This window comes from Cavia porcellus, unplaced genomic scaffold, assembly GCF_034190915.1.
Source record: "Cavia porcellus strain 051 isolate PalLab524CR breed Dunkin Hartley unplaced genomic scaffold, mCavPor4.1 scaffold_2, whole genome shotgun sequence".
Lineage (NCBI taxonomy): Eukaryota > Metazoa > Chordata > Mammalia > Rodentia > Caviidae > Cavia > Cavia porcellus.
The window spans coordinates 78,552,543-79,705,975 of record NW_026947485.1 but is presented as its reverse complement, the minus strand read 5'-3'; the positions used below and the strand labels follow the sequence as shown (position 1 = coordinate 79,705,975).

Below are 1,153,433 nucleotides of genomic sequence, written 5' to 3'. Positions count from 1 at the left end.
TAAAATTTTTGACACATAGATCTTTGACATTCTTGGTTAAGTTGATTCCTAAGTTTCTGATTGCTTTAGATGGTCTTGTGAAAGGTGATATTTCCATGATTTTTCTCAGTGAGTTTTTTGTTTGTGTACAGGAATGCTATTGATTTTTGAAGGTTGAATTTGTATCCAGCTACATTGCTGAATTTGTTTATTCCTGTTACGGTTTAAGAACTGGTGGTCAACTTAACGCCAGTTGTATTACATCAGCATGACACTGAGCAAAGATGCTCCACCTGAGGAAAGTTGCCAGCATAAATACGTGGAGAAGGAAAGCAGGTTGTTGAGGCATTAAGGCGTTATTGCATTGTTGTGTTGATGCATTGTAGGTTCTCCTATGATTTGCTGTTTGAGCTGTTGTTTCTCCTGGAGAAGCCTTGGTCCTCACATCGAGCGTTGCTTCCTGGCTCTGGAGGGAAAGACATGTGCTGCTTGGTCTCCAGGATGAACTTGTCATGCTGGCTTCCTGGCATGTACCCGACTGTGCTCGTCATCGGAGGAACTCGGGGCCTCCATGTCACTGAACATGGCTGTGGTGTCTTTCAGGACAGCCCTGGTCTTTGTTGTGAGTGTGATTTCTTAGCTCTAACATTGAACCCTCATCCACCAGCACAGCTCCTTCAGCCCACTGGCATGGACTTTCTAGTTTCCACCACTGACCTTTGGGCCTTCCCGGTACGGATCCGTAAAAGAGACTGGCATGTGGACTCTGGACCTCCAGTTGGACTCGTGAGAGGTGTTGTCATGAGCTCTGGGTTTTTATCTGGACTCATGTGGGACCCTGCTGGGGGATTTAAGCTCTTGACTAAATACTCTTATGTCTTTGGTGTTGCGGATAGATTTCTTGCATTTTCTTGTGTTAACTCCCAGTGACCATTATAAAAATAATATTATAAACTCCATGTCATGATTCTAATTGTTCTCTGCACAACCCCTAACTACAATATTACCTCTAGTAGCTTTCTAATGGAGTTTTTGGGGTCTTCTATGTAGAGTATCATGTTATCGGCAAATAATGATAATTTAACTTTTCCTATTTTTATTTCTTTTATTTCTCTCTCTTGTCTGATCATTCTCACTAATATTTCTAGAACTATATTGAATAGGAGTGGTGATAGTGGACATCCTTGTCTTATTCCTGATTTTAGAATGAAGGTTTTCAGTTTTTGTCCTTTTAGTATAATGTTGGCTGTTGTATTGTCATAAATGGCCTTTACGAGATTGAGGTACACACTATCTATTCCGAGTTTCTGTAGGGTTTTTTTATCGTGAACAGGTGCTGGGCTTTAGCAAAGCTTTTCTGTGTCTATGAGATGATCACATGGTTTTTATTTTTGGCTCTGTTGATGTGGTGTATTACATTTATTGATTTGTGTATGTTGAGACATCCTGAATTCCTGGAATGAATCCCGCTTGGTCATGATGTATTATCTCCTTGATGATTTGCTGCATTTTATTTGCCAATATTTTATTGAGAATCTTTTCATCAATGTTTATTAATGAGGTTGGTCTGTAGTTCTCCTTTTTGGTTGGGTCTTTCTCTGGTTTTGGCCTCCAAGAATGATTTAGGAAGGACTGCTTTTCTTTTTCCATTTCATTGAAGAGTTTGAAGAATGTTGGTATTAAATCTTCTCTAAATTTCTTGTACAATTCAGCCATGAATTCATCAGGACATGGGCTTTTCTTTGCTGGTAAGTTTTTAGTCACATTTTGAATTTCAGTACCTGATATTGGGTTATTTAAAATTGTTATATCTTCTTGATTGAGCTTTGGTTGTTCACATGTTTCTAGAAATCTGTCCATTTCCTCTGTCCATTTTCCACCCTATGTGATTAGAGATTTTCAAAGTAGATGTTCATGATCTTTTGAATTTCCATGGGATCTGTCTTATTTGCCTCTTTTCAGCCCTTATTGCATGGATTTGAGTTTTTTTCTCTCTTTTTTCTTGATAAGGTTAGCTAGAGGTTCAACAATTTTGTTTATCCTCTCAAATAACCAGCTCTTTGATCGATTAATTCTTTGGTTTTTTTTTTTTTTTGTTTTGTTTTAATTGCTTTAGTTTCTGCTCTAATCTTTACAATTTCCTCTCTTCTATGAGCTTTGTATTTGACTTGCTCTTCCTTTTCTAGAAGCTTGAGATGTAACATTAGGTTATTTATTTGTGCTCATTCTGTTTTCTTGATGTGATTATTTATTGCTATATATTTTCCTCTTGGGACTGCTTTCATTGCATCCCATAGGTTATAGTATTTTCTGTCTGCATTTTCATTGCATTGTAGGTATTGTTTATTTCTGCTTTAATTTCATCTGTTACCCAGTGGTTGTTCAGAAAGTTGTTATTTAATTTCCATGTATTTATGCAGGTTTTGCAGTTTTTTGCCATTGATTTCCAATTTTAGTGCACTATGATCAGATATTATGCCTGGGATAATTTCACTCCCTTTGCATTTACTTAAGAATGTTTTATGGGATAATATATGGCCTATTTTGGAGAATGTCACATGTGCAGCTGAGAAGAATGCATATGATGTGGTTGGCTGGAACACTATGTAAACATTCACTAAGTCCATTCGTTCACACGTGTGACTCAGTTCTGTTATTTCTTTGTTGACTTTTTATCTAGTTGATCTATCTCTTTGTGACAGTGGGTGTTAAGGTCTCCTATTACAAGTGTGCTCTTGTGTACTTGGTTTTTCATGTCCATTAGTGTTTGTCTTACATAGTTGGCTACATATATTTGTCTTACATAGCTCCTGTATTTGGTGCATATATATTTATAATTGTTAGATCTTCCTCATAGTTTTCCACTTATGAGTACATAGTGGCCTTCTATATCTCTTTTAATCATTTTTAGTTTAAAGTTGTCTCCAAACAGAATAGCTACCCCTGCTTTTTTCTGGGTTCCTGTTGGATGGAATACTGTTTTCCACCATTTGACTTTTAGTCTATGAGTTTCTTTTGGGTCAAATGTGTTTATTGTATACAACATGTAGTGGGGTTCTGTTTCTTGATTCATTCTGTCAACTTACTTCTTTTGACAAGTGAATTGAGCCATGTACATTTATGAATATCACTGATATGTGATATTGACTTTGGCTTGACTTTGCCATATTATGTTCCTATTTTTGGTTTCCTGATTTCCTCTTTCATTTAATTTCTTGCCCGGCCTGGTGGTTTCTTTCTGTTGTTGTTCTGGAGATTGTGGTCTTTTTTATCTCTTTCTAGTATGACTTTCATTACTCTTTCTAGGGTTGCTTTCGTAGATACAATTTTTTTCTGTTGTTCTTTGTCATGGAAGTATCTGTTTCTCCATTAAATTTGAAAGATAGTTTTCCTGGGTACATCAGTCTGGGTTGAAAGTTGTTTTCTTTTAGGGCTTAAAATACTTCACTCCAAGCTCATCTTAACCTGAAGGTTGGTGCTGAGAAGTCTGCCATGATTCTAACAGGTTTTCCTTGATAGGTCAGTTATGTCTTTTCTCTAACAGCTTTTAGTATTCAGTTTTTATGCTGTATGTCTGATATCTTAATTATTATATGAATGGGTATAGATTTATATTGGTTATGACTGTTTGGTATTCTATATGCTTCACTTATTTGTATGTCAGATTTTTTTCCCCATGTTTGGGAAATTTTCTGCTATTACTTCTGTGAACAGGTTAGTTATGTCCTTTGCATTGTCTCCTGCATCCTCACTGATGCCTATTAATCTTACATTGTTTCTCTTGGCATCATCTTGAAGCTGCTGGATTGTCATTTCATGATGCTTTGTTGTTTTTATAAGTTCTATCTTTTCATGGTTGCTATCTGCAATCCTATCCCCAAGGTCTGAAATTCTATCTTCAGCTTAATTTAAACAGTTTTGCCAGCTTTCAATAGAATTTTTTGTTTCTTGGATATCTCTTTGAATTTGTTTCATAGATTCTGCTTCTTTTCTACATTGTCATTCAAAGTTCCAATCAACTGCCCATGCTCCTGTATTTTTTTTTTTTTATCTATTTCTTCCCTGGCTATGTTGAGCAAATCCTTTACTAAGTTGTTATTTCTGTCTTTACATAAGACATTACTTCTAATTTGATTTCCTCTATAGCCTCATGGATTTGATTCTTTACTTCATTTGCTATCTTTTCAGAGATTTGTATGTGTATGACTTTTAAAGTCCTCTATTTCGCTGTCTCCTGTTCTTGCACCTGATGGACTAGATATCTGAGATTGCATTTTGGTTTTCATTTTGTCATTTTCACCTTCTGGGCCAATATCTGGTTATTTAATCCCAACAGTCACAACTGTTGACAGTGTATGTCCCAGAATCCTACTGTGCAGTTGAGGTCTGCCTGATTGTGATTGTGTCTGCCACATAGTGACTAGAACCTACTGGGTTACTCTGACTGGGTGAGGGGCCACCAAATCTCCCATCAAACCTACACTGCCAGTCCACTGCAGTTCAATGTTCTGGGAGGGAGAGTGGGAGCTAAATGTTCACAGCAGTGCTTGGTCTAAGAGATGGGGAGGGTAGCTGAGGGCAGCAGGTCAAGCCAGGGTGGATGCGGTGGTTCTATGGGTCAGCACATGGGAGGAACGTGCAGGGGCACAGGCACAGCTCAGCGGCCTGAGCCAGGAAGGAGCATAGTGGTCATCCTCTGTGCACTGATGTGGACAAGTCTGGCTCAGCTGCCTGAGCCGGGGTGGAGCTTGGTGTTCTTCTTCCATGTGGCAGGGTGGCAGGCAGTGCCATGGGCACTGAGGTGCTCAGGCACATCCAGTGGTATGAGCCAGGGTGAAGCTTGGTGGCTTCCTTAGCGTGGCACCTCCCTCCTTGCTGTGGTGGCAGTGTTGGAGCCAAACTTTTGCCACCAAGCAGTACACTGGGCTTGGGGAAAACTGGGCCCATGAAGAAAATCCAGTCAGGTACTGGCTCAGGAGAGGCTAGGCTTCTTTGGAATAGCCTCTGGGGACTTCCCCATTCACAAGCCTGCACACATCCATGCATCTTCTGGTCAGCTTTAGACGTCCTCCCTTTGACCTAGAACAGACAGCAAAATGACAAGAAGAGTAATTGATCAATGTTGGTAGATATAGCTTCTATTGTCACCTGATTACTTGTAGCAGGTTCAAACCTGGAGACCTTGAGGGCTTTGCTGAGAGGTCTTCAGCAAAAGGCTTCTCAGCTCCACTTCGTAAACCAATTCTAAGTATCTTTGGGTGAATTATTTTTTGGAATCTTCTGTGTAGAAGATCATGTCATTTACAATATGATAATGTGAGTTATTTCTTACACATATCTGTTTTATTTGTTCTTCTTGCATAATTGCTTTTGTCATTATTTTGAGTAACATGCTGGGAGAGGTGATAGATAACCTTTCCTTTTTTCTGATATTAGAGGGCAAGTTTTTAGAGTTTTTGCCATTTAATATGATGTTGGAAGTAGGTTTGTTATAAATGTCTTTTATCAGATTGAGATAAGGTCCTTCTGTATCTTTTGTTTTTAGTGTTTTATCATGAAAGGATGTGGAATCTTGTCAAAGGCTTTTTTTTAATAGGTTTTGAGATGACCATGTGATTTTTGTTATTGTCTCCTTATTTGATATAATATATCTATTTATTTGTGTGCGTTGGACCATCTTTCCATTCCTGTGATGAAACTTACTTAGTCATGATTCTTTTTTCCTATGATTCCTTGCATTTTGTTTGCCATTACCTATTTGACAGGAATTTTTGAGCCTATACTCACTAAACAAAATGGCCTGTTGTTTTCCTTTTTGTCTGTTTTTGGAATCAAATTAATAGTAGTTTCCAGAGATGTCTTTGGGAGCACCCTTCCATTTCAACTTCATTAAAAAGATTAAAGAATATTGGTATTAGGACTTTCTTGACATTTTAATAGAATTCAGTAATGACATGATTCAGGCATGGGCTTTTTCATAGTTGGTAGGTTTTTATTAATGCTTTGATTTTTGTTGACTGCTATTGGATTATTCATGAACCTCTTGAATGCAACAGACAGTTGGGTTCTGGATTATCCTCCAGTCTGCCAATCTGCGCCTTTAAATTAGAGAGTTAAGGTCATTAACATAAAGAGATAGTATTGAGATCTGTCAGTTATTTACTGTCAGTGTGTTTTTTCTCTGGTGGGGCTTCTTTGTTTTTCTTTTCCTATCATTTTTTGTACTTATCTGTTGACTTTGCTTGGTGATTTCATTTTATCTGGGTCCTTAATTTTACTTTTTCTTTGTTTCTGTCTAGGATACTCTTGAGTATTTTCGAGGGTACACTGCAACATTTATTTATCTTTTGAGTTCTTTTTTTCTTTTTTTGAAATGTCCTTGTTCCTTCATATATTTTGAAGGAAAGTTTTGGAAAGACATTTTGTTTGTCTCTGATTGCTTTTAAAATTCTGGGGTTTTTGTTGTTGGACAGTTTGAAATTTAATGGATGTTATTTCAGCAAGCTTTGTATTCACATAGCTTTTGGTATCCTCAAAGCCTCACTTATTTGTATGTTGAATTCTTCTTTTGAATGTTTGGGAAAATTCTTGTATTGTATATCAACTAATGTTGCTGTATAGCTTTTATCTAACTCTAATTAGCCATAGGGTGGTCTTAGTGTATTTAGTAGTAGCTGAATGGTCTTTTCTTCTTCTCTTAATTTTTTCTGACTTCTGTGAATACTTCACCATAAGTTACTATTTTGTCCCTAAATTTACTCCATGTTAGCATGGATAATTTCTGCAATTTATGAATTCTATACAATTTGGCATTTCAGTTATTTCTCCTGTTACATCTTAGTGGATTCTTGCATGTTTTGAACCATTTTGGTCAACCTTTTCAATTTCTTGCTTATTTTCTCCAAATTCCTACTAAGCGTTTTGAATAATTCCGGGCACTTTTGGTGTGTGTGGGGAGGGCTCATTTCCTCTTTGAACATGCCAAGTTTTTCTTTCTTTCTTTTTTAAACTTCTTGAATCTCTTCATAGAGTTTTCTTACTTCATATTCGTTTTCCTCTCATTTTTCCCCCCTTACCTGTTTTAGGGGAGTTGGGCAGCCATGAGGGTTTTGTTACCTTGTTTCCTATGATCCTTTGTGTTTGTTTTTCTGATTTATATTTATATATTTTTTTATCCTCCCTTGCCATTATATCGCCCTTTTTTTTTGTACTCTGGGTTAAAGTGCAGTAAGATGGGCAGAGCTTGTTGTTCCTATGATGATTTTTAGTAAGATACTGTATCTGTGATCTATTTTCAGTTTTGTATATTGAGAGAAAGTATGTACTCCTTCAATTATTTAATTAAGTGACTCATTCCTTTACCGTGATACCTCAGTTCATGGACTTAATTCTTGCCATGATTCTGGTTGCAAATCAACTTGGATAAGAATTGAATCAAATTTCTCCATAAGGTCAACACTGAACCTAACCATTGAATTTGATTCACTTCTCCAATTCGGTTGGTGACCAGACTCTTGAAAGAATCAAGTTCACAAAGCAAGGCACCACTGTATTCTGCAGGAACAAATACAGCATCATGAGACCCAATCATACATCGCTTATATATGATGGACCTGCATAGATATTCACCCTTGTCATTCCTCTAAAAAAACTATGTTCATTTGTTGTCAGGAGTTTTTCTGCAGTGAGATAAGGAAGCTGAGGGAAAAGACCGCAGGTGGGTGGGAGAAGAAGAGTATAAGACAGTAAGTGGGGAGATGGGTGGAGGTATTAGAGGTAGGTGAGAATATTTGTTGTGGGGCAGATTCTTTGTAGTTTTAGTTGAGTTGCATGGTTAGTGTTGAGACTGTTGTGAAGCTATTTGGTGGAACAAGGGTAAGCTATACAAGGAGGAAGGTATACTTTGTAACTATGGAAAACTGTGGGGCTGCAGGAACCTGTTGATAGATTTGTGTGCTGTAATGCAGAAAAACTGTATGGGAGGACGGGAGCTATGGGTGGTAGCCAGGGAAACAATTTAATACAGGGCACATAATTTATAGGACTATTTTATGACAGTCACTCAAAGAATCAAATACAAAAATGTGCAGGAAATCTGTCCACACACTGAAGACCCAAAGAATTCTGCCAAGGGCCTGGATCCAATGGCAATGTCCTTCACCAGTCCAGCTGAAGATCTAGAGCCCATGACAATGTCTCATGAAAATCTGATTCACAGATCTGCACTGTGAAGGCCCGAAGTTCAGTGGTAGAAGCCAGAAAGTCTGTGCCAGTAGGATGAAGGAGTTATGCCAGCAGGCTGAGGGGTTCTGCACTGGAGCCAGGATGTGACACTCCAGGAAAGGACCAGAGCTCCCCAACGTGAACCCCAGCCATCCTCTGACAATGAGACCCTGAGCCTCTCTTATGATTACAGCCAAATTCACATCAGGAAAGCAGAGCCAGTGACACCACCTCTTCCCTCCAGTTCTCCTCTTATGCTATACCAATCCTCAGGTGAGCCTTTCACACCCACACCACACTGAATCAGTCCAGCTGGGTGTCACGTGCTGCCCACCAGCTGTCAATTCACCACACTAGGTAAGATAGGAAAAAGCCAAGGGAATAGGATGGGGAGGTTCGAGGGTTCATACTGGAGGTGACAGAAGTGGCTGTACAAGAGCAGAATATGGCAAATTAAAAACTTGGTAGGTGGAGTTTACATATGGGACAAAACAAGAAATAAGGTGGAGGCTTGAGTTGAAGAAAGTAAATAGGCAGATGAGAAGAGGGAGAGAACCTAGACACCAACTAAATCACAGCAAAGAGAAGAAATAAAACAAAAGCCAGACAAACACAAGAAACATGAAATACACAATCAAACAATAATAATCAAAGAAAGAAAGAAATCCAACTAAACAAACAAAAACCTAGGAGATATTCAGTGGGACGTAGTTTAAATACTCCGAGACAGCATACATATGCTTCTCTCATGACCTCCTTGCCAGAATTCCTGGGTTTTGACAGTACTGCCTTTGGGATTTCTACTGCAAAACGGAAGCTGCCGTATCTCACAACTTCCTTCCTTCAGGCTGCAAGGATGTAGGTGAAGTCTGACACTGACCCAGGACTTAGGTTAGAAACTCTGCCTCCCTCCGTGGGCATAATGGTGGAATGGACAGGCAGGCATTGGAAAGTAAAGGTCCCTGAGTTGTTGGTGCCCTATAACTACTCTCCAGCTGGCATCTTCAGGAGGCAGCAATTGCTTTCATGCACTGGCTGGGACATCTGCAGGAGGTGGCTGTGCCTGAAATGAGCTGCCCAGTTCCGTAGTCTGCAGACTCCTCAGTGATGCACTTCCCATGACTCAGTCAGCATTTAGATGGTCAGAGCTGGCACCAGCTGGTCTGGGTGCTCCTGTTGTGACTCTGCAGGTGTGCAGGGCAAACTTTCTGTCCAGGTGATTGCTGGTGCTGGTGCACATGGCTCTCAGTCTGTCTGAACAGGTGGGTGTATGAATTGTGTGGGCTGTGCGAGAATGTCCATCCCCGCATATTGCCTCTGGCCCAAGTCTGGTGGGGTAGAGGCTCTGCTGCCCGCGGTACTCACTGGGTTGGAGGACATAGGGATGCTGTTTCCCTCGGTGTCAGGTGGGGGTAGACATTTTTTCTGGGAATTTGGCCTCTGCAGCACTAGCTTGGTTCCTCAGACTGCCTGATGGCAGGGGTGACCTGCCCTACCCACACTGCTGTCCTTTGTAAGTTGCCCATTTTCCACTTAATCCTGATCATTTTCTAGTTCACTGTGAGAGGACTTCCCACCTTCTGGACATCTTTGCCAGAGGAACCTTTCCAAGCTTCTCTGACCCCAGTCAGCCAAGTTTAATATAGTGAGCAGTTTTTTCTTTGACATCATTTGTACTATTTTCCAATTTTTCACTAATGCTAATTAATCTTAGGTTAGTTCTCTTTGCATCATCAGGGAGTCATTGGCTCCATTTTTCATGTTCCTTTTTAAAAAGCCACCTCCTTAGTTTATCACTGACAGCAATCCTGCCCCACCTCTTCGGCTGTACTCACACTGGTCACAGCTGAGGCACATACTTTCAATAGAATCTTTAGTCACCTGAATTTCTTTTTCGATCCTTTTCAAGGAATTTTTTTGGTGTTGTTTATGCATGGTTGCATGGCTTTGTTTAGCTCTTCTTTTTATTGTTAGAGTCTTTTTTAGATTCACTAATAATTTTAATTGGCCCAATAACTTGTAAGTGTATTTTCTTTGATCTTTCCAATTGCCTTATTCATTGAACTGTTCTGTTATGTCTCCTGATATAACATTTCAAACAGTTCACATGTGAGGATTGGTTTCTTCCCCTTTGCAGCCCCATGGACCAGCTTTGGGGAACCCAGAGGTTTTGGACACATTTGGTAGGCTTTGTCTTCTTATGTTTCTGTTTTTGTTTCTTTTGTGCTGATGCTGAGGGCTTATTCCAGTGAAAAGTTCCATTTCTAGGATGGAGACCACTTTAGTTAATGCATACTTTTCAGTCATGTCCTCTGGGCATAGCTAACCATTGGCTTTGCCTCTGTCTTAGGATCTAACCATTTCTGTTAGCTGGAGATGGAAGGTCGAAGCAAGTTTGGCCCCATTTCCAAATCTCCTAGAATGATCCTCTAGTAATATAGATATCAATAGCTCATAAAATTAATTAATAGCAACAGCTATGATACCTACAATAATACAATTAGCATCAATTATAACATTAAAAGCAAACTAAATATCAATAAACCCTAAGCCTAGTATAGAATTGCCCTTGTCCATGGAGAAAAAAATCTGTAATTATAACATGACTAGTAAGACAAACTAATTATTGACCCATTATTGAGCCACAGTAAATATTATTAAGTGGAACAACTTCACTTCTACTCACAATAGCACAACACTCAACAGAGGTAGTGTGAAGCTAACTACCTAAATATTCATAAAGCTTAGTAGTTATTACTAAGACATTACAGGTATGGGGAATGAGAGAATGAAAGAGTAAAATTTGAAAAACTAATTGCTGTGGTGTGAGAAAGAGGAGAGAAAAGACAAAGGATCCTATTAAAGACTGAAAAGAAATTAGTGGTGAGAATGAATGGTCACTGGAAAGAATGAAGAAGAAAAAAGATAAGCAATGCAAATATGAGAATAAACAGAAAACAGAGAAGGAAGAGAAAAAAGTTTAGACTGTTACAAGAAAAGAAACTAAAACAAGGGAAAAACAGGAGAAAAACCCCAAGCCTCCCCCCCAACACAAACCAATGAAGGAAAGGTAAAAACAATGCAAAATAGGACAATCAGAAAAACAGTTAATAAAAGACAAACTTCCTATATTATCCAATGAATTAATGATACGTAGGTAAGATTTTAATAGGTAGGATGGAAGGAAGACAGTCCTTTGTTTCTCTGTTTCTTGGAGGCACAAGAGAACAAACCACACTTACAATACCAATATGATTGTCATAAGCCAAATGTTGTTTCATTCTTACATGATAGTGCTTAGAATTTAGGGGTTTTGTTCTCAAGCTGAAAGAAAGCTATCTAAACTTTCAGAACATGAAATAACATTAGCAGAACATTTGGGAAGATTCATTTGGCAATGGTATTTGCTGCATGGGTGGGCCTTAGAAACAGGGAGATTGTAAAGTTGAATTTTGGAGTAGACCAAGTTTGGGGCATACACATCTTAAAATAGCATTGCAAGTGTAAATTTTTCTTTAAACCACCATACACTGATTTCAAGCAAATTGCTTTATCATGAGTTATAATTTATCTATATTCAACACATAATATGTACTTCTCAGGCACTACAAGTTATGCTTCTGATTTCACACAGATAAATATATTTCTATCTAGAGTGGTAATTATTTTTTAAGTATTTATAAACCTTTATTCCTCAGTGTGCAAAATTGTGATTCAAATTATACCAAGGTAAATGTATTATTATTACTCCCATTCTTCAAACTCAAAATAGATCCAGTGCTGCTCTTCAACACTCAGACTTGGAGACGATGGGTGATTCACTTAGAAACTATGAAGCATTAGTATGCCTGTGCTTACGGTAGAATATCAAGTAACTTTAAAGGTCACCTTTCAGAGACAGCATATTAGTTCCACCATATGGAAGCAACAAATAAGTAGACAAATGTTAGCTTGGATTTCTAAAAATTCTAAATTGTTCTTATCTTTTAGTTTAATTAAGGTCAGAATAAGACTAAAAATGCTTTGGGGGGGCATTGTATAGTCCAATTGAAAAAAGGGCAGGTAAGAACACAAAGGTTCACAGAAATGGATTATCAGATACTAATACATGCCTTCAAACAATAAAAATAACCTGCTCTGTAGTATTTTTCAGTGATTTATTTTTCCAGTGTGAAGCTTTTGGTAATTGGTGTTGGCTTCTTTGGATATAAAGGTTCTTTAACTCTAACATCTCAGTAGTTTCCTTTGATACCTACTTGTGCAGAGGAGTTGACACAGGGGATTTAAGACTGGTCATTGGCTAGCACCTGAGAAGCTGACCTTGAGTGTTTTCAGTGAAGAGCTAAGACATAAGGGTGCATTACTGTGCCAGACTTGCACAAAGAATGTAGTTTATGCTAAATACTGGCTTTATTTTGGGGGAGTCCAGAATTTTAGTATCTTGAGACTGTGCCTTTGGGACCAGCCCCTCTTAAATTCTTACATGCTGAATCTCTAATGCACATTCCTGGGCAGAATCATTACATGTGTTCCTGCCTTTTCACTGGTGGGGTCACCATGTGCTCTATGTCACCCTTTGTGGGTGAGTGGGAGCATAAAATATCTGTAAGTGACTTCAGTGACTCTGCCTGTCTCTTTTTGCCTAGGCTGCAGGCATGATCTCAGTGTTACACTGTGGTGATCAATCTAAGCTGTGAACCCAACACCTGAAGGAGGTGACTCTCAAGTCCTTTCTAGCCCATCTCCAAGAGTGAGAGTAACTGGTGTAGGGAACCCCAACTCAGACCCCTTCTTCTCCTAGATCTAATCATTCTGGGAAAACAGTGTGCTGTCATCTGTTCAAATGTGAAATAATACCTTTGGCATTCAGCTGAAGAGCAGACATTTTTTTTCTAGCAAGATGATAAATATTACTTTTTTTTATTTTTTTAAAGCTAGCTTAGCCAGTATTACAAAATTTATTCTTCTACCTATTTGGATTGTAAAATGCTGTCATTATTCACCTGCAAATGTTTAATTGCCTCGGTAATCTCCCTTGACAATCCGTAGCCTGTGTCTTGAGTTCATTAGAGGCTGTGAAGTTCCCTATCATTTGTTTTGAATGTGCTGCTGTTTGATTCCCCCAATTGAATGAGTGCCCTCTTGCTGTTCTCTTATGGGAAAGGGTAAATAAAAATGCCAGCTGGCCTCCCCCCAGCCATCCATCATGCTTTGCTACCTGGGTCATAATTCTTGCTTATTTTCAGTACCACTGAATTGCACTGAGTTTCTTGTGCAGAAGAAACCCTACATTTCTCTTCTTCACCAGTAGCAGGATTAGTGATGCTTTCCTAGGTGACTATTTGGGCAGCTTCAGAGCAAGACTTTTAGGGAATGTATAGGATACAGGCTGGAATTCAGCAAAGAAGCCTATTAGCAAGGTACGCTGTTGAAGTTAAAGTGACTCTACCTTCCCCACTTCATTCCCCCACTTCTCATCAAATTACAAACAATTAACTTACAGAGGTGACTAAAGCCTGAGGATTAATGAGCATCTCTCTGCAGTTATAAGAAACAACAGCAGCAGCAACAACCTGCAATCATTCATCTCAGATTCCTATTGCTGCTGCCCGGTATTCCCATACCATTAACAGAACACAGAGGGCTGCTCTGTACACACACCAGTGTACATCAGAATCATCTGCTTTTAAAGCCTTGTGGGCCACACTCCCATGAGAGTTTGCTTTTGGGGGAGGAAAACTTTGCAAGCGATCCAGAATTTTATGTTTTTTATCGAGTTTTCCTGATAATGCTTTTATACAAAGAGATGCGATGGAAATGTAAAAACGTCTTAACTGTAATTTGGGAAAATGTCAGAGAACATTGTGTTGTTTTTCTCTCACTGGTTATCCTTAAGAGATGAAAAGGAGAGGCAATGCGCAAGCTGACCAGCTACTGCTTTTACACCCTGGAGCTTCTACAATCTGTGTGCAACAAGAACCCTAAGAAGGAAAAAAAAGAACTGACCTCTTTGGGAAGCACCTTTTCTTCTCTGTTTTATAAATTTGCATAAATTTTCATAATCTTACATTCCCTAAGTAAAGCTGTTGTTTTTCTCTTTCCTCTTCCTCCTCCTCTTCTTTTTCTCCTCTTTCTCCTTCTCCTCCTTCCCCTCTTTCTCTTCCTCCTTCTCCTTTTCCTCCTCCCTTTCTCCTCTCCTTCTCCTCTCCTCCTTCTCTTTCTACTTCTTTCTACTTCTTCGTCTTCTCCTTTTCCTCTTCCTTCTCCTCTTTTTCCTCCCGCTCCTCTTCCTCCTCTTTCTTCTTCTTCCTCCTCTTTCTTCTTCTTCTTCTTCTTCTTCTTCTTCTTCTTCTTCTTCTTCTTCTTCTTCTTCTTCTTCTTCTTCTTCTTCTTCTTCCTCTGAGAACTTGAGACAGACACAGCTTATGATGGTTCAAGGGAAGGACTTTTCAAATGACTAAACCTAAGAAATAAGGAGCAGAGAGACACTGAATCTATTTGTCTGTATATTTCATTACTTTTATGATTAAGAAGAACATGCGGTGCACAAAACAGTTTGGTAATTATAATGATTAAAAACAGATCAGATTTAATTCATCCTGGGCCACAAATGATTTGATGAGCATATTTTATAAATACCTCTGCTAAATTGACTTGAGACAGCAACCTTTCAGGAGCCGATGCTGGCACTTTACATGCAAGGGAATGTACTTTTTCCCTTTTCCAATTGGCCCCCTAATGCATAAAGACAGCTGCTGGGGACACACCTCATTTCATTGCAATTATTGCAGATAAGTTTATGGATGTCTCGGAAGTGAGAAGCTATCAGTTAGCATCTCGTTTGCTTTCACTATCTTCTGGACACTTTTGGCAATCTTAAATTGCTTTTCTCCTCGTGTCCTAGGTGTGCCCCATCTCTTCTCAGTGTCGTCCCTTCTGTCCCCAACGCCTATCCTCCTGACGTTGCGTGCCTGTGATACATGCTTTGACCATGCAGCCTGGCATCAGAACCAGGTTCATTGCAAATTTATTTCTTCCCAGGCTTCTCTTGGTAATGATAGTGATGAGGAGCTTGCTGACTCTTCAGGCATAACTCCACCGTTGAGCAAATCTTTTGTTTTTCTGCATGTTGAACAGAAACATGCTGTATTTAAGCCTTTCTCTGGTTCTGCTCTATAAATAACAGAGGTTAGGCAGATAATTAATTATATAAGCAAGCTTAGGCACAATATCATAAATGGGAGTTACAGTAGGGAGTGCAGGGTCTTTAGTGAATGGGAATGAAATATGCATCTCCTCCACTTCTACCTCCCTCTCCTTGTTTTCCAGTACTGGACTGGTACTGGTACTGGTACTAGTACTAGGGATCCAACCTAGGGAACACTGAGCTAGTCTGAGCCCTTTTATGTGATGGTGATGGTAATGGTGGTGGACGTGATAGTGGTGGTGGTGGTGGTAGTGGAAATAGGATCTCAATAAATTGCTGAGTGGCTCAGGCCAGACTCAGACTTGATGATCCGCCTGCCTAAGTTTCCCATAATGATGGATTGGGATTTACAGGCATGCATTACACAGCTTCTTTCTTCTTTTGATTTACTCTTTACAAAAGTCTGAGTTTATTTAAGCTTTTGTTACTCAAATCCTCTCTGAGGTCTCTACCTCTTTTCAGGGTTGACACTTTCTTCTGGCATAGATAGATAGATAGATAGATAGATAGATAGATAGATAGATATAGAGAGACCTTGTTGAGGGAAGCACAAGATGTGGCACTGGTTTCCTTAGCTGATTCTTTATTTCTTTCCCATATAGAATCCAATTCTGTGGTCAAGTTTTTGGTCTCCAATTCCTATTTAAGCTGCATCCTATCTTGGCCACTAGTTGTATTCATTCCTCCTTTTGGTGAATTTTTTTGAAACCTACTCTTCATTCCCCTGTCACCTACTATAAAATGCTTGTTGACACAGCTGCTATCTCCCAGGGTTCTCATTGTCCTCAGAGTACCCACACACTCTGCTTTGTTGGTCCTAATTATATCTGGGGCAGCTCCATTCTCTGTCTCCTCCACCAGTGACATGTCCAGTGTGTGGCTGTCACTCGCATGATTATGGCTCCTATCTGAGTAGCTCTGCAGGTCCACAGTATTTGGTAATACTTGCACTTTTTTCTGGCCAGGAGATCCTTAATGATCAACTTTTGTAGTTTCCTGCTTAATTCTTTCTACATTAAACCTCACCCAAGCCCACCATTACACGTGGGGTCAAGAATCCTAACAGTTACCTGTAAAAAATTCCCATCCAAGCAGAAGGGAAATGGATCAGAACACAGTTGCTCTTTTTCCGTTGTTTCAGGGAAGACAGATCTTTGTATTCCTCCCACGAGACAAACTGCAACAAGGATTGAAAAGCATGCAAAGGCTTTTTTGCCTAGAAATTATTTAGCTATTTTTTCTCTAATTTTATATAAGAATAAGGATTAAGACCTGTAACAGACATGGCTTTTCACTATTTCTTATGCGTATTCCTTCTCCTTCCTGCTGCATACAGCTGTCTTACACACTGGAGTTTCCCTGGGGGTTAGAGAAGGTGGAGCCTTTCCACCCTGGAAGGTGAGACATAAGCAAACGTGACTTGAGAGCCCAGCCCTGCTAAGGTCTCTGGTGTGGTTCTCTGTGCTCTGGTTTCGCTATAGCCTCAGACTGAATTCACAGGGTCAGATGAAGAAGATGGTGGCAGGACTATACCCTCAGGGGCTCTCATGTCCCTACATGTTGTAGTCAGGGCTCACAAGGGAACAGATTTAAGAGAAAACACATACTTTATAGAATTATTTTATAACATTCACCCAAAAAGTCAAATGCAGGAGAGTGTAGGAGATCTTTCTACACACTAGAGACCCAGATTATCCAGCAGAGGGCCTGGAACCCATGCCACTGTCTGAATGAGTCCAGCTGAAGCCCTAGACCCCTTGACAATGTCCTCTTCAAGTCTAGCTGGAGGCTGAAAGCCCGTGGCAATGTCTCATGCAAGTCTGTGTCAAGGATCTGCATGGGGAAGGCCCAGAAGCCAGTGGTAGAAGCTAGAAAGTTTGCACCAGTGGGATGAAGGATCTGTGCCAGCAGGCTGAAGGATCTGCAGTGGAGCCAGGAAGTGATGCTCAAGGCAAGGACCAACATTCTCCATGAAAAGTACCACAATCATCCTCAGCAACAGCGTGGTTCCGCGTTCCTCTGATGATAACAGTTGAATTCATATCAAGAAAACCAGCTTCTCCAGGGGGATCAACAGTGCCAGCAGCTTTCCCTTTAGTTCTTATTCTATGCTGTTGGGAACAATCTCAGGTGGGTCTTCCACACCCAGAGCCATGCTGATTCAGTTCAGCTGGGTGTTACAAATCGACCATTAGTTAATACAGCACATTACATAAGTATGGACCACAACTCTAATTCAGCTAAATAACCCTCTTCCATATAACTTCTGTCTGCATAACCCCATCAAAGCATAATTAACAATTTTAAGGTACTAAATCCATAGTACATATATCTTTAGCATGCATGCCATTACTCTCCCTGTTCTGTTTGTTCCTAGTGATCCCATCTTGCTTTATCAAATTCTTTTCATCCTTGAATTTCGAGACAGGAGGATTTCCTAGCTCTATTAGCCCTGCTTTCAGTGTGGGTGCTCATGGGCTCTGTTGCTCCCTAGTCATCATGGTCTCCCTTTTCTTTGATTTTTAACAATGCCCTACATACAAATTTAGCCCCTGATTCTTTAACTTCGGGTTTTCCACCAGCACATTCTGATTCTGCCCTTTTCCTGTGTTACTTACACATCTGTGGTTGTGCTCGATCTCCATGTGATTTTTTCTTTATGATTAATTCTCTGACTTTTATTACTGAGCTATCTCTGCTTCTTTGACATTGTCCTTGTCAATCCCACACAGACTTGTGTTCCCTTTTATGGTGATAGAATGATAACTTCCACTTAGCTGCATCTTAACACTTCCACTGCTATTTTCACAAGTTTATATAGTCACGAAACCCTTGAATTCTCCAAGGGCAGATTGCATATCTTAATCATTTTTTTCTCCCTTAGTTTTCAGAATAACATTTGCCATATAACAGACATCCCATGAAGAGATGAAAATTTTCAACATGAAGGTACAGTTTTTAAAACTTTGTTTAGCATATACCAAAATTTGTAAGGACTTATTTGCCTGGGCTAGATAAAGGCAAGCTGTAGATTAGCCATTCTGTCTTTGGTCCTCTGCCAAAGAAGCCAATGAGGAGATTTTTGGTGACTCAGATGTGAGGTGGCTTCATTGGTGTTGATGACAGACACAGAGAGGCTTTGATTCCAGTCTATAGGGTAGGCTCAGGGGAGACTATTGGACTCCACAAAGCATCCTAGTAATGAGCAATGTATCAGTCACCTTTCTGTTGCTTGGACAAAGTATCTCACATGCACAGTTTTAAAAAAACATTTATTTAGTTCCACAACTTTAGAAGTTTAGTCTAGGATTGGCCCACTTTACAGCAGGCAGGCATTGTGGAGGAATGCAGCTCATCTCACAGCATCCAGGAAGCAGAGAAGTAAGGGAGAGCCAGAGGAGAAGGAAGAAGATGAGGACAGGACACATCCTTCAAAGGCATGCGCCCAGACCTACAAAACCCCGGGCCCAGACCTACAAAACCCCACCTCCTAACAGTCCATTCAGCTCATTGGTGGATTGGTCCACCAATGATGGTAGAAAGCTCCTACTCTAAGCTACTGCTTGGAGGATCCAGCCCTCTGCATAAGAGTCCTTAGGAGACTTCACATTCAAATCATAGCAGTTAATAAGGAGAGAGACGCAGGGGTCCACTGAAACTAATGGCACCTTCTGATGGTGGACTCATGAATGTACGCTAATTTCCTATTTCACTTATTTCACATGGGAATCATTTACTTATGGGAAGCAGATACATGAACCACAAAATACTCATCCAAAATAGTTCTTCATACTACACAAAAAATTATATTTGTTCCTTTCTTCCACAGTTGAGAATAAGTCTGGAAAAACCTCAGTGTAGGGACCTGAGGAAAGACAGAGAATCAGAAATCTGCCACCAAATGCAGGAAGATTAAGATGGAAATTTTTTATTTCACTCCCTCCATGCTCAACTCCATTGGTTTTAAGATGATCACATTCCTGCTGAGGCTTTCTTCATAAAGAGAAGGAACACAACAAGAATGGATTGTTAAGGGAATGTACATTAAATGTGAAGGGAAACCAGTGTTAAAAAGACAGTGAGAGGACCCAGGTGACACGCGGTAGGTTAAACTGTGATAGAAAAGTTGCCATGCGATATGAAATGGAAACAGCCATAATAACCAGACAATTCCAGGTATATTTAATACCCAAAAGAGGAACAAATGAAGTGTCACCTCTTCCAAAAAGGGATTTCTTTCTTTTTTTTATTAGTATATGTTTGCCACACATAATGATCATGGGGAAGGCATCCCTGTACAAATACATTTTACTTTTCCCCCTCATTTTCTTCCCATCCCTTCAACCCTCATTCCCCTCCTCATTTACAAATCTGTTTCCATGTTTCCTATCCATGTTCTTTTTTAATCCCTTTTCTCTTCCATGCCTTCCCTCTCCCGTCCCTTTTACTCTTCTCATTTGAATAAATTCTTCCCACTTCCCAGTATCTATTCTCCATTTTGCTCCTTATTTAACCTTCATGTGTGAAAAATGCACTACTTAAACTTGTGTGTCTGATTTATTTCACTTAAAATTATGGTCTTGAGATGCATCCATTTACCAAAATGTCTCAGGTGTATCCTTCTTAATGGCAGAATAGTACTCTATTATACACAAAAGCACATATTCTTTATCTATTAATCTGCTGATGGGCATATGGACTGTTTCCAATATTTAGCTATTACAAATTGTGCTACTGTAAACATATATCACTGCAGTGTGATGCATTTTAGGAAGATACCTAGAAGGGCAATAGTTGAATTGAGTGGAATTTCTAGCTTTGGTTTTTGGAGGCATCTCCATAGAGATTGCCATATTGGCTATACCAATTTACACTCCAACCAATGACAAAGAAGGGTTCCTTTTCCCCCACAGCCTCACTGGCTTTTGTTATTGGGTGATTTCTTAATGATGGCCATTCTTCCTGTAGTGAAATGGAATGTCAGTGTTCTTTAAATTTTCATTTCTCTAATTACCAGTGATAGTGAACCTTTTTATAGATATTTATTTGCTGTTTGTATTTCTTCATCTAAGAAGTGTCTGTCTACTTCAGATACTCATTTTCTGACTGAGTCTTTACATTTGGGAGGCGGTGTGATCCTTTCTGAGTTCTTTGTATATCAGGAAGACATTCTTGGTTTTTCCTACTTAGAAGCAAACCTTCCCACTTCTGAGCTCAGCTACATTTAGATTCCATTTCTCCAATGATACATATTTGGTATATTTACTATATTCCTTTATAAACTCTTTACATTTAGGAATGATACTTAATTTTGCATCTTGATATGTTCAATAGTATCAAGAATGTTCTCTGGCACATTCTAGTGTTCAATAGGCATTTATTCAATTCGCCTTAATCACTAGTTCTTTCTTGTAAATTAGAAACAAATCTGTAAGGAAACTATCCTCATTTCTTCTTATATATACACATATTCTGGCAAGAAAATGTAAGAACATCATAAGTACCTCTTTGCATTGTATCTGCCAGAGTTAAAGAAGCATTATTGAATACTTAATGAAAATAAAAAATTTAGAGATACACTTGGTGTTCACACAACTAATATTCTGCTAGCAAGTAATTCAAACCACTGCCAATGAGGAAGAGAATGACATTGGTCAGGGGTCTCTAAAGGTGCTCCAGGGACATTCAGAGAGAAAGCACTGATTCTTAGAAGATCAGATTCCGTGGTCCACGCTGGAAGTCCCTGTAGACACAGCTGCTGTGATTTCCATCCCTATGTTCCTCAGTAAATTCAAATGAATGTTGAGTGGAAACAAAGAGCTGGTTGTTATCACTAAACATGGGTGATAATGACTTGGAATCAATACCTGCTGAATCTTTCTCCTTCTTCTCCCTAAAGACATAGATGCTACTCAATCAAAGGCAGGATTGTTACAAAAGGATTGATTTTCCATTCTGCAACACACCTGGCTTAACTTGCAGTGAACTGTATAAGCTACCTTGAACTTTTTTTTTTTTTTCTGAAGGAAGAAGGTTGTAAATAAATAAGGGAACTTTATTTTCCTGCCTTCTTAAGAATGGAGTTCTGGGCTCTCTTCTTTCTGGAGAAATAGATGCAGTTTGCTACACTTCTAGCCTCACATTGTAAATAATATTTTTGACATTGGGCATGTTAGTGAAATATACTTAAAAATAAATCAGATGGGGCTCCAGGCAAAGGTAAATTTGGAAGTGGGTACCTGCTTTGGTTTTGCATTCTGTTGCCATAGGGCAACGCAGCCCAAACTGTATTCCTCTTTCGACCATAAAAAAATAGAAATGTGTGTTTGCAAATTACTGTGTAGATTTTTTCCTATTGCTACCTCATGCATAGCTTTCCTGGGGATGTCAGTATAGTAGGTTAGCAAAATAAAGACAGATGGCAGGCAAATAATTCTAAAGTTCTTTTTTTTTATTACTGTTGCAATGCAAGAATTACAGACACTCAACTGCACTCACCCTTAATGAGGAATTTTGCCATTAATTTTCTGTTCTGCTTAGATCCAGTTACAACTCCTTGCTCTGACAAGGGCAGGGAAGTAAGCATTTTGATCCTCACTGGAAGTTTGCAGACTTAAGTGAATTTAAGCAATGCAATAGAAGTGCAGGGGACACGGAGCGGTGGCTGATGAGGAGTTGATTATGAAAAGCATTTCTCAGGTCCTTATAGCCCTTTGCTACACCAATGTGTGATGCACTGAAGAGGTGGAATCTTCCCCTACTCCTTGAATGTGGGCTCTGTAACTTGCTTGAGCCAGTAGAAAGCAGCATAGCCCATAGGGAGTCCATTATGAGCCCGGAGCTCAATAAGCTCCATGGACTACACCGAGGTCTTCAGGAACCCTACCTGTGACCAAGGCAGTTCTACACCGAGGGAGTGAGAGATGACACAGAGCCCACCCCCATGGTCCCAGCTCAGGCCATTGCAGAACAGCCTACAAGGACATCTCAGAAACATAAGAGATCCCAGTACAGCAGCAGGCTAGAAGCTTATCCTCAGCTCATTGCTCAAACTGTTCTATGATTGCTATGCAACTGTACATAGATTATTAGATTTGTAACAACAACACGAGTATTATTGTTCATCCTATAATGTTTCAGAATCTATGCCAAATATTTCAGAAACAACATTTTACTTAAGAAAAATGAAGTTGGGAGGGGTCAGGGCCTCCGAGAGCCTCAGGCTGAGGAGGAACACAGCCGAGAGGCAGGTTTTGTGTAGCATTGGGCCCATAAGCACAAACTACGCAATACCTTTTTTCCACAGAAAAGCTGCTCTTAGCAGGTAATCTGAGTTTACAAACTGATCATAATGGACCAAGAAAGATTCCCTTCTAATCAAGAAAGCTTTGTAAATCAGGTATGCCTTAAGTGCCCATTAAGCTTCATAAATCAGACACATCCTCGCGAATGCATTAAGCAAAATGTTAGCTTCATCTTTTAAACATCAGGGGGCCTGGGGGCTTAGTCTGTTCTCAGTGACAATCCCTTTGTCTTCATCTGTCTCTTTGAGGAACAAAGCGACCCTTTACATTAAAGCCAGTATTTTGTAAATTGGCAGGGTGTATGTGGTGTAGCCATTAATGCAAGAACTGGAATTTTATATAAACCAGGTCAGGAGCATTGCTTTGAATAAGAACTTAGAAACCAGTTGCATGGTATTTTAACTAATAATACATTTCCAATTTTTCCTCTTTCCACACGTGTAAGAGAGGTCACCCCAAGCAAACTCTGAAAGTTCACATTTTGAATATGAAAGTAAAGGACTGAGTATCGTTTGTTTGTTTTTGTTGTTGTTGTTTTAAGACTTGCCTGACTGTCACAATACTGAGCTGTGCTTTTCTTTGCTCCATTCACCACATGACCGTCTTCATCATTAAAAATTTGGGGGAAGAAATTTCCCTCTGCAAATTTGTATTTTAAAAATTGCATTGCACATGATTAGAATACCAAACTCAAGCTTTACAAATAATTTAAAGAATGTGCACCTACACACACACACATATATATATATATATATATATATATATATATATGCACGCATATGTAACACAACATATCACTGAGCTGATTTGTATTCCAAGATACTTATCACATGCATAATAAATATCACACTTGAAAACTTTAGTCTTGCCACTTCCAAATAACTTATAATTTAAATTGCTATGAAGCATCACAATTTCCAGTAGCTTAAAAAGGCTTGTGGTAGCTGATTTCAAGTGACCTTAGCCAAAATCAAATGTGCTTACAAAATTGTCCTGCCAGGCTTTTATGCAGATCTCAGAGTGCTGTCTCCTCAGAAAAAAGGAAGAACTTCCTAAAAGCAGCAGGGTCTGAGCAGATAGTAAGACCATTACACAGTCAATTGTAATAGAACCAAAAGAAAAGGAGAAGGCATCCTGCATGGTTTGCAGAACTGAAAAGTCAAATGTAAAGGTTTTGGGATTTCTCGGTTTCTTATTTTTTATCTTAGATGGTCTCCCCATGAGTTCACAGAAAAAAAAAAAAATTCCTCAATATTCAAAGCACCGCAAAGTTAAACAGGCAATTTTTGCCTTCCAAAAAGATCTGTCCAGAAGTATCCTTCTTATGCATTATTTATTGTTAAGCTCAACTTTTCAACTGACTAAGAAAACTTTCTTAAAATGGAAACTCGCATGAAAAGCCACTGACAGACTTCTGCTCATTTTGTGGATTTAATGACACTCCTGATTTATAAAACCAGGAATCTTTCAAAATGCAGCTGCTAGTTGCAAACCACTGGTCACTCACGATGTCGGATGAGGAGCATTTCTTAAGTCCTACTATGTTCTTTCACACTCACCTGATTATTAACTACATTAATTCCCAATTGAAGTAGTTGCTGCTATCCCCTTTCACACAGGAGAAATATGAAAGGAATAAACTAGCTTGGGATTGGATGGGAGGAGGGAGCTTCCAGCATATGGATTCAGGCCACTGTCCCTCTGGGTCTCAATTCCTGCTCCTTCTCCTGCATCATGTTGAAATCTCTCCATCTATCCAGCATATCCTTAACTGAATCACTCAGCAGTTCCAGTGATTTCAAATCAACTGAGTCACCATTAATTTACTTAATAATGGCAGGTGCAAAAGTAGTGATGATAACAATCTAAATTGTGTCAAAAGAAACTGTTTCAAGTGGAAGGGTAACAGTTTTTGCAAAGGAAAATCTCTACAGTGAGGTTGTTAAGCTCAAGAAGGACCATCACTCTATGACTAGTTATAAACTGTATCATGGGTGTGTGCATATGACAGTATACATAATCCATACGGAGTTCAGTACTACTCAAGATGCCAGGTATCCAGTGGGGTGCTCAGAGCAGGACTGGGGGCAGTGGGGAATATCTGTGTCTGCGCTCCTGATATCCTTCTCTCTTGAGAATTTGAGAAGTAATGAGAAAGAAAGTATCCGATACTTGTTTCTCACAGTTCTACCTGGGGGAAAAAAACATGTTTTATCTCCTGTAGCTCTCATTCTTCAATCCTTTTGTCTTTGTCACTTTATAACCCTGGTTGTCGTACTGTCTGGATATCTGTTCATATGAAAACATGCAATCCCTCTTTGCAGGAAGTCTTCCCACTGCTCCCAAAGCCTCTGATGTTTGCCTATCACTTCAGGAGGCAGATAAGTGAATAAATATGTAAATAGCACTGTATACAAATTAGGCCTAGGAACCAGTGAACCACAAGTAAGACAAGCACCACAATGGAGTTCCACAGTGAATTTATTAATTCACATCATGAAGATTATTACTTTGTTGAAGGTATCTTTAATGAGGTGAGATAAACAAAGCTTTTAAACATATATGCCATTGTAACTCGGGATCATTGATTTTTCATGATTTCCCTAGGGAGTATATTTGCATATAACATTTTTTTCATCAAGGTGAGATGTCTGTATTACATAAACTGATAGAAGCAGAAAGGTTTTTCCCCTATTAGTGATGAGGTATTTATAAAATTATGCATTTTTTTATTTGTGACATTTATCATAAACTGTCCAAAGAAAACAAAATGCACACATAAGTGTGGATTCTTTGCTTTTAAGTAAGTGTGGACTCTTAATAACTGTAAACTTCCAGGTGTTGAAACAAGAAAGATGTTTTAATTCTAATGCATAACACACAAGAATCTATCTGGGTGTGCTTACATATGTGTGCACATCTGCATACGTAATACCTGTGAAACGCGTGTTCAAAAGCTTGCATTTTAGTTTGTACAAGTCAATGTTCTTATCAGGCAATTGAGTCCTACACAAGTTTACAAGAGCAAGTGCCTTGGGGACATCGGTCTTTATTCTTGCAAAATAATTGGATATACAGTACTTTTGTACAGTAGTTTCCTTGTAGCATGTCTGTTTCAAAATGCTACAACTTGCTTATGAGCGTAGTTCTTCAGATTTTGTGAATGTTATCATGAAATCTATATGAGGACAAGTAGAAGGGTAGATAACTGTAAGACACAGATTCACAGTGAAATCTGATTGCCACGATCTTTGGGTTATTTAGTTTGAGCACAATGGTGCAGGTAGACAGAAAGAGAATCCCTTAGTGCTTGGGTCGGACTTTCTACCCCTGGTCTTGATTAATGGAGAAGCTTCCGTATGGCTGGGACCACAGCTAGCTTATTCCCTATGGAATCTTCAGCGCTCTGGATAGGGTACTTTTAGGAAGTGGCTGTTGTTTTCAAAAGCTGGTCTTATTGGTATCAAGACATGGTGAGGCCAATAAACCTGGAGACAGCCGCTGCTGAAAGCAGAGTCTATTCACAGCTTCCCCAAAGAGGGGCACTAGTCAGAAAGCAGGGTGAAGAGTAAGTGTCTGGAAATGCTGTGGGTACGTGTGTGTGTGTGTGTGTGTGTGTGTGTGTGTGTGTGAAGGAACGCATGAGGCAAAGTTAGCAGGCTTCAGATTGACTCTTCTAGATAATTTTAGTGGGCTCTGGGAAGTAAGCACGGTTGTCCTGAACCCTGAGGTTCCTATCCTGCTCTGATTAAGACAGGGTAATAATGCTGGCATAGTGTGTGAGAGTTCAGTGAATAAGATGTTGGTCAATACAGGCAAAAAAAAAAAAAAAAAAAAAAAAAAGATTCACACAGCCATGTGAAGCATCATAGTAGCTGGATGGATGCACCAGTTCTGATTGCTGCAGCTTAGAGAGTGATCTCTGTCCACATTTTCTTTGACTACTCTGAAATGAACAAATACTTTTAAAGAGAGCTGAATCTCAGACTTTGCCATTCCAAATCTTCCTTGAATCATTCAAGTTAAAGATTGTGTTTGGTCCTAAAGCCTAAGTTTGTTTCCACTGGAAAGTTGGAGTCTTCCCCACTCTGCTATCGCACAGGTGCTGTGAGACTTTGCAAGGCAGGTGGCTCCTGGTTTTCTCTCACTCTCAGGTCTACATGTATTAAAGAACTTAGGCCCTTAAGTAAATGCTGATCCTACCAGGGTCAAAACTTGTCAACATCACATTGCAGGCTGACAGAGGACTAATATGAAGTAAATATCTTCAGAAATAAATAAAGGAGAGCGGTACTTATTTTAACTGTTGCAGGCTTTTAATAACTGCATGATTCACTGAAACAACCAAACTTTAGTCAACATAAATAAATTTGCAAGGACAGTTTAATAACATTTGTAATTAAAATTATTCTCTGGCATTGGAAGGACAGCTTTCAATTACATGTAGATCACTGGATTCATTTAATTCCTATGACTTGTAAATTTGAGAGACTGTGCTTCTAAAAATAAAGTCATGAAATCCTTCCTGAATATACACAGCTCTATTAACAACTTCCTTAATTAAAATTATCAACAGTAAATACATTTGATTACGGTTGCACTATATCATGCCTTATTTAATGTTCCATCTATTTTATATACTATCATAGTGAAATTTCCAATGATTGCCTTCATCTTCATATATTCAGGCTTAATAGCATTTTATTAGAGTTTAGCTTTCTTTTTTAATGAGAAAACTCATGCATTACAATTTACTCACAAGCAGTTATGTTGAATGGAGTAATATAGACAACATGGACAATTTTTCAAGAAACAAAACAAGTTGGTCAATCCACTTGCCCTTAGCCAAGGCAAGAAAGAGCAAAATAACTTGCGATGCCTGGTTAAGCAGACCCAGAGTCTGAGAGGAGGATGCAGAGAAATTAACAACTGAATTGAAAGTGCATTTTTTGAGAGTCTTAGCTGGATGGGTATTGCTAAGACTTGCCAGAAAGATGAGAGAAGACCTACAGTGGGCAGCTTTGAGAGGGGCAGGAAAAATAGTGGTTAATCCCACTGGAAACTGTGCTGCTACCCTGCAACATTGTCAAATAAGCTAAACAACATCCATCTGAAGCAAGACAGCTAATTTTTACTTGAGTAATTGGGTGTTTTATTATTATTTTATCTGGGGCTGGGGATTTAGCTCAGCTGCATAAGCACCTGCCTTGCAAGCAGGCGGTCGTGAGTTCAATCCCTGGTACCAATAAAAAGAAAAAAAAAAGTGTATTATTTTATCTCCCATGTGTATTCCATTAGCCCGATTGGAGCACATGATCACGGTCCATTGGCAAAAGTAGTCCCTGTGGCAAAATGGCAAAAGAGACCTGCACTTCAACAGAGTGGAATCCATTAAAATCGTTTTCTAATTAAAACAGAACACTAAGAATTATCTGAGTTTCTTTCATGTAAATAATTTAATATAATTGTAGGAGGCCATCTTGGGATTAATCAGGTGGTTTCTGGGGTCCCAGGGCATGTATGGGGGCAAGATCACTAGAAGTCTACTTACCAGTAGTTGAAGAAGCTTCCTGGAAGGAATTCATCCCAGGACAAGTGTCTTCAGTTACTATCTGGGGTCAAGAACAGCACACCATTCTGGTTTCAGCAGAATACTTATCTCTACATTGTCCTGTTGACAAGCCACTAGGGAAAGTTCCGTAGGATCAACAAAAAAGAAAGAAAAGAAAACACTCGAAGACTATCCAATACAATGACCAAGGATCATTGGACTCAGCCTGGGTTAACAGGATTGGCACTGAAATCTCAACAGCATTATTAGGTGGATCTACATTCGTCCTGTGCATTTTACACAGTGGCATTAAAAAGAAAAAGCGTGCTAGGAAAACCCACTGAGTGCAGTAGGATAGAAGCCATTGGCAAGACTGTTCAAGGACTGCCAGTTTCTGATTGTATATAATTATGATTATGATGTATGTGCATATTTGTGTGTAATTTCGGAGGTATATGCACACCAGGGAGAACTCAAATAAAGCTGTGTATGTATGCAGGACTGCTATAATAGAAAATAAAAAAAGGGGCCTTTCTTTGCCATAACAAGAAAGAAAGATAATGATAGATTTATCTGGTAGCTAGAAAACTGGGACCTACAATAGCGTAAATGCTTATGTTTAATCAAATCTCAAATGATAAAAATGTCACATTGAGACCCTAAACCTTGGTAATTTAGAATAATCTATTTTGAATTGGAGACAATATTTTCCTTTCAAGGAAAAAGATGTCAAAATAAATAGACTTTATTTGAGGAAAACATTATTGTTCTTATGATCTCACTTTCAGAAAAACCTCTCTGAATTTCCTATCTCTGTAGATGACTGTTTCCATACACTCACTCCCTAATAGAGGCTTCATTTTAGTTTCATAATATTGTGTTGGGTATGACTTAATTCAGGGGTTCCCATGACTCATCAGGGGTTTTCTAGACTTTGATGCTAAAGAAAATTAAGATACATTATATCTACCAATTGCAAACAAATATGGCATCTGTTATAAATCTGTGATTTGTTAAAAGAAAAACTTCTTATGGGCTAAAACAAATACAACATGATAATCTGTAAAATACAGATGTGTTAGCTAGGTTTGTTTAGAATGCTATGAAGTGTGTCTTGATTTTAGAAATACAGTACTTCAGCATTACAATTATTAAGAGCAGATAATCAAAGTATAAATATACTACATTTTTATCTTGTATGATTGCTTTTAGTTTGAAACTACAGAAATAGCAATATTTTTAGAGCTTATGTTTACAGGACATATTATTTGAAGTGAGGGATGGTAAGTAGTAAATTCACATAAACCCCTTTCAAGTGGCATCAACATAATTGAGACAAGCTAGTTAGATAGAACAATGATAGAGATATCTAAAGTGAATATTACAGTGTTTACTGATAATTTTAAATGTTTTAATGCTTTGGGAATTAAGAGTTGGCATTAGTTAAGGTTTTCCAGAATCAGAATATAGATAGGGTAGGGATAGAGATAGATGAGATAAAGATAAAAAGCCAACTGAACACCTGTTTATTTCACTCTAATGCCAAGGGTGAGAAACAGAAAAACCAGTGGTGCCAGTTCCAGTCGGAATCAAAGTCCTAGGCAAGAGAAGACAAATGCCTCAGCTCAACCATCAGCTGGAGAGAGCAAATTCCTTCCTGCTTAGTCTTTTGTAGCAGACTGGAAGAGACTGACTCACTTTCCAAGCAGGGGACTTTGCTTAGCCTATTGATTCAGATGGTAACCCCATCCAGGATACCTGCACACAGGCACCTATAACAATGTTTAACCAAATAGGCAAGAACCCTAGGATCCAATCAAGATGACACATAGCATCAGAATTCAGGCCTGAGAGTGCATGCAGGTGATCCTAGCACTCAGGACTCTGAGGGAGGAGGATTACCACGTAAAGCCCAGATTGGGCAATTACGTCACTTCGTGAAATCCTGTCTCTAGAAATAAAATCATTTGGAGATCTGGCACAATGTGAAGGCCCTGGTATTTTTATAGACAGCTAAATAGGTAGAAATATTATAGGAAGTAAGACAGACCCTCGAGGAAGCCAGTTACAAAAGATAAGAGTGCATTACAACTGCAAGTAGAAGCACAGAAGCACATTGGTGGAAAGCAAGCTTCAAAACAAAGATGAAGTGACTACACCCATCTTGATGAGGGATAAACAATAATGAGTGACATTCTAAATAGGCATGATCACCTGGGTAGGGACGCCAAGGCCTCCTCAACTCATCCCAGCCAGGAAGGGTCTTTGTTCTTCCATTGCACTTGCTACATGATCTGCTCCCCTCCTGGATCAGTGTTACTGAAAGGACTGTACTTGCGTTCTTATTGGTTGATCATAGTTTTGTCCCACCTTGTATCTGCCTGTGATTTTGCTTCATAAAGCATCCACTATAAGTGAAGCCCACAGCAATCCACTTTCCACATCCCCTTCTATCTCTGTTAACCAGAAACTATCTTTTCTTCAATAGATATTTCTTATTCTGTTGCTTCATAGAGTTCATTCTTTGATTTTAGGGAACAAGGACTTGACATATTGGACATTTATCAAATTGGGAGTTGTAGGGGGCTGGGGATTTAGCTCAGAGGTATAAGCACCTGCCCTGCAAGCAGGCAGTCGTGAGTTTGATCCCGGGTACCAGAAAAAAAGAAAAAAAAATTGGGACTTATAATATTTCCATTATATCAGTTGGAGGTCCTATGTCATTCCCTTGTCAATATCAGAAAATAAGTGAGCAAGTGCATAAATAGATGAATTATCACAGTGTTGGCTATAGTCACTGAGAAATCATCCAAGGGAGGCCTGGGAGGTGCTAGCCACTGCATAAGGTTTCTTCAACTCACTCTTCTATCTCCAGCAGCACATCCTGGGAGCCGCATTGTGATAATGTCTGCAGCTGTTCACAAATCTGCAGCTGGCGGCTCAGAGTTAGCACCGGCTGCCCTGGTCCACTGTATGTTCCTCCACAAGACCTCCACCACTTTGGATTCCACACACATGTTCCCAGGCCACCATCCTCCTTAGTGTTGAACTACAACTATGAGAGTTCCCACTGCAATTTCAGGTTGGAGAATTCTCCAGAGAACTCCTTGACTCAGAAACCTCCAGTGATTCTAGTTGAAGTCCTAATCCTCAATGTGACTATCTGGATATAGCATTATTAAAGAGGTAACTAAAATTAATGAGGCTATAAAAATGGATTCCAAGTGTCTTGGTTACTTTTCTCTCATTGTTGAACAAAATACCTGACACCCAAAATCAGGGAAGGAAAAGTTTATCTTACAGTTTTTGGAGGTTTCTGTCCTTAATCAGCTGGTTCCAAGGCAGGGTGGCATGGCCTGGGGCAGCACTTCAAGGAAGCAGCCAGAGAAAAAGAAGAGAAAACATACCTCTTCTCCTCCCTTATACTGTGCACAGCGCCCCCAATCTTCCAGGGCAGGTGTAGCACTCACAAAAGTTCCTTGCTCTTCTTTGCACAGAATAAGGAAATTTACAAAGTAAGAACACTGGTTCTCTGCTGAGTTAAACTTCTAAACCGCTCAGGTTGACATAATGTATTAACCACTACACCAAGGCACTAAGAACTGTGCCCTTATAGAAAAAGAGAAACTATCACCATCACCACCGCCCCATCTGTGTGCACAGAGAAAAGATCATGTATGTGAAGTCACAGTGAGAATGTAGCTGTTCACAAGTCATGAAGAGCACCCTCGCTATAAACCAACCCCAACCAGTTCCTGATCTCAGACTTCTAGCCTCCATACCACTGAGAAAATAAATTTCTATTGTTCAAGCCACCCTGGGTTATCCTGCTTGGACCATCTACACTGAATTAACACAACACTTACTAATATTACAAACTCAATAATGCATTATTGCTAGATTGTCATTATTCCCTTAGCCTCACACAATTTACCTCTGCTCTGTTCTTTTGTGCAATTACGATTGTTTTTCTTTGAGCACTTTGAATACCTTATCCTCCTGCCTTTTGGCTCTGTGGTCTCTGCTGAAAGTAAGATTTTAACGATTTTGGAGTTCCCTTGTGAATGAGTCTCCTATCTCTTGTTGCTTTCTAGACTTTTTCCTTCTCTGTGACTGTCTGTGTTTTTACTATGTGTCTGTTTGTGAATACCCTATTTGTCCTATTTAGAGCTCATCGAGACTCCTGGCAATACAGGTTGTTTTCAGTAAATTTGGAGAGTTTTCTGTCAACCAAGAATTCTATATCTAACAAACTTATCATTTTTAAATGAGCAGCATAAAGACTTTCTTAGATAAACATAAACTGAGAAGATTGGCTGGTAGCTGACAACAATGATTGATTTTACATGTCAACTTGTTCCCATAGTAGATCAAGTGATCCTTGATACAGTATATAGTATAGCCAGTGCTGGTTCTGACAGCACATAGTTTGCAAAATTATGCTTAGTGGTCTTGAGAGGACTTTGAGGGTTGAATCTCTGCACATGGTTGGAACGAAGTCAGTTCTTTTAGAAAGAAATTTCGAGCTGCTTGCCCAGTGTTGGGCGCGGACGCTCAACATACCATACCCCACCCGGCACTAAGGACCATGTAGCTTCCGCAATGCACTACGTCCCTCTCCAAATTAGCCACCCAGTGCGCACCTCGTGCTCACTCCGTATTCGCCCCGTGCTGACTCTGTGGCAACCCCTGATTGACCACAGCTGGGTATATTAGCCAGAGCCCACGTCTCATTCCAACCCTGCCTCCTCGTGAGCAGCTCGTGGCAGCCTATGATTGGTCACGGCCGAATATATAAGCCAGAGCCCGCAACAATAAAGTGGCAGTTACCTGTTACCAACAAGAGCATCCTCCGTCTCTTTGGGGGCTGCGCCGGTCAACTGGTGGCCTGTACGGGGAACGAGACCCTCTCTCCAACAGAACAGAGACGATAACAGGTAAAACCATCAAGCGCCAATAGCGAGGGCTACGTGGCGGGCGGGGGCTGACAGGTTAAACTGCTCAACATTGGTAGTGGGGGCTACACAACAGGCAGCAGGGGCTGCCGGGCCGGATAGCGGGGGCTATCGGGCAACCTTGGGCAGACACGTCGCAAGGGTCGAGGAACTTGTAAAGAGAGTTCCCGGTGCTGTAAAGAGGCAGGCTACGGGGGCGCCGTAAAGGGGCGTGGGGATTAAGTTGTCCCCAAAAAAGGAAAAAAAAAAGAAACAAAAGAAACAAAAAGAAACTCTTCAAAACTTCCTCGACCAGGTTGATAAGGTAGCACCTTGGTTTGGTCCCAAGCCAACTTGGCTCAAGTTTCCAAACCCCTAGCAAGGTGCTGGGCTTTAAGGCTTATTTTCAGCTTAAATGATTCTAACATCTGTTTTGCTTTTTAAAATAGTTCGGTTGTGGAGCAGCTGCTATCAATAAAAATCTCTTAAATAGCCAAAGACAACCTGGTAGCCGTTTGTAGCTCTAGGGAGAAAGGGACACCTTGGTGGTGTGTGTTCTAACCCCAATCTGTGGGTAAACATGTTTTCTCAGGTGTAAAGAATTTCACGTTAGTGGAACCAAGTCTATTCCTTAGATCACCCTGGTTCCCGCCAACAGGACCCCGAGCTCTAGCTACGATGGCTCAGGGAGCAATCCCACTCTGAAGTTTTCTTCACAAGAAACACATGGGTTATATTAAGAGCAAGCTTGGGGATCGACTGGGGGCAATTTCTGACTTCACCTTCCCTCAGAATCCTAAAATCTCCTGTTACAGAGAAACATCTGTCCAGGCAGAAAGTGCCTGAAGCCAGCTGCTTGTCCTTCCCTGCTTAAGACTAAAGACTATTTAAATACCACAGGAAAATCTGATTTCTTCTGAATTAACACTTTAATCTTAGAAAGCTGCTGTGGGACTTGACAATAGCATGGAACCTGCAGTTTGTCCTTGCAACTGAGTTGGAAATGAGGATTCATTGCCTCAGTCACTGCAGCTGTTGCTAGAGTCACCTGTGAGAGCTCTTGTGATGAGGTGGATGCTTGGAAGCTTTTTGTGGTTAGGATAGTGAATAAACTTCATCTGGTTGGATGGATGGAGGCCTAATTAGAGACAGATGAAAATTATTGTATGGTTTCTTTGGGTTTGTTGGGAGGGACAACCATATTTGTCTTAGAAAAGGGAATGAAGCATTCTTGTGGCAGGCTTATCCCCAGTCCGTGTTTTTCATAGCAATGTTTCAGGGGTGAGGAGCAACGATTCCTTCACATCCTCCACCTACAAGTCTCAAAAGGTTTTCAATATCACAAAAACCCCAGTATGCCTGCAAGCTCCCTACCTTTTTCTGTTGTTTGAAGCCACCACAAATATGATTTTTCTAAATCGCTCCACCGCAACCTGTTATGTGTCACAGTGTTGGGATAACAGTACACTTTCAGCTGTCTTTATGCAGGTACCCCAGTTCATACGGATTCCAGTTATGCTGGACCCAGACGAGTTTCCTGTGATCCAGCTCATGCGCAATATACTGCCGTTAACTCGGGCCAACTCTCCAATTGGATCCATAAAGCTTTCTCTTTCATAAAGGAATGGGCAGGAATAGGGGCTCTGGCTACCATGGCTACACTTGCCGCATTCGGCAGTTTACTTCTGCTCTGTTGGATTCGCAGACAAAGGAATAGGGACAAAGTAATTATCAACAAGCATTTCTGGCCGTGGAATCCGGTCAAAGCCCGGCAGCATGGCTCGCCATGCTGTGACACAGGTGTGGAGCAAAGCATCGCAGGGGGCGCTGTCCTTGGCCAGGAGGTGCCCCGGTCCCCATGTCGGCGAGCATGCGGGTTGGGCTCATAAAACAGATTTCCTGCCCCCTCCAAAAGAGCACCAATGGGTAGTGAGGTACCGTCATGACTACGCAGCATGACACCTCACGAGGGCCGCCGACCCCTGGAGACCCTGCGTCAGTTATAAAGAAAGGGGGAGATGTTGGGCGCGGGCGCTCAACATACCATACCCCACCTGGGACTAAGGACCATGACAGCTTCTGCAATGCGCAACATCCCTCTCCAAATTAGCCACCCCGTGCGCACCTCGTGCTCACTCCGTATTCGCCCCGTGCTGACTCTGTGGCAACCCCTGATTGACCACAGCTGGGTATATTAGCCAGAGCCCACGTCTCATTCCAACCCTGCCTCCTCGTGAGCAGCTCGTGGCAGTCTGTGATTGGTCACGGCCGAATATATAAGCCAGAGCCCACAACAATAAAGCGGCAGTTACCTGTTACCAACAAGAGCGTCCTCTGTCTCATTGGGGGCTGCGCCGGTCAGCCCAGTGTCTTGCTTCTCATCAAAGAAGAATGCTAGAGCTGTGTTTGGGGACAATAGTAAACTTCTCTCCAAGGAACACCACTGCTCCAAGAACTCAGATTTCACTGGTGGCAGCAGCAGGCTGCGGTACACTTGGTTTGTCTCTCTGGTGTGGAGCAGCTACCTCACTGGCCAGGACAGAACAGTTGTGTCTTGTTTTTTTTTTAGCATTTTGAGCCCAGGGTAAGTGTTCCACTCCCCCCGATGGGGTGATGAGGGGTCCTACCTCTCAGCTCAACTTCCCTCTGGGAAGTATAAGGCAGGATTAGAAAGCCTGAGATCCTGGTCTTCTTAGGAAGAGAGCTCTGCAACTGGAACCCAGGAAAAGAAGGAGCCCTGAGTTACCCCCTGCAGAAGCCTAGAGTGAGTCCTCCACCTTACTGAACTGGGAGAAGCAGAAGAGACAGTGTTGGCTGTAACAGCACAGACTCCTACCTTTGTTCATGAATCTTTGTAGACTTTCTTAAAAAGTTGTTTCTTCTTCTGACTTTTGCCTTAGGAGCACAGGCAGAAGCTTTACCTTGTACATCCACACTTGTCACCAGCTTGGTCTTCTGTGGCTTTTAAATCTTTTCAATAAAATAAAGCATGCAACAGTATCAGAACATTATCTTGAAATGTATAATTCAGTAAATTGCGATGTGGCATTTTTGTTAGACTCTGGCAGCTGGATTTGGGTTGCTGTGTTAGCTCATTCTCATTCTTGAGGTTTAACACTTGCCACATTCTTTTGGCTGTGGAGTTGGACCCATTTAAGAATAATCACTATCACCACGCTCAGACTGAGGGAAACCACTTGTGACTTTGCTTCTACACAAATCATGTCGTTTGGCCTTTCCGCTGGCTTTCTCTCCTTATCTCTATGGAAGAAACCAGACTGGAGGGAAAGGGTACGTGTCTTTAGATGAATCTAACAGAGCAAGGAAGAGGCAGGAATGTGCATGATATAACTATGGAATATAAACATAGAATTTTAACTGGATGACTTTGTAAGGGGTACCTGGGGACAACTGAAGAGTCTGAGAACCTCACATGATGGCCTTTAAAGGGCTAGGAAACCATTCTGAAAGAATTGCAAGTGCTGTTACAAGATAGTTATCATAAAGTTTTCCCTGAAGACCATGTGACTACTAAAATAAAGCCTGAGACCATGAATATAACCTCAGACATTCTATCCTGTGACCTCAGAAGTTAGCAGAGTGCAGTGAGAGACCATAAGTTAGGAGAATCATTCTCCGTACACTTCCATACATGGGCCAGACATCTCTCTTATATATCATCCTAGAGAAAATATTCTTCTCATTCACAGCAGTGCACACAGATCCACAAGGCAGAAAGTGTGGCTCTGCCTGCCACTAGGAGCTTCAGCTTCTAACTTCTTCCATAGGACAGAGTACATTTTCCTTGGATAAGTGCAAGGAAAATGAGGACATGATGGTTGGGTGGATGGATAAAATATGTTTTTCTTTTAATTACCAATAATCCATCTTTGATTCATGTTCAATTTGGCATGTTTGGGGTGTTTTTCCTATGTCAAGCTCAGAAGGTGGAATCTGCATCCTTAATCTAAGAGTTGTAAAAATACCTTATACATCTTCCGTGCAGATGGTATATATAATTATCCAGGTGTTAGACAAGCTCACCATATGACACACCTCACTGGACTCAGATTAAGATTTAAGTTATCAAATCAACTCACTTCAGTAATTAGGGCCTTCTAAAATTATATTAAGGACTCATCTTTATATATTCATTTTCATGTTAAATAAAATACAGATAACTTCCCCAATGCAAAACTCCTGAACACTGTTTTCCCAGTTTATCAAAGGGTAAAGTCAACCTATATACAAATCAATCCAGAGAGTGGGTAAAGAGGAGGAAAGGAGAATATCAAGGCAAAAACATGTATTAAAAGTGCAGAGCACAGTAATGATTAGAAGCTTCACAAACTCAAAATTCACAGATGGTAACAACTAAATTTTCCAGGAATCCTCCAAAGAGTAGGTCAAGGCAGAAAGGATTAGTGGAAGGTGAATGGACAGTAATGCAGACAGATCAATTGCCCTCAGTGTGCTTCAGACACCCCAAAGTATCAAAGCAGCTTGATCTGATTGGCTATGTGAAGGATGGACTTGTCAGAAATTCAATTCACAAAACTGCAGAAACAAAACAAATTTACACTTCTCAAGGGCAAGCTCTGTTTGTTTGAAACAGGAAGTAGACACCCTATAGAGTTCAAACAATATACCAGGCATGTATCCTAATATTACTTGCATAAGATTGCCTCCTTCAATACCATGTGCCCAAAGCCCTTGGTGGTCATTTGATCCAGTTATAGGTGGTTTTCACCTTACTTCACATTGAAAATCTTGTTTTGTGTTTTAAAGATCATGGAGCTAAGTTAAATAAGGATTACTGAATATTGCAATGATGCCCATCACAGTTAAGTTAATTCTCACAAACACAGGCTCAGAGGTCCAGGACTGGCACAAGACCAAAACGCACACAGATACAGTGGGTTCCATCTGGAGAGCACAACTCTGGGCCACAGTGATGAATGAGGTGCACTATGATGGGCTAAAGAGACACTGAGGCTATGGCACAAAATAAGAGAGTCTTAGCTGGGAGTGGTGGACTGCAGAGGAAGAGAGCTCTGTGAAAGGAGATCCCACAGAAAAAGACTCTCATAAATCCCAAGAAGTAGGCAAATGACAATAAAGATGGCAGTCTTTATGGTCCTAATAAGCATTTCTTTCCTTCTTCCACTTACTTGCTCAAAATACTTTTGGATGCCCATGATATAAAAAACACTAAGGGTAGAGTGAGTTAAATACACTTCACATGGCTCTTGCCCTCATAGGTCTTACTGTCTCCCCACAGATCAGGCATTTATTGATACATACACCAGTAACTGTGTTGTCCAAAATTATGTATAATTCCAATAATTAGAATTATAATTCTTTTGGGTGATAATAAATGTTGGAGTAATATGGTGAGTATGATGAAGACTCACTTCCCTAAGAAAGGCATGTGAATTGAAATTTCTAGAATCTGCAAGACAACGAAGTTCTCTTAACAGAGAAGCACAGGTCTCAGGGAGGGAGACATGATTATTCAGTACAGGAACGAGAAGGCAGCAGGACAAATACCACCAAAAACAAAATGGAACTTGACAATGAGGCAATAGAGGAAGTAGAGACTAGCTCATAATGAGATCTTGTGAGTTGTAGTAAAGATTTTGGTCTTTATTTCAAATTCAGTAGAAAGATGTGGAATGTTTTAAATAAAATGGTGCCATAACTGTGTGCATAGAAAAAGACTGTAGGTCATTGTCATGACTTGTATCCATACATCTCCTCAAAGTGCCATGTACTCATGGGTGGGATTTTTTTGGAGGTGGCTGGATCTAGGGTGTGTGAATGTGGATTAAGGGTGTGGTGCATAAATTAGTCTTCTGCCTGGTTTAGCATAGCTCTGGATGTGGGTGATAGAAAGGCCCATGAGGGTGGCACCACCCAAAAGGCTTGCAGCATGGGTGTGATAAAGGGAGAGGGAGACTCATTACCACCACCACTGCTGCTGTTACTTCCCCACCCTGTCACGAACCTTTTCTTCTCTGTAGCACCCATGTGCCCTGCTGCCCTGCTGCCCTGCCCTGGAGCCAGCCAACTGTGCACTGCAACCTCTACACACGGTAAGCTAAGTAAATTTTTCCTTTATCTTGTGGGTGTCTGGTATTTGTCTCTGCAATAAGAAAAAGTAACTAAGACAGTCATAAATGTGGTTGAAGGAGAAATGAGACAATATGAAAAGGTCACATAGAGGATATTTTTGTTTGTTTTCTGAGTTGGCAGAAATTTTGGCAGCCTGGCTAAGGGTGCTGCAGGACCAGATGACAATGGGAGGTGGGTGTGCTGGGGGAAGTAGGATCAGCAAGAACAGGTGTGAACTGAATGAGGTGCATGCGCAGCGGCTCCTCTCCACCTCTTAACCCAGGGCTGCCTGGGTGACAGTACAAATAAACACTGGGTGAAAGGTGGGATTAGTAGAAGAGTCACTTTAACACTTTAACTTTGGGCTCCTTTGAGACAATGCAGGAAAGCTGTAAAGGAAGCGGTTGGATATTAAATCTGCAGTCAGAGTAGAAGGCTAGGCTAGTTATGTACACTTGGGGCTTCTTGAGGGTAGGTGATAGCTGATGGTGGAAGCAATGTTGGAAACAAGCTGTGTAGGGAGAGAGTGCAGAGTAAGGGATAAACCCTCAGAACCCTGCCTTGATGAACATCAACACAAGTTAGGGAGAAGAAACCAAAAACACGCTGGAAATAGTGGGCAGAGGGGTAGAAGTCAGCGGCATATGTGATATTACAGAAGACAAGAAAAGGGAGCATTTCAAGAAAGAAGGAGTGTTTAGCAGTACTGAATGACAGCAAAAAAATTAATAGAGAAATTGAAAAATGCTCATTTAATAGTGACATGGAAGTCATCAGTAACCATCGAGAGCCTCTCTGATGGAATTTTTGAAGTTGATATTGTTATTTTTTCTCCAGATTAATAAATCTTTTTCTCACACAATCAGTAAACCTACTGCCTTACTAACTGGTCAATTAACTAAGAATTTTAGTAACTTTTAAAAGGAGAAAATAAGAGGGAGTGGAAGGGAAGTTGGGCAGATGAACTATAGTGAGACTTTACAGTGTCTGTTAAAAGTGCACATAACCTACATTCACACGCCAAAGTGTTGGTACAGCAGGCCTTGAGTGGGAAAGGGGCCACTCTGTGACAGGTAGAGCCTGGGGACCCTGGCTCCCCGGATCTGTACCCATGCAGAGTCCCCTCCTGTTGGCCCTGGTCCTGTCCATCTGATTGGTTGAAGTAATAGGACTCAGTGTGAAGCCAGTGGAAGGCTGCCAGGGCCTCTCTGCTGGGACTTGCTATCTGGCAACAGTCCTTCTCAGAAGATGACAAGGTGATGAGGCCCTAGATGGCTGTGTAGCAAGGTCCCTCAGGAAAAGGAACCCTGTAGCTCAAAGCCCCAGTTCAGCTTGCAACTAGCAGCAAGTACCCACTGGGGCATGCGGTCATTGGGGCGTGCAGACAGCCCAGCAACTCCGGCAGTTCCGCTTGAATTTCAGACACAGCTGCCTGGTCAGCTCACAGATTCATGAAAAAATAATGATGTGTCTCTGTTTTAGGGCATCCCATTTGGGACTAGTGTGTCATGTGACAATAACAATAACAACAATAGCCACTGACAGAAGCCCCAGCTTAATAAGCTCTCTGTCTGGTTCTGAGCGAGCTTCTCTGGAACAACACATTAACCTGTTTTTATTGCCACCGTCTTTTACCCTCATCTTGCCCTCTGTCTTGCAACATATTCTTCCCTCTCCCTTTCTGGAGGAATCAGACAAGAGAGGACAGAGCAGGAACCCGAACTCCTGCCTCAGTAATTGGTTTAAATTTGCATCTCTACACTCTGTCCTGGAGACTTGTGTGGGATCTGATGTCTGAGAATCAAAGCTCCCTCTTGCCTGTTGTCTGATTGTATTTTCCATTAAGTAATACCTAACATACACATGCCGATAGATTTATTTTACTCACATATGACAACTTTTCATCTTCACTGGCTTCACAGTCTTTTGTGCTTATAAAAAAGTAAGAATTCTTAGAGATCCTTAATCCCATTATATCAATTTCACCAGGTTAGGAAACACTCAGTAGGCTCCTGGCTCCTATGTGTGTCTGAATGTGCCAGGGAGGTAGAGTTGGGTTAGGGTTGGGGCTAGGGGTCGGGGTTGGGGTCAGGGTTAGGGTTAGGGTCAGGGGTAGGGACAGGGTCAGGGTCAGGGTCAGGGTCAGGGTCAGGGTTAAACCCTGACCCCTTCCTCTCTGGCTCTGTTCCCTGCTCTGCTTCCCAGTAACTATGAGCCACTCAGCTTTGCTTGACTGTGCCCTTCCATCTTGAGATTCCTTCCTTGGGGCCAGCAGACCACAGACCAAATCCTTCCAAATTTGAGCTGAATTAAATCTTTCCTCCTTTAAAATCGTGAGTGTACAGAAACAGAAAAGCTGATTAAAACAGATATTTAGATTTGAGGTATCAATAGGATTTGTGGAGGGATTAACGTTTCTCTTCTTTGAAACCACCCTCATGGCTGTAGTATAAGATGAGGCGGAGGCGGGGAGGCACCCTGGATGAGTTATTCCCTCTCCTCTATACCATCTCCTGGAGGTTTCAAGCACTATGGGTTTTACATAATAGAAAACTCCTGGCTTTCGTGACACTGAGGGAAAGTCACACATTCCCATTATGTTTCTGAGCTCTTCTTTTCTGCTTGAGCAAGTAACAGCATTACGCAGCCATACAAACTCTGAATGGGACATTTTGATACTCTGTCCCTCAAGACAGATCTGAAATGAACTGTCACAAGCTGTCGTGGTACCAAGCACTCAGACAGTGGAGTCCCCAGGGACACCACTGGGAGGGACACAGAGCCATTTTTCTCTCCCTCTTCTCTGAGCCCTCAGTGACCCACCACTGTGCTCACTGCTGTTTGTTTGGCTGGCACACACCAGTGACTGCAGGGAGAGCTCCTGCCCATAGCCTAAGGGAGCCAGGGAGGCCCGCTGGAAGTGCGCTGTGTGGTTGGGTTTGCAGCACACACTATGGCCACACAGCACAGTCAGGAGCTGGTTGGGAATTTCCTTTCCCCATAGTGTTTGGGTTTCTAGAATGACTGAAGGACATCTGCCAAACCTGCTGCCAGCTTGCCCCTCATCATTTAAATAACACTCTTGTGCTATAGGACTTCTTCCCAGGCAAGAAAGGGACCAGGATGATGTGAGTCTTAGAGAGAGAAAGGGGCACAGTGGGGTCACCCTGCAGTTGGGATTACTTTTGATACAGTTTATTTTTCTTTTTCGTCTTTTTTTCTTTTTTATCAGTACCAGGGATCGAACTCACGACTGCCTGCTTGCAAGGCAAGTGCTTATGCCACTGAGCTAAATCCCCAGCCCCTATAGTTTATTTGTCTGTGAAAAACTTTCTAGAATTTGCCTTGAGAATTTTTGTCCTATTTTCCTTTAGTTTCAAGGAGACCAAGAGGTGCTTGGATAACAGAATCATGAGGAAATGCAGATCTTCAGTCTTCATATCCAAAACTTGCAGCTCAAAGGGCCTGGAATGGGGGTTGAGGATTATGCACTTAGTGAGCTGGTTCAAAGCAGTTCTGTTGCAAGGAGGAGCAGAAGCGTCTGTCTGACTTACTCCATGTCTCATTTTGGGAAATGAAAAAGTTTTCTGCAGGGGTACATGATCCTCAACCTTGGCTCCTGGGCAGAGTTTCAGTCAGGGATATCACTCATTCGTATTCTCTCTAGTCCTTGTTAGATGCCAAGGGTACAGAAATGAGCATGACATGGTGTCTGTAAAATAAGCTGGTCACTTGGTAGGAAGGACACAAATGAAATAATGGAAATTTACATAAGATAAATGATAACTCCACAAGCAGAGCGATGATGACTGCCTGAAAGTCTCATAAATGCCTTCTGAGAGGTGGTGACCTTGATCCACGCTCTGTGGAATGAAAGGGATACAGGGTGCCACAGGGACAACATCTCAATTTCATTTTGTTTTTCTCTTTATAAACAAGGGCACATCTATACTCATGGCTCTCTGCCTTGTGAGGAGATAAGAATCAGACTGAACTCAGAAGCAGCTGCATAGTCTTGGAACCCCATCTACTCAGGAGGCTGAGGCAGGAGGATTGCAAGTTTAAAGCCAGCCTGGACAACATGGAGTCTCAAAATTAACAGTGGGATGGAAACCGTGTAGTGCAGTAGTAGAGTTCTTGCCTAGCATCTGTGAGACCCTAGGTTCCATCTCTAGTACTGAAAGAAAAGAAAGAAAATCAATACAAAGCTAAAGCAGACAAATTCATTATGGTGGATGCTAAGACACAGCCCTGATCTGCCCTGGGTTGTTGCCAGAGGGTCCTCTACAGGGTCTCTGTGGACCAGAAAGGCTGATAACAACCTCTCTTTCTCCTCCAAGCCTGGTGCCCATAACTGGCTTGGTTCCCTCACCAGAAAGAGGACGCCTAGACAGGGACATGTAACCTTCACTGCCTCAGAGACTCACTCAGCCCCAGCTCCACACTGAGATTGTGTCACAGAACATCTTTCTCTAGACGTCTTTCCACAGTGTCACTCCCCAGAGCCTGCTTTGTACCCCTGCACATGGATCTCAGGCGTGCAGCCTCCAGGAAGCTCAGAGCAGGAGACGCCCTGGAACAAGGGCAGGTGTAGAAAGTCTTGTAGGCAATTCTGAAGCAGACCTCTTAGGTCATGTGCAGCAGAAACACCTCAAGCAAGGTTTTAAATGGAGCTTCCCAGACCCCTTCCTAAACCCTCCGAATTACGGTCAGGAAATGAGGGATGGGAGTCTGCACTGTGATAAGATCCCTCACTCTTTCTGCCGCTCCCTGCTTTCTGAGACCGCTCAGGCTAACCTCCAACGTTCATGGACCATTTGTTCTTCAGTAGCAAAGCAGAGCAAGGATGCTGAACCTTCTCACTGTCCACAAATGTTCTGCTCGCTGCACCCTGTGAGAGTCCAGGCTGCACCCCCAGTGCTGCTAGCATCTTGCCTCGTCAAGGGACCTCCACTCACTGGCTTCTGGCCACAAAGAAGAGGAGGACACACCCTCAGGGACAAGTGTTGCATCTGAACATTTTTGTTTTCTCTCCCTGGTGCAGCTGGGCCTCTGACTTTGATCACACATTTCCTCCCCTGGCAAGCAGTCAGTGCCAGGGACAGGGACCTCACTGGCGAATCCTAACCCTTGACAATGGAAGCTCCAGACCTAATGGAGCAGGATGCCTAGGAGCTCTTTCAGTCCCTTTCTCTCTCTTTTCCTCTAATGTGCTTGGCTAATATGCTTTATGGTTATTCCCAGTGATGTATTCTCTGTAACCTCACCTTGGCAGGCATCCCTTCATCTAAATAGGCTTCAGAGCTGTTTTCCCCTCACTCACACCTCTGCTCACCTTGTCCTGTCTTTAAAAATACTGCAAGAAAGAAAAAAAAAATAAAACTAGACAAAAATGCTATAGTATGTCTATGTTCCTTTCTCTTTCTCTTTCTAGTATTGTATAGAGTGTAGTACATGTATGCAAGATAGATAACTATGCTACCAATGTATGTTATTTCATCAAAAAGAACATTCTGCGCTGTTTTTGTTTGATCATTTTTTATCTAGATCTTGTAACTTGAACAACTACTTCTAAATAACAAGATATTTTAACTAGTGCTAATTTCTTACTTTTTTTTGAAATTCTGTATCTTTTCTATCCTTTTTTGTTTTGCTTTTTAAAATAAAAAAAAGAAACTAAAATAAAAAGATAGGGGAAGCATTGCACGGTGGTGGTTAGACAAGCCCCCAGAACTGAATTCCATGAGTTTAACTACTGCTTATGTGAGGATCATCCTGAGCAATTCCATAATCTCCTTCATCTTTGTTTCTTGACTTGGAATTTCACAATAAAATATCCCCTCTCCATGAGCTGCCTCAAGGATGAATGAATTCATACATATAAAGGACAATGAGAAATGCTGGTTAGGGAGTGGGTGTTTAATAAATTCAGTTACTACCATCAATGTGGGCAAATGGGATAAGTTACTTGCTTACATCTCAACTTTTGGTCTTTTAAAATTAAGTCAAAATAAAACTCATTGGATTAGTGAAAAATGGGCAGAAAACAATTAACCAGAGATGTTCATACATGGAAAGATAGAGGGTGAATGACCTCAAAATTAACAGGTCTCGGATCATAGAGCTCAGCTCTCTCTCCTCTGGAAGCATTTTTTAACCTAAGTCCTTATAGATCAATGTAGATTTGAAACCTAATTTACAGATTTTCTAAGTTGTGGGAAAGTTATTTAACTCCTCAGAGTTTGAGTTTTACCTTTAGGTTCAAATTACTCTTCTGTTCCCCCCTGGATAGCTGTAAAAGCAAATGCCATGATGTCAGCGTGGGCCACAAAGTAGTCACTAATTTAACATTAGATGCACATGGTCTATTTGAGGAAGGGGGAGTCGAGGACAGTGGTGGCAGGAGAGATCATCACCTGGAAGTGCCAGAAAGGGAAGGCTTCCTGCTAGGCCCCTGGGAGCCAAGCAGCTTCAAATCCACCACAGTCTACTTAACTCCTCTGTTCGGACACTGCCAGCAGTGGCTCCCTCGGGAGTAAACGCTGGTGGTGACAACCCACAAGTCAGTGCCAGTCTCTCTCCCGCCCAGCAGCCAGACCCTGCACAGCAGACTTTTCCCCATTGACGGTGCCTGGAGGGAATCAGAGCAGATCTTGTGTTTAAAGGTGAGTTTGCAACTGTTCACCCCGCTTTGGATTCCATGCCCCATTTGGGCATCACTGAAAAAAGAGACCACCCCCAAGTGTCCCTCTGTAGGATCACTAAGTACAGCTGGGTAGGTGCTAGAAGGTTGTGTGTGCCCTAGACATTTGACCTGTCTGGGCACATAGAGCCACAGATGTCAGCACATGGTCCTTCCTTCTTAGTTCTCTTTCACCTTCATCTTCAGAGATAGGGGGCAAAGGAAAAGAATCAACACATGTAAAACTAGGGGCAATACGTATTTACTGCTTTGTGTCATGACCTTTATGCTCTATCTTTAACTTTAATAACAGTGATCACTTAATATACAGTCTGGGCCCAATTTTCCAAAGGGGATGCTATAATCAAATTCCAGAGATACACAGCTATTTGTCTTATGTGGGAAGTATCTGGCTGATATTCAAAGATGTTATGTCCGGACATGAGGCCCACATCTGTTCCATCACAGCAAGTTGCTCTTCCTGGCAGTCATTCAGGCTGAGGGTAATGATCAGAAAAGACAGGAATAGAGCGCTTCTCCCCTTCAACCAGCTCCAGGGCCTCTCTGCCCATTTTAAATCTAGGGTTACTACTTCAGCCTCAGACTGCCTGAGACTCAGATGGAACATCAGCTGTGGTGTGAGGACCATGTTTGGGAGGGTCTTGCCGTGCTTCCTGAATTATTAGTGACTTGGAGAGATGCAGAGATTTATCTTACTTAGACTCTTGAGGAAAGAGACCTAAGCACTTCATTTCCTGGTTTTACATGGATATTTTCATCTTTGCTATCCAGCAGAGAACATTCAAACATTATACAAAAATTTATTAGGAGGCTGCAGCTGCCCCAGGGACAGAACCACCAGTGTCTTGCTTCTGAGAGCCACGCCATGTTGGAACTTAGGATGCTGGGAAACCAAGCAAGCAGCTCACTTCCCTGGTAAGTGGCTGTGGTATGGCAGGCTGCAGCTGTCCCAGGGGCAGAACCATAAGCGTCTCCTGAGATCCACACCATGTTGGAGCTTAGGATGCCAGGAAACCAAGCAACCAGGCTGCCTCCGTGCTAAGCAATAGTGAGCCTACCAGTGCACAGGCTGAGAGTCAAACATCCCACTTCCCCTTTCCCCCTTTAGCAAATGGGAACCAGAGATCTGAACATCTCTTGGGAGGTTGACCATATGCAATATAGCAAATAAGGGGGATTTCCTTCTACCATCTTTTTGAAGGCAAATATTTTTTACTACTGTTTTACTTTATTCTGATTAATGGTACCACTCCATTCAATATTCTGTTTTGGTAAGTTCTATAATGTTCTGTACTTCATTTTATTTTGCTATACATGATTGAAAGAACAACTATTGTGAAAATAATGAGATATGCTGATACCTATTGCTGTTATCCTGGTAACCTGCTGTGAAGTTCTGTACCAATTTTACTACACTCTCTCAACTGGCTTTGTTCTGTGTTGTTCTGTTGTATTTTACTACCTTCAAAATAATAAATAAAAAAACCAAAACAAAATTTATTATGTATCTATTGCATGCTGGTGGTCCTCCCAACACTGGAAACAGATCATTGACTAGCACAGGTAATGATTTCTGCCTTCATTGAGCTCACTTTGTTAAAGGATTATGAATCTCAAGCAACAAGGAGTCTTACAAAAGCTGTTAACAAGTACTCCTGAATGAGTTCTAGTTCTCAGTATTTCTGGGAGAGAACTGATGTTGTGTTTCCAAATTTCTGAGTGTCTGTAGCATAGTAAGTCGTGGTCTTCAAGAGGTTCCAAATGGAGCTTCTAGGTGAAAAAACGTAGTTTTGGCTGTTACAATAAGTTCAGCAGAAGAGGACAAGCATAAGTTGTGCTCAGAAGAGACTTTTTGGTAGTAATGTTGTACTTGTTGTGTCTGATGACTGGTGATACATTTAAAAGTCTTTCCTCTTACCCCTGCTGCTAGTACTATTACCTGCTACTGAATAGTAGCTCACTGAATATTTGTTAAATCAAAGAGAAAATAAGATACTCAAACATATTTGATTGATGGATTCGTTCTGTCTGTTAGTGGTATTTTATGGCATTTATGGATTCCTGAAATCTCTCGATAATTCCTGGAATTTCCAGTTCTTTCTTTGACCACATCAAGAATTTCTATTTCTACATCGTTAGAACTAACAATTTCTTGAATAATATCACAGACCATCAACATGAATTCAGCTCTACTATTTTCAAGTGAACACTGTGACAGGCTGTGACATGGAAGGCAGGATTCCCTCATTAGAGCTCATTTTAAGTTGGTTTTAAATGATGCTTCGTCATGCATCAAAATAACTTAAGTGGTATGAGGAATGTGTTTATCACACGGCGCAGAATATGTTTTCTTTCGCTCCCCTAAATATAGCCCTTCTCAGAATTGCTAAAAGGTAGAAATGCTCCCCCACCACTCCCCCCAGAGCTTGTGAGTGCAATCAGAATTTTAATGACGTTTTGCCTTCAGACTCTGCCCTTATCTGTTACTTGGTACCCCTCTGAGCAGGGAAGATGAGGAGCACCACCAACCTGCACATTTCCCTTCTACACTTGCCTTTGACTTGGTGATTATCTGCAATGTGTAAACAACTGCTGAGAAGGGGACACCATATATGGAGTTGCTGTGTGTGTGGACCTTAGTGCCAGGGCGCTTTGCTTTTGAGCCTGGCTCTGATGTTGGACAGCCAGGTGACTTTCACAAGACGCATGCTCTTTCTGTGACCCATTTAAAAGAATAACATCTTCATGGAGGTATAATTCATATACTATGCAATTTACTTATTTGAAGCACACAATTCAATAATTTTTAGTGTGTTGAGACAATTACAGGCATAATCAATTTAAAACAACTTCATCACATCCCCCCAAAATCTATACTCATTAGAAGCCCCTCCTCCTTCCCTCTCCCAGGCCTGCACAACTATCCATCTGATTTCTAGCTCTACAATTTTTCCTTTTCCAGACTTTTCATATAAATAAAGCCATGTAGTAACATATAGTCCTTTGTGACGGGCTTCTTTTATTTAGTATAATGTTTTAAGACCTATATATGTCATAGCATCAGGCAACACTCCACTCTACGTCATAATATATAATATTCCATTATATAATACTTTTTGCTCATTAATAAATTAAGCAACATTTAGGTTGTTTTAGTTTCTTGTCTCATTGCTGGAACAAAATATCCAGTACCCACAAGTCAAAGGAGAACAGATTTATTTTGACGGAAAGTGTAGAGGTTTGAGCCATAGTCAGGCAGTGCCAGGGCAGGGCAGCATGGTAGCGGAGGGTGGCAGAGGAGAAACAGTCCATGACAGAGCAAGACGAACTAGCAGCTGCAAACAGCAAGCCTCTCTTCCTTTTGTCATATCCAGGCTATAAACATTTAGGGCAATGCCACCCACACCAAGCTGTGGCTTCTATTAGCCACACAGAGCTCTCTGCTACCCATTTAGTCACCACCACCCTTAATCCCAGGATCTCACACCTTGTCCCAGCATCACACACCCATTATCCACCACTTCCCAAAAGACCCCTCCATAAACAAAGAAGGCTCTCTCTCTCTCTCTCTCTCTCTCTCTCTCTCTCTCTCTCTCTCTCTCTCTCTCTTCACCCACACACACATACACAGAGTTTCTTCTACTATTCATATCTTACATTAGCAAGGAGAGGAGCAGCTGCCATAGTGAATGGAAAGAGAATCAGAAGCCAAATCATGTCTCCCCTGAGCCAGTTGGTACGCATGCTGGGAGACAAGAAGAGCAACCGTCCCCCTCCTTAAGCACTGGGCTGATGTGGAGGAAGTCAGACTGAGAGGATAGCAACTGAAGTAAAAGAAATAACTTAATGATTGTATTGTTTGATTACAAGCATTAAGTTAATTTTAACTTCAACAAAGCCACTGTATTAATTTTTAGGTCTGCCATTAAAATTTCCACAAAATCCCGGCATATAGCTTGGTGGCACAGTATTTGCCTGGCAAGCATGAGGTCCTGAGTTTGATTTCTAGTACCAAAAAAAAAAAAGTAAAATAAAATATCCACAAAAATTTGGCTTAAAACAATAGAAATGGATTTTCACAACCCCCAAGAATTTGAGGTTTGAAAATAGATGGTCTCGGGCCATGCATCCTCTGAAGACACCAGGCAGAACTTTTCTTGGCCTCTTCCCAGATTCCGGAGTTTGCTGATGACCTATGCACTTTCATGGCTTGTGTTGCAGGTGTCCATTTCTGCCTTGCTTGTCAAATGTCCATCTTCCTCCTCTGTGTCTCTGTTTCACCCAGTCTTTCCAGAAGGCTATCAGCCATGGTATTTTGGGCCCCCCTGCTCCAGTATAGCCTCATCTTAACTTACTAATGTCTGCACTTATGTCTACAAAGGCCCCACTGCAAACAAAGTCACATTCTAATTACCAAAGATTAAGATTTCCACATAATGTTTTTCTATAGAATACAAGTCAATGCAATATATGTGTGCATGCAAGTTAATGAATCAGTATTATTAAATTATCATCATCATTATCATCATTGGCTAAGGTCTCAGTTTACTCAATTTTTATTCATTTTTACCTAATGTTTTCTTTCCTGTTCCAGGATCAGGTCTCCTTCAGTACCTCTGACTCTAATGGTTTTCCTGGAATGTTCCTTCTTTCCTATGACTTGGACAGCCTTGAAGAGTACTAATCAGGCATTTTTCAGGATTTCCCTTCTCCCAGAACTTGCTGATGTGTTTTTCTTTGTTAAAATGGAAGGAAGATCTGAGAGTATAGTGGGGAACCACACAATGTCACCTTCACTGCCTCGTACCAACGGCACCTGCTGTCACCATGCAATGACCTCTGACTGTGTTGAAGATGACCACTTGAAGACCTACCACTTACCCAGTCTTTCCTCTCTACAGTCGCTGCTGCTTTCTTTTCCTGTCCCACAGTTTTATAAGGACAGAAAGTTTTTCTCACCTTTCTTATAACTCACCCTTGCATCCATAGAATAAGCCTCATATTATGACCTAATTGTTGAGAGCAAAAGAAGTGCAGATTTGTGAGTTACTTAGGTTCTAAGAATGATTACTTACAGAGAGTCAGCACTTAATAAACATTAACAATTTAGCCGAGTGTGAGTGTGGTGGCTCATGCCTGTAATCCCAGCACTCAGGAGGCTGAAGCAGGAGGTTCGTTGCAAGTTCAAGACCAGCCTAGGCTACAAAGTGAGCTCAAGGCCAGCCTGAACTGCACAAGGAGACTCTGTCTTAAAAAGACAAAAAAAAAAAAATTAAACATTAACAATTTTAGCATCATTATTTTCATAACATTGAAAACCTCTGCCTTCTACTGTAATAGTTTTGCCTATATCTGCCCACTGATAATATATAATTTTCTTGCTATACATATATTTATATATACACACACATATATATGCATATGAATAAAGATAAATAGATAGATGGACACATAGACTTTTTACCTAGATATTAATACAATTACCTTATAAATCTCTTTCCTATGTTTGTGTAGAAAAAAATCATATAGCTGACTTTGGATAGGTAACCATGGAAATTGAAGTAATACTAAGGACCACAGCTTCAAAATACTTTAAAATGTTCATGAGTCTGCATTATAATTTACCTCCTTGGTGGCCTGAATAATTTTCATCTTCAATTTCCAAGTTCATTTTATTAGGCATTTTTTTGCTTAAACAATCAGTCATAGGCACGCTGGGATCGTGTGGATGACTAAGAAATTGTCCTCCGCCCCTGCTCTCATTAACCTTACAATCTGATTGTGGAGACAGAAATAAATAACTCTAACAGGAGCTAACACTGAAGTATAACTAAAGCTTTTTGATCATATGCAAAAGGGAACAATTAATTCTGACTATAATTACCATGGACAACTTCACAGATTTGTAGCACTTCATCTGACCTTCAAATAAGAAGTAAAAATTCAATATGCAGAGAATACGAAACAAATTTCACCCCACAGAAATCATATAGGCAAAGACATAGATATAAATAGCAACAATGCCAAATAACAGATGGTATTCATTGAGAAGTTATTTATAAAAGTTTTTAAATTGTAGACCCTGTATGTTTAAATTATTTAATTACTCTTTTTAATCTGAGAAATTACCATTCAAATAAGCCCCCTGTATGAGCAACAGGATGGAGCAAATCTTGCCAGGTGATGGGTGATGGGACTTAATGCAGGAGAAGGAGGGGAGGAAATATGATGAGACTAAAAGTTAAATAGGAATCCCACTGTCAAAGATCTTAAAGACCAGCTGATGAGATTTGGGTCATGGTTGTGAGGGCAAAAGGGACCACGAAATGACAGCCATCGATGCTGTATAATCAAACTAGACTGTGTTGAGAGGGAGAGAAATTCGTGGTTTCCCAGAAAAGAAAGGTGTTAGGTTTAGTCTGTATAAATTGGGAGGAACATTATATATTTCAACGACCTTGCTGAAACGAAGATGAGGAGAAAGCAACTGAAAACTATTTATATTCCTACAACTTTAAAAAATGTAATAAACTCAGAAAACTCAATTTAAGCCAGTGGGAAAGTGGTCCAGAGGAACAAGCAATTCCAGACTTTCTATGCTCATATAGCCCAATTAACTCCACCTTAGGAGAAAGACTAGAGGAGTTTGGAAGGTGACGGTGCATGAAAAGTAAGAAATGTATTTTAGATATGGTTAACAATAAAAACAAATATGTTAAACACAGAAACCCAACAGATCACTTGCCTTGGTTGTGGTCAGTTTGAATGAATTGTACTTGTGTGGACCTCGGCTGTCTCACTGTCCTAACACCTTTTAAACAGACTGTGAGCAGGGAAGAATTTGTGAAGGAAGCCGACTGGCGATCTCAGTTGTAAAAGAGCTCATTTTGACCTCAATGTGTAGAATAGATTGGAGAAGAGGATGAATGACAAGAGAAAAATCCAGAGTGTTTCAGTCAATAATAAGAGATAAGGGGCTAAGTAAAGCAAAGCAATTTCAAATCTTTTCATTACACTTGCAGGTAGTCCTGGGAGGAGTAATAACTTTGGCAGTTTTCTCATTACATAGTGTAGCTATGGAGACATAAATGTGAGGGTTAGAAAGCACCCTTTATATTAAACTTCCCAGCAAATCCTTCTCCCTGACAGAGCGGGAGAGGGGCCCAGAGGGAAAGCATAGAAGATTCCAGTCTCCAGCAGAGTTGACAGAAGAATCGACACCCACAGTGAAGTCTAAGGAGTGAAGTCTAAGGAGCTATCCCAACCCCTAGTCCCCAAAACCAGATTAAACAGTTACAAAGGATTTCAACCAGTGAATGGGTCAGGAGCAGGACCAAGCTCTTGAGCAATAAAATTCCGAGCAATAAAAAAATGAAAAAGAAGCGGGAGATGGAAGATGAACTTGGCCATGTTTCCATTTTTATCAAGAGACAGCTTTTGAACCACCACCAATGGCAAGTCCAGCACATGAAAAAGAATACATGTACATAGCATCATTTTTAAAAAACAAAAACACACTTGTCTGGACACCCTTCCCTCTCCTAATCCCAAACATGGGCTGACACTGATTTACCTTCTCCAGAGGCCACTGATTCACAACCAGACGCTGAAGAGGAGAGCAGTCTGCAGAGTGAGTATGTTCTGTACTCTGCAGACCACTCCTTCACGTCATTATCAAAGCAGAAGCCTGTGCCGGACCAGCGTGACATCTGCTATGTGAGTAGTAAGTGTTACTCAGTGATAAATAAAATGTCTGCACCCACCATGAGAACTCTTTTCTGTGAACTAGACTGTCATGTGACCTGATTCCTTGTCCACAAAATGCAAACGTTGACCTAAACCTGCTTTACTAGGCATTTAGGAAGGTTTATGGCAGCTGTGCTTTTCAAATGGAAAGCTCAGTGTAAATAGCAACGCACTGTAAGCTAGTGTCCTCCAAGTTCTGTCAGTCCTATGTGAAAATATCTTTAATTTACACTTAATGAATTTAAGCTTTGTAAGAATTCTAGCATAGAGACCAAAAGAAAAATCTGATAAATGTTTGTCTTTTTTCTTTTTTTTCCCTACTAGAGCTGCATTTTCTAACTTGCTAATTTCTGTTATTATTGCCATTCCTATAGTTTTACTTTCAATATTTTTGCTCCTTTTCTAACTTCATTTAATTGAGTGCTTGGCTTATTAAATTAAACATATCTTCTGTTTCAAAATACATAGTAAAGTCTGTCAGCCAGCAGATTTATTTCTAAACATTGTTTTAGTTTGATCTCATGGTATTTTGTTAGAGGGTCATTTTTGTTACTGTTATTCAGTTATTATTTGTTTTGTTATTCAGCTCTGAATTCTCTAATTTATATTATTGCTTAATCAAGATGAATTATTAATAAAATTTCTTAAATTTCAATTTTATAGGTTTTACAGTTTTATTATGGGTTTTAATCAGTTATAAGTAGTTACTTTTTACATAATCATTTTCATGACTAAGAAATACAAAAATGAGTCCAGGCAGTCAGTATAACCCCCAAAAGACCCCTCCTGGGGAAAGACGAGAACAGTCAGTTGTCTCTGGCAAATCTGAGATCCACGAGAGGAGGAAGGTCCGGCTCCAGCCATGGGTCTCTGGATCTTCCATTTTTCTCCTTGACTTCATCTTCCTGTAGTTGCTTCCTATTTATTTGCCACGATTATATTGGACACAATTTGGAAAGTGCAGGTCTCACTTTTGGTGACTTGCTTCTTTTTCATGAAAATGTGGTGTCCTAGCAATTGTTTTGGACTTTGGATCAATCAAAAAAAAATCTTTTTTTTTTTTTTTTTTTTTTTTTTTTTTTTGTGGGGAGGGGATGGTATCTGGACTCAAAGCTTTTTTTGAAATAAAATCTTTACAACACTTACTTGACTTCTGATCTGTTTCCTTTCAGTCAATTTTCTCTGCTGACAACTATGGTTTTTCTTAAGTTTTCAGGTCAACTCTCTTTCTGTGAGCTCCTCCCCTTGTTTCTGTCAAGGCTGGCTACTCACCCTGATGCTGGTGACTCTCAGATCACTCCTTAATCTGATATCTGCTGCCAGACTGAGTCTCAACAAACGTTTTTCGTGCAGAGACCCTTCAGTATGACTTCATAGGGCTGTGGTCCAGAGGCGGTAGACAGACTCCACACATCTCCCGTGTCTGCACGCCTATATATATATATTTTTTTTTTTATTTTGCCTACACATCAGCCATTTATATCATGAATCTTCTGCTTTGCAGTATTTTGTTAAAGGAAAAACAACCATTTTCAACCCACACATTAACAATCTTTCTTTTATTTCAGACTCTTATTCTGAAGTTTCTGATTGAGTAAACACATGATCTGATTCCAGGAACCAAAGCTTCAGTTTTATCAGATGTTTCCCACTATATAACATGACCTTAACTTCAAAGCCTTCAGGGACCAGTTTCCTCTCTGCTTCTTAAATCACTGTTTGATTAGCGTCCTACTTAAAGATCTTGATTTATGTAGTTGACAGCATCTGTAAAAGTAGGTACTAAGTGAGCAACCTCCCCATCTCTGAAGCTACACACAACAGAGGTTTATTTCTCACTTACTCCACAGCCCAATACAGGTAATTTACAGGTAATTACACTTTGTTCTGTCCTTCAAGAACCGAGGGATCTCTAATGCTGAGACTGTCATTTTCAAGATGGGGCTTCATATCCATCCTGAAAAGCTTCAGAGACCAAATACGTGTGGGATAGAGTATGTTGAGAAGGTAAATCTACTCATGACTGTCTTGGATCAGAAGTAATTCGCTGCTCCAGTGCATATCTCATAGGCAAGTCTGCCCGGATTACTCCAGTTAGACGGGAGGGCTGGGAATGGCGATCAAGCCATGTACATAGATACATAGGAAGAAGACCAAGAAAGGAGAGAGAGAGAGAGAGACAGACAGACAGACAGACAGACAGACAGAGACACAGAGAAACAGAGACAGAAAGAGGAGAAAGGAGAAAGGAGAAAGGGAGCGAGAAAATAAGGCAGGGACTCTAACTTCTGCCATAAATTTTATGCTAGAGTTTCAGTTGTTTTTAGGAGAAAAGTTGGGCACGGTATGGAGTCTAGCTCACAGCCAAATATAAAACGTACATATTTAATTACTCTCTAAATAATCTGAAATTAGAGTTTTGACTCATGATCAAAATTATAGTTTCCTAAGTTTTTTTTTTTTCTTTAATTTTCCAGGTAATAGATTTTTTCTTCCATTTTATTAAAAATTGCTATTTTTATGTGAGGAAAGAAAGTAGCCTGTTAAATTTATGTTATTTGGAACTTAATGAGGCCTACGTTTAGCCTAATATATAGTCATTAAAAATCAATGTTACATGAACAATTGAAAATAAAGTAAATGAGAAAATGGAAGGCTCAAAATTTTGCAGTTGCTTCCCATTTCACTTAAAGAAAATTCAGCCTCTCATAAAACTCCAAATGCCCCAGTCCCATCTACCTGTCTACATTTATCTCATCCACTTCCTTTTCACTATCTTGGAAGCTGCAGGCGCCTTGGCCTCCTTTTCATTTTTGCCTCGGGTTCCTGCCTCTGCCCTCCTGCTGTCTCCACACCTGGCCCAGACCTGTCACTCAGCTCTAATGCAAATGTCAGCCTGTGAGGGCACCTGCCGGTCCAGGTGATATGCCGCCTGTGATATGCTAGCAAGCCACCTACCACCTTCATTTTCTCCACAGCATCCATCACCCTTTAAAATTAAATAGTTAATGTACTGTAACATTATCTATCTGCTCATCTCATTTAAAATATAATTTTATGAAAGGACTTATTGTCCTTATTGTTTTATTCTAATGCCTATCAGGATACTGAGAATATAATAAACATAATTATATGTAATAAATGTATGTTGAACGTGTAACTAATCTCACTTTTGTATCCATTCCTAACTCTGAGAAGCACAAGTCACTGTGATCCTATGGAGTATCACATGGAATCACTCAATTTGCCTCTCTCTCTCTCTCTCTCTCTCTCTCTCTCTCTCTCTCTTTCCATTCCTCTCTTATCTTTCTCCTCCAACCCCATATTTGGGCTATATTTGCTAAGATACATTCAAAAATGTTTTTCAGTATGAAACTTCTGATTGAGATTTGTATCATGATTTTTTTACTTTGATCAAAGAATGGCAAGAAATGTCTCAGTTGTACTGAATCACTTACCTTACTTTTTTACAACTAACAGTTTTCTCTGTTCCTATCCATCAAAGAGTGTTTTAATAACAAAGAATATGCTGTGTAGTATTTGAATCACAAAGCTCTGTGTGAACAAACTTTTCCAGTGATTCATACGTTCGTATTTCCATAGGCTTCCTAAGCTTGTAGCAAAGCAGCTTTAATCTCTTTAAGAAAGCTCTGAAGTCAGGGGCACCATCACCACACCACCACCATGGTGACACGAGCCTACATTTGTCCATAGTACTGGGTCAAAACAATGTGATTCTTCTTAAACTTCACTTTTAAATTCAAGATTCTAGGTTTTGATTATATCCCAGCTTACTGCAACCAACTAATGTGTTTCTGTAAAGTTAAATTAGATGAATTTCAGGTTGCCTTACTTTGGATAGTTTATGTGAGCAAAAATGGCCCCCTTCACATGTATGCCAGTCCTGAAGGTGACAGATGTTGTCAGGGCTTTTCAAGCAAAGAAAATGAAACTAGATCCAAATCACGAGCATGTCCTATAAACATGTCTCTTCAGTCAGGGCTGGGTAGAGAAATATGCTGCAACGGAGGACCCTTGGGAGACCAGGCTTATTTCAAGTCAGTCCATGTGAACAGGGCCAGAACAGTCTGCAAACTGACATTCATTTAGAATGAAAAGTGCCACAACCTGTTATGCACATCCTGTCCCTGTCCTTGCCGACCCTGACTCTCTTTCCAAGGTAAGTTTTCTTGAATTTTGCGCACAGTTCAGGGAACAAGCCTTCAAGGTTTACTCATGAGAAGCAGCTGAGTGATGGTGTTGGCTGCGGTTGGTACTCTAGGAATTCGCACAGAAACCTTAGAGAAAGGTCTTCTTACAGATGAGCACTGTTCCACAGGACGGTGATTTCTTCTGGTGTTTCTAACACAGAAACGAATTAAAGAAGGAAGCATCACAGCAGATAGATTATTAAGCATGGTTTTAATAACAGTAGTTAATAGTCACATAATCAATCTGACAGAAATGACATATACTACCTTTAATACTAAATGAGGCCTCACTAGGGTCAAACCCAGTGCTAGGCATTTTAAAGTCCTTAACTTTCTAATAAACTCCATTACCTCCACCTTAAACAAGCAAAGCTGCAGTTTGGGAAAGCTTAAGAATTTTCTCAAAGTTACATTGTTACTATTTTGAGGCTCAAGATTCAGAAACCAGAAAGCTCAGTTCCAGGATTACACTTTATTGACTACATGGATAGATGGGTTGATGGATGGATGGATGGATGGATGGACAGATGACTGGCCATTGGATGGATGGACAAAATGCATGTGACAGTTTTCAGATAGTGTCAGGCAAAAGTGAGAAAATTCAAGTGAATTTGAGAACTTGATTCTATGTCAATTTTAATGTTATTTTGAAAAAAAACATTAATTGTCTTACATTTGCCATCATATCTCCTATGATGTGTTTATGATCCATGGAAAGTACTGGACAGCCTGAGCTCTGACGAGAGTAGAGGACTTTGCACGCATGTAGTCACATGTCCTAAGCAAGAAGAGCTGGCAGTTGGTGCTGCTCATTCCTCAGCACCAGCTCAGCACCTGACTGGTGTTTTACACTATGTCCTCACCTCTTATTAGAAGCAAGGGGACAGACAACCATTCAGTTCCCAGAATAAAACACCCCAGAGATTCCTCCCATGAAATCATACATCACATTATGCTAAGCTTTGTTAAAATATCACATGATTGCAAGTTTTTTCAGTAATTGCTACAAATATTCACCAGACAGGGACGTGTTTATTCATTTGCTTAATTTCTAATAATGTTTTCTACCATGGTAATATTGTATTAGTCTCTTTTACATTTCATTTGGCAGTTGACCAATTGAATTTATGCTCCTTAGCAAACAGTACAGGACTTGAATGTTTAGCATCTCATTTGTGCTATTTGTTCTTAGATTTAGAACCCATATGGCCTGTTGGCTACAGTGTTTTCTAATGAGAATTTTTTAAGATACCTTGGAGGCTTCCTGCGATGCAAGCTTCTTTTATCCCATTCACATGAGACGTATTTTTAAATACTGCAGTTTTGCCACTGAATGCATATTGACTCCAGACATGTGGGCTTTTCTCTATAAAATCTAAGTTGCTGAAAGTCACTCTCTCCCCTAAGAACCCGTCTCTATCCTTTTTTTCTAATATGCCTTATTTCTCAGTCAAGGTGGTGAATATTTGCAGCAGCATTCGTTACTCCTAGAAAGCCATGTATTGCATATCTTATATTCTTTGCATGAACCTTAAGAATGTCTCCATAATTCTGTTGAGAAAACTGATTAAGAAATGTCAGGAAACCTGCCAGTCTCTGCTCACCTATAAACCCTGGACTCTATGTTCAAACACACATTCACTTATCTTCTGACTCAAAAACCCCTTGTTCTGTTTCTGTACCCTCCCCATGGACACCTTGCAATTGTAGTATCCTGCTTTACCCCATTTGGGAACAATTGCTGGAAACTTGTGTCTCTTATGGGTTCAAGCATGTTCTTATTTCAGTCCATTGAACTTTGCAGAATAATTCTCAACCGTCTCTCCATGAATGCCTGCAAGTATTAGCATAAAATTGAGTAGAATAATTTTTTTTTATCCCAAAAATTAAAATTTTTCTGATTGCTTTGTCTGTGATTCTTCAGGTAGCCTAATTTGTAATTGAAAGCTATTCTTTGATCCCAGCCTGTTTTGTGTAAAATCTAGCTAGGGGGGAATAGAGCAGTGTTGGCATCTTCTTAGATACTCTCTTCTTGTTAGTGTTACCCAATGTGGAAGCTTTCTGCTTGTTTGTCTTGTTTTGTATGGCAGCCACCTGATACACTGGACTCGTGTCACTCTCACTGGAGGCTAAGTCCTACCAGTCATTCTCACACAGGTTGCTGATGAGGAACTTCCTGCTGTAGTTAGCAGGGAAAATGCTCTGAGTTGAACAACTTGAAGGCATCCCTTTAGACACTCACTGCTTCCAGCCACTGCAGGAGGCCAGCCCCAAATGATTCTGTCTGTGTGCAATCGTGACCTGCAGCTTTCCATGTTCCTGCTCCCGCAGCTGGCCTCCCACACCAGGCTGCATTCCCTCAAGACTTTACAAATCAAGAATGTGGGGAGAATTAAAGTTTTCAGAGTAAATTTGAACCAACAGGATGAAAATAATAATGGATAAATCCCTACCCTAGATAAGCTGCTTGAAATATAATCTGTGTACCTTCTTAAAAGATGGGTCCAAACCAGATATGGTAGCATACACTGTTATCTCAGCACTCAGAGGCCAAGGCAAGAAGAGTGCTATAAATCCAAGGCTACCTTGGGCTATTTAGTGAGTTCTAGGACAGACTGAACAACAGAGTGAGACCCTGTTTCAAAAAAAAAGGATGGTTCTATACCAATCCAAATTCTTTTGCAAGTGAAACCTAACAAGTGCCAGTCTTACCCACAGAGTGGACAAAAATGTTGGCCAGCTGTTCCTCAGACAAAGGACTAATATCTAGAATCTATGAAGAACTCAAAAAAAAATCTGACCCCACAAATTTAAAGACTCAACCCAAAAATAGGCAGCTGAAATGTATAGATATTTCTCAGATGAAGTATAAGCAGCTCATAACTATATGAAAAAAGCTGAACATCACTGGCATGAAAAAATGTTCACCATCATTAGTGATTAAGAGACACAAACTAAAACAATATTGAGATGCCATTTCTTTTTTTTTTTTTTTTTTTTTTTTTTTTTTTTTTTTTTGTCTTTTTCATTTTTATCAGTACCGGGGATTCTAACTCACGACTGCCTGCTTGCAAGGCAGGTGCTTATGCCACTGAGCTAAATCCCCAGCCCCTGAGATGCCACTTCTATCTGGAAAGAATAGCTATTATCAAGAAGTCAACCAATGACAAATTTTAGTGGGGATGTGGGGAGAAAAGAACACTTCTTCAGAGTTGATGGCAGTGTAGACTGATGCAACCACTGTGGAAATCAGTGTGGAGATTCCTCAGAAAACTAAAATTAGAGTTCCCATCTGACCCAGCTATTCCCCTTCTTGGTATAGTCCTCAAAGAATTAAAAACATCATACCACAGTAATATATGCACACCCCTGTTTATAGCAGCACAGTTTACAATATCTAAATCTTGGAAACTGCCCAAATACCCATCAAACTATGAATGCATAAAGATATGGTTTTTATGCACAACAGAGTATTACTCAGCCATAAAGAAGATGCATGAGACATTTCTAGATGAATGAATACTCATTGAAAACATATTCTTAAGTGAAATAAATCAAACACGTTTAAGTGTTCCACTGTTTCTTGAGTGTAAGAAATCAAAGGATAAATAAAGACTGAAATATAGAATAGACATTGGGAAATAGAAAGAAAATATTCAAATGGGAAGGGGAATAGGGGAGATGAGAAGGAAAGAAAGAAAAATGGAGAACAGAAGGAAAAAATTGGCTACAGACTTTTGTAAATAAGGAGGGGAGGAGAGATTGAAAGGAGAAAAAGAGACGTGAATAAATATGTATCATGTATAGGTCCAAATTCCCTATGATGAATTTGATCATTATGTATATCTTAAGTATAATGATAAAATTAATTAAAGGTAAATTAAAAGGCTTCCAGTAAAGAGAGTGGATAGATAGCAGCAGGTTACAAAGGCTCCCTGAGGCAGTCAACTTAGAATTTAACATAATACAGCATGAAGAGTCCCGAACAGAGGGAGATGAACCTTCTAGACCCAAGGTGAGAAGAACCAATCAAACATACAATCCCGGTGCTATGATTGAAACAGCTAAAGGCTCGGGGCTCCTGCTGCAGTGCCCAAACTCATGCGGTGGTGACTTACCAAGCTGCAGGAAATCCTGTTGCTTTGACTCACTGGAAACGCACTTGCACTGAGGACGGGAGTCAGCAAACTGAACTGGCAGGAAACCGGCATTGACCTGCAGTGAGTAATGGGAATAAAACCTCTCCATAGAAAAAAAGGGCTCCAACAGAGAATATTCTGGGGCTAGCTAAACCGGCGAGAACAAGGAGCTGCAGTGACTTCAGTCAGCTGCTCCATTCTCAAGTGGGATTGGTGGAGAGTGCTTGACCTGGGTCACGCCCTGAACTGAGACCTAATAGGCTAGTCCAAACCAAGTCCCTTCCCCTGGCAGTGCACCCTAATGCAGTGAAGCCCTCAGCAGGTTGACTGACCCAGAGGGGAGGGCCTAGTATAGGCTGCACCATTCAGTACCTTTGTAGTATACTGCAATGGGCGGGAGCACCTAGCCAGCACATTTCAGAAGAACTGTAACCAACAAAGAAAGAAACTGGGGCCTTCTATATACACCTGTATGGAAGAAACAAAACATATGAGAAGAGGAAGCAACAAGATAGTGTCCCAAGCCCCCAACCTGGAGAACATTGATCCAGGAAAAGTAAATGCAAAGGAGATTGAGGACAGCAAACACATAATATCAGACATGGCACCAGTGGACATAAAGCAATATCTTCAGGACCTCACAGATGAGTTCAAAAGTGAAGTACTTAAGCAAGCAAAGCAAGATATAAATAGAATAATAAAAGAAATGCTAAGAATCTCTCAAGAAAAAATCAGATGGAAGAATGGAGGAACACAAAAAAAAGAGAGAATTGTTTGATGAAGAAAATAGAGAAAACATAGACTACATGAAGCAGGTTCAAAGAGATTACCAGGAAATTAAAAACTCCATTGAAAGCTGGCAAAACTTCTTGACAGAAGCTAAGGATAGATTATCCGAACTGGAGGACAGGTTTGCAATGTGAGATCATGAAAGGAAAAATTTCTTAAAAATAACAAGGAAACAAGCAGTAACAATACAAAGGCTAGAAGACAACAAGAGGATGTATAACTTAGGAATAAAGAATGTGAATGAAGAAGCAGTGGTACAAACAAAGGAACTACAAAGGTTATTCACAGAAATAATCATGGAAAACTTCCCAAACATAGGAAAAGCAAAAGATATTCAGATGTATGAGGCATAGAGAACTCCAGCCACCTACAACCAAAACAGAACTACACCCAAGGCATAAATAATGAAGATCCCAGTAATCCAATATAAAAACAGAATATTAAAAGCTGTCAAAGACAACAAACAGATTACTTACAAGGGAAAGCCCATCAGAATTACGGCAGACTTCTCGGTATAAACCATCAAATCAAGAAAAACGAGGAGCCAAGTATCCCAAGCCATGAAAGAAAATAACCTCCAGCCCAGATTGATGTACCCTGAAAATCTGTCTCTAGAAATTAATGGAGAAACAAGATGCTTCCAAGATAAAGAGGAACTGGGGGAATTCACAGCCACCAATCCAACTCTACAGAGAATACTGCAGGACATTCTAAAGAGAGAGAAAAGCACCGGGATTCCAGGAACTGTGGCTGAGAGGCCCCAATGAATGGTGCAAAAAGCAAAATGAAGAAGACAGACAATTGACAGAAAAAGAGCACACCCAGGAATGAGGCAGTGAGGTTGGATATAATTTCTAATATAGATGGCCTAGATACACTAAATTAAGCAAAAAAAAAAAAAAAAAAGAGAGAGAGAGAGAGAATCACAGGCAGAGTGGATCAAGAGGTACAGTCCACTGAGATACTCTTAATAGTAAATATAATTAACCTGAAGAAGAGTTTATGGACCGAAAATCAAATATGAGAAAACAGAACTCTATGCGATAGGGAACCAGGGAGGACAACTTGACCAGTATTTATGGATAGGTTGGAAAGACAGGCTTTAATAGGTAAAGAAATACATAATACATAATAGAGATCACATCCAGGAGTGAAAAAGTTTGGAAACACTTAGGTAAATAGTTGGTTACCCTCCCAAAATAAAACCAAGGGTTGGTTGGGGAGACCCAGAAATGCACAGTACAACCTGGGGGAGTGAAAGGGGAAGAATAGTCTTTAAAAAAGACAGCAGAAGATATTGCTAATAATGTATCAGGAATTAAAACCCATATTACTCACACCAATCTGCTTAGATAGAACTTATTCCATCCCAGTTTGTATGCAAGCACTAGATCGGAGAGTACAGATAGCTATCCCAAAAATACCAGGATACAGCACAGCAATCATCTTTAATTTCCTATTAACTTAGTCTGGATCCCTGTATAACTTATACTATTATATCATGACTGATCTTATTTATATCTGATTTGCTTGATTGCTGTTATTGACAGATTTCATTCAAAATTGTTAAGGTTGATAGTATCACATCATAAAGTATTGAAAAATATCCTGAAAATGACAGTGATTCACTACGATACCCATTCTGGTTTGATTACTACCTGTTTTTGTAGTTCTACACTACCTACAAGGTTGTATTTCTATTAATACTGTTATGTACTGATATATGCAATTATACTTCATCTGCTGATATAGCCAATTCTATTGATGGTAACAAGAGACAATTCAGTAACCATGGTAGAACTCCTTGTACAGCAGTCTTATATGTCTTTTTAGTTTTATATGTCTATAGGAATATGTTTTGCTCTGTCCTGCTTTGTTCTGTTCCTCCCTCTAATATAGAAAGGATAAAAATACATGTTAAGATTCATACCTGTGTAAAACCTATAAACAGTTATGAGAACTGACCTTATGACACATGATGAAATGAACAAATGAAGGGAAAAAATGGACTACAGGACCTAAAGCTGATTCTGGAGTATCATGATGTGAAATCCAGCAATAGCATTATTCTTTGTTCAGAGTGATTTTAGTCTGCTTTGGTTTGTTTAATCTCAACATTAATGAAGATATGGATAATTGTGTGTATGTTTAAGTGTATAGGATTGATAACCTTATTACTAAAATTTTATTAGATAGTTGAACAGCATAGTCTCCTTGTTTGAATTCCCATCTATATGTTCCACTTTTGTATCTTGAACAATATGATTTGTAAGAGGACAATATGCAAACATCAACTAGTGATTTAGTAGTGTTTAATTTTTTCTATGAAAGTATGTACTATTTCTACATGTTTTCTGTTTTGTATTGTCTTTCTTTAAATAAAATTTTTTTAAAAGATAAATTAAAAAATTAAAAGTGCCATTCTTGATTTGACTTTCCCCTATACCTTCCCTCCCTCTTCTTTTTTCTTTAATAAAATAACAGTCTATAAACCTTGTTCTGTTTTCTGAGAATGCAGAGTAAGATCAATTACAGAATGTGAACATCTACTTTTAAGTTCATTTTAAGCTCAAAGCATTCTAATTTGTAAGATCCTAATTCTTTCATCAGAATCTTTATTCTTTTCACCTCTTTATTCTTGATTGGGTAAGAATTTTCTAATGTATGAAAACACATTGACTACAATAGTACTAATTGGGAGCTGTATTATTTGACAAATACTTTTGGTGTCAAGGTGTCTTCCTAAAGAAGAATCTAGTCTTGCACAGAAGAGGGGAGAGTGAAATATATTTCAGTAGATTTAGTACATATATTTTGCTAAGGTACAAGAGATATAATATTTTCACTACAAAGATTTCAAATTTAAGTGGACAAATCCAGCAGGAATCAAAGATCTACCTACCCTGCCATGGATAGGTATTCTCTGCCATTCTTTTCAGAAAGTATATTTGCTAAGCCATATAAACTTCCAGGATCTATCTTGATCTTAGTCTGAAACCTATCAGTGACCATTTTCAGTAGAAAATATATCTGACTATAGACTGCCTACTTATGTTAAAATTAAATCTCACTGTTTATTATACATAAACATTCGCTTAAAGAAGGTTGCTGGAAGGAACCTTAAATGTTTTCAAACTGTTGATTCTCACAAATGTGTTTCTAAATAGGAGAGTAAGGCTTAGAGACGTAGAAAAACCTGCTCTAAAGTCACCAGTAAAAGTAAGCAACTGAGCTTGGACTAGATTCTTAGACTCCAGCATTTTTCACAACACTAATTTATGACTTTTCAAAGAATGGCTTTTGGTTCTTATCTCAGAACTTCCCTTTGGGAAGTACATTAAATGCAAAAATTTGGCTGAAAAGAAAACACACCTAGCAAGCCCGCCTTTGGTATATCAGTATTTTTAAAGTTTCCTGTTAACCCTTGTGTATGAGATTCTCCTTACCCTTGCACATCACAATCCATTGACAGCTGTGAGTCTTGACTGGATGCTGGATCTGAGCACCCTCCTCCTCTCCATCCCTTAGTGAAATCCCTAAGCTTGCCATCTCCCGAAAGGCCTCCTCACTGGTCTCCTGTCCCAGGTCTTGATTCCCGTGGAGTTACCTTTATAGCAGTTACTATGATTTTTCTAACACGCTAGTTTGTCTATGCCATTCCTCTGCTCCAAATCTCCTGACAGCCTCACCTTAAAACTGAAAGATGTTCTCCAAGCCTCTGTGTGGTTTGGTCCCTGACTGCCTTCCCATCTCATTCTCTAGAACTTTCTCCATGACTTGTTTTGAAAGCAGCGTGAATGGGCATCCAGCTTTCCTTAAATTTACCAATCTTGTCCAATCTTGTTTCCATTTCAAAGTCTTTATTCTTGATATTCCCTTGGCCCAGACTATTCATTTCTCAAATATTTCATCACTTGTACATTCACATTTTGGTCCCTACTCTTGTCAGTTCTGTACAGTCCTCCTGTAGCCATTTGATGCTTCTATCTGCTACTCTGTCCTCCTATTCACATCCTCCCTAGAGATTATCCCTACTTGGTTAGATATGACTTAGTGATAAGAATGTAAGCTTCTTGAGGTCAAGAAACTTGTATTATCCCCCCAAGTATCTCTAGCTCCTCACTCAGTACCTCGATGGTGATGAATCTGTGTTTACTGAATCCATGAATGCATAAAGCTGTAAATCTTTAGTAGAATAAAGTCATTTTTGGCCAATATATGCCATTATGATTTATTTCCAGTTTTCTAGCAGTTATCCTGTTAACTAACTAAGCAATTCATTATTAATAAAAAAAAAGTCAATTAAGAAATCCAGTCTCGAGTGCAAGCTATTAGAGTGCACTGAATTACCCAGTAAATGAGAATACTTGGAAACTGAATGGCAAAGCAACTTGGCTGCAAGTTATTTACTGCTTTTGCACCATAGAGCTGGTTGTATCCAGATTATCTCCTCATAGTGGAAGAGCTCCTAGACGGCCTGTAGTTATTCTATAATTACTTTATACCCTATGGGAAATGCCTACCTAGTCCTTACAGCACCCCTGTTTGGGAGCAGAAGCAACTGACAGCTGAGGTGGCTTTCATGCAGGAATGAGCTTTGTTCTCACAGCAAGCTCTCTTCTCTCTTTTGGATCTATTAGAGCCAGCTTACTACAGTCAGTGTCCAACCAACAGAATAGATCGTTTTCTATATGTTTCTTACATAATGTGAGGAATTGGAGTTTACCTATAAGGTACCATGTAGTAAACATGTTTTCTGAATGAAAGTTGCTGGGAAAAGATCAAGATCACAGTATATACATCATTCTGGCTGTATAATTTTAGGGTCTGAGTAAACTTATTTGAGATTCATCATCTTTTCTACAAAATTACAAAGATGGCAGCACCCCCTTTGTAAAGAGTTTTGATAAGCAGAAGACAATGCCTTACAGCCAGTGATAAAATGCCTGGTGCCTTCAGAGTACTCTCTGTTGCTTACAATTATCAGCTTTAAATTTTAAGCATCAAACTGTGGGCATTTATGAGGGACAGAATACATTAATGTAACATAACTGATACTCTAGGAGAAAAAGATTTTTACCTTATATGAGGTGATGTTGGCCTTAAGAAAACAGGATACGCATACCTTAACTGCAAGATAATAATAGCTGAAAATGTGGTAAACAAAATAGGGTGGCAGACATGAGGTATAAGAGAATATTGTTAGGCAGAGATTACCTGGTTTGTCTCACAAAAGAAAATGAAATTCAAGGACCATTGATAGAGATGCAGACAGAAGTAAAAGTGAAAAGATTCTTCAGTAAAAAATTATGTTAATTTTAAGTTTCTATTATCTGGTTTCTTTGCTGTTTATCTTTCAGTTGTTCCTACCGATTGCAGCCCCCCTAGGGATGCCCGCTTCAGAAATGCTTTGTTCTCCACATTCGGGTGCTACATGTTCCTGAGAACAAGAGAATCACAATTGTTCAAGGACTTTATCTTGCGCTAATATATCTAACTCCTATTTTTTTGCATAGCTGACAGTCAAGTGTCCCTTACAGTTATTTTTTTTGTTTGCTGCATTATAAGACCTAGTTGAATGAATACAATGAATTAAAATTAAATGTGAGAACCATGAAGAAGTAAATTCATCTTTTAAAGGTAAAGATGACCCTAAACTAAACAGAACTGAAAACCTGAGTGAATTTGTTGTTTTTCCCCTACAATTCTCCTGTATGCTTGGTTTTTGCTGGTTAACACAAATTGCATTGAATTATACTTGTTAAATGTTTCAATAAAAAGTTGGACTCTAGCACAAAATTATTGCTTCAGACAGAAAATGAAACTTTTTTACAGGGCTTTTATGGAGTGTGACTTCATTCCATTGCTAATAATGTACTTCATGAGTTTTTCCTTTATACACTGATCTCACAGGAGCACTGCTAGCATTAACTAATGAATCCTCTTGTCATCTCCATGAGAAACATAAGGCACGTGTCTAAAGGTTCTCTGTGGTGCACGGAAACTTGAGGGAAGCTGTTTGACAGTACTTGAAGAATGTACTGTGCCCAGATAACAGAGAGAGACAACTTTTAAAAGAAAAGGGCTGATTCAATGTTCCTGGAAGAGATTCATCTGTCTCACAAGCAATCTTACCACTTTCTCCAATACTTTTGCAAGTGCAAATCTATTCCATTCGTGCAGAAGGCATGGTGCCCAACCAAACAGCGGTCAGATCCTTGGTACTGATCTTGAGATATGAGAACTTTCTGGGCAATCTGCATCCCCCTGCTCCATTACATCTGCTTTGCCAGATGTCGTGCCTCTGGGTCCCTTAGTATGCCATCCCTGTGGCGGCCTGTCTATTTAGAGCACATCTGGCACTGTGCAAATGCCAAGCAGAAAAGCAAATGACAGGGCTCCGCGTGGGTATGTTTTGGGATGGAGTTGGCAGACACCTAGAGCACAAGAATCACGATGCACTTACAGAGAACTAGCCCCACGAGCCTCTTACCAGGGATGCTTGCTGCAGTCTGCAGCTGGGGAACATTAAGGCACCTGCCCCTAGTCATTGAAATGAATGCTTCAATGTATATGAAAGTGTAAGTCTTCAACCTCAGAATTTGGGATCACAAAGTTAAAAGGACCACGGCATCTCTTGCAAATAAAAGAAGTAATGTGGGATACTGGAGTTTTCCTGGCTGTTTCTTCAGGTCATTACTAATTTATTTATTCAACAAATACTTGCCTAATACATCCAACACATGCATCCCCGTAGCATATGAAAAATAGATGTAGAGATATAATACCAGATCTCCACATAGGACAATAATATAGAAACATATGAAAGACTGGAGTGACCACTGAAAGCAGTCAAGGGTAGGTGTCCCAGAGAGTTTTCTGTGGGCTCCAGGGCAAAAAATAATGTGCATTTTAGTTGCATTGCAAAGACATGGGGGAAGTAATCTGAACATAGAGAGCTACTGCAGAAATGGTGTCATGGAAGATACAGGTCTATGTTACATCATCTTCAAATTCATTTCCTTTGAATAACATGGGAATGAGCAGGGCAATTTATGTGTTTGTGTTGCAAGCCTCTGCCTACACTCGTAGGTCAGTTAAATAAAGTCTGAAGAACTCTCATCCAAAACGTATAATCCAAGGTATTTAACCAGCATATGAACTGCTGTCAAGTAGAAATTGATACATTTAAATGTGGTGATGCAGCTTTTCATAGATATTTAGCAAAATTCATACAGGGAAGTGCTTTTTATTATTCTAGTCATGTTAGAAATTGGTTATAAAGACTGTGTGACTCCACCAACTTTTAAGAGGTTTGGGAATCTGTGAAACTATAGTCTAATAATATCACATCAACACATGGGGTCTGGAAAACACTTGGCTTTTATAACTCCAGCATGTCACTGGATTACAGTATTAGTCCTGGTAATGAAATTTATTGTGTCCATCTTGCAAAGAATGTTTAAAGCAAGGAGCTCTTCTGATTACCTTAAAATAAAGACCAAGCTTTCTTGACCTGGAGAACAATTCATTGTTTGTTTATTTGTCTGTTGAATTTACAAATTCATGTTTGACATTCACAATTAGTTCTACATTTTGCTTTCATTGTAAAATACAACAGGTATAGGACACCATCACCTTCTCAACCACACCCCTAATCTTAGAATTGAAATTGTGCTGCCCAGAGAATCTGATGTTGTCTCACTAACAAACTGGCTTACATGAGTTGTCTAGTGTGAAGGATGGGTAATAATTGAGTTTACTGTGAAGGATAGATGCAGGAGTCTGAGTGTAAACACTCCTTAACTCACTAAAAACCATGGTGTATTAATATCAACTCTCGCTCCTGATAATTAAGCAACGATTACCTAGAAGACAGAGCTGCATCCACCCTCTTACTTCCGGCTTTGCATCTTGTTTCTTTACCTCCCGTCACCTCTGTATGCCAGGCAGAATTCCCTCTTCTCCGAGTGGCAGGCTGCCCTTCCTCAGGCATGGCCAAGGTCCTGACATTGAGAATAGAAACTGAGACACTTTTGAAATACAAATGGTGCTGTGTGCTCTGCCTTTCAGTCCACTGCCTACAAAGGATGTCCTAATAGGCAGAAGTGAAACCAGTCTCCCAAGCAGCTCTCATATTGACACATTAGTAACTTTTTGTTCTTAGGGACTGAAAATTCAGTCACTACAAGTGCTCCCAGCTTCAGTTATAAGCCAAGATATATTTTAATGTATCACTTTCCAATCATCAATCTCAGAGTTCCTGTTTGTTTGTTTATCATTTCCCTCCCCTTGATTAAATCCAGATGCAGTGAAATGCTTCTGGGAACCAACTCTTCCAGTAGCTCCCCCAACTTCACAGGGCAGTTTGGAGGCATGCAATGATAATTTTATCAATGGGTGGCCTGATTAAAAGCATCAGAATTCAGGTTTGGTAATGAAATAATGTAATTCTATTTCTTTCTTTTTCTGTGTTATATGCCCTCCACTTAACTTTTTAAAAAGTATGACTTTCTTTCAAATCATAGTACACATTTATAAGATACTGTGTAAGCTATTAAGTATACGTATATGATCACTACATTCTTGAAGACTACAGGGTTATTAACAGTTTTGAAAATAAGCCAATTTAAAATATTAAATCAAGTTCAGTCATGGGACAATTATGAAGAAATGTGTGTGAGTCTGTGGCAAACAATCATAAAATCTGTCATTTCGGAAAATCCCCAAACCACAGAGCAGAGACAGCTCTAACCCAGTTGTTGATTCTATTCTTGAAATGTTAACCTCCGAACAGTGGCTAATCTGGATGATAAATGTCTTTTTAAATGTGACAATTTTTGACAACTCTTCTGGTCTAAAATGCAATACAAAATTAATGAAGTATACACATTAGCTCCAGAAATGGCAGGAAAAGCAGGAGAACAAGGTGAAATAAACGAAGTTTTGGACTGAGGGATTATCATCGCATGATGTCAAAGCACTGGTAAGCAGGATGCCTCATGAAGTTGGCAGAAGGAACGCTATGGGTAAATACTCAGGGACGCTATGAGTTGGCACATTCAATGTTTACCTAAATACTTTCAACCAAACCTCTCCTACAGCAGAGCTAGAATATCCAAAAGAGTTATCTCAAAGAGTCGCTTGCAGTTGAGGCTCCAGCAGAGCCCAGGTTCTATCACATGACTAAGGCTCGCAAGACCTGAGAAGCAGCCACCACCAGCGCCAAGGGAGGAGCTGTCTTCTCTCGCAAGAACCGCGGGGCACTGGCACTGGGTTCTCCTGGTACCAGGGGCAGCACTCGTCTGGTCTTCTGTCCCTGAGCATGGTAGTCTCTGAAGAACAGCCCAGGGGCCCCTGAGTTTCCTCCAGCACTCTCTTACTGCCGGCTGTTCTTCCTCTTGATGCATCATTTACAGACAATCCTCCTGGAACCTGCTATGAGCTGCTTAATATCATCTAGCCAATCTCTTCTTGCTTAAATTTATGGAAATTAATTATGAGGACTGCAAACGAAATTCCCTAACCAGGATCAGACCTAAGAAAAGTACCAAAAAACATAAAGACATGTTGACTATTTTTAAAATAAAGAATCTTATTAGGATTAAATTTATTTGTTTCAAACCATTATAGCATTATTTTAAGAATCCTTCAACATGATTCCGTTTAGGAATTCTAAGAACAGGATTTAGTTTCTGGGGAGAGATTGGACTAAAATTTTTACTGTTTATACAGGAAAGTGGATTCCTATTGTTTGGTCAGTGACTTTCTCTTTTAGTTATATTTTCTTGGCAAGAGCCACCCCATCCCCAGCCTCCATCCTAATTCACATCAGCAGGGACATTTGCTAAAATTAAATATGTGTATGCAAATATTAAAGAACATCCAAATATGAGGATAGTACATTGATATAATCCTTGTTTAAATAGAGATATTATCCATAGGAAGCTAATTCCATATTCTTTTGGCAATAAAACAGAGACTAAACTACAAAGGAGAAGCAAAGGTGAATTTGTAACTGGGAAACATAAAATGTCCTTGCTGACTCAGGCTTGGTGGCACATGTAATCCCAGCACTGAAGAGGCTGAGGCAGGAGGATCAATGCTAATTTGAGGATAACCTGAGCTACAATGTGGGTTCAAAGTCAACTTGAACTGCATAATGAAACCCTATCACAAAAATAGACAAATAAATAGATAAAACTGCTTTCTGGCATAACTGAGCATAGGAACATCATTCCTCTTTTTGTATGTCTATTTCAATCCCAGTTTGGGGGAAGATTATTTGTGCCAGTTCTCTATTCATAGTTTTCCAAACATATAATCTAAAAGGCATGAGACCTGTCCTTAAGCACTGGGACGACACTGAAGTTATTACTGCTCTTATTTTGCAGATGAGAAAGATAGAGGTGTGCAAAATACTTAGCTAGTTAAGTTCATAGACACAGTAAGGGAATATGTTTTGCATCTACGTAATGGGACCCTGAAGAAGGCACTTCTTCTCCCCGCTCACAAAGGTCACTGAGGAAGACAGGTTGACGGAGTCATTATTATTCTTAAGAGAATCACGCTAAGTTTAGTCACATATCATTAACTATTGAAGTCAGAAAGTTGGCACTTAGAGGTTTTGATATCAGTCTCTCTACTTTGTGTGCTTTTGAAATTTCTACAATAAAACCTGAGCAAAAGCAAACAGTTTCTAGGTTAAAAAGGGGTATAAATGGCCAAAACAGCAATGAATCGGTGAACTTATAAACAACTTGCAAAGTAATTTGCAGGTTCTCAGGGGAGTTACAGTAGAACCCAGCAAGACAAACAGCAGAAAGAGAAAGGAAAACAAAATAAAACAAAACCTGAAGCAATAAAATACATTTGTGGAATAAAATAAAAGTAAGTGGCAGGCAATGAAGACTTTTAAGAATCAAAGGTGATCAGAAAAAGTGATCTGGAGAACCCAAACAGCAAGTAAATATAGATTTAACAGAACAAAATCAATTTAGAAGTTAAATGAGAATTAAAAGATCTTTTAAAAATGTTTTTCCCCAAGCAATATATTTTTCATGTCTCATTAAGATTACTTTATAGAACTTTTCTCCCCCTTTCATTTCAACGATTCCTCTGTTAGACAAGCGTCAGATTTTGCCCTTGAACTACGAAAGCCAGGAAGGGAAAGAGCCGGAAGTGTCAGGACAGGCTCAAAGGAAGCCCATTGCTTGAGTAAAAATTTACAGTAATGCTTGTGCTGGATGTGTTGTGAGTTCAGTTCAGGGCCAGCAACAGATTTATCAAAGTAAAGTAAGGGGATATGTGGAAAGAGCAGGTAAGAGTTTTTAAGGCCTTTATGAACTAATATAAATCTTGAAAGTTTGAGTTTCATCTCTGAAAGTTGGACTTGTAGGTATAATCTCAGATTAACATTTGACACATTGTATAGATGGGACGGAAGCAAGGCAATCACAGAAAAGACCACTAACAAACTAGGCCCTCACATGCAAACACACCCAAGCATCAGAGAGGTTTCCATTGCTGCAGTGTCGTGGAGAACTGGGCTCTGTGACCAGCACACTGATCAGCAAAGGGGAGCGGGTGGAGCAGAGGTGGACCCTGCGCAGCCTGTGGTCAAAGTTTAGCCTGCAGTGCCTGTGCATCAAAGCAAAAACCACAGGGAACTGTGGCCACAAAGAAGTTATCCTCTAAAATGATAATGGGGAGAAGATGACTGCGTAACTGAAAATAAAACACAGGAAAAGGGAATTGGGAGTATTATGAGTCTCCTTGTAGTGGTGGTTGAGGAAATCAAATAAAGAAAGCTTATTTGGCTAAAAGAGAGTACATTAAAAGCACATTTAATAATGAAAATGAGCAACAAAAATGCCAAAAATTATCCAGCCATTTTCATTTTTGGATATAAAATTCATTTAAATCTGTGTTTCTCAGCCAGGAGACATTTTGCTTTTAGGGAGGGGGGAGGCATTTGGCTGTGTCTGGTAATACTTTTGTTTTTTGTAACTGGAAGCTACTGTAGGCATATAAGGAGCAGAAGCTCATGGGCAATGAGGGTAGATGCCCTATGAGGCACAGCACAAGCCACCAGAATAATCAGCTGGCCCAAGCTGTAAACAGTGACATCAGCGAGGATCCAAAATAAAAATAACCTGGGGTGACTACTGTACCCCTGGTAGCTTCATCTTTTGATGAGATAATTTGCCTGTCCCGTTCTGTTCTCAGTGGCTCCAGTATACATTGGTCAGAGTGTTTCCTTGCCCTTGAGGTCCTTCTGTTCCCACCCCCTGGGCCTTGGCACTTTTAGGTATTTGGCTCAGCATGAATCCATGTCTGAGAACTTTTGAGGTGCTTTTATTTAAATTATTTTCTCTTCCTTTTCAGGATTTAATTCTTTAGCCCTTTGATAGACTGGCATTTTGATTATAGAATAATGACCTTCTAGACTTGGTCATAACCCTCTGTTTTCCAAGTTTACCCCATTCTCTGTGTCCCCAAGGTTTACTGCTTACAAATGGCATTCAGAACAATTGATGGTTTTTAAAGGAAAACACTGATAGTAGCATTTTTGGTGCCCAATCAAGTTTCTGAATATTCAACCTACCTTTTTTTGTGTATGCTTTGCAAGATACCACTTTCTTACCAAATTTTAACTACATTAAAATTCTGAGACTAGTCCTCAGATTTAATCATACTTTGACTCAAAGGAGATAAAGCAAATCAGATAGACCCAAAGACTTAAGAGCCAAAACTATTGCTTTTAAAAAAGAAAAATATGTTTTTGCAATCAAGCAGAAAGATTTTGATAAAATATCTGACTTTGGCATCTTTTTTTCTTTTTCTAGGATTTAGCCCAAATTATTGCATAGTTGCAGTTTAACCTAAAGCCTTTTACTTGGAAATCAGTAGAAAATCAGTTGAACATTGTTGGGGACCTTGTGTGCATGCAATGGGTTTGACCCGAATGAGAGGTTATTAGAGAAAATGGTGCCATTTTCTAGCTGTTTCTAATGCCATTTCCGGCAGAGGCTTCTTCTATAAGGGGACATTAATATCTTTTTCTGACATTTTCCCTCCTGACTGACATTCCCCCAAACTTCCTCCTCTGACATTAGCTTCATTAATATTATTATTGCTTTTGCTTCCCTCTACCTAATCCTGTAAAGATCAAATGACATCTGTTCTAAAGGCAAAATTCTCCTCGCACACACAAAAGGCACCCTCAGGATCCTACATGGACACAGCCCAAGAAGGGCCGGGGGACAGTGGGAGAGCGTCCTCTCTAGCTTCAAGACCGAGATCTTTGCAGTGACAGCCTGCCTGTCTTCCTGTTCTGCTTTCCCTTTACGCAGCAAAACTTCCCCCAAGGGAGAGTTGTTCCTTGGATATTGCCACTATCTTTTCTCTAGTCTGAGTGAGAAGTTGCACTGCATGCTTAGCCGAAGATGAGCGGGGAAAGGTTCATTAAGTCCACTGAAAGGAAATCACAGTCATTTCTTAATGTTTGTGTCTCTGTGTAGAACTGAATGCAAGTCTGTGTGTATGCAAAAATGAATAAAACTCACTGCTTTGCTTGTCACAGAAGAGCCCAAGTCTGGGGATTTCTGAGCAGTCAGAATTTTAGTAAGTGAAAATTCCACCTTATTTCCAATAACATCTTTGATTAAACCATAGATATGTAATAGAAAATTTCTAGATCTTTATCAAGACCAGTTGACATAAAATGCTTCCCCTACTGGAAACAAGTGTTTATTAAACCCTGCCTGAGTCTGTTAGATGGTATGCCAAGTGTTCTATACATGTTATTTTACTTGATTCACCCCTGCCTTATAATTATGTACTCACCAATTCATTCCTTCAGGGAGGTATGTATCTCCCAGGCCTTCAAGTTAGCTGGAGTCATGGGACTAAGTTGCAGTCAATAAAATATGAGTAAATATATTGTTTTGAGAGCTTGCCCTTCATGAATTTCCTCTTTCTCTGTGCCTGCCTCTGTCTGTCTTTACACACACACACACACACACACACACACACACACACACACAGATACCTCTCCATCTCACCATTAGCTGCTGGCTGGGTCTGAAGGATGATCAGGATCTAGGCCCAAGGTGACTACAGGACAACCAAAGCCTGGATTCCACAGGAGGGAGCAATCAGGAAACCTAATGATGGTGATATTAACCACTGAGTTTTCATGAACAATCAATAAAGCTAAGTCTGCTGATGCACCAAGACTTCATTGCTGTTTTGCAATGAAAATATTTTTAACCTTCCTAGTATAGGTACTATAATAATACAAAACTCTCAAAAATGGTGTTTTCCTTAAAGGTGGGATGAAAGGCAGTAAGAAATTAATACTGTGGAATAAAAATATGGGAAGCCACGTTATTTAGTGGCAAACATTGATGTACCCATCACTCGCAAACGTGTAGAAGTCAAACCACACATTATGGAGATAACAGCCACTGAGAAAATAATGAAAAGAATCAAAGTGTTAGTGTATAGTGGAGACTGTTGGATGATTTTCTAAGAAAAAGTGAACACAGGAAAAACCTGGCTGGTTTTCAAATAGAATGAAAGGGAATAAAAAGTTGGAAAGCAAGGGTTTTATTTCTGGAAAAAGCCATATGCTTTTAGACATAGATGACAAGAGATGTAATTTTCTGAGGTCTTTCATGTCAATGGCCTGATAAAACTCAAGTAAATATAATGTCTGAAATTCAATATGAAATTAAGATTGTGGTATCCCACTCAAGTGTGATAGCTACCATTATCTTGAGAAAGAAAGGCATAGATAGAAAGAATCACAAAGGAAGAGAAGACTGAAAACTAAGTTTCAGAAAATATAGGAGTGTGGAATTGGCAAACTGAACTAACTGTAATCAAAAGATCAGACGCACAGCTGTAGGCTGAACTGTCCCGCTCCTCAGTCTTCACTCCAGTACCTTAGATGTGTCTGTATTTTGAGGAGACCAATCCAGTTACAGTGAGGCAGCCAGGCTGTCTTACTGCAGCATGAATAATGGGGTCCTTATAGGAGGGGAGTTGTATGTTGTCTGGTACAGAGGAAGGACTGAGAGAAGACAGGGCAGAGCAAACCAGTGAACTCTCTCTGCTCTCCTCCCTGGATTTCCCAAGGGGTAGCACCATTGTGGTTATCTTCTCTCTGCTCTACGATTGTGATTGTGTGTTAGATGTAAGGGGGGGGTAGTTTTTCTCTTTAAGTCACAGGTAGAAGACAGAGAAGAGGCACATCTAGTGAGATGGAGATGTAGCTCTTCACCACCCAGTTACTGCTGGGTGCTGCACCTGGAGGGAGCTTCAGGATGGAGGTGAGCAGCTCTGTCCGTGGGAGGAGCATAAATACAGTGATTTTTGCTTCTCACAAATCTCTTAATGCTCTTGGGCACAGAGCTAACAGGACTATGTAAACCGCCCTCCAGGTGGTGAGACTGTGAATCAGGCGTGTGCTAGGAAAGGGCATAGCAAAGAAAGTGACGCATGCATGACTATTCCAGCCTCTAACTTTGACTTTGACACAGCCTCTCAAATGGAATATGGCCCTCGCGAAAAATCTCCTCGTCCTTTCCCACCACCCTCCGCTTTGGCTGGACAGAGGCAGGTGGTCTACAGAAGAACATCAGTGACCTGGGAGAGGCCAGAATTTCCGAAATTGATGAGAGGAAGCCAGATCCCACAGAACTGTTCTACTTCGAAGGACAATTACCAAGAAGACAGCTCAATCTAGGACATTCATAGTAACATTTTATAAGCATTCATTTAGTCAAGCTGTGAAATGGCAGGCTTTGTCACCGAAGCAGCTAGTGTTACTTATGCCAACTCATTCTTCCCAAAACACTGACCGCAACGCATTCAGCCATCTCAAAGCTTACTTAACTGCCCAGGGTTTTGCAGCGAATTAACTGGCAGGTGGTGGATTAGTAATTTCATAGTGGTTTAGTTTAAACCACAGACTAATAAAACATTGAAATCACATTACTGGGCAAACACTCTGGAAAGAGATTTCTGACCTGTCCATATCAAACATAACCCTTCGTACAAAATTTGGGCTCATATTTTTTTTTTCAAATGTGGTAAATCCTGTTTATTCAGATAGTTAAAATAAGAGAAAATTATCAGTGTCTAGAAAGCATGAGTTAACCTTTATCATGGACAACAAATGTGGTAGATTGCAAACAAATGGGAAAAAACAAAAAACAACAACAACAAAAAAACCACCACAGTGGTAAATGGCAGTTGCTTTGGAATAAGATTCAATAAAAAAAATCGCTAATGAGACAGTCTGCGTCTCGCACCAAATCAAATGCCAAGTACACCTGAAACAGTGCTCGGACCGGGGAGCTGGCAGACTTATAAATGCCTGTGAGGCAGTGAGGAGAGCTGAGCAAGCGGGGTTTCCTGGAGACAGGCATTAGGGGGATCACAGCTCACAACTGGCACTGATGGATGTCCTGATTAGAAATCCAACCCCAAAACACTCACCTAGTGATTATTTCCTAGGATGTTTAATCATAGAGGAAATTAAGAAATGAAATACATTAGAATTGTTGTTATAGAAATGAAAAGATGCTTGTTTAAAGGAGAAAAAATAACCATAAGATATTTTTATCAGGGGTTTATGTAGATCTATTGATGGCTTTTCTTTGAATGGTGGAGGGGTATTCAATTTTCCTGAAGTTACGTGATTATCCAACAGAATTGGTATTCTCCTTTTGGTTCAGACCTGATTAGTGTTGCCTATAGACATGAAGAAAAGGCAACTTGTCACAAATGGCCCAGTGCCACAAGAGAAAAGAAATGGAGCTCTACAGTTTTCTTTCCCACAGATGTTCCCTGAAGAGGACCAGTGAGTCTGAGACTGAGCAGTGTTGGCTTTTGTAAGACATTTCAGCCATGCACCTGATGTGATGGACAAACTCTGGGAGTTCTGTCAATCCCTCCTCCTCTTCCTCCTTTTTCCCTCCATCTTCTTCCCTCTCCCCACCCCCCTGCCTGCATCCTTCAGTCCCTCTTTTCTGTTTTCTTGTTATTTTTCCTCTTTCCCTTCCTTCTTTTGCTCCTTTTTTTCCTTTCTAACTGTTGTGACTCACTCAGCAGTTGATCTTTAGTATTTTACACTTTTAAAAGCTCTGCAATCCCTTTTCATTTTGCAAAAGTAAAAAATCCTTTATACATTTCTAGGTCACACAGATGCACTGGAGGGGAAAGGATGTTTTTCTTTACTTGTCCTTCTCAGTGTCTTCTTTGTCACCTCCATAGTTATTTCTACTTCCTCTACTCTACTGTATCACTTCTCCTCCATGTCTTTGGTCTTGTATGACATGTAGCCAGTTTCTACTTCTTCCCATAAACACAGAATTAGCAAGGAGTTTTTCCCCTCTTTGGCTGAACTCTTTTTTCCATGAAGTTTTCTCAAAGGCCCAGCACATTGTTTTCTGACCTTAAAGTGTTCTTTGATTGCATCTTCATACAAGCACAGAGGCAGAGAGAATGTCATCGTTTATATCTAAGATGCCCTTTCTGTCTGCTGGGCATCACAGAAGATCACTGGTACAAAGACACAGGCTTCCCTTTATGCACGTCTAGGACTGAGTTGCAAGTCTCACATGAATTCATTGTCATTAAGGAAATTCCTTAATCCTTGAGACACTGCTGTCTAATCTGCAAAAACTGAGATAATAACATCCACCCTTCCACAGAGCACCACTTTGCAGATCTGTACCTTACAGAATACAACACATGGAAAGTTTCCACGGCTGGTCATGCTTGAATAGGTCAGGCATCCAGTACTTGTCAGTTCTTAGGTAACTTAGGCAGTCTTTCTTCTCAGTATTGCAGTAGCTGGCTCTAGGGTGTTTAAATGATTATTATTTTCCTAACGTTTTGTCAGCTGGGGAATCCTCTGACTGTATTGTCTTAGTCTGAAATAAAGGCTCTTAAGGGCCAGGAGTGTGGGTAAAAGCAACTTGCCTCTGGTTGCCTGCCTAACAAGGATAAATGACTCCATCTCTGTGGTTTATGTTGAATGCCTGATAACGCATCTCCAAGGGAAGCACTTAGCAGGAATACACATAAATATGGCTATAATGTTTATTCAAACTACTCTATTTGCAAGGCCAACTATACAAATGAAGGATGAAAACAGACAAAATGGGTCACTAAAATTAGCTTGCACTGTTTGTGAGGCAGATAATAATAATACAGTGTGTTGTCTTTTAGTGCCTGCGATTCGAGGAGCTCTGGTTACATAAGAAAGATTTATTGCAAAAAGAAGGCATCTATTCTATTCGATCTTAATGTGATGCCTGCTGGTCTGAAAATGTACATCAGCAAAATATATTACCTAAAAAGCACATTTTGGAAGGTCCTTTGCCTTCTAAACCTTGATATTTAAATATTATATAAAGTAAATTTATATTCCTTCATCATACGCAAACACTGCATCTCTTTCCTTAGCTCCATGGCAGTCATGTCCTACAGGGATAGAACAGAATCCAGAGGTTATTTACCCTGAAAGAGAAACAAAAGAAGCAGGAATAATGACCTGATCCTGAAGGAGGCTTCAACTTAATCTACATTGATAAGAGCTGAGTAGAAGATAGATGAAAGAGAGACAAGAAGGTAGATTTTACCACAACAAAAGAGAGGAATCAAGGAAGCAAACTGAGAATTTTAAATACTCAATGTAAGTGAACAGCTGTACTTAAAATTTTTAAATTTCATCTTTCACTAGTCATGTTAGGGTCAGGGATGTAGCTCAGTGATGCAGCTTCTGCCTGGCAAGTGAGAGGCCTTGAGTGCAATTTCCAGTACCAAAAATGAAAATAGTTAAAAAAAAAACATTGTCATGTTCTATGTGGGGAAATAGAGTGGATGAGAGATGTTTCTGGCTTGCTGTGGTTACTCAGTGAGCAAATGCACCAGTGATATTCACCTCAGTTCAGCTCTGACTCGGACACTTCCATGCTTCTGATATACTATTACTGATCTCTGTAACCTAACAACACCTCATTCCTCAGGCTCCTGAAAATTTTATTAATTGAGTCAGTGGATGAGCTCTCTATGAGCTTGGAGCCCATAGGGGTGGAATGTTCTGGAGAAGTCCTGGTGGCTGGAGGCGGAGCTTGCACCAAGGCTGTAATGTGCATTCCTGTGTTTCTCTCTCTTATGCCACATCTTGGGTCAGGTTGTCGGGAGTTGCATGGGACCAGCACCAAAAAGGGGGCTGCTGAGGATGGAAACCAAAGCCTTAGACATGCAAGACACATGCTCTACCACTGAACCACATTTCTAGCTGGGCAGTATCTTGAACAGCGATGGTGTAGCGGCTGCTTCTGTCCTCTGCAATGACCACCTGGGTGAGCACACTATAAATAGTACCACACTTATTCACTAGCGTTTACCTGAAAGGTTGTTTTACTGCCCCATTTTTCATGTAAGGAAAGTTAATTTCAAAAAACAGGAAGTTGCTTTAGGTCTCAAAGACCGAAAGAAACTTTATAGTTGAGGTTCTATTCCAATTCAAATGAAAGTCCACATTTTGATTGGTATGCAAGGATCTCAAATCTGTTAGCAAAACATTTATAATACAAAAAGTAAAGTAGGAAAACAATCAACTGTTTTCAGCTAAAGGATTGCCTCAGCAGAACAACACTTAGGCTAGCTGGCTTGGGATTCAAGAGGTGCTAAGCCTGTGTGTAATTGTTCTTACACATATTCCTATTGCTTAACTATCCACAAGGGTTCTCCTGTTTTATTCCTCAGCTTGTCAAGGTTTCTCTTTCCACTGGAAAAATATGGTAAGGAGTTATCACCTTTCATCTGCCAGCAAGCTAAGCAAATTATTCAGAATAGTTGGAGGAAAATAGTGTTGCCTCTTCTTACACATGTCCTTCTCACCCTCCTGATATTTGAGAGGATATATATCAGTGCCACATGCAACTGAACTTAGACTTGTTTCTTTAGTTACATAAATGAATGCATGAAAATATGAATGAATAAATAATAAATAATCAGAGTCTCAGAATTCTGAGTTCCATTACCTTCATCCCAAAACATACACTCTTGAAAGGAATGTCATAGGATGAACTTTTATCTGTGGAAATTTCTATATGTTCCTTGCATCCCTAGGATTCAGGAGAAGCAAGTGGACACCGTGTTCTTATCCCTCTAGTACAACAACCTCCATGGAAGCTGCATATTAAAAGGAATGTGGTCTGCATAGCGAAGGTTCCATAGCACCTGCAACTCTATTGCTGCTTCATCTCTTCTCTGCCCACAATTTCTGGGCAGGGACAGCTCATTTCAACTCTTCTGTTTGCATTGAACCAAAGAGAAATTGATTCAAATATAGAAAACATTTACTGTGCTATTCATCATGAAATCTCTTTATGATCTCATTTTAGATAAATTTTACATTATAGCTATTTGCCTTCAACTTAATTGTTAATTTCCTTTAGAAGAAGCTACTGCTCTACATTCAGAAAACTTCCTTAAATTAGATGCATCTTCAAGGTTACTTCCACTGTTTTCTATGTCCATCTGCTTATTCTCCAGTCTATGTGCCTCAATTAGAAGCTTAGAAAGAAAATGAGGGCACTCGCAAATTAGAGTAAATCAGGGGAGATTTAATACAGACACTATTTACAAATACATAGACATGTTCAGGAAAATCACAGGTAACTATAACACATTACCCTACCTCCGTCACATCTTTTGTACAAAAAGGGAGAAACTGGTACTGAAACTAAAAGCGGGGAGCAGAGATATAAACATGGATAGAAAATAACAACAGATATAGAGAAAGACAGACAGAGACAGACAGAGAGACAGAGGAGAGAGAGAGAGAGAGAGAGAGAGAGAGAGAGAGAGAGAGAGAGAGAGAGAAAGAGAGAGAGAGATCATGAGGAAAGCTGTGAAGAGATCAGCAAGCCATTAAGCACAGCCAGTGAAAGAGAAGTAGGCTCCATACTGCATACTGCATTCCACACACTCCTCTCCCCTGTATTCTCCTGGATTCTTCCATGGACAAAGGTCACAGTAGGTTGGAGGGCAAAGGAGCTCACTAATGCAACTCACACCCCGAGACAGGAGAAAGGCAGTGAGAGAATCTGAAAGAGCAGCCTTCTGCATTACACCGCTTCTTCAAAGTACCTCTGGAATCCCATGTGCACCACAAGACATCTGTGGCCACTCTAATCCCACTTTGTTTGAACTACAGCAACGATGAATAAATTCTTCCTTATTCTTTTGCAAAATGACTTCATACAGTCTCATCTCTTGCTCTTATGTTATATATTCCTGAATTACCAATTAGACCATACACTCTTAGGAGAGCTAGGATTACATCCAATGTTCTGGAAAGTCCATTGCAGAGGATCAAGACCCTAAGGCTATTCATTTGTTATCTGGAGAAGAATAGTCAGAAATAGCAGTCAAGATCAAGCCAGCTAAGGTCAGTCTAATGTGATGTGAAATAACACACTCTGCACACTTCTGTATATGAATGCATAAGTGAAGCTCGATGAATTTATGCAAGTTGCCAAAGTTTTACAGCACATTAACTTAAGACACACTTAGACTTATTTCAGATTTCATACATTTATACTTTGTACCTTCAGTTCTTTGTAAAAATTCACTTCCTTGCTTTCTTCTTCCTTCCTTCCTCTCCTGTCTTTTTTCTTCTCCAACTCCTCTTCTCTTGCTCTCTAGGTCTCTCACCTTCCTTACTCTTCTAAATGTTTTCTTCCTGGGTTCAGATAGTTGAAGATCATTTTCAAAAAGGCAACCTTCATCTTTGAGCATTCAGAGGGGAGAGGTTGATTTCTACATGAAAGAATCAGGAAATAATAATAATATCCTGCCTTTTGTTTTGTGCCTGCCTTCTGTCTCCCTCCCTCTAAATCACAATGTGATCAATCTGAAGCAGTAATATGCAACAGCATTAAAATTAGGGATGCTTGAAGAGGGAATTAGTCGACTCACTCATTATTCTTGATTAATAGAAAATTATCCTGCTAACATTTACCGTGCTATTCATTTGTTATTTGGAAGTGATCAGCCCCAGATGCAGTTAGGAACACGCCAGTTGTAGAGTTTCAACCACAGCCATAATTACATCCCCAGTGTTTCCTCCTGCACACACACCTTCCTTGCTGGAAAAAACTTCCACTCTTCCTCACACACCACGTTTGCTGCAGTATCACATTTTCTTTCAGCTGGAGAGAAACCAGCTGCCTGTCCACCTTGACCTGTTACATGAAGACCCAGAAAGTATTAGGAAAGGAGTTTGGTTTTCTCCCCAAAGCTGAGAGACGTCTTCCCAGAGTTGCCATGCAAAATTCTTTTTCTCGGGCTTCCCCATCACCTGGCTTCCATTTTCAGCTTTTAATACATTCTCAACCAGTTAGTTTCCTCCAAAGGGGAATTTGAAGCCCTTACATCAGATACTGACTTAGCTTCACTGTGTGCCTGAGATTTCTGAGCTATTTCCCTTGAAACATTTCCATCCTGGATATTTCTTTTCTGTTCTTTGCAGGTGCCTTTGGATGCCAACAGTTTCCCAGGTGTCACCAGATTATTCACCTAGATTTCTCCCACTTAAATTTATTTCTCCTCTATTTCAGTTTCTTAGGGAGCTAGCTTAAGATAGAGCCAATTTGAGGCTTCGGGGGAGAAGAAACCCTTCTCCACGGCTAGTAGGATTGTAGACTGGTGCAACCACTATGGAAATCACTACGGAGATTTCGCAGAAGACAAGGATTGGAAGTTCCATTCAATCCAGATATTCCCTCCTGGGTATTTTCCCAGAAGAATTGAAAAGTTCATGTCACAGTGATGCATGTGCACCCATGTTCATAGCAGCACAATTTATAATAGCTAAATCTTGAAAACAATCAGGATGCCTATCAACTGCAGAGTGGATGAAAAAGATGTGGTATTTTTATACAATGGAATACTAGTCAGCTATAAAAAGGATGATCTTGAAGCCTTCATAGGTAAATGGAGGCAACTTGAGACTATCCTCTTAAGTGATATGAGAATCATATTTATAAATATCACATTGCATCTGTAGTATTAAAAAGTGGTAAGAACTATAGGAGTAATAAAACCCAAAATACATAATTGCTATTGTAAAAAAGAGAGGAAAAGAAAGTACTCTAAAGGATATAACTGCATGTATGTGTAAGTGTGCAGGATTTATAACCATATTACTAAGTTTTTGTTGGATCATTGAACAGAACTGTTTGCATTCTCATTGTTTGAATGGCCATTTTGTATGCTTTAATTTTGTGACTTGAATAACTATTTGTGAAATGAAAGTATGTAATTTATCCACTAGTGATTTCTTAGTGTTTATTTTTTGAAATTCTATATTATTTCTACCCTTTTTTCTGTTTTGCATTTTTCTCTTTAAATAAAATTTTAAAAACAAAAGACAGAGTCAATCCATTAGTTTACCTTCATGTATGAACAGTGATTGACTATTGGTTTACAGAGGTGCCAGTCATTCTGTAGCTTGTCAGTTTTAAGGCCCTCTCACAGTAATTCCCAGCCACACTACTTGTCATCATCCAAGGGTTTATTATAAACTACAAATAACACATCAGAGGATCCCAAGTCAGCTTCTCACACAACAGGCAGAGTGAACCTCTATGGAATCTTAGGAATCTGTAACAAGAGAATGAAGGAAGCTTTTGTTATTTTTCAGCACAGTGACCTCTAATTTGTGATCTAATAGATTCTACTTCTTTCACCTCCAAAGTGCAAATTCTGCCACTTTTAGTACACCATGTGTCATTTTAACTGTACCAAAGTATCAAGCAAGACAAGAGTATTGTTTGCTGTACACCATTTCAGAGCTCTGTTTTACAACCTGTAAGAATCTATATTTATGTCCATTCATGAGACTAACAGTAACTCAAGTTGGACAACCACTCAGGGCCCTTTGCAAGCACAAGAAAACGTCTATCAGGACTCAACAGTGATTTGATGTAGGATTTATCCTTACTTTCTCCAAGCTACAATGCAATGGACCATGAATGCCAGATATCACAATATGCCCCAAATTGTGCTTTTATTTTATAAATATCGTTTTGACAAGAAAATAGAGGCCACAACCCATGAATTGTTGGATATAACATTTCAATGCATTACTTCCAGATATATATTTATTCATGTCACCGTTTAATTTAACATTTTATCCAGCGTTGTCTGCTATCTACCACTGCACGGCGATGAATGCAAACAGATTCACTGCCCTGGAGGAACTGAGAATTTAGTCAAGGAGATGGATATGCTTGCCACTAACAGAGAGAAGCCCTAAATAAATAGTAAAAGCAAGATCTGCAACAAGAATAAACATGGTGTTCTTAAAAAGATCTCCTCTAAAGGAAGTAGCAAGATGAGGTGGATTGTCAGTAGGCAAGAATAGTCCAAAGACACAGGTTACTGGGTGTTAGGATAAGACATGGCTCAAGCTGTTGCTTTCTGGAAAACACATACACATGTTTCATTTTCTGATGAATTCTTACTTAGCCTCACAACAGCCTTGCTTTGGCATTGTTTTTAAGGTACCTTTGTTTCTTTCAGGATGAATGCATCAAGCACTCCTTCACTCTGCTACTAAGTTTCAAGTGTTGATGTACTTACTAGAAGCATCTAGTTAATCTCCTTTGTAGGGAATAATTTATTTACATAGCTATATTAGACTGCGCTCAACTTGGTAGTCAAAAACATGACTACTTCTTTTCTGACTGTCTAATGTCTATGAGTAGACGCCCCCAGCATTTTTGTCAAAGGGAACTGATATTGTAGTGGTTAAAGCAACTGACAATGTGAAATTGACAAGGAAAGCTATGAACTGGTATTTGTCTCCATTTCATAATGTGAGAAATAATAATTTTCCAATACTAATTGAAAATAGTAAATGCCACTGGCATTGAAATCAGGACAGAACGACTCTACATGTGAAGAGTCCAGGAGAGTGTTTGGAGCACTGTTAGTGTTCAATAAATATTTAGTAATATTATTTATTAGTAGTAAAACTAATGAGGCCCTTCTGTCTTTTTCCATGGAATTCATTTTGTTCTGCCTACGACAGGTTGAAGTACTCAGACAAGTAGTTACCTAAGAATACATCCAACACCATATTTTGAAAGAGGATGCCCACTTCCAGTACTTAAACCCTCTTATAAACATTACCTTGAGTCACGCAGAGTTAAGCAGTTTGCAGCCTTTGAGCCAAAGCAGTCCTGGTTATTAGAATACTTCACCTTGTGAATTGTCAGGCCACCTAGAACCAGATTCTAGACTTTTCAGGACAATTCTATCTACCCCGCTCCACAGCCCAAGGATAGAGTTTTTCCCAGTGAGCCTTGATGCCAGTTTACCTTTCTCCCATGTGAAGACAAAGATAATGCTGTTTTAACTTTCTGAAGGAGTGAGTGGGGTTTATTCCAGGCTGAGAGACAGTGTGGGTTTTGTTATTTTTCCTTTTCTATGGCACAGGAAAATTGCAAGCAGTGGCTGGCATGTGCTGTCTTAAAGAGGGCAACAATCACTCCACCAGCTTCAAGCTCTAAAGCAGTAGTTCCTCACCTGGGGTGAGATGACCCTTACCAAGTGTCCAGGTACATGTTCGGTCATCAGAGTCAGGAACAGTGCTGTCATCAGGTGGACAGGGTCAGGGGTAGGGACGCTAAACATCCTGTATGTGAGAAACAGCCCTCAACAACAGGTAACTATGCTACCCCCACAATCTGCAGTGCCAAGGTTAAGAAACTGCTCTAGAGTTATTACTGACCAAAAACAAGTTTAAAACAATGGTATCCATTGTAAACACCCAATTTTCTGGCTCAGTTTAAGCACTAAAACTCACAGAAGGAAACAGTTAAACCAAGTAGCAGGTGAAGATGATAGAGAAGGGAAATGGGACCTGCATTTCACAGCTCCATGGATGCTTTACGAGTTCTACATCCCAGCAACCCTACTTACTACTTTTCTCTGGTAACAGATCCACTGCACAGTCATTTGATTTTTGGCTTCAATGTTAATGATATCTGGCAAAAACACTAAGCTGTAAGCATAGCTTTGTGGATTCTGTGGTCTGACCCACTGCCCTTTAATAAGCTTGAGTTCCCTTCGTGATTTTCAGTTGGCAAGGGTTAGGGCACTGGGAGCAAAAGCCTAATTTGATTCATTTTACCCTCCAGTTTTCTTACAAAATTGCACACGTCACATTGGAGGTCCCCAGGTGAGAAGAAAGGAAGCAGACATCAAATCGTATAAATTCATAAAGCCCTAGAGTCACAGCCTCCTTCTCAGCTGTCTTTCAATATTCACTTAGTTTTCTGCCTATAAAGAAAAATCTTGAAAGGGTTCCAAACCATTCCAACTTAATATGCATATAACGCTGTATTTATTGATGGTCATAATTGAAAAAATGTTCCATCTTTTATATTGTTGGTCATAATTGCAAAGAAACCATCATATCTTTTATAGTGAGGTGATTTCAGTTTCTAATCTAAAGTCCATGAGTTGGCACTGTTTGTAGATAAATTATTTGTGTTCATGAAACTGGTAGGCACCTCAAAAGAATTTATTAAGAGAAAAGATAGAATTGTTTGGCACATAACCTACTCAGAACCCCTAGTTTGTGATATTAAAGATTTGCCCATTTTAAAAAATGTCTAATTTAAAGCAAGTCACTGATTCTTAGATAAATTTAAATATGTCTTTGGAAAATTTTAATAACTAGGTGAATATACAAGCATCCATAAATAAATTCTGATCTTTCTTAATCAAGATACAATTTTTCACTCTGACTTACCTAGAATTCCATAATGGAATTTTGTGGTTGTGTAGTTAAAGGTTCAGTCTGTAGATCATTTTGCAGAGGTTTCAGTGCATTTCTTTCTTACATAATCCTTTTCTTGCTAAGTTCTTAGGTTCAATCTCAGGGGAGAGAAATACGAGTTTGACAAACTCTGGAAGTTTTGGAAATACAGTATTTCTCACTATTAATAAAGAATAATTTGTTTATCTTCAAGTCTTTCAAATTTTGAGGCCAAACCCCTATGTGGAGGCCCACAGTTCAGAGACACAAAACTACAGCCAAACACTCAATTTTTAAAAGATTAAAAGAAAATGTTAGACATGAAGGTAAGCTTTCTTCAGCAGTAATCTACGTTTTTGGTTTAAAAAGCACATAGACAAAGGATAACTTAATTAAGAATGTTTGACACACTGTTAATAGAATAAAAGACCTCTTGTTGCTCTAATAATTTTTAAATGATTGCTTTTAAATGAACCCTGTAAAATCTTAAAAGGACATTTGCAAGCCAGTCCTCTGCTCACAATGATTCAAAGGCCCCTGCACACTTTCAGAGTAAAGTAAGACAGAACTTTTGAGGATTGCAGAACCCTGCACAAGCTGGGCTCCTCTCTTCTGACTTTGCAACCTGCTGTCTTAGTCACTTCTCTCATCACTGAGACTGCTGACACCCACAATTCAAATAAGGAAATGTTTAATTGGGGTCCCAGCTGCAGGCATTTCAGTCCACGGTCAGCTGGCTTTCCTGAAGCCACGGCATGGTGGAAAGGCCTGGAAAAAGGAAAACTGCTCATGTCACAGCAAACAGGAAGCAGAGAGCGAAAGAAAAGAGGAGCTGGACAGGGAGATGCACTCTTCCAGCCCTTTCTGCAGCACCCAGCTTTTCCATGAGGTCTCACCTCTCCCTGCACACACCAGTGATGGAATCATAGCTGAGCACAGCATCCTGTCATCCCACTGCCCTCCAAAAGCCTCACCTCTGGGTGAATGAGAGTTTTGGGAGATACTTCAGATCCAAGACACAGCTCCTTGTAACTCTCACTGACGCCTGTCTAGCCTCAAAGTCAGGTCCTGCACTTGTGGGATCTGATCCTCCCTGGAAAACCCTTTCTTGTTGCTTAAGGCTCCTTCTTTCCCTTCATTCAGATGCCTCATTCCATTCCTTCCACTTCACTGAACTGCTGTTCTCTCCTGGGAACATTAGTAGCTCCTTAACTAAAACAGAGCCTTCATGCAAGATGCTTCCTGCCACATTTGATTTTCTCTTAACACTTAGACTATCATACTGCACATTTTGATTATGTTACTTGTTCAGTTTCTGCTCCCAGAATTTTATGCAAGCCTCCTGAGGACAGTGATCTTTGTGAATGCATTTTCACTCCTGTGCCTGCATTGATGCTCAACAATAACTGTTGAATTAAGGAATCAAGGTGCAACTGTGCTTCATGGAACTAAAAGACAAGGTACTCTGAGCTTCCCAAGGGACACGCAAGCCGTGGGGAATTTTGAACACTTCTCTTTATGGATCTATGGATTACTTTGTATTTTCTGCTTTCTTCCCCTCATGTCACACATCTCCCCACCACACAGCCACCTCTCATTCATTCAGTTTGACAACCAAGTTCCTGACACCTTGGTCCCAGCCAAGGAACTCAGCCAGGTTATCTAAATCTCTGCATTTCCAGAAGAGATCACTGAAGACCAGTGGGCTAAGGTGTCCTCCCTTTGCGCCCACCCCTTAGGAGCCACTTGTAAAAGGCTCATCTGGAGGTATGGGGAGAGTTTATTTCTTAGACTCTCAAACAATTTCCAACCTTTCATTTATACTGGTTCATTAGCATATGGAGATACCTTCAGAAAATAAGGCACATTTAAGAGAAAATAAAGATGAATTTCTCTACTTAAACTTTTTTATCTGAATAGAGCCATCTGATCCTTATTGAGAAAAAACTTATCTTGTGTAACAGTATGTTATGATGTTATAATCTGAAGAAACCATCATGATTTGTGACAACCAACTTGAACGTGTTGGGATAGTGTTTTTTAATCTTCTGTACAGCCCCTTTAATGTGCAAAAAATTCAAGAGGACCTCCCCCCATGTTAAATAGTTCTAATTGTATTTGCCATTGACATGGAAAATAAATAATAAAGGAACTATTAAAATTTAAGTCACACTTTAAAATAGTTTCATATTTCAGAAATGTCAAGAGTACCCGTGTATAGTTACAAGAATAATTGTCCATCTATGTGTGAGACTCCTTTCATCTGCAGGCACTGTTTTAGAAATCTATTAAAATAAATCTATTAGATGGCAGAGTCCATGCCCTATGGATTTAGAATTTCCACAGACATAGTCACTGTACACACACTTTCCATTTGCTCTTGTCTTCCGTGAGATGATATATTCATATACAAGATATGATCAGAAAATACAGTGAATGGTTAAATTCTGGAGGTCCTCTTTCATGTCTGTAATTGTACTGTCCTGACTGCCTCAATGTCCTGAATTGATTCAAAATATTTATCTTGCATGGTCATTCTTACTTCGAGAAGGATCCGGACATGGCAAGCATCAGATCCAATGACCAAGGTGGACAAGGACACCCCACAGTGATTTTACAAGCCTGCCTTTCTGTTGGATAACACTCAGCAGGAGCATTCACAGTGCATCCTTTTTATCACAACTTATCAGAGATTCGCAAAAGAGGCCTCCAGAACTGATTCAGAAGGTGGCAAGAATGATAGGAAAGTGTGTTCTAGGTGAGAGGGCACATTTTGAAGGGGACCAATGGCAATATGTCTTTTACTGTAATAATTTTTTAATATAAACATTCACTATATATTTTGCTGACTTTTCACACATTCACCCTTTAAAGGATAAACACAGGATGGACATGGTGTCTACTCATCGGGAACATGCATGGCTAGCATTATTGAATAAGCTACACAGAGGCTGTTGTATAATAATAGTTTTATTATGATGTAGAAACTATGAGGAAAGTCTGGAACAAATTTTCCCAATGATATTTTTGGGACTTGGAGGCCCAAGACTCACAAAGAAAGCAACTATACAAAGAGAATACAAAAATATAATGCTAAAAGTTTAGTAACATAGGGTTTGACGAGGTTTTATGGGACCTCATAGGGTAGAAGGACAATAGATGTGACAATGAAAGTGTGGCATTGGAGACGCAGGAGGGCTGGATCTCATTTCTTTCCACAGTTCCTAGCCCTTTGCCAACTATTCAGACTTTGAATTTCGTGCTGTTTCTTCAGAAAATGCAAATGTACAAATTTGCAATCTTGGTTTCGGTAAACACTTGGTAGATGATCCCTGCTTGTGCAGTGCAGCACTGCATACGGAAGTTATTCTCTAGAGTGTTCCCATCATAATTACTATTTTCATTTCTTTCTTTTTTATCTTTCCTGTCATTTCTGAATCTGTGAAGGTAGCAATTAGGAAAATCTTCATCATCTGTATCAGGAGCATTCCTTTCACTGTAGCACTCCTGGAAGAAAGATGTTTTGCACATTTTTGTGTCATGGCTGTCTTTAGCTCACTGGTGTGTAGCAGCACTAAATATCAGTCTGGCTGGGGTCCCTGGAGCCCTGAGAAGCGAGGGGGTAATTTTAGCTCCTGACTCTTCTGTTGGCAACAAAACCCTTAACTGACAATCGATGCATGTGAGGCCACTGAGGAGGGGATCAATTGGCCTCACACGGTCATTAGCTGCTCCTATAAGGAGAGCACAGAGACCTTGCTCAGAAGTCTGGCGTTAGAGCAAGCTTTACAGTTCCTGTGCCTGTAATAACGGTTCCATTCTTCTAAGGAAAGCTGGGCATCCGTTTCATACAACAGATGTGGCAGGACCATTATCCCAATTCCGTGGCTGCTTGCAAAAAGACCCAAGTGGGAGGTACAGTGCTGTTTGTGGAGACCCAAGGTCCTGGCTCAGTCTGTGTGGTTTGTGTAACTTAATTAGTAGCGCTGGGTTACATTTTCTTCCCCTCTAGTAGGATACAATGCATACTGGGGAACATTTAGTTTAGCTTATGCCTTTTGAAAAATGTACATACTACAACAATAAATCTGGATACTCACATGTAGACAATTTCTACACATGGAAGACAGTCAGAACCTGGACAAATGTTCACACTGGCATTTTGTTATCAATTAATTTTCCCTCTTTTTCTATATTTTTGGTCAAGGAATCACCATAGCAAGAAGAAAGGGCAGGGTTATAAACAAAAATGGTGCCTTTAGCCTGCTATTAACAACTTTTCAAGGTTAGAGAAAACAAGGTAAGAGTTTAGGATTTGAAGAGAACTTGAATTTTTATGATTGTGGTGATAGTTTTGATCCCATCTGTGATGAATTCAGTTGGCAGATCTCCAAAGGACACCTGAGGGGTCGGTATAGGAGCTGTGGGGTGGGTGGGGAGGCAGAACTCTGTCCTTGTCTGTACTCAGTGGACTTGGATGTAAGCCTAAGAAATGGAACTGAAGAGACAGAGCTACCAAAGTAAATAAATGATTGTCTTCAGCAGGCAGCATGGCTGTAATCCTGGTAAGTGGCACGGACATGACACTGAGTTCCCAGGTAAAAGATACCAAGTAACAAGGGAAAGAGTCTGGGCAAAGCTAACCTTTAAAGGAGAGTAACTGCGATCCAGGTTACTGATGGATGAGAAAAAGAAATGTGCATTCTGTGTGAAAAATAATTCCTTATTATCTTTCTGCTCCACCTAAAGCAGGGCACTGCTGGTGCTGGGCTCACCCTGTTCCTTCAGCTGGGAAAGCTGCCCCCCACTGTCTTCCAACCCAAAAGACTACTTCTCTCTTTTCAAAAACCCACTAAATGACAGTAACACGAAGAAGCGGTTCTCCAGCGCCTACTACTAATTGCTTGTTCTTCCTGTCATCTTCAACAAAACAATTCATTATCTTCACCTGAAACAAGAAGACAGGATTGACGCAGTTAACACATTCAAAATTAAACAGTTAAAGAACAAGTACATTGGTATAGAGATGGGGTCAAAATTCTTATAAAACAAATTAATCCACTAAAATGTTTATCTCTTTCTGTTGAAGCCCTTAAGAGTTTTACTTGTGCCCTTATGATAAAATCAGCCAGCACCTTCTGCTTTGTTCTATGGCAGAGTTCATACTTCGCAGACTGCCTCAGTGAATTATAAAGCCCTTGAGTTTGAGGATCTTGTTATTTATCATTTTATCATTGAAAGCATCTCAGAAGCAGCTGATAAAAATAATGTGCTCAGTAAGTTTTATTTGAATTATAGAACACAAGTCAGGTGAAAGTGTGCCAAAATGTGTTAGAGTTGTTTCTGATTTATTTTTCCCATCTTCACCTGTGAGTCTTTATGAGTGTGTGTGTGTGTGTGTGTGTGTGTGTGTGTGTGTGCGCGCGCACATGCACGCGCACGCACGTGCACATGCATTTATGGTAGGTTCAAGAATTTACCAACTTGTGTTCATACTAGATGCCTATTACTTAGCTCTTATGAAGGATGTGAACTATGAAAACAGCAGAAGTAGGTGTGTGAAGCCATTGTTATTCTTTTGTGGTGGAAGAAATTCCTGACATACCTCCAGGTCTACCTTCAGGACTCCCAGAGACCAATCAATGGCAGTACTAATGTGCATCCCTGACAGAATTTCCTCCGCATTCATTACATAGTATAAATCCTATGATAATGGTTCTTTCAATTTTCTCCCCATGGCTTTAGCTTTTAGAAAGAAGTATTTTGATCCAAGCTGCAGTTGTTGCCAGTAAGGGGTAGAGATTTTAGAAAAGTTTTAGCTTCCTTTGTCTTTCTCTAGCAGTAAGGACTATGCAGTTAGATTTTTTTTTTTTTCTTGTTAGTTTGTTTTTTTGTGATTGAAGCACTTTCTGCAGAACCAAAAGAACCAACTTTTATATTAACTCAGGGAAGAAAACGCCCTGGGATGTGTGTCCCAGACCTCTCTTTGGTGTGCATTGCCAATCTAGAGACATTTTCTAAACTCAAACTCTGAGCCACACATTTTAACAATCTTCTTTGAATGTCAGGTTTACTTCAAGCCATCCTTCAGCTGGAAAAGTTTTTCTGGGCACATTGCAAAGAATGTAATTTCCCCACTTCACCCAGGAGTTTCTAACTCTACCCCTGAAAGCGTTTAGTACCCTGTATAGCACATTGTCTGCACTGAGACCAGATGTGTTCACACTTCATTTCCCCCAATCAGATACACTAATGTACCCATGTGTGTGGGCTGCAAGAGACAGAAAGGCCAGAATCAGTGTTTTATCGGAACTACATCTGCTTCTGTCTTAACTAGTATGTTTCACAGGCTACAGGGAGGTAATTTCATGCATAGGATATGGAGTCAGATGTCTTGATAAAATCCTACCTGTGCAATACACTAATTACAACATTAGACAACTTACCTGAGCTTGCTGGATTATAAAATGTGTACAGAATAATACCTACTTCATGCAGTTTCTAAGTGAAATAAAGGCTACAAATCTTTTAGCTCAAAACCCACTGTATGATTTGTATTGTCTTGTAGTATTTTTTGTTATAATGATTAAGTTCTTCCCATCACGATGTCAAAGTTAACAGGCAGCATAAACTGTACGCAATTCCTTGTTTTACCACATATCAGTATGTGAGTTCAGGCAGGTTCCCTAACACTTCAGAACCTCGGTTTTATTTTATGGTCTGTAAAATTAGGCTAATCATAGTAATTACTTCTTTGGGTGGTTGTGAGCATTGGGTACTAATGCATGTAAAAATCTTTCACACAGGCTGATTACAGTTATGCAGTTAATAAATATTATTAAAATTGATTAGTAAGAATGTATTATTATTACCATTACTATTAGGCAATTGTGTATTTGGGGGGGCAGATCTTTCTAGAGCATCTGTCTCCAGCTCTAATTAACTGTTGAGCATTTGAGCTCACTCAGTGCTAAACTCCGAAGGTTGCAGGGCATCCAGCATTATTTGGACCCTGGACAAGCAATGCCCATGAGTCCACAGAGTGAGTACCTAACCGGCTAAAGAGAGTGTTTCTATGGAAATCTATAACCATGCTTCTCTCTTGAGCACTGTTTTTTTTTTTTTTTTCCTTTCTCTCCTTTCTCACTTGCCATCCGCATGTATATCCATAATCATGAATAGCAGCAAATTCCATCCTAGGTTTAAACAACTTCCAAGTAATTTCATTCCTAAGAATTTTTCATATGTTCTGCTTTTCTTCTGTGTTTGAGTTTGCTTTGGGAAGACAGGCACCATGCTCTGACTCAGAGTCCTCACCTTTCTCTGCCATTGTTGATATAGAGATCAAAGAGACATTGATATCACTCCCTGCTTCCTGTATCCTCCTGATTCCTCAGCATACAAACACCTGCTTCATAACCCTTTCTCTCATAACCAAGCCCTCTTCCTCAGTGCTGTCTTGTGTAGATACCATAGCAATATGTTCTTTTGTTCTGCTACCTGTTTCCAGAACTGTCTTTTTCAGTCATTTCTCTATTCCCATCATCAAGAGAGATTTCCTCAAAATTTTCCCTCTTTTCCAAGTAAACACCTTCTCTGTGCCCCTGGTCTCTAAGAGGAAGTCTGAGCATTTTCTTAAAACAGTAACCTGATTCATCCTTGAATTCTTGATTTGTCATCAAAAATGAGCCTCTCTACAAGGAATCTCTAGGTTCCATGAATTTTACTGTCTTATTAAAACTACATATGAAACCTTCTCCACTTCCATTACCCTAGCACTGGCCACCATCTCTTTTAGCAATATCCCTACAATCATTCATTAACCAGCTCCCCTATTATTAATCTTATTTGATCATCTTCAGATTCACCCCTTACAGTATGGGTAAGATAGTCTTTCTAGAATGTGTGATGTCACAATGCCATTTAAAATCTGTTCATGCGTCCCTTTCCTCACTAATTTTTTTCTATATTTACATTCAAAATACATACTCCAACCATAAAGGATGATTGTACACGCTCCTGCATAATATGGTCTCCTCCTCTCCCCAATATTTACTTTTCTTTAAAAATCTCTTTTCAGACAACATAACAAGTCCCTGTCCTATGAGTTCAAGTGGAAAATTTGCTTCCTCTGGAAACCTTCTCAATGCACCCATGGTGTGATGTGGTAACCTTGTTGCAGGTTCCTGACACACCCCCTGAAAACACCCCTCTACTTGTCACTTCCAGGCTAATTTCACTGTTTTTAGCTACATAATTACCCATGAACAACAGGAAATGGGCTTTTCTAGTGTTGTAATTCTTCCTGTTCTGTAAAAGAAAGGGAAAAAAGAGAAATTATAGAAATTTAATATAACCACACAAGTAGGGTGCAGAGGATAGTATAATGTCACAGCACTGAATACCTACAAAGTAATATTTTATTAAGATATATGTAGGTTTTGGGGCTGGGGATTTAGCTCAGTGGCGTAAGCGCCTGCCTTGCAAGCAGGCAGTCGTGAGTTCAATCCCCGGCACCGATAAAAAAAAAAAAAAAAAAAAAAGGAAAAAGTCAATATATATATAGGTTTTATCCTAGAAATGCTTTGCTTCTTGGATTTCTTTATCCCTGCTGTGTTTTGATTTTTTAATTGCCTGATTTCTAGACTCCAAGCAAGTGAGTTGATTGGTAGTTGAATAAAGTTGAAATCTCAAGCATAACCTGTAAACAACATTAAATGCCATTTTGTGTATGGAAAATAGCATGTGCCTCACCCCTTGCATTATTTATATTCTTTGATGCTTTCCTCAACACAATAGCGCTTTACAAACTCTGAACCAAATGTTCCAATTATCCTGTGCTTGAGTCTCAAAAACCACTCACTCCTACTTGTTAAATTATAGCCCTATTAGCACAAGTGTCTAACTTTGAGTCACTGTGTTTTCAGTCTCTAATTATCAAACTGGATGGAGAGCCATATACAAAAACACCGACAAGAAAATAATTGGGATTTGGTTATCTTTTGGAAATTAAAGCAGATCTCTAAAAGGATGATTATTGATCTGGCTTAGTTGTTTCAGTGGGCTTGAATAACAAGGACCGATGACCAACAACCACGATTTTAACAATGATGATGATGGTGACAGTGATATTGATTATGATGATGGTAATCAACTTTTGTAATCAACCCATAATATGACAGGGGAGTTGATTACAGTTTTATCAATAAATTTATTTAGTAATTATAATAAACTCAGAGCAGAGACACAGTTAATATTATTGCCATTTACATTTTTTGTAAGTTTTAAAGAAAAATAAATTTGACTTTACTTTCCTAGTTTCTAATTACCTGTAAAATTCTATTCCTTGTGTCTACCATGCTTACCCAACCATGAGAAAAGAAAGCTAATGGAAATGTTTCTACAACAAGTGTATTAACTCTTGGCAGATTTAAAATTGATTTCTCAGTTTATTTTTCTTCACTGTCTTCACTTCCTTCCCCATGGTTCATACACAATAGAGTTCATTGGTATTTCTTATGCTTAATGTGCATAATATGAGCACAATCACACACAGATGCGTAGCCATAATATTTTTTTTTTTTATCTTTTTAGATATCTGTGTTAAACATAGTGTGCCACAGCTTCAGCATATCTGGGTCCTGGATTTTGCTATTTTAGTCAGAAAGTTTCATTATAACTCTTGACTTTACTTCATGCTATTTGACTCCATTGTTGGTTTGTTACCACATGGTTGTGGATGGTTGTGAAAAAATGGGACAGAGGCAACACTATTCATTTACACTTTTCTTGTAGTTATGTGGCTTATGTCACAAGTTTTGAAAGCACACTGCAGGAGGAAGTGACATATGTCTCTGTCAGTCTGACACATGGAGGATAATGCACAGTGACCCAATATTGTTTTTCCAGCAACACCAATTAATCCAGCATTGTTTTACCTGCAATAGTTGGATCGTGGGTCCCATATAGTTCAGTTTTTCAATGGGAAGACTAATCACACTGGGAAAATGAATCATAATATGAAGAAATTTTTGGAACTACAGTGGACTTTGAGTGAAAAAATAGACATATCTTGGATACAACATGAATAATAACAAATAAAAAGTGTTGCTAAATGCTAATAGCAAATTATCTGATATAAAAATCAAGTAATAAATCCTATTTACAATAGATTAAAAATATCTAAAAACATCTTCAAAGAAGAAATGAAAGATGTTTGCTATGAAAACTATAAAAAATTGACAAATGCAATCAAAGCAGACATAAAAAAATAAAAAGACACCCCATGTTGACAGATTGGAAGAATCAGTGTTCTTAAAACATCCACATGACACAAAGTTGCTACAGATTCAATGCCATCTCCATCCAAATACCAAGGACGTTCTTCACAGAATTAGAAAAAGTTCTACAAGTTATAAGAAATTGCAAAAGAAAAAATACGGCCAAAACAATCTTGATCAAGAAAAACAAAGCAGGAAGTTTTCCAGTACCAAACTTCAAAGCATACACAAAATCACAGTAATAAAAAAATGTAAATAATAAAATAAAAAATAGTAAAAACAAAAATGGCACTGGAATTTTAAAAAGATATATAGATCAACAGAACAGAGTGTCTAGAAGAAATCTAACTCCTACAGCTCACTGATTTTTGAAAAGGGACAAAGAACACTCACTGTAAAAAAATAGTCTTTCATAGAAACGGCGCTGGGAGAGTTGGGTGTTCACATACAGATTAAAATTAAATCCTCTACTCACCAGTTACAAAAATCAACCAGAATGGATTAAAGATTTAAATACAAGACTTAGAACTATGAAACTACTAGAGAAAGCATAGGAGAAATGTTTCAGGACATTGAAATACACAGGACTTTTTGGGTTGAATCCTAAAAGCATGGAAAGCAAAAGCAAAAGCAGATGAATAAGATTATATAAAACTAAAGGGCTTCTGCACAACAAGGAAAGCAACAGAGAAAAGATACAGGCTCCATAATGGAAGAAAATATTTCCAAACAATATATCTCATAAAATTTTAAAGGTATAATGTCAAAAACAACCCATGTAACTTGATTTTTTAAAACAGTCAATATACCTCAATAGAATTTTTTTCAAAATGTCCAATACATGCATACAAATATCTGATACTTTTGTGAAAAAAACTGCACAACATTAATCATCATAGAAATGCAAATCTAAATAAAACGAGATAGCACTTAATCCCAGTAAGTATAATCAAATAACTAAATTTCAAAAGTGCTGGCAAGGACAGTGAGGAAAGAAAACCCTGCTTAGTGCCAGTGGGAATGAAAATTAGCAGAGCCATTTTGTAAAACAAAAGGAAAGCTTTTTTAAAAATGAAGAATGAAACTACTATATGACCTAGCAATCTCACTAGGTGTTCAAAGGAAGTGAAACCAATCTGTCCAAGAGACATTTGCACTGTCACATTGCTGCACTGCTATTTACAATTAGACCAGAAATAGAAATAACCTACGCGTCCATCAAAGAATGAATGGGTAAAATGTGTTACACAGGTAAAACGAAATACTATTCTGTCACTAAAATCTTAAGTCTTATTATTTGCAGCCACACTTTTGGAGTTGAAAATTATTAATTGCTATAAACAGTCACAGAAAGATGAGTACTGCATCTTTTCCTTATATGTGAAAATGTAAAAATTGATTTGTATAGTAATTGACAATAGAATGGTGGCTACCAGAAAAAAATGAGTAAAAATTATAGGGAGAAGCTACTCAATCTGTAATATTTGTTGTGGTCTAATCTCAAATGTCCAGCAAATTTTCAGATGTAGACCTGGGCCCTGATTGAAAGGGGCAGGTCACTGGGGGTGTGATTTGCACAGCTGTATTCTAAACCTGGCTCCTGCCTCCTCTCTCTGCTTCCTGGACACCATGATGTGACCAGCTCTCCTCCTTTCACCTCATTGTTTCTCCCTTGAAGCTGACCCACCATGACTGGGCACTGTGAAATTGTGACCCCAAATAAACCACTTCTTCCTTAAGAGAGTGGCAGGGGTTGAGTATTTTGTTCCTTTGACACAAAAACTAGTATAAGGCAATAATTAGATAAGAGTAAGAAGTTGGGATGTGCTAATATAACATGATAGGGTGATTGTAGACACTCAATGTTGTGGTATATATTTCAAAAAAGCTAAAAGATTTGAAAGTTTTCATCATGAAGAAGTGATAAATATTTAAGGATATAGACATGCTGACCTTATTTAAACATACATGTGTCAGAATATTACCTTACTCCTATTTATATATACACATTTAATGTGTTATATATCATTATTTAAAACTGCAATAGAAAATGTTCTTGATATGGCAATCTATTTAGGGGATTTTGTTTCTCTAGTGTAACACATCTTACTCTGACTAAAATAAAGGATATCAGCTTGCCAGCTTATAAATCTAAAGCAAGAGCATGTTTCTTCCAATAGCTTTGGAAACATTTAGAATTTTTGTAGATTCACTTGAGTTACCTAGTAATTCCTAAATTATCACATTAAGTTTAAATTATTACTGCTACATACAAATGATTGATCATCTGGTCCTATGACATCAGCTCCAGCCTCATTAGGAAAAAGAGTATAAAACACACCCCACATCATCTTCTGAATTTAAAAGGACTACGGCACTGACTGAGGAATTGTTCTCCAAATCACACTGTTCCTGGATAATGAAGCCTTGCTAGTTTGCTGAGATGCATTTCTGGTTGTTTTTTAGTCATGCTGCTTTAATAACAATATTGTTGAGTTTCATAATACATTTTCTCTTGCTAAAGAGTATGACAGTGTGGCTTTTTACTTCTGTTCTCATCAAACGTTTTATCACAAAATGAGCCCACACTGTAGGAATGTAAAAATCCATTAAATTCTAATTCTACTGTTTTGTGTCTCTTTATCAGTTCTCTGGAATGTCCCACCTTCAGTTCCAATAAACCTATACCAAGAACTTGCTAACTCAAATAAATGGTGCCATAGTTATGGATGGGACATGCCAAAGGACAAATCATAGGAATAATCTGATTAATATGAGTGAGAACTAGAATAAACAGCATTTCTTGTTTTTTAAATTAGAAAACTAAAAGAAAAGAGTAGCCATTGGGATAGGCATTAAATAGTTAAGACAATATGTAGCCTTATTCAATACCTGGTTTGGCATTCTAACCTCAGAGTCCAGCATGAGGAAACAAGTGTTGCTAGGACAAGAAGGAAACCATCCAAGACAGTAAAGAATGGATCCTTTACAGTGGCCCATGAAGTACAATTAGACAGAGTCTGGGGCTTGAGAAGAGCTCCTAGAATCTAGCACAGGCTGGCTGGCTGCCATCCCATAACAAGGTAAGACATGAAAACGCCTTACGTATGCTGAGGCAGCAGGATTTAAAATTCAAGCTCAGTCTAGACAATCCAGCAAATTAGTGAGATTCCATCAGAAAAAGGAAAGACGGGGGTAACTCAGTCTGAAGGCCCTGGGTTCAGTTCCCAGTTAATAAAGAAAAGAAGGCTTTCACTCCAAGTAAACACTGACAATGCATCCAGACTATAACAGAGCAGGGTTCAGATTTTGAAAAGTTTGATGTGATTTTCTCTCTCTTTTTTTTTTTTTTTTTGGTGGGGGGAGTAGGTGAGGAGGAGGTTATTGCCTGATGAGCATGGAAGAAAAAATAACTGTTGTAATTTAAGCAGAATTGTTTATACTTCTCTCTGGCTAGATAGCCATTCTTCACACTGTGATGTTATTGGGGACTTTGTAGGAAACTGTGCTGACCCTGGGATGACTGAAAATTTGGAGTAAAAGCATTGACATGGTTTATAAAATTGAATTCAAGTAAGAAGCCTAATGTGGGGCCACTTGAACATAACAGAATGAGTTCAAAAGTACCAATAGGGAAACGTGAGATTCAGTAACTGTCAGCCACCGTGAAAGGAGATGGGTTTTGTATCATTTGCCTTCCCTGACTAAATAGGAGTGAGGTAATGCAATGTATTTCTTGCAAATGTAGAAGGTCATTTGTGACATTTCAGTTTCAGAAATCAGGATGAAAACTTCAATTTCCATGTGCCGTGTCATTGCCTGGCCACGTACGAGCTTGTTTTGTGATTTCCAGGAGCACAGATAAGTGACTTCAGCTTTCTGACTCTTCAGAGTAGAAGCCACTTCAGAACTATCTGGAGAAGGAATTGGTTGTTGTTTTCCTTCCAGTAACTGATAATTGTCTTCAAACTTTCCATTATCACTTTTGGGTAATGTACCAGCATCAGAACTTGATGGGTTATGTCAGCAGTGTCAGAAAAATGTGGGCAATAATAGTGGCATTATCATCAACGTTACTGACATATTAAATGGCTGAAAGAAAGATATTGGGTAGAAAAAATAGGGTAGTGAAGACTATGGATCAAAGAGTATTTCAAAAGATGCAAATTTGAACATTAAGGAAGCTTAGGACATCTTAACCATATTTATTTTGCTTTTTATTTGTGTATAAGACATTGAAATATTAATAATGTCTACATAAGTTTAAGAGATCCATTTCAATAAGTATAATGCATACAATCTAAATGAAAATAATGCAGAATTTCCAGGTTTCACAGGCAACATCATGTCTTCCTTAGTTGTGCATTCTTTAAAATGGTTTACCTGTAATCAATATCTTACACTCCAAGGAAACAGCGGACTTCTCCTAAAATCAGTCACTGACACTGACACACAGGCAAATGCAGAAGAGATGGGGTTAGAGCAGAAGCTGTGATGCACTCTCCCACGCCAAGGGCAAACCAGTTCCTTCTTAAATTTGTCATTTTGTCATGGTTATCTTGGCCTCAACAAAGTCACCCCATGCACACCCACGATTGAGATTCTGGTGAGCTCCAAGGTGCAGCCCAAGGTACCCCAGTCAGCCTTACTGGCTTCACCATGGCCAGTGGTCAGCAGCTGACCCTGGTTAGCAGGTTCCCATCTCCTCATTCCTCCCTTTCCAGCTGAAGTTCGAGTGTCTATGCTTCCAGATCACTCAGGGATGGGGGAACGACACAAGTCAGTGAGAAACATAGTGCTAAATGGACACTCTTCTCTGTCCTCTGACTTCCCTTTTCATGAAGGAATTGAATTGTACAAGATAAGATAGGATAAACACACACACAGTTTTCCTGCTTTTTCTTCTGGTTTTATTTTTTTTATCTCAGAAGTTTTAAGATTTCCATCATTTCATTGTTTTTGTTTTCTTTTCGGTTTACAAAAAAAAAAAAGTAGCAGCATTTTTGCTTTAAAAACAAGAAAGCAGTATTCTCCTATAAAGATTGCTTTTGCTTTTTTTGGATCATTTTTTTGGATCTCTTACTTTGTCAGCAAATTGAGACTTCACTGTCTTCACCCCTGCTGCTGCTGCCCTGGCCACTGCAGCGGTGGGTTTTACCCATTTCTCCTCCCACTGCAGTGAAGAAAGATGACTGAGTGAGATTCAACAGGCAGAAGGAACTTTTTTCATGATCCTGTACATAGGAAGGCAGAATTCTTTCCTAAGGGATACCCCAAAATATTTAGGCATTGCTCTTTCATTTAACCTCTAGGTTAAATGACTGGTATCAACCTGGAGAAAATTTCATGAAATTGCATGATGAACTAATTTTTCTGTTGTTGTTTAAAATGTTTCAGGTAAAATGTGTTGATTCCTAGAAAAAAGAAATGTATCTCAAGATTATCGTATTTAGTTATTTGATTTTTATAAATATAAGTTCATGTATTTTAGGTTCTTAAAACATGGAGATGTGGGTCCCATGTGATACATAATTTTATGTATTCAATTATTTCCACTGCAATCATGTGAGCAATCCATCAGGTACTGCATAGATCTTATGAGGGAGTAATGTGAATAATTGTTAACATAATGAAAAAAGGAAAACTTTAAATATAGACTTGACCAATGGGAAACAATTTCAGATGTATTTTTATGTTCCTGATTTAGATCAGAATGCAAACAAATTACCATTTCAATTTTCATTGATAATAGAATTATTGTAAACATGAATTGTTATAACTCCTAGGAGAAATGCCACTCTTCTCTGATTCTCATCTTTCCCGTTTGTGAAATGAGGAAAGGGAGAACTATCTAAAATAGGTTTAAGGTAATTTTTATGCTTTGGCGTTTTCTGAAAATGTTAACATTTTAGGTTGTGCTTGTACTTTTATGTACACAGTCCCACCCTAGAGCATCTTTGCGGGTGAATGGAGTAACAGCATATCCTATGTGACAATGACCAGGTCACCTATTCTGGGTCAGTTTCCAGAGATATAAGAAGCACAACCATATAGAGCCCACAATGCTGTAAGCAATTATCATTACTTTTTGTTTTTTTTTGTAATTTGGATTTTTCATTTTCCCACAATAATTACTACACAATAATTGTACTTACTTATGGGGTATAATTCTATGTTTTGTTATATACATACACTGTACAATGATCAAATCAGGGTAAGGAGTAATTCCACCTGCTCATATGTTTATCTTTTATTTATGGCGACAGCATTCACTTCAGAATGATCAAAGCTTAACCACATAAAATTTAGTGGAAACTGGGAAACAGACTCTTAGGAAATCAGGTTGACTCTTGTGGAAAACAAACATAAAGTCAAACCTCAAGGGTTTCTCTATGCAAAGTTCTCTAAGCAAAGCAAAGCAATACCTTCCACTAATTATTTCTACCTACAGGTAGAGAGTGAAATTCTGGTCATTCTGTTTTCTCCCACCCATCAGCAGCAGCCTGGCTAATAAGGCTCAGACCCCTCCCCGCTATCTGCATCCATAAACTCCTCTATGTACAGACACTCACCAAGCGGCTGTTTTCCCAAAGGCATAGTTGAGAAGCTGACCTTCCCAGCATCCAGGGACACAATCTGATCAATTTGTTTGAACTAAATGCTGAGGAATTTTTGCAGGTTATTCTCCGAAGGGAAACAAATAGAAGCCCAGATGACCCTTCTGGTAATTCGTACTCTGTTCCCTCTGATTAACAGTCCAATGAAGAAGGATAGTTTAACAGTTATAGTAAAAATCCTTCCATGTGTAAGTATTTGTAAGATAATTATAACCTGGCTCGGTATTTGCCTGGTCAGGAGCAATCATTCGAATGTCTTTTCCTGTTGGGGGACCATCTGAACCACAAAAATGTTACCTAAATTCCTAGGATATTTGAAACCAACAAACACAAAAGTTAAAACAACAACAACAACAACAAACACTCTTTATTTGTTTTCATATCAAAAGAATATTTAGAAAGTTTCCACTAATTATTTGTACTATTCAGATTTCTTCTCTGAACCTATATAACAGTATTCTTTCTCACTTAAGTTTTTGAGTTTCATTATTTAGTATTCATGAGGCATGTAGGATTGGTAATCACCTTACAGTAGTTAATCTGCTGAAGAAAAACACAGATGGATATTTTGGTATTCAGATTGTACTGCACCATGATATTCCTTTAAACATGTATAAATATATATGTATTATCAAATTGTTTTTACACTTATGGAAATGAAAGTGATTTTTTTTCAAACCCACTCCATTTCTGTTTGTAAAACTATTCTGTGTCCTCTTCTAATTGTGATGCAATTGGTCCAATAATTACAATCAATTGCTACAGAGTTAATCAGGTTTCCACTGCTGTGATGAAATACCTGGCAGAAACAACTGAAAGGGGAAAAGTTTCAGTTTCAGTTATTTCAGTTTCATTCAACCGATGATCACTTTGCTCCACTGATTTTAGGCCCATGGCAAGGCAGACACACCTTGATGGAAGGGTGTGGCAGTCAAAGCTACTCACCTCATGGCAGCCTGAAAGCAGAGACAGGAAAAGACCAGAGAGGAAAGGACCCAGCGCCGGGCAGTCTCAAGGTGACACCCTCAGGACCCACTCAATGAGGCCCCACCTTTTATTTGTATCACATCCCAATCATCCAGCGCAGTGATGATCTCATCAATGCATAGATCCGCAGATTCAGTAAAGCTGGTTAACCGTTACAGGGCAGTCACTTCTGAACATCTAGGCATCAGGGAACAAGCCTTGTGTTCATGTGTGTGCAAGTGATTTTATACACTTCCTCCTAGAGGATTGCATTTTGCATTTAAGAGAAATTTTCGAACCACAACCGAATGCTTTTACTCTATTTTCAGATTGCTCAGTGTTTATGGGCCCTTTTATTCATCTCTCTAAACCCAGGATGCTGAACAGTAATAATGTTCCCTATCTAGCTATCTCTGTCCCCTTCCTTTCTCTCTCTTTAGAACATAGATATTGAGACCTTGTAAATCCCCCAACCTGTAAGTTAGCGGCACTGTATATCTAATGTGAAAACAGGGTAGCTTAGAACAAAGGAAAAGAAATATGATCTTATGTTATGTGGGTACATATATGAGAGATACATAATTGAATACATATTTGTTTGTTAAAAGATATAAAAGGCTAGAAATTAAAAGATAGTGATATACATTATATCTTTCAAAGTTAAAGCAGTAATCAGATCAACTTCTCCCAAAATGGTTAAGAAACAGAAAAAGAAATAAGAACATAATGTGATAACACCAAGAAAGACAAAGAAAATGGAACTAGAGGGGCTGGGGATTTAGCTCAGCGGCATGAACACCTGCCTTGCAAGCAGGCGGTCGTGAGTTCAATCCCTGGTACCGATAAAAATGAAAAAGGTAAAAAAAAAAAAAAAAAAAAAAAAAAAGAAAGAAAATGGAACTAGAGATACACACAGCAATTAGAGGATTTTCAGTAATATTGGAGGGTTTGGGTAATATTTTAAACAGTAAACTAGGAAATATACAGAAAATATTCTAAATGAAATACCAGAGCAGACAGAGACATGAAATAGAGACAGTTGTTCCATTGGGTTTAATACCATTCCTAAGAAGTACAAAGGTCCAAATGATTTTTACTAAGGATTTGGCAAAACACTCTCAAGGATAAACTAATAGTTGCATGATATAAGTGATAGTAACTAAGTAAAATTCAGAAAGCACTGTAATAAGAAATAAGCTTTAAAAAACAATATTACACAATAATAGCACATCCCAAAAATGAACAGGAGTTTCAGATTTTAGTAATACATTAATTATATTTAAGATAAGTAAATTTTGAAGATCCTAATTTTGACTTGCACATTTATATATGTAAAAACAAAAAAAGTAGATTAAAACTTCTTGAGTTCAAGTGCACACAAATGAAATGTATACTTGTAATGGGATATACAATATTACACAATTTTAGGTGTAACATTAAATTAGCTAAGTAGTACAATATTTGCTTGAAAAGGGGTTTTTTTGTTTTTAAATTCAGTAAAGCTGATAATTACTATTCTTTGTCACATGAATATATTTTTAAAGCATTTCAAGATTTGAATTACTAATTACTAATCATAAGAACTCGGTTTTCCCCAACTTTAGCTAATGAGTCTCTTACACTCTTCAAACACCAATTTTAATCAAGAGAAATATAATTCTGTAGATACACCTGTTTCATTCAAAGCTAAATTAGCATTGTGGCAAGGTTTTTTGCTAGAATAAGGGCTGACAAAAATCTTAAAAGCTCATTTATGACTATATTATTGTTTAAAATTTTTAAATGTATATAACATTACAACATATATAACGTACATAATATTAATATATACAGCAGCAAAACTTGCCTATCTGTATCATTCTGAGCTGAATGTAAGAATTATCTACAAAGTTTTTTTATATTGATGCCCAAGTCCAACATTATAATTCTGACTAATTCAACATGAGTCTATGGTATGTAGGAAGTATTAAAGACTTCTGAAAATGACGTATATACATATAACCTTACTAAGTTATTATCACTTAACCATGGAAATATCATATCTAATCATAAAGTTTTACAATAGCAGAAATTTTGTTTGTTCTATTTACTTATCTTTAGTTTTGGTACTGTGATTAAACCCAGGGTCTTTGCATTGCACTATATCCTCAGCTCTTTTTATTTTTTGACAAAGTGCTGCTAAGTTGCTAAGTTGTCCAAGGTGGAGCTGAATTTATGCTCCGCTGTTTCCGCCTCCCTACTGGGGGGACTGATTAGAGACAGGTCTATTATGACCACCAAACAACTAGAAAGTAAATCAAAGATAGGATTTGCTTTGTCACAGATTGCAGGTATTCAGTGATAACAAGATAATCATAAAGGGAAGAGGAAAAGCGAGATAAAACTTAGAAATGAAGTCACAAGTTCTGTGTTGTGCAAATGATACTATCTATCACTTTTGGAAATCCAAGACCACCCTGTGAATATTCTGTGCAGTAATGAAAAGGTTTAATTTAGTATGTTATCCAGATCTAAAGGCACACTTAAAGATTAATAGCTGTTCTTTATGCCAGTGACAACAAAGGACTAAACAAATGAAAAAAATTTCTCAATCATATTAAAGCACAAGCTATGAAATAATAAAGTAGTATCACCCCAAAAAATACCAGTAAGATTTAAAAGGAAACCATATATAATCTGGTTTACAGTCAAAATAAAGTCATTGGAATTGAATATACCCAACTGCACTAGATAAATAATAAATTCTGGAAAGACACATGAGACAAAGATTTTCAAATACTGGAAAACACACAGTGCAGAACAGAGATACCTAAAAGAGGAACCACAAATAAAAGCACAGATAACTGATTTCCATCTTTTAATTTTTTTTATTTTACTGATAAAAGGTAAAACAATTTCATAATCAAATAATATGAGAATAATAATAATTAATACATTGCACATTGTCACCTTTAAAGTGTGTACTCAGTGTACAAAATATGGGCATAAAAATTCACCAATTAATGTTGCACAAATCTTCCTTTTCGATGGATTAAGAGACACTAATAGTATGGGTACTTTCATTTTCTTCCTTTTTCCTTCCTTCCTTTCTGCTTTTCTCTGGCCTTATTCCTTTTTCCTTTTAAAAATTACATTTCATTTCACAATATCTATTGTACAGTCTAGACCATATACTCTTTAAGTTTCTCACACCAGAGGGACAATACAATGTCTACATATATGAATATAATTTATCTCACTTATAAGTATGGTCTCAAATTGCATCCACTTACCTATAAAAGTCTCATGTTTATCCTTCTTCATGACTGAGTAATAAATTGTATAAAAATACTGCATCTTTTTTATCCATTTCTTGGTTGATGGGCATTTGGATGGTTTCCAAAATTTAGCTATTGCAAATCCTGCTGCTATAAACATGAGTACACATATATAGCTGTGGTATGATGTTTTTATTCTCCTGGAAAAATACTCAGGAAGGAAATAGCTAGGTCAAATGGGACCTCCAACCCTAGTTTTTTGAGGAATGTCCACATTGATTTCCCCAGTGGCTGCACCAGTCTACACTCTCACCGACAGTGGAAAAGGGTTCCTTTACCCCAACAGCTCCTGTACAATTTCTTATTGGTTGATTTCTTGATGATAGCCATTCTTTCTTAGACTGAGTTTCACGGGTGGGATGTGGAGACTGTTGATTTTCTTGAGTTTCATCTAGGTGCTGAAACTCCAAAGACATTAAAAGCAATTAGAGTCATAAGAAGAGTTCCGGGAGAAAGAGTGGCCTGGAGATATTGAGCGCCCCCACTTCCCACTTCCAAGTTTTCAGGTATGTTCTAATCACATAGGCGTATGAGGCAACTGTTCCACACCAAGGAACACACCACAGTGAAGAGTGGTGAGCAAGAAAGGGCTGGTGCCAGGTCCATCCAGAAGAAGACCTCCCAACACACAGAGGGACAGTCACAACACTCCTTCAGGGGCTGCCTTGAAAGGAATATGAAATGTTCCATTTCCCAGGTACAGTCTCTACTTAGCCCTCTGACAGCATTAAAAAGCAATCCTCAAAGGGATTAAATAGTTTCCAAATTATGATACTTCCTAAATTCTCAAAAAACTTTGCAAAAAACGCATCACCCAGCAACCAACTAAGTGTCCAATGCCACCCATGAAACACTGTAACCAAGAAAATACAAACCATAATGAGGAAAAAAATGTCAAGTCAGAAATTACACAATACAATTACAGCGATAGAATTAATATACAAGCATATTATTACGGTTGGATTATTATGTTCCATGCATGCTAGAAGGTAAAGAAATATATGAAAATATTCAGGATGGAAATGAAAAATACAACATATATAATATAATTAGACTTCTACAAAGAAAACCATAATACCCATAAAAATATGTCAGGATAGTTTAAAACCAGAGTAGATACAGGAAAAGAACAGATAAATGAATTTAAATGCATAGCAATAGAAATTGTTGAAAATGAAACACATAGAAGTAAAATAAAAGACTTAAAATTTAGCATGACATCAGTGCACTGAGGGATGATATTAAGCATTTCAATATATTTTGGCATCCATAAGGGTGACAAAAAAAGAAGGAGTTAAAAAGAAAAGGATAGTTAAAAGTTTCCCAAAATTAACAGGAATTGTAAAACTATAGAATCAAGAACCTTAAAGAATTCCAAACAAAATTACAAATTTGCTTAATCAAATTCATCAATATTAAAGGGGATCACAACCAGAGAAAAAGACACTTTTACTCTATACAAAATAAGTTTATAAGTGAGAATAAAATTGTCTTTGGGATCATTTAAAACATAAAAGTTTAAAGAAGCCATTTTAAAGTTTAATCAGGAAAACAAAAACCAAAGCTTATCAGCATAGAATTCTATACATTTCAAAGATATCTTTTAAAAATAAATATGATTAAACAAAATTTTGGGGAATCAAAAGCTTAAAGAATTCATCAATAGTTTGTCTGTAGTACATGAAATGCAAAAAAAAAAAAAAAAAAAAAAAAAAGTTGTTAAGGACAGGATGAAATTGACCAGATAGAAATTTGGATCCAGATTAAAGTATATAAAATATCAGTGATCATAAGCATTACATAATGCCTTCCTTTAAAATACTATTAAATGTCTAAAACAAAAACAATAATTCTTGCTGGTTTTATGTTCAATATAAAGGAATATGGAACATAGATGTCTGTTTGACAGACAAGAGGACACAGACTCACATCTTGTTTCCTGCCTCAGCCCTCTAAGTACTCACCCTACCTGTGTCCGCAGGGTGGGAGCACAGTGACTTCCACACAACAGCAGACGAACAAGTCTCACCCGGATTCTTCTGATTTGCTCTTAACCCCTGACCTGGAAGTACAGAGCGATGTAAGAAGACCCGCTCTACTGACACGTAACAACTGCAGAAATTGAATGTGAGGTCTCTGGGCAGCAGACAGCCTGGAGGAAAAGCCCAAGGGAAGTAGTCACCACACCACAGGTGAGGCTTCATCCATCCGGCACTGAGTGGTAAAAGATCCAGGGAAGCACATTTCATCACTGTGAACAGAATCAGCTGGAATGGGCTGGAAGCCCCAGGGTTACCAAGCAAACAAAGCAGATTAGAGTAGCACTGTGAAGTTTCTTTTTTTTTTTTTTTTTAAATTTTATTTTGCAAGTAGTAAAAATGCAACAGCACAAGACAGAACAAAGCCAATTGAGACAATGCAGTGAAATTGGTATAGGATTTCACAGAAAGATACTGGGATAGTAGTAATAGGTTCTATGGTATATCTCCTTAACTTCACAATAATTGTCCAATCAATTAGGTATAGCAAAATCAAACCAAAAAACTGAATAGAGCAGAAGAAACATAACAAGAGAGTGAAAACAACCTTTGCCTTCAAAAGGAAGATAGAAGGAAATCCCCCATATTTGCTATACTACATATGGTCATCCTCCCAAGAGATGCTGAGACATCTGTCCCCAGTAACTAAAGGGGGGGGGGTAGGAGGGGGAAGGGCACTTGATTTTCAGCCTGCATGGCAGTAGGCCAGGTAATGGTTCTCTTCCTAGCCCACGCAGTGGGTGTTACCAAGAGGGCAGAACAATAAGCTGCTTGAGCCCCACCATGGCCGGATCTCAGGAGCTCTGGTTCTCTTCCTGGCCCACGCCCCAGGCACTTACCAAGAGGGCGCTTACCCAAGACGCAGGTGAATAAGCTGCCTGAGTCCACCATGGCCAGATCTCGGGAGCTCTGGCTTTCCTCCTGGTCCATACCTCAGACGCTTTACTAAGAGGGCAGGTGTATAAGCTGGCTGAGTCCCACCATGGCCGGATCTCAGGAGTTCTGGTTCTCCTCCTGGCCCTGCCACAGGCGCTTACCAAGAGGAGGGTGAATCACTGTGAAGTTTCTAATCCTGATCATCATTGGAACTTTAAACCACAAAAGTAGACCAGCATTTACCTGCTCAGCTTGTAAATCTTCCATAAATGGTTGTAGGAGGCTCCAGAATTTTCTAACATAACACCCAAAGCACCCAGCATGTAAGTGGAACACAGAATCGCTCATCACAACACAGCCTAAATAACAAAAGTTAATTTTATGACAACAATGAAATTATACAGAAGACTCTGTTGAACACTCCTCAAAATTGAGTAATAGATATCTGTATTGTTTCTAAAGGGTCAATGAAAAAAAAGAGACAAATTAGATAATACTTCAGAGTGAATAAAAATGAAAATCCAGCATAACAAAATTTATGGCATGCAATTAATTAGCAGTACTGAGAGGCATTTCTAGCATAGAATATACAGCACATACAGCAAGAGCTGAGCACCTCCAGAAACTGGTGAAAGAGAAAGTTAATCCCAAAGTAAAGGCAGAAAGGCTACTTAATATCTGAATGGAAATAAATGAAGTAGAAGAAAACCTCCCTCCAAAAAGCCAAAAAAAAAAATTATAAACATGAAAACCTGGCTTTTTGAGAAAATCAGTACAACTGGTAAATATCTAGCTACAGGGAGAGACATACACATCACCAACACCAGTATCAAGAAGAGAGGAGTGACATTGGTAAAGAGTCTTAAAATATAAAACAATAAAAATATTACAAGCAACTTTATGTAAACTTACTTGATAACCTAGATGAAATGGAGGTTCACCAAAAGACCCGTAACACAGATGGACAATCAGCTTGAAAGCCTTTAAGTATTAGAATCTCTTCAACCTCCAAGGTCTACTGAAGTGGACCTCTTAAGGGCATTAGAAGATGTGGACCAATGCTCTTTGAAGATCTTGAGCAGTCTTCGTCTGAGTAGGTGTCTCATAGGCAATCACTGTTAAGATTGTATCCCAAAGCTAAAAGAAGTGGCTATTCTAGAGTAAATACCCCAAAGGGTGGAAAACCATGAACTGGCGTATTCTGTAGGGAGGCTCCAGTGATACATCATTTGCCAAGTGATAGCATTGTATTGACAAGGCAATAACATCATTGAGAATCATAGTGGTGACTCTCCTCTGAACTCCAGGCATGACAGGAGGAGATTCCATTACAGGACTTGCCTCCCTACAAGCAACAAGTCTGGTAATGTTTCAAAAGTATAGAAGCTCAATATAATAAAATTCTTCTAGAAGATATTTGACAAATATTCAGATCAATTCATTGGAAAAGGTACAGTCTTTTCAGTAAATGGTATTTGCTGAAGCAATTATATATTCATTGGCTAAAATAATAAAATAATAATAAATCCTCTCATGTGTTTTACCAAAGTAGTTCAAAATGAATCATAGATTTAAATGTAAGATTATGTAATATTTAGAACATCAAGGAGGAGAAAATGTTTTTGAGAAGTAGGGCATAGTAAAGATTTCTACTATCTGACGCCAAAATCATAATCTATGAAATAAAATACCATAAAATTCACCATATAAAAATGCTAAGCTTTTCTTCAGCAAGAGACTATTTTAAGATGGTTAGAAGAAGACTATACACTAGGAGAAAATATTTATAAACAACTTACATGACATTGATTTTTATCTAATATATGTAAAGAATTCTTAAACCCTAAAAATACAAACAATTCAGTTGGAAAACAGATAACATTGTGAAGATACATCTCACTGGAAAAGACACACAAATGGCATCTGTGCATCTTGAACACACAGAACATTCAACACTACTAGCCACTGGATACAAACAGGACTATGATGCAGTCTCATTACTATCTTTTGAAAAGCTCATATCAAAAAGCGACAAATACCAAACGCTGTTGACACAGCCACTCTAGAAAAAATGTTCGGTAATTTCTTTATAGTAACAACAAGGAAACGACCCTGGCCGTGCTGGTCCTTAGCTCTGTTACCAGTGGCTCAAGAGACTGAGGCAGGAGGATTCCAAGTTCAAGGCCAGCCTGGGAACTTCACAATATCTTGTCTCAAATACATGGGTGAGTCTGGAAATGTAGTTCAGTGCAGAGGCTCTGGGTTCAATCCCAAGTGCCATTAAAACAAACCAAAAACATCAAACAAACACCATGTAACCCAGCAATCAGTTTTGATAACAGCTTTATCTAGAATAGCCAAAATCTTAAAATAACTAAAATATCCTTTTAGTGAATAATCTATGGTTCGTGCAGTTTGCAATACCATATGATTACTATTAATATCTAACAGCACTCAGCAATAAAAAGGAATGGCAACCTCAAATACACAGTAACTTGTATGTTTTAAGGCTTCATTGAGAAAACAAACGAAGAAAACCCAAACAATCTGAAATGGTCATGTACTTTTTAATTCCATTTATGTAACATTCTGCAAATAGCAAATCCATAGGGATGAAAACCAGTATGGTGTTTGTCAGGATTAGGCATAAAACCTTGCCATAAAGAATTTGCAAGAGGAAGCTCTTTGTGATCGTAGATTAGTTCCAAATCTTAAGTACAGTGTGTTGCACAAATAGACACACACGGTGAACTGCCACACTCACCAGCAGAGTCAACCTCAGCCATCAGCCATCACCTTGCTACAACTGAACCTCAACCTCAACCTCAGCCATCACCATGCTACAACTGAAGAATAAAGCAGCAGTGAAAATGCATACACTATTTGAATTCTCCCTTAACACATGTTACTACTAACTGACCCACACATGTATAAACAACTGAATCTGCATGTGTTCCATGAATTTGCAGATAATCTGTCATTCCGAAGTGGACTGATCAGCGTCATTACTCTTTGGCAAAATCTGTGCTACTTTACAAAAGCCCATTTCTTTTTATCCCCTAAGTCAGTGTGGGGAATAATGTGTGTCTTCCATACCTACACTGAGAGCCACTGTTCTCTCTTTCTTAGCTTAGTAGCCTGGTTATAGACTATGTAGGGAAGTATGACAAAAACATTTTTAAAATAAAATTTATGTTCAGTTTTTTTGCATCAGAAAATTTAGTATTTTGAGGAATCTCCACACTCTTTCCTGTGGTAGCTGTATCATTTTGCATTCCAATAGTGTAGAATGATTTTGTTCTCCACACACTCCACCAGCATTTTTTGTCTTTGTTGCTTGTTTTTGCTGTCTCTTTTTTTCCCCATAGATATAAGGTGATCACAGCATGGGATTAATTTTCATTTTCCTGATGACTAATGATGTTGAGCATCTTTTGATTTATTTGTTAGTCATTGTCTGCTTTATTCAGAGAAAGTGCATCTCAGTCTTATAAGCAGTTTAAATTGCATCACTGGCATTTTGTCACTATTTAGTTGAGAAGTTACTTCTATCTTTTGGAGCTTACTTGTAAACAAGTCTATGGTTTGAAAATATTATTTTCCCATTGCACAGATTACTTTTTCATTCTGTTGACCATGTCTATTGCTGGTAAGAAGGTTTTTAGTTTGGTATATTCCTACTCTCCTATTTTGATTTTGTTTCCTGAGCTCTTATCTTTGTGTATCACAAAAGAAAGGGCACAGCTTCATTGTTTTTAATGCAAATTTCCAATTTTCCAAGTAGGGTTAGTTGAAAATATTATCCTTTCCATTTTGTACAGACCAGTTGACCATATGTGTGTAGATTTAACTTGGGCTTGCCATTAATTTTAATACCTTAAAATGGTGTTTTTAAAACCAGAGAAGTACTGTGATATACTAACAATGAAGGATCAGACAGTTCATCCCATCTGAACTCTGCCAACAACCAGCATTATGACTTAGGAAAACTCACTTAACCTTTCTCAGTCAGTGTAAAGAGGATAATTATAATACAGAATGAGTGATGTAACAGCACATCACACTTCTGAACATTACAACGTAGCAAGCTCCCTGTAAATGTTCATTAGTTTTAAATGAGTTCTCACATTATGAGAATCTGTAATTAATCATTCTCTTCTTTCACAAAAGAAACCTTCTTTTGCCATTTCATTCTAAATGTAGCTGGAATAATTAAATTTTATTCACTAGAGCAATTTCTAGTCCTCCTAAGCACAGTCATCTCTAAGAAGACAGTGAGCACAGTATACAGAGAAAAGGGGGTAAGGAGTAGTAAAGATCTGGTTCTGGGAGCTTATACTAATTGCATGTATAGGACTCAGTTTGCTTATCTGTGAAATGAGTGTTAAAGTACCTTCTCTTCCTAACACCTAAGGATGCTGGAAGCTCAGCTAACTAGTGGAAGTAAGATCGCTTAATAATTCTGCAGTTGCTGGAGAATACAGCCCATGAAAAGTGCTGAGAAGACCGTGCCTAGATATCCAAAGAGCTCTCCAGCTCTACCTCCCATGACTGTGTCTCCCCTCAGTCACCCACTGAAGAAAAATGACATTGCACTGACTATTCCAAGGTGTTACGCCAGTTTCCCTGGTAGATTATTTGTTTGGCCATGGGCATTCCTTTATTCAGTGCCAAAAAGCAAATAATAATCCCTTTGGGAAGGCATGAGGATGAAATAACACAAGCACTTTCAGAGCTATGTGGAGGGTGCATCCTTGAAATGTACCTAAATTCACTTTATCTCCTGCTTTTCATGACCACTTATTCATTTGTAGCACACATTTGCCATGCACAATGAACATATTCAGCACAGGGAATTTGTACCCATATATGACATATCTCGATTATTTTTTTTTTTACCATTCCCCTTCTCTATTTACAAAAGCTCTGCTTCCATTTTTATCCTTCAATTCTATCTTTAAAAAAAAAAAATCCCTCTGCCCTTCTTCCTTGTTCCTCTTTCCACTTGAGAAAGTTCCTAGCTCCCAATTGCCTCCATTTTGCTCTTTACTTGCACTTTGAGTTTCTCAGGCAAGAGAAACAAAAGGTATGCTCTGTTAAACCCTGCAGCTTTAGTTTCAGGAGATGGAACTCCTGCATAAATTTCAGGGTCTCAACTCATCCAGTTCGCTGCAGCTGTAAATGCTGTAACAGTCTCACAAACTCTTTCCCCTCCGATAATTTCAAGGGGGCATTTAGCAATTTTTTCAGCGTTTATCATTTCATTGAGCAGGCTCTAAGCATCTCCAGAATAGGAGCAGTTCATGGTATGAAGATGAGCAAAATTCTTTGCATAAGATTGCCATTACTTAGCTAGTGACTGAAAACTGAGAGCTACGATTTACTCAAACTGTAACACACCAGAAGCTTTTACAAAAGACATGCACTGAGACATCTCTGAAAGTTCCATAGAGGTTCAGGATGAGCTTCAGCTATGCTCAAAGATTATTAGTCCCATCTTTCCAGGCTTTGGGCTGAGCATACCTACATGAAACACATGTGAAAAGTGGGTAAAATGCCATTTTTAATGAATAAACTTTAAATTTAGGGAACATGCCTTAGACCAACTCAAAAAGGGCTCCTAATTCTTCCTTCTAGATTAAAATCCAGCTATACCTGCAGCATGAAGCCAGTTTGACTACAACTCTCAGTTGTAGACAGAGAAGCTAGAAAGAATAAAAATAGATCTTATCAACAGCCTCCCTCGGGCTTCTGGTATGAGATTGAGACTACAGGAAAGAAATGATACAGGGCCTTTTAGGAGTGAAGCATTTACTCTGTCTGAGAATGGCTGGAAAAATATTTCCCCACTCTGTGGTTGTCTCTTCACTCTGTATGTAATTTGTTTTCCTGTGCAAAACCTTTCTGTTAACATGCGAGCCCAGTTGTTGATTTTTTGCAATATTTCCCATGAGATTGAGGTTTTATCCATAAAGTCTTTGTCCACAACTATGTTTTCAAGAGTTTCACCTATTTTCTCTTCCGGCAATTTTATTGTTTTTGTTTTAATATTTAAAACTTTGATTCATTTTGGCTTTATTTTGGTGCATGGCATGAGACATGGGTCTAGTTTTAGTCTTCAACACGTAGGGAGTCAGTTTTCTCAGCACCATTTATTAAAGAGGCCATCTGTTTTCCAGTAAAGGCTTTTGGCCCCTTTGTCAACGATAAGGGGGCTGAGTGTGCTTAGAGTTGTTTCTGCATCTTCTAATTTAGACTATTTGAAGTACTAAAAAAAGGGACCCCCCCAAACTTAAAGATCAATGCAAACATGCACATCTGAAATGAAGACACTTCTCAGATGAAGAAGTAAAAATAAATATTGGAAGAAAATATTCAGCATCACTACTCATTCAAAAGATGCCAATTAAAACAGTGCTGAAATTTCATCTGACTCCAGAAAGAGTATCTATCATCAAGAAATCAACCAATAACAAATGCTGGCAGAGCTGTGGGGGAAGGAATTCTACTATTGGTGAGGGTGAATATTGGTGCAACCACCATAGAAATCAATGTTGGGATTCCTCAAAAAACTAAAGCTAGCAGTTCCATTTGGCCCAGCTGTTCCCATTCTTGGTATCTTTCTGGAAGAATCAAAAGCATCATACCAGAGAGATATATACACACTTGTGATTATAGCAGCAGTTTGTAATAATGACCCAAATGCATGTCAACTGATGAATACATAAAGATGTGGTTTTAAAAATACAATGTGATACTACTGAGCCCTAAAGAAGGATAAACTTGAGGCATTTCTAAGTAAATGGATGCATGTTGAGAACATACTCTTATGTGAAATAAACCAGACACACATGTGTAAACATCACATTGTTTCTCTGGTGTGAGAAACTGAAAATATAAATAAGGACCAAATGTATAATGGATATTGGGAAACAGGAAGAAAATGTTCAAACAGGAAGAGAACTAGAGAAAGGAATGGGGAAACAAGAGAAAAGAAGGAAAAAATAGAAATAATACTTAGTAGATGAGGGGAAGAGGGGTTGAAAAGATGTGAAAGGAATGGTAATAAAAGAAGAATTGAGATGGATCATGTATGGGTACACATGCCCTATGATGAATGTGATCTCTATGTATATCTAAAATGCACCAATAAATTTAATTGATTTTAAAATATGAAGCATTTGTTGACACTGTCATTTAATGAGATGAGCCACTCATACTTATGGGGAAGGAGACAGAGAAATGAACTGAGTGACTTGAAATGACACCATGATACTTGCCCTACCCAAGTTAGGTAGAAACTCTTCTCTGAAACTGTGTGGGCTGAAGGGGTACAGCGTGAGCAGATGAGTTATGCTCGCTGGTGATGCAGACACCACATGTGCCAGGTGTGGGCAAAGTGCTTTTATGCATTCATCTCATTTAATTCTTCAAACAACCATTAAAGAGTATAGCTGAACCACTGTCATTTAAACTTACAGACATTGTGCTTCAGAGAGACGAAATGCTGTAATGCTTGTTGACTCTTTCATGCTGGGAAAGATAGGGATCCAACTTAAAACCTAAGTCGAAGTCTCAGGCTACATGCAGCCCGCTGCACAAACTATAAATTAGTGTGTCCTGACCAAAGGTTATGATTTATGAGGACTATACATGTGGTGTTTATGTATGGGATATGCATCTCTAATGGATAACCATGAGAATCTAAGTCTATTTTTTTTTGTCTTTTTCCTTTTTATTGGTACCGGGGATCGAACTCACGACTGCCTGCTTGCAAGGCAGGTGCTTATGCCACTGAGCTAAATCCCCAGCCCCCGAGAATCTAAGTCTAGATTGAAGACATTACCATAATAGAAGTTAAAGTATTTTATACATACTTCATATTGTATAATATACTCACACATACCTACACCACATGTACTCACTTCAACCATAAATATTTGGTTTGCATACTCATCTGGAAAGAAGATGATCACTTACAGACTAGCTCTTGTGTGTTGTTCTGCTTCACCCTTGAAACATTTCTTCTTGTCCTGAAGCTTGGCTTTCTGGGTATTTGGTAGGTATTGAGCTTTCTAAGGGACTTACTTTCTGTGATACATGGAACTCTAAATATGAGGCTTTACCAAAAAGCAAATAAAGATAAGAGGAAAGAGAGGGAATTATTGTCTCATTAAGCAGATGATAATTGCAATTATTCACCGAGAATTATGAATCACAAATGAGGATAGCAAAGTCAATTGGGAAACAGTTTGGCTATAAATACTCATATTAAGCAGCCTAATGAAATCTGCTTTGCTTTAGAAACTTCCACTCTTGTTTTCATCAAGTGTTTTGTAAAAAGTGCAAATCTTGATGAATTATTCCTGTTATTTGCAATGCAGGAAACAACATATTATAATAAGCAAGTTGGTAGTTTCAAGATCTTTGATGATAATAATATCACCTCCAGTTCAATTGCACAGAATTTTCAGGATAATTTTTCACCCAAAGTCATTATTTCATGTGATGCATATTATAAAGGGAAAATGTCTATTAAAAATATACAGCTAATGAAAGAATATTATAGAAAAGCATGATGAAAGCCCTAAGAGATAGTGTCAGTTACCAGAGTAAAATTTGGAACTATTAGTCTCCAAAAATGAGAACATTTTTCCCCTTACTCATTTGCTTTTGATATTAAATGCTTTTATTTCTGTGTAAATAAAAATTGGACTCAAATTGACTTAATTAATAGAATGTATTGATTAAATAATCACACTAAATTTAAGCTGGTAAGGATGATAGTTTGATCTAATAATTCAGAAAACATACTTTCCTTGCTATCTTTAGTTCTTGCCCTTTTTGGCTCAAGAGTTGTTCATTCTACAACACAGCATGACTATTCACAGCTACCAGGAGAGAAACAAAGTGGCAGTTCCCAAAGCCAGAAACACAGCAGCACCCAGCCCCACTCTCAGATCTTGGGTTTTTCTCAAAACAGCAAACCCTGGATCAGTAAGAGAGCTGCATCCATTTGTGACCTGGAGGGTGAAACTGTCTTAGGTACCTCGTGCTGCATAGAAAATTGTGAGATCCAGAACCCAACTTTATGCCTGTTCCAAGACCCTGGATCCTCATTTTTGCTTTGGTTTATCCCTGTCAGACAAAATGTAAGACAGACATCCCCTGCTTGAGAGGAAGACAAAAAACAAAGAATCTTCAAGGACCTTTTCTTAATAATCTTGCCCTAGTAACCTACGTAAATAGTGTTGTTGTTGTCATTCTAAACCACTGAAGCTCCTACAATAATCATTGTTGTAGATCACATTTGAAGAGGATGTACAAAGTGTACCACTCAACACACAAGAAACCACAGTCACTGTATCCTGCCCAACTGGCATTGTCAGAAACATCTGTAAGTGAAAATCTTCCCCTCCAAAAGGTGAGTACCATCAGATGCAAGACAACTGCAGAAAAAAAAAAAAATCAAGGTAATATGATATCACCAAAGGAAAACAGTAATTCTCCAATAATTAACTCCAAAGAAGTGGAAATTTATGAAACATTTGAAAAGAATTGACAAATAATGATCATAGGAAATTCAGCAAGATTCAAGTGAAAACAAATAGAGTAGTGAATGCAATCAGGAAAACAATTCATAATCCGAGTGATATTTGGGTTTTTATTTTAAAAGCCCAAATATAAATTTTTGAATTGAATAATTTAAAGAAATAAAAAAATAAAATTGGGACCTCCAACAGCTGGATAGAACAAGCAAAAAACAATTTGTGAACTTCAAAATAGGTATTTTGAAATGATTTAAATGAAAAAAAAAAAAGGGTGAAGATTCACAAATATGAGTGCCCTGGCTGAGCCTATTGACCAAGTCAAAGCCATTTCACAGTTCTTCTTTGCCATGGAGCAAGAGAGGCATAAAGCTGCCTAAATACCTACCTGATAATGCATGAGGTCAACACACAGCATGAAAAGGTAAACCCAGAGAGTTGGCAGCTCCAGGAAAAAATGACCAACCTGTGATTGCCCCAAGAGAACTCTATAGCATAAACTTAAAAAACAGCATGAGATTTTACTCTGAAAGCAATTCTTTTCACATATCAGGATAAAGTTGGAGAAGAATCCAATGAAACACCACTCATATCTGAGAGAGTTTAATAAAGAGCCATTTTGAAAAGGGGCTTATTGTTTAAAACTGACCCACAGAACAAATTCACTTCAGGATTCCCAGTGTTACTTTACCACAGAGACTGGACAAAAAAAAAGTTATGTGAGAGAATCACGAAGAGCCTGTGACACAGCGGTCTAGAATAGACCTCATGAGGAATTTAACCTCAGGCTGGGAAGGACATGGGACAGCACCCTCTGTGTGAGAAGCAAGACCATTGATGGTGGCTTGGATGAGTAGCTGGATGTGAAAATAGCACCATTAAAAGTCCAAAAGTCTGCTTAAACTCCCTGCCCATTGCCTAACCCAAAGAAAATTACTATATATTAGAAAAGGTAACAATTCAACAGTAAGAGATAGTAAATGTATATGCATAAATATATATGCATAAATATATATGCATCAAATATCAACATACTCAACTTCATAAAACACACACTAATGGACAAAATTGATCAGATAACCTTCAAAATTTTTGTGAGTGATATTACTAACCTACTGTCACATATGCACAGATCAATTAGACAAAAAATAGACAAATATCAGACTTGAACCAAACCTTTTGAACAAATAAACTTAATAGATATTTACAGAGTCATGCAGTAACAACAGAATACACATTCGTCTTAGGAGCATGTGGAACTTTTTCAAAATTGATCACATGTTAGCCCAAAAGCATGCTTAAGTAAATGCAAAAGAACGGAGGTTACCTTGTACATAGTATCAGATCATAGAAGAATGAAATTAGAAACAAATGCCAACAAAAATCATGCAAATGTATTAGTTAAGCAATACACTATTGAAGTCAGTGGGTCACAGAAGAAATTACTCAGTTCTAAGAGACAGATAATTCCAGTACAACCTACTGGAAGCTATGGGATACAGTGTAACCAATTCTAAGAGGGAAGGTTATAGTTGTGAATGCCTACATAAGAAAATCATAGTGAGTGTAAATAAATAATATAATTATGGACTTCTAGTTCCTCAAAAAACAACAACAAAATACTCAAAGTTAGTATGAGAAATAAAATACAAATCAGAAAAGAAATTTAATAAAACTGGGACTAAAAAATTAATCAATGAATTGAAAAGCTGGTTCTTTGAGAGAATAAATCAAATAGGTAAAGCTTTAGCCAATCTTACCAAAACTTGCAGCAAATAGACCTAAATTAATGTAACTAGAAATGAAATGTGTTAAATCATAATGAACACTGATGAAGATTATTTGTAACTAATGTGAAAATCCATACTCCAATAAATTAGAGAATTTAGAAGAAATAGATGGATTCTGAGATTCACATAAATTAGAAAAACTAAACCAAGAAGATTTAAAATCCCTAAATAACATAATAACAGGCAATGACACTGTAGCAGTAATAAAAAACAATACCAATTAAGAAAGGCCCAGGACCAATGGTACCACTGCTGAACTCTGTAAGAACTTTAGTGATCCAGGGCCAATACTCTTAAAATCTTTAATGAAATTATAAAAGAAGGAGTACTCCCCAAGTCATTCCCAGAAGCTAGCATTAACCTGGTTCCCAAAGAGACAAAGATCCAATAAAATAAGAGAAATCTAGGCCAGTCTCTTTAATGAACACAGACACAAAAATCATCAAGATACTGACAAACTGAATGCAATAAATTATCAAAAAGAGCATACATTGTGATCCAGTAGCTTCGTCTCAGAGATTGAAGATCAATCGACCTACATAAATCAGTAAGTGTTATACATCACATAAACAGAAGCCAAAAATCACGTAATCATCTTAAAAAGTATGGGAAAAGCCTTTGACAAAATCCAATCCATATTCATGATAAAAAAAATCTTTAAGGAAATGGGAATTCAAGGTCCTTATCTCAATCTGATAAAAGCTATTTATGACAAATGTTTCCACTCTAAAAGAAGAAAGAAGACAAAGATGGCCACTATCATAACTTCTGTTCAACACAGCACTCAAAACATCAATCACCAAGATAAATAAATAAAAGGAATACATGTAAGAAAGAAACAAGTCAAAATGTGATTATTTTCAAAGGACATAATCCTCTGCATATAGGACCTAAAAATTCCACCAAAAGGCTCCTAGAACTAGTAAAATTTCATGTTTAGAAGACAAAAAAAAAAAACACAGACAAAAGCAATAGCATTCCATTATACCAACAATGAACTCACTGAGAGGAAATTAAAACAATCTCATTCACAATAGCTCCAAGAAAAATGAAATATGAATTATACTAACCCAGGAAATGAAAGACCTGAAAAGCACAAAAACTACATTAATCTGAAAATGGAAATCCAAAAGGAGAACTGAAAATAAAGAATATATTCCTTGCTACTGGATAAGCAGACCAATATTGTCTGCCTATCTTATATACTGGCTATCCTTCCAAAACCGATGTAAGATTTAATGCTATCCAAATCATACCAACAGCACTCTTCACAGAACTAGAGAAAACAAACTAAAATTCATACAGGACCAGAAGGGACCCAGAATAACACATGCAGTCCTGATTAGCAAGATCAAAGCAGGAGGCATCACAATCACAGATTTCAAGTTATATCACAAAGCTCCCATGATAAAAACAGTATTGTACTAGTACAAAACCAGACATATGGATCAAAGGAGTAGAATAGAAGATGCAGAAATAATCCTGTACATATACTGCCAACTTGTTTTTAAGAAAGGAGTGAAAAATATACGCTGGAGGAAATTTGGCATGTCCAGCAATAGTCCTGGGAAAACTGCTATGTACAAGAAGATTGAAGCTGGACCCACACCTTATGTGCTAAACTAAGTTCAAAACAGACCTAAGATCCAACTACTAAAACACAAACATGTAACCCACTTAAAAATAAAATGGTAAAACTCTTGAGGACATAGACTTAGGTAAGTACTTTCTAAACAGAACCTGAAATGTACAATAAATAACATCACAAATTAACAAATGGAATCACATCAGATTAATATCTTTTGTACAGCAAAGCAAATAGTTAGCAGATTGACAGGACAACCTACAGAAGAGGAAAAATGTTGGCAACTACTTTTTATACTGAGGTCTCACCTCTAGGATATATAAAGAACTCAAAAAATTATATACATTTAAAATAAAATAGCCAATCACAAGATAGGCAACTTAAGTGAACAGGTACTTCTCAAAAGAAGACATACAAATGGCCAATAAATACATGAAAAAATGTTAACTATCTCTGACCATTAGAGAAATGTGAATTAAAACATCACATTTCTATCTTACTTCACAAAAGTGGCTATTATCAAAAATTTAAATTTAAAAAATATTGACAAGATTCTTGGGGAAAATAAATTCTCCTTTACTTTTAGGTAGGAGCGTAAACTACTATGACCCTTATGGTAATCAGTATGGAGATTCTTCAAAAATCTAAGATTAGAAATTATATTTGAGCAAGATGTTGTATTCATGGCATATAAGGGGGAAGTTTTAATATAGGACACATAATTTATAGAATTATTTATAACATTCACCCAAAGAGTCAAATGCAAAAGAGTGAGGGAGATCTATCCATACACTAGAGACCAAAAAAAGTCTAGCTGAGTACCTGAATCCCAAGGCAATGTCTGCCTGAGTCCAGCTGAAGACCTAGAGTCCATGGCAATGTCCTCCATGAGTCCAACTGGAGACCGACAACAATGTCTCATGAAAGTCTGTATCAAGGATCTGCACTGGGGAAACCCAAAGGTTAGTAGTGGAAGCTAGAAAGTCTGCACCAGCAAGATGGAGGATCTGTGCCAGCAGGCTAAAGGATCTGCACTGGAGTCAGGAAGTGATTCCTCAAAGTAAGGACCAGAGCACCCCCAAAAAGAACTGCAACCATAGCATATGAGCTCCTCCAATGATGAGAACGGCCAAGTTAATATCAAGAAAACTGGCGTGACATGCTTCTCCAGGAAAATCACCAGCACACCATCTTCCCTTCCAGTTCTCCTTTTTATGCTGTTGGCAACAATCCTCAGGTGGGCCTTTACTCCCAGCACCACACTGAATCAGTTCAGCTGGGTGTAACAAGCTGACCAATCCGTCCACCAGCTATTCTCCTTCTAGGCATTTCCCCAAAAGAGTTAAAGACATCATATTACCATGATATATAAACACCCATTGTTATAGCACTACAACTTACAATGGCTAAATCTTGGAGCCTGTATGTTCATCAGTAGATAAATGAATAAAGAAAATGCAGTATTTATACACAATGGCATACTACTCTGTCATAAAAGATAAACTTGATACATCTGTGGGAAAATGAATGCACCCTGAGAACATAATATTCAGTGATATAAATCCAATTCATGAACTTAAATATCTCATAATTTCTCTTATATGAGAAACTCATAATATAAATTAGGAATAAATTAAAAGATAACAGGAAGGACAGAAATAGTTCTTAAAAATCAATTCACAGATATGTGGGAATTACACAACTTGCCTGTACACAGACTAACTTATGAGTCAAATAAGAAACTGAAAAGAAAAATGTAAAATATCTTCAGACAAATGAAAATGAAAATACAACATATGAAAATCTATATTATGTAGCAAAAGCATTTCTAACAGGATAGTTTATGGTCATATGTCTACATTAAAAAATAAGAAAGATCTAAATCTAACAGTACATCAAATAGTCTAACAGTACATGGTCTACCATTATGTCTTAGGGAACTAGAAAAGTGTAACAAACAATCCAAAATTGAAATAAGGAATGAAATCATAAAAGTCACTACAGAAGTAATTCAAGGCAGGAACAAGTACTCCATGTAGATAATCAATAAAACAGAGTATTTTTAATTTTTAAAAATGGCAGACCCTTTGTGAGTTTAAGAAAGAGATGCCCCAAATAAAATAAAAATAAAGATGATGTAATTACAACAGAGGTCTCAAAATGGAAGGATCATAACAAAGATATGTCAACAAGTTAGATGACCTAGATAAAATGAACAAGTTCTTTAACAAAAGAAACTTTCTAAGATTTACTCTAAAAAGAGCAGAAAAATTGAGTAGACCAATGACAAATAAGAAGATTGAAGATGTAATTAAATCACTTCTCATGAAGGAAAATTCTAGAACCAGAGGGGTTTACAGTTCTTTCCACCAAGCATTCAAACAAAAATTAATACTAATGTAGTTTCTTTCAAAAGTAGAGTTATAGGAAATACTCCCAAATACATTTCACAGTGTCAGTATTATCTAGTTATCTAAGCTATCAGAAGATATTACATGAAAAGAAAACTGTGGGAATACTCTTCTGCTACATATTGAAGCAAAAATCCTCAGAAAAGTATTAGCAAATCAAATCTAACAATAATTCAAAGGCAATACTGTTCAGGACCACATGGAATATGTCTAACCCTCTAAGAGTTTAGACATTCAGGGGAAGTTCCTCAACATAAATGAAAACTATTGTTATGAAAAGGCTACAGGTAATTTTCTAATTAATGGGAGAAACCGAACACATTTCACTAGTATCCAGGATAAGGCAAGAACATCTTCTTTCACCTCTTGCACTTATCATTTATCATTGTGTCAAAAATACTGAAAGGCATAAGATGAGAAAAATAAGTCACTCAAATAGGAAAGGAAAAAGTAAAGCTATCCTTGACTACAGATGAAATGATCCCATAAATTTTAAAAATCCAAGGATTATACAAATAAAAACTATTAGACAAATGAATTTAGTAAAGTCTCAGTGTATGAAGTAATTAACATTTTATATGTATATTAATATTCAATTCAAAAAGATTTAAAAATCCTTTTTACAATAGTACAAAATAATATTTACAAATAAATTTAATCAAGGGGTTAAAAATTTATACACAAAAAGCCATAAAACATTGATGAAAGAAACTGAAGAAGACATAAATATATGAAAAGCTTTCTTATTCTTTAATCAGAATAATTAACATTGTTTAAATATTACCCATACTACCCAATACACAAAGTCAATGGACTTTGTGTTAAAATCTTGATAAAATTCCTCACAGAGATAGAAAACTATAAACTTCACAATAATTCATTTAGAGTTGCAGAAGCTTAAAAGATCCCAAACAGCACAAACAACTTGAAAAAAAAAAATTAAAGGCTTTTATAGTTCTTTATTTAAAAGTATCCTACAAACATAATGATCAAAACATTATGGTTCTGGCATATCAAACACACAAATTACGGAACAGAATAGAGGGCCCAGACATGTATCCAAGTATACACAGCCAACTAATTTTTGACAAAGACAGCAAGAAAACACAAAGGAGAAATTTAAAACACATCTCTCTAACTGCAGCGAATAAATGCCAAGCTTTGCCAAGAATTCAGTTTCATTGCCACTCCAACCATGCCTGTAGACCACTCCATGGTGGAGGGGCACAGCAGACAGGGAGAATGACACAGTGTGCCCTGCTTGCAGACACCTGAAACTGCCCTGCAGTATAGAGTCTGGAGACCTCAGGCATGTGGCTGGAATGAAGGGTGGTACCAACAACTTTGATGAGAATTATATTTATAGGATAACTCTGAATTTTTGCATGTGCATGTGTTTGTATTTTCACTATAGGTTCTTTTTCTACCCTGGGCCTGGGGTGAATAAGAAGACATGGAGGAACAAGGGAGAGAGTTGAGGAGCAGATGGAATATAGATGCTTCTAGCCTACATGGACTCCTCTTCAGGAAAGGCATTTCTGCTGTGGAGAGCTTCCGTCCACATGCAGATCTCTAGGTGAGTATGGCGGAGGCTGAGTTTCCATCCTCAGGGCCCTCTTGGTTATGTGTATTGGGACCACACCCAACCTCCAGGAATAACCAGTGGCCCAAAGATGCCAGGGATGGTTTGGTCACTATGTCCTAAATACTGGAGAAGCAAGTCTGGGCTCAGCCAGCAGTGTGTGTGCCAGCATCATCAGGAAAGCAGTTTGCCCCCAGCTTCCTTCCGTGTAAACACAATGGCTGTTCTAGTACGTTCAGCACAATGACTTGTGTAGCTGACTATATGGAAAAGTTGTTTTAAAATAATAGCTAAGGGCAATTTGAAAGAGGAGCTATTGCTTATAATTATTAGGAGAAATCAAGCACTTAAATTTAATTCCATTTTCAGGTAAGGTTATATTATTTTTACCTTACACACTCAATGTAGCAGGAACATATTATAATTAAGAGAACCAAACTCTGAAACCAAATATGAAATGCTTGAAAAAATCACAGAAAAGAAAAAGTATTGCCTTCTCCCTAAGAACCATTTTGTGACCAAATCCCCATTTTTTTGTTTCTTTAATAAAAGAATTCATTTGTTTCATTTTCCTTTTAAACCATACAGATGAAAAATTGTTAATATTCCTTACTCCAGTATAAAATTTCATCAATTCCACTATTATTTACTGGTTATTACTGTGAGTCTGTGTCCTAAACAGTATCCCTCTCCTGAATACAGGGTACTATTTTAATGAGTTTAAGACACATTTTTGGCTCCACCCCCCTGCCATCCCACTGCTCTTGGTGACGCCCCCAGCACCTCCTGGACCTAGTATTGCTGTTGATTTTCAGCTCCCACTCCTCCTTCCAGAACCTTAAACTATAGTGGATTAACCATGCTGGGTTCATCAGTAACCCCTCATCCAAACAGAAGACCTCAGCAGGCTTCCATCAGTGTGGTGAGTTTGCCCCTAAAATAGGAATACAGCTTGCCATCTTCAATGGGTAAACAGTAGCAGTAGCAAAGCTCCCTCCAGAAATAAGACCTTGGTGAGCTTGGCAAGAACATGCGTGACTCCTTTCTCCACACAGAGATCAACAGGTAGGTTGAAGAGGATGCCAATAAGGCCTCCCCCAACCTGGAGGAAATTAAAATGGCTTATGAGAAACCTAGTGACACAGTAGGATCCCAGCTGAGACAAACACTATAAACAGGGAGATACGGTGATCTGGAACAACCTGAAAACATAGTAACAGCAGAAGCTAAGGATTGACTAACATCAATACTCTAGGCTAGTCAGCCTAGGAAGTATATAGGATTCACCCAACAGGCCCTGCAGGAGGAATTCAGGTGACTGGTACACCTCTTCATTGTGGCACCCAGCAATTGGACCAACATGAACCACACTAAGATACACACTACCAACAAATGAAACTTGTGCAATTGAAAGACCAAAGTTTAGTCCAAAAGGTGAAAATGACAAAACAAAAAAGCAAAATGCAATCTCAAACATCTACTCCATCAGGAGCAAGTACAGGAGACATTAAAATAGAGGACTTTAAAAGTCATATATCAGAAATTTCTGAAAAGATAACAAGTGAAATAAAGAAACAAATCCATGAGGCTATAGAGGAAACCAAATTAGAAATCGTTTCTCACATACAACCTTGGTAAAGGAGTTGCTCAGTTTATCCAGACAAGAAATAGATAAAAAAAGTACAAGAGCATGGTAAACTAACTGAAACCTTGAATTAACAATATAAAAAACAAGCAGAATCCATGAAACAAATTCAAAGAGACATCCAAAAACAAAAAATTCTATTGAAAGCTGGTAGAACTGTTTAAATGAAGCTGAGGGTAGAATTTCAGAGCTTGAGGACAGAATTGCAATGAGTGATCATGAAAGGATAGAACTTTTAAAAATAACAAGCAGTGTAAAATGACAACCCAACATATTCAAGATGATGTGAAGAGAAACAATACAAGACTAATAGGCATAAGTGAAGACACAGGAGTCAATGCAAATGACATAACTATTCACAGAACTAATAGAAAATTTCCCATACATGGAGAAAAAAATCTGATATACAGATGAGTGAGGCATATAGAATGTCAAGCCATCACAACCAACATAAATCTACACCCAGACATATAATAATAAGATCCCAGGCATATAGCATAGAAACAGATTACTAAAAGCCATTAGAGAAAAGATACAACTCACCAATCAAGGAAAGCCCATTAGTATTGTGGCAGACTCCAGTACATACCCTCAAGTCAAGATGAGCTTGGAGCCAGGTATTTAAGCCTTGACAGAAAACAACTTTCAACCCAGACTGATGTACCCAGAAAAATATTATTTCAAATTTATGAAAAAACAAGATACTTCCATGGCAAAAAACAACTGAAAAAATTCATGTTCACCAAACAAACCCTAGAAAAACTACTGAAAGACATATTAGAAAGAGATAAAAATGACCACAATCTCCAGAAGAACAACAGAAAGAAACCACCAGGCATGGCAAGTAATTAAACAAGGGGGGAAAGCAGCCAACAAACAGCAGGAAAATAACATGACAAAGTTGAGCCAGTACACATCAGTTATATCCATCAATGTAAATGGCCTCAATTTACCTAATTAAAAGAATGGATCAAGAAACAGGATTTCACAATATGTTGTATACAAGAAACACATCTGACTCAAAAGGAAACTCATAGATTAAAAGTCAAAGGATGAAAAACAGTATTTCATTCAACAGGAACCCAGAAAAAAGCAGGGGTAACTATTGTGATTTCAGACAATGTGAATTTCAAACCTAAAAATGATTACAAGAGATAAAAAGGTCACTGCATACTTGTTAGTGGAAAAATTCAAAAGGAAGAACAATTATAAATATATATGGACCAAATACAGGAGCACCCAACTAAATAAGACAAATAATAATGGACATGAAAAAGCAAATACACAAGAACACAATTGTAATAGAGGACTTTAATACCTCACTGTCACAAAGAGATAGATCAACTAGACAAAAAGTCAGCAAAGAAATAATAGAACTGATCATACCTATGACCAAGTGGACTTGGTAGCAGTTTACAGAGTATTCCATCCAACCACATTGAATATGCATTCCTCTTAGTTGTGCATGGGACATTCTCCTAAGTAGACCATATATTAACCCACAAAACATTCTTAGGTAAATGCAAAGGGGCTGAAGTTATCCTATGTATAGCATCTGACAATAGTGGACTGAAATCAGAAATTAATGGCAAAAGAAACTTCAAAACTTGCATAAGTACATGAAAAGTAAATAACTTTCCAAACAACCACTGGGTTACAGATGAAATTAAAGAAGAAATAAAGCAATATCTACAATTCAATGAAAATGTGGATACAACATGATGTAAACTGTGTGATGTAATGAAAGTAGTCTTAAGAGGGAAATATATACACAAGTAAACATCCTTATGCTACATCTCAAGCTTCTAGAAAAAGAAGAGCAAAGAAAACCTAAAGCTCATAGAAGAGAGGAGATTGCAAAGATCAGAGAAGAAATTAATGCAATTGAAACAAAAATAATGAAGAATTAATGAATCAAAAGCTGTTTTTGAGAGAATAAACAAAATTTCTTCTTCTAGCCATCCTTATCAAGAAAAGAAAGAAAAAACTCAAATATATGCAATAAGGACTAAGAGAAATTGCTACAGATCCTATGGAGATTCAAAAGATCATGAATACCTACTTTGAAAATCTATACTCACATTGAATGAAAAACACAGAGGAAATGGAGAGATTTCTTGAACATATAAACTACCAAATCTCAATCAAGACAATGTAACAATTTTGAATAACCTAATATCAGCTATTGAAATTGAAAACATGATTAAAAATTTACCAACAAAGAAAAAAGCCCAGGTCATGATGGATTCACAGCTGAATTCTGCAAGAAATTTAGAGAAGATTTGACACCAATACTCCTTAAACTCTTCAATGAAATTGGAAGGGAAGAAATCCTCTCTATGTCATTCCTGGAGGCAAGTATTACTCTGATACCAAACCAGAGAAGGACCCAACCAAAAAGTAGGAACTATAGGCCAATCTCACTAATAAACATTTATTCAAAGATTCTCAATAAAATACTGGCCAATAAAATGCAACGAATCATCAAGAAGATTATACATTATCAAAAAGTGGGATTTATTCCAGCAATGCAGGGATGGTTTAACATGCACAAATCAACTGAGCCAAAAACAAAAACCATGTAGTGATCTCTGAAGACGCAGAAAAAGCTTTTGATAAAGTCAAACACTTGTTCATGATGAAAAACCTACAGAAACTCAGAATAGATGGTATCTCCCTCAATCTCATAAAGGCCATCTATGACAGTCCAATAGCCAACATTATACTAAATGGACAAAAACTGAAAGTTTTCACTCTAAAATCAGGAACAAGACAAGGATGTCCACTATCCTCTCTTTTATTCAATATAGTTCTGGAAATATTAGACAGAGCAATCAAACAAGGGAGAGAAATAAATGGAATAAAGATAGGAAAGGAAGAAGTTAAATCATCACTATTTGCAGATGACATGATATTCTATATGGAAGACCCAAAAGTCTCCATTAAAAGACAACTAGAGGTAATAAATAAATTCATCAGTGTAGCTGGATACAAAGTCAACACTCAAAAATCAATAGCATTCCTGTACACAAAAACTCACCGAGAGAAAAATTATAGAAATATCATCTTTCATAATAGCATCTAAAAAATTGGGATACTTAGGAATCAACCTAACCAAGAATGTAAAAGACCTATATGCTGATAATTGTACTACTCCAAAAAAGGAGATTGAAGAGGATATTAGAAAACGGAAGGATATTCCTTGCTCTTGGTTAGGAAGAACCAACATTGTGAAAATGGCCCTACTCCCAAAACTGTTATACAGATTTAATGCAATCCCAATCAAAATACTATTAACATATCCTACAGATCTAGAGAAAACAATTGTAAAATTTGTTTGGAAACACAAGAAACCTAGAATACCAAAGGTGATCCTGGGCAACAAAGGCAAGACAGGAGGCATCACAATTCCTGACTTGAAACTATACTACAAAGCCACAGTGATAAAATGAACAGGGTACTGGCAAAGAAATAGACCTGAGGATCAATGGAACAAATTAGAAGATGCAAAGACAACTACAAAGACACTCATCCACCTTTTTTTGACAAAGGAACTAAACATGTTCACTGGAAGAAGGATAGCATTTTTGATAAATGCTGTTGGAAAAACTGGCTTTCTACATGCCAAAGACTAAAACTAGACCCTATGCACTAAACTAAAGTCAAAATGGATCAAAGATCTAAATACTAAAACAGAAACACTTAATCTACTGGAAGACAAGGTAGGTAGAAGTCTTGGAGACATAAGAGTAGGCAGAGAATTCATAAACAAAACACCAACTGCAGGGGAAATATTTCAAAGAATCAACAACTGCGATCTTATAATATTAAAAAGTTTTGCACTTCAAAAGAAATCACCAACAAAGTGAAAAAGAAAACCCACAAAATGGGAAAGAATTTTAGCCAGCAATCCCTCAGACAAAGCACTTATATCCAGAACACATAAGGAATTGAAAAACATCAAGTTCCCCAAATTCAATGTCCCTCTGCAAAAATGGGCATCTGAGATGAACACACATTTCTCAGATGAAAACATACAAGTGGCAAATAAATACATGAAGAAATGTTCACCATCAATGATCCTTCAATAAATGCAAATTTAAACAGCATTGAGATTCCATCTCACTGTGGAAAGAATAGCTGCCATCAAGAAATCAAATGATAACAAATGTTGGTGAGGCTGCAGCGGGGGTGTGGGGGAAGGAACACTTCTCACTGTTGTTGGGAATGTAGACTGGTGCGGCAAGTATGGAAATCAGTATGGAGATTTCTCAGAAGACTAGGATTGGAAGTTCCATTCAATCCAGCTATTTCCCTCCTAGGTATTTTCCCAGAAAAATTCAAAAGGTCATGTAACAAAAGTATGTGCACCCATGTTCATACCAGTACAATTTGTAATAGCTAAATCGGGTAAACAACCAACATACCCATCAACTGCAGAGCGGATGAAAAAGATGTGGTATTTTTATACAATAGAATATTACTCCACTGTAAAAAGATGATCATGAGGCGTTTATAGGTAAATGGAGGCAACTTGAAACTCTCCTCATAGGTGAAATAAATAAGACTCATATTTGTAGATATCACATTGTCAGTCTAGTGTAAAAAAAGTAGGTAAACCTGAAAGAGTAATAAGATCCAAAATATATAATAGATATTGTAAAAACGAAAGGGAAGGAAAGTCCTCTAAAGGATATAACTGTATGTATGTTTAAATGTGTAAGATAGACGACCATACTGCTAAGTTTTTCTTGAATCATTGAACAGAATGGTTTGCACTATCATTGTTTGACTGTCAATTTTCTATGCTTTGATTTTATAACTTGAACAACCATGACAATATGAAATTTATTAGCTAGTGATTTTTGATTTTGAAATGTTTCAATGTTTTTGAAATTCTGTATTGTTTCTATCCTTTTTTCTGTTTTGCTTTCTTTCTATAAATACAAAACTAAATAAAACACATTTTTGAATTTTTATATATATCCTTGTAAAATTCATGGATCTGTGGAATATTTAAAATATTTTGTTTCAGTTGCTTAAAAATATTTTTCTTATATTTATACGTACGAATTTTCATACTTTCATGTTGTATATATCTTAGAATATTCATGTATGATGTAGAATTCTTTGTATAAAGCAGTAATGATTCTGAGTACAGTGTTTAAGATAATCCATTGTTTATTGCATGCACAAGAGTCCAGAGGGGAATGATTTTACTGCTACCTGTAACAGAACATTCCACAGTTTATGTTCATAATGCTATGGTCCTTTTTTTTTTTTAAGCAATTGGTGACCCCTGGTTCTAAGCATCTTAATCCAATGTTTTTCATATTAGCATTAGAGTTTGCCTTGCTGTGTCATAGAGCATCCACAGGCTTACTCTGACTAAACACGACCATGCTGTTTTCCAGGACGGCCCTGATGTCTTGCACTCTCACCCAGTGAATTACGCACTTTCTACTTTTACCAACAAACATCCCCTTTGCAATTACCTTGCTACAACTACCTCAAGGAGACACTTAGAAGGCTGAGTCTAATTAATGAAAATGGACTTGCACTGTATAGTCAGTCTCAGAGGTCAGTGAGGAGAAGCTTGGATAGAAACAGTTGTAAGGTATTTTGGAGATTCAAACAGGATATTTGCATTATTAATGAGGCTGGTGCAAATTAATTAGGATGAATACGTGATAAGTTAGCCCTAAGCAAAAGGTCTAGCTCTCTTTTTGAGCTCTTTTAGGCATGTTGTGATTGTCAAAATTATTCATACTTCTCATAGATACTGGGAAACTATAGAAAAGTATAATGAAAACAAAATTTTGTGCAATTTTTGTACTTAGGGCAATTTATCTGTTTCAAACTTTTAAAACATCTGAGGTCTTATGACACATTATGTTTTCTAAAATTTACTCAGATACATTTCATACATAACCTGTATAATTTGATCTTTTGCTCCTTCATTCGCCAACGGTACTTAGATGCTTGTTATTGTATAAATAACACTGATATCCTTAATTTCTCACACTTTTAAATTTAGAGTTTGAAGCTATTGTGATGGCAGGAAGTTTCCACAAATCTATAATTTATTATGCTACATGTAAAAACAAATAAAACAAACGCTGCCTCTCATTTTCATGCCTGGTACTCTTTGATTCTGGAGTGCAGACAGCATGCATTCTTGACCCCCTCACACTCTAGCATCAGTTTGTATGGAATCTGAAACATGGGTAGAATTTCCACTTTTGTCTTTCAAGAGAAAGTAAGTGGAATGAAAGATCTCAGAAAATCATAAAGAGTTTGGGGATAAGTCCTGAAATTTCATCTCACTGCACTGTTAGGGAATAAAGTCACATTAGAGGAGAACAGAGAGAACCATTGAAAGAAAATAGGACTGACAAAATTTCTCTTTGGCATTACGATAGAGACAGGGATGCTGGCTTGTTTTGGTCTAAATTTACAACTGAGAAAAAAGTGAAAGATCTGTACAAAAACATTTCAAAATTCATTTTGAAGTCATAGAAAACTTCAAGGGAAGTGAAAATTTCTGAGGTGAGCATTCCAGAAAGCAGAGTAGTCCAAAATTATGAGATTCATCTTTGATAATTTTCTTTGGGAGCATTTGCTAATTAAAGAAAATAGCTAGGAGGCTGCAGGTCTGTGCATAAGGAATTGGGAATACTGACAGCTACACAGGTCTGAGAGAAGAAGCAGTGCGCGGGAGCCATCAGAAAAGGGGGGCTCCTACTAATATGGGGTTTAAATGGGACCCTGAGAGGTGACACTGGCAACCAGGCTAAGCCCATGAGCTTTCCAGTTCAGTCTTAAGAGAGTTCAAATCATAATCGCACGATGGTGCTTCCCCTAGCAGAGTTCTCCCTGGGCTTTATTTTTCTTTAACCTCTCCACTACACTAAGCAAAAGTACCTCAAGGACCCATTAAAAATATGAAAAACCTATCAGAGTCTAGTTAGAAAACAGAAACCACATAATGTATTTCAGGAGAAATAACTTAATGTCAAGAATTTTTTAATGGAAACTGAGGAACAAAAAGGGAAAGAATTATCATAAAGGTAGCAAATGCAGAAGCAGCTTGTTCACCTGCAACTGAGAAAGAAAGAAGTAGGAAATATTTAAACGATGACTGGAGGGGAGATCCAATTAAGATTAAAAATTGAAACAGAGTCTGGAACCCCTTATAGTGGTGTCTCTGAATTTAAGGAGGATGCTTGAGCGCTAAAACCCAGGCTTCTTGGGAAGCCGTAGTACTTGGTGAGTGCTGGGGCTTCTGAAGAATCAGGTTAGGATGGTTCTGGGTCTGAACATCTGAAAACTGTAATCGGTTGCTGCTACTTTGACAAACACTGGCTTTGGGATGAAGCAACTTTGCAGAGATGATACCCACAAAAAAGGAAAGAAAGAAAGTCACTTCTTCCTCTTCCAGGCTCCCTCTAGTGTCTTTTACAAGCAGAGCTTAATAGAAAGCCAGTTGGCCAATGACATGATTTTACAGCAAGATACAGAATGTGCATTTGATAGGAAGAGATTACAGCTCAGTAATTGCCACAGCAAGCCTGTAGAAGAATATGATGCACCAAGAGCCTGTGAAAACACAGCAGAGTGGAATCAAAGGGGATCCAAATATTGGAGATGCCAAAAATTGTCTTAAAACAACTATGATTAATGTAGTCAAAAAATAATGGCGACATGGAGGGAATTTTGGCAAAGAACTGGCAACAACAAAATCCATGCAAAAGGGAGCAAAAAAATATAACAACAGAAATTAAAAAGTTGGGGAAAGGAAAGCCTTCTGATTGAGCTGCAGGAGGATGGAGATGACCTTAATTTCCACCAAACTGTCAGAAAATCAACAAAACCCAGAAAATTACTCTCTTCTTTAAAGACATTAAAGATCTGAGTGACACACAATTTAAAATAGTTCATCACACTGCAATGTGTTGTTCTGAGAGAGTTTGTACAAGGCACAGATTCCTAAGGCTGGGGGACAGCAAAGGACAGACAAGTGTGTGTTCCCCCTGAATTTTTGATAAACCTGCTATTAGAACATAGAATTTGAACCTGAAGGACTCAGACGTAAAAATAATTCTATCACAAAATTGTTTTGGGGATAATTGTGTTAGCTAAGGAAACAAGATTTTCTGCCTTGTTTAATAAAGCAGATATCCTCACATGAAATAAAACTCCTGACAAAATCCCATAATATACATTAGGGCACTAAATCTTGAATCTCCTAGGAATGCAAATTTACTAGAATACTGAATATTCAACCAATGCAATTCACTACAATAAAAGAGTAAAGGGAGGCTGGGGATTTAGCTCAGCGGCAGAAGTGCCTGCCTTGCAAGTGTGTGGTCATGAGTTCAATCCCCAGTACCGATAAAAAGAAACACACACACACACACACACACACACACACACACACACACACACACTTACAAAGAGTAAAGGAGAAAAATCATGTGATTATTTCAGCATTAGAAATAAAATAGTTGACAAAGTTCAAGTCTGACTTCTAAGAAAAATATTCAGCTAGTCAGGGATAGAAGAGAATTTCTTCAACCTAATAAAGTATAATTTTTAAAAAATTAGTAATATAAAATTGCATACGTTTATGTAAAATATTACATAATCATATCAAAAGTATTGAATGGCTTTGATCTGATATCAGCAATGAGACAAAGATAGACATCATACCACGTTAATTAAAATTACAGTGGAGGCCTTAGATTGTGCAGTAAGTCTAAATAGTCTTGCAATAGTCTAAAGTGAAAATCAACTTAAAAATAAAGTGAAAATCAATAAAATGTGTATCAACAGTGCAAACACATGTAACTGATGTACATTTGTATAATTCAACTAAAGCAAATGAATTATAGACTTCCCAACAAAATAGATAAACCTGACAAATGTGAAGTTGAGCGAAAGGAGTTAGAATCGATATGCACCATCTGATTTCCCTTCTATAAGGCTGAAAACATATCAGGAATGGGGAAAGAAGGTGAAGAGGTGCTCGTGTGAGTCAGGGCTTCCACACACTTGCAGAACTTCTTGCCATGTATGGGATGACGGGGCCGTACTAGTTGGTGAGAATTTATTGGTGCATATAGATGCTATGTTTCAATTTTATTTAAAAGCTTACTGAAAATGGAGGCAGAGAGCTTGAAGTCTGACAGCTGTTTAACTTGGCTCATCTCTCCTTTGCAAGACTGACTATGTAGAAATATCTTGTCTGACTACTCAGACTCTACAGCCTAGCATCAGAATAATTTGCTAACGTTGTCTTCTAAAACACACCCATATGGACCTAGCACTGTGGTTACTCTTCTCCACGTGTATTCCTAGCTGAACGGTTCATCTTTGAGTCTTCTGTTATTTTATCACACTCTCCTTTAGTGCCATCTCCTTTCTTTGATTCTCATATTTCTACTTCACCTCCAACCGCACATTCTTCATAGAACCATTTCCTCCCATCACTCACCACACCAGACCTCTCAAACCAGACATCATCCCTGCTTCCTCCACGCTGCCATGCTATTGCAACCTTGTTGGTATATTTTTTCCCAGCTCTCCAAGCATTTCTACAATGCTTTGTGTCCCTTGATGTACTACCGGAAATGTCGGAATGATAACAAGCTTGTTCATCATTATCAACCATCTGTCATTTATATTGAAATAGAACAAAATCTAAATTTATAGACCTTTCACAAGGGAGATGGAGACATTTTTGAAGGACTACACAATATCTAGTACTGGGAAGATTGTTATGTACATTAGTTTTGTAGTCTTATGTGGATTAAATGACAATTTATCACCTACATCTGGAGTCCAACAAGTGGCACCAGTCCATTTTCAAGGTGCTTTTCATTTTCTTTCAAGTAAAGCAATTTAGGTCAATAATAGTGTGTTCTCAAGCAAAGCATGTGACCTCTCAAATACAAGATTCCACTTCATGCAAAAGAGTATCTTTGATTTTATTGTTGAGGACCATCTAGAACTAAAGTCTATATATTTATAGATATATATGCCTATGTACACACATATTGTGTCATCCAACCTAACTGGAATGATGGACTCTAGGTTTCTATTTTCCATGTTCATGTATCTAGCTTTCTTTAGTGGGATTTGACAGTGTGGGTTCAGTCTAATAAAACTACAGTAAATAAATGCAGACAGAAAGAAATTTGATGATATCTACATAACTCAAGTGAAGTATAATAACCTTTCTGAGCATCACTGTACACAGTATTTAATTTTACTACATATATCCCTTTCAAACTCAGTCTCATTACAGAATTGTCATGGAACTTTCCATACATATCTGCAAAATTCTTCATCTTGGAGTTCAATAATTGTCATTTGCTTCCACTAACTTTAGGCATTATAATTTAATCATACTTTCACTAAAATACTTAAGCCAAGACCAATAGTGCTCACAAAAACTAGACATCCCTGAAGCTAGGGACAAAGTATCAGGATATTCAACAAAACTTTATCAGTACACAAGTAATATTTAAACATCTAATACTCAATGTACTCTAACAATTAAAGAGTGATATGGAACCCTTCAAATGTTATTCTGAGTAGTAAAATACTCATGACAATTTCTGGTTGAAGACAGAACACAGTGATTGAAATACCAATGCTGAGATTGATGTGCTTATACAAGAAGCAGCACACTGGTGCCAATTCTAAAAGCAAATTTTCTATATTCAATACTCATTAATTATATGACCCCAGTGACATAGCAAAGCTACTTTACTAGTCAGTTTTGGTGTGTGTAAAAGGAAATTTAGTTAAATGTGGTGCCCATGCTAGAATGAATATACTACGTCAATAGAAACCAAAGTTCATCACGATTTCTAGACCATGGTGAGTTCTGATTAAATACTTGATTTCGTATTATTAAAACACCAATTGAAATAATTTGGAATAACTTGTGTAATTTGTTAGGTACTATCAGAAAACTGAAGTATGAGAGAAGAGAATGGCAATATTGAGAAAGTTCTGAAAAGCTCTATTTGCACTAATGAGGGTTTTTACTTCTATCTCTGGTGTGCTTTACCAATTAAACTATTTCCTGATACACACTTTTCTACAAACTTTTGTGGAGTGATCTCCTCTCTACCTTGACTCATCCCCTGTTCTCCCAGAGACGGTTGCTACATCTGATTTTGCATTTCCATAAATTTTGTTCAACCCTCCACAGCTAAAAGGTGCCCTAAGATTTACTTGTAAGTCTGTTTTTCCAGGCAAAGAGCCTCGCTTGTAAGAATGTAAATTGTATCTGACTTGTTCCTTGCTATATTCCTAATATTTAGTGCAACATCATAGACATGAAAGATGCATAAATAGATGTATGAGGTAAATAATAAATGGGTCTATGTTTCTGATATCTATTGCACATTTATTCCTCCCAAAAATCTTTGTGGCCTTTGTTGACAACAGAGGAAGAAGATGAAGCTAGGTAGTTATACGGCTAGATTACGTTAGTGGTTATATTTGGGAGGGAAAAATCCTTCACCCAATTCCATACTAGCAAGTTTAACGTGGTGTTCAAAAGTCAACAGAATGAATATAAAACAGCTTATGACTTCAGGGTTAGTTTATATAATATTGACCTCATCTCTGGTTTTACTTAGGTTATGTTTATGATAAATAATTGAGATTTCTACACATGACATTAAAGCAACTTGCTTATTTCTTACACATATAAAAATAAATGATGTATCTTTATTACCACTACATCCATTGGTTTCTGGATGCCTGTATGCACAGTTTTAGGAATGACATTTTTTCCATCCTAAGAAACAAGCGAGAGTATTTCCCACAGCAGAAATGACACCTGATGCAGGAAGAGCATCAGCTGGGGGATGGAGACCTTCCAGTAGAGCCAACGTGGCCTGAGGTTATTTATGGCCTCTCCAGAGGGAAACTGCGGGAAGACGGCTACTTCACCATAATCTTCTTCATGATTATCAGGAAATCTGACAACAGCATTCTACAACGGCAAGCAAGTGAAAACCCTGGAAGTAATTGACCACTACTTGAAAACTGAGGGGTCAAGAAAACTCTGAACGAATTTTGGGCAGACACATGGATTCTTTTATTCAGAGGAAAGTGGTGGAACAAAGAAGTCAATATACATAAAATTCATGTACACTGGCTCACAATCGGGTGATATTCATGTTAAATATTCTATATCATTGAGTTCTTGATTTTTCTGACTGTCTGAGCCAATGAGCTTCCTAGAGATACCATTAATGGAGGCACACAGAAATGTGTGGGGTGACTGTCTCATCATCCCTTAGTGCCCCCAGTTTGTCTGCCTCAAACACATGAACCAGGAAACCAGCTTTATTGCAAGACACTTTCCAGATGACAGACAACACTAGAACAATCTGATACTACGCTTTCTTATTCTCAGATACCAGTGGCAACTTTAGGTCTCTAATAAAATGATCCAGTAACTTCAAGATTCAGCCAGCCTTAGCTCTGCTGTTATCCCTAAAGACCTTCCTTATAGACACAAGAATTATGGTATTATGTAAGGAATTATTTTCCCAAATTGGTTCAGCATATGCCTATGAAACTGTGTAGGGCTCTATGCTCTGCTGGTATTAATACTAATTCTAGTAGAGCTTTCTCTAGAATACACATTAAACCACCTCTATCTTCACCAATAGTTGTTGCCCCATTTGGACTTCAATATTTCCATTCCAGACATTAATAACACAGATTTAAAAGAGAATCTCACTGAGAAATATCTGCTGAGAAAAACAGAATGCCTGTAAAAATTTTTAAGAATTTGTGGCTGAGCTTGCAATATGTATTTGTTTTATCAATCTTTAATCATCTTTTAATATAAGGTGACAGTTTTCTACAAGAAAAACAAGTTTGGTGAGAAGAATGACATTGTTTTTACATAGTATCAATTTCCTTTATGCCAGGTTTGGAAGCCTGGGGTTATATATTTGCTACTACATGCAATGTGTATTGATGTGTTGCTTTATCTGACACATGAGAAGGAAATATAGCCTCCCACAAAAGCTGGGGATGGGAAGACTTTGTGGATCTCCTGAAAGAGGCTTTAAGGGCCTCAAGCACACTTCACAGATGGTGATTAATTCACAATTGCCAGGGAGTCCTTATCTCATTTGGAGATGATGATACAAGCCATGGTTGAGATGGAAGTCAAAGAAAGAAATTTGAAGGCAAAAAAGATGGATGTTATTATGAAAGCAGAGTAACTTTGTGGTGCTGTTTTACATCTGGGAAAAAAAGATAGCTTCATGTCCCAGCCCCTCCTTGTTAACAACTTGATGGATTATCTTCTCTTGCATCAGATGAGGTGCCACTAACCCATTCAGTAGACAACAGCCTTCCTAGGATTACTCCTGCTGTAGCCCTACTTTCCTTAGAGAAGGGCAGGACTGTTCTTTGAGTGTTGAGATTTAGCTACAGTTTGTCTTATCTTAAAATATGCATAAAACATTCTCTGTTGTCCATCTCTGTAATGTATTTTTAAATATCTTTTGACATTCATGGTGTAGGTAAGATTTGTTTGGTCATCTACTTTCTGTTGCTACATCAAACAAAAAATTAGCTGGGTAGCAGGTCATCAATAACTGTAATCAATAAATGTTGGTTGAATCAGAGAATTAAAGGGTGGATTTGGAAGATGAATCTCTCTCTACTCAGATATGCTTTAATGCCTCCTTTCAGCATGCATTTTTGTATGGGGCTTCCTTGTCATTAAAACAGTGCCCAAGTCAGGTAATGTAGCACCCTGCAGCACTGGTAGGGACCTCAGTCTCTTGTGTTTCCTTCTCCTTGCCATACTGAAATGCAGTGATATACATTCTCCTCTTTTCCAATAGCTTCAGTTTGGCTGATAAAAGGAAATATGATGGTAGCTTATCAATACTTTGAGAGATAGAAATTTAATATTTGGAAAATGTATGAGCTTAATAAGATAGTGTATGCAGAAAATATTAATAGTAGAGATGAGTAGAAATGAAGCACAGCTAAGTAACACAGTTCTTTTGAGATGAATAGTTTAACCCTCTTCACTTAAGGATGGTTCAGATCCTTATTTTGGCATCAGTCAGTGGCACTGAGTATCCTCTTTGTTACTGTAGGACAGAATATATGGACAGGGTCCACTGCACTGAGGAGGTCAAGATGCACTTGTCAAGGACACTGATTTCTTAAACAGCCAAAGGCATTAAGGTATCACACCCTGATAACCTAGTAACAAAGTTTACTTTTCTAATGTTTTAAAAAAAATTTAAGTGATATGGAATAATTATCCTCAGTATGTATACATTATGCTACAGTATGTCTATATACTGGTATTTTAATATATATAAACAATACATAATGATCCAATTCAGATAACTGATATCACATTACCTCCATAATTTATCCTTTCCACAGTTGGACAGAACTATTTTTACTTTTGATTTATATAAAAAGATGTCAGTCTGTGATGGAAACCCTTCTTTTGTGTTTAAAATTTGTTTGCTAAACATCAACCCAGTGTTTTATTCCTGTTTCATGCACAATTCTTATAATGATTTTTTTCTGAGCAAATCTTACGACTGAATATTTAGGCTATTATGATGATAGTATTCTCGTGTTTATTTACCACCAACAAATAATTCACTACAGTATAACCTACTATTTCTTCTATCTCATAAGATCTTCCCAAGGTATTTATTTACCTTTAGTGATAATATTCAACTATTCCCACATTATAACTTTGCAGGGGAGGATATTGGCAGCCATTTGGGTAAATAATGCTCTTACAGTTCCAGTTACCAAGGTTAACCAGAAGATAAAAATTTGACTGTGGTAGTAATTCTAACACTCTAGGAAGTCGAAACAAGAGATCGCAGGTTTGAGGCCAGCCTGAAGACACTACTTCAGATGGGCTAGGACTCTGAACATAGGGTATGGAATTCACCAATTTAATCAACCCACAACCAGTTGCTGGGTGCCTATTACAGATATCACACTGCACTGAAATATATATAATAAATCACAAGACTTAACTGGGGAGGGACCTAAAACAAAGTGAAGAGAAACATACAAATATTTTAAAGGTTTAAAACAACAAAAGAAAAAAGTCACATCAGAACAATAACCAAGAACCACAGGGGACATTTCCTGTTTAAAGTAGAAAATTGGAAAAGGTGCCATATAAATGACAATTTGTGTCTCTCTGATTAAAATGAAACAAGTGGTATAGAAAATGCATATTTCTAAACTTTCAGTTTTTCCGTACAAAATTGTTGCCTGGTTAGACTTACATGAAATACTAAAACCATCAAACTTACGTGAGCAAAGAGGAGAGTGGTGGTCAGGACCAGGGAGGAGGAAGACACAGAGGTTGCTAATGAAGTAAGGGGAATGTTTCCATAATGCAAGAGGAAGAAATTCCAGAAAGTTTCTGTACTACATGGGTCCTATAATTAATTACACTGTTTTGAACACTTAAAAGTCTCTTAAAGGTAGATTTCACATTCAAAGCTCTTACTGCAATACAACTGTAAAAGTTAAAGTTATGTCCAATTACCACCTGTCAGCTAAAGATCAGTAGTATTTATCTTCAGCCAATAGTTTGGCATTAATACCCTCAGTCAACTACTATGTGCTTACAAAGTGCCAGGCCACAGTGGGACGCTTGGCAGTTAGGTTCCCTGATAAAAATCAGTATATCATCTGTCATTTCCTTCATTATTCTAACCAAATTAAAACCAGCTTGTGATTCGGATGTATAATGTTTTAAATACAACACCATAAAAGGCCAGGAATAAAAAAATGAAACATTTGCATTTTAAAATTGGGAAAAGGACATTTAGGAGACAGATATCATTAGAGAAAGAAATTTTCTGAGTCATCCAGAAGCATTCAGTAACTTTCACATACTACGGTGCAGGGAAAGGGAGCAGTTTCAGATAAAGAAAGAGAACTCGTAAAAATGAATTTCTGACCTTAAAACAGATGGTCATAGGCCAATCTGAGACACCTTCCAAATCTAAGTTTATGTGATTCTCTCTAATCCTTGCCATTCTTAAAAGGCTCCCACCAGGTGAGAAAGACATTGTAAAGGTAGGAATGGAGATCTCACAGCACATTCTCCCTTACAAACCTGTGGCCTACTCCGAAAAGCATTTTAGATAGAATACTGGTGCTGGTGAGCTCAACACCACAAGTTTCCTTTGGGATCAATGTTCTCTTGCTGAGATTACTCACGATCATTTATTTCTTCTCCACAACAGTTTTTATAGGACACAAACATTTATTCTATAAGTTTTAATCATATAATTTGATTTTTAAAACTTACGAGCAAAATTTAAAAGTGTAAAAAGTGGAAGAAAAAGCATGTAAAATGTGCATTGAAAATTAACCTGAAATTTTACCATCATGATGACAATATTTTTATATATTCTGTTCATTAAAATTGGTACTATAGGGCCTGGGGTTATAGCTCAGTAGGCCAGTACCTGCCTGGAAAGCATGAAGTCGTGAGTCTGATTCCCAGTAGCAAAAAACACAATCAAACTAAAATTAGTAGTATTTTGCATTTATTTTCTTTTTTCAAGTAAAAATCTATGCATTACTCTATAATTAATTAGAAGTGTAACTAAATATATTTTATTATGCTACTAAAATTATATAAAAAGAAATGTTTTTATAAATTATTGAATCAGTTCTGTAATATTGGATATGCAGTTTGTCTCAACATTTTCATAACTGAGAATATTGCTTTGTTTCTGAGCATTGGACTCATCCTTGATGAATTCTTTCTGATTAGATCTGGGATGGAAGATTGAAAATTGAACAATATAAAAATTTCTAAAAATTTTGACATAAACTTTTGCAAATTGCCCAGGAAAAGAATGTACCCTCTAGACCTTGCAACACTTTGTAGGACTGCTTCTTTCTTCACTCCCTACAGAATATTTTTGTCAAGTTAAGAGGGAAGAGATATTTTATAATTCATGTTTGTGTTATTACCTCTAAGTTTTACTAGCTTTACATATATTCATGGGCACCTTTTTATTTTGTATTGGGAATTGAACTCAGGGCCTTGTACTTGCCAGGCAGGTGCTGTACTCCTGAACTATAACTCAGCTCACTGTCACTTTAATGCAGATTTGAGGATGGGGGTTCCTTAGATTGATTGTAAGTTTTAATGGTCTTTTTTTCCCTTTTTTTTTTTTTTTGCTTACTTGTAAGAAATATTAACAACTAGGAGTATTCACCCATCGTCTATCATGCAGATTATTGTTTTTCTTTGTCAACATTTGCCTTATAATTTTTGTGGTTAACAGTTTATGACATGCGGACATTTTCCATTTCATCCAGTAGTACAGAGATAGTAAAAAGGCTTATTAATTTTTTTCAGATGGTATCCTGTCCAACAATTTCCATGCTTTATCTCTTTTAATCTAAGAACAACTACATCAAGTAAATATCATGATTGTGCCCAGTTTTGTAACAGAGAAGTGGAGGAAGAAGAACTATATGATCAATCTAGTCCTTTACAATTTAAGAGACAGGTCTGGCTTTCTAAACAAGGTCCATATGAGACTAAAATTTATCTTCCCCAAATTTCCTCATTATCCATTCCTACAAAGTTTCTTTATCCAGACATCAAAAACATTGATCTGCATATTCTTCTGGGATCTTTGGCTTTGTTTTTGTATTCAGACACTAATATGAATTAGATATCTCTCAATTATTATGTATATGAATAATTATATAGCCAATTGTCTTATCAATATTAACTGGCTAATCTCGTCACCCAGACATAAAACAAATTTTCAGCTGTTATCAGTAGGTTAGGTGTCTTACTCCTATTAGGATTGGGAAAGGAAATTTTATTCAAAATGTGAACCAATAAAATTGTAACAGAGCAATATACTAATATATTACAGCTCAAACCCAAAGAGCAATCGAATGCATATTGTTTGTTCTTTAAGATGCTGGCACCAATAACTATGAGCTGATTCTGTCTTTTTAGAATAAAGACAAGAGAATGCAACCTCAGCTTTCATTCACTGAGCACTTACTAAGTGTCTGCCATGGAGCTGAGCATATTACATGTTCTATATATTTCTCTGTTTGAGTTCTGAAGACTTTATAGCCAATTTAGCTGGATTCCCTTGATCTGGGTTGACAAATTAAACTTCTAGAGAATTATCTTGAGAATGATTTTCACATAACTATAGAATCACTCACTTCCAAGGCGAGACAAACTTAAGCTGCTCATGCCAGACAATTTAAGCCTGTGAAAAGAAATCCAGCATAAAGAAGGAGGCTCAGAATCAGCCTGGCACAGGTTCAGGTCATGAAGACAGCTTGCTTTTCTTGTCCCTTCACTCCAAAGTGCTTTTCAGGGATCAGTATCGCAAAATGGTTTTTTTTTTTTTCTTAATTTTTATCATTTGGAATTAATCCCAAAAAGACAGTTCAGAAGACAATGTATCAATCCAAAGGAATGGAAAAATGCACACACTGACCATTGTCTATAGATGCCGCTTATTGGACAGACACTAGTGTTGAGAGCATTCTTTTATTAGATGCATGAATTTTTGCAAAAATGAAAACTGAAAGCTTATGGAGAAGCATACAGCATGTTTAGAGATTCTTAAATCATTATTCTAATAATGGGAACAGGCATCTTGAAAGATCCCAAAGAAAGCCAGAGCCACAAATCCACAGCAAGGTAATCCTGATCACTGCGCACAACAAGTCAAGGGGAGCAGAGAGAAGCTGCAACGAAGCCATTTGGGTGTCTAAGAATACATACAAAACAAGTCCAGCCAGGTCAGTGGGCAAAGCAAAGGTTCAGATCATGCCTCGTAGGCTCCACTGCCTTGCCCAAATCTTCCTCACTTTGGCATCTCAGCTCCATCATCACTTTCTGAAAAGCCTGAGTTACTCATTTCTATAATGTTCGACATCTCTACTCTGAAATAGTATCAATAAAATGTAGCATTTAAGGATGGGCTCCGAATATTAGTTATCCTCGGTTCAAATCTCCACATTATCAGTTCCCAGCTATGGTGGTTTGGCTCATAAATGACCCCCAAAGTCCCATGGATGCTCTCAACCATGGGTAGCGTCATTGGGAGCTGGGGGAAATTTTAGGTGCTGGGACCTAAAAGAAGGCAGTTAGGTTACTGAGCTTGTGCCCTGAAAGGAGTAATGAAGCCCAGTTCTTTTCATTTGCTTTGCTTCTGGGCAACGTGAGATGAACGGCTTTGCACTACCACATCCTCCCCACCAAGATCTTACTGAAGGTCAAAAAGCATGGAGCTAACTGACCATGGACTGACACGGCTGAAACTGTGAGCCAACATAAGTAATTTCTTTCTCCTTTGAAGTACTTTTTTTTAATCTCTGAAACTTCATCTTGCAATGGAAATCTAACACTATGACTTCAGCTAAAATTAAATTGCAATGCTTCATTCACTGGAAAAATCAGTTCCCTAGTATTATTCCATTTGTCTGGAGCACTAAATGAGTCACTGCAAAGAACACAAATTTAAGACTCAGCAATGTATCTAATAATTAGTCGTTGCTCAAAAAGCATTCACATAGCTATAGGAATCATTATTATACTTTGTTTTCTTGCTTGTATTACCACTAGATGGTAATTGCATGAGGGAGTAGATTTGATATTCATTAAGGGGGGGGGCCTTCTGAAACTGTAGCTTGCTATAAAAGCCCTGAGGCTTTTGCTAAGTGTAGATTATGGTTCAGTAAAAGCAGGTTGGGAGCTAAGTTTTTCTGCTTCTAAAATGCTTCTTGGAGGTGAGTATCCATTTGGTTAGACCAACAACATGGTAAAAACCAAAGTATTTTTTTCTCCATTTAAGAATTCAAGCCCTGATGATGTAGCCAGCACCACAATCTGTAGCCTGCACTCTTTGCTTTGGTGCCAGAGAATGGTGTTACTCAAGTAAGCATCCTGTTTGACAATGAGGCATTGATTCTAGCTCCTCTCCATGATGGGCTCCTTTGGTAGGTAAAATCCATGTGATTAGTAGAATAGAACTTGAATCAGATTCTTTGTGTAGTAGGTTTCTGCAATTCCTGTTTGCCCCATGCCTGTGAGAGACTGAGTCCAGTTGGAATGATGTAAATACCTGAATTTTCCTCACTCCTTCTGGTCCAGCACACAGATGGAGGACTGAGCAGTATTGAGAGGCCAGTACTCTGCCTTGGAAATCAGCACCCTTCCTGGCCATGCAAGAGGTTTCCTCTGGGTCATGATGACTGCTGGTCTTAGAATTCAAGGAGGATCACCTGGGCTCGGAAGTAGTGAAGTTGTCTTCCATGGCTGATGTTTCCTTTATGGAAATAGGCAATACGGATTCCATGACAACAGTGAACAGATATTGTAGGCACAAGATTGGTGCAGAAACACAAGTGTATAAATGGCTGCTCATTTACCATGGGCTGCACAGGGACACGAGTGAGGATGGCTGCCCATGAAGCAGCTTCTTGGAAAAAGCTTGCTTGGTCCCATAATTCTTAGTGTCTTCTTGCTGTGAAATCACACAAATAAAATTAAAACCAACCAATCACAATTTAGCATCTGGTCACCATTTCTATTTCTCATTATGTCTTGTTATTGTTTTCATTTCATTGAAATCTGGTTTTTGTGGCTAGTCTGTAAGACCTTTGAGTACTGCGTGCCCATCACACCCATCTAGCATTTTTTTGCGTTATGCACTCCAGCTGCTTGATGGAGGCTGCTGTGACGGCACACAGGCCCTTAGGTTCCCACTGAGAATCCAAACAGGTAGTGATGAAGCGATCGAGACCAGTGTGATCAGATAGCAAGAAAGAGCTGCTGCAGAAGGGAAAAGAACCAAGAGATAGAGGGAAGGGAGAGAAATGGGTAAAAAAGTGATTGAGAGGCACTGTGTATGTTACCAACTGCGCACAGGGATGGTAATCCTTGTATACTGCAAATGTGTACCAATGGAAATTTAATTTAAAAAAATAAAGAAAATGAAGGGGAGGGCTGTATAAAAACTAAATTAGACAAACTCCAATTGGTTCTTGTAATTTTTAACAGCTAATGTCAAGAAAAGACATTTATACATACTCAATAAAAGGCACATTTTTAAGAATATTTTCAGTCTGAGGTTGTTTAGAATATCTACTTATCTATTAAAAGAGAGAGAAAGAAAGACACAGAGACAGAGAGAAAGAGAAAGGGAGAGAGAGAGACAGAGAGAGACAGAGAGAGAGAGACTCCTCTTTCTCCATTACCTTTTATGTCTCTTTCATAGGACCCTTGATGTTCTGAGTATTGCCCTGGGAAAACTAAGTTTTATAATAGCAAACATGAGAGATGAGAAGTATAAAAATGTGCTCGTGTCATGCCTGATGTGTGCTGGCATCCAAATTCCTGATCTGATGCAGATTTGTATAAAATGCCACAAATCCCTTCACCTTGCCAAACTTTATTTTATATAAGCTGTAACTGACAATTTTATTACTGACCTGCTAGAGAGCAGAAGCATTCATAGACCAAAACAGTCTAGAAACTGATTGAAAATAATTGAGAAGTTAAAATTTCTTTGGGCAGTGATGGATGAGATGCAGAGGAATCTAGAAAAGGGGATGAGACGCTGATTTTGTGTTTTCTTTTTCAGCAACGGCAGGAGAGTAACGCCATCACACCAAATCAGAGTGAGGTTCTGACAGAGGAGTAAGGGGTATGGTTGGTTGCAGGTGGTGAGAGATATTCAAATAATTTCTTGAGTTCTCTGTGCAACATGTCTCCTGCACATCTTTATTCCTATAAAATAGTCCATGTTTATAAACCAGTCTTGCTGCTTGCAAATTTTGTTGACACAAAGACGGTTTTATATAATTTTCTTGCCTCCCAAGGGGCAAGTCATCGAACTACACAAGATCTGATTTATTCTGGGCCATCTCAGACTGTAGCCCATTTTTATTTACCCTTCTTCCTTCCTGATTCATTTGCTTGACAGGGTACTTGGAGTACTTGTTCCAGAAAGACAGCTATAGTCTCTTTGTCCAAACTAATTCTGCCTTTTTAAATCCCTTTTCCCCTCCTCCCTTTCCCTCTTCCACCTCTTGTTCCTCTTCCCATTTGGAAGAGACCACCTATTTACTATTATCTGTGCTTTACTTTGTTCTTTATTTGTACTCTAGGTTACTCATGTAAGATAAGCCATGTTATATTTAAATGTATGTGTGTGAGCTATTCCACATAACACTATGATCTCAAGGTGCATACATTTACTTACAAGTCCCTCAAGTTTAGCCTTTATGGCAGAGTAGTACTCCACCGTGTATAAATATCACATTTTCCTTACCATTCATCTCTTAATGGATGTATAAGCTGTCTCAAAGATTCAGTTATTATAAAGTGTGCCACTACAAATATGGATATACGTATTTCATTGTACTATGATGACTTTAACTCTCTTGGAAAGATTCCTAGAGGGGAAATAGCTAGGACAAATAGAATTTCTCTAATCAAAGGAAAAGTGGAAATAGAGCTTTGACAAATGAGAAAGAGATCTGAAGTTAGAGGAGCAGGAAAAGAAAGAAAAAGAGTTAAGATGCCTTCCCCATAATATAATCATTATGTACTACACACATGTACTAATAAAAATACAAGATGGAAATACAAAAACATAATTCTGTCTATATAATACCTTTATCAATGCCTGGTATACAGTAGGTTATATAGAAAGGCTGCCTATTACTCTTTTTAGCAAGACTGTTGAGTGACTATGAATTTTCCTATGAATACATTTTTGGCTGCTCATGTTACATGGTGAATCACATGGTATTAAATTTTTAGTCTGGAAATATTTTATTGCTCAACACTGTAATTTTATGAGAAAAGAAAAACAAGGCCAAATCTGAAAAGTGATTTGGCCAGTATCAGAGTTATTTTCAAGATATATATATATATATATAATTTTACCTGGTGAAAAGAAACCAAAGGAAAAAAAAAGAACTTATAAATTCTCTTTTGAATATTTTTTGTAAGAATTGAAGTGTTAATCTCTGAACTCATAATCAACATTTTAAGTTCTTCTCTAACTAAATAAAAACAAAGAACTGAGCAAATAAAAATAGAACTAAAAAAATAAAGCCAAAATAGAAAAATGTAGCCATCATGGTTTTTATGTGGAAAATTGATTTTATAGAATAGCAAACATTTTGAAAATTTGTGTTAATTACCTTGATAATTGTTGTATTTTCAGATCCTTTGGTATTGCAGATCTGGGATTTCTATCCTATAAGTAAGGGAGTTCATCAATTTTAATGATTTATTTCTCTCATGTAAATCCTGTGAGAATCCACTGTCTGGTTATAAGTTCCTAGCTAGAAATCAGTGTTCAGCAATCTTCTGCCACATCATGTCAACTCGCTTTCTTGCTTATGTATCTCCATCATCATTGTTATTAGCACCATCTTTAGAGCTGCTCAGAAAGCTTAAAGGAAACACAAAGAGACTATGTAAGCCTGACATGCCTTTCAAAGTCTCCATTAGGCATCTCATTTGGAAAATATAAACCAAATGAACAAAGTACAGGTTTAATTTCGTTTCATTAGATTGCGAAGAAACCAACATGAATTAATTAGTGTTAACTACAACACGCTTCACTAATATCCTGCCAACACAAAGATTCCTACAGTGCCAAGATGAGAGACATGTTCAGGATGATAAGACAGCAATGTATGTGGGTTGGTGCAATTATTATTACAATTACTGCTGCAAAGAAGTTTAATTGAAAGGAGATCTTATATTGGGTGGAGTAATAAGCTCAATTAAGATCCTGGGAAAGACAGTAAATTTTGTTTTAATGGCATAATTTTATGTCACATAGTTGCAAATTAATTATTAAAGCATATTTATTATGATTATTTATAACAGGCAACAGCATCTAAAAATGACAAATAGGGACTTTTGAAGGGTAGCTTAGCCACTCAGCTCAGTCCCCGCTGGGCTGAATTGACGGTGAGCAGAAGAGAAGTCTTAAGCAAGACAAGTGGTTGTTTCCATGGGGAGAGAGATGGCTGGAAACTGAGCTGTGTGGTGATGACACCACCTTCAGGCTGTGTCTCTGGGTATTTACCATGGAGTGTCTGCTCATCAAACACCCTCTGTAGATGTGAAGAGTTTCTCTGCACTGTGAAGGTTGGGCACACTCTCCATGTAAGTCACAATCATTTACAAACTCAGTAGGAAATTGTATCCACTAGGGTTTGTAGGGAGCAAAATGGATATACCAATAGAACCCGATCATTGTGAAAACTACCCACAACGCTAAACACCCTTTACTTCATGTCTGGCACATTAAAAAAATTACACATTTACACATTTCAGTGATTTTCAGTGCTTACCTCGGGCTTTATAATTGCACTCAAATATGTAGTGAAATTCAGCCCTTACTCCTATCAAGCATTTTTTGTGATGCTCTACCTGTCACTCAAAGGTTGCGGCGATTTAAATGGCAGGGAGGCTGCACTCCACCTACCCACCTGTCGTACACACAAAGCTGCTTAAATAGGTCCTAGTGACTTTAGCACTTGCCTGCCACGTACCTAAATCTTCAGGAACTCACTCTGAGTTAGTTTGAGGGCAGATAGGATGGACTCGTTAAGAAATAATAGGCATTGTGACATTCTTGAAAGACTGCATCTAATTCAGCAGTCTACAATTTCCTACCAGGAAAGCTTTTTAAACCACATTTATTTTAACTGCTGTATTAAAACATAAAAGTTACACATATTTATGGGGTGCCATGTGACACTTCAATACATGTATACACCTACACCCCGTAATGTTTAAGGTGAATACATCTATCTCTTCAATCTTTATCATTCCTTGATGTTGAAAGTATTTAACATCTTTTCTTCTAGTTTATAAAACCATTTTACAAAAAGGCACAGTACATTGCTTTCAGCTATAGTAATCCTTCTATGCCATACACACTGAAATCTCTTTTCACTTCCTAGCTATAACTTAGCTCCCATTAACCAACCTCGCCATCCCTGCCTCTGTACTCCTCTCCCCAGCCTCTGGGAATCACTGCTCTACTCTCAGCTCTAACACCAACTTTTTAGAATCCACATGGGACTGAGATCTTATGCTGCTTGTCTTCCTATGCCTAGCTTGCTTCATCCCATATGATGCTCTCTGATCCTACCCATGGTATCATAAGTGACAGGGTTTCCCTCTTTGGCTTAGTCATACTATGTCACATATGCAGACCACATTTTCTTTATCCAGCCATCCCTGCTGGACAATGAGATTGCTTCTGTTTCTCCACTTCTGTGAATGGTGTTGCCGTACACTGGAAGGCAGATGCCACATCAGCAGGCTGATCTTAGCTCCTCTGGACACGCACTCAGTAATGGGATTGTAGGGTCACATAGTAGTTCTGTTTTTAATTGAAGAATTTAATTAAAGAATTTACATCATGCTTTTATGTGGTTGTAATAATTTACAGCCAGACCAACAGTGTGCCAGGGTCCACTGGTCTTTGCTGCTAGGTGTGTATTAAATATTAATGTTGTGGAATTTACCCCTTTACCATTATGTCATCCTTTTCATTGTTCCTGGTAACTCTCCTTGCTTTGAAGTCTATTCTGTCTATAGTTAATATAGCTAGTTCTGATTTCAGTTGATAGGGTTGCCATGATATAGTTTACCATATGCTAATTCACACGTATCTTTACATTCAAAGTGGGTTCATGTGGACAATATATGCATGGTTCTGAACTTTTTCATTCACTCCATCTCTGACTTAAATGGCGCATATTAGACCACTGACATTCAAAGTTACTATGGATGCAGCGGAATTCATATTCATTGTTTTTGTTGCTGTTTGTTAGGTATTTGCTTGTTCTCTTCCTTGTTTCTGTCTCTCCTTTTTTTCAGATTTTTGTGGCCTTAGTTCAACATTTTCTATGACTTCATTGTCTCTCCTATCTTAGTACATCAATTATGCTTCTAATTTTTTTAAAAATATTAGTGGTCATATTAGAATTTGCAAGACACATGCACAATTAATTCAAATTTGGTTTGAAATAACACTAACCACTTCTCAGTGTGATGCTTCATAGTAAGGAAACAATCTTAATTTCTCCTCTTGGCACTTGTATTATTGTTGTCATTCTCTTCTTAATATATAAGCATGTATACGTACATATATGCATATAATTCATATGTGTGTATTTTCATAATTCAACACTTTTACCATTATTTGAAATAAACTTTGTCTACAGATATTCCTTGCTTAACAAAATGAAAGATTTTAATTTATCCTTAGTTATTTCTTCTTCAGTGTTCTTCTTTTATTTATGTACATCTAAGTTGCTGACATATATTTATCACCTCTCCAAAGAATTTGTTTTAACCATTCTTGTAAGGTAGGTCTACTAGCAATCAATTTCCTCTGTTTTTGTTTGCTTAAAGAAGTTGCTATTTCTTCTTCACTTATAAAGCAATTTTGTAGGCTGCAAAATTCTAGTTCAGTGGATTGACCCAGCTAATTCTTTAAATATTTCATCCATTCTTCTTGATTGAGTGTTCTGTGTGTGTTTTTTTCCTTCCACACCACTTTTACATGACATAGGATGGCTGGATGGCTGGATGAAGCATTTCCCTTAGCCCAGGTCAGTAAGATGGTGAAAGCACCCAGCAGGTTAGGCTGGTTAACTGGTTTCTCCTGGGGCTGATTTGATGAGAGAAACAGAATGCTCTGGCATATGTCGTAGCACCTCCTTTCTTCCTCCCCCTCCTGAAATAGGAGGGAACTTTACTCCAGGAAAACCTGGTTGAGCACCTCCAGGTAGCAGCCAAGAGCAGCCTGGCTCCCCTGGAGTTTCAACTCACAGACTTACTCCTACCCAGCCTCCAGCCCTGCTCCAATAACAGCATAAGTTTTCCTGCTCCTGCAGTTCTTTGGCCAGGTCCTCTTCGCCCCAGTCTCTTCCTGAGCCAGTAGTTTGCCTGGCTTCTCCCTCTTCACAGGACGCATGAAGAGTTGCTGGTTTTTGTTTTGTTCAATTTTTTCAGCTTTTTACTTGTTGACCAGTTTTACACTTGTTGAGCCAGTTTTATACACTGGATCTTACCTGAATTTTGTGACTTAAACCTTTGACAGACTTGCAGATTATTTTCTCTGTTGTGGCACCCTGTCATTCCTCAGTATGTGCCTATTATTTTATCTTGCTCCTTAAATGTTCATATGGTTGAAAATATATTTATTGATTTCCTTTTAAAATAAATGAATGATTCCATCCTTTGCTATTTTTTTAATTTATAGTTGATGATTTTAAAAGTGAATTCATTGGCTGATGCCTCTAGAACTATTTACTATACTATGATCTCAGTAGCCAAGTCTGCAATAGTTCAGGGCAGGAGAGATATTTATCTCTCCTTTTCTTGTAACTGACTTTGTAACTAAAAGAGTCATTATTGGAAGCACAGCCCCATGTGACTGGGTGAGCAGATCTTAGTTTTAAAATAGAGACATAATAGGTAACTGCCTGGAACCAACTCATTTTTCATTGTCTATTATTATTCTTACTGAACAAACCTGATGTGTGTGTATGTGTGTGTGTGCGTGTGTGTGTATGCATGCACCAGCAGTCAAGAAGTGGATCTGCCTTCCCAGAACTCCACATGCAGCGCAGACCACACAGAAATCACTGTTCACTCATCTCTGACCCTTTTGCCTGGCGGTTACCTTGCTTTGGTCATTTTTTCAGTCACGGAGCTCAAAAACCTGTAATTGAACCCTGAATACAGCATCTGCATTCTGTGTGTAATGTTTCACTCATCATGACAAATGGGGCCAGATCAGCCTTGGTGTACCTGGCTGCTCCTGATAGATTTTGTCATCTTGTTCTTTGATGTGGAATACACAGGACATATCCACCTGTCAGTATATATACTCCCGCAAAAGGGCTGGAAATCTAGCCCTGGATTATGTATACTGTATGTGCTAAAAATGGAACTAGAAAGGTAAATTAATAAAATACACTTTATATCTTTGTAGTCCACTTCCCCTTTCAGATGGATTATTCATTTCTTGCCAGTCTTTAAGTAGTGCCTATCTCCTAGATTGCTCTGCATGTATTCAGTATTAAATCTTTTTTCCATATTTCCTTAATGTATGTGTTTCCTTTTCTTTTCTGTGTATTTAACATATCTTTTTCTGTGTTAGAAGACAAATTCCCGTCAAATATTCTATCTTACTTCATTACCATGTGTCTTCTGGAATTTTTAAATTTATCTTTTCTCTTCCATAACCATATAATTTTTTTAAAAAATACTCCATTCAATAATTATTAATCTCTGGTTTTTCCAATGACAGCACTGCAAATTGCTTAAAATTATTAGTTGCTTACTTGACTCAAAATGTGGAGTATGAAATTGCCTCACGTGACAATGTATCCACCATCTGGAAGAGAAGGTTAGTATGATCTTTGCTCTCTCCATTTGAGTCTGTCTCTGTCTCTGTCTCTGCCTCTGTCTCTGTCTGGCTGGCTCTCTGTCTCTCTCCCTCTTTGTGACTAGAGGCCTTGTTTATTTTTACAGGGTTGTCCTTGGTGACATATTAAAAATGGTTTTCTATATGCAAAACAGAAAAATAGTCATATGACATTCCATTGTGTTTCTTTTCCAGCACTTCCTGTAAAGAATCATAGAGCACTTATGATTTAATCTGGCTTCATTTTATACCCATCACTAGATTAAAAGATTCCAAGATCATATGTATCTGAATCACATAAAATGAGTCATATGTGGTTCCTGAAAGAAATTGTTCTCTTCAACACTGTTCAGATGGAGCAGTCATTACATTAGACACTAGATTTCAGAGATGAATAGTAATAGCAGAGCAGACAATAGCAATTATAGTTCATTGTGACAAATACATTATGTCTCTTTTTTGCGAGGTATCTTAGAATGAAGAAGAAGACAAACCAGGAAAGGGGATACAGAAGGATTCTTGGAAGAGCTATGCCCTGAAGAAAGACAAGAGGTTTAACATATAATTTGCAAACAACTCTTAAAAAAATGGAGAAGATGTTGCAGACAAGAGAGGTCACACAGACTACGATTTGTAAGTACTTCTGTGAATAAAGAGGAAGGGGCATGAGAGAGAAAAGAAAGAAGTATGAGCCTGGGGATGGGGACCAAGTTAGACCATCAAGCCTACCACTCATAGCTCAAAAATAACAAATTACGGTGAACGAATAAATTTAGTATGCAATCGTATTTATATGTAAGTAAAAAGTAAGGCTGGAGTACTGGAAGCATGAACCCAGAGGAGCCTAAAGAAGCAAAGAGAGCTCTTGTAGACCTGAGAGGAAAAGGGACTTCAGGAGAAGGAAAAAGCTAACAAAACTTCCTCTGAAGAAGGCAAAAGGCAGTGTGAGTGGCTGACTAGGCGGGACGGGGGAGATCATCTGGGCTGGTTTCTAGGTGCTGACTGAGATGCACAGAGTATGCTAGAATAAAGATACGACAGTCTGCTTGTAAGATGATATTGACCAGTTGTAAGACCACTCTTCAAGCCTGCTGATCTTTAAATACTGCGGAACCTCAAAGGTCATTGTTTAAGGTACTCAGTTTTCATTTTTCTTTCTTTTTCTGAATTCATTGAAATTCAACATTTTATAGCTTAGAAAAAGCTCAATTTCAAATAATTTAAGCTAAAGCTAAAGCAATGGTTAGATCCAATGGTCAGTGCCACCTCAAATAGTGTGATTTGTAGGTTTATTTAATTCTGGGTGCTGTGGAGCCCTGCAACTGAGAGAGCTTGGGGAGAAACGAGGACATGAGAACTTCAGTGCTCAGCAAGAGATCGTGCACCTTTAACCAGCTTCTAGCCGAAGACGTGGGGAGGCACTTGTAGTTTACAAAACTGAATAGAAAAAAGTGAAACAGCCCAGCTTCAACTGTGGACTTCCTACTTAATTAATTCCATTTTGTGTCTTTCATATGCATTTCTTCTCTCCAAAAACCCATTTCAGAATGTCTGATCTCAAAGCTTCTTTGTGCCTGAAAGAAAACTGAACGTAAGACACTAACTCTAATTCAGGTTTCTTAAAAACATATAAAATAAATGATGTCAAGAGTCCATTGAGTTTTATTTTCTTTCCATTTCTTTCACTGTTTTTACCCTGGCTTTCCTTTTCTTTTCTTCTCTCTCTTTTCTCCTTCTAACTTTTTTTTTGGTTGTCTTTGTTTTTTTCTAGAACATTACAACAAAATAGCGGAGGCTGAGTACTTTACAAAGAGAAGCAGTTTAGCAAGCTTCTCGTTCTGCTGGTTGGGAAGTCCATGGAGAATGTTCCTGACATCTGCCAGGCGCCCAGCTCCCAGCTGCATTGCAGCATAATTGTTATGATAGCAGTTCCAGGGTTCTTCTTGATGATATTTCCCACGGAACAGATTATATATACTTGCTTTCTTTTTTAATCTCCCAAGGGAATGTTTCTAAATTGTATTATACCAAAATTCCTGTTCCTCCTCCCTTGCTTATCAGAAAGCCTGAGTGGGACCCATAAATTTACATTTTATCAAGTTCCTGGAATAAGTTTCACCTGCCACTAAGTATTCCTGGAATGCAAAGCAGATAAAGGTGGTATCTTTCAGGACAACTTTGAAATTGGCTTCCTGGACTCTAAATATTGCTTTTGAAATACAGTATAAGAAATAAAGATAGGTAAAAAGGAGAGAAGAAACTTTTAATTTTTAATTACATTTAGTTTTTTAAAATTATACTTTTAAGCAAAACTGTAGTTTCAGGAAACACACACAAAGTTACTCAAAGTTACATTGCACAAAGTTGCATTGCCTTTTTTGCTTCCAGAAAATTCCAAAAAATTCCCAAGTTTTAAAGACACAATTACCTTGGAAACTGGGCCACTGTTTTTTCCTATGAATGGAGGCTCTTCTTTTCTTCCACAAACCTCCATCTTCTCCTTGAAGAAGCTGTTAAATGGGCAGCATCTTTCTGAATTTAAAATACCTGCAAATGGTTTGTATACTAACCCAATCCAGCAAATGGGTGGTCTAAGGAACAGTGGAGTATATCGTATATCACCCATCTTGAAAACCCAAGACTGTGTCAGATCCTGGACCATAATGCATCCCATTTCAGCAATGGGCAACCTCTGACTGTCAACCTCTGTCTGCCTGATAACCATCTTTATGCCCTCGCTAAGCATGCTAAGCATCTTTAAAACTCTGTTTTGTGCCTGTGGTGTAAGTCAGCAAACCTACAACCTACCCTGCAGTGAGGGTGGGTTGAAGTCCCCATTTACACTTCAGGGAACCTTTCAGACCCCACCTGGTGACACTTCCTAGTATCTCAAAGACCCAGTGCAGAGTTGCTGTGCTATCCTGAAAAGCCTTGCTGCTCCCGCAGAGTTGAAACACAGAGCAGAAAACCCTCCTGCAAACCTTGCAGGCCCAGAGTGAAAACACTGTAGCTTCCAGGAGTCCTGAAAGCAACCACATATTAAGATGTAGCTTTGAAAAAAAATCTGCCAAGCTTAAGGAGATTTTCGCTTAAAAAGAAATCAGGAAATTTGTTTTGAATTAAAGTTAAGCACTGGGCTTAGTTCTCTTTCATTTTTCTTCTTGTAAATCTCTGACTAAATTAATTAAGTGGGTGTTTAAAACTGGCAACCCTCCTGACACAGGAGGCCGTGTGACAAGCCAGTGAGATTCAACAGAAGTTAGAATCACCTGCTTAGGAAGAGAAACCCTGGTCTTCCTCCCTCTCCAGGCTTCCCGCCCCAGCCCACACCCTCAGCCAGGCTGCCAAGACAGTCTGGTATCTGCTTTTCTCTGCTATAGATAAATTATGACAAATGTGTGAACAATAAAAAGGAACCTCGGCCATTTTCCACTCACTAGCTTAGCAGTGTGAGCAGATGCTGCTCATCTTGCAAGGAGAAGGGAGATCAAGGCAGAGCACCTATGTGGTGACAGTGGGGACTGCAGGAGGCCCTGAGGTTTCATCAGCATCAGCACTGATGGAAAAACAAGGCTTGCCCTGAAGTCATTGTCTTCCCCTCCCCTTGTTTCCTCCTTTCCTCCTTCCCTTCCTTCTGTCTTCCCTTGTTTTTCCTTCCTCTTTCTCTCCTTTCCTTGCTTCCTTTTTTTTTTTTTCCTTAAATAGTAACTGAATCCCTAACATGTGCTTGGTACTGTTAAATCACTGGTGCACAATATAGGTAAAATCCCTGCTCCCTGGTGTTACAATCTAGCAGAGAAATCAGATCAGCAGCAGCAAGTAATGCACAGAAATAATTACAGATTGGGATGTGGGTGATAGAGTAACCAGAGTGTTGAGGTGAATGTAAGACAGATCCTTAGGTAGGGCAGAGATACTGAAAAGTAGTATTTGAACTTCAACACACAGGAGAAAGAAGAGTCAAGAAAGCTGGAGAAAGATAAATAGGAAGAAGAGAAAGGCAAATTCTTCCCTAAATTACCTACTACAGTGCCTTAAAAGTATTTTAATATGTATGCTAACTTGTTTCCTTTGTTCTACTAGTTTATCTTAATTCATTGAAAAGAAAGTTTTATGTTATTATCTATTTGTTTCTTCTTTGTTAGAATCTTTTGGACTGTCTTGTACTCTGAGTAACCTCTTTAAAGGTAATGGCCCACAATGTATTAACTGCTGTGATTCGCTCATTATTTTGTTATGAAATTTTGGGTTTTTTTTCCCTAAACTAAAAAAATGAGAACATTCTTTAGCTACTTTTCCCATTGCTGAGGCAAAATACCCAACACTCAAAATTAAAGGAGGAAAGGTTTATTTAGCTCCCAGTGTGTAGAGATTTCAGTCCATAATGGACTGTCTCCAAGGCAAGTTGGCAAGGTGGAGGAGAAACATTTCATGGCAGGAAGAAGGCAGCAAAGCAGCAAGTCCAAGCAATGTTAGCAACTTCTTTGAGCTTCTTTTATATTCTATCTAGACTATTGGGCTGAGGGTGATGCCAAACCAATCAGGGCAATGATTTAATAATCACATACCCTTAGTCCCAGCATCATACACTCTGGATCCAAGCACTTCTGAAAAAGTGCCACTTAGGACCACATGAGGCTTTAGGAAGACATTGAGATACAACCATAACACAATGTGTGACACTTTAAAAGAAGAGAGAAAGCTGGAGGAGAAGTGATGCTGGGTAGTAAGGGCTCTGGCACAGTCTCTCAGGATTTGGGTGAGAAGTACTTGCCTCTCGGAGATCACTCTCCTCCATTATTACTCACTGCGTCTCAATCAGAAATCACATTTTCTAACTTACCTGGAAAGTTCACAAGGCCGTAAGAAGGAGTGTGCGTGTGTATGTGTGCGTGTGTGCCTCTGTGTGTGTGTGTGTGTGTGTGTGTGTGTGTGTGTGTGTGTGTGTGTGTGTTTAGTGCTAGGGATTAAATCCAGTGTCTTTGAATTAAGCTACATTTCCAGCCCATTTTATTTCATTTCATTTTATTGTTGTATTTTTTGAGAGAAGTTCTCACTAAATTGCTAAGTTTCCCAGGCTCCAGTTTGAATCCTGCTTCAGCCTTCCAGAAAGCTGAGAAACCAGACCTTCACCCCTTTCTAAATTTAGAACAGGAATAACTTGAGTGCATGAAGATTACAAACAAACAATAATAAAAATGCCACCAAGGATGGTCTGGGGCGGGAGCAGACCTGTTCCCCTGCAGCTGCTGACCTTCTTTGCAAGTCCTATGTTTGGTGCATTTTCTCTGAGCTTTGATGACCAGAGAGGAAGGGGATCTTGTCATCTGCAGCTATTACAGGGACTCCTTCGAATTCTTATAATTTAAATCCTTGAAATTTGTTTGACCTGAAGATTAGGACGATTTAGAGTACAATTTGTGCTGGTTCTGGGTGAGAGGACTAGGAGCCCTGGATGCTGCACTGTAGGCCCTGTGAGGGCAGAGACTAGCGCAACCCTTTGCCACTCTGATTTGTGGCTGTCACGGCAATGCAAGGTGATGTGAGCCGACACCAATTAGCTGGCGTGCACAAAAAGTCATCCCTTTCTCCAGTTAGCAGTAACCGTGGCTTGTCATGCTCCTCTTCAAATCTGACAAGCAGCATACAAGGCTTTGCCTTCGTTAGAGCACATCAGAGCTGACAGGTGGAGAGCTCCAGAGAGATGCTGGAGAAGCGGAAAATATGATTGGGCACAAACTCGGCATGGGGAAGATGAAACTGCATGGTGCCTGGAACCAGATGAAATAACCAGGGAAATTTTAAGTTTGTGACTGCCTTAAAGCATGAGATCTCCAGGTGTCTGTAAATACCTCCTTTGTCTCCTTGCACTCCTTGATCTAGGAAGAGGAAAGAGGCTTCCCATACACTGCCAGCTTAAGCTCTGCATACAAAGAGGACTCAAATCCCACAGCTTCCAGAGAACTCCAAGGTTGAAACCTTCCAGTGCTTTGGAAAGCCCTATCACTAACCAGCATTGAGCCAATGCAATCTAAGAAAGATAGCAGTGCTGCCATATTACAATTGATAAGTGGTTCATTGTTTAAACCATGGGCCTCAGTGCAGAAAAGCATGAGTGTCACCATCACAGTTACCCTCCTTACACTTCTCGCAGCCATGGCTCCCTCTTTGAGCCTCTTCCCACCTAGGAACTATCACTGGATTCTACTGGCTAAAGTTCTCCAAATTCCTCAGACCACTATTGTTTTTGCTTCGTGCTGCCCTAAACAGTCCTTTAACATGAAATTGCATCTCAGAGTTAGCACTCATCCCCTTTTCATTTACCATAGACTTCAACTATGAAATTTTACACAGTTTTAAATAGGAAATATGTATATATTTGAAAGACATAGGAAGATTACCAGGAGATATTTTAATTAAAAAGTTGGATTAAAATAGCCAATATATAATGCTGGTTTTTAAAATACGTATATAAACTATGTATTTTTCTGCTCACTTTATTAATGGAATAGACAGAACTTGTACAACCCAATAAGGAAGACATTCATCTTTTTCCTTCATATATTTCAATTTTGGGGCATTTTACAACTAGCATGTATTTTTAGGTATTAATGATACAGACTTACAGAGTTGTAATATAGTCATGAGAGGGACTCAGGGAGAAATAATGAGACTGAAGAAGTCCTCAAGGAACTCAGCCTTTTGCCTATGCATAGTACCAGCTCAAAGAATAAAAGCTAATGACGGACCCAATGAGGCCAAATGGAGTAAGGAGAAGGGAAGTGTAGCGTGGTCAGAAGGAGCTGCCCAATTCTTGCCTCCATCCACATTCTTTCAGGGAAAACACTTCATGATCACATTTACACTGCTATGTTACTTTAAAAAGCAACCTGTCCTTCTCACCTCTTCAGTATTTCCAGAAGAGTGTCCATCCTTTATTTCACGCAACCTACATCTTGCCATATTTCACTTGCACAGTTCCCCAGCACCATTTTTGTGCAGTGAATGGAACTCAAGGTGATCACACTGAAGAACATCCCGATCTCTTCTTTTACGTTATTATCTTTGAGCCTAGCCTGAGTTCCCTAGGCTAGACACCCAGATTCAAACATTGAATCCTCTTGCCTGAGCCTCACTCCATCTCTGAAATTCAAAAGCTGTTGATAGAAACAAAATTATCATTGATTACCCAAAGGAATAGCAATTCTGCCCTCTCCTTCCAACATTATTTCTTAAGCATGCTTTTTGGGACATAAGCTAAAAGATGTCCAGTGAAGAAAGAGTTCTTTGGTCTATTAAGTTTGGCAAATGCTACATATGTTTATTTTCCTCTTTCACCAATCTTGGAGACTCAGAATTGTACAAAGTCCTCTGAGAACTCATGAAGCAACATAAAAGCCTTCGTTAACCTAGAATTTCTCAAGCTTAGTTGGTAAAGACTAAGGCACCGTCCTATGAAATTCCTCAGGAAAGAATGTCTCTGCTCTCAGCAGTCCCCACTGATACTTCCAGTTTACACCCCACAAACAGCCAACTTAGTCCCATCAGCTCTGCCCATCCTATCCAGTAGTCCATAGAATTATAACTACTAAACAAACCTATCTCCTTATACTTAGCACTTTGAAACTTGTCATTTGATTAATGGGGGAAATTTTACTTGTGTCAAAAAAAAAAAAAAAAAAAAACCATTACATTTCAGTTGTTTTATGAATAGGCACAATGCTGAATCCCTTTCAGACAATCCTGAAACCATCCTGTAACCGGTAAGCACTGCTGTTCTCAATTAGTGAAGAGGAAAAGGACCTACCAGAGGTCAAGAGCCCTTGCAAACATAACAGAGTGAATTATTTAAGCTTGGTTACACTTCCTAACAAACATTCTGTTCACATGTGTGTTGTGAGACAGGAGCTTCCCCCGTTCCTGGAGAGCCCAGTGCCCCCCGCTGCGGCGTGACCCATGCATCTCACAGAAGGTGAAGGCATGGCTGTGAGGACCTCATGCTGGCTTCACCTTAGTACTTACTTTTACTTCCCTTTGCCTCATTTTGTGTTCTCCACTTTCACTCTTTTATTGCCGTGTTGTGCATAGCTATACAAATAGAAGTGGCAACATGGAAACATTGCACCTCCCACCTATCCCCTTGCTGTCCCAGATCTTTCTTCCCTGCATCGCAGCATCATGATCACACATTGTCATGAAAATGGGCTGAAATTCGGTTCCAGTAATAAATGCACTCTTTTACTACAGAGCCTTAAAAGCTAGCCAGATAATTAGCACACGGTGGGTTGCTCTTGGAAGATTTGTCAAGAGCCTAGTTTGTCATCTGTAATTCAGTAAAAGGTGTTTAATGTAAATCGCAGCTCCATAATTCATCCCACTAAGCACAGTTCCTTGTGCCTGCTATCCAAAGATGACAAGGAGAACGAGTGGCGAGGTGGCTCCAGGCATTGGTGTGAGCCTCTTTCCACAGAGAGCACTTCGCAGCTGTCCCATACACTCCTCCTCATTACGCTCCTTTGGCTGCTCTAAGCACCCAGAGTAGTTCCCCAGGGCATGCAGCTTAAACTGTGCTAACAGGCTGTGCAAAGCCACTCTGTACAAGGGCTTCTTTCCCTGTGTACCCAAAGGCCCCATTTTGGAGGAAGGTGGCTGGTCACAGCAGAGGGTGATTTGCTGCTCCTTGAGGTCAGAACCGCTGATGACAACACTGGCCATCTGCTTTAGTTCCTGGGAAAACAAGCCAAGACCACATTTAAAGTTCAAATATTCAGCTTGTTATCATTAAAACAATAACCAAACGTGGTTTTATAGAGGTTTGAGCCAATGTGAAGAGTTTTATTGTAGAAACAATTTACAACACCCATATACCAAAAATACATAGCACCAAAACTATCTTCCTGGCCAGGTTAACAAGAGTGAGTTTTTGGTGAGCTTAGATGCATGTGGATACTGCACAGATTTGGATTTTAGTTTCACAAGTACAGCTCAGGATCCAGGATTCCAAACTTGCCCTTGTGCATCTGGTAGACTTTATTATCATATATTCATATGTGGTTTCTCTCACTACTGGAGGATTTTACCTTTCTGCTACCTTGAAGTCTGGATTGGCTGTGTCACTTGCATTGAAACATGGGGAAAGCTGTGAGAAAACTCTGTGTGAAAGCGGGAAAAGCCAGCACCCGATTCAACACATCCTCCTCCTATTCTCTGTGGCAACCACTGGGTCAGTGTGGGCTTTAAAGGTGGTGGTGACAGCTGCAGAACATTTAGCTGATCCCCTGTGGACAGACACTGTTCAGAAGAACTAACCACGCTGTTTCAAAGCACAGAGATTTGAGGATTGTTTGTTGCCATAGCATCCTTGAAGCATCCTGACTGTAACACTCCTCAACATAAATCAATTATAATCAACTAGCAGCCATGCCGAAATCAAAGACCTTCTTACCCCAGCCTTTTACTGGCTTTCAACCAGTACACCCTCCCAGAAACCCTGGAGACCCCAAATGCTATCTTTATATCCCTTTGCATTCTAGTTTGCAAATCAGTAACCCATGCTGTTTGTGTGTATTTAATTTCCATATCTTTCTTACAAATAAAAGTTTTAATTATTAAACAGTTGTACACAAAATATTTATATGCATTATATCCATTCCTCCTTAGCATAACTATTTACATCTCTATGTGCCCATGTAGTTTCACACAGCTGTAATTAGTGTTTACATGTATTTGTGTGACATTTTTATTAACATGTTTTATAGGTGTTTTTATGCTCCTATAGTTTTGATATTTATAAATTTTGTGGCTGTACACCTTTATGTATCATAGTCTAATTAATTCTCAGCTGAGAAATATACATATGTATGTGTGTATGTATATATACATAAATTTACAAACACTATGAAATGTGTATATTAGCTGTACATTTTCCTGTTCTAAGATGGTTCAATATTCTTCATTGCTCTTCCATGTTTCTGAGTAATTTATAATTTATTAAATAAAACTTATAATCAAAGAAAAATGGTATTCTAAAATATTTGTATATATCCCTGATACACAGAGGTTTTTCTCCTCAATTTTGAAAAAAAAAAGAATTTTTTCTGTTATTAATCAACTGCATTAATTTTTTATAGCTATATTGCAAAACAAACAAGCAAACCTCTACCATGTCTTTGCCACTTTTATTAATCTTGCTTCACCCTTTTGATCCATTTTGATTAAACTGAAGGTCCAGACCACCTAAGACACTGGATTTTATCCCTCAGTTGAGTCTTTTCCTTTAGGGCCTAAAATTTGTTTGTTTTTATTTATTTTAGTGGGAACCACAGTAGCTCACCCTTTAAAAAGGATATATATATATACATATATATATATATATATATATATATATATATGTATATATATATATTCCACTCCTAAAGTACACATCAATTTAATTTGTGGGTATGAAATCACCCTTTTCCTTCTGCATAAATTTTGTCTGGCATTAATCCTACCTGGCCTTTGAAATTTTATGTCACTTTTCTACATGCTATCACCCAATAAGCACTTTTCAAACTATTACAATATTCATAAACTTTGTGTTTTTAATGGCTAGATACATTTCCATTGATTGGTGATTCTGTGGTTTTATTTACCATTGTGGTGTTGCTTTCTAAACTTACATGACATTCTTGTTAAACTTGGGGGTTTACAAAGGCTCTGAGAACGAAGTTACAAACCTTTGAAGCAGAGTTTCTATGGTCTTCCTAGATGGTGTTGTTTTTCAATAGTCTGCATCTTATTTATTAGACTGCATTTCCACCTTCTTTCAGTGACTCCTCTTCTCTCATGCTCTTTCTGCCTTCCAACATAGCTTGGAATTCCCTGTGACAAGCATTTGATTTGATTTTCCCCTTGTTACAAAGCACCTTCTAATCTGTCAGGAAAGCTCATGCCTTACATCGCTTCTCCGTGAGCTGAAGCCTAGCAAGGCATCAATGACTGTCAAACACATCATAAGCCGTGTAAAGATGAGCCCAGAGGGCGTTCATTCAGAGCGAGGCAGAGAAGGTATAGAGGAGGGAGAGAGAGGACAGGTGTGCCTCCTCGGTGAGGGAGAAAAAGAGCGATGAAAAAGGAAAGTGGAAGGGCAGCTGTGGTTTCTAGAAGACACTTTCTGCACTGAGAAATGCCCACAAGTGAAATTGACTTCCATGATGTATTATTACACGTTGATAAGGGAGACCTGGAAACAGAATCGGTTAAACACCACTATCCATTCAGTGCATTAATGAGACAGCTTTCAGAATTCACTTGTATAAAGAGGGCTATCAATATGGAGAAGTCCAGAGGTACAGTGGCAGATTAGAGCAAGATGAATGCTTGCCAGGGGGATGGGGATTTTTCTTACTGTTTCTCATTTTCTTGGACACCATAGTCAGAGCCTGGCAGTGCCCAGAAGTCTGAAAAGCCCAAACTCATGCTTGGAGTAGCAGTGTGGTTATTTCATTATACCAAATGTGAACACTCCAGTGAATCATCCACTCTGAGTACGTCATGAAGAACAACATTCTGGTGACACAGACTCCACAAAGTCCTAGAGTCAAAATATTTACTGCTCAAATAGAGGACAAGAGACCATGTCATACTGGACTAGAAACTTTGTTCTTATTGCTGTGTTATGCTGATAAACAATAGGCATTCATTTAATGTTCATTTATTTGTTCATTTGTGTATGCCTTATTACCTACTCCGTGAAGAGTTTAAAGCAGTTACTATACTCTTATCAGAAAAGTTCAGCTTGTTTTCTTAGCAGAGTGAAAACAAAATTTAAAAAAAACCAGCTTACTAGTATTTAAGTTGAATGTATTCTTTAATTAATTAATTAATTAATTGTTGGCACTGGGGATCAAACTCTTGACCTCATGTTTGCCAGGCAGGCACTTATGTCACTAAGCTAAGTCCTTGGCTCTTGAATTTTACTTTATTTATTTCTTTATTTTGTAACTTGAATGCAGTCTGACCAGAAGGGCTTTCTTGGCAGTGAATACCATGTTTACTATATGAGCTTTTAAAATATATGGTTAGGTAGCTTATAAATAAAATCTTTTGTAAGAACAGTGCGTGTGATGCTGGCTATTTATAGGACGGACAATTGACAATTTAGAAATAAGAGAGGTTTAAAGACTTCCAATGTGCAATGACAATTACATGTATAATTTAACTTATCATTATGAAATGTGACCAAAATGTGAGAAAATAAGTTATAAACTTACAGAAGGCACAAACCATAAGAGGGAATTTTTAAAAATATTGTAAGTGGGTGAAAGGATTTGTTTTTCTAAGCAAACAGAATTCCAAATGCTTGCATTGAGAGTAGCCACTAAGGATAGATCAATACAAACTCTAGAATTTGGAGGTATCAATATCATGAGCCTCTGCAAGAAGGAAAGATGGGGGCTGCTGTAGAAAACTGGGAGCCCTGGTCCACTGTCCACTCCTCTGTCAGCCAACTTCACTTTGTCTGCTTCACCAGTGAGTGTTCCACCCTCGAGACATTAGCCACAGGACAAAGGAGGAGACAGATAGTGCTACATACACTGGAAGGTTGAGTGGAAATTACCCCAGATACCAAATACAACACATTCACAAACTCTGGAAGCTCCCATGCTTCAAAATCACCACCCTCCCAATAACCTAGGTCCGGCTTTGGCTGAAGATGAAGTCAGCTGTTTTATCTTTTCAGAAAAGAAAGACATGAGAAAAGAAAAATACTTGAAGGTATAACCATTTAGAATTCTCATGGTGTAATTGCGAGAACTCTTACCAATCTCTCAACAATTCCTACTTGGTTACAATATCTTATCAGTTATTTAATGCATGCTCTGTAATAGAAATTTTTGAACACCAAGGATGAATAAATTCCTAAAATATTCTCTAAGACAGACGAATAAGTTCATACATGAAACAATAGATATTAAAGGCCTAGGGTTTTTTTTTTAATTGCAACATTTAGAATCTGAATGTAAACAGAGTAATACTTCCAAAATTCTAAAGGAAGACTTGTTCCATCAGTGAATCATACCTCCTCAGGTTACTGATGCTCAGCATGTGTGCATAAGTCTAGGTTATTACATGTTCCCAACAGTGGCTAACTTCTAGGCCTGTAGGCATCAGAAAGGCTGGATTAAGAATAGCACAAGTTTCATAACCTCAGGGGTGTATAAGAATGTGGCCAGATACTTTACAAGCTATTCCCGTGTTAACCACAAGTATCCTTAGAGCTCAAGAATCACTCTGATCTGATGGAGAATCAGAACTTTTAGTTTCTGTCCTAAAGTTAGTTTTGCAGCTTCCTCCATTAGCATAGATGTAGCGGCTACTGTTCTCAGGTATTGTGGCTATCCAGCAGCCACTCCTTCTAACTTTTTGAAAAGTGTGCCACCATTCTACAGTTTCATTTAAGATACAAAAACAGTTTTTTTTTCTTTTCTGATATGTAGAGTAACAAGGATTTTCTGAAATTGAATAATTTATTGACCTGCTGTAGTCCCAACACGTAAAATCTGTTTAAGCCTTTGACAGAATTTGAGAGCTGCTTTCAATTTGCTAGCAAATCTCTTCCTAGTAAAAGAGTAAAATAACTGTGAGACATTTAGAGATGTATGGTTTAATGCTTGTCTTTGGAAGTGACATGTCAGAGCAGGAGTAAGAGTTACCAATTAGCAGTCTCCTCAACCCCAACCACGGCTATCACCCTCAAGGAGAATTTTCCAGAGAAGAAAGCAAAAACACAATAAAGTCACTAAATTGGTTCACCTATAACATCCAGTATTAAGCAGTGTTTCTTCACAGGATATGGCAATATATATGTGGAGAGGGATACTGCAGGTTCTCCTCTCCCTCTTCAGAGCAGGAGATGCAGATTTTGGGTGGCCTGACCCCTCTGTAGAAGCAGGGGCAGTCAGACTTCTAGTGCCATGAGTCAGACACATTGGCTGCCACCACACACTTGGAGCAGAGCCCAAGCTGTGTCATGGTGCAGCCACATGCCCAGTATCCAAACTTCTCTCACTCAATCATCCTTGAGGTTTTCCTTACACAACTTGGGTGAGTTTGAAGCATTGCCAATCATGACCGCTATAATTCTAACTTTTCCCTCTTGACCTACTCCAGATCCCAACTGCTGATCACAGAAAAGGCCATTATTGATGTCATCCTTGTCTGGTGCCCCATCTGAAGTTACCCCAGTAAGCAGATGAGACAGACCTATACCCTCCGGAGAGACAGGTGTGACTACAAGGATAGCATCATGATAGAAGTTGCTCTCTTCCTCCAAAGCCATTCTAAATACCATAAATAAATAAATAAATAAATAAATAAATAAATAAGAGAGTTTCTGGGCTTTTCATGAAATACAAAGAAGTAAAAGCCTGAATTTAAAGGATTTCACTCCATCCTTTGTGTTTTAAGCAGAAACAGTTTAACTGAAAAAGTCTCATAATTTAAATTGCCATCCCATATTCATATTTTGACATTCTCTAGTTTATACCAAGCTCAAGCTTTGCTGCAACAGTAGATAAGCTGTTCTGTTCAAGAATACAGCCTAGGAGCAAAGTTATTAAACTCTGTAAGTTTAGTTCATGAGGCTTCTCATGACTTGTCTTTGGTCTTATAGGAGAAACAACTAGGTCTCAGTTCCTTAAAATGGCAACTCATGTAGAAAGAGGAAACCTAATTTGAGTCCACAAAGTTCCCCTTGTGAGACTCAAGTATTCATTAGACAGATGTCTCTGTCCGGAGCAGTGTCTTTCACAGAAGCCTAGAAGAAAGCCCTACGGAGTGGTTTTTGTCTCTCTCCTGGGAACCACTACTTCTTTACAGAGAGAGAGTTGAGTCACTTAATGGGTCTACATAGTCCTTGGAAATTGCCATGAAGTCAGGGTACAATCTCTCCCCACAGAGACTCCCTTAGCCATACTGAGCCACTTTACCCATAGTACATCTTTGGTATTTTGTTTAAGACAGTAGAGATGGAAATATTTTTAAAGAGAAAAAAAGTCCTTTAAAAGGCTAAGAATAACTCACAGTCACATGGGTTAAGCATTATTAGCTGTTCTTTTGTTCTGCTCTGGTCATAAGGCATATGTTACTCAATTACCTGCATTTTGTTAGGAGCAACAATGAGGAAATATATTCTAAGTCAAAATAAAAGAGGGAGGAAGCCCACATATTCCTTACAATCAGAGGCTTAGTTTTTGTCTACAGGGGTGAGATTTTCCAGTGAGCATGTGGTCTTTGAAATCAAACATGCTAAAATTCATATTCTGAACCAAAATTGGAGGAATCTGGTGACATGACATGATACCAACCAGTCATGTGATGAGGTAAGACAGCTGCCAGCCACCTAACAAGACAAGATGCCACCCTCAGATAGCACCCTGAGAAACAGTGCTATCCCAGGGAGAAGAGCAGATAGCACTTTTTGAGCATAGAAAGGAGTAAACAGGGGTAAGCAACCAACCACTCATCCAGGCTACCAAGTGACCAACAGCTAATTTTCTTTAAAAGAATGAAACAACTCAGCAAAGTATCATGGAGAACAGAAATTCAAAGAAAAAAGAGCAAAATAATAGCCTCTTTGATTATGTAACTTATACCCATGGAGTGACTGCAAAGAAAGAAAGGGAGAGATAAACTAGAGGTGGGCCGGTAGGCCTCTTATGGATGAGAGAAAAAAATAACAGAGGCTGTGCACAGCCCCACCCATCATGATGAGACACACCAAGAAGCTCTTCCTGGCCGTTTGAGAAAACTCCTGAACTCCACAGCCTAGGGAAGAAAGACAAAGAAAGGAAGGGAAAAAACAGAAACAAAAACAAATAAAAAACCAGCTTTATGGCATTTTAGAAACAAACAAAATGTGACCAAGAGCCCTTGCCTGCTCTCATGTCTGGCTAAGCTAAATATGTCACTAATGTTGCAGTGCTGGAATCTCCTTCTGGAGAAGGTTTCTAGGTTCTTTCCGTCCTGAGCAAAGAACTGGTCAAGACAAATGCAGTAGCAAAGCGTTATTGAACTTAAGAAAAAAAACAGGCTCTGCAGGATGAGTTTGGGCCAAGTTAAAGTAGGAAGAGAAGACCACTCCATATCATGAGGGTGGGCCCTCCAGGCAAGATAGAGCACAGTGGTAAAAACTGTGCATTATGTACCCACTCCTCAGCATGCCATCAGGTCTGGGCCTCCCTATCAAAGACCTGCTTTGGTCTTTGTGGAGGATCCTGTGCATGTGTTGTGGAATTTTGTAATTAATATGTCACATCCACAACCCCAACCTGATATGCTATGCCCTGCTCTCCTGTCTCAGACAGAGGACTGTTTCAAAGAAAAATAAATTACCATCTGGAGGATACTCTAAAGGCTTCTACACTCCCTCTGCAGAGATTTTGGGCAAAGTGATATTGAAAACTAAGCAAATTCTTATAAAAAGGCCATTATTAACTTCAATATGAAAAGTGACACCAGCAAGAAAATGTAATTACAGTATTCACTGTTGAACAATGCCTATGTAGTCATATAATGTAATAAATAAATAAAGTTTAATCAAAGCTGGATTATAATTATGTTCTCTAAATGGAAGGAAGAAATGAGGTGTACAGGGAGGATTGAAGTGGAGGGAAAGACTGCTGAGTCCTTATTTATCACACTCTGCAGTGATGAAAAGCACTTGTCAGCACTTGCTAATAGGAACATATCATTGAGAAAGATGGGAGTCAAATCGTGAAGGGTTAGATGATAGATAATGGAAGGATGAACAGATAGATGGATACATAGGTAGATCAGTAGATAGATGATGGATTGGTAAATAGATTATAGATAAGATAGATACTGAGTCTGAGGAGCAAGATTAAGTAATAAATGGAAGTAAGGAAAAGGCAATAGAAAGTGCTTTTGGTAAAGATTTATAATCTTTATTAAATGATTATCATGCTCCACATTCTAGTTTCACAAATAATTTTTGGGAAAAAACACCAAATTTTTAGAAAAGAGGGAAACTGTAGATATCTACATGTCCTAAATTTCAGATATCGATAAAAGACCAAGAAAAAAAAAGTATTTGTGCAGGTCACACTATTCCTATGTATTTCTTTTTGTATGAAATGTTTGTAATTAAATCTTTAAGAGTGGAAGTAAAATGTCTTGGTGTCCAGGGAAATGGTTGGTAGTGAAAAGAATAGCATTCTTTGTTACGAGGAAAAAGGTAATTATGTTAGTAGAATTTAACTTACACACCCACTAGAGGCCCTCTCAAAGTTCCTTCCCTATGTCAAGTGTGAAGTCTTTAAGGAAAGAAGCATTCTTTGACTCTGAATAATCAATGTTTAATCTTTGTTAGATACTACACCATTTTTGTCTCTGCCTTTTTTCTTAGCTGAACACTATGTTTATTTTGGTTAGAGATACAAGTCATTTATACACATACATGTGCTCTCTGATGCTTCTGTATCCTCTTCCAGGTAGAGAATCAGATACATAAAGGGCTGTATTTTGGGTTTCTTCCTGAAAACTCCAAATACTAGAGACTAAAGGTATTATCTTTCTCAGTAGAGTGTTGACAAAACAAAACTGGCCCTTTATCTCCAGAAACTGCTCAGATACTTAAAACTCCATGTTCCTGAAACTGGTCCAATACTCACAGGGAGGACATGATGTTCCACAAAACAAAACCAATCTCAAAAAAATCAACTTCAGACAAAATTGCTCCAAGGCCAAGAGAAAGTAAAACCACTTCACCAGTTTATCTAAACAAAAAACAAGGACACTGATCAACCTATAATGTAAAAAATGCCCTCCTATACCAGCTGATATGTATGACATAACAATTGCTCAACTACAAACTCAGCCTTGGATATAAGGAAGGACTGCATTCCATTCTTCCTCCTGTGAAATTCCTTTTTGTGTCAAATTCCTGTGGCCTTTTCTTATTTTAACTCCTATTAATGCAGCTGACCACCTGGACACCATAAGCCCTGTCTTTTACTATCTGCTTATTCATAAGCTAAACAAATAGGTGAGAGAAATAGAGAGAGAGAGAGAGAGAGAGAGAGAGAGAGAGAGAGAGAGAGACAGAGAGAGAGACAGAGAGAGAGACAGAGAGACAGAGAGAGAGAGAGACAAAGAGACAGAGACAGAGAGAGAGAGACAGAGAGAGAGAGAGAGAGAGAGAGAGAGACAGAGAGACAGAGACAGAGACAGAGACAGAGAGAGAGCGAGCCAGAGAGACAAATCCTTCCAGGTCCTGCCCCAGTGACCCACCTCCAATTTAGCTCCACCTTCTAAAAGGTGTACTCTGCTATGAGCTCATCAGTGGACCAATCCACTGATGAATGCAGCATCACTATGACCTAATCACCTGCCACTCACATAAGGATTGGGGAACATCCAAGGTGTAAACTATTACAGTTCATCATTTAGATTGCCAGGCATAAATGCTGGCCCCATTGCTGCCTTGTGCTGGTTACCATGTGCCTTCACTTAGTCTTGGAAATGGTGTCTTTTACAGGCATTCAATTTGGTTCTGTTACTGCTGGGCAAAGCCAAGGGAGGCATTAAAGGGATTTAAATTTATTAGCTGGGTACTTGTTATGATTTGTGTCTTGATGTACCCCCAAAGCCTCATGCACTCATGGAGGCATGCTTTTCAGAGATGACTAAATCTAGTTTGTGATTGATTCATTGCCTAGTACTTGGATTATGGATGTGAGTGCTACACTCATCTTAGGGTGGGTAGCCTACATATAACATAAAGGACAAAAAAGGTCTTATCTCCCTGTCTCCTACCTTTTTGTTCTTCTGGCTTTTGCTATCTTCTGCTACCATGAAAATTTGCTCCTCTGCTATGCTACTCTCCTTTGAAGTTGGCTGATTATGAACTGAAACCTCAACAAACTGTGAGCTAAATAAACCTTTCCTTCCTTCCTTTTGGGCTTCAGCCATGAGAGAAAAGTATTCAAAACAGAATTTAGTACCAGAAGAATAGGGTCATTGTTCTAACTATACTTACATGTGGTTCAAGATCCTTTGGGAATGATTTGTGGAAAGAGTCTGGAAAGGTTTGGAGATGTCACCCAAAACTGTAGCACTGGGATGCTTTAGGATGTTCTGTATGGGAGATTCTGATCAGAGCTCAGAAGATCAGAAGGCTGAAAGAAATCCTATCAGTAAAGAACAGGCTGAGGAGGTCTCTGTTGGGAAGGACTTCATTGGCTGCTTGACTCCAGATGATATATGCTATGGCCTAGCAGAAAGTTTGTCTGCATTTTGTACATTTCCAGAGACTTTTCCAGAGACTGAGATTCAGGGCAGCAAACTAATTAAACTGGCAGAAGAAACCCCAAGGCAGTCAAATTTTGAGGCTGAGGCATAGCTATTATTGAGGGCTGTTAGCCAGATTTATGTTGAGAATCAAGAGCAAAGAGTGCAACAGAATGATTTAAAACATTATGAGTTTGTCCAGAGAAAAATCTCCAGCAAAGCTGTGGACTGCAAAGATAGAGCTGAGAAGATCTTGATTGTTGGGAAGGAACAGGAGAACATAAAAGATATCCTAAGACATTACAAGAAGCAGTAAGTCTATCTCAAAACTACAAAAGTGAAAGACTTTGCTTTGAGCAGAAAGCTGTAGAACACCATGTTTCAGAATTGTGGCAGCCACACCAGGTTCTTGAATGGTGGTAGCATAGAAAATTTGTTCTTCAGAATCAGGTTCAGAGTGCTCAGTGATCCAGATATTTGACCCTTATAGCCAAGAGAAAAGCCTCACAACTGCTCCAGCTGCAACAGACCTTAGCATCCTTCATGTGCCACTGGTTTTAGGTGCATGGAGAATGCAAAAATTCTGAAGTGAAAAAGTGTTTCACCCAGATTTCAGAAGAAAGCCTGGGAACCCAGACAGTGTAACCCTGAGAGGGCAATGTGTGAAGCTATGAGAGTGAAGCCAAAGGTGGAGTAGGGACCTCAGAAGTTTGGGGAAGCCAGGAATGTGGGTTGTCTAAGGCAGCCTGCAGGGAAAGAGCAAAGTGGGTCCTAGAAAGAACCCATGGGAGCTGTAACCACCAGAAGTACCACAGAAGTGAAGTCATGTTAGCCTTTTGGAGCTCACAACTTACCAGATTGCTTCAAATGTTCCATATGAAACTACAGGACTTAACATTTGGCCTGATAAATGTTGGACTTGATTTTGCTCCATCCCTTTGTACTCCCCTGTTTGTACCCATTGAAATGGTAATGTTTGTCTTGTGCCATTGGATGTTGGAACTGTTTAACTTTTCATTTGTATACGTCTCACAGCTAAGAGTTTGCCTTAGATCTCAGAGGAGATTGGATTTGGATTTCTTAGCAATACTGAATCTGTTAAGACTCTGGCAACTACTAGAAGTGGACTGAATGCTTTTTTTGTATAATTATGTACATGAATATTTGGGGGACCAGGGGCAGAATGTTATGGTTTGTGTCTGAATATACCCCCAAAGCCTCATGCAGTCATGGATGCTTGCTTTTCAGAGGCAGCTGAATCCAGAGTTTGTGACAGATTCATTGTCTAGTGCTTGGATTGCGGGTGTGAGTTCGGCACCCATCCTAGGGTGAGTAGCCTCATATTCATACATACAGTATAAGGGTAAAGTATTGTATCACATTTCTGCTCGTGTTGCTTTGCTGTTTTGCTTCCATGAACAGTTGCCCCTCTGTCACACCACCCTACCTGGGGGCCAACTGATTATGGACTGAAACCTCCACAAACATTGAGCTAAATAAACCTTCCTTTCTTTAATTTGGGGTGTTTTGTCTCAGCAGTGAGAGATAAGGAACTAAGACAGTGCCTATTTTTTTCTAGTTTCTTAATCTCCATAAATCTTAGTTGTCTCATCCTAAAATTTAAATTATTCTAATTTTATTCAAATAGAGTTTTCATGACAACTAAAGAGATGACCTAGCACAGAACCAGGCTTTTCAGTTATCAAGAAATATTTCTTATTTTTGTCATTAACATCATGCTTTTCTGTCAAATGAATTATTTGAAAGCAATATAAGGTTAAATATGTAGGGCTAGGGATTTAGCTCAGTGGCATAACTATGTGCCTAGCGAGCATGAGGCCATGATTTTGATAACCTGGTACAAAAAAAAGAAAGATTAAATATGTAGAAAAGATGCTTTATTTCACATCTTTTAAAAGTATCTCATTTATGGTTGGTGTGCAGTAAAATATTTTGAATGCATAGGTAAAACTTAGTTTGTAATTGCTTTCCTACTGAATTCCTCCTGTTATTCAAAATTGTCTTCTGGGATATTACTAATTACTATAAATAAACAAAATTTTGGAAATATTTTAAATTTATGGTTTTCTTCACAGGATGGGTGCATCTGTAGTATTATCACCCACCAAAAGTTTCAGCACAATGTTGTACAAACTAATGGCTTTTACTGAAAATATTAATCAAGGCATTGGAGTGCATATGTATAATCCCAGTACTCTGGGATTAGTTTTGCTTACACTTGGGCAAAAATCCTTCTTGATAAGATGCTACATTCTTTTTTAATGATGAAACTCCTGAAAAAATTTTTCATGAGTGTAACCATCAGGTGGAATGTTTTCACCTGTGTCCACCCACTAAAACATCTCTTGTTTCTAAATAAATTCTAAGTTTACATTTTGAAAAGAATACATCCATCTATCATTCATTTGAGATTCGTGGAGGAAAATGCAAAAGTCAGCAAGTTCCACTCTGGCTGCCATGATTTACAACATATTGCAACCATCTGAACTGACATTGTTAACAATCTATCTGGCTCAACCTTAATTCTGATATACTGACAAGTAAAGATTCGGTGATGCAGAAACACAGTGATGTTTAGAATACTCAGTGAAGCTTGCTTCTAAACTAATTCAACTACAGTCCATGCCCCAACTCCAATTCAGAATGCTATCTTTCCCAGGCTTGCAACTTGGTTTTTTTTTTTTTTTTTTTTGAAACAAGAAGTCAGGACTTAAAAGGATTTAAACTGACTTACATATATGTATGTGCTCATACATATCTATATTTACGTGTTACCTGTAAAATCTTAAAGATGTGTTTTTAAAATAATCATTCATATAGTGCCTTGATTGAAACACTACTTTTCATTTACCAGTGAATGTAATTATAAACAAATTAATCTTCTGCATGGGGTCTCAAACTTTTCTGTGTACCATATTCCACAGAGAAGCCATGGGTCAGAGTTTGTGGCCTCAGTCTTTCACAGAGTTCTTAGAACCTAATAATTTGTTCACAGAAAACCCTGCAATTTTAAGGAAACCATACCCTCTACAATTATTTGTTGTTGCTGTTTTATTTTGTTGGGTAGATTGTCAAGCAGCCAGTCTGAAGCATTATTCTCCTTGCTTCCCAGTAACCCATCTCTGGAATAGGCTCCTGTATTCCTATGTAACAGGTTGCTATACCTCCTGTTGCAATGAGTGCTCCTGTTTTTCTTCTTAAAATGCCTATGATGCCACCAAAATTCCCTGCACCTTCTAAGGCTTTATTAATACAGTATGTTATTAAATTAGATTATACAACTGCAGGAAACATAGCATATTTAGGAATTAAATTATAAAAATAGGCATTTATAAGCATCCTTTTGACAAAATCTGAAATTCACAGTTTTTCACAACTCACTGGTGAACTAGGAACATAACCCTGGTGAGTTTCACAGTTTCTCTTTATTAGAATAAATGCCAACTTTGAAATTTCTGACGTTAAAGCTGTATGTACTCCATTCCATTAATCCCTGACAGTAGAGACCAGTCGTACACATTTTCAGAAGCCCTTCCAAAGTTGATCCCTATATGCATCCATCTTTATAACCAGTGAACTAAGCCAGCTGCTGAAAGATCAGCCCATAGTTAAGTAGCATAGACATATCTCTGAGCTGGTTAGTTTTGCAGTCCTAAATCCCTTGCTAAACCTACTGATAAAAAATTGCCCAAACACCAGTGTTTTCCAGTTGTTAATGTGCCTTCCAGTGATCTAAAGTTCTTGTTAAAATGCGCACTGAAATGCAGCCCTTTAGCTGTGAAACCTGGGACCTTGTCTCTAATCTTCTTCCAGGGTTGACCCAATCTACAGTCTCAAAGATCATTCTTTGAATACAAAAATCAAGTTCATGCAGAAGAAGTCACCCTCCCTGATGCAGACACATGGGACAGTTAGGATAAAACCACACCCACCACGTCCTCCCATTGGGGGGAGGGAAACAATAATGACGACTTCTCCAAGGCCAACTGCAGCATGACCATGAACAGAGAACTTTCTCTAGAAGGTCTCTGAGGAAACGTTGATAGATTACATGTTTAAAATTAAGTTGATATTAAGAGAGGAGAAGAATTTCCTCAAATCTAAGTAGCTAGGTCTGTGATTCCAGAACAAATGTTTTTTTCTGTTTTCAGACTCCAAGGTGTTTAGGAAACAAGACATAGACTCATTACATAATAACTGGCAGATTCCCTGATTGCACAGTGTTTTAGGTGGGGAAACCTGTAAATTTATTATGACCCCAAGACATAGTCTGAGGCTTCTTTTTAGTTTCAAATGGTGATTTCAAAAAATAGGATATTTCTCTAAAGGGATTCTCAAGAATTCACCAGATTAATCTAGAAGATTTTTAACTATGGACATTTTACTGGCTATGGTATTATACTGCTACATGTATGTACTTACAGTAATAAGACATGACTGAAATTAATCTTTTTAAAGAACAAAATTCTTCAGTTTTTTTATAAATGAAGAACCATTTTTGCTCTTACCACTTTGATACGTACAAAATAAATATAAGATATAGCACATCTACTTTTAGAAGAGACAGTTGCAAACCCATCGGGTAGTTAAATAGTCACACAAGGTGTCATTTGGTAGATGCAAAATGAGCAATAGAGGCTGTGCTCATAATGAGAGTGACTACCGCTTATTGAACGCCTATTACCTGGCAGATGTTTTATATACAGCACCTCATTCAATCATAGCAATCCATGTGAGGTTATAATTAACAGTCCTATTTTACAGATAATAGGAGATAAATTTAAGCAGTTAGGTAATTTCCCAAGGACTCGCTGATATTAAACACTAAACTGGCATTCCAAGCCCAGGTCTCTGTGACTCCAAATGCAGTACAATTTCTGAAATGTCTTATTGCCTCTCCTACATCATGCTGCTGCCCTGTAATCTTGGAGGTCAGTGAAGGAAAACACACAGCAGCCGAGAGAGAGTTTCATGGGGGCGATTTTCCAGGACTGATTTCATAAAAATGGCTGCAACTTAGGTGAATAAAGAAGGGACAGGAAGAGATACTGAGTCAGGAAAAGAGAATCTGCAGCAAGTAATGTTAAGGAATCCCGGGCATGTTCAAAGCTGACAGACATGAGCAGGGGAGAAGAAGTGGGAGGTAAAATGAATATTCAAGGTCAGTCGTAAAAGACATTAAGAAGCAAATTCACAGGCACTGGTCAAAGGAGAATGTGGTCATATAGGAGTGTTTTAGGGATAAGGAGAGATGAGCATGGACTTTTCCTATGCTGAGTAATGCTCCATTGTGGTGAATGGATTGTTGGGTAGGAATGGAGGGCTTTTTGAAGAAATCTGATAACTACACCAAAAGCTGTGATGTTTGATCTCAGAAAATACTAGTAGGACAGAAAAGAGAGGCACATGAAGACTTCAAATATAGGAGTTGCAGAAAGCATGTCACCAGTAATACAGGGTGAATATGATGCCTGTTATATATTTCATTGAGCATCTAAGGAGCTTACTCTATGTCAGGCCCTATGCTGGGTTCTGAGAAAAAAATCACACACACAGACTCAGACACACATGCACATATGTGCACATGTGTGTGCATAGCACATACAATGTGGAATATATCTCTTAGAAAGTGTGGGTTAGGTGTACAGAAAATAACATGAATGAAGCTCAAAATGATCCTGGGGGAAAAGTAGGGTACATTTGTAACTTATAAGAAAATATACTACTTATACAAATTTTACAAGCATATAAAATTTTCAAAAGTATACAAAACACAAGAGGAATGTTAGAGTTGCTGTTTATGAAGGGAAAGAGGAAATGGAATGAGAAATGGGCATTAAAGGGAACAAGTGATTAGAAAAACATGTCACAAAGGCAATTAATGAAGCTACACCAGTTGAGGAGTGTAACTGATTAAATGCTCCATGCCACTGGAGTTCAATCCCCTGATCCCCAACAAAATGGTGAACAAGAGTCTGACCATATGTTCAAAGGTTTCACAGTGTGTGGTATAAGACAAATTGCTCATTAGTTTAGTGGAAACAGCTACAGCTCCTTATGTATGAAGAACTCTGCTAGGTCCTGGGAATTCAGTGATAGAGTTTATAGGAAGAGAAACACACACTCATAATAAATGTCTGTGTTTATCAAAGCACAGAGGGAGTCACCTGATTCATGCCAAGCAGGCCAGTGGAGTTTGCAGGACGCATCAGTCTGGAGTACAGTTTAAAGGATGATGAATTAGTTACTCAGGGCTCCCATAATGAATCATCTTGGCCTGGGAAGCTCAAATAACAGAAGCTTAGCTTTATCACAATTCTTTAGATCATAAATCTGAATGGCAAGTGTGAGTACTCTGACGGTTTGTTCTGAGATCTTTCTCCCCACTTCTAGATGGTCATCTTCTCCTGACTTCCTAAAATGTGGACAGCTTGGAGAGTCTCTGGCCCTGGTCTTCTTCTGATAAAAAAAAAAAAAAAACAGTCCTAAGGGATTAGTGTCATAGGAAATGAAGTGAGAACTCCATTTTAACCTCATTACCCCCTTAAATACTCTATCTCCAGGTCCTATCATATTCCTCAGAATTTGGAGTTAAGATGCCAGCATAGGAATTTTGTGGGCTGAAGTGCAGTGACTAAGAGATGGGAAAGACATAACTGGTCAATATCAATAGAGAAAGTCACTGATTTATAGCTTAGAGTGTTGCATCTGGAGCGGGGCTGCATTGCTGAAGATAAATATGAAACAGGCACTTGAGGTACAGGACAGGAGATCTATGATCTGAGAATTAAAAGAGGATGAAGAACAAGAATCAACACAAAAAAGAGAGGATTAATCATGTAGGAGAAACTCATGGTCTACTCTCACAAGTCATATAACAGAAACCTGGAAGCCTTCCTAAAAAGGCTTTTGAAAAAAGAAACAAAGATAATTTAATGCATATTAGCACCATAAATTCTAAGGGCATAAGTAGGTACACATTTAAAACAAACCTAAAAGAGAAAATTTTTGTTGAGAGGATTTCATGTCTTGTCAACTAAACAAAGAGTGTACAGGTAATTTAGAATGACTATTTCTTGAGTATTAGAAACATTTGGGGTAATTCAAATTCATATTTTTGAAACTGATTTAATTAGACAAGCATGAAAATTAGCAGAAAAACATCACTGAAAGATATTTCAGTTTGTGTCAGGAGGATTTACTGTGAATTTATCTTGCATGTATTCAGAAACCTTTTTTTTTTTTTTTTTTTTTGGTACTTGGAATTGAACTCAGGACCTAGTACTTGCCAGGCAGGCACTGTGCACAGCCCTACAGAATCTTTTATACAATTGTATGGTTCAGTTTGAGTCTACTATAATATGGAAATTTCAGAATATAGTGACCTGCAACTAGAATATACTTTAATAGGAAAATCTTGGTAAGAGTTCTGCATCTCTTTAGGGTCTGGCTGTAGAGAACATTGCTCCCATACCAAAGCTAAGTGGGGCAGGCAGAGGAGATGTACGTGAACATGGTTTTTAGCTCATTAGATGATGGAATTAAAAAGGATGATAAGCCCTCCTCCAGTCTAGCAGAGGAAGACGTGGTAGCCACCAAAGCAAATGAAGTGATAACTGAATTCTGTCATTACCTGAAAGATTGATGGTCTTCACTCCCCTGAATATGTCTATATGCAATTCCCCAGAACCTATGAAGATTTTAGGTTCCATGAGAAGGAATATGATGGCTGCAGATGTAGGTCAGGATCCTCAGTTATCTGGGTTACACTCACAAGCGTAATAATTGGCAGAGGGACGCAGAAGAGTCAGGGTCAGAGGAAGAGTTAAAGATTGTGTACTCCTGGACTTGAAATGGGGCAGAGATGCATAAGCCAAGGAACTGAGAGGTCCTTACCTAAGGTCTGTAAAAGACAAGAGTCCTCCTGGGAAACTCCTGAAGAAATGAAGTCTTGATGGCATTTGGTTTTTTAGGGGGGTGGATTAGCATTTCGTCATTTAAACCACATACCTGATACACACCATTTAAGGCAGAAAATGTTTGTTTTGGCTCAAGGTTTCCAAAGAGAAGAACAGTGAGGAAAGCACTAGAGATATGAACGCAGCCTCCAGCCACAGCCCACTCACCAGCCTCCTCCAATCCGGCCCTGCCTCCTAAGAGCACAAAATTATGGACTCCTCATCGACTAATCCACTGATGAGATCGGCACCTCCATGGTCTCATCACTATCTAAAAGCTCTCCCTCTGAACATACCGGCCTTTGGAAGTAATTTTGATTTAAACAAAGCAGGGGGTAAGACATATTCAGAAGTTTGATCTTCTTAACTGTAATGAATGTACACTGCTTTAAGCTAATGTATGGTATTTTACTGCAGCAGCAGTAACAAAGTCATAGATCCTCTACAGCTTAGGATGATGGTTTGCAGCCAAAGAAAGGCTACATCCACTGAGCAGTTCTTTTCTGCAGAGCTCTGCGGCGGAAGGCTGGGGATCTAGGAGGAGGCCTGCGAGAACCCCTCTTCAGGGGCTCACGGTGTAGGGCCTTACAAGATTGGGGCATAGCAGAAGTCCCTGAAGGAAACTATGAAACCAGAACTCATATGAGTACAAAGTGATAATGGGCCATGGTGACTGGGAGCAGACACTAAGCGTGATTTAGCCTTGACCATCTCAGATAAGGAAGCAAAAGCCAGGGGCTCAGGGTGTAGGCAGGGGAGTCACGCTGCTGCTCTTGATTCTGGGCTTTTTAACATAAAGAAACAGCCATTTGCTGATAGGGACAAGGTAGGACATTCTCTTATCCTCAGTCCAAGCAAAGTCAGTGGCCACTAGGGCAAAGGTAAAAAGTTCAACTCCCAACGTTCTATATAAATACTAGGCAAAAATCCTCAGCCACTAGAAAGGGTCAGGAATCTCTCTCCGGGACTCTGCTGAGACAGACATCCTCTGGCAGTGTCAGAGAAAGTGAAGAATCTTGTGTCCCTGCCCCTCTGTGTGAAGGAGAGGTCAGATGCTATCAAAAGAACACAAAGAACTCTGTTTTTTGCCAAAACAGAAGAAGAAATTAGAGCTGTTTTGTCACTGGGAAGAGATGATAACGTGAAGAGAGCCCCACTTGAGACTGAGGCACACACGGCCTGCCTAAGAGAAATCCAGAAAAACTAACAAGAGAACCAAAACACGTAGTGCTTTATTAGGTGCTTTTCACTGAGCGAAGATAACTGTAGTTTGCCATGGTGGCTTTGACAAGGGCCTCCAGAGACTAAGAGTCAAGTAGGAATTCCAATGAAAATCTAGAAATGAAAGGTAGAATTCGTCCACAGCTGGAGAGATGAGAAACTGTGGCTCTCCGAAGTTACAAAACGCAAAGAGGGTTCAGTTGCCAACTGGGTTGACACTCATAATTGGAGAGGAGAAAAAGCATTCTCATTTCTGAATGCAAATACAATTTATCTCTGGTTTTGCTGTTGCTTCAGTGACACCTAACACTGTACGACCTTCAATGAAATGATCACACAGACACACACCTGCCAAGAAAAAGTCCATTGCCAAGCCATAAAGCAATTGTGAAGCAACCAGATTCACAGACAATCTGGTAGTTGAAACTACTATTTTAAAGTTGCAATAGTTAAGTTTCTGATAAATATGATTCCAAAGTCTAGCGGAAGAGGTATGCAACATATGTGAACACAAGAAGACATTTACTAGAGAAATGAAACATTGCGTGTTCCAAAGACAATTATTTATTAATTAATAAATGAAAAGGATCATCTTTTAAATTTTATTTTAAAGAGAAAAAACAATAAAAAAGTTATATAAAATCTCAAAACAAGATAGGAAAGTGTCAATGGCTGATATGTTGCATTTTGTCATCTTCATAGTAGTCACTCCTATTACAAGATACAGGCATGAAAAATTGATAAAGCATCATAAACACAAAGCTTGCTTTTCAGTGAACTAACAGAAATTAGTAGTATAGCTATTTTGACTATCATATATATTTTTTTCTTTCCCCTTTCTTTTCTTCTTCCCCATCACAGTTTTTATTTTTGAGCACTTTCTCCCCATTTCATAAACCTATTGTACATTTTGTATCTTATTTACTCTTTCAGTTTTTACATTAGGGAGACAACATGATTTTTACACATGGAAGTCTGGTTTATCTCACTTATGAGTATGGTCTCAAGTTGCATCCATTTACCTACAAAAGTCTCAAGCTTAACCTTCTTTATAATTGAATAGTATTCTACTGTATAAAAATAACACATCTCTTTCTATAGATTCCTCAGGCAATGGACATTTGGGCTGTTTCCAAGATTTACCTATTACACATTGTCTGCTATAAACATGGGTGGACATATGTCTTTGTGGTATGATGTTTTTAATTCTTCTGGAGAAATATCCAGAAGAAGGGTAGCTGGGTGAAGTGGAACCCTTAACCCTAGTTTTTTGAGGATTTTCCACATTGATTTCCACAGTGGACGGACTAGTCTGCACTCCCACCACTCCTTTTGCCCCACCGCCCCTCTAGAACTTGTTACTGGTTGATTTCTTGATGGCAGCCATTCTTTCCGGAGTGAGACAGAATCTCAGTGTTGTTGTAATTTTCATTTCTCAAATGACCTGTGATGTTGAACATTTTTCATATATTTATTTGCCATTTGTATTTCTTCATCTGAGAAATGTTGATTCATCTCAGATGCCCATTTTTTATTGGATCTGTGAATTTGGAGGGTCTGAGTTTTTAAAAATTCTTCATATACTGTAGATAGAAATCTTTGAGGATCAGTTGGCTATCAAATAACCATCTTTATGTTAATGCTTCCACAATTTAGAAAAAAGAAACAACTTCCTTTTAAAAGCAAAAATACAAATGCAAATTTTAGAAGAAATAAATAATAAATTCCTATATTTACTGAAGAAATTGTGTTTGTAGTGATTTTTTCAACAAAGAAAACTTCAAGACCAGTGGTTTAACTGGAGAAGAGACAAACTTTTGCAGAAGAAACAACATTTATTATCAAAGTCTTCCAAAAAACTGAAAAGGAGAAAAAGCTACCAAACTCATATTATAGGGCCAGTATTACCCATTAGCAAAACCAGATGGAAACACTGCAAGGCAAAGTGAAATAAAATAACCACAAACAAATATTCTTCATGAACATATATCTGAACTCTCTAAAATACCACTAGAAATTTGAATCTTGCAATATATTAGAAAAGTAATTCATCACACCCATGCAAGGCTTAGTGTAGAAATTTAAAATTGCTTTCACACTTAAAATCAAACAACATACTGCTCTCTTCAAACAAAAACAGAAAAGACCTATGATGTAGGAAAGGCATCTGAAAAAAAATTGATATTCATGCATAGTTTTAAACATTCTAGCAAAGTAAGAACAGAAAGTAATGTCTAATAGTGCATAGCTGCAAAATGCCTACAAGAACATTACAAATAAACGTTACTGCTTTCCCCTAAGATTGCAAGCAAAGCAAAAACAATGCATTTGTGTAGCAATGGACATCAAATTCACCTCAACAATTCAAGAAAAAGAAATAAAAACACTTCCGAAAGGAAATAGTAAAAATCTCTTTACATAAATAAAATTATCTACATTGAAATTCTAAGTGAATTTATTAAAGAGATACTAGAACAAAAAAATGAGAAAATGTACATTAATTACATTTCAAAATACAAACAATGAACAAAGGGAAACTGAAGTTTTTTAAAAGGAGCGTCAAAAGCTATAAAATATACAGGGATATGTTTTTAACATGTACTAAACCTTGCAACAAAAACAGCAGAACATCTTTGAAAGAAGATAAAAGACAGGTAAATGAAAAGACAGTATTGTCATATGGTCATGATCCAAAAATTGGCCAAAGATTCAATCAAATGCCAAGCAAAAATTTTGAGGACATTTGTAAACAGAAGAAAATCAATCGGTCATTGACAAATTCTGTTGGAAATTGGAAAAGAAATATTTTGGAAAAAAAAGAAATTTAAACAAGCTAAGTACAGCTGTAATTATGCAACATCTAGGAAAATTGTGGAAGAAAATATTTATGATTTTAGCTTTCACAAAATCTTCCTAGAAAAAAAATCACAGCCACAAAGAAAAAAAGTATGAATTAAACACCATTAAAATTAAACTTTTCTTTTTAAATGGCAGTATAAAGAAAATTAAATTGACTCTAGCATGGAAACAAATGAAATTGCAAGCTGCAGAGCAGAAGTAAAAATGAATAAAGATATTTTTTCTTTTTTTTTTTTTTTTTTTTTTTTTTTTTTTTTTTTGTCTTTTTCATTTTTATCGGTACCAGGGATCGAACTCACGACTGCCTGCTTGCAAGGCAGGCGCTTATGCCGCTGAGCTAAATCCCCAGCCCCAAATAAAGATATTTTTTAAATATTGAGGAAAAAGACTTTTAAAGTTTAATAAGAACCCTTAAAAGTCATAAGACAATGAAAAGAAATTTGAGTAAATCATGTTAATATGATAATCATCATGAAAATGTAAATTAAGTCCCCATAGAATGGCTAAGAATTAAAAGACTGAAAATATAAATAAAATTGTAGAGCATTCTTATACATGGTAAAAGTTTTTATAAAAATATCCCATTTTGCTCCCAGAGAAGTAATTATTTATAAAGGTAAATAAACACTCTCTACATGATTCAGCTATGGCACTCCTAGGCATCTACACAGGCTAATGAAAATATATTTCTACACAAAGACCTGTATAGGAAGATTCATTGCTGATAGAACACCCATAAGATGGAATATTCATAAGGAAAAGAAGTCAATAAATTCCAAGGGATGCTGATGGGGGGAAATGTTCCATTTCTAGGTTTTGATTACTCAAACGCTTGTATATATTGGTCAAACACATCAAATTTTACTCTTTGAAAGAGTTAATTTTATCACGTGTAAATTATACCACAAAAAAAAAAAAACAAGAAATGAACATGCATCGGTTGAAACATATTTTATGTGGTTTAAAGCAAATTCAATTTTTTGCTTTGGTTTCTGAAAAGAATAGACTCCAGACAAAATTTTAAAAACCAGTGCTATCAGAGGCTATTAATTAAAGACCTGTAATATGCAATATCAGTCACTTTTTGGTGTAGTAGATATAAAGATGTAAACACAGGACCTGTGATTTCCAAAGCATTTTAACAAATATGATGGCAGAGAGTTTGTAGAATGCAGTCAAAGGAAGATGCTTTGCTGGGGCATGCTGGGGATAGGAGACTGGGAGAGAAGCAGGACGGGACTGATCCAGGCTGAGCACACACTGTACTCCTGAGCAACATCCACAGACATCCTCAAGGTGAGAAGATTTGGATGAGGCACGGAATTCAGTAGCGCTACTATCAATAAGACACGTAAGCAGGAAAAGATTTAAATTACTTCCTAAGGCTGGTAAAAGTATAAGTTTTTCTAGGATGTAATTGATTTATAGGAACTATATACAAAAAGCAGCTAAAGTCTTGATAGGTCCAAATTGTGTAGCACTAAGAGATTTGGAATTTTCTCCAGGAAACAGAAAGCCATTATGAAGATTGGTCTCAGAGGGGATGGAAACAGAAGATTTCTCAGAAACAAACAAAAAAACAGAACTCGGGGTTTTGAAATGTAGTGGTAGCAGTGAAAATGGGAATGAAGACAAAAATTATAGGAACCAAGAAGCAGAGTTACAGGTGACTGATTGGGACTTGACATTTGAGAGATGCCGGAAGAGATGTCAGAGTGCCTGCAGAAAGGGTAATCACTAGAAGATAGTGACTGATTTATCTACTGACTTGTACTCATGACCTAGACTTCAAATTTAAAGTATAAAGAAATTCAGTAGCATGCCATGCATTTCCTTCATTTAAAAAGCCAAAATACTCACATTAAAAGCTTCTATTTGTACACTGTAGTTGTATGCGTATGTTTTATTGTCTTATTCACATGAATCTCACATAAATCACATCACTAAAATTCTTTAATCTATGAAGAAATCAAGGCAGAAATTATTGCTCCTCTCTTACAAGTGAGGAGAGTGATATGGAGAGAGGCTTGAATTTTTGTTCCAATGCACTCATAGTTAAACCAGAGCTGGTCCTAGACATTGTATCCCCAGGATTGGACTCCTGTAGCCAAGACCAAGACTGATCTCCTAGAATCCAAAGAGAAAATCAGAGGCAAAAAGAGGCTGGGCTGCTTGTGAATAAACACAGTGATTTCTGCGGTAATATGTCATTCCTTCAATTACTCCATTAAACAGAAGATAATTCAATAACAGTGGGTAATGGCTTTGCACTTTAATTGTCATTAGGCTTAAATTACAGGAGTATTTCTCACCAGTTTGCAGGGAAGTCAGAGAGGGGGAGGCGTGGAAGTTAGGGGGAGGTGTAGGTTTTCCTTCTTTTCTTTTTGGAGTGAGGCTACATGGGTTGAAATATGAAGCCTCTGCCTGAATTCAAGAACTCCTGATTACAGGTCTCCAAAGTTTTCCATCTGCCTGAATAGAAGAAGTCCACTGCAGCTGAAGGCTATTGGGGTCGACGTTCTCAGACCCTAAGGAGGTTCCCATCTAGGGGATCCAGGGAGGGAACTGTTTCATTCAAAGCTACAGTTCTGGGTGAAGTTTCTCAGCAGCGCTTCGGTGGAGAGATGAACCCTAAGACTGAATGCGCCTTCACACACACTCCGCCCTGTCCCCTGAAGGCAAAGTGGTTGTGGATTCTGGAGAACCAGACATACTGGTCCACACTGGCCCGAAATAACGGTGTACATTCGAGCAACCCATTTAATCACTCCATGCCACATTGATTTGCCTGTCATCTGGGAATACAAATCGTTGTTTTCCATATCTACTTACTGATGCATTTAATGCATGAACACTTTGCTGCTTAGCAAGGGCTGAGTCTGCTCTGGAGGAATAGCATGAGAGAGCACAGGAAAGAACCAAGCGAACTTCTGAGCCTCTCAAGGGACATTAAACTAAGAAAATAAGCCGCCAACAATTGTATTTCCAATCACTAAAAACTCAAAGCTTTAGTGAAGCCTTCTGGAGCGAAGGCACCTGTAAACACAAGACCATGTGAACACAAGAGATTTAAGGGAGGAAGAAGAGTGCTGTGTTTTATTCAGCACCTGCAATCCATCAGGTGATAACACACTAAGATCTTTCTAAGCCCTTTCAACGTTAGTCCTCTCCTGAAGCCACTGCTGTGTTTTATACATAGCTGAGCCCCAAAGCCTTGTGCACTTGTGACGGTTTGGAGAGGTGCCTGCATGGTGAGGGAACGCTAGTCCTGTGGTGAGTTTATAGCCGAACAGTGATGTTGGGAGGCGAAGGCTGGTCTAAGGAATGGGCTCCTGGGCATGTCCTGGAAGCCTGTCCCTTCCTCTTTCCTTGACCTTTCTTGCTTCCTAACACCATGCCTTAAGCTTTCTGCCCTCTGCCGTGCCTTCCTACCCTGAAACCAGCCAACTATGGATTGAAATCCATGCGTGCTGTGAGCTAATACAGACCTCTTCTTCTTTCATTTGTGAGTGTCAGATATTGCGTCTCAGCGTGGAGAAAGCACCCGAGACCCTCGCATTATGTGCTACACCATACATTTCCTCATAAAGGGAAAAAAGGCCCAGCAAATTTAAATGTCTACATTCATCATAAGGCACTACTTAGGAACTCAAACTTGGGTGTCGGTCTCCCCAAGCTCAAATACCGGATCTCCATCCCTTTAGCTGTGAATCTGAGAAGTTAATGTTCCCATTTCTTAGTTTACTTGTACATACATGAGAATAACTATATGTTCCATCGGATGGGGTTGTTATGAGAATTAAAATAGTAATTTGTACCTGGTCAATACAAAGTGCTATATAAAAATGGTAATATTCTTAATAGTAGGTAATGTGGTACCAAATTTTATGTGTCAACTTTTCCAGTTTCTAATGCCCAGTTGTTTGGTCAAACATCAAATTAGATATTACTATAAAAGATTTCTGAGGGACCGTACTAAAAATTCAACCAAGGCTTTCATAGCCTTTTCTAATTTTAAATTTTGAAACAGTGTTTCACTAAGTTGCCCAGGCTGAACTCAAGCCTGCAGTCCTCCTGTCTCAAGCCTTCTAGAGTGTAAGGATTATAGGCGTGCATGCCTCCACGCCTAGAATGAACACTCTTTGCCTGTAGTCAGCATTTCATCTTCATTAGTACACGCTTGTGATGAGTATGAATTATAGTCCTCTTGGGGGATTGATGTATGTACATACTGCGTCTTACCATTTCTGTTCTTCCTTTCTCCCTCCTTCCGCAAATTCCATCTCTAAGAGTGGACCTTGCTGTTTCCTACCACCTCTCTTTTATTTTGCTTTGTCAATTATTTATATTTTGGGTTTTTCATATTATAGAGGTCATGTAACACTTAACCTTTCAGACCGATTTATTACATTTCACATTGTGATCTCAAAAATCTATCATTTTCCTACAAATCACTCCAATTTACCCTTCTTTAGATGCGAGTAGCACTCCATGGTACATTAAACCACGTGTTTCTTATCTATTCATCATTTGATAGATATACGGGCTGCTTCCATAATTTAGCTATTGCAAATTATGCTGCTGAAAATATGTGTCTCTCTGCATATGTCACTGTAATATGATGTCTTTATTCTTTTAGGAAGACACCCAAAAGAGGTATGCCTGGGTCAAATGTAATTTCTATTTTTAATTTTTTGAGTAATTTTCAAACTGATTTTACTGTGGTTGTAGTACTTTACATTCTCAGCAACTATGTACAAGGGTTTCTTTTTCTCTAAAATCTTGCCGGCTCTTATTTCTCTCTCCCTCTTCCTCTCTCTCTCTCTCTCTCTCTCTCTCTCTCTCTCTCTCTCTCTCTCTGTGTGTGTGTGTGTGTGTGTGTGTGTGTCTCCTTGACGCTAACCATTCCTACTGGAGTAAGATGGAGCTTTAGTGCACTTCTCATTTGCATTTCTCTGGTGGCCAAAGATGCTGAATTTTTATATGCATGTTGTTCATTGGTGGTCCTTCTATTATTATTATTATTATTATTATTATTATTATTATTATTATTTTGGTTTTCTGAGATAGGATCACCCTATGTAGACCAGGCTTACCTCGAACTCACAAAAGTCCTCCTGCCTTGGTCTCCTGAGTGCTGGGATTATATGTATATGCCATCACACCCAAGTGTACTTCTTTTAGTAAGTGTCTATTCACTTCAATTGCCTATTTTTAATTTCTTTATTTTTTAAATAATTATTTTTGTCTTTTTGAGACAGGGTCTCCATATGCAGTTCAGGCTGACTTTGAGTTTACTTCATAGCTCAGGCTGGTCTTGAACTTGCAACAATCCTCCTGCCTCAGCCTCCTACATGCTGAGATTACAGGAGTGCACCAGCATGCCTGGGTTAATTTTTTTTTTAATTTTGAAAGGTATTTCTTCATGTTGTCTAGATATTAGTCCTGTTTGAGGAGTATCAGCAAAAATTTTCCTCCTTATATAAATTATCTCTTCATTCGGTTGGGTGTTTTCTATGCAGCTTTTAAATTGATACAATCATATATTTTGATTCTTGGTAGTATATTTTATGCAAGCATGATCTGTTCAGGGGTCCTTTCCTATGCTTATGTCTTCAAGAATTTTATCAACTTTTTTCCCTGGCAGATTCATTGTTTCAGTTCTTATATTGATGTTTTTGACCCATCTTGATTCAATTTTAGTCTGAGAAGAGAGATTGATCTTTTCTGCCCTATAAGTCATTAGACCTAGCTCATCCTCCATAATGCAAGCAGGCCTCTTCCAGGGAGTCCAGGGCCATGACTGGGGTTTCCTGAGAAAGGAAATCAGCCTCAAGTCCATGGTAGCAGCTCCTGCCAGAATTTCAAGCCTCCATGGCCTGCCTGTGGATGTGGACTCGGCAGCCCCACAGTAGGTTGCGCTCTCTCTCTGGGTTCTGATTTTCTGCGGGTGCTATTGCAGGTGCTAATCCCTGAACAAGATCCCAATCCCGATGCCTGCGTCTGGTTCTTTCCTGTATGATGTTTGCTGAAAGCTTCAATGCCCCTTCACGTCACTGCTCTAAAGCTGTTCAGCTGCGTGGCCTTCTTTTACCAGGGGGTTAGAAAAACCGAGGAGCGTTTTCACAGCAAATGGCAGCTGCGGCCAACTGGAAGGAGACCTGACTCTGTCCTTTTCTCTTCAGTCCAGGACGAGCCCTCCCTGAGGGCTGACAGGTCATATTTCTTTCATAATAGACAGAAAAAGTTTAATATGAGATCCTAGACTTTCATTAGGTTTTGTGCTGCCCTAATTTCTTTCTCTCCCTTGCTTTCACACCAGATGCAGACTTTAATTAAACAGTGGCGAGGCTCCCAAACTGGGCAGACTTGCCAGGGAAAACAAGGACACCTCCTCCTGGGGCAGACTTGCCCTGAGTCCCCTAGCTTGTGTTTACTTCTCCTAACTGTCTGGATTAGAGGCCAGAAAGCTCAAGTCTTCATATCACCTTCCCCTTCTCCCTCTGTTCCCTACCACTTAGCAGCTCTCATGGCAAGTTCCTGAGATATACGTTACTGACATGACTGATTCAAAGTAATATTTCACTGCTATAATTATAGTAAATTACTACACTGGTTTATCATTTTGCTTCTTTATTTTAAAGCATCATTCACAGCCACAGGATGAAACCATCTATCTGTATTGATGGGTTAATTTAATGAAATCCTTCATGATAGACAGTGATAAAATGAAAGGTGAAAAGAAGGCATAATCATATGAAACTGCAGACAATGACAAAAACATTAGGAACCATCTCAGAAGGCTCCTGAAGCCCACCGCATCAGCCATGGGCTGTTTTATGCCCCCATTTTGTGATGGCAGAAACCACTGAAATTCACAGGTACCAACAGGAATTATGCAACAATATTATGTCAACAAACCAACAGGAATTTTTGTTTTCTTCATTCTTTAGAAGATCATCTTCTGGGCAGATTCTTCTCATCCTGCATCACTGATGCCCTTTTGCCTTGAAATAGTATTAGCCAGTTCACAAGAAAACCACAGAACATAGAGATGCAAAGCCAGTGTAAACTAAATAAATAAGGAGCCTCAGAGACAGGACAAGTGACAAGGGAGAAATTGAGACACAACAACTAGAGAACTGAATATGCATAGATCTTCTTCAAGGAGCGACAATCAAGAACAGACGGACCAGTGGAAGGCAACAGTAGAGGTGAAGTGTGAAGGGAGTGATTTAACATGAAAAGTGAGATTCAGGAGATTGAGGTAAAAGAGCAAGAAGGCACCCTAAGATCAGTCTTCTGATAAAGCCTGCCCAGGACGCACCTGGACAAAGACCACAGCCTCCACTAGTGAAGCGTAAATCTCTCCTAGTATGTACTGGATGCTGAACGCAATTCATTTTGTGTGTGGCTGTTTATTGAGAATCTATCGTGTGTCCGCCTCTCAGGCAGGCTGGGGTAAGACACAGGACTCCCTGCATGAGGCTTCTCATCCAGTTAGAGTGCAGCACGGTGCCTAATCCTAAAGTAGCATGTTAGTTTCAGAATTGCTGTGAGCTGTGTAAGGGGAAGGTAGCAGATAGCACAAAACCTGCAAAACGCAAGGTTGTAGCTCGGCAAAGATCTGAGGGAACCTGCAAGAAGTGATATTTTCAAATTAGAAAATTCATGAAGCTTTTGCAAGGCTGTTCCCTTGAACTCCTCCCTTCCCCTCCTGGTGATGTCAGAGCCAGGGGACAGGGTGGGAGATGAGAGATGAGGAGGACAGGGCAAAGGTCACCTGGGCCAATGGTAGATTGCAGCAAGGATTCGCAGACCTCTAGAGGACTTTGGGCTTTGCTTTCAGAGGAAAGAGAAGTAGCAGAAACATTTTAGGGCTTTGCATTTTTAAAGGACACCTTCTTCTGAGAACTGCTTCCCCCTCCCCCTGCAGGAGAGGGACCACAGCCCCAGCGCGAGTGTTTCCATACCTAGGGACCCCGGCACTGAGCACCTCAAAAACAAAAAGCACACAGAAGTTTCTATTTCAGACCTGCTATTCTGCTTTCCAGCAGGGGCTTCCAGTTCACTTTGGCTAGACTTCACAGATTCTGTCATCTGTCATCACTGAATTTTAATTACATAGATGTGGAAACTATTCTGTGTGGTTGGCTGACGGCACTCAAGTCATTTAAGGTCTCAGAATCCAGCTTCTTAGCCACCACCTAACTCCCTTTCTGGAAAGAATCTAGTGTAGGGTGTTTTAATTTGGGTATTATTGAGGCATCCATGTAGAAATAGTGGATGGTGGACAGACAGATGCAAATGTGCCGTGTATAAGTCAGCCTACTTTAATTTCTGAAATGTTGCTTATATCTTATAATTCTGTGTCTGCTTTGATATATAGGTCAGATAGCAAAAGAGAACATTAATTGGAATCATAAAACTCAGTGATTCCTCACAAGAAAATTCTGGGAGAAAGCACATATATTTTGACAACACTCATTGACTTTTGCCTTGATTGATCTAAAAACACATCAATTGCCTTCATAGTAGGAACCAGACTTTGTTCTGGGTGCTAAGGATTGTGGCAGGGAAAGCAGACAGAGTAATGTGCTCCTGGACCTCAAACCCATATAAATGACATGACAATTTAGTATGTGATGGAGCCCATGGTAACAGATGCTGCAGAGAAAGCGAATGAGCTAGGGATGTATAGTGGGCAGCTTCCCATTGTAGGACGTGATACCCCAACACACGGTCTAAGGGAGGGGAGGCTGAATTTAGCTCACAGCTTCAGGGGTCTCAGTCCATGGTCAGCAGGCTCCAAGGCAGGAACACAACAGTGGAAGGGTGTGGCAGAGCAAACAGGATGACTTCACAGGCCAGAGAGGACCAGGCAAGGGACTGTAGATAGTCCTAAAGATCTCATCTCTGTGGCCCCCACCCCCACCCAGACACACTGGGAAGTGAGTGTTACTGATCTGCTACCCATTTCTTAGTCCAACGGGGGCAGTATATCAGGGTTACACTGTAAAGAGAACTGTGGGAGAGCCAGGCAAGGTGCAGTTTGCAGAGTGAATCAGGAAAATTCATTTCCCTGATATGTGTAGGCATGGTGCTTTTGAAAGTAGAGAAGGAGTGAGGGGCACATTTACCCAAGGGAGAAAGTTGTCAGAAGGAAGCACTCTTGCGAGAACAAGGCTCTGGGGATCAATCTTACTTAACTAGTACAAGGGAGGCAAAGGGGCTACTGAGGCTGGGATAGAGTGAACAGAGGAAAGGAGACAGGACAGGAAATGGAGCCAGAGAGGTGATGGGCGGACACTGGGGAGCCCCAGGAGTCTCAGTAGTTCAAAGCTGGCCTTGGTTTATACTCAGGGTGACATGGAAACCAGTACATGGTTTCAAACAGCCATTCATGCTTCCACTTACACAGGCTCACTCTGTTGCTGCACTAGGGACAGAGAGCACTGAGTTGTCAGGCAACAGAGGGCATCCTGCTCAGGTGATGATGATCATGTGAGAAGTAGCGATGGCTCCAGACAGTGCACCAGAGTCAGGCCTGGGTGTATCTTAATGATGGGGTCACTGGTGTCTGCTTCTAGCCTGAATGGAAGGAGCGGGGGAATGAGGACTTGGAGTCTGAGCAGTCAGCTGTACTGGGGAGGTTATCAAGCCAGCAGCTTTGGGAACAGAGTGCTAGGAACTCATCTTTGAATGCTTTAAATTGAAGACGCTTATCAGATACTGAAAAGGATATATTGAACAGATAGATTTTATAGGTAGTTGAGGGCTCAGAAAGGGGTCTTGACTAGAGATAAAAATGTGTAGACTTTAGAATATTGACAGTATCTCAAGCCACATCACCTGAAGAAATCACCAAGCAGGAAGTGTACAGAAAAATAAAATACAATGAAAACATGAACAGTGTACAAGATATGCAATAAACATTTGTGTAAGGAGTCTTTACATCATGTTTTCAAGGGAGGTGCGATTAGTCTCATTCATAGACAGGAAACATAGAATTGTGAAATGTACCAGCAGCAATGCTGGTAAGGAACCCACAGGGCAGATCTCAAAGCCAAAGCATCTCATCTTAAGCCACGACCTACCAGGACTGCTGCCTGGAGCTCCGTGCACTTTGGCTGCCTGATGATTTCCCTAAATGTATGTTCTTTTCCTCTGCAGATGTTTGAAGTGTTCCAGGGTTCTAGGCCTGCTGCTTGCAGGGTGCCTGGAAGATGCTACAGGAAGATAACGACTGCAGTGTTAACACTCTCAGGCCTCTTTCTGGGTGGAATAAGTTGTATCTTGCACCTCCTGCTTTGCGAAATATTCAGCAGGACCTACGAAGGAGACCACCAGAGCTGAGTGCTTTTGCTGCGGAACAAAAGGACTTCAGAGTTGGACGCATAAGTTTGTGGCTGGTATTAGGGCAGGCTTTCCCTAGATGCTGCTGTGAGCGAGGTGATGTCCATGGGTGGGGCTGCATGTGGCCCACTATGGCCAGGTGGGGCCAGGCAGTGTCTGACTCAGGCTCTCACAGGCAGGCTCCCTTTGCCACCTCCCCTGGAGAGCCTTCTGAGCTTCTCGTATTAGGCTAATTTTAATTGCCTCCCTCTGTCCTGACTGCAGTTTTTACAGCTGTTAATTAATATAGACCTCTTCTCCTGAACAGCCGGTGGCATCTTTAGTGAAGTTATGGATTTTCTTTCTCAATTGATCCAGAGTCATCCTGAGGCTATTAATTTGGGCTATTAGCCGAGGGTGATTTCAAAATCCATATTGATAATGCGGAGGCTGTGCTGCTGCCTGGTGCATGGGCCAGAAGTAAATAAGTGGTAGTTGTTATTTTTTCTGGAGCCCTTGTCTTCCAGGGTGCTTTCTGAAGGCCCAGCTGGTTCAGGTCATTTGTAGATGTCTCCCTTGGCAGCAGATTTGGTGGCAATAAACTGACTTTTCTACTGGCAAAAAGAAATGATGATAAATTAATAAATAAATTATCAATGATATTACTAATGCCATCATTAATTAGTAACTTATTATAATTTTTAAGCAACAAAATAGTTTGAAGCAAGATAGATTTTTCTGTTGTAATTAATTTACTGTGTAACTACTTCAAGGCACAGTATCAAGCAGTTTTTATTTTTTATGAATCTTCACACCTTCCCAGCAAGTTTCTGTTCATATCATCATTCTACAGATGCAAAATCTCTAATTGATTGTGCATGCAATTTCTCCATCACACTGCTAGGGCCTCTGGCTCAAATCTATACCTCAATCCTAGGCCAGCACTTTTAACCTATGAGTCCTACAGCTGGCCACACCCAAGCACGACAACACACTTGTTATTCACTGCCCATTCTAATCCCATTAAATGGGGACCTCTGTCTGGACCCCAAACCTACAGTAGTCATGTACTCTCCAGATGATGCTGAGCCATTGTCTGCCTGGAAACTTCAGCACCGCTGCATCAGCCACTGCATTCCGCAAGCATGAGGGGCACTGGACCTCTAGCAGGTGAGCACAGATCTATCTCTTATTTGTCATTTGTCAGCGACAAAACTGCTAAACTGCTCTGTGCCTCAGTTTCCTACTTTTTAAAGAGTGATAACAGTGAAACCTACTTTGAAGTGCTGTTCAGTGGTCAGGTTCTGATCATTAGTTTGTGCCAGGCTGAGTGTGGCCTGAATCAGGTGAGTGATCACAGCCCGAGGGTTCCTGACAGCACTGGTCCTGCAGTGAGCCTTGTCACCTTCCTAGCCAGTCTGTTAGGGTTAGAGAAGACAACAGGCTGCAGGGTCCAAACACACGTTTCTTCGTGCATGGTATACATAGTCCCAAATGTGGATGAGTAGCTGCTTCCCACCTTGAAAACTGAGCAGGCTTTGCAGAGGAGAGCCTTGAATTAGACCTGCTCCTTTTTGTGCTCTGATTGTACAATTACATTAGCTCTTTAACTCTGCAGTAAAATGGGTTCACGGTGTCTACCATGCACTGCTGTGAAGAGACAACAATCACCAAAGTGCCCCTCGGCTGCTGGCTCCAGGGTGCATGTGAGTAAACACAGACTGTGCGGGGAAAGTAGAGTGGATGTCCTTGGATGATAAACCTGTGCCTCCAGGCCTGCTCTGACAGAATCCAATCCACAAGGCCACACTGAAGACTGAATGGGAAAGCACCCTTCAGGTTAGAATGAACACCAAGGACAGATTTCACACAGGAGGGCCTGCCTATTACTCATGCTGTAACAGGTGTGAACTGTGGAAATATCAGATATAGATTCTTTCCTGTTTGGTTATTTGAGATCACAGAGAGCCTGCAGAATAGACACCATGTCTTAGTTTTCTCTCATTGCTAGGACAAAACATCTGACGTTCAAAATTAAGGAAGGAAAGATTTATTTAGTTCAATGCTTTTGGAGATTTTAGTCTTCACTCATCTTGCTATGATGCAGGGTGGCATGGCACAAGATCAAATGCTCAAGGTAGCAGAACACAGCAAAGGCAACAAGAGCAAAAAGGAGCAAAGCAATCCTTTCCTTCTCCCTTATACTGTAAGCAGGTCACTGCCCGTGGGTGGGTGTAGCACTTACACCATCCCCCGCCCTCCTCTTGCACAGGATAAGGATGTTTACAAAGTGAGAGCCCTGGCCCTTCCTGAGTCACTTAGTTAAACTTTTAAACTTGTTAAGTTGACACAATGAACAACACCCTACAGTGAAAAGGGTGTGTCCTCTACATGCTAGAATGTAGAGCTGCCAAGTTACTTAGTTAAGTTGATACAATGTATCAACCATTAGCAGCATAAACAGCAGTATCAGAAACTTTTTCCAGGGAAATTTTCTAAATACAATTAATGTGTTCAAAGTTTTAAGAGCAAGAAGTCAAATTTTCTTTTTAAAATGGTCATTTGCATGTTTTTATTCATTCAAAAAGTCTCCATTTTAAGAGAAGAATGACAAAATATTGCCACTTTTTAATGCTTTGGGGCTTTCTTTCCACCACCTATTAAACTGGTTTTTAAACAATAGTTTAAATAATTTGAGTTGATATACCTTAATATTTAAGAGTTAAGTAACAGAATTCCTTAACTAGGAGAAATTTGATAACGTAGTTCCTATGTGGAGAAAGATCTTACAGAATTAATGACAGTCAGGAATCCCTTCACCTCCATGAACCAAGTACAAGGAAAAAATTCTCCAGTCACTAAAATGAGAGTCAAGCAGTAATAGGCTTTGCCACTGTGGTTATTAACCTAAAGATTCCAATTTCTCTCCATCTTCTTTGACATTTCCAAAAGTCTAAGCCATCACCATCTCTCTCCTGGGTTGCAAAAAACTGCTAAGTGGTCTCTAGGTTTCTAGTTTTTCATTTTTCAAGTTTAGTCTCCAAGCTATTGGATTTATGTTTTGAAAATAAAACTATGAACATTTCACGTATTCAAATACTCATGAACATGACTGTGTTCAGAGTTTAGGCAACAGTCTGAGTTATGCATAGCCTCTAGGACCCAGCACACTCCTCTGCAATCATCCCTAGTGCTCTAATCAGATTGGAATTCTTTCTGTTGCTGGAGTACCTGAGGTCCCTTCCTTTTTCAAATTCTTTTACAGATGCCATTCCCTCTTCTCACAGTACTTTTCCATCTAGTTTTCTAACAATGCATTAGGACTCACTATTCATGCACCAGCTTTTTATAACCCTATTACATGCTCTCAGGACATTCTGCCTTACCTGATCTGACATTTACCTTATTTTTTACTGCTTGTTCAGTTTCTTATGGTTTAGTTTCCCTCCAGAGAATGTTTTCCTACTTACTACATTTTTAGATTAAAATCTTGCTGATTGCATAGTAATATTCCTACAACTACTTACTGAATCAGTGGATGGTTGTAGTAGATGCTCACTAAACATTTGTGAAATAAGTGAATGGATTATGATATGGGTTTTAAAGAGAAACACACACACACACACACACACACACACACACACACACATCAATACAGTTGGACATTCTCCAAATATGGAACTTTAAATTCCTCTCATGTGATTTTCATAGACATTTGGATCTGTCCTAAAGCCTACATTTGGGTTTAGAATTAGACCAGTAAATGTACATAATATGCAATCAGCAAATAAATACATGATAAAACAAGATTCACTTCCCATTTATTCAAAACTCATGATGATTCTAACCTTTCCAGCATCCATAAAAGGAAAGATTCCTTGGGAATGTGATTAATTGGGACTTCAACATATTGCTGGTAGGAGTATAGAGTCATACTATCTTCCAGAAGAGTGGGTAGGGAATATCTAGAGCCTTTGGGAAGGGGTATCTGGTAATCCTGTTTTGATTAAGGTAAATGTTCTTAGGTAAATATTGTAATCAGAAATGCAAATAAAAGCAAAGATGTGTATATTATAATGTACAATTTGACTATTTTTACAAGGAGTGAAAATTCAAAATTACAGAAATGTCAAAGAGTATCAGGCTGCTTTGAGCAAATTATAATGAATATCAATGAAATGATGTGTTTAAATAAGATGGAAGAGTTTATGGGACAGATATCAAGTGAAGTATGAACAATGTAGCATGACGCATCAGAAAGAAATATAAAGAATGCTTGAAAGAAAGTATCTCAATGTGTTTCCATCTGTATGTGGAGAGGTTTATGGATCATTTTGACTTTATATTCCAGATCTTCCATAATCCCATTTAAGTTGCACTAAGAATAAAAAACATAATGAAAATATACAAAAGAAAAACTGATAAGTGCTTAAACAAAGGGTACTTACGGGCTGTTTTTCTTAGCTACTGTAGAAATGTTGCACGTACTTAATTACCTTCTCATTAAATGTTAGAACTTTTTATTGCTAAAGAAATATTTTCAGATTCTATTTTCTACAATTAAAAAATGTGCAGGAATGAGAGAATGATGTTTGCAAATGCATTTATTTTGAGGCACAAATGCAAAATTTCCTGTAGCTCTAGATGGAACTCTGCAAGAGTCATTTTTCCTGAATGCCAGTCCAGTATTTTTGCTGAGATGGTGGGGACCATGATGGTTCCTTCCAGTGGCTTGAGCTACAATACTTTGCCCCACCTCTGTCGGCATCCACATCTCACGAGAGAGGAATAAGGAGTGAGGAAGTATCCCATCTGAGTTTATATAATTCCTCAAAATAAAAAGGGTAAAGATGTTCAATAAACAGAAATATGATTGTATTTGTAGTCATGATTTTTACAACACAGACTAACTGTTACAGCTTGTGTAGTATCTAGACATCTTAAAACCTTTTGCACTCTCAGGTGGGGCTTTGGGAGGTGACCAGGTCATGAGTGTGTGATACTAGCTTATTCCCCCATGTGGTTATAACTGGCTGTCATGTTAGGAGGTGAAGCCCAGTGGGAAGAGGTCATCACCGCAGGTGTGATGTGAAAGGGTGTAAATCCCTCTTTCCCCATGAATAACCTTGTTTCCTGTTTGCCATGCCATGGGCTGTTTCTTCTCTGCCTCTCCCCTCTCATGCCATTCCACTTTGGAGTCAGCCAAGTACAGACTCTAACCCCTCTGAACTCCAAACCCTCTCTCCTGAACTGTGGGGTCAAGTATGAGATTGTAACCAAGACACTTAGCCTTGCAAGCTTCTTATTTTCTAACTGCGTATTAGAAGAAGAATCTAGTATTAAATCTTCCGGTGAGATATTTCTCTTAGATTCAGAGAAATGAGAGGCAGGCAGTTTCATTCAAGGTTTATCCTTTTAGCAGCCAGTTCTTTTTCCTTTTACTAAATTGTCTATCTTTGTATTTTTATTATCTCCGAAGCAGTACATCCCTAAACAACTTCACAAAATGATCAAGAACCACTTAGTCATTGCTTTTACCTTCCCTCATTTATCCTGAATTTTAAAAGCTATATAACAAATGGATGCTATGAAAAGCAAAAGGAATGATATTATTTCTCCCATTTGCCCATGAATTCATATGCTAACCCCTTGTACTGGGTTTCCATACTGTACCTGTTTGTTCCATTCCATTACTTTTGATGACAGTCCGGGCTGGGAATAGCGTTCGGCCTAGCCCCTTCAGGCAGGCAGCAGTAGTGGGGCTTTTTTTCCTATAATTCCACAAAAACACCTCACTCTTGACCTTTAATTGGTTCTGTAGCTCTCAGATTTACCTCCAGTGATTTTATGACAATTATTAGATGTGCCCAAGATCAAGAGATTTGGGCAGGCTTACAGAAACCAAACCAAACCTCATGTCTTCATCCCATAATGGATTGAAATATTTTCAAAACCGAACAAGAGTAGACCATAGGAAATTCAGGAGAGGAGCTGATGGGGATGAAACCAAGTTTTTTCACTCTCCCTGCCTTAGCAAATGCATGCCTGTGATGATGAGGGGGAGTCAGAGATCTGCAAACCTGCAGTGCCCCCATGTCACCTCCTCTGAGCTGCATCCGAGCTTGGACTCTGCTCCTTCAGCCACCTGGATGAAACACTTGTATTTATTTATTTGTGATTTAGAAAACTGCACTTTGGGCAAACCGCTAGCTCAGGGGAGCAAACACACCCGTGGCTGAAACCAGGCAGAGAGTCACAGGAATGTGGGGAGAGTAATCTAACTCAATACTCCGCCTCCTCACCCCAATCAGGATGGGACTGCTGACCACAATGGGTCTTCCTTTGACTCTTCACAGGAGGGCTGTCAGGTTTGCTCCTCTTGTGATGAACAAATCCTCTTACAATAACTCTCTGGTCTTTGTCCTCCTGAGACTTAATTCTTAACAGCCAAGAGAGAAACAGTATTGCTACGAAGTCTGGAAAAACCTCTCAAACACAGTAGCACCTTGTTAATGTGGAGCCTACCATGCCTGGCTTGGGGTGATGCAGGAGGCAGACGCATCTTCTTTACTCCTTTGTGGAGCCAGTGCTTTCCGTGTGAAGGATGGAAATGGCACATCCTTCTAAACCTCATCTCGAGGACTTTTAAAGGTCAGCTTCTACAGTCTCTTCAGCTGAAAAGAGGCAGGAGCAGGAGAAGCAGCACCATTTGGGGGATCAACCTTGTGAATGAAGTAAAATACCAAGCCTCTTGCCAGAAAAAGAGTGGCTAGGGGATCCGCAATATTTCGTAAATTTGGTTTTGCTCTGCTGTTTGTTTAAAGATTGATACACAAAACCTGTCTGATGATAAGTCATCCTAGTAATATTTTCCAACGTGACTGTTGTTCAGGCTAAAAATGGCCATCAACTCTCCTCCTGGCTCAGCATTCCAGGCCCCCACTGTGCATACGCATACATGCTCCCTTTCATTCACCACTTCAAAGTAGACAATGAGATAACCAAGCATATATTTACAGATATGATGTCCCCAAAAGTCACATTTTTCAGAAATGGGGCATTAGGTAGATGATTGGATCATAAAGACATCATACTTCACAGTGGATTGGTGGATTCATTGATGAATTGATAGTTCACATGTCGTTGGGTGGGTCTTGCTTGCAAACTGTGTGCTGCTGAGGGCTATATCCCCTACCCTAGCTTCTCTTGTTTCTCTGTTTCCTGGGCACCATTAGGTGAGCAGCTTCCCTCCTTCTCCACACTTTTCCACCGTGCTGCTTCTGCCTTAGAGTTATCCAACCATGGACTGAATCTCCCAGAACAGTGAACCAAACCAGTCCTCTCCTCTGTTAAGCAGTGTATGTCTGGTATTCTGTCCAGCAACAGGAAGCTGACTAGTACAGGGAATGTGCCCCATCAGTTTAAATCTAGATTTCTTATCTTTTTAGACCACTGGTGGCAAACCTATGGCATGAGTGCTGAGCTGGTTGTTTGTGTCAATGAAAGCTCTGGAGCTTCACCAGCACTTTGGACATTTCACTAGTAGTGTAACAGATCTGGTGATTAAAGAGTGGCGGCTGATTGATCTGTCCATTATAATTATGGGATTCTGCCATCTCTGCACCTTGATTTACTCCTCTGTAAAAATTAAGCTAAACATTTAGCATGTGAAGATGCTACTGTGAAGATGAAGTATTACGACTCTCCCCATGGTTACATGACAAGGAGCCCACTGTGTATCTTCACGTATCCTTCTACCTCATTGGTAGCTATTTCCAGTTTTTAATCATTGTTTTCTGTGTACCTGTGATCTGAACCAAGCAACCAAGATCCTCAAGGTAAATAAATTTGGTCTTTCTTGATTGAAATCTTGGGTCTAACATAAAAACACTAGCAAGATGCATGGAAAGAGGTATGGATGGATTGATTCATGATGAACGAGTGAAACTTTTGGCATTTAATATAAATTAAATAAAAATATTAATGCCCTTCATTTTAACTTTGCCCCAGGATACTCCATCAATTGCCCAAACTGGTTTCTCTGACAGGGCTCAATTGCTGTTCCTCTTTCTTTCCCTTTCATGTGGCTATCAGATATGTTCTCACTTCCAGTAGAAAGCTAATGGCAGCTATCTGTCTAGATGTGGGAGGAAAGCAATCTCATAGCCATGCTAGCACTAAATCACTAGTGACCAGCTCTACCTAATCTATTTTCCCATTTAAAGACATTTACATTTTAATCAGTGACAGTGCCTCAGCTGAAGGAAGGGTTTATAAAAGTGGATTTCCAGGATTTAGAGAGCATTTAAAAGTTAGATATTTCTACAGTACCCAGACACCATAACCAATGCCCACCCATCTATTTCTGAGGCATTAAAGTATACAGTTAAGTATGCATGAAAACATCTTGATCAAGAAGAAACCTGTTCCCAATATGGGAACATGAGATGTGTTTCAATTTTGCCCTTATAACGTTAGGATAAAGAGAGCGCTCCTCCTGGTTCTTTGCGCATGGTCCTCCCCTGGCCAGGGGCTGCACACAGGCAATTAAGTCCCTGCAACTGTGATCGTGGCTGGACCCCTGGGCAGGCCAGGTGTCCAAAAGGTAGAAGCTGGCTTACGAGACTTTGAGTGAACAGTTGAAATCCAGACTTTGCAGACAGACATTGAACCTCAGCTCCTCCCACTCTTGCATCTAAGGAAGACCACCTCACTACTACCAGATCCACTTATGCATTTGTCCTGTGTGACCAGCAGAGGCTCCTTCCCACTCACAGATGTCATGAGTATCTTAGCAGAAGTCCTTTAGCAAAGGCATGTTCTTCCTCTCCCAGAGTTACAGGAGGGCAAGGGAATTTTTAAAATCTTCTTCTGTCATTCTATTTTTGGAGTCAACGACTTGGTTTTTTGCATGGACACTCATCTAAAGGTGCCTGTTAATGCCTTTAAAAACTGTGCAAAGCACATGCTTTTTAGCACATTCAAGTATAAAATGCTAAACATAATTCAATATAAACAAGGATAATGAAGATACAAGTGGTTTTCTCACACGGAAACTTATCATGGGCCCATGATAAAATCTGTTATCCAAATTCACAATCTGATGGACTTCTTGCACTTTTAATGATTTCTCTGATGATTGTTTGTTTGTTTTAGGAAGAATTCTCCCTAGCCATAATCTCTCTGGGTTGTGAAGGAGACGTGATGAATGGCTATGTCGGGATCTGATGAATCAGAACCTACTCTTCCCTCCAAAACACAGTTGGGCCATCCTGGGTCTTCAAGGTGATGGTTTGGGGCCACCTCTTTTAAAGAACCACTGCCAATCTGCTTCCAAGTCTTTCTAGGTGGTACTCTCAAGCCCACATCTTCCTCTCTAGGTTTAAGACAATGAAAATAGTTGACCAGCATCACAACCCCCTCCTCCCAGCATCTGATGCTGAAAAGCATCCCATCCAAAAGGAAGCACAATTATCTATTGCTCAAACTTGCAAGTACTTTAGTGAAATAATTCAAAAATATGTGTTCAGAGTGAGATGGGTCTGAGATTGAGTCCAAGGTTTACTAGAACCGGAATGAGTGGCCTCTCAGTCCTAGTATTAGAGTCCCATTCATATTAGTCATCAGAAATTGAGTCCTGGAGAACCTCACAGCTGAGATAGGGACAAAGCTCACATGCTCAGGATAATAAGACTGTAGCATGGTTGACATGAATGGCTGATGGGCTGATGAGGAAGGGAAAAAAGCATGTGTAATGTCATAATTATAAAACGAGGCTACAGGGACTTAGTATTTGGAATTTTACCATCTAATTTTAAATACATGACAGAAGAAAATGCTCTGCTCTATGGACAAGGTTCCTGGGGATGCCTGGCACATCTCAGACTTTGCAGAAGAGAAAGGGTTTGCTTTGTTAACAATGCAGATGTGGGGGCTGGGGATTTAGCTCGGCGGCATAAGCGCCTGTCTTGCAAGCAGGCAGTCGTGAGTTTGATCCCTGGTACCGATAAAAAAAAAAAAAAAAAAAAAAAAAATGCAGATGTGAGGCTTCAAAACTGTGATGCCCGAGTCCCTTGATCCCCATGTGACCTTGCACCGTGTGCTTAACATCTCAGCCTCGGTGTCCACCAGCTTTGTAGAACAGAAGAGCTCAGGAAGAGACAGCAGGAGACACTGGTCCCATCCCTCCTCCTGGGCCTGGCTGCCATCCCTATCTTGCTCAATTCCCCACACTGCCTTGACACCCACCCCTTGTCAGTGAACCCTCCAGATTTGTGGTGTGGGGTGACTCCAGCTGCCCTGGCAGAGGAGGTGCTGCGAATTGGTGCCTGTCTTCCTTCTCCAAATGCAGGCCCCAGGCTGTTTCTCAGCCTTGAAGTTGCCCCCACTCTTAGAGTGCTTGACTAGAGCTGGCTGAGTATAGCAGCCCTAGGTGCATACATTTTTGACCTTTCCCAAAGTCTCTTTGTTGCTTTCCTCTGTCCTTTCTAAAAGCTTCATATTGATGTTTGGCCCTAATAGAGAAACGTAAACAAGAGATAGATAAAGGTTAACAATATCCAATCAATGCTCCAAAGAGAGGCTGCCTAAGCAGGGATGTATCGAAAGGCCAAGTGTAAGCAGAGCTCTATTGACAGTTTAATTGCATTCATCCTTTCCCCTGATATCTTGAACGAATAACAGTGCAGCCTGGTAGCTTTTCACTTTAGCTACAGTGAGTTATTTTTTCCCTTTGATTAGATGAGAAGAATAGATACAATACTGATTTCTTAAATTCTACAAAACCATTTCTCAAATGTACCCGTAGGTTGCCTGTTTTGGCTGGTATCCTAAACCTACCCTCCCAGTCACCAAAATGTGATAATCTCCTCCCTTCAGCTCCTTTGCTGCTCAGGTTGATCTCTCAGGGGACTCTCGATTCCCTCACTGGCTTTGCTAAACAGGTCCTAGAGGCCCCAACCAGGGAGCAGCTTCCTTCCTTTTATCAAAATTGTCCTTTCCAGATTGTTTATGACATGTGCCATTCTCAGATCAAAATTTCCAACAAAACTCATAGTGTGCACAAAGGTGAGACTGTTAAATAGCTGGCAGAGAGAGAAGTGAGGCTCAGTGATTGGCTGCACTTCTGGAAGTCCTACATAATGTCACAAGATTTGGTGTTAAAAGTCAGTCTTTAGACGTAAATACTACAGTACTCTTCCCATATTTGATATACTTCATTTATTTTATTATATAAATAGCATGAAGTGGTGTTATGGCTTGTGTCTAGATGCCCCCCCCCAAAGCTCCATGTGGTCATAGGTGAGGATTTTCAGAGGTGCCTGGATCTGGAGTGTGAGATGCTGGGATCAAAGGTGTGTTATTACTAAATGAGCTCACTAATTGGTCTGGCACTGTCCTAGAGGTGGATAATGGGAAGGCCTTCCCTGGGGGTGAGAGTCACCCATCCTGTGGGCACACAGCCTGGGTAGAATACAAGAGACAGAAAAGGAACTGCGATCTTCCCTTGCTGCTTGCTGCTCTGCTGCATTCTGCCTGTCATGAGCTGTTTCTCCTATTGAGTGTCTCTCTGTCATGTCACCCTGACTTGGACCCAGATGAATGTGGACTGAAACCTCTGCAAATGGTGAGCTAAATAACCCTTTGCTCCTTTAACTTTAAGTGTTAAGGGTTAATCAATGGACCATTACTTTGCTATATTAAAAGAGAGGAGAAAGACAGAGAGACAGACAGAAATAGAGAGAGAGACAGAGACAGAGAAAGAGAGAGACAGAAAGATAGAATGAGAACGAAGGGGGAGGAACCCACTATGAAAAGAATGAACCATGCATTGGCAGAATCCTATGGCTTAAGATCTAACTTTTGCTAAGTGATTCCAACATTTCTTTTACTTCATACTAATTATTTTACCCATATCTTTTATTCTCCATGCTTCTGTATCTCCATTACTTGGCTTATAGCTTTCCATGAGTAAAAATTAACTTTTCCCTTTTTACAAGCATCTATAAAGTAAAAACATGAAATTGCAGAAGAAAATATGGATGGAAATAAAGAAGTGTTGCTTATCAAAACAAAAGTATATTTCTCGATAACTCCTCCTTTACCATACTAATATACCTTTGGAATTTCTAACATTTGCTTTACCAATGTCAGTGATAAAAAAAACATACGCTACAACACATCAGGGGTACCTGGAAAAATGCTTACCTGGATTCTTTTTACCTGGCCCTTCATGAACCTGCCAGTCTGTGTAGCTTGCCAGTCTTAATTGCACCTCATGCCCAATGACACATGTACAAAGTGAAGGCAGCATGTGGGCAGAGATTCTGCCGCTCAGTAGTTGCATGGTTCTGTCCAAATATGGACAGACAGCAAGCCACAAAGGGCTCCACTCCTTCCAGAGAGAAAGCGAGTGTGGAGGTGCCAGCATCCAGGAATTCAGCCTACTTTCTGTGTTCTCCTCCCTGTGCAGGCTGCAGAATGAGGAACTGCAGAATACAGTAGCATCCCAGCAAATTGCATCAATTTTTAATTATGCACTTAATCATCGTCTTCCAGAAGGGCAGGCTGTCTTTCATGACACTTTTACATATTTGAAAGCAGCACTGTGTGAACACAGGGCAGGCTGTTTGGTTTATTAGATGTCACAGACAATTTCAACTGACACTCATGGGCTGATGCAGGAAACTTGAGTCTTACTAGGGCTGGGAATGCTAGATGCAGAAGAGACATATTGCAATGCCCAGTCTAGGAATTCTTTCTTTTCCTTCATTAACTGAATTAATTGGCTAGGACACTTTTTATAAGATATAACATTCTAAGAGTTAGGAATACAGAAACGAAAGGACAGTACCTATTCAGAAAGCATTCACAGTGTGATTAATGAAGCAAGCATGTCAATACATACGTCAAAATATCCAAAGAGAAAAGCAACAGTTTAACAAATGTTCAAGGCAGGATGACACTATGTTAATATGGGGCAAGTCACCAGGAGTATTTCTGATGTCTCAGGAAAGATTTGAAAGATTTGAGCAGGGTTTTGTGGAATAAATAGGGGTTTGGAAAACAGGCAGTGTGGCATACTATATGTTTGTGGACATCTCTTCAGATGCCACAGAGCACTTTAGTTGAGAAGTGAGTGATTCCCAGTTAGAGAGAGTAATACCTGAAAAGGCCTGCAGGTATTTTTGAAAAGCATCATCAAACCTTTCATGGTGAGGAGGGATACCATGGCACCTGTGTTTTACAAATGGCGAATTCTTTTCCACTGTTATGCCAACATAACATTTTGATTATTGTAGATCAGTCTAATGGAAGCAGGGTAAGACTTCAGAGACAAAGCCACACTTCCCACAGTGGACTCCTGAAAGCTCTTTTTAATAGTAATTTAACTTCTTTTGTGTCATGGTTCCTCGGCTGTCTTTACTGTTTTCACTGGAGTAAAACACACATAACATCAAACTGACCATTTTAAGTGTTTTAAAATGTGTACCTCACTGCCGTTAGGTAGATTATATCTGCACCATCACCACTTACAGGACCTTTTTGTCTTGCAAAACTGAAATTGTGCCATTAGACCATGTCTCCCATCCTCGTCCCTCAGGTCGCTGGAATCCACTCTTCTGTGTCTGTATGTATGAATTGGACTGCCCTAGTTTCTCCTGTAAGTGCAATCACACGGGATATTCTTGTAATGACTAATTGATATGTGTTGGCGTAATGTACACAAGGCTGGCCCGCGTGGTAGCATGTGTCAGATGAATCCTTGTTAACAATGAATTGCATTTCATCGACTAGAACCACTGCATTTACCCGCTGATGGTCACACAGTTCGCAGCTACCTCTGGACTATTGTCAGCAAGCCTGCAATCATCAGGCTTGTACAAATATCCCAGCAATACTCTACACTCGATTCTCTGGGGCATATACCCAAAAGAGAAATTGCTGCAGCTAGCTGGGATGGTACATGCTACAATCCTGGCACTATGACAGGAGAATGACAAGTTAGAGCATGACCTCAACTAAGGGACTTATCAAGTCCTTGTCTCAAAGTAAGAAAGGTCTGGAGTGTAGCTCAGTGCAAAGGTTCTGGGTTCAATTGCAAGCACTGCTGGGAAAAAAAATGAAAAAGTAAAGACATTGTGAAAGGTGTGGTTCTGTTCTTCTAGTAGAGGCTACAACTAGAGAACTGCTCTCCAAGAGTATTGCACTTAGAATGTACTCTACTCTAGAATAGTGGACCTAGTGTGTATTCTAGAGTACTACAGCTGGACTGTTGCTGGTACAGTGTACTACTGGAGTATACTACAGTAGTGCTGCTCTGAGGAGAAAAAACTCTCTATGTTCCAAGTCAGAAAAGATGTACTTTAACCCCAATTATATCATCAACTAGCCACATAAAATCAAATAAGTCACTCTTTCCCTTTGGACTTTGTTTTACCATTGCATAAATAAGTTGGGCTCAGTGTTATCCGAATGTGTTAAATCTGGACGCCCATTGTTCCTTGCAGGTGGTAGCTGCATCTCCTTTCGGGCTGCTGAAGCAACTCAGCTTGGCTTACCCATCAGGATCAGGTTACAGGGCCACTGTCTGGTTGTCCTGCATGAGATGGAAGAGCACATAATTTGATGGCTCAGAAGGGCAGCAGGACCAGCAGGCTAGCTGAACAAGGACACCAACATGTGCCTGGATTTGAATGATGGTACATTCTTTGGCCTGGCAGTGGGTTAGTACCTCGTCCTATGGAATCTATGGCAGTGGCAGTGGGTCCAGCAGATCTGGGTTGGAGTCCTAGATGTCCAGTGACTGGGTGTGTTCATTAGCCAAGTCATTAACCATCTATCTCTCCACTTCACTGTTCAAGATGCTGCTGTGAGGGTTAAGTAAGCGAAGGACCTAGTACCGTGCCTGCCTCTTGCTGGTGATCTGCTTTCCGGACTTGTTCGTGTTGTTCTCCTATCTTACAAATCCTGCTTCTCTTGCAGATAGTAAATGCTAAGACACTGAATTCTGGAGCTCTCAGATTCTTTGCCTTCACCCTTATTTTAACCTTAACTTTTCATCACCTTGTTCCCTTACATTTCCCCCTCATTCCTGTCCAATTTCCAGCATCTGTGTTATATTCTCAATTTATTTTTTATCTCTTCACTTCCCCACTCAAATCCATTTACTCTTCCATCACCTTCTGGTAGTTCTCTCATTTTATTTGTCTTCCCTCTGGCTCATACTCTGAGATGAACTCTTCTCTACAAGCAAGGCACTTACGATTCTCACATAAAATGTGCTTACAGATAAGATGCGGCTCCCCAAAGACCCAAGATATCCGGTAAGGGTTCTTATGGAGTCTTGAAGAAAGGAAAGGATAGGTTAAATTCTAAAATAGCTCCGACTGTTTCTAAAATTCTATGTTACTCAATTTTAATTTCATCAGTTTAGTCTCCTGAAGAAAAGTAACAAAAGCATATGCTTTATTTAAGGTTTCTTTTTTCTAAAAATGGAAGATTTTCTTACATAATTGTGAGATGATTTTTAAACCTTAATGATATTACTTATCTTAAAGAAAGCTCTGTATTACTCATTTGCCCAATTGTCTCCTTACAGTGTGATTTACTTTGTCTTGTTAGTCTCTGTTTACTGCCTAGATCATGGGCTGCACATTAATTTGAAAACTTTGCTAAATCCAGGTGAAGCAGTTTTGAACAGAGGACTTCACAGGTGCAGAGTATTTGGGGGAGCACCTCAGCAGGCAGCACAGGGCATCTGCCTCATCCTCACTGATGTTAAGCTTGGTCAGCAGGCTTGGAATGAGGCAGTTCTGTGTTGGCATTGTTCTGTGATTTGTCCAGAGGGCCAAGGTTAAGCCAGTTACTTAAGTAACACGGACAGTGCCTCTCTTGGCTTCCTAGGGACCTGTGATAAATACTAAAATACTGAGTGGGCAGGTAAACAAACACTTCCCTGCTAGAGCTGACTTTTCCCTTCAGCATTAACCACGATGCTGTAATTTTCCAGCAGTGGAGGATTGCCAGGGACTCTTCCAGATGCTTTCTCAGTCTTAACCCATTTGTGCTTACACAGGTCACCCACATTTCACCAGGAGACATCTGAGCTACAAAAAAGCAGAAAGTTAATTAACCTGTCCAGGTCACATGGCTGGAGAGGGACAGTGATGAAGATCAAAGTCAGGACACCTTTCCCACTGACACCCCTCTCTCTTCTGCAGAGGGCCTCTTAAATCTCACCTTTGCTCAGGAAGCCCCCCTGACTACCCCAATCATTCCTGCATGCCATGTGACCTCCCGCATTACCCAGATTATAAGAACGTTCAGTATTCTGCTTTCCTTTGCTGCACAGAGCACAACACGTGGGAAAACACAGACAGGCACTCAGGAAGGCAAGTTTCTGTTCTCACTTTCTAGCTTAAGAGCAATTTAACTTTTCTGGATCTAGATTTATGTCCTACCAAGGTTCTTTTCTCTTGCAGTTCTTAGGAAGTTTTAATAAAAAAATAAATAAATAAAAGGAATTGGTAACTTATAAGGCACTACTCAAATATTTTCATTTCTCTTATTCATATTATTTTTTTTCTCTCTTTTTCTTTCTCTAATTAGACTGAATAATTCTCAAAGTCCGAAGATATTTCTTCTTTCCTTTTTTTTCTCTCCTACAGCATTGTTACATTTCTTGACTCAAGCACTTGCTGGGATATCAGTTGTTGACCATATTGCTGATCCACCAGGGACCTTTTCTATTAATTACCAGCTTTGTTTCCCAACAGAGTCCGAGCTCACCGTTGACTTAGAAACCCCAGGTCTTTTGGGCATGAAGAGTTGCCAAGTCTTGCACCCTGACAGCATTACATAGGAAGCAAAGAACACATTTATATTGGTCATATTGATTTAGATCCTACTTCCTTACATCATCCAGGCAAGTTAAATGTGCTTCTAATTCAGAACCAGGGTTTTGAGGTTGCCTCATCCTTTGGGGTCTGACCTTTTCTCTCCACGCTCTCCGTATCTGCACATAAAATTCCCTTGATTTTCCTTAGTATATATTAATCTTTTAATGCTTGTTACTATAAAATGAAAGTTTATGTTTTATTTTTCCCTAGAGCAGATGAGTAATTTTACACTAGAAATTAACTCCACTAGTGGAAATTTTAGGCATGTCATTGGTATTAGGACCATGTGTAAATAAATAGAATTTGGGACATGTAAACATTTCAAAACACATCCAAATCAGTCAAGCATCCTGGGTGTATAATATAAGAAGATTCCTGGCATGCCATGGTCTTTCTATAGATATCAGTTTTCTGTATCTGTATCATTTTATCATTCTGTATCATTTTTCTGTATCTTTTAGTTGTTGATACACTGCAGACTGTCATAATGCCTGTACACTTACCTGTAAAGCAAGTCTATTCTGATGTAAGGACTGAGTTCTGAACAACTCTTCTTCTTATGAACTTTCATTTTGCCTACAAAATGAGCTGACCATAATCTGAAGTTCAGTGCTGTATTTCATTTCAAATAAAGTTGGTAAATTTGTGTCTTCACCTTGCAGAATGATGGACCTAATTACTATATGTTCACTACTGACAGTATCGTAAGACTTCATGGGGCATGTACTCACTGCTGTGAGCCCTTTCAGCTGAGAAAAAAATAGTTGTCTCCCTCTAGGTTCCCATGTGCAGGAATGGCTGTGAGAGAAAAGGGCACAGACAGTTCAAATCTTGGCACTGAAAGTTTTTAATTAAGAGTTTCATTAATATCATGCTGCTCATTTGCTTTTCTGTAAACCGCATAAGTCAGGCCTCCTGGTTATATAATATAGGAAGATTCCTGGCATGCCAACGTCTCTCAGTAGATACCAGTTTTCCATCTGTCAGTGATACACTGCAGACAGTGACAACTTTTATAACGTGAAGTGCCAAGTACTGCAAACCTATGGGGAACAGATTAATTCTGAGAGATATCTTATTGTCAGGCTATAAAATATATCATTTGTCCCCTAGGGCCCTTTTATATTATGCTTTCTTTTTTTGACACAGAGTCTTGCTATATAATTCAGGCTAGCTTTGAACTTACTATGTAGCCTGGGCTGGCTTTGAACTCACAGTGAATATCTTGTCTCAGCCTCCCAAGCACTGAGATTACACGTGTGCACCATCACACCCCACATATTATGCTTTTTTTATACTTACACTAGATTTTACTTTTCTAGTATTTATATATTCATTAGGCTCTTAATTTCAAATATATAGTGGGATCTTTAGAAATTATTCCCAAGCACTATCATGTACTTCCCACTATTAAATCCTTTGCAACTTTATGGACTGTTTTAAAAAAAAGAATATAGAATGCTGGGAATTTAGCTCAGAGGTGTAAGCACTTGCCTGGCAAGCATAAGGTCATGAGTTCAATTCCCAGTACAAAAAAGAAAAGAAAAGAACCTACAAAGAGAAAGGGGAGAGGGGGTGTTTTATTTTGAAAGTAGTCACCCTGACTCTGACTTCAGATCTCAGTCATAAACAGTGTAGATCTTAAAAGATTCCCTCACTTGTTCTTTCTTGTGCCTTCTGTGGTTGCTTTACGTTCATCTTTTTTATTGCTTTTTGTGTTTCTTTGGGATTATATCCTCTCTACCCTCTCTCAGGGAGTACTTAAAGCCTGCTCTGCAGTCCAATCTGCTCAAACATCACCAGACACATCCTACGTGCCTCTCTTGTGTTTCAGGTAAATGAGTGGCCAGCTGGAGGGAGCAGAGGACACAGACAGCTAAAATGAGGCTCCCACACAACTCGCATGGGTGTCCACGTTAACCCAGCAGCAAAGGCCCACCTGGGTTCTGTCATACACACAGTTGTGTGCTTGCTCCTTAAAAAAATAAAAATTTTAAAAAACCCGGTAAAGCAATAATGCACATTTGGCCTCTCCACATGGTACGAGCTCGCGCTCGCTGGCTGCATCAGAGACACAGGGAATTCTCAGCAAGCAGGCCTGCCACTTTGAAAAGTTCTGCTGGGTAGATCAGTTTACCCTCACAGCAGTGTGGCTTTAAAGATACATCTGTGTCAGAAGCGGAGTAAGTTTCTGGTATTTTTGTTGTTGTTGTTGTTGTTGTTTCGTTTTGTATTCAACTCTATTGCTTTCTTTTAGCACTTAATTTGCATGTTTTTACACATTTTATCACTGTGTGTGAGTTAGAATACCAAAACTTGCTTTCTTTCACAAGTATTTAGAATCACAATTTGTTAAATTTTTAATTTCACTTGCTGTTTACCACCTAATTGACTGGTCCATGAATAAATGTGTCCTACAGAAGTTTTAAAAGTGCTTCTTTGCCATCTTGGATATTATTTTCAACTGTCTGGTCCTAGTAGCTGCATGCACAGAAGAACAATCAAGTCATATAAATATGTAACCGCTATATTTTATTTTGTCCATGGTGACTTTCTCTCTGTGGTGAAGGCTGGACAGTGGCAGCTGTGATACCACAGAGTCCTCTGAACTATAGTTTTTCCCCCTCTATAATGGGAATAATTATTTTGAACCCTAAGGGTAGAATGAGGACTTATGGAGAGTTTTTCTGTTTTGTTTTGTTTTGTTTGCCAGAAGTCACTAAATAAATGGATTGATGTTGACATTTTCTTTTCTAGATGATTTTTACTTCTGTTTAAACAAACTTATATATTTGTTTTTGAAGGTCCAAATATTGAAGACTTTTCAGCTCTAACCCTATAATCTTCAGACCAAATATAAACTATAATCCCTGCCTCACTTATATTTGGTTGAAAGAAAAAAAAATGGTTTAAAGAAGTTTAAGCAAATAATGAGGTATTGTTTGTGTGTCTCTGTCTTTAAAATAAAGTAATTGTCTCACAAAGCCCCAGGGCAAGGAGGACTGTAGGACTCTGTGAAAGAGGAAAACCAGGCCTGGAGAAGATTTCAGAAACAAGCCTGCAGCCTCCTGCTATCAATCTGGGACGTCTGCTTCGCGCTGTGAGTCTGTTTTATACGCTCTCCTATTCTTCATGGTCCTGCAGGAAGGTAATGGACCGTGGCCTCTGGGGAGTTATAACTGCAGCTGAAACCAGCACACTTCGGAATTTCCCAGGGAGGCTGTCTAGCTGGCTGAGTGTGGCAGCCCCTGTTCATCCGTGCTACTAGCAGGAGCGAGTGTGGGGAGTGGCATCTCAGAACTAGCACAAACACTTCCAAAGCTGCTTGTGCATCCACATGCTTTTCGGTTGTATTTTATTTTAGTCAATGTCATACAACCTTGCCTCCATCCAGAAGCAACTAGGTATATGTCAAATATTTATATATGTGCATGTATATAAATATATATGTACATGTATGCAATAAATTCATATTACTGCTTTATATATTATATATGCTTAATTTAAACTTACACAGGAATGTGTATAGGGGTAGAAAGGGGTACACACAAAGACAGATATTCCACATTGGCTTATAAATTGTCGTACGTCAATCGTGAACCATAGATTATCTTGGAAAGAGACAGAAAGGCTGAGGGAAGTAAGTGTGCTTCGGATCTGACACAATGTGTACAGGACAGATGACAACCAAGCTTTCTTCTGGCCCATATATGGCTGCCTCCATATCATCTAATATGATTCATCCTGAAAAATCTTCAGATTGGGTAGACTTTACAAAGATAGAAAGTGTCTTAAAACACTCCACACTGCTTCTACCTAGAAAACTGCGATATTCTTAAATGAAGGCAAAAACAAAGGAAAGATTTGGAAAGAGACAGGTTCTTCTGAGGTCATCCTTGCAAAGGAAAACTGTGAATGTTTCACTTTTGCTCTTCATTTTCATTGACTTGGGAATCTCTGTCATTTGGTGGATTTATGAGACTTGAAATATTTACCACCATAATCTATATTTTAAAGATGTATTGTTATTTTTTAACCAACATTAAAGTTTAAAAAGTGAATAAAAGCTTTGCTTCGTGGTTGGCCAGATTACCTCTCAGAACAGAAAAACGGAGAGCAAATCCAGTAGCAAGATTCAGAGCCTGTGGGGAACATGCTTTACATTGTTTTTGTTGTGGAGCCATTTTTGCATATATTTTCATACACTGAGGGTTAGATAATTAAAACTAAGCTGCATAATAAACTGGCTTTTAGAATTTTAAGTCAGAAGACGACAGTAACACTTAAGTCAAGTCCAGTTGCTACCTAGTTGCTTCTGGATGGAGGCAAGGTTGTATGACATTGACAAGTTTAGTGTCTAAACTTGGAGTTTTGGGGCTGGGGGTAGGGTGCAGTGGTAGAGCATGTGTTTACCATGTGCAAGGGCCTAGATTCAATCTCTAGTGTAAACAAAAACAGTTTTAATTAGTTTAAAAATGTTAACCATGACTGTTTCTTAGTGGCACCTATATGAATGATAATTATTTATAATTTTTTTTGTTTTCTAAAGTGCTGAAGTTACCATATCTAATATTTTTAGGTTAAGAAAAACAAAATATTTAAAAATTGGAATTTTCAATGTTTTAAAATATGACTTCTTTACACTAATTTTTTTTATTTCTGGCTTTATTTTAATAATCTAAGAAATTTATAATCTTATGTAGCAGTTTGCTGAGTTTAGAAGAGTTTGTTCCATGGCATTTTCCCATGTCCTGGATTTCTCAGAGGCCCATCCCCTTGCTATTTTGGGAGAAGTAACTGTGCATGCCCATGATGGTTTGGTAAGATATTCTTCTCTTGTTTCTCCTGTGGTCCTTTTAAGAGGAAGACGTTTGAGTTCTTTTTCCATAATGCTATTCAAAGAAAGTAAGCCAAAGAAGAGCTAAGTTTGAAGGACAGTAGGAGAAAGGATAGATCTTTCTGGAATTTAAGGACACTTGCTCACACGTATGTGCAAGCAATACAATTTAAGTCTCTCACTGTAAAATAAATCCAGCCATTTCATTCCTTTTTATATTAAATTTCTCTAGGGATAAGGAAATTGACTTATTTATTAGTCCTCTTTTAGTTCTAATAAGCTAAAGTTTGAGGTTCCATTTCAATAGAAGTCGTTAAATGATTTCCATGTGGGATTATGAATGAAAATGAACAGTGGAAAATAAAGATAGCATTGTTCTACCAGAGGCAAAACACAAAACTATAAATAGCAACCCAAGGCAGGAACTCAAGTCCTCTGGAATTTGTACATAACACCTTCTTTTAGACGGAGTCATCAACAGCATAGGCATGATAGAGATCCTTGGTCTCTATGTCTCATTTAACTTCAACAGGTACAAATCTCATGAACTTCAGAAGAATCTTCTTTCTCAGTTTTCAATGCTTTTGCAATAAGCATGTACATTTTCTGTCTTTTATAAGCATTCCTCAGATTTCACTGTAACAATCTTTTTGCTTTTGAACTCTTAGGGTGTTTAGCATCTAGTGTCACTGATTAGAAGTAACATTGCTTTAGTTCAAAAATTTTGGATAGGGTTGGTTCTCAAGACACATAAAAATAGTGTTTCAAGCCAAATTGTCTACTTTTTCTCTGTGTTGGTTACTTTTCTCTTGTTGCTGAGAAAAAATACCCAACACCCAAAGTTAAGGAAGGAAAGGTTAATTAGCTCACAGTTTCTGGAGGTTTCAGTCCATAATCAACTAGCTCCAAGGCAGCACAGCATGGCACAGAGGCAGCCATTCATGTCAGCAGCAGGTACCAAATGCAACAAGAGGAAATAAAGGAAGAACACACCTCCTTATCTCCTTTGTATTGTAAGCCATCTACCTTTCCTTGGCTAGGTTCAGCATTCACTGCCAATTCCAGTGCTAGTCAAGAAAGCAATCACAAATGCTAGACTCAGTTATTTTTGAAAGCCCTCCCCTTTCCATGAGTGCATGAGTCTTTGGGAGGATATCCAAAAACAAACCATAACACTTTATTTTTCTTTTGTTTTGTTTTGTTGAAGTACTGAACATTGAACCTCTGGCTTTATACTGAGCTATCCCTCCAGTCTTTCTTTTCTTTTTAATTTTGAGACAGAATCTTGCTTAGTCACGTAGGCTGGGCTTGAGTGACTTGCAATCCCACTGCTGTCCTGCTTCCCTTGTGACTGGGATTACAGGCCTGTGCCGCTGTGCCAAGCACCTACTGCCTTCTGGTTATTAGCATTTTACAAGATTTTCTAATCTTCATCCAAGAGCAGAAAGTTTACATTCCCAAGGAATCTCAAACTTTCTAGCTTCTCTAATCCAAAGAAGTTACTTAGGTACAATCTGCAAGAAAGTTCAGTAACATTATGAAAAGTAGATGAGTATGAATTTTAGGATGATGGCATTTCAAGAAGTCCAAGAAAGACTTTATGGAAAATATGCTTTCTGTGTCTCTCACATGCAGAGGAGAACTTTCGGTCAGAATATGGTTCCTCCAAGAGAAGAAAATATGAGAAAGCCTAGTACTACAACCGTCAGTGCTCAATTTCATATGTTGGGTTACAGTGTGGACTAAAACTACTTTATGAAACTGTACGATGGTATTTGTGCTATAAGAAGCACATTACGAATCCTGATTAATTTTAGGCATTCTAACAGCAATTAATCAAAGATGCTCAAAACTTATACAAAAAATGGAACTAACAAATGCAAAATGGAGAAAATCTAGACTTGTATCTGAATCTTCTAGAAGTCTACATGCATTTGGAGGAGGCACACAAAGTGAAAAGAACCCAAGACTCGTGAGGCTGCTAAATAACCAAAAATGTACATTATCTCTTCCATAAAGGGGCAAGTAATATGAGGCTTGTAACTTCAGTTACAATTTAAGTGAATGAGTTCCATTCTACAATTTAAGTGAATGAGTTCCATTCTTTCAGTGAACAGTATGCTTCAAAAGCCACATGAGTTTTTTTTATATGACTAATTATTTACAGTAAATGTTATGATTTGTTTCTTGATGTCCCCTCAAAGCCTCATGCAGTCAAGGGGGCAGTTTTCAGAGGCAGCTGCATCTAGAAGTTGTGATTGTTTCACTGTCTTATGCTAGGAATTGGGCTGTGAGTGCTGTACCCTCCCTAGGGCAGGTAGCCTGCATACAATACAAAGGAGGGAAAGAGGCTTGCTCCTACCTTTTGCTTTTGTTGTTTTTGCTGTCTTCTGCCACCTTGAACTGTTGCCCCTGTGCCACAAAACCCTGCCTTGGAGCCAGGCAATGACAGCCTGAAACCTCTACAAACTGTGAGCTAAATAAAGCTTTCCTCTTTTAAATTTGGGTGTCAGATAATTTGCCTTAGCAATGAAAATAATGTAACTAAGACAGTATATTTAATAAATCAAAAACCATGAGCCCATAAAAATAACAATAAATGCAAAAAAATCATTTACCGCCATAACAACTTTACATATGTACAAGAGATAACAACTTTACATATGTACAATAATTAGTTCAAGAACTGTGTAAAGGAAATAAGATAATAATAAAATAATTTTGTGAAAAGCTGAGGAGCAAAATTTTTGTACAACTTGTACAACTTCTGTGCCTCACTCCAAAGATATCTTTGTTTTCTATTACTGTGTAACACACCATCACAAACTCAGTGACTTAGATGGCATTTGAGACACCACAGTGTCTCACAAGACACCAACCAGGCTGCACACCACTTGAAGCCACCTGTAATCCATCATCAGGTGAGCTGCTCAGGTTCTTCTCATGACATGATAGCTTACTTCTTCAAAAACAGCAGAGTCAAGGTGAGGGAAAAAAAAAGTATTATCAACAGGTACACAGTCTCAGCTCTGCAACACTAAAAAACTGTAAGTATCTGTGTATAACAATATAAATATACTTAATACTACTAAACTACACAGTTAAAATGGTTAAGCTGATAAATTTCATATTACAGTAAAGCTTTGGTTTGTGAAAATAATTCACTCTAGAAATATGCTTGTAATCCAAAGCGGTTATACATTTTGAAGCAAATTTATCCAAAAGAAATAATGGAACTCAACTGATTTGTTCCCAAACCCCAAAATATCCATATAAACAATTACAATGCTATAATATGATACAAAATGATAAAATACAAAATATAAAGAAAAATAAACAAATTAACCTTGCTTACTTTTGAAAACCTCCATGACTGATATAAAAGAGATGAGAGAGGAGGGTTATGGTACAGGACAACTTTCACTATCACTATCACTATCAGTTGATTCAATTGAATCTTTCTTTTCATGCAACATTAACAAGGAATTTATCTAGTGACACTTGCATTGGCATCCTTTTGAGGATTTTGCAAAAATGTAACACTGCATTGTTATTAAACAGATTCATCACTCACAGTGCTAACATCTTATTTGTGTGGTGCTTGTCTTCAAAACATTGCACCATTTATAAGGTTTTTCACATGTCCCTAGTCCCTTCACATGTCCCTAGTTTCCTCTGCCTTGTTCTGCTCTTTGGCAGACAAAATATCCTTTACAATGCCCTGCAGTTGCAAGATGATCACACAGACTCCTGCAACCAGAAATAGAAATCCATTGGCTCAGTTGTGATCATGTGACATTCACCTTGATGTACTATTTGTATTGCAAGACAACATCCATTATCAAAATTTATTAGAAATGTTTGTTCATTTCCTGGAACACTCAGGAAATAAGTTGCTTACAAGTTGCTCCAGGGTTTTACCATATATTTTTTACCACAATTTCTTAATAATCAAAAAAGGAGGAAACGCCAAACACCTTTTGATTTTTGATGACTGGTGTTATAGAAGTGAATCAATCCCAACCTTTATTAGTAAACTTAGAAACATTACAATTTACCAATCTGTGCTGTTTTGGGTGGTTCAATCCTATATATACTCAGAAATGCTGCTTCTTTGGGGAAGCAGTGGCTTCTACATTTTAAATAATCAGAAGTGCAAATTTTTTCTTATAAGATTTTCTTGTCCATGGCTATGTCCAAGAACAGGTGAAGATGCCTTTGACTGGCTCTCAAAATTTAACATTCTAAAGAATTACCCTAGGTCTTGTTAAACTGCAGATTTGAAAGCAGTTCATCTGGGTTGAGCTCAGAGGTTCTACAGCTCTAACACTCTCACAGGTGATGTGGATATTGCTGGTTCAAATACCGTAAATGGTGAGAGTATTAAGAGACTTTTAAAGGAACTTGAATAATTAGCAAATGTGGAATTAAATGCATAGCACTTATCAATTTCTACAGTAAGAAGAATCATCTGATATCTTCCTAATGTCTGGGCCCACTTCTAAGGATTCTGCCTTAATTGTGCTTCAAGGGCAGTCAGTAAAGTGCATAAACCAACTGATTGGTCTGATAAGTCATTTGAGGGAAACCTACATAAATCATTTCCAGGATAGTTTGCAAAGGTGACACCCTGTGATTCTGCCTCTCTCTCATGTCATATTCACTGATGTAAAACCACCATTGTGCGTGGATTTTGACCTATTAGAATAGTGTACAATATCACAGTGTAAGTTAATGTCATTTGGAATATTATTTCAAACTTGTAAATTCATTATTCACGTACTTCTAGCTCATAGGTATAAAAGTTAAAAGAACACAGTTCATGTATCAAAATATATTGTAAGTCAATTCAATTTTCTAACATTTCTAGAATATTGTGAATGTGAATTATACTTTAATATCTCTGAAAATTTCCCATTCTGTTCTTTCTTTTACTGTATCATGCTCAAAGAAACAAGCCATCTAATCTTTTCAACTAACTTCCTACCACAGAAATCCCAAGAAATGATCTAGTACCACAGATTTCTCCATCAGGTCATGAAAGTCCAAAACAAACATTTAGGAGACCAGGCTACATAATTCAAGAAAGAAGGTCAAGGAATGTCATAAATTGCATTCCACCCCTCCACAGTATTTCTGCCTGAGCCCTGAGTATCCGACGCCCCATCAGAAGCAGTCCAGGGAGTTGGGGTCTCTGCAGGACTTCTGGGTTAGAGGAAAATTGATCCGGCCTGTAGATTAACAAGTTTAGAACTCTTGGAGGGGAAACGGGGATTAAATAAAAGACATAGGGGAGACAAAAGAGAGACGAAAGCAAGACGAAATAATCCGATCAAGCTTCCGGTTTATTTAGAAAATGATCACACCTTTTATAGGCTAAGGGCGGGAGCTGGGACAGGAAGAGGTTAAACAGATGAATACAACAGGGTCACCATCACATCCGGATATGTGACGTAAACAGGAAAAGATTATGGTTAATATAGGCAGACGCAGTGCCCATAGGAGAGAGAGAGAGACATCGAGGCAGCAATGCCTGTCACTCAGCTCCCTACATCTCCTCCCTTTTTATATTATTTAATTAAGAGTATGGCAGGCCCTGTGAGGACAGCGTCTGTCTTAGGTCAAGGACCTTATTGTATGAACCCAACCAGGCCTTATCCATCATGGGCTTGCAGAACAGCAGTTGGTCTTGTGTCTGTCTTAGGTGGCCTTTGGAATTAACATGTATGTCTTAGTTGTCCGTCTCTGACTGTCTGTCTATTGCTCCAGGGCAGTTAGGCTGCATCATCATATGGGCCACTGTGGGAATTCTTTCCCGGTAGGTTTGTTGATCTGCCATCTCCAGCTGATGATAGTGTACCTGAATGGGCTTTGCCATAAATGCGTCTATCCGGTTATTAATGAACATCATAATCTTCTGAAAAATACAAGCACTCACAGAAATGAGAAACAATAGGTCAGCTAGGGGACCCAAAAGGAGCATTAGGTAAGGGAAAATCTCCCCCCCCCCAAATCAAGGAGAAGGGGTTGACAGTCATTTGTTGGTGTCTCTGTATGAAGTCATTTTTTTATGTCTTGGAGCATGTCTTGTATAATACCGGATGTAGTCTATTTGGCTGGTGTATGTTTTTTTAGACCGAGAAGAGCCTCTTTTGTAGTCATAGGGTTTTGTGTATGGCTGTCAGTAATTGTAGTCTGTTTGGCAGGGGTTGAAATTTACTATGGGTGTGGTGTGGCTCAAGGAGTAGGCTGACTAGGCAGCATAAGGTTCTAGGGAGATGTGTCACCTGTAAGAGAACACAGGGGATTGTGTCTCAGGAAATAACATTATTTTTGGGCTTTATATGAGGTCTTTGAAGAACTGTGTATATGTTTTATGAGGCATTTAGGTAGCCATCTAGCTTTTTTATCTTGTTGAGAGTAAACACACACTGAACCTTGTCCCCAGATAAGGACTGGATCAGGGCCATTTTATATATTGGTTAGTGGGTCTCTCTATAAAACAGATGTAAACCGTGTTTGGGTCTGAGTATGTCAAAACCGAGATGCTGCGGAGCAGCCTGAAGCATCTAGGGTCAGAAAATTTAAAATAAAAAGAGAATGTGAAAGGACATTTTTAGGGGACCCCCGGGTGGGGTATCATGTCTCCCTTTTTATTTTATTTATGGTGAATTTAAGAGAACGATGTGCATGTTTAACAATGTCTTGTCCCTGAGGATTATAAGGTATACCTGTGGTGTGGAGGATATTAAGGCTCTTGTAAAATTGAGCAAAGGAGGTACTGGTATAGCCAGGGCCATTATCGGTCTTGAGCTGTTGAGGACATCTCAGAACTGAGAAGGCTGACAGCATATGGGCTATAATGTGTTTAGCAGCTTTTTTAGTCTGGAGAGTGGCAAAAATGAAGCCACTATATGTGTCAATAATGACATGTATATATTTTAGATTGTCAAACTCATTGAAATGGGTAACATCCATTTGTCATAAGGTATTAGGAATTAAACCTCTAGGGTTGACTCCTAGGTGTTGAACAGGTAAGTGGATAGCACAAGATGGGCAATTTTTTATAATTTGTCTGGCTTGCTCACAGGTAATTTTGTAGAGAAGGCGGAGGGTGTGAGCATTGAGGTGGTGTAGCTGATGGGCTTGTTGGGCCTCAGACACCTTGGAGTCCTGAGCCATAAAAACCTGTGCTCGTATAGCAACATCAGCCAAATGATTTTTTTGGGCCAGAGGCCCTGGGAGGTTGGAATGAGCTCGCAGATGACCAATAAAGAACTTATGACGGCGAAGCCGTATGAAGCATTGTAATTGTTTGAACAGATTTGTAGCTGGGGAAGCATGAAATATGGTAGCAACAGTTTTTAATAATGGAACAGACTGAGCAAGGTAAGCACTGTCAGTATATAAATTAAATGGTTGGTCAGAGTAAGCAGCAAAAGCTGCAAGAATAGCTTTTAACTCTGTTAATTGTGTAGAGGTGGTATCTGCCTGGAGGGTAGAAACATTGTCTTGAGATACATAAGCAGCTCTTCCGGAGGATGAGCCATCAGTGAATAACACCAGGGCACCTGGAAGGGGTTGTGAAGCTGTGACTTTAGGGAATATAAATGGGTGATGATTAGTAAAGTCAACTAGCTTATTTGGAGGGTAATGATTGTCAACAGTCTCTGAAAAGGAAGCTAAGGCAATAGGCCACACTTTTGTATTTTGAAGTAGCCAATCTATTTGGTCTTTTGTAAAAGGTTGAATGATAATATCTGGTTTTTTGTCAAAGTAACATTTTTTTGTTTTTTATCCTGAATTATTAGGTCTGAGACAGCTTGGAAATAAGGCTCGCCATTGAAATCTCTGTATAGGGGCTTTAAAATTAATTGATGAGAGACTGAAGGCAAAACGCTTTTGGTCCTTTGGATGTAAAGGAATAGAGAAAAAGCAATCTTTAAGATCTATGACAATTTTAAAAAATCTTAAAGGAATGGCACTGGGTGAGGGGAGGCCTGGCTGTAGGGGCCCCATTAAGACCATTGTCTTATTTATCGCCCTAAGGTCTTGTAGCAGCCTCTACTTTTTTGACCATTTTTGGATAACAAAGATAGGTGTGTTTTAAGGGGAATTACTAGGAACAATGTGTCTTGCATCTAACTGGTCCTGTACCAGCTGTTGTGTGGCTGTAAGCTTTTTAGAGTTAAGGTTATTTTTAAAGGCTTATATGAATCCCCAATTTGTCATGGAGGCACAGGGAGTGGCGGGCTGCCATCCTGGGACCTGCTGATCATGTCAACAGGTGGAAGTGGTGGCAGATCACCATGTATGAGGACCTCTAACAGGCCATCATTTTCTGTATCTGAGAAATTAGAGGCTTTAGATTTTTTTGAGGATGGTTTTGAGGTAGATTTAATGGAGTGGCGCAGGGCAGCCTCACCTAGTGTAACTGTCTCTTCAACCTGAGGGTCTGTATGTTTTTGGGCAAGCAGCTCAGAGATTAAATTTTAATATGTAAAAGTGGTTACAGGAACCTTTTTTGTACCGAAAACTCTATAATAATCTTTTAAAGCATCTCTTACTTTATTCCACCTCTTGGTATCTATAGAACCCTCTAGGGGGAACCAAGGGCAAACCTTATGAATAAATTGAAAATACTGTAATAATTTTTGTTTTAACCCTTATCTCTCTTGTCTTTTATGTCTTTATAAGGCCTCCGACAAACACTTCGTGTTTGCTCAATACTTGACCTATGTCTGGGAAGGGAAATGGAGTTGTCGTTCACTCACCATGACTCGGGCAGGACGTCGGGTAGTCGTCTCTGTAGGTCTTGGTACTTAATTTAATGTCCTGTTGCTTTAAGCTTTAATCTTTGATTTAGTTTACTCACTCCTCGGCCGAGGTCTCTGGTTTAATTTGCTTTTACTTTTAGTTTAAGCCGGCTGTCTCTCGAACGGCTCCCTCGTTAACTTCTCTGTGTCAGGAGCCCCACGTTGGGTGCCACTTGATCCGGCCTGTAGATTAACAAGTTTAGAACTCTTGGAGGGGAAACGGGGATTAAATAAAAGACATAGGGGAGACAAAAGAGAGACGAAAGCAAGACGAAATAATCCGATCAAGCTTCCGGTTTATTTAGAAAATGATCACACCTTTTATAGGCTAAGGGCAGGAGCTGGGACAGAAAGAGGTTAAACAGATAAATACAACAAGGTCACCATCACATCCGGATATGTGATGTAAACAGGAAAAGATTATGGTTAATATAAACAGACACAGTGCCCATAAGAGAGAGAGAGACATCGAGACAACAATGCCTGTCACTCAGCTCCCTACAGAAAATGGCCAAGGAAGCTCCTTCCAGCTCAAGTTCAGAAATATTTAGAAACATTGACATTAAATGGTTTTCCCTTATTGTATTTCCCAGACACTTGGAACATTCATTTGCAGGAGTTCAGGCCCTTATCAATTATAAGTAATTATATAATTATCTCCCTGTTTGATTTTTATACTGCTTTTTAATTTTGGTTTCTATCCTCCTGACCACTTTTCAACTTATTAACATATGCTTATCAGCACTCCCAGAGGCAAATGCTGATCACTGCAGCTGTTTAAATCCCAACAGATTTCAACTCAGTGTTAGCCAAGAGCCTGGGCACAGAGCTTGTTCCTGCGGTGAACGCTGTGTGCTGTCTGGGTGACACCACCCGGAGTTGCCTGGGTTTTGTTAGATGTGTGTGCATGGAGAGGAGAGGACCGTGCTTTAGGATGAATGACTCTGTGGTAAAATCAGAGAGGTCCTGGGCAAACTGGTGTTTTTTCCCACCACATAATTGGCTGATGGTTTTTATCCTGAAGGGCTCTTTGCTATCCCTATGTATCACCCCTGTTCCTGGGAAGGGAAGGTGGCATTTTAAAAAGTCCTGTTTTTCATTTTTTTTTTGTTTGTTTGTTTGAGGGGTTTTGTTGTTGTTGTTGTCGTCATCACTTGGCTTTTGTTTTGTCTTGCTTTTCTGTTTATTTGCTTCATTGCTTTCTAATTTGTTGGTGCTCTTTTTTCTTTCTAAAATTTAAAAAAAAATACGTCTTTTTTTCTTCCTCTTCTGACATGGAATACTCTGATGTCCTGACCTGAACGGATTTGTCTTCAAGCTGTTGTGCTTGTAATAAGGGTTCCTTGGTTTGTTTGCTGATTGGTCCTTGAAACATATAAACTATAATCCTCATTCACGTTTTAAAAACTCATGAGAAAGAAGGATGCATGGACTCCAGTCTAACTGAACGAGGAAAGTACGGTTCCTTCTGGGACATACATGTGATACACACGTGACAGGGCACAAGCTGAGGGCACATGGCAGGAGCTCTAGGGGGTTGCAGGAGGTCTGGAGAGATGTGAACTCAGGTTTCAGAGCTCATTTTGTCCACCTCTTCTGGAATGAGGTTGACTCTATGCCCTCTCTTTTAAGTGGACAGATTACTGAATTAAGTCTTTAGCAACTAGATTGAAGACCTGCATTTCTGTCCTGATTTTGTCTCAACTGACAAGAGAGCTGCCATTTACCAAATAAAATATTGGAGGAGATCAGCTTAGTTTTCTTCACCTGCAGATTTAGACAAAGTGTACCAGGAGACTCTGGCGTCAACCTCAGCACTGTCATGTTTTAATTTGCCTAATCCTTGTGAAACTCTCCATTTACAGGTGCATGTTTATGGTAATAGGTCCCCATTCTGCTGCAGTACTATCAGGAAGCCATCCTCCAGGACATTGCTCCTCCTGTCCCTTCCTTCATTCTCCACTCTGCCAGCAGACGCAAGAAAGGGCGAGAGTGAGGCTGGGACCCATATTCTGTGGCTCCCCATGTGTTTCCTCTTTGGATGGATGCTGTCCTGAAGGATGCATCTACACAGCTCTCTTTCTTCTTTTTGTATGAATATTCTCTCTACTCCAGCCTCTTCAGCCTGAGAGAAATAACAGCCCCTAGAAAAACTGTTACTCTGAAGAATGAGCCTTCCTAGTGATTTCCAGGAATCTGCCCATATCTTTGTAATAAAATGCCATTTATTAAACTTTCTTCAAATACCCATCTTTGCCTAACAAGACTGAACAATACAATACAATAGGAAGACTAATACTGGGAGTCATGAAATAATCTTCTTGCAACACACAGACAACAAGAGACTGAAGGAGGATTCAAACTCATCAGCATGGATTTCAAAGGCTGGGTTGGTAACATCTATGTTGTGTGGTCCCTATAAATCACTAAGAATTTCATTTACTTGTTTTTTTGAGAATTTCATTTAGAATTAAGCTTCACTTATGTCTTACAGGATACAGTTGTCCTGAAAAACCTCACAAAAATAATTCTGACATTTCTGTGAATTGGATTAGATCTTAGCCCTTCTTCTCATGAGTAATTGTTGCAGAATAATGGAATCTATTGGGCTTTGGAATGAGACAAACCTAGCTATGACCTCAGAGTTCCTCGCTAGCAGTGAGAACATGGGGTAGTCACTTAATGTGATTAGACTTTTGCACATCAAAAGAAACATAATTCTAGTTAGTTTTGTAAGTGGAAAGAGAATATTGATAATAAAGTATCCAGTGCAATACATGAGACAGAACTGGGCCTCATCAGGTAGAAATCTCTTTTCTCTTAAACTTTTATTCTGAGAGTTCTTCATCAGTCCCTGTGGCATGATGACATCCCAGGTGTGTTCCGTCTGCCTTTGTCTATTTGGGGCTCTGTATTTTCTGTATGAAAACCTACACTGAGACCCATCCCCATATGTGGCTATCCTCAGGCACGACTTGCTCAATGAACACACTGGATTTTCAGCTGGGTTTCTATCAGAATCTAGATTTCAAACATTCCCTATGCCTCCTGCTATTACAGAGTGGTCTTTTTGTTAAAACATGGATTACAGACCATACTTCTCAACTTCTCCTTTTGAATATTGTCATTATTATTACAGCCAAAAGGAAAAACAAGGATCATTATATTTTTCTTTACAAAATATTCAATTGAAATAAAAATGTATTCATCTGCTAATAGATAATGAAGCTAGAGATTGATGATATAGAGAGGGACTGGGGATCTAGCTCAGTGGTGCAAGTGCCTGCCTGGCAAGTGCAAGGTTGTGAGTTCGATCCCAAGTACAAAGGAAAAAAAAGAAAGAAAGAAAAGAAAGGAAAGAGTGAGACAGAATTGGGTGTGCTGGTACACATCTATAATCCCAACTTGGTGGGAGGCTGAGGCAGAAAGATTGCAAGTTTGAGCCCAGCTCCAGTGACTTAGATACTATATCAACATAAAAAGTGGGAAAAAAGAAGAGAGAGACAGAGACACAGAGAGAGTTGTTTTAACTCACATCCTCTGAGGTGACTGCCGACCTCCTATCAACCATCTTGCCTGAAAAGCCATGGAGAGGGTTACAGTTCTGTAAGTGAATGCATCTTTCAAAAGCCTTGATTGTTTCTCAACGATTGTCTTAAATGAGAATTATACCTTTTGCCCTATTAACTAGATGGAGTTTTTTCAAAAGCCAGAGGTTGCTCACTTGATTTACTGTTTCTTATTAGCCCATCAAATTTGATTGTTAAATTTTATAAAGGCAAATTGAATTGAAGACATAAAACTGAAAAACACAGCAATAATAAAATAAATTAGCATTTACTCTTTTCTCAGTAATCAATATGGAATATATAGGCAACTAAAATCAGTGATTAAAATGTATCGCTGTTTACTTTCAGTGTGATAGCATGTCAGCAGATTACCTTCTCTGAGTCTCATTTTCCCTGCTTATAATGTACAAAACAGTTGCTTGTTAGTAAACATTTATTAATAAAAGCAAAGTTGCAGGCATTGAATTTGCTAGTGATACCATCTTTTCTGACTCTTGTGTGGAAATGGATGGCTCTCTTGCATGTTCCCAGGATGAATTGTTAGACTATCACAAAACAAACACAGCACAACCCAGACTGCCTGCCACATAGCTCTGGAGAGAAAATGAACCTCAGCGGGAACTTTTCTTGAAAACCATGTACCCTTAAAATCACCACTCCAACAAGAAGAGCTCTGTGACTCTGATTAGAGGTTGTAGGAATAGAGCGTGACCCCTGTGAATGTGAAACTGCTCTCTGCAAGGGAAACCCAGTGGTTGATGGGTTCCTATCATCCCTGCAGTCTCTGTCATAAGGAGCTTTCTACATATTGAAACCTGGCCAAGATGTTTAAAGACTCTCTTTACTGGAGTCCTCCCACCTCCCCACCTCTAAGCATCGCACACGGGAGTCTCCAGTGTCAGGGTGAATGTTGTTGTAAACTGGTGTCATCTGGAGTCCAAGAGTTCCATGAGGATGTATTTCCTAAATTTTTTACAATCTTAGAGAGTGGGGTATAATTGTTGCTATAAAGTAAGGCACTGCAATAAGCTTAGAAATTTGAAGTCACTACAGGAAACTGGAGAGTAAATTCCTCTTAATAAAGCAGCACACAGTAAGATGCCAAGTAACAAGAGATTAACTCACGAAGCAGTTGCTTTGCAGAGAAGAGATTTCCAGCTGCAAGAACCCGCCAGGGTGGGCTTGGGATTCTTTTTCCACCAGTAAGCCTTTGGCATGTTCAAGAAGTGGGCACTTTATGTTCTGAATGAAGAATTCAGATAACAAAATGATTTATCTGTCTTAAGTAGGACAGTCAGCAAGCAAGGGGGAACATAGGCTCTGAGAAGCAGTTGAGCCTGAGGTTATCCTTTGTGGTTTGGTCTTTGATGTTGAAGACTCAGATCATACCCTTCCAGCCTTGGTTTCCCCAAAACTAAGTTTAGTATCAGAAGGAGTGCTGATTTTTCCCTCTATAAACCTGAGCAGAAAGATAATGACACTGTGAAGTCTCAAAGAGAAAAAAATATGTAAGCCTTGCACAGGAAGGAATTATAGCAATATGAACTCCAATGTTTATTCCAGGAACTTTGTATTGTATCAGGTTTGTCCTTAATGATGTTTTTCATTGAAAACTGAGAGAAACCCTGTCTAGGTAAAAGAAGGTCAAAATAGCACTCAAGCAGAGTGGCATTTCTCTGAAAGGACATAGACGTAAAGACAACCTAGACTCATTTGTTAAGAATTTTGATATCATGTGGCTAAAGACTCCTTCCCAGGGGAAGTGAATATTAGCTGACTTTGTAGCCCTTGTTCTGTGGGGACTGCTTCAATCTTAATGTTTCCAAGAACCTCATCCAACCTGGCCTGACCACGTGGACGTCTAGTGCAATGTCTTGAGTGACACTGTCAGTTTTACTCCCGCCACAAATGGCAGTATTCTCCTAGCCCAAGTGTCCTTTACTCTTCCATTCCAACATCCTGGATTCCACCTGCTCCATACTACTGGAACCAACATAGGGTTGGCTGTTAGCATAAAGTGTGCAGTCTGATCCCTTTATAGCTGAGTCCTGGTTCTGCTATGTTAATTTTGCTTACACTGTCACTTCAATTTTATCTTTGAAAAAAACATTGCTGGAAATACTAAATAGGACCAAGTTTTTAAAACATATAGTAGAGTGGCAGTATACGATCAGACCTAAACATTCTTACTATTATTCTTTTTAGTGCTTGATATCTATTTGTACTGGTTCCTGGTTTGCTTTTGAAGCAGTCTCTAAATACTGTCACTTTTCCTGTTCTCCCTTTGTCTATTTAAAAACTCTTCGCTAGGTGAGAGTTACTTCCGCTGTCTAGCCCTCTGCTTTCTCATCTGTAAAACTGGGAATAATAGCAGTTCTTCTCTAAGATCTTCCTCTTCTCGTGTCCAGTGGTAACATCTAACACCCCAGCACTGCCACCACTGCCACCAAACCTGTGCTTGGTGCTTCATATATATATTTGCCTCCCTCTGAGAGACCAAAAGCTAACACAGTTTGCCAACAATACTGGGTCCTATGTTCTTTAAAATCCTTATTTTTCCTTACCGTTTAAGTTTTGACTCTTCTTCATAAGAAGGTGTTCTTAAGCTTTTCTCCATCCCAATTTGCCTCCTCTAAATGGCTTCTTCAGTCTGTGGTAACTTTTTGGTAAGGTATCCAAACCATAAGCCATATGGTCTAACCTGTTGTTGGATGGAAATGTGTTGCTTACTGTTTTGAAGGCAGCGAAGTCCACAGTCAAGACACCAGCAAGTTCAGCATCTCACAAGGGCCTGTTCCTCACAGATGCTGTCTTCTGTGTGTCTGCAACAGCAGAAGGAGCACACTGAGTCCCTCCATGCTCTGCTATCGACACACAAGTCCCATTCATGCGTCAGGGCCCTCGTGACCTGCTCACTTTTCAGGGTCCAGATCTTCATGCTACTGTGTTGGAGATGGGCTTCCAGATCAGGATGGAGTGGGTACACAGACCACAGCAAACACCCCTTCCCGTAACGGAAAGCAATATTGTCTCTTGCCGCTTTTTTTTTTTTCTTCAGTTTTCCTCCTAAATTCTGCACATCTCTCTCATTTTTTTATTTTAAAAAACAAAAGCAACAACAAAAAAAGGGTAAAATGATGCAGAATTTCAAAAATTGGAAATCAACAATAGTTAATATATTGTATGTTGTTATCTTAAAAGTAGTTGTTCAGATTACAAGCATGAAAAATGATCAAATAATTTAAAATGCTGTTCTTTTTCATGAACTAAATATTATTACAGTAATTATCTATCATATAGAATTTATACACACATATATAATGTATACGTATATGCATATAATGTTTTCCTTTCTTTCTTTTCTTCTGTCCCCTGTCCCAGTTGCTCTTTCCTTTTGAGCACTTTCTTTCCCTTTCATTTTCACACTATCAATTGCACATTTTGGATACTAGTTACTCTTTCAGTTTTTTATGCTGAGCACAATGTAATGCTTACACTTGTGAGTCTGATTTGTCTCACTCATGAGTGTGTTCTCAAGTTGCATCCATTTACTATAAAAGCCTCACAGTTATTCTTCTTTATAGCTGAGTAATACTTCATTGTATAAAAATACCACATCTTTTTTATTCATTTTGCAGTTGAAGGGAATTTGAGTTGCTTCCAAGATCTGCTGTAATTGTGCTGCTGTAAACATGGGTGGAATGGGAATAGCTGGGTTGAATGGGACTTCCAATTCTAGTTTTTTGAGGAATCTCCATAACTGGTTTCCATAGTGGCTGCACCAGTCTACACTCACACCAATAGTAGAGAAGTGTCCCTTTTCACCTGCTGTCTCACTAACATTTGTTATCGGTGGACTTCTTGATGGCAGCCATTCTTTCTGGACTGAGATGGAATCTCAGTGTTATTTTAATCAGTATTTCTCAAATGATCAGTGATGGTGAACATTTCTTCATATATTTATTTTCCATTTGTATATCTTTCTCTGAGAAGTACATGTTCATCTCAGATGCCCATTTTTGGATTGGCTCTTTGAATTTAGATGGCCTGATGTTTTCCAGTTCTTTATATGTTCTGTATATAAGTCCTTTGTCTGAGGGACAGTTGACTAATTTTTTTCCCATTCTGCGGATTTGCCTTTCATTCTATTGAAGCACATCTCTTATTGAAACAAAAATCTCCTGAAGGTGGCCTCATTTTTTACTTTCCTACCAGTGAAAATCCTTAAATAAGAAAATTAAACTTTATTTTTTCCATTCTATATTCATACAGTTAATGTTCACTTTCTTGTACATTAAATTTCATAGAGTTAGAGTCAGTCTTTCATTTCAGTTGATGGGGGTTTTGTGACCAGCAATTTTTTTAATCAACATACAGGCTGCCTTATCAATATTTTTTTCAGTTCGCAAATGTGCTGAACCCTCCCCTTTATTGTTTACCAAAGTCAACTGACAAGTGTTTTGAACAGGACCAAGGGTAGAGTCCTGGATCACACTGTGAGAAACCTTTTATTTGTCATCCATCCACAACCCTCTTGGACCTTTGGTCCCAGTGGATATCAATCTGTCTGTCTTTCCTTGGACAGTTTCTCCATGGAGGCCCAATGGTTGCATGAGATATGTGTTGTGGACCTTTTGGCTCTCTGTAGACAGTGTGAACTGTGTTTCTCTAAAGCAGAAATCTATATTTGGCGTGAACTTGAGCACCAAGTTAGACACATTTGTGTTCGGGCCAGCATCAATGGCTCATATTATGACCATGGGTGGGTTATGCAGCATCCTGTCCAGAATTCATGAAGAAAAAGGTGTCATGACTGTGATTCCTTTGTAGGACCAATATAGGTTATATGCCAATAGAAAGTAATAAGCCATGTGACAGGCTTACTAAAAACCATTTGCACATAATAAAGTCTCAATAAATGTTACACTGTTAAAGATCATAATCCACCATAATGAAAAAAGGAAAACTGAGATTTACCTGGAGAGATCTTCATTGACTTCTGCCACTTGTTACTTTATTTAGTGTCTGTCTCCTTTTTGATCTGTAATTGCAATCATACATTTATTGCTTGTGTTTACTTAACTGAAATTACCCGCTTCATTGAGTCATAAATGGTCTGGTATAGCAGCTATGCTGCACCACATCTTCTGAACCCTGTGCAATGTATGAAGGCTCTCAATGCATAATCTGTTCAACACACAAATAATCTCCATAGAAGTGGAGATTAGATGCAAGGAAAACCCCAGAAACCATTACCAAACCATCAAGGAAAACTAATCGCCACATTCACCAACCCCACCATGTGACTCTACACAAGGCAGCTGTTCTGATGGAGAAGAGTTAAGGGGTTGTATTTTCCTGCTACAGAGCACTATGTCGGGAAGGTCACCACATCACACTTGCACTTTCTCCAGACTGAGATGAAAGATGTCCATGAAGATGAAACACACTGGACTGAGCATCTGTGTCCCAGATGCTGGTCAGAATCCGGGCTGATGTTCAAGGGCTGATGTCGGTTCTTGAGAGAACATGTGTTAACTGAGATAAACGCTAAACAGGAGGCAAAAAGCCTGGATAAATGAAGATACTAAAGAGAACGAGCAAAAGTTCCAGCAGAGTGAGGCTCCATGCCTCACAAGCGCTGGAGAAGGTGGTAACTTGTGGAAGCAGGCATCTGTGTTCATGGGCCAAGGCTTTAGCCTAAGAGTCACAGCCCAAACCCACTGCTCGGTCTTCTGTTGTGACCCTGAGTAATTCATTTGGGGTCTGCTAACCTCAGCATTTGAGTCCTTACAGTTAGAGAAAGAGCACAGAATTGTGCAATAAAATCTGAACAGCCCATCATGTTGTCACTGAATAAAAGCAGATTCATGTATTCAGTACATAGTCATGATTCTTAAAAATAGAAAAGAGGCAATTACATTTAATAATAATATCTTACTGTCTCCAGAACCAAGAGAAAAAAAATAACAGAATAATTTTCATGGAAAAAGAGTTGAATTAACAGATAGCTTTAGGGGAAAATACAGAGAAATAACGCCATGGAAATGTCAGAAAGACATCTAGTCAGCATTTCCTAAGTTTGCATAATTATAAGAATCTCTTTGTAAAACATACATTTATAGACTTATGTCCAAGACCAACTAAGTCACAATCTTCAAGAAAGATATTTAGAAAATTATATTAATAGGGATATTAGGTGATTCTTATAACCAAACAAATTTGGGGAAATCTGCTTTAGCCAGATCTTTCTTATGTACTTGAAATCCCCCAGTTTGTTCCATGGACCAACAGTATCCACTTTGCCTAAGTACACTAGAAGATTTCAAACTCTCAGCCCCACATTCACATGTCTGCAAAACATGCTTGGAAAATTGCTGCAATAATTTGTGCTTTGAAGAAATTTTCCTCCTCCCTTCCCTTCCCCAGCCCCACACCAACTTTCTCTTTTTCTCTCTCAACTAAGAAAACATTTCCCTTGCCTTCGTCTTCGGGAATCTCTCCTTTATTCCATAATTCAAGTGTAACTGGTTTTACTGAAGGTAGTGAGCAGTGTTAAATCATCTTTGCACCCATTATGCCCTTTAGGAGCTCAATCATTCATTACCCTTACAACTAGTTTTATCTGTAGTGATTCAATAATCTAGTGTGAAGACTGTCTGTCACTTGCAGGAAAAGGCATTTCTAGAAATATAATAAGTTTGTAGTGTTTTATTATCTGTATGTATGAGATAAGATGCTGTTATGGAAATATTAGTTATGCTGTGCATTTAGAACTTTAATTTAATAAAGAAATATGGTGACAGAGGTTATGGAAAAATTAAAAAGCCAGGAGAAGCAGTGGTGAAACTCAGATTTTAGGCACAAAAGAATGATTGGCATTCCTAGAACTTGGGGTAAAGGGGAAATGAGTTTGGTACCATCTAGAAAGAACAGAAAGAGAGGCAGACCTCATGATGGTCCAAGGAAAGAACAAGAGATGGTGATGAAACAGTAATTATCAAAGTAGAAAAATCACCAGAAAAACTAAAAAATCATCAGCAAAACCAGGTTAAGTTTAATTTCTAAAGTTCACAATCCAAAGAAGAAATTCCCTGCATTATAGTAGAAAGAAAAATGCTCTATAGATTGGGTAGACCAGAGAGAACACAGACCAAGGCACATCTTAGCTTTGGTGTGATAGAGGTACAAAAAAATCTCATTTAATGAGCTCTTAATGAATTTATTGAGCAGATACTTCACAGTGGACTCTGTTCTGAGTGATGGGGACCAAGGGTGAGGAAAACAAAGAACATAAGATAATGAGCAAGACGGAAAAAGAGCAAACATGCAAATAAAGGTGAGTTCATGCAGCAATTATAGACAGGAGGATGAGACAGTGACTGTGTCGTTCTTTTATATTTTGGCTCCTGACAAGGCAGTATTTAAACTAAGATATTGACAAGAAAGGTCAAGTTTGTGAAAACCCAAGCCTGTATCTCTTCAGAAGCAAAAATAAGCTTAACATCTAGAGAAACAGAAAGAAAGTCAATGTAGGGAGACTAATGGGAGAGGGATTAAAAATTTATGCATAAAAATTTGTGTCTATGAGTTTTCAATTCAGGGTTGTAAGAATTGGCCTTTTCTCTAAACACAGTGATATTTCACTGGAGGATTCTCCACATGGGAGGGGAGTGGGACCCGTTGTCTTACAAGGCCACCTGGGCGGCAGTGCATGGGGAAGTGAAGATGGTGCTTCATCTGCCCATTTGGGATGGCAGTGGCTTAGTCAGGGGCAGCACCCTAGGATGCGGGGACAGGACCAACTCTGACTGCAGGGAGACACTGTAGGCATCAAAGGTGGCCTCCACCTGAAGAATGAGGAACAAAAGGAACCAAGTCCAAAGGTAAACAGATGAATAGTGTGTGAAGCACATGCATTTCAATGGGGTTTCCATTGCCCCCAGTGAGGTAAAAATTATTAAGAAGGTATTATTATCTTACTCTTGTATGTATAATGCATAAATATTATTATCTCACTTTCATATGTATATGTATAATGGGATATAGTAAGAGTTACATAATATAGAAACAAGTGTGTGAAAATATTTTGGTATTGAAATTTCATGGGGGAAGCCAATTTTTTAAATTACTAAAATGTTCACTGGGGAGCATATGATAATGGAAAAACAAATTTAGATGCCCTTTCCTGAGGTGAGGTCATAGGGACAGAAACAGGAAGAAAGATCTCCTTGAATGTACTAAAGTCAAGCCTATGAAACCATCACTTGGAGACACCATGTCTCAGTCAGATATACACGCCGATTAATGAGTTCAGGGCTCAATGTACTCTTGAGGGTGGGGCATGGCTGGAGGTGGCCATTGGGAGGATGATCTGGAAAATGTATTCCTGTCCCTGACTCCTCCTTTCTCTCTCTGCTATCTGGTTGCCATGTGGTGAACAGTTTCCTCTTCCATGCTGTTCTGCCTTAGAGAAACCTGACCATGGACTGAACCGGTTGCAGCTATGAGCCAAAACTAAGCATCTCCTCCTTTATACTGTAGGTGTCAAATATTCTGTCTCCCAGTGATAAGAAAGTGGCTAATACACTATAGAAAATAGTATGGAGAGGATGTCTTCAAGAAAGTGGTTCAACTAAAGTAAGGACCAAAGAGAACAAAGAAATGAGGCAATATTGAATAAACTTGAGAAATCTCCTGGGGAGTCACAGCCACCAGGCCAAGTTGGACATCTACTAATTGTGGATGTTTGGCAAGTGCAGAGTTAACCAGGCACCCTCATAAATGAGTGTGACGATGTAGGGGACAGAGACGTGGTGTAGGGCTGGTGCCAAGCACTATGATAACCCCAAAGCCCTTGGATTTGTGGAAGTAGGTGTTACATTAGCTACCATTTCTCCCTCCTAAGGATGCTCTGGGTGGATGAAATGTTGGGGAAAATGAGTGTATTTCAGGTATTAGGCTTTGGAATTCTTTTCTCAAAGGAATGTTACTACAAGGATCTAACACAAAGTAGATCCTCTCCTACTCTACCCAAGTGTCAAATCTGAGAGAGAATTCGGGGTTAAAGAGGCAATCTTTGCACATCCATGGGCCACTTGATCTCTAAGCAAACTCTGCATTGCACATTCAGCACCCATACTGCACCCACCCTCAAGCTGGCATCTGCAGATACGACATATGTGGTGAAGCCTCACTAATTTTGAATAATGAGGCTAATATAATTCACTAAAAAAACCAAATTACAGGCATTTTGTTAGCAAAATGCAATTTCATTACTCTCAAGTAGAGAATATATTATAAACTGAGCTGTAAGTGCATATTATTGAGCTAAATGGAATAAGTTTATGTAAAATTACAACTCACGTAGGCCTACATAACGTACTGTGTATCACAAACATGTAAATCTTCAAGCAAAAGAGAAATAAAAGCTGTGGTTGTGAAGTTGAAGGCAGAAATTAAAGGGTCTTTAATTTACTGAGTTCTTGGTTTTCAGAGCTATTATTTGTAGTTTAAAATCTCTCTTAAAAATAAGGCCCTGGAAAATCAAAGGTGATTATTTCAGTGTTTACTTGGAAACCATAAATTGTGCAAAATCTTCAAAAGACCTCAGTGAATAAGACTGGGAATAAGAAAGGTGACTGTATGTTTAGGTCTATGCCCTTGATATTTTAAGGACATGAAAGCACAGTTGACAGATGCTGAGTTAAATGGAAGCTGATAATTAATACGGGTTCAAAGCTCCTTAGAAACTTAATAATCAATGCACAACATATCAGGATTTAATGAGATTACAAATTACCTGGGGGTCTTGGAAAAATTCTCCAGGTCTGGATTGGAACCTATGGTCCTAAAAAGTCCTTGAACTGCCAATATTGAAGGTCCAGGGACCGCACTTTGGAGAAGGGTGAAAGTGCAGACTTTCTGTGACAGTGCTGAACGAGTGTAGTATAGTATTTCTCATATTGCATATCCTTTGTGAGAAGAGAGAAGAAATTTTGTGATTTGTTTTGCCAAAATAACGATGTATGATTTTTCTGACTACGTAGAATGATCCTTTAATTTTAATTAAATTTAATTTAATTAAGCCCCTTGTCTTTCTTCTCATTCTCACTTCCCATAAACACTTCATAGCATGGCTGTCAGCATAGATTATTCAGTCAGCCACACCGAGAAATCTTAACTAAGACACTCTGACGTTGGTAAGGGGGGGAAGGAGCTGCAATCAGCTCTTTTTATACTAAAAATATTCTTTTCAAATAAATTTTAGTTCGCTATGCTATTTTAATCATTTCACTTAAACATGCCTTTACAAAATTAAGAATGTATTGTACACAAAATAGCCAAATGCAGTTCTGCTTGATTTTTTATAAGCATGTATTCTCTTTTGATAAACATAAAAATCTGTGTTTAAATTTCCAATAAATAGAATGATATTTAAGATAGAAAGATAATGACATTTAAGAAAGAAAGAAAAAGAAAAGAAGGAAGAAAGTAACAAAGAAAGAGAAAGAGAAGGGAGGAGATAGGGGAAGGGAAGGCAAGGGAAAGGAAGAAAGATTAAGAGAAAAGATAGAAACTAACAATAGCCCCTTAGTTTCAGTGACTGATGGAGTTTTAGGTTGGGAGGGTTATTAGGATGTATATCATCTAAAAATCTCATTTTCCAGGCAAGGAAATAAAGATACTAGTCATAGTTTGCATCCGTTATCACACAAAACTGTTTCACAATACTAGGATTAATACCACTATCTTTGGTTCTCTTTTTTTTTTTTTAACTTTTAAATAGATTAGTGAGCCTCAGTGCCTTAAACATGAACCCAGACATCCTTTATCTCATGAACTTCTGATCTATTAAAATGTTGATACTATTCCATATCTGCTATCTGTGTAGAATATGCTATTCTTATGTAGCTATCTGTGACATTTCCCTTACTATTTGCTAGAAGCTAAAAGAGCATCCTTGAACTGTCAGGATAAGTGGTCTCAATCTTAAGTTATTTCACCTTGTCTGTCCTTGTTCATGGTTTGGGTTCCCGTGGGCCTTTGCTCCCGAATAGCTTTAATAGAATAGCCATATCTTGTGGAAAGGAACACGTTCGGGGGTGTAATATAGGTTCAAGATCATGGATTTACACAGCAGCTGATTGCTGTCCAACCAAGACGCTCAACAGCCCCAGGAATCTGTGAAATATGCAGAAGGCCAGCTCTCCAGTTCAAGCTGCTTGTCTCTTAGCCCCGGTGAACTGGCGGGGATCCAGTCCAGGTAATTGCATCCTGTCTGCTCACATTTCCTTTGCAATTTCAATCAGATGTGTTACTCTCCTTAGCAAGGCTGTCCAGAATAATAGTTCAGGATTCCCTTACAGCTGCTAAACAGCTGGTGTGTGCCACCCAAGAGGTGACTAGGTTTCTGTAGTGGGTAAAACAATTCCTTGTTATTCTTTTTTTTTTTTGCCATTACAGAGGCACTGTGAAGCTTAATTAATTAAAATATGTCCCACTTCTGAGGTACAAGTTGTGGTAAGATAGCAAACGTTCCGTATCAAGTGCTTTTAAAGAAATATGCACTACTTTCATCTGTAAATGGATTCTGGGCAAGAAATTATAATGCGGGCATGAGATAGTCCTTAAACTGCGATAGAGCCTGTTTAAACTTAATGAGAAATTATTAGAAACTGATGTAGGTTGAATTTAGAATTACATGACATGTTCCCTCTTTTTATCACACTAAATGATACTTAGGACTAATGAACCCACCTCCCACTTCGAATTGCATGAATAAACTTTCTGTTGATAGCTTCCTGTCACTAATAACAGATACTACAAAGGCAGCGACCTTTTTATGCATCATTCCCCTTGTTCTGCCATATGAGAATCTATGCATGAAACTTGATCATAAAATTACGCTGTGTTTAAAAAAAACTATCCCCAAACTTAGTGGCTTAAAACAGTTGTCTTTGTATCTCCCCTACTGATTTTTGGTAGGTCAGGAATTTTGAGATAGCTAGGAAAGCCTAGAAGCTTTCCTAGAAAGCTGTACCTGGTGTTGACGGTGGTCCCTTGGTGGGGTTTGGCTACTAGCTGCACTGGTCTGGGGACCCCAAGGCAGCTTATTTATATGCTCAGTGCTTTTGCAGAGGTAGGTGAAGACTGGACACAGCAAGAGTCCCTCTCTACTTAGTGTCTTGGGCTTCTTTGTATGATCCCTGCTGCAGAGAAGTCCAATTATTACACAGAGACTCGGGTCTCCAAGAGGCAGTAGTCACCAGATCTGCTGGTTCTCTTTCAGTGTTGGACATGGAAGAGGCAGTGTATGACTTCAACACTACCTGGATGAAACAGTCACAAGCTGGGTCAGATTAAAAGGAAGAACAATAGGCCCACCTCTCAAGAAGAGGAAACATAAAGAATTATGAACCTCTTTAATCTACTATCATGGCCACATTAATAATACTCTTATCCATGAGAGTTCTAAGGAAATCTGAGCTGTCCACAGGGTCATTTCCATAATCAAACATCCAGACATAGAGAAAGACTCAATACCAGTCTTTTAGCCTCAAACTTTACCTAAAGTATATTGGAAAATTCAATAAAAGCAGATATTTCCTCAGCATTAGCTCAGTAATATACTCTAACCACAATAACTGCTACCTCTGCTCGCTTAAACAATACAATACTACCATCCCATAACAGTCATATCAAAACCACACACAGCTTTTAACTATTCCAAGTGCATTTGCACCTGAGTATCCCAAAAGATCTAAAGTGAAGGTTTGTCAGATACTATTCTTTCCTTTCAGCTGTAAGTGAGCATGATCTAGAGAGACAGGTGATTTGCCAAATGTGTGCAGAGAGTCAGCACTGTCCTCCCTGGAAGTGACAACACCTATCATGGGATGCCATCGTATGAGGACAAAACAGGTATTTACACAAATTCACATTTTCACTGTTATGTTGAAGCAGAACCTCTGTGCTGAGGTTGTTGATTTCCTTGGTCAGGAGAAGGAAAGTCTTGCATGGTTAAATATTTGTGATTGGCTCTGTTTAGCCACATCCTTGCCAAATACATAAAGGCATTCCAGACCTCTCCATCTTTCCTTCTAACTCGACATTCATGATCTGTATTATTCTAGTCTTTTTTTCTATGATTTTTCATATCCTTTCAATATTGAAGGTACAATACAGTTTTTCCAAATTCTCTAAAAGATATCTCCCTTTACTTTATTCCATATTTCACTCTTACCATAAACTCATAATTTTACAGTCTAGGGTATGAATTATCAGAAATCATTTTTTTCTTTCACTCATCAAAACATTTTTAAGTGCTACCCCTGTGCTAACTTCTAGATTAACAATCCTATATAAATTATGTATTTATAGCATTTCAGAAGCCATTTGTGGAGAAATCACTACACACTGGTCACTGCGAGTTTCATACTGTGACTTTGTATACATTACTTCACTTCTATCTAATAACAACCCCAGAGGAATATATAGTCTACAAAACTCAGCTCTGTAAGGTTAAGTCCCTTGCCCAAAGTCATACTAATACTAAGTGACAGAGATAAGACTTAAGCCAACATGTGTCTGGCATGAGAGATAAAATGCTTGGTCATTAAACCATAATATCTTTGGATAGTTGAATTATATAAATGTAATTTCATGTGTGCATCTATGTCTGAATGTAGTCATTCCGGAGAATGCACTGTGACATTTCAAATCTTGTGAATAGCATAAGAAAAGACAAAAACAAGATGTTGTGGGGCTTTAGATACAAACAAAATGACTTCATCTGAGATGGGATTTGTAATAGCTGGCATGGACCTTGTCCTGAGAATAGTGGGTAATTCAATTTAGCCTGAGAAGGGTAGTTGAGTACAGTAAGACTACAGAGAGAGAAACATATACAAAATATACAAGAAGTCTGAGTTCTGTCATGTGATCATTGTGAAACTTTATGTGTATTTAGCATGGATGGACAAGGGGAGAGCTGAAATTTAAAGGTGCCAGATGGCCTGGTGTAGGACCAGTGATAGGAGGGGACACCCGCACTTTCAACTCCTTCCAAGACCAATTATGAGTCTATTGAAGAAGACCAAGAAAATGATGAAACACCAGCCTGACATCACTATTTTCCTGATCTTGGCTTCTTGGTTGATGTTTCTGGGAGTCCAATAATGGAATTGTCCATTGTGAACGATGGCAATAACTGATATTCTTCTGATTCTTCCATTAAACACTCACATAACTTATCTACTGAATTTTCAAGAGACTGCAGACTCCACAAAACAGAGACTCCTAAGCCAAATCAGTACTGAGAACATAATATCCTTTCAAAATTACTATAATGGATGTATCGGCCCCCATTCCCAGTTATCAAAGTATAAATTACCACCACAAAAATAATAGTTGCCAATACACAAGTTATTTCTACACTTAACCTGAGTAAAGTAATTTAAGCATAATCTTATCAACTATGTATTATTTTTTCTAGTTGATATACAAACAAATGGGATATTACTCAGGGCTGGGAATATAGCTCAGTGGCCCAGCGACTGCATGGAAAGTGTGAGATTGTGAGTTCAATTCCTGGTACCAAAGAAAAAAGAAATGGGAAAAGCAGGCTAAGCAATTTTTTGTATGCATGAGGAATGGATCTGGGATTCAAATGCAGGCATAAGAATATTTACTCATCAATCTACCCAACCTAGAATCTCTGGTCTTGGTTCCTGAGTTTCTATGAAACCTATGTAACACATGAAATGAATGACCTTTCACTGACAGGCTCCAGGAAAAAAAAAAAAAAAGATACGTACAATAACAAGCTGTCCCAATCTAAATAAGAATATCTGATAGTTATGTTTAGCACAGAATTTAAGGACTGCCTACACTACAAATCATGAGTTTAAAGTTGAATGGCATGTCCAAAGCAAAAAGGGAATTGAAAAATCAGTTAGGTAGAAAAAATCCAATCTTCCTAATCCAAAAAGAGACTCAATTTCTACATTCCCACAGGTTTCCTTCCTCTGAACGATTGGTTGGCAAGAACAGAGCAAGCTCACATGGTCCTGCTCAAGATTTAATGGGGTAATTAAAAAGTGTGCTGAGAATTTGGCCCAGAACTTGGTTTTGTTTTGCTCTGCAAATTTTGTGTTGGTGGAAGCAGCTCAGGCAATCCATCATTTGTGCTTGGCGATGCCAGTGGTAAAGTCGATTCTTAGAATGCAAAGGGACAGTGTTATAGAATGAGGAGCAAGGATTTGTCAGCAGCCTTTGGAGGCTTTAGGGAGCCTCCAGCCAGGGTTAGTGCTGGTCTCAGATGGGCATTAGCAGGGATGGAAGAAAGTGGACCCGCCATTTCTTCAATCTGTCCAGAGTTCGTCCTTCCTTCCTTCCTTCTTGGATTATTCTTGGTAAGTCTCTGTAAGCTAAGTAGACATCACATGATATTACTAATTCCAGGGAAAAATAGCATCTTTACTTGAATGTTACAAGTGAGATGGATCTTTTCAAATGTTGGAAAGCCATTTATATTTCCTTTCCCACGAACTGTTTCTTTACTCCATTAATCAAAGATCTACCGATCTCTGTGCTAAACTAGGAAATGTTCCCCTATATGATGTCCAGAGTTATAAATTTTACAGTAACTTGTTAGTATCTACTAAAATTTTTTACTCATTTCTCATACACAATTACACTCCTATTATTTATCTTATAGATACTTACTGCAATGTAGAATAGCATGCTTGGGAAATCTTCATTTTCATTTTTGCATTTGAGGTGAGAGACACAGGGAGAAACATAATTAATTATTAATAAATGTCAGCATAAATGAACTGAGAGACATCTCCATTTCTACCATGATGGAGTAACTGGAATGAACTGGTTCTCCATCCACAAATACTTGTGGATGCAGCAACATTCTTAGGATTGAACAGAAGACTAAACAAAATTGTGAAACAAAGCTTTCCAGAATAAAAGCTAAGACCCACTACCAGCCACCCTTCTGTCGTAGGATAATTCCTTGACTGTGGCACAAAACCTACAGGAACAGTAGGCCATGAGCATGAGCTAAACTGGCCAAGGTCAGAATTTAGAGCAGCTGACCTGGCTGGAATCTCCTTGACAGGGCGTCAGACATGTAAGGGAAGGTTAGAAAGAAGGAGCCCCAATGAATCTATAATAAAGCTAGTATTTATCTGCACTATAAAGACATTTGGAGTCTAAAATGAGAAACATTACAATTTGTAAAACACAGAAATTATGAAATATTTAGGAAAAAGGTAACAAATGTGTACATTTCATGTCAAAATCTACAAAATATTTCTAAGACAAATTTAAGAATACTTAGAAAACCAAAAATAGGGATGGGGATTTAGCTCAGCGGCATAAGCACCTGCCTTGCAAGCAGGCAGTCGTGAGTTCGACCCCTGGTACCGATAAAAAAGGAAAAAGACAAAAAGAAAAAAAGAAAACCAAAAATATATAACACATTAATGGACTGTAAAATTAATACTGTTAAGAAATCAATTGTTTTATAACTGATCAAAGAATTCAATGTCATACCAATCATACTGATGTGAGTATACTATAAGTTATATGGAAAAGCAAAAGAACTAAAATAACCCAAATAATTTTAATAAAGAAAAATAGAGTTAGAAGTGTCATAGTCTCTGGATTTAAGATTAATATAAAGCTACTGCTATAAGGACATAGATTAAAGGAACAAAGAATTGTCCAAAACCAAGACCACACATGAATGGTCAACTGAGGTTTAACAAGGGAGCTAATATATCCATTTAGGAATGATAATCTTTCAAGAAATGATTCTTAGAGTGGTTTTCTATCTGAGAGACAGACAGAGAGAGAGAAAGAGAGAGAGAGAGGTAGACAGACAGACAGACACAGACACACAGGGATGAAGTAACTGACCAAATACTTTGCATTAGAATCGAATGTAACTCAATGTGAGTTATAGCCCTGAATATCAAACTTACAAAAAAAACCTTGTTTTTTTAACAGTGTAGGATAAATTTTTATTATCTTAGGTTAGACACAGAGTTTTTAGATAAGATACAAAATGCATAAACAAGGGGGAAAAGTGGTTATATTATATTTCATGAAAGGTCTTTGAGGAAAGCTGTGAAGAAGATGGAAAGAAAAGTCACAGAGAAGCAAAACAAAAATTTTGAAAATGTATCTGATAAGCACCTGGTGCATAGTATACATAAGGAACTCTCACACTCAACAAGCAAACGATCTAATTCATTTCAGGACAATAAAAACATTGCCAATAACTGTTTCTAGATCCACTGCAGATTGATACAGAGGAGAGCAAAACTCACTCTCAACCTCATATCACACCCAAAATGTGGAGTAGATCACAGACATCGGTACAAACCTAAAACCATAAAACATCAGAACAAAGCATCGGAAGGATAACTGCAACCTTGAGGTAGAAATTGATTATCAAGAATGAGAAATAACAAAACAGAAAAATAAGATTGGACTTGACCAGAATTAACATCCTTTTCCCTTTGAAAGAAACCCTGGTAGAGAAAATTATTTATAACTCTCATTATAACCCTCCTCCAACCAAAAAGTATTCTATGCCTAAACTGTGGATAGGTTTACCTTACGTGACCAAAGAGGACTTTGCACAGGTAATTTACCCTACTAATTAGCAGCCTTAAAATAGGACTATCACTGGATCATCTGTGCTGGGCAAAGTAGTCACATTAGCCCTTGAAAGCTAAAGAGGAAGACAAATGTGAAACCCACAAAGCCTGCAAATGCAGGAAAAGTTAACATTGCTACCTAGAAATTAGAGGAAGCAGGGAACTTTGTCCTACGTATGACTCTGAGGAATTGAATTCTGCCAGTGGCCCTAAGGAGATTGGAAGCAGACACTTACTCAGAGCTTTGGGAGGAAAGGAGCCTAGCTGACACCTTGATTCCAGCCTTGTGATCATCCATATTCAACACACCAACCTCATGACCTGCTGGCCTCAGTGGTAATACACGCTTTTCTTTTAAGTCATATGATTTGTGCAATTGAAAACCGTTACAGGCACAATTAAGAAAATGAAAGGTAACCATGATTCAGAAGCAAATGTTTGCAACTCATAGCAGAGAAGGACATCATAAAATACATGAAAGATTCTCACAATTACAGGAAAAGAAAACGAACAGTCACTTTTAAACATGGATGAAAGATCTGAACAGCGAGTGCACAAAAAGATATGCGTGAGACCAACAAAATAATGAAAAGATGAGGTAAAAGTGTTCAATGTCAGTAGTTTTTAAAACTCAAATTAAACTTCTGGACATTGTTGAATGCCCGTCAGAAAAAAAGACCTTCCACGTCAAGAATTAGAGATCACTGGGCAGATGGAAGTACATATACTACTAGTAAGAGACAAAAAAGTGCACTTTGGAAAATGATGTGGCTGCTTGTTTTAAAGATAAACATACAAAATCATGTTTTCCTGTTATTCTATTTCCAGACATTAGGCAGCTACAAATATATGTCTACACAAAAATGGATACACAGAAGTTTAGGGCAGTTATGTATAGCCAAAAGCAGCAAAATAACAAGTGTCCATTGTCTCATGAATGAACTAAAAAATACATCTCTGTAAAATATGGTACTTAAGCTTCGTACAAGTAATATGTGTGATATACATAAATAATATACAATGTAGTAATACAATATACATAAGTAATATAAGTAATACAATATAAGTAAGTGATATACAATATACATAAGTAATATACAATGGAATACTACTTGAAAATAAAAAAAGAATAAAATACTAGAAACATACAGCAAAAGAGCTTAATCACAAAACTTTGACAATAAATGGAAGAAGTCATACAGAAGCCAATGCATGCTATAAGATTATATACATATAAAATTTAGAAATTACAAATGAATGTCTAGAGACAGAGAGCCACTGTTTCTAGGGGTGAAGTCAGAGGAAGCGATGAATTGTAAATGGGCAAGCTCACAATGGAAATGCTTCTTAACTAATCTGCTGATGGCTTCGTGTACATGTAGTTTAAAACTTACCAAGCTGTATCCTTTAACTGTGTGAAACTTATTGTGCTGTAATTATGCCTCCATAAAGCAATTTAAACAATTCTATGCCCCACAAAGCATGTTTCCCTGCCAGGGAGCCTTGGCCGTGGTCCAGCAGTTTGAATTCTCAGATGTCATGGTTGTCATTAAAGCATAAGGACACTGTGGGATAATTAGGATTCTGTCAACGCCTGGTACAAGTTGGGGTAGCTGTGAGAAGCTCAGGGGAAAGGGCACTTTGCCTTCTCTGTCATTTGGACAGAGAAATTCAATCTTTGAAAGATGCTAACTGCCCTAACCCACCTTGTGGTGAGTCATCTAGCAGGGATCAGCTTCACTGCATGGGGCCCTGCAAAGCTCAGAGTGATGGTGCAGCCTCAGGACTGAGATCCTTGGGTTCTGGGGACTTTATGGGACCTCTGCTGCTGTCAACCACTGTATTTGAATTGGTTCATGAGGCCGGTGGGTTTAACTGTAGTCAACACTCAGGACTCCCTTGGCTTAAACATAAATTAATCCCTTAAGGAATTTTCTAGATAGCACCAAAGTAGCACGATAGCTTTATCACATCTGGGATGGAAGGAAAGTATTTTTTTAACTATATCTTTTGAATGCTTCTTGTTCCTGGATCCTCTTGAAGATCTATCCGGAATTTCTGTCTTGCAGGGCTGGTTTTCCAGCCTCAGCCTCACATGTCACCATATTTGAGAGCTGGCAAGAAACCCAGGTACTACTAAGGAAGGGGAAACAGTCTTTGCCTGATAGAGGTTCCCAAAGAGCAGCACTGTCCACTGCTCCCCTCTTTGAAGCAAACAGCCTCAGCTGCATGCAAAACTGCCAGCTGCACAGCCTGAGGTCCCTTCGCTACTAATAGAATCTATGACAGTTTGTGGAACACAAGACAATGTGCTCTTCTCTGTCCTGGCAGCAGGATCACCAGGTACTTCCTGTAAAGTTTCTCTTAAGACATCATCGCTGTTAGCCTCAAGACACACTTTTGACACTCCTTATTCTCCAGAAACAGCATTTCATTGTTCCTTAGGTAGGACAAGTCATTTAACCACTCAATACTTTATTTTATGTTTGTTCATTCACTCATTTATTCAATAAAGGATCAGTTCGTACCTATTGTGCATGTGCAGGTCACATTGGTATGAATCATGAATGCATTTAGGTCTATGAGAAAGCAGCACTGTTGCCATTTGTTGCATCTCTAACAACGCAAACCATCATTTCCTGAATAACTATTAAGCCTCAGTTCTATTACATATATCACTCCCTTTCCTCACAATACAAGCTAACTATTATAATAAGCTTGATAATGCTTAATAAAGGTTAAACAAGTTTCCCAAGACCACTACCTTCACAATGGCCCAAGCTGAAATTTGAGGAGAGGCCTAGGACTCGGGCAGTTCTCTAAACTGCATGAGTTTCTACTCTAGCAGGCATTTCAGTTGATAACGCAGCCTATTTCAGTGATGGTAACACAGTGTCATATCTCTATGTTTCAGCACTTCAGCAGACGTGTCAGCATCTGTTACCTGTAGTGTTTTATAGAGAATTACAGGGTGGTATGTGAGTGTGTAGGTTCTTGGTAGGACCCCACAGTCTTGGTTTGGGTAGTTGGCCTTTAGATTCAGAAATCAACAGGTTGATCATAGGAAGTGAGTTGCTACCTGTCAAAGAACCTCAGCTGAGGGTAAGAATTCTAATTCATTACCTAAAAGATTTCCCCCACCAAAAAAATTGGAGTTGGATATTGGGCATGATGTTCCTTTTAGTTCAACGTATTTTGTACTAAGTGCCAACATGGTTTCAGGTTCCCAGTATAAGACAGTGGTTGGGATCAGCAAGAGGACAAAGAATTAAAGGGATCTGTGTTAAAAGGAGGCTGCTTTCAAGAGACTCGAGAGTGTACCAGAGCTGGCTCACATTCTCTCTGAAGAGCAATTTGTAAAATGTTGGCGAATTCTGTAAGCCGGTAGATGTCCAGTGAATAACTAAAACAGCCATGGTCAGTATATTTATATCACAAGAATTGGTAAACTTCAGGTTAGAGATCTTCCCTTGATCCCCAAAGAGCTAGTGCTTGAATACAGAGAGACCAGAGGACAAATTCTATCTCCCTTGACTTCTAAAGTCATTGGTAAATTTTGAGTGTCACCAGAATAAGGAAGACAGTCAGTCTTGGGATAGATGTGTTAGCATTTTGGAGAGTAGCGAAAGCAGAAGAATGAGAGGAGAGCCATTTTTAAAAGCTGCTGTGGCACTAGAAGAGGCAAAGAGATTTGAATGCATTGATCTGAAGCATCAGGAAGGAGTTCCAAAAGGGTAACAGATTTCCAGAAGCTTTTTTCTATGTTAATTTTTTAGAACTCGTATCTAAAGTTTAGCCAGTATCTGAGAATTTTGGTGACAGTGTCTGAAACATTTTTCAAGAGTGCTGGGACATGAAGTCAGAGGCAGCAAGGTGAAGAGCGGATGGGATTGAGGTGGAGATAACGAGAACACGAGATCAAAGACTCTTTGACTTATAATGGAGAATTTTATCTTCCAGAAAGACAAGCATTGGATGTTCTTTTTCCAAGCCTCACCTTTTGGGTTTCTATTTTCTTTTCTTTGTGCAGGTTACATGCTTCTATTAACATATTCCTTTTTCACGTGAGAGATGAAGCTTTAGCTCTGCTAAACAACCATACTCTCCTGAGACTGGTGGTACCCAAACCACTGAACCTGGAAGTTCAATTGCTTATCACATAGGGTAGGTTTTTCTACAGATGGCTGATTTCATTTCCCATATGTTGATTTTCTCCTAGCTTTCTTCTCAGAGAATAATCTAAGTTTCATGCTTAGGGAGTGCCTTGCTCTTACCCTGCGAACATAGGCTCAATAGTGAATATTTCCTCTGCTCATTTTTAATTCATAAAAGATACAGCAGGCTTGCAGGAGAGAAGAAAGAAGACAAGAGTTGGCCGGTTATGTCTCTTTGCAGTAACTGTTCCACCCCATCTCAGAGAAGCCACCTCATCTACATGCTCATGGAAGAGAATGTGATCAAGCTGTCTACGGAATTCCCCTCCCCAGGTCTCAGCCACCTGGGTTTCGGGGAGACAGTCATTCAGTAGACAGAGACTTGCTGAGTTCAGAAAGACAAGCTGAAGTAAGTAGGTCTCCCGTCTCTTACTCTTCATTCTAGGACTTGTAACTTGATACCTTATAGTTACAGGAATGTGATCTAGAAGGCAAGTGAACCTAGAGAGAATAGACAGGCAGACGAAATCAGAGAGGAGAGATGGAAACAAGCAACCTCAGAGCTAGATAGAGACTGATCATACCCTATAGGTAACTTGACACAATGAACCTCTCAAGAACTGGCAATTTGGAATAGGAAAGCCTAAGTTCACGTTAAGGAAAGAGCTCTAATCAACATAAATTTAGGTTTCATCCAAGATATTATGTTTTCTTGATAGTAACATCCTGTCTCCAACAAAATTTAATAATCCATATTCTACACAAGATATCAGAGTACACAGAAAATAATTTCCTCTCTTTCCTGTCTTTAAATGGTTTAGAGTCAAAAAATAAATAAGGATTCATTGAAGTGAAAGAAAAAGAAATGTTAGGAAACTCACTATCTGGGGGCGGGGCACTTTTGCAGCAGTTGAAGGAAAGTTTCCACCGACAGATCAAAGTCACCTTAGATTCCAGTAGATGGTTACAGGGTGCTTGCTGCTGATCTATGCTTACAATCACTGTTTCATCTCTTCAGACAGTAAAGGTCTTTAGCTCATTTGGCAGTCTGCTTTGTTTCTTTCTCCTAAAAGGATACAGTCTGAACAAGTTTTTTTTTTTTTTTTTTTTTTTTTTTTTTCCCAAGAAGAGCTTGACTTGCATTGACTAATTTACTACAAAGTACAAACCATTTTTTCTGTGCTGGGGATGAAAAACCGGCTAACAAGAATAATAGATGCCCCTTGAGAGCAAGATGTTAAGTGAACAAGTCAGACAAACAAGTTTAAATATCACGTGGATATAAGAAACCAGAACTGTAAATAGAGAAAAAAACAGAAGATACATAATAGGAATTAAGGAGATTGAAATTAAGAGATGGGGGGTATAAGGTGTGAAGAAAGGAATCCAAATGTGTTATGTACATCTTCAACTCCACACAAGGAATGTAAACATTCTCTACTGCACATATGTACTAATAAAAAAAGATTTCTATGTAGACTAGGAGGCATCCAGATTAGCACTTGATAAATGGGAGCTAAGTAGGATGCAAGATTTATCATATGATCCTCAAATGGTACCGCAAAAAAATCTATTTTATTAGCATTTTGAAGCAGAAGAAAACTAAGTGTTAGTGAGGTTGCCATTGGCTAAGGTCTCCAATCAGAAATACTCATTCATATTCCCATGGTCTTCGTTGCTACACTGTGCTAAAGGGGTCCCACAGAAAATTTCTCATCCAGAGCAACTCCTCTGAAGGGCAACAGAAGGATAAACAGTGGGCCGGGTTACACCTTCATTGATAACCATCGGAGTATCTGTGGTCTTTGGAAAGAAGAGTTGCAAGAAAGGAAATATATAAAAGGGTGCTGAATGCTGGCACGTATTTGACATCAAGGTATCAGGTGAAACAGGGGTACGGCAGTGCCTCACTGAAATCTCAGTGCTCTGGGAGGCTGAAGCAAAGGACTGCAAGTTTGAGCCCAGCCTAGGCAACTCAGTGAGAACTTGACTCAAAATAAAAAATAAAGGTTGCAGATGTGGCTTGGTCCAAAGGCCCTAGGTTCATTCTCAGTGCCAAGTCCCCAGTTTAAAAAAGAAAAGGAAAGGAAAACTTACCAAATAAAAACTTCTGCACACATAGCAAAATGTGGTGTGGGTAAGTGAAAGAGAATATACTTTCAGATGTATTAAAATATAAACAAAAAGAGGGTAGGAACAAAGAAAGGAGGAAAGGCAGAGAGCGGGGGAGAGAGAGAAAGAAATCTACCCCAGAGGATGCAGTAGTTAGAAATGACGAGGGTGTCCTACTTAATTAGTAATAGTTGTATAAGATAATGTGTCAGTGTTTTCTCCTTTCAATTAGCCAAAAGTTATACAATTCATGGTTCGCACCCCCTCCTGCCAGGCAAGCGCTCTGCAAACCAACTTAGGTAGCAATGTAAATACAGAGTTAAATATTGAAGCCATTCTCCAGCTTTCAGAAGACAGCAAGGCATCATTTTAAAGTATTCATGTAGTGTTGACTAGGTGGAGAAAGAAAAAACTATATAGGGCTTCCATTCACACACCAGATGTTCCCATGAAACAATCACTCTCAAGAAAGCTCAGCTTGTGTGGATGGTAATTGTTGTTGAGCTGGAGGCTTAAAAGCCACCGAAGAAAATTCCTGAAGGAGGCAGCGCTGCTGCCCATGGTCACAGCCATGATGACCTAGCCTGGGGGAAAGGGGCTCTCTGGTATTGTGTGTCACATAAGCCACGAGGAGCCCCATTGCCCTCCCAGCTCCCAGAATTCATTCCTCTCACTATTGCTGGGCACAGGGACTACACATACACACAGCTATTCACATTTTGTACTGGTTAGGAGAGCAATTTTCCCTGCCCCTTCATGTACTATATGGAGAAGCATGTGGATGTCCTGTAATAACCCAGTCTCTATAGAGAAACTCTGAATCACAGAAATGAATGTGATCCTTGTTTTGTCATCTGCCCACATCAATGCTGATCTAGGTTGGGTTCTTTAGAACCAGACTCTGATGGAACAATCTGGGGCAAGCGGGGCATTTATGAAGTGATAGCTCTAAGATAAAGAGGGGAGGCAGATGAAAAGAGAGAGAGAGAGAGTGAGCAAGGATGTGCTCAGACATACTTAGTTCTGTTTCTATTTGACCTGTGCACTCTTGGAGCTTAAATGACATCACCAATGTGGCCCATCAGTGGGCTGAGTTGCTGCTTGTGAAAGAGACATGGATCCTCCTGGGGTAGGAGCTATGAAACATTAGCAGCCAGCACTCACAGACATTGGTATTGGCTGCCCCCCTGCAAACACAGGTGGAGAGAGAAGCCAGTAAATTACCTTGACCTCACATTGCTGTTGTGACAGCCCTGAGCAGTGTATTAATTTATTACAGAGCAAGAAATAATCTCATTTGATACATACAGTGACCTGACAAACTAGGCAGAGCAGACACGCTCTCTCTTCATTACTGGCTCTTATTCTATGTAAGATCAAATGTGCCCAAAGAGATTGACTTACTAAGTAAGCAAGATTGTAGGAGTTGGAACTGGCACCTAGAACCTAGAATGTCTGGACCCCCAAGGACTGCACCTTTTCGGTGTCTTTCCTGTTTCTCACTTGGTGAAAGATGAGAAAAGTCAGATGTTGTTGGCAAGCACATAATAGGAAGAGAGAACACATGCAATGGGAAGCAGGAAAGTATGAAGAAGTAAGCTGGGTGACTTCACAAAGGCCAGCTGGGGAGACCATAGGAGCACTGGACTACCCTAGTGGCTGGGAGGTAGGTGTATGGAGAGGTGGAAGCTTCCCAAACTCAGGTGGTTCAGAGACTGGAAAGCTCCTGGAAGCATCTAGGATATAATGTGCAAACCAGGCAGTTGGAATTGAATTCCTGCCTACTTCCAGCTGTTTTGTGTGACACTGTTCATAGGTGTGCATCCCTCATGATTTTGGCAATCAGTGATGTTGTTCTTCATGCACCTTTTCCCATCCTGGGGGTTCTGATGTACTCTTCATGGGATTTTTGTCAAGCCATATGTACTTCTTATGGACTCTGCTTTGCATGTAAGTCTCAGTTAACTCTATCTTTTCCTTTTATTACAGTATCCCTTGAAATTTTCTTCAGTCTTCTGGAAACCTAGTTCACTGTCCCAGCACACTTAGGCAGTGCACAAGGAAAGCTCCCACACAGATGGATGGCTTACCTCAACTTTGACCCTCTTGCCAATATCTTTATCTTCTTTTTAGGAATAAGTCTGTGTAGTAGGTTAAATAAAAACCTTCCAAAAATATACCCAGTCAGAAGTGTCAAAATACAATTGGTTTTTTATCTTGAAAAAAATTATGCAGATATTGTAATTAAGGACCTTGAGATGAGATCATCTGGGACAGACTGGATAAACCTCAAAAATCCAATGACAGATGTCCTCATAAGAGGAGAGAAAATTCACAGAAAAGATGATATGAGAATGGGGACAGAATTTGGGATGACTTATGTATGAGCCAAGGAATGTCAACAATTATGAGAGATAACCAGAATCCAGAAGAAAACGTGAAATGGATCCTACCTCAGAGTTTCCAGAAGAAACCAGCCCTACCCACTCCTCAGTTTTGGTCTTCTGTCCTATAAAATGGGAGAGAATATATTTTCCTTCTTTCAAGATAACTAGTTTGGGTAATTTGTTATAGCAACTGTATAAAACTGATGCAGGCTGTTAGTTCCTTAGAAACATACTCCAGCAGTGTCTTAGTCACCTCCTTGTCACTGTGATAGAGTTGCTGATACTCCCAGCTTAACAGAGGAGAAGTTTGTTTTGGTTCATGGTTAGAGTCTATGGCCAGCCAGCTCCAGGGCAGACATCACATGACAGAGGAGCAAAGCAGAGGAAAACTGCTCATGTCATGGTGGCCAAGAAGCAGAGAGAGAAGGGAGGATCCAGGGAGAGAGACACATCCTTCCATCATCCCCAGTGACCTACCCGGCCATACCTCCTAGCAGCAAGCCTGCTGTAGTGCCCCCTTAATCCAGTCAACTTCCACAAGCATCTGACTATGAAAAGACATTCCATACTAAAACCACAACATTTCACTGTTGGATCCCAAAGGTTTATACCCACCCTTTTTACAAAGTGCATTTGTTCCATCTCTAAGAGTTGCCAAAATATTAACAGTTTTAATATAGTTGAAAATTCTAACTCCAAAGTCACCTTTGAGGTTTAAGATAAACTCAGTTGTAGGGAATGCAGATATTAAAAAAAAAATAGTACAAGATAAAAATTCCCATTGCAAAAGGCAAACATAAGGGGATAAAAAAGAATGAAAGCAACACAAGATTGAAAACCAGTAGGGCAAACTTTAGTTCCTTATCTAGCATTTGGAGCAGCAGATGGGTTCCAATGGGCATGGGTGGCCCTAGTCCCTATGGGTTTAGAGGGTGCAGCCTTTATGGCTTCAGTCTTCCTATGGTTTGCTCATTTCCTCTGGCTTTCCTCCAACTTCCTGTCTTCTCCACTTTTCTATTTTCTCCAACTTCTGGGCATCTCCACTGAATTTTCAGCACCACTTTTCCACTTACCTATTTCTCTCTCAGGGACGCACTTCCGGGCCCTCCCATGCCTGCCTTTGAAATTTGTGTAGAAATCTGCTTGAACCCACAATAATTGCATTTTACATAGCCTAAAACCATCACAGGGTGGCTGATGCCAAGTTCTTCCATCAGTTCAAGCAGCAGTTAGGCTCCTTTGGTTCATGGCTGCAGAGGCCTCCACGGGTGTGGATGATGGAGAACCATGAACTGAATCTCTGAAAACAAGTACCAAGGCAGCCCTTTTAGAGCAAGTGGCCTGGGGCTCTCTTCTCTAATGAAAGCTTTACAGCTTTTTGCCCTTGAAACTTTGAGGAATAAAGACAGGGATTTATGAGATGCTATAAAGACACTTGTCCTGATGCAAAGTACCTGGTTTTTTAATTCTAATCTTTTCAACAACCAGACTCTCCTTGACTAATTTTACAGGTCCCAGCTTCACAAGAGTCATCTTTATATTGGCTTCCTTTCTTGTGAAGCTCAAAACTGTTAAAATCACTCAGCTGTGTCATTTACTCTTGGTTCTAAAACTGTAGAGCTCTCTCTCAACAGTATCTGTGCCACAGTCTGAATATTGGAATGCCTTGAGATTTTCTCTATCAGATTAATTAGTTCACTGCCCTATATCTCAATCTCTCACAAAGTCTTGGAACATGAAATAAATTTTCTACTGGAGCATAACCTCATGACTTTGAGTCCAACTGCCAATGGAATCCTTATTTTCAAGTGAAAACTTCTGAGACTGGTCTTCATCATCTATATCTCTTTCTGCGTTTGGGTCTTCTAAGCTCTAATCAAAATCTCCCATGAAGCTTGGCTGCAGCATTCTGGAATTTCTCTAACCAGCATCTTCAAAGTTTTCCAAACTCTTCCCATAAAACAGTTTCAAAGTCTTCCGTGTCACATAGTCAGGTAATTCAAGAAATGTATCTACTCTTGGTACCAAAATCTGTCTTAGCCACTTTCTTGTTACTGAGACACAATAACCAATACAGAAACTTAAAGGGGGCCAGGTTTATTTTGGCCCACCATGGCCCACCAAGTCCATGATTAGCCAATTCCAGGGCAGAAATGACATGGCAGGGAGGGACAGCAGAGGGAAGTTGGTCATGTCATCATGACAAGGATCCAGAGAAAGAAAGGTAGAGCTGAGAGGGGAGATACACCTTCTCAGGTTATGGTCTCAGTGAGTTGCCTCTACTCAGATCCCACCTGCTGTAATGCCCCATAATCCAACATATTTCCACAAGCACTGCCCCTGAGCCCAGGAGGCCCAAGGAAGAGAGTAGCAAAATCTCAAAAAATGCTAGTACCAGTGTGAATGAATGAACCACCAGACCTCGCTCAACCTGACTGCTTGGCTGTCAGGGACCGAGACCATCAACCGGCACACCAATCCATGTGAAAACCTGGATGTTTCCTTCACCTCCTGGGGCCAATGACCCCCCTACAGAAGCATCTGCCCTAAACCCATCAGGCAGTATCGCTGCTCAAAAACATCTCATTAAGTCCTCAAGCTCATCTCAAAACCCCTGGGGAATGTACTCAAGTGAGAGAACTATTCTTTTTCTTGGCAGAGGTCTTTCATCAAGTGATACAGAGTACATTTTCAGCCATCCCCACAGCACAATAAAGAGACAAACCTGTTAGTGTGTGTTCACTGAGAAAAAAAGAAGAGCAACAAGAAGCCAAATGTAAAACGCTGCAGCTTGTTACACCCAGGGACCCAGGCCTTCATACCTCTGTGAATCCCAGCAGTTAGCTGAGGAAATGCAAGGCAGTCTTTTCAACCTCATGATATATATTCATGTCAGGGGCTTTAAGATAAGGAAAAGACTTTAAATGAAACTTCTGGTGACTATCTTGGAGAATATTGAGTACATACAAATGTTTCTTTCCTCTTTGTCACAGTGACTCCAAACCCTGCTGAGTTTTCATTCGTGCCACTGACATTCTTTCATACAGAAAATGATTTTGGAAGAGGAAAGAGAGAGAGAAAGTGGCACCTGGGGTAGGAAGACGGGGGTGCAGGAGGGGTCAGGGAGCAACCTGGAAGAGAAGACAGGGAAAAGAGCAAAACCTCTGCGTGCAATGACTGAAACATCCTTAAAGTTGCAAGATACACTGTCGATGATAATCATGAATGCAAAGCTAAGGATAGGCTCTCTAGGCAGGAGGACCTTGCTTGCTCTCATATTTGTTGTGAAGGGAAAGAGCTGTCAGCTGGCAGAGCTGGCTCCTTTAGCACCTCAGTGTTTATCCTGCAGCAGCCCCATCATGAGCCCAACCCCTTGGCTCCCCTGTCCTCCCAGCCCTAATTTGGCCTCTGCAAAATGACTGGTATTATCACTCTTCTCTGAAGACTGACAAAGGAACAGATGTACACATGAGTGGGGTGAGGTGGCTGGTTGAGGGGAGGTATTTTCTCAATTCATGTCATTGTTGCTTACCAAAGGGAGAGGAGGCAATATTGGCCATTGGATGAGTCCAAGGGGGATCCATGCTGCCAGGAGTGGGGGACAAAGAAGAGGGCTTGGGAGCTGAGCCTTTCTGTGCTTGTGCCCATGCACAGGCTTGCTGTGATCTGCCATATTTGATGTCTCAGGTAAAGAAGGGTAGAGAGGTGTGTTGAACCTGTGCTACCTAGATGCTTTAGAATTATTATTCTCTTTTCTTAACAAGAGCAAGCAAGAGAGTTAAATTCTTTCAGGGTTGAGACTTACCCAAGAGCACACAGCTAAAAAGTGTTGAGGCTGGAATTGACCTGGATCTGTAGACCTTCAAAAGCTAAATTCTTCTTATAATGTTACGTTCCTGTTCTCAGAGGTGGCCCTTTGTGAACCTGGATGGCAGGTGATAACACTAATTCTGAGAACTCAGAATAGGAGAGGCTCTCTTTGAAGGAAGAAAGGTTGCATACATTAAAGGCATATACTGAAAATGGAGATGTCTAAAGAGAAGACCATTCTGCAAAGCTAGTGAGGCTAGTTTGTGCCTGATCGCCTTCCCTGTCTCATGTCTTTCCCAGGTAACATTCCAAATCCCTGGATCAGAGCTCTAAATCTCCACCTCTAATCACCATAAAAACAACAGGTTGATGCTAAAGCCCATGAAAGAAATGTGGTCAGAACTCTCCCTTCTATTTAAAGTATTTCCTCAGCATCAGGAATACTTTCCCCCAAGCTAAGTTCATCTCCGAGTCCATGCAGAAACTCCTACCATGTTGGATAACCACTTAAAACTTTAATTGGTGTTGTTCTGTTCCAATCTTCGTTAACAATAGCTAATTACTTATGGATGAGACATTGCCAACAGAATTGCTAAACAAAAAGCTTCCTATTTCTGTGAAAGGAATAAGGTAAAAGAGTAGCAAAGAGCAACATAGGAGCCATATCCACTGCCCTGAATCTTGAGTAATGATTTCCTGTACTTTAACACTCAATGCAAAAAAAGAAATTATAGCTTCTCTTTTTCATTTACAGAACCCAATAAAACACTATCAGACATTATGCTACCACAAGTCTTGTTTGAAATTATTGTCTAACTGTGACCCATGGATGTTCCTACTTTAGTTATGGTTAATGGTCAGTACTGCAAAGCAATCTCACTATGTATGTTAAAAAGGACTCTAAGGAAATACCCTGAAATCCACTAGACCTGAGAATCATTATGGACATTTGATGTGGTTTTTACCCTTCTCCTTTTCCTCCTCCTCTTCCTCTTCCTTTTCTTTTCTCTTTTGTAATTATGAAATAAATAGGAACTCAGTGTAAAACTTGGCATGGTATAGAAAATAAAAATATCACTTCAGACTAGCCTAACGTTTTTCTAAACCCAAACTCTGCTTTTTGTTTCACATGATTGCATTTCCAGCTCACTTGTGACCACTGTCCTTCCTCACCAGTTCTGTCACTTTCCCCACTTCCAGAACTTCGCCATTTTACCAGAGAGAGAAGAGAAAGGGACATCGTAGATGAGAAAAACATATGAGAAAATTTTGAAATTTTGATGCAAATGTAATTTCCTTGGAGAATTCTTCCTTAACTTCCTTTATCCTCCCCCTGAGGAAACCAGAATTATTCCCTCTCCCTTCTGTGTGGCATTTCTCTAAATCATCAGAGAATTTTGTTTCAATTGTGATAGAAGGTTGAATAGTTTAACAGAATGCTTCTTAAAGTCTAATTTTCATGAGGCCAGGAATGGGGTGCGCTGTTTCTATCTGAAAGTCCTGTGCTAAGAGAGCACTGGCATTCGGTTTCTTAGCTTATGTTCTATTGCTATTCAAAGAATAGTGATGAAAACAAGCCCTGGATGGGTTTCTATAGGGGATGTCCAGCACCCAGCATGCCTTCTGCCTTCAGCGCCTGCCACTTAGTACTTGTGGTGGTGTTGGCAGGGGAAGGGAGAGTTTTCCCCTAGTGTTATGGTGGATACATTGTGTCAACTTAAGAAGTTTAGAAATTTAACTAACTGATTGAGCAGGGTGCCAGGGTCCTTACTTTGTAACATCCCCAACCTATGCAAGAGGGATGCAGATGGTGTGAGTGCTGCCCCCACTCAAGGCGGGTGGACTGTACCCTGCTTACAATATAAGGAGAAGAGGCTTGTTTTTACCCCTTTTAGCTCTGGCTACTTTTGCTGGCTGCTGCCTTGAAGTGTTGCACCTGTGCCACGACACCCTGCCTTGGAGCCAACTGAGTATGTACTGAAACCTCTACAAACTGTGAGGTAAATAACCCTTTCCCTCCTTCATTTTGGGTGTTGGAGATTTTGTCCCAGCAACAAGAGAAAAATAACCAAGCCAAGTTTAGGTAGGATAAAAGAGCAGTAAGCGAGGAAGTGCCTTTTCCATTTCCTCTGCAGAAGTCACTGCAGTGCTCACAGGTGCTTCCTCCACGTTATTTCCTATGTTGTTTAGTTTTCTAGGCTTGCCATCACAAGGGGTAGTTTATACAACAGACTTCATGATTCTACAAGTCAAAAGTCAGAGATTGAAATTGCCACCAGATTTGGCTTCTTCTGAGATTGTCCTCCTCGTCCAGGAGATGGTATGTTCTTCCTGTGTCTTCATGTGGCACTGTACCTGCCTATGTCCTGATTTCTTATTAGGGACACCACTTATACCAGATACTGGGTTAGAACCTGTCCTTACCCTTCATTTTAATTTAATCACTTCCTCAAAGTGCCAATATCCAAACACAATCATACTCTAAGACACTGGGGTTAAACCTTCAACACATGACATTTGAAAAAGAATTGAGCCCACAACACTGACTGCAGGATTCACAAGGCGTAAGACTTACACATTGCCAGTTGAAGAATTTATCAGGAATTTTAAATCTTCTGTGATGCAGAGATAAAAGAGAGTACTGGAACTCACCCCAAACGAGGCTTCTGGTAAAATGCTGTCTGCCAGGAAAATATTCCTCATCCTATTCCTTCAAAACTTAACTCTGCAGGCCTCTTCCCAGCCTCAATTCTCCAAACAGGACTGATTCAATGAATTGCTGATGGCCTTTTAAATAAATTCCTTTGGGCTTGAATTAGGGATACTGTTTTATTTTCTGCAACCAAAGACCCTAGTGGATACAATATTTTAAACATCTTTTTCTTATAAAGCCATCTGAAGGTATGGAAACTGACCCCTAACCTCATAAGAGTCCCTACCCCCATGAGAAGGCTTCAGAAGACATTTGAAGGATGATCTCCATGGACACAGATTTTGTACCGAAAGACTAAGATGTTTACCCACGAGTCAGACCTTGAAAGAAGAAAAACAAACAACGCAAGGGAATGGAAAACAGACAAGGCTATGAAGCTTTGGACAAAGTTTCCTCCGAATTTTAAATTAAGAGCGACTAACACATCTTGGATTGTTTGAGATGGTCTGGTTTTCATGTTAATTCTCCAAAAGTCATTATTAGCAGTACTCCATCCATCACCAAATGCTCTAGTTAATAAATTACACGCTTAATCTATTTTGTATATCTTCACCATTGATATGTCCCCTATGTCCAGAACAGAGTTCCAAAAACAGTAGATATTTAACAAATATTTGTTTTAAAAATGAATCAATAATGAACAAATGAAAGAGGCCTTGGCTTGCTATGAGCTCCAGATGCATATTTAATTATTTCTCATTCTTCTACTTGAGCCAAGAGGTTTTGCAAGGACAGTGTCTCACCATGCACAGCTCCTGTACAGACAGGAGACAAATGCTGGGAAACCCGCTGTGTTCCTGTTAGCACCCGTGGAAGTGGTACTGACCTCTTTAACAGGAATGTGTTTCATGGCAAGCTGCGAGGCCCACCTGTTGTTACACAGTCTGCCAAGGTCTGAGCTCCGTTGGCTGACAGTTCTTGCCCTCCCTCCCATGCCTACTCTCTAGATGGAGCTACAATTCGATCAGTAGGCAACCAACATACCATAATTAGGAGGCACATGGCATCGCAGGGATGATTAGCCTGTGATGAGCGTACACTGCCTAGAGTTGCCTTGTTACTATTATAAATAGATTAGAAATCCAGGGAGCATCTGTAGTTTCCCCCCATGGAGGAGAATCTGAAATTGACAGGATGAAATGAGAACACCTCGAGTAGAGCTTGATAACTGACAAAGATTAACTTGATTTCTGAGGCTCCAGCTCCCCTATCTTTTCACCTGGAAGGTGAAAGGAAGGTGCCCTTCCCTTGCAACTTTCCAGCTGCCTGTGGAAGGAACGTAGCAGTTCTATAATTGAACCATTGAAAGGACAGTGCAGGAACACCACACTTGTGCCCAAGGACCGGGTATGTTTTTGATGGGGACAATGGTGTGTCTCCAAGGCAATTTTACCTAGAAATCAAAAAACCCAGAATGGTGACCAGAAGAAGACAATCTTGTCTTCTCTCTGTTTACTGCTGCAGGAGCCTCACTTCTCTTCTGAACCACCTGGTTGGACAGACTGTTCATTGTAGCCATTTCTTAGGGTATCAACAGCAGTAATGCATTGTAAGAGTAAGCAACAAAAGAATCTATATTGTAAATAGAGTCTCCAGGCTCCAGGGAAGAGAGGCAGGAAATTCTTGGTAGTAAGAAATCCCTGGAGTCCAGCAGCCTTCTACAACAGGGATATTTTGGACATAGACACTTGAGTTAAATAAATCTCTATTCTTTGGGGACTCCAGAACAAGTTAACTCTGGGCCACCTCTTTTTGGCTCATTTCTAAGAGTTGCAAACAGAGTTATTTCCCAGTGACTAAGCTATAATGACAGATGGCATGTGTGCTGTCACTGTCTATTTCCTTGTCTTTGACAGTTTTGTGAAGAATCCACATCCTTGCATATGCTCCCTGGAACAGCTGTCCTTGCACTGTGACCAAGCTGAAGGCATTCTGGAACCACGGCATCAGCACTGCTGAGGGTCTCCAAGATGCCTTTCTACAGTTGATTTACCTCACTGTTTTCCAGTGTCTGTAGATACAGGATCCCAAGTCAGGGACCCTTGAGAAGGATATGAAGGACCCCAGGACATGGGACTGGCCATGTTATCACAAAACTATTGCATGAGAACACAGTGTAGATAAGAGGCCAGTTACGTCATAAATGCCTGAGTTCAGCCATGGGAGCAAACAAGGCAAACCATTTCTGCCCAGGCATTAGCACAGGCTGTCTTTAAGGCACCTCCACGTGGAATGCTTAGGACCCAGGGCTTCCAGTATGTACAATTTCACACAGTCCTGGCAGCATTAGTGAGCATGACCTGTCTTTACAGGCTAAGCAAAATCAGATCCATAACAATAAGAAAAAGAAGGAATAAAAGAACTGACTTTGGAATCAGTGTGTCAGAAGCACATTTTGATCAAAATTTTCTTCCAAAGAGAGCCGGCCTGTCCCTCCAGGTAACTCTGCCCTTTCCTCCTCAGGATATAGCCTCAGGTGAGGCATTACTTTCTCGCTTGAGGCCAGTTATTGTGCTGCATGGACCAAGGCCCAGTGCCACAGACAACAGGGTCTCACAGCCAACTCATTAACTATGTTTACCAATGGTGTCTAGTTTAATCTGAGTCCAATGCTGGAAAGTAGAGGCCATTATCTGCAATTTATAAAAAGGAAATTTGGTCCCAATTATATGATTTTATCCCCTCTAGGATTCAGATTATTAAAAAGCAACAGGCCTAGGTTTTCTTGGTATTTTGCATGCAAAGTAAACTCTGGCTGAGCTTTTTGTTTTGTTGTTGCTGTTTTTTAGCATCTTCCATCTTTTGCTTTCTTAATGAACCTGTATCTTATCATGATGCATGGTCTGAAAACATAAGGAAAGAGCATATTAAAGGCCATTCTGCTACTGTGAAAGAAAAGGTAACTGAAGTCACTTTAAGGAACACCATGATACAGTGAAACGTTGCAAGTCTTCGCTGGGCTGTGGCTGGTGCTGTTTGGCAGTCCTGGTGGAGGGGACCGAGTTTGGCTGGAGCTGGTGTGTGTCCAGTGAGGTGTCTCCCTGCATGCGTAATCTGCCTTCTTCCCTCTGAATGAGCAACAGCTCCCTGCTGAGAAGCGTGACTCTCATCGGGATCAGCAGATTGATTAACTGCAGGAGCTCAACAAGCTGAGGAATAAGCATAGACAACAAAGATGTATTCCAAACCTTTCTGGTAAGTAATGATGTGAGCCACATGGTCAGAGCCATCCGACTCTCTAATAACTTGGTGATCATAGTTCCATTGTTTTCACATTGTTAAGGAGGTGTGTGGTAGGAAAAGCTGGCTCTTATTTTAAAGACATGATTTCTTTTTTTTTTTTTTTTTTTTTTTTTTCTTTTTCTTTTTATCGGTACCAGGGATCGAACTCATGACCGCCTGCTTGCAAGGCAGGTGCTTATGCCACTGAGCTAAATCCCCAGCCCCTAAAGACATGATTTCTATGTGTAGCTCTGGGGTGATTTTACCGCGCAATGGTAAAAAGTCACATTGTTCTCTGGGTTTTATTTGTGCATCTACAGAGGGGCGTTCTTCTGTTCCTATCCATACTACCAAGTTCTTGGAAATTTTGGAACTGATATTTTGCTTTTCACATCTCTGGAAATCAAAATAAGCTAGAAAGGCAGGCCACAGATATTTTTCCTTTCCTTTCTGGTTTACACACTCTGTATACTTTCTAAGGTCCTCAATTAGCAAATTGTTTGGATGACTCTCAAAACTGCAGCTTTTGCTCAGGTGAACAAATGAACAACCAAGAAGCTCCTCTCGCCTCCATAGATTAAGGTGCCTGTATCATGGTAACAAGAGTCAGAAGAGGCAACTATACCTAGTTCCTGTTCCTGAGCTATTTTAGTGGCAGATAAAGCAGTTGTTCTTAAGTTTCCACACATGAGAATCCTGGGAGAAAGTGCTTAGGGAGGGACAGCTGGACTCCAGCCGTAGAGTGTTATCGCAGCCTCGGTTTCTTGGTTTACCTTTGCCTCAAGAAGACAACTCTGATCCAATTAGCCGCCTCATCCCTGAGAACCCTACACAGAAACAGCTGCAGGGTCCTCTGCCTTTGCCTCCACCTGTAACTAAGAAATCTAGACTTGCAAACACTGGTAGACACAGAGTGCAGATTCTTAGCCATGTTTTGGCTCAAATGACCCAACTGATTCATATTATTTTATTTTGCTTTCATTTTTCTTGGTCTGGTGGAGAAATTTTGCCAACCTAAAGATAAAATTAACATGAGAAGAACCCAAAACCCATAGGGAAGCAAAAACTTACACATATAAAAAATTCACTATTGCCTTGAGATAAGGAGTATTAGACACTTTACATTACTTGGGAAGCTCTCATTAAAATAAAATAAAAATTCACTGAAGAAGTATAGGCACTTTAAATTATGAATCATTAGGCCTTCCAAAATCACTACCTTTAGAACTATCTAAGCAGCATTCTCAATATTTGAGGAAGGAAATTATGCAACATAAAAATTTGAAAAGGTGAAGACATGAAAAGTTATACCAATAGTCACACATCATTTCTAAATAAAATTCTACATCAAAAGAAAACTGCCTTTGTTTAATCTTTTATCTTCAATTTGAGCCCAGAAAACATGAGGCTAGGATACTTAGCTAATTTCAAAAACACGTAAGCAAATTTTTGATGAATGCTTATGGTTTCTTACCTTTCTGGGATCCATGGAAATGTATCATATATTTTAAGTACAAAAAGACCAAACCCATCCAATCATAACTCTTGTTCTGAGTATGCTGTTAACATTCCTTTATTTGTCCAATGTGGAAAAAAGCCACCCACTCAGCAAAGTACCAAAGGAAGAGATCTGTTGGTGCTTAATGCTTCAAACAGCAGGAAGAAGGAAAAAGGGGAAACCTATGCCATGATTTATCTCCTACATACATTTCTCCTGCTTACATCTTTAGGACCTGAGTTGGAGCACCTCAGCCACTCCCTGGAAACTGGTTTTAATGTTAAACTTAAAAATTATCCCCAAATTCTCATGCGTGTAGAGGAACTTTTAGAAAGTGATTGGATCACAGTGTGGCAACACTCAGCAGTGAGTTAATCCAGTAAGGGAGAATGTAGAGCCTGATTGGAGGGGTGGATATGGGAGCAAGACCTGGAAGAGTGTGTACTTTTGCCAGGATATCCACCATGTCATTTTTGCCCTGGAGTCTGCAGACCATGGGCTGATCCTCCTAAAACCATGAGCCATTAAACCTCTCCTTCCTTAAATTGTGGCTGTCAGGTATTTGATTCCAATGATAAGAAAGTGATTAATAGACTGATATCAGATTCAAAGGCACTGTACTTGCTAAGACTTCTCAGCAGTCCGGGCCATGCGCATTTGGATCACAAACCTGGATATAGGTTCAAGGAGGACATCTAAGGAAAGCTCCCCTTGGGTCTTTCATATGAAATGAACAGATGTAGTAAATTAGATTTTCATTCTTGTTTACTCATGTTCTCCCTATATTAGGAATGTTATTCATCCCTTTTGTTGTGATTTAGTATCGCCTTCTACCAGAGAAGGAAGAGTCCATTTTCTCCAGTCACTGATGTTGACTTGGCCATGGGAGTTTTTACAGCGAATAGATTAGGAAATGAAGGTGAATAGAATGACCACTTTAAATGAAGGGGTTCAAGGCAGACTGTTCTGCTGGCCTCACTTGGAATTCTGGAATACATTTCCATGTAGTTGCTGGTTGAAGATTGATGAGTCATGGGGCACCTCAGACTATTCAAAGCCTGCATCCATGCAGACGAGCCCAGTGGAGCCTGGCTCACTACAGTTGAATGCACGCAACCCGAACACTCATGAGCCAGGTAAACAGTGGTTGTTGGAAGCCATTCCTACTCCTACATGTAGCATTTTTGCAGGCATATTTGATGGATACAACAGGTAAAGAAAACTACACAAAGAGAAAGCTCAGTCAAATATGTAGGTTTGATGTACAAAAATACATTTATTTTCAACAATTTCAAAACCACTGTCTTTTTTTACAGTAGAAATATTCAAATGGAACAATAAAACCAAGAACAGTATATGTACATATACTGTATATATAGATATGACTCATGCATTTGTATTCCAGTGTTTAGTACAAGTATTGCAACTGTCTGCTCCATTTAACCCTTGCAAGAAAAACAGCAGGATTTGCTAGAAATACTCTTGATACTGAGCTATGCTGTCGCTAGCCAGCTGTCTCCCTGCCACATTCTCCCTTTGTCTCACAGAGGAATGCCAGTGACATCCCACAGAATTTAACACGTACCAAGTGTGGTCTTTCCTCCCAAACACACACACATATATATACACAAGATACCGTTCTTTAAAACAAGTGTGATCAGGCAGACCTTGGAAATAAAAGCAATGTTCACTGTGTGGGCTTAAGTATCTCTACTGAAAAGAACGGTATGCTAAATATGGGAAGGGGCTGAGGTGACAGAAAAGCAAGTATCGGTTTGGAAAGCCACTTACCCCAGAGGCAGTAGCCACCTTAAGGGAACCAAAGGCAGACATTTGACTTTAAGGAAGTTGTGTACATCTGACAGGCAAATAGCACAGCTTTGCTAAAATTGTCTTTGACTAATATCAGGAAAGGCTAGACCTCCCTTCGGCCTGAATGGTTTGTGTAGACTCGTGATTCCACAAATGCCACCTTCCTTGCGAACTCTCTACTTCCTCTCATGCCCAGTGATACTGCCTGGGCCTGAACCTTGCACTCAGAAGACCTTCTGAGTCTAGGGAAGCATTTGCCATGAGCATTTACATCTCCATGTCTTTAGATCCACTGCCTGGTTTCTTAGAGTAAAAGAATTTTTTTCAGTCTAATATTCTCAAATTCTTCTCTTAGGACGGAATCCTCACCCTGCAATGTGGGATGTGGGTTGCAGTTTGAAATGTGTAGTTCTGGCCCTCATCTCGCAACTTTCTGCATGCCACTGTTGGGAAAAAACAAAAACAAAAACAAAAACCACGGCTCCCAGGTACTATGATGTCGCTTCCTTCCTTTATCAACTGCCCCGAAGGAGCCCCTCCCCCTTCCCATTACACACAGAGCGGAAACCAGCTATGGCGTGGATGTGGAGATGCGATGCAGTAGTTAAATGTAACAGACAGCTGGCAGGTGTCCACAGCTCAACACATCAAGCAGGCCTGGAGGTGGGTCAGCTCGGAGGGTGAGTGCATAAGCCAACACACGCATTGTTCTTTTTTCTGTTTCCTTTTTACTAAACATTAAATTATTTCTTAGGAAATAAAAAGCTATTTACATTGGAGTTATATACAATAAGCCATCTGCAGCCTCACTGTGGCCATGCAGGAGGCAGGGCCTCTTTTGTAAGGTGTGCGGGCTCTCTGCCACCGTGCCCACTCCCACTGCCCACCTCCAGCAGCTCTCACTGGGAAATGGGACACGTGGTTTGCATGTGTGCTGGGGGCAGGGTAGGGGAGTGGTGATGATTTGAGTGTGGGTTTGGAGGGTTAGGAGTTAACAAAACATCAACCCAATTTAAAAATGAGAAAAAGCGAGAGAAAGAGAGAGAGAGATGAAAGAGAAAGAGAAAGAGAAAGAGAGAGAAAGAGAAAGAGAGAGAAAGAAAGAGAGAGAGAGAGAACAGGAAAAGGTCAGTCTTTACACTCCCATTGGCAGAATAAAGTAAGGAGGCTATGGGAAGATGCATCCTTTGCTCTTAGCACAAATATAGACATTTATTCCTTTCATCTCATTTGAATCAGCTAAGAATGCCCCTTTTCTCCCAAAGCCAAGTATCTGCCTGCTATTTATAAGGGGACCCTTGGTAAACAAAAGGTAAAAAAGACATTTTTATTTTTCCATTATAATAATAATAGAAGTCATCAAAAATAAAACGTCAGAAAGGTGGTTGAGCACGTGGCTTGTGGCTGTTACACACTAGTGCAGTTGGGGATCTCCTTTGTGCTTTCACTGTTCGCAATGGTGGCAATGCCTCCTGCAGGGGAGAGAAGACACAGAGAAGAAAGGGTTCATGGTTCAGTTCCATGAGGGTGGGGACTCCTGTCTCATGCAGTCTACCTACCAAGCCCCCTACAGCACATGCTTACAAGGCTGCTGGATATTCTGTCAGCTCGCTGGCTCAGCTCACGCATGTTAGACACATGCCATCCCTCACAATAGTGTACAGGCAGAACCAGTACAGTGCACAGTCACTTTTGTTGAGACAGGGTCTCACTATGCAGTCCAGGATGGCCTTGAACTCACAGGGATCCTCCTTCTTTAGCCTCCTGATTGCTGGGATTAGGGATGTGTGCCACCACACCTGCCTTGGACTGTTCTTTACAGATACCAACAGCAAGAAGTGTCATTGTCCTAAAGACACAGTGACATTTAATTATCACAGCAGCGTTAGAATGAATTCTCAGATGCTGTAAGGGAATCGCATTGGCTCCTAGTCCTATTCCTCCCATTTCACAGTTGAGGAATATGTGACAGGAAGAGGTCACAGAGCTACCAGGATGACAGAGCCAGGCTACCTGATGTCAGATCCTGATTTCATAGGGGTACTAACAAGGACACATAAGCCTTTGCTTTACAGAAATGAAAGAAAACAGTCACAAGCAAAGGATGGTTACCTTCGTCCTCCCCCACTACAACCGCAGTGCTTTCAATCTTGGTCAAGTTCTAAAGGAGAAACATCCTGGCCATCCCCTAGCCTTCCAGGTCAGTACTCTCTGGGGGACACTTGATGCCAGATGCTAAGTGGATAGATATTGGGAGCACAGAGGGCTGGGAAGTTTGGGGGCCCAGGCATGCATACCTATGACCCGGGTGTCCAGCTCTTTGTCCATCAGTTCTTCAGGCTCTGTGAAGTCGCTGAGTGTGATTTTGGGGGCATTTTCACTTTGGCTCACGGACCCAATCATCTCCTGCTCCTTGTCATGTTGGACCTGAGCATAGATGTTAATCCAGGGAATTTTCCTATGTGAGCAAGAACATAACCAGAATAAGATCACCAAACATGCCGAATTGGAGCAAAGGGAAATCAGAGTTATTAACAAGAAAAGCTGATGTCAGGGAGGAGGACTGGTTGTCCAAAGATACTGGCCATGAGGCCAAGGATACAAGACTGGTTAGAGACCCAGAAGCCCGAGGAAGGGGTGAGCCACAGGACTCACTGAGATCACATCATTCCCTGGGGTAAAAAGTAAGCAACTATTAACAAAAGTGCAAAAGTGTTCACTAAAGCCCTGAAAATATGTACGTATTACTAAGCTTCTAAAGGAGTTGCACTTTGAAGCATAAGATTATACATGGTGAAAAGACCACTTTTTCTGAGCTTGCATGAATTTAATCAAGTTACACTGGGGCTTCTTTTACACATACCCAATATACACCAGACTCGAAGCCATTATTAAAATTTTCAGTGTAAAATATTGGGCCAGCTTCTGTCAATACATTAGTCAGTTTCCTCTTTTGTTTAATGAGGATGGTGGCTGCTTCCTTTCATGACTGTGGAGTGGTTAGGAGAAGGAGCTAATGACACACAAATTGTAGGCTGGGGGCCAAAGGCAGAGAATCTTGGGGGATTAGAGTGCAGTCCTCCAAGGCAGTCCTTTCCTCGTTCATCTCTGCTATCTCCTGACACACCACGGCCCAGAAGCTTCCTCTCCCTCTGGACACAAAGCAAGCTCCGTGTTTTCTGTCTTCACTGCTGTTACACTTGAACTAGCACAATTCTCAGCGTGTGGTTTGTACTTCTTATGTATTTGTTGAATAAATGATTCGAAGCCTGTGCTCTTTCCATTTTCTTAAACTATAATCTCCAATAAAACAATTCCATTTTTATCTTGGAATATCCCATCCAGAAGATACTCTTCTCACCTCATCAGATGATGCGGAAATTGGACTAAAGTCCAGGCACTTCACAAGGCCAATGATAGCAAAGGTACCATTCATGCACCCGGCTCCTGACACCAACCCCAACTCATATCACATACATTTCTGAAGAAGCATCTCTCTTGTACTAGACAGTGGTATTTTCAAATTTCTACCTTCCCTTCCCAACTCAAAAACCCAATGAAGCCAAATGTGTGAGCATTTAATAAAGCTAACTCTGAAATGAAAACTCCAAAAATATATCTGAAACTTGAGTAGTCTACTTTTCCTTTAAGTTCATTTCCCATGCCTTTGATATTTGTTTCCCATACATGAAGGGATGTACTCCTCATGACTTCTACTAGTGTAAACCAGTTTAATATAACTTACTGAGCCTTAAATGAGACGATGTATGTGTGGCAGCAAAGGGAAGTCTCTATAAATGATCAGAATTAAACATGCATGCTGGTCCTTTCTGTCTTCTAATCTAAATAGTAATGCAGCCTGATGGTGTAGATTCTCTCTAATCATGAAAGTGGATATTCCTCACTAATGCTGAGATCAACTGTAACATTTACTAGGAACAGGAAGCTGTTAAAGCCTGTGGTCACACAGGCTGTGTGCTTCAGAGTTGCAACCAGTTCACTGCCTTCCCTGCCTGCTTGGCCAAAGAAACCTAGGAAGGTTTAGCAGAATCAGCCCTTACTCTGGTTGCTCACTTTATTTCAGTCTCTTAAAAACACATCTCAAAATAGGCACGTTTTCATCCTTTTTGAATAGGTGTTTGGAAGGGACTGAATTTCCTATAGAATTTGCAGCATTATAAAAGCTGTCAAATTGCTTTCCATTTGTCATGGTTTATGTCTGTGGCCACCAAGCTTCATGAATTATTGACTCGACCAAATCTAGCATTTGTGATTGGTTCATTGTCTAGCACTGGGATGGGTGGTTGTGAGTGCTACACCCGCCTAGGGGTGGAGCCAGCATACAATGTAATGGTGAGAAGGAGTGTCTCTTTCTGGGTTCATGTCTTGCATTTATAGCTCTGCCTTGCCATGCTGCCTTCTAGCCAACTGAGTGTGGACTGAAATCTCCAAGAACTGTAAGAAATAAACCTTTCCTTCCTTAACTTTGGGCGTCAGGTATTTTGTCTCAGCGATTGAGTAAAAAGTAACTAAGACACCATTTCTTAACACACCTATTTGTGTGACATTTGTGGATACAAGTTAGGTCAAAACTCCACTTTTACATAAAGAAATCAAGAGCTATGTCATGGGCCATATATTCATGCAGGTTTAAATACAGGAGAAAAAAGCAACAACAACAACAACAACAACAAAAAACAAAACAAAACAACAACAAAAAAAACTGAACAGCGGCAGTTTTTTTGTTTTGTTTTGTTTTTCTTTTTATCAGTACCGGGGATCAAACTCACGCCCGCCTCCCTGCAAGGCAGGTACTTTGCCGCTGAGCTAAATCCCAGCCCCACAGCTGCAGTTTATATTCATTTGCTCCAGCTATGAAAAGTGTGAGAAGACAGAAAGCAAAGCAGGCTTTAAACTACAAGGAAATTCCTACTGTAAAAAAAGAGACAGGAGGAACAGAAAAGCTCGAATGTTTTCTGCTCCCCAGAAAAAGGGGATCAGCAGAAAGCAAGTCTTGCTAGGCAGTTTTCAGCCAACAAAAGCCACCTCATGATGATTTTAATTACGTTGTCAGGAAGAGAGGACAACAGCTACTACTGAAGAGCAGAACGGAAGCCCAGAGGCAGGGTGACATTTACTTGAGGGAGGTTTGGGAATGACCGTGGCTCTTCTGAGAGACCACTTGGGACAAGTAGGTGGTTTCCGGAGTCTGGTATGTAGTTGGCACTCAATAAATGTTTGCTGAATGAATGTTCATGTTTGTTGCTACTGGTGATTACTGAGAGGAAGCTTTGATTCTGGAAACTCAGTGTAGCCAGTGATCTGAGATGGAAACATAACCGCCCTTCACCTGGACCAGTGGTGGCACATGTGCTGGTTTTAACTTCAGACAAAAGACACTAATATATGTATAGTTTTTCTAAATGGAAACCTCCATATTCTGGTTTAACTGCAGTGTTGGCCTCTGTGACAAATAAGTGGAACCGGATATAGTCTCTAAAAGGTTCACCATCACTGACCTGGACCACGCTACAAAGCAGTGTTTTCTGTTCAGGCACACCTGCTTAAGTTTTAAATAATGAAACTCAAAATCAAAAATTGTTTCCTGGTCATACCAGTGGCTGCATATTAGAACAGGTGATAGAGCCTTTTCATCATCGCAGAAAGTTGTATGGGACACTAAAGAAAGAAACAAAACCTGCTCGGTAATGAGCCCTTTACTTGTATGCAAGCTAGAAAACCTCAGTATGGCCCATTGCAATTCTACAGAATGTGGAGGAAAAAGACCAATGGGAAAAAAGAAAATGCAAAATAATCTCAACAGAATGTCTTGAGCATTGGAGGACAACTTTCTAAAAAGGGATGTGGCTTAAAAAGTAAAGTTTAACAGATGACCTGTTACTTGTGACTGACATTGTTTCCTGTGGCCTGAGCTATGCAATCTGCTCTTGGAGGTATAGAAAGAGCTGGCTGATAAATGGGAGCTTCCTAGGTATACCAGTTCAGTGATGTCATTGCCTGGTATGGAATCATGTGCTAAAGTGAACATATTAGAGGGGCCTAGAGTGATGAATGGGTTGTCTAGGGAGTTTAGCAGCATTTATAGAAGAGAAGAAATTTTGTGAGCCATGGGGTAATCACGTTTGCATTGGGAGATGCATGACAGATCTAAATGCTGCTTTGTAGGAATTCCATTGGCCTCTGTCCTCACCAACCATGAAGGGCTCAGTGCTAGAGACAATCACTTGGTTCGAGCTGATCTTCAAACCCCTGAAACTGTCAGGCTTCTCCACAGTCAAGCCCTTGGATGAGTGAAAGTCTTCTGGGAATGAAATTATATTGCATCTGTAACTGGGGATTGCTATAAGAGATTGTTTGCATATTGAACCTTTTCTGATGGTGATATAAAGCTTTTCCCTCTTTCCAGAGGGAACAGGGCCAGTTGATCCTTCTCAGGTCCAAAGCACATGAACTCATGCATATGTATGTCTATAATTTGACTAGCAAGGTAAATTGCACTCTCTCCTCATAGTGGGCATGGAAGAATGTCGAAAACTTCCTGCCCCTGTAGCTAACACTGAGAGGTAGAAAGAGAAAAACTGTTGTTTTAAAGCAACCAACACAGCCACTGGAGCACAGTTAAGGAAAGAAGGGGTAGGGAAGAGTAAAGCTTCTTACCTGGAATCCTTTCCCAATTCTGGAAGGACTAATGTCAAGGCCCAGAAAGATTCCTAGGACCAAGCCATGTTTTTAAAGTTCACCTCAGAATAATTAACCATACTTTGTACTTTATCTAGGCTTCTCCCAGAGAACTCTTCTGTGCCCCTAGCATAATTTTGAAGAGTGAATCGATCGTCTGTCAGTTTGGGACACAGAAGACCTTCAGAAGGCATGTTCTTCAAGATTTAAGATACGTTAGACTTCTCAGTTATCTGGTCTGTCCCAGGTGTGGCTACTGTTATAGTTAAACCATATAGCAACCCTATAAAACATTCCTGTTTTACTCAAGTTACAGATGAGGAAACTAAGGCTTGATGAGGCAAATAAAATTGCCCAAATAAATGACCATCTCGAAAGTTAAAATCAACTGTCTTGTTTCTGAGTTCTTACTCTCAGCTAATTCATTGCCTAGGAGTAGTAATTAATTTCAATATTAGTACAGATTTATTGATTTGAATTTCTAAGTTTTTTTTTCCAGTTTTGAGGATTAATCCCAAGACCTTTGAACTAAACTATATGTTGTTAATTTCTCTTTTTTTTTTAGACATGGCCTCCCTAAGTGCCCAGCCTGGGCCTTCTAGGGTGCTGTAGTTACAGGGATGTATCATTCATTACACACTAGATTTCATGTTTTTAGTAAGTATGTTGTTATATCATCCCTGCTTGGTTTTCAAAAATAATCAGGAAAAAGAGGGAAAGGGATGAAGGTCAAATTTTTAACATGCAAATGTAAACAGAGCTGCCACACAGCCACAGATGAGAAGTACTATACACAGGGTGTCAATTCCATGGGCATTTTCTTCTATTTAATAGTGTAACCAACCCAAATGGTTTGAAATATCCCCTCAATATCTGAGACTTCACTTCAGAAACCTGGGTGATGGCTGAGGCCCTCTTACAATTCTTTTGAGGAAAATAAATGGGTTCCTTAGGCTACCCTCCATGTTCCCCATTTACCTACACCTGAACAGCACTCACAGTCTAAACTCAGTTATTCCTACTTTTCCCTGGTGCCAAACAGAGCTTTGGACCCCCTTCTTGAGATGAGCTTAGAAATGGTGGTTGTATCCTCACCCCAGATAAAAACTGAGCCATGTAGCACATACCTTTTAAACTTGTAGATCAGAAATACAGCCAGGCCAAGGAACACCACTGACAGGAGCATCAGCATGGCTGAGCTGCTGTGTCCAGTACCAGCGTCCACCAGTGGGGCTGCAGCAAAGAGAAAAGTCTGGGCATAGGGAACCCCCTAAGCAGTACACAGAACTCGTCCTTGCAGACCTCCACAGCCCTGCTTGTGATCTGGGCACAGGCATCCTTAGCTCCCCCACGAGAAGGGTGTGCTTGAGAAAACTCCTCTGCTGTGCCCAGCGAAACCTGCTGTGCTTGCCATGGACTGAAAAGATGTGTGTTCAGCTTTAGGAAGCAGGAGAAGGTCTTGAATGCTTTTTTTTTTTTTTTAGATGGCCATGTGCTGACATGGCAGTGTGCTGGGAAATGGGGGCTAAACACTAATGCAGTGTTTTCCTGTTTTTCTACACTGTTCTGGTAAGATGCCCTGGATGGGTACATTTGGAATCTCCGTCTGAAAAGTGAGTTGTTACCAAGAACCATTTAGTAAATGAACTGTTCCAGACAGCCAGAAGCAGAAGTCCAAATGGACATGCCCTTTTTATTCTTTTCGTAGTGCAATCAACTTAGATTCACACATTACTGCAAGGCGATATTCAAGTTTTCTGATCCGACCTCCCAACTGAGATTCATGGGATTGGAGGATCAAAGAGAGCCTGAAAACTACCTAGGGTAATCCTGATTGTTGCAGATAATACAAAAATTTGAAGCTGAAGAAATGGCAGGTTTTGTCTGTTATGAGGCAAGATTCAACAGCAGAGCTAGTCCTGAAGGATCATCCTGCTATCTCTGTAGGATGGTGCCAGAGAGCCATGGTTCATGTCCCAAAGCCTTCATAACACCTGATGGTTCTGTTACAATACCACTTTCAGGCATTTGTGGAAGAGTCTTCAGAGATTTGCCTTTCTTTTTCTCTCTAGGACACACAGCATCATGCCCACTGTAATGGTTGACAAAATTGTGTCAACCCGAGAAGCTTAGAAGTTTAACCGAGAGACTCAGCAGGGGGCCAGCAGCCTCACTTTGTAAACATTCTGAGCCTGTGCAAGAAGAGGGCATGGGAGGCTGTGAGTGCTACGCCTGCCCTAGGGTGGGTAGCCTGCATACAGTATAAGGAAGGAAAAAGAGACTTGCTCTCCTTCCTTTTGGTTCTTGCTGCTTTTGCTATCTTCCACTACCTTGAACTTTTACCTCTGTGTGACACCACTCTGCCTTTGAGCCAGCTGAAACCTGCTGAACTGCAAGCAAATTAAATCTTTCCATCTTTAACTTTCAATGTCAGGTGTTTTGTCCCAGCAATGAGAGGAAAGGGACTAAGACACCCATGTTCCCTGACTCCCAATAGGCACTCACCTAATGTCAGCTGTGTGACGTACACAATGACCTGGACTCCTGGCTTCAGCTCAAACTGGACCAAGTTCTGGTTTAGGGCATTAAACAAGATTTCTACAATCTGGAAAACAAGAAAGAGGCTGCATGAGAAGACACGGTGTGTACTGATTCTCCTTTAGGTATTTGTTACCAAAACACAATAATCAACCAAGGACAGAATATTGGGACAGAATCAGGGCTATCTCCTAGGTTCCGTCCTTAGACCCTGGGAAACCAGGGAAGAGCCTGATATCATTTGCTTACCCTGGAGAGAAGAGACAGAAAGAGGCATGTCCATAGTCACCCTACAAACCAGAGCTCTAGCAGATGTGGCCCTTTCACTCAGCTCCTCACTCCATGTACTTTCCTCCAAGCCTTTCCATAATCTCAGGCCTGTTGTGGTTTCCAGTGAAAGAAACTGAACTCATCATTAGCTCTTTAATCTAATCAAGCAACAGTTACAGGGTGCAGAGTCCCCTGCTGGGATTAAAGCAGGCGTGTGCAGACACAGCCCATTCCTCTGCATTTTTATCTCAGACACAATGGGAGGCAAACATCTAAGCAGAGGCTGCCTCCTTTTTATGGGATAATTTTTCCTCTTTACTTTTCCCCAGCAAGTCTCAGAACACATAACATCGATTTAATCACTCTGTAATTCCCACATGAAAGCTGAGGCAGACTTAGGCTGTTGTCCCTAACTCTTATCTTGCTGTACGCGCCTTAATATCACAGCTGCCATTCATCACTGTAATTACCTATTTATCTAAATGGATGGATATTGTAGCTTCCAAATATAGTTCACGAATGCCGCTTGCTATTTCAGAATAAAGAGGCCTTGTAAAATGATGCGTGTGTGGAGAAGCCGCTTTTATTTCTGGCCAGCCTCACATGCAAGCCTGAAACTTTACACAGAAGCTGCTTCTTATGCTAGAAAGATGGATTGTGGCAGCAGCTGTCCTGCTTGAGGACTGTGGATGGGTGGAGGGGTGAGGCACAGCAAGTCCAGGCGAATATGAGAGACACAAAGGAGAGTAAGATGGTGACTTCACACAGGAGCAGTGCGCTTCATTTGTGCTGATTTTGAGTAGCTCAGCACCCTCTAGTTTCTTCTCTCCTGGTTGAGCACACTGGAAAGGTAAGGGAAAAGTGACATGGGATGCAGCCGGTAAGACCCAGAGAGCTGGAGAGGGAGGGGCGTCACATAGTCCTCTCCTGTGCTTTCAGGACCATGAGCAGATGCCAGGGACTCCATGCCTAGATGCTAAGTACAGTGAGTCACAATCCCTTCTGGAAACACTGCAATCCATTTCTCTCCAAAGAAACTTATTTAAAAACTGTTCATTTTCTCTCCAGAAGCAGAAATAAAATTGGCTAGGATTTCTAGGGTCAGTTCATTTCAAGATAAGAGGCACATATTCCCAATGAGAGGGAAACTCAGGTTTCTCTTTCTCCTCTCCTCTCTGTCCTTTCCACTCTGCTCTCCCTTATCCCAGCCCCCCCCCCCCGCCACCCCATCCCAGGATGAGTCATTGGAAGAGGACAAGAGCAAGGGTCAGGATGCCAACCATTGGAATGAATGATCCCAGGTACTATTCCTTTGTGTATAGCTGAATGCTTCTAGCTATTTGCATGAGTGTTTATCTTAGATGAGCTGATTTTTCTTCAGAAATCTGGGTGTTGAGTGAAGAGCCAGAAGCCGGTGTGTCAATGGGAGAGAACCTGTTGACTGGAAAGGAGCTTTAGTGAGTGGTGCAGGAACCATTCTAGCCTAGACGCCTTCACTTACCTCTTCCAGATCCCCCTCATGGCCTTTCCTCCTCTCTGTCACATTCTTGGGTGGAAGGATGAAAAGCTCTGCAGAGGTGGGGAGCCCAGGGAACACAGCAACAAGGATCTGATCTTCTGGGACACTGGTGACCTGTGAGGGGTTCAGAGCAAATCCTAAGGTCCTGCGAGGACTCCAGGTTCTAGTCTTCCCACACCAGAATACCAGGAACACAGTTTGTAGAGCAGGGGGCTCACAGGAGGTTTCTGCATTCAGCACTTAAGCACATCCAAGCTTCCTTTTGGCCTTCCCTAGAACTACTAGGCAAAAAATTACTTTCTTCATCCTTCCTGTACCCTTAAATATATTTTTCCTAAAACTCAAAAGTGTTACAAACGATTTTCTAAAAATTATTTGTTGGGAGCATTTGCAGACGTTCGTCTTATATTTTCCATTTTTCAGTACTAAGGGGATGAGTGTTTCTGGTTAAAACAGGAACAGACTGGCTGCCAATGAGAAATAAGCAGTTATAAACAAACATGGGAAAATGCAAATTAAAAATATAGCAGAACACTTGTTTTCCCCTGTTAAAGTAGTTTTTAAATTTTTTTTAAAAGTTTAGTGGTTAATACTAGTTCAGCTGCAGTAAGGAATTTCCTGGTTTACTGCGGCAGCACTAAAAATTGATACATTTTGCCAATTTGTTTTCTACAGGAGGTACTGTAATGCCATAAAAATAGTCACATAGTTCATTCAGTCACTGTAACTTGGTGAGATAGACCTAAAGACACAATCCAAAATATAGGAAAAGCCACATGCTAGGAAAGATACAACATTATTTAGAATAGCAGGTAAATAGAATTCCAATACTCAAAAATATATTAAGACAGTAGAATCACCTGAAAGAATCTTCCTCTAGCTGTAGCATAATAATGAGCAGTGTGAGGCACCAGAGAAAAACACAGAGGAAGCTGCATTCTGCTCAGCTTCTGAAATTCCTTTAGCTACAGTCTATTCAAATTATTAAATATATAGACAAAAAAAAAAAACCCCAAACACTAAACATTGTTAAGAGGCTGAGATTATGAGTGAATTTTTCCATTCCTGGGTGTGCAGTCAAAGGACTACACACATTGCTTTTATGACAAAAGCTTAATAGCTTTTATCTAAAGCAAAATTTTTGAAAAAAAAAAAAAGACAGAATGAAGTGAGTTTTCCCTCTGCTTATTTTTCCCAGCTGTTGCTGATCCAGAATGGACAAGGATGCGCTCTGGCTGGCATGACACTGGGTCTCACCAAGAGCTCAGGGACTTTCAGTCAGAGCTGGGAGGAGCCTTCTAGCCCTGCATCTACAAGCATTGAATCCTGTCCTAAGGAACAGGCCTGGGATTTATACCACCAAGACTGAAGGCTTAGGCACCAGCTGATGTGGCTATTATTCTTTAGTAGTGCTAGTGTGAGAATCAACACAGGACTCCTCAGAAAGGTGGTAAGCTTTAATAAATGCATCCATACAAAATACAGCACAATTGTAGATGCTGTGGTCAAAGACATACACTGTGGTCTGCATCTTTGTGCCCCTCATTCGATTCTTAGATTTGAGACCTGCAATACTGTGATGGCAATAGGAGGTGGGGCCTTTGGAAAGTGATTAAATCATGAAGGCGGGGCCCTTGTGGGTGGAATTAGTGCCCTTTTAAAAGAGGCCCCTAAGGACCGCTGTACCCTTTTTCTGCCATGTGAAGACATGGTGAGAAAGTGTCACTTATGAGTCATGACATTCCATCTTCCAGTGCCACTGTCTCCTATTATCTAGAGTTATGAGACGTAAATTTCCTTTAGTTGGTGTGAAGGACCAAATCAGGGCCTTGGCTTGCTGGCATGCACTCTCCCATCAAGCTACGAGCCCAGGCCCCATGAAACCACACACTGGGGCAGCACACACTGTAGTATCAGGTGCGCTTTCTATGAGCAATCTTTTTATACAGTGATTTAAAGTTGCTCTGGCGGTCAGTGCTTACAGAGTGCATTTAGTTTTACTTCCTCTCTGTCAGCTCCTCCACTACATCTTTCCCTGGGTCTTCAAGCTCTGCTGTGGGGAGCGCTGTAACTCGTGACTTCCCTGATCTCACATCTCCCTGGGGAAGCCCCTGATCTCCAGAGCCTCGGCTTTCAAATCTGGGCCTCCAGCATGGACATTTGCTCCATGTGAAACCTATTTTTCACCTCTGAGATCATCGTCACCCAGTCATTTCTCATGAGCTCCAAGGCATCAAACCTCAAATCATTACTGTCCCTCAGGCAGGCTTCTGCTACATGCTCCCCACCTTGACTAATGGTCAGGCCACATCCTACCCGCTCTCGGAATCAGAGGACTCCCTCCCTGACACACACGGCACCCATCAGTTACTGTTCCATCACCTCACTTCTGAAAGTCCTTCCCTCTCTCCTCCCCAGGCCCTCATTATCCCAGATCTAGGTAACTGCCAGTCTTTTGCGAAATGTCTCCCCATCCTGGGCCTTTTCTCTCCACTCTCAGCAGCTTTCCTTTGGTACTGCCATTGGAATGGGTGTCTACAGCATTTCTGTACTTACACAAAGTGTCACTGCCTACAGAATACACAGCAAGCACTGTTTAGCTTCTCAGACCCTTCACTATCAGCCTAAGTGTCCTAGCAAAATGTAAGCCATGCTTATCCTTAAAGTTATACATTAGCCCCACCGAACCCCACACTTTCCCCAACACGCACTCCTTCAGTGATCGCATTTGCTTCACCAGGCTTGCATTTGCTTCACCTGGAAGACACCATCCTCTCTTTGGTAAGGGACATATAACCTTTAAAATACAATTCAAATAGCCCCCTCCAAAATCATTCTAGTAGCTTGATAAGTATTTATGAGCTGTAAATTGGTGCCAGGCTTGCCCTTCCCTCAACAAGGAGAATCACACGTCTTCCCTGTTCCTTGGAGACCCTGGCCATGCCACTAACGTAGAGTTCATTGCACATCAGACTCCTTTTTACATTTAAATTGAATGCATTTTGTTAATCATTTCAGTTTATTGTGTAACTCAGAGAGTGTTAAAAAAATCCTTTTACTGTCTCTTAGGCAAATCTGGTTACTGTCTCTTAGGCAAATCTTTTGGTTAATTCTACACCCCTGTTTATTGTCCTGAAACCTTTGGGATGCTGGTGAGTCTAAAAGCCTGGGGTATTCATAGGTAAACAGGCAGCTGACCACATATTAGCCCATCCATCCATCCATCCATCCATCCATTCATCCATAAAGCAATTATGTTCCTGTCTCTGCAATATTTAGAGTAAGTAATGGGCCAATTTCCATCTTCAAACACTAGAATGGACTTTCTCCTTTCCCCCTATTGCTCCCTTCCTTCACACTCTCTGTTCTTTTCTTTCTCTTTTCACAGAGAAATAATCCTTATTTATCTGGAAAATAGTGATTTACCTTATTGAAAAAGTGCTGCTGCTCACACCATCTAGCCCGTTTATTTATTTATTCATCTTGCAGCTTCTCACAGCCAACTTACTTTAACCAGAGCTCTCTTGATGACGTTGCTGATGTCCTGCCTCCACTCGGGAATGTCAGGGTTGTGGTAATCCAGGTTGGGAGAGAATGACAAGAGCTGGGACTGGAAGTACTCTGCAAGGAGACAGAATGTGTCAGTGAGAAGGGCGAAGGTGGCAGGGCCGGAGGCTCTGCCCCTCTGTGGCTGAGGGAGGGAACCAGGCTACACATCCAGGATACTTCAGCTACCGCTCCTCGTTCTCAGTCTGCATCCCGGCTTCTGGAAGGAAGTGCAGACTGGTGACCGGAGTAGGTCTGAGCCTTATCTAGCTCGGTCTGTCCCTCTGTTCTTCAGCCTCCATTTTGGTGAAGGACACCGTCTGAGATCAAAGTAAGCAAGCAGTTGCACAAGGAGGGTTCTGCTCCAGTGAACTGACCTCTGGGAGCCGCCTGGAGGGCTGGCAATGAGGACCTGGTTGGAAAGGGGTTCGCACTTCTCGTTCCCCCAGGTCCTGTGCTCTCTGAGCTCCAGACTGCCAGGAGTAACAGAAGTAGGGTGCAACCTTGTTGCTATGGTATGGATAATGTTCAGCTTCTTAGCCGCGCTGGGGAGTACACAGGTTTATCCACTTTGTGGGAATCCATAGAGTTATACACTTGTGATCTGTATAGTGTTTTGGAATAAGGTTTGTAACTTCAATAAAAATGTTTACTGAAAAAGAAAACTTTGATGAGCCCTACAAAGGATCCTAATGGCAAGTTTCCAGAGAGGTAGAAATCACCAGGGTCAAGCAGAATATAGCTGGGGTCAGAGGCTTCTGTATCTTAGTACAACTTTCTAGAAGACCACAGTGACAGAAGCTATGTCCAGGTACCTGGGAAGGTTTGTGGGATGGTGACAAAGGGACAATCAATGTCACTTAAAGTAAATTTAGTAATGAAGAATGGCTCTCCTGGATTGAGTATGGGGGTGGGGCGGGGACTCTATTACTACTTTCTCATATCTATCTTCAAGCTTATTATCAAGCTTACTGTCAGGTTTTTGAAACCAATGGTGTTAGAATTTCTAACAATTACAAAAATGCATCAGTTTTGTGTAGGTCTTCCCACAGCTTGTTATAGTCCTGCAAGGGCAAGGATCATGATTTCCTCAGAGGTGGAAATCACTGGTCCCCAGCACATGAAGAGTGCGTCTATAAGTGCACTGTAGATGCCTCAGCAGGATGTGAGATCCTGCTCTCTCCTATGACAGTCACCCAGCTTAGCATGGCTTCGAATTCTGATACTGCCTATTGGGAACCCCACAGGACACAAGAAATGCCAAGACTTTCAGAATAAATGGTCATTATCAAGAAAACAGCAGTAACAAATGCTGGCGGGGCTGTGGGAAAGAATCCTTTTCCACTGTAGGTAGGTGTGTAGACTGGTGCAACCACTGTGGAAATCACTGTATAAAAACTAAAACTAGACCTGTCATTTGACCCAGCTCTTCAAGAATTAAAAGCATCATACCACAGTGATATATGCACACCCATGTTTATAGCAGCACAATTTGTGATAGCTAAATCTTAGAAACAGCCCAAAGGCCCATCATCAATTGATAAATGGATAAGAAAGATGTGAAAATTTTTAACACAATGGAGTATGACTGTGCCATAAAGAAGGATAAACTTGAGACATTTATAGCTAAATGGAGACCATAGTTCTAAATGAAATAAATCATTTCACACATATTAAATACTGCACACATATTTAAACACTGTATTGTTTCTCTGATGTGTAAATAAAGACCAAGATATACAATAGATGTTGAGAAATGGGAACAAAATTTTCAAATGAGAAAGGGAACAAGGGAGGGGGTATGGGGAAAGGAAAGAAGGGACAAAAAAAGAAAAAGAGAACAGAAGGAAAATGGAAACAAAGCTAATGTAAATAAACAGGGGAAGTAGGTTTACATGAAGGCTAAGGGAATGAAAAACAAGGCAAAGCAAGATACATCATTTACAGGTAGAAATCTCCCATGATGAATGCCTTCATCATGTACATTGAAAATATACCAATAAAAATATATTTTAAAAAAAGGAAATTGGTGGGCAAGAGAGCATTGCAAGACACTTTCAGGGCTCACCATGAACGGCGATGTCTTTCGTGTCCTGGATGAGGGCGTTTCCAGCAGCCACCTGGACCGTGATGGTGTTGGTCCCCTCGGCCAGGAATGTGAAGGAGATGCTGCTGTCCAGGGTGATGAGGGGCTGCAGGAAGGAAAAGCCACAGCACTGCTTAGTCCTGGGGAGCAGGGACAAGACTCCCTGCCTTGCCTATGAATCTCAGGATGTCACAAATCTGCAGAGCAGACTATCCCTGAGGGATTCAGACTTGGATTCTCTTTATTCAGGTCCCTAACACTAATTATTTTTCCAGGGTCTAGGAGAATATTAATACACATTAGAGACATGGTAAATTGTTAATCCTGAGGAGCAAGGAGGAGACCTAATAGTTTAGATTTTTCACGTCATTCTGTTCTTTCTCCTGGGGCAAAGTAGCAGCAGCTTCTGGAACTGCTCCTCTTGGCTCTGGGAACAGATCATTTCTTTTCTTCCCTGATATCTAAGGTCATTTGTATTTTTATCCTGTATTCCCTAGTCCAAAGGACCTTTCAGAGAAGTGACAACATTTTACTCACTTCTGTATCCCCCACTCTAGGCACACTGTCATTCATATATATTGTACACATATTTATTTATTTACATTTATTTACATTTATTTACATTTATTCACATTTATTTACATATGTGAATTAGATGCGCGATCATACTGTTGGCTTTGTTTTGCATCTGTTTTCCATTGTGACACATTTTACCATTTTTATTAGGCTAGATAATATGCAACATAACTGTAAAAATGTTTTTAATTTTTATTTCCTGTTTCTCTTTCCTGAATATCATAGTTAGAGACTAATCAAAGTTAAAGAGAGACATAAAATAATTGTATTTTTCCCTGGAAATTAAGATCTTGATAAAAGCAGGTGCGTATTACGGGAAGGCAAGTCTTGAGATTGAGAATCACTGTCTGGTGGTTACCTGAAGGCCCAGGTTCTCCCAAGTCCTCTGTTGTTTAGAAGTAAGACATGACAGCAAGAGCCCAACCCAAAAGAGACCACAAAGAGAAGCCACAAGCACCTGACCAGACTCAGAATGATCTCAGGAGAGTGAATGATGATGCAGCCAGCTGCCCTGGCCGGGGAGGAGTGGGCAGCGCTCAGCAGCCCATGCACGGCTGGACAACACCCAGCATTTGCAGGGGCTCCAGGAGCCTGTGGTCATTGTTCCCTCTGCAGCACTTGAGTTCCTTTCCAGCTCACAATTTAGGACGTGACTTCTGAAATAATAATTTGATTTTTCCTCCAGATTTTAAAACTCTTTAGCTCTATTTTATAACCAGGTGAATGGTTGGTGCTGGGCAAGATTAGACACTGCCTTAAATGTTGGACACCCTTTACTGTCTGCTTGCTAAGTTTAAAAAAGGAGGGGAGTGTGTAAAGATATGCATGCTCCCCTCAAAGGTCCAAGCGTTTTTCTCTTCACATGACTCAATGATAGTACAGACAAGGAGACACCCCCGAATCACAGAGATACGGTGCAGACCCTGACACCCAAGACTGCTTCAGGTCTTGCCTGGACAAGGAGCTGCAGTCAGGGTGGGACTCACACAGTGGCTGAGGACCAGAGAAAGAAAACATTTGCCCCACATTGCCACCCTCTCCAATAGATCAAGAAGAGTAACTTAAAATTCTGTCTGTGTTACTGTGTTAATGAGTGACCTTGGGCAAAGCTGTCACCATTTGGAATCTTTTTCTTTATCCAGGGTAAAAGGTCCCAAGAACTTGTGACAGAGTCTGAGCGACTGACAAATGGCATTAGGCACAACGATCTCTAGCTCCCTCTGGTCAGCCCCTCAGGTCTCCCTGCCAGAGGCCTTCAGTTGCTTCAGCTTTACTTAGGTCCTTTGGAAACAAAAGGAGCTACCTCTATGCATCTAGCATGATGGCTAAAGGCTTTTAAATGATAATACCACAGTCTTATAAATATGGAGCAAATTAGAATTCTCATATGGTTTTGCTGGGTATATAAAATATTACAGTTACGTAGGGAAAAAGTCAAGTTTTATAAAAAGTTGCAAGAGCTGTTTTCTTCTGAAGTGGTTGCACTATTTTATGATTTAGCAATTGCAATTCTAGGAATTTAATTAATAGAAAAAAAATCAAGTAACAACAACAGCAGCAACAGCTCCAGCAGGACTGGGGATGGAGCTCAGTGGTACAGGCTTCTGCCTGGCAAGCACAAGGTCCTGAGTCTGATTCCTGGTACCAAAAAAAAAAAAAAAAAAAAAAAAAAAAAAAAAAAGAAAGAAAGAAAGAAAAAAAAAAGAAAAAGAAAAAACAAACAAAAATAACTCCCAGCAGCTTATTTGTAACACTTAGAAATTCTTCAACAGAAAAATAAAAGCACTATAGTATATTCATACAATTAATAGAATAAAACAGATATGTAAATGTTTATATTTGTATTTACATATTTACATACACATAATTATGTATACACATTTATAATTATGTATATGTACATACACTATAAATACATATATATATATATATATATGGATTCACAAACCATAAGTGGTGAAAGAAGCCAATTAAACCTTTATGAAGTTCCAGTACAGGCAAATATAACCTGTAAAAATGTAATAGTGGTTGTTTTTTCTGGGATTAGAAGTGGAGCCTAGCCGAGCGGGAACACAACAGACCTGGCAGTGTACTATCCCGTGGCAGGAATCTGGAATGTATAAGCAAACACCTTTGCCAAACTTGGAAGTGCAGTGGAAGTTTGCACATTCCATTGTGAACATATTTGACAGCCCCATGATAAACTGTGGAGGAATCTTGAACTGTAGTTAATGATTCACAGGCTGTGTCATTTGAGACCAAGCACATAGGCTTCTTAAATTTATTTTGAAAGAATTAAAGAAAAAAAGATGGCTGGAAGGATAGAGGACTGGACAGATCAAAATGTGATAAAACGAGACTCGTAAATGTTAATAACAGGTGACAAGTGGTAGGCAGATTCACTGCCAAATTCAACTTCGGTGTACGTGTGAAAAATTCAAACTCAAATATGGGAAAAGTTATAACAGGAGCAATCAATGTGCATTCCATCACATGGTCCCTCCCTTTTGGTCCATTGTCCTCAGCTTTCTCTTATCTCATCCCTCCTGTCACAGCCAGGCATTTTTCTCCCTGAGGAAACTTTCGCTAGAGGTGTGCATGGTCTTCTCTCTTTGTACCCTTTTTATTTCAAGACTTGGGTGGTTGTGCTGTCTTGGCCCATGATTTTACGTTCTGAAAGGAGTGAAGTTCCTCTGGTATGGACAGATTAAATCCTCTCTCCATCTGGCTGTGTTCCTGGGCATCGCGGAGCATGAGGGCAAAGGGTTGCAGGACAGAGGGAATGCCATCAGAGATGGGCACATACCTCCAGACTGCTGGCCTTTCAGACCTAGAGCCACAGCTAACACACTGCACTGTGCGGAGCCACTTGGATGGTGGCTGGCCACAGACATCCCTGCTAAGGACACAGCAGAGGCTAATTCTCTTCTCCACATTGCTTTTGTCTTTCATCAGCAGTTATGGCAACATGGCTAAATTCATCTTCCCTGCAAAGCAAGAGTGCGCAATTGGATTCCTGAGTTCTTCAGTGGCCCTGATATCTGGTGCCCAATATTAAATTAAATCAAGAATTTTAAGGTTCATTTACTCAAATCTATTAAGCGAGCAGACATATTCATTAGGCTGAATCTCTGTTAATCCTAGCAGATTGGTCATTGCGAGCCCCCCACACCCAGCAGGCAGCCAAATGAGATCTCTGTCTCTGCTATGTCCAAGGCACAGGGCCAGTTCACAGAAAGAGCCTTGCAATCGCACTTCCCAGCCTGCTCAAGCTGTGGGTTACGTCCCTCCCCCTGAGGACTCTCTCCTGTGCAACAGTTCACATAGTACCCAACTGAGCCCGACAAGAGATCCATAAAGCTCTGTGAAACTCCTGGGTTATGCAATTTCCAATTGACTAATGGAACAGGTTGCTGTAGGAAAATATTTGAATGCAAATCATACCACTTTCCCAGGCAGAGCAAAATATGGTAATAATGCACATTATAGTATCTCCACATTGAAACATGTACACCTTGATAAAAGCTGCTACTCACAGATGGGAGAGACTATGCAATCTGTAGGCTTGCTTTACTTCAGCAGATTACATAGTGATGTGTGAAAAGTGCTTATTAAATGAATCAGAAGGGCAGAATACATAAATGTGGATATACCGTACTTAGAACTTAAATACTCAGAAAGCCAAGAAAGCAGAATAACGTAGAATAGCATTTATAATCACATGATGACTATGGGATTAATGTGAAAATTCACTGGTAAAAAATGATTATCTTCAATTCATATGTGTGTGTGTGTGTGTGTGTGTGTGTGTGTGTGTGTGTGTGTATGAAATATTTAAAAGCATCAAACTTCCTAAAGGACTGTCCATAAATTAGGTTTTCTCTTATCACCCTATCTTAAATCTGAGTTTGTATGAGACAGTAGGAAGTATACACTTATGTCATTCAAAGCTGTCTCTCCTAACCTCCTATCTTTCAGTTTTTCTTCCTCCTTCTACCGAAATGAGTTTTCACACAGCACAAGGATTCTCAAAGCCTTACCTTTACACGTAGACCCTTTCTCCCTCTAAGCCTCTACTCTACTGCTCCTTTGATGACAGCATCAGACCAATTTCATATGTGGCTGAGTTGGTGACACACAAAGCCTGCATCCATCACTTTCTGGGCTGCTTGACCCAGTCAGTAATGATACAGCCTGTTGTCTTCCCTTCTTGTGTCTTTTCTTGGATGTTAACCTTATGTTTTCAAACAGATTATATTTCTTGAAGGTAAAAAATGGAATTTACAGTGCTTTGTACTCCTCACAACATCTACTACACAATGCATCTTCTGAAAGGGCTCCACAGAGGTTCTGAGGTGGTCTCACATCCCCCAATGATAGGTATGTAAGCCACAGCTGGATTTCAGGAATATACGCTCTTTTTATTTACTTAAATATCTTACCCGTTCATCAGTGACTCATTCTTGTTTTCTCACCTGGAATGTGATCTCTTTGAAGGAAGGGAAAATAGCATATGTACTCTTCTCCCCAATTGCACCAAGACAGGGGCTGGTTATAAAGTAGGGGATCAATTCAATGGTAAACTCAACCACCAGGTGAACCTCTGCACAGCACGAAGTCTTTCTGTCTATCTGTCTCTGTCTCTGTCTCTGTCTCTGTCTCTGTCTCTCTCTCTCTCTCTCTCTCTCTCTCTCTCTCTCTCTCTCTCTCACACACACACACACACACACACACACAATAAAAAACACTACCTTCCAAGGCTATTAGACTAAATGTTTCTCTGCAACATGTGATAACTTATCCATCACTGATCTTCTGATAATTAAGTAAAATATTATACAAAGCTCTGTAAAAAGCCAGCATTAGGAACCAAGAGCTCTCCAGTCACAGGACTCACCATGCCATCTAAAGACATTTCTCCTTTGCCAGTCAAGTGCAGTGCTCCTCGGATGAATTAGTGGATACCATGGCCTGTGGGAAGCCGCCTATGATGGCGCCCATTTCCTGCTTCCGGGTTCTTCCTGGCCTGAACAAGCCCGCCAAATTGTCATGTCTGCCCAGTTACCCGTGACGCTAGCCTATCAGCTTGTTAGACGCGCTTCTCTGTGATTGGATACTGCTTCCCCTTATAAGAGGTTGTTCCTGCCCCCAACGGGCGGAAGAGGAACCAACGTTGAGGGTGGCGGACCTTGTTAGGTCCGGTTCGCTGTACGCAATAAACTTTGAGAGCTGATCCTGCTCGAGTCTGGCCTCCTGTCTCCCGCGGCTCCGGTCATCTGGTGGCCCGTATGGGGAAAAAAAGTAAAAGGCTCAGCGACGTGCCTCTTCGGCCGGGAGGTGCGATTGCTGTCGCCTGCGGTACGACGGAGGACCTGGCCCAATAACAACGGAAGGCCCCGAGCGCCTCTTCTCTTCACCCTGATCAGCTACGTGAGATACAGCGGTTCCCGGGACAGGTGAGTACTGGATCGCCTGGGTTGGGTGGACGCACCTAACAGATTTTGAGCGCCACACGGGTGGACGCCGGTCTTTTTTTTTTTCTTTGCATTTGTTTCGCTTTCGTTTCACCATTGTGGGCAACGCTGCTTGCAAACCCCTCGCTGACTCCCTAAGAGTCCTGCTTGCGGACCCGAGGCATCTACATAAACCGGGTCACCCTTTCGAGATTTCTGGCCTGGTTTTGGCCCACGGGCTCTCTAACCCTCCTGTCATGGGAGAAGTTAGGAGGGGATCTTAGATGCGCCCGAGAAGAGGGACGCTTCGATCCCATGGTTTTACCCCTGTGGGAACTGATTAGGGCTTGTCTGACGGACGAACAAACCCCCGGGCTTTGCTCAGCCTGACAGGCTCTTGACAAAGCTCGATCCGAGTGCTCGGAGGAGCCCGAAGTCACACCTGACTTTGGGCCTCCAGAGAAACACAAGGGCTCCGAAGCTCGCGACCCATGGTCGCCCCCTTCAGGGTGCCAGGCCCTACTGCACCGCCGTGGCCAGAAGAGGAGTTGCTCCCTGGGCTGCCACCTCCACCCGTGGCCGCCAGAGGGCACCCACAACCTATGGCACCGCCCTGGTTAGAGGGAGAGCTACTTCCTGGGTTGCCTTCTGCGCCCCCATCTGGGGAGGGAGGAGGACGTTCCTTCCACCAGAGGGTATGGTCGCGGCTTCCCTTTGAGTGTTCCGGTCTCCATGCATTCCCGGTAGCCCTTAGAAATTAAACAACTTAAAGCTATCAAGGACGCAGTTTCAGCTTATGGGCCCAGTGCGCCATTTACCATGGCGCTTTTAGAGGCATTGGCAGGTCTGTGTGATCTCTTCACCTCAACAATCTATTGGTGTTAACCCGAGAGGACTGCGCCCCAATCATATTTGGCAAACACACATCCCAGAATTCGGAAAAATACGTACATGTTTCGGTTGACACCGCTTCTCAGGTTATGTTTGCTTCGGCAGAACCTGGAGAAAGGGCCACCCATGCTATTAATCATTGCCTGGCAGCCTGGGCTGCTTGGGGAAAGCCCAATATACTAAAAACAGACAATGGTCCTGCCTATACCAGCAAAATTTTTATGACATTTTGTCAACAAATGGAGGTCACTCTTAAACATGACATTCCTTACAACCCCCAAGGACAAGGCATCATTGAACGATCCCATCGGACACTCAAGGGTGTCTTACAAAAACAAAAGGAGGGAATAGGCCATGGCCTAACGCCCAAAGGAAGAATATCATTGGCACTCTTTACCATAAATTTTTTAAACCTTAATCACAATAATCATTCCCCTGCCATGGAGCACAATAACCCGTCCCCAACCGACAAAGGGCTGGTGAGATGGAAAGATGTCCTTACAGGACAATGGATGGGCCCGGATCCAGTGGTTAGCTGGACCCGAGGTGCGGTTTGTGTCTTCCCACAGGAACCAGGCTGCGAACCGCTGTGGGTCCCGGAAAGATTGACGCGAGCAGTAGGATAAGCCCGCGGACACAAGTCAACTCGACCCTTCTGGGACCGACGCTCAGCGCCCGAGACCATCTACAAACTAAAATGTCTGGTTTGGAGCTTTTTCTATTCTGTAGGTTCCTATTAATCACCCCTGTTCGCACAAATTTGACCAACACTGTTAAAAATATGACAGCTTGGCTGCAAGACACCTACCTACCTAAGTTTCACAATTTGTCCCTCATAGTCAGTCAGGAACTTGACAATATGGACGGTATCCAACTAGGTCCAGTCAGGGGTTCTCCTGGCCCAACCTGACTACTTGGATCCTGATTGCCGTGGCCATCCTAGTGGGGCTTGTGGTTATTAAATGCTTGTTAGATCGCCTCATACAAACTCAGCAGCAGGTTAAGATCACAGCCATGGCAGCCATGCAAATGGCAGCAGGTGGCCCATCAGGCCAGCAGGCCGCCGCATATCTCCTTCACATTGCAGAACATCAGCTATAAGAGCTGAGTGGGCAAGCCAATGACGGGTAAGACGGGAAAAGCCCTCCCGGTCAACCTAAGACAGGCTCCACTCAGATATACATGGCCTATAAGGCCAGGGGTCCCTCCCGGAGTCAAATTATTGGCATTGAGATGCGAGACCAAGGGTACTGCAGTGCCATCCGCCCCAAAGGTTGGGGGGAAGGCAGGAATGAATGTCTATATGCATCCAGGTTCGGTTCACAAAGGCCTGGCCCTGCGAAAAAATGAACCACTCACCTTGAGCATGGTCCTGGCGCAAGGATATGCACAAAACAGGGTGATGCACAGCAGGGTATAGACCTCTACATTCTCTCATGCCTCGGCCTACAAGGTAGGCCCACTCCTAGGTGTCTAACAGCAACAAGGTCATAGACACCTTGGAGGGACCCACAGACCATCCTATTTTAATAAATAAAAAAGGGGGAGATGTGGGAAGCCGCCTATGATGGCGCCCATTTCCTGCTTCCGGGTTCTTCCTGGCCTGAACAAGCCCGCCAAATTGTCATGTCTGCCCAGTTACCCGTGACGCTAGCCTATCAGCTTGTTAAACGCGCTTCTCTGTGATTGGATACTGCTTCCCCTTATAAGAGGTTGTTCCTGCCCCCAACGGGCGGAAGAGGAACCAACGTTGAGGGTGGCGGACCTTGTTAGGTCCGGTTCGCTGTACGCAATAAACTTTGAGAGCTGATCCTGCTCGAGTCTGGCCTCCTGTCTCCCGCGGCTCCGGTCAATGGCCATCTTGATGTGTTTCTCGCATGGAACTAGCAAAGAGTACTGAAAACGCTTCTCTTAAGAATGGAGCAAATAACCACTTTTGTAGAGAGGATCATAATCTCTGGAACCAAGTCTGATTTGTCACATAGATACAGATGCTACTAATGCAAATGGTGAGCATGGTGGGGCCTGCTATTGCCAAATGCTTGATGTGTTCTAAATGATTTGCAAAGCACTCTCCACTTAATCATGGAAGTGATAATCAGTTCAGCCAACACTCTGTTTACTCTGGCATTACAAATAAAACCGAGACTCAAACACATTAAAAAGTTTGACTAAAGACATATGGCAAAGAAGACTCTGTCTAGAATTCAACATTGGTTTCTTTTATTCCAAAATTGCTTTCTCTCTCTCATGTATTGTCATCTTATTGGTTCTTTGGGAATAAAAGCCAACTTGTGAGACCATTAGGATCTGAATGCTTACATGGCACTTCTTGCTCCAGTTTGTAGAATGAAAATTTCTCACCAAAGGAATACCCCTGATCATTGATGAAACAAATAAAACCATAAGGTCAATACATAATCTAAAAATCAACCTCTCAGAATAGGGCATACTGTGTGTGTGTACACCCACGTATGTGTGGGTATGTCCATGTGAGTGAGATATTTCAGTTAATAACCACGATGTCCATGTATAAGATATTACTACCCTTGGTTAGTCAGACAGACAGACTTTGAGATCCAAATCAGGTGATCTGTTTAAGATGATGCAAATAATTCATAGTTTAATAAAAACTAGACTCCTCAATTACTTTGTCCATTTGTGGGTTTTCTAATCAAATACTTATAAAACTCTGTATTGTCCTTCAGCTCTTAAAATCAACACTGAAAAGGAAAAAAAAATAGTATTCTAGAACATAGTGTGTCCCCAGCTCCTGGCAGGCTTCTGAATAAATTACTGTTTTAAGAAAAGTCAAGAATTGGCCTTAATGTACACTATTGTCTCGCAGTAAAGATCACCAGGACACTCACAGTGGAGAGGTCTCTGATTTGGAAGTCAAATCCTTATACTCTCAGAGAAGAAATTAATTTAAATTCCTCCCCTTTCTAACTTCTCCCCAATAATTTTCTTTTTCCTCTTATACATATGTATGTGACTTTTGAAGAGAGATTGTTAGTCTTTAACTTCTAGGAGAGACACCTCTACTTTTCTAGCTAAAATATCCTGGGTTCAGGGTAGATGAGAATTAGGAGCCCTGGTTTGAGATCAGGCCCTGGGCTAACAGTGTTTTACCTTGTGACTCTCGTCACTCACTGAAAATTTCCTATCTCTGTTGAATGCAACAGGGATTTTATTAAGTGACCTGTCTGTCTATTGTCCTAGAGAGTAAAAATTCCAGAAGTCATCATCAATCACCTACACTAAAAAAAATTGATTGAAAAACATGAGAAAAAATTCACACTGAAAGAGGCTCTGAATCCATGAATCATGATTCATCTTTAACCAACTCATTCTGAGTACATTCCACATGGCATAATATGAGACATACATTGGAGAGTACATGTTGTGTACTGAGTAAATAGTGTTGTCTTAGTTTTCACAACCATAAGTGAGTCAGGCATTATTCTCTGCAGTGTGGCATAGGTACCTTACGTCCTAGGAGAAGGAGCTTGAACAAGCTCCCAGACTCAGAATTAGCTGTGCTGGAAATCTAACCACGATTCTGAATCCAAGCTTCATGTTATCTCTAGTGTACCACAGTGGCACTAGAGACCAGGGAGCAGCCCTCTTCCACTCTTACCATTCAGCGTTGATGGGAGAGAAATTATTTTTCATCACTACTAATAAATGCTGAATATTTCCCTTCTCTTCGTCCCACACATTTCCAAATCTGATCTGATCTTTCTTAGATTATTTTTTAAACTAAAGCTTCCTTCAAAATGAGTAATGCCAACCACATTTCAAGTTTTCAAAGAAAACGTAAGTCTGAGAGTTGAAAGATCCAAGGAGATCCAGTCAGTCATTGGAAGATTCTCATAAGTTTATGAATTTTATAAACGTGAACTGACCATGTTCTCCAAATAAGTGTTGGAAAAAGTATCCTCGTCTTTCTGTCAAAGAAAGGAAAAGGAATCATGATGAAGTATATCAGCACACTCAGTCTTTAAAAGTAATCCTCCCTTGGGGAGGCTAGTGAAACAGAAATGAGCCTGCTAGGGTTTCGATCACAGTCTAACTTTCCTGGGGAACTGTGAATACCCTATAAGGTACACAGTCCAGGGACACTGACTCTCTAAAACATTGAGACCTATGCTTCTAGAACACTTCTCCCCCTTTGACAGCTCACTACTGCATTACTATAGCCCTATTTATAGCAGTTCTTCATAACCAGCACATCCTATACAGCTATCAAGGAGAAGCTACTAGTCATAATAAAAGGTACATAATAGTGTGAAGAGATGGAGCAAGCAAGTACCAGGCACAAGTATGACAGGGATGCTGAGAAGATGAGAACAGGAGTTTAAAGCAACTATTATTCATACACTAAAGGGTCCAATTAGTAAAATAGAAATCATGTCTTCCTTGTTAGTTGACAGGATATAGCTTATCTTAATAGGAGTCTCCTAGCTGAGAAGAAAGGGAAGAATGAAAAGACGCAGGAGAAACCAGAGCAGGCTATCCAAGGATGTGTGATAACTACAAAAGTTATAGTACATGTAATGTGAATACCCAGTTGGGAAGAGAGGAAAGGGCTGGAGAAATATGGAAACTGATGCCTGAGGACTGCCCCGGGGTAAAGTCACAAACTAAAGACACACAAGTTCTGTGAACACTAACCAGGACACATGCTGAAATCTCAACTTGTGGGCGCATCATTTCCAAATTGCAGGAAATGAAAGAGAAGTCAAAAGTACCAAAAGGGTCAGAGGAAACAAACATTGTCCATGTATAAAAGGTAAGAATACATCCAACTTCTCTGCAGAAACCATAAGTTAAAAAGAAAATGGAATGATATTTAACACTGAGGGGAAAATAAACACCAATTATTTTCTTAGAGAAAAGACCCAGTAAATTATTAATCATTGTCCTACAAATTTATTATTCAAAAGTGAAGAAAAGAAGATTTTCTTAAGACAAACAAAAATTGTTGGAATTTGTGGTGAGCCCATCTGTGTTGCAAGGTATTTTAGAGAAGGGGAAAATAATGTAGATCACAAACTCTGAACTACATAAAGAAAATAGATAATTAAGGAAAGAATAAAAGAAAGGGTTTCTTTTATATTTTTATATTTTAATGTAATACAGCAGATATTAATAGAGAAAAATATAAAAAAGCACTCTTATTTTTATGGAAAAAACAAAATTTCATAACAAAAAGTTAGACATATAAGCTTAAATATTGCATGGTGAAACTAAAATTTTTAAAAATATTTTTTCTTATTTTTAATTGACCTAGTTGATAAATTTATTCAAGATCATATTACCAACATGTATTTTCTTATGTGAGCTTTAGCACAGACCTTATGTATGCTGTAGATATATAAGAGATGGGAGGGAAAAATATGATTATTTTGGTATTATTAACCACTCACACTAACCAAGGAGTCAAGTGACGTTATTTAAAATGGGCTTAGATTAGTTGTGAATATATATGGAAGTTCTAGACAGTCACTAATAACTCAAGTATGTTTTAAACATAACTTAAATGGTTAAAAGAGAGAAAAATCAGTATGAAATCCTGGAACTTCACAACCCATTAATCAATGGTATATGATTGACATCAATCAACTAGTTCATTACAAAACAGCAAAATAAACTCTTCTCAAGCCCACAAGGACATTCCCCAAGCAAACCCATGTGCTAGGACACGAAAGCACACTTTTACAGATCTAAAAGGACTGTAGTGATATAATGTAGTCATATAGTCAGATTCTAATCAAACTAAACTGTAAATCAGTAACAGAAAGATAACCAAAAAATCAGCAACTATGTGAACCCTGCACAACATACTGCTAAAAAACACAAGATTCAAAGAAGTCTCAAATGGAATTAAAAAGGTTTTGAACAATAAAACTAAAAATATAACCTATAAAAATGTGTAGGATGCAGCAAAAGCACTTACTGGAGGAAAGTTTACAGCATTGAACACGTACTTTATAAAATCAGCCACTGAAGCTTCCACTTTAGATAGCTACAGAAGAACAAATCAAATACAAAGTAATCAGGAAAAAAAATAGAACAGAAATCAATGAAACTGTAACCAGGAAATCAATAAAGAAAATCAATGAAACTTAAAGTTAGATCTTTGAAAAGATAAATAAAATTGATAAAGCTCTAACCAGGCTAAGAAAAAAAGACAGAGGACATGAATTACTAGCATTTCAAATAAATGAAAAGATGTCACGACCACTCCCATAGAAATCAAAAGGAACACAGAGGAATTCAAGGCATATTTCTGCGCTTACACATTTTATAGCCTATACAAAATGGACTGAGTCCCTGAGAGAGACAAGCTGCTGCAACTCACATGAGAGAAACACCAAATCCAAATAGGGTTGTATCTTTAAACAAATTTAATCAGTAATTATTTTGCAAAAGGGAAAGCAGTTGGCCCAGATGGTTTTATTATTGAATTCAACAAATGGTTCAAGAAAAAGTGATGCCACAGCTCAATATAAAATCCAAAAGCATTAAGGACAAATAATCTACTGGGACCAATAAATGATTATGACATGATTTCAGCATACATAGTCAATATACAAAGTAAGGGCCAGGGATTTAGCTCTGTGGTGCAGCACTTGCGTGGCAAGTGCCAGATCCTGAATTTTATTCTCAGTTAAACACACACACACACACACACACACACACACACACACACATACACACACACATACACATATACACACGATTTGATTATCTTCCTACATTCTAATAATGAACTAATGGAATATGAATTAAAATCACAGCACCATTTACATCTATACCACTAACAGTAAAATGTATAGGTATAAATACAGCAAAATACAGGCAAGATCTAGGTACATATAAGAAATTACAAAACCATGTTGAAAGGAATCAGAGAATAAGTGAATAAATGGCAAGATGTTCCATATACATGGATCAAAAAACTCTGTCTAGATAGCATATCTTACCAATTTGATCTGTGGATTCAATACAACCCCTAATAAAAAAACTAAGTCATTTTACAGATATGAACTAATTTATTCTAAGTTTATATTGAGAAGCAAATGACCTATTTACTAACAGAGATCAAAGCTCAATGACCAGTTCTACCTAACTTTAAGACATATTAGAAATCTATGTAATCAAGACAGTGTGATATTGGTAAAACAAAAGACAATTAAGTCAGTAGAAAAGAAAGACAGTCAGAAATAGATCCAGGTTATCTTTGAGAAAAGAACACAAAGAAAAAAAGCATACCAAGATTCTTCTTCCACCAAATGGTACTGGAATATCTGGACCACATCCACAAGAAGATTAATATAGGTACAGACCTTACATCTGTCAAAAATGGAGTAAAATGGATCATAACTTTAAATGTAAAAAAAAACATATCTATAAAATGGATGGCATTAGAGAAAACCCAGATATGGGCCTGACGTTGTAGTTGTAACACCAAAATCTTAAACTATGAAAGAAAGAATGGATGTGTTGATAATTAAAAATTCTGCTCTCCAAAATACCCTGTCAAGAGAATGAAAGGACAAGTCATGGACTGGGAGAAAACATTTGCAAATGACATAGCAGAATTGTTGTTAAAAATATATAAAGAACTCCTAAAACCTCAACTGAAAGAAATGGAACAACATAATGTTTTTTAAGTGGGTAAGAGATCTTAATGGACAGTTCACCAAAGATGATGTACACATGGCCAAAAAGCATATGCCATGTTCTCTGAAGGCTGTCTCACCTGGGAAATACTACACAGACAAACACTACTGCATGCCTGTGAAAATGACCAAAATCCAGCATGCAGCAAGTCCAAATACCCATGAGGATGTGGACCAAAAGGAATACCTGCTCATGCTTGGTGGGACTACAAAATGGTCCAAGCATTTTGGAAGACGCTTTAATTGGGTCTTATGAAATCAAACGTGCTATGGTACATTCCAGCAATCATATTTTTGGTATTTATCCAAAAGAGTTGAAAACTTAAGTCTAAAAAAATCTTGCATATGAATGTTTATAGCAACTTTGTTCACAATTGTCAAAATCTGAAGACAAGATGTCGTTTAGTAACTTAAGGAGTAAACAAACCATGTTGCTTCCAGAAGATGGAAGTTATTCTGCATTAAACAGAAATGAACTAGCAAACAATAAAAAGACCTTGAGGGGATGTGTTTATTAGTAAGTGGAAAAAACCCACAATTCTAAAGTTACCTACTGTATGATTCTAACTGGATGAAAACAAAAACCTACAGATGAAGTGAAATACTAGGGACTGACAGGGACTAGGAAGGAGAGACACATGAGTAAGTGGAGCATGGAGGTTCGAAGGGCAGGTAGAGTGTTCTGTTTTGCACTATAATGGTCGATACGGGTCCTACGCCTGTTCTAACCCTTAGAATTCACAACACTTAGAATGAACCCTAATGTCAATTCTGTATTCTGTGTTATGGGGATGTGCTGAGGTAGGGTCATGGACTATACTATGACAAATGGAAAACTCTGCACAGATGTTGGTAATGAGGGAGGCTTCGGAAGCATGGGTACACAGGATAGATGGGGAGTGTCTGGGGATTCTGCTTAACTCTGCTGTGAAGCTGACATATTTTAAAAAACTTAATTTAAAACAAACAGGAATGAAGAAGGACATTAAGAAAATTAATTGAGGAATCCTTAGTCTGATTGCTCCCAGGCTTATGGTCCTGGTCATTCTCAACACAGGCATCACTCTCAATAGGTGCAGGAACAGAGAGTAACCAGGAAGTGCCTAGATTCTTGAGTTTCTTCCTCTGAGCCGAGACAGCCTCAGTGACTCACCTAAGAAGAATGCAAAGTTTTACAGAACACACAGTAGGTGCAGTTGAGGGCATTTTGTACGTCTTACCCCCTTACCTTTCATTACTGCATATTAACCTCTATAGTTTACATTGACACAATGAGATCACCTAATGTCACAGATTCTGAGTCACTTCTCTGAGATTTAAATAGGCAGTGAGGGAAAAGCGTGTGTTAAAACAAAATGAAACAAATGAAATCTTAGAAATATTCGTTAGACCAACTACACAAACAGATAGGTTTGCATAGCTTCTCGCCTTACTCTTTGTTCTTTAAAAGTCTTTATTTTTCCCCTATTAACACAATGAACTCAGTGTGGAGATGGAGGTTTTACTCAGTTCTGTAGATTCTTTGCTTTCCCGTGTGCCCAACACTAACGCAGAAGCTGTGACACAAAAGCAGTTAGTATAGGTTTAACTCAATACTAATCAGAAAGAACCGAACCTTTGTACTATTGCCAAACCACCAGAAGTAGGTGAGGGTTCCCAGCTGACTCGGCCACACCACTGCACTGATGTTGACCTCTTTATTTCTTATGGCAACAAATGGCACTCGGAGGTGGACATGCTCCACAGGACCTAAAGGAAGAGACCAAAATACAGTGTTATATTTCTAGGATAAATGATCACAGCATAGCACGCTCCTACCTTCTCAGCCTCACTCCTGACTATCATGCCCTGTAATAAAAGCAATGATCACAAATCTACGAATGTTGGGAAGTACGTGTATGGCTCAATGAGGCATCTGCCTCAGTGGTACAACAGGGAACATAACTCCAGTTTTAGATTTCAAGAGCAGTATCTGAACTTAATTTACACCTTATGAAGCCCAACCACCAGAAACTCTTAGAAACCTTGAATCCAAGAAAAGCCTAGTTTATCAGACTCATAGCCAATAAACAGGAAGATGAACAGCTGTCTATCTTCTTGGTGAGACTATGGATTGTGATTTGGGGTCACTGCATGGTAAGGAGGGCTATTCCATTATCCTCAGTGGTTAACTGGTTTCCATTCTCTTCCATCACTGGCCATTGTGCCATCATCTGCAGGACACAGCGGGTGTCCTTCAGAAACTGGCAACCCCTGCCCCTTTAATTTAACAAAGAAAGAAGAGTGTATCTCCCTAATGAAATGAGATACAAATGCCAGTTCTGAAACAACCAAAAATCCTGCATTTCTCACTTTTTTCCTGGGAAAACTGCTGCAAATATCATTGAGTTCCACACTAGCATGTAAAAGATACATTTGAAGATACCCTAGGCATAACAAGTGAGGATGTTACTCATTTCTAGAATAAATGGAGAAGAGGAAAATACTCATGAGAAATTATGGATGTACCAGTGTTGCATTTGGGGGTTGGATGTGTTTGTTATTTTTTCAACTCTGACATGTAGCAGCATGAATGAACCTGTAGGACATTACTAAGTGAAATAAACCAGGCATGGAAGGCCAAACACCTCATCTTCTCACTCCTATGAAATCTAAAACAGCTGAAGTCAGAGAAGCAAAGAGTAGAATGAATGGATGCTGGGATGGCAGGGTGGGACATGGGATGGGGTCACTGTTAGTCTAGGGATGCAAAAATACAGGAAGAAAGGAATACATTTGAGGTATTTATTGTGCATGAGTGATTTCTGAATAATAGTATACAGGATTTTAAAAAATCACTAAGAAAATAGACTTTTCAATATTCTCAACACAAAAAATAAGCATGAGAGGTAACAAGTACATGACAATTAGCCTGACTGAACCATTTTGCATGCATATATATTTCATGGTAACTTGTTGTACGTAATAAATTTCTACAATTTTTGTCAGCTAAAAAATTAAGGAAGAATCTACACTTTCTGCTGCAGCCCTTGGCCCTGACTCTTGACATACGGCACCTCAGGATTTTTTTTCCAGAAAATAATTTCAATCATGTTACCATGTACGCACATTTGGCTGAAGGTCTAATTATGTCAAACAAGCAAATGTATTCATTTTTGTATAGTGTGTTTGATGTCAGTAAAGGATACGAAGAATGAAAAGATATTGGCTACATCAGTTGCTTTATTTACTCATTTTTAGGAGTTTAACTGATTAAATCTCTACTGATTGTTCTGTGGATAAATGAGGAAGAGGAAAAGGCTGAGAGAAGGGGTCTTCAGGTGCCCAGGAGGTGTGAAGAAAAGCCTGCCTTCCCATATTCACACTGCAGAATCTTTCTTTGCATGCAGGTTCAAATTTCTCCTTCCTCTCCCATTGAGAAAAAGGTTTCTTTTGCACTTGGAAGCCTTGATTTTATTTCCACTGTTCTTTTTCAGAGGGATGAAACCTCTTTCCAGACATGTGGTGTCTGGGCTTTCCCACTGCTCAGCAAGGTTGGACTGTGGCTTGTCCTTGGAAATCTTCTCAGGTCTGTGCCATGTTGGGGACCTTGGCTCAGGCAGGACTGACCCCAGAAGGTACTCACAAGGTACTCCCCAATGAAAGGAGCTCTTTTCCCTAAATTCACACTGGACGTGAACAGGATGGAGCTTCTGGAAATTAGAACACCATTGAACACACTCACATTTCTTCTGGCTTCAGGTCAAGCATGTTTGGTTAAATTTAATCTTAAGGAAGAGCATCATGTAGCAGCATTTTAAGGAAAGGACTCTGAGCCAGAAGCTTCAGGCTTCAGTGTGGAGGCAGACTATGGATGAATGAGAAAAGAGCCAAAGAAAGTCCGGAGGGAATACAGCAAACTCCTGAAATCTCCTGGCTAGATGTCCCTCTTTTGATGAAAATCTACTAATCTGTGTGAGATTGCTTATTATGGGCGGCTAACAACTACTTTTGTTAGCTAATGGCCCAAGGTGAGGCCAAGAGCAGTTTGCACTGTAATAACTGTCTGGTAAATGCAGCCATGATTGATTTGGAGGGAATTATGAGCACGATAAAAGTTTCAAGGAACATTTCTTCCTCCAAGCACAAAACCCACAGCGTGTTGTGCCTCGATGCTGAGTGTTCGCACTGAGTCATGCAGGTCTTCCCACTTGAAAGCAGGACCGCCTTGTGGAGACTCAGGACCAGGGTTTGTCCCAAAAGGAGTGGTGTGAATTTCTTCTTCCTTCAGCCTTTGTTTTTAAATGCAGCAGAAGTGTCAGGCAGAGAGTTAATGGGAAGTAATTACGGTAATGCCAGGTAACATTCATCATGCTCCAGCAATCTGCACACAACGCAGGATAGAAACATTTCCCAAGACTGAAATGGTGGTCCTTCAAACAGGACTGTGCCCAAGGCTGGCCTGGGCTGGTGTTTGGAAACTTGGAGTGTTTCCAATCCATGGTTAACTGGGAAGAATGGTTAGTTCTGCCAAACTGTGTTGGCAACAGTATGATTTGATCTGAACACTTGCTTCTCATGGAAAGTTTGGAGATTTGGTATATGCCAAGTAGAGGTGCTTATGCAGGTATCCCCAATAAAAAGTATGGGTGCTGAGTCTCTAATGAGTTCTGCTGGCAACCAGCTGGCTGTTGGTACCATTCATTGCTAGAGAAACTGGCTGTCTTGGGTGACTCCAAGGGGAAGCACCCATGGAGCTCATGCCTCGCTTGCTGGAGTCTCTGCTTCCTGAACCTCTGCCCTTGGCCGAGGCTGCTTTGCATCCCACTGGAAATAACAGCCAGTGATGAAGCTATGTGCTGAGTTCTCTGAGTCCTCCTCTTAGTGAATCACAAAACATGGGAGCAATCTTGGGGACCTTCTTAATACCACCTAAAGTGATTCTTACAAGCTAATTATCAAAGGTAAGCAATTAGAGGTTTACAAAGCCTAAGACAGTTGACCAACACCAGACATTTAACCAAGGGATGTGATCAGAATTCTAATGCAGATTTTCCTTGCTGTACAGCCTGGGTTTGTGAATGCCTTGCACACCACACACCTGGACCCCTGGCCCCGTGCTTTCTGCACAGAATGATCATTATCAGTGTGGGGTGGCTATCACCACTTTTCCTAGCCAAAGTCCCATTTTTCACAGTACATCTTTCCCAAGCAGAATATAAACTTTGCATGGACAAGACCATGTCTGCTTTGTCATCTCTGGCTTTCTTGAAAAGTGCTTTGCACATCTCAGGAAGTCAACATGTACGTGGTGAATAAATTAGTGAATTTTGGGATGTTTTATGTGTTTTCTTTTTATTGTTAGAAGATCCACATAAGGCAAAAGGGAGTCAGAATTAATCCATTTTAAAGTTGGAGTTTAGAAAACTAGAAAGAAGTGATTTGTCTCAAGTCACATGGACTGACATTATTGGAGACATAACTGATCTGTAATCTAGGTCTCCTCTGAAAGGAGGAAAATAAAATTTTAAATAAAAGCCTACCCAGAATGCCTGCCAAGACCAAGCAGACTTATCTTGCAGGCCTGGACAGAACACTTCTTTCTTGGTATAAACCCATATCCTTGCTGCTCTTGTGTAACTGATGGCCTTGCAATGCAGCTTACAATGGAATGGAACATTCCTTACCTTGTATAACCCATGCTCTGTATAACCTACAGCCTTAGGGTGTGGCCTGAAATGTTTAAACAGCTTCAGCAACTCATGATGCTACTCAATCCTCCATTCATATGCGCCAAATCTGCCTTTGTACTTCCCATCATTTTCCCAAACAGGGCTCTGGCTTTTTGGAAGACATCCTACTCAGAAGCCCATCAGTGTAATAAATTGCCTGCTAAAGCTCTGTTTCCATTTCTTCCCGCATTTGGCCTGTTCCCTGCAACACTCCCAAACACTTCTAATCAGTGCTGCTCCTGTACTAAGGGGCTGTGTATCCTAATGTTTGCCAGAGACCCCGGAAGTGTCAGTTACAGAGGAATTTGCACCATTGCTACGTTGTTAATAAGAAAGGCACTCCTAACATTCACGTCAATTCTTTCATAACATTGAATTGTACTGACATGTGGCAAAGCTGAAATCCAGTGTGAGATATGCTGGTCCCTCCTCATCTGAAGTTTCAGTTGCCCACAGTCAACCACATTCTGACTGTTAAATGGAAAAAGCCACAAATAATAATGACAAGTTTTAAATTGCATGATGTTTGTGAGGAGTGAGCCTTCCTGCCCAGGGCTTGAATCATCATTTTGTCCAGGGAACCCAGCAAGTATAGGCTACCTCCCATTATTATCAGAAAGTAGGTAATCTCTGTAGCATCTGGCACCCATCTGTAGTCCAGGCATTTGTTGGGGATCTGGGAACATCTCCCTCATCCATATGGGTGGAATCAGAGAAGTGGGGCTGGAGTTTTAGTTTGGTGGCACAAGCACTTGCCTGGCAAATGTGAGGTCCTGAGATCGATCCCTGGTACAAAAATAAAAGGAATCAGTGAAGTCCTTAGATCCATGGATGACACCAACAAAGGTCTATGAAATAAATGTCAGTCCTGTAACAATACTGCCTTTACTCACCATGCTGAGACCACAGTGCTGCCTCAGTTTATTTGAGTCAAGTTCAGTACAGATAAATACACAGAATGTATTAAAAAAAAAAACAAAATATTTTGGAACTTCAGCTGTTATTTTGGCTTCTGCCAACAGAAAGCCAATAGCAATGAAAGAGACTCAAAAAAACTCTGGAGGGTTCTTAGAATTGTTTACAACATAATGAACTTGAAGTAACCTTAGATATAGGAATTAGTTTTTTGCTTTAAGTGTTTAGTTATTCTTTGGAAAAAAAATTAAGTATGTGTTTTTTAAATTCTTCTTCAGTTCTTCCAACAGAAGTAACCGTTTAGCTTGACTTGTGCTGACTTCACTCATAATAGCTTGAAAATGAACATGAGACCATCAGTCAGATGGGTTTCTATTTTGATTTTCATGGTTCTCCAAAGCAAAGGGAAGGGAGTTTCCCCTGAATGTGTGTCTGTATGTGCAAAATGGCACTGAAAAGAAGGGTAGTACTGTATCCAAACTTCGAAAATAACTGGCCTACTTTGATATTCCAAAACTAAATCACACATGAGTAATATTTTGATTTGAGTCATTGTCATAGTTGCAGTGAGCTTGTTCTCAGCTTCAAATTCCAGAAAGTCCAGGCAGAGGGGGTTGACAGCTATAAGGAACAGAGAAGTGTAATGGCTCCTACTACTTACAAACCACATGCAGGAAAAGGACAGCCGTGTCTGAGCCAAGGTTGTTCTCTGCATAGGCTGTCACCTGGAAGATCCCCGCACTCTTATACACATGCTTGATACCATCCTCGATGGGGCTGAAATTAGCATAAGACACAGCAATCCCATCACCGAAGTCAAGCTGGATATTTGTTCTCTGGAGGTCACCCTGTGAGACAGAATTGCAGATGTCAGGTCTATTCATACGATCCTACCTGACTTCTATCTAATGCTTTCTCCTGGGTTTCAGCATCACTCTTTGTGGAAACAGAGTCAAACCCTAGGGCAGAAGCACCCTAGCATGGTCACTAGGCTTCTATCTGATTTCCCTCAGGCTGTTACTGCATGACAAAGCTCAGAGCAGCCTGAATGACAAAGACATAGGCAATAGTAGGTAAGCACTGAGGAGAGGATCTCAAGGGCCCTGCTGACATCCTTCCAGGCACAGCTTAACTCTTCTTCTGTGTAACAATAACAACAAAAACAGCAACAGCTAACAAGCAGAGAGTTTCTTGCCCATGACAAGCAATCAATCTTCTCACAATTTGTAGAAGTATTTACAACTTACAAATGGAGATAAAAAGTAAATTAACTGGACTAGTCTCATCACGACTGGTGGGAGACCCAAGAGTTAAACAGAGACTGACTAGTTCCAGTTTGTCTGTTCTCACCACTATGCTATCACTACAGTTGTTCTTGTTTTTCAGTATCTATAATGTCCCAAGAACTAAGCTAATGACAACACATATTATATAATGTCACCTCCAAAATAATAACATGCAACAGGATGATGATTCCTGCTCTACAGATGAAAACTTTATACATCCAAATTCTTATCTCTAGACTCTTATTGTCATCGAAATCTACCTAAACCCCTTCTTCCCTGAAGCTTCCACTGACTCAGAGGTCCCTGCACCTGCAGCCTGACCTCATGATGGCAATGGCTCAGCTGAATGCCTTGTGCCACCCCAGCTGACACAGAGCTCCCCAAGAGCTAATACAGAGCCCATCCTTCTGTACATCAGATGCGGCGACCAACACTTTAGATGAAGGCGATGAAACCAACAACAAAACAAAGATCCTGAAGGAAGAAAAATAAGGTATTTCTGTTCACATACAAAAATGGAAGACGGAATAACAAGAGAAAGACCTTGTTTTGCAATTAGGAGCCACATTTCGTGCCCTGTAATTATGCACTGACTATAGCTTTCCTTTCCATCTCTTCCCCTGTGGCAACCCAGATGTGAAAGAAATATTGATAGGTGCTCTTTTGACCCCCATACAATATCAGCCACCCTTGAGTTTATGAATATAAATTAAAGTGGAAATGAACTCAAGGCAACTCAAATGGATAAGATCATGTTTTTTCACATCCCTTCAAGAGAAGGTTTTTGAAAACTCCCTAGTGGAAATGCAATAATGACCTCCTCTGACTCTTACAGTACTTAAATTCAAGCACCTGGCGCGTGGGTGAAGGCTGAGGCATCTGTCAGCCTGGAAGAAGGAACCTTCACCATCCTGTGTGGCACGGTCTTGACTTTAAAAAGATTCAAGTGCTCATGTTTGTGAGGAAAAGCCCCTGCCCCACTTTGCTTTCTTTCTAAGATCAAGAACACAGGGAAATTTGCATATAAATTTAGCAAGCCTTGTCAATCAGACAAGCCTTCAGCTTCACTGCCTCAGAAGTCGTGCCCAAAGTCTCTAGGGAAGGAGTGCCCACAAGTAGCCAGAACTGGGCAGTACAGGTACTTCCATAGTGGAGTAGAAGCCTGCAGTCCGATTTCACTGCTCTGAGAGCAAAAGACACTACAAAATCAGCTAACGGAGCAGGTAGCTGGTGTAAAAGCAGCTAATGTTACATTCTTTACAAAGATAAATTTAAAGCATTTACATAATCTCCCTGCCCCCTCAAACTCATGCTTTTGGGCCCTTTAAAAGCTTCATGGGCCTGTCCAATCAGTGGAAAATAGAGTTGGAAAAAGCAAAAGAGGTTCCTAAAGGCAACAGATGTAAATTGAATTTCTTTTTCTGGCACTTTTTGGTCTTGTGATGATAAACATTTCCTCAGCAGACCCCAAAGGGGAACCTTGAAGAACATATCCAGACCTACATGCCCCTGAAGCAAGCAGACCCCACTGCAAACAGGGCCTTCTTGTGGATGTAAAGAGGAAGGTGTCTGAACACTGAGCCTTCTCTCACTCATCTAGCTTTTGCTCACGAGAGTTCAATTCTTGCTGCTGACATCTGTGCAGCAGCTCGGAGTGCAGAGGAAAGGCCTTTTCCTTCCTTCGCTGGGAGCGAGGAGTGGCTGCTGGACATGATTTCTGACATCAGAGACCAAGGTGGGCACCTACCTCCTCCATGAGGATGATGAAGGTGGCATTGTGTCCCTGCTCTGCCACCAGGCGGCCATCGTTTGTCACCACGTGGAGGCCCCGAGGGGCTTTTCCAGGACACAACTGGGCCTTGGCAGAATACTTGTCTCTCAGTCCATCTGTGCAGTTGTTGGACACGATTCTCCGGTACCTGAGGAGAGTTGACAACTGAGAGTGGTGTGCTTGTGTCCTAGAGTGTGTGTGTGCACGCGTGTGTATGTGTGTGTGTGAGTGCATATGTATGTTAGAGAGTGCATGAAAGCAAACACAAGAGAAATGTTTCTTGTACCTGCCCCAAAAACTGAGTCTCAAAAAAGCCATTTATGAAGACAAATGCTGAGGAACCTGCTATCCTTCTGCCTCAGGAGAAGCAGCTCCTTAAACATCATTATTGATCCTACTTGGTGAGCCATGGATCGCATCAGTGTCTAAACCAGCCAAGAAAAATCAATTTCTGACTCATACTCAACAGAAGAGGTGGCAGACTGCCGAGCTGGGGAAGCAGGCAAAGGCCACAGATCTCTCTCCAGTAGGCTGGGGCCCGTGCCATTTTCCCAAGGGCATCTTCAGCTCTCTGCACCAGAAAGCTCTGGAGCATCAGGTGTCCTACTTGAATGCATCAGGTGGGTGCTTCCTGTCTCCTCTGCACTTCTGGATGCCGTTCTTTCCCTTAACACCCAACAGCCCTGACTCTGGAGCTCCCAGGCTATCTTACAACACATTTGCTCCCTCTGCAATATTCATGCCCTACCCAACACAAGGTAGGGTAAGAAGCAAACGTCTGAAACTCCATTTCCATGTAAAATTACTTTGCCAATGAGGTTGGTCTGGGAAAATGACCCTACGAAGCCATGTGCCTGTCCACAGCAGAGGTGTCATGACCACAGTGATGATGTATCACTCTCCATGCTGGCCTAGAGATCTGACTTATACACAGACAGTACTTCTAGGTATATCATAAACTCCAAACCTTCTCTAAAATTAATATTTTATAAATCACATAAAATAAAGTACCGCCACTACAACTACTTGTACCACACACCACGATGCCCACTGTCCTTCTCACCACCAGATCTTGTCTCTTTCATCTTGCATGTCAGGGATATTAAACTGGCTCAATCATGCTGACTTCTTCTGGTGGCCCCAAAACCAGAGAAACTCCAAATCTTCTTGGGTGGCACTGGTCCTTCATTACACCTGACAATTCCCCATGTCTCCACTGCTTTACCAGCTACCCTAAACCTTCTTGCAGAGATCTCAGAAAGACGTGAAGCAGATGTTGAGGGAGTTATTGGTCCACATGTTAGTTGTCAGCTGAGTTCATAACTCGAATAGTGCTGCCTTCTATGGTAGCTGCTTTTCATGCATGGGACCTTAGCACTTGAAATAAGTTTAACATGGTATATAGAATGTTAAACTGATAGTCTCTGTTATAGCTGGTTAAACAAAATATATTATTACAATTAAGCTCAACTTTTAAAACTTTTAAAATGTGACCACTAGAAAATTTTAAATTATGTTTGTTCCTCATATTTCTTTTGTTCATCACTGGTTTAGATAATCAATTTTTCTTATACCTTCTTGCCCATATCTACTCTCCTCATATTTATATTTTACTCATGACAGATTATTTTGGTGAGTATCATGCCCCAGTGCAAACTTAATATCTACTCTTTCTCTTTAACTTCCACTAGTTAAAAACTCAAGTTGGCTGAGGATTTCTAATACAATTCAACATTTAAGAAACTTGGAAGTATTTGTAGAGATCTACAGGGAATTGTTTGAAAAGGAAAATGTCAATTGACTTTGTTTTTCACATCCCTGATTTGTTTGGCTAGCTACTTGTTGCTTTGCTTTACCTGAATTGCTTAAAACTGAGTCCCATTAAATATGCCCCATGATTATATGAGATATCCTAATGCAATGCTTTTTCAGTGATGCCCAAGGCATGTAATAATTAGGAACTGAGTGGTCCAGGTGACTCCTTGTGACCACTATACCCCTCTTCCTAAAATATTTTAGCCCCTTTTCTGTAACATTCTATCTCCTTAATTTGAAGCTGCTGGATTTACCACTTGACTAGCTTACATTCCTAAACCAGTAACACAATATCAGAGGTCCTAAAACTTCAGTCTGGACTCCAGAAATAGCCTTCCCAGAATCAAATATTTGACTATAAATATCGTGTCTTACATAGCACCTCAGAACTCTCAATACACCTTTTTCATTATGCTTATTTTTGCTCTGTAAATGTCAGCTAGGATATACCACCTTCTTACACCAGATAAAATGAAAGTAAAAGAAGGTGAGAAGCTCTGGTAGGATGATGGAACATCTTTGGAAGAGGTGACACAGAAGTCCAGAATATCTTAGTCCCACGACCCTCACAGAGTGGTCTAAAGACAAACAATATCATCATCATTCAGAACATTATAACTCTCAGTCTCACTCCAGATTTCCCCAATCTGCAGCTGCATTCCAGAAAGACCCTCAGATGATATATGAGCACACCAGAATTTGAAAAGTGCTGTTTTAGTCCACCCAGCCACTTGACAAATGTCTTCTGGGTCAAAGAGGCATCAAAGCAAAAGGCTATACAGTACACCTCTAAGGGAACTTTTCAAGTGTCTGACAGGTCACTAACTAGCAAACAAAGAGTGAGAAAGATGTGGAGTTGGAGAATTACTGAAAAATATGCCTTGACCTTTTTATTCCAGAAATTCCTCAGGATCAGACTTCTGAATTTTCATTACAAGTTTTGAGCATGAGTGCATGCTTATCCATCTTTTACCAGTTTCTTCACTCGGGGGCCAGGGAATAAAGGCAACATACCTTTCTGGGACAGAAGTTTTACCAGACAATAGCGTCTGCCAAAAGTAAATGGCAAAACACATTGAACTCTGGGCCATCAGAAATCTCTTCTGATGCCTTTCAGTAAAGGTACTCTCAGTAAGCACTTCAGTTTTCTTCTGAAGCTACTCATTGCAAACAAACTCTATTTACACTCCAGTAGCTTGAGGAGCAAGGTATTTCCTCTGATTGCAAGGAAGTGAGAAAATAATGAGTTAATTTACTTCATGTGTCACTTACCCAGTGCTGTTCAGGTAACTTTGCCCAAGACTGCAGTCCTTCGAGGGGGATGCGGGATTATACCAGAAAGCAGGGACACACTGGCTCTCCCCATGTCTCTCATAGCCATAGTCACTGTTAGGAAAAGAAGTATTGCAGAATGACATGTATTTATAAATGGTGAAACACTCACACACACACACACACACACACACACACACACACACACACACACACACTCACACAGACCTATGCATAGCCTAGTGCTACCTGAAAGCCACAACATTGTATTACCTAACCCCAGTGAGGAGAGATGTTCACACTTTGGAAAGGCATTATCAGATTTACAAATAGTCCCAAGTTACTTGAAGTCTAGTCTAGGGGGAAAAAGAAGTGGATTATCAAACAGAAATTCTAGGCTGTATAAGTAGGTATTTAAATATGATTACAGGTTCTATATTTGAGTTGGGGCTGGAAGGCCACTATAATCTTAAAAGCATATTTTTGGTCACAGTATAATTAATGAAATAAGTAGATAACAATCAAGAGGATGACTTTAAAGGTCAAGATACCCTTCTATATTGTGACTTAATATGTGCACTTCTAAAATGTATTTTGGATATTTCGCTTTGATTTTTTTCCTCAAAATTTGTTCTTCATCAAATACAAATGTATATTTAAATACATACACAGTTATCCAAATTTCTACTGATTAGTTATAACAAGAACCATCTTTCCCAAAAAATAACACTATAGTGTTTTTCTATGGGTCTGTAAAATTTCACCTACAATAAAATGGAGAAAGTGAGGTATGTTTCCTTCCTTTTTTTCTCCTATGTATAAAATGAGTGAAAAACCAGGGCAGGATCTGTAGGCACAAGGAGGTCTCTCTACTTTGTGGAGTTCCCTGAAGTTCCCAGGTACCGTATGCGTCAGAGTACAGGCAGGTAAATGAGTTTACTGTTCCTAAAACTGAAAGCTTTTACTCTAAAATCAGGAACAAAACAAGATGTCCACTCTCTCCACTCCTATTCCATATAGTTCTGGAAACATTAGCTAGAACAGTTAGATAAGAGAGAGAAATAAAAAGAGTATGGATAGGAAAGGAAGAAGTCAAGTTATCATTATTTGTATGTGACAAGATACTCAACATAGAAGACCCTAAAAACTCCACCAAAAGACTACTAGAATTAACAAGCAAATTCAGCAGTATAGTTGGATACAGAGTCAACACTCAAAAAACATTGTACACAAAAACAAACTCATTGAGAAAGAAATTAGGAAAACACAAAAACAAACTCATTGAGAGAGAAATTAGGAAAAAGGTACTCTTCACAATAATATGCAAAAACTGAAATAGGAATCAACCTAACAAAGGATATAAAAGATCTATAAACTGAAAATTATACTACTTCAAAAAAGGAAATTGAAGAGGACATAAAGAAAATGATATCTCTTTCCATTAGAAGAACCAAAATTGTAAAAAGGCCATTCTTCCAAAACTGTTATATAGACTTAATGCAATCCCAATCAAAATGACATTAGAATACCTCACAGATCTAGAGAAAACATTCTTAAAATTCATTTGGAAATAGAAGGGACCTAGAGTAGCAAAGTAATCCTGGGCAACAAAGGAAAAACAAGGAGGCATCACAATGCCTGACCTGAAATTATACTATAAGGCTACTATGATAAAATCAGCATGGCACTGGCAAAATAATAGACCTAAGGATCACTAGAATAGATTACAAGAGGCACACACACTACAGAGACACTCAGCCACCTTAATTTTGACAAAGGGGACAAACATGTCCACTGAAAGAAAGTCTCTTTTAGAAATGGTGCTGGAAAAACTGGCTTTCTACATGCTGAAGACTAAAAATAGATCCATGTTTATCACTGTGCACTAAAGTCAAAATGTATCAAAGATCTAACTACTAAAACAGAAACACTAAGGGTCAGGGATTTAGCTCAGCAGCACAAGTTCCTGCCTGGCATGCGAGATTGTGAGTTTGATCCTGGGTACAAAAAAAAAAAAAAAAAAAAAAAAAGGAGACACCCCCCCAAAAAGAAAAAAAAAAAAAAAAAAACCAGAAACACTAAATCTATTAGAGGACAAAATAGGCAAAAATCTTGAAGACACAGGGGTAGGCAGAGAGTTCATGAACAAAAACCAAATTAAGAAGTACTTCAAAGAATCAACAACTGGGATCTCATCTTATTAAAAAGTTTTTGCATATCAAAATAAATCACTAACAGAGTGAAAAGACAATCCACAGAACAGGAAACAATTTTAACTAACTGTCCCTCAGAAATCTGGAACATACAAAGAATTAAAAAAAAAATAGATCCCCCAAATTAAAGACTCAATTCAAAAGTGGGCATCTGAGATGAATACATACTTCTCAGATGAAATACAAATGGCAAATGAATATATGAAGAAATGTTCAACATCACTGGTAATTTGGGAAATGCAGATTAAAACAACACTGAGATTCCATCTCACTCCAGAAAGAATAGCTATCATCAAGAAATCAGCCAACAACAAATGCCAGAGAGGATATGGGGAAAAGGAATTCTTCTCCACTATTGGTGAGAGTGGAGAGTCTCACCACTATGGAAATCAGTGTGGAGATCCCTCAAAAAACTACCACTAGAGGTTCCATTTGACCTAGCTATCCTGCTTCTGGGCATTTCCCCAAAAGAACTGAAATCATTCCACAGTGATATATGTGCACCTATGTTTTTAGCAGCATAATTTGTAGTAGCAATCTTGGAAACAAATGCCCAGCAACTGAGGAATGAACTAAATAGACATGATATTTTATACAATAGAGCACCACTCAGCTCTAAAGAAGATAAGCTTGAGACTTTAATAGATAAATGCATATAACTTGAGACCACACTCATAATCAAAACAAATCAGATTTGCATGTGTAAACATTGTACTGTCTCCCTAGTGTAAAAAACTGAAAGAATAAATAGGATCCAAAATACATAATAGATATTGTGAAAGTAAAAGCAGAAGAAACTATTCAAAAGGAAAGAAAACTGGGATGAAGGGAAAGAGAAAAGAAGGGAAAAGACAACATACATACAAAATAGATACTCATACTACTAATCTCTATTAGTTCATCAAAAAGAACAGTTCGTGCTTTCACTGCATGATCATTTTTTCATGCCTATATCTTATAATCTGAGCAACTACTTTAAAGATAACAATACACAATATATTAATCATTGTTAATCTGTTATTTTGTTTGGAAATTCTGTGTCGTTTTTACTATTTTTTCATTTTAAAATTAACAGAAAAAGGGGGGGATTTACTGTTCCTGTAATCAGCCAGAGGGTAGTTTCTTGTTAGGAGAATCTATGCCTCCAGATTTGGTATCCAAGTTTTCCTGACCCCCACACACTGGGAAGCACAATCTGAGAATTTACATACTGACCCACAGGGTGTTAAGGGCAATGCAGCACTCAGGGAGGCATTTTCTTCTCCCATCTCGGTACTCCTTTCCTGCACCCATATTCCCTGAGCCAACACTTTGTGGAATTCCATTGGATGCACAGGGTTGGTAATGAGAGACATGACACACTGCATGCTGGAGAACAGAATAATACAGCAGGGAGCAGAGCACCATTCAGTCTACCTCAGCAGAGCCAAGTGACAAATGAGACTGTGTACATTATCTTCCCAGTATGCCCCCACCCCACGTTGCTCCACCAAACGGATACCTGAACACACCTAGCCACTCCTTCCACTTCTCCTTATGTATCTGTGTGAAGTTCCCTGGGCTTTCCTGTGTTTGGCCATTTCTTATCCATTCTTCCTTACTGTCTAAGTTGTATGAAGCTGACTTTCATTGTCTCCATAAAATCTTCAGACTCATAATAAGTTGGAAAATTAAGTGGAAACCACAAAAGGGCTGAGATATTTGTCCCTGTTTTTCAGCAAAGTAAGAATATACCTAAGATACTGCAGGTGTAGAGTAGAAATTCATTGAGCAAATGGATCTTCCACAACCTCACTAATTATTCCAGGATGTTGTGTCTGGCTCTGCAGGGAGCCACTGAGTCTACACTGATGCTCCAGTGATACCCACAGAGAGCCCCACCAGTGCTCAAGAGAGAACTGCAGGAGAAAGGGGAGAGCAGCTGCAGATTGATGCACAGAAAGGCAGAACTTAAGATCACCTTTGAGGCAGCCATGTTTTAATGAAAAAGGAAGAAAGGGAAAAAGAAGCATTTCTGCCAAGTAAATATTTCCCCAAACTTCCTAATCAGCTACTGAGCACTCCCAGTCAGATAGTTCATATGGACTTAGATAGTGTTTGCCAGCTGGCAACAGCCCGTGAGATCTGACTATTAAAATTCAAGCGGTTTTGTGGGCTAATTAATGATAGTCAAACAAAGCCATTGTTAAAGCTGAAATACATAAAATTTCATTTATGTAAATTATATTTATACATTTATAAATACTCAAAATGCAATTTTAATTGCTGTGTCACATTTTATTGTTACTATATATAAATATATACATACGCTCATATAAAATAATCATATTATCATAATATTGCCCTGCTACCTATGCTCCTGAGGTTATGTGCACTAATGTGTTTGTGTGCCAGGAATGCCATATTAATGTGGGGCTGCTTTCTATCCCTTCCCATTCTGTATTCGCTGGTGTCATGCAGGTAGCCTGAAGCTCGCTGTGGTAGGAATATGTTCAATAAGCAGTGTATATTTGCTCCACGAGAGCCACTAGTTCAATATTTACCAGCACTCCACTGAATATCTTATTTCCAAGTGTTATTTTTATCCATGGAACCATCAAGTTGTGATGTGTCTGCACTATTCTGGGGACATCCTCTGACCTCTTTGTGAGTTAAACCTGTTGAACCGTTCTGCTGGCTCCAGGAAATATCGGCACTCTGAGAGAAGGCTGCTTTTCTAAGCAGCTCTGGGAAGGGGAGAAATGTTCACTGCTGCCTGGGCAAGGTAACCACCTTTGGCAGTTCTGCTCAGCTCGGCTACCTGTTAGCGATGCAGTAATTAAGAAAGGTGCATCAGGCAGGATGCTTCACCCCAAAGAGCAAAAGTACCTCATTAATATTTAACAGCTGTAGAGGAGGTTGGCTGCCCCCAAGCCTTGGACTTCTTCATTAATTTCTGCTAAGTGTATATTAAAAATGCTCACACTGCCCAACCTCCCTCCCAGCTTCCCAGTCTGCATGATTTACACAAACAAGTGGTCCTGGCAGCTGTTCCAGCTTGCCTTGGAAAGGTATGTTCTGCTGAACCAGAGCTTTGGATACCACGTACTGGAAGGACTGCCCTGCCTCAGGGAAGTGAGCGCCACAGATGCTGAAATACACCAGCACTTTCTCTGACAAAGTAAGCCATCTTTCTGTGTTTCTCAATTAGAAAACATTTGGAATTTCTAAAAGTTTAGGGTAAATTTTGTTCAGTTTGGGAATCTGTACATCTTTGAAACCTTAGATTGTCAAGGAGAAATACCCAGAACAGTTAAGAAACCAAAACTCTCTACAATTCAGAATAGGAAGGTATATTTTAATGCCTTGAGTCTAATTCCTACAGTGGTAGGCTGGGAAGGAAAAGCCAAAAGAGGATAAATAATTTGGCACAGGTTTTACATAGCTGACAGTGGCAGGCGGAGGCAAACAAGACTCCTACTCCCTGCTCAGCATTAACACAAAACCTGGGCACCCGTTTATCATTGGAGAGGGTCCCTGGTCCCCAAGAGTCACACTCGAAGACTCCTGGTCTCCTCCAAACAAGCCAAATGTGCTGAGCAAGTTGAGACCACGCATGGCTCCAGCACCACTGCCTTGATCCCTGCTTCCCCCGTCATCCCACGGAGCAGCTGAGGCCACAAGCCCCTCTGCCGCCTTGCAGGGCACCATGTAACATGGTAAATTTTAGTTGGGCACTGAGTGAGCACTCAGAAAACAAAAGCAGCCACAATACCAACACCAACAATGAATTAATAATTAACAGCACATTAGTTCATGTGTAAGCCTAAGTACAGCCAGAGATAAAGACATCTGTATCCAAGGCACTTCAGAAATTGTATAGAAAACTCAACAACCATCCCTCAAACATTTTTCGCAATCTAACCTTACCCTGTGTGCCTCACTCCTCTAGCTCTCCAAAAGTTGTCTTATGTGCCTGCTGTGTTTATGACAGTCCTGTGGTCATTGCTCTGAAGGTCTACTTATTTTCCTTTAATTATTCTGCAATAAGTCTGTGCAGCTCCCCTACCACCTCCTAAAGGACCCTTTCCACGCTATTATCAGCCCTGGATAATCTTCATTCCCAGTAGAACTTGATACAATATAGAGACATTTTATAACCATGCTGTCCAGTGTGGTAGCCACTAGTCAGTATACTAAGGGATTGATTTTGAAATTTTATTTCACTTTAATGCAACTATATAGTTATGGCTCAGAAAATTCAACAGTTAATGATATATTTTTTATTATTCTCCAGATACCTTCTTTCAGTGCAGTAACTCTTATTTATACGTTGTTTATTATCTTATTTAAACTTGGATGAGTCCACTATACAGAAAACAGTGCTCTCCTGCTTCCCATGTGCATAATATGAAATCCAGAGTGGATTTTAGATACATGTGAATTTGAGAGCCAAGCATCCCCACACCTCTTTCTCTCTGCCTCAGTGTACATCATCACTTCCTAACTTGGCTGTGAAGATCTGCTACCACACTGGAGATTGACAGTAGCCAGTAAGACTTAGGGTTCTGGAGTTCTAGTATCTTGATAAACCTACCTACATCTTCATTTCCATCTATTAAACACACACAATAGCAAACTCTCCTTTCAGAGTTGGTTGAGGTTATTCATTAAGAGAACTAAGACTTGGTACAACACCTCACGGGTACTCACCAAAGTGAATGTTTGTTGAGCAAGTGAGTCAAAGTAGTCTACATGGGTTTCTCACTGATCAAATACACTTGGGTTTTCCTGAGGGCTACTCCTACACAGGAGCCCCAGGGAACTTCAGAGGAAACCCCATATGCTTCCTTTCTTGACTACCCCCAGCTTCTGATGATCTTGATTCTCAGTGAGAATTTGTTCCCGTCTCTTCAATGCACCACAGAGGTAGCTAAAAACTAGCTCTCTAGTGTAACCTTGGGGATCTGAGGCTCTTTAACAGAAACATCGGCAAATTATCTGTTCACCTTATTACTAAAACCTACTCTTGTGAAAGTTGTGGAAATCAATGGCATCCTATAGATAAAATGTTTCTCAGAATCAATACGCCTCTCTAAATGGAGAAGGGACACAGGTAAAAATTACCCTACCTCTGGTGTTTCTCAATGCCTCTACCAAAGTGAAGACATTTAATCCTCTTCCCCAGCTTTTGACCTCCCTAAACTAGGTTATATCCTCTCCCTACTGTCTCTGAAACTGAAACCTGGCATCAAATGAGTGCACCCTGATTTGGCCTAGGGAAACAGCTGAATGGAACGGACATGATAATTGCATGTGCTAATTGAGCATGGCACCTCAGGTTCCTGAGCTAATAGTACTTCCTGGCAGGGAGGACCATCTAGGAGGAGGCGCAGCTAGGAAACTGCTGCCCTGCACTGATTTGTAGCATTATCGATAAAGACCAAGAGACAAATAATGTTTTGTCAAAAACATCACAATTCTTAAACCAGTAGTCGTGGTCACTGAAATGGAATTTAAAGCAAAAATAAGAATTTTATATATTCACCCCCATTTCCCTTCTCCACACCATGGTAAACAATTGAGAAAATTCAGAAATCAAAAACTACTCGTCCAATACTCAGAAATGGTGAAAAATGCTTTCTAGGCCATTTTATTTTCTTAGTGTTACTTTCCAGGTAAGAGTACTTTGTACCATCCAACCCTGTATGGCTGTTGACTGTGTCTCAGACTCAGGTTACACCAGTTTCTCTTAAATATGAGCTATGATTGACCACAAAATGTAAACACACTCATACTTCAAAAAAAAAAATTCAGGAAGTCTTCTAGGAGACTGTGTGTCTATTACAACTCTAACACCAAAGGTCAAGACTACTGATCAATCATTGTTTAGAGTTGCTAAAACATGTTGTATTTAATTTCATGGACAGCAGCAGTGCGGGTCACGTGGAGGTGAGTTTTAATTTAAGAGTAACTGAATGTGGAGACCCTATTTCTTCTAAACATAATGTAAACTGAAAATAGCAACGCTTGATATCTTGAGAAATGATGGCATAAATGGCAGGGTGGAACTTACCAAGACTTGAGTTTGTTATCTAGCTCCTATATAAACTTGGTCAAGTAACTTATGTCAAAGATTCCCATTCCCTTCTCATTTGTGTGGCAACAGACAGGATGTGGAGAGAGCAGATCTTCAATCTGGTTGGCATCACTACCAATGTGAATGTGGGAACCACAGGACTCCCCAGAAGGGATTCCTTCCCTCACCCCTTATTCTACCTAATGATGGATTCTGATAGAATCCCCAAAGAAGGGCTTGGGAATAGGTTAAACAGTACCACCAACACTGAAACAACTGGGTAGTCCTCAAAGGCACTACCTTGAAGACTGTGCTTATTGGGATGTGCAAGCTCTGATGTATTTGCTGAGATTAGATGGCGACCACTTAATAAACCAGGGGTACAAGCTCCACATAATACATTAGCAACAGCCACCAAATCCTGTTTGACTATTTTATTTTGTTTTATTTTTTTGTTACTCACGACCATACACTTACAAGGCAGGTGCTTATGCTGCTGAGCTAAATTCCCAGCCCTGTTTAACTGTTTTATACACCACCAAGATAATGTCTCCTCTGCAACAATGGCGTACATTCATTCCCTTATTAACACATTTATTTATCCCTAGCACCTAATGAGATACATGTTACATATATTTTTATTTTGTGGCTGAGTAAGTGAAGTCACAGAGATAAAGAATAAATTCCCAAGATCAGCGTTTGAATATTAGCCCGAGGTGTTTATCCAGACCAGGAAATGTGAACAGCATTGCTGGAGGAAACACACATCTGTTACAGCCCTTGTTCCTTATTTGCGTGGCCTCTCAACAATGGATGAGGGTCTACCATGGCTCAGAGAAACACGGACAACAAATCACTGTGATGCATCCACACTTGTGTTTGCAGCAGCACAATAATCACTAAATCTTGGAAATGGCCTACATACCCAACAAATGAATGGGTAAAAAATGTGTTATTAATACACAATGGAGTACTACTCTGCCATACAGAAGGATAAATTTCAGTCATTTGTTGGAAAATGGGTGCAGTGTGGGACTACAATATTAAGTGAAATAAATCAGGCATACAAGTTTAAATATTGTATGACTGCTCTAATATGGGAAACCCAAAATATAAATAATTTTAAAAAATAAGTGATAGACAATAGAAAATAGGAAGACAGATCTTTTGCAAATAAGTTGATCTAGAGGTGGAGGGAGAGGGGAGGGGAGAGGGGAAGGGAATCAAATCACTAAGATATTAAGTACATGTACAAATATTCTATGTCAGTTAAAAATAAAATACAAAAAGAAAAGGAAAGGATGCCCGGTGGTTCTCATGGGAGCAGAGTTTGAATGAATGTATGTGGAGGGGGCTTCCAAGACAGTAAGTCTCTGAGCTCCATCAGTGCCGGCCCAACTCCTTGGAACAGTCCAACTCAGCTGTTCATGGAAGATGAGGAAAAGGCCTCTGGGAAATGCAGCTAAGACAGAGGAGCACTTCCTCCTGGCAAAGAGCCTCAGCCTGTCCTTCCTCGGTAGTGTGGACTTCTCACCTGTCCCACTGACCAAGCCAGCAGACATACTCCCCACCTCTGGGCTGGGCCTCCCTCCACTAACTCCATCTATGCACCTTCTCCATACACACAAACAAGTGAACGTGGGCTTACAGTTGGAGATTAAGCACCAAAAGACTCACCATTCGAAGTCCCAGTCCGCACAGACACAGGGTTCTGAGATCACTGACCCCGAGTAGTCCCGGCCTAGGGCACACTGAGCTCCTGGCTTGCGCTTCTGGAATATTTTCCTTTCTCCCATAACACAAGGTTCTCCCTTAAAGAAGAAGTCCACAGTGAGAGAGCAGAAGAGCAGACAGGAGGCAATACAGCTTCTCAACAAGAATCATTAGTCTTTTCATTCTGTGAGTCACTCCAAGCAGCAACTTTGTTCCCACCAACCATCCAGAAATTCCAAGAGAAAGTGTTAATCTTTGCTGCAGCATGTGAGGAGCACTACCGGAGCCTGGCCCACTGCTGTGTCTCCATCCTTGTTACCCCATAATGTCTACTTTCCCTTGCTTCTTTCCCACCTCTCAAGTGCCAGGGATCCATACAGACCAAGGCACACTGCCTGAGTTGCTTCAGCAGCAAGTTTAGTGAAAAGAAGCCCAATTTTGACATATTCTCTCCACATCATTTCCACAGTAAAACTAAAGTGCACCCACGAAGTTCCTTCTGTATGATGAATGTCCACACCCAACCCCCAATTCTTAGTCACAGACCAGAAGAGGAGGAGAATGTTTGTACATACAGCTAGGATCCAAGAGTTCGGAAGAACGCACACGTCTGCCTACACAGCAGAGCAATGAGTACCTGCCCCTATCTGGCACAGTGACTCTGAACCCTTTCTCTGCAGTTCTCTTCCCTCTTGCTTCCGGCTGGTGTGTGACATGCCCTCACCCTCCACATTGGCAGACAGATGAGTAAGTCATTGGAGGGTGTCCTAGCTTCTCCACAGATGAAGGTAAAACCCCAGGTCACCATCACCATCTCTCCCCCAGGCTACTCACTGACCTCAGTGAGTACCTAAGATTCTAAGGTGTTGCTGGTGCTGGTAATATCTAACCCTTCTCCTGAAGTCCACACCTCCAGCCCCAGATGGCCCATTATGTTTCTCCCAGACATGGCAAGGCCCTCCTGAGGTTAAACCCAGCTTGCAGCAGCTGCTTCCCTAAAGGCCAGCATGCTCCATGCTGGCTGTACCTGATTGAGCAGGTGCCATGTCTGATAATCCTCCTTGGTGCAGCGCCGGCTAAAGATTGATTTGTAGTCCACTTTCACCAACTGCCATTCGGAGCGGAGGCTAAAGTGGCCAAAAACTCTTTAGGAGAGAAGGGGAGAGAGAAGCAGAGAGAGTCCATGGTCAGTCAAGTAGTACACCAAGGCTGGGGAGGAGGTGAGGACTCCACTGCAGCCTGACTCCTTCTGTTCTTCCAGAAAGTTCCTTGAAGGTCACTGAGGTGAACTCATTGTCCTCACAACCCTAGCCAGCTGGCTGTCATTCACAGTGGGCTTCACTGTGGGTTTATTGTTTAATGAAAAAGCAACAATGTGTACTTTATAGGAAGCATTTGAAATATAAACAGTATAGAGAAGTAAAAAATTCACCCAAAAGTGCATAAGCCAATACCCAGGTGAAACCATTGTTCACATTGTGATATACAGCCTTTCTACTTGGCCTCACTATAACCACTGGGGTTCTGTCTACCCATGTCTACTGATGAAAACCCAGCTTTCTCATTTGCAGAGTGGTGTGTGTGTGTATGTGTGTGTGTGTGTGTGTGTGTGTGTGTGTGTATGTGTATGTGTGTGTGCTGGGAAATTAGGAGTGGATTATCCAAAGTATGACACCTCCAATGCCAAAACCCTGTAACTGCATCATTTAAGTGTGTTTTAGTAGATATTCCACCTGCCTAACTCACATTAATGCCCAATCTCCCTTCACCTTCCCTGAAAAATCATACCAGTTTCATAAAGGAACTCATATTTATGTACAGTAAAGAAGCAAAGCATCTGTGTGACACAGATAATCAATACTGACCTTTTCAAAGCCCAGTAGTTGATAGCCCTATAAATATGATCAATCATTGCTAGAAAAACAGAAAAAATACACTGATCATCCATACTCCACTTGGGTTGCATGTCTTGCAATTACAAAGCAGGGCACCTAGCACAGCAGTGTAAAGGGGAGGGCAGTCATGCCAGAAGTTTCTAATAATGGAGTCTTTCAATGAACGGGATGGCTTGTGTTTCACAAGACTTAACTAAAATTCACACTGCTGAAAGATTCTTGCTCTAGTATAAATTACTGTACAGTTATGGCAGTGGTCTAACGTGGTGGAAGGCCAAAGTGGGATCACTTACCATTTCCTGCTTCTTCTTCAGCCCTAATTGCAACTCTCATTCCTGTTTGCATGTACAGAGAATTCCAATCTGTTCTGCACACGTCATCAATATCCACCCCATCTGCCACTTCAATCAGAGATCATGTAAGTCTCTGCCTCTCTGTATCTGGTCGAAGGAGACAGCCCAACCATGATGGCTTGTGTGCTCCTTTCCACATCCTCAACTCAATAAACCTGTTCATTTCATACTTTGCTTCTCTATTGTGCCAGAAAACTCTAACAACTCCCAGCCAGGACTCTGCTGTGCTCAGATCAGTCAAGTAACTCTTCTCATGGGACACTTCCTTCTCCTATCTGAAAGATGAAGATGAAAATAGGATTGTTTTCCTATGTCTTATGGCTTGAGATACATCTCAGGAAATAACTGAATGTGCTACCAGGTAAAAGGTAAATGGAATTCGTAGAGCCTTATCTCAAACAAGATCAACCAGGTTGTGGAACTGAATTGTCTCCACATGACTCTCACCTCAGCAATGGGAGCAGCAGCCCCATGCCTAGAACATGCTACATGGGTTGCTGATATTGTGTAGAGCAGAGTGAACCTATGTTTTCTTTCAACTTATTAAATCTAGCAGTTTCCAAAACTCAGACATTGAGAGTAGGTCACCCACCAAGGAATTTCCAATGTTTAATTCTGAACTCATCCAAAGGTCATATAAGTCAGCTTGTTTTAAACCTTTAACAAAATAGCTACTTCCCATGAATTGTTACTTGAAGAGAGGAGAATTAAATTGATAAGATCATCAGGAAAACACAAAAGAGTAGGAGGAGACCTTAAACATTTTCTTCCTCCTCCATCTAATTCATCAAAATCCTCCCACATGCAATGCCAGTTTGCCTGGTAACTCTTCCCTAAATAAACTGCTTTAAGCAGCAGGATACAAGTGATGTCAAACCAAACACTTCTGCTTACTACCAACAGTGTCATTATTTCATGGATCATGAAGTATTTCGTGTCAGACTCAGCCCATTCTTTCCTATGAAAAGACTACTAGGCAGAGAGAAGAGGGAATTATGAGGCACATGATTTTTACTTAAATGCCTGCAAGGCAGCTGACAGGTCTGCCATAGCAATTTTGAAGAAAATATGGAGGAAAATATTAGCAGGATGCTACTAAAATTACTTGTCTGAACAGCACCTAATTAAACTATTAAAATCAACCAGGAAGGAAGTGCCGATTGTCAGCTGTGAGGATCTGTTGTCTGCCCTTTCCTACTCATCATTTCCATTAATGACTTGGAGACATGAAAATAATAGTCATCAATAGAAATTGAACTCTCTGTTAACACAAAGCTGGAAGAAACACTCAATACACTGATGGGAGAATCAGGACCCAAGAAGGTCTTGGCTGTCTAAAGAGATGAGCTGAGTTTAACAAGATGTGATAGAGCAGGGAGAAATGTCAGCTCTTCCCTCTAGGAGTGACATAAAAAACATAGAAAAAAGCAGATTTGGTACAGTTCAAGTTGAAGAATAATATCAGTTTAATGTTCTGTCATATACAATGTGATCATCATATATATAGACTTCAGAGAGACCTAAAATACTTAAAATTATCTTAAAATAAATGAACAGAATTGTATACATTAAAATAAAAAAGCAACACCCTGAGGTCTTCTACCTTAGCTTGATCACAAAGAAAAACTGTGGTTACTTTTGGATATTATCATTCAAGGATGACTAAGTGTTTCAATTTACAGTATATGTGTGGGCTTTGGTGGTGATAGTAGATTTTGAGTTCACTTAAATTTTGAATAAAAATATAACATGTATATAATCTACAAAATATCTTTTATTTTATCAGATTATTCAAAGGATAATTCATAATTCTTGAAGTTTAATGACCATTATTAAAAGAGCAATTAAGGTATGATGGAAGATACAGGGTTGCCTGGTGGCCTCCAGTATAATAGAACCAAATCTTGTTCCCTGGAATGATGAATGTGACTTCAGTGAGGGAAAAACAATGTCGTGCATAGGTAGTTAAATTTAAAATGTTAAGATGCATTCATTCTGGATTATCAAGAGATCCCTACATCTAATGGCAAGTGTCCTTATAACAGACGAGAAGAAAGGCATGCAGTGAGAGGAAGGGGTAGAAACAGGAGTGACTCAGCCACAAGCCAACAGACATGTGGAGTCACTGGTTGAAGGAAGAAATCCAGAAAGAGTTTTCCCCTGCAAGCCCAGTGAAAGACAGTCCTGAAGATTCTTTAATTCTGGACTCTGGCCTCCAGAACTGTAAGACAATAAACATCTGTTCATTTAAACCCCGTGATGTATGATTTGGCACAGCGAACACAGGAAGCTAACACAGATGGCAACGTGGTTCAAACTACTTTCCATCTCTCTGTGTAAGAAACGGCTTAAGTTCTCTGTCGGGTAACCCTGATCCTGTCTCAGGAAAGGGAAGAGAAGGGAAGAACAACTAGCGGACATGCGGTGGATGTTTCCAGAATACAAGAAAATTCTCTACCAAAGTTGCCTATAGGGCAAGGCACACTCTAGAATTAGAAAGCATAGAACCTCAAGCTCACATTTGATCATGTGGCAGGGCTGGTTCTCAACAGGAGGCAAGGCTTTTGCAGACGCACAGCTCGGCTGACACTGAGCTTCAGGATGCCCATGTCATTGGTTTTCCTGTCTCCTGGGATGTCTGTTTCTGATCTTAGAAAGCTCCTTTCATGACTGAATACAAGAACAGTCAGAACTTGAGGATTAGTTCAGATTCTTCTCTTTTGTTTCTTTGTCATGTTGCTTGTTTTGTTTTGTTTTGTTTTTGGGTCTTATCCCAGATTTCCTTATACTGCGTTTCCAAAGTCTTCCTCCAAACTGTAAATTGAAACACTATTATTTTCACTTGGGATTAGTCTGATTTCCCATAAGATTACCCTAATATTCCAAATGTGAAATTATAATCATTGAAATACTGATAGACGATGAGCTCTGTTTATTTTCTTAATGGCCTCTACCTAAGATCAGTGTGGTAAAATCTCTTCAAAGCTCTCAGACACTAACACACGTCTCATCTTTCCATGCTTTCTCAGCTCTGGAGAGACCATGGTTTCCTGTGGGCTCCATCCCTGCCCACGGTTCTCAGTGATCTAATGGCATGTGGTCTCTCTTCTGCACCAATCTGGCTTTCTCGAGTCCATTCAATGCCACATTCATTCCCTGTTCATCTAGTTAAAGCTAAGGAAGTTGAAGAAACCACAGACATAGCAAAACACGCTGGGGATACAATAGGGAGTCATTCACACTCAAGTATTTCTCTTCCCTTTCCAGGAATCCCCATGGAACACACACTAAAATTCACAATAAAAGCTGTGAAAATGAGTCTCCACTCAACATATGACCATTGTCAGAAACCATGCCCACTATTTGAGGACAATAAACACAGGAAAGGTCTACCTACCTGGCCTTGAATTAGGAAAAAAGAAATCCCAGGCTGTTTTCAATGAACAATATTTTAAAAACCTATCAAGTTCTCAGATAAAACTTTCTCATTAGCTAGAAAAGACATCACTTCCTAAAGTTAAAGAGCTCACTGCCAAAAAAAAAAAAAAAAATTAGGTGCTGCACACTTCTCATTCCTTCAGCATCTTTTTGAAAAGAACAAAGTCATTCATTTATCAATTGAAGATAAAAATCCAGGAGATGGCTTGTGTGAAGGAACCAAAGAGATGGAGAATTTTTCAAAGGACCATCTGATTCCCAGCCCAGATACTATTTCTTTAAATGACTTTCTTTGATGTTTCTGGTGACACTGAGCTCTCTTCTGAAGCTTGAATGATCTTGTCACTGGGGTTGTCCTGGAGGATGTGTATGCATAGATTAGCCAAACCAGACACTCCCATGAGCACAGGAGATGTCTGAGCACGTGCCCCTCTCATCTCAGGTGATAACACTGCATACTAGGAGAACCACTACTCCAGACCACCCATCCAGGGCTTAATTTTCTTCTCTCTGTGAAAAAAATTTTGTCCACCAATCTGAAAACTTGTTAACACGGGTAATACCACTCATACTTGCTTCTTTGCATCCTATACAAAACAGCAGTACCAACTTAATGCATTATGGTTGCATTAAGCCCAGAATGGTTAATTGATTGTTGAGGAGTAATGGATATTCTAGATGGTAGAGTTTTATTCTCAAGTTTTCAGCAAAGACAAAGTTATTTGTGGCATGGTCAAATCTACTGTTAGCAATAGTCCAGCCTCCTTGCAATTACCAAATAAAGTATTTTGGCCTTATTCTTCAGCAGTGTAATCCTGCCCCACTTTCTTAACTCAAAAGAAATAGAACCACCAATATAACCAACGCCTGTCCTACTAGATAGCATGTGTAAGTATCTGAACATGCCTGTAAACTATAAAGGTTCATTGTTGGCATCTTCATTTTCATTGCTGAAATCTCTGCAGACTTGAGATCCCTACAGACTCACAGTGCCCTTTGCAAGGTACATACTGACCCCTACTTCTGTGGGGTGTGTGTGTGTGTGTGTGTGTGTGTGTGTGTGTGTGCATGTGCCTTACTGAGTCTTAGAGGAAATGGACATCTACATAAATACAGATGACCACTGGGAAGCAGGTAGCCCACTCTTAGCCTCCCTGAGGACATGACTCCTAACCATAAAAACAAAATAAATGAATTCTCTAAGCCATTTCTCACTATATGGATTTTCAGGGAAAAAAATCAATTAAAATTTATTACTTCTGTTTTTCCTTTTCCTTTGCCACATTTTTTTTTCCAATGGGGCTGTTTGCTTCTGCTCTAGATTCATCTACAAACCTTACAAGTCATGTTTATCTTTAAAAAATGCTCCTCTGGTATTACTGTCACTCTGGTCATCGAAGTGCCCCTGTGCTCTTGTACCATTGCTTAATTTTTACCATAATGGGGGTCTGGGCATAGTGGCAAGGAAGCCCCACAAGGTAACAGGTTTAGCTTTTATCAGTCCTTCTCCATCACTAAGTTAGTTAAGTGACCTTGAAAAAATTTCTCTTAAGCCTTGAATTTCCTTGAAAAGTTGATTATTAATAAGTAACACATATTCAAAAGGAGGGGACATAGAATGTGGTCTGTCAGGGTACCTCCCAGGAGTTTGTTTTCTTTCAGTAACAGCTGTGTCTCCTTCCAGGTGTGCAAGTCACCCTCATCCTGGGGACCCTTGGCAGGGGAAGTATTTATCTATTATATACCAATTCAGCTCTGTGTCCATTGCCAGTTCTTTTAGGTAACAGATGCTCAATATGTATATAGTCCTAGGTTGGCTAATGAATAAAATTAGTCTAACAAAGTCATTCAGTTCTTTCAAAATTGGGGCAATTCTCTGCCCTTATTTCTGGGTCAAAGAACATGGCCAAATAGGGTATCCTCCGGGGTTCAGAATGATTAGGAACCATCTCCGTGGAGGTAGAGGAAGCAGGTGTTTTGTCCCTCGCCATCCTGGGCTGCCCTAGGGTTTCCATGACAAATGCAATTCTCTGGGATACTCAGTAACACATCTCTCATCTACTGGTTGAAGTCTGAATAAGCCTTTCTGGGAAGAGAATGATTAATCTGAGGGAAGGAGGTGGTTCACAAAAAATAAAAGACTTCATTAGAATTCCATGCAAGAGAAGGTTAGCTGCTCATTAATTAAGTGATTTCAAATGGGATCTCAGTCTATAATTGCTATAATTTAGGTGGAAACAATGTCACACTAAGTATAATTAGCGAAGTGCGCTCTGTATAGATGTTTACCTCCCCGTAGGAGGAGAGCTCTAGATCATGTGACTCACCCCATAGTCATTTGATTCTTTTGTACAATCCCCAATCTTGCCAGCCTTTACAGATAATTATGAAAGTTGAGAAAAGTTTCAAGAATGGTGTGGTTGATCATGATCCTTCAAGAAGGTAATTACTAAGATGGTACAGGAAACGTTAACAGGGAAGAACAAACAATGCTTTGAGAGTTCCGTTAGGATGGCGGTCCTGCAGTGGACTTCTGAGGTCTGGCTCAACTAGGACAAGGTTATGTGGTCAGCAACTTGCAATCAAGACACATCCCTTTCCCTTCTTTGGCGGCCTCCCCTGAATCTTGAGTTCTTCCAATCACTATCCTTTATTCTGATTTGCCCAGATAACATCTTTAGATAAAACAAAGCTGATTTTAGTTCCTTTCAGCTCCTTCTGGATGATATTCCTCTTCCTGCATTCCCTCCATGAACTCTCTCACCCCCGGGACAGGACTTCTGTCTCCATCAGCAGGAACAATCCACACTTAGGCTCTTTCTCTTAAACTCTACACCGACTCCCAGTCTTTTTGTTACATTTTTATAAAATCTCTCCCATTCACTTCTTCCATTAGAACCCCCATTCTGGGCCTTGGTAACAGTGATCACCCATAGAGCCAATTTTGCAGCTTTGACTTCCTTGTAAAAGATTGCCAAGGTAACTTGATCTTGAACTGTCACATGATCTACTCATGAGTTCCACAGAAAGAATTTTGGACTTGAATTTTCCCACCTTTGCCTCCATCTACTTTTGAGTGCTGTGTTCTCACTCAATATCTTGCATTCAAACACAATTCTGTTTTGTTCCACTAACAGATGATTTCTGAGTGCCTTCTTTCCTTCTGCTTGGGATGCCTTTTTATATATCATGTACTGTTATTTTTTAACTTTATTTAATTGAGATGTATAGAAAGAATCTAACTTAATGATGATAGTCAGCTCTTGGGAAGTAGTTTAGACTTTGCTTATGGCCCAGTAGATGATTAGTTCTTTAAAAAAAAAAAAAAAAAAAAAAAATATATATATATATATATATATATATATATATAATTAAACACTTGCTTGAATTTCTTCATGTACCATTCACTAAGAGTAGGGCTCTATACAGGTCCTTTAAATAAAGCTTTATAAAATTATTCATATCCAAAATTATACTAACTTTGTGGCTGTTTCTATTGGTTTTAAGTGAGATTTATTAAAAGATTTCCTATATTATTATAAACATTGCAATTCTTCTTATATTTTTATAAGTGTATGTTTTATGTAATCACAGAACTATACAGATTTTGAAACTGTTCTGTTTCCTTAATGGGTTATTCTGTTTTAATTGAAATGCTTCCTTTTCTGTTATGTCTTCCATAATCTTTCTTCTTTATCACTTCCTTTGCTTCCTAGGAAATAATATGCCCTCTTCTGAATTTCTGAATTTTACTGGTATTTTAGGTAAGACCTTAGCACACTCAACATGTCCCGAAATTCACAGCACACATATATGTGTCTTACCCTCTTTGGCAGCCTTTAAAATCTTAGAAATGTGCAGTGCTCACAGGCTGCACCTTACATATCTTAAGTGCTTGTCATGTACATACTGCTGGGAAGGCAGCAGAATTAAGTGACTCAGCACAAAGGGTTTGCATCAACAGGTCAAGATATGAGCTGCTGTCCTGAACCTATGGAGGATTCCTCACTCATTTTACATTTCAGTTTCCACCTCTTCAAAATGAGGATAATAAAAATAGCTAGCACAATTCTGAGGTTAAAACGTACTTTTAGCATAAATCAAGAGATTAATAGTTAGAACTGCTAGTATTCGCATACAGCAACACCTAATTATGGTTATTTTCATCTATTTTTAGATGTCTGAGAATTCTGTGCGGAATATGTATGCCGTTATATCTTTATGATGTCTATAAGACTTTGCAAATAGTGGTAGTTTTCAGTAGAAATCAAATAACAATACTAACAATACCAATAACGAATTAATTGAGCCCTTGGTTTATGCCAACCACTTTGCATGGATTATCCCTTTTCACTTAGTATTCCCATTTAATAGGTGAGGAAACTGAACCTGAAATAATTTACAGAACTCATCCAATAAGGTGATATGGAAAGCAAATGACAGTCATGAGTGAAGCTTAGGCACTCGTGGTCACTACGCAAGTGACAGTACCCTGCATTCAACAAGGCTCACCATGCCTATGAGTTCCAGGGCTCATTAGCAATCATTTAACCATGCACTTTGATGCTGAGCTCCAGGAAGGGGGCCTCATACTTCCAACTCTAAGTAGCTGGTCAGCACAAAAAGCAAACACACTGTGCAATACATAAAACTAAAAGCACAGTTAGAGCAAAGAAGAAAGAAGTCTTAGAGAAACTGTAACTAGGAATTGTAACTAGGAAGCCCCAATTATGGGCCTATTTGTCTCAAAGTCTAAGCCATGTATTGTGTGGGGAATTCTGTCCTTGACACTAAACTACAGCTTGGTCTCACTGGGAATCTCTGAGACCTGGGAAGGAACAAATAGGATTATAAAGTCTAACTGCCAACCTTGGCCTAGTTACTTCACATGCTAGCCACAAAGCTAGGGTCCACAGTAAACAGCAGCCTATTAAGGAGTACAAAGAAACAGAACCCAAGTCTTCTGACACCTATTCTGTCGCCCATGTTGACAGCTTTTCATGAGAAACATTGTCACCACAAAGGTCCACTCACACTGTAACACATGTGACATAGCACCATGAATATCTGCTTGCTTGAGGAATACAGAACAGAGAAATGATTGCACCTGGGGCTTCTGGAAACTGGGGGAGGCTTCAGTCAAAACCTATCATCCAGCTTTTATTGGTTTTCCCCCAGGCTCCTGTGTCTAAGGATGCTCTGAATTTCCCAACTCTAGCCTGCTCTGGAACTAGAGTTATATGCTACCAGGTTCTTCTAAGATACAGGTCTGATATGTTACCGGTTTCTTCTAAGATACAGCTCTGATATGTTACGCTGAGGATGACATAGACAATGATGGGTTCTGATTTCCTGGGTAATACACTCCCTCCATGCCACAAACAGCTTAGTTTTTCTTACTGAGCCCTTGATGTCAGAGGTGCTACAGAGATGGAGTTCAATTGGGGCTTACCAGGTGACCACCCAGCAGGAGGGCAGAAATAGGCCATTCATTTGCAAACATCTGAGATCCCCTGGGGATCCCAGGGAAAAGTAGGCATTCTCTCATTGGTGCAAGTGTTGTTCCCACTGGTAAACAGATAAATGTGTCCTGAATTCACTGCTTTGCAATGAACCTGAACGGTGACATACAATTTCTCCCTATTGACACACAGCATTTATTTTTCATTGCTCTAAGTAAATAGTTAAACCTGCCCTGGATTCCAGCGAGTCAGAAACCATTTTGTCTGCCACCACTGTACAGCACTCAGCATTAGCCATTGTTAAGAAACCACAAATCCCAACCCAATCCTTTTACTGAGCCTTCACTCTTTCCACTGGTTGGATGTCATTAATTTGAGAGCAAATTATTAGAAACCTGGAAAACAGTTCTCAAATGCCTGCAGATTTATGATGAAGTCATTTCACAAAAGGTCACAGGCAACCCTACTATAATTAAATTTTTCATTAATTTTTAAAATACACAATAACTTACAAATGTGGCATAAATTAACCAGATGACCTTGAAGAAATTATTTAGAGCATTGCTTCATCAGACACCACTATCTAGCAATTTCATGAATTTTTATTTAAGAATAAGATGCCTCCCTTTTTCCATATTGTCTTTTACTGTCTTGCAGTAGCGTGTTTATCTGAAAAGCATTAGTAGGAGTTTACCTAGAGCACCAGTCAGCCCTAGAAGTGATGGTGGTTAGTGAAGACTGCCCCTTTCTCTAGATTACAAGTTCAAGGTGGAGTAAGTGATGCACACAATCTCTGCTATGGGCATAAACTTAAAAGTTGCCCTTTCCCTTCCTTATCTGGGAGATGACATTTTATGTATATATATTTTGTGATTTGGTGGGGGAAAGTACCAGGAATCGGGCTCAGGGCTTTGCACTTGCCAGGCAGGTGCTGTGCCACTGAGCTGCATCACCGGCATATGTAAGTATTTTAATAAATGAGTTCCCTTTTGCTCATTATAAAGGAATGCATTCTAATTACAAAGTACATTTCAAAAGTATAAAATCTATAAACGTGAAAACAGAACCCCCTGGAGATATATTTTAATAATCTGTGATGTTTCCTTCTATTCATTTGCATACTAGAAGTTAAGCAATAATCAGAAATAGCAGTCGAGGCTAGACTACCTGGAGGTGAGGAGTAAACTGAATTGTAAGGCAAAATTATCTCACCTCTCTCTCCTCTTTCATCTTTCTCTCTTCCTTCTGCCTTCCCCTCTCCTTTTCTCTTATGTATACACATATGTACACCCACCACCACTGCTGCCACTGCAGAAACTCAGAACTGGGTTATAGATCGGATACTATAAACACCTGAGCTGAGATAAACCTCATGCATAACTGCTTTCCTACAAAAGGGGTAGAAGAGACTTGCAGAATATAAACTGCCTCTCAACAGAGATTACGATTGTTATTCATGCCCTAGTCAGCTTTTGGAACTCTTAGATACCTACCTTGCAGTAGGCTATCAGTACATACTGTCACATAAAGAGATAATTGTTCTTGTAATAGCAACTGGATACACATATACTCTCAAGTTCTCTATTAAATGTCACTATAAGAGTTCAGTTCTCTCTAAAAGGCCTGGTTGCCCATGCCTGCCCCTGCCTCTGCCTTAAGAAGCCCTCCTTCCACTTTTCCATGGAATAAAGCACAAGGAAGGACTTCAAAGCAGAAAGATCAGTGTTCTGGGAAGGCCAGCCCTCAGCAGACAGCAGCTGCTGTTCCCCAGAATTGAGGCCACAGTCATGGTTATTGGTGTGCATCCAAGCCACGGGCTTGTTCTCCCATTAGGGTGTAGATGGGATTAGTGGTAAAGAGGTCAGCGGCTACGAGGAAACTGCATTGAGCAAAAGTGAGACATGAACTAGATCTTAATAGACACTAGCAGGGATCAACAGCAAGAGCTCTGCAAGCAGACGCAGCATTAGCTGCACAGTGGAGTGAGCAGTGGGATGGTGGGAAGAGACAGGGACCAAAAGGCTTGAAAATAAATATAGAGAGAAGAGGAGGGAGAAGGGAAGACCGAGAAAGGGAAGACACAGCACAGATTCTGAAGCTGCAAGTAGACAAGCCAGTGTCTTTAAAAAAAAAAAAAAAATGAATTATAAAAATAATTTAACAACTTTTCTTAACCAGGTCCCTACACCAAATTTGAAAGATTAAAGTTTATTAGAATGAATCAGAAAATGTGGTCTAAAAACCTGACAAAATAAGTCAGGGGCTGAGAAATGAAGGAGACCTACAGGACAGAAATGACAGAAAAGATGGGCGGAGAAAAGAGTTGGATGTTTAAAGGGGCATCATCAGAGGAAAGGAAAAGGAGACTTTACTCTTTTTAAATCCTTATAACATCATTATATTTCACTTCTCCTTGGGCAAAAACCTGAGCCAAGAAACGAAAAGAATTGGCAGAAGTACAAAACAAAGCACCTGCATTTACACGGTCTGCAGTCCAGTTTAGCAGCATTACTGACCACATGCATCTGTTGGGCACCAGCCACACACACAAGTACATCCATGCTCAGAGCTGTGGGAATGATAAGGCTCAGGTGCGACCTCCTGAATCCTCGAGTCCAGAAAAGACTAATTTCAATGATGATCAATATAAGAAATGGCAAGAAGACAGTGCAAGAGCTGTTACTGAATCATTCACCCCTATGAGCAGTGCATTATTGCTAACAATGTCAGCTCACCAGGACCCAGCAATTCCACCTCTAAGTATGTAGCTCAAAGGACTTCACTCATGTATTTGGCTGCTGGTATGTGCCAGGGTAAGGTACCATGGTAGTAATAGCACAAAACTAAAAACAATCTAAATGTCTATAAATAAGAGAATAGATAAGTAAAGTGTGCGTATTTATATAATGACAGAATACCTTACATCATTAAAAGCACTTGAGTTAAAGGGAAATATCCCAAGTTAGATAATATTGAGTAAAAACAGCACATATGAGAAAGAAGCACTTAAAAAGAATGAGGTCATTATATAAACTATACATCAAAGACACATAAAACAATAGCACATATATTTTCGTGGATAACTGTTAAAAGAATCATTCTACAAGGATCTGTAGAATGAGCAAGGGAAATGGACCTGAGATTGATGATACTGAAAAAGTGTCCTGTATGTTGTTGTTTAAAGCCAGAATGGAATGTGGTAGCATGTTAATTCTTCTTAATTTCAATAGTGGGAACATGGCTGTTTATGATACTATTGTATTTTTACAATGTCACAGAAACCATAACATAAAATATTTAGGAAATCATAGATGTCTAATCTAAGTTGAAGAATTGTAAATTCAAAATCAGACAAGACCCAGGAAGGTACCTTTGATGCGCTGGAATAATGAGCTGGAGTGGATGGGGTGAACACATGTCCATCTCGTGAGTGGTGGAGCAGGCGATAGTATGCCCTGTCCCTGCCCTGTAACTGCCACTTTGCTGCAGGTACTACAGACCATCAGGCTCACAAGACAAATTCAATGAAGGGAAATGAATCCGAGATGGAAGGAAAGTGGAGTGCTTCCTGCACCAGTTCAGGCATGCTTGTGGGGCTGGGGTGAGAACTGAGGAGACTCCTGTTTTAAGGCTACGTAAACATGATGTACCCAGAGGATGTCGTGCTCAATCGCAGAGGAACAGATATTTCCCCTTTCCACTTAGGCCAGCCCATAAAGCAGAGAGTAGAAGGGAGGTTTCCAGGGACTGCTGGAAGGAAAGATGAGTATCTATTCAATGGGTATAAATTTAAGTTACATAAGATGAATGATTTCAGAGATTAATATGATTAACAAACACAGTGTCTATAGTTAGCAATAGAGAATCATACGCCTTAAAATATGTTAAGAAAACAGACCCCATATCAAAAGTTCTTACCAAAAATGTCCATAAAACAAACTATGGAAGTCAGCATAGTCAGTACCTTGACTTTGTTGCTATTAATAGGTGTATACATGTGTCCAAACTCACCAAAAGGTATCAAGGGAAGTGTGCATTTATTAAAGTACCCTTTACATTTTAATAATAATGCTTCAAAAAAGGAAATGGGGAAACTTTACAAACAGTATATTTTCAATTCTTCGCAAGGATGTAAAATGGGAGAAATAATTTACAGAGAAGGGCAGTGTGGAGGAAATGTAGCAAAGCTCCAATGGATTTTTCTGCAGCATGGGCACCTCAGAGTAAGCTTACTGTACTCCTGCTTAGAAGCCAAATGTGGCCACCACCATCTCTTCGGCATGTCCCACAGGTTGATCATTGTCTTTAAATTTTTAAAAGGAGTGTAAAAGCAAATGAAGAATTAGTTTTATGACATGTGAAAATCATAACGAGTTCAAATCTGGGCTCAAAAATGAAGTTTTGCTGAAATACACCATTGGTCTACATTTTGTCTGTGGCTGCCTTCCCAGACTGGATTGGGCTTCTGGGTAGTTGCATAGAAACCCTGTGGCCAGCAACCCTAAAACTTTTACTGCGTGGTGTTTCAGAGAAACTGCCAATACTGCACTAATTGGGCAAAGTTCTTCCCCACAGGTGACCATTTCTGAGTCATTAGACCTAGGAGAATATATACATCTTCATTTCACACACATATACATCCAGGTGAGGAGCTGGACCTCAGAAAGAGGTTAAGAAAGACAGCTGAAATTGCATAGATAGAATGGGCTAGCTGTGGACTATCTCTGGGGAGAGGACTTCCAAAGCCTATGATCTCAGCCATCATGACACCTGCCTCCTGAGCCCACACATCAATGGACTGGTCCAAATGGGCCTTCTAGACTGCTCCAGCCCCCAGTACATCTCAGTGTTATCCAAAAGCCTTCTGCAGATATACAACTCACCCTTGCTTTCTTTGGCACTGCTGAGTGGGTTTCTGGGTGGATGGCAAGCAGGTGCAGGCTGAAGGTAATGAATCAAGCTGGCAGCCTGAGAGGCGATGACTTAGGAGTTTCAGTGCATTTACTGATTACTCGAGTGACTTACTTTAGGCAAAGTAAAATCAGGCTCTTGCAGCAAACAACAGAAAATTGAAAAACAGATCAATGGGAGCAGCTCTGGTTTATTTCCAACAATGTTATCGGATGCAGTTACTAGGAGCTAAACAATGCATTTAAGGCTTAGGTTGGGCCTGGCATTGCACTAAGCATGTACTTAAAAGCATGTTCCCCACTGAGCATGTGGTCACAGCTCTAAGTAAGAAGAAGGTCTTTACTTTTTTTCAATCTCTGCAGCTTTGGGGTTTGCATATTTTTTTAGGCAAATGTTATCTCTACCTTTCACCCTGGCTGTTAGTTTCTACTGGTGGGACAATGTGTCTGAGATTTATACCAGTTAGAACTGGATTTATAGTCAGAAAGACAGTCGGTCCTATCCAAATTGCTAAAGGCATCTAGATTTTCCCACCTCTGCCTCACTTCTTGACATGCATTTTATACAACTCCTCATTTTCTCACACTGTGTCCTGGTCCTGAAATGACCTCTGTTCCACTTCTTACACAAGAAGCCCTTTGTAGCTACTCTGTCTTTAATAGCTTCTTTGATATCCAATAGTAACTACAACTTGTCCCATATCTCACCATTTAATTATTCCCAAGTTCTTTCATGTCTGTATCATATTTTTTCAAAATGATTGTGAGTTGAAATCTAGAGATGGGTCTTCTGTGACTGGCAGTGCAGGGAGCACTCACTAGTACTTAGTGACCACCTAACCCCCTATCTCTTCCTCCCCCACACAACTGAGTGGACCCTTATCAAACAAGCCTGAATTCTAACAGCTTCTTCAAAGTCTAGCTCACATGCCACTTTCTGAGTGCGTGGGTTGAACAGTTAGTGTCTGAGTCTCAGCATCCTCACCTGCTCAGTGAAAATAACCCTACCTACCTCACTGGCTGTTGGAAGATTTCAGTGAAATCCAGTTAGAGACTCTGCTTAATGTGATACCTGGCACAAAGAAGATGATGAATAGACAAACTGGCTGAAAATCTTTGCTACATTCTTGCAGATCAGACTGAATTCTGTTTAGGCATTTTTTCCCTCTGTTTACTCCTAAAAACTATCTGGTTGCTTCAAGGAAAGCTGTCCTTTTTCTTTCTGTGATATTTGTCTTGGAAGCTGCCTGGTTCTCCTTGGCTCCCACAAAAGGCTCCTAAGTCACAGCCAATTGGTTCAAACAGTTTATACTAGGAAGAAATTTCAAATGTAGCTCTGATGACATAGTAAAATGGTTTTTCATCTGATTCCACATCTGAGCCAAGAAAACACACACACACACAAACACACACACACACGCACAGAGCACAGAGCTTCCATCAAAGTGCCATTTTGGGAGTGAGTGACCTTTTAAGAAATAGTGCACCAAGGGCACCCATGTACCATAGAGCCACAGGCATCTCCTCATCTTCAGAGCCACTTTCAGACACTACAATAGGCCCTTTGGCTTGTCAATCATCCTGCACTGTCTTTAGCCTTAAGCAACAAGAATGGTCACATTTCACTGTGAATTAGGCTAGACTAGATGGTACCTGTCAAGGTTACCAGGGAGATGTAGAAATAATAACATTTGAAAAGACAGTAGGAAAAAAAAGGGCAATAAAAGCAAGCAAATCTCAGACCTCTAAGATGGAGACTGTCTCTCTCTCATGCATATTTCCTTGCAGAACTCCAGTGAGAAACTGGGAAGATTCTTGAAGAAGGAAATCAGAAATCACCTCTAGAACCTGCCCTTTTATATCCACATACAATTTCACCCATGTGTTTCAGAGCCCCAAATGCACCCCTTTACACAGAGAAACATCTACTCTGATTCCCACCTATCCACACCATCATGCTTTGCATTTATTGAATTCTGACCATAGCATCTCAGAATTTCTGTGGATCTGTAATAAATCTCCTAAAATGCTGGAGACATAGGCCATAGAATTAATACCAATTATGGCACAAGTAAGTTTCTTGGAAGTCATTCAATATTTTTATTTGCTTATTCATTTACTTAATAATTCATTCATACCATACACAAACACTGTTAAACTATCTGTATGAGCATAAACTTGTAATACATAGAATTCAAAAGACAACATATGAAAAGATTTAGAAGGAATTTAAATTGATATATGTGTATGCACAGATTCCATACACACATGTATCTGTCTGCCTATCTGAAGGGTGAGTAAAGGTAGAGGGGGAAGATATTAAGCAACTGATGTGATTTTTGTTGATTTTCATTATCTAAAGTGTTACAAAGAAAAAAAATACATGATCAAGACAGTATATAATGTGAGGAACCAACCTAATCCAGCGATGGTTAGCTGAAAGAACTAATACATAAAGAACCAACAGTTGAACTGAGAAGCACTGGATGCTTGCTTGTTCATACAGGAAAGGAGATGCAGTCCAGGAAGAGATCATGGGCACAAAGGTATCAATATATCAGAGAAAGTCATATCTTGGGGACCAGAAACAAAGACCCATACAGGTGGTCAGCATGGATCTTTGTAGAGTGTCTAGTCAGTTTGAACTCTACCCTACTGGCAATGGAATGCTCCCACAGATTTTGAAAACAGAGGTGATTTGAATCTGATTTTCAGGTAAAAAAGCAATCACACTCTAGATACAAGCTGAAATCCCAATCACAACCTGAAGTCACTCCCTTAACAGCTAGTTATACTCTTTCATTGGTTCTTGCTTTTTGTATTATTTCTTTAACTTGAAATCATTCATTCAACAAATCATTACTGTCTTTCTACTCTATGCCAAATCCCCTTTTAGGCTCTGAGATCATACAGGTGAATAAAACAATTAAAAAGTTTTGTTTTCTTGGAAGTTGTATCTTATTGTCTATCATTCAGTTTTCTGTTACTAGACTAGCAGAAAAACGTGTGCATTCCTTTTTGCTTCCCTCTTGGCTATAGAACCCTGTTCTTTGCTGGTCAGGAAATGCCCACTTTGCCCCACCATAGTGGCCTGAGAGCTCCCATGCTAGTAAATCTTAAATGTCCCAGAGAGGTTACAGAATCATCGAGATGCTACACACACCCAGGGATTCATCCACTGATTTTCACAGTTGAGTGTGCTCCATTGCAGGAGGTGGGTCACTGGGGTCAAACTCTGGAGAGTCTACCTCTCAAGGGCATCCTGCCCCTGTGGTTTCTTTCCTGGCCACCACTAAATGCTTTTCATCAGGATATTCCTGCCTTAGAGCTAGCCAACCATGGACAGAAATTTCGGAAATCATGAGGCAAGCAAGCAATTTCCTCCTTTAAACTGAGTGTCAGGCATCTTGTTCCAGCAATAGTAAACCTGTTCTATGCAGAAAATGGGTAGCAGAGGAGTGGGGTCATTGATGGGACTACAGTTGACCATATGACTCAGAACTCTTTGGAGCAGGCTTGTGATGATAGTCTGAAAAGGCTTGCAGGTATGGGCCAGTGAATCCCAGGATTTTGTAAGCAGAAATTCATGGGGAATTCTGGGTAGAGCTCAGAAGACCAGAATGCTGATAGGAATGCAGACAGCAAAAGCCAGGCTTAGGAGGTTTCAAGTGGGAATGTGAACTTTGCCAGGAACTGGACTAGTTACACTCTGGCTAAAAAGTCTACATTTTGTCCATGTCCTAAGACTTTGAGTGAGGCCACATTTAGAGGCGGAAGACTAATTGATCTAGCAGAGGAAATTTATGCACAGCCCAATAGTCAGTCTATGCTATGGATAATATTACCTACTTTTAGCCAAGTTTACAGTGAAAATTTGGAGCAACAAGTTTATCAGAAAGATTTGAAAATTTTTAAAGTTAGCCTAAAAAGCAGCACATGTAAAGCAGAAGCCAAAGAGATGTGGTTGCTGAAGATGTCAGCACCATTAAAAAAGGAGCCAGGTACTTTGAACTCACTGCAGGTACAAGGATGCAAAAGTATAAACATTTTATTTGAGATGAGAGCCATAGTACCAAAAGGGCTGCCTAAGGAACTGGTTTCCTAGGATTCATTTCACTGTGCTCAGCCATCCAGCCACTCAGAGGGCAATGCAGGTAAGGTTCAAGCTGGGTACTGTTTGAGCTGGTGGCAAACCTTGGTATCCTCCATGCAATGCTGATTTTACACACATATAAAGTACATGAGTGGTGGGGTCATGGGGGCTTCCACTCAGTTTTCAAAGGAAGATCATGCAATGGGCCCCTGCTGGGGAGATACATGAAGCTATGGGAATGAAGCTGAAGGGGCAGTGAAGACCCAAAGATGTCGTGCTAGGAATGTGGAAAATCTAGCAGTGAGCAATACCAGGAAAGTTGCAATGTGCAAGGCCACAGTGGTGGGTCTGCCAGAACCCTTTGGAACGCATGTCTCACTACTATGTGCCCAGGTGCTTCACATGGAGCTACAGGATTTAATGTTTCCCAGCTGAGCTTTATCTGGCTTTCATCTGAAGCTTTTCTAGCCTCCAATTCCTTCCTTTTGGAATAGGAATATTTATCCTGCACCATTGTACTTCATGAATATTTAACTTGACTTTGAATTCTACAGAAATCACAGCTAAGAGCTTGCGTCTCAGAGAAAATTTTGGCCTTGAACTTTTGTGCAATGCTGGGATGGAAAGGAATGGGGGAAGGGCTTATTTGGTTGTATGCAAGATAGTTACATCATGTTAGGCAGAATTATGGCTTTGCTTATGTCTGCATCTGGAGACTAAGTAGGGCTTGAAGATCTGTGACTAGCTGTCAGGTTGACAAGTGGAGACTTGTGCCAGTCAGTCTTAACTGCCAACTTGACAAGAGTAAGAGACTCCTAGAAAGCTGACTGGATTGTGGGGTGCTGATGTTCACAGGTGACGGTCAGAGCTGGGTGGGTGCCCAGTCGGAACAGGTGGACCAGGGGGGTGTGTGTCTCACTGGTGTACCACTCTTGTCCTCTACTTCTGGGCTGCCAGGAAGGAAGCAGCTTTGTTTCCCCATACCCTCTGCCATGGTGCTTCTGCTTCAGAGTCAGCTAACCGTGGATTGAAACCTCTGAAACCTCGGGGCAAATAAACCACTACTTCCCTTAAGCTGTATAAGCCAGGTACTTTGTTCCAGCAACAAGAAATCTGACTAAGACAGCTCCATAAAATGAAGGACTTATATTTAGCCTTTTAATACTTCTAATAGGATAATACATAGATTAAAAGTTCATTTAAAATTTTTAGTGGTAATAGGGATTGGTCCCAGGCTTTTGTGTATTTTAGGCAAGGGCTTGATACTGAGTTACTTCCACAATTTTTTTTTAAATTTTTGTTTTGAAACAGGTGCTCATTACAATGCCCAGGCTGGCCCTGAGTATGTGGTCTTTCTGCTTCTATCTCCCAACTGACTGGGATTATAGAATCCACTATGCCTAGCATAAAATATTTTATGAACTAGTGAATATTTAGATTCTTCTAACTGAGGGGACAAGAAAAGGCAATAGGACCTTACTGTGGTCCTTTTCTCCCTGGCTGCAGCTAAGCTAAAGAGAATTAAAGTTTCATTAAGAAATCTCCAGCTCAGTGGCTAAGCATCCGTGTCCTCAAAGGGGCGTGCTGTTACCGTACTTCCTAAGGAATATACATAATTTTTGACTGTTGCTACCATCCTTGCTACTGCTATCTCAAGAGGAAAAATTCTGATCATCTCCAGTAGCTACCAGGCTTTAAGTCCTTTCAAATTTAGGACAAAACCGAAACTGGCTCTTTTCAGTGCTCTTCCTTTTGGCTGTCTGAAGAATCCCCACAAAACCTCCATTGTTTTTTTGAGAAACTCTCATCTGATGAAAAGCTAAAAATAGGTAACATAAATTGTTTATACTTGTTTTGATGAATGCTTCTAACAGCTAGGAAGACCTATCTCTTCCCCTCCTCGTGCCTTATATAGTCAGGTTGTATTCTTCAGAATTCCTCAGCAATCAAGGCCCAGGAAGTGCAGATGCTCTGATGAGCTCTGTGAGTCCTGATGGGGAGGAAAGAGAACTGAAGCACTATCAACATCTCCTGAGTAAATGGTTTGGCCCCACAGTCAGTATCCCTCATGCCCGTGCAGCCAGCAAAACTTCACATGGAGTAGAGAGAAAATTATTATCATTAAGATTAGATGAACACAGAATTTAAACTGTGGCCTTGAACTTGCTAGGGAATAGCAGGCCGTGTAGAGATGGGTATCTATGGGGTACTGTTCAATGTAAGGTCCAACAGAAGCATACAGCGCAAGCTTTATGCAAGAGAATGCAAAATAAATCAGTTCATGAGATAAGAGAGAGAGCAAAATAGATCACTAATAAGTTCCTCTGGTAGAAAAAAAAAGTTCTTTTGGGACCATTATCCAAGTTTTTAGGACCAGGACAGATCTGCGTGAGATAAACAACTACATCTGGCTTGAATTTATCTGGAGTGGCTTAAACAAAATTTTTGAATATAAGTCTCTTATAGATATTAGAAATCAATACTTAAACTCTTGTTGGGCATTTAAAGAAAGTCCTACAAAGGTAGAATGTTTTTCTTTTATGCCTGTGGCTTAGGTACATAATGGGGAAATTTTTGAGCAAGTCATTTCATGGTCAGACATCCTCAGGAAAAAAACGGTGGCATACTTGATATTTCATTCATTTCCTGTAATACATGAGAAAATTTTAAATCTTTTGGCAGAATGTTCTGGGCTCTATGGTAGTCATTTGCCTACAAATTTAATTTAAGAGCAAGGAGACTCCAAAAGTAGGGATTTCTTTCTGATTTGTTAATTCGGAACAGTACCTGGCCCCCAGCAAGCATCCATCATTTTTGTCTTACAGAATAACTGTATGAAAACCATACTGAGACCTTAGATTCTAGGGCTCTTTCTCAGGGTTTCCTTAATGGCCAGGTAGTGTGTATGTAGGAACATGTGTGCGTGCACACCCATATGTGTGTATGCACAGATATACATATACATATACATATATACCTGCATATTTACCAAGTTAATGGTATTTTGGAAATAAAATTTATGTTCTGATATTGCCTTAAAACATCTAAGACTTGAAATGCTGGGTTTTTGTGTCTCTAGCAAATGACAGAGGTTTAGGATTTATGCCTTTGTAGATTTCTGTCTCTTAAATATTGTCTGTTGCTTGTGCAGACAAACTTGTTCACAATGCTGTTAACCCAAAATTAATAAAGTAACTTCATAGATTAACAATAGAGCTCATTTTGATATCATGGAAATTTTAATTTGAAATTTATACAGTGAGAAAAATTCTGCCTTGGGTGTATATTAAGAGAGTAAAATATATTAGCAGACAAAACTCAAATTCACGGCCTCACTTCCTGAGCAATAAATTCTATAGGTAATTTTTATTCACATTTTAAAACAGATCCAAATATGTCTTATCATTAACACAAGTTCATGTCTAAAAAATAACCGTTGCCAATGTAGTATATCTCTTTGGTGGACTGCACCTGCTCTTCTTAGTATGACATTTCGTCTTTTCTGTTCCTGATAGGGGGACGGGGGTTCAACCCACTGCCTATCACAGAGTGGAGGACCACAGAGGAGTGGCAAGTATTTCAAAGGTAGAGTTCACTGCCCTTGGAGTTGGGGGAGAGACTTCACTAATACTTGGAAAACTCAGAGGGAAATGAGGAAAAAAGTTTAAAATCACTCTTTCTGGCACTTGTCCCAGGTGACCTTAAAGATGCTTTGTGGACATTGTGCATTCAGAGACACAAATTAAAACAACACTGAGATTCCATCTCACTTCACAAGAATGGCTGTCATCAAGAAATCAACCAATACCAAATGCAGGTGGGGTTGTAGAGAAAAAGGACCCCTTCTCACTGTTGGTGGGAATACAGATTGATGTAACCACTGTGGAAATCAGTTTGGAGAGTCCTCAAAACACTAGGACTGGAGGTTCCATTTGACCCAGCTATTCCCCTTCTGGGTATCTTCCCAAAAGAATTAAAAACATCATACCAGTGATATATGTGCACCCATGCTTACAGCAGCACAGTTTATAACAGTCAGATCTTGGAAACAACCTAAATGCCCACTGATTAAGAAATGGATAAAAAGGATGTGGCATTCCCAGCCATAAAGAATGATAACTGGACATTTTTTATAGGTAAATAGTTGTGTTTTGTGAACATAATTATTAATGAAATAAATTTGTCATGCATGTATAAACATTGTATTGCTTCACTAGTGTGACAAGCTGAAAGAAAAAACATGTATTTTGTCCCAGAGAAAATGACCTTAGCCAAAACAACAACTCAGGTCACACCTGCCTTCACTTTAACTCACTGTGAGCCATTTTGAGTTGACTTTTGAATGTCTTAAGAAATTTTTAATGTGCTATTTGGTTGGGGTTTTTTTGCATGTGGATATCCAGGTGTTCCAGTATATTTATTGAGGGTACAATCCTTTCTCTATTTAATTGCTTTTGCATCTTTGCCAGAAATCAATTGTTTGTCATGTGGGTATCTATTTTGGGACTTCATATTGGTACCTTGGTGGTTTTTCTATCTTGATATCAGTGCTGTTTTCTCATGACTGATGTAACTTTGTGAGAAGTCATGGGTTTGGGGAGGGTTGCAGCTCTAATTTTGTTCCTATTCTGAGTCTTTCTGTATTTCTGCAGAAACATGAGGATCAAAATGTTAATCTTTATGAAAAATGATGGTAGCCATTTGATAAGGGGTTATATTTTCTGAGCTTTATGATTTTCTTCTATTCGTTTTTGGTTTTCTTCTGTGTTATTTTTAATTTCTTAAGGAAATATATGCGGATATTTCATAACTTTCTTCTTTTCTAATAAATGTACTTTGTGTTAAATTTTTTTTAAAAAAAGATGTCATCTGCAGTCTACCAAATAGTGTATTCTGAGCAGGTGGTACCTGTACTTTTTTGTAAGGCCCTGTACAAATCTTATAACTATGAGGCCCTGCTTTGTAGAGATTTAGCCGAATTTCCTTAAAAGGGTAAGATTTTTTAGGATCTCAACATTTTAGTAAAAAAGTAGAAAGAGGCCCGGGGATTTAGCTCAGTGGTACAAGCACCTGTCTGGCAAGCGTGAGGTCGTGAGTTTGATCCCTGGTACCAAAAAAAATAAAAATTAAAAAAAAAAAGATGAAAAAAAGTAGAAAGAGAATTGGTTTTACAAATAAAGAAATGGAGGTCCAGAGGCTGAGCAGCTGGACAGGAAGTCCAGAGGCACAGGCCTGGGGCCAAGTGTGAATGTGTTTTATTTTTTCTTCAGTTCCTGCTGTCTCCAGTACCCATCAGCTGGGTTCTTCTTTCACTCATAAACTGCAAAGGAGTAGCCACTGCTCTCCCCATGAGACTGGATATGCATGCATGGGGGCTATGTAGGCTGAGGCTGAATGATGGGATTGGTCAACACTGCATAGTGGCATTTGGAAAGTATTCTTCAAAAGTGATCACCCTGTAAACATGACAGAGCATAAACCTTGCTTTCGCCCCTATATTTGGTACCTCCACAAAATCATTACTTGGCAAAGACTAACTTTAAGTACACAGAAATGCATTAGCACGAAAGTTCAAAGCAGAGCAGGGTCCTTCAGAGTCAGCAGACTACACAATGCTACCAAACACAGACACATGCTCTGAGCGCTCTGTGCTGCTGTAATTTGGAACCAGAATATACCCAAAGGCACATGTGTTGAAGGCTGGTTCTCAGCTTGGAACAAATGGGAGGCGGGGGAACCTTAAAAAGCAGTGGAGCTAGTGGAAGGAAGTTAGGTCACCAGGCGCTTCCCTTTCCCTCTTTCCTTCCTGGTTGCCATGAGGTAAGCAGTGCCCTCCACCACGTATTTTATCATGATGCCCTACCTGCCCACAGGCCAGCCACCAGGGCCAACTGACCACAGACTTCAGCTTCTCAAACCATGACCTGAAAGAAACCTGCTCTCCTTTTCAGTGCATTGTCTCAGATATGCTTTATAGTGACAGAAAACTGACTGGCTGGTGGAAGATGACCACGGCCTACTCCATACACACGCACATACATGTACATACCAGTAATCAATTTAAAAGAACTAAAATTTCATATAATTTTATAAAATACTCACAAATAAACACTACTATTGCCATTGCTTTCATTAATATTTGGAAAGCATTTTGAGTTTTTTTCATAGTTTTAAAATCTATATCTCCATTATCTGGCTTCATTGCAAACAAGTGATGAAAACTTCTATAATAAATTAATCTGAAGTGGTACAACAACTGTGTGTGTGTGTGTGTGTGTGTGTGTGTGTGTGTGCATGCGTGTGTGTGTGTGTGTGTGTGTGTGTGTGTGTGTGTGTGTGTGTGTTCACATGCACCCATGTAGAAGACACTGACCATGGAAGTGTCCCTTGAAGCAGTCCCTGATTTTGGTATATTAGCTGTTGTATTCTCTTGGCCTCCTACCCCTTGCCTCTTACTAGATTGTTCTAGGGGGAGCAAAGCAAATAAATCTAATAACTTAACCTCCTGTCTGCTTGAGTTTGGACAAATGGGAATATGGTCTCAGATTTCAAATTCCATTACAAATCACAAAGGTCCCATCAGGAGCCTAGCTCTCTAATCCTGTCAGTAGGTTTTTTATTTTATTTTTTTGTTTTTGGCATTGGTGGAAACAAGTGTAAATATTTCCACTATATGACTGAGCAAACCGTGGCCCAGAGATAAAAATGCTTAAGTATAGGGTACCCCAGGAAAATTCTGAGGCTCACATGGAAGTAGAATGGGGACCTCTGATCTCCTTTATATCTCAGCAAACGGAGTACTCACGTCATGATGTGGGTGTCCACACCAGCCTCCACCAGAGCCCCGTCCACAAAGAGCGGAAGCAGAGTGAAGCCATACTTGTCCCAGGAGTGGCCCTCGTCGAAGCTCACCCTGGGGTGGGGAGAAGCACATGAAAGAGTCAGCTGAAAATAAAGTCACAGCTTCAGGCGACCAGTCCTCAGCTTATTAAAGTTCCCTCAGTCACTTTCTCCCTGGCAGTCTGGATTATCAATAGGTATTAATCTTCCTCATCTCCCTGTATTATTATGAGACTGGATCAAAACTGCATTTCCTGGCCCAGGCAGACACAGTGCCAGAACTGGAGAAATATTTCAACACATTAGAAGAGAAAAACAGCCAGAGCAGGAGGGCTTAGTGGATGGAGTGTCACGTTTCAAGTACGCAGAATGAAACCTGAGGTTCAATTTACAGCACAATCAATTCAGCCCTTGGAGTTTCTGACACAGATAAATTGAGTAGCATGGCATGCACCCTATGGGAAGGGGGTTGTGTGTCTTTCAGATCAAACTTTTAAAGGAAAGCAATTTACTACTTATTCAGGATGGATGTGGGAATGATTTCCCCTCACCAATGCACTTTAAGGGGTTTCAAGGAATAACTATTTGAGTGGCTGAGATATTCTGGGCAGCTCTGCCCCACCTTTTGACCAATCTTAAGGGGAAGGTTTGCCTCGGGTGCAGAACCCACTCCTCTGTAAAGGCTGCTGGTAGTGGAGGGTTTGCGAGAAATTCTGGGCATGCGCTTTTTCCTCTCTTGATTGCACCATGCTAGTCTGCGACCCTTGACTCACCCAGGAGACGCAGCACAAAGACCACTTCTGCTGGGAAACTATTTCGGACCCCAATTCTCTCCTAAGACAGCTTTGGCCTCTCCATCTTCTGTGCTCCTTATTGCCCTTTCTGATCATCCACGCTCCCCTATCTCCACAGTTTTGGGTCTGAACTCCCTCTCCCAGGCCTCCTCTGCTCTGAGCAATGACCTGTAGCTGGTTCTGAATTCCCTGTTTGGGCTGATGCACTCTGAGCTCAGGAAGCACAAATGTCTTACTCACAGAGTGACCCCTTAGCCCCACAAATGTGTTTTATTGGGATGTTTCTTCCTTTATGGCACATATACATTTTTAGAAACTTGTCTGACTTACACTAAATTGACAACCTGGAGGTCAAGAACCGTATCATCCATTTTTATATTCCTCATATGTAGCAGAACACGTGGCTTAGAGTTGATGCAATGTAAGTGTCAATGAATGAGCGTGTGACAAAAGAAAAGAAGAGCCCTGTTTTGACCCATTCGAGTATGATCAAGAAATGGAAGTAGGAGTCTGTTTCCTATTAAGGGCCAACATGCTAGGCCCACTGTCTGCTCCCTGGCAGGTCTGTTTCTCTGGGTTCTTCTTTGTCTTATCTACTCATTCCTAATACACAGGTAGTTTTTTGTGCCAGGAATCCTACTCAGGACCTTGCACTTGCCAGGCAGGGGCTGTGCCACTGAGCTATGTCCCTGGCCCTTCTAATACATAGATTTGAAACAATAACAGAGTCAACCCCTCTTCCACTAGACTAACCAGTCTCAGACAATTTCTGTATTTGTAGTTTACCATATTCATATCTATAAAGGAAAAGCAGACAACCCACTACAAAAGCTAAAAGGTCAGAATCTGTTTTGAATTTCAAGGACTTGGTCACTTACATTTTTAAAAAAAGGTTGAGGTTTAATAATCAAAGTAAATCCTGAGAAAGTTGAGACCATACGAATCACTTTTCATTGAAGTGAGTTGAAGGCATGATTGAAAGAAGTAAAAAGGAAGGCAGATTGAGAATGAACTTAATCTTGGTGGCTGTGTGGCCCAGTGGCTCCCAGAGAAGTCCCAACTGTCTCAAAGTCTGCTCCGGGTACTAATTACTTGACTTCTGCTAAGTACAGAAGATAAGCTTTTAGTTTATTTTTTCCTGTAGACTTTGTATAAATTGCTTTTGTCTTGATAGACAGAAGTCAAAGTGAGTTTAAGGCCTCTCTCTCATCTACTTCTCAGAATTTCCTTGCCAGTTTTAGCTTTATCAGTTACTGGCACTAGCAGGGCAAGTTGTAGTTCATGTTGCCAGCATTCCATGAAAGGAGTCTGTCTCTCACTGTCGGTATCTGCAGGGCATCGTGTAGGCATGTGCGTGCCACACACTGAGAAGAGGATGCCATAGGGCATGCAACAAGGGCCCATCACAGCCTTCCAGGGTCAAGATAAATACTCTCGGGTAAGGATGAGCCCAGATGGGGCAAGAAATTGCAGAAGAGCAAGAGCATGCTGACTCAAGTGAGTCCAGCTGAAAGGAGGGGCCTCCTGCATAGGTCAGAGGAAAGAATAGCAAATGGCTAAAGGATGGATGAGAAATGCTGAAGTCCAGGTAGGGAAGGTGGCTTACAGAATTTGAGTCTGGGCGTGACATAAACAATACACATCTCCAGATCCACAGTGAGGACTGACTGCTGTGACCCTCGCCTGCTGTCACTGGACAACTCTCAGGCCCAGAACTGTTCCATGGGGTGATTTTCTCATATCAGTAATTTGTAACACTTGACTATTTCAAAACTCCCTAAGGAATCTCCAAAATTGAAACAGAAATCTTATTCTTTTGGTTGGGTACAGAGGGCCTGGTGTTCCTGAGAGTATTCTTTTTGATTTCTAGAACTTTTTACAATTTTCTGAGGTAACTATATTGAATGGCATCCTCAAAAGACCCATATTCTCCTCCTCAGATCAATAGCTCATTAATATCCAAGACTAAGGAACTAGGAATTCCTCATTACATCGATAAGTAAAATTGAAATCAGTAGGATTACAATACTCAGGGAGACAGGAGTAAACTTCTGATTGACCTCAAATAGTAGCAAAACAGAACTACGGAATAAAAAGAAAATAAACTTCATTAATCACTAGCTATGTGCCACTATATACCAGAGGCAGCAGCGGTGGCTCCAGTTCTAAGGACAGAGCAAAGAAGGGAGGGGAGTCCCTCACTGCTATGGAACTTACATCCTAGTTTAAGGGCACAAATGACATGCAAATAAATTGACAGAACCATAAGAATTAGATGTAAGAGCCATGGAAATTAAACTGATTTGCTAATGACCACATGACTACTTCATAGTAACAATTTAAGAAAGCCCTGCCTGAAGTGTGACATTTAAATTGAGACCGAATGATAATAAGATACTGCATAGGCAAGGATCTAGAGGTGGAGCTATTGCAGAGGAAAGAGTTCACATGAAATGAAGCTGCTCTACAGAAAGGACAGAAAGATAGTCAGTGGTGTATTTTCAAGGAAAGGAAATTAGCAGGAGATGGGATCAGAACAGAAGGCAGAAGCCAGATCGTAAAGGACTCAGATGGTTTGGGGGTACATGAAGTACAAAATGGAGCTTGGGTGAAGGTTATAGTGGTGGAGGAAGAAAGAGATGGAGAGATATAAGATATTTCCAGAAGTGAAGTCAATAGGATTTGATGATGAAACATCCACAGGTTGTATAAACGAAAGGAACAAATGTTGAGAGATACCAATGGGGGTTTGAGCAATTCAGAAAGGGAAATGGGAAATGGCAGGAGAAGCAAAGCCTTTTTATCTCCTTGTTTCTTCCTTGGTTTATGTTGAGATTTAAATGCTTTTTGGATTCCCACATTACAACATTGCTACTAAGAGTTTTGAATGGCTGGATCCAGATTTGTGAGTATAACTAGGGGTGGAGATTGGAAAGTGATTTATAAGGTATGGCCAATTTAAAGAAGAATGCTCAATAGAAAAGAAAGGCTCTACACATGAAAAAAGAAAGATTAACTGATTAAGTTACAAGTTTAACCCACAAGACAATTGGCATTATTGTCAATCACAAGTTAATGTCATGAGAACTAATCAAGTCTATGGGTTCATGATATTGAGATTAAAAAAACTAAAAGAATATTCCAAGAACAACCAGAGTCCTTCTCACAAGTCTCTGGTTTGGAAATAGAATGTCCATGGCAAACCAGCATCCCTTCCTCTGCTGAGGTGCATTGCTCCTTTTCATTATAATACAAATCCATGTGCTAGGATTTCAGTCACCTGGAAGTTTTTCAAAACAGCACACACTCTCCCTTCTCAGAAGCGCTGTCAGTTCAAAGTATTGTTTTTGCAGGAATGTTTCTCAGAAACAAAACAAATGCTAGGTCGACACCATTTACAGAGGAACAAAGGAGCACAAAATGCCAGGGGATACTTTCCTTTATTTCTGAGAACATCTGTTGAAAGGAGACACCGGCAGTTTGTCAAAGCTGAGCAGAATCACACTGCGGTCTACCAGTGCAGGAGTCACTATGTCTATTGTGAGTTTTCATGGGAGCACTGCATTTGGTGGGGCTCCATTGTGCATTGGCCTCTAATTGCTGCTAAGGTTCAAAGGTAATACTGGATGAGAGGTTTACCTGCAATAACACTTCGGTTTTAATCTCTACGCAACCACAGATACACAGTCACAAATGGATGGGTTCATTTGTATGCTGTTTTGACTCTATGCCTATCAAGCTACCTATCATTTCAATTTGTAGGAAAGAGCATGCCTTGTTAGTCCAGCTAAAGCTTCTTCCAGCTTTTCAATTATGACTCATATTTCCTCTGAAATGCAATGTAGCTATTATTTAAATGTGAAAGCCACTGTACCCTTGTATGAGAATGGGTAAACTTGCATGTTTTTCCTGTACAAATATATATATATATATATATATATATATATATATATATATATATACAAAAAAGGAGTCTGAGATCTACAACAGAAAATAACACTGAACTGATTACTTAACCTTTCTTCCTCTTAAAGCAAGTTATTTGTTTACCTTGGAGATTGTGATTTAATTAGAACTACTAGGGATAAAGAAACTGATGAGTTTCAGGAGCCTGTATCTGATAAGCAGGAGTCTAAATCAGTGAACCACTTCATAAGAAAACATTAATGATAATTGCCATGGTTTATGTCAGTGGCCCCCAAGCCTCATGAATTATGGACTCCATCAAATCTAGTGTTTGTGATTGGTTTGTTGTCTAGTGCTCATTTTGGTGGTATGAGTGCTACATGTGCCTAGGTGTGGAGCTAGTACATGACGTAATGGTGGAAGAAGGCGGCTCTCTCTCTCTTTCCAGTTTGCACCTTGCTATTTGCAGCGGCTATGAATGGCAGCCCTGCCACCTCATGCTGCCTTGGAGCCAACCTAGTGTGGACTGAAACCTCTAATAACTGTAAGAAATAAATCTTTCCTTCCCTAACTTTGGGTGTCAGGTATTTTGTCTCAGGAGCCAGTAAAGAGTAACTAAGACAATAATGATTTGGCCAAGCCCTAACCAAATACTCACATAGGCTTTGAAAGAGAAGTAAAAAGTACAAAAGAGAATTTATGAATGAGTTATTTGTCGCTGTTTCAAACACATACTTAGTAGTTGGCATTTAACCATTTACAGGGAGCATTCTTGGAATGAATAGATAGACAAGTGAACATGAATTGTCATCTCTGTTCAAGCCTATAATTTACAACAAATGGCCAAGGATATAGCTCAGCAAAATAACAGCCTATCTGGCAAAGCTCAAGGTGCTGAGTTCAATTCCTGGCACAAAAAAAAAATTTTTTTTACAACAAATAGCAATGACAAAATCATTTAAAAGGAGATAATACTGTCATACAAGCATAGCTTGAAAAAGAATCCTAAATATTTTCTAAGATGGACTAAACAGTATTATCATTTTTATGAAAGTAAATTCAGTGGGGTGTCATTTTTTTCTCTGTTTTAGAAATATTTTTATGTTTTAAAAATTAAATTGCATTTTTATGGGCACATAATTCATGAGATACAATGTGATGTTTTGATTCAGCTAAATACTGGGTGATGAACTTAAGAAAATGAGTGTACCTTTAAACTTAAATCATATATTTATGAGTACACTCAATTCTTCTCTTTGAGATATGTGATACAGCATTATTGTTAATCACAGTTTTTAGCATGAAAAAAGATGTCTTTGGGGGTGTGATTCAATCTTCCTTATGTATCCCTATGTGAATACTGAAACATTTACCAACTTGGGTGCTTTCAGACAGGAAGTGAGCAGGGCTCTGGCAAGAATCCACTGCAGGTCACACCAAACAGCTAGCTGTAAGGGTACAGAGGCTCTCCAAAACCCAGAGCTCCTAGTTCTTCAGCACTAGGGGCCCCATCCACTGCAGAGTAACTCTCCTTTCTACACTGAAAGAAATAGCAACGAACTCTGCCTTCCCTCAGCAAAAGTAAGTTCCCCGGAGAAATGAACAACTAAATAACTACTGGACCTTTACCATAAGCAAGGAAAAAAGACTTTAGTTGGAGGTCAAATGCAAGGTGAGGCTGCTACCTATTTCTCCAAGGACCAAGGGGAAAACACCAGCCCTCTCTCTCTGTCTATAGAGTATAAATTCTCGAGATATACTTGGAGGTTCCTTAGATCAGGAAGAAGGCCAGGAAAAACAATCTTTCCTGGTTATTAAAAAAAAAAAAAAAAAAGTGTTCCAGACTGTGTGGGGTATATCTAGACGTCCCTCCAAAGACCAAAGACCTATGGGGTCAAAGGTAGGGCTGTGCAGAGGTGGGTGGACCTGGGGTGTGCCAATGTGGATTAAGGGTCTGATTACTAGGATTAAGAGTGTGTGATACTGAGTTAGTCTGCTGATGGGAACTGGCACAGTTCTAGTGCCCAGATAGATGCACTGGAAACAGAAGCCCTACCCTGAGTGTGGGTGGCACCACCCAAGAGAGTTTTAGCGTGGACAGGGTAAAAGGGGCAGGCAGGCTTGCAGTTTGCTGCTCACTGCCTTTGGCTTGGCATCCCATCCACTGTTCCCTGCAATGCGCCTCTACTATGCCACCCTCCCTTGGAGCCAGCTGACTGTGGACTGAAACCTCTACAAATTGAGCTGAAACAAACCTTCCCTCCTTTACCTTTGGGTGTTGGGTATTTTGTTTCAACAATGAGAAAAGCAACTAAGACCAGCTCTGTCCTCTCACAGTCCAAGTCCTACCCAGTCATTAGTAGACAGCACTTCTCCCGCAGAGACAGACAGACTGTGACAATGGAGGAAATTACTTTCCAGCTCAAACTGAGCTCCTCACAGTCCTGCCTCCACTTACATATTCATGGTTCGGCTTTAATCCAATACAGACTTTTGAATACATTCTGCCTAAGTTCTCTAAATTCCAGGCTTTGGTCCGTCTTTTCCTGGCTTGTTTCCCACCAATCCTGCAACGCCTGGCATCCTTTCTTCAAGGAGCAGGCCTTGGGGCATGTGCTGCACACAGACCCTTTTCCAGTGAGAGGCACATCTGGAACCATGCAGCAGACAGTGCTGTGATTCCTAATGATCAATGAAGAAACCATCTAGACCCCTTATTTTGACTATGCGCTCCAGAAGGGAGAGACCACACCATCGCTCTCTTAGTGCGCCTCATGGTATCAGGAATATTAACTGTTAAAACTGTTAAAATACAGATGCTCTTATAACAGAGATAAGCTTGGTTTTGCTCAGCAGTGGGTATATAGCCTTGCGTAAAGCATTTAACATGATTGTATTTCCACATCATTTTAAATGGGTGATAACAAAGTCTAATAGGTGTCCCAATTCTCCTTAGTATACCAATCTCTCAAGGCACTGAGCCCATGGTTGTGTTTTTAACTAACCCCTAGTACCTACTGGCTACTGATAAAAACCTACAGTGTCATCTCTGACATTTCCCCTGATCTTCAGATAAAAGCATCTGATAATTAATGGTCATCTCTGATAAAATATTCATGGAAATCACAAGTTCAACTTACCCAGAACTGAACTAATAATCTGGTAGGTGAATGTAACCATACATTGTAGTAATCTCCATTTAATAGTTTGGATCCTAATCTTGGCTATTTGAACTCACAGGCCTTTCCTGTCTCATTGGAACACCCATTTCTATCACCCTATCCCACTCATCACATGCCCCAACCTGAGTTACATGACCTGCTCTGGACTCTTATGAACTAGGCAGAGTACGGATACGGATATTAAGCAGGACTGATGAATAGAAGGGTGAAGAAATGGGCATGAATGGGCAAGAAGAAGAATCATGCAGAATAACTCACCCCACCCTCTCCACTAACAAGCTACTTGTCAATAAGCTAGGGATGGCAGGGAGCTCTCCTTACCACAAATGCCTTATTGGCAGAGGCGTGTGTTTCATGGCTACGAGGGCACCACCCCAGTCTAGGAACCAGACATTGTACTCTTCATCAAAGATCTGGAACAACAACAACAACAACAACAATCATAGCAATGCCTTACATTTGCATAGTGTTAGCAGTCCACGTCTTTCATATATATTCCTTCATCTAGAATCTAAGCCTTTCAATAACCCTAGTAGTTTGGTAAAGATTATCTCTAGTTGATGGATGATTGATGAGAAACTAGGATCAGAGAGAACACATAACTCTGCTTAAGCCACTCAAATGACATTTTTAAGGCTCATTTGCCCAGTAATGTGAACCAGAGTGGTGTGTCCAGGTAAGGCAATAGATGCACATTCAACTAGATAACCTGAGGAAAACTGTGATTTCAAAGAATCTTACCTCATCTTTTCATCTTAGAAAGTTACTCAGCCCTCCCTTCCTCTGCTCTATTCAGATATTTGCTAATTTAATAAATGTTCTATGTCTCAGAGGATTTATTAAAATTTACCCAGGATCTTAAGAGACAATTTCCTTAGATTCTATGGTAACTGAGTACTTATGCTAAGCCACTAGTTTCTAAGTTGCCCTGAAAGTTGAATGAAGATTTCCATGTCTACAAACACATACTCTATTCAACCAGCTGTTCTGGTGTATGTCTAGATGGCCCCCAAATCCACATCAGCTCATAGGGCTGACATTTGAGTAGTGACTCGATCATGGCAGTGTGATACTCATCATTGGGTCAGTCCACTCTTCCGCTCTCTCCACCTCCCACCTACCATGCCATGGACTGTTTTTCCTCTGCCAGAACCCTCTTCCATAACCTGCCTTGGAGCCACACAACTAAGGATTGAAATCTCTACAAACTGTGAGCCAAAATAAATTTTTTCTTCCTTAAATTGTTGGTATATTTTGTTCCAACAATGAAAAGAAAGTAACTATGACAATGGCACTTTCAGGGAAGTAAAGTTACTCATATTTGATTCAACTATTTTATCCAAAAGCTATCCATCCACCCACTCAGCCATTCACTCACACAGTGATCCACTCACCCATCTATTATGGACATTTCCTAAATACCAACTATGATACACAGCTCTTAACTAAGAGCAGGTTAGACCTAATGCTACCCAGATCAATTCTTATATCATCTATGACTAATATGAAGCAGGAAAAACACTTCTTCAGTGAAGAACTAACCTGAATTTCAGTGCTTTTAGAGAAAAGTAAGCTTAAATAGTTCCTCCAGCAGTTAGCCACTGATAGGGGCTCCCATAGTCTAGATTAAAAAGTTGGGATGGTAGATTGGGTGAAGAGGGCTGGAAAGGGGAGAGGGAGGGAGGTTAATTCAAAGAGGGAGTGAGGAGGCAGAAAGGGTCCGCCTCATATGTGCATCAGTGATCTCTACGGAAAAGTGGTAGAGGAACCTTACTACTTTCAACCTTCATATTTACCATGTTAGGAAAGATAAGTGTTTTATTAATGTGAAATCTTTTTTTTTTCTTTAATCGGTACCAGGGATTGAACTCAGGATCGTCTGCTTGCAAGGCAGGTTCTTATGCCGCTGAGCTAAATCTCCAGCACTATTAATGTGAAATCTTAATGGGCAGAGGATAATTCAGTTAGGTTTGTCTCTCCAGAGCTTATTGGGAAGCTCTATGATAAGCCACTTAACGGGTGCAGGAAAGAAGCCTGAGGATGAAGGATATAGGAAGAGCCTTGGTGCTTGGAGGGCTGAGGAAGGCAGCCTCCCAATTTCCTCTTGAGGCCGTTAATCTGCCCACTGATAAGTCTTACCCTGTCCACCACTGTAGTGAAAAGTAGAAGCCTTGGCTATTTGAGAAAAGGGGGAAAACATCAAAGTAGTGATGGCACCAGGAAATGATGGCTCAGTGGTCACTTGGCCAGGTGAGCTATTTGGTGAGGTGGATAGATACTGACCTGTCTGTTGGTAATTTCATACCAGAAGAATTTGGTGAATTTGCATAACATTTTTTTTCCTACCCTTTGTACTCACAACAGAATCTCCCATTTTGAAGGTATAATCTTATTTATGTGTCTGCTCCCTACCCAGCCGACTATGGTCTTGGAAGTAGGAAACTTGACATATTCTTCTATGACACATAGTACTTAAAATAGCTAGGTGCTTGATAATATTTTAAAAATCATGGTAGCGGTGATAATGGTGACAGTGATGGTGACACCGTTAATGAGGGTGCCAACCCTCTCTACAGCCTTCAGGCCTAAACTGGTCCAACAATGGTGACTTCACCTTTACTATCAAAGCATGCAGTGATCCCTTATTTCGTCACCTTTAAGAATTACCAAAATGCCACCACCTCTTGTGTAGGCTCTCCCAATTTCCTTAGTAGAATCAACTCTTTTAAGTCCATACTCATAATGGCATGAAATAAACCCTAAACTATTATTTGTCAGCATCTTCCCTCTATTTAATTTTGAGCTCCTTGGGAAAAGGAACTCCCAAAATTAAATATGGGTGCTGCCCCATATAATAGCCACGTGCAATGATTTAAATGTAATTTACCTGAAACAAATGAAAAGCTCAGTTCCTCTGTCCCACTAGGCCTGTATCACATGCTTGGCAGGTTGTGTAACAGCATAGATAGGGAACGTTTCCATCATCACTGAGTTCTATTAGACATCGCTGCTGTTTGTAAAACTGAATCGATCCTCAGTGAACTCATGTATCTGTTAAGCTGTCTTATCTTGGAGGCTGGGTCTACCTAAGGCTTAATCATCAACTTCCACAGACTGTCTGTTTTAGTATTCTAATCCCTTCATGCTTCAGATAAAGAAAACAGATTCAGAAAGGTGAAGAGGTCTGCTTGCCAGGATCCTCTGGAACATTCATGACAGACAATGTTTTATCCGTTACATCCCCAGCAACCAGAATGGAATTTAACATCTGGCAGCTGTTCCACATGTAGCTGCAGGAAGAAATGAAACAGCTGGCAAACTTTCACTCCTTCTTATTCTCTATGTTGTTCTTCCCATCTTGCCCTATTGCCCTTCTAAACCTCCAGCCAGATTAATCAGAGTGAGCAGCTGCTTCAAAGTTTTTGACTACAGAGTCACAGCGGCCTAAGAATCCACAGGGAGAGGGGATATTGACAGAATTTCCTCTGAACACCTCTGCTTCTTCCCTCATTCAGCATCATCCCAGTTACCTGTCTCCATGTGTTCCCGCCATCAGAGGAGATGAACACACTAATGTCAGTATAGGAGAGCTCCGGACCAATGTTGCCTGCAACATAATCAGATCATTTGAAATTGTCAAGCAGTATACAGAGTCAGTCTGCTCAGGTTTGGGAATGGGTATCAAAGATAGAGATGTTGGAAGCTATGCTTACAGGTGATTTGTGCAGCGTTTTCTTGGTGTCATATCAAAAGCCCAGCGGGAAGACAAATAAATAGTGTGATAGGAAGACATCTTTAAAGAGGAAAACTCAATGAATGAATATCGTCTAGGGTGAGTTTCCTGAATTATTCATTCTGTATACCAATGCTACTGTAAATTTCTTCTGACATGTACCATATGCAAATTTTCTTCTGACAGATGTCTTAGGAAAATGGGAACAAGTGAAGGGATAGGCATAAGTGGAGAAAGTATACTCTTTAGGTATAATTTTAGCCCCCCAAAACTGATGTGTAAATGTGCATGGATGTGCATATCTACAGAGGGGTGTGTGTGTGTGTGTGTGTGTGTGTGTGTGTGTGTGTGTGTGTTTAATGTGTGTTTTCAATCTGGTAGAATATCTTTTGAGTAGCAGGAAGTTGAGCAGCCTAGAGCAAAAGAATACATAACCTCAATTACAGATTGAGACAAATAATATAACCATACTTAGCATACCAGGGTCACCAGGCATAGGCAAAGCAGGTGCCTAGGTTATGGCTAGACCAGCCACAGTTACTGCTTCTAACCCTATACATTCTCTTCTCTTCTTTTCCCTGCTTGTACTGCATCACCTTGTAATCATGTTCGTTAAAAAGAAATTTGTCAAGATTTTCTATTCTGACAATACTGTCCTAGTTTCCTCAGTGGACAATTCCAGTCTCAGAGCCCCAAACAGTAGATAACGCTTAACATGTGACTGTGGGATAGATGAGTAAGGAAATAAATGACAGAATGCTGCTCCAATGGTGATGTGCCTTTGGGGACATAGTGAAAACCAGGAAGGTACCCCAAACATGGAAATCGCACATATGGGTAGATATTTTTTCTTTAAAAAAACAGCAGGAAGTGAATGTTAGCTCCCACACATCTGTAGCCTGAATAAGGGCACAATAAAAATGCAATAATGAAAATGTTAATTGAGTGCCTGACATTTAATGTTTCAAAACGAGAAATGAGAGCCAGGCTACAGCTTGTCAAGCTCACATCAGCATCAGAGTGCACACGCCTAACCAGTTTGTTTTGACACTTGGGTTTCCAAAAATAACCCCAGGGCTCAGGGCACAGGAGGCAGGCATGAGAGGAGCAGGGAGAGGCTCGAGGAGCAGCAGCTCTTGGGAGATCTGTTTGGAATTCGAAATTCGACCCTCCAGACACAGGTTTTGTAAGACAGATGTAAAGCGGGAGGAAACAGAGAATGTCAACTTGATTTTGTGATGGCTGCCTGAAAGCATTATGTTAGGATGGATCTGGAAGCCATATGTAGTCTCAGCACAATAGCATGAGGTGGGCCCTTTGTAACATCTACCAAGAGCCCTGGGGAAGGGTGGTGTGGCAAGTGCACCATTGTCCTGCAGTCACATAGTTGCCATGTCTGACTTGACTCCTTAGGGGCTATGCTGCCCTCAATTGGATCTGCCAATATTATCAGCCTCTCTTTCAAAGCTTGCCTATACGGGTTTAGAAGGCTTATTGTGGTGGGAACCCCATGCTCACAATCAAGTCTACATTCAGAAACATCTTTTATCTTCTGAAGGGCACCCCAAGAGCTATCCTACTGATCCAGATCCTACTGAACCAGAAAATTGGTTCCCAGATGAAGGCACAGAAAATATGTATCCAGGATGATTTGATCTTTAAATATGTTCAATCCCTAAGCAGCCATTCTGATAGGGCATTCTGATAGGAACCGCTTTTCTGAGGGTGGAGAGGAGGAAGACTTGAGTTAGGAACCTGATAGATGAAGTGAAATGAAAGTGGACCAGCCAGAGTGGAGTGGAAGACAGAAGTGTAGCTGTAGTTGCATGCGTGCTATGGCAGGAGAGAGGAAGGGCAGCAAAATGCAGGCGAACAGGGGGCGTCCTCCCCATCAGCTAGTGTTGGTAAGGAATGGAGGGGCCAGGGCCCTTTGGCCCAGCCGTCAACAATTTGGTTGTGTCCCATTTCTTCTCATCACTACCACTAGCCTTCTGTGTTGCTCACACACTTGTGAAAAAGAGAAAACGAGAACTGGTGGCTTTTGCGGGTTAGAGATGTTGGAGCAATTGAGAACTGTGGTAGCTTTTGTGGGTTAGAAATGCTAGAGGGAGAGAGAACTGAGGTAGCTTTTATGAGTTAGAGATGCTGGAGAAAGTGAGAACTGTGGTGGCTATTGCAGGTTAAGAGAGGCTGGAGGAAGGGGGACTGTGGTGGTTTTTGCAGATTAGAGATACTGCTCTTATCACGCAGATGCCTAAAGAGAAGCTGCCTGCACAGGGTGGGAAGGGCTCATGGAGGAAGGACAGATGGGGTTCAGCCAGCCATGTGGGTGAAGATCATCAAGGACAGGATGACCAGGTATGGACACTCAGGTTTGTAGGAAGCAAAGCGGGGGGGGGGGGGGTGTTAGCTATGGAGCAGCCTGTTAAGGGGCTTGAGAGACAGGCATGGCTGGATTGTCATGGGATGGAGCACTCTGCTGGTGTGAGAAGGGTGAGCCTGGGCTTGACGCCTACTCCCATTCCCCCTTCACATCTTGGAAAATTAAAGGGGCTTGAGATTGCTGTGACTGTATCACAGGGTCACTGCACAATCAGAGCAGAGAGAGTACTTTGCCCATGGTAAGCACTGAATATGTGAAGTCTTTACTACTAGGCAGAAGCCAGTGTTCAGGGTATTAAAGATCCCAGTGGCTCTCCTTGTTAAAAGCAATTGCCAAACTCCGCAGATGAAAATTCAGACTTCCCTTGGAGGTGTCCTCAACAAGAAGTGGAAAGGAATTCCAGGGCACACATTCATCCTGAGACTGCATCTCAAGGCAAGATGGGAAGGGGGAGCAAAGGAGGGGGAGAGCCTGTGGTCCCCCAGGGCAAGTGGGGGATGGGTGTAAGCATGGTCTCCAAGAGACTGGCCTGTAAGTCACCCCAGGCATACTTGGATGACTTCATAATCACTTTCTTCATGACAAAACCACTCTGGGGAGACCAGAGAAGCAGATAAGGAAAAGCTGAGCATGAAGAGGCATCAGGACCTCATCAGCTGTGTTATATTCACCCACTGGCAGGTACCTGGTAAGGAGGTCCAGGCATTGCAAGGAGGACAGAAAAACTCAATTTTGATACAGATGGATGAAAAAAACTAACAAAAAAAAACCTGTAATGCTTACATTCATAAAAGACTTTAATTCATAAAAGACAACATTAAAACTAATCTAAAAACATATACAGCTCATGGGTAATAACAACCACCACTAATGTTGCCTCCATAAACTCTCAGCACCACATCCATATCTAATTCTTACAATACCCTCACAAGGCAGAAAACATCTTTGTTTTAAAGATGAAGAAAAAAAAGCCCAAAACTAAAAAACATTCACAAGTCCAGTAAGTGCAAGAGCACAGCTTAGCAGGCAGGGAGACAGGATTCTGAAGTTTCACAGTATGCATGTGATTTGTGAGTTCTACTGAAGGAGATGAGCAAGTAATATTCTCCTGACACAAGAAGAGCAGTTCTAACTTTTGTGATATTAATGATGACTGGTAGCATGTAGCAAGCATTCAGTGTGTCCTGAGTACTATTCTAAGCATTTGAAATTCATTACTCCATTTAATCCTGGAATAGTATTATGGTAATACTGCTACTCCCAGTTTGCCAATGAAAGCACTCAAGTTCAGAGAGGTTAAACCACATAGAACAATGCCCGGGTACCTGCTCAGCATTCAACTTTACTAACTTCTGTTACCGATCACTTTCTACCGCTGGTGCCTCTACTCCACCCCTGTGGTTCCAGTAGCCCTGGAAGACGGGCGGCAGCCCCTGAGTCAGAACCAAGTCACCTACTACAGAGTTTAAGGACCACTCCCCAAGCCAGGAACACAGACCAGAGCCCATCTCACAGGTCGCTGTTCCGGAATCCTGGGCCAACAGTGTTAACTGTGAAGGATCCATCCATCCTCACGGGAGAGCAGCTGAGAAGCCAGGGGGTCACACTGTCAATCTGATAACAGTAGTTGGTCACTAATGGTGTTTTAGTTTCCTCAGTTAGAGGATTGGAGAAGAAAGCCTTGCAAAGAGAGCAGAAACCCAAAAGTCAGAGCTTTGGGTTAATGAGGGAAAACAGAATGTGCCTCCTCAGAACGAACGTTCCTAAGAATTTATCTGCTTTTAATAGAAAAGGAACTGCCTCACACCAGAGCTCTAACTTTTAAGGTTAGAAGCTTTATTTGTGTTATGCTGGCAATGTATTCCTGAAAAGGTGTATGCAAATCGAGTGCATGCTAATCAGAGCACATTCCCCAGAGACCTGCATTTCATCTCAGAGTTGCTTTATCTTCATTTCCGACTGACCCTCAGTGGACAGGAGTTCCACCAAGGCAACCTTTCCCCCAGGCTTGCAGCCAAGTGCTTAATCACATGTAAACAAAGCTTTACATGCACCAGAGACTTCCTGATTAAAAACAACTCTGGGCAAAACTCTTGGGTAAAGTATCTTCAGTGTAAAGAGAAAACTACAACAACTTCTATTTGGAGAACTGGGAGACCTCATCCATCGTGTTTTCTCTGACTGAGAATTGCCTATTACAAATCATCAGACCTAGTTAGCTTGACAAACACCTCTTGCTAAGCATAGAGAACCAGTCTACATCCTCAGGGTGGTGGTGGTAAGGGGGAGGATGCATTAACGTAGAAGTTATGATTGTCTAGAGCTTGTTGCATCTGAGATTCTTGTGATGGGACTCCGGGGACCCAAAACTCCCACACATTTTCTGGGGAGAGCTCCTGTAGCTTTCAAGGAATGACCAAATGAACCCATGGTGCAAAAATAGGACACAGACCTATTCTGGAAACCTTCAGTGAGGAAGAAGCCCAGGGATGTTTTCCCTACCTGTGGCCACCACCAGTCCCGGGGCCGTCTCCTTGCTAGAGATCCTTCCTGAAGAATATGGGTTTTCAGGAAGTTGCAAGTGCAGGTGTAAGGAGCAGAAGGGCTGAAATGAAGAGGAAAGTCATTTTACTCCAGGAAATTCTTGACTTTCACTCACCGCTGTCCCCTACAGATGAGGCTTCCAGGTGTTCTGCTTCCAGAAATGGCAAGGACCTGGATGAAGCGTTGCCCACTGCTCTCTCTACACCTGGAAAAGCCAGGATTTCTCTTTAGAAGTTATCTCAGGTATCATCCATAATCTTCACTGCCCTCACTCCTAATACAAGGGGTGATTAAAATGAGTGTTTAATTTAAAAAATTACAGTACAAGGTACATCTTCATCAGTCCTGCTCAAAAAACTCCCCCTCATTCCAAGCACACGTGGCCCAACGTTCCTGCCACTCTCTGAGAGGTCCTCCCTCATGAGTGTCTTCATGAGTTAGATCCAAAGTATGGTAAATGCCTTTGCCCAGTGCCATTCAACAAAAAAGGAAGGCTTGTGAAAACATCAAATATGTCCACATCCACCCATTCACTGGATTTGGTGCCACATATCCAAAGTCACAATGATCATGAAAGGTAAAGGATTTGAATGGAGTCAAGACATTGAAGCAGCCTTGGCAGTATGACTAGAAACACTCACCTAAGAGGACCTGCAGAACTGCTTTAGAAAGTATCAGGCGTGGTGGGATGAGTGTGTCTGGAGTGAAGGGTAGCCCCAAGGGGGGTTAAGGGCAATGTGCCTTCTACTACACAAACCTTCAAAAAAGATTCAAACACGAACTGTATTTTGGATCATGACTCTTACAATCAAATTTTTTTGAGTCTCATCCTTGCTGGCACCCCTCCTACTGGAGGGCCAGGTCTCTGTTAGCCTGGTTCATGGCTTGGAGAAAGCTTCCCTGGCCTTTTCTCAGAGGATGACCAAGACATCCTACATCTTCCCACATCTGATCATGGTCAGCAAAGCCTGCCTCTTACAGCTCTGAAAGCCACCAGAAGGGGTGCAGAGGGGAAGGCGGGTGAAGCAGCCTACATCTTTTGCCTTTTTTTTTTTTTTTAACTGGATTGGGTCTGCTTATATCTAAAGAGATGTCACTTGAACTTTATGTAAAGTGATCATTTGTCACATCTAAGTTTAGGTCCCCTATTTATTTATCTATGCCCTAGGAGCATTTGTAAAGGGCTTGAGGATTTACAGAAATATCCTATACAAAAAGTAAAAACAAGAGGACGTAAGAGTGAAAAGAAAAAGTCAGGTTAAGAAAATAAGATTAAAGCATGGCTAAGATCTTAGGGGAAAAAATTATACTATGCAGAGGTTTTAGAGGTAGGCAGCCATCTGTCTCTGATCTTAGTGCCCAAAACAAACTGAAGGAAACAAACAAGAAAAACATCAGCAAAAAAAGAAAAAAATCTGAACTCAGTCTGAAAAGTACATAAAAGGGTAAGGGCACTGTTGGCCCTAGTCTTCACCATGTCCCCATCATTCAGTAGAGTGTCTACAACATGACACACAGGTGCTTGATTTTTTAACATGGTAAAAGCTTCCATTTTGCTCTGGAGCAGCATAATCACTTCTGGGTGTCAGGAGGGTTCTGGCCTGGCCCTAATTAAGAAGGTGCTGAGGTTGGGGAGTGTTAATGGTCCTTGTTTCTCCTCCCTACATGGAGGCTATTTCAGACCCCTCCTCTGCTGCATCCCTACCCTGACATGCTTCATAGCAAGCACCAGAGGAAACTGATAGATTGCCTGACTCTCCCAGGTAGAAGTGCCCATGTGACCTTCCTTGGGCTTTCAAGACTGAGTCTGCTTGACATCGATCGTGCACTCATTAAACTATCATGTTAGCATCTTTTGAAGCTCTGCCTGGGACTTTTAAGTATAGGCTCCTTCTCTTACACACTTCTTTATTTTACTATGAGCTGAAGTACACCATAAAGGTCTGTACAACTGAACAGAGCCTTCCACACAACTGACGCAGCAGTATTAGCCTGCAGACCCATGCCCCTTAGGACTTAGATAAAATTTCTACTCAGCCACAGCCAAATCTCCAGGCCCTCACAGTAGGAGAAAGCCCTTGACCTCTCACCCCTGGTAACCAGCCCTGCAAGCTCCCCATGAGCGGGGTGACTGACCAGCAGGCAGTGTACTGGGCTTCCCCGAAGGTCCACATCTGGAGCTTGCAGCAGGCGCCAGTCCCTGCCTTTGTTGTAAGTGATGTACGTCTTCACCTGCTCATCCACCTTCTTGTTTGCCAGGAATATCCCTTTGATACCTGCTACCTAGGAAGAAAGGAGAGAGATGCAAAACCAGGTTGGGCTGAAATACCTGTAGTCTTGGAGATACTCCAAAAGAAGCCCCCAGACTTTCTACATTTTATTTGAGCTACAACAGAGAAATGGAAGAACATGTTGAGAAATGCCATCCCAGAAGAGATATAGACTAACTACAAATTCAGCTTCTATTCTTTCTGCTGCACATGCTGGGAAAGGAGAACAGAAACTTAGAATAACAATGCACCATAGAAAGACGCTTATAAGTTTCCATGGAAATTCCAGCAAGCTCCAAAGGCAAAAGGCAACTGAGACACATAAAAACACAAGGCTGAATGGTAGATAATTCAGTGATACTGCAATATATCAAGGTTTTATTTCTATTTATTTCCTATTCTTCCTCATTCATGGCTTACTGGGGTTCACTGCTGTCCTGAAAGAGTACCAGTGGGAGGAAACGTAAAGAATTCTATGGAAGGCAGTGTTGTTATTGCTGTTGTTCTCTCCACAAGGGATACTTTAGTTGTTTGTTTGTTTCTGTGTTAGTAACTTGACTGGCCTTGAAAAATAATGCCTATCCAATTACAATAACCAAAAACAACTAACCAAAACTCCAAGCAAATGGACAGTGCCAGGAGGAGAATGGAATTATCAGGGAAGGATACACAGGGGACTCTGACACACAGCCAACAAAGAAACTGATTGGGTTTCAACCTGGACAGCAGGAAGAAAAGGGCAGTGTTTCTTTCAGCTTTGCCTCACTCCATCTCTACCCTCCCTGCCCTTGCAGCTCACTGTCAGCACCACGTCAGCAAGCTGGGGTCTCAGCATGCACAGCCAGGGACCCTGAGGCCCCCAGAGAGACTGTGACTTGAATTGGATCCCAAAGGTATAGAGGTGTAGGTGAATTCAGGCTGCAAATCATTCCTCAAAAACAATAGAATCTGTATTCCTCCAGAATCTTCTGCCAGATAGGAACCTATTTGGGTGTTCTCTCTGACCACCAGAAAACTCTAAAATCAGCCAGCCCCAAACCCACTTGATTTGTGACATAAATTTGGCCTTGCTGTGTGTCCTCCAGAAGAAATGTAAAAGTTGTATGAAGAGTCCTAGGTCCATGATCCACTCACTGCTCCCATGAGGTTCTTGCCTCCCCTACACCTGCTTCCTTGCTGGGCACATAAGAACAGAAAAGTGTGGTTTCAGATAAGTATGTTTAGCAAATCGCAAATGGGATGATCATCATCTTGTTTTCTCAGAGAGCCCCACCACTCAAATGGGCATTCTCTGTGTTCCACAGGAAAATTCTCCTGGAAACATCAGGTGAGCAGGGCCTGAAAAGTAAAGAGACCCAAGAAAGACAAATTTTCTTGGAGTCTCATGCAGTCCCAGAGGCATCTCCCTGCAGTTGTACATAATGTCACAGCAACATCCTTTTTGTCTGAGTGGAGCTAGACATTTTCCATTTGCTCTTGGATGGTTTAAGCCCTTACTTTCTTACCGAATTGTTTCTGGGCTCCATATTCCATACAAACAGACCCTTAAATTTAGAGGGTACTTTGCTTTTTGTGTACTACAGGCCAATAGCTTTTCCTTCGTGACTGCAGTTCAAGGCAGAAATGCATGTATGTTGTACAATAATCTAATACAGTTCACACGTGTATGTTTACATATATTTCTGAGACAAAGGTGTCACGGAGTACAACTTGACCTCATTGTATGGGAGGTGAAGGAGTTAGAGAAGAGATACATTTTTACATCTTTATGCATGGGGGTACTTAGAATCTACTAACTTTAAACACACTTTCGTCCCTGACCTGAAGTTAGAAGTGAGGCTGAGGTAATGGCCTTAGTGGTCCCCGAAGAAGTGCACCAGGCCGTGATGTTGTGCATAAACAGGGACAAAGTGTCAAACCTTCATGGCCCACTTTCCCTCTTGGGATCAATTCGAGGTGGAGAAGGAAAGTGACAGCAGGCCCCTTGGCACAGAACTGCATCCAGGTGGTACAATCATCTGCTGGCCATGTCCCTGAGACCTCAGGACAAAGAATGAGGGACTCTGCTGAGAAAAGCAATTACCATGATGCACCCCGGGCCATCCCTAGAGAAGGACCCATGTGGAGGACCTGGAAAGTCAGTTCAGGGGGAAGTCCCTGTGGGGTTGGTAAGCAGCTGTCCACCTGGCCAAGAAGGGTCACTGAAAGTCATGGTAAAGCAAAAGGTGGAAGGTAGGCACTAGAGATGAGAAAAGAATGACAACTTTCCTGAGATGGGCAAAGACAAGGACACTGAATCTGGCTTGGAAAGTTGCATTTTGCCCTCCTAAGAGAGTGGCATCAACATAATTAGTCCCTAGAAAAATGCAAACTAAACCCAAAGTGAAACACCACTAGGTGTTTATCAGAATGGCTAGCCACACACCCAACACACACACACACACACACACACACACACACACACACACACACACCCACCACCACCACCACCACCACCACCACCACCACCACACCACACAATAAAATAATAATATTAATTGTTGATGAGGATGCAGAGCAATTTAACTCTTCTATTCGGCTTGTAGAGATGCAAATGGTATTGCTGATTTAGAAACTGATGGCTCCTTAAAAATACATCCTCATTTTTATCTGATAATCTAACTTCTGGGTATTTACCCATGAGAAATAAAATCTTCTGTTCTCGTAAATGTTTATAGAAGTTGTATTTATAATCACATACATTTGGGAACAACCAGTTCTTTAAGTGGTGAATAGCAACTGCAGCACTGGATGACCAAGCATTTTGAACCTGATTGTGGGGAATAAATTCCTTATGCTGCCATCATTTTGGAACCTGGTGAAGCCGCAGCTGCCATTCTGGAACACAGTGTGGTTGCCACCATTTTGGAACATGACACTCTGTGACTTTCTCCTCAAAGCAAAGACTTTCACTTTTGCAGTTTTGAGTCTGCAAAGAGGTGGAGACTTGCTCTTTTTGTGATGCACTCTGGCCATTTTTTAATTTTTGTTTTTGCTCAATAATAGAGATCTTAGCTCTAACTTTGCAATCTATAGTTTTATTTGATTTTTTATTTATTTATTTATTTTTTTTTTTGCCAAACTCACAACATTTTAAATCATCCTGCTGGGCTCTTTGCTCTTGATTTGTGGCATAAATCTGACTAACGACCTCCAACAATAGGTGTGCCATTCCCTCAACATTTGACTGCCTTTAAATTTCTTTTGCCAGATTTATTAGTCCACTGCCCTTAATCTTAGTTTCAGACAAAAATCTCTGGACATCAGCAAAATGCAGACAAACTTCTTGCCAAGCCATAACACACATCATCTATAGTACAACAGTGAAGCCCTTCCTTCCAGCAGAAGCCTCCCAAGCCTGGTCTTTACCAGCAGGATTTCTAATCAGCCTTCTGGCCTTTTGAGCTCTGACCAGAATCTCTCATACGAAACAGTATAAGGCACTTTAGCTGCACTCTTTTAGGCACCACTTCTGAATCTTCCCAAACTCTTCCCACAAGCCATTCCCAAAGGCTCTTATTCAGACTGTACATATTCAGCTGCAGTCACAGCAATGATCCCCTGCTAGTACCAAATTCTGTTTTGGTTATTTTGTCTCAGCAATGTGAGAAAAATAACCAAGACAGGAGGCAAAAGGAAAATTAAAAGTCACAGAAAAGCAGTACAACACAAAGAAAAGAATGGGCCAGTATATAGTTCATCCTGCTCCCAGTGGGTACAGGGACACCTTACGCCACAACAACAAGGTGAGGAGAGAGGGCCACCACCCCAGTGCCAAGGTGATTGTATTCATGGATACTCTAGCAAAGGAAGCAGTGTGGGGTTTGCCAGTTGCCATTGGTGGGATGCAGACTGGCTGGCAGCATTAGCCTCAGAACAGCCCCATGATGCCTGGACTGTCAATCCAGTGGGGTTTTCCTCTGAAAACGTGTCCTCTCCAATGGGAGGCTAGCTGGGCAGAAGAACTTCACAGTAGCTCTTTCTTAGCTTTATCTCCACAGCTCCATAACAACGCACCATTTTGAAAAGGAGTTATTGTTAGAGACTGGGCTACTCCAGGGATCAGAAGTCATAGAACAACCACACTTCAAGGGCCTGAGGATATTCTGCCAAAGGGCTATGGCCACAGAGTCATTATACAGAGGGAATGCTAAGTACAGACAGAAGTCTTGAGTTTCAGCAGCAGGAAGTGCAGATGCAGAGGGCACAGTACCCAGCTGCACTGTCCTCCATGGTGAGGAGCCAGGTGGTTCATGTGCGACTTTCTGAGGGCTCTATGTCTGAAAGGCCTGAGATTGAGCCCCTCAAATTGCTCTCTCCCCCTTGCTGCCCTCTTCCAGCCAAGAAATCCGTGGTGCTTTTGTTTATCCCACCTACCAGTATATTGGGATATGTTGCTGCTTGGCCATTTTCTACATTTGACACACAAACAGGGTGCCTCTGGAGGAGCCAGGGCACCTAATGCTAGCTGGGGATCACAGTGGCTGGGGGTGCACAAGCAGACACAAATGCTAAATGTCTCTAGAGTAAATATAGCCTTCAGGCAAACAAAAATACCACTGCCAGTGCCCCAGTTCAGGAGAAAAGGCAGCTTAAGCCCAGCATTTCTACAACAGCTGACTAAGTAGGAGGGAAAACACAGGGTCCACTGATGACTCTTCCCCCCTCTCTTCTGGGCAAGTTTCAAATACTACGGGTCCTGAAGAGAAGGTTTCCTCATCCAAACACTTCCACAAAGAGGTGGTTTTGTTGTTGTTGTTGTTGTTATTGTTTGTTTGTTCATTATTTTCTTTTCTGGATTCATTTTCCTTTTCCTTTTTTTCATCATTACTTTTTGTATTTTTATCATTTTCTCTTTCTTCCCTGTCTTTTTCTTACTTTTTTCCTATTAAAATTAATTCTATTTGCTTTCTAATTTTTTATTAAAAAATTTAAAAAGGAGATTAAGATAAAAAAGGACATAGCAACATAATAACATAGGTCAGAATAGAACAATATAAGCACAAGATAACTCAACATAACAGTAGTTACCATAGTGTCTCTTTCCTTGAAATATTTGAGTATAACTTCGTATACTATAGTATCAAACACATCAAGACAGTGTAAAACCATTCAAGAGAATGAAAGTATTACAGGGTATTTAGAATCAATGAACAATGATTTCTATACTATCTCCTTGTCTATAAAAATTTTTGTTTGTATTATCACACATAATAAAATCTAGTAAGATACAACATGATAAAACTGATGGAGACAGAAGAGCAAAAGCTTGATGGGACTTCAAAACAAGATGATATTAAATCAGCACTAGCTATTATGATGTCTTGTTTTCATCAAAATAACTGTTCATACCATCACAGACAATAAAATCAACCCAGAATAAAACCATTCCAATTAATGAATGAAAACATTTGCAATACAATGGGGAATCATGATTGCCACATACTTTTATGTATTCTTACCACTTCTTATACTAGGGAAACTATTTGGTATTCATACATGTGAGTTTGATTTATTTCGCTTATGAGTATGGTCTCGAGCTGTGCCCATTTATTTATAAATATTTAATGTGATCCTTCTTTATAGCTGAGTAGTACTCCATTGTATAAAAATTCCACAAGTTTTTTATCCATTCCTCAGTTGATGGACTTAGGTTGTTTCTAAGATCTGGCTATTACAAATTGTGCTGCTATAAACATGGATGCACATAAATCACTGTGGTATGATGTTTTCAGTTCTTCTGGGAATATGCGTAGAAGTGGAATACCTGGATCAAATGGGACTTCCAGTCCTAGCTTTTTGAGAAATCTCCAGACTGACCTCCACAATGGTTGCACCAGTCTACACTCCCACCAACAGTGCAGGAGAATTCCTTTTTCCCCACAGCCTCTCCAGCATTTGTTGTTGGTGATTTTCTTGATCCTAGCCATTTTTTCAGGAGTGAGATGGAATCTCAGTATGGTTTTAATTTGCATTTCTCTAATGAGTAATGATGATGAACATTTTTTCATGTATTTATTTGCCATTTGTATTTCTTCATCTGAGAATTGTGCATTTATCTCAGATGTCCATTTTTGGATTGGATCTTTGAATTTTAGGGGTCTGATTTTTTTTCAATTCTATGTATGTTTTAGACAGAAGTCCTTTGTCTGAGAGACAGTTCACTAAGGTTTTTTCCCAGTTTGTGGGTTTTCTTTTCACTGTGCTGGAGATTTCTTTTGATATGCAGAAACTTTTTAATAAGACGTGATCCAAGGTATTGATTCTGGGAAGTATTTCCTGTGCAGTTTGATTTCTGTTCATGAATTCTCTACCTGCCCCTATGTCTTCAAGGTTTTTTCCCAATTTGTCTTCCAATAGACTTAATGTTTCTGTATTAATATTCAGATTTTGATCCATTTAGATTTTAATTTAGTACATGGTGATAGGCATGCATCTAGTTTAGTTTTTGGCATAGGGAGAGCCAGTTTTTCCAATACCACTTATTGAAGAGACTGTTCTTCCAGTAAAACTCTTTGGCCCCTTTATCAAAGATAAGGTAGTTGAGTGTGTTTGTAGTGGTGGTTGTATCTTATAATTGATTCCATTGATCTTTGGCTCTGTTTTGATTCCAGTACATGTTGATTTTACTACAGTTGCTTTGTAGTATAATTTCAAGTCAGGGATTGTGATGCCTCCTGCCTTGTCTTTGCTGCTTAGAACTGTCTTTGCTATTCTAGGTCTCTTCTCACTCCTGATGAATTTTAGGAGTGATTTCTCTAGATCTATGAGGTATGTTGATGGTATTTTTGGTTGGGATTGCATTGAATATGTATAACAGTTTTGGGAGAATAGCCATTTTCACAATATTTATTTTTCCTATCCATGAGCAAGGGATATTTTTCAACTTTCTGAGATCCTCTTGAAATTCTTTTTTCAGGGTATTATAATTTTCCCTGTATAGGTCTTTCACTTCTTTCAAGAGAATAATTCCTAAATATTTCATTTTTTTGGTTGCTAGTACAAAGGATATGGATTCTCTTATTTCTCTGTCAGTGGTTTTGTTGTTAATGTATAGGAATGCTATTGATTTTTGAGTATTGATTTTGTATCCAGCTATCTTGCTGAATTTATTTATTATACCTAAGAGTCTTTCAATGGAGTTTTCGGGGTGTTCTATGTAGAGTATCATGTCATCTGCAAATAATGATAATTTAACTTCTTCTTTTCCTATCTTTCCCCCTTTTATTTCTCTCTCTTGTCTAACTACTATGGCTAGTATTTCCAGTACTATATTAAATAGGAACAGTGATAAGGGACATCTTTGTCTTGTGCCTGATTTTAAGGTAAAGGCCTTCAGTTTTTGGCCATTTAGTATGATACTGGCTGTTGGTTTGTCATAGATGGCCTTTATTATATTGAGATAAAGACCATCTATTCCAATTTTCTGTAAGGTTCTTATCATAAATGAATGTTGGACCTTATCAAAATCTTTTTCTGCATCTATAGAAATGATCATGTGATTCTTACTTTTGGCTTTATTGATATGATAGATTACATTTATTGATTTACGTATGTTGAATGATCCCTGCATGCCTGGCATGAATCTCACTTGGTCATGGTGTATAATCTTCTTGATGATTTGCTGCATCCTATTTGCCAATATTTTTTTGAGGACTTTTGCATCTGTGTTCATTAGGGAGATTGGCCTGTAGTTCTCTTTTTTAGTTGGGTCTTTCTGAGGTTTTGGTACTAGAGTAATATTTGCTTCCAGGAATGACTTAGAAGGATTGCTTCCCTTTCAATTTCATTGAAGAGTTTGGAGGAGTGTCGTCATTAAGTCTCCTTTGTACTTCTTGTAGAATTCTGCAGTGAATCTGTTTGGGCCTCGGCTCTTGTTTGTAGGTAAGGACTTAATTACATTTTCAATTTCATTGATAGAAATTGGGTTATTCAGCAGTTTTACATGTTCTTGACATAGCTTTGGTACTTCATATCTTTCTAGGAATCTGTCAATTTCTTCTGTGTTATCAAAACTATGAGAGTAGAGGTTTTCGAAATAGGTGTTGATGATCTTCTGTATTTCTATAGAGTCTGTAGTGATTTCACCTTTTCACTCCTTATTGCATGAATTTGAGCTTTTTCTTCCCTTTTTTAAAATAAGGTTGGCTAGGGGCTTATCAATTTTATTTATTCTTTGAAAGAACCAACTCTTTGATTCATTGATTCTTTGGATTACTTTCTTAGTCTCTATTGTATTAATTTCTGCTCTGATTTTTATAATTTCCTCCCTTCTTTTGGCTTTGGGCTTGACTTGCTCTTCTTTTTCTAGATGTTTGAGGTGTAGCATCAGGTTATTTATTTGTATTCGTTCGGTTTTCCTGATATGGGAACTAAGTGCAATAAATTTTCCTCTGAGGACAGCTTTCATTGCATCCCACAGATTCCTGTAATTTGTATTTATATTTTCATTTGCCTATATGTATTGTTTAATTTCTTCTTTAATTTCCTCTTGTGACCCACTGATTACTCAAGAGTGTGTTATTCAGTTTCTATGTGTTTGTGGGATTTTTGCAGTATATTTTATCATTAATTTCTAATTTCATAGCGCTATGATCCAATAACATGCAAGGAGTAACTTCAACTCTTTTGCATTTATTTAAATATGTTCTGTGAGCTAATATAATTCTCTATTTTAGAGAATGTCCCACATAGTGCTGAGAACAATGTGTATTCTGATGTTGTTGGATGGATCACTCTGTATATGTCTATCAAGTCCATTTGTTCACAGGTGTGTTTCAGTTCTGTTATTTCTTTGCTGATTTTCTGTCTGGGTGATCTGTCCCTTGGTGTCAATGGTGTGTTAAGGTCTCATGTTATAATTGTGTTATTGCTAATTTAGTTTTTCATTTCTATTAATACTTGTTTTATATAAATGGGTGCTCTGGGATTTGGTGCATATATATTTAAGGTTGTTATCTCTTCCTCTTGAAGTTTTCCCCTAACTAGTATGTAATGACCTTCTTTATTTCTTTTGATCATTATTGGTTTGAAGTTCACATTGTCTGCAAACAGAATAGCTACCCCTGCTTTTTTTGTGTGTGGGGGGTTCCTGTTGCATGAAGTATTGTTTTCCATCCTTTGACTTTCAGTCTGTGAGTATCCTATTGGGTTAGATGGGTTTCTTGTAGACAGCATATTTGTTTCTTGATCCATTCTGCCAGGCTGTTTCTTTGAATTGGTTCATTGAGACCATTTACATTAATGGTTATTATTGTTATATGCTGGTTTATTGTTGACATGTTATCTTTCTGCTGTTGCATCTTTATCTTTCTGTTCTCTTTAATTGTCTGCTTTGCTTAGTGGTATTTCCCTAAGTGTATCTAACTGTCTTTCAGTATTCTTTGAAGGGTTGGCTTGGTGATCATGAAATTCTTCAGCTATTCTTTGTCATGGAAATATCTTATTTCTCCATCCATTTTGAAGGACAGTTTTTCCGGGTACATCAGTTTAGGTTGGAAATAATTTTCCTTTAGGATCTGAAACACTTCACTCCATGTTCTTCTTAACTTTATTGTTTGTGCTGAGAAGTCTTCTGTGATTTTGACAGGCTTTCCTTCATAAGTGATCTGTCTTTTCTCTCTGACAGCTTTAAATATTCCATTCTTATACTGGATGCCTGGGATCATGATTATTATATGTCGGGGTGTAGGTTTATTTTGTTTATGGCTATTTGAAGTTCTATATGCTTCATTGATCCTCATGTCAGTTTCCACTCTCATGCTTGGGAAATTTTCAGCTATTACTTATCTAAATATCTTCTTGACATCCTTTATGTTGTCTCCTTCTCATTCATTTATCCCTATCAATCTTATGTTGTTTTTCTTTGCATCATCTTGCAGCTGTTGAATTGTTTTTTCCTGATTCGTTGTTATTCTTAAAAGATCTTTCCTTCCCTGTTCACTAGCTGCAATCTTGTCTTCCAGGTTTGAAATTCTTTCTTCACTTTCATTGAGGTGGTTTTTACAACTTTCAATGGAGTTTTTTATTTCCTGTATATCTCTTTGCATCTGCTTTATGTATTCTGTTTGTTTCTTACATTGTTCATCCCGGGATTCTACCTTTTTGTTTAGTTCCTCTAATTTTTTAACTGTGTTTTCTTTAGATATATTTAGCATCTCTTTCATTTCTTTTATCATTTCTTCTTTTACCTGGGAGATTATTTCAAGTTTGAATTCCTTTAAAGCTTTCCGGAGTTGCTTCTTTATTTCAGTTGCTATTATATCAGGTATTTCAGGTGTATGGCATGTATTTTCTTCTATGTAGATATCTCCTAATGTTTCTTGAGATGGGCTGGAGGTTTGGGATTGTAGTTTGGTCTTTCATTTTGTCATTTTCCTATATTTCTGTGTTTCAAGTGTTGTTCCAAGGCTTCCCCAGGGCCTGTTGAAAATCCTCTTCCATGCCCTCAGCTCCTGGGACTCTGGCTGCCCAGTTCCCCAGATTGAGAGAAGGTCACTGGGGGTGGGCAGGCAGGCCCAAGTCCTGCAGGTCAGGTTGGGTGTGGCAGGAAGCTGTGAAGTTCCTTGGATGATGGGAGCAATGATCCCAAACTCCTGCATTTGGGATGGTGGAGGGACACTCACCTCAGTCCACCCAATCTCCAGAATTTAGGGCGCAGGAAGGCCCAAATCCCCAGAGTCCACCAAGCATGCTAGGAAGTGAGGAATCTGGTACAGGCCAGCGTAGGACCCACTGAGCTGTTCTAGTGCAACAGGAAGCCACAAAGTTCCCAGGCCAGGGCCAGAGCAAGGATTCTAAACTCGCTAGGCTTGGAGGATGGTGTGGGGACACTCACCCAAGGCCACACAGCCTCTGGAGCTGATGGCACCAGCAGGCCCAGGACTCCAGAGTCCACCAAGCACCTGCTTTATAATTCTTTTTTTAAAATTTAAAATGAAAAATGATCAAGCAATCAAATAATGAAAGCAGAAATCATTCATTCCTTCTGATAAGTTAACACACATTGGTAGTACAGTTATCTATCATATTATATATATATATATATATATTCCCTTCCTTGTTTTATCCTTTCCCCTATTCCCCTATCCCGGTTATTCTTCCCTTTTAAGCAGTTTCTTCCCCTTTCACTTTCATAATATTTATCATACATTTTGGGTCTTATTTACTCATTCAGTTTTGTATCAGGAAGACAATACAATATTTACACATGTGTGTCTGCTTTCTTTCACTTATGAGTGTGGTCTCAAGTTGCATCTATTTACCTATAAAAGTCTAAGGTTTATCATTTATAGCTCACTAGGGCCTGTTGAAAATCCTCTTCCATGCCCTCCACTATGTAAAAATATTACACTTCTTTTATTCTTTCCATGGTTGCATTTGGGTTGTTTCCAAGATTTAGCTATTCCAAGTTGTGCTGCTATAAACATGGATGCACATATGTCACTGTGCTATGATGTTTTTAATTCTTTACTTCAATTTTTATCCCATTTTGTCTTATCTTCCTTGTTCTCTTTTAATTCTACTTTTCTTCCTTTTATTTTTCTGCTCTCTCTACTAATTTTATATTTACTTTAAGCATATTTAGTCTTTTAATTTATATTATTATTTCTGTTTCCTTTTCTATTGTTAATAGAGGTATCCTTGCATTTTATTGCTTTTTGCTGTATGTCAGCAATAGTTTTGGCTTTGTGTTGTCGTTGTCTCTACCGGCATTTTTCTCTTCTATGAGCAGTCCTGAGGGCTAAGCCCACAAAAGAAGGCTGGCACTAATAAAGATCCTCACATAAAATCAGGAGGCATAGCCATCTGCACAGTTGTGTATTTCTCAATAAACATGATTAAGGAAAATAAGGTAACATGACTTTTCCTAATGTCCTCGACCCATCAGTGACTTAACACAAAGACAGCTTAAGACCTCAAAGAGGACACAAATAAACAACTGACTGTATTAAAGAACACAGAGTAGGATATGAAGGAACAATTCAACAGTGATGGAGATGGAGATTCTGAAGGAGAACCAAACAGAAATACTGAGGATGAAAAGCATAGTATGTCCAGCTAACATCTCAGGGGAAAACCTCACCAACAGCCTAGGTCAACCAGAAGAAAGAATTTTAGGCTTGAAGATATAATTAATGAGTTACCACACTCAAGCACTAATAAGGAAAAAATATGAACAAAATATTTGAGATTTTTGGGATATGGTTAAAAGATTAAACTTATAAAAATTTGCCATAGAAAAAACTACTAGAATTCAGACTAAAAGAACAGAAAATATGTAAATAATAACAGAAAACTTCCCAAATTTTAGGAAAGTAATGGACATCAACATACAGGAGGCATTTAGAATTCCAAACAGGCATATCCCATTAAAGTTCAAATGTGAAGATTACAGAATAAGGAAAAGCATGTTGAAAGTTTCAGGAGAGAAGCATTAAGTCATGTATAGAAACACAATAGAATAATTGCAGTTTTGTCTACAAAATCTCTCAAGGCATGAAACAATGTATTTCAAACTCTTAAAGGAAATAAATGTCAACGTGAATTATTACACTCAGCCAAGCGATCCTTCAAAATTGAAGGAGAAATAAAATACTTCTAAGATAAGCATAAACTAGAGAAATTCATGACCACTAAACTAGCATTGCATAAGATAATTAAAGGAATCTTACACAGAAGATGAAGTGAAGACTGTTGAGAATTGAGTCAAACATTAAAAAAACAACAAAGTAGTGATAACTAGTACATACATTTCTATAATAATTCTGAATGCATTTGATCTAAATTCTGAATAAGAATTAAAAATTCAGTCTTAATTCTCCAATTAAAAGAAATAGACAAGCATTCTGGATTAAACCAGAACCCATACTCTGGTGCCTGTAAGAAAGAAAACTCACTAGCAAAGATTACACAAGCTTAAAGTGAAAAGACAAAAACCAAGATTTCATGCAAGCAGGAGTAACTATATCCATATCCAACAAAGCAGATTTCAAGACAAAAATTAGAACAAGGAAGGCCACTGCATATTAGTAAAGGGAACAACTCACTAAGAAGACACAACTATAATTATATCTCAATTCTGTAAAATACACCATTCAACATAAAGAAATTCATAGGTTCCCCAGACAATCATAGTGAGTTCAATACTCCACTTTTATCAATAGGTGGGTCATGCAAACAAAGAAAAGCATCCATAAAGAAACATCAGAGTTAAGTTATATCAAATGAATTAAACACACATCAACAGAACATTCCATCCAACAACTATAAAATATATTCTTTTCAACAGTTCATGGAATTATCTCTAAAAGAGGCCTTATGTCATAAAGCAAGTTTTAACAAGCGCTGAAATAAATTGAAATACTTTCTTTCATCTTACCAGATTATTATATAATGAAGTTAGAAAACAGCAAAAGAATTGATAAAATCTATACAAACACAGGAGATTGAATGATTCACCTTTGAACGATTAGTGGATAACTGAAGAAACCAGAAAGAGAAGTAAAAACTCCTAGAATCAAATGAACATGGAAACACCAGAATCTCTGGGATGCTATAATACAGTTGTAAGAGGCATTTTATATCTATAGGTATCTATATTTAAAAAATCAGAGAGATCTCAAATAAATAGCCAATAAATTTCAAGGTTATTAGTAAAATTAAGAACAAACCAAAACTGTACCCAAATAGAAGGAAAGAAATAATAAATATCAGAGCTAAAATTAATGAAGTAAGGACAACAAATGATACACAGTATCAATGAAACAGAATTAGTCCATTGAAAAGACAAAAAAGACTGATAAATTCTTAGCCAAACTACCCAAAATAATAGAGAGAGACTACTCAAATAAATACAATTAAAAATGAAAAACAAATGTTAAAGTAGGTACTACTAAAATCCAGATGACCATCAGGAGAATATTTTGAAAATCTATATCCTAATACATTAGAGAATCTTAAAAAATGGATGAATTTATTGATACATAAGTCCTCTTACATTTATCCAAGATAACATAAATAACCTAAAAAGATCACTAATAAGCAATGAGACTGAAGTAATAAAATGTTTCCCAACAAAGGAAAAAACCAAAGTCAGATGTGTTCACAGCTGAACTGCACCAGCTCTTTCAAGGAATAATACAAGTGTTCTTCCAACTATTTTCATGAAATAGAAAGGGAGGCTTCCAATGCCATTTTATGAGATTAGCATTATCTTATGCTGAAACTGACAAGAGCGTAACAGAAAAAGAAAACTAGAAACCAGTGTGATTGATAAATATGGATAGTAAAATTCTTAATATAATACCTGCAAACCAAACTCAAAATAACACTGGAAGATGATTAATTTAGTTGTATTTCAGGAGTACAAAGATGGTTCAACACCTACAAATCAATAAACATAATGTACCACATAAATAGAATCAAGTATAAAAACCATATGATCCTCTCAATGGATGCTGAGAAAAACTTTTGACAAAATTCAACATTTGCTTAAGCTAAAATTCCCTAAAGAAAATAGGCACTGAAGGATCAAACCCCAATATTGTAAAAGGTATATATGAAAACCCTATAGACAGAATCTTTCTGAGTGAGAAAAACATTTCCTCTAGGATAAGAAACAAGGCCAGATATGCACTCTTAACCACTGCTACTTAATATAAAATGTCATGGTTTGTTCCTAGAAGTCCTTCCAAAGTCTCATGTGGTCATATGGTTTTCTCAGAGGTGGCAGAATCTAAAGCACAATCTAAAGCAGAATCTAAAGCAGTTCTGGCATTGCATCCGAAGCACCCTTGCTGCGATGAAGGGTGGGTGATTGCTGGATCAGTACACTGACTCCATTGGAACTGCCCTACTCTTGGTAGACTGGATATAACATAAGAGACAGGAAAGAGGATTCTCTCTCTCTCTCTCTCTCTCTCTCTCTCCCTCTCCCTCTTTCCCTCTCTCTCTCCCTCTTTCCCTCTCTCTCTCATTACTTTTGCTGTCTTTCACTGTCATGAACTGCTGTCTTGGCCCATCTTGCTTTTGAGACAGTGAGTTATGGACTGAAACCTCCACAAACTGGAAGTTAAATAAAACTTTCTTCCTTTAACTTTGGATGTTATTTATCTTGTCTCAGGAACAAAAAAGTAACTAAGACAGAATTCTTGAATCTTAAATCAGAACAATTGGATGAGAGAGAAAAATAAAAGAGATACAAATAGGAAAACAAAAAGCCAAATTATCTCTATTTGAAATTACATAATCCTATACTTAGCAGATCCAAGAAATTCCAGAAAAGACATTTAGAGATGAGAAGCAACTTCAGCAAGTTAGTAAGATATAATATCAACATTAAAAAACCAGTAGCTCTTACAAACACCAGTAATGAACCAGCTAAAAAGAATTTATAAAAACATTTCTTTACAATTAACTTAAAAAATAAGGCACATAGGAATCCACTTAACCAAGGAGATCAAAAATTACTATTTGGAAAATACAATGAGCACAAATAAACAACTTAATGTTGAACCTCAAACTTCTAGAAAAAGAAGAATTCAAACTCAAATCTCATATGAGAGTGGAGTAAAACCAGAAGCTAATGCAATTAAGACTAAGTAAACAATATAAAGAATCAATGAAGAGTTGGATCTTTGAAAGATCATGTAAAATTGATAAATGCTCAGGAAACTTTATAAAAAAGAAAAAAAACACTCAAATTCATGCATTTTTGAATGAAAAGGGTTGAAATTACAATGAGTTCTATGGAATCCAGAAGATCATAAACACCTACTTCAAGAACCTGTACTCTAATAAGAGGAAAAACAGAAGAAATGGACAGGTTCCTAGACACACATGAATTTTAAAAACTGAATCGAGAAGATATAAAAATTCTAAATAGCCTGATATTGGTCAATGAAATTGAAAATGTAATTAAAAACCTACCAACAGAGAAAAGCACAAGTCCCAATGGATTCTACAAGAAATTTAAAGAAGATTGAATGCCATTAATACTAAAAGCTCTTTATGAAATTGGTAAAAGAGTAATATTTCCAAAACCATTCCGGAGGCAGTAATAGCAAACAGAATGCAGCAAATCATCAAGAGTTTTATTCACCATGACCAAGTAGAATTCATCCCATGGATACAGAGATAGCTCAACATATGAAAATCAATAAATGTAATGTGCCATATTAACTGACCCAAAGATGAAATTTACAAGACTGCCTCAATAGATGCAGAGAAATCATTTGAAAAAGTCCAGCACTCATTTACAATAAAAAATCCTACAGAAAACTGGAATAGATGTTTTTTACCTCCATCTAATAAAAGCCATCTATGAGAAACTACAATCGACGTTATACTAAATGGTCAAAAACCAAAATCTTTCACTCTAAAATCAGGAACAAGACAAAGATGTCTACTATCACCACTCCTATTCAATAGAATTCTGAAAATATTACCCTGAGAAATTAGATTAAAAAAATAAAAGGAATGATGATATAAAAAGAATTTTATCATTATTTGGGGGTGACATGATACTCTACATAGACCTCAAAAAGTACCAAAAGCCTTATAGATTTAATAACCAAATTCAGTAGTGTAGTTGTATACAAATTCAAAACTCAAAATGCAATAACATTCCTGTACACAAAAAACAAATTAACCAAGAGAGAAATCAAGGAAACCACACCTGTACAATAGCTCTACCAAAAATGAATAAGGATTTCGCTTAACAAAGGAAGTAAAAATACTATACTATACATTGAAAACTAGAGCACTTTGAAAAAAAGGAGATCAAAGAGGATATCAGGAAATAGAAAGATATCCCTTGCTCATGGATAGTAAGAACTAACATAGTGAAAATGGCTACACTCCCAAAACTGTTATACAGCTTTAATGCAATGCAAAACAAGATACCATTAGCATCCCTCACAAAACTAGAGAAAATGTTCCTAAAATTCATTCGGAACCAGAAGAGAATTCAAATGGCAATAATAAATAAATAAATAAATAAATAAATGCTCAGTAGAAAAGCCAAGCCAGAGGGCTTCAGAATCCCTGACCTGAAATTACACTGAAAAGCTATTGTGATTTTTTTAAAAGAAAAACAAAACAAAATCAAACAAACAACAACAACAACAACAACAACAAAAAACAGCCCAGTATTGACAAGAAAACAGACCTGTGGATCAAAGGAATAGATGAGAAAATGCAGAAACAACTCCTATCACTCAGCCATCTTATCTTTGATTAAGGAACCAAATGGATTCAATCAATAAACAGTACCCAACAATATGCTGTATACAAGAAACACATCTGACTCAAAAGGAAACTCATAGTCTGAAAATAAAAGGATGGAAAACAATATTCCATGAGATAGGAACCTAGAAAAAAGAAGAGGTAGCTATTCTCTTTGCAGAAAATGTGAACTTTGAACCAAAAATGATCAAATGAGATAAAGAAGGCACTACATAATTGTTAGGGGAAAACTTCAAGAAGAAGAGAGAGCAGTCACAACATATATGGACCAAATACAGCAGCATTCAACTATATAAGACAAATACTAATAGACATTAAAATCCAAATATGCAATAACAGAATTGTAACAGGGGACCTTAATACCCCATTGTCACAAAGAGATAGGTCAACTAGACAAAAAGTCAGCAAAGAAATAACAGAACTTAATCATACTTGTGAACAAATGGACTTATTAGATGTTTACAGTGTCCAACCCAACCACAATAGGATACAAGTCCTTCTCAGCTGTACATGGGACATTCTCTAAAATATACCACATATTAGCCCCATAAAACATGCATAAGTAAATGCAGAGGGATTGAAATTATCCCATGGATATTATCTGATAGCGCACTCAAATTGGAAATTAATGGGCAAAATCTTCATAAAGACATGGAAACTAAAATAACCCCCTCCTGAACAACAAATGGGTTACTAATGAAATTAAACAATATCTACAATTCAATGAAAATGCAGATACAACATATTAGAACCTGTGGGACACAATGGAAGTGGTCCTGAGAAGAAAATATATAGAAATGAATTCTCACATCAGGAAAAGAGAATGAGCTAAAATAAGCAACCTCATGGTGCAACTCAAGCCTCTAGAAAAGGAAGAGCAAGCCAAGCTCAAAGCTCATAAATGGGAATAAATTATAGAGATCAGAACAGAAATTAATGCAGTTGAGATTAAGAAAACAATGCAAATAATTAACAAATTGAAGAGTTGGTTCTTTGAAAGAATAAACAAAAGTGATTATCCCCTAGATAACTTTATCAATAAAAGAAAAGAAAAAACTCAAATTCATGCAAAGAGGAATGGGAAGGGTGAAATTACCACAGATCCTATGGAAATTCAGAAGATAATGAATACCTACTTTGAAAATTTTTCCTCACATAGGATGGAAAACACAGAGGAAATGGACAGATTCCTAGAAATGTATGAATTACCAAATCTGAATCAAGATGATATACAAATTTTGAACAAGCCAATATCAGTTACTAAAATTGAAAATGTAATTATAAACTCACAACAACAACAACAAAAAAAAGCCCAGGTATTGACAGATTCATGGATGAATTCTACACGAAATTTAGAGAAGATCTAATGCCAATGCTTTTTAAACTCTTTAACGAAGTTGAAGGGGAGCAATTTTCCCTAACTCATTCCAGGAAGGCTAGTATTACTCTGATACAAAACCAGACAAAGATCCAACCAAAAAGGAGAACTATAGGCCAACCTCACTAATGAACATCAGTGTAAAAATCCTCAATAAAATACTATCAAATAGAATGCAAAAACGCATCAGGAAGATTATACACAATGACCAAGTGGCATTCATCCCAGGAAATCAGGAATGGTTCCACATATGAAAACCAATAAATATAATCCACCACATTAACAGAGCCAAAGACAAAAATCACATGACCATAAATCAGATAAAGCTTTTGATAAAGTCCAACACTTGTTAATGATAAAAAAAAAACCTACAGAACATTGGAATAGATGCTCTCTACTCAATCTGATAAAAGCCATCTAGGAAAAAGCAACAGACAACAACATACTAAATGGACAAAACCCGAAATCTTTCACTCTAAAATCAGAAACAAAACAAGGATGTTTTGTCACCACTCCTATTCCATATAGTTCTAGAAACATTAGCCAGACCAATTAGACAAGATAGAGAAATAAAAGGAATAAGGATAGGAAAGGAAAAAATTAATTATTATTATTGAAAGATGACATGATACACCACAAGGAAGACACCAAAAACTCCATCAAGAGACTGTTAGAGTGAATAAGCAAATTCAGCAATGTAGCTGGATATAAAGTCAAAACTCAAAAATTGATAGTATTCCCCACAGAAAACAAACTCATTGAGGGAGAAATTGTAAAAATAACACAATTCATAACAGTATCGAAAAAATGAAATATTTAGGAATCAACTAACAAAGGATGTAAAAGACCTATACACTGAAACCTATAATACTCTAAGAAGTAGACTGAAAAGAATTTCAGAAAATGGAAAGACATCCCTTGCTCTTGCATAGGTAGAACCAACATAGTAAAAATTGTCATACTCCTAAAACTGTTATACCGATTTAAAGCAGTCACAGTTGAATCAATATTATACCTCACAGATCTATAGAGAATATTCCTAAAATTCATTTGGAAATAGAAGAGACCTAGAATAGCAAAGTCAATTCTGGGCAACAAATGCAAGGCAGGAGATACAACATTCCCTGACTTCAAATTATACTATAAAGCTACTGTGATAAAACCATCATGGTACTACTGTCAAAAGACAGACCTGAGGATCAATGGATCAGATTAGAAGATACAGACATAGTTGCAAAGACACTAAGCCAACTTATCTTTGACAAAGGGCTTAAACATGTTCACTGGAAGAAAGATAGCCTCTTTCATAAATGGTGCTGGAAAAATTGGTTTTCTGCCAATTCTTTCATGCTAAAGAATAAAACTAGACTCATGTCAATCACCATGCACTAAAATAAAGTCAAACTGGATCAAAGATCTAAATATTAAAATAGAAACACTAAATCTACTGGAAGATAAGGTAGGTAGAAATCTTGAAGACACAGGGGTAGGCAAAGAATTCATGAACAAAATGCAAACCACAAGAGAAGTTCTTCAAAGAATCAGCAACTGGTATCTCATCTTATTAAAACGTTTTTCTACTTCAAAAGAAATCATCAACAAAGTGAAAAGAAAATCCACAGAATGGTAAAGAATTTTAGCCAGAATCTTTCCCTCAGACAAAAGACTTATACCTAGAACATACAAAGAATTGAAAAACATCAGGCCCCCCAAATTCAAAGACTTAGTCCAAAAATGGGCAATTGAGATGAACAAACAGTTCTCAGATGCAGGCATACAAGTGGCAAATAAATACATGAAGAAATGTTCACCATCACTGGTCATTCGAGAAATGAAAATTAAAACAATATTGAGATTCCATCTCACTCCAGCAAGAATGGATGCCATCAAGAATCAATTGGCAACAGATGTTGGCTGGGTTATGGGTAATAAAGGAATGCTTCCCCATTGTTGGTGGAAGTATAGGCTGTTACAACCACTGTGGATATCAGTTTTCAGATTCCTTAAAACTCAGGAATAGAAGTTCCCTTCAGTCATCATGCTACCGTGATATATGTGCACCCGTATTTATAGCAGCACAATTTGTAATAGTTAAATCTTGAAAACAATCCAAATGTCCATCAACCACAGAATGGATAAAAAAAGATTTCAATTTTTATACAATGGAATATTACTCAGCTATGTTAGGATAATCTTAAGGTTTTTATTGGTAAATGGAGGCAACTTGAGACCATCCTCATAAGTAAAAAAATCAAGCTCACATTTATAAGTATCGTACTATCTCCATAGTGTGAAAACAAAACATGAAAGAGTAATAAGATCCAAAATGTACAATAGATATGTGATAATGAAAGGGAAAAAATAAAAACAAAATTTAAAAAAGGAAGCAAAAAGGTCAGATTTAGCTCAGTGGTGTAAGTGCCTGCCTAGCAAGCACAAGGTCATGAGTTCAATACCTGGTACAAAAAAAAGAAAGAAAGAAAGAAAGAAAGAAAGAAAGAGAGAAAGTGCTCAAAAGGAAAGAACAAGGGGGACAGGGAAAGGAGAAAAGGAAAAAAGGAAAGCAATATATGTATATAGGTATACATATATGCATATGTAGATATATATATACAAGATAGATATCTATACTACTAATCTCTGTTAGTTCATTCTAAAAAAAGTTTGTGCTTTCATTATTTGATAGTTTGATCAATTTTTCATGCCTAAATCTTATAACCTGAACAACTACTTCTAAGGTAACAATATGCAAAGTATTAACTAGTGTTAATTTCCTACTACTTGCTTTCAAATTCTGGATCATTTCAATCCTTTTTTTTTTTCCGTTTTGCTTTTTAAAATAATAAAAACAGACATTCCCTGCAGTTAATGGAGCAGAGTTTTGGATGGTTTGAGGGACATGTAGCCACATGAATTGAAGGGAGAAAATCCATCCTAGATATTGGTGGCACCAATCAGTAGACACTTAGCTTGGAAAGGATAAAAGCATAAATAAAAAGGAAATTGTCAGCATCACCTTGGACATCAGTCTCCAGTTTCTCCACCCTCCTAACTCACACAAGCGATTTGACAGTGAGCTTCCAGACCTTCAACCATGGATTAGACATACACTTCTCAAAGAAGTACAAATGGCAAACAAGCATATGTAAACAGGTCCAATAGCTTTAGGTACTAGAGAAACACAAACCAAACTGTCCAAGACTCTATCTCTTGTTTTGTTTTATGAGACGGGGTCTCACCATGCAGTGCAGGCTGCTATTGAACTTGCTTGTGTAGCTCAGACTGGCCTTGAACTCACAGTAATCCTCCTGCCTCAGTCTCTCAAGTGCTAGGGTACAGGTGTGAGCCACCTGAGATTTCATCTCATTCCAGTAAGAATGGCTATCATCAAGCATACAGCAATCAATAAATGTTGATGAGGATCCAGGAGGAAAGGAACCCTAGCACTAAACTTTTGGTGGGCATGTGAATTAGTAGAGCCACTACAGAAATAATTTATGGAAGTCCCTCAAAAAATTTAAAATAGAAAGGCATATGATCCACCTACACCACTCCTTCGTGCTGGGCTAAACTACTTATAAAACCTGTACAGCCTTGTTTATTGTGCTGCAATTCACTGGAGCCAAGTATGGAACCAGCCTAGTTTCCTGTTAATAGATTAATAGATAAAGAAAATATAGTACATATACAAAATGGAGAATTATTAGACATTAAGAAGAATGAGGTCATATCATTTGCAAGAATATAAGCATACTCATGTTTATGGCAGCACATTTATAAAAATCTTGGAAACAGCCTATCTGCCCATCATGTATAAACTATAAAGAAAACATGGTATTTATGAATGGTAGAGTACTACTCTGCCATAAACAAAGATAAACGAGTCAAATGGATGGATCTGGAGAACCTAATGTTAAGTGAAATAAACAAGATGCACAAGTTTAAATGTCACGTGGATTTTCTCATATGAGAAACCTGAAATATAAATAAAGAGACAAACAAAAGATAGCAAATAGGAAGTAGAAAGATCTTTCTCAAATGGAACGGGATGAAGAGATGGAGGAGGGAAGAAGAAAGGGCAGGGAAAAAAGAGTGAAAAGAGGAATTAAGATTTCAGGTACCTGCACCAACTCCACACAAGGAATGTAAACATTATCTGTTTCAAACAGGTACTAAATTAAAAAATTAAAATTTAGAAATGGAACAGGATGGAACAATCATCATGTTAAGCATAATAAGCCAGATGCAGGAAGACAAATATCTCATGTTCCCCTAACATGTGGAATCTAAAAAAGATGATGAGACACTGGAAAGGAGACTATATCCATCAACAGATGAACTGATGAGAAAAATTTGGTACTTATACATAATGGAGTACTACACTGCCATGAAGGTAAACAAGGCATTCGTAGGTAAATGGATGAAACTCGAGAATATAATATTAAATGCAGAACATCAGACACAAAAGGTCAAATATTGAAGAACTCTCCTATATTATATAAGAAACCATGCATATATGTATGACAAATAGGAAGGAGGGAAAAGTCCAAATACTTCTCCAAATTACATATTTTGTTGTGTCAAAAATACTTAAATATGCTAATTTATTTCATTTATACTAATAGTTTATATTAGTGTGTTGAAAAGCAAGTCTGTGCTATTATTTGTTTGCTTCTTTTTTGTAACATCTTTTTGGTTTATGTCTTATCCTGAGTAACTACTTTGGAGACAACCATACCCAGTATAATAATTATTGTTTCTTTCATTATTTGGTTACGAAAATGTTTTATGTTTTCATAAAATAAAAGAAAAAGGGGGGGAAAGTAATGAAATAAGGGAGAAAGAAAGGGTGTAAATGAAAGTTTTAGGATGGATGAATATCATCAAATCATATGCATTCATGAAAATATCACACAGAAACTCAGTATTTGGCAGTATTTTTTCCTTCTTACTTTTTATGTTTATTGGTACACATTTAAACTACAGAATAATTGCAATTCTTATAGGAAATTGGTACATGTACCAACACATCTTAGTAATATTAATGTAATAATGAAAACTTTTTTAAATGTGCAAGAAGTATAATGGGAAACCCCGAACTTTTAGCCCAGCAGACTTGGATCCCTTCAAATGAAGCACCAAAAGTCCCTGACTGTCATGCAATCCAAGCCACTGCAGTCCAACATCCCTGTAATTTCATATGCAAAATGGTAGACAATGCGTATAGTAAAAGATACTGTGAAAGGTAAGTAAGTTATTTAAGTCTATGGAATCCAATATGGTAGACACTGCTCACACATGCCTACTTGAAATGCGGCTACTGAAAACATGAAAGTGATTTTTCATATTATTTAACTTTAACTAATATAAATTTAAATTTAAGAACAGATATTCAATTTGTTACCTGACAAACTTTTAAGTATGTGTGGAATAATTTAGATATGTGAGTCACCTTTTTCTACTGCAAATCTTACAAATGTAACTGCTGACCAAGTAGCTCAGGTGAAGGTTTAGTGTATGATTGAGATGCATGGCAAATTTAAAATAAAGCCAAGAGTTTGTAGGTTTAATATTAAAAATATAAAATTTCTCATTAATAAGTTTTGTATCAGACATGTACTAAATGATATTTTAGACACTTCATTTGAGTAACAGATATTATTATGTTCCATTATTTTTATTTTTTATTTTTTTGAACATGGGTAATAAAATTTAAAAGCATACAGATAACTCACATTACATAATCAGCGTGTTTGACAGTGCTGGGGGAAATAGTACTAGGAAGCTGTTGTCATTATCAGCAGTTAGAAGGTGAATACTTCCTATGTAAGAAAACATTCATGAAAATTCATCACAACAGCAACCAAGAGCATGTTCCCATAGCATAACTGTTGGTGTTGGAAAGAATATCTGTTCTTTGACGCCTCAGTGGAGAGTAAGGAACAACATAGTCTATTTTTAAGGGTGTGGGGAAAAACCCACAATAAAGTTCTGTGAGGAAAACAGACTGTGGTAGGAATGTGTGAGTACATACAAGGCACAACTTCCACTGGCAACATCAGCCCTGCTCAGAAGGAGCAGCTTCCGTTATGACTGTGTCCTGGTGGCCCCCCAAAACCTCATGCACTCACAGGTGGGGCTTTTCAGAGGTGGCAGGACCTAGGGTGCATGATGCTGGGATGAAGAACCTATGGTTTCTAAGTTACTCCACTGATTGGTTAGGCACAGATCTAAGAGTGGATGATGGGAAGGCTACTCTGGGCCTGAGTGCCACCCACCTTAATGGCCTGTAACCTGGACAGAATACAAGGGAGAGAAAGACGGCTGCTGGAGTCACTTGTCGCTTGCCGCTTTGCTGTTTTGCTGCTTTGCCACCTTCTGCCTGCCATAAACTGCTTCTCCTCTGTGATCCCCTCTGTTGTGCCATCCTGCCTTGGAGCCAGGTAATTATGGATTGAAACCTCTACAAACTGTGAGCTAAATAAACGTTTCCTTTTGGGTATTTTGTCTCAGCAATGAAAAAAGTAGCTAAGATAGTTTCTGACACTTTAAAGAAGAGATGGCTTATTATTTGGCTCTCAAGGGTTATTTTTCCCTTAATCATGTAATTTCGGTATTATATTTCTAAGTAGGGATTAGAGCATGAACAAGGAAGAGAATATCTCTACAGCTGGATTCCACTCCAACAGAGTAGACAGAAATTGCCTCATTAGATTTGGGGGAGTGGCCTGGAATGATTACTCCATTCTACAAGGAATCTTTGTGGTAAGATTGATTCCCTAATAAGGTTTTGCTTTTCTTGTCTCCTCCCCATTGTCAAAAACAGACTTGAGAATCCATGAGGAAGATGGTGTGGGGTGGGATACCAAGAGTGTTAGGAGGCCAAGATCGACCCAAACCACCTGGCTCCTGACAATTACAGATCCACTCACCTTTCAGACGCAGATATGTTGTTTCCCGATTACATTATGATGTTACAAATTGTTCCGTAACAAGGGACTCTATTATACTTTCAAACATTATTTGCTGAGTATGTAAATGTGAGAAAATAAAGAGAAATAATAAGTACGTGCTCAGTTGTTCACTCAAGCTCTTGACCAGCGTCTTTACTATCTTCATCCTCAGTCATTTACAAATGCCATTCTATGAAACAGGCCCTATTCATCTGATGCTGGCTCTCTTCTGCCCATCTCCAGCAGTTCATCCTCTAAGCCAACTGTTATGGATTAAAAACTGGTGGTCAACTTAATGCCAGCTGGATTACATCAGCACGGTGCTGAGCATACATGTTTCACCTGCAGGCATAAATAGAGACATGGAGAGGAGAAGCTATTTTGTTGAGGCATTGAGGCATTGTGAGTTCTCCTATGAGTTGCTGTTTGAGCTGTTGGTTCTCCTGGAGAAACTCTGGTCCTCACATCGAGCATTGCTTTCTGGCTCCGGAGGGAAAACGTGTGCCCCTTGGTCTCCAGGATGAACTCATCACACTGGCTTCCTGGCATGTACTTGACTGTCCTTGTCATTGGAGGAGCTCGGAGCCTCTGTGTTGCTGAGGATGGCTGTGGTGCTTTTCAAGACAGTCCTGGTCTTTGTCGTGAGTGTGGCTTCTTGGCACCAGCGTAGAACCCTCATCCCACTAGCACAGATCCTTCACCCCGCTGGCATGGACTTTCTGGCTTCCACCACTGAGCTTTGGGCCTTTCCAGCATGAATCCGTAAAAGGGATTGATGTCAGTCCTTCTTGTGGGCTCTGGATCTCCAGTTGGACTCGTGGGAGGCATTGTCATAAGCTCTGAGTTTTCATCTGGACTCATGTGGGACATTGCTGTGGGATTTAGGCCCTTGAATACATATTCTATGTCTCTGGTGCTACAGATAGATTTTTTGCATTTTCTTGTGTTAACTCTGGGTGACCATCACAAAAATAACATTATAAACTATATATCCTGATTCTAATTGTTCTGTGTGCAACCCCTGACTATAACACCAGCCCATCTGTAAACTTCTCCAAATTCCTCAACTTGGAATCACTGTTTTCCATTCTCACAACACAGCAAAATTGCTTCTCTAAAAGAATTTAGGCCCTGATGTGTAAGCACAGTAGGATCACTTATATCCTTTCAGTAGATTGGAAATCTCACCCACCAGTTCTTTTTCACCAAACAAAATACACTCAGTGAAAGTATTAATTTAGCTGAACCAAATGCAAAAACCTCCTGATTTTCCCAGCTGTGTTACTCAAGGGCACGTTGAACCCAGAAAAATTGTAGTCTCTTTTGCTAACTGGCCATATGGCACAGAATTTCAGTTTGTACAAAAGCTCCAGTAAAGAAGGTTAAATTCTAATGACCCATAGAGACCAATTAAATTGAGCTGTATCTCCAAACCATAGAAGGTATCTCCAGGTGCAAAACAGCGCTACTTCCCGCAAATCCTCAGTATGTTCATGGTCACAAATATATGCACTTGTCATTAAATGATCTCTGGAATCTGAAATCCAACTATGGATCCAGCCCTCCTTCTTATCCTGACCAATACCCTATTCTATTCAGTTAGAATGACGAGTTCACTACATCAGAAATCTACACCACCTGTCCAGTTCCTGGCTCAGGGCATTCCTAACATTTTGGACACCTCTCGCTTCTTCACTTGGTGCTCCGTGTTTTAAAAGAACTGATAAGTTCACAAACTTTGAGAAAAAGAATACGGCATGCTCAGTTCTTACCAGCCTTTCTTGTTTTAGGGGCCTTCCAACTAATTGTATATTCTGTACTTCAGTGTTGTGCAGTTACAGGAAAAAGCTTCTATAGGTGAACGTCTGCTTTACCATTTCTGCTTGTGTGAAGTGAATGATTCCAATTCTGAGCCACAAGATTAGGAATGCAATTCCTCCTATCTAAATCTAAAGTGATAGAGTTGAGTTTGATCTCTATGTGTCTCATTGTTTTCCTCTGTCTCATTTAGTTTCAGTTTGGGGCAGGTAAAAAAAAATAGCTTTGTTTATTGACCTTTGCAGAACCAACAACCTGGACTGCAAGATCCCCACAGACAAGAATCACATACTTCTACTGACTTCCTCATGAGCTTGAACTCAAAGTCCAGACGAGTCCAATTTCGGCAAAACTCAATGGAGAAGCAGCTCACAGAGCTGTCTTTGAAGAGGTTGGCCAGCTTGGTAGATCCTGCTTCTCTATAAATGCAATCATGGCATGCATTTTCCCCCCAACAAGACTGAAAATTTAAGACCAACTTCAGCAAGAAAAAGTATTATGTATCTGAGCACATCCTTCATATTGATTCATGCCTCACTTCATATCACAGTGTTTCAAGGTTCTAAATGACCAAGGAATTTCAGGCACCCTTTCTAAGACAAGGAACAGCACAGAGGAAAATCTGCTCTCTGCATCAATCAACAAGCTTACAGAGACAGAGGTTTCTTGACTTCTTGACTGTAAGGTCATGTGTAGCAGAGGTGATGATCTCCTATTTGGGTCTTATCACAGGACCATGGATATGCCGCTTACATCTATACCTTCACTTGGGCTAACAACAATGACCTCAGTCTTGGCAACATTCATCGAAACCCTCCCCATGGCGTAACTTGTTGCTAGTAACAATGGTATATTTCTGCATCCTGGCACAAAACTATTTATATTCCTTAGTCATTGCTACCATTCTTCACAACTCTAGAGAAAAATTGGGACATTTCCTGAGGTGAACTTTGTTGTTAAAGGAAATCACTTTTTCATGTGTCAGTTGTGTCGTATGAAATCTGGGTGTTTCTACTGATTTTATTCTTCTACCCAGTGGCATTCCTTCCTTTTGTTTTGGAATGTACCTCCATTCATGTCATGTCTTTTTGTTACCATTCCAATACCTAAGAGAATGACTGTGATCTTAACTACTTCTACCACTCTTAGTAACCCAGTAGCCAACGGAGCTAATAGTGCTGGGATTTTGGATCTTTGCTAAGCACTACTAAGGACACCCTGTAAAGCAGAAACCCTCACAATAGCCCCTCTACATCTCTCACTCTGTAGACAGGAAAACCCATAAGGGAATCATTCAGCTGGGCCATCTGAGGCCACTGCTCACAAGAATCAATTGTCCTCCCAGGAATGATTTTAGTCCTTGAAACCGGTGTGGATTTGATTGCCAGCCCTGGGTTAAAGACACACTTTCTTTCCTTGTGTCAATCTGCTATCAGTTCCCTCACTGTGCCCAGGACTGTCAAGTGTTGTACACTGTCATTCAGGCATTAAAAACACCACATCTTGGGGTCACTAGAAACCAGTTTTTTAAATTCTAGTTCCTGTATGAAATCACTTAGTTCCATGAAAGTGATTATTCTTTAACTTAAAGAAATAAATCCAAAAGCAGACAAAAACATATCCATGTAAGTGACACTCTCACATCAAGGCATTTCTTCATATTCCACACCTGGTGTTTGGTGGCATTTGCTGGCATGTTGCCAGTAATAGTTGCCTTTTTTCCTGTAAAATGTATCCATAAAGTTAATTTTCCAAATATCTTAATAATATAAATATTACCATTCCAGGACCTCCAGCCCATAAGAAGGGGTGTAGAGTTTTAAAACCCACCGGTTTCAAGGTCCCGGATTTTCATTTCTGGTTTGAATTAATGCTTATACATACAAGAACACCAACTCTATGGAGGCAGCCATCACACTAGATACTTTAGCTTGATCATCCCTCACTTCACAAGCATCTCATTATTTTTTCTCTACTATTCTGAAATTAGTGCAGTTATGTCCTTTTTCTTAAGTCACAACTACCACATGGTACCAGTAGTATCTAAATTCAAGACTCCAATACCTGTGCTTACACCACTAAAACAGAAGAAAAAGAGGGGCCCATCCAGGGGAGGGACCTTTGGGCTCCGTACCTCATACAGTTCAATGATGATGTTGCCCAGGAGGCCTCGGCTGCACTTAATGTTCTCCATGGCCAGCGTGAAGTAGATGCCGCGGGTGTCTGAGATGTAGAGGTTGTATGTGTCGTTCTGGTTCCACTCTTGCACGGCTGCAAACACCTGGTTCTCATCCGTGCTGATGATGTGCATGTCCTGTAAGGAGACAGAAGTGCTGTGAGGCAGCAGCTCTCCATCCCGCCCTGCCCCCTGGGGTCTCGAATAATCACGATGACTCTTGAAATGGGAAAAACATCGGAGCTACAGGCAAGGAGACACCATCTGCGGTCAGTCCTAAGGCTATAAAGGACAAGGTTTATGATTTCTGCTCCTTGCTAAGGAGCTTGACAGGAACATGGGTACTGGGGGCTTTGGAGGGTAGTGCTTTCCCCGGCATCCGCTTTCATTTTTTATTTTTGTTTCTGAAAATTAGTGTTAAGTGCTAACATGTCTTGCTAGAGGAAGCTCACACATGCAAAGAAGACAAGTCCTAGCTTTCTTCTGAGCTTAACTTTTGTTTTCCAATATTGTAGTGCAGTGGTTCACACATTTTTCCTTATAGCCTCCAGTTCCAGCCACAGCCAATGGGTCAGGCTCTAGATTCCCTTCCCTGCTTCAACCGCAGTGATCCCCATGTGGATCTGCATTATGTCCACAGTTCTCTGTCATATTTTAGAAGTAAAAACTGAGGGATAATCTGCTGCATATACATTTATCTTATATTTGAACATCACTGATATAAAAGACACCCACTAAAAAAAAGGCACTGTCATGTCAACTGTGTGACTGTTGAGTTGTATTAATTTCTTCCCCTTCAAGGTGAAAAAGATGATGCTCAACATTTGGATGCTTTTTAAGCCATATTAATGTCTTTTTTCAAATAGAAATTAAAATAATTCTGCAGTGAAGATAGCATGACTATCTTTGTTTTACTGAAGAACAAACTAGGGCATATGGACTTTTGCTTTTGATTACATGGTTTATAGATGGAAGAGCTGGGTTTCAAGCCTCTAGGATTTGACTCTAGCATAGTGGTTAGCTTCTTACCTTTGGAAATACAGCCTCTGAATCAGGGATTTCAAACAGATGACCATAGGCTCAACCACGATCCCGGGGCTTTAGTTTGCCCATATTTTGTGTTGACTCCCTGACTCCCTGGTGTTTTAGGTGAAGTCAGAACCACCGGGTTCTCATTTCTGCAGGTCCACATATTATAATTACACACTCACATGACCTGTCTAAGCCCTAAAGTCACTTCAGTTTATAATCTTGGTCTGGGTGATTCCTAAAATAAAATCTTGAAAAGATTTACAAAAGGTGATTTGCATATTTAGGTACTGTACAAAGATGATCAGGAATTCAAGCCCCTAACCTACGGAACTCACACTGTCAGGAGAACATCTTGGCATAAAATTTGTGTATTTTTAAATAAGCAGTTCCATATACCAAAAAGTGGTACCAGAAGGAGAACCACTTTTGTTGCTGTGGAGGAAAACACTGTGACAGATCCCTGAGAATTGTGGCTGACAGTAAGTTAATAATCAGACTGAGTTCTGTCTTTGGTTTATTTGACCAACATTTTCTAGAAATCATTCCAAGTAAAAAGGAGCAGGGATGTCTTTAATGTCAGCACCATAGAGAGCTCCTCTAAAATGACTCATAAAGGAATAATGCCATTTAATTGGGGCAACTGAAAGGGGAGAAGTAGGAAAAAGAAGTCCCAGATGGTTTATTGAAGGTCCGTTGTCACAGAGCCTGTGTACTTGAACTCTCTAAGTCACCTTGGCTAAGACCTCGCTTGTTCATTTGTGCTTACACATCTTGTACAATTACAGGTTCCTGGTGAGCTGCTTGAAAATAGAAAGAAGCCTTCCTCTTAAAAACCACATGGGGAAATCGTGTGGTATTGGCGTAGAAAGAATGCCCAAGAACACAGTAGGAGAGGAAAGAGCAGCTGCAGGAAATACAGATTAAATTCACTTACCCTGTTAAAAATGCAATGGAAATGCCTGGTTTTCCCCAGATGTTTGGGTCATAAAAATGAATGAGCTAAGTTATTTGAGACTAAGCTAATGTAAAAGCAATGGAAATAAACAACTTAAAACACCAGGCCATGGTCAAAATTAGAGGCATCCAGGTTTGCTGTGAGTGCGCATTTGGTAAACACTGTTCTGGGCTGAGTCACCTGTGGAACAGTATCTAGGCTTCAGGATAAGAGGCTGCTCTCTGGTATCCAAGCTTCTAGGGCTTTATCTGCTTGAAAATTCCTTAGCTTTCCAAAGTCACTTAACAATTAACATTATTAAAATTTAAATCCCAAACTATCTTAGTCCTTTTTCAACAATGTGTCCAGGAAGAATAGCAGTATCACTACCTGAAAAAATAACATGGAGATCTCTGCTTGTAACTAAAGCTTTTTGTTTTTCTTTTGTTCTTCTTGTTCTTTTTCTTTCTTTTCTTTATTAAAAGACAGGCTCCCACCATATGTCCTACACTTGATGTGGAAACTTGGGCTCAAGAAGGCCTCAAGCCTCTGCCCTCTAAGTATCTGGGATTACACACATGCACCACCACGCCCAAGTTCATCTGAAGGTCTCAAAAGGATGCATACTCCTCATGGGTCTCCCGGCTTGAGATGATGATCCAGCATGTGTGATGTGGAGTCTTAGATTTTACCATCTGCATAAGCCCTCCAAATGATTCCAGGTATAGCTAAACCTTGTGGAACCACCTTTGAAAAACCCTGAACTCCATAATCCCTTTCTAAATAGGATTTATGGTTAAACAGAGGTCAGCCAATAACAGCTACAATATTTAGCTTGCAAAAATAAATGAAGTGCATAAAGAAAGTTGGCTCAACAGGGTTTGAAGCAGTAATGAAGTTCTTTCTTGACTCTAGCTACTTGAATCTACCTCTAAGGCCTATGGCTCCTTCTTCCTCAGTGGTCTTAATAACAGAGAGAGATCATCTGGTGATAAAGGTGAAATCAAAGGAGGAAAAATGCAGGGAGCACATTCAGATTGAGATTTTATAAAACATTGTATTTTAAAAACATAAAATAAATCAAGTAAGTGTTTTTATGGGGAAAGCAATGATAAATAACACCTTCTTCTACCCTGCCAATGATAATTCAAGAGACTATCAGCTGCTTTGTAAAAGCTCCAACCTGTGGCTTCCTAGAAGGACAGTGGTGAAAATGTTTCCACATTCTTGAAATATTTTCTTATCATCTGGGCTTACTATAGATTAATTCATTGTATAATTCCCTTGATTATTAAGCATTTTCTATGTGCCAAATGCTACATCAAAGAAATGAGAAACAAAGTAGAACCCACTCTCAAAAAGATGCCCAATGGGGAGACATTACATATCTGCTGGCCTTTCTCAGCTCTGACCTAGTACACACTAGAGGCATTAATGTGGTGAGTGAAATGCAGAGGTTTACTAGGAAGATAGAAGGTGCAGCTTACAAGAATGTGAATGTGTGGAGCTCAGAACAGCCCAAAAGCAGTTCTGTTCTGCAGGGAGTGAAGACACAGAGGGGCGGGTCCCATCACATGAGTTCTGGGGGCACCTAACCTTTTCTCCCAAGGTAGAACAATTTCTCTTACGTATTAAGTAAGAGAAAGGTATGCTCAGTGTTGCTCCATGCAGAGGTTTGGTTGGAGAGGATTCAGCTCTTCAGATGATCTTTTTCATTGTAGAACCAGTGTGAAGAGTGGATTTGAGCGGGCAATGTTAAACACAAGTGAGGAAAGCTTACAGGGTTACTGCCCTAGTCCAGGTAATAGTGCCTGAAGGGTGGAACTAAGGAAATGGGTCCTTCATGAGACTCCTGTGAAAGGCACTGATGAGATGTTAAAGGGTAAATTATACTGGGGGATCCGCAGAAGGGTGTACATATCTACAATGCTTGGGAGACTTGACTTACACAGCTTGCTGTTCTGTCTACACCAGGCATGCCTGTCACAGTTAAGTAATCACTTGTGCAATTATTTACTTGATGTCTTCCCTCTCTCATTGGTCTATGAGACTCTAGAGGCGAGAAAACTGTCTCCCTTATCATTTTATCTCTAGTATTCACAGAGTAGCTGGCTCATCGTAGACATAGAACAAAAGCTTACAGAATAAATAATGGAGCAGGGACACTAAGAGGAGAGACAGATCAGGTACAAGGAACACAGGTTGGAGGCTAGGAGTCAGTTGTAGGCTAGTGACATAGGAGGGGTTTTTTTGTTTTTATTTTAAGATTCCAGTTTCCTCCAAATAAGCAGTTAGGTATGTGGAGAGTACATGGAGAGAAGCAGGCTGTGGATTGGATGTAGCATTTACCTGTGTGAGAAATAGGACTCTCACCAGAGAATATGTGAGTGCAAGAATTTAGGAACACCTGTACTTAACGAGTAGTCAGAGGGAGGGCATTCGAAAAGGAAACACTAATGAAATGCTGCCAAAGGGAAGAGGATCCAGGATGGATTTCTCAGTTTTGTGTCACATGCTCCAGAGAGATGAGCACAGTGCAGAAATGCCCCTTAGGTTTGGGAGGCAGGTGGCCACTGGTAGCAATGGCTTAGAGGATTGTTTTGGGAAATAGAAGCCAGGTGGGTGGGAGGGTAGAGGGTGGCTAGTACCAGCTTGAAGAGTGAACAGGAAGTGAGAAAAGGTTTTTCAAGGAGTGTGCAATACAGCACAGAAGGATGTGTCAGTATTTGTGGAAGTGTAAAATCAAAAGTCACCATGATGGTAATAAATTGTCTAAGCCCTATTGCTCTCTTCTCTCCTTTATCATTAAAAGTAGGAAACAATACATTCTACTGTCAAATATCGACAGTCTACTAAGACTTAGGTAAGAGAAGATGACTGCAGGAGAATACCCTGCCAATCACATCTGTGAGCACCTCAGAAGGAAGGTGGGGAAAGAATTGCTTTTGTTGGAAAAAGTACAATAAACCTAGAAAGAACTTGGAGAGGGAGTGGTGTGCAGGGTGCATGATGGAAGAACTGACTGAAGAGGATGTCATTTTCTTTGGGTTCAAGTGACTCTCAGAAGGGCTGTTAAGGGAGATTGCTCTCTTTTCACTGTTTGTTTAAGCCTTCAGGACTTTCAAAAGCTCAAGCATGAGGCAAAGTTCAGAGGCCAAGGGTAAGAGAAAAGCCAAACTTACTTAAAGTCAAGCCAAATTCTCAGGCATTTGATCCAGATTAGCCACGAGGACAGCTCTGCCTATCATTTGTGAGACAAGCAGTGAGAATCTGGTCTTGTTACAGGTAAACCACGCAGACATGTGAGTTCATGATGGGAGTGGCTCTTTGCGGGTAGTCGCTTTCAGCAAGCAATTTCCAGCAATAGGAAATTCCCTACCCTCCGCTGTTTTCCAGCGGCACTGGGCTCTGTCAAAGTTCAACACACTAACAGCCTGAACCCTTGCAGCAAACAACAAGCAAAAAGCTATGTTTTCCTCCCATAGAATGATTAGCAGAGTAGTAAGCTAACAATAAACCCAGACACTGAATGACAGAAGTGGGTACCACTCAGAGTGGCAAAGTGAAAGTCTTAAGCAATATTGAGTCCAGACCCTGCTGAGAGGTGATCCCATCATGAACAGAGAGCTCCACACCAGGCAGGTTGAGAGCATTGTGATTACTCCCAAGGTCACAACCATCCCTTAGCTTTATTGAGCATTTCAGCAGGCCGTTCCATGAATGCTCAGACTTTGTCATGGTGCTTTAATCCCCACTTCACAGACCTGAGTTCATGGATAGGTAAGTGGTAGAGCTGGAACCGAAGCCCAGGGTATCTACTCAGAAGCTTAAGTGCTTTTCTCAGGGCCGCCATTGGTCCCTGTCACCTGTCACCACTCCCTCCCCAGGACTATGCTTTTTATGCTTGTGAACTGAAGGCAGTGCCACCCCGATGCCCAGGTATGGTTACAGAGGGCTCAACACAAAGCTGCTGCTCATTATGAAGGACACTCACTTCCCTCTCTGCAAAGTACTCCAAATCACATAGCACGCGCCCTGAACAGAGAAGCCTGGAGCTGAGGACAGAAGTGATGGTGAGCTTTTCCATACGTTTGTTTCTAAGCGAGACACCTAACAGCAGCCACCGTGCTACATGGAATAGCAGCAGCGTGTCTAAATGCCATTCCCATTTTTAAACAAGGGACAAACCCAAGCTCCTTCTACCCAACACTTGCACCTCAGCAGCCTCGACTATCAAAATCTGGGCCAACACCAGCTAATAAAGGGGATCGATAGCTACCCAGCTATTTTCCCAGCAGCCCTCATATTAATGAGAAGTTGCTCTGGATAAAGTACTCAAAAGGGGGTGCCTGGGTGGGATGACACCCCCCACAATGCACAGCCGTGGGGTTGATAATCAGTGATGGAGCACTCCAGGGCGGTAATCAATTCCCGAACTCATTTATCCTCACACACAGCCACATACCCCAGGGGAGCGAGTTGTTTGTTTTCCTAAGAAGGCTAAAAATATATAAAATATGCCCACGTACAGAGGCAAAATGAACCTACACCGTGAGATGCCTTGGAAAGCCCCTGAAACTCATTTCTTAGGCCAATGTGAGGAGGCCTTAGGTTACTGGGAGGATGGGTTATCTTTAGGGAAAGTATGACTCCGAACTTTCCCTTTATAATTTTCTCCAGGCAGATATATACTTTTCCTGTTTTAGCTGAGCATATTTGGCGGGCGTATTTGACAACGATAATTTTTTACAATGGTTCCATGAAAGACAATGATAGGGAAGGAAGAGAAAAGCAGAGATTGGCTCTCATGGCCCCCATGCTTCTTACTATGAGTCCTACCTGCATCATGAGCTCCTCTACCTCTCTCTGCAGCCCAGTCTCTCAAGATGGCTTTTCAGTTGGGTAAATGAACCATGCTCTCTCTTAAAATAGGACCTGCCCAGGCATGGTTGGGCCTATGTATCTATACGTATCACATGAATGGATTCAAATACCTGTGGATCCAAAGTGTAGACAGAACTGTAGATGTATTCAATGGACTTGACTTGACCTTCTTCTTGTCATTCTCTACCCAATACAGTCCAACACCTCTTTCCATAGTGTTCATATTAGAGTAGCAGTTGGGAGGTGATCTACACTATGCAGAAGGAATGTGTAGATCACATAGAAGTATTGCACTGTGTTACATGAATGACTCAAGCATCCATAGACCTGGGCATTCATTCCTAGGGTGCTGTACACCCCTCCTCCGATTTACCAAGGAGCCGCAGCATCCCCAATCAGCTTCCTTCCCCACCCTTGCTTGCAGGGTTAACTCCTTGCCTTTTTATTCCAGTTCATTAAATTTCAATAACATTCTCTGTATCTACAGTAGTTTATTTAGCAACTACCTTCCCTACCAGACTATAAGCTTCAGGAAGGCAGCAACCTATTGTGCCTTACTCACTCCTCTATCCATAGAATTTAGTTCAATGCTGGTATACAGTACCTCCTTAAGTGGAGGACAGACTAGATCGAAGGTTATGTTAAAGAGGGAATGAACACACAAACCAGGGAATGAGTGTGTACATGCATAAAAAGCTGAAAGAATAAAAACTCCAGAGGATGGAAAATTACCCACGGTCTTATTTCCTGATCATTTAGTCTCTGCACACATTTAGCCCCTCACAATGCGTTTCTTACCATCAGCTCAGAGGCCCAGGTCTTTGCCACCTGACACTTGATATGTGCCTCAACTTCTCTGTAGCCTGAGTGACAGCCACTCATCCTATCCTGTTCATGCTGCAGTCATAAGCTCTGTCTCCCAAAGCCTATGGCCACTAGGAATTGTGTCCACACAACAAGTTTTATAGTGTTCCAACAGAGAAGATAAAATGTCACCACATGATATGTGGTTTCAGGAAACCACCCCATTTTAACTACAGTAGTAGAAAAGAGGGGAAACATAAACAGTGTGTTTATATTTACCTTTAAAATAAGGAAGCGTAGGGAAAAGCAAAGCTGCCAGGCTTACCTGTGCACATCTGAGTATATGCAGGAAGCATCTACGTTCCTGCCTGAACTCAATGTTCTATTTGGTAAGAATGAAGAGGGTAGGGAAGGGGCCAAAAATAAATTAAGATTTGCAGTGTACACATCCCAGGTCCCCTTGATGAAAGTATCATCATTGATTGCCAACACATGCTAGTAAAAATGATATTAAACAAAAAAGGACTTTGCAAAGGGAGGGGTCTCAGACCAGATTTCGAAGCCAACGCTCTGCTCACTACCACCCCTGGGAAAGGACCCAAGGCCACAACACATGTTTGAGGGCCTGTCGGAAGGGGAACACAGAACCCAGGATCAACAACAAGAGCGGTGGCCAAACTACTCCAAAGTTGGTCAGGCTGAGTACCAGGAGTCTCCCAACCATGTCAGGCCTCCCTCCATGCACCGCGGCAGCTGGCCCAGCCCTCAGTTTGTCAGGCAGGGCTCAGGACAGTGAGTGGTTCAAGCCAAGCAATACCTTCGGCAGGGAGTACTTGGGCAGCTTTATCTGAGCGAAGGCTTCTCTTCGATAGGACACATAGTAGCTGGCTCTTCCGCCTGTTGTGACCTAGATTGTGGGAGAAACATAAAGAAATTACATGGGACCACGGGCTGTGGGCAGGTTGTGAAGTCCCAGCCTCTCTACCAACAGCCACCCTAGGTCTGTGGTTACCTTTCAGAGAATGTCCCCTGGCTGGCTTTGAGGTTCTGATCCCACAAAACCCGAGTTTCTATAAAATCCGTGGTGCTGACACAGGTGGGGGTGTGACACCCTTCCCACTGGCTGAGGTTACCTGTCTGTGCATGAACTGATTTCTGCATTTTATCACTGCTCTGCACATGCACATACCTAATAAGTGTTTGCAGCCACCAACAGAGACCACAGACACAGACGGCACCTATGATCTGCCTATTTTTAAGAATTTGTTAATCTACCACAACCCTGACACAATTCTCCAAGTATGTTTTCTGTATCTAAATAATTACTATTGCTCAAAAGTCTCATTATGTTGAAATTGAACTCCAGCTCCCACCTCCTCATATTTATAAAGCCATGTATGGAGCAGACATTTACTGATTCTTTCCATGTACGTGTTGCTTAAAGCAATCAGATGCTAGAGAAAAGGCTCTGGATTTGAAATTCACAAGTCCTGGGTTTGAGTCACAGCTCTGCTGTCTTCTAGCTGGGGGTGCAGGAGAGGGGTGACAGGGACAAACCCTTTAATCTCACTTTGGAAGCAGTGGGGTACTCCTTAGGGGACTTGAGACCTACACCAAGAAACAGTGCCCCAGCCTGGCTTACTGCAGTGTTCTTGCCAAAGGGACAGTGACCTGCAGATGGCTGCCCTCAGCCCAGTCACCCTAAGTCAAGGGAAATCAACACCCACAGGAGAAGGGAGCAAGGCCTGTTCAGAGAAAACAGTGGGATAACATTAGCCCCTACGCTGCTGAGCCGAGGAGGCCTGTATTCCAGGCCTGTGTCCTGTCCTCACAGAGGCCCCATGCTGGCATCTGGCCAGGCTTTCCCCTTGGCCCTAAGCTGGCTTTTGTCCACAGCAACTGCTGGGAGCAGAGTGGGTGCCACAGCTCTACGAGAAGTGACCCAGCAGTCTCTCTCCAAGAGAAGTCCTCTCCCATGCACCCTCCTCCTCACTCTGCACAGACCAGAAGCCCACAGAGCAGGTACCCCAAGATGCCAGGCACAGATGTCAGAATCAGCACAAAGCAGAGCTTTGGAAAAATTGGGGTGCAGAAGCTTAGATTGTAAAGCTTGGGAGAGGAGAGACTTCTCTCTAGAAGAGTCTTCTCCCTGACATTCTGCAGTGTCCTAGGGCAGCATCCTATTTTCTCATTAAAGCTGTTATTGTATTGTAATGCTGATTATTTCTATTTTGTAAGGAGTCTGGTTTTGAGGGGGATTCCTTCTTAAAATCAGCTTCAGGTTTTAGCCTTACATGAAAGCATAATCTCTGGATTGAGATGCACGGTCAACATCAGTCATTACATGGTCCTATGTATTTATTTGCTTGATCTGTTTTTATTTTTAAATATCAAATAAACACTTGTTAATGCACCTGCCAATCCAAGAACCAGATTAGCAGTTTTAAAGTTTAATATATATCAAGATCACTATTTAAACTCAGAACGCTGGGTCCAAAGTCTAATTCAACTGAACTGGGTTACAGTTTCGTTTTCTCTTCTACTAAATTCCCAGGTGATGCTGCCGCTGATCTGGGGACCGCACTTTGACCATCATAGCATGAACCCTTCAGCAACAACTAGTGCACACCTCTGCGCTCCTCACTGCCTCACGCCCTGCCTCCTCCCCAGATGTGACTGTTTCTTTGAAGTCTGTGTTTACAATGATGGTAACCGCTTTAAAAACATCACGGTGAAATTCTAAACATAATTAAACCTCATCAATAAAAAATGTACAACTCATCAGCTCTTCATGCATTCACAATGTTTCCCACTTGTCTTTCTAGTTTGTTCTACAATGCTTTTATCACCTACCAGAAGGGATAGATTCCCACCATAAGGTTTTTGATGCCCCAGACTACATCCTTTGGGCACCTGTCATACAATGAAAATTCAGCTCTCCACGCAGAATACCCTGAGACCAAACATGCACTTTGTAAAGCAGATCAGTGTCCTAGAGGACACAGGATACCCTGAATGCTGGTCAGGTAGAAGAAGCTTTCCTCCAAACGACTCCACCATCATCCAAAAGGAACCCGATGACAAAGCTGGACCCCTCACCAGCACTGGCAGGTGCCCCTCAGGTTCCCGAGTCACCAAGGGCTGAAGAACAGGGCCGTATGTTTGCAAGGACAGTCCACCATATGGCCTTGAGACTTCAGCCCAGCCACAGCCATTGCAGCCCTTTACACAAACAGATTCTCTCTCACAATCTGCGGGTATTTATGATTCAGAAGTACACACATTAACTGTGCTTCGGATGTGCAGAGGAAGGGGGTAAGATATGACACAGTCACATGGAGAACAGGGATATGAGAGGTTCTCCAAGCACCATCTAAGTTTCCCCAAGCCATCACCGTGTTTCCTGCACCCTTTCTTTGTCCTGTTTCCATTTACACCTGCTGAGATCCAGTCAGTGCTTTAAACTTCAGTGAGTCTTGTGAGTTCATAGAAGTGTTTTTCCTTTTATTTATTTTTTAATTTTGAAAACGCAAAACAGAAAAAGGATATAAAGAATGCAATCTAAAGTATGTTGTTAGAGCAGCAGAAATAGTCTGGGATAGAAATGGGTTCTGAGAGGTAAGGTATTTATATTTGGTAACAAATACTAAAATGCACAGTTTTGGAACTATACAGCAGTTCCAGTCCTAAGGAAAAGGGCTGGAATCATTCTGGAATAAATGCCAACAAAAGCCTGCATTACCATGAGCAGAACAGCACAGGTGACTTGGGTGAAGGTTCAAAAGAGGGGATCAATATCGAAGGCTTAGAGCTGCTCACCATCTAAGAGGCCCTGAGCTGAATGCTGCTAGGAACGTGCCCTGTGAAACTGGTGCCAATTCGATCTTAGCAAAAAGGAGAGCGAGGCCTCAGAAACCCTTGCTACAAAGTGGCAAAGAATGTTGAATTTCTGTGGGCTACTGCTTCATGGAAAGCAGGATTTGTAAACCAAGAACCCAAATATTTAACCGGAGAAACACCTATACAAAGCTGAGGATGTGGCATGGCGTCCCTTGACTGCTTAGTAAGATGAGACGAGAAAAACAAATCATAGAAAGTTTATAATACAAAAGAAAGAAGCTCAGCTTGGCCATGGCAAGAATCAAAAGTATGTTTGGGAGAGGACATCAAGGTGTGGCTGAGCAAACATTTCATAAGGAGGTCAATAGGAATGAAAGAAGTCAGACAGTGTGAGTCAGGACAAGGAAGGAAGGACCACACAGCATTCAGGGGATCTTCATGCCTGCTGCTGCCATCAAACGCCCGGAGCCCCAGGCCTAGGCACAGAATGGTGTCCAGGTAGGAACTGGAGCTCAGGGATGGCTACTGGCACTCTCTTAAGTCTCTGCATCCCAAACGCAGGCCAGCACTCCCTGCCATGACACAGGTGTGGCTCAGGCCACCTCTCTGGAAGGCACAGGAGCAAAACCTGAAAGCATGCAGCTGGTGCTAGCAGTGCACGTGCACAGAGCACACGGGATGTGGAGGCCCAGTCACTTCCACCTGTGCTTCAAAGGCTGCTGAGAGTCCCAGACCAGGTGGAGAAGTGCAGCAGGTGTGGGGATACAGCAGTGTCCCACCAGGGCAATGCCCAGCAAAGCCACAGGGTTGGAGCCACTCCCAAGATCCCAGAACTATGGAGCCATCAATGGGGAGCTACGGGCACTGGACTACAACTGGGTGAAGTACTGCATGGGATGTGCCTAGAAAAGCTACAAGAGTGGGGTCTTGGGGAGGCTGGGGACTCAACCCTTGCCTAAGTGCACATGCGAGGGGTCAAGGCACCAAAGGTTTTCTCTGGAGCTACAAAGTTAATGTTGTTCCCCTTACCGGCTTTTGAGCTCCCTTGGGATGTGTTATTTCTTTCTTGCATCTACCCATCCTCAAATGGGAATGTCTGCCCCACGGCTGTCCTAGCACCATAGTTCATGTTTGCTTCAGGTGTTTGACTTCAGAAGCTGAAGCTGGAGAAGCTGGGGAGCTCATTGCCCGAAGATGACTCCTGTCTGTTAGTTCCCCTTAACCAGGGACGGTGATGTCCCTCCCTGGGAGTCCAGCACAGAATAAGGGGTCAGCATGTACCGAGCAACTGAATCATAGATCGTTGAAATTCATCAGCTTAGCCCAGGAGACCTGGAGTTCCTCTGGTTTCCTCCACTGCTTCAGGACTAATCGGAGGCCGTAAAGAAGCCGAAGAGACTCCTCTGGGAGCAGAGCCATCCCAGCATCAGGGTGATGCCGGCTGATGTATCTGCTGCCTTTCCGTAATTATTTGTGTGGCTCCCTGGCAACCACACAAGGACGGAATAAAGTTTAGCAACTATTAATCTATTTTGATGAACTTTTCTCTTCCTCACAAGCAAATCTGCCAGCATTGTAAATCCCAGAGATTATTACCACTTTCCCTTTCAGTGACATCTTTTATTTTACATTTGATGAATGTCATCCAATTATTTGCTCTAGGCCCATCCGTCATGCTAAACACAGAATTAGCTGGGTCTTTTCCTTACTAATGACTGGCTCGTTAATCTGATTTTCTGGATTTACATTTTTCAGGTTTAACTGGGCTCCTGGCCAGTGAAAATGATTCCTTTGGACAAATGCACTGGCCATTAAACACATCTCTCTTCAGACTTGTTTCTGCTCGTGCTGTGACCAAGCCTAACCTGAAATATCTTTTTTTGTTTTTTCATTCATCTGTTTTTGGATGATGTTTTGCCCTGGAGAAAAGAAGGAAATATGCCCACAAAGAAACCAAAGGCCTTGAATCATTTCCTGTCTCCCTTGGGTGATTGGAAGCTGAGCATATTTCTACCTTAGGTAAGAAAACACCTGTGAAGCTTTTAAAATTTAAACGTGGAGGTAGGTAACCTGAAAAGAAGGCAAGTAACCGGAGTACCGATTTTACATTGAATACAGTGCTTTCATGATACTATTTACACCCACAAAGTAACCTACCAGCAACACTACTTAGTGGTTTACATTGCTAGTGCCCTAAGGTGTATTATTAATAGCAAATAATATTTCTGGAGCAACGAATATGCCTAGCGCTGTTGTCTTGTACATTTCCATGGAGGTGAGGAGACTGATTTGTAGGGAAGTTAAACAACCTACTCAGAGACAAGCAGCAAATAAAGGGGTGCAGTGAGGTTGCATCTGACTCTCAAAGTGTAAGCTGGTCCCTCAGCTCTGGGAGCTCTGTAAGCCTCTCTGGGGAGAGAAATGGATTCCGTGTCACTCAACAACCAACTTCCCAGCTAATATGCAGTGACAAGGCAGATTTTCCATGTGAGGGCTTTGTCAAGTAGCACGGAGAAATCAATGCTCTGTTGTTGCACGGTAGTGACCGGCCCTGTTGCTGAAATCTGTGACTAAGAAGAGCTGTGATGGACATGAATTTGGCTAAGCCAAGCACTGCCTTCATAGGACAGGACGTTTAGAAGCTTTTCCAGTTAGAGGACCAACAGGGTCCAGTGTGATGGGCACAGTCTGTCTAAGCCAAGAAAAATGCTCCCTTCCTAGGAACATCTCAGTGACTTATCACACAGCCCCTCCGCACTTCCTCCTCCTCACAGACACAAAAGAAAGAGCCGAGCTGTTAGGACGCACAATTAACTTTTCCAATTTCTTTGCTCATTAATTCTGTTCAGATTATTTAAAATAAATCTTGGTGTTGTTAGGACTTTCTTTCCCTCTCCACCTACATAATTCTTTCAAAGATCACATTTCTCTTTTAAGAACAAAGCAAACAGGTTTCTCACTACTGAACCATAAGCATCCCCAAGCTGGGAGCCTACCATTTCATTTATGGAGGGTGGCTGAAGCAAGAGGACCACTGTGACCAGGAGTTCAAGGTCAGCCTGAGCAGCACGGGGAGGCACTGTTCTTTAAAAAAAAAATTAGTTGACAAACAGCCACAGGTCTCCTAAGGAAGGAAGTCACTGCAGCTACTGTGAGCATCAGGCTGGCCCTTGGGGCCTCCGTGTGGAAGGGTAATTGGCGTCTGTCCACCACAGCTCCTTTGCCAGAGCCGTGTGGCTAATGTACAGCACTGTGCATCTGAATCAAAACTGCGGGGCAGCACTTGGAACAACACTGCATCCTATCAGCGAATCAGCCCCTCTGCTAGACTTTAAACACTGTGACTGTTTAGCTGACATCCGTTCATTTCCTATCCTGCAGGTTCTGTGATGATAGCGCAATATGCAGTTTTGTCTCCTTATGTCTAGAGAGGGATTCTATTGTCTAACAAGTGTATACCATGCTGAGGCTGGACTCCTTTGAAAGAGATTCATGTGTAAAATTTTTTATTGGTACCCAAACCAGTAGTCCCAAAATAGCTTCACCAAGAATAGATTTAGGATAAGAGATGGCACTGAAGCCAACAGTGCCGTCTCTCCTTGGTTTGAGGGCGGAGGTAAAAAAAAGCTATGCACTTAATCTGGCAGTGTAGTCATGGGCCAAATAATACTGACAAAGCATCTGCCACCTTCATTAGCCCAGCCAGGGGACTTCTAGGAGCCTTTGGTTTTCACAGTCTGTTAGAAATGTCACCAAGGCAGAGAAACAGAGAAAGGGGGGAGTTGGAAAGCTGTGTAACTAAAGAGTTTATGTCTAGCCCATCCCCATGGCCAGAAAAAATAGCACATCTGACTCCCTGGCCATGCTTCTTTAAATGCAGTGAAAAAAATCATGGTTAAGTTTCCAACCCCATAAACATTTTCAAGGCACACATGTCTCTGATTTTCAAGCACTGCAGCACACTAGTTGGGATACCAGAACTGTATTTGATCTGGCTTCTACCACTTGCTGACTTGGTGACCTGGATAAATAATTTGACCTTTCTGATCTCCTTCAGTGAAAAATAAAGACATGACTACTACCCTACAGGCAAGGGAGCAACAGGACTCAATGCAACAGAGCATAGAAAGTTTGAGCCCTGCAACTGACACACAGTAGGCTACTACAAGTTCCCCTACTCCCAGGGAGCTACAGACAATGATGCCTGCACTGGCCACATCCTGGAAGCCTTAGGAGCTGACCACAGTGGTAGTTTTCATACACTGCCAGGAATAGGAAGCGAGGGGTAGGGCACCAAGATGCTACATATTGCTACTGGCTAGAAAGGGAGGGCTGAAATTCCTCTCTATGCCTTCATAGGGTCACTTCTGGGAAGCAACCACACGTGCAGACCACAAAGCCTAAGTGTTTTTATGCCAGAGATTTATCAAGGCTGACTTCCATGGCTCAGTTTTTATGACTCGAGGAAGGAGAAGCACTTGGGCTGCCTATCTGAATGGAATGGAATCAGATTGCTTGCCATTCCTCCTAGAATTTTTTTTTAAAAAATATTTTGTTTTACATAGATTAAAAGGCAGAGATAAGTGCAGAAATGAAAACTGTCAGACACTTATTCAGTTTTCATTCTGGAGTGCAACACTGGGGAGCACTTGAATACTTCCAAATTACACAGTGACACCTAAAACCTAGAGAGTCTGTTTCTGGAGAGACAAGTGAAGGTGGTAGAGCTTTATAGGCACACACAAAGGCACTACCCATGAGCCCCTGAGTAGCATGGTTAAAAGTTACTCCCACAGCACCTCCCTTCTGCCCTCAAAAGCATTTCTGTTCCTTTTGGGCTGTGGGCCCAGGTGGTCTTGTAAAATATGGAACCAAGTGGGAGTTAGATATATATTGCAAAGTGTCCACTTATGTTACTGTCTGTATACCATTGTTCCTACGTGCTTGTATAAGTTTTCTCCCAAATTTGATCTATAACATTTATAACATTCTCATTTTTATGACTGGGCATTATGAGGTTAACCACTTGAGTGAAATCTCTCCAAGTCAGACACTGGCTTCTGTTTTTACCTTATCCCCAAACTTCAGAAAATAAAAACAAAAGGGTGAAAGACAAAGGAGAAGGGTGGAAATTTCTGGCACCTGTAAATATCCTGTGGCTTTACTTTCAGCAACATTGTACTCGCTCGCTCATCTCTTGGTGTTTGGGGATTATTTTACCACAAAAATGAGGAACCCGTACCTCCCCTTTTCTCATTGGTTTTTGTAAGTAAGTGAGATGATAATGCTTTTTCATGGGACTGTAAAGGGTTCTAAAGTTAGGATGATTAGGAATCTATGATAGCCCTGTGCTCTGCAGTGTTCTCCCTGCAAATCCGGCTGATGGTCCAGACACACCTGTGTGACTGTGTGAGGCCTGGAATTGCTGGGTAGGCAAAGGCACAGAATGAAGGGTCAGGGGGAAAAGGGGATGTAAGGAAGAGAAGCAGGAGATGGATGGGCAGGACACAAGACAGAAGTGTCTTCAGCCACCAGGGATGAATGGCAGGTGTACATGGATGCTCAGAGAATAATTAATTTTATTGATGTTTTCAAGATATGTTATTCCAAAAAGGGCCAGGCAAATAAAATCATTAACTTTCCATAGGAGAAGGGATGATTTCCTGGGACATGGGATTTCCAGATGGCTTGGAGGTTTCTGCAGACTGCAGCATGTGACTGTAAAGCTTCACCAACATGGGATCTGCATGCCTCATGAGTGATTTCTGGAACAGGCATAGTTGAATTTAAGCCATCTGTCAAGTTGTTTCTCAGACAATACTGCCAGGTCCCCAAGACAGCCATGAACACTCATGAAATGCCAACTGCTGCTTCCTGGTGTTTGCCCACTGCCCCTGTTGTGTCAGGGTCTTCTCTCCTCCAGCAGTACAAGTGCTAGATGCACTATGCACACACTGTGTCCCCTCACAGTGCGCCTGCTGAGGTGGCACAGGCAGTCAGGTTGCTGACATGCAAAGACACTCAGCCCCAAATGGCAGAGCCCAAGCTTCGGGCTGAGTTTCTAAACCTAAACCAAGTCTACTACACTGCATGACCCTGAGTGGTGCAATGTGCCTATTCCAGAGCCTTTGCAAAAAATACCCAGGCTAGGACACATCACCAAAAGTGACAATGATGTCAATCAAAAGCTACATCTCCACGCTGCAGTGCAGCTCAGTGGTGCAGCACCTGCCTGACACACACAAGGGCCTGCACTGGACGCCCAGTCCTTCAAAGGAAACCCAAAGCACCCAAGTTACCTCTCTCTTTAGGTCTTCCCCCATCGTAGCTCTCCAGTGGAACTCATCTTTTCTTCTGATTTCTTTGTAATGCTGTTGTTCACTTGTTACCTTTAGTTAGTCTTGAATTACAGAAGTGGGGGAATCTTGGCTCTTTTGCTGTACTGTAATTACTTTGAGGGCAGACAATGGTTTATTCCTGTTCAGTTCTCTTCGTGTCCCTCTTGTACATCACAGTAAATAGTACATGCTAGTACAGTAGCACAGAACTCTATGCTAGAAGGTTACTTTTTAACTGTGTGCATCTCATTTGATCTGAGAACACAGGCCTGCAAACTTCCTCACTTTATACTCAAAGGTTACAAGGTGGGACCCAAAGCCAATCCCAGAACTTTTTTGACTTGTAACCCTAGGTTCCTGCCACTTTGCTAGTCTTCTAAAAATCTGTTTCACCATAGTCATAATCAGAAAACCACAACAGGAAGATGATGGCATGGACTTCTGTAAGTGGGGAGTAATTTCACATTGAACACACCTACGCACAGCTAACGAAAACCAAGAGCCGTGAGGGAGCTCCTTTCCTGTGGGAAACATGGAAGAGGAAAAGATGCTCTTCCCTGCCTGGAGACCTTCATGAAAGGTCCGGACAAATTCCCATCACTCCTTCAACATCCATCATAATTAAACATCTCCTTATGGGCACTGGATTCAATTCCAGTATAAATCATTCTTCATTGGCAAGTATTCATTTGGCACTTTGTACCAAACTATGCCACACACTTGGGCATCATTGGGCTGTAACCTCAAGGAGTTCATCATCTGATTGGAAAACAAGCCTAACATAAGAAGCCTACAAATAACATTATGAGACTGGTGATAATACCCTAGCAGAACCAAGGTGCAATGAAGACTTCCTCAGAATGCCCCAGTTTACTCAACTTATTCTCGTGCTCCTTCTACAATTACCATAAAATCTGAGATGGTACTGTGGCATCCACACCCACCTTGTTTGCGCTTGTAGATGAGACAACCAAGGGTTCAGGTGGCAAAGTGACACAGGTAGCAGAAGTCTGAGCTGGAATTTAAACACACATTTGTCTGATTGCATAGACTTGGCCTAACCCATCTTCTACCATCTTCCACAGTGAGACTGGCATACACAGGTACACAGTCACACACGGTGTCAGATGGAACACACAGACACGGGTGACTTACACTCCCACTGTCTTAGGAGGAGCATGAGCCCGCAATATCAAAGGGCATTTGCTTGCTGAAGAAGATAATGGATTTGAAGGTGGAGGCCTGAAGAAACCAGACTGACCAAACTGTTCCTTACAGTAATGGGAGTGATGGGGAGAAAAGGTAGTTATAAGGTGGCCTGGATCTTGGAGGAAAAAAAAGATCAACAGCAAAGCCTGAGAGGTTGCAGGAAAAGAGAATCGAGATGATGAGTCACTAGTTGTTGGTTTGAGAAGAGGTGGTTTTGGATTTAGAAAAACACAACTGTGTGTGCATGTGTATGTGTGTGTTCATAGCTTTTATTAAATCTTTTTGCTATACAATACATGGCATAAACACTTTGCTTCATTTCTATTTAGCATCTTTAACAAAAAGTCTATACTACACTGTTCAATAATCCTATTATGGTTTTACTTATTAGTTTATTTGTTTACTGCACAGAAACTGGTTTATATCACAAGTAAATTTTTGCTTCTGAAGAAACACCCAAATTACAGCTGGATTACTGGGAATGTCACCTGTGTGAAGCTTTTAGCTTATTTGTCTGGGTTCTTTGTTGTGAAAATTAATAAAAAGTCTTGGAACTAAGCCTACAATGGATTTCAAAGCTCCTCTGTCCCCGTTGGCTACAATGTATCCTTTGGGGAAACCATTTATGTACTTCAGGACCTGGGTTTCACCTTATACAACTATGCTGACAGTGTGATGCTCATACACAGCTCATGGAAAGGAGACGCTGAGAATGACGCACACCAGGTGCTCCGCACTCTTTCGCCTCCTGGGTTCCCTCTGTGAGAAAGTCTCCTTTAGCTGTAGTTATCACAACATAGCATGCTGCCAGTTTTCCTCACCAGTCACCCAACCGACATGCTGTGAACACCTACTTTGTTAAAGTTGTGTGTTCTTACTCACTGTGCAGTACACAAATCCTGACCCAGTTTGTCTCAGATAAATAAAATATAGGCTGTGTGGCTCTTCCTCTTTGAAGGACCAGAACTGGGAAGAAATCAAAAACAAGGTTCTGGGTCAAACTCCTTGGGTGAAACTTCACTCAGTGGTTTATAAGTAGGCTGTGTGACCTTGGGAAGTGGCTGCACCTCATCCATGACACGAGGTAAGAGGGTCTCACACCAACCGCACTCACTTACACATAAGCCTAGCTTGTGTTTCCCACTTAATCAGCGTTAGTGGTGAATAAAATAGGCAATCGATTCTCCAAGATCCACTGATCCTTCAATAATAAAGGACATCTGCCAGGACATGAAAACCAGGTGATAAAGATGAGGAGCATTCTTTAAGAATAAAATGCTGAGAACAATGGAAAAGAATCATATGCAATCAACTTCACAAGGATGCTTCAGAAGTGACCCATGCATCTCAGAGGAAGTAAGGAAGCCATCCAACCCTTCGACCTCTGACCTCTTCCACAATCACCTGGTAAGCGATTACAAAACACAATGAAATAATAAGCACAACCATATTAAGAGCACCCCAGTTTATTTCTCCATGCTGTGACCCATGGAAGGCAGGAAAACGGCAAGACAGAAGGCCAGGGCCAGCACAGTTCTGCTCTCATTGCATCCCATGAAACAAGTGTCAGTTATCCCAAGGTGTGGTCCCTTCCAAAAACACCTTTATCACAGGAATGTGGAAGCAAAGATGCCTGTGTATCAGGGGGCAACAGGGCTGGGAGGAAAGGTGAAAGCCATTTGCTTCATATTACCATGAAGCAAAAGCTGGGTTAGATGCAAAAGTGGAGGGCAGAGACCAGGATGGAGATTAAAACACCACACACTTGGAAACCAAGGAAGCATGGAGAGAGAAAATCCAATCACTTGTTTGTTTGCGTGTCTTTTGTAACAGCTGATTTTACTTGCACTTCCCAGTCAAGTAGCCGCTGGTATAGTAAGGGTAAAACAGCAAGAGAAAGAAAAATAGAAAGCAAAAAGGGAGGGGAGGAGTCAGGGGAGCATACAGGAAATGAATCCTCCAGCTTCCCTGTCCCTGGGCTCCATGCTAGGCTCTGGGAACCCCTGCCCTCCTGCCTGTGCTCCTGGGCCCTGTGTTTTGTTTCCAGAAGTCCCTAGTCTGCAAGCATCCTTCCCTGAGGATAATCCGGCCTATCCTTTAAACATCTTCATCCTATTACTTTCATAATCAGCTTCTCATGCTCTGCTGGACCAGCTTGGGTCTGACCAGACCAAGCTCTGTGACAGGGCGCAGGACGTGGACCTATTCTCTGTGCCATTGATCACAAAGGCAGAAATCAATCCTGGCTAAGGAGAAAGAAGTTAAAAATAAATTGCGGGGATCGATTTCTGCTCAGACCTCCTGACTCCCAGCTGAGGGAGGAGGAAGGAGGAGCGAGTCTGTGTCAGCCAGTCTCGTCATCTCTTCCAGTGTCTCAGCCTCAAAAGTAAAATCTGGGCACGTTTTATACACAACACATTATACACACGTGACTAGTATTTGCTCCCAGTAACCATCGGAGAAGAGCATTCTTCTAAACTGCAAACTCTCATTAAAAGAGAAGTGAGGTTTCTCTAGTTTAATTCAAAATTTCCAAAGCATGGACCTGAGCTTTGTAGGTAGTAATAACTCCAGAAGTATTTGTTGAGGGACTTGCTGAATAAATGAATAAATTCCTGTTATTGTCTCTCATCATTATATATATTTGCCCACAGATTTATCACAATAATGGTATCATTCTTATTTATTGCTTTGGTTGTATTATTAGCTTTCTCTCTCTCACTCCCCAGACCATAAACCCTCTTACAGCAGGAACTATGTTTTTCCTATTTAAATATTTATTTCTTGTGTATGTATAATCTCCAGGGATCTTAACCTTCTTATTTACTTTTTGCCTTTTTATTTCTTATTTACTGCATTATCTCGGTCTCGCATACTCCAAAGATGTATGTAGAGTGAGGAAGGCAGGAAAGATTCAGCAATTCTCCCCAGAATGTGGCTGTACCTACGTATCTTTATATTAAAATGCATTATTCTGACATTAAAGACATGAGATGTGCAGATGTCCCAGAGGGACAGGCCCCTTTCCCTGCTGACTGACAGCGGCCATGGAGTAAGCAGACCTGTGGAACTGGAGGGTGTGCTGCTGTCCAACTTGGGTGCCCTAGAGTCCTCTGGAGGGGCTGTGCAAGGTCTACACAGGAATAAAGAGGAAGCTGACTACGTGGTGAACTACTCCTCCTCATCCCTTTAAAACAAAACCCAATCCATCCGTGTTGGTTCTGCCCTTGAATTCCTGCACCCATTTTTGTCTGAGTGCAGCCTCTGACCCTCTCACTCCACACAGAGACCTGGGCTCCATAGAGGAACAAGAAGCCCCAGCAGCACAGAGGAAGTCACTGGTGAGACTGGAGCCTTGTGTGGAGAGGCCGCCCCTCATCACACTCTCTGGAGGCACACGGTCTCTTGCCTCTGAAGAGTCTCTTCATGGAAGCACACACTTCTTTGCTGCAAGCCCTATTATGAACACTGATTAAAGCTTTACTTCTCCCAGAAATCTCCCCTGGACTTGTTGCATCCCATGAATCTCCCTCAATCCAGGAAGCAGCCTGTTCCACAGAGACTGGCACTTGGCGAAACGTGAGGGAATTTCTACTCACGGAGAAGGTCAGACTAAACAGTGCCATCTCTTCTCCAAGACTGGACAGAAAATGACGACAACTACTTTGTGAGCCCTATGTACCACCTTTGTTAGAACAAAAACACAGCTCAATAAACGTCTATAAAAGGAATGAGTCAATCAGTACTCTTGTCCCAGGCTGAACTTGTCTCTACTCACAGTGTACAGAAGGTCTACAATTCAATCAAGTTGAGTGATTAATCAACAGTTCTGTCACTATGAGACGCCAAGAAGTCCTTATTGTGGTCAACTATGAGGGTTTCGAAGTCATCGTCTTAAAAGCTGATTGCAGAATTTCAAAATGTTTGTTTACGCCATTAACTAGTAATGGAGTTAAAGGCAGAGCTATTAAAATTTTTAGAAGCTGAAACTCTGAAATTAATAGACATATATATTCTAGTTAGAATGGTAATGGGAAGAGAACTGGACTTAATAGTCTACTTTTCAGTCAACAATCCAGCTGCCTTCATTACCAAGGCTGTGGTTTTATGGCAATATAATTATCTTTAATGGAGAAGGCTGCAGCAAGGGGGCTCTCCTGGGAGCTGGGCCTAGCACAGGGCATGTGGGAGACTTGCAGGGACTCAGCAGGGAAGGGAAGGAGGACACTCAGCTGGGCGATGCCTTCCCAGGGCTCCTGAATCTTACAGGGGTCCAAGACACAAGCCTCTGCCCTGGCCCTGATTCATCTTGGAAGCCGATGTCATGTGGCAAGAAGCACAAAGAAGTGGAGAAGGGCAGGAGACCGTGGACCAGTGAGGATGACTAACCCAGGCCACTCCAGCCCCACAGGCACCCCAGGGAGTCACTGTGTGTCTGCGTAGACCCTGAGTGTATTCAAGGGGCAGCTCTCAGAGGCACGCACTTGACTGTACTGTACTGAGTCCCACCACGCCTGTCTTTGGTTAATAGTGCTGAAAGGTTCCGATATGCACCAAAACTGAAAGAGATCCTGATAAAGAGCAAGAGGGAGGATGAGGTGCAGATGAGGCCTTCCTAGCCCTGGGATCTGGAAGGGTGGGCAGTTCTCAGTGCTTGTGCATTTATAGTCACCCAGCAAAGTTTCTGGGAACCCCGGCTATTCCATGCTCCTGTGAAAAGAAGGGAACGAGACAGAGGTCACTGTCCTCTTTGGTCATTCTTTAGGAATCCAGAGAGTCCTGTCATACCATTGACCTTGCCATTTCTGAGCTATAAGACAGAAGACAATGACTGTAAATGCCACTGCAATTCTGTTTTCTCCATGGAAAAATAAAGATGGTAACGTCTAACATGGGAAGATCAAATTTTATTAGATAAAATAAAACGCACATGTCAGACTTAGATTTGACACTAAATAAATGTGAGGTTCTCTTCTTACTATGACATCAATTGTCTTGTTCTGCTGGTGACTGAGTAAAATCGGTGATGTAGCCCACTAGAAAGAACATTCTGGGAATCGCTGCCGTGGAAGTGGAAAACTCTAGATTTCCAAACAGTGGGAGAGGTTGAGAGCTGTACAGCTAATCTCACACCTTTGAGAGGATGACAGAAGCCCGTGTGGTCTTTTAGACAGCACATCTACTTCCCAACCAAGATTCAGGGGCTGCTTCTAACCATATGAGACCCCAAGATAAACACCACGACTCCTGTGAAATGCTTTGCACATCATAAATTAAACTACTTCCTTCTCATGCATGTGCACACACAACCCACAGTAGCAGCTTTCTCAGTGAACTGTAGTAAAACAGCCTTCTATGTAGCTATTACTAATCAAACAAAAAGAAAACAATTTAGTATCTAGGAGCTCAAAATATCCCATTCATGTGCCGCTAGATAGGTAAATCTGTTTAACACAGGGTGAATCACAGCCCCATTCTCCTAATTAAAAAAAAAAACAAAAAAACCTCCTCGCCATGTTTTCCTGGTAAACAACAAGTACTTCAATTTTCATGGAGCCTCGTTGGCTCTGTTGGGAAGAAATTTCTTAATAATTTATTAGAGACATGCACATTAAAGCTCTGACTAGAGCGAGATTGCCAGGCTGTGCACCAGGACTCTTCCCTAGAGCCTCTGTGTCAGCAGCTGGCAAAAGGGAGCAGGAAGACAGAGGAGCAGCATCAGCACATGGACAGTAACGGACACTGAAGAGCAGGTGAGGTGGGCTTGCTGGGTAGGAATTGGACAGGGAAAAGGACTGAGGAAGGGTGCTAGGAAAAGCCTTGCATAACAACAGGCAGCAGGGGGCACCTGTGTGGCAAAGGCAAGAAAAAACCAGGGCTGTTCAAGGCCAAGGCAGAGATGGGAGGAGAGGCCTCAGGACAGGAGGAGAAGTGGAGAGTTCTGAGGACTGCAGACATGTCAACTAAGCTAATTACAGAGAGAGAGATCATCTGGATAGAACTCAAGGACACCTTAGATGACCTTGGCAAAAGCAATCAGTGGAGTGGAAGAGGCAGAAGTCAGTCTCAAGTGGGCAACAGGGAGAGAGCAACGAGAAAACGGGAACCGAATGCAGACAGTGCTCAAGAAAGCTGGCGTGGATGAAAGAACGGGACATTCAGGGTGCGGGGTGGGGTTCATGACAGTTTTGTTCTACTTTGTTTTGTTTTGGTATTTCAGCAAGGAAAAAGATATTTTTAAATACTTAAACATTGATAGAAAGTCTGAAATGGAAATGTGTAGGGAAAAGGAGGATGATTAGTAAATAAGTCAGGTCTCTCAGAAGACAAGAATGGGATTGAGTGTTTGGATTTAGAAACTGATGCTTTTCTTTCAAGAGTGTACTCTGCCCAAATATTAGACACAGAGTAGGGGGTCTGTTTCTTTCAAGATGGTCTTGGGTTGGGCTCCCTTCAAAAGTAGAACCCTGATGAATCGTAGCTCAGTCCTGCTGGGAATCCCATTAATGAGGTTCAGAATTGTCCAGCTGACAACAGGAAGAGAACAACATATCTATCACCTAAGGACTGTCACTGGCCAAGTTGTCCCAGAGGCTGTTGTCCCCTAAAAGGATGATGTCACATTTGAATGACCAAGAGGTCTCATGGGACCATCTCAAGATGGAGAACAAATTGGCCCCAGTACAAAAAGCAAGATGCCCAGAACGTAGCTGAGGCCAGGTAACAGCAAGTTACCTCTGTGACATCCAGTGACTGAGGCAGGAAGGTTGTGAGATAGAGCCTGTGAGACACACAACACAAAGGTGGGTATCATCCCATCACAATCAGCTCCCTAACTTGTATTTTTCTCAAATACTAACAGCAACTTTAAATCAAGCCACTTAGACCATCCATATCTAGCAGATCACATTCCCACGATTAGGGGTTTGAAGAACCTCCATTGGTACTGGGTGTTGAAAATGCTGTTAAGATTCTGAAAGTGTAATTAAGAATGCATACTAGATGATGTCTTCATCTTGGATTTCCTTTGAAGTTTGTCTTTGTAACTCTCCCATTTTCCTTTAAGCTTCCGCCTTGTAATTGTGTCCCTAATGATGAAATTGCTACTTATTTAACATTCAAAATCTCTCCCATTAAGACCAAATTAACATCATTTAAAATATCACCAAATAGTTTTACTTTGAATAATTACACTCTATTAATTTCTCCCTCAGGGCATTTTTGCTTTTAGAAAGATAACAATTTGTTAGGCACATAGCCACACCACAGAGGCTTTTGCCACCTTGCATGACAGTGCATAAAACAGGATCTTAAAATGAAGTATCAAAGACCATGCGAACTGGGGACCAAAATTCTACATGTCTTGAAAGACGATTATACTTCAGAATGCGGACGGCCCCATAAAGATCACCAGAAGCTGCATTCTCTGGTAGCCTATACCATGCATGTCATGTAGGAAAGTTTTACACATATATGTTGATAGATGAATAATTAAAAATGAATTCAGAGAAGAGATTTAGTAATCTTTTATATGATAGGCTTATAAAAATCCTTAAAGGAGGATGTGCACGCACAAAATAATGAGGCTGATTTTTGCATGTGGATTAGTTTCCCGATTCTTGCATTCCATGGGGTTTTGTACCTTTCAAAGCATTTCAAAGCCATTACTATCTCCCTTGATCCTCACAATTTCCACAGGGCAAGTAGCGTGATTCTATTCTACAGAGATAACTAAATCAGGGCTCTAAGGATCAGGATCGAAGCAACACATCCAGTGTTCCTCGGCCAGCAGGTGACAGATCCTTGCTTACTGCCCAGGGCTTAAGCTCAGGGCTTGTTCCCCACACCAGTCCATCAGCTGCTGGAATCATGGACTGCCAGAGAGCAGGGCCACATCTGCCCCTGCCGTGTCCTCCTGACCCAACACAGGTGGAGCTCGCTCTAGAGATACCTGTTAATTGGCCATTCGCAGCCCTTCATTACTAGTACTCCTGGAGTACCGCTAACATTTATCAGGACCCCCTTCTATGTTTATATACCGAACTCTTCAAAATGAACTGCAACCTGTATGCACTAGCTTCACTGTGGGTCCTGGAATCACCCTAGAACCTGCACATGCTACAGTTCTCTCTCCAGCATTCCTTCCCTCTTGATTACATTCACAAAACCTGACTAGGAGTGGAAAGAAGCACTGGCTACTGACACAGATTGGCCACTTTGCTCTCTGGATGGCTAGCATCTTCCAAAGACTTACTCAGGTTCAGGGAGTGTGGATTGTAAGGGAGAGGCCCTGGGTGCTACAGGTCAGGGAGCCACTGTCTCCTTTTTGAATCTGTATGTACTCTTCCAAGCTCAGGGTCCAGGTATGTTTTTAAGGCCTCTGTTCTTTCTTTGTGTTCAGCTTGCACAACCCATGGCCTTTTCCCTCATGTCATCTCCCAGGCAATCTAAGTTTCATGTATCGGAACAAGGGGACCTGTTGCCCTGTGCTATGGAACAAAGGCATACAGCGTTGCGTAGACAGTGACTGACAGGCTGACCTTCCCTTCTCCGACCTTTCATTCTCTCTGCCTTTCAAGTATTTTATCTGTATCTTAATTACACATCTGTGTTTTTTCTCTCAGATGTTACATACTGAAGCTAGGCTTGCATTAAACCGTGTTTAATGCATAGAGTTGCATGCACCAAGAGAGTGTATTCCACGAGGGAGTTTATTCTGTTCACATGGAAGGTTAGCTCACCCCATGTGCCCAGGTGAGAGGACAGCTCCAGTTTGCAGTCAACCACTGTGGGCCTGCAAGGCTTCTGAGGCTGCCCCCAGCCTGTCCATGCCTCCTCACTGTAGCCTCTACTAGCCAGTGATTCCATTACTGAGGGAATTTTCCCTGGCCTACTTCTGGCCTACCTGCCCTCTAGAAAAATCACTAGAAAAGCTGCTCCATGCAACAAAATATGCGATTTTCAACCATCTTGGCTCAGAATGCAGAAATCAGCTCCAGGGTCTCAGATCCCTTCTCTATAGAGGAAAACCCATTTCTCTGTGGAACAGAGGCATTTCAGGCAGACTCTTCCTGGTGAAAACAAGGCTCTTCTGGGAAGGATTAGCTCCTTTTGATTTCATGATGAAATCCCAGACCCCCTGCACAGAAACCTCATGGCCAGATTAACACATTTCACAGCTTCTCATGCATTCTCAGCTCAGTTCACTCCACAGCGAGATCAGACTCCAGGATGCCTCAGGCAAAACCATCAAGACTGTGGCTACCTGCTCCCCTCCATCAGTGGATGAAAGGTGGGTGGAAACCTCTAAGAGTTGTATGATTTACAAACCCTTCCATCACACACAAGACAAAAAAAGGATTAAAATAATGTACCCAGAAAAAAGAAATTATAATAGGTCATGAGAGTTTTCCTTTACAGCAGCAAATGAGAAAGGGTATAACTTTTGTGAAAAATATTATCATAGGGAGCTATTTAATTAATTTAATTAGCAAATTTACATTATATAGAGATGTTTACCTACGGTTTTGAAATACATATATTGCATTTATTTCTATGCAGAGAAAGGACATGGTCCTGGATCTCATCTGAATTCCAGTGGTTCTTTATCTATACATGTAAAAGCTTGACTTTTGACCCAGGTAGTGAATTCTACCACAAAATCAGTGATTTTCAAATATTTGTTAGCATTAGCAACCTTCGGTCAAATGAACATATATATGAAGTTCCTGCCTCAGCAGACCATGGAGTGAATCTTCTGAAACTATGAGCCTGGTAAACATCTCCTTTAAACTGTGGATGCTGGGGATTTGATCCCAGCAATGGGAAAGCTGCCTAGCAAAAGGGACAAAGCGTGGTTGCTCAGGACTTAAGTGATTTTTTAACTTTTAAAAGTACTGATATCTTCCGTTTGGTTTAGCGCTGAGGTTATACTCATGAGAAAAAAACAAAACCGAATTCACAGTGAAAGAGCTTAGACTATCCCCTCATCTGTCCTACACTTAGGTACAAATGAGAATATTTCCTACTCTCTTGTCAAATGAGCATATATATATATATATATATATATATATATATTCAAATAACATCTGAATTGCTCTCTGTAAGAAAGGGCTGAGAAATTTGCAGAACCACCCTCAGTGACATCCTCCTCTACTTTCAAAGATTTTATTTACTTTTTCAAACAATACATAAAAACACATAAGTGTACCTATCTATGAGGTACCATGTGACTTCCCTTGTGTGTCCACACTGTGATGCTTGAAGCAGGGTAAACATACCTACCTCCTCAAGCATCCTCAGTCACTTCTTTCCAGTGAAGATATTCAAAGTCCTTCCTTCGATCTTTGCAAATGCACAGTAGGGGAGCCCTCCCTGTAATCACCGTCATACAGTGCACACCAGCGCTTCCTGCTCCTGTGTGACAGTAACTAGACTCCCACTGAGCACCTCTTCCTCCACTCCTTCCCATTATCCTCCTACCTGCTGGTAGCTGCTATTCTGCTCTCTCTTTCTCTCAACTTTTATGAGATCCACACTTTTAGACAGCACTTGTGTGCTACAACATGCAGTACTTGTCTTTCCATGCCTAATTTCCCTTGGCTCCACTTACATCCATGCCACAGCAAAGCACAGGATTTCATTTTTATGGCTGAATAATATTTCACTGTATGTGTGTACCACATTTTTTACCCACTCTTCCTCTGATAAACATTTAGATTGTTCCATCTGTAAGTTATTATCAATAGTGCTGCAAAATACAGAAGTATAGATGTCTTTTTTGCATGCAGATTTCATTTCCTATACATAAACAATCAGAAGTGTAGCCCCTCCATTTTTTCTGTAGCTCCTGAGACAAACATTTTAGCAGCCCAGTGTAAAATTGCCAAAAAACATCCCTTTGGTACATAAGGTAGGAAAGATGAAGGGATAGGCTAAATTTTTTCATTGTGAGCTTTCTTTCAATTTTCCTGATGAGTATTATCTCAGGATTAAACCAAATGGAAGATATCAATGCTTTAAAAAGTTAAAAGTCCCTTAAAGTCCTGAACCACCAAACTTGGCAAAGTCCCTTGAGCTAATCAGCTTTCCCATTGCTGGGATCAAATACTCCACACCCGCAATTTACAGATGTTTAACTGGCTCACAATTTCAGAGGATTCGCTCCATGATCTACTGACTGTAAGGCCAAAATATCACAGTGGAGAAGCATGGAGGAGAACAGCCACTTAACTCAACACTGGCTGAGAAGAAGGAGAGAAGTCTAGGGCCAGTGAGGAAATACCAGAGACAAGACATGGTGCCCAAAGTTCTGTCTTCATAAGACACATCCAGAAGTGTCCTGTCCTGTACTAATTCTCTACGCAGTTTCCAAGTCAGTTATATTGAGAATTAAGCTTAGTGTCCTGCCCCTTAGGCTCAGCTCATTATTATTTAGTTGCTCAAATTTTAGTCATACAGAAAATATTCTGCTTCTAGAGGGATCCCCTATCAAGGCCGTCTACTAAGAGACACACAGCATCCTTCAGCAGAAGGCATAATCCTCAGGGTCCAGCTCTGCCATGGTGACACCCCCTGGTGATGCTGATTCAAGATGAGGTGTCATATGCCACTTTCTCCAACATTATGCTTTGGTATATGGTTCCTGGGACAGCTGATTACCCTGATGCTTTGATATTATGTCAGACACCATTTATACAAGTTACTCAATTGGTCTGTGGGTTTTCTGCTTAGACAAAGTGCTCTGCAGAGGCTTTATTTCAATGAACATAATGCAAACTCTGGTCCTTTCACTGCTTGAGAGGCGGATACTCATCGCCAAATCCATATCTAACTTTCTCCAAAAAGTCTGTCCTGATCCTCATTTCAATTTTCAAAACTCACCTGCCCCAAAATGATCTAAAATGTATAATGTTTCAGGTGGCTTCCAATGATCTGAGATGACTTCCAAATATGTTTTTAATGTATAACTACAAAATAATCACCAATAATTTTACAAAAAGCAGTCAATGATAGAGAAGAAAGAGTTAGGAAGACTAATAATCTATCATATTTCACGCAAAGGGGTTGCTAAAGTTGACACAAAAATTAGTTGGGATTTCCAGTAATTATAAAGAGAGCCCCACCAAATTTTTTTAGATTTACTAAAAGGAAATAGAAGTTTATATCTCCAGGAAATTTTTCTAGCTTATTTTCCTGACATACCACTCCCTCCCACAACCACAGATGACGTTAGACAGAGAGGCCCTGGTTCATTCTGTCCTCTTTCTTCCTTCTACTCTCAACACTTTTCATTCTCCAACACCTACCCCTCTGTGCAAAATACTTCTCCCCTCCACTGGTTTTACTTCTCTTTAGATCTTTCCCTTTACCACCCCCCCCCCCCCAAAAAAAAATCCAGAAATGACCCTCAGGCTGGCTGGGCTCCTCTTCCTTACCGGAGAGCTTCCCACGAATGTAGTACTCATCACACTGCATTATAATTGTTTAGCTGTCTCTGTTCCCAGTGGTGCTGAATGTATTTTAATTTATTTAAATGAATGAATATAAAAAGGACACTGAAAAACACATTGGGCAATTCCCGGACAGCAATTCTATGAAAACACAGAGACATTCCACATATGGGCATTTCTTATGCAGTGAGAAGTTGCCAATTACTCTAAGTTGTCTTGTATTGTTAGCTGCAGAATCAAGATTTCCTTGCTGGAAAAAGATAACTAGCTACACTCCTTGAAAATAAGGACTGTGCCTTATCTTCTCAGTTCTGTTCAGTTTGACAAACATTTATTGAGTACCAGACATTATACTAAATGCAGGGAAAACAGTGATGAATAAGATGTCGTTTTGTTTCCTCTTAGCATTTACAGATCTAGCTGAGGAGATAACACAAAGGCCTAAAGACAAGGCCCTGGTGCTTGGTCCAAGCCCATTCGGAGATATCAGGGAAGACTGCACATAGGAGGTGTAACCTAATCTTAATCTTAAAGAAAGGGTTTCTCTGGAGAAAGGACATTGCAAGGAAAATACATATATACAGACAGACAGATAGACAGATAGATAGAGACATCTGGAATACATAAGAGGCAAAGAGCATGAAGCCATGCAGGAGAAGACTAAAATGGTTTACAGAAGGAAAGGAAAGGCAAGGTAAATGGACGCAGCTGAGCCTGTGGGATTCCCACGAGGTTGGTGGGGTGGGTGGGATCCAGGCTGTGGAGGTTCTTGTAAGCAATGATAAGGAAATTGGATTTCACCCTGTGGGTGATGAATAGCTTTTCAAAGTAGGAACACTGACATTTATTTTAAATAAATGACCCTGGAAGTACTGCCGTGAATGAACTGGGGGTCAGTATGCTGGTCTGGGAGTGAGGAAATCAGTTAGCAAGCTATTGCAACACTTCAGAAATTTCATGATAAGGATTTATAAACGGTCTTAAATAGCCAAGTAATAATAGTTCTTCCTCCTTTTCTTTTCATAAATCATCACAAAGCCACAGGGAAAAGAAGAAGGAGAAATGCAAACTCTATACTTAATGAAAATTTAACCCAAAATACAATTTGTACGTGGGAAGGAACCCATATGTATTGTGTCCCAGGTAGTTTAGTTTCTGATAAGAACCCACTTAAAAGAAAGAAAAACAACAAACTTTGAGTTATACGGAACTTCACTAAGAACTAAACAGTACCCTTGACAAGTGGAAGCAGAGTCTTGATCTGTTATTAAAATAAGTCTCCTGGAACAGTTCGTGAATGGAGAGTTCAGGTCACTAGAAAGTAAGTAACAAGCAGCCAGACACAGTGGTATATACTTGTAATTCCAGCACTCTGGGAGCCTGACAGAGACCAATCACAAGATTGAGCTCAGACTGGGCAGGGGTTGTAGTTATGTGTGGAGGCCCTGGGTTCAATCTCAGTACTGAAAAAAAGGTAATATTCAAAACCATAAAGATAAATGAAACAATGCAATAACTATAAAATAATACAGAAAAATAAAAGCAGAAAATGGGAAAGGTAGAGACAGCAGACATAGACCAAAATACAATTCCATGGACCAAATGAAAATTGTGATCACATTACTGTGATTAAAAATAACCTACATGGGGAGGTTTCTTCTTTAAGAGAAGAACTTAAAACAGAAATACAAGAGCTTAGGAGCAATACATTGAGATAACAAAATGAGATAAAATATGAGCTGGCAAAGTTTAGAAAATATGGAAAGGCAGGAAAAAAAGAAAGAAAATGGAAAAATGGAGCCTGGATATTGGACACTACTAAATAGTTATTCCAGAGTAATATAATATTGTCTGTATATCTCATTTTACTCAGTTTGCTCAAATGAAGATAGGATGAAACAATATTCATCTTTGTTCTTTCCTTTCTAGTATGTGCTTCCTGGCCCCTGATGGAAAATAGCAAAAGCGATAAAACTGAAATAAAATAGATAATTCAAGACATGTCAAAGAACTTATGAGAAATGGAGAATGAAAAAAATCTATTGAGTCAAAGAGACTCATATTGTAAAGGAAAAGGTTGTCATAGCATGTTAACCATGAAAAACACTAATAAGTAAATGGCATTCAATATACACAAAAAAGGAAGTTTAGTTATCAAAGGTAAAGGAAAGCAAAAGCACCCCTCCCCCATACAACAAAACCAGACACCAAAAAGAAGAAAACCACTAACTGGCCCAACACACTAAATTTGAAAATTAATGGAGCAAGTTTCTCACAGAAAAAAGTAAATTGTAGAACATTAGAGTAGAATATTAAAGCAGAAATGGAGGTAAACAAATATTTCCAAAAGTCTAGTATCAGCTGATCTAGAAGTCTTCACTGAAGGGCAATCTTCAGACAACAAAGATGCAAGTGGAAAAACTACAGAAGAGGACTGGTGGGGACACTGGGTACATACATGTACAAAACTGAGGTCAAAGTACTGCAGGAGAGCTGTGTAGGGCAGGACACACAGCTCTAAGCGACTTCATTAATAAGAGTGATCTGGGAGCAGTAACAGAGAGAGAGATCACCAATGCACACTATTTTCTCTTCACATTTCCTCGGTAGTGTTTCACCAAATATTTAAGTTCAACAAATTATAGTTTAAGATAGTAAAGCAAACACTAGGAAATGCTTGATCAAAGCTGCATGGTAGAAGAACATCAGAGATGAAAAGAAACTGAAATGCATGGAGATACATCAACTTTATAATTGTTCCCATGCGGGTATCCACAGGTAGAGTCTGAAAATAGAAGATTCGTTATGTTATAGGAAGTTATAAAGATAAGCAGAACTGAAAGACAAACGTTAAAGATTATCAGAGTAAAACATCAGAAGCCAAGGAAAGCAGAGCATATAATGAGTTAAAAAAAAAAAAAAAAAAAAAAAAAAAAAAAAAACTGTAACAACAACTGAACACTAAGCTGACACTGTCACTGCTAAGGTGCATGAGTTCTATTTACCATTGCAAACGGCCAAATTCACCTTCAAGAAGCAAAGTGCTGCTTAAATGTGAGTGGCGAACCAACTGAGGTTTGTACCTTTGTTATGTGTAGCCTGCAGCCTACTGTCATCCATTTATTTAATGTCTCACATGACCAATAGGTAGTTGCAAAGTTCTATTTTCAAGTTAATGGCCTTTTGTGTTACTTTGGGCATTGTTAATCCACTCTTTTTCTTATCTCATTGATAGTAAAAACGTGAAGTCCTTGAAACAGCACACAAGGGGCCCACTAGATTCTGCATCACACAAGCCTTCTGACCTGATTCCCCAAGCTCTAGGTCAGGGCCTCATATGCCAGGTCCCTCTCATTTCCTTGAACTATAAATACCGGAGTGACCTGCAGTCCAGTGTTTGAATGATTTCTTTTGTATTTATACAGTCTTGATGAGTTACACTTTGTGATTTCTAAATGTCATCAATACACTGACAATCTGTCAATTTCCATACTCAGCCAGGACTTCCCCACCACCTCTGCTCCTGCACCCAGCCTTGGGCCCCTACTGCCCATCCTGTATCAGGGTGTAGCAACAACTCTGGTTCTACATGCCCAACTAACTACGCAGCCTTCTGCCACTGCTCAAGGAGACCTTTCCAGGTGACCCTAAACAAGATGGCAACTTCTTCCTGCCTTCCATACTCACAGTCATTTCTACTCATAGCACCTGTCATAATCTAGTACATTCTGTAAGACGGGTAAATAGATGACAGTGGAAGACAGGGTTCCAGGCATTGTTTCAGCATTTCACAGGTATGACTGACAAACATGTCCCCCCAGCAATCCATGAGGTAAACGTTACAATCATGTTCTTTTTACAAATAGGTCAAATGAAGCAAAGTTCAAAGTCACACAACTAAGTATGGCAAACTGCAGTCTGAAAAGCTACTTGCTGTTAAGATCTACATGTTTCTAGTAGCCATTGGATGTCTAGATCAATACATATCTTTTTCCTTTCTCCCAATCAGATTAGTAAGGCAGTAAGGCAGGAAATTCGTTGTGTTCATTACCTTAACCCCAGCATGCAGAACAGAGTTTAGGTAATGACTAAAACTTTACTGGATGGTGAAACTTCATATCTCTTCCAAAGGAAATAAAATATTGCTGTTTTTTTTAATACTTCTTCTTCTGATATAACAGGAAAAGAAATGTTTCAGAAGAACTTTAAAAATCTGGTTACCCACCTGCAGAGTTGCAGAAAACTTTATGTAACGCAAGACAAAATTGTGATCATTTCAAGTTTTAAGTCATGTTTCCCAGAGACAATTCTGTCACGGTTCATCATGATGTACAATGTTAGCATTAAGCAAAGGGCAATCAGACTGGAAAATTCATAAATCATCTGTGAGCTTCTGCTTCTAAAAACATTTCAATAAAGAGAAAGAGAAAAGAGCAAGGGGTGGGGATTGAAAGAAGGGGAAAGAATCATATGAAAAAGAATCACCTGAGAAATAGGGGAGATTTCAGTACAGGCTGATTCAGTTTGCACAGACTGAGCCTTCACCCTTCCACTGTGAGGGTCAGAGCACCAACTGAGAGGATCCTGCTGGCTTTGTTTTGTCCTGTGGGACATCCATGCTGGGATGCTGAGAGAGCTCCCAGATCTATGGGTCTTCAGGACATGGTAGAGGAGAGTCATCAGAACAGATGATGACGTTCAAAGCCAAAAGATTGCTAAGATGATGAGTCTGGTTGCAGAGGGAAGCAGCCCTAAGGATAGAAACCTTGGAAACACCAAAATCAAGGATTAGAATTGCACATTTTGCAGTAAAGACCGGTGACGGAGATCATAAGAATGACACTGACCTGCAGAGACTTAGAGAAGCAACCCTAAGCTTCTGGCTTTACATCAAACTGAAATGGAATATTTATATTTTAACTTTCAGAGATTTTTCTCTTTTACTCTATCTTTTAAGTTGGTTTTTGAATACCAGGCTACTTTTCCTGTATTTTCCTTGACTTCAAAAATCCAAGTGAATATCAGGCATGGTGCCACACACACATAATCCCAACACTCTGAAATTAGGAAGATCCTAATTTCAAGCTCACCCTGGGTAATTCTGTGATTTAGTGAGACCCATCTCAGATGATAATGATGATGGTAATGAGCTGGGAATGTAGTTCAGTGAGAAGGCCCTGGGTTCAATCCCCATTACTGCAATAAAGAAAAAAATCCATGAAACTGAGTTGTAGTTTCAAACCCACAAACATGAAAATGTTCATTATACACCCTGATTTGCAAAGGTACCATGGTAAGATAAAGAATAAGGGTGTAGAATATAAGTAAAAAATATTCTGTGTGCCATGGAATTTGTAAAGGAGACAAATCTTCGTGCTTAGCAAGCCATGGCTCTTCAAGGCCTGTGTGCTGGAAGAGTGGTACAGATATAAACCCGAAAGCTGCAGAGATACACAGGACGGTGAGGAACCTGGGGCTGGGATGCTGATTCACCCTCGCAGAGGACACAGCATTGATCCACATGAAAGGCCAGGGGTCAGGCAGAGGCTGAGATGTACTTGGATCTGAGCAAACTCAGAGAGATGTTTAGGTTGAAATTTCCTGTGGAAAACAGTTTGCAAAACAACTGAGAGAAGAATGATGGAAAAGCAGAGTAGAAAAGCTCAAGGTTTTCATCAAACACCAAGACAGATGTGTTAGCCACGTGCATGCACACACACCCCTCCGTGGGGTCAACCTCTTCTCCAAGAGTCACCATTACTCAATTTTGTGCTTCCTCCCAGCACCACAGGAAGCCACAAACCTCAAAGCCTCAAAGCCCTTTGCCTACCTAAAAATGTTAAGTTCTGCTCACTCTCTAAGGGAGTGCTGGAAGTAAAGCATTTGTGAATTGCACATTTGAGGATGAGGCCAGCACCAGAAAGAGGGGAAGACTCCCTGAGTTCTTCACTTTTCCAGAAAACCCTAGAGATCCTTAGGGGATTTTCAATTTCAAGGTAGACAAGTTGCTTTGGACTGAAACAGAACATTTTGATGAAAGACTGTAACACACTTGACTTTCAGTAACCTCAGACCCTAGCCCAAGAACTAACGATGCCAAGACAGCTCTGTTTTCAAAAAGCGCAATCTGATGGAAGAATCTGAGGGCCACTGAGCATGCTAGGAGGTACACTGGCCCATAACACCTCCAGCCTGCCGCAGAGACTGGGCTATCTCCTCGTCAAAGAAAGAGGGATGATATCGCAGCTCTGCACCTGCACAGCCTGGGGAAGCCTTCCTCACTTCCTCAGGAGGCAAGAATCCCCTTCCTCTTCCTCCCACTGCCTGCACTTGCTGCACTCACCTGAATGAAGATATATTCGTCCTGGACAACCAGGGAGCTGACGTCAATGGAACGGGCAAAGGGGCCACTCCGAGTGGTCTCGGCACACTCCTGGATCCTGCAGGTGAGGTAGTGAGCATCTGAAAAAGAAGGACAGTGCAGCACTTAGACCCAGGAGGCACAGGAAACCAAAGGGCCATCAGCCGGTGCACCGAGCTCTACTTAACAGGGAATCAAGGATATTATTTAGAAATATAATGGGATTTTTTGTTCATGAAACTTAAAGAATTTCAAAGGGAGTGGTGGGAGAATTAATCTATTGTCCTACTGGCAAAAGAGTAAATTGGTTTAACTTTTTGGAAGAACAAATTTGAAGTAGAATCTCTACAGAATTTTACATATGCATATTTTACACCAGCAATTGTAATTCAATGCATGTTTTCTACAGAAAGACTTGTATATGTTCATGAAGAGGAAGGGCAAACATGTCCTTATGACATTATTCATGCCAGTGAAACACTGAAAAAAGCGATCTGTCTATGGATTACAGAACACTTAAATAAGCTAATACACATACATATGGCAGTGTACCACTGTACAATTAGGTTACACAGATACATATGTGTTGAGATGCATTTCTCCAAGCTGCAAGGCTCTGCCACTGTTTGAAAAATTATTTAGCATTACCCATATCATAATCCAATTTATGTTTTTAAGGAATCCTGTCTTCATGATAATACAGAATGATGCTACTCCGTAGAAAAAAGTTTTAAATGGTATATATAAAAATTACTAATGATCACTTTCAAGAAAGGAATGAATTTAAGGAATCAGATAGAACTGAATTACTTTTACATTATGTGCAACTTTATTATTGTTATAACACAGAAGCATTCACTTACAACTTATCTAAGACTTACAAAGCATGTATTATTATTTGTGAAATCTTCCCATGGCCTCAGCAGTAGACTGGCCCCCACCTCTCCAGCAACCCCAAACAAGTTTTGGCAGCAGCAAAAATAGAGCGGGAAACTGCTGGCTCTGAAAGGCATTCTGACTCTAGCCATAGAGATGACTGACCCCTCCAGTGATTCAATCCTTCAGGGAATCTACAGGTGAGTCCGAACCCTTTAAGATTAAAGTGGAAAAACCTCTATAGTCCAGAACCACATGCCTTCTTACATAGACCAATCTAACACAATAGCTACCCTGCATAGAGCCATGGCCACCACGGAGGGGTAGCAAACAATGGTCCATAAAGTTCATGGATTTAAATGAGCAAAACTTGATGGTTGAGTTTTCAAAGAGAGTTGTTTAAATTATTTCTGTTTGTCCTTAACTGATCAACAGATGAATGGATTTCATAATTATTTTTGTGTACACACTATGTAATAGGGGTCACTTGGATGCTAGGAATACAGCAGGGAAGGACATGGAGGCTCTCTGCTCTGAGAGGACCTGCTCTCCAGGAAGGGGCTGTGCAGGTTTCTGTAGTCAGCTGTCACACACTAACTTCCAAACATGATGCTAATTTCAAAAACCAATCTGTGTGGATGGGAAACAAGATTCCATATGCGTTGTGCGTTTCTCCTCCTGGAATGTCCATGAGTGAGCTGTGGTCCATTCACACTGGCGACTAGGATCCTAATGCACTGATGTTGTTCTCATTCCCAGCACAGGCATCCCTGGTGCCTGCCCAGAGCTCAGGCCTCTTCTCCCCGCTTCCTTCCACATCATGTGTGTTCCTGCAGAGCCCTGAGGCATTTCCAGGTCTCTTCTTGTGCCGCTTGACTGGGACTCCAACTTTCTACTGCACTTACTTACTGAGCAGAGTTCACGGACAGGAGGGAAACAACCAGGCACCTCTAAAAGCTAAGGCATGGGTTGGGGTTATAGCTCAGTGGTACAGCACCTGCCCTGCAAATGTAAGGTTTCAAGTTCGATTTCTGACAAATAAATAAATAAATAATCCTAAGGCTCACCCAGTTCCTCCAGGTGTTAGAACCACCGACAATTTTGAGCAACCTCCTCAACATCTATGGAATAGGAGGCCTTTGACAGCCAGTCTCATAAACTACAGCTGCTCAGACACCGGGGAAATGAAGCGTATGTGTCCATGGAGCCAGGTGGCTCGGCCAGTGATGGCTGGTGCATGGTGGTATGGGGTGGAGGGCTCAGGAGCAGCAGCCTGCACCAGCATGGAAAGCAAACCCTTGGCGCCTGGTGACAGAGCACCTGCTCCTCCGTGCCAGCCTGGTGCCTGCTCTTCAGTGCCTGCCCAGTTCCTGCTCAGTGTTCAAGGTCTACTCAGTGCTTCCTCCTCTCTCACACACACAGAGAAGACCTGTTTTTCTGAGTAAAACCAAATGTTCGTATTTTCTTAATGCAAAATGCTCTGGTTTTTTAAAAACTGACACTAATTTAAAATTTAAGTAGGGCCAAGGGATTTAGCCCAGCATCACAGTCCCTACGTGGCAAGCATGAGGTCCCAAATTCAATTCCCTGGCACAAAAAACGTTTTTTTTCTTTTGTCTTTTTGAGACAGAGTCTCTTATGCAGTTCAGGCTGGCCTTGAGCTCACTTTGTAGCCTAGGCTAGTCTCAAACTCACAACAATCCTCTTGCCTCAGCCTCCTGAGTGCTGGGATTACAGGCGTGAGTCACACACCCAGCTAAAAAAAAAGTTTTTTAAAAATATGTTGCAGGCCAGCTCTGTAAGGGCAAGTGAACAAGTCTGCAGTCCCAATGAGACCTGGGGCTTCTGGATTGTGATTTCTGCTCTCCACTTTGAATCCAGGATACTTGCTACAGGGCAGACATTTTTGCCCCAGCACTGACACTTGAGTGAGGCCAGCTCACCCAATACCCTCCAAGGGTGACCTGCATGTCCTTTCCTCTTTGTCTATGTTTGAGGAAAAGACAAGGGCCTGGCCTTGACTTCTGGCCGAGACAAGAGCAGAATTCAGGGAGCCCAGGCTGTTTGGAGCCATTGCTTGTCCACCAAGGATGTGCTTGGACCTGCAGAGCTTTATTAATTTACTCGTAGAATCAAGTATCAAAACATAGTGAAAACCTGCAGGAAACAGCAGTGACGAACACTCAAGTGCTGCTATGACAACCCGGGTCCTTCAGGTGAGCCAGTGTCTAGAAAGTTCCTTACACAGGTAAGAAAAGGTATGCACAGAGGAAACCCGCTTCATCCTTCACGCTGACTAGTTTTCCCTCATCTGTATACCACTCACTCTCACATTTGGACACTCTGCAAAAAGGAACCAAGTGCATCCAAGACTGTCCCAAACAAAATCCAAACCTACAAAAACCTTGGCCCCTGGCAAGTGAGACACGGTGCCAAACTCATCCCACTTCTTGGCTCTCTGTTTGCCTCTGCCCAGTACAGCACAGAAGATCCAATTTTGAGGGCAGCAACAGTAAAATGATTTTTTGAAATGCATTTAAAATTCAAGGGCCTTGCAGCCTTTAGCTAGGGTCGTAGACTGGAAGTCTCAAAGGCTTTTATTTTCAAAATATAGAGATACGATAAAAGTGCTTTAATACCCACTGTCTGATGAGCTTCCATGTGCGTGCGTGTGTGTACGTGCATGCGTGTGCATGTGTGCGTGCGTGCAAGCGTGGCAGGCCTAGCCACCAACCAGGAGTGGCTCAGGGTCATGGAGGAATAATGGCATCAAGGTGAATAGGGAATACCATCTGGCTAGGGGCCACATTCATGAAAGGTCTCAAATGGGAACCCACACATTTTTTTTTTTTTCCAAATGAGGCTGGATACAGTTTCAGAGATTCTGTGATGAGACCCAAAAAGTATTTATCATATAACTTGAAGTATGCAAATATGGTCCCAACAAGTATATTTGTCTGACACCAGGTAAAATCAAATGATCCAGATGTTTTGAGCATGTTGTGGTGTTTGAGAGCAAGGCCTCCAAGGCTAGAAAGTTCTGAGTTCAAAATCTGGGCATTCTGTGTTCACTGCCTGTTGCACGGCTTCTCATCAGTGAGGTGCAGACGGCTTACTCAGCTCCTCTGAGGACTGTGGCCAGCACGTTTTTTTAAAAGCCAGGATTCAATAAGATGATGTATGAAAAATGCTTAGTGCATTATTGAATAAATTTTTAAAAGATCAGTAAATTTAGCTATTTTTGAGTATGAAGAGAGAGGGAAGGAAACAGAATTCTCAGCATCCCTTTTATATTCAATCTGTAACAGGAAATACTGCTGTATTGTCAGGAATCAAAAGCTCACATTACAAGAGCAAAACCTTATTCTGAGCTTACACAGTGTCATTGTTTACTTGTTTAAACACCTCATGTGTTCAGACAAGGAAAAAAATGTATGAGCTGGAAAACTCAAGAAGGCCCTCAAGGAAGAGGCCGCCACTGAGGTCAGCCTGGATGGGACAGTGCGCTACATGGGAAAGGAACTCTGGGAAAAGGGGACCTTTATACAAAGTACACAGAGCACACTGTGTTAACAACCGCAAAAAGATGCACTTTGTATCACGATTCTCCCTAAACTTCTATTTTCTATCCTATCTATCGTAGTCAGGGGTTGTGCAGAGAACAATTAGAATCAGGACATGAAATATATAATATTGCTTATGATGGTCACCCAGAGTTAACACAAAGAAATGCAGGAAATCTATCCATAACACTAAAGACATAGAATATCTAGCTAAGGGCCTGAATCCCATAGCAATGTCCCACATGAGTCAAGATGCAAACCCAGAGCTCATGACTATGCCTTCCATGAGTCCAACTAGAAGTCTAGAGCCCACAAAAAAGACTCACGCCAGTCTCTTTTACAGATCTGTGCTGGGAAAGCTCAAAGTCAGTGGTGGAAGCCAGAAAGTCCATGCCAGTGGGGTGAAGGTGCTGTGCTGGTGGGATGAGGGTTCTACACTGGTGCCAAGAAGCCACACTCACGACAAAGACCAGGACTGTCCTGAAAAGCACCACAGCCATCCTCAGCAACACGGAGGTTCCGAGCTCCTCCAATGACAAGGACAGTCAAGTACATGCCAGGAAGCCAGTGTGATGAGTTCATCCTGGAGATTGAGCAGTGCACATCTTCCCCTCCGGAGCCAGGAAGCAATGCTCGTTGTAAGGAACAGAGCTCTCCAGGAGAACCAATGGCTCAAACAGTAACACGTAGGAGAACCCACAATGCCTCAACGCCTCAATGCACCAATGGATAGCTTCTCCTTCTCCACGTCTTTATTTATGCTGGCAACTTCCCTCAGCTGGGACATCTATGCTTAGCAACATGCTGATGTAGTCCAGCTGGTGTTAAAATTGACCACCTGTTTTTAATCCATAACACTATCCTTGGAAACATTCTTAAATAAAACACTGGAATGACTACTCTGTAGATCTCATTGAGATGACCCTTGTGGAGAAACCAGAGAGCTATTTACTAAAATGTTAATCCTTATTATTAACATTTTTCTAAATGTAAAAAGTCTTCCTAATGTACTTAAAAGAGCTGGTGTGGTACCTGATGCTCTCACAAAAAATAAAAGTCAGTTTTTGTTCTTTGCACCATGAATAGAGGGTCTGCCTCTTTGCAAATATCAGGCATGACTAGTAGCTCTATACAGCAGGATGTTTAGGGAAGGGGTCACAGTTCCCCTGATGCCAGTCTCCAGGCTTCCTCACTCCACGTGTCAGACCAAGAGTCTCAGAAAGCTGGAAAGCCTGCTTCAAACGGACTGTTCCTTCCTATTCCTTTGGGTATTGTTGAACAGTGAACCTACAGGTCCTGGACTTCCCTGCCTAGGCACAAATGAATATGCCTTGGGATTCGGGCTAGAGAGAAGATCTCAAAGAACTGGAGAACATGGACAGAGAGACCAAGATAATCCGACAGTCTCGACCTTCATTTTTTCCTAAATTCTGGCATTCCTTCTAGGAATTTTGTGGGGTTTAGGCAAGGGAGTCCTAACCTTTTCCATGTGGCAAGGCAAGCTTCTCATCCTCACCAACCAAATTTCACTGTAAGTCCCAGTTTGGGCTTTGCCGATCCTTTGAAAAAGGCAACATCCTTGCCAGTAGTAATAAAGTCTTACTCATCATCTTCTCTCCTCAGGCTGACTTTATAAAAAGTTCTAGTAAACGCTAGTTAAACTGAATTGAATTACATTAAAAGCCTACACATTTTTGTCATGCTGAATTATATAGTGACTTGTGATTATGTTTTGCCTTTGAGATTCCTAAATATGCAAACTTCCTAGGCATCATTTCTTTTGCCACCCCAGAGTAAACAACCTTCCATGATTCGCTAGAATTCCATCCCTTTGGGTAATATACACATCGTCAGGAACTGAAAAAAATGAATTAAAATTGTGAACAAAAAGCAAATTCAGCTCTTCAGGTCTGTTCTTAGAGAAATACCCAGGAGCTGTTTATTTTAAATAACAATATTAACTCCCAAATGCAAATATGTAAAAATAAGCAGATTCAAGGGAACTCTGAAAAGTTTAGCCTCTAAAATTTCTTTTTCTTTGACCTGGAAGTAAGGGTAACTTACCCACAGACACAAGGCAAGCAAAGGAATTGGTCCTGCTGCAAATACCTAGTGTAGCCCCTGAGACACGGGAGACACTAAAAGCAAACAAAATCAACAAAACAAAAATGGAAGTTTGTTTCATTGGGCTTATGCACTTAAAACTTTTATGAAACTTTTAATTTCTTAGAGGAGAATTTTAACATTCTCTGTGTTTACAAGGCACAGGGAACAATTTACCAAGTTTATAGATATTGAGAAATCTTGAAAACAGTAGGAATCTTGAAACTAATCAAGGCTTTTTCTACTCTTCCTGCCAAATAATCTGACCCTTAGAATGAAAACTGCATAGTGATGATGAGGAGGAGGAGAAGGAAGAAGAGGAGGAAGAAAAGCATCAAGACAAGGACTGAAGTAATATTTTCAAATTTTCAAATGTGAGCTGGTATTCTAGGAATGACATGCACTGAGTATCACATTCGTGCATCAATCCTGTAAGGAGTTGTAACTATCATCCTCATGTTATAAAGAGGAGATAAAAGCACAAAACCATTGAGTAGTTTCAATTCTATAGCTCTAGGATGTGACAGAGTTGAGATTTGATTGTGGGTAATTTAGCACCAGGACCTGTAATCTTAACCATTATATACATGAAACATGGAAGGAAAAGCAGGATGAGAGCTAAACCAGAACCCACATTCTAGTTCAGTCCCTGTCACCTGCTGATTATGGGACAGCAAACATGGTGTTATCGATGTTGATGCCTTTGGGAAATTATTCATCTTGAAGAAACATTATCCACTTTAACTTTAAAAATGCTTGGGAATCTCTTTATGAAGACAAAGGGTTTGGTGCATCTCTTCTAATTGAATGGTAGACAAGCAGTCTGCAGTTCCATGCCGTTTGCTTCACTGAATCTTTGTTTCGACCTCTGAGCTCTTAGAAGCTGCTGGAGCTCCGAGAGACACAGTTCAAAAACCACTGACCTCATCAACAACCCCAGTCCTTTAGGAGTTAATAATACATGTTTCTAGAGTTGGGAGTGTAGTCTACAGGGCTAATAGTCTCATTTTGTGCACCTGGCCCACTTGATTACTTCCATCCTCTTGGAGTGTGCTTTACAGTGACTTAGTAGGAAGTGCAGTGACTGGCTAAGGCCAGTGATGGCACAGGGATGAAGAACTGGCACATGTGCTGTGGGTTTTGATGCTAGGACTCTCAGCAGTCTAGGCATTGTAAAGACTTGTTGTCCACATCCAGATTAACTTACCTTCTCAGTGCCTCAATATGACACTCATCTGGCTGTGCTTCCAAGGACATAGAGCTCAACACATTGTGAGGCAGCCTATGTCATCTTGGGGGACTCTTAGTCGTTACTCTTGCTTATTAAGCTGAAATCTGCCTTGCTGTCAATCATATACTGTAGTAAGTTCTTTATTAGAAAGCTGATAAAAATTATGAAAATACTTCTTGTATTTGTTAATATTTTCAAGCAGACAATTAGAGTTTTTGTCTAGGTGGTCCCCCAAGCCTCATGCAGTCATGGAGGCTGCTGAATCCAGTGTTTGTGACTGGTTTATAGTCTAGCACTGGGATTGGTAGCATGAGTGCTGCACCTGCCTAGGGACAAAGCCATCATACAATTAAGAGAAGGAAGGAGGCCTGTTTGTTTCTCTTTTGTTGTGTTTGTTCTTTCCATTTGCAGCTTCCATGAATGGCTGCCTCATGCATGCCACCCTGCCTTGAAGCCAGCTGAATATGGACTGAAGCCTCCAAAAACTGTAAGATATAAACCTATCCTTCCTTCATTTTGAGTGTCAAGTACTTTGTCTCAACAAGGAGAGAAAAGTAACCAAGACAGAGATAAAGCACTAGGTGATGGACCAAAGTAAGGTTAAAACATTTGTCCAAGGTCAAATAAATTTTAAATGAGTTTAATTTTGCACCTGTATTCATATTACCAAGTTAGTGCTCTTTCTACTGATGTTCAGTTGCCTTTTGAATGTGGGATGTGTGTGTGTGTGTGTGTGTACACACACGTGCCCACATGCATTTATTGTTTTTCAGTGCCCGAGCAAATAGGCTTAAAAAAAGAAAAAAAAAAATGATAATGCACAGGGGACATTCAGAGGAAAATGATTTCCCAAAAAAGAAAGGGAGAAAAAGCATTTAAATCCTAAATCTCATGGCAGAAGCAGATTTATATCATTGTTAACCATACTGACTGGCTTTTACCTGCTAAAATCCTGCCAGGGAAAGAGATAATTCAGTGCTTTTAGCTTTATCTGGAAGTCTGGCTCCCAAAATGGAGGATCAGGACTAGGGCAGAGTAGAGATTCCAAAATCTAATCAAGGACAGGCATCCGCTTATGCTGGGTTTGCTCCAGACTGTGGGCACTATGCCTAGACACATGGTTGCCAATGTCACAGCACACAAGCATCCTGCTCCTCAGCAGATTCTTTCTATAGAGTACTAGTGTCCCAAAGGTATATAATGTGAGCCACAGGTGATCCTCTAAATTTTCCAGTAGCCATATATGAAAAGTAAATAGAACAGGTGTTTTTGTTTTTGTTTTTGTTTTTGTTTTCTGAGGATCGAACTCACAACCTCACACTTGCCAGGCTGGGTCTTGTGTTGCTGAGCTATACCCCAGCCCCATTTTTTTGGTGAAATTCATTTTCTGTGGTTGGCTTAGTCTTATTTTTGCCACAACATAACCATTCCATCATGCCATCATATCAGGATTATTAAGAAGCTACTTTTCTTCCGGTTATTCATAGTAAGTCTGTGGAACTTTGTGCATATTTTTCATATAAAGCACATATCAGTTTGGAGTCAAAGACTCCACAGCCACTGTATTGGACATCATGGCACTAGCATAATTCTCCCACCTCACTCTCTACTATCCCTTTGGAAGAAACCAAATGGTTCTACCAGCAACAACTTAGCCATGGTCTTTCCTGTGTAGACTTCACTTTTTCCTCTCCTTTCAGCCTGACAGCAAAGTGTCCCTGAGATGTAGGACCAAGTTTCTGTGACCCTTAGCACATTATGTTGTAGCAGTGATCTGTTGTCCCATCTACCAAGCAACTACTGTGATAGAACTATGTCCTGGTCATCAGTATGTCCCATGTTGTCATGAGCTATTCAGATGGAGCAGGAGCATCTTCAAGTTGGAGAAGCTCAGGCCCAGGGCAGTGGTTCTCAGCCCTACAGGCACTTTTCACTCACCAGGATGATTTTCACAAAGGATAATTTTCAGGACCTACCCTATAGCTTCGTTATGCATTTATTTGCGGTACGTGTGTGTGTGTGTGTGTGTGTGTGTGTGTGTGTGTGTGTGTTTGTGTGTGTACAAGTTCCCCAGGTGATTATAATACTGGGTCTGAGAACCACTTCTTTGTGATAGCTGAAAAGCACTGTACTATAGTGGAATGAAATATGAGAGGATGAAAAATACAGATGAACATTCTATATTGATATTTTTATATTGATATTTATATGGGTGCCAGGAGCCCTGTCTTGTTCTGGAAACCACATAGAACATTCAATTGCCCTTTTGTTTCTAATCCATGAATAAACAAACAAATGAATCATTAATCTGTTTTAGTTTATCAGGATTGAAAAGGAATCTGGACAGGTTTGGTTGCTTCCCTGAATTGTATGGTATTTCAGTGGAAAAACTAAAATTAGAATTTAGGTTTCTAATTCTCTCAGTCTGCCTGCCTGTAAATATCTGAAAGAGTACCTCTCCCCACATCTCTAAAGAATAAACTGACTGAAAGCATCACTCCTGAGGCTGTGGGGCCTCAGGAAAGGTGGTCAGTGTGGCCCAGGCCCCTGGGCAGACTGAGCCCCAACAGTGCCTGGAGAATCTACTCAGCCTCCCTCTCGATTTTGGCAGATAATGCAGGCAGAGTCAGCAAGTTCACCACAGAGCCCTCAAGAAAAGATCTGCCCATAGGCTGGGCTTCTGGGTAAGCCCATCTAGCTATGGCACAGCCCATGAGACAGCAGGTGCAGAGTGCTGCAGACCTCATGGTGTCGTGATGCCATTCTCTGCTCCATGCTACTTCCACACTCACAGGAGGACACAGGACAAGCAGCTTCCCTCCCATCTCCACATGATCTAGAATTATGAGGAAGTTGGTCAGGACAGGGAGGAGGGCAAGGGAGACACAGCAAAGCTGCCCTGTGCTCTAGAGCTGGAGGTTGGTTCTCAACGGGCTGGCATGGGAGCTGGCTTGTCATTTTCTGCATTCGAAGCAGAACACAGGCAAATAGAGAGGCACATAGGAAGCATCTTAAAATGACCAGTGATTGTCTTCCAGAATCCATATCTGAGGTATAGCTAAGGAAATTACAGTTGAATCATAAATTTTTATCATGATGATCAAATTGGATGCACTGTTTAGCACAGGTTATAGCTCAGGGAGCACTCACGAGACCCTGCCAGGTCCTCTGCAGCCCTCTGCCAGCTCTGTCTCTCTTCCCTCTTTCCCAGTGTGCAGCCTTGCACATGCTACCACTTCCAATTCTAGGAACTTGCAAGTTTCTTCTCTCTATCCAGAATGCCCTGATAAATCCCTACTAATCCTTTACCAGCAAATCAAACATTTCTTCTCATGGAGATGCTTCCCCCAATTCACTCAGGTTATTAGTCACAGTCTTCTTTAGGATCCAGTATAATAATATATGCTCAACTTCATTGAAGCCTTTGGTGAAATGCATGCAGAGCATTTGAACACCTGTCTACCTCCCAGAAAAATGACATGTTCTTTCACAACAGGGATGCCTCCGCATTGGCCTGCACATCCCTTCAGTGACCCCCATCCCAGATTTTAAATAAATACTGATTAGCTAAAACAAGATCGAGGTGTACAAACCAATGAGTGAATATATGAACAAATGAATGAATGGATGGATGAAAAAGTGTGGAATGTGCTATGGAATTAGAAACCAGGAATTCTGCCTTCTAGTTTTCTCTCACCATAGAATTTAACAGTCACATTTTTAAATATATAATTAATGTTTCCAAATATACACACAATGAATTTTTGTACTTTTTTTACATATTTCAACAAATATATAGATTTTTATGGAGACTACTATCAAGTAATTCCCCATCCTGGGAACCATTAGTACATTCTTCCTCTCTACAGACTGTCTTTCCTATAAAGGCATACTAATGGGATTATACAACATGTAATCTTTTGAGACTGGCTTATTTTACCAAGCATAATGCCTTTGAAATTTGTTGCAAATATCAATACTACTGAGAGGCATTGTAGTTTATAGATGTACATAGCTCGTTAATCAATTCATCACAAGAGAGTAATTAGGCTGTTTCCAGCTTTGGTGATCATTAATACATTTGTTACAGAAAACTGCATACAGGCTTTCCTTAGGAAAGTAAAATTTCATTTCTCAAGGATAAAAATGTAGGCATAGGACTGACAAAGGACACAGTGTGAGTGAAGCTATGAGAAGTTACAGAGCCTTTTTCCATTTTTTACCATTTTGCATTCCCATTAACAGTGCATGAGTTTTATTTGCTTTACACCCTGGTCAGTTCCTGGTCCTGTCAGTTTTGTTTATTTCAGTGATTCTGATTGGTGCATAGTGATAGATCACATGGTTTTAATTTATGTCCAATGATGGTGAGGAGTGTTTTATGGTGTTATCTGTCATCTTTATCTTCTTCACCAAATTATCTGCTCAAACTTTTCCCTATTTCTAAAACAAAAAACTTTCTATGTTTTGAGAGGTTTTTTTTATATGTTCTGGCTACCAGTTCTTTGATGGATATATCATTTGAAATATTTTCTTCCAAAGTTTTAGTGGCTGTTAAAAGTAAGTGGTATTTTAAAATTCCTGATGAAGCTCAATGTCTCTGTTATTTACTTTATCTACTTTATAGTATCTATAATGATCTCTTTGTAAATATAAGGTTATGAAGATTTTTTTCTTCTAACATTTTAAACATTTTATGTGTCAAATTTAGATCTATGATCTACTTTGAGTTAAATTTGAATAAACTCTGAATCATAAGTTGAAGTTAATTTTTCCCCAATTGTGTGGAAAATGATACCCTCTCTCTATTGATTTTGTTATGTATGCTGCCATAGTGCTCACCTCTTTTATTAGTTCTTAGTGGGTGTGCGTGCATGCATGCGTGCATGTGTGTGTGTGTATGTGTCTCCAGACTCCATAGATTTTCTCCATGGATGATCATGTAGATGAAAACACTTTGTTTTTCTTTGGCAATCAATATCAGTCCTACTTCATCTTCTTGCTTTATTGCAGTGTCTAGGACTTCAAGCATGATGAGGGCAGGAGTGGTCAAGGTGTCTACCTCCTCCCTCTGCCTATTCTCAGTACCTCACCATGAATTGTGATATTTATGAAAGATCTTTGTAGACATCCTTTATCAGAAGTTCCCTTTTATTCCCGGTTGTTAAGGAGCTTTGGCCCTATTTTTTCCCTATCACTAAGTAGCTGTGTGAATTTAGGTACATTTGAATTTAAGCTATCATATAAGAAAAAAAGCAATGAACACATACTATGTAGTATACCTTCCTATACACATCAAAGGTTAGAGATGCTTTACAAGTCTGGCATTCTGGGTACAGAGAAGCACCCACTATGTATATTAAAGGAAGGGACCTCATGCATTTGACTGGAGTTTGTAAAATACAATACCCTTCCAATAATGCGGTTTTTCTGTATGCACTTCCAAATAAAGCTGGATTGCAGCCAATTCAGTAAGTTAAAGGAATATATTCTAGCTCAGCAGCACAGCATGTGCCTGGAAAGTGTGCGATCATGAGTTTGATTCCAGGTACAATAAATAAATAAATAAATAAATAAATAAATACTGAAAAACAGATTTTAAAAATCTAGAGAATATAATACAACTAATATACACTATCCCTTAACCTAAATAGAGCAAATGATATTTATTGCTGTTATATTTCTGCTTGGGTCTTTTTTTCAATTCTTGAATTCTGAAAATAGACCAGGGAATATGTTATGTGTTTTGCATACTTAATCTCATAAAATTGCACAGCTGTCCTACATTATAGGCCTTGTGCCAGTTTTGACTAGAATTCTTGAACTTTCAGAAAATAAATTTAAATTTAACATGAGAAATTGCTTTAACAAACAACAAACAAATAAACAAACAAATAGTCAGTCCAGAGTAGGCAAGGCTGTATTTTAAGCCTCCTGGCACCTGAGAGGTTTGGGGAGGGCCTCTCTGCACTCCACAGGATGTCAGACCATCGGGTGAAGTTTCTAAGCTCTGCACTAGTGTGACCACTACACATCACATATGTGGCTTTACATTTTTGATGTAGAAAATGAAGCCAATGCAGGGTGGCCATGAGTCACTTTCTAAGGCCAGTTCTGTGCTTTTGTCCAACTGTCCTTTCAGCTCCTCCAAATCCTAAAAGCTCCTTCATTCTCCTAGTCTCCTCAGCAGCCAAAAGTTAGATCACAATTGACCATGTGCAGGATCAGTGACTCTAGATGCAGGACAATATCTCTTAAGTCTCAAATAGCTCTTCTGTTGAAAAATAAATCTGAAAGGAGTGTGTGCCACACCTGCCTGCCTGAGAGATTACACTTAGTCCAGGGACAAGTGAGAGAGGAAAGAAAAGGAAGGAAGGAAGGCAGGAAGGAGGCAGGCAGGCAGCCAGTGAGGGATTAAGGAAGACAAGTAGAGTTCCAGGATAGAGTAATAAATCTGATTGCCTTCCAACTCTTCTAAAACTAAGCTAAAGTGAACACAGTAGTTCTCAGCACGCATGCTTCGGGCGGGCATTTGTAGTCAGCCTCAGACAGATTTCTCCCACAGAAGCATGTGCTGTTTTACATAATGTATGTTGAACCACACAGCAATGCCAAGGGCCAGGCCAAAGCAGAATCTCCTTATACGAGGCATCCACTCCGTCACTTCTGTAACCACTCACTTGCAAGGTTAGCACAGAGCTGTGAGAGTTGATCAGGACAAGGAGAGCATTTCAAACCACAGAGGAAGCTAAGGATTAGAGTTTCACTCCTGGTCTCACGGAGGGTGGCAGAGCTCAGGACCACCCCTCCCCCTGCCACACACAAACACGTGCGCACATGTGCGCGCGCACGCATACACACACACACACACACACACACACACACACACACACACACACACAGGGCCTCGTGAGACCACTTCTAGGCTATGCCTATTATTTGGCTTTATGTCTAGTCTAGGAGATGTTAATCACACTTTTAATTGTATGTCAATTTGTGTTGCCTTTTTATAGCAAAGAGCCCACAAATGTGATCGATTCCTGGAAGAGCTGATGTTTAAATTGGTGCAGAATGATGTTTTTCAGTCAAATTCTTGTGTGAGGTCCAAACAGCCACACAAGGTATTGCAAAGGAGGTCATGGGTCCTATGTTTGAAATCCATTGTTGGATCATAGCCTTTTTCTTGCAGTGCTTGGACTGAACCCAGAGCCCTGCAGTTGGTCAGCAGGTGTTCTGCCCTCAGGTAAGCCACTCCCCTCCCATCCTCAGAGCTCCTGGTTTTCCAGGACAATTACAGCATAAACCCAGTTCAGGATTACACGGCTAAGGACCCAAATGACATCAGGTGAGTGCAGGCCATCCCCAAGCATGCCCTCACGGAAAAACACTTTTATAAATAACTGCCCAGTTCTTCTGGTAAGCCTGGCCATATAAAAGTTTGTATTTTAAAGCAAGGTCCCCTAAAATTCACTATGCATATGTAAAATAGCACATCAGCGGATATCCCTATTCAAATTACATTGAGGATGCAGAGGAAATTACTACAGGCACCTCACACTAATTCATCACGCTAACTCACATTCCTAGAAAATTCATTCCTGAGGGTCTATTTCAATAAAATGACTCTCTAGGGACAGCAGTCTCTTCCCCACTCTGGGAAATAAGGATGGATAGGGCAATAATGGTGCTTCGGGTTTTTCATCTTCCCAAGCCATTAAAAGGCAAATCTGGGGAGGGGGAAGACCTGTGGGAAGATCTCCCGGGACTCACATCCATCTGCTGTGCGCACCTCCATGTGTACCAGGTCCGCCTCCTTATCCAGTCCAGCCACCGACCTGGGGAAGAAGGAAGACAGAGTCTCAGTGAAGACAAAGACGGCAAGCAGCAATGTGGGGAGCACGGGGCTGTTCTCGGCAATGTCCTCTCCAACAGGGCAGTCTGCGGTGGGGGGACCAGCAGAAGACAGCCACTGTCTGCTCCAGCAGTGCCCTAGAAACTGCCACCTGCAGAGGCCACAATGCGTAAGTCCTAGAATGCTTTCCATGACTCAGTAACTCGGAATAAAAAATGAGTACAGACCCCACAGTGATGCTGGTCTCCGTCCATTTCCGCCTCTTCCTCACGACCTGTACCTTCTACGAGCTTCTCCCTCCACCATGGTCTTCTGTCTGTCTGCGTTCTCACCCTGCTGATTCCTTCTTCCACTTGCTCCGCCTACCCTCTCCTGGGGAGTTCAGCCTCCTGACCTTGCTGTTTGCTTCCCTGTTTGCCTTCCCGATTTTATCCTATCTGCCTTCCTTTCCTTCTTCCTTGAAAAGGACATTCAAAACCTAATTTGACAAGGGTAAACTTCTCCTGGTAATTGGGTTGAGAGAGTCTCTAGCCAACAGTGAGAAAGAAGGAAGGTTAAGAATCCCTAAAAATAAACCTCACAGACCTCTGAACCCCACATATAAAGCCCACAGTCTTCTACTTCTAGGAGAGTCACACTCATGGTCAACTTAAAGTGCTCACACACACACACACATTGAAACCTTGTGCAGGGAAGAGCACATGTGCAGTCCTTTCTCTCAGGTGTGCTCTCGCTCAGAGTCTATGTTAAACACCATCTTCAGTTTGGTATTCTTGCTTTCCAGCCTTTACTAGCTAAGCAACAGCAAGTTAGAGTAAAAGAGTAGATTGTTGAGAATCAACAGCTCATACCTAAATAGTAAGAGAACTGGAAAACATGAAAAACAGACCTCAGAATTGAAAATCCAATCTTTTGCACCACAAATCCCTACATTTCTCAAAAGCCCTGGGGGAGTGATTGCATCTTAACATAGCTCAGAGTCCGCCGTCTATGCTGAGGGGCTGAACACACAGGCAAAAGGAAGCAGGGGTTCACTGCTATCCAGCATGCTCTGTCTAAGAAACTGGGCTTGTGAGTGATATAGTTTGGAGAAAATAAAATAATATTTATTAAAATGATTGTCTTGAAAAGTGAAACCTGTTATTTAAGAAAGACGCTGAATAAAAGGTTTGGTTTATATTCCCCAATGGTCACTGGTATACTTTCTTTTCTTCTTTTTTAATCTCATTTGATCCTAATGGCAAAACCTTAAGGCAATAAGAGCAGGGTCATTAGTTATATCTAGAGGAAGGAGAACCTGAGGAATGGAGAAGTTGATGTTGTCTAAGGTCACACAGAATCTTGGCCAGAAGAAGAAGGATATCCTGACTTCCCCACCTGGAGAAGCTCTAACATCTTCATCTCTGTGTCCTGTTTTTCTCCACCGAACTCACCCTGCCTTCCATGACTCCTGACCTCAGTCCTGCATCAGTCCTTCCTTCCCTGCTCTTACTGAAATCTTTATCAGCTCGTAACATCCTTGCCTGAGTGGTCCTGCAAGATAGCTCTTTACTATCATGAACTATGAAACAGACCAACGGAGCCACCATCAAAGAGGATGGGACCACACCATCATTAGCTTTTAAGCTCCCAGCTGTGTAGCCAAGTTTGAAAACCACGGCTTTGCACGGATTGATCACATTCCTTGGACAATTGCCAATATATTCCTGTGCCTTTCCCACCTAGCTATAAATGTTAGGGAAATAGGACCTTATCTTACTTATTTTTGAGCCAATAGGACTTATGTTTGTAGCACATGCCATGTGCTTCCTGTGTGTTTATAAATTAATAAACAGTCTGCCATTGACGATGTCCAATTCCAACGTGAAACTTGCCTGATGTCAGACACAGAGCATCAAGGACAGAGGAATTATACTGACACCTCCTTGCTCAGCAGGCTTCTGGTTTTCATGAACAAGATGGTACTATCAGGGTTAGCAGCTTCTCAGGTGTCCTTGTGCCCTCTCTCCACAGTCACTAGTAGTGTAGGACAGATACAACTGGAACTATAATGACTAAGCATGATTGTGGTAATCAAACTCTATGCTCTACTAAACAAAGGAAAAAAGTCCTTAGTTCTTAGGAACTGGTAATAAGGTAAGTAAGCTAATGAAACATGCAAGAAGCCATTCTCTTATCTAGGTATGCTCATGCCCTTCCACCTAAGATTTATACATCTTCAAAGCCGGAACCAAGAACCAGGTCTTCCTGTGAGCCTTCCCTGATCAGTAGAGCACAGAGTAAATGTGCTGCTTCACAGTTCTGGGGAACCCAGAACCCTGCTTTCACATTGCGATTAAGATTTTTCTTTCTCTTGAGTTGATCTTATCTCATGGACATCTGTGGTTTTGCTCTACTTAGCATCCTTTTCCTCTTCTATCCTATGTGAATCTGTTCTTCTTGACTTGAGCCATGTATTTTTGGCTAGGCTAGCTAGTCAATAATGGAAGCCCATCTCTGTGAACTCCAATAATGTCCTCTGACCTGGCATGGTCTTTCCCAGTGGAGAGAATCATCTTTCTTCTCTAGTTGCCAGGAAAAATGCTCCCAGCCCAGTAGGAAGATTAAGTCTAAAATAATGATGCGGATACACAGAGACAAAAAAAAACCCTGACAGTGTAACAAGGAGAAAGAGGGTAACATGAGAAGAGAAGAAAGAGAGAGAAAGAGAAGAAAGGGAGAGACAGAGAGAAAGAAACAGAGACCAAGAGGCAGACAGAGATGAAGAGAGACATAAACATCCATAGAGAGGAAAAGAAACATAAAGATACCAAAAAAAGTAGAAATAGTAACTGTGCATATGCATACTTATCTATACACACAACCATACCTCCCCCATCCCAATCCAGAGATTCACACTAACTCTTAGACAGCTGGACACAACTCCAGGGGTTCATATCTGAATCTACTCATTTCCGGTCATTTTGATTGTGCAGCTTGCTCATGCAGCCAAGCTTGTGAGGTACTGGGGTGTGCCTGTCAGTGACAAGCAGAATGACTCCTATTAATGCACAGCTATCAGAAAGAGGCTTTCTTCCAAAGGGTAAGACCAGAATTATCTTTCTCCCATATCTGCCACAGCACACAGCTCAGGATTAGGTGCCCCTTAGACTGCAGGAAACGGATAAGAGAATTCAAAGCTGCTCAGTCCTTGGGGCAATGTGGGAAGAGATTAAGCTGGCCAAAGGTGGAGAAAAGTAACTTGGGAATCCAGGGTGAGAATATTCTTTGTCGTACTTTGAGTCACTTGCCCTCAGGCCCTCAGCCAGCATAGGGAGAGGCTGCTTCCCACTTTCTGCAGTGTTTGCTTCAGTTTTCTGATAGTCCCTCTGTTGACATTTCTGGTCGGATAATTCCTGGCTATGTGGGACATCCAGTGCACTGCGGCACAGGGAGCACAGCACCAGCTCCTGCAAGATACAGTAACATCCTTGCAGTTATGACAATGAAAACTGAGTCCAGAAATTTCTGTCTCCTGGTGGGATCCAAATCACTCCCAGAAGACAGCATCTGTCTTACCTAGACACTGAGTGCTGCCTGGATGCTGGGTTGCCCTGCGAACAAGACAGCAAGAAAAAGCACTGGGAAACCAAACTTCTTCTAGAGCATGAGCTCTCACATGACTGAGAAGCCTGCAATGTGCTGCTGTTCTGGGTCTCCCTCTCCTGCCAAACGTTCGTCATACACAAGCAACCTGAACCCCCAATTCCAGCAACACAACAAAAATACAGAGGCACCAAACAAAGCAACCCAAGATCTGGTGGTAGAAGCTGTGGAAATGTGGATATGCACTAATGGGTACTGATCACGTCTGTCCAGTAGAACTGGTACTTATAAGCATTATCTTAATTAACCCTCCAAGTGAGTACTTAGGAAGGTACCCTTCATGTCATTCTTCCTCCTTGGCAAAAATGGGGACAAAAGTAATGTGCCTAAGGTCACGTAATAACAATTCTCAGCTTTGGAGAGTGTGCCACGTGTCAGGCACGATTCCACATTTAAAGGCTGATGTCACTTATTTCTTACATCACCTCTGGGATTTCAGGATCAGTCTTTCCCTCGGTTTTAATCAGGCACAATCAGACATTGTGAGCTTGAAGAACTCGCCCAAGTCATACAGGAGGGACACAGAGAAACCTGGCTTCCTGCAGACTGCCCCTGCTGTGGTGAGGAAGAAGGGCTGTGAGCTGGGCCACCTCTCCCTAAGTCAAAGGTCTAAACTGCACTGCCTGGTATCCCCATTACCGCCACCTAAATCCCCCGAGGCAACACTATAGGGAATGAACATGCATTGCTGTACATGTGTTCAATACACAGAGCAGGATGCACCAGCAGGGAGTCACTCATATGGGTGAGATCGGTAAGAAGGGCCTATTGGGGGAAAAGGAAATTGGGCTGATGGAAGAACATCTGGATTCCCAAGTTATTTTTCTCCACTTCTGGCCAGCTTAATCTCTTCCCATGTAGCCCCAAGATCTGAGTAGCTTTCAATTCTCTTATCCCTTTCCTGCAGTCTAAAGGACAACCAATCCTGAAAGAAATACAAGAACAGTTGAGGAAAAAGGAATTTGGGGCTTCAGTTTGAATCTTCGGGTCTGTGTGTACGGACTGTCTTTGTCAAGGGTAGCGGGAAGAGGATGAGGATGCCCCTTCTCAGATCTGCATTAGAAGATGCCCCTGCCACCTCTTCTATCTCAAGCATCTAGTTCCTCATCGTCCCAGGACTAAAGTTAAGCTGGAAGCCAAGTGGTAGACCAGCTGGCCAGAGGCAGCATCTAGGACACAACCAGACACAGGACACAACACTCCATGACTAAAGTCTGCAACCAAACAAAATGAATTTCTAAGCATCCCATGAAAACTGCGTGGAACAGCACTGAAAACTTTATAGGAAAGATCAGCTGGCAAAGAGAAACTGTATCAGAATGTATTATCATTAAAGCAAAATGTAAATAAATCATCCATAGTGCCTTTAGTTATGCTCTGTGCCTGATTTTAATTAAATGCCTTTAAAACACAAGTTTGATAGGACAAAATCCAGTTAAGATGTTAAAACCAGATGTGAACCTATAAAAACATCCCTTATGAATATTTTAAAATTCCTCAATCATGAATTCATCTACCACCGGGGTTTTCTGAAACCTAATATGCATGATTGGGGAAAGACTCATCTTTCCTGTAGATTTTACCAATCTTCTTCAAGAAGGAAACAGGATCAGGCCCATTAATTTACACTCACTATTTCACTTTGCCCATGTGTCCTACAAAACTTCTTAGTTTCCCTATCTGTAAAAACAGGAAGATCATAAATATTACTTCATACAGCTAGGAAAAATAAAAGGAGCTTCTGGTAGATGCTCTTCAAATCACACACAGAAAGCTATTTTTTTATTTTTTATTTTATTTTGGCTATCATTATCTTTTATTCAAAGAACAGGATGAGCAAACCTGCCCACCTGTCTGCCTCAGTCCTCCAACTATTCAGTGTTCACTAGTGACCGCATGGTCCTAGAAGTGTAGGCAACCTCTCTGCCTCTCTGCACTGACCCTGCATCACAAATCCAGGGAATCAGCTTTTATAACGGCCGCTGTACTCTTGTTCCCCTCAGTGCAGGAAGCACTGCAATGGTCTGCTTTCCCAACCAGCTGTGATCTCCGATCTCGTCAGCTTCACTCCACTCCACATCGGCTTATTCAGCCGCAGTGTCGGGTGCATTGCAAAGTATCAGTAAATATTTGTTGAATGAATGTTTAAAACACTTTTATTCAGCCAGAGGAGCCCCATAAGGTCCTGTATTAAGTTCTCTTGGGTTGAAAGACCACATTACCCTTTCTGTACTCCAGATATGTTTATCTTGTGTCTTCACCTGATTGTTGAGAAAAAGGTAGCTATACAGATGTGAATAATGTGTGAGGCAGTGCCTCATGGGGTATTTATTGTCATTATCTGACAACAGTTAATAAGCCCAACCATAGCACAAGGATCATTTCAAACAATGGTAAGGGCAATGATCATTCTCCAAAACTAGGACCCTTTCTGCATTCTGAGCAAAGTCCAGGACATGTCAAACAGCAAGGAAATGAGGAGCCATAGCCAACACTGGGGGGAAAGCCAGTCAGCTCCTGGAACCACAGGCTCACAGATATCACAGACAACACCACTGAGCCCACATGACTGCAAACTTAGCTATAGCATCTGCACCCTCGCTGCAAACAGCCATGTCCTACCATGTAAACCAGGGCAGCTGGGAGCTCCTTGGCAGGTGCCCTGGACAGCTCAGCCCCTGAGAGAGCTGGTAGCAGCCACACTGGAAACCTCCTAACCCCATTTCACCCCTTCATTTCACAGATCAGAAGACGGCCTTCATCACCACTCAGGGACACAGCCAGCTAGTATCAAGTGGCCCCAGGAACCAATTTGAGACTCCTGCCCAGCCTCTCCACAGCCCACTTGGCTGTCAGGATGGAGAGGCAGGGCCAGACTCTCACATTTCTCTCTCTGTGTGGTTATGAGTTCCAGGGCACAAACTTCCGTATCAATAAGAAAATTAGATACTAGGAGAGACACAGTGAAGGCAAAATGCTGATAAGGTCAAACTACAAAAGCTTTACTGACTAGATAGGCATTTTCAATTGCAAAGTAAGCTTTTTAATGGATGTTATTTTTAACTGGAAAATCATGACTACATATTAATGGGATTCAATAAGATGTATATATACCATATGGAATGACTGGAATCAAATTCACTGACATATCTATTACCTCACCTATTTTTTGTGCTGTGATGAGACATCTGAAAAGCACTGTTACCTTGAAATATGCAATACACTGTTACTGACTAATGTCACCCTGCTGTACTCAGTGGAGCCCTCTGATTCACAGGTTGCCTCTGTCCCCCTCTGTCTCCTTTGGGCTTTCTTCCTGAGGTGCTAGCTCATTCTATGTCATGGTACACAGCCCAGCTCAACAGCTCCTTCCCAGGAAAATTTCTCATCCAGGCCTAATGCCAGAATTTCTTTGGGGGGGGGGGTTCTAAAAATATTAAACAGCAATGCGCAGATCCTACCTGCCCCTCCTCAGGATTCTGGTTGAATTGTTGATGGTAACTGTTTGTTAATCTTTATTTAGATCTTTGGACTCCTACCCTCGGAGTGTCTCATCCAGCAGGTGTGACTGAGCCTAAGGACTGACATTCTCAAGAAACACACAGACGATATCAAGAGAGTGAGCTGGATTCACACTTTTAGAACCACACTCCTACAGGAAGTACAGTGTAAGCAGGAGCGTCTAACCTGCAGGCTTGCCTGTCCCCTGGGCCGTGCTGCGCAAATCGGAATTGTGTTGGGTCACAGATAGGATACATAGCATAGTTTATATATGTATACATAACCAAGTGATCTTAACTTCCTATTTTATGAGATAACACAAGCCCAAGTTTAAGAAATAGGAAACTTAAACATCCACTTAATCACTATGAACACCTGTCTGCGAGGCACCCCGAGTCCAGATAGGCTGCAATGCCGTCATCAGTAATGGTTATGTTTTACCAACCACGCTGCCCACATGCCTGGAACATCTGACATGCATGGTTTGTGTTCTCAAATGCGTTTTGGGCACAAGAGGCTCAGTTAGAACAGCGCCTCACCCTCCCCAGCTCAGCCTCTTCTCCCCGCCTCTGTATTCTGTGCTCCAGCACCATGCAATCAAGTCCTGGGAAATGTCACTAAAAATTACACAATACTGTTATTACTCTTCCAGTTTATTATTATTATTTTTATACTACAGAGACAATATGATATTTACAAATATGAGATATTGTAACAGTGAAAACAAAAGAAAATGCTCTAAAGGATATACTGTATGAATGTTTAAGTGTATAAGATACATAACCGTACTGCTAAGTTTCTGGTGGTGCATCAAACAGAATAGTTTGTGCTGTCATTGTTTGATTGTCTGTCCAATTTTTATACTTTGATTTTATAACTTGAACAATTAATTCTAAGATAACAATATGTAATTTATCAACTAGTGACTTCTTACTATTATTTTTTTTTAATTCTGTATTATTTCTACCATTTTTCCTAATTTGATTTTTTCTCTAAATAAAAAAAAAATTACACAATAATGTTAAACGTTTACAGCCTCTCAGGGCCATATTGGTGTGAAGAATGTACAGAGTGGAGAATGACTTATTAGAGTCTGTAATAAAACCTCAGCCTGCAACAGGCTTTCCCTTTCCATGCGGTGGTGCGGTAAGGAGAGCAGAAATGGTGCTCTCTGACACCAGGCTGGGGTCTCAGCCTCATGGCTCACTATGTGTGGGAGCGAAGGCCAGGTCCTTAATATCTCCAGGACTCAAATGGTTTTCTCTGCGTGATGAAGAGAAAAGAAAACTGCTCTCAAGGTTACTTTCATGAGAAACAAGTAAATTAAGTATTTGTAAAATATTACAAATGAGAGGCATGTCGTGTTAACACTTCATACTACACAACCCTTACCATGAAAGTGCTTCGCATCTTACATTTAAATAACATTTGATAAATACTTTTAATGGACCAGGATTTTTGCCACTCATTTAAATATCTCATCTCGCTTAATCCTTAAGCAAATTTTGAGGTCAACAAAACAATCTTTTTTTTTTTCCCCCCCAGACAAAGAAACAGAGGTTTTCTATCACATTACCTGATACTGATAAGGGGTCGGAAAGAGCCTGCCTACACCTGGGCTTAAACATAATCTTACTCCTCTGTCGGTCAATTGGACACTTACATGCCTTCTTCTTCTTCTTCATTACACTATCCTCTAAGACAGGCTCTAGAGCTAACTAAATTGTGCTTTCCACGAATGCAGAGCACCATGCATTGCACTGTATTCCCTAAATATCTGTTGAGTTGATGAATAAATCTGTGAATGAGAAGAAAAATAATAACAACTTCAACGGTGTATTTAGGATGAGTGTGGAGAATAGTTCTATAATGTGATGAAACGGATTTCATTCAGGTTAATTAATCTCTAGACAGTTAAGCAAATAAAGTCCTCATTTTATATCATTACGATGCTATCTTCCCCATTTATCCTGACAGCAGTCCTGAGCCTGTCAGCAGAGTCATCTGTGATTTGCTTGATAGATGTGTCACCCTGTGCAAACACAGGCAGAGAGGAAGAACCCAGGGCATCACACCCTGCTCAGAAGGATGCGGCTCCTCTAGAGGGCGTCTGAGGGTCCTCCCAAATCACAAACGTCCCACTGTCCCACCTGCCCCCCTCCGTGGTCTGCTCACTAGCTGCACATTCACAGATTTTTAGCTGAAGACCCCAGCACATTAGAGTCTCTGTGGACTCACGTCATGTGTAGGGCTGACCAGATCAGGGTAGACTCCTGCCCAAGCTGGGTCAAGAAGATTCCTTTCCTGGACCCCAGGATCACATTGAAGAACTGTGGCAAAGTCTCTTGGATATTTAGGCTAACCCCCCAGACAGAAGAGGGAAGCAGAGAGACAACACAGAAGGACACTCTATGGGATTCCAGGATGGGTTTTTCCTGAGGTCTAACTACATTTCTTTCCTTGGATCCTAGTAATCTTCATTCTCTCTCTCTCATAATGAAGTTACCTTCTTGAAACTTGAAAGCCATTACTACCAACTCCCCCAGAAGTGTCTCAGCACACAGGGCCGGCCCACGGCACCTGGACAGCTACTGACTCTTGCGGTTCTCCCAGAGAATGACCACTGACCAGGTCAGTGTTTTCTGAATTACAGGCTATAACCCATTAGTGGGGTATGAAATATATTTACTGGATTAAAACCATTTTTTTTCATAAAATAGAAGAAACTGAAATGGAGAACAGCAGAGTACACCTCCTGGTGTAGACTAAGTATGTTTTATTTAACTTTTGCTTACATTATATAAAAAGGCAAAGGCTTATGTGGGGCCACAAATATAATTTATACCAGAGCAGTTATAAAAAGGGAGAACCCAGATGGTGGAGTTTAATCTAATACTTTTTCAAGTCTTTGGTGACTGTAATCAAACCCAGTAGTCACATTAAAATATCATCAAGACAAACCATACACAAATCAGGGGGTCAGTCCCAAAGATAACAAATTTCAACTCTGCTGACAATCTCAGGGAACCGAGATTGGCATGTTACCTAACTGCCATTGTAATTTTGAGCTGAACTTTGGTCATGGGGATTGTACTAATGCAGTGAAAATCTGAAAATTTACCTATATATAACTGGATGGCTGTTTCAGTAGAAAAGAGAGCAGCAGTTCCTTGACTGGTGCACATTGAGTGCCACTGTGTATGCACACTCAGCTACCTCGGGCACATCTGATGGCTGCATAGGGCAGGTCACTGCCTGGAGTGGTACATGCAAGCAGTTCTTTATTTTCACTAGGATCATATGACCTGACACGCTGTGGCTCAGAGAAGTCTTACTATGCCCACTAAACTCACCAAGTGCATTGCTACCTTTGCACAGTGATTGCAGGCAACTGGCATGGTGCTTTTTACTAGCCATTTGATTCTGGAACTTTCTTTCTTGGCTTCTGTTATCCATCGCCAGTGCTTGCACTGTGCCTTTAATAGGTATTTATGGAGTGGCACATGAGTGGAATGTGGAAGAGCCTGAAGTCTTGTGAGAAAGGTGTTGTGGGTCAGAAGGGGGCAGAAGGGCAGGGTCACAGTTGGGCAAGTGAAGCAAGTGTGGTATCAGGACTCAGGAAGAAGTCAAGGGTGACAGGACCCAAGGCACGCAGTGTGAATGCGCATGCAGGAAGGGTGCGATATTTGGGAACATGTCAGAAGAGATCATGGCATTCACTTCTTCTGAGATCATTTATTTTGGAGACAGAATGAGGAAGAACTTCTAGCCATTGAAAAGCCACCATGCCCAGAATGTTGGGTTGGTTCTTGGAAACTAAGCTCTACAACATTTCTGCCTTTTTGCTTGTACCATTGGATAAAATTTTCTGCTTCTGAAAGTGTAATTATTCTAGTTTATTAGAAATAAATTTGTATAGAGTTAATCCTTATTGGAAACTGGTTCACTTAGAAAACTCCAAGCATTCTAATCTTTGCCATTGGGGGTGAGGAAGAGAGGGTCACAGAGAGAGAGATTATTCTATGTGCTTAAAATAATACACTTGGCACCTGGGAACTCCTCAACAGAGATGCTACTCTGTTCATCATTCACTGAGTGCCTCTTGTGACTGTGATTCCTTCAATTTCCATGACTACTTATTCTGGAAAAAGTCAAAGAGTAAGAACACTAACTCAGGACAAAATCAGTGTTCGTTGAAAGGTATTACACTCTTCCATGTAAGAAGAACCAATAGTAGCATTTTTTTTCCATACCAGGGATCAAACTCATGACCTTGCACTTGTCAGGCAGGTATTTATGCCACTGAGCTAAATCCCTGGCCCAAGAGGAGCATTTTTATTGACAGGAATTTCTGTAAAACTCAGACTGAGAAGGGACAGCTTTCTACCATCTTAACCATTACAAACGTAGGCTCTTCTGAGTAGATCACCCCATTCAGCAAATGATTCATCTCACACACAGGTACAGGTGCCCACTGGGTGCCCACTAGCAGAAATAAAACCAGGAAGAGAATGCAACACAATGACTAGGAGCAGCCTGCAGCACTCTAGATGCTCTGGGTGGTTTTAGGAGCACTCCGTGGGGCAGATGTGAGCAGACACTTTGACAGTGAATGCCCTGCAGAGTGCGGCAGGAGTCCACAGAGCGCCGGTCTTCAAAAGTGGAGTAAATCATATGTATATCAGGACAGGGCACACAGAGTCCTGTGGACCACCACTGTGACCCTATGGCTTCACAGCAAGTATTTCCATGCTCTTCCTGTGTGTCCAGCAGTAGGATAACATCAGGAGGCCAGAAATGGAGAGGGTGGTAAAGTGGGAGAAATATAATTTGTCAGGGCAGAGAAATAGGAAGAGACTATGACAGCCCTCTCTTGTCTCTTACATTTAGTCACTCCAGGCTTGAGGAGTGTGACATTCGGCGCTGCAAGCTCACAGCTGGGGTTGCAGGAATCCCCCTGCTCTCTCCCTCTCAAGGGAGCTGGAGAGAAGAAGAATCTCTGCTGATCAGTGCCCCTGAGGAGTCGCTCAATGGCTGTAGGGCCTACAGCCGTCAGGAGAGGGGATCTCTGAACATCTTGGTACTGCTGGGGACCTGCCAACAGCTGCCCCTGAACAAGAACCAGAGGACAGAGCAGGCATGGGCAGAGGTGCTGTAGTTCAAGGAGTAGCAGCCCTGAGGCTGGAGAGTTTGCAGAGCACATCCACAGCGCCATCTGATTCTAATGGCTTTAATCTTAGTGGGTGGACACCATCATCCCTGGTCCACAGAGTAGCATGGTCCGAGAGCTGGGGTCACCAAAGATCCTCCAGAAGGTCAGGGCAGGGCTGTAAGTCCATCCTCTGCTGACTCTGAGCCGGGGGCCCTTAGCGTGGTGGCATCCATGGCCACCTCTCTGACATGTTGTGAGGCCACATGTAATTAGATGTAAGGTTATGTGGTACTGACTACAAGTGCGAGAGGAATTCAGAGAGTTAATTAAAAAAAGACAAAGGTCATTAAAGAGTCAACTGGGGGGTGGGGTGGGGAGGACATTTGTGGAAGTTCTAGAGAAGGAAGAGAAAGGAACCAGGTGTATTTATAGACTAATAATGTGCAAAGGGAGAAAATGTGCTGCCTCGGGCAATTCTCATCAACTTAATGGATGTCGCCAATTACCAGGGTAACATTTTAATTGTGTCCAAGCTCTGAAGAGAATGAAATCAGAAGTCGCTCATCTCTGCTTCAGGACTATTATGGGCATGCATTCTGGGGCTTTGTACCAGCGCAGATACACCTGCCCCAAGTCCACACAAAGCTATGCAAACTTTCCCAGAACCAGGCTGGGACAGGAGTCGAGGCACAGGAAGAAAGTATCTGGTTTGTGTGTTCGTGTGTAAGTGAGTCTGGAAGACAACAAGCAAACGTATGAGGAAACGGGCTGCACCCCCTTGGAGACCCACGCACCTAGCCATGGCACCCGCCCATGAAAAGGTCATGGTGACTGGTATCTGCACATCATCTTGTGACAGGGCACCTCCCGTGATAAAGTTATGCTTTGTGTGTGACATCTCACTTAATACTGAAAATAATTTGTGTAGTCTGAATAACCCTGCCTCCCTGCTAGGAAGAGGGTTTTTTAAAGGGGAGCATTTGCAGGCCTCCCCAACCCAGGTACCTCCACTTCTACCACAGCCCTGGCATTCAACTGTATTCATGGATAGATGATCTACAGTGCTTCTTTGCATTTTACCAACAAGGAACCAGAGGTTCAGACAAGCGGGATAACTTGTCTTAGGTCACTGATCCTAATAACTGACAGCTCCCCATCCAAACCGGGTCAGATAGATGCGGCCGCTGAGCACATCCTGAGATGTGCATGTAAGCTGCCCATGTCTACTAAATCAAGGTGTGGGAGAAAGAAAGCAGCCACCCTGTGTCAGATACCTTATTCTTTTATATCATTTAACCCGAGGAAGGGGCCTATGAAACATACATCGCCCATAAATTGGAAAAGTGGGAAAAGAGATTCCTACAGCAACTTGCCCAATCTTTTTCACACAGCAGATAGAGCCGGGTGACTCTGCAACTTAACCTCAGCACAGGGCCCCTGCTGTCCTTGGCTTCTCAGTTATATACTCTGGTCAAAGTACATCCTGAAAACACAAGACACCGAGAGGGAGAAAATAAAAGTGCATGATTCCTCATTCCTGCCAAAAAATTCTATAGGGACAGCCTGGGGACCAAGTGGAGCACACGTCATGTCCTGCTTCCCTGATGCCCTAACCCACCCCACCCTCCTTTTATAGCCCTTCCTTCTGTGATTTTCACATCCCTTGGATGGATGCTTCTCACACACATGCCTCCACTTCTTCCTGCCCCAGGACTTGAGACTGTCTCTCACGCAGGCTTGCCCTTGTTCGTAGATTCTTGGCTCCAGAATCAACAACGAGCAGCCCATAGAAATATCCAGGCCCTTAGCCAATGGGAACCAAAGTAAAAACACTGAACGAATGAAAAGTTCTCCATCAGTAATGAGCAGGCACATCTCATCTCAGGAGGAGCAGCAAAACAAACCAACATTAACCAGTCATTCCTCCAGTACAGGTACAGTCACCGAACACCTCAGGCCCTGCAGGGGATTCAAGGGTGAAGGACCTACTGCCCTTGCTAAAGCCCAGAAGGAATCACTGCTGCAGTATATGCAGATCTGCCAGAGGCCTCCAGATAGCTGAACCCGGAGTCTTCACAGACAGCTCATTCCACAAGCTCAAGCTTCCAACTCTATAAAGCCAACCCTGCTTCAACTGAGTATCAGCACTACTTCCCGCCTTCCTCCTGCTCACTGTCACCTTATTCAATGTATTTTATTATGGGGTGGTGACAGACAGTGGTAGAAAAGCACATTCTATACAAAAAAAAAAAAAAAAAAAAAAAAAAACCTGGATCAACTCCCAGCCATCAAGAGCTATATGACCTTCACATGCTCTGACATCTCTGCAACTTAAGAATCCTCAAATCTATAACAGGGATATTAGCAAAACTAATCTCACAGGGATGCTTCAAGGATCAAATCAGTTAATACTATGACATTCCTATATTGTCCAATACAAGTCAGTCCTTAGTGCTTTTGGTCTTCCTAAGTAGTTATCAATTCTTGATCCCAAGCAGTCTCATGCACCTATTATGGTTTATACCTAGAGGTCCTCTAAAGCCTCACTGGCTTCATAGGTAGAGTTCTGGGGACATGAGTATATCATTAGTGGATTTCTGTGCTGATAGGTTTATAGCTCAGAGTGATTTGGGAGGTGAAGCCTGGTTGGAGGATGTAGGTTACTGCGTTTTGGCCGTCCTCTTTCCTCCTTTGATCACTCTTGGCTCCCCTCTGCCATGCCCCTGTGGCATGCTGCCCTGCCTTGGAGCCAGTAGACTAAGGACCAAAACTTCTATAACCTGAGAGTCAAGATTAGATTCACCTTTTCATCTACACAATTATGGGTGTCTAGTAATGTGTCGCAGTAACAAGAAACTGACTCAGACAGGATCCTTCATCCTCTTTTCTTTATTTTTTATAGATACTTCTGTGTCTCCTGGAGAAGTGGCAAACAGGCAAAATCACCAGAGCCTATCTACAAGTAGAGCAGACTCCCTTGCCTATCTTCTCATAAAGGGTTTTTACCTAAGTACCAGCACATCCCAGAGCAGGGTCTAAGACATCTTGGCCCTGGCAAATGAGCACAAGTTGAGCCCACACAGCCCTGCACACAGCAGCAGCCTCCTGTGGGATGCTGCCCTCGGTTGCCTCCATCAGTCCTGGAAGAGCTGCCCAGGGGAAGAGCAAGTCATTCCCTCTGGGACAATTAAAATTAAACTGAACCCGACATTCTGGATTCCTCTCCTGGGAGTCATCCTGCAAGTCCAGGGCGAGGGCACGATCAATTAATAGGCCTTTTTTCATCTTTAAGTTCTCTGATGCAGAAAGTTTACAAGATCGATTGCTAAGAGCGCTAATGTGAGAGGATGAGGCAGCAAGTAGCTCAGGGTCCAGAGTCAGCTGATTCCTGAGATTCTCAGTAAGGCCCACAGGGACCTGTGTACACAGAGGCTGCAAGATCCTCATCTCGCTCTATCAGTCCTCTTGTCCCAACCCCCCCTCTAAGTAAAAATTTTGAATTGCAGCTCAGCAAGAATAGCTTATCCACCTCAGACCAGCCACCACATTCCAGAAACCTCCTCAGTAACATCTTCCTTAAAATACATACACTTTTGCTGCAGGTGGAGCTCTGGAGTTCAGAGCCCTTTACTCTCAGTCTTCACACCAAGAAACCCAGACCCCTGCATCTTTAGTGACCATACAAATCCAGATGGTCTCATGATGCAATCAGCAGCCTTTCAAAGGGTACAGGTTTCAGTACCAACTCTACCTCTTCCTAACTGTGTGACTTCGGGGAGGTTTCCAGAACCTTCATGCTGCTTTCTTCATCTATAGATGGGGAAAACAATAGAGCTTTGTGAGCATTTAATGACATAGTATGATTGGTATGTCCCTTGCACTAAGCATATACTACCTGGTGTCCAGTGCTCACTATGCTTGCACTCCTGGATTAAATATTCTGGGCAGTCAAGGTAAGAATTGAACATTAAGTCAAAATGAGTCAATGCTATAAAACTCTTATGTTTGCTAAGGAAAGTGGGGCTTTACCCAGATTTCACTTTTGTCAGTGTCCTAGTAGCTGCCACATCCCTGCAGGAAGTGACAGGCTTTTCATCCCTTTTCTTTTCCCTTTTCCCTCCTTCATTCATGCAGTAAGTTGTGTCTCAATCCCTTCACAATCCTCTCTTCATGAGAAGTCATAGGAACAGGACTGGCTGCTTGCTGCACTGGCTGATTTCTGGAAACAGCAGGGAAGAAGGAATATGCTTGGAAGGGCTAATCCTCCATGAGGGAACACACACCCAGCAGCAGAAGAGCTCACAGAAACGGCACTGGAAGATGTGTGACCCGAGACACCTCAAGGTCCACAAAAAGATGTTTAGTTCTCTTTCTCATCCTTCACTGCATATTTTCCTTAATGAAGAAAAAATATATTGAATTTTTTTTTTTGTATAACGGGCTCTGGGGAATCCTGGAAAGCCTGGGAAGGAGGCTTCAATTTGTTCACTTGCTGAGAATGAATTGTGCCTCATATAATGTCTGACAAATTGCCATTTTTAAAAGGTTGTTAATTTCCAATAAGCAAATGGCACATCAGATATCTTGTTTATTCAACAGATGCTCCTGAACCAAACAAATGGCTCTTGTTTAACAAACACAGAAACATCTTGTTGGCTTCGCCCAGATCATCCTGCTTAACTGTCAGGCTGTGGTTTGTGAGGAAATACAAGCTTCTCCATCACTGCTAAGGATCTTAAAAGGGCTGGGGGTATTGGTTCTGCAGAACGAGTTGACGAAAAATTCCTGGATCCCCAGCTGAGAGGCATTGCCTAGCAAAGGACATCGTGTATTTCTGATGCTGATCTACTTGATCCAGAAATCTCCTCAATGCTCAGTCTAAACTCAGTATCAAAAGAGAACATCATCTGAGACACAGAGGTAGTACAATCATGATTAAAACCTCAGCCTCAAAGCAAGCCTGGGTCGGATCCTGGCTTTGCCCATTACTGAATGTGTGGAATTGGACTGGTAACTTAATCCACCATCCACCTTAGCTTTGCCAGGGAAGATACAGGTCTAATAGTGGCAAGAGACAAAGATGCTGAAGGCAGTGGTACGTGTTCATACCCTTAATCCTAGTTTTTATTCCAGAGCATTTTAAGTGGCATGGAACCCATAAATGAGTTTCAGGAGCAGAGAGAAAGTACCCTGGAAAGACACCAATTCCTAGGTCCTCTACTATGTGGAAGGTGTCAATGTGACACATTTGATAATGCCGTGACTCTTATGACTCCAGTCAGAAACGAAACCTCCACAGACAATGGAGCCTTTCCAAGCCTCACAACTTCAGCTTGATACCCTAATTACTTTCAGCCAGCGAGTCAGAGATTTGGCTGGACTGAAGGATGCAGTGGGGTGGGAAGGGCTGGGAAAGTAGGATAGGAAAGAGGCCAGCTTGCCAAGAGCACATCAGGACACACACAGAGCGATGACAGCTGACCTCTGTCAAGCCTGAATGTATGATGATAACTCCATCTGCCAGGGGGTGCAGCACAGTATAATGTATTAATTATAGGAGGGACAGGACTTTAAAGCCTCCCCAAGGAAAGCATCGCAGAGAATTAGCTTGGGACAACGTCTATCTTGGTGAAAATTAATTTACTGCACAGTTTAGATGCTTGGGAGTGGTGCGAAGAGAAACTGACCCTAGCTGAGCATGGCCCAGCAGTGTGGCCTCTGAAGAAGCCCGAGAAGCACACGCAGGCATGGTTCATCGTCTAATCTTCACGGCAACACTGGGAGGCAGACAGCGTTATTATCACCACTAGGCTGATAGGGAGATCGAGAATTAGATAATCTGCCCACAATATTAAAAGTTTTAATAGAGCAGCCAGAGGCCTGTCTCCAAAAATAGCCTTTTAGCCACTCTGAAAAAGTGTGAGAGAGGGTTCAGGAAATTTGGGAGAGTGAGGCAATTTTTTTTTAGCAGGACTTTCAAAGATAATAAATGGATCGTGTGGAGCTGTGGAGAGCTGTGTGCTCTGCTCCTAGACTGGCAAAGGTGAGCACTGATGGGAGACACAGAAATGCACAGTCCCAGGGCACAAACCGGTAACAGAGCAGTGGACCAGGAGCTGACCCAGTCTAGAAAAGGTGCTCGGAGTCTGGGGTAAAAAGGCACTCAAGGACACATTCAGAAGTTTGTCCTTCCATCGTGAGACTAGTTTTGACCCATCTGATTCCCTGAAAGTCCACAGTGGTATGGTTTCCATGTGAGATACAACCAGGTGAGCAAACCTCAAATATGAGTAAATCTCAAACAACCTCTAGAGAAAGTCTGTGATGCAGTGGTTTATATCAGTGATGGTGAATCTTTTAGATCCTTAACAATAACCCATAGCCAGACACAGAGGAGGCCAAGCACATATTAGCTGACATTCCATTGATTTAGGAATGCAGAAATGTGAGAATGACATAATTTTACTGACAACCTTGAATTGCCTCAAATACACACACACACACACACACACACACACACACACACACAGACACACGCACACACACGGAGAGAAACAACATATTAAACTCTATTCTGGATTACTGGCCACAAAGTTTTTGTGACACCCTTCACGAGTGATCGTGACTCAGTAATGTGTCATTATACCTTGATCTGAAATATCTGAAATATCTGAAATATCTGAAACACTTACTTGACATCATTCGATGTTTTTAGCCAAAGTGGACCTCCTTTAACATGAGTTTTGGAAAAACAACAGGGCAGCAGCAAGAAATTCCCCAGCTAGTGGAAAAGCATAAGGCAGAACGACAGGGAAATCAGGTGGTTCAGGGAAAAGACGGTGAAGACACGGCCGAAGGACTTGCCCACAGGGTCAGAGATGCTGTTTTCAGGATGGAGCTTCTGCAGGGGTAACAAATTCAGTAGGAAGATCAGAGGAAGTGGGGTAGCCGGGACTGACCGCGTGAATGGAGTAGCAAAGAGCAATTTGAGATTTCTAGGTCAGGTAAGACGGACAGTGATAATGTCCACCCTGAGTGATCCTCTATCCTCAGAGCAGGTTTGCCTTCCTGAGAATGTGACTCTTTTTGCAAGCAAATGAAATGATGAAGACAGCATCCTAGGTGCATTACTATTTATAGCGTTCCAAAAATCAAGTGAAACCAGGGAGGGTACTGCAAAGGAATAATTGGAAAGATAAAAGAGAAAGCAAAAGAAAATCACAGCAGTCCGGGAAGAACAAAGACCCAGGAAGGAAGCAGACAACTGTGTTACCATCTGCTGAAGTGAGGGAGGACGAGAATGAAAGAAGGCCAGAGTTTGTTCATCAGGAGGTCCCTGTTGGTCATGGTCAAGGGCCGAGTGGAACAGAAAGCAGACTGGGGTGGACTGAAGACGAGAAAGGACGTCCATATAAATAATTTCATAAATTTCACAGTGAAAACAGGAAGCAATTAGGGAAGTCACTTGAGTGGAAAAACAGTTTTGTTGTATGCTGTAGCTTTTATCAAAACACTCCCCAAAGCCTCATGCAGTAATACGTGGGGCTTTTTGGAGGTGGCTGGATCTAGGGTGTGTGATGCTGGGATTAAGCTAAGCAGTTTGATAATTAATTAGTCTACTGACTGAAACAGCATAGCTCTGGGTGAGGATAATTGGAGGCCCTCCCCAGGAAATACCACCCAAAAGACAGGTGGCCTAAAAGGGATACAAGGCAGAGACAGGTTTGCTGCTTGCTACAGTTTGCCTGGCTTGTCATGATCTTTTTCTAATCTGCAACACCCCTCCACTGCTTTGGAGCCAGCTATGAACTGAAACCTCTACAAAACCTCTTTTCCTGTAACTTCTGCACATTGGGTATGTTGTCTCAGCAACAAGAAAAGTCACTACAACACTCCCCAAACTGACTGGGCAGCTAAGACTCAGGGTAGACTCCTTGATCAAACTACACAGGAAGGAGCGGCACATCCTCCAGTGACAGCCTGGAGTCTGTGGCTTATGCTTTTCCCACAGTTCTGGAGCTGGCAGGTCACGTGTCTGTTCTCATTTTGATTGTGATTACCTTAGGAATGCTCCTCGAAATTATTTGGGTTTAAGTCTCATTTGTTAGAAAAAAGAACTTCCCTCAATTACTAAATTCTCACAGTCTGTTGGTGTTTTCATAAACTGTGAAATGGACAGCTGGAGAGAGGCAATTGCACTCACAATCATCTTGGAGAGTGCTTAGCTTCTGCCTGGGCAGGCACTCCACAAAGAGAAACTGGCCTTTCTTATTATAAACCCTGGTGGTTTGCCCTCAAAATTACTGATAAAAAGCTATCATGTAAAAACACGAGACATAAAACAGTCAATCATTAACCAATAACGGTAACACACTATTTTCATTTACCCACAACTGCCACACACCTTGCACATGCAGACAGTTGTGCATGTCACATGCTGGTGTGTCACCACACTACCTTCTCACAAGGCGGAAGGTCTGTCCTTCTCTTGTTCTTCTCTCCACATCAATGTCCTTAAATCTGCAGGATGCTTTTTCTTTCCAACTAGATTAGTAAAGGCAGGAATTTAAAAATAACACCCTTTGCATGTGTCTCACTATCATTTATTGTCAAGGATACAGTTAAAGTGTGTTTCTCTGGTTCTTGAATTCTTCCTTTTGTAATTTAAATTCTGCTCTCTTTTCCAAGGTCTTTTAAAAATACTAGCTTCTCAAATTTCTGCAGCATGTACTGGTGTTTTACTACTTCTCAGTGCCATGCTTTTAATTCTTCAACTTGGAAATTAAAAAAAGAAAAATTATCTTATGAGGTTCTTGTGATACAAAAAGGAGTAATCCATGAAAAAGCACAATGCTTGACATGCAGCAACCACTCAGTAAGTGCGTGCTAGAGCTGAGGAACTAAAGCAATGCACGTGTACAGAGACAGCTCCCCTTTTCAAGGGGAAAAGGATAAGAAAACACGGAGCCACACCTCAGTCTCACCTTCTCAACCTGCCGTCCCTGTCCTTTCAGTCAGAGGCTGGCCAGCGTGGCCTCACACACCCACCATGCCCATGATGTCTCCTACCACAAATCTCCTCACAGGAGTCAGCTAAACAGCAACCACAACCCAGGTACCAAACCTTAGCTCAGGGCTGCATCACAGCCACAGGTGCATCCAGAATGGAGCTACAGCCTCTGAGTTCAGCCAGGCTTGAGTATATCTGGTCAGCTGGAGACCAGTAAAGTGAAAGAAGGTCTCTTTGAGAAGAGTTTCCAAAGATGTCAGTGACATACAGACTTTCACTCAAGAACAGAGTATTATGCATTTACCATGAACTGGATACTGGAGATTCGCTGAAGAAAAGACAGTATGTCTGGTGTTGATCAGAGTTGGTAGATTAGAAAGGCTTGGTAGGTTAGAAAGGCTTCCTGGAGATGTGTAAGCAGAGTAAAACTTTGCTAAACAGAAATCAAACTGCAACCAGAATTGTAGCTTGTCAAATGATTCCTCTCTACAAGTTGCAAGCTGAAATAAAGCTTTCCTTATTTAACTTGTGGTGTTGGGTATTTTCTCTCAGCCATGAGAAAAGTAACTAAGATGATCTGTTTTAAAATTTTAAAGTTGACAGGTAAAACTGTGTATGTTTATTGTATTTAATGTGATGTGTTGAAGTACCGACATATGCTATAGGCTTTTTTTTTTCTTTTTCAAGATGGACAAGCGATAATATTTTTAAGTGGAAGGGAATAAAGAATTTGAAGATACTGAACTGAGAGAGCCTGACTGCTAAAGTGTACTCTAAAAGGTGGGGAGACACAGAACTAAAAGTTCATCTGGAAATTTAACTCCATAGGAAAGCCCTGCTATTCTTCCAACAAGCATGGAAAGAAGGGGAAAGAGAGAATGTAGGGAGTGAGAAGAAAGGTCGGCTTGCAGGCTTCAGTCTAGTTTCTGATGAGGTAAAAGGTTTGATAATTGATTGCTTCAATGAGCAGCAGGAACATTAAGGGATAAAGTGAGAAAAGTGTGGCAGGAATTAATTTGAAGGAACCGCTGTAAGAGATCAAAGGGCAGGCAGGCAGGGACACCCTGGACAGCAGGAGGAAATGCTGCTTAGCTAATTAAGTAAGAGTGGAAGGAGGAAGGTGGGGCGCTTGAGGAGCTACATAGGAGGATACTCTTTCTTCCAGAATGTTATGGTATATAGTCAGAGCTCAATAAACGTGAATAGCAATCATGCCAGATACAATCAGGCTTCCCTGGACATCAGCATCTCACACAATGCAGCAAGCCCAAACTCCACAATACTGCTGCTTTTGGCAAGGGAAAAGTAGCCCTTAGTGGCCATTGAGGTAGGGGCCCCACCTGATCCTGGCACACCTGCAGCTTTCTCAAAGCCAGCTCTGTCAGACTCAACCCAGACTCCTTGCTCTTGTCCAGCTACTCAGGTCTGCTGTTTTCCAGCAAAACACATGTCTAGAACATATGCTCCTGTGTTTAATGCTGAGGAAGATAGAGCCAACAGATGGACGCTGTTATGAATTAAAAACTGGTGGTCAACTTAACACCAGCTGAATTAAATCAGCATGGTGCTGAGCATAGATGGTCTACCCAAGGGAAGTTGCCAGCACAAGTAGAGATGGGGAGAAGATGAAGGAGGTGTTGTGGGTTCTCCTACATGTTGCTGTTTGAGCCGCTGGTTCTGGAGTAGCTCATCTTGACTAGCTTTGTTATTATGAGTTTGACCATTGTCATTGGAGGAGCTTGGGACCTTGTTGGTGAGAGTGGCTGTGGTTCACTGGGGAAGCTCTGGTCCTTAAATGGAGCATCACTTCCTTGCTCCACAGAGGAAAACGTGCCATTTAATCTGCAGAGAAACTTGTCATGCTGACTTTCTGGCATGTATACAACTGTGCTTATCGTCGGAGGAACTCAGGACCTCTGTGTCACTGAGGATGGCTGTGTGTGATGCTTTTCAGGAGAACCCTGGTCTTTATTATGAATGTGACTTCTTGGCTCCTGTCTCACCCTACCAGTGCAGCTCCTTCATCCCACTGGTATAGACTTTCTAGCTTCACTGCTGACCTTTGGGCCTTCCCAGCATGGATCCTTAAAAGAGACTGATGTGAGACCTTCTCATGGGCTCAAACCTTCACTTGGACTCATGCAAGGCATTGTCATGAGCTCTGGGTCTTCATCTGGACTCAGGTGGGACATTGCTGTGGGACTCAGATCCTTGGCTGAATATTCTTGGTCTTTAGTGTCATATACAGATTTCCTGCATTTTCTTGTGTTTGACTCTGGGTGACCATCATAATAATAAATTGTGGGTCCTGATTCTAGCTGTTTTCCTCACAACCCCTGACTAAAACAGGCGCTAACAGGAAAAGACTACAGTAGGGATGGAACAGAGAGGAGCCACTTCACACTAAGGCAGGTCCTTCACGAGACAAGGTCATGAAATGTCAGCCATAGATTGTTCTACCTGGTGAGCCCAAGAGTGAATATTAATTTTTAAAAAGCCTTCCTGAATATTGGCTTTTTATAAAGCAGTGTTTACCTAGAGGGCCATCCATGCAGCAGTTAAACAGAGACACTTCGATTCATTGTGTTTCTGGGGTCTCTGCAAACAAAATCCTTTAAGTACCTTTACTCTGCATCACTGGAGCTATGTTTCAAAGATTAAATTGTTTATATTTTGGGCTCCCCACTTCTTAAAATTCCATTTAAAAATTAAAGTAGCTCTTCAGCAATTGGATGGGAGTGAAATGGATTAGGAAAGAACAAACATCAAATATATCTATTTGGTCATTTGAGTTCAATGAATTTTTCTTTCTGTTTTTTGCCTCCTATTCTTTTTAAACACAAATGCTCTAAATGAGCTTTTCAGCTTTGGCTGAGATCAGGTGTTCTCCCAGCAAGGGGACACATTGTAGTCCTCTTCCTAGCATTACCAGTGTCTGATTCTGCTAGCAGTACCACTGTTATGTTCTAGAACCAGCTAAAGAGTTATTCTCATTCTTTCTGGAATAGCATCTCTTCACTGACAGTCATTCAGTTCTAGGTCTTAGGACTCTGATTTGTCATTTTTTAACGTTGATCGCTATGCATCTACCTTATCTAATTGGAATCAAAGGCTCACAGTTCTAAAAGGATTCTTGGAACTGATCTTGTAATAGCTGGTTTTTTAACTACCTGTGACAAACTAATTTTCCCAAACAATGTATTCTAATTTCTTTCTCTTTGGCAAATACAATAAAATATTATTGAATGTAAACCTGCTACAAAAATGCATGAGCACTTCAATAATGGATGTACTTATTTATCACAAAATGGTGCCCATTCCCCGACCTCTTTGTGTAGGTATGAGGTTAACACACACACTTCTCGCTCTTCAGATGAGAAGTTGGGGTACACAGGAACATGGCGGCTAGCCACAAACACACAGTTCTACAGTAGGGCAGTTAGATTAGGTCCCAGGAGAGCCCATGCAGCCACTGTTACTGACCATCCCATCCACTACTACAGATTAAGACAGACAGGCTTCCCCATGAGGATTCCTCACCAACTGCACCCCACACATCTGTATTTCATTAACAGTACTGCTATATGTGACTAGGTTAAGTTTACTGTTACACATATACAATTAAGGCAAGCATTTTGGCACCCATACTATGCTGGGTCCCTTGGTTTTACACTCTGTGTAGTAAAAGCTAATGATATTAAATTGTTCTAACCATTGCCAATAATTATGGTTCAATTGTCTGATGTGGATGATTACTTGGTGACAGTCTGTTTGGTCTGCTACCCTGAGAGTGAAGAAGGCAGAGACCACGTCAGTTTTGTCCACCTCTGTATCCTGGTGCCTGGTTCCTAGTAGATGTTCAATACATATTCTTTTCCAAAAGTAGCGAATGCAGAAGTCACACTCTGGACTGTCTTTAAGTACTACAGAGAGCTAGGCACATGCTCCTGGCTGCTGTAGTGAGGGGCATAGAGGCAGGCTGCAGTGCTGGGTCTCTACTCAAGGGCCACTGATAGAACTATGAAATTTCTCCAGGGCAACTCGGTCACTCCAGCTTAGCAACCTTGTCAAGCTTTGTCCCTGCAGCAGCTAGAAGAGCCCTTCCCTCCTGTTCTTTCCTGCCTCTCTTTCTTCCTTCATTTCTTCCTGCAAGTATTTGTCTATCACACACTGTGTGAGACAATGTGTGCAAAGAGAGTCTGGCAGGATTTCTGGCTAGAGGAATCTTATGATGTGGTTAGGGAGAGAGACAAGAACACTGAGTATTAATAAGAGAAGTCAGCAGACCTAACTAGGAAGCTCCAGGAGGTCACTTCCTCAGCTATATTTTAAGCTCTTCCACTTAGATAGCATCTGCTTGGCCAGGCTTATCCAGCACACAGCAGAAAGGTCATGCTCTTGGTCTGCTACCCTGAGAGCAAAGAAGGCAGAGACCACATCAGTCCCTCAATCCTGTACACCCTCCAACCCTTCACACCCGGCTGCTGAGGACCCTACACATTTCCTCCTTCCTGCTGACTTAGCGAGATAACACTTTGTCAGCCCCAGCTCCAGTGAGCAATCACAGTGGCTTCCGTGTCCTGTGGAATAAATTACTGGTATTCCACAGGTGGACACTAGGGCATCTGACACATGCCAATCAGGTGTCCTAGCTGGACTAGAAGTTCACAAAAGACAGGATTATGCCTTGCATATGTCCAGTGTCCCTGTAGGGTTCCCAGTACAACTGTGAATGCTCTGATGGAAACACATTCCCAGGCCACAAAAATCTATCAGTCAATTCACTGTCTCTAACCCCACCAGGAATGTGCAGAAGCCAATTCAGGTCAATAAGTCCAAATAGACGGGACCAAATTGAGGTGATAAACAAGGTTTTGAAAGTGCAGCTTGCCTTTTATTAAATGGGTCAGTGAAGATGGCCGCAATTAACAGGAAAAACGAAATTACCGGAAATGGTAGCATGACACAGGGCTTCTGCCACACTGTCCACACAGGAATTCGGGGTGAGTCACCTTCCCTTTCTGTGAAGTCAGAGTTCAGGGTCTGTTTTTTTCAGGACTCCATTCTAGCCCTGAGTGCCCAGTGTCTCTTAGAAACCAGCATATCTCTGGGGGTTCCCAAGGACAAGGCTGCTCCAGTAATGCTGATTTCCTGCAAGCAGCTGGAAGAAAAGGTTCTTATTCATTACACAGCCTCATAAATCATCTGGAGTCCATAGGTTGTTTAATATGGAATCACTTAATTTAATAGTCATTTTGACATAAGGAATTGTTTTCTTAAAGCTAGAACTGGCTGTAAAACTTCAAGTGATATTTTATGGCTGCCATATAATAAAATCATTCAGCAATTAGTGATTAATGACATACAACAGTAAGTTTCTCCATGGCCGCCTCCTCCAGCTGCTGTCTCTTTGGTTTCACTCACTTTCCAGTCTACCAAGCATGCGGGCAGGAACCTCAAAAAGAACCAGACCACCTTTGTGAGCCTAAAAAACCAGCATTTGCATCAAAAATTGTCTGATGGAGCCTGATATGGTGCTGGTGGCAGGGGGATAAGTGACTTTATTTAAATAAGCTCAAACCATGATATGTTAAAGAGTCAAAGAGCCTGGAGGCGTTGCAGTCAAACCATTGGTGATGTTTCTAGTACAAAAAGAATGATGTTTTGACTTACTAGGCTTTATTCTTTTAGCAACACAGTTATTCTTGCTGGGGAAGGCGTGCAAACCCTGCCAGCTGCACAGACTCTGTACCTTCCTACTGGCTACCCATGTGTCCTTCACTGTTTTCTGCCTTTTCTCACCTCTGAAATAACTTAACACCCTCAAACTGAGCAGTCCCCTAGCATGATACCCAATTCAGGCCTACACTCCCACAAACACCAGATATTAACTTGACAACATGGGGTTTGAACTCAAAAGAGATCACCCCACTATGCTCTCCCTCCCAAGCCAGTGGTGCCATAGAATTTTCCAATCTTACTTACCACAGCTCTAAGCAGCTGATTTCTGTTCTTCACCGTTTTATGAATGGAGAATTGAGAACCAGGAGCCTAGGCTCACAGAGCTAATAAGCAGTCCAACGATGGTAAAAAGCAATTCCAGGCCCTAGACCACTACATAATTCCACCTCCGTGTCTGAGAAAGTGTTACTGCAATAACGCATGCCATGACATACAACACATTTGATAAAACAGAATTCCCCACGCCACGGCATCTGCAACCCTCTCTGTGCTAAACATTTAATCCTTGGTATTGAGGACCAGGTGATTCAGGAGGCTCTGAGAATTTTCTACAGGGGCTGACACCCACCCTACTAATAATACACCTTTTCCTATGGTAGCCCACAATCTGGAGGTATAAAGACCCAGTCCCTAGCTCAAGGACAAACGTTACTAGATCCCTGAAAGGCCATCCTACCAACAAGGTCCTGTAGGGTCCGTGGCTGCAATTTCATAGTAGTCCAACCTCCACCTGAATCGAGAGCTGACTCTGTCACCCTTCAGTGGTGCTGCTACTCCTGGGAGGCCTCAGCAAACGTCTAGCATGTGACTTTCTATTCCAAGGTCTATTTACCAAGGGAACAGTACACTCACTCCATTCCTCAAGCAAACAGCTCCAAAACCACTCAGGGAACTTTCTTCAGTGCTTTCTTATCCTCAGGGAAACTACACCTGAATCCAGAGAACCCTTTCTAAGAAGTGTATAAATATCATGCTGAATTTGAGGCCTTGTTTAAAAATTCAACTATAACATCGATAGATCTGCAGTCACCAAATTCACTGACTTATTTTCCAGTAGAACATGACTTTCTAGATATTGGTAATATTCAAGGAACCAACACTCTGTGACTGGAGAAGAATTTCAACTTAATTTTACTCTTTAAGGTATACTTTTAATTTTCTAATTGTATAACACATCTTTTGGAATTTCCTGGTGTTCCATCTCCTCTTTCCAAGACCCACTTCCCCTAACAGTAGCCTTTGTATTGACCAAGTGGTCTACACTGGATTTTGTGTGACTCACTCTTTACTCTGCTCACTCTGTTTACTCAAGAACAATGTCCCTACAAATCCTGAGCCTGTTCTACCCCTGGCCAGAATCTGGCGAAAGGACATGGTATGAATGGCAACATCTTCAACATGGCACTTAAAGCTTGAGGATCATCATTTTAATCTTCTTTGTCAAGCTTTACCAACCTCTTCCTTCCCCACAAGTTTAAACACTGAGCCTAAGAGACTAAACCCCTATCAGTTTCCTGAATGTACTTTACCCTAAGTGCCCCTGTTTTTGGAGCTGTCTTTCTTCCCTTTCCTCTGCCTGAGAGGTCTTCCATCTGTCTCACTTGAATACACACACACACACACACACACACACACACACACACACATGCAGTCATGACTGCTGAAATTGAAACCATCTTTCAAGCTTCCTCTCAAATGCCACTGATTGCAGAAGACTTTCTTACTGCCAACTCCCCTGACCCTCTGCCCAGGCAGTAGCTCTCTCCTAGAACATAACATTTATCCTTTGTCTCAAATATTTGTCTCAACTTCTTGTCATATTGTGCAACAGTTTAGCTTTTGCTCACAATAAATGTTCCATGATTCAATACCTTAAAACAATGGTTATGTATTTTTTAGTCACATATAAGGGCTGGTTCAGCACTGATTCATGTAGACTGGGGTTGACAGTTTCATTCTGTATTTCCAGCAGATAGTGGGGTCAAAGCAAGTCACAAGTATAAACTCCAAAGCCAAGGCTTTAGAAAGTGCTCACTGCAGATGGTGGAAGGGCATCACGAAGTTACACTGCATAGCAATGAAGTTGGATGTAAGAGTCTGTTACTGCTTGTATCTAGGCATCCCCCAAGAGCCTCATGCAGTCACAGGCAGGGCTTTTCAGCGGTGGCTGAATCGACACTGTGTGGTGCCAAGATCGAGTGTGTAATTACTAAATTAGCCCACTGATTGGTTTGTTATGGATCTAGGTGTGACAGTGAGAAAGCCCATCCGGGTACGAGTGGTATTCACCCTGAGGACCTATAGCATGGACAGAAAATAAGATAAATAAGGCGGATACTGCTTGTTGTTTGCTGCTTGCTTCTTTCTGCTCTTGTTGGCTTCTGCCTTAGATGAACTGTTTCTCCTATGCGATAGCCCCATCCCTTGCCAACCCTGCCTTGGAACCAGCCAGCTATAGATTAAAACCTTTACAAATAGTAATCAGAAGTTTTGTCTCAGCAACAAAAGAAAAATAACTAAGACAGAGTCCATCACTTTAGAGAGAGGTGGGAACTGGAACAACAGCTCTTTGCATTCCTTTATCTGTATGTACTACACACAGATTGGGGACTTGACGTTGCCTCTTGAATGGAGTGCTAGTAGGTACAGCAAAACAGACACAGATAAAACCCCCACAGCCTCCTTTATGGTATGGAGTTCATAAAAACTATAGACATTCTTAAGTGCCTTATATTCAGACAACATTTTATAATTAAAAGAATTTTAATAATCTTTTGCATCTTTCAAAGTAAATTTAAATATATTATCCCATTCAGCTGTAGGGTGTACATTTTAAAAAGATGCCTGGAGGTGGCATTGTCTTCACTGGTTGGAAGAACTCTTCCTCTGCCGATTTCAAGCATTCTTCCAAGAGAGGATTTGGGACAAAAGGAATCCAGTTTGCATTACTACAAGGGTCACACCTGGTAAGCCACTAAATTGTTTCTTTGGTTTTCAAACTAGCTCTAAGCTGCCTCATTTGGTGTTAAAATCTAATGTGCTAAGAAATTACAGTGATAGCTCGTTAAAGTGCAGATTCTTGAAGCCCAAGTCCAGGAATGAAAATGGTGTATTTCTGGGTGGAGTAAGAAATCCAAGCACGTCAGGTCCATGGCTATAACCTGTGAAGAAACTTCATTTGACTGAGGGGACTTGAATAGGCTTCCTCTGCCACCACCATCTGACACTGGGGATCAGCAATCAGACTCCCAGGACAAAGGCACAGTTCTGAACTTTGGACACCTTCCATCAGGCCTTGGGATTTTACAGAGAAGGACGCAGGAAGTCAGAGAAATTCTGTGAGCACCCCAGGGCTCTGCTGCTATTCTAGGGGCAGAGGTAAAACTAACAGCAAGAAGCCTTGAATACTACTCAAATGCTCATTCTCTTCATTGCTGAGGCTGTGAATTTTCTCCTCCTAACTTGTTAAGTTCTACTCAGTTCTGAAACAAAAATGAATACATCTCACATTACATATTTAAAAAGAAAAGGAAAAGGAAGAATATGTATCTCCTCCAGTCACACAATTCACATTTAAAAGATCCTCTTCCTCAAATGTGGAAAACAGTCATCAAACCCAACTTTGTCTGTTCTGTAGTTCGTCCTGCAAATTCAGGGGCTCTGCAGATTGAAAATACTATGAAAAAATGTTTCTGTACTGAACAGACATACAATTTTTTCTCTTCATATTCCAAAAACTATGCAGCTTAGCAGCTATTTACAGAGATTTACATTGTCTTAGGTATTACAAGTAATCTAGAGGTGATTGAAAGTGTACAGGAAGATGTCCTTTTATGCAAGTCCTATGCAATTTTACCGAGACTTAAACATCTTGGATATGAAGCACTCTCTACATAAACTGCAGATCCCAAAGGACAATTATGCTTCACTCTAATTTCCTTAAAGACTTTTGCTAAATATTTGCAAAGTGCCTGGCCATTCCACTTTCAAACCTCCAGTGCTTGGGTCTTACCCTTGGCAATTACAAACTCTGCATGCTTCTGTATCTTTCATACATCAGACTCATTGCAGGGTCTGACCTTTTCAGTGCTTCCTTCTCCTTGCAACCATCAGAAGTGCTGAATGGGCAGAGCAGGGATCCCCCAGAGGTTTTCTCTCTCCCCTCTGCCTCCATTGTGCACAGTTTAGACCAAATTACTAGACAGTTCTCTGCAACACTGTTAGGGGAAAAGGTTGGAGAAGGTCTGATTCTGACAGGGCAGGCCAGCAGGGAGTTGCAAAGGAGCGGGGCAAATCCTTCCTCCATCACCCAGGTTGTCCTTCCAAATAGCAGTTGGAAATGAGAGGCCTAGAGGGGAGAATGTGTCCTGATTTGGGGAGAAGCACCATGGGTTACCAAAGACTTCAGTTTTGTCCCTGACTGTCTTTGTAGTCAAAGGGTATCAATGTGGTGGTATTTCTGCTAGGTGCTAGATTTAGAAATACACACATGTGCACGGGAGATGAAAACTTCTGTGCTTGCAAGGCTGTGGAAGCAGCTATCTAACTTCCTGGAGGGATTTTTGTTTTCCAGAAACCTCTCTGAGAACAAAACAAGGGAGGTTGCCTATATGATCTTAGGGTCATTTGCCACATGTAAATGAGAGACTCCATTTCTACTGAACACCGTGACACAGCCTTTCATGGATCACCCCTGGCTCTGTGGATTAGCAGTGAACCTGCTGAAACCATGCTCAAGGCAGTGTGGAGAGGTATCTTCTCACCAATCCATGGGAGTCCACGAATAGAGCAGTATCCTCTCTACTACAAAGACTTCAAGTCCTCAAGAATTGTCTACACTGTTGAATGAGACATTCCAGAACATTTAGGCACTAAGGAAAGACAGCAGAGACACCATCAAACTAGTAGGAAGGGTCCATAAAATGAAAACACAGGTCTACATCAATGAACTTCTAAACATTTTCATTTGTTTCTTTAACAAATGGCCTTCTATCTGAATGAAATCCACAAGTGTGAAAAAACAAATTAAGAATGTGAGTAGTTTTGCCTGGAGCAAAATTCACTAAGCTCCCAACAGCCTTCTCTGTCTCTCATGTGGTGCAAAGAACAACTTAACAGACCACATAGAGAGCTGCCAAGAGAACCACTGGGGAAATCACCAGAGCAAATAATCACTTAGTCCTTCCCACTCTAACTGCCTTATCCTTCTTTAAAGAAGAGTTTATTACTCAGTGGAATATTCTGTCACCACCAAAACAATCTTTACGAACACTAGGCACACATATACAGATAATGGTTAATGTTTAAAAGTTTTACAAAAGAAATCTAAAATATGCCCACCATGAAACTATAATATTTTTCTTTTACAAAAAATTAGAAGAGGACAAAAAATAATAAAGATGTGTTAAAATAATTATCTTTAATAAAAATTCTCAGAACTGTTGTATTCAGTAAAGTGTAAACAAAATGTATTGTTTCAAAAAATGTGCACTAAAGACAACAGTTGTCTAATTTCTTGATGGAGCATGATTAGGGTGCTTTAGAAAGTCTAACTGCCTTGAGAAGAATCAGTAACTTAAATTGACATAGAGTTGGATAAAAAGGCATTTGAGAATGTCAAGGAAACACTAAATGTAAATAAATCTTCATAAAAAATGAATATCAAGATATTCCCTTGCACAAAATATGACTGTTCTCCATTAACCAGAGACAAACCCATACCATCACCTGACATCCGGAGCATTTCATAATTGGAATTTGGTCTAGGTCCTTGACATTATTTCTCATGGCCCCAAGCAAATTCTTTCTTTAAGTACATTTGACTCTGAAGTAGGCACAGGGAGGGCAAAATGATTCTTTCTCAGAGAACATTTGAAATGCGTGGAGATATTATTGGCTGCCACAACTGGAAGGGCATAGCACGAATACCTATGCACCTTACAATGCACAGGAAAATTACCCACCCAAATGTCCAATGTGCAGAGCCCAGGAGTTCCTATTTACATTATTCTACTAACGTCTCTTCAAGCACACCATGACCTAACTTTCTTCCAATTATTCTCCCTCCCCAGGAAGGCCTGTCTCTTTTGTATTTGACAATTCAACTCATTCTGCAGGACTTTCAATTCCAGCTCCTCCAAGAAGCCTTCTCTGGACACACCAAGCTGAACGAACCCTTCATTCTCTGTGTGATCAGAATAGTTTCTTTGGGGTGCTTTGGGTGCTCCCTATGTTTGTCATGGCCCCTGAGCAATCTGCAAGGATTTGTCTTAACACTGGCATCACATCTGACAAACCACTGAGATCTGATACAGCATGGTCTTCAGTGGATGATTTCTTAAATTTTATTACTTTTTTTACATCAAACCAAAAATAATTTTCTCTAAAAATAGCAGTTTTCAAGTATACTACTAAGTCCTACACTGATTGCTAGCAAAACAAGTCAGAAACACAAGCTTATTTTAGGCAGTGAGAGTGCAATACAGAAAACAAGTCAGATCTTCAATATACCCTAACTTAGTGTCAAAGAGATTGTAAGAGTCATTTGCCACCAAATTAGTAAGATGATCATTTCTTCCATTTTTCCTCTCATATTTTAAGCCACTTTATTACTAAATTTATAGCTAATACTTATGAAGTACTTGCACACCAAACTCTGCAGGCTGACATTCAGGCAGAAGCCAGAGCACAAGGTACCAGCTGGTGTCCTTTCCGAATGGTGAGACATTACTCACAGAAGTTAAATGCAATGGCAAAAGCCACACAGCTGTAAAAGGCAGCACTTTCCTTCTCTCTAGATCCCAAATATCCCTACGGATGGATCCTTAGCCATAGCATAGTCACACAGTCACTCCAAGCTTCAGCAATATTTTTTATAGTGTAAAGAAGCTTAGGCTGTCAACTGCAAATGCACTCAAAGAAAGCACAACTGTTTCTCATGTTTGCCTAGTTTGGTCATGCCAGTCTGAAGGGAGACATTATTTGCAAAATAGCTGCAGTTACAATAGCACCAAATTTTCCTAAGATATTAACTAAACATGTACAGGGCCAAAATGAAGAAACCTATATGAGTTCATAGCAGAACCCACAGAAAGAAGATAAAGAGATAAACCAGATGGCCAAAAATGAAAACTGCATTTTGGAAACAGGTCTCTCCAAGTGAATAGATAGGTTTTGTTTTGTTTGTGTTTTTTCCATTCTAATTAATAATCACCTGCTTTATGAGAGGAAGGGTGAGGATTCAAAACATCACAAGGCAATTCCAAATCCATTAGCATACGTAAATGGGTAAGATAAGTCATGAATATTTTGAATACGAGTTCTAGTTTTGTTTTGCCTTATAGGAGAGATAGGCCCAGCAGATACTGTGTTCATTATAAACGCAAAGTAAATGCAGTGTTGCTGAGTCACAGGGCATAGAGGACTGGCTACTACAGAAGAAGAAAAGACAATAGATAGCACTAAACTCAGGAATACCAAGCCTCAGAGTTTCCCTGATAGGAAACCCTCCAAAGGAACAATCTGATAAAGTGATTCAGATGTAAGTAGAAAGATGCTCCTTCTACTTTATTTTACCTAACAAAACAAATCTTATAATACTTAAAAATATTCATCAGTATGAAAAATATTAAGATGTTTAAATTAAAAAATAAACTTAATATAATATTTCTAAACCATAATGTCAAAAAATTCTCAGTATTTTTGTGTCTTACGTATTAATTAGCACATATATATACCACAGGTCCCTGACTCCCTGGTCACAGAACAGTACTAGCCCATCACCTGTTGGGAATTGAGTCACACAGCAGGAGGTGAGCTGCAGGTGAGCTGCTGCAGTTACCTCTGTATTCACAGCTGTTCCCCACTGCTCACATCACCACCCAAGCTCTGCCTCCCACCAGAGCTCAGGACCTTGGAGTCTGAGCAGGAACCCTGCTGCAAACTGCACATACTAGGTATTCATGCTGCACACTTACCAGAACCTAATCCCCTACACCTGTCCCTCTCTTCCACCCAACCTTCTTCAGCCCCTAACACATCCCTCTCCTCCATGGAAAAATGACCTGCAAGTGCAGTCCCTGTGTCAAAAACATGGGGAATCACCAACACCACGTGTACTACCTACTACTGTGTGTACTATCTGAGACTGAGTGAGTAAAAAGCTCAGTCAGCATTTATGCACTCATGGGTTAAAGGCACTACATAAAAATAAGGTAATGGAAGACATTACAATGGGAAAAATAAAGATGAGTACATGACGTTTTTAAAGTAAAAAAGTATAAAAATCATAATGAAGAAAAGACTTGAGAAGACACTTAAACAAAATGAGAGCCAATTACAAAGAGGAAATAGAAGCAGATGGTCAGATACAATGGCTAATAAATACACGAGAGCATGTCTAAACTTACGGTCTGTTAAGAAATGCAAATTAAAACAAAGGAAATCCATTTTTGTCTGTTAAATTAGATTATGTTTTTAAATTAAATTTTATGAAGTGTAATGAAATGGTATTTTAGCTAGTCTTTTTGGAGAACGATTTGGCATAATATTCATATATATTATTTTGATGGTCCTTTAAAAATTGTAATAATCAGACTTTGTATAAATAATTACTTAAAGATTCTCAAGACTACATTCCAATGCCTCCTTTAATAGTAAAACTTGAGCAGCAAGGTCACTGTCAAAGAATAAAAGAATGCTTAAATTTTATGGTGTAGCCATCAATTAGAACACAATGCAAGTAATGCCAGTTTTAAATTTTGTTTAGAAAGAATAGAGAATGGTGTGGGAAAATATTCAATTTAATTTTCAGATGTAATTTTATAAACAGCATGATCTCAACTCTTAAATGTGTTATTTAAATATATGGTTAAAATTATACTATGTTAAAACAGAGAACCAAGATATGAAATAATAGTTAAATTTTTCTCCAAGAGGCATTCTAGTGGCCTTGAAATTACAGGTAATCATTTTCTTTTTTATTTTTATGAATGTCCACATCAAGGAGTATTGTGTCTACAAGCAGAAGAAAATGCACTCGTGTTTTCAAATCTTTCTATCAAGGCCTCTCCAGCTTACCCTGCATATCTCAGTGATGTTCGTTGCCAAATTGTTCTTGATGACTGTTTCTCTAGAAAGTCTGCTTTTCTTCCCGAGCTCTTTTCTATTTCACATACTGTCATAGATTGAGTTACATTTTTATAATTCAATATATCTTTATAATATCTTTATAAAATCAATATGTTGGAGCCTTATGCCCCAATGTAATATACTGGGAGATATGGATTTGAAAAGGGATAGGGTTTGCTAATGTCAGGTCCTCATGATGTGACCAGTGCCTTCACTTTTCAAAAGGTTTTTATTCACACATTTGGAGCACATGCTGACAAAGATTTTTTCTCATTCTGTACATTGTCTATTCACTCTTGTTGGTTGTTCCCTTTGATGTGCCAAAGCTTTTTGATTGGGTATAATCACATTTGTTGATTCTTACTGTTATTTCTTGAGCAACTGGGAGTCTTTTCCAGAAAGTCCTTGCCTACTCCAAAAATTTAATAGTTTGATTTCTTCCACCTCACTTTTTTGATGGTACCAGGAATCAAATTCATGACTTCATGCTTGCCAGGTAGGCACTTGTGTCACGGAGCATATTCCTGGTCCTTTTATTCTTTCTTTGTCTTTTTTTTTTTTTTTTTTTTTTTTTTTTGTCTTCCAACAGGTTAGTTTCTGTTGTAACATTTTGATATTTGGTTCATTTTTAGTTTAGTTTAGTACATGATGAGCAATATGAGTTGAGCTTTAATCTTCATACATTGATAGCCTGTTTTTTCAGTATCATTTGATGATTCTAACATACATCTTTGCCAAAAATCAAATAGCTGCATGCATCTGGAGTTTTGCCTGTATCCTCTATTCTGTTCCACCAATCCATACGTCGGTATTTGTGTCCATACCATGTTGTTTTTATCTCTGGAGTCTCACGGTATAACTTGAAGGCAGGCATAGGTGTTGTGCTCTTGTTGTCCAGGTTAGTTTTTATTATTCTGAGTCTCTTCTGGTTCCATATGAATGTTAGGCTTTGTCTTAATTATGTTGATCATCACTGAGAATAAAACACCTGATACCCGGAGTTAAAGTAGTAAAGGTTGATTTAGCTCACCTTTTGTAGAGGTTTCAGTCCATAATCTGCTGGCTCCAAGTCAGGGTGGCATGGTAAATGCATCACAGAGAAGAAACAGTTTGTGGTCACCAGAGATAGAAAAACAAGCAAGGAGCCTTAACAACATCTTTCTGCCCCTTTTATCTTATCCAGGCTACTCAGGGTGGGTAGACTCACACCCTTAATCCCAGTGCCCTTGAGCCTAGCATTGCACCATGAATCAACTCCAGCTTCACACACTGAAGATCCAGCCACCTCAAACCCCCGCCCCCATGACTGCATGAGATTTTGGGTGACATTAGACACGACTGTAACAGGGCTGTTTTCTCTAGTGCTGTGAGAAATACTGTGGGTATTTTGATTGGATTGACATTAAAACTAAAATGTAGATGATCATGACATCTGCAAATAATGATCATTTGACTTCTTTTCTATACATATCCCTTTTGTTTCTTTCTCTTGACTGATTTCTCTGGCTAATGTTTTGAATACTATGCTAAACAGAAGAGGTAGTGGGCATCCTTGTCTTGCTCCTGACTTTAGCTTTCACTTTTTCCCCATTTAATATGATGTTGGACATTGATTTGTTGTGATCCTGTTACCAGATTCAAGTAGGATATAATTCTATCGCTATTTTTCTGGATTTTTATCATGAGTGGGTGATGGATTTTGTCAAACGCTTTTGCTGCATTTATGGATATGATCATATGGTTTATCCTTGCTTATGTTTACATTCATTGATTCGTGTATGTTGTACCATGCTTGTAGCCCTGTAATAAAACATAGTAGGTCATGATGGATGATTCTCTTGATAATTTGTTGTATTCTATTGATAATTTGTTGCATTCTATTTGCCAGTATCTCATTAAGGATTTTTGCATCTATGTTCTTTAAGGAGACTGGTGTGTAATTTTTCTTTTCTGTTGAGTCTTTGTTGCTTTGGGGATGAGAGAGATGCTGACTTCCAGAAATAAGTTTGGAAGTACTCTTTCATTTTCAATTTCAGTGAAGACTTTGAGAAGTACTGATGTTGTAAAATCTTTAAAGGAAATGTGGAATTCACAGTGGATCTTTCAGGTCATTAGTAGTCTTTTACTATTATCTCATTGCTTGTTAATGGATTGGTCAGAATTTTTATTAATTTTTGATTTAGTTTTGGTAATTCATGTCAGTCTAAGTCTGTGCCCAAGTCTCCCCTCAACCTCCTCTCTCTCTCTCTCTCTCTCTCTCTCTCTCTCTCTCTCTCTCTCTCTCTCTCTTTCTCTCTCTTCCTCTCCGTTAGGTTAATGCTTATTCTTTCAAATAACCAGCTCTCTGCTTTGTTCATTTTTTAAATACAGTTTTAATCTTGATTACATTAATTTATTCTCAGATTTTATGATTTCTCACCTTAAATTAAGTTTGGGCTTGAATTGTCATTGTTTTTCAAGTATCTTGAGGTTCATCACTAGTTACTCACACAGTTCACTCTGTTTTTCTAATGCGAGCATTGATTCCAGCCAGCTCGTCTTTTTTTTTTTAATTTTATTTAAGAGGAAAAAGAGAAAAACACAAAACAAAACAAAGCGGTGTAAGGGTACACGTAATACAGAACTACAAAAAAAAAAAAAAAAACAGTAAGAAATCACCTGTTAATAGATTACATATTATCATCTTAGAAATAGTTGCTCAAATCACAGTATCAAAGAATACAAAGTGGACATTCAAACAGAGAGACTGCAAACAGCTGTGTTCAATGATCCAAAAACATTAATATAGTCAGCTATTTAATACCCCTAAACACACTTGCTGTTATATCCGTTAGAGCTCTTTTTTCCCCTCTCTTTTTTACAACAAAATTTACACATTTTGGATTTTATTACTCCTTAGTTCTTATTACTTTTTTGGGGGGGAGAGAATAAAGTCAAATATGGCAAAACAAAGCTGTCAGTCAAAACCAAGGATAGACATAGCACATGATGTAGAACAGAGTACAAGGTTATCAACAAGGGTTATCAACAATGTCTCTTGTTTCCTTAAAAAGAATTGTCTATCTCATTAGATATTATAAAGTTGGACAAAACAGTAGAGAACAAGACCAATAAAACTTAGGCATTGTAAACATTACAGGGCCAGCTCGTCTCTTAAGACTGCTCTGCTTGTGTCTTGTGGGTTTGGATGTGCTGCACTATCGTTATTTGATTCCAGAATTTTTTCTTTGATTTCTTCTGTGGCCCACTCAATGTCCAAGATTGTTATTAGTATAAATTTCCAGATGTTTACAGGTTTTCTGGGGTTCTTCTGTGATTGATTTCTGGTATCAATACACTATGATCTGATAGTAATGATAGGGCAATTTAAACAGGCCCTATGGACGAGTACGTGGTCCATTTTGGAAGGAGTTTCATGGGCTGCTGAGAACAATTTATATTCTAATGTACTAGCAGAGAACATTGTGTAAATATAAATTAAGTCCATTTGTTCAAAGGCAGGGCACCTTTGAACTCTGATTTGAGCTACTTTGAAACTGAATATCAACTGTGATATTCTTTTGTTCATGTTTTGTTTGGTTGACCCATCTCTTCATAAAAGTGGGGTACTGAGGTCACTCCTTATGACTCTGTTGGTATTGATTTGATTCCCTATGTCCTTCAGTATTTGTTTTATGAAGATAGATTCTCCAGTACTCAGTGTTTATATATTTATAGGTGTTACCACTTCCTGTTGAATTGTTCCCTAAAGCACTCTGTAATGACTTTCTTTGCCTCTTATTATCAGTTTTAGTTTAGTTTTTGTCTGAGAATAAAACTGCTATCCCTGCTTGCTTCTTGTGTCCTACTGTGTGAAATATTGTTTCCAATTCTTTAGTTGTTAGTCCATGAGTTTCTTTTTGGATTAGATGAGTTTCTTGAATACAAAAGACTGTTACATTCTTTGCTTTTATCCTGTCTGCCAATCTGTTACTTTTAATAGGGCTGATGCCATTAACACTGAGAGTTACTAACAATAACTGCTGATTAATTTCTAACATTTTTATTTTATGTTGGTGACTCCTTTTCACTATCTATTCACCTTGCCTGATATGTTTATCTGGTTTGATTTTCTCTTTGTTGGCCTCACTGTCTTTGTTTAGTATATTCTTGAGTATGTTTTTGCAATGCTGCACTGGAGTTCATCTAACCCTTAAATTGTTCTATTCCAAGGAATTACTTTATTTCTCTATTTTGAAAGGAAGTCTTGCAGGATAAATTAATCTGGATTGGAAGATGTTTGGTTTAAGGGCTTGAAATACTTTACTCCGGACTCTCCTGGCCTTAAATGTTTGTGTTGAGAACTGTGTTGTAATCCTAATAATTTTACCATTAACATGACTTTTTTTTTGCTTTTCTCTGACAGTTTTTAATATTCTTTTTGTTGAACATTCTGAAGTTTTACTAAGAGGTGCCATGAGGATGCTCGATGTCCTGTAAGCCTTGCTTACCTGTAAGTTGCAATCTTTCCTCATACAGTATTTGGAAAGTTTTGTGTTACGTGTTCCATAAACAGATTTTTCTCCCATGTGTGGTATCTTCTACTTTCTAACTCCAATTATATTTAAGTTGACTGGAGCATCCTCTAGTCGCTGTTGGATAAACTTTTCTTGTTTTTTTTTTTTTTTTTTTTTTTTTTTTTTTTTTTTTTTTTTTTACCACTTTCAAGGATTCTTTGAGTAATGCATTGTACCTTATAGTTTTGTGCTTGATTTCATAAATGTCTTCACAGTGGTCATTTCTGCAAATTATAAGTTCTAGACAATTTTTATTCCTAATATATTTTCATCTTCAGAAATTAGTCATTTATGTTTTGGACAATTTTGGTCAGCACTTCCAATATTTTATTTGTTTCTTCCATATCCACGTTGGTTATTTTGTATGATAATTCCATAAACTGCTGGGACATGCCTTCTTTTAATTTACCAAGTTTCTTCAACTCTTCTTTAATCAATTTGTAGAGCTCTGCTACATGATGTTTATTTTCCTCTTCATCTGTGTCTCTTGAGTCTGCCTTGGTTGAATTGGGAGATCTTGGGGGAATTTTATTATATATTTCATTTTTTGGTACTGAGGGTTGACGTAGGTAGGATAGAAAGTTGTAGTTGACAAAAATATCTTTTCAGTTTACTATTGAGTCTCAAAAATACCTTCTCAGCTTTATTTGTCCTGAAATAGTCTTTTCCCCTTGAGCTATGTAATTTAAGTGGCTTTGACCCTGTCACTGTGTTTTAAGGAAGTAATCATTCCTGATTATAATAGCATCAACTGATCCAACCATACATCACTTATATTGGTACGTGATAAGCCTTGCATTTATACTTTCACACTTTATCAGTACTCTTTGTAGCCTGTATCTTGTTCTTAGCAGTTAATCTGCAGCATAGAAGAAAAAGTGAAGGGAACAGATGAGATGGATGAAAGATGAGTATGTGTCAACAGGAGGAGAGGTAGGTGAAAAAATGAGAGGAAAAATTTGATATGAGGTCAGATTCTGTTAGAGGTCTTTTAGTTGAATTTAGTTGAAGGTTTAAAGAAGATATCTGTGGAGCCAGGATGGAATATGGAAGAGGGAGGTGTATTCTGGGATTGAGGAAAGCTCCAGATGGAACCTGTCGACATATTTGAGTACCGAGAAAAGGCAAAGGGAGCAGCATATCATCCAATCTTCTCGGCCTCATTTCTGTTGAGCTCTTTTTCTGTCAGTAGCTATCAGTTTGTCTTCTTCATTTTGTTCTCTGCTCCATTCGTTGTGGCCTCCCCGCCACTATTTCTGGATTCTTTGTATTTTTCTTTTTTTATAATATCCTGCAATACTCTCTGTAGAGTTGAATTGGTGGTTGCAAATTCCCCCAGTTCCTCTTTATCCTGGAAGCACCTTGTTTTTCCATCAATTTCCAGGGACAGTTGTGCAGGATATCTCAATCTTGGCTGGAGATTATTATCTTTCAAAGCTTGAATTATTTCCCCCCACACTCTTCGTGATTTGATGGTTTGTGCAGAGAAATCTGCTGTAATTCTGATGGGTGTTCCCTTGTAAGTGGTCTGTTTCTTGTCTCTGACAGCTTTTAATATTCTGTTCTTGTATTGAATTTTGTGACTTGAACAATTATTTCTAAGATGACAATATGTAATCCATTAACTAGTGATTTCCTACTGTTTATTTTTTTCTGTAAATCTGTATAACTTGTACCCTTTCTCTGCTTTTTTTTAATCTTTTCTCCTTAAATAAAATTTAAAAAAAAGAAAAGAAAAGGCAAAGGGAGAAGGAAGACTAGGGAAGACAAGGAAAAGCAAAAGCAATCCACTAGAGAGGACAGAAGGTTGATAGGAGAGAAGACAGGAGTGAATGGAAGCAGAAGCCAGAGAACATAAACTGCAATAAAAACTTAAAAAGTGGGAGAAACAGGTAAAAAAATAGTATTTCTTTGGAAGTGTGAGTTGATGAAGTGAAATAGATAAGAAAGGGGAGAAAAAATAACCACCAGTTCAATCGAACCAAAAAGAAGTATCAGAAAGTCTGCACTGATTTTCTTGCTCATATAAGCACACAGCAAGAATATAGCCCTGTAAAAGCTGGTAGAGGCATTCACCAAGAAACTAGCCTTGCTGGTTCCTCAGATTCAGACTTTCAGTTTTTAAAACAGGAGAAAATAAATTTGTATTGGATAAGCCACTGTATTCTGCTATGGCAGTCCAGTCAGCTTACACTAGATCAGGCTAGACATGAACACAATGAGTCCCTCAGTGGGAAGATAAGAGGCTCCTCCTACCTGCAAGCTCATATCCTACTTTCTGCTTGGGCTGCTCAACTTTAATATCGTCTTTGTGCTTCTCTTTCTAAGCCTCTTCCTGGTGGTCTAATTCTCATACTCCCATTCACGAGACTGCTGAATGACTCTTTATCAATGTACTCTTGTACATTGACTCTTTATCAATGTACTCAGCTCTTCTTGCTTCTTCATGTAAAAGCAAGCAATGAATAATCTGAGCTCCAGGAAGATTAGAGAGGTTGCAGCTGCTCTACTCCATGTGAGGGCCTTCCTCACCCCTGCCCTCCCAGGACAGTCATAGGCTCAAGTGTCACTCATTGTAGAACAATAAACTACTGATTTCCCTCTGAAAATCTGCTATGATTGGGAACCCAATGTCTTTGAGCAGAATGGATGTTTCTCGTGTCCTCTGCACAGTCATCTGTGCAGAGTAATAATGTTCTGGAAGCCATGTGGCTGGAACTCCAAAGCCACTTACCAAAAAGTAAGGGAAGGAAAAAAAGAAGGAGGTTTTCATTCGCATCTCATAACTTTTGCTTCAGGCACTGGATAAGTGGATATGGCTATGATAGAGTTCCAAGTTTAATGCATATCAGTTTTTTTTTTTCAGATTTCCCAAACAAGGGTCAACTATGGCTCCTCTCCAAAGTAAACAAGTATTAAGTGCAGAGTTACATGCATCTTCTTATTTCATTTTCCTGATAGAACCCACAAGTACTAAGCAAAATCACCAGTCCAACATATCTCAGTCTCATCTGAAGAGCTGACTGAGCTGTGGGTATGTGGTGGTCACTGCATTTGTCTCAGCCTGCCTACCATCAAGATTCAGCCAGTCACACAGCACAGGAGGCCTATTAGCAAAGTAAAAACCAGTTTCATCTTGCAAGCTGAGCTTTCCCATCTCCCCTCCTGACCTTGCATAAATTATTCTGAGTGTAATGTATTTTTAAATTGCTGCACATTTTAAATATGTAAGGGAGAGCTGAATTAAATATTATTTGTGGCATAGCCTGGTTTGCAAAGGCCCTCTAAATCTGATCCCTTATATCAGGTTGATGCCCAAATCCCATCTGAGATTGCAAATGACTATGTTTGCAAAATTGTGGAGGGACATTTGAAGGCATATCAAAAAGTTAGTCTGTAATGTGCACTTTGTTTGAAAAGATCTTGATTTTTCCAGCACAATCTTAAACCATTCTGCCATTCCTTAACTTTGGCTCTATCATATAATGGATTAACAGCTGCAGGATGGCTCAGCTATTAGTTCTTCTGAACCATAATCTACATTCAAAATGAGTTCCTGTTTGAATAGATGGAGCCCATTTTGAAGTAAAACTAGGACATACTCCAGAACAAGTGAAACCTACAAGATGCAAGTTCAAGCAAGAAGTTCTTGAGCATTGACTCCACATTACCTCCAGGTGATCATTTCTTACTTCCACCTCCTGCTTTTCTGACCTACATCATTCACACACTCAAGCTGCTATCAGGCCAGTATGGATGTCCAGGACACAGAGAGATGGGATAGTTATACTTCAAGTGAAGTCAACACACATGGCTCCTGTGTGTGAGTAAACAGCTCACATATATATTAATAATCAACCGTATTCTCAGAGCAAATGGAATCCTGATAACAAAATGTAAAATGTAATAAAAGAAGACAACCTTACTACATTAAGCAAGTCTCACTAGGCTAAGGACAGGGCTCTCAGGTCCATTAGTCAACTGTCAAGAGTTACAGTGTCTGAGCACCAGGTCTCCAGGAATATCAGCCCTCGACTGGTTTCTCTATGGAAAGGGCAGCCTCAAACAGTAGGCAAAAGCACCAAAGGTTGACACCACCAAAGGGAAAACAAAGGACATGGTTCTGGGCAGAAGCAGTTGTATGAAGACAGGATACAAGACCTATAAGGTTAAAATACATAGATTGTATTTTAGTCTTTTCTATTTCTGATGAGCTACAAAGGACACTGGCCCAAGACCCAGTCTTGGTTATTAAAAGTCTATGCATAAAAATATCAATGAAACATTACTCATGATAATCAAAAAAGTGGGAATTTTCAAAAAAACAGAGTAATAGTATGTCTTTGCATCATTAAAAATCATGATTACAAGGGTTTTATAATGACATAAAATCACTGTAACAGAACATTAAGAGAGGGAAATATACAAATTTGTATGTAATATGTTTAGGCAATGTATAAAAGAACATATGCAAAGCAAAAACAAACTGGGACAACAAAAGGGATGAAAAGCCAGAGGGGTAAGACCGGGATGAAACAATTTCTGCTCTGTCTTTCCACATGAACCCTTTCCCCTCTAAATAACACTGCCCCAGGACCTCCTCTCTACATACTCTAGAAGGAGCTATTCTGTTTTTCTATTCTCCCCTCCACTGCTCATGGTCTCACCAGCAGAGAAGCTGCTGGTACGTCCACCACTAGAAATCTGCTGTGTGAAAGTCAACTTAAGCTCGGTCAATCTGTTCCTACCCAGAAGCCGCCCTTCCGCCTGCAACCAGGCTTCAGAACAGATCCAAGAACAGACTCCAATGCGCCCTTTCTCTGCGTCCCCTATCAGACTTGGGTCTTAAACATTTTCACTGCATCTTTTGGCATATTACAGCGTTTCCAGCTCAACACCAGTCCATCTTACAATCCAAGCACCCCAGAAAAGGTGTAAGAGTTAAAGTCCCTGATATTTTAGGTGGACGATTTTATCAGAACACTTTCTGTGCTAAGGATGAGGAGGAGGAAGGTCCTGTGCTTTTAGAGAAGGAATCCCTAAAGAGGAAAGATGGGAAAAAAGGAAGCCAATCATTCCTTCTTTATTATATTGTACAAGCGAATGCTGTCAGAGACTGGAGGAACTAGCAGGTTAATCCACACAAACACACAGAATTCAAGAAGCCTGGTCCCTCTGGGAATGCGTGGAAAGAGATGCCCAGAGGAGGTGGACACCCGGGAGAGTGTGGGACCAAAGAGAAAAAGCTGCAAACCACAAGTATTCACACCCAGTGTGCAGGGAAAACAATCTTCCCACTGTGGAATCTGCCTGCCTCTTAAATATCTCCCAAGGGAAGAGTGCAAATGCTATTCATTTGCAGCTCAGTGGGATAAAAACAAAGAAGAGGGAGAGAGGGGGGGAAACAGAAAAACATCTACCTCCCTGACTATAACTCTGCTCTAACAATGACTAAGAAGAATGAAAGGGGAATGTTAGGGTACTTATTTCACTTGTGGGCTCTTTCTGCTAATCCTCATTTCTGAAGCAGCTGGAGTGATGAATGGGCAGCCCTAGACAAGCCGAGCAACAGCCAGTGACCACGTATCAAGAACAGAAGAATTACATATACACAGGATGCTTCTGCACCAGCTGTACCTTTCCCTGGGACACGAGATTACGGTTGAGTCATTCCATGGTGTGAGACCCCTACCCTGATCTCCACTGATGAGGTTAGGATGTCTGGAACTCACAAAGAAAAATTTACCTCTGGATAAAGCTTTTATTATGGGTGCCAGTGAATACTATGTCCCTGCTTGTTCCACAGACACTAAAGATGAAATGGTGATGACAACCCTTCATGATTCCTCCTGAACTCCTGCAATCACTCCAATGATCACCACCTAGACGAGAGGACAGACAGGATGCATGGGACACACCTCCTGCACCCCTTCTTCCTCCTGCACTCCTGACAACTTCTCTCCCAAAGCACAGTGTTCTTCTCTATGAGCTCCCCTCCAAGATGCAGCTTCCATGGATGGAGGGTGACAGGAAAGAAGGGTATTTCCAGGGGTCCAGCCCTCGGACATCTGCAGATGTCCCATGTACAGATAGTCACATGTGGACAGCATGTCCTGCAAACCACACATCTGCTCTACTTGTCTTCACAATGCACGTTAAAGGCTCCCGAACATCACTCTCATCTCATTGTTTCTTTCCCATCAACATCGCCCCACCATGCCCAAAGTCAGTTCACTCTGTCCCATTTCCCCTGAAGAAGAAGTTTCAGAAATCCTGTTCTTTTTCTTTGTTTTTACCACTTCAGAAGAATAATAGCTGAGGGGCAGAGAATCACAACATTAGGGTGAGGTGCAGATTCTTGGCAGTAAATTGGGCTCACTCCAGGGCTTCAGATGCAAGCAGGCAAACAGCCCCACCACATGTGGGCTTCACACTTGTGCCCCAGCAAACTCACAGATACGTTATGGTTGTTCTCTGAAGGACTGCTAATAAACATAGCACTCAAAGTCTAAAGTACTTATAATACCCAGGTCTGGAGCACACTCAAAGACTTATAATTTACAAATCATAAATCTGACACAGAGAAGTAAAACTGCCAAACATCCATTTGGTAACACCTTACACTTCCAATAACTTTATTCAATTGAAAGAAAAATTTTACTCCATTTCATAGCCAAGCAAACAGTTTAAACAAGGGTCAGTGAGGCTAACGTTAGCTCCACACCTAGGCAAATATGTATTTTTGCATTTTTTCAAAGAAGTAAAACATTAATATTTTCACCCCTGATATATATATATATATATATATATATATATATATATATATATATATAACCATGACCCTTCAACCCAAGAAATTTAGAGTTTTAGACAACCTTGGATTCTGTTTTTGGAAAAAAAAAATAGGCTGCATAAAAAGCACTTCTTCTGTGACTCTTGTGACACCTAAAAGAATAATCATGGCAATTACACATCAGAAACAGAGAAGTGATAATTACAAAAATGCAGTGTTCAGCTACCACTTGACTAGCTGGCATGGGCACTGACTTTTATATTCCCCCCTGGGAGCACGCACGGAAGAAGCAGAGTGGAGGAGAGATGAGATACAATTATTAGGACCTGGTGATTTATTCTTCCTGTTACACAAAGGAAAGGGGTGGGAGGTGCAAAGATGAAGGATTCTCATCTCACTCTGCAAAACATGGAAAAATGTTGCTCTTCATCCTTAATTAAATTTCTCAGAAAATGGCAAGGATTATGCAGTCCCCTATGCCTCCCTTCTCTATTGACTTGGCTTCCCAGCTGGCTGACAGCCCTACCATCCCAAGGAGTTCCTTTTCCTTCCAGAAACAGCCACAGATGGGTCTTTCTCTCTCCTCCTCCTCTCTCTCTCTCTTTCTCTTTCTCGATTCCCTTTCTACTTCTGAGAAAAGGTATATTGCAAAACTGGCCCATTACAGCTGAGCAAAGGTTATGGTTTTACAGTTGGAGTATCAGAGAAACAAATATTCAAATATTTTGCCTTTCTGCCTTAGTATTTTCAAATTTTTAATAGTTCCAAACACAGACCAAACAATAGCTTTCAGAACAGTTACAGATGAGACAACAGTTGGTCTCCACAAGAGACAAAAATATTGAGGACAGACCAGGCATTGTTAGACAGCAATCCTCCCTATTCTCTTCTCTCTTTCTTTGCTACTCTGTGCAGTGGAATGGCTGCTTTTCACGCATGCTTAGGCAATTGCCACTTTTAATTCTGGACATAGTTTTGTGGATGCAGGGAGAAACAGGTGAAGCCACTGCTTGCAAAGATGCTGGTGTGGCTGTATTTATAAGATGCTACCACCACCCCAACCTCACACACACAGGCCAGGTGTTGTGTAAGGCATAAATTGCTACACGTGACTTTCTAAGGGAATTGAAATAAGATATTGAAAAAGAGGTAGGAATAGGTTAAGAATATAATTATGTATAATATTTACTTTGGTGTGCTGCCTCATTTCTGATCCTTTCTCATCTCTGTTATAATGAAAGAGATAAAAGTAAGAAGTGTTTACAAAGGATTGCAAAAAAGGGATAAAGCAAATTTATACTCAGTTTGTCACAACTAGGATGAAACAGTATGCATGAATCAAGGAACATCAATTAATTAAAAAAAAAACCCTCCTGATTAGGAAGACAGGTTAATTTTCCATTTGAAATCTGGATTCACACTGAGCTAGATTCCCAGCCCTTTTAATTTATTATTTTTATTAATGTACATCTCAAGTATACAATGATTGCATTTACTTTTGGGAGTTGGTAGAGGTGTGTAACACATCTTCATTACTTTTATGTTTTCTACTCCGCTCACTACCTCTTGTTTGGTGGCAGGGTTTCATGGTCACTAGCAATCCTCCCATCTCAGCCTCCCAGAGTGCTAGGATTATAGGTCTGTATCACCTGCCTCAGATTCCTTCTTATAAAGACCATTTTCAAAATACATACTACAAAGACCATTCTAAAGGGGTCAGCAGGTGCTGAGAAAAGCTGACATCCCTAGTGAGGTCACTACGTACTGATGTTCCCACACTACATCCATAGTGTGGGAAGGACCACAGGTTTGAAAGGCTTCTTCCCTCCCAGCCTCCTCCAAAGTCAGTGCCCTGCAGTGAATCCCAAGTCTCCAGGACTGGAGATATAATTTTTTGGACTACATTTATTGGACTACAAAAGTTCCTGTAATAGGAGAAGCATTTTGTGGAATTAATTATTCTTTAGAGCACATTTTGGGAAATACAGCTCCCAGTTTACGTACATCAAATATATACTTTTCAAAAAGAGGGGAGCTTAGTATGAGTATGGAGCTAAGAGTACTTGGTCACCACCCTTCAGCAGCCCAGGAGTTTTCAAACTTTAAAGCACACAAGAATCACCAGATACAGAACCCCAGGTCCATGAATGTCGAGGGGACCTGAGAGCTTGCACTTCTAACAATTCTGGGTGGTGGTGGTGCTGCTCCCCCTGAACTGCTCTTTGAGTAGCAAAGGGCTGGAACACACTGGTCTCCAAGTACTGAATTGTCCAGTACCTCCCAGGGTTCTCTGTTGTCTCACAGCTCTTTATCCAAGAGGGTAATGAGTGTGCAGATGGGGCTTACCAGTAAAACCTGTTTGGTGTGATGCGTTCATGCATGAGCTGCCAGCGCCTTCCAAAGTCCATGGAGCTGTACAGCTGCAAAACAAGGAAATGGGAAGAATGTAAGTTTCAAGAGCCACTATTGACCATGAATACAGGTGTCCTTCCTGAGATCATTGTGACAGAAGGCAGGCAGCACTCCCAAGTGGGCATCCAATTTACCAGGATAAAAATGTAAGTATGTGACTGTGCCATGTTATCTGGACCATGTAGGTGCACAAACAACTGTTTCTGAGCTGAGGATGATTACCATCGTCTCCTTTAGTTCAATTGTGCTTTCTTTATCCTTCAAACTCTTTAGATACACTTTGAACAATTCAGCAATATCTAATTAAAAGCTATTTACTGAACAATTGCTTCAGGCAAGGCACTCTGAGGGGCATGAAGACAAAGGAGGGGCAGACTCTGAGCTTCCAGGAAAAGTGGGACACATATATATCTAATATGCATTTATTAAAAATGCTTATCAGCTATGTTTAAACCAACGCTGCACGCAAAATATGATCTTTCACTTTTTCTCCTACTGCTTTGATATATTATGGATAATTAGAGATGGAATTCCTCAATGCTACCAGAGATAGCAGGCTCATTTATACTCCGATGTCTTTGGAAGGTGGCAAGGATAGGCCACTCTCACATGTAAGTAAAATTTACTCATTCACACAAGGCCAGCAAAAATGTGACTCCCCCCACAAAAGGCTTTTTGTATCACTTCAGCCCGCCTATCTCCATTTTCTCATCTTTTGTTTCTGTAGAGCACTCATCATAGTGTAATAAATGGTTATAGCTTTGATATTTGTTCACTATTTAGCTGTTTTCACATTCCTTGAATGCATACAAGGTGTTTGTGAAATACACACTGCATAAATCAGTAAAACAGCCAGGTCATAATGGGTAGCAGCTCATGGAATAAGAACACATTCTAGGTGGCAAAAACAAAAACTGATTCCCTGCATGGTTAACGAAGTCAGACCCCATGTTCACTTATTTCACAGATGTAGATCCTTACCCTACATAACAAACTAGGGCTAGGCCAGCAACCTGTAAGAGACTGACAGGAGTTAAGGAAGTTAAGTACAGCATCTGAATCTAGCTGACAACAGAACAATAATAGTGGTAATTCTACCATGTCACCCATCCACATATATTTGAGTTTTACAATAATCTTGAAAGAAAAAGGGAGTGTGCATTGGTAATTTAAACTACTGCTCTCTGGAATTCTATGATCTGCCCAAGCATAGGTGGTCACTCTGTTCTTGGTGTCACCACAATATTCACTATCTGTCACAAGACATTACTGGCTACCATGCCTCCCCCCAATGCTATGATAAGTTGTAAAAGAGGTAGAAATCATGCCTTATCAACCTCGGTGCATCGGTGGTTATACCATGCTGTCAAACAACAGATGAGCACACAGCCTCCTATCTCATGAAACTCAGTCCTAAAGGAGTTAAAATTTTGGTCAAAGAAATTAAGGTTTCAGATTCCTGGTGTCTGGCTCAAGTCTCTTTCCATGTAATGGTTGTTTAGTTTGCCATGATAATTCCACCACATTTATGTTTTGTCTCTCGCAAAAGCTTGCAAACAGGGAATCCAGAAGCAGTCAGCCCTTGAAGCTATGGAAACAGGGTCAGGTGAAGTACAGTCCTGAGTGAATCTCACCAGTAGCACTCACCTGTGGGGCTGTGCTCTCTTCCACACACCACAATCAGGTAACAGCCATTTGTAAAGTTCTAACTACATTATCTTACAACTCACAAGAAGTATTTTTTAAATCAGGTTTACTGGTACAATTTTAATACACATAAAAGTCATATTCATCATAGAAATTTGTACTTGTATATGATATAAGTGAAATCACATAGGGTTTATCTTACTGTATTTTATATTCAATTATTTAGGAAGAAAAATGTGTAACCTCTCATTGACTCCAAATATACAGAAAGAGAAAATGGGTCAGGAACTGAAACTCTAGAAGCTGAGACTAGAGAGATTGACTGGGATACAAATACAACAACCAACTTTCCTGAAGACAGGTGTCTCTACCTGTAAGGACAGTGGTATGTACAGGAGAGACAATAGATGGAGATTCACCGTGTAACAGTGACCAGCAAAGGTGCCAATACAGGTGCCACCCTGACCCTGGTTTGTGAGGCAGCATGGGAAAGAAAAAAAAATGGAGATAAAGACTACTGATGGCCAAAGTGAAGTAGAAGCTACTTATCTGTTCGTTTATCTTCCTGTTTCTCTTTCTGTTCATTCACTCCTCTATTTGTGTGTGAAAACTGTTGGGACCAGATCATGTGCTTGAAAAGAATGTATCTATATGCTTAAATCTGAGAACTGAATTTTCCAGGTGGGGCTTAGGAAAAAGTCCCATTTTCCTTCTCACACCAGGTGTCTGCTGGAAAGCAGCTCAGACTTCAGAGTCATGTTTTCCAATGAAATGTTGGAGAGATGATGGAAACTCTATAACCTAAAGAGTGAACCCTGAGTGCCTTGAATCTAATAATAGCACACATAATCCCCATTCCTTCAAATAAACCTCAGCATGATTGCATTTTCCTCAAGAGAAAGGCCAGGAAAAGTCATCAGCATCACTCTGACAGTCTTGGAGTTTGCATCCTCCAGGGGAAGGGTAAGTTCTTCCAGTGTGGAGGCTCCTGTTGACCGGCGGGCGTTTCCCAGGGTCCATTAAGAAGTATAGCTGCCTCCCCAGCATTCTCCTGAGTCAGAAAACAGCAGTGCCCATCTCCTCCTCCAAGCTTATTCCACCTCCTTGTCCCTAATTTTGCTTTTTCAGCTCTTCAGTTTGACTGATGGAAAAAAAATTAAATTGAATTCTCTGCCTAGAGGCTGATGCAGAGGAACAGAAAGAGCAGGCTCCAATTCATTAAGGGCTTTAGTTTAGCTACCTTGTCTCTCAATCTACAGTAAGTTGCTGAGTCTGAAATGTATTTTTATTCTACCAAGCTAAATCTTTGCTGATGCTTCCTTCCTACATTTATTAATCCTTTTCGTTGAATCATTCATTCATTCATTTATTCACTAAAAGTGTGTTAAACACTAATTACGTGCTCTAGGGACTTAGGTAAGTGCTAGAGTTAAAAGGCTGGAAATATCAGTCAGTGAAAGAAATAAATGTACACAATTACACTACCATGTAAGGTGCACTGCAGCATGAACTGCAGTTCCATCTGCAGAAGTAAGACAATGGGTCATCAATATTTTCTCCTTTCAGTCTTTTAGACATTTTATTACGAGGAACATGTATTGCTTTTGTGGTTAAAATATAAAGGTTTTAACATTCAAATGGAAATGAAACACACAGTGAACACTTAATAGTAACTTTTAGATGATAAAAGTTTTAATGATATGAAAATGATATGAAAGTATTTAATGATATGAAAATTACTTGATATATTTATCTTTTTTTTACTTTAAAGAGAAAAAAAACAAAATTTCAAATCAATAGTAAGAGGATGATGGTTGATATATTTCATAGTTATCTTTAAATTAGTTAATTTTTTTTAACTTTTTATTGATACCAGGGATCAAACTCACTACCGCCTGCTTGCAAGGCAGGTGCTTATGCCGCTGAGCTAAATCCCCAGCCTGTTATCTTTAAATTAGTTACTAGAGTACAAGATATTGGCATTTAATTATCCAAACAATATTAGCACAAACTTCTCTTTTCAATGAACTAAGAGAAATTAGTGTATCATATATATGTGTGTATATATATATATATATATACACACATAATTATTTTGCCTTTCTCTTCCTTCTTTTCCCCATTTCCCCATTTCCTAGTTGCTTTTTGAAGCATCTTTGATTTTCCAATATCTGTTGTACATTTTGGATCTTACTGTTTTACTTTCTCACACTAGACAGACAATATGATCTTTACACATGTGCATCTGGTTTATTTCATTTATGAAATATTGTGAAATATTTCACTTATGAAATATTGTGAAATATTTCACTTATGAAATATTGTCTCAAGTTCCACCCTATAAAAGTCTATTTGCCTATAAAAGTCCTAGTTTATCCTTCTTTATGGTTGATCAATACTCCATTTTATAAAAGAAAACCACATCTTTTTCATTCACTCCTTGATTGATGGGCATTTGGGTTGTTTCCAAGATCTACCAATTATAAATTGTGCTACTATAAATATGGGTGTACACATATCCCTATGGTATGATGTTTTAATAAGCAAATTACTTGATATATGTGGGTATCTTGTGAGAAGATACCCTGAAGGGGAATAGCTAGGCTAAATTTGACCTCTGATCCTAGTTTTTTGAGGAGTCTCCACACTAATTTCCACAGTGGTTGCACCAGTCTGCACTCCCACCAACAGTAGAGAAAGGTTCCTTTTTCCTCACATCGCATCCAGCATTTCTTATTCATTGATTTCTTGATAACAGCCATTCTTTGGGGTGAGATGGAATCTCAGTGTTGTTTTAATTTGCATCTCTCAAATGACCAGTGATGCTGAACATTTTTCCATATATTGGTTTGCTATTTGCATTTCTTCAACTGAGAGGTGTGTATTTATCACAGATGCCCATTTTTTAATCCAGTCTTTAAATTTTGGAGGTCTAATATTTTTTAGTGCTTTGTACATTCTCGATAGTAGTCTTTTCTCTGAGGAATAGCTAGCAAACATTTTTTCCCATATTGTGGGCTGTCTCTTTACTGGGTGGTTTCTCTTGCTGTGCAAAAAGCCTTTTAATAAGATGAGATCCCAGTTGTTGATTCTTTGTGATAGTTCTAAAAGTCTTTGCCTACACCAATGTCAACAGTTTTATGTCTATATTCCAGCAGATTTAGTATTTGTTTTAATATTTAGATCTTTGATCCATTTCAAATTTTGCTTACTGCATGGTGAAAGATAGGGGTCCAATTTTAATCTTTGGCATGTGCAGAACCAGTTTTTCTAGTACCATTTATTAAAGAAGCTATTTTTCTTCCAGTGTTTGGCTCCTTTGTCAAAGAAAGGTGGCTTAGATGTCTGGAGTTGTTTCAGCACCTTCTAATTTGATACATTGATCTTCAGGTATGTTTTCTGCCATACCACACTTTTTATCATAGTATCTTTATAGTATAATTTCAAATCAGGTATTGTGATGCCTCCTGTCTTGTCTTTGTTGCCCAGGATTGCCTTTGCTCTTCTATGTCTCTTCTGGTTTCAGATGAATTTTAGGATTGTTTTCTCTAATTCTGTGAGATATGCTATTGGAATTTTGGTGGGGATTGCATTAAATCTGTACAATAGTTTTGGAAATATGGTGATTGTCACTATCTTGGTTCTTCCTACCCAAGAGCAAGGGATGTTTTTCAATGTTCTGAAATACTCTTCAATGTCATTTTTGAGAGTACTGTAGTTTTCAATGTAGAGGTCTTTTACATTCTTCATTGGATTGACTCCTAAATATTCCATTTTGGGGGGTGCTATTGTGAAAGATATTATTCCCTAATTTCTCTCTCAGTGAGTTTGTTATTCATGTACAGGAAAGCTATTGATTTTTGAGTGTTCACTTTTATCCAGACACAGTACTGAATTTGCTTATTAAATCTAGCAGATTTTTAGTGAAGCTTTTGAGGTGTTCTATTTAGAGTATCCTGTCATCTGCAAAGAATAATAATTTCTTCTTTTCCTACTGTTACTCCTTTTATTCCTTTCTCTTATCTAACTTCTCTGGCTAAAGTTTCCAGGAATTCGTTGTAAAACAGTGGACATGGTGAACATCCTTACCTTGTTCCTAATTTGAGAGAGAAAGCTTTCGTTTTTTTGTCCATTTAGTATGATATTGGCTGTTGGTTTGTCATACAGGGCTTTTCTCAGATTGAGGTAAAGATGATCTATTTCAATTTTCTGTAGGACTTTTATCATGAATAGGTGCTGGCTTTTGTCAAAAGCTATCTCTGCATCTATTAAAATGATTATATGACTTTTGTTCTTGGCTCTGTTAATATGCCATATTACTTTTATTGATTTATGTATGTTGAAATGTCCCTGTAATCGTGGGATGAATCCCACTTCTTTAAAATGTATAATCTTCCTAATGACTTGGTGCATTCTGTTTGCTAGTATCTTACTGAGGATTTGTGCATCTATGTTAAGGAGATTGGCCTGTAATTCTTTTAGTTGGGTCCTTCTCTGGTTTTGGTATCAGAGTAACACTTGCTTCCAGGAATTACTTTGGGAGTCCTGCTTCTCTTCCAATTTCATTAAAGAGTTTAAGAATAGTGGTGTTAGGTCTTCTCTAAATCTCTGGTAGAATTCAGCAGTGAATCCACTGGGACCCGGGCTTTTCTTTGTTGGTGTTTTTTCTTAACTACATCTTCTATTTCTTTGATTGATTTAGGATGTTTAAATCTTGATTCAGCTTTGGTAATTCATATGTATCTAGGAATCTGTTCATTTCTTCTGTATTTTCCATCCTATTAGAATACAAGTTTTCAAAGTAGGTATAGATGATCTTCTGAATTTCAGCAGGGTCCATTGTGATTTCACCCTTTTCATTCCTAGTTGCATGAATTGGAGTCTTTTCTTTCTTTTTTTTTTAAGGTTGGATAAGAGTTTGTTGATTTTATTTAATCTTTCAAAGACCCTACTCTTCAATTCACTGATTCTTTTTTTGTCTTAGTATCCAGTGTGTTAATTTCTGCTCTGATCCTTATAGTTTCTTTCCTCATATAAGCTTTTGGATTAGCCTACTCTTCTTTTTCTAGAAGTGTGAGATTCACCATTAAGTTATTTGCACTTGCTCTGTTTTCCAGACATGGGTATTTACTGCAATAAATTTCCTTCTAGGACTGCTTTCATTGTGTACCATGAGTTCCAATATGTTGCACTGTCGTTATTATTAAGTTGTAGAAACTGTCTAATTTCTTCAATTTCATCTGCGACTCCATTGATTATTCAGGATGGTGCTATTTAATTTTCATGTTTTAGGACATTCTTGTTGTTTCTTTTGACAGGGATTTCCAATTTCATTGCACTATGGTCTGATAATATGCATGGGATAATTTCAATTCCTTTGCATTCCCCCAATACAGTTGTACTAGTGCTTATTTGACTACTCATACCCACTAGTATTTGTTTTATACAGTTGAGTGAACTGGTATTTGTTGCATATATATTTATGATTGTTATTTCTTTCTCTTGGATTGTTCTCTTTACAAGGATATAGAAGTATTCTTTATCTCTCTTAATCAGTCTTGGCTTGAAATTCACTTTGTCCACAACTAGAATAGCTTCCTCTGCTTTTTTCTGGGTTCCTGTAGCATGGAGCATTGTTTTCCATCCTTTGACTTTTAGTCTATGAATTTCTTATTGAATTAAAAGAGTTTTTTTGTAGGCAGGATACCACTGAATCCTACTTCTTGATCCACTCTGCTTGTCTATGTCTTTTGATTGGTAAATTGAGACCATTAACGTTGATGTTATTAACTGATATGTATTGACTTACCCTTATCATGTCTGTTTCCTGTTGTTGGCTCGCCTTGTTTTTTCCCTCTGTTTAATTGTTTACCTTATCTAGTAGATTCCTTCTGTTAGGGTTCATGGAGCTTTAGTCCTTGTTATCTCTTTCTAGAATATTCTTCAAAACATTTGGAGTGCTAGTTTGGTGGTCATAACTTTCCTCAGATGTTCTTTGTCATGGACATCAGTTTTGAAAGATAGTCTTATGAGGTACATAAATCTGGGATGAATGTTGTTTTCCTTTAGAACTTGAAATATTTCACTCCAAGCTTGACTTGAGGATTTGTGCTGAGAAGCCACCTGTGATTCTGATGGGTGATTTGTTTATTTTCCTTAACATCTTTTAAGATTTTTCTTGTGTTGAATTCCTGGACTCTTGACTATCATATGCATGGCTGTAGATTTTTTTTGATCTTGACTAACTGCAGTGATATGTGACTCACTTATGTGAATGTCAAGGAAGTTTTCTCTACCAGGGAAGTTTTCTGTCATGATGTCTGTGAACATTTTTAAGTATTATTTTTGATATCTTTTGCTTTTTCATTAACTCCAATCAATCCTAAGTTATTGTTATTTGCTTCATCTAGCAGTTGCTGGATTGATTTTTTATGGTCCCTTGTTAGTTATAAGAAATCTTTCTTTTCATGCTCACTAACTGAAAGCCTGCCTTCTAATCTGAAATCCTGTCTTCACATTGGCTTAAACTGCTGTAAATTCTTTCAATGGAATTTTATTCTCCTTGACATCTGTTTGAATCTGCCTTATGGATTCTGTCTCTTCCCATGCTGAGCATTCATTGCCTCCATAATTTTCTTAAGTTCATGTATTCTTTATTCTGTATCTGCTCTAGAGTCACTGAGCATGTTTTTCACAGTGGAGACCATCTCTGCAGTTACTTGAGAAATTATTTCTAATTGATTTTTTTTCACTCAATTGCTTTGTTGCTACCACTTCAGAGAGGCCATCTGGGAGGCTTTCAAATTGTCCCACCTCATTGTGCCCTACATTTGCCTTTATCGAACTATATGTCTGGGGTTGCATCTTATTTAAGTGTTTAGTTTAATTCCTGTGGCAATGCTTATAAATTTCCTGTGGTGGGTAGCTTTATTGCTAATATTTAGAACTCTTAAATAATGATTATTCCTTCAAGATATCTTCCAGGTACAGTTGGTTTTTAGAGTTGAGTCTGATGGAAGTTGCTGCTTGTTTGGCCCAGTCCCTGGTTCACTGGCAGTGTGCCACAGTATTTTCTGTTACCCTTAGTTAATCTCAGTCATAGAATATCAGGAAGAACAGCTGTTTAGGCCAATTCTTTCACTTTTGGCTATTGTTGTGCCAATAGCGTCAAACACAGCCTAAAAAGTGACAAGCTGAGCTAACCATTAATTTGGCACTTTTAACCATATGAAACAGATTTGTTGTTGTATAACAAAATCTAAAATAAACTGGAAAATTGCATGTAGTATAGAAGTCTTAACAGGTCAGTTTTGCTCTCAGGGGTTAAAATTTAAAATGGGTTAAGGAGAAAATGGAAAACTGGAAGAAGAGGAAGAGACTAGAAGTAAGGTTGGAGGATGAAGGGAGATCATGCTAACTTTCGGAAACTGGTACAGAAACTAGAGGGAAAGAGAGAAGGAAGAGATAAAAAGAACAGAACCACAACCACAAAGAGGCTAAAAATCATATTTACACTTACGTAAAAACAAGATAAAATGATGAAGGAGGAAAAAAAATAGAAGGCAAAAAACCAAAACCAAAACCACCACAACTAAAAACCAAACAGGAGGGAGAAAAAAAAGAAAAGAAAAGAAAAAGTCTACTTCCAGGTTTGTCTCTGCTGTCATGGGCAGACAATATGAGGAGACTGCAACCCAATCTGTGCAGATCTATCCCAGCAAGCCAGAAGTAGCTTTTGGTAGGGTAGTGAGACTGTACTTCCTGGCAGCAACCAGACTCACTTAGCCTGCAGCTGTCCTTAAACCTTACATGAGCATGAGCCTGGCTGGAAGCCACTAGATGGATCCAGCAGCAGTTCTGAGTTCTGAGCTCAGCTGAGCCCTCACCTAGATGGCTCCTGGCCAATCACTCTCTCATGGGGGATGACTGAACCCTCAGAACCCATTGCCATATAGTGCAATCCCTCATGTCCACTTCCCCCTCCCTCACTGCTGCAGCTCTCCATGGAGGTCTCTGTGGTCACCAACTGTCACCTTCTGTCCACAGATTTGAACTGCTCCTCTTCTGCAGCGAGTCTTGTCTCAGGAAAAAGGTACCTCCTTATATATTCTCTCTTCACTCTTTCCACAGACTTCAGTTCACACCCAGATTCCTTTTGAGTCCAGCGGACCCACTGTCCTGCTCTTTGTGCTCCTTACAGTGTCTGGACAGTGACTCTTGCAGAGGGTCCTTCTCCGCTGCTTACCACTCTGCCATCTTGGTGGTCCAACTTGATATATTTTTCATTTAAAATATATTAAAACATGGGTGTTGATATCAATTTTATTTATATTTCAAAAACTAGACACAAATTAGAAGAAAACATAACCAAATGATAGCACTGTTTCTGAATTATAAAATTAAGGATAATTTATACATTTTCTTAAAGTTTACTGTCATTTTCAGAATTTTTACATTATACGTGTATTATATTTTGTTTTGGCTTGTATCTAGATGTCTCCCCAAAGCCTCAAGCACTTATAGGTGAAGTTTATTGGAGCTGGCTGGATCTACAGTGTGTGCTACTAAATTAGTTCACTGATTGAAATTAGCACACTTCTGGGTGTGGATGAATAGATTTATATAAAACAGAAAATCCACCCATGGTGGGGATAGCACCACCCAAAAGGCTTGAAGCCTGCATAAATAAAAGAGGCTGGTCGCTGTTGCTATTGCAGCTGTGGCTTCTTTGGTGCCTCTTGCCTGTTCTCTTTCTCCTCTGCAAAGCCTTTCTACCATGAGGCCCTGAGCTGGAGTCAGTTGACTATAGCCTGAAAGACTACAAATTGTGAACCAAAATAAACCTTTCCTCCATCAGATTTGAGTATCAAGTATTTTGTGCCAGCAGTGAGAAAAGTCACCAAGACAGATTCCCACAGTAGTATAAAGCTACATTCTATTCTGCTTACATTTTTTATAGTCAGTTTCTTACAGTAATGTATATATTACTATAATTATCATTCAGACTAACTCTTAAAATGCCAAAGATTAAAATTCCAACTTCTTCATGAAGTAACTGGAATTAGTTAAGGCAACATGGGATTTTCCACAAGATAATATTTCACAGAAAGAATCACTGATAATGGTGGGTATTTCGCAGACAGGCAATATGTTAGCTCACATGATATTGATACAGCCCCAGCGTGGCTCCAACCCAGTGCCTTTCATGCAAGATTAACATAAAATGTGTTTTCCAAACAATAAACATCATTAAAAACATTCCTGGGTGCTGCAGAGCTATATATATGAGACCATGTTCTGCTCCATAGCCCACCTCACAGAGCTCCCTCCCTACAAAGACATCAGCCCTGGACATTACAAAAAGCAAATCAGATTATGGCTGTATCTGCATGTCCTTAGCAAGCACAGATCAGCATCAGCACACACACAGTCCTAAATGAATCATCAGAACAGCTGGAAAATATGAAGGAACACGTTCTTCTCAATATTGATTTGGTTATTAAATCCCTAATTACATCAGCCTGCCAGAGAAAAGCATCTGATATCTGACAAACTAAAGAGTCAGTTTAATCAATGTACTATTCCACAGGAAAAACAACAGGTTGTACCTGGTAAGCTTAAATGTAAAAAAAAGCTCTGAGATCATTAGGAGTACCAAACATTGTACTGTGTTCTTTTAAAAGAACACAGATTTTCCTAAAATGATACGTTGAAGTCCCGACACCCAGCATGTTGGGATGTGGTCTTTAGAAATGGGATCTTCATAGAAATAATCAGGTTAAACAGATAGGGAACACAACATGAAAACACACAGCAGAATATTACCTAAACCCCATGGGTTTAGGTAAGACAGGACCAAAGATATGCATCTATAAGCCATAGAACGCCTGAGATTGCAGGCAAACCAGGAACAGCTGGGGAGCAAGGCAGGAAACCTCTGGCGTTCACTGGAAGTGTGGCTCTGCCAGAATTACTATAATTCTAAAAGAATTCTATCCCCCAGCAATGTGAGACTAGAAACTTGTGGTGTTTTAAGTCAGTCAGTTTGTGGTAGTTACATTAGTCCTAGGAAAGCAGTACTGGCATTTCATTCTCACTACCGGAAATGGGCAGCCGGAAGGGAGCATAGAGTGACAGCTCTTTCCGTGCTTCTCAGTGGCTTCCTTGGCTCCACCATTCAGTGGTAAAGTCAGAGCTCCAGTTCAGAGAAAGATTGTTGACTCTGTGGTTGAAAGTCCACCTGCACTGGATGACCTCACCCCAGAAAGATGCTTTCTATTCATAATAATCATACAGAAATAACCAGATATCAAGGAGTAAATTTATTTATTTATTTTAGGAGATATTTTAGTATTAGGGGAAGATGCCTTGACTCAGCCAAAGCACTTACATAAAAGCTCTCCACTGTGGAAAAGTTCAAACTTGGTCTATAATCGCCCTGGTTTTTCCCACAAAAACCCATGGGGTTTAGGTAATATTCTGCTGAGTTATGCTGAGAAAGGTCAGTCTTTTAAATAAAATAAAACTGGCTGGATGTATAGCTCACTGGTAGAACATTTTCCTAGCATATACAAAGCCCTGGGTTCAACCCCCGAAATGTGTGTGTGCATGCCTGCGTGTGTGTGTGTGTGTGTGTGTGTGCGTGTGCGTGTGTGTGTGTGTGTGTGTGTGCACGTGTGTTTAGTGGGCTGGTTTCTGCTTAAGGTAAGATGTCTCTGCATCTCATTTGTGAAAGTGCTGCGGTTTTGGTGGGAGGGCTAGCGTGGGCTACGCAAGGCGGCAGGGGGAACCCCAGATGGGTTAGATGGGAACCCCAGATGGTGGCAGTGTTGGCAATGAGCAAAACAGAAACTATGGTCATATCACAGCAAGTATCCTTGCCAGAACTGCAGCTCTCACTCCTTCCTCAGACTCCCCTGAAGAATCCTTTTCCTGAAAGGCAGTAAGACAAACCCATCCCGTGACCGGAAACACAGACAGGAGCTTCTGTCCTTAGCGTCCATCTTCCTTAGCTTTTGTAAGAATCTGTCCTATGCAGATATTTACCCACACTGCTCAACCAGCACTATCATTCCTTTGCAAAAGACAACAGTTTTCTTTCCTTCTCAAAGACTTCTAGCCAAAGACCACTGATCTCTCTCAAATGGTGGACATCACTCCCATCTTTCATTCAGCAATCACAGACAGCATGTGCATATGGAATACAGCACTGCTCTATGGGTTTAGAATGCAACGGTGAGTAAAAAAATCAAACCAGCAGTCTCTGCCTTCAAGGGTCTTAACATCCCAGTGGAGATCAAGAACCCAAATGCTGTCAGGCCTGCAGTGTGAAGCGGCAGGAGGGAGAGTGAAGGGAAACCGGATTCACTGCGTGTGCTCTTTAGACGCTGGTTCTCACCACCCTGAACACAGGCGGGGTCCCTTCATTCACTCAAGAGGAGTATCTTCCCTGTTTGCATAGGCACCCTCAGCCCTCTAGGGCTGCCTGCTTTTTCCTGCCTTTGATAGAGATAAAAGTTCGAATTGTGTTTCACTTTCTTCTCACTCTGAAGGAAGCCAGGTGAGTGTGACAGTGCCTGACAGACAGCACTTCGCCATGTGCCAGGAGAACCAGGGAGCCCAGGGGTACACATTCTGTCTGAAAGGGGCTCAGCTGATTTGGCACTAAAAAGGACAGCCAACCCAGTGCCGTCAGATTTTGTAATTCTCGCAAGGGCTGCAAAAATCCAGATATTTTTATAAAACCTACAAGTATTTAGGGATAGGGTTAGGGCTAAGTTTAAGTTTTCTCCAAATCAGATTCAGTAGTCAAAGAGAATGAAACACCCTACCCAGATACTGGGGACTGGCATCAGGGGTTGCTATGGAGGTGAATATTTTCATGTCTCCTTCTCACCCTAACATTCCAAGCATACTTTGCAGCTTTCAATAAAACACATCTGTGCTTAAAAATAAATGAGAAATTTCTTCACAAATCTTCAGCTGTCCCTCCAGAAAAGCATTTTCTGTTACACTCTCTGTTTTGCCTCTGGACCCCAGGAGAACACTTTTGAGTACTAGTTTGAGGAAGGGATGTGGGAGGAAGGGCGGGTGTAGAATGAGGGTGCTGTCGCGGAGAGTGACATTTAATTGATGCAGGTGTGTTTTACACTGGGTGATATGGAGGACAGGCAGGGTGATGGTTTTTCCTTGGTGCCTATGGCAACTGAGACCCCATATACATCTGAGGACACAGCCCATGGCAGGGTTTCCTGTTAATCCTTGGTCACAGTGAAAAATAAGACAAAAGCACGCAGCTTTGGGTGATGTCATATGCACAAGAAAGACATTGGAACAAACTGTGTCAGCTAACAAATTTTAGCCACAGCTTTGCACTCTGCAGACTTAGTGTTCTAACCATGCCTGTGAGTTCACAGACTACGCAAATCTACAGATGACCAAAGCCTTCTATTGCCCCAATAGCTATCCTGCTCTCTGATAAAGATGCTGTAAGTCAGGCATCTGGTAGTTGTGAAGCAGGAGCTCTAACCCAGGGGCTTCATCTCCTGCTCAGGGTTCTTTTCACTGTACAATACTGTCTTATTTTTGTCAGCTGCTTAATTTTTAAAGAAAAACAAGATAATATAACCTCATAGGAATAATGGCTCCGTTGGGCAGGCTGTCCATGAACTACTATATCTTGAATTTATCTAGCACCTGTATTTATTAATCATTTTCACAATCTATTATATCCTCTTTTGTGCTGAAGGGGACTTTACTTTCTGAGCTAACAGTAAGGTAAGACAATGGCACAAACAATTTACACAGTATTTACTAAAATCCGTTCTTCTGTGTCTACAGCCCTGTTCCCATGACCATTTTCCTTTGCAATCACAGTCTATTCATTTTTACACATTACAATTCAGAAACGTCTCATATTAAGCTGTACCCTGTGAACAAAATCCTGCCTTCCCCATGGGCTGACTTTATTTGCTCTAAACCACATTCCCCTCCCTAGCCTCCACTGGTTTGCTTGTTCTGTAATGACCTTGGTTCTGAATCGCATCCTGTTGTTAGCGTTCACTTCATTGCCTACTTCCACGGTCTTTTCTTTAGATACAGTTTGTCTGTAATCCTTTTCCAAGTTCAGGTTTGTTTTTCCTTTTCACTGGCCTGAATCTAAGAGGTGTAAAAAGAGCTTAAATCCCTCAGTTTTAGATCAATTACTTATTCTAAATTACTACCTCTAAGTATTCAAACATTAACAACTACCTTCAAATTGGAAAAAAAAATGAAAATTTCAGTATTTCTACCATATAAAGAATCATGTAAAGCATATACCCAAGGAAAAATATGAGCATTTAAATATGCCCACATTTTAGTATTAAGAACTGGTTAGAAAACCAGAGTTCATGCAACTCATCATTAAAGAAAAAAACTATATACTTCGATGTCATTTATTTTCAGCAAGATAAATAAGGGGAAAAACGGTGTATGGAGGGTTTGCCCTTGACCGGCCATTGTATTTATGTTGTCTAAGTTTGTCTGTTTGTTTTTTCTGTAGTGTTGGAGATGAAATCTGGGGCCTTGTGAATGCCAGACAAGCAATGACCTATATCCTCAGCCCTTGCTATCTTGTTTAATTGAAACAAAATAAATTTGTTTCAGATGATTTCCACCTATACTTCATAAAGGAAGATATCAAATCCCCAAGAGTGTTAGGGTCTTGTTCAAGACCCCAAAGCAAATTCTAGGGCATCTGATCCCAAAATCAATGCTCATCCCAAAACACTTGGAGGCCACTGAGAATTACACGTTTTCAAGGAAACAATCTAAGTTGTGAGAGAGCTCAGAAGTATATTTCAGGAGACAAATTGGGATAGAAAACTGATGAATGAATAGAGGGGTACACTTGTTTTCAAATGTGGGGAAAGATCATTCTGTGAAGGAGATGATAAGATTTTCCTCTGTGCAGCATCAGAAGGCAGAAGCAGAACCAAAAGCTAAAATCTAGACGTTAACAAATGTTGGCCTTATGTAACAAATAATATTATAAGGGAAGAACTCTCTCTGGTTAGAAGGAGCTGCTTCACATTACAGCAAGTTCTCCTGGGAGTTATGAGATGGGTTTGAAAAGAAGACAGATGAAGGCTTTGATTAAAGTGAAATTAAAGTGTCAGATGAGGCTTAAACTTGATCAGTTCTCAGGTCCCTTCAGATATGTGATTCTTAATTCTTCATCTAAGAGTAATAATCCAAGGAACAAAACCCAAGGGAATGTACCCTCCGGGTGCCTCCCACATTTTTAAAAGACTTATCAAAGGATGTTGTGGAAGATGCCCACCTCTGTGGCAGCCTTTGCTTGATTTATGCAAGCTCCTTTAAAAAGTCCTTTGTTGTCAAGGGATTTTCAGACCCTCCCTGTGAGAGACAGGATTCATTTCCTCACCCCCAACCTAGGCTGTTTTGTTCTTTGTCTGGGCCTCAGAATGCAATGCTAGCAACAGAGTCCTAGTTCTGTGAGTGGATACAGAACTGTGAGGACCCGTGAATACACCATTCCTTCACAATGTTGCTGCCACAGGGTAAGTACATCTGTGCCACCCTGCCAGGGAAAAAGACCATACAGAAAAGAGCCCAAGCACAGGAGTGAACCTCGCTGACTCAATCACCCAACTGACCTACAGAGTTGTCAACAATGACACATGTTTTATTTTGGGGAGAAGCAGTTACATAGCATCAGCTAGCTGTTACACATACCAAGATTCAAGTCCTAACTCTTCTCAGTGACCCAAATGTGCTCTTTAGAGAAAGCTTCCAAATTTGTCAGTCTTCTAATAGAAGCAGGATGAGGAGCTCACTCCAGAATTGCATCTCTCAAATTTCAGAGTCAGCCAGATATCTTGTGAAAAATATATCCCCCTCCAGATACTCTGAGCCACTGGATCAGACCTGGAGCTCAGATGTTTACAATTTAACAAGCTCTTGGATGATTCTATATAAATCTAGGGGAATCACACAGTGAGAAATGCTGTTCTATATAATTTTTTTTTTTTGGTACTGGGAATCAAACTCAGAACCAGGCAGTTGCTTATGCCACTGAGCTATATCTCCAGTCCTCTATTCTATATAATTCTCAAGGAAACTTGGATAGGTATAACTCAGCTTGCTTTCTTGTCTTGAGTCACCTACGCTCATGTCTCAGGTGGATGATAAGACTTAAATATCTGGATCTCCTTAGACACAACACTGCCACAGGCTTCTTCCAGGCTTCCATACAGCTGGAGACTTGACCTTAAACCAGAAACTTTCCATCTCCTGGAAATTCACTCCTGGCTCCATCTCAGAAGCTGGGACCTTAATGCAAAGAGAGGGACAGACTGTTCTGCCCAACAACCGCTGCTGGAACACAGCGAGACAGCAAAAGCACAGTCTCAGCTAAACTGCAGAGCAACAGCTGGACTGCATGCCCTGAAAGTACAACTCGTTTATTATGCAGATAATTAGATTTCCCTCTAGATACAAAAGTGATTGGTCTGTGCATTATGCAGAGGTGACTTAACTGTGCCTGGCAAACCCTGCCTGCAGCCCCCCAACAGGGCTTCTCCCTGGTTTCTAAAATGGAGCGAGAGCAAGAAGATGGCATCAGCTCTGAGGTTCTTCTGCTTGGGGTTTGAACGATCCCAGTCAGTGGCTCTTTACTCTACCACCACATGATGGAATTTTAAGCCACACTGAGGTTTTAAAATTATCAGTATCAGAAATCATATTAATGAAGTACGGAAGACAGATTCAAAATAAGCTGTTAGATTTCACGGCCCAAGTGCTCAAGTACCACTAGAGCACAGACATGGGAGCTTCTGAGCCAGGCTGCCATGTGGCTTTGGGTGAACTACATCATGGGGTTGGGAACTGCCAATCTCCCTACCTCTCAGAGCCATGGCGACATAAGCAGCAAGCAACACGCCTAATGCAGTTAAAGTCTTTGGAAGACCAACCCTGTTACCTAGTATTTTTTTCCATGAGATACTTATAATTACATTTCACTCATCTGTTTACTCATTTAATGATTCAATAACTTTTAAACACCATCCATGACTCAGGCATAGTAAAGGAGCTGGGAACAGAGCAGGGAAGGAGATTCTGGGAAAACACAGCTGATGCTGGCTTTGTGGAGTTTTCATGGTAGTGTGGAAGTGGGCAGAAATCAAACATATTTTTATAAATAATAAAGTAAATTCACAGAGTTAATTTTTGTTATTCATGGTAATTACAGTCTATAAAGTCACTGGAAGTTCTGACGTAGTGAATATTGAAACACTGCTTCTAGGGGAAATAGGAGTTTCTGTGAGTCTTTGGTGACACCATTTTCAGTGACCAGGCACGAACTTGTTTTAAGTATATTTCTGTTTGAAGGTATCTTATTTAATATACATTGTTGATTCACTAACATTGAACTCATGGCCAGCAGCAATGTTATTTATGCTTCAAGGAAGCTTATGTAATATGCATTTTTCCCATACCATACATCGGTCTTCTTGTGCTAAGAAACGTTAAACAGCATCTCCATGTAATGCCTGGGAGTCATTTTAAATACAGAAAGTACCAAAAAAAAAGAAAAAATCATAAAATAGTGACACAAAATGGACCACAGAAAGGACACTCCTTTTCAGCATGAAAGCTGAAACAAGAAAGCTGTCACTTAACAAAGTTTGGCTGGAAACATACACATTAGGCGACACATTCTTGGCCATTCTTTGTAGGTCTGTGAATAACCATGAAAACAGTACAAGTATTTCTTTGGGGACTGCCAATATATTTTAGCAGGTAAGCAAATCTGCAAATACAGGATCTGTGAATAACACAGTAAGAACTACTAAGAAAACCTTCAAAGCAGGACAGGGAGACTGAGTCTACCTGACACTCTTTTTGCTGCAGTGGCGAGGGAAGATCTTCCTAAAAGTGAACACCTGGACAGAAACCTGAGTGAGTGTGGCGCACACAAGACATGAGCATCTGAAGACTAAGCCACCAGGAGAGAAGCCCAGTGAGGGGCAGGCCTGCCACCGTGGGCAGTGCTGGATGGGCTTGGGACACTGCAGGCCAACATGGCTCCAGCAGAGGGGGAGGAATGAGGGGTGAGGGTCCCATGAAAGGCATGAGCACTCTGGACAGGCCTTGGGCTCCTCCCATGCATCAAAGGAATGAATTGATGGTAGAGAAAAAGGGTGTGATGATTTGGTTGAAGGTGTAAAGTCCGCAGCTGCTCTGAGACAGCAGAAAGCGAGGGAAGCATGGGGACTGATGGGGGGGAGAAATGACTACATTTCATGCGTCCACAAAAGAGGGATGGTGCCTTGTAGCTTGTGCAAGTGTGTCACTGGCGGAGTCAGGGAAGATCTGTGAAACACTCTAGATGAAGCGTGATAATGTTGATGATAGAATGCCTGTAAGGTCATAGGGAGAAGAGAGAAGTCACAGGAGCTCTGAGATTTGGGCGCTTCCACAGTAATAGAGGAGCGAGAAAGAACTGATCACAGCTAGATGCATTTTGATGACAGAAGTCATGAGATTTGCTGCTGTGCTGAAGCTGGGCTTGAGACAAAGCCACAACTCAAGGAGGACTCTTAGGATTCCGAGCTTGTTAACAAAGAGTTTCACCAAGAGGCGCTAGTAGGACAATTTCATAATAATCCTGTTGACTATATTATCTGGCCCACACATTCTTAATGGTTTCTTTGGTTTGGTCTCCTCCAGACTTAAAAGTGTACACCTACCCAAGATGAAAATGCCTGGTATCCACTGAGGGTCATTCGTCAGAAGCTCTGCAGAGTATCCCTGAGTGCCATTCAGCAACTATGACCCTTTCAACCTGAAGAAGACAGATCAGTCATTGCCCATTGCCCCTCATGGCAGTTGGAGTTACTTCTTCAGAGCTGGGACTGTTATAGGCAGCTGAGTTAGACAGAAATATTTTAAGCAGTCAGACAGGGCTAGGCCCTCAAACAAGGCACAGAGGACCAGATACCTTGTGACCTTGGAGGAGACAGACACCTCCATCTGTGGGCCAGATCCCAAGGCAAAAGACAAAACAAATGCAAACACATCCTACATATAAACATCAAGGATTAATATTCTAAACAGGTATGGGTCACCTTGAGGAAGCCATCCCAACTCTCTACAGGAAGAGTCACTGCTGTGTAAGAATGCTGGCTTACTAACTGGCTTCCTCATTTGTCCGACTTGCTCAATTTTCCTGAACAATTAATCTTACTGCTTGCTCACAGTCCTGTCCCACCTCATGACTGTCTGCCTTGTGAGTTCCCAGTTTTCCCCATTTTGGACCTGTCTCATTTCATGGTTTTACTCTGTAAAAGTCCCCAGAAAAGACAGTCTTTGGCAAACCACTCAGGAGGCCTCTGTCTCTCTCTCTGACAGAAGCTTTCTTTCCTTCCATAAATATATTCTGCTTTTTAAAAAAAAGATTCTGAGCTTGAAGGTGAGGGTGCTTAATGCAGGGCTATTGAAAGAAAGACAAGGTCGACAATTGGTCTCCACTTTCTCTAAAGAAAGACCCAAGAAATTACGATCATGGATTATTCTGGCCTCACAGTCAAATGCTTTCAGCTCAGGAAGTGATGTTTAACTTCCTCCTTGGAACTCCTGGGGGAAGGGGTGGGAGAAACTCAACTGGGCAGCCCCCATCACATTAAATGACATATTAATGTGCCCTGCTCTCTGGACAGCCCACAGCCATCAGGGCCAGCCTTCCCTGATTCATTCATCTGCCATTCTGGGAGCCACTCTGGTGGAGAGGCAGTAACAAAGCTAAACACCCTCACATGTGGAATCACCTCCAGAAGCAAAATGTGAAAATGCAAGGAAAAAGAGCTCTCCCAAGGAGGAACATCTCTTATTGAAGGTGGGGTACTTTTTCTTCTGAGTTGGTTTCTAGCTTTCTCTCTGTTCCAACATTGACAGAACTGACAAATGGGGTACAATCTTGTCCCTTAGTCCCCTCCACAGCACTTGGAGGCCAGAACTTTCAACAAGAATTTACACTAGAAATCCAAGAGGGCAATGAATGAAGAAAAAGTAAACCTGCAAAGTCACCATTGTGATCAGACAGCAAGGGTCTGGACCCTACAATAGCTAAGTGTCATCTACCCGGTACAGGCGCTGTTTCATTACACATTCTGTCCAAAACCTTCATGTTCAGAAATTCTTAAGCAGCCAAGTACACTCTCACAGGTTCACACAGGGTGTGGTTCCCTCTTTCCTGCATGGCTTGGTCTGGAAACACCAACCCAGTGATTATTTCAGAGCAAAATGAATAGAGGGCTGGGGTTTTAATTGTTTGTTGGCAAATGAGGCAAAAACCTCACAATCCTTTAAGCATATAACCTCAAGACAAAACAAGGGAAAGACCTGTCTTCACCATTTTTCTGCCCATCTCCCATCCCTATTTCTTGAAATCTTTGCATTTCAGGGACAACAGTTCCCATGACATCAATACCCGAGGACCCTCCAAACAAGTAACCCTGGCAGGGGCTCATAGCACTGCCTGACTGTCCAGTGGTCTCACAATCCTCCAGGGTCAATGCTTCACACTCAAAGAACAGTACAAGACAAAAGTCAAATCCAGTGCTCACTATTTTGTGGGATCTAAAACACAGAGTTGTACGTCATCCTTTGAGAGTAAAGGCCAGTGAGCATCACAGCAGGGCCCTCGAAACTTCCTCAGAACTTCTGTGCTTTTATATCATGTATGGACACCACTGCTTGTAGATAGGGATGCTTCCTCCCAACAGGTTATTTTCCTTTGGACTTTAATACCATTGCACAAAGAACACAAAACACTGAGGATGTTTCCAGGACACAGTTGGTTCCCAAGGCTGAAATAATTAGGGTGGAATGAGGACGAGGTGGACCTCCATGACCACAGTGTGCCCTGCTTTGCCCACGTGGGTGAGGAACTAGAACTGCACTGCACCTGAGCTGCTCTTCTGTTTCCAGCCGGATTCCACGCTTTGATAATTTCTTGCTATTTATCTCCCCACCATGCTATTCCCATCAGAGTTCACAATTTTGCCAGGAAACTTCGAATTTATTTTCCATTTCTTCCGTGCTGCATTGCTCAGCAACCACAGAGATATTTGCAACTGATTTCCTGATGGCCTCCCACCCCATGGTCCCCAGGCGTAGCATACAAGTTCTTATTGGGCCCAACATTTGGCCGTGCTTACTCTCTGTGGCATGATTTATAGAAAGGCAGCCTCAATTATAGTTTCTCTTACTCTTTGCACTGACTAAAATGCTGAAAATACAGAATTGCCAATATGGTATCGTACACAGACTCTGACTCAAACAGCTTTCGCCGACAGCCCTGGGCACAGAAAGAGCTGCATAGCCACAAACAATGACTCAAGCCATCAGTGCCAACAAGGGGAAGACCAGGAGCTGCTTTCCTAAAGCACAATGGTGGGCCCCTACCCCAGGGCTCCTCTCTCCAACCCACTCTGGGAACTCTGCTCTTTCTTCTGGCTGAGGGCAGACAGGCAGCCAGTGTTACAGGCCAAGTGATTTCAGAATTAATAGACAGCAGACAGGAAGGAACTGGGGGAACTGAAGATAAATCTGCATATGTGCATCTATTTCCAATTGTTGTTTACACATAGTAATAAAAAACATGAAACCAGTAACTGAAATACAAATAAACAGACCTATTTATCTGCTGGCTGGGATTTCACTTTTATATTGCTGATCAGAGACTCGTGAAAAGGCCAAACTAGTGTTTTCCTCATGGAGGAGAGCTTATGGGAACAGCTCACCAACCCAGAAACAGCCAAGCTCTCCTACCAGGTTAACTGGGGAACACGGAGGCAGCGCAGAGGTACCTCAGCTGTGTCATTCATGGAGGGGAAGGCAGCATATTATATCCAACCCATCCTTTGACTAAATTGACACAGACCTCTTGATCTTATTTTTTAATCCCTTTTCTTCTTAAACTTTTTTATTGCAGCCTTAATAATCATCATGGCATCTTAGAAAATAATGTTTACAAGAGACCCTGTGTGAAAGACTCTGTGCTAGTTACCCTCAGGGAGTAACTAGCATTTTGGACCTAGGCCATCGGACTGTCAATCAAGCATAATCATGTCTATAGATGCCTCCCTCCAATTTTCTGGTATGTCACAAATCTGATATTCTGGGTAAAGTCTCTAAGAAGTCATCTCTTAACAATGAGGATATTTTATGTTTATATGAATTAATTATTAAAATTAAGAATTGCTTTCTAAAAAATGTTATTACATTTTCTTGGGTGTGCTAAATAATCCCATGGGAGCCTGTGGGAGGCTGAGGTAAGAGGATCACAAATTCAAACTCAGCCTGTACAACTGAGACCCTGTCATAAAAAACAAAAGTTAATTTAAAAGGTAAGAGTTTTAGAGATGTTTTTGGTTTACAGAAAAATTCCATCAGCAGAATGAACATCTTCTATTAGTACAGTACATGTCTTAAAATGTATGAGATAATATTGACAATTAAGACTAAACTCTATTGTTTACAATAGATTCATTCTTTATGGTATGCATTGTACATGTTTTGATATTTCATTCACATTTTACTATGATACTGAATAATTTCATGCCCTAATAATACATGTTCTGCCCCTGATCCATCCTGCTTCCCAACCCCTGGCAGCCATTGATCTTTGTATTGTCTCCCAAGTTTTTCCCTTTCATAAATACCATGCATTTGGTTTTATACATTATGTAGGCTTCCCCGGTAACTCCTTTTACTATCAGGAAGAATTTTAAGTATCTTCAAGATCGTGTGTGTGTGTGTGTGTGTGTGTGTGTGTGTGTGTGTGAGTAAGATGTGCTTTTTCTTTTCTAGAACCCCAACTCTATAAAGACAGGGCTGGAAACAGAATCTTACACACTTTTACAACATACCCCATCTCACGCAGCCTTCCCCTCTCTAAACTGAACTCTCTGACACAGGACAGGGACACCATGAAAAGCCAACCTAAAAAAGCATTTGAGTTTCCTAATGCTTGTAAGAGTAAAACCACAAAATGGATTTTATATCATCTACTGTGTTTACAGATAGGTCAAATGGGTTAACCAGAATTATCCCATTTCAGGGAACATTATTATAATTACCAGTTATTATAATTATTAATTATTAAAATTGGAATGTATGAGAGTTTAAGTGGGAAAGAAAGACTGCTTGAATTCTAACATAACCCAAAAGAGACATACATTCCACTGACTGATTCATCTCATCTTAGCATATGCTAAGAGTATCTTTGTATTGTCTCCCAACATAGCATCTTAGCATATGCTATGTTCTGAATATTTCTCCAGAAAGCACGAGATGGTGACTCAACCCCCCATGCCATAGTGTTAGAGGAGGTCTAGTGGGAGAAACTTGACCAATGAAGGCACCACCCTATCAATGGGTTACTGCCTATCATAGAAGGACTTGAGGATTCTAGTTCCATTTCTCATCCTCTCTCTCACCCTCCCTTTGCCTTTAAGCCATGGTATGCCCACAGCAAGAAGGCCCTCACCAAATGCTGGTCCTTCTGTCTTGGAACTTTCTTGACTCCAGAATCCTGGTCAATACATTATCTTCAGGATACGTTGTCTATCGTGGGTATTCTGCTATGTGGCATGAAACAGAATAAGGCAGTAAACACACGTGCTAATGAATGTCAACTGGAAACGTAGGAGAGGCAAGGTTGCATCCAGTGTACTCTGGGAATGTGGCTGCCTATACTAAATGACTTGCACATGGAAGCCTCTGGTCTCTAGAAGGAGTGAATTGCTTGCAACAAATACTACAAAGCCAGCTAGACATTATGTGTTTGGCTCAGGGGGATATAGATCAGTGTTATGGGATCTTGATCCTTGCTGACTGGGTGCCATGTGACGTGGCAGTCCTTCCAGAAGGAGGACAACATAAGGTCAATGGAGTAACAGTGAAAGTCAGGTCCCTGGTCCCTGTCTCTGTTTGGTGCTGGTTTCTCAACCTTGTAATGCATTAGACAAGTCCAGTATTTCTTACATGTCTGTGGTACTCTTTAGAGTGGCAAAAGAGAGTCATTTTAATTTTTGCTTTTGCAAACACAGAATTTTTAATGAGTGTAAGAATCTGTAGGCAAGAAAAATGCACTCCAATTTACCAGGGTAGTCCACCATTGCTCCTATGTAAGATTCTGCACATATCCATCCATCTTCAGTATTCTTTTGCAGTGAACCAGACATAGAGGTTTTGCATAGAAAATCCAAGGATGTCTATGATGTGAGCTATAGAAAACACGGTAGCTTATTCTGACAACAAGGAGACACAACACAGATCTGGTAACTCCATTTGGAAGAAATAAATTTATTTTACCAATATGTATGAAGACCTGGACCTAAGAACTTGTCTTCCAATAAATAACCAATCCTAGGTCCTAGGTGTTTCACAAAGGGAAGTATGGGGAACTCAGTGGTACCAAGCACACAGCTGGGAAGTTTCTGATACAGTGGTAAGACTATTGTCACTGAGATTTGGGAAGAAAATACTGCATTTCCTAGACAGAATAAAATTCAGATTCTAGTTTGTTCACTAAGATTAAGTGAACCCAGAAAGTAGAGAATTTGTCTGGCTTTTGCTTTTATCCAGAGATTTTACCCAAGACTAACATGAGAGGTAGCAGACTAACCAATTTTGTAGAAGATATTTCAGGATAGTCTAATGTTGAGGAAGGGGCATGGCCATTGTTGGGGGCTTTTAGCCAGATCTGGGTTGAGAAGAGCATAGAGCTCAGCACAATGATTGAAAACCTTTGGAGTTTAGCCATCAAAGAAGTTCTGGTAAACTTACAGCCTGCAAAGAGGGAGCAGAGAACATGGTTACTGAAAAAGTAATAGGACAAGAGAAAAGATGACCTGAGGACATCGCAAGAACCGGCAGGACACCATCCTTTGCAGCCTCACAACTGCAAAGGTAACATAAGACTTTGCTTTGAGAAGAGAACCTGAGGGCAACCGTGCTTCATAATGGCAGCAGCCTAGGGAAGGATCCAATTCATGGTGCCCAGAAATCCAGGTACTGACCCCTATCACTGAGAGAAAAGGAAACCTGGCTACTGCTCCAGCTGGCAGGAGTGTTTGGCATCATCCACATGGGCCTGGTTTTAGGTGCATATGGGATGTAAGTGTTTTGGGGTCAAGCAGGCTTTCACATAGATTTTGGAAGAAGCCCTGGGAGGGCAGGCAATGCATCCCTGAAAAGGCAGTAGGTGAAGTTGTAAATGTAAAGCCAAAAGCACAGTACAGATACCACCTCCCCACACCAAAAAAAAAAAAAAAAAAAAAAAGCTGGAAAAGCTAGAAATGTGGATCATCTGAGGAAAGCCATAAGAAGTATGCAAAGCCAGCCCAAGACAAGCCACAAGAGCTACACCACTGGCAATGCTATCGGGGCAGAGCCACCTAAGCCACTTGGAGCTCACATCTTGCAACAGATTTCACAGGGTGCTGGACATGGAAATATGAGACATAGAAATATAGGAAGCAATGTTTGCTCTGCTGGATGTTGGTCTTGTTTTGGTTCCATTTATTTCTATCCCCCAATCTGGACTTGGAATGTTTACTTTGTGCAATTTTACAGTGGTACCTTGGTTCATGAACTTAATTCATGCCATGATTCTGGGGAAGATGTGCAGGCATGGAAGCCAGTTTTGCCCAACACTTCCATTTGCAAACTGAACTGTTCAGTAACAAAGGCATCTGTTAACCAAGGTATCATTGTATTTGGAAGTGTAACTTTCTTTTCACTTATGTAGGGGGTTGCAATAAACTTAAGAGTTTGCCTCCAATCTCAGAAGAGACTTTGAACTTGGACTTTTTGGTAGTAATGAAACTGTTAGTACTTTGGAAACTCTTGGAGATGCATTTAATTGCCTTTTGCATGAAGGGATGCATATGAGTTTTCTGGGGACCAGAGGCAAAATGTTATGGCTTAGATGTCTTCCCAAAGCTTTATGCCCTCATAGATGAGGCTTTTCAGAGGTGGTTAGATCATATGAATGTGGATTAAGGGTGTGTGAATGTGGATAACTGAATCGGTCCACAGATTGATTTAGCGTTGTTCTGTATATGGGTAACAGAAATCCCCACCCTGGTGTGGGTGGCACCATCCAATAGGCTTGTAGCCTGAATAGAATAGAATGGAACAGAAAGAAAGCAGGTTTCGGACTGTTTCCCTTCCAAGATGCCCCTCTGCTATGCCACTCTGCCTTGCAGCCAGCTGACTATAGACTGAAACCTCTACAAATTGTGAGCCAAAATAAACCCTTCCTCCTTTAATTTTTGGTGTCAGGTATTTTGTCCTAGCAACCAGAAAGCAGCTAAGTTAACAATGCTGATAGGAACACAGACAGTGAAGGGGAGGTTCAGGAGATTTTAGATGGAAAAAGAATTATGTTGGGGCTGGGGATTTAGCCCAGGGGCATAAACACCTTCCTTGCAAGTGTGCGGTCGTGAGTTCGATCCCTAGGTCGAAAAAGACAAAAAAAAAAAAAAAAAAAAGAATTATGTTAGCAAAGAGATTCTAGTTTCATTCTGGTGAAGACTTTGGCTATGTTGTGTCTAGATCCTAAGCCTTTTTGTCAGACTGAATTTAAAGGTAGCAGACTAATTAATCTGGTACAGGAAATTTCAAGGTAGCCCAGTGTTTTTGGGATGGCTTAGATACCACTCAAAGCTTTTAGCTTGATTTACAATGAGAATCTTGAAGAAACAGCAGAGCTGAATGATCTGAAAAATCTGCAGTTTAGCCATAAAGGAAATGCCTATAAAGTTGACACCAAACAGATCCTGGTTGCTGAAATGATTTGCACTAAAAAGGAGGCAAGTACTTTGCATCAGGTTCATAAGAAAGATGCCTCGAGGACATCGGAGGAAAGGACTAGAACCCGCACACTGCAGGCTCAATGGTGAGAAAGAGTATATTTACAAGATTCTGCTTTGAGAAAAGAATCCTAGGTCACCCTGATAATTCAGAGCTGCCTAGTATACTGTATATTTAGCCATCCAAGGACTAAGAAGCCACAGAATTCATGATCCAAAAGGGTCAGGATACTGCTGGAGTCAGCAGCTGACTTCGGCATCATCTACATGTTACCATTTTTTTAGACATGATGAATAAAAGTTATGGGGTTACAGTGGTTTCCACCCTGATTTCAGAAGGCCTGGGAAACAAGGGGAAAAAAGTGACATGTTCACAATCCTTGACAGGAACCGCTGAGAAGGTAAGGCTTGAATCTGTGAGAGTAGAGTTGAAGGTGCAGATGAGACCACAGGCAGTTGGATATGTCAGACACATGGACCATTACTGAGGAAAACCACAGGCAGCAAATGGAACCAGTCCAACAGCCTGGCAGGTCTACAGGAGCAGGGCCACCTAAGCTCACTGAGTACACATCTCAAAACAACATGCCCAGGTGCCATGCATGAAACTGCAGAGTTTAACATTTGCCCTGCTGGTTTTCAGTCTTGCTTTGGTCTGATTCTTTCTCTCCCATTAGTCCTACCTTTTGGATGAGGATGCTAAGTGTTTAACGTTACTTTTGATTTTTACTTGGGCTTATAACTAAGGGTTTGCCCTGAGTCCTGGAGGAAAACTGCTATAACTTCATTAACTCTCAGAGATAGACTAAATGCATTTTTCATGATATGGACATGAGTCATTCCAGGGGACAGGAGTGAAATGTTACGATTTACATGTAAAATATCTGCCAAAACATTTATCACAGGTATGGCTTTTGGAAGGTGAGTGGATCATGGGAACACTATATTCACCAGGGAATTAACCCACTGTTGTGTTCATGACTGGATGTGCGAGTAGAAGGTGGAGTTTGATTGGAGGTGGGGTCACTGGGGACACGACCTGAAAGGATGTATTCTTGTATCTGGCTCCTCCTTTCTGTCTCTGCTTCTTAGCTACCATGAGGTGGGCAGATTTTCTCCATTATGCCTTTCTATCGTGTTGTTTCTGCCTTAGTGTCCACCATCTGAGACTCCCAAAATATAGGCCAAGTTAAACTTCTCTTTTAAGTTGTAGGTGCTGGGTATTTTGTCCCAGTGACTGAAAAGCTGACATCTTTCCTTGAACATTAGAGCTGATGTACCCCATAAATTCACCTTCAGCTTATACCAATTTGACTTCAGTTTTCTGTCATGCTCAAACAATATATTCCTTATACAGTACCTAACCAGGGTAAAGCTGTCCAACATCACACAGAGATGAGAATGTGCTCCATAGGCAACATCAGCCAGTGAACATCTCATGAAAAAAATCAGGTCTTTCAGGTTGGCCCACTGTGCCTTGGTCAATGAATGCTTTTATTGGTCACTATAAGGAATATATAAATGACCTCAGCAGAATCTCTGATAATCAGGGTCCTCAGTTTCAAGTAGATAACAGATGCATGCCTAGACCCAACAACATAGTAAGCAAAGTTCAAAGAAATAAAGAGGAGACTTAAAGAGAAGTCAAGGCAAATGACTGCATTTCCCTGCAAGGCAAATGAAAATTAAGGAAGACTGATGCTTTGAAACTCTGCATTTATTGAGCAACACTTCTTCCATTCATTGTTTATGCTCTAGTCCCAGTATTAGCAATAATAACAGAGCCATGATGCACATTACTGCCCCCCCCCCCATTTTTAGGCTGGACTGTGTAATCTAAAAGTCCAACCTCTAAGATGCACTGCTAGAAAACACTTTCAGACAGTCTGATCCCACTAAACTTTGTAGTTAAGTGACCTTTTAACTATGAATCTCCAAAAAAGACTGTTGGCCTAATGCCAGCTAGAAATGGGAAACAAACTTCCCATACTTTGATCTCCCCGTGGAGATCTGTGCATGCCACAGCACTGGCCCTGTAAGGTAGGGAGTTTCCACTGCTGCCACCAGGACTGTGTGGAGACACAGCCGGGCTTCACACACCCTCAGAGTGTGGCCTTTCCAAACTGAGACTATCAAAGAGGCAAAGAGTCCCCTCAAAAAAAAAAAAAAAAAAAAAAGAAAAGAAATCCCTTCATTATAACAACAAAGAGCCTTGATAATTACCCAAAATGGTAGAAAATACTACTAGCATGGGAGAACCAGCAAAATTTAATCATTAAGAGAGACATAACAGAGTTTCTTGTACTACATCAAAGAATTTTGTTCTCCACGTGAGAACACTGCTTGATTCCAAGAGCCACATAAGTTTAAACACATCTTTCCCCTGAGGTAGTTTTCAAGATTAATAATATTGCATATGCTATTTTAGGTAAGTGTTCTTTTCCCCTCTACAGTCTAAAATACGTTTATTCTGGGAGTGTTGAGCAGGTCAGACCTCTATTCCACACAGTACAACAACTAAAGAGAGATGGAAGACCTCCACAGGGGGCAAGCAACCAGAGTGGCACCCAGGACTATCACTTTCAGCCCTCAGAGTTCCACCTGCAGCAGACACAACAGAACCGCAGCGGCCTTTGTCTTCTATCATAATCATTTACATAAGAGTGAACACAAAACAGTGGTCACCATTTGAATGAACAGTTCCAGTTCTACAAGTGACAGTGGTTTCCTTAGTCTACAGGGGTGGGGCTGAATCAGTTTTGCTCTTCAATTATCTCAGTAGTATACCTCAGCTTTTTGCAAAAACTGTAAGATTTTATATTTATGAACTATGTATGTAACATTTGTATTATGTGGCAGATAACATAACTCAGTCATGAAGCACAGAGGAAAACAGCTCTGATTCTAGAACCAACAATTTAGAAGTAAAACCTGAGCCCTTCCCCTACAGATAGCTCTGTGACTCTCCCAAATCCAAAAGTGAGAGTTCAGGAGAAGCGGATGCTTATGGTCTCACTGCTTTAAAAAATAATTCAACTGCACAGATTTGTGTCGCTAAACACAATATGACCCAGAGTTTTTTGTTCCTGAAATTCACAAAGAAATGAAATCATTTCTGGTAATTTCTATCAAATCTGTTTAATATGGCTTTTTTCACCTCGGATCATTTTTCTAAGACTGTTAATTGTCCAGCATACCACTGTGCCAATGTAACACAATTTATTACGTCTCCTATCAACAGATATCTGAGTTATTTCTGGCTCTTTTGCTATAATAAGTAATTATATGTATAAAACCACACATCTCCTGGCAAGAGTTTCCCCAAGGTCTATGCCCAGGAGTAGACTGTCCGGCTGTAGGGTTTGCCCTTACTTGGCACTGAGGCTTGGCCAGCTGTTTCCCAAGGTGATTCTTCAAATTTACTGTGCTCTCTGGGTACACCAGGGTCTCCTCACCCACACTAAGACTACAGTGCTGTTAAATTCTACCAGATGCTAGCCATTAAATAGAATCTGATCTAGTCCTAATTTGCATTGAACTGATTACTAATGAGGCTGAGCATTCTGTCACGCTTATTCTGTGTCTCAGTCCATCTGAGTTGTTTCAATAGCGTATCATCCATTGTGCAGCTTATCAACATTAGAGATTTACTTCCCACCATTCTGGAGGCTGGCAAGTCCAAGATCTAGGCACTGGGAGGTGAGGACAGTAAGGTCCGCTTCGGGTACACAGATGGCACCTTTGCCTGTGCCCTCATCTAACGGAAGGGAAGAGCCTCAGCCATCGTCAGCCTCTGTGGCATTAATCACCTTCACGAGGGCTCCTCCTTGGTACTTTTCACCTCTCAAAGTCTTTGCTTCCCTAGTACCATCACACTGGAAATTAGTTTCAAAATACTCATTTGAGGGAAATACAAAAATTCAGAGCATTCATTTTCCCTCAGTGTTTTCTCTCCTATGGGACAACTTTTGGTTCATTTTAGTGGTTACATTTTTTTACTTATCATTGTTTATAAATTTACAACATTTCTTTATATGAAATCAATCTTTTGATAGCTGTGTTATAAGTATCATCTTTAAATCCGTGGATTACCTCTTCACATACTTTCAGCGGTACCTTTGATATACAACTATTCTTCACTGTTATGCACATTAATATGGCATATGTATTTACTTCATGATTGGCATTTTTTCATCTTAATTCAGATGCTCTTTCTTCTCATACAGTGTAAAGGATAGTTCCAAAAATTTTCTTCTTAAAGGTTAATATTTATTTCATATATTTAAGTCTGAAATTCTCTGGAATTTTATTTTTGCATACAGTAAAAAGTTCAAATCCAAATTTATTTCTTCCCTGTGCATAATTAACTTTCCCAGCATACTAATTAGTCTGTCCAATACCCACCGTTTACCAAGGTCAATTTCCTCATAGCAAGTTATCACCTGTGTTTTACATGGATCGCTTCCGGACCCTGAACCATTTTTCAAATTACCCATGCCTCTGTGTATAAGTGTGGTGTGACGTGTGTGTGTGTGTGTTTACAAATTAAACAGGATGATAAAGCTAGACTATAACTTCTGATGTCTGGTACCTTTCCCAGACCAGCCCAATGATTCATGCTTCATCCTCTTAGAGGAATCTCACTTTCCCCTAAGTCATTGCCTTGCACCCTGCTTTAGGCAGACACCTGCTTCTATCCACACCTGCTGCCATTCTGACTGACCTGAACTGAGTAACCTGCAGATAATTCATACTTTTATGTTAGTGAGGATACCGAGCAATGCACATGGTGAATTTTCTCTATTCAGTTTGGTTTTATTTAGGATCTTTTAACAAAGTTTTAAATTTTTTCTCAATAGGTCTGACATAACTTTTCTTTTATCACTTCTTATTGATCATTGTGAGAAGCTATACAGTGTAAATTATATTGTAATTGTGTTTTCTAAATCATTATTGCAGGAGAATAAAAATCCACTTGATTTTGCTCACAAGAAATTAAAATTATTAAGCTTAATAATTTGTATTTCAAGTTTTACATATAGAGAATATTATTACAGTGAACAATCTCTTTTCTTTTTCTTTTCTCTCTTACCATGATGAGTAATAATTTCAATTTGATGGTTATAGTAATGTCGCTGTCTACGGGAATGAGGGTTGTTGTCTGACTCCTGATTTTAATAGAAATTTTTCTAATACTTTACTATTAAAATAAGTGCACAGTATTTTTGGAGGACAATCTTTATTAGATTAAAGAAGCACTCAGCAGCTGAGCACGGTGGTACACCACTGTAATTTCAGCACTCTGGGAGGCTGAGTCAGGAGGATTAAAAACTCAAGTTCAAGCTGTGCATCTTAATCTGTCTTTAAATAAAAATCAAAATATAGCTCAATGGAAAGGACTTGGGTTTGGTCTTTACTACTGAAAAAAAGAAGAGGAAGAGTTTAAAGAGAAGGAGGAAGAGGAAGTACATCTCCTGATTTTTTTTTTTTTTTTTTTTTTTTTTTTTTTTGCTTTCTTGCTTTTGCTTGTTTCTTCACAGTACTGCAGATTAAACCTGTGGACTCTACCACCAGGTTACCCTGCAGGTCTCTTTTTTGTACTAAGTTGCCCAGCCCGACCAGGAACCTGGGATCCTCCTAACTGAGCCTCCTGAGGAGTGAGGATTACAGGCATGCACATGACACTGTGCCCAGCTTATCTGCTTGTTATTTTGTAAGTCATAATGAGTATTGATTTTCATTCAGTAATTTTATTAGTCAACTGAGAAGTTAATGTAGTTTTACTCTTAAGCCATTAATATAGTGAATGTCATTTTCACATTTTCTAGTGTTACACTATCTTTACTAAATCAGATCAGTCATAATTCACTCTTCTTGGTATAGTCTTCCAGATTTGGTTGATTCGATTCAGTCTTCAGATTATGCAGTAGCTGCTTTTTAAACTCTGTACAATTAGAAGTTGCTCTCATACCCTTCTGATTCTAAAACACAAGATGCCAAGCATTTGCCAGTCCTGTCTAGAAGCTTGGAAGTTAAGAACTTATGAGGAGGCCTCAACACAGAACACTTCTGTTTGATAGGCATGGGGTCCAATTCTTTGCTCTTGGGATGTAAAATTATAACTAGCTGGTTTCATCACAGTTCCATAGTAGACCTTGTAAATCAACCTTGTAGATGCAGAAGTAGGGGGAAAATGGAACAGATGAAAGAGTGAGCATTAGAATTCTTAATGACCAGAAGGAGGAGATGGATGTCTTTTTGGCACATAAGAGGAAGAACAAGAACCTTAGCAGGTGAGGATCCTAACGGGAAAGGGGCCTGCTTTCTTCCTTTCCGCGTAGACTTCCGGTAATCTGCTGTCAGATCTGTCTTCACATAACGGTCTCTCTACAGCTTCACACTTTCTTACTGCCATTAATCTTTCAATATGAAGCTTGAAGGCAAGTGTATATTTACCAGAGAAAAACAAAAATGGTAAATGCTCATGAAGACATCTGTGTACAAAAGAAACGCACATGGTTTTCCCCCTCAGTGTGGTTTTCCCTCACATGGAACATGCATATGGACTCAACTTGCTCCTGTTTCTCCATAGCCTTTTGTACATTCTGTCACCGGAACCAAACGCCAAAGAGAACCCGGTGAACCAGGGAAAATCCCTACCTGACAGAGACATAAGCTACAGGAAGCACAGGGTTTATCTCCTGCATGCTGGTAAGTCTGCCCCTGCTGAGTGGTTGCGCTGCAGGTGTTGATGCTATGCTGGAAACTCAGCAAATCTGCTGAAGCCTGGTCTGCAAATTCGCTTCTCTCAAATGTCACCATCTTCATGAAACCTTCCCTGAAATCCCCACCTAAAGTGCAGCCTTCCATCCTGGCCTTTGCTAGTCTGTTTTTAGCACTTATATCAACTATATGTTATCATTAAACTAACAAACACAACAGTCCACTAACTCTCTTAGACCAGCCGTTACAATAAATGTTACAGTATTTTTATTTGATAAACATAGCAAGCTTCTCCATGGCAGGAGTTCCTGCTGTTTCTTGGTGTTGTCATGTACCAGAGCAATGCCTGGACTATTGTTAGTGTTCAGTAAACATTGATAGGAAGAGAAATGGAAATTGAAAAAGAGAGGTGGGAGCAGGGGAGTGTGAAACCTATACTTAGAAGTGCTCACCACCATGGCTGGCCTTCGGAGCACCCTCTGCACTTCTAAAATGGGGAGGAAAATTGCCTCAGATCACAGATGCATAGAACTTTCTATTTTCCAAAACCAGCAGTAGAAGCCATGTTATCAAGATAATAATTGTATTAACCCTAAAACTCCTTGGCCTACTCAGTAATAAAAAGAAAAATCCCTGATATGTACAGCAGCACCTAGGAGTCTCAGACTCACCAAGCTCAGTGAAAAAAGCCAGACTTGCAAAACAAGGGCACATTGCATGATGCCACCTGTATTAACAGATTATAGTGCCAAAGAGCAGAAGAGCATAAATCTGGGGCAGAGGTTGGGGGAAGGGTACCATAGGTAAAGGAAAGTTCTATATCTCAGTGGTTTTAAAAGTGTTTATGCTGCTCACAGCTCTTTGAACTGTGTACTTTAAATGAATGTTGTTTATTATATGAACTTCGTTCAAGAAATTTATAAGGAAAAAGTATTGTCTTAGGTTCAGGGCAGGGCAGACAGATGCTTTAGCTTGCTTCTCAATCTCAATAGACAAGAATCCTGGGCCTTCTATGAATTTGTCAGCCTGGACACCCACAAAGCGCAGTGCAAACCAGAAATTACGTTGACTTTCACGTCCCTTCCTGTGCTTCTCCCGCGGGTATTCCTCCTTCTCCTGACACTAAGCAATTCTTTGGCATCATGCCATGCACACACCAATGTGCTCTCTGTATGGTCACCTTAGCCACTGTCTGATTCAATCAACACCACATGAGGTTAGCGAACTCTACATGGGTCCAGGCAGGCATAACCTCCACTATCTCCCTAGAGATACTCTCCATGCACCAAGCCTGCCCTTCCTTTCTATGAGAAGTGCTCAGCCATCAGAAAGAAAAAGAAGAAACTGTACTTCCAATGGAAAGATTTTTCATTTAAATGCACTTTATTGTGTGATGTATTCCTTTAATTAAAGTGTATGTCTGGTGCATTGGTTGCTATTATGGTGCCATTCCTCATGTTTATTGAATGCAAGAGTAGCTGGAGCAGTGCAGCCGAGGCTGACATAATAGCCAGAGCACAGCTTAAAGCTGTAGTGCCCTGGTCTGCTGAGTTTCTGAGGAGGAGATAATCTCCATGGTGATTTCGGTTAATGACCAAGTATGATGAGCTGCCCTCTGACAACTGGAGGAAGTGTGCTCTGGAAAGCAAACTCTCACTTCCAAAAGACTTCGCTTGCTTGTGTTGCTTGACTCACATTGCACCCTTTACTTCCAGCAGAAACACAACCGGACAGGAATACCAGGCACTAGAAAATTCCCAACACCTCCAAAAGGTGGCACAGGCAGGTAGAATTAACAGTCAGTGCCATCCACGTTGCCTTAGTTTACAAAAGCATTTCTGCATTTCTTCATGGGTTCCTTTTTTGGGCTGAGAGATCATTATCTCCTATCATTTAGAGGTCCCTCAAATGCCTTCTTGTACTTAGATATCCTCCAAAGCCCTCTTGCAATCAAAGGCAGGGCTTTCTGGAGGTGGCTAGATGATGGGTAAGTGACACTGGACTTACGTGTGTGACACTGCGATTAAGAGTCTATGATAAGAAAATTGGTTGAGCATAGTACTTGTGTGGGTAATAAGACACCTGCAGGTGTGGGCGGCAGCAATCAGTAGGCACCTACCCCGGGCAGATTATCAAGGGAAAGAAGAGAGGCAGGCTGCTTGGCTGCTGCTTCCTGCCTGCCTTCCAGGACTGCTTCTCCTCAGCCCTGCTCTTCTACCAACCTACCTTGGGCCCAGCCACCTTTGCACTGAAAACTCTACAAACTGTGATCCAAAATACACCTTTCCTCCTTTAACTTCTGTGCAGTGGGTATTTTGTCTCAGCAATAAGAAAAGTCACTAAGACACTTCCCAACCTGACTGGGGAGCTAAGATTCAGGGTAAACTCCTTGATCAAACTACACAGGAAGGAGCGGCACATCTTCCAGTGACACCCTGGAGTCTGTGGCCTGCACTTTTTCCATAGTCCCGAAGCTGGTGGGCCACGTGTCTGTTCTCATTGTGATTGTGATTAACTTAGGAATGGTCCTCTAAAGCTATTTGGGTTTTAGTCTCCTCATCTGTTAGAAAAGAGAAGGTTCCTTCAATTATGAAATTCTCAGATTCTCTTGATGTTTCCATAAACTGCAAAATGGACAGCTGGAGAGAAGCAATTGTGCTCACAATCATCTTGGAGAGTGCTTAGCTTCTGCCTGGTCAGGGCACTCCACACTGCAAAAAGAAATTGGCTTTTCTTATCATTATAAGCACTAGTGTTTTGCCCTCAAAATTACTGCTATCCTGTAAAAACATGGAACATAAAGCAGTCAATCATTAACCAATAACTGTAACACACTGTTACCACAACCGCCATACACCTTGCACATGCAGACAGTTGTGCATGTCACATGCTGGTGTGTCACCTCACTACCTTCTCACAAGGCAGAAGGTCTTTCTCTTGTTGTTCTCTCCACATCAATGTCCTTAAATCTGCAGGATGCTTTTTCTTTCCAACTAGATTACTAAAGACAGGGATTTAAAAATAATACCCTTTGCATGAGGCTCAACATTTATCATTTACTGTTGAGGACACAAGGAAAGTGTGTTTCTCTGGTTCTTGAATTCTTCCTTTTGTAATTTAAATTCTGCTCTCTTTTCCAAGGTCTTTTAAAAATATTAGCTTCTCAAATTTCTGCAGGATGTACTGGTGTTTTATAGTGGCTTAAATCACTAATTTCTCATGCTTGTAATTCTTCAATTTGGAAATTAAAAAAAGAAAAATTATCTTATGAGGTATTGTGATACAAAAAGGAGTTATCCACCAAAAAAAAAAAAAAAAAAAAAAAACCACAATGCTTGACATGCAGCAACCACTCAGTAAGTGCGTGCCAGAGCTGAGGAACTAAAGCAATGCATGTGTACAGAGACAGCTCCCTAGGGTTCAAGGGGAAAGAGATGAAGAAAACACACAGTCAAACCTCAGTCTCACCTTCTCAACCTGCCCTCCCTGTCCTTTCAGTCAGAGGCTGGCCAGCGTGGCCTCACACACCCACCATGCCCATGATGTCTCCTACCACGAATCTCCTCACAGGAGTCAGCTAAACAGCAACCACAGCCCAGGTACCAAACCTTAGCTCAGAGTCACAGGTACATCCAGAGTGTGGAGCTACGTCCTCCAAGTTCAGCCAGGCTTGAGTATGTCTGGTCAGCTGGAAACCAGTAAAGTGAAAGAAGGTTCTCTTTGAGGAGAGGTTCCAAAGATGTCAGTGGCATACAGACCTTCACTCAAGAACTGAGTATTATGCATTACCATGAACTGGATACTGGGGATTTGCTGAAGAAAAAGGCAACATATCTTGTGTTGATCATAGTTTTTTGCAAAGCTGACTGCTCAGTAGATTAGAAAGGCTTCCTAGAGACGTGTAAGTAGAGTGAAAATTTGCTAGGCAGAAATCAAACTGTGCAACCAGAACTGTGCCTTATCAAGTGATTCCTCTGTTCTTTTTTCACTCCTTTCTAGCACAAATCTTTTCTCATCTTTTAGGCTAACTTTGATCCCTCTTTCTTTGTCATCAGTCAAATCAAACCTCCCAGTGGGACCTCTTCCCCAAAGCAAACTACCTGACTTCTAGATTTGTAGCTGATGACCTGACTTCTTTCTCCTGTCCTTTCCCTTCTGAGCCCTCTGAAAACAGACCATACTAGGCCTGCTCATCATTCTACATCCAGCTGGAAGCACCTGGTCCCCAGGAACAATGCTCCCCTTGGCACACAACCCATGAATAACCAGCTCAACAGTTATTCATGCTGTACACTGACCTCACTGCCTGATTTTTTGGTTCAGAAACCATGATGTGTAATTAAAGCTTTGAGAGTCTGATAGGTGGATTAGTTTGCCTACTACCAGCTCACTCATTTTTCCAAACCTGAAAGTCACACTCACTGTCACCTGGAAAAAGTTACTTATGTTCTCCAGACTTCCTTTTCCTCATCTGTTCATGTTCCCCATCTTGTGGAGAGGGATGAAGATGGAGATAACAGTGGTCCCTTTCTCTGAGTGCTACAAGGATTTGATGAAATGTCAAACCCAAGGATTTGGTGTGGTTCCTGGAACACAATCATTGATATTACAGCCACCACACCATATTGTTAATTATAGTTGTGTGTGTGCACTCACCCTAGTGAGACTGCAGAGATTCTTTAGAACAGAAAGGGTATCACATATTTCATTGTAGTTTTCATAGCACCCAATACAGGGCTGCACAGAAGGTAGATTCATAATAATAACTAACCAACTACTGAAAATGTCCACTACTTCTCAGGATGATAGGAAGCAAGGAAGCCATAGACAGTGGACTACATTCATTTTCTTTCCTCTCTCAGAGAAGCAATGTCCTACATGAGCCCTGACCAGAGGGAGGATCTCGCGCTGTGCCCACCTCTCACTCATATCATCTGCCAACAGCTAAGTCTCGAGTGCCCCTTCTATGTAGCATGGCACCACGGAGATCATGCTCCTGCCTTTCTAGAGTCTTGATTCTAGTGGGAAGGGCAGATAGCAGATTAGGAATGAACATGCTCGATGGTAAGTGTCCTGAGCAGTGGGGAAGATGATGAATTTTACAAAGGATGGTGGGGAAAGCATTTTGAAAAGATGGGATTTGAGCAGAGTCTAAAAATCAGTGAGCAGCTCAGCTCAGTGGACAGTCTGCATCCTAAACAGGGATACAAGATGAAAGGATTGAGGCTGGACTATAGATGGCATCCAGGAAACAGCAAGGAGACCCAAGTGGCAAGAGCAGGGTGAGTGACTGGGAACACATGGGAAATGAGGACAGAGATGCTAGAGGAGTCCACGTAATTTTGTGAGCTATGGTTTTGCTCTTACAGAGAGGGTGTGTACTGGAGATGTTTGAGCCTGGATGACAAAAGACTATGTAGGCTGCTGTGGGTCCCCTGGCTGCTCTATGGAGAGCCAATAGTAGATGGGCAAACGAGGTTGTCACAGTAACCCAAGGAGGGTGGGAGACATGGTGATGATGACAATGGCATGGCTCAGACACGCTCAGTGAGGACAGAGTGAATTGGCAGGGATTCTTAGCCATGTTTTAAGGTGTGTTTACTGAGCTGAGACACTTTCCCTGGAGACGAACTGCACAGTATAAAATAAGAGAAGAGCCAAGGCTCTAAAGGACTTGTCCTGAGAAGAATTAACTGTGAGAGAAGCAAGTTTATAAAAGGGAGTGAACGGAAACAAGATGTTTCCTTTTAGAATGGATGTTGCAGCTGGTATCTTTGTAAGACACTTACGTTGAGATATCAAGCAGGCAGTCCACTACTCCAGCGTGGCAAATGGGAGAGAGCTGCGCTAACAGTGAACACATGGTAGTGAAACCATGAGCCTGGAGGAGAATACGAGTAGGGTGAGTGGTAGCAGAGACAGAAGAGGTCATCTGAGTGGTCGGCAGCACGAGGGCAGGTCAGAACAATGAGTCACAGCCACAGAGTCCCTCCAGGAGGGAGGAGCTGGTGGAGGAGGTTGGAAGAATAGCACTTGTACCCCTGTAATTCTCCTCCTCCCTCACCTTCTGACTGCTACCCTGCTCATTTCCCTATGTCCTGGGCGGCTTCTACTCATGCTCCATTCTACAGCTTTGTAGTTCTTTTGAGAAGGACTTCACTGATGCCCCACATACAATTTCTACCTTTCCATTTATACCCATTGGTCTCTACCTTCTTAAAACTTCAGGCATGAAGCCTTACATAAACACCCGTATGGACACAATTCTACCCGACAATCTTTGTAATTCCATGCATGTTTATATCTATGTAAAATAAGTACCTGCTTTTAACTGGACTTTTGGCTCCTTGAATTCAGGAGCCTGCTTCATGCTATTCACCCCAGAGTATAGCTCATGAATGAAAGCAAGAATGAATGAACACCGGCTCCTGGACTAGTCATATCACATTCATTGTGTACTCTCAGCTCAGTAAGTTATGTCTGCACATAGTCCCACTTGACAAATATGGAAACTGAGGACAAGAAAGGATTAATAAGCAATTATCCTAGCAGTGAAAAGAAAACCAGTGTCTTCCTAAACCAAGCCCCTGCTGGTCCTGAACAGTGGGACTCAGCAAAGGTCTGAAGCTGGTCTGTTTAGAGTGGAACCAATCATCTATGACAAGAAGAGCTGGAACAGACACCAGACTCAACCTCACCTGCCAGATGGTCTCCGCTTTCCTCCACTTTGTTCCCTTACTTTATGTCGCAGTCTCCCATGACTGTGGCATAGCTATCTGTGCACAAGCCTGCAGCCATCCCACAGCATGTGCTCTGGGCTTCCCTCGGCAGTCTGATCCTCACAGGACTCACCCATCAGAACTGATTTCATCTGTCTGACATCCTGACTAACTTTCTCAGTACATGAGGCCCAAAGAAGGCAGAGCAGACTTTGGTAAGGAGAAGAGGTTTGGATTTTTCCTTCCTACTCTGCCTGCTTCAGTGTGTGGGTTCTTCTCAGATCCACCTTGCCAGCTGTCTATAGAAATTCACTAGCATGGTACCCTGTGCTGCTTTCCTTGGATGACAGATTTCAGCAACTCCTTATCACTGCTGTCCCAAGGGTCCTTACCATGTCACATGGGTTCTACATTAGTACCATTCTGGGAACTATGTACCACTCAGTTCCCATAGAAATTCCAGCTTGGGCTAACCTCCTCCTGGCCAGAGCCTGACCCTGCATGCTAAATACGCCCCTCCCCAGCACCATCCTGGTCTCGCCCCAGGACCATCATCCATACACACACACACACACACACACACACACACACACACACACACACACCCGCCTTCCTGCACTGCCCATATACAGGCAGCAGACAATTGCACTGCATCCATGCTGGTTTTATGGCCATCCACAGTCCTATAAAAATCAATGGAGCAAAAACTCAGAGGATTTTATCCCATGTTGAGAAATTTCCCATAACTGCCCTGAAATTGTCCTGAATCTCCTGTGGTAAAATTTTAAAGTGAGAAAGAAGAAAAAAAAACGAGAGGAAAGGGAAGCTTGACACTCAGGTGTAAACAAGGGGCAATTTCCATGCTTCCCCTGATAGATGAAAAATAAGGCACCCACAAAGAACCCAGACTGTCTGCAGACAGGGAAAATGACTCGGCCACCTCCAATTCTTGGGCACTGTTTGCACAAACACTTTCACAATCTCAGTTCCCAGGCACATGGAAGGGAGCCCACAGCCGCCATCAAAGTGGTTTCGGACTGAAAACCTGAGGAGCAGGAGCCCACACATCAATCTCTCTGCCTTCACACACTCACGCTAGGGTGGGAGTAAGCACAATTGATGATAAAATGGTTTGTACGGTTTATGTAAACATATTAAACACCTTGCTCTGCACATTTGTCTGACTTTAAGTGATTAACCAGTTGCATAAGTTAATATTTATACATGACCTATAATTGCGCAATGCAAATTAGGTTCCATTTATCAAAGGATCAAAGAGTTTGGTGAAGGAATCAGAGCTCAGGGACGTTCTTGCCCAAGCCCTGCATTATGGATAAGGCACAGAAAGGAAGTGACGTTAACAGAGCAGAGAAAAGCGATGCTCAGGGGATGTCTTTCACTAAAGACATCAGTTTGCCATTTTCCACCATGAAGAACAGCATGTCTTCTCCTAGATAAATAAAGGAAGTAAAAGTTAGGGGTTTTGTAACTTCCATGGAGAGCAGGGTAACGGGAACTAACATTTCTTGAACTCCGTGCCAGGCCTACTAAGATTTAATCTTGTAAATAATTAAATATTCCAAAGTCACTGAGGTCAATGACATTGTTAGGAATTACAATAAAGTCTGAGAGCCCTGATCTGGATTTCAACTCCCTGGATTCACAGCCTGGAGCCTCCATTAACCAGTTACATGAACTTTTCTGTTCATATTCTTACACCAATGAAATTGGGATAATAATAGCACCAACCTCATAGGGTGATTATATATGTTACATTAAGTAAGACCTCTCTCTCTCTCTCTCTCTCTCTATATATATATATATATATATATATATATATACATACACACACACACACACACACACACACACACACACACACAGTAGAATTCTCAGAAATGATGGAAATTCAAGATCTAAAAATTTCCCCGTGTCTCAACTCTCAGAAATGATGGAAATTCAAGATCTAAAAATTTCCCCCTGTGTCTCATGTGTTCAGAGTTGAGACTTCCAGAAGGTAACTGTGTTACAGGGTTACTAAATTCATGTGGATTAGTCCACTGATGAGTTACTTGCTAAATATGGTGTGAGGAAATACTCACCTAATCAGAGTCATGATAATCTATCTCATACAGTTAGTTTGAAGGTTACAGAAGAATAAAAGCCACATGTCCATTGTCATCTCCCATCAACTATTTTGATATCCATGATAAAATAAAACTAAATTTTTATATAACTTCCAAATGTGGAATGAAATTTATGCATGTCAAAGTCAAACTGAGAACTCAAAGCATAAGTGATCCCACTTCCCAACATGTATTGTACACTGTGGTCCTTATTTATGCTTCCAGTTTCTCGTACCAGAGAATCAATGTGGTGTTTAAACATGTATGTCCGACTTATTTCATTTAAGAGTATGGTCTCCAGGTACATTTATTGCTTAGAAATGGCTCAAGTTTAGGCTTCTTTAAGCAAAGGCTCACTCAGTGATGATCTCTGGTATTTAGGGAACCAAATCTAATCTGTGGGAACTGATATGTAAGCTGAAATATTTACCAAAGAAAGGATCTGTGTCATTATGTTACTTGTAGTGCATAGCTGGAAATCAGTCTCATACACAGTTTGAAGTGCCATCTGATATATGAGATGGAGCATCAGATACCTGCAATGTCTTTGGCACAATGTGAAGGAGTGATAATAGAATGTCTTCTAATCAGAACCTGGGATTGCAGTGAGGGAAGGATGAGCAGTCACCGACAATCCATGTGAAAATGAAATAATGCTTAAAATGCACACATAATCACCACACACATATGCAAACACACACAAATGTACACATAGAGGACATACACATAGTGATGAACTGCCAACTGGGTACAGTCACACATACCTATAACGTCAGGACTCTGAAAGGCTGAGGCAGGAGGATCACAAATTCGCACCCAACCTGGGCAATTTGGGGACTGAGCCAGATCTAGTGTCAAAATAAAAATAAAAGCCTGATGGATAACAGGGCGAAGGCCCTGAGTTCAGTCCCTATAAGGCATAGGATTATCGAACAGAGGTTAGAGTGTGATAATTAGACAGCAATGTGGAGACTTGGTACAGTGCTTAGTATATACTAGAAATTCCGTAGTTTTCCTTCTAGCTTATTTTCTTCTTTAAACTAAATATTAATTCCAAGATTCTCCCCTTCTTTCTTGGTTTTAGACATTTATTGACTTTTTTGTTGTATTTTTTTCATTTATTCATTTAGCAGGAGAGCATATGACCAGAGCAGAATTTCAGCACTTTCTGCCACAGCCATACTGAATTGTTCACCATTAAATAAAACACAATTAACAAAAAGACAAACAGAATTTTAAAAATAAGAGGCAGATTTTGAGGACCAAGCAGGAGACATTAAGTCCCAGAGGAGAGATTCATCTAGTCAATACAAGAAGAGGTCCAGGGGTCCATGTAGAGATCCCTGGATAAAGCATTAGAGGAAAAGGAGCTCATGGAGTAGAGCAGAAAAGCCACTTAGGAATACCCAGTCCCACTGTGGAGTCCAACAGACCGAACCACGGCTTTAACCTCAGGAGAGTGCAGAGTCCAGGGATATGCTGAACAGTCTGCTGTGGGGACACTGAGGCCAGACCCCTTCTGACTCCGCTTAGACAGCAGCTCAGGATTTCCAGCAGTAAACCTGTGGAGCAAGAAATCTTCACCTTGGAGAGCTGGAGCCTAGAAGAACCCACTAGAGCTACCCCACCCAACTGCTCTCCTACGCAAAGGCTGGGACAGCATGAGTTTATAGAACAATATTATACTGAGGTAGTGAATAAAGAAAATATATTTCCAATACCCAGAAGATTAAAGGAGACACATTTTATTTTAACATGATAAGGTAATCACTGGAGTTCTCTAAAGCTGGAGTTGTCTGATTTCTGAAGAATGGAGCTCCCTGAAACAGAGAGTGTGTAAATCAAAGCCCAGGACAGCTTAGTCAGAGCTGAAATAGGAAGGATTTGGGCTAAGATGGCAGACGTGTCCGGCTCATTCCATAAGAATTAATTAAGAAAACGTAGGGAGCAGGTTAAAATCATCAGTGAAGAAGCAAAAAATAAAAACACTAAAAAAGTTTATTAATGAGATTATGTAAACTGAGTCCCATACCGAGATCATTAATTAAAAATAGGGCAAATAGTTTCTTAATTAAGCAGTCATGCCTCTATTTTCCTGTTTTCCAGTTTCACAGCAGTGTGTGTGCATGCTTGCACATGTTTGATCTAGAGGAACACCACCAAGTGTTGCAGGCACCCCTGAAATCCTAAAATTGTCATAGTTTACACCCTGTCACAGTCTCTGTGTGGGTGTTTCTAAGACAGAAAAGATGCTGGATATCCTGAACATCCTGTCTTCTGCTCTGTAATTAGGGAACTTGGGCCCTGATGAATTGCAAATGGAGTCACCACCTCAGCTCATGATTTAATGAGTACAGACAGGCCGGTCACAGGCATCCACTGTGGGGTGATGGTACTTTACTGGGAAATCATCCACAGTGATGGCTGGTCTCATTAACCAACCAGTACCAGTCGACCTCCTCTGCCTGAGACCTCTGGTCTTGCTAGTTTGGAGGCTGAATATCTGGGCATTAAGGAGAACTAGAGTTTGGAGAATCTTAGCACATGACTCTAGTCAAGAGGAAGCACCTCCTGAAGTCTTTGGAAAGCTAAAATCCAAAGCAACTGAAGGAGGGAAGATGCAAAACAACTGCCCTGAAGGACAGGAAAATCTGTTAGCTCAGCCAGTTCAGAAGTCAAATCATATGCAAACGTCAGTGCCATCCACTCAGCTGCAAGGCCTGATAGCAAAACTCTGTGAAGCTGGTTTGTGCCACCCACCGATAACATAACCAAAAGAGAACTGAGCACATCTGTATACCTTCTCCCAGTAGCACTCACAGCACCCCTGTCAGCTCTCCATCCTGTTTCACTGCCAGAAAGAAAAAGCAGCAGGAAATTTTAACCTGTTCACCCCAAGTGAAACATCTTGGAAAAACAGAACCAGGGCTCTGAATCCAAGTTCAATTCCCTCTCCAGAGTGTATCACTGCATCTTTCAGAGAAGTTCATTTCAGTTTGGTGTTACAACCTACGAGATGCCCTCTAAATTATGCACACTTCTTAACTAAAACATTGAGCACCTACTGAAAACCTGACAGGGCCTTCACTGGTGAAATCATTCTCAGCCTCCCATATTCAGCCCTCTCACTTCCCCGTTATGTCTCATTTACAGACCCTTCCCTGCTGATGACCTAGAGTTCATAGATCCCTAAAGGTTCTGATGAAACCAAGTGTGTTTAACAGTTCAGCGCCTCCCTCTCCTCAGTTGGGATACTTTATTAATTAATATTATATGCACACAAGCATCAGATACAATTATTTAAACTCATCATGTCCTCGATAAAAGCTTACTGAATGAAAATATAGATTGTCACATAGAGAAATAAGCCACTTATAGAGCTGTGGTACACACGAAACAAACACTACAGACCGGGTTAGCAAATGTTGAAATGGGTGTCTCAGCTTTTAAAGGCTGTCAGGGTCACTCCATGGTGACCCCTCCTCATCATCAATGCATGGTGTCTCCTCTCATCTTTCTCAGGACTACAAACATATGAAAAAGGATGTTCCCTGTGAAGCTAACTGCAGAGATTTTGAGTAAAGCACCTTGTCCAAATTAGGTTTGATTTACTAATGGGAATGAGATAATTGGAAGAAAGGTCAAGTCTCAGACCAAGAGAAGGACAGGCAGAGAGAAACATTCATATCCAAAGTTCTGAAACAAATCAGAAATTCACATGAAATTGATGAAAGGCAAAAGTGAAGATTCCCTTTAGGTTTTCAATGATGAGTTCTTGTGAAATAATTTACTTCCTCAAAATAGTCTGTGATACTTTAAATAGATAATTTGACCTCCACATTTGCCATGTGAAGAGAAACATTTAAGGAGATGGAAACATGAATGACTCGAATTTGACTGTTTCACAGTGTACATGGACAAGTACACCATACACCTCAAAAATTGCACCATTAAAATAATCATTCACTTTAAAATCAAGAAAGAAATCATTTCCTGTATTCATATTTAGCAACACATTCCCCAGACTAGCACCCAAATACCCCATCTCAGCCCATCAGACATCTCAAACTAACTTTCTGACCTCATTTTCTGTTACCATTTTACACCTTGTATCAAGGAAACTGCTTGCTAATCTTATCTACATTACTATTTTCCCACCTACAGAAGTTTACTTGGACAGTTTGCACTGGCTGGAATATCCTCATGGTGTGCTAATCTGGCTTTTTGTAGGGATCATCTACAAAAAAGCCACTTTCTTCATCCCCTCTACAGCCTGCTGGATTTCCCTACCTAAGTGTTCAAGTATTTCCTTTATCTCTCCATGGGATGTGAGGTTAGAAGTCTGAACATACTTGAAAATTGAAGTAATAGTTCGGTGGCAATTTTTTTCTGTTATTAATCCATGCCTCTGAAAATCCCTGTGGTAGCTTAAAAATAGTTTGCCACACATTAGGTAATTTTCACACTTCTCTGAAACTAGTAAAAAGTTGCATGTTAGAGGTTAAGCATTATAATATCCCACCACTCAGAGTATCCTTTACCTTGGTAAATGTTCCACGTGTACTTGAAAAAAAAGTTACTAGACTTTGTTAAGGAAAACTTTCTAGAGGTGTCAGATCAACTGGCTGATTCTTTTAGATAATCATTGATTTTTCTTTCTATTTGTTGTATATACTAACAATAACAACAAAAAATCCACAAATTTGTAATGAATATTTAAAAACTATAATTTATGCAATGATTAGGAATATATCTAGGAATAAACATAAAATAACCTGTCATGCCAAAAAGCGAGTCCCTATCTGTGAATGTGGTAGGGAAATACACTGCAGGAAAGAATTACAAAGAAGCACAGGAAGTTTTTGAAGGTGATGGATTTGCTTACATTCTTGACTGTACTAAACACTGTGTGGTGCATTCATGCCAAGACTTTAACTTGTATATAAAGAGGTACAAGATATATAAACTGAAAATAGTTAAATTTTATTAAGTTAAACTGAAGAAATCCTAAACAAATAAAGAGATAGCCTGTATTCATGGATCAAAAGACTCAATAATTTTAAAATGTCAGTTCTTCTCAAACAGACCTATAAACTTTATTTGGTCCCGAGAAAAATTCCAAGAGGCTTTTGAGGAAATAGAACTTGAGAAATTTACCCTCAGATTCATATGAAAATGCAAGATACCACAAAGGGTTTCATGTCAAAATAAGCAAATACAATAGATTAGTGGAATAGAATGGAGTTCAAAAATGGATCTGCCTATTCATGGTCAGATGATTTTTGACATATGAACCAAGGAAATTCAATAAAAAGAAAATGCTTTCAACAAATGGTGTTGGAAGATATCTAATATCCATATGCAACAAAAATAATAGTAAGCTTTAATCCATACCTCACATCATATTCCAGTTTAATTCAAAATGGATCACAGAGCAAAATATAACAACACTATAATAATACGTAGTAAAAGAGAAAATAGAAAATCTCTATGACACTAAATTTTCAGAAAGTATTCTTGGTTATGAAAGTGATCCAAGAGGAAAAATAATTGACAAATTGGACTTTATTAAAGTTATAAATGAGTTGTAATATGGAAAACTACTGAAAATTATTGATAAAGGTGTTTTAGCAAAAGGTTCTTGACACTCCATAAGAACACAAGAAAATCAGTTTTTAATGGTAAAACCTTCAGCAAAGACTGCATATAAATAGAATGTAAGCCCATGATACTCAATGATTTCAGTCATTAGGAGAATAAAAGTTAAAGCCACAGTGAAATACCACAATGCATCAGACTGAAATAATAAAGACTAACACTGCATAAAGATACACAACAACCAAGACTCTCATGAGCTACCAGAGGAAATAAAACATGGAAAAGTCACTTCAGCATGGTTTGACATTTTCTTGAAAATTTAAAATTATATCTTCCACACAATCCAGTCATTGCAGTACTAGCTATTTTCCTAAGAGAAACACAAACTATGCCCATACAACACAATTTGTTAGGGGGTCACAGTAACTTTATTTTTAATAGCCAGAACTCAGACTCACCTCAAACATCAGGTAAATCAACCAAGTTTCGCATATCCATACAATGTAATACTACTAAGAGATAAAGGAAGAAACTTCTATATACAAAGCATAAATGGATCTCAAAATAATTAAAAGAGAAAAATGTACAAAAGGGTGGATCCTCTAAGACTCCATTTATGTAAAATTCTGAATAATCTGTCATGCCAGGAAATAAATCCCTCAGTGTAAATGTGGCAGGGAAACAGAGTGCAGGAAAGAATCATAAAGAAGCATGGGACATTTTTGAAGGGGATGAATTTACTTACATTCTTGACTGTACTGATGACTGCCTGGTGCATTCATGCCAAGACGTTATCAAATTTATGCACATTAACTTGTGAAATTAAATGCATATAAAGTTCCTTCTAAAAGTATGAAGGCAACTCACAGTGACTCTAGTTTTCTTTTCAACAGTGTTTATGAGCACCCAACACCATCTGACTCCAAGAGAACACCTTAATTCTTTAACACAGTGATCAGATCAGTGTCTAAGATGGGTCCCATTTCCCCTCTCTGTATAATGTCAGAATAATTTATGCTTTGATTACCACAATTATCATCAATCCTGTCTTCAATCAACTTTTCCATGACATCAGATGCATCCATCAGACAATGGATACTGAATAAAGCTCCTGCCGCTGCCTCCAGTGCTCTGAGGAGCCAGGGGAGACAAAAGCTAGAATTTCAAAGGAAGCATCTAAAGATAAAAGCAGTCACCACAAAGGAGACTTTCTCTCTCAGCCTTGCCAGAGCCTTGTCTTAGCTACAACTCAGGACAGTATCCATTAATGCATCCCAGTACATGGTTAGCCTTCAATGAGGATATGTAGAATATGGTACACTTGACTTGGTATCCAGTTAATAAGGAATAAAGATTCTTTGTGTATTTTGGGGGTTTTTTGTGCAGTCTGATTCTATTTTCAAATTAAACTAGGGCCTCCTCTGTGCTAAGCCTGTCCTCTGTCATTGCGCTATATTCCCAGTCAAGGAAAAATCTTTCATATTCTCAAAGACATACTAAAACATGAGAGACAGATTTGGCTTCCATGCTTCTTTTCTTCATGTCCCCAGTTATTTTATTAATATTGATGTGGGGGAAAAATACTTTTAAGGTTTTCAAATATTGGCTATGATTTCTTAGATTCTAATGGTGAAAAATAAGCTAATGAGAAAAATAAGAATGGTAGCATAATTTTCACTTATTTTTAATGATTAAGTTGTGATCTCTATACATAAAGAAATTAAATGAATAATATCAGCTTTTAATGTATTAGATTAAATGATGTTTTCATCACACACACACACACACAGACACACACACACAGGAAAGAGACTGCGTAATGAAGGGCCAGCAGAATATATGAAGAGCAGTGATGCTCCGATCAGGGCCAGCCCCTCTGAGTGGACAGTTCGGGAGACCATCTACACCAAGACAGGTGTGAGACAGCGGATTTCTCTGCCACCTTTGGGCATCTTCACTATGAAAACAACCTAGCCCAGTATTAGTACAACAGTGTTTGAAGAAAGAAAAGTTCATATAGCTTTGTTCCCTCACTCATTCCCTCGCTGCCTATTACAAAGCTTCTAGATTACAACCCTGGTGTCTCTACCAAGTACTCCAAATTAAACAATCTCCATTTAGAAAGCCTTGTTTCAGTAACTTCCTCAGACAGCTAACTGCTGCTGCTGCTGCCTGCAACCTTCCCAGAAGCCAGGGGAGACAAAGGCCAAAATGTCAGAAAAAGCAGCTGAAGAATAAAGCAGTCACCACAGAAGGATGGCTGCCCCTCTGGTACACCGCGTGGACAGCCTTACCAGAGCCCCTTCTTACCTTCAGCTCAGGACTTTTGGGAAACAAGCACCCCTTCTGCAGGAAAGCACCTGGCCTTTAGCAATCAGCCATTGGGATTGGGGCATCCTTGGAGTCTTGTCATGGTCAGGGTCAGTATGTTGACCCCCGCTGTGACATCTAGATGACAACAGAGCCCAATTCTATTTTCAAAGCCCTTTAACAGTTTTCTCTTTGCTTCTCAATCCTACAATTATTACTTTATCTCCTGCTCATGCACAGCTGAGGCTCTTTAGATAGCCTATTAATAAAATTTTTTCTTTTCTCCAATGTACTTTAAAGAAAACGGGAAACCGTGAAATAAAGAGCTTCCAAGTATTCTGAAAGGAAAAACTGTTTCTTTCTAGATTTTTCTTTAAAATCTAAATCAGTTAAATGAAGGTTCTGTGGATAAAGTATGTCTGGGAAAGGTTTCTGAAGCTAGAAGAGAGGAGGTTAGGGACAACCAGCAGGAGACACACATGCCAGAGCACCTGGGTGTGAGACAGGAGTGCACACTGCCTGCCCAGGAGTGTGTGTGCCCAGAAAGTGGAGCTGGGACCCTACAGTACACGCTACAGTGGTCGGCGCTGAGCAGGTTTTCACCTTAGCCTGCAACCTAAGCAAAGAACTAATGATGTACCTTAGGAAGACCTGGAACACATTCAGGTCAACCAACCAATGTTCTGTGACTTCTTGTACATCTGAGGTCTACCGACATTTTCAAATGCAAAGGGAGATTGAAAATAAAGCACCCAACACAAGACAAACCTGGGTTCTCATGACAAATCATGATTCTCAAAAGTAAGTTTCCATTTGGCTTTGCTTTCAGGCTCCATTTCCTCAGAGTTCCCCCGCAGTGAGCTCCCTGACCTGGGTGCTACTGCTTGTGCCACACAGGATTTCAGTTACCATTCAGGAGCAAAGCAGCCTGTGAACACATACTGAATCCTGCAGGACCTTGGCAGAGGGCTGCTACCAGATATTAATAACCTAACATTTCAGCAGCTTGCTGTGCAAAAGAGTAGAGAAGCTTGTGAGGTTTTCTGGAAAGTTCACAGGCTTCACAAGGCACACCATAGCAGGCAGAAGTCAGATAGTGCACACTAGAATGGAAACACAAGTAGGTACGGGCAGGACATCAATATTGCCTACTAAAATTGGATTTCTCCAGGAAATCAGTGACATGGCTGAGTTTTGCATCCTTGTTGATGTGGGGCTGAAATAATCCATAAACATGAGACAACAGCTGTCATCCAGAGTACACGGAGAATATATCTGAGTAAAACCCTGCTTTATATCTTCTGCTCACAGAACTGCAACTCTGGCACCTGGTTCCACATCTTCGATTACAGAATAGCTGGCCTTGAACTCCGTGCCATTTAGCCCCAGCCTGAGCATCAGTAGACTCTCCATGTGCAGCACTTCCCTGGGATGGAGCCAACTTCCTCCTCCTCCCTCATCCCACCACATTTTGCTTAGACAGAATATCAATCCACACTGCTACACATCTCTATTGCTCTTTTGAGGAGATGAAAATATATTGGATAGAGTTTCTCTCCACCTACAACTTCCTCCCTTGATTAAAAAAGAATTACACAGAGAGAAATCTCCAACTGTTATTTTTCTCCTTGCCTTCCACTTTCCTTTCCCCTCCAATCCCCACCATAAATCAAGCAGCTTTGGACTTTCCACGTCAAAATCCACAAGGTCAATATGCGTGTGAGTACTTTTAAATAAGTCAATGTTCTATAATTTAATTTTCTTCTTTCAAATTAAACCTGCCATTCTTCACATAATCAGAGTGATAGATGCAGAGTAGGACTTTGTCTTCCTGACATTAATACCCATCAGTACTTCAAATGCAAACAATTGTGGCATTCGACTTTATAAAAATTACCAAGAGCACAAACTCTGCTTAATTAAGCTATTTAAAAGTTGCTTTTGTTACATTTAATGAATGATATATTATACTGCAATGAAACATGCAGCAATACAAATACTTCACAATGCTTCCAATTAAGACTCACTTCACTTATGCCAATTGACAACACAAGTGTTCCACACTTCATTCAGTTTGTGCATTTTAAATGAACTGGTTAGTGAGAAGGGTGCTTCTTTGCTAATGAGTTTTGTAATCAAGGCATCTATTTTAATTTCAAATTGGCTAGATTGGGGGAAATTGCTAGACTAAATGACTGGTACTAATTAGGATTATAAAAATATTCATCATGCCATGGAATTAACACGGGGGTCTGATTTTCCTACATTTGCATACTGCTTGAGTTTTGGGGAAAAAAATCTTAACAAATTGTCTTCTCTTTAGCAAATTGAACAAACACTATATCTGTTTTAGTCTTTCTTTTCATTTAAAGTGTAATACATATTCATGGTTTATAAATGAAGTTAAATGATTTCAACTTCTTTCTTCATTATCACATTAAAGATGCTGTTTCTTTAAGCTTTCTTTAAAAATTTCTGATTGTAATAGTATCTATTTAAATAACAAATATTTTGGTTTAATGTATATATTAACCCAAAACCTAATGGAAAATTAACCCACAAATTGAATCAAATTAGATGACCCTCACCTACTGCAAAGCACGACTTTCTTGTTATTGGTGATTTCTCTGTCCTACGAAGAACAGAGTCGTATGTCTTATCATCAGTAAGCCCTTCGACTGGTTCTGTCCTGGAAATCCTGCTCAAGACTGTCCTATCTGCTGAGAGGTGAGCTGAGAAGCATCACTGGGATCACCTGAAGGAATGGTCATAGGTTGGCGGGTTTTGTTATTCATTACTGCAGTTTTCACTGGGCAGAGATGGGATAGTGAAAGTGGCTGGGACAGAGGTCTTTTCAAAGTGCATGCACAGCTGTCTACCTGGAAGAGCAAAGAGTGTTAGCTTCACCACAGTCAGGCCCAGGAGAGAACAGAAAGCAGGCCTGGCGTTTACTGGCTCTGTGACCTTGAGCAAGTAAACATCACCTTCAAGAGCCATACACACGTCTGCAAGTTGGAAATAATAATGTCTACCTTACAGATTCCTAGGAAAAGTCAGGTAATAAAGATTATTAAAGCACTTGTCACAGCTCTCTAAACAAAATGTACTTAAGTACATACATCTCCATTTCCAGGGAGTACCTGTGTGTCCAAATCAAAATGATGCAACACAGAGTATGTAAGAATCACCAGGCACAAACCTCAATTCACTAGCTAGGTTACATTCCTGGTTTCAGCATTGTTTGTTTCCATTCCAGCTGTCAAATCAAATAAGCAAGTACTAATTCAATTTTGGGATACAGCTGGAAAATTCATCTGACAAAACTAGCAGAATAAATCACTTCCTTAACATCTATCTGTAGTGGGTGCCTTCTAAATAATAAAACCTGTATCTATTGCTGAGCTGTAAATAATATAGATTGAGGTTATATTCAACAAGAGCGCACCTTTTGTTAGGAGAAAAAATAATTCCTACAGCTTCGCAGTGCTAAAGAGGCCATAGCGAAATACAAAGCTGAGAAAAGGAGGTACCCCAGGCTTCATATATTTCTACTTCAGGAAAATTTTCCTCTACAACAAACTGTCTCCGGAGAAGGAATTTAAATAATGATTTCAAGCATTTTTCTCTAAATCAACCCTATTCACACTGCAAACCATCTTAAGAGCATTGCCTTATAATTAGGATGAACATAAACTACGCGTGGTAGGTGACTTTTTAGGCTTGTCTAATTATAAAACCAATCGAATGTAAAAATCAAAAACTCAGCCAACATATACTATGAAAAGCACTTCTGCTGCCTTAACAAATCCAGCCAATATTTGGGAATATTTATTTTCAATTTTATGAAATGTTTTTTCTTACTTTTTTTTTTTTTTGTCTTTTTATTTCTGGCCTGCCTGTAATCAGAAAGTAATTCTGCTTTGATAGGTATCATGTGTGCATCTGTGTATATTATATATGTAATAAGAAACATTTATGTAATATGGGTCACTATGTACCCATAAGAAGGGATCATCAGCATAAGAGCCATTTCCATGGGTTCATAATACACACAAATGCACAACCCATGATTTCAAATTCTTTTTGTTCAGTATTCAGAAAGTTTCCCCCTCAGTTTTCCCCATTTAAATAACTTTGATAAACATCATTATGCCTAGAGGTTCATGGTATTATTCTACTTGTGTCTCACAAGCAGCATAACCGAATAATTGAATCAAGTTACAAATATGTATATGTCTTCGATGTCTACTGCCAAGATGTTTTCCAGGAAGGAAAACTCATTCGCAAGCCCATCAATACTATTTTCAAAATATGTGTTCCACCATAATTTATCCAACACAGGTACAGAAAACAATATGTTTTAAAACCTGAAACCCTTAAATTAATTTCAAATGTACTTTTTTTTTAAAGTTCTGTTGTGAGCTTTCTGGATTAGCTCCGAATTGTGCATTTCGTACACACTGCTTCTCTCTTAAATGCTTCTTGTTTCAATCATCTCTTCTCATCGTTTACCTCATTAGCTACCTATTAGCCTTTCTTCTGAGGAATTTATCTTTGTTCCCTCACCAGCTTAACCAGTCATAAATCACCTGCATGATATTCAGCTGTGACCCTAAGTGACTGTGGCTCCAGGGAGGGAACAGGCCAGCTGGTCATGGAAATACACTTTCCAGAGGCCTACTGCATTTCAGGATCAGGAAGCCGGCTGTTGGTGCATGTGGGAAAGGCACAGGTCACTAGATCATAAGTCTGCAGCAGTTTACCCTTTTAGTTGGCGACGCTCTTGAGAGCAATATTTACAAATGGAGAACCTTACTGCACCACCCTCACTGAATGCAAGTTGCTGATGGCAACGTGTGAAATCTCTTCCAGCCCTAAAAGATTTCTCCTCCTCCTGGGGTCCAATGTCCTACAGTACTGAGGAGGCCACATCTACCGCACTGGTGAGACCCCCGGAACGGCAGTGGGAGGCATTATAGTTAAGTGGATTTTTTTCCCTTAAGTGATACACAAATGGTTTTTATAAGAGTAGGAGAGGAATTAATAAAAATGCAACATTTTTCTTTAAAAAGTGCCCCTCAGTCCTATTCCTATTCTATGGATGACAGGCTTCAAAGCCACAGTTCCCCCAGTTAATCCCCACCAGCTGGGGAGACACAAAGCCTGTTTCTGCCAATGGCAACTGAGAAAATAATCATCACCTACTAATCCTGGAGGATCTAAATACAATTACATTTTTAATCTGAGGGCTTAGGAGGAGAATATAAATGGAAGGCACAGATTCATTGCTATCCAGCATTCCAGAATCACAAGTTTAAATTTCCTTTTGAATATGGAGGCCTGCACAAGCCAGATACACTCTGGTGCCCCACTTACCCATGACAGCTCCACATATGGCCCAACCTGCACTGCCTGAACTAGCCTGCCACATGACGTGCGTGCACTGGGCTCTGGGGTTGCAGTCACCTTGTTTAAAACTTCATCAGCTTCCTAACCAGCCTGTCACTCTATCTGCTGCTATGGAAACGAGCTGGCACGAGGTGACCTGCAAAAACCTGTGGTTCACCACAAGTGACAAATGCTGCCAGTGAACGTTACACTAATTGCCCTGATTTGATGCAGTGCCTACCTGCACTGCAGAAACACACTGGGCCTCATTAACTTATTATTATCAACAATCAAAAACAAAACACTTTTAAAATTCACTTAGCTTCATGTCCACTCCCCACCTACTACAGCAACCTTTTGCGTGTAGCATTTTGGAAAATGTTTTCTCATAAAAATGATCTAAAAAAAAAAAATGATCTAGACCAGTGTAACCCAGAAGCTCTGGAAACAATGAACTCTGAAATCCCACTGAGTTCCTCACCTCTTACCTTTAATAACAGCTGTATCTGTTAGCTTCATTTTGCCAAGAAGATAAATAATAACAGAGAGCTCTGCCATCCCCCTTTTCATAGCAGAAAAAGAGCTATTTTCAGTTCTCCTTCATAGAAGTCCCCCTGTCAGGATGTTTACATCTGTGCATACATGAGCATGTGCCCATTTCTAAAAAGTACCCTGAGTCCCTTGCCAAAATGAAGGATGCTTAAACATTCAGACACAATAGCAGCAGCTATTTCTAGGATTTCATTTTCTTCAAAATTTATCTCAAAATCTTTCTAAAATTCTTTTCTTAAGACTATTGCACCCTCCAGCTAATCCAAAATATCACAGTGAGGATGCAGTGTATTGGAAACACAAGAGAACTCTACCTCTTAAGCAATTGATAAATGTACAATAGCTCCCCAAAAAAGGAAGGTAGAGAGTTTATGTTCCAAGGCAAGGCAGGGAAGTAGATTTTCTTTTGTCATTTCCAATTTGGTCAACCATAACCTATTACTCCCCATTGATTATATTTTTAAACCTTAAAGATCATTATAAAATATCTCCCAAGATTCTTCTAGCTAAAAGTGAATACCTTTAGCTTTACTAAGTTCAAGGTCTTTTTACATGAAAATGCAAGATGACAGAAGAATCTATAGGGCAAAGTAGGAGCTATTGTAGGAATTAGCAGGAATTGGGAAGCTTGGTCAAAGCAAAGTGATTAGTACACACAAAGAGCTTTGGAAGATCCATGTCCACTGGGAGTGCAGAGGTGTGGGGCCTCCTGCAGGGTCAAACTCAGGTACCTTGTGAAAGGATTTGTCCTAGATAGGACACTACAACGCTGGGAGGCAGGACCAAGGGACCTTTATCTTGAGGTCACTTCCCTTCTGCCAAGGCAACTTACCTGTGGCGCCAAAAGAGTTGCAATCAGCTATTTGTGCATTAGCGATGCCACTTTTAGGCACTTCCCCAGACCAATGCTGTATGTATGCCCCCCACACCATGCGTTCAGCAGAGAAAGCCAGACCCCAGTGGTGGTGGGGTTCTCTGCGTGTTCTTAGAATAAAGGCTACTTTTACTTTATATTCTCTCTCTCTCTCTTTAACCACACTGAAAATCCTATCAGTTGTTTCCCTGACCAGAACGGCAGGCAGTGACTCCTGGGGTCCTGTCAGTTTGAGTCTCCCTACCGATTCACGGACTGGGCCACATCCTTGATTAATTGCTCATTTCTCAACATGCAAGATCTGCTCAACTTGTTGCTGCTGGCCTGCAAACAACACCAGCCTAATTCATTTACCGCAGGTGAGCCAACTCCATCCAAGGGTTTCTCCGTGACCGTGGGCTGGGCGCACACTGGATCTCTCATTCTGTCCCTGGACTGGGGTAGCGGTTCGGAGGCAGAGCCATTACTGTAGTCCTCTGGGACTCCACCATGTCTTTTGGTGACAGCCAATAGGCACAAGTTGGAACCATTAACCATACATCCAAAAGATTAGGGGACAACCTTTTTTTTTTTTTTTTTTCCTGCAGTCTGGTTTTTGGCTCATTTTGATTTGACTGTGGAAATATTTTTCCTCTCTCCAAAAAAACACCTCTGGGTGCCTGGTTCATAACCTTCAGCTCCCTTGGCCTAAAGAAAACCATAAGAATTAAACAATCTTTTACTGCCAAGAGGCTTGGCCAACCCACGAACTTAAGGGCAGCCCGGGACCTAAAGAGGGGACATTTGACCCCTGTATTTTCAAAACTTGATATGATTTTTGTTACACTGGGGACAAGTTAGCAGAAATTTGGTATGTACAGGCTTTCCTTACCCTAAGAACGTGCTCTTCTCTCATTAAATCATGTACGGCAGCTCAAAACTTTTAGCTAGCTCTACTGCACCACAAAAATTCCCCCCTGCCCTCAAGCCCCCTTAGACAATGTGCCCCTCCTCTTTAACACCCTCCTCTTCCCTATCCCTGCGATCAAACCCCGCAGCCTTCTCAGCCAAAGATTTCTGTACCTGCTGCGTGGTCATCTCCTCCTCCCTCCCCCAGGGTCTCTAAGTCTTCCCTTAGGGCCTCCAAACTTTCCCCCAGCATCTCTAACCCCTCGCCTAGCATTTCTCCCCAGTGTCTCACTTCTCACTCCCCCACTCCTGAGCTGTCTGTCCTGTCTGAGGGTTCTTTGTCTCTTTCCCTGGGTGGACATTTTCACCGCCCACTCACCATACTCGGTCTCAGACACTCCAGCCTTCTGGCGGCCCACAAGGTTACTGCAGCTCGTGTTCGGGACAGCCGCCATTTTACGGCCCTCCGCCATATGGCGGGGCACTGCCATCTTGGGATGGGTCTCATGGTCAATGGCCACCCCCTTGTGGCTCACGTGACCAGCAACAACTATCCTGCTGCGAATCACATGACAGTTCACCACGCTGCGGCCAGTGGCTGGATCACTGTGGGGTACACAGCGACATGTCAGCAGCCTGTGATTCCTTGTCTCATGGTGATGGGCAGCTGCTTTGTAGCCAATCATCGGGTGACTTGCCCACACACCCCTGCCAGATGGTTGGCTGCTCGAAGGCCATCTACTCCGCGGGCTTTTCCACCTCAGTCTCTGCTCCCACTTCAAGAACAGGCTGGCCCCAAGGGACTTGTTAATATACATGTTACCTTTGTCCCTTTCTGACTTTCTCAGATTAGCAATAAATTAGGTTGCTGCCCTGTTGACCCACAGAATTATATCAGAGAATTTGAATTTATAACTAATTGTTATGATTTACATTTTAAGGATATTTATGTGATTCTGAACTCCACCCTAAGCTCACAAGAGTGAGGTCAGCTGTGGCAAGCAGCTTAAGAAGAAGCCAATCACAGACAAAAGGCAAATACTGCTGAAAATGACCCTGGGCCAACTGCGGTGCCAGAACAAGATCCTAATTGGAATTACCAAAATGGAGAAGGTTCTCATAAAATGCATAAGATGATTGAATGTCTAATTGTGGGCCTTAATAAAATTTCTCACAAACATACTAACTATAAAAAACTTTTAGAACAGGTCCAGAGGCTAATGAAAACCCAGCTGCGTTCCTAAATCGGCTTAGGGACACCTTAATTAAGTTTACAAATGTAAACCCAGACTCTCATGAAGGGATGATTATTGTTAACTCTTATTTTATTTCTCAGTCTACTGATATTCGTACAAAGTTACAAAAGGTTGAAAATGGCCCTCAAATCCCACAAGGAGACCTTCTTAATTTAGCTTTCCGTGTCTTCAGCAACAGAGAAAAAAATCAAAAAGAGGAAAAAGAGACACAATAAAAAGAAATTTGCTAAATATCAATCTGATCTCTTAACAGTGGCACTTGGGGCTCCCAAGACAAGAAAGCCAAAACAAGGCAGAACTGCCCGAGTCCCTCTTGGACCATGCTTTAAATGCAGCAAAGAAGGACATTGGGCAAGAGAATGCCCCAATCCTGGTGTTCTTTTGGGGCCCTTCCCCTATTGCAACATCAAGGGCCACTGAAAGAGTGACTGTCCTATACACCAGAGAGCAGGTAAGCTATCCTTTAATTTCTTGCCCTCACAAGATACACCATCACCACCAGATTCATCGCTGACTGATCTGCTTGGACTTGCTACTGAAAATTGACAGGGCTTGGGGCCCACAGCCCCCATTAAGGTATCCTTCTCAGAACCCCAAGTCTCACTGGAGGTCTTAGGTAAGACACTATCTGTACTTGTGGACACGGGGGTGACTTATAGTATACGTCCTGAGTTTTCAGGTCCTTGTATTAAGTCCTCAATCTCTGTGATTGGTGTTGATGGCCAGCCTACTCAGCTTTTGCAGACAGAGCCTATTCCATACAGATTCCGGACTCTCTTCTTTACCCATAGATTCCTAGTAATTCCAACATGCCCCACACCTCTTTTAGGTAGAGATCTCCTTCAAAAGCTTAACTGCTCCTTTACCTTCTCCCTCCCCACAGCTCTAGTCCTCCAAAAACCCTCACAGTGTGCCACAAAGTCATCCCCTCTCCTTCCTTCTCTGGTTGATCCCATAGTTTGGGATACTTTCAATCCCATCTGCACTATCCATGCCACACCTATTTTAATTCTTCTCAGGGATCCTTCAATTTTTCCTTGTGTTCCCCAATATCCCATATCTCCTAAACACTTACAGGGACTTAAACCTATAATTAAGTGCCTTTCAGACAATGGTTTTCTTAAACCTACCCATTCATCCTATAATACTCCCATTTTCCCAGTACTCAAGCCTCATGGGTCCTATCACCTAGTGCAGGACCTTAGGGTAATCAGTAGTGCTGTCACCCCAACCCACCCAGTGATGCCAAATCCTTATACTATGCTCTCTCATATTCCTCCCTTCACCACTCACTTTACAATTGTAGATCTTAACGATGCCTTTGTTACCATCCACCTACACCCTGACTGTCAGGATCTCTTTGCATTTTACATGGAGTGATCCAGATACTCTCGGGTCTCAACAACTTACTTGGACAGTGCTTCCCCAAGGGTCCAGGGATAGTTCCCACTTCTTTAGCCAAGTTATTGCTGCTGACCTTATTTAACTTGACCTCAAACCTAGCACTCTCCTTCAATACATAAATGACCTTCTCTTATGTTCTCCATCCCATATGCTAGCCATAACAGCATTCAGCTAATCTCCGTAATTTTCTTGCCAGTCATGGATACAGGGTCTCTCCTGCTAAAGCCCAAATAGCTTCCCTAAAAGTCAAATATCTAGGTCTCTCTCTTACCCCCACCACTCTTTCCATCACCACAGATCATAAGGCTATTCTTCAAGACCTCAGGCGCCCACAACTAAACAACAGGTTATATCTTTCCTAGGTTTAGCTAATTTCTTTCGTCTCTGGATTCCTAACTTGGAAGCTCTAGCTCAACCCCTCTATAAGGCCATTAAGGGTCCCTTATCAGAACCCCTAGGCCCCACTATGCCCATACATGCCTCCTTTCATAAAAGAGGCTCTCCTAAGAGCTCCAGCCCTTAATCTTCCTGACCCCACCCAATCCTTCAATCATATACTACCTCTCAGGGTCACAACGCTGTGGGTATACTGGGACACAAAAAGGGACCTTCTTTTCAAGCAGTAGCTTACTTGTCAAAGCAGTTAGACAACACAGTAAAAGGATGGACACCTTGTCTGTGAGTCCTTGTGGCTGCAGCCCTACTGACACAGGAAGCTAAGAAGTTTACATTAGGGCAGTCTATTACAGTACACTCACCTCATCACCTAAATGAGCTTATCTCACATAAGGCACTCCCTGCTCTGATGACCCCTTCTCACCTTCAACCGGTACATCTAACACTCTCTCAGGACCCTTGTATCTCTGTTGCAACTAGTGGTCCTCTTAATGTGGAAACTTTACTTCTCACCTCAGAGGGCCATCCTCACCATGACTGTATTGAGGTCTTACAGATGACTCCCACCCCTTTCCCTCACATTAGTAGCCCACCTCTCTCTTTAGCCTTTGACACATGGTTCACAGATGGCAGTTCAACAAACACAAACATCCAAAAAAGGCAGGATATGCAATAGTTAACCAGTCAAAAGTTATAGAGGCAAATCCACTGGACCTCTTCCCAGAGGGCAGAACTTACTGCCCTTACAAGGGCTCTTATACTAGCAAAGGACAAAGTCATAAATATATACACTGATTCAAAGTATACATTTAGCATTTTATACTCTCACGCCTCTATCTGGGGCCTTATTTACTCTCAGGGAACACCTATCATTAATGGCCCTCTTATGCTTAAATTCCTAAGAGGCAGCACTACTCCCAAAACAGGCAGCAGTTTTTCATTGTAGGGGACACCAAAATTCTGCAGATCCCATTGCTCATGGCAATGCCTTTGCAGATTCACAAGCCAAGTTAGATGCACAAAGGCCTTATCCTTCTCATCTTCTCCTGTTAGTCCCAAACAATCTACCTCAACCTAATTATTCACCAGAGCAGCTACAGTACTTCATAAACCAGGTTACACAAAAAACACTCAGGGATGGATTTTCCAGGGATCAAAACCTGTTCCCCCAGATCAGCAGTGACTTACACATCATCACTGACTTACACAACTGTTTCCATATAGGATCACAGGCCCTACACAGACTTTTAGCCCCAGTAGTTATGCATCCTTCTCTGAAGGCTATCATTCTTAAGATTACTCACACCTGTCATTTCTGTGCTAGGCCCTCTCCTCAGGGACATATAGCACCCCCTTCCTTTCCTACTCACCAATTTTGACCACACACCCCTGGTCAGGATTGGCAGGTAGATTTTTACACATATGCCCCACCACAAAACTCTCAAATACCTTCTCACCTTTGTTTGTACTTTGTCAGGATATATAGAAGCCTTTCCCACAACCAGGGAGACCGCTGATGTAGTTACTAAAGACCTATTACAGGAAATCATCCCAAGATTTGGTCTCAGAGTATTCAGTCAGATAACGGTCCCACCTTTATTTCTCAGATCACTCAACAGGTATCCTCAGGCTTACACAGCACCTGGCGCCTACACATTCCATACCATCCACAATACTCAGGAAAAGTAGAAAAGGCAAATGGCCTCATAAAAAAACACCTTACAAAGCTCACTTTAGAACTACACTAACCTTAGCCTCAATTTCTTCCCTTAGCTTTAGCCAAGCTCAGGGCACTTCCTGGGCTCCTACATTTTTAAGTCCTTTTGAACTTATGTATGGCAGGCCATTCTTACCCCACAATCTTCCTACTCCCCAAAATCTCCCTACTCTTGCTGACTATATCCCAATCCTCTCCTTCTTCTAATACCTGTTACGACAACATGCTGATCTCTGCCTTTCTCAACCCTCTGAAGGGGCCAAACCAGATCCTCCCATATCCCCAAGAGATCTAATTTATCTCAAATGTTCTAAATCCACAGGACTACAACCAAGGTGGAGTGGCCCCTACTTGGTCTCCTTGGCAACCCCTACAGCAGTCAAAGTTGCTGGACTCCCATCCTGGTTTCACATCACTCAGGCTAAATGGTGCCCTCCCAACCCTAAATCTAACCATCCTGAGTGGTCATCTCATCTTCTGTCACCCACCCATCTCCATCTCACCAAGGCCTAACAGCCACAACTCTCAGGCTGAGTCGTGTTTTGTTATCCAATTGGTTCCTAATTTCTTACATTCTATTAATTATCTTTTTTACAGCAGGACTCAACAGTCTTTCCTAAAGACTCCCACATCATGTGTTAAGACGTCTTCATGTTGTTCTACATGACAACTATCTTAGTTCTCTCTACCCTCAGCTGTTTGGTCAAATGTGACATCCCTGAAGGCCTAGGCTCTTACCTTTCTTATAGTGACACAGCCATGGCCATCCCCACCCTCCTATTCTTTCTAGTTCAACTCGTGGACCAGAGACATGTCCTACCTACCTACACTTTTAACTGTTACCCTTTCAGATGGAGGAATAATCACCTCTTATAACTTCACTCCTCCTAACCCCACACTTATTTTTCAGAATTCTACCTCACCATTGTAATCATAATGATTCTACCTCACCATTGTAATGATTCTGCATATCTAAATCAAAGGCACCTTTCCTTCTACCTCACCAGGGTCCTTAAATATGATAGTGGCCTGCCTCCTCTTAGCACTTGTCTCTTTGTTTTTCCAGTCTAAGGTGCAGGCATTCACCAGTGATAAAGTTGTTCTGGCTGAAACACTTGGCACCAGCATCTGCATGAGCATCAACCATCATCCCGTCAACCCTCTTGAACCCCAATACGGTGCTCCCTTTCAAGAGGAAGTAATAAGAGAGAGAGACTTCAAGACTTCACCTTTTTCCTAACAATAGGAGGATAGGAATGAAAGGATTTTGCCCTAGATAGAACATTAACAGCAGTGGGAGGTGGGACCAAGGGACCTTTACCTTGATCACCTTCCCCACCATTAGGCAACTTACCTGTGGTATGAAAAGAGTTCCAATCAGCTACTCGCACATCAACGATGACACTTTTAGGCACCGCCCCAGACCAAAGCTGTATGTATGCCCCCCACACCATGCATCCAGCAGAGAAAGCCAGACCCCCAGTGGTTGTGGGGTTCTCTCTGTGTTCTTAGAATAAAGGCCACTTTTATTTTATACTCTCTCTTTAACCAAGCCAAAAATCCTATCACCTTGGTTCCCATCCCAACCACTCAACCATTCAAAGATTTTAGTAGGCTCCCCTCACCAACAGCCTTACCTAGCACCAGGTGACCATATTTCCCATTAAACTCATAATCCATCACCCAGCACCTCAAGTAACAAAACATTAAGTACACCTCTGTTTTCACATGCAAATTTGCCTTTCCAGGGTATCTTTTAATTTTCTAGTAGTGCCTTTTCCAAGTGAGCTCTATAGACAAGTCTCCTGCAGCAGGGTAGCAGTTTGAAAAAAGTAAAGCGATTGGATATTGTCCCTTTAAAATATCATTCAATTAGGCCTTTTGTAATACATACAACATAACGAGATAGGCTTCCAGATTCTAAAGAAATTGCCAGTGCATTTCATCAAAGGCACAATAATGGAACCATCGATTCACTCCTCACCACAAACATCTCCCCTTGATGTTGCAGTTACCTTAATACCGGCACTTTTCATTCTCTCTTGAAGAAAACAGCTACCTCAATACATGCACATCAAAGAGGACTCCAGATTGAAAGAACACTTTTATAGCAATCTCAGCTACACTTGCATCTTCATTTGCTACTGCATAGCATCACCCTCCTTGACTCTACACCATTAAATTACCCCACAAATAAAGAAAAACTCCACTGCATCCAAGCTTACCGGAACTAGGTGTTTTATGCCATCTCTGCAAACATTATCCTCCTTGCATCATTTATTTAAAAGAAGAATGGCCAGGCACCAGTTAGAAAGTTTATGGGTCTGAAGGACATTCAGCCACTTCTAGCAAAGGATGTCAACCAGAAAGACCACCTAAGGAGTAATAAATCTGGAAATGTTCAGTATGATTAGGAAAATCCATCAATACCCACTGCCACATTTCCAAATATTTTTCCTAAGTGAACAAGCAACCATCAAGTCTGAAAGAATTTTGAAGGCATTATATCCACGAGAGTACTTCAGGAGTAATGCCCCAGAAGTTCAGCGCTGTGAAAATGAAGGATGAAGATCACCTGGGTCAGACATAAGGAATCCAGCATTTGGTTTGCGAACCTCTTGGTAGGAGGCTGCTGCCTCTAACCCAGCTTTTCCATCTAAAACAAAATAGTGTAATTATAAAAGTTTTGAGCTTTACCTAAATAAATTAACATCCAACTATTTAATAACATCCAAATAATTTATTTTTTCAAAATAGCTTTGGAATGTCTGGCTATATTAAGCATCTAAACTTGCAGGCTCTCTGACATTTGGCTAAGTCTTTCATACAATATCCACTTGATGCCATGAAAGAAATATATTTGCAAAGGCTTTTCCTCTGCAAATGTCATGTGGGTGTCCTCAGGGGATAGCACTGAGCACCTGGTGCCCACAATAAGACTCTGTGACTGAGAGATATAAAGGTTATGTTGAAATTATTGTTTAAAGGTGCTGACATCACAAACACAAAATTCACAATCACGTGTTTGAATATATACTGAAAAGCAACTATTTTAGGATTTATCAGCACAGAGCAAAGCATCTGTTTCAACAATGGTTGAAACCATGGTTATCCTGTGAGCATCTCTACGCGAGACAGTGCTTTCAATTATCTGTTCCATTCCACCAATTGATTCTCCATTACTACACAATAGCTTGGCATCCGTATGAAGGTTCCTGAGAATGCAGGAAATGGAATAAAGAATAATCTTGAGTTCCTTTTCTCAAGGATAAATTGATCAAATATAATGGATTTATTTCCGTTGCATGTAAGTATTCATCTACTAATTCGCCTGCCATGTATTTAGAGAAGGAAATCCAGTGATGGATAGGGACAGTGGATTAGGAAAAGGACACTATCCAGATTCTCACTTTGCAACTAGATGGACAGAGCTCAGGAACAGTAGGAGATAGCCACACTGGGACCAGAGCAGGAGTTCACTGGGGCTTATGCTGCATCTTCAGAAGCACACAAGAGACAATGCCAAGTACACAGTTGAATACATGGGTGTAGAGCTGGAAGAAGAGGTTTTATTGATCTATCATGCCTTAAATATATTTTTAGGAATAACAGAGTGGACCTGTTATTCCTGGACCTGTTATTCACTGAGACTCTGCATTCATCGTTAAACTGAAACCAAAGGTATTTCACAGAATGGAAACAGCGCAGTATGAGACAAGACACTCCAGACTCAGAGTCTGACAGCATGCGTTCCAATGCCAGCTCCTCCCTCTGGCCACTGATGACTCTGCACAAGCACCTCAGCCTTTCTGAGGCTTTGCTGATGGTAGCCACTATAGTTAGCAACACCCTCTCCTGATTACCTCATGGTACTGTTTTAAATGGGGTCCAGTGAGCAAAATACTAAAGAAAGTCATTTTAAATCTGAAAAATGATTTTAAAAAACCACTGCCAACAAAATAACATACGCTTGCCTATCTGCCATGATACTTAAGAGTAGAAAGGACAGCTCACTGCTGCAGAGGAAGAATGATAAAATGCCACTGGTTCCCTTCAAAATTTCCCAAAGTGAGCCTGGGGTGACAGATACACTTAAAAGGGTTATTTGTTCACCTTTTGATCCAGACTGTACGCCAGCACCCAGTCCTCTTGCTTGGGGTGGAAGAGCAGGCTCTGGATGTAGAAGGTGAGCCGGTACTTCTGATAGGTGGCCCCTTCATCTGAGCTGATCAATATGCTGCTCTCCACCTCAGGATCGCTAAGAAGCATGATCTAATGGAAAGAGAGAGGAGAAATATAGGCAGAATGAGTTGGACAGAATATAAGAAATTAAACCAGAAATATATGAAGTCATCTGGGTTAGCCTATTCTAGTGCAGACAGGCAGCTAAACCTCTATATGAAATATCAGTCTATTGTTCTTTTCCCATATTTAGTTTTTCATTACTGAATTAAGCCAAAAGAGGTAAAAGCCAGGTCGGAACATCAAAGGAGACTTTTATTTTTGACGTTCATATTTGAAATGCTGAGAGTGTATTGTTACGACCCTCTGTGCCCTAAACTAGGCTGGCCTCATACCAACTCTCCTCCCACCCTCCCTCCCACCCCTTTTTTTTTTTATTTAAGGAGAAAAAGGAAAAAAACAGAAAAAGGGTACAAGTAATACAAAATTTTAAAAAAACAGTAAGAAATCACTAGTTAATAGATTACATATTCTCATCTTAGAAATAGTTGTTCAAGTTACATTATTGAAGCATATAAAGTGGACTTTCAAACAGTGAGAGTGCAAACAGTTTTGTTCAATGATCCAAAAAACACTCAGTAATATGGTTATCTATCTTATACACTTAAACATATATGCAGTTATAACCTTTAGAGCACTTTCTTTTCTTTTCTTTTGTACAATGACAATTACACATTTTGGGCTTTATTATTCCCACAGTTCTTATTACTTTTTTTGAAGAGAGTAAAACCAAATGCGACATATCAGAACAGAGTCAGTCAAATCAAAAGGATGGACATAATAGATAATGTAAAAACAAAATATAAGATGATCAACAATGGTTACCATACTGCCTCTTGCTATTTTAAGAAGAATTGGCAGTTATAATAAAATTGAACTAAGCAGTAAAGAATAAAACCAAAGCATTGGAGACATTACAGGAGGGATTAATAGTCAACCGGAATGGGTGTCATAATGATTCTTATTGACTTCACAGTTATGCATATACTTTCGAACTTGGTACTATCAAGCAAAGCAGAATAGAGGAAAATCAGTCAAAACAAGATGGTGAGGGCAATACAGGATTTCAAATAAAGTTAATAGGAAATCAAAGTAGGTTACTATAATGTATCCTGCTATTTTTTATTTATTTTTTCCTTAATTAAAAAAATAAAAAGAAAAAAGTAAATAATTCAAAAAAATGGGGGATTGAGATAAAAGAGGGCATAACAACAGAACAGTGCAGGTCAAATCATAACCATTTGAGCAAAATAGTGTTTCACCACAAGATATCCTGACATAAAACTAGTTACCATAGTGTCTCTTTCCTTGAAATCTTTGAGTATAACTTCATATACTGTAGCACCAAACATATCAAGACACTATAAAACCATTCAAGAGAATGACATTATTACAGGGTATTTAGGACCAATTAACAGAAAATGAACAATAGTTTCTATATAAACTCCTTGTCTATAAAAGTTTTTGCTTATATTATCATATATAATAAAATCCAATAAGATACAACCTTTTAAGACCAATAGAGACAGAAGAATACAAGTTCGATGGGACTTCAAAACAAGATAATACAAAATCAGCACTAGCTATTATGATGTCTTGTTTTCTCCAAAATAGCTGTTCCTACCTTTTGATCTTCTCTGCCTCATTTCTGTTGAGCTTTTTTTCTGTTGTTGTCAGTTTGTCTTCTTCATTTTGTTTTCTGCTCCATTCATTGTGGCCTCTCTGCCACTATTTCTGGAATCTTGGTATTTTCCTTTTTTAGACTATCCTGCAGTATTCTCTGTAGAGTTGAATTAGTGGTTGCAAATTCCGCGAGTTCCTCTTTATCCTGGAAGCACCTTGTTTTTCCATCAATTTCTAGGGACAGTTGTGCAGGATATATCAATCTTGGCTGGAGGTTATTATCTTTCAAAGCTTGAATTATTCCCCCCGCTACGCTCTTCATGATTTGATGGTTTGTGCCGAGAAGTCTGCTGTAATTCTGATGGGTGTTCCCTTGTAAGTGATCCATTTCTTGTCTCTGATGGCTTTTAATATTCTGTTCTTATATTGGATTTCTGGAATTTTGATTATTATATGCCTGGGTGTAGCTCTTTTTGGGTTGTAGGTGGCTAGAGTCCTGTATGCCTCATACATCTGAGTATCTTTACCATTTGCTAAATTAGGGAAATTCTTTTGGATTATTTCTGTGAATAGCTTTTGTAGTCCATTTGTTTGTGTCCCCACTTCTTCTCTTATGTTCTTAATTCTTAAGTTATAGATCCTCTTATAATCTTCTAGCTTTTGTATTGTTGCTGTTTGGTTTTTTTTTTTGTTGTTGTTGTTATTTTTAAGAAGTTTTTCATTTCATGCTTCCATATTACAAATCTGCCCTCCAGTTCAGATAATCTATTCTTAGTTTCTTTTAAGCTGTTATGCCAGTTTTCAATAGAGTTTTTAGTTTCCTGGTAATCTCTTTGAATCTACTTCACATATTCTATGCTTTCTCTATTTTCTCCATCAAACAATTCTACCCTTTCTTTCTGTTCTTCCATTCAACCATCTGTTTTTTCTTGGGCAGTGCTTAGCATTTCTCTAACTATTCTGCTTATGTCTTGCTTCAGGCCATTAATAACTTCATTCCTGAACTCATCTATGAGGCTCTGGAGATAGCGCTTTATATCTATTGGTGCTGTGTCTGCTATTGCATGTTTCTCAGAATTGGGGGCTGAGGACCCTTTCCTGTGCTCCCTCTTTCCATATTCTTTGTTCCTTATATATAAGAATATATAGGAGCCCCAGCTTCCTTCCCTGTCAGGTACAGTCTGTTTGAATTGCTCCGGCTAGGTGTTCCTACCCACTGCAGTGCACCAGCAAGACATAGACCTGGGCAGTCTATGCCAGGCCCACCCCTCCAGGTCAACCTACCAAAGGCTTCACTGCTAGGGTGCACCTCCAGGCACTGTGATCTGGGTTGGCCTACTGGATCTCAGCCAGCAGCATCTCGCAGGCCAGGCACTCGCCACCAATCCCGCTTGAGAGGGGGATATGTGACTGAAGTCACTGCAGCATCTCGTTCTGGGAAGTCTGCCCCGTCAGAGTATGTCCTCCACTGAAGCCTCCTTCTCTATGGAAGGGTTCCCATCTGCTCACTCACCACAGGTCGATGCAGGGCACCCAGCCATCCCCGCTCCCAATTCCATTCAACGCTTCCCACTCTCTGAGCTTTCGCACCTCTCTCCCTGCTGTGCCAACCAGGACACAACAGTGGCTGCAGGAAATTCAGATCGCAGTTTCCAGTGGCATGAGGTCTGGCTTCCATGCTGAGACCTTATCTGTTCCTGCTGTATCACTGGGATTGCGTTCCTAGTTGGTTTCTCTTAATTTAGTTCATTCCTGGGTGGGCAAAGAATATCCGCCCCCCTTGCCTAGGACTTCCTGCCTGGCACAATTCCTGGATTTCAAGTGTGGTTTCTCAGAGAGCCTCCGAGCCTGCTGCTATCTATCCGCCATGTTCTTCTGGACTCCCATTTCTCTTTTTTTAACTATTAAATTCTAAATTGTGAAGCTAGAATATATTCATCAGTATGAACAGCACCAGTTGCTTCCTTGAGAGTTGCTGAGAAGCGCTGGAGTCTTCCAGGACTTTTGTTGTCTTCTCTCCCTCCACCCCTTAATTCTCCCCACAGTTCATTAGTCAAAGGGAGGTTCAACACCCTCTGACAGCACCCCATTCTTTCTTTCCTTCTGAGGTATTCTGGCAATTCTATGATTTCTTTATACAGATATTTTCCAAAATACATATTCCCAATTACTTGAACAAATGCTGCTTCCAAAGGAGCCTTGGTGGTCACCAAACCAAGTTAAATGGACAAAATTACCCAGAAAGGAAGCTTTGGCATCAAAATGAGCAGGTTCACATCTCAACTATTCTCTGTTCCTAGTATGTCACCTCAGGAAAGTTACTTAAAGTCTAGAAGCCTCAGTTTCCCCAATCACAATGAGTATGCTGTTACCCACACTGGCTGCTGCTGATGTAGTGTGTATTCTTAAGAAAAGATTCCTGTGATTACTACTGCAGCTTTTCCATCCAACCAGTGCAGTGTGGCTTCCACCCACAGTACTTTGATGACATCTGTCTCACTCAGGAATGACCGGCTCTGCGGGCTTCCCGCCTGAGTGGACACTCAGACACTCTCGCCTCACTCTCAGTTAAACCCTGAGCAGTCTTTGAGGTCATGGCTCCATTCCTCCAGCAGCACTTCTTCCAGGGGCTTCCACGACCACACGCATTACATTTTCCTTCCTGCTTCTTTTGAATGCTCTAAACTTATCTGATTTTTCTTTAAATATGGCCCCTCTGCCACCCTGTTCATGTTCTCTTTTTACTCAGTGAGCTCCAGTTCTTGACTCCTTTCATTCCACTGCAACCCTCCTCTAGGCCATCGGTCTCCGAGCCTGTGAGTTTTACCTAATTAACTCCAGTATCAAATCCCTTGTGTCCCTCCCTAGTCTACTTGTCTTGGTCTGAAATGGGATCCTCTGGGTTACTGTGAGACCCTCTCATCAATGTCACCCTGCCACCCTTGTTCCCTCAGATCCACTCTGCATGCTGTGACCATCCTATATCACAAAACCAAATGCTCTCCTCCATGAAACACACAATGACCCAACACTGATTTCCCTCTTCCAAAACCCTTACCCAGCCTGATAAGAAGTCTGGTCCCTTCTAGTGTCTCTGGTTTCAGCAAAAGCCCTGACCTTTTGTACTATATTACCTTACCCTACTAGAGTTCCTTGAATTCCTAATGCTTGCTGAGTGACTGAATGAACGTGTGTATTAATTTCCTGTCAGTATCTTTCTGGTCTTTGGGTACACTGCTACCAATTATTAGGGATAATTCTATCACATGGGCAGAGCCATGGAGCCTGAAGTATAAAATAAAGTCAAAAAAACATTTTTCCCTCCCTATAAAAGTATTAGCTAGCAGGGTTTTTAAAATGTTGGAGCACATATTAGTATTATTATAAAGTAAGCTTTAAAACAAATTTAGGTCTTTTAACTGCTAAGATTCATAGCCCTTTGCCTTTTTTATATTCCTTCATAGCTTCTAAGACAAGCTTACTTTCTTTCTCAAATATTTGCTTTGGCTTCATTGAAATAAGTCATCATCTGTTATCAGCAAATTTTTAAGAAATGGACACAGTATAATAATTTATCCATTCATGTGTGAATAATCCAGAGCAAAGCTCTTAGCTAGGTTATTCAGAAACAGAATAGCATCCTTCTTTCAAGTACTGTGCAGGGAAAAGGAAGTCAGTAGAAGCACCAAACTGCCCTTGAGAAAACCTCTGTAGGGGCATTGACAGCAGATACAGACCATGGAGAGAGACTGAGTCAGAATGCAGCTTTCAAACCCTGCACCCATGATTCGCACTGTGTACTGATGAGCTACACCACAGGTGATACAATCACTTTCCCCGGTGCAGAGTAATTAAACTGCATGTTTTATGCAGGTGTAAAGAAGCTTCATGCCTTTGATTTTAGTTAGAAGATAAGACCAACATCATAAATGGACTTTATTTTATACTCCATGAGCTACAATATACAATAAGATTACCATTAACTGTGGGGCCAATGTAGTCTCTTCCTCCAGTCATTTCTTTGTGTGTGTACATGTGCACAAACACACTTCCATGCCAAACCACCCAAGTCTATACACAGACTCCACACAGAGATGAGAACATACACACTGACACATGCAGAGACTGAACATACATGTAGGCACACATGCAGAAGCAAATGTCTGCTGACACTGTATGGCAAGTGTGTGTCTGTGAGAACACGTTTTCACTGCAACCTTTGCCTCACATTCTCATCAGAAATCCTTTTATATACACTGGTATCACTGGAAGTATCTCTAATCAAGTCTGCTTTTTAGAAAGAATAAAAAGAAATAGAAACCTACATATTCTGAATTTTTAACCTACACTAAGTACTTTACCTGATATTCTACACAAGCTGCATACAAGTATTGCTACTGGAATAGGCTCAGGAGGAAAGCAATTTGCCTATTACTTCTCTGAATAAGTAAAAACTCACCTCCACACCACACACACACACACACACACACACACACACACACACACACACACCGTGCCCACACACCGAGGCAGATGCTTTTTAAAAGTGTCCCTAATAAATCCACAGAAAAGGAGCCTCAGTAAAGCCTTTTTCCCCTCTGATTGACTATGTCTGATCAAGGAGACAACAAGAATTAAAAGATAGGACTCACAGAGGGAAACTTAATGCTGTTAGTGCTAAAAACATAGAGCACCTCAATATTAACACAAATACTGCATCATGAGACAGTAACTGCTTTGTCACAAGTTAAGCCTTAAGGTAAAATAGGCCTTGTACACTAATATATTAAATCTATTTAAAACTCGTCTCGTACACACTGCCATTTTTATTGGGGTTTTTTAGTTTGTTTGTTTTTGTTTTGTACCAGGGATTGAACTCACAACCTCGTGTTTGCCAAACAGGCACTTATGCCCCTGAGCTAAAACCTCCAGCCTCACAGTTTTTATTGGTAAACAGGAGGGCAAAACAGTTAAAGCAGGTGGAGCAGCTAAAGGAAGGAAGGCAAGAAGTGGGGAGGACTGGGTCAAACTGAGAAACACACCACTCCTCAAACTATTTAGAATGGGTTTTTAAAAATGTGCCCAAAATTAAATTTATGCAGACTAAGTATTTACACAGACTAGGCTTGTGACTCTTGGTAAAGTTATGAGACCTTGTGTCCATGAAAATAAATGTGGAGTTCCCATCTCTCAGTGTTTAACTGCTGGTATACAGGTATCTAACCCATGAGACAGCTGTGTAGATGCTTTTGAGTTGTACATTTGCATGGCTTTGACAACAGGAAAGGGACAGCAATCCCATAGGAGATCTGTGTTTTGTTTTGTTCACAATTGCTTCAATCCACTTGATCCACTGCCCAGCCTGTCCCAGCAGAGAACATGCAGTGGGGATGAGACTTGTGGAAGGAGAGGAGGAGTATTTCACATGTGATTTCACAGGTGACTGATGGTATAGATCCTAGGGGCAGATGTCTTTAATTCACGTCCTCGGCTGTCGCTATAGGAGTAAGCACGAGGAACCTATTCAATTTCTCTGAGTCTTCTGTCTGAACATTAGGAGAGAGAGAGAGCAATTGCACCCTTGCACCATGATGTCGAAAGGAGTTTACAGAATGAGGATGAACAGGCCTAGCATAGGTTCAAGGCACACAGCTTCTAAATACAGGCTGACCTTTATCTATAAATCACCCAAGAGGAGAGCACAACTAAAGTCAGAAGAAGACACAAGCATGCTGGAGATGAATGGAGGTGATTTGAAGACTATTTGCCTCCCTCTTGACTCCAATCATTTCTGAGCTTTGTAGGCGAAAAATCAAAGGGAATGAGATGCTATTGAACAGGTAAAATATTTCAATTCTTCAACATAAAAATGTTCTGGAGATCTACTGAGCAGTTTATTTCAGAGTACTGTATGTGCACATGAAAATCAAGGATGGTACATCTTATGTGTATATGTGGGTATCCACTACAATTAAAAAAAAAAAAACTAAGAGAGGATCATGGAGAAAAACATTTTACATTCTACAGTAACTTACTGTACTTTGCTTTCATGGCAATATTGTAAGAAAAACCCTCCATTACTAAATACCAACCCCAGCAGAGTGAGCAATCAGTAGGTCACTGTCGATCTGCTGAAGAGAGTTACTGCTCTGAATGACCATGCTCATTCTTCATCAGGAGACTGTAAACCATGATGGAACTGAACATGCCACTGCCTTAGGGATGAGGCACTCACATGGACTCTGTGGAGTTGGCCACTCACTATAATCTGCATTTCCAACTAGAACCGAAGATGCTTTAGTGCCTCCCAGCTCTCAAGTGGGTAATTCTTTACGCAGAGTTCTTTTGGCAGAAAAAAAGACTTTTGTAATGCTTCTCATTCTGTTTGGAAAAATCCCTGGGGAAGCTGAGTAACAGTGGTCCTAATTTTAATGGCATATTCCCAATTGTAAAGGACACGCAAAGGTCAGGAATCCAGCCACGGCTGTGCTGAGTCAGCTTATGTCTTCAAAATCCTATCAGCGCATCAATAGCTAAGCCACTTGAAATTAATACTAAAGATGTCAATATCATACCCGTAAGTCTTTCCAGAAGGCATCCTTTCTTTCTGCCAAGAAAGTCTAACAATATCACTGATGAATATGTTACTTTATTCAATTACCTATTCTTTCTTTCTCCTTTGTGAAATTTCAAAATGAGGTGAATGCTAAAGATTTCTGAGTCACTCACTCTGCCAGAGACACCAGAAAGGCAAAGGAAACAAATTCTAGTTCCATGATTTTAGAGCAGTCTCAGAACAGGAGACTTTTCTCTGAATAGAAAAGGAAAATATTATAACTTACTTGTATTGAGCCCTAATTGTAGATCCCAGCACAGATAGTATTCAATAAGAAGCATTACAATAGCACTAATACAGATTTGATAAGTATGAGAAATCAGCATAGTTAATCCGTACACCCACTGATATGTTGTTGAATGCTGACTTTGATACAAATGGAGCCTGTACAGTATCTGTCTGTCTGTCTGGCTGGCTGGCTGTCTCTCTCCTCCTCTTACCATGTCCCTTCTCCCTCCTCCATCCCTGTTTTGTGAATAATTTAGTTTGCAAGCAAACATGTTTGACCAAATTTTGCTTTTGCTTGCAAACTTTAAATAGGGTAACAAACACAAATGTGACCATCTTTCCTGTAGAAATACAAACATGACCACCTTTTCCAAAATTGTGGAACAATTCAAGTTCATGGACCGAGGTACTGCCATATTTATCCAAAAGAGAGAAAGCAAGATCTCCAAGAAGTGTGTGGACAGTGATGTTCACAGCAGCATTAATTACAGCAGCTGAAAGGAGAAAGCAGCTCTCAAAGGATGAAGGATTAAAAAATATGTACAGACTATAACATAGCATTATTCCACTATAAAAGTGAGAGAAATTCTGGTGCATGCCACAATATAGATAAACTTTGAAGAGATCATGCAAAATTAAATAATCCAGTCACTAAAAAAGAGACACTGTATGATTCCACCCATGGATAGTACCTAAAGAAGCTGCATCTGTACACAGAGGAAGCCCAGTGGTGACTGCCAAGGTTTGCAGACTGCCAAGGTGGGGCAGTTTAGTTTTTCAAAATGAAAAGACTTCTGAAGACTGGTTGCACAAACTATGAAAAAATTCCGATTGAGCTGCATGCTGAAAAATGGTTAAGATGACAAATTTCATTTCATCTTAGGACCACTAAAATTTTGTAATTGCCAAACTAATCAAACAAACACATAAATACCATTTATTCACCCAACTCAAATTAACTGAGTCCTTAGGATCAGCCCACCTCTATTCTAAGCAATCAAGCAAGAATAATAATGGAAAGAAAACAGAAATCTCTTCCTTCCCTCCTAGAGCTTTCACTCTGGTTATAGAAGCACAAAAGACAGACAAAACGTAAAAGATGTATTGGTAGCATCAATTCCATTAGGATGAAACACCTGAAAACAAAGCAGGTAGTGCTAAAGGAGGCTCTATGGTTTTAAATCGTGCAGTCAGGAAGGGTCTGAGAGAAGGTGACGCTTGAAAACAGGAGTTTAATGAGCAGGAATACAACGTAGAGGGTCAGAAATGAGGGGAGAGAGCCAACGGTGGACTCTTGGATGACATGAGGACCCTGGCCTTACTCCAGCTGATGCGGATGTGCATGGCATACAATGACAAGGCCACTAGAAGGCAGGGCCTGTGTCTTCCTAACCTCACACCGCCTGCCATGTTGAAAAGAGCACTGTGAGAGACAGGGAATATCATGAAAAGAATTAAGGAGACCAGGTAAAAGCACCATGATGACCCCGAAGGACAGACACCCCTAAGGATGACAGCCTGTGGAATGTGGATATTCTGAGATATTTTGAAAGAAAAATCAAAATGATCTGCCTATCGATTATATGTGGGATAGCAGAGAAAATGAGATGACCCATTCCAAATGTTTCTCTCTGTACATTCATTCTAGCGTTGTTTATAATAGCTAACAACTGGAAATAACCCAAATTGATAGTTTTTAGTCCAAACATCTGAAAAAAATGGAACGGGCATTTATAGAAATGGAAAATTAAGAGAGAAGCGGATTGCAGGTCGTGGTAATGAGATTATTTTTTTCACTACTGGAGGCTGAGCCTCCAGTAGTGAAGGTCACTACAGGACCTTCACTCAGAGCCACATTCCCAGCTCTTTTTCGTTTTGAGATAGAATCTTGCCAAGCTCCCCAGGCAGGACAATGCCAGGAGAAATGCATTGCAAAACTTGCATTCCAGTAACTCTGATTCTACTTAATAATGGTCCCTAAGCACAAGAGTATTGATGTAATCAATTTTATTATTATTTTACTTTACTGTTTATTTTCTATTTTATTATTGTTGCTCCTTTCTTTCTGTACTTAATTTATACATTTAACTTTACCATAGGTCTATTTGCATAGGAATAGACAATGGGAAGACAGATAGATGATAGATAGATAGATAGATAGATAGATAGATAGATAGATAGAGATATGATTTGATGATGTTTAATAGTTGTAGGATTCCGCTGGGTGTCTTGGAATGATGCTCCTTCAGACAGGGGGACTGTTACTGATTTATTGTTGACTACAGCAAAGTCTGTGGAGTGACCGTCAGCGTTGATGCAAGTATAAACTGGCATGATTGCTCTGGAAAGCAAGGTGGCAATATGGAACAAGACTCATACATATTCATATCTTTGACCTTGTAAATTCTCTTCCAGGAATCTGTCCAAGTAAACCATCAGGGACTCAGTAAAAGGTTTATGCACCTGTATGTCCATCTCATGTTATTTATAATAATACAAAATTGGAAATAACTCAAATATCTGATAGGAGAATGATTAAATAAAGTAGACTAAATGCATTTAATAGAATATTATGCAACTATTAAATATGAACACAAACAGTTTCATGACACGTAAAAATAATTACATTTAAACAGTGCACAGTAAGCAGGCTGAACACACTTGAAGTATATGCTTAATTTTATTGAAAACTGCTTCTATTTCACATTGGTATTTATGCAGAAATAATTTAAAGGGGACATGCCTCTATGACCAGTGTTTATTGCTGAGGATCAGGATCGTGAGTATTTATTTTCTTCTAAGGGTTTTCTGTTTTTCCCAAGTATTCTGCAATGGGTGCATACCACCTTTATATAGAATGCCCAATTTGCACAAGCACACGCACACCTTCCTTCCCAGGAGTCCCAGTAAGGCTATGCTACCCATTTTCCACTCTCAGAAGACAAGAGAAGCTGCTGTACTGTCTGGTGACATCAGGAGCACTACTCCATGCAGGGCAGGTGAGGAAGGAGGGGACACTGTGAATGCATCATGTGCACAGCAACCAGGGCGCCTCCGACCCCCAGAAGCAGCATGTGTGATCGGCCCTCTGCAGCAGGAGTCTTCCCCCTCAATCTCGGCCTCTGGGAACACCTCACCCCCACACACCAGCTGGCTCTTCTCCAGCCCCGCTCTCTCCTGGCATTTCCCCTCCACAAGAAACACTGACATGTAATAAAAATCACTCCTGGCACCTCAGTCACTTCCTGAAGGGGTCCCCACATTGTTTTCAGACTTGAGCACTTTGGCATAGCTGCCTATTTATGTCTGGCAGGACCCACAGTTTTTAAAATCACTATTTAGGTATTACTGTCTTAGCTAACGCCACGTTCCTTTAAAAACCCTGCATCTTCCCAGTCTCCCATCAGGATGCACTTGAATTCCTTCTCTTCTACAGGTCTCTGAAATGCTTCAATGATGATGTTTGGACCCAAGAACTCCATTGGCAAAGGTATTACACTGAGCTGTGACTTTACCTTTGAGCATATTTGAAATTCTATTGACATATGCATGTATTTTTAAATATCGGCTATTGGATATTTCAGTTGTGGTGCTAATTTGTGGTGCTAATTTCCCTGAAGACTGAGCATTAGTTGTATGACAAGCTCTGGTCTTGCTCACTGCACTGAATGAAGCATGCACTCACCCAAAATGTGATGCATGATGGGGTGAAGGCCATTGTGGGGCATCTTAGTGTGCATGGCCCAGCTGTCAGTACAATATAGCTCAGACTCTCCAGTGTCCTGGACAGGCCACTGGAAAAGTGGTCATCAAACCCAGAGCAAAGGCATTGTCCCTCTGCCAGCCTCAGAATTACCAGGTCCACTGACAGTAATTGTCACTCAGAGCAGGACTCCCCTGACAGTTCCTGTTCCTTGTCTGTAAAAGGCTAATGTAGCCAGTGAACAAACTGGTTGGTTGAGTTATTGGTCAGCAAAATATTTATTTTCCAGTATTTTCAAAAAGCAAGTCTAACCCTGGGAGATAAAAAGAAGTTCTATTGTTTTAAATAAAAAATCCAGGCTGCAAGATTGGGTTGAAAGTACTTTTGCATATTTTTGATGTTTTATTGTGATACTCTGTGGGGTTTTATTTTCAACACAAAAGGAACACTAAAGAAAGATGCAAAGCCAGAGGGTTAGACAGGCTGGAGGCACGTGGCTTGGCACAGCTCCGTCACAGGCACAGGTATGCAGTCAGATGTGCTGGATTTTGCAAAATATCTGATCAGCCAAACCAAGATCATCCAAGGCACTTGCTGTTTGAAGCACTCAGCTGCTACTGTCACGTCTGGGGGCCCCAGTGGGAGCCCAGAGTTAAGAGCACTGTCTCAAGCCTAAAATCAGAAAGGCAATGATAATATAAAAAGATAAAGAAAAATGCTCACCAGCATGCCTAGTATCTTCCAGGAAACAAATCTAATTTATAAACATCTCATTGCGGTTGTGTAGGAGGAAGATCCTGAAGACTCCGGTGCATGAGGGATGCAGAGAAATAATAAAGGGGAGTTAACTGCACTCATTGTGACTCACTTAAGATTGCAGATTGGTCACTGATACAGTGTTTTCTAATGTGTGATCTTTGATGGTTCATCTAAGTGAACATCAAAAAGCAAAAATCTGGTCATAAATTCACCTGCTAACGTGATTTTTCTCATCAAATTTTCAATTTTTGGTATGAAAAGCCTCCAACTTAGGCTATATCTAGGGCATAAATCCAGATATTTGAGCGAGATAACTGTAAATCAGAGGAGCACATATGCCTGGAACATCCCGCGTTCTAGAGTAGCGGAAAGGGATTACCCAACCAAAATCCCTAGAAGTGTTGAAAACAAGATCACTGTCACCAGCAGGGTCTGGGCATTGCCTTGCTTGGTAAGAGCGATGATCACACGCACATGCTTCAGAACTCAGCCACACACTGAGCAACTGCCTGCAAGTCAGAGGAGCAGGGCCGGCCCGCACCAGCTGAATGCGAGGTGTGTGGATGCAAAGCCAGGGTGGCTTCCTGTTGCAGCACCCTTCAGACCGGAAGTCCACAGACTTGCTCAACCTTGGAGATCACGCACTGCTACCTTGGGGGTCATTCACTCCTGTAGGATCTGTCCTGAGGACAGGACACAGATTGCTCCTATACTCCCAAGGGAGGGACACTGAGCACCCAGAATAAGTGAAAGGCGAAGAAGACAAGCTATGCGAGGAGGTGGGCAGATGCCCAAACCGTTCAGTAGGTCTGTTCTCTGTCCAGCTCGACACTTCTTCTGCAGGCTTTCACTGTCAGCCATGCTAATGCTATCAGAGCCTGAGCTGTGCTGCATTTTGTAGGGTGCAAAGGCCTTCCATGCTCTTTTTCCTTTCATAAGGAGGGCATGGCAGGCTCGTCACCAGGGTAGTCAGGTGTTTGGGCTCCTGTCGAATGAAGACCATGGTAACAAACATTCATTTTTCATGGTTCCAAAGGGCAGGAAGCACAAGGCATTGAGGCGCAGCAGATCCTCTAGGGCCTGTTTCAGGAGAACCCTAACCCCTTTCATAGGAGTGATCACATCACAAGCCAGAGACCCCACCCCCAATAGGATTCCAGATACAACCTGGGGAGCTGGGGAGCGGGGTACACAAAAGCATTCCATCTAGCTTGCCTCTATGGTCTCCTATTATTGCAACAGCAAGTTACCACAAATTTAGTGGCCTAAACAATAACATTTTATTGTCTTTTGTATTTGGAGATCAGAGGCCCAAAACTGGTTTCTCTGAGTGACAATCATGGTGTCCACAGAGTTGTACTCCTTTTGAAGGCTCCATGGGAGCCTGATTTCAGGCCTTGTCCAGCTTTAAAGATGTCCATGCTCCAGCATCTTTTCAACCAGCAGGTCAGGCATGGCCAATCCAGTGCCCATCATATCACAGCATCAACAGCCTGCCACTGCCGCCTCCTTCCCATCCATGACTGAGATAACCCATGGGATAGCCCAGGGCACTCTCCTTATTTAAAGTCAGTTGATTAACAACACCATTCTATGACGTTGAACTCCGCCTGGCCTTGTGACCTCACACACAGAGCTAGGAGGCCATTATTCTGCCTACCTTGGCCCAGTGTGCAGGTGGGAAACACCAGAGGTCAGCACTTGCTGGAAATCATGGCTAGCCACCAAGTGTTCAAATTGGGGCTCAAATCAGAGCCTTACTTCTCAAGTGGAGTGGTCTGTTGTCCTTATGTTCATGTCTCATGTTCTTATTTGGTGACAGAGTGAAGGAGACAGAGGACACATTAAGGAGTTCGTGCAAACAAAGGCAGAAAAGAGAAAGCAGGAGGAGAGCTTTTCTCCACGGGCATTCTCCTGTCCTGTCCTGTCCTGTCCTCCCCAGGACCCTCCTCCAGTAGCAAACTGGACTCATTATCCCAAAACAAAAGAGTCCGTGACCCTTGTGTCCGTACTTTCCTCACTTTGGGTTTTACAGTTTTAGTGATTTGGCTCTGATTCCTCTCTCTCTCCACGTGAAGCAGAAGGGGAGGAGATGGAAAGGTAGCAATTTTGCCAGGCAGGTATTGGCTGTAATGATCCATCATCCTGTGCCAGGTGGTCCCCAGACAGGCAGGGAAAAGAAAACCACAATGACAGTAATAAACAGAGAAAAAGGCCTTCCAGGTAACAACATAATGAGGGGCCCCAGCTGCTTCCCCCAGGAGGGAAGGAAGAGGAAGGACAAGAAAGACCAAAGGGGTGAGACATGAAAGTGCCCAAGGCTGCAGGTTTATATTTCATCTCAATGACTACTGAGAGAGAGAGAGAGAGAGAGAGAGAGAGAGAGAGAGAGAGACAGAGAGAGAGAGAGAGAGAGAGAGAGAGAGAGAGAGACAGACAGACAGACAGACATATAGACAGACAGACAGAGACAGAGACAGAGACAGAGACAGCGGGACAGAGAGAGAGACAGCGACAGAGAGATAATAGGAGAATTTCCTCACTGGACAAATAAAACACTACCACACACACTTGCTAACTTTGTTTTTGTTAAGCACAGAGCAGCACATTTGTCAAAAGACCCAACTGCCACTTCTGATTCCAGAGCTCGGCAAAGGATCCACCCCTATGGTGATTTAGATTAATCGTTTCTCATTAAGAGCCAATAAACACACGGCACTCAAAGTGGTTCTTGCCGCCTCAGCCCACTATCACCCTATCCAGTCCCTGGAAGGGAAGGCAGAGACACACCAGAGAGTTGTCACATGTAATTTATAGGTTTTTAAGATCTAATCCTTTTCTATAATATTAGATTAAATGGCAGTCTGTATTAAAGAGGAAATTACATTTCACCTTGCTTTCTTCCCTTTCCCACCCTTTTCTAGCTATAGTTTTAGAAAAGCCCTAATCTCACAGCAAAAGGCCAAAAAATGTCCTTGATGATGTCCTTAGAAGTATCAGCAAGAGACTTCCAGGAGGCTGTCTGGAGAAGCAGGGGAAAGATAAATAGGATAATCTCTCTGATGAGCCATCTGTACCCAGGATCCTCTGGGGCCTCCTCCACTCCCTCCAATCAGAGCTTTACCTTTATTCACTGGCCACATTCCCCACAGCTCCTGAGCATTTACTCTGGCAACCATAGTGGTAAAGAGACTGGAGTAAACTAGAATCATAGAACTGCATCACCTTTGGAGATGGAAACAAACAGCCTTGTCTTTGCAGCTGGTAACCTACCCACATGGTCAATTTTTACTACATTTATTTACTGTGGTCTAATCACACCAGCACTGGGGATACCAAGATGAGTAAAGGAAAGGGGCAACCTCCTCCCAACTCGTTAGCTCCCTGCTTTCAGAGCTTCAGTTTTCCTCAAGCACAAAATAAAAACGAAGACTTGCACCACCACCACCAGTGTCAGGCTAGGGTTAGAAGGGAGGAAAGAGGAACCATAGTTGGCAGTCATTCAGGGGGTCTGGTTTTGCTTTTTCTTCTATACCTCATGATGTTTGAGAATATACAAGGCAGGAAAAAAGTACAGCATCAGTTTGTATGAAGGCTTTTCATGCTCCTATCCACAGGAGACCATATTGCTGGACAGAATCGCCATATATGGTTTCCCAAATACCCTACTTTCCTACTTGCATGGCACTGTCAAAGTCATTCCTCTTCCTGGAGTGCCTGTCTTGGTACTTGACACCTGTAAACAAAGATGCTCCCTCAAGGCCATCCATAAATGCTACCATCTCTACGAAAGCTCAACAGGTTGTTACTCAGCACCCTCAGGACTCTGTAGCATTTACAACAACCTACTTAGCTACAGTACCACTGCATGCTCTTTTGTGGCAGGGAGATCGCCCACTTCTCATCCTTCTCAGAATGTCAGGTATGGCAGCTCTGACCCACGGTGTTGCCTTGGGCAGCCCAGCCTGACAGTGTAACTCCCACCTTCCCTGCAGGACTCACGGAAGAGAAGAAAGATGGTGACAGGATATGGGGGTGGCTCTCACAGTTTCTGTTCTCAAGGGACACTGCTCAGCTATCTGCATTTGCAGGCCAATGCAAGTCACGCAGCCAACCCAGCTCCTATTGAGCTTGACGTGCACAATTCTCCCAAAGGAGGAACCTCAGTGCCAGAAAATATTCTGTATCCCACTCATAAGTATTCAGCCAAGTAGATCGAAAACATATAAACAAATACATGTGCACACTTTTTTTATAGCAGCTCTACTCACAAATGTGGCCAAAAGCTGTGGAAACAACCCAAGTGTTCTTCAGTGGATGAGTGGATAAACAAATTTTGGTACACACAGTATACCATAAAAAGCCATAAAAAGAAATGAAGCCCTGCTATATTCCACAAATATGGGTGAACCTTAAAAACACTGTGTTAAATGGAAAGAAGCCAGGCACATAAAGTCTTGTATTATGACTCCAGCTATGTGAAATATCCAGAATAGATAAACGCACAGAGACACAGTGCAGGTGGGGCTATTGGAAACTGGCGCTATAGGGCCTAAGAAGTAACCACTTAATGCTTACAGAATTTCTTTCAGTGATAACAAAAAAGTTTTGGAAGTAGACACAGAAGTTATGTAGAATCATGCATTTAAGTGTCTCCAACTATTTCATTTCAAAACAGTTAACTTCATTTTTGTGAATTTTCACTTCAATAAAAAGTAACAAAAGCTGTGAGTTCCAAATTTTCTTCTGCTTCCCAAGGAAACCTAGGATGATAATACTAAATTCAAGAGACTAATACGTCACAAAATCAAGATGAGTCTCCTGAAAAATCCCCTGGCTTCATAGAAAATAACAGTAACACAGCTGATCTAGACATATGGCACGTGCCCACCATCACCACCCGGACAACCTGAGCAGCTGTCAGCTACTCATCAGCAAGTCTCATGGCGGGTCTGCCTTCTTCTCACAATGCCCACTTCTAGCACAGGGTGATGTGAGCAGCAGATCCAGGTAGACTGTTCAGCCTGGAAACAGACTCTATTCTAATTGCCTTAGGACTCCCCTTACTGTTTAAAAATTAGCATCACCAACAGGTTTAATTAACAAGCCAAGGTCCCTCTCTTCCTCAGTGCTGGGCGAATGTTCTCATTTTAAAGGACAATGTCCTGGCGCTTGCTTTATACAGCTTTATGAAGCATGTGTTATAAAAGTATCTCACTCACCCATATGCCTTTTTAATACCATGGCACTCTGCTCCATCCAATCCCATATAACCCCAGCAATATTTAAGTGTTAAAAGTGACTTTCACTATGATATTTATTACTGGATAATGAAAAATGGAACAGGGAGCCTTCAAAATCCCAGGCAAGAGACTGAGTCACATGTTTTCTAAGCTTTTAATAGTGGACCCACCAAATTTCCTGAAAATGACCCAGATTTCCAGAGTCCCTTTCACAACTCCCTATTTGAAGCATGGACTGTCTTAAAAATTTTCTTTCTAGTGACAAAGTCCTCAACCAAAGTCACTTTCTAGTGACAAAGTCATCAACCAAAGGTGAATATTTGGAGCTGCCTATTCCAACTGATAGAAAACATTTTCTGAATAAACTCCACCTCCTCAGCTGACCAAGAGTTCCCTAAGATTCCTTGTCTCCCCTCACTCTAGAGAGCCCTGAAGAATCAACCAACTGGGGAAAGCTATCAGGGCACAGTGGAAATGCAGGCTATGTCACTATGTCCAACTCTGTGTCCCACAGAGTCTTGGGTCCTAATGGCATTTTTCCTAGCTAGTATACTCAGTACCGTTTATTACTCTGCATGTCTGTGTCTGCAGCAGACTGTGGTATCTCTAGGAACTGTGAGTATATCTGATTTATCTGTCCTATCCACAGCATGCAGCACAATGTCTGCAGATGTTCACAGATGTAGAAAACTATTATAGAGCAGAATGGAAACTCCAAGATCACCTATTCCACATCTCAATATAAGAGATCCAGGCACTACCATAAGAATCCAAAGTTATCAGTGACATAGGAGTTAGCCAGTGGTGGCTCCCTGGAGAAGACCATAGGTATCACCTAAAGAGCTTGGTAAACACTGCATTTTCCTGGATCTTTCCAGATTCTTACTTGGAATTTCTGTGTCTGGAAGAAGAGCCCTGAATCTGCCTTTTAAGAAGCACTCTGGTTGTTACAGTGCCACTCTCCTTTGAGTGTGTGCAGCAGTCATGCTTCCAACTCCTGGCATAAGAGAGGTAAACTGCCAGGTCCCAGAAGCTTCCCATTGACGATGTGGCTGTAGAATGTTTGCAGAGGTCAAAGTAATTAAGATGAAATACAAACCACAGATTCAGCTTTCATTGAGATGGAGCCGTTTCTTTAGACCCAGCACAAGGTCAAGGACTGCAAGAGAAAATGATGTGGCACTGGAGAAGAATGAGCCACGCAGGAAGCAGGACACCGTTTGGTTAACTAATCTTCTGCAAATAACATTTGATTCTGCACTTGTGTGTCAGAGGTAGGGATCCTCAATGATTCCTTTCAAAACTTCGCTATACAATAAACTCCAAGAAGTCGGATCTTTCCCCTGAAGCACTAACACTTCAGGCTTTCTGAAGCACCACCTATTTATTCATAATATGGTTGGGAAGTAGCCAGCATCACTGTGGAACATGTCACTTAATGTAGCAGGTTCTACATAAAGTTTCTGGAACAGAAATGAGCAGGAATCATCCATTCTGCTTTTTCATGCATAGGCAATAGCTATCATGCCTGCTAATTTAAAATGTGTTACCACAACTCTAGTATTCCAGTGCTCTTCTGTCAAGCTTTATTTAATACAAAAGGGAAACAAAGGAAAAATATCTCATGACACTGCATATGCATTTAGGCAACAGAAGTAGACATGGAGAGGGAAAAGCTTCAATCTGGGAAGAAAAGAGTGAGCAGAACTCTCAACTTGAGCACACAGCAGAAAGTAGAAAGACCTTCAACATTTATTTCTGCACTACACCTGGGTGAAGGAAAACCCCTAGAATCCTGGAATAGAGAATAAGGGAGGAATGACAGCATACAGCAACACTTTTCAATTTTAAAAATGTTCATTAATCACAAGATTTCTTATAAAATGTGGATTCTGATTCACTAGATGGACAGAGTGTGAGAGTCTGCATTTCAAACAAGTTCTCAAATTAAGCCAATGCTTACTTTGCAGCAAGGACTTAAAAAGGAGTCTTTGAAACAGCCAGTTTGTAACTCTGTGCCTCTATGTTAGTGTGAGGTAGAATCACCTGGAGTATTTGCCCAACCACAGATCCCTGAGTCCCACCAAGGGGTCTGCTCTCAGGATTCTGGGGAAGACCTGAGAATGTGCATTTACAACAAGTTATCACAGGATGTGGATGCTTGTGGCCCAGGGACCACTGGTGGAACAGAAGGACACTAGACTTAGAAGGAGGGACTGGATTTAAGTACTCACATTGTTGCTAACTGGCTCAGTGACTTAGGAAAGCCACCCAGCTCTCTGAACTTAAATAGAGACACCATTGAACTTCTTTCCTGTTAAGATTGTCCAGATGAAGAATGGCTGAATTATAAGATATCTTGGCATGTGATTTCACATGCCAGACCTTTCCTCAAAACCAGTTTCATCCAGGATTGAAAATAATCACAAATTTGTGTCACAGGTCTGCTTTGACTTGCCCACTCCTGACTTTCCACCTTTGATACATAGACTTCAGGAAAACTGGGTTGGTGAAAGTATATTTAATGGAGCTTTCCACTTAGCACCATAGGGTGGAAAGCATGCCTGTACCTGGGATTGAGTGAGTTGGTTCCTGTCTTTAATAAGCACCATCCAATAGGGAAAGATGGATTTGTTCCAAAACGGGATGCATTTAGGGGCCTGTCATGTTATAGAAATTTCACAGGGAACACGTAAAATAGAATTTAAGAACAGTGGTATCGGTGAAAACTAAGAAGTTTAAACAGTTAAGGATAAACAAGAAATTAAATATAGTCTGGTACAGTATTTATTTCATATGAATAAAGGGGTCTATATGGGAATAATTATTTCTCTATAGGTACACAAGTCAGAAAGACCACCTGGCTTCAGAACTACATGCCACTTCATGTGTCTCTCCTGACAAAATTGCTTTGATGATTCATCTCAAGGACCCAGTCTTTTAGTTAAAGACACATGCTGCCACCTGCTCAGGATGAGTATAGCACTCATAGGACCTCTGTGGCCTCCTCTTACTCAGGCTGAGGATGTCTACAAAGTAAGAACCCTAGATCCCTGCTGAGTACCTAAACTTCTAAATTTCTCAAGCTGACACACTGTACTAACCATTACAAGGTCAGAAGGAAACCAACCCAGTTATAGATAAGCTTGTGGCTTTCAGCTTTTAGTGTGCATAAGTATTAGCTGGACCTTGGCAAAACTTTCAAAATCATTGCCCAGTGCACCAGAAATGCTGATTCTGGAGTTCTGAGATGAAATCAGAAACCTACCTCCCTTTCTTTGTTAAAAGAGCAGACCCTCACCCTGAGTCTTAAGAACACCTGTCTTCCCTGAGCCATTCGTGTTAGCCCTTGTACTCACATGGAAATTTCCAGCAAGTTTTCTCCATCACCAACTTATAAAGCCAGATCTAATTTCCTAACTGAACCAGATCCATAAAGTAGTTCTAAAGTAATGACCACAGACTTAATAGCTAACATTCCTTGCAGGTGTTATGGGCTAAGCTACGTTCTGAGACTCCTTTATGAGCCTAGTTTGTTCATTTAGCCCTCTCTGGGACCTGCGAGTTAGTACTCTTTGTTGACCACAGTTTTCAGAGCCAAGTGGAGAGATTAATTAACACATCCAAGATCACACAACCACTAAGTAACATTTCAGAAATTTGCACTTGATATTTCCAACTAAAATACTGTGTGCTTCTTAAAGTTAATAATCTTTGTCCAGAGTCAAGTGGCAATCATCTCACTGCTTGTGGATAGTGATGATGTGTGTGTGACTTCATTTCAGAGGACAGTACTGTGAAAAGCACCTTGAGTGGGGTAGAGGGTGCACAGGAAATAAAGTATAAGGGTTTTTCAAAAAAGGAACATCAGTGTCACTAAGGGACCACTAAGAAGGATCTTGATCTCAGTTCTGCTTGTTGCTCCATTTGATTACCACACAACCTCCCCTTGACTCCAACTGCCCTGGCTTCCACTTCTGAATCTTGAACGGATCTTCTGTGACATTCCTGGCATCTGAACAGGTGAGCTTGTGTGGCTTCACCAAAAACTGCACACAATTGAATTTTCATAAATCAAATCATAGTTCTCCACTAATTCATTACCATTTTGCTCTAAATTGATATTCACTTTGCAATTTACAGTTTCTTTCTCTCAGGTCTGTCTGCAAAGTAGTTAATGATCTGCAGCTGAATGGTGAAATACACCAAGGAACTGACCAATAAATGATCGCCTCTGCTTCTCCTCCCATTTGCACACAGAAACTCAAAGCCTGCACATTTCACAAATCCAAATGTATGCAGTTTTCACAAGGGGAACACAAACTAAAGCAAGCACTTGATTCTACTCAAAAACCATAATGAGCAAAGACCCCAAACTTAGTCAAAGCCCTATCACTACTCTGCAATTCTCTTTATCTCGACTTGAAAATAGAACATGCTTCTGACACGCTACAAGGAGTTCCCGGAGATGGTATCCAGTTTCCTAAGAAGTACGAGATGAAAGGCACATTTAACTTCTTAACAGTAAAGACTTTGAGTCTCTTAAAAACTTCTTCCTTTGTTAAAGTGTTTTACTCCCTTGCTGGGAAAAATAATTCAGTTCATCTATTATTCTCTTGAACCACCAATTCAAACCAAATGTCTGGGTTCCCAGGCTTGAGACACTTTCAGAACTACTCTTTCCTGGTGGTATATAAGCAAACACTCCTTCTCCCGTCATGTCTCCCCAGGGTGCCCAAACACAAACACAGTGTCTTATGGAAAACACAGCAATTTAACAGCAAAACAAACACAGCAATTTTAAATAAAGCTACTTTTAATTTCCTGCCTCTGTACCAGGGTGAGAATTTTGCATGTTGAGGGGTCCTATTTATTTTTAAGCAAAGAAGAGAACATTAAATTTGGCTGTTAATGTTAAATTCTCCTTAGTCCTACAATGCAGGAAACAGAGGGTGTGCCGTCCGAGCGGTGACTAATGAAAGCATTTGTTTTCTCTCGGTTCTGAAAGGTGATTTTTTTCTGAAACCAATTAGCCTGAATTCAGTTGAACTGCTATTGGCGTGAACGTGCATTCCTTGACAAAATAATACTTAGTAGGTTGCTGGGAGATAGGAGGGTGGTACGCAGGGAACTGGGAGATCATTAGGAAATACTCCTGTTGGAAAACTCCTGTGAATCATCAGCCCCGGGATAAGACAGAGCATGCTGAGCCTGGTGAGCATGCCCTGTTTGATAACCTCTAAGAAAAGGCAAGTGCAAGGATCATTCATTTGCTCACTCATTCCCTCTCTATGATCTTCCCCTGAAGCAGGTCCTTTGTTTGGAGACTCTGCTTTCAGACCCATGAGGTACCCATAGGTACCCATGAGTCAGAGAAAAAGAAGAGGCTGCAGACAGCCAACCAGAAAGCCTCCTCCAAGAACGAGGCCTCTGTCTGGGTGTTGGCTTCTGTCTCTGGAGGATCCAGCTGAAGACACTGTGAAGTGAGTTAATTCATCTGCAAACTCAGTTCTCAGTAGAACCACTTCTTTCTTAGTAAGTTCCTTTTTATTTCCACTTACATCCAGTCCTCACCAATTTTTCTAAAATTCCTCCACATCCATCTACCCAGCCTTTCAGAGTCTTCAGTGCCTAACTGGATGCTTACGTGTTATCTGAGTCTGGTTTCCAACCTTGCTTGATGCCTCTACAACTAAATTCACTGGCAAGGATCCCTTCATATGTAATACCCTCGATTCCTGCTTCCCAGGCCCAGGGTGACATTATGGGAAGCAAAGAGAGTGGGCTGGACACACTAACACATGTAGGCTGGCTCAGGACCATCAATACAAGGTCAGGGAGGCCTCTGGATCCAGGAAGTCTGGGGCAGGCACAGATGTAGACAATTGGCAGCTGGGAAAACATGAGGGTCGTATGTGTATTCTTTCCTCATTCTTAAGCCTATTTTAGCCATCCCATGAGTCGTTTATAGTCCTGCCAAGTTAGTCAAGTGTTTCTTTCATAACAACAATAACACAAGTGTGCCAACAGAATACCAAGGTCTTTAAAACCATCATCCCAGGGCGGGGTCATGAGGTTGGCCTTGCAGGTACTGCCCAGCAGGCAGATTATGCATCTAGCAGCTCCACAAAGGGGCCACAGCTCTGTGCTGAGACAGCCTCTGCACTCCTGGACTCACTGTACAACCCTGAAAGCACTTTTCTCTAAAGTCCAATGTTTCCTGGGCCTCCTTGTATCCTAGGAAAGGAAGGTGTTGTTAGAGGTGTAGGCCCTCTTTTGGATACTTAGAATCTTCACTTCCTTCCAATCTAATAACCTGCAGCCTGAGGCACCCTCCTGCCTTCCCTAGATGAAAACTGCTTTGGTCACAGTAAACCTTCTTCAGGGGAGCCATTCCTTGGCTAACCATCAAAGGAAAAAGGGAAGCACTAAGAGGGACAGAAAAGGTGATGGGGGAGTGAGGGTGGGGTAAAAGATCAGATCAGGTGTCCCAGAGGAATGGTGACAGACCACACTCTGCTTTCCTAGACCAGGCACTGCCACCTGTCCTCTCGACTTCCCAGGCTGGAGACTGTACCCACCATTCTGCTACTCCCAGAGCTAAGCTCAGCCTCAGCAGAGACGCATCCTTCCTGTAATCCCCATTCCCACTTCATCTGCCCTCCCATCTCCGCATAGTCAAACCATGGAACAGGCTGGACCCCAGAATAGAGACTTGTCTTTCTCCAAGATTTAGAAATTCTATAGCTGAGACATAAACCTATTAACTGCAAATAGAGAGAAGCTGCTTTGAGGCTTTCATTCCTTCAGGCCATGTGAGATCGGTTCTTAGCAGGGGGAAAGTCAGTTAACTTCATGCCCTAGGGAAAGGGAATGCAGGGCACCACAGGACTCTGCAAAATGGAAGCACCCTCTTTCTGCCTGTGGAAACAGAGCTTTGGTGGTGCTTGAAACCATGCAGTCAGCAAGGCACTGACCTGCAGGCAAGCTCACGTCAAAGGAGGAAATGGGCTCTAGTGCTTACAAAGAGTTTTAGTGCTCTGTCTCCATATTAAAATTGCCAGGAAGGTCTGGCTATGACAAAGTGCTTATCAAACAACTGTGGCTTCCAGTGTAAACATAGACACAGCCTAGCTTCCAGCATATCCACACAAAATAGACTGGGCAAATCAGCTGGAACTCACTGAGCAAACAGAAATACCAGGTAAGAGGAAGGTATAGGGGATCCTAAAGGAAAGGACCAGGGATAAACCCTAAAAGAATGAGATGAGCAGTTCTGCAGTTACAGTTCTATTCTCACCCAGTGTGGATTCTGAGACCTCCAGAGCCCTGTTTAGCCAGAAGTAAGAGTTGTATTTATCACCACCAACCCTGTTATTTATCGTGCATTTTGAGGCAGCAGACACTGTGCTAAGCAATTTTATGAATGACCTCATTTAATATTCCATGAGGTAAGATTAGTATGCTCCACATTTTACAGAAAAGGAGAAGTTAACCAATAGATCGAAGCTACTCACCCAAAAGAACTGGCCAGGTAGGCAGAACACTGGTCTTCTGAAGCCCAGCTGGGAGCTCTGAAAATCACACCAAATGGGTGCAGGATGGTGAGCTCCTGCATCAAAGCCCATCTCAGGGCTGCAGGCTCTCCTCAGCCACCTGGGCCTTCCACATTTGAAGACAAAGAACACCATGGGGCAAGCGCTCTTTCCCAAAACAATCTGGCATGTACCTGTGTGTGTGCATAATGCCGTGCCAGAGTGCATGCTCCTGATCCAAGCCACTGCGTCCTCTTTGGAACTGCTGCAACCCCTTCACTTTATAAAATAAAATAGTGCAAACACCCTACTGAAGTGAGAAGCCATAAAGTGTGCAAATCAGAATGGTACTACTTGTGCAGGTGCCACAAGTGAGTCTGCTTGTGTGTTCTCTTCTGCAGCGAAGAGAAAGAGCATTGGTAACCTGCCTCCCTCGAGTCCCCTGCCACCTAAAAGCAACTGATGCACTTCTTTCTACTGACATTGCTGAGCTCTGACTGCTTCTAAATGTATGAACAAGATCAGGTAGCATGTCATTTCTCTTTCTGTTTTAAAATGATGATATTCTGTGGCTCAAGATGATGAAATTAATCTACCTTGTTTACAGTAGTTATTCATTCATTCTCATCAATGGGTGGCATTCCATTGTATGAATACTCCATTCTTTGCCTATTTTATTGTAACTGGATATTTGGGTTTGTGTAAATTACTTTCTTATTGCTGAGACAAAATAGCCAACACTCACTAAAGGAGGAAAGGTTTATTTCAGCCCATTGTCCACTGGCTGCAAGGAAGGGTCAGGTACAGAGGTAGACAATGAGCAGCTGGAGTGGCAGAGGAGAAACAGATGATGGCACAGTGGCAGGAAGCAGCAAGAGACTAAAGGAGGAGGAAGTATGTACACTTCCAGGCCACCTCTTCCCACCAGGCTCTGCCTTCCAGCACCATACCCAGCAATAAACCCATCAGTGGACACCCATGATCCAATCACCTCCCAAAAGTCCCACTTTTGAGAATATGAGACTTTGGGGAGATGGCGAGATATAAACCATAACAAAGATAGTTCCTGATTGTGTCTTTATTGTTGTGAACACTTCTGTATATGTCTTTTGGCACACCAATGCCTGCATTTCTATATGAAATAAACTTAAGAATAGCACTGTTGGATCACAGATCACATGTATATTCAGATTTAGTAGATACCACCTGGTTTTCCAAAGAAGTTATAACAATTGACATTATTCTGAAAGTTCCATTTCCTCCTCATTCTTGTCAGTTTTGATACAGCACAGATTTTTACCATTAAGTGTGATGTTTGCTGTAGGTTTTTTTTTTTAAATACCTATATGCTATTTCATTTTAATCATTCCTTTTCAGCCAACATATTGGCTATATAGGGTCATCTCAAGCTAGTTTTATTTTGCATTTCTTGATCAATGTAATTGACTTCATCATATTTATTGGTTGCGGAGGCATTTTCTTTAGGGAAAGGTCGTCTTTGTCTTCTCCTCCTTCTCCTTTTCCTTCACTTCTTCTTCAAGTTCTAAGTCTTTTCCTTACTAATGTGTAGGGGTTCCTTATAAGTTCTAGCATGAATCCTTTACAGACACACATATTAGAATTATCTTTTTTATTAAATCACTTACATTTTCACTCTTCAATAATGCTTTTGTTGAACAGCTCTTCACTTTATTGAAGTCCAATGTTTCATTCTTTTTTCTTCATATGCAAAACATTTTGTTCTCTGTATAAGAAATCTCTGCCTGTGCAGAAGTCATAGATACTATCTCATGCTTTGGTTGAAAAGCTTAAAGGTTATCTACATGAAAATCATATCAAAAATCCACCATGAATAGGGTTTTTTTGAGAGTAGGATAAGTCAAGATGCACTTTAAAAAATTACTATGCTAAATAGACCAAGTTATGTTTTCTAAAAGAGCACATTTTTATGACTGCATTTCAATTTTACCTTTTGCTATAAATCACACAGCCACTTATATGCAGATCTATCTCTGGACTCTATTTTGTCTCACTGGTCTGTTTTTCTGTCTTTGTGCCATCTTAAGCTCTATAGTTTTATAAGTCTTGGTCACTAGGATGCAATTCCTCCAACTTTTTATTCCAAGATTGTCTTTTCTTTGGCTGGGGGTATGGCTGAGTGTTATAGTACATACTTAGAATTCCAGAAGCTATAGGTTCTGTCACCAGCTCCCAAACCAAAACCAACCAAACAAACAAACAAAAAGACGATCTTGTCTATCCTTGATGCTTCATATTTCTCTGCAGGATTAACTCGTCAAATTCCATGGAGAATATCATTGGGATTTCTGTTGGTGTTGTTCTGAATCAACAGATGAGACCAAATAGGCTACAATATTAAGTCTATCTCTAAACATGATTTTATCTCCAGTTTATTTTGGCCTTTGAAGCTTTCTTTCAGTGATATTGTTTTGTAGTCTTTTATATGGAGTCCATACTCATCACTCATGATTCATTCTGTTATATTATTTATGTTTATCACATGCTTAAAACTATCACAAATAGAATTATTTTCTATTCTGTTTTGTTTTTGCTTTGGTAGCACTGGGATTGACTCAGGGGTGCTCTACCACTGAGCTAATCTCCAGCCCTTTTTACTTTCTATTTTACAACAAGAGCTCACTGAAATGCACAGGTGAGTCCTAAACTTGTGATTTGCCTGCTGAGTAGCTAGGATTACAGGCTTGCACAACCAGGCTCAGATGGATTTTATATTTGATTGTTGCTGTCACACAGAAATTATTTCTACTAACATTGTATCCAGTAGCTTTGTCATATTCATTCACTAATTGTAGGAGTTCTTTATAAACTCTTTTAAATTTTCCAAAAAGACAGTTTGTGGTATCTTCCAATTCTTACACATTCCATTTCTTTCCTTCCCCTGGATAGAACTTTTATTATAATGCTGACAAAAACAAGTGAGGATGGGGGTCTTTATCCAATTCCTAATCTCAAAGGGAAACTAAAATTTTCACTACTAAGTGTAATAGTTGCTGTAGATTTTTTTTTAAAATTTCATTAATGCAATTCTCTATTAGTTGGCTAAATTATTACTATGAGCAGTTGCTGTGTGTTATCAAATATTTGTTCAACCTCAGTGGAGATTATAATTTTTCTTTTATTATGTAATTTTGTCAATTACATTTGATTCGTTAATGTTAAAGCAATTTTGCATTCCTAAAAGGAGCCCAACTTGTTGCAATACATAATGCTTGTTAACATTTTGCTGGATTTCATTAGCTAATATTTTCCTCAGATTTTTTTGTACCACGAATCGAACTCCGGATCTTGTGCTTGCCAGGCAGGTATTGTGCCACTGAGTTAAATCCCTAGTTTCTTCAGAATTTTTATAACTATGTTTATGAAGAGATTTATTTATACCTTCTATTTCTATGGACTATCAGAGTTATGCTATACTCAAAATGAGCTGGGAAGCCTCCTCTCTCTTCTAGTCTCTGAAAGTATTTATGTAGAGTTTGCATCACTTGTTCTTAACATTTGGAAGAATTCCCTGATGAGACCTTCTGGACCTGATGAGTTCTCAGTAGGAAGATTTTAAAACACAAACTCACTACTTCTGCTAAGTCCTGGACTCCACATTTTCTGTGTTCCAAAATATGTTAATGATTCCTCTGGGCAAATATGATGATTGTCTTTTAAATACCCACGAGAAACACCCCAAAATACTTCAGTGGTTCGTTTTATCTATGATTCTCCTCCCATTCTCCTGGTTCTTTACACATCTTTGGATCCTCACCCTATATACATCCTGTCCAATAAATAAGGTATTTTTACAGAAAAGAAAGAATTAAAGCAAAAGTATCTTGCTGCCTGTCTTTGCAGCAAGTTGTTAATTTCACACATAGGATAAGCTAATTAAGACATTAAATTGTGACTTATTTCTCAGTGCTCCAGACTTATCAGGCCAAAATAAGAGCTAAGTTCCAATTCCCCACATAAACCTTTCTGGACACACAGCCAAGTCTTTGTTTCTAAGACCTGGACGCTCTTCCTCAATGGGGATTTAACAGCTTTTTTTTTTTTTTTTTTTTACTCTGCATCAGAGCCAGGGAAAAAAGAGAAAAAGGCTTGCACTTTGAAGCCAGTATAACAATCATCTTTGCTTCTGCACAGGGAATTAAGCCAGAATATGGAAGTTTTGGTGCCTGGCTGAAAAGAAAAGAGTTCACATTTTAAACTTTTATTTGATAGTGGTAAGAAGAATTGCAGTTCTCTAAGCATGAAAAGGTACATCATAAAGGCAGACCCAAAGAAGGGTGTCTGTATAGACTATGAATGATCGGACAGGCATGGGACCCTTGGAGAAGATGTGCCCAGACCAGTTTATACAGAGGCAATGAAGTGGCTTTAGTATCTGCTGTCTCTGAATGGACCAGGTGCATGGCAAGCACAAACATGCAAAGACCATCACCAAATGTAATCAAAGATATTCCTGTTCTTCACTGGACTGTGCAAAAGCCAGCATCTCTGCACAATCTGTTACACGGGGGAGAGAGTCAGTGAGAATGACTGAATGAAACAAATCATTAAGTCTGGTGACTGAGGGCTAAAGTTTTGGACTTATTTTTCCATATATATATATATATATATATATATATATATATATATATTCCATACTCGACAGTATCAGAGAGAGTTTGGTGTCCTGACACCTGTCCTCACCTATGAGAATTCCACTCAAAGGCCAGCAGATGTACCCAGGAGCTGAGGCCTAAGTGGGCATTCCCAAGGTTTTCTCCAAGAGCAGCATGATATGGAGGTGTGCATGGGGAATGTACGTGGCTCGCCTGCCTGGACTGGGTACTTGGTGGGGTATTCTCAAAGTAACTCCCTATTGATTTCAGCTTAGTTGAAATGAAGCTCAGGCCAGTGCTAAGAACAGTGTTAGGTACCAGGAAGCCAGGACAGATAAAGTATAGCTCTTTTCCCAGGGCATCTACTTTTCAGCATGGCACACCGAGAAATAAATGGTGAAAGTGTAGCGAGATGCACGCAAAGTCAGGAGATAAACGGAGTGCTGTGAAAGCTCCAGGAGGGAGCCATCAATTCTGGCATAAATGTCCCCCTGTGCCCTCCCCTGCCTCCAGCACAAGGAACTGGGCCCTGGATCCTGGCAGAGGATGCTAGAAGACTGTAAGCAGTCACAGCTGGAAGCCATTAGTCCTGCTGCAGTGACAGGAGAGGCCAGCAGGATGCCGAACACAAAAGGTGAGTCCAGGATGGTGTAGCCAAGATGAGGTGCCATCTGGAGCAGGAGAGCAGAGCTGGGAAGCTGGGCCAAAGCCTGCAGCAGAATACCTCTTTATCACTTAGCCCTTCACAGGCCTTGCCCAAGAAAGGGGCTGACCATACTCAGGGGGCCAGGAGCCAGCTCTCTGGGAGCTGCCTGTACACACATCGCACTATGGCTTCCCCCCTGGCAGCAAGAAGAATGCTGTGCTCTGAAGCATGCAAGACCTTGTGCCAGGCACTATGACAAGTACAAGAACCGGGAAAACTCAGTGCCTGTTGTAAAAGAGCTAGCCATATTTACACAGCCATGTAGCTTAGAAAGTAACCTGTGAGTGTAAATGCCAGTAAATGTGGCAGGAAACACTGGGCAAAGGAATTGTGAGGGCCTCTTGGGAGAGGTGATTTCTGAGTGGGGCCCTGAAGAATTAGAGTAAGAATTCAAGTAAGCAGAGAGAGAACAACAAGGAACACTGTAGGACACACAGAGGCGTATGAACTGGCTCTGCCAGCGGAACCAAAAGAAAATACAGTGTCTGGACTCCAGAAGGGTAAAACTGCATGTGGGAGATAAGGCAGGGGAGAATGCTTAGTACCAGTTATGCAGTGGAGCTTGTGAATTCCCGCTATGCTGTGGGGTTTGTCTGTATCTTGCAGGCTGAGCTGCTGACAGATCCTGAGCAGGGCACAGACTGAATAAAAGCAAGTACTCCGATACAACATTTCTCACTGAAAAGCATCACTCTCTGGCCAGTGAAAGCTGTTCAGGTGGAAGATGCCAAAGTACAGCCTAACCCCAGGTTATAAATTTACCTGCCAACCACCGGGAGTCATATCCACTTGAGAAGCTTCGGGCCTCTCCACTGTATTTATTTCCCAGCAAAAACTGAAGGCATAACAATAGGAGAGAAAGAGGCAAGCTGAGGTTGAATGGGCTCCTGACACACGGGGAGTCCTGGAAGTACCGAAAATGGCATTAAACTGCCGCAAAATCAAAGGGTCATCCCGGAGTTTACACTCTACCAGGCAGCCATTCCTCACCGCCGCTCATGGTCTGCTGTTTGGCTGGCTTCCATCCCCACTGGCGCCGGAGTCCGAGTCACTCCACACTGCTGTGTCTGGTAATTAAAGGTAGAAGTACACTCACGCGCTGCCAAAGGAAAGAAGCCAAACATGTGGGGAAGCATCACTGGGAAGGGGCATTAGTGTGTCAGTGTGCACAAGGCAATGAGAGTCTGCCACCACATTTGCTGAGTGACCTTCAACAAGGCCCTGGAGGTAATGCAAAACAGACTCACCCATCGCTGCTGTTTAAGCAGCCAAGAAGAGTGTGTGTGTGCGTGTGTGTGTGTGTGTGTGTGTGTGTGTGCGTGTGTGTGTGTGTGTGTGTGCGTGCACATGTGCACACACATGCGCATGGAGAGAGGAGGTGACTGATCCATTCAGACTGGGGGCAAACACACTGCACCTTCCTGATTCAGATATCCAATTCGCTTTGCCTTGTGGAAGAGAAGCTGGTGTAAGCATCCAGTCACACTGGAAGAGACCTTAAACTGGTTTATAAAACACTTGGTTCATGCGAGTTATCTTTGAGACTAAAGCTTCCTGGATTTTACGGTGAACACCTCTAATGAACTTAATGTTCAGTTTCCTGGCATTCAAAGGATCATCCGTCTTTTCTGAAAGAAGATAAATTTCTAAAGTGAGGTTCAACTGCGAGGCCAGTGCATAAAAGCCACTGATACACTTGATGAGCTCCCGTTCACCTTCGAAACCCAGTCAGCTGTGACCTCTGCTTGGCTGTAACCACTCCCCACTCCGAGTGACCCAAAGACTGACAGTGCAGACTATTTCCTTGGACATAGACCAAGCCTTACATATCTTTGTGACTCCAGTGTGTGAGGCCACGCTGACCACAGAGTAAGTTTTCAATAAGTGTTTGCTAAATTGATAGTAAGCCGGGTTTGTTTAAACTTGATCCTATGTTCAATACCAAGAATCCCAAATGACCTTTATTGTTAAGCTTGCCTTTGTTTGCCAAGGAGATTCTTAAACTCATGCTCTCTCTTAAGGTCTATACATATAAATCTAGTTGCCTAACTGCCAAAATGCCACAACCAAATTTGATTTTCTTTTGCCAAAAGCCTGCTCCTTCTCTGCTGCCCATTGATGCCTTATGAATAGTTCTTACTGAGCTGTAGCACACTTCAAGGTGAAAGCCAGGAAACTACCTTCATATTTTTCTTTCTTACCCTGAAATCCCTGAAAGCATTAAGCCGCAATGGTTCACCTTTCTAATGCTTGCACAGTTGTCACCTCTTCGCCTAACTTCTGCCACTACAGGAGTCCATTTCCCTGTTATGTGTCAGATGTAAAATACCCCCAATGGCTCATGTGTTCAGAGGTTGAGCTCTGGCAAAGGGACTGAATCACAGGAGAGCTGTACTCACCTGTGGGTTAATCCACTGAAACATTCAGAGATGGATGTGCTGGTGAGAATTGGTCTGGTCAGACAAGAAGGGTGTGACTTGAAAGGAGGTATCTCCAGCACCAGCTCCTCTCTTTGTTCTCTGTTCCTGACTGCCATGATATAAGCACACTTCCTCAGCCCACATCCTTCCACCATGTTCTTCCTGCCTTAGGACCGGTCGACCATTGAATGAACCCACTGAAACTGTGAGCCAAAATAAACCTCTCCTCCTTCAGCTTGTGGGTGTCAGATATTTTGTTCATCATGGGAAAATGACTACTACATCTGTAATCTTATTCCTAGAGCATCATGTTAGCCATACATAATACACACACACACACACACACACACACACACACACACACACTGCTTACTCTGTTTCAAGCATACATTTCTATGACCTATTTTCTAAAAAATTTTTTTAAACTTACGCTTAATACTTTTCCATATCAACTCAGTATACTTACTACATGTATTCTTTTGTGTATTTATATAATTTCTCATATATGCCATAACACATTCTATCATGTGTATTCTATCATGTATCTCAACTCACTGATAAATTTTCCCACTGTTTATCTAGGTTGCTTCTAACCATTCTTGTTTTTTAAAATCATACCACACTCTCAGCTGTCAGCCTGCCTCATTCTTCCCCTGAATCTAGCTTCCCCACAAAACTGACCTAACAACTCCCTGTCCTGTGAAGAAAAAGAAATCCCAACCCTAAATCAGGAGACCCTTACGCATGCAGCTCCTCAGCATCTATCTTTGCTCACATGTACAGCTGTCCCGTTCCACCACACTTGTTGGAGGTTCCTGAGAACACCTCACTCCCCTGAAGCTGTGCTTGGGTTCCTGCTACTTCCTCTGGCTGGAAAACTTTGCCCACCAATCCACCATTACTCCCAGAACCTGTACTGCTGCACTGATGCAGCTTGAATACTGTCTACTCTAGGTTTCCTAAACTTGCCAGGCAGAATCAACATGCTGTATGTTAGATCTGAAACGTTCTCTCAAGGCCATGTAGGGAAGGCTTGGTCACCAACCTATGGTGCTCTTGGAAAGTAGTGGCACCTTTAGGAAGTGGAGCTTGTGGGAGGATGTGAGGCCACTGTGGGTGTGTGGAAGGAGACTCTGGGGTATCCCACCTGGCCCGCTCACAGCCCTTTTCTCTCTTTCCTTGCTTCGTGGCTGCCATGAGGTAAGTAGCTCCTCACCACAAGCTGCTGTCATGATGTACTTGCTTCCATCAAGGGAGCCAAGCCCTGTGGGCTAAAACCACCCAAACTGTGAGCCAAAATACATCTTTCTCCTCATGAGCTGGTTATCTTGGGCATTCTGCCTCCATGATGAACTGCTGAATAACACAAAGTACCCACTTCTTCCTGAGATCCACAGCCCTTCCCACCCATCGGGTCATGACCTGATGAAAGGAAAGACCCAGCACACAAAAAGATAGTGCAAGTATTCACTGAACGAGAGACTCTGTCTTCACTCTAACTTGTTCTTGCTGCTGGAACACAACAGAATCATCTTGAAAGCTTTGTAAAATACAGGTGGACAGTCTCTGATGTGAATCTGAACTGCTCCAAAACCCTAAGCTTTTTTAAGAAATAAGTTTATTAGTAAAATTTAGATATATGTAAAGATCATACTCATCATAGGGAATGTGTACCTGTACACGATGTTTTTTGATTCCTTTTTCCCCCAATCCCCTCCCTTCTTCAAACCCTCTTCCTCTACTTTCTTACAAAGCTTTCTTTCCATTTTAATCTTTTTTAGTTTTTTTCTTTTCCCTTCCTTTCTTCACCTTTTCTCCTTTCCTTCTCCCTAGTTCCTCTTTCCTTTTGAACAATTTCTTGCTTTTTCACAATATCTAGTATACATTTTGGTTCTGATTTACTGTTTCAGTTTCTCACACCAGGGAGACACTGCAATATTTACAAGTCTGTCTGATTTATTTCACTTATGAGTATGTTCTCAAGGTGCATCCATTTATCTAGAAATGTCTCAAGTTTATCTTTAAGACTGAAAAGTTCTCCATTATATAAAAATAACCACATCTTTTTTATCATTCCTCAGTTGATGGACACTTGGGTTGTTTCCAAGTTTTAGCTATTAGAAACTGTGCTGCTATAAACATGGGTGTACATGTCTCACAAGGCTATGATGTTTTCAGTTCTTCTGGGAAGATCCCCAGAAGGGGGTCAAATAGGACCTCTAATTCTAACTTTCTGAGGAATCTCCACACTGATTTCCACAGTGGCTGCACCAGTCTACACTCCCACCAACAGTGGAGAAAAATTACTTTTTCCCACAGCTCCTCCAGCATTTTTTTACTGGTTGATTTCATGATGGCAATCATTTTTTCTGGGATGAGATAAAATCTCAATGTTGCTTTAATTTGATTTTCTTGGATAACTAGTGATGTTGAGTTTTTCATATATTTATTTGACATTTGAATTCCTTCTCCGAGAAATGCATGTTCATTTCAGATGCCTTTTTTGGACTGGGTCTTTAAATTTGGGGGGTCTGATTTTTTTCATTCTTTATATACTCTACATCCTTTGCCTAAGGGGCAACTAGTTAAAACTTTTTCCCACTATGAGTTGTCTTTGCACTCAGCTGCTGATTTCTTTTGCTGTGCAAAAGCATTTTAATGGAGTAAGATCCTAGTTGTTGATTCTTTGTACTATTGTCCAGGCCATCATGGTTTTGTTCATGAAATCTTGGCCTATACCTACGTCTTCAAGAGTTCTGCCTACTCTTTTCTCCAGCAGACTTAGTGTGTCCATTTTAATATTTAGATCTTTGACTTATTTCAATTTTAGTTTAGTGTATAGTGAGAGACATGCATCTAGTTTTAGTTCTTGGCACCATAGAAAGACAGTTTTTAAGCACTGTTAAAGGCTCTTTCTTCCATGAACATCTGGCCCCTTTGTCAAAGATAAGGCAGTAGAGTATGTCTGGAGTTATTTCTGTACCTTCTGATCTGTTCCGTTAATCCTCAGATATGATTTTGGATTGTTAATTTGTTTGTTGTTTTGTTTTTGCCACTACTATGCTGTTTTTATCACAGTACCTTTGTAGTATAATTTCAAGTCAGGGATTGTGAGACCACCTGCCTGACCTTTGTTGCCCAGAACTTACTTTTTTTTTTTTTTTTTTTTTTTTTGCTTTTCTAAGTCTCTTCTGGTTCTTAAAACTCAAATGAGTTTTAAGAATGCTTTTTTTTTTTAGTTTTGTGAGGTACACTAATGGCATTTTGGTTGGAATTGCATGAAGTTGGTGTAACAATTTTGGGAGTCTGGCCATTTTCACTATCCATAAGCAATGGATATCTTTCCATTTTTTGATATCCTCTTTGATCTCCTTTTTCAGAGCACTGCAACTTTCAATGTATAAGTTTTTTACTTACATTAGATTGACTCTTAAGTATTACTGTGAAAGGTGTGAGTTCCCTTGTCTGTCTCTCATTCCTGTTGTATACAGGAATGTTGTTGATTTTTGAGAGCTGAACATTGACTTGAGAGTTGATTGTGAGTGTTTATTGTTGAGTGCATCCATCTACACCACTCAATTTGCTTATTAAATGTACAAGTCTTTTACTGCAGTTTTGCTTATTAAATCTACAAGTCTTTTACTGGAGTTTTGGGGGCTTTCTTATGTAGAGTATGATGACATCTGCAAATAATGATAATTAACCTTCTTCCTTTCCTATGTTTATTCCTTTTATTTTTTTCTTATCTAATTGCTCTAGCTAATGTTTCCAGAAGTGTATCGAATAGTAGTAGTGACGGAAGACATCCTTGACTTGTTCCTGATTTTATAGTAAAAGCTTTCAGTTTATGATGCTGGCTGTTGGTGTGTCACAAATGGCTTTTATCAGGTGGAGGAAGAGATCACCTATTCCAATTTTCTGAAGGTTTTACGATGAGGGGTGTTGGACATTTTAAAATGCTTTTTTCTGCATCTATTAAGATGATTGTGTGATTTTCCTCTTTGGCTGTGTTGATATGGTGTATTATATTTATTGATTTGCATTTGTTGAACCATCTTTGTATCCCAGTGATGAATCTTGATTGGTCATGGTATAAAATCTTCTTGATGATTTGTTATACTTTGTTTCCCTGTTTCTTATCGAGGAATTCTGTATCTATCTTCATTAGAGCAATTTGTCTGTGGTTCTCCTTTTTGGTTAGGTCTTTCTCTACTTTTTGTGTCAGAGTAATACTTGCTTCCAGGGTTTCTGGGTTACTGCTTCCCTTTCAACAAAACTTTCTGAGTCTGACACAAAGTCATAAATAGAAAATTCCACACTTGAACTGTTGTAATGGGTCATAGTCAAAATGAGTCACATAAAAATATCACATAAAATTACTTTTAAACTGTATAAGGTATATATGAATCATAGGCAAAATTTTGTTTAGAATTAGGTCCCATACCCAAGGAACCTCATTGTGTATTACATAATCAAATATTACAAAATTAAAAATCTGAAACTCCAAAAGCTTTGGTTGGATCACAGAGATGCTATACTCATCAGTAGATGGATGTACCAAGGATCTCATAGTTCAGCATGCTGTTACGATGGGGACTGTGCCCCCAGAGGCTACCTCTCCCTCTGTTGCTCCTCCCTTGGCTCTCCTCCCTTGGCTTGGATGCTATGGGTGAGCAGTATTCCTCTGGCCAGGCCTTCCCCCCATGTTGCTTCTGCCTGGAGTCAGCCAGCCGTGGACTCGAACACTCAAACTAGAATCCAAATTAAGCCTCTCCTCCTTTTAAGCTGTGGGTGTTGGGATTTGATGCTAGCTATGGAAAATCTGACTAATAGCATAGGTTTGTTTTTAAAGTCCTCTAATGATACTGAAGGGCTTTCACAATTGAGATTCCATAGAAATCACCTCCAAACTCATTGAAAGTAGTAATGCAGGTCTTCTAGAATACTACAGAATACAGCAAGTCCAGAGCACAGAATCTTGAGTTCATCAAATCTCAGATCAAAATTTTGGTCACCAACTTCCTAGAAAGGTTTTAATTTCCCTCAGCCTCAGTTTCCACAAATGCAAAATGAAGATTATTTATGGCATCCAGCTCAAAAGGGCCAAGAAACTAATTTAAGAACTAATCATATAACTAGCCCCCCCCCCCCGTCACACAGTAAACACTTTATGGACTGATCCTATTTCCTAATAGTGACCTCAGAACTCAAGACATTTTCCTTAGATGCATGGAGAACAAGCTGCTTCACAGAACGTGCTGCTGTGCAGAATATCAGCCCCTGCAATTCCAGCTGGAAGCGATGTAAGTTACTGTTAAGATCGACCACGTCCTTCCCCAGCTGTGGCTGATTGCTGAGGGAACAGAAAGTCAGTTTTGACTTCTTCTGCCTTCATAATCAGAACATTTGGGCTTCTCAGTCAGGAATCATTCTCAAGGAGGGATGGAAATGTGCATGGCAGACCTGTCCATATCTTTGGCATAACGCAGGAGATAAATAAATCAGCAAACTTCTTTTGGTTGTCCTAGGAAACTAGAGGTATAAGTAGAATGAGTTATCTATATAACCAGGAAGAAACTGGCAAAAAAATTTAAATCCTTTCACTTGAAAGATTTAGTATAGAGAAGACAGTATATGTAAGTAGGTATACATATGTATGTATGTATGTATATTCCAGACACATAACTGTACTACTAAGTTCATCAAAAAGCAAGAGTCTGTGCTTTAGTTGATCATTTTTATGCCTAAATATTAGAATCTGAACGTCTAAGATAACAATATGCAATATATTAACCAGCGTTAATTTCCTTTTTTGAAACTCTATATTGTTTCTATCCTTTTTGTTTTGTTTTTAAAATAAATTTTTTTTCAAAAAAAGAAATTGAACATATATAGAAAGTAGTAGTATAAAAATATATAATAAGGTAAGGAACACAGAAATGAGAAATACACCAAAGGTATTAAGAGTGTACTTTGCATCCACAGAGACTACTGTGCCCTCAGGTAGAAACAGAATCAGGATGAGGAAGGGGTGACCAATGAGAAAAATAGCAGAAAAATATCCAGAAACACAGAATACATAGGGTTGCAAGAAAGCTTGAACTTGCCCCACTGAGTGATGGAAACAGATTACAGGGTTTTAAGCACAGGAATGTTTTAGCCTTATTTATGTTTTACAATCCACCAAGTCATTACTACTAAGGATGGATTAGAGTAGGGCAAGACTGGACAAGGACAAGCACATCAGTTCGTCTTGATGAATGCTGACTAATACACAATCAGCTGGGATGGATGAGACAATAAATCTTGGATTAAAATGTAACTGTGAAGATGTGGGATGCAGAGAAATATGGAGTAAAGGCTGAAGTACAGGGACAAATGGAGGTCTTTGGTTAGTGTGAGAAAAGGATTTACTAGGTGAGGGAGGCCCTGGTACAGACCAGAAAGATCAGAATCAGAATCACAGGGCGAGGGGTTGATACTGGGAAGAAGGAGAAAAGACACAGATGATTGCAATTCAAAGGTTTGATTCCTGCACATTGATGGGCTTCAATATTCTTTTACTTGGTTGTGCAGCAATCTTTGGCTTCTCTACTAGTTATATCTCTGAATATTTTGAAAAAGAAAGAAAAAGGAAAAGAAAGAAAGAACACAGAAGTTTTCAGAGTGAGATAAATTTTATTTTTATACAAAAATAGTCTTATATGTGCTGTGTACCATCCCCCATACTCAGCACCACCAAGTGAATCAGACTTGGTCCTGATGAGCCTCTAGAACATAAAAGAAGACCATGTCACTATGGTAATGTGTGAAAGGTGGTTTAACAAAAGTTTGGGGTAGTTACTTCCTGGGTTTGAGGGAGGGAGGGCAAAAGCAAGCTTCATACAAGGTAGATAGGCATGCTTGAGATGGACTCTGGATCCGCCTTGATTTTTATTCTTTAAGACAGAGTGGCAGGCAGAATTCTAAGATGTCCCACCTGCCATGTAGAGTTTTCCTCCCCTTGAGTATGGGTGGAATGATAAAGATGATTTAAAACCCTCTCTGTGATTATGTTGATTTCAGCTTGATATTTGATACCTTGAATTCAACCTTGTGATACACTGAGCTAATAAGTAAATGTTTCTTTAAGCTACTAAAAAAAGACTCAGGAAACATACAATAATTTTAGAACTATGGATACCATATACATGGCCAGGCTGTTTGTTGCAAAGTACTCAGGAACACAAAAACAGCTGAGATGTGTTCCCCATTCCACAGTCACAAGAGCTTACTCACTGTCTTCAGAGAGTGTGATGAAGCCCAGACACTAAATTCCAGGCACTGCCCCAAACCAGAGTGTCCACCAAGAGTGCCTAGGAGTCCTCTTGCCCACTATTTACCCTCAATCTTGTCCAGGCATAGAGAATCAAAATAAGGGTTTTGTACGGAACAGAGAGCCATGGAATATGTCAGGTCTGAGGCTCAGTACTTTTTAAGTTCCTCTGGGTTATTCGATATAATTCGTCCCCAGTTTGCTAGAGAGCTTCAAGAATTGGGAGCACCAGTTCTTTCTGGGATTTAAAAAAAAAGGCAGGCAATATGCTAGAGTATCAAGGAAAACATAACACAGGAAGGAAGAAGTTAATGTCAAAAAATGAGGAAAAGTTTGGTAGGTGGCCTGGACATTTACCAGTGGGTCACACATGAAGATGGGAAAGCGGGCAGATAAGGAAGATGCTTGATATATATGGCCTATCTCACTTGACTCTCGAAAGAATTCATGAGGCAGTGCAGCAGGCTTTGTTGGTTCCCTACACAATCTCTACCCATTCTTTCTTTCATGCCAGCAGAACACTCTGCTTGGTATCTGTGCCCTTCTGTGCAGGTGTATGACTGTAAGAAGCTGGGCTTTACCCTGGCTCCCCAAGCCACTCTTATCTCAATACTGGCCCACCTACCTAGGGAGGGAGCTGAGTTTCCCATTTTACAGAACTTTCCTGATGTTTGGAGGAATTAAAACATGTCCAAGGGCATAAATTGATACTGTTTAGCAAGCCAAAGAAAAGATTAGCCAGGTTAGCTTAGAACCACCTGCTCACTAAAAAGGTCAAGTCAGTCTTCTCCTATGCACACTGAGCGCTGTTGAAAGTTCCGTAGCAAAGACTATTACCAAAATTGTGATTCCTAAAGATAAATAAAAATGCTGGCTACCATTTTTTGAAAGGATAATTTGAGTGGCAGCCTGTCTTTTCCTTATTTGTTTAACTCTCATTTCCAGGAGATAGTGGCTCAGCCCCAAGACTTTAGGGTGAGTGCCACTTCCTTATACTTGGATGCAGGCAGCTGTGAAGCTAAAAAGAAGCGGTCTTCACAGCTGCTCAAGAGAAGACCAGAGCATGCAGTGCTCCAACCCTTTTATGGCTACTGGCTCAGGGTCCAGCCAAAGAAATACAGGTTTTCCAGACAGCCATGTCAAGAAGCTATTAATGCCAAGAAAATCTTTAGAGAAATAACTTTTTACAACCTCGTGTCTGCAAGGCTAGTCTCCTTTGAGCTCTTGAATGCTAATGCTCTGTGATTTGGGATCAAGACTGGGCAGCTGACTTCAGATGCTAAGCCCAGCTTCCAGGCCTGACACCTGGAATGACATCAGCTCACTGGTTTCCAAAGGGCCAGAGCAGAGTCAGGAAGTCTCTCCTGTGTATATGTATACTGGCACTGCCTTAGCTGGGATGATTCAAGATCAAAGGTCCAGGCCACTTTGGATAATTGCATCCCATCTCTCAGCTACTCTTCCCATGTAACTATACTTTGTGACTCATTTTTCCTGCTTATAGCCATCAACTGTCTCTCTGTTACCATGGCAAAAGGTGTGCTGAGAAACTGGGCTTCCAATAAACTCAGTGTCAGTCCTTTGCACTCCATGGCCTGCCATGGGTCTTGACTTTCTGGGCTCTTACCCTGAGGTTGGTGTTTCTGTTTGGAGCCTTGTTTCACTCTCTGTGTGTTAGCAGACCTTCTCCATTCTCTTTATTCAACTTTGGCTTAGATGTTCTTTAAATCTTGCTACCTGTGATCGCTCTAGATCCAAACTGGAAGGTAAGTCATTGTCATGTGAGACACACTCATGCCCTAGAGCAAGTTCCCCCACCAGAATCACACTGATATGAAAGCTTGACTTGGCCTATTCTCACCCCAGAGCCCTGGACTAGACTCTAGATTTACTTGATAACGTCAAGAGTACCTCAAACCCCTGGTCATCAGCGTCTTCCTGAGCCATCTGTTTACCAGGTCACCAGGTACCACACAGCGCCTTTCTGTGTCATTTCATAGGAAAAGCTCTACACTTACGGTCTGAAATATGATTTCCAAAGCTACAATTGTCCTCTTATGTGGCTATGAACCCTTGCTAAGTGGCTTACCCACGCAGATTTGACACAAATTCAGTGATAGGCTTGAGCCACTAAAAGCTAGAGTCATCTGCCAGCTCTACACTTTTGCAGACAACTGAATGCCAAAAGAGTTCCAAGAGTACCTATGCTGTGTGCACCACACACATGCAGGTCCAAGATGAAACAATCCTCTACACAGAGGCCTGCTGCCCTGAGATGACCATGATGATAAGGGTGATAATAAGTAGTACTTACTTACCACTGACATTTGCAAGGATTTCTCATCTAATCCAGCATATAAAGCAGGGGTCCGCACTGCCTCAGTTACCCAAATGAGGAAATGGAAGCTTGAAAAGGTTTAATAATGTGCCAGGCAAAAGGGTTTCTATGAGGCAGACGCAGGATGTCAACAAAGTAGCATCCTGTGCTAGCAGAATGAACCCTTGGGGGGTACCAAGTGGGAATGCTCGCTCATAGCACTGCCACATATCCTTGGGAATCAGTAAAAGCTAAGTCATTGCCTGCCAGTCATCTGCTAGCCCAGCTATCCTAGTATGCTGTTTGTCCTTTAAGAAAATTCAGCATCACCTAGGACTTCCCAGCAGGAAAACTTTTTTATAACTTCTCTGCACAAGACTGTGGCACTGTTGGACTAATAAGAAGTAATTTCCCTTCCACATCCTCTTTTCTTTTGTACACAGGGAAAGAGAGGTTCTGGAGGGTCTGGGTACCCTTCTAAACCATGGGAGGCTAATAAGACGCAGGACTATCAGCCCGTGCTTCAGCATTAGGAAATTGGATATAAATCCTGGCTTGGACTCCACCTAGCTGGGAGACCTCCCTCTCCTTCTCCTTCTCCATCTCTTCTCCATCTCTCTTCCTGTGTCTCTATCTCTCTCCCATAACAGAGATAATAGATAATATTTACTATATGTGTTTTGCCATGAGAAAAATGCTCAATATGTGTTACCAGTTATTGGTCTTCCTGACGCCCAGCCTGGACCTAGCTCCTGGTACAACAGATATCTGGTGGTCAAGAGTAGTTCCTGCCATTGCAGTCTCTTGGATGCTGGGCTACCACCTCTCTGCTCTCACTTTCAAATGCTTGCTCCACCTAAAGGCATCCCAGTGTGGGGCTCAGGCTGTCACTGCCTGCACAGCGACCCCCACTCCACAAGAAGATCCATTATATGAGGAGGAACATCACCTGCACACCAAGAAACAGTAACGGATCTGATCCGTGTCTGCACCAGTGATGGGAGGATGATGCCGGAGGGCCTTCCTGGAGCTCAGAAGCAGGCCACACTGGACATGATTTCCTGGACTACCAGGCTCTCTTTCCTCTGCATGATCCATAATTTTTAATTCTTAAAGCTGTGTTAAATCAACAACAACAATAATGTGAGCTCCATGGCAGATGAGGAAAGCGAAGCACACATTCTTGGTCGCACTGTGAGCCAGTTAGGGACTGCAGAGTGAGGCTCTCTCTGCCACATCACACCACCACTCCCTGGGCAGGAGGGAGGGAGCAGACCCAGCTAAGCTCTAAACTGGCGTCTGCCCTCTCTCACCTCTGCCAGCCCATCTGGAGTGGTCACTGCACGCGTCCCTTTGAGTCACCTCTCTCCTGGTTTTGGCATCATTGGATAGCAGAGCCGTTTCTCCATTGGGCCCATGCTGTGGATGACTGCACCCTCTGCCTGCAGGTGTTCTCCAGAGGCCTCCACTTTCACTGAGACCAGTGTCTCATGGAGCCTCCAGCTCAGACCTCAACACAGAGGACAAAGACTTGCTGGCTCAGACCCAGCCCAAGCCATGGGGCAGACTGGATGCCCCCAGGACACTCCCTCCGTCACCCGGACAAGCCTGCCAGCAGAACATGTGCTAAGTACTGACTTCTGTCTCTCTGACCTTGGGCCAGTAATGAGCAGACAGGCCAGGGGCAAGCATGTGTGCCAGAAGCAATCTCTCTGCTTGGCTGAGCTCACCAACCAAAAAGAAATGGAGCTGTTCCCTTCCCTGGTGGCACTGCTTGTTTCATTACAGCTCTCTCTGCCTCTGGCAGTGAGAGCCATGTACTGTATCGCTGTGTACTGGAACTTTAGGAAGACTGCAACACCCATGTCTGTAGCTCAGTGCTCTGATGGCTTCTGCTCCGGTGCTCAAAAACCACACCCCAAAGGTCTGCCGAGTGCAGAGTGGGATGGAGGATGCAGACCTGTATGCTTCGTGCAGGTACCTCATCCTTCCAGGAGGTGCATGGTCAGTGTTGCTCTCATGGGATCTCCTGAGACTCTAATTCAGGTGCCTGCTGTGGCTCCTAGGCCTTCCACGTGGGGTGCTAGGTCCACCCCTTGGCTTCAGGGAATCTACAACTCATAGTCATACCTGATCTCTCTGCCAGATTGCCACTGGTGAACTAAAAATGTCCGTTAACACTTCCACATCTACACTGCTCGGTGAAACAAGCCTTTCCCTCCTCACCAAACCACTAACTTCTTTCTAAGGTTTACTCAACCTTTGCCTCTACTTCCCACGGGCTCTGGCAATGTTACATCTCTCTTCATCCTTACTGTAGCACTTGTCTTTTCCAGGTGAGACACAGTGCTTTCTTTAAGCATACAGAGTACAGGATCCCCATCCCCCCCTCAGTTGACTAGGTCCAATTTGGAAGGTTCCATAAATGTCCACCATGTTGCTATTGTCCCCCCACTGCCCCCTCCATTGAGCTGGTCCTTGTCTTCCTGTTCCTATTATCACCCCTGCCATCACCATAACTTTGTGCCCGGGGGTAACATCCACCCGAGGACAATGTCAGATTGTATTTCCAAAGGATTAACCATCCACAAACTCAAGCTTCTTTGCAAAACCTTACTCCCACCCAAACCAAAGACTGCACAGTAGATAAGGGGATCCATTTTTATTTTCATAGTAATCTTTAGTGACAATCTATACACACATAGGGCTACATACAGACACATATACACATGTGTACACATAAAACCTTAAGCCAAAAAAAAAAATCAAACTAAAAATATGTTGAGCAAACACACAGCCCTAAAAGTGTAGTAAGTGGCTAATTTTTATTGTTGTTCTGAAATGCCTGCATAATCGTATTGCAAATGTATCCTGTTTGAAAAAAAATACGATATACTCAACAGAAACCCTAAAGGGCACTTTGGAGAAAAGCCAGGCTACAGGTTTATATTCTCCCCATTTTCAAATAAAATGCAAAAGAAAAAACCAGTAATCATTTTAATGAGCCTTAAATAAATTCTTGGCTACAGAACACTGCAGTAATTTACACAGGGAACCACCTACCTATATTTGCTGAGAGAGGAACTTTGTGACTGAAGAGTGAATTTCCAAGAATTACACCAGAATCCTTTTCCTTTAAGTGATTAGTTTGAATCCAACCATGGCTCATAGCCCCTCCGTGCTGGGTCAACTTGCCAGGCAGCTGGAAACTCCTGAACCAGTGTCTTTCTCCTCATTAATCCTCTCTTCTGCTGCTTTTTCAGCCTCAGATGTGACCTGACCTTTTGGTTGCAGGGCTGAGGAGGGAAAAGGGGAAATGGAGGTACTCTCTGACTCTCTTCTGGATACACCAAGGAGAAAAAGGTGCATACTTGGAATCAGTAAACAAATATTTGCTCCAAGTTTCTTCCTTTTCCTTCTTTCCTGTCCTCTTTCTCACAACTTCCCCTGAACGCATCTCCTGATGCCTTGCTCTGGCCTCTTGGTAACCATGTTAATTTATGAGCCAAGAAAAACAAGGTGGCTGTGAATTAACAAAGGTTGGACCATTTCTCTCCATCAGCAGAACAATCAATCAGGCAGGCAGCAGGTTTGGTTTTAAGACAGGAAAGAAGATAGGAAGAGCCAAGGCGGCATGCCTTCCAGATAAGACAGGCTGTGAAGCTCTTCAGAAATCCAGGGTTCTGGAGCTAAGGAAGTCTGGAAGCCAGCAGCAGCAGGAGAGGCCCAGAAGCCCTCTCGTCAGCACTAGAGCCATAGCTGGGCAGCAGATCCTGAGTTCCAGTCTGTGATCCCCATCCCAGCTCCATTCAAGTAGGACAACTGATGTGGGGCCAGCAAAGGAGTCCACTGAATTCCATCCCTTGGTGCCAAAATCACTTTGCAAAGTCCAGATTTTCACGTGGAAACTTTCTTACCACTCACAATGTGGTATACAATGCCAACCAGACAGGGGTAAAAGTAAATACAGCATGGCCCACCAGCAACCAGACCCCAAACTCCACATCTGATTGTATTTAAAATGTTACAAAACACAAAAGTTTCATACAAAAAGCTATATAGAAAAAAATCTCATATTCGCATAAAAATCAGAAAATAATAACAAGGATGACAGGAGTAACTGGCCATACCAGGCCCTTATTGTCCGATGACAACAGTCACCTGGAGCCTTGTGGTGGAAGCCCCTTTTCAGGGGCTGCTAAAGCCCCTACCTGGCTGAAACCCTGCTGGTTACTGCCTGGAGACTCCAGCTCTGCCTTGCTGTTTTCCTGTGTGCATCTTTCAGATCCCCCTACATAAAACTTGGCCTAGAGCTGGATGCTTAATAGACTGCTTAATGGCCTCAGACTACCTTCCCGTGCTTCTTTCTTTCTGAAGTGTTTTAGTGTAAGAGACTTCAATATCTGTTAACTAAAGGTGTGTACCCTACAATTTCCTATCCCCAGCCTTCTAACTATCTTGAGAGCCATGTGTCAGAAAAAGCAGGCGTCGAGTATTTTAAAATGTTCTGTTCTGTTGTTTGCTCAAGGTGTTAGAGACCTTAAGGCTATGCTGCTCTTTCTAGAGATTGAGTCGAGTATATCCAGCACCAGCCACACACACAAAGCCTTCTGAAGAGTTCAGCAGAGGCAATGTACACCACAGAGAAATCTGGCTGGTAAATCCCACTGTATGTCTGCAGGGTGGCCTGAAAGTAATTATCCTTCTCTCTGGTAAATCAATTAGGAATGAAGGCTCTAACACTACCCTTCTTCGCCAAGAAACTAATCCTGTGACACTAATGAGCAAAAAGTCCCAGACAACAGGCCACTGAGAATAGTGTGGTGGTCATAGCTCACCTGCTATCCACACCTTTGGCAGGGGCCGCCAACCCCGAGGTTGTGGAGAGGCGGAAAAGGTTCCCAGACTCCTCCTCACTAGCTATCTCCCTAGCAGATCAGGGATGCCTGATTGAGTATTAGTTTTCTCACCTGTCAAGTGGGGATAAAGCTGCTGGAGTCAAGAGACAAATACTGACACTATATAGGAGTGACTAAGCCCTGTGCCTAGACTTTCTCAGATGCTCAGCATAACGAAGTCTATTCTGATGTTAGATCTTACCACATGCACCCAAGGAAGGGCAGCACATTTGTGCTCTGCAGCAATCTGGTCACATTCCTGAGCAGTCACAGCTGTGTGTTCTCTCTGCCATTTCCAGCACATCATTTCCAAAGATGCAGGTGACAGCTGCTTTCAAGTCACAACAATTAGACCAAGCACACTTCCATTTCCCCGTCCACTTGAAGACTCGTTCTCAGAAAGATTCACCCACAGGAGCCAAGCTCAGTTCTGGTCCAGTCACACATTCATCAGCCTGACTCTACAGAGCACAGCTCTGGCAGACGCAGACTTGACCATGGCATCTGCCAGTCTGTGTGGGCCTAAGGATGAGACTCTACTGATAACCATGAATTCTGAGGGCCCAAGGATATTTATCTTCTGCAAGAGGGAGGAGAAACTGCAAGCTGGTGCTCACCAGTTCTCCTCACAGCAGAGCCCCTTCTTGCATTGACAAATCCTATACATTCCACTGCCAGAACTGATACACTGCTCTTCATCTTCCAATTGTGAGGCTCCAAAACACCCAGAGATGCTGGGCTCCCTTAACACAGCTGGGCTCAAACCCAGAGGATGATCTAATTGGCCAGTAGCCAGAGAAAGGCAAACATTCAGAGATACAGAATCCACATCAAATAAGACCAGGGCAGGAGAAGGTCATAAAATCATGTGGAGGCCACTAAACCACAAGATGGTCCAGGACAACTTCAGCTGGAGCAGCTCCAAGCATTTCACATCTATGCTTTCATTTTGGCAGGAAATTGTGATGTCCGCTACATAAAAAATTGACACCCTGCTCACAGCCTGTGAGAAAGACAACACCACTAGTCCAAACCCCACTTCCTAAATGAAGCCAAGCACTGCTGAATGTATCTTGACTAATTTATCCCCCAAATACACCCAATGGGAAAGCTGCTGCATATCCATCATTTATGGTGATAGCACCTTGGGATAATGTGCCAGAGTCTGTTTCCTTATCTTGCTGCTGTCTAAAGTGGGTGAGAGGATTAGAGAAAAATGTAAACAAAGTTCCTAAAAGGAGCTTTGCATACTAGGTGCTCAGTTATTGCCAACTAAGATATTACTGGTAGAATGAATATGCATGTGTTAACACTTCTGCTTTCAACCGAATGCTTTATTAATTCTCTGTACTGGGAGATTCTGTGCTATCAAAAATAGTGTTATAAAAAGTCAACAGTGAGCTTTTAGAGCAACTATATAAATACAAGCACCGTTTTCTGTTTTGCCAGGGGCAGCAGATCTCATCTGATGTGTTCACAGCCCCCAAGGAAAGCAGCAGCCATCTGTTAAATAAATAACTCATTAGGTGAAACGCAGGGGCTTCCGTGAGATTAACTGAAAAATCTGCTGCAGCTCGCTGCCATCAGTTAGCCAATAAACACAGGCAGCTAAGGAGAATGCAGACATCGAAAGAATCCAAAGGATCCTACGCAATGCAAGCAGAGAAGAGACTCTGGATGACCACAGGTTTAAACGTCCCTATGTCTTAAAAGAGAAGACTTACAACACAGCTGCATTACAGTTATGAAAAGCTCTAGATTAATGAAGAAAAGTCTTTATTTATATTAAACTACCACTTTACCTAAGTGACTAGAGAAAGGGAAGTAATGCACCACTGAACACTCTCGTTAAGAGAAAGTCACCGTGTGGAATATGTCATTAATATCCAAGAGCTCCAAATACATTCAGAGCCACTTAACACAATGAAAGAGAGTTTCCTCTTTCCTTGACAATTCAGGAAACAGTTCAGGATCATACCAAGTCCTTATGAACATTAATTTCTCTTGCTATTTTCAAAACAGTCATAAATTCAGGGAGGAAGGGGAGGAGAAATAAAAAGAATTAAGGTGTGTTATGTACATGTGCCAGCTCACCAAAATGAATATGATCATGATGCATTTTAAATATGTAGTAATAAAAATTGTAAAAATTAATTAATCTGTGACACTGGACTGTCATTTGTCTTTCTCCACTCTCTGTGGGAAAAAATGTACATTTTACTTTCTGGCACCAATGCCTCATAGGTAGTAGTTAAGTGTACTTTGGTGATGTTCTTCAGATGAGACAGATAAAATAGAACTAATCTGTTTATGAGCAATAATCCCCATGGGAAATCACTCCAGGGAGCCCATGGTATACACGTCACCTTTGAGAAAGACAAACCAGGGTGTCATTTCTATGCTGATGATCTCCAAGCCCCAGTTCTACTTTTTTTTTTCCAACACTGAGAACCCGCCTTAACTTGCCTGCTATCTCCCTTATGCCTAAGAACCTCTAAGTTATGCTAAGAAGAGTTCACACTCAGAAAAACAGCAAAATATGAAAAGAAATATCAGGAGGATAGTTTCCAATAGCAACATACGCGACAGAGAAAGACTGAAGTGGATGTGAATGGTGTGATCCTTTACTTGCCACTGAGAAAAAGCATGGCAAAGATGCTGATATACATACAACATCATAAGCCTTGCGACTGTCTGATAAGATAGTTAGTGCTGATGAGTGTCCTTCCTGCACAATCTATACTCAGTTCCCACTCTTCCCTACATGCATACTCACTGGGATTCTACCAGACCCCAAAGTTAGCCTTGAGGGCATTAGAGGAACTAACTAACCTGGAAGTCAGGAGACCATTAACCACTAATCACCTGAGTACATGGAGTGTGACATGTGTCTGTGGGCCTCAGCTTCCTCCTCGGAGAAGGGAGAAGGGTGGAGGAAGGACTGATTACATCATTGCAGACTTGATTCATTTAATTTATCTTAGGTGTCCACTGTGGCCATGGACCAAGCTTTAAGTTCCTTGTCTCAGCTTTCTCACTGCTGAAACAAAACACTCAACACGCAAGTTAAAAGAGTGGGTTTTTTAGCTCACAGTTTGTAGAGATTTCCATCCATCATTACCAGGCTCCAAGGCAGGGTGTCTCTGCAGAGAGGCATTGCAGAGGAGAAACAGTTTATAGTGGACAGAGGGAGGCAAAGCAAGAAAGAGACAAGACAAGCCTCTTTCTATCCTTACGTTGTATCCAGGCTACTGGGATTAGAGTGGTGCCAAACCAATCACTGGACTGATGTAGTAATCACCCACCCTTAATCCCAGCACTCTTAATATTAGCATTGCACCATGAGTCAATCACACCCTTTAGATCCAGCTACCTCTGAAAAAGCCTTCCGTGCTTTAACTGCATGAGGCTTTGCAGGGCATCTAGACACAAACCAGAACATTCTTGATCATGAAACAGTTTTACACCCCTCGGCTACAACTGTGCAGAAGAAAAGGGTGCAAGGGAGGGGCTGATGCAAATCCATCTGCACTGAGAATCAAGAGTTTTGGGTCCCAATCCTGGCTCCTTTTTCTACCTGGTTTTGTGGGCTTTTAGGATTCAGTAAAATGAGCATTCTGTGGAATGAGGCTGTTATTAAAGGTGAATGATCCTAGCCCAGGACTCTATGGATATCTTACATCCATGAGTGAGATCTGGGGTACTCACAAACTCCTCAAAATGTGTAACATTTGTTTATGGCACAGGATTACTTCTAGAGAAAAAGTTTAGAACTTTAATCATGTCTGCAAAAGGACTGCAGTTCAAATCTGATAATAGGCACTGAACTCTATCATCCCTTCTAGTGCTAACATTCAACCATTCAAATAACAACCCTGAAACAGGTGAACAAGCCAAAACTTTGGGATAACACAAACAGAAAATATTCAGGTGAAACTAGTAACGTGTAATATCAGCCATGCTGCCCACCAAAGATCTGGCACCTGGGTGCCATTGGGTGCTGTCTGGGTGCTGTCTGGGTGTCTGGGACCCTTGGAGCTGGCTAAACCTTCGAACCATTGATCATCAATGGTCAATCAGAACCAGCAAATCAGCTTCCTCCCTTGCTTGGGTGTATTTAGGGTCATCAAGTGGAAAGAATGAGAAGATGTAAAGCGGTGTGTTAGGATGCTAAGAGTTGGAATCAAAGCTGTCCTGCACTGAGCAGCATAAACAGTCATTCCCAGTCACAGCCTGGACTCTACCATGTTGGAATCAAAGAGTAACAGGGTCAGCACAGTGGAAGGAAGTGCTCTCCTCAGCCTCCCTGGATGAAACAGGGTTTGTAAGACCACTGCTGAATGCAGACTGAATTTCCAGCCTTCTAGAAATATGAAAATGACATTGCAGATGGTCCTTATGGTTCAGGTCTGTCTAAGTATCTAAACAGAAGAGCCTTCCCAGCTGGGGAGAGATCGCATCTTCCACAATCCAGTATTGTACTACAGCATTTATTTTCTGATACCACCCATTGTTCCACTGAATCTAGAACTCCTAAGTAGGGCTTCATGACCAAGGTCTGAACCTTCAATGATTTCATTGTAGCTGGCTGATAGGAAAAAAGAGAAGCGAAAGAGCCAGCTGAGCCAGGAAAGGTTCTCCCCATGAGTCAGACACTCTCCAACCCTAGACCTGCAAGAGGGGGGATGCAGGAAGACTCAGCTCTGAAGGACAGCAGATTCATGCTGAATTCTAAATCTGCTGCTTAGCCACTGTCTGCATCAAGCTAGAAGATCACTTAATTTATTTGAGCTTCAGTTTCTTTATGGGTAAAATGTGACAAGAGTAATCTCTAGCCCACAGACTCACTATGTACATAAATGAGGTAAGACAGGGGAAACACTCAGCACCACGCCTGGTCTAGGAGCCCCTTCCAGAGCCATATAATTTTAATGGTGGTGTTGCTGCTGTGAATATTGTCATTATTATTACTGCCAACTGCCATGCACAATGTTGTGTGCTTGTAATCCCAGCGACCTGAGAAGGTAGAGCAGGAAGATGGCAAATTTGAGCCAATGTGGGCAATTTTGCCAGATCCTATGCCAAATTAAAAATCTTAAAAAGGGTTAGGAATATAGCTCCCAGGGGTCAACTCTCAGTATGAAAAATTTACCAGCAGTGTGTATGAGGTCCCCAGCACATAAACAGGTGCCCTGTAACTCATCCATGACCCTTTGGTTTCCTTAACTCCTGACCCTCAGCAGTGCTGCTCCCAGCAGAGGTGCTCAGGGCCACTGCCCTGCCTCTTACCTTCCTTTTGTTGGTGGGATTGACATAGAGGTAACTGAGAACAGTCTTCAGACCCACTTTGTCATTCAGCTTCTCATAGGTGGTGCCATAATCTGTTGATCTGCAATAAGAAAAAGAAAAGAAAAAGGGAGAGATTGTTTTTATTGAGTAGGGGATGATATTGAGAAGGGAGTCATGCTCCCCGGCCCTGCATCTTTGTTCTCCAATCACATGAGTGCATAAAAGTGTTCTTCAGAGATAAAAAGCCCCCCTTAATTTGAGAAGAGCAATTAGACAACACATCTGCTTGGCACCTAGCCTTGTTCTTCACTCCTGGCTCCTGGTCTTTCTCAGAGACCTACTTTCACGCCCTTCATGAAGTTGTGTAATAAAATGAGCTGGCTGCTGACCGCCTGCCCCAGTTGGGTTCTCTGCAGGATGGTGGATGGTGGGTCAAGTCCCCACTGCTCAATGCCCTGTCCAGGAGCTTCAGGTGGACAACAAAGAGAAGATGCCAGATCGTTCCTGGACTTCAACCAACATCATATCCCTTTTATTAAACCTGAAGGAAGAGGACTCTCAAAAGGACAGGCAGTACCCAAGAACTTGTGGGGTCTAATGGCCAAAGGAGATCACTCCAGATAGAAGGTCTAATACCTTACATAGGGGCAGTGGTGTGCTGGGCTGAAAAGCCAATGACACGGAATGGCTTCTAGGGATCCACCCTATCGGTTTTCCTGCTGGATGCCTGCTCCTTCTCTGGACCTACTTTCCTGCACACTGACCTCACAAGCTTAGAAAGGAAAAGCAGTTCACCCTGTGGCTCCTTCCTGCCCACCCTGCCCTTCCACAGAGTGGTACCAGAGAGGTGGAGTCTGTCATGTCTTCCCCCTGGTCCCACTCCCACACCTATCATCAGTGCTCTACCACCTTTCTGCTATCTCCTTCTCTGGCTACATCTGGGCCACCACTCCAGCTCAAATACAGGGAGAACACAGAGGTCAGGGCATGTGCTCCATTGTCAGTCACCCTTGTTTTTACATTCTTTCTTGATCTCAGTCTGCAGCTCCTACTCGGTGCCTGGCTTCGGATCTGTAACCACAACCAGCTGCCACTGCATTTTTTAGCCTTTATCCCCAAACTCTGACCTGATCCTGCCTTGACCTAGAACTGAGCTTGAAAAGGCCAGTGACAAAATCATGCATCGACCTATAAAAAAGTGTTCCCACCTTGAGTCAACCTGGCTTCAGGCTCTGCCAAAGTCACCCTCAACTTCTCTGATGAGGCTTCATTCACCAGCCTTTCCCCAAATGCTACTCATCTCCCCTGTGCACAGGACAGAACACTTTGCCCCTCACCCTGCTGCATCCACAGGGTTCCATGTATGCTTCTTTTCTTTTCATATATGCTTCCCTGACCTCAATTCCTCTATACATCATTCCTATTACCCAAAACAGCTGTCCTTTCTTCCTGATAAACTTCCCTCCAACTTTCAACACCTGACTCTAACGCTGCCATTCCAAATTTCTTACGTGTCTTGATTCCTTCCTTCATTTTCTGCTCCCTCACACACAAGGTTATCTTGAGGACAAAGCTCACAGAACATAAACATTGGGTACAACAAAATCTCTGCTTCATCCCTGTATCTACAGCTTTCCGATTACATAACCATGTGCAATCTACTTATCGCGCTGAAGCTGCATACATCTTCTATGAAAAATAGAGCTAATTTAATCTCACAAGCACTTGTGAGGACACAAAAATAAAACCTACTAGCTGGATATAGTAAACTGAAATGTTAAAAAATAAGAAAAAGATGCATAAGAGACTCTTCTGCATTATACACATTCAGCACATTACTGAATAAATAAATGTCAGTATTTCAAATTCTTCCCTAGGCTACAGGACACATGGTCATCAGCTATGCTAACTTTGATATTCTCCTAAATGTTGGCTTCTTACTGTGTCCTGTCCACCTCATGCCCAGAGCTCTAGGAATCACACCCAATATTTCTCATTGCCTTTATCGCTCAAATCCAATTCAGTATCTGCCTTCCGGATTCTCTCTGCTAAATAACTTAGATCCCCAATGTCTTCTCCATTTCCATGCCACTGTGTGGCTCACAGGGTTGTGTGTGTGTGTGTGTGTGTGTGTGTGTGTGTGTGTGACACCAAATATCCTTTGATGCTCTTCTCCCTTCCACCCCCTCTTCCACATTGTTATCAGCTTACACCAGGATCTGTCCATGTCACCTCCAGGCCACGATCACCCACAGTCAGTCACCCACATTTTCCAAGCTTAGTCTTGTAAAATCCAGCTTCAGTCTTCCTTACAGGATCCATTTCTGGTCACTTGCTCTTGTACTCCTCTCTCACAAGCCTCACTAAGCTTTCCTAAATGCGTCCTGAATTGTCACTGTCCTCCACTCCTGTATGCATCATTCCCATATCCAAACCAGTCATCCTTTCTCTTGGTAAACGAAGTTGCTCACAGAGAAATTAATCGCAATTCCCATGTGTACTCCCACACCAGCTTTGTATATAGTCTAACATGCCATCCTATTTTTCATCAATACTGGCTTTATTCTGGAACTTTTCTCTTAACTGGTACTCCTATAAACAGAATCATTACCTATAATGCAAGGAATGCCTTGTGTCATGCCCGATAAAAAGAAAGTTCAGATACAATGATGCCATGAACTCAGTTCTCTCCACAACTCTGGTTGCAACCAAACTGGACAAGAACCGAATCATATTTCTCCATTAGGTCAACACTTAACCTACCCATTGAATTTGATTCGGTTCTCAAAACTCCATTTACAACCAGAATTGTGGAAAGAATCAAGTTTGTAGAATCATTATGGTATTTTTTTTTCTTTGCCTTTATTTGTGAGAACTCTCACAAATGTGTGAATGTGTAAATTGGTCCAAACATTCTCCACAGTTCTTAACCAACTGCTAAGGTTTAGTGATAACTCAGTACATTGCCATTCCTAGAAACCACTTGTGGCCCAGTGGATACTGTCATGACTGCACAAATTGTTGAGCCTCTGGTGCCACAAAGGACCTGCAGTCTACTTTTGCTAGGGTGAAGATGAAACGACCAGCTGACCCATCACACGAGCAACTACATTCCCTGGTGCACCATAAGAGACAAGCCACAATCTCTAGAGACTGTTAGCACATGCTTTTATTAACTCAAATACAAATATTTTGTAGAATGAAATACTTCTTGTTTCTACATTCCTTATAACAGAGATATAGCATGGTGTGAGAAAACAACACTGAGCTTAAAGTCTGGAAATCTGAATGCCAGAACAGATGCATCCGAAGTATATTACCTGGGACAAGCCACTTCTCTAAGCTTGTAATTAAAAAAAAAAAAAATTATTCGGGCTCCTATGAAAACGTTAAGCCAGACTTTGTTCAAAACATCAACAATAAGTACAAATAACATCTCCATGGGGTTTGTGGTAGGAGAGAGAGATTTAGCTCTATTCCAAATTTAAAGAAAAGTGGGAATTTATAACCAAGGAGCAGGGAGGGGTCAGTAGATGGGAAATTCCAAGCTGCTGGGGTAATTCTTTGCTAAACTCACCTAACAGAATTTCTGCAGAATGCAGACTAGGAAGCTCAGATATTACAATGGAGGATATCACATAGCCAAGTAGAGGAGTTCAGGCTAAACTGTCAGTATTTTTGCTAAAATTGGGCTCTTGAGAATATGCCAAAGTTTAGAGCCCAGTTAAAAAGAGCTTGAAAGAGACTAACAAGAATTTGGTGCAGAAGAGAAGCTTTGCTGAGTCCCATTCTATAGTGTTAGATGTTTAACTCAGATAATCATAAGGCTCCTTATAGACCTTAAATTTTATTATCTCACCAACATAAGGCTCTGCTGTTTTCCAACTAGTAACTCTCCCCATAATAGCTAAAGCAAACAACTTGTAAGAGCTAAATTCTCAGGGCTCCCTGCATGACTGATATCATAACAAACTTCCTTCGAGAATCCAAATAACCCTCATCAAAGGCAGCAAGCTTAGCACCACGCACAGTCTCTCTGCACAAGCCGGATTAACAGTGCCTTTGCTCTTCTCCAAAAGCAACTGCTGAGAGTAGAGGCATCCCAACAAACGATGCTCTCTACAGCCCATCCTCCTCCAGGCCTCCAGCAGTCTGCTCATCCGGTCTAACACCGAAGACACCTGCAGGAGCCAGGATGCCTCAACTGCTGTGTCAGCGTGGATGCTGCACGTGGCCTTGACCACAGCATTCTGTGGGCCCACATGGCCTGAGAGGGGCAGATGGCAGAGAGAGCTCAGCTTCATGGCCAAACTAGCTCCAACAGCAAAGCAAGCCATTTTACACCTTGCACCTGCAGACATGTGCTGGGGCAGGGATAATTTAGAGGAAAGAGGCTCAACACAGCTCAGTAAACTCAGCCTCCCAAATTCTGACACTGGTTTTACAAAACAGAAATGCTCAGTGCACCAACACATGTACCGGACAGCCACCACAGGCCAGCACTCCACCAGTCTGTGTGTGCAGTTGCTCAGGCACACAGCCAGCCTGGACAGCCATACATGAGCTGTGGGCAGCCACAGAGCCCAGGTGGCTCTGGCTCCTTCACACTGGGGTGTGGAGTATGTGCACACACGTGTGTGGCATGGTCCAATGAACACATGTTGTACATGGCTTCTTATGCATTTGTGAAAAAAAAGTGTTCTCAGGGAGCCATCTCCTTGTGGAGTGCCCGGGTCATGCTGTTCTCTATGTGCAACTTCTACCTTGCTGGATATTGACATGTCTTCCAAGAAGGCTGAACCTCCAAAGATACATGACTCCTCCACTTCTCCACCAGCCAGGGCCTTGTGCATCCTCTGCCTGAGCACTCACACTACATTGCCAGGTGCCCCGAGACAGCAGGCACCTCTCTCTTTTGCTTCCTAGAGGTGTGCAGGCTATTACAGAGGAGGACAGTGACTCCCAGGCTAAACACTCCCACCCTGCCACAGACCTCCCCTGTCATCCCGGCAGGTGTCAGACAGTCCCAGTGAAGACTGCTGCATTACTGGCCAGATCTGCACATGCCTGGCTGCTCTCTGAGGACCATGCCACCAATGACAATCTCAGCAGAGGAACTGTGAAAGCACCAAACTTTCACTCACTCAACCAGTGCCACACCTCTCATGAACTTCCGGGGGTTGGGAAGCTTGTGGCCACCAACAGATGGGCTGCCATTTTAAATGTGAAAGAGCAGAAAAGAAAAAGTTTCTGCCAAGGCAAAAGTGCCAGCCAACCAGGAGAGCTGGTTGCCAATACCCCAGGGCCCCATACCATACGCTCCTCCAGCAGTGGGATGCCCTGCAGTGCTCTCTGCCAGTTCTCAGGCACCACGGGATGTTGAGCAGGTGCTCCCCCGAGCCTGACACCACCTCCCGCCTGCTTCTGCCTGAACTCCTCAGCCCCTGCACTGTCCCTTTCCTCCTCTGGCCCACGAGTTCCACAAAATGAAGACATTTTGAGTCTAAGACCATCGGTCTCCTTTCAGTCTCTCTTCCCCTTTTCAGTAGACTCCATTCTGTGGGATGGAATCCAAAATTAGCCAATGACTACCATTTGAGAATTTCTCTTCTTATTTGTAATTTTTGGTGTTTTTTTTTTCCTGGTCCTTTGTTAACACAGATCTATTATTCCTGGTATCTACCCTATGTCAGGCTTCTCCTTTCTGGCCATTTAGGAGAAGTTCAAACTTAGGTTGGCAAACTGTGTTCTGAAAAGAGTCAAACAGCAAATATTTTACATTTCACAAATCTTGGCCACAGGTACCAAGGCCCCTGACTTGCAATGGTGTGATTTGCAATATACGACTTTGCAATAGTGTAAAAGGGACCTATGTTCCACAGAGCTCACACTGAGAACACAAGACTTTGCAGCAACATCTGATGAGAAACCCCTGGCAGGGCTTGGCATTGTCAGTGTACCCTTCTAAGAGGAAGCAGCATGCTGCCAGGGTGTTAGGATATTGTATTATTGCATCCCATCATGTCCTCACAATACCTATGTGTGTCTCCTGCTTTTTGGTTTGCTAAATGCATTTTTACTTAGGATATTTTCAATTTATGATGGGCCCATCAGGATGTAAGAAGCTAAGGAGCTTCTTTGTTCAACTCTGCGCTCCCAGCTTAAAACAAATCTAACACAACCAGTGAATGATGGGGTGGCTGTGTTATAGTGAGCCTATTTGCAAAAGCAAGAAGTGATTGCAGGCCATGAGGCTGGCTGGCTACAGTGTCAGCCCCCAATTCTACTCTGCCCAGCCAGGCTCTCTACCAGCTTTCATTTCTAAAACAGTTTCCTCAGATTCCTGCTGAAGCATCTGATGATCTAGCTCAGCCTTCTCTGCCTGTCTTCCACGGTAGGTCAGATGCCTGCCCTGTCGGCCACCGAAAGCCTCCATGTCTGCCCTGCCACCCTCCCATTTCATGGTGCAATCACGCAGATGTTTTCCTCTGTGACTCCCCGCTCAAACACTGATTATATTGTGAAGGTTTTTCCTCCAACCCCAGCCCACTCCCTCCTCTGCATTCATATCAACAATACCTAAGAGTTTCCTGTTTATTCTCTGTGTGCTTTTGCACTTTCAACAATTCCTAAAATCTGCTTAAGAAAAAAAAAAAAAAGCAAAGATAGTTTTAATTTCTGAAAATGCAGAGCGTGGCTCTGAGAAAGCAGCCTGGCAGCATCATACAGAAACAAGGGACACAGAGCCAGGACTGGCTGTGAACTCTGCAATCTCTACACCCGGGCTCACACGGCAAGGTGGCTGCATGGATTCAACAGGGACTTCGCTGAGCATCTGTCAGAAGCCACGGATCCATAAATGCTTGTGGCTGTCATGTTTATGAATACCCTGAATTGTATTATTCTTAAGCACAATCACCTTGTTTTCTTATTTGTGATTTATACTCTTTACTTTTAATCAGGGGTTTGACACACGAATGCTCAATAAATCATGAGATGATTATGGACCACTGTTTCTAGTTGTCACCACAAAAGTACAATATGGTCCAGCTCCCTGGGAATCAAGACAGAATCATCTTTCAAAATGCCAGACCTCAGGAAACACTCCACAGCCACTCCCCAGAATATATTCCACTAAAATACACAGAGGAAAGCCAAAATCAAAACCCACAAGCAAATAGGGGCTCCAGCATGTGGTAATCACAGCCTGAGCCAAGCTCAGGTTCAAGAGTATCCATAGCACAGCACCAGCCCAATGCTGCCCAGAGTCTGTGATAGAAAACTATGTGGGCTGCCCTCTGGCCTGCTCCCTCCTCAGCTGAGAGTCCGTGCCCAAAGCCACAGTGGATCTTTGCAATGGCACAAGCCCAGCCTGACCACAAACATCCAGCCAGAAAACTAACTCCAGACCTTAAGCCAAAAGCAAGCAATTTAAACAGCTTCATTGTCTGAGCAGGTCCTGATCCCACCCTGTGCTTCAGGAAAACCACAGGCCAGCTGAGGCCAAGACAAGCTCATGTGGGAACTGCTCACGTGGGACATCCTCTTCTCTGTGCGGCTCCACTGTGGCATCAGCTCAGCTCACAAAGAGTGGCACAATGAGCCAGAGACCCTTCCTCCTGCCCCAGATTCTGGAATGAGAGCCCTCTTTGGTTCTAACTGCAAAAAACTAAAGACTGCCTGAACCTGCAAGCTAGAGTCATATGGGACTCATGGTTTCGATCAGATAAAATGGGCCCTGACAGCGGCACCATCACTGTATTTTATCTGGGATGGAGGGATGGGGCAGGACCAAGGATCAGAACTTCATGGGGCTGGGGCTGGGCACAGGTATGACACTACAGAACCTCAGTTCAGACCACCAGGATATTGGGTTTATCTAGAATTCAAAACATCAAAAAACTCCCAACCTGTCAGCCAAGACGTCTTTTTGTATCATACTAATAAGGGAAAGTAAGAAGTCCTGTGTTAAAAAGAAAAAAGAAAAGCCAGTGTATGAGAAGGCATGTGATCCTCTAATTCACGGCCCTTCTGTGTACACAAAATGCCATGGCACTCATCAGGGAAAGGTATCAAGGTGACTGGCCTAGAAAATACTCTAAGACATTAATTTATTTTTTTAAAAAAAAGTATTTTGAAAATATATTAAAGTATTAAAAAGAGACATGGTATGTACCAACACAATGCAATATTTTCATTAAGTATAGGCATGTACAAAATGCACAAAAGATGTAGAGAAAAACACAATTAACTGGCAAAGGCTGTGGCCTCTGGGTAGGGAACTGGGAGGATGGCTAGAGGGACTTCAGTTTGTAATGGTAAAACATTAGAAAAGGAAACGCACCTGAATAACACTCACATAGTTAAAAGTCACAGCGATAAAACTATTGCATCAAGCAGTCACAGTGCAGATGGGTAAATTAACACATCTGCGAGGGAATCCTATTACAGGCAAGCATTTGTGTTCAGAAAGGCAGACCAGCATAACCATAAGAGGATTCATTTCAGTCAAGCAGATTTGGTTTCAAAGCCTGCCTGTGGAAACTCAGGCTAATTACATAAGTCTCATGTTCCATATCTGCTCAATGGGAATACAAATATCACCCTGTAGGCTTCTTGTGAAGCTTAAATAACCCTAAAATCAGAAAGCTCACTGTCAGTTGTTGGAAAACCTTGTGACAGATCAACAATATCATCACTGGAGAAGAAAGTGTCTTGTAGCATCTCTGGGCAAATACCCACTGAGGTACTGATGCACGGCCACCAGTAGACAGCTACCACCACCCCTTCCACTCTATCATTTATAAGCTAGGAACAGGCCTGTGGGAGGCTGGAAAGTGCTACACATCCTCACTGATGGCCTTCAGGAGGGGCCAACACTTACAAAGTGCAGTCTAGGAAATCGGACTCAAAGTTTGCCCCATGTTTTCCCCATGAAAGGAACAAGGCTCACAATAGAAGGTGCCGGACTGTGTCACCAAGTCACCCCTGGAAAGCAGGTGTTCTCCACTTCCCTTGATCCCACACAGTCAGGTGAGTCCTGCGACCCTGTACCATTATGCCTGTGTGTACTCAGCCAGGAACCTCTGGGATGAAAGCACCACGGCCAAATGGAGAGATGGGGACAGGGAGCCTGCAGACCATCGCCTGGCCCTTGGAACTCAAATCCCCTGTTTCACTCATTTTGAAATCTCTTCTTTCTCAGCAGAAAGCATGACACCTCCTGCACTGAGGGCACATGGTGCTGTCTTTAATCACTTTATCCGTTAAGCTAAGGCTCCACTGTCCAGAGCGCTCATGTCTCTGTTTGTAAGCCCTCCTGCTTGCATGGTCTCTGCCTCCCGTTCTAAGTGTGCACCACCATCAGAGGGTACAGGGTCCCTATGTGCTCCCTGGGGACAGAATCTCTTCCCTTCTGTTGTTGTGTTAACACTATTATTTAACTTCTCACACAGCAAGTCTCTTTTCTCCAGACAGAGTAAGTGCTGTGAGGTCAAGGGGCCACATGATGTCACTGTTAATGCCTCCGACGTGCCCAACAAGACTGCACATGGCTGCTACTAAAACTGAGAACACACAGCCCAGGAGCTCAGAGGATCAGTGCCTACAGATTCCTTTCTGACTGTGAAAATGCTCACTGGGACACAAAGGCAGTGTGCTGCCGTGCTGGGCTGTGGGAGTGGGAAAAACACTGGCCACGGAGGGAGGGGAAAACAGACGAAGGTCTTCCAGCTCCTGCCATCGCCAACCTGGGAGAGCAGAAGCAGAAATTCTCAGGCACCAAGGCAGGAACTGAGGCTCCTCTTTCTGAAGATCCAATAGCGCAGCATCCCTTCTCCTGTGGACCTGGAATCTGAGTTTTGTTTCTCATTGTTAAGAGGGTTCCTGAGTGACTGCTGCCCCCTCTGTGCTGGCAGCTACACAGTGTTATTTAAATAAACAGGTGCCCTCCTAGACCTGAATTCCACACACTGAACGCTCCTGACAACACAACAGAGCTGTAAGGCATGAAAAACAATCACGGCAGTTTAGAGTTCTCCTTTCAAAGGCCAAGGAAAGAATAGCAATTAGCTAAAAGTTGGGTTTATTCTTAAGTCTCAGTATTCCTCAAGCCATTGCTATGGCTTATAAACAAATGTCCCCTACAAAATCAGAGGTGGCACTCACATGAACCAGGCAACCTGAGCTGGCTCAGTAGGTGATCCACAGGCCTTGGAGAAAAGGAATGACACAGATGTTTTTCTTTTTCTTTTTTTTTTCCTACTTTTTTTTCCATTATTGGGGACTGAACCCAGAGCCTCCACACTGCGCTTTCCCAGTTCTCTCACCCTTTTGCGTTTTTAAATTTTGAGACAGGGTCTAACTATGTTGCTAAACTGCCCAGCCTAGGCTTAAACTTGCCACACTCCTGCCTCAGCCTCTCAGGGTGCAGGGATTACAGATGCATGCTACTGAACTCCTGGGACCACCTTGAAAGATAAAAGTACTGAACACCTACAATCTGACTACATTAAAATGCAGAAAAGAATAATGTGCAACCTAGATAAGGGACTGTGATAACACCCAGAGAAGACTTGTTAACATTATCTTGTGCCTTTTATCTTAATCTGTAGTGTTTTGTAAAAAGTTAGGGTCTTACTTTTTCACTTAATTGTAAACACTACCTGCCTTAGTACTTTTTACTCATATCTGAGACAAAATACCTGACACCCAAAATTAGGGAAAGAAAGGTTTATTTCTTCCAGTTCTTGGAGGTTTTAGTCCATACTCAGCTGGCTCCAAGGCAGCGTGGCATGATGGGCTACCTTTCAAGGCTGCGGCAAACAGCAAGATGTGAAAGGAACTGGCGAGAGAGAGAGAGAGAGAGAGAGAGAGAGAGAGAGAGAGAGAGAGAGAGAGATGCCTTCATCCCAACATTACATCATGTGCTGGCCCCACCCCTGGGCGGATGTAGCACTCACACCACCAATCCAAGCGTTGGACATGGAACCAATCACAAATGTATAATTGCATGAGGCATAACACCATGACACTAACCATGCTGCTCAGTGCTTTCCAAGAATAACGTTTTAAAAACCTCACAACTTTCCGAGGTAACAGCTACATCATAATTTACTTATTATCTTCGCCAGCCAGTTGGTCAGTTTCTGGCTAACTTCTGACATTAAATAACTTGAAAGGGAATAATGGTATAAAAACCTTTATGTGTGCCTTTGTTTCTTGGAGTAGATTATCTAAGTGCAGCTCATCACTCAAAGGGTAACAACTTTCACTCAGACCCTTGTTTTAAACTTGCTTACGTGACAATTTGTGTGAATACAAGTTTCACCGCACATTTGCCAATCCTAGGCTTTATCATTTTGAATTTCCTGGACATAAATGTCTTCAGATACAAATAGATTCATTGTTTGATACCAACACATTTTAGGGGTCTATGAGAATTAACTATGCTTCATGTCAGAAGACACATTCCAGACATGTATGGCTAAGGGCTCCTTCATACTTTTAAAAGCTATTAAAAGAATTAATTACATCTAACATATTTAAAAGTATATCTGCAAAAAGTTTACTTATTTCTGAACTTATTTTAAAGTAACAATAAAATCCTATTATATTAACATAAATAATGTAATTTTATGAAAACCAACCATTTAGTGAAAAAATTCACATCACTGTCCTTTCCTGTGTGTGCAAAACTCTTTAATCTCTGGTTTAATAAAAGACAGCTAATTCTGAGACCTGTTTTGGCATTCATCTGTTATGAGAATACATGTTAAGTATCTTCTAGTAAACACCATTGTACGCTTGTAAAGGAAAAGGGCAAATAGCGCTTTGTTATTGGTAGGAAATAGTTTTGTATTCATTAATCTCCTAAAAAGGACCACAGGGACCCTTCAGGGCTCCCAACCCACACTTCAAGAACTGCTGCTGTGTGGTGAATAATCTCCAGAACCCAAGAGAACTCCAGCCTACGGAGACTGTTTTAGAAATTGAAGTCTATGGAGTTCCCATAATTCCCCTCACTCCCAACATCCTCCCCACCCCGCCCCCCAGACCCTTCAAAGGTTGTAAACTTGTTATAACCTTGTTATAACCTCTCATATGCCCTACTTCTGGGGATGTGATTTTCTCTGATTTCCTGTGGCTTCCTGCCTCCATAGCACAGTCTTCCCTGTCACCTCTGACTTCCACGATATTCTGTCCCCACCAAAACTCCAAGTTTCCTGAGGTCATGGGTAAAGATCTTGGCACCTGCACGGTCTCAGTAATTGGTTTCTCGGAAGACTGCCACCCTAAGTCACAGTGGCATGTAAGTAACTAATATTTGCATAGTGCTTTATACAAAACACTTTCCCTTCACCTATTTCATTTAATTCTTGCAACGACCTTCTGACACAGGTACTTCATCTCTGTCATAAAATTGAGGAAACAGAGACTTGGAGGGGTTAAGCGAGCAAATGACAGTACTGGAGCATGAACTCAGGTCAACTGAATCCCAATCCCAACAACTCCTTTCAATGCCCAGCCACTTCTTAAGCGGAGGCAACCAAGCATCACGTGATAGGGCTGCCCTGACTCCTCTTCACAGTAGATGTTACAGGTGCTGCAAAGGACAGTGTGCAGTCCACATCAGGCCAGGATTCCTGATCTCCTGCTCACCAGGGATACTGCTTCATCTTTCCGGCCCGTTTCCCCGTCTCTCACATTGGTGTAAGAATTGCTACCAGGCAGGGACTGTAGGAGAATTCAGTGAGAAAATCTACAAAAACCTACACAAAGCACAATGCATCAATCAGCTTAGTTACTGGGCTGACTTCACGCCTTCCCAGAGCTATCTTGCTACCATTCTTTATTTCTCTTCTGGAAAACAAGAATGACTCAATGACACGAAGACAGGCATTTCTTGTAGTCTGAACAATCAACTAAATAGAAAAGCACTTTATCCCAGACACCTGGATCTCAGGGTCACATGGACCACACAAGTCCAGCCCAACCTGGCTAGAAAGGAGGGAGAGCCATTTCTCCCGAAAGATACTTGGAGACGATCATGCAAGGGTCTGCAGGAGTCCAGCCCCACAGCCCACATTCCTATACACACACAGTCAGGCCTCGAGCTCTGTCCACTCAGAGTCACTGGAACTCTGCAGTTTTCCGATATGGTCAGCGCCTTAGGGAGAGGAAGTGCTCAACAAACCAAGTCAAGTTGCTGAGAGGAGCCAGAGTGTGTCTTGGCCAGGTAACAAACCCCAGGGATGGCAATAAAGTGAGCCTATCAACTATCTCCAGTAGTTTAAACGTGAACATTCAGTAAATCTCATAAGTTCTGGTCTATTAGGTCCAGAGTCTCCTTGTTACAGACACTCCTGTTTCCAAATAAAAACAATGCTTCACAGCTTGATTACTCTCCTCCTCTGCAAAATGAAAGTTAGAATCGATGACCTCAAAAGCTCCTGCCATCTCTAACATTCTGTGCACGTGAGCAAGCTCCAAATGGCTTCTGGCTGCTTCTAAAATACAGATCTGTGCTCCAAGGGTACAGATTTGTCACCCATGAGAGGCCACTGAGGTCCTGCAGAAACTGTCTAAGCTAGAGAAATGTCTCTAGGAAAAGCACACAGCTGACCAAAGGCTGGCCAGCCTACAAACCCATCATGTGGAATCAAGGGGTTACCAGAAAACCTGACCATCTCTCACTAGAGAGAAAGAAAGCAAAATATGAGTGAAAGCTCCTCATTAAAAACTCCAAACCTGGACCACCAGCAAACAGGGGGCAGGACGGAACAGCATACGGGTGAAATGTCAACACAATCCTCTTCTGGTCCAGCTGGATGTGAGTCTCAGGAGGGAGACAGCAAGTGGGAAAGGGGCTCAAGAATATTATTACCTAAAAGTCTGTGAAGACAAGCACCCTCCACATTCTAATGCTTAGTCCCTGGTCCACTACAGGATAACAATTTTTAATTAAATAAATGCCTGGATAAGAGATAAATGAAGAGGAAGCAACTATGCCAAAGGAAATGGCCTAGCAGAGTGTTAAGGTGCACAATCTTGGAAGTCAGACAGTTTCAAGGCCTGGTTCCACCCCTTAACCACAGGTTATTAATAAGTGAAAAGAACTAAACTACACATACACATATCATGGGGTTGTTAGAGAACTCGATGAAAAATCCACACAAAGCCTTTGTCACAATGGTAAATGCGTTATAGGCTCCTGTGAAATGCAGCCCGTTACTAACACGATGATGATAATGAGGACACTGTCAACAGAAGCAATGGTGAAGACAAGGACAATATCTACCTGCAGTAAGGGAGCACAGAGGACAAGAAGACAGTGAGGAGGTGAGATTTAAGGAGAATACATACTGGGAGGCCAGTGGAAGGAAGTTTGTCCAACAACTTAGACAGGAAAATCATTAAGGGCGTTGGGAAGACACAAGAAGGAATAACTTCACCAAACCAGAGTAAGACTCAGTGGAGGCTGTGGGGTGCCTGCTTACAAGGTCAGCTTATCTTATATGAAATGGGCACCCCAAACTTTCTTGCACAAGCCCATTTCCAAAAACTAGTGTGTCCAGGACATATGCAATGGCACATCTTCCCATAGATAGAGATTTGTCAGGAACCCATCTCACCAACTTAACAGTCAGGTTGTGAGAAATGAAAGGTCAAGCAGGTTGGCATATACATTTAATCCCAGCTACTCAGTGGGCAGAGGCAGGAGGAATACAAATTAAAGCCCTATTTAGGTAGCTTCTGGGGGGTCTCTGTCTCAAGAATAAACAAATGGTGAAGCTTGGCAGTAGAGTGCTTGCTAGGATGTGTGAGGCCCGGGGTTCAATTCCTAGCACCATCAAAAGAAAGAAAAGCAAAGTAAGGAAGAAAGATGAAAAAGAGACAAAGTACCACCAAGTGTTTAGAGACACAGGCAGCTAAGTTTGTTTCTAACAGATGCCAGTCTCAGGTGCCTAGGAGAACTGTGTCTCTCTGACAGAAACAAGAGTACAGCCAACATCTCCATAGCAATTACAAACTGACTTTGAGGCCACAAAAAGAAAGAAATGTATATCCTGGGCTGGGACCTGAAGATGCAAGTTCAAACCTTCTTAGGACAGGAAAGGAAACAGGCAGGAGCACAGCTTCACAGACCGCTGGGCCCACGGGAGACTCACACACCTGCACACACGTGTCCTTCTGTAAGGCAAGGGGCTGGGGCCTGCATCTCCCAAGGTAGCCAGTTACTGTCATCCTAGTGACAGGACAGCAGGGACCTCTAGACAAGGAAATGGCACTCACAATCGCTGACATATGGGTAAAGAGAACAGGTAAACCGAAGGCTGGGCACATGATACTCAGCACACACCATCCAGGGCCACCACAAAGGTAGAGTTAGGGGGACGGCACTGTATCCAAGGTACCTGATGAATGGAAAAAACATCTAGCAACCACAGCTCTCTACTCCAGTGTAGCCTCCACCCAGCAGTGCGACTCCCTTCCCCTCCATTTCCGGACCTACCTTACAGCAGAGAGTGAAGTACCTGTCATTTTCTGGGTTATGAACATTGGCCATGAAATTCATCAGAGGTGTGAGAACATAAAAGAAAAGTTAAGTGCAGCTTTCTAAAAGGGGAGAGCAGCTTCTTTATTAAGCATCTGAATATGGATGAAAAAATCTGCAGGGGATGCACTGATTCCCTGGGCTCTTGATGTTCACTGCCACTCCTGAAGCCCTGGCCTGGGCCCCTCTCTTATGGGCAAGGCTTTCCGGTAGGGCTCTCTAAACACTTCCAGAGTGCTGTATAGCAGGATTTCCCTGCTATTTTGCAGGATTCTCCCAGAAAGCATAGGTATAAATCTGCTAGTTTTAATATGCCAGTTAAGCTGAACTCTCTGTTTAAGAGCTGTATGCTAGAACCCATAGTAAAGAAATCACATCCAAATGCATGCTTCCTCTGAAATATCAGGTCTGTCTCATATAAAACATGCTTACATTTTATAGGAAGCTGCCATTTCATTCTTTGACCCAAAAATCAATCAACAGATGTTTAGTGAGTGTCTATAGTGCGCATGATGCTATGCTGGATGCTAGAAAAACACAGTACACCTTGAAAACAGTAAACAGACCTGCTGGCTGGAGAACAAAGTGAATGCAGGAGGAGGAGGGCTGAGCATGCATTTCACTGAGGCGGCTGGCTTCAGGGGCTGCAGCCACCATCATTTCAATGATGCAGCGCCCATGGTGTTGGCTTATTTCTCACGACACAGTCCAGTAAGAGCCAGATGGGCAGGGAGAGCGAGAAGGGGGCTGCTCTGTGCAGGGATTCAGGGAGCCAAATCCTGTCCTGTCAGGGTCCTGTTCTGTTCCAGACTGGACAAATCTCATTAAACCTGGGGGTGGGAAAATTAATGAGCATGAAGATTATATGGCCAGGAATGGAAGTGACACCCATCACTTCAGGTTCTTCCCCTGAGTCAGATTTCAGTCCCACAGATATATGTAAATGAATGAATGCTGACAAGTATGGTCATTGTTTGTAGGGGAAATGGGTTTAGTGAGCATCCAACCAGGCTCTGGGTCAGGAACTCAGCTCCACACATTAATAAACTGAGCTATCCCTTCTGAACCTTGCTGTGTGGGCAGCACCCTCAAAGCAATGCCAGCACACAAGACCTTAAAGTCTTGTGTTAAGCCACCTCAGCCTCAGGGTGATCTCTATGATCCCCATCATAAATCTCTGCTACCCTGTACCAGGGCAGGGTAAACTTTCTCTGCATGGGGCCAAGTAGCCAACATTTTAGTCTTGATGGGGCACGCAGTCGATGTCTCTGCAGTTCACTTCTGGCTCTTCAGGACCAACACAGCCATAGGTGGTATGTAAGCAGACCAGGATAGCTGAGCTCCAGTAATACTTTACTTAGGCACACTGAACTCTGAATCCATCTGACTCTTCAGCTATTTCAACATAGTATTCTTTCACTGTTTTCAACCACTTGAACATAAAAACTGCCCTTAGCTTGCAAGAAGAGGAAAAATAAGAGCCAGTTATCCCAGGCCACTGACTGCTGCCCTCAGCCCTGTCTGCCTGCCTCTTCCCTGCAGTGGCTTTGCATGACCTTTTGGGCATCACAGCTGCTCTGACTGATGAGCAACACCGACACTCAGCCCCTCTTAGACCAGAATCTTCACTCACACTTGGAGCTATGGCAGCCTCAAGCTGCCTCTTGCACACCCATTCCAGTCCCAAGACCTTTACCCTGCCTGCCACTTGTCCTTGTCTCCTTCCAGGCAGGAATGGGAAACAATCTACTATTTGGTTTCCTTTGCCACAAGACTAAGGGAAAGCATGCATCGTGCAGTGAGGAAACTGACATCTCCAGCAGGGAAAGATGCCCCAAACCCATCTGGTCAGTGCAATCTGGCCAGGCCCATGTGGCTATCATCATGTTGCCTAAAGCAACAGTTTACCTCCAGGTTGGAAAATGGCAGCAATAAAAATTAAGTGGAATCTGGCCAGATAGATGACTCCAAGCAAAAAGGAATTCAGTACAAGGAAAAGTGGAAGAAATATATTTATATGCATCCAGAAAGAGACATTATCTTCTTCCTCAATGCATTTTTTAAAGTTACAAATCTACAATTTCTGTTTATTCCCTTTGGAAGGGAAAACAAAACTCATGAGATTTATGAGCAGTGTTGTTTATTTATAATCTAAGAACTCTCCTCAGACCATATGGTTGGGGAATTTACAGAGAAGCAAGTGACAGGAAATGGCCTGCTTAATTCAATGACTTTGGCAAAGCTAGCAGGCAGGGAGCACATCCCAAACTCTTTGGCCGACGTGTGTGGTACGTGTGTCAAGGAGACGAAGGATGTACACAGGAGCCCGGGAGGCCCTGACTTGGCAGGGGGAACAGCTAATGAGTCCAGTTGAGGGTGCTGCACTCAGTCCTTCCTCCTTACTTCCTGCCAGGGTGCAGGAACGTTGAGAGAAAACCAAGGAGGGACCGCAGAGCCATGCTGGAGTAGCCAGTGCTGCAGGCACAAGGCACAACCCTAGTGTTTTACACCTTCCAGCAAAGCACAGTACACGCAGGACTCTACAACACATTTGATTTTTTCCCCAGCATTAGATGGAAAGAGGATGAAATTTCTGAGCCAGTCTTGGTTGCCCCATGTGCTTGACAAAGACGCCACTACTCACTGTCCTTAGGGACAGGATAACAAGTGGGCACCTGACAGTTCCCTTCTTCTGCTCTCTACCATGCAATTTCAGATGGATGATACTGTAAACCCAAATAGCAAGTTCAATCATCCACATATTGTAATCCTTTTCCTAGTTTTCCTTACAATCCAGAAAGTTATATTTGTAATTCCATTGAGAAGTTATTGGAATATCAGCAAGTTAATTTTAATCTACCACCTCCAGTGCAACCCAAGGCGAGAGTAAAGACACCAAGGCATGTTCCAAGTTAAGGGCGGCCAAGGGGTCCTAAGTCCAATCCCCATGAGAATATTCGGAAAAGGCCTTCATCCTAGGCCTCTCTCAGAATTTATTATCTTGTTCAGAAGTGGGGGGGTGGCTCAGGGATGAGCGACAGTGAGGAGATGAAGACACACAGAAGGACCAATTTACATAATCCAATTAAGGTAGCAGTGAAATTGTTTTGCGGGGGGGCTACCACTTTGGTTTTTGATTCGTAAACTCTTGTGCCATGGGGAGTCACAGCCTGTTATCTTGAGACTCGTACCCAGTCGACATTCCCGGAGCTATGGCTCTAACACCTTGTGGGCTCATATCTTGTACATATGTGTATTGTACAGAGAACACTATGCGAGGAAACAGGACTGTCTGTTGCCTTTTGAAATTACATACCAGCACCTCAGCTAGCCTTATTTGCAATGCTCACAGCCAATTAAAGAGAAAAAAAATATGCTAGCCAAGGGGCTGGGGATTTAGCTCAGCGGCATAAGCGCCTGCCTTGCAAGCAGGCAGTCGTGAGTTCGATCCCTGGTACCAATAAAAAAGAAAAAGACAAAAACAAATATCCTAGCCAGCTTTTTACAGATCATTATAAAAAATAATGAGTCTCCAAATAATCAAAGTCACATTAATTGTTTTACATTCAAAGGGAGTCACTAGAGTTGTCTCCCACAGATGACATATGGGTGAAGGCAATGACTGGGCTTCAAGACCATTAGGGTAAACAAAAAAAGTGCTCAAACATGAGAGGTCTTTAAAAGGGTAAAAGAAAAAAAATAAAGGCATCACAATGGAGCTGGGGACATGGAGTGGGATAGGGTCTTCTCTTGCACGTGTAAGGCTAAGGGTCCCAGCACCAAAACAAGGGCACAATGGGGAGCCCTGGCTCTGTGAGAAAACCCCCTGCTACCTTCTGTGCACTGCACCCCCGCTGAAATCCATACGATGGTCCTATACCCTGGAGTCACCCATACCATACTGTGGTCCTACACTTGCAGTCTTAGCTGCCTTTCCTGTTTGGTCTTTGTGGTATCTGCCTTGGGTTTTTTATTTTCTCTTTGGAGATGAGGCCCCTGTGTTTCTTACACTAGCCTCCAATGCCTAAGTCCAAGAGGTCTTCCTGCCCCAGGCTCTTGAGTGACTGAGACTCTGTGCTACCACACTTGAGTCAGCTGCCTTTCAGTGTGGGCATGGCTGCTCCTCTGGTTCACCTCCCAGAATGCAGCTGACTGCCAAAACTACAGTTCCAGAGTTTCCTATGAGCTCTAGTAGTCCCACATTTCCACACGCTGTGCAACGAACCATTTCTATTCCAAGACACTAAAACTCAGCTCATCACTTCCAGTGTAACTCCCCTGCATCTTCTCTCTGCCTCCACTTCCCCCCTCCTCTTCTGGCACTCCCCAATCCAGTAATGAGGCCAACCCTATAATTTCCTCAAGTCCAAAGCACCACAATCATCATGACTATTTCCTCCCTTACTTCTAAGTAATGCCAAGTTAACTATGCTGCAAAAATATGTTGTCCCTTGGTCCTTTCCCCCTTCCCCTTCTGCACCAAGTCCACTGGCTGCCTGGAAGGCTGCCCAGGATGTTTCAGCACCCCCTTTCTCTGAGCACACTCCTCAGCAGTAGTTTCACAGAGGCATCGTATCTTCCTTCCTAAAGCACAGCAAGATGCACAATCATTTTGCAGAGCAAGAACCTCTCTGGTTCCCTATTTCCTGTGCATCAGAATCTGAGGGTTCAACACCCTGCCTTCATTCATCATCACCACTTCTCACTGTAGTCGCAGGTGCTATACACAGCTGGACTGCACCGTTTACTTAGTGATTAAAGGATCAGTGGATGAGGAATACTCAGAAGAGCAATGCTTTTTTCTTTTCCTCCATGGGTTCTTAAGAGGAACCTGGTAGAAGAGATGGTTCTGTGCACTTATAAAACTGAACTAATTTGACAACAATAGGTATGTAAAACAATGATAAGGAAGCATAAGGTGGAGGGAGGAAAGGAGATTACACTACAGTTCATGACAAATAACTGAGAGAGTAATTAAGAACAATCCTCCCCCTGCCATCAAGTCTGCAGATAAAACAGAAGACTCTGAGCAAGGTGGCCAGATATTTATGAAGAGGATGTACACACTGCTAAACAAGGAAATGGACTTGTTAGTTGGGAGTGCTGCAGAAAGGGAGGTAGAACAGGTGCAGGGGAGAAGCATCGATCTGCCACTGGAGAAAACTCGGAATGGACAAAGGAGAGCCTCCGGAGTGCAGAAGGCTGACTGGACTACTAAGTGTGGCAGGGTTTGCTGGAGGAGGAAGTAACTGAAAAAGCAGGGAGCTGCTCAACCTGCCACTGAGATTCCCTTTCCACAGCCAGAGTGGAGACAGCAAGGACCTGGGTGGGTGTCGGAGAGGAAATGAGCCAAATTCATAGACACAGCCTCCTCATGAGCATCAGTTAAAGGTCTCATGTCAGGGGACCAAGTGACTAAAAGTCATTCAAGGCACAAAAGAAGGGAAGTAGGACAAAAGGCTTGTCACCTGTCAGGAACACTGAAAACAGCCACACCACTGAACCAGAAAATCATATGGCAAGGGATATCAGATGGGGTGAACTATGCCCTGCCACATTCTGATGGCCAAAACTGACAAGGGAGCCCAAACAGGGGGCTGCGGGGGAGAAGCCATCATCATGGGTCACTCTGTGCTCAGAATGAGGCCACACTTTGTATGTGATGATAGTCAGGAAACTGACCTACGCACCACTCTTGGAGATTTGACTCTACAGATCTACAGTCCTATGTGCTTATGCTGTTTATAAACCAAAATGCAAATAAGTAAACTGAATTCTTGCCCATTGTCCTTGGGACCTAAATCAGTCCATCCATGAGCGATAAAGTAAACAAATTCCAGGCTCAGACAAGCTCACAGTGTAGGGGAGAAGACAGACAGTGAACTAGTTCACCAATACATAAGGCTGCAATTATGAGGCACAATGAGGGAAGGCAGTGATAACTGCGATAGAGTCTTGGAGGGCATCTTCTAGGAAGAGGGGATGGCATTTAGGCTGGACGTGAAGAATTGAGCCACACACAGAGTGAATAATTAGCTCTGCAATTGGAAGGGCATACATGAGAATTCTGGGGTCGGGAAGAAATTAAAGAACTAAAGGAAGTCAGTGAGGCTGAAGTAAGGTGAGCTGGGGGAAGGGCACACAATGGTGACACACTGCACGGCACAGTCTCATGTTTCACATGGGGAGGACACAAACCAGGAGGAAGGAGCCAGCATGAGCTAAGTACCTTCTATGCCTCAAACTCTGGGAGAGAGGATTTTCACTCATGGTCTCTGCCTGTGCCTACAGAAGCTTACAGCAAGAGCTTATATGCATCAAACAGAATATGCAGAAGCAACTGTCAATGGTCTCGGTGTGGAAAGAATCTGTAGATAAAGTACAATACTCTGCACTTTGGCACCAATCCCACTAGTTTGGTGCCTTTTCCTAAATGAAGCACTCATCACCCTTTTCTATTGTGACTCAGGTTTCACTGTACCTAAATCCAGGTTTCCTCAGAAGAAAGTGGACAGAACCCTGCCAGGAAATTTTAACTAAACTGCAATGTTTTTTCAGGGCATCAATAACTTAGCACCATAATTAACAATATAAGGCAGTAAAACTTATAACAAGAGTCTTCTTAAAATATTGGTGCCCACATCTTCTAAGGGTCACAATCCATATGCAACAAGAAAGTGTTTAACAAATAAGGATCAAAGAAGAGGTTCTTTCTCTTCATGATTTAAAGCTTGTCTTTGAAGAGCCAGGAGGCACATCATTACCTCTGGAGGTGGCCGTAACATGAACAACAGACCGGACATGGAAGGAAGAAAGGCAAGTCCTGTTCCTAAGGTGGCTGAATAAACCTCAGGTGTACATACCTCTGGGCCTTGTTACTGTCAAGCATTAAGGAAGACATAGCTACTCCTGACTTCAAACGAAATCTAAAGGGCTGAATTTATCCTCCCACATGAAACAACTTCAGAAAAACAGGATACATAAAACAACAGCCTTGTGTCACTGAGCATCAGGCAATGACAGAAAGGGACAAAAAGGTACAGGACACAGACAAGTAAACCTTAAAATTTCCCCAGAACAGTGCATAAAATTCATTTTTTGGCTATATGCAAGGAAAGGAAGCTCAGGAGAAGCTCTGTGAGCTTGACTCTGTCCAGGCAAAGGCAGCAAGGGTTTGCAAAGGTGTCTGAGTTGGCAAAGTGTAGGCAAAGGCAGTTATAGTTTGTAAGAAATGGTACTACACAAGTACAGAGAAATCCAGGGGCACATCAAGGATTCACCTCAAATTTTTAGATGAGTATTAATCAGTGCACATATGTGAAAAATAGCCTAGGTCAAGGAAAAGAACCACTTGAAAGAATTAGAAAGAACAATTCCAGAAATTCACACAGGGCCATTAACAGTCACTACTTCCATCAACCAGAGTGGCAAATCTCGTGAATCATGCGGGGACTGGTAGACCACCTTAGCAAGTTCTGTCTCGAGTTGTGGGATAAAACTAACCTTCAACAAACATACCTGTGCCAATTAAGCTGGATTGTGAACTTCACTGCCTTTTGGAGCTGATCAAGGTAAGGTATACTTCTAGGTAGATCACAAAAGGATGACCTTGGAGTGTATACATGGTTCTTTGCTTCTTCTGCTTTCCTGTTTTCTGGCTCCAAGGTTGGGGCAGCTTCCACTATGCAGTTCTTGCCTTCTGGTCAGTCAACCAGGAACTGAACACTCTGAAACCATGATGAAAATCTACCTCTCATCCTTTAAATAGAAGGTGCTGGTATTTCATCCCAGTGATAGCAAAATGACTAACACATCCTTAATCCCACTGGATAAAAGCTTTAAACTGTCTTGTTTTGTTTTATTTTACAACCTTCAAAATTAAAAAAACTGATGCCTAAAAGAATTCAACTCTTTCAAAGAAATTTAAGTGTCCTACTGAGCTTTGGCTCAATACTATTTATAGAAATTACAAATATCCAGTGCCCAATAAGATAAGAACAATATCTAGAATTCAGTAAAAATTATTTGCTATGTGAAAGAAGCAGGAAAATATAAAACATAATGAGGAGAAAAATAAATCACTCTCAACCAGTAATTCTCAGCTGAGGTTAATTTTCCATCACCTCCAAGCTGTGAACATTATTCAACATCTGGAGAAATTTTTAATTGTCACCCATGAAGAGGTTACTGGATATAGCACATGAAGGTCAGAAATTCTGCTAAATATTCTACAATGCACAAGCAAAATTATTCCATCCAAAATGTCAACATTACAACAGCTAAGAGTGGCATAAGCACCTGCCTTGCAAGCGCGAGGTCATGAGTTGATCCCTGGTACCAAAAAGAAAAAAAAAAAAAAGAGTAACATTACAACAGCTAAGAAGCATTATTCTAAATCAAATAGAAAATTATAGAAGTCATTAGTAAATGAGAACTTTGAAACAGTTTTAACTTCAAGAAGCTACAGACAAAGTGCACATGCTAAAGAGAGATGAAAAAGACACAAAGCAAATGTTCAGATATAAAAATTATAATGCACAAGATGAAAAGAAAACTGAAATAATGAGATAAATTAGACATTGCAGAAGAAGATTAAGTGAAATGAAAAAAATCAATAGGAACTATCTATAATAAAACAGAATAAAATGGGGATGAATGAACAAAACATCACTGTGTTACAGAAAAATCCAGCAAGAAGAGAGGAAACAGGAAAATATTTGAAGGAAATAATGGATGAATATTTTTAAAAAATTTGGTGAAAACAGTAAGCCAATATCAAAGAAGTCAAAAACTTCTAAGTGTCAGAATCAGGAGAAAAACAAAATTAAAGCATATTAAAACCAAATTATCCAATACCAGTGATAAAGACATAAAGACTCAGGACTACATGATATGATGAATAGAACAGGCCAAAGATATGAATGGCAGATGTTTTTCTTTACCAGAAATAATGCAAGTAAAAACTTAGCACAACATTTTCAAAGTAATGAATGTAAAGTGTCCATCAAATTCTATACCTAGCAAAGGCTGTTAGATAAACAAAGACCATATTAAAGCTTGCTCAAAAACAGCTGAATGTATCATTTTCAGACCTGTACTACAAGAAATTTTATAGGGAATCATTCAGACACAAATAGAATGATATAAGAAATGGGATTCAAAAAGGAAGAGGACCAGAAATGGTAACTATGTGGACAAATATAAAACAAGTTAATGTCTTTAAAAGATAAAGTTCACAGTTTAAATAAAAATAATAACAATGTGCTTGTGAGGTTTATAACATACATAGAATAAAACACATGCCTATAATGGTTCAAGGTCTAGGAGGGAAGAAAGAAAGTATATTTTTATAGAGTTCCTGTACCATATGTGAGGTAGTAAAATGGCACTTGCAATAAGTTAAAGATGTGCACTATAAACCTGAAAGCAATCCTTAAACTACTACATCACAGTTAGAGAGCTGAAGGCCAAAAGGAAGACAGACTGAAATAACAAAAAATATTCTATTACCAATAATCAACTGGAACAGAAAATAAAGAGTAAGACAACAGACTTAAATTCAAATCCATCAATAAGCACATTAAATGTGCATGGTGTAAATATTCCAATCAAATGGCAAAGGTTGTCAGACTAGATAAAAAGGCAGGATCCAACGTTTATCACTGCTTTTATTCTGAGTCATCTATGAAATGTACACTTGACATATAAAGACACAAACAGGTTAAAAGCAAAAGGACAGATAAAGATGTACTGATCCAAAGCAAAGAAACATGCAAAGGCTGCAGTGACTATTCTAACACCAGGAAAGCAGACTTCAGAGCAACAAATATAGATGCTATAGAATAGATATAGATATAGACATAGATATAGACAGGTAGATGTATCAGCATGAAAGAAGAAGGACATTTCATAATGACAAAGCACTCCATCTGTCCAGAAGACAACAATCTTTCTGTGTACATGAATAATAACAGGATTTTAGAAAACAAAATGGAGCAGACCCAGAGCTAATATTCAAGTGTAACAATTTAAAATCATTGAATCTGGTAACTGGCTGCTGCCTTTAAGCCCACAAACCTCTCCCAGCCCACTTCAGTCAAGCCCACTTAAGATCGCCCCACTGATCAGAAAATCAGTGCCCAGCACCTTGCCATCACAGAGCTTCCTGACCCTGTTTTCACCTAGTAGCCTCTCTACTCAGCTCCCAAACCTAGTGTCAAGGATTTTCAATATGACTTCTGGGCTTAGATGAAGGTAATCTCTGAATCCCCCTCCATTTCCAAGGTTTATCACTGCTTTTATTCTAATTGACTCACCACAGAGAAACAGTTGAGTGCTAAGTAGGCAATGAGAAGTGAGCACGAACAGGTAACATCCCAGTGCTGGTAGAACCTGGAGGAAATAGTTATGGAAACAGAGAAAGACCCCTTGCACCCGGCCACTCTTAGCCACTTAGCAGGAAAGCAGAATGAAGCCCTTGTGATCAGCCAGCATATCAGCCTCTGGGCCCAACTACACGGCCAGTCATTTGGCTTCAGTAGTAGCTGGGGATTTATGGATTTGATTTCAGCGCTTAATTTTCACTTTTATTCTCAGGAGCAGGAGAATAAAAGTCAAAGTAAAATCGTTTAAAAGAAGCTAACAGTTGCAATCATACAAGACTCTAAAAAGTGGAAAGTAAGGGGAATGGTTTTACAACGCTCACTAAAAGAAATCTATGATGTCTCAATGCTGCCAGCAAGAAGAAAAGGGACCTCAGGGAGAGCACAGTTCCCAGCTGCCTGGAAAGCAGCAGAGAAGAAGCCCCAGTCTCAGAGCGAGGTTCTCTGGTCTCCGGCTGCCTCTGAGGATTCGCCCTCCATCTGTCACCACCAAGGTCCAGGCGAGAAGGAAGGGAGCCAGCCCAGGCATCTGGACTTGGACACATTCAGCAGATGTGTCCATCGCAAATCACAACAGATGCAGCAGAGCTTAAAACTCACACGGAGAACAGGAGCAAAACACAAAAGTAACGGAGATGTGGAATAGGTGAGCACAAGGCTCCAAAGTGGAGCAAATAACAGAAAATGATCCAGTTCACAAAAGTCAGATAAATGGCTGGGGAAAAAACTACAAGCACCCCCATCCTCACCACTACCACCTGGGGAGGCTGAGGCAAAGCAGCTCCCACGGTGGGCCCTCAACAGTCTGCTCCAGCCTTGCAACTCCAGCCCTTCTTATATCTGGAGGCATGGGAGGTACGTCCCATGCACAGGACTTCTGAACTTCTCTCTGGAGCCTTCAGAGCCCTCCAGGACTTCACCTCCCACCTCTGAGTCGGGAGCTGCACCTCTGCCTGTCCCTCATGCTCTGTCCAAGGTCCTAAATCACACTGCCTCCTCCCTGCCCTGCTCCTTCCCCACCCCACCCCTGCCCTGCTCAAACTGTCTCCCCCAGAGCCCTCCCAACCATGTGGTCCATGCTTACCATTTCTCACTGAGATCTTTTAGCATTTAGGATCTGTAAAGCGCCTATGCTATTCGTTCACAGTGAGTTTCCCATTTTCATGTAATCGCTGCTCATGTGAATCTTTTGTCCCATGACTAAGTCACGAATTTGTCTTAAAAAGACACTCTAACATGAATTATTTTCCTACTAGACTTAGCACGGTATTCACTGAGTTCTCCTTGAATGAAATTGGAGTCCCAGGGATCACCGAATGCTCCAATATAAATACACCTGCTGGAGAACTTTCCTGAAGCCACACTGAAGCTGAGCTTCCAGGGAGGAAAAGGAATAACATGGATGCTCCAATAAGGTCACTAGCAGGGCTGCCAAAGAAGGTGCTGGGCAAACTGAAGAGAGAGGACTCAGAGCAGGCCTGAAAATTCTCACCCCGGAGAAACGAAAGCCATTTTGTTCAGGAATTCTGCAAGTATTTCCCCATCTTCTTATAAAATTTACAAGTTAATTTTTCATAAGTAATAAAACAGGAAGTAGGTGCTGCCTGCTGGCTATTTCTCATCAATGACTGGACACGTTTTTGGGCTCCTACCTGAAGCAAACTTTTGATTCCATATCTACGTGTAAGGGAGAGTGAGTGAGTGACTGAGTGTGTGTGTGTTCAATGCTACTATATGTAGACTGTATGGATTATAGACTACTATAAAATGCATAGGCTATGATGTAAATCACATAGGCTGCCATGTGAGTTATACCACAAAATGTAAGTCACACATATGCACATAAACACATGTATCTTATTACTTGCACGGTATCAGGAAAAATTACGGGTAACCGTCTATTATGAACACATATGAAACTACATTCATGACATAAATTCAACATCCCCATTTTCTCTGTGATAAAGATACACATAAGCAATTTCCATGAGTACTATAAAGAGACAAACGTAAGGGTAAGTTTTAGAATCCCTGCTGAGAGGACCCAAAGGGGCCCAAATAGATTTCTGCTACATACAGATGACTGGTCATCACGGATCACAACCCCCTCACCCCAGTAAAAGCCCCATCAAGTTGCATAAAGCCATGAGCCAAGTTATTCTAGTCAAAATAAAAACATGATAAAAGTTGGGTTTAAACGCTACGAACCATGGAGTTAAGAGACACAAACTAGTCCTCACACGGCCACCGTTCAGCTGTGTATCTACCTGATGCTCCTGGCCTCTCAGTTTTCCTGCCTGATGGATAGGAAAATGGCTAAGATCTCTTTCTTGGCTTTTGTGTTCTTGCTCTCTTTCGGGCAGTAAAAATCATTGGCCATGAGGAACACCACAGCTGTGTTCCCTCTTTCTCTCTTTCTCCTACTTTGCTCAACATAGCTGCCTTCAGTGCTCACCTTTAGATCATGTGAGCTAAGAAAAATTCACAGAACTATTAAGTAAAAAAGCAGAAATCCTATGAAGTTCAGACACTACGAGAGTGCAGAAGGGAGACCTTTATCCCCCACTCTGCTGGGTGATGCAGCTGTCCACTTTACGTCGTGCACCACCATGTAGGATGGCATGGGGACAGGACAGAGCAGAAGGAAATGAAAAAGATTTTCTCTGTTATGCATTCCACATCTGAGGGGGAAGCCTTTGTCCTAAACCTTCATACCCTGCAGGCCTTTAAAAGACCATTAATGTTACTTTAATTCTAACAAAATTAAAGTACATAAAGAAATGCTTTAAAAGTCCTGCTGAGTACTTAAGACTATATTGCTTCAAGGATCCCTACACAGCAGGGTCTCTGAGATGGAAAGGAAAATTTTTAACATCTTCAATGTGCTTCTTACCCAAGGGAACACAAGTGTGTATCCCCTCTGAGCCAACTCTCCCTGGCTGCACAAAAAATGAAATCTGCTGTCCTTGAAATCTGTGTTGACAGAATTTGCTAAAAGGCAAGGTTTGTGGATCCAAAGTGCCTGGGAAAGAGATGCTCCAGACCCAGAAACCAGTATTTCAACTGGGAGCATCCATGAGCAGCCTCAAGAAGATGCTGGGAAAATGCCCCAGGCAAGGAGTAACAGCATAGCTGCCCCTACATCAGCCTGGTTTCCAGATGTAAGTCTGCCTGACCACTGTACTTCTAGTGTTACAGGCAGCTAAGTTAGACAGAAATCTTACAGCCAGTCAGACAGGGCTGGGACCTCGAAGGAGCCAGGGCAGAAGGCCAGATACCCTGCAACTGTTGGGGAGACAGACACCTCCACTGTGGGCCAGACCTCAAGATAAAAGATAAACCAAATGCACCTACAAACTTCCTAAGGATAAGCATCAGGAATTGGTATTTGAAATAGGTCCCTGTCACCCTGAGGAAGCCAGGAGTCACCATCCCAACCCCTATAGAAAGAGAACCGCTCTTTATGCATGCCTGCTATGTGACTCCCTTTCCTACCTATCCCCAATTTAACGCTCATAATTTTATTGGTTGACCATGGTTCTGTCCCACCTCATCCTCACCTTGTGATTTCTCATTTTTTCCTACCTTGGACCCCTCAGCTCGTGGTTTGTTCTGTATAATTCCTAGAATAAACAGGGTCCTCAGAAACCTACTTGGGACCCCTTCTGTCTCTCTCTCAGACAGAAGCTTTCTTTCTCTCAATAAATATATTCTTCTCTTGAGCTCCATTGTTCCTAAAATCAAAATTCTTTGATTGTAGAGAACATGAACTCATACCAAATATATAGCAGATTGGGAATTTCATTCCCCTGTATCACTACCCTCTGGTAACATGCCTGTGCCTTAGTGGATTCAGGGGAAACTGGTAAAACTTTAGGAAATTACTGTTAGTCCAGCCATGCATTGCTGACCTACAGCTTCAATGCAGCAGAAGAAATGGTGCAGGAAACAATCCAGGTGCAACAAATGGAAAAGACATTCTGGGCAGAGCAGCTGCCGTCTGTCTATCAGAACTGAGAACAAGCATCCCTGGAGAGGCAAGGGATGGAGCTAGGCCTGGAAGCAGATGGGTTATCAACTAGTGATTTCTTACTTTTTTTTTAAATTCTGTATTATTTCTACCCTTTTTCCTGTTTTGCTTTTTTTCTCTAAATAAAAAAATACAAATACAAAAAAGACTTTGATAAGATTGAACAAGAAAAGAAAATGGAAATTATCAATATAAGGGAAAAAAGAGAAATGTAACTACACATACAACTAAAATTTAAAAATAAAAGGAATACTATGAGAAATCTTATTAAGTTTTAACTAATAATTAGATGTCAGGAGCAAAATCACAAAGCTATATTGAAAAGAAAATGGAGGGGAGGGATTCACCCTAATCCTATTTTCTATAAGCTGTGACCACACATGTAGTGCAGTTTTGATACAGGGATGGGTAAAGGACCAAGGGTGAGACTTAGAGAGTGTTAATAAAAAAGGAAAAAGGATACAAGTGCTCTGTTAACCACAAACTCTCTGTCCCTCTCATTTCCAACCCTGCTTCACTTGGGCATCTCCTCTGCATTTCTCATCCTGCAATCCCTGAGGTTAAGGGATTGATAGTAACTGCCTTATATTGCTACCTTTTTGCCAGAACTTGTTCTGGGTAACCTGTATGAACCACCCCACTGCATACAATCTCAAAACCAATAGCTGGGACCTGGTGCTACACATTTAATACTTCAGTAATATCAACCACCATCTCAATAAAGTGATGGCAGGACTTACAAATGTAGAGAAACTGTGCCTCACACTCTGTGGTTTATGTGCAGAAGGACCCGCAGGTGTAGGTGGGAAACACCAAGGTTGCTGAAAAAGGTCCGGGACAGGTGAAGGCCGCACTCAGGCTACTCCAACAAATCCACCTCTGGGCATCTTGAAGAAGAGATATTGAGGTGCCCAATGCAGTTTCCTAATATACAGGAGGTTCCAAAGCCACCTTCTCCGTTCAGAGTTTCCAGAAGTTTAGAAAATACATACAGTATTAAATGAAATAAATGAGACACACAAGCTTGAATACTGTATGACAGCTCTCCTTTGAGTAAGGCAGAGTACAAACAAAGAGCAAAATAAAGGAGTGACAGAGGAAGACAGAGAGATAGATCAAATGGGAGGGTGTGTGGGGGACTGCAGGGGAAGAACAGGGAAGGGAAGGGAAGAGGAAGTAAGGAGAGTTAAGATGTGACAGGTATGCGTACAATGCATGTAAGTGTTGAATGTTGTAGGCATGAACTAAAAACAGTCGTAATGACAACAATAATGAAAATGGGACGGGGATGTAGAGATGGAAACGGAGGTGTACAGAGTGGGGGAGGGGAATAAAAAGAATCAGGATGTGTTTCCTGCATAACCTACTCGCTCAGGTAAATGCAAACTTATGTACAGCAACCATGTACCAAAAAATAAAAGTTCAAAGCATACACTCACACGCACACACACACACACACACACACACACACACATACACACACACACACACAATAAGGGCCCCCAGTGGGACCTCCAGGAAGAGACAGGCATTCTTTCCAGATACTAGTTCCTGTGGCTGCTCCCTGCACTCTCCCTAAAGACACACTTGAAGGTCGCATTCTTCTTGGCCCAGACTCCACCAAGCCTGTGACAGTGCTAATGGATGAGGTACAGTCTCAGGCTTCCCCTTAAAAGTACATAATTCAGAGTCTGCTTTCTCTCTCCTCCACTCTCAGGGAGTCCCTCACAGGCTTCTCCTAGCCCTGTGGAAAGAGACTTAATCTTTGACACTTCCAATGACACCTGTATGGAAAGAGTCCTGTCTCCATTCACAGATAGCCAGATCAATCATGTATCTGGAAGAAAAGAAAGTCCTAAGGAGCTGATGGTACTGGGGGTAGCATTAAGGCCCCTGGGGTCATCCTGCTGAAGGGCCTCATGGCTGGTGATTAATTAGGCAGCTGCTCTCAGCCTCTTCTGTCACCTGCTTACCCAAAGCCAAGACTCACAGACTCCCCAGGCCCTGGGCAGCTAGCTTGGGTGAAGGCCACCAACTTTTCACATTCACTGCTCTGCTGGGAATAAAAACCTGAAGCTCCTGCCCTCTCTCCTGAGACCTGACCAAGCAACTGTACAGCCCCCTGTACCGTAATGAACATGGCCTTCCTCCCTGTGACTCTTCGGTGCCACTCTCCCGAGGACCAGGACACTTTCTCTTCTGGTTCATTGCAAACCCACAGCATTCTCCTTGAAGAGGAAGAGAGAGATCAAGAGAGGAAACATGACATGATAATAAACAGTGAATGATCTTCCTTTTCTCCAGTCTAAATATTCATTAACTTTTCTGACACCTGCAAGGGTTCTCTCACCCCAAGCTGTGGCTGAGAGAGGATAATATTAGAATAGACAGGGGTCTGGGTGGCACCAGCTGGGAAGCTGTCCAAGGTACTAACAAATCACAGTGTATGTCAGGGGAAAGGGAGAGGCCCCTTGGGTGCTCCTTCCTTCCTTAAATAGCAGTTTTGAGTCATATTCATGAACACGTTTCTCAACATGTTTGTTCTCTCTCTCTCTGCTTCCCTCCATCACTCTCTCCCTCTGTCCTCTCCTTCCTTCCTCTTCCTCCCCCTCCCTTATTTCTCCATTCTTTCCTCCCTCCCTCTCTCCTTCCCTCAGTTCATTCATTTGTAAAGTAATTCTGCAGAACTCTGACTCTAGGCAGGCATGCTCCTTATGCATCACAAGGATATTCTGTTTATCATGCTTGCCTTTTAAAAACTTAAACATTCTGAGGATACCTGCTTCCCAAGTGAATGCTCTGATACTCATTTTTCATTATTCATTCTAAATCCTAAATTCTAGTCTAAGAATGTCTAAAGCCAAGAGATTTCCTTTGACCATGAAATCAAAGCCAAAGGAAAAAAGTGACTTGGTTTATCAGTCGATGCTTAGTAGAGAAAAGATTTAACAGAAGATATACAAATACATAAGAATTTACAAGCTCAGCTCACAGTGGCTGCTCAGACATCAGGTGTGGAAGAGTGTGAAAGGACCATCTGCATGCTGGGGATCCAAGAAAGCCATCCCAAAGTCTGGGGCTCACTATTGTGTCCTTCCCAAGCCCATATCAGGAAGCCGAAGTGTCTGCAGTGTACGCTGACGAGCATACACTGGAAAGCTGAAGAGTATGTTGGAAGCTAGGGGAAGGTGAGGGTGAAGACTCAAGCTCCTGCAAAGAAATGAAACCAAGCAGTCCTTCTAACTATGACCTTTATGCTACTCTGGCTACAATCCTACCTAGGGTGGGTCTTCCACACCTGGAACTATGCCGAGCCAGTTTATTGGGTCTTTCTTACTCAAGTTGATACAATCAATTAACTCACACTCAGGAATGCTTTAATGACTTTCTCATTGTTGGGACAAAATAATGTTAAAGGAGGAAAGTTAACCTTCCACGCACAAGTTAAAGGAGGAAAGGCTTATTTCAGCTCACAGCTTGTAGCTGGTTAAGTCCACAGTTTGCTGGCTCCAAGCACAGCGGCTTGACTGAGGAGCACGGCAGGGGAGAAACAGTCTATGGCAAGACAGGCAGGAGAAAACACACGGGATGAAGGTAGGGAGAGGGATCAGCACACAGCATGAAGGAAGACACTACAGACCGTACCACTGTCACATCCACAGTGACCCACTTCTCACAGCAGGCTGCATCTCTCAACATCACCTCCCACTACCCACCCCTCCGGGGGCTAATCCAGTATCACTCTCCTGTGATCTCGTACAGCACACCCACAACCCAGTCACCTCCCCAGAGCCCCTCTCCACGAAAGCGTGAGGCTTTGGTAGGGGAACATCTAGACATAAACCATAACAGGAACTACCGTCATTATAAACTTGGGCATTTCAGAAGCAGCCAGATGTTTCAAGTCAGACAAATTAGGAACAAAACAGAGTTATCAGGTGAATCAGATAGATCTTTACCCATAATTTGTTGCCAAAAGAAAACTCAGATCTTTCTCCTGCTCTAGAAAATTCTGGTACTGCTCAGTGGTAGACCTGTCTGTAGAAAGCTATCAGAATCAAAGCATAGTCAACCTATGTCAAAGTCTAAAAACTATAATCAGAAGGTTATGAAGGATAGGGAGGGCAGAGGTTCACACTGATTTGTTTGATAACAAGATCTGTCATGAAAGAGTCTGACAAAACTCTTTTTGCCTGTCCCAATTCAGGCTGACCCCACCCTTGTTACTGACCCCTCTAACCAAGGATAACTGTTCCCAAACAACTTATGCAACCTTCGTCATTTTACTTTTTCAAATCTTTTTTATTTTCTTTTATCCACCACCTCTGTATATCCAGGATTGCAATTCCCTGCCATTCTTGAAGAAAACTTGCTACATGTTTTAGACTGAGTGGTCAAAGATCAAAACCTTTCCATAGGAAACCTAACTTCTAAATTTCCCTGAGTGTCACCTCTGGCTTCAGATCATATTTGGGAACTTACTTTAGTCCAGTGGAAAGAAGAGATGCCTGCCACCTGCTGAGCATACAAAGAGCTTTTATCCCATTCAACCCACATGAGAAACATGTGAATTTCTTGAAGTATGTTCTGACAAGCAATGAATGACCCCAGACTGGCTATGGCCATGTGATCAGTTAGGGACAGCAGCTCTGGTGTCCACACCTGATGTCATAGCACATTCCAAGGTCTTTGTGTCTGTTGCTCTGCTTCATTTTTGATGCAGGCTCTCACATCTTACTTCAGACATCCATAGATCAAAGCCTCTGCATTTATAGCTGCCATTGTGTGTACTCATCTACATTTAAATACATGCAGTTGAAAAATGAACAACACCCATCCTGCCATCCTTAATAGGCAGCAGTTCCTTAGTCTGTTACAGTTTTCTCTATTAAAAGACTTCTCTTTAATCAAGGAAAAACACTCAGACTCTATGTGCACGTTGTGGGTTCCCTCCCAAGCTTGGTCTTGGCAATTGAATATTTCCATTTAAATGCTCCATCAATTCAATCAAAATGTTAATATTCTGATTACAAAGTGTTGCTCTGTGCATCACAAATACATTGCTTTCCCATCTCTTTACCCCAAGCAAAGTGCTAAGCTGGAGTCCACAAATTGGCAGGTCATTTTGATTTAAAGAGGACAATTGCACGGCAGCATGCTCCGGTAATTGATCAGCAGATATATTTCAGGAGATTAAACCACAATATATATGCATTCACCCATATTCGCATCTCTTATTGTATTGTGCACACAGCTGCTAGCCTTCAGTGTGTTTGTAATAACCAGGGGGACCAGTAAACTAGCAGCTGTCTTTTTAAATCTGCATTAAATGTAGGTTTCAATATTAGCAAGGCACATAACTCTTTTCATATTTTGCCACATCCATGAAAGTGAAGTTGTAGCACATAAATAATCGAGGTTTCAACTTCAAGGCATTATCTCTCCGGCCACAGAGATTATATATTTTAACAAGTCAGATGCACAGAACCATCTTAGAAATTCTGAAATATTAATCTCCTGTTCCCCCGGATATGGAGTGACAAACATGTGGCTCTGAAAACCAATCACAGTGCACCCTGTGACATTCCCACTGCACATGGATCCCCTGGGAGCCAGGATCAGCTCTGTGATGACCCCATCAATACGCACCAAGTCCGTGCTTACTGCATGTAATACTACAGGGCAAAGGGAGGTGGAGGGGAGAAAGGGTTCTCCTAGGAGGCTGGATAATGTGCTCAGACCACTCCGTGAGAATGTGCCCTCACCACGGGGCCTGCCGCAGGTATTGGTGGAGGAGACAGTGTGCTGTGGTAGGATGTGAGAGGTTCCCAGGAAGTCCTTGATCCAGAAATGCTTCTTCCACCTATTCTGATTGTTGTTTTAACTCAAAGCAAAGACTTTTCATTCTATAATTAAGGATCAAAGACATGTTTGCCTGAAAAAGCAGAACACAGGGATCAATTCCATCACACTTGACCACCAATACCAGCTAGCAAACTTTCTTTCTTTGGGTGAGGTGGGGTGTGCTCCAGATCAAACCTCCATCCTTGCACTTATCAGGCAAGCAGTCCACACTATAGTTACACTCACATTCTCTGGTTAGCGGATTTGAACAAAGGAAAGAAAGAGCAGAGAGTGGCCAAATAAGGAGAGAGGGCCCATGGAGGAAAGTATTGCTCAAGGAATGCAAGGCAGAAAGGAAGACAAACTTTGCTGTCTGATGTTTTTTCTCTGTGTTGCTATAGGGGAAAGAAAATGATGGCTTCTGTTGTGAAATCTCAAAGGCCTTTTACAACTCCCATCATACTTTATTTCTGTCACTGGCTCATTTATGTCATACATGTCATTAAGAATTGGATAATAAGATTGAGCTATAAGGAATGTAGGCTGCTGCCCTTCAGGAACTTGTAGCCCAGCCAAGCACCTGCGAATGTAATGATAAAAAAGTGTGGATGCAAGTATGAGGGAGCAGATGCTGGAGACCCCCTCGCAGGGAAAAGGGTCTGAACTGTGGAATCATCACCTGCCTTAAGATGTCATTCGGCTATATCACGACCACCCCACCCCATTCTGAGAAAGAGATGAAACACCCTGGACTCCACTGCCCCTCGTCTACATGTTTCTACCTCTTGTCTCCACTCAAAGCCTTTTGTACACAATTGTGCAGCCCAGAGAAACGGATGTGGCAACCAGGCTGAGGTCTGCTGAGCAGTCTGTGAGCTCAAAGCCACATCTGCCTACAGGAAAAAGTGCTTGTTTTGAATTCATCCTAGGCTTTATCTGTTTATCATGCAGCTATGACAAGCCAGGAGAGACACCTTTGTCTGGTTTGCACAAAGCAGTCAACAGCTGCTGGTGCCCTGGATCACCATCTCTTTCATCTGCAAGGTAGTACTCAGAATGACAGCACTCTCATCTCCAGACCTGTGAACGTGCCACCTGCAAAGGGGACTGCATGGGTATGGTTGAGAGTACAGATACTAAGACAGGCTCTTATGCTGGGTGATTGGGTAGGGAGCAGCTTAAACACAGGAGTCCTTAAAAGTAGAATTCTCCTTGCTAGGGCATGTCAGAGAGATGGCAAGTGGAAAGACTTGACCTGCTGTTGCTACTTTGGAGATGACAGGATCCTGAGTCAAGATATAAGCAGCACCTGGAAGCTGGAAACAGCAGGAAACAAATCCCAACAGTCCAGGGCTGCTCCACCTTAACTTTAGTCCAATCAAACCTACCTCAGAATTCCAACCTGCAATATTACCATATAAGAGGCTTGTGTTACGTGCTCCAGTCTCTCCTAATACAAATTAGCCCTGGAGAAACTGGGTGACTCAGTGACTGGGCTGATACAGACCCAGGGAAGAGCTGGGCTTCCTACAGCTCCCCAGCAGCTGCAGCGGCTTTAGGCGGAGCCTTCTATCACATCCCCAGGACACCACAGGCAGCGGCAGCATCCATGACTCCTCTCCCCAGCACTTCTGACAAGTGTGCAAGGCCCTCCACTTCCTCCACACCTAAGAAACCTAGAGCTCCTTCCCTGGAGACCAAAACACGACGGAGAATGGCAGTGTTGTGTGTACTAACATGCTAAACTGCCTAAACAGACTGTTTCCCACACAAGTACTGGATCACGGTATTTTCAAAAATGGCAAAATCATTTAAATGGCCACACAGCATTTTATTATATCAAATAAACTTCTTAATCTTAGTTAGAAAATTCCTTGTGAACACCTTTTCATAAATAATGCATACGGCTGCACACACACACACAAACACAGCCGAAGACAATAAACACAGGAGGTCATAACTCAAATTCTCCACAGTTTTCTAAGTAAATCTTCGTGCACATAAGCAACCTTCCAGAATGCCCCCAGCCCTCTCCCGGAGATGATCAGATAATGGAGCGCTCAGCAGACCGGCTGCTGAATCCTCCTTGCCTATCCCAGCACCTCCGCATCTCCTCCACAGTGTTTGTTGCCAGCTACAATTATCCTGCTTGTTAATTTATGTGACTGTTCGTTTGCTTTCCTAGCATCCTATCGGCTTGGCAAAGGCAGAGACCATGAATGCTTTATCCACATCCAAGTTGCCAAGGGAACAGCATGGTTCCCAGAGCAGGGGTCCAGCAGGAATCTGTGGACTCACTTGAAAGAATGCACTTCTCTGTGAAGACCTCCACAGCCACACCGTGGTCTCCGAGGAGCTGACACTCAACCAAAGCACAAAAGAGCTCCATGAACATGGGCACATGAACAATCTGTGCCCACTTCCTGAAAGCTGATTCAAAATAGGCAGTGGGATGATGGCGAAAATATTTAGAATATCCTTGCTGGATTGAAATTCTTTCTGGAAAAGGCTGAGGTATGGGTATATAAATAGCTTCTTACGATTCTTTAGATGTGTTATTCTCAAAGAGATACCATCATAAAACTAATTTTTTATGGTAGAGGCTCAAAAAGACTTTTAAAGATGTAATGTCAAAGGTACACTTTTCTGTAGTGTGAAACGAGGGGAACTTATAATGAGGGAGGAATGCCTTATGTACTATCTGATTTCTGCTCAAGAGACCTTTCTTCTTTTTACCACATACAGTCACCTCACTCTTCTCTCTCAGCTGGTTTTCTGGCTCTCACTTAGCATTCATTAGATGGTCTGGCATTGAACTTGTTAATTACATCTTTTATAAGGATGAGCTTCATGATGGCATGGTCACTGCCAGAATCACAGGACTTGAAGGAGCAGATGAAAACAAACTCCATTGATAGTGATGGACAGCTCTGTCATTTCACCTCTTTAATGGGTCTTTTGCAACTGGCTTGATTAATTCTGGGGAGAGATATTGTGAGCCTATGCATTTTGCAGACAAAGAAATCAATCCTGAAGAGTAAATAAGACTCCCCAAGATCACACTAATGGCTGTGGACAGGAGAAAACTAGAGCTCGGAGTTGAAAGATGGAAAAAGTGAAAAGGTAAAGAAGAGATGGATGAGAAGAGAGGATTTCATGTGAAACAATAATAGGGAAACCACAGGGCATGGTGGGTGGCAGTAGAGATGCACAGCAAGTGGATGAAGTGTCCCTCCAGTTCTCCTTAGTCAATGAGGGTCAGAGAGCCATGAAAGACCTTGCCCGAGATCTTCACTGCTAGCCCAGGATCTTCCTGTCTCACCATACTGAAGTATTAATATTTTCTGGAATGATCTAGCAGCCTTCTTCGGTTTTTGGCCTTTGTGCCAGAGAAACAGATCCATAAGTGCCTGAAAATCCTATGCTCTTACATATTACTTTGAAGACTCTATCTGTAAATATTTTGGAACCAAACCTGGTTTCCTTTGTTAGTAACTGAAAGAAAAGGAGAAAAAAGCACAAATATGAGGAGAGGACATTGAAATAAGCAGTACTCTCCAACAGTTGGAAAATCAAGACAAGTATTTAACATCTGATGACAAAAAAAACTGCATGTAGTATATGATTAAAACCCTTTGAACATGGTCCCTTTTGGAATGTTTACTGGCCTTAGTCACTTACAGTAGCTGAAGCCACCTTTTTCCTTTTTCAGCAGGCTTTTTAGAAATGCCAGGTCTAACAATCATGCCAAGGGGAGAAATATAGTTTATACAGTTTGCTACGTATTGGCATTTGACCTTGATGTAAAAGTAATACTAACTGGGGAGAAAAGACTTAGTTCAGAAGCTCCCAAATAATACTTAAGAGTCTGCAGGCTTAGGTCTGGTAGCACTGTGTGAGAAACAGCCACCGTCCATGTGAGTCTATTTTGTCACTTTAAGGTTTCCAATCAGGGTTACGGTATCTGGAGATTCAAAACACAAATAATTACACCCATTGTAAGACTCTGTTTTGATCACTAATCTAGCACTTACTCACTTAGGCAGGCACATAGCTTTTACAATTTAGAAACATTTCTAATATGTACCTGTGAGACCATCTATTTTTTCCCACAGATATGGACAGTCTAGTGGCGATAACTAATTAGGAATTTCATTAGAGCAGCTGGGTCTCATTCACAATTTATAGACTCAATGTCTTCAATGCTTCTGAGCCAAACTTAAAATTTCAAAAGTTTATCTTAAACAAAAATTTGAAACTCTAGCAGGTCAATGATTCCTGATAGTAATAATTACCAAGTATTTTTAAGATCTAAGTTCCAGTTACTGTATTAATTATTTTAAAATATTAACTAATTAGGTTGACACAGTTACTAAATCACTGTGTCCCATTTTGCAGATAAGCAAATTGAGGCTAAGAGAAATAATTTGCCCAAGAATACCAAACTATATGGTGGCACAGCGGGGATTTAAACTCAAGACTAAATGCGCATGCAACCCAATACTGTCAAATCAAAGCGCAGATAATGACATGCACCCCAAGATGGCATCCTGGATCTAACGCATATGCCAGGACAGAAGTCAGGAAGTAATCTTCTTCTGGGTTAGACATTCTTTCTTGACTTGGAGACACCCACCAGCTGGCACACATTTACCAGGCAACACTTCCAAGAAAGCTCTGTGTATGAAAAAGGCCTTTGAAAAACATATAGATTTTTTAAGCAATTTAAGACATGACTAGATGACTTGAGATAGGAAGATGCTGCGAAACGCGAAGACATCATATACTCAAAAACAGATTCAGTAAACGTAAGAGTGTGAGCAAGCTGGATAATTAAGAGCATGTGAGTAGAAAGGAAAATTTTAAGGTCCAAGATAATATAAGCAAGGTAGTTCCAAATGATAGAGACCAAGACTTTGTAAAGCTGGCAGGTGGCGGCAAAGAAACTGAAGGCCATAACATGCAAGTACTGAACGTGTCTTCTAACACCAATGGAGAGATCACCAAGGCTGTCAGAGGACACAATACAAAGGCCAGGTGTGAGTCAGAGACATGCAAAAGAACACAGCAAGACACAGCTGGGGTGAGAGTTACATCTAAAGAAACAACAGTGGCAGAGCCACGATTATCCTCCATGAGACTTTCTCAGAGCAAAATGATATAGTCGTTGTTCCTAACATCATCAATCCCAATTACATACCAGGTTTGCTTTCATTTATCAAAACCAAAAGTCCTCTTTGGTGATTTTGGATGGTTGCCATGGCTTTGATATCCTACATTTGGGTGAACCATTCTACCTACCAAACTCAGAAACATCGAATGGCAGAACCTGGAAAGGCACTCATATATAGACACAACTCAGAGAGCAATAAGGCCCATGAGATGCTGCCTAGAACAGGAAACCACAGCTCTCAGGGGCACATGTCCCTAACGTTGAGCAGCTACGAGTGCTAGAAATGAGACAGCAAAGGAAAGATGGGGTGAAAGAGAAAGTACTCTGGATGAAGGTGAAAGGTATGGAATTGGAACCCAAACAAGGACTGCCTAGAAATGTCCTGTATTTCATCATTTATCAAAATTTGTCAGAAGGACCAAGGGTGTGTGTGTGTGTGTGTGTGTGTGTGTGTGTGTGCATGTGTGTGTGCGTGTGCATGTTCAAGAACCAAACAAGAAGAGCACACTGCATTTTCAGCCCTATTAATTGGATTTCTTTGCCTGGCCATGTTCGGGAAAAGCTCCCTTAACTGTGTTAGCCTCACCATGGCAGAGAATTTTTAATGGAAATCAAGTGTCCAACAGTATTTGTATTACGAAAATAACCTGGAAGAACTTGTTTAATATCAGAAGACTTACTGAAGCAGATGAATAGCTTCGACATGATATCCATGGGATAAAAATTCAATTAAAACCTGCAAGTAGTGCTGGAGAGCAGTAGTTATTGTTCAGCACATACCACAGGGCCCTTTGCCAAAGCACAGCTATTAGCTGAACTGGTTGAGAAATTCTGTTTTCCTTTATGGCAATCTGTTAGCATGTATAAAGTTAAATTAATAAAACACCAAGCTGCCTCTGTGGTGGGAGAGTAGAATAAGGCCAAAGGCTAGTTGCATATTTTATAATTATGGATTAAGTACATTATGCCAAGCAAATTAAAGATATGCCACAATTATAATAAAAATGAGAGACTGTGCATCTCCAAACAGTGACTGTAGGACTACTGCATCCAGAAGAGAATGACAGTGCTCTACCCCTAAAAGGGAATAAAAAAAGGAGGCAGCAGTGGCCTATCATGCTCATGCTCCTCCTGAGCAGGTGCAGCAGGACTTCTGAGACAGTCAGCTGTGAGCTAAATGGGCTGCTGAACGCCCATGCTCAGTGCTCAGAACCAACCCCACGGCTTGAAACTGTCCCAGTCCTGAGAGCAGAAGGAGGCCATCCAGCCAGTTAGGAGCAAACAGACTCCCATCAGGGAAGAACCTGGTGAGTCACTGGGCAGAAGTGAAAAATCAAGGGCCTTATCCCACTGACTGACAGAAGTCAGTCCTGGATGAAGAATCTAGCATCCTGCACTCCTTCCTACGCTCTGCACCAGAGGTCTTCACTGTGTTTCTATTTCCTGCTGGTTTTTGCAAACAGGGAAGAAAATTCTTTCCTATGAAAATGACCCACCCTGGTGTGCCTTGCTCTTGAAGCAGAAAAGGCAGAGATTCTTCGTATTCTTATGATATCTGTTGTAAGGGAGCATACTGGCATCACGTGTGTGAGTGTGTAAGAGTGTGTGTTTGTGCACACGTGCACATCTGTGCATCTTTGAATGAGCATAAATCTTGCTCTGCAAATGGAGTATCCTCCTTCCAGCCATATGCTTTCACGCATAGCAAATGATGATGCTTCAGCACAGAATACGATTTTCCTTCTGCCAAGACTCCAGCATATTGTGATTTTTACAAAACAAACTTTTCAACCCATATTGTTTGTAATGGTGCGTGGGAGTGGGAGTGGGCATTTGCAGGAAGCATGAGACATGCATATGAGGAGACAGTGCTGAGGAAAGAAAGCACATCAGAAACCCAGAGACCCCTGAAGGGGTGTCATTGCACATGGCTCCTCCTTCACTCTCCTTTACTAGTCAGCTCTTTTTCAGGGACCCTGAAATCATAGTTCCTGGACTAAATGCATCAGAGTCCCTTAGAATATTAAAAAAATTTTAAAAAACACTGAAGATAGTGAAGTCCAGTCCCCAACCTTCTGAATCAGAGTGCCTGGAGGAAGAGACCCAGAGATGGCATTTTATCTTATCTTATCATCTATTTATTGGTGCTAGGGATTGAACTCACAACCTTGCATTTGCCAGAAAGTCACTTACGCCACTAAGCTAAATTCCTGACCCAGATAAAGGGGTTCTTCTGGAGGGATATGGGTAATCTGGAATCAAACCCAGGACCCCACATTTGCCAGGTAGGCACTGTGTCACTGAGCTAAATCCCTGGCCCCAAGATCTGGCATTTTAGCAGGGACTTGGTCTCTTTTAGTCAGATAATCCTGATGCACAGTCGAACTGAAACAAGTCCTCTCTTTCTCAAAAATACTTACTTGGGAGTAGCATCAGACACAAACTTACACTCCTGACACTGAAGCTTATATTCAACAAGGAAAGCCAGCCTGCCAAGGTCACGTGAGAACCATTGCTGGAGTTCAGAGCAGATTGGCAACAACGCCTGCCATTTGGGACATAAATTTTCTCTCTTCCAATTATTACCCCATGTATTCCTCTCCTCTCAATATCCAGTTGGCCCTCTGCATGTCTGGTTCTGCATCCATGGACTCAACCAATCGTGGATTTAAAACATTCAGGGAAAAAACTCAGCAGGTATAGACTTGTCCTTTGCCAATCTTCCCTAAACTGTACAGTAACAGTTTATATGACATTTCTATCATCTTAGTTACTTTCTCATCACTGAGACACAATATGCAACCATACACCACACCCTCAGCTTAAAGGAAGAAAGGTTTCTCCAGCTTACGGTCTATAAAGGTTTCCTCCATAGTCGGCTGGCTCTAAGGCAGGGCAGCGTCACAGAAGGGCCCAGCAGAGAAGACTGGCTCATGGCAAGGCAAATGGGAAGAAAATGGGATTGGAGAACAAGAATAGAAACACAACCATCCAGGCCATGCCCCCATCACCCATCTCTTCTGTCACGGTTTGCATCCAGATACCCTTCAAGTCTCACCTGGATTAAAAGTGAACCTGGATTAAAGGTGATAACTGAGTCAGTCCACTGATTGGCTTAGCATTTTTCTGGGTGTGGGTAATGGGAAGACCCACTGTATGTGTGGGTGGCACCAAACAACAGGATGGAATACAAAAGGACAGAAAGAAGGCTGGCTTGCTACCTGCTGCCTCCTGCCTATCCTGACATGGACTGCTTCTCTTCTGCCATGCTGCCCTGCCTTGGTGCCAGCCCACTATGGACTGAAACCTCTACAAACTGTGAGTCAAAATTAACCTTTCTTCCTTTAACTTGTGTGTGGCAGGTGTTTCGTCCCAGAAAGGAGAAAGTAACTGAGACATTCTTCAATCAGGTTTCAATGTCCAACATCACATTTAGCTATAACCCCATCAGTGGACTGATCCAGTGATGAGTATCACAATGCTGTGATCCAATGACTTCCCTGAAGCCCCACCGATGAGGGCACGAGGCTTTGGGGGCCATCTAGCTATAAACCATAACAACTGCATTAGACATAAGTAAGCTATAGATAATGTAACATACACAGGAGATGTGAATAGGCTATATGAAAACTCTACAGCATGTTATATGACGATGGGGCAGCTACAGATTTTTGCATCTGTGGGGGGGGGTCCTGAAACCAATCATTTGAAGATACCAAAGGACAACTGTATTGGAGGGTTGATGTGATAGTTATTGCTGCATGTCTATTTCTGTCAAGGGTACGGAGGACTTGTAGGATTTGCTTGACAGGATATAGGCTCTGGGTACTTTATTCAGCCAAGCTGATATGTATTGTGAATTTATATCATGAATGTAAATTCATGATGACTGATCACAGCAAACCAAGGAGTCTGGGAGCAGGAAACAGCAGAAGTTACTCCTGGCCCAGAGGACAACTATGTGTCAGTCAGTTCAAACTCCACTCAAACTTAGATGCAAGGGGATGGCACTGAGACCTCTCAGGAGGGTTTGGGATTGTGGAGCAAGCACATCTCATAGCCCAGGGCTTGCCCAAAGGAACTCCCCATCCCACTGCAATGAGTTTCTAGGAAGGACAGAGACAGGACCACTTTAAGCTGTGCTCCTTAGACTCAATTAACAAACACTAATAAAAAGAATTCCAACAAGACAGCTCAAATAAAAATGGGTTGCGGATTCAAAACCAATTACCAAAGCATAATCTCACTCAGATAGGCACACCAAGAATAATTACTCACCATAAGAAAAATGTCTGCTGTAGACACAGCGGAGAAGGCTGCATAATGAAGGAAAGCTGCCAATTCTCGTTTATCTTTCTGGCAATTTGCATTTAAGGGTCCACCTGGATGGCCAAAGGTCTATAACTGGTGCACACAGTGAGGATCTCAAACAGAAGCTCAAGATTCATAAAGTAGCATAATTCCACAAGCATGGTATGCCACTGATAAATCTTGACTCATAAAGTTGGTTTACACCCTGCCATTAGTTCAAAGGGACTATGTACTTGTTTTTCTTCCCACATGACTAATCCCTAGGCATTGTTCAAGGCCTAATTTATAAGGAATCCCTCTGCAAAGACTTCTCTGTGCCTTGATTTCTCCATCTGAAAAATGAGGATAAGTAGAGTATTCACCTCTTTGGATTCCTACAAGAATTTACAAAATTAATCCATGAATTATTTCAAACACTGTGTGACACACAGGAATCTCTCAACAGATACCAACTTAGTTTGTCTGCTGTCTTCTCTGTCTGATTCCAATTTGCTTTCTCTCCAGTGGGTCATACTTTCCAGCACAAAAGGTCACCTCTACGCCCCCTGAGTGTTAGGGTGCCTTCTGTCCCTCCTGTGCTCTGTGCTTCCCCAATCTCCAGGATCCTCGAGGGCAAAGGCTCCTAAATCCTCTGGCCTGACCAGAGGCTGGTTGGTAACACAGAAAAAGAGGCTTCAGAGGTAGACTCTCTCACAGCTTTCTTCAGCAAGGATGCGGAGGTGAGAGAGGGCAGAGAGAGGTGATATGAGTGTGGGATGGGCTGAGCCATCTGAATCTGGCTGGATACAGGCCCACTCTCGACTTGGGTAAATGTCTCACTATGGCCCACATCTCCCTGCTGGGGTAAGCATGCTTCTCTCCGCCCGCATACCTCTGGACACCTTCAGAACTGCCCTTCTGCCACCTGCCTTTCCCTCTTTGGTGCCCTCAGGCCAAGGCAACGTTAACCCTCATTTTCCCCAGTTTCCCTCAAAATCCTCTGCCTAAACCTTCCGTCACACTCAAGATCAGGAGATAATGACAGTTTAGGTATCACCTGTCATTCAAGGAAAATAATACTATCAAACAAGGATAAAATATTGATTAAATATAAGAAATTTATGTCAGTTTCGTGAAGGAGCTAGCAAAGATCCTGGCACAGGGTGCAGCTCAATAAAGCGAGTAAATGCATGCATGCAGGCATGAGTGAATGAATGAATGATTTCCCAGCCCCTGGCACTTACTAAAGGTGGCTCCATATGCCCCATAGATCCGGATGGACCAAAATGCACAACACCAGGACAGAGGCACAAAAATGGAAAAGCACTAATTTAAAAGTGTGCTTTTGCTTACATGTATTTTATCTTCATCATAAACACAGTGTAGAATGTGAGAAACCCTAGAGAAGCCATTAACTCTTATGCATTAATTTCTGAGGATATAAATGTGGTGACAATGATCATGATGATTATGGCAGTAATCGTGAGTGTTTCTGGGGCTCTTACAATACACACATGCTATTACCACAACTCCCCATGCATGAGCACATTCACTGATCACAGCAGCTCTGTGAGACACATCCCAACATCATGCCCATGTCGAACATGAAAAACCCAGGTTACAGTGATGATGAGCTGCTTCCCACAGCTCCTAGCAAGGGAGCCAGCAGAAGAATACAGGTGATCAACACTGCACAGCATGTGCAGTGGTCATGTATCCTGACAGTGCACCTGAGTTCTGGTTTCAAACAAGTAATCTAGCACCCTTTCACACCATGTACGGTATGTTCTGCTGCTGGTTTGGGGAAAAATGTTGGTGGCAGGGTCTAGAGAGAACCATCTGAGAGATGCTCCAAAAGCTAACTTTACATAAACTTGATGGGCTTCCCAAGCTTAGCTGGTTAACCCTTATTGCTGATCGTGTCTATAAGGCTGTTTCCAGAAGAAATAGGTGTTGAACTGACAGGCTGAGTGAAAGCTACGACCCTCCCAGATGTGAGAGTGCACAGCTGACCATCTGAGGACGTGACTGGAACAAAAAGGTAGAGGAAGGTTGAAATATCTCCCTAAACTGACTGTCTGAGCTTAGACATGAGTATTTACTCACCCTGGGACTACAGCTTATACATCAGCACCCCTGATTCTCAGGCTTTCAGACCTAGACTGGAGTTTGTACATGGAAGGACTTCTCAGCCTCCATTTCACAGTCTAATTACATATTAACCAGCTCTCTGTGACACAGACAAATAAATAACAGATAGAGATAGTACATATACAGGATGCACATATGCGTATTCAGTTTCTCTGCAGAACCCTGAATAATATGGATATTTTGGTATGAGAAATACAGTGGTTCTAGAAGAACAGAAATTTAAGGATGAGTCTTCTGAATTGGTTCCAGCTTTCCTGGAATGAGCTCTCTAAAGAAGATCTGAAGATGCCAATGACTCTATTTTCAGTAGCAAAGAGAACACGGATAGCCCATGACATGAATTGGCAATACACATATAAGTCTGCACTGTTTAGGCCCCAATAACCATTTATTGAAAGCAAGGAGCCAGGTTAATACTTTCAAACATTTTTGGAACACTGATGAATTAAGTTGGCTGGCTGCTCCTAACGTTGCTAGACAAAGTGACGAAAGAAAAAGATGACCTGAGGGACTTGAATTTGCAGCTCAGGTGAAGCTTCACTTGAAGGCATCTATGTATCCTAAAGGAGAACCTTATCTCTTGTAGCCATATGGCTAAGCTTGCTGAAAATCAAATGCAGAATCTCATCCTGCAACTTGCTGAGATGCCAGCATGAAAGAAGAGCCATGGGGAAATATTGCTGGACTGGACACAGGGAGATCAGCCTGGAAGCCATAGCAGTAGTCTCGCTAGATTGAGGGGCAACTCTGCATGAAGCCAAAGTGAGAATCTTACACCAAATACAGAAAGCACTGAAGTGGCAGATGCCCAAAGCACTGCTATGCAGGAGAGCAAGATCCTTCTCAGGAAACTTCTCCTGCAGACTGCACTAGAAAGACCAATACAGCACTTTTGCAATGTGGTGTCTTTCAGTAATATTTTAACACTGATCATGTACTTTAATTAATGGCCTATATTTGTTCATGCTATTTATAAAGAAAGCTTCCCCCAAGAAAGCAGCCAAGACAGTCTCTATTAGAGATGAGACGCCCAGAGCATTCTGAAGTCAGAGTAAAGGAGGAAATGAAACCACCAGGCCTGAGCACTGAGCCCCTCAGCAATTAAAAAACAAGATGTTTGAAAATAGGAAGCAAGGAAGGATGTAGGCGCCTGTTTCTAAGAACCACACAGTCAGATTCCTGAATGCTAATGAATACAGAAAGGCTCAGGGTTATAAAACAAGATGAATACCGCCCCTCATTAGTGCTGCATTTGATAGCTCTGTAAAAGGAAGAAAATGATCCACTTAAAAGGATCTTTAACATTGATGGGTCAATTTTGGCAATTACAGGATTTACGCAGATATCTCTGCATCACATTGAAATGAGATCCAGCAAACACTATTTTCACACGTTAGCTGAGAGCCAGCAGCTGTCTCTGAAGGCCTGATACTCATTATCTGTGAGACCCCATCTTAAATGTCACCTTCCAGCCAGGGCTAGGATTGGGATGAAGATTCAAGCAGGGCATCTAGGGTGCAGCACTCACAAGACACTAAACGCAACTACCGGGCCTTTCATTCCTTCCCCACCACCCCAGCCCTGCTGCCAGCAAAATCCTCCCAGCCCACTTTCTTCCCCTTTGCCTCCTTCCTCCCACACCACCCTCTGGCATTCATCCTGGTTTCTGAGTGCGGTACTGTCTCTTGTTCCTGTGGCTCTGACCACCCTGTGACAGCAAAGACTATCTGTTCTATCTTGTCCCCATGCCTGGAATCCCTGCTACCTTTCCACCATCTAGAGTACACAGCTGTTTTCCAAAAAATTTAATCGTTGGGTGTGAATAAAAAAAAGATGGGGAAGCTTCCTGTGAGAATGACATTAAACGGCTCCAAACTATCCAAGGAAATCTGCCCACTCATTATTTTTGCTAGTATTGAAGTGTATCAAATGAGTGCTATAGGTGAATACTTGAGATTTAGATATTCTGAAATAACTTTGGGGCAGGAGGAAAGAAAACCCTCACACTGAGAAAGAGCAAATCAGAAGATACAAGCTCTACAAGTATTAGGACCACCTTTCCAAAGTTTGCTCAAGGAAAAAATGGAAATGAACAAAAAATACACAGATCAGGCATCTCTAGATAATTCCAGTCATCCCCACTCTAACCTCTGAAATCAACTTGTTTCCACTTTCCAAGGAAGGCCACCAATACAAGAATTATACATTTTGGGGTATGGATTTGTTAATTTGCTAATAATCAATGCATTTAGCAAGCTCATGTTTTCCTGAGCACCAAAAATATTATTTTATATGACCTAACAGAGGCATTAGGTGTATTTGATAATCTGGACTAAATCTCCCAACCCTGGATATTCTTTAAAAAAAAAAAAGTCCTGTCACAGCAAATTCAATAAATCTATACTTCTAAAATTTTCAACATATTTCAACTTATTTTACAGAAATACCCATCTTTTACATATCTATCCCGCCATTTTCCACCTAAATAATCACCAAATTTTGATACATAAATATCTGTCTCCTTTACCTTAATCTGCATCTACTTCTTCTGTGGGGGGAAAAAAAAAGAAAGAAAAAGGAAAAACCCTGGATGTGAATGTTGAGAGAAAGTTCAGTTTACTACCTCAAAAGGAAGCACCCCAAACAGACCTCTATTCACTCTTTTACCTTTTATCTTATCTGTTTGGTTGATCCCCCCACCTCCCCTTTTTTTTAGTTTCAGGTACCATCCCTGGATCTCTCACTTTACAAATTTCAGGGGTGATATGCAGGAAGTGTTTGGTACAATACATGAACAGAGACCTATTCTCTGACCTCTACACCCCATCTACCCACCCCACAAAGATGAGCAAGAGACAGAATCGCTACAGCAGTCACCTCTGGAGCACAGCAGTGTCCTGCATGGATGGAACAAAAGCACACTTCTTCCACCTGTGTCTGTCCTGCCAGGCAGCCTGATTTTCACTGTCAGATGCATTGTGTTTGGCTTGTGCCTTCACTTTAAGAAAAAGAGCTATGTTCCTTCAAGGTCCCAGCTGGAAAAGGGCTTTTCGGATGCACAGACTTCTCCCAGTGAAAGTCCAGTATTTGATGGTCTTCCTACCTTAAGTTTCCCACTTCTTACTTTCTTCTAAAAAAAAAAATAAAGCTTAGTCACAAATTCCAAAAGACTCAACAGTCAAGATATTTCAAGGGTATCTATCTTCCTGTCTGAAAATGTGCTACTTCCAATGTGCTAAGAAATGTTCACCAAGCCATTTCCCTTTCCTGGCTCTCACCTTCATCAACCCTAAAACCCTCAGAGAAGGCCTCATAATCTATCTTTCTCCTAGCAGGAAATATCAGCAATTTAGCTGGGAGAATTTAAAGAAGAGAAGACTCACAAGGGGTCTCGTCAAGCCTTGCCATCCAGGTCAGCAGGAATCTGCTTTCCCAGTGACCGGTTTCTGCCTGTAGATGTCTGCCTGCCCTCCTGCTTTGCTGTCTTCTTCCCCTCCTTCCACTACCTGGATCCTACCACGTGCCAAGCTCAGTGCTTGGCAGTGAGGAGTCACGCTGTATAAGACTAACATGACCCCGATCTCCAAGAAACTATGCTTAGCAGGGAAAGTAAACAGTAATGAAATAAGTAAACAATCCCTGTGTAAGTCATAAAACAAAATGCAAGCTATATGATCAGGAGCACTCAACAAGGTACTAATAAACTGCCCAGCCTGGAAACCTCTCTTAGATAGGATTTCCAGATGATAGCTCTCATATCTCATATCTCTTTTTAGATTAGAGGTGATATTAGAAAGTACCAATTCCTGGTACACAGTAGCTCTTCAATATATGCTAGCAATTATGATAACTGCCCCCAAGCATAAATTGCCCCCAATAATCCTCCAATTGTTAAAAATGTCTCTGTTGTAAACTCCAATAATCAATCTAGAGGAGAGACACTTAATTTGAAGAGATAAAAGATATTGTAGGTTGGTTAAAAAAAAAAAGGAGTCAGGAAAGGTAGGGAGAAAGGACAATGAGAATATTCTAGAGAGATGTGATGCTCTCAAGCAGAAAGAGCTGGGTTTGTTCTAGAGATGAAAAGAACACTAATGTAGCTCACTTTCGGTGACTTGGGTTTTCCCAGTAACTACTTGCTGTTCTGGTTGGGCATAAACTTGGTGTATTCACCCTATCACTGAGGATTCAATCGTGGAGGAGGGGAAGCAGATAACAGATGCAAGGATGTCTAATAGCAGAGCACTCTAGTCCCACACTCATTGGCAGAAGCTGCCCGTAACAGCTCACCAAAAAGAAGAGCAAGTAAGACCATGTAGCTCAGTGGACACTTCTGGACAAGTTTCTAAAGTTGAGTACCAGACAGTTCTCCAAATGCGCACTGGTGATGGAAGTGAGTTGAAATCTGAAGGAACCCAGTGTGGCTTCGATCTGCACGTGCACAAAAAATTCAACAAGGTTTCCCAAGAGCACCAAGGTTGGATGGGTCCCCTGGGACTGTGTCTATCCATTGTCACCATAAAGGCCACATTCATGGATGACCTGGGTTATGGTTGCAATAATACTAAGCTTTCCCCACAATCAGGGGTTCCAAGTAGAAACCATCTTTTTAAAGTTTTTTATTAAGGCTTTTACAAACCATTCCTGACATCCCTGAGCAAGAGCGCAAAACCAGAAAGCCATATGTAGTCTCTGACCTCCGCAGGACCAAGCTTCAGCTCACACCCCTGCCAGGACTTTCCTAACACTTGTGCTTAGGATGCCTAGAGCACAGATGATACTGGAGAGCACCTATTCCTGGTACACAGGAGCTATGCAATATATGGTAGCAATTATGATAACTTCCCCAAGCACACATGGCCCCCACTGATCCTCCAATTCTTAAAAATGTCTCTTTTGTCAACTCTGATAAGCAATCTGGCACCTGCCTCAAAACAGTCACAGAGTTCTGATAACTGTGGCATTCTTTATATGCCACTCTCAGTTACCAGCTGGCTAGCTTCCAAGACATGTCATCACTCCAAAATATCCACTTATCCCAGCCTACACATCTAGCTGTGACAGAGAGCAGACTACAAAGCAGGAAGCATTGCTGCTGCGTGGCTGGTGATGGTAGAAACAGAGCACCGAGAATCAAGCATCCAGAGGAGGCTTCCCGACTCAGGAAGCACCCGTCCGGCTCTCAGCAGACTCCCAACATGGACACAAAGAGACCCAAATGCACCTGGTACTCCTGTCCACCCAGGAGATATGTACAGAGCACAGATAACACCAAAGCACACAGCCAGGTGCTCTGGGTTACCCCAATATGCTGCAAAGTGTCAGAACAACTAGCACATGAGTAGATGGAGAAGCAGATTCTAGAGAATCAAAAGAAGAAAGAAGGAAAGTGCCGGGTTCTAGAGAAAAGTACACATGCCAGGCCCTAAATTGGATAGGAGGAGTGAAGATAGGATTCCAGAGCAGGGCGTGGCATCAGTGAAGGCAGGGTGCTGGAAAGTAGGGCGGAGCCTGGCCAGAGCAGCTTGGAGGCAGCATTTGACCTGGGAGAATTTCCCTTTCCATCTGAGAAGTGGACACCAAACTCTGGAGTGACAGAGAAGAAGCGGGCACTTAAACCTTTCAGCTGGGAAATGGAGGTCCTGGAGATTTCTGCCATAGGTGAGCAGCTCAAATCCACTTACACAAGCTCCAGCAGCACAGATGCTTTGTTAGCTCAGCTCTCCCATCCACAAAGTAGAGAAATCTATGGACTTCACAGGTTTAGAGAGGATTCCATGAGAAAACTGAGCACAAAGCAAGATGTTTCCCCAGATGACTGTCACAGCGCATTCAACAACGTCCAGCACACATTTCCTACTGGAGCACTGGATTTTCTGCTGCACAGAATAGGTTAAAGAGGTGAGAACCTTTCAATCCCCCCCAAAAAAAAGAAAGTGATTTTTTTAAAAATCAAGATTAGTAGATTATCTACTTTATGAAAAACAAAACTATGACAATAGATAAAAAATTAAATAGGGACTATCTCGGCATCCAATTCAGCAAAGTTTTTAGTTTATATATCACATTTAAAAACAAGCACAGAATGATAATTAAAAAAAAAACAAGATACCAGTAAATATGTATACAAAAGAAAACAAATGTGAGAAAATACAAGTAGACAATAAAACAGCAGAAAAATGTTCCATTCTCAAAAGTAATTAATTGATAAAAATAAAATTTTATTAATAATGAATTTCTAAACCATTCACTACACTTTGGCACTTCTCACCTTAAGTTCCTTTCATTTGTTTCACATTATGCCTGGAGGAAAACCCAAAATGTGGAAATGGCTAATAAGCTACCCCAGTGTGCAAATGCTCACATACACACACACATACACTCATGCATGGAGCACTCTCTCCTCACCTCTGGATTCAGACTGGATCCCCGAAAGTGCAAGCTCCTATGTACCTCAGGATCTCTGCACAATTCTCCCTGGAACCTCCATCCCTCTCTTTTCCCCAACATATTAGCTCTCGGTTAATTTTTCCTCATCCTTCAGCCTTGGTTTTAGCTTGAATGCGAAGACTTGAGTTGTGTCTAAAAAAGCAACTTTAGACTGAAGTCTTCACCCCAGAACCTGAGAATTGATCTATATATATATATATATATATATATATATATATATATATATATTAGGATGAGAGCGTACAGGAGTCAGATGGGCCCTGACCCAGTACGATTGGCATGGGGAGAAAATTTGGACACAGACGCACAGAGGGAGCACACTGTGTACAGGTGAAGGGGGAATGAGACAATACTTCTACAAGGCCAGAGATGCCACCAGAAGGTGAGTGGGCAGGTGTCATGGGACAGACCCCTGAAGGAGCAGCCTGCTGACACCACCGTCTTGGACTTCCACCCTCCAGAACTGTGAGATGTGAGTGTGTGCTACTGAGACCCCAACCAGCTCATGGTGATAGACCTGGTTCCCTGACACACTAGCACCCCTAGAAAGTGCTCCCAACCCTGGAACACAAACATCCCTGGAAAGTCCTTCCAATCCTGCTTCTGGTAGAGTCTGAGCCTTCCCTTCAGCCACCTCAGGAGTCCTGGGTTCCTACTGCCCCCACACGGAAAGACAGGTGCAGAGGCCCAGGTGTAGGAGAGGTGTTTCTAAGTGCAGACCAAGACAAGGAAAATGGGTAAGCCCCAGCAGGCACAAAACCTTGCAAAGGGATTACAACAAGGGATGGAACACTTCCAAAAGAAACTGAAGCAAATCCAAAAAAACATGTACTTGTGTGAGCCAGCACTGCCCTCAATATTTCGCCTAGCTCAGGGGTCCTCTCAGCTGCTCGGCTACTGTGATCACCCACATTTCAGAATAAAGAGTGGGGCAGACAAGTGACCATCCAGCATTCATCTAGGAACCAGCAGAGGCAGGATTGGAACCCAGCCAAGGTGCACCCTCTCACCCTCTTTTGGCAGGACCTCTCAAGAGTACAGGTGAGAAGATGCAGGCAACATGAGATGGGTGCAAAGCAAGTAAGTTCCTGTTCCTTGGGTGACTTGGTGGCTATCCTGAAAATTAAGGAGTTGAGACCTATTCTAAATCTTTTAAGAGAGTGCCTTGGTTTGGAGGAGTCACACATCCAACTTAGGAACCTTCACCAGAGGCACTGTATCAGGTCTTGCACTAAGGAAACTATACATTTCAGAATGTCGGGGCCCCAGTGGCAAATTCCAACCTAGGCTGCGCCTCACTGAATGGCTATTCAGAACAAGGTTAAGCATGCAGGTCCTAGAACCAGATGACTTAAATCAAGTCACAGCTTGACCAGTAAGCACACAGGCTCAATGACATTATTTAAACTCTCTGACCTTTCAGTTTCTCAGAGGTAAAATGGGGATGAGAGTGGGTTTTGCCCAACTGGTTTATTATGAGAAGGAGTTTACCATATGTAAAGCACTTCAATCAGCACCTGCCACAGAGTTTGTAAAAAATATGTGCAAGTATGATTATCACAGTTGGTGTGATTATTTTAATTTTTTCAGAGAGGATGAACTGAGACACTCTCAATTGTTAGAGATACACAGGGTCTTCTGAGAATGTGTCATTTCAAGGGATCTAATTACACAAATATTATGTGAATAACTCTACTTTATGCATGCTAATTACCCCCACAACATGTAAATGCATGTATATAATATAAACAAACGTGTAACCCAACAAACTACAGCAATACTTCTCAGTGAGTCTCAGAGTTTGGCTTTTCTAGCATAAGAGTTTCAGAAATATACCTTTTCCATAACTAATCTGACAATGTATGCTGAGTCTTCAAATTCATCCTCTATAAGGCTGTCCTAAGGAAAGAATCTAAAATGTACATAAAATCAAAGATATATATATATATATATATATATATATATATATGCTTGGCAACATTTTTTAAATAGTGAAAAATGAAAATGTAAATGTAAAACAACCTAAATTTCCAAAAATGGAGGAATGAAGAGTTAAGTAGATTAGGGAAATGAAATATAAGTGCACTATTATGCAAACACTAAAATTATGTTTGCAAAACATTTTAAATAACATAGAAAAATGCTTAGTCGAACTTTGTCTCAAATAAGGCAGGAAAGTGGTTATACAGGAGGAGCTCAGTTATGTAAAGATACACAGGTAAACACAGAGTAGGCTGACTGTGGTTCACAGTTTTCAAGGTTTCCGTGCATGGTGTTTAGCCCTGTTGCTTTCAGGCCTATGGTAAGGCAGCAAAACACAGCCAGGAATCAAAATAGAAGACAAAGAAGGGGTCAGGGGTCCTGCCACCCCTTTATAGTCAGGATGTAGAGACCCCCTCATAGGCCCACCTCTTAAAGATTCCACCATCTTTCAATAGCAGGACAGGCTGGAGGCCAAGTCTTATATTCATGGACCTTTGAGGAACCCTTATGTTGTAGTTTGGAGTTTTAAAGGAAGACAATTACAAGACACATAATTTACAGAATTATTTTACAATAGCCACCCAAATAATCAAACACAAAAAGTGCAGGAAATCTGTCCACACACTAAAGACCCCAAAGAATCCAGCCGAGGGCTTGGATCCCATGGCAACATCCTGCAGGAGTCCAGCTGAAGACCTAGAGCCCACGGCGATGTCTCATGTAAGTCTGTTTCGTGGATCTGCACTGAGAAGGCCCAAGGTCACCAGTGGAAGCTAAAAGGTTTGTTCCAGTGGGGTGAAGGATCTGCACTGGAGCCAGGAAGCGACACCTGAAGTTAGGACCAGAGCTCCTCTGTAAAGTATCACAGTCAATCTCAGCAATAACAAGGCCCTGAGCTCCTCGATTGATAAGAACAGCCAAAGTTATATCAGGAAATAAGCTCAATAAGCTCCTCCAGAAGAATCAGTGACAGCAGGAGATCCAACAACACCCCCTTTTTCCTCTCCAGCTGTCCTTTTTATGTGTTGGCAACAATCCTCAGGTGGGCTGTCAGTAGCCAGCACCACACTGATTCAGTCCAGCTGGTTGTTACAAATTGACCACCAGTTATCAATCCACCACACCTTGATAGCACTAACTGAACTTCGAATGAAAAGCCATTTGAAAAGACAGCAATGAGCCAGTAAGGCAGGCATGAACTCTATAGTGTAACAGATCTGAAGCCAAACTCCAGCGGGATACACTCTTGAAGGGTAGTAATGTTTTGATGCTTCTAGCACATTCCCTGACACAAAATATCTGCTAGCCTTTTAAGTCAATAATGTTCCCAGAGATATGCTCTTTGGCACTTTTAAAGTCACCTCTGTATTAGAATCCAACCGGAAGCCTGTGATGTCTCTGAAGTCTACTAATCTGGTGTTTCCTGAATATTTCTTGCCTGTTGTCTGGTGGTTCCAGTTTCTCTACTCATAGGGATAAAGAGACAGCCAGGCTAGCTCAGGAAAAGCTAAGGAATTCTCACCCCTTGAGCACAGTCAGAGCTCTGACCACTTGAACCAAAGAGTCCCTTCAATCTCCTGCCTGTAACTTAAACCACACAGCATGCGGCTCTTGTCTGCTGGCTCCCCAGAGGGAAGCTATGGCATCCAGCTGCGATGGCACCTGCAGATGCACAAACCTTCATAATTTCTGGGGTTTATGCTTCATCTCTTCCTCCAGGTGTTGAGGCATGTCGGTGTCCTTCCAAGACCTACATCATCTGAAATTAGTGAGGACTTCTATTGCTTGTAACCAAAATACCCTTCATGAAGAGAAAGCCTTCCAATGTCAGCCAGAAACCACTGCTTGCTTTCTGTGTTCTCCAGTCCCCACAGAGTGCAGATTCCCAGCTGCCAACTCACCCTCACAAGGTTCATGCCAAGACAGAAAGCCACACCTTTTGACCACTCTGTTGTGGCAGCACTCTCTAAGATCAATGCTAATAGCCCAATTAGAGTGGCTTGATGCTGACAGAATGAGAGCTAATTAGTACGTGCCGGAGCTCATTCCAATTATTAACCTTTATGGTTGTCATTTAGAAAGATGAAGGTGCAATGCAGATGTTTGCACAAATGATTGCACTTGTTGCTCTGAGCCAGACGCAAGGAAAAGGGGTGGAAGGAAGAAAAGTATGCTGTGGGCGAAGTCCCCCAAAATGAGCTGTCATGGATGTCTGAAAAGCCAAGGTGACCATGAAGTCCCTCGGCCTAGTGGCTACATCAGAATCAAGAGAGGAGCTCTTTAAAACGCTTAATTTGCTTGATGGTAATCCCAGCAATGGAGTCCGTAAGTCTGGAATAAGGTCCAGCAAACGGATTTGCATAAAATTTCCAGGTGATTCTTATAATTCATCGAAAGTAAAAATTACTTAGACAACAACATCTAAGGAACCCATTCCTGATCCCCAAAGGAGGCCACTGGTCACTGAACAGCTGCCCAACAAGGAGGCTGGGAAACAGTGATAGTAGTATGACAGCAAGAGCAACCATCTGTTGAGAACTAGAAAGTGAATGTGAGTCCCCAGATCTGGAGCCACTGATTGCCAACTCACCTGAGGCCTTATTTTGTCCATCTGCAAAATGGAATATACAGTCATACAGGCTTTACACTGCTCTCAGAGGGACGAGACATGCCACGCACTCCTGTGAGCAATGATCATAAGTAAACAGGGTTAAGAGATCAGTACCCTAAAGAAAGGATGCTCTAAAAAATAAATCTTATTATCACATTCTAAAACCTGACTTGACCTTGAACTTAGGCACCAGACTCTGACAGCAGCAAGATATGAAATACTTCCTCCGTAATTTCATTGATTCATGTAAAGAAACTTTACAGATATAGGAGAGACACAGACCAGTTTACTGTTCCGCAAAGGTCTACAGCAGTGGTCTTTGAGGGAAAAGTGCCAAAATCCTCATACAACATTTACAGTCTATGTCCAGTAAAATAATTGGCCACCAAATGATAAAGAGTAATAATGAAATTTCACTGCCTAATCTTTACAGACATTATACATATAAGCAGGAAAGTGGTATTGAGAAATCCCTCTCCTATAAACATGTAAATAGATAGGCTCTCTGTGCATTGAAATCTTCCCTTTTTTAAAATCACATTCCCAGGGCCCACCTATCATAGTTTTATACACATGGACATCTGGCAGGAAAATAAATTAAGGCCTCCCTTCGAGACTAGGCAAATGCATTCATTTATAAATGTTATTTTAGAAGGGACTGTCTGGTCCTGTTCCCTTATTAACTTCATTAGAAGGCTAATGAATCTACTGCTGAGAGAACGGGAGGGAGCTCGGCTGTAGAAAGGGCTGGGGAGAATTTCACACACCTTCCCAATGGTGGGGTTATTTACGATTGCAATAAAACGGCATTGCATTGGGAGGAAAAGGAAAACAACATAAAATAACAATCAACAGACACAATCCATACAAAAGTTTTACATTCTCCCAGCCACTGGACAAAAATCAGGATTTATGCATGTCAAGATGCTGCCTAGTAGAAGAAAAAAAGACTAGGCTATAAAAAGAAGCAGTCTTTCTCATAATAAATAGGAGAATATTAAATCTGTAATCCAGACCTACTTCTCTGGTGTTCTCATTTCTTTCTTCTCTAGGAGAGTTCAGATGCCTGATGACTTAATATTAACAAATGACTTAACAGCAACCTCCTGTCTCATTCTATCTTTTCAGAACAAAGACTTCCATAGATTGAAAGATGCTCCCTACACTTAATGCATTTATACTAAGTAGTTGGGACAGATGTTCCAGCTAATGCCTACTAACCAGCTAGCAGTCATCAGTGAACAAACTAGTTAACAGAGCATGTTATGTTATCAATACCAGGATAACAAATTTCAACACCAGGTATTTTGAAGAAGGTTGCGGTGCTGAAGAATAATGCCTTAGTTCATGAAACACACCCACGGGCTTATAAATTCTATGGGTGCTTCCTGTTTGGTTAGTGTCTGGACTCAGAGTTGAAGATTTGAAAGACCATTTAATCTAATACCTTTATTTACAAAGATGCGGAGGGATACAGGAGTGATCCAGTTATGTAGTAGCAGACGGGCCTGGCCCTAAGCGTCCTTTGAACTCGGCAGTTCCCTACCTCACCCAAGGATCAGAGTCCACCAGGGAACGTCCAGGATTATAAATGCTGGAGTACCATCCAGCCTTACTAAACTGCAGTCCCTTGGAGAAAGCCCACCAATCCAGATGTTTAAGGCATTCCACAAGTAATTCAGTGCATGCACCAAGTCTAAAAGACACCAATGGCTCAACCCTGCCATCCACGTTAATTACATGGAGGCAGCAAAGATCTTCAATGGGCTTAGTTCCCCAACTACTTCATTAAGAAAAGCCTGCAAAAGACAAGATAACTCAGCATCACAGCATCTTGCATGTAAATCATCACTACCAGCATCACTGTCATCATCATCACCACCACCCCGTGTAAGAAAACAAAGAAATAACGTTAACCCTCAGCTTTTGCCAAACATAGATAAATACCTAAAGAAGACAATTCAGGAAATCCTGTCTCAACAGAAGTGCCAGAACCTCCCTCTATAGGATAGTTTTTATAACCCTCTCATCATGTGGATAAGTAAACAGAAGCGTACTTCTGGAGAGAGCAAACTATTGCTGAAACTGATGCAGCTAGTTAGATACAGAGGTGTGACCCATATCCAGACAAACTGCACTGAGGACTCATCCTTCTAAGCACCACACACACGCAATCGAATTTGTTCCCAGGCATTTTTGAAAACCCCAGGAACTACTACTCTAGGAAATCCAGTCAGCCCTCCACCTGTGCTGGTTCTGCATCAGAGGATTTGACCAGTCACAGATCAAAAACTGCCAACAAAATTACACATGAAGTAAACACCCAGGGCTTCCTTCCTGTCCTTATTTCTTAAACAATACAGTAAGTAGCATTAACTATTTATATAACGTTTGCATTATATTAGTTACCATAAGCAATCTAGAGATGAATGGGGAGGAAGGATACTGGATACACCATTTTACACAAGAGACTTGAGTAGGCGTCTGCTGGGGGTCCTAGAATCAATACATCCCTGTGGATACCAAGGTAGACTGTAGACTTTCACATAAAAGGCTTGCATCCTAAAGGAGAAATAAGATGTGTTAAACAGCAAAGCAAAGCGTATGTGCCAAATCTAACAGTCTATTCCTAGAACTGCTGTGCATTCTTTATGGACTAAGGTGGGGTGACAGTCATGAAAGCAGAAGTATTTCTGTAGCACAGCCCTTAGTGACCTAAAACACTCTATTTCATATGTATATACATATTCTTGTTTGCCGCTATTCCCTGCATACATTAATCTTACATTCCAACTGAACTAAACACTCTTCGAGGATAGCAATCACGACACACTTACTCTGTATCTCCTCGCACAGAGCTCAGGGCTGCTTACGTAATAGGTGCTCAATGAATACCTGTTCATCTGAACGATCCGGGATGACTCAGGAATTTGTACCAGATTCATTGCTACTGAAAGCAAACAGGAAAAGGCTCCAGTTCTAGAGGCGGTGGGGGTCTCCATAGTCTATACCAGCCCCGCCTTCCTGGCCTCACATGTGGAGAGCCCAGTGAATGGGACAGAAAGCTTTTAATTAACAGCATAGTAAAAAAGATGTCATTCCAATCTGCAGTTTGGTTTCCATTAATTCACACAGATTCAGCAGGAATTCCACTAAGGAATTGGGGTGAGCAGCTGTAGAGGGAGGAAAGCATATAAATAAATCATGAGTGTCATTAAAATTTGTAAACTAATAACTTCTGGGAAGTGTTAGCAATTATTATCCGAGTTTTCTTGGCAAACAAAAAATTAATAAATCCAAAAGGTCTCCATTTTCTATTGAAAAGAAAACCCAGCATCCCTGGGAAAGGTCACTGACAGAACAATTAGGAAGGAAATAAATGGTTCAGACAGCAGCTTGTGACTAAAATGAGAAGTCACTGTTTTCCCAAGTGGCATGAGAATGAAACAGCTCAATAGAAAGAAAGGGATGGGGTTTAGCTTGGGGAGGCACAGTTAACTGCTAGGCACTGCAGGTACAGAACAACGGAGGCACAGGGCTCCTGACTTGAGAAGCTCTGTCTCCAATGCAGCCTACAGGTGTGCATCAAGCAGTGAGCGGAGCAGGGGTGCCCCACACCCAGGAAAGGAGCCCAGAGAATGCCTCCTGCACCAGCGGGCTAGACCTGGGAATCGGTCTGCTCCATCAACACCTTAACCAGGAAGCTCCTCTCCTCTACATGGAGAATACGTGGCTGTGCGGTCTGATGGCTCTTCTGAGAGCAGAGTTATCTCCCATGCTGTGGGGCTAGGAGTATGAGATGCAAAGAGGGGTGAAGACCCAAGGTCCCACAATGAGGGGGCCATTTGTTTGGCAGGAACCTGGTGCCTTGACAACTGCGAATTCATCTGCCTCTCTGAGGACCTCTAATTCAGTAGCTCCAGCCAGACCTCACACCTGTGAGACCTCACACCCAGACCTCACCATGCAGTCTCCCCTCCATCCTCTATGCTGATCTGAAGTCACCTATCCAGAACCAGCAAACAAGCCTGAAAGTTTGCCTGCTTAGTGCATCTCTCTCTTGAACAAATACTTTACTTTTTGAGAGAGAAAGGTAATAAAATTGCCTATCAACCCAAGTGCTAATATCTAACATACACAGAACAGAATCCAAGAAGTGATTTGCCCACCAGAAACAAGCCCTGACCTCACTTTCTCTTCAGCACTGAAGATTTCACCGTTGAACATAATTAGCCTAATCTGAGTTCCTACTTTGCTAACTGAGGAGCATGAATGTCACAAACAAAGCAGAGATGCACACATTCCCCTGTGCAGAGGGGCATAAAAATAGTAGGAAGCATGTTCTCATGCAGTCTGCGCTGACAGGGGCAGGATGCGGCATTCCTGCACACCCAGGACAGTGGCCACTTTCAGTGGCAGCACAGAAGGCTGAAGAGAAGCGTGCCTCCCCCTAGCTGTGAGGTTTCCCTCTGGGAGGACAGGACACTGCAGGGAGTCTCTGACCAAGCCCAGGAAAGTTCTAATTCTCAGCTTTATGACCCAGATAACTCGGGGTGGCTCTGGAATCTTAAGTCTGTCCTACTTCAGTAATCCTCCAACCTGAAGTCCTGCATGCATGGGGCTATTTGACCAAGGGATGCCAACAGATGGTTGTGCAAAGTGACAAATTTGCAAACCCATGCTGGTCTGAGTGGAAAAATAAAACCTGGGCTGCCACCACTGTTAAGAGGACCAAAGAGTTCCAGAAACAATGTCACAAGGATGAGCTTGCTGCGTGATTCAATGATTCTAAAGAAACTTTTGCCTCTTTAAAAATAGGTAGCCCTGAATTATTAATGCAGTGAGCCAAATAATCATATCACAGGGGGTATGATCATATCACAGGCAGGGGGTGTCATTCTGTAATGACATCTGCTGCTCCGGGGCTTCTCTATGGCACAGAAAATTGAAGAGTCGTCACCAGATGTGGTTTCAACTTGGCTGTGCAATGTTCAGCCAAATCATGAAGCTAAAAGGGTGCATGTTTAATTCAGTTTCTTTTCTCAGCCCACTGTATTAGGAAGGAAAATCACAGTGCTGAAGGCTCTAACTGTAAAATATGTCATCACCAGTATGGGAAACGACAGTGGGAGACAGAGAACTCCAGAGGATGAAAGAGGAAGCCAGGGAAATGTTAGAAGATTCCCTGTGAGGTTCTGGCAGGGTTGGAAAGCTTTACAAAGTTTAGGAGCAGTCTCCTTCCTCATTCCCACTCTGTACCCCAGCTCAGCTGCACCAAGAACTCCTGACACCTCATACCAAAGCACATTGATGTCTGACATTTATCCCTAGGGATGGTCCGTAATACCCAATGGCTTCTCAAATCCCCCAAAAGTCACAGCATCTGAAATCTGTTTCCTGTAAATTGCTATACTGGTTAATCTCCCAGGGCAGCATGACTGGATCAAGTGACTCCTAATGAGGTGACTAGATTGAGAGGACTCCAACCTCATCATGATCCCAGTGATGAGCCTGCTGGCCAACCCATAATCAAATGGAATGTTAAGTACAGCCTTACTGGGAGAAGCTGGGTGCATGACCTTGGAGGCTCTATCTGGCCCCTTTCTGCCTGGCTCTTTCTAACCACATCTGCTTCTTAGATGCTGTGAGCTAAGCAAATGTCCTACACCACACCTTCCACCAGTACATCTGTGTGCTGCAGTCAGTTGACTATGGAGCTCTGAAAACTCTCTTCCGTTAAGCTACAAGTGCCAGGTACATCATCCCAGCAACAGGAAAGCTGACCAGCATGACTGTGCTTTGAGCACCTGGGTTGGCGAGGCCCCTTTTGTGAACCACATGGGTTCACAGAGCCCACACGCTCAGCCAGCCTGTCTCCCACTCGGCTCCCTTCTGTAGACAGTCACTGCCTGACCTCTACCCTATCTCTGCGAGGGGCACTTTTCTACTTGCCACTTTCCAAACTGACTCTCTCTCACCATTCCAACCTCCAGCTCAGAGAATCCTTCCTGTAAAAATATATATCTGCTAGGTTAAAGTCCACATTCCAATTACCCCACTTGGCAAAAGGACAGCATTCTAAATAATGTTCCTCCCTACCTAACTTTCTGCCTTGAGTCCCAAAGACTCTACCAATTCAGCATGTGGAATCCACTCCTCTGGTGTTTTACAAATCTGCCACAGATATTTGCAGCAATAGATCCTTAAAAACAAAGTCAATAATGGAATGAAAAGACTGTACAAACACACAGGATTCTAATAATCATTAATAATTACAATGAAGTAGGTACATGAGTTACTGTCCTAAGTGCCTCTGCATTTATTATTTAATCCATACAACAAAGCATCCATTAATTCATTCACTGAGCAAACATTTATTAAGCACCTCTTATGTGCCGGATTCTCCGCTAGGTGCTAAGGGCATAGCTCTGAATTAACATGCGAAACCTCCCTCTCTCTAAAGCTTAAATGTTAGCAGGCAGATAATAAATAAATCAATAAGTAAATGTTTAGCGTCCCAGATGGTGACAAGTAACTAAGGAGGGACAGACAGGAAAAGCCCAAGCGCAGACAAAGGTGGGATTACATTGGCAGCTTCAAGGAATACCAACAGCCACTGGAAGATGGAAGAGACGGGGTTTTCCCCTGAAGCCTGCAGAGGGAGCATGGCCTGACAGTACCTTGATTTCAGACTGCTGGCCTCCAGGACCACAAGGGTATAATTATCTGTTTGCTGCCTGAAGCCACCCAGGTGGCAGCAATGTTTTAGCTCCCCATACAAAGGGCAACACAGAGAACTGGTTAGGGAGTGTTGTAAGGGACAGAGTTTGGGGATGTTCACACTGGCACCCATGTCCTGGTACCTGGACCACAGGATACCCAGGTGCCCAGGGCCCTAAGGCTGTGTGCACACACAACAGTGAACTGTGACTGTGGGCTTACTCTCCCAGACGTCGAGGTATTGGAACCAAGGCTTCGGGCGTTAGCCCAAATTTTCCTGTTTGTCTGGCCCTTGGCTAGATGTAGCCAGCCCCTTTCTGAAACACGGCACCAGAGATAGTTGTTTCTCAGTACAAGGACAAGGTTTTCTGGCTTGCGTCATGATTTGGCCTTTTCAGGAGCCTGGCTGAAACTATCACCCAGTATCACTAAGACTGGACTTGAGGGGAGGTTTCCAAGTTCAGTGCCCTGGGAAATACCTTGTGAGCAGCACCCACTGGGTTTATCCCTGTCAGGGCAGCCCAGTTACTGACACCCATGCCAGTTTTCAGTGAGCAGCAAAACTAGGTAGGAGATACCCTATACAAAGTGAGATGGGCCCCAGCCGAGCTGACCAGGGCACCCCTAAGGATTTAATAGATCCCATGACTGTGCCCCACTCCCAGTGAGAGAAGCTCTGCCTGGTGCTCTGCACACAAGCAGCTCAGATGAAGAGGCATCACACGTCCTAGTCCTGAGGCTGCCAGACCTCAGGAACCCCTTGGCACACAGTACTGAGGTGATGGGGCAGCCAGTTGGTGGCCTTCTGTGACAGTGTCCTCCCCAGAAAATGAACGCGGACCCCGAGTCCCAGGGCCATCAGGACCACATCCCAGTGAGAAGCACCACGTCACCGTGGTTGGTGACACCTGCTACTGTCCAGTGCGCCACAGGTGGGCGCTTGGGAGTGTGAGCTTGTCCACACACACGAGACTACACGCAAGCATCTGTGCACGGTGTCCTTGCCCACAGGAATTCCTGATGTCACACCTCCGTTGGAGTCCTGCTGACCCAGTCACTGTCGCTGCACTTCCAGGCTGTCACAAGCCTCTTTTGTCTGCACAGGACAGAGGGAGGAACAGTGCCTGAGCTCACCAGGCTTTCAGCAGCCAAGAACTTTTGAAGTTCTTTTAAAATAAAAAGAGAAGAATAAACTTTTAGGGCATTAAAAGAAAGTGTGTGAGTACATATTAGGATGTTTGTCTTTCTACCAATACAGTGGTAAAAACACAACTTTTTATGATTTTTGGAGAGAAAGACCCAGGAAGGCCAAAGTGCCGAGAAACCACAAAGGTGGCTTACATGCAGACTTACAGTTGCATCTGTTCCCACAGCCATTGGCTTCTCCAGAACCACAGCAATTTCTAGATGCAAGGACCCTGGGGCCACTATGGGCCTAAACACCCACCTTGAGGCTCCCTGCCGCTGCAGCAGGAGGGCTCTCTGCCCAGAGCCTGCCCTCTCCTAGGAGAACAAGAGACTGAGAGACTGCAGAGGGAGCCAGGTGCCAGGATGGCTGATGAGCGGCCAGCTCTGAGAGTGCTGCAGGAACTCAGGCTGGTGCTAAGTTCCACCGTGGGATTTAAGGCGGCTTCCAGGAGATCAATCTTATACTTCTGGAGAAACCGGCTCCCTGCCATTGGCCTGTGCTTCACCACAGCAGCTCCTCAACGGTCTCTAATGCACTTACCTCCACAGAGAGCTCTCAGTCACACTTCCCAGGTTGAAGTCATACAGCTTCGTCAGGATGAGTATGACCTGCAGGGGGTGGGAGGGGGGCAGAGGAGGGGACAGGGTGGGGAGAAAGGAAGCTCACTTTAGTCTGCAGAGCAGTGCACAGTGCATCTCACATCACCCAGAGGAGAGCTTAGTACTCATCCATCGAATGGAGGGGTATTATAGGATCAAGCAGGGGAAAATTATTAATATAATGCATCCCTGTAACTAGTAGCATTTACTGTAATCCCGACAGCTCTTTGCATTTGAAATAAAACGCACCGACAGGAGTTAAATAAGTATCGACAGGTGTTTCTCTCTGTATCCATCCTCCCTCAAGGTCAGGCCCAGGCCAGCTGACACCCAGGGATCTGGGGACAGGCTTGCTCTGAATCCCAAGATGACTGTGATGAGGCAAGGATGTAGCTCAGTGGCACAGCACCTGCCTGGCAAATGCGAGGTTATGAGTTTGATACCCGGTACCAAAAGACTGTGATGTACAGAATTAAATCCAAAAGGTAAGGGGAACTGGTCTGAGTCTTTCTGCCTGCAGAAGGGGTCTGAAGAGGTTTTGTGTTCCCATGAGTGAGGCCCTTGTAGCATAACCACCTGAATGGAAGTTGGCTCTGTCTCCAACATTCTCTGATGCTATCTGCCATGGGTCACTTGGCATCTTCTCCCACCATGCAAGAAGCAGGGCATCCAATTTCATTGTGACCCAAGACTACTTCCTGACTCACCCAGGAAGGAGCTGCATGTGCCAGAGAGTGACAGCTGTCTATAACCCAGTTAGTGGCACCCTGAGCTGATTTGGGATGGATGTCAGTCTGGCTCCATGACAGCTGGAGACCTGTGCATCAGACATTGCCTGCCCTCCCCTCCCAGACAAGGACAGTGGCTTAAGCATAACCTCTTAGCCCCAAGAACCCTAAGGACCTGCAGCTGAATCAGTTGTAATCAAAAGCAGGTAGGCAACCACATCCACAATTGCTCACCTGCACAAGTGATGATCCATGCACACATAACTGTTTATCCAAATTTAGCACACAACTCTCCTCACTTTTCTCAGCTCCTTCTGAGTCCACAATTTAACTTTCCCCAGTTCATTTACACAGCAGCTATTAAACTCTTCCCAAGATAATGCATTTCTGCTAACAATATGGAACTTTCTCACTCTGGGCATCCATTTAAGATTAAAGAAAAAATAATCAGCCACGATATTGAACATTTTTATAGCACTTAACTAACAACAAAATGCTCAGTTTGAGATTTGTTCTCATTCAACACTTAGGGGTCAATCAGTGCTATTTCTATTTCTTCTATGTAAATTTTAAAAAAGAAAAATAAAAATTAAAGACCAGGGATGTGATCCATTATAGGTCAAAGAGGATTCCTGGCAAATTTGGTCTGGACAGGCAGCTTCTGATGAGGCTATTCCTGCAGGGATCAGACTTCTTCCAGATTTGGTCTGCGGACAGGAGCAACAGGTTGGCAAGAAATGTCCTACCTGGCATGGTTACTTGTAGGGTAGGAGGCTCTACCAACATACTTGTCTTCTTACTACCCGCAGTCACTCGGGGCCACTGCCTCTGCCATTCTTTGACTAAGGAGTTTCCTCCTTTGGTAAATCCAGGCCTAATAAAGTGTGGAGACTTATCCCTGTCCTCCCAAACACTCAGCAGCACACCAGATAAACTGTTTATGGCACTTAACTAACAGCACACATGTACCCACACACATGTGCGACAGAACCCTCCCTCTCTTTTGAGTACTTTCATCTAGGAAGTCATCAAGTAAAAGGTAAGGGATCCATATGCAAGCCATCCCAAATTCTGGGGGGAAAAGCTCAAAACTATATTAGGAGTGAGTCACAATGAACATAGAGGGCTCTGCAGGAGCAAATCAGATCACTTCAGAACATCAGTCTCTGAAAAGCCACAAAATTCAGCAAAAAAGAGATGTCGAGGGTAAGAATTCCAACATAACTTCTAATTAACAACTAGATCTGGAAAGTTCTTTTCATCCAAAACTTAAAGAGCCCTCCTTCCCTCCCTCCCTTCCTTCCTTTCTCCCCTTTCCAGCTTTCCTTCTTCCTTTCCTTCCTTTCTTCTTTCTTCCTTCACTTTTTTCCTTCCTTCCTTTTTTCTTCCTTCCTCCATCCCTTCCTTCTTTCCTTCTTCTTTCCTTTCTTTTTTCTTCTCTCTCCCCCTCCTTCCTTTTTCCTCTCTCTCTCTCTCCGTCTCTCCTTCTTTCCTTCCTTCCTTTCTCCCTTCTCTCCTTCACTGGGAGTCAGACCTGCAACTCAATTGAGCAGTACCCCATTCTCTTCCGGCTTTCCCCCCATTTTCTCATGCAGTATTTTTGGTAGCAAGTTTCTTGAACCCCCTGATCTTATCTTGGGTGTTTCCTTCTTGGAGAATGCAGACTAACCTATCATTTCCTTCTTCAGTGAATATTATATCTGTCTTCATGACTGACTCAGGCACTTTCTTGATCAGAAACTCTACTGGCTCCTCCTGCTGAAAGATGAGCTCTGGACTCTGGAGATTGGGCTCTCTCTCCCTAGGGCTCTCTCCCCAGTATCTGTCCAGTTTCCAAAAGCCATTCCTCTGTGTTAGGGGATCTAAGTTTCTCCAGGTCCTGCAGTTTTGCCCGACTCCCTCTGCCTTTTTCTGCTACCTCCTGCCTGTGTCATCATTTCACTGCCTCCGGCTAGTTGGGGAATAGTCCAAAGCCCACCTGCTTCAGGAAGCCTCCCATGATTAGCCAAGCCATCAAAATGTTCTCCCTGTTAATGAGTTTGTTCAAATCTGAATCTCAGGAATTACCACTCCCTCAGCCACGATCTCAGTAGTTTCTGGACGTCATGTGAGTTGCCTTTTTCGAGGATTATGTTTGTGTCTCTGTCTTGTTTGCAGCCAGGCTCAGCAAACTGATGGTTTTTAAGGAATAATCCCCTATGAGTCAGTGGAAGAGAGTGATGCTTTGGTGGTGATGCAGACTCAGCAGGAAATGGAAAGGAGCTCGTCTACTGTGTCCATGTTAGGAAATGAATGGGTACAGGACGAGGAAATGAATGGGTGCAGGGTTCAAGGTCAAGTCTCTGCACTGTTGGGATGTGACAGAGTAACCAAACAGGTTACTCTTGCCTTGCCTTGAGTAAAGATGGAGCCAGTTGGTGGCTCCACCCACTTCGAGTTTGACTTGGTGGGGCTTGGGCAGAGTTCAGCCAACTGGAGCCAACCAGAGGAGCGCAGGTAGAAAAGACTCAATCAGGAAAGACTTAATCAGGCCATGCTTGCTTCCTTGCTTCTGTGCCATGATGATGCCGCCCACTGCACCATGATAAGATCCTGACCCAGTCAAGCACACTTTGGTTTAAACTGGATGTAACTTGATAACAGAGCAGGCAGTAGGAGAGGAGCATGCCTCAGCTAACTCACACCACCAATCCCCACAAGGAAAAGGTGACACTGAGAAGTAGGCGATGAGTGCTTCTTTCCCCCGGAGCCAGCACACACACAGACATTAACGGAACCAGGAAGAGATGATAATGTAACACTTCAGCTTAAGATATTCTGTACTGGGCAGATAAAACCAAGACTGAAAGAAAGCCTGGCCTCTCTTACCACTCCCATCCTTCCAAAGACCACCAGGGAGGCAGGAATGACTAGGGAAAAAACAGTGTCTGAAAGCAGACATGGTAAACCCATCTCACAAGGCCAATGCTGCCAGGCAAGTACTTGTTAGAAAGAAGAGGTGGGGTGTGCCCAGAGCACCAGGCAATGGGGTGGCATGCAGGGTGGGAGGCAGAGGGGCTGGTCACAGATCCACAGCGAAACCTGACTGGACTCCCCCACAGCTGATTCTCTGGGATGCCATCGACAGTCAGATTCCAGTAAGGAAAAGCAAAATAACTGTGCAATGTACCAACACTACACTGAGTGATCACACCTTCCTTACAAGCCTTTGAGCACAACAGGTTTTACATCCCCATCTTACTCATGAGTGAACAGGCCCAATATGCAAAGTGCGTGGCAGCCAGAGACAGCCAGGGGCAGCCAGCATCCCCAGCTCATCTGCTTCAGCCACAGCTCTCTGCCCCAGCGCAGTGCTCCATCGTGCATGCAGCCCTTGCTCATGTGTGTAGATAACGAGCAGGAGCACAGACAGGGACTACCACCCTTTGGCCCTCAAGGAGTTTATCACTCACTCAGTAATTTCACTGAGTCTTCAGAAGACCTGCCACATAGTAACCTCTAAATATCACAGAGACCCAGAGCTCAAGGCCCAGGGGAGAGGATAACTGCAGCTTCCTTTGTTTTTGGAGAAAAAACCAGAGATATATGGTGAGAAAAGAAGCAAATTGTTAGGAGACCCAGGTTTGTTAAATAAGCTTTTTCAAGCAAGCACCTCTTTGACCTAAGTGACTACAAACCTGGAGGAGTTTAGACAGCAGGAGCAGTGAAAATAAACTGGAATAATTCATGAGTCAATAGCACTTCTCTCTTCTCATAAGCTATATCTGCACATGCACACACAGGATAGAGATCTGTGTATGTGTGAGTGTGTGCGTGAGTGTGCATGTTTGTGTGTGTATCTAAATGTAGCCAGTGAAGCCCACATGTGTTCAGGGAAATATGGACATAAGCATACAAAGCATTATTTCAAGCTGGCCCTCACATTCTTCTCTGGGTGACAGCGACCTCTCTCAGCTCAGAAACCAGAACTCACTCAATGCTGCCTCCCCAACTTTAGGCGCAATGCCACTCATGGCAGGTGTTACCCAAGGTCCTTTGGGTGAATTATAAATGCATGATAATAAAAAGGGACCGAGAAGTTAAACATCTGAGAGCGGTACGGGTACTGTGCTATCAGAGTAGAGAGCAGGACGCAATTAAGTCCAGAAAGTGCGGTCAGCAACCAGCACAGTGTTGGTGACGAGAGTGAAGCGTGAAAGAATCTGGATGCCCTGAGGCAAGGCCTGTTAGCCTGCCTTATATGGCTTCTTGATTTTCAAACTGGATGGGGAGGGCCGGACAGAGGGAGCTGGGGGAGAAGACTATTCCAGGGATGAGAAACAGCCCAAAGGCAGAGCTGCCTGGGTTTGGGGGGAGAAAACCAAGGCCATGCTGGGTGCTGCCCACAGGAGCCACACTGGGGAAGGAAGACACAAGGAGGACATGGGAAGTATGTGGGGACCAGGACTGGTGTGTCCACTGCAGGTCACTAAGCCCTGTTAAGCAAGGAAGACGATAAGGACCATAAAGGGAGCTGCTGTGAAGGACTGCGTGTTTGTGTATACACATAACACACTAGGTACTCACTAAAGAGCAAGGTGACCGCAGGGACCTGGCTGGCCTCGCGCACTCCTTGTTGCCTGACCACCTCCAGTTTTCTTTTCCCTAGTGTCTTCTGCTACCCCCAGATGCTCAGGCCAGCTACAGACAGACAGACATACGCAGTGCAAGCAGTCAATGCCTTCATCCTCCACGTCACACTGCCCCTTCTCTGTCTCATGTCTCCCTGCCCTATACCAGTGGAAGATTCTGGGTGACACAGTGACCAAAAGGGAAAAGGTTCTTATCACCATGCAGTCTTCCTCACCCACTGCCTCCCACCTCACTGTATGTGAACTAAGGAGCCCGAATGAATTCCAGGCAGGGGTAGGGACAGTGATGCCGGAAGTGAGGGGCTTCTCTTCTCTTCCACTCCTGGAGGGAGGCCCCCAGCCTCAGAAGTCCCAGTTTCTGTTCCACCAGGGAATCCTTCTGAAGGGCCCTGACCTCAAATGCCCGTTTCCCCTGTCCCAGCCTCTGGCTTCCTGGAGGTGTGGGAAGAACAGGGCACCTGGAGCCAGTGGACTGCACTCCCCACCCGGCCCCACTCCCTGAGGTGGGGCCAATGACACCTCCCATGCTCCTCCAGGCCTTGAGGATTTGAAGCCACTTTATAAGCTGCACGCCACACATAGGAATTATGAGTCCAATGATTTGTCATCAGGATATGAGGGTTCCCAGCTACTCATTGGAGGGGAGAGGATTATATGCTACTGTCGCTACTCCTGAAATGCACCTGTCCATTCCAGACCCTGTATGACACGGGAGACCGCATGTCAGAGCCAGCATGTTCACCTGGATGCCCCGACAACTCGGGAAGGCAAGCAGGAGGCTCCAGGGGGCTTCTGTTCTGGGAAGGGTACTGCATGGGCCACAAACCCATAAATCACCAGCACACTCCTGCCCCTGAGCACATGCTGTGAAGTGAGGACCTTTAATGCCTGTAAAATTTTACTCTGAAGGAAAATTACTTTAGTTCATTAAACCTTCCTGAAACCTTGGTGACTTTAATTCCATGAGGCTCTCCATACATCCATCTTCAGCTTTCTTCTGGCTCCCTCTCCTCTCTCTCTCCCTTTCCTTCTTGATTTTGATTAGTAGACAACACTGCAATTGTACATGTTTATAGAGTGCATCGTGATACTTTGGCACCAGCATATGGGTCATCAGCTCTTCCAGCTCTTTACCAATCCCTTATGATTGGAGGCTTCAAGCTTAACAACTACCAGGTCATAGGGCTGAGGATTTCGCTCAGTGGTGTAAGTGCCTGCCTGGCAAGCACAAGGTTGTGAGTTCGATCCCGGTACCAAATAAAAGAACTATCAGGTCATGACCTAGGACAAGGTGATCAACAGTGAAGGGCACTGTACCACGTGTTCCTGTGAAACCCGGAAGTTTTTTGTCCCCTGAACATATGCTGGGGAGCACCTACCAGAAGGCACTGGAAGCCTCAGCAGTGTGTTGTGAATCCCTGAATCCTTCTCCCACCTGGGGAGCCTGTACCTCCTGAAGTAGGAACTGAGCATTTCTAATCCACAGTCCAAATGATCCACAGTACAAGGCTGGCTGGGCACCCATGGGGTATCTCTCCCTGCCATGAATTTATACTCTATTTGGGAGGCAAGGATTAAGTTAATTCAAGAGATACCAACGTTGTCAGTATACCATGCATGAAGTTCTGAAAAGCTGTCACTCTCTCTTTCCAGTTGCTGAAGAGTATATCATCAACTCTGTGGCTCAAGACAGAACATCAGCATGAGCCCCGATTCCTTCCCCACCCCACATAGGACAAGGCCAACACTGAGATTTCTGACCTGGGCAGCAGTCCTCGAAACTGCCCAGTTTCATTCATTCACCAAGCCAGTGAGTATGGAGCACGTTACTTCTAATTAGTGCTACACAGGGAGTAGTGAAGAAAACAACCAGCTTCCTTACACTCGTGAGATTTACGTTCTAGCCAGCCAGATAAACAAGCAACCAGACAAATGACCCAGTGTCGCCTGATGTTGGCAAATGAGCAGGGGAACAAAAACCTGAGCGTGCAGAAGAGGTGAAAGGGCTGCTATTAAAAGCAGCAGGGGAGGCTGAAGAATTGTCCAGGAGCCCAGGGAAAGGTGTCTGTGAGAAACTGGCATTGAAAAAACGTCTGCATGAGGCAAGGATGGGTCAAGCAGCTTACTCTGAGGCATACAAGAAGCCATCATAAATGCAGGTGGTTGAGAAAGGTGGAAGGGGAGAAAGTGAATGGGAAGTGTCTCGCACCTGGGGGAAGCACAGTGTGCTCTGGACCACAGCAACAGCACAGGGAGAGGGCAATGAAACAAGATGGGTCCCAAAGGCGTCTGTGGGCAAAACCGAGACCACTGACTGACAACTGGATATAAGGTGAGACTGAAAGGAACAGCCAAAGATGACCCTCTGGGAAGCATGGAGTCACCATTGCACAAAAGAAAGACTGCAGGAGAAGACAGTTTAGGGGAAAGCTCAGACATTTAGCTTAGACGTTGAACCTAGGACATTATACTCAAGGTGCCCATGAGATATTAAAAGGGAGAAACTACATCATGAGCCGGATGTAGGAGTATGGAGTTCATGGAGGAGAGTCCAGGCTAGAACTATCACGTGGAAGTGCAGTCATCAGGACTAGATGACATTTAAGACATGAGATGTGATTTCAGTCACCGAGAGATGGGTGTGAATGGAGTAGAAATGTGAGAATTGAAAGCTAGGTGCTGCGGTGAGAAAGCAGCCCGCTGAGACTCCCAATTTGGCACCCTGTGTGTCCCAGTCACGTGCAGATGCCCACCATGTGGACAGCGTCTGCTAGGGAGGAGACGGGAAACTCAGAGGCACAGGTCAGCCGGCCTCCTCCCCCAGCTGCGACTCTGGCCACTCCGCGGCTCCTGTGCAAAGTGGCCCTTGTGGCAGAGAGGGAGGAGTTGCCAGGGCTCAGTGCAGACCACCTGTCAAGGCTGAAGAGAAGGTCACTGCTGCATCCCAGTCTGCCATCATCAATCACCAAGGCCGGGGCTCAGTGTCACTCCTAGTGGTGGGTTGGGTACACTGCACCCTTCCGGTGTCCTTGGTAAACAGTTTCAGTAGAGTTCTTTCCCTGTTGGAACCAAAGTCTTTCCATGTCAGCGTGCCTTCTTCACTGTCACAGTGCCCCACACTCCTGACTTCTGACGAGGAGTTCATTTCACAGCAGACGGAGCCTACAGCAGGCCTACCTGTGGGCGTGTCACCGTCCTAAGCCAACAAGCCGGACCATCCAGCAGCAGCTGGCCTGGCACGATGGTTGAGTGAGTTTTGAAGAGTCCATGGCAGCACTAGCTGGGAGCCCATGTCCTTGTGCTGTCCTCCAGCATGTAACTTTGACCTATATATGTCAAAACACAAATGCCTGACAATCCACAGCCACCAATGGGGTTGCTGCTCTCACTGTCACACCCAAAAAGCCACCATGGAGTATTTTCACCTCCCCGAAGCTCTGGGCTCTGCTGATGGAGTGGTCTTGGATTTCAAGGAGAACTTTTTGTCACAAAGAGACAAAACATCTACAACTAGGATCAGTTTGTTCTAAGTTGCTTGGCTCGCCAACAGGTAAAGGAGGGGCTGGTGACCATCTGGGGTTAAGTGTCCCTCTTATCAAGGCTGAGTAGATGCTGTTACACAGTGAGGTGCAGGAGGGCACCATTCAAAGCCTTTCTTTGTTGCTCTGCCTTTATGGGCTGCTCTATGCCACTGGCAGGTAAAATCTTCAGCAGCTCCAGTGCTTGCTAAGGGCACAGTAAACATAAAATGAGCAGCTGAAGAAGGAAGTCACACTGCTGTGCAGTGTGGCCTTCTGGCGAGTGTCACCCATAAATACTGTGTTGACACACCTGTCTACCTTGCTTGGTTTATGTGGACACGTACATGAGCAGGTGATGACAGACACATCAAGATGATTGACTCAATGACTGAATGGCTGATTAACTGGCAGGTGTATAGCAGACAGACAGACATAGATAAATAAATGATCTGGACAGACAGAGATAATTACACGATAGGGCTAAGGGGAGTGGGTGAGGAAAAGAGAGGTCAGCCCATAATCTGTTCTCTGCTGCTACTCTCCCTGTGAGTTTCATTGTGAATACAGAGCATTAGTGGTGTTAATTTCACAAGCAGTTTAGTTTAGAGAAGACCCACACAGGATTGTGCCAGGGTAGCAAAAGAACTGAATGCCATCTAGAGGAGGTTCGGCCGCTGCTGGGACTTTCTTAGAAGACAGCAAAAGCATCATAAGAGCTTATTGGGTACGTAAGACGGAGCCTCAGTGTCAACCACAAGTGCAAGGGAGGAGAAGGATGCTCACAGCAGCCAAGGGACTGAGCATCCTGCCTGCTTTCTCCCTTTGCAGTCCTGTGCACGGTGGGAGTGGGTAGGTAACAAGGGCCTGGCGGTGCTTTGCTAAGACTCTGCTGAGGGCCAGCACCCAGTCTGAGTCTGCAGCGGAGTTGGGTACAGGTGATGCAGAAACACAGGGCAGCACAGGAGCTGATGAAGGAGAGTAGTGGTCTCCTGGGTTCCTCTCACTAAGATTAGCCAACAGCAGAAACCTGGGTATGGGGGATCCTGGCTGGGGAAGGCCCTGGCTGGGGCAGGCTGGCCCTCAGCCTCTAGACTCATTTCCTCTCCTCCTGTACGGGAGGGAAATGTGAAGGCTCCTGCATTACTGTTCCTGAAATGACTATTTCCATCTGTGTTTCTTGCTCCTCCAGCCCATCTAGCATCCTTGTAATCAGCTCCTGCATTTAATCTCTTTCTATAGAAATACCTGGAGTCAGAGATCCTGACTGACCCAGCACAGACTGTGAAATCTAGGGAAACTGAGGCAAGTGTGGGTTCTGGAAGGCAAGTGAGGAGAGCATTTTCAAGGCAGAGGAGATGACCAACTTGTGTGCTCACATGCTGGACAACAGGTAACAGATCAGTAGGTTTAGCTTCAAAATGATCACAGCAACCTTTGAAATATCTCATTTACCAAATTTCTGATCCCCACCCATTTCCAACCCCTACACTAGACCAACCTGTCTAAGGTGGAGGCCAAGTCCTGTTACCTCCTGCTAGACCCTCTCCAGTGGCTTCCTGCTGTCTTTAAGGGTCAAGGGTGTCTTTTCTCAGCCCACCTCAGCTGCCCAGTCTCTCCAGAAGGGGGAGTTCAAAGTGAGTTGTGAAACAACAGAGCTTTTGCACATGGAAAGGAGACTAAGGTTTGGAAGGAAAGAGGAGGGACGGGATGAGCAGGGGAAGAGAAACAAAGGAAAACAGGAATTAAGATGTATGTGCACATGGACCAACTCCCCATGATAAACGTAATCCTTATGCACATGAACATATCCTAATAAAATAAAATCAAAAAGGAAGCTCTTCAAATAAAAAAGAATCTTCTCAAGAGAGTAAGATAAAAAGCTACAGGGACAGGAAAGGAAGGAAGACACTGAAAGGCAGCTGCACGGTGTTTCCAGGAGTCGTGATTCTCTTGGTACGTGCAGAGAGGAAGAGGGTCTACACCGGGATCTAACAGACTGTAAGCTAAAGGAAACACCAGCTCCCCAGCAAAAAGTAAGAGTAGCTTAGACAAGCAAGTACAGAGGGGCACACGGACATCATGTCTGGTTCTCTGCCTTTTACGGAAAGCAGGCTTAACCGTGGTGAACGGTAGGTGCCACCACCACACTGCCCAGGCGATGTGGCCAGGGAGAGGAAGGGCTCAGTCAGTCCCAAGACACAGCTGGCTTCCGCCACAACCCAAGCAAGGGACAGAAATAAACAAGCATGAGTCCTGTTTAAGATGAGCTGTCGTTAGGAGAATACTTCACAGAATTTGGTAGCTGACGAAAGGGCAAGTGAGATTAAGGAACGGGAGTTGTTGAAGCATGGAGCTAGTAAAACATAAAGGGCTGCTGAGTAAAGGGGGGTTGCTCCAATTTCGTGTAACAAGCCATTAAAAAGGAATTAAAAATCCATTCATTCTCATTTCCCAAGGGACTTTGACAATGAGCGAGATAGTTCTCTCTCAGAAATGATTTAAGTTGTGTGCAGTCTGGCAAAAGAGGAGTGAGGCGAAATAATCCCAGAATTCCCTGCCAGAGCCTCTACTCCATGGTGACTGTGTACCAGAAAAAGGGCTACTGAACCCCCAGGTGTACCAGGACAAGGACTCTGAGCTCAGGCCTTCCCACCTGCTCCACCCCTCCAGCCACCTCCACCAGCACCCTGACGAGAAAGCCAGGGGCAGAAATGGACATGAGCCGGAAGAAGACAACTCTGGCACCAAAGCCACCCAAGGGAAGCTTCCAGAGACAACTGTTGGCAGCAAAGAAAATATGACTTATTTCTTTGGGAAAGGAGCAAAAACTTGAAACTGAGCCCTGTGGAATCAGGGGTCTGCCACTCACTCTCTGAGATGCTGTGACCTTAGGCCAGTATTTACCCTCATGAGCCTCAGTGGCCTCCTTCTGCAAAGAAGCAACATCCCTTTCTCTGTAGGTTATGGTGAGGATGTGATAAAAGTGCTGCAGTAAGACCTCAGAACCCAACACGCATGTAATGTATTTCTGTAGGCAGACCACGTAGTCTGCAACCCAACAGCCAAGGGCCAAGTCCCTAAGAATGGGCCATGTCACTCACTTCTTTAGTGAGGATAACGTAGAGCTAGCAAAATCCAAAGCATGCTGGCCAGGCCTCTCACTAAGGCTTAAGAGAAAAGCTTGGAATTCTCCGTGCAGTGGGGCTCGCTCTATGGGGACCTGCACAGATAGCTTGGTGGTGGAAGATGACAGGTACCACCACACCCATGAGGCCTCCTGTGTGCTCCTGCCACTGGTCTCTCATTTCAGGGGCTGCCTGTAGGGTCTCGCCTGCGGCACCCCTTTCCTTCCTACTCTTGTTCCCTCCTGGGTCATAGCCAAACACTTTCAGTTTTGGACCCCAGTGGGTCTTGAAGGAATGAGCAGTTCTCCAGATGGTCACTATGCTGAGAGGCACAGGTGAGACCAAGGGAGGACTTTGCTGGACTGTGAGATGGCTTGGGGCAACTGCATGTCAGTTCTGTTTGCCTCCAGCACTTGAGACAGGGCCCTGCAGCTCAGACAAGGGGGAGGAAATGGCCTTTACACACTGGCATTGATCACAACCTGTCTCCTATTCAATCCCACAAATTACTTCAGAGCCTCTCTATGGGCAGTGCAAAATGCCCATTACTGGGGAGGATGCGGGGATGAGAGACACAAAGTTCCTGACCTCAGGCATGTTCCACGTGAGAGAGGAAACAAGAAGCTATGCAGCTTCCTACAATGAGCACGGGCATGGTCTGACTCACACTCAGATGGAATTCAGGTGAGCCTCATGGGAAGCCGGTAAGGTGGACATAAGATAGAAATAGTAACTTCATAATGGGGGAAGCCCAAGGATTGCCCTTCATGAAGGTTTTCAGAGAGGTTCTTGCTGTCTGAGCAGCTCATATTAGTAGGTGAAGGAGGATAAGGGCTTCTCAGCCCGAAGCAGCATGAGAATAAAAAGAACTGGAATTCACCTGCTATGGTCCAGGGCAGCAGGTGGTCTACAGAGACCAGAGCTTCTGGTACAGAGGGGACAAGGGACCAGGCTGGAGCCAGACAATGAGGCTCTTAAATGCCAAGTGCTTAAGTTTCTCACACTGCTGTAACAGATGACCATAAAACATCACAAATGTCCCATCTTGTAGTTCTGAGATCCAAAATTCATCAGCACTATTCAGGAACTGCATTCCTACATGGAGCTTTCGGCAGAACCATGGCCTTGCCTTTGCCTGCTCCACCTCTGGAGGCTGCACCAAACCTTACTCATGGCTTCTTTTGTCTGCTAAGCCTGCATTGGCTGGCTGAATCTTCTTTCAGGACATTTGCTGCTTACACTCTTTTGCCTCCTCACATCTGTTTAAGGACATTTGTGATTACACAGAGCCGAGCCAGAGCATTCAGGACAACTGCTTTTTCTCAAGCCCTGGTGGTTATTTTCATTTAGTTCCTTCATGTGGCCAACACACTCACATGTTCCAGGGATTGGGACTTGGATATCTTTGGAAAGCCCCCATCCCACACACCCTACCTGAAGGGAGGTAGCAGCAACGCGAAGGGAAAGGAGGGAGGAGAAAACAGCCCTATGGAAGCAACTGCTAAAATCTGCCAATGAGGAGTAATAGGGAAAAGATGCCTCTGAGGTTTTTAGTAAGTCAATGGTTCATTGTGATTGTAAGACTGAGCTTGAAATCCACCTCTGATGCACAGAGGAGGACTGCCACAGTGTCTCTGGGCTAGCAACCCTCATTTCACACAGAGTATCTGTATGGACTTCCAATTTATCCCTATGAACCTGTGTGTCCTCTTTCATTGCAACCTGCTCGAAGCCCTGGTTCTCCTCCTTCTCCACCTCGCTCTGGCCCACCTGGCTCTGGGACTGACAGACCTTGTGACTACACAGCCCCTGCACTTCTGAGGATCTTCTTCCTTGTATTAACACTCTACGGCCTCATTCACAAGCCTGATCACTTCTTTGGTTCCTTTTGCAAACTCCCAACCTGGATCTCACCTTGAGCTGGGCTCATGCACTACCAACCATGGCTTTAGCCTATGTCTCAACCCATAGCAGCAGAGAACTGGGCCAGGATAGCCACACCCCAAGGTGAAATAGACCAAGGGCCACCTCGCTGATGGCAAAGTAGGAAGGAGCACACATTTTAGTCTTAGTCACACTCTTAGAGGTCTGCAAGATATATCACAGGAGGAGAATCAACCAAGAAAGGGGCCAAAGTCGCAGACATCAGAGGTGGAACAATTTAGAGTGCAATCAAAGCCATGGCAGAGCCTGAAAACTGCTCCCCTCCAGTCTTTTGCAGAGGCCAGCATTCTTCTGTAGTAGCCTGGCCAAGACTCCTACAGAAAGCTAGCTGGATTGCCTAAAATAACCCAGGCCTGGCCTTGGCCTCCATATAACTGCTTGGTATGGAGCAAACCTCTGGCAATTGATGGCGATAATTTAACAGCCTGCTCCAGTGCAGCCCAGGACATCACAACAAAGAACACACGATCTATCTGTATTGACTTGCCAGCACACACTTGCTCATCTCTCCTTGTCCTTCCTTCTCCTAAGAATCTATGGCCACCACCCTGAGAAATTTATCGTCGGCAAAATATCTCTGTAGAAATAAGTCCCTCACATATCTCAGCTACATCAAGAGAGTCCAGGCCAGGGAAGCTTGCCAAGGATGAGAAGGGAGAGGCACAGCTGGGTTTCCCATGTGTCTTTGTGAGTAGGTGACTTGCACCTCGGGAGGCAGATTCTTAGCGTTACAGGGGAAGACTCTAATGTGACAGGAAGCATGTGAGATGTGCGGAGATGAAAGCCTGCAATTTGGGACCTGGGATGTCAGATGCAGACAGAGACCGAGCACAGGCCAACTACTGGCTCTGGAGGAATCAGATGCACAGAGGAGCTGGCCACAAGTCAGGACAAGAGAAGAGTGAGGTGTAGGCACCGTGCTAGATCCGGGTGGCCTGAGCTTTCTGTGCTGCTTTCATTCAACCTGGAGTAACAAGCCTACAGTCCAGGTTCTTCTCTGTGTTCAAGGAACACAATGCAGAATCTAAAGATGCAGTCAGCACCACACACATCAGAGTATAAACACACAAGGAATCAAAGTGCTTTATGTATTGTGAACTCCTGGATCAAGTCATACCTGAAGCTTGTAACCTCCAGTCTTTTCTGTAAAACCAGCCAATGAATTATCTTTTTTGCTTTCAGATAATTCCTGGCTCTGTTTGCTTTAAAAAAGCATCTCCCTTCTTTTACATTATCAGTCAAAATTACTTCTGCCCATAAGACCCACTCTGACTCCTCCACAGATTTTGCTGCTACAGTTTTTCTGTGGGCCTCAGTGCACCCTAACATTAACACCTCCTCTTGCCTTGAAATATTAATTTACTACTCACCATTAGAGATACCTGAGAGCAAGTTTTACATCTCTTGATCTTTGTTATCAATGAACAAACAAAACCTAGTCATATATATGAGCTGTCCACAAAACTCTGTTAAGAAGTAAATATTTATAGGATGAAGGGTTGTCAGTCGACAACTTCTAGCTAATTTGGGCATCTGCGGATGACTGATGTGAAGCAAGAAAGTGGAAAGGGGAAGACCCACCTCAGACATAGGTGGTACCAACCCACCAGCTCACAGCCTGCATGGAATAAAAAGGGGAAGCAAAAGAAGTGTTTTTGCTCTGGAGGAGCCACAGTCCTCATCACTGCCCCTGGACACTGGTTTCTAACTTCTTCAGCCGTCCAATGCAAACCTGCACCCAAGACCCCTCAGAGAGCTTCCAGGCCATCGTCCTTTGACAGGCGTTGTACCTGTATACCTGTGACCCCTTTTGTTCCTAAGCTTCCATTCTTGGACTAGGCAGCTACTTCACCTCTCCTGTGCAGATCGCCACTGTAGATGCCACCACCTCTGACCCCACAGGCAGCCCTTAGGGACTCTTCTGGCTCTGATCCTATGAGCCCAGCTAATAAATCCCCTTGCATAAATATACAGGCATTTGCTATGGATTTTGTTCTCTGAAGTACCCAACTACAACAACAACAGCTTGGGGGACATCCCAGATCTAAACCTTAACAGGACTTACATCCTTTATCTTATCCAACCCTCACTGCTGTTCCATGAACCACTGTTGTTTCCCTTTCTTTTAAGGATGAAGCACAGGGTTAGCATGATTAAAGTAAGCAGAGGCCCAGGACATGCAAATGGCAATGCCTAAGATTTTCCTGCTCCAAAATTTCTACTTCCTCTCAATGTTTCAAATTCCACCTTTTCTCTGACAAGACAGTGTCAATTAACTTGGCGATTCTGGCACCACTGAGGTTACCATAGCAGCTTGGATATGTGGGAACATCCACCAGAAACACCCCAAAAACGCCCCAGAAACGCCACAAGCATAAGTGAAAACCAAGCCCAATAAAATCTTCAGGAAGGATCATTGGCTCAAAGTCAAGCCAGTGCCCAGCTCCAGGTCAAGTCAATGCTTTGTGCCCAGTCTGTCATCCCAGAAGCACACAAGCAGCTGCAGGTCTGGTTTACCACTGCCTGAGCTAGCTCAGCTCCCTGCAAGTGCACCTTAGTCTCCCTAGGTGTTGAGTCACATGGTTTCTCTTCCCCCGGGCCACCTACCTGGCAGGCCCCAGGTGACAGCTTTTCTTCTAAAGTTAGAACTTTGACTCAAAGGTGTAGGTTCCACGTGGGCGGGGGTAGGCCTGCGGGAGGGAAGGAATGCACCCACCTCCCACCAGCTGGCACACAGAGGGGTCCAAAAAAAACAGTACAAGGCGTGGTTTTGCTCCAGGAAAAGCAAAGCCCAGAATTACAGTGAGTGATCATTTCACCAGCCAGCAGCTATCCAGCACTCAAGATGTGCAGAAGACTTAGGTGCTGTAAGCATAAGAGAGGAGGAGCTGAGGGAGCTTACTGAGACCAGAGAGCAAGGATGAGGGCTGGGTGGGAGGAGAGTCATGGAGAGTGAGCTACAGAACGGTTACACAGAGATGGGTAGGTAAGAGACAGACAGACAGCCACAGTGGATGAAACATGCCCCAGGTAAGCCTCAGTGTGGCACATGGGCCACCCAAGACTAACTCATTGGAGGAACCACAAAAACACCCTGGACCTGGTGACCACTCTCATGCATGAGTAAGAGATCTGGGGACTATCTGTGTCTTACAGGCCATGCAAGTAACTCCTCTCTGCTAGACAGGCAGTACCTGGAATTCTCCAGTGATCCACACAAGCATAATGCAAGAAATTCTGTTTCCTTGGGGCTTTCTCACCTATTATCCCAATTTTTTCAAATTTTACTCCTTTTCTTTCTGGCTTGGAAGGAAATGTCTACAATGAGTTTTGTTTTGTCTCCTTTTGTTCTTTAATCACATTATTTAAAGCTGCCACATGTACAAAACAACCAGTTAAAACCCAAGACTCCCACAGGCGGCCACCTCCCTGAGCTAAGCTCTCACCCACCAGCTTGGGGCAGCTCACACCTCGGCAAAATTCCAAGTTGAAACGCATGATTGCTATTTGGTCAGGTGGACAAGACTCTACTTAGAAAAACTCATATTAAACTCGGAGCAAAGTCAGCAGGCCTTAGAAACTTTCAGTCTCCAGCAGACCTGAGTCTGCCCTGCATCAGGCAGCATGGGGTACAGCACAAATGGGGCTCCACATAGGTATGGGACACCACAATGGCACAGAACAGTCCTGAGGCACCCCAGCTCCTGCAGAGGAGACATCCTGTGGGGTGTGGTGGACTTACCTTCCCTGACAGCCCACGTGCTCCCTGTGTGTAGAGGAGGGCAATGATCTTAGTGCCCCCAGCCTCCCAGGCTGCGCACAGGCAGGAGAGAGCAGGAGAGGGCTGTCAGTGCCACCCCGCTTCGTCCCCAACACCCACATCATGATTGGTCCATGCTGCCCACTGAATGAATGCAGGCGCAAAGCAACAAGGGAAAGGAGAAGAAATACCTAGAAACTAAATGTGTAGCAGTTAACTTTTAAAAATTCAAGTCATTGACATCAACCAGCCCCTCCTTGGCTGGGATTCCAGCAGCGCCACTTGCTATGCACCCTGTGCCTGTGACCAGACCCTCCCATGCCCTCCTTCCACCTCGTAAATGGGCACACCTGCCTCCCTGGCTCTGAGAGATTTGTTATGGATTAAGAACTGGTGGTCAACTTAACACCAGCTGGATTACATCAGCATGGCATTGAGTGAAGATGCTCCACCTGAGGAAAGTTGCCAGGATAAATAGGTGGAGAAGAAGGGCGGTGTTGAGGGTTGAGGCATTAAGGAAGCATTGTGGGTTCTTCTACGAGTTGCTGTCTGAGTTGCTGGTTGTTCTGGAGAGGCTTTGGTCTTCACATCGAGCATTGCTTCCTGGCTCCTGAGGGGAAGATGTGCTGCTTGGTCTCCAGGATGAACTCGTCACACTGCTTGCTGGCATGTACCGACCGTGCTTGTCATCGGAGGAGCTCAATGCCTCTGTGTCGCTGAGGACGGCTGTGGTGCCTTTCAGGATAGCCCTGGTCTTTGTTGTGTGACTTCTCAGCTCCAGCGTAGAACCCTCATCCCACTAGCACAGCTCCTTCATCCTGCTGACATAGACTTTCTAGCTTCCACCGCTGACCCTTGGGTCTTCCCGACACGGATCCGTAAAAGAGACTGTTGTGAGTCCTTCTTGTGGGCTCTGGACCTCCAGTTGGACTCATGGGGGGCATTGTCCTGAGTTCTGGGTTTTTATCTGGACTCATGTGGGACATTGCCGTGGGGTTTAGGTGCTTGACTAAATAATCTATGTCTTTAGCGTTGCGGATAGATTTCCTGCATTTTCCTGTGTTAACTTCTGGTGAACATTATAAAAATATTATAAACTCCATGTCCTAATCCTAGTTGTTCTCTGTGTACAACCCTTAACTACAACAAGATTGAAAAGGAAAGCACTGTACATCAGGAGTACAACACAGGACACTCAGAAAGAGACTGGGAAGTGTAAGCTGTTAGAATAAACTCCAGAAGCCTCCGTTTTTCTTAAAGGGCGAAAGAGAGGTGGAACAGAGAGGGGAGGCAGAAAGTAGGGAGATTGCTCCTAACAGCTCTCATCTGGCTTCCAAATGACCCTCCCAGTCTGAGGCTGATCCCCAACATCCAGCTGAGGAAATGGGGGTTCGGAGAGGCTAAGGAACCTTCACAGGTCACACAGCAGCAGAGTTCAAAGCTCTCGCTCTTTGTTTATCATAAGGTGAATGTTAAGTCATGGATGGATCTGGAGGGGACACAGTACAGAGTCAGTCCCTGAACAGCTAACAACTCATCTGTAGCTTGGCATAGCTGACGCAATCTTGAGCCCTGCATTCAACTAGTGCCCTGTATTTGACCCAGGAGAATGAAAAATTACCTAGAGTGCAAGTCCCATGAAAAAAGCAGAATGAGCTGCACCCCCAAGAGAAAAATTAACCCACTCAACAATGAAACAGGATACAGGTGTCGACCAAAAATTAATGTGAGATTCTATCTAAATTGTTTCCAACAGAATGTCTTTTTGTGGTTTTTCTGTTTTAAAAGCTCTGTAACTTTCCAGTTTGGGGCTACTTAGTGGGACTCTGAAACAGGGGTCTCTATGTGAGTGGTCCTGAGTTCAGCTAATAAAATTCAAAATTTATCAATCGGGCTGCTTGGATTCCTGTATTGTTCACAAACTCAAACCCACTTCAATTAAGCCACAAACGTTCCCCACTGAGGTGTACCTGTGACAGCTGTTGTTCGTTCAGTGAAAATATGCTGTGAGGGGCTGGGGATTTAGCTCAGCGGCACAAGCACCTGCATTGAAAGCAGGCAGTCGTGAGTTTGATCCCTGGTACCCATAAAAACGAAAAAGACAAAAAAAAAATTTTTTTAAAGAAAATATGCTGTGGGTTGAGGGTCAAATACAAGAAAAACAATTAAGCAAGGCAGTTTGGTTCACAGTTTGTGCTTACTGGAAAGAACAGCCATTTGTTAGAGTTAAGACCCTAGGCCATACCTTCAGGCACCAGGGCTCCAGAAAGGGGCCAGGAAGGAGGGGACAGGAAGAGAATACATGCAGCAAAATGCAAACAGAACCAAGCGACACTGGGAAATGTCCAGGGACTCGCCTTTGTCAGATTAAAGAAAAGCAAATTAACTCATTTCTGAAATGCCAAGATACCATTTGACTAGCGAAAGTTAATTTCAAAGTTATGAAATGTGAGAATATTATACAGAAACAGGTCCATCCCCCTCCACCATCCTCCCAGAGATGCTATCTGCCAGCCCAGGTCTGCCAGGGAGCGCACTGGCGGAATGACAAAAGCTCTCTATGCCTGTTGACCTACTAATTTCACCCTGGGTAATATACTCTTACATTCCATGGAAATCATTCAAAAGTAAAAAATGAAATAAAGCTATTTGTATGGAAATGTTTGTAACAGTGCTACCTTTCTCCAAAAAAAAAAAAAATGCAATTAAACATCCTGAATGCCCAATAGCAGGAAATAGTCAAGCAACCAATAGCATATTCTACAATGGATCCCACACTATTACTTCAAATTGAAAACTGAGTCTACATGGTGTGGGAAACCACAGAGATGACTATCTTTGAAAGAAGAACAATCATCTCCATTTTGGATAAACCTGGCCCTGTCTCTGTGTACCGATGTGCTCAGAGCTGGCCAAGTTCTAGCAATGTAAATTGGGCTGGCTGAGGAGCTGAGGTGTAATCTCTGAAGCAAGGTAACAGGTCAGTGTTACCCCGCCCAGTGACTCTCAAATACGAGGCTGACCTGGGCAGGGTGGAGAGCTGTGCTCCATACTGTTGCCTGGGATGGAGCCTTGAGAAAAAGGCTATGACTTTCCAGGGCAAAGGGACTGTGCATCAGAGCTGAAGCACCGACCCCAGATTATTAGACATTGCCTCAGCTGTGTTACACAAATTTCTCTCTCTGCATTTCATTTCTTCACCTCTGCTTATCACAGAAGTGATCTCAGGCCTCCTACATAGCCCAGCTCACGCCGGTCATGGCAGTCACGTATTTCCCACAACTCTCACTGTCACTCTTCCCTGAGCCACATACCTCATGGAGAATTAATAAAACCTGGGAAGGGCTCTGGGTGTGGCTTTGCTCTGGTGAACACCATCTTGATGGACTTAGGACCGCTGGACTCCTCATGATATAAATATATCAGTATAATTATTCTCACCTTGCATCGCACTGGAAGTGGAGGACTGGAATTAACTCACTAGAATTCCAGTAACTTCTCCATGGGATCACAAATATAAACATTCCTGGACTGTGACAGGGACAGGAAAGGGATCACTATACATGGTCTACGCTGATTCAGGGGAAGATGTATAAACACACCTAAAGCGAAAGGTGGGTTCATTCTTATAGCTATATATAAATACACACATATAAACCTGCTAATACACTGACATTTGGTACTAATGTGGTTATATCCTATAAAGTTAAATGCAAGATAAAAATTGTTTCTGTTTTCTACATTGACTTGGCCTGAGGCCTATGTTTAAAAAACAAAAAGCACAACTGTAGAAATGTAAACACGTAAGTGATAATAAGGACAGAATCATATTTTAAACAAAGGCCTAGGAGTGTGGTGAATCCACTTGGTTCTCAATGTCAGATCTTTACTCATCTCTATCTAAGTGTGTCCAGGAATGCTCCATCCCAGGGTCCTATGGCCAACTCGTGCACTGTTCTTCACAGCTGCAGTTAGTCACAGAAGGACCAGGGCTTGGTGAGCAGCCCCAGCCACACCCTGGGAACCTTCTCTTCCTGTTGTGTGTCTGTCCTCCTCCTTCCCAACACCCTTCCTGGGAGCACAGCCTGCGCTTCTCCCTTCTTCCCACCCTACCACAAAGCCTCTCTAAAGTCCTCAGAGACGGAAGCTCACTTAGGATCTCATGACAAAAAGAAAATAAGCATCATTATTGTCAAATACATTTGCAAGATGTGATAATGCCGGGGGGCCTTAAATGTAGGTCGTATGGCCTAAATAATTTGCTTGCTGTACCTTATTTGGGCCTAGGTCTTGAAATAGATAAAATGTGCTCCAAATCCACCAAATTAATAAGTGGCACTGCATATGTCTTGTTAATGTAAAGATAAATTAGGCTTAGCTCCGTTCCACCTCAATTATTCATGCTTAGTGAGTCAGATAAGTAAATACATACGAGTGACAGAAGGAGCCCATCCAAAGAAGTGAGCAAGGGTCCTGTCCAGGGGTGGAAGATGGCTATCAGGGCAGGCTTCCAGGAGGAGGAAGAGACAGAGGACAGATAAGGGTCTGCCATAGACAGAGGAGGGTTGGTGGAGGGACAGAGCAGAGTTCAGGCCAAGCAGACAACATCTCACAAAGGTGCAGAAACACGATGGTCAGCAAAGGCAAGGAGAGCTGAGCTGCTGGGCTCACATTCCAGTAGCTGCACCTAGGTCAGTGTTAAAACTGACCACAGAGGGTCTAGCGCCATGGCGCTGGGAAGTGTGTGCCACTGGAATGGGAAGGGGGTACAGAAATGTAAGCAAATAGAAGCACAGAGGAAGCTAGCAACACACCCGCTGCAGGGAGGGAGGCAGGACTCTGAACACGCTCCCACGCAGAGGCCAGGCTGCCTTCACCCCCACCCCACCCCGCCACGAGTGACTCAGAGCCCACCTCCCCACTGAAGTGCATGACTGGTTCCCTGGATGCTCTTCAGCTGATAAACATCCTAGGAGAATCTGTGGGTGATTAGGAGAGGAAAGAACATCTACCAGTTCCTGTGGGCAAGTCACCTGGCCATAAGGTGAAAAATTAGGAGTTTCCCTCACCTACTCACAGAACCAAAAAAGGAGAAATAAGAGTCCCTCTAAGTGTATTTCATTAGAAAGAATGTCTTTTCCTACCTAGAAAAAGAGCCTTTGGGATTTCCAAGGTGATCACACACACACACACACACACACACACACACACACACACACACACCAGCAAACCCATGAAAACACTGCTGCCCTGGTTACTATTTTGGTCCAGTGGCAGAGATGGATCGTGCATCTGTACAATGATTCTTGCCAAACTCCAGAGCATCTTCTCTGGAATCTTCTTGTGTGGAACCATCAGCTCCACCCACTCCAAGACAAGAGGCTCAGAGGTCCTGAGGGACCAAGGGACCCAGCTGTGAAAAGACATGTCCCGCTGAGGACATGATGCGTGCACATGCCCAGTCGTGTTGAACCAGAACCACCTAATACAGTGGCAGAAATGGACAAGAGGGGCTCAGCCATTCCTTAAATATCCCTCTAAGCCCCTTCATTCTGGTACTGAGCCAGGTACAGTACACTCTTTATTATGGATTAGTAGTATTTACCAGTAAATAAAATAGGCTGTTCCTAGCATCACGGAATACCAAAGCTAGTAGAAGGAGTGAGACTTAGGAACTAAACACTCAAAGGAATAGATATCCCCAACTGCAATGGAGCACCCTGAATTGGAAAAAATAATGTGGAGGTACTGTTCACACAGGGAGGTCACAAGCACCCTCAGTTGTCACAGGGAAGACAAGGAGGAACAGGGAACAGTAGCAATGATGGCCCTGAAACTAGAGAGACGCTTAGAGGGAAATTGGCACATTTCAGAAAGCCAAAGAAAGCCAGGAAGGCTGGAGCAGGGCAGACAAAAGCACAGTGAAGCAGGGGGGGTTCGCAGGGCTCAGGGAAAGAAGCTGAGATTACTGGGAAGCTGAAGAGCAAGGACCTATACTGTGGTGTTGAAAACGGGTGGCAAATCATAGTGCTACAGAAAAGACAAAGATGTGCTTTGGTTTAGAGGCCATAAAGGCACACATTGCCAACCTACCTAGAGCACCCCATGCACCAGAAGGAGGGGCTGAACTGCTCAGGCTTCCTCCAAGTTCCTCTGGGAACTTCTCTGAGCGCCTCTGGTTTCACCTTCGCAAGCTGGGATTCTTAGGGCTGCCAAGCCTCCTGACATCTGAACCAGGCCCTGCCCCCAGCCACGCAGGCTTGTGCTCCACTGGTCCATCCTGAGAGCAAAATCTGGTTCAGCCATGAAAGCTTCTGCTGAAAGCTAAGTCTTCTGTGTAGAGCCTTTCCTGCTCCCATGTACCAGTCCCACCACCTGATTCACTGGAATATTTCCTCACTGTGCATTGTTACTATTTAAAAAAACAAAGCTTTTTATTTTGGGAATCGCAAGTTGGGAGTAGAAATGGAAAATAAAAAGTAAATAATATTTGAATACAAAAGGTTTTGTTGATTTGCTTTGTTTTAGCTAAAATAATACAACAAAATCTGGGTCAGAATTTTTCTACAATATTAAAAAATTTCCATAACAAACAAACTAGTGCAGTAAGTAGGACTGAGTCTCACTAGGCTGGAAGGGGTTATCAGGCCTAGATTGCATGCTTCCTTACTTTGGCAGCGTGGATATGCTATCAGTGAGACAGGACATGTCACCAAGGGACAGGGAAGTCTCCAGCTATCATTCATCTAATTTTTCTAGGATGCTACAGCTAGGTTAACCTTTCCTTATGCACACCTCTTAGCAGACCACTCTTCTGTTCTCAAAAGATCAATCACTTCCTGCCTACTAACTATAGCTCACAGCCCTGAGGGCAGAATGTATGACTCTGAAATCTCGCTTCCACCCACATCTTTGCTATGCTGTTCCTCTAAATGAACTTTGCATCTCCCACCTGCCCCTGCTCAAAGCTTTTCCTGTGAGATGTCATCCATCAATTACCCCAGTTCTAGTTCCATTGTTTAGTGCTTATCCTAAATCCTAGACCCCCTCAAGGGATTCTGTAACTAGGACAGAGAGCACAGATTTTGGGGGAATCTATGGCTCTGCGCCTTTTGAGCTGTGTGACCTTGGACAAGCTGCATGACCTGTGTAAGCCTCAGTTTTCTCCTGTGTAAAGTAAGAACAAGGCCCCTGCTTTTCCCAGGGAACTGTCGGGAGTCAATGAGACAAAACACTGCTCTCTCTTATGTCTCCTGTCAAACACCCTCTGCTCTCAGAAGCTAGTGTGGCCTCCCAGAAGCTGGCTCTAGTCTGTCACATGTGTAGTTTACAGTAATTATCATGTCAGTGGTTTCTGTTTGCAGCCCTGAGTCCCCTGATGTTGGAATTTCCCTGAGAGCAAGCCCTCTGGCTTTTCATCTTTGTAATCGCAGAAAATGAACCAATGAGGAAATGAACCAAGTACCAGATCCACTTCCTACCACACAAATACTTTTCCCTGCCTATATGGTTATTTTAACAGATTGGGGGCCAAGGAAATAGTTCAGTGACACAAGCACCTGCCTCTAAGTACAAGGTCCTGAGTTCAATTCCCAGTACTAAAAAAAATAATAATAGATTGCACAGTATTGCAATTATTGCATCCACATCTTATCTTTTCCCCTGGATTTTAAGTTTTTGAGACTATAGATTTATCATAAGTCATTCTTAAAGGTTTACTTTGTTAAAACTACACGCAGTGATATGCACCTTTGCTGGCATGTGGCTCTCTGAGTTTTGACAAAGGTATCAAGCTGAGTAACTCTCTGCTGAGACATTTTTATTCTTCTCGTGGTATTTAAACATTCTACAGACGTTTAATGAATAAGCAAATGAATAACTAAGTCAGGTAAATAAGGACAAAGTAGTATCTGCCTGGAAATTTTCCACAGCAGCCTCTCACATGTTTCTCAGTCAAAGAAAATACACAGATGAGCTTGTAACTGCCACACTGCCTTTTTGGAAAACAATTTCTAAATACCCATCTGAAATCTTTAAGAAATACTTTAACTCTCCAGCCTAGTATTTGCAGTTCTAAGGTAATACCCAAAGGAAATAATCAGAAGCCCACAATAATCTCAGTTGTTCCAGGAAAGTCACAGAACAGCATGCGTAACAGCAAACTATTAGGAGCAGCACAAGCGTCCAAAAGAGAGGAACTGCTGGTGACACTGTGGTGTGTCAATGTGAGCAGATTAAAATCACATTTTCATATTCTTAATAGTGTTGAGGAGATTAACTACAGAATATTGGAATATTCTAGAATATTCAAGTTATATCCTAGAGTACAAATTGGAATATTAACTATAAATAGTCTATAAAACATTATCAATATTGTTTGAAAGGTATATATATATCTGCATATAGTATATAATAGCAATGCTAAATGGAAAATTTTTATGTAAGTACTACCCTAATTCTACAAAATCAGTGTACATGTATGTTAACATAATCATCAGTGGATGACAGGTCATGTCTACTTTCTTTGTTCTGTTTCCAGATTTTCTAACTACTCACAGTAGATATTTCTTTTATAATCATACAGCACATTACAAAAATAAAGTTGAAAGTCTTTCATTTCTGCTTTAAAAATCTCATAACCTTTACTTCATCTCTAGATGATTCAGGGGTGGCTAAATTTTGACGTTCGAAATGTGGCATATGGCTCTGTTTAAAAGAGAACGTGTTCTCTGTCGGAAGCATGTTCAGAAATAAGCCATCCCACTGGAGGATGACGCATTCTCCACACCCTCCAGGAAGCAGCCCCACGCAGGGGCCTGTGGCTTCACGGTGATCAGGGTGGGAGGACCTCAAACAAGGATGCTGAGAAAGGTACAGGCTAGAAGAGCGATTGCGTCTTCACAGCTAACAGCCCCATGACTTTCCTGAACCTCAAGCGCAGGGCTAAATGCTATCCATTTCTGCACCCCACAGCAATGAGCAGAGGCCAGCCACACAGCAGACAAGCCTGTGACACTTGCTAGGTGACGAAGAGCAGGCAGAGCACTAGCAACGGCTGAAGCCTGGCAAAGTCCCCCGCAGCTGGAGTACAGGTGTGGCCAACTGTAACACTAGTCCCAGCTGTCACACCTTCCTGTACCCGCATTCACTCCCCCATTGTGCCTTGCACAGCCTTGGATTCCAGGCTGCCGGCTTCTGCCTTGTTCTGCTGGAGAAGACAGCAGATGCCGAGGTGGTCTAGAGCCGAACCTGGGCCTCCAGAGGCAATACAAGCTTCCACTCTATCTTTTAGACCCCACCAGCTGCAAGAGAACAAACTGGGGCTGGTCTGCGGGAGGTCAAGCCTGGTGCCCAGGGAACTGGCACCCAGCTGCGATCCAGTTTGACTCAAGAGCAGAGCCACCTGTGTGATAAGGCAGGGCCACAGGGACAATGGGAGCCCAGAGGGGACCACAGTGTAGGACCAGCTCTGCCCCTCCCAAATACCATTCTTTAAGTCACTAAGTCTTCAGGGCTGACTGGCAAAGGGGCTCTTATTTCTACTTTTACACCTCTTTTGTAGTTCTTAAAGGTGTCTAAAACTCAACACATTTTAAACTGAATTAATGTTATCCCTCCCAAAAGGGAAGGTTCTGCCAATGACATGATTGCCCTTCCCACTCTGTGAGAAGCTGGAAAGGATCCTCAAATCCTTCTCTGTCTCACCCTTGGACTGTGCCTCTATAGCTGACCTATTGTCAATCCCTCTTGATTGCTTCACCTAAGTGTGTTTCCAACCCATTTCCTTTCTCTTTCACCAGCACGCAGCCTTCAAGTTACCATCAGCGCACTGCTGCTCAGTGGTCTCTGACTGGTTTCTTAACTTCTCTGAGCTCTTTCCTTCACTATAAAATGGTGATGCTGCTGGTATCTGCTTCATAATGAGACTTCATGCCCAAAATGCTTGATAGCATATCGGCTACAGAGTCAGGGCTAGAGAAAAGTCAATCCACTGTCCTGATTAAGATGGCACAGAGACCACTCACGATGGGCCTTTGTCTGCTGCCCCACCAGAGTCCTCACACGTGTGAACAACAATGAACCACCCTTAACCAAAGGCCCATCCTCTCTTGACTCTAGGCCTTTGCACATCCTTTTGCTTCCTCTGCCACACTCTTCTACCCATGCATGCATTTCAGGTGGACTCCTAGCCACCTGTCACACCCTGAGTCCTATTCTCACCTCCATTCCCTCACCATCACTGTTCCTATGGCCCCTACAGAGTTCACCACTGTGAGGAGGGGCATCTCTGTGCTCTGCTGCCCTGCACATTGCCGTATCTTATTTACTTACATCCACCTCTGTTTTACTATTCACTAGACAAAGCAGAGGCCATGCCTTCACATCTCCATGCCCTAGAACAGTGCCCAGCACTTTAGGATCTGCTAAATAAATGGTTAGTGAATGGCTGAACACAGTCATTAAGATCTATACCTGTCTACCACCATTTCAAAAAGGTAGGAGTATGTTCTAAATCAACAGCACCAACTTCCTCTGCTTCAGAAGTCTCCTTCCTTGGTCCCAAAGTGACTGATGTTCACTTATAAAGAACTTGCTGTCTCTCTCCCGCTCAGGTTTCAATTCCAGGGTAGAGCGCAGTGCTGATCTCCCCACTAGAGCATCCCACAGCTTCCACAAATGCTCTGCCTAGGTTTCCCCTGAGCAGACCCTTAGCTATATTGCTTACTATTGTGAGCACTATATGTTTAAAATATGTTGTAAAGGTCAGAAAAATGAGCCAAATCCTTTCTGAGAACCTGGGTCACACCACAGCAAGGTCAGCCTCCCATAACTCATTCAAGCCCAGATTTGAAGGTAAACTATGAAGCCTTTTTTCTGCTGTGAGGACGACCCCATCATGCATCAGATTCTACAGAATAGCTACCCCACGCATTACAAGCTGTAAGACCAACAAGCCCTGGAAGCTACTGCATGATCTTAACTTGTGAGTCATCATCCTCGTATTCAGAGACTCTAACCATAAACATCAGCCTCATGTTTCAAAAAAATAAGGAGGAAAGAGTTGGGGAAGGCACTTGCCCAACAGAAGCAGATTGCACACCATCATGAGCCCAGGGTGTCCAAGTGCAAGGCCCTTCAGCTTCAGAAGCCCCTTCGTCTCATCTCCCAGTCTCCCTCAAGTTAGCAAGCTCCTTCTCCCCTGCTCTGGAACCTTCAGTTTGCTTGTCTTAAACTGAGTGACTCAGATAATTTGACTTATTTCACATTTCACAGAAAATTTTTTAAAAAGTGAACAAAAATATTTATCCAAAAACATTCACAATTCCTTTCCCAACACCTTTGTTCTATGGGTCTCATAAGGCAGATTGGGGTCGTCTGCAGGGAATAAAGCAGGGGGTCTCAGACAGTGATAAGGAAAGAAGGTTGAAGTTAATCCAAGAAAGATGGGGAGTGGGGCGAAAAGGGTACCTGGAGGAGGGCCATAAGATTGGACAAAGAGAAAGCTCCGTGTGAGGGCAGAAGAAAGATTTGAAGAGGTGACCCCGAGACTGTGAACCGAAGAGTGAAGATACAAGAAGGTGCAAAGCAACCAGCACTGAGGCCAGGACAGAGGAAGGGAGCATGGGGATGGGCACTGGGGCAATGAACTATACTCCATCCCTTCTGCTCCTTCTGTCCCCAGTCTACACTCAGGAAGACATGGTGGTGATCTGTCATCAATCCCAAAGTCTTCTAGAATCTCAACCATTCAGAAATCCTCTGCCCTCCCCCCACCCACCGCCTCCCTAGGGAAGCAGTGGCTCCTTGGGGTGACTCTTTAGTTTCCCTCTCTAGTTTCATGAAATGGACTCCACTCCCTTTTCTTTTTCCATCCAAACTTTATTTCAAACGCCTTCCATCCTTCCACCCAAAACTCCTCACAAACAACATGTAAAGATGTAGGATTTCTGGGCTAGACTGCGTTTTCCATTTTCACACCTTTGCTCAAGTTTCTTGGTGATCCCCAGATGTCTTCCAGCTTCCTTCTCACAAAGTCAGCCAAGATACATGATAAGACACCTCCTCCAGGAAGCCTCACCTGGAATCACTCTAGCCTGCACGCTGTACCCCTAGGACCATTGATCTCTGTGACTCCTATAACCCTAATCACGTTCTGCTAGCTCTTTGTGTACGTCTCTTTACTCTCTCTCAAGTTAGGGCTGCCGTGCCGTGCCGTGCCGGATGGGAGGCTCACACTACCACAGGTGTTCATGAGATAGGTTGAGGGTACGAGTCGCTAAATCACTCTGCAACACCTCAGACTCAACTAAATGTGGCATGCCTGGTTTGTCTCTCTCCACATTTGTACTTCTCTAAACCTCACCTGTATCAGTCAGCTGTCCCATTACTGGGACAAAATGACCAACAGTACAACTCAAAGGAGGAGAGGCTTCATTTGGCTCAATGTTGAGGATTCAGTACATGACTGGCCAGCTCCAGGACAGAAATGACATGGCAGAAGGGCAGGATAGAAAGGAGGAGCCACAAAGACAGACTGCCCCCTTCCAGTGACCCACCTCCAGTAAGGGCTCAACTTCTAAGGACATATTCAGTCATAAAGTCATCAATGGATTAATTCATGGGTGAGTACAGAATCCCATGATCCAACCTTTGAAAACTCCCACCTCTGAATACATGAGTCTTCTGGAGGACACTTTAAATCCCAACTGCACTGCCACTTGCTTGAATGAATGAGCAAACTTACACACAAATGTACTTATGAACCTCAGGGTCTGTAGGGCAGATTTTTCCTAAGGCACTCAGGAAGCCTGTATCTGTCAGCAAGGCTATTCTAGTATTTTCAGTAGATACCAAATAGTGTGGCGAAAGTCATATGATTTGGCATCTCCTCTGGTTTCCTGAGCAGTATGTATTCTATAAATCTTATCCTATCCCTGCTAGGAACTCCACTGATTTCTAAAGATTCAATCAGCTTTTGTACTGAAAGCGTTAAGATCCCACTTCCACAGTGCAGCTCCTATGATAGAAGGACAGTACTATGCTTCTCCCAAAGGACCTCCAGCTGGTAGGTAACAACGGCAGTCACTTCCTCGAGAGGCACTCCTCCTGCCTGTGTAATATACACAAGTGTGCCCATCTTACAGCTTCCAGGGGCTCTATGAAGAGCGTAAGAAATCATGGAAGTGAGACCACCTTTCCAAATACTAGGAGTGAAAAGGAAGAAGGAAACTAGCATTTACCTCAAGCCCATCCTATGACAAAGAAGCTCTCAATAACCTCTTTCTTCCTTACCACAGTCCATACAGTCAAGAGTTTACATGAAGATGAAAGATGGAAGAACTGAGCTCAAATCCTAAGTCTTCACCTTGGTTGTTGTGTAGCCTTGGACTGCCTTCCTTAAACTCTGATGAGCATCCATCTCCCCATCTTTAAAACTAATGTTTAAAGGTGCTGCTCTCCTGGGTGCTTGTTAGTATCAAATACTATAAGTACCCAATGTGAAACTCTGTAGAAATACTAAAGCCCTAAGCCACGTCACTGTTTTATTAAAAAGATAACAGAACCGTCTGTGCCAACAAGGTAATTAGACAACAGAAGGCCAGTGGGCGATGTGTATCCATCACCCAGGGTGGTAAAGAAGGACAAGCAGCTCTTCCCCAGCTCAAGTCTTTGAGAGGATGCTGAATATCTTTTGGGACAGTAACAAGTGCTGCCAATGAGGGAGCCCTTGAGCCCTAGAGGGAGCAGAAAACTCCACCAACAGGAAGGCAGAGGAAAAGCAATACTGCCTTTCAGAGGCAAAGTCAGGATCACACACCTGCTGCAAGAGTCTCAGTGAGTAAACGGCCAGCTGGGGAGCCTCACACAGAAATATTAAATGCTCCCCCAAGAAACAGCAGCCACTCCAGCAAGAGGATGGATATGGCAGAAGGGGAAAAGTGCTGCTGACAGAAACAAAGGATTACAGGAAATGCTTCACAGTGCCTTTCGAAACATGTCAGCCCAGGAAACCTGCCTTTAAAGGAAAGTTATGTGGAAGCCCCATGCAAAAACACAGATGAAATGAAAGTGTACAGCTGTGGAGAGCCCTGCAGCCCCACTGTGCAGCCCCAGAACCTCTCGGTTCCCTACAGGCAGCGCCTGACAGGAAGGCAAGGAAGCCTGAAAGCCCTGATGGCAGAATTAGGAGGCACAGGATGTAGAAAAGGATTTGTAGTTCTTCTTCCCCTTTGTCTTTTTACAAACAGAGCCCCTCCTATCAAAACCTAGTCTGCATCAGCAGAGCTGCACACAGCCCTCTGAGATCTCTAGAATTATCTGTGGGACATTGTTCTGTTGCCCCCAGTGGCAAATGAGTGGAAGTGCTGAGTGTGATTCTCGAGCTGCCTCCTAAAGAGAACTGATGGCCCCTTTCTCATCTCTAGCATGACCGTATCAGTCAGTGCAAACATCAGCCATATGCAAAGGACAAATGGGGATGGTAGCAGAGCAAGGAGAGAGAACAAGCCTGGATCTTGGAAGGATCTTGAAGGGCACGAAGGCTTAGATCTAAAATGTCCCCCACAGCCTCATGTGCTCAGAGGCAGGGTTTTAAAATGTGATCGTGTTATGGGGACTCACAGCAGACTTGCTATTAGGAAATGGGGTCTGGTCATAAGAAGTGGGTGACTGAAGACGTGGCCTGAAAGAGTTTATGTCTTATAAAATACTTGACACTCTCAAGTTAAAGGAGATGTTTATTTTAGCTCACAGTTTGTAGAGGTTTCATTCCACAGTCAACTGACTCCAAGGCAAGACAGCTTGGCAGAAGGGTTTGGCAGAAGGGCATGAGAGAGGAGTCTTACGGCATGGCAGGCAGGAAGCAGAGCCATCAAGGGATTATGCACATTTGTGAGATATATGCACATATGTTATACATAATTATATCCTCTTCCAGGCCACACCCCCAGTGAACCACCTCTTCCCATCAGGCTTCACCTTCCCATATCACACCCAGCTATAAATCCATCAGTGGGTAATGCAGTATCATACACCTATGATACAGTCATCTCCCAAAAGGCCAGCTATGAGCATATGAGCCTTTCAGGGGACATCTAGACATAAGCCGTAACAGTTTATGTCTTTCCCAGCTCACACATTGAGTGACTGCTTTCTACTATGCTCTGAACAGCTATTCCTCTGCCATGTTGCCTAGCTTGGAGCCAGTCAATTATGGATTAAAGCCTCTATAAAAAGCCTCTACAAACTGTGAGGCAAAATCAACTTTTCCTCCTTCAACTTGTGGGTGTTGGGTATTTTGTTCCAGTGACAAGAAAAGTGACTAAAACAAGGGACTGGGCCACCTTGCCTCCCTAACCAGCTGCCATTCCCGACAAAGGAACAAAGGAAATCTCCATCGTGCCCAAGTGTCAGCACTCTAGGCACCATAGTAACAGAAGTTTAGCTTTGTCCTAATCAGAACCACTATTTCACCACTGGGACAAAAATACCTGACTCCTACACCTTAAAGGAGAAGTTCATGATTTCAGAGCATTTGGCCTATGGTCAGCTGACTTCAGGCCAAAGCAGCCCAGGGTGGAGGAAAACTTCCCAGCCTATTATGGCCAAGAAGCAGAGAGGGAGGGGAGGAGCTGGAGAGAGAATATCCACCCTTCCGGGTCTCCTCCTCCCAGTAGCCCCTGCCTCTGATGAAACCGCACCTCCTACCAGCACATTAAGCCATGAACTCATCAATGGATTAATCCACTGGTTAATCTCTACAATCCACTCACCTTTGAAAAGCTCCACCTTTGAAAGCACATGACTTTTAGTAAAATTTTTTCTAGATTATAACAAGCTATTATGGAAGGAAACAGAAAAAGTAACAGAAAAACTCAATTAGGTACCTCCTACCCTTTTCTGAGATTTTCTTCCCTCCACCCTACATGCCCTGGTGCTGAGGACTGAAACCAGGGCATCACACATGCTAAGGGTGAGGTCTACCACTGAGCTACATTCCAAGTCCCCAAGCTCTTTCACATGACTTCTGGGACAAGAATAATGGCACCTTCAAACTTCAGAAACCATTAACAGCTTTGAATGGTAACAGGTTCCATATTGCTTCATTTTTCAGAGGAAAGGATACCACAGGTGCTCAGTAAGTCCCAATGAGACCCTTGGACTACACTGGAACAGTTCGGAGTCCTTTTTTTCTTTCTGCTTCCATTCTGTCAGGCCAGGAATCACGATTTCAAGGTCCTGCCCACTCTTCAGTTCCCCAACACTGCTGCTACTGAGCTACTGTCAGGACAGATCCATTACTTTCTAGAGAAAACTATAGGTTAGTACGTCTTTCTTTAATGTCCAAAGAGATCTAGCAGCTCAGATTGAGAAGTCTACCACAATCCTAATGACCATTAAAAGATACTGAAAACTCAACTTTGTACAAAACTCATAAAGTTTCATTTTTATTCCTGGTACTCTTCTGTGTTATTTTCTCATCTTGCATGTTTTGATTGTCTAATGAGTATGTGATTGGCAAAGTAAGAATGTTCTAGGCCCTCCACTCTCATCCCCTGACTCTCCCCCACTTTCTTGGCTTTAGGGATCCAGTCCTGATGAAACCATTGTTAAATACTAGGTCATTACTGAAAATGGTGATCTTGCGTTGGATAAAAGAAATTTAATGCCTGAAACTATAAAAGTGATTCTAATCACTACATCTAATTATCAAGAAGAATGACTCACCAAAATATTTTAAATGCTTTAATATATAATAAAGTGAAAAGAAAATCTCTGGACAATTGCTTAGTGAGCTGGAAAGGGGAAGTAGGTGTCAGAGAATACAATTCCCATTTTAACATCAAAGGAGCCAGGATCTTTCAAGATCATTGTAAGTTCTATTCTTATCAGTGTTTAAACCTAAGACCTTCAAAAGAGGTCGAAATGTCCAATTTCTCCACAAGATCTGAAGCTAGCCCTCACTATACACTACAATGACATGGCAGGCTTTTACATATCGTGTGTACTCACATCAAGATCTTAGTGTTAGGATTAAATGCAGCCCTTAGTGTTTATTTCTTCCTTTCAGGCTCTGCTTCAAAATATACATGGCTGAGATGAAAGCCCTAAAATTGTTTGCAACAGATTCCCTCCTTATCCTCAAAGATCACATTTGTACTGAATGTTAGTTCACGATCCATTCTTTCGCAGGCTGCTGGGTCCTCACTGGGTCTGTAGATGTAAGTGGCAGGTAGAAAAGGAATGTACAAGCCAACTGGGCACAGAGCTGGCCCTCTGGCAGGGTAATGTTTCTCGCCCTTCAAATCACACTGGCTGGTAGACTTACTCCATCTACTTATAAATGCAATTCTTGGTGAAAAAACTACCTAATTCTTCCAAGCTCATCAATCAAAAATCTGTCCAGCTGCAGAGTCTGTCCACACCCCCAGGTGGTTTCCCTCGAATGGAGGAGAGGAAGGAGAAAACTAATAAAAGGGATTATGCTCTATGATGGCCCAAATGTCCACATGCAACAGGACTCTCGATTCTCCTATTTTTACAGATAAAGAAGCCCAGACACAGCTGGATGTTCCTTAACCATCAAAATTTCCCCCACATTTTCCTGTGCATCATGGGGAGCTACACCTATCAGTGGATTAATCAGAGAGTTGGTTCACTAGGACCATCACCTGGAAGGTCCAGCTCCTTCCCAGCTCCTCCTTTCTCTCTCTGATTCCTGGATGTTGTGGGTTGGACACCTTTTACTCTGCCGTGTCTTCAACTATCCTGTTTCTGCCTTGGAGCCAGGTAACTGTGGACTACAGCTGTGAGCCACAATAAGTATCTCCTCCTTTAGGTTTCAGGTGTTGGATAGTGTCCGGCAAGAATAAAGTGATTCAGACACAAGGCCACACCAACAACCACTAGAAATGAGACTCAAACCTAGAAGTGGTAGAAAGAGGCAGAGCTCCTTCCCCCCACATTCATACATCTTCTCAGGGCTACAGTGAAAGTGCTTTCATGACAAAACAGAAATAAAACAAGAGACTAATTTCCACTAATATGGGAAAAGGACAGGCTGGTCCTGGCTAGCTGAGCAATGGAACACATCAGAGAAGGAGCAATTCTTAGCATCAGTGACCTTAAGAACAGAATTAGACCAACTGTTAATGGGACCAGGGATAGAGGAGATGGGGGTGGAAAGAAAATGTATTCACTCAGCATCTTGTCAGTAACTGAATCAAAAACCACCAGTTCCCAAGCACAAGTGTGTTTAAGAATTCTTCAGAAGCATGAGATAAGGCCTGGGTTCAATCTTCAGCATTGCCATCCATCACTCAATTGATGTAACTTTTTAAAGAAGAGTATTCTGAAAATGTTTTGAAAATTCAAATTCCTGCCACCCTTTTCCTTCCTCATCTTCATTTGGATTCATGAGGACTGAACTCTGAAAGCTGATTTAACAGATTTTTATTTTGGAGACTTTTGGCATCATAATAAGCGAAGTATAAAATATAGATTGCTCCCTTACACCCCTAGTTCCCATATGCCCCCACCCTACACACACAGCCTCTCCACCCCCAACATGCCCCTGCACCAGAGTGGCCCATCTGCTTCCATCAGTGAACCTACAACACCACACCATCACCCAAACATCTACTTTTTACGCTGGGGTACACTCTCGGTATTGCACATCCTTTGTGTCCACCACTATAAAAGACAGTGTCACTGCCCCCCAAATCCTCCATGCTTGCTTTATTCACCCCCTCTTCTCCTTTTACTCCCAGTAATCAGTGCTGTCTTTGCTCCCTCCATAGCTTTGTCTTTCTAAGAGTGTTTTACACATGGACTCCTCTGGTGTGTGGCCTTTCCAGAATAGCTTCCTCTCCTTAGCTAAGCGTATTTAAGGTTTCTCCATATTTTCTCATGTTCTAAGAGTTCATTCCTTGACAATGAATAACAGTTCTCTGGCATGGATGGGCCACAGCTTATTCACTCACCTCATGGAGTGAATCTTGATCTCTCCAAAGTTTTGGTAATTATGAACTCAGTTGCTATAAACACTCCAGTGTGGATTTTTGTATGGACATATGCTTTCAACTCATTTGGGTGGGTACCAAGGAATGTGAGTGCAGGGTCACATGAACAGAACATGCTTAGTTTTGTAAGAAACTGCCAAAAGCTGTCTTCCAAAGTGGCTGCACCGTTTTCAACTCCCACCAGCCATGAATGGAGGCTGTGGGACTTCAAGTCCTTGCCAGCACTTGGTGTTATACTTCGGATTTTCACCCTTCTAATAGATATAGAGTGCTATCAAATTTGCATTTTTTGAAAACAGCATCCTTCCAGTTTTAACACAGATGATTAGAGGCCTTCAGAAATAAGATCTTATAAGAAAAACAAACAAACAACCTTAACACCAGCTTGTGGGTTCCTCCAGGAGGGTTATCAATACTGACAGTCACTTAGTATTCCCAGGTAGAGCCACATGAGCTAAAGCATGAAAATACTGCACACCCATTAGAAATAAGCCCTGCTCATTCTCATACTGCCCACAGGCCCCATCCTTCACAAGCATCTCCAGTCCACTGCTCAGATCCCCCATCCCTCCTAAGATCCTGTCCCTACAGAAGTCAGACTTGGCACTGACTAGGTCACAGGACCCTGCTTCAGCTACAGCCAAAGTCCATTTTGATTGATCAGTGCCTGGGTCTTCACTGGTTATAAAACATTTTAAGTACCAATCATGGATTTGATGTACAGTAATGTCCACCATTTCCCAGATTTCCCTGATGACTACTGACATTTTCTGGGCTAATCAGACACATGTCTAACCTTTGCTCTTAGAAAGGGTGACACTGAGAGCCATGTACATCCTCTGTTTAGTCTACTTACTTTTTTCAAGCACCTAAGATCTTTGCTGTTTTTGGTCCCCCAAGATTCTCTTTTGGGAGAGTCTTGGAATTCAAATGGGTAGAGAGTAAGGATACCTCAGCTGAGGCTAAAAATATTCCTCTCAAGAAAAGACAGTTGAGTTCCAAAGGTATGAACTGCCATATCAAGACACAAGCCAGGGATGTGAAATTCAATTTCTTGTCCACTTTCCATGCTGTGTGACTTTAGATAACTGATATTCTCTCTCTCTCTGAAACTACTTTCTGGGTTGCTAAAATGAAATGAAGATTATATGAAATAAATGCATGAGGCACACAGGAGTTATTTCAATAATTACGAACAGTAATTTAAGTACCAAACACATTTATGAACTTTCAGTTTTTAAAACTCAGCCTTTATTCAGACTCAAGGTTGTGCTGCTTTTTTTCAGAGCAGCAAAATTGGCTAACATTGGCTTAGGAAGCAGCACAGTCCCATCAAATCAACCACAACACAGCTCCTTTGATCTCATTTTTTGGTAGGCATCCAATCAACATCAATGCACACTATAAAAATATATTTGGAGAAAAACTTTACCTCCATTTTGATTTAGAAAACATTTAACTCAAGCACTGTCATTAGTCACTAAAGGTTTCATTTTATAGACCTCTTCCCTAAACTATTTATTTTCTCCTTTTACTTTTTCAACAGCAAATACTCTCCTCCCAGCTTCTCACTGGGTTCTAGATAGGGGTGGGTTCCTTTCAAGAAACTCTATCTTTCCTAGAGGCTGAGGATTCTTGAGGGCCCTGGTCCACACCATGTCACTAGGATGGAGGCCACCTCACCATAAGTACTGGATTGCAAAGAGTAGAGAAATGGGTAGATAATGAAATTACTGAACACTCAGGGTATCAGAGACTGACAAGCTGGGGCCATCCATCACTGATTATATGAGGCATTAACATTCTGTCTTCCAATCCAGGGACAAAGAGACACAAGAATAGTAAATAACCTGGGGTGGGTCTGTGTGAGAAACCAATAATTTAATGAACTGACAAACAGCTGACCGCCTGACAGTGTGACAGCATGGCCCGCCTGTCCGAGGAAGCTGTTTTACACCCAGACACCTGCCCTTTGAATGACACAACAGGGCAGCATCACCAAACTTCACTCCCTCAGGTACCACTTTCTCCCAAACCTCATGTTGTACCTTCCATACTAAATTTACCATATTTATTTCAACTGGTTCTTCTTTTGTGTTAAAATTAATTCCTTTTGAAGAAAATTAAGTATTACCACAAAAATGGAAAATCAGTGTCACCTGCCATAAATCCAGACTAATCAAACATGTAAATGCAAAGAGGGGAAAAAAATGCAAGCTGAGTCAATACTGGACCCTGAGATGGGCTCTTTCTGAAAACAGGAAACTGCCAGGCATCAGGAAGGAATTAAAGACACACTTTCCCCAAGGAAATTCTCTTCTTGGTGTCCTGAAGAGGTGAGAAAAAACTGAAAACCTCAATTCTATAGGAGCCCACGTCAGTTTATGCCACACGTATGTGCTGGGTAAACTTCTTCTACACTTTTCACACTTCAGGGAACACCATGAAAAGTACTGACTCTGGATGGTATATGTAGCACTGGCAGGCTTTTCACAAATACAGAGCAAACCATGGAATTCCCGGGCCCTTCTAAACCCACATGTGAGAAAACCACCGGGCTCCCCCTAAAAGGTAGGTATGAGACCCCTTGGTGGTGAGTTTTCTATGAAACCGTTTAGAGGCCATGGCTCTGTCCTCCATTGGATCCTATTAAAGAGTTACAGCCAAAGCCAAAGCCAAAGCCAAAGCAACCAACTGCTCAGAAAGAGACCAAAGGAGGGCAAGGTCATCTGGCCCCTCGCCTGCCTAGAGAGCCACAGTGGTAGAAAATCAGGCCACATGCCAAAGTCCAGCCAGCACCAGGGACAGCTCCCCACTGCTAGGGAGCATGAGAATTGTCTGAAAAGGAAAAATGGAGCTTTTCAGTTCTCAGCATCTCCAGGCTTCTCTGGCCATTGCGAATACTAAAACAGTGATTATCAAGAAGAAACACTGTGACAACCAGAGGAAATCCTGAAAACTTAACGAGTGGGGCCACTGCTGAATTCAACAGATAAAGCAGGAACCCTAAATGACCACCCCATGCCACCCTATACTGTGAAAAAATGATGACATCCCACATGGCTGGAAAATATTCTATCGAACATTCTGAAGGGGAAAACTGGCTGTCATGGACCACTTATAAACCCCAAATTCATTTCACACCAAAGCATGAAATATTTTTGGACAATGTTAATAAACTGAATATTCTAAGAATACAACTACCATATATAGATGAGAAGGTTGACTTTTAATAAGGAATAATAAGGAACTTCACAAAAATTTATTTACTCTTTTAAGAAGTCACACAATAAATGGCAATGCCACTCACGGCATTTGAGGTACCAATATAACACACGTCCTGGTCTCCTTTGTAACTATCTTATCCACAGTGATTTTTATGTAGAGGAGCAAATATCTGACAACTTCATTACACTTTCAAGGGGAATCACACCTGAGCATTTGTTGAAGTACACACTACTTTGTTATAAATTACACTGCTTTATATTAGGGTTGGGGCATTAGGTTGATTTAATTATGTGTGTAGGCAGATTACATTACCTCTGAATGTCACTTCAGTACTATAAAGTGAATATTGCAAAGTATTTGTTAGAGAAAGGGGAAACTGGGTCTAACACTCCAAAGAGGACTGTTCTACAGAGACCCGCCCCGCTGTGGTGATTCTCTCTCATCTTCCTCTCCGCTACCACCACTGCATCCATGCAGCACCTTCCTGGGGGAGAGAAAAGCAGCTACTTCTGTTTGCCTAAGTGTGGGGCTGTGACACTTTTGAGAGACACTGTGTTCATTCAGGGAGCTCATCTCTTATGTGGCCCTCCTGATCTCCCTGTCACCACGGAAGCCACCCTGTCCTGGGAGGAGGGAGGCACGCACATTTTAGCCATGGAAGTAACTTTCTAACTCTCCAAGGCTCTCTTCAATTTTGCTGAATAACATTCACTATCATTATCTCCCTCTCTCTCTCTCTTTCTCTCTATTTCTCTCTGTCTTCCCCTTATTTTCACATAAATGCACACACACACACACGCACTCACACCTGCACAATCTCTCTACCTTGACAATGCTTCTTGGTCAAGAGTGCTCCAGTTTCCCACTTAACTCCTCTGGCAGAGGCTCCCCACTGTCTCCCCTGGATTCCACAGCTGTTCCTGAAAACCTTTTTGCCCCATGCCACAGGTACCTGCTTTAAATCCCAACACTCAGCACCACAACACTCAGCTACTTGGCTTTTGATCCCTTTGGCTTCATGGTAGAACATGTCCCATTCACCAGCCTCTAGAGGAAAACAGATGCATGGGCCATGCCTTACGCTTTATTCCAGAGAGATGAAAATTTACACACATCCAAATTTTCCAAACCAAAAAGGGGACACAGATTCTGGCAAAAACTTAGCAGCATATTGGGAAACATGAGTGCTCCAGAAATTCAGGGACAAGCGATCCTGTCCAGATACTCAGAACTCAGCAGAGGTAGCTGCCAAGCAAGAAGGGAGTGGCAGCACCCATCTCTGTGCTCTGGAACCTGGGTGAAAAGAAGGCCCAGTGCCTGCACTCCCAGCAATGCATGGCATCGCTGGAGGCTCACAATCACTGCCCAGCTCTGCCGCCTACATTCTAACCAGTCTCTCTCCACATTCCGCGCCTACGAAACTGAATGCATCAGGGCATGGACTGAACCCTGTAAATCCAACTGCCCACCTCCAGGTACACGTCAATCATGTGTGAAGTCACACTCATTCTCTCCTTTCTCCTCTGCTGAATGAGAGCCCCATTCCTCTGTCTGACCGTGTATCTTTCTTTGGTCTATGGTGTCACTGCCCTTCTGAGCATCCTTGCAGAAGCCTGAAAGATTTATTATTGACTTCACTGTTCCCCAACCTCGCACCATTGCTAAGTCCTAACAATTCCATCTTTACACTTGTAATTTGTTGGCCCATCCTCTATACTAACAATCTCAGTCCCTTATTCCTATCATCTTCTAGCTGGAGCACTGTAACTCTGTGGGCCTGAAAAGGCCCCTTTTCTTTCCACGGCCTTCTGCTAAAACTCAAATATCTAGCAATGGAGCCCTATTAAAACACAAATCTTGCATTTAGCTTCCCAACAAGCTTTCAGTGGTTACCTGTGATGCAGAATCCAAATTCTTATACACAGCCCTTCATTACTGTTTCCTTTACATCAGAGAGGACTAAAAGTACTTGAATTAGGCAGACTCAAGATTGAATTATAGGTTCACGGATCTCTGGCTGTGTGACCTTGGTCAAGAACAAGAATACAGGATCATTATTTTAATTATCCTAATTAGAGAGTATGTGTTTACTGTATATAGAGTTCAACTTCTCATTCAGTCACTCTGTAAAAAAAGTTGACCCACATGAAATGAGGTTATACTGACATTCAAAATAACTCATTTCAAAAGTGCTACGAATCACTTCCTCTTGAAATTGGAGACAACAGTAATGCTCACCCAGCTTTGTTGTGATGATTTAAATGAGAATGTATATACTGCTGCCTGATTCAATTTCCAAGGATCCTCTTCTCCTGTTCTCAAGCATAATCCTGATGCAATCAATCTCCTTGTCAAATAATAAATCTGGAAAATCAATGCCCCCAAATCGCTCAGTCCTCAAGAATGAACACAGCCATTATGAAAGACCCCAAAAGCCCATGCAGCTATGTGGAGTACAGGAAGATGATATAAAAGAAAGAATGGGACTAAGAAAGAATAGCAGTTTACAGAAAGTAAGGCCGTCCATGTAAATCAGTCTTTGGCAGTTTCGTGATACAGGCTACTATTAAAGAAAACCATTGTAAAGAGGCATTCCAGCCACTTTTCAACCAATACAAAAATTTAAAATTACACCTCCCAAAGGAACTGTTCCAAAGACCATAAAGATAAGTGCTCACTGCTTTCTCCTAGGGGCCAGGAGATGTGTGATCAACCCGCAGGCTCCCACTAAAACCCAAATTTCTAGCAACGTGCATTGCCTGGAAGGCCTAAGTGGTATTGCAAAGTCATTAACATGCTTAGCCAGTGAAGCAAATCAGAATGAGATGCAGTTTCAAAGAGGGACCAACCACGGGTCACAGGAGGCTAAGACTTCAAGCGGCACCAGAGCTGCACTGGATACACAGGCAGCCATGAGTACGCTTGGTGTGGAAGCCCCACCACAGCTGCTCTGGTTCTTACTTCCCAGATGCCTCCCAGGGAAAGCTGCATGGTGCTTTAGGAGATGTCAGGTAACCACTCCTAACCTGCACCCTGAGTTTCACAACCAGACCAGATCCAACCTTAAAACATGAGCGTCTCTTTGCAAGGAAAGTAGTGTAGACACTGGCCCGGGGTTTCCTCCATCTTTAGGCCTCCAAACCACTCTCCTCCTTTCTTTCTGGTTTGATTCCAAATCAGAAATATAACAACTCTGATCTCAGACAAAAAAAAAAAGACTTTAATCCTTAACTCTGCAGAATGTGAAACTATAAATACCTGCTCTAATCACATCGAAGGACTCCAAATTTAGAACTGAACCAATCTCCCCAGCGTTGCAGAGCGCTGGGGTGCTCTGTGGATCCCCATAGCAGACCATGTCTACTTTGTGAATGGCAAGAAGGCAACCAGGAAAAGGAACGACAGTTTCCGAAGCTTGACAAGGACTCGCTGGTGCGGTTTGCTTACAGGATTCTGGATTCATGGGGCCTCTAGATGTTTACACATAGCTGCAAGGGGACCGGTTAAAGAGGGCACTGTCTGTGACACTGCCTCTACCAGTCCTCTCAGCTGGGATGAGCCAGCCTCTTCCCCTTCACCATGATCCTCCCTGGGAAATCCTCTCCTAGTGTTTTTCAGACACATCCCATTTCACTGACCTTGATTTGAACAACTCTTGCATGTTCTTTCTTTAGCTCTCAAGGCACCCCAAAAGGGGCTCCCCACTGTGGATTTGAGAGTGTCCCCAGATTCTCTCACCCCTACTTTCACATCAGCAGAGATAGTGGCCAGGGAATTGTGCTGTTTATAGACCATAAAACAGAGAAAGAAAAGAGGTACCTAAGTTTTAGTCCTCATGCAAACTGAGAGTGCCATCTTACAAAGGTCAAGTAGCCATGGACCTCAATTTCCTTATTCTTTAAACAGAGAAGAGAGGGTTGAGCTAGGTTCACTCAATGGAGATTGCTCATACACTATGCAAAGAACTGCCTGTGATCCTGCTAAAGGTAAATGCCATTAGCACTGAGCCCGTATTTTGCTCATCTTAGTATGCCCTCACAGCACAGCTCAGTAAATATTACATTAAAGCAGCTGCTGAATTGTCATGAAGGCATACGCTCTGCCTTCAGGGAGTGTACATGTCTGTGAGGAGGGGGAACATGGACACATAATCACCACTAGAGTAGGGAATACCAAGATGAGGACAAGCAACCCAATCAGATCACAGAGACAGGACTTTCCAGGGTAACCAGTTCCATTGAAATTCCAACTCGATGTCAGAGATTTTTCTCTTCCTCTACTTGTAAAAGGATTTCTATTCCTTTTCTTCCACTCCTCTTACCATTTTCCTGATGCAGCTGATTTTTTTTTTTTTTTTTTTTTTGTTCCCTTGTCTCCTTCTTCCCTATGCACTAAAACTCCAACAAAGAAGTGGTTTGTTCATGTTCTTCCTCTTCGTCTGCCCCAACTTAATGGGGCTTCTGGCTAAATACCTGGATTTATGTAGCCTACATTGTCTTTTCTGCATCGTTCTCAGTAATTTATCGATACTGCTGTCTGCGGCATCATGTTATTTAGTACTGTGCTGGCTTCCAGCTCCAGTCTGTAGCCTGGTGCGCAGCAGGAAGCAGAAGCAATGTAATATGAAACCTGAAAGGCCTCTGGCTTTCTTTTGCAGGGAGGAACCCTTGTCCAGCTGAACTGCCAAGAAGAACTATGGAGGTGCTGGCACATAATCCTCTCAGTCATTCTATACGGATAAGGGGAGACAAGTTGGGGAAGAAAGGCCTGGATTATCCAACAGAAGGTAAGCACTGGGACAGACAATGTCTCTGCTGGCCAGAGAGAGCAGGCAGGGGAAACAACACTCTGGACTCATCAGTCTGGTATTCTTTATGGGGGAAGGACAGACAGGGCTCTGGCCACATGCAGCTGCTCTGGCCACATGCAGCTACCCTGGCGAAGGGCAATCACTTTCAAGGTGGATCAAGTGTGTACTCTGAATAGACACTGAGATAAGAATAATTCCATTCATTTACTTCATTTTCTCAGCAATTCCAGTTTTTGTATTTCTCATCACAGAAATATGCTCTGGGAAAAGAGCCCCCTGGGAGATCTGCAACCCATCATACATACCCGCCTGCCTGGGTTTTCAAAGCAGAGCTCAGGGCGAAATGTGTTAACCTCTGTCCTGAGTGAAGCGATGAATAAATCTCAGCCCTTCAGAAGTCGGGAAGAGTTAAGATACCTTTTACATACCTTTGGGCAAACTTCCCAGAGAGGCCTAGAGCTAGCTTGCCTCTGGCTCTTTGGTCACTCTCTGCCGGGATTCTGGGTTCCAGCACTATGCCGGTTACCATTGTGTTGCTGGAACAAAATACCTGACTCAAACAATTAGTTCCACAGGTTTCAGTCAATGTAACATGGCTCCACTGCACAGTGTAAGGGTGTGGTGGAGAAGAGCCGCTCGCCCTATGGCAGCCTGGAAGCAGGCTCAGACAGAGCCAGAGAGCACTTGTACCCTTCATGACCATGGTTCCAAATGCCCTGCCTTCCCCAGCCAGCTGATACCTGCTGGTGGGGCCCTGAGCTACGAACTCACCAAAGGGCTAGCCCCTGGAAGAAGGCAGCACCTTCACCATCCAGACCCCTCCATGGGCATCTCCTGGTCCAATCAAGCTGCCAAGGATGACTGACTGCCCCAAACACCCCAGAGGATGCTCTCAGACTTGGAAGGCCTGTACAACATGCACAGCTCAGCACCATAGGAGGAAGCAGACAAACACCATGGCAGAGTTCATGAAAGGAACTGCAGGAGCCTGGACCTTGAGCGAGGTCTGAACTGCATGTATTTTTTCAGCCAAGTTTGAAGGTTTCAGGAGGAACGCACCACAGTCACAGATCTCACTGCACACAACTGCCGCCCACCTGAGGATGCATATCCTTATATCACCCTTTAGACCTCTGATTCCCAGGAAAGCACTCGTGAGTGCCTGGAAAAGCAGGCTCTCCACCCTACCCTGCTGAAGCATAAAGACATCAGCTGAGAAGGCCTGGCAGCCTAGTGGAGGAAGACTGGGACATGGTTAGGAGGGTGGCCTAAAATTCTAATAGACAATGGATGGAATGTAAAAAATCAGTGCTGTATAATGCAATTTATGAGCACCACAGTGTTCTCAATTCATCCCCATCAATGAGGGTGAAACTGTACCTCACCTGATAGCTCTGTTTCTCCTCAGCACCTGCAGTGATAAAGCCTACACAGTCATGGGAGCTCCCACATTCAACCCTTCGTTCTGGGCAGCATCGGATCCTCACATTCAAACCACAATACACTCATTTATCCAAGAGCAAAGCTTGCCAGGCATTGTTCCGTGTGGAATTCATTTCTTAACACTAAGTGACTTTTGAGAAAGTAGTGTAAGCACACAGGAAAAAGAGAAAAGAAAAATACAAATTGAGAAGCACAAAAGCATTTATATAAAAACCTATCCTGGCTCTCCTATCTCTCAACAGAGAGCTTCCTTAGTGAAAAATACAAGTTTTTATAAACCTGCCAAGAGATTGCTGTTTCTATAGATACAAACTTCACTTTTACACATCACTGTTTAGTACCAATAGAATCATAACTCACACCTTGCACAGTGCTGTGTATTTCCCCCATTTTCCATTACACCACGGAGATCAATCCTTACCAATTTGAACAATCTTCTCTATTTCTTTTAACAGCTGCATAGTATTCCACTTTATAGATTTAGCCAGTTCCCAACTGACAGACATTACCGTTCCTGTTCCAGTCTACTATTCCCACTGTGAGACAATAAATGGCCTGTTGGCTGCATTTTAGTTTTCTCTCAACTCAGCCACTGCCTAATTCAGTTTCTCTACCTTCCTCACGCTGATTTGGAAACTACCCTGGGAGACAGAACAAATGTCTCTGCAGAGCTGTGGTTCTCAACAAAAATGAAATAAAATAAAAACTTCCCTCCATAGGCCCATCTGATGGAGTTGCTATGAGCAGAGTCTTTCTGTAAGAATAATAAATCTCTCCTGACACAGGAGCTGGGAGGGGGCTGCCCAGCCCACAGCCTGGGGCTCCTCAGTTTGAGATGTTGACAGACTATATTGAAAGCAGAAAATGGAGCCATATAAACCCACGATTGTAACCCCTGTTTGCACAGGCTGAGATCCCCAACTTGTACCTGGTTCTCATTACCTGCTTACAGCCGTAATTTCTGTGTGGTCTTTTATGCTCCACAGCAGTTGACAGGGGGCTCAGAACTGGTGGAGTGGGCCTGGCATCCTTTAAAGGAGAACAAGAAGATGCTATTATAGAAAAGTGATCTCTTCTTTTGAATTCAGTTGCCATGGACTTTATCGCCCCTCTGCTGGGGAGATGATCATTGCCTCGCGCAGACAAAATCTGTTTCTGGAAGAAGTCTCCTCTGCCCACTCAGCCCCACCAGGAGCATCCGGCAGTTAGGAGAGACCTTGCATTCAGTGTCCTCCCCAGTGCAAGCCAGAGAGTAGCTCTCCTGCCTCACGGGCTGCCAGATAAAAAGGAATCAGCGGTTGTATTACATGGTTGCAACTCATTACGAAGCCCAAAAATGCAGACCAAACAGGTGCCTGGAACATTCCCAGGTCCCATTTGCAAATGTGTTTTCATCACCCAGCCAAATTACTACTCACACCCTCTCCATGTTCTCCAGTGTCCGTGAGCCCCGTGGACACAGACTCTGAGACCTGAGCAGTCAACCGTCTGTCCGACCAAGATCCCAGATTAACCACAGACAGGACACCCTCCCCCAACCCAGCTGCCTCACAGCTCCTCCTGCAGGGGCAATGTGAGGCTGTGGACCACAACTGAGTCACATCCTACGATCCTGAGGCAGGGACCAGGCCCTCTGCTCCTCGTCTGTAACAAATGAGGAGTCACTCCAGTGACCAGACACCATTAGTGACTCTGCTGGTCTTCCGGTTTGTGCTGGTGAGCACCTTGCAGAAGTCCAGCCAAAGCATCAGCTGCTCTTGGCAGAGCAAGATGGGCCAGTGGGAGGTCTGCAGTGTTCTGCAGAGGACACTCAAAAGGGGGAATGGGTGGTGCTGCTTTGGGACAGGGCGAGGTTCTAGATGTTTCCTATAAGGTACTTAAAATGCTTCTCTCACCAATCTTGGAGCCAGAACCAACTGCCAGGCACAGAGGGTGGTCTGTCTGGACCTGTGCACACTTCAAGCCCACCACATGGGACACTCAAAAGGGGGAATGGGTGGTGCTGCTTTGGGACAGGGCGAGGTTCTAGATGTTTCCTATAAGGTACTTAAAATGCTTCTCTCACCAATCTTGGAGCCAGAACCAACTGCCAGGCACAGAGGGTGGTCTGTCTGGACCTGTGCACACTTCAAGCCCACCACATGGGTTGCAAACCTGAGGAGCCAGTGGTCACAGCAGCCCAGCTCAGATCCTAAGGGGCATGCTGCACCTTGAACATCGTGCCTCAGCCTCAGTCTCCAGGATCCAACTTCCTTCCTTTCTTTGCTTCCTTCCTTCCTTTCCTTCTTTTATTTCTTCTTTCCTTACTTCCTTTTTTTCTTCCCTCCTTCCTTCCTTTCTTCTCTTGTATCCTTTAACACTGAGATAAAGGAAGACTGGTTTTTTCACCTCTGACTCTTCAGAGGTTAAAACAGAACTGACCCACGGAACTACATAAATATGCTGAATTAATGAACAATTATGCTGAACACAAAGGTCCTGATTCATTCTGTCAACTCTGACTCCCTAGGAAAGCGAGCACTGAGATCAGGTCTGAAATGGACCCTTCTTATATGCTTCAGTGTTAATGCTCCCTAAAGAGCCACCAAAGCATCACAGCCCCCAGAGTGTGTCTTGTAAATCAGTCATGTGAAATTCTGAATTCACACACACTAGGGAGTCTATGCACTGTCTAGATTCATTGAGTCCTGACACCCCTTGGCACACAGTGTCTACAAGAAGTTCTTTGGTTTCATCAGATTCTCAAAGGGCCCTGGGCCCCAAAGCACTGTTTGTTCCCTGATTAGGGATCAGAGAGCCCAAGGACTGGAACAGTCCCCACTTACTTCCTGAAATGGAGTGGGGCTGCAGGTGAGAGTTGTGCTGACTAACAGGCATCTCTGCTGTGCTTTATGGAAGCATATAAATCACCAAGGAGGCCGTAAGAGTTCCCATCCCGAAGGCTCCTGTGCTTGACAGCATGCACATTTCCCCCACCCAACCGACATCATCTCCAGAATGAACAGCAGAGCCCAGCCAATCCAAGAAAAAGAAAAGAGGCTTGGGATAAGATTAAAGAAATAAATAAAGCTTGATCTGCACACTGGGAAAACAACTCCTCCTGTAATGGTGCTAAACCACTCAATTCCGCCAAGGAACAAGAGAACAAGATGACAGCCACAGTCAGCTGATGATCCCAGACACTCAGTGGCGGGGGAGGGAGGGATTCATCCCTCTTCAGGTGTGGGGAATCCAGGAAACTAAATGAGCTCTGAGTGTGAAGGGGAACCAGAGATCTATGACAGCAGTGCACAGGGAGATGACACCTGGTGCCTCTCCATCAGCCCTGTCCAGGAAACACTCTTGTCATAAAAACCTTGGATCCAGGGCCCAAATTTCACAGGGCCTTGTGTTGTATTTAAGCAGATTCTGTTTGTCTCTAGGATAGAGGTTGTCAATCTCAGCACTAATGGCTTTGAGGCCAGGTAATTCCCCACTGTGGGCGGCTGACCTGGACAGGTGGATGGAAGCCTCCCCAGCTCTGCTCAGAAGATGCCAGCAGCCACACCTTTGTCAAATTGTGACAATAAAAAATACCTCTGGACTTTACCAACTGTCCCTTGGGAAGCAAAATCACCCTGGCTGAGAAGCACAAGTCTGCAGTCTTCTAGCCATGAACCAAAGAGCACCAGTCCTAGGGGATGTTAAAAGGTATCATTTAGAGGAATGAAGGAGACTGTGGTCAAATAGTTTGGAAAACCATAGACTAAATAGAGATAAACAGGATTCTTCCCTGGTGGTGTTCTCAGAGCCTGAAATAGATCTGAGCACCCTGTGAATCTCTAAGAGCAAAACATAACACCCAGCATTTTCCCAAAAGCAACGGCCACAGAAGTCTTTCATCTCAGAGTATTTAGGTTTAGTATTTTGAAGGATTTGGAATAACTTCTATAAAACAAAATAGCAAACACACTGCTAAGGCAAATGCATGCAAAGGAAAAGACAGAGAAGCAGCAGCAGAAAGATGTCAGGGAACTGTCTCTACACACACCACCTACAGCCCAACCCACCCCCACAGATACACCCCCTACCACACAACTGTCCTGTGCACACCACCGCTCCCAACACAGGCGACCTCAGACCCTCAGACTCTGTCCTTCAAAGACCATTCTGTACAAACTACTCTGTTTGATAAACTAACAAAAACTTAGCAGTCTGGTTATCTATCTTACACATTTAAACATATATACAGTTATATCCTTTAGAGCACTTTCCTTCCCTTTCATTATTACAATATCTATTATACATTTTAGACCTTATTACTCCTTCAGGGGCCTGGGGTTTAGTTCAGTGGTATAAGTGCCTGCCTGGCAAACATGTGGTTGTGAGTTTGATCCCAGGTACCAAAAAAAAAAATCTATTACTTCTTCAGTTTATATTACTTTTTATACTAGAGAAACAATGTGATATTTGCAAATATTTGCAAAAATTATTTCACTCATGAGGATAGTCTCAAGTTGCCTCCATTTGCTTATAAAAGCCTCAAGATCATCCTTTTTATAGCTGAGTAATATTCCATTATATAAAAATACCATATCTTTTTCATCCACTCTGCGGTTGATGGGCATTTTGGTTGTTTCCAAGATTTAGCTATTACAAATTGTGCTTCTATGAACATAGGTGCACATATATCACTGTGACATGATCTTTTCAATTTGTCTGGGAAAATACCCCAGAGGGGAATAGCGGGATTGAATGGAACTTCCAATCCTATAATATTTTGTACCATCCTTGTTTGATTGTCCACTTTTTATGCTTTGATTTTGTAACTCGAACAATTACTACTAAGATAACAATATGAGGGGCTGGGGATTTAGCTCAGTGGCATAAGCACCTGCCTTGCAAGCAGGCGGTCATGAGTTTGATCCCTGGTACCGATAAAAATGAAAAAGACAAAAAAAAGATAACAATATGTAATTTATCAACTAGTGACTTCTTAGTGTTTCTTTTTAATTCTGTATTATTTTTACACTTTTTTCTGTTTTGCTTTTTTTCTCTAAATAAAAAAAAATCATTTTGGAAGTACAAGTTTAGTCCTTCAAGCTTTAGAAGTCCCACGTTTTCAGAAGATATTCAAATCCTGAGTTACCATGCAGCGCAGGATCTAGAGAAGGTCACCATGTAATTTCTCCACCCTGAACCCCGGGCTGGGCCCAGTGGCCCACTGAGAGTGGGAAATGACAGGAGGCACATGGAGTGGAAAATAAAAAAATAAGAAAATTAAAACCACACATGGGCGCTGAAAGAAACCTTTCAAGTTCACATTCTGGCCCGGCTGCCTCTGCCATCATGGTTCATAGCCACACCCAGCCTAGACGGACTCTAGGAATTCAAGAGTATCAGGAATGCTATTTTGTGAGAGGAACTGGAATCATTTTGTACAAAGTGAACTAAAGATATAGAGATACCCTGCTAAATAGACAGTTGCCATTACCACAGATTTCCAAGATCATAAATATGAGAGCTGAAAAGAATCTTGAATCATCTAACACTGTTGCTTTTAAACTTGTTGATCTATGAAAATCAGTGAACTCAAAGGCCAACCCATAAAACATAAAAGCACAACTGTTCTCATTTGGCATAGCTGGATTCCTAGGTAACAACCCCATTTCAGCCTTCTTTCCAATACCTTCAGACGCTGCTGGCTGTCAGAGAACCATCAGGAGCCAAGCTTCCCCACTGCGCAGTGAGGTAAGCCAACTATAGGAGAGATGCTGTGACTCCCCGGGGTCTCCCAAGTCTCACCACACGGCAACTGGGCTACTGCACTCGGGAGGGGCCCAGCCCCAAGTAGAACAGCTGCCTGGAACTGAGCGCAGGTGGTGTCCATGACCAGGCTGATACCACCAGGGAGTGCAGTCACTGCACCGATGAACAGAAGAGCCAGGCGCCTTCATAATCTATCCCTGTCTAAAGTCTGTCTATCTTGCATGCATCTTCCTGGACGCTCAAGGAAGCCTGCTGCGAGCAAGTGACCCAGCCTCAAAGGCCACACAGTGCCCAGCTCCCACAGTGCCTACCCTCTCGACAGAGGCAGGTCAGAGGCTCAGCATGGGGACAATGACAGAGAACCCAATGGTATACCCCTAGGCCAAGCCAACCACTCTAGCTCAGTGGATCCACAGAAGGAAGGCAATGACTGTCCGCCACCAGGAGATCTTCGGTGAGAGTTAGAACAAGGCGGCCTCAAAACTGGGAATATGAATGATCGAGTGATCAATGCACAAGATTGCAGTTTCTGCTCCACATTGCCGAGTGTGAAAAGTTCAGCCCACGCAAGGCTGAGAGTGTGTTTGTGTGTTCACACACATACAACCTTACACGCAGGTCCCAAATTAGTGTGTCTTCAAAACTTCACGAGTCCATCTTCATCCCCTCTCACCATCTCAGCTCTTTATCGGACAGAAGGAGAATCCACGGGCAAATGCCAGTGAGAATGGGGCAGACGCATGGGTGCCCACGGCAGAAGATGTGACCTGACGTCAAAAGGCAGCACGCTGCAAAAGTCCACACAGGCCTGAGCAGCAGGAAGCGGGGGTGCTGGAGGAGCCCCAGTCATCACTCACGGGTCCTCTCTGGAGTGCACCTGACACTTGGCCATCAGAGAGTAGCTCACTATGCTCTTGTCAGTGGCAGCTTTCTGTTCTTGTTTTCTGATTGTTTGTGTTTCTTCTTTGCTTCTTAGTGTGTGTGCCTGTGTGTGTGTGTGTGTGTGTGTGTGTGTGTGTGTGTGTGTGTGTTCTTGTGTGTTCTCTCCAGAGACCAGCATGTCGCCTAACAGAACAGCTAGCAGGTGACTGCCACAAGCTCATGTCCTTCATGCCACCCCTACCTTTGGGGTAAGAAAATAAACCCTACCCACCTTTTGTGCTTCTCCTCTGGGAGAATGGAGGAGATGACTGATGTGGAAGGACTTTGAAAACACAAAGCACTGGAACACACACACACTCTCACACATTCAAACACCTACCATCCTGTGAGTGGCCACTGTGGTAGGGTGGGACAAGTCCTGGCCTGGGACTCACAAGGGCTTCTCAGATCTCTCACCTGCCAGCTGTGTGACACAAGCAAGCTGCTTAACTTCTCCAGGCTTCTGATGGCTCACAATTGAGTGTGGAGGGCATCAAATATGACGCACATGAGGTCTGAGCTATAAAGTGACCGAGGAGGTCAGACATTAGCAATAGTACAGCGTCTGCCTGCAGTATCCTCCACCATCTGTAATCTCCAGTGATACACAACTTCTGTGCAAAACAAATGTACAGCACTACAACTACACTTCCCATCTGTCACCATGAAGCACCAATGAAGTGATGTAACATAGTTGTAACCATATTACGTTCCATTAGAGAATATTGTTCCTAACAGTGTTGCTGATAGGAATAGCAACCTTCTGTAGCTAATACCTGTATGCTGTCAGTCTTTCTCCAAAACAGTAAGCTCCTAAAGAGAGGCCTTAACTGCCACATCCCTGTCTCCCACAGGATGAGAAGCACCCACACTAAACAACGCTTGATGACACAAGACACAGGTCACTCCTAGGTCACACACAACTCTAAGCTTCGCCTCCCCTAAACACAGTTCAATTCTGAGCCTCCGCTCAGCATCTTGTAGCATCCCATGCAGAGATCTGGTCTCAGAATCCCACAAGAGAAAAACACACTTTGGGATCAGAAGCTGCTTACAGATGCAGAGGCAGAAACTACCTGATGAGACAGGCCACTCAAAATAAGAGCAGCTGGCCACGCAAGACCAGGTGGGCTCAAAGCCATCCAAGTCTTCCTGGGGTTGCTGTGAGTGGTCCAGTGTTGGGTAGGAAGACAGCACCCAGACTGCCTGTGTTAACAGCTTCCCTTCCCCCCTCCTCTTCGCCTTCTCGGCTCAGGGTGACCTCAAACCCACACCAGGAGAGCATTATTATTACAATTACAGTGATCCCACTGGAATGGGTATGCACAGACCGCTCTGAGGGTGTGAGCGACTTCTCTGCATCTCTAATTCTCAGTGCCTTGGAGCCAGAAACACACTGTTACCGAATTACTCACAGGTTCTTTTTTAATCTCCCTCCTTTCTCAGGTAACTCTCAATTAATTCCCCACAATGCACCCAGTTTAATTATTTGCCCCCACTCACTCCTGCTCCTGCTCCACCCTCCGCTTCCTTTTTCCCTTCCATGAATAAAACCATGCCATGTGCATGGGTTAACATGCCTTTCAGGGCTTCCTCAGGTGAATGACAGAGGTCAGTGATGTGCACGTCATAAATCTTACTTCTCACAAGCACAGGAGGAAGTGCCGCGTGCAGACAGCAGAGACAGGAATGACAGGGGCCTCTTCGACAACCACCTTTCTTACTCAGAGGCACAAGGGGAGCAAAAGCTGCACCTGAAATGTGTTAACCAGTGGCAGGAGTTTCCCATGTTGGGAAAGGAGAGGACAGGAGACCACAGTGATGGGAACCACATCTCAGGAGCAATGAACCACTGGGCAAGAGAGAAGGCTCTGTCCAGGGTATCAAGATGTCCCCACAAAACATCGCAGGAAGGCTTCAGGGTGGGAGCCCCCACACCTCCACTGCGCATGAACAATACCAGCCAGGGAAGACCTTCTTGCTTTTCACTTTTTTGTCCTGTATTTTCGTTCACTCCTGTACATGAACTCTCCAGGTCTTCGGTGTGTAAGCCTCCTCTCACTGGACAGGCTGCAAGGGTCCATCCAACTTCCCTCTTCCCACTCTGCAGTACCTGCCAAGTAGAGCTCAGAATCCCAAGAGATGAGACCCTACTACATGCCTTCATTTTCTGAAGCTGTTATGACAAGTGATCACAACTTGCAGGTAAAAGCAACATGAATTATTTTCTTACAGTCCCACAAGTTGAAAGTCCTAAAGCCAAGGTGTCAGCCAGGCTGGTTTCCCAGACAGGCTTCTCTGGAGAACCCATCCCCCTGCCCGTTCTCTCCCCTGAGGTCGGCAGCATCTTTCAGTCGGTGACCTGTCCCTGAGACCCTCCACCTGCAGGCTCCCACTGCTACATCTCCTACTTCCTCTTTTCTCCTGCAAACTCTGATAAAGACTCCTTTGATTGTATTAGGCCTACCTGGATAATCCAGAATACTCATCCCACCTCAAAATCCTTAACTCAATGACATCTTCAAAGACCCTATACCATGGAAGAGCGCATTCGTGGATTCCAGACACTACACAGGGGTAGCTGGGGTCACGTACATTACTGTGAGGACCACAGAATACCCATAATAGGCAAATTCTGAACCTAAAACAGGTTTCCTATGAAGCTAAGGAGAAAAGACCTGGTTGGAGTTTTTAAAAGGTTCCTGGAATGTAAGTGTTTGATGACTGGTGGGTCTCATTAGCACCAAACAGTAGGCTTACCAGACAGGCACGAAGCCTTAACAGAGCTGAGCCAGGGCTGATGTATGGTATTTCCAGAGCAAACCGTGAGGTGGATGGGACTGTCTCTCTCTTCAAGCTGACACAGCACAGACTCAAGGAACAAATGACATGCTCAAGGTCATACAGTTAATAAATATCAGAGCTGAGGTTAAAATCCAAATTTATTTCAGTTGACAAATAAAAATTGACAAATAACAACTGATAGTGATGGAATACAATATTTGCCGAAACAGGTTCAGCATCAGAATCACCATTAGGGCCAAGTAATATCATACATTCCCAGGCCTTTCCTGAAAATCTGATTCAATACCCATGAAATGCAGCCTGGGAATGTGTCTTTTTAATAACCTAGATATATGGTTTGGCTTAGCCAAGGTCAGAAGCAAGAGCTGAACCTACCATAAAATGATATCAATATTATTACTGTGATCACACCAAATGCCTGCCACTGTCAGATTCACCCCCAAGCCCCCATGCTTCCACACCAAATCATTAGACAGTGTTTCTTGGTTCAGCAAAGCCCACCCTTGGGGCTGGGTAACTGCTGCAGGGGTTCCTGGGCACTGAAGATGTGGGCCCCTTTGCCCCAGCAATGCCCCTGGCACACCCCTGTTGTGAAAATGTCTCTGGATATGCCTGAATCTTCCCAAGAGGAATTACTGCTCTTGGTTGCAAATCACTGCAGAGGAGAGAGGTAGGAAACAAGGGGTTTGAAAGGGAAGTCACTCCCCACAGAAATTCCAGTCTGTGCTTGATCTGCACTCACCACTGAGCAAAAGCAAGCCACAAGGGAAGAGTGAGCAAAAAACAGCCCAGACTTGAGGTTCCGAGTTTTTTTTCCCTGAGCTGAAGGTCAGAGATGGCTGGGAAGATGCTCCGTAAGGACTGCCACAGACCTCCATGCAGCTCAGGTCCTTGTTAGTAGACAGGGAGCAGCTGTTGAATTTTTCTTGTCTGGGTCTCAGTCTCCACATTTGCAAAATTATTGGGTCAAACAAGAGTGTCTCTGAGTGTCACTATGAATTGTGAGTTCCTCCCAGGTGAGACCATTCCTAGGCAACTCTCCTAACTGTGAGAAGGGAGAGCCAGAAGGGTGATCACCACTTGGTCCCGGGAGTCTGCCATGCACGGGAGCCACTGTGACCCGGGCATGTGGATGCCCGAGAATATCCCCTACCCTACCAGCTCTTTCTTCTCCCCTTGCCTGCTCTAGCAGCCTTCCCATCTCTCATTTCCTCTCTCTGCTTCCATATAACAAAGAAGAGCTATGCAAGGCTTTGTGAAGTTTTATTTATTTTTTTCTGCTGCTGAATAAGCTCAGATATTTTTATTAAAGCCAATACTTCAGTGAAGATGGTCTGAAAGAATGTCTGAGCCCTGAATCATAAGATTATTTCTAACCCCAGTTTAGAAAAAGGACAAATGATGTAAAGTTGATCCTGGATACAGACCAGGAAGAGGCTGTGGATGGCTCTCTGAGGTCTATGCAGAGGGTGCCTGGTTATACACTGCCCTTCAAGAAAAGCTAAAAAGACAATCTTTTCTGCAAACTACGTTTTATGTAATTATTTGGCCAGGGTGTCCTACACAGAACAGACACTTAATTCCATTTGAAGTTAATCATATTTCAGTAGCAGAGTGTGACCTGAAAAAAAAAATGTTTAAAAAAGCCAACAACAAAAATACTCAAATATGAAGCATAAATGTCTTGTTCCATTTTCAAAAGGCAAATGTAATTGACTTTGAGTTAAGGGCTTCCTGCCAACCCCAACGACCCTTGCAATGTCTGGCAACACTACAGGCAGCCCAGCAGAAAGAACTCGAAACAGACGGAAGTCCCTAGCCTCGGGAACACTCGAAAGCAGTCCTGTGGCCTGCAGGAAGACTTCAGTGACAGCACAGAGCACGTTTCCTGCAGGTGACCTATGAAAACCACCCTGGGCTCCCAGAAAGGCCTTTTTCACACACCTCCATGCCACTGCATGCTCCTGATGTCCCTGTGTCTCCGCCACCCCAGCCTCCCAGCACCCTCAGTGCCTGTAACATGGGCCTGAGAGAATGTTTTTTTATATCTCTCCCCATCAGACTGGAACCTTGCAGAGGCACCAGCTCACTCACTTCGAGACCCTTGACATCAACACTAAGTATTCAACCCCGGCTTCTGTAATGGAAGAAGAGGAAACGTGAGCCGGGGAAAGCATCATGTTATCAAGCCCTGACTGAGGTCAGGAGAACTTATGAATCACTGCATCTACCTGCCTTGTCTACTACTCCAGCGAGTACACAGGCCCCCAGCCAAACAAGAATCCCGACGTCTGGGCTGTGCTCCTAATGCAGAGAATCCCCGCTCTGAGGTGCTAGGCTGGTACTGGGAAGACCAATGCCACAGTGCCCTGTTGGAAGATTTCAGGCAAAGCTGCAGCCAATATTGGAGCCTGACAGAACCCACCACACTACCATGTATTTACATTTCCTGATTGTCACCAGGAGCACCTGGCCCTGTGCTTCCTAATGTATGGGGTGTGAACTAGACTGGGGCTAGGGACATGTGCTGGGACCTGTGCTGCAGCGGGCTGTTATGTCACTGAGAGCTCTAAAAGTCTCATCATCGCTGAGCCAGACTCTCCTCTGGTGACCCAGACCAGTGTCCTGTCAGCATAAGGCCGATTCCTATGCCACATACCAAGGGCTGTGGGTCAGAGTGTGCAGGTATCTAGCAGGCAGGAACTCCTGACAAGCAGGCATCTTTGTGCCTCTAACCACTAACCTAGGCCTGGCACTTAGCGTGGGGAGAGGACCAATGTGTGTTGGTTGCTCCATGCCTAAGCATTGCCACTATGTGACCTACACAGTCTTCTTCCTTATCCCTCAATGGGACGATTTCTAGCTCCATTTAACAGTGGAATCACAGACTCACAGCTTCGGTCACTACATGGCCAAGGCCACAGCAACCACAGAGCTCAGCCTGGGAAGTGGCTTTCCTCCCCCAAATCCTGCAGGGCTCCCAGGACCCTGGGCTTCATGCTGAAGCACAGACACCAAGCACCCGCTGGGTTCCACTGAATCCCCAGAACACATTCACATGGGACACACACATACCAGGCTCCACATAGCTTACTGCTACTTGATAAAATTATTCTTAGATAACAAGAAATAATTAGAGTCTCCAGAGAACAGTCCATTAGAAATATATCCTTGGGAATTAGAACATAAAACAAGCCTAAGCAGGAATGCCTCTGCTTGTTGGCAAAGTTCATAAAATCACAGAATGTCAGCACTGAGCAAGACTCTGGAGATCAATTAGTCCGGGCCCTTCATTTTATCAAGAGGTAAACTGAGGCACAGGAAGAAACTTGACTTGCTCAAGGTCAGATGTCAAGTTTCAGCAATGACAGCACCTTACCCCAGCTGTGCATATCCTGCATGCCAGTTCCCCTGCTGGCAGCCCTTCGAACCAGGGCTCAGCGAATGCCTCTTGGTCAAATCTCTCTGTCTTGTTAGGTAATTGAGACTCATGGCCCCGGATGGAAGCTGCCACTGCCACATCATCTCAACATTTAATCACCCGCAAAAGCCATTTCCCGCCTCGTTTGCTCCACTGCCACAAATATTATCCTTAAATAATCAACACAGGGCAGATACCAGCGACAGACAGCATGGCCTCCCTTCTGCTGGGGATATGGCAGCTTCAGCCCAGGTGCGGAGAGGAGGGGCTGTGCCCAGCTGCATGCCCTCAGGTGGTGCAGCATCACCACTGCACACCACAAAACCCATCGTAAATCCCAGTGAGCCCCTAGGAGGAGGAGGGCCCTCTCCTGCTGCCCTGGGGAAGCACCAGGAAATGGTACAGTCAACAGGCAGCCAGGCCTGGGGCACCAGTAATCCCAGTACCCTGTGAGGCTGAGAGAGGAGGACCTCTAGTTGGAGCCTGGGCTGGGCAATTTAGTGACTTAGCAAGATCCAGTTTCAAAATAAAAGCTAAAAAGGGCTGGGGATGTAGCTTAGTGCAAAGATCCTGGCTTCAATGCCCAGTACAGAAGAAGGGGAAAATAAGCAAACCCCACTGGGAGTTGGGAGCCCAGAGGTGGGAAGTGAGGAAGGATGATCAAGTGAACCAAGCAATAACTTGTGTGGTGTGTGATGTACAGGCAGACACACGTGTCACCTTCTTCCAGAGGGAGGATAGGAGTGTGTGCAATTAAACATACAGAGACTGTTATCCTCTCTAAGGTAAAGTTAAACTATACCCAAAAACAAAAGGAACAGAGAATAGGTGTTATTTCCACTTGGTGAGGCCCCTCAGGTAATTATTTGAGTGGAGTTAACCCGCCTGCTGTCTCCCGACCCTGAGGGATACCTGCAGGAGGGTCACATGCAAACTTCTCCCAGGTCTCACGCCCATCCATTCAAATCCATACATGAAAGAACCCAAGTCCAGATGACCTAAGCAACATGACATGACCAGCAACACACAGCTAGAGTCTGTCCTCTGACTCTGAGCTGCTTTCTCCTCCACTCACCTCCTCTTGCTCTGCGCACAGCACAGTAGCAGCAGCGGTGCTGTTCCAGGAGAAGTTTAAGTACCTGCTCACTGAAAGGAAAACTAAAAGAGCTCAGATTTATACCATTTACTAACTTATACAGTGCAAGTATTCTTACCATGGCAAATTTCTACTGGCTGATGCACATTAACAGGCTCACAAAACTCCTTTACCCTCCTCCAGCTCTGAGTTGTAGGCATAGCACACCATGCCTGCTATGGAGACCCAGAGGTTTCTCATTCAGCCTCCATCTGCAAGAAGCTTACTGCCTGTTGAAGAGGGCAAGGGCAGCCTAAGACAGCAATTCAAGCCAAATTCACATGGGATTTGCCTCCTGTCATCTCTCCAGCCTGGCTGAGCACCCACTGCTTCCTCCGGATTCTGCCTGGGTACCTGTGTCTTCAGGGCTCAGCCTAAACATGACTCTCGGAGAAGCCTCTGAGGTTGAGTTTCCCTGGGAGACGCTGCCCAGGCCCCAGAGCCCTTTCCAGTGCCTCACATTTACAACTACTTGGCTATTTATTGTCAATGGTTTACTGAAAGCACATCTTCCCCCTGGACTGCAAGCAAAGGCTGTGCCCACCTGGGTCACCTGTGTGTCCTCAGCATTCCCCCCAGTCATGGAAAGCATCAACACGTCATTTCTGACTGGCAGGCTGACTTCATAATTCAAGGGGCCTCCCGGTATAAAGGAGATGGGACAGGCCTAGAGTGACCAGGAGGGGTTTCCAAGAAGGGCAGAGCCCAGAGCTGGGCCTTCAAGGGCAGGAAGGGTTCACAGGAAGGGAAGGGGATGGGCTTTCCTAGCAGGGGATAAGGCATGGCAAGGGAAAGAGTGGAGCATCTGCTGCGGACCAAGAGAGGCCACAGAGGGCGAGGCAAGGGAATGCGGAGCAGGCTGGAAGGAGAAAGGAAAAGCTTCGAACAGGCTGATGAAACCCACAAATCCTAGCTGCCCATGGACACCACTGAAAAACAGTGAAACAATGGCTGAACTCAACCTCCATCCCAGAACTCTGCCCAGGGACACTGGAGAATCAGAAAAGAACTGATCCTAGGACAGCAGCCTCAACGGTGACAGCAGAAATGCCCTGTAAGGAAAAGCAGCACACAGGAGGGACAGGAAGGCAAAGAGGTAGACAGGTGTGGGTGAGGGAGACTGTCACGGGCACAGACATGGCCCACCTGCCCAGTTGCTTGACTGAGACTTGACTGCAATCCCTTTCTCTGTCCAGGACATCGGCCTCTCCCCACCAGGGGTGTATTCCTAGTCCAGGCAATTACTGAGCAGACCTGAAACACAACAGAAGAAGGGTAACTTTGGGAACAGGGGACCCCGAAGGAATCTACTGCAAGTGGAAGAGAAGAGAACAGTCTCGCAGAGTCAGGGAATCAGCCTCCTCCAGTCATGTCACTGTCCCTCAGTCACAGCAACCTGTCACCTGCTCTGCAAGGGGTCAACCGACATGCACAATATGCCAGAGAGCCTGTCCACAGTCCTGGAGTTCCTGCCCTAGGGCTCTGCCTCTCAGTGGGCTGTCTCTTGCATCTACCCTCTGGCCTCTCCATCTGGAAGCTTTTACATTTGGGGCACAGCTAGAGGCAAGACAGAGGAGGTCACACCCATGTCAACAGTCAGCATCCAGGATCAAGGTCCTTCCTCTGTCCAGCCCAGCTGTCTCAGCAGCAGCCTGCAGCCCTTGCCATCATCAGGACAATTAGGACCTGGGGACCAGCCCTGGCTATGATTCCATTACAAAGTAATGTGCACATCTTCCACCTGGGGACCCCAGATCCCCTGCACGAGAGTCAGAGCCAAGCATGGATTCCATAAGCCAGAAAGCTTCTGCTTCTGCTCACAGCCCTATCTCTTCTCACCCGCGATACTTATTGGTTGCCTAAATCCACATGGAATTGAGGAACAGGAAATCTTGGAACTGGAAGAAAGACCATCAAGTACAGTCTCAGGCATTCTTGGGCTGCTTCTTCAGCCAATGTCTCTAAATCCACCTGACTCCTCTCAGGTGTCAGCTCCAAAGGCTTCTATACCACACGGTCAAGTACACTCACAGCAACATTCCTGCTTCTCCGGCACCAGATTCTAGGTTACTTTTTCTTGTTACTGAGACAAATGCCCAACACCCACAAATAAAGGGAGTGAAGGCTTCCTGGCTCACAGTGCATAGAGGTTTTAGTGCAGTCAGCTGACTACAAGGTAGGGTGGCACATGGCAGGGGGCATTGCAGAGGAAAAACAGTTCATGGCATGGCAGGCAGAAGGCAGCAAGAGCAAGCAAGTGACAACAGCAGCTTCTTTCTACTCTTTTTATACTCTATCCAGGCTACCCGATGTAGGGTGGTGCCAAACCAATTAGTGGACTAGTCCAGTAATCACACACCCATACCCTTTACCCCAGTATTTTTAATCCTGCATTGCACCATGAAAAATCCTAGCATCACACACTCTAGATCCAACCACCTCTGAAAAATCCCACCTAGGAAAACATGAGGCTTTGGGAGGACATCAAGACACAAACCATACCACTGAGATAGGGTAAAAGAAATAAAGATAGGGAGAAAAGAGGAAATCCATGGTTTGAAAATTGTACTTTGAAAAAAAAAACAGCTTCAGGACACAAAATTTACTCAGGAAACTCACTCAAAAAAAAAAAAAAAAGCCTCAAGAGACACAATCAGTCCAGGCCCATACTTACCACCTTAAATTACATACTTCCTTTCACCAAAAGCTGATCATGCTTCAGTCTCCAACACCTGTAAATGGTTTACATTCTAACTCAGCTGCCAGGTACAGGACCAGCCGTACTGTAGAAATACACACTCCAGATCCTTCATCCCAAAACCATATAAAACCCTCAGCCCCAACCTTAGGTCTCTCCTTTCTCCCTTCCTTCTTCCCACACTTTTCCCCTTTCTCTCTCCATTTCTTTGATTTGTAAATCTAGCCTTTTCATGTGTCTCACTGATGCCTCTTAAATTTATTTTTCTGTGATATCAGGAAGTTACCACACCCACAACTTTCCCCATGAGTGGGGCTGAATCATGCTTCTCCAGCTCTGTTTTGGGGAATCTCCTGGGATCCTTCCAGTGCAAAGATCCCTCATCAGTCTGGCTGCAGACCCTAACAGCTCACCATTCCTTGGCTCTGACCCTCTGGTCCCTGAGTATGCCAGCACCACGTCTTGGTGTATATCCCCTAGCTCCGACAAGCCAAGCTGAAGACTCTCTCTCCCCAGAAGTACCAAAGTGAGAGCCTGGCAACACCTGCAAACCTCTCCCATATAGTGTGTCTCCTGCCTGGGCACAGCTCTGCCTCAGTGGGCACCTGCCCACAGGGGAGCACCCTCACTGAGCTGCTCACTGCTTCAGGGGCACACCCACCACAGCACCCCAGAGAGCTCCTCAGACACTCAGTGTTGAATCCACTGCCAGAAACGGGAAGCACTGGCAGCGCCCCTGTGGATGCAGCACCTGGGAAGGCCTCCAGAGCCAGCCCAGCACTGGCCATACGCCATGGGCTAGCAAGGACCCGGTACACAGCAGCAGAGCACCTTGAGGGTGTCAGTCCCTTCCTGCTGTGCCAAAGTCATCCCTGGAGAAGCCACAGCTTTCCCACAGTAAGACATAGTCCCTTCTGAGTTGCACATAAAAAAGTTTTCTGACCACCTCTCCACCATGCAGGAAACCAGAGAGACAGGAATATGGAAAACAGCAGTGGGAGAGGAGACAGGCAAGAACAGGGCAGGGATAAAGGACGAGATGGGCTGCAGAGAGGGTACAGGAAAGTGGAGCTCTTTTCCCAGCCCTCTGGAATCCAATCAGGCAGGTTCCACACTCTGTGTTCCCCCCACCTCCCAGTGCCAGGCCTCTGCACACTCCTGCACGCTCTCTGTGTACACGCTCCCGTGCCTCTGTGCCAGGTTAGCCTGGTGTCAAACAGGAGGAGGAGGTGCTTGCTCTCCACACAGCAGAGCAAGCACATGCCTCTGGCATGGAAGATTGGGTTGGAAGGCCCCAGGGCTGAGCCCTGACTGTGAGCTTCTGCATGGCACATAAGTGATCAGCGGAAGCTCAGCATGCTGAGTCAGCTCAGGGAGCCCACAAAATCCCAATGCCCCCCCACAAGCCCAGAGACCGACTAATGGTGCTCTGTGCATCTGACAAAACATTAGAAAAGGAAACATAACATGTCTTGTTTTCCTCCCCCCTCTCTATCAAAAGTTTCTTCTCCCATTTTACCTGTACCCATCTCAAGCACAGCTTTTGTTTAAATTTGCCTTGAACTTAAAATACAATTTTCAGATAGAAGAAGTAGTGCACTGTTTTTTTTTTTTTAAATGTGACCAATTTCTCAAAATATTCCTGTTTTAAAGCTCCTCATGATTGAAACTCCAATCAGACATGCCTGTCATTTCCCCCGGAAGAAGAAAAAGGGACTACTCTAAATGATTCTCAAATTTTAACCCACATAAAAATTACCCTGAGAACCATAAAACTGTAGATTTGCCTTTGCTCCCCAGTAGACAGCAAATCTGAGTATAAATCTCGGAGGTCAGAGAACCGTCACTTCAGCAAGGAAAGCAGGGAGCCTGCAGTAGTCCCCAGAATGCTCAGCTCTAACTGTGCCAAGTCCAGCCAAGAAGAAGACATTTTCAGGGTTTTTCCAAGAAAGCATCTGGTTCAAATGCAAACTCTTCCTTATCAGGTTAGATCCCTGGGTTCTAGATCCCCAGGTCTGTCCTGTCTTCCAGTGTGATGAATTGTTAGTTAAAGTAGTTCTGGGAGCGGCACCTACTGGCCGTCTCTTATACTACAGGCAAGCTCTAATAGACCAAAAATTTTAGGACCAGGAAGAAGGTGGTAATTCTAAAAGGAAGTGTTAACTGCTACCTTTCAGAGCAGGACCTCTGAGTCTGCCAGACTCAGGCTCTGAGGGGTAGGCATATGTAAACCTTTTGCTTCTGCAGACCTGGAGGACAGGGTTCCACCTATATCTTAAGGAGGAACTTCATTGGTTATGTAGAAAAGAAAGCCCACAGCTCCTTTGAGCTCTTGGTTGCTGTAATCCGGAAAGTAAAACTTGACACCCTCTTAAGGGAAGTCCTCAACTGGCCCATTAAGGATTAAATATATAGTCATTGCCCACTAACTCAGCAAGTATTTACTGGTCAATTTCTCTATATAAACCATGGATCCATTTCAGCATTTAGAATCCAGGGTCTGACCAATCAATTAAGAGTAGACCCTAGAGGAAAGCTATTCACCATCTCTTCTCTTCACCACACACTGCCAAAAGGAGTTCAAAGAGTAGGAAATCTATTTAGGGAAATGACTCATAGCAAAGGATGCAGGAAACAGGTGAAAAATATATACCTAGAACCTGCTAGATGAACCTCAGGCATTCTGGAAAAAAGACTCTTCTACAATGGCCAAAGCAATGCAGATTAAGCACATGTTGAGAAGCTAATAATTTATCACTTGGTTACATGAAATGTACCCTACTTTATGACTTACAAATTGCCATGACTTGACACTCAGAACTACCTCATCAGGTAGCTGGGTGCTCTCTTGTGTATAAAGCAGCAAATTCTTATTTGTCTTTAGCAGTTTAAATCTTTTGTGTGATCACTTTTGCAAACAATTTACTTTGCAACTCTCACACTCCTTTGGTTTTCCTCCATGACCACATCAGCTGGACCCCAAGAACCTCTCCACATGGTAAGTACATGCCTATGAACTTCATCACAGGCACTGACTGGAATCTGTTTTCGGTGAGATCTATAGTTTAACAGGACCCTAAGGTGATTCCCATGCATGCTCTATCACCACCTGTTTAGGAAATACAAGTACTAACAGGTATCGATGTTTTCAGTTGGGTTTTTTTTTTTTTTTTGTCTTGAATGTAATGAGAATGTGTCTATCCCCATCATTATTTATGAGTTTATTATAAGTTTTTCATTGATGTTCTGTGTTAGGTTAAAATAGAAAAGTATATGTAAATATTAATCACTATGAAAAAATTAAAGTCTAAAGAAGCATCTACCACCAAACCACACGGCTTGTTAGGCACAGATCAAGCACAAAAGTCCATGCCCATCCTGCCTGCAAGTTGTGTGGCCACATAAGAGAAGATGGACCAACACCAAAATATTTCCAGCCATCCATATGCATTTGTTGAACACAAGAATGAATTCCACTGTACTTTCTAATGTGAAAAGTATTTCTGCATAGCTGAATGAACGTTAAATGTCAGATCCTTGGATATTTGTAAACCACGTGATTCAATATGCAAGAAGAAGTCTCTATTTTAAGGTACTCTGCACTAAATTCTCTCACAAAGAGGAAAAAATAACTTGCTTCATAAAAATATTCTCCCTGAGAGATTTTAATCAACAAGTGTTGATTGGGCACAGCTGTGTGCCTATAACGGTCTTTAGTTCTAATAAGGATTTAGAAGAGGTAAAATAGTGTTTTTCAAATTTAGAATTACAAGAATCACCTGGAGGACTTATTAAACCACAGATTGCTGGCCTAACCTGCTCCTCTGAAGGCCAAAATTAGCATTTCTACCAACTCCCAGAGTAATATTGATACTGCTGGTCCAAGGATCACACCTTGAGTAGCATCGACATAAAATAACCTCTCTGCATCTAAGATAGTGGGATCTCTCTCCTGCCTGTGCATTAACCCACCTGGGAAGTTCCTTAACAATCTCAATGCCCTAACCCCTCCCACAACTTGTCCAATCAAGGGTAGACTCCAAACACTGATATTTTTTTCACAAATTCCCAGGTGAAAACGTGATGCCACAGTTGAGCCCTCTAAGGTCTGGATTGTAGTTGGGAAGGTGAGACAGACAAACAAGAAAAGCTCTCGAGCAATGCACAGGGGATGTACTACAGCCAGCTGATGTGAGCTGGAGGAAGCCAGTTGTACAAATTGCTTCACGACTCTGCATTCGGTGACACCAGGTTGCTCCCCTGAAATCTACCACAGTAGGGGCACTTGCACTGCAGAAACTGGTAAAGGCTGTATATCAGGTGCCTTCTCTGCTCTGCTTAGAAAATTACTTATTAATCATCTACCCACACCCCACAAGTACCAAACAAATGGCCAGGCAACAAGTGCCAGAGAGGATGAGAAGGAAAAGAAGCCGCACCAGGCCAGCAATGGACCAAAAGGATGGGCCGGCTCAGTGTGGAAGAAGGTCAGGCATCTGCCTGGGAGAAACAACAAGACACGTTGGGGGTTGGAGAAGGCACACGGAGAGGAGACCAAACACTCTCAAAGGGAGGATTCTTGTTCTATGAAAATTTGGTTTCAGAAGTTTAGACATCATAGGAATGGTCTCCACAGAAAATTACACAAAGGAGCACAGACCATGTGGGCCAAGTGCATCCAGAAGGATCGTCAATAGACAAAATAGGCCACCAAGCTGTAAGGACAGTTTGTCACTAAGATGCTACACAGAGCTCCTAATGGACCTCGGAAGCTGACAGTTGACAGCCTGCAGGCAGCCCTTAGAGGCACCCTGGACCAGCCCATGGGGCTCTATTTTCTTTCTCACTTCAGTTATGCAAATATGTTTAAGCCTATCTACCTTCTCTCTAAAGCCTTGACAAAGGAATCTGCATCTTCAAAATTGGCCCCTAATTCCCAAGGGGAAAAGGCACTGCCAATGGCCAGGGAGATCCTGGACCCTCAGTGAAGAGCAGAGACACCTCCAGCCTGGAAAAATACATTTAAAGGAAAAGAAAAAATGTTGGACGTGGTGTGGGGGAATAGAAGAGCTTTGCCTATCCCTGTCCTAAAGGTCAGAGAGGCCTGCAAGAGCCGTTTTGACATGCGTGCTTCCCCAGACCTCTAGGCAGGATGTTCTTCCCTCCGTATGCAGGCAGAAGGAGCACTGAAGAAAAATACCCATGAATATTTCATGCAGGGCCTCTGCTGACTGCTTCATTCTTTGACTACCCATTAAAATGCCACTGTAATAATGTCATTGTTTGCTCGTCATTTCCTACCTGGCTCTTAGGGAGGAGAAAAACAGAAATAATAATTCCTGGCTCTGATTGGGAGGTCACGGGAAATCATCTAGCACTTGTACCAAAGCTTTTGAAGATCAAAGGGCTAAACAATCGCATTTTCATTTATTTGGTGGCATTCAGGGAGGCAGAATGACACAGGAGCACATTTTCCAGATAAATGAAGCTTACCCTGAAGTACTGAAGTTGTTTTTGGATTTTAACTGCTTCAAATGGTAATTATTCGGTCCCCACTCTCCTGTTTTCTTAGACAAAACAAATGGAGCGCAATGTAACCTTCTTGTCGTATTTCCAAATCTTCAATGCGAAGAGCCTGGAGTCTATCATGGTATCATGTACGATGTCTTAGGCTTACTGTGAAATCTAAGACTGTCTCTGAAGTAATAATCTCACGTGGGTGAGCTGCGGAGTTTTCAGCTGTTAGATTTTATGTATGTTTTCCCCTCTCCTATCTACTGTCTTGTCATTCTGTCCGCCACCATGTTAGGGTGGAAGCATTGAATTTTCCTCTGGTGTTGATTCTGTACTTCTACTTCCTTGCCAGTGATAATTTCTTGACCTAAATTTGCTAGGACCTGAGAATATCCACAACCACAATTATTATAATAGAATGTACAGAAAGAGTTGACAGATCAAACAAAGGTCAAAGGCAGTATTTTCTAAGAAAGCATATAACATCTAGAACATAAAACCCTGGCATCTTGTTGTAGCACCTTTGAGTTGTATTTGTCCCCTTGTTTACTATTTCTTGATATGTCCTGGGTGGCATAGTTTTCCCCAGCAGCAATTCTTAGATACATGGGTTCAGTGTCTTAATGATGTCTTTAAGACATCCTTTGACCTTTGTTTGATTACAAAATCCATTGAAGAGAAACCTCACTCTGGCAGGGAGACAAGGCCTACAGTGATCCAGCTCCTGCTAATTTCTTCAAACCGGGCCCCTCTCTGTTCCTCAGCTGCATCCTCCACCCTCTCTCTCTGCACCTTTGTACTTTGCTCTTCCCTCTCCCTGGGATGCTCTTCCTGAGCTCTGTGGGGCTGACCCTTTCCATGGCTTTAGGTCTCAGATCAGCTACTGCCTGTCTAACAGGCTTCCCAGGCCACCTGACCTCCTGCTTACCACTGCTTTCTCTCCAGGACATAACTGTGTTTTGCTTTCTTTATAGAAGCTTCCCTGACCTGAAGTTATTCTACCCACTAACAACCACATCATCTGCTTGCCCACCTCTGTCCAAGCTCCCCAAGCACAAGAGAGTCCTCTGTGTCCACCCCAGGCAGCCCCAGGCCCCCTCCAGAGCATCTGCTGCCCCAACATGTCAGCAAAAATAGCATAAAACAAGTTCAGTTATGGCAAAGGAGAGCAGAGAACACCTATCTATGCCCAGGAGCAAAAAAAAGTCCCTAAGAGGTGAGGACTAAACTAGATAATGACTCTAGCATATGGAGAGGGGAGCAGTGAGGAGATCGAAGGACATCCCAGAAAGGCAAACTCTAGTAGAGGCCCCAAGAATATGTATCCAAGTAACCACTTCACAAAATCTGGACTCAGTGATTTATTGAGTTCAATATATATCCAATATATATCTTTGTGAGAGGAGTTTGTACAGAATACCTTAAAACAGATTTCCTGCCTATTATACAGTTTACAAAGATCTAAGACACTAAGTCTTAGTGTTCATTCAGCTATGTAAACAAACCTTTCATGTTTAAAAAAAGGTATAGTGAAACTCATTCATTCATTCATTCAGATCTCACACTGCTGGGATGGCAGTGAGCTAGCAGCTCCTCTCCCGCCAGCGCCCCTTCCTAGAGGAGTATTTTGCCCTCTGCAACAGTCAAGAACATTCTCAAGTACTCTGTATGTGTAGTCTGCATTAGTTTGATAAGATTGCTATAACACGGTACCACAAACTGGGTGGCTTCAGCCAAAAACATTTATTGAATCGTAGTTCTGGAGGCTAAAAATCCAAGATCAAGGTGAGAACAGAGTTGCTCCCTCTGAGGGCTATCATGAAGAAGAATCTGTTTTTCATGCCTCTCATCAGTTTCTGGTGGTTTGCTGGCAGCCTTTGATGTTGCCTGCCTGTAGATGCATCACTTTGATCCCCACTGTCACATTCAGCTGGCGTCCTCCTGCATGTGTCTCTCTGTGTCCATCTTTCCCCTTTGATAAGAGTAGCAGGCATCCTGCACTGGGGGCCCACTCTATTCCAGTATGACCTCAGCTAACTAATCACATTAGCAATGAACCTATAAAGAAGGTTACATTCTGAGGTACTGGGGTTACGACTTAATATATGAATTTTAGGGGAAACAGTTCATGCCATTACTCAGAACTATAGATCTGAAACCAGTTTTCTTGGCCTCATCTGCTTCTGCAGGATGAAGACATGTCTGGGGTCAACATGTGAGTGCTATGGAGGCAGATAAGTCCCCATCAAGCCCCTGAGGGGATGAGAGGGCACCAAAAGGACAGCTGGTTTGGAAAGCAGCCTGAGAAAAGGACAAGAGGAAGGACAGGAGCCCATCCCCCTTCAGAGAAGGGTCAGGTACCACAGAGCCCCTGCTGGACCAGCTCACCAGACTGTCATTTTAAAATGATGAGGCACAGGGAAGCTAGGCAAAAAGTTACCCCAAAGCTAGAATTTTCAAGAGCCCTGGACTTGGAGAGGCACTAAGAAAATGTGATGGAGTTAAGAGTTTCCTTATCTGCAAAATGCCCCTACAGATTCTTCCTGTCACCATAATCCTTGATTCTGAGCTGGGCCATACACTATATCTGGTAGCCATTTAATAAACCTATCCAATAGCCAAATGAAGGAGTAAATAAATGAGGTCACAGCCATAAGGATAAGAGCAAGAAACCCTCATTACAGTTACCCACTCCCCCACATCAATTTACAAAACAGCCAGGAATGAAGCTGGGTTAAAGATCATTGCCCTCTGGAAGTAGTTAAAATCGAATAATACCATAGCCACTGCAACAGAGAGGCAGAAACACACCGAGGGCCCAATTAAATCTCTTATTACAGATGCACACAGGTGTTTTCCTTACCACAAAACACAGATCACAGACCTTTTCTCCCCCACCAAGTCCCAATCATCGGTGGGGCTTCGTCTAAAAGCATTCTTCAGCACTGAGCTCCCAAACAATTCACTCCAAGAAGCAATTATTTCTGGGGCTGGGAATTCTCCTGTTTCCTCATCCCAGTCTGACGTGAGCTCCTCCTGCAAAGGGCTGAGAAGCAACAGCCAAGCATACAATCAAAGAGCAGGACGACCTGGGCTCCTAACTTCCCCTTTTGTCCTTCAGATAGCTGCTACAAGCATCAAGGCAGCAAGAAGAAGCTGTGAGAGGAGGCTCAGACACACACCTGTGTGATGAGACTTCTCCTGGAGAAAACAAGAATGCCTCCTTTCAACGGCAGAGTTTAAGAAATTGCGGCAGAAATAAGAACTAAAAAAAAGAAGGCAAGAGAAAAAAGGACAGAGAAAGTCCATACTCCCAAAAAAGAATTTCAAACAGTCCCACAAGCAATGTCCAGCCAAGAAAAAGCAAGGGGAAACCCCATTCCCCTGACAATAAAACCTCAGCCCTCCACACAGAGGGAAGCGCAGGCAGCAGGCGGCAGCTTCCTGTCCCAGTGCAGCAAAGGCAGCCCCAGAAAGTGGCCTCAGAGAGCCACTGTTCTGTTGGTCCTGCTTGGTGTCTGAAGGACAAATATGCCCAGCTCTGCATGGAAGAGTTTTTGCAAATGAGATAAAAACCAGCCCACAGTGAGACTCGGGATGCACTGAGGACAAGAACTAATGGCAATTATCTAGTTTTAATAACTGGGTAATTGCTGACCAGACCAGCAAGGGCCAAAAGGCCAATACCTTTGCTTTGCCAAGAAAACCAAGGGTTAGGTGTTAACTGGATAAAATTAAGTGCACTGCTGCCTCGGTCACTTCTAATTGGGCTGTGTGGCCATATGATATGGGGACAGACCATATGGGTCAGGGGGCCTCTGGCAGATCCACCTGGACAGAGAAAGCACAAACTTTTTGAGTTGTGGTGGGCTAAAATAACTTGCCAATGGCTGCTCACAGACAGTGTGGGCTAGAAGTGCAAAGGTAACAGCTGATTTCTACATGGAAACAGACCTTCCAACCTCAGAATAAGCCAAGAGCCAGGCTCAGGGAGTCCTGAAAGCAGGTGGGGCTGTCAGAAGGTCAAGTTCTCAGCTCTCAGCCCTAGAAACTGCTGATCTGAAAGTCAAGACTTCCAATGCACCAGCACAGACTGAATCGCCAGGATCCCAGCCACCGTGCTGCCAGGAGCTTATAAGAAAGGACTCACCTCCAGGAAGGATCCATCTGAAAGGGTCACCCTGACCACTGTCCGGGGGCCAGTGCCACACAAGGACCACCCTGCTTCCTCAGGCAACCTCTTGCCACATGCTCATTCTAGCCGCCACGCCTTGGTGCTCATCTTTCCCACTCCCCACCGCTCTCCTCCTCGGCACCTTCCGAGATACACCTCAGCCCACTCGTGCACCACTAAGAAGCCCATCCATGGGCCAGGTGCTAAGTGAGCATTACTCACAATTACTGACCCTGCTAACCACTGAGCTTTGGTTCCATTTCAGGCTCACAGGCTATTTAGAGAACGTCTAGCCCAACTCCACAGACAAAAACAAACCAAGTTCCAGGTTAAGTTACATGCACTATTGAGATATTCTTCTGTTTATTTCTGCTGCACGAACGGGCATCTTATCTGTCTAATATGTGTATTGTACTCTCTGAAAGACAAAGTCTTTATGATTCTATCTGCTAGTCTTTTAAACACCCGTAAGTATGCCAGGTGTGGTGGCTCATGCCTATAATCCCAGCACTCAGGAGACTCAGGCAGGAGGATCACTGTGAGTTTGAGGCCAGCCTGGGCTACAAAGTGAGCTCAAGGCCAGCCTGAACTGCATAGTGAGACTCTGTCTCAAAAAGACAAAAAAAAAAAAAAAAAAAAAAAAAAATATATATATATATATATATATATATATGCAGAGTACTTAACACAGAAGCAGATCTTTAGTGTCTGCCCATTAGTTCTCCAGCCCTTGTCCCTTCCCCTGTGGTTCATTGATGACTTAACTCTAATAATAGTACTGTGAAGCTCAAAGTGATCTCAGCTTCCTCTAACCACATCTGTGATGTGCCACATAATAAGCTAATAATTTTCCAGAAGAGCAAATCACTTTGGCTGATGTCAGATATGTAACAGATGGCAAGGAAGAGAAACATGCACCTTGACCAGATAGATCAACTTTCACTCCCTACATACTAACTGCATGCTGGCTTACACAAGTGAGCAAAGGCACAGTTCTTGCTCTTAGAGAGTTTCGGCCTCAGGAGGAAGGCAGACAGGAATGCAGACCATTACAACTCTCTGTGACAATGTGATGACAGTGGAAGAGCTTGTGCCTCAGCCTCACTTCCTCCCTCACCAGCAAGTGCCCATCAATACCACATGAATGGCGTGGTCACTGCCAGAGTGCCTAGCACCTCTGTTTCTAGGTCCTTGTTCATACCATCCCCCCATCAAGATGCCCTCACTCTTGTGTAAACCTAACCACCTTGGAGAGTCAAGCTGCACATCCAACCCTGAAGTCTTCAGGATTTATTCTTTTTACCCTTAACTACTCTGCCACTTCCTGTCACGTAACTTGGTCTCTTACTGTGTTTCTGTCATGGTTTATGTCTGTGGCCCCCCGGACTCATGTATTTGCATTGTGCATTTGTGACTGGCTCCTTGTCTAGAGCTTGGATTGATGGTGTCAGTGCTACACCCACCTAGGGATGGGAGCCAGCATATAATGTAATGGCAGGAAGAAGGTGTATCTTGCTCTCTCTTGCCGGTTTATGCTTGCTGTTTGCAGCTGCCATGAACTGCAGTCCTGCCATCCACCCAGCCTTGGAGCCAACTGAGTATGGGCTGAAACCTCCAAAAACTGTAAGAAATAAACCTTTCCTTTCCCAGCTTTGGACATCAGGGGTATTTTGTCTCAGTGACAATTAAAAGTTAACTAAGAATTTAGTACCAGAAGTGGAGCCATTGCTGTGACTACACCTGATCATAGTTTTTGAGAGAGTTTGGAAATGGCTTGTGGGCAGAGTTTGGAAAGGTCCAGATATGTTGCCTGGATGCACAGAGCTGGAGCAGCTTAGGCTGTTCTGTAGAGGAGATTCTTTTCAGAGCTCAGGAGACCAGAAGGCTGACAGCCTGATGGTAAAGACCAGGCTTGGGAGGTTTCTGCAGAAAGAAGGACTTCATTGGTTGTTGGACCCCCATGATGTGTATTCTGGATTGGCAGAAAGTTTGTCTGCATTTTGCTCATGCCCAGAATCTTTGCCTGAGACTGAGACTAAGGGCAATGGAATGATTAATCTGGCAAATATTCACTGTATGTTTTGATTACACTACATAGTTCCTTGAGGAATGAATATATCAATGAGTTAATGAATGCATGTGTCACATAATTGATGATTGTTGTTCAATAATTCGAGATAAACTTATCCTCTACCCAGTTCCTCCTGTCTCTACTACTACACACACATACACATACACACACACACACACACACACACACCCTTTTCAGTTAACCATAATGAGCTGACCTTGACTGCATTCACCACAGATCCCTGCTAAAATTAGCTACCTTATTTCAATAGCACCTTTTCTAATTTAATTTTGTGTTTGGCATCCTTCTCCAACCCACCCTGACTCCATCTGGATTATTTTAGTATTTGGGGGAAAGGAGAAAACAAAGAAACAAGCTGGCAAGAATATGGCATAATTTCATGCTTCAACCTGCCAACCTCTAATGAGTGCAATAAATCTTTATTGATGCTTATAAATAAGACACCAATACAGGGGCACAGAGGTCACGTTTCAGCTAGGTGGGGCCCAAGGATTGATTTCTATAATCAGTTTTCATTTCTCTATGAATATTTCCAGTTCCAACCAGAGTAGAGGTGAATGATTTCCTAAGTAAATTCTCATGTCCCAGAACAGGAAGCAAGGCCCTATGGCCAACACACAACTCTCAACTGCAAAACCCAAGCAAGCCTACCTTTTGATGCCTCATTTGATGCCTCATTTGACTTCTTCTAAAACCAGAAAAACTAGACTTGTTGAGAGTCATTTTCTGAGTAAATTCCTATGTCTAAGAGAAAAAAAAAAAAAAAACATGGCTTTAGTACAACAATGCTCTCAGCTGCAAGTCCAGGGAAGTTTATCCATCATTCAATGTCTCCATTGACTTCTGTAACTAGAAACACGATTTTGGATTTTACCTCTGATATCTGCTGATATCTACTGGTGAACAGAGAAATCCTAGCCTCTAAGGCAGGCAACAGTGCACAAAGGGAATCAAACAGTGCATGATTCCCACACCTGGATGCACGATCATATCACGCCACCCGCAGAACAAGCTACCAGCCAGAAAGATCTGACTCAGCCCTAGGTGGAGCTGACATGCTGATGTCCAACAGGGGCTCAGGTGATTCTGATGTAGAAGACCCATGTGACAGGCAGGGGAACATCATGGGAACTGAATGAGGCGAAAACAGCTTATGCTTCTGAGACAGGAAGACTTGGGTTAAAATCCCAGCTCTATTGTTCTTGCCAAAAGAGTTACGGTGAAATGTCGTAGGGATTTAAGCACATAACACTCTCAAGAGTACAAGCCCAGCCTGGCATCCAGCAGCATTTCAGTAAACAGAAGCTGCCCAGACAGACACCCTGAACTCCTTCTTCACAGCCTGCCTGCCTCTCTCCAAACTCCTCTAAATCTTATAATAAGTCAACTATATTGCAGGACAGTGGTGTACAGAAGACTGCAGATGAGGAAGTCCCTTTGAAAAGCCTCCTCCAAAACATTGACAATTTACTGGGTTATCTTTTAAAATCAGTTTTGGGGGACTGGGGATGTGGCTCAGTGGTATCGAGTTCTTGCCTAGCATGCGTGAGGTCCTGGGTTCAATCCCCAATGCCACAAAACTAAGGCAACTTTGGAGGAATAGGGAAAGAAAACCATCAACAAATCCACATACAAGGATGTTGCATCTAGTTCTCTCATCAGGTAAATCACTTATACAGTGTTATGAAATGTTTAAAAAGCTAAGTATTGCTAACAGCAAATACTTGGGTTCTTTCTGTTCCTTCTTTTTTCACAAGTTTTGTATTCACAAGTCAACCTTAGTGGAAACTTTCCCAGGGCCTCTGAGCCTAAGTTCTCTTGACTAACCTGGCCCAACCACGCTATATGAATGCAGATTACTCTTCCTGTTCTATTTCTTAGCAAGAAAAAATGTGGTAAATGTCATTTAACCTTCCTCAAACAGCGAAGGTGGTTTTTGCTCCATTCATCAAATGGATTCCTCACTCTTAATTTTAAAAATTAGAAAATGCCCTAAACCTTTTTCCTGTGGAAAAGACCCAGGCAATTCCTATTTGGATAGATTTCCCATGGTTGTCCAAAGTCAATGCCAAATTCTTTAAAGCTACCTAGCCAGGTACATTTAATTAAAAGTTTTTCAGTTAACAGACTGGATGTAATTCCTAATTGAGTAGTTAATTGCTAGAAAGAGTTTTATAAATGAGTTTTGAGGCTAAAGTCCCAGTATCTATAAAGTATTGTTGTTACTTTAGGGCTTTTGATTCATTTCAATTTCTTTCTTCAAAATCCTAAAATTCCACTGGCAAACTTTTCCAAGGTTAACAATTACCCAAGACAAATGGCTGTCCACAGACATTTAAAATATACAGAAACTCGCTGTTTTAGAATCCACAGCTAATACTAGAATCTCAAGAATAATTTCTGTATTCTACACTACCTCAGACAGCACTATGATCTTTTATTTTTAATAGCAAATGTTCAAATGAGAGTAATTGATTCCATTTAAAGGAACTGAGTGCTGAGTAGAGAAGTTATACATCAATCGCCACTCAGATACACCAGTCACCACAGGAGACACCAGAGGTCTCATTCTCAAAGAAGTAGGAAAGGGTTGCAAGTGGAATCCATGATCAGCCACAGCACAGATGTGAAACAATTCAAGTATGATCCCAGAGTTGTTCCACTTTCTTTCAAACAAGGCTTTCTTTTCATCACTGGTGATCCTCAAACACCTAGTTTGTCAGTGGAATCAATAGTGCTCAGCTGTGCGATCCAAACACTGCCCTCCCCCTTCCTTTTCTTTAGTACCAAAAGTTTCTTTAACATTCTGAGTTCAGCTGGAGCTTTGGGAAGAAACTAAGCAGAACATCTGATTTTGTTCAACTGTGGCTTAATAGGATCAGCACCTACACTTTCCCGTAGCAAGATGAGGACTGAGCTAGACGGAGGAAGCGGTGGAATCCCAGGTGCTGGTGAAGCCGTGGACGGACAGTGTCTGTGAGTAGGAGCCACCTCACTCTCCTCCTGCTCTCACATCATGCAGATGGCCAGGCACACAGCTGTGAAGGCACCTTTCTTAAGATGACAGTACAGCTTGTTTCATCACAGAAGGCCATGACTGAAAGGAAGCTCAATTCTAGCCTCTTGCTTCACGGGTGAGGAAGGTAAAAACACAGGCATTCAATGATCTGCCCCAGCCGCACAACCAATGACAGCCATCTGTGCAGGTGCTGTGGAGTCACGGATCCATCCTGGAGTCTTCTGCATCCCCTTAACTCTTCCATCCAATCAGCTGCCGGGTTTTGTTTCAATTGCGTGACAGCAACTGCCTCCTACCTCCTCTCCCTGATTCCAGGCTGGCACATCTCACCTAGGGTGGTGAGAATCACTGGCACTCCTCAGTGCACTCCTCCTCCCTTGCAGAATTCCCCAGTAATTAATCGGGAGGTCATCCTACTTTGGCCCCCAACCTGTCTCCTTATGGTTGCTATGTGTTAGCACCAGGTCTGGGATGTGTGCCTGCAGTGAGCAACTCTAAGACTTCTTGTACTTGGCATCCCTTCTGATAGCTGCAGGCTGCCGGCAGGTTCTTTCTTTGCCTTCTCTCTCTTGCCATGGAGTTCTCTCTTAGGTGTCTCCCAATATTTATCCACATCCTACTCCATATTCACTAGAGCAGAAAACATATTCCATATTAAATTATTAGAAATACAATATTTCAAATTAAGTAGTGCATACCACAGAGAAACAATCCCATTCTTATTCTAGAATATGTAACTATTAACACAGATTAAGGTGTTGTGATTTTTGGTGCTTATATCACAGACCTGACGCATAGCGCACCTTAAGCTGTTTCCCAATAATATTTCGCTCCTACTACTAATTCTTTGAATAATACTTTACTCCTATTACTAAGTCTCTGAAACAGCTCCCTCAGCCTGTTTTTTGCAGTTTAATTTTGAAATTTGTAGAACTTTATTTACTCTTGTTACATTTAGTTCTGTTAGACTTGATCCGCATCTCCTCTATAAATATCATTTTATATCCTGCCTCTACCTCAGTATTCAGTGTCTCTCCTGTCTTTGTATTATTTGCACATAGGATGAATTCACCATCAATGTCTTCCTAATCTAAGGGTAGAACAACAGGCAAGACCAAGGACAGAGTCTTTAGCCAACAAGTTCCCTTTCAAACATGGAACCTCTGAAGTTGGATCATCCGACTAGTTACTCATCTATCCAGTTTCCCTTAAGCACATTTTAACAGACCACAAAGATACCAACAAGAAGTTATTCTGATGTGTTGCTAAAGTCCTTTCTGCTTATTATTTTTTTGGTCACAATGAATTTGTGACCCTTACCAAAGCAGCAAGAATAATGCTAGCACAAATTCTTGCCCCAAACCCTCACTGCATCCCAGTGATCATCGCTCTCCTTCCTTGGTACTTTAACGTCCCCTTCTAAAATCCTGCCCACTTATCTCCAAGCCCACTGATTCAGAGCCATGATCATCCAGCATGTGTCTGTCTCACTCCAGGAGACCCTCAGAGCCTGGAGTCATCTCTCAGGAACTGCCTTTCCCTATTCATTCATGTTCTGTAGTACATGCTCATCCCATCCTATTTGGCCTGAGGATCATTTTCTTTGACACAGAAAACCAAAAGCAAGTAGGTAGTGAGGTGCTCTGCCCACCATTCACCATGCTAAAGTAACCTCCTTGATACCCCTGCTCCAAATATTTATTAAAAACCTCATTTTTGCCTCTGGAATTATTTTTCAACTACAAAATAATATAAAATGTTGTCTTTCAAACTCTCTCCTTTTAGATTATCACCCTCACTAGCTTGTCTTACATAGAACACATTGCCAAGCATATTCCTTAAAATTGCATCTGGTGCCAATCAAAATAAAATTAAATTATATCATCGCTTAATAAGTCAATGTTTATCATTTGTTGATTTTCACAGAATAGTATTTATGTTCATTGTTTTGCCAGGGACTTATAATTTTACAGCACAGGCTCACAAAATACCAGTGAGACACTCACTTTAAAAAACTGAAATCTTTCCATAAGAAAATCAGAGAAATAAAATAAAAAACATTAGATACACAAAAATGAGCAAGGTAATTTGCTAAGGTACATTAAAAGTGCAAGGTAGGATACCATAGCAGTGAGGACCCCTAGGTTGGGAGTTAGCTGAGTTTAAATTCATATTAACGTTCTCACTTTAACTTGTGTTCACACTAGTTGTGACTATTCTTGCAATAGCCTCCTCCTCTTTCCAAGATGCATTTCCCTCTTTTAGGACATGTGGATAATTCTAGTTGCCTTCTTTGGGGGTTGAGAGGATTCAATGAGGAAATGATAAATTGTACAGTTAATGATGTATAATAAGCACTTACTAAACTCAAAAGTATTTCACATGCTTCTGCTTAAAATACACCCATCATGTTGAATACTGGATCCCAAGGGGCCCCAACTTTTAAGAGCATGAATTAAGAAGATAGAAACATGAATTAAAAAGACATGATCATTGTAAGAGCAAAGCACTAGTAAAGCAGCTGTGCAGAAGTCACGATCATGTCAAATTGATAAAGCCACCCTTTCGTCTGGTTCTGGCTTTCCCTGCAGCCTCCTGAGGATCTAGTCCCCGAAGTACACTTCTCTGTGACTGCTGTGTGCATGCACACACTCAAATGCCCTGTAATTTTTTTGACTGTTTTTTTTATTTAAACAAAAAAATTTACACAGAAAAAGGGTGGAAATAGTAAATAATTTCAAAAAAATAAACAGTAAAAAATCACTAGTTGATAATTGCATATTGTCCTCTTACAAATAGGTGTTCAAGTTACAAAACTGAAGCATAAAAAGTGGCCATTCAAATGGCGAGACTGCAAACAGTTCTATTCAACTATCCAACAAAAACTTAGTAATATGGTCATCAATCCTACAAACTTAAACATACATGCAATTACATCCTTTAGAGCACTTTCTTTTCCTCTCTTTTTTACAATAACAATTACTCATTTTGGGTTTTATTATGCCTACATTTCTTATTACTTTTTACACTAGAGACACAATGTGAGATTTATAAATATGATATTTACTTCACTAATGAAGATAGCCTCAAGTTGTCTCCATTTGCCTATGAAGGCCTCAAGATCATCTTTTTATAGCTGAGTAATATTCCATTGTGTAAAAATACCACATCTTTTTCATTCACTCTGCAGTTGATGGGCATCTTGGTTGTTTCCAAGATTTAGCTATTACAAATTGTGCTGCTATGAACATGGGTGCATATATATCACTGTGATATGACCTTTTCAGTTTTTCTGGGAAAATACCCAGGAGGGGCATAGCTGGGTTGAATGGAACTTCCAATCCTAGTCTTCTGAGAATTCTCCATACTGATCTCCACAGTGGTTGCACCAGTCTGCACTCCCACAAACAGTGGAGCAATGTTCCTTTTTACCTGCAGCCTTGTCAACATTTGTTATCAGTTGATTTCTTGATGGCAGCCATTCTTTCCGGAGTGAGATGAAATCTCAATGCTATCTTAATTTGCATTTCTCTAATGACCAGTGATGGTGAACATTTCTTCATGTATTTATTTTCCATTTGTATATCTTCATCTGAGAACTGTGCGTTCATCTCAGATACCCATTTTTTGAGAGGGTCTTTGAATTTGGGGGGACTTGATATTTTTCAATTCTTAATATGTTCTAGATATAAATCCTTTATTGGAGGGTTGCTGGCTAAAATTCTTTCCCATTCTGTGAGTTTTCTTTTCATTCTTCTGGTGATTTCCTTTGAAGTGCAGAAACTTTTCAATGATCTGAGATCCCAGTTGTTGGCTCACTGAAGTGTTTCCTGTGCAGTCTGCATTTTGTTCATGAATTCTCTGCCTACCCCTATGTCTCCAAAACTTCTACCTACCTTGTCTTCCAGTAGATTTAGTGTTTCTGTTTTAATAGTTAGGTCTTTGATCCATTTAGACTTTAGTTTAGTGCATGGTGATAGGCATGGATCTAGTTTCAGTTTTCAGCATGTGGAAAAAGAGGCTATTTTTCTTCCAGTGAACATGTTTAGCCCCTTTGTCCAATATCAAGTGGCTGAGTGTCTTTGTAGTTGTGCTTGCATCTTCTAATCTGCTCCATTGATCCTCAGGTCTATTTCTTTGCCAGTACCATGTTGATTTTATCACTGTGGCTTTGTAGTACAATTTAATGTCAGGAATTGGTATGCCTCCTGCCTTGTCTTTGTTTACAGAATTGCCTTTGATATTCTAGGTTTCTTCTGTTTCCAAATGAATTTTAGGAGTGTTTTCTCTAGATCTGTGAGGTATATTAATGGTATTTTGATTGGGATTGCATTAAATCTGTGTAACAGTTTTGGGAGTATGGCCATTTTCACAATGTTGGTTCTTCCTGGCCAAGAGCAAAGGAATATCTTTCCATTTTCTAGTATCCTCTGCAATCTCCTTTTTTAGCATAGCATAATTTTCAGCATATAGGTCTTTTACATTCTTAGGTTGATTCCTAAGTATTTCATTTTTTTAGATGCTATTATGAAGTGCTGAATTTATTACTTCTAGTAGTCTTTTAATGGAGTTTTTTGGATCTTCTATATAAAATATCATGTCATCTGCAAATAGTGATAATTTATCTTCTTTTCCTATCTTTATTCCTTTTATTTCTCTCTCTTGTCTGATTTCTCTGGCTAGTGTTTCCAAAACTATGTTGAATAGGAACGGTGATGGTGGACATCTTTGTCTTGTTCCTAATTTTAAAGCGAAAGCTTTCGGTTTTTGTCCATTTAGTATAATGATGGCTGTTGGTTTGTCATGGATGGCCTTTATGAGATTGAGGCAGACACCGTGTATTCCAAGTTCCTGAAGGGTTTTTATCATGAACATGTGGTGGACTTTATTGAAAGCTTGTTCTGCATCTATTGAGATGATCATGTGGTTATTGGTTTTGGCTCTGTTGATGGTGTATTACATTTATTGATTTGCATATGTTAAACTATCCCTGCATTGCTGGGATGAATCCCACTTGGTCATGATGTATAATCTTAATGCTGTATTCTATTTGCCAGAATTTTATTGAGAATCTTTGCATCAATGTTCCTTAGTGAGATTGGCCTATAGTTCTCCTTTTTGGTTGGGTCTTTCTCTGGTTTTGGTATCAGAGTAATACTTGCCTTCAGGAATGATTTAGGGAGGATTGCTTCGTTTTCAATTTCATTGAAGAGTTTAACGAGTATTGGCATCAAATCGTCTCTAAATTTCTTGTAGAATTCAGCCATGAATCCATCAGGACCTGGGCTTTTCTTTTTTGGTAAGTTTTTAGTTACGTTTTCAATTTCAATAGCTGATATTGGGTTATTCAAAATTGCTATATCTTCTTGGTTGAGCTTTGGTAGTTCATATGTTTCTGGAAATGTGTCCATTTCCTCCTTGTTTTCCACTCTATGTGAGTAGAGATTTTCAAAGTAGCTAGTCATGATCTTTTCAATTTCCATGTGATTTGTAGTAATTTCTGTCTTTTCAGCCCTTATTGCATGAACTTGGGTTTTTTTTTTCTTTTTTTTTTATAAGATTAGCTAGAGGTTTCTCAATTTTGTTTATTCCCTCAAAAAACCAGCTTTTTGATTCATTAATTCTTTTGGTTTTTTTTGTTTCTTTCAATTGCATTGATTTCTGATCTAATCTTTACGATTTCCTCTCTTCTATGAGCTTTGGATTTAACTTGCTCTTCTGGAAGCTTGAGATGAAGCAGTAGGTTGTTTATTTGGGCTTGTTCTGTTTTCTTGATATGACAATTTATTTCTATATATTTCCCTCTTAAGATTGCTTTCACTGCATCCCATAGATTGCAGTATGTTGTTTCTGTATTTTCACTAAACTGCAGATATTGCTTTATTTCTTCTTTAATTTCATCTGTAGCCCACTGGTTGTTCAGAATGTTATTTAATTTTCATATATTTATGCAGGTTTTGCAATTTCTTTTGCCATTAATTTCCAATCAGTGCACTATGATCAGATATTATGCATGGGATAATTTCAATACCTTTGCATTTACTTAAGAATATTTTATGGGATAATATATGGTCTACTTTGGAGAATGTCCCATGCACAGAGAAGAATGTGTATTCTGATGTGCTTGGGTGGAATACTATGTAAACATCCACTAAGTCCAATTGCTCTCAGGTATGATTCACTTCTATTATTTCTTTGCTGACTTTTTGTCTCGTTGATCTATCTCTTTGTGATAATGGGCTGTTAAGGTCCCCTGTTATAATTGTGTCCTTGTGTATTTGGCTTTTCACGTCCATTGGTATTTGTCTTATATAGTTGGGTGCTCTTGTATTTGGTGCATATATATTTATAATTGTTGGTTCTTCCTCTTGAATTTTTCCACTAGTGAGTATGTAGTGACTTTCTTTATCTCTTTCAATCATTTTAGGTTTGAAGTTTACTTTTCTGCAAGTAAAATAGCTAACCCCTGCTTTTTTCTGTTGCATGGAATACTGTTTTCCATCCTTTGACTTTTAATCTATGAGTTTCCTTTTGGGTCAGATGTGTTTCTTGTATACATCATATTGTGGGATCATATTTCTTGATCCATTATGTCAAAATATTTCTTTTTGATAGGTGAATTGAGCCCATTTACATTTATGGATATCACTGATATATACTGGCTCAACTTTGCCATGTTATGTTCCATTTGTTTGCTTTCTGCTTTTCCTACTTGTTAATTGCTTGTCCTACCTGGTGGTTTCTTTCTGTTGTTATTCTGGAGATTGTGGTCATTTTTATCTCTATCTAGTATGTCTTTCAATGTTCTTTCTAGGGTTGCTTGGTGGACATGAATTTCTTCAGTTGTTCTTTGTCATGGACGTATCTTGTTTCTCTATTAAATTTGAATGAAAGTTTTGCTGGATACATCTGTCTGGGTTGAAAGTGGTTTTCTTTCAGAGCTTGAAATACCTCACTCCAAGCTCATCTTGACTTGAGGGTTTGTGCTGGTAAGTCTGCTGTGATTCTGATGGGCTTTCCTTGATAGGTGAGTTGTGTCTTTTCTCTAACAGCTTTTAGTATTCTGTTTTTATGTTGCATTTTGGGATCTTAATTTTTATATATCTGGGTGTAGATTTATGTTGGTTTTGATTGCTTGGCATTCTATATGCCTCACTTATTAGCATAGCAGATTTTTCCCCATGTTTGGGAAATTTTCTGCTATTACTTCTGAGAATATTTTAGTTATGTCATTTGCATTGACTCCTGCATCCTCACTGATGCCTATTAGTATTACATTGTTTCTCTTGGCATCATCTTGAAGCTGCTGGATTGTCATTTCATGCTGTTTGTTATTTTTTAAAGTTTTATCCAAATTTCATGACTATTAATTGCGATACTGTCCTCCAGGTCCAAAATTCTATTCTCAGCTTTATTTAGTCAGTTTTGCCAGCTTTCAATAGAATTTTTATTTCTCAGATGTCTCTTTGAGTTTGTTTCATGAATTCTGCTTGTTTTCTATATTGTTCATTCATGGTTTCAATCAGTTTCCCATGGTCTTGTACTTTTTTGATCTATTTCTTCTCTAGCTGTGCTAAGCAACTCCTTTACTAGGGTTGTTATTTCTATCTTTACATGGGAGAGTATTTCTAATTTGATTTCCTCTATAGCCTCCTGGAGTTTTTTTTTTTTTTTTAATTTCACTCACTATCTTTTCAGAGATTTCTGGTGTGTTACTTTTGAAGTCCTCTATTTCAATGTCTCCTGTACTTGCTGCTGGTGGACTACATTTTTGAGATTGCATTTTTCTTTTTTATTTTTCCATTTTCCCCTTTCAAGTTAATATTTGGTCCTTCAATCCCACTAGTGTCAACTGTTGGTAGTGTGTATCTTGGGGTCCTAATGTAAGGTTGATATTTGTCCAATTGCTGGGTCCCTCAATGAAGAGATGGGCCCGCCACCTGACTTCCCACTGCAGGGCCTGTTGGGTGAGTCCTATATTCTTCCTGGGCTGACAAGCCTAGTAGTATTAATGTAGGTCAACTTTTAGTTCCTGCTATTACTTTATCTTCAGGTTATTCCAGGACACCAAGTCTCCCTGTCTATAGTGTTTGTGTCAGCTGAAGCCCTACTGGTCCCTATTGTACACTTGTGCGTCTCTTAAGACCTTTTGATTTTCTCCAAGTTGGGAGAGTCCTTATTGGGACACTCCTCACCCTGCCTGATGTTTTCTGTGTGCAGGAAAGGGTCACCCACGTTCTTGTCAGACTTACCAAGGTCTTACAGTTAGTTGGAGTGAGCTTTAATACTGTCCTATTTACCCACTATACACCTCTATTTTAGGGGCATACTCACCACACTGACTAAAAGCCTGCTGAGATCTTCTGTTTGGGTGAGACAGTTACTGAATCTCCCTTCAAGCTAGCACAGTTAATCCGCTGTATTCCAGGGTTCTGGGAGAAAGGGTGGGAGCTGAAGGTCAACAACAGTATTAGGTCCAGGAGGTATAGAATGTCCCCAAGGGGCCAGCAGATGTCCTGGTCCAAGTGTCCAGTGGGCAGGGACCAAGGTCCCAGGGCAGCATGGTATTCCTCAGTGCTGACTGTAGTCATGCAGGAAGCATATGGCTGTGCAGGCCACGGTTAAGGGCAGCACGCATTCCCCAGGGCCAGGAAGGTCACACAGAAAGCTCCTGGCAGCTTAGGCCAAGGTCCATGGTGGCATGGCACTGTTCAGTGCTGGCTGCAGTCACACATATTTCTGGGTTTTGAGCAATGTTTCAAAGCTTCCTTGGTGCACTGAGAATCACCGGCCCACTTTTGGCTCCAGGGGCAGACTGCTGGCAATTGCTTGCCACTGGAGCTCACTGGGAGTGGGCCAGTTGGGCCCACGGGGACTCCCTGTGTCCTTCGGTGATTTCAGATGCAGGCCATGGTCTTACTGCCTGGAAGCAAAGTTCTAAGGCTTCCTTGGGCAGTGGAATTAAACCCTGTGCAGTCAAGGCCTGCAACTGGATTCTGGGCCCTGCCTGCTGCTTGGAGATAGCTGGGCGTGGCCTGGTTAGGCTGGCGAGTACCACCTGTGGTCTTAGGGTGATTTCAGATGCAGGGCATGCTCTTAACTGCCTGGGAGTAGAGTTCCAAATTTTCCCAGTGTGCTGAAATTCAACCCACGACACCCTGTAAATTGTATGGGTGGAAATCTGTAAATGCTCAATACCCATGCCAAACTAAACAATGGTATCCTCAGAGTTGGAAAACAAAAAGTAAACCCACAGCTCTCCAGGCCACAGGAAGCACAGCTGCGGCAGATGCACAGCTGGTGGTACCAGGTCACCTTTCCATCCCCAGAGCCAGGTTCTGGCTGATGACCCTGCTCCTGAAGCCTCAGTAAGTGGATTAACAGTGGACCTCTGACCACAGTTTGGAAAAGTGGTTTTCTCCTAGCAGTGGGCAATCTGCTAGGAATCTGATTACACTAATGGTGGAGATCTGGATCCTGTTATGTTTAATTGTGTAAGAGAAAGAAAAAATAGAAGAACCTGAACTATATACAATGAGAAAAATGAAAAGAAAGAATTTTCATTTCATTGCCTAGCCTTTCCCATGGATACACATTCCTTGGCCAGTACAAACCCGAACAAGACCGAATAGTTCGTTATTTACTAGAAAAAATGAGATAATATTCAATAAGGTTCTTTAATAAAAATATTATAGAAACATTTCATCAAAATATATGATAAAGATCTACAAGAGAGAATGGACTTTAGAATCTGACTAGACTAACCCACAAGAGGAAAACAGAACTTACCTAAAGAATTTTTTCTGAGAAGATTAACCAAGATTTCATACAAACTAAGTGCAGAGTACATAGCAGCTACTTCTCCAAAGGCCTTTAGGAATGTTGGCTCACATTGTCTTTGCTCTGTGATACTGTGCCACTACCAGCCGATTTTAAAGACAAGGAGACTCAATCACTGGGAAATGAGCTTTCTCAGTCAAAGAATACCAGATCCAAGCTTCCAATCAGTGCTCCTGGCAGCATGAAGCTGGGGCTGCCTGGGAGCTGCACCCCACGTGCTGGCAAACGTGGTATGGAAGTGCAAGGCCAGAGAGAAGAAGCTGTCTTCTGGGAATTGTTTTCCATTTTCCATGTGTGCTTGTCTATTCCTTCAGCAAATATTTAAGGAAGCATATTCCACACCAAGGATCTTCCCAGGCCAGAGGTGGCAAAACTATGGCACGTGTGCCACAGCTGGCTATTTGTTATCATCAAAAGCTCTAAAAGGACTGCTGTCACTGGCGTAAGCCCTAGGTACTAAAAACAGCCCTAACAGAGCCTCTCTGGCAGAACCCAGGGTCACCAAACACAGTCAGCATGCAGGACAGTACTTTGAACCAAGCAGGCACCCAGTGATCTTCAGGACACTCTGTGCACGCTGCACAAAGGATGCATTTACATCCCTACTATCTGCAGGTTAGGTTAGCAACCCTCAGTGAGGAAGTCCACACATCAGTCCCAGTTTTCTAAGTGCTTTGGAAGTGTCTGTGTGTCTCCTCTATAAATACAAGCTATCTGCACATGCTCTGTTCATCTGTCTCACTAGGGCTGTGACACATTCCTAACAAAGAGAGATGCTCAATACGCATTTGCTGAACGGACTCTTCAGTACAGCCTATTACCTCTCCAAAACCTGTCCTCTGAAAACAACAGTCACAGTAGGGCAAACACATTGGGCAGCTGATCCACTGAACTGGTCCTAAACCAATCCTCTGGTTCCTCCTGTCTTGTAACTACCAACTCTATTTTTGGAGGAAGCTAATCAGATAAGGGTTTCAGAGTAACCCACAAGACAGTCGAGTGAATGCCCTGGAAATCACAGCCAGAACCCTGCCTGCTTTAGTTTAGCCCTTCAGAATCTAAGGAGAAAGCACACCACTCCTAGTGGGCAAAATCAGATTTAAATTCACCCAGAATCAGAACGGAATCCTTGTTTCCCACTCAGTAGTTATGTGACTGAACAAATAAGCTTTTTTTTAAAGCCAGAGCCTCTTTATTTCACTACTTGCTTCACAATCACTCTCAAGATTAAAAGAGGATCATATAAGTGAAGGTGTCAGAACATAGTAACTGTCAAAAAATAGGATTATACCCCTGAACTGATGCAGCATGTCTTTTAAAAGAATACACAAATCCTTTTGGCATGGATGCTACCAAAATGTTCATTAAGGGATGCATGTATAATGTGTTGTATGCATACACAGAAGATGATTATTCAGCTTTTGAAAAAGAATGTTTAAAAAAATCCTGCAATCTGCAATAGCATGAAGGAACCTGGAGGACTTTATGCTGAGTGAAATAAGCCAGACACAGAGCAACAAATATTATCTGATCTCACTTATGTGTTGAATCTACAATAGCCCAGTGCATGCAGTAGAATGTTGGTTGTGAAGAGCAGAGAGGAGGGGAGCAGAGGGAGGTGTCAAGTCCAAAGATACAAATTTCAATCAGAGGAAGTCAGTAAATCCTGTAGATCTACTGCTCACGATGTGACTCTGCTGAACAATACTGTAGAGTATCCTTGAAATCTGCTAAGACAGCATAACTCATATTTAGTGTTCTTATCATAAAATAATAATTTACGAAATAAAGGCAACAGCAGGGAACTTTGGAGGTGGTGGATGAGCCATAGGCATAGGCTGCAGTGATGGTTTCAGGACTGCACGCCCTTCATCATATGTGTCACTAAATATGTCACATACATTAAACGTGTGCAGCTTTTCATATGTCGCTCATGCCCCAAACAGTGTCTTTAAAAGTACACACTTCTCCTTTAACATCTGCTGGGATTTACTTTTCCACCTCTTCTATTTTTATTTTCTGAGTTGGTAATTTTTTTCTAATGTAGGTATGATAGCAGAGAACAGCTGTGAGATACGAATGATTAAGAAAGAAAAGCCTCACCATTAATTGAGTATGATAGTCTCATTAACTCAATTTCCTATAAAACCTGGTATGGGAAACCCCCTCAAAACCTCTCAACCCACGGAGACCCAAGGCTCACAGCCACGTTCACCATGAAAATGGAGCATCTCTCCAATTCTGTGTTTAATTTTTTTAAACAAACCATAACAAATACTAAGTGTAGCTAATCATTCCCTGATTCCTTTGGTATTTATTGTAATAGCACTAATTACGATGAGCACATTCAGAACTAATGTGCATGTCATATGCATATATCAATTCCATTGTAATTTGCCATTGATTAACGACTGGAAATGAACAGGAAGCCTTGGGTTTTAACACATTGCCCACATCCTGGCCAGCACAGCCTAAAGTAGGTCCCAGCACACTACACTGAAGCAGCACCCCAGAGAAACCAAAAGCAGGAGGGCGACCCCAAGGAGAAGCCTCAGCCTGTCTTTCAAATCTCTGTATTCACAGTGCATTCTGAGCAGTGCACGGAGTCCAGATTCTGCAAAGCCAGCCTTTGTGTGGGGGAAAACAAAAAAAAGTACTTTTGAATGAGTCAGCCCTCAGTTCAAATCCTGGCTCTGCATCTTACTGTGTCATTTCAAGTGTGTTACTTGACTCTATCCTTCAGATGCTTCATCTGAAACAGTGGAACAATAACAAGTCCTCACAGGATTGTCCTGAGGGTTATAAAAGAGAAAGCAAATAATCTGCTCTGCCTGACACAGGAAGCAGGTGTAATTTTAAATATATACTACAATTAATAATAATCACTATTATTACACCATTATTAGAAAAATTACTGTCATGAACAGACAGGCAGCAGACTGTCCTGCCGGAAATAGTAGCCAAGCAGGCCCAGCATGACAAAGGGTGCAGAATGGGGAGGAAAGGCTGAACACAGGGTTTTCTAAGTCTACTCTTTTCTGGGGTTAGTTTTGGTGGTGATGACTGTGTTTTAATTGGCCGTTTCAGAGGCTAGGATTTAGAGAGCAGAGTAAGGCAGAGAAAGAAGGTTTCTGGGTGAGAAGGTGGCCAGGACTTTCCCCCAGCCATCATGGGCAGGCCCACAGAGCTTCAGAGAGGTGTGGTTTTCACCTATAGCGTGGACATAATACCCACCCTGCAGTGCTGTCAGTGTCAAATGAGATGACAAACTGGGGAAATGCAGAAGCATCATGAGAGTTTGCTTCCCCTAGAATCATTGTCCTCAGCACCACTAATGAGATGCTCACACTGCGATCTCTTGGTTGTAGCCCCAGCCTTTTCACAGAGGCCTCACTGAGGGGTGCTTTTAATTTTCCTGCGCCTAACTATGCTTCCAACAGCTGCACAGACCAGAAAGTTCCTGTGTTTCCAGTCCCAGCTTCTAGAACAGACCAGAAGCACACTCTATTTCACAAGAGGGCATAGGAGAATATTTGAAAAAAAAAAAAAGAATTCAGCCCACAGGCCAATCTGGAGGGTAGGGCAGTGACACCCACTGGTCGAGGAGAATGTGTGGGGCACCGTGAGAGGGCACCCAGCAACTTACCTCCCGCATCTCTACAATTACCTATCCGGCCCAAGAGCACAAGGCAAATGCCTCTCAGCACATCTCCCGTCGCGCCTTCTGTCTCACTACGCAGGCGTAAAACGTGGCCTCCCACACCAGACTACAGACCGTGGAGTGTGAAGTCAGTCTGAACAAAGACTCTTACATTGCCCAAGTCAGCTGCCAATGTAGACTGCAGTGGAGACTTAATACACATTCCTGGATGACTGACAGCAACGTACAGGAGCAACATTGTTTCCCGAGACATGAAAATCTAGGAGTAGCTCCATCTCTGCCATTAAGGCAGCCAGCCCATGGAGGCTCTGTTTACAGACGCAGATACTGAAGAAAAAATACCAGTACTTACAGGAAGCTGCTGATACTCTGACACTTAGCAAAGCTCTCTGAAGCCCTAGACTTTAAGTCTGAAGACGCTGTTTCAATTCTGACTCCACCAAGTGTATCATCTAATCTCTCTGAGTTCCGGCTTCATCCTCAATAAATGAAATAGCAATACAGGCTCTCCCCATCTTACAGTGTTATTGTGAATTCTTGAAAAGGTAATAAATGTAAAAACTCCCTACATTCTGTACACATACCCTTTGCACTGAATGCATTTAAAGTATTAACAACAATTATATTTATATATTTCACATAGCATATTCCTGAAACATGAAGCAAGAAAAAATAATCAGAGTCCTCCTTGTTTCTTGTGGCCTTTCTGGACTCTCACCCCCAAGCCAACTCTGAAAACAGAACAGGAGCCCCACTGCACCCCAGTGACCCACTGCCAGGCACCCTTGAGCTCATAATACCTCTCTCTACACTTAGTGAGCTACACTTCCTGTGTCTGTCTGGTTCATTAATCAAAGAATCCAGATGGCTGCTGGGTGGATCCCAAACCAGGCAGAAACAGTAATATGCAAAGCCCCAGGTTCTGCTCCCCAAGTGCTCAGTTCTCATGCTCCAGACATGAGCACGCATCCAGTGAGCCAGACCTGGACCTACGTAGCACTCTCAACTGCATAGCAAGTACAGTCACCACCCACTGCGAGGGTCCTCTCACTAAGCTCCTCGGGGGTCAGTGTCTGACTAAACTGGACACGGATTTTCCATGGACCCTTGCGCTCTCAAATCCATGTATCTGGTAACAGTTCCCAGAATCTCGCCTTCTGTACTGACCATCTGGCTTCCACTAAGTATATCATTGTGATTACACCTTGTCAACCAGCACCACATAAATTACAAACACAATGCTGTGCACATCTCCTCTGCTAAGCTGACCAGAAAACAGTTTTCTAGCTAAACTCAATAAGGTATGGCTTTTCCAGCAATGATAAAGGAGGCATTCCATCTTATAATGTCCATCTGGGCTTCTAACCCCACCTGGCAGCTATAAGGAGGCAGTAAGGAGGTATTTCTCTCTCCCATGCCCATCAGCATGAAGTCGGAGAGGGTATGCTAATAACGAAGACGCATATGAAACTCAAAAGTTGTACAACTCAGTATCATAGTGACCAGACTCAATTAAATACACACACGTGCAAACACACGCACACACACATGCACACACCACTCATTAAAGAACAAGGAAAATGGCATCTTCAATGAGAAAGGACAACACATACCCACTCTAAGATGACACACAGATTGGAATTATTTGACAAGGACTTAAAGAAACCATCATAAAAATGCTGTAGAGCATATGGATACACCTGAAACACATGAGAAAAAGAGAAAGTCTCAGCAAAAGAACAGGAAATACAGCCAGATATAAACGGTAGAACTGACAAATAAAATAACTGAAATTAAAAACTCTAAGGTTGAACCACACACAGACTAGGGAAAAAAGAGGAATGAATGTGAAGACAGAAAAACGAAGTATTTTTCTGAACAGCAGAGAGTAAAGAGACTAAAAATCTGATTAGAGAATCAAGAACCCATGGAAATACAAAAAGATCTAACAATCATGTCCTAAAGGATCTAAAAAGAGAAAGAAAAGAACATGGGGCTAAGAAATAATGACTAAAATAAAAACTGGCAAAAGATATGAACCTAAAATTTAGGAAGGCCAATTCCACAGTGGATGAGCCCCAAAAGACCCACACTATCCAATAAAACTTCTGAATCTCAGTGATAGAGTCTTTAAGACTGCAAGAGGAGAACATTGCTTTACATATAGGTTTTAAAAAGTTTGGACAACAGAGACTTTCTCATGATAAAATGAGAAAGACACACAGCTCAGGGAAGTGAGAAAGACACACAGCTTTCAAGAGCTGAAAGAAAAACACCCACAATTCAAAATTTTACACCCAGCAAAAATATCCTTTGGAAGTGAAAGAATAAAGCAAAGCATTCAAAAGTAGAAGAAACTGGGTCACTAGAAGCCTTGTCCTAAGGGAAAGATGAGAAGAGGGTCTAGAAACATAAAAGGTCAAAGAATACTTGAAAAACCAGGAAGGAAAACAAACCCAGAACTAAAGAGAAGTCTTTAGTTCTCTACATGGCTAATAAATCAGAAATGCAGGAGACGTCAGACTATCAGAGTCAACCTAAGTGATCCTCCCTTCTTCCATCCACACAGTGTCCCTTTTCCTTCCAGACCCTCATCTCTTCAGGTGCCCTCACTCCATCGCTGGTCCCTGGGATGCAGTGAGATGAAGCAGACCCCCAGCCACTTGCTTGCTACCCTTAGATGGAACAATGCTCCTTTCCCACATGCACATCCCTGAAACACAAGACCCATCTAAGAGGCACAGGCTACCCCTTACTGGTCCCCACTTTTCTTTCTGCATACTCTGAGAAAAATGACAATTTCATCATAAAAATTAAGAAAAACAACGGTGTATCCAAGGGGCATCGATTCTGCTTCCACTCCATCTTTACTTGGGTTCCCTGGCAGAGAACTTGTTCTTTCTGAAATTCCCAAGGCTCAGTTTATCTACATAAAGAAGCCTCCTAGACTGTGACTACAACTTCATTTATCCCCCATTAGCGACAGAGGACCAGAGCTGATCAATCCGAGAAATTCCCGGAGTTTATGAGTAACTCCATCTGGACTGCAAGGTTCCTACCTCTACGCTGCACTTGTGCCACGTTGCTACCTACACACATGGTCACTCGTGGCAACCAGGGTTAATTTGGGAGTTGAACATCTCACATAGGAGTAGGTCTGCTATCTTAGCTGATGTGAGGAGAAGGGAAAGTGAGAATGCGGCCAATAGAAAAAGTGCTGGTAGGTCTCTGCTCTGGGCAATTGCAGACACCTCAGGAGGCAAAACATGACTTCCACTTCTTCTTGGCTCAGACATTTGGCAGCAGAGAATCAGAATAGTCTTTCCATTCAAACATAAAGAACAAAGATTAACGTGGCCTGACAGCAGCTGGTAGCTCTGATTGTGTGATTATGCCTGTGCAGAACACATGCCCTGAAGGGTGAGTCTGAATCCAACCACAGCCAATGGCTTCCTCATCTTTTCTAATGATTTGCAGAGTGGCAGAGGTCTGCATGACCAGAGAACACCAGAGAACCTTGAGACATTCATCCCAGGTGCTCCTCTCCTGGGTTTCTCTGTCTTCTCTTCTAGCTGAGAGGCAGAGGCAGAAGAGTCAGTCAGTGTCTGCAGACTTGCCTTCTATAGACCTTGGATCCTGGGTTGTGAGTCTCAGTTTCCATCAGTTCTAAATCATGGACTCCAATTTACAAAAAGTATTTTCCTAGACTGTGAACTGGAGCCATTTCACTTGTCTACACCTCTGAGTCACCCTGAAATTGAGTGTCTGAGCCCTTTCACTCAGTGCTCTGTATGTGGATTGCAGGACAGAGTAAAAATACGGAATCCATGAAGATCTGTCACAAAAAGCAACAGACTCCACAATTTGGCTACAGTCTTCACATGTGAACTGTCCAAAAGGAAAGAGATCAAAACAGCTAGCTTGTCTATCCCTAATTTCTGATAGCACCAGGTGTTTCAAAGAGGCTACAACCATGAAATGCCCCTTCAGAATGAATGGTGATCCTGTTTTGGGGACTGTCTGGGTAGGGTCAGGATAAGATGTCATGGATATGTGTGTGAGTCCCAGACAAAAAAGAAGCCATACAATCAAAATGTGAGCTATCAAGCCATGAAAATGACAACCCGATCCGGTTTCCAGTGGAAGAAGACAAAGGATTCAGGGACTGAAACATTTTGAAAGAAAAGAAAAAGTTCACCTTCCAAGTGCAAAGGCAAATGGACTTCAAAAGGACCCACTCCCCTCCAAAACGCTAATTGAATAAACTCCAAAATTACCAAGGTAGTTAAGAAATGACTGTGATGCCACAGATCTTTGGAGATACTGACAATGACATCCAAAACCATGAAGGTTAAATTCATCAGTGTCGATTAAAATGGATTTCTAAATGTTAACAGAATAATAACATGTCACCATCCCTTCTAAAATACAGCCCTTCTGTGCAGCAAAACCCATGCCTACAGCATGGAAGCTGGGGGAGTGAATGCACACGTTGGGTGTTTATTTCCCTCAGGGCTACACCGGGACCTTAAGGAGAAAATTTCTCTTCCTTCCACCTGGACAGAAACCACTTGGATTTTTACCAGCTCCTGTGGCCATCAGGGTACCTGCCGTCCAATAGGCTCCCAAGAAGGAGTGGCCAAGGCAAACAGCTGGCCAAATTCCAGGATGTCCCTCAGAGGCCTGAGCCCCAGGAAGTGGAGCACTCCAAAATTAGGATGACAAAGTCAGTCCAGTGGCAAGAGGACAATTAAGAAGGCTGGCTGGTGTGTTCCATAAGTGGATTCTCGGGCAGCCCGAGTGTGACAGCTGTTTAACATGGGCCCAAGGGGATGAGTCGAGATGAAAGGGAAAATGAGCTCATCTGAGTCTCATTCTGCTACTACAAAGAAGAAGAAAGGAGATTCGGACATTCACCTTGGGCTACGAATGGATTGTATTTGGAGGGCTGGCATTTCCTTGGGGGAGCAGGCGGTCAGATTAGAGGGAAAGAGGTCACATTTTGAAAGAAAAGCAGATGGGTTATTAGGAAGCAAATAAGAATCAATTCTAAGAAACCTGAGGCCTGGCTGGCCCCATGGCATGTGTAATAACTGTATCCTGAACACAAATCCTTATCGGAATGCTCATCCCCAAAGCCGACTTCAATTGCAGTCTTTTCATCTCAGCAGCCACCAACAGGCCAGGAGCTCAGCAGCAGCTTTCATTAATTCCCACTATCACTGCTGATCTCCAAGCCTCCACCAGGAAGGGAGCCAGGGGCTTTGTCTTTTTCATAGGTAATTTACAATTACAAGGGCCAGCTTCCTTGAACCCTAAGGTGAGCTGGAGGAGAAGGGAGCAAGCTTCTTTCTCTCTCAAAGAAACAAAAGGATTGGTTAAAAAGAAGAAGAAGAGGGGGAAAAAGGCGGACAGTGAGAGCTCATGAATACCCAGTTCTGGCTCCAGCCAGAAATAAACATGAAAAATAATGAAAGTCCTGAAGTGAACAGCTGAGGATGCATCACGGGCTGCATCTGGGGGCAGCTCTCAAAAGCCACCTGGAGTTTTCTGAATCCCAAGTAATAACTTTAAACTATTTCCTACGCCAATTTTTTGAGAGTCCTGAATGGCTGGCATAAGTGCCCAGAACAATGCAATGCTTCTGCTTCCTGGGAGCAGCCAGGCACCCTGCCCGCAGTGTTCACCAGGAGAACCATGCAAAAGAGACTCTGCAGGAGACAGCCTTCTCTGACAGCCGCCTTCGCTTTCCTGAGGTTCCTCTCCAACTCTTGAATTTATACTCCACTCATTTGGGGGAAAGAATTTCTACACTAAATACCTTAAAGAGTAGATATTTTAAAATTAACTGCAAAAGCAGATTTGTAAAGGAAGACAAAGCTTTGCCGGGTATACAGGTGGATGAGGGACCCTCATGCATATCACTCATTTAACACCTCCGTTACTGTGGTTTTCATTCCTGGTGATCGAGGAGGTTAAATCACTCCAAGGTCACAAGGCTATCCAGTGCAGGCCCAGGTGTGGCCAGCTCCAGCCAAGCCTGCAGAGGCACAGCTCTCTGCAGGGTGCATCTTCCCCTGTCCAGGGCAGGCAGCATCAGTACCGGCCTTGGAGAGGGCTTTCAGAGTGAGTGTGTCTGTTCACATGTAAGGTCCTGGTGACATTTCTTCATGCTGTGGCTCCAACGTCCTCAAGCCTACATGACACTGCGACCACAAACAGAGCAGCACAGCATGCAAACCCTTCCTGAGGTCCTCTGCACACCTGTACCTGTCATCTGTGCCCCTGGGCTCAATCATTGTTTCTGTGGGAGAAACACACGCCCTGCCCTGCACACCCTGCCTCTGATGCTCTTTCTGTCTTCCTGGGAGGACTGAATCAAAGTCCTCTCATGGCCAGTTACAAAAAAAGAACCTGTCTTCGACATCTGAGCTTCTTCTACTGCTCTCATGGTCTCTGCCCTCTTTAGCCTTTACCTCTACTAATGTAATTTCCCTCCCAGCTAAAAGAACAGCATACTGACTAAGGGGTACGGAACAGCAGATGTGATAAAGACCTCATGATAAAGAAGTACATTTCTAATGATAAAAATTAGAGAACATCAGACTAAGAAAGGAAACATATTTTTAGAGAACAGGTCTTTCTAGCACCCTGAAAAACAAACTGCAAAAGCAGGCAAATTTTGTTAACATTTTGAATCAACTCAAGCTCACACACATGTCCACATATTCACACGGACCCAAAGGCACAAACAACTTAAAAATAATATTTCAACCAACTCAGTTCAGTTATTGGATGGTGACTGCCTACCACTGTGAGAGGGCAAGTTGCCAAGATAGGTGGGACACCATGACCCCGAAGCAGGTCATGATGTATCCACAAACAAGTATGCATTAATAGGCATCACCAGGGTACTTCACAGCCCTGGTCTCTGGGTTCCAAGAAGATGCTGACAAAAGAGCAGCCCCACATAATTAGGGGTAGCTTTGCAGGTTTGCTTAACAAAGAGACCCCCTTTCTCCTCCACCACAAAACAAGGACTGAGGAAACAAAACAAAACTCTTGGGCATCACAGCCAAACACCAAGCCTGGTGCTTCCCTGGGGGGGGGGGGGGTCATCTTAAAATTGCATTATTTAAGTATATAAACTTTGGGGATTATTTCAAAGGCAAATCTCTGTTCCCTATCATTCGTAAACCTACCTCAATTCTTCATGCAAAAAGTACTCAAAGATTTGACAAATGAATGAGCAAATGAACAAATTACAGCCATAAGGATAGACATTAGGTCCACCTCTGGGGCCTAGCATGGTGACTCATGTAGGGCCCTGTGCCCTCTGCTGGGCACCTCTGCTGAGTGGGAGTGCAGCCTGTCCTCCCCACCTGTCTGGATTTCAGGGAGCATCAGAGGAGCTTATGGATACAAAAGTTTCCACAGCATAGAGCAGTCTGCAAGGCCAAAGTCTGCTGTTATTCTCTGGCTGGTACCCATGACAATGCACAGCAGTTCCTGTAGGGAAACTAAATCCATTCCTGATTAATCAGTCTATTTACCTCAGGCTGATTGGAGCCTGACTTTCTCCCACCCTGGCTCTGGGCTCATCCTCTACTGCTTGCTCGCTGCTCAGACCTTGATATTCGGACACCCACGTCCAGAAATAGGACTGAATATGGGCCTTTATTCTCCTCTGAGGATGGGCTTGCCTGGGTCAAGGCACCCCCAGCCCTACACACACACACACACACACACACACACACACACACACACACATACTGGTCTGCTCGATACAGCAGGCTGAGCTGAGAAGGCCACACAAAGCCCCAGCTAAACAGCCTCGGTAGTAGTCGGAGCGCTGCTGGGAACTTCTGCTTTCCTGGTCCCACTTGGAAGCACAGCTCTGCTTTTCAGGGCAGCAATGAGAAACCTCTGCTCTCCACATGAGCCATTTTAGCCCAGGATACAGGCTTTTAAACGGCCGTGTCACTACCATGCATGCAAGCAAGAACAGAGGCTGACCCCGAGTAAGGCAGCCGAGATGATCTTTCTAGCAATTTGATATTGTGTTCGTCCCTCCGGGGGACACCAGAGGCACTTGGCATTTGGCATTTTTTCTTCCTGCGGCACAGCCTGGCTCTGAGTGTTCCTCTCTCATCATCATCCATTATGATCTTTAAAAGCAGTGCTGTCCTAGAGTGACTGGCTTTTCAAATACAGGCACCACAGTTTAGGAACATCCTGTCCAGAGACCACAGAGAACACTGAGGGAACAATGACCCTGACTTCATAGTTGTTTCTCCCTTTATACCTTAAAACAGCTGCAATTAAGCCTCTGAGCTCACACAGTCTGCTTTCATTAAAGGCGTCTGGCCTGTCTGCCGAGCTGAGCCTTCCTCCTTTGTATACGTTGTGGTTCTTACCCAATGGCACTCAAGACAGATTGGGGGTGGGGGAGTTGTCTCTTATTAAACATCAAGCTAGCAGTGGTAACACAAGGAAGCATCCTCTCCTCTTGGTGTCACACTAAGCTACTACTATCTCCTGAGCCTGTTGTGATCAGTAAGAGTATCAGGTCCCTAATCTCATGCAGTACTTCCAATAACCCTATGAGATATTCCTCAGTGTTGAAGAAGTGAAGGTTCTAAGAATTTAACTAAGGTCCCAAGTTACTGGAAGGACAGCAATTTGAGTCCAGACCTCTGACTTCCTAAACTGTGGTGCCCACCCCGCCACAGATCGGTAAGTCACTAACATGAAACAACCAGAAGGGATGAAGAGTGAGATGGTACCAACCCGTTCATTCATTCACTCAGTGTCCCTGCCCTGCAGTTATTCAAAGTCCAGTAACTCGCGTGGGCTTATAAGCTTGGCAGATCAATGGAGCAGGCACACTACAGGGTAAACCAGGCAGACTACAGGGTAAACTGGGAAGACTACAGGGTAAACCAGGAAGACTAGAGGGTAAACTGGGAAGACTACAGGGTAAACCAGGAAGACTACAGGATAAACCCGGCAGACTATAGGTAAATCAGGAAGACATGTAAGTTCTAGAAATGCAAAGCACGCAGATCACATCACAGTGGAGTACAGAGCAGTGGTGATGATCCCAAGACACATGTACCATAGCAGGTTGTTTGTCACCAAAAGCTCTGACAAGACATGATGACATCACCATCCTAGAGCGTGGAGTATAGATGAAATAATCAGGGAAACGGAGGCTCCCAAGGAAGCTGACAGGGACATCAGCATGTATAAAGAGCCAAGCATGAGACAGCCTTTCCTACGAGCATCTCCAAAGACAGAGATGATTTAGAATCAAACCTGAGCGCCAACCTTTCTCCCAGATGGGACATGGCTCAGCAAGTGAGAAACAGACTGAAGAACCACAGCCATTTACATCAGTGCACCCAACCGGCATCCAAGAAAACCCTCAGAAGAGGACCCTGTGGTATTCCCAAGGGTCACGTCCCTCTCCCAGTGCAGTCATGGTGCATGTCATCAAGGTGGTAGTTCTAATCAAAAACCCCTCCTGGGGCTCCTCACCAGACAGAGGTGACAGTGGGAGCCAGAGCAAGCGAACTGGGGAAGGTGATGGCACCAGATAGCCAGGTAGCCTCTGGCTGTCTCTGGGGATGAGTTCACTCGCAGGTCCCTACACTTCCAGCAGTGATAAATGCACTCTACATCCAACTCACTCTTGACCCCTTGGTCCAGGTCACACAGAGAGTGGAAGAGAATGCTCATAGCCACTTCTCTTTGTCTGGAAAGGGATGATGTGTGCTGGGGAGGGAGCAGAGGAGGGAAAGGAGAGAAGCCTCAACAGTCACTCAACATCTCTGGGAGCCACTGGGCCCACTTCTCCATACTTTACACCAGTACCTTCCCCTAACACCCTGCCAGTTCTCAAGACCCTTCTCAAATGCAGGAGATGCAATATGGTCGTGTAGAGAGAGAAAAGTCAAGTGTTAGCTGTGTCCCTATTAGCTATGGAGATTCACATCTCCCCTGAGCCTCAGTGCCTCACCTGCAAGATGCCAACAAAAACAGCACCAAGTCCATTGGACAATTCAGAAGGGTAAATGAGATAATCCACATAAATCTCACTGGGTGACGTCTGGCAGGTCACACAGCTACCTCTCCTCTGCTCACAGATCTCCTCTTCTACAGACTGCAAATCTGCACTTCACAGGAATGTGTTGCCCCATTAACAGGGACAACAAAAGAGACCCAAAATCTGCTGCGCACCAAGTCTGAACAAGCTCCTGGGCCCTAGCAATGGTAAAGATTGCACAGTTCTCACCAAACTTACCAGGTCTTTCTTATTGTCCCATTTAACTGGGGAGTAAACGGAGTCTCGGAAAGACTGAGCACATTTCCCTGTGCACACACAGACCTCTTATGGAAGGTTTAGAAGGTTCCACATTCTTTCTCAAATGGCACACAGTCTGCTTTTGTTTTATGCCAAAGTTCTGTGCTTGGAACGAGTTACCTCATTCCAGTTGCAACAGAGAGGACTCTCTCTATCATCATGGGTGCCACAGTTCTATTCATGCAACCAGAAACGTACTACACTGACACTTAATTTCTTCTGAAATATGAGTCAGCCAAGGCTCCCCATCCGTGCTCTTGAGCAGTTGTTTTACTCTTTTAATGCAAGGATAAAACCTTGCGTATAACCCTATTAACCATCATTTTGATAAATTCGTTCATTTTTTTCCAAGCCTGAACTAATCAATTTGGATCTGAATTCTTTCATCCAACATATCCATTATCCCTCCCATCTTCATGTCACCTACATATTTCTCTGTCATTGATTAAAGGAAATGTTAACAGCACGGGATCAAGAATAGGGCCTTGTAGTTGTAGAAAGCTGTCTCTGGCTTAAGAATGCTTCATTAAAAATACTCTGATCATATTTTTCCACAAGTAACTCAGCCAGTCCGAAACCCTCTGCCTTGAGTCTGAGGTTATCCCAAGAGGTTTTTCAAATGCCTTGTCGAAATTAGGAGAAACACTCTAATGCAAAAAAAGGGAATGAGGTCAGCTGAACAAGATATGCTCCTTCTTTAACCCTTGATGATCCTTGTGATTCTTAACTGCTTTTCCCAAGTTACACAAACCATCTTCTCCGTCTCTTAAACCTTGGGATTTCAGAATCTTGCCAGGACTTTCAGACAGCTCTTGTGTGCTATCGCATAAAACTATTTTGACAAGAGATACAGGTGCCTACATCAAGACTTCCAGAACATTCCCACTCTAATATTACATCTCCAAAAGCATGTGACATTTGCTCCAGGGTATAACTGTCAAAATTAAGACTGATGAGTTTAAGGTGGGTCAACTGCTCTGATAACCAGATGACCAAATCTGACCATTTGCACCCATCAGCCCTAATCCATCCAGCACTGCGACCTGCAGGTCTAGAGTTTTCATGAGCTCCTACTGCCGGCCATTGCTTGTGCAACTCAGACAGACACTAGGATTTTCCGGGGCTTATTTAGAGATGCTCTGAGTGTGAAGGCCCCAAACAAGCCCCATCACAGAAATCAGTCCTTGACTTCCGGAAGGACCAGGTTAGAAGGCCTTGTCTCTAAGGCAGGATTCATCACTGTTTCAAAGTCCTGTGTTGAGTGCAGTGAATTCAAGGGTCTTTGTCCTGATATCACTTAACCTGGCCTCTTACACCGCCCTACTTGGGTACACCACATTCTGTTTAGTCTTATCATTCTCTCTCACACACAGATTCCCAGAATGCAGTCCACCTAATCCACAGTGATTCTCAGGCCTGCCTGGGTTTACTCAGCTCTGCAACAGAATTTGGTCTTCTCAGATCTCCACTTCCAAAATCTGAGAACCACATTAGAGCTGCAAAGCTAAGGTCTAAACAAAGGTTCAGCCTCTAGAGAGTCCTTCCTCTATCAAGGGTAACTACTATTATGGTTTATAATATGCATATTTATATATATATAATATGCATATGTATCTTTGTATATATAATATAATATGTTATGAGATGTCTCCAGAAAGTCTTGAGCACTCATAGGGAGGGTCTTGGAAAGTGACTGGGTTATGGGGTTTATAGATGACTTGCTGTTACGAGACGGGGTCTGGTTGAAAGAGGGTCACTGGGGGCAGGGACTGAAAGGGTTTATCTTCCTCCTCTGCTCCTCCCTTCATTCTTTCTGCTTCCCACCACGATGCCATGAGCGGCTCTCTTCTGCCAATCCCCTCTACCATACTGCCTACCTTGGAGCCAGCTGACTATGGACTGAGACCTCTACAAACTGTAAGCCAAGATAAACCTTCCCTCCTTTAAGTTGGGGGAGTCACATATTATGTCTCAGCAATGAGAAAGGTGATCCAAGATATCTACAAAAAACATGTAGCTCCCTAACTCTTGCAGTTACTCAGAAGCCTTTAATTCAGAAATTCTACTTTTAACATCTACAGTTGCATATGTAAATATATGTATATGTAAAAATACAAAGGGTCAATGTAAATGTATACATACATGTAAGAAAGATACAGATATACTGATCCTTAAGAATTATATAAATCTATGTGTACCATAAGAACCAAGCATTTTTTAAAAGAGGGGGAAAATACTAGAGAATTGACATAAAAATATTAATAGTAGTTATGTCTGAATGATGTGTCTATACAAGATGAATGTATGCTTTTCTACTGTTCCCAAATTTTCTGACAAATCATAGTTGATTAGTTTGTAATTAACTAAACTTCCTCAATGTAGTTCTGATACATCCTTTCACTTCAAGGGTGTAACCCATCCACCACTCATTAATCTAGTAAGCTCTGTACATCTCCCCTGTGAAGGTCCTGTGCCGAGTCCAAAGACCCCAGGAGTAAGACACGCTTCTTGTTGTCTACTCACTTGCACCAGATGAGGAAAGAAGAGAAGAACACAAACACAACAGAAAGCTCGAGCTCTATGAGTGCACAAATGCAGCAGGATCCCTGAGGCCCACCAGGAATTCATCAAAACCAGGAAAAGTAGCAATGAGCAGAGAAGCCCCACACTGGTCTGCATATGATTTCACAGTTTAAGCGCTAAGAATCTTGTATCCAGGAATCCCCGGCACAAGGCCAAGAGAGACTGCTGGCTACCATCCATGAGAGAAGCTCTGGATGAGGAAGGGCAAAGGCACGGAAACAGGATCAGGCAGTGAAGGAAGATAGTCAACCTAGAGGAGATACGTACAGCTGTCAGACTTCAGATGGCTCCAAAGACCAGCCAGCAGGAACGGAATCAGCAGTTTTTCCTGTTGCTGTTGAGCAAACAGCAAAAGCTACTGAAGATTTCGAAGGAGGAATAATTTGGAACATGGGCGCCCAGCACTAGTTTATGGAGCAAACTAATGGGGAAGGGAAGGTAAAGGTAAGATCCCAGATGAGATCTTGGGGCAGAGGTGAGGCAGGACAGCACTCATGTCTCTGACAGGCCAAATCCATGAGAAGCCATGTCACTCTTGAGGTGCACATTCGAGACACCCCCTTACACCATCTGCAGGCTCTCACCCCTCACCACCTTGCCTTTCCCTAAAATGGGCTGCTTAAAATGGGAACCCAGATAAATAAGGACAGGTTTAATTCCAAGAAAAAGCAATTGTCTAAAAAGTAAAAGAAACACTTTTGAAGCAGGTGCCTTCGCAGTAATAAAGATATCCAAGTGCAGCCACAATCAGGAAAGGACAACACCAGAGAAATGTTTTGTGGAGACTCCCCCAGGGCTCCTGAGTGCAGGTTGGTAACACACTGAAGTGAATTCGTGGAACTTGCAGCCACCAAACACTTGAAGAAGGGAAGTTTGTCTCCTGTGTCTCTAATTGGCAAAGCTGTTTAGAGACTGAGCAGAAAGCTCTGCTAGCTAACTGGCTTTCTGATATGGGCTTACCCCCAAAGGGGAGGATCTCTGTTCAGACAGCTTTAAGATCCAATCTCATTTGTCTCCCTCACCTTGACATACACTAACCATCCCTCCAAATTCACCGTGTGTATCATTCCCTTGGGTGTAATTCCTCTGGCTTTCTACTGCCAACATCACCCAATGAGGGAAGAGGAGCGAGCTGATCTCAGTGACCTTGAAATAATAAACATACAGGAGCTTATAGGTCCAGGTTTTTATACCTTTTCAAATTTCTCTTTATATCCAGAGTTCCCTCATCCTCATAAAAAAACACACAGAGACAGATACAAATGAGCCCAGAATCCCAATTTAATGGAGATGGAAACAGAGGGACAGAGATGAAGCGACAGAGCATAAGATCAGACAGCGACACACACTAATGCCTTTTCCTGTGCTGCACCCACCACCCATTCTCCATAACCTCGTACTGTTCCAAGGTCTGAGTCATGGAAGACAAAAGGAAGGGGGTGCAAGCTCCCACCTCGAACTGCTTCCATCTGAATACACTCACAGATCTACACGCAGGAACTCAGGAACTCCATTCCCATGTGTGGACACACACACTAGCTGTGCGAGCTCCGAGGCGAGAAAATCTAGCAAATGCTTCACCCAAGGGAGGAATAAAAGAATATGAGTTTTAAAGAAAGAAACAGGCCTTCTAGCTCCGTACTGTCCAGCGTGGTTGCCATTAGCTACTGGCAACTACTGAGCATTGTACATGATTAGTCAGAACTGAGATGGTGTCAGATAAAAATAGGATTCCAAGACAGTAACAATGTATGATAATTATTCATATTTGAACACTGACATATGCTGAGTTGATGACATTAGGTAAATTATATCGTTACAATTAATTACATGTGTTTCTTTCTTCATTTGTCTATCAGAAAACTATACATTACATGTGTAGCTCACGCTGTTTCCTTCTTTCCCTCTATTAAACAAACCCAGGAGTCCCGCTTTTCCAACACTCGTAACAGTATCATGTAAGCAGATATTTCTGTGTTGCCAATTCCTAATGCCTTTCCCACCTTTCTGGACCCCACCCTAATCCTCTGCCCTACTTGTTCATTACGCTGACTCCTCAGTAGCATCTGAGTTTCTCTTTATTACGGTCTTTCCTGAAATTCCCATATACACCAGATCCTCAAGAGGAGACGGGTCCGTTACTGAAGCCCATTCTTGATGGGCTCAGAGCTCTCTGCTGGACTGGAAGGCACAGGTGGAGTCAGGGCAGGATGACACTGGACAGGATAAGAACCTTCCACAAGGCACTCCCAAGGTTTTCTTCTATGGTACCGTAATTTGATATATCAAAGTTTATCTATCTCAAATTTTAAGACATGCTCAGCTTTGTTGTGTTTTTCTGCTGAAACTGCTTTCTGTTAACATTGTGACCATCTTACAAGCCCAATACAGGTGTTATTTTCAAGGTCCTCTAATGGACACTGCCCCTGGGCTGCACTGACCAGCAGATGCTCATAAGCAAAACTAAAAGGCAACTAAAAGGAAGAAGAGACCCCACAGGTCACCAAAAAGAGCCCAGTGGAGGAGACATTACAGAGAGCCCACAACAAAGCTGCGTCAGTCAAGGACTAGAGAAGACGAAAGCACACCTTGGTAAGGAAAAGGACCCAGAGGGCAAAGAGAAACCAGGGGAAGTCCAATCAGGAACAGCTTGTTCCTCTGGCTTTACTGCTGCTTCAAGTTAGCACACACTGTGTTATGGTTTATGAACTCAATTTGTTTTATGATTTGGGGAAGATGGCTGCATTTCTGTTTGTGTGGGGGAGATGCCAAAGTCATGTTTGTCATATGATATGGAGTTTGTAAGAAAAAAAGGAAAATTTTGCTCAAGAGTTTTGCTTGCGAACTGGACTGTGTGTAAACAGAAGCATCTGTGAACTGAAGTACCACGGTATTCATCTTCTAGGGATTAGTGAAATGACTCTTCTCCCAGCAGAAAGACCTGTTAGGCGCTTTCTCTTTATAATAGTCAACCAGAACTACAGTGTCAACCTGCATCTAACTTGCTCAGTGAAAGACTTCAAACAAAGATCCAATGGTCCAGCATACATGGGATGGTGAGGTGGGAGAATTTGGCTCCACTCAACTTCACAGAAAGCTCCAGTGAGACAGGGAATCCCAAACCCACTCCAAACATTCCAGAAAACAGATACCCTCTAAAGCCTGGGGAATGAGGGTGATTCTGTTCCACAAGAACTGTTTGGGGACTGGACATGCCTGTTATTTGCTCTCCTTGGTACTGCTGATTTCTCTTAATTTCAATTCTCATCCATTGGGAATCCTGTCCACTCTCTTACTTTCTCTTCTGTCTTTCCCGCCCTCCATTCCTTTCTTCCTTCCTCTTCCTCTCAGTTTCTCTCCTTTCTTCTCTTCCTGAGAAGTATCCTGAGGTACGATGTAACTGGCATCAGAAAGCCTTGAACTTGAAACCCAGGCCTGCCTCGGTCAAGAGGTATGAACTCAGCCTCCCTTCACTTCACCTGCATGACCTCTTCACTGTGCTTGCTGTTGGTCAGCAGAATCAAAAGTCCCTGTGGTGTTTATTCTTTGATGTATTCAATCAATATTCATGGAAGACTGTCTACTTAGGTGTCACACACCAGAACTATGGCAATACCAGAACCAGAACCCTATCCTTGTGCATATTATATCAGGGGAACATAATCAGCAAATAAGATGCATAGGTAAATTATATATTTGACAGGGGGGAAAAGTAGGAAGGGGTAAAAATGAAATAGAGTGGAGAGCAAAATTAAGACTCGAAACTGAGGGAGTAAATCCAACAGACTTGAGGAAAGAGCATTCCAAGCAGAAAGAACCCTGCTGTGAGGAGCGGAGAGCCAGCAAGGAGACTCCTGCAAGTGGGCGGTTGGGAGTGAGGAGGAAACAGAAGGAGAACTGGAGGAAGAGCCTCAGCTTTCCTTGGCTGAACCTGAGACTTTACCTGGCTTTACCTGGCTGAGCCAGGGGAGAGGAGCTTGAGTAATGCAACAGGGCCAGCTGGTATGATCATACCAAGCAAAGGCTGATAGTGGGCACAGTGGGTTTGAGGCAATGCAGTAATTCTAATGAGACAGCACAGTGGTTAGACAGGGGTCTTAGCAGAAGAGGTAACAAGAACTAATCTTTCTCTGCTTTGTTGTTCTGCACCAATATATTCCATACATATATACCAAAATAGAAAAGGCAAAAAAAAATGACATTCAAAAATAAAAATAGAAGCAATATTTTATTCTGACCACCCAATGGAATGCCCTGTACAACTCTGGATGTCCTCTACTGAGTTATAGTTTGCCAAATAAACAGAGCAGACACATACAACAGAAGACTCATAGTGGGAACTGGCTTACACAGTCATGGAAGCCAAAAGTACTAAGTACTCTGCCAACTGCAAACTGGGAAACTAGTAAAGCCGGTGGTAGGACTCACTTCAAGTCCAACCTCCTGAGAAGTAGGAAACCCAACAGGGTAAGCTCCTGAAGAACCAGGAGCTCTCTGTCCTAGGGCAAGAGTAAAGGAATATTCCAGCTCAAGCGAAGAATGAATTCACCTTTGCTCTGTCTTTTTGTTCTATTTATGCCTCAGCAAACTGGATGATTTCCACCTACATTGGTAAGAGCAGATTACCAATTAAAGAATTACTAGTTTACTGATGCAAATGCTAATCTTTTCCAGAAATAACCTCACAGACACACCCATAAATTTTATCAGTTATCTGGGCATCCCTTAAGCCCAGTTTAAGTTGTCTCAAAACTAACCATCACCCCTTCTTTGGAGAGTACTAATACAGACAACACAAAGCAACATGTAGAAACTACTAGCCATGGGTGAGGAAACACAGGATAAGCTTTATTATATTGGTTCCTCCTACCCACAACCCCTATGTATTTAGCCTGTGATCCAGTACCCAACTGTTCTCTGTTCTGACCCTGGTCTCCTGAGGCTGCCTGTGACCCAGTCACTTATTGATTAAAGGTTACTCTAATGTGACTCTCAGTCATTTCAGGGCCTTCCCCAGGAGAGGGCACCAAAATCTAGACTGGGAGGGGAAGATGGGGAGCCCTATAGTAACATCACAGTCCATCAAACAACAGAAGAATACACATTCTTCCCAAGGTAACATGGAATGTTCACCAAGGTGGGCTATAGTTCAGGGACCTTAATATACTCAAGGAACCTTAAAGTTTTTCAAAAGAGTAAAAATCATACCAAGCATGTTGACTGACCACAAAAGAAGGCCACAAATCAATAACCAAAAGATGGTTGTAAAGAGTCCCAAAGATTTTGAAATTACAGAGCACGTTGTAACACTGAGTGCCAAAAAGGAAAACTTGAGATTCTTAAAATATTTCTAACTCAGCTAAAATGAAAATGCTATTGATCCCCTGGAGAGAAGAACACTTCCTACATGGTAGAAACTTCCTCTGTCTCCTTCTCAAGACTCCCTCATCCCACAAGGGACCTGCGGCCAGGTTGTGGAATCCCTCCCTGGCTCACCTGTGACAGGCAAGATTCCCTTCCCACCTCGCCTCCACCATCCTCCTCAAACCTGGAGCGGATGTCTCAGCCAAGAGACCCATATGTGAAGATGGCTTAAAAAATAGCATCATGCAAATGTTTTCATTCAACAGCAAAATCATTTGATTTCACTCAAGCTTGTCTTTATGAGGGCAACTGAAGGCAGCTTGACAGAGTTGTTAAACAGACTAATCAGGAAATGATTTGGAGAGCAGTGCAGAGTAGCAAAGAATTGAGCAAATAAGACTGGGTTCTGCCAGTTACTTAGTAGCTGTAAGGCATCAGGTAGGACAAGGAACCTCTCTGACCCTCTACTTACTCACCTTGAACAGAGGAACAAAACGGTAATATTCTACAAGGTTACCTGGACTCACAAAAATGAAACATGTAAGACTTGCTCTGTAAAGCAGGAAAGTTACCCAGATCTCTATGTTTATAATTATGGGTGTTGTTTGAAAGAATCACAAAGAGTAGGAAAAGGGAAAATTTATATGACAAAGGTGTAGCACAGGGAGAACCGAAACTAACAACTGCTGTTAACTTGGCTCCTTGCACTGAACTATAGAAACATGAAGCACCGGAAAATGAGGGCACTAACCTAGCTCTTTCCTGCACACAAAGAACACACAGGACGTGATCCTTAGCCCAGTATCTCTACCTCTGAATGGTGCCTGAAGTATGGATAGCGATTGAGCTCAGCAGCCCCGGATGTTTCCAAAACTCCCTCCAGCACAATATAACATCAGCCCCCAAGGCTGATCATCACACAGTCCGTAAAGAAACACAGGATCTACAAGGGCCACAGCTTGATGCCAAGGAATTGTCCAAGTCTGGTGCTAGGCCTGGTCCCTTCTGCACCCAAGAAAGTAAGTGTGGCCTGAGCTGGGGAGCCTTGGAGAAAAAGCTTAGTAATCCCATTAAAATCATATCCTTCCAGACAAAAGACAGCATTTCATGTTAGCTCTGTACTGTCGCTACCCAATGAGGTAACCTCCAAGAAGATGCCTGACAGTTCTGAGCATCAGCCTTCTCATATGAAGATAAGAGCACTCAGTTCACAGAAAGTTTAAATATTCTGGTGACCAAGCCGGGTGGCTGGTTTGAGAGTCACTTAGGTGTGTTGACCACAGAGGACCACAGAGGAATGGATTTGGGAACCATATCTGATCCCTTACCCCTTCTCCCTGGACTGTGCCCTGCTCTGCTTCCCAGTCACTGTGAATTGTGCATCTTTCCTCTGCCACATGCATCTGCCATAATGTTTCTATCCTGGATCCAGCTGATCATGGACTGAACCCACCAAAACCATCTACCACATTAAACCTCTCCTTTTCATTGTGTGGTTGGATATTGTGTCCTAGTGACAGAAAAGCTGGCTGATGAAGACATCTACTCCCAGACCACTCAGATTTAATTCCTGGATCAGATGTTAATGTGTAACCCTGTGCTAATTACTAACCTCTCTCTGCTTCTGTTATCTCAATCATAAAAAGTGAATAATAAAAGAACCTATTTCTAGAATTGTTGTGTGGGATGAAATTAATTGTTTCATACCAAATGTTTAGAAGAGCACCTAGTATATGTAGATGCTCAATAATAATGATAAATCACATTTGCTTAACAAAAAATAATGATAAATTACTACTAAGGAAACTAGAATACCAAAGTAATCCCACATGCATCCCAGAGCCTCTAACACATACCAGAAAATAGGTAAATATTTATAGTGAATAATCTGGAGAACATCCATCTACTCTTCCCACATGGACGTGTTCCATCCACTCACAAATTCTGTTTCTTGGCCAACAGAAAGTGCAAGCCTGTGTTACTGTCCCTTTTCACATAAGACATACATAGTGCTTGTTTATGGCATCCTTGTCTACTTCTTCAGTGGACTTCTGAGCAGCAGAGAGAAAGCTCAACTCATATTCCAAGGCACTGTCTGAAGGAAGCGCCCCTGAGTCAGGATAATGCATGGTTCCAACACAGCCAGTTTGGGTCAGTTCACCGCTTTGAGTATGGCAGGGTGGGGTGACCTGGTCTGAAGATGACCATCAGCTTCATGAGTCTGTTGTTCCTTCTGGTCACAGTGCTCTTTCGTGTCTCACTCCGGCTTTTTCCAAATCTCCCCTCCATGACAAACCCTTCTCCAAAGCAGCCCCAGTATTCTGGGTCTGTTTTCTGCTTTGTTCTTGTTCACACTTATTCATTTACCACCTACCGCCCTCAGAAGATCAGGAGCAAGTCTGGCCTGCCTTCTTCCCTACTGAGCCTATACAGTGCCTGGCACACACAGACTCCTAAGATGTATCTGATGAATGAATGAATGAAGCAAATTCAGGTCTGCTCCTGGCAGAGGTAACTGCCATCAGCCGGGCTGTACTATGGTCCTGACACCCCTCTACCGAATGACTTTTCTTGAAGCCAACAGGATGGGTTCCACTGAGATACCATGCAAAGGAAATCCCAAAACCCAGATGCTAGATCTGTTCTTCCCAATGGCTGGGAAGACATCCCATGCCCTTTATCTGTAAAACACACTAAATGACATTCTGCCGTTCAATTAGAATGTTAAAGAGTTACAAGAAAATTAATTTGCTTATCACCAGGGAAATTAAAATGTCTGCAAATAAATTCTACCCCTGCAGCCCAATTTCAGGTGGTTGATGCATCTGATGTGTTGGCAGCAGTGAGAATCAAGAGGGGGAGCACAGGGAAAACTAGTTTCTAGCTGCAAGGAAAAATTCAGCACACGTAAGAGGATGAGGCAGGGCCACTGGTGCCTGCATCTGTGTTTTCAAGGCCAACATCAGAATGGACAAGCGATTTAAAGGACTAAAATGCAGGCTATCTAGAGAACATCTCACACTCAAGCAAAGAACAGTTCAAACACTAACAAGCTCTCTGAAGGACATAGGTCCTGAGACAGCAGTGTTTGAGGACGTGGACTCTGCAGCTAGACACACCTCCATCTTTGTCACTTAATCTCTGTGTGGCTTTGGAATAGTTACTAACTTTGCTGAACCTGAGTTTCTCATCTGTAAAATAAGGATAAGACTAATCTCACAAGTATTGAGAAGACATTTCATTATACATAAATCAGAGTAGACAGTCTACACAGGAAATAGCCTTTTTATATAACTAATGTTAAATATTAGCAATGTAAAAAAAATAATTCTAATAATCAACATGAAAAACAATGCATCTGATGATTATAAAAACTTATCAAAAATCAGACCAGGACTGGCACAAAATGCCTACAGCTTTTTTCAAAATCCTAATGTTCAAGATCCAAGTCGATATTCCTATCTTCTCCAGGGACGCAGTGAGATGTCCCAGAATGATTCCGAAGAGGTGAACCAGTTCCAAGTGACCCACTCCCAGACCCAAACACCAGCCCAAATCAAATCTCCCCTCTCTGCTCCGCTAATGCCAAGTGCCCTCCACAGTCTCCTCCTAAACACAAAGGAATGTGCACACACAGGAAAGCAGTAACTCAGGAAATCATGCATGGCTCATGAGACTGGAGAATGAGATAAAAGAACTGGAGGGCTGGAAAGAATTGCTCTCAAGCAAGCACAAGTGAGAAAACAGGAAGGAAACAGGAGGGAAAGGCAGAGGAAGATGACAGACCGAGGCCACTGCAGCGCAATGAGCCTCGCCATGACTGAATGTGATGCTTAAGCCAGCTTGACACTTTATCTCTGGTAGTATTACTCCATCTGTTTCTTTAAAGTCAGTGGCAATCATACAAGCAAGCAAACAAACAAACAACCTAGATGTTTCAAAAGAGCTATGTGATTTCCTAAGAGGCAAAAATAAAGAATGACTAGGGAAAGTCATCCTATCCACCTGGGAGAAGGACCATCCCAGGAAAAGAGATCGTAAGTGTGGCTGCTGAAGAGAAATCCAACTCATTACCAGAAACCCAAAACAAACCAACACTTGAGGGTCAAAACAATGGGCAGCCCAGACTTAGAAAGTTTTAAATTTCTAAAAAAACAGGGTTTATGACCTAATTACTTTCTCCCCAGGCCAGAATCCAAACATGAGTTTTGACTGGCTATTTGCATCACCAGCTATCAAAAGCAACTTAGCAATCAGCTAGGCCAAGATCAATGGGCTTGCTCACCATTCTTTCCCAAATTTTCCGACCTCACAGCTCTGGGAATACAAAGACTCCACAGAGACAGCAGGGAACCTCAGTTCCTTTGCTACTTGTGTCTCAGTGGAGGAAGAAGGGCCAGGACACAGGCTGGCACTTTAATTGCAAGGCAGTGGTGACACGCAGTGCCATCCGAAAGGCTGCACCAGGTGACACTTACGCAGTCCATATTCATCCGCAGCTGCAGGCGGGTTGATCCAGGGCACCAATTATCTAATTGCTGCTAATGTTCCGTGTATTTACTCAGCTGCAAATTTGCAAGATGGGGCCTGACTCACAAGAAGGGGATAATAATGGAAGATATATTTCCATTTGAAATTTCATGAATAAACAGCAAGAGCCCCATTTATTAAAATTCAGATGCAGATAAACAATGAGTGTAGTTCCAGGAATAATTGCAGGGTTTCCACAGTTACAGAAAACCAGCCCTTTGCCAACACACCATTGTTCTATTTATACCTTGGGAGAGATTGCACTGGGCTCCTATAAATACAATGGAAACTCATTCATCTCAACCCCTCTCACGCGTGTCAAGTCCCAACCTGCCCTGCAATAAAAGAGCTGCATCCCGGGTGTATCTGACAGTGGGTCTCAAGACTGTCATGGCCAAATCCTTCCTCATATGAGGGATAAAGGAGAATAGGCTTTGATTGGGCTGGTAGGAGACAGGGAGCAGCAGACACTGTTCTCATTTCTGAAATGGATGTGAGCAGCTACACGGGCTAGCTCGCAGCCCTGAGTTCTCAGAATCTCCTTGATTAAAAGCAGATGAAATGAAACAAACTGCCCAAGGTATGGCAACACCTAGATGGAATGAGATATCATCGATGATGCCTGTTTATGCATTTTCTGTGCGATGTGTGGCCTCCTCTGCAGACATTAGGCTCTAATTATCCATATTGTATTGATCACAAAAGCTCCTTCTTTGATCCTTCCATCCCCAACAGACCTAGCACCACACTTTTCCACTGTCTACATGGTACTGATCAGATAATCGGGTTCAGTGAAAATTCTCCTGACCCTAACCTGCCCTCATGAGTTCCCTGTACTGCCTTTATATATGAGCCCATCTATCTTAAGTGTTTTCCTGTGTGGCAGGTATTGTACGAGTTCCATTACATATAAATATCTTAGCATCATACCAGTTCTTTAAAAGAGTAATAAAGAACTCTTTTCTATAACTTAAAACAACTAGCAAGCTAGCAAAGACAGAACCTAAAAACAGAACTATCAAAACTAAAACATGGGTGATTGGTGAAAGTTAAATTATGTGTCCCGCATCATCACATTCTTCAGACTCTTGGACCCAATCTTATATTGCTCTGTCTTTGTAGACAGGTGGGTCTCTTAAGTGTCCTGTCCTACTACCACATCCAAACAAATCTGCCTTCTCTCCACTAATTCATTCATTTACCCTCCCCACCCACCCACCCACATACACTGCTTTGCACACATTTAGAGCTTTCATCTCTGTCTCTCCAAAGCTCTTAGTCTGCAAAAGCCCAGCCTCCACCCACAGCAGTCTTTCATGTACTTTCACTGATCTGGTTTTGGTTTTATCTTGGTTTGGTTTGGTTTAGTTTTTTTGTTTGCACCAGGAATTGAACACATGACCTCATGCTTATCAGGCAGGCACTTGTATCACTCACTGAGTCATATCCCCAGGCCTCATGCTGATTGGTTTAGAGCAGAAACAATCATCACAGAAACAGCTTCTATATGTATACATTCATATGTGCACGTGATATGTATGTTCATATTTATGCATGTGTAAATAAGTATCTGTAGGCATGTATATGTGTATATGTACTGTGTAAACTTCCTGTGAGGGTCTTCTTACAGGCAAGGTAAACTCATGAAAGAAAGTGAGGCAGTATCAGAAATGAGCCGGGATATATATGTGACACCTCTCAACAGCTGATATCCCATCTGCTACAGTGGAATCATACTCATTACAGGGCTTTGTATGTACAGAATTTTAATACAAATGGCATCCTCTGGTTATGTGTCTCTCCCAAAACTCTAGCTCCCTCAACACCTTCAGGTTTCACAGCCAAAGCAGAAGGGGCCAAAATAAGAAGCAACTGCGGGGAAGTATCCAGAGAGCGAAGAGACATTTTACACTTTGGTCATCAACAACAGCTGGCAAGTTCGCCCAGAAATCTGTGCCCTGTTCATCAGAGAGACATTTCTTTTCACAGTCTCATTTGGCAGATGGTAGTAAAAAAATTCTAGCCTTATGATTTGAGCCCAGCATCCTACAGACAGAAGAGATGGCCATTTGCTCATTCAAACACTAATCCTAAAAGTTCCCTTCGTAGCTTTTTGTGTGGTTTGAGCATCCCTTTAACATATCATTTCACACCTATTTTAACAGCCAATAATAGCTCAGTCTGGTGTGCGCTCTCTTAAGAGAACGCTGATCCTTGCTGCTGGACAAACTGGTGTTCTCCATCACTTCCGATGCCCACCTCATGCTGTTCCTACCCTTGGGTCAGCAGTAGTCCACTCTCCAATACTCAACCATTGCTAAGTCATGCAATTACAAGAGCCAACTGTGTTTGGTCTTTATATTTGTTATTATAACTATATTACTTACCTGAAAGGTAAGTAGAACAGAAGATGAGTACACATGATTCATGTTTCAATAAAAGCTTAGTTACAAATGCTTGTTGAGGTGAGCCATTTTAAAATATAGTCAAATTAGGTATGAATGGGATAGGTATAAATCATGGGAAGTAATCAGGATCTTTGAGCTACATCATCAGTGCTTTATTCTTATTAACAAATCAGAAATTGGAGATTATAAAACTGTAATATAGATGTGATTTAAACAAGAAAGATAATCTAGAACCCTAATATGTACAGCAGGCTACTTTATGAAGAAAAGATTCAGGTCCTGTCTGTATGGAAACAGGGGTGGCTAATACATTGACATTTTAAATTAAAAATATATATATATATATATATATATATATATATATATATATATATAATGGTTCTACCAAATTTCAGACAAACTTTGATTTCCAACAACTGGTCTCCGCTATAGGATACAAAGGACGGCATGTGAGTGACCTGTGGGCTCTAGCAGACACATGTGGGGTAAGGGAACGGGGGAAGAAGGGTAAGGTAGAGCATTTGAACCAGGCCATGGTGAAGGAGGAAAAGGAGGGAACACCAAAAAGCCTTCCAGAAGAAACAGATATGTGTATGCAGCCTTTAAGAAGCACCAAGAGTGGGCAGAGGGAAGTCAGGCACCACAGCACCACCCGGGTAGGCACGTGGTGCTTCTGGGCCTACAAATGAGTGGGCTGGAATCTCAAATACAGAATCATGACAGGTGCATCCACAGTGATTTGCACAGGTGCTGTTTGACAGGCACTATTCAAGTATCTAGCTGGGGCTGGGGCACACTCCACAGAGTACCTGAAAGTCGGTCCATCACACAGGCAAGGCCTTTATGCTTGTTCTGCAAAACCTCCCCTCGGACAATGGCAGTGAGGTTGGCCTCTGAGTTAGCACCCCTGCCCCAGCCCTTTCCCCACACATATCCCAAGGCAATCCCTCAACACTGATCACAGAAGTGAGCCAGGTGTGCTGTCCGGTCTAACAAGTGACACAAAAGCCTCAGGCACTCTTAAACATGCCACCCCTCCTCCTCTTGGTGATGTTTCCTCCTAAAATGAAATGCTTCTCCAACCACCCAAACGCCACTGACGCAGGTGACAGGTAGATTACCTGGTACACTTCTCCACCTTCCAAGAAGTTTCCTAGCAATCACAGAAGCTGCTGTTTTTTCCAGCTGGCTGCTGACAGTGCTGCACAATGAAGCCTCCTACACCCATACTTGGGCCTGTGACAAGCTGACTTCAGCGGTAATCTCAGGCCTGGAGTCCACATGGAATGATCATCTCTTTAACTTCTCTCAGAAGGGAACTTCAGCAGAAAACAGCTCCGTCGAGCCACCCTTAAACTTGTTTTCAGTTACTCCCTAGACCCATCTCTACCCTTACTATTCTATCTGCACCACTGGCCCCTTCCTTGGCTTCCTTAAGAGTTTAACTCTTTGACGAAGACACCAAAGTTTCCTTTGGATTTTGAAATGATTTTTGTTTGAAAAGATCAGGAAAACCTAATCTCTTGCATAATCAATCAATTTGAAGTTTTGAATCCCTTACATTAACCAATTCATTCACTTGAAGTAAGCTCCGTAAGGTTAGGTCTTTCCTTTTGTTCACCATTATATTCCTCGTGGTTTGTGAAATCTACCTCAGAAAATCAATGCTAAGATAGAATGAATGAATAAATGACCTGCACAGCTCAATGAAATGAGCAAGACCGACCTACTTATAGTATTCAGTACTGTCAGGCAGTTTGCTCAGCACTGCAAGAGCACTTAATGTCTGCTACACACGGGCTATGATGTGCCCAGGAGCGGCAGGCATAGCAGACAGTGTCAGCCCTGCACTGAATCCTTCCCGCACACACTCCATGCCTGGACACGGCACAACCTGCTCATGGGAAGCATAGCTACAAATCCCATAGCAGCGTCAGAAGTTTACGACTTTGTGGGGCCACTTTGGTGGCTGTCTGGGGCTGCATGCACTCCACAAGCCATGCACTAGGCACACCACATAAGACCATGTACCGGAATCCAGCACTGAAGCCAAGAAATTTGTCCAGTCTTTGCTCATGCAGAGTTAAAATCCAGGCTCAGAGTCCAGTCCATGCTGCCCCTAAGTTGGAAATGCAGTCACCAGAAAGGTGGCTTTTGAAACCTTCACTTAAAAACTGAGTCTTACAGTACTGCAAGGAAAAAGGAGGGAGCCAAACGGGGGCTGCAGGAATAGTGGAAAACACGTGCTTTTCAACTGTATTCAGGCAGCGGAGTCCATGGAGGCAGACTCCAGCACACCCGCCCCACCACCCCAGGTCTGCACACGCTGCCCAGCAGGCCCCCTTTCACCTGTTTCGTGAAGGAAGTGTTACTGCAGCACATACACACCTGTTCCTGTATGTACTGTGTGTGGCTGTTTTCAAAGAATAGCAGAGACCAGCAGTCCACCCTATGGCTTAAAATACTTACTGTCTGTCTTATAAAGAAAAAGTTGGCCAACCCTGCTGCAGGCTTCTGCTATAAACACAGGAGCACCAACAACAGCAGCAGAAATGAAGCAAACACTACTGACTCTCACAGAGTTGGGAAGGATCATTTCTCTACCCAGTACCAAAACCTCATAAAACCATGTGCCTCAGCCCTGATGCCTGCTTGGAGTCTTCTTATCAATAGTACCTACTCTCACCTGAACTCCTGAACCAGTCTGCCTCTACCTGCATCTCCCAATGCACTTAGAATTAGCCATCGATGGAAATGCTACAGAAAACAATTTTTTTATTCCATTTTAAAAGAAAAATAAGAGAAATGCACACTGAATGCAGTGCTACCATACATGGAAACTCAGCGTGCCTTGTAAAATGGTCCAGATCTCATTAAATGATTTCCTGGCTGTTATTCTTTGGGCTCACCAGTGGATCCGAATGAACTCTAGTGAAAGCAAGTATTTAAGGTGCTACTTTTTTTTTTTTAAAGGAAACAGCACACTGGAATCAGAAAAGATGGAGACCAACTGTCAGGGAAACAAATTTGAAGAGTACCATCCTGTGCCTTAGGCATCATCACTGATATTTCCTTGCAAACCTTCTCCCAAGTGAAGCAAATCACATCCATCTCCTACACCTTCTCCCCCTGTTCCAAGCCAGTGGCTTGGAAAGCATTTGCTGCAAGCCTTTAAACACCCTTAAAGGTAAATGTCAAACATCATTTATGTATATTTTCATGAAAACAGCTTGCTGTCCAGGGAGGTGAACCCACAATAAACACAAATAAGGAACATGTAGGCCAAGGTCAGGGGTCTGAAGGCGAATAAGCTAACAGCTCAATTCCAGGAGGCTCACGTCACAGCATCTGATGCAGATGGAACAACACATAGATTAAACTCTAGTGGGTTTTAAGGGAAGAACTTCAGCAAACTCATGGCCATACTGAGCCTCCAGGTCCAACCTGACTGAACCTACTCCATTCTGGACTTCTGTTATTTTGGTTTGATTACATTTTGACTCCAGTTTGAGTTTTGCTTCTTTCATTGCTACCAAACCTTCCTGACCAATGCAGCAAGTGTACATTTAAGCCATCTCATCCACCATTCACAAAGTGATCCAGGGACATAATGTTGCTGGCTCTGGACAAACCACACACTTCTGGAATCACAGCTCAGCACCCACCAACCATGCACCAGTCTTAAACACGGGTTTAGCAATGCTTCAGTTTAACTCTGCTCTGTGGTCTGTTATGTTTACAACTTGTCAACAGCCCCTCCCATGGGTTATTTATTTGGTTTACTTAGGAGTGGGTGAGAAAATAATTTGTTGGTATCTCAGGATGTCTTACACTAGAACAAAGCTCGTATTACCTAACAGGTAACAGTAATCACCCACCTTTTAAAATCACCTATATTTTTAAGAATATATTAGCTCCTGTTATTTGCTGACAATCAAGAATTCCCTGCATTTGGTGTGCAAAGCCTTAGAGGCTTTATATTATCACTAAAGATCCCTGCAGGACCTTCATCCTCCCTCCAACAAATGTCCCACACAGCTGTACAGTCCCCTCCTCCCCAGATGTGCCACCGTATTCCTGCTTCACACATTTCCATAGGTTGTTTTAACCCGAATGGTCTTTCCACTCACATTTAAACACTCAAATAGCAATGCTAGTCCTGGGTACTCTTCAGCAGCCAGTGGCTGCCATCTCGTCTTTGAAGCCTCCCTGAGTATCTCAGCCCAAAGCACTGAATTCCCCAGCCAAAGCTCTATGCACATCTAACTGTGATGATGCTGACAGTGCTGACACAGTGCTGACGTAGTGGTAATGACGAGGTAATCCGGGACTCCTCATCTTCATATTCAGGGAAAGCTCTGAGTGATAAGTCTGCCAGGTACTTCGATAGTCTAGGTTTTAATCCTTTTATACTCCTACATCTTTCAACCTTTGCTACATATAGTTGCCCTGGGAAGCAGAGACCCAGACACTCCTTAAGTTCCCCCAGAAGCTCACAGATGTGATCAGAAGCACAAGATATGCCTGAAATTTCCTCACTGAACCCCAAAGTTGTGGTACTCACAGTATGCTGGAAAGCCCCTACTTTTCCCACTCCCTTCATCCTAAGACCCTTCTGCTGTAAAAATGTAGGGACTTAATGCTGTTTCCCTGACACCTCCATCCCACAGTGACCCCACTTTCTCCATATTTCTGGGAAAGAAAAGTCTCCAGGACTCAAGCTGATGGTAGACTTCTCTGTGTTACTTAATTGTGTGTTCCATCTCCCCAACTGACCCCAGGCTCCTCGGAGAAAGGACAATTCTTCGAATAGCTTCATCCTTCCCAGAATATGGCCCTGAGTTATAGAGGATAAAAGTTCATTAGCCATTTGTTTCATGAGGGCCTCATTATGGTTCTTTAGAATAAAATCCACTTTCTTCTAAAGTGACTTTTTTTGCATCATGGGAGCTGTCGCACCTCTGTGTGCACATGTACCTGTGCTGAAGAGTCAACAGCAGGCTGAAATGCAGGCATGGCAGTTAAGTGGATATTGAACGGTAAAAGCAAAACAAAGTAAAAAATTTCTCACCCTCAAATTCTCACATACTGAACTTGAATTTTGCTCAGGAAAGTGGGGCTAAGCACAGCCATTCGAAGCGGACATCTCTTGGCCGCCCAATGGGTTTTTGCAGGAAAGAGTGCAATGACTGTAAAACAGGAAACTTGGTCTCACCCAGGTCCAAAGGAATCTGTGAGGTCCCAATGTGACTTTGCACAAGCTGTCACACTCTGATCTCCCAGAATCTCCCACACTGTAAAATGTGACTACTGAAGTCTTCCCTCCTTCACAAGTATTTTATGAAGGAAATACGGGAATGTGCTTTAAAAAACAAGAGAGCTGCCGGGGGGTGGGTCGTATGACCCATGATTGCTTACTTAGAAAAAGTAAACTGGCCCATTTCATAGCCCTTGTGGAAACTTTCTCCTCTAAGTAAGAGGTCATACAGCACGAAACATTACACACGCACCCTTCAGGAGGCATCGAGGAAGCCAGCGGCAGACGTGTACTGGGCCTGCCTGAATCCCTGGATGGTGAAATTAAATCACAGACAGGGCCATGAATAAGCTGAACAGCATCATTAAACCAGACTCTTCACTTAGATGCATTAATGGTGCTGTAGATCAATGCTATGTCACAGAGCATGTTCCAGGTGCATTTTTAAATTAATTATTCATAGGTGAACATCTCCGATGTTTACTTACATATTGGAGACTCAGCACCCACCCAAGCAAGGCCACCTGTTGTCTTTGAACAGAAAGCTTGTCATGCAGAGCCTGAAGCACCCGTGAAATTTTAACTGGCTTATGTGACAGCTCCGTGATCAGCCATAAATGCACTCACATCAGAGCCAAATCCAAAACTACAAAGGAAGACAATTCTAGTTATTCCAGCATCCCTATGCAAGCAGACCCTAACATATAGGAAAGGGTTCTTCGGTGGCATAAAGAATGGCCAGGAAGACCAGGCTGCAGACAATCATGGTAATGCACATCCTTGCCTGGTACTCCCATGTACCAGATTCTTTCCTCATCCAAATCTACAGGGGAGGGTTATCTCTCCTAAAGTCAAGACCCCTGTGTTTAAATGGTACAGTGAAGATGTGAACAAAGATGCTCACTGCACTGTCTACCATACTGGAAAGCTGGAAACTACTTGGATACCCATAACTGTCATCTCTTCTTCTATGTATGCATGTATTTAAAAATATCTGTCAAAGACTGAATATATTCAAGTGGTATAACATAATGATTTAATATATACAAACTGTGTATAATAATTACCAAAATCAAATACAGACTCAGCCATCCTCACCTATGCTGTGCACTAGATCCCCAAAGTATGTTCATCTCAGGGAAAGGTTTCTGCCCTGGGACCAGCGTCTCTCAACTCTTCCCACTCCCCGGGCTAGGGAGCCACTGTTCTCCTCTCATCTCCTGTGAGCTGAACTTCTTTAGACTCTCTATAGCAATGATATCGTATGAGGCCTTTCTGTGCCTGGCTTATTTCACGTAGCCTAATGTCCTACAGGTTCAACCATTCTGTCACAAATGGCAGAGTTTCCTTCTGTTTCATGACTAGAAATCTTCCACTGCACATATGTACACAATTTCTATATCTGTGCAACTGTCGATAGACATGTAAGCTATTTCTGTATCAAAGCTACTATGAATAATGTCACTGTGGGCAATTTAAATAAACTTTAGTGCAGCCATTCAATGGAGTGCTATGTACAAACACTGAAGATGATTAAGTAGATTTACATATAGATATGAAAATATGTCCAATTAGAGTAAGTGAAACAGAAGATAGAGTTTATGATAGGATTCTGCTTATTTAAATGTATGTGCACATGCATGCAATTACTGCATGCATCTTTATGTATGTGATCATACATGCATGGAGGAAACCTGAGAGACCATAGCACCTACTGGACGGCTCCTCCATATGCAGATGCTATGGGAGGTTAAGAAGCATAACTTGTGATAGTGGTTACCTCTGAGGAGTGAAATTTATGCCAGGAGGTAGGGATGGAAAATGGCCTTTCACTGTTAAAGTTATATATTTCAGTAATGCGTGAATTTCTTCCCACTCATTCCTTTTCTACTTTTGTTAGAAACACCTACAAAAATAGTATCTTTAGGTAGTATGCTAAACCCTATTTGCTTAATGAACTCCCAGGATCCTCCCTGCCCCTACCAGTAACCATCAACTATGCCCCTATACGCTCCCAGAAAAGGAAAAATCATAGACATGCCCTTGGAGACACACAAACTCAGAAGAGGATGTGAATGGTGGTACACTTCTTACCCAACTGAGTCTGAGATTCCTGTCTTTATTAATTCCTCACTAAAAGGCTGAGTTTTTTTTAATCTCCTTCTATAAGTGAAAATATTTTCAGGAAGATCCTCCCCTAGAGAGTCTATGATTTCTTGTAAAATAGAAGAAATATCATCATGATTAAAATCCACTACACAGCTCATCTGAATGTCCCAAAGCACTTCCGATAAAGAAGTCTGACACAAATCCAATAGGAGGTCTTCCTTCACAGCTCCCAAGAATTCCTACTTATACTAAAACTTGTAGAGCCCTGACCATAACTGCATACTTAATATTTTCTCCAAAATACAGTCAGGTTGCTTGCTCCAAGAGTTTCTATGGACATTTTTAAGCTGATAAAATATAAGCTGCATTTATCAAGGACAGAACCTACTGCTTTCCCAGGGCTATGTCAGCAGTCCTATCAGTGACCTCATTTAATCACTATAAAATCCTCTCCATGAAGTACCTCAGTTTGGGCATCCAGAACTCTGAGGCAGAGATTTGCATGAAAGAGGTTAACTGAGTACACTAAGGGCAAGCACCTGTGGGAGGTGGGCTCTGCAAGAGGGCACTGTTGTCATAACTGAGACCTCCACTCACCCCCACGGAACCCAGTCCCCCTTCCAAAGCACCTTCCCTATTGCCATGTCACCTTCTGAAACCAAATGCCCACAGGAGACCCCATCTCACACTTCAGCTCTGACATTTTTATGCATTTCTTTTTGTCCATAGAAATAAAGGAGGAAAGAACTTATGAATCTAACCTTAACAAGCATCTATCAAGAAGAAGTATGTCAGGAATGCAGAATAAGGACTTTGCTAACAAACGTGCGGACAATCAAGGCCCTGCTGGCTGTTTTATGACCACCTGGTCCACCTCTTGGTCTGCACACACACCTTCCCTGGGGCTGAGCTGCTTGCCGAGGATGCTCATGCCTGCTTTGAAATACCTGTTTATTCTGGTTCCTCTATTCCATTTCCACTCTCTATGTGCTAATAATAAAGTACCAAAAATAGGAACAATATAGGGTACATTGGAGAGAAAAATGCACATCTTGGCACATGAAAGAAGAGGATGAGAGCGGAGAGAGGGAGGCGCATAAAAGGATCATCTACTGGCATAACGTTTCCAACCTAGGGACTGGCATCAAATCTGGGCTCTGGGTTCCATCAATTATCAGCTGTAAAGCAGTGGACACACTTTTCTCCTCCACTTCTCCTGGCACTGAGGGCGGTCCAGAGTCCTCCTCTCCCACTGAGTCATTCCCCATTCCTTTTTACTTATTGCTTTCATTTTGAGACAGAGCTTCACTAAGTGCCCAGGCTGGCCTAGAACTTGCAGTCTGCCTGCATCACCCTTCCAAGCAGCTGGAATTAGAAGCACACAGCACCGCACCCAGCTAGGCATGCTATTCTTAAAACCCGTTTCTTCAACTGTTAAAAAGAGACGCTGTGCGTAGAACTCAAATGGGCTCACTGTGAAGAGGAGATGAAATCATGAATATTCAGCTCTCGGCCCTGTGTAGGAACACAGTGGGGACTCAGTTCTTGCTACTGCCATCAGGGATGTTATGATCAACTTCCCTCCCCCTGCCACCGTAGCCAACTGCAACAGGCAAAGGCAGAATGAAAGAAAGTACAGGCTATGGGGTTTTTCTGAACTTTCTGCAAAATAGGTTGGCTTATAAATAAGCGTTTTTGCTTTCTTGTCTTTAAAGACTCTCCCTAAAATGGTAAGCTGGTACCCCCAATCCACTCTTGCGTTCTAGAGCTTCTGTCATGTACATGGAAGTGATCTCAGGTCACCCCCCTCATCTGTGTAACCGTCACACACCATGTGAGGGTTCCTCATTGCTCACATCACACAGGAGCCCAGTCACCAGGCATGGCCCCCTGCACAGGAGGTCAGAAGGAAAGAACACTGCACAGGTGCTTTCTGCCAAGCTGGCGACAGTGAAGTTCCAGACCAGAGGCTATCTGGCTGTTGTCCACATGATCTGCAAATCTCCCAAAATAGCCTGAAGTTTAAACAGCTCAAAGGGGCATCACCCAGTGAAGGGTGCCCGCGGCAGACCTGTGCTGGTAAGTGTGCGCTCCCCAGCTTGCCTCCACCAAAGTCATCTGGGAGCTTGATAAAGTGCTGCTTCCCAGGCCCGCTGCATTGGAGTGTGCGGGGTGCCCCTCAGATGCTGCATATTGTCAGGTTTCCAGATGATTCTGATTCAACTAACGCCTGAGCCCCCAGAGACACAGTCATCATACTTGGTTGCAACGAAAGCCCCGGGTGGAGGATGACGTTTTTCTTTATAACCTGGATACCAGTGTTGGTAAGCAGGACTTTTTTTCTGAACTTCCAATCTTCAACCTCTGCCCCCAGTGCTCCAAATATTCACTCAGTGGTCAGCATGATATTGTCGTACATATGGAAATCTGCCCATGGAGTTTGGTAATTCGTGGAGGAATATTCCATTTAACATTTAGAATATACACTGGGTGAGAATGGGAATGATGATTCAGTCAGCAAACACAGAGGACCTACTGGATGATTCTCCACCATAGCCCAGCCCTGCAGGATCTCCTTGTATATGTGCAGAAAACTTAATCCACCTCAGCCTCAGGACACTCTACATCTAAAGCTGTCTGGGTCACTGAGCCACCAACAGTCCAGACACATGCCTGGAAGGCCAATGTCCAGTCTTCTTTCTCTGCTACAGCCCTATCCATCCACCCCTCCATTATTTCTCCTATCCCGTCTTCCCATAACAAATGAGGTTACTTCCCTGGATTCACAGAGATGGAGATGTTCCAATCTCACAACAGTTTCCCGGTTGCTAGAAATACTAGCCGCCAAAGAGCTCACAACCACAACCTGACCCCCAATCAAGTCCTGACCACCTGCCCACACTGCAGGGAAAAGGACAGACGCCTGTCTGCAGTGAGGGTAAAATGTGAAAAGGAAAGCAAACATCACAGCCCACTAACTAGCCAAAATGGACTCTCGTGTGAACAGTAAGAAGCCACACACCGAGGACACAGAGCCAAGGGACAGATCAGTCCGTGAGTATCATTTTATCATCTGCCTGATGTCTCCAGGGCTTAGCAAAAGCAACCGGGAAGATCACAGAAGGAAAACCAGGAGTATGCATTGCCCCTAAAGCCAGGGTCCACTGCTCCAGACCAGACCAAGAAGATGAACACTGGATGTCTCAAGCAGGGGTGAATCAGGAAACTTCCCGGAGGAGGCCAGGACAAGCTTGACTTTTCTCTTTTATTGGTACTTAGCCAACAGACACCTCTCAATTTCTGTTTTCTGTGTTTTGTTTTTTGGTTTTCCACCCTCCCACTCCAGCGTTTCCTTTCATCTTCCACCATCACCCCATCCCAAGGGCCCAGACTGGATGCTAAGGCAGTGGGCCAGCCCAAGGTTGATAGGCCCAGGGGTCCCTCTGTGGCTATGTGGATGGAATTCCTCCATTTGGTTGCTATGACACCATGGTGCTAGGACTCTCCAGCCTTGTTACCATGGAATCCCTCCTTCCCGATTCCTCGCTGTGAGTCAGGAGGTCAACAGCTCTGCAGGACAAGCTTCCCACACAGCCCAACCCCTTGGACACAGTGGCTGAGCCAGCTGCAGTCACACACCTGGACCAAAGAAGTCTGCACAAGTGTTCACCGGTGACCCCTGAAAAGGATAAATACATAGAAACAGCCTTCTAAAATCTGCACCAAAAAACAAAGTGCTCTGAGCTCTCCCTTCCACTGCAGTCATGTGGCTGTGACTAACAAAGGGGAGCCCTGAACAGGGTCCTGCCAGGTTCCCGGATGTGCAGCAAGGAATCAGCATGGAATCAGATGCTGCTCACTCCCCTGGGACTGAAGACCTTGTCCTCTTTAGCTCGAGGTTCTCATGGGAGAAACTGGGAGGAAGGAGGAAAGAAAGGAAGGCAGACTTATCTTTGTACATTGAAAATAAACATAGGGGGTGGGCAACACAAAAGCCCAACCTTCTGAACTAAGCCCAGGCTCCACAAAGGTTTAGCTGTGACTGACAATGAGGCGCCAATGAGGTGAGGGAGTTCTGCATGGCAGTCCTGCCTCCACCAGTGACCCAATGCAAAGCAGTCTTCTCAGAGCCTCAGTTTCCTCATCTGGATAGCATGGTGCCCTGAGCAGATCATCTCTGCTGCCTTCTCCCAAACTGGCACTCACCACTTCTTCACCTCTGGGTAGGCCTCCCTGAGGAGTCCAGCAGAGACAGGGCTACGGAGGACTGAGTCCTTTGAGCCACACCCCAGGCCCCTGCCTGTAGCAGGCTCCACCCAGAGAAGTGCTTCATCCCCTTGAGCAGGCCCTAGGTGCTGCCATCCAGGCCAGGGGTGGGCCGGGAATCTCCAGATACAGAGAATGGTCCTAGAACTGCCAGCTCCCTGTACAAATCCCAAGCTCACCCCACTGCTGTAGCTGCTCCTCCTCAAAGCTGTCATGTTCCCAGGAAATGAAGGGTCCGATGGCCGGGGGCATACTACCAAAGAATCCCAACCCTAACCCAACAAGAGCTGCAGGAGGGGCTGGTGAGCCCCCAGAGCAGAGGGCTCTGATCCCAAGCTCTCAGCACTGCCGAATTCAGAGACCTCGCCCACACATCCCTATGACTCCCTCAACCTGAGAGAACCCCAGTCTGGAATTCCTTCTCTCAGAACCCTATGCTTCTTCCTGCTCCTCACACCTGCAGCCAAAATGTCAGAGGGGACAATGGGTGACAGGCGACACAGAACTGAAAAGACCCCACCACATACTTATGACTCTCCAGGTGTGAAGATCGACAAGTTGTAATAAACCACTGAGAGATCAAAGAAGCTGCAACAAGTAAAATAATCCAGGGCTGAGAGGAGCTAGGGAAGCTCCCTCTGAAGGAGTGACACTGGGGCCGAGATTGCAGGAGCGAGACAGGGTGAGGGTATTGTACCAAGAGCAGCAGCAGGTCAAAGGCCCTGTGGCAGGAATAGCTAGAAGATAAAATTCAAGGACTTTTTGTTCTGCAAGAGATATACATCCAACTACAAGGCCCTAAGGGGTGGGCAGGGGTAAAAATGACCACATGGACACAGTGAGAAGCTCACAGGAGAAAGAGCCCTGAAGGCCAAGCTGGCCAGAGCTATCAGGAGGGCTTCCTGGAGGAGCAGATAGTCACGGGAACTGAATCTTGAAGTTCTGGTGAATTTCTCCAAGGCAGGAGAAACACAGCAGATGTAAGGCCTGGGTGGGTTGGGGGCGGGGGGGGGGGTGAGGCACACACAGCTTTCTTAGCCCCCCAAAGCTGTTCCCTTTACCTGGGGCTTCAGATGGGAGGTGAAACAAGAAAGAAATGAAGGAGGCAAACTGTGAAGAGGTTATGTGCCAAGGCAGGAAAAACTGGGAGCGAGGTTTGTGGTCCCCACATGGGGGAGCAACAATGTTTCCTGGAAAGGAGGGCCACCCAGGCGTCCTCCAACCGCAAGCTCAGGTCCCTCTGAGTGACACGGCCCTCCCACCCCCACAGCCTCACAGCTCCCTGGGCATTCCCTCACAGCCACTGCAGGGAGGGACTCTGGCCTGCTGGGGACACCTAGAGAGGTTAGGAGCCTGTGGCCAGGCCCCGCAGGGAGCGGGGACTCCTGAGAGCCCCACAGTTCCCTCAGAAGCCTGAGGGAAGATCTGAGGGACAGAAAGAAAGGAGGGAAGCAGGAGGATGGGGAGGAGAGGGAGATCGAAGACAGAAAGGAACAAGAACCAGAGAAATGCAGTGGAGCTGAGGTGTACACCATGGGCGGGGGAAGCTTCTTCCCAGACAGAAAACACGGCCAGGGCTGTGCCCCCTGCCCCTGAACATGTGGCGGGGTGTGCACCCCCATGCACTGCTCAACTCTGCCCAGGCCCAAGTACAGTTGCTCTGTGCAGGACATACTCAGTCCCTGCACCTCAGCTGGGTCCCCAGCCCTGCCACCATGCACAGCCTCTGCCTGGCCAGCCTGCTCACCCCTGCTTCCTCTCCCACTTTGTTTCCAGCCCACGACTTCTGGGCAGGTGACCAGCCAGGATTGGGCTGCCCCAGTTCCCCAAGACTTCCCTGACCCACTTTCCTGATGGTTCCAGTCAGGACCATAAAGCAGGCAGCTTCTATGGGACTGATGAAGGCTGAGAGGCAGAATACAGTTAAGCCTGCATTTCAGATCAACAGATAAATCCACTGGTGCTGTTATCTGCTGTTCTGGCCATGCTGTGACTGGGGATCCAGCAGACAGATGCCTCTTCCTCTTCCTCTTGTTCCAACCGTCTACTGTAGCCACAAAGGAGAATGCAGATGGTCAGCATCATTGTTTTTGAGCTCTTAGGTCTGGGCAAGGCAGAGTTTCTGCCTTATTCCTTCAAGTGCTCTAAAAACCCTACGCCCTCAATAGGATTGTGATCCCCATTGTACAGATGATGAAGCTAAGGCTCAGAACTTGCTGGAGGGCACACAGCTAGGGAGCAGGGGGACTGAGACTGGAACTGGCGACAGAGGCATCCTTTTGCAATGAGGTAAGGGACTCAGGGAGCCCCCTGGAATGCCCAGCAGCATCCAGCTTTCTAGACTGGCTCAGGCTGGATGGTTTGTAACATCTGAGGCATGGGTTCTGACCTTAGGAGCTTAGTGGCCAGCTGAGAGGAGAGGTATCTTGGTAAAGGGTGGATTTGAGGTCAGGATGGGGTGGATGGATGGATGGATGGATGGATGGATGGATGGATATATGGATGGATGGATCAATGGATGGATGATAGATGGACAGATGGTTGGCTGGATGGGTAGATGGAGGGACAGATGGACAGTTGCATGGATGTTTCAACAGGGTGAGGCTAGTGTTTCTCTTGGGCTCTGAGAGACAGCACTATTTGAAGTCCTTCCAAGAACCTGTGTCCTTGCCATCAAGTGCAATGAAAGACTTCTAAGCCAGGAGGGAGGAGAGGGGCATGGGAGCTGTTTAGGAAGAATGAAGAGGCAGAAAGAAGAGCAGTGTGTCCTTCCAAGCTGAAGTGGCTCTGTCTTGTGTTCTTTACCTTCCTGGCTGTCACACCAGAGTGGAGATGGCCTGTGGGAATGCCAGGTTTTCAACTCCATGACATCCTGGCTGTGGGTGTTTCAGTGCTCACGACAATCGGTTATTTGTCACTTTATTTATCCAAAAGGCCGGTGCAGGGGTGAGTCAGAAGACTGACGTCCCTGCAGTCAGAGTCTGCAGCAGCTGGTATCTCCCCTCCACTAGTCCCATGTTCCTGTCCTAATCCCAACTCAGTCATCACTGTTCCTTCCTCCTCCCTCCACACCCCAAAAGATCAGCTCCTGACTCTGATCCTAAACACACTTCTAAAGAGCCCCCTGGCTCTGTTCGCCTCTGGGAATGTCAGGCCTTGGTCAGAGCCTCAGTTCCAGAGACTGCCTGCCCTCCACCCTGACCTTCCCCGTCCCCACGAGGACATGGCCAGTGCAGGGGTGCTGCAGGAGAGGGCAGCGCCCATGTCCCTCAGGGGACCCGTGATGCCTCCCCTACCTGCTTTTCCCTCTGCCTCCCACCACGTTCCTCCTGTTCCCCATTTCCTCCCTGGCCCCATCGCAGGGCTGCAGGACCCTATCGCCATGGGCAACAAGGGGCAAACAAACTGCAGGTTCAGGCGGGAGGGGCTCACAATCCCAAAAAGGAAAGACAGACAGAAAAGGAGCCTAGCAGAGGAGAAGCAGGAGCCCAGCAGTCAGCTGTCAGCCACAGGGGGTCTGCTGGCCTAGAGCAGTGGAGGCCCACCCATGGCACATGAGTCACATGTTTTCTTTGAAGACAAAAGGTGTGAATGCATGAGCAGTATTCTCTAAGCTAAAACCTCAGTATCCAGGTTTAACTTCAGTGCTGAGATAAGTAAATGGGTCTCCACAAGGCCCTCACCACTGATGGAGGGGATATTTGGAGAGGGGCACCAGTGACATTTCACAGGAGAAACCAGGGAAGTTAAATCCTGCTAAGACAGGATAATCCTGCACGGCAAAGAACATTTTTCCTTCCCAAAAGCCAATCACGCCACCCCACTGAAAAACACTACCTTATTTCTACACACATTTATGAGGTGGGGAAAGGGGGCCAGGGCTTGAGCCAGAGCACTAAGGAAATCTTACACACTGCTGAGTGCTGGGGGCACTCCTGGGGGGGGGGGGTTCTGAGCTGTGGTTCAGAAGGGAAGGCATGGGACTCCAGGCAGAATCCACCAGTGGGAGTGGGTAGTCTCATGCAGGCCACCCTTGCAGTTGCTGCCTGTCCCTGCTGGATCTGCAGAGAGAGGCAGCCCCAAGATCATGGTGCCATGATCACACCCCAGGAGAGGCATGGAGGTGATACACATTTAGAGGGTTTCCATGGAGCCAGAGGGCAGCAGCCTGCCTGTTAGAAGTGACCTCAATGGGACAACTGAGCTCATCCTTGATCTTGGAGGGCATCATCCTTACTGTCCACCTTGAGGACAGGGTCCGTGCCCAGCCACCCTCCCACAGTGCCGGCATAGGGCCTCCTGCACTGAGTATCCACAGCCCCAGCAGGTCATCAGTGCTGACCCTGACTGAGGACTTTCTAAGTAAAAGCTGGCACTGTGCCCTTTATCAGGCATGTTTTCTCCCTGGCCACTTCTAGACTGGTATTTTCACAATCATCCTTCAGCTGAGCTATCTGGGGAGCAGACACAGGAAAAAGCTACCTAGAGGCCCCGAGTGGCCAGTGGTGGCCAGGCCTAACCAGCACAAGTCCACTGAGGAGCAACCTGCCCCAAGACAGCCCGTGCCAGTGTGCAGGGCCAAGAACCACTCTCTGGTTACCTCTCTGGCCCCAGTAAGACTCCTGTGCCTGGCACAGAGTGGGTGTTCACTGAGTGATGAGCAAGTGACCGAATGAACAGATGGGCTACATGGATACTGCGTGACACTACTCCAAAGGAAACAACCATGCCACTGACAAAAGACAGCCGCAAGAAATAAAGCAAAGAAAATTGGTGAACGTGGCCACACCCCTGACCAGCAGCCCTGATCTGAATGTCCCCACCTTTAACCTATTCAGCCAGCCTGCAATGTGGCCACCACAATCCCTGGGTTACTGAGGAGGAATCGGAGTTTGCAGTCCCTCATTTGCCAAGGGTCACCTCCCTGAGAGTGTCAGGACCATGGTTCCTGGCCCCGGGGCAGGCCCTGAGTCCCTGTGGAATCCCCACCTTGACTCCTGAACCTTTGGGACTCCATTTCTGCTCAGAACTCTGCAGCCTTCTCAGCCCCCACCCAACAGCAAACCCTGGGTCTTACCCCATGGGTCTCTGCTGGGTGGCCTGCGTCCCTAGAGTGGGAAAGGTGCTCACAGCACCATTGAGCCATCCAGGGTAAGACTGCTGTGAATCCAGGCCTTGCCAGCCACAGGCAGTACTTAAGACTCTTGCTTCTGAATCCTAGGCCAACCCAGTGTACCCTGGAATTATTGTATGTAGCTTTTCTGTTCCTCTACAAGCCACTCTTTGGCTGGGACAGGAGTCTTGTGACACACACCAGCTGGCACAAAAAGTCACCCATAAAATGAATCATCGGGATAGTGACAAGGCAGAGGGTGAAAATACCTTTCTCCTGTTCACTCCTCCAAGCTTCGTGCTGAGGGTGGAAGTCACCCTGGGGGCTGCATGGGCTCACCACGAAGTGCTGGCTGCTCCTTTCTTCTCCATCTTCCCCACAAGGAACAAGTGTAAGACCAGCCGTGGTCAGGCAGCTGGGACTCATTCCCAAGCCTCGCCTTTCTCTGAATCCACTGAGCCGTGGGTGTTCTGGCCACAGAAGTCTGTCCTGTGACTATGCCTATGACCAATGGGCAAACACAAGCTTACTCTCAAACGTTCTACTTTAGTTCTATACCCCAAATTTCTCTTTCCAAAGTATCACTGGCTTCCCAGCTTCCCAGATTCTTCACAGCCTGGACCCAAAGGCTTCTTGACTTGAACAGCCCACCCAGGAGGTCCTAGGATGCAGCCAAACGAAGCCACCAGTCCCCAGTTCCTAGGACCCCCGGGGCCTTTTTCTGAGAGACCAAGAGGCCTGAGCTGCTGCATACTCAAACACCAGATCAAACCCTGGTGCCAGAAAAAGTCTAAACTACTGGACAAGATGAAAGTAGAAAATGTGAGGCTTCCTGTGCCTGCCCTCATGAGCAGCTTCTGGCTCACTTCAGGGGAAAGAGCAGGTCCCTCTAGCCCAACCTCTACCATGGCACCAAACTCAGGGCACCCAAGTTTCCCAGGCCATGTGTCATCTCAAAGCACCCCTTCCCTGCCTAGATGCCCATTCTCCAAAGGCTTGGCAACACCCAGCCTCTTCCAGAACAGCCTAAGAGGCAGAGCCCCTTCAGCCACACCAGTGCCCCCAACACTGGCAGGCTGACCTGCGCTCCATAGGAGGCGACCCCCTGCCTGAAATTAGGGCATCCCAGTTGAAAATGATGGCCTGCTGGGTGCTTGGAAGATGCAGGCCGTCTTCACACTGGTGTGGACTCCTACAACAAAAGACCCTACACTGTCTGGCAGCATAACCCATTCTCAGGAAAGGCTGAGAGGCTCAGGAGCCAGCCCCGCTTCCCAGAGCTGATACAGGACAGAGCCAGGCCACACAGCCCACGGGCCCTGCTCACACACCTGCCCGAAGTCCTTCAGGTAAGCAGGCTGCCTTCTGGAGAGGCTGTTTCTTACAGCTCTGGAGATCTGGGGGAGCCAGGAGTGTGCAAGCTTAGGATGTAAGGACCCCTTATTGAGCTAAATCTCCCCGCCTCCTCCATCGCCCTCCTCCTGTACTGTGTCACCAGTGGGGCTGCAGAGAGACAAAATCTTTGTCTTCACGGAGCTCACATTCGCATGAGAAAACAGACAATAAATAAGGTGAAGCGCTAAAATAAATAAAATGGAAGAAAACCAAAGCAGGGAAAGAAGGTATGTGTGGAGGGTTACATGACTTTAGCACAGCCTCGCTGAGAAGGTATGTGCCAGCCCCCACGATGAACTTGCTCATTAAGTACTGCACATACATACCAATAAAAATAAAAACCAGAAAGAGATGGGCAAGGAACTAGGCAGTTCTCTAGGAAAAGAGAATTCCATAAGGCAGGAATCGTCCATGCAAAGGCCCTGAGGCAGGGCTTTCTACTGTGCTGTGTGGGGAGCACAGAGGCCAACATGATGAACTGCATCAGCCAATGAAACAAGCAGGATGTAAAGTAAGGACAGCATCCCAGGTGGCCCTGAGCCTTGGCTGGTCCCAGGAAGGACTCTGGCTTTGATCAGTCCTCTCTTGATGGAGGAGGAAGAGAGAGCTAGTGATTCGGCAAAAGCTACATAAATAAAGCTCGAGCTTGAACCAAGGCCCTGAAGTCAACCACAAGCACACATCCCACCAGGCAGTGGCCCCAGGCCTGTAGTCATACGCACAGCCCTGACCACACTGTCCACCTCTCACTGATCCTGGCCACAGAGTAAAGTGACGCAAAAGACAGCTCTGTGGCTCTCAGCTGCTCAGCCCACGCTGCAGTGGCGGGAGTGGGAGGCTGACAGGGATGGAGTGGCTCCTCCTTGTGCCAGGGGCCCATGGCCACAGAGAGCGCTCCGCCCCCTTCCTCTCTGGGCTGGAAAAAGCAGCCGCCTCTCCACACAGTGGGCTTGTTTACTTGGACAGAGTCCATGGGCTGGTTCATGAGCATCTCGCCACGCACATGCTGCAAAATAAATCACATTTCCCATTTTAACGCTGGAAACACAGCCCACGAGCTCGGCGTGCACTGCGCCCACGTGCGCGTGCTGTCATCGCTGAGAAAGGATCCTGGGAGCGTGTGGGGTGTGGGGACCTGGACAGCTGTCCCCATCTGTTCCCCAGGGCCCTCTGGCTCCTGCTCTCCCAGCCCGGGCCTGGCCCTCTGTGAGGTTTTGCTGAGGTTCTGGTTCTGCCTCCACTTGCCGGTTCTTGAGACTTCTGTTATGATGCGGACCCTAACTGCCTCTCCAAAGCACGCGTTTGAAAGCTGGACTCCCAGCTGACAGGTGGGGTGCTACCTGAAGGTGGCAGAAACTACAGGGCCTAAGGGAGAAAGCAAGTCCCCAGGAACACGTGTTTGAAGGACGGATTTTGTCCCCACCCATCCCACTTCTTTCTAGATGCCAGAAGGTGAACAACTAACCCATCATGAGCTCTCTGCCATCAGGCTGTCTCTCTGGGCCCAAAGGTGACTGCGCTGACCACAGACTGAAACTTCTAAAGCCAGAAGCCAGATTAATCTTTCTTCCTCCCAAGGTGCTTATCTCAGGTCTTCTGCCACAAACAGCTAGCTAACAGGGCCTCAGGAGCACTCCAGACCTCACAAGTCTCCCCCACAGCCTACCTGCCAGCCTGCCGTAACACACAGCCTCACCTTCCAAGAGCCCTACAGAGAACCAGAAGCCCAGGGAGGGAAGCTGCCCCAGGAAGCCATGGTGGGCCTAGGCTGCTCTCCAGGCATAGAGGGACGGTCCACCTGCTTCTGGGGCACCCCCAGAATGGATGCTTGCTAGGCTGAGAAAATACAGCCGAGACGGGACCCACCTGCTATGAGTCCTGATGGAAACCTGGGCAGTACCAAATTGGGTGCGTTTACCTGTAGTCACCACATGACTCTAACATGACTGCTCCACAGAACTGCCTCCACCATGACTGAATCCCAAACTTCTTTGGGTCCTTTTCTGAGTCTATTCGTGTCCCTCTGAGAAGCACAGGAGGAACCACAAGAGAATAAGGGAATACAAAGGGGAACAAATGGGTGGACGTGGCCAGTCTGGACACTATAGGTGCCTCCTTTACAGACCTTAGCACCGACCATCTGACCCTGCACAGACCCACAGCAGCACTGAAATAGACATACATACTTTATTTCCTCCTTTTACTGCGGCTAATTCCATGCTTCAGTTTAATTAAAAAAGCACAATAGTCTAAAATGTTGGATCTTGATGCACTGTGTTGTTCATGAATATTTATTATTCTGGGCTACATAAAATTGAATATTTATTAGCAATTGAAAGAGGTGAGAAGGCTCTCTGGAACCCTCCACCAAGGGCAAGAGGGAGCAGGAACACTGTGACTGGAAGTGCCCAGCAGAGATCCTGTAGGAGTGGGAAGTCAAAGCAAAAACCTGTGCTTCAAGGCCCAGCAGGCAGAGCACCTACAGCAAGTTCTGGAAGGTCTCAAGCAGAGTTTCAGTGTTGCTTCTTCCCAGTCTTCTGCACTGAATGAGTCTCTTATGCTTCCTGAGATCCCAGATCTGACCATGGCAGATGGGCATAGTGGAGAGGAACAGAGGTGGCCTTGTGAGGGTCCCATGCCTGTTACTTCTTTAAACTTCGAATAGTGTTGATTTCAGGGGCCAGTATCACTGGTTGCTTGCTCATTTAGAACACTTGGCTGCAGCATTTTACTGGTGTATTTTGAGCATGTCATATCTCACAGGCAGGGACAGCTGGTACAGACACAGCCCTTGCTAGAGCTCAGGAGACCAACGGGAGCAGCAACTCCTGAGAATGTTGTCATGCATCAGTCCTACCAGAGTCACCAAAGCAACAGGCAAAGTGTTCAAGCACGGCGAGATACACCCAGCCCACCAACTTCTCAGCATTGAACATTTTTCATCCTAAATGGTGCTCTGCCTCCAACCCACACCCTAAATTTAATTCTTAATTCCTTTGCATCAGTAATCATACTCATCAATACTGACTGAAAACTTGCTACATTTCCAGCACATGCAAGCGTGTGTGTGTAGGAACTCATTCATTCACTAGCTCTCTGTGCAGCTCTGAACTCTCTGGATTCATCTTTGTGTACATCAACCAAGAATCTCCTCACCTGGGCAGGGTTTCCTTCCACCAAAGCCTCATGCTGTGGCCACCTATCCTAATTCTGAACTCAGTCATCCAACAGCAAGGTGCGAGAAGATATGGAACCCCAAAGTTACTTCCCTGCTCACTTTTAAAGTGTATTCTGTTTACCTAAGAAGTCCACCCCCAGTTAAGAAATTTAACATCAGCATCCCCACAACTGCCTAGTGGTTAGATGACCAATACACTAGTGTCCAACCCTGACATTAGTTCTGTAACTCCTAAAATTCACACTCCGCATAACAGAGTTCCTACTGCTCAAATGTCTGTTCACACAGTCCCTCCTGCAAGAAGGAAGAAGTCTGAAAATCTCAGAGATGCAGCAATTTTGGTGTGCTCTCTAATAAGCATGTGCACATGCACATACACACACGCGCACACACACGCACACACACTCTGAATGTTTTGTTTCCAGAATGGGATGATGTTGCATCACGCACCATTCTCAAAGTGTCATACTCAGAAACAGTTGGGCACTCTGGAGGCCTTGCTTATAGACTGAGGTTGAGAAAAAAGTTGCTACCTTATGTAATAGAACAATGACAGGCAGTGGTCTCATTCAGCCCAGGAAACCACTGGGTGTCTGTTTCACTAATGAATCAACTTCTCAGTCTGAACCGCAGCCTCTTCCTCAACAAATGTTTCTTCCACAGAACAAACCTACCCAGGTTCCCAGTGGGTTGTGACACATGAGCTAATGTTAGAGGAACATCTCGAATACACGAGAACACTGCCAAGTGCATGAGTATTCACCTTCCACAGCATAGAGGACCTTTTTCTATTCTGTTTCTTCTTCAGTCTTTTTATGGTTGTTTTGCATTTTTCTAACTTAAATGGAACTATCCTAATTCAGTGAGGACTGGAAAAACCAAATAGTAGCCTCAGGATAGACTTTGAAAAAAAGAAAAATACCAGGAGAACTGGCCCAGATGCAGAAAGCCTGGCAGCAAGGTCCAGCAGCCTTTCCAATAGCCTCCAAAGTTGGACCGGAACAGAGTTTTGGCCACAGGAAATGGATCTGATTTGTCACCACGAAAATCAGATTCTCTGAGGTGAAGAGTGATTATAGCCTTCCCTCCAGCCGGAAGTTTGCTCCTCTCTCTGACTCTGTGTGAGCTGGTAACTGTTGGACGGGCATGATTTGCAGAGAGCTGACACCACCAGGACACCAACAAAGATCCAGACATGACCATTAATTTCGTGTCCCAGCCACTGCAATGTGAGTGACCAGGGCCAAGCTGAATTATGTAATGGGTGTCTCAGGGATTGAATCCAAGTAGAGACAGGCCAGCGTAGAGGAGCCTCATCAGATCTGGGTGGAGGCAGAAAAACATACCACCAGTCTGCCACTAGAAAGAGAGTAAGATCAAGGTGGAAACCAACGCCCAAGGAAGGAAATGAAGACTGAGACACAGACAAAAAAGAGACACACAGAGAGAGAGAGCAAGTAAAGAAATGCAAAGTTCCAGGCATAGCGGAAGATTCGGGAGTAGCAGTTCCCTTGTGTACAGGCCTTCCCTTCTGCTTACTCTCCCTCTGAGTACAGTAGGAAGAATAAGACCCAGTTCAGCAGAGCAGGGCTCTCCCCCATCACCAGCCCTGTCACAGGCGCCTCTGCTCTCAGTGTGACTTGGACTCTGATGGCATCCAACCATGTTCCTTCACTTTCCACAGTTCTCTTGCTTTTCTTGTTCTTATTCATTATTATTCCATGTATATATCAACTTTTATTTTTTGTACAGAGACAATCATCAAATCCTAGACTACAAAGAGTCTTTTTATCGCTTCGTCGGATAAAAGGTTTCTACAACCACCTAGGGTGAACTTGACAATTCACAGTAAAATACCGACTGCTTTCCTCTGAACTCAGAAACAAGAGAAAGAGAATTTGGATCATTGCTGTTATTAAACACTGAAGGGAGGTCATAACCTGTGCAATAAGGCAAGAAAATTAAATAAAAGGTATACAGAAAAGAAAGGCACAGAACACCGCTCATGATTCATGGCTGACACGATGGTAGGCAAAGAAAATCCAAAGGAATCTAAAGATAATATCAGCAACAAAAACTAGAAACAGGTAATGACATCAAAAAGTATCAAATTCTTGAGGATCAATCTATTGAAATATTTGTAAGATATTCAAAGTGTAAAGAAATTTCCCCAAACTTAGTTTTAGAATGTATTTCTAACCATTGTAGCATTTTTATCTAGCAAGATTTTTGTGTGTGGAAATTGGCAAGTGGATTCTCAAATGTATACATAAATGCAAAGACCAAGAAGAGCCAAGACCATCTCAAAGAGGGGAGGGTAAAAAGACAAGACTGAAAAACTTAAATTGCCCCAAAAAAGTACATTCATCATACATACAGCTACAGTATTAAGACAGTGTGGGGTTGGTATTAAGACAAAAGATAAGCCAACGGGACCAAATTAAAGGGAAAATAGTATGGTAGAAGAGCTAGAGACAAGAAAACTGCTCACACTGCAGCAACCAGGAAGCAGAGAAAATAGGAACAGCCAGGGAAGGAGGAGACACACCTCCAGGTCACCCCAGGACCCTCCTCACCTCTTAACCTATGAGACTTTTGGGGCCATTTTAGACTGAAAGCACACAATGATACTATGTCATTTCAAGCTCTGCCTGAGAAAAACCTCTGCCTCTTCCTTCCATCAGCACATTAAAAAGAAATTCCAGGTGGATCATGAGCTTCAATTTGAAAGCTCAAACAATAAAGCTTCTAGAATGAGACATGGGAGAAAGACCCTGTAACATGCAAATATTTCACAATCTTAAAAAATGGTAAATTATATTTTATTAAAATTAAGAACACCCTTTCCCAAAAATATACCATTGACAGTAAGACTCTTTATTGGCAAAGAACTTAAACCCAGAATGGAGAGTTCTTTAAAATCTACTTATGTATTTAAAATGTATTTAAAATATACAATGTAACATAAAATAGACAAAATACTTCCTTAAACATCTTACTAAAGAATATCTCCAACTGACCATTAGAAACATGAGCAGAGGTCAGCATCCACTGGGAATTACCTTAAAAACAGGTGGGCTACATTACCACACCTGCCAGAAGAAGAACATGAAAAAACACTAGGTTTTGGCAAGAAAATGGCACAATCAGAATTGTGCCATACATTTCTTCAAGGAGTAAACTGTTTTACCACTTTGGAAAACTGTTCATATGTACTAAAAATCTGCTCTATGACCCAGCTACTGTATTCTTGGGTATATATTCCTAGAAGAAATGAGTACATATGCTCCTGAAATATAAAAGAATATTCCTATAGCCAAAAAAAAATGGGAAGAACACTGATGTTCATCAATTATGCAACAGATAACTGACTTGGGTGTATTCTTCAACTCTAATTATTATAACAGAAATATGGAGAACTTTAATTATATATCAACAGAGATAAATCCCACAGATATAATGCTAAATGGATACAAAAGAGAAAACACAGTACATACCAGTTAACTGTTGCTGTGTGATAAATTATTCCAAAACCGAGTGACTTCCAACACATTTATTGTTCACCGTTTCTGTGGATCAGGAATCCAGGTGCAGTATAGCTGGGTTCCGAGTTAGGTTTTTTTTTTTATAAGGCTTCAATCATGATTTCAACCAGGCTGCCCTAATCTCCAGGATCCATGGGAGAAGGGCTTCTTCCATGCCCAGTCACATACTAAATGAATAAAATAGAGCCAAGGGCCTCCATTCATCCCTGGACATTACCACAAGGGCAGCTCAGAACATGGCAGCAGCGGGCTTCATCAGAGCAAACAAGAAGAATCAGAGAGAAAGAAAGCAAAACGAAAACCAGAGTCTCTTGTGAACTAACCTTGCAAGTGATAACCCGTCACTTTTGCTGTAGGATATTTACTAGAGGCAGGTTACTGAGACCAGTGCAAACCCAGAGGTTAGGATTCTGTCTACCACACTCTGGTATTCTGTCCCCATGAATTTCAAAAACAGGCCAAACAGTCAGAATACTCATTACTTCCTCAGGAAGAGACTATCAATGTGTAAGGGAAGGGAAGGAATTTTCTGGAGTGCTGTACACATTCCAGATCTTAAGCTTGTTTAAGCAGTAGGGTAACATCAGTGTAACATATAAAACTATTGATATGTTGCTTAAAACCTGTGTGTGCTAGCTAACACGTTTTGAAGAATGACTAGCTAACTCCTTTGGACACATGATGTTCAGATATCGTTTTGTAACATCAACAACCAAAATTGCTGGTTAAACAGTTTTCTAAAGGAGCAGTTTTTGTATGCCATGGATTTTAAGATGGTATAAATTCAAGTTAAGAGTACTATTGCTTTACATTAAATATACTCTCCATTACAACCACAAAGAAAACAGCTAATAGAGTACAGATTGAGTAGCCCTTATCCAAAATGCTTGAGACCAGTCATAGCTGTGATCTCAAACTTTTTCAGATTTTGGACTATTGCCATATATATGATGAGATGCTTCAGGGGTGGGACAGAAGTCTAAGCTCAAAATTAGTTTGTTTCATCCATACCTTATAATACACAGTAATTCGATACAATATTTTTAATAACTGTTTACAATACAAAGTTTCATGGTATAAAATTTTATATCTGTGACATGATGTCTGTATTCAGAACGTTTTGAATTTTGTGGCATGTTGGATGCTAGACGGGTGGTAGTGATGGTTTTCCAATATTATGAACACATTAAATAGCATTGGACTGCATGCTTACAATGGTTATGATGGTAAATTTGTATGTGCATTTTACTATCATAAAAATACTGTTTACATCTGTGCAGTGATGCATATATATAAAGTATCAATAAAAAATGTTAAGAAAAATACCTCATAGTCATCACTTTCTTCCATTCTGTAACTGAGGATTCCCAAATCCTGAAATATGAGCCAGTTTCCGGAAGAGCCAGTTCTGGGGGGTAGGGCTGGCTCCCAACACTTCTCACACCCAGAGCGGGCTCCTTCACCCTGTCAGTGTGGGGACACACCACACACGTTCGGATGAATTTCTCCTCCACAGCACCATCTGGAGAGAACGGTTTGATTTATCCTTGTAGGCGTGGGATTATGGCTGTTTAACTTGCTTTCCAGTTCTAAGGTCAGGGTCATGCTTGGGAAACTGTCTCTAATATTTCATAAAGCTCTCAGAAATCAATTGCATCGCACTGTTTCTCTAAGTCGCCTTTACCTAGGATGTCTGTAAATGATGAGAAATGAAAATGCTGATTATTCTGATCCTTCTAATTCAAATTTGAGAAAGTACAGATACAATCTGCTGTAAGTACAGTTTTACACTGAGTTCAAAAAGGTTTTCCTTAAGTTTTTCAGAGAAAGTGCAGATGGCATATTTGATCTGTTTTAGAATTACCTTTGACCTCACAGGTGAACCTTGCTGAGTCTGAACATGCAACTCATGGAGCAAGCACTAAGATTCACGCCAATCTTAACAAGGAAGACACTTAAGTGCAGAGGCTGGAGTAACTTGCCCCACATAGAGCTGGAAGAGGTACAGCCAGTATCTAAACCTTGTTTATCTGCACAAAGGGTAGGATCTTAACTAAATTCACTCTATGACTCCCTATGTATCACTTTAAAAGAAAAAAAAATTTAAACCACTTAGTTGTTCTGTCTGCACCAGTCATAAATGGTTCTGATAGAATCAATAAAGCAGGTCCAAAGGAGCCCCATTAGCCGTCAAACCCCATTACTCCAGGTCCTGGGAAAGACAAGCATGGGTTGTAAACACATTTTATGTGGCTCACTAATTAAAATCTTACCTGTGTACACATGCGTGCACTGCAGTAAAGCATAGTAGCAGAACTATGACCAACAAGGCACTAGGCTGAGTCAGACAGCAACAGACACCGGCCTGCTCTCAATCTAGAAGTGCAATGGAGGGGCCTCTCGAGAGTCAGAGTGAGCCTCGGTAGGTGATGTGAATGGATAGCAGGCTTCCTCAGACCCAGTTATCACCAAGTGGGCCACCACTAGGGTTCCATGGCGTAGTACCTGCAGCTCCTAAAACCCCTGTGAGGTAGTAAGCAGGTGGATGCCACGCTATGGAACATGGTGAATAAAACCAAGAGGAAAAACACAGTTGGATCCCATGAAAACCTCCAGCAGACTGAGTTATATACACAATAGCAAAAGCTTCCCTGAGCTACTCAGGACAAGCCAGTTACTCGGAGCTAAGAGTGTGTGTGTGTGTGTATGTGTGTGTGGTGTATTAACACTCAATTGTTACTTCTTCACTCATTGGCCAAGGTGTGACAAGGAAAATCTACAGTGCAATGTTTTTCTTGTTTCTCTCGTTTCTTCAGGGCGGGGCTCCTTCTGTAATCCGGGCTGGCCTTGAACTCGAGATCCCGCTGCCTCAGCTTGCAGAGTTCTGGGATTGCAGATGTGAATCCCAATGCCCAGCAAGACAACGTCTTTTAACTATGTAAAATCTAATTATTCATCTTTTTCTTTAAAGAAACTATCCACTTATTGGGTAGCAGATCTTCCAGCTGATCTTTGGTTAAAGCAATCTGTAAGAAAGAAGAGGGCTAAGGGTACAGCTCAGTGGTAGAGTAGGTGCCTAGCACATGAGTGTTCCTGGGTTTGATCCCCAACATTACAAAAACAAAAATACCAGAAAAAGTTACCTTCACTCAAGGTCCTTATTCACTTGATAAAGAGCAGGATGGAGGTAAGGAAGCTGGCAGCAAACTCTCAGGAAAAAAAGAGCAGACAAATATGCAGACAAGGACAGCCCAGGTAGTTGGGAAGATGGTGCCAGTGGACCTTCCTACAGGGAATTCAGGCAAGCAGGGCTACACCAACATGGGAACTGCATGCATAAGTGGGTGTGTACCTCCTAGACCTGAGGAGGGCTCCAAATTTAGTAACAAAAACACAGGAGTGGTCCCTAATCCCTGCACCACCCCCTCACGGAAGCAGTGTTCTCGTGTCACCTTCCACAATGCTAATGCATTTTTATTTGATAATTGCCTGTAACACACATGCGCACACACATACACACACCTAAACTGCACAAGAACGCAGGTCACATCTGACACCCCTAATTCTCAGTTCTGCCACTCTTCAGCTGTTTGATCTTACCCAACTTTAACTTCCCTGAACTAATGGAGATTTTAAGAGAATCAAATGAAAAAATATGACACAGGATATATCCCATTAAAATTATTCAATTTCCCCTAATCTTAATCATTCTTGAATAAGATCAAAGATCCAGGGTCCACAATTCACACCAGCTCATCCTCCATATAGAGGTGAGGTTTACTCCAGCAACCCACAGTTGCACCCTTCAGTTGAGGATCTTAACAGAAAAATCTTACATTACTGCCGCTGCAGAAACCCTCTAGTTCCACTACTGCTTGCTAGTTTATTGGCTTTTCATCTACCCAGGCAGTTTCAATCCTCTCTTATCCTCTCCTCCTGTGGCAGCCTAATGCTATGATGCTACAATCCAGTCTCTGTGACTCGGGAATGTTTCCATGGTGATGAGCAGTGATGTCATAAAGGGGGGATTGTTACAGGGTTGAATGAAATCTGGCACCAGATGTACCCTGCCTCCTTAGATAAGAGGGGGAGGGAAAAATCCATGTGGGCACATCCAGAAAATGGGAAACTGAACCACTTAGGACATGGCAAGGAATGAGGACAAGAAAGACAGCGCCATTCCCTCCCACCACCAATTGGCAGATTCATTCAGCAAACAACAGCCGTCCAAGTTCACCAAGACAAGACTTATCTCTCACCAAAGGAAACCAGAGCGACGAAGAAGAGGTGGTATTCACTGGAGACCCCAGCACATCCATTCTCCGTCCACCAAAGCCCAGAGCCTCAGACGGGTATTGCACAAAAGCCATCGCCAGAGCCCTAGACTGCAACGTGGGTCTGAGTGTGCCAGTGGCAGACTGTTGTGATTTGGGGCACAGCACACATTTTAGAGTAACAAGTCTCACCAGAAAAACAATAGCCACCCCCAGTTTAATTCCTAGAGGAAATCAAACCGCCTTGTTAAGGAAGTTCCCAGAAGTAAAACTGTATTAAGAAGCATCTCATAATGCTGCTTGCCATCTCTAGGCCCTCAACGAGGCCTAGGGAAAAGGTGATGCCACCAGGGACCCAGTCAGCAGCTGGGGGAAGAGGAGTGTGTCCCTGCCCAGCAACGCCTGGGTGTGAAGACCCACTCCTTGCAGTCCAAGGCCTGGTCAGGGAACTCACTGCTACTGGCTAGTTGATATCTCAGAGTAACCGGGTGACTGCCATCACTGTCAGTGCCAAAGAATGGGTCCTGTCCCATGAAAAGCAGCTCAACAGTGCAGCACCTGCCCGGCAAACTTGAGGCCTGAGTTCAACTCCAGGTGTCAGAGAGAAAGAGAGGGAGGGGGAGGAAGAGAGGAAGGAAGGAGAGAGAAAAAATAAAATAAAATATAAGATTTCCTTTGAGCCCATAGGAGGTTCCGGAGTAGGGGCGTCAGTGCATGGAGCTCCTCCTCTCTCTGAGGCAGCAAGTTCTCAATGCTCCACTCCTGGTGAATTAAAGTCCACAGCAACAGCCAAATACGTGCGCAGTGCATGGGTACTTCTCTGCCCTTCATCATTATTTATGAACTAACTTCAAAGGGAAGTCATTTCCATCTAGGAAATCTGACATATGCTTTTCCATACCCACACATACATAAAGATAACTGCTTTCTTATTATTCCGTACAGAAGGAAGCAGTGTCTTCAGACACCAACATGGGCTGCACCAAACCATTTACCATAGATCAGAGAAAAGCCAGAAGGTTGAAGGCTCCACTCCCAGGCCACCCTCCAGTCACCAAGGCCATGGTGACCTCTCGTGTCTCTTGGCCTGTGCTGTCCCTATGGGCAGGAAAGGCCAACCTGGACCCCACTCCTGCAGGTCCTTCACCACTAGCTTAGGCTCAGGGTAAGGAGCCCAGTTCTTGTGCTGAGTGTTAACTCTTCCACTCCAAGTGGGCCTCAGAGGACAAGGGGCCATTGCCTGTTCAGATCTGAAGACTTGGCCCAAGTATATGCTGTTGTAAAACACACATTAAGGTGAAGGAAACAACAAAAGCCAAGATCCTTGAGCTCAGCATATCTCCAGGGCAAACTTCAACTATTTTAAATTAAAGCTGACTTCCTAAAGTAACTCTAGTGAGTCAAGTGACTAACTTTACAGACAAAGATCCTGGACTGAGATCTAAGAGGAGTGATGTGAGCAAATGAGAGGCCTGGAACTCTGGAGACACCACGTCCTCAGCTGTAAGAACACAGACATGGAGCTGAACAAGGTACAGCTAGTGGGAGGACACTTGCCTAGCATGTGTGAGGTCCTGGGTTCCATCCCCAGCACTGCATTAAAAAGAAAAATCACAGAGAAAAGTAGAAGTCTGGACTCTTAAGTCCTGCCCTAGCATTCCAACGCACTGAAAGAGCCTGAGGCATTTTCACAGCTTAAAATTGGACCAGGTACTATTTCAGGAATGATGCTTCAAAGCATTCTGCTGCCTCCCTGGGTTAATCCTGTCCATTTGGGTAGCACTCCAAATCCCTCTCCTGCAGACTGCTCATAAGGCTTCCCAGGCTGGGACACACTAGGAAGGAATCAGTGCTGTCCCCGCTACACATATTCATACCACCCCACCCAAAGACATCTGCCACCTCTTTCCAAATGCCCTTCAGCCCACCCTGAGCCAGGCCCCCAAGCCAGCAAAGCTCTTTTAAGGCTAATCTCCACTATTTGGCAAGTGCTTCTCTGTGTACCAGTACATTCTGTCACTTTCCTTGTCCATGACAAATGCTTGGCATAAAAGTCACCTCTGGAGATGGACAAAGGCAGACAGCAAGCGTGTTCAGAGAGGCCTGGGGAAGGCGAGAAGGCTGGGGGTGTTGGGGAGGTACTCCTCATCAAAGTGCATCAGAAACCCAGACACATGGGGGCGGGTGGGGGGTGAAGGAGAAAACTACCGTTCAGTCTCCAATAGCAGGCACGTGCTAAGAGTCTACCCCAGTTGCTCAGCAACCAAGAAAAAGCATTTCAGAGAGCAAAGGACTAATTGGACAAAATGAATAAATTAGACATTTCCGGAGTCATCGCCACCAAATAACAACAGGCTTGGGTGGCCAGTCTTCTCTGCTGGTGAAAGTGTCTTCAGATTCCTCCCTCAGTGCTGGTCCAGCAAATCTGGGGGGCCAGGGAAGATGGAAGCCATCAGGGATATCAGAGGAGAAGTTAGAGAAGTTGAACTGCAAGACCTTTAGGTCTCTGTTAATTCTTAATATTTGATCATTTTGGCTCTGTGGGGTAGAGAGGACAAGACGGAAGTGAGCCCCACTCTGGCATTCCGATGGTAACTTAATAGCCTGCCTGCCCCCGCCACCCTGCAGGGCTTCCCTCTGCTGCATGTGAAGCAAGCAGCTTCCCACAAAAGCAGAGAGTGGCAGTTGTTAGGGAGTTGGTGTGGGAAATGAGATGCTTTGTTGGTGGCTGCATTTTCTCCTTGCTCTGCTTTGCTTCCCCCGTTGGCTTCTTTTAATCACAGCAGAACCCTACTGGCTGCTCTAATGATGGAGAGCCGCTCCGCTCCAGCAAGGTTCGTGGTGGAAAGGACAGAGCAGACACGAGGCGCTGCCGGGAAAGGAAGCGGGCAGAGGGAGAGGAGGGCAGGGCAGCCAGCAGCTGCCAGGGCTGGAAAGAGAGGCTTCTGTTTCTGCCGCCAGCTGCAGGAGGCTGGACATGCCTGGGGGAAGCCACTGCACCTCTCTGTTTTTCTGTCTGAGAAGCAGGGAGTGTTCTGAGAATTATCAGTGCCACTGTTAATTACTCCCTTGCTAAAGGTTGTTCACTGCCTACAAAAATAAAGTGTGACTTTGTCAGTACACAACACAGTGCCTCTGTGGCCTGGCCACATCTCACCTCTGTCTCATCCAGTTTTACACACACATACACATGCACATACCTGCTCCTTGTCACCTCCAGCTGTGCTTCAAAAAAACCAGAGTTCCTGTGCACACATGCAGCAAAGGCTTTGGAGAGCAGCAGGGTCCCCTGGAGGGAAGCCCAGGACTTGAGAAATCTCAGTCAGAGATGGAGGAGCACGCTCTGGGCCTGGGTCTGGTGGGCCCAGGTGGGTCTTGTGGTTCTGCTGCCTGACCTGCGCTAAGTGCTGAACCCCCATGCTGTGTTTGCTCATGCTTACAATGAGCCTGGCAGCACCAGAAACCTCACCAGAGGTACTGGATGCCAAGGAGAGAGCTCAGAATCTAGCACAGGACGCATGCTCACGGAATGCTATCCACTGTTATAAAACTGAACCTTTCTGCAGAGAAACAAAAGCTGATCTCTTCACCCCTACCTGTGTCTTTCAGCCTGTCTCCACTGCCAAAATCCACAAAGCTCCACTGCTATGTCACCACAGCGGGAGACCGGCTACCTTCCAGCTTACCAGGCTTCTCCTCTACTTCCCTTGTCCTGCAGCTCAGTACAAGGTAACCGTGGCCGTCTACAGATTGTTCCCCACAGTCCCATCACTGTGAGAAAGGGACAGACAGCTTCTGTGTGTGAAAAGGAGAAGACGCAGCAGGCCCTCTGCAAACATGAGCTCCCATCCCCAAAGGCTACACTTTGGTCTCTAGCACGGGTCTACATTTCTATCCTAACTGCTCACACTGCTCTTAGATTTCAAGTTCCCAGGAGACCAAAATCAAGTCTGAACAGCTCTTAGTTCCCAAGACCGAAGCACAGTTAGAGATGTGTTCTCAACACTTTCGAAACTGCTCCTTGCAACATGATCTGCGTAGCCCAAATCACACCTCACAGGTCATTTGGGATTTTTAATGACAGTGATCAAATACAGGAAATATTGACTCTACCATAGAACACATTTGTTCTAGATCCCAGCTCCCTATAAAGTTTCTTTTCATCCCTACTCCAGGTAGAAGAGAAAAACAGAGATGGGACAGGAGAAAGCAAAAAAATAAGAGAAATGGAAGTCCCCATACTTGTTCTGACACCGAAGAAAAGAACCCAACAGTTGGGAAAGCCGCAATGGGAAATCGCCGTTGAAGTGATCGAGTGCCTCTGTTTAGGCAATGACAGAGTTTAAGGTCCAGCTGGAGTGTGGCTGTGTAACCATGTCTGTAGTTAGTGCCACTGAGATCATCTATTCAAATGATTCACATAGCATCTGTTCCTTGTTGCCGAGACAATACCTGATGCCCAGTGTTAAAGGAGGGAAGGTTTATTTAGCTCACAGTTTGTAGAAATCTCAGTTCATAGTTGGCTGGCTCCAAGGCAGCGGTGGCATGGCAGAGGGGCACCACAGAGGAGAAACAGCTCATGAAAGGCAGATGGAATCAAAACAATGAAATAGGCCCTGCAGCAAGGCTGCCTTCGTTTCTATCCTTTACATTCATCCAGGCAACCAGCATTTGGGTGGTGCTACTCACACTCAGGGTGAGGCTCCCCATTATCTACTCCCAGAGCCATGCCTAACCAATCAGGGGACTAATTCAGTAACTACACAGCCTTAATCCCAGCATCACACACCCTAGGTTCTGCCACCTCTGAAGTACCCCACCTAGGCCTGCACAAGGCTTTGGGAAGACATCTAGACACAAGCCAAAGAAACGGTAAATTTTATTGCACATATTTTTGATCAATAAAAATTAAGTGGGCACAGAGTAAAACAAAGTTATCCCCAGTTCCCCCTTTCTCTACCCAAATAAAAACCCATAATGACAAGCATTTCCCCAACAGAGAGAAAGCACCCTCGGACAAACCTCTCGGAACTCATGGAGGCTGAGTAGGGTCAGATGAGAAACCGGTGTCCCTGGCCAAGAATGTGCTGGCCTATCTCTGCTGGAGATGGCAAGTTTCATTCACCATTAAAAGGTAAAACTGAAAGTGTGAAGGCCTCAGAAAAAAAAAAAAAAAAAAAAACTGGAGACAAAGGTTAAATATAAGACCATTTCCCATAGGGTAGGAAAAGCTAGAGAAACAAAGGGTACAGTGCAGGGGACAGAACGAGGGGCAGGGAGGAGAGCATGGGCACTGCATTGCATCCTTTGCTGTTTTTGTTCTGCTTTAAGCCAACTCTGGTGCAGCACCCCCACCCAAAAACTCACACAGGCTCTGGTGTGGCCCCACCGCCCCCCAAGGGACCAAAGCACAGCCACACTCTGCTGGCTGGACCAGCAGACCGAGGGACCGAGGATGCCGCCAGCTCACAGGGCATCAGGACACAGCATTACATGCAGGATGCACCATGGTTCAGCCCACTCTCAAGAAGCCACCTCAGTGACCTAAAAAAAAAAGCGAACCCCCAAAAGCAGCAGGCACAGCCACAGACACAGGGCCTCAGCACCCCAGCTTCAGAGGTGCCTGCTATTTTGTGCCAATGCACAGTCCAACCCGCACGTCACCACGCCCCCTCTAAGGGCATTAAGGTGGGGCTGGGTAAGAGCTCCCATCCCCACCCCTCATCAGCATTGACTTCTCTATCTTCTTATAGTAACCTAAGTGGAGTACGATTTTGAGCATTTTTTCATGACAGTTCTTAGCCATTTACAAATCATCTTCTGAGAAACACTGATTCATTTCATTCAGATCATTTGCCCACTTCTAACTTGATTATTTGAATTTTTGCCATTGATTTGAGATCTTTATATATTCTGGATATTAATCCCTTGTTAGAGAAGTATTTCGCAATCAGTCACTATGAAAAATTATGTACAGTTTCCTCAAAAAACTAAAAATAAAACACTATATGATCCTGCAATTTATATATATGAAATGTATATAAAATCATACATGAAAATATATATATGAAATGACATACATAAAATATATATATGAAATTAGATATAAAATATATATGAAATTATGTATACATGAAATATATATGAAATTACATATACTAAATTATACATAAAAATATATGTGAAATTATATACATGAAATATATAAGAAATTAAATATCATGAATGTTGGGGCTGGGGATTTAGCTCAGCGGCAGAAGCGCCTGCCTTGCAAGCAGGCAGTCATGAGTTCGATCCCTGGTACCAATGAAAAAGACAGAAAAAAAAAATCATGAATGTATATGAAACTATATGTGAAATTACATATATGAAATATATATGAAATTATGTGAAATATAGTATGAAATATATATGAAATTAGTATATCAAAGAATATCAAATGTCTGCACTCTTGTGTTGCCAAAGCATTACTCACAATCCTCAAGATAAAGAGTCAGCCTAGAAGTCCATCAACAGAGGGATGAACAAAGACACTGTGGTCTGCATACACAACAGAATATTATTCAGCCACAAAAAGAATGAAATCCTGTTGTCTGCAGTAACGTGGATGGAACGAAAGGACATTTTCTTAAGTGAAATAATCCCAGCAAAAAAACAAAAACTACTACAGGTCCTCACCCATGTGCACAAGCTAAAAGAAGTCAGGTTCACAGAGAGTCGAACAGAGTTCACCTCAGCCTGGGAGAAGTAAGAAAACGATGGATAGAGTCAAGAAGAGCCAAAATACAGCAGACAGGCGGAATAAATGAGTGTGTTCCACAGAACCGCGGAGTGACTACATTAATTGATTATATGTCTCAAAATAACTAGGAAGGAGGCCTTTGAAGATTTCAACCCCAGGAAATGACAAAGGCTGGAGGAAACAGAAACAGCGCTAATGACACTGATCTGATTGTCACGCGATGCAGACGTGGGTTAAATTACCTCAGTGCACCCCTCAGTAAGTGCAGCTATGATGCATCCACTGTGATGGAATTTGAAAATGACCCTGGAGCTGCTGCTGTCTGGGACTGAAGGAAATGGGGGGCCATGAATGAGCCTTGGCTGGCCCCCTGCACCTGCCTCTGCTGGAGTGGCTCTCTGCCGGAGTGATGCACAGAAGCCCTGCTCCCTCGGCCAGGTGCAGGGCCCTCAGGGTCGTGGAAGGGACCACTTTCTCCTCCCCTTTAAATGCACAGCCTCAACAGGAGACAAAAGCAGGACTCATTGGAGGTCGACCCACCAGCAGGGAGACCAGGCTGATCTTCAGGACCTCTTTTATCTAATAATAAGAATCTGAATTCATCTTAGAGTATATTCTACCATGCAGCAGGCACCTTGCTAAACACTTTAAACTCACAAAATGCTCACAACAGCCACAACAAGCAACTCAACCCTGGGGTCAGAGAGGAGAAAAGGGGGGTCTCATAAAAGAAATTGCAAAGGCTGCACAGCTCACCAGTCAGAGGTGGGGCTGGATGCAAAGGAAGGCGCTACTCCTCCACCTAAGGGGACCTGCATTTCCTGTCTCCCAACAACTCTTCTGACCATTCACCCTTTATAGGGCCACTTTCCAGCAGGAAAATCTCTAGACCACACTGAAACCTTAGTGGACAGCAGGGTCAGTGCAGAACAGCACTAGACATTTGGATATTGATGCATCTTTACCACCTGATGGAGGGACACGGGCACTCCATAATCTGACTTGGCCACACTTATCAGGAAAACAATGTGATCAGGGCATTAAGTTTTCCACCCAACCTAAAGTATCATCTTGGAATATTTACATTTTAAGAGGCTCTCTGAGTACACAATGTCCTACCCAAATGAATGACTGTGATGTTTCTGACCACAACATGCACACACACAAAAATCCAGCACAAAGTTCTCCCCACCCCCAAAAAAGAATACTAAAAGTATGAACAACTTTCATAATATTTAGCAACAATGGCGTGCCCTTACATACTCCTGCTGATCTACAGTGTATGATCCCCTTCCCATTACAAGATTTCATTGATACTTGCAACTACTACACCACTGGGGAAACCCGAGTCTCAGATACGGGCTAACTTGGACTATTTTACAATGCTGGCAGGTGGGTGGTGTGAAAGCCGGCTTCTGATTTCCAGTTTAGCAATAGGGATGCCCCACATGTAATCCTGCACTCAGATCCAGGGTCCTGCCGCAGCCCCAGCCCACTCAGCAACAACTGCAAGCTGTCTTCATCGTCATCTTCGCCCACAGAGGTCTCGTGCAGGCACACAGCTGATGAAGCAATTAACAAAGGCGAGCGGGGCTGCTTCCACACACACAGGAACCAACCGCATTACAAGAAAGTCAACTGTACTTGGAGATGCAAAACCGTACATCCAGGTGCACACGTACACACACACACACACACACACACACACACACACACACACACACACACACACACCACTGTTCTCTCTCTGCACCTCAGCCTCTGGACAAGGCCCGCCATGAGCTTTTGCTCACCAGACGTGATGTCCTGAGCACCCCTCAGGCTGGCACCGCGCACAGGCTTGGCTGAAGCAGGAGGTTCATCCAGGAACGAGCATGCTCCCTTGCTGCCTGCCTCCATTCAGTTACAGGCGGTGACGAGGACGTTCCACACCATATAATCAACTCGGCCCCTTCACTCCATTTCTTAAAAAATTCATGAGTGCACAAAAGGAAACACAACACAAAACAAAAACCAGGAGGGGGAAAAGGCAATCTTGAAATGAATTCGACTGCAGAAGCTTATATTCCTACAGGCATAGAAGATATTAATAATTCAACAAAATATTACAGTAATTACTATGCTTTGCAAAATTACAACAGTGCACTTGAGCACAACTCCCACCAATCTCCCTGCAACTGCCATTAATAAATAAAACACAATTCCCTCTATTAAATTTGTTGTTTAAAAGCTAAATATTTTATCACAACTAATATGTTTTAAATAATCAGTCAAGACCAAGAAAATCCCTGGACCTACATTTCTTCCCCTTTAAAGTGAAGTCCACCTTCCTAGTTAGAGAAAAAATGAACTTCAGCTGGCACAAGGAACCCCTGAGCAGTAGGGCTTGGAGGTCCCTACCATGAAACCCAAAGTCACTCAGCTCAGTGCACTGCCGGGGTGTGATCAGGCTGCTGGGGGAAAAGGGAAAAGGAAAATACAGGGGAAGATTGATTCTTTTGGACTTACCTCATGAATTTGACCCACCTCATTCAACTCCAGAAAAAAAGAAACCTTCAATTGTAAACAGATGAGAGCCAAGCAAGGCCAGAAGTTGCTCCTAAGTAAGCCAAGCCCTAAGCATTCATACAGAAAGCCAACAACCTGGAAACCCGGGTGAGTTTCACTGTACACAGTAATTACATTCCCACAAATGTGCTACACCTCTCATATTTGACTGTGTCGGCTTTTGCTGAGAAAAAAAAAGCTATGGAATAAATAATCCAAATCTCAATCACTTATTCCTATACAATCATCACTGGTTCTCAATAGGGTAAGCGTGGCCAGGGCTGGCAGATCATACGGGGCTCAGCTGGGCAACTGTGCGGGAAGGCTGCAATGGGCTGGGAGTGGCTGGGTACTACTGGCCTCTTGCCCTCCTCTGAAGACCAAGGGGCTCACCCAAACATGTTCCTCACAGCCAGTGTAGAGGCACAAGATGCCTGGCAGAAGCACTCAACCTGTCACGCAAATAATGAAGCTGAGAACTGACATGATGCCCCTTAGAACTGTCATGACACTACTTCTGAAGTCAGCCACACAGCCAAACCCAGAGTGGAGAGGAGGGAAAGAAGTCCTCACCTCTAGAAAGAGAACGAAAATCCAATCAATGCAAGCGGGAGTTGTAGGAGGAGCAATGAATCGGGACCAAGGCACACCCAGAGACACCTGCCACACACTTCTTCCATGGCTCCTGCTTACCCACCTAACTGTTACTGCCCAGGCCATCAGCCTTTTGGCTTCAGTCACAACCCAGTCCCCCAGCCTCCATCTTTTTCTCCCTCTTACCAGGGTGGCAATAGTGATTCCTTTAAAGCAAACTTAATTGCATTGCTTTCCTACTTGAAACCTTTACACAGGCCACCCCTCTGCCGGCAAGATAAAGAACAAATTCCCCCTCCCAGACATACAAGGCCTGGCCGGCCATTCCACCTGAGCCTCCCTGCAGCCCCCAGCTTTCTGCTCCAGCCATCCCCTGCCACCTTCTCTTTCTTTGTTCCCTTCAGATACCTTGATCCTGCCTGCTACAGAAGCCATGTGACTAGGTATTAGTCACTTTCCTACAGCTGGCACAAGTACCTAGCACCTGCACTTTAAAGGAGGCGAGGTTTACTTTGGCTTATGGTTTTAGAGGGTTCAGGCCTCCGGCGACTGGCTCCAGAGCAGAAACAGCACGACAGAGTATAGGGCACCTGGTCAGGAGGGGATGGGTAAACTGCAGGACCAAAAGGCATAGGCTCCATGAGGAGTGGATGGTTAGAACTCAAGGCCAAAGCACACAGGCTCTGTGAGAATAATGAAACCATGGGGTAAAAGACACACAGGTTCGGTGAGAAGTGAATGGTAAACCGTGGGCCAAAAGTACCCAGGCCGGGTGACAGTGAGATGGTAAACAAGTCTGGATTGGGTGAAGCATGTTGTGTCTGGGCACCGTCCTTCCTCTTCCCCAAAAACCTGCCTCACCTAGCCTTGACACAGCTCCTGGCCCAAACCTCTCTTCTCCCACTTTTTTCTCCTATACTGATATTCTAGATAAAAGCTGGAGAGTTCTCAGCTCGGTAGGTTTCTCTAACCGCAGTCTCCCTAACGGCAGGGCACTCTTGTTGAGAATACCCTGGCTGGGCTCCCAGTAATTGAACTAAGCCTCCTCTCTGAGTAAGCTCTACCCTGCCCAAGGTCCTCCTAGCTACAGCAGAGGAATTCTGCTCACCACAAGAAGGCCAAAAGCAAACAGAGGAAAGCAGAGACAGAGACAAAAACACTCTGTCCCAGTCTATCCCAGTGTGAGCTCAGTCGGTGAACAGCTGTTAGGAACTGGGGCCTGGTTGTGTTCACCTACTCCATTCACAACCCATGAATTCCCTGAGTAAACAGAGCACCCCCACAGGCCAATCACCTCCAAGCACATAAGTTTTGGGGGCATTTTAGGTCTAAATCATAACAACCCAGAACGCTTTGTTCAGCCTGCTTTGCCTGATCTGGTGCATATCTAAGCTCTCAGCTGCTTCCCTCTGGCTTCCCTAACTTAAATGTCCCTCGTGCAGTCTTTGGTAGAATCATGCACCTCTCTTTCAGAGGTCTGTGCACCACTATAGCCTCAATGCCCTGCAATCCCTGCCACATATATGTACTGAGTACCACATATTAATGTAGTTTTAAAATAAAAGTTACAAATAACCTTTTATATTTTTGTATTAAATGTATTTGGATAAGTTTCAATGGCAAACTGCTACGTAGTGTTTAATCTCCCGCATACTTCAGATGCTGTGTAAATCTGGTTTCGATACATCAGGTTTCCTTACAGAGGTGCGCATCATTAACTAGAATGAAGTTACAGGCTTCCCATGCCAGGCACCCCTTTTTCTCACCATCATCCATCCCTAAGTAGGAAGGCGGACACATACAATTCAAAAATAACAAATTATACAAAAGCAGCAAAATCCTTCACTGATCCAAGGGAAATATTTTTACCTTTGATTTCTATGTATAAACCACCAAGCATTGTGAGACTAAAATAAAATTTGTGACGTGACAAAAAACTTTAATGTATCTCCTAAGTGCTTGATGACCATATACTTTATTCTCCAAGACAGGATCTTTTAGGAGTTAAAAGAAATCTAGGATCCTATCAGTAACATAGAGTTAAACAAGGACACTCCCATACATTCTGTGAAAAGATTACTTAAGGATTTTCCATATGAAAATAAAAAGTAGCCCCACAAAGAAGAATGGAATCCATGAAGCAAGCACAAATCCAGGAGTAAAATAAATGGAAATCATAGAACGGTAGGCAAATAGAATTAAAAAGAAAAAATAGTAAAAAAAAAAAAAAAAAAAAAAAAAAAAAAAAAAAAAAAAAAAAACCAACTAGGCTGTCTCAGTAGTATGGTAAAAAGGTAGATATTTCCTCTATCTATAACGAACAATAAAGTAAGCAGAAGCACTCAGTAACACCAAAGTCTAAGAAAGGTACACCCAAACCAATACGGTAGAATTCTGAACAACTAACAGAACTCAGGATAATCTATTTGACCTCGAAGGTCAGAACACATCTTGTCAAGTGACACAGGTTTAGTGATAAAGGATGACATCTATTTCCAATCATGCTACTAGATGTGGTGCAGAACATAAAAACAACCACAATTTTTAACATTTATTGCTTTTCATTCACTATCATTTTGATTACATTTAGTTTATTTCTTATATATGCTTAAACTAGCACATATTTTATGCTGTCTCACATTGTTTTCTATAATATTTGCCTAAAGAAATTTCCCATACACAACACCGTAAGTTTGGGGGTGCCCAAGTGCATCACACTATTTCTCACACATGCTGTATGACTCGGCATTACTCACGGCTCCCCAAGTACTTCATGTTATCTACAAGGAACAAGGCAACACAACCAACACTGATCAAGTTCTGGAACAAATTTTTTAAAATATCCAGTTATACTCCCATCTGGGAATTTTATTACATCATATGTGACTTGAAATTAATTATACACCATGGCTAAGGATCTTGCAGTTTTAATGCCATGGCATGTGTGTTAACGTAAGTTAGAGACGGCAGAAAAAAGGAAGAGTCATACGCAGCGGAGGGACCTCCTGCTCCTTAAGGACTATGGAGGAGGTTAGGTAACAGCTCGAGTTTACATCACCCTGTTCTTTTCAGAGTGCTTCCATAGGCAGCAAGTTACCTTTTACATGTGACATAAAAGGAGTGCCAGGATTGTCCTCACTTCACACATACACAAACATTGCCCTGGTACCACATCTAGCTTGTGGTCAGAGGGACCTGCACAGCCCATACAACTCTTCTGATTTTGAAATAAGGAAACCAAATTCAAATAACTAGCATTACACTAAGCAAACAAATGACTGAGTCAGGAAAAAAATGAATGAATATATCAGTTTAGGTGAAACCAAATGTGTTTATGTTTGATAAGTATTTTCCAACTTTTTAATCATAGTTCCTCTTACTAATAATGAATCCACTAAAAGAGTAAAACACACACATACACATGTGCATGCATGTGTGCACTCACAAGTCTTACCCAAAGACAAGCTCCACACCCGGAAGGGTCTTCTCCTCCTCACAGCCAAGAAGCAGGTGACTGCCTGAAGCCAGGTAACACAATGCAAGAACCCAGATCCAGAGATGCCCAATCCCAAAGACAGTATTCTTTCCAACACAACATGATACTCTTCACTGAGGTTATCTTAGACAGGAAAATACCAACTTTGAGTTCATCTGCTCCAAGCCACGTGTCTAAAAACAACTGAAGAAAAAAGGAATCGACATGTTCTTAGGCAGGAGATCACCTGCCAGGACACAGAGGACCAAATGTTAGGATCACTGAAGGCACGGGGAAGCACCAGCCCATGCCCCTGGAGCAAAGAGAGCTCCTCAGCCTGAAAACTAAACTGGAAATATGTGTTTCCTCCTGCAAGCTCCAACGCTATGCCAATACTTTTCAGTGCAACCTAGGCTGTGCTCCTTCCTTCTGGAAGGTTCCAGTGCAAAAGGAAGACCGTCTCAGAATTGGTAGGGTTCCATGACCCTCTCCATAGGATCGCTACATGTCTGGGAGGATGTTTATGGATGAGCCTGACATCTGGATCAGTAGAATAAATAATTCTGAATGCTATACAAGAAAAAAAAATTCTTTCTGCCTACCTGTCTTATAGCTGGAACTGTCTTACAGTCTTCTCTTGCCTCAGAAATTGCACTTGGTCTAGAATTTACATGACTGTCTCCCTACAGCTCCTCAGGCTCTTGGACTCAACTAAAACCTCATCATTGGCTTCCCTGGGGGTTCAGCTTGCCAGCTACGGTTTCCCCTTCCCACCATACCTGCACAATCTGAACCTCTGTAGTAAATCTATACCTCTATGCTACTGGCTCTTTTTCCTTAACAAAGCCGAACTAATTCAGCTGGAAATAACTAAGCTATATCAGTTGTGGTCCTTCCAGGAATATATTGCAAAAAAAAAGTAAAATAAAGACTTGAGTTTAATTATCTGGGAGGTGATCGATCCCAGGAAATACAAGAAAATGGCCAAATGAAATAGGCATGGGAGACAGAGGAAAAAAAAGGCAAGCAAGTTACATTTGCATGCAAGTGGGGCTCAACCCCATGCAGGACTCTAAGGGAGAGCATAGAAAACCAGTCAGAGTTAGCACACCCAAAGGGCAAGACAGCAAGACACTGACCCCCCAATTTCCCCCTGCTAAGAGGATTCTCTTATGCTCTGACAGACATTCATTCCCTGAGTCTTTCAGCCTTAGTATCATCAAAGCACAATCTAGTGACCACAGAGAGCTGTTCGGCAAATGCTCTCTCTTCCTGGTGGTTAGAATTCAGATGAACAGAAAGAGTTAAAAAATGGACAGGTTATGAAAGACCTACTACCAAAGAAGACATTCAGCCTACTCCATCGGCCATCTTAGTGGACAATGCGAACTAACATTCTCAACCAATAAGTAACTTACTCTACTGGACACTTGTATGTCATCTCCAAGATTCATGACCTGAAAAATCTAAACATTACCCTCATTTTGCAGCCAGTGAAACTAAGATGCCTCTAGAGACTAGTTCAGGGTCACTCTTGTCTGAGGACATCTCGTAACAGAAAAGACATTTCGGAGTTTTGAGAAATCTTCCAACAAAATCTTTGCTTTCCCACATAAACAGTACTGAGAGCAACACAAGAGATGAGAAATTCTATGCCCTCTAAGGTCCTCCTCCTCCTCCACCATCACCTCAAAACAAGCTGCTCTGCCAGGTTCATGGCCTCAAAACTTTAACTGCAGACAAGACTTCTCGGTCCCCCGTGTGCAATCCCATCCAGATATGGCGGCCTGAGCTATACTCCTACTCCAGAAAAATATGTTCTACTCAGGCATTATTCCCCAGCTCCCACTGAGGGAAGATTTTACAAAGAAAATGTCCATTTCTTATGCAGCTGTGTCATCCTCAACCTGACTGTAATCATCCTGATGAGAACCTGCCTACCTCACAGCAGAAGCCATAAAGGGGTTTTGGCTAGACTGAATCAGACAGGCTTGTGGGATTAAGAACCAGACACACACAGCTGTGATGCCCCAGGGGTCCTGACTTTAGGTCTAAGAGCAAGCAGGAGTAGATCATGGATCCCTTAGCAGCCCCAAGACTCTCCTTCTTCACCTAGGCAGGACTAGAACTTAAGAAAGTATTTATTCCACTCAATGTCACAAATTCGTACTGAGCCACCACTGCACAGAAGAGAACAAGAACAAACATAGGGGGAAACGCAGAAAACATGGGAGAGCCAAGCCTGAGTGTCACGTCTAGCTGAATCCATCTGCTGAGTTTCAGTTGTGGCATGAATGGGTTGAATGGCTCATAGCTGTACAAAACATCATTTCCTTTTTTCTGCAGAAAGACACAAAATGATTAACACTCAGGACTGAACGGCCCTACTGCCAATTAATTATTCATATATGGATCACTAAACAGCCTCTCACACAATACAATTACAGGTTACTTCTCACCTTCTCTCTTTTGGAACAGTTCCTAATAGAACATTTTTTCCTTATTTCATCTTGTTTGTTTTCGTTTCTTTCCCAGGGCAACACTCCCTCTAGTGTCTGTGTAGGGAGCTCTGGTCCCATCCTTGGTGCACAGGGGGAAGGCAAAAAGAATTAAAAAGCACATAGCTAGATGGATGTAGACGGCTGCAAAACAATTAGTGTACTCAGCCAGTGTGAGCACTCCAAGAAACTGCAACAATTCTGCAGTGAGTTTCAGCCAGAGATATTCCCTTTCTACACCAGGTACAAAGACACGGCTAGGGGATCAGAAGAAGCATCATGAAGCACCAAGGTCCACTGTGAGACTTGGAGATAGCAGCATCTTCGCCGCTGTGGGCTCCACTGGCCAACTGGTCCCCAAAGGACCAGTATTCCGCTATCGCCTTGAGCTACACATTGGAGCAGTCACTGATACCCAAGTCTGGAGAAGCTACTCTTCAACTTCAACAGATTCCTTAACCCTCCACACAATGAAAGTCCTGAAAACACATGTTCAAATGACTATTAATGAGGGTGATTTTAACTTGAGTCAGACCAATCTGAGTCTAACCATTTACCACACAAATTCTGGGTCTCAGGTTCAAGACGCCAGTCATTCACTTGTACATCTCTTTCACTACCCATCTCAGGACTAGGTAAGAAACAGACACCATTGAGACCCACCTGACAGAGGACAGGAACTAAGAGAGGTGACAGAAACGGCATCTTCCTGATGCCTGGGTTCCAGGAAGGCTTCACCTTCAGCTCCCTGGGGAGCTTTAGACAAGCACCTCTTCCTTCTGCTTCAGTGTTCCATCCGAAAATGTGGACAAGGCCTCTGCTGGAGGCAAAAACCCACTGGAAATCCCCTTGCTGGCTCACTATGCATGGGTCAGTGACATGTCTCAAGAGCTATGTGCAGTCTCAGAGAATCCTTATGATGGCCCAAGTGCTGTGGTGAGTTGGGCACTGTTTTCCGCAGCCCTTCTTAGAGCTGAACAGACAGGAAATTGGGGGAAGGCAACACGCAGCCTTCTCCAGGCCACACGGCTATTCAGAAGCAGGGGCAGCACTTGGATCCAGGACTGCCTTATTCAGCCTGTGGCTCTGGGTCACATGTCCAGTCTGTTTGTTCTCAATAAACCCTAAAGGGGATTGCACTCGGGATGTAAAGCCTCCACGTATGTAAATTCACATCCACCAGAGGCAACAGAAATCACACATACACTCATGCTAAATAATCCCATGATTCGCAGCCTCATGGAATTCTTGACTATCTCTGTTGTATGACCTTGTTTCCAGTTTCCCTCTTAAACTTGGTTTTCTCCAGTGTGTGCCAAGTAAGAAGCCCCTGCTCAGCCACAGTCACTGCTTTTCACCAATCACCTTGACGACTGCCACGGCTGGCTGTGGGTTCTTCTCCGCCTCCGGAAAGGGATGGCTTCCTCTGCTCCCCAGCATGGGCTTAATACAGAAAGTCATTTGTGTCACCCTGAAGTCCTCAGACTCCATTGCTTTTTTCCAAATTTACTACAGAACATTTATTAGAGTACTGTGAAGAAGAGCATTTCCATAAATAATTAAACCCAAACTGCACAGTCAAAATAAACAAGTAAAATGCTTTTGGTGACACTCAGTGATCCGCATAGCCAGGTGACTGTGGCATCCTCTGTCAACAACAGTTAGTGAGATGCAGCTCATCCAGCAGGAAGGAGCTTGCTATTTATTGTCTGCAGTCGCTACTGTGGGTGGACACTGGCTGTGGTGGGGCAAAACTACAGGACAGGAGGGAAAGCTCTATTCCTAAGCCTTTGGGACTGGCATCATATATACCAGGTCTAAGCCTCAGTCTTTCCCATCTGTAAAAGGGGCAGCACCTTACTTTACATGAGTGAAAGCATGAAAATAAACCCTCACAGGGGTGGAGAATGCTATTAACCTAAAGGAGAAAGGAGGCAGAAATGTACAGAGTACCGGGATCTTCTAGAGAAAAGAATGACTTGGTCCAGTCTTTGAGTGCCCTGTTGCGGTCTGAGCCTCACAGCCCTCACATCCACTGAGTGACTAAATAAAGACAACCCCAGCACACCTCCAGCCCTAACACTCTGTGAGCCTAAGAGGACTGCAGTGTCTTCCACAGCTGTACGTCCCCCTCAGAGACCACAACCTCAAAGGATCACTCAACAATTAACCACGTATCCGCCTGTGGCGTCTGTCTTATTGTCATGTGTTATCTGACTTTACAGGAGAACTGTCTCACATCCAAAGCATCTCACAAGAACCTGAAGGCAAATCCTGTCATAGCTTTGTTTGCCTCCCTTCTGTCACACTCTGCCATCCCCGGGGCACAGAGCAAAGCCACAGACACAGGAGGTAAACAGCTGGAGAGTTTCAGAGCGCATCCACTCAGTTTCTGAAGTACATGAGAAGTAGCCAGTGCCAGAGACCAGTCCTCACTTTCATCCTCTTTCTAAGTGGGGTGAAGGTCTCTCCTAATCCTGTGTTCAGATTTACACCAGAAAGAATAACCCAGGGCGTAGATTGCATGCTATTAAGAAGCACTGTCAACCTGTCTGTCATCTTTGGGCAAAAGGGCACACGTAAGAAGAGCAGAACCCACAGTTGGCGGAAGGATTTAATTACTCCCATCTCTCACTCTCAAAACACTAAACAACATAAGATTAAAGTAACCAAGTATGAGATTAAAATGATGGAATGTGCGGTGCAGTCCATAAATTCCACAGACAACAAGGAAAAAGGAAATGAATGTCTGCAGGGAGGGCATCACAGAGCCCTGTATGTGAGCCACAACTCACATGCACATCCTCATAGAGGAAGAAGGAAATCCCAAGAGCAGGAGAACTCAAGAGCAAAGGCTTGGAGTCCAGCAGGGGTTTGGGACAATGAAGAGCCCGGTCCTCCTTCAGTGCAAGACACAGCACTCCAACCCAGAGTTGAAGGAGACCCAGAGCACACACACAGGGAGGCCCTTGAATGCCAGGTCAAAGAACTGCTTGAATCCAAGAAGCCAAAGGCTCTCACGCTAAATGAAAGACAAACTAAGGGAATGCTCTTTATAATCATAGCTATTGAACCAGGAAATCGTCTCTATCTCAGGCAAAGATTTCAATTCTTTTGCAGCCCAAGTGCCATGAAACAGGACTATCACCCATTTACCCACTTGCTCAAACATTATTAAGCACCTAGTATGTGTAAGGCAAAGTGGCTTTGTCACCACTCACTATGAAGGGAGTCAGATCCCCACCCAATCACTCCCACATCAGGGCAGTAAACACAGCAAGCAAATTCCATTCAGCCCACAGAGTCCCGCCGTGCACCAAGTCAGCCACTGGGCACTCGCACTGGTGCTGTCCACCTCTGCCTCCGCAAGATGGTTCCCAAGCGTGCTCCAAATCCTCCTCCAACATTTTCTTCCTGTAAAAAGTATGTTTCAAGCCAAGTATCAGGCCAAAGGAAGGTGAAAAGCAGGAAATCTACAGTAAAGTCAAGGCACCAGGTGACTTACCCATCTGTCCCCAGGCATGAATCAACCTCCAGTCTCAGACAGAGCTTCTAATCCCCATGTCTGGCTTTGTGGGATTCTCTGTTTCCTACGGGATTACTCAAGCCATCCAGTCCCAGAATCCCTCCAAGAACAACAGCTTCCCATGCCTCATCCCACCAGACCCACTACCCACTTCCCTTACACCAAACACAGCTGGAGAGGCCCCTTCCCAGCACTCCTCCCTCACACACCACACAACCAGCTCCAACCACTGTGTTTCTGTAATCATTAGTTCTTGCCTTCCCATTAAAGACTTTGCAACTTCTGCTCACCTTGGAAATCACTGCAGGATGGAGGAGCGAATCAGAGGCTGTAACCTGGCCTGGCACCAGAGTCAAGGCAGAGCAGACACACAGCCTGGCCCAGCCCCTCCGCTGCTCCTGCCCCCACCCTACCCTCTGCAGAAGCAGACTGGGAGCAAGGAGTGCTCTGACATCCTGCGCCTTCCCAACTACATCTCAACTGAGACGACTCTCCTTGTGATATTAATTAAACACAGACTTTTTTTGGCAAACCCCTAAAGAATGGCTTTTGTGGCAGGCTCCCTTATGAAGCCTCCAAGAAGGCAAAATGCATTAAGGTATTGTAACAGAGGACTACGAGCAGGGACGGTAATGGCCAGGCAATCCGGCCAAAAGCTACTTGAAAAATCTGTTTGAGAGCCACAATTAGATGCTTTAGTGAGTGAAACACAATTCATCCGATCAAATCTGTCACTATTTTGCACATTAGGAGTAAATATTTTAGAACACAGTCCAGCTGCCTCAGTGAAGTGTAGAAATCCTGCCTGCAGAATCTACATGCTCTGCCTCCTACCCTGCTCCAGGAAGAGATGTGCAGGCGAAAACGACCAGGGTCCTCCCATTTCCACCTCTTGAGGTGCAACAGTGGGCACCCTAAATGAGAACTACCTAGCAAGTCCTTCCTAGAAGACACACTGAAGAGCAGTAGCCTGCAAACCAGCACCAGAGGAGCTGCTGGAGAAACAGAGGCCAAAGTGAGGGAGGGCACAGCATTGCCCCCTTGGTGCAGGAATGGAGGGCCCACCAAGGATTAATCAGGAAGAGTGGGGCATGAAAAAGAGGGCTATGCCTTCACAGCTCTCCCCCCTCAAGGGCCATCTGCCAACTCACTGGGCAAGACAGGAAGCAAAAGGACAGAGTAATATGTTTTGTTGTTTCCCCGTAAGCCATGGAGCCTGGGCTCCTCCTGAGTGTGAGACACTCTCTGGTCCACCCATCATCAAGATCCCAGCTGGAGACAGGGGTGTAAACCAACACTGCTGAGTATCTTCTCCTGGGCCCTCCCAGCCTTTCCGCCCCAGTCCTCGGACCATAACCAACACTGTCCAGGTTTGGCTGCGACCCATTTCCTGCCCTCTCAGGCCCTCAGCCATGGGCAGAACCAGTGGGATGGGGTCCTGTGCAGACTCTCCTCCAAGGCCCACACTCCCAACTGTAACCTCTCCAGCACGGAGCTCCATTCTCAGTTATATGAGTGAACTAAAATCTACCTGTCCTCCGAAGAGACTGCCAGGACTGAAACTCACCAAGGCCCAACTGCACTAAGCCTGCCAATGGGGGCCTTCCTGAGAGAGGGACACGGGAACATTTCAGGTGCCAGAAGAACAGAGGGGACTGTCTTTCTGGGTCATAAGGGCTTGGTGACAGGCCCCACGTGTTCTCTACTTTGTGGAATTTCCCTCTACTTCAAAATATCAACGCAAGGACCTTCATCATCCAGGTCAGCCACTCCTCACCCTCTTTTGCTGCTGTCTAGGAGGGAAGGAGAGCATATCCACCCGGGGAACCCCACCGAGGCTGGTTCCCACTTGCTCTCCAGAGAGTGTCTGTACTGCCTCACGCAGAGAGCTTCACCCTCTGCCTGAAGGGGCATCCCAGACCTGACCTTCAAGGGTGTCTCTCTCAGAAGCTCAGGAAGCAGCCCCTTTCTTACTGGAGGGGGACAGGCCATGCCCTGCCCTTGCTGCAGCAGTGGTGGCCAGCTAGGAGCAGCTGAAGAGACCTGGGGCATGTTCATGGATGGCTCAGATCTCACAGCTGTTGCTAAGGCCACCAACCCCAATTCACCTGCTGCCCAGCCCACAGGCCTTGTTCCCCAGGGCCACTACCCCGCACCCTGGACACAAGCCAAGCTGCCCTCACTTATTTTGCTGCTGAACTGCCTGTGGAGGGAGAGAGAGGGCCAGGCACAATGAACTACTATTTAACAGAAGCATTTTTCCCTCTGAAGTCTCAGAGGACTTTGTCAACACTCAAGAATGACAAAAGCAGAGACCTAAGAAAACCCCCCAGACCAGCTGAATTTGCCTTGTGCAAATGTGACAGTGATAAAGCCAGATATGTGAAGCCAGCTCCTCTCCCTCCTCCCCTTCTCTGCTTCTCCTCCTGGGATACCTTTACTTCCATCCTCCTCACCTAGTAAAAAAGTGAGCACACAGAATTCCTAATTATCAAAGTAAGACGAAGTTGAAATTCACAAACCTCATTATCAGAGAACACACACACACATATCCTCTAGGCACTTGGAAGTCCAGTCATCTATCCTGGTTAGCCTCCACGATACAACTGTCCAGCCCAAGGCTGTGAGGGTCTTCAAGGAGAGCCCAGGAAGGCCTCAGCGAGCTGCCCCAAAGCTGTTCTTCACACACCCCTGGAATCCAGTATGTGGCACACGGGCTGGGCTGTCCATCCTGTGTCCTGTGTCATGTGTCACTGAGAACCAGGAACCTGCAGTCTGGTTCTGCTGCTCTGCTTCTGAGATTCACTACCCACCCCGGGGACACCCCAGGCTCCGTGAAATAAGGCACACACATAAGAAGACCCTTCCAGTCGCCCGTCATGAAGAGAAAAACAAACCGGGGCGGCTTTCCCACCCCAAGGGCTTGGCGAAGCTGCTCCCTCAGACATCACGCCCTCCCTGGAGCCCTGCTCTCTGCCCGCGCCAGGATCTCTCCCAGCCAGAGCCAAGAAGGAGGGAAAGCACCTGAAGTAGGGGCGTCCCGGTAGGGTGCAGGAAACGCTGGGAGCCGGTCCCCAGCCTTTGCTTAACTAAGATGCCCACAGCGGCAAGGTGGAGATGTGGGGACAGCCCCTGGAGCGCGCGCTGCGGGGCTTCTGCTGCTGCCCCAGGCTTGGCCTGTGAGGCTAAGGCACGGGGTCCAGAGCACCCCAACACCCGGAGCAGGCTCAGCGGCGCCACCTCTCGGCACGGCCGCGTCCAGTGGACGGTGGAGCGAGGAGAGAGGTAAAGTGCGCCGCTGGCATAGGGACCCAACTCCACTCCTGGCGCCGCTAGTGGCCCTGGACGCGACGGTGGTGGCCAGTCTTCCGCCGGGAGACTTAAGCGGGCTTGTGTATGCGTGGAGCTAGCAGTGCGGAGAGAGAACTGATCGCGCTTCACGCTTTAAACTTTTCCGCTGCCTCTCTATCAGCCTTCCAGAGCAGCTGCCTAGCTCTGAGGGGCTGGCAGCCCGTGCGTCCCGGAGTGACAGTGGCCCTCCCGGCTGGTAAAAGTCCGAGTGGCCCCGTCTTGCGTGAGGGTGCGCGGGGTTCATGAGGTAGGGAAGACCCGCCAGGGGCAGGAATCTGTCCATCTGTCCAGCGGCTCTTTCCTCACATCATCCCATGTCTTTGCCCATCAATTCAAGCACCCCGAAACAGAAAAATTTACTCTGCAAGCCAAGAGGGAAGTGGCTGAGGGCGCCTCTCCACCCATCTCTAGACACAGGCCCTCTCCCAGTTCTGGGGTCTCCAGTAAACACACTCGTGCTTGTGGACACACACACACACACACACACACACACACCCATCATAATGGCAACTCCGCTAACCTGTTGGGGGAATAGGTGAAACGGACAAATCTCCCCTCACTAAAAGTCCAGATTCCCTCACTCTTCACCTGGACCTAACAGCACCTGTGTCCTCCGCTCTCCTCCTGGCCCCCTGGAGTCTGGCACGGCCAGACCGCCGCCCCGCGGGAGGGTACTCACGCTGCTGTTGTGCCTGGACCAGTGCACCATGGCTTGATTGTGGGCTGAGTCCCCGGTCAGCGCGAACGAGGTGCTGGGCAGACGGAGCTCCTCGGCAGCCAGGCTCCCAGTCCGCGTCGCGCGCACCTCTTCCCGAGGACCCTGGGCTACAGGGCGGCTTCCTTTGGAGCCATCGGCCGTTGCGGTGGCCCGGGTGTCTCCGCGCTCCAAAGCGCTGGGGGGCTGCGCCCGGCGACTCCTCCTCGCGCCGCCCAGCTTGCCAGGTGCTGGGACACCCTGGTTCCACGGTGCGCCCGGAGGCGACGTCTCCCCAGCTTCAGCACGCATCTCACCGCCTGGCAGGCGCTCTGGCGCGGCGGCTCTCTGCGCGGTCGCTGGCTCCTCCGGCCACTGGCTCACCACTGCCCGCGGCAAGAAAAGAGGAAGGGCCGGTGGCCGCGAATCCGAAGCCCCGAGGTGCCCCGGACAGCCTGTCGTGCGCCAAGTGATCTCGGCGCCCGCGAGAACCCACGTCGACAGGAGCAGGAGCCCGGTCCGGGCGAGCGGCGCCCCCGTCCAGCCAGTGGGGCGCTCCGTACGCGCCGCCTCCATCCCGCTGCGGCGAACGCGGCTCGGGCTGCCGAGTGTGTGGCGCCCGCGGAGGTGCGGGTCCGGTGCAGGGGGTGTGCGCGCGCCGGCGAGCGAGCGTGTCGGGCCGGGAGCAGGGAGGGGGCTCCGCCGGCTGGCGCGCCCCGCCGGCTCTCGTCCGCGCGCTCTTCCTGGGGGGACTCCAAAACCCAGGGAAAATTAACGAATGCTCCTTCGGTATTTTGTTTGTTTGTTTGTTTGTTTGTTGTGAAAATAAGATCTCCCAAAATCTTCCCTACGGAGCTCTTGCAGAAATTTTGTAAAAAGGAGTTCTAAGGTAATAAAATCCTCCTTCAAATACAAAAATCAAGCCGAATCCTAAAGGAGGGGCCAGTAACGCAGGCCAGTCCCGAGTCTCGGGAATCCAGCCTCTAGCCTGCTCCCTCCGGCGAGGAGTTGGGAGCGGCTGCTCGCCGCGCGGGGTTACTCTTCTGGCCAGTTCTGGGGCGCAGGAGACCGCGCGCCGGGAGCTACGCTGGCCTGGGGGCGGAGGAGGAGGCAAAGGGAAGCGCTTCGGCGCCGACTGCGCGAGTCAGGAAAGCCGAGCGGGAGCCCCGAGCCTGCGCGTGGGGAGGCGGCGCGCACCAGCCGGGCGCGGGATGGACCCACGACTCGGCGCTCGCTCCCCTCCGGGCTTCTGCCCCCGCCTGGTGCGGGGGCGCGAGGAGTGCGTGCGTGCGCGTGCGTGCGAGCCCGGGGACGAAGGGAGGGCGGGGGCGCCTGGGCAGGCCGGCTGGAAGGCACCAGGGGCGGGGGTACCTGGAGGAGCCGGTTGGGGGGCGGCTGGGGCCGCGGGGGCGCGCGGCTTTTTGCGTGCGCGTGTGCACGAGCATGTGTGCCTGTGTGTGAGCGCGGTGGGGCGGGGTGCGCTCGGGCCGTGGGCGCTCGCGGATCACGCACCGGTTGTCTCTGCGTTTGCAGGAGCCTGTGAGTCGTCAGAAAGGCATATGGAGAAAAAGGCAGGGCCTCTCTTCCTGGGCCCCACGGCCCCCGCCGCCCGCCAACGGAATCTGATTAATCCTCGTGGGGCGGGAAATAGAGCTGGCGGAGCAGGGCAGGGGGCCAGAAGTGGGAAGAGGGTGACAGAACATCTGCTCTGGCCGGGGAGGTCCAGACCCCTCTCCCTCCTGGAGCTGCCCCAGACCGGTGTCCGGACGCACTCCGTTGTTAAAAAGTGGCCTCCGCCAGTTGGAAGGTGCTGAGCCCAGGGCAGCTCGGACTTGCCAGGGCCGCGGGCCCGCTGCGCTGCCGGAGGGCAGCCGGGGAGCTCGGTGACCGCACGGGGACTGAGACCATGGGTGAGCTAAAGATCCGGGTTAATCTGGAGGGCCTGGTGGGCACAGGGACGGGGCGGGGGAGCCCCCAGGACCTCCTGGAGCAGCGGAGGCCGAGGAAGAGGAGTGGCGGGGCCCCTGCCTGCTCCCGGGTTTAGAGGGTCTCCATGGCAGGCGAGGGTAAACCGGATCCAGAGGGAGGAAGAGGGCGCACAGGAAGGGGGAGAAGAAACGCAAGACGAAGGGTGGGTAAAGGGAAGAGGCCAAAAGGAAGAGATGGCCAGGGAAAGAGATTGATGAGAAAGAAGGAGAGAGAAGAGGCCAAAGAGAAGAGACTGGAGTGAGTGGAGGGCTCCTGAGACCTAGCCGCAGACGGGGCGGCCACCAGCGGGCCGGAGCCCTCGCCCTGCTGAATTCAATTCCCACCGGAGTCGGAATGGACTTGGGGAACAGAGGAGAAATTTGCACTGAAAAATAGGCCAGGGACCACGTCCAGCCCAGAACCAAGTGGGTCCTGCCATTCGTGGGCTTCCAAAGACCGAGGGCGGCGAGCGGTTCCCAGAAAAGTTTCGTGGCCGCGGGTCCAGGTGGACGCAGGAAGAGGCGGACGCGGCCCCATCCGCGGGCGCCCAGCGCCCCTATCGGAGGAGGCCGGTGCTGCAGCCTGCGCTGGGAGCTCAGGGCTTGAAAGTGAAGGCTTCTCTCTGAGCCTTCCCAGAGCTCTGAATGGAGATGTCACCCTGTAAGGAGCCTCACTCGGGCTGTCCTGGGGCCTTAGGATGAGGCTCTCAACAGCAGTCTCCTGACACGGGCTTCGGGAGAGTGGTCCAGTTCTCTACGGACCCGGAGAGAGCAGTGGGAATGGTCTGGTCTCTCCTGCCACCCAAAGAGGCCCTGTCTGATGGATTCCGTGGAAGGGCTGGTTGTCGCAGGGTCTTAGGCAGTTGTGGTTGGTGGGGGGAGGGGGGGTTGTATAAGACTCGTTGCAGGTGTGACGTTTTCACACTGCTCCTGCGCCGGTTCATTTTTTTGGTCTCTTGCTCCATGAATTGTTGACACTCCCCGCCCTTCCCCTTCTTGCTCTCTTCTTTCTCCTCCTCCTCCTCCTTTGGATCTTTCCCTCCCTCACTGGTTCTTTGTGCCCCCACTCCCACCCCACGGGCTCCTTGGCTCCAAAAACCTTTTCTAGTCTGAATGCTGTCCAGAGACCACTCCTCACACCTGTGGCTTCTTCCTCATCAGCAGTGCCCCCCTCACCTCCCTCTGCGGCTTTTGCCTTCTAATGTCCACCTGCGTAGACTCAGAGCCCCACCCCAACAGACACTACCTGGGGACCTGGGGCTTCCCCACAGTCTATCTCAGTCTGTTTCCTGCACTGTGAGCATGCCCCATTGGAAAAGGTCCCCTGTGGCCTCCATGGTGCAGGGTCCCTGATCTTCCCTGGCCGGCCTCAGGCACTCTCCACAGTTACTCTCTCTCCTGCACATAATAAATTCTGAGCCGTATCCTCTGTCATTTGTGTAATTCTCTGTGTAAGGCTGTCATTCTACTCTCCTCCATGATCCCCCAGTTTCTCTGCTCCGGTCACTCCTTGATGTTAACTGCTAAATCTAAAACCCCACTACATCTCTCTTCAGCCTCACTGCTCAACTCCTCACTGCTCCATACACATAGATGTGGCTTCATCTGTTTTCTCTCACTAACAAAATACCTCAGGCTGGGTAAGTTATAAAGAAAACAAATTTATGTAGCCCACAGTTCTGGAGGCAGGGAAATTCAAGACCTGTGGTGAGGGTCTCATGCTTTGTCAGCATAGCAGATGAGCCCAGGAATGGTGTCACATGCCTGTAATCCCAGCACTTGGGAGGCTGAGGTAGGAGGACTGCTGTGAGTTCAAGGGCAGCCAGCCTGACCTTGTCTCAAAAGTATGAAAATATCAGTCACATGGGGAAAGTACAAGAAAGACGTGGAAGGTGATTGTCAGGCTTTGCAGCGGCCCACAGTTCAGTCACTGATCTAGGTCCACAAGTGCTGAAACTCTGGCATAGTGCCTTTAATCTGCTCCCAGATTGGGTTGGGTCCCATGATCCAGTTGTTTCCCATAAAGGTCCCACCACACCGAACCTTTACCCTGGGGAACTGAGCCTCAGCATGAGTTTTGGCAGGAACGAACCACCTTCTGCCATAGCAATGCACATACCCATGCTGCAACCTGAGTGCATCAAGCCTAGAAGTCAAGCCCGACATTTCAGTCACCCATACTAGACACTCAGCATGCCATCTTGAGCCTGACCTTTCCTAATCCCATTTCAGGGATTGAAAGTGATGGGCAAATAGTCCAGTCCTCCTTCAAAAGCCTTCCCCATGTCCTCCCCTGTGCACCTCACAGTTGTGGCCCTCCCTCTGGAATGCACCATCTCTGGTCAAAGGCTGTGTGACAGCTTCTAGTCCTTTTCTGGTCTTCAGTTCTTCCATCTGTCAAGCCAACATCCACTGTCTAATAAATAGATGATGTGAGCCACAGGGGAAATTTTCATTTTTCTAGTAGCTTCATTAAAAAAGTAAAAAGAAACCAATGAAATTGTGACCATTAATCCTGACATATCTGCTCCATTGGATTAAGAAAATACCTAGCAGATCTATTAAGCACCCTCTCGGGTCTATCTGGGTGGGTTATGGAGGTGTGATCTTGGGTCCTCTGTACTGTTTCTTGGCCTTTCCTCTCTGGCACTGTCCCCTTGTTCGGTGCTCACAATATGCCTTGCCCCATGACATTCCTGCCTTGGGCGTAGCTGAACATGGACTGAGTTTCTTGAAACCGAGCCAAATTAAAACTTGCCTCCTTTAAAGTGTCAGCATCAAGTATGGTGTCTAAGCAACAAGAAGCTGAATAGCTCAGAAGTTAGTTTTTATTTTACTGAATTGAATTTATCAAAAAATTTTAACTTGTCATCAACATAAAAATATTGAGGCATTTTAAAATATTTTGGGGCTGTCTTCAAAATAATAATGTGCATTTATTTACAGCACATTCCAACTCGGACTACCCAGATTTCAAATGGTCAGCTACTAGGTGTGACTAATGGCTATTATTTTAAACCACACAACTTTGATCTGTTGGCAGAAATTCTCTCTTAAAACATAAGAAAGCTGGGCATGGTGACACATGCCTGTAAAGCCAGGAACTTACGAGGAGGCTGAGGCAGAAGGACTGGAAGTTTGAGGCCAGCCTGGACAATTTAGCAAAATCGTGTCTCAAAATATGTCAAAGGCTTGGGGAGTAACACTCAGTGGAAGAGCTCTTGCCTAAGCATGTTTGAGGTGCTGGGTTCAATCCCTGTGCTAAACAAAAGAAGGTGCTGTTGTTAACTGCCCTCCAGTCATGGTTCTTCATTTCCACCTTGTCCAGACTTCAAATTTCTTAGAGTGGTATCCACGCCTCCATACACCACCCAGCCTTCATGAACTTTCTTACCATATTCTGTAAGAATATTCTGGAAGATGCCCTCTGCCACCCACAGTTTTCATCAGGGTCTGGTTCAATGCCATCTGTCCCATGAGGCCTACCCATCGCCCCATGGTACCCAAGACAGTGTTCATCGTTGTCAGCATCATCCCAACATCATCAACTTCCTTGTCTTCTGACTATAAGATGGAACCATCCCAGTTCAGAATTTGAGAAAGGGCTGTGGTTAGAAGGTTCTCCCATTTACCTTCCCGGTGTGATATCTTCTTCAGCCTATCAGGGCCCATGAGGGCTAGGGTTAGCCCTCCCTACACCATGCAGAGAGAAAGAAATATGAGACAGAGAGAATGGGGTGGCAGTCATGTAGCAGCGAATGCTCTCGGGAAAGTATTTTCCTGCCAGGGTTTCTGACCCTGTTACCAATAATTTGGGACAGTAAACAACACTGTACTGATCCATGAGATTACTACCACCCTAATAAATCTTTCACATGCTTTTTTTTGTTTTCAAATAACCATCACATCAGAATAGTACTTGGGGAACTTGTGCTACTCTATGTCTGTCTCTGTCTCTGTCTCTGTCTCTTTCTCTCTTCTCTCTCTCTCTCTCTCTCTCTCTCTCTCTCTCTCTCTCTCTCTTTCCCCCCTTCTGACCCTTAATAATCTAATAGATACCTTCCTGTTTTCACTCACAGAAGAGCATTCTGAATATGCCTATTTCTCATACTTAATAAAATACTTAGTACTTCTTATGTGAGGACCCATTGGCACATTTCTTACAACGCTTAGACCCAGAAAAATGCAGATTTCTCCTGTGAAACTGACTTCCTTCCTTAAAGGTTTTCTTAAAATTCCTTTGCCTCCTTGCTTGTCTTCCTGTTATCTTAGTGGTCAGGTGAAGCACCGTGTTCATGGTTCTAATGGCCTTTGCGACAGGATATGTATACTCTGCTTCCCTTTTCCTAAATGCTGTTGTTTCCATTGTTTGATACTCTTTTAATTGTGTTATATCTGCATTTTTGATAAGCTACTTCATAACCTTTGTAGAACTAAATGGGAAATTAATTAATTGATTAATATCAAAACAACAGTATGCATGGTGTTTCAGAATTTCTACAGAGGTAAAAGATTATAAAATGAAACCTGAGATGCAGACAGAAGCAGTCAGAAGAACCATTAGGCATCAGGACTTGCTACCATTCTGCATCCATGAAGGCAGTAAGTAACTATATCCTCAGCACCTGGCCTGATGTACAGAACTGGTCCTCGGGCAGTGAGTATTAAAAGACAAAACAGATGAGTGTAAATAATAACACTTCTGCCACAACTACTGGCCAGCTGTGCTTTATAACATGCAAGTACATTCTTAAGCTGTAAAAGCTCTGGGACTGTATTGATACTTGTGCCAGTTGTCACCTTGACAGAATGAAGAAAATTCTGGAGAGGTGACTGTCATGGGAATGCCATACTCATCACTGGATTAACCCTCTGATGTTTGTAGCCGAACATGTGATAGGAGATGGAGCTCAAGTGGAGGAGGGAGATTGCTGTGGAGAAGCCTGCGGAGGGATCTCTCTCTGTGCTCTTCCCTGGAGGTTTGTTTTCTCCCACCATGAAATGAGTAACTTCAGTCCACCACTGCCTTCTGCCATGACATTGTTGCCTTGGAGCCAGCCAACCATGGCCTGAAACTTCTGAACCCATGAGCTAAAATAAACTTCCATCCTTCAAATTGTCAGGTGGTTTGTCCCAGCTGAGCAATACAATAGTATTCTCTACCACACAACTAGCAATTGTGATTTAAGCAGAAAATTATTTTTCATAAAGGATATTGGATAACTCCCAGAATTTCTGGGAGAATTCCATAACTGCGTTCAGAGGATCTGCCAGAATAGTATCTGAAATCACACTTCGAAACTGGTCTAATAAGGATCCAGCATTATCAACTTTAAAACGCTGAAGCTTTGACCACCTCCACCAGAGTCAAATGCTGGATGTTGTTGCCACCACAGCTGTGACAACTCTTCCCAGAGGATACCACCTTTATTTCCATTCACAAACTTTCGGAGTGTTTCTTTGTATCTCTAGCATTGATTGTCCCAGCTCACCAACAATAAAAGCCAGATCATCCTCATAAAGTGGAAATTCTCTGATACACGGGAAGAGTTCAGATATTGGGCAGCCACAAAAAGAAACTAAATAAGTGTCTACCATACCTGTTACCAAAATGTATTTCTTAGAGAAATACATTCATCATCTTCATAGACTTCTTAGGAAGACTCATCAGAAACAAAATCCTGACCAGTCAGCATTTCATACCATACCTGTGTAGAATAAAATAGTGAAATTCCTCTCCCTAACGAGGCCATGGTGTCGTAGGTACAAGTGGTACCATTATAAATCCTGCCCCCTAAATCATCCAAGACTTAATGATAAAGGAAAAATAAAAAAGAAAGAAAAAAAGGTAGAGGAAAGAATAAAAGAATAGAACTGGGTTAAGGCAGACTTAGTGAGTCAGGGATTGTGTCTTTTCTGGCCATTGCTTAATGTCACTCATTTGCAAGTGGAGATGGTGACACAGAAGACGCTCTAGGGTCACAGTGAAGATCAAATGAATAAATGCAGATAAAACACCCAGAAACTAGATCCAGCACAGATCGTGTACCAGATAAATTTAATTTCACATGTTCCTACTCTTAATAGTCTTGTGAGACCAGGACATTGTCCCTCATTTTACAGGTGAAAATTTTTTGCTTAGAGCAGCTAGCTGGGTTGCATCTGAGTGCATCTAACATCAGAGAGAAGCTCTTGCACAGGGTTTGTGCTACCTTCCATCATGAACCCTAGGCGGCAGCCCTGATGTTTAAGTATGCCTGAATCAGTGCTCTTCCTGCTGCACTAGCTGTCTGTCCACGCAGGCACACACCACAAGGTCTAACAGTAGCTGGTCCTCACTGGGCACATAGTTCCCATGACATGCTTTTCAGTTTGACAAGAAGAGTTCTGATCATTAGGTGACATTCCCCTAGTCAGAAAGAGAAAACCGTAGCTAGTGAATTCCAGCCCGTGTTCAAGTAGCAAGCTCAGGCTTACCAAGTCAAGAATGGAAACTTAACCTCCAGAAGTGAACACACTCATCAGGCTGCCAAAGTCATCAGCAACTTTGCCAACATTTTCCCTCTAGTCATGTCCCCAGAAGGAAAGGAGGGCATCAACCTAATGAGGTGGATGCTGTTGGAAAAGAAGTTTCACAGGGAAATGGATTTTTGTTTTACTCTTTTCCCTAATGACTCACAATGCAAAACTGCATTTCTTAGAGGAAAAAAAAAGTGCCTTTTTAAGCAAGGAAATTAAAAACATCCCATGGAGCCCCTTGACATTGGTGAAAGGATGAGCTATGAGGGCAGACAGTGGAAACCAAGGAAGGAGGGTTAGTTCGAGAAGTAGGAGGGTCCAGAAGAGGTGGGACCACAGATGCAGAGGAAGTGACGGTTACCCAACAGAGGAGTTGGAAATGTCACCAAGTGCCCTGAGCCAGCAGCCCCAGGGAAGAGAGCCAACTCTTCATCTCAGCCTCTTTACCCTATGACCATAAATGAGGGGAGGAGAAGAAGAAAGAAAGAGAAGAGGAAAGAGGAGGAGAAGCAATAGGAAGCAGAAGGGAAAGTGAGATAGACAAACATGTTAAACCAGTTCCTCCAAGCAGGGGCAAGTGTGGAGGGCACGTTAATGGAGAGTACCCAAGGCGGGTCACCACCCACGGGATCCTCTGTCTCCCGAGAATGAACCTGCCATTGTATTATCTACGGCTTCCCTTGCGGAGGGCAGCCAATCAGAAGAAAGGCCTCTGTGTCCACATGGTGATGGGTGTCAAAACCTCACAACAGCATGCCGGCCAACCACACAGACAGCCATGCACTATTCCACTTTCCCATTTAAAAGATGGAATTCTAAGATCATCCTCACAGGACTGTCTTGAGGAGAAATAAAAAAAATACTTGTGAAAACTTCACCTAATATCAGTTCTCAATAAACGCTCTTCAAATGAATGAAGGCATGATGGGATGAATTTATAGGTACAGACAAAAATATTTGGTCAACTTAATTACTGGCTTATGGCAAAAAGAGAGAATTGTCCAGAAGAAGTGGAGGTGAGGTTATAAAAGGATTTCTCACCTCTTCATGGCTTTGCCAGTGCCAGATGAGAGAACTTAGCAGTCTCACGGTAGTGCAGGGTTATAACTGGGACTGAAGATTAAAGGAGACAGTTTACAGGGAAGCACTAAGAAACCTACTCCAAAGGCCAGGCAACAGGCCAGCTGTCTTGCCTGACTTCTTGGATTTGGCATCTTCCTGACCGAAGCTGCCCACCGTCCTGACTCCTAGAGGCCAGTATGTAAGAGTCTTTGTTACACTCCACCTCCCTTTACTGTCCCCACCACCCTTTCCCCTGTGCTTTTCCAGCAAAGGTTGTATGCAGGGAGCCTCAAAGTCCTACCTAAATATCAATGCCGTAATCATCCCTTTGCAGTAGTACAAGGTTAGCAGGTAAAAATGCTGCACCAAAGGTCTCTATTAACCAGGGGATTGGATGACACAGAAAATCCCAGGCCACTGACACAGTGGCAGCCACTATGAGAGTAATCCCTAGAAATAGAAAAGAAAATAGACCTGGGATTTTTTTAAAGTGTAGTTAAAGAAAAGGAAAGGAGAGAAGAGTGAAAGGAGGAAAGAGAAGCGATGCCATCCTGGCAGCAGTGGTGAGTGGTGGAAAGAAGATAAGGAAAAAAGGCTGCAGGAGCTGGAGGTGAGCAGTGATCTCCAGGAGTGATCACCCAGCCCTGTGGTGGCACATGCTGACTGGATTCAGAGCCAAAGCTGAGCATTACAGCTCTGTTGTCCTGAGCAGACGTCTAACCTTTCTGAGCTTCCAACTCAACCATCCATAAAATGAATATATCAACACTCCTCTATCAAAGAGTTTTGTGAGGATCCAAGGAGAAAATGCTTGAATGGTGCATGGCACATAATAAAAACTTAATAAATCACTCTCCCCACCCTTCCCCATTACCACCACTGCTTAGAATAATTTTCCATCTGTCTGATGATGCCTGGATTTCCTTCTTGAGAAGTCAAACCTTTCAATTCATCAATGTGAGATTAGAAATACCCTTGGTAGTACCCTTTATTCTTGGGCTCTGAACAGTAAACAGCATTTCAGTCTATTTTACAGACCAGAACTTGTCTGAATGGATGCCCAGAGAACTGAAACTCACAGTCCAAGGCAAGTAGTGGGGAGGGGACAGCTAGGAACAAGTTAGGATGCTGGAGAATTGGGACATAAGACCTGGGTGGAGAAAGAGGCACTGAACAGCAAAGGTAGGGCTGCAGGACCAAGGCTGACTCCCAAGTAGATGATCTGGGACGATGTAGACCATCTGAGCTACCACCAAATAGAGGAGATGGAGAGAGACTGAATTTCCTGAGGTCACTACCAGTAACGACCCCTTACCTTCTCAAAAGTTTCCTGATTGGAGGAACAAAGCACTTAACCACCTCATCTTTACATGAACTCAAACAATACATCTTTTCTTTGAAACATTATTATAGCTGAATTCTTGTAAATGTTGATACAGACATTTAATTACTGCCTCTCTCCTCCAGTAGATTATAAACTCTATCAGTAAAAAAGGCTATGCCTATTTTTAATTAAACTTTTCATTTTGAAACAACTGCTGATACATATACAGTTGTAAGAAATAATTTAGAGGCAGAGGAAGGGCTGGGCAGGTCTGGGACGCCTGCATTCGCCTCCCCCAGTGTCTGGAGGGCGGTGGATATCTCAGCAAGCAGGCAAGCATCAGCAGTTCCAGAGGCCCCTCGCCCTGCGGTAAGTGCCTAGTGCACTCTGCCCCAAGCCTAGACTGTTCCGGACCCTCCAGGCTTCCGGGTGCAGTGAAGTGGCTAAGTGGGCCTGAGGCATCTACACACACCTCCCCATTCTGGCTGCACTTGGAGAACTGTGGAGCTTCCAGCAAGCAGGTGGCACACACTATCCCTGGAGCCCAGCCTATATGGGACTCCTGCACCGTCTGGGTGCAGAGGAAGGGCTGGGCGGATCTGGGGTGCCTGTTTCCACCTCCCCATGTGTCTGGAGGACTGTGGATATCTCAGCAAGTAGGCGAGCATCACCAGTTCCAGAGGCACCATGGCCTGTGGTAAGTGCCTAATGCACTCTGCCCCAAGCCCAGACTGTTCGGGACCCTCCAGGCTTCCGGGTGCAGTGAAGTGGCTAAGTGGGTCTGAGGCATCTACATCCGCCTCCCCATTCTGGCTGCACTTGCACAACTGTGGAACTTCCAGCAAGCAGGTGAGTGCACAGTGTCCCTGGAGCCCAGCTTATCTGGAACTACAGAGTTCTAAACAGGCAGAAGAGGGCCACTGGTTGTAGAGGCCCAGTGGCTTGGGGGACCTGGGTGCCAGAGTCCCAGGAGCTGCTAACATAGAAGTGGATTTCCAACAGATCCTGAGGAAGCTTTCAAATAGCACTTGAAACACAGAAATATAGGAAAATGACAAAATGAAAGACCAAATTACAACCTCAAACCTCCAGCCCATCTCAAGAAACCCTAGGAGCAATATATATAGAAGAAAATATATGCCACTCACCTCAAATATCGGACATAATAGCTACTGAAATTAACAAGCAACTCCAGGAAGCTTTAAAGGAATTCAAATTCGAAATAATCTCCCAGGTACAAGAAGAAATGAAAAAAGAAATGCAAGAGATTCTGAATATATCTAAAGAAAACACAGTTTAAAAATTGGAGGAACTAAACAAAAAGAATCTCTAGATGAGCAATATAAGAAATAATCAGAACACATAATGCAGCTGCACAGAGATATACAGGAAATAAAAAACTCCACTGAAAGCTGTAAAAACCACCTCAATGAAAGTGAAGATAGAATTTCAGACCTTGAAGACAGGATTGCAGCTAGCGAACAGGAAAGGAAAGATCTTTTAAAAATAACAAGGAATCAGGAAATAAAAATTCAACAACTGCAAGATGATGCAAAGAAAAATAACATAAGATTGATAGGGATTAATGAAAAAGAAGGGGACAACATAAAGGATGTCAAGAGGACATTTAGAGAAGTAATAGCTGAAAATTTCCTAAGCATGAGATCAGAAACCGACATCAGGTTCAGTGAAGACTACAGAACTCCAAATAGTCAGAACCAAAATAAAACTACACCCAGACATATAATAATCACAATACCAGAAATCCAACGCAAGCATAGATTATTAAAAGCTGTCAGAGAGAAAAGACAGATCACTTATAAAGGAAAACCTATCAGAATCACAGCAGACTTCTCAGCACAAACAATAAAGTCAAGAAGAGCATGGAGTGAAGTATTCCAGATCCTAAAGCAAAATGATTTCCAACCTAGACTGAGGTACCCTGCAAAACTATCATTCAAAATTGATGATGAAATACGATACTTCCATGACAAAGAACAGCTGAAGAATTTCATGAACACCAAGCCAACCCTGCAAAAAATATTGAGAGGCAGTTTAGATACACAAAGGAAAAAACCACTAAGCAAAGCAGACAATTAAACAGAACAGAAAGATAAATATGCAACAGCAGAGAGATAACATGTCAAAAATAAACCAGCATATAACAGTTATAACCACTAATGTAAATGGTCTCAATGCACCAATCAAAAGAAACAGACTAGAAGAATGGATCAAGAAACAAAATCCAACTATATGCTGTTTACAGGAAACCAATCTAATCCAGAAGGATACTCACAGACTGAAAGTCAAAGGATGGAAAACAATATGTCACACAGCAGGAATCCAAAAAAAAAGCAGGAGTAGCCATTCTGTTTGCAGACAATGTGAACTTTAAACCAACAATGACCATAAAGGACAAAGAAGGTCACTACATACTCATTAGGGGAAAACTCCAAGAGGAAGAGATAACTATCTGAAATATATATGCACCAAACTCCAGAGCACCCAGTTATATAAAACAACTATTAACAGAAATGAAACCTCAAATTATCAGTAACACAATTGTAACAGGAGACCTTAATATGCCATTGACACCAAGGGACAGATCACGCAGACAAAAAATGAGCAAAGAAATAACAGAACTGAATCACACCTGCAAACAAATGGACTTGATAGACATATACAGAATGTTCCATCCAACAACATCAGAATACACATTCTTCTCAGCAGTACATGGGTCATTCTCTAAAATAGATGATATATTAGCTCACAGAACATATTTAAACAAATGCAAAAGACTTGAAATCATCCCTTGCATGTTATCGGATTATAGCACTCTGAAATTAGAAATTAATGATAAAAGATACTGCAAAAATCCCACAAATACATGGAAACTGAATAACACACTCTTGAGCAATCAGTGGGTCACAGAAGAAATTAAAAAATACCTACAAGAAAATGAAAATGCAGATACAACTTACCGGGATCTGTGGGATGCAATGAAAGCCATCCTCAGAGGAAAACTTATTGCACTGAGTTCCCACATCAGGAAAACAGAATGAATACAAATAAATAACCTGATGCTACACCTCAAACAGCTAGAAAAAGAAGAGCAAGTCAAGCCCAAAGCCAAAAGAAGAGAGGAAATTATAAAAATCAGAGCAGAAATCAATGCAATAGAGACTAAGAAAACAATCCAAAGAATCAATGAATCAAAGAGTTGGTTCTTTGAAAGAATAAATAAAATCGATAAGCCCCTAGCCAACCTTATTTTAAAAAGGGAAGAAAAAGCTCAAATTCATGCAATAAGAAATGAAAAAGGTGAAATCACTACAGACTCTACAGAAATACAGAAGATCATCAACACCTATTTCGAAAACCTCTACTCTCAAAGGTTTGATAACACAGAAGAAATAGACAGATTCTTAGAAACATATAAAGTACCAAAGCTAGATCAAGAGGATGTAAAACTGCTGAATAACCCAATCTCTGTTAATGAAATTGAAAATGTAATTAAGTCCTTACCTACAAAGAAGAGCCCAGGCCCAGATGGATTCACTGCAGAATTCTACAAGAAATACAAAGAAGACCTAATGCCGACACTCCTCAAACTATTCAATGAAATTGAAAAGGAAGCAATCCTTCCTAAGTCATTCCTGGAAGCAAATATTACTGTAGTACCAAAACCTGAGAAAGACCCAACTAAAAAAGAGAACTATAGACTGATGAATGCAGATGCAAAAATCCTCAATAAAATATTGGCAAATAGGATGCAGCAAATCATCAAGAGGATTATACACCATGACCAAGTGGGATTCATCCCAGGTTTGCAGGGATGGTTCAACATACGTAAATCAATAAATGTAATCCACCATATCAATAAAGCCAAAAGTAAGAATCACATGATCATTTCTATAGATGCAGAAAAAGCCTTCAATAAGGCCCAACATTCATTCATGATAAGAACTTTACAGAAAATTGGAATAGATGGTCTTTACCTCAATATAATAAAGGCCATTTATGACAAACCAACAGCCAGCATCATACTAAATGGCCAAAAATTGAAAGCCTTTACTTTAAAAGCAGGCACAAGACAAGGATGTCCTTTATCACCACTCCTATTTAATATAGTACCGGAAGTACTAGCCAGAGCAATTAGACAAGAGAGAGAAATAAAAGGGGTAAAGATAGGAAAAGAAGAAGTTAAATTATCGTTGTTAGTAGATGACATGATACTCTACATAGAAGACCCCTTAAACTCCATTGAAAGACTCTTAGATATAATAAATAAATTCAGCAATGTAGCTGGATACAAAATCAATACTCAGAAATCAATAGCATTCTTATACACTAACAACAAAGTAACAGAAAGAGAAATAAGAGAAACCACACTCTTCACACTAGCAAAAAAAATGAAATATCTAGGAATTACTCTCACGAAAGAAGTGAAAGACCTGTACAGGGGAAATTATATTACACTGAAAAATGAAATTGAAGATGATCTCAGAAACTGGAAAGACATCCCTTGCTCATGGATAGGAAGAACAAACATTGTGAAAATGGCCATTCTCCCAAAACTGTTTTTACAGATTCAAAGCAATCCCAATAAAAATACCATCAACATACCTTACAAATCTAGAGAAATCACTCCTAAAATTCATCTGGAACCAGAAGAGACCTAGAATAGCAAAGGCAATTCTAAGCAGCAAAGGCAAGGCAGGAGACATCACAATCCCTGACTTGAAGTTATACTACAAAGCAACAGTAGTAAAATCAACATAGTACTGGGATCAAAACAGAGATGAAGATCAATGGAATAGATTAGAAGATACAACCACAACTACAAACACACTCAACCACCTTATCTTTGCTAAAGGAGCCCAGCAGGTTCACTGGAACAACGACAGTCTCTTTAATAAATGGTGCTGGAAAAACTGGCTCTCCATTTGCCGAAAAATAAAGCCTATCACCATGTACTAAATTAAAATTTAAATGGATCAAAGATCTGAATATTAAAACAGAAACACTAAATCTATTGGAAGACAAATTGGGTAGAAACCTTGAAGACATAGGGGTAGGTAGAGAATTCATGAACAGGACTCAAACCGCGCGGGAAATACTTCTCAGAATCAATAACTGGGTCCACTTCTTATTAAAAAGTTTCTGCATGTCAAAAAAAATCTCCAGCATAGTGAAAAGAAAACCCACAAACTTGGAAAAGATTTTAGTGAACTCCCCCTCAGACAAGGGACTCTTGTCTAAAACATATAAAGAATTAAAAATACTCAGACCCCCAAAATTCAAAGATCCAATCCAAAAATGGGCATCTGAGATAAATACACACTTCTCAGATGAATAAATGCAAATGGCAAATAAATGCATGAAAAAATGTTCATCATCATTGGTCATTAGAGAAATGCAAATTAAAACCACACTGAGATTCCATCTCACTCCTGAAAGAATGGCCAGGATCAAGAAAACCAACAACAAATGCTGGAGAGGCTGTGGGGAAAAAGGAACTCTCCTGCACTGTTGGTGGGAGGGTAGACTGGGAAAACCTTTGTGGAGGTCAGTCTGGAGATTTCTCAAAAAGCTGGGACTGGAAGTCCCATTTGTTCCAGCTATTCCACTTCTAGGCATATTCCCAGAAGAACTGAAAGCATCACACCTCAGAGATATATGTGTACCTATGTTTATAGCAGCACAATTTGTAATCGCCAGATCTTGGAAACAACCTAAGTGTCCATCAACTGAGGAATGGATAAAAAAGTTGTGGTATTTCTATACAATGGAGTATTACTCAGCTATAAAGAAGGATCACATTGAGATATTTATCAATAAATGGGCGCAGCTTGAGACCATACTCATAAGTGAAATAAATCAATCTCGCATGTGTGAATACAGAATAGTTTCCCTAATGTAACTAATGATTCAAATATATAAAAGTATGTGGTAATCATGATTCCCCATTATGTGGCCTTGAAGCCTTATAAAGTTTTCACTTATTAATTGGAATAGCCTTATTCTGGGCTGCTTGATATGGAAATATTTGAAGCTATAGTATATGAAGTTATATTCAAATATTTCAAGGAAAAAGACAGACACTATGGTAACTACTATTAAGTCAGGTTATTTGGTGGTGAATCACTAGGTTGCTGAAACAGTCATGCTTTGACCTGTATTGTTATGTTGTTATGTCCTCTTTTATCTCAATGTCTCCCTTATTCATTAAAAAAATTATTTAGTTATTTTTATGACTTTTTAATTAAGGGGAAAAATATTAAAAATTAGCAGGATATATTATAGTAACTTTTTTGATTTCCTATTAACTTGATTTGAAGTCCTGTAATACTCCCACTATCTTGTTTTGACTGATTAGGCTCTTTTCCGTTCTGTATGATAGTATCAAGTTTAAGGGTATAGGCAACTACTTTGAAGGCAATAAGATTCACTAAGATGCCCATTCTGGTTAGACTATTATCTCCTTTGGAAGTCCTGTAATGTTTACAATGTTTAGGTTTTATTGGTCTTATTCTCTACTGTTTAGTTCAACTTTATAATACCTAATGAAATAGACAATTCTTTTTAAGGAAGCAATAGGCATTATGGTAAACATTGTTGATAACCTTGTACTCTGTTTTTACGTCATGTGCTATGTCTATCCTTGGATTTGACTGACAGCTTTGTTTTACCATATTTGACTGTATTCTCTTCCAAAAAAAAGTAATAAGAACTAAGGAGTAATAAAACCCAAAATGTGTAAATTTTGTTGTAAAAAAGAGAGGGAAAAAAAGTGCTCTAAAGGATACAACTGCAAGTGTGTTGAGGGCTGTTAAATAGATGACCACATTAATGTTTTTGGTTGAATCATTGAACACAACTGTTTGCAGTCTCACTGTTTGAATGTCCACTTTGTATGCTTTGATACTGTGACTTGAGCAACTATCTCTAAGATGATAATGTGTAATCTATTAACTGGTAAATTTCTTACTGATTTTTTTTTGTAGTCTGTATTACTTGTACCCTTACACCACTTTGTTTTGTTTTGTCTTTTTCTTTTTCCTTTTAAATAAAATTTAAAAAGAAATAATTTAGAGAAACTACTGCATAGCTTTTAGCCTGTTTCTCTGGCCGGAACCGTGCTGCAGAATTGCAGAACAGGTGCACAATCAGAATGCTGATATCGATATGGGCAAACTACAGGGAACTCCCACCACCTCCGAGTCCTTCTTGCCGTTCTTTTATAGCCATACCCACCTCCCATCCATCTCATTTCCTCCCTCAGGGCTGGCTTCTACAGCTATTCTCCACTTTTGTAACTTCCCCATCTCAAGATATTATTTTAATAGACTTAGACCGCATTTGACCTCTAGAATTAACTTTTCTCACTCATCACAATTCTCTGGAGTCACTCAAGTGGTTGTGTTCTTCAATAGTTTATTCTTCTTTAATTGCTGACTTTGTCCTGTGGGATAGAGGTATCACAGCTTGCTTCACTGGCGGAAGGTCGTATGAGATGCTTCAAATTCGAGCCATTATGCTTAAAGCTGCCATAAACATTTATGTACAGGTTCTCCATGATATGTGCTTTCATGTCTCTGGGATACGTGCCCAGACATGCGATTGCTGGGTCACATTATATGATAGTTGCTTGTTCTTTTTTTTTTTTAATGAAAAAATGAAATTTTAAGAAACTTCCAAATGGCTTTGTTTCCATTGCTGGTTTTCACTCACACCACACTACATGAGGGGCACTTTTCTCTGAATCTTCCTTGGCATTAAGTGTTAGCACAATAATTTATCTTCATCTCTTTAGGAGGGGCAATCTTAATGTGACTTGACCTTGCATTCCTTGGTGGTTAGTGACCTAGAACATCGTTCTATACCCTGTCTTCCATCACGTGTCCTGTACACCTCACTGCCTCATCATGAAAAGGATTTCTCTATGCTTATCTTATATTCTATAAAACTTGCCGAACTTGCACATTGCAGGATTGTTTTGTAGAAACACTGGGTTTTTCCACAGAAACAGCCACATCTTCTGCACATAGGGACAGTCTTACTGTGTCCTTCTCATTTGGCACAGCTGGCACTGCGGGCGTGGCAGTGGGCATGGCTGTCTTCCAATCTGCATTTCCTTTCCTAGCATTTTGCACTGGCTAGAAATTCCCAGTTGATACAAATTTAACAACTGTGTTAAATAAAAATCGGTAAGAGTGGATGTCCTTGTTTTCATCCTGCTCTTAAGGGGAAAACGTTCAGTCTGTCACTGTCAAATATAATGTTATCTGTATTCTTTTTTGCAAGTATTCAGGTCAAGTTCCCTCCGATTCCCATTTTCCTGAATTATCAGAAATAGGTGTAAACTTTTCTCAAATTTTCTTTTCTGCATCCATTGATAACCATCTGACTTTTCTTCTTTTACATATTAATATAAATTGAATTTTTACTATTAAACCAGTCTTGTACTACAATAAATCTCATTTGGCCATAGTCTATAACTCATTCTGTAAACCACTGAGTTCTATTTGTTTATATTTTATTGAAAAGTTTTGTGTCTGTATTCATGAATAGTACTCATATGGGATTTTCATTGTTCTTTTATCTTTTTTATTTTCTGGTTTTGGCATTAAGGCAATACTAACTTGTTAAAAGCAATTCGGATAAATTCTTTCTTCTATTTACTGGGAGCTGTTGTGTAGAATTGGTTTTGATTCTTCCTTAACCATTTACAGAATTCTTCAGTAAAATAATCTGGGTGTGGACATTTTTGAGGGGAAATTTTAAGCACATGAATTTTATTGCTTAATAATGATAGGAGAGGAGAGACTCCTAACTCCCAAGTGGTATTCTGCTGTACAGTTTAGGAGTTGCAGTGTCAGATGCATGTGTTGTGCATGTCTGTATATTATTTGCACATATATGCATAATACATATAGATGCATGCATGCATGCATACATATATGCATGTGTGTATGTGTATGTGTACACACACATATATGAAATTATATGTATATTTAAATAAGTAGATACTGCAGTTTATATACTTTGTAATCTTTGACTTTATAACATAAAACTTCCAAATATAAAAAGGTAGGATTATGTCATTTATATATGTCATACTAAGTAAATTGTGATAATTGGTACTTTAAAAATTATTTTGCTTAAATTATCAAATTTGTATTTCTTTTTACTTGGTCAGTCTTACTAAATATTTGTCATTTTTATTGTTCTTTCATTGCAAAGAGCCAACCCTTTGTTTTCTTGACTAATTCTACTGTTTTGTTTTTATTGTAATTAATTTCTTCTGTTTTCTGTATTATTTCCTTCCTTCCTTTTGCTTGTTTTAGTTTTATTTTGGTCTGTCCTTTCTTGGTTCTTTTTTTTTTAACATCAAGCACATTTATTAGGAAAAAAGGTTTTAAAATATCCTCATACCTCTCCTTTAAAAATCAGAAATAGAGGACACAATAAAAACCAAAACAGAAGAAAATAATAAAGATCAGAAAACACAATCCCTTATCAAAATGCCAACATCATTTTTCATAAAAATTAACATTTTGATTCTTACATTTCTGTAAAAATACAAAAGACTCAGAACAGTCTAAATAACTTGGATAAAGGAACAAAATTAGGATTCTAGCCCTCCCCAACCCCACGACCTATCACAAAGCTACACCAATCACGACAAAATGGCATTGATATCAAGATAGACAAACCACCAAGGTTCTTTCTTGGTTCTTCAGGAGGGAGTTTAAATTATTGACTTAAGACTTCTTCTTTTCTAATATAGTAAAATTTTGGTTTGCATGCATAATTTGTTTTAAAAATATGCTTGCAATCCAAAGCACTTGTATGTCAAAGCAAACTGTCCCACAAGAAATCATGGAAATTCATATGATTCATTCCACAACCCAAAAAGTACTCATATAAAATAATTAAAGTACAGTAATATAATATAAAATAATAAAGAAAATACAAAGTATAAATAAAAATAAGTTAACTTACACTTTGTTTTGAAAATCTAATTGGTGTGAGGGAAACAAGATAAAGGAGGGTTATGATACAGGATAAATAACTAATAAAGTCACTGCTCTCTATTGGCTCAATGGAATCTCCTTTCATGCAACTTTAACAGATAACCTATAGGATGACATTTGCCCTTGTCTTCTTTTGAGGACTTTGCAGAAACGTGACATTACGTTGTTGTTAAACAGATTCACTGCTCACATTGCTACAGTATTACTCATTGGGTGGTGTATTCCACATTTTGCATATTCCTAATCTTACTGGAAGTGAGGGAATCCTCACCCTTTTTCTCCTCTTCCTCTGTAGAAGAGATCTCCTCCATAACCTCTTCCTGTTAGGAGATAATCACTCATAATCGCGCAGGGGAAGGCAGCCGGGGGGAAGGGGAGGGCAGGGGTAGAGAACCATAGACTCAGTTGTGATCCTATGACATTCAACTTTACATACTACTCATTTTGCAAGACATTGCTTATTTATCAAGTTAAAATATACTAGAAATGTTTGTTCCTGTTGCAAAACATTCACAGAACAAGTTACTCTCAAAGGATTTTACTGTACATGTACTTAGTGTCATAAGTTTCCCTCTCAGCATTATTTTAGCTGTATACCACAAATATTGATATACTGTTTTCATTATTATGTGGTTCAATACTATTAGTTCCTTTGAGACTTTCTCCTTGACCTATGAATTATATAGCAGTAGATTCTTTTGTTTCCAAGTGTTTGGAGATTTTCCTGTTACCTTGCTGTTTGCTGAATTCTAGTATGCTTTAATTGTGGTAGAACACATTCTCTTTTAGTTCAGTCTTTTCAAACACACTGAGGTTTGCACTAAAATACAGAGTGATCATTTGAATAGAAAGTGTATTCCACTATGTCTGGATGAAAAATTCTATCAATATCAGTCACAAGTAAGTCCTGTTGGTGTGTTCTATGACCTGCTAATTTTCTGTCTAGTTGTTCTATCAGTTGTCAAGAGAAGTTCCTATAGTTATGAATTTGTCTGTTTCTGCCTTCAGTTTCATTGAGTTTTTCTTCGGGAACTTTCTCTCTTTATTGGTTGATGCTTACACATTTAAGATTCCTGTGTCATCTTGGCAGATCAATCCTTTTACTCTTAAAGTCTCAACTTCTCATAATTGTTTTGTTCTGAAGTCTGCTACCCATTCTCTTCTGATTAATGTTTGCCTGAGATATCTTCTCCCATTCTTTTACAGTTGCACATAAAATATGTTATTTTTAGATAGCCGAGTTGGATCCTTTCTGCTAATACACTTTGCCAATCATTTTTTCTTGTGTATTTAGACCATTTATAGTTAATATAATTAGTGACATTAGAGATTAATCTATCATTTTATTATTTACTTTCTGTGTTCTTCATTTTTCTGGAGTTTTTTCCTGCCTTCCTGTAGGTTAACAGCATTTTTAAAATTCCATTCTGATTTATCTATAGTATACATGTTTTCTTACACAACTTTTTAAATGATTACTCATTTACAGGTTATATAAAATTTATAATACTCTTATCATAGTCTTTTGACTTTTCATTTTTCCAATTTGAAGCATAAAAAGTTTACTTTTATTTATATCCCTTTGCCTTCCCTCACTTATAGTAAGATTGCCTACAATATTTTCCTTGCACCCAGTACAACAATGTAACAATTTTTGCTTCAGTCATCAAACAAAATTAGAAAATTCAAGAAAAAACGTGTATTTTGCTTATCTGCAGTTTTGTTTATCATGTTCTTTATCCCTTCCTGGTGTTCTGACACCTCTTCTTTTTTTATCATTTGCTTTTCTTTTCTTTTCTTTTCTTTTCTTTTCTTTCTAAAGAGTATTTCCTGCAGCTATTCATTTAGAATAGGGCTGCTGGTGACAAATCTTGTTAGTTTCTCTTTATTTTTAAATAAATTAGATATATTTTCATTGCTAAAGGATATTTTCACTGGCTATCGGATTTGGGGCTGAGATTTCTTTACCTTTATCTCTTGAGAAACATCATTCTACTGCTTTATGAACTCCATGGTTTCGGATGAGAAATCCATAGCAATCTGAGTCATGCTTCTCCATTTGTAATATGTTATTTTTTTGTTACTGCTTTCCAGATTTTTCATGTTCCATTTTCAAAAATTTGATGGTGATGAGTCTTTTTGTAGAGATCCTTGGGTTTAATCTTTTTGGAATTTGTACAACTCCTTGAGTATGCATAGGGTTATTTTTCAGGGTTTTTTTTCTTTTTTGTTAACCTTTGAGTTATATTTGACAAGATGTATGTATTTAAGGTATACACTTAGATTATTTGATGTACATTGTGAAATAATATATACTTCAGTAATCAAATACCCATTGTATGAAATCATTATCACATTATTTTAGATACATCCTTTGCCAAACGGGGGAAATTTCAGTCTTTTTTTTTTTTTTAATTTTTAGTACTTTTCTATCTCTGTCTTTTTTGTGCTGTCTGTCCTCTCTATTTTGCTGTCAAATCTACCCTTTGACATTTTCATTTTTAGTTCCTGAGTGTTTCAGTTTTACAGTCTCCATTCAGTTTTTATTTATATCTCATATTTCTTGCTGGAACTTTCTTATTTTCACTTGTCTTAAGCATAGTTTAATTATTCATTGAAGTAACTGCTTTAATATTTACAAGAAATTTTAAATTTACAAGAAATTTGAACATTCCTGTCCTCTCAATGTTGGTATCTATAAATTGTCTTTCTAACACTCAGGTTGAGAGCTTGATGGTTCTTGGCATGACATACGGTTTTAGTTGAAACCTGAATAGTTGGGGTACAGTATTATGAGCCTCTGTACTGCACGTGGACCCCCTGTCTTGGTGGGTTTCTGATATAGCCCTGGAGAGTTCTGCCGAAGACAGGTGGAAGTTCAGCTGGGCATAGTGACGCACTCTTATAACCCCAGCACTAAAAGGCTGAGGTAGAAGGATCACCAGTTCAAGCCCAGTCCGAAGAAGCTTAGTTATTTAGCATGACCTTGTCTCAAAAAATAAATAAATGAACAAGAAAAGACTGAGAGGAATCAAGATATATTACGCACAGGTACAATTTTGAGATAATGAATGTGACCATTATGTGTACCAATAAGACAAATTTTAAAAAAATACAATGTTAAAGCTCAGTTCAAAGGCTTAGTGTTCAATTCCCAATATCGCAAAAATAAAAACTAAAAAATTGGGTGAAGATGGGGCTTTCTGTCCCCACCAAGCTGATGCCTCCCTGGCTGGAGTCTGTCCCCTTATGGCTTGTTGTATAGCCTTCACTGATAACAGAAGGGCGGAGGACAGCTATGGCTCCTTGCCTCTGGATAGGAAAGTCCTCCCTGTCTGCTCTGTCTCCCCCACCCCCATCCAGAAGGGCCGAGGATGTTCTCTGGCATCTTCCTGTGCAGCCTGGTTACAGCCTAAGGTGTGCAGGAGTCTTAGTCCCTCACAACTTTTGCAGGTGTGGGTCAGGGAGGCCACATCCAGGCTTCACCGTGGTGCTTGGTGCTTGGCAGGAGTAGAGTCCTTATTATCTATGACCTGCGATCCTTTAGCTGGAGACAGCAGGACCTTGACTGCCCATGCCTATTGCATTTCTCAGTTGCTGACTTCTTCACTTCCAAGTCTGGGATGATGAAACAAAAAGAAAACCCAGAAAACTCACTAGGTGTCACTCCGTGTGTCCTAAACTCTATTGCCAGGCTCCTTTCTTCCACCCTTCAGAGTTTTACCTTTATTTTGTATACAATGATCAGGGGTTATTGATGCTATTGTTGTAGCATGGCAAGATGCAAAAGGACAAGTATGTCTACTCCATCTCCCCTTGAAGCTTGGTATGTTTGTTTTTGTTTACTGTTATACCTTCAACACAAACCTAATTCCTGGCACAGACCACACGACCCTATATGAATAGTCCTTCAGTGAATGGGGTAAACACAGTAAAAGCCAGATTCTCCCAGGCTTCCAGTAAGCCCTTCCAGGCTGTCAGGTATTCCGTGAATCTGTGTTCTCCTGCGCCATAAAGGGGCTTCTTTAAGAGGTGGGTGACCTTCCCTGTCTGCGGCAGATGTGCCCCTGAAGGGATGCATCTGTAAAGTCGAGGTGATCATGGAACCAACTGTGTAGGTAATCTGCGTAAAGAACTTAGAAACCTCCGCCAAGTTGTGAGCTCTCAGTAAACACTGTCATTGCATGAAAAATTGAATTCTTGCCTTGTTATTTCAGACGTGATGTCACTCCACTTCTGACACATTTACAACCCGACAGTGGTCCTCGTGCTTGTCCTCACCAGTGCACCCCACCTGTGTGACAAGTGACCCACAAATGTACTGATGGCCCAGCCAACCTATCTTCGAGATCCATTGGACCTCAGTGATCCTGTTGCTGCCCAGCACTTCTGTCCCCCTCAGTTGTTCAGTTTCATAAACTCACTTGTTGGTTTAAACTCTGCGTGTTTGGAGCCTGGCATAATTAACTCTTCCTCTGCAAGCTTTCCTGTATAGAGATTTTCTACTGGACTACTACAGGTGGCACAGGTACAATAATGCTCCCTTTTTCTGTTGATAACCACTGTCATAATAAAAAGTTTCTACTTATGAAACATTTATTATGTCTTCTCAGTTAATTCTGGGATATAAACGGACCCACAATGAAAAAGAATGTTAAGAGTGTTCAGTGCCTTGACTAAGGTCATGGGGTCACAAGGTGGTGCCTCCAGGGCTCTAGCCCAGGATCCTGAGAGGCCAGCCTGAGGGTGCTTGCTGGGGAGTGGCCGCCACCCTCTCCAGCAACAGCCACACTCAGTGGCACCCCCAGAGGTTTCCCTTTTCCAGAGGTAAAGCACTTTAAATCCTGAGCAAGCCTGGCTCACAGAAATAAAAGATTCAAATAGGTCAACTGGAGGAGGTCCGGGTTTCTGCTTAATTGACCCCATATAATTATTTCCATTGAATTGCTCTACATCTGGGGTTGGATATTTACTAAGCAGACTGGCCCAGTGGTTCCCTTCAGCACCAGCATTAGTCTGGAGGAAGTTAATTGCATGGAAAGTTCTCACCTAAATCACTGATTGCTTATTCCTTCCAAAGCCGGAAACACACACACACACACACACACACTGTCTTATGCCAAAAGGACTTTGCTAGAAGGACTTGCCCTTTAGCTCAAGCGCTGCTTCTGAATGTCAAAATGCAACCGACTTGGAGTTCAGCAGCACAGCTGCTGCACACAGCCAGAAGAGGACCCTCTGTCCTGCAGAAACCACGGGACACAAGCAGTAAGGTCTGGACACCCAGACCCAGGACTCCCCCACCTCTTCACCCCCAAAATACACAAACTGGTAATCGGAACCAGGAAAATAAATGTATCCAAAGTTGCCTTTTTCTTCTCTGTGAACACGAGGAAAAGATAAATTACAGCTTCTGTTAGTAATGTTATTACATTAATTAAAACTTAGGGGGTCAGGAGAGCCAGTTCTGAATGTCAGAATTCCAATGATGTGTGTTAAACTTTGGAGAATAGAAATATAGCCCTGTAAATAACAAGTGTATTATAACTGGCGCTGTGTTCACTAAGAGTCAGAATAGCAATTAAATGATAACCCAGACTCCATTCTCTACTCTCCCTGTCTCTACCCTCATTTCACACCCAGGTAACAATTATATGCATAAGACTGTGGTGGCTTTCTCCGCTCCCCATCCAAGCACCAGTATTCTCAGAGGCCCTTCTTGAATTCTTCCTCAAGCCCTCGCCTCAAGAGTCTGCTCCACAGATACACTAATCAGGGGCTGTACTCGTCTGCTGCGCTGTGTGCTTTTCCTCTTAATTGGACTGATTTCAGCTTTGTGCTGCAGTCTGTCATATACAAGCATCTAATTGTGTCGTGCCTCTCTAACAAGATGATAAGCTCTCCGGAGGCACTGAACGCGTCCCAAGAAATCACAGATGTGTAGAATTGGAGAGATCTCAAAGACTATCATGCAGATGAGAAAAGGGGCCATGGAGCCAGTTGGGGCTGAGCCAGGACTAGACCTCAAGGATTTTAACCCTCACTTCAGTGGGATCCAATCTGCTCCAGATGGGAGGCAACTTTTAAATGAGCAGAGAGAGAGGGTGTAGGAGATAGGAACTCCTTTAAACCACAATCACCCCTTTAAGTATCCTGGGCACTTCCTCCACCCCAAGAGGCTGATGCTAGGTCCACAGAAGGCAGGTAGATAGAGAGTTGAGGAGGGAACCCCAATCTAGACCTGTGCACTCATGACTGATGGGTGACAGCCAGCTGCTGTCACTTGCAACAGAGAGAGGGTCTACTCCCAGAAGTATAGGGGAAGCCCAGCCTGGCAAAGGATGGAGCCTGTAGGCAGTGATCTCCATCAGTTGCTTCCTCTTCCTGTTTATCCTCCTTGGTGCCCTTGCTCGGCTCCATGGCAGCCAATTCTGAAGATGCTGCCCCCAGAGAAATTCCCAAGAGAGACAAGGGAGCAGGAGGAGGAAGGGAGAGCCAAGCAAATGTGTGGCTTCACAGAGTCCCCAGAAGGTAGCTCACCTGACATCATGAGGAAGTTCTGGAGTATACGATCCTCAGAGCACCCCAGCCAGAGAATGCAGACCGGACTCAGGCATGCACTGAGGATCAGTGGGAAAAACTGCATTCCCGGATGCTTGGGCAGATGGGCTCCAGTTACCCAAGGGCAGGCAACAGGTGCCAATGGGTGAGAACTCAGGAACACATAAGGGGAGGTGCATAAAACAGAAGACCAGGGATCCCAGGACACCTGGACAAAGTGCCAACATTGTCAGCCTCGCTGCAACATTTTTATTTAGTTAACAAACAACCATAAATTCAAGAAAAGTAAGAATTTGGGGCCTTTGTTTGCTAGTTCATAAACTGGTAACTCGTACCTTGTTATCTGGACCAGAGGACATGGGTAGCAGGCAGGGTCACTACAAGGACAAGATACTTGGGCTCAAGCCAGAGATGGGTTGGGTTCAAGAGGAAGGCATGATTAATGACCTGAAGCATTCTGCCTTCACACTTAGCATGCATGGTAAGGTGGCAGCCACTGCAAAGACTGGCTGAAAGCATCCACAGATGGGATCTACTTCTCCTCCCTTTGAATCAGTGACCTGCGACTCACTTGTAACTAATGAAAGGCAGTGGCAGAGATGTGATTTCTGAATCCAAACCAGAAAAGTTGGTCGAGCCTCCATGCAGCTCCCTGCTGGTCTCATTTTTGGATCCTGGGGCCAACACATTATAAGGAAGTACACACAGTGACATAGCAAACAAATAAAGACTCTTAGGTCAGAGACAGAGGCAGGGAGGGAGCGAGATCTGACCTGCTGCAATCCCTCACCACAGGCCCAGCCATTCCTGTCAGCCAAGCCCTCCCTAAATTCCTGATCCATAGAAGCAGTGGGAAACAATGGAATGATTGCTTCTGATTTAAGCCACTAAGAGGTGATTTGCTGCACAGAAACAGATAACAGAAACAGTGCTTCATAAACGCTGGTTATTGCACTGTTATTCATGCCAGGGCCAGGACACCGTCCACCCCCTTGCAGGTTCTGAAATACGATCTTGCTTCACTCCACCAAGACCCAATCAGTATCTCTGAGATGGAGTCACACTAATCAAGGTCACAGGGGACTGATGTACAGCCCAGAATGCCAATTTCCCAACATAATAAAGTTGCAAGGGGGTTAAACATCTGTCTGCAGACCAGATTGTTTCCTTCATGGGAGGAATTCACCTGAGAAACTAAACTATAATCAGGTAGGTGGTTTAGGGACCAGACAGAACAAGAGAAATTAGTTGTCAAACTCAAGTGACTGGGTGGTATCAGCTCCAGGAAGCATGTCGTGTTCTCTCTCTGGAGGGAGCCACCTGCTGCCGGGACAACCCAGACCCAGAGTAAGGTCATCGCCCGCTTCAAATGGCCCTTAAGTAGACACTAACAGTGCTTGCCCCTCTGATTCTTTGCTAGCGTTAGTACAGACCAATTTCCCATCTTATTTGTGCAATATGTCTTTGGTCCATTAGGTATTGAAAATATGAAAATCATTTCATAGTATTTATGAAAAATAAAGTCATAAAAATTCAAAAAATACTACATTCAGCAAGGTACAACAGTGCTCATCATTACAGGACTTCTCAAAGCCTTAAATGTTCTAATTCATGATGAAAACCACTAAGAAGAAGATGAGTAGAGTAATGATTCACCCGTAGAAACATATTTCTCTCACACCTGGATTGGTTTGCAGGATGCTACGTGCTGCATAAACAATAGCTTTGCCAAGTTCTCTCTGACCCAGGAATCATTCTGTCTAAGTTGTGTTTGTATGACTTTTCTAGGTCCTCAAATTGGTTTCTCTCTATAGTTCTTGGAAGATTCATTTCACATTCTTTTATCCAGGTTCATTTGAAGGGTGGGTTTTGTTGCCATTAAGGCGCTCTGGAACCAGTGGAAGGAGAGCAGATGTGCCCATAGTGACTCAGAGAAGGCACCTGGATGTGGAGACTGGAAGCATGGCCACCGCAATGACTAGAAAGGAGCAGTCAAGGCAGACTTTGAAATCAGAATAGGAGCTTCACAGAAGACGAAGAAGCAGAAATGGAGAAAAATTCACTTCTAGTGAGAGGAGAAGGATGAGCAGAGTGTGGGAAAGGAGCAGGGAACACAGTATCAGGAAGGTGAGCAGAGACCAAGATGGTGAAGAGGTGGAGGTGGCAATGAAGGAATCTAGAAGGGCATGTCAGAGGGTCCAGGCTTCAGACAAAGGTAAGAACCAGATGGATTGGAAAACAGTGACAGTGATCTGATAAGGCTCAGGCACCCAGGCAAGAGCTGTGAAGATCTCCATGAAATGCATGGGGCGAGGAGAGCCTGGGTGACAGAGAGTGGGCTTGATATCCCACAGGGATGTCGGCCAACACCCAGAGTCACATAGTAGCTCCACAATCTGCAGTCTCCATGCAGTGGGAGGCTGCGTATTAGAATATCTACTCTTGGGAAAGACAGTAAGAACAAAGCCAAACCCTGCACTGGAGACTTCTGAAACATCACGCTCAGATCACTTTGGGCAAATAAAATTTTAGATAAAAAAGGACTCGAAATGTAGTTCAGTGCAAAGGCCCTGGGTTTAATTCCAGTATCACAAAGAAAAGAAGAGAAAGTGGGAGGAGGAGGCACAATGACAAAGCAGAGCAAGAGGGCTCCATCCCAGCTCTCAGTTTACACTGACATGCGGTGCCCTGGCCAGTGTTAGGAGTCAACATGACCAGGCCACAGCACATCCAGATGTCCAGCTAAGTGTTGCTCTGGGTGTATCAGTGGGCCTGTTTCTAAATAAGAGTAACATTTAAATCAATAGACAGAGACTAGAGTCCACTGTGTTTCCTGGTAAGGCTGAGCCTCATTCAAATCACCACGGGCCTGAATGGAACAAAGACCTGAGTAAGAGAGCGTTCACTCTCTGCCTGGTGCTCTTCAAACTGGGACGTGCTCAGACTGAGGCTCAGACTGGAACTGTGTCTGTCCTTGCTTCTCCTGAGTCTCCAGTCTGTTCAGTGTAGGTCTCAGACTTTTTCAGCCTCCAGGAGCACGTGAAAGTTTTGAACATCTATATATGGTACACACACACCTTCTGTCTTATTGGAGAACACTGTACCTCCGGGTACAGTCAAACATGTCCAAAGCCAATACGCTGCTATGCATGTTACATCTCCTCATCAATACTCATCTGAATGCTCTCTCGTGATGCAGAGGGGTCCTCCACGCAGTAGTCTGGTCAGTCCCCCTCCAAGGGTTGCTCCACAGCACCAATGTCCTGGCACATCCTGAAGTTTTTAAGGAACTCCCTTTGTCTTCCTTCCCCACTGAATACAACTGGGTGTCCTGTTCTAAGCTAATCTAGTCACTCGAGGGGCAAGTCCAAGCTGGAGCTCAGAGGTCTTCTGTCACAATGACCAAGAACACACTGCCCAGTCTCCCAGGCACCTACAAGCCACCTCACCAAAGTCCCAAACTCTTCCTCTCACAGGAATCACAAAAATCCCTGTACTCTCCCGTGCTTGGTGAGTCTCAGCTCCGCTTCCTCTAGCTGCTTCTGCTCCCTGGTCCAGGATCCTAATCTTGCATGAATCAGAAACTTAAAGACCTGAAGGTCTTGAAAATGAGTGATGCCTGCCTGCTGAAAGATGATAAATGGCAACTGGCTCCCAAGAGTGGGCTGGGAAGATGAAAGAGAGAGAGAAATTGTGGGAAACCAGAAATGCGTGACTTTTAATGGAGACAGCACTATTGTTAGGCCTATAAATGTGGAGCCAGTGTTAACTGAGCAGTCAGTTTTCTGGGATAAGCCAGAATTTGAGTTTACATGCAGAATATCTCCATTTTTAAGTCTTAGCAACAGTCAGACTTAAACAATCTGTGCTGAATACTATAGTTCAAACCAAACGAGTTACAACTCGTCCTTGACTTCATCTCCGGGCCACTTGTACGAGACACCTGTATGCAAGCCTTTCAGAGAACCTGGGGTTTCAAAACCAAAAGAAGAGCATGCAGTAGTCTGCAATGTGAGAGTTCCTGAGGCAAAGGCACACAAAGATCTGGTTCAGCTCTGTGTTCTTGAAATAGGTCTTTGGATGCTAGACTGTAGGTTATAACTTCAGTATAAAACACAAACAGCACTTTCAACCAAGAGCCCAATGCCACACTGGTCACAGGATATTCTGGGCCTGCTAGAGCACCTACAGGGAGGCCATGCCTGTCCCAAGGCTCCCCCGGGAGAGGCAGGATTACTCCCAGGGCTGCTGTTCAGTTCAGACGTACCCAGTTGGTTGGCCAGTTATTAATACACTGAATTACAGAACTCTGTCTCCATCCAAACGCTTGCTATCCAACACTCAGAAACCAAGAGGAAACAATTCAGATAACTCAATTCTCCCTCACTACCTGAACTTGCCAAGTAGCCCATACTGTTCAAACTCAGAAACCAGATCACACGTGTGTAAAATTGTGCACGCACAATGGTGTTTCGGTTGATGAAGACCACAAACCTGATAAGGTCATAACGGAGCTGAATTGTTCCTACCGAGTGGCGCCCGTGTAGCTGTCCTCACGGTGAGGTGCAACACGTTTCTCACAGCTGTGTGGTGATGCTGGTAGAAACCAACAGACTGCACGGCCAGTCATCAGCAAACACAGTATGTACAATACGTGCAAGACATATACCTGGTAAGGATAAAAATGACCTTGTCACTGCTGTGTTCCTTACACTGTATTTTTTGTCATTAGTTTAGAATATATATCCACTCATAAAAAAAGTTTACTGTAAAACAGTGGGCCTTGTGATACTGGCCACAGCCTCAAACACCTGTGTTTACCTCATCTGCACATTGCATCAAGAAGGGGAAATAATTGGCTTGAGTAGGTCTGTGAGAGTTCCCTTTATGATTCTTGATGCACAAAGACAAAACTACATAGCAAAGTATTTCTAAGAGGGTATCCCCATTGCTAAGTGATGGGTGTCTGTGCTTCTGATTTGGAAGGAAAACAGCTCCTGTCCTGAGCAATGCAAACAGCCCCTCGTCACTCCAGTGCTGCTGGCCTTTCTCCCAGGGCTGTGCAGCCCTCTCATGATCTAAGGCCCAAAACAGTAACACAGGGCCGGGCAGCAGCCTCAGGGACACCTGGTCCACTGGTAGCCTCTACCACATATGACCAGAAGCAGCTAAAATGAATTTCTCTTTCTCCAAAAGCAAACAAGATTTAAATCTTCCTAAAGCAAAGGATTAGAGACATAATTGTTCATTTTCCAGATAAAAATAACTTCCTTCTATCTAACTTGCTGCAAGGAGGTTTCTCTTGTTTGCCTCTTTGCTACATTCATTTTCTCTCCTCTTAAAAACTACACTTCCCAGACTTTTTGTGGCCTACATTCTAGATTATCCAATGAGAGGTGATGGTGGGAGATTGATGGCAGGAAGAGGAGAAATTAGGGTACTGCATCTCTTCTTCCTACTTTGATTGGTATCTCTCCTCGGTGGTAGTTCACCCCCAGGCAGTCTGTATCTGGGATTAGGCTCCTCTGCAGCCCAGACTCCTCCAGTCCTTTATGTAAAGCTTACAGTGCAAACAGTGGGAAAGCACCTGACCCAGGTCAGGCCAATCAGAGAACAGAACATTCAAGGCCTCTGGCTCAGGAACAAGAACAGAACCTCATCCAAGTCAATCAGGTCAAAAAAAGCTCACACTGAGACTTCTGTAAGTAAAAAAAAAAAAAATCATATTTTTCTGAGAGTTTAGGGCATGGAAGGTATCATTCTGGAGCTTCTCCATTAAGGGAAACCACTTCAGAATGAAACCAGAGAGAAATGTGAGAGAGTGAAAATTCCAGGAAGACAGAAAGAAATATCCAAGTCCTGGTGGCAAATTTGATCTCTCCAGCTAGCTGTGTCAGAAACTCTTCTGCAATGAAACATTTTATGATATATTTCTCTTTTTAAAATGTTTCAGATTTGCAAAGCTTGAGTTGCATTGCTGTCCCTTGCGGCCAAGAGTTCTAACTAATACAGCTCTAACACAGCAGTGTCAGTCACGTGAAGACCCTGGAGATGACCAAACACTGGAGCTGTTTAGGAAGAGAAGAAATGGACCCATGACTCGAAGCAGGTGGCGTAACAGAAACAGGAGATAAAGGAAACTCACACTGACTTCACTTGAATTTTGCCTCCACCTTTTCAAGGGAAATAATCTTTACAAGGAAAAGCTAGAAAAAAATTTTCTTTTAGGTTGAGAAATCTGAGATAAATGAGGGGAATGAAGAAAGTTTATTCCTTTTTTGAGAGAGTCCAAATCACTTGTCCCAACAGCCACAATGAATTGCACTTAAAAGATTTAAAGATGAGAATGCCAAGCCACTGGGGGTACACTTTGAAGGATTGTGGGGAACTGGAAAATCATCTAGATTTTTTAAAATGGATTTTGTTATTTAGGGCCTGACGAATTGTATATAATCCTTGGAAAATTAAAGAGTTTTGGTTTCCAATACAATAGAACAAGACAACGCATAGGTTCAAAAAGAAGAAGTTGTCCCCGAAGTTGTCCTCAATCTCTTTTTTAAATAAAATTATAAGATGGGCATATAAAGGGATGTGACAGATGGAATGCATCCAAATTGTAAAATGATTGACAGTCATTTTCCCCCGTTGTTGGAAATTCTTGTTCATGGAAATGGAGAAACAAGAGATAAGTGATGATTAGTACAGCTTAAACGATTAACTGATCTGTGTTTGATTGATGAGGTAATGAAATTTGGAAGGTGATCTCCAGAGGGATGGTTTATCTTATTTTAAATCATACAGCAGTGACTGTTTCACTCATTGATTTTAAAATTACATAAACCTGAGGAAGATATACTGATAAAACTATGACTTAAAACACTACATGAAAATATAATAACTTATCTTAAAAGCAACAAGTTAGTTTTCAATTTAAAAAGGCAAATTTTTGCCTTTAGATTTTAAAATACACCCGAGACAAGAGAGAAGATCTGGCTTAACAGTATTTTACACAAATGATTAGGTGTTTCACTTGACTGCAAAATATGATAGATATTACCATGATGGGAGATAATGTAAGAGGTTTACTAATGTGGGAAAAATGCCCATAACCTTGTGTTAAGTGGATAAAAACAAGTTTACAGACTACCCACGCAGATTACACAGATATTATTAGAAAAAAAAGAAAGAAAAAAGAGCAGGAGGGTGGCCAAAATTAACTCCCAGTGATCTTATTTTTTTCTCTTCCTCTTGTCCCATAATTTATATATGTTTTCAGTTACTTTGATAATTAAATGTCATTTTAGCTCAATATAGTCAAAAAGTATAACATAGCTGGTTAATAAAGGAATACAGTCACAGGTTGTATACATGGATTATATTTTCCAGGAAAGATACATAGATCAGTTTGCTGTCTTGTATGGGGGCAAATGCATCTGAGATAATGAATACAGTCTTGGAGGCAAGGTTTTTAAGCAGGATTTTGACAGCTGGGACTAGACATGGGGGCTGGGAAGCTGTGAGTGGTTTGAAGGTTAAAGGAAGTATAACACACACTACAGAGGAAACAGCCTACTAGTGCATGTTGGTTTGTTCATGTCTGTCGTGTGGATAGGCTATAGACTTTTGATAAACATGGCCAGAAATTTTCTGTCACTCATTTCACTAAGAAATGAGAGTCTGTGTCCTATCCCTTTGAATGTGAATGGTCTCAGATCAGTAGGAAATGGCAGAAGGGAAACTACATAGTTTGCAGGATCACGTCTCAAGCAGAGGGATATTTCTCTTTCCTGTCTCTTGAAGCACTAACTCTAGGGTGCCGGTGGTCACGTAAGGAGCTGCCTACATGATGACCACTATGCTGTGGGAAGTCCAAGTACCCTTAGGGACAAGTCGTGTAAAGGGGTGTCTGCCCCGTGGCCACTGATTCAGCCAACCTAGTCCAGGCACCAGACATATGAGGAAAGGTATTTTCAGATGGCACTAAATACATATGAAGGTGTTGAGTAGGAACACCCAGGTGAGCTCATCAATCCTGGAAACTTGAGAGAGAATAGTAGATTATTACTTTAAATGACTGAGTGTGGAGGAGTTTGTTACACAGCCATAGATAATTGGAACATTTCTCTTCAGCTTGTTCTTTCTATAACAATTAGGAGGGAGCCACTGAGGATTTTGGAGGTAGGGAATGACATTATTATTCTTCATAATAAGGACTTCCACAATACAATTGTTATGGTTTGTGCCTAGATGTCCCCTCAAAGCCTGATGCAGTCATGGAGGGCAGGCTTTTCAAAGGTAGCTGAATCTAGACCATACAATGCTGACATTAAAGGTGGGTGATTGCTGGATCAGTTTTGATTGAATTGACACCACCCTAACCCCAGGAGTCTGGATAAAATAAAAGGAGCAGGAAGAGGCTTCTCTCCTTTTGCTCTCACTTGTTGTTTTGCTGTCTTCCTCTGCCATGAAGTGTTGCCACTCTGCCATGTGCCACCCTGCCTGGAGCCGGCCAATTACAGACTCAAACCTCTCCAAAGTGTGAGCTAAATAAACCTTTTCTCTTTTAACTTTGAGTGTCAGATATTTTGTCTCAGCAATGAGAAAAGTAACTAAGATGATAGTACAGGATGGATGAGTGATATGTAGCACTTGACACAAGTTCAGTGATGACACCTCCAGGCTTTGTAACCAGCTGCTGGAAACTGTCAGCTTTGCAATGAGACCAAACCATGAGGAGCATGTGTTGGCTCCAAACCTAACGGCTTCCCATGTAGAACGGGTACTATGTACAGAAACAGGAAACACAATATCAGGTGGATTTTTTTTAGTGGCTTGGGATGATAATCCTCGGGCCAGTGCACAAGCTGAGCAAAGTGATGGAGCACATATCCCTTCTTCATCAGGGGCTTGCTCTCCTAACCTTGTGTTTCTTGTCTTGGTACCATCTTTGTTTCTATTTTCTCTTTCCTTCTCCCTGCTCTCTTGGGCTCTGCTTTCTCCTCCAAGTGCCCCTTGGTGTGAGCCATTTGGATTTGAAAACTAAGAGACAAGGAATCCAGAGTTCAGAGGCTTTCGCTGCTTAACACACAGAAGAGATTTTCACTACTAGAGTTCTGAGTCAGTGTCTGAAAAAACTCACAATTCCATGATTCCACAGCATCCGGACCTTGACAATGCAAAGAGGAGTATGGAGTGCTTTCTAGCACCTTCTCAGGAATCTGTTCATTGTGTATGTTTACATAGCGTTACAAAAAAGCCTCTCAGAAACTTGCCATGTGAGTGTGGTAGATTCACTGTAAGGTCTCACAGCATGTCAACAATCTGAAAAACAGCACTGGCTTCAGCTGGGGTTGGCCATGAACTACCGGTGCAGGTGTGGGGACCTACTCGTGTCTGGCTCTTCTCAGCCACAAAATGAAGCCTTTGTATAATGAGGAAGAACTCCACGATTATTCTGTAACTTTCTTCTGCAGAACCCCCAATTTTTCCATTCCTAGACTTTGTCACAATGTGGAAGTGGGTGTACGTCTTTACTCGTGCTCTAATTGGTTCTGTCTCACCAGCCATTGAGGGCAGAGGTTCCGTCCTTGTTCGAAGCTATACCTCACACAAGGTCTGACACTGCGAAGGCAGCAAAAACAATTTCTTAAATAAATTAATAATCTGGCCTTTATCTGTCCATATTTGAGTCCAGGATTCATCTACTAAGTATTTGAGAAACTTTCCACAAGCATCAAACTCAAAAGGAAAGGAAAAATAATGGAAATGCAGGAAACCAATTATCAAATATTCAACATTTGGCCTTGATTCTTATTCACAAATAACAAGGGGACAGTGCAGTGTGGTGGATTAAAAATAAATCACTTTCATATGATTAAGGGTGCTATCTTGCCAAACATTGTCATCTAGTTTCTTTTGACAGGACATCACTGAGCAGAGAAGGATTCTATCACAACTGTCATGGTTGGACAAAATATAACTCAGCCAAAATTCTTTTGAGTGCTGGATATTTGTGTTCTATGAATTCATATTTAAATCAGATTCTTCACAGATGAAAGGAATGCACAATAAGTCTGCTGAAGATAGGCATTATGCCCCCTTGGAAAACAACTGAGCCTTTGGCAGTTGCCAGAATTTTGGGAAGAGGGGGGCAAGACCAGGAGGGAGCGAACTGCCAGTTTCTGTGGCATTTTCAGATCAACGGTAAGCACAATTCTGTGGGTGTATTACAGCCTGAGGAGCCTGTAGCTCCAGATAAAGATTTGCATATGTAGAAGCAACTGAGGACCCTCTGCAGAGGTGCTGAAGAGAGCCATGACCCGCGAAGGTATCTAGAGCAGCCTGGAGAGAGGAAAGTTTAGTGAGCAAAAGGAGGCAGAGTATCTTTGGCTAAAAAGAAGTTTCTACTATTATCACTGAGAACATTGTTGCTTTATGAGCATTGTTATTGTATGTCGTCTGTCTGAGGCTCTGTGGTTTGTTAGCATTGGGCTCTAAGTTGTGCTCATAGTAACACAGGATTGGGTCTGTTGATTTGTCATTTAGCACTAGAGGGGAAATTTTTCCCTCTGGCACGCTGGTTTTAAGACCCTTTCTGATTTCTCTTGTGTCGAGAATCTCTCACTTCTCCTAAGATGATTTAGCTGAGATTTTAGCTTCCTCTCTAGAAATATGTGGGTCTCTTTTCCACACCTCTTGATATAAGACTAGTCTCTCCCTGTTTCTTATCTCATTCCTAGAGAGCTAGCTTTAAAATAACAGTTTGCACCATGCTTTACAGCTGGCTAAGCAAAGACACATTCCTTGGCTCACTGGATCTTAATACTAATTGTTATGGTTTGGGTCTGGTTGTCCCCTCAAAGCCTCATACAGTCATGAGGACAGGCTTCTTGAGTTTGTGATTGATTAACGGACCAATGCTGGAATTATGCCTATGAGTGCTATACTCCCTCATGAAGGCCTACATAAAATGTAAGCAACAGAAAGAGTCTTCTCTCTGTGTTCCTCCTTTTTTGCTCTTACTGCCTTTGCTGTCTTCTGCCACCAAGAACTGTTGCCCTCTGCCATGGGCCACTCTGCCTTGGAGCCAGATGAGTATGAGCTGAAACCTCAACAAACTGTGAGCTAAATAAACTTTTCCTTCCTTAATTTTGGGTACTGAGTGTTTTGTCTCAGCAATGAGAGAAAAGTAACTAAGACAATCCTGCAAATAGTAGGAAAAGAAAAAAAGCATTAACACCTAATAAGGATATAACCACCAGAGCCCCACAGAGCTGAATGTGACTCTTACCTCTTTGGCTTCTTAGCTTTGTGATTTATCAAGTTACTCAGGCTCTCGGTACCTCCAGGAGGTATGTGGAATTCAGTTAAGAGCTTAGGCATTGGTGCCTGTGTACATGGGATGACTCTGTCCCACGGGCCAGCCATACGACCTTGGACAAGTTGGTAGCGTTTCTGTGTCTCCGTGGTAATGTCTGGAAACTGCAGCTAATGACAGTTATTTCCAACTCAGAGAGCTGTTGTTGGAATTAAAGAAGTTTATATATGTAACACATAAGGAACCAAGCCTGCCATGTTATAATCCCTGTGTAAGCCTACTGGGATTTGTCTTATTATTTAAAAAATACATACACATTTGAAATGCTTATAAAATTAACACATAAGTATTAATAGAGAAACTGGGGGATCTATATTACTCTACTTAAAACACTTTTTAGTAGTTCACCAGAATATATCGAGCCAATGCCTTTTCCCAGTAGTATAGTCCTACATCCCACTGGGCTGTGGTTTCTCCACAGTCCCCTTCCTGCATCTTTCATGGAAACCCTAAGACTCCTTGACTCAGTCCAGCAAGATGCCACCATGCCAAGGTGTTCTTTCAGCCTTGCTTCTCCGACCTAGAGGGAGTATTGATCTTTAGTAGGCAAAGGCTCAAGAACCATGTAATTGCACAAATAGCCCAGGACTGAGGGCATGGTCAGTAACACCAGGATGGCAGGGAAAGACTAGGGTGGGCAGCCACCCTATAGTCACTTACCCATCAGCCCCACTCTGATTCCAGACCTGTGGCCGTAGAAAGCTGGGAGCTCAAACTCTGCAACCCAATTCTTTATAGGGGATTCAAACCATCCCGCCTAATTCCATCTGTGGACTTTGCACACACTTTTACAGTGCTCTGACTAGGGTTGAGGAGGTCACTGTCCCTCCCATACTGGAAAGGCTGGGAAGGCATGCATTCTTCCTCCTCAGGAGAGGGGACTTCATTCTAGTATCAAGTCCACACTCAGCACAGGGTCCCAGAGGTTCAGGGGTGAAGACTTTTCTTGGGGTACTGAGATAGAAAACAGCAATAAGCACACCTCTCCTGACAGCATGACCGAAGCACTTTACACTCACCTCTTACTCTAACACGAGGGCTAAGGGTCAGCCCTACATAACGCGTGAGGAGGCAGAAGCTCAGGAAAGGTAAGCAGCTGTTGGAGATCGCAACGTGAGTGGCAAACAGCAGAGCCAAGATGAGGCCAAGCCTTTCTGCCACCAAAGTCCACTTCTTTTCACAACCAGAAACAATAATTGCGATGACTATAAAATATAAACACTGTGAACCAGGCATGGTTCTAAGCATTTCATTCCCTGAAAGGCACTCATCTTCCAGCCAAAGGGATCATCACAGAAAGGCTGAGTGACATATCCAAAGTCAGACAGGTCTTACTGCGTCTGAGCCAAGGTGGAAATCCTGCCGCTGGGTTTGAAGGTCCTGTTCTCACCACCCCTCTGCTCTCTGTTGCTGGTCTGTTACTGGTGGTGACTCAAAGCAACATTATTTGGGAGGAATTTTCCTCTAGTAGGACTCTGATAAAAGTAAGACCCATTAGATTTTCATCAAATGTAGCAAGCTCTTCTTATTATTGTTTATTTGGCTCCAGACTTCCTAGGAACTGTCAGGGATATAGCACAAAACACCTGCCTTAGCCACCCAGAACCCTAAGGTCCATTCCAGGATGAGGTCCCAGAAGTACAAAGTGCTTACTGAATACAATAGCTTTTTAAGAGTTAAATATTGAACCAATTGATGGGTTCCATGTTTATTCTAATTCACGCAGGTTCATAAAGTCCACTTGAGACAAAAGTAAGGCTGACTCGCATATGTAAAGGTAAATCAGTTCATATTCACAAGCTTCATAAAGCCTGGTGCAAATACATAGGTGGAAACAAACACAAAATGCAATTACAGTTTCATGCCGCGTCTTTGGGCTGTGGCTGGGGGAGAGGCTGGGAAGACTGAAGAGCAAGGGCCCCAGTAAGCTGCAAGGGAGCAAGGGTTCTGTATTCTAATGGCCAAATCAGTGGGGCTATCAGTAAATATGGATTCAGATGGATTTTCCTGAGTATTCAAAACCACTGCAGAACACACCATAAACAAGGCTTATTACTGTACATATTGAGAGGGCTGACCACACACAGAGTCACACACACACGCACACACACACACACACACACACACACACACCGTGGCAAAGCAGAGTCTGCATCTTCCTGCTGAAATGTCCCAGCAACTGTCAATATTTCTGGGGAAAACACACTCCCTGTACCAACCTGGGTTATCCAGGCTCATGACTGGTTAAGCCATCAGCTATCAGCTACTGGGTTTCTAGCGTTCCTGACTTGTCTTGTGAATTTGGTGACAGGAAAAATAAAAACGTGATCTTGCCCTCAAGAGTTTGACCACTCCACCTCAGTGGATTTAAAGAAGAAATCAGTGGGACCTGTATGTTGTTAGGCCTGCACCATGTGAGTAACAGAGAAGGCAACTGGGGTCAACAAGAGCAAAACCTTGAGGAGAGCCCTCGGCTTCTCTCCCTTTTTCAGCTACTGGGTCCCAGTCCTTCTCTCCACTCTGGAGACCGCCAGCTTTTGCTTTCCCTCTCCACCAGCCCGACCTCCATCCACTCAGCCACTGTGTACCGAGGGAAAGGAGCCCTCAATCCAACAACAAGACTCAGCTACAAAGCACCCAAGAGAGAGCTAACTACTAGACATCAGTGAGAGTCACTCACAACCATGACACCAAGAGGAAAAGGTACGCTCTGGGGACTCCTTGCTCCCATGCTGGCTCATGGTGCACGGGTTTTGAAGTTGGTTTCCCAAGTCCTACTCTCTGGGGAGAAGGACCCTCTTCAAAGGGGTCACATATAGAGATGCCTCACAAATGCAGAGGCCAGAGCTCCAGAAATTGGTCTCCCAGAACAAAGAAGAAGGCAGAAGAGAGCTCACGGCCACTTCATAGCTGCCTCAGGCCAGGAGGGATCAATCTACTTTAGCATCTACTGCATAAGCACTTGATAGAGAGCTGGAAGCCTGCCTCTGCTTAGTACAGGGGAATACAGATTAGGAAACCCAGTCACCAACCTCGGGATCCTACCCAAGAGCATAAACATGCCTGTGCCTAACTACAACCCAAGACAAAAGGTGGAGCACACCCTCCACAAAGGAAAGAAGCTAGAGTTTGTCAAAAGGCAGCTCTCGGCAGGCACTGAACCTCATGCTGGTTCAGAAGTTACTAAATTACTACAGGCGAGGTAACTCAGGCTTGGGGAGCAGTCAGACCTGGTCCAGGGCACACTGTCAACCAGCTCTTCCCATGATGGCAGATGGCTTTGTCCTAAAGCAGTGTGCTGGCCAAAAGAGGGACACAATACCCAGAGAATGCAAAGGTAAAAGAGGTGACTTCATAGGAGAAGCACCCCGGAAAGTATTGGTGAAAGTTCCACTTTCTGAGTAGGAAGAAGATGTTTCATAAGATGAAATTACTAATGCACATTCCCAGTGTGTGGAAGTAGGTTTTAAAGACTTGTTTGAGAAACATACAATAAGAAACTGAAGGTGAAGACAGCCTAAAAAGTGTCGAGGAAAGACCCAAGACAGGACTAAACAATGATGTTTATATGGAGCCAGGAGAACTGGCTCCATCAACACCATCAACCAGTCCTCTGTGCAACACTGCAGAGACTGAGCTCGCCTAATGGTACCTCTGCATGATTAATAAACAAAAGAACTACACTGGCATATTGTTGAAGGTAAACGGCTAGGACTCTACTTACTGACTCTGAGTGTGTCTTGGGCTGGCTGTGCTCTCAGATGAGTTAGCTAGATCCTTTGCATCTCATGTTGTTCTCACTGGTAAAATGGGGGTTGAGCAACGCTAAGAATTTTTCATGGCAAACAAGGTGGTGCTGAAAGAAATGATTCATGCCTGCCCCACTCCAACAATGCCAGCCTCCCTTGGGAGGGGACTGCCTTCTTCCCTCCAGTCCACCCAGGTCACAGAGAGCTGTTTACTCCTAAGACAGTATCTCTCTGCTTCCTTCCTCTGGTCCATTTCCCTAAAAGCAGGTCTACTGCTTCTTTACAACAATCCATGATCATAGTAGTTTTAAAATCAGGGCACCATGCAACTTATCAAAAAAGGGAATATTAATATGGCAAGCATATTTTTACTTAGTGCTCTATTTTTTCCCCTGCTATTTTTTTATTTTTCCCCTTAATTAAAAAAATCATAAAAAATAACTAAATAATTTTTTAATGAATAAGGAAGAGATTGAGATAAAAGAGGACATAACAACATAACAATACAGGTCAAAGCAAGACAGTTTCAGCAACCTAGTGCTTCACCACCAAATAACCCGACTTAATAGTAGTTATCATAGTGTCTTTTTCCTTGAAATATTTGAATATAACTTCATATACTGTAGCTTCAAATATATCAAGTCAGTGTAAAACCATTCAGGTGGAAGAAAGCATTGTAGGGTATTTAGAACCAGCTAACAGAAAACAAACAATGGTTTCTATAGTATCTCTTTGCCTATTGTTTTGACGCTAGGCTGCTTTTGCCATCTTATGGGCAGCACCAGTCCTTTGATCTTGGCAAAAATGAAAACATGTGGCAGAGGAACCATTATTGTCCCTGGCTTTACTCTGGCTTATGCTGTCCTTCTGCCAAGGGCAGGTCTGACAAGCTGCCTTTACTCCAATGGGAGCCTTAGCAACAGTAAGAGAATTTGGCTCACATGTTACTGCTTGTCTCCATGCCGGGCTAGATCAGGAGATGTAACTGAAGCCTCCAGCTCCACTTCTCTCCAGGCAGGGCACTTGAAGTTACAGCACTAGACATTCAGACTTGGAGTGGTGAGGTCCTTTAACCTCCAGAGCACACTGTTCAATTAGTGAGTACCCACAAAGGACCAGTAGAATGTGATCACCTTGCTGGGATTTTTGGGTCTGAGAGCCACCGTCTGTGTCAGATGAATAGATCTGAACACAGGAGTCCAAAATCCTCAAAAAGTGCCCCTGGAGGAGGTGAGACCTTAATCCAGGAATGATAAATAGACTTCATCTAAAGTACCAACTTTGATCAATTGCTAGTGACTGCCTGGAGCACTGTACTGAGAAAGTCTCTTAAACTGTTCCCCAGGGTGATGTGAAAAATATTTAACCATCCACCAATCACCAATCAGCACAAATGCAGCATAGTCCTGGAGCAAGCTTTCTCAGGCACTCCCCACTCCTCCACTTTTTGGGCTCTTCTTCTATAGATTTAGGTTAACTCTGTCATTGCTGGGTGAGTCTGGAAAGTTCGAAGAGCCTTCAAGGCCCTAGCTAGCTACAGACTGGTGTCGAAGGGCTCTGAAGCACCTGGTGCCCTGCTGAGTATCAGGTCCCCTGGCTCCACAGGAAGTGGGCAGCAGCAGATCAGCAGTGTCCACCTTAGGTATGGGACAGAAGAGTGTGCCATTCAGATATTTGCCTGCATGCTTTACTTTCTAAGGAATCCGTGTTTTTCCTCAGTGGGTCATGGGATCAGACACCAGCCTCAGTGAACATTAGAAATCTTGACTGCATACAAACAGTGATCAGAGAGAGTGAATGGCAGACAATCATATGGACATGGGTCCACCAGTGTGTTTACCACTTCAGGAACTTTCCTATTGACATAAAACCAGAGTACTTGTGGGTCATGATGACATTTAGTGCAATTAACCTTAGAAAGCCAAAAACCAGACCAGGGATTTAGCTCAGCAGCACAAGCACTTGCCTGGCAAATGTGAATCATGAGTTGGATCCCTGATACCAAAAAAAGGAAAAAGAAAGAAAGCTAAAAACCACAGACTTGTTTCTATCCAGTGCCAATTAAAATCATGGGTAGGATCAAACATATTCATCTGACACCGTGGTGGTTTTCAGACCCGAAGTCCCCGGTCCTTTGTGGGTCCTCAGTAATTAGAGGATTTGAGGCAAAGGGCAGCCCAGGGTGAGCGTAGATGTTGAATACCTGGCCTGGCAGGCACCATATTTGCTTGGAAGACACCTGCCTGGAGAGATCTAAGTCTCTTTGTGCTTCAGTGTGCACTGGGGCACCTAGCAAATGTGCTAAGCTACAGATTCAGAGACCTCACACTAAGAAACCCTAGAAGCATCCGTCTGCATTCTAACAACTTTCCAAAGGCAAAAGTGAGAACCCAAGAGCCTCTAGGAGAGATGGAAGCAGACAATAAAATGGCAAAAGAGAACACTCAGGAACGTAGGGAAGCTGACATAAACTCCGACCACTCTGGCTTCCTAAGAGGCAGCCAGAGCCTTGTCTTCAGCAGAATGAATAATGGATTAGGGGCATTTACTGGTGCAGAGCAGAGCGACCAGTGCTTGCTTTGCACTGTCCAACTCAAAACCCATCGTGAAACCTACCCCAGAAGCTGGGTACTGCTGCTGTGCTCATTCTAAGATAAGGAAACTGAGGATCAAGGTCACCAGGCTAGAAGGTGATAGGGCACCAGGCAACCTGACACTGGAGTCCAAATCCTTACACCAGTCTGTACTGCTCAAGTGTGAGACTCATTCCAGTATACACGAGGCAATAGTTCCTAGGCTAGCTGGAATATAAATACAATTATCAGCTCTTATTCAATTTATAATGAATATTGCTGATAGAAAATGCAGAACAGAAAATAAAACTGACAATGCCTAAAACTGCACATAATAAATTGGATTATAATTCAAGCTTCACTAAAGAAACATATCTCTTTGAAAAATACAGACTTGCAAAATCACGCTACAGAAAACTGTACCTAAAATAAAGTCATTGTGATAAAAGCCAAAATTTGAATTGGTACAGAAAAATGAGTTATCATTGCAGAATTCTACTACACAGTCATGCATTTTAAAAACTAATAAAAATCCTTCTCAAACTTTTTTTTCATGCTGGAGATTGAACCTATGGGCCTCCTCAGAGAGCCATATGTCTAGAGCTACTTTTGCTATACAGGCCAGTCTCAAACTTGTGACCCTCCTGCTTTAGCCTCCCAGAGTGTGGGTAAAAGGAATGTGATATCAAGTGCTGCCTCTCCATTCCTCAGCTATTTTAAAAGGCTGATGAATGGGGAATACTTCCAAACTCATCTTACAAGGCCAGTATTTCTCCACTGCCAAACTCAAACAAAGACCACCAAAAAAAACCAAAATAACTATAGGCTAATATCCTTCATGAATGCAGAACCAAGCTCTTCAAGAAACTACCAGCAAGCTGAATTAACTACACTCTAAAAGGATCATTCACCATGATCAAAAGGGATTTATTCAAGGGATATAAGGATAGTTTAACTTACACAAATCTATAAATGTGATATAACATTAATAGAATGAAGGACAAAAAAGATATGATATCATCTCAAATGGAGGCAAAAGAAATCTGACAAACTTAAACATTTCATTTTTTAAGAAAAACTCTCAACAAATTAAATACAGAAAAAGCGCCTCAGTACAATAAAGATCTTATGTGACAAACTCACTGATAATGTCATACTCAAAAGTAGGAGAAGTTGGAAGTCTTTTCTCTAAGAGTAGGGAGATGCCTCCCTACTCTTCCCATTCCTATTACACACAATACTAGAGGAATGAGAGGCTTGCCGTCAACTATAAAGCACTAATGAAACAAGGTGAAGACTCAAACATCTCATAAATTAAAAGATACCCACATTCATAAATTGGAAGAGTTAATATTCTTAAAATGTCTACACAGCTTTAAAAGAGCCACAGATTAAACATAATGCCTATCAGATTCCAGGGGCATTTTTATCAGACATAGAAAAACAATCCTAAAATGTTTATGAAACCACAAAAGACTCCAACTAGCAAAAGCAATTTGGGGCATAAAAACAAAATTAGAGGCATCATAATATCCAATTTCAAAATATGCTACAGAGACATAAAGCATTAGAACAGAAGAGAGAATGCAGAAATAAAGCTATTCATTTATAGTCAATTGATTCTGACCAAAACCCTGAGAACAAATAATGGGGAAAGAAGAAACCTTTAATACATAGTGTTGGGAGAATCAGTTACACACATGCAGAAAAGTAAAATTATACCTTCATCTAAGCCATATGCAAAAATCAAGTCAGAATGAATTAAAGCCATAAATATAAAACCTGAAACTAAAACTACTAGAAGAAAAAACAGGAAAATTTTTATGACACTAATCTGGGCAATGATTCTTTTGGATATAGCTCCAAAAGTACAGGCAATGAAAATAAAACTTGACAAATGAGACTACATCAGACTGAAATGCTCTTCCATATCTAAGAGACAATCAACTACGTGAAGATATATTCTACAGAATGGAAGAAAATATTTGTAAACGGTACACCCGATAAAGGTGTAATGTCCAAAATATACAAGAAACCTGAAGAACTCAATTAGTAAGGCAATCATAGCCTGATGAAAAAGTGGACAAAGTTTCTCACTAGACACTTTCCAAAAGAAGACCTACCATGGCCAACAGGTAAATGGGGTAATGCTTAACATAAAAAATATACTTAAATTAGCACCACAAGTGGGATAGTACTTCATTCCTGTTAGAAGTCTTTTTATTAAAAAGATAAAAGTTAACAAGTGTTGGAGAGGATACAGAAACAGGAAACCCTGGTGTACTGTGAGGGGGAATGTAATTTAGTGGAGCCACTGTGGAAAACGGCATGGAGGTCTACTGGGAAATTAAAGACAGAACAGCTACACAATGATCGAGCAGCTCGACTGCTTCCTACTCAAAGGAAATGAAGCCAGTATTTTCAGGAGACATCCATGTCGGGGTCGCTCCCGGCCGGCAGGAAAGACACACGACAAAGTCTGGCGGTGTGCAACCTTGCCTTTATTTGTCTCCGCGTGGGCCCCGCGAGGCCTCCACTCTGCCACCAGCCCTTTCTCGCCGGTGGACTTTCTCTATCTCTCTCTGTGCTTCCTCTCTGTGCTTCTCTCTTGTGGCGGGAGAGGCATTTACTTTTATAGGGTAACAGTGGCCAATCAGTTCAAAGCGCGCGATGCGGGCTGATTGGCTAACATCAGTTGTTGCTAGGCAGACTATCTTACAGAGCGGGTTGTTTAAGTCGCCAGCGCAATCAGGGGGCAGGAAGCAGGCGCCAACTTGACTCACTCGATGGGAGGGGCAATCTAGCTCAGGCTCCGCTCCCACCCACAGGCCCTACGTCCGCCAAGTAAGGCGACCGGTGTCGGCGGCTCCCAACACATCCACAATGCCATGCTCACTGCAGCATTCGTTATGCACACACTGAGATCCCAAATCCAGCCAGGCGCCCATCAGTGAGTGAATGGATAGAGACCTTGCAAAGTGTGGATTATCAGTGATCTATTTAAAACAAGGAAACGCAGTCACCTGTAACAGCATGAACCTGAGGACATTATGTTAAGTGAAATAAACCACAAAGAGAAAGACAAATACTCCACAATCTCAGTGATTTGAGGGACCAGAAAATTCACAGAAGTAGAGGGTAGATAGTGATTGTTAAGGGCTGGAGAAAGAGGGCCGGTTTGGGAAGACGTTGGTCAAAGTACACAAAATTTTTAGTTCAATAAGAAGAACATGCTCAAGAGTAGAGACTGTAGTTAACCATAATATACTATAGTCTTATAAAATGCCAAAGGAGAAGATTGTAAGTGTTCTCATCACAAAAATATGCATATGAGGGAAGGTATATGTTAATTACCTTGATTTTGCTGTCCCTCATTACATAGGCCCTTCAAAACATTTTGTCAACTAAAATAAATAAATACAATTTGAAGTTTAAAATATATATTATAAAGCACAGGTAGAATAGAATTTCTCATAATAAAAATGAAAATGAAAATCAAAATGATCAGAAATTGTTAGATGCAGTTAGATAAAACATGAGCAAAGAATTAAATTTCCATCATACAGGATTCCATAATTTTTAATTAATATTTTTATTATTCTAACAAAATGACTTTATAAGCACAAAATCAAAATGTCTATGGGAATTGAAATAGCAAAGCATAAGCTCTCAGTAAACTCACCTAGGCTCTGCTTGTAGACCCAACTCGCCTGTTATTCTGAGATCTCCCTAGGTCCTCATTCAGGTTTAGGAGACTGTGTAATGATCATGCCATAAAATCATGTGGCAGCTGCTGGGGTACTGGGGGACCTGTCCCCGCCCTCTCCCAACAAGAATGCACTGCTGCTCCATCCAGGGAACCCCAGTTGAGAATTTTTTCTGAATTGACATATTGTTCTTGCCATTTCCCCACGAGGGCAGGAAAAGAAGTTGGAGAAGCCTGGCTCCCAACATAGGGACCCTCCCTTCTCACCCTCACTCTACTCATGTCTACCCCACCCTCTTCACTCCAAATCTTTAAACACCCAGATGCTGAGCTACGCTAACACCACCACTCACAGGACCACTGTGTAACACTCTCCCTGGGCATCCTGATTTCATTTTTATCTCCATAATCATTCTTCATTCTGCAGCCAGAGAGAGCTCCCAAAAACATAAGTCAAATTATGTTACTCTGCTACTTAAAGCCATTCAATTGCTCCCCATTGCACTTAGGAGAAGATAGAAAGCCCTCATAGTTTCCAGAAACCTTTGCAATGTGACCTCTGCCTAACTTCAGCAAACAGATCTTGTACCCCTCCTGCTCTCCCTCACTTCTCCTGCACTGCCCGCTTTCCCCTGTCTAACACACTCTTTCCCCTAACTGCTCCAGTTGCTTCCTTCAGATTTTTCAGTCTTCAGCTTCAATGCCAAGTCCTCCAAGGGATCTGTTCTGACCTCCACCCCCTTCCAAACCAAAGGAGCCACACAGTTACTATGGCGTCCTCCTAGTGTAGTTCTTTCCACAGGACATCTCCTATCTTTACTTGTTTGATCGATATTTTTCTGATCCTCCATGACAATTGAAAGCTGTAGGAGGCCACAGACTAATTTTATCTTATTCGCTCCATGTAAAACCCAGTGCATATGCATGAGAGGAAAGATGAATGCGTGAATGGTCAACTGAAGAGAGGCAATAGCCTGTAGAGGCCCATGTTGCAGAACCAGTCTCCAAGGAGAAAAGAGGATAAGCTAACTCCCTTCTCTCAACCCAAGGCCCTCCTTGAATTCACCCTCGCCTCTGGGAAGCTCACCCCTACCTCTGGGAAGCTCACCCTGTCTGCAGAAGTGAGCATCTACAGCAGACGTTTCCAGCTGCAGTGAATTCTTCACTCCACAGTGAGATCAGTTACGCCACTCGGCCCCCGTTTGGATCTCTTTGCGGGTTTGGAATATAGCTCTTGTGACCTTCAACACAAATAAATGTGTCTTTTTTTTTTTTTTTTTGTACCAGGGATCAAACTCATGGCCTCACACTTGCCAGGCAGGTGCTTATACTGCTGAGCTAAATCCCCAGCCCATAAATATGTCTTAAACCATGTAAGTTCGAGGTTGGAAGTGATCTTAAAAGTAGATCCCAGCAATTTGGGAGGCTAAGGCAGGATGGCTACAAATTCAAGGCCAGCCAGGCAACTTTGTGAGACCCTGTGTCAAAACAAAATTAAAAAGGGTCAAGGCAGCAACTCAGTAGTAGTGTTTGCCAGGCACGTGAGAGATCCAGGGTTCCATTGCCAGTATTGGGGAGATGGGAGCCAAAAGCCTCCATTGTGCAGATAAAAGACAGATGAGCCCTGGAGACACAGAGGCGCTTTCTTGAATCTGCAGCCCACGGGAAGGGTCCTTGGGCCTGGATTCCTGCTCACGGCTGGCATTCTTCACACTGCATCGGTGGAGCCCTTGTTACCAATGCAGGTTCCCCTCTACTTCCTCCCACCTTGGGAGTCAGGCACCCCAAGTGACTGTAGTGAGGTGACTCGGTCTGGCTTCCGTAACCTGGCATTGGGCTGCCCCCATGGAATTTCACTCAGCACTCAGCAGCAATTTGCACTCAGCAGTTTTTGACATTCAAATTATAACTTCATACAATTCAATCTAACAATATTTCCTGATGTATAAAATGGTAAGTGTGAAAAAAGAAAAGTCTCAGGAGAGACGATAGCCCTATACAAAGAAGAGTACAAAATCTGAGAAGAAAAACAATGAGCCCCTAAATGGGATGCTATGAAGACAGAGAGGACCTTCCTTTATTGGACCGAAACCTGCCCTGAGGTACCCAAGAAGTTGTGGCACAGAGCTGGTCCTAGCAGGTTCTCTGCCTCTGGAGAAGTTACTGCAGTCAGGGACATTTTTTAAAGTTGGTGATTATTGAGAGGTTACCCCTCCCAGGACCTCTGTGAGGCTGTAGGAATGATATGGGTCCTCAAGCAGGCAGGGAGAGAGCCAGAAACCAGCCTGAATTAGGAAGAGATGAGACCACACCCACTCCCAGAACCCTATTTTGAAGATGTTCCAGGGAAAACTGTCTGACTTTAAAGGGTCTTCTCCGGTGCAGTGTCTCTTTGCCCAGTGCTGTCCTCCCTGCCTTCTCTTACAGGGCACAGTGGTCCTGGCTGGACCCTTGGGCTGAATCGAGACCCATACAGTTTAGGATGCATGCTCACCCTCCACCTCCTGGGTGCCAGGCTCTGTTCTACCCATGTGAGACACGGAGTCCTGGACCCATGCAGGCAGGTCCCTACCCAGGTTTAGACAGGGAAGCTAAGGCGTGGAGGAGGGGCCAGGCCTGTGCTCCTCAGTGACTGGGCCAGTGGGGAGCGCAGGGCTGTCTTGAGCTCAGGAGCTCAGGGTCAGGTTTCACTTGGGACCACAGAAAACCTGCAGGAGGGGTTGCTGAAGGGAGCCATCTCCTCCCATTGTCCACACACACACACACACACACACACACACACTCTGCTGTCCCACAGCAGGCACCTCAGCCCATGCCAACCTGCAGCTTAGCCCGGGCTGTGCCGTCCTAGGTGGCAGCAGTGCAGTGTCCAGCCCCGACTCAGCTGATCCATCCATCAGTGTGGAAAACCAGAAGTCTGTCCACAGGCATGTCCAGCTTGGGATGTGTCTGTTTTCAAGCTGCTGCAATAAAAAATAAATATTTTAAAAGGAAGGAAGTTTCATTACTGAGCCACATTCATCGTATTATGTGTTATCTACGTGGCTCAAGACAAAATACTTCTGCATTCTGAAAAGGAGAATCAGAAAAACAGGCGGGCCACAGCTTGGACCCATCAGCTGGGCCAGCAGGCAGCTGGAGGATGGAGATTCTCATAAGGATTTAAAACAAAGCCGTCTCCCAGCCTCCGTAACCTGCCACGCCCCATCCCTGAGGGCTGTGGAACTGCCGTGGGCTCCAGCCCCCCAGGAGCTGCCTGAACACCACCACCCAGGAGGCTGGAAGCCCCGGCCACCCCAGCCTCCAGTGCCCCTCCCGCAGCAGCAGGGACAGATGCTGTTTCCCTTGCCTGCCCGGTAATGATACCATTTACCTCACAGCTTCCTCGGGCTGGTTTTGTTTTATGTGCTGCAGATTCTGTTAGCCACGCTCCTCCACCATCTGCCCACGAGGGCAATGGCCATGCAGCCTCCTTTCTCTCTGCACAGGAGGGTCCTGGTGTCCCTGCTTCCCCACTGCAGGGGGTGGACCAGAGAGGACTGAGGGAACTCAGGTCCGATGAGCTGAGAAGATCCCACAGTTCAGAGGGCAGTTCCCCAGCTGAGCTCTGCCTGGTATACCCAGGTCACTGCATTCACCTTCTGAACACCAGCTGAGCCAGGGCACAGCGAGGTCACCTGGGCTCTGCCCACTGTGAGAACAGCAGGGCCTTTGACAGGCCTGAGTGTCGTTAGCCCAGGATGTGAGCTAATTTTCCTGGACTAAGATTTCCAGAAAACCCATACACAGATGTTCAGTTTAAACGTCCCTTGATCAAATAAAACTAAACAGCTTCTGTTCCTAGGTATTTACCCAAGAGAAAGGAAAATACATTTTCACATGAGCACTTGTACACAGACACTCCAAACAGATTTATTATTAACCACCTAAACTGGAAACAACTCCAGCTTCCATCAGCTGGTGAATGGATTAAGAGTGGTTTGTCCACACCATACGATTCGCAGGCGATGAAAGGGACAAACTATTCATATAACAGGACTGAAACTGTGTGAACGCAAAGAACCCACGGGCACTACTTACTGCGTGATTACATTCTGTGAAACTGTACAAAAGATGAAAGGGAGCAATTTTCCAGAGGGGAGGATCCGGGGAAGCAGGCTGACTCCACAAGGCCAGGAGGGAGCCTCCTTGTGATTCTAGAGCTGCTCTCCTGAGCGCATACACCTGTCACGGCTCCCCAGTCTGCACCCACTGGTGAGCTCACCCACTGGTGAGCTTGCTCTATATAAACCACACCACAAGCAAGACTATGACTTCTGTAAGGTCAAACAGGCTTTAGAAAACGCACAGAATTCTTCAGAATCCTTAATATACTGCCCTGTACTGTACTTATTTATTTTTATTTTAAAGAGAAAAAAACATAGAAAAAACAAACACAAAAGAAACAAACCACCACAACAAAAGTAGCAATACAGGATTTCAAAACAAAATGATAGGAATTTCGTAATGGTTGTTATATTGCATATTGTCATTCTCAGAAGAGTTACTCAGAGTACCAGATATAGGCATGAAAAATTGATCAAACAATATGAGCACTAATTGTTCTTTTCCTTAAACTAATAGAATTAGTACTACAATTATCTTAACTATCATATATATGTATATACATATATATATATATGTGTGTGTGTGTGTGTGTGTGTGTGTATTTTTTTCCTTTTCTTTTCCTTCTTTTCTCCTTTCCCCCAACCCAGTTGTTCCTTCTGTTTGAGCAGTTTCTTTCCATTTCACAATATCCATTGTACCTTTTGGGTCTTATTTGCTCATTTGGTTTCTTACAGTAGGGAGATGATGCATGCCAGTATGATTTATTTCACTTATGAGTATGTTCTCAAGGTGCATCCATTTACCTATAAAAGTCTCCAGTCTATCCTTCTTTATAGTGAGTAGTACTCCACTGAATATCAAATACCACATCTTTTTTTATGCATTCCTTAGATAATGAGAATTTAGGTTGTTTCCAAGATCTGTCTAATACAAATTGTTCTGCTATAAACATGGGTGTACATATGTCACTGTGGTATGATATTTTTAATTCTTCTGGGTAAATACCCAGTAGAGGAATAGCTAGGTCAAATAGGACCTCTAATCCTAGCTTTTTGAGGATTCTCCACACTGATTTCCACAGTGGCTGCACCAGTTTGCCTTCCCACCAACAGTGGAGAAGGGCTCCTTTTTCCCCACAGCCCCTCCAGTATTTGTTATTGATTGATTTTATGATGTTGGTCATTCTTCCTGGAATGAGATAGAATTACATAGTTCTGGAAACATTAGCCAGAGCAATTATACAAGAAAGAGATATAAAAGGAATAAGGATAGGAAAAGAAGAAGTTAAATTATCATTATTCTCAGATGACATGATGCTCTACATAGAAGAGCCCAAAACGCCACCAAAAGTCTACTGGATTTAATAAGCAAATTCAGCAGTGTAGCCAGATACAAAATCAATATTCAAAAATCAATAGCATTCCTGTACACAAACAACAAACTCACTGAGAGAAAAACTAGAAAAACAACACCTTCCACAATAGCATCCAAAAAAATAAAATACTTAGGAATCAATCTAAGACAGGAAGTAAAAATCATATACAGTGAAAATTACACTACTCTAACAAAAGGAGATTGAAGAGGATCTCAGAAAATGAGCAAATATTCCCTCCTCAAAGATAGGAAAAACCAACATTGTGAAAACGGCCATACTCCTATAACTGTTATACAGACTTAATGCAATCCTAATCAAAATACCATTAGCATACCTCATAGATCTAGAGAAAACATGCCTAAAATTCATTCAGAAACAGGAGATCTAGACTAGCAAAGGCAATCCTGGGCAATAAAAGCAAGGCAGGAGGCATCACAATCCCTGACTTGAAATTACACTACGAAACTACTGGAATAAAATCAGCATGGTACTAAAAATCAGTGGAACCGATTAGAAGATACAGACACAGCTACAAACATACTCAGCCACTGTATCTTTGGCAAATGGGCCAAGCATGTTCACTGGAAGAAAGACAGCCTCTTGAATAAATGTGCTGGAAAAACTGGCTTTCTACATGCTGAAGATTTAAACTAGACCGATGCCTACCACCATGTACTAAAGTCAAAATGGGCCAAAAATCTGAATATTAAAATAGAAATTTTAAATTTACTGGAAGACAAAGTAGGTAGAAATCTCAAAGATATAGGTGTAGGCAAAGGTACATAAACAAAAACCAAACTGCAATGGAAGTACTTCAAAGAATCAACAACTGGGATTTAACTATTAAAAAGGTTTTGAACATCAAAAGAAATTACTAACAGAGTGAAAAAAAAATCCACAGATTGGGAAAAACTTTTTTGCCAACTGTCCCTCAGACAAAGAACTCCTATCTAGAACATATAAACAATTGAAAACAATTAGGGCCCCAAACTCAAAGATCCAATTCAAAAATGGGCATCTGAGATGAATACACATTTCTCAGATAAAGAAATACAGCTGGCAAACAAATAGGTGAAAAAAATGTTTGACATCCTTGGTCATTTGAGAAATGCAGATTAAAACTGCCCTGTACTTTAAATCTTCCAGGACGAGTGATAATGTCTAAGATTTCCCAAATTCACTTGACAAAGGACCTCATAAAAACTACAGAACACCAGTTAAAAACTTGAGGAAACAGGTAGAGAAAATTGAATTGCAGTCTGGATAAATGCTCTTTTTGCCAACTTCTTTTAAAATTCAAGCACCCTCAAGAAAGGAGCAAATTCAGCCCAATGTCACTGTAGGAACAAGTTTCGCAGGCAGCTTCCTGCAGGCTGGAGGATGTGGTGTGTACATGAGGGAGAAAGACGGTGTCAGGAAGGGAAATGGGCTGGATACCTGGCTGGGCTTCGGTCTGCTCTGGTCATGTGTCCATCCATCCAACTAACAGGAATTCGTCCTGTTAGCCCTGGGCCAAGTGCCAAGTTCCAGGAAAGTGAATCAGGTATTCTCCTGCCCTCCAAGAGCTCCTGCCTGGCTCATACTTGTTAAGAGTTGTCCCTTTGACCACCATGATGGTTTTCCTCATTTTCCACTCTGGCCTCGAATGCCTTTTCCTGGCAGGAGAACAGGGTGGTCCTCTGAATCACGGACCCTGCTCATTTGCATCCCTCCCACCAGAATGGTCATCAGGTCTAACCAACAGCTGTCCTGGAGCTTGAAGGGAGAAAACCTTCCATCTTACTTCTTGTCAAGCCAGGTCCTCATCCTCCCTGACCCTTGAGAGGCCTACCCTGTTTCTCTGAGTCATGGAAAATTCAGAAAAGAGAAAGCATCCGAGAGACGGCTGCAAGGCATGTGCCTGTTTTGTCAAGTGGATGGAGTCCTGAGCCACCAGCTCTGCTCCTGTGTCCCTTCTGCCGCTCCTGTCCCTTATTTTGCCACCGGGCTCTTGTCCAGAAACCACCATCTCCAGAGAAGCAGAAGGCACATCTGAGTCTGAGACCCCAGACTGTTCAGTTGTAAAACCCAAGCTGTTAATTGTCACACTGAGGTTGTTTCCTAGGTATGGAGGAAGACCCGGAGTGAAGCAGGCTCTGCTCACCTCTGTCTGAGCACCAGGAACCTTGCTATCACCCAACCACAGGAGGTCCTTAAGACTCTGAGACTCAGAAACACAGGCACAGGAGCCTGGGGGAATTGAGGACACCTGCTCTCATGGGGTCCCTGAACTCTCAGGGGACTGTGTAGAGGGGGCAGCCAGAGCCCCAGGACGATTTTGGAAATATGCCCTATAACAGGAAATGTGGGCGAGTCCCGGCTGCCTGTCACTTTGTTTCTGGGGTCTTGGGTGAGAGTCAGCTCATCCTTCTCTCTAGGGCTCCAAGGATTGTGCTCATGTTGGAGCCTTGGCAACTGCCAGCTTTGAATGTAAGCCAGAGACAGTGAGGGGGGACCCCAGACCTCACATAGAAGCTGGGACCCCAACCAAGAATCAGGGTGACAGAGAGCCCAGGACACAACCTCTGATTCCTGGGGGCAGTGGTGCCTCCAGAGGGGCAGCGTGCACCCTGGGCTGCTGGCCTGGCTTCCTCCATCCTGATCGCTCTCCAGGGCCGATTCAAGGGCTTTCCTACAATTCTTCCCCTAAACTCCTTTTAATAAATGTTGCGAATGCTGACCTGCATGCCATACCTGGGCAAGGCCGAGGGCCTCTAAACCAGCAGGGGTCCAACTTTTTTTATCACAACCCCTTTATGATCTTAAAGCTTGAGGACTCCAGAGAGATTTTGCTGTTATGGGTTATAGCTGTTGATATTCTCCATGTCGGAAATTAAAGCTGACACTTTACAAACGACATTTATTCATCAAAAAGAGTCATGAATCCTGTGAGTGATGGGAGTGGAGCCATTCCATAAATAGAGGGACCCTGGCAGATGACATTCTGGGATCGGGCAGAACTGGCAAGTACAAGGGGCAGCAATGACTTCAGTCAGTTGTTCTCTTCCTGAACGGGATTGGTGGAGTAAGCTAGACCTGGGTCACATGACCTGCCTGAGACCCAATAGGTTATCCGAGGTCAAGTCCCTGCAGTGGTGTCACACACTAATCACACTGGCCCAGTGGGGCCTTGGAGGTTTGGCTGGTCCGGAGGGAGGCAGCACAAAGTAATACAGTAGTGCAGGCCACAGCAGCTTGACTAATCTGGAGGGGAGGGGCCAGCATATGCTGTCCCTGTCTGAAACTCACTAACACACTGCAGCGTGAAGGGTCATCTAGCCAGCATGCTTCAAAAGAATTGTAACCAACAAAGAAAGAAACTGGGGCTTCCTGGAAGAAGCAAAAAAAGATGGGAAGAGGAAGCAACAAAAAAAGTCCCCAGGCCCCAACCTGAGAACATTGACCCAGGACAGGTGAATACAAAGGAGAATGAGAACAGCAAACATGCAATATCAGACACAGCGCCAGTGGACATAAAGAGATATATTTGGAACCTCATAGATGAGTTCAAAAGTGAGATATTTAGCCAAATAAAGCAAGATATAAGAAGATTAATAAAAGAGATACAAAGCACCCCTCAAGCAGACACAGACAGAAGAAGGGAAGGACTCAAACACAAGTGTCATTTGTGTTTGAGAACCATTTGGCGAAGAATATAAAAAATATATATAGAATACATGAAGCAGATTCAAAGAGATCACCAGGAAATTAAAAACTCTATGGAAAGATGGCAAATCAGCTTGAAAGAAAGTAAGGATAGATTTTGCAATGTGAGAGTATGAAAGGGAAACCTTTTTAAAAATAACAAGGAAACAAGCAGTAAAAACACAAAGGCTAGAAAATGACAAAAGGATCTATTTCTTGAAAATAAAGAATGTAAATGAAGAAGCTGGGATACAAGCAAAGGAACTACAAAGGTTATTCACAGAAATAATTAAGGAAAAATTCCCAAAAATAGGAAAAGGAAATGATATTTTGATATATGAGGCATACAGAACTCCAGCCACCTACAACCAAAACAGAGCTATACCCAGGCATATAATAATCAGGATCCCAGAAATTCAATATAAGAACAGAATATTAAAAGCTGTTAGAGACAAGAAACAAATAACCTACAGAGGAAGGCCCATCAGAATAACGGCAGACTTCTCGACACAAACTGTCAAGTCAAGAAGAGCCTGGAGCAAAATATTCTAAGCCCTGAAAGAAAATAACCTCCAGCCCAGATTTATATACCCTGATAAACTGTCTCTAGAAATTAATAGAGAAACAAGATGCTTCCAAGACAAAGAGGAACTTGGGAAATTTGCAACCACCAATCCAACTCTACAGAGAATACTCCAGGGCATTCTAGAGAGAGAGAAAAGTACTAGGATTCCAGGAACAGTGGCACAGAGGCCTCAATACATGGAGCAGAAAACAGAATGAAGAAGATAAGCAGACAACTGATGGCAAAAAAAGAATATAACAGAAATGAGGCAGAGAAGATTTTATTCAAAACTGATATGATTGATAGTATCAAGTCTGAGAGTTTAGGCAACTACACTGAAGATGACAAGACTCAATGATACACATTCTTGTTTGATAACTGCCGGATTTTTAAGTTCTATACTATAAACAAAATTGTGTTTTTATTAATACTGCTATGTACTGACATATTCAATTATACTATGTCTGATGATATAGCCAATTCTATTGGAGATAACAAGAGACAACACAGGAACTATGGTAGAATGATTCACACAACGGTCTTATATGTTTATTTTGTTTCATGTGTTTATATGAATATGTTTTGTTTTGCCTTGCTTTGTTTTGTTTCTCCCTCTAATATAGAAAGGATAGAAATACATGTTAATACTCATGCATGTGTAGAATCTATAAACCGTTTATGAGAACTGATCATATGACACATGATGAAATGAACAGATACTCTGAAGAAAAAGAGACACTAAAATACCCAGTGCTAATCCTGGAGTGCCATAATGTGAAACCCAGCAATAGTATTATTCTTTGTTCAGAGTGATATTAGCCTGCTTGGGTTTATTCAATCTCAACATAATTGAAGAGATGGATAACTGCATGTATGTTTAAGTGTATAGGATTCATAACCATATTTCTAAGTTTTTGTTGGATAGTTGAACAGAACTGGTTGCAATCTCACTGTTTGAATCCCCACTTTATAAGCTCCACGTTAGTATCTTGAATAACTATTTGTAAGAAGACAATCTGTAATCATCAACTAGTGATTTCTTACTGTTTATTTTTTTCTTTGAAATTATGTATTATTTCTACCCGTTTTCTGTTTTGTTTAATCTTTCTTTAAATTAAATTTTAAAAAATGACACTACAGTACGGAGTGCTGATCATGGAATGTCACGATGTGAAATCCAGCAATACTATTATTCTTTGTTCAGAATGATTTTAAACTGCTTTACTTTGTTTAATCTAAACATAAATGAAGCTATGGATAACTTCATGTATGTTTAACTGTATAGGATTGACAACCATGTTTCTAAGTTTTTGTTGGACAGTTGAGCAGAACTGTTTGCTGTCTCACTGTTTGAATTCCTGCTTTACATGTTTCATTTTTGTATCTTGAACAACTATTTGTAAAATGACAATATGTAAACATCAACTAGTGATTTCTTACTGTTCATTTTTTTTCTCTGAATGTATGTATTATTTCTACCTATTTTCTGTTTTTAGTCTTTCTTTAAATAAAATTTTTAAAAAGTCATGAATCCATTGCATCTTAACATAAACTCATAACATATTAAGATAAATTGAATTATTTTTATGAGAAATAACTAAACTTTCTAAAAAAAAAAGTAAGACCAACAGCATCATCTGGTGTTCAAACCTCTTTCCTGCATGGCTTTCTGGAAGACGGCTGGACTCACCCACCTCTTCTCTGAGGCTCTCTGCTCCTCCTGCTTTGGTGCTGCACACCCTGTAAGTGTTGGATAACTAGCTCCACCCTACACTCCTGACAGAGAGGTTAATAGGTGCATGTTTCAAGGCAGTTCTAAAAACCACGGTGGACGCCCTGCACTCCTGAAACTATCGGAAACCCACCCTGAGAGTCTCCACTCTAAAGCGTCCACCCTGGTTGTCCACGCTGGTTCACGGTGTTAACGAGCTGGCTATAGACAGTCTTGACCTGGGGTGTGGGGCAGCTGCAGCCCTCTAGGGGTGGCAGGGGCCCTGGTCCCACAGCAGCAAACCAGTTTGGCTAAAATCTAGGCCCTCATCCCCATATCCCCATGAGGGCTCCCTGTTGATTTGCTGGCTTTACTTCTCATGATTTTCATCTTTTAACAATTTCATTGTTCTTTTATTTTAGTTGCACATATGTATGGTACATAATGTCTACATTCTTGGGAGGAAGTCAGTACATTAACAGAACAGCTCAATTCCTTCTTCCATCCCTTTTCCTTCTCCCCCTCCCCGACCCTTGACTCTCCTTCGCTTTTGTCTTTTGCCGGTGTTTGCAGTACACACGCTCACATTCACTGTGTGGCATTGGTTCATGTACACAACGCATCTGGTTTCCTTTGTTTCATCTCCCCCTCCTCCTTCTGTCTCCTGATCCCCTCTTCCTTTGAGAAAGATCTCCCTACATCCTATTATCTATTTTTAAATTTGTTCTTTAATTACAATCTGGGTTTCTCAAGAAAAACCATGAAATATTTAACTCTGTGTCTGATTTATTTCACTTGACATTACGATTTCAAGAGGCATACATTTTTACTAAAATCGACTCAGATTTCACTTGCGTTAGGGCAGAGCACTACTCCATGGTGTAACTGTCCATTAAAAAAGCTCATGATTTGAAGGTATTGTTCCCAGATGATTGGGCCACTGGGCAGTGGTGAAGCATTGGGAGATGGTACCCAATCGGAGAACATGGGTCATGGGGGTGTGCCCTAGAGAGGATATCGGGACTCCAAGTCCCTTCCTCCTTCTCTTTCTCTCTCCTACTTTCCCCTGTTGCATCCTGGCTGCTGTGATGCCAGCAGCTTTGCTATGTTACACACTCCTTGCTGTAAGATTCCATCTCACAGCAGCCTGAAGTGATGGGGTCAAGCAAGGTGAACGGAAACCTTTGAGACCATGGGCCAAAATAAGCCTCCATCTGGGCCATTTTGTTACAGCAGAAATCCTATTAAATCGCCTGCATTCCTGGAACCTGGGATCCCTAGCAGGTGCTAAATAAATATATGTTGGGTAAATGAGTGAAACGCATTAACGCATATTGTGTATATGTATGTGCAACTATTAGAGACTATTGGCATTTTAAACGTTTTTTAAAAGAGGGAGAAAAACAGAAAAACATAGAACCTCAGGTAATAAAGCGTATTGTAGTAATGTATTCCTAGACAATGAAGCCAGGGGCCACTGTACTTTATGTGGCCATGCAGCCTTAGTGCCTCCAAAGAGCGCCCTCCTAAGATGCTGGGCACTGGTGTCCAACCATCATGTAGAGGTGGGGCAGCTGAACCTCAAACAGCTTCCGTGTGCATATTGTGTCCTTGTTTGTCTTTTCTTGGAGGAGTGAGGAGTCCAAGAAATTATCTGTTTATTTCCAACTTCTTTATTCACAGCAGCATTGTTATTGGAAGAGAACTCTTGCCCCATTTAGGGAAGAAAACAGCAGGGTTGTTCCAGAAGAAGCAGGAAGGGGGACCAGAGCTCAGCAATGTTGGTCTCCCCTCCTTTGCCCCTCTACCCACCTCCACCCCACCCCTTCCAAGTCCATCCTGGAGCTGTCAGTGGCACAGCACATCCTGGCACCCCCAGGAGACACACCAAGATCCCAAATGGGACAGAGCCCCAGCTTCCAGGTGGGTTGAGCTTGGACCTGGTTCTTATCCCTGTACCTTTTATCATCTCGCATTTGTTGCTGAGGCCAGTTTGAGGAAGCCTATGTTGAGCGCAGCAAAAGTGGTCATCACATAGTTAGCCTACCTATGGTGGTCACTCTCACTCTCACGGCGGCTCCCATCTTTGTCTTCTCCTGGCATCTGCCTGGAAGAGTGTCATGGGGAGTCGGCCATAATGACCATGAGCTGCTGACTGTCCCCATATTCCCAGCCTATGGGGCAGGGTTTCTGCACACTCTGTGAAACCAAAGCTAACCCCCTCCCCTCCTCCAGCAGATGCAAAGGGCAGAGAAGATTGCTTGTATTGTTGGCAAGATCTAAATGCAATTATAGCTCAGTAGATCCAAGAGAAAATTGACGAGAGCCAATCCTTTGCACAAGGCATGCTCTGATTTCATGCCATCAAATTATTTTTAAAGGGCATTAATATCACAAGCTGATGACTCTCAGCACTGAGCAAACGATGCATTCTAATGTTTCTTTACACATAGCTCTCAGCCCAAGTGAAGCTGTCTTCGCCAAAGCATTAGCAAACATTTGCATTTCAACACTCCACGGAAGGGCTATTGTTGGGTTTTTCTTTCCTATTTTTTTATGTAAGCCTAGGCAGATAAATCATATTTCACATGCTAACTGATATGTAGCTCCCCATTTCTGACCCCTGAGGTGCCTAAGAAGACAGTGGCACCTACAGGCTGAAGATTGTTTAAAACAGAGAAGAAAGAACAGCAAGGTCATCTGGTGTCCAGTAGTCTTTCTGGATCAGAAGTGAGTTTGCAGGTTCCTTTGTTCCTCTGAAAGGGAGACGGCACAGGGCATTAGGTGCCAGGTGCTGTGTGTGGTCAGGAATCTCAGAGGCACACTAAGCCCAGTTGTTATTGCTAATTTTTCCAGCTAGAGCCAAAGCCAACCTGACGGCAAAGCCATGGCTAGATGAGAATTGGACTCTTGTTTTATTAAACCAAATGGATTGAGTCTTAAAACTGGGTTTCTTGAGCTTGCAGCCCACATCTGCTGCATTTTGAGTCCCCTTAAATTGTAGACTTGATTAAATCTTCCGGTGTCCCCATGGTTTGAGCATGCAAACTGGAGACACAAAGATGTGGGTTCAAATCTCAACTTAGCTGTAAGATCTTGTACAAGTAAACAACTTTTGAGTGTACCAGTTTCTTCATCTGTAAAATGGGAACAATAGATTGCCTTTCACAATGAGTTACCATTACAAGCAAATCCGATGATCTCGGCATGTCACGTGGACACAGCCCTGACCTCAGTATGCGCACGCAGTGAGACCTGACAGCCCTCGTCATCCTTTCTTCCTGGAAGAAGCTTCCCACACACACCACTCTACCAGCCCCAGTTTTTAGGTTTACAGCCCTTGTAAGACTGTGTTCCCCCTGGCATATCCCACAAGCCCCTTCAAGAAGACTTCTGAGCATGCATGCTGAGAAATGAGATCCTCCTGCTGACCAAAGTGCTACAGTGGGGGTGCAGTCAGGTTAGACAGCTCTCTCCAAGCCTTCCTTGGTTTCCATGGGGAAATGGCTCCAGACCACCACAACCCCAGCTGAGGACACCAAAACTTGCAATGCTCTGGCCCCCTGTATAAAAATGGCATAAAGTAATATTTGCATATAATCTATATCCATCCTATCATACACTTTAAATCACCTCCAGATTACTACCAACACCTAACAGTGTAAATAAATGCTATATGAATAGTTATTAAGCTGTATTGCTCAAGGGATAAAGACAAGAATAACAAAAAAGTGCATGTTCAGCATAGGTGCTATGTTTTCCCCTGAATATTTTCAATCGCCTGGTTAGCTGAATTCAAGGATGTAGAATCTGTGAGATGCAGTAGGTGAGCTGTATCTTTACTAAAACTCATGGGCTTACCTGCGCACAAAGATGAGAGAATTGTATCACACTCCAAATTTTAAAATAGCCAAAACAGGAAAGTTCAAAAAGGTAGGTTGACAATAATTATCAAATGGTTAGATCTCCCGCATCTTTTCAGTGATAATTGGTAGGGCAAATATTCTCAGGTGCTCATTTCTTACATATAAAGCCCATAGGACAAGTTTGCTTCACCTGAACTCTCTGCTTTGTATCCTACGGTTGAGACTGTCACTCAGGGCCCTTCAGAGGGAGCATGCTGCTGTGCTCTGGGGCCCACATGTCCCTCCCCAGGTGACACAGGTTACCAGGAATTTAATGGTTACAGACACACAGGACACTTCCTGAGAAATTGAGTCCCAGGAGAAACTTGTTACTGGCTTGTAAATAGCTACTAGGAGCACTGGTCCACTTCCCCTAATGCCCTTCATCCTGAGGGCTCGCCTCTCCTACACACATGCTCCCTCAGATATTCATCTCCCTTCTCCCTTTCAGAGCACCGTATGGGCCCGCTATCTGTGACAGCAATGACATTCTCATGAAAGATGCCATTGGTGACTCTCGAGACAGCAGGACCCATCTGCAAATGGCCCTGCAGAGCTCTGAGGATGTGTTTCCAGGACAGAATGTCCCTGTGCCCTCTTCCATCTCCATCCCTGCTGTGGACACAGTGCAGGCAACTGTTTCAAGAGGCTCCTCAAAGACCAGGTGAGGCAGTGTGTGCCTATATTTCCAGAACTCTGGGAGGCTGGAGCAGGATAACTGCAAGTTCAAGGCCAGTCTTGGCAACTTAGCAAGATCTTGTCTCAGAATTGAAAAAGGGCTGGAGAAAAAGCTCAGTGCAATGATCCTGGCTTCAACCTCTCAATACAGCAAAACAAAACAGAACAAAACCAGACCGTACCAGACCATCAAAGGAGGGGCAAGCCTCTGGCCAGGGACTATAGAGCACACTCCACCTTTCCAGCTCTTTGGAAGAGGCTTGGGACTCTGTAGCCTCCTTTGAAGCACTAAGCCATTCCTCTCCTGCACTGAAAATGCGTGTGGGCCCCTGTTCCATGGTTTTGCCCTGCAGAGTGCTCATGGGGTAACGAATAAAGCATGATCCCTGACTGGAGCTTTTCTAGCAGCGCATCAGCAAATGCAACAGGAGGCAAAGGAAAAGCACCAGCAAGCTTCCCACCACCAGCCCAGGGGAGGAGGCGAGATGGGCAGACTGAAACATTCCTTGCTGGAGTGTGGCCAGCACCCTAACTTGGGTGACCACTTCAAGGCTGCCACTGGGGACCTTAATTTATCTCCCATCAGGGACATTCAGGAAGCTGAGTGCTTAGCCAGGTCAGCAGGCTTCATCAGACTGGAGAGCAGCAGAACATCATCCAAGGATAGGGCAGCAGGTGCCTAGGCCAAAGGCCCAGGGGACCTGTGGACAGGACCACGCTGCACATCACAGAGGTCTTGGGGGACCTGTTCGGTGACTCCCCCGCGACATACTTCTCTGTGCCAAAAAGTCTGCCACCGAATTTCCTTTTCAGGATTCCTCCATCCAAATGGAACAATTCCACTCCCTGCTTTCTGAAGCCACTCTGCCCAGCTCAGCTTGGGCTGTCTGTTCTCAGGCTGCAGGTGCTTCTGAGCCCTCTGCTCAGAAGCACACTGAGTCCAGTGCTGGTAGTATCTCCCTGAGCTGCAGGCAGCTGCCTCTCCAGGGTACACACCAAGGACACTCCCTTTGTCCCAGGGTGCCTCCCTGGCTGCCCCAGAGTCAGTGCAAACCCTGCTCCCACCTGACCCTTGTCAGGTGAGCACACATTTGATTCTTTTGCCCCGGAAAGGACCATAGAAGAAGCAGATAGAGACAACTGACCCTCCCTCCAGGTAGAAAGGACCCCGGGAAGTCCCCTCCACCACCATGGACTGCCTCTGTCTGCCCTCCTTCCCCCGGGCCCTCCTCCAGTGAGACCCCTGCTTTCCGTGTTCCCCATGGCTAGCCCCTCCTGTGTTTCTGGCTCCTGCATCCCTGCCCAGGTCTGCCTGTCTGTTGACACCCCAGCCTCCACCCCACCACTCAGAAGCCTCTGATGGGGCAGGTCGGCCATCGCTGGGATCATCTGTTCTCTCCAAACTGGCAAAATCCATGCTACAAGTGCAGTGACCTCATCTGTCCAGCGCCCCTAAGGACCTGGCCAGGCTTCTGGCAGGCAGGCTGGCCAGAGCGCAGGTCTGAGGTCAACTTCAGATTGGAGGAGAGAGGGCCCAGATGCTTCAGTCTCCCACCATCCCCCCAGGATACCCCGCGAGGACAGCCCAGGAGCCCAGCACCAGCCTTGCTCCCTCCTCTGCTCTCTGCCTCTGCTCTAATGCCCCAACCTCCCAGGGAGCCCTTGTGACCCCCAGGGAAGCTCATGCAGACTAAGGGCCCCTCCTGGCCTGCCACACAGGATGGACCTGTGGGGGACCGGGAAAGCCTCAACTGTGCAGCAAGTTTGGGAAGCGATGTCTTATGCTAATGATGCCTACTAGGGGGTCTCCATGTCCCTGTGGCGCACAGGAAACCCACATTCCCTCTGTGACCTGCCTCCCCACCTGGGGTCTCCGAGCTCGCCCTGCGCTGCAGACATGGTGTGCAGTGCACACGCAGAGCAGGCGGGTCGGGTCTCCCTTTGCCTCTCAAAGAAAGCTCCGAAGCATCCCTGGGTGGAGCCCCCCAAAACCAATCCACCCCCGGGCACTTTCCAATCCCTACCCCCCCACACACACACACACACAGCAGTGCAAAACTTAGGGTGACACCTCCCTGTCTGGTGACAGCTTTGTACCCGGGGCTTAGCCTTTGCCTCCGTCCCATCTCTGTCAAGTTCGCAAAGTCTGTCCACGGTGTGCCTTGTCCCTCCAAGGTGGAGGAGGCTGATGAGGCCAGGCGCTCAGGGGAAACGGAAACTCTTTGGTGCCCCCATGTGGCCATGTTCAGCTCATCACTGACAAGTGCTGGATCCTGAATCCCTCATTGTTTATCTTTCAGCCTTGGTGGGGGAGAGGGCCCTTCTCTTCCCCGGACTCTGCAAATAGGAGCTCCAGGCTGGAAAGAGGAGCAACTCCAGTGCTAATCCTGGAGAGGAGACATAGGTCCACCATCCAAGGGAGAGGAGTTCCGGATTCAAATACTTAGCAGCCAGCTCCTCGTCTCTGGTTCCTGTCTATTAAGATGGGTATAATCCCTGCTCTACCATGCTGAGCAGGGTGCAGTGAGAAGGTAAGATGGGCTTCTTGTGGCCTCAGGAAAAGCTTATATTCCAGGAACCCAGTCTTAATCAGCTTCTCCTGCTCTACACCTTCCCTGTATGAACTTCCTGTTAACTTCCGATGAGTCAGGCAGGATGGGAGGCAGGATGCATCTGAGATAATGGGTACCTGACAAAGAGGCACCCACATGCCACCCGTCATCACACAAAAAGGTGCTGGAGAAATGTCCCCACCACAAGACTTGTAAACAGCAAAACGAGGGGGCGAGGGCGGGGGTGTGGATGTGCATGGTTCCTGCATGTGTAGAAGCCAGCCTCCAGGCTGGGAGTCACACACCAACCTCAGAATCTCTGTGTTTCCAACCCCGTCAGGGTTCCTTCTAACAAAGCTCATCTCAGCCATGGCCCATGCGTGTGATCCCAACTATTCCAGAGACTGAGGCAAAGGATGCCAAGTTCAAAGCCAGCCTGGACAACCTAGCCAGACACTGTCTTGAGATTTAAAAGGCCTTAGAATATGTTGCTCAGCGGTCCTGTCCTTGCCTATATGAGCGAAGCCCTGGGTTCAAGCCCCGGGACTTCACCTACACAAAAAGGAGAACACAGTAATCACTGTGCACTAGATGGATGAACATGGTTAGCACCAAATGAGTTCTCAGTAAACAGACAGTGCCGGAATGAACAAGTTGGTAAAGGAGCAAATGATCTCAGTTCTGAGGAAGTACCTGCCACGTCCACAGCCTCTGTCTAAGACTGACCACTCACTCATCCTTCCCACGCCTCAGGACACTGCCCCATTCTCCACAAACCCCAGCATCTCCATGTCTCTTATTTTGAGCAGAGTTAAAAAGAGGTACGGTTAGCCCTGTCACAAATGCCTGCAGCCTCTCTCTGCACAGCTAGTTTTGTTTGGTCTGCCTATCATATTTAGTTTGATTAAAGAAAATCTACCTAATTCTAACAGTGAAAATGAATGTTTTTAAACTCTGGTTGAATATTAGAATAATCTAGGCAGCTTACACACATACATACACACACACCCCAATACCAATACCCAGGCTCCATCCCAGACAGATTAAATTAAAATCTATAGGAGCTGAACCTAGGCATCAGGATTGTTGGAAAGCCCTTTGGCGGGCTGTTATGTCTGGTTTGGCTTTGGAAACCATGACCACGCACTGAGCTGGGCTTCACCCACAGAGCAGGCTTCCCATTTGTGAAGTCAAAGAAAACTTCCACATTGCCTTCCAGGCCAGGAAGAAAGGGAGAGTGTCAAGCATAGGAGAGCTAGAACTCCAGTTTTCACTCATCTTGGACACCTGGCTTGTTCATAGCCAGGAAGTGGGTGGGAGAGACCTTGTTACGGATTAAGAACTGGTGGGCAACTTAATGCCCGCTGGATTAAATCAGCATGGCATTGAGCAAAGATGCTCCACCTGAGGAAAGTTGCCAGGATAAATAGGTGGAGAAGAAGGGCGGTGTTGAGGGTTGAGGCGTTAAGGAGGCATTGTGGGTTCTCCTAGGAGCTGCTGTCTGAAGCCGTTGGTTCTGGAGAAGCTTTGGTCCTCACATCAAGCATTGCTTCCTAGCTCCAGAGGGGAAGACATGTGCTGCTTGGTCTCCAGGATGAACTCGTCACGCTGCTTCCTGGCAAGTACCCGACTGTGCTTGTTGGAGGAGGAGCTCAGGGCCTCCGTGTTGCTGAGTACAGCTGTGGTGCCTTTCAGGATAGCCCTAGTCTTTGTTATGAGTGTGACTTCTTGGCTCCAGTGTAGAACCCTCATCCCACTAGCACAGCTCCTTCATCCTGCTGGCATAGACTTTCTGGCTTCCACCGCTGACCCTTGGGTCTTCCCAGCACAGATCCGTAAAAGAGACTGGTGTGAGTCCTTCTTGTGGGCTCTGGACCTCCAGCTGGACTCGTGGAGGCATTGTCCTGAGCTCTGGGTTTTTATCTGGACTCATGTGGGACATTGCTGTGTGGTTTAGGCTCTTGATTAAATATTCTATGTCTTTGTGTTGTGGATAGATTTCCTGCATTTTCCTGTGTTAACTCCTGGTGACTATTATAAAAATAATATTATAATAAAAATAATGTTATAAACTCCATGTCTTGATCTAGTTGTTCTCTGTGTATAACCCCTGACTACAACAGACCTCAAGAAGCTAGACCTGCCCAGACCTAGTTGAGGGGACACAGTGACTGGGGTGCAGGCTCCTACAGATGCAGCAGCATCTGCAACATCTGAGAGAGTTGGCGGGCAGTGTAGGGCAGGGTAGAGAGGGTCTCCTCCTTTACCAGTGCTACCTGGGTGGAAACAGCTTTTAATGCAGACAGCCAGACATCCAGGCAGATGCTGCCTGGGCACGAAGAACCCACCATTCATTTTGAATTATGTTTTCAAAAGCCACTCATATATTTCAAACAGCATAGGAACCTAAATTCAATCTGCCACACTGTAATTTCTTGCTTTTAATTTAAGGCCTCCAGGCTTCCACTAATTTAAGGGGCAATTTGGTGATGAAAAGGAGACCATCTTCTTACAAAAGCATCGTTAGCATAAGTCACCGCTTCCCAAACTTGATGCACAGTGGAGGCTTTGCAAATCTTACCTACACTGTGAGACTCTTTTAAGCTGCACAACCGAGTGTGTAAAAGAAAATGGTCTGTCCACTGCACAGCAAATCATGGCTGTGTCCATCTCGTCTCAGACCCCACCAGATCATTTGTTCATTTAATGTCTCAGGGCTCTTGACCATTGGACAGCTGCCTTTGAAATCTCAGCATAAACAGTGAGTGTGATTCACCACTCTGCCGCATTCACACATGATCTTACTGGTGCCCTGCTGACTGCCAGTGAGGAAAGCCGTCATCAGCTTCACCCACATGCCCTATGCTGAGATCACAAGTCCTGCTCTGCTCGGGGCACCTCGTTGATGGACAGCAGTATTGACAGACTGGTTGGTCGTTTTTGTCTGATGAAACCCACAGGGTACAGGACCATGTTTTGGGCCCCACAGCAGGCAGTGCTGGCCCTGCCTCGAAGCAGTGGACACAAATTGGCATTTGTCTTCACCGCATCTACTAGACCCAAGCAGGTGTCCTGAGCTGACTCCCTGGGGCCTCCCACACCAAACACAGGTTCAGAGGACTTACAGACTTTTGTCTGTAAAGTAAGTGACAGCCACTAACTCTGAGATCTCATCCCTGGGACCTAGCACAAAGTAGCATATGTTTTCAAAGAGCCTTGGCTCTCGTTAGCCTCCTTCTGCATCTTTACTTGCTTCCCCCTCTGTCCTGAAAATGGGCTTGCAGTCCAAAATACTCAGGAAGTATTTGGGTATTGGTAGGGAAGTGCCCAAAGTACAAATAAGCACTCTCTGTCAAAGAGCTGATGCGTGAGACAAGACAGAACAAAACCCAAAATCTTCTCTCCAGAGCTTTCACTTGTTGTAAGCACCCTGTTTTAAACAATTCTAAGATTCCTTAAAAATGGAGAAAACAAAAGAGGTTGCTTGAGGGAGAGTAGAGATTTCTTCAATAAAGCCAGTTCTGTGGCAGAAAAAGAGGTTGAAATGCTTGCAGACAACGTGATGCACATTTGAAAAAGAGAAAGGGGAAATAATCCCAAGATAGGCCTGTGCTTCAAAAAGGACAGTGGAGTGAGGGAGGGAGGAAGACTGGGTTTGGAGGGAGAAGGTGCCGGCAACGGTGAGCTCAGAACGGCAGCAGGACCTCCAAGGATGCGCCATGGCGGTGGGAATTTCCACATCTGCACTGATCCCTTCTGATGAAGGTTCTGAGTGGCCCTGCAGCAGCACAGCCACTCCACTCAGTGTTGTCCACCCTGGACCACACGACTTCCCTTCCAGGAGCAGCTACAAGAACTAGCTCAATGGCAAACCAGCGTGGGGACAGTTTGCTGAAGAGAGGATGAGACAGAGTCCAGGCCGTGTGAGGATTCTGTGCACACACACACACACACACACACACACACACACACACACACTCACACACCACCCCAGCAAAACAGAGATATAGAGGAGAGCTGGGGGGTCTGGATGGCAGGGAGCACCCCGCCTGGGAGGCAGGAAAGCTGATGGTGCCCAGCCCCTGAAGGGCCTCGAGCAGCTCGGAATTTTATTTTAAGAGGATAAGTTTTGGTTTAATGTGGGGAAGGTGGAGAAGCAGGGAACTGAGGAAGACCTAAGCAGAGAGATTTTACAAAGATCACTCTGCTGCTCATAGAGAGGAGGGAAAGAGGCCACAGTGATGCAGCCAGCCAGAGAGGGGACCGATTCTATACCCAGAGACTAAAGTCAGGAGTTGAGCTCTAATGTAAACACTGAGGCTGAAAGCCACACAGAATTAACACTGTCCTCAAAAATCCCTTATGTAACCGTTGAAAGTGGTACTGTAAGGACTCCCAGGAAGCCCGGCCTCACCAACAGCAGAACAGATCCCCCAGTCTCTGACTGTTTGTCAGGTGGAGTAGTTAGCTGAGGTCAGGGGCAGTAGGACCGGAAGTAGATTAGACAAGCCAGCCTGCTAGCCTTGAAATGCTCACTCCCGTTTCCCATGCTGCACGTTCCTGGAGTCCATGAAGAACTCAGCCTGAGCAGGGAGTAGCAGACCTCTGCCTTCTATCTCGCAGGCACCCTGGGGCAGGTGCCCTGAGAGTGCCCTGGTCTGCTCAGGCTGCATAACAAAACACCTGGTGGGGTGGTTAAGACCACAGGCATTTTTGCACTTATAGTTCTGGAGGCTGGAAGTCCAGGATCAAAGTGGAGGAGGTTGGTTTCTCCTGAACCTCTCTCCTAGACTCACAAATGCCCATTTCCCCACTGTGTCCTCACATGGTCGTCTCTCCGGGTGCATACAACCTTATGTCTATTTCCCCTTCTTAAAAGGACACCAGTCAGACTGGATTAGGATCCACTCTCTCAGGCTTGTTATAACTTAATCTCCTCTGTAAGGCACCTTTCTCCAAAGAGTCACAGGGGATTAAGGCTTCAACTTTCGAATTTCAGAAAGACCATGCTCCTCTCTCATCTTTCTCTCTCCACCACCAGCAGGCAGCACAGGGTTTTCCTGAGATGCATGCACACACAAATGGTTCTGAGGTTCCCAGTCCATGCCGAGTAGCTGGTGGGCACCATAAAGGGCAAAGTTCACAGCAGAGTGGATGTGCTGCAGTTCCAGTGGCCAATGCAGCAGTTGGCACCAGGATGGCCAGCAAGAGTGGGCCAGGGGTAACATCTGATTGGGTCAGACCTTGGAGGCATCCAGTGCTCAGTGAGCACAGACTTTGCCCACAGACACTGCAAAGATTAAGCACCCAGGAATGGCACAGTGAGGGAGGGTAAGGGGCTACACAATATAAGAGATGGATCAGAAGGCTGCAAATCACAAGAGGCTTGGGGTTAACGTAAGACTTCCTGCAATGTTCTGCTCAAAGTCTAGATCAGAAATAGCTATTATGATCTCAGGCTGAATATCTTACCCCAAAATACCAGAGCCATCACATGACTCACCAGCTTCAAGCCACTAATCAAAGTACAAAAAGTCAACTTCATGCCAACGAAAATCAATTTCTCTTTTCTCCTTTGCTTTCCAAGCGATCTAGATTTTCCAAATGCAGTAGAAGAAACAAGGTAACTTTTCCAGTAAGATTATTTCATGCGAGAAACAGTCCCTTTTCAACAGTTTTATGTCATCCTCCCTGGTTTCAGACTCACAGTGCTCTCTGAAGATGTATAAATATAAGGTAGCAGTTTTATTTCCTGCGAGTGGGAGCTCTGGTTTAATAAGAAGAGAGGTAGGGAATAGACTCCTGGAGATGAAGCATCATTTATGACTTCTTGTTGGCCATTTCACCAGCCGTGTCCAGGATTACTCCCAGCTGCATTGGCGCCGTCACTGCTGCCCAGGCTGGCCCAATTTTAAGTGATTTAGGGGTCGCATATTAAGTGCTCATGACCAGCTGTGGAGCTATGCTTCTTCCCGAGCTGCTATCAAAGGTTTGGTTGGGATGATGGAAGAATGTTCATGCTACCAGACATTGGAGGGCACACCACTATCCTCAGGCAGCACAAGTCTCTCCCACAGGGAGGGTGATCACTATTTTCCACAAAGTGGAAATGCAGGACAGCCACATGCAACCACTGAAAGCAACCATGGGTAATGCTCTGGAGTAAAGAACTGAGTTTTTAACGGCCATGTTAATGGACATTAACGTGATCATTCTGCTTCTTTTAAACCTGCTTTGCATACAAGAGGGATTGAGAGGCTGGAGTCAGGCCTGGGAAAGTGGTACAGGGTGGGGCAGTCCCTCCTCTACACATTCGGCCCCACTTGGGTCCCGGGGGTTTCACCCCACACCCATCACAGGCCTGGGGTTCCCCACACCCTGTCCTTAATGATCAAATTGCTCTGAATACATTTTGACCATCTGAAAGATGTGGCCATTTGGTCCAGGCTTTGAAACAGAAGAGTAAGCAAAAAGCTTCCCTCATCTGAGAAGACCAGTGGCCATCAGTGGTCTCTCAACAATTGATAGAATGATAGAATGATAATCACCAAGTTTAACAAGAACTTACCTCCCACCAGACACATGAGCACATTCTGTGTGGGTAACATGATGGGTGCTTACAATTATCTTTATTTCACAGCTGGGGAACTGAGGTTTATTGACACTAATTTGATACTCCTTATCTTCATATTCCTTCCTATACCCCAGAGGCAGAGTCTGGACCCTGACGGACTGGCCGGTACTCTGTGCCTGCATCATTATGGCATTAGCATCCTACAATGTGTGAACCCAGAGGGGTCCAGAAAGGCTCCCTCTTGTGGGGTCATCTCCTCCAGGATGTGTTAAAAGTCAGACCTTTCATTAATTCCAACAAGGTCTTCTTTAGGATAATGATAGATATTTCTTCTTTCCTTCATGTAACTAATCTAGCTGCATATCTACTGAGAAATTTGCTGGTAATTTTCATATGCCTCAGCTCGTGCTATTTCCCTTTTTGCATTTGCAACTACAAAACTTGCAGACAAATTTCTATCCATTCCCCACAAGCAAAGCATGCAAGATATTCTGCCCCATACTTGTCGCATAGTGAAAACAGAAAAAAATAACTTTGTTTGCTATTTAGGGCTAAATTTTCATGTCTTTGGATTCAGCAATGAATTCTTAGTTATGACATTGAAAGCATGATAAAAAAGAAATAAACATGATGGTTTGGATATCAAAATTAGATAACTTCCATGCCTCAAACACATTATCAAGGAAATGAAAAGACAAGCTACAGAATGGCATAAAACATCTGCAAATCGTGTCTGTAGTAGTGACCCAGTGTATATAAAGAACTCTTATACCTCAGTATGGAAAGAAAATAACTCAAGTTGATTCAAAATGGATGGCATATTTGAATGGACATTTCTCTAAGATACCCGAGAGAGCAAACAGCTTTGGGATGATGCTCAGCTTCGTTAGGGAAATTCGAGTGACAATCACAGTAAGTTACTACTTTATATCCACTGGGATGGCTATAATAAAATGATAACTTTAAAAAGAAAATTTTAAGTGTTTGTGAAAATGTAGGGGAATTAAAACTCTCATGCATAGCTCTTGGGAATACACAATGTTCAATGTCTGTGGAAAACAACATTTTGGTCACTCAAGAAGCACAGAGGTCCATTTGGGCCAGCGATGCTACTCCTGCACACAGAGCCAATAACTGAAAATGGGTGCATGGAAATGGATGTTTATAGCAGTATTACTTCACACAGGCCCAAACAGAATTCAAAGGTCCCCAATGTTCTCATCTGTATATAATATACATTATGAAGTAAAGACAGGTTTATATCCGTTAGCTTTCTGTCACTACAGAAAATACCTGATAGGAGCAACTTATGATGAGGAAAGTTTTATTTTAGCTTATGTTTTCAGAGCTTGCAGCCCATGGTTGCTTGACCCTGATTCTTTTTTGGGTCCTGTTTCTTTTAAGCAAAGCAGAGTATCATGGGAGAAGCATGTGGCATGGATATCTGCTCACCTGACACTGACCAGGAAGCAAAAAAGAGAGAGAAAGGAAGGGGTCAAGGTCCCAATATCCCCTTCACAGCCACCCCCTCCATGGCCCATCTTCCCAAAGGTTCCAACACCTCCCTCAGTACTGCCACAGGTGACAAACAAGTACTCAGTGTATGGAACATTTACAACCCAAACAATCAGCGTGCCAAAACACAAACATTAGGTTACATACAAAACATTATGTTACGTGAAAGAACTCATATAGAAGGTCACATGCTGTGTGAGTCTGTTTCTATAAAATGTTCAGAACGGGTTAGATCCATGGAGACAGAAAGGAGGTTGGTAGTCGCCAGAGCCAGGGTGAAAGAGTACTAAGGAACTACTGCTTTCTTTTGGGAGTGATACCAGTAATTTACAACTAGAGCAAGGTGGTGATTGTGCAAGGCTGTGAATGTGCTGGATGCTGCTGGGTTGCACACTTGAAAATGGCTGATTTTATTTTATGTGAATTTCACCTCATATAAGAGGAAAGCGTAAGACAGATAAACCAACTTTTTCAGAGGTTTATTTTTTTCACCAAATCCTGTTCCTCATAGAAATCAAATGTCATTTAGCCTGGGTCCCCTCACCCCCATACTCATGAGCACTGCGTGGCCCATCAGGAGAGGAAATCAGCACTGTTTGCCTGGATGGAGGAGCAGCCTAAAGAAAGTTCTGTGTACATTTAAGGGATTTAGAAGTCCTATACGAAGGTCCTTACCTCTCACTTACCCTTTGCACACACAAGTAACTACAGACAATGGAGAACTTTCACCATCTGCCCATCCCACTCCAGTGCACTGTACCTCAGGGGGTCTTGGGCATTAGTGGAGTCACAGTGCAAGGTGCATCTCTCCACCACTTTCTTCCTACTTAGTCATACACCCTCGGGATGATGCATGCGATCCACCTTTGTGTTATTACCCCAGAATTAGTACCTAAGAGTGAGTTACTCTTTTATTCCTTCTGCTCCTCCCCTGAGATGCTGGGGCCAAATGGAAATGATTAGGATTGTGACCGTCCCAGGTCACAAGGATGGCACTTCCATGGCTAAATGCATTATCTAATTACATGAAGCAGGATCTGATTTGAAACTTAAAATGAGAAAGCATCACCCGGTGAGACAGGTCCACGCCCACTCTCCCCCTCCTGATCCAGGCTGGGTGTGAGTTTGTAACCTCCCCATTCATCAGCAGGAATCATCTGTCTGCAGCATGGATTTTTATCTGAAAGCACTCTCAGCTGTTAGTTCAAAGATGCAATTTTTCACCTTCGAAGATTTTCTCATTTCTTTGTCTTGTTCAGTGTGTGCCCCCCCTTTCTAGTGTGTCACATCCATAGGACAAAGATCTTAGCCTTTTTCTCCACTGCCAGATGACAATACCTACAATAGTGTCAGGCACATGTAGCTGGTGGTCGGAAATGTTTTTTGAGTGAAATTCTACAAAGTCTCTTCTTTGTAGAAACAATGGAGGTAGAAACCTAGAACATTTCCACTCCTCTCCTGGTTCTCAGCTACTGAGCAGGGATGAGAGGCTGGTTGGCTGGCAAAGCTTCTCGCCTTGGTGCATCTCTGGTGGAGTGGAGATGACGGGGTCTTTCATGGGCACCGCCCCAGGAGATTCACCAAGTCCCTCCCTCAACCTCACTGGTTCAGAGTTTCCTTAGGGAGAAGCAGAAAAAAGTTATCCCATTTCCCAAGAAGACACTGGGCTGGTTCTTCAGTGACATAGCAGAGCTGAGACCAGAATTTTCTTGCTCTAAAGCACCCCCGTGCCAGGAAAAATCACTGTTCTTTCTGAGGTTGAGTTTTAATCCAGTGCCCTATCTTTCTACCCCAGCCTAAAACTCCCCTCAAAGTCATTCTGAGACCAATTAAATACAAAAGCAGAGGCTTAAGGGTTTTCTTTAAGGGCTGACTGACCTGCTGTTTTGTTGAATGTCCCTCATTTTGGGTTTTTCTGATGTTTTCTAATGATCAAAATGAGGTAAGGGTACATTTTGGGTAAAATCACAGAGGTAAGGTTATATTCTCTGCACAATATTCTTTAGTGTCTGTGATACAAAAGATAAGGAGAGACTATGGAATTGTTAAAGAGTGCAGGAGGTGAAAGAAGAATAATTGTATACAATGTGAAATCTTGGACTGGATGCTAGTACAGAGAAAGGACACCAGTGGAAGTCATGCAAAGGCTGTAATTTAGTTATCATACTGTACCAGTTTTAGTATCTAAGTCCTGATAATTGCACCATAGTTATTAAAGTTAATTCCAAGGGGAAGAAGCTGAGAGAAGGATTGGGAATTGTGTTTCCACTACAGTATCTTGCAAGTCTTTCCATAAATCTAAAACTGATTTGAAATAAAAGCCTTAAAAATGGAATTGGTCAGTTCTTGTACTCCCCACTTATATCTGTGTGGGAAAGGAAGAAGGGAAAGACCCCCCAATCTTTGTAGCTCCTTTAGAGTCATAAAGGTAAGAGCATTAAAGCCCAAAGCTGAGACTGGATACTCCAAACTGCCCAGAGTTGGATAAGTATCAGTTCTTCCTGGGATTCCAAGATGCTCCATCCTGGATGGTTTGCTGAGATTTATGCTCCCAGGACTTGTGTGTCTCCGGTCTGGGGACCCGGAGGAAGGGTCACTTTGGTCCAACTCTTCCCCCATTCCTTGCCCTCCTGCCTGCCCCCCTCCCCACCCTTCCTCTAGGTCCTCCCTAGAGATGTGGTTCTTAGTATTTTGAAATATTTGCCTATTTCCACTTTCCCTGTCCTATCACACTTTGAGTTGATATTTTCTGCCATCATCCTAGGTGCTGGTGGTATGCTCTCTATACTACACAAGCATGTTTGCCTCTGTGAACACCAATACAAGTAACTTTCTACTTATACTACATAATTTTATGCCAACAAGCCATACTCAAATGAATATTTTATAGTTTTTGTGAAGTTGAAATTGAATCAATTGTTTGGAGAAAAAAACAAGAAACTTCCAACAAACTCCTGTACAATGCATTTTTCATACTCACTGAACCCACCTGTGTTCAAGACCCCGGGTACGCCAGGGATGGGGAGCAAAGGGAAGAAGATTGCCTTCTGCAACACACAGTGCTTGAACTTGCTCCTCCCACGACTCAGCAGGGGGTCTCATTAGCCTGGACCCCCCCCCCAGTGAGTGTACACCCTCCAACACACACAAAGCAAACGTCAAGATCGATGTGCTAGACATTTTCAAGGCATGAGCAAAGACACTTAGCTATTAATTGGATATGGAGGAATCTGGAAAAGAAAAGAACCACGGAGCCCATCATCTGGTCCTGGTTTTGAATGTGGGTGGGAGCTTCCAGCAGAACCTTCAGGTTTATCACCAAAGAGGCCTTTTCACCAGCCAAACTCAGTCACCATGCCTTTCTACAACAGATTAATTCCGGGGCTCATTTTCACAAATGGGAATGAGCAACAGGAATGATTTGAATACAACTTGTCATGAGCTTGATTCTAAGTTTCTGGACTCCCATAGAACAGTAGAATGAAGAACATGGCAGCTTTGGGCACAGACCCAGGGAAAGCCATGAGACTCCGCCTCACTTTTGTAACTGTGATGCTGTTGATGTCACTGACTGCACCTCGGGGACCTAGCTGGACTCCTGTCCACCAGCCTGGACTGCTGAGCTATCAGTCAACGGCACACTGCATACTAAAAGACACTGCTGTTCATTTTCTTCCCAGCGTGAATGAGATGCAGCCAGCCCTCTTGTTGCCCAACACATCAGGGAGGGAGGCTGCCCCGCATCTGCTCAGCCCGTATTTTTAATTGCTTAATAACAGTGTGTAGGCTTCCCTCCTTCCACCCTGCACAGCCGTGGGGCGGGGAGTGGGAGACTGACATTCAGGGCCTGGTGCGGGGGCAGCAAACACAGAGGAGGCTGGGAAAATGTCAGCCTCCCACAGCTTCTCTTGCAATTAATCACCATGCCATCGGATGGAGCACACCTCTTCTGAGGCGCCCCAGGCTGGCAGTCCATGGAGCTCCACACCAGCCCAGCTCCACCGCTAAATTAGCTGTGTAATGGAGAGCAGGCGTTGGCCATCTGAGCCGTGGCTCCCTGCTGGTTAGGACGTTGACAAGAGGATGGAGTTAGCAAAGAGGTGTTATGGGATGGCCTGTGGAGTTGAGATTTAGAGTCAGCTCAGCACCCAGAGCACCTGGAAGCCCTCCAGAAGCCGCCATTTGCCAGTACAGAATCCCAGGGAGCTTAATGAAACCTCTCTATGCCACAGTTCTATCAGTGACAAAGCAAGCATAGTGACACAGACCCACCAAGGTCCTTGGGAGGACTTAGAGCAGGCATCCCTTGGGCTGGACATTCAACAAGTGTTCAACGTGACTGTCCCCAGTCCGGTCTCTGCTACAGCTGGCTGTATCTAAAGTTCCAGTGCAAGTATTCTTGAGATGCACAAAACATGGGACTTGCCCCCAGATACTTAGTCTTATGAGGATGATAAATATATGTGCAAAACACCAGGGGGAGGGCGCAGGCTGCCTGTGAGGTGCCCTGTGGCAGAAATGAGTGATCACCTCACTCAGCTACCACTCGCCAGAGATGGTATGCTGGACCCTGCCCTCCTCTGCCCTGTGTTGGCCTCACAGCTGTCCCACGAAGGGGCCAATTCTAGTTTAGGATGCAGGAAGGAGTCTCAGGGAAGCTGAATAATTCCCTTAAGTCACCTGGCTTCAAAGTGGCAGAGACAGATCTTAAGTCATTGTTCTTAATTCTGCCGCTGGGGAGTGGGTGGGATTTGAGGGTACTGCAGGAAGGAAGTGGCATTTGAGCACCTGATCCTCTCCGCTTTTCCTCAGGGAAATGCCCACTGCTGGAACAGCCCCCCCCCCCGGGATGTCTACTTTTAACTGTCCTGATGAGGTTCTCCTACCTGTCTAAGGCCCACTTCTCCATTTCTGAACTACACTCATGCCCAGTTCAGAGTGGGTGGCAGGCAGGACTGAGAATCCATGAGGCTCTTAATACACTGGCTGGCAAAGCAAACACCTGATGGATGCCAGCTCCTGCCATCGTCATCTTTGTCACACTCTTGTCATCATCTTGAACTCAGTTCCTTATCAGCTAATAGTCAAGACTACCTGTGAATCAAAATCAACTTCAGTTTTCAAAAGGACTCTCAAGGCCATTGCCAAACTATTTCCTAGCCAGTGCCAGAAATGTGCCCATGGACCATTCATTCCTTAGGAGATGCACTTGTCCTATGCCGGGGGTCTCCACAGAAGCCTCCAAGAGGAAGAACTCCCACACGCAATCTGCACAGTGTGCGAGAAAAGAGTTCATGTCCCCAGTAAAGAGAGAAGATTTGGAGATGAAGCAGAGGCTGGGTAAGAGAAACACGGGGACTGGAGAGCGGGGAGAGCAGCATTCAGTGCTATTTCCTTTATAGTCCCTAGGGACCACTCCGGCTTTGTCTGCAGAAAGCCTGGGCCCCCACCTATGGGTGGGGACACTAGCTGCTCTGGGCCCTCATTAGCATGTGCTACCAGAGTTCAGGGGTGAGCGATGGCTCCTGTAGAACAGAGGTGTGTTTGATGTGGGCTTGTCAGTGCCACCATCCTTCATTGGAACCCAGGGTCGAGATTCATGTCCTCTGTCAGCGGCTCATCCAATAGCGGCACTGGCCTCCACCAGGGTCTAATTTTTATACCTTCTTCCTGAGGATGACAGGCCATCTTTCAGTCCCCAGAATGGGAGACACACAGTAATGCTCTGTTTCCCCCTGGTAGTTCTTAGGGATCAGACTCAAGATAAACTGAGAAGAGGACAGGGAAGGGGAGTCAGGAGTGCATGAATGGCAGTGGATTTTGTCTTTCTGTGTTTTCCCTGTTTCCTGCCTCACCAACCTTTCCAGCACTTTGACCCTGAGTAATGGCATATAATTCAAGAGCCGTTCACATGCTACTCTGTCACAATAAGCAGTCACTTTCCAAGAAGGAATGATGCTATGGCAGCCCAGGTCAGATTCATATGAGAAATAAAATCTTCAGATCAAGATGAAACTGTTGGATATTCTAGCAGGAAAGTCTGCCTCACCTCCACCTTCTGTCTGTGTTGTACACAGGTTGTGCTGTTTTTACCTGATGCGTTAATTCCACAGTACATGTCAGGGAGAGCGCTGGGGGTGTGGGATACACACTGACACTCACCCAGTTCCCTGAACTCGTGATAGGCCAGGTGAGGGCAAGAACTAGGTCCTGTGAGATTCTTTCTGCCCCACGTCCTCCATGGTGACTGGTAATACACAACACACTCAAGAGTCTTCAGTGCTACAAAAGTGACCATGGAGGTCAACAGGGTGAGCTCATATTCTTCTTAACTCACTTCTTCTTAACACCGAATCCCAGCAAGATGCTGCAAACATGCTCAGGCAGCACCACCATCCATTTGTGTGGCTCTACAGAAAGAATGCTAGGCCAGAGGCCCAAGTGAATGCTGGTTCTGCCATCAGGTCCCATGTGACTCTGACGCCCAAGGACTGCCCCAAGTGTGGAAAGCAGGTGTCTACCTGGTGGGTCAGACATGAGTCAGCAGGAGCTCAATGAAGCTTTAAAGAGGAGTCTCAGTCAAGTCTATGGGTTCTCTTTCCGCCTCTGCAGCTGAGGAAACCAAATTGTAGGTCTGAGGCATGAGGTTTGGGCTCCCATGAGGTTTTAAAGAAAATTAAATTCATACCAACATTTAAAAATTAGAGTATTTTAGTTTTTTAAAATGTGGATTTCCAACTTCCCTTGAAAAAACAGCAGAAAGTCTGACAGCACCAGACCAGGGCTCTAATCTCTAAACATGAGAACAGTCTTCTGTACTGGAAGACCAGCTGCAGCCTTTAGATCAGACCTCCGCCCCCTAAGTCACCGCCACCCCCACCATGAACACTTCCCTTCTTCAGGCCCGGTCCCTGGACCCCGTGGGCACCTGATTGGTTGATAAACTTGACCAGATTGACCTGTCCAAGACAGCACACAACCAACACAGTTACAGCACAAGACGCTCCCAGACATTCCAAGGAGAGAGAGCTCCAGGTGCCCAGAAGGGCAAGGGGGGTGGTCAAGGACCTGAGGGAGAAACATGTGCGGTTCCGCAGGACAGTCAATCAGTCATCCTGGCCAGCGTAGGCATCTGTGCAGAGAAAAGGGAGGCCTAGAGAGTAAGACTAAGGGTCAAGTTGAGCCCCAGTTATAGGAAGCAGGTCCTGAGTGATATCATTCATTCCAGGAACCCCAGCTATAGTGTGGGGATCAGGCTGGGGCTCCCAAGCTCACCCCACAGTGCCTGCCCCACCTTTGTGATGATGGTGGAAGTGGGGGTCAGGGATCGAGACATACAAGGCTGAGGCTAGAGTGATCCAAAGTGGCTGAGCTGCCACCAGCGGCTCATCCATGGGGGTCCTGCAGCAGTCGGAGCACCCACAGAGGCCCAGGGTGGCAGGCGGCAAGTGTCCAGGCTAAATTCTTCAGAAGCACATCAGGGAAAAGAATGGGCAAAGAAAGATGGGGAGAAAAACCTCCTTTCAGCCTCATTAGAACCCTGCTTAACGGAGCTAAAAATAAAACTAATTGCTTTTGCTATTCTAATGTGAAAAATCAGTTTTTAAAAGATCGAGATTCTTTCTCTGGCTGGAGAAATCATTGAATCGGTAATAGACTGGCTGCCAATGAATTATGAATGTCGTAATCAAGCCTCCTGGAAGGGCCAAAGCCTTGGTTACAAATGGGCACTATAATTAGAAGTATGCGGAAGCTGCCCAAAGCCGAACCCCTTAATCTCCTTCCTCCCTAAGAGGGAAGAGGCACAGACCACTCTTCATCAGGTATTTGCTTATTCTTGAACAGTATTTTGTCCTCACGATCTGAAGAGACATCTACACAACACAGCATAGAAACACCAGCTTTCTCCCTCCCCACAGAGGCCCCACCAAGCTCCCTGACAGGGATTGGCGGATGCTGAAATTCTTTTCATCTATCACTTTGCCTTCTGCAAGCTAACGCCAGGCAAGGGCAGCAGGGAGCCTCTTGTCAGATCCCACAGAACCGCTATCTTGCTAGGGGTGGCAGTCGCCCACACCTTAATGGGAATAAACCAGATGGAATCCTTGCTCTGACCAGCTAAGCTCTGCAGGAGTGAGAGTGGGGAGGGGTGGGAGAGGGATGAGGGAGGAGGAGAGAATCGAGGGTGTCAGGGAGGAAAACAAGAAAAGGAGGCCAGGACTGAAGGCTAAGTCTCAAGGAGGACATGTATGAACAGAGTAGCCTCCTAGCCCCAAGCCTCACCCAGGAAGTCCCCTTAAATTACGGACCACATGAAACTCAGCAAGGACTGTAAGAGCCAAAGCTAGTGATAGCATCTTCCAAGAAATCCTCATGCCTCACAATGGGCTGCCTGACTCCCTTTCTTCAGGAAAGATCCCATTTGAGGGAAAAAAGAAAAGGCTAGCGAGATAGAACCAGCTGTCCTCAGACAGTTCTTTCAACAGGAACCGCTGACTCCACCTCAGCCTTGGGGCGGCCAGGCAGGGCTGGAGTTCAGGGCTCTGCTCCTCTCTGAGGCCCGGGTTGAAGGTGAGCCAGACTCCCAATTGTTTCCACTGCCTGAGTTACTCCAGGGGGGTTTCAGTGTCCGCTGCACCCTAGTATCACCTGGAAACATTAAAATGTTCAAGCCCCGCTCATTTCCCAGACCAGTGAACATAATATTTGGGGTGGCATCAAGCACCCTTATTTGGTGAAACTTTCTAATCATTCTAGACTTGTCCACATGGCTGAAAACCACTGAAGATCTGGTCATTGGCTGAAGCCCCAAACCTTTCCTTGTGGCCCCTAATCTCATTGCCTTTGCTTCTGTCACTTCCAAGGTCTGGAAGCAGCAATGCCTCCTCTTCCTCTCATAGGCTCAGGGCGTCTTTGTATCCTACCCAGCATAGCGGGCCCTCCCCAAAATCACACCGTAGGTCACATCTTATCCAGAGTGGCAAACAGAATGCATTTCTCACTCCATCTCTGCAGGACAGAAGTGGATTTGTAGGGTGCTCTGTGGAGAGATCTCCCCTAACAAGACATGGCCAAGTTCTGTAGAGAGAATGCCACCATCTATCATCTTCACATTGTCACTCACAGTAAGGGCCATCAGCACCTACTGCAGACTGGGAATAATGCAGGATCTTGCACTTCAAACCAGGCTCACCGGGATCCAAATCTGCTTGTGAACATGTTCACCAGGTGATTTGCTCTCACGATGGATCTGGGAAAGAACTGCTGGAAAGTGGATGGGAAGGGCAGTTAGTTTGGCTGCAGCCCAGAGGAGACCACTGGGGAAAGAAATCAAGTCAAGAACAGTGTTCAGTAGCATCAAAGAATGGAGATGCTGAGTGAGCCCAGAACACAGGGATTCATGGGTGCATGGGCTCAGGAGGCTCTGAGAGCAGGAGGTCTGTGTCAGGGACCAGGTTCTGAGCAGTGGAGGGGTAAGTGGGCAGGAAGGAGCCTCCCAGCCTGCAGCAGCTCCTTTCTTGGCAGCCCTGTACCATGCTTCTCCTCTGTGCCATAGCTCTGGGCGCAGGTCACCTGGTTCTGCAGTGTGAGTCTTCTCTCCACATCAGGCCTGGGTGCTCCTGAGGCCAGAGACCATGGCTTAACTCACCCATCTCCTGTTCCTATCCCCACAGGACGAGATACACAGGCCACTCTGCAACACTTATGAATAAATGCATGAGCCACTGAATAAACAAGGAAGGACTGGAGCCAGGCCTGCAAGGACACACAGTCCAGCTTCATTCTGTTTCCCCATCACCACCGTCCCAAAGTGACCCCAGGGAACTCAGGCTGGTACCCAAAATTATCAGACTATGTTATTAAAAATGAAAATGTAATCTACAATCCCAAACCTCCCTCAATTGTGGTGTGGCTGCCCATCAGCTGGATCCTTCTATTGTAAGAGAAGGCTTACAACATCCATAGCTGAACCCCAAGGGAGGAGGAAGCTCGGAAAGGGGTGCAGAAGCCCTGCCTCAAGTTTTATTGTTTTAGCTATTTTTTATTAGCACAAGTTTGCATTACATGACGATCATCACATTCCCAGTGTGGAGCAGCACGGGCACACAGCACATCTTAATTCTTTCACTCTCTCCCTTGCCCTCCCTACTCCCTGCATCTCTGGGAGGGTCACCTCTCCCTTAGTTCAGAGCAGGATTCAAAGGGTCCTCATCCCACAAAATCAGTGCACATAGAAGTACTCACAAAGAGACATGCAGTGTATGTTACCATCACTACTGCTTGCTGGGGAACCTTGAATAGAATCATAGAGTCCCAAATATTTCTCACATCTTTATTTATTTTTTGAGCTCTTCCAAAAAAAAAAAAAGTGAGCACGGGCTCTGAGAGGACACTGCTTGTATTTGAATTTTGATTCTGGCACATTTTAGGTGTGCGACCTTGAGAAAGTTATTTAACTTCTCCGTGTTTCAGGATCCTCATCAACAAAATGAAGGCAAAGTGGTCACTCTTCTCTCCTGGGGCTTCCCTGGGGGTGCATGTGTGAACAAGTGCCTTAGTTCCTGGGACATGTCACATAGTCAGTGTCAGAAACTATCCACCATCTGACAGCACCCTCCCAGCATGCACCTCTTCCCATGCTGCCTTCTGTCGCCTGCGTCCCACTAGGCCAGGTGTAGGGTGGTATCAGGGGCTTCAGGGAAAGCAATGTCGGTTAAGATTTGATGGTATGATTCTCTCAGGGAATAGTTTCAGCATGCTGGGAAGGAGGTATTTGGTAATCTAATTTCTGTGGGGATGTTTTAGACTTTTCAGTGTCTGCATTCCTTTAAATCACAAGGACATTCTCTTTGCACAGGTTCCTAAAGAGAGAGACCCCTCACCAGAAAAACCAAGCACCAACTCTGGGATTGCAGCTGAGTTACAGACCAGGCCGACTGGTATTTTTAGGTGAATAATGAGAGGAATCAGAAAGCCTGGAACTGGGGACAATCCTCTTTCTGATGCTGTTTCACAGGACAAGAAGACACTGGAAAGAATTCCAAGATAGGTGATTTTGTTCGTTTGCTGTTCTGAATTTGGGTTCACACTTTTTGGGGAAGAATATGTGGACAAGTGAGCCTTGATGACGTAGGTGGCAGGGACCACCTTGACCATGAAGGTCAAGGCCTCCACAGGGAAACGAGCCTCAGGAGATGACCCTCCCTGAGCATGCTTTGGGCACAATCTAACAGAAATGTCTGCCACTTTGTCACCTCTATCCAAAGAAAAGACACCCCTACAGATGCAGGAGGTGTGGGCTGATGGCAGGAAGGCTTCACTCTATGGACTCATCTTCTCTAGGGCAGCAGAGCACGTGCACCAGCAGTGTCTACAGGAAACACCAGAGGGCCAGATAATGAGGTAACAGGCATGGTTTTGAGGGGACCCTTAGCCACATCACAGTCCCTTCAAGGGTGTTTCAGAAGTCAAGAGCAAAGAGACAAAAGTTTATGCTCTAACTACACTGGCAGTCTTGGCTTCTAAAGGGCAGATATCACTTCCTGCCCCCAGCGTTTCCAATGACCTCACAAAGCTACATCACACACAAGACCATCACAGCAGGCATAGGTGCACAGCAGAGGGTGGCCACGGCTCTGGCCCTTGGTGACATGGATGTCACCATGGCAGTGAGCAGGTATTAGTAGGGAGGCACCAGCTGAGCCAACCCAAATCTTTTCTCACTAAGACTTGGGGAAACATCTCCTCTGGCCTTTAGTCAGAGTAAGCCCATAATTTAGGCAGGACAGGAACCCAGTTCTGCTCCCTCTGTCCTGCAGAGAACTCTTCTACTGGGTGACACAGGCTGTTTCTAATACTGACTGACCATAGATGCCTGGAAGATAGATAAGATTTTATCCTGAGCCTCTGTAATGAGGAAACCATGGTTAAATGCATGTACCTACCCTGCCTTAACACTAATTAATATGGTTCCTGGCACAGTGTGGCCCTAGGTCACTTCTGACAGTAGGGCAGGCCCTCCTAGCTGCCCTGTCTCCCAAAGGCAAGGCTTGTTTTTACTTGGAGATGTTGTCAGTTGAGGAGCCCATACCTCAGTATTGCCAGTTCCACCAGGAGCTCCTGGCCAGTATGCGGCCCAAAGTTCTGTGGGGTGAACCTCACAGATACACCCATATCTACCATCAGAGGAGAGCAGATGTCAGGTAAAGGTGGGAGAGTTGAACTCTAGGTCTCAGCCAGCTGTGTCTTCAAAGAGCAGTCAGAAGCCTCTAGGTATCCCCTTGACTAAGCATTCACCACCCTTCACTGCATCCTGCAAAGAGATGAGACTGTCAGGGAAAAGAGCCTGTGATACAGGATGGGAAGAAGTAGATTTTCGTCTCAAATGTGTCATTCAGATGCCCTGTTAGTGCCATCTGCCAAGCATGTCACTTGTGGGCACTGATGCCCCCTGACTTGTGATAGGGTTACATCCTCCTAAAAATACTATGAGTAGAAAATACTTTTAAAACACTGAACCTACCAGGCATCCAAGCCTAGCAACTCAGCACTCAACAGTGTAAGAAATTTCCCCTGAGGACCAAGCAGCCAACTGGGAGCTGCTCCTGCCCAGGATTGTGAGTGCATATTGTACTAGCTTGGAGGGAAAATTAAAATTCAAAATTAGAAGTACATTTCCTATCAAATACCCATGCCTTTTCAGCATTGTAATGTCAAAATAAGTAAATAAATAGAACCACTGTGGGTCAGGGACTGTCGGTACCGTTCATTTTCTTTTCCACATAACAGGGATTCTTGTCCACAGAAGGAAGGGAATGGGCTAAGATTAACGAGGGATTGCTTCGGCCTGATTTCTAAATGTTACCTAATAAGCAAATGCAAGATTCCTTTTGGACGTGAGAGGTGGGAGATATAGTAACTGATCGTTTAGGAATGCTGGAGTCTTCCATGATACTTGTCCGTCAAAGCATGAAGCTAAATGACACAAAAGCCTGGAGTAACAAAGAAAGAAGAAGTTTTGAAAATCAGAAAAGAAAAACAGGTTTGAATCCCAGTTCCTCCACTTACTTGCTGTGTATCCTTGGACGACATCCTCAGGCTTTATGATACTCATTCTTCTCATTTAAAATAGGGTCGTAAAATGTGACTCATAAAGATGTTATTAACATTAAATTGGCCACTGACAGTAAAATGCCTAGGATAAAATAGCCACTCAGTAAACGGAAACCAATTGTATATTGACTTTTCAGTTTTCCTGTTAAGGGTTTTCAGTCTCCCCCAAATATGAGTTGGCATGATTTGCTGCAGTGACTTTCAAATCATTTCAGAGAGCAGAATGTTTTCTTCACAATAAATCGGGTAAGATTGGAACTTTTATGACCCATGATCTCCTTCCCTCTTAAGGGCCCCCTAGAAACTGTCCCTGTACCCCAAGGGAACTATTGGTACAGAAGAAGTCAGTTGCATAGGGATGGGAAGGCCTAAGTTTTGAAACCTGTTAAGCCTCTGACCCCTCAGACAGGCCTCTTCTCCTCCCTGTGGCTCAGCTCTCCAATTGTGAAAATGAAGAACTGTTCGCATGTGATAACAAAGGATGCTATTTCTTATAGAATCCAAGGGTAACCTTGGTTACTGGATCTGACTATTAGCTCTTTGGTCTTTCCTCTGTGCCTATCCAAACTATTATGCTGAATAAATATTTATGATACAGTGATGTCCCCAGCACCAGAATCTACCTACTTCAATTTGGGGGGGGTAGAGAATGGGGATCAAACTTATGACCTCACACTTGCCAAGCAGGTGCTTATGCCACCAAGCTAAATCCCCAGCCCCTACCTACTTCTATTAAACATAGCAATATTGTCATGTGTTTGTCTTGCTCCACACCTGAGCACTTGCATGGGGCAGAATAAAACACACAATGGTCATGCTGAGAAAAGCCAAGGGCCCTGAGAATGAGGTCATGCCTTTGCTTGGGGAAAGAAAGAAAGTGGTGATGTAGTTAAACACCCTGAAAACTGGACGTCAGGAGCTGGACTTCCACTGGATTTTCAAGTCTGCTTCATTTGTCTTTGAAAGGAAATATACTTAACTTCAAGACTGTCATGAAAGAACATGGGCATTTTTCGATCACTTGGTGGATTTGGTTAATGTTCAGAGAGAAGCTGCTCTCTGCTGAACCACTGGCAAGATCACAGCAGGAGGCGTGGGGCTGCAAACGCTCCCCCTGGAGGATCCTCCCCTTCATCACTGGCCGGAGCTCCATGGCCTTCAGGGTGCTCCCTTGACAAGGCAGAGCCCCACAAAAGGGAGACTCCTCAGGGAGTGGACTCAGACCTCAGGAAAGTCAGTGGAGGTCAGGTTATCAAAGATAACCAACCACAAAAATAAAGCCAAAGATCTTTTCATTCCAAAATAATCTGCCTAGCAGGATCTTAGGTAGAACGCAATGAGACTTAACGACAGGTCAAAAACAAGAGTATGCATTAATGACATCTCTCATTGCTGAGACAAATACCCAGCACCCAAACTTAAAGAGGGAAAGGTTTATTTAGCTCAGTTTGTAGAGGTTACAGTCCATAACTGGCTGGCTCCAAGGCTTCGCAGAGGAGAAACAATTCATGGTGGGCAGAAGGTAGCAAAACAAGAAAAGGATGACCACAGCTCTTCCTATCCTTAGATCCGATCCAGGCCACTTAGGGCTGGTAGCACTCACGCCCTTCATCCTAACGCCCTTAATCCTAGCACGGCGCTGTGAATCAATTCCAGCATCACACACTCTAGATCTAGCCACCTCTGAAAAAGTCCCACCTTTGGCTGCATGAGACTTTGGGGGAAGATCTAGATACAACCATAATAGAGTGTAACTGAAAAATACAATAAAAGCAGGCAGGCCCCCATGGTAAATAAGAATTCTGAACTAGTGCTAGATCCTAGGTTGAACATATAAAACTATTTTTTGTATCTCTCAAAAAATATAATATAATCAAATGCAAGTATATTTTAGAATCCTTTTGAAAAGAACCAAGTGCCTAGTAAATATAAAATGTTGCTTATTGAACCAGGCACAATGGCACATGGCTGCAATCCCAGAAGTTGGAAAGCTGAGACAGGAAGATCATTGTGAGTTCAAGGCCAGTCTGGGCTCCATAATGAAACCCTGTCTCAAAAATGAATAAATAAATAAAATACTGATGTTACTTACTGAGGTTCTGGAATCAGAGGCTCCAGGCTCAGTCAGCACCAAGGACAAATGTGACTGTTAGGGTTCTCCAGCTTGGGGCTTATACCTGAGCTGAATCTTTGGATTTGCAGTACCATATGATTATCAGGGAGGGAATACCCACAAAGGATATCAACATACATGTCGTGTGGCTATGATTTTTTTCTATGTAAAACAGTAGTTCCACAGGGAAGCTCAGAGTTCATTCCTCTCTGTCCTCTTGGAGCTAAAGAAGGACTGGGAGTAACATGATTAGAAGCTAATCTGGGGAGGAGGTCAGCTAACTTTTCCATACAGGGCCTGATAGGGAATACTTTAAGCTTTGAAAACCATACAGTTTCTGCTAAAACTACTCAACTCTCTTCCAGTTTCTGCTGTAGATTACTCTAGGAAGGACTAGGTAATCCTCATAGTTATGCATACGGTGCATGTCCCACTCTGGCTGGACAATGAGGGGTGCTGAGAAGTGGGAGGCAGTTCACTATTCTACACCTCAACTTTGAACTTTACTCCCAAACCTGCTTGGGAGAGATCCAGCATCCCAGGAAGCAGCAATGAATGCGGAGATGACCGAGTGAAAAATACAGTCAAATAGACATGGAAAGTTACTGAAGAAGGACAAGAATCCATGCAGCTTTAGTGCTGACCTCATAAGCGACAGTGCTTCAGGGGTGAAATCAGCGCTATACTAATAAGAGTGGACCACTGAGAACTGAGAGAGGGGAGTCTATGATGTAGCTCTAACCAGAACCAAGGAAGGCTGCCTCCATATGGGTTACGCTCCAGACACGGAGCAATGGGGCAGGGGAAGGGAGCTGAAGGACAGAGGAGCAAAATCATTTGCCCAAGGATGTGCAGCTAATGAGTAGGGCAGGCAGGAAGAAATGGAAAACCATCTCAGTCAGAGCCCATGTCCCCCTTCCCACTCTCCGGTGCCCTCAGGTTCAAAGGTCTCCGTCACTTATGGAGGCTCAGGCACTTATTTCTGAGACAATCAAGTCCGTGAGGCTGTGGCACATCTGTTCTCCAACACAGCCCTGTTTCAGTTTCAGCCACTGCTGCACCCTCTCCTTGGAGCCAGCTGAGCTGAGAGCCACCGGGAACACTCTCCCTCTCAAGGGTCCTCCCCTTCCTCACAGGAGGAGCTGCGTGGCCTTCAGGCTGCTCCCTTGACAAGGCAGAGGCCCACAAAAGGGAGACTCTTCGGATGTGGGCTCAGAGCTGGTGAAGTCAGCTGGGCACCAGCTGTTCCCAGACTAGTCCCTTGCTGTCCCTTGCTGAACTAGAGTGGCAGCTGCACATGAAGTTATCCTTCAGAGCTGCCAAGACGGGTAGGAGGTGTCTTAAAGTAAAGCTGTAATATGCCTAAAATGAAAATTTACCACTTTTATATAGGTTTCCAATAATGAGAGGAGGTATTTCAGCAACTTGGATAGTGCCATAAGAGGAAAAGCAATTCCCAGCACCACCTCTTTAAGGTAAGAATCTGCCTCCCCCACATGATTCATAACTGGGAGTTTTTCCCACTTAAGAGGACTGCATCAATTTATATGTCACTTTTACTTCTCACTGGAGATTGTAATGGTTCCTCCCATCTCCTAAATGAAGAGTTCAGGAAGTATAACTTTGTGTTGGGGTGTGTGGTGAATTTCCACATTCCCCTGAACCCTGGGAGAGTCAAGAGTTCCAGCAACTAAAAGGTAAGGAGGTGCCAAAGCCTGGAGCACTGTGGTTCAGAATGGGAGGCAAGAGGAGGAGGAAAGGTGTATCCTCAAGTCCTAAGCCGTGGAAATAATTTATGATATAATTTGAGGCTATATCAAAATGTGGCTGCCATGAGGTGGTCAGAAAGTTAGAAGAAAGTGTGGACGCCAGCCATCTCCTGGGAGTCTGCACCATTTGTGGGCTGCAGCGGAGGACAGCAAGAAGTCAGTGAGAAGCTAAGACCTCCTAGCACCGTGCGTGGGCAGCCTAGGGGAGAGCCAGATGTCAGCGCCTTCCAGCACATCAGCAGGGAGACAGGAAGAGCCAACTCCCCTACACACACACCGCCCCAGGGCAGGCCATCATGATAGCTAAAGAGGTAAAATACAACTTAATGCTTGTAATGTTCAGTGTTTCACTGGCTTTGCAGGCCAAAAGCTGGTAGTCTGATCAGAGAACAACAATACAGAATGTAGCATCTATGGGGGTCCTTCTGAAGGTAGTAGCCAGTGTTAATCCCTGTTACCTTGATTTGAAATCCTGTATTATTCTCATTGTTTGGTTGGGTTTTATTGTTTTATCTTGTTTGTTGTATCTGATGGCATGGGCAGCTATTTCAAAGATAACAAGGTATATTATGGTAGCCATTTTGGATTTACTATTGTCTTGTTTTGCAGTCCTGTATTATCTTCATTGTTTTGTTTCTATTGGTACTATTCTGTCCTGTTCTGTTTGAGTTTACTATGTCTGAAGGTATGGGCAGCTATTTTGAAGACAACAAGAGGCGTTATGGTAACTGTTGTTGATTTCATATTACCTTGTTTCAAAATCCTATGTCATTTATACTGTTTTGTTTTGATTGACTTTATTCTGTTTTATTTTGCTTGATTTTATTCACTCTAAAATAAACTGAAAAAAAATGGAGAAGACTCACCCGGGTGACAGGGGAGGGTACACGGCTGAAGATCCAGAGAGGGTGACTGGCCATCTATGAGATGCTGTAAGGGATTGGAAGAAGGAAGAGGCCAAAGTAAGGGGACGGTGTGAGCGAACCAGGAGGAAGGCAAACAAGCCCACCGCAAAGCCAGGGAGGGAAGCTCACTGTCTGCGTTAACCAGAGCACAGGAGGACTCTCTCTCCCAGGGAAACTGCCTGCAGCTGGCTGAGATGTCCTTGCCATGCGATGCAATCTGGAGGGGGTGTCCCTATGTCACCCACTGTCTAATGGGCACCCTGTCAAAGCTCATTAACAGAGATGTGCCTGAGTTCCAACGTGTGATCATTTGGACACAGATGAAACTAGAGCTGACAGATGAGCTTTCAATGGAAATAGAGTTTGCTACACAAATCAAGAGTGTGACAGCACTGGGGCAAAGTGGTAATTAACCTTGGGGGGGTGGCAAGACCAGTTCACTTCAAAGAACTCTGAATGACATTAGCTCCTCCCTCTGCCACCAAGCAGTGACACTCATCCATGACTGCTGTCTGAGCTCAGCCTGTGTCTACCAGCCCCTGCTCAGGCCGCAAATGGCAGTAGTGACCCCTCTCACATCCAGCTGACCTCACCCCCTCCACAGGGACTTCCCAGCTGCCTGGTTTTCTCCTAGCACCTGTGTCCAGTCCACCTGTGTGCCATCTAGGGGTTACCACCACTAGTGGCTCTCCTGTCCTAGCCCCAGGTATCACATCCTCAACCAGCCTGGACAGATCTGGAGCCTTTGCAGAGCCTGTTTTGACCCAGTGGAGCTCCACATTGGCTCATTGAAAGGGACAAGAGATTATTTTTCTAGAAAAATCTATACATGTGCATACTCTGAACGACTAAGAAGCAATTAAAAGAATGATTCAGAGCTACAGATACCAATTGGCCTAGAAAGAGATCCATTTCATGTTCAGTGGAAAAATTGATTGTGCGATTATACACATTATATGATACCATTCTTGCAGCAAAAGTACTTTCTGAATATTTCATAAACACTTCCACATGCCTAAGTGGGCACAGGGGAAGGAAGGTGAAAGAATCTTGCCCTAGGCTGGACACTGTAGCAGGTAAAGCCTTGGAGGCGGAACCAAGGGGCTCTATCTTCCCCGCCCCTAGGAATTTACCTATGGTATGAAATGAATACCAAAGGGCTACCTGTGCATCAGTAATGCCCCTTAGGCTCCATCCCAAACCTAAGCTACATGTATGCCCCTACTCCACATGTCCAGCGAAGAGAATGCCAGCCCCCGGGGACTATGCCGGACCCCAGAGGGTCGGCGGTCTCTCCCCGCATTCTTAAAATAAAGGTCATTTATTTCATACTTCTGATCTTTTCAGCCACACCACAATTCTATCATATGGTTCCCTGACTGGAAATCCAATTCTATCAGAAGGCTGTGTACTACACTGGGCTGGGGTGACCTGGAGTGGGGATCAGGACTGGGGAGGGAGGAGCTGACCTAGGGTACTCAGTAGGCATCTCCACACCCTCCATCCCTGCAGGGCCCCTCTCAGCTCACAGTCCCATCACTGGCTTCTCCTAGAAGTGACTAGGAGTGGCTCTCTGCCCCTTATACCCCAGTGAACCTGGTCTGAATGAAACAAAGGCACTTCATGGAGAACTAACAGGGCAGTATCTGTTTTTTCTTCCAGAGCCACTTGCCACCCTGCACCCTAACTCGGGGCCCCAGGGGTCTGATGGCAGTAGACTGTACCAGTGAGGCTCCCTTACCACGTCCAATGGGCAGATAGGGCCAGAGGCCACAGTGGCAAGAGCTGGGCCCCTCCACCGAATGCCACTGCTACTGTCACACAGCCTTTTCCAACCACAGTTATCTCAGGCATGATGCAAGCTTCCTGTCCAGGTAGGGAGATGAAGTCACAGTTTTAATTCGTCACTAATCCCCCGGTGCTTTGCCACTCTTTGTTGGTTCCTTCCTGACTTTCACCCTTGTCAAACACTCTTCAACAACACCCTTCCATGGGCATGTGCCATCCACTCCTGCCTGGCCCCAGGCAGCTCTCCCAATCTCAGGCTTCGGCTGTTGACAGGCTGTCCCCCGAGCTGTCTCTGACGCCAGCCACCTGCGCACAGGGACACCTCTGCCCAGGGAACTGAGCAAGCACAGCCTTTCTCATTGGTGCTGTCATCCAGCAGTGGAGCGGAGAAAAACAAGCCCAGTTCTCCCCTTGCAGCCCAATCAAACACAGGAATGCAGATGAGGGAGAAGAGAGGGAAATCTCCACATCTCTCCCAGGCCGCAGGCCGGAAGCAATCAGAGAAGTGCTGCACAGACAAACAACTCCCACAGCAAAGGTACCTCTGAGCTCTACCTAGCAGGTGTCAATCAGGCTAGGAACGGAGTGAACAGATGCAAACAAGGCAACTAAAAATACACCCTGTGCAGAATTCATTAACTGTGTGCGGGAACATGCTCAAGTCCCCGGGGCAATGATGGATCCTGGAGATCTCAAGGGGCAGAAAGGAATGACAGCCTAAGATCCAAACAAAAACAATAGCAAGCATGGTGAAAATGAGGCCCAATATCTAGAAAACAAAAACAAGGCTCAAACTGTGGGGGAGCCTGACGCCTAACTATTAATTCAACCTGAGCAACCTGCGGCCTCTGAATCAGCATTGTATGCCGTCCAGAACCCAGGATGCTATGTGCACATGCCCTAGATCCCATGAGCTCCAGAGAGAAGTCAAGAGGACAGCCCATTCCTTACATTCCACACAGCAGGAGACAGCAGCCAAGCAGGGCTAAGGAGCAAACACAGGTGACAGCAGACAACAAACCAGCCTTGCCTACCATACTCTGGGTAGCAAGAATGTGAATGTTGCACTGGACCTGGTTTCAGGACAGCCCGGGGGTACAAAGGATTGTTTTTCACAAGTACAAAGGGAGATGTGCTACCTTTACATTGTGAGAACACCAGCTGCATGTCATAGAAGTCCAGTTTAAACTGGCTTCAACAGAAAAGGGGACAGACTGACACATTTAATTGAAAATTCCAGGGTTCCTGCAGGCATGGCTGGACCTAAGTGCTCAACTATGCCACCAGGAAGCTCTGGCTCTCTGTCCCCCAAAATTGCTCTCTTTGCTGGTGACTTGATTCTTTGTAGGCAGCCGGAGCAGCTCCAGGCCAACACCCATCAAGCAGCTTGAGAAAGTTCAGGCTGCTTCTCACAGTGTTGCCAGGGAAGCCTGAGATTTAAATTTCAATGGCAGGGCTGTGTCACCTGCCCATCTCTAACTCATCTCTGTGGATAGGAGAATGGAATGTTCTGACTGGCCAAGAAAATAGGCTGCTCTATAGGCTGGGTCTGAGTCATATGTTCACTCCTGGGTCTTGGAAGTAGAGCAGTCTGACATAGAGTAGGTTTGCTTAAGAAACACATGTGGAATTCATGAATGCATGAATACAGGAGTGAATGAGTGAGTGACACATGGGAGACAGCTGATGTGGTAGAAGAATGGGATCAGAATGCCAAATCCAACAGCCAGTGTCCGATGCAGCGTCCACGAGTAAGGGTAGCTGGTGATAGAAATTCACCTTCCAGTGTACATTGTCCTAGGAGTCAGGCGCCGGTCCATAAATGAATGCTGTGTGACAGTGACGTGTTGGGTCCCACGCGGGCAGAGAGAACATTTTGCCACCTGAGGAGAGAGTGAGGAGCAGAGGCCTCCTGGAGGAGGAGATGCCCCCATCTGGAGTTGATGAGCAGAAGATGTTGGGGAGGTGGCAAGGAGGCGATGGGGTGGGGACCATGCCAGGAAGGGTCTAGGAAGTGGGGCTGGCTCAGATCCTCCAGGAAAGGCTGTGGCTTTAGAGTCTTGTTCTGTTGGTTTTGGTGCCCGTCATTGCCAGCCCGCCTCAGTCTCTCATCTAGAAACAGTGCCTACCTTCCCTCCACCGTGTCAGTTCCAATTCCTGGTTTCAGGAAATCAGCAGGATCCCTGCTCCCGCTAGGCGGCCTGGGCCAGCTGCTATGGAGCTGTGAGCCCTCTCTGCTGAACAACAGCTTTAGGTTGAGACTCGCCCTGCCTGCCTTTCAGTCACTTCTAGCAACAGCAGCGCAGCTCACTGTGAAGAGCCAGGTGTCTCGCACCGCTCCATGAACTCAACTTTAAGCTGATTAGGGAGACCTGCAAGCTGTTATTCGGGGCTACCAGCAAAGCCCTGTTCTCCCCACTGTTTAATCTTCGCTTACAGTGCCGGGATGCAGCTGCTTTGCCTTGCTCCTCAAGACCTCTCCCACTGTCTCTCTGCACGGCAGGAAGTCACATAGCAACCTGTCACCCTGTCTCTACCTGAGATGTTTGAAATCACCTGGCAGGGCAAATCCTCTGTAGGGGGAGGTCTGATCCTCATGGATTTGGACTAGAGCTTGTACTGGGAGCCAGGGAGCAGCCCAGCAGGCCAAGGGGTGCCTTCCAGGTCAGTGCTCAACAGTGTGAGCTGTGTAGAGGGCTTCTTTAGGGTAACCTGGAAGCACCCATTTGACCTAGCATTGCTCCATCACCCCCAAATGAGAAGCTTTGCTACCAGCCTGGGGCTTACAGATGCCCCAGCCAGGCAGGCATTTTCTGACTGGGTCATGGCTGGCCCCTGTCCCCACCCCTGACAAGCCACACCACCTTTCCCATCATCCCATTCACAACTCTGATGACTGAAATGGTCTGGGAGCTCTGCCTGGACTCGGCCCCCCCACCCCCCGACCTCTCCAGCCTCTGCTGCTGACAATTCTACTAGTAACCTTGGATCCTGCCAGGTCAAACTGCACCCCCTGCCCTTGCCTGTCTCTCTCCCTCTGACCCATCCAGCCAGCCACCCACCCTGCAGTCATCCCCCCAACACAACCCCAGTCTCCAAGTCTACTTAACTCTCAAGCTCAAGGCCTTCCCAGTTCTCAAGACCAAGTGGTCCAGTCCTCTGGGTTCTCTGTATGTGTGGTGGCATCAGTCCTGTTCTATAGCATGGAGGAGAGTTTGCTGAGTCATCCTAGGATAGCATCTCAGCTCTCTGTGCCTTGATTTTCTAATCAGTAAACATGAGGTGTGATAGAAAATACAGTGTATTTTAATTTAAAAAATCGTCACAGTAAAAGACACATTGCCATTAATCTCACTTAAAACACTTCCCTTTGGTTTCAACACATTTATCTCAGCATTCTCACCACTTTCTGACGCAGGTCCGAAAGACCTCCTCAATGAGTGTCTTCAGCTGTGTCATGGCTGCCTTGATGTTTTAAATTAACTTACAGTATTTACCCTCTGGGGAGAGCCCTCAGCCACACATAGAGCCCGCTCCGGTGTATGAGGCACCTCTCCACTGGGTGGCGCTCGGCAGCAGCATCCCCTGTACTTTTGATTGACCTCATAAAGACACTCAGGAAAGCAGGTGTCCAAAGCTGCTCCAGAAAATGGCAAAATAGATGGGCTAAGCCTGCTTTAAGGAGGGAGGCATATTTTCGGGGTGAGGGGCACTAATGGCCAGCTGCCTTTTCCGGTAATAATTTTTTAATTTAAACACTCACCATATATCTTATTATTACCTCAGAGAGTTGAGAAAAGCAAATCGGCCAGTGCCTTCAAGCATGCATGGCACACTGTGGCAGTTTAAAAGTCACCATTTGCATTGCAACTGTTGGGGTGGTTGTTTCTATGTTTACTGTATTTGCCTCCTAGGTCAGGAGTCTCTTCAGGACAGGACAATGTTTCACTAATACTCGTGTCCCTCTCCTTGCCCAGCACATTTGCTGCCACATTGCCCACCTTATTAGCTGACAAGTGAAGGAGCAGTCAACAGAAAAATGCACTCACTGCCTGCACCGGTGTTTTCTTCTCGGCCCTCCTGATACACACACGCACACACACACACACACACACACACACACACACACACACACACACGTATAGGCATGCCACGCACACATCAGAAGCTCCTGCCATGGAGGTGCGCAGGAATAAGCCTCTCCAGAGGCTGAGCACGCATTGCAGAGAGCACAGCAGCCAGTTCTTCCCGTATAGTCATTCATTCATTCATTCCTCATTCATTGCCCTCAGCCAGCCAACAACCTTTGCTTTGCACTTACTCTGTTCCAGGCACTGGGCTTGGACCAAGGCAAGATAGGCATAGTCCTGACGCAGCAAAGCCTGAGTCCAGGGCAGAAGACAGAACTTCATGAATTTTAACTCAAAAATTATGAAATTGTAATTTTGACAAGACACAAGGGTGGCATTTACTAGAGACCAGCTTAGCTGGAAAGGGCAGGTAAGTGGGAAAGCACAGTCTTGGCCAAGTATGGTGTGCACACCTATTCAGCAGGCTGAAGTAGGAGGATTGCAAGTTTGAACACAGCCTGAGCAACTTAGTGAGACCCTGTCTCAAGATCAAAACTAATAAAAAGGGCTGGGGATGTAACTCAGTGCTTTCTGGGTTCAGTTCCTGATTCCAGAAAATGAAAGAAAATCATCGCTCTAAACTTCATTCACACAGCAGGGTCAAGTTTCTTCAGAAAACTGGCAGGCTCTCCATGGATGTGCAAGGTGAGATTTATGATGGAATTGGCTTGTGTGACTTTGGAGGCTTGCAGTCCCATGACAGCCATATGTAACTCAGCCCCAGCTCTGAGCCACTTTGCCATTCCCAGGTGTTATTGTTTGTGTCTGAATGTTCCCCCAAAGCCTCTTGCGGTCATGGGGGGCAGGCTTTTCAGAGGTGCTGACTCGAGTTTGTGGCTGGTTCATGGTTCAATGCTGATTCAGTTGGGGAAGTTCCAGGCAGACAGCCGACCTGTACAGTGACCCCATGGCCAACAGAACATATGTGGGACTAGCAGGAGGCCTACTTTGGCTGAACCCCAGCAAGCTGAGGCAGCAGGACTCAGGGGAAGGGAGGCCCACAAGTGGGGCTGAACAAGTCCTTTGGAAACACCTCCAGGTCTGACTTCATGAGTATGTAACCGCTGCAGAGGCTAGGAGCACCCATTCAGAGACATGGTGCTGGGGGTAGCATCTGCCCCCATTTGTCATGACTTTCATTTCAGTCTGTTCCGAGACTATGCAGTCCCTTAAGCTTTGCAAGGCTTAAAACCATCTGCTTATGCCACACATGGCCATGAGGTCCAAAGGCTTCCCATCTGTCCCAGACTCCACTTTTAGAAGCCTCTTCTGAGCTCTGTCATTTACCAAACACCAGCTGAATTTCGCAGGAGGAATGCTTGTCTGGAAATAAGTGAATCTGGGAGAGAAAACAAATGTGGGAAGGACAAAGCTGGCCTTCTGATGGACATGGTCCCAGATTCCTGTGCAGTCAGGGAGCCCCCAGCTTGCCAAAGCCGCTCTTCACTGAGGTCCCAGAAGAGAAAGTGATTCCCCTGGGCCAGCCCAGACCAAACAAATCACAAACTCTTTAACCCTGGATGCATCACTTTCTGTAACGCAGACTCAGAGCAATGAGTTTGCACTTGACCACGTGAGCCCGCTGGGGTTAATGCTGTCAAGTCTGGTCTTCTGCGAGCCAGTGGTCCCTTGATCTTTACAAGTTAGGCCTTCTAGAAAACTCTATACTTCATTAGAAGGTGAATATGTGAACAAATGGCTCAGATCACTTCATGGCTTACCAGCTCCCTGAAGTCTGGCGTGGACATCTTTTTCCCGTGGACTCACAATTCGGAGTTCAGACACCGCCCTGGAACCCCACTGGCAGCGTCAGCAGCAACATAGTGAACTGTGGACACCCAAGATCACCATGAGACTGCATCTCTTGCTCTGTCCCTGAGGTAGAAGCCTCTTCCCTTATCTCTCCCCTTCCCAGTATCCCCCCTATCTTCCTCTCTCCATGCCTAGTTCCCAGGGAGGAGCCTTTCCCAGGAAACCCCTTACCCTGCTGGTACCAATCCACTGTAGCCACTGCCTTCACTCCCAGTCACACATTAAAATGCTTTGTGAGATACTTTTAAATTTTTAAATTTGATTCGTGTTTGTTTGCTTTGCCTAATGGTTGCATTCATCATAAGGGGTTGGTATCTGCGTATAACACATCTTACCCCTTTTTCCATCACTGTTCCCTCCCTCGCACCCTTCCTCTCCCCATCTCTTGATATTCTGCTCTCCTGCAAAAGACCCATCTCCCTGTTCCCTGTTATTCATCTTGTATTTTGCTGTTTAAATTATTTATGCTTTGGGTTTCTTGTGTAAGAGAGACCATGAGATATTTAAGCTTCTGTGTTTGATTTATTTCACTTAATATTATAGTCTTGAGTCGCATCTATTTTCCTACAAATGACCTAAATTTATCATTCCTTATGGTAGAATTGTACTCCACTGTACACATTTCTCTGTCCATTCATGTGTTGATGGACTTATAGGCCACTTTAAAGATGTAGCTATTGTGAACTGTGCTGCTCTGAACATGGGTATGCTTGTGTCACTATAAATGATGCTTTTAACTCATACGGAAAGCTGCTTAGAAGAGAAATAGCTGCATCAAATGGAGTTTGCATTTTTAGTTTTAGAGAAATCTCCATACTAATTTCCACAGTAGCTGTAGTAGTTTACGTTCCCACCAACACTGTAAGAGGGGTCCTTTTCCATGGCAGCCTCAGTAGCATTTGCTATTATGTGATTTCTTGATGATCACCATTCTTTCCGGGGTACTATGGAATCCCAGTGGGTTTTTGTCTGTTCATTTGTTTGTTTTGTTTTTTAATTTTATTTTAAAGAGTAAAAGTAAAATTTCAAAGCAAGATAATAGGAGAGTAAAAATGGTTAATACATGGTGTATTGCTGTCTTTAAATTAGTTACTCAGAGTACAAGATATAGGCATTTAACTGTTCAAACAATATTAGCACAAACCTTTCTTTTGATTGAATTAAAAGAAATTAGTAGTATAACTATCTTAACTATTTTGTGTGTGTATGTATATATATTTGTTTGTTTGTTTTGCTTTTCCGTTCCTTCTTTTCTCTTTGCCTTTTCAATCTTTTATCTTCAATATTGTTTTAATTTGCATTTCTTTAATGGCCAGCAATTTTGAACATTTTTTCATGTATTTATTGGCTAATTGTACTTCTGAGAAACGTCAATTTATTTTAGGTGTGCATTTTCAGTTGGGTCTCTTTTTGAGGGAGGGTCTAATTTTTTGAGCTTTTTTTATAGTCCTCTATCTGAGGAGAAGCTGGCAAAGGTGTTCTTCCTTCTGTAGGTTGTCTCTTCACTCTGTAGATTATTTCCTTTGCTGTGCAGAAGCTTTTTAATTTGCTGTGATCCCATTTGTTGATTCTCAATGTTATTTCTTGTTCACGTGGAGTTCTGTTCAGAACATCCTCATCTATCACTACATCTCCAAGGCTTTTACCTATTTTTACCTTCCAAGAAATTGTTTCTGCTTTAATATTTAGATCTTTGATCCTTTTGATTTTACTTTAGTACAGAATGAGTGATGTGAGTCTAGCTTCAGTCTTCTGTATTCATATAGCCAGGTTTCCCAGAACCATGATTGAAAGAGATTATTATTCCTCCTGTGTGTGTATGTTTCTGGCCCCTTTGTCAAAGATCTAATTGGCTAAGTGTGCCTGGGGTTGTTTCTGCATCCTCTACTCTGTTTCATGAATTTGCATGTCTGTTTTTGTGCCAGCGCCATGCTATTTTTACCACTGTAGCTTTTGTAGTAAAATTTGAAATCCAAGATTGTGATACTTCTTGCTTTGGTGTTGTCACTCAAGATTGCTTTTACTGTTCTGGATCTCTTCGGGTTCCATGTGAATTTTAGAATTGTTTTCTCTAGTTCTGTGAGGAAAGCTGTTGGTGTTTTGATTGGGATTGCATTAGATCTATTTGTCAGCTTTGGTAGGGTGGCTATTTTGACAGTATTGGTTCAGCCTATTCAGGAACAGGGGCATTCTTTCCATTTGCTATGTCCTCTTCAATCTGCTGTTTGAGGGTTCTATACTTTTCAGAATTGAGGTTTTTTATTTCCTTTGCTAGGCTAATTTCAAAGTATTTCGTTTTTCTCAAAGCTATTTTCAACGGCATTGTTTTCCCAAAGTCTTTCTCAGTAGACTCATTACTGTTGCATACAAACAGTATTGATTTTATGTGTTGGTTTTATATACTGCTACCTTAGTGAAATTGTTTATCAGTTGTAAGATTCTTTGGGTAGAACTGTTGGGACTTATATGTGTCAGATCATGTCATGCAAATAATGATAATGTGATTTCTTCCTTTCTTACACATATTTTTTTCATTTCTTTTTCTTGCCTGATTACCATCAGAATAATATGGTACATCGTACTATATTGAACAGGAATTGTTATAGTGGATATCCTAGACTTGTTCCTGATTTTAAAAAAAAAACTTTGTTTTTCTCCATTTAATATGATGTTGGCAGTATATTTACCATAAATGGTTTATCAAACTGAGACAAAGCCCTATAATATGTATTTTCTTGGGTTTTTATTTTTTATCACGAATAGATGTTGGATTTTGTCAAAGGTTTTTTCTATGTCTGTTGAAATGATCATGTGGTTTTAATTCCTGACTCTGTTTATGTGATGTTTTACATTTATTGATTTACAAATGTTGCACCATCCTTAAATCCTTTGCATGATGTGAGATCTTATTGATGATTTGTTGCATTGTTTGCCAGTATCTGGTTGAGGATTTTTGCATGTATGTTTATTAAAAAGATTGATCTGTACTTTCATTTTCACTTGAGACTCTGTCTGATTTTAGAATCCAAATACTGTAATGCTAGCTTCCAGGAATTAGTTGGGCAGTACTCCTTCTCTTTCAACTTTATTAAAGAATTTAAGTAATATTGGCATTAGATCTTTCCTGAAGTTCTTATAGGATTCAGAGGTAAATCAATCAGGCCTTAAGCTATATTTCAATGTATTTGGGTTTTTTTCTTTTTTACTGCCTCAATTTCATTGCCTGTTTTTAGACTGCCCAGGGTTTTTATATCTTCTTGGTTTAGCTTTGGTAATTCATATATATCTGAGAATCTGTCCATTTCTTCTGGATTCTTCATTTTATTGGAGTACAGATTTTCAAAGTAATTACTAATAATCTTTTGGATTTAATTTCTGTCCTTTGTAATTTTGCCTTTTTCATTTCTAATTGCATAGATATGGGTCTTTTCTTTCTTCAGGGTTGGCTAAGGGTTTGCCTATTTCATTTATTCTTTTGCAGAACCAATTCTTCATTCATTGATTCTTTGTATCATTTTATTACCCACAATTTCATTACTTTCTTGCTCTTATCTTTCCAGTTTCTTTCCCTGTATTATCTTTGAATTTGAATTGTTCTTGTTTATTAAGGACTTTGGGGTACACAGATTATCTACTAGGGTTCTGATACGATTTGTAATGATCAGCTTCCCTCTTGGGACCGCTTTCACTGTGTCCCATAGATTCTAGTACATCGTACTAGTACTATTGCTTTATTTGACTGCCCAATTTCTTCTGTGCCCCATGATTATTCAAGAGTGCACTGCTCAATCTGCTTACATTTGCATAATTCTGTGACATTTTTTGCAATTGCTTTCTAATTTCATCACGCTGCGCATGGTATAATTTCAATTATTTTATATTTATTGTATTGTTTTATACTTAAGCATGCTTTATGGGTTAGTATGTGGTCTATTTCAGAGAAAGTTCATGTGCTGAAAAGAATGCATTCTGTTTTGCTGAATAGAACACTGTTGATATCTATTAAATCCATTTGTTCGGTGGTATGGTTCAACTCTGGTATCTCTTTGTTGATTTTTTTGTCTAGTTGATGTGTCTGCTTATGATAGTGGGGTATTATGATCCCTAGTTATAATTGCACTGATGTTTATCTAATATTTTATGTCCAGCAGCATTTGTTTTATCAAGTTGGGTGTGCTGCTGCCTGGTATATTAAATTGTTACCTCTTCCTGTTGTATTTGTTCTGTAAGCAAAATACAGTGAATTATTTTTTGCCTCTTCTGATTAGTCTTAGCTTGAAGTTTACTTTATCTGAAAATAGGATGGCTAACTCTGCTTGTTTTGGGGATCCTACTGAAGGGAATATAGTAGTTCATGATATTAATTTGTTTCACAATTTTGAAAAGATGGCCATATTTGTGTTTGTGGGGAAAGACTGCTGTAGTTGTGTTCGTCATTTGATGCAGAGTCTGCTAAAAATAAAACTTTGTCAAACACTTCTGTTTGCAAACCAAATCTTCTGCCAGTGAAAGTATCTGTGATGTGAGGTATCACTATATTATTTTTCAGACTTTGACATTTAGTCTATAAATATCCTTTTGGATTAAATGTGTTTCTTGTACACAGCATACTGTTGGGTTTTGCTTTTGATCTAATCTGTCAATCTTTCTCTTTTGACTGGAGATTGAATCTATTCATATTTTGAGATATAACTAAAAGGCATTGACTTATTCCTGCCAACCATTGTTGATTAATTTTTCCCTTCTCTTTAACTGCTTACTTTATCTATTACATCTATTGCATTTTTGGCGGTCTTTCACTTCGTTCATTGTCTCTGGCTAGGATATTTCTTTTTTGTACCAGGAACTGACCTCATGTTTGCCAGGCAGGTACTGTGCTGCTAACCTAAATCCCTAGGACTTGTCTACAATGTCCTTGAGAATTTTTTTGAGAGCTAGTTTGGGGTCATCAATTTCTTAAAGTGCTCTTTTAATTGGAAGACAGTTTCTCCATCAATTTTGAAAGATATTTTTATAGATACTTTTGTATGTACTGGAAGTTGTTTGCTTTTAGGGCTTGAAACACTTAGTTTCCAGCTGTTCTGGCCTTTGAGAAGTTTGCTATAATTCTAGTGGGTTTACTTTTTAAGTGATTTGTTGCTTTTTCAAAACCCCATTTTTATGTTGGGCATTTGGGATTTAGACTATAATGTGCTGTGGAGTTCTTTTTTTGATCATGGTTATTTGGGGTTCTATATGACTTGTTTTCTTATGTTAAATTATTTCCCCGTACTTTGAAATACTCTACTATGATTCATGTAAGACTTTTTGATACCATTCATTTCAACTTCTGATCTTTCACTAATTCCAGTTAATCTTAGGTTGGTCATCTTCATATCATTTAGCAGCTGTTGGATACATTTTCCATAATCTCTCGATGTATATAAGGTATCTCTGAGTAAATGATTAGATCAGCTCTGAGTAAATGATAGATCAGCCCTATCATCTAGTTCTGACACTCTCTCCTCACTTTGTTCACTTAATTTTTAATCTACTGAATTTCTGTTTAGTTCCTTTTCATGTACTTTACCTCGCTGCTAAACTGGTCATTCACATTTTGCATTGTTTTGTTTAGCTCAGCTAGCTTTTTATTAGTGCATTCTTTAAGCTCACTAATCATTTTATTAAATTCATTAGCTCTTTAGTTACATCATCTTTGAATTCATTGAGTACCTTATTGATCATTTTTTGTTTTGTTTTGGTTCTTCTTTTATCACTTCATATAATTGAGCTGTTTGGCTTCTGATTTCTTCCCAAGTGATGACCCATGGATCAGTTTTAAGAAAGGTGAGAGTTTTGGGAGGCATTTTGTTGCCTTATTTTCTCATGTTTCTCGTGTGTGTGTGTGTGTGTGTGTGTGTGTGTGTGTGCGAACACGCGTATGCATGCATACACATACGTGTGTCTGTGTGTCTGTGTATGTGCATATGCCAAAAGTTAAGTCAATAAAAAAGCAGGAAAACTTTATTACTAGTAGGAGATATCTTTAGTTACTGTCTGCTTTTCCAGTGATGCACTGTTGAAGCAGGACTTAAGAAAGAAAAGAAATAAATTTCCCTAACCTAAAAGATGTCCCCTTCCTTTGAGCTAAATAACTTTTGTCCCTGTAAGTAAAATTGTATGACCTCTTATTCCCATAATATCCTACTATGCCCAAGCACTGCCACCAAGATATGCTAAGACACAAATACTATCACATCTTGACAAAGACCAACCTCCACACAAAGACCAACCTCCTTGACAACACATATAAAACTGGAGACCTTCCTTTGTCCAGTGCTCAGGCCATTTGGGCAGAAGTCTGCTGAGCCAGGTGTACAATGAAATAAAATTCTCCTGTTTCTCTTACAGTCTTTCCTGACTCAAATCTGCAACATTAGGGGGCATTTTCCTCTGTCCCAAAATCAAACACCTCCATTAATTTGGGAAGTTGGGAGTGCAGTGTAATTAGCCCATCACCTACTTCTCCAAAAACAAACCACAGTAATGATGTCACAAAGACAAACCAGACACTGTCATACAGAAAAATAAAACCTCATTGCAATTAATATGCCACTACCGGCAATAGCAAGGAAATCAGCAACAAAAGTAGACGTCTAGGTGTGTGGTGGGCAGGGGAATGCGGCTGTGGGGTCCAGATATAACCTCTTGTACCTACTTTGACACTTTTCTCCTGCTGTTTTCTGGCTGCCATGAACTAAGCAGTTTTGTTCCAGCACACCTTCCACTATGATATCTCTGCCTTGGAGCCAGCAGGTCACAGAGTGAGACCATGAGCAAATTAAATCTCTCCTCCTTAAAATCATGGGTGTTGTGTATTTTGTCCCAGTAATAGGAAAATGACTATATAGAAAATTGGGAACAGTAAGGTCATTACTGTGACTATCCTGTGACTAACCTATGTGGTTGAGAAGCCTTTGAAACCGATTTGCTAGAGGAGTTAGGGAAGGTATGAAGATGCATGCCAGAGAAACCTTATAATGATGTAAGCAGAGTACAGTGAGTGATTCTGGTCATAGTTCAAAAGATTGGAATGCTGGAGTAGGAACAGGAATAAGAATATGAACATTAAAGACCGGAGGGTTCAGCTGGGAACATGGACACCTCTGACAGTTGGATTTGAGACCACACATGTTACAGTGGCAGAAAATTTCTCTACTTTTTGCCCATGCTGTCATGTCCTGAGAAGATTAAGAAATGAAGATTAAGGACAGTGAACAAATTAATCTGATAGATGAAAATTCAATATAGGCCAAAATTCAGACAGTGGCATAGGTACCCCTGGAGGGCAGGTTTATAGGGAGACTAGAGAGCAAAACAAAACAAAACAAAATTTAATGCACATTTTGGTCTAGAGGAACCACATAAAACGTTGGGGCCAAAAGAAGTATAAGTGCTAATGAAGAGATTCACACCATTTAAATGAATCACATACTCTGTACAATGACAAGAAAAGAACTATTTTAAGAGCATCTTTGAAATCAGCAGCAGTCCACCCATCAGAAGCTCAGTGTGCCAAAGTGTGAAGCTTTCTTTTGAGAAGAGTCCCAAGAATCCCTGTGTGAAAGGCGCGTCCTAGGAAATCATTTCACTGTGCTCAGAGATAATAAACACTCAGAGGCCCCTGCAGCTCTGGTCCAATGGGGTATGGCCACTGCTCACCCTGGCCACCAAACTTGGCATTGTTCACATAATGCCAGTTTTACTGGCAAACAGGACATAAGAATCATAGTATCAGGGAGGCTTCCACTCTTATTTTAAAAGAAGGACTGAGAGACAAGACAAGAAGCACCTGACAGGGTCATGCAGGAAGCTGTGGAAATAAAAATGAAAGTACAGTGGAGAGCACAGAAAGCTGGAGATGCCAGGAACATGGAATATCAACCAAGGGATACGGTAGGCTGTGAGGAGCACCAGCTCAAGAGAGATGCCCAGTGGGCTGCAAGGAGTCAGGGGTGGGTTGCCCAAGTCCTTTGGAACTCACATCTTACCACCATGTGCCATGGATGCTGGGTAGGAGCTGCAGGACATAATGTTTGCCCTGTTGGGTTTTAGTCTTTCTCGGATCAGGTTTTATTTAGTCCCCTTCTTCCTCCCTTTTGGAAGGGGAATGTTTACCCTAGGCCTCTGTACCTTGGCCTCTCTAACTTTTTTTAACAGAAGTCCATAGCTAAGAGTTTTCTTTGAGCCTCAGAAGATATTTGAGTTTGGACTTTTTTAAAATGTGAGATTGTTGAAACTCTGGAGAGGGTGACTGCACTTCCAGTCTTACCTGGGATACTTGTATTACATTATGTGGGATTATAAACTTGCTACCGTCTTCATTTGGATAGTAAGCGTGACTTAAGCAGATGTGTTTGGGCTGCAAAGCCTTGAGAAAGGGAGGAATGTGGCATTTAGGGAAGCCTTGCAACTTGATTGGTTTTGGGAGCCACTGCAGAGCTTGGTGGAGCCCAATGCTAAGTCATGGAGATATGGCTGTGGGCTCCACGTCTGGTCCCTTCTGCTGGGCACTCCTCCCCTGCTCTGACTCCTGGCTGCCTACTCTCTGCTTTGGAACCAGCAGGTCATAGACAAAACCCACGAGCAAATTAAACCTCTCCTCCAAGCTATGGGTGTCCAGTATTGTGTCACAGTGGCAAGAAAGTTGACTAGTACACCATCCTAAATAACCCACCTCTACCATTAACATAGAATTAGGAGATGGTAGTGTTTGGATCTGAAGTGTCCTTCAAAGGCCAATGTGGTGTAGGCCGGTGCAGGAGGGGTCCATGAAGGGGCCATGACATGGAAGAGGTGTTGTTGCCCTAACAGAACTTCTACCTCATTGAAGAAGTCATCTCATCAAACCTTGCAGGTGACAGCTGAATTACAATGGAGGAATGTGCCATGAGTCCTAAGAAAGTTTCACAGAAACGGGGCCATGGTGCCTCTGTATCCATCTTGCCTGCCAGATACAAGTGCACCCACCTTGAGCTGGATCAGCTGGACTGGGACAGAAATCAGTACTGGAGGACCTAGAAAGCTCCCTGAAGCCCTAGCTTGGGCAAGTGTGTGTGAAGCACATGTGAGTGGCACATGTCTTCAGGCTGGCCTTTGGCAAAAGTGTCCAGCTCTAGGTTTGTCTCTACTTCCTCTCCTGTGCCTTTCTCCCTTTCCTTGGTTCCCAGCCTGCTCTTCATGGCTTTCCTGCCCACCCACAGTACTTGTTAGACCCTCTGGCCTTCTTAGCCCAGCCCCACAATCTAGCTCAAAGATGCTTTCTTCCTCATCCAGCTGATGAAGATTTTAGTTGACAGATAAAACTACATGCCTTTACCCCGAGCAATATGATGTTTTGATGTATATGTACTTGTGGGATGGCTAAATCAAGCTAATTAACATATCATCGCCTCACATACATACTGTGTGTGGGTAGTGTCTGCACGCATGTGTGTGTATGCGTGTGGTGGTAACACTTAAAATCCACTCTCTTAGCAATCCTCAAGTGTACTGTATATCATCACCGCTGTAGGTCCTGGGAGGAACAGTGTATCTCTTGAATTGATTCCTTCTCTCCAAAGTTTTACATTATTTGACCAACATCTTCCCACACCCACTCCCCAGCCTTCTTCATGATCTCATTTATATACAGTCTTAAAATGCTGAGCCCATAGAGAGACAGCCAGTGTATTATGACCACTCCTCAACACATGCGCCCCTGCATTTGGAAAAGGACCAACACCTCACCCCCAGGACAGGGCCTCCAATGGGGAGGGAAGGGAAGGAGGAGAACAGGTTTGTTGACAACTTTTAAATGCCTCCTCCAAGGCACACACAGTGCTGGGTCAGTCCCCATTTACAGCAACTCTGCAGAAGACACATCCCTGGCCCAATTTATCAAGGAGGGAAGCTGAGGAATGGGGCTGGGAATAGCTCTTTCCCAGAGTAACCCAGCTGCCGGGTAGTGTCTGTCATTTTTCACTACACTGTGCCTCAATAGGGAGGAGGTGTGAGTGCCCCGGGGGAGAGATGCTCCTCATTTCCCTGCCCTGACACGGTGCCCACAGAACCACCACAACCCAGGCCAATGCTTCCTCTGCCAGGCTCCAGAACCTTCTCCACCCTCCACCTTCCAGTCCCACTCCCTCCCTTCCTCACCTTCTCCCTCCCTCCCTCCTCTCCTCCCTCACTTTAGGAAGTAATCAGCAAAGCAGGGCTCTTCTGCCCTTTCATCCACAACTCCCCAAAGGAGTCACCAGTGTGGACCATCCCTGAGCTGTTTTTAAGGAAGCAATCTCAGATGAATAGACTGCACTTCCCCACTTCAGATTTTCGCAACAGAGTCGTTTCTCCGGGAAATAATGGTAATGAAAAATGGGCTGCAATTATTCAAAGGCTGCTTCCATGAATAATTCAGGAGCAAAGGAGCTGGGCTCTTTACCTGTCTGTCACAGCTCCCCTCCACCAGCTCCTCCCTTGCTCCTGGGGTGCATCTTAATTCCCCAGAAATCACTGTAACTCTCCACTCTAAGACATTTGTAGATTCTGTCACTTAGAAATGCTGCCAAGGTTTGTAGCCCCCAAAGGGCCGTGCACTCAACCTCTGCGGAGCAGGGATGCATAAATGCTGCAGGGAAGGTCTGGTGTTAGCTACTGTCATAGAAGAGGAGACGGACTCAGGGAAGGCAAGGTGTGAGCCTATTCCTATGTGAGTAGAAGGCAGCAGAGTGAGATGCAAAGCCAGGAAAGTCAAGAGCTGGCCTCCCCTCAGCACTTGCTGCTGGCTTCCCCTTCCACAGACGGACAGGTCCCTCCTTGGGCTGCATGGCTGGTGACCCCTCCCCTCATGCCCACCCCCAGACACAAAGTAGAAACACTCCACCGACCATCCCAGAGCTCATGCCAGGTCCTCCCTGGCTCCTGCCAGAGTTGGCACAGCCTCACTCCGCAACCCAACACCTTACTGAACTCCTTTGGTTTATAGCACTGGCATCATTACAAGACCTATTTGGAGAACGGGGCCCTGTGAAGCCTTCTCTTGTGTTCCCAGCCCACTGGCATCCAGAGAAGGCTCTGCTTTATCTCACGTCCTGCTCTTCAGAGGAACTTATACAGGATTTCCTGTGTAGGTGAAAGTGGCCTCAGAGCCACAACCCCTCCCTCCTCTTCCCGTCTCCATAACAACCCACACCTCGTGCTAATTAGCAGGAGAGATGGGAGCAGCAAGCTTGCCATGGACCCCCCTTGGACCTGGCTCTGCTGTGCTTCCTCCATGTCTCCTGAGAGGCAGGACCCTTGGTCCTGCTGCGTATTCAACACAGGCCAAGCCAGACCCCTCGAAGTGAGAGAAGAAAGAAGATGCAGCTAACACCGCCCTCCTGCAGAATGAGGCGTTTAATCATCTCAGGGCAGAGGCCAGGCAGCATCAGCATCCACCCCCCTTCCTTCACTAGAAAGGGAGCCCTGAGATTTATTCTGATGCACTACATCCAGGAATAAAAGCAGCGTTTCCTGGCCTCCCTGAGCAGCCTGGTTCTGACCACATAAAGTGTTAAGTAGAAGACAGCGGGAAATTTCCAGTATATCTATGTTTTTAAAAAGGTAAGAAAGGCTCGCTTTTCTTTCCCTTCTTCCCATCAGCTGACCTCCATGGTGGTGAAAGCCACAGCCACTGCCAAAGCAGTAGGGAAAGAGCTCCTGACCTCTCTGGCCTTGTGGCCTCCTGGTTCTTTTTGGCCCCTCCCATTGGCCAGAACTACCTGAAACAGAGCATAGGGCACTACGGGGTGCATGAAGGTCAGCCTGTGGGGCTCATAGTGGGCAGGGAGGCAGCTGCCCAGCTGCAGGAAGGCAAGACTGACTGATCAGCACTGCTAACAGCTGCAAGCAGCTCTGCTGCCCACCCACAGCAGACAGGTGCAGAAGCCCTCCTGGTGGAGTGCTCTACAGGGCCGAACGTGCAGGTGCTGCCCAGCCCCGGAGCGAAGCCTATGGGGTCAAGTAGAGGACCTCAGTGCAAGCCAGCAGGACTCCAAAAGACCCCTGGAGCTCTTCCTCTGCAAGTCAAATCCAAATGCTTCTTACATTTCTGCTGCCTTCCCTCTACCCATGAATCAACCTCAGCACTTCTGGCGGAAGATGTCTGCATGAGGAGCCGCTTCACACAGGGACCATTGTTTGTTCTTGCTGATTCTTTTTCTTGTTTTCAGGTTTTTACTGGGGCAAAATATGCACAGCATGAGATTATTTCATTCCTTAAGAAGCAACCAACTCAAGTACATAAGTGCACGCATGGGCGGTGGGACTGTGCTTCACAGGCACCTCCTGAACTTTCCATCGCCCCAGGTTGAAACAATCACTGCCTTCTGCCCCTTCCTTAGTCCCTGGGGCCACTATTTCTCTTTCTGTACCAACATGTTTCCTCCCTCCAGGTAACCCCAGTAAGTGGCATGGTGGAGTATGTGTCCCTCGTGACAGAAATCCGACCAACACAGGTACCTAGTGCAAATGGCTCAACACGTCCAGACCCTGTCTCCACGCCATGGAAAGATGACCGAGAGTCAAGCTGGAAGGAAACAGTGTTGGCACAGAGGATAGATTCACACAGGGCGCGCAAGGCTCAAGGGCCTAGGAGAAGGGGCAGCTTTGCCTCATGTGGCCTGGGTGAGATGAAGGCTCTGAGCCCAGAGTCATCTTCTCTTCTGGGTGTCCACCAATCAAATGCCTGTGCTATTGGCTCCCGTAGTCCCAGGTGGCTCTCACAGGTAGCACCTGTCACAGTTACAGATTCGCCTAGGTTTGTGTGGTAATTTGTCAGCTTCTGTTGTCCTTCTGAATTGGAATCTCCACAAGAGCAGCAGCAAGGGGCTGCTTTGGATCCCAGCAGGGCCTGACTTACAGTAGATGCTTGACAGAGATTTAAGTAAAACCACTGTTCCAGCTGAGGGCCGCCACAAGGCTCCCCAGGAGGATGGCCACACTCCAGTTCCTTGCCCCAGCACTGGGCTCCAATCCCTCGGGGAACTGCTGTGAGTTAAAGTGGGTGAGACATTTCCCCAGCCATCGTCACCTCCTGTGCCTCCATAGTTTGAAGGAAGCACACTGGGTGAAACTCAAGCCGAAGACAGGGTGGAAACCTAATTAGGCTTGCTCACCTCTTGTGCCCCATCCCTTATGCTAGCGGTAACGCAATGCACTGGCCAGGAAACCCATGACAGAATGATGGAAAAGCCCAATTTTCTAAAAGGCATCTAAGGCAGACCTGCCTCGCAGGCACACGCAGGCATTATTTTAGGCTGCAGAGTTACTCACAGGAGTCAGCAGTGGAAAGCAATGCTCTTTGTAACTGTAGGGAAAAGTGATGCTTTGCAAAGGAGACTCATTCCTTTGGTTCCTCCCACAAAAGTCATTACCTTTCGGATTTTAACAGCAACAGGCCTGGCTTCCACAGGAGGGAATCTCTGTCTCCCCCACCTTCCTTCAGTCTACCATTTGGGAACTACTGACCACTTTAAGTCTCATTCTTTCTAGAATATCTTTGCAACCATGAAGACAACAAACATGGTCAGGTCTCTCTCATGTGCTTTCAGTCCTTTCAGATAAATTATATTAAACAAAACAGCTGCATAACAGCCTGAAAAATCTCTCTGGCTGAAACAATGGGCATTCACTAGTCCCTGACAGGCTGGCAGGTAGCCAGGGGAAAATCTGTTCCAGGCCTTTCTCTCACTCATCCTGAAGTCAGGGGCAAGTCAGCTGACAGCAAAAGCACATGGGCAAGGCCACCTCATGAGTGCATTCTCAGCCATGTCTTCCTTCCCATACGCCACTGCCCCCCAGCCAGAGCAAATACGACAGCCTGACCCAATGCTATGGTCTGGGAAGTGGCATCTACCTTTATGAGACGAGCTGCAAAGTGACATGGTGCAGGGCATAGAGAGAGACAGAGAGGGTGACCCTGTCTCACAGCCTGTGACCTGTCTGATATTCACCAGCACACCACTGCATGCAAGGTACTATAGGATACTGGATTGATTTGGACCCAGATGCTACCTACAAGCAACTCAGAATCCAGTAAAGGAAAAGCCTGGGCCCATACAGAGATGTCATCTGAATGGAAGGTGAAGATTGAGGAACAGGGGAAGGAATGGCACATTTTATCTAGGAGCAAGTCAGGGGCTACTTTGCGGGGGTAGAGCGTCTGATGCAAAACAATGACTTTGATCTGTGAAAAAGGAACAGCGCCTTTGCTCACCAGTCAAGGGGAAGAAATGCAAGGTCAGTGGTGATGGCCAATGTGGTTCCAGTATTGCAAACTGCTTTAGTAATGTTGGTCAGTGAGAATCCAAGGAATGCTGGACTCCCCAGGTGCTATGCTGCAGGCGGCTGGGAGTTCACTTAAGCCAAGCTGACGCCAGGGTCCTCAGACTGGGCTAAGGGACACAGTCCTCAGACTGTGGTTCCAGTATTGCAAACTGCTTTAGTAATGCTGGTCAGTGATAACCCAGGGAATGTGAAGATGAACAAGACTGGGATCTCTGTTCCCTGGTGGTGTGGTGCTGAGAATGCTCAGAACAGATGGGAACCTTTGGCCTGTGTCGGGGAACATGGCTGGCTCCTCACAGCAGAACTGCACAATACAAGGACAATACAACCGCACAGCTCCGAGGCAGGGGAAAGGTTGGTAGGTGTCAGGGCAGGGTCCACTTGCCACTCTTTTCCCAGGAGGCAGATCTCAGTTCTTTCTATGCAGGCATCTGGAGAGGAACTGATGTGAAGCCCCCAACTCTGAAGGGTCCGGGATTTAAAGGGAACCCTGGCGATCTTCCCAGAACTTGGACTTGTACATGGCCAGATAGCTCTACAGAGTCAGCAGTCCTCACTCACGCTGGGGAAACCAAGACAGCGGAGTAGGCTCTGCTGTCACCAAGGATCCCACCTAACAGTTGACTAAGGGTGTGGGGAGGTTAGTGTGGTGCAGGAACTGCCCCAAGGTGGGGGCAGTCAGTGTTTGTAAAGACCTCGGAATGACATATAAGACATGTTTTTCCATGAGTTTGATTTTGGAGTATGAATTCATAGCTTTTACTGCATTTATGTTCTCCATATAACTAAGACCCCCCTCCATTACAATTCAAATTTGTGATATCCCCAAAAGGCCTACAGGCTAAAGGTCAAACCCCAGGTGGGCACTATTGGGAGGTGGTGGAACATTAAAGAGGTGAACCTAGCGGTCTCCTGGTGCTCAGGGTGTGCCCTTGAGGGAAGAGTGTGACTCAGGCTTTTCTCTCTTTTGCTTCCAGACCCAGAGGTGATTAGTTTTTCTCCATTGCCCGTGCTGGCCATCACGTGCTTCCTAAAGGCCCAAAGCAGTAGGCCCAACTGATCCTGGACAGAAACATCTAAAACCATGAACTCGAACCTTTTCCCTTTATAACATGCTCTTCTCAGGTACCTGTTACAGTAAAGGAACATGTGCTAATTCACTTGGTTATTCAATTTATTCATCAAATGCGTTGATGTCATTTACTCAGCTACCATATGCCCTGCACTAGAGACACAGAGGGGAGAAGACACTGTCCCAGCCTCCAGGTAGAACAATCTATACTTCACCTTGCTCTCACAAGGGGCCTGTTAGATGGCTCGGCAGAACCTTAAACCCTTCCCAAATGTGTGCCCACGAGCCACACAATGTCATTGCTTGTCCCTACGTCCCTTCCCTCTCACCATTCCAACCCTGCCTCCTTCCCTTCCTGCCTTTAACAAACATTCAAGGACCCCCTCCAGCGCCTGGCTCAGGGCTGGGTCTTACTTAAAGTCTGGAGTGCATTCTGGGCTGAGCTAGTTCTGGTGCTCTCATCTCTGCCAGAAAAATGTGCCAAATTTCACCCTTCCCTTTCGCCCTTCTCTCTCCACCACGCTGTCCTGCTCTGACACAGCTTTCTCTCAAAGCAGCTGTGATAAGGATGCCCTCAGTCAATGATGACCCTTAGAGAATTGTCATGGTGATAGGCCCCGTCCTGCCTCTGTTTGAGGACCAGGAGCTGAGGAAAGCACCACACCACAGCTCCTGATGCCACTCAGCCCATAATCATCATTTTAAAAAGTAATGTTTACATCACAGGAGAAATTGCTTCTCAAATAGCAAAGGAAAAGTGCCAGGTTTGATGAGATTGTTACACAGAATCTTGGCCGGATGATTTCCCCCTCCCTCCCCCTTCCTTCTGCCCCATTATTATTTAAGGTTGTATTAAATCAGGCGAAGGGAGCAGACCACAAAATGCAGGTTCACGTTGGCAGCTCTGGCAGGACGCCCAGACGCGGCTGGCCCCGCAGCCCATCTCTGCCCCCCAGCAGCGGCAGCGGTGGTAGCCGCCGGTATCTGCATCTCCTTGCAGCTCAACTCCAAGACCAGCTCAGAAATCACAAAATCAAACCAGCCCAGCTCGTAGCACTTAGAGGCTCAGGTGGACTATTCTGGTTCTGAGACAGACCCTGGCCAGGCTACAGCCCAGCAACCACGGTCCTAATCCAGCCTCTGTCCTCACCAGCTATGCATCCCAGAGCAGTTCTCTTTGGCTCTCTAAACTGTGATTTCCCTTCCTTTAGAACAAGGGCAGCAACAACCATCCTGAAAAGCAAAGCACGAGAGGTCATTGCCTGAGTTCTCACCCTGGTTCCACTATTTGCTAGCCCTGTAACTGTGGAGAAGGGGCTTAACTCTCATGCCTCAGTTTCCCCCTGAGAGCCAGGAACAATGATGCTAGCATTGCAGCAGGGAGTTAATATGAGGACACACATAGCATTGCTCAGAGGAGGTCACGGCCCTGGAGATGCTGTCACCCTTACGGCTACATCATATTCTGGACATCACTATTCAGTTGGACAGCCCAGAAAATCGATGCTTTGTTGTTTGGGCTACCAGATGGCAGGAGAGGTGGGTGGCATTATAACAGAATGAGCTGTCCCCTCTTCCTTCCCCTCCATACCCCATGGGTTTGTGGATGTGAGGTTACTATGCCACAATTCCATGGCTCATCCTGAGCACAGTGCTGCAGGGATGCTGCTTGGCAGGTGGGCCCAGCCTCAAGGGGGCTCTCATGATGTCCAGCAGTTGAAGGAGGCCTGACTTTCTTCCCTCCAAGCCTGGCAGCAGATGCCTTTGGGGCTGTTATCCCTCAAAACTCTCCTGTGCATGGAAGGGCATAGCATCATTAGATTCATCCATTGATAAATTCATGGCTGAATATGCTGTTTGAAAGTGGGGCCTGGGAGAAGGTGGATCACTGGGGGCTTGACCAGTCTGGATCCTCCTTTTACTCTTTGTTTCATGAGGGCCATGATGAGCAATTGTCCTCCATCAGACTGTTCTAATGCGCTGCTTCTACCTTGAAGCCACCAGACCTGGACTGAACCCATTGGAAACTGAACCAAAATAAACCTTTCCTCCTATAAATTGTAAGTACCAGGTATTTTTTCTCAGCCATAGAAGAGTGGTAACCAGAAGGGGACTGGGTGGAGAGAGGAAAAGTTATATGCTGAAGGTGAGTAACCTGGACATGCTGCCTGGTAACAACGGCTGCATTCACTGCAGCAGGCTCTCTTTGAGGGGAGGGTGCCTCTGTCTTCCCTGGTGTCATCTCATGTCCACCTTCAGAGGCCCCTCTGCTCCTCATCCTGCTTGGCCTGCACGATGGAACCTCCCATCCAAGCTCATACTGCTGCACCTGACCTTGAGCCTGAAGTGTGGGCCTGGCCCTTAGTCTGTGCACCCAGCTTTCAAACAAGAGGCCAACTGGGAAAAAGACTTGGGCTGCAGACTATAAGTGGTCCACACCAAACCCTCTTCCCTTTCTTCCCCCTTTCCTGTTCTTTGGTGTCCTTCGTTGTCTCTGTGAACTTGGTAAGATATTGGTAGCTCCACCTGAATAGGACAGCTATGATGCTAAGGAGGAGAATTTGGAAAGACCCCCCCCCCCACCAGGAGATGCCTCACCCAGGGGGCCTTGGAAAAACCAAGCTGCAATCCTCTCAAGATGGAGTTCTTAGCAAAGGCCAGTGGGCACAGAATGAGATGTCCCCATCTATGGATGGAAAGGGGGCCCTAAGGACCCTCTCCAGGACCCCAAACCAGGAAGGCACACAGTTAGGATTCAAGCCCAGGACTGTCCATCTTCAGAGTCCAAAGCTCTCTGTCCTTTCCCAGAGTCCCTTCTCAAAGCAGACCATGTGAAGACTGCCATGAAAGCACAAGGTAGGTCTGGCCAGCCCCAAGCCCTGCCCCAATCTTGAGAATAAGTCCCTCATCTCAAGGAAGTCCAGCCGATGTGAAGGACAGGAAGCTGACCAAACCAGCTTACTATAGTTTGCTCTCTTAAAACTTCCGTCCTTTACTTAGTGCTATTGGCAGATGGCAGACACTTTGAGAGGTGGGGCCATGAAAGAGGCTTTCCAGGCACTGACAGAGAGCCCTGGAAGGGCACTGTGGGACCCCATCCCCTCCTCTTTTTCTCTTTCACACTCAGCCACAGGGTAACCAGGATTCCTCTGCTGCACAAGTTCGCCATGATGTGTTGTCTCACCCTAGGCCCAAAATCAATGAGGTCAACTGACCGTGGACTGAAACCTCAAACACTGTGACCCCCAAATAAACCTTTAACCCTTCTAAGTTGATGGTCTGAGGCATTTCCTTTCCAGTAAATGAAAGCTGACTGATATACCAGCAAAGTAGCAGACTGCGAGAGGAATTAGGTAGAAGATTCTAGAAGGAAACAACCCTATGGGCTGCTGGGAGGAGTCCTGTGGAGAGATGAAATGGCACACTGCCTCCTCAAGCAGAGGTAGGGAGTGAAATGGACACGTGTAGAAGCAGCCAAGGGAAAGGACTTCGGGCGTGTCTAAGGGGTGGATCTGAGCAATACCCTCCCATACCACTGAGGAACAGTGAGAGGCTCTAGGTCAGGTCTCTAAGTGGGGAAACCAACTCCACAGCTCAGCCTGGAAAACCCAGCCCTGGTACCCTCACCCACCCCAACCTCTAGGCCACCCTCAGAAGGAAAAGTAATTTTCCATGTTAATATATCTGAGTCCAAACCTGCTGAACTGTGAAAATCCCTTCCTGGTGATTTATTTGTCTCCTGTTACTAAGACACTGGTTCATTATTTTAAGTCACACACACACAGCAGAAGCATTTACTCCCCTCTGGGGTCATGCTGGACTTGTGAAGAGGTCCAGAGAAACCCTGGAAAGGGTCCCTGGCCTAGGAAAGCCCTGCCCAGTACAGTCATTAAGAATACTTCAGTCAGGAATCCCAAGGAACACTTATTACTCCCCAGTCGTTGATTAGGCCAGGAAAGACTGAATTCCAAGGAAGCCTGAGTTCATGATAGCAGTAAAGCAACCTCTAAAATGTTTGTTTGACCTATCTATGCCACCAAGGCCCTGCGTCTTGGAAGTCATCCAAGGAAAGATTTCATGAAGTCCAGGGGCAACTCACTGTGATCAGGGGCAATGAGACCCTTTCAAAAATGATAAATAATCACCATACCACACCCCCATCTCCTCCTTGACTGGGAAGGAAAGGGTGTTAGAGAACCATTGGTTCAAAACCAATTCAGAAGTGGAAACTCAGTTTCTAATGAGTGAGAGGGTAGGTGGCATCTGAGCTTCCCAGGGGCCCTGAGGAAAGGGGATTGTCCAGGGTGTAATGGTGATGTTGAGCTTGGTAATCAGAGAGTGTCCAGACCCAAGGCCAGCTCTGTTCCCTCAGTGTGGCATCAGGCATGGCCCTGAGCCTCTTGGCCATCCTTCATCTTCTCATCTACAACATGGGGACATGAACCATCACAGCAGGGACATTGCTGATCTCTTGTTCTGTCTCATTCCTTCCATGTTGTGGCCCTTCCAGAGCTCACCTCTCCCTTAAACTATAAGCTGGGGCACCTCTACCTCTCTGAAGCCTCAGAGGTCCGCCTCACTTGCATGAACACAGAGTGTGGAGTGCTCTGCACCATGCGGACTTCAGGCAGAATGCCTGGTCTCCTCATCTGCAGTGGCAGTTTCTTGGGAATGAGGCCATTTCCATGTTTAACATTGCTCCCCTGCAGGGAGGGTCATGGGAACTCAAGTAACTGCACTAGAAGGGTGACTGACCACTGACTGCCCCATGGACAGGGGATGGATGGATGGATGGATGGATGGATGGATGGATGGATGGATAGTGAGTGTGCAGAGGGTTGCAGGAGTGAATAGACAGGATGACCTTATGTAGAAGAGGCTTTTCTGGTGCCTTCATTCCCTCAGGGATTACTCTGAATGTCTACCCTCTTTCCTCCTCCTCAGCTGTTATTCTAGCCTTGCCAAAGTCTCCAAGGACAGGCAGACTCATTTACTCACTTGCTGATGATGTGTAAGTAAATAATATAAAAATCATTCAATGTCATGTCCCAAATATTTCTGGGAGTGTTTTCAGCTTCCTAATTAATGCCATTGCCTGGCAAGTGCTCACAGCCCGTGCCCTTGAGCTCCCTCTGAGCCCCCAACAGCTTGTTTCCAGACCAATGCAGGCTGAATCAAGCCCCAGTTAGTTACTTCCTTCCCTGTTCACCCCAGAGTCACGAATACTTCAGACTAGTTCAATAAGAGACAGCTCAATGACATGTTACTGATATCATCTAAGAAAGCAGGCTGTCCTGAGAATGCTAGGAGCTTCCTTCCACAGCCTAAATCTTCCTAGCCCAAGCCCCTCCTCCAGGAAACCCTCCCAGATTCTTCATCCTTGTTAATCTGCTCCCTCCTACTGTCACCTCTCAGGCTTCTGCAGATGAAGAAGGTGGAGCTGTATCTTCCTGTCAAATCTTAGCTCAGTTTCAGCTCATCAAAAGAAGAATCTCTTACTGGTGTGTAACCAAGGAACCAAGAGTCACAAACCAGAGCATTCACTGGGCCACATTTTATTATTAAGAAGCTACCAGAACTTTATTGAAGGCACAGGCCATGCTGCACTCCTGTTTCATTAATAATGCAGGGTGGGGCCCAAGCTTGCACGTTTGAGAAGCCCTGTAGGATAAAATGTGATGTAGCCACCACAATATGAGGCTCTGGCCTGGATGAACTGGAAAGCGAGGGCCAGAAGGCTGAGCTCGGAGCCTGCCTTTTCAGCTCACAGATGCAGGTCCCCTACCACTTCCAGCTCCTGCTTCTGGGATGGGCCTGCACCATGCTCTACGGTTACAGCCCCTTCGGGTGGGCAAAGACCAACCTCCTGGAGGCAGGCTGACCTAGGCAGCACCTGAGGCAGGCCCACGTGGCCAGAGGCACAGGGTCTGCTCTGCAGAGCTGCTGGATTCAAGGAAGCCCTGCTCAGAAGGTGCTCGCAAGGATCCTGGCCCAGGTCTCTTGAACCTGAACTGCCCAAAGAGTAGCACTATTTTGTGCAGCTCCAGTAGCAGAAGGAAAGTAGATAGAGGAGACTCACAGTTTCCCTGAGATCAGTGGAGTAACCAAAGAGTCATGTAAATAACCATGAGTATGTATGGTATAAATAAAAAATTGTAGTCAGGGGTAGTGAGGAGAACAATTAGAATCAGGACATGGAGCTTGTAATATTTTTATAATGGTCACCGGGAGTTAACACAAGAAAATGTAGGAAATCTACCCACAACACTAAAGACATAGACTATTTAGCCAAGAGCCTGAATCCCACAGCAGTGTCCAACACGCGTCCAGATGAAGACCCAGAGCTCATGACAACACCTCCCACAAGTCCAGCTGGAGGTCTAGAGCCCACAGGGATTCACACCAGTCTCTTTTACAGATCCGTGCTGGGAAGGCCCAAAGAGGGAAGCCAAGCAGTCTATGCCAGAGGGGTGAAGGAGCTGTGCTGGTAGGTTTAGGGTTCTACACTGGAGCCAAGAAGTCACACTCAAAACAAGGACTGGGGCTGTCCTGAAAGGCACCATAGCCATCCTCAGTGACACAGAGACCCCGAGCTCCTCCAATGACAATGACAATTGGGCACATGCCAGGAAGCCAGCGTGATGAGTTCATCCTGGAGACCAAGCAGCACACGTCTTCGCTTCTAGAACCAGGAAGCAATGCTTGATGTGAGGTCCAGAGCTACTCCAGGAGAACCAACGGCTCAGACAGCAACATGTGGAAGAACTGACCAATGCCTCAATACCTCAACACAACTTCTCCTTCTCCAAGTCTCTATTTATGCTGGCAACTTTCTTCAGGTGGGACATCTATGCTCAGCACCCTACTGATTTAATTCAGCTGGTGTTAAGTTGACCACCAGTTCTTAATCCATAACAATAATCAAATGATTTTTAAATAGAAGAGAAGAGAAAAAAACACTCATGCTGAAGAATTCCAAATGCTTGATGCTCCACCATCAAGGAGGGGAAGGGGCTACTCGGTCAGCATGGGCTGCCCCAGTGACTTCCACCTCAAGGGAACCCTGGAAGCAGGGCAGAGCTTCACACTGAAGAGACCCAACAAACCCTGCCAAAGCCGGGGTCCAGGCTGACGTCAGCAATAATCCCTGCCTGACACTGCACTGCCGCTGGGATCCTGATCCCAAAGCCCAAAACTCTGTCAAATCACAAAGAAAACCTCCCAGCTGAGGGTGCTCTGCACAACACCTAGCCAGTTCTCCTCAGAGCCATCCCCAAGGGGACACCATGACAGTCAGTCAGGAGGATCTGAGGTGACATAATGACTAAAGGTAACGTGGTATCCTGGTTAGGATCCTGGAGAAGCAACAGAATATTAGGTAAAAAATAAGAAGCTGAATAAAGTATGACTGTTAGGTCAATAATAATAATAATGTGTAAACACTGGTCCAATGTTCGGGACTAATGTACCCTGCTAATTTATGCTATTGATAACAGGGAGAATTCGTCCAGCCTATGGGAACTCTCTGTACTATGTTTGCTATTTTTCTGAAAATCTAAAACTCATGAAAAAAGATTGTAAAAGTTAATGGGATGACGCTTATTTAATTTTCAATTTTTAACAGAAATATTTGGGCTCCAAAGCCACCTGTGTACAGGTGGAACCTTCACACACACATAGGGCAAAACCTATTTAGACATCTTCTTTCTCCTACCGCCAGTTAGTGCTCCAGGGAGCTCAGGGGCCTTCAGAGCAATAGCCAAGTCTTCCTTTTCTCTTTCACAGATAGTTTTCTTTTCTGTAACATTGAGCAAAACACATAGTTGGCACTTAATAAACACTTGTCATTTAAAATGACTGCTGCCCGACTTTACACTTCAGGATAATGGGTAAGTTTTTACAAAGAACTCAACTGACTGTCATACATTAAGATGAGAAGGCGTATTATCACAATGTCACCATCAGCTGGACCAGCATGGAGAATGATGAGCCACCTGTATTTCTGTCTCCGCAGTCTCAGTGTTCCAGGTGAAAGCACTCAGTGAAGCATGTGACCCTTCTCAAGATCCTGCAGCAACCTGGCCCCATCACATAGGGACCAGACCCAAGATGCCAGGAGACTAAAGGACATCAGCAAGATCTGTGAATCCCTGCAATTCAGGTCAGAAGTATGAGGCTTATGAGGTGCTTGAGACAAAGCTGACTTTGTCCGTGCTAGCAGGTGCCCAGTTTATCCTACAGCAATATCAAAAATCAGGCACATTCCTGGTGCTAACGATATCAGGAGCAGGTTGTAAAGCTCCACATGCCACTCTAATGGTTTTGATTATTTGTAAAACTCTAGGAAATTATGCAGGTTAACCTGATCAGGGCTACACTAGTGGTCAGGGTAGTCATGACTCAAGATGGTTGCAGTCACATAGAGCTGAATCCTGCACTCAAGACTCCGGTTAGTAATCAGTGGAGCTAGGCTTTAACCAACACAGCGTAGCCTGACTCCATCTACATTAAGCCAACATGTTCTACTTGTACAAATCTCATCCATCTATGTTATTTATTTCAACCTATTTCCCAGCAGGTACCAAATCCAAATGATTGAAAATTCCCAATGAGCCAATCAAAAAGTTACAGGCAGCTAAGTTAGATAGAAATATTAATAAGTGGTCAGATAAGGCCAGGCCCTCAGAGAAACCAATGCAGATACCTTATAACTGTGGAGGAGACAGACACTTCCCACTGTAGGCCAGATCTCAAGACAAAACATCAAACAAATGCACCCACACACTTCTTAGGGATAAACATCAGGGATTAATATTCTAAATAGGTCTCCATCTCCCTGAAGAAGCCAGAAGGAGCCAGTAACCCTACACCTACAGGAAGAGCCCCTGCTCTATATGCAAGCCCTCTTGCTATCTGACTCTTTCCCTGATTTGTCCCTGATTTAATCAATTCTATTTGAGCAATTACACTCTTGATTTTATTGGTTGACCACAGTTTCATCCCATCTCATGCCCATCTTGTGAGTTCCCGTTTTTCTCCACTTTAGACTCGCCTCCCTTTGTGGTTTTGCTCTCTAAAAGTTCCTAGAAAAGACAGAGTCTTTGGCAACCCACTCAGGACCCCTTCTGTCTCTCTCTCAGACAGAAGCTTTCCTCCTCTCAATAAATATATTCTGCTCTTAACCTCCATTGTTCCTAAAACTCATTCTTTGATTTTGGAGAACACAAACTCCTGCTGGACATCTAGTAGGTTGTGAGTTTCTTTCCTCTGTATCAAAAATACCCAAGGATACTCAACAGTCACTCTCTAGACTAACGCAGCAAGATTTCCCAGAGCTTTCAGAATGGCAGTGTGTTCTCCACAGCAGTTTCCCATCTGATCCTGCCTCTGCCACCCAATGGCTGTGTCACCTCAGGTTGGTCTCAGTGTCTACCCTGTGCAATAAAAAGTTTGGACTAAGAGATTTCTGAAAGCCCCCTCCAACCCAGATATCCCATGGCTCTTCAGACACAAATGGAGTTGCTAAGCAGTTCTGGCTACGTCAGAACACTGGGGTGGAAGTATAGAGGGAATCCCTGACTGGGGACACAGGCCTGCCTCATTCTCTTACTTCAAATCGTCCCACCTAAACCCTCAGAGCCCCAGCTTCATCATCTCCACTCCATGGCCCAGACCTCACCAATGACCTGCTCACCACTCCCTCCCCAGGAGCTGGTTTCTGAGCTGGTTCAGTTCCCTGGAACAGGGGCATTTCTGACTCTAGTGTAGGAGCACAAAGAAAGCAAACAGGAACTCTGAATCCCTTCATCTACCCCAAAGTTGGCATCCCCACCCATTCCTAAAGAGGAACTCACTCACTTGCCAGGCCACAGTTAGAAATACAAGTGGCACTTGCACACTGGGGGCAAGCAGGTGCTGCCCCTAGGAACACCCACCCTCTCTTCTCAACTAGCCCAGAGACACCTGCTGGAGCCTCCATAGCTACATGGCAGCTGGTGGCAGATCCACCACTGAGGAGCAGAATCAAGACACCAGGCTTCCTATCCAGACAGGGTAAGGTCCCTGGCTCCACCTGGTCCTTTAGAAAAAGCCCCGGAAATAGGATCCCTACCTTGCCCTCCACCAGGAGCTCCTGGAACCAAAGTGCGGTAATGCTATGGAAGGAGACTCAAGATACTTTAGGAGACTTGAAATCTAGTCCCAACTCTGGCATTCACAAGTTGTGAGTCTTTGGGGTTGGTAGTCGACCCTACCTAGGACTCTGTTTCCTTATATATTTAATTCTTTTACCCATATGACCAATTTTATTAATACCTTACCCTAGAGTGGGGATACAGAAATTCAGTCAGGTAGTAGAACACACCCCTTTCTGCTTAGGGAAGCCCTTACTCTGTGCCAGTCCTGAGCTAAAGCCTTTTACATCTGTTAAAGGTGAAGCGTGATGCATACATGGAAGCCAGATGGACTTGGGCATGCTTACTTCAGTGTCAGATCTCAGTGCTGGGCCGCTGAATGGTAGCTAAACCATTCTAAGGTATTTGGGCTTCTGAGCCAACAGGCAAAAAGGGATTCAGGGTACTGGCTGGGTTACTGAGCTGGGGAAGAGAGTGGATGTGCAGGGAATTAGACAGATCCACTGTGGAGCAGGACAGGCCATGTCTGGAATTCCAGGGAGTCAGAAGAACCTTTGCTATTTTGTATCCTATAATCCTGGTCTGTGGGACAGGTGGCAACCTTAATCAACTTAGGCTCCACAGGAAGAAGGCTTGGGGCATTTGCCTGATGTAGAATTCCACCCCATGGAGTGACCCTGTCAGCAACATACATTTTCAGAAATTTTTCTTTCTATTACTGAAGGGAAAACCCAGCCAGAGTCACACCACCCACATGCTTTTTTTGTTTTATTTTAAATCACAGGGACATTCTACTCTAAAGGCTATAAAGACTGAATCACTGGACCTGCCTGAGGGCAGTCACTTCAAAAAGGATTCAGTTCAGAGGCACCTGGAGCTTTCTGCTTCCCTAGAGATAGAAGGCAGAATGGTGGGACCAGGGCTGGGCCTAGGGTCAGTGAGTTGGTGGAATCAGTGTTTAGTGCATAAAAATCTTCAGTTTTTCAAGATAAAGGGTTCAAGAGATTAGTTACACTCAATGTAAATACACTTAATCTCTCTCAGCTATACACTTAGAATGGTTAGAATGACATGTGATGTGTTATTATGTGTACTTTGCCACCACTAAAAAAATTCAGTTCAATGCATCACTACTACCATGCCTTGTGGTTTCAGAGGTTCAGTTCATGGTCACTGGCTGCTGTTCTGGACTGTAGTGAAGCAGAACATCATGGCAGGGAGCACATGGTGCTGTTTACCTCAGGGCAGCTAGAAAAGAAGGAAGAGAAAAGGGGTCAGGAACAAAGCTTTCAAGGGCATGTCGCAGTGGACTACTTCCTCCAACTAGGCCTTGTCTGCTAAAGTTTCCACCTCCTCCCAATAGCACATTAGGCTGGGCTCCATCAGCGGAGCCCTTGTGATCCCCATCACCCTTATAATCCAATCAAGGGCTCCCACCGCTGTACATGAATTCGCTGTACATCCATTCCACGACACAAATCTGAACTCTCTCTGCAACATTTTCTCTAAGAGGCCTGTTCCACTTACACTACCAACCCAGACAGGGTCAGAACTCTGATCTGGGCACATTAGAAGAGAGGGCTGAAGAAAGAGAGCTAGGGCAAGAAGCAGGTCAAACACATGTACAACACCCACACACACGCGCGTGCACACATGCACACACAAGCACTTGTGCACAGCAGCCTTTGCCCCTTCTCTGCTTTGTTCTGTCCTAAAATAAGCCCAGGAGGCAGCTGTTCCCAATCTACAGTGTCTGTTTTTCCTACCTGAACTGCCACCCAACCCATGTTCTGGTCATACTACCCTTTCCTCTGAGCCTCCAGCCCTGGTGATGGTGATGAGGACTTCTTCCTGTGGTTTCTCATCCCTGGGCTGTTTTGTTTCCACTCTCAGTTCAGAGATATTTCATCACACTGCACCAAAGTCCAGAGCTGTGAAAGTTCCCGAATTCCTTATCCCGGTGTCCCTTTCTGACACCAGCCCAAATAGCTGCAACCCAGAAAGCAAATCATCTTTGCTCCTTTAGTCTCCAGCCAGTTCATCCATGCTCCTCCAGACAAGGGACCCACAGATCCTAAGGGGTAAGGGAAGAGTGCCAATATCATGTGACCCAGAATATTTGAATTGTGACACCAGCAGTCCCCACCTGTGTCTCAGGTAGGTTCTGTACCACTGTAAATGCTATCCATCACTCCAGAGGAGCTGGGGCACTCAAGGGCCAGAAGTACTCAGAGTCCACCAGGAGGGAGAGAGGTAGGAGCTTGATGGGGTGTCTTGGTCACTTTTCTCTCCTTGTTGAGACAAAATACCTGATGCCCAAAGTAATGTAAGGGAAGGTTTATTTCTTACAGTTTTGGGAGGATCAGTCCATACTCAGCTGGCTACAAGGCAGGATGGCATGGTGGGGCAGCTGTTCATGGCCACCACAAAGAGCAAGAATGAACAACAAAAAAGAGAGAAAACATGCCTTTTTCTCAACCTTACACTGTATGCTGACTCCGCCCCTGGGTGGTACAGCATTCATACCACCAATCCCAGTGCCAGACAATGAACCAATCACAAATGCCAGACTCAGCCACATCCATGGATGCATGAGGCTTGAGGGGGCCATCCTAACACAAACCATAACAGAGGCTGTTGGAGCAACACAGGGCAGCCTTTAGGAAAGCTGAGCCCTTCCCCACCCACCCCTCCCCACATGCAGACCCACAGAGCTTCCCAAGGCCCTACAGCTGCACTTGAGGCAATTCCCTTCCACCAGGAATGATCTTGTCATTAGAGCTGGATGAATCCCACAGTGGCAATTAACCACCTGTGGTTTGTTCAAATTTACATTTAAATGGATTAAGTTTTGAAGTTCAAAATTCAGCTTCAGCCAGGGATATAGCTCAGCAGCATAAGTGCCTGCCTGGCAAGCACAAGGTCCTGAGTTCGACTCCTGGTACCAAAAGAAAAAAAATTCAGCTCCAGTTATGCGAAACCATATTTCAGGGGCTTATATGGGGCTAGCTGCTGCCCCCTTGGAAGTGCAGACACAGAATACCACCATGGCAGGAGAGTCCTGTAGAGCAGCACAATGCACACATAACACCTATTTGTCAACAGAGAGTGAAACTGGAACCCACATGATACAAATTAACCAATTACCACTTAAGCACCAAGCATTCTCCTCCCAGCTATGCGTGTAACCCAAGGGTGATTGGATTTTTATTCAGAGATAGCTTTCAGCTGGGCTGGATGGAGTTTAAGCTGAGCGGAAGAGGTAAGGAGACAATTTTGTAACGTCTCCTCCAAAGATGCATGAAGAGAAAGTTGAGAGGATTAATGTAAGCGCACAAACCCACCCGAGCGAGGTACTTTTTAAAACTGAAAGCAAGATATTTACTTAAATGAAGAAGAGAAGAAATAACATGTTTATTCTCTGCTTGGCTCTCTGAAAGAAACAAAAGACCATCAGTTCTAAAAATGTCTTTGCTGCACAAGCTTAGCCAGCCAGGTCTGGGAAGCCCATGAGCACTGTGAGCGATGAGGCAGTTAGCCTGTCTGCGCTGACAAGAAAATTAAAGACATTCATTTGAGCAGGGCATTAGAGTTGGAGAAACAGAGATGGGTCCTCTGCGTCATACCTTCTCCCACCACAGCCCCCAGCATGAAAGAATCAGATCTCTTTCCAGTTCTTTTGAAGTCTGACTGTGCGGGAGGGCGGGGAGACAGATTAGAGGGATCATTGCTTACTTTCATTGCAGGCTTGGAAGGATGGGGCAGCTGCAGAGATACTGTTGGAACTGGCAGACTGGTTGTCATTAGCAGTGTGTGTGCGGGGCTCCACCTCCTGATTGGGGAGGTCTGGGGCAGAGCTCAAGGGTTAGCATTTTTCTAAGTTCCCAAGGGCTGCTGTTGGTGTGGTGGAGCCCAAGTGAAGGGCGCCCACTCACTCTGGGCCTTGCCTAAAGGCACATGCAGGAGGGCCTCCCACCAGGCAAACCAGAAGGGTCTTTGAGTTGTTAAAATGTTGCATTTTCCATCTTGATCTGGAACCTCCCCAAGTGACCCCTGCATCTTCTGCTGAGGCTCAGAAATGTGCAGCGATTTGCCTCACATCGTACAATAAGTGAGAGTCATAACTCAAACTCAAGACTAGGGGCTGGAGTTTTGCTCAGTGGCATAAGTGCCTGCTTGGCAAACTCGAGGTCATGAGTTTGATCCCTGGCACACACAAAAAAAAAAAACCTCAGGACTTTCAGGACCCAGGATTCTTCCCGCTAAGCCACAAGGCCTCGGATGAATGCTGTATGAGCCAAGAAGTCTGAGAATTCTGGGTTTTCCTGGGAGTCCCTTGGGCAGAGTGGCCACAGTCAGAGCAAAGAAGTCAACTGTTCTGTCAGCTCACCCATGCGATCGCCTCTGAACACCAAGAGCCAACACAAGGTCACAGATAACATTAGCTTAACATTTGCCAAATGAGGCACGTTACCTATATCCTTTCCACCCTTACATCTGAGAAGCAGCCCCACCAGGCCTCCCATTTCACAGATGGGAAATGTGAAGTATTTTGTATCTAAAGTCGCAAAGTTAGCAAAGGATTCCCCTCTCAGCGATTTCTAAAGGCTGTGCCTAGCACCCCTACACCACATGAGAGAAAAAAGAAAGGCGCACACCACCTGTATTAACTACATGTTCCATGTAAGTGTGTTTCTGATACCTCCTCCCAGCCAAAGGTGAGCTGCACACCTACTACGTGCAGGCACTGAGGGGTGATATGTAGTCTTAGGTTTCAGTTCCAACAACCAGAACTTTGCAAACTCACATTTTTCAGGCCCCAGCAAGACTGGTCCTTCATGGTTAATGTCCAGATCACTTTTCTTTCCAAAAAAAGGGGACAAATAACAACTCATTTTTAGCAAGAAAGAAGATGCCAGAAGGTAATTGCTTTGCAAATTACTGTAAGTTATAAATGGATCAATGATTTTTTTCCAAATCAGAATCAACTGTAATTAGCAATATGCAAATCCCACCCTGAGCCTCTGTGGCCCACAGTGAAGAGGGAGGGGCCTCAGCTGCCAGCTCTGTCCCTCAGAGGAGTCCAGAGTGACCTGAAGGAGAGAGAGAAGCCCATAAACTGTGTCATGTGAGGCCTGAGCACAGGCCTCAAGCTCTCAGCCCATGTGCCGGCCCTGTCCCCGGCTCAGGTCTGAGTGGAACAACACTGGTGGGTGTCACTGGTCTGCCTGGAAATGACTTTCCTTCTCCCTGGACAGTAAAGTTGGGAGAAGAGCAGGAAAACTGTCAAGATTTCATTTCTATGTGAACCCAAGATGCCTGCAGCTATGTGAGGAGGGCAGCCTGGGTCAGCAGAATAAGCACAACCCAGGAGTCCAGGAGAGCACTGGGGCTGGCTCTGGCCCTGCACTGTCACCCATTGTGGCCTCGCCAATCACAATGCCTTGGAAGTGCCAGGTTCTTCGTAAGGCAAGGGCATCCGTGAGGGTTTCCTCAGGGGCCCCTTGATTCGCTCACTCCTGCACAACAGCACTTACTTACTCTGCCTTCTGACTCAGGACCTGCCAGCATGGGCTCAGAGACCACACACAGCTTGCTGCCCCTCATGGGAGTGCTGTTTGCTGACAGCAACAGTAACAGGAGGGCATTTCCTGAATATTGCACTACCCCGAGGGCAGCTGGGAGGCTTCTCAGAGGACACACCTACAGGTCGCACCCAGAGCAAAGATTCCATGCTTCACTTCCAAGCAGTTCACCTTCCACTCCACCTGGGGCCCAAAACAGCTTTAGGAGAGCTCCTGGGGCTTTCATGGACACATGGTCATTGGCGGAGCACAAACAGTATGTCCATGGCTGAGCCACTCTAAGGTTTCGGGGCCACAGGAGACTGGACCTAGGACCCCCTTTCCACAAGCTTCCTGGTGCTTCTGAGCTGTTTTGTCTGTGCTAAGAAAGAACTGGCTCAAGCCTTTTCATTCTGTCCACACCATTACCAGCAGAGCAGAGTAGTGACAAGAAACCTTGAGGACAATTCCAGAAATTTCTTCCTTGGTGTCCCCTCTCAAGAAACAAAGTCCCAGCTGCTGTCACATCAGTGGTGCCTCTACGAAGACACGAAGGGCTTCTTTGGAGTTGAAACCTGTGGTGCCGCTCATGACCAAAAACAACCCATGGCTCTCTGGGAAGCCTGCCTCGGCTGTTCCTTTTGCCCACTTCCCCTTCCCTCCCTGTGACTGAGACTGGCCTCTTGACCCGAGGCATCTAGCTGTCCTCCCTGCAGCTTCCTTGCTCTGTTTTTGTCACTCCATTCCAACAGGACTCTTCACCCAGGAAGCCTAACAGGAGAGAAGTCCTCCATTCCCACAAGGATGCTGGGATGCTAGACCTGCCCCTGGTGGACTTCACACGGTCACTGGGCCCTCAGCCCAAATGCTACCTCTCAGCAAGGCTGTCCTGGGGGAGTGCACCCCATTCATCTGTTCCCCATCTATCTTACCCAAGATAGACTTAACTCGGTGGCCCCAGACCCCACTTGCTAACAGCAAGCAAGGGTTTCTGTGCTTGTTCAGTGATGTCATAAACATCTCGCTTACAAGCAGCAAGTACAGCTGCTCCTTGGGGTCACAGGATGCAGCAGCTAACACCGAGTGGCATTGGCCCCAATCCTGCATGGTTTCAGGGCCAACGTTTGGTCTCCGATGCTCCTGTTTAACCTGGCCACACATGGAGCACACCCACCTGACCAATGGCATGTCCCTAAGGTCCTAGCTGCCCTCTCCTGAGGGTACAATCAGCTGCCAAGGAGCCCAGAGCACCTCTGCAGGTGTAAAGCCAGCTACTTTGGGGGTAAAGTCCCTACACCACTTTTTGCACAAAGAGCCAATTCGCCTCTGTCCAGCCATTTGGATGCTCTGGGCCTCCTTCTCCTCCTCTCCCTGCTTGCATCTGCAAAGGCCTAGAGGAGCCTTTCTCTGTAGGTAGCAGCTAGCTGCTAGACAAGGGAGTGAGGACAGTACCATCTACAAGCCACTCCCAAAGGTCCCAAAGCAGTCAAGGTGGCACTTTAGAACAGCCCAATCCACACTCTTCTTTTTGGTCTCCGAGGAGTCTTTATCTTCTCTAAATGAGGACTCTGTCATAATTCCCAAAGGGTCAAATCATGCACTGCACTCGGAACAGTGGTTCTCAGGGTTAGCAAGTGTCACACCCATCAGGAGGGTTCCCTAAAGTACATCTTGTTGCCATCTCCCATGTTCCCCAAGGTCAGGCTGGACGGAGGTGTTGCTAGTCTAGGGAGTATACTCAGAGAACATGGTAGAAATATAAATGCAGTCGTCTGCAATCACATACACGCACACAGAAAGCTCTGAGTTTCTGGAATTGTCCCAATTTTTGGTCAGTGGAAATATATAAATCAGCCCCTACCCTAGTCCCCAAGGGGCTGTCAAAACAAAGCAGCCCAGATCACAGTGACTGCAGAGGATGCAGGGGGGAAAAGATAAATATTTCTGGGGCTCAGAAGTTGGTGTTCTTCTCAGATTCTGAAAGGGCCGCGGACACATGGAGTACAGAGGATGATCAGAGACACCCTCCGATCATCATCTGGGCATCAGTGACTCCCTAAGCAGCAGCCACAGGGGACTTGTAGGTGGAAGCAACTGGCAGGGCTGGGGGAGAGTTGGGGACCAAGAAAGAGTGAATCTCTCCCTCTAATATCAATCACACACACACATTAGAACCCCGAAACACGAGCTCCCAGTCCTGATGAACCTGAGTCTCTGAAAAGGAAACCCAGGCGCCTCCGTGTAAACATGAGCCCCAGGAAAACTTCCATGCACCTGAGGAATTTTTTCTCAGGATGTCTCAAAGCCCTGTCAGAATACAAAGGGTTGAGAAAAGGCAAAAATGGTGACTTATTGAATGATGTTATTGTTTAATGGGTACAAGTTTCAGTTTGGAAAGATAAAGAAAAAGTTCTGGAGAGATCTGGTGGTGACAGGATGGTTACAGATGAAGGGGCGAATGTTTAAAATGGAAAATGTAAGGGATGTGTATTTTGTCACAGTAAGTGTTAGAATCTTGTCAAGGAAATAAAAGCAAAATGGCTCAGACAGTTGCACCCGATAATTCCTAAGTTCTCCTGACGAGGCTGTCCTGGCGTGTTGGGGTGGCATTCAGGAAGGCAGAGCCATGGAGGAATAAGGTTCTCCTAACCCCACCCCAACAAAGGGGCAACCTGATGCTAGTACAGACACTTCTGACAGAGGCAAAAGTGTCCACAGGGTAAGTAGGAGGTGACACGCTCTGGGGGTGTCCAACCTTTGCTTCTGTCCAGGCCCCCAGGTAATAAAGTGATCTGCTGTGGGGACCTTCTCATGCACCTGTCTCCAGAGGCAGTGATCCCCAGCACCCCCCACCCAGTCAGAGGTGCCTCTGACTGACCTCTGATCTCCGGCTGGAGGGACCCTCTACTGTAAACATCCATGGGAGTAGAGTCCTGTGTGGACTGAGCAAGTCCACTTCCCAGAAGCCCAGTGCTTAGCCAATGGAAACACTGCAGTTCAAACCGATACAGCTGAGGGTACAGAGCCCCCCAAGAGGAGCTTGGACTCCAGGAATCCAAGCCTGGAAAGTAACCTGTCAGCTCTATTCACCCTCAGACCCTGCTCCCACCCGCACACACCTGTTTACAAAGAAAGGCTCCCATCTGGCCAGCTACTGAAGAAGCAGCATCTGCTTCTGTTTTCCAGGCTCGAGCCAGGGTTCAGTGAAGTGCGCGTCAATCTCACCTCCTCAGCAAAATCTTGGCTGGAGTCTCCAAAAGCCACTGAGCAGCCTCCCTGTCTTCTAATTGCCTGCAGAATTAGAATCAAGATTTGGCATTTAGTTCTGTACAACCTCATGTCTCTCCCTGGCATAAGTAGCTTGATGGAGTAGAAAGGCAGCAGCTTTGCAGCCAGAGAGATTTTGGTGGGGCCCAAGCTCTGCCATTCCCTGGCTGGATGAACATGGACTCTGAACTGAGCCAGTGTGGGTGCACGAAGAACTAAAGAGCTGTGAGCTAAGTCACAGAAAGAGACGAAGGTGGCAGGAATGCCTGGCACTCTGCAACACTCCCTGAACGTGAGCCCACACTTCTCAGAGCTGTTCCACCACCCGCCGGCCAGCCGGTCTGCAGGTAGCTGTGGAGGTCCAGGCCTCCTGGGGTGAGGATCCAGCATTTATCCTCTGACAGCTCCTCCAGCCCCTTCTCCAAAGTCAATAGCACAATCCTGGGCTCAATAAATGTTCAAGGAGGACTTGAGAAATGGATTAAAAAGCAGAGCTCCGTGATCAATATGATTGACAAACCCAATTTTAATATGGAGAAATCTCACGGAATTCTGGGTAAATCCTGAGAAGCGTTAACTCAGCTGTCACTTTGTCCTCAGGTTAGCATCCCAACAATGTTCCCATTAATGCTTCAATTCAACAGCAGCATCTCCCCAAATACCTGTTTATTAGCAAATAAGCGTCATTTATTAGCAAATAAGCATCATTTCCAAAGCACACTTTGAAGCAGCAGTGAAAACTAGAGAGGTCAGGACAGAATGCTGGGAAGAAAAGCTGAGAAGCTGAGTCCTGTGTAAACAGTCAGCTGGAGGACTGCTAACCTTGACTGAGAGCCATGTAATTAGAGACTAGGGCAATCCACATGAACTGTGAAGAATCGTTCTAGGAGGGAAGAAAAGGAGGCTCAGGGTAGTGGCGTGGAGTTGCCAGGGGAGGAACTCAGGGAAGGAGACAGATGGCAGCTGGGACCAGCATGTGGGTCACTGGAGAAGAGAGGGACATGAGGGGCCTGGGATCGGAGAACCCTATATTAGTGGTGGCAAACCTATGGCTTGAGTGTTGTTTTTCTTTTAAGGAAAAGGATGCCACTGTAGAAGCTGTTTTTTTTTTTTTTTTTAACTAAAACTTTAGCAATCAAGTTTATGGACAGTGCTCATGCTTTGTGATAAGTAAGTGGGTTTGGGGTTGCAGGTGGGGCACTGGGTCTCTAAAAGGCCATCGCTTTTGTATCCACCCTGGGAGGTCATGAGGGGAAGATGGGTGAGAAATGCTCGAGGGACTCAGCGACCACAGCATCTGCCTTTGGCACCTTTTCCTGGTTCTGTGGAAGTTGCCGGTCAGCACAGAGGCCAGAACTCTCCTCACCATGCAGGCACAGGAGGGTCCTCTGGGACCGGAGAGCCAACACAGTAGAATTCAAGATGAGGCCAAAGACCCTGAAGAGCTGGTTCCCAGCTAGCCAGGCTTGTCTGAGGTCTGCTCCCCAAACCCAGCTCCCTCTTATGCTCCCCTGCTTGTACCCACACGGGGAGCATTGGCACCTGCTAAATCCTGAGAACTACAGAGAGACTTGTTCCTTCTGACATGATCTGTTCAGCTAGTACGTCTCTGCTTCTACTTTGTGTCAGTGAGTCGGTGGATAGGAGGGAGATATATATATATGTATAACTTATTGAACACATGTCACATACTAGGCACCGTGCTAGGCACCTTAGATGATTACTATACCCTTAAACAACCCTAAAGAAGGAATAATAATTACAGTTCTACAGATGAGGAAACTGAAGTCCAAGAATTTGAACAGTCAGACCCTATGGCCGGGAACTGGGAAGCGGGGGTGACAGTGCATATCTGCTGTTCCAGCATCACAAGAGCTCAAAGCCTAACTGAACTTCAAGGGAAGCGTGCACGGTGAATTATGAGAGAACCAGAACACTGCCCCCACCCAGCACCAGGAACAGGAAGGAGAGACACAGGCAGAGGAGAGGGGGCCCTGTAAGGGGCCAGGTGGAGGCCCCAACTTCAGGGGGTTCCTGCTTAGAACCCCCAGACCTTTGTCCAGCAGTCTCTAAAGGCTTTATTTGGATGATCCCAGGATGTGGAATATGGGCCTGTCCCCCATGTCTTATGATCTGAACACCTAAGTCATTCGCCCAACTCCTATAATGGTTCAGTTTGGGGACCCCAGGAAAGATCAGCTTCTTTCCAAAATCAGTCTCCTCTGAAGATGCATTATAATGCTCTGCTTTATTTTGAAATATCAACAAAAATTAAAATAGAAGATCTGTATTTGAAGGGATGTGTGTGTGTGTGTGTGTGTGTGCGTGAGAGAGAGAGAGAGAGAGAGAGAGAGAGAGAGAGAGAGAGAGAGAGAATGTGCCTAAACAGTGAAACTTCAAGCATGGGATGTACACAAGTGCTCTGTTCATGCTCAAAACAGCTATGCCTGTAATGCACCAGATGCGGCGCCCTTGGCTTACACATGTTGAAGAACGGTAGTCAGCATCCTCAGCACCCTTTGGAGAAGAAAAGTCACACATCCCCATGGTCCTCAGCAAAATTCCCCCAGCCATCCCTCACAATGCCTACCATGCACTCCTTGGGCAGGTGGTGTCTTTCAATAGCATAAGCCGGGCCATTTAAATGTGGAAAAGTCTGTCCTCTGCACAAGGGCTAGAGGATGGGAGGATACACAGGGTGTGTTCATTGCAGGGCATTTGGAACAGAAAAAAATACGGATGTGTCATGGACTCTTGGTTCCAAAAACATCAGCATACTCTCAGGAGCTTTCAGACTGTTGGGGAAAATAAATCTTTCTCTTCCAAAACAAGCACAATTGTGCCTTTGTTATCAGGTTAGGCCTTCCAAGGGGCAAATCCAGACTTCCCCATGTCTCATGCAGATAAGTTCTCTTGAGAATGGAGAACAGTCTTCCATCTTCTGTATGGCTCTACTGCACAGCTCTGTTCAGAAGGAAATGTTTGAGCTCAGTAGCCACTATGGTTTGAATGTACCCCTCAAAGTTCCTGTGTTGGAAACTCAATCTCCAGTGCAGTGCCTTGAGAGGTGACTGGGTGGTGAGGTGTCTGCCCTCACCAATGCATTCATGTCATCAACTTCATGAGTGGGTGGTTATTGGGAGAAGAGTTTGTTATAAAACGAGTCCAGCCTTCCCTTCCTGTCTCTTGGGCATCTTTTCTATGGATTTCTTCCCCTTTGCTATGGGATGCACAGCAAGAAGCCCCTGCCAAATGGGGCCTTCAGTCCTTAGACTTTCCTGTTCCCACAACTGTAAGAAGTAAGTTTCTTTTTTTTATAAACCACCCAATCTGTGGTAAGCTGTTACAGCCACACAGACTGTGACACTGACTTGTCTCGGTGTGAGTGTGTGTGTGCACAATTAGCCACCATCCTCTGATGTGGAAACAGAGAAGCGTCAGTTGAATGGCATGTCCATTGATACTGATGTGTCAGCTGTGTTGTGGTAAGGAATCTGCAGCAGATCGTGGTCCTAGGCGTGTCTCGAAGGGTCATGGGAGGATGACCTGGGATGCTACGTCCGGTCCCTCATCCTTTCCTCTCTCATGCTGCTCCCCTACTCTGCTACCTGGTCACCATGAATTCAGCATCAGTGTCCTACCACACCCTCCCCATCGTGTCAAAACATTCACAGCACAGCCGCTTGCTGCACTGGGGAGCCTCCTGGCTGGGAACTTCCCAAGAGAAGAAGGAGGTCAGCAAAGCAAAGACTGACCCTGTTTTGGGTCTCAGGGTGACAGGGGCTGATGGTGTGGAATCTGTCATGCATCCCTGTCCTCACCCAAGCTGTCTGACTCACTGGGGCTGTTAGCTAATTAATGTTGCTAACTTTGCAGATACTCACTGTGTATGCCAAGCTCCATATTTGGCTCAAACAACCCTGCTTGGTGTTATTCCACAAATGAAATGTTTGACATTCAAATAAGTAAAGAACTTTCCCAGCTGAGCACCTGGGACGCTGAGGCAGGAGGCCTGGAGTTTGAGGTCAGTCTGGGTTACATAGATAGCTAAGACCAACTTGGACTACATCGCAAGACCTTGTCTCACCAAAACAGAGAACTTTCTCTACTAATAAAGAAAATCAGGCTTCAGGTTTCAGACCTATACTGGTGTGGACTCACTACCCAAAGCTGACCTCACACTGGCCTGAGCCCAGGCAGAGGGGATGCAGGGTGACAGCTGAAAGTTCTCTACACGGGAATCTTCTCTGAGGCTACAGCTGCAGCCAGGACTGCTCTGGGAAGCACAAAGTGAAGAGAGAATTCCCCTAACATCGCCACAGATGGTGGTGCTCAGCACCCGGAAAGTTCTGGGGACACTGGAGGTGATGCAGGGGAAATCTAGTACCCAGAGAGGGAGGGAGGCTGCAGTGATCTGTAGGAGATGAGGTAGGGTCCAGAAGAAGGTGCAACGCACTCGGCAGGAATGCAGCATGGCCTGTGCAAGCCATAGGGCTGAGCAGGCTTGCTGGGGCTCAGAAGGCTGCACTTGGAACTGCCCAGGGACACTTGTGAGCTCTCAGCAAGGACTGGGGTCTCTCATTAATGGGTTTGGCGAAAGTTAGGGAAACAGATGAGTGCTAGCAGGAGTGTTTCCTGTCTCCACACACTGGGAGGGAACTTTATGACAATCAAGAGAGAAGAACCACCTTATTCTGACCTCAATCTTTTTGAGCATCCATGATTTCCTTTAGCCCAGAAGATCACGTTAGACATCAAAAGTAATATTTTTGCAACAAAATCATGGTCGTAGTTTGAGTTATCCATTCCTGCCCCCCCTAACTTACCCTCGATACTGGTGAGTCTTTCCAAGGATCACCCAAGGAAATAGTAACTGACCCCAGACAGGAGCCACACCCTGTCCCTCCAGCCCACGTGGGAATACACCTGACATCCCCCACCTGCAAGTGCTCACAGGCCCTGACCCTGGAGAGGCAGCCCAGTCTGCAGTGTTGAGAAGGACAGGGGTAAGGCCAGCCTGGCTTCGTATGGGAAAGTGCTGGCCTGGCAGTACCCTGTGGCTTCAGTGGTCAACAGAGAAGGCCAATTAGTCAGTCCAGGACCCACAGGGGAAAGGCTGCCAAACTCAAATGAGCTGGAAGTGGCTAGTCCCACGGGAGCAGCTGGGACCACGAAAGCAGAGGAACAGCAGGACAGGGCAGGGCATGGCTGGACAGGTGTCCTCCAAGGTCCTCACATGGAGACTTCTGCAGCCTTTATTCTGGAGATAAGCATGGATGTATGGAGCATCAGTCACCGTGCAGTGCTTTCTCAGATGCCTGTGCTTCTGAGGATGAGGAGAGGACAGTGGCAACAGACAGCTGACACCAAGAGTCACCAGTACACAGTGTCCCAGGCTGTCAGTTCTGGATGGAGGGGAAGAGCATCATTCTATGCTAAAATGAGCATGAGTGTACTATGGAGTGAGATGTGGGCTGACACATAGCGGGAAGCTGTAGGACTCAGGCCGCCTCCTACTCGGGTGGTGCTGTTTAGAGTCAGAAGCGCATCACTCACCAAGCAGAGTACACTTCTGCTCTGCGTTCTCCTCTCTTCTCTAGCAGTTGTGAAGGTAAGATTTCAGTATGCTTTCTCTCAAAGGAAAAGGAAGATAGCCTAATGACTTGCTGGAGAGTCACATAAAATGAGGGTGTCCGAGGCTAATACCCCCATTGAGAGCACAATGAGAGATCAGCACTCTCTACGTGTGACCCAAACGTTACACAGGAAATGACATGAATGTGTTATGGAGAGAACTCCACTCCCATGTCCTGTACAGTTTATTCAGCATTATTCACAATAGCCAAGACACAGTATCACCCCCAATGCCCACCAGGGAATGAGAGGACACAATTGTGACACCTACTCATTTAGAGACAGATGGATGAGTAGGTAGGTTAGATAGTAGTCAGCCTCAGCAGAGACGGAGATCCTGTAATTTGCAGTAACATGGATGAGCCTGGGGTGCATGATAGTAACTGAAATAAATCAGTCACAGCAAAGCAAATACTGTATCTCAGTGGTCTGTGGAATCTAAAAAGTTGAACTATACAAGTAGAAATGATGATCACGGGGGTTGGGGGAGGAGAAAAGGTTGGGGATATGATGATCAAGAGGCACAAAATTTCAGTTTGACAAGAGGGATCAGTGCTGAGTCTCTGATATATAACATGGCGAAACTGTTAATAACAACGTGTGACATTCAGTGCCTGGAAATCACGGAGTCGATGGTGAGTGTTCTCAGTACAAGAAAATGCTAAGTGTTCAAGGTGATACAAATGATAGCTGGGTTGAGCCACCCTAGAATGAATGTATCCAACCATTAGAAGCTCACGCTGTTTAAGGTAAACACATAAAATTTTAAAGTCAGTTTAGAGACTTTAAAATGTGAATTGAAAAGTTTCTTTCCAAATCAGAAGAACATGGAGTCACCTTAGTTACTTACTGTTGTTGTTGTTGTTTTTTTTTTTTTTTTTTTTTTTGACAACACAGAGGGGGCCCTTATGGTGGGTAGAAAGAGATCTCTGTCCAGAAAAAGGCCCAGAAAGGATTAGGTCACATCCCAAACAAGATCCCAGGAAGAGTGCAAGCTGACCCTGCTAATAGAGCATAAGAAAACTAAGAAAAACAAAAGGTAAATTGTCACTTGCCTTGGAGCTCAGGTGTAGTAGCCTCTGGGTTATGCAGAGAATCAATGTTCCTTCATCTTCCATTTCTTGTAAAACACCTTCCTTTTGATGTGTTGTGACAGAGAACATCACCGAAGCACACCAGGTGTGGAAATCTGATTTAGATTTAATAAATACACTTGCACATTTTCTGGACCTTGGTGGGAACATTAAATTACAGTGACTTCCAAGTATTTCTGTAGATTAAAACACATAAAACTTGGATGAGTTTTTATTTCATTGGCATGCCTTTATTTCAGTGATTTCCTTGCATATCTGTCACATAAGGAGTTACATGGCAGGCAGCAAAGCCCAGGCCGGAAGCTCTGCGGCAGCAAGGAAATTCCCTTGGGGTGGGATGCCTCCTGGAGTCCCAGGTCTTCCTGTCTACCTGGGGCAGACTGGGCAGAGCAGTTGTCTTAGAATCCACCTGTCCAACAACCATTGTTGCAGGCGACTGTCCAGGTACTGAGGACACCAAGGTGACTGCAACAGTCAGATGTCCCAGAAGCAGCTGTCCTGAAACATCTTATGTGGCTCTCTAGTCAGAGAAGCAGCATTTCCAGCAGCAGCTGCTGGGGGACAACGCGCTGCTGGATTTACTCCCCGTAACAAAGCTTAGTTTCCTAACCTGGAAACGGGTGTCATTAGCCATCATTAGGTGGGTGATGCTAACTCAAAAGACACAAAACAGGAAGCGAGGGTTAGCACCGCAATGGTGGCATGGGCTGAGGTTACATACTGGCCTGAGCGTGAGGAGGCAAGCTTGAAGCCAGGCAGCCTTTGAACTGCAAAGGATATAAAAATAGGTGAGGAAGAAAAGGTTCTGAACAGAACAACGGGTGTGGCTGAGCACTCCATAAATAGCATTTCACATTATGGACTACAGGAAAAACAAAAAGGACCGGAACACTCAGCCTGCTGAAATGGACCCGGTAAGCATCAGGGATGTGAACGTCTGTTCCCTTTTCCCGCCTTCTTGTGCACACCTGGGTGAGCAGGCAGCTCCCCTGGGTGAGTAGGAGCTGGGCACACCCTGAGCTGGTGGTGAATGTGTGTGTTCAGCTTCTAACTTCATTCACCAGGACCCAGAGGAAGGGTGGCTTCTGAGCTTGCTTTTCACATCAGCTATACCCAAGAGGAAGTGACCCCATGCTGCTCAAGACACCCAAGCCTGCGGGGTCACATGCGTGGTTTTGCTAAAACTGTGTTCCATTTGTCTCCCTCAAGAACCCAGACCATGACATCGATTCCTCCCTTGGATGGGGCAGTGGGAGTAGCTCACCCCACATGACAAAAAGGAATGAGCTAGTGACAGACAGGGAAGCTGCCACCTGTGTCCACTGGCTGAAAAGAACATCAGATGGACCCAGTCTGGAATGCACACAGGAAGTGAAAAGCAGGGTTCTGCAGTATACACCTATGAGAAGAAGAGAGGCCCCCACCCTGGCCCTTTCCTACCACCCACCCATGCCGCATCTGCTGCTGCCCTTGTGCCAGGAGAAGGGGTCGTTCTTACCAAGCAGCCAGCTGAGGAGCTGAGGGAACAGATATCTTGATTTCCTCCCTGGGCTCCTTACTGCTGCTTCAGCTTCATTAGCCAGCTGGGCTGCCTCACACCTGCACAGGGTTCTGGAGGGCTGAGCAGACACCCGGGCTCCTGAGGGGCCTCTGTGCCCTCCTTGCCCTCCCACTCTGTGGGAACCCGAGCCATCAGCCTGCCCTGCTCTCCTGGGACCTGCGCAAACTGCAAGCCAGGGTGGAAAGGAAGGAGAAAGAAAGGTCCTGGCTCCCCACCGAAGCCAGCTCAACTGTCTCCTGGGCCTCAGGAAGGACCCAATCTCAGAATATGCAAATGATCTGATAATAACATTTCAATCTAAGTAAATCAGTTGTAGCCAGCGATGGCTCCCAATCAGTCAGGAGTTTTAGTGCTATTCATTTGGACAACTAACAGCCCAATTCCCCCATAGGGAAACCTCTCTGGGCCTTGTTCCCTCACACATGAAAGGGGGAACCTTATATCTGTGACAGGATTGTGACTAGAGTTACATGATGTAATACTTGGAAGGGACCCCTCACAAAGTGGATGCACCTCGTTACCAAGGAGTATTTCCATTACTGTGATTACTAATGCAGAGAATTTTATGCAAGACAGAATTCCAAACCTGAGTCAATTTTCACAAGCCTCTGACTTTTCTGTTCGTTGATTGAGAAAAACACTTAAGGACAGATAGCTGCTCTCCATTTAACAAATCTTTTTAACAAATTTCTATTTTTAATAAAATTTAAATCTAAATTTAAATAATATCCAAATATGTAAATAAAATCAAATAATCTAAATATTGAAATCCAAATAAATAATCTTTTAAATAAATTTGCAGTTTTAAATAAATTTGTATTTCACAAGCACAAAGAAAAGTTGCACATAATTAAAATGTCAGTGGGGGGGGCAGAGAGTCTGAATTTGGGCGGCCCTCACGTCTGTCCTCAAGCCACCATGTGGATTTGCAAAGTGTGAGAGCAGCACTGAAGTCTCAACTTGGCTGGCCCCGGGGGAGGGGAGAGACTTCGGGTGTTCAGCAGCTGCGCACCTCTCTCCCAAAGCTAGCAGCACCTGCAGGGTGAGAGCTCAGGCTGCGCCCACAAAATAGCACCTCGCTTCCTTGCCAGAGATGAAGAAGATGGAGCCTGTGTATCCCAAGCACACCATCTCCATGACTGAAGACTTAGCTCATTTTAACGCCAGTGTGTTCCTACATTTTCATGGCAATCTTTCTAAAACATCTTTCCGCTTTCCTTATTTTCCTAAGAGCCCTTAGAATATAATTGAATATGTTTTCCATCAAGCCAAGATCATCACAGTTCAAATTTGATTACCAGGCTGAACTATTATGTGTAGGGCTGTGTCGGGGGCCAAGGTGCACCGAGGTTTTCGCCTCTGTGATAAATTTCTCCAGGCTGCTGTGCTTCTGAGGCTTCCCTACCAACCTGCAGAGCCCTGCCTCTCTCTTCCAGCCTCCTTCCTCTCTTGCTCAACTATGTCAGTGCTGTGCTGAGAAGCCACTGCCTATGTCATACTCATACAAGGACCAAGCAGAGGCCTGGTGAATCACCAACAGGTGCGATTCCAGCTCACAGCAGTGGCTGTCATTTATCGAGATTCTTCTAGGGCTCAAGCACTGTTTTCCAGGCACTTTATGAGCCCTGCCATATTTAATCATCACAATCACCTTCCCAGGATGATCATTATATCCTCATTTTAGCTTTGGAAATCCTCATTTTAGCTTTGGAATATTGGGAAAACATGGCCAAGGTGACACAGAAGGAAAGGGCAGTGCCGGCCAGCTCATCAGGACATTCAGATTTCAACACATCAAGTCCATTGCACCAGAGATGGACTTAATAGTAAGGTCAGCTTCCAGGTTCACTTGTCTCTTTAATTCATTCGTTCTCTCTTCTTTCATTCAACTCTGCTCCAGGCAGGCAGCAAGGTCACTAGGAGTCTGAATTCATAATACTCACAAGCATATAGGTTGGCATTCACATCTTCCAGAAGCTGCAGATGGAGAAACAAAGTCAATGCAGAGAATGGTATGTCTAACTGTGTGTACAGGCGACACATATATTTTGCTTACTACTTTGCTTGGGCGACTATCACAACCTGCCACTACCTGCGTAGTTTAAACAACAGAAATGTTCTGTGTCAAAATTCTGAGGGCTGAGAGTGGGGTTCACTCTGAAGCCTCTGAGGGTGACCTGCTCATGTCTCTCAGCTTCCAGGGATTTGCTGGCAACTTGTGGCTCCTGCGTTTCTCATTTGCTTCATGGCAAACTTCCTATCTAGCTTCTCTTAGTGCTCTCCCTGTGTACGCATACAGGGCTCTCTGTTCAAAATTCTCTCTCAAAAGGAGAGAGTTGTACTGGATTAGGACTCAGCCTAATGGCCTCATCTTAACTTGATCATTTGCAGAAAAACTCGATTTCTAAATAAGATTATGTTTCCAGGTCCTTAGGATTATGTTGCAGTCCTTTGGGTGGAGTTGGGGGCAGGGGTGGACACAATTGAACTTGTAGAATTGTGCAACGCTACAGATGCGTGAATGGGAACACAGAGCCATGAGCACTGATTGCTGAAGGATGCCCCTATCTTACACCCTCTTTTTAAAGCCCACAGCCCCAGATACACAATCAACCCTCAGTAAGTGCATAATGAACCTACTGGTGATATAAGAAAGAAAAATTACAAATGAAAGAGAATCCAAGCAGAAAGCAGACAATTAAAGTAAAAGTCGTGAACTGACCAACCACACTGGACCTGGAAACATTTGGGTTGTGTGCTCACCATGATTTTAAAACAATAGGGTAAGGGCACATAGCTCAGAGAATGAGTCCTTACTTTGCCCTGAAAAAATAAGGAAAGGAAAAATGGAATAATTTAGCCAGTAATTAACAACCAAGGGAATTCATTTAAAAACTGGGATTACCACTATTACTCTTTAGAAAAATTGCATTCACACGGCAACAATCTCCGGCAAAGCAGCTGGCCCTATAGGCAGAGCTCACCACAGCCCTCTGCTCCCTGATGGCTCGCTGACCTGGAACAGTGTCAACAAGAGCTCCTCACAAGATTGCGCTATGATTTTGCCTACACCCAGATTGCTCCATTTGTTTGTTTATACCATATGCCTGGTCTCCAAGAGTATTTCTGTTTGCGACCCCCAATACTCACATAACTACGGTCGTTAATACTGGACTACTTACAGAGCCAGCCGCTGTCTCCACACTTAGCACAAATTCCCATGCTCCTGAAACCTTTGCTAGAAAGTAAGAGATGTTACCTTTCTTAACCAATGAGAGAAAGGAGGCCCAAAGAGACTAAATAATACCCCTAACATCTCACATCCAGGTGGGCACCGCAGTGCTGGGATCTGCCTTCTTCACATGATGCAGCAGCTCCATGCAGGGTCTCACCAGGTGCAGGAATGAATGGATGTACTGTAGGGCTGAAGACAGAAACAGATCTGGGTCACCTTGTCAGTCCCTCATTCCCCTACACCAGTACAGGGTTAAGCTGCTCCAGGCGGATCAGCAGAGGTGGGAAATGTGGTTTCTGTTCTAGAGAGGCCCACTGTTTCATTACAGTGGCTGACATTTGTCAAGCTGGTCCCCACACCCAAGCAGTGTGTTATGCCACCTTACAGATGAGGAAGACTGAGACCCAAGGAGGAACATGCTGCAAGCCATCCTGGTGATGAGAACCGGGATCCGTCTGTCTCCTGAGGAAGTAGGCTTACTCCTGGGCTGGTCAGAAGTCTTCTCTCAGCCCAGGAACTGAGGGCAGCCAGGAAGGGAGCAGCACATTCCCTTGCTCCATGCTGCGGGAATCTGGACCAAAGAAGGTAAACTTGGACCCAGGCTCCCTCAGCCCATGTTCAGCCCTCTTAATCCTCCTGGGAATGAAGCAGAACCTCAGGCCCCAGCCTGTCTCCTGTGAGGGAGCCTCTGTCCACTGGGACCCCCCTAACTTCCCAGCAGCACAGCCGTCCGTGAGGATCTGTGTCCTCCGAGCCCCAGGAGAGTGGGCAGCTCCCCGAGGCCTCTGATCCTCTTGGCCCTGACTGCACTGCACTGGCCTTGGAACCCTTGTCCTGCAAGCTCAGTCCCTGCTCGCCCTGTCCCACCTTCCCCAAGGACAGAAAATACACATCACAGCCTTGCCCGGGGAAGTGCCCTGAGGTTTTGGATTTCTGTAAGCACACTATTGTGTACTTTTCGAGGATCTTCTGAAGCTCTGGCATATTCCAAATTCACAGGCATCATTTATTTTGCATGTAAAACAACCCCCAGGCCGGTCTCCAGCTCTTACCCTTCATGGGCGCCAGGCTGGTGGGATGGCTTACACAGTGTTCCACGGTGTCAGTAACCAGCTCTGTCTCCCTTCCTCAACTACAAACAGTCTTCTGTGTAGCAGGACCACCGTCCAAGGCCAGTGGGGAGGACAACGTCCTTACGGTTTCTGGATTTTGGCCCATGGAGAGACCCCCCCCCACCTTCTCAGGCAGAAACTGGAAACCCTAAAACGCTGATCATAATGACGAAGCATTAGAGGGTACCAACATGTAAGTCCATGCTGAAGCAGTCTCCTTACAACCCTCCAGGTTCAGGAAAATCACAAACCTAGAAGTTCATTGATTTGCACAAGGAACATAATTAGCTCAGACTCAGAATGATTTTTTTAAACTAGTGGTTCCCCAGCTCTGCTATATTTTAAAATTGCCCAAGGAGCATGTTAAGGACACAGACAATTACTGAAGCTGTGCTCACCCACCGGGATTCTTATTAATAAGCACCACAGTGTCACTAGCGTGTTTAACACTGCATGTGGAGGTCGCCCCTTCCCAGCGCACATTCTGCCCATCCCAGCTGCTTCTCTGTCCTTGTTTCACCAAATCCCTCTGGTGTGGTCCCTTTTTTGCTCCTAGGGACATGGGGCACTGTCTTTTCCTCAGGTGCCAACCTTACATGGCTCTTAGCTCTAGGCTGAAGGTTCTTTCCACCTGCAGATTGACTGTCAGTCATTGTGGTCACTCTGAACTTGTGCTCCCTGCCAGCCACTGTCCTGGGTGGCCCCACCACGTCCTGACGGGGCTCTACTATTCCAGCTTCAGAGACTGACTGCAAAAATGTCTCACTGTCTTCATGCTCATCATCATTTTCCTCCAGAAGAAATTAGTCGAATCCAGGACTCGATCTGAGATAAAACCCTGGTATCAATCCCGAGAGTTCCTAGTCTTGACAGAGTAGAAACTTCATTCATTGTCCCCTCAGCCCTTCCAAATTCACCTTTTCCTCCTTCCTGCAGGGGGTATTCCTCAACTTTAGCATCAGTGAGTGCACACTCTGATTTTTAAAAATCATATTAAACGTTCTGAATGTTCAAAACTGCAGAGCAGAAGCCTTTGAGCCCCATACTGAAAAGGAAAGCCCTAAAGATCCTCAAGGCTCATGGCAGAAGCATGCTTCCTGTGTTCGGGTGAGCTCACCCCTTGCAGACATTCTCACCTGATCTTAACCACGATAACAGAATTATAGTAAAACCATACCAAGCCCCATACATTCTGGTGGAATACTCTGTCCATAGTAGTTCAATCAGTGCTGGCTGGCTGGCATCCTTCTCCCAGGAATCTGAAATAGAAATTTACAGATTCAGCTACCGATGGGGATGAATCAGGGAAAACAGCCAAGCTGGAGCTAAGCTGAGTCACGGTGATGGTGCTAATGCCGCAACCAGGCCTCCGCTGCTGTGTCATCCTGGCCAGGAGCCTGGCTCCCCCACTTTTCTGTGGCCAAAGCATCTAGGGTTTGCCTGCAGTGCATACTCTTGATAACATCCCTAACTCCAGGTACTTTTGTTCCCAGCAAGTGTACGATCTCTATGGGAAATTGATTTTGCTTTAACAAATAGAGTGTACTTCCCGCGCAAAAATGTGCCTGACCTTCCGTCCTGAGTGCCAGGTCACACTCGGAGCGTGAAGTCAGATTCCAGGCAGCAGGGTGCAGGCTTCCTCTTCACATCCATCCCCAGCCTAGAGCAGTGCAAGCTGAAGAGAGCACTGAGAGCTGGGATGGCAGGCCAGCCCTGCCTCTGGTGGCGAGAAGGGGCAGGAAGGACAGCAGGGAGGTCAGCTTGGACCTAAAGGAAAGGGTAGACAGGGAGAGGCCCTCACTTCTGTTCCAGGCCTGCTCCCCACTTGCCACCTGTTTACTGGCTGCCAAAAGGTGACCTGGGTAGTTTGCCAGCCTGAGCACTTTATCCAAGGGCCAGGAAGAAGAATAAAGTCACAGCACAACTGCCCAGGCCAGGAAGTTGCAGTTCATGGGAAGGGCACCCTCATCCAAGGACAGCTGTCACTACAGAAAAACTGGGCAAAACATGAAAATGGCCTGGTATCCAAAATATAACACCTTCTGAAAGTGTTATGCGCCTGACTATAACATGTGGCTTTTGTGTGTGCGCACACCTGCCACTTCCTGCATGCCCTCAAAGCGCTTTGCTTTTCTCAGCCTGAATTTCCTCACCCATCTAAGAAAGGAAAGGATAATAATAACATCTCTTCCCCATAGTTTTTGTGAGACTCACACTGTCCAGTGTATAGTGCCTGGCAGGTAGTAAGCACTCAGTGTCCAGAAGCTATTTTTTAAAAATTAATTTGGCTTTTCTCTCTCCTCCAGTTTAGCTGGCCAAGAATCTGAGAGCAAGATGATGATGTCAGCCCTGCTGTCATGTAGAAGAAGGAAGCCAAAAGGATGGTGAGTCTCCTGCTGGGGAAAAGACCTGGGAATCCTGGCACTGGGCTGGATGGCTTTACTGCTCCATAGAACAGCCCAGCCACCTCCCGCTGCAGTGGCCGAGTGCTCACCTCGTTGGCAGCTGTAAATGCTTCCCAGGACGATCCAGTTCACCTAGACCTCCAACTACAGGATGGCCATGCCACTGTGCACACTGAGTATAGGCCAAAGGGCCACCATGAGAAGGAGCAGGGACTACCAGCTCTGGCTAAGACAGCAGCTGGCAAGGGAGATGCCCCCATGGAAAGATCACAACCCTTCCACCACCTTGCCTGAAAACAGAAAACCCACTTGCCAATGGCCACATGTGACACAGACCCATTGAACTGACTTCTGTCACCCGTTGTAAAACAGGCTCCACACCCAGTTATCAAGAGGAGACCAGGCCGGGGTGCTTAGCCCACCACCTCAGGGGGTACAGTGCTCAGCTGGGCCGGTGGGCACTACCAGGACCAGCTATGATGACAGACTCTGTGAAGGCCACCATCCCTGTTGAGGTGATGTCTTGGGTCCAAGGTCTGGACCCTTTCCTTTCCCATCACCTGGAAAAGGGAAGCCCAGTGAGTTTGCCTCCAACCTAGGTTAAATACATACCGCTGAGTTTCCTGTACCTAAAAATAATAAAGCTTCTCAGCCTGTGCCCATTGGGCATTTTTTTAAAAGTCCCTGTCTGGGGGCTGGGGATTTAGCTCAGTGGCATAAGTACTTGCCTTGCAAGCAGGCAGTCGTGAGTTCGATCCCTGGTACCGATTTAAAAAAAAAAAAAAAAAAAAAACAGTCCCTGTTGGACTCAGGAGTATCCTTCCCAGCCCTTGCTGGCTGAGTGAAATAAAAAGTTTCAGCTTTCACTCTAAAAACAAAATCCCCACAGCATTCCTCTGGGCAGTTTCTTTGCCTTTGCAGGAAAGTTATGGAAAGAGAGTGGCAGAGGAAGCGTTGGAAGCCACCATGCATGCGAGCACCTCACCCAGATCACTGAGCCTAGGTCAGCCCACCTTCTGGGGGCATGGGCTGGCCATGGTCCACAGAGAGCCTCAACCCCAGCCACACAGGAAGTGTTGTCTCACCAACTGGGGGTTCATGCTTTAATGGATACTCAAGTTGGATTTTATCATTTAAAATGTCCAGATTTGCATTTACCCAGGGCTCTTCTCCTCTGTTAACCATGGGCTGTGAACAATAGAAGCAGCCTCTTCTCCTCAAGGTATGTGGGGTTCAGTTTGCCATAGACCCCAATATTCCCCATCGCCTGGCCCCAGGGTAGCTGCCTGCTTTCACACTCCTTGCCCGGCCCATGGCCTCTGTAACATCTGGTCTAGAGCCGCATATTCAGCTCTTTTGCTATCGCTGCTCCCCATCCCCAAGCTTTGATTTCCTGAGACCATCAACAGGGGTCTGGAGGGCCCCATAGGGTCCCACAAAGTCCTTAGAATAATGGCCAAGAAGAGGCCAGAACAGCTTTGCTTACTGGGCTTCCTTCTCTCACCAGGAGAAAAACAACACTGGGATGGAGTCTTCCTCCTGGGGTTTGTGAGGTCCTCCATGCCCTGGCACCTGTCTGGACTTGAGTGTCACCTCTGTGAGCTGGGGGAACAGAAGGAGGCCTCACAGGCTTGCTCTGGTGCTAACTGGCTCTAAGGCTGAGTCTCTGAGGTCCAGCTGGATAAAGAACCACGCATGAGTCCAGGGCCGCTCTCCATGTTCAGGGTGGACTAGGCCCTGGTTTTCTCACTAAAGACTGACTGGTCTGCAGCTTCTGGCTCTGGAGTGGGAAAAGGGATGAGCTAGAAACCTTTATTCCTGTTCCTAGGATGGGTCATTTCCAACCCAAAGATGCATAATGGGTTGGTGCCAGGAAAACAGTAAAAACTTAGAGAAAAACTTACGCGCAGAAGGCACAGGGAAGATGAAAGGGGTAAAGCGAGAAAGGCACCTCACTAAAGAACTGCATCATTAGCAACTGAAAAAACACAAACAAACAAAACACGGTGGGCGGGGGATAAAAACACAGAGGAGGCCATCAACTCATTGGAGCCCATCCTGGTGCTGCCCCAGCTCCTACAGGCTGTTCCCTTCCCTGCCCTCCCTGCCCACACCCAGGACACCTCTGCTGTCCTGCTCTCACCTCCCAGCCCAGGCGCTTTCAAACTAGACCTGGGCTCTGTGGGCCGTTTTCTCCAATTGTGTCTAATGTAAAATGCTCTGCCAGTATAGTTTTGTTTTCATTTCACCAGGCAAAGAAGAGGACTGAGAGGCTTTCAAACAGCGGCCAAACCCAGGCATTTTTAAAAGATAGGCAGGCGGAGAGATGGAGAGACAGAACACAGCCTTAGGGACATGAGGTTTTGTAGGATTCCCCAAATTCTGCTGCTTTACCTGAAGTCCAAGAGAGCTGTGGGAAAATGAGTGCCCACCACTGGGGCAGGAGGTCAGGGCGTGGAGGAGTGGCCAGGGAAGCAGGCATGACCAGTCAACTGCAGAGTTCAGGACACATGAGAAGAACGGTTCCCAAAACCCTGAAACCAATCAGAATGCAGTCTTCCACTGTTCTCTCTAAAACTGGAGTCATTTCCAGAAGATGGACTAGACCTGGTGTTAGCCTGAGAAGAGAGATATGAAAGATAGTTGCCACTGACCACTGAGCTACTGTGATCTCCCTCTCCCAGGGGTCAGCTCTCACTGGGTAAAACAGTGATGGGGAAGCTTTCAGTGCACTCAGCGATACAGCAGCCCCTGCAGCACCACTGCCATGGAGTGTACTTTCTCCTTCTTCTCCTCGGCCAGAATCACTCGGCAGAGCATTTCCTACCTTTAATAAGTGTAAAGCCTGGCTACCTTTTGCGCTTCTCTTGACTAATCTTTGCTTAGGAAGGAAAGAATCTAGAAACCTCCTCTAGGAGACTCCCGTACCCCAAAACCCAGTTACATAACCACATCCTGCCAGCAACACCCAGAAAGCAGCCTGAAACATCGTAATAACCCTATGGTTTGTGTTTAGATGTCCCCATGAGAGGACCTATGCTAACAGATACCTGGCCTGCGGGTGACACCTGGGAGACCAGTGTACATTTTAACAGAACGGGTAGGAAGCCTTCAGGATGGTTCAGTAAGAGGCAAAGGCAAATTTATTGGGTAGGTTTAGAAAGGAAGAGAAATCACGGAGGTACTTGAGCTTGAGAAGCCGAAGCAGGCATGGCTCTGATGGAGAGGACCAAGAGTCTGCTTGGGTGGTTCAGGTTTGGTTGGTTATTATCCCAGTTTGGGTTGCTGCAAGATAGTTCTGGAGAGGTCCTCATTGCTTGAGTGGGCAATTCAGTGTCCATGAGACGACTATTTCTCCCTCGGGCAGTTTCAGTCTTACAGAGCTCTGCTGGAATCCAAGGTGACCACAGGTTTAGGGTAATGAGAAGACTTCTGAGCTCTAATCAGTGATTTAATGCACTGTAAATCTCACCTCTGTGTCCCCACTCTTGAAGGGGAATGAGGTGAGTTACGTAAATGCAGGGCTAAAGAATCTTGTTTTGCCTGCTTTTAGACTGACTGACCCTAATGATTAACACACTTATATGCAGCACTGAAAGGACCTGGCCCAAAGTTTAAAGGTAATAAAGGAGACAGAGACAGAGAATAAAGGTCAAGCTTTGTTCTGCTGTTAGTTCCCTGGTGGGCATCTGTGGGCCCCAGTGAAAGTGTTCTCCAGGGAAACCCCTCTTTGAAGTCCCAGAATGCCTCACATGACAGCTCGCATCTCTGTTTTAAGGAGTGACAGGTTAAGGGTCTGACAGTTCGTGCATCCTCTCCCTGTGGTGGTCTCTGCCTGTGTCAGCATTAAGGCTCCACTTACCCAGAGACTGCTCGCTCACAGGCCCCAGAAACTCATTGGAGAGAAGACACCATGGCACTCTGCACGTGGCCAATTCAGGAGTGGAGAGCAGCTTCCTCTAAACCTGAGCTCTCACACTGTACCTGGAGGCTGGGGTGGAAGAAAGTAGCTCTCTCTGCAGAAGAAAAGGCTTCTCCTCCATCACTGGCAATTGATCAGCTGTGCCTTGACCCCTCCCCTCCATCCCTCTCACTGCTGCTGGGGTCACCCAGGAGAGCTGAATCTGACTCTGTCGGGGGAGGATTTTGTCTGCTAAAAACCCATCAGTGCCTCTCATTTTTAAAAATAAGAAATAAGTTCTTTCCATGGCCTAGGGAGGACAGGGAATTCAGTGGTGGAGCCCATGCTTAGCACATTGCGAGGCCTAGGTTCAATTCCCCAGCTCTGCAAATATCTCTCCTATCACTACTAACAATGGTAGGAATAATAATGACAATAACACAATACCACACTCAACTCCTAATGATGCTGAAAGCGACAGGGATGCTACTCCCAAAGAAGGGTGAACCAGAACTATCCCCTGCAGCCTGGGATGCATGGTTTCCATTCCTCAGGGCCCTCCCCACCGGGCCCTGATCCCTCTTTCTAGCTCTGCCTGAGTGGCTCCCCCCACCCCTGTATTTCAGCCTTTCTGACCCCTTACTCTCCTGACCCCTCGTGCTCTTTCCTATCACAAGTGGTCTGCGCATGCTTGTCCTCTTCCTGGGATCCCTGTGACCAGGTAGCTCCAGCTCATCCCTCACATCTCCATTTACACCAAACTTTGGAGGGAGATTTTCCCTGATTTCCTCTGCCCCATGCACAGACAGCCTAGGAAAGATTCTAAGACAGACCCTGTCTGGGCCATAGCAGGACATTGTTTGGCCTATGACTGCCGTACTGTCTTAAGGCTTGACTTGTGAAAGCCCCCAGAGGCTAACGCACTCATGCGTGCAGTGTGGGGAAGTAATTGAAATTTTGGGGTAATATAAGGGACTTGGTGTTAGGGGAAAGGGTGGTCAGGAGAGACGGGTCGCTAGGGTCCTGACCTGGAAGGTATATTTATTTCCCTTTCTGGCTTCTTACTTCTCTCTTTGTTCCCTATTGCCATGGTGCAAGCAGGTTTCCTCTGCATCAGGCTATTCCTGCAAGTAAGCTTGCCAGACATGCGCTGAAGCTACTGAAATCCTGAGACAACATAATCTCCCCTCTGTTCAGTTGTGGTTGTCAAATATTTTGCCCTAGTGACGAGGTAAGTGGCTAAGACAAATTTTGGTAGCAGAAAAAGTGAGGTCGTTTTGGGAACTTTACATGATCATATGGTGCAGAAGCCTTTGGAACTGGCTCAGGAGGGGCACTTTGGAAGGGCTTAGAGATGCTGGCAAGAGAAGCCTTAGACTGGTGAGGGAAACCCACAGCTCAGCGGAGCCCAGGGTGGCAGCAGGCTCTTAGGGATGACCCAGATGACTGAAGAACCAAATGTTTAATGTTGCTTACTTCTTAACTTGTATCAAATTTAACTATGCATAGCTACCCCAGCAGAGAACACAGGAAAGAAAGGGCTTAGTCCATGAAGGAAGCTGGTCTCAAGTTAGGGGCTTGGGGAAAGCATCCTTGGAAAAGTGACCTGAGTGCCAGGACTTTGGTTAGGAAGGGGCAGATTCTATTGATAACCTTATATCCACGCCCTCACATGCAGCACCAGAACACCAACTGGAATACTCACGATTTAGGCTCCAGCCCAGCCCAGTGTTGTACAAATCAAGCCCCTGGTTTTCTCTGAACCTCAGTCTTACCATCTATAAAATGGAACTAATTGATGTAACTCACAAAACTGTTATGAGGAACAAACGAAAGTGTGCAGGTAAAGAACTGTGAAAGCTTTAAACACCATCTGTAATGGTTGCGTGATTGTTTCAACTTGAGGAGGTTATCAGCACAGTAGGTCTACACCCTAGGGTGCAGAAGACCCATTCTAGAGGGGATCGTTGCTCAGGTGGTATGAAGGGAAATGAGGAAGGACAGACTGGCTTCCACTCCTCAGAAGCTCTCCAGTTTTCGCCTTAAGCCTGGATATTGTCTCCTGGCCAGCACAGGCTTTTTAGCTTCTGCCTCAGCTCCTTGGGCCTTCCATCACAGACCCTTCAGCCTTGTGGCTTACACTCATTGGCCTCTCAGTATGAGCTTGCATGGACACCATGCAAGCTCCAGACCTTGGGCTGATCCTGTGGTCCCGACACCCCCTCCACATGCTGCCTCTCCCAACTCTGCAGGTGGTCATCATAAACTAGTTTCTTAACATTTGTAATGTATAAGATATATAAGATAAGAAATGTAATTGCTTATGCATTTGCGTGTCTGTGTTATATCTGCTTCTCCAGTAAAAGCCTGACCGATATACTACCTGAATGCAGGATATGATTTTGATATCTCTTTTTCTCATCACACACACACACATACAAAAATACACGCTTATTGCAGAAAATGTGGAAAATGCAGACACAGCCCATTATGAAAGTCTAGAGATATGTGCAATACCTTATCTGTCTTTTCAGTCAGGCTCCTTTTTATATGTGTGTGTAGAAATGTGCCATGGTGTGTGTGTACACATGTGATTTTTTAACAATCACTGGGGCACATTTGTCTCCTCTCTGGTCACCTGCCTTTTTCCCTCCGGCACAGCTTGCAAGCCCTCCACAAGCCACTATGTCATTTTTCTGCAGCACACTTTTCAGTAGCTGCAGATGTTCAATAAGAATCATTTTACCTTCAGAGCCCACTGCTTCCTTCCTTAGCAGGGTGAGAGACCCCCCTCCTGCCCCTCTGGCTCTGGCCCCAAGGGTGCTGCCAGTGCATCCGAACTCCAGAGCACAGGGTCCCTGGAACCCATTGCCTCAATGCTCTCTCAAAAACCCAGTTATGCACGAGGAGAACTCAGAAGTGAGGGGAGCCTCACCACTTCCACCTGTGCATCCAAACACAGACAGAGGCCTGACCAGATTCACCTCGGCAGGCAGTGTCATATGTGTAGGAGTTCCCCCGGGAAGACCACTCAGGTGCCCCCTCACAAGCACCCACATGCCAGCCAGTTGTCTGGGGGACTGTCTCCCCTTCTTTGTCACCAGTAAGCTCCACTAAGGTTTAATGTTTTCAAAGTTCAGCTCAACTGGGACCCTCCACGCAGTTCTTCCTCTGAATCAGTCTTCAGACTGTGCCACTTTTAAACATGATTTGAGAGAAATTACCAGAGCCACTGCTCCATCTGACTCTGGAAATGTTCTTTGTGCTCAGATCATGTGCCAGAGACACTCCATCGCCACGATTACCTCAGCTATTTTATCTTTATCTGTCTGGAACGCTGAAGGAGAAGGAGCAGAGAACGCTGTGATTTAAGCAACTCGTCCAGCTCAAACATGTCTGACGTACCTCCAGAGAATCAAACACCCCCACTGCTGGCTGCCCTGGTCTTTCCTGGGGGATCAGCCCCTGTACTGTGTTGGGCCTTTTGGTGTGATCAAGGGGTCGCGGGTGAAATGGCTTAACAGCAGGCTGCATCTCTTAGTGACTCTGGGATGGGGCTGAATACCTGGCCATGGTCACATCTGACTCTACACCGATCCCTGGTCCCCAAGTGCTCTCACGGCATAGAAGGGCACTTTTAGAGCTCTCTCTGCCTTACTGTGGCTCCTCGGTGCCCAAAACTGTATAGGGGAGACAGCTGCAATGGGCAAAAAGATCAAGAAGAAAGAGCAAGGATCAGACAGCAAGGACTGTTCCCAGTGGGTCTTTCTGCACACTTACTCCACAGGCTTGCCGCAAGCACCCCGAGAGTGAGCGAGACAAGTGCCACCTGCCCCCAGGGAGATAAAATATCAAAGATAGCAAACAAAACCAGGCAGTGCATGCAACTCCAGTGAGCATTTATTGAGCTTTTACTATGTGCCAGGCATTCAGTGAAGTGCTTCATCGCATTTCTCACTCACGTCCCCTAGCGATGCTATGGGGGGTAGAGGGGGTACACGGTACACTTTTCAGAGGAAGACACAGAGCTACACAGTGAAATTCAAAAGTGCACATAGCACACGAGCTGCAGGCAGCGTGGGCACTCACTCTGTACAAAGACACTGTCGCTTTCACAGAGTTTTCTTGGAAAGCCCATATTAGCCAGTTCGAGGGCCCAGAGCAGACTCTGTCTGTAAGGAGGAGGCCAGGAAGCCGGAATGAGTGGAAAGCCCAGCTGTCCCTCATGCTCATGCTGTCCCTGTCCTGTGTGTCCCACCCCAGCTTCTGTCTTCTGCTCTCCCTGAAGAACTATACTTTCTCCCTCTTTCTTCCCTTTCATTCATTTTGACCTTAAATGAAATTTCATTTTTTAAATTTCTTTGTAATTTTTTTTTCCAGGGACTGAGCCCAAAACATCAGGAGTTGCAGCCAGGTGGAGTCTAGCTATGCCATTGCCCAGGGGAGACTGAGTCAGCTATGACCCAGAAGCCATCGGAATCAAGGTGGAATGGAGGGAGAAAGACAAGCTGCATTCCTCTGAGTCAGGGCAGAAAGAGGAAACAAGTCACAGGCTCAGCTGAGGCTGTGTCCCCACTACAGGCTCCGAGGCAAGGCTGGGGTATGGGGGGTTGTCTGGGAGGTGACTCTGAGAAACAGGAGTAGACAACAAAGGAACACACGAGGAGCGAAGGTTGTGAATACAGGATGTATGGAGAACAAGTTCACCACTGGGAGCAGCTGGGGGCCAGCGTACTGGGTAACTGACAGCCGCTATAGATCACTTCTCACCTGAGTGTGTAGTGGGGGTGTCAGAGAGCCATGCAAGATCCTCCTGCAGCCAGAAGAAGCCACAGCAGACAGCCTGCAGTGCAACAGACCAGAGCAGAGCCACAGCATCAGAAACCGGAGGGAAAGGGTGCAAGAGCTCATCAAAGCCCTGGAGAGTAGGAAGCAAGCAGTACTGCGAGCTCTTGGGGGAACCTGGCTGATGACGTCCTGGACAGACAGGGCTGGGAACTACTGACGTGAGGCAGCAGCCCTGGGCAGACTGCTCAGACTCTAGGCCCCTGACAGTGTTGCTCTGTGGTTTCTTTCCTGTTCTAGAGATCAGCTGACCTCCTCTGGGGATCAGATCCAGTTCATAGCAGTTCCCCTGCATGTCCTAGGTCTTTGTCACTTTCTAGCCTCCCTCCCTGCCCTGCATTTCTCTTCTTGACTCCCCTGAACTCCACCCCTGCCAGGGAGGGCAGGATGACTGCTGAGACCCTCAGCCTAGCCCGTGACAATGGTCCCACAGCTATCACTTTGTAGACAGTGATGGCTGGGGTGAGAGGTGCTGAAGCCAGCCTGAAGACCAGAGCTGGACACCTGTGATCGCGCGTTCAGAAAAGTCCAGACCTTCAAACAGAAGCGCTCTTTCAATTTTCTCACTCCCATCCTTCTTTAACCTCAGATGAAGAGAGGGAATAAACCTTCTCTGATTTGTAGACTGAATTCTTTAAAGAGCCAGCTTGTTCTTTTCTAAATTTATTTTTTCCTTTTGCTTGGACCAGACACCAAGGACCCAAAATGGGGATTTGGTGCCTTGGTCAGATGACTCAAAATGCCAAAGTGACTGCAGGGAATACTGCACTAACAATCCATCTTCCCCACTAATCCAAAAGTCAAATAAGCTCATGGAGGGCTTTTTTTTTTTTTTTTTTTTTTTTTTTTTTTGCCTAGAATTTCAGGCTCCCAGAGGGCTAATTTCTCTGAAAGCTGCATTAAACTAATAGCACCATAAAAGGCCCATTGTGAGATGTAATTGGTTTGCAGGACTTTCCTATAAAAATAATAAAAAGACTGCCAAAGGCAGTTTCCAAAGGTCAATTATCTTTGTGTTGCTTGAGTTGAGTGGAGGTCAGTCCCAGAATTCCATTTTATAGGCATATTAATCAAAAGGGGGCCTGCCCTAACCATCTGACCTCATCAGCTACCAGGGAAGTCACAGGTCCCCCCTCGTGCTGATTGCCAAAGGGCACTTTGGACTCCTCTCTTCCCAGGAAGTGACTGACCCGTTGTCACCTCGATGAATACAGAGTTAGAAACTGAAATTTCAAGGCAGGATAAATTGGAGAAAAGCCACATCCTGAGCACAAAGAAGAGCCGTTAATTCAGTGAGTTAAGCAGGCCATGAGCCAAGCAGTGTACTTTGAGATAAGGAAAGATAAGAATGGGTCCCGAGGAGCTGAAGCAGTAATCAGGCATGATCCTTGGTTATGTTTGACCCATAAGCTAAGTTCAGCAAAGTTAGTTGACAGATACAACTAGACATCTTGGGAATAGATGGTCCAAGAGCTCAATCAGTGTTGCATTAGTCTTCTTTCCTCTCACTGAAACAAAATAGCTGACACTTGTAAGAAGGAGAAGTTCATTGTGGCTCATAGTTTTAGTGGGTTCAGTCCATGTTTGGCTGGTCTCAAGGAAGAACAGCATGACAGAGAAAGCAGTTCACTGCATGGCAGCCAGAAAGTGGAAAAGAAGGGAGAAACCAGGGTGAGATGATACCCTTCCAAGTCATGCTCCAGGGTCCCCTTCCACTCAGCTCCACCTCCCACTGTGACACTGTGGGGTACTCCAGGTCCAAGCCATAACAAACATCAAAAGCATTGACTGCTCTTGCTGTTTTGCTCTTTGCCTAAATCGCTCCTCTCTGCCTCTCCTCTCCATCTCTGTGTCTCTGTCTGTCTGTCTGTCTGTCTGTCTCTCTCTCTCTCTCTCTCTCACACACACACACACACACACACACACACTTATCAACCTTTGGATTCTTAGTCCTTTTCTCAGACAAACTGTCTGCCACACAGCAGGCAAGAAAGCCTCAGGCTGACCTTGTCTGTCATCTTTCCTACTGAGCTACCTTGGGATAAAGAGAAACATCTTCTAGTATTCTGGGAGAATACTCTGGTGGGTCCTGTGAGGATCACAAGGCCATCTCTGTGTCGCTGTATCCAATAGTTGCAAGAATATAACTTGCTGAAACTGGGTTAAATGGCTGTCCCTGTCCCTAAGAGGTCTGGGAAGTAAATATCGCTTTTTGACAATTGACTAGATCACACTGAGTGGGAGGAGAGGAGGGTCTCCCAGGCTCAGGGTGCTTACACACAAAAATCTGCCCCCTCAAAGAAAGCTCTCCAAGTCCACAACACACCAATCAACCTGACTTAAGGCGCCTTGATTCCAAGTATTCCATTAATGATTCTATCCTTCCTTTTGTCCATTCAGTATGCCATTCACTTGCCCATTTATACATAAAAGCAGTTTTTTTTACAGGAACAAGTTTTTATGTTTCTTGTCCCTACTCAAAATAAAATTTAAAACATCAGTTACTCTTGCAGGACCTTAAGTTTCTGGAAGAATGAATTCTCTTCAAGCCCCACAATATGTAAATCTTGGTAAGAATGCATAGAAAACTGTGGTTAGACACATGAAAATATTAACAATGATTATCTTGGCCCAAGTGGTATGTGTGTCTTTTTCCCCACTGTACGTCATATTTTCTAATCTTTCTGCAATGAAAATGTATTGCTTGTTGAATTTGACAAAGGAAAAGCTACTGCTAAAAACCTCTGGCTCTCAGCTTCTACATGCACCAAGTTTGGGAACTTGACCTGGTTTCCTAAGTCAAGTTGCCACTAAGGAGAGGATACTCAGTTTTCTAGAACACTCAGGGTCTGTATTTTTTCATAATAATGATTCTCAGCCATGTTAGTTTACCCAAGCTTTCTTGCATCTCCTCCAGCAGTGTCAACCCAACAGCTGTCCTCTCCTTGACCCAACTCAATGGCAGCACCCGAGGGCCCTGGAGAGTAAGTGTCTCTGCATTCACAGCAGCCCCACTGTGGCTGCCACGTCTGCAGCTCCCGTCAGTAATTACTCACTGGCAGCTAAGTAAAAGCCAGCCCATTTCCACCACCTCCGTGAGGAGGAAGACTCTCAATGCAACTGGTAACTGTCCACCCCGAGCATAAAAGGAAGGCTCCTACCCCAAGAATAACTACAGAAAATGTTCTACCTGGGACCAGGAGCTCCATAAGTGTCAGTTCTGTGTTGGGAATGAAGGTAGAAATTATTAGGCCTATGAAATAATTTAAACTTAGGTCTTAACACCTTGGGTAGGATCAAGGGCCTTGGTAGAATGCAGTACTTTCTATGGAATCCGTGGTCACACAGGGATGGAGGTCCATGCATGAGTCATTCAAAAGTATTCTAAACTTCTATACCCAGAATCAACTTGAAGAGAGAATATTATTGGCCACATAAGGAATAAAATTATGAAAGGATGTTGATGCTTCTTAGATACGAAACTGAAGTGACTGAACACTTGTATATAATATTCACATATTATGTATATAATATTCACATAAACTCTAAATCTGATATATCTCCCAGGAAAAATGGTTACCACTCAAAAACAACTTCACATTTACCACTCCTCACTTATGATTTATACATGTTATTTTGTGTAGTCTTTTTCAACACTCCTGTAAGTTTTTAAAGATGGGAAATTAATGATCAGAACTATGAGTTGGAAGAACTGAGTTTACCCTCAAGTGTGTTTATCCTTCCTTCCTTCCTTCCTTCCTTCCTTCCTTCCTTCCAGGACACCTATGTGTTCTTCTCAACAAAGCCCTGAACAATCTTCATGGAGCATAAACAATTGTAACGGGCATCCACTGTATGATAAACTCATGCAACCTTCAAGTGCTATGTTTCCTGCATATTCTACATATTATGAGCTATGGAAACGGCTGTCAGAGAAATTCAAATGAGAAAGCAGCACATACAGTAGAGGTAACTCTGAAAGAGAAAATCAATTGTCCTTAAAGGGCCCTACTGCTTCTGCATAGAAAGTAGCAGCTGGACAATGGATTCTGGCCATCTTGGCCATTTCTGGCTTAGATACAACCTTCTCAGAGGAAATTTCCTAACGTGCCAGATGAGCATCATCCGAAAAATACCACTCGCCATAAACAGGAAAAATAAACTTTGTAGTTATAAATCTCAGAAGAAAACAAAACAAAAAGTCTGATTAGTCAGAGCATGTGCCACCAATGTCCCCAGAAAGACAAACATAAATGTAAGCTGCTGCCTATTCTGAAGAAGAGGAGGGAGCAATGAATTCACTCCAGCCACTTTGCAAAGTCCTTCATATCAGTGCTTGGAAAATTACAGGACCCTGGTGCCTACATCAGCTACTATTTGCTGGGGGTTGCTGGCCCAAGTGGGTTTATGTCTTCTAATGCTCAGACAGGAGAAAGAACAAATCTCTCTTTAGAGATTTGTAGAAAACAAGGCTTGCTTCTTGAGAGTATGACTTTTTGTTGTTCTTTACAATAACAAGAGGATTTGGATACACACTTGGATTTATGAAGTATAAATTCTACTTAAATCTATACACGTTAAGAAGTCATGATGGTTCTTTGGAGAAGAAAGCGGTGCCTCAGTCAAATTGCACTGAGTGATATCCTTTGTTGCTGCAAGATATTGATAAATCTCCAGGTCTTCACAAAGGGGAGTCAAAAATGGGAAACTCATTTCAAATCATGTCTCGGGTAGGCGTCAGAGCTGAAATAAGATGAAAGCCATTAATTTTTTTTCTATGAAACTACCAAGCACAAGTGGAACAGCTCTCTCCTTATTTCGACCTGAAATCTGTTAAGGGCATGAGCCAAGGTTCCTGTTCCAAATCTTCAGAGAACTGCACAAAACTGTTCTTTTCCCTTTTCCTTAACGAAAACAACAAGGTGTGAACAAGCTGTCACTTAAGATGGTAATTAATACAGGAGACATGATGGGCTGCCGCAAGATTCCTGCTTGTCTCAAACATCCCTGAAGCCAAGATTAATGTCTCCACTGCTGCTCCGGTAGTAAACCTGCCTGATGGATGTGTGTGTGCTACGTGCTGTTATTTGGTAACACAATGTCCCAATTAATTTCTAAATGATTTCTCAAATCTGCTTCATCATAAAAAGTGTTTCAGAAGGAAAATACTCCCTTGAACAATTCCTTATATCTGTAAATATAAGCAAGCTTACGCCAAACATCTTCACTTTCTATAATATAGCAGGCATACGTGTAACATGGTAAGACGGCCATAAGGTGGACCTTGCAAATCAGGGCCAAGCTAGAACAACCCCGATGGTAACCAGTGAGACAAGCACTGATCCTCCTAAAGCAAAAGCACACTGCTCTCAGCCTCCACATCACCCCAGAATGAAAAGTCAAAGCACACTTCAGAAGACTGTATTCAGACTGCTTACCCTAGGCCTGGCTTTCACTTTAGGAAAGCCAAAAGCATTTGATCAAAAAATACATCAAGGGTGCAGTTTGCCTGCTGGCAACCATGCTCCCCCCAACTGCCTTACTTACTGCCTCATCTCCCTTCACTTTCTGGCCGCATCTGAACCAAAACACAAGCCGCCCCCATCCTGTTACCTCCCCCCAGGCCACTTTTCCCCCACAGTGTTCCCCTGTCTCACCATGTCCTGCAGCCCTTATACTCCGAGTCAGTTTGCTGCAGTCTTTGTTGTCCATATTTTTTAAATTGGGAGCTTTAATATGATCTTTCCTTTTAATCAGTTATTAGATGCAATTACTTCTTTATGGGTAGAATTACCAACTTATCAAGTTTATTAATTCTTCATGGAAATGGAGCTGCATATATTTGAGTTGGAAGCATTTCTTCTAGTGTCTCTGTTGCAAACTTCTCCAATATACAAATTCTGTCTTTAAGAGCTATGACTCACAATCTTGGCCTCTGCTGAACCACTGTGGGTAAAAAGAGCGGCTCCATGTTTGAGGCAGCCTGTGCCCTGTCAGACTGACAATACCTCTAGAGCATTCCACCCTCCATCTGTTGGCGACTTCCCTGCAACTTAGTCTTTAATGCTGGTTCCTCCATCTGATTGCTACAGAAGATGCCAGCTCCCCTCCTGAGCTGGTAACTCCTCAACCAACAGAGAAGGGCAGTTTCATCATTTTCAACAGAAGTACTGGGCTCAGATAGCTATATAAGCCAAAAATCTCACGGAGCAGGTGACAAAGGACTGAGAGGAAACAGAGAGCAGCTCATTTGTGAAGACCAGTAGTGAACTGGCCTCACGGAACCAGCATCTTAGCTGAATGAAGAACCAATACATCCGGTCTCTCACACCTCCAAGAGAAGCATTCATCTGGGTTTGCATGTGAAATTTATGTGTTTGAAAATTGGCAATCAAATCTGAAAATAATTATAAATACTGTATTGGAAAAATAAGACATAACTGCAAGCCAGATCCAAACCACAGAAGGTGAGCTGAAATCCACTTCACTAACATTTTCTTGACGACAAACCAACAGTGTGGTGATTTCAGTGACGATGATAAATATTGTTTGAGACCTATTTTTATTTTTATCATCCCATACATTGGACCTGCAGAAATTGTTGAGTATCTTCCTGTATTTGTATTTTCCTGGAAGTTTACTTTTTCAAAGCATTGCGGTCAAACTAATCCCTCATGTGAGGTCATCTGCATGAATACAAGTTAGATGGTTGTAAGTTATTTAAGTTGTAAACCAACATCATTAGCATACATCTATATGGAACCTTCATAAATCTACTTAACCTGAGCTGTAGTTTCTTCACCTGGAGCCAATTATGTAAATCTTTGCTGGTTGAACTTAATCACAGCTACTACTCTGGGTTGAAGTTGTGCTAGGATTAGTGACCCAAATCCAAAGAACAGAGTGTAGGGAAAGGGAAACAGTGACATTACAGTGGGGAAATTTGGCAAGCCTCACCTTAACCAAATGATGGAGGTGAACATCACCACTGAGGTCCCGTGGCTGTCATGTATCCCCAGAAATTATGGCTTTTGAAGGGTACTTTGTGTCTGTGGAACTCTTCCCCCTAAAAACCACAACTCCAACTTACTCTAAGAAAACCATCAAATGATGTTGTATCCCAGGACTAATGCATGGCATTATGTTCCCAGAAGCAGGAAGCAGTCAACTGAGTCAAAGTGGTTGACAGATTGTATGAGATTAGGATAGGAAAGGGTCCATTAGGGGTCAGCACTAAGAATGTCCCGAGATCTCATTTTTGGAAGTGGGGCCTAGTCAAAGAGGGTTTGGAGGGAGGGTGCGTTCTTGTCCCAAGTTCCCCCATTCTCTCTTTCTCAGCTTCCTGGCTTCCATGAAGTGGGACGTTTCCCTCCACTAGGTCCCTCTGTCATGCCATTTCTACCTTGGAACCAGCTGGCCATGGACTGAATCCTCTGAAAATGAATTTCTCCTCTTTTACATTGGAGGTATTGGGTATTTGATTTTTTATAGGTCTGGTTGAAAACTGAAGATAGATTTCTGTGTGTGTGGTACTCGGGATTGAACTCAGGACCTCGTGTATACTAGGCAAGCACTCTACCCCTGAGATATCCCCAGCCACTGAAGATAGATTCCAGAGAGCTGAAGAGGGAATGGGACCAAGTCATACCAGATTTTCTGAGAGATCTGAAATGTGAACTGAGAGGTTATGAAACCCAGGAAGATTATTTTGTGAGTCATGCTAATAAATTGCTACAAATTAATGAAAATTTGCCTGTAGAAGATGAACTGGTGCTGCAGTAAAGAGGTAATAAAACGTGATAATTCATCAAATCCTCAAGGAAGTAAAGACATAGAATCCAAGACCCGAGAAGAAGCTTGGCCTTTGAAAGAACTGCTGTGCCTCTCAGCGGGAAAGAAGTAGAGAGCATGTGCACATCGCAAGTGGATTTGTAGATTTACTGGTGGGAAGATAATGCTTCTACATTCTCAGAGAAGTACAGGCAAGCTGGGAATTAGGTCAGAAGGGAAGCGGTGAGAAAAGGTGGGGAAGAAGGCAGAGACATACACTCATACAGGAGCTTTGCTAGTCCAGAAAGGTCAAGGGAGTTAAAAGTGTTCCCATGGAAATAATAGCAATTGTGGGCCACAAAATCTAGGCCATCTAAGGAGGGAGAAAGAAAGATAAATATTGACAAAGTAGTATCACCTGCTTTGAAAGGCTCGCTGATGCTAGAAAACTGCTGCACAGGTTAGTCTGGGACATATTATCTGGAAGAATAGGAAACTATTGTCAGAGCACAGAATATTTCAAGTCAAATGTCATCCAGACTGTCTTTAAACTCAGGGAACTCTCACCTACAAGATGGCGGAAGTCTCCAGAAGCAACGAGAGTCAGAAGTGAGAAAGCATATGGTAAGCCAACAAGAATAGGTCTTTGGGGCATGAGGAGGGTACTCAAGAGGAGGGTAGGCTGACAAGTGCCATCCAAAGGACTGTGGGCAGCACAGCTGCATGCTCCAGCTTCAGGCACACTGATGTTTGCAAAAAGCAAAGAAGAATGAAAGCAGTAATCGAGAGCAACAACAAGGCCTACGCCACATCCTCAACCTGAAGATGTGAGGAAGGAGGGGGATGTCCAAAAAGAAAACCGTCTCCATTCAAAAAGGTTACGAGGAAGCAGGGGTCAGCAACATCGGCATGAGGAGAGGAGAGGAGAGGAGAGGAGAAGATATAGAGAAGTTGTTCTCAGCTAGCAGTGCAGAGAACATGCTGGGGGGAGAAAGAGACAGAGGATGTGGAATAGGGTGAACCCTATTAGATTGGAGAATAAACTCTGAAGCTGCACATGCTCAGACTAATACAACATGCTTATCAGTTCAAGTCCTACCCTCAGACATCCAGTCCTGCGACCCAGGAAGTTGCTTCTGCGTTCCATGGTGCAGCTGTGCATACCTGGACATGGATTTTCCTCATAAGATAGCACGTATAAAGCAGCAATCTTCCAGCCTGGCTGAGCAGCAGGGCTGAGCGGAGCTTGAAAACATCCTAATGCCCACACCATAACCAAGCCAGTGAAGTCAGAGCCTGCCCAGAGGAACTCAGACCCCGGCAATCTCCAAAGTTTCCCAAGTGATCCCTGCACAGCATATGATTTCTTCTCTCAAAGATTCTTGGGTGTTGAGCTGGGGATTTAGCTCAGTGGCTTAAGTGCCTGCCTGGCAAGCACAAGGTCGTGAGTTCAATCGCTGGTACCAAAAAAAAAAAAAAAAAAAAAAAAACCATTTAGGGTCCATAAAGGCTTGGGGTGGTAGTTGTTATTGTCCCAGCGGAAGCAGAAGGGACTGCCCATGTTCAAGCTATAGAAGAGAACAGTGTTATTTTGAAACCAAAAGAAAGAGTTCCTGGCATTCCGTCTCCGAATCACCTATGAGAAAGAGACAGAATTGACACAACATGCTTTAAGGACCATGCAGTCTTCCAATGTCTATTTAAAGAGCACAATATAAAGTTTCATAATCCAGTGAAGATTCTTGACCCTACCCATTCAGATAACAGTTTAGTGGGTTCTATGATGTTTATTATTCATCAAGTGATTACTGAAGAATATTTTAAAGCTTCTCGGGCTATTACTTAAAGACAAGGGTCCTTTTTTGTAGAGAGTAATAAGTTTACAGTTATTAATCACTAGCTATGTGCCCAGCAGTGTGCAGATATTACACACAGAATCCTTTAATACCTCAACAATTCTGTGAGATGGGAATTATCACACCTGTTTTACAAGTGAGACTCCAGAGGCTTGGAAGGTTGCTTAACTAACCCAAGATCAAAGAGTTATAATTGGAAGGGTGTGGATTCAAATTCAAAATAGATATTTACACTCTCATGTTCTTTGCAGCACTAATTATAAGACGGTACAAAAGCAACCTAAGTATCCATCAGAGATTGAATTAATAAAGGAAATGTGTACACTCCAGGCTTTGAAAAGAAGAAAACCCTGTAATTAGCGACAGTGGGAAAGATAGAGACTAGGATGCTAAGTGAAATAAGCCAGGCGCTGAAAGACTGGTGCAGAATGATCTCAGCGCTCTGGAGGGTCTTAGCGGAGAGTGGGATGGTAGTTTCATCAGTGGTGGTGGGGAAGGGGATGGAAGGTGTTGATCAGAGGTACACAGTTTCAGTTTTAAAATCTGTTGCATGATAGGGTAACAATAGTCAACAAAAAATGTACTGTACTTCTTTTAAGAGATTTTTTAAAATGAACTTCTACTCTAATCTCACACCATACATAAAATTAATCCTAAATTCATCATTTAATATAAACTCAGAAACCAAGAACCATAATAAACTTCAGGAGGAAACTACAAACAAACAAAACCTTACTAGCTGAGAGTAAGCAACAATTACTTAGGGGTAGAAAGCTACAAACCCCATAAGAAAAATAAGGCTAAATTAGACCCTTATTAAAAGTTAAAATACCTGCTTTTCAATACATACTGTTAAGAAAATGAAAAGCTAAAATACAGACAGAAAAATATTTGCTGTACATATATCTGACAAAGGTTTTGTATTTAGACCATACAAAGCAATTTTATGACCCATGAAGAAGACAAAGATTTGAAGATGCTTCACAGAATAAGACTCATGAATGACCCAAATCACATGAAAAGATGCTTACTTATGTCAGACACCATGGTATGCAGATGTAAACTTCACCAAGACATCACTATCAAACCGAATGGCTTAGAAAGTACTGACGGCATAGAACACTGATGAAGACATACAGCTGGAGTTCACACATTGTTAGTAGAAATATAGAAAAATACGATTGGGAAAATAGATTGGCATTTTTCAATCCAGATACGTGGACACGTTCCTTTTGATCTAGCAGTTCTTTTCATTGGTATTTACCAAGCAAAGCAGTAATGCAGGTCCACTTGTGCATGAATGTTCTAACAGCTCAAACCTTGAAATGGCTTGAGTTCCCATCAACTGGTACAATATATAAACAGTGTTATTTCCATATACAATAATAGAATATCGCTCTGCAGTAAGAATGAATAACTATTAATACATATGATAACATGGGTGAATCTCAAAAAGCACTAAAAACAAGTCAGGCACAAAAGAACATAGTGTATGATTCCATTTTTATGAAGTTCCAGGAAAGGAACGGTGAAAAACAGATCCACGGTTGCTACAACTGAGTAGGGACTGGAATATTGACTTTCCAGGGAGCCAAAGAGTATGAGGGAGTTGTGGCAGTAATTATTTGGGGACATATATTTTTCAAAACTTACAAACTATATGTGTGTGTGTGTATGTGTATGTGTGTGTGTGTGTACTTATTTTAAAGATCCAAAAAGAAACACCCAAAGGTGCCACATAGTATTTAAGAGCCACATTCAAAGTATTTAACAACTAGGGAGCACAAAGACAGGTCAATTAGAACAAGTGGGAAGTGTGACCAGCTCTACTACGGATGACCCATGGGAATGGGATGAGTATCAGCCCAGGAAAACCGCACCTCTCTGTGGGTAGTAGGATTACTGGTGATCTCTTTCTTCTTTTTGCTTATAGGTATTATCTAATTTTCTGTAATAATCAGGTACTTTAAAATAAGAAAAATCTATTTTAATTATAAAAAAGAATGTTGATACCACATTTCCTACTGTTATAAAACTCTAATGAATCTCAAACCCCTAATGGAACTTTTAAATAATAGATATGAGAAATGGTATACTAAAACAGCACTGAATTAGGAGTTAAAAATGGATAATGCTGTAAAAATATTTTCTGTCTGCTACAATGAAAATGGTGGACTATATTTTAAGTTATTCTACAGTTTTAATATTTTAAAATGTTGTCCCTTTCCTCCCAGCCCAAGTAGATCTCCATAAAATGGATCATGTGTAAGGGACAGTATCTCTTTTGCAAATTGCCTTGCCTCTGAAATGCTATCCCAGCCAAACTGTAGCATACCATATTTTCCTATGGGTATCAAGGTCTCCTAGGTCAGATTGCAGAGTCTATCTGCACAGTTGGGAAATCAAATGATATTTATCAGCCATGGATAAAAATTTACAGCAAAATCACAGCCACGGCAAGAAGCACCACTGCCATCTCTTCCTACACTGCTGCCGACACCTCTGTGGCTTATCACAGACACAGACCTCTGCTCCCAGCAATGCTTCAGAGGGAAGGGCAATAAACGCCCGGCTCTGAGAGCAGGCACTGAGAAGCCATGATCAGCAAATGACGACCAGGGACTCCCCTTTTATCATGCTTCTCTCTATTAATAGAGAAGCCACACCAGCTCCCCAACAGCCCGGCTGGGAGTCAGTGACTCCTTCTGAAACTCTGAAGCCCTGGGTGTAAAATCACACTACTGAATAATCTCCTAATACTGCCTTACAATGAAGCTCAAGTTTGTGATTTTAAATGCACCTCAGCCCACTGCGAGTTCACAGCTGTCTTTAACGATTTGCAGATCTCGGTGTTTTCAACAGCTCCTGTCTGCACAGTAGCTGCATGGAAACAAGGGTACAAGCACTGCTTATTGCTTCTGACTCGCTGAACAACTGGGATGTGTAGCAATGAGAGGTGGTGGCAGGACCACTGCCTGCCCTGGCCTTCACACCTGCTCCTCCCCTCCAGCAGGAGGACTGCACCTGAGGGCGCTGCTGCCAGCACCTGGAGCTGGCTTCCACCGGGGCTGGGAGGACCCAGGCTGGGAGGACCCGGGCAGCAGCAGGGCTTGAAAACCTCTGCTCTGGACCATGAAGAGAAACAGGAAGGGGAGGTCTGCAGGGGCCTCCGTGGTCTTCCTGGTCTTCCCTCTGATGATTGCATGAAGACTGACAACCTGCCTTCTGAGGGTGAAGGGCCGCCCTGGCCCCAGAGCACAGTGATAAAGACCACACAGAGGTTTTTAGAAGGCACACAATGCGCAAGATGCTGAGCTGTAAATTACCAAATTCAGCTCCCTCAGGATGTTCCAGAGTTGCCAATTCTAAATGAGGATCACAATCACCTTTATACTTGGCAGGCATTACGTAACAACTTTCCTCCCTCATTCCAGGACAGGAGATCTCTCTTACAGAATAATAGCAGTAGCCAGTGTTTACCAGACTATCCTGTGTTCTAAATCCCTTGTTCTAACTCAGCCAATCTCCAAAACAGCCCACTGTATAAAAATCAGACTATGAACCCAGCCATATCTCCAAGCCTCTGCCACACAGCTATTTCACCTATGGAAAGGGTCTCTTAGGAAGCCACTCCAGCACTCCAAATGATGGCTGAGGCTGCAGCCAGAAAGCTAGATGGATAAGAAAGTCCCCAGCGCTGTCGCTTTTATCTAAACTGGCTCTGATACGAGGTATCAGAAATGGCCCTATTCTGGAGTCTGGGTTGAAAACGTTCTTGGTGGAGAACTATGGAGTTTCCAGCAAGCAGGCGGGCGCACACTATCCCTGGAGCCCAGCCTATTTGGGACTCCTGCACTGTCTGGGTGCAGAGGAAGGGCTGGGCGAATATGGGGCGCCTGCATCCACATCCCTGTGTGTCTGGAGGACTGTGGATATCTCACCAAGCAGGCGATCATCACCAGTTCCAGAGGCCCCATGGCCTGCGGTAAGTGCTCAGTGAACTCTGCCCCAAGCCCAGACTGTTCAGGACCCTCCAGGCTACCAGGTGCAGTAAAGTGCATAAGTGGGTTTGAGGCATCTACATCCTCCTCCCCATTCTGGCTGCGCTTGGAGAACTGTGGAGCTTCCAGCAAGCAGATGGGCGCACAGTGTCCCTAGAGCCCAGCTTATCTGGAACTACGGAGTTCTAAACAGGCAGAAGAGGGCCATTGGTTCTACAGGCCCAGTGGCCTGGGGGAACTGGGTGCCAGAGTCCCAGGAGCTGCAAACATAGAAGTGGATTTCCAACAGACACTGAGGAAGCTTTCAAATAACACTTGAAACACGGAAATATAGGAAAATGACAAAACGAAAGACCAAATTAAAACCTCAAACCTCCAGCCCATCTCAAGAAACCCTAGGAGCAATGTATATAGAAGAAAATATATGCCATTCACCTCAAATATTGGACATAATAGCTACTGAAATTAACAAGCAACTCCAGAAAGCTTTAAAGGAATTCAAACTCGAAATAATCTCCCAGGTAAAAGAAGAAATGATAAAAGAAAGGAAAGAGATTCTGAATATATCTAAAGAAAACACAGTTAAAAAATTGGAGGAACTAAATAAAAAGATAGAATCCCTAGATGAGCAACATAAGAAACAAACAGAATACATAATGCAGATGCACAGAGTTATACAGGAAATAAAAAACTCCACTGAAAGTTGTAAAACCCGCCTCAATGAAAGTGAAGATAGAATTTCAGACCTTGAAGACAGGATTGCAGCTAGTGAACAGGAAAGGAAAGATCTTTTAAAAATAACAAGGAATCAGGAAATAACAATTCAACAACTGCAAGATGATGCAAAGAAAAATAACATAAAATAAAATTTAAAAGAAGGGGATAACATAAAGGATGTCAAGAGGATATTTAGAGAAGTAATAGCTGAAAATTTCCCAAGCATGAGATCAGAAACCGACATCAGGATCAGTGAAGCATATAGAACTCCAAATAGTCATAACCAAAATAAAACTACACCCAGACATATAATAATCACCATCCCAGAAATCCAACACAAGAATAGATTATTAAAAGCTGTCAGAGAGAAAAGACAGATCACTTATAAAGGAAAACCTATCAGAATCACAGCAGACTTCTCAGCACAAACAATAAAGTCAAGAAGAGCATGGAGTGAAGTATTCCAGATCCTAAAGCAAAATGATTTCCAGCCTAGACTGATGTACCCTGAAAAACTATCATTCAAAATTGATGATGAATACGATACTTCCATGACAAAGAACAGCTGAAGAACTTCATGAACACCAAGCCAACCCTGCAAAAAATATTGAAAGTTTAGATACACAAAGGAAAAAAACACTAAGCAAAGCAGATAATTAAACAGAACAGAAAGATAAAAAGGCAACAGCAGAGAGATAACATGTCAACAATAAACCAGCATTTAACAGTTATAACCATTAATGTAAATGGTCTCAATGCACCAATCAAAAGAAAGAGACTAGCAGAATGGATCAAGAAACAAAATCCAACCATATGTTGTTTACAGGAAACCCATCTAACCCAGAAGGATACTCACAGACTGAAAGTCAAAGGATGGAAAACAATACTTCATGCAGCAGGAATCCCAAAAAAAGCAGGAGTAGCCATTCTGTTTGCAGACAATGTAAACTTTAAACCAACAATAACCATAAAGGACAAAGAAGGTCACTACATACTCGTTAGGGGAAAACTGCAAGAGGAAGAGATAACTGACTTAAATATATATGCACCAAACTCCAGAGTATCCAGTTATATGAAACAACTATTAACAGAAACGAAAACTCAGATTATCAATAACACAATTGTAACAGGAGACCTTAATATGCCATTGACACCAAGGGACAGATCGACCAGACAGAAAATGAGCAAAGAAATAACAGAACTGAATCATACCTGTGAACAAATGGATTTGATAGACATATACAGAATGTTCCACCCAATAACATCAGAATACACATTCTTCTCAGCAGTACCTGGGTCATTCTCTAAAATAGACCATATATTAGCTCACAGAACATTATTTAAACAAATGAAAAAGAGGTGAAATCATCCCTTGCATGTTATCAGATCATAGTGCTCTGAAATTAGAAATTAATGATAAAAGATAATGCAAAAATCCCACAAACACATGGAAACTGAATAACACACTCTTGAGTAATCAGTAGGTCACAGAAGAAATTAAACAATACTTACAAGAAAATGAAAATGCAGATACAACTTACCGGAATCTGTGGGATGCAATGAAAGCCATCCTCAGAGGAAAATTTATTGCACTGAGTTCCCACATCAGGAAAACAGAACAAATACAAATAAATAACCTGATGCTACACCTCAAACAGCTAGAAAAAGAAGAGCAAGTCAAGCCCAAAGCCAAAAGAAGAGAGGAAATTATAAAAATCAGAGCAGAAATCAATGCAATAGAGACTAAGAAAACAATCCAAAGAATCAACGAATCAAAGAGTTGGTTCTTTGAAAGAATAAATAAAATCGATAAGCCCCTAGCCAACCTTATTTTAAAAAGGGAAGAAAAAGCTCAAATTCATGCAATAAGAAATGAAAAAGGTGAAATCACTACAGACTCTACAGAAATACAGAAGATCATCAACACCTATTTTGAAAACCTCTACTCTCAAAGGTTTGATAACACAGAAGAAATAGACAGATTCTTAGAAACATATGAAGTACCAAAGCTAGATCAAGAGGATGTAAAACTGCTGAATAACCCAAACTCTGTTAATGAAATTGAAAATGTAATTAAGTCCTTACCTACAAAGAAGAGCCCAGGCCCAGATGGATTCACTGCAGAATTCTACAAGAAATACAAAGAAGACCTAATACCGACACTCCTCAAACTATTCAATGAAATTGAAAGGGAAGCAATCCTTCCTAAGTCATTCCTGGAAGCAAATATTACTCTAGTACCAAAACCTGAGAAAGAACCAACTAAAAAAGAGAACTATAGACCAATCTCCCTAATGAACACAAATGCAAAAATCCTCAATAAAATATTGGCAAATAGGATGCAGCAAATCATCAAGAGGATTATACACCATGACCAAGTGGGATTCATCCCAGGAATGCAGGGATGGTTCAACATATGTAAATCAATAAATGTAATCCACCATATCAATAAAGCCAAAATTAAGAATCACATGATCATTTCTATAGATGCAGAAAAAGCCTTCGATAAGGTCCAACATTCATTCATGATAAGAACTTTACAGAAAATTGGAATAGATGGTCTTTACCTCAATATAATAAAGGCCATTTATGACAAACCAACAGCCAGCATCATACTAAATGGCCAAAAATTGAAAGCCTTTACTTTAAAATCAGGCACAAGACAAGGATGTCCTTGATCACCTCTCCCATTTAGTATAGTACTGGAAGTACTAGCCAGAGCAATTAGACAAGAGAGAGAAATAAAAGGGGTAAAGATAGGAAAAGAAGAAGTTAAATTATCATTGTTTGCAGATGACATGATACTCTACATAGAAGACCCCGAAACTCCTTTGAAAGACTCTTAGATATAATAAATAAATTCAGTAATGTAGTTGGTTCTTTCTCAAAATCAATACTCAGAAATCAATAGCATTCCTATACACTAACAACGAAATCACAGAGAGGTAAATAAGAGAAACCACACTCTTCACACTAGCAAGGAAAAAAATGAAATATTTAGGAATTACTCTTACAAAAGAAGTGAAAGACCTATACAGGGAAAATTATAATACACTGAAAAAAGAAATTGAAGATGATCTCAGAAAATGGAAAGACATCCCTTGCTCATGGATAGGAAGAACAAACATTGTGAAAATGGCCATTCTCCCAAAACTGTTATACAGATTCAATGCAATCACAATAAAAATACCATCAACATACCTTATAAATCTAGAGAAATCACTCCTAAAATTCATCTGGAACCACAAGAGACCTAGAATAGCAAAGGCAACTCTAAGCAGCAAAGGCAAGGCAGGAGGCATCACAATCCCTGACTTGAAGTTATATTACAAGCAACAGTAGTAAAATCAACATGGTACTAGAATCAAAACAGAGACGAAGATCAATGGAATAGATTAGAAGATACAACCACAACTACAAACACACTCAACCACCTTATCTTTGATAAAGGAGCCAAGCAGGTTCACTGGAACAACGACAGTCTCTTTAATAAATGGTGCTGGAAAAACTGGCTCTCCATTTGCTGAAAACTAAAGCTAGACCCAAGCCTATCACCATGTACTAAATTAAAATTTAAATGAATCAAAGATCTGAATATTAAAACAGAAACACTAAATCTATTGGAAGACAAATTGGGTAGAAACCTTGAAGACAAAGGGGTAGGTAGAGAATTCATGAACAGGACTCAAACCGCACGGGAAATACTTCCCAGAATCAATAACTGGGTCCACTTATTAAAAAGTTTCTGCATGTCAAAAGAAATCTCTAGCATAGTGAAAAGAAAACCCACAAACTGGGAAAAGATTTTAGTGAACTCCCTCTCAGACAAGGGACTCTTGTCTAAAACATATAAAGAATTTTAAAAACTCAGACCCCCAAAATTCAAAGATCCAATCCAAAAATGGGCATCTGAGATGAATACGCACTTCTCAGATGAAGAAATACAAATGACAAATAAATACATGAAAAAATGTTCATCATCATTGGTCATTAGAGAAATGCAAATTAAAACCACACTGAGATTCCATCTCACTCCTGAAAGAATGGCCAGGATCAAGAAAACCAACAACAAATGCTGGAGAGACTGTGGGGAAAAAGGAACTCTCCTGCACTGTTGGTGGGAGTGTAGACTGGTACAACCTTTGTAGAGGTCAGTCTGGAGATTTCTCAAAAGGCTGGGATTGGAAGTCCCATTTGTTCCAGCTAGTCCACTTCTAGGCATATTCCGAAAAGAACTGAAAGCATTATACCAGAGTGATATATGTGCACCTATGTTTATAGCAGCACAATTTGTAATTGCCAGATCTTGGAAACAACCCAAGTGTCCATCAACTGAGGAATGGATAAAAAAAGTTGGTATTTCTATACAATGGAGTATTACTCAGCTATAAAGAAGGATCACATTGAGATATTTATCAATAAATGGGCACAGCTTGAGACCATACTCATGCGAAATAAATCAATCTCGCATGTGTGAATACTGAATAGTTTACCTAATGTAAGTAATGATTCAAATATATAAAAGTATGTTGTAATCATGATTCCCCATTATGTGGCCTTGAAGCCTTATAAAGTTTTCACTTATTAATTGGAATGGCTTTATTCTGGGCTGCTTGATATGGAAATATTTGAAGCTATAGTATATGAAGTTATATTCAAATATTTCAAGGAAAAAGACAGACACTATGGTAACTACTATTAAGTCGGGTTATTTGGTGGTGAAGCACTAGGTTGCTGAAATAGTCATGCTTTGATCTGTATTGTTATGTTGTTATGTCCTCTTTTATCTCAATCTCTCCCTTATTCATTAAAAAATTAGTTTTTTATGGTTTTTGTAATTAAGGGAAAAATTTTTTTAAATTAGCAGGATATATTATAGTAACTTTTTTTGATTTCCTATTAACTTGATTTGAAGTCCTGTAATACTCCCACGATCTTGTTTTGACTGATTAGACTCTGTTCCATTCTGTATGATAGTATCAAGTTTGAGGGTATAGGCAACTACTTTGAAGGCAATAAGATTCACTAAGATGCCCATTCTGGTTTGACTATTATCTCCTTTGGAAGTCCCGTAATGTTTACAATGTTTAAGTTTTATTGGTCTTGTTTTCTGATGGTTTGTTCAACTTTATAATACCTAATGAGATAGACAATTCTTTTTAAGGAAGCAAGAGGCATTATGGTAACCATTGTTGATAACCTTGTACTCTGTTTTTACATCATGTGCTATGTCTATCCTTGGTTTTGACTGACAGCTTTGTTTTGCCATATTTGACTTTATTCTCTTCCAAAAAAAAAGTAATAAGAACTAAGGAGTAATAAAACCCAAAATGTGTAAATTTTGTTGTAAAAAAGAGAGGGAAAAAAAGTGCTCTAAAGGATACAACTGCAAGTGTGTTTAGGGTTTTAGATAGCTGACCATATTAATGTTTTTGGTTGGATCATTGAACACAACTGTTTGTAGTCTCTCTGTTTGAATGTCCACTTTGTATGCTTTGATACTGTGACTTGAGCAACTATCTCTAAGATGATAATGTGTAATCTATTAACTGGTGATTTCTTACTGGTTTTTTTTTTTTTGTAGTTCTGTATTACTTGTACCCTTACACCGCTTTGTTTTGTTTTTTCTCTTTTTCCTTTTAAATAAAATTTAAAAAGAAAACGTTCTTGGCAAATTCTCCAGAACATGTGTGGCCTCTACGTTCCTGTGTGCTGCCCAGAGAGCTGATGGTCACCTGTCCCCAGAGGGTGCCCTTGTGGCTTCCACTCCACAGAGCTCTCTTCCTGAACCCAGTTTGCAAGAAACAGTAGCCTAGCCCCTTCAACTCCAGTCCTGGTTCTTCTGAATCAAGTCTTTCCGTTAAACATTTCTCACAGTAATTTTAAACTTTAATTCCATACCATACTAAAGTGAAGAGCAAAATCTCTACAACAGCTCTTTTATATTTTTTATGATGAGGAATTTATTGGTATATCTATTTGGAATAGATTTTCCTACTGCAGGCCTAAAAAGATATTCCACATTGAAATCATTCTCAGAACACTTTATCTACTTGAGAGTATGTCCTTCTTTCTCCTCTCCTTGCTTGTTAATGAGCAATAATTAAAATTGATTCATATTAATAAGAGGAATGGAGATGCATTGCATTGCAAAAATATTTTTAAAATATAAAATCTTCAAGTGCATAAATATCAGTAATAGAGCAATTAAGATCCAAAGTTTCATCCATGTGGAGTATCCACATCTGGTGCGTTTCAAATCTGGTGGTGTGGCTGAAACAAACAAACAAAAAAAAAAAAAAACCCTGCTTCCTTCAGTGAATCAGCCTAATTGAATAGATAAAGTTATAATTATAATCCATTAATGTCACATGGTCCAGGTAAAACAGCATCAGTCTTGTGTGTCTCTGAGTATATTAGTTCTGCATTTCTTTCCTCCTGGAATCTGGGTATGATTTTCCTAGATATTTATGATCCAAGGATTATAAAAGAACTTATTTGAAAGCATTCCAGTGCAAATTTCCTCCTGTAAGCTGTTCTACTGGACCCAGGTAGAAGCTTCAAATTAGGACTTTATACTGGGTGTCTTGGTGAGGGGAAATCCACCCCCAATAAAACGAGGGCCCGTGGGCTTGGCAATCAAGATGGTGTTCTCTATGGGAAGTTGGTCTTTGTTCCTGTAAGAGAGGAGATGAAAGTTAGCTCCTTTAATATCTTTCCCCATCTACTTCAATGCTCCATGAAGTCCTAAGGTGGATTAGCCACTGAAAGCAATTCTGATGAAAGCTTCTAGTTTTTGACAAGGTGGTTGTGTAAGTCTAATTAAGTGTTCTCTGGCAAAACAGAGTTGGGGAAAGACAAATGTGAAAGGTACTTTCCTAATGTTGATCTAAATATGCACAGAAGACCTCATTATAACTTAAATACCATAGATTTGGTGGCTTCTGATTTGTAATCACCTTCCTATTTTAAAACAAGTTGTTTAGTTCCAGATATCTGCCAGAAGAATTTTCTGTTAGCTCAGTCACTGTGACTAACTCATCATTTGTCACCTGCACTTATCACCTGGCACATTCCAAAGTTCAGGTTAAAATTTATAAATACCAAACATAATGTATCTCACCAAATTTGGACATTTACAAAATACAAAATTTCCCATAACTCTAGACAAGCAACCATTATTACTGGAAATGGTTAAATTTGGAGAAGAAAAGACAGACTGTATTCTTGGCACCAAATAAAATTTATAGTGGATTTTCTATATGAATCTTGAAATACATACACAGACCCACATCTATTCATTACATTTCCACAAGTTATCTATTTTATGGTCAAGAGTCTTAGAGAAAACACTAGTGGAATCCCCTTTAAGCAACAATTAAGCAAACTGCTGTATCTAAATAAATTAGATAAACACCTATGAGTATTTGAGGCTAGGACAATGAATTTTGCCTCTTGACAAAGAATCCACACCTAAAATTCTGGACCAGCTGGGGGCCCAGGTGGTAGAGTTAGGGGTAGAAGGGATGCTCGTGAGAAAGCCAGTGCCTAAGAAAGTGAGAGGAGGCAAAAAGTTAAAAACGATATGAACTGCTGTTTTATAAAGGGTATGTCTGGGAGAACATCCGCAGAGCAATCTAAATTGTTCCATTTGGAAATAATCTTAAAAGATTGGTTAATCAACGCAGCTGTCTCTTAGCAGAATTGATTTCTTCACTGAGAATCACCATCCTCTCTAAATAGCACAAAAGCTTTGGCCCAGAGTGGATCCAGGGAAGAGGATTCCTGTATGGCCTCTGGCAGCTTCTCCAGCTCCTGACTGGCTTGAGCCACAGGCTGCCCTTCCCTCCCCTCCCCTCTCCTCCCCCCTCCTCTCCCCTCCCCTCCCCTTCCCTTCCCTTCCTTTGCACGCCCTTGACTTGAATAACCTAAATTTCCCTTTCTGGAGGAACTTAAGCTTAATGCTGCTGGCTTGGCCTATGCTGACTAATGGGAATGCTGTCTTCTTTACATTATCATTTTAATGTATTTATAGACCATTATAATGACTCCCTGCAGTCTTCCTCCTTCCAATCTAAACCATCTCAGCATTTTAGTTCTTGCCTGGGCATATTTTTCTCCAATACTTTCATCTCTTTTGCTATGAACACAGCTCTCTGTCTACCAGTTTGTGTCCCCAGCCAGATGGAACCACCATTGAAACTTAGCCAGGTCAAAGTGGCTATCACTGACCAGCATTTAAGGACAAAAAAGGACACATACAGGCAGAGGTTTGAGAGCAGCACTGCGCTATCAATCTTCCTGCAGTCATGGAGTCACCACTGGTCATACGCAGCTGCTGAGCACCTGAAATGCAGCCAGTGCAACTGAGGAACCGAATTTTAAATCTGCTTTAGCAGGAAAGTATTTGAATTCAAATAGCCATGTGTGGCATACAGCAAGGGGCATCGTGATTCTTGTGAATGGGTCATGGAGAAGGCCTGGCAGCGCCCACAGAATGAGGCTTGTTATGTTCCCATGTTCCCCATGTCCAGCAAAAGATGCAATGGCAAGTAAGCCTGAAGGAGACAAGGCCAAACCCAGGACCGAGGCGGGGAAGGGAATCAGCTCCTCACTGCTGTTAGCCACACTGGCTGACTGGAAGTGTGTACACTAAACCAGTGCTTTCCAAGTGGACTGAGGATCCACTAAGTATAGAACGAAGGCATCAAAGCTCCTGTTGACACCTTTATATTTAAAAGTTCACAATGACATCTTACTCATAGTTGCAAAATGACAATAGCTTGTAATGTATACATTAGAATATATGGAGATAAATATGAAACCACTCTACAATAAAAATGGTATTTATGTATATATGTGGTATATACATGTGGTAGAGGAAGCTGCAGGTTCGAGAATCTTTTATTGATCGGGGAATGTGTCAAAGCTTGAAGACCAATGAGCTGAACATTGGCCTCCTGTGGGAACTGGCCATGTTGACAGTTTCTAAGCCCAGCTGCGATCTCCTAAAAGAAACTGGTAGTGCTTTCCCTCCATTAGGCATGTAATTCACACCTTTAACCTCATGTGTGCAAACTTCCGTGTACATGCAGTTCACCTGAGCGGCCTGTGAAGTGGCAGATTTCTGAGGTCCACCCAGAGCCTACAGAATCTGACAAGCTGGAGATGGGGCCCAAGAACTTAGAGTTGTCACATTGTTGCTACTCTTACATATTAAGACTTATCTAAATGATAGCAGTATTTTCCTCTACCAAGATGGCGTCTGAATGTGGAACTGGGGGTATTCTGATTTACAAGAAGGGCAAGTTTTTACTAGTAAGTGAATTTGCATCTGGCCACTTTATATGCCTCTACCAGATCTCTGGTGCATTTGAATTGTTTTTCACATGTCCCAAGCCCATGGAAATGAAATACCAAAGATGACTATGAACCCAGAGGGTAGGTCACAACCTATTCAGTGGGATGATTTGGGAAATGCTGTGCAATCTAACCAAGTTTCAAATCTGACTGATTCATTTGAGTTTTCTACCTCAGTCTAAGATCAGGCAAAGCACAATAGCACAGCAAGGGAATGTTCATAGTCAATACATGGGCACCTGAAACTCACAACATTAACTTCTTATTTGCATTATTATCTCCCTCCAAAAATGGCCATGTCAGCACCCCATGGCAGATACTAAATCAAGTATGAGACATAGATGACAGTTCCAAGATAGTTAACCTCAAGCACAGGGAACGCTGGTAACTACAGTGGTACAGCTACATTATTAGAACAGTTTTGCCAAGGCCTGCTCCCTTAGCAAAGGTGCATGTGGTTTTCATTGTAAATTTGCTTCAGCCTGTGAGAGGCTCATTTTCAAGTGTAGTTCTGACATGATTATTTCCAAACAACGGAAGAGCACAGGAGACCCCAGCCCATTCCCTCTGTTCCAAGTCAGAACCACCAATGAGCAGATATTAGGGAATTCCCATTAGGGCCCTAGGGAAGGGCCTCAGAATTGGATGACACACTGATCTTACTCTGATACGAACCAGTTAGTGACCTGTGGAATGTGTCTGCTCCCCCATGACTCTATTTACCCCAGTGAAGTTTGCAACCCTGTGAGCATTCACTGAATATTTTCTTATGAGCAAATAATAGCCATGACAGAATCAGAACTTTTGACTAATTCTTACTTTTGTGCAAGTTCTTTGCGTTTCTGAGCCAGATATTTCTTCTTTACATTCATCAGTTCATTGCCGAGTTTCTCAATCTCATACTTATACTCTTGGCTTTGTGATTCATACATATTCAGCTCTGAAGACAAAACCTGACATGGCAAGGAAAGCAGAATTAGTAAAAGATGCAGGGTTAAATAATAACCTTCTCTGAAAACCTTTTAATCTACCACTTAGCTAGCAGCACACAGTGATGCACAGGTTTAACAGCTGACCTGCTTGTTTCCCAGGCTCAAGGTCCATATCTGAGTAAAACCTCAAACAAGACTCATAACCAAGTGATGAAGGTAAATGAGACCCTGCTCCATTGCTTAAACAGAGAACTGTCAGGCAACAGCCAAACAGCGAAGGTGAGTTGGTGTAACGCATTTCAAGGGATATTGTGAGTAGAGACAGAAAAGCCCCCAGATACATGGTCTAAAATTGTAAAACCTTTAAAAATATACACTCAAGAAAAGTACCACTAGAGAATGTGATTTGTCTCAGGATGATGGCAAAACTTATTCCAAAATCACTCTGCCGCCACCACTCACTGAGTTGTATCTGCCAAGGTGGTGGTCCTGGTAAAGGTCCATCACCTCTCCATGATGCTCTTTGGTGCCATTTGCCAGCCCTGCTTTTATCTCAGTGCTGGAACACACAAATCTAGGAAATCCCAGGGGCTGCAGCGTGTGCATAGGAGAGCGATGCAAGCAAGACAGGGCTGTGGTAAGAAGCCCAATCACTCACCTTCCACACTGTGTTCAGTGAGTGCGATGGTCTTGGACTGAACCAGAGCTAGACTTTAAAACACAAAGCAAGCCCAAGCGAGGATGCACCCACCACCCCAATCAAGAGGAGAAAAGGCAGGGGAATGTTCTGAGGGGCATGCAGGAAACTCAGTTTGTGGTTCTTCGCACTTGCTAGTTTAAAGGTTTTCATAAAAGGGACATCTTCGCTTTTTGAGTATTCATCTGCTTCTGAACTCTTTCTTTTTAATCACCGCAAATGTTATTTTGACTATGCTATCACAACCTAAAGACAGTGACTTCACGTTGGAAAAAAAAGTCTTGTTATTAAACACTAATAACAAGATTCTGTTTCCAAACAATGAATGGAGAATTTCCTGAGAGTCCAGATAATAACCCTGGACAGTGGGACAGCCTCAGGACTGCCTGCCTCAGAGTCTCCTTTCTGCTTGAGGTTGTATTTCCTTCTGAGTGACAAACGTGGGCTTCCTGAGATAAAGAGATACAGAAAGTATCAAAAAGTTCCTTGAGAATGCCATTTTTGGCCATTCAAAGCTAAGTGGGCTAAGCCAGGCTGTGCTTTCCTAATCAACCCCCATCCTGACAAAATTAGAAATTTTGAATTGTGTTTGAAATGTTCAGTTGTTCCCAGGAACAAAGATAAAAGCCTATGCCCTATGCAAAGCTCACATCTTGTCTTAGATACTCACACGAAATGAACATTCAGAGTAATTTGAAAATTAATGTACTAATTAGACTTGTTTCACTGGCCCTTTGGTGTAAAAGGACACAGTTAGACCCTGTCCGACTTCTGAAAGTGGTATGAGATACTGCAGGGTGACATTTACTGCACCCCAGGTAGAAAAGCAGCAGCTGGGCAAGTAAGTGCCAGCAGCCGGCAGATGCTCGCTGCCTTCCACAGCTGTGTGCTCAGAGTTTGCTTAAGAGTCAAGAATAGGGAGCCTTTGCCTAGCGTGGAAAGTTCAAAAGGCAGTGTGACCACACACAGTTTTTAAGAAAACCTCCAAAAGGGAAATACAATAGAGAAACACCTCATCTCTCCAGCTGCGGCTCTTATGTTACCTAGAAGAGACCAGGCTAAAGAAAGCCTGGCATGATTTTCTCCCTCTTTCTTAGACACTGTCTAACAGTCATGCAGAAAGACCCGGGCGTGGGAAGAGCTTTGCTTTCCTGGTGGAGGGGATTATCAGAAATCTCCCACTGGCCAACAGCATTACAGGTTCAAAGGCCCCTAAATCCTGTGGTCATCCACACCACCTTGGCTACCAAATTTCCATTTCACTACCTTCGTGCTCCCCCAACTCTGCCCTCCTGTACCCACGGCCCCCTGAAAATGGAGGGTGCACTACCTCGTGAGCTGTGAGAAAGCTGAGCTGGTAGTGTGCAGTACAGAGCTGGCTCACTGGCTCACCAGGCCGGTGCCGCCCCCAGAGCAGGCCTAAGTGTGCCCAGACCCACTGGAACTTACCTTAAGCTGCTTGGTCTTCTCCCGCAGGGTGTGCCGATAGATCTGCAGCTGTTCCGCAGCCTCAGGGCCAGGCTGCCGGGCCAAAATGTGCTTCAGTTCCACGTACAACTTCTCCTTCTCCTGTGCAGAGTGTAACCCAGGACAGAGATCAACAGCCCTGTCCAAGTGCCTCTCACCCCACACACAGGATCCTCTGTGCTCAGCCTAAGCCACTCTGCAGCTGCTACCTGCTGCTCACAGTTGCTGACTACTGACCCTCACCAAGGGCCCGGGATGGGCCCAGTGCCTGGGTACAAACAGGAAGACAGATGAGAGAAGGTCCTTGGTCCCTGGACAAAGGATCACGTGACTATGAAGCAAAGGCAGCCCTGTGAGATCCCAATCAAGACCTGCAACCAGTGAGAACAGGGAGGGATGTGGTTGGGAGGGCTAGAAAAATCAGTGGGGGTTTCCCCAAGCACACAGAGAAGAGACGAGTTTTTCAGGCCACAGTTGCATGATGGAACAGGAGCATGGTGAGTCCAGCTCCACAGGAGCACAAAGCAGGAGGAGTGGAAGGATGGAGAGAAGAGACTGGCTCTTAGGATGAGAGCAGGCTATGTCAGGACTGCCTCCATCCATCTGGCAGACTGGAATCCAGGGATGAGCCTGGGTTTATCTTCAGGGGATGGATTCCAACTCGAAGCAGAGTGCAGGGGGATGACACTGACTCCCAAGGCCCCATGCAAGCAGAAGAGGGAGCTGCTGGACCTCAGGAACCTAGGGCAGAAGAAAACCTCACGAAGGTGGGATCTGCAGAATTCAGTGACTGACAGATAAGAGAGGAAGAAAGGAGGAAGCATTAGGAGTCCAAAGTCTCTGACATGGAACCCTGGAGTGGGGACAGGGATAGGGAGATGGTGACGAGACAAATGGAAGAGGAATGGATGCCCTCGGGGAAATGTTGCTGCCTGAACAGAGTGAGGCCACCTGGAACCTGGGCAGAATCTGGGGGAATCTTGGAGAAGCTGTAAACAGGGCCCTGTATGGAAAAATAAAGGACAGGCTGAGGGAGAACAGAAGATCTCTGGGAGAACAAGACCAAGGGGTGGATAAGGGAGGGAGAGGGAGACAGTGCAGCCCCAGGCAAAAGAAGGCAGCTGTGTACAACACCCCAGAGTGGTCAGCAGCACCAGAGGAGGCAAGGACAGAAACAGAGAGAGCCAGGAGGACATTGTGGCTGACCTCACTCACACACGCTGCAGCAGCGTTTGGGGAACAGAAGTCACAGGGGTTGAAGAACAAATCAGGCACATGCCTGTGATCCCAAAACTTGAGGGGCAGGGGGAAGAGGATCACAAGTTAGAAGCCAACCTGGACTACATAGCAAGACTCTGTCTTTAAAAAAAAAATCCGAAGGAAGTTAAAAAAGGAAGTCTTTTAAGAAATGTGACAACACGGGAAGAAAAGAGCCTTGGAAATGGTTTCCCTAGGATAATGAGGACGCAAATTTGCAGAACTAAAAGAAAGGGTTTCCTAGGATCCCACAGCAAATCAGATTGCCATAACAGAATTTAAACAATGAGTAATACAGAATCCTCATCGGTATCTTAGAGTTTAATTGCTCGTAATGTGTTCTCACATCTAGCACCTCCCTTCTAGATTCTCGTATCTCTACTGTGCAATAATTTGAACAAACATTTATAAAGACTATGTGTCTACTCATTAGTCTCTGTGCACACTTGTTTCCTTGAAGTAATTATGTTACAGAAAACTAGAAGCAGGAGCTGTCATTAAATAAAACATCTGGCCAAACAGAAACCAATTCCTACTTAGAACTGCACAATTCTGGCATTGTCATCAAATAATCTATTTTTGCCAGAGCAAATAAAAGCCATTAAAAATCGATGAAATTCATTGTTGCCAACTTTTTTTTTTTTGTTTTTCCTTCCCCTGGCCAAATTATAGAAACCTTGTTAGCAAACAGTTCTACCTACAAAAGTGTTTTTGCAACTTAAAGATTACTTAGATAAAATAAACCTCTGGAGAAATACATTTAAAAAAAAAAAAAAAGCTCTCTTGTCATTTGAGACATATTTGCAGAAGAAACAAGGAAACCCAAAAGCCCATGCTAAAGAAACCCTAAATAAACAGAATTACAAATGATGATTTTCCTTTGCGTACAACACCTCCTGTCACACCTTACAGTATAATCTTCACAGCAAATGGATATAGCAAGCAGTACGGATATCAGGGGGGGGAGTTTATTTTCTACAGTTGCTTAATGCCTGCTCTGTTGGAAAAATAACGCTTTTGACAGGGCTTCAAGATTCAGCTTGGAAAGGGTAACATGTTTGTGGAGAAGCCCATGAAACAGTTTGTCTGTTTCTTTCAGCTCACCTTTTTTTTCTTCCAGAGTACAGGGAGACTTGAAAAGTAGGGAACCCCACAATGGTGAAGAAGCAATGCAGTTTGGAGTAGAATCATGGCTTAAACCGAAAGCACCATCTTACTCTAAGAACAATGAAATATTCCACATAATTTTTTTTTTTTTTTTTTTTTTGGTCTTTTTCCTATCGGTACTGGGGATCGAACTCACGACTGCCTGCTTGCAAGGCAGGCGCTTATGCCACTGAGCTAAATCCCCAGCCCCTCAGAATTCTTTTCAGTTGCTCACTGAAGGTTAAAAAAAAAAAGCAGAAAGACACAAAGAAAGTCTAGAAGTAAATACTTGCTTCCTTAGTGAGAGCACAAGGAAATGTCACTGGCCCAAAGTTGTTCACTGAGCCGCCGAAACCCTAGTTGTCACACAGCCAAGAATCATTTTGCCCATGCCTATCTCCTCCCAGACTTACAAGACATGCTGCGACCCTGAAAAACTCTGGTTGGAACTGAGCTGCAAAATTTCTGAAGACCAGGTGATAATGTTACGGTAAGAATCAAGCCGTCAATATAACAAAGCCGGGCTGGAAGGTCTAAGAGGTGAACTCCTCCATCTCCGCCCCTACACCAACAGAACAAACTGTGCCACACGCCCTGACTGTAGTATCTGGTACAGAGCAGACATGCTGTCATTCAACCCCTTCCCCTTCTTAGGCTGTCACTTCCGCTTTTTTTAAGGCTGTACAAGTAGCTAAAATAGCTGACTCACGGGGCTATTGGATTTGTTTTGAAGAAAAACTAAGCAACTGAACAAGAAGAACCTACAAACGTGGAGAAAAATGTGGAAACTGCATGAATTACCATTAAAACAGAATACTCAAAGAGTGTTTAGAACTGAATCACCCAGGAGAAGCAATGCATTTATGCTTATGGAGGAACCTGGAATGAAGCCCCAGGGACTCAGACTGTTGTGGGTGGCGCCAGAAGCAGCAACAAACCGACAAACCAGGTAGGAATTTGGGTCTGTGCGTTCAGTGGAAAACCTAACAGATAAAAATCAAAGTGAGGGCTGGTCAGCATTAACATGCTAGCCGTGTGTATCACACAAATTTGTATTTTGGGAGGATGTGCTAGTAATTTAGATAAATATGGAACATTTGATGGATTGAAGGTCTTAAGGACCAATTGTCTTCCAATTTATTTCCCTCCTAACCCTTTACAAGGGCCAACCAAGCTCTTCAAACATTGCGCAATGGTGTGTTTAATAACCCCATTTAGAGACAAAGCATGCAATTCCACTATAAAGAGAATCTATCTTATGCAACAGAGATTCATTAGCTGTCCAGTGTATACTGTCTCCACAAGCCAGCAGTGGCAGAACCAGCTGCCTCCTAATACATATCCTGTCCTTCTTCATTAAGCCCCATCCATTTCTCTTTAAAACTAGTCAATTAATTTGTCACTTGGTTAGAAGCACCATATGTCAATGGAACATCATAAGAAAATCATAAAATACTTTAGTTCCTCACCAAAAAAAGACTGCATCTTCTGACTGGCATTTCTTTCTTTATTCAGTATATTCACAGTGCACATCAATATTACTGTGTAGCATAATTCAGTCTTCCAATTATTTTAAGAACAGTTATCCTGGAACAAGGCTGGTCTACTATCGCCAAGAGATTAGTTTTCTCTGTGGCCAAGCATGTCTTGAAAGCACTGCCTGTAGGATACCTATCACTGAAATAATATTCTCTTCCCAGACGCTCCATTCTCTCAGTTGGACAGACTGTCAGACACAATGTGATTATGCATTTTTCGGCTACAGGAGTCTCTGCCAAGTTACGCTAGACAATAGCACATCTTATTGTCAATATTGGCTGAGGATGGTGGTAAGAAATTAATTCCAGTATTAACTTCAAATAATGCTGTCATTATTCCACGACAGTCCATAATCCCAGAAACTCCCCAAACAGAATCTCTCAGGCTTCAAGAATTTGTATTTTACCTGACAGTAAATTAAGAGTCTACATTGTGAACAGGGTATGCAAATAAGAACCAGTGCTATTCCGGGTACAATTCAGAGGAAGAAGCTGAGAGGCATGCAGAACTCCTTTCCCTCGCAAGCTACAGTTTTATAATCACTGTTTGTTTCTTCTCTCGGCCTTTTGCTTTGTGTCTTCAGCTGAAAACAGAGGGTAGCTCGCATTCAGTGTGCACCTCAGTACCCCTTCTTCTCAGCTCACCTACTCGAAGCAATAACTGACTGAGGGGAACTAATTTATTCTATTTTCGTCTGACTCTGTGTTTGGCAAATGCCAGTGCATTGATTTTGCTCACCCTGGAGTCATCAATTTGCTTGGGCAAGAGTTTGAAATAATTGGCTGGCCCCTTGAAATAGCTGACTCATGGGAAATAAGCGCTTTCCTCCTGCCCAGAGATGCACATCTATCAACACCCACCAGCGCAAACACCGCCACTGCAACCCCTGCATGCTGGGCACTCCAAGAAAGAGATAAAGTCTCTGCTTCCTGTTAGGCTGACCCAATGGATTCAGAATGAGCTTGAACAAGAAATAAAGACCCTACAACTACTACTTCTGAAAAATAAAGCACATTTCATGCATATGCATATACACGTGTATATATACTTATATATAATACCCATTCTATATGCATATATTATACACACACATATATATGTATACGACTGTAGCCTGCAAAAGAAAGTAGTTCTGGAAGCACATATATCCTTTCTACTGTTGTGCTCACCTCACTCTAGACGCTCACCAGTTTTGATGATTGGAACCACATCCACAGCAAGCTGGCCCACTGCATTTTAGTGATACAAATCAATACAGGCACAAACATTTTGTGCTGAGAACTTTTACCTGAATTAGACCATTGGATTACACCTTGTGGTGAGCAGATTTCCCAGAATTGGTGAGCAGATTTCCCAGAGTTCACCCCAGCCACATGTGCCAGCATCCTCGTACCTTTAAAGTAGATCTTTGCACCATGTGTAGCATGTGTAATTCAGAAAATCACATGACATACAACATCGAAGTCTTAGTTTGACATTCACAGAGGTTTTTGATAATTTAAATGATTTAAAATACTTTTTTAATGCGTAAAACTTGATGTACTCATATTAATTGGCCCTGAAAACACTACAGTATTTGTATGTGCAGGAATACCCTGATTCGTGTGAAGAGGAAAGCCCAGGCATAAGGCAAACTATGTGCCCCAGCTAAAAAATGTGTTTTTAAAACTAACCTCTTAGACACAGAAATTCTGATTGTACACACTGGCCTTTTTCACAACTAAAACAAAATGTAACTTTTGTTTCCTTCTTTGTTTGGTTTCACTTATTTTTCCTCTTCCCCACCTCTGTCCATAATTCTTAAAAAAGGTTAAGCTAGATTTCATTTTTTAAGCAAAATTACACATATACTGCTTTATAAAGCCGACTCCACAACACTGTCGCACCAAAGAAATGCCTGTTTTTATTAGCAGGAAAACGAATGAGAAACTGTAAACCTACTACACTTCTATCCAGCTTTAGAAAAGGAAAAAATAACAGCTGGTACCTGGAGGCCTCCTTGTTTATTGGCTTTCTAAGGAAAATGTCAGCTAAGCGGAACCCTGGTCTCATCTTGTTTATGATGTCATGAAGCGGTAAAGCCCCCTAGAGAGGGCGGGAGATGCTGGAATTGAGGATGAAACAGAATTACATAACCGAATTCCACATGAGCAAGAACTAGTTGGCTCCACAGCAGTTCTTGGCTTTGGATAGAGGCAATTAAGAATTTTATGAGGCATATGAGAAATTTGCATGCACTAACCTTCACCATTTTTGTGACAATGGAAAAAAATGCTTCTGATATTTTCTGATATAAGCAACACAAATTTTCTTGAGAGACCTTTTTGCAAGAGATTTTATTCCCAAAATACCAACATGTATTTGTGAAATTCCGTACTCAGTATTTAACCCCCTAGGATGCCTGAGCCTTGTTACAAGGCTCTCTGCTTTGGGAACCTGTCCTAGCCTGGAGTAGATCTGTGGAAATGGTCAACACAATAGTATTGACTTTGCTTGAATCCATTAATAAAAAGATCGAAAGAAATTCAAGCCAACTAAGTGTTTATCTACACTAGTTTCATACAAAGATAAGCAAAGTCTGAACATGTGAACAGCTTACAATCCAATTAAGGAAAAAACAACTAACTTTTAATGACTCCTTAGACCAAGTAATGCCATGACCCCCAAGAGGTGCTGGGTGTCTTGCATATGGGGTGGGTAGGTACAAAAATACAGATGATATCTGGTCAATGGGCCATCAAAAGAGAAATATTTCAGATGGAATTTAGCATGAGCAGTAGTAACAGCACTAATGTTTTTATTCATGGATCAAAAAAATGTCTTCACTCTCAAAGAACAGATTTAATAGATACAGCCATCTGAGATCAAAATGGTGCCCACTGTCTCCACAATGACTAAATTCCTAAGCTGGATGCAAATATTGCCTTGGGAAATTTTACAGTTCCTAGTGTATCTTTGTCAAATTAATTACAAGCAAAACCCATCGCCCCTGCCATCCCGAAACATTTTAGAGGATAGTATGTAACAGTTTGTCTCTTTTTAGATTTTGTGGATTAGAAAGGTTTGGGTTAGACAGGGCTCACTGTATCACAATCTTTGGAGCTGGTTCTCTGGGTTCACAGCATAATAAACTAGACTAGGGAGGGTGGTGGGAATCAGACTTCCTGGAGCAAAACGCTAGACTCTTGTTCCAACAAAGACATGTTCAGGTAGATATTCCAAAGAGTCCCATCCCTATCAAGGCAATGAGAGCCCTTAAGATGAGAGTGGAACAGTGTTTGAAGTTTTTTTATTAAAAGGACTAAAATACGGGCCTGGAGTTTCATTCTATAGGAAAATCCCCTTGGAAAATTCAATCTAAGCAGACTTCCAGTATCTACAAGGGAACAGAAGTTTTAAAAAATATTAAATTATTGTTACTTCTAAATTTAAATAAAACACAAATTGGAGTTGGAAAATGTTTCCAATCAGCTAGTTTCATTTTTCTTTAAAATGGTAAACATCAAAAAATAAAGTGCCCAATATTCACAATAAAACAGTGTTAATGAGGTGTTTCTTCTTGAAAAATTGATTTAGAATTCAAAACATTTAGCCAGGAGACTCGAAAAAGATGGTGGATAGATAACAGCAAGCTACAGAGGCTCCCTGAGATAGTCAACTTAGATTCCAAAAATAATACATTGTGGGGAGTCCTGAACAGAGGGAGATAGACCCTCCAGACCCAGGAACAAAGTAAGCTGAGAGAAACCAATTAAATATACAGCCCTGGAGTTACTATTAGAACAGCTACAGTCTCGGTACTGCCTCTTGAACTCGCAGTACACCTCTTGAACACCCTGCCACTGCTGCTCTTGAACCGCACAGCAGAAACTTACCAAGCTATCCAAAAGCCCACTAGTTTCAACTCATTGGAGACACATTCACACTAAGGATGGAAATTGGCGAACCCAACTGAGAGCAGAGCCGAGCTGGTGGGAACTCTGCATCGACCTGCGGTGAGTGACGGGAATAAAAGCCCTTCCATAGACAAAGAGGCTCCTGGCCAGAACAAGGGGCTGCAGTGACTTCCATCAGCTGCTCCCTTCTCAAGCAGGATTGGTGGGGAGCACTTGACCTGGGTCATGCCCCAGACTGAGACCCAGTAGGCTAGCCCAAACCAAGTCCCTACACCTGGCAGTGCACCTTAATGCAGTGAAGCCCTCAGCAGATCGACTGATCCAGAGGGGCGGGCCCAGCATAGGCTGCCCACGTCTGTGTCTCCCTAGGACACTGCAGTGGGCAAGAGCACCTAGCCAGTGCAATTCAGACAAACTGTAACCAACAAAGAAAGAGGCTGGGCCTCCTATATACACCTGTATGGAAGGAACAAAAAATATGAGAAGAAGAGGCAATAAGAAAGGGTCCCTAGCCACCAACCCTGAGAACATTGATCCAGGAAAGGTAAATGCAAAGGAGATTGAGGACAGAAAACATGCAATATCAGACACGGCACAAGTGGACACAAAGCAGTATCTTCGAGACCTCATAGACAAGTTCAAAAGTGAAATATTTAACCAAGTAAAGCAAAATATAAATAGAATAATAAAAGAAATGCTAAGCATATCTCAAGAAAAAACAAATGGAAGAAGGGGAGAACACAAAAAAAGAATTGTTTGATAAAGAAAATAGAGAAAACATAGGATACATAAAGCAGGTTCAAAGAGATTACCAGCAAATTAAAAACTCCATTGAAAGCTGGCAAAACTGCTTGAAAAAAACTAAGGATAGATTATCTGAACTAGAGGACAGGTTTGCAATGTGAGATCATGAAAGGAAAAATTTCTTAAAAATAAACAAGGAAGCAAGCAGTAACAATACAAAGGCTAGAAGACGACAAGAGGATCTATAACTTAAGAATAAAGAATATTAACAAAGAAGCAGGGGTACAAACAAAGGAACTACAAAGGCTATTCACAGAAATAATTAAGGAAAATTTCCCAAACATAGGAAAAGGAAAAGATACTCAGATGTATGAGACATACAAAACTCCAGCCATGTACAACCAAAACAGAACTACACCCAGGCATATAATAATGAAGACCACAGAAATCCAATATAAGAACAGAATATAAAAGCTGTCAGAGACAAGAAACAGATTACCTGCAAGGGAAAGCCCATCAGAATTATGGCAGACTTCTCGGCACAAACTATCAAATCAAGAAGAGTGTGGAACCAAGTATTCCAAGCCCTGAAAAAAAAATAACTGCCAGCCAAGATTGATGTAACCTGCAAAAATGTCCCTAGAAATTAATGGAGAAACGAGATGCTTCCAAGATAAAGAGGAACTGGCGGAATTCGCAACCACCAATCCAACCCTATAGAGAATACTACAGGACATTCTAAAGAGAGAGAAAAGCACCAGGATTTCAGGAACAGTGGCAGAGAGGCCCCAATGAATGGAGCAAAAAGCAAAATGAAGAAGACAAACAAACAACTAATTATGGAAAAAGAGCACAACAGAAATGAAGCAGAGAAGGTTGGACATAATTTCTAATATAGAAGATGGCCTAGATACACTAAATTAAGGAAAAAAAGAGAGAATCGCGGGCAGAGTGGACCAAGAGGTATGGTCCACGAAGATGCTCTTAATAGGAAATATAATTAACCTGAAGAAGGGCATATGAACCAAAATCAAATATGAGAAAACATAACTCTATGTGATAGGGAACCAGAGAGTAATAGGGGCAACTGAACCAGTATTTATGGATAGCTTGAAAAGACAGGCTTTAATAAGTAAAGAAATACCACTAGAGATCAGATCCAGGAGTGATAAAGTTCGGAAACACTTAGGTTAATAGCAGGTTGCCCCTCACCAATATAAAACCGAGGGTGTTAGAGAGACCCAAAAATATGGGGCTGGGGATTTAGCTCAGGGGCTGGGGATTTAGCTCAGCGGCATAAGCGCTTCCTTGCAAGCGGGCAGTCGTGAGTTCGATCCCTGGTACCAATAAAAAGGAAAAAGACCAAAAAAAAAAAGAGAGACCCAAAAATATTCAGTACACCCTGAGAGAGTGAAAGGAGAGGAACAGTCTTCAAAAAGACAGCAGAAAATATTGTTAATAGTATATCAGGAATTAAAACCCATATTACTCGCATCACACTGATTAGATAGAACTTATTCCATCCCAGTTTGTATACAAGAACTAGATCTGAGGGCACAGGCAGCTATCCCAAAATTATCAGGATATAGCACAATAATCATGTTTAATTTCCTATTAACTTAATCTGGATCTCTGTATAACTTATACTGTTATATCATGACTGATCTTATTTAAATCTGATTTGTTTGATTGATGCTTGTTATTGACAGATTTTATTCAAAACTGATAGTTTTGAATAGTTGATAGTATCAAGGTTGATAGTATCAAGTCAGAGAGTATAGACAGCTATACTGAAAATGACAATGATTCACTAGGATACCCATTCTGATTTGATTACTACCTGTTTCTGTAGTTCTGCACCATCTACAAAGTTGTATTTCTATTAATACTGTTATGTACTGATATATTCAATTACACTTTATCTGATGATATAGCCAATTCTATTGATGATAAGAGACAACACAGTAACCATGGTAGAACTCCTTGTACAGCAGTTTTACATGTCTTTTTAGTTTTAGGTGTCTATAGGAATATGTTTTGTTCTGTCCTGCTTTGTTCTGTTTCTCCCTCTAATATAGAAAGGATAGAAATACATGTTAAGACTCATGCTTGCATAAAACCTATAAACAGTTTATAAGAACTGATCTTATGACACATGATGAAATGAACAAATGCTTTGAAGGAAAAAAACACCCTACAGTACCCATTGCTGATTCCGGAGTGTCATGATGTGAAATCCAGTAAAACTATTAATCTTTGTTCAGAGCGATTTTAGTCTGCTTTAGTTTATTTAATCTCAACACAAATAAAGATATGGATGAATGCGTACATGTTGAAGTGTATAGGATTGATAGCCATATTACTAAGTTTTTATTAGATAGTTGAACAGAACTGTTTGCAGTCTCCTTGTTTGAATTTCCATTTATATGTTCCACTTTTGTATCTTGAACAATTATTTGTAAGAGGACAATATGTAAACATCAACAAGTGATTTATTACTGTTTATTTTTTTCCTTGAAAGTATGTATTATTTCTACCTGTTTTCCATTTTGTTTTGTCTTTCTTTAAATTAAAAAAACACATTGGTGGAATATTCCTATGAACCCAGCGCTTAGGAGACTGAGGCAGGAAGGTCACTACAAGTTTGAGGTCAGCCTGAACTACACAGAGAAGCCCTGTCTCAAAAAACAAAAACAAAAACAAAATTTTTTAAAAACTCAAAAAGTTTGTTCTATAATTCACCAAATGTACATGTTAGTCATAATGTTACACTACTTATTTTAGTTGCTTTCCTTGTTACTGGGACAAACACCTGAGCCCTGAAATTTAAAGCAGTAGAGGTCTACTTGACTCGTGCTTCAGGAGTCTCCGTTTGTTCCTGGTTAGGCCCTGGCTTGGTGAGAAGCTGCTCACAAGGCAGCTGGCAAGCAGAGAAGACAGGAACCAGGAAGGGACACACACATTCCTTCAGGTCACGTCTAGATGCAAACAATAACCCTACTTATTGAGACAAACAATCAGGTAGTGATTATTAGCATCACTAATAGTGATAATCAATAACCCTAATTAAAATAATCAGGACCTATTCATAGCACTGATGCTACACTTAGCTGACTTCTGCAGTGCAGCGTGCTTTGAAATTTCTGCCATGTAACACTCATGCAAAAGAATGTAGGTAGCGTCTGTGGCTTTAAAGCATAACAATAAAACATATGCTCCTGATAAACCTTGTCATCATTATTGATCCGGAGAAGCTACTTGCACCCTCCCTGTCCATTACACACTTGCTTCCATACCCCCATGTGTGCTGTCCTGTTATCACCACCCCTTGACTTGTTCATATAGTTCTAGTATGCATCTATCTTTAGTTTTGCATTGTTCTGAGCTTTATAAAATATAACCCAGTGTATTTAGTTTCCTTTGACACTTGTTCTCCTCAGCCCTGTGGCTCTAGGATCTACTGAACCATACAGTTCTTGGGTTCCTGTTCGTAAAAGTTAATGCCTCCAGTCAGAATCCCACAATGTACCCATTCTCTGTCAGTGGGTTTTTGGGGCCCCTTCCAGAGTTTTGTTCTTATGAACAACAATGCCATGATATTCTTATACATGTTCTCGTGTTTATAAATAATGTCTTGTCTAGGATATAGACAAAGAAATGGAATCTCTACATTTTAAACATATACAAGTGTTCAACTTTATAATGAAAATTATTTCCCCACGTGTTTCCTATGCATCCCCATTGATCTAGTGCTATCAGACACTCCTAAGCAAGGGACCCAGGTAAGCCATTTCCAGACTCCTGTCCTGTCGGGGCATGAGATTTGTGCTTTTTATTTTTTAAACTGGAAATCGAACTCAGGCCCTTGCACTTGCCAAGCAAGTACTGTGCTCCTGAGATGTATATACCCTTTGCCCCCAAGATTTGTGCTGTAAGCTGCTACATGTGTGGTCTTTTACAGTGCAGCAATGGATAGCTAATATAGACATGGTAACTTTGTCCTCCTAGAAGTAATAAAATGGCATTTCTGTGTGGTTGTACATTTCTTTTCCTGCTTATAAAAGAAAGTGGAAAATTTTTCAAGTTTATTCACCATTTGTGTTTCCTCTTCTGATAAATGATTCTTTTGCATGCAGTGTTTCCCATTTTACTGTGAGTAATCTTTCCTTATTGATTTGTAATTGTTTATATATTCTGTATATAATGTTTATGCCTTTCTTTATGATTTCTCTTAAGGAGTGGACATTTTCAATTTAATGTATTAAGAGTTACCCATAATTTCTTTTATGGTTAATCTTTTTCATGTTTTATTTAAGTGCTTGATCTAGTGTTTTTAAAAGATTTCTGTTAGCAGAAATGTCCAAAGGCTTTATTAACTTCTCACAAATCTCCTTTTGATCCTTGGTATTTAGCACATTCTCTTTTGAGCTGTATGTACTTATATTCATTAGGTTTTTTCTCTTCTTCCACCAGATGTTGATTGTCTTGTATATGATCCCAGAATTTTCCTACTACCATTTGCTTTTGCTTTGAGGTATCTGAACCATTTTTTAAGTTTATAATTTTATTTTACAGTTTCTTTGCATTGTGTTTTCCTTGCACTGTTGGGTTTTAATCACAGTAGATGATCCTATCGAACAAGAAGCAGATGTTATCATGGTGGGCAGGATTCAGTCATAGAATGCTGCAAGGGATGTCCGAGTTGGGGCAGTCATACTGGCAAGGTCTTTCAAGAATATCCTTGTGTCATGGCAACCTTCACTTCTCTGCACAACTACAGACCAGTTTTTGACAGCAAACTACGTAAGACAATCCACTGAGAATTAAAAGAAAATATTAGAATCTCTACACATCTACACTTTGTATCTCAGTCTTCGAAGTGTCCTTTTTTATATGTGTCTTACAGTATAAATCACTTATTAGATTAGTATACAGTATTGGAGAATGTAGGACAAAGAATGCTAAGAAAAGTCAGAGAACCAAAAGTGGCTGATCTCACTTTGAGAACCTGTATTAAGGATGTGCCAGCCATCGTAATTCAACATGTGTGTTATTTCAGTAACTCAACAATAAATCCATGGGCTGATTGTCATTGTCTCTACTTGGCAGACGAGGCGGTTGAAGCTTAGAAATGTCAGTGATCTGCCCACATAAAATAACTAGAAAGTGGCAAAAAAGAACATTTTAGACTGAGATAAAAACTGGTTTTTGTACAAATATTTCTTGGTCTTAACCACTGTCTTTACTGCTTCTCAGAGCAGGCAGAGTGCAAGAAAAGAGAACAATGCAATCAAAAGCATAAATTTGTTAGAGGGAACACATACAAGCATCCAGCAAATAGCCTGACGTGGCTGAGCCTGCAGTGTATGCAGGGTGTGGTAAGGCATGGCCTTCATAGACCAGAAAGGCGCCAAGTCTCCAAGGACAAGCAGATGAGTTTATATTCAATATGCTAGGCAGTAGGCTTTTTGGTGTACGTTATTATATTGATTATATAATGCTACATTATATATACAGTATACTACTCTAATAGGTGATTTACATTGTAAGACATATGAAACAGGACATTTCAAAGATTGAGATAAAAAGTACCTATGTGTAGAGGTTCTAGTATTTTCTTTCACTATTCAGTGGATTGTCTTCCCTGGTCCACTGATGAAAACTGGTCTACAGAGTAGCCTTTTCACTGCCTTTCCCCCGCACAGGAGCCCAGTGAGAATCCAGGTGAACAGTGGAAAGGAGAGTGGCCCTCCCGAAGCCTCTCCCCCACTGCAACCTAGGTGAACCACACCAGAAGGCCCGGAGAACAGCTTCTCCCCTTACTACTGCCGTGACTGAAGTGAGCTGCTCGGGAAGGTCCAGAGACCAGAAGGAACGTCACCTCCACAGGAGGGTCCCAACAACTGCACAGAGGACGGACAGGTGAGACCAGTGGCATGAAAAGCCTGAAGCAACAAGAACAATATGATCCAAAAGCTGACTGAGCCTCTGTGGGACTGGAAATGAACTCGGGAAGACTTGGTAACCGGTCCCTTTCCCTCAATTGATTTTATGATTTCCTATTTTTGAAGGTTTTTTTCTTCTTTCTGTTTCTTCCTTTTCTTTTCTTTTCTTTTCTTTTCTTTGCTTTTTGTTTTTTCTTCTTCTCCTCCTCCTCCTCCTTCTCCCCCTCTTCCTTCTCCTCCCCCTCCTCCTCCCCTCCTTCTTTCTCCTCTCCTCTTCTCCCCCCTCTTCTTCTCCTCCTTTTTTTTTCTATTTCTTCTTCTTCTTTTTTCTCTCCTAAATGACTGGAGAGAACTCCAACCACAGAAAAATAATTGCATCCCCCAAATTCAGAGAAAAACTTCAGATAATCCTTCAAATATTTCTTCATTCTTTTTTCCTAGACCCTTCCCTAGATTTCCAAACCTTGAGCAATCATCTTCTGTCCTCCAGCCTTGCTTCTACTTGGTTAATACATTATCCTCCTTAAATTTCCCCAGCACAGGGTATAACCACTCTACCAATGGGAAATATTTTGCATACAAGCTCCTAATTTATGATCAGTTCTGTTATATAACTGTATACTCTGTTCCTATGGACCAAAGTAAAAAATCAATAATTACCATAGTTAGTAAGTTTATAAATTGTGCTTGATGCTGTTGTTGCTAATTTTACTGCTTTAGCTAGGATGCCATGGCTGTTGTAATCAGCTGTTCTCCTTCTGTACCAATACTGGGAAACTCTGCAGTAATAACCTCACCACCACCCTACACCTCAGGATCAGGGACTGAGCCACACAGATACCAACACACCAACCTTAATTAATTGAGAAGATAGAATCTTGTGACAGACACAATCCAAGAATCTGTGACATACAGAAGACATCCCTTAAGAACAGACTTTTCCTAGACAGGCCTTGATACTAGTGATATAGGTGCCCACTATAAAAACTCAAAGGATCGTCACAGAAAACAAAATAATTTTTTTGAAATAGCAAATGACAAGACAAAGAAACAAATACAATCTCAGACTTCTAACCACCCAGATCCAGTCCAGATGGCATCAATACAGAAGAAATTAGAAGATGCACAATCTGAAATCTCTGAAACAATAGCAACAAAAATAAAGAAAAAAAATCCATGAGGCTATAGAAGAAATCAGATGAGAAATACTCTCTCAAGTAAAGAAAATACATGTCAACATTTATAAAGGAAATGCTTGGCAAATGGAGAGTAGAGATACAGAAATAAATAGGTGGTGATAGGAAGAGGATGGAAGATGTGAATGACCAATATGGGAAAGAAATAGAATGTATGAAATAGATTCAAACAGATACCAGGAAATTAAAAATTCCATTGAAAGCTGGCAAAACTGCTTGACTGAAACTGAAGACAGACTTTCAGACCTTGAAGACAGGATTGTGGTAAGTGATCATGAAAAGAACTATCTCCTGGAAACGGCAAAAGAGCAGGAAATAACAACTCAACAGATGCAAGACAATGAAAAGGAAAATACTGTAAGAATAATTGGTGCCAAAAAAAGTAGGAGTCAACACAAATGACATTTTAAAAAAAACTATTTGTAGAAATAATGGCAGAAAACTTCTCAACCATGAGAAAAGAATCTGACATACAAATAAGTGAGGCATATATAATTCCATTCCAATTAGCCATGACCAAAACAAATCTATACCCAGACATATAGAAAATCAAGATCCTAGAAATTCAGCACAAGAACAAAATATCAAAAGCTGTCAGAGAAAAGGAACAGATCACCTATAAAGGAAAACCCATCAGAATCATGTCAGACTTCTCAACACAAACCCTTAAGTCAAGAAGAGCACTGCAGTATTTCAAGACCTAAAATAAAACAGCTTCCAACCAGAGTGGCATACCCTGAAAGACTATCTTTCAGACTTAATGGAGAAATAAAATACATCCATGACAAAGAACAACAGAACAAATTTATGACCAATAAACCAACACTAAAAGAGTACTGAAGACATTCTAGACAGAGACCAACAATGACAAAAATGCCAAGAACAATGACAGAATGAAGCTACCAAGCAAGGCAAACAATTAAACAGGAAAAGTAGAGGACCAATAGCAAGAAAATATCATGACAAACACAAGCCAATACATATCAGTTATAACCATCAATGTAAATGACCTCAATACATCATTCAAAAGAAACAGACTGGCAGAATGGTTCAAGAAACAAGATCCAATAGTATGTTATTACAAGAAACACATTTAACTCACAAAGAAATACATAGACTAAAACCAAAGGATGGAAAACTATACTCCATGCAACAGAAACTCAGAAAAAAGCAGAGTAGCTATTCCATTTGCAGATGGGAACTTCAAATAAAGAATGATCAAAAGAGATAAAGAAGGTCACTACATGCTTGATAAGGGAAAATTTCAACAGGAAGAGATATCAATCATAAATATATATACACCAAATGCAGGAGCACCCAATTATATATGACAAATGTTAACAGACATGAAAAATCAAATAAGCAATAACACAATTTTAATAGAGGATCTTAATATTCCATGGTCACAAAGAGGTAGATAAACTAGAAAAAAATCAGCAAAAAATAACAGGACTGAACCAAACCTGTGAACAAATGGACTTAGTGGATGTTTACAGAGTTTTCCACCCAACATCAGAATACACATTCTTCTCAGCTACACATAGAACGTTCTCTAAAATAGACCATATAGTAGCCCCCAGAAGTAAATGCAAATCAATTGAAATTACCCAGCACTCATTATCTGACCATAGTGCAATAAAATTGGAAATTAATGACAAAACTCTGTAAACACATGAAAATTAAATAGCACCCTTCTGAACAACCCATAGGTCACAAATGAAATTAAAGAAGTTAAACAATATCTACAATCTAATGAAAATACTCTGTGGGAGGCAATGAAAGCAGTCCTAAGAGGGAAATTGATAGCAGTGAATTCTCACCATCAGGAAAACAGACTAAGCACAAATAAACAATCTAATACTGCTAGAAAAAGAAAGCAAGTAAAGTCCAAAGTCCACCAAGGAGGAAATTATAATAATCAAAGCAGAAATTCATGTAATTGAGACTAAGAAATCAACACAAAGAATGAATCAAAGAGTTGGTGCTTTGAAAGAATAAATAAAATAGATAAACCCTTAGCCAACCTTATCAGAAAAAGGAAAAGAAAAACTCAAATCAATGCAATAAGAAATGTAAAGGGTCAAATCACTATAGATACTGTGGAAATTCAGGTGATCAATACCTACTTCAAAAATCTTTACTCACAGAGATTGGAAAACACAGATCAAATGGACAGATTTCTAGATACATATGAACTACCAAAGCTGAATCAAGAAGACATAAAAATTCTCAATAACCCAATACCAACTAATGAAATTCAAAATGTAATTTTAAAAAATCTTAACAAAGATAAAACCAGGACATGATGAGTTCCTGACTGAATTCTACAAGAAATTTAGAGAAGATTTAATGTTAATACTCCTCAAACTCTTTAATGAAATTGAAAGGAAAACAATTCTCCCTAACTCATTCCCTGGAGGCAAGTATTACTCTGATACCAAAACCAAAGAAAGACCCAAACAAAAAAAAAGAGAGAGAGAACTACAAGCCAATTTTCCTAATGAATATAGATATAAAGATCTTTAATAAAATAGTAGCAAACAGCATGCAGCAAATCATCAAAAACATTATACCTCATGACCAAGTGAGATTCATTCCAGGAATGCAGGAATGGTTCAACGTATGCAAGTAAATAAATGTAATACACCACAAGAGAGCCAAAGACAAAAATCATACAATCATCTCAATGGATGTGGAAAGAGCTTTTAATAAAGTCCAACACTCATTTCTGATAAAAAAAAAAAAACCCTAGGGAAAATTGGAATAGATGGTCTTTATTTCAATCTGATAAAAATCATCTATGACAAACCAACACCAATATCATACTTAATGCACAAAAACTCAAAGCCTTCACTCTAAAATCAGGAATAATACAAAGATGTCCATTATCCTCACTCCTTTTCAATATCGTTCTAGAAACATTAGACAAAGCAATTAAGAGAGAGAAATAAAAGGAATATGAATGGGAAAGGAAGAAGTCAAATTATCATTATTCAGAGATAAGATGATACTCTACATATAAGACCCCAAAAACTCTACCAAAAAACTTATAGAATTAATAACCAAATTCAGTAGCATAGATGGATACAAAGCCAATACTCAAAGATCAACAGCATTCCTGTACACAAACAACAAACTCACTGAGAGAAAAATTAAGGAAACCACACCCTTCACAATAGCTTCCAAAAGAGTGAAATATTTAGGAATCAATCTAATAAAGGAAGTAAAAGATCTATACATTCAAAATTACAGCACTCTGAAAAAAGAAATCAAAGAGGATATCAGAAATTGGAAAGACATCCCTTGCTCATGGCTTGGAAGAATCAGTATTGTGAAAATAGTCATATTCCCAAAACTATTATACAGATTTAATGCAATCCTGATCTAAATACCATTAGCACACCTCAGAGATCTGGGAAAAAACATTCTTAAAATTCACTTGAAAACTGAAGAGACAAAATAGCAAAGGCAATCCTGGGCAATAAAAGCAAGGCAGGAGGCATCACAATCCCTGACTTGAAATTATACTACAAACGTGCAGTAATAAAATCAGCATGGTACTGGCAAAAATACCAAACAAAACCTAAGGACCAAAGGAACAGATGAGAACATGCAGACACAACTACAAACATACTCAGCTACCACATCTTTGACAAGGGGTCAAACATGTTCACCAGAAGAAAGATACTCTCTTTAGTAAATGAGGCTGGAAAAAACTGGCTTCTCATATGTTGAAGACTAACACTAGACTCATGCCTATCACCATGCATTGAACTAAAGTCAAAATGGGTCAAAAATCTAAATATTAAAACAGGAACATGGAATCTACTGGAAGACAAAGTAGGCAGAAATCAAGAAAACATAAGCGTAGGCGGAGGGTTCATGAACAAAAACCAAACTGCACAGGAAGTACTTCAAAGAATCAACAACTGGAATCTCATCTTAAAAATACTTTGCACATCAAAACAAATCACCAAGGGGGTGAAAAGAAAACCCACAGAGTGGGAAAAAATTTTGCCAACTGTCCCTCAGAGAAAGGACTTATACCCAGAACATATAAAGAATTGAAAACAATTAGGGCCCCAAACTCAAAGACTCAATCCAAAAATGGGCATCTGAAATGAATACACACTTCTCAGATGAAGAAATACAAATGGGAAATAAATATATGAAAAAATGTCCAACATCACTGGTCATCCAAGAAAAGCAGATTAAAACAATACTGAGATTCAATCTCACCCCAGAAAGAATGTGTATCATCAAGGAATCAACCAGTAACAAATACGAGAAGAGTGGGGGGAAAAAGAAATCCTTCTCCACTGTGGGTAGGAGAGTAGACTGGTGCAACCATTATGGAAACCAGTGTATATGTTCTTCAAAAACATAGGACTGAGGTCTCATTTGATCCAGACATTCCCCCCTGGATATTTTCCCAGAAGAATTAAAAGCATCATACCAAGTGATATACATGCACCCATATTTAGAGCAGCACAATTTGTAATAACTGGATCTTAGAAAAAACTTGAATGCCCATCAGCTGAGGAATGGATAAATAAAATGTGGTATTTTTTATATAATGGAGCTATGCTCAGTTATAAAGAAAATGTTTGCAACCAAAGACCATACTCATAAGTGAAATAAATCAAACTCGCATGTGTAAGCATAGTGTTGTCTTTCTAGTGTAAGTAATGAAGAGTAAATGAGGTACAAAATCTGCAACAGATATTGAGAAAGGGAAAGAAATGGCTCTTGGAAGAACAGCTGGGATGGAGGTAAAGAGAAATGAAGGAAGGGAAAATAAAATGAGTATCTATGTATCATATATATGATCGCTAACATAATTATACGATCAATTTCTTTCAGTTCATTTAAAAGATCAGTTTGTACTTATATTGGTTGATTAATTTTGCATGCCATGTAATCTAAGCAACTATTTTGAAGCAATACACAATATATTAATCATCGTTAATTCCTTATTCTTCTGTTTTGAAACTCTGTATCACTGTTTTTACTTTTATTTACTTTTCTCTCTTTAAAATAAAATTTAAAGGGGCTGGGGATTTAGCTCAGCGGCATAAGCGCCTGCCTTGCAAGCAGGCAGTCGGAGTTTGATCCCTGGTACCAATAAAAAGGAAAAAGGCAAAAAAAAAATAAATAAATAAATAAATAAAATAATAAAATAAAGTAAAATTTAAAAAGAAAGAAAACTGGTCTAGGATCATAGGAAGCACCTGAGTGGGGCTCTGGGGAGTGGGGGACAAATACACAAGCACATAGAGATCTAATTTCTGGATCAGCAGCTATGCAGAGCAGGGCCAGGACGACCAGGAGTCAGCAGTGACTGTGCAGGTTCAAGTCCTAGGAGCTTAGGAAGCTGCCACACTGTGAATGCAACACCCAAGCCAGGACAGAGGTGGCTACAAGCAGAAGACAGTGAAGCCAAACTTAGAGTCAACAGGACACCCCTGCCTTCCATTCTGACAAACAAGCCATGGGAAATCTGAACACAGAATGCAGGGGAGGATGGGTAAGACATCTGGACTTTCCCATGTTAAGGTGATAACTGCAGCCTTCATAAAGGATGAGGTCCTTGAGGGCTAAAACGGGAAAAGCAGTGTTTAAGAATATCCCCTAAAGTCCATCCTGGTGGTCAGGTCTATAATCCCAGCACTCTCTGTGCCCAAGGCAGGAAAATCACAGGTTTCGGCCCCACCTGGGTAGTGACTGAGTGAGTCAGGAGGAGCGCATCTCAAAAACACAAAGCAAAACACGGGCTAGAGATGCAGCTCAGCACAAAGTCCTGGGGTGCAATCCCCACTGTGCAATCCCCACTGCGAGAAAAATCAAACAAACAAACAAAAAAGCTGTCCTCAGAATGGTCAGCTTTTGGGGACAGGAAGAAAGGAAGACAGAGGAGGAGAGAGGGAGGAAGAAGAAAAGGAGAAAAGCCAAGAAAGAAGAGAGATGGACCCATCTGCAGGGAAAAGAGAATCTGAGAATTTGTGAGCCCTGCAAGTTATGGGAGGAGGGTAGTGGAGTCTGAGAGCATCCAGCACAGTAAGCCTGCAACAACGAGGGCTGCAGTCCTGTGTTTGTCTATGCAAACACACGTTCACCCCGCCACTCACTCACTAAACCACCATGGTCCCCTGGGTGTGTGCCCAGGGATGAGCCCCACCGCCAGCCCAGCAGTCCCAGACACCAGCTGGCTGTGGTAAGGAAAGTACACCTAATCCTTTTCAGGGTCATGTAAATCAGCCAGTATCTTCACCTTACAATGAGGCAATGAGCAGCCCACGAAGCAAACCCAACCCAGAGAGACCATGCCTTTCTCGTACACGGTGTGATTCTCAAGGATTCCAGAACCCAATTTATTCACAGGAGTAATAGAGTTTTCCAAACTGACTTCCAAAAACTATGTATTCAGAATATTGACCTTTTCTCTGCCATTTGCTGCAAATATTGTTCCAGATTTTTAAAAATCTTTACATATTTAAAGCGTTTTCTGCTGTGCTGATAATGTTTTAAATTTTGATTCAGGCAAAGCTATTGCTTTTTTCCTTTATGATTCAGCTTTTGGTATTATATTTAGTCCTGCAATTTCTAAATGCCTACCCTGGAGAGATGCTCATACAGTATATGTATAATACAATGCAAGGAAACTTACACATGAATGCATACTGAAACACTTCCATAATATTAAAAAATTGAAAGAAAAAAACAATTAATTGTCCATCATTTAAAACTGCATACAGACTCTGGCACAAGCCAGCAACCCTAGCACATCAGAGGCAGAAAGCAGAGGATAACCCAGAGTTTAAGGCCAGACTGGGCTACTTAGTGAGTTCAAGGCCAGCCTGAGCTACATAGTGAGACTCTGCCTCAAAAAAATGAATGTAGTATAAATATATAATGGAATGTTCTTCAGCTTCACTGCCTATCAACATAGATAGGTCACCAGATAAAATGGTGAGCGGGAATAAAAGGGCAGAGGTGAATACTAATATATGCCATGCAATACCATGCGTAAAATACACCAAATAATCAAACACTTGCAGCAAATGCACAAAAATATACTGAAATGTTTATCAAACTCATCATAGGCTTTGTCTCTAGGAAACACAGGGAAGAAGTTGAGATTTTGAAAACTGTACAAAGAACTCTTTGCCTAATCTAAAAAGCTATTCACTTTCTCTTTTAAAATTTGAAATGAATGTGACAAAACATTTATACCTGTCATTTTGAGGTGGGCAAAGGGTATGCATGTTATACAATATTTTTCTGCATTAGCATTTTATCCAAAACTAAAAAAAAATAGAAGAGCAAAACAAAAAGTATTTTCCCTCCCAAGAGTACACAGAAGGCCATTCATTCTATTCTTCAACTTAAGCAATATTTTTTGAAATTGTGAATAAAGTATAACTCTAACCTAATTTTTCCAAATAGAAATGCCACAATATTTTGTCTATGTTTCTGTGTTTCTTTATCATACTGTGCTATCTAACAACTGGCTTATATGTCTTTTTGTATCCTTAAAATAAGCATAAGACCTAGTATTGAGTGTCTATTAAATGAATGACTAAAGGAAAAGAATGAAGGGAAGGATGGATGGATGGATGGATGTTTCACCAACATAACTAAACAGTTCTCTGTCAGTCCCATGAATCTTTCGTTCAGACCCAAACATTCTCAGCAAGTTTTAAAAAACTTGGTGGTCAAGATGGTACCCAAATAATGACCATAAAAGATACCAGTGCTGGTCAGTAAGGTAGCCACCAGACATGAACTGAAATACAGATAGTCTGAGCTGGCATTCCCTGTCAGACTTAGTACACACCAAAGAGTGCAGACTCGGCATCAAAAAGGGATAGAAAATATCACATTTATGACTTAAGACTTACTTCATGTCAAAATAGTCTTATTCTGACTAAATTGACATATTAAAATTAACTTTACCTGATTCTTTTTACACTTTCTTATTTGGCTCCTAGCAACAGTGTTGTTCTACATTTAAAATTACAGAAAAAGCACACGTGCAGTTTCTACACATACTTGATTTGAATGCAAGCCGTTCTTCTCTTTGTATATAAATAATGGCACGAAACTAGGTGGAAAAGTACTTGAGGTATGGTATGGTGGACGATTTGGGAAATTAGACCTTACACGAATTGCTCCAGATTGCCCTTAGTAAGACTTTAGGGCCAGGAATTTAGCTCAGAGGCTTAAGAGCTCACCTGATAAGCATGAGGTCATGAGTTCAATCCTTGGTACCAATAAATAAATATATAAAACTTTAGGCAGTGGAAAATTGTGTCTTCAGTCTGGTATTGCAAAGTAGTTGATTCCCACCTACGGTGAGACCACAATGTGAAAAGAGCCACCCTAAGCAGCCAGCAAGTCCATGTGGCCAGCCAGGCTCCTTGCGCAGCTGGGGCCATGCATGATCCCAGCACAGGCTCCTACTCAGGTGGCTCTCCTGGGGTCACACACTCCTGAATGCTGACTACTCTTGACTGTCAATTCTAGTGTAGCCCCACTGATACTAATGCCCAGGCGCCCCAGGCAGAGGCATCATGGTCAAAGAAAGCAGTCAACAAACACTTCTCAAATCTTGTGAAGGAGAAACATTATAGACATCGGAATTTAACATTTCCTTTGTAACACAGCAACTCTCAAAAGGCTTCACAAGTCCTGGAGAAACTCCTTTCATGTGCTGCCCCTCACTGTTCCCACAAGTGGGCATCTCAATGCCCAAAAAAATACACGGGCAAGGAAGGCACAGAAAGCCGTGCTCGTAAGGGGAGCAGAGGCCACCTCTCCAGCAGGGAGGAGACAAATCGTTTCATAGTTCATGTGCTGTCTAGAACAGTCACAATAGGAGCTGAAAGGAGAAAATGGAGTGATTTTGTGCATAACCCAGGGGTTGCTGGGCAGAGCTCAACCCACAGAAGGGTCGGTTTTTATAAACCAAAAGCCCGAAGTGGTACCTAGATGTACTTTGTCATTTTTGACTTAGGAGAAATTAAAGTTGTATTGGATCTGGCAGAATAAAAGGATTTCACAAGTCAGGGAGAAACGATAGTATTTCACAGCAAAGAGGAACCCGCCTTTCCCAGATAGGCGCCATATGGATGTGTGGTGACTTCAGAAATGACACTTCCGGAGACAGCCTTCAACACAAGGGCACCATGAGCAGGGAGCTCACAGCCAGAGGAGGCTCTGCCTTTGGTTTTCTGTTGTTGTTTTTGTTTTTTGTCCTTCTTTTCAAATATTTGCTTTTATCTGATTGACACCTGAAATTCCATAGTTGACTGAATAAGAATATCACTAACTCCCAAGCTGTCTCTGCCATGCCCACTTCCAAGCATCCTCCTCCAGCTGCTAGCTGACCACTTCCCTGCCTCCTCCGCTCTGTGCCATTCCTGGGGCCAGCAACTGCCCAGGCTCTCCCTCTTCAGCCCAGCAGCCTCTCCGCCCCAGCTTACTGCAGATGGCCAGATCCCAAGAGACAGAAGCCAGCGAGATGCTGGTACTGCATCCTGTCGGATGAAGACCTGGTGTTCTTGTCCTCTCTCCGGGTATGTGCTGTGTGCAATAAACATTGTGGATGTAAGGCCACACAGACACACATGCCTGTCTGAACATCCTCTTTCCACGGAGCTCTCTTCTGGCCCCCATGCCTGGCGTCAACACAGGTCCCACCCTTCTAAAGTACTTACCAAGGATGTGAAGAGTGTGTGTCACTCCATGACACCTGGGGAACGGGACTCAGATAAAAAGGGATAGAGGTCTTGCATGGAGTATTCTATGTGCTCCTAAAATGTCTGAATCTTCTACAACAATGCATTTGTGTGTCATACATGTTTGCAGATTCTTGTCCTGGGCTTTTATGTGACCAAACGTCTGACACCTCACTCTTTTGCCACAGTCTGCTTCTGCGTCCTTGGCAGAGCTCTGCATGGCACTAGGGGTGACTTCCTATGCACCCCACTCCTGGGTTCTGCTGCTCCTTCCCTGAAATCTCCTCCTCCCCATTCCCAGTGACACTGCCCTGAAAGCTATTAAGCACAGTCAGACGTTTTCATGACAGATGTGGCGAGTATGCAAACACACTTTCCCCTTCCTCCTTCCTGCTCCCAAGTGGAGGGCAGGCAGGTCTTCTGAGCCAGGAATACCTTCAGAGAGAGGAGCACCGGAAGGGGAGCCTCTACCATGTTGACATGTGCTTGCACATGAACCGTCTCCCGCAGGCAACCTGCCCCACACATACAACCATCCCCTTCCCCTGGGTTACCACACTGAGAAAAGCCAGAGACACTGAGGCTGTGTCTGAGTTCCCATGGTTCTCCTGTGGCTCAGGGTTCTTCCTCCCTGCACCTTTTGTGGACACCTGAAAGGTCTCCTGAGCTACCTTCTTGAGCCTCCTGCCTCAGCCTCCCTCCAAGCTGCCTCGGTTACATCTGCTAGTGGAGAAGGGCAAAGGCAATGCCCCACCTGGATGGGATGTTTAAAAGCTTCATTAAGATACTTTTGCAATACAGAATGAATACATTCATTAAGAGGTATTAGTGCATAGGCACACGATATATTGATCCTTTAATGAAGAGGAGTTCAGTCCACAGACAAGGGGAAAATGGCCATTCTCAGTGGGATTTCATTTTTAAAAAGAAAGACTTTTGGTGTTTAGAGAAGCCCAATTAGGTTGGAGATTCAAGGATTAGAAATTAGCATGAATAGCAAATGGTGAGGCACCACAGGTGACCATGCTCCGCCACATGGAATGGGTGCACAATGTCAGATGTTTCTTTTTCTTTTGGTACTGGGGACCGAACTCATGACTTCACACTTGCCAAGTAGGGGTTTGTGCCGCTGAGCTAAACCCCAGCCCTGTTAGATGTTGCTCTCCATCTCACAAAGTAGCTGAAGACCAAAGGAGACATTGCGTGTAAAACTGCCTCATCAACTGGAAACCCCATTTATAACATGTAATTATCCTGTGATATTTTGCTTCTAGCTAGATTAGAAGTCAGGCCATGACTACAATGAAGAAAATTAAAATACCTGCTAATTTCTTTTGAACCCACATTCCTGGAACTGTTTATAAACTGAGAATTCTAATTAAATTTCTGTCTTCTCACCTCTTTGCAGATGAATAGAATGCAATAAACTCCAAACTCTACTAACAACATAGCCAAACTCCCCGTGACTGTCAATTAGACAATCAGACTTTGGATTTGGGATCTGAAAGTCGTTCGGGTACCTTGCCCATAATAACAAGGCCAGTCTATTTTCTCTTGAGACTTTTTCAGTTTCCTTTGCCCTGATCTCCTTGGTCTTTCTCACATCATGATTCTCATCATGAGCTTCCATCCTTTGCCTGTCTGATTCCTAATCCATCCCTGCTGCCAGAGCTCAAAATTCAACTTAGTCTTCACCACTCTAACTAAAGTTTTGAGATAGCTGACTTTATAAACAAAGCAAGGTCAAGAAATAAACACAAGCCAAAGAATCATTGGCAAACAGGAAGAAAACCCATTGCTTCGTAAAGGAGGCATGATTATGATCCTCAAAATCAAAGAAAATTAGCTAAGAAACTCACAGGTATGATGGATGAATACAAATAAGCACCACAAATCAGTAGCTTTCTCCCGCATCAGCAGTAACCAGTGGGAACACACAGAGGAAGGGAAGATTTCTTTCCTGTAACTGTTGACCCCCCTCCCCCCAGAAGCACAGCTAGGAAGAATGAAATGGGATGAAAAGGAAATCTAGAGTCTCTGGCTTCTGTGTGATTTGATTTTAAAAAGTGTGTGCCCGCCGCATGCCATCAGTTGTCTTTCCCAGTTTGTATCTCTGCTTTCAGCTTCTGCTGATTCAGGTGGGTGGTTTGGTTTGGTTTGGTTTAGAATCGAATTCAGGACTTCAAGCTTGCCAGGCAGGTGCTGAGCACCGAGCTAAACCCCTGACCCTATTTAGGTTTAAAGAATCTTAAGATGCAAGTTGCAGCATGGACAGCTGTGGTGGGGGGTAGGCCCATAAGAGCGGAGCTGTTTGCAATAGGCCTCAGGCCAGGAGCTGCTTCAACAGCTTGCAGTGATCACAGAAGAGGATGAAAACCAGAAATCACCTTCCACTGTTCCTCCTCAGCCCTCACAGACGTGGAGTAGCCAAGGCTCATACTTTGTTCTTTTTAGGAGCTCACAGATTTACTCCTCTCTCTTCATCCCCAGCACCTGCTCCTCCCTGTCATCCTCCTTAATCTGAGCCCGAATTACAGTGGTTCCATGCCTGGCCCTCCACGCAGTCCCTGGCCTTAGCATCCCATTCAGTCTCTCCTCCTTTTGCCTCATCCTGTGTCACCCCATTCAGATTCCATGGTCACCAAAACTGCCTCACACCCTGCAGGACGTAGACCTGGAAGGCCAGCCAGCCTCAGCTGAAATACAGGATTCACTGCTTCAGATACATCAGCCCCACTATGTATTCAAATAACCACGTGGCCTTGACAGCGTTACTAATCATTCTGAGTCTCTGTTTTCTCACTTGTCAAGTTGGTCTGAGACTAAACAATAATAATTACCATGAAGATAATGCATGTAACACCCATAATATAAAGGATCCATCAGTGGACCATGTAAATCATAGTACAGTCAGTGTACAAACCTTGTAATTGCTTTCATGGCAATTGAGGTCATTACTGTGATTGAAGCCTGTGGTTCTCTAGTGCGGCGGGTTTCTCCCTGTGCCTAGTTTCTAAGACCATATACTCTGTCACTATGAGTGGCTATGAGCAAAGCTGTTCCCCAAAACAAACGAGCTGGCTATAGGTCTCTGCTACTCAACCACATCCCCAACCCTAGAAGCACTCCGAGAGCTTGGACTTCTCACCTTCCCTCGGCATCAAAGCCCCTTTTGTTTCCAAGTATGTCTCCTTCCAGAAAGATTCAAGTGATCGCCTGGTATGTGTGAGGCCTGAATTTGAGCCCCAGCACATAAAAAATGAGAAGGAGAGTGTGAGAGAGACATACAGAGAGACAGACAGATAGACAGAAGAGGAAGGAAGAGGAGAAAGGGAAAGTGGAAAAGGAGGAAGAGAAGGAAGAAGTGGGGGAAGATGATAAAGGGAGGGTAGGAGAGAGAGAAAGAGGAAGAACAAGAGGAAGAAGGAAGGAAGGAAGGAAGGAAGGAAGGAAGGAAGGAAGGAAGGAAGGAAGGAAGGGAAACTCTTGGTGACCTACCCATGTGCTTCCACAGCACCCTTTCCTCCCCAGCACACATAATGAGCCCTTACTTCCCTGCCTGTCCAGCTCAGTTTAGCCAGCTGAACCTAGTAATTTTGTTTTTATTTTAAAGATAAGAAAACCAAAAGAACTGAATAAAGCCAATCAAAACAAAACAGTGTAGGTAACACAGGACTTCAGAACAATAGGAAATCAGCAACCAAGCCTCTTATTGCCTTCAGAATAGCTCTAGACACCTTCAGACATAGTAAAAATCAAACAGAACAGAATAGAATAGAACCAATGAAAACAAAACAATGAATGCAATACAGGACTTCAAGACAAGATAATAGTAAATCCAAAATGGCTACCATAATATATCTTGTTATCTTTGAAATAGCTGCCCATGCCATCGGATATGATAAAATCAAACAAGACAAAACAGAATAAAACCCAACCCAACAGAACAATGAAAATGACACAGGACTTCAAAACAAGATGATAGAGAATTAACAATAGCTACCACCTTCAGAAGGAGATGCCCCATAGATGCAACATTGCTTATTGTTATCCTCTGAATAGATGATCAGGTTACCAGCTTTAGGCCTGCAAAGTCAGTGAACCCTAAACACTATATGCATTAAGTTTTATTTTACCTCAATAGCTATCGTCGCAGCCTGTGTTTCTCCAGATCAGCCAGTTGCTTACGGGGGGGAAGAGGTGGCTTTTCTTGTCTCCCAGCCCGTGTACTGGAAGGGGCTGGCATCTGGCTCTCCCCTCAGCGGCCTGCACATGGCACTGATTCGCAGAAGGGTTTGCTTCTTGGTGGCTTCTTGTTCTCTTTCCTCTCATTCGGCAAATCTGATACCAGTTATTTTGTTTGACGCCCACAGTATCCCTGCACATCATGTCACTTCCCAGCGGGAGTCACTGAGAAGCTGAGTGACTTGCTTAAGGTCCCTGACTTGGTCACTAATAAAAGCAGGACTCAAAACTACTGTGCTGTCCTGCTCCTGAGCACATGTTAAGGCTTTGCAATAGCTAAAGACCCACCCAAACCTGTCTGCTTCATCCCTGCGAGAGCCAGTTATCCTTCACTGCCCCATTCTTGTCCTCTTGGTCCTCAGCTCTTTTCTATGACAAACATCTCCCTGCACGCTGCACCAGGCCATGGTTCTGCCAGTCAGGCACTCACTGTTATCAGTACTCAGTGAAATGTGACTGTGTATAATTTTGCAGGGTTCACTGAATGGAACCACAGAGTAGTGGGCCAGATTCCCACCTGCTGCTCAGACAGACAAATCTCACTTCTTCCCCGACATGCCTCAGGAAGCTTTTCAAGTACATCATAAATATCTTACTTGTGAGGACCACATGTTATATTCCTCTGAATCTTCTTCAGAGCTCACAGACACCCCAAAATGGATTGGGTTCAGAGTTACTCCTCCAAAAAGGCACTCCTGGCAGAGAATGGCAAGTCTCTGGAAGAACTCAGGACAAGTGGAGATGAAGGGACAATTATCTGCTATCATCACACAGCACACAGCACACTGAGCCCCTGCAGACACGGGGGAAACACCCCCAGTTGTGAGAAGTCAGAGGGAAACAAGGTTTGATGGCATCACTATAATGCTCAGTCTGCTACCTGGCTGGCATCTCCTCCAGAAGAGACTGTGTCAGGAGCTCAGAAGTCTCCTGGGCATACACGCAGCTCCTCATCCATCTCCTACATTAAATATACTCAGGGTAGAGAATATACATTTTTAAATGCATGAAACATGAGCCAGACTTGACACCCATCTATCAGCGCTGCTTTAAGGATAATAAAATCAGCACTGCCATTATAAGGAGAGGAAACTTGATGACCCACCTGAGATTTCCTCCAATCTAAATGATTCTATAAATTCCCCTAAAATCATAAAAAAGCAGATTAAGGATTCATGTAGGTGTTTGCACTATAAATACAAATTAATTTCTGCTCCAGCTGCAATTTTTCTTACCCTTGTAAGAAGCACCTCCATTCCTGAGATGTCTCTGCATAAAACACCAACAGAGAAGCTAAAGATAGTTAAGACTCCCCAGATCCTTCTTGGCAACTATTTTTTCTTAATTTCGCAAATAAATCTGTACACTGAAATGAACTGAATTGAATCTTGCTGCTGTCTAAAGACATTTATCACTGAAACTCTGTTTTGTTTTGGGAGTAAGATATAATTGTATACAGATTCAATAAGAACCTAAATGTTCCACTGAGAAATTCCTTGCTGAAATTGTTTGGATTCTAAATAATCTATTTCTTTTTTAAGTTACTCATCACATTACTGCTATTTGTTTTTACTTAAAAAATTATTCTGTTTAAACAGTGTTATAAAAAAAACTTGACTAGTTTCTGAGATTAGAAACATATTATTCTATTTCTCACTTGGTTTTATGCAACTTAATTCAAAAAGACACTTCAAGGGCAAAAAAAATTACATTTTAACATTCCCTCACCTATTATAATTCAACAACTAGAAATCAAAGGACAATATAATCGGTAACATTTTCAAAAGATTAACTTATCAACTAATACATTTTTAGTCCCTGCCTTTGCCATGCAGTCAGAGATCAAAATAGAAAGGAACAAATAGATTGTGGGTCATGTTTCCAAATGTGTAGGGGGAAGTGCGTATCCTTGAGGAAATGTGCCCAGTTATGACATCACAGTTGCTTCTCCTATAAAAAGAACCATGTCCTACAGCACACTGTAATTTCCCAAATAAAGGAAATTTTAAAAAATAACTGAAAGAAAAACAAGCCAGCAATAGAATCCAGGGACAGCAACAGAAGCCAGGCATGTTAAAATACTATCTCTGACAAAGAGATTTTTAAAAAATACCATGTACTACTTGAATGCTTAAATGTGAAATATTTCCACCCAGAGTCACCACAGAAGTGTGACTGAGGCATACCTTTGTAACCCTGACCACTCATCTCTGTGATCTCTGTGATCCTATAGAGCCTCCTCCCTATTCACTCTGGGTTCAGCCATGTGACTTTCTCTGGCCAATGGGACACCAGCAAACATAACACAAATGGACCTAAAAGTGTTACACACTGGGTCTGTGCTTTCCTGTTGCTCTTGGAAAATTCAAAGCTGTCACCATGAAAGTCAACCAAGGGTAGCCTGATTCAGACAGGTGGCTCAGTCGCACCTGTCAGACTTGATCAACTTTCCAGTACCAGTCACCATGCACATGAGTGATGCACTTGAATCTACTGGCTCCTGGCCACTCACCAGCTGGATGCAAAGACTTAACTGAGTCCAAGCAAGTCCAACAAAAAAATAAGCCACACCAAGCCCAAATTGCCAACTAACAGAATCGTGACCTCATAAATGATTATTTAAAGCCATGAATTTGTCTGATGATTTGTTACACAGCAAAAGCTAACTGATTCAGAGGTCATCGAAGAATCCTGTTTCATGATGTAGCAAAGAATGACCTGGTCACCACAGAAGAGAATAAGACCAGGCAATCATTCCCAAAAGTGAGATATGAAATGCTGAGCCATACTAATCTTTTGTTAGTCACTATTTTGGATGTTTTTCTTGAATCCAAATCTAACATATAATGCCATGATAATGACAACTGAGACTTATCATTGGCAAACAGTGTGCTACGTGCTTGAGAGAGACAGTCTTGCTTAAAATCAAGAACTAAAGCTTAACATAGGTAAGTTGCTGGGGATCATACAGCACTCTGAGTGAGCGTGGACTCACAAATATCATGTGCCCAACAGCTGGCTTTTTTTGGGCACAACACACAGGTATATTCCCAGTGTTGTGGGAGACTGAGGCGGGAGGATCACAAATTTAAGTTCAGCTTGGGCAACTTAGAAAGACCCTATCTGAAAATAAAAAATAAAAGGTTAAACATGTAGCTCAGTGCTTACACACAATCCTCAGTATCAAAAAAATAAAATAAAAAGGTTGGGGGGCTCTCTTTATCACTATGTTTTCCTTCTGTATTGGACATGCATTGATTAATTAAATTAATTAAACCTCAAATGCACTATTGCCTGGATTTCTGGCAGTTGAAAATCTCTCAATCTTAGCTCTTAAAACTGAGATGACAGAAGGTATGAGGAGGAGGAAGTCAACCAAGAAAGCCCCTTTGGAAACCATTTGTTTCAAAATATAGTAAGAACAAGAACCTTTCCACCCAGATCATAGATGGAGATGGCCGTCACCAGGTCTGTGTATCTCAGAGTATCTGAAATTACAGGCATTCAAGGTACCTATGGTTCAAGGCATATTCTGGTTTTAACCTCTGTTTGCCTAATTGAGCCGAGCCAAGCAAATCTCTTTTCAAGAAACCCCTTGCAGGACTCTAATACTTGGAGAGTTGTACCTGCCACATTTGCAACCAGCCACTGAGAGAGAGTATGGAAATGCATTTCATAATTGAGCACGCTGAGTACAGCCAGGCAAGCATAAAGGAACACAGGCTCAGACACTGATTCGCCTTAAACGAAGCTGAACATCAGTGCAAGAAAAACCCCAAACTCCTGCATAGTAAAAGCTTGCCCCTTTGAGAAGACCACAGGCTCCTGGGCAATCTCACAACGCCCTTTTTTTTTTTAGCTGCCCCCAAGAGCAATAGCAGCTGCAAGACCCATAGTGATCTTTGGCCCAGCTCCTTAACATGTGCAATAGGGAAGGAGTAACCCCCTCAACCTTGGACACACCAGCACTCACGTCAACTGTTTTTTATTAAGTTTTAAGACAAAAGAGAAAGGGGATGTAGCTCAGTGGTGTAAACCCTTCCTGGCAAGCACAAGGCAATGAGTTCAATCCCTGGTATAAAAAAAAAAAAAAGACTTGCCTTGCTGGGGATTTAGCTCAGCAGCACAAGTGCCTGGTTGGCAAGTGTGAGGTCATCAATTTGATCCCCAGCACAAAAAGTAAAATAAAATAGAAAAAGAAAGAATGTCAGACACTATTAATGGCAGTAATTGCTATGTGACAGGGACTAGTCCAAATGACTTGTATTATCAATATAATCTCCCCCAAGAACCCTAGGAGAGAGACTTGATTACCCTTGTCTTCCAGATGAGGAAACTGAGTCACCCAGGACACAGGCCCTATGCGCTTGGCTAACAATCAAGAGCTCTTATCATCTCAAAAAGGAAACACACAGAAAGAAGAAAGCGAAAGAGAGAAAGGAAAAAGAAAGAAACAAACAAACAAAGAAACAAAGAAAGAAAGAGTGAGCCAAGAGAGTACATATCATCTAAAATAATCTTTCAGAGTAAAAAGAAAAACAGTTTGGTTACAGACCAATGAATATCACATTTAGGACCAAACAGTTTCTCCCCATCCTCAGATCAGCATCTCAGAACTACTGAAAATCAGCAGCAGCGTGGAAAGCTCTTTGGAGACACGTGCCTCGGGTGTTAGGGTTGCCACAAGGCCATGAGCAAGGGGCCAGAACTGGCGGCTTCCTGCAGAATTCTCCCAGGGCCGCCTCTGACAAGCCAAGCAGGTGGAGGCTCACCATGCCACACACCCGGCCCCTCAGAGCTGAGGCTGCTACCACTCAGGACTGGCGCTCACATTCTGTGTTTGGAGCAGCCCATCTCCAGTTCTGCTTTCTTCCTCCTGCAGTGTGGAGCACATGCAGGAAAGCAGGTGTCTTCCAGGAGCCTGGAAGAAGAGGCCAGGACAAGTCCCACCACAAAGAACAGGCGCAGAAGCCACTTCAACTGTTCCCCACTTTCTCCATCCTCTGACAACAACAGCAAGTCTCTTTATGCAGAAGCTACTTTCCCTTCTCATCCATGTCTTCTCCCACTTGATTCCAGAATGAGACAAAAAGCCACAGACAGGCTTCGGCTCAGTGGTTTCCCTTACACAGCGATGCACCCCAATTTCCCAAGACCTCTCCAGTGAGGAGCATCCTCAACCACTTCAGCTCAGCTGGCCAAAGGCCACTGTCAAGTCACCCACTAACCAAGCAGGCCAAAGGCAGGGCAATGGGCAGTGCATGCTGTCCACCAGCCACTGGGACACAAGGCTACAATTCTGCTTTCCGAAATGTAAAGTGGTTCTTTTCCATGTAAACCTGCTCTCATTACTTGCTCTTCAAGTGCGTAACCCCTATGATTTGGTTCCCAGTAGGTCGATTGAACAGAAAAACACAGCATTTTGATTTTCAAACACACAAAACACATACGTATTCTTTAAATTACACACAAAAACACTGGGTTTTGCTTCCTGCTTTGCATTCCCCTAAGAACAGGGATGGAAGACAGTTGAAGCAGTTGCTAGAAATTAAATTGGGTTACAAAACGTGTTAGCAAACAATTCCCTGAAGTTAGAGGGCACTGCCCCCGCTGTCACAGCACCTCAAGGAACAGCAGCCCCTGGGCCTCTTACAGGGTCCACCATGGCCAACTGCCTCTCTGTGGCAGGGAAGGAAAGGCTGAGGTCCCTTGCCATCCCAAAGCTGCAACTTTAAAAAGCAATTCTTTAATCATTGAACACTTACTAGTTATGAAATGAAATGTTGGAGGAGCCAGAGGACAGCAGTTAGAGACTTTGTTCTAGATTCCAAAGACTAAAGTGCATAGGAGGGGATGACAATGTTCTTTCTGTAGAGGGCCAGCGTATGTGCTGCAGGCATTGGGACTCACTTGGTCTCTATCACAGCTGCCCAACTGTGAAAGCACCGTGGTCTGTATGTGAATGACCTGAATGCAGTTGTGTGCCATGATTTATGGACACTGAATTTTGAATCTCACATCATTTTTACGTTATCACAGTGACTTTTGTCTCATTGCTGAGACAAATACCCAACACCCTTGGCAGACAGGCATTGCAGAGAGAAACAGTTCATAGTGGGCAGAAGGCAGCACAGAAGCAAGGGTCAAGCACACCTCTTTTTATCTCTTAGATCTTATCCAGGCTGCTTAGGGCTGGTAGCAATCACACCCTTAGTCCCCGTGCCATCCATGAATCAATTCCAGCATCACACACTGTAGACCCAGCCACCACTGGAAAAGCCCCACCTATGACACATGAGGCTTTGGAGTGACATCTAAACACAAGGCATAACACGTCATGAGATATATTCTTCTTTTGGTTTGTCTCTAATCATGTAAATATGTAGTCACCGTTCTTAGGGTATGCCTTATAAAACAGGTGATGAAAAGGCTATGACCCACTGTCCACCACTATTTCTGAAACCAGAGTTTATAATCACTTCTCTGGTATCTCAGATCTATAAACTCCTGGGCAAATTTATTCCCTCCCTCATCCCAATAAGCCTGTGGGCAAATTCACTTCTCTCTGTGGAAGTGGAACAAGCAGCAGCATCAACGTCATCTGGACTGCTGTAGATGCAGTGAGATCCAAACTCACAGCATACTCAGTTCATGTGAGCTGGGCCTGCTGTCTCCCTCCACTCTTCCTGCCACTTCCCCCATTCCATCAGCAAGTAAGAACCAGGATCATCTGGCCTCTATCAGCAAGGAAAAGGAGGCTTCTCACACAAACATTAGCGACTTGGAGAGTTGGTCAATCCTGAATCATGACCCAACTTCCAGCAATGAGATTTTTCGGTGCTGCCCAGCTGGCAGACATTCACTTAGGTCAGCCTGTTTATAGGCAATGACCTCCAGGATTCAGAGAGGAAGTTAGGGACAGCAAGGCAAGGCCCCACACACAGGAGCCAGGAGAGGAGGTTCCGTCCTGGGTCTGCCTGCACAGCTGCTCTTACTCTGGAGCACTAAAGTGTCCCCCAAGAAAGATATGACTACTTGTAGGGCTCCTCTGCTTCTCAAATGGAACTAGTATCCCAAATCTCTGGGGGTCTTGTCAACAAGATGCAGATTCTGATGCATTGTGCTTGGAGAAGGCTAAGAGTCTACAGGTCTAAAAAACCTCTCGGAGGACATCAACACCACTGGCCCTTGGGCCACACCTGGAGTAGCAACTTTCTAGATGTAGCCATAAATCTGAATTTCCCCTCTGAATAACCAAGGTCGTCTGCACACAGGGAACTGCATGCATGGAGGTGAGGAGCCCAAAGAGGCAACCTTCCCTGCCAGGCTCAGCACCAGACCCCACTGACCACCAGTCCCGTGTCCCCAGGACAAGGTCCTTACACCCTCTCCTTGGGATTCCTTGTCTGTATCTGTATTGGGAAGTAGGAATAGCTCTTCCAGAGAGCTGCTGATGGAAAGCACCCGGAGCCCTGCCCAAAACACTGTAAATACCATGTAAGTGTAGGACAGTCAGGAGGTCACGCAAAATGAGGACTCTCAATGGAGAATTACCTAAAAATGGTCCAGGTGACATTTGCTCCCACATACAGCTAATAGCTGTGCAGATCTATTTGTACCCACTGATCATCCCAGCTATTTTACAGTTAAGTAAACCAGACTTCCATTCAGTCAGTCATAAAATTAAATTAGAAAGAAAGTCGAGCTTGAAAGGGCAGGATCCGGATGCCAGCAAAGGGGCAGCCATTTCCGGTTCCGCCCATGATTCCTGCCTCTAGCACTGTGTCCGTTAGCTGGTCCTTTGCATGCACACAAAAGAATGCACAGTATCCTCTCCTAAAGCACCACGGACCTGAACTCCACCCACGCAGTATTCTCAGAGGTCACTGCTCTTCAGGCAGTGTTTCCATCCATCGTAACCCCCAAAGAAATTCATGGTACATCATGACTTCTACCCATAAGGAGCAGGGCCCTGGTACCACATGTGTGCAGAGTGAGATAAACCCACCCTAACATTCAAAGAGCCCCCAAAGCCATGCCACATCCCCAGGTGAATTGCATGCCATTCTGTCCTCAACAGTGGAACATGGGTACCCATCATGTGTCCACCACCAAGAGGGCTGTGCATAGGGGAAGCCTGGTACCTGGCATGCTGCAAGTGTTAGGGAAGAGAAGGCTGTGATCAGAACAAAATCTGGGTACCATCTTTTTTTTTCTTTCCTATGACTATGAGTAGTAAACCCAAGACCTTGCATGTGTTAGGCAAGTGCTCTACCACTGAGTTACAGCCCCAGCCCAAGGGAAGACTCAGAGAACACTTGCTTGGGCAATTGGCCACTGCCTTTTCTAACATTAGATGGGCCAACCATTATTTAAGTGTGTAGCTAAGTGAGCACAGAGGTCTCCTGTGGTAGTCTTCAGGACCTTCCAGAAAGCCTGATCTCACATAGCAGACATTGTGCCCTGAATCCTACCCTCTAAGTATCCCCACATTCATAATTTGGAGCTGATGTCTCATAAACAGAGACAAGCAAAGGCCCCAAGGCCTGCTCTGAAAGCAGCTTAGTGCTCCCATGGCCCAACTGAGCAGGTGTCTGCACCCTCTCTCTTGAGGGGACCATTTTGCAGCTGCTTTTGCATGGAACCCCAGGGGCATTGGGCCACACATAAGCTTCCTCTTTCAACCTACTGGTTTTTCCTCCTTCCCTGTCTCTCTGCTGCTCCCCTACAATCCAGCTTCCAGGACACTTCCCCAACAACTGGAACCTCAACCCATGCCCCAGGGTCTTAATTTAGGGAGCTCAAGCTGAGACACCAACCACTCCAAAGCCTGCTTGGGATCCCACAGTGTCCTGTATAGAATCACAGCCCTATCATACTGCACAGTGATTAGAGCACTGAGAAGTCCTTCAAGGCTAGAACTAAGCCCATTCCCCTGGAATTCCAGCTCCCTGGTGCACAGATGGCTCAGTAATGCTTAGCAGATGCTAGAAATGGCGTGTCTATACAGCCCCTGAATCAGGGGGGTTGATGACAAGTCTTAGTCTTTTCTACAATTCAGGGAAATCCTTTTCTGTTTTGGAAAAGTTTGGAAAATAAGAGTTAATAGCAGCAAGAGAACAGACACTCTAAGAAGCCCAGCTTCCAGGAAGCTCACCCGCCCTGTCCCGCTCCCTCTGTCTCTCCGCTTCCTGTTGGCCTCTCTGATCATCTACAGCCTACTCCTCTCATCTCCCCATCTCCTCTTTCCCTTTTGATCTGTGGGCTCTGCAGTTCATGGAAGAATAACAATTAGATCAAAGAAATCAAAGTAAGTAAAACCGATTGTATGGCTGTGCTTTTTCACCTCCCCTTCTCCCCAGGCATTGAAGTTAGAGGCCACAAATCATCCACCTTGGGCCAAGGGTAACTGGCACACTTGCTTCTGAAAAGCAGTGCTCTTAAGGTTACCAATAGGTAAAATTCAGTATATTGAATGTATAAGTCCACATTGATAAGTTTAGCACGTGTGGTGAGGTGACCTTGCGTGTCTCGGGCTGGGTGGGGCTGACTGACTCCCAAAGATGGGACTCACGGCCCCAGGAACTGCAAACCCTATGTGTCCCTTTTGCTGGTCACTCTGAGGCCCTTCACCATGGCCATTTCTGATGGCATCCTGTGCAGTTCACTTCGCTCTTTCTGGTTTCTTGCCTGGCCTTGGCTATGCATGCCTGAGCTTGGCACCCAATGTCTAACCACTTGGAAAGACAGGCTCCAGATGCTCTGAGTGGTTCTTGGGGTATTAAGCACCTCTAGAAAGCATCTAGGGTAGAGCTTCCAACTCTTTAGCTGGCACGCTGTCTGCCTGCCACCTGGAATGTCATCTCCAGGGTAATGATGCCCATGTAACTGTAGCTACTCAAGGTCAGCTAAGGCATAGGCCTGTCTGACTCCGCTGACACCTTAAAAGGAAAAGGAGCCATCACTTCTGTGGGTTCAGAAGAAGAGAGGAGTCAACGGGTGACGGTAGAGAGCAGGAATCCTAGGAGACACAGCTGGCCATGCTTCCATCGCCCTCGCTGGCTGGAAAGGAACCATAGATCAACGCACAAAGAAAAGAGATTTTTCTCACACGCCGAAGCTGCAAAGAGGTTCGAGGACCATTTTCACATTAACCCCCAGCAAGGGGAGAATTTTACACACAACCCCAGGAATCAGCCTGCCTGGACACACAAAGGGCCGTTGGTTTGCCTCAAGTTTATAGATCCTAAACCCACAGTAAATTCCAGGCTCCTGCACAGTTCAAGTTAATAACACAAATGCAAAGGAGAGGGGAGGAATAATTCACTCATCTATCAGCCCCAAGATGAAGCTTCATGCTTGTGAAACATGTTCCTTGCTGACGGAAACCACTCTCCCCCACCATCAGCCACTGGACAAGCACTGGTAGGCAAGGCCTCAGGGACGTGAGGATCCACAAGGCAGGCACAGGAGCGGCCTTTGCTATGCTTATGGCCTAGGGAGGAGGTGTCATTCCCCACACAAATACAGTGATTTCAGTAATTTCAAGCGTGATGCATGATATAAAGGAGAAGTCAAGGTGTAAGAGCTTGTCTAAAGATACCCTACCCAAGAAAGGGAGCCCTGAGGGGAAAAGACAGTTTATATAAAATCTCAAGGAGAAGGAGTGGAAGCCATTTTCCCAAGGGCTCACCCTGTGCATCTCCTGCCGGGGGCCATGAACGAGACAGATCATGAAGTGCCTCCATACAGTCCAGCCCTCCACGCGAGCTCCCACCTCATCTGCCGCTTGGAGCTGGCAAGGCCATTTCATCACAGTGACACAGATGAGGAAGTCGTTTAAAAGTTGTTCTAAGCATCCAGAACTTCTCTAATAATTTAATAAAACACACAAAACTGAGAAACTGCCCAGTCTCTGAAGCACCTAGGGTTTTAGCAAAATAATTGGGCTTGTTTGTGGGGTGAGAGGGCAGCCCACACACACTGCTGAGGACCCTCGGTGGGCACAGGGCAGCCCAATCATCCAAACATTCTAAAGCGGAAGTGCTGCGGGAGCAGCTGATTGGTACTGCGGTTTATATCTAGGTGTTCAGCCAAGAGCCTCCAGGGCCCACAGACAGGGCTTGGGGAAGTGACTGGAGTGTCGGGGCAGGATGGTCACCAAAGATCAGTCCACTGATGAGCCTATAACTAACTGTGATGTTGTGGAGCGGCACCCAGTGAGAAGAGGCGGTCACCGCAGGCATGGCCTGGAAGGGTCTATCTTCCTTCCTGCCCACCCCTCTGCTTCTCCCGCTGCCATGTGTCTCTGTCAGGCTGTCTTGCCTTGAAACCTTTAAAACTGTGAGCCAAAATAAACCTCCTCTGTCTTTAAGTTTCAGGTGTTGGGTATTTTGTCACAATAACCAGGAATGTAACTAAGATGATCAGAGACGAGTGAAACGGGATAATAAACTTTGAAGGAATGAAAAGCACTTGGAGATGAAAAAGTTAACCACAATAAGAGTGGCGTTAATGATAACAGAACACATTTCTAATCTTTATGTGCATTGACACACTTGATTCTAGGAGAGGCCAAGATTTGGTAGTACTCGCCTACAGTCCAGGGAGGACGCGGGAGGACCTTGAGTTTAAAGCTCGCCTAGATGTAGGTTACCAATAGGTAAGCTTTCTTGTTGATTGACAGTTTAAAGGCTCATGGCTTCAGAAGTGTCAGTCCATGGCTGGTAATGTCCAAGACACAAACGTTATGGCAGAAGGTCATGGTAAAAGAGAGTTGATAATTCATGGCAGCTGGGAAGCAGAGCAGGTTGGAAAGAGCCAGAGAGAAAGGGGCTGGGGACCAGATATAGCCCCAGGATAACACCTGCTATGGCCCATTTCCTCTAACTAGCCCTTACCTAATGGTCCAGTCACCCATGAACTCATCACAGGGATCTGTGCCCTCCCAATCCACACACCTCTCCAGGAGTTTCCTAATCCAACCAAGCTGAGGGTCAAAACAGATGGATACATTGGACTATATTGCAAGCTCTATCTCAAAACAAAAAATCTGTGGGTACATATTATCATTGTCACCATTTCTGAGGGTTTATAATAAGAAATTTCTGTTGATGGCCATATATCATACTGAATAACCTGAAACCTAGCCCAATTTGAGCATGCAGGCTACATCAGATGTGCAGAATCCCCCTCCACAAGCAAGTACACCCTAATCAGAAACATGGTGACCCCATCCTGATGCAAATAAACCTACATTAAAGATGTGGTACTCCCCTCACAAGCAAGCCTGTGCAAGATGGTGCCCCACTGATGCAAGCAGTCAGGAATGTGCCAGACACTCAGTGTGCGCACACATGCACACACACACATACACACACACACACACACACACACACACACACACACCCAGAGGCAAGACCATGCACCAACTTCCAGTGAGTGCTCTGTTTTGCTTTCCCTTAGTACATGGCAATGGAGGTGAGTGCTAACCAGCTGACCTGACCCAGGATGAGTATAATACCCAGGGAGAGAAGGGAGTAACCTGAACCCATGACTGATAGCATTAAGTCTAATGGGCTGGGGGTTTAGCTCAGCAGGACAAGTGTCTGCCCGGCAAGCACAAGGTCATGAGATTGATCCCTGGTACCAAAAAAAAAAAAAAAAAATTCAATCTCACATTAAGTCTAACAGTCCACTTGAATTCCTGCCTGGGGCCTACATCCAGAGACCAGAAAACTCATCACACCTCTCATCTGCCAATGGAAACAAGAACACACCTTCACTTACACCGTAATCAGACTGGGGTAAGTGGGGCAGGGAATGATTTGGCAAACAATCAAAAGTGTTTGGCAAAGTTTTGCTTCCATGCACAAGCTCCACATTGGGTGACAAACACAGCCATATTCCCTACACAAACACAAATGCATCATCTTCTCCTGCATCATAAAAAAATTAATTTCATAAGCTGCAACCTCCCGTCCTACTAAACGGGAGTGACTGGATGCTAGAAAAGAGATAAAGATCAGCAGTTAGGCATCCCCACAGGAAATCCCTGGAAAGTAGACATGAACTACAGAAGTCTCCATCTTAGAAACAAAGCTTCCCACTGCAATTCACTCCCAACTGTCAACACAAAACAAACAAGCCAGAGGGAGAAAGAGGAGAGAGAGGGAGAGGGAGAGGGAGACAGAGAGAGAGAGAAACAGAGAGAGAGAGAGACAGAGAGAGAGAACAGGCCAACAAAACACTTCTCAGACTTCCCAACTCCCCCAGAGCTGGTCCATAGGGCATCACAGAGAAGAAACAAAAACCAGACAGTGGAATTATTTAAAGTAATATCATGGACGATAACAAAACAGGTCAACAAAGCATGTGAAATTTTATAGAAGATATAAAATTAAACTGATATTGGGTCAAATAAACAAGATGATCATGGAGTTTACAGAAGACAATAATAAAAAGTTAGCAGAGGTAAATAAATGATGCAAACCATGGATGACTGGCATGGAATACAATCAGGAGTCCATAAAAATGTTCCACCTAGAAATTCAGGAGATTAAAAGTTCTATCAAAAGCACGAACAACAGAAATGACCAGTGTGAGGACAGAGTGTCAGGTATACAAGGCAGGGCTGTTGACAGGGACCCATTAATAAGATACCTTAAAATCATCAGCAGAACATGAGAAGTGGGTCCAACAGCTCCCCGCTGATACAAAGAAAACTAATCTAAGATTAGAGTGAAATACATGAAGACAGCACAAACGATATTTTTCAGAACCTGTTTACTGAAAGAATAGCAGAAACTTTCCAAATAATGGAAAATAATTTAACATACAGACAAGTGAGGCATGTAGAACTCATAATAGCCACAATCAGAATAGACCATCTCCACAAAACAGCGTTCTGAAAATCCCAGCTATCTACCACAAAAACAGACTCTTTAAAAGTCAGTAAGGGAAAAACCAGTGAATCACTTACAAACATAAACCTAATAGAATTACAGCAGACTTCTCAATACAAATCATACAGGAGATGTTGAAGCGAATATTTCTAGCACTAAAAGAAAATAATTTCCAACCCCAGGTTATATGTCCCGATAAACTGTCTTTTAAAATCAATGGAGAAATAAGATATTTTCATGATAAAGAATACCTAAGAAATTCATGAGAACCTTACCAACACTCTAAAACCATCTGAAGGATATCCTTCAGAGATAATACAGTTATCAATGACAAAAGATTCAATAGAATGCATACACCAGGTAGAGTGAGCAGTTAAGTTTAAAAAAAAAGGATAGGGAATTAATAACAGGAAAATAAGGCAAAGGCAGGACTAAGTCAATACCTATCAGTAAAAATCTCAGTGTGAATGGTCTCCACTCCCAGTGAAAAGACAGAGACTGGTATCTTAGGTCAAAAAAAAAAATCCAACAGTGCGCTACATACAAGAAGTACACATCCCAAAAGAAATCCACAGATTAAAAGTCAAAAGATGGAGAACAACATCCCATGCAACATGAACATGAAAAAGAGCAGGGGTCCCCATTCTATATGGAGACAAAATGGTTTAATGATACTAAAGAAACAATTCACCAGAAAGAAATAAAAAATTGTAACTTTTTACTCATTTTATGATCATAATCTAAAATGTACTTGAAACTAAACATAACAGAACTACAAGAAGAAATAGAGAAATTCACCAAATCTTGTAAGACCTTTGACAGACTAAAAATTCACGGGAAAGTGTAAATGTCAGACAATACTATTTAACAAGGTTGAGCTAATGAACAAATATGAGATCCACTTCCCCGAACATTTAAGAGTACACATCTTTGTAAACACAATGCAACAGTTATAAAAACCGAGCATTTAGTTGGTCACAAAAGAAGTCTCAAAAAAATTCCAAAAAATCCACATAATGCAGGCTACAATTTTAAAAAGGTGAGAAATGAATTAGTAAAAGATAACTTAAAGATACATGTATTTGGAGACCTTTATTATCACAGAACAAATAATGGATATTTAAAATTCATTAGTGCACGTCTGTGATACATAATTTTTATTGTGGATATTTGGTACCTGCACATGATTCATCTTAATTCTTTTGTATGTCACTTTTTGTATGTCACTTTTTTGTATGTCCTCCACTCTTCCCCTCTATCTCTTGGCCCCCTTCCCTTCTGCAAAAGATCTACCCCTGGTTTCTTATCCCTACATTTTGCTATTTAATTTATTTATGCTTTGAATTTCTCATCTGAGAGAAACCATATGGTATTTAAGCGTGTTGGTCTGATTTTATGTCACTTAACATTACGCTTCCAAGGTGCATCCATTTTCCTATAGAGGAGTCAAATGCACGCTTTTTCATAGAATAGGATTGCACTGTATATGAAGACCACATTTTCTCTGACCATCCATCTGCTGATGGACAAATGACCACTTCTTCCAAGGTTTAGCTGTGTATGAATTGTGCTGCCATAAACATGAGCATGCAAACATCTTTGCAACATGACTCTCTCAGGAGGATATCCAGTGGGGAAATAGCTGAATTAAACTCATTTTCTAGTTTTAGTTTTTTGAGGACGCTCCATATGTATTTCCACAGTGCTTGTAGTCAATTACATTCCCAGCAACAAGGTAGAGGGGTCCTTTTTTACCATAGCTTCCCTAGCACTGGCATTTATTTGATTTCTTGATGATCATCATTCTTTTGGGGTAAGATAAAATATCAGTTTTGCTTTCATTCACACTCATGCTCAGCAATGTTTAACATTTTTTCATGTATTTATTGGGCATGTATACTTCTTCTGAGAAGTGTCTATGAATATCATTTGCCCTTTTTTACTATTTTATGTTGAGAGTCTAATTTTTTTGGAGTTCTTCATGAATTCTTGAGAGTATTTCACTGCCCAAGGTGGAGCTGACAAAGATTATTCCTGCTCTGCAGGTCATCTCTTTACTCCATTGGTTGTTTCTCAGGCAGAAGTTTCTTAAGTTGCTGTGACCCCATCTATTGATTCTTGGTGCTATTTCTTGTCCAAGTGGGGTTGTTTGGAAAGTCTTTGTCTATGCCTATGCCTGCCTTCTAGAGTTTTATCTATATTATCTTGTAACATGTTAAGTGTTTTTGTTTTGACATTTAGCTCTTTGATTCATTTTGATTTTAGTTTAGTGTTTGGTGACATATATAGTCTAATTCAATTTTTCACCTGTGTATAGTCAGTTTTCCCAACACCCTTTGCTAAAGAAGCTATCTTTTTGTCCTGTTGTCAAAGATCAGGTAGCTAAATATGTCTGGGGTTGTTTCTGTGACCTCTATCCACACATCTGTTCCTGTCACAGTGCCAAGCTGTTTTTATCATTACAACTTTGTAATATAACTTGAATACCAAGAGTTTGACACCTCTTGCTTTGTTCTTGTTGCCCAAAATTGCTTTGCTGATCTGACTTTCTTCTGGTTCCATATGAATTTTATGATTATTTTCTTTACTTTCGTGAAGAATTCTGTTGCTATTCTGATGGGGATTACATTAAATCTGTGTATCACTTTGGGGAGTATGGCCATTTTGACAATATTGGTTCTTTCTAATCTGGAACAGAAAGTACCTTTCCATTTTCTGGTGTCCTCTTCAATTTCCTTTCTCAGAGTTGTATCGTCTTCATTGCAGAGGGCTTTCACTTCCTGGTTGGCTTAGTTCCTGAATATTTCATTTTTCTAGAAGCTGTTCCTAATGGTATTGTTTTGCTAATTTCTTTCTTGGTAAGTTCATTATTAGTGTACAGGAACACAGTTGTTTAGTGTGTTGCTTTTGTATTCTGTTACCTGTCTGAGTGTAGTTATTAATTTTAAGTCTTTTGGTGGGATTTTGTGTAAAGAATTAGGTCATCTGCAAACAATAATAACTGGATTTCCTCTGTTTCTATACTTGTACTTTTGTATCCTTTCTCTTGCCAGATTGCTCTAGTTATATTTCAAATACTGTATTGAACAGGAGTGTTGATAGTAGACACCCTTATCATGTTCTGGATTTTAAAAGGCAATCTTTTGGCTTCTCCTCATTTAATACGACGTTGGTCATTGGTTTATCATAAAGAGCTTTTATCAGGTTGAAGTAAGTTCCTTAGATACCTATGTTCTTTAGGGATTCTGTCATGAATGGGTTTTGGATTTCATCAAAAGCTTTCTCTGATATGCTCATGTGATTTCTACTTTTGTTTCTGTTTATGTAGTGTATTTGATTCTCTGATTTGTAGCTGTTGAACCATCCTTGCATACTTACTTGGTCATGTCATAATATCCTTTTGATGATTCATTCAATTTGCCAACATCTTACTGAGGATCTTTGTACTCACTAAAAAGAAAGATTTGCCTGTAGTTTTCTTGTTTAGTTGGGCCCCTCTCAGGGCTTCTGGAAATGAGTTTGGAAGTACAGTGATACCTCATTTATTATCTCAGTTCCTTCCAAGTTCATGTTCAAACACCAAAAAATCAAGAAATGAACATATTTTCCCATAACAAATAGTTAACCAAACAATTGGCTCTAAGGCCCAAAAACTGCACTTATCAATTCATTTTTCTAGGACTTTAAAAAATTTCACAATGATTTCTTTCTTTAACTCTACATGATTCCCACAGTTTTCCTCTTAGCCTTACTGCCAGAATCACTAACTTTCTTTGGCGCCCTGGTTATGGTGTCTTAAGCAAATATAGCAGCACACATCACAGGAATACAAGCACTGTATGCTGTCTGGGTGAGAGCAGTGCTTAGAGTAAGACATCAACCTTCGTGAGACAGAACCCACAACTCATTCTTTGTCTGTGCAGGCTTCTCACGCCAGATTTTCAGTTCAACTATTGAACAAAATTATGAACACAGATCAGATTATTTTCAGACTTTGCTGTTTAGGTACTAAAAAGTTTGAGCTTTGGGGCCATGAGACAACTGAGGTACCACTATACTCCTTGCCTTTCAATTTCATTAAAGAGCTTGAAGAGTATTCATGTTATAGCCTCCCTGAAGGTTTTGTGATGAACCCATCAGATCTTGGGCTTTCTTCATTGGTGTTGTTTTGTTTTTAATTATTGTCTTCCTTTCACTGTGTATATTGGGTTGTTCATAATTTTTATGTCTTCTGGGGTCAGTTATGGTAATTCTTATATGTCTAGGAATCTGTCAACTTCCTCAAGTTTCTCTAATTTGTTGAAGTACAATTTTTGATAGTAGTCAAAAGGCTCTTATAGATTTCAGCAGCATTCATTGTGATATAGCCTTTTCACTGTTAATGCATTAATGTGATTTTCCTCTCTCTCTCTCTCTCTCTGTCTCTCTCTCTCCCCCATAATTTAGTTAAGGGTATAGCTTATTGTTGTTTATTCTTTCAAAAAATGTTTATTCTTTTTCAAAAAAGCTCTTTGATTCACCAATTCTTTGTATTGTTTATGAGTCTCAATTTTGTTCATTTGTGCTGTAATCTTTATGATTTGCCTCCTTAAACTGGGTTTGAATTTGGACTGTTCTTGGTTTTCGAGTATTTTGAGACTCACCATTAGGTGATTTATTTGAGTTTGTTGTTTTTCTAATATGATCACTGACTGCAATGAACTTCCCTCTTAAGGCTGCTTTCATTGTGTTCTACTGGCCATGGCATTTGCTTCTAGAAATTGTTTGATGTCTTCTTTGATTGCTTCTTGAGTGACTGAGTGTTACTTAATGTGTGTTACTTAATGTTCAGATGCTAAAAAGATGTCTTTTGCTTCTTGATTGAAGGTTGATTTCTAGTTTCAGTTTGTGACAATCTGATAGTACACATGGAATGGTTTCAGTTCTTTTGTGTTTATGTAAGCAGGCCTTATGGACTAGTATATTGCCTATTTTGGAGAAAGTTCTCTGTGCTGCTGAGAAAAATGTGTATCTACTATGCAGTCGTACTTGACTCATGAACAGTTTTTGTTTGTGAACAGTTCGGTTCACAGACAGATGTTTTGGCAAAATTTTGTTTTTGTTTGCAAACTGCATCCGGTGATGAACAGAACCATGGCCATTTGTCCCACACTCACACAAATGTGGCCATCTTTTCCAGAACCATGGAATGAATTATGTCCATGGCCCAAGGTGCCACTGTAGTAGGGGAGAATGTTCTGTAGCTATCTATTGAGTCCACTTGTCCACAGGTGTGGTTCAACTCTGATTTTTTTCTTTCACTGATCTGTCTCTTTGTGAATGTGAGGTATTGAGGTCACTCATCGTGACTATCTTGGTGTTTATTTGATCTTTTATATCCAGCAGTGTTTGTTTTATAAAACTAGGAGCTCCAATATTTGGTGCATATATATTTACCGTTGGTGTCTCTTCTGGTTGAATTGTTCCCTTAACTACTATGCAGTGACCTTCTTTGCCTCTTTTGATCAGTTTTACCCTGAAACTTGCTTTGAGATGTGCTCCCCATGCTTCCTTTCAGGGTCCTAGTGCATGGAATGTTGCTTTCTATCTTTTGATTTGCTCTGGGGGTTAAATGAGTTAGTTAAATACATCAGACTGCTGGATTTTGTTTTTGTTTTGTTTTAATGCAGTCTGCTCATCTCTGTCTTTTCACTGAGGGGTTGAGGCCATTTACACCGAGTTATTCCTGAAAGGTACTGATTTATTACTGCTGCTGCCCTCCTTTTCTGTCATTCTTTTTTATTTTTCCTTTTTTATTTGACTACTTGTGTTGCTTGATGTACTTGTACGTACTTGTTCCCTTTTTTTGGCTTTGCTTCTTCACTGTCTCTTTCTGGGATATCTTGAGAATTTTTTTTTGGAGTGCTGGTTTGGGGGTTATAAATTTCTTAAGGTGTTCTTTGTCATGGAATGTTCTTATTTCTCCATCAATTTTGAAAGATGGTTTTGCAAGATATATTAGTGTGGGTTGAAAAGTTGTTTACTTTTAGGGCTTGAAACACTTCCCTCCAAGCTCTCCTGGCCTTTCAAGCTTGTGTTGCAGAGTCTGCTATAATCCTAATGGGTATAAATATGTGATTTTTTTTCTTTTCTCTGACAGCTTTTAAGATTCTGCTTTTTGTTGGACATCTGGGATTTTGACTATGATGTGTTGGAGCTTCTTTTTCATTGTAATTACTTAGCGTACTATATGTTGAGTTCTTTCTTCCTAGTTGGAGATTTTTTATTCCTGTAAGTGAATTTTTTATTTTAATGTGCATTATCTTCTAGGTTCTCCCTAGCTCCAGTTACCCTTAGGTTAGTCTTCTTTTGTCATCTAGTAGATATTGCATAAATTTTTTGTGTTGTTATGATTATTATGTTTAAGTCTCTCTTAAGTGATTCATCACGGATTTCATTTTGTTCTCAATTTCTGAAACCTCGTCTTCACACTGATCGTTTCTGCTGTTTATGAATTCTACAGACTATTTTATCTCCAGGATTTCTGTTTGGCACCTTTTCACAGCATTTGTATCTTTGGTGAGTTTATCACACACATTTTGAACCATTTTGATCAGCTCTGCAAACATTTTTGTTTTTCTCACATTTACATAGATTAGTCAATATGGTAGTTTCACTATTTTGGCAGGGGGTTTCCTGTTTGAACTCCCTGAGTTTCATTAAATAGTGGATATTTTTCAGACTTACTTTTTGAAGGAGAAATAGCTCTTAAAATTTAAAAAAAAAGTACTAAATGAAAATGTTAAGTATCAAAACCTGTGGTAAGGAACTAAAGAAATTATTTGAAAGATGTTTTATAGACTTAAATGTTAGGAAAGAAGGGGGTTAGGGTATCGCTCAATGGTAGAGCACTTGCCTAGCATGCAGGAGGCTCTGGGTCCATCCCCAGCACTGAAAAATTAAAAGGAAAGGAAAGGAAGGAAAGAAGGAAGGAAGGAGAAAATAAAAACAATGGTGAACAAAGGTGGACAAACAACATCAATCTTAGGAACAGTGAAGAGGAAGGAATAATAAGTGATAGCAGCCAGTGAAATACAAAATCTGCCTTCTCTCATCTACCAGAGACAGGTGAGGAGAATAACCCTCTGCTGGTACTCAGCTGTGACACCTGGGAATGTCACTCGCACTACACCCAACTTTAGGAAAAAAATCTTTCAAGGCCAAACATGAAAAAGAAGGGGCCAAAGGCCACATGCACATGTGCAGAAGTTCCTGCTCCCACTAAGGGAAACTCAGCAGGTGTGATTGGGGGTCTCAGAATCAGAACTCCCCAGAATCATTAGTCAACACTATGGGCCAGGCACAGTGCTAAGATCACGTAGTGCTCAGAACATCCCGTTGCACAGCTCCAATCTTGTCCCATGACACAAATTAAGAACCTAAGATGCAGAGAAATTAAATTTAAAGAGCTAGAGGTTGGCAGAGGTGGGATTTCAACACAGACCATCTGACTTCTGAGCTGCTTTTCTTATCTTACTCTTAAACTTCCAGGCCCCAACTTCCTTATCCATCAATTGTGGATGACAATCCCCACCACACCCCGAACTGTGAAGAGAAAATGAGAAAAGGTAGAGAAAGCCCCTGCCCAGCAGCACCTGCATGCAGCAGTTGAGGAAGAGGAAGAGGAAGAAGAGGAGGAGAAAGATGGCTCAGATGGTGGCCAAGACACCTTTGACAAAGATACAGGCCAAAGGGCCAGAAAAACGTGTGGCATGGAGTCCTCAAAGATGTTTTTCCACTTCTCTCACACTGATGCTTCTATGGACAGATCATGTGCACTGTATGTGAAAGCTTCCTTTCAAAATCAGTCACAGCATTGCACATTGTATGAAGACATGAACAAAAATATTTAGAAGAATCTGCCCAATAAAACTGTAGCAAAGTGAGAGAAATATTCACATTGCCAGATTGCAGTGAAGTCTAGCTCTGAACTTAATTTTCCAGAATTCTTGAAATACTGGTGATCTGGCAGAGAAGCCCAATTAATCAGGCCGCGTTTGTGTTCTATGTGTGAGTCGCTGTCGCCATCTACCGTTAAATATGGGCATGCGGCGCTATAGGCCTGCTGGGGGAAACCGTAGGAAAAGCTACCTGCAGGAGCAGCTCTTTCTCCACCACCTCCTCCGTCTTGCTGATGAGCCGCTTCTGCAAGGCGTGGATTTTCTGTATAAGCTCAAAGGAACTGGGGTCACTGGCCTGTCCAAGAAGAAGAAGAAAAAAACAGCTGATATTTCATCAGTTTCAAAGTACTGAGGTCCTATGTAACATAAGTACTGTTTTACTAAAATCTATTTCAAATCTGAAGACCCAACACAGAGAGAACTGAAACCCAAAACAGAAAAGGGATAGGACAGTGATAAATAGCTGTCCCTCAAAAAAAAACAGACTGCAACTTTCCTAATGTCTTATCTATGCCCTTAGCTCATGCATGCAAGGTAATAACAATAATTATTATAATAATATTATCAGTATAACTGTTGCGTGTGACCCCTGATTTTTCACCACCACCCATTTGCTATGCTGAGGTTTGTCATATAGAATCACATCGTGGCTGCACAGCAGCCTTAGAAGATAGAGTTAGATTTCCCTTTTTAGAGATAAGATAACTGAGGCACATAGTATTTGGCTCAATTGCTGAAATCTGTAAGGACTAGAGCTAGATTTGAGACCAGAGCTGTGGTGCTGCCTTACAAAGCTGTGGAGGTTTCCCCAGAGGCTCACTGTTTCCGTGGGAATGAGCTGGGATCCCTAATCCACTCAACCTTTGGATCCTTCTTTGGTCACTGTCAACAAGAAAATTGGTCCAGCCCATGACGGGAAAGGTGGTGAGGACACGGATGTTTGCTGTGGTAATAGCAGGCAGCCAAACATGGCCATGGTGCTTCACCCTCAAGCGAGCCATCAGCCCCTGAAGTCCTGATGCTGCTCTGAGAGGGGTCCGCCGCGTGCCAAGCAAACCAGAGCTGGGCTTCTGAGCTGATGGTTTGTTCTCCAGACTTCGGGCCAGACCTCCACTCTCAACTGCACTGATGTGTTAATCTAGTATCTGGGTGTTTTTAACAGCCTCCCAGAATACCTATTTTCTAATTTTTTAAAATAGAAACAGACATGGAGCTGCAAAGTTTAAAGATCTACTTGGAAATACATGAAATAAACTGATGTGATGGACTTAAAATCTTCATCGCCAGTTCTCAAGAGGGATCTCTGGGTTAGTGAACTCTGCCACCCATTTTATCTGAAGAGGAATAAATGATGGGGAGGAGAAGAGGATGAGAGGAGAAGAGGAAAGAGAAGGGAAGGGCAGGGGAGGGGAGGGAAGGGGGAGAATTTCATTGACTGCTGCAGAAGCACTGTGGGGAGCTCACCAACAGCAAACACCCTGACCCACTGGGCACCCATGCACTTGGCAGGGCTGCACAGTGTTGAAACGCAGGCCTCATGTTTACATAACAATTTATGATGCATTAGCCTTAATGCTTTCTTCATTAAAAGGGAACAAAATTAAACAAAAACTCACTTGACTGCTTTTCTCCCCCTCTGGTTTTTCTGGCATTGCGGACTCCTGCCCCTGGACACCCTAACCGGTCATTTAGTAAAAGCCCCCTGTGGCACAGAGACTGCTGAGACCACTAAAGAAGAGGGCCTCCTCTGCCTTGAGCAAAAAGAGCTGTTCTAACTGGTATCTGCAGTATTACCGGTGGCAATGTCTATCAGGAAGTCATAATATAACATGAGGTTGATTGCCCATCTCCTACTCAGGGAACTCTGGCCATGCCCCAGATTCTAAGAGAAATGAGTTTGGCTAACATGACCTTAGTGTCTACAATGGCTAATCCATGGAACCACATTTCCTGCAAGAAACGAACAGATGCGAAGACAAATTGAAAGACAGTTAAATCACCGGTGGCCAATATAACTTAAGGCAATTAATAACCCAAGACTAACAGGCAGCCGCAGGATAACTGGTGGACCGGAAATCACCCAAACAAGAAAACAAATCACCATTGGTGAAGGCAGTTCACAGGGCTCACTGAGTCTTTTTCAGCAGAGAAGATTTTGTTCAAAGCTTTGTAAACAAACCCCAAATGAACCATCTGGTTGTGGAACGACCCCATTTATGCTGGATCTGGTCTTATGTTCTAGGCGATCATTTGCATAGTATTAAGTTAAAGGCATCGCTTACTGAGCTCCAGGTGAGAAGTGTGGGCAGGGTAGAAGGGGAGAGGGGAGGCAGCTAGGCTGTGTCACCAGGCTCACCTCAAGCTTCCTCCATCGGTGTACGTTCATGGGGTTCTCTAGTTCCTCCTCCAGGGCTCGGCATCGGGTCCTCTCCTTCAGGAATTCTCTCTGCATGTGAAAAAGCTCCTGCCTGAAGAAGACAAATCTCCTTTTGCAAAAACGTTCTCTGCCCATGGGAATATCATATCTTTAAATGGTTACATACGTGCCACATCTTACATAAAAAGCTGGAATTCAAGAGACTTCTGTGAATGCTGAGACGGGTCTCAGCATTTTTGCAGTGCCAAAGAACTGCCTGAGGTGTAAACAACACCAGACTTCATAATCTAGAGGCTTAATGCTAAGGAATTTAGAAGCTCAGAAGAAAAGGAGGTGGGGAGGCCACTCATGAGAGCTCAGTACCCTTTCTGAATTTCTAAACGTCTCTGCAGCAGCCAGCTGTGGGCAGCCTCTACTGGGCACGCCCTAACTTGACTACAAACGACTACCACGCAGGTGGCCACGTGGCACCCTGAAGACGGCGCACCTCACTTTTACTGCCATAGTGGTCACCGGGCGAGTGTGACTCCAGAGGAAGTCCCCAGCATGGGCCTGGCTCAGGGTCTGGTATCTGTGGGTTTTAGTCTTGTAAGTCATGCTCACATGCAGTCAGGGCTGAGAAAGAGTCGGGACCTGGGAGGATATTTCACTTCAATGTCCACAACTATTGTACAGAGATAGTGGGAAAAGCCCAAACGCCCTGGCTCAAATGTATCGCCAAAGTCTTTGGGAATCTTCTGGTTCATGGGTGACATGCTACAGACATCCTCGCATGCCGGCACTGGCTGCCACCCTCTAAATCAAAAGTCCTGCGGGGAGGTAGAGGAGGGGCAAGCATTCGCACGGATGCGTGCCAGGAGGACATTATTATCTGTCCTCAGTCTGCCGTGGATGTGCACGCTACTAACACTAAGCCATCTCTTTTACTTAATTGCTTCATTTAAACCAATAATACAACTTCCCCTCATTAGCAAGACAAATCATTAGAATTAACTGCGTGATGTTCACTCAATAGGGAGCATACAACAAGCTGCTTAGAATTAAAAGCATATTTTTAACACTTGGGTTTCCTTGCGTGCCATCAGAAGAGGGTACTACGCGTTAGCTACCATAATTGATGACTTCCTTGGCACTAAATTCAGTGCTAGGCACATCGCATTTATTTTCATAATTAATGGTAACTATGAGTCCAAATTTAGAGAAGGTTAGTAATCTATCCAAGGTCAAACAGCTTATAGGTGGCAAGGCTGAGGTTTGAATTCATCCCTGCTTGCTTCCAGTCTTTATCAAGTTGTCTTCTCCTTGGAATGAAAAATAGAACCCATTATCAACAAACTAGCAGTACTGACTAGAAATTGGTCAAATGTGACCCTTCATGCATGTCATTAAAGTAACTCACAGTTGACAAGTTGAGTGATGGTCCCAGAGATCATCCAACACCTACTTAAAATGAATATATTTGTATCCAAAATGTCAGTGATAGTGTTTCTAGGTAGTAAAGTTATGAGTGATTTCCCAGTCCCTTTTTTATACTTTTCCTGAATTTCCCACACTTTCTACAACATATTTGTATGACTTCCATTAAATGAAATACAAGCAACTCTAGATAGGTAGATGACTGATAGATAGACGGACACATTCACTATTTCTGGATATAGTCATGCATCTAGGCAGTAAAACCATCTTCTAATTCAATTAACTGAAGGAGCCAATCCACACTGTGTCCTTATCCCAGGGTAGTCAAGGAGACGGTGGTCTATAAGTCTGAGGGGAGTAAGGAGAGCCTGAAAAAGACCTCTGATTGGTTTTCCTGCGATTGCCTACATAAAACACAGCGATGTTTTCCCACAGGGAAAGTAGATCTTGGGTAATGCAAGATTTAAAGAAAGAAGAGGGACGCTGAGCTAACGTGAAAGCTGCAGGAGATAAATCAGAAGCGAGATATAAAATTTGGCTGCCTTCTAAGGAAACAGATTTTCAAATAGTGATGGAATTCAGTTTTCTGTCTCTTTTTATCCTGTATATAATTCCAGGAAAAGATGTGCAAATGTTCCCAAGAATGAAATTTAAATATTAATGTTCCATCTCTTGCATACTGTCTTATTTTAAAAATTTGAAAGAGCTCATTGGGGAAAGAAGTGTTTCTGAGTTGCAACCAGTTTGTATTTGTGATTTAATAAATTTCCTTTCAAAAATCCAGCATAGCTTCTGATATCTTTTGTACTTAGCCCTGACCACTGGAAGAAAACCAGCTCATTTGCTGTCATAGCATGAGGACCATAGATAGGTTTTTATGGAAAATTTGTTCATGATGTTGGTTGACAGTTTCATCCCGTACAAGCCATTCTGTGCAATTTTGGCCAAGACCTTGAATGAGTAAAAGGTATGAACATGAGGTCATTTTAGGGGTTCCCTGCTGATCCCTTTGGTCTCCTGTTACCTGAGCTCCTCGACATTAGCCACGCTCTTGGCGAGAATGCCCTTTTCCCGGCGAAGCTTCTTGATCTCCAGTTTGAGGATCCTCATGTCCTCCAGCCGCTGGTTGTACTGACTCTCCCCTTTGTTCAGCACGGACTGCTGGATCTTGATCTTCTCGTAGAGCAAAGCTAACTCATCATTGCGCCGAACAAGTTGAGACCCCAGGATGTCCCTTTCACTGATGACCTAGAGAGGCAGGAGAGAGCATGGCAACCTGAATCAAAAAGTCTCTTTTTCCATCGTGGCAGGCTCGGGATATCTAGCAAATGCCCAGGAGATGTAGCACCGGAAATAGCCTGCTAGACAATCAACACCAGACTTTCTCAAAGCATCTGTGTTCTCCTTAGTCCTAGAACTCACTGGACAACAAATAATCTGTAATAACAGTCTAATAATCCTTAGCCAATGGCCATGTCATTTTCTTTGTTTTTTCAACCACTTTTACTATTTAAATTGGAATGATTTTATACATTTCTACATTCTTGTCAAGTTCTGCCACTTCTCACTATCTTGCCTTAGTTTCTCTCTGCAAGAGCCCTAAAAGTATTTAAGTTCCCAACTGCCACACTAGGCATCTGAGTTTCTAGCTCCCAAATTATGTAATTATTAATGGCTATTATATACAGTGGATTATACTGCCCTGAGAACAGGGACCTCACCATCTTGTTGGCCAGTGTATGGCCCCAGTGTCTAGAGAAACAACTGAAGCCTAGGGAGGACTTGTAAATAGGAGTCAAATAAAGGACTCCTATTTCATAGTTGACACAAGACCGGTCACTACGGCTCCTCCCATAGGCTTCCGTGGCAGGGTTTAGAGAGGGCAGAGAACTCACAAGAGGAGCACTGAGTCAGGGTGCGAGGAGGAGGCGCTACCTGATCTAGTTCCTTCTTCTGCCTCATTCTCTCCCCGTCAGCTTCTGCAATGATTCGCAGCAGCTTCCTCTCCTCTGCCTCCTGTTTCTCAATGAAGTGCTTGGTCTCCAGGGCTTGCTGTCGCAGCTTCTGCAGCTCAGCCTGAAAAACAGAGACTGATGTTGCCAACGTGTATTCAGCAGCTGCACAAACCAGGACCACGGGGTCTGGACAAGACGTGCGGTTGGGCTGCCCCACTTTCTCCTGGTGTTTTATTTAATACAGTCTGATCACTCTCACAAACATAAGAAACTTATAATGCACACACTCACATTCACACTCATCACATCCACACACACACATTACACACACACACACACAGTACAGAGGTCATGTTTATTCTGAGTTATGTCCCTGAGAGGGTTCTGCTGTTGTTTCTCGGCCTTAGTGGGTATGCAGCAGCTTTCCCTCTTGTAAAAGGAGAATGCACTAAGAACAGAGCAGGAGAATGTGTGGGGTGAAGACCAAAGAGGCCTCTGTGTTTACTAGCTCCTGCTATGTCACTAGGGTCAGCAGTATGTTCCCCACAATGATAAGTCCACTGTAAGCAAACACTATATCAGTCAAGATATCAACCACAGTGTCTAATTAAACACTCTGAAGGGACAGAAAGGACATCATGGTATAAAAAGATTTTTTAGATCCCAATCCTAAGACACTTCCAATCCAGACAAGATGATAAGATAGACCAATATAATGTAAATATTAATAAATCCAGGCACTAGTTTTTCAATGTCTTTCTTTCTTATTGATAGTACAAGAGATCAAAGGCAACTTTGAACTGGGGTCAGCAGGGACAGTTCCTCAGAATGCTCATACCTCATGTGATCCTTGAAGGCACATGAAACTCATAGAAATGATAGGTGAGTGGTGCTATGCACTAGTAAGCTGAAAAACAAAACTCTTGTCATCAAAGTACACATCCACTTCTAGTCCCTAAGTATTCTGTGACATAAGATATCCCAGACATTGCAAACCTCTTACCTGTTTTATGAATGCAATTATGGAGACAAAGTACAGCAAATAGCTTGCCCAAGGCCACAGAGACAATTAGCAACAGGACAATTAGCAACAGATCAAGATTCCAACAAGGATCTCTTGGTGTGAAAGTGTGTGCTCCCTCCATGGTCATAATTCCAAATCAAATACAGGAGATGAGTAAGACTGAGAACTCATCATCCAGCAGTAATGTTAAGCACACCTAGTAACAGTTGGACACGCTCTCTGCTTCGGTGGAAAGGGACTCAAGAATACCCAGGAAAGCGTTTCTATCTGGGTCTGAGAGTGACAGGGAAGAACCAGAAGGTCTTGTGCCTCAGTTACTTTTCTCATTGCTGAGACAAAATACTCAGCACCTACAAGTTAAGGGAGGAAAGGTTTATTTAGCTCATGGTTTGTAGAGGTTTCAGTCCATTATCTGCTGGCTCCAAGGCAGGATGGATGCCAGACAAGCATTGCAGAGGAGAAACAGTTTGTGGTGGGCAGAAAGTAACAAAGCAAAAAAGAAGAAATCTTAACAGCGTCTTTCTGCCCCTTTTTCCTTATCCAGGCTACTTAGGGCACCTTTAATCCTACTGCCCTTGAGCCTAGCATTGCATCATGAATTCCAACATCATATCTGCAGATTCAGCCACCTTTGAAGAGGCCCCACCTATGACCACATGAGGCTTTGGGGGGACATCTAGACACAACCACAATACTATGGCAGTAGACAGATCTTACTCACATGGAGGAGTATGTATTAGGGGAAGGTATCAAACAGTCAAGTCAGGCTGTGTGAACAAAGGCAAGCAGACTACTCAATAGATGATGTATTCACCAGATTGAGTGACCCCACCCCACCCAGGTAGTTGAACTGAAATACTCGATAAGAATGGCAGAAGGAGAATCTGCCAAACACCTGAACTGGGCTGGGCTAGAAAGGACCTCACAGACCATGCACCATAGAGAGTATGCAAGAGGGAACAGAGTTACCATGCTAGAGAATAGGTCTTCTCTGAAGAGTGTGTCTTCTAAAGAGTCTATGAGTTATGAAAGCGTTATGCCTAGTGACATAACTGAGCAGGTTAGCGCAAGAAGAAAGGAATGAGGAGGAGCAAGCCTGCCATCATTCATGCCTGGCTCACAGGGGAGATGACAAGATGACATAAACCCCCAAAGGGTCAATGCTCTGCACATTACCAATGACAGCAAAAGAGGTGTAATTTTTTTCCTTCAAGTGAGTATTGGGTCCTGCATGACCATTCATTCAAAAAGGTTACCAAGATGGTAGCAAACTCCAGACTTACCAGTGCCCAAGAACCAACCTAACTCAGGCAAGGTCTGCTTCTAATCAATAAAGATTAAGCACCATTAATCCCACATCTCAAATTTACACAAACAGCAGGGGATACCGGGAACCTAGTAATATATGTGAAGTGTGACAAATTAAATGCAACCCACTACTATGCAACCAAGAGTTTGTTTTATGACATTTTGTTGTTTCATTCATGTAACTTGTTTTGGTCTAGAGACAAGGAAAAAGAACTACCCACTCAGTTGAGAGCTGGTCTAGTGTTTGTCATTTAGTGGGGTTGCCTGTTAGGACAGAGAGCGGAGAACCAGTCTTTCTGTTTCCATAATCATTTAAGGTGACAGCAAAGACAGCAATAAAATACCTGTTTGTCTCATGCTTTCTTTAATAAAACTTTTATTTTCCCATCTATGCAACACTCACTCTCTGTTCCTAAGTGCCAAGAGCTGATCAGAATCCATCAGCAGAACAAAATGAAACCCTTGCTATATTAAAATGCAATCAACAGCCTGTAAAAGTATCTGTCTGAAATGTAAAATCATTCATGCATTTGGCATGCTGGGTGTTTTTTTCATAATATATCAAAATTCTGAGTGGTCTCCTTATGTCATAAATTTATGGGCTGCAAACAAGATGTGGCATTAGATGCTGGCAGCAAATGTTAACATCAACAAAATACCTTGGGTCTAATACATTCAGCAGTTATAAATCAGAGCTGTCCCACCCAGCAAAGATAGGGACAATTGCTGTGCACCCAAAAGCTCATCATGCAGCATCTTAGGTGGGACCTGGGGTTTCTGCACCTGTCAAAGTGTTACTAGGGGCATGAAATTTGTAATGAGATGGGAGAACACACCCTTCAGTTAACACCTCCATAATTGTATAATGTTATAGTACATGTTTATGGACAGCATATCATCTAACTTTGTTCTGGGTACAAATCTTATTTCAAAAGTCATACTAGTGAGAATCGTACCAGTTCCTGCATGAACCACTAAGATGTCTTCTGGTCTTGAGAGTTATCAGGCTCTCTCTCTCTCTCTCTCTCTCTCTCTCTCTCTCTCTCTCTCTCTCTCTCTTTCTCTCTCTCTGCCCCTCCCTCTCTCTCACTGATGACAGCTCCCTATTGTGTCAGGCTGGAGTACACTAAGTGAAGGGATATGGTACCCTGAAGCCGTCCCCAATGTGATGCTGAGCTATAGACTAGGAAATTTGCTACTGAATAATTCACCAAGAATCACAGCACTGTCATATAGATATGGGGTGACCTGGAAATGATAAGACAAAGTCAGGGGCTTCATAGGACTGCAACATAGGCTGTGAACAAGATGACTATCAGTGTGGCTGAAACAGGCTGGGACAGAATCGGCAGAACAACACAGATGTGGCCGCTTCTCCAGAGGATTATTGACATTCTGTCATAGCCATAATGTACGGACAACATCTGGACTGCCAGGGAGTCAAGAAAGGCTGGGAGCAACTGGAAAAAGAGAAGTAACATGGGAAGAACAAGAAGTTCCAGCTGGGGGTGATGAAAAAGGCTGGGGATAACCCACAGTTGTTTGTCTCAGGGTTTGAGGAATAAATTGCCGTGTCCTGGCAAGAACCACCTCATGGCCTATCAAGCAGACAAGGGCTCGCCCCTCCGGCAGGGATCTACTCCCAGATTGTAGCCCACAATAATAAGATAAATGTCTCTTGGAGCAAAGTTACTAGAAACTCTGCCCTTTTCCCCAGGGTGTTGATTTTCAAACTTCAGAGGCATGAAATTCGGAGGCCAATGTGAAATGTGATTCAGATTCTTAGGCTATAAAAGTCAAGGGGCTGAAACTCAATATTTGAGTTGTCATATTTTTCTAAAGAATATCAAATGAGCTTGATGAGAGGCCACAATTATCCAGTTGGGACACCACTGCAAGTCACCCTCGGGTAACCTCAAATAATAAACCAAGCAGGCATCCTGGCTCTGCACCTTGTTCTTCCCTTAACGGAAAAGGCTGGGAGAAAAAGCATTAATAGTTACACAGTTAAACCAAAGCAAAGCCTATAATCAATGACCTACTGCCATCCAGACCCAAGATTCCTTGTTTGGAGCTCACTGTCCAGAGCAGAAGCCTTACAATCACCCTTCAGTTCCACCAGCTGCCAATTCTGCTGGCCCAGGGCTACATACCAGGACCCTAATCACCCTTAGCTTCATCTCACTGGGATGCTTCTTTGGAGCTATAGGTGCAGATGCCTGATGACGGAGAGCACAATGAGAACAAATATTAACTGAGGTCACATGCTAAGGAACTGGGGTTAAGTGATGTTGTGTTTAAAGCATTGCTTAATTTACAGTAGTGGTTTGAAGAAGATGCTTAGTTACACCCTGGTCTCCACTATGGTTAATAGTTATTCTGGGTAGAACATCAGTTGGGAGATAAGGAGCCAGTGTCATCCTCCAAGGGCAAGAGATGGCACACCAAGCAGACTGCACTGGAGGCACTAACATGGCACCAGAACACCCTGGCACAGCAATGTGTATGACACACTTCTGATTTATTCAGCAGTGGATAAGCCCATCCTACCACAAGATGCCCACCCTTGTCACAAACTGCCTCCCATAAAACTTTCATACAAGGGGAACCAGGCAAAGATGAGGAGTATTTTCAAATTTTAGAAAATGTATGTAGAGCTCTCTATATATAAATAAATATTAATGCAGAATTTTCTATGCTTTTTCCATAAGTTGGAGTAAGAGAGACAAAAGTCTCCAGTATATACATCAATTACTGTGTCTTTTTTGTAAAAGCACTTTTGTTAAGTTTAATCTCTCTCAAACCAAATGTACCTTAAATTAATTTAATGTAGTACTTCTATTTCCATGAAATCCTATCACTGGGTTGCCAAAGCCATTATTAAATTGAGAGTGCATATTTCAATCCATGGCATCTTAGAATCAAGGAAATGTGGCATTAAATCTGTCCAAAGCTCGATATACATTTTCAAAATCAGGACTATCTTTGAAAGCTAATATGTGTGAAACCAAGAGGCCCGGGCTCTCTCTGTGTTACAAACAGTCCTACAGATGGCTCTTAGGCATCCATTAGTATCCTGCAGAATAAAAGTGCTGTCCTTCTCTGAGTTCCCTTCTGAATTCTTTGCTCACTTGAGGTAGAGTGGAATCTACTGGACTGAAGGGGGAAAAGGAAAGGACACCAGGACTGATGATATGAGGAGTAAGGCACCTGTGCTTAGGGGATTTGAAAAGGTGTAATTGTCCGCTATGTATTCTTAGAATGAGTCCTTGTGTTAGCAGACATAGTGTCCTCTAACCAAGCAAGCTCAAAAGAGTACCTCTAGCCAGATGTGGGGGTGCCCGCCCATCATCCCAGCACTCCGGGAGCTTGAAGCAGAAGACCACAAGTTTGAACCCAACGTGGGGAACTGAGTGACTTAATGAGATCATATAGCCACATAAAAATAAAAAAGGCCACGAGTGCAGCTCAGTGCAAAGGTCCCAGACAAGAATAAGACAGAGTGGTGTGCCTTCGGGGCGTCTCTGTGGAGACAGAGGCCGTCACTGGGGAAGGGCTGGCTGCAAAGGGCTTTGGTCCACAGAGGCAAGTGACCTCAGAATTCTGCTGAAGGCAAAAAGCAAGGGAGGACGGAGCTCTGACACTGTGGGAAGCGAAGCTGTGTGCACGCACGTGAAGGAGCAACGATTAGGAGGAGGAGGTGCCACTTGTTAATGGCGCAGAGAGGAGTTGGGAGTATGGGGATGTCCCTAAGGGCTGGACTTGTGAATGCCAGGGGACAGTGGTGAGTCTGGGAGCACAAAGACGTGGACTCCGCCAGTCCGCTAGGCGGCCTCGTAGGTGAGCCCAGGGCGGTGCATCGCCACCTCTCCCTTCCCGTTCTCCTGGGAGCCTGGCCTGTAAGGAACCCAAGCAACACAGCAGCGCTCCCCTCCTGCACCTCCCGGGGGCGGGCTGGGAAACAGCAGTCCAGGTCTGGGACCTCCCTGGCTCCCGCAGCCCTGCTGCCCCGTAGGAAGGGCTAGGTAACATCTCTACCTTCAGGGTTTCTTTTTCCTTTTCTATTCGCTGCTGCTCCAAATTGAGCTTCACCAGGGCAGACTCTTTGGCAGAGATCTCTTCTTTCAGTTGATCTACTTGATGGGTCATAATCTTTAACTTTCTCTTCATTTCTGTGATTTCATCCTAACAAGATGAAAGGCGGAACAACAGAGAGTCCGTTAAGTGAGCATCGCTGTCCCTATAGAAGCGCAATACATTCTCAAGAGGTTTTAAGAGACACTTTCTGAAAAGAAGCTTCACCTGAACCATTATGACTGGGCTAATCCTTTATTTCCTGTGTCCATCAACCCCAAAATGTCTTTAGCAGTAACTCAAACTAGTCCTTGAGATACTGCAGACCCTACCTAATGACTGCCTCACACACACTGTGACCCTCACTTTACTAAAGGGACTAAAAGCACACACATAACTTTCAGAGCAATGTTCTGCAGTTACAACACTGCTACCCTCTGAGCCTTGGTAGTCAGCAGCAATTTTATAACCTACACTGAAGAGAAAGCCGATTCTACATAATTATTAAAAATAAGACTATGATCTCCACATCCAGTCACCTGACAGTCCTACAAAAATTGATCCTTTTCAGATGAATTGCATATGCTTTCTTTCTTGATCTATCCTAAATCCTGCCTTTAGGATAACAGAAACTGCTTTAGACCCAGGCTGGAGAGGAACCAAGGTGTAAACACAAAGGTATTGTTTACCTGCGCCTCGACCAGATTTTTGCTACACAGATTCCGGTCTGACCTCACAGCTTCATACAGGTTCTGTTGATGTTTTAATTTAGTCTCCAATTCAGCTATTTTTTTCTTGTAGTGAAAAATCTGCATTTCACGGACTTTTATATCTTCCATGTTCATAAGGAGCTAGAGGAGAAAGAATTCGGATGTGGTTAAAAAGCCCATCGGCCCTGATGGACTCAGGACAAATAGAGATTTTACCCGAGAGCGGCTGCCCTGGGACTGAAATCACCAAAGTACAACACAGAAATTCAGCTGGCTGATTATGTGCAAGCATGTATTTATCTGTGCCACAGTTCTGTGCAATTACAGAGGCTCAATGTGAATATTTTGTGATCACAAAAAAGAGAAAAAAAAGAAAGAGATTCTTTCAATTCTGGAAACTCCTCCTGACCACTGCCCCCCCTCAAAAAAAAACCATAGGCTTAAATGAATATTAACACAAAGAAAGAAAAGAAAACTTAAGAAAAGTGATCTGTTTAGACTACTGGCTGCTTTATCGAGTTGATCATGAGAAAGAAAAACAGCCTGACACCCTGGACAGTATCCACCACGACTCTGTCTCACCAGTGCCAGTCGTAAAAAAGCAATCAATCTATGTGGCCTATCAAAAAGTATGGTGCATACTTAACCAGTGTGCGGTCTGCTTTTTATTGTTTTCAACATTTCCTTGGTTCACATTTGCAGTACATAAAGATTATAGTTATGGCAGGGAGTTGGTGCCTGTGCACAGCACGTCTTAATTCTTCCTCTTGTGTCCTACGCCCCCCCTCCCTGTCTGCCCCTTCCCACTCTTGGTCCCCTTCTTACTTATAAAAGCTCTATTTCCATTTTCCCCTTCTTCCTCTTCTTCTTCTCCATTTCCTCTCCATTTCCTCCTTTCTCCCTCCCCCCATCTCTTGTTTCCTTCCCATTTGAGAAAGATCTCCCTATTTCCTACTATCTGTCTTTTATTTTACAATGTATATTTTGGGTTTCTCATATAAAAGAAACCATGTAATATTTAAATTCATGTGTCTAATTTATTCCACTTAACATTATGGTCTTAAGATGCATCCATTTCACTATGAACACCTCAAGTTTATCCTTCTTTATGGCAGAGTAGTACTTCATTGTATATAAACTCCACCTTTTCTTTATCCATTTATCTGGGACACAGGCTGTTTCCAAGATCTAGCTGTTATACACTGTGCTGCTGGGTGTACATGTCCTGCCAAAGCAAGCACAAACCATGCTGTTATAAACAGGGGTATGAATGCATTCCTGTAATACGGTGGCTTTAACTCTCTCAGGGAGATCCCTAGAATACCTGTGTCAAGTGGGATTTCTATTTTTAGTTTTTTGAGGAATCTCCATACTGATTTCAATAGGGGTTGTACTAGTTTATATATTCCCACTAACAAAGCAAAAGGGTTTCTTTTTTCCCCACATCCTGGCCAGGATTTGTTATTATTTGATTTCTTGATGATAGCCATTCTTTCTGCAGTAAGATGGTATCTCAGTGTTTCTGTTTTTGTTTCATTTTATTTTATTTTGTAGAGAAATGGTCTCACTGTGGAGTCCAGGCTGATCTTGAACTCACTACACAGCCCAGGCGGGCCTACAGCAGTTCTCCTGCCTCAGCCTCCCAAGTGCTCGGATTACAGGCATGTGCTACCACATCAACGTCATTTTAATTTTCATTTCTCTAATGGCCAGCGATGTTGAATACTTTTTCGTGTATTTCCTGGCTGTTTGGACTTTTTCTGAGAAGTGTCTGTTCATCGCAGCTGCCCATCCTTTTTCCTAGATCTTTTTCATTTTAGGGGGTCTAGTATTCTGGAGTTTACTGTATATTCCTCAAATGGAGAAACTGGCAAATATTTTTGTCCTGTTCTGTAGGTTGTCTCTTCATTCTGTTGATTGTTGCCTTTGTTGTGCAGAAGCTTTTTAACTTCTTGATCCTCAGCATTATTTCTCGTGCCATTGAGATTCTATTCAGAAAGTCTTTGTGGATGCCTATATCTTCAAGAGTTTTACCTGGGGGCTGGGGATTTAGCTCAGCAGCATAAGCACCTGCCTTGCAAGCAGGCAGTCGTGAGTTTGATCCCCGGTACCGATAAAAAGGAAAAAGACCAAAAAAAAAAAAAAAAAAGAGTTTTACCTATTTTATTTTCCAGCATATTAAATGAAATATTTTTTAAATTTATTACATTAACCCCCTCACCACAAACACAATCCTCCATCACTCTTGCCACTTTCAAAACAGTTCTACAAGTCTTCTTTTCTCAGAGTCTTTAGTTGTGCTATTATGTTTGCCTCTGTGTCCTAAATTGAACCAAAATGTTGGCTTTTCATGGTCATGTTGAGTTTGGGGAAGATTCAGAAGCTCCACGGTGCCAGACCCAGTGGATCCAGTGGATAAGAACACCCATGACATTTCCGTGGCCCTGCTTTTCCATGCAACAGCACTCGGCAGCAGAGTTTACCATGTTTTATCCCACCTTGCAAAGACATTCACAGAAAAGTGCTTCCAGAACTGCTTTAGGAGGCATCAAGATGGCATAAGTGTGTTTAAGCAAGGGGAAGTATTCTGAGAGGACTCACTGGCAATATGTCTTTGATTGTAAGAAAAGCTTAAATTTTTAAACAATTTTTGATCACAGTTCTTCTGGGAAGGAGAAGAGGCCAACTCGACCACCTCCTTTTTTGCAAGGATGAAAACCCAGGGCCTGAACATCCAGTGTGCGTCAGAGTTTATCAACAAGCGAGTCACAGCCCAGAAATTATGCAATCAGGACTCTTAGCTGCCTCCTCCACAGAAACTGATTTTTTAGGACAAATGTCTTTTTAAAACTTCCTTAAGAAAAACTTGAGTCAGTAAACAAATCAATAAAACTAGGATGTAAACAACAGCCATAACATGTAAAGAGAAAATGCTTAAGATTTCTGGCATTTTAGTAGATTTCTTTGAAATAATGCTTATAGTGGAAGGTAACAGAGCAACGTGAAAAGGAATAGAAGGCTAAAGATATGTGTGGGAGATGGGGACCACTCTGGAAGATTCCTCACGGAAGTGATACTTAGCCCAGAACTAAAGGTCTGGAAAAGGACCTCAAATTTCGCCCTGCTGGTGTTCAGTTTGTTTCTTTGGGCTACTTGTGAGTAACACGTCCCCACATAACTACGGTACAAGAACCCCTTCCCACACTTGTTGGCTTAGCATTCCAGAAAATACCCTTTGAGACCGTGGGGAGAGCTCAGTGGTAGAGCACTTGGCTTGCATGATCCTTGGCACCATCAAAATGCTTTTCAAAAATAATAAATACTAAAAACGAGTCTGGGAAGCCTTGTTCTAATGCTCATGCGTTGGAGCCCGTGAGGGCTGTTGTTTAGAATATCACCCTTGATATCTTTATGTGAGCATCTTTCAGAGTCTCCTTACAGCTATCTGAGGAAAGATGGGCTTACATTCCTTTCAGTATGAATTATTTTACACTACTCTTCTTACTGGATCAATTGGCTAGATATACTTAGTAATACATTTTTCCTCTTAAAATAGTTTAATTTCTTTATACTTAGAACCACATGGCCTAATTTAAAATGCATTCATAAATGTGGAAGGTGCATTTCTTTTCTTCATTTACTTGAGTTTTCTCTGTCCCTTTAACCTTAACCAACCCATCTACATACACTATAATTTGGTTAATCTTAACAGTCTAGTATGTGCCCATCCATATTTTTCCTTGACTTGGCATATATTGAATCTATAAACATAATAATAATAATAATCATGTACTCTTTATATATATGGCACTTTACATGTACCAGATTTAACTCTCCAAGTTCCTATAAGATATGTATTATCCCCCCAATTTTACATGAAAGAAAACAAAGTTTTAAAAAACAGTAATATTTATGGTCATTTACATAGTTAGTATACAAGATTTGGCTTCCCTTTGTTTTTATTTTGCTTTTGATTTTTAGATTTTGTTTTTATTTTTTAGGCAAAGGAGGTCTTGTTACACATACTTTAATGTATTTTGCTTCTTCCCACTCAAGAACACCTTGTGGTAAGCATGTGAAATGGCTTTAATTCGCTCTCTTTCCATGCTGTATAACACCACACCGTGAACGCACCATCACTCATGCAACCGGGACTCTCCCTGCGCAGGCGCTGCGGTCCGCCTTCCTGGCTCCGCAGCTGCAGTAAATATTTCCCACTGTGTTCCCTGAAACCTGTGCTTTCACTTCTGTGGGACAGATTCCCGCGAGCAGAAGAGCTGGCTCGGAAGGCGCACATATTTCTAACTTTAATGGATATTGCTGGATTGCTTTCTGAAATGGCTGTCACACTTGATATTTCCACAGTGCAAGTTCTCATCACAGAAACCTGCCCTTGCTGGTTCGGGATAACTTGGGTTATACTGGATGATTCTTTTCATGTTCTGTTGAATTTGGTCTAATGAAATTTCTGTAGGATGCTGCATACATATGCCTAAGTGATACAGGCCCATAGCTTTCTTTTTAGTTCTATTTTAATATCTAAGTTTCTTCTAGCTTCATAAAGCGAAGTACCTTTCTGTTCACTCATTCACTCACTCATCCATTCAATCATTCACTCATTCAATGAACATGTACTAGACAGGCAAGATGGTGCATGCCCATAACCCCAGCCTGCAGGAGGCTGAGGCAGAAGGATCACTGTGAGTTCAAGGCCAGCCTGGGCTGCAGAGTGAGTCCAGGCCAGTCTGAGTTACACAGGGAGACCCTGTCTCAAAAAACTAAATACAGTCAATGAACATGTACTGAGGATCTATTGGTGGCAGATGTGGTAAAAGCCTGATTATTATAAAAAATAAAACAGATGCTTCCTCTCAGGCTTATCTCTGCAGAGTGACCCCAGCATGGAAGGGATGATCAGTGAGCAGAGGAAGCTGGTTACTGGGATAGCACAGGAGATACAAAACCCAAAAGGTTCGTGGATAGGCTCTGGGGATGACCCTTCTGCTCTTACTCGAGTATTTAACATTAGAAGCTTTCCTCCCAACCAAAGACCCCTCCCAGGCCCGGAATCTATATACATCCTACCACCATAGAAGCAAAGAGTTACATCAGCAGAGCAAGGCCCATCAGGATTCCCCCTAATTATACAAAGTATGTAAGCAACAGTCTTTCAAAATTCACACATGCAAAAAAAATTATACAGCTATGCATTATATAATTATGTAACATGAGAATTATCTGATTCTTCCTATTTGAAGGAACTTAATTCTAAAGTCATTAGGCCTTTGGTCAATGTCAAATAAGTCCTCTCCGACTTTTCTAGGTGGATGTGCCTCCAAAAGATTGACCCACTTCATCCAAGTTTTAAACGGCTGCAGTTAGACTTACATGAAGTATTTTACAGGCTGTTCCTGTCGTTTTATTATTACTTTCTATCATCCAGTTAGTGTGGAAAGAAAGTGATCCACAGTAAGAATATTTCTCTCTATATGGACCCAGTGGTAAATGACTAGGGGAGGTGTTTGGGGCCTGTGAAGAGTAAGATTAGCAAATCAAAGGCAAGGAGATCCAGAGAGGCATGAATGGATCTGAAATTTTTAAAAACAACACTCCTTCTTCAACATTTCTTTAATCCACATAGCAGGATCCTTAAAAACAAGTAGCCAGCAGCCTTTTAAAATATCAACACTGGTAATTAAAATGTATCCTAGGAATAAACGTGAAACTGAAATAATTTCCATTACTGGGCCTTTTACTTGTTTGGTTTCTCTGTGTGTGTGTGTGTGTTTTTAAGGAAGAGCACTACCTTAGCCTAATAGTTTGTCCTTTTATAGATAAGCCATTACCCTCTTTGGGATCAGTAAGGTGAGTAGACTGAAAATACTTTGAATAGCAACACCAGCATTCAGAGTATCACGAAGCACATGAGAGAAAGGAAAACACAGCTTGTTCTACCATGTTCAGAGATGCTATAACAAGGATAATTCTTTGCACCACACAGAATAATGCCCCAGAGAAAGGATGTAGGCAAGGACATTTCTTTTTTGAGCACCCAGTTAGCATGGGCCATCTTTCTTCACACTACAGAACACAAAACCACAAACTTGCTACTGAATGTCTGAAGCTGAGCAGAGAAAGAACCTATCATGATACCAAGAGGATCAAGGGAATTAAAGTAACAGGGAAAACATACCAAGTTAAAACTAAAGGAGAAGCCAATTTACAAAGGGATTTATGTCCAAATATTGGGGGAGTCAATTTATTTTGATAGCAATCACTTAAACCCATGTCATTCAGAAGTTCAAATCCTGAAAATTTATAAAAGGTGTGGAGTTAGCCAACAGCCAATCAACTCATCAGCAAGTTGTGCCCTATTATAACTGGCATGTCAGAGAATGTGGCAGCCCAGCTATGGCGCCAGGGCTTAGTTAATTGATTATACTTTTAGAGATCCCACAAGATACCTCAATGCATGAGGTAAGTCACACATACAGCCAGAGATCCCCTAGACTTTGTAGGTCTGCTTCAGAAGGACCAGAAAATGCTTATGATGCATTATACGAATACAGAGCCAGTTTAAAGCCTACTCCTACCTTTTGTTTTTCTGTTCACACAAACCTGTCAGTAGAAATAGGAATGAGGTATAAATCAATAATGCAGGCTGGAAACTGCAGCCCAGCCAAGATATCATAGAGACCAGAAATGGATAACAAAGCAAGTCACTGAATTTGGAATCCTTCTACTTACAGTTGACAAAATATCAGCACAATAAAAGTCACAAATAAGTTTTTCTGACCCACTGTCAGTGATTTGAATATGCCAATGATTTGAATGCCTTTACTTTCATAATTAAACTGAAAATCTCACTGTAAAAACTAGAGAATACTTGCATTCCAGGCATGCAAACTTTGTCTCCCCATTTTCCTTGTTTTCTCACTTTATTTTTGATCCCTCATCTAGAGAGGATTACCTATGCTTTGACTGACTTAACTGTGATATCCAGCATTTAGTATCCTAATCATATAAGAAATGCTAATAGGTTAGTATCTTCCGCCAGTGCCTTTCCTATTGAAAGACACTTTATATAAAATTCAAGCTAACATCAAAGAAACAGGATCTTTATTTCATTATGATGGTAACTAGCTAGTGGACAATATTTCTTTAATCAACCCTTGCCGTCCTTGCTTATTTCAAAGCCTTTGAAAGCACATTATTATTCATTTCTTGAATCTCTGTGTATAACGCTAAGCAATTTATGATTAAGGGATTTCATTGTAAAAAAATGTCCATTGACATGTAAAGTGTCTGGGAGGTGATCGCCAGAAGTTTAATGATTAGAATCAAAAAGTAGTCATCCTAAAAGGAAACAAATGCATGAAGTGCAAAAATGTTCCAGGGATTTAACCATTAACTAGAAACAGTTCCACCTGGGGCTCCTGCAGGTTCAGAAAAGATTAAAGATGATGGGCCACAACCTAGGACCCTCACAGCTCCATGTTTCTGAATAGTAACATTTGGATGGCAGCAAAGAAAAAATCATAAGGGTAAAAAAAAGCTAAGATCCCAAAGTGAATTACTACAGGGTTTGAGGAATGTTTACTCCCTGCCCTCCTCCCTTGTCCTCAGGGGAGCAGCGTGCTTTCCGGTGCTGCTGAGAGGCCATCCGGCTGAGACCTGCTGTGCAGGACCCCTGCTGAGCGCTGGGAGAGTGGAGGACCTGAACCACCTCGCGTTGGTGGGCGCACATGGCCCTCCTGACTGCCTCCATGAGCAGGCACCAGCCTTGGAGGGAGGTTTAGAACTGGGCCTGGCCACAGCCCAGAAATTCAGCCCAGCAAGCCCTGCCTACATCAGCTGCACCTCAGTCAACTGCAGACCCGTGAGCAAGAACTCAGTGCTTGTATGTGTGTGCGTGTGTGTGTGTGTGTGTGTGTGTGTGTGTGTGTGTGTGTGTGTGGCTGAGGTTTCGTGTTTGTGCCACAGCATCCTTGTGGCAAATATAGATTGAAACAAACATTAGAAATGGCTGGGGATGCAGCCCCTTCACATCCTGCTCAAAGGAGGAGCTTCTCTGTCATCTGCAAAGGCCAGGTTAATAAAACCCAGCATAAGTCTTTTAGCAACTAACATATACTTTTCTTTCTGTAAGCCAGAAAGAGCCAGATGGCATATGTTCCTGCTGTTTGTGCAGCCCAGAAAATAGACCTTGATGAAGTTACTGTCAGCTGGAAATACTGCAGATAATCCAGATTCATGAATTACATGAATTTGAAGGAAAGGCAGACCCACAGTGCTAAGCACTATACATACGTTATTGAACATCTCAATTCAGATACATAAGGAGAGCCTCTCACTAGTTAATTCAGATGTCCAATTAAGCGATTCACCTATCCTTTGCAAAATATCTGAGCACTTGTTTAGGAATGAGGAGCTCAAAATTGAGTGAGACTTATCCCCAACAAGTCAGTAGGTAGATGGAGACAGACATGCAAACAACAGTGAGCTAAGACAGAACTCCTTGGCTTCCAGAAGGAGGAGCCAAGTCTAGAGAATAGAGGTCACTTTTAATAAAGATCCTTGAGAAACATGGAATTTTATTTGGCTTGAATCAAGGCCACACTGTTATTAATGTTGCTTTTTTAATGAGTATACTATAGTAACACATATCCATTTTAGAAAATTTCAAAAACACCAAATAAAACCATAAAAGGAGGATATTAAAACCATCTGTATCCCTACCAACCAGACATAACCATTATTAAGGTGTTACCCTATTTTCTTCTATTCTTTTCTCCTATTTCAAAATAAGAAACTGCGAGATTTCTGTTTTCTTTTTTCCTTTCCTAAATTTTCTTCATCATTATAGATAAAGCACACACAATGAAGTTTCCTTCTGGGGAAGTTTTATAGACAGTCTCTTACTACTGACCTTACCCGTAACTTAGCCAGTTGCTATATACAGTTCCTCATCTCCAGAAAATATTTTCTCATTGCATGTTTGATATAGGACTCAGTCCCACCATTAGAAACTGACTCTACACTGGTCTCTTTTCTGTCTCCTAGCCATGACTTGCCTCAAGCCTCATTACCCCATGCTGTAGGCATGAAATTGTCTTCATATGCTGCAATGTTAGAAAGAACGTAAGGAAGCACTTCCATGAAGGCCTGAGGGGTGACACAGCTTTATAATGATAAAACGCAGTGGGATTGCAGAGTAAGCTATAACTGTGGTGCCCTGGAGCCTAGAAGGAGAGAGTACTCACCTGCTCGCTGGGGAAGAAGACGCTGCAAAAGATGAGGTCACTCGTTCAAGTACCAAGGCACATCTCCCCCAGGCCCTGCTCCAGCACATGGACATGGCCATGCACCTGCCTGTGGACAGTGGAGTAAGAGCAGGCAGGCCTTAAGCCCTCCTCCTCATCAGCTGAAGCTAAGGAGGGTCACAAGTTTCCACTATGTCACTACTTTCCTTGGTCAATAGAGCAGAATATATCAATAGTCTTTGTGGAGCCAAGAGGACATGAAGCAAGGCCACAGTTGACTCCCGTGGCCATCTAGGTGAACAAACAAAAGGACATTAATCTCACAGCTGTCAGCCATGGGGACACAAGAGTCAACTTGCTGAAGTCAAGCTGACGAGGGCAGAGACTTACTCCTGACTCCAGCGCGCAAGGTCTGAACAAGTCCTGAAGTCCGCACATCAACTCCATGGGCTCCAGAAACAATTAAGTCGGAAGCAAGTCACTTCTGTGACTCACCCTCAAGGGATGCGAATGACATCAGGACACCAGGCCTGCCAGGGCTGGAAGGAGCACAGACACCAGCTCTCCTCCTCCTGCTTCTATGAACCCTTGCTCTGCATCTGCTTAGTCTAAGTAGAAAGAAACTGGTTTGTGCCACTGATGTTTGCTTCCCGGTTACTTTATGTGTGCAATCCAAAGAGTGACTGTCTTCTGGTCATCTTCTTTAAAATGTCACTCCAAAAACCAACATGAAGCACAAACGTGAAAAAGCATTCAGATACACTCTAGAATTCACTATGGGTTTCATTGACAAGGAGGAGGCTTACACTGACCAGAACACAACAATTTTGCTAGGGAAAAAATTATTAAATGATTCCTTTCCTCAAACTTTCTTCTCAGCCTCACAGCCAGAAATTCTGTCCTTTCCCATTGCCAACCTCATCCCTGGACCTGTGCTTTACACCACCCAAGGGTGCTTCAGAGAGCTTAACTTTCATACGTAACATAGACAGTGTGCTAAACACAAACCCACAAGGTCCTTCCTACTCACTGAGCCTCCTTCTCAAGAGATTTATAAGGAGAGATCCAGAATTCAGTCATTCAACACACCAGTGCTGGAGTTTTAGTTATTATTATTTTTATTAGTCACAATCTTGTCACTTGGACAAAATATTCAAATCCCTAACTTAAAGGAGGTATCTTGATTAACTTTTCTCATTACTGAGACAAAATACCCAACACTCTGAGTTAGGGAGAAAAGCTTTACTTAGCTCACAGTTTGTAGAGGTTTCAGTCTATAATTGGCTGGCTCCAAGGCTGGGTGGCACATAGCAGACAGGCACCACAAAAGAGAAACAATTCATGGGAGTAGAAGACAGCAACAGCAAGCAAGGGGAGGGGAAGACATGCCTCTGTCTGTCCCTTATCTGATATCCAGTCTACTGGGGTTAGGGTGGTGCCAAGACAACTGGTGGACTGACTCAGCAATCACCCGCTCTTAATCCCAGTACCCTTAACCCTAGCATTGAGCCATGAGTCAGTCACACTCTAGATTCAGCCACCTCCAAAAAACCCTCATCTAGAACTGCATGAGGCTTTGAGGGGACATCCAGATACAAACCATAACAGGAGGAGAGACTTATTTGGGCTCACATTTCAGAGGATGCAGTCCATGGAGGTTGGTTGCAAGCAGAATCAGTAAACGAGACATGGTGGAGGAAAACTGCTACACAACCCACGGCACCCAAGAAGCAGAGAGAGAAAGGGAAAAGCCCAAGACAAGAATACACCCTCCAGGTGACGCCTCCAGTGACCACGTCCAACCAGGCCCCACCTCCTAATGCCACATTCAGCCAAGAATCCACTGATGAGTGTAGCACCCCCGTGATCCAACCATATCTCAATACACAAAACTTTGGGAGATCAAAAATGAAACAAACAAAAAGAAATGTGAGGTCATTTAATTGGGTGCCGCTCTTCTAATAACTGGTTATCAGCCTTAGTTTGCAACACAAGAGCTTCAGTGACAGATGTGGGGTGAGAATAAAGGGTTAAGAGATGGCATCACCTGCAGCCCTGGTATTGTCACACAGGGGCCAGGAGAACAAGAACGGAGCAGACAGGAAGCACTATCCACTTCAAAATGTGGTCCAGGACCAGCCCTGGGGCAGCTTGTATTCCGTCAGTATCATTCCTCTGAAGGCTGCGTGCAAACCAGTCTGAACACACAGTCCTTACAGCAATGCAGAGGAGAGCACACACCTCACACCCCTGCAGCCATATGCGCCTCACCTTCTGGGTGTAGTCACTGGCTTCACTGATGTACCGATCACGCTCCTTCTCCAGCTGAAAGATGATCTTTCTCTGCTTCTGGGCCTCCTCCTTGTAGTTCTGGATTTCTTCTTCCAGATTCCGCTTGGTTTGTTCATGGAGCTTTACCAGGTCTACCTGCTTCTGGGTTGCGTTAATGGCCTTAAGCATGTTCTGAAAACAAGGACAGTAAGGCCATCACATCCTTCTCAATGTCTGAGGGTTTGGGTTACTCAAAGTTTACCCACTACCTTAACCATAAAATAATCACATGCCTTCTCTTTTGTGTGAATAAAAATGATATTCTTTACAGATTATTAAGAATCTATTATGTTAATTTTGCACAAGGCATTTTATTTATTTTTTAATTTTATTCATTTATTTATTATTCATTTTGAACATAAGATCTTACCACGTGTCCAGGTTGGCCATTAACTTGCCAGGTAGCCCCAGGTGGCCTTGAACTCTCAGTCCTCCCACTTCAGCCTCCTCAGTGCTGGGGTTACAGACAAGCACACTTTAAACACACTGGTAAATCCACTAAGCAACCACGGTGTCCCTAGGAAGTAGGCTCTGCCTTGCTCCTGTCCCAGGAGTGGGAAGTGGAGAGTGGTAGTTAAGCTACTCTCCGACAAATTTATAAAACAAGGCAGCGGCAGAGCCAGGACAGAACCCACGACTGGCTGGTCCCGAAGTCTACCCCTTTCCACCTTCGCCACAGCTCTGGCTTCTCTCTGATGAGATTAGAACAATGGAAACTCCTTCTATAATTTGGCCTATGACTACAAAACAAGACAAAATCAGTTTAATAAAAACACAGATACCTAGAATTAACATAGGACCCAGCAAGTCCACTCCTGGGTATAAACCTGGAAGAAATGAAAGCCGCACCTGGTAGGAGACTGCTCATCATTGCATTTTTCACAAACACCAAAAACAGAAACAATCCACATGCCCACAGGCAGAAGAACACATCTACAGAAACAGGTGGGTCCTTTCAGCATGAAAGGACAAAAAAGGCTGTGAAGCACTTGAAGAATGCCACCACACTGATAGCACCTGAAAACATCATCCTAGCGAAAGATCCCAGGCACCAAAGGTCACATGGCGGATGACCCTGTTAATATGAAAGCCCAGAGTTGCCAAATCCACAGATGCAGAAGCAGTTTAGTAGTTGCCCTGGGTAGGAGGGGAGAGAAATGAGCAGCGATTGCTGAAGGCGAGTTTGTTTTCTTTGGGATGATGGGAACCAGATAATGGTGAGAATGGCAAAAGGTTGTGAATGTATTACATGCCACTCAAGATGTTTGTGATATGTAGAGATAGATAGATAGATAGATAGATAGATAGATAGATAGATAGATACAGATAGATAGATAGATAGATAGATAGGTAGACAGACAGACAGATGTCCACATTTAAAAGTTTTTAACCTAGTGGTTTTTTTAAGCAGATACCACACCCCAAACCCAGTCTCACTGATTCAGTGTTTCTAGAATGGGATCCATCACCTGCACTACTGATGTCTGATGACAAAATGAAAGGCCAAGCTGGCCACCCAACACCTTCCAACACATGGCAGGAACAACGGTTCTACCTGGCAACCATGCTCAATAGGATGGCTCCATCCCCTGGTCACAACCGAATAGACCCTGCGGCCCTCCCTGGGACTTCTGAAATAGGGCCTTTCAGTGTGTGTGTGTGTGTGTGTGTGTGTGTGTGTGTGTGTGTGTGTGTATGTGTGTGCGCACACTTGTGCTTTCTGAGGTCAAACCCAGGGCCTCGTGCATACTAAGTAGGCCTTCTACCACTAGCCCTTGGCCACTATGCCTTCACACTCAGATTTCTGCAACTTAGTAGAAGACATGAACTTGGGAGCAGATGGTGATAATTGTGTTTCCGCCAGATGGATAAGAAAACGGTTTTCACAGAAAGAGGAACGGACTGGACACCCAACAGGAAGTCTGGCCATGGAGAACAAAGTCTTCCACCCAGCAGTGCCAGGTCATGCTCCTGCCACTCCCCAGGGCCCAGCTGAACCACAAAGTACCTTCAGGTTCCTTCTCAAATCCCAAAGGAACTCACACATGGCTAGCTCTGAGAACCACTGTTCCATCAGCAGATGAGATGGCCAGGGAACACTGCTCGGGTGATGAGGTATAAAACCAGTTTGATTTTCAGCAATTGGGTAAGCATTTGTTGTAGAAAAGACAAGGTCACTTCACATGACACTGAAAGGATCACAGTGTATTCATGTTGCAGCCTATCGAAACATGTTATTCACACTTTCGAAGAAGATAGTTTTTCAAATCAGTGGGGAAAAAATTTATTACCAATAAAGGTTGATTGCAAAACTGCAGAGGCCAGTACTGCACTAGTCAGTAAGAATGCAATGACCAGGAAAACTTTTAAAAATTAAAAGGTATATCCTGCCCTAAAGGAAGAACAGGCATTAATTAAACCAAATAAATGTAAAAGTAGGGTTGTACCACCTGACCCCTTGAGGTTAAAAAAAAAAACTATTAGTTGTTCACCAGTATAATGCGAATATAAATGAGTTAAATATTGAATATATTAAAAATAAGTATAAAAGTATTGTTAAAATATACAAATTTATAGAATAAAGAAACAGTTTCCAAAATCAGGGTGCAAGGGAAGACTTCAGTGGTTTTCAAAGAACGCCGCATGGACAGAAGTGACCTCCCACAATTCCCAGAGACTCTGTGAATAAAGTCAAAGGAACAATCAGTCCATTCGCCCCTCCACACCGCAACCACAGCTCCGTCCACCCGGAGGAAATCTCTGAGCCAGGAAATTGGCCTTACATCCCTGAGAGCAGTCAACCTAAGTGGTCCTCAGTCATGAAGAATCCTTCCCAAGCTGGGCAGCAAGAAGAGGGGCTCCCCCCAAAAAAGAAGAAGGGCTCCCGCCTGCAGTGGAGCATCTCAAGGCCTTCAACTGCTCTCCCACCTCTCCAGACCTCCAAGCATGCAGGCACCAGATGAGATGGGCCTCGAGACGAAAACCAAACCCACAACAAGCTCAAAAGACAGGAGACGAAAATCCTGATAGGCCATTTTCATACGTAATGCTTCAAAGCTCAAATTTAATTAACACTCACACTTGTAATTTTTGGATTAGCCAAAATTGTAGATAATAGATATTAACTTCAGAAAATTTGATCAGCTGCTGAGGATGCCAAATAACACACAAGCATGGAAAACAGAAACCACAAAATACTCAGAAATCCCCAACTGGTTTATATGCTAACTCTCCAAAGTTCTGTGCTCCTGGGTGATAATCCGGTTTCAGTTCAAGGCCAGTGAATGGAAGGCTGTAAGCTTAGAAGCTCTATTATTGATTCTCATCTACTTTTGGGTGCCTCGGAGTTTTCTTTCCACACACAGCTGGTTACAGGGAGACATTAAAACACCCAAGACCAAGACATCTCCTTCCCAGTGGTACAGGAAGATGCTCACCTTATTTAGGATGTCTCTCTCACGCAGGAGCTCATCCATTGCTTTCTTATCCAGTTCTGCTTGTTTTTTCGAAGTCTCCACCTCTAAATTGTCCGGGGAAAAAAACAACAAATGCAGAGGCCATTCAGGAGAGAATCTGCCAAAACAACCTCAAAAAGTCCTCTACACGGTTATCTGCAGCTGTGAAACCACTACTGAGCGCTTTACGGTCCTCATCATAACTCAGTGAAGTGGGTTATAAGGACCCAGTAAACAGACGAAAACCAAGGCCTAGAGAGTCCACACCAGGAGGGACCGCAGCAACAGATGCAGGGTTAAGATGAGGAGTTTGGTTTCTTTGGTTCCAAAAAGTCCTTGATCTTTTAAAAATCCTTTTTTTTGTTTAATTGCACAAGTAAGTAGAAATACAGAAATAAGTTAGAAAAAAATAAATTAACCAAAATCTACTTAGGATTTTGGTATATTTCTCTCTAGTCTTTTTTCTGTGCAAATATGTGTCTGTGTGTAAACATAAACATACACACAGATACACACACCCCAAAACAGGAATTATGCTATATGTACTATTTTGTTGCTTGATTTTATAATTAACAACCATAGAAAAAGTTCCTATCTATAGGATAAATGCATACCTACATCAGAATTTTGAATAACTTCACTGTTTTGCAACGTGAAAATATATAATTTACTTAACCAATCTCTCATTTTAACCTTTAAATTACTCCAATAAAATAAATAAATAATAAATGGCTTCCAATTTTGTGTGTGTGTGGCTGGAAGGAATAATTCTGTTATTTTCTTGTCCATTTGTCCTCCAAAAGAGGAAGTCCTGGTTTTTTAAGAGATAGTTTCCTCTTACCACTAAATTCTCTGCAGAAAATTAGTAACAATTTAAATCCTCACCAAAACCACCAATAGGGGTCATCATTTGCTTTGATATCTGCCAGCCTGATGGGTTTTTTAAACCTAGTATGTCAGTATTTCATTTGCATTTCTTTGATTATTAGCAGAGTTGTCTGTTTTTATGCTTAATGACCATTTATTTGTATTTCTGTTTTCTGAATTGACCACATTTACCCTCTGTCAGTTCTTCTCACGAATTGCTTATCTTTACTGTATATTTTTAAGGACTTTCATAGTCCATTTACCTTTGGTCAATTTACCTTTAAAGTCTTAGATTAAAAGAAAATTTTAACTTTTATTTCACTGATTTTCTCAGTGTTGATTCTATTGTTTGAATGTTTGATATTCTTGATTCCCTCAAAAGGCAGTTTTTGTCACGCAGCCATTTTCACAATAATCCACAGTACATACTCTGTGTATAACAACACCTTGACTTAGAGGGTAACCTGGAGTTTTTTATAGACTTTACAACTTTCCTGTTGAGCTGTTTATTTGGATGCCATGACTTCACTGTTTGATTATGGAATCTTTATAACATATTTAAATTTCTGGTAAGATAAACACTCCCTCAGCCTTCATTTCAGAATTTTATAGCTACCGTTATATGTTTACTCTTCTGGAAGAACAGTAGATCAAGTTCCATACAATGTAGCTTACTGAAATTTTTCCTGGAAATTTTAAATGTATAGATTGATTTGGACCAATTTATACTTTTATCATACTGAGTCTTCTTATCAAGGAACTCGGAATATATATCCATTTCTCAAGCCTTCCTTACAACTCACTGCAACTTTGTACAAATATTTTGCAGATATCTTGGTAACTTCACTTAGGGTATTTTCTTTTGGTTTTTCAGTTGGTTGGTTTGAGGAGGTTGTTTTGTTTTGTTTTGAGACAGGATCTCACTATGTAGTTAAAGCTGCTCTTGAATTCACTATGTAGCCCGGGCTGGCCTTGAACTTATGGTGATCCTCCTGCCTCAGCCTCCTGAGTTTTGGGACCACAGATATGCAACACCACACCGGCTCACTCACCTTATTCTATTACTTTAATTGCTATTGTGAATGGAAGCTTCTCCATCACCTATTCTAACTGCTATTTTTGGTCTATGTTATAATCTGCCACCCTACTGAGATCTTGTTTTAGCTTTGGTAGTCTTCTAGTTCATCTCTTATGGTAGAAATTATAACATAGGGAGGACTCATACTCCTATTATACCCAGTGCCACTCTGATCAGGTGCAGCTGGCTTTGTGGCACATGCCTGTCATCTCAGCTATTCATGAGGCTAAGCAAGGAGGCTCACTCTTCAACCCAGGCATTCAAAAGAGCCTGGACAATATAATAAGACCACATAAATAAACCCTGGGCAACAAGAGCAAGGCAGGAGGCATTATAGGTCCAGGCTTCAAGTTACACTACAAAGCCACAGAAGGAAAAACAGCATGGTCCCAGCCTAGACACAGACATATTGACCGATGGAATTGAATAAAGAGCACAGAAATAGCCCAAAACCATCACTGTCTGATTACTTATGAAGTGACCAATAATATGTGTTGGTGTAAAGACAGTTCTTTATCCAGGTCCTGGACAAATTGCATCTCAACATGCAGAAGAATGAATTTTAATCCATAACTCTCATCTTGTACTAAATCAAATCAAAACCCAATCAAAGACCTACATATAAAACCAGAAACACTGAATTTACTGGGGAGAAAAAAAATGGCAAAACTCTTAAAAACATAGGCACAGGCAAAACTTCCTGAACAGTGCACCAAGTGCACAAGAAATAACATTAAAAGAATCCGCGAATGAAATTATGTCAAATCCCCTGCACAGCAAAGGAAAGATTAAATAACGTGAAGACACAATCTACAGAATGGAAAACAAATTTTATTTATCAGCTACTCCCCAGACAGAACACTAATATCTAAGCTATGTACTCAAAAAAAAAAAAATTAGGCCACCACAAATAAAAAGACACACTTGGGGCTGGGGATTTAGCTCAGCGGCATGAGCACCTGTCTGGCAAGCATAAGGTCATGAGTTTGATCCCCAGTAAGAAAAATAAATAAATAAAAGACATACTCAAAAAATGGACCCTTGAAATCATCTTCAGAAGAATAAATACAAATGATCAAAAAGTACATGAAAAATAAGTTCAGCATCTTTGGCTGGCAGAGAAATGCAAATCAGAGCAACATGGAGTCCACCTCGTGACAGTAACAATGGCCATTATCCCGGGCTCAAAACCCAATGCACGCTTGTCAGGCTCTGGAGAAAAGAAACCTTTTATACATTGGTGACAGGAATGTAAATTAGTAAATCTGCTTTGGAAATCAGTATGGATATTTCTCAAAAAACTAAAATTAGAAATCCCATTTGACACAGTTACATTCTCCTAGCTATCCTCCTAAAAGAGGCAGCTACAGGGATTGTACTATGACAATAAAAGCATACCAGTGTGTTTAGAACACAGCTCACAAAGCTAAAGTCATGGAAGCAGCGTATGTGTCCATCAATGGGCAGAGAAAATGTGGTGTCTCTCCACACACGAGCACTACTCAGCCATCAGGAAGGATAAATGTGAGTCATTTTCAGGAAAGCTGATGGCTCTTGAAAGTATAATGTTAAGTGAAAGAAGTCTGTCAAAAAAGGTTAGGGCCAGAGAGTTAGCTCAGCGGCACAAGTGCCTGCCCGGCAAGTGGGAGGTCATGAGTTCGATCCCCTGTACCCAAAACAATGTTAAATGTCACATGGTTTCTCCAGTATGATAGACCCAAAATATAAATAAAGAACAAAATGAAGACATGCTAAGAAACGGAGGTAGACATGGTAGAGATGAGAAGTGAAACTGAGGAAAGAGAGAAACAGGAGGATAGGGATGGCAGAGAGAGTAAAAATGTCTAAGATGCCCTATGTATATGCATCAAAGCCCCAAGCTGAGTGTAAGCACAGTGTATCACAAACATGTCTAACTAAAAAATAAAAATGTCCTTGAGAAGAAATGGCAAGGTGAATAAACCTATAGCGTGATGACTTATGTAAACATGACTTAAAGGTGAAAGAACTGAGTTCAGTGCTGAATGAATTTTTAAAGAAATATTTTTGTTCTCAAAGCTTAGCAAAATTGCACGCAAAACTGCAGAAATTTGAATAGGGAGTGTTCTGATGCTCTCTCAGCCAGTCAGAGGTTCTAACGGTTCCATTTTCTTCACATCTGTCGTTGAAGGCAGCGGGTCATGTGACAGTGGATCCCCACTGTCAGCTTGAGCAGATTAAGACATCAAGGAGATCAGTAAAGCAGCTTTGCAAGTGCTTGCGGGCTGTTTCCAGAGATGGCCAGCATGCAGGCCAGCAAAGTGGGGAGGATGACCTGCCCTGATTGTGGGCAGCACCAACCAATAAGCTGGCAGCCCTGATGAAACAAAAAGAGGAAGCGGCATGGCCAGGGGATGGCACACCCTGGGACCGAGGAGGCTAAGGCAGGAGGATCACAGTAAGTTCAAGCCTGCATGCTAAGACCTGGTCCCCAAAACACGGGGATGAAAGACAGGTGGCAGTTGGCCTGCACTAGCAAGCTGGGCTCTGCTGGCAAAGGGACATCTCTTATTGCTGCCCTCGCCTCTGGACAACAGACTCCAGCTTCTTCACTGTAGATTCACATCAGTGACTCCCAAGACCTCCAGCCCTGGACTGACAGCGCATCCTCATGCTTCTAGAGAAACCTCACCAATACAGTTGTGAGCTCACCCTAGCCTGCGAGTAGGCTGGAGGCAGAGTCTACTGCCTCCGCCAAAGCCTGTGCAGTCTATACTCAGTACACTGAACAGAAGAGCAGAGAAATCGTCTAGATAATTTGCAGTTGCACCTCAATAAAAGCTTATTTCTTAGTGCCTTAGAAGGAAAAATATCTGCACTTCTCAAAGATTTAAATGCTAAATATTTCTAAGCACCTTACCTAGAGATTTAGATTTTACCAACTTACAGTGGGGCACTGCATGCGTTGATGCTTTTGTATGTGTTAATCTCATTCATTGATTTATAATTCACAGCAGCTGCAAGAGGTCAGTGGACACAAGCATTCCTGCCTTCTGTAGCCAGAAGTCATCTCCAGAGGCTCTGCCCCCAGCCCAGAGCTATTTCCACCACATCAAATTTGGCCAATATACCATATTTTTATTTATATTCTCACTCGGAAAATAGCAGTGTATCCAGACGATAATGCCTGGCATTTAGGAAGTAATCTCTATGCCAGGTGCTGTCTGTACTCTTGTCCCAGGCTGTGTGATGAACAACATTCATTTTAACACATTCCCTTATGATCCATGGACAGCCCTAAGAGTTTAGGGTTATTTACCCCTCAGACAAATGCTGGGCAATACTTGGGCTGACTACACTGGGCCAATAGAACTCCTGAAATACTTTGTTAAGGCATAACGTTTAAGGTGTCTGAATGACGGCCCTTCCGTGTTGGCTGGTTACCAGAGTGAAGGTGGTCATATTGATTACATTCAGCCCGGTGTGTTTGTACACACAGAGTCTTGGGGGACCTGATGATATTCACAATTAATGAGGTGTTTGTAAGCGAGAAGAAAACAGGGGAACAAAATGGTTTACCTCTCTCTAATCCCAAGATCTGATTTTTTAGGGTTTCCTTGTGTTGCTCCACCTCTGCCTTTTGATCTTCGATGTGATGCAATTTCTTATGGATTTGTTCTCTAATTTTGTTGAGCTTCCCAATGTCAAGGCGCATTTGATGGACTTCCTCCTCCTTGGCCTGTAATGAGTAAGAGAGAATTAAGAAGGTATGTAAGTAAAGAGCCAGGGACTGAATGGTGACAGACTCAGAACCGATAAAAGGCCTGATATCAGTGTAACACTGTCTTGTGGATTAAACTCAAGCACACACCGCTTGGTTTTGAGAGAAATTTAAAACCTCTATTCTCTGAATAAAACATGTGGCTATATAAATGAAGACCAATGAAAAGACTAATATAACCTGTTTCAGGTTAATTAATTAATTATAGAGCTAAATAAGAATACAAAGCTGTACATATCATGAGTATATGGATTTTGCATACAAATATTGTATTCAATTATCAATTTTCATGTAACTACAAAAAGTGATGTCTCTGAGAAGGATATTAACATGTGAGAAAATATTTAAACAATCTTTTGGACCCCTAAGGCAACTGTAACCCAGTTACACACACCACCTTCCTCAAAGTATTTTAGTCTATGAGTTAAGCAAAGGTATGGAATGACAAAAGGGGCCAAAAATGAGCCTAGCAAAGAAAATCTCCAGACCTTTTTTTGTCTACCGACTTTGTTTCATAGATTTTTTTAAATTAAATTCACTTTTTAAAAATGTTGTCAGTAGAAATGATTGGAAAAGTAATAGAGGATTTACCTGCAAACAATGGTCAGCAATTATCTTGGTTCCTGATCATGAAGAGACTGAAATTATCACTGTAAGTTATCCCCTGGGTGCTGCTAGACACCCACCCCATTAGGTACAGGATCTGAGGACAGAAATAGCCCATCTTTAAAAATGTCACATTCATGTTATCAAAGGAGCAAATTGACGCATACATATTTTTCCTTTGCTTTCACCTTGAAGGCCAATATTATTATTCCAGCTCAAGTAATCATTTCATTTCTGTTTCAAGTTTTCAAAGTTTCAATCAATTCCAAGTCAACCTACTCCAGGCTGCTTTAAATAGTCCTCAGCCTCAGACCCTCATACGCTAGAAGGTTTAATATAGTTGACTGTAAGCCCTCTTTCAATTCTAAAATGATCTAACTCAACGGTTATTAATCCAGAACCCTTGGTTAGATGTCGGAAAAATCCTAGAAATCTCCCATTTCCAGAAAGAGTGAAAAACAAGATACAGGGTGTGTGCCAGGTGTGGTGGTGCACACCTGTAATCCCAGCACTTGACTGGCTGAGGCAGGAGGATCGCTCTGTGGTTCGAGGCCAGCCTGTGCTATGAAATGAGTTCAAGGCCAGCCGGAACTGCTTAATGAGACCCTGCCTCAAAAAGAAAGCAAGATGTGCACCTAAGAGTGTGTGTGTGTGCATGCGTGTGCATGTGTGTGTGTGTGTGTGTGTGTGTGTGCGCTTGGGACATTCTCAAGAGAGATTGTCATACAAATATGTTGTGCTTTATTGCTCAAATCTTTGTTTTTTGTGATAGGCTACTCCTTTTATATCTGATCTTATGACATAACAGAAGTCAGAAACATGAATTTTTCAGAATTAAAGTAATAAACATAAAGCTATCCTGTTAACACAAAAGCACATACATATCTGAGTGTAAAAGCTTATCCAAGCTTAACTTGCAAGCACTCTTCAGCGATGGGAGGGAGAAGAACAGGAAACCAGTCTTGGAATATATATTATACAGTAGTGGGACTCTACAACCCTAAATATAAATACCCAGGAGTCCCACCCTATCTTCTCGAGAGAAAAAGACACAAACTCAATTCTTTGCTTCTCCAGCCCATAGCTCTGGGCAACTGGTTACTCGCAAGGCAGATTACAGAAATGAACATCTGAACTTGCTTTAGAAAGCATTTGCATAGTCATATGATCAATAATCAGGTTGGAAGTTTTCAAACTGCTTCTGTGCATAAAGCAACTGTATAAGTCTGGCTTCAGCCTCTAGTGTATGCAGGCCCTGGCAGAGCTACCACAGTTCATCCAAACCCACATCCTTGCAAAAGTGATGAGGAGGGAAGGGCTAGGGAACAAGCAGGTCACTTGGTGCCTACTTTGAGCTCCAGTGCCTTCTGCTGGTTTTCCTGGGACAGCTGCTCACAAGCCAGGCTGTGCTGCTCGTTCTCTTGCTGAAGTTTAGAATTTCTTATCTGGAACTGCTCGAGTTCCTTTGCAGCTCTCTCATTCAGTATCTGAAAGGCATGAAGAGAAGGATCTAGTTAAGCTTTTTAATCTGATTACAGTGTCTACATACACACTCAGGAGGCCCAACAAACCTCCTGGCGAGATACAAGCAACCATACTTCTTTGTCTTTGAGAAATTGTTCGTTATCCCCAGCGAAAGCTCTCACGCACTCAGATATGATGAATGTTAAATGGCTGTGGAAAATGATGCCTCCTGATGAATAACACAGTGAGCATAATTTTTTTGAAGCCTTGGGAAGTCTTGTTCACAGGTGGTGGATAAATATTTTAATGCCTGTTTGCCATTTGGCAGGCTTTGCATACAGAACAATTACTATAATCATTGCAAATGAGCTAGAGAACCAAATGGTTTTATCAGCACTGGGGTTTGAAGCTACATCTTCAGAAGCAAATCCAGCGTTAACACGCTGACAACACTTCTGTGAACAGAACTGCTCAGCACTACCAGCACAGAGACAATTCTCCTAATCCAGCATTAGTAAAACTGTGGAACAACAGTGGAGGATTTATATCTGCCTGGCTTCACTGTCAGCTGGATTTTCCTCTCTCCTGTCATGACTACTCTGAGCAGACATGGTGTTATGAAAAGTAGTGGATTATATCTATTATCTTATGAGATCATTTCTTTCTGGGAAGTAGCAGGATTGCAAATGAACTAAAGAAATTGGTTCCTAAAGAATAGGAGCTTCCTTCAAAATGTAATTCCCAATTATAAAAAAAAAAAAAAAAGCCCAAAACAAAACTAGACATGGAAAGACTACATCCAACCCCCAAACAACAAGGACTAAACCAAGTATAACCAGCCTGCTAAAGATGAAATTTCATTTTACATGGGTTCTGGGTGCTGCCACACAAAGTGGTTTTATCCAGAGGTTCAGAGGCATTTCTTTTAAATTTCATGTTCAAAGTCTAGGATTTTTCTCCTGGAGACTACATATTGTGCATTACCTACTTGAATTCTGGGTTTATATAAAATTAATAAAGTGAAGGACAAAGAACTGTATTCATTTTTAATGTAGAAAACTGTTACCCATCTTGACACATCTTCAGAAAGGACTTCCTGAAAATACTTTGTATTAATTACTTCCTTAGGAAATGAAAAATCAGGGCCCTGGTGTAATTCAATGATATAGCATTTGCCCTGCAGGTCCAAGGCTCTGGGTTGGGTCCCCAGAAGTTGAAAGAAACAAAGGAGAAAGAAAGAGGGGGAGAGGGAAAGAAGGAGGAAGGGAGGAAAGGAAGGAAGGAGACAACCAAATTTTTGTTAAGCAGCTATATGAGGGGGAGTATTAAAAACATTATATCAAATATGCATGTGGATTTGGTATGGTTTTTGAAACTTGAAACTTAAAAATAAACGTGTTAGGAATAAATCATGGATTGCACACATGGGGCGATACCAGTGGGAGTGGGAGAGAATGGCCCGCTGAATTCTGCTCTGTAGACTCTCAGCGATGCAGTGTTCTCCATGTGCATCGCTAGAGTAACTGTTATCCACGTGTTGCTGCTGGGTGCTGGAAATGGCACGAGGGCAGCTGAGGAAACCAAAGTGAACCCTGAATTCACTTCCTTCTAATAACTGTGAATGGCCACATGTGGATTCATGGAGACCATTTGACTACTGCAGGTCTATAGCTACATGCCGTGTCACCAACAGAATACAACAGAGGTTAGACACAAAACAGTGTGTCTACTGTACGTTTCATTTCTGTGCAAAACTCATGTCTGCTGAAGACTCAGAATAGAGGTGGCTTTTTGAGAAGAAAGGATGGTGAGGGGACACAATGGGGTTTCTAGGATGCCAGAATGTTCTGCTTCTAGAAGGGGGTACAGGAGACCAAGTTGTGCTGAGTGGTTAGTGTGCATTATGCTGCACACTTGTGACATACACACTTTTATGCATATATTAAATACCATAAGAAATTCACTGCTGGGCACAGTGGCTCATGCCTGTAAGTCTAGTGACTTGGGAGGCTGAAGCAGCAGAATCCTTAGTTCAAGTCTTGCTCTAAATGAGCAAGATTCAAAATACAAAATAAGAACAGGGCTGGGGATATAGCCCAATGTGCTTTTAACTTCCAGTATAAAACTACTAGTAAGAATAACAACGATGATGATAAACCTATCAGAGCTGCCAGGAGTGCAGAGGAGGACCTGTAACTACCTTGGAAGAACCGATCAGAGATCCAGCTACTTGCTAGATGGCCTGTACCCGTTATCATAATGAAGAACCCTTGCTGCCAGCCCCAAAGCCAGAGGGACCCCTGGTACCACCCCTGCCCCTCACGGCCAGCCCAGCCCCGCTCACTTTCTGTTCCTTGAGCTGCTGCTCCAGCCGCTGCAGCTCCTCCTTGCTCTTCTGCACATACTGCTGCAGGGCCTTGATCTCCGTCTGCCTGGTGTCCATGTCGGTCTGGATCTGCTTGAGCTCCTTCTCCAGTTTCTCCTTCTTCCGAGACTCCCTCGAGGCCTCATTCTGGCGATACTGGATTTCTTGTTGGAACTGGTTGGGGGGCGGGGGGGCAGTCACACACAGGACAGGGAGAAAAGAGACAGCTGTCACTCAGGCAGTCCCACCCTCTCTCAGGGCTGTCACGAGCAGGGCAGTCACTGTGCGGTGGTATTTCCTGAGGAACAGTCACCCTTGAGCCCCAAGCCTTTCAGGAATGTTCAAGATTGTTTTTCAGGGGGCTGGGGATTTAGCTCAGCGGCATAAGCACCTGCCTTGCAAGCAGGCAGTCGTGAGTTCAATCCCTGGTACCGATAAAAACGAAAAAGACAAAAAAAAAAAAAAAGATTGTTTTTCAGGGCCTTGTTACCCAGTGTCACCCCAATGGTGAGTAGCAGATTAGCAGAGGATGGTATCAAATCAACTAAACAAAGAAACCCAAGTTCTGGGGTTAAACGAAGAAAAGATTCCTCCCAGGTCTGCATGGGCAGGGACTAAGCAAAATGCAGCCAGCTGCCTTCAGCCCCAGCGGTGCTCACCATACTCCCAGATACGCTAAACAATGCTGTGGTTTCCTGTGCCCGTCTAGAGCCTTTTCCTTGTGCTCAAGCCTCCTGCCTTTCTCCCCAGCTGTGAGAATATTTTCCCATTCGACTTCTGGCTTCCTATGTAACGATGCTCACAGGACTCTGCCAGATGGCTTTCCTACAGAGGAGAGCAGTCAAGGGCACGACTCCCCTAAGCCCAGCACAGTACCTCTGGCCTTGGCTGGGACACCAGCTTGGGGCCCAACTGTGAATACCAAGTCCCTGCCTCGATGATTTCCCAGAGGTCAGAGAAAGGACAGCTCAGGAAAAATGACTGCTGGGAGAAGGCACCCGAGAAGCAAGCAAAGGATGCTTGGGAAAGGGAAGGGCAGGCCAGGTGGCCCTGGGAGGCAGCCTGGCTTCACTCGGGGCTGCACGGCAAGCCCACCTGACTGATGGTCTGCTGGGCCTCCTCCTTCGCTCGCTCCATCTCCTGATGCTGCTCAGTGGTCTGAGCTAAGGACTCCCGCAGCTTCACCACTTCTGACAGGAGCTGATCTCGCTCCTTGGTCACTTCTTCTTTGAACTTCAGTAAGTCTCGGATACTAAAAGGCAAGAACAAAGCAGTCAGGCTAAGTGGCCATCCACTCACGGGTCCCTTCCCTCGTCCCCAGGACAGGTTTCCTGGGGAAGTCTCCAGGCCCATGGTGGGAGCTACTCAGGCCTCACACACAAACCCTCCAGTGCCTGGAGACTGATGGGAGATTTCACTAGTAAGAAGTACCAAAAATAAGACCTACAGTGTGACCCCTTGGTAATGTTTAAGAAAGTGCAGCATCTACTCATGTGAGCCCAGGGTCCTGGTATGAGCTACAACCACAGGCCGTTGTTGTGGTTATGGTTGTTGTTGGACATGTTCTCTTTAAGTTGCTCGATTGCCTATGCTGATTTTGAACTTGTAACCCTCCGGCCTTCACCCTCCAAAGTGCTGAGATTACAGCCACGCACCGCCATACTTGGCCTTACGCGTGTGTTCTGAAGTCGTTTTTATAGACACCCATAAAAGCAGGTAACAGATTATCTCTGAGGAATTTAGAGTGGCAAATTTAGGAGAAAAGAAATTTCCATACCTCTGTATTATTCAAGTCTATTAATGATACTATGTTGCTGTTGTCAAGTCTTGTAATTAACCCTAAGCAGATGTCACTTTAGAAAATCGTTTGCTTAATATATGCACCAGAAACTATGATTACAGCCATAAAATCTAAAGGGAAACATAAACATAACCAAAGAATACGCCTTGCCAATTTTCTTTTCATTCACCCAGAGAGATTAGTTTCTCCCAAAGAGGTACTGACTAAATAAAATGTCCCCTAGAACAAAATTTAGAAAACCACTCATGCTGCTGGATTTTGGTGAGTCTGTGATAATTTCTGTTGATTTGAATTATAAAACAGTTACCTCCCCATGTCAAAAACCATTCTTTATTATTTGGCGAGACTTTCTGCAAAGTTAGCACTTTGTGAGCAGAATTTGTGTCTCCTACAATCTCTGTAGCAGAACAAATCTAGAACCAAGCAGTTCTGAGCAGAGAGAAAACAGAGGAAGGCTTGTCCTACAGACTCCTGCAGCTAACAGTCATCAAACGACTGATTGAAGCACAGTAACCTGACAGCACTTGTTTCCAAAATCTTTAGTATAATGTAAGTGTTTAATAAGGAAACTTCCAATCCATGCTCAAGCGCTTTGTCTCTTCTCCAGAAACAAAACCTCCGTTCCAAGTGACTGAGAGTTGAGACGGCCACACATGAGCACATTGCTGATGATGAAATTCTGAGCTGGATGGCATCACAGTTCTCTCCCAACCCTCTTCCAAGTCTCATTAAAACTCCCCCGTCTCAGCCAGCTTCTCTTTCTTAGCTGCTCTGAACATGCTGGAAATGAATCCATCACCACAGGAACCACATCTTCTGGCTGTTTTTCTTATTCCTGCCCCCAGAACTACCTAGAACAGTCTATCAAAGTCAGATCCATGAATTAAGAAAACATAAGAAACCAAGGCAACAACAACAGATCTGGTTAAGGATGCCCGAAGAAGTATATGCCTGTGCCTGATTCACTGCCTAATGTTACATTTTGCATGATGAGTGTGGTGCCCAGACTCTTGCAGGGAATATAAAAGTATGTTTCATATGAGAATTCATAGCATTGCTAATGGGTAGAAAAGCATGGTAGCAAATAATTCCAGTCCAATGTGGTCTGTGCTGTACTAGACTAGATGTTGGGTCCTCTGGAAACAGAGAATGCTGTGGCTCATTCTATGTCTGCATTGGGGCCCAGAGGTTGAGAGGAAGCTGAACAGAGGTCCTAATGGTGGCAAAATCAAAACGGTGTCCAAAATAGATCTTAAAGGATGCATAGGACTTTATGGTGTGGAGAAAAGAAAAAAAGGCATTTTGAGCCTAGAAAGCGGTGTGTGCAAAGGCATGAGGCTGGAGCAACAGGGTGTGGCTGGACAGAAGGCGAGGGAAGCTACTGAGGCAGATTTGTGGAAGGCTTTAGATGATGTGCTCAAGTCTGGGCTTTCTCCTTTGGGTACAAGGAGCTACAGAAAGTATTTATGCTGTGAACAGATGCTTGAGTGCTTCAGACGCATGGATCTGAAAGCAATAAAGAGGAAGATGTCTTCCTTCAGGGAAGACCAGTTAGGAGAGCACCACCACACCCAGCATGGCACGGTAGCAGCCGCAGTCACAGGAATGAACGGTGCAGGATGGTCGAGACTGCACTTTCAGGGATGAAAGAGTGTCATGGGTGGAACCTGGCCTGGAACCTGAGGAAGGAGGAAGGAGAGCAAAGGGATTAATCATGACAAGGAGGAGGAGCTGGGGCTCTGGGCAGAAAGGCAGCCACCTCCATTTTCTACAAGTATGCAAGGAATAAATCTAAATCGTTACTGTCTTGGTAACTATAGTACTGATTCTTAGAGAACCAGGGGTTCAAAGTCAGCACACATCAGAAGGTATTTGGTGTGGAGAAAGGGAGCATCAAAGAAGGAAAATCACAATAGAAAATAATGACCGGGAATGCAGAGTTTTGCATGTCGGAGAACTGTTCAAGAAGACACCTGCCGGGGCCAAGCTGCCACTCCAACTGTGCCAGGCTGGGAGTCGCAGGAGCCTCTGCACGAGGAAACTCAATACATCAAGAAGGCTTCGACCTACTTGCTGTCCTGGTTCAGTGACAGTCCAGACCCTTGCTCGACTAGCTTGGTCAAGTTTACTATTTCCTCTTTCAGGGCAAGAATCGTCTCCTTGGCCTTCTGCTCCTTATCATAGGCCGAGTCCACCATCTTCCAGGCCTTTTCAATTTCCTAAATGGGCCACAGGACACCAGTGAGAAAAACCAGCCTGGGTTTCAGGTGCAAGATAAACCAGCAAATAGAATAACACTGTGATGCTCATGCAGCCATCATCTATGCAGAAAATATTATGTACATTATATTCTATGCACTAAGCCTGTGCTGACTTTCTGAATTGTTCAGCATGGGCCAGCCAACAGTAAACAGTCCAGTTAAAGGGGGGTGTTTTTTTAGCAGGGAGTATTTTTGCTTGTGTGGCTAAATGCGGCTACAAGATCCTGCAAGGGCTACTCTACCTAGGGGGATTATTCCTTATAAGGAAATGGATAGGTTTGCACAATGAAAAATGAGAATTTAGCCCAGTATGGTGGCACATGCCTATAATCCCAGCATTTGGAAGACTGAGGCAGGAGGATCATAAATTTGAGGACAGCCTGAACTACATAGTGAGACACTGTCCCAAGAGAGAAGAGAAGGGGGAGAGAGGGAAGAGAAGAGGGAGGGAGGGGAAGAAAGAAAGGAGAGAGAGAGAGAGAGAGAGAGAGAGGAGTGCTTATGTTTTCCCAGTCCAGCTGGCGTTAATTTATAATTAAAGGTTAATTTATTTTTAAAGGTTTTATCACCTAAGGAATGACCATAGAGCCAAGCCCTAAAATGATAGACTGAATAGAATCTCTTGATAAATTTGCAAATAAAAACACTTTGTTCTGGGATCCCAAGGGTACAACCTTGGAAATTCCCAAGGTTTTCCCAATTTTCAGAAACCCAAGCCCATGCCTTCTCTTCAAATGATTGTAGCGAAAAATAAAATACATAGCAGGGAATGGAAGCAATAACTCGTACAGCTCTGGGTCCCTTACTGTCATGAAATGCAATGTGGATTATTTACATAAATATTTAAAAGTGAAGGTAGCTATTCAAGTCAATGAGCAAAGTACAGTGAATGTCTATGACAACCTCGGTTTTGTCCTGTAGTTAATGGGTTGAAACTTGTGTCAAGTGGAATGTGACTCCTTTATAGAGATGAGAACCTGGAAGATTTAAGTAGAAATGTTCCACATTTATGTTGATGAAGAAAAAGAAAGACATACTGACAAGAGTATCCAGTTTAATAAATCCATGCTCACCATTACTTTAGACAGAGAGCTTACTACTGTACAACCACAGCACATAATGTAATGACTCAAAATAAAACGTCAGAGGATGTGGTCTTATGTAGCAAACACATGTACCATTATTGGCAGAATAAATAAGGGTATTTAAATGAAAACATAACTAGATGGTTTTATCCAAATAAATTTCAACAATTACAATTCAATCAATGCTTAACCTTTCATTTTTAAATTTAAAATGAAAGTATTTTTCCCATCTTAAAATGAATTAAAGCCGGGTGCTTTAGCTCAGTGGCATAAGCACCTGCCTTGCTAGCAGGCAGTCGTGAGTTCGATGTCTTGTTTGAGGCAGTTACACATGATAGTTCATTAAAAATATTTTTATATTTCTGCTTTTTCTCTTGTCCCCGGTACCGATAAAAAGGAAAAAGACCAAAAAAAAAAAATGAATTAAAGTCTTCTCATATTGATTTTTTAGCAAGGAAAAGAAAAAAGTGACAAGAAAATTACACTGATACACAGAGTGGTTTCTAAGAACACAGATAAAACTGTATTTTGTATTGATCTTGAAGCTAATTTGAATTAGGTAACACCTAACTGCTTGATATTAAGGGAATCGCCTGAAATGTTTGTAAATTGTTCTCAGGAGCAGGGTTTTAATTATAAATTAACGCCTCAACCTTTCATCACCTTAAGAACAGCAGGAAATGTGTGCAACACATTCAAGGATGAAAAATACAGTGTGAGATAAAATCACACATATTCCCTCGATATTCTCCCAGATAGACTCTCTGGTTCTCTTGTTGTCAGAAATTAATACAATCAAGGGAGAAACAGAGTGGTAATTGAAAATGAAAATTACTATCTATCTGGGAATTCTCAAAGCAATCACTTCTGAAGCAAGAGAAAAAGCAGAAATATAAAAATATTTTTAACGAACTATCATGTGTAACTGCCTCAAACAAGACATACTGCATTTATTTATCTCTCAGTCTTCTTGCAAACCCATTATTTCCCAGAAACCAAGCCAGTAAGATTCTCTATTATATTCTGGAAGGTGAAATGCACCCAGGCTATTTTCTTTGAGAATGAATATTACTCTATAAGCTTAATGAATATATATATCATGCAAATTTTTACCTAGTAACTAGTTTACTACCAGCCTAGAGCTGCAAATGTAAGGAAAAGGAGGATGCTTCAAACTCAGGTTCATCCACACTAGACACTGACCTTCTTCAGAGACGCGATGGTGGTCTGATCATCCTGGGACAGCTTCAGGGCAGTGGCGACCTTCGCCGAATTAACCACAATCTCGGCGTTCAGTTCTCGACATTTAGCCATCAGCCGCTTTTCATTGTCATAAGACTTTTTCATAATGGTGTGAAGCTTCTCATATTCAATTCTAAACTTTTCCAAACTTTTGTCACCTGAAAGTTCACTGAGAACCTCTTGAAAATCTTTTTCAATTTCCTCAAATGCAGTTTCCTCCAGCACTGGCTTTTCAGCTTTTTCCTGTAAGAAAGAGCAAGAATGGGAATGTGCACCTCAACAGTTACCCCATTCTTATCAAAGAATTACTCCTATCACCCCTGAATGAAAGACCTCCACGCAGGAAAAGGAAAGCCCGCAGCAGGCAGGAAAACTAAGATAGGTGTTGGGAAGTCACTGTTTTCATTTCTGGGTACATTTACATAGATAGATAGATAGATAGATAGATAGATAGATAGATAGATAGATAGATAAAAGGGATAGATAGATCAATAGATTGATAGTGGATAGGAATGGATGAATGATAGATATAAATAATAGATAAGGATGGATAGATAAATAGATCAATGGATAGATAATAGATATGAATAGATAGATAGGGTCATAGGAGTGAGTTGGATTCTAATTCAGTGTAGCCCAATGTCACACACACACACACATACACAGAGAGAGAGATCATGTGAGTAAAATAGACCGACACAGGTATGATCCCAAGACTAAGATTTGTCATCAACTACCAGAAAGTGAGAAGGGGGGGCTGGGGATTTAGCTCAGTGGCATAAGCACCTGCCTTGCAAGCATGCAGTCGTGGGTTCGATCCCCGGTACCAATTAAAAAAAAAAAAAAGAAAGTGAAAGGGGCAAAGTAGGGTTATTCAGGGTCTCAAAAGGAACATGACCCTGCCAATACTTTGATTTTAATCTTCTACCCTTGAGAATGATAAGACTAAATAAGTAAATAAATAAATAACCAGCTGTTTTAAGCCATCTAGTTTTTGATACTTTGTTATGTTTGTTCTAGCAGATGAATATACCTACTTCTTATTGGGCATACCACAAGAACAACAATAACTTATAAGATACGTTTAACGTATTTATCCATTCATTCAGCAAAGTGTTTTTTCTCTTTCCCATAGCTGCTAGTAATTGAAACTAGGGCCTCACACAGGCTGGGCCAACACTTTATCTCTGAGCTACATCCTCAGCCCCATTTAGTAAATATTGGTTGAACATTTATTATATAGGTTAAGTTCTGTGATGAAGCTGCAGAGAAATCAAGGTAAAGAATAAATGACACAGATATTTTTATTGTACTAGCTGGTGGAGTGTGTTACGCAAATAGATAATGGTACAGAATTTGATCTCAGTCATAAAATGGATTCAGAGTTCTAGAAGGACCTACAAGAAGAGAGATATATACTTTGCAGCAAGAATAAAGCAGACCTAGAAGAAAGAGAGTTTTCACACAGAGATATAGATGAAAAGGCTTCTTGCACAATTCACAGTTTAAGCAAAAGCTTAAAGCAAAAACAATCTCCAAATTGACTAAAATGTAAGAGGTAACCCAGAGAGAAGAAAGGAAACCACAATTAGGTGTTAGAGGCAGCCTGGAGACACTGGACGGCCTTCTAAGGAGGGTGCACTGTATGACCCCAAAGAGAACCCCAGAAAGACTCTGGAGTAATGAACTGCTAAGGTCACAAGGCCTTATTTATACTTGCAACATTACATTATACGGTGTTGCCGCCACTCTGGGCTTTCCCTTGTTGATTCAAACATAAGCAACCCAGAAGTTTATCACAACGCTGTCCTCAGTTATGGCATTAATGTCACACTTGACCAGAAACCTAATGATTTGTTTGCAGGCCATGTTTTCCCTATACACCTGGTGCTTAGCACAGACATGGGAAAATACCAGAGAAAGAAAAATTTTAAAGAAAATTTTGTGATCAGAAATTTTTTTCATATCATCATTTAAAAAGTATACTCTTAAAAGAAAAGCAAAAATCATCTCCAGACTGCAACCAAAAGCTGTTTGGTATCTAGAGTCTTAGGGTATATAACGGTAAATAGTTCAGAAACACAGCATCAACATGCGTGGTGACACCCCTTCATTCTTCACCTAGCCTGAGTGCTTGATAATGTGCCAGGTGTCCTTCTAGATGCTCGGAAAGAAGAAAAGGAAATCAAGTAAGAAGAGAAATAAAAGAAGGGAAGAAATGAGAGGGGACAATAAAAGAAAGGCGACACTGGAGAAGAATTCACTCACAGTATTGGCTTATCTATGAGAAATTAAGAATAATAAAATAAACCAAGATTATGGTCAGGGAAAAAAACAGGAAACACTCAAAGCAAATATTGGAAAGTATAAAGGAGATCCAGACAGGTCAAGAGGAGGAAATGGGAGGCAATGAGGTATAAAGAGAATAAGTAATGGGGAAAGGTCATGTGGTCACAGCAGCACGGACATCAGAAAGCTATGAGGCTGACCAGCCAGGAAATGAGGAAACTAGAGGGATGATAAGGAAGCACAGAGCTATGGACCGCAGGAAGTGGAATTTAAGATGGAATGCTAGATGTGTAGGAGATGTAATGATGAGAGGATACAGGTGGTGTAGAGGAGACCAAGGAAGCAAAACGGGCAGGGGAAGAGGTGCTAGAAGCCAAGACGAGGGCTGACTATAGGGACCTAAACAGCTGCATGGGGTTCCAGGTTCAAAGGAATCCCACCCTCGATTAATGCACTGTTGTCACAGTTTAAAAACCATAATGATTTTTGACTAAGAAGCTTTGTGTTTTCATTTTGCACCGGGCCTGGAAAATCTTTTGCTGACCCTGGCCGGAATCATCCCTGTTAAGAGTGAGGTGAGGGAGGGCTCCAATGAGGTGATGAACTGGGGCAGGGCCATGGTGGGTGAGGACAATAAATCAAATGATGTCAGCAATTAGAGGCTGCCGAAGTTATAGACAGGAGGGCTAATGGACAGGCAAGGGAGCCCTGAACGCTTGCAGAAATGGCACCTCATCTTTGAGAATGAAGATGGGGTGTGATCTAACAGGGCAGAGAGGACTGAAAACTATTAGATGAATGTGACAGGGGATCAATCTAATAGAAGAAGGAGCGGTCCAGCGAGAGGCGACAGAGGGGCACCGACTCCTGACCTCGGCCATCCTGATGTTCTCTGGGGGCGGCCTCAAGGGCTGCTGTGTAGATCGCAGAAACTGGGCGAGTCTGGGAAAGGGGTCGTGCCCTTTATCTCTTTTGCCCGCCGGGGCAAAGCGGAAACCCTTGGCTCAGTGCGTCCTCCGGTCACCTGGCAACGGCCCCGCCCCTTGGTAGAGGGGGCCTAAGAGCGGCGTTCGAAAAGGGAGGGGCTGCCACCTGATTGGTGTTCCTCTGAGAAATATGCAAATAGAGGCGGGACCGATGAAATAAGGAGGCGGGACTCCTGAAAGGCCGGAAGTTCTCCCCAGGTCTTTGCAGAATTTAAGGACACGGGAGAGCAGGGCTCTGTCTGGGCCTCAGGTACAAAGAGTTGAAGTTATTAAATTCCCTCATTCATAAAAGGTGCAAGACCTCTCCCTGGCCTTATTTTTTTCTCTTCATCACTATTCCCAGCTTTCATCCTGGGTCCCATGGTCATTCATGCTAGTGTGGTTGGCTACCAATTTTTTTTTAATATATAGCATGTTTATCAGTGTATTTAAAAAAAAAAACAGGTAACAGTATTTGACAATGAGATCGTGTTATGTTCTACTTTTTTTATATTCAGCATTCTTTTTAAGGCTCTGTTTTTGCAATCCTAGTTCGTTACTTTGATTGCTATACAGCATTTCAAATGAAAAATCTGACGTTTTATTTCCATTTGCTAAAAGTTAGCCATATATTGATTATATGCTCAGGCAGAGTCACAAACCTTCACATTCACCATCTGACATTGGGAAAAGACAGAAAGGAACATCCACAATTATTCCTAACACAATATGATAGTATTTAGTTCATACCATGTCAAGCAGAAGCACTGTGGGAGCTCAGGGATCTAGACACTGGTGCCTCAAAGCATTATTTATGATATGGGGACAGAAAAATCCCAACACAAAATACTGAGGAAACTACAGCAAGGTGGAAATGTGTGTACTGTGTCCAACTCAATGGAACGAGATGCAGTTGGACACCAACATGGACGTAAAAGAACGGATGAAAGGATGAAGGTTTGGACAAATCAGTTTATGCTGGCGAAAGAAACAAAATGCTTCCCTGTGCTCTTTCAATAAAAACAAGCACTAGGTGGCATCATAGTGCCAAAGTCCTCACCTTGGGAGGAAACATACCCAAGACTGACTCAGGCCCTAGTTCAGACAAGTAAGAGTGCTTCCACTAATCCCATTTCTCATGATAGCCACTTAATTTATTTCTTGAGCACCCAGCATATGCTAAGGCCAGTGCTATAGACTATGAAGAGAGAACAGCAAAGGAGCTAAAGACAAGATCTCCCTAAATGAGCACAAGAAGAAGCGAAACATGCATGCTACCTATCCCTCCTGAAAGAATGTTTAAAATAGTCCAAAGGAGAATAGAGTAAGCACTGAAATGAGGATCTCAGGACACAACATCCCATGTAATCTGGCCCTTTTGACCTTAACTCCTTGAATATGTCATGTTCTGTTCCATTGCCTGGGATTTACACACACTGATCTCTCTGTCTGGAATACTGGGACCTCCCTCATAACTAGTTGATTCCTAGCCACCCTTCCTTCAGATCTTAGATCCTCATGGAGATCTTTCCATACCAACTAACCCCAAGACTACCTGTTCACATGACAAATATTCCTTAGACCACCCCACAATGGTAGTTAGTGAACTTGTCATACAAATGGTTGGTGTTTGTCTTCTCTTCCTTATCAAGCCACAAGAGGACAGTGATCCCATCTGTGTTATCCAACACTTGCCCCCCAAAATTCATATGTTGAAATTCTACCTCCAAACAGTCACATTCTGAGGTAGAACGTCAACATATGAATTGGGAGGGGCACAAATTCAGCCCATAAACCCAACATTTGTGGGCAAAGTGTCAGACAACACAGATGGGATCGTTGTTTTGTGTTGTTCTGATTTATTGTTTTGTTTTATTCAATGTTCTGTTTTGATTGGTTTTATTCTGTTTTATTTTATTTTACTATGCCTGACAGAATGAACAACTACCATGAAATAACAAATATATTATGATAGTCATTAT

The 1,153,433-nt window shown here is 42.3% G+C and overlaps 2 protein-coding genes and 4 long non-coding RNA genes across 7 annotated transcripts; 3 read left to right on the top strand and 3 right to left on the bottom strand.

Annotated features, from left to right (window-relative positions):
* The first annotated feature begins 251,902 nt into the window (after nucleotides 1-251,902).
* Nucleotides 251,903-262,891, top strand: LOC134472717 (uncharacterized). The gene is made up of 3 exons (XR_010042644.1): nucleotides 251,903-252,183; nucleotides 258,479-258,612; nucleotides 262,704-262,891. It is a non-coding gene; the product is annotated as an uncharacterized LOC134472717 (long non-coding RNA).
* A 12,705-nt stretch (nucleotides 262,892-275,596) lies between these two features.
* Sorcs3 (sortilin related VPS10 domain containing receptor 3) lies at nucleotides 275,597-867,384 on the bottom strand. The gene is made up of 27 exons (XM_063244673.1): nucleotides 866,046-867,384; nucleotides 696,947-697,014; nucleotides 630,028-630,127; nucleotides 576,613-576,771; nucleotides 508,947-509,020; nucleotides 458,991-459,055; nucleotides 443,430-443,548; nucleotides 414,065-414,154; nucleotides 405,552-405,731; nucleotides 375,849-375,995; nucleotides 373,671-373,773; nucleotides 368,583-368,659; nucleotides 365,374-365,465; nucleotides 357,136-357,243; nucleotides 331,207-331,324; nucleotides 330,144-330,277; nucleotides 320,196-320,309; nucleotides 317,085-317,256; nucleotides 314,713-314,899; nucleotides 309,041-309,174; nucleotides 292,797-292,920; nucleotides 290,691-290,803; nucleotides 287,165-287,296; nucleotides 285,361-285,460; nucleotides 283,983-284,088; nucleotides 278,454-278,614; nucleotides 275,597-277,628 (listed from the first exon to the last, which is right to left on the bottom strand). The coding sequence occupies exons 1-27, from the start codon at nucleotides 866,634-866,636 to the stop codon at nucleotides 277,564-277,566; spliced, it is 3,633 nt and encodes a 1,210-aa protein (XP_063100743.1). The 5' UTR covers nucleotides 866,637-867,384; the 3' UTR covers nucleotides 275,597-277,563.
* On the top strand, nucleotides 842,410-850,781 carry LOC134472713 (uncharacterized). 2 transcript variants are annotated; one of them, XR_010042640.1, is made up of 6 exons: nucleotides 842,410-842,711; nucleotides 844,054-844,165; nucleotides 846,243-846,362; nucleotides 847,428-847,505; nucleotides 847,633-847,767; nucleotides 849,099-850,781. It is a non-coding gene; the product is annotated as an uncharacterized LOC134472713 (long non-coding RNA). The 2 variants fall into 2 exon arrangements; XR_010042642.1 differs by lacking the exons at nucleotides 847,428-847,505; nucleotides 847,633-847,767; nucleotides 849,099-850,781 and adding an exon at nucleotides 846,809-846,935.
* Nucleotides 867,332-891,565, top strand: LOC134475204 (uncharacterized). Its single transcript, XR_010046224.1, has 2 exons — nucleotides 867,332-867,970; nucleotides 891,190-891,565. It is a non-coding gene; the product is annotated as an uncharacterized LOC134475204 (long non-coding RNA).
* Nucleotides 891,566-1,010,668: 119,103 nt separating this feature from the next.
* LOC134475203 (uncharacterized) lies at nucleotides 1,010,669-1,016,071 on the bottom strand. Its single transcript, XR_010046223.1, has 3 exons — nucleotides 1,015,823-1,016,071; nucleotides 1,012,669-1,015,511; nucleotides 1,010,669-1,011,882 (listed from the first exon to the last, which is right to left on the bottom strand). It is a non-coding gene; the product is annotated as an uncharacterized LOC134475203 (long non-coding RNA).
* A 29,552-nt stretch (nucleotides 1,016,072-1,045,623) lies between these two features.
* On the bottom strand, nucleotides 1,045,624-1,151,483 carry Cfap58 (cilia and flagella associated protein 58). Its single transcript, XM_023567349.2, has 18 exons — nucleotides 1,151,359-1,151,483; nucleotides 1,148,159-1,148,440; nucleotides 1,145,680-1,145,828; nucleotides 1,142,904-1,143,060; nucleotides 1,141,788-1,141,982; nucleotides 1,139,329-1,139,466; nucleotides 1,137,172-1,137,331; nucleotides 1,131,651-1,131,733; nucleotides 1,128,154-1,128,345; nucleotides 1,116,599-1,116,760; nucleotides 1,115,874-1,116,020; nucleotides 1,109,484-1,109,624; nucleotides 1,108,573-1,108,796; nucleotides 1,106,112-1,106,223; nucleotides 1,103,946-1,104,050; nucleotides 1,052,186-1,052,305; nucleotides 1,049,927-1,050,060; nucleotides 1,045,624-1,046,424 (listed from the first exon to the last, which is right to left on the bottom strand). The coding sequence occupies exons 1-18, from the start codon at nucleotides 1,151,365-1,151,367 to the stop codon at nucleotides 1,046,313-1,046,315; spliced, it is 2,622 nt and encodes an 873-aa protein (XP_023423117.1). The 5' UTR covers nucleotides 1,151,368-1,151,483; the 3' UTR covers nucleotides 1,045,624-1,046,312.
* Between the last annotated feature and the right edge of the window lie 1,950 nt (nucleotides 1,151,484-1,153,433).

Excerpts from the sequence above, each read along its gene's own strand:
- Sorcs3 (XM_063244673.1), bottom strand. The coding sequence starts at position 866,636 with ATGGAGGCGGCGCGTACGGAGCGCCCCACTGGCTGGACGGGGGCGCCG. Across the intron at positions 630,128-696,946 it reads ACTGAGAGCTCTCTGTGGAG|ATCAACAGATTATGGCACCA; the intron begins GTAAGTGCATTA and ends TTCTTATTGCAG. Across the intron at positions 443,549-458,990 it reads GGTGCGCACAGCAGATGGAT|ATGCTCACTACCTCACCTGC; the intron begins GTGAGTCCCGGG and ends CTTCTTTTTCAG.
- Cfap58 (XM_023567349.2), bottom strand. Across the intron at positions 1,143,061-1,145,679 it reads TCACTGAACCAGGACAGCAA|TATCCGAGACTTACTGAAGT; the intron begins GTAGGTCGAAGC and ends CTTGCCTTTTAG. Across the intron at positions 1,128,346-1,131,650 it reads AGAGAGACATCCTAAATAAG|AACATGCTTAAGGCCATTAA; the intron begins GTGAGCATCTTC and ends CCTTGTTTTCAG.